Raw genomic sequence first — 1153433 nt, 5'->3', positions numbered from 1 at the left:
TGAAATTGAACTGCTTCAGAAGAAACATGATAATTTCAATCTGTATAAGAAAATTAACGAAATTTCCGTAAAACTCAGAAAAAAGCAAACAGTGTCTCTAAGAGATGAAAATGGAAAAATAGTTCTAGAAGAAGAGAATAAAGCACAGATTTGGATAAAATATGTAACATAACTTTTCAATTATACAAAGACAGAAGCCTATAAATATAAAAGAACATTCGAGGACATGAAATGCGAAATAGAGAATGCTATAAGATCAAGTAAAACAGGAAAAGCCAGTGGACTAGATGGCGTGCAAACAGAATTTTTAAAATTAATAGAACCAGATAACATCAAACTTCTTGAAAAACTATTTAATAAAATATGTGAAAGTGACGAATTTCCATCAGATTGGCTCAAATCTACATTTATCACTATCCCAAAGAAATCCAAAGCGATGATGACTTCTGACTTATTAGTCTAATGAGCCAAAAACATTAAAAATATTTTTGAAAGTAATCCATTTATAGAAAAAGTAAAGAAACTCTAAGTGAAACCCAATTCGGCTTTCGGTTTGGTACTAGAGAGGCCCTTTTCTGTACCCAAATATTGATACAAAAATGCATAGAAAAACAGAAATCTGTCTTTGTGTTTCATAGATTTTGAAAAAGTATTCGACAAAGTCAGACACACTAACTTAATAGAAGTCCTTCAACAAATAAGGCTAGGCGAACAAGACATAAGACTAATAACAAACCTGCATTGGAATCAGTCAGCTACCATTCAATTAGACAACATTACCACACCAGTGATATTAACATCAAAAGAGGAGTGAGGCAAGGATGTATGCTCTCACCACTCCTGTTCAACATATACGCAGAGGTAATCCTTAAAAAAAACATTGGAAGAATGGCCAGAGGGAATCACAATAAATGGAAAGATTGTTAACAACCTACGATATGCAGATGACACCATGCTAATTACAGATAACATTATGGATCTCCAAAAACTCATTGACAGAGTATACATAAAAAAGCCAAAGAATGGAAATAAATATAAACATCAACAAGACAAAATACATGATCATCAGCAAACAACCAGCCTCATCAATGAAACTGACACTCAATGGGAAAAATATCGATCGATCAAGTGTCAAGATATACTGTAAATATCTTGGTTGCTGGCTTAATGAAAGGTGAGATCCTGAAATAGATATAAAGACAAGGATTGAAGTTGCACACGGCAGTCCTTCATGAAAATGAGAACACCCTGCAATAAAGACCTAAATTCAGATGCCGGATGCTGAAATGCTATGTGTGGTCTATTCTGCTCTATGGAGTTGAAACATGGACATTGAAGGCGACAACCATCAAGAAAATCGAAGCCTTTCAGATGTGGCTATACAGAAGAATGCTAAAGATATCATGGACAGAAAAAATTACCAATGAAGATGTCTTAAAATCCATTGGCAAAGCTAAATATCTTGTACAAATAATCAAGAAACAACATTATATCTTGGCCACATCATGAGAAACAACAAATACCAACTTCTACAAACTATTTTGGTAGGAAGAATGGATGGCAAAGGAACTAGAGGAAGAAAAAGAATATCACGGTTTGCCAACATCAAGACGTGGACAGGAAAGAGCAGTGCACAACTGCTCAGATTAGCACAAGAGCGCAGTTTGTTCGCCAAGATGGTCGCTGACCTTCGATAGAAGATAGCACAATAAGAAAAAGAATAAAGAAACTCGGAATGAAGCACAAACATTATGTGCTAAAATAAAGGACTACAAATTTATTTGCTCTATTATAACTTGGCATGATTTACTTAACAGAATAAACCCTGTGAGTAAAATGCTTCAAGACAAAAATATGAACATTATACTTGCTTTAGAATCTATCGAAAACTTAAAAATATTCTTACAAGAGTGTCGATCAGATACAAATTTTAAAGAAGTTCTAAAAACGGCAAAAGAACCGAGTGAAGAGGTGGTTGGAGAACAAGAATTTAAAACTAGTACGGAAGTTCGACGACGAAGGAAGACAGGACAATTTGACTATGAGCGTCATGACGAAACACCACAATCGCCAGAAGATAAATTTAGAGTGAATGTGTTTTATACACTTCTAGACGTTGCAGTGTATTCGTTAATAGAACGTTTTGAACAACTAAACACATATTATGATAATTTTAATTTCTTGTATAGATTACTACAAATTAATAACGAAGATTTACGAAACAATTGTGACGATTTATATTGTTCCAAAATATATATTTTCAAATATTTAAATATATTCAAAATTTATTGCAAAAAAATTGAAATCTCAGATTAAATTGGCAGGCTGGTTTGAATGTGCCCAATGGCCAGATTTGACATGCAGGCTGTAGATTTAACATGTCTGCAAATACTGTACATATGAGATGCTCTCTTAAAGCAGCTACACCAAAAGTGGTTGCATAAAATATTGTGATAGGTTATGCCATGTAATAACAGGGTGTCCGAAAAAGAACTCTGGGGTTTTCAATGAAGTTTATTTTACGACATTTTGAAGCAGAAATGTATGTAGCATATATTATTTTGATTTAAGTTACCTGTTAGTGTAACTTAATGTATGCACTACTTACAGTCCTACAGACGTCGGAGCGGAATTCCGCCTCAGAACCGCGCTCAGATAAGCATGTCCATAGGAATTGCTTCTATGGATGCTGTTGTTCTATGGCGCAGGTGGGCAAGGGACTGGATATTTTCTTCATCATCATCATCACACTAATTACGTGTATAGGCCATATTGGTCTGTTCCGGTCTCAATCCATCCAATATCCTCTTTTGAGATCAACCCTGCTCTCTTTCCAATTGGCTTATATTTTAGTATTTGTTTAGGATGTCGGGTGTTGGCCATTCGGTTTACATGTTCAATCCATTTTTGTTTATAATTGTTTAGTTTTTCTTCTATTGATTTTGTTTTTAGTTCTTTTAAAATGTCTTCGTTCCTTTTTTGATCTAATAATGTGTATTTTGCAGTTCTCATAAATCTCATTTCACTTGTTTTTATTCTTTATCTTGTTTGTTTATTGCCCAAATTTCACTGACATATAATAATGTGGGCACTGCTAAAGTATTGTATATTTCAAGCGTGTTTCTTTTTGTACTATATTTGGGTTGAGTATTCTATTTATCAGGCTTTAATCTGTAAACATTTTGAAGTTTTTAATTTTGTCTTTTTCTCCCTCATATGATATTTCACATCCAAGATGACTGGAAGTATTTATCTGTTCTATTATTTTATTATTAATAACTATTTTGCTGGAGTTTGTCCACAAAATGCCATTGTCTTAGTTTTATCTATGGAAATTTTCATTCCAAACTGTTCTATTATAATCTTTAAAATTATATATTGCTCTTTGTAAATTGTCTTCCTTATCTGATATTATTACCTGATCATCTGCAAATAATAGCATATTTATTTTGTTATTCCAGGAAATTTCTATACATTGATTGTTTATGGGGGCGGCAAACGGCGGGCCGCATGCGGCCCAAACATGCATTTTTGGCGGCCGTAAAAGGTTAACCATACTTACATGGCATGTATGCTGAATTATGTAAATAATACATTTTATAAGGCGTTAGCAGATTTTTTTTTTAATATGAATAATAAATTAAAAATACTTTTATACCTATACTTTGTGATATCGCTGTGCAAATTGGCGCGAGTCAACCGTGTGAGTCATCATGCGTGGGGTTAACCAGGCAACTTCATCCGACGAAAACCGAGATTTTGGTGCACGTTTTCAGTCACGTTCCCTGGTCCGTATTTTAATATAATTCAATAACATCAACTATTATTTTCAGAGGATATATATTGCTTAAAAATAATTTCAAAAATGGGTTCAAGAAAACATAAAATTGCAGATTAAGGAAGAAGGTTTAATGATGAATGGAACAGCAAGCACGTCTTTATTGAAAATGAGGATAATCTCCTTTGTCTTATTTGTCATGAAACTGTTTGCTGTTATAAAAGAATATATCAAGTGGAGAGGATCCAGAAGCGTGTGACTAAGATGATAGCAGGTCTATGGAATGAACCATATGAGAACAGGTTGAAGATTTGTGGGTTGCAGAAACTAGTTGATAGGCAGAAAAGGGGAAATATGATTGAGACATTCAAATTGCTAAAGGGATTCTATAGGATAAATTCAGAGGATATTTTTGAGATCAGGACTGGTGGTGGGAGAACTAGGGGACACCTGTGGAAGGTGGGCAAGAGTGTGGTAAGCAGGGGTGTTAGAGCTGGGTTCTTTACTTTGAGAGTGGTAAATGAGTGGAATAAGCTGCCAGAGTCTGTTGTGGCCGCTATGACAGTGAGCGAGTTCAAGGCAAAGTATGATAGATACTGTGAGAATGTCGTATAGTTGTGTGGACATGATGTTTAGGGCCTCCCTCGATGAGTCTAAAGACTCCTGGGGTCACCTGAAAATAATAATAATAATAATAATTTAGAGATTCTCTTGAAGGACGTCGACAATAAAGACATAAATGCAATAGAACTATATGACGAATTATGTGCTTTCCGGGATATTTTTCGGAAGGATAATTTAAATATTCAAAACCCTTTCGATATTCTTAATTTTATTGTGTCCAATAATTTATCTTTTCAATTGCTTTAAGAATACTATTAACCTTACCTGTTACTCTAGCGAGCGGTGAACGTTCCTTTTCCAAATTGAAATTGATTAAAACCTACTATAGTTCACCCACCATTTGTAGATCCCTCCTTGGCATTTTGCCAAGAATAGTCGAATCATGCTGAAGGGGAGAAAGAAATGAAGGATGTACGAATTGATCGCCAACATGCGAAATCACGTGCTTTCTTGTCTGTCGCTGTACTAGTACGAGCTTGATTTTTGTTGTTGCTTTTTTGCATTTTTTTTTTATTATTAATTTGTATGATGGATCCAGTACAGTCAACAAGTTCTGTTGTTAAACGTTTCAGTAGCTCTTGCAAAAGAATATTGAATAATGTGCTGACATTCTGCGAAAAAGAATCGTCAGAAGGCCGTCTTCTTGTTCCCCTTTCTCAAGCCATAAAACGTGCAAGTGCAATTGTGGGCGTATCGGGATCGACTGTTAAAAGAATTCGTAGGGAATCAAAAGGTGAAGGTAAGCCAAAATTTAAATCTCCTAAAAAAAGCGCCAGAGAAAGAAAACCATCGAAACCGTAGCTTTGAATGATTTCGATGTAGACGCTATAAGAAGAGCTATTCACGAATTTTACGTGGTCGAGAAAAGAGTGTCAATTGTTCCGAAATTGATTCCTGTGCTCAAAGAAAAAATTAATTTTCCTTGGAAAAGAGAAACTTTAAGGAAATTACTTCATGAAATCGGATTTTGTTTTAAAAAGTCCCAGAATAAAAGGGAACTCATGGAGCAAAGTGACATTTTTTATGTAGAACGCAGTATTTGCACGTATTAACACTCTACGTACATTTTTCCAATTGTTATACAAGCAAAATAGTTACACTTTAAAAACAGCAATGTTCGTAAAAGAAAAGCTAAATTTTCCGACCTGTAATAATAAACAAACTCTGTTTGTTTATTATTACATCCCAGAAGACAGACTGATTACCCTATTATCGGAATGGATTCTCCTTTTTCTGACATGCGCAGAAGTGTCGAGGGACCTCAAATCGGTGGGCGAACTATAAGAACAAGTATGTCACAAAAAAAAAAAAAAAAAAAAAAAAAAAAAGAGTTTCTTGAAAATGGCGTTTTGCCTAGTGCTCATACATCTGATTCGCGATTCTGATATTTGATATAAAATGTGATTTAATGAACTCAACAAATATTTTTACTGACAGTGAATAGTCCTACTGATATAGTCAACCGGCTTGGTTCTTCTATAGGCTCATAAAAACTAATTCAGTAGGTAAGTTAACCTTTTTTCCGAAGCAACGGCGATACGCTAGGCCTACTGCCATCAGCATCGCCATTGTTTCATTGCATCAGTTATTATTTTAGAAACTACCTATTTTCACAATACGGTAGATAGAAATCGAAAGCATGTCCTGTTCTCCAGAACAAAACGTGGGTCCAACCACAGACCTGCGGTACGAGGAACTCACCTTCAAACAGCTCCTGGCTATTTTCAAGCATATTGGAAATCTGCTACACACAAAATGGCCAGGTAAGGTAGTAGTTCATGAAATCCAAGAAGTTGATACGGACGACGTTCAACTTCTTGAACTACTCCAAGACAACGCTACTGAAAAAACCACAACGGCTGAAGATCATTCCCGTACTAACCACACTGATTTCCAGGAGGTTCGCGCAAGCAAAAAGCGCAAAACTGTGACCTCCGAAACACCAATTATAGATGTCATGGAAGAAGATGGCTCTGCCCCAGACTCACCTACCTCCGCAAGGGAAAAGATCCCCCCGATTATCCTGCGTGAGAAGAACAAATGGATGACTCTAAAGAGCATAATGAACAACCTAAAGATCTCATATAACAATGCAAAGAATATCACAGATGGTGTAAAAATTCACCCTAAAACTGTCACAGACTATCGTAGGTTAACAGCAGAACTAAATTCCAGAGGAATTCAGTACCATACTTTCTCACTCGGTTCGGAAAAAAATCTCAAGGTTGTGATTAGAGGCGTGCCTGAGGATGTCTCCACCGATGAAATCATCACAGACCTGCACTCAAGTGATTTACCACCAATCAAGGTCAGTAGGATGACCAGGAGGGACAAGACTCCAATGCCATTAGTGCTGATCGAGATCAGTCAAACCTATAAACACATATATGACTTGACAAACATCTGTGGATTAAAAATCTCGGTAGAACCGTTAAGGAAGAGAGCTTCTACTGGGCAATGCCATAGATGTCAAAAGTTTGGGCATGCCCAGAAAATGTGTAGGGCCGAATTTAAATGTTTGAAGTGTGGGGTTGGTCACCCAACCAACACCTGTTCTAAATCAAAATCTACCCCTGCTAAATGTGCCAATTGTGGCGGTCCTCACACATCCAACTACAGAGGATGTTTGTACAATCCACGTAACAGGAAATCTGAAGAGGGACCATTCTCTCCTTCCATCAGCTCGCCTACATCTGCGGCTACTTCACAGTCTCCTAAAGTACAGAATAAAAACTCAGAAGCCCATCTGTTGAAAACTGAGGTTCCTCAAAAAACGACTCTAAGCTGGCAGCCCAGGACATATGCGGATGTAACCCGCCCTAAACAGGCATCCCTAGAACAGTCAACATCACGCCCAAATATGACAGCTATCATTACTGCGTCCCTGGCAAATATGCTATTAGATTTCAGCAGATCTAATCCTTCACAAAGTTCTACTAACAGATTTCTAAAAGATACTCAAGTCATAATTTCAGCGCTCACTAATGAACAGTAAAAAATTAAAACCAGAAGCCCTAGAGATAATAGCCTGGAATGCAAACGGCTTAAGAAATAAGATCCTAGAACTCCAAAATTTTGCCCACAGACATCGGCCAGATCTCCTACTAATAAATGAAACGCATCTAGCAGACAATCCCAAAATCTATGGATATCAGTCGTATAGAACTGACAGATCAACCCACAGAGGTGGAGGCACGGCAATTTTCATCAAAAATTTTATCTCTCATCACTCCATAAACATTCCTACTACCTCCAGTCTTGAGATCACTGGCATCGAGATTCTCACGAGCTCAGTAGGCAAATTAAAAATTTTTGCAGCATACCATCCACCACAAAAAGCACTACCACCTTCTGATTTGAACTCCATATTTGACACTGGAGAGCCTACCATCGTGGCAGGTGATTTAAATGCCAAGCATTCTACCTGGAATAGCCACTCCACTAACAAAAATGGACAGATACTACAGAACTATGCTGATTTCAACAACCTTCACGTAATAGGCCCCGCTGATCCCACCCATCACAACACCTATGGTAGGGCCGATGTATTGGACATAGCCATACTGCAGCACATCAGACTCCAATACAATCTAATAACAATCAATGATTTATCATCAGATCATAATCCAATAAGATTAAAATTAGAAAATCTTGAAAAATCATCCCCACCCCCTCACTCATTTATTCCTTGGGAAAGGCTCTCCAAGATGCTCCCGAAATATATTGGACCTGTTCCCATCATTAAATCAAAAGAGGAAATTGACATAGCTGTCAAAAATCTAACAGAACAGATTACAGCAGCCTGTACAGCAGTTACTACCCCTGCAACCACCCACAAGTCCAACCACCTGCCTGAAGATACTATGAATCTGATTAGGGAAAAAAATAAGGCTAGAAAAAGATACCATAACACTAGGGCACCACAAGATAAACGGATCTTAAATAGGTTAAATTCTGCAGTGAGAGATGCACTCGCAGCTCATAGAACTCAACTCTGGGAAGAAAAACTGACCTCCATCTCCGCTGACAGCCACTCTGTATGGAATCTTATCCGAAAGATCAAGAGCAAAAATAAACCTCTTCCCCCTCTGCAAACAGATTCAGGTCTCATCCACACCGATGCTGATAAAGCTGAGGCAATAGCGAATCATCTTGAAAATCAATGCAAACCTGCATACAGTCACCTTGACATTAGTCATATCTACAAGATACACCGTAATGTCAGATATTCACTCAAGTCTGCTCCCACACATTCTACTCAAGTCTGCTCCCACACATTCTACTCAAATCGCACCCACCTCACCTGCTGAAATATATGCTATTATTCAGAAATTCAAAAATAAAAAGGCCCCTGGACCCGACGGCATCTCCAACAAAGTTATAAAACTTCTACCTCGCAAAGCTATTGTTCATTTAGTAAACATAATCAACTCCATACTTCACTACAAGTATTTCCCTTCCTACTGGAAATTGGCATACGTTGTTCCAATTCATAAACCTGGAAAGGATCCCACTCTGACACAGAATTACAGACCAATCAGTCTCATTTCTAATCTCGGAAAAATAGCTGAAAAGGTAATTCTTACTAGGCTTCAAGATTCTGTACTCCTGTTAAACATCCTGCCTGAGGAGCAGTTTGGTTTCAGACAGTTGCATAGTACCACGCAACAAATACACAGATTGGTGGAACATATCATCACAGGTTTTAACTGGCGCCAATGCACTGGGGCTGTTTTCCTAGACTTAGCCAGTGCATTTGACAAGGTTTGGCATTATGGTTTACTATACAAGCTTATATCATCCGGTATCCCAATCGGAATCATTCAACTCTTAAAGACGTACCTCTGCGATAGGCGCATGCAAGTGAGACTAAGTGGAGTGGTGTCCTCACAGAAACACATCTTGGCTGGAGTTCCACAAGGGTCCTTACTAGCACCAATCCTATTCTCCTTATACCTGCATGATATACCACACAACCCATTATCTTCAATTAAAGCTCTTTATGCTGATGACACAGCGATATTGGCCAGATCATTAAAGCCTCACCTAGCCATCAAGAAACTGCAAGAAAACCTACTGCAAATAGAGCAATATTTTGCCAAATGGCGTCTCCAGGTGAATCCTCAGAAGAGCGTAGCCGTCTTATTCTCTAGAAGATCAGTGCTTCCCAAAGAAGATATTCTCCTCTTTAACACAAAAATTCAGTGGAAAACAGAGATCAAGTACCTTGGTGTAGTAATGGACAGTAAACTGACTTTCAACTCCCATATCAAGACTCTCTGTGCAAACACATCCAAAACCATAGCCCAGCTCTATCCGCTAATAAACAGAAACAGCAAACTGAGCACCAGAATCAAACTTCTCATATACAAACTGATGGTTCGTCCAATACTCACTTATGCCTCACCGGCCTGGAGCCATACTTCAAACTCAAATATCATTAAATTACAACGCATTCAGAACAAGTGTCTTAGAATGATCCTGGGCGCTCCATGGTTCATCCGAACTGTCCAACTGCACCGCGACACGGAGGTCCCCTATATTTACACCTTCATGCGGACTATAGCAACCAAATTCTTTTCAAAGGCAAGTGTGCATCCTAACAGACTGATCAAACTGGCCGCTGACTATGATGCAACGGACTATTCTAAGCACAAAAGACCTAAAGCCATCCTAAATCCCCTCACTGAGGATTAATCTCCTAGCCCAATCAGGGCGAGCAATATAGCTCATAAACCCTTTCCACTCACAGTCTCTGTTAAGATAGCCGGGAATATGAAAAGCTTTTGCTTCACCCGTTAAGCCAGTAATGTTACTAGTTACTAAAAAAAAAAAAAAAAAAAAAAACGCTTGTTAGTTTTGCGTTAATAGCTATTGAAAATTATATATGTGCGGAATTAGACGTTAAGACAATTATTTCTAAGTTTGTGAATATGAAATCAAAAACCCTAAAAATTTAATTAAAAAAATTCAAGTATGTTTATATAATTTAATTTTTTTTCTGTTATTCTGTAAAGATTTTATTTTTTGATTACTTTTCTTATTTTCTCATCTGTCTTGAGTTTCTTTTACTTTCCTAAAAGATAGTTCCACTTATAAAAATTATTAAATTTTTTTTACAAGTTACTAAGAATTTAGTAACTGATAAATGCAAGAATTTTTTAAACTTTAGTTCAAATAAATTTTAACTTTAATTAAAATTCATTTTAATTTTGAAAGCGATTCGGATCGGTGAGTAGGCTAATAATCCCTGTATCGTTATATTCAACGATTAAAGTGAAGTGGCTTTATCAAAATTTGCTTTAAATTTTGAGAATTTTTTGAATATTCGGGTTTATCATGCCTAGTCAACACCACCCAGTTCGTTACATTTAGCGAATCAACGTGTGGCTGTTCTGTCAAAAATTATTTAAGAAATTTCAAATAATTTAGATTTTTATTATCGTAAAAGAACCACACACGCCCGGATCGTTACAGGGGCGTTTAGATAGAAGTTGCATGTGGGCGACAAAGACCCTAGCTCCGGCACTGACCACATCCATTATCACATAAACTGAAATGTAAAAATAATTTTGGCACATGTAATTTAAGAGTATTTGTTGTTTGTAATATAAGTGCATATAATTTTGAATATTTACATCTTTTTTTTAATTAAAAAGGTCCAATAAAATTTATAATGACTCGAAAAAAAGAAAAAAAGTAGATAAAGACAAAAAAAAAAAAAATTGGTCAAAGCAGGATAAGTTGGAGGAAACCTCTGTGTACCCTTTTAAGGGATACAGAAAAAACTAACCAGGGCTTCTTATCTAATGTCCAATACTCACTTCCTGGATTGGCTGGCAATTTAAGATTTAGCTGATCAAATTGTATTCTTATTAGTTTAAACCATAATGCAAAATGATAGTACAACATGACAGAATTTCATGCTGGATGGAGCATCACCAAGTTAAACATGGTCCCTATTGTTTTCATCATGGAATCAGGGCAAAAAATCAGCTGCTGGAACATATCCAAACTTGACATCAGCAGAATTCAAGACTGTCACCATGGAAAAGAAATGGAACTAGCAGAATTGGATAAGTACCATATCGACATAATGGGCATTACTGAAACACCAAGGACAGAAACAGGTGAGAGTTTCTAAGCAACAAAGATTTTATATTCAGGCAATAACAATCAGGGAAAAGATGAAACTGCTATAGTATTTAACACTAAATATGAGGATAAGCTCATCAAATCAGCATGGTTTTGTGAAGGGTAGGTCATGCCTCAGTAACTTGCTCACGTATTATAACACAGTGACGGCTGAACTGGATAAGGGTAATGGGTTTACAGTGATTCTACTGGACCTTGCCAAGGCCTTTGACAGGATACCACATGGAATTCTAATCAGTAAATTGGGGCATATGGGGATGGACATAGGGTTGGTGAGATGGATAGGAGGGTGGTAGACGGAGAGATATTAGAGAGTGGTTTACTCAGGAGTAGAGTCCACAAGACGGCCTGTGACTAGTGGTGTGCCACAAGGATCTTTTCTTGGACCACTGCTGTTTAATTTGTTCATAAATGGTATAGGAAAGGATCTGAGAGGAACAGTTCATTTGTTTGCGGATGATGCGAATTTGGGTAGGGCAATAGTGAATGCAGATGATGTCAAAATTTTGCAGGATGATTTGGATAGATTGGAGGTCTGGGCTAAGGAGAATGGATGTCAGTTTAATGTGGCAAAATGTAAGGTTATGCATTTTGGGGTGAAAAGATTGGCAGCAGTTTACTGCATTGGTGGAACCGTGCTCCAGGAAATTGATGAGGCACGAGATTTAGGAGTGTTGGTAGATGAGGAATTGAAATTTAGGGGACACATTGCAAAAGTGGCCAAATCAGCTCATCAAATCACTTGGTTGCTGAAGAATACGTTGACAAGCAGAGACAAGCAGGTTATTGTTCCTCTGTATCGAGCCTTGATAAGACCCCATCTAGACTACTGTGCTCAGATTTGGTCACCTAGGTTTCTTCTTGATGGGGAGGAGGTGGAGAGGATCCAGAGGCGAGTGACCAAGATGATAGCAGGTCTGTGGAATGAGAACAGGTTGAGGATTTGTGGGTTGCAAAAATTGGTTGATAGGCGAAGGAGGGGAGATATGATTGAGACATTCAAATTACTGAAGGGTTTCTATAAAATTAATTCAGAAGATATTTTTGAGAACAGGGCTGGTTGTGGGAGGACTAGGGGACATCCATGGAAACTGGGCAAAAGTGTGGTTAGTAAAGGTGTTAGAGCTGGGTTCTTTACTTTTAGGGTAGTGAATGAGTGGAATGCGCTCCCTGAGTCTGTGGTGGATGCTGTGACAGTGAATGAGTTTAAGGCGAGGTATGATAGATACTGTATGAATGTCAAATAGTTGTGATGAATATGATTTGGGGCCTCCCTCGATGAGTCCAATGACTCCCTGGAGTTGCCCGTAATAATAATAATAGTAATAATAATAATAATCTACTTGAATGGTAGATGATATCAAATTGCCAGTCTGGTAGGATGAGTAGTTAGTGCACCCACTCTGCAACCAGCAGGCTGCAGGTTTGAATCCCACCACTGGGCATGGATGTTTGTGATTGCCTTTAGATGGGAAATGAATTTCATTGCCCATTGTGAGACCACCTCCCCACTTACTGGAGGCATGAATCAGTTTGAAAAAGTTCTATGTTTGGTCTATAGATCAAGGTTTCCAGACTGTGTAAAAAATAAATTAAAATGACAAAAAATGTATAAAATTGAGGAAAAGTGAAAAAAAAAAACATTCTTTAGCACACCACAGTAAAAACCTTCTATTGGTTTGCAAGTGGGAGTGACATAAAAAAAAAAAAAGGAGCAATGTGGGCAAATATCAAAATGAAGAACTGAACAATGAGACTTATTTGTACTTATGGTTTCACAGAAGGTTCTAAGGAAGAAGTGGAGGCATTCTTAGAGACACTAAGAAGGCAGCTGACACAACAAAAAATGAAACGTTGGTCCTTGTTGAAGATCTAAACAGCAGAGTAGGAAATGATTGCCAGGCATATAGTAATGGTTTAGCCAAATTTGGAAAAAAGAGAAGCTAATAATGGCAAGTACCTGCTGAATTTCTGTCTAGGACATGAACTAGTTATAGCTACACTGCATAATTCAGAAGGGTCAAATTCCAGATGACTGGAGTAGAGTAGTTTGGAGTGGTATCCATCTGTAAAAAGGGAAGTAAAGCAATGTGAAAATTACAGAGGAATTTCCCCGCTGAGTAAGATTTTCCTGGTAAGATTTATGCAAGTATAGCTTAAGAAAAATTGTAAAAGGGAAGCATGTAGAAGAATAAGCTGGGTTCAGGCCAAATAGCTGTCAGGATCAGATTTTCATAAAACAAATAGTTGAGAAATCTTGGAAATATAACAAGAATCTGTATTTAAATTTTCTGGATCTGGAAAAGGAATATGACAAGATGTTTTACCAATCTAAAGACAGATTTTACTTAATAAACAAGATGACAACAAATTTTAGTCAGGATCCAAAATATCAAATTACAATGAAATTCTTCTGTTCCAGCATTTTCTTCATCAAACTGATTTATGATTTGAGGAGATAATCTTTGTAATATACTGTGCTGTTTCTCAAAGGTTTATCTTTTCACTGACTGGTTGTGAGTTCAAGCCCCAGCACGTATATTTTCGAAAATAGGATCCTGTTCTTTTCAGGAAATATATGTAATATATTTACAGAACAGAATAGATCATTTAAAGAAACAGTTCTAACTTTTGTGCAACCTGATACGAAGGGAGAGGGGAAAACCCTACGACCTTTGGGGAAATCTTGTAGGTCCTGGGGGTGGGAGGAACTCAGTTGTTCACTACTACATATACCATGAATTATCAGTAGTCTAGTGGACGCGGCAGTGGTGGCTAAATGGCGTGGAATGGGGCGATAATGGCATGCACAGTTACAAGATGGATATAAAGAAAGTAATGAAGAAACCTGTTCGATTTCTTCATTACTCTTTTTATTTCATGTGGGGGTTCACCCCCTGTCCTCAACTTTCCCTTAGGACAGGTTGAGCCTTCCTAATGAGGTTAATCCCAATGAGTGAGCATTTTCTTAGTTTGTCCATAAGGATAAAACAAATTTAATAAGTTCCTATGTGTTTTTTGAAATGCAACTAATAAAAGTAATATTTTGGTAACTGGTATTTGTAAAAGATGTGCTGTCTGCAGTATTCTTCATATGTATTTTTTATTTATATCTGTATTTAATTTACTCATAAATATAACTGAAGTGTGCAAATGAAATCAGTTACATCGTAAGACTAGAGGCTGGCTAAAGTCAGGTGAAGGTAGCGAGGTCTTTGCATGCGAGTCATTCTGTAGTTCACATTGAGAACCAATTTCAACAGTTACAAACGGCATCCTGTAGATACACTGAAAGAAGGCCATGAGCTACAACTGCAGTGGATGACTGATATCTCCAATTATCTGCTCACTGAAATTGGAGTGCTACCCCAAATTAGCTATGATCTGACTTCGCATCGGCTACTGCAACATTAATATCTACTTCTATTCTGCACACACACACAAAGCTTCACAAAAGGTGGTCTGAATGCTAGGTGACCTGTGGCCTGCATGCCTATATCCTCACACACCACAATAAAAAATGTTTGAAATGGACCAGGCTCCATGTTAACTGGAACCAAGACCAAACAGGCATAGGTATTGAGTTCCAATTTGCTCTACATGTTATCCCTCTTAGTGGAACAAAGAATGCTGTAACTTATAGAGATGAGGTTCTGGACCCTATGTTTATCCATATGTAGGTGTGATAGGGGAGATATTTATCCTACAAGATGATAATGCTTGTTCTGTTGTGTTGCTGCTCTCAACCCCTCTCCCAGGGACTTAGCTTTGCAGGAGCAATGGCTGCTATTACCACCAATTGAGTATCTGGACATAATTTTAAACTGTTAAAAAAACATCATTGTGAGTATTGCCATGCAGGGAGGGGGTGACCACATTCCTTATAGTGAGGCACTTTGACGATCATATTTTGACCCTTTATGTACCTATTGTTACTGAATTAAACTATTTATTTACTTATTTAAGTTAAGTGATATTACATCCCATATTGTTTCTTAGCCGAATAAGAAACTCAAAGAGTTTCATGCCGAATATAGAAACTATATAAAGTTTGGCAATTCCAAGCATAAGCAAATACCTGGATAGTGCAGCACCTGACCCATTTGATAGTGCAAACTGAGGCAACTCATAGTAAGGGTGGAGCAAGCTCCGATCACTATTCTTGGTATTTACCCATAATGTGAACTTAGTTCCTAGGAGCTGTGTTACTGTTCTACATTATGAGAGAAGGTACTTCTCTCATAATGTAGTCTCACACTACCTAGACCGGTTTCAACCTTTATTGAGGTCTCATCAGTAAGTAGGTAGACCTAATTAATACCAAGTTTGCAGCGAACAGAACTTGCATCCCTTCTCTGAGAATTGGCAAGAAGGTGTCCTAATAAATTACTAATTATATGAAGAGCCAAAGGCTTCAATTCGGCGACATGAACTTATTTAAGTTAAAGGATATTACATCCTATTCGAATATTTACAATTTTTGCATGTTTCATCACATCTCATATCATACTGCTTTGCACCAAACTGCATAAAAATTCCTCACACATTTTTTGAGTTATCGTGATTTTTCTTTTTGTTACTTAATGTGTTAAAATAAAACCAGTGTTTTATCTTAAAAAAAAAAAAATTTTATGATGTTTAATTAGAATAAAACTCTCCAATATTTTTGAATAGGGAGAGGCAGTCATTCAGGTTAACCAGTGGAATAAGAAATCATAAAATGCTGTATAGTCTATGCTGAGAAGCTGTTCAGATGCACATAACATTTAACGCATGGAAAGGCTTACGTGTTGGCAGCATGTTTATTTATTTTCACTGTATTGATTACAATACCATGAAAATTTCTTAGCCAATGGCTATAATCTGCATAGGATAGAAAAAATACTAAATTTTCTCCAGAAATCTCCTCCATTACCTATCCCACAAGACTACAGCAAAACTGTTATCATTCCATACATTCAAGGTCACCTAGCATCTGAAAAGATATCTAGATTGTTTAATAAGTATCAGCTATGCACCATATGTCAAATTGGCAACTCTCATCCATTCACCTAAGGACAAACTCTCTTCTTTATCACATCCAGGAGTTTATGAAGTGCCCTGTTCTTGTGACCTGAGGCAGATGTCCACAGTAAGTGAACATAAAAAATACATCCAGCACTATCATTATGTAAAGTTGGGTCTAGCAGACCATGCCTTGGATTATCCCTTCACACAGGATCAAATGGAAGAAAACAAAAGTGCTACACATGTCAGAGAGAGAGATTGTTTTTTGGAATCAACAGCAGCTTTAACCTCCCTACCGGCAAAGTGGATGAAATAGTGAGACCAAATTGAACTTCTTATCCATGTTATTCAACGTGTTACAGAATCGTATCCAGATTTAGCTGAATGTTGGGGGGGGGTGAAAACACACTCCAAATCTCAACCAATATGGCTGTATAATTATTTTTATAGCTATATTTAGCCTATTTTTGTTTAGAAGTGCCCCTTTTTTATAATGTCATTGGCTTTTTACTCAAATTTTAAGGCATTACTGATGTTTTATATAGACAGATATACAAAGAATATATAGGAGGAATAATTCGGACATACCTTTGTAGGATGTTGCTGGCTGTCTTCTTATTCAGCAGCATCCTGGCATGTGGTGATATACATTCAGCTGCTGTTAAAAGGAAGGAAGTATGATTGAAAGGAAGGGGGAGTTGGAAAATGTGGAGGTAGAGAGATGGGGAGAATTATTGGTGAGGTAAGGGGCATGTGAACTTTTTGAAAAACACAGGTTTTTTAATATATTATTAAAGGTGGGCAGAGAATACTTTGGAAGGCGGGGGGGAGGGAATAGAAATGGATTTTTCAAAAAGTTCATGTACCCCTTACCTCACCAATAATTTTCCCACAGGTGAGTTAGTCAATTTCATACAGTGGTAGCAGTGTTTTTTCCCTGGAAACTCAGGTTTTTCATCCTGCATACAGACAAATCGGCCTTCAGAACACACACAATTTACAGACAAAAAATACTGTTGTTATTGGTGATGATGAGCGATAGATGGCATTGATAGTAGCAGTGTCATAGTTGGAGAATTAAGTAGTAGTGGAGAGGACAAGATGTATTAGCAAGGTAGAGTAGGTGCCCTCCCTTGATGAGTCCTTGGACTTTCTGGAGGTATCACGTACTAATAATAATCTCTCTACCCCACATTTTCCAACGCCCTTCCTTTTGATTATACTTCCTTCCCTTTAACAACTGATGAATGTATATCGCCACACACTGGGATGTTGCTGAATAAGAAGACAACCAGCAACATCCTAAAAAGGTATGTCCGAATTATTCCTCTTATATATATATTCTTCATATCTGTCTATATAAAACACAGTAATGCCCTAAAGTTTGAGTAAAAAGCCAATAACATTATAAAAAAAAAGGGGCACTCCTAAACAAAAATAGGCTAAATAGCTATAAAAATAATATTTTCTTAAAGGAGTAATAACATGGGAATTTTCCAAGAAATATACCAAAAATCTGGAGACAGTCATAAGATCTAATTAATGCTCGTTTTCTTTCTTTTTTCAACATAGATGGTCCTAATACCTAACTAGGACTTTAGTTCTTTGTATTGTCTGTTGCAATTTATTTAAACTAGTCCCACTGTTATACTAAATTGTTGTAGTTTCATGTACTGTGACAAACTATTCTTTTGCTCTGAAGATGCTGAATTTAATACCAGCGAAATATCAACTAATAAGTTAATAAATATTAATTATTTTCTTATCATTCTGTGTTGTAATCAATACCGTGAAAATAAATTAACATAACATTTGATGCCCAAAAGTTCTTGCTGTAGCTGTTGTGGTATAGTACTGTATATAATATGAGCATGATGTCACAGAATTTTTATGATCAGTCTTTTGAAAAGAATGGTGAGCAGAATGCTATTTAATGTAGCATCCAGGATAGGTAGATTTTTGATAAAAGAAAGTATTTAGTTCACTTGTAGAGGAACATGAGAATAAACACAAGAAGCAGCTGTTCAACATCCCTTATCAGTCTAACTGCAAACACACACTGAATTTGCTTCTCCTCTTCCTCTTTTATTACATCCACCTTTGTCCTCTGGAACAGCCTTCCTCGTGAAGTGTTCCCCCCATAAATACAACCTCCGGCTCTTCAAGAAAATCCTCATACATTTCTTCTTTCCCAAACCTCATGTGCATTCCACATGTGGCATTGATTGGTGCACTATAGATTCTTCCATCCCTTGTGTATGAGATTAATATTTAAAAAAAAAAAAAGAGTCATTTTAAACAATTTTTAATTCCTTAATAGAAAATTCAGTCAACAGAAATGCTACCTACACTGTTATTCATCATCTATATTATTGATCACATTATTGAGTTGCTTGAGGCTGTTTGGAATTCCAGCCAAAGCAACTAATTGCATGTGTCCTGGCTGATTTTGTCTGTTTTGTTGGATGAAAACCTCCCACCTCCATACACGACTAGCAAACTTGCCTATATATATAAAACTTATAAAGCGCCTTCATAGTGCAATTGGAGTAACGACTACATTGTGCCCTTTGATTTCAAAAGGCCTAAGTTTGATTCTCATTGTGATGGGAGAAATTTTTATATGTTTTTTTTTTTCAATCGAAGGCGAGTTAGCCGATCTCATATGGAGGTAGCAGGGTTTTTTCTCCTGGAAACTTGGGTTTTTCATCCCACTTACAGACAAATCGGCCTTCAGGACATGCAATTTGCAGAAAAAAAAAATACTAGTGGTGATGTTGGCGGTTAGATGCCATTGGCATAGATGATGGGGACAGAGTTGTAGAGTAGGTGCCTCCCTCGATGAATCTTTGGACTTCTAGGAGGTATCGTGATATAATAATAAATATTCTTTGCATTCCAAATAGGGTTCAAATCCAGTTCTTTCCAACCAAAAGGACAATGCCAACATTATCAGGGAGAATGAAATTACACCTGATATTAAAATCGGGATTCAACTCAGTTCTTTACTTTATACAAATGATGTTACACACCTAGATAAAACCAATACAAATAATAAACTGCATAACTGTTTTAAAAAAAATTGGTATGAAAATGAGGGGAAGGCAAAAACTATGAAAAAACAAAGCAAAAAACATTTCAGCTATTTCATCATCATCAAATTCCTGACATGTACCCTCAAGGGGTGTACAGGATATGATAGTACTACATGAAAATTTTACATCATTACTAACTTCCTATCTACAATTTTCCTCCAAATCAGGTACTTGTCAAGACTCCAACATTATCAGATCTTATATTTCTATCTCTAAGGTACTTTGTACTGTATCAATCCACCTATATCTTGGTCTTCCTCTGGGTCGTTTTCCTGCCAACCTGGCAGAGAACACTTGTTTTGCTAATCTTTCCTCGCCCATTCTGTTTAAGTGACCATACCACCTGAGATTAGCTCCGCTAACGCATTCCTGGATGCTGACAATGTCAAGTTCTTTCCTAATATCCTCGTTTTTAATATGATATTGCCATTGATGTCATCTGTTCATGCCTCTAATCTTTCTCAGGACTCTCATATCTGCGGTCTCTAGTCTTTGGTCAAGTGGTTTACTTCTGACCCAGCTCTCAGATCCATAAGTTAAAACTGGTATGAATACTGTCTTGTATACAGCTAATTTAGTGTTCCGACTAATTTCTCTCTTATTCCATATGAATTTATTCAATTAATTTCCTACCATGCCAGATTTGTTGATTCTGTTGTCTATTTCCATATTTAATTTACCATCTTCACTAAAAATCATGCCTAAGTAGCTGAAATGTTTTACTTGTTCCACAGGTTCCCCGTTCACAACACAGTTGACATTTTCAACAATTCTACTCATTTTCATTGTCTTTGTCTTTTTAATGCTCACCTTCATACCATATCTATTACAACAGTTATAGTTATATTCAGCTATTTCATCATCATCAATTTCCTGATATGTAGCCCCCAAGGCATGTTCAGATTACTATGACAGCACTATATGATTAACCACCTTGCTGGCCATTATGGATCAAATAAATACGCATCCTCATACGTTTCGTATCCATCATATATTTGAATGTAATATCAATGGTATTACAATTTTTAATATGCACTTTGCATCCATGATAACCATGATGTCTATAGACGTCTTGGCCAGTAGGGTGGTTAAGTTTACATTATTATTAATCTCCTATCCACAATGTTCTTCGAAATTAGTCTATTATTTGAAGCACTCCAATATTGTCATATCTAACATTTTGTTCTTCTTGGGCAGTCCTAACTGAATCAATCCACCCGGACCTTGGTCTCTTTCCTGCTATCTTGGCATCAAAGTAAACTTTCTTCGTCCATTCTATTTAAGTGGCCATACCACCTTAGACTAGCTCTGTTGACACATTCTTGAATGCTAATAATGTCAAGTTTCTTTCTAATATCTTCATTTTTAATATGATTCTACCATGATGCCATCAGTTCACGCCTCAATTTTTCTCAGAACTTTGAGATCTGTGGTCTATAGTCTTTAATCAAGTGCTTTATTTCTAACCCAACTCTCAAATCCATAACTTAAAACCGGTTTGAACACAGTCTTGTATACTGCTAGGTTGATGTTTTGGCTAATTTCACTCTTATTTCATATAAATTTATTCAGCTGTTTTCCCACTATACCAACTTAGCTTTTTCTGTTGTCTATTTCCAGATTTAACCTGCCATCTTCACTAAAAACTTGGATCACCATTCAGAATGCAGCTGAAGTTTTCAATGTTCCTGCCTATTTTCATAGTTTTGGTCTGTTTATAGTTGATTTTCATGCCAAATTTGTTACAACCGTTATTCAATTTAGTTAGAGAATCCTGGCAACTTGCACTAGATATGTTTAAAAGTACATCATCTTAAGATTGATATCCAGTTCTAATATTAGTCCTAATGCCGCTTTCTTTCATAATGTGATCCATATAAATGATGTTGTAATAGGTTTCATGGTATAATAAGAACACAGATGGTTAAGAAAATAACTATTTATTAACTTAAAGCTAATATTTCGCTGGTATTATATCCTGGTAACAAACTTTGTGTTGTGTGCTCTGAAGATGCTGGATATAATACCAGCGAAATATTAGCTTTAAGTTAATAAATAGTTATTTTCTTAACCATCTGTGTTCTTATTATACCGTGAAACCTATTACAACATGTCTGATGCCTATCCACACGTATAAATATTTTTCACGGAGATGACATTGTACGTAAGGCACGACAATAAGGTAAGTGGAAAGTAAAATTGGTGTGGCAACTAAACAGGTTAGCCTTCTTAAAAAGGTGCCGAGATAGTAATTTGATACCAAACTGTATAAAAATTAGGAACAAGTTTCACTCGGCCAAAGCCCAACGTATTTATAAAAGAGCGAGTTTAGCACTATTACGGGACCAGGTATACGCCACTCGCCGAGAACTTTCAAAAATAAATTCCTCGATCGGTGTACTTTGTGATATATTATCTGACATTTTGAATCCGCAGCTATGGGACATTTTGGATAGAATCTCCGACTCTACAGCCAATAAAGAATTTGCTAAAGTTAAAAACCGACACCGGAAAAAATTTGAAATCCTCCAGCAACGCAATGTTACACAGCGGCCGCAATTTCATCAAGATGGCGTCGTTGTGAACCTATCATCGACAACCTTATCCAAAGAGGCCACGAGTGCATTAACACAATTTTGCCGTTACTCCAAAAGATGTGCCTAAAACCAAAATAATGGCTTCCGTTGAACGCGGAATTTACCACTTGCCTCCAGCCATAGCCAATAATATTAGGTTAGACGTGGCCAATATCCTTATCCATTCTAAGCCTCCTAAAAATAATATCCCACATAAAGAAATAACAGCGCTAAAAGAACTACGCAATAATAACCACATTACAATAACACCAAATCAGACAAAGGAAACGCCACTGTAGTAATGGATACAACAGAATATGAAAGCAAAATGCATGCACTGCTCCAAGACCAGTCTACATATCAAATCATAGATTGAGATCCCACCAACTCACAAAAGAATAAGGTGTGCAAGTTACTGAACAAAATCACTTCCTGGCTTAAAGAAATTGTCAAAAAACTCAAACCCATGCACGTTAAAGCACCCAGAATATATGGTGCTCCTAAAATACACAAACAAGGTACACCTTTGCATCCTATTGTAGATAGTATAAACAGTCCTACATATAAACTAGCTAAACATTTAGCAAAATTACTAACCACTTACACAAACAATTATCCCTCTTTTGTTAAAAATTCTACCCACCTAAAAAGTATTTTAGAAAACCACACCTTAAATATTTCAGACCTAATGGTGAGTTTTGATATCACCTCATTATTCACTAATGTACCACTGATTGAAACATTTAACTTACTAAATTCACAATTTCCCCCAGATATATTTCAGCTGTTTAAATTCACAGTACAGGCAGGTTATTTTACATACAAAGGGAAAATATACAAACAATTAGATGGGACAGCTATGGGTTCACCCCTTTCTCCCCCCTTAGCCAACTTCTACATTGAACATCTGGAAAAATTAGCTATCAACACAGCCACTCTCAAACCTAGTCTCTGGCTATGCTATGTTGACGATGTGTTTGCTATTTGGCCACATGGCCCAGACACATTGAATACATTTTTAGTGCATCTAAATAGCCAGCACCCTAAAATCCACTTTACAATGGAACTAGAAGCCAATGACTGCCTGCCCTTCTTGGACACACTGATCACACGTCTTCCAGAAGGTTCCTTATCATTTTCGGTTTATAGAAAACCCACACATACAGGGAGATACTTACAGAAACAATCACACCATCACCCTTCTCAACAATATGGTATCTTATAAACACTAACCCATAGAGCTAGAGCAATCTGTTCCAATGACATTGCTCTCACTACGTCAAATCTTAATCAATGGTTATAATCCCCACAAAATAGATAACATACTAAATGCTACCCATAAATCCCCTCTATCTACCAAAGAAGACTACAACAAAACCATCACCATCCCATACATTAAAGGCACATCTGAAAAGATATCTAGGGTGCTTAATAAACACCAACTACGCACAGTATTTAAACCTTATATAAAATTAGCAACTCTCATCCGTTCACCTAAGGACAAATGCGCCTTTATCACATCCAGGTGTCTATGAAGTGCCCTGTTCTTGCCATCAAGCCTACTACGGACAGACAGGAAGAAATGTGGACATCCGCCTCAGTGAACACAAAAAATATATCCGACTTTCGCTATGGTAAGTCGGGTCTGGCAGACCATGCTTTGGATACCCCTGCACACAGGATCAATTGGAAAGAAACAAAAGTAATGCACAGAAGCTTCTACAAGTCAGAGAGGTTGTTCCTGGAATCAACAGAAGCCTTAAAACATACTCCAAACCTTAACAAGTATGACTGTATAAATCTACCAAAGATTTGGGAGACAGTCATCCTAAGACCAAATTAATATTTTTTAATTTATATTTTTTCAATTTGAATTTTTTTGACTACTATTTCAAAACTTTGATTATTTTTTTATTACCTAGATGGCGCCATATTAGGACTTTAGTCTTGTGTTGCATGCTGCAATCACTTATACTAGCCCCCACTGTTACACCGGATTGTGGTTGTCTTACATTTGTAACAAACTTTGTGTTGTGTGCTCTGAAGATGCTGGATATAATACCAGCAAAATATTAGCTTTAAGTTAATAAATAGTTATTTTCTTAACCATCTGTGTTCTTATTATACCATGAAACCTATTACAACATGTCTGATGAACACATAAGCCTATCCACGCGCATAGAAATGATGAATAAGAGTGGAAATAACATGCATCCTTATCTTACCCCTGATCTGATTTTAGGTGAGTTAGCTGATCTCATACAGAGGTAGCAGTTTTTTTCTCCCAGAAACTTGGGTTTTTCATCCCGCATACATACAGACAAATCGGCCTTTGGGACACATGCAATTTACAGACAAAAAAATACTTGTGGTGGTGGGCAGTAGATGGCATTGGTGTAGATGATGGAGACAGAGAGTTGCAGACTAGAACTTATCGAGACTCATTGAGGCTCGATAATTTTACATCAAATCATCTTCCTGTATTTCCTTCAATTCTAACTGCTGACTGACAACTTAAATATAAACTATGTACTGCTCTGTATGTTCCATTCACCCCATATAATTGTAGTGTTTTGAAAAGCTTTTCTCTGGGCATCTTGTCATCTGCCTTTTCCAGATCTAGAAAACAAAGTACAGATCCATGTCATATTCGCACATCTGAAAATCTGACCTTGACAACCTCAATTTGGCCTGAACCCTGCTTGTGTTTCTTCAAGTTTCTCTTCCACAATCTTTCTCAACCTCTTTTCAAGTATGCTTGTAAGTTTAATTTAATTATGCAAGCATAATAAAATTTATGTTTGCATAAATCTTACTTAGAACACTCAGCAAAGAAATTCCTCTGTAATTCTCAAATTCATCTTTATTCCCTTTTTTATAGATGAGTACCATGAGCTCTATTCCAACCTTTGGGAATTCGACTTTCTGTTCCTCTTAAGCATTTCTGTTCGAATATCATCTACTCCAGCTGCCTCTCCATATTTCAAGTTTCTGACGGCTTTGTCTACTTCAAATATTGATATCTACTATGTCAATGAGGCTTTTCTTATTTCTTGTGTTTTCTCTCCATGTGAACTTGTGCACATCTTCAGTTTTCATGTCACCTTTATCATCTTTGATTCCCTTTACAGTACTCTTTCCTCTACTTATGAGCTTCTTCAATAATATCCAGAACATTTTGCCATCTTCCTGATATTTATTTTTTATACTCCTACCAAAGAGTATACTCTTTTATACTCTTGCTGGCCTGAGTGGAGTAGGTGCCCTCCCTTGATGAGTCTTGAACTCCCTGGAGGTGTCAAATAATAATAATAAGTCTTCCCATGATTTTTGTTTAGCTACTTTTACACATAGCTTAGCTCTCTTAGTTTTTTCTCTATATTCTTTTAGAGCATCTGCCTGTTTATTTGCTAGGAACTTTTGGTATGCTTTCTTCTTTTCCGGGACTGCTTCTTTAACTTCTTGTGTCCACCAAGGTGCTCTGATTTTTCTATCCTTGCAGACAACTTCACAACATACCTCCTTAGCTGAATCAATCAATGTCTTATTTAGAGTCTGCCACTGAAACTTAAGGTTTGGTTCTTTTTAAAACTTTCTTACATACTGTTCTTTTCAATTTGATATCATTTTTGTCCTGCTCAGCACTAAGTAATGGTCACTTCCAATTTCAAATCTGTACACTCTTGTATCCTGAACCAGCTTTATGATATCACTATCAACAATGACATAGTCAATAAGGCTTTTCTTATTTCTTGTGTTTTCTCTCCATGTGAACTTGTACACATCTTTATGTTGAAACATGGTGTTAGTAATGACTAGTCCGTGTCTTGAGCAGAAGTCCAGTAAATACTTACCATTATTATTAGCTTTGTCCTTTTCTCCAAATTTTCCCAAAGTGTTCCTATATGCCTGGTAGGATTCATTTCCTACTTTGCTGTTGAGGTCTCCAACAAGGACCACTTTTCCATATCAGCTGCCTGTTCTTCTTCTGCAGCTTTTCCCACTTAAATAGAGTCGCTGTTTGTAGTGAGTCTCCTCCACAACCTCCTGTCTTGGGCTGTAGCCACATCCAAGTTCTTCATCCTCAAGTCCTCCTCCTCAACCATCTCCCTCCATGTCTTCTTTGGCTGTCCACGCTTCCTCCTCCCCTGCACATCCATCTGCATCTGCATGACCTTTCTTTCCACATACTCTTCCTCCCTCCTCATCACATGACCAAACCATCTCAACCATGCCTCCTGTATCTTTGCTCCTAAGTTCGTAACTTTCACCGTTCCCCTTACATAGTCATTTCTCAGACAATCCTTTCTGGTCACACCGCACATACACCTAAGCATTCTCATCTTCGCTACCTCATTCCTGCTGATGTTATTTTTCCTCAGGGCCACAGTTCCCATAGCATACATTATAGCTGGTCTCACCACTGTCCTGTAGATTTTGCCTTTTAGATTGATTGACACCCTCTTATTGCATAGCACTCCAGCCATCTCTCTCTCTCTCCAGTTCCTTCATCCTGCATCCCACTTCTCAGCCTCACAATCCTCTTTCATTATTGAACGTAAGTATTTAAAGTCACTGATCTTCCTGATGACAATTTCTTCCAGCTCCAGATTTGTCTTCTGGCTGCTATCCTCTTTGCAACACATATACTGTCTTACCTCTGCTCAGTCTCATACCTCTCTCTTCCAATACTTTCCTCCAACTTTCCAGTTTAGCTGTCACTTCTTCTCTTGATTCTGCACACAGCACGATGTCATCTGCATACAACATAGTCCAAGGTGCGTCTTCTCTCACCTCCATCACAATATTAAACAGAAACGGACTTAATGCTGACCCTTGATACAAGCCAACTGTCACTGGAAAACTTTCTGTCTCTCCCAGGCAGGTCCGAACTCTTGTCTTCACATTTCTGTACATCTCCTGCACCAGCCTGACATATTTCTCCAGTACCTTCTTCTCCCTCAGACATCTCCAGACTTCTTGCCTTGGCACTCTATCATATGCTTTCTCCAGATCAATAAATACCAGATGTAGCTCCCATTGCTTCTCTTGAAACTTTTCAATCATCTGTGGTAACCCAAAGATAGCATCTGTCATCAATCGACCAGGTATGAAGCCAAATTGCTCCTTTGCAATCTCCACCTCCTTCCTCAGTCTTCCATCAAGAACCCTCTCAAGGATTTTCATTGTGTGGAACATCAACTTTATTCCTCTGTAATTCTTACAGTCTTGTGCATCCCCTTTACTCTTGTAGATGGGGACAAGAGTACTTTCCTTCCATTCCTCGGGTATATTTTCCTATTGACAAACTTTTATTAACAGGTCCCACAGCAGGTCAATTCCCTCTTCCCCCAGTGCCTTACATGCCTCCACTGGGATCCTGTCAGGGCTCACCGATTTTCCATTCTTCATCCTCTTTATGGCCTCCTTCACTTCCACTCTACTAATGTTCTGCACCATCCCCTCATAAGGCTCCCCATCTTCTCTGTGAGTCCTTGCATTTTCTTCAAAGTATATTCTCCATCTTTCTTTTCTTATATCCACATCCCTCCTTAATACCCTTCCTCCAGAATCTTTGATCTGCCTCACATGTACAATGTCCTTTGATGCCTTATTTCTACATTTTGCCAATCGATAAATCTTTCTCTGTCCTTCCTTTGTTTCTTAATTGATCATAAAGGTCTTGATCAATTAAAAAAGGTCTTGGTCTTGATATGAGATGGCCTTTGCCTATGCAACAACTCTCTTGGCTTTTCACTTTTATTTCTCTGTACTCCTCTTCCACTCGACTCATCCCACTTCTGCTTTGCCTTCCTCTTAGCCATCACTACTTGTACATTATTATTCCACCACCAGCCCTCCTTCTGCTCTCTAATCTTTCCAGATGTTTCACCAAGTACCTCAATTGCACAGCTTAGAATTGCTTTTGAATGGACTAGAAAGTGTACCAATCTTGTACACTTTCTAGTCCATCCGAAATCCTTTCTAACACCTTCTCCCTAAAACGGTTCCTCACACTCTCTTCTTTTAAGCGAAACTACTTAATTGTCTTCCTCTCATGGCTTCCAAAGGTTCTTATCTTCAACTTTATTTTAAAGTCTGGGATTCGTTTCCTACTCTGCTGTTGACGCCTCCAACAGGACCACTTTTCCATTTTGTTTATATCAGCTGCCTGTTCTAATGACTCAAAAAATTCCTCCACTTCTTCCTTGAAAGAACCTTCTGTGGAGCCATAGGTACAAAGAAGTTTCATTGTCCATATCTCCATTTTGAAGTTTGCCCACATAACTCTACTTGAAACTGCTTTCCAATCAACATATAAATAAAAATGGCATGAATTATAGTTGAAGCATATTTCTGTATATGCAGTATATTTCAATCATACATTAAATCAAATAAAGCCCAAATGAGAAAAATGGGAAAGAAGATTTCAGAGGATTAGATCCATCCAATTATGATAAGTATTCAAATTTGTTATTAAGAAAACTTGACAGTAAGATGCAAATAGTGTTTATTTTCTGCTTAGAAAAAATTGATCTGATTACAAAAATTCTCTTTTGTAATAAACAGACAGTAATCTTTTAAGATTCCTGTCTGTTTATTTTGATGGCATTATATAACAAGAATAACTAGTTTTTTATATCACATATCCTTTATAATAACTATAATAATCATAATCATGATTTAGATTCACTATCTTTCTTAGGAGGGGATTTGTGTTCTTTTTCAGTTCCAAGAACATCTTGTTCTATCTCCCACAGATCTATATTCTGTTCTTTAATGGCTTTCTATATCAAAAAAAAAAAAAAAAAAAAAAAAAATACACACTATTATTACTGATTTTTTTCAAAAAGGAAAAGAAATAATTTTCATGCTAATAACTTGAATATAGCTTTATTTACTTGAAATAGGTTACTGTTACAGGAAATTTACTTTTAAACAGATTGCTGTTATTTATCCATTCAGAAATTTGACAGTTAAGTGATATCATTATTTAGAATATATTATTATTATACAGGCTACTCCAGGAAGGCCAAGGATTCATTGGTGGCTCTCTCCTATCATATTGCTCCTTGAACACATTCACTCACAACAAACAGCAGCCCATTACACACACATGCACACCATGAGAAGAACCTGGGCCTTGCATGCTTCTTAACCACACCCTTACCCAGTTTCCAGGAATGATCCTGACTTCTTTCCCACTTGCTACAAGCAACATTTTGTATCTATAAGGTAAGATCTCCTTACAGACTTATGCGTCTCTATTCATATCTCCTCTTCCTCATCTATTTCTCTCATCAAACCTTTGAAGACCAATCTCTCTCTCTCTCAATATTTTTTAATATGCACAATTCCATTTAATAGGTATTATCTTGACCACTAGTGGGTCTTTTTTTGTCTCTCTCCACAGAACCTAAGTGCCTATATAGAGGCATGACAAGTCAGATGCATCTTATCAGTGCCTTGTTTTCTCTTGACTTCTTTTCAACAATGCAATTATCTGATGTAATGACAACCCAGACCTCTCAATTTCAAAGTTCTGTCCAAAATCACCTGGGCTGATTTTGGATTGAGTGTTCTCGATCAATTTGGACTGAGAACATTCACTTTATCTGCAGCGTTTTTTATCCAAAATGAATAACCATCTTAGGCTGTAAACCTATGGTGCACGAATGCGGCATGCACTAAGATAAATCCAGAAACATTACTGTAGACATACAGTAATGTTTCTGGATTTTATCTTATCTCTGGATTTAGAGATAAGTCAATTGATAATGATGGATGACCTAATGGAGATGATTGGAGAAGCCTTCAACAGTGAAAGATGAAAATAAATGGGGGAGGCCTATAGCTAAAATAGTCATAAGACTTACAAGAAGAAGAAAATTTATTCATAAACGGGTCACAAATAAATGGCATTTGTGACCCGTTTTGCAGTTGACATGGCAGTGTTCATTAATTTCAAAGCAGTACTGCAAAATGTTCTGGAGGTTATGGATTTTGTAATCACATTTTTAAGAAATATGATTATAAAAACCAGTAAAACTGGTCACAAGGAAAAGCCCACTCACTGCTAAATCTTGCTCCAGTGAAACAAAGTTTCAGTTTTGAATATTAGGGAGTACGGTAGAAGCAAAAAAAAAAAAGGCATATGCAGAGTTACAATGGTAAAGGAAACGTTAACAATGATGAAACATTTATTCTCCTTCAACATAAATTTGGAACTAAAAAAAAAAAAAAGATTGATAAAAGTACAGATAGCTGTCGTTATATGCGTGGAGTTGCATTCTCGAGAATTGCCGCATATATCAGAAATGCATAAAACAGTAGGCTTATATCATAGAATAGAGGTTGCATTCCCAAATAAGCTTAAAAGATTGGAATCTTGCTTTTTAATTGAATTAAATTTTGATTAAATGTACTCATTTTTCATACACATTAATAAAGCAGTTCTTAATTTTTAAGATTATCATAACCACATTTTTAGCTGGCATACTTGAAAGTTCGTAAGAGGTTGAAGGGGCTGCATTTCAAGAATCTCTCAATGGAAACCTGACTTACAGTTTCCAATTTTTGCTTGTAACCTCTCTGTGTGTGTAACCTCCTGCTGCTATCTTTGCTTTGAAGAGATCGTGAAATTCTTCAGTGGCAACATGATCTGCAGCTGCCACCTAGCTAGTCATGTTAAGATTGTGAAATGCACTTTGGAATGACCACCCACAATTTGCAGCAAAAGGTGTTGGTTGCTCTTCATCTTTCATCAGATCTTCATAGAAATTTTTTGCCTTCTCTTGTATGACTGCCCCAAAGGCATGTTCTGATTCTCAATCCATGTAGCCAGCATCCTTTCATTTTCTCATTTCATTCACTCAACATTTTCTCAATTGTAAGAGATTGAGGTTTCATTACTCCTGTCTGGCTGAGATTCATGACAACTGAGCACTCGTACAAAATGTATCAGCATTATCACAAATGTTTCTCATGTAGAATCATTTGGTCCTATATCAATTTGAATGTCAGTGCTATGTGCGCCTCTATCAAACTGATTCAGAACTTCCATCTTCACCTCTAAAGAATGGAATTTCCTAGACCTTGATCTTTATTCACATTCTTCTTTTCACTCTTAGTTTCCTTTGTTTTTCTCTTGCCGGACATCTTGCTCAAAGAGAGTAGAAGTTATTTAGAGATAAAGACAATACCATATAGACTAATAATGCAGAAGGAACACAAAATGGATGTTAAGCCACTGAGCACAGCAGACAGAGGTAGGAAACAAAGCATGGATGCTTCCATGACTTTTGGATAGTCCTTATGTACCAAAATGAAACCTTATATATATGCAAAAACGCAGATAACGAAAGCACGGATAACAAGCGTTACCTGTATATGTTTATTTATGCATGTAAAACATGAATTATATCAAAGCAAGACAACAGAAGAATGGAAGCATTTGAGTTATAGTTTTGGCAAAGAGTACTAAAAATTATGTAGACAGAAAAAGTAACCAATGAAGGAGTACTCCAATGAATAAAAGAGGACAGAAGTGTTATTAGGACTGGAAAATAGAAGAGAAAAATTGCTAAGATATTTCCTAAGAGATAGCAATTTCTTGAAAACGATTTCTGAAGGAAAGTTGAGAGTGAGAGAGAGAGAGAGATAGTGTGAAAGGCCCAGGCAGAAATCTGTAGAACAAGTGATTAGGAAATTAAAATGATAGCAATGGAACAGAAGAAAATGGCAACAGCAGAGGCATTAATTCTCATAAATTCAGAGACAAGGAGGATTCCTTTAATTGTGCATGTGTGTGCACACGCAAGCACACACACAGCCTAACAAAACATTTCTCTTCCTCTATCAAAATAAAATAGTTTAATTTACATCTGATTAAAAATATTTACATTCTATAACTACCACCAATATCTTTTTGTTGTTGTTGTCATATACCAATTATAACCAGACAGTGATTGCCTGTAGCTTAGTCACAGTCAGATATTGCTCATGAAATATTTGCAAATGCTCTATTAACTCTATCCTCACCTCATTGAAAACAATACGACAAATAAGTTTTTAACATATTAATCAAATCTCAAGTTAAGAAATTATGTAAGATCTTGCAGAGCATGAGAAACTTGGGCACTGCAAGTTTGTTGAGGAATGGAATGTATAGTCATCAGCAAAGCTACAAATGGAATTCAAGATTAGTGATGGATCAATCATGAATAGGAGAAAGAGCATGGGCAAAAGTACAGAGCTACGAGGTAGTCCAACAATAATGATAGGAAAATTGAAAGAAGAAAGGACCCATCCAGCATGATAATGAATGAAAATACATTTTTCCAACTGTTATACAAGCAAAATAGTTACACTTTAAAAACAGCAATGTTCGTAAAAGAAAAGCTAAATTTTCCGACCTGTAATAATAAACAAACTCAGTTTGTTTATTATTACATCCCAGAAGACAGACTGATTACCCTATTATCGGAATGGATTCTCCTTTTTCTGACATGCGCAGAAGTGTCGAGGGACCTCAAATCGGTGGGCGAACTATACCCAAGTTCAGGGAATTTCATCATAAAAATAATTGCTTACCCCTAACTCCTAGTTTCCACCAATTCCTTCAAAGCAGTCACCTCGGACATGTCTGCAGCAATCCCAGCAGTTTTTCTGTGTTTCCTTGGATCCCTGGAAGTCCTCAAGCATGAATGTCTTCAGCACTTCCTGTGATTCTGCCTGGATATCAAATCAACACCCTTTCAGCCAGAATTTCATCTTGGGGAACAGGAACAAGTTGCTAGGGACAAGGTCAGGTGAATAGGGGGAATGGGAAATGACTATCATGTTTTTGGAAGCTAGTAACTGTTGAACAGTGAGTGATGTGTGAGGAGGTAGATTGTCATGGTGGAGAACCCAGTTGTTGTTCTTACCATGGATGTCAAAAAAAAAAAAAATATTAACATTGACTTGACATTACTGTGAACTTGATGCATTTTTTTTTTTTTTGGCTGCAGTGAATTTGGTGCTTCCACTGCAATAACTACAATAACTGCTTAAGGTCATAATTATAAACACGATTCATCACTGGTTATGATCCTGGAGATGAAGTTGCGTTCATCTCTGATTTGATCTTTGAGTTCCCTGCAGACAGCAACATGATGTTCTTTATGGTTATCTCTCAGCAGTCTTGGCACAAATTTTGCAGCAATGCATCTCATATTCAAAATATCCAATAAAACGTGTTGAATGGCCCTGCACAATAGTCCTAAGAACTTACAAACATCATGGACAGTTCACCTACAATTTGCAAGGATAGCCTCATGGGCTTTTGTCATGTTTTCCAGTGTTGCGTTTGTCAACTGTTGTTTAGAATGCTCATCATCATCATTGACAGACGTCCTCCATCTTTGAAGAATTTGGACCACAAAAGTTTTGCTTTGGCTTAGGGGCATTATCACCAAACACTTCCTTAAGCATTTGGTAGGTTTTTTTGAAGTTGAAGCAAAATTTGATGCAGATTTTTTCAAATTCCCCAAACATCTTGTAAGATGGTAATTTGGTGAACAGGCCATTATGCCAAACTCAATAAAATAACATGAAAATTTCTAGTGACCACATGAATTCACCAAATCTTTCCACAGTTTGTGCCTATAGATATGTGATGATGTTAAGAAGATCAATTGTGGATGAAAAATGATGGAATCCATTTTTCAGCAGAGGATTATATGCAAACTAGTTGGGAAGCCTTGTGGTATACTACCATCAAGTTCAGATCATCAAATCCTGGGATGTATCCTCAAAGGAAGCGTTTGATACTATGAGATTACCACATGGTAAGTTCTCTTTGCTATTAAAGGAACTCAATCACGGAAAAATTTCCTCTCACCATTGACAATGCTGTGTAAATGATTTCACAATATAGTGTCATTCTTGTAGCATGAGAGTTATTGAAAGGCAACTTCAACAAGTCATTGATCATATCTCTTCTTGGGCTCTTGAATCCATTACTAAGAGCTGATGAAGAGATATGATCGATGACTTGCTAAATTTGCCTTTCAATAACTCTCATGTACTATGCCATTAGAAAAAAAAAGTATCTATAACTTCTGCTGAAAATACACTCCTCAACCATACCCAGAGTTGAGGATAGAACAAACTGCTGTTTCTGTCACCTTGAAAGAAACAGCTGTCCCTTAGCTATGCCCTAAAAATAAAGTCTATTTCAAAATGTCCTATGTGAACTAGCATTTTTCCTTTTAGGTTGGGGAGCTCAATGTTGCACATATCAGAATGCTATTAGCCTCTTTGGTATGCACTGAAAGACATTATGAAAGCCATTGGGATAAATGTTGACAATATTACCAGCATTTCTCCATGACAGGTTTGCACCTCCATCCTATAATTTCTCACTATGTCAACTAAGGAAGTCTCATACTCCATCATCTGTCCCCCCTGCAATGGTTTAATGTGCACAGAGCAGCAACTATGAATCATCAGCTAATTCAACATCAGTATTGCTGGGTAAGAACTGACACGTGCACATCACTATTATGTGCATGAGTGTCAATCTACACTTGTGCACATAATAGAAAACTGCTACCAAAAATGGATGCTTTATACAGATTCATTGAGTTCTTTACAGGCAATCTTCTTTCCTTTGTACAATCCACATCCAGTACTTTCTGAGTATTTTCTTACATAATCTACAACTGTTGTATAAAATGAAGACCATCATTAATGCTGGATTTCCAGCCACATTGGAACTGAGAGAAATGAGACTGTAGGTGCAGCCTGCTAGGTCAGTTAGTACTTTTTCTATGTACTGCTTGTCAGTCCCATATGCAGACTACACACAGTTTATGAGATCACAGCTAATTACCAAATGGCAGTCATCATGGCAATAAGCACTGGCAAATTGTATACAGGATTAAGCCTGAAATTAAACAGAGCTTAGAAATTCTTGCTAAGCTCTGCACAAGTCACAATCATCTTAAACATTCTTAATTTACTGTGATCTGTGCAGAGAACATGACTATCTATGCATGAACAATGCAACATGTGTCTCACCATTTGTCATGGTCTAGAGGAATGCCAGTACTTCAAAAGAGCAAAAATTTTATTCCTCTCTCTTTTGAAGTACTGGCATTCCACCAGACCATCACACATGGTGAGACATGTTTTTACCAATCTAGCCAAGCCATATACACTCAGGCAGAGATCATATCAGACACAGATGAAGTTAACTTTTTTAAGAAAAATAAATTTATACAAACACATTTGATTCTAAATATGATTTATGTGTAGCTACTGCATTTTTTAAAAACTTGTTTTTTGTACATATGTTATTTACTAAGTTATCTCTTTATTACCATTTATTATTACCTTGTGTACTGCTATAACCTTTGGTTTGGTATGACCTTCACTATTCTTGTGCCTATAAACCTTAAACCAACCAACCAATCAATCTGAACTTAAAGCATTATTTTTCCTAATTTCCATAATGAATTTTCTGTATCAATTATAATCAAGAATCTTTCAATTTATCTTGGACTGTTACTGTTAGCTGATCACATGAACAAATTGAATAATACTTACTTTGACACATTCTTGATATATTTTAAATAGTGGACCACAAGTGTCTTCTCTATCACCTTTCAAGAACCTAGAAAACCATGCATTAAAGCAAAGATCATATTGTTTTTTTAACTCTGTGCAGTCTTTACCAACACTATTCATTTCTGGTTCTTTAGTATTCAGATCCAGTTGTTGGGTCATCAGAGGATGAGAACCAAAGCTGCTCATTACAAGGATCCCTTTATTTTTGTTATCTATTAAAAATTTAACAGAAGGCATATATTCAAATCCACACTGCAAATATGATAAAAAAATATTTCACTACACTTTACATCAAATAAAATACCATAAAAAAATAAAGTACTATTTATAGTATATATATCAGAGATTCCAAGCTTTCTTCATTCACAAATGCCCTTAGTGTCTTTGTAATTTTTCATGGTACCCCTAGGCAAAACAAAATCCTTAACAATTCTGTTTATTAAATATTTAGTCCAAACTACTTACTTGAAATTAAAGCAAGAAAAATTTTAAAAATTTAAAATTTCATTGTACCCCAGGGCATTGCAATGCATAGTTTGGGAACCACTGGTATATACTCTCAAGTAAATGAAATAGCCCAGAATAGATATTTCCAGTCTGCATCTTTTAATATATACATAATGCTCTGTGAAACTAAGTATGTAAGCATTAAATAAACAGATAAATGATTCTTGTTTGCCCTTTTGAATGTGATTTTTGATTATTACTGATCACATATATTCTTGTTTAGCTGATTCTTTGAGCATTCCTTTTGGAACACTTTTTTCTTTCAGATTTTATCAAAGGGAAAAAAAAAAGTTGCACAGGTTTAGGGTCTGGTGACTGGACAGCACAAGCAGTAATTACAAACACAGATACCTAATGCATCATAAGTAGGCTAGATGAAATCCATATGCTCTCTTCATCAGTAAACAAGCTGCTTGATTACTGACAAGAACCCAATGTTTTGTGTTTCCATGAACTGAACCCAGTTAATGAATTAACAGAGTATAGTTTTGTTCAGTTAATAAAATGATTATTTTGCAGTGACAGGAAACTAAGAGAACAAGTGACCTATAGATTAATGATGGATGGATGAAAGAGTAGGAAAAGAGAAAATTGATACTATTTTCATTATCATCAACTTCAGACCTCCATGGAATTGAAAAATTCATCGTTGAGGTCCCCACTGTCACAAACAAAGCTCACTGAACCATTTCTTAAGCTCACTCAATATTACAGCACCTACCACACTCTCAGAAAAAGCATTCTGCTCACCAACCACTCTCCAATGCAAAGAACCTGTTCCTCATCCCCTCCCTATACAGTTTCTAGAGAAGGCCTATTGTACTAATCTTGTTTCCCTCCATTCTATGAAAAATCTTTTCCACATTTTTGTGGTAACAACTCCTTACTAACTTATATGTCTCAGTCATATTCCCCCACCTCCTCCTATTTATGAGGTTCTGCAAATCACATTCCATCAATCTGTCATGATACCCCACATTCTGGAAGTTACCTTAGTAAATTGCCTCTGGACCCTTTCTAATACATCCTAATTCTCCATGAACACTACATGACTAAATCTATGCACAATAATCTATATGCAACCTGATGAAGGCTTTATATTACTTCAGCTGGTCAAGGTCCTCCTCATCATCACTGCCATAATTCAATGTGATAATTTCCCAACTCAAGCAACCTGATCCCTAAACATCAGGTCCCTGTTCACCATGACTGACACTTTCTCACAACCTTCAAAAACTCCCAACCAACTATATACTTTGCATCCTATACTTGCCTACCAAATTTCAAAATTTACTTTGCAACATTGAACTGGCAACTCTTCTTGCCTACAATAAGTTTATTCAGATCCTCCTGTAGAACTAACATCTGCTTGACTCCTCACTTTTTCCCCCAACTTTGCATTATCTGTAAACAGTTGCATATCTTCAGTTAAATCTATCCCAATATGATTAACATACAAGTTAAACAATAATGGTTCCAAAACAGACTCCTTGCAGCACACCACTAGTGACTTTCCTGTTTTGGGATATTACTTCTCCCTACACAACTGCTGATACCTATGATATCTTGCCAATTGCTAATCACCCATCCAACTCACTAATCTAGTATCTGATCCCATCTGTTCCAATTTAGTTACCCTTGTCATGTGGTAATCTATCAAAGGTCTTTACAAAATCTAAGCATAATCACTTATCCGATGCATTCGTTATGTTGTTTTAGTACATATTAAAATTAAAGCATAGTCTCCCTTTAACAAACGTGCACACACTGACCATCACAGAGAACAATGTTATTATCAATCCAATTTTGTGTCCTAGTTTGTAATAACTTCTCTAACATCTTCACACAACTCCATAATCACAAATTAACTTATATTTGTAGCCTGTCTTACCACCACCTTTGGTAAAGTCAAACAATTTTATCCTCTTTCCACTCCTTTGGAACTTGTCCTGATACAAGACTAGTTCAACAGATACACACCAAGACTGCCATTAACCAAGACATGTGGTGACAAGTCCTATTAGCTTACTGACATCACATTTGCTTAATTATGATATAATTAAGCAAATGTGATGCTTAATTATATCATAATTAAGCATCACATCTCCTGCTCACTTAACATCAGTCCATTCTCTTCCATTTCTTCCACACTCAGCTGAAATATGAGGATGAAATACTGTGATGAACTGCCCACTGAATACCTCAGCTACATCCTTAGCTACATCTACCATTTTCATCCAAGAACATCATTTTACCATAACCATTCTTTTTATTGGCCACGTTGGCTAATAGAAGGAATAGGATATTTCTTTATCTGACTGGTTAATTTCTGTTTATATTGCACTTCTGTTGTCCTTACTAAGTGAGTCACCTTCCTGGCCTGGTCTTTGTACTCCTCATCTTGTGCTGTCCCCACAATGCCTTCTTTTAGATTACATGTATAATCTCTTCATCCATTCATCCACTTTACACTACCTTATTCAGCCTTTTGACCTTTGGAATACATTCAGACACTGCTTCTGTTACAGCTTTTAACATCCCAACATTGATCTCCTTTCTGCTTAATTTCTTATTCCATGCTACATCTCCAAGCTACCTCCTAAGCATTGAGTATAAATTATACTCGGAATCATATTTATCTACTTTTTAGAAAATACATGCAAAGAAAACTTGTTCCAAAGAAAAAGAGTAGAGAAGATGAAAGAAGAGGAAGGAAAATTTGTTCTTCTGGTTTTGGAACTGAATTGTGAATAGATTAAGAACTTGTCATAGCAAGTTTTTTGTAGATTAGGGAGTGGAGGGAGGTGATTACTGATAACAATTCTGATAAATGGTGGCCATGGAAATACCTATAGAAAATGCAAACAGAAGCTGAATAGCTAGTGAATCAATAGATTCAGTGGAAGGTGAATTAGTAGAAGGCAAGTGACCTGAGATTGAAAGCAGCAAACAGAAGACAGATAATGTTAGTCGTACTGCAGGTGAAACAAAAGCTGGGTTTTTCTAGGCGAATTCAAAAGAAAGAAAGATGACAAATAAGCAGGATACCTTGCTTGACTTTTTATTAGACACAGATTCCTCTTTTGGTGCTGTGGGCATTACAATCAGGCAATTTTATGGTAAGAGAAGTAAGGAACATTTTATATAGGATAGATCAAGGGTTTTCAAACTTTTATACCTTGCATCCCATTTAAAAATTTTATAAAATTCATACCCTCCCACTTCTATAACAAATACAAATAAACAATTCATATATTAGGGAGTGGAGGGAGGTGATTAGTGAAAATGGTGGCCTTTCAATAATAGCACTCACCATATACCAGTTAGCTGATACATTATGATCCAGTCCACTATCATTTTAGGACTACATTTTGCATGGTATCTTACAAGATTTTGTAGCATGCTGTGCATCCTGGCAATTACAAATGTGGTAGGTAGGAGATGGAAGGAGTGCATATTTGCATAAAATACAGACAACGACAAGAGCTGTATGATATCAGCATCACTGGATTCAGTAGTGGCAGTAGTAGCATGTCAGAAATGAGGGAGTGCCAGCATAGAGAGAGAGAGATATATATATAAGTACAGTGATCAAGGGTGAGGAAGATGAGTGATGTGGAGATGGATATAACATTAGGAATTGTTATAGAAGTGGAGGATGGTGGTGATTAAACGAATGTCCAGCAACGTAGAATGCTTCGGGGAGGGGGGGTTACTGAGAGAAGAAATAGAAGATATGAAAAATGAGCTGAGAAGCATGACACAGCAGGATTATTTAATAATCACTTTATTGGGATCCAGGAAAAGTAGCTTTTATTACTAGAAAGATGGAGAGGATTGAAGGTTTAGAAGTGAATGAGTAAGTAGAATGTGTTTTGAATACCAAGTACTCCGGATGTCAATAAGACAACTAAGTACTCTGGATGTCAATTCCATCTAGTCAGTAGGACTAGATGGAATTTTACTACTTGTGCTAAGTAGTAAAATTCCATAATGTGCTAAGGAACTGACAGTTCTACTGACCTGGCTTTGCAATGAAAGTATGGCTACAAAAAGGCACCCAAGGAGTGGAATGAGGATAAAATAGTGCCACTCTAAGAGTGATAGTAGAATGGAGGTGTCAAACTATAGACCAGTTTATATTTCTTCTGGAGTTAAGATTTCGGAGAAATTAGTGAGAGATTGTATGCTGATGAGGATAATGTTATCAGCAAGGGTCAGCATGGATTTTTTTTAAGAGTACACTTGTTTCAAGTCATTGGACTGCCTTTTATAATAAAGTAACAGGATAAGTTGAAGAGGGAAAAGCCATATACTGATTTTTTTTTTTTGATAAGGTGCTTTTGTAATAAGACTAAACACAATAAGCTGATATCTAAGTTGGGTTTAGATATCATGTTAGTGAACTGGATTGTCGATTGGCTGTTTGATATACAAGGGCGGTCTGAAAAGTTCTCAGTCTCGACCATAGATGGCAATACTATCAGAAAGATTTTTTTTCCCAAATTGGTACATCTATCATATGCATCCATGTGATATTGCAAGTCATTCTATCAAATAGTTTGTTTTATACAGCTTTGAAGCAAAAGTGTTGTCTATATCCCTTGAAATGGATAAAATGGAGTATTGTGCAGTTATAAAATTCTTTGTAAAAGAGGTTTAACGCCAAAACGAAATTCATTCGAAGTTCATAAATGTTTATGGGCACACTTTTCCTTCATTTTCAACAATTAAGAAATGGGCTGCCAAGTTTAAACGTGGCCGTACCAGCCTTGAAGACGATCCATGTGAAGGATGTCCAAAAAGTGTAACAACACCAGAAATCATTGATCAGTGCACAATATGGTATTGGATGACTGGCAAATCATCCAATACCATATTGTGCAAATATAGGGTATATTTTGCATGAAGAATTGCAAATGAAAAAGCTTTGCGCAAGATGGGTGCTGCACTGATCAAAAACGCACTCACATGAAAATCCCTGAACAGTGCTTGGAGCGTTTTAACAAGAATAAAACTGATTTTGTGCATCGATTTCTTACTATGGATGACACTTGGATTCACCAGTACACACCAGAATCCAAACAACAGTCAAAACAGTGGACAGAAGCCAGTTGTTCAGCACCAAAGAAGACAAGGTCATGGCATCAGTGTTTTAGGATGCTAAAGGCATTTTGTTTATTAATTATCTTGAAAAGGGTAAAACAATAACCAGGGAATATTATTCCAATCTTTTAACCAGATTAGATGAAAAAATTTGTGTGAAAAGACCTTTGCAGAAGGAAAAAATCATCTTTCATCAGGACAATGCACTTGCCCACAAAGGTGTTTTGGCAATGGGAAAATTAAGGTATCTGCACTATGAATTGTTGGAACATCCACCCTATTCCCCAGATTTGCTTCCTCTGACTTTTATCTCTTCCCAAAACTAAAACTCTTCCTCACTAGTCAATGTTTTTCTTCGAATCAAGAGGTGATTGCAGCTGTAGAGGGGTATTTTGCAGATCTTAGTGAGAACCACTACAGGGACTTGTTGGAATAAATGTATTAGTCTTAAGGGAGATTATGTTGAAAAATAAAAATAATTTTGAAATTATACATTCATTTTTTCATTGTTAGGCTGAGAACTTTTCAGACCACCGTCGTACAACCTGTAGATCTGTCTCAACATGTGACCCAAACATGATATAAACATATATAGATGCGTACATGAGTTGGTGAAACAGTCATTGAGGACTGTTAAACTTTAAGATATGAATGATTCTGAAATTTAGCAGAGTTTCAAATGCATAGTTCAAACTATTTGAACTTTCAATGTGGACAATTTGAATGATATGGTTGGGAGGCAATCATACCATTAATCTGATGCAGTCTTAATGAAGGTTAGTTGATACATACCAAGAGACTAATTTTGTTTAAAATATCCTTGAAATGGTTTAGTTATTGAAGAATCAATTATAGAATAGACCTGCACTTATTTGCAACTAAAGACCTTTCACACACTCCTGTGGGTTCATGTACTACACTTTGGGAAACACTGTGTTAAGGTGTAAGGTATGGTCAGCAGTCACATCAAAATATTTGGTGGCTGGGTGGAATTGGTCCCCCATCTCTCATGCAATTCTCACTTATGGCTCTAAGCAGCTGGCATAGTGCACCAGTAGCCACACCCTGAGACCGTGCCTCAACTGGCATGCAAAACTAAGTGAGGGTATCAACATTTTATACTGTAGTAAAGGAGAGTGTCTCCTCCTTGTTGCACTTGAAGACTGAAATGGCAGAGTTAACAGATGACCAAAATTTAATTTGAAAATGGTAACAAAGGCATGACAGCAAACTATGTGACATAGTACGGGCACACTCTCTGAGACAAAACAGAGATGTGACCAGCCACCGTGGAAGAGACAGGAACCTCACTACTAACAGAGAACCATGTCGGATTTAAGCAATAGAGACAAGGTTGGACCCTCTGTTTGTCTCTTAGAAACATTACAGAGAAGAAGACAAGGAAACTGGGGAATGTAAGACAGATATTATGAAAATAGTTTTACATCCTGAATGAAGAACTTTTAAAAGGAAACAATTCATTATTATTATTATTACGGGAAACTCCAGGGAGTCCTTAGACTCATCGAGGGATGCCCCAAATCATATTCATCACAACTATTTGACATTCATACAGTATCTATCATACTGAAGATTGGTGTCGAGGCTAGCTGGTGAACGGTCGTGCTATCGGAGAGCTCCTGAGAGATTTGTGTTTTTTGTTGATTTATTGGTGTTTTGGATTCAATTTAATGGACTTAAGTGTTTAATTTTGGTATATTATTAGAGCTTTATTAACGTGGTTAGTGTACTAAAGTGTTTTATAACATAATCTATGTCGGAAGTCGCCGCTAGATGAATTCGTAATGAGTAGTGTTCGTGCAAGCTCCAGATAAGATAAGTATCATTTTCAGTTATCGATACAAATTACTTAATATTGTGTAGTTTTGTTTTGTTTGCCTTGCGTATTTTAGTACGTCTATTTTTGGTGTGTTATAACGTTTAATTTGACAAAACACGTTACAGATAAATATGGCACCTGTGCGTAGGAAAATGGCGGCCAGTAATGAAGGTTCGCCATCGTTATCAAAGAACGGTAGCATAAAAGAAATGAGTCATTTCTTTTATGCTACCTTTTATGTACATTTCACAGCTAGCGTACTAGCTGTGAAATGTACGCTTTGCGGAGTGCGGTCAGAGTGTGGTTAGATGATGATAAAGGTTTGAATGTGTGTAGAAAATGTAGGGAGAATGCGGAATTGAAGTGTATTTCGGATCGTGAGTGTGATATTTTTGTCAACCTTCAAAATGAAGGAAATAGGGATATGACAAGAAACGGCAAGGTTGTACATGAAAATTGTGAGAGTGTGAATGTAGAAAGTGTGAATGATAGTATAAATGGTTTCTCAGAGAACAAAAAAGATGAGATAGATGCATTGAGTGAGATCGCGTTGTTGAATAGTGCGATAGAAAGAGCAAAACAGCAGGTAGAGTGCATGAACAAAAGTAGACTGAATGAACCAACCAATAATAAAAGGTATGACAGGAAAAATAGACGTATGAATGTGAACATGAACAAAATGAAGGATAGAGTGCTGTATGGAGACTCGTTAGTACGAGGTGTGTTAGTAGAGGATTTGACAAAATCGTACCAACCTGGTGCGACCATAAAGGACGTAACTGCGTCTATTAGAGAGCAAAAGGAAAGGGTGAAAGAAATGATTGTTGTGGCAGGTACGAATGATTTGAAAGGAGATAAAATGGAAATGATAGAAGACCTGAATGAATTGTTTGAGATAGCAAAAGAAAAGAGTGAGAGAGTTAGAATGATTAGTCTTTTGCCACGGTATGACAGTGAAATGTTTAAAAGGAGGGCTATAATTGCAAATGACTTTATGCTTGGGTTATGTATGACGAGTGGTGTGGAATTTGTGGATGTGTGGAGTGAGTTTGATGGGCGAAAGGATCTATATAAGATGGATGGCTTGCATTTGAATGGTTACGGTGTAAGAAGACTTGAGAAAGTGTTGCTGAATGTAGTGGATGTGCAAATTCAGGGAAACTAGATTTGTTAGGGGGGGGGTAGAGATACAGTCCTTATGGAGGCAGTTGAATGTAAGAATGAATATAATATGCCAGAGCAAATAAGGACAACAAATCTGAGTGGGATAGTTAATATAAGGCATCAAGGTGGGGTAGGGGCTAATGGGGGTCTTAAATTCATGTACACTAATACTAGGAGTATTAGGAACAAGAAGGAAGAGTTTTTGGCCATGGTTGGCACTTCCAGACCACAGGTTATAGGTATTAGTGAAACATGGCTGACTGTAGATGATCTAACTAGTGGGATTGAATGTGATGGGTATAGTGTGTTCAGGAATGACAGAGAGAATAAAATAGGGGGAGGAGTATTGTTGATGATAGCTGATGAGCTCCAGCCAAGGAGAATAGAAGTTGAATTGCAGGATAGAGAAAAGAGCACATTTGAGGCCATTTGGTGTGAGATTGTGGCTAGCAGAACTAAATATACAATTGGGTGCTGCTATAGACCAGGTGATGGAAAAGATGGTGGTGACAAGACAGTATGCACAAGCAAATAGAAGAAATGGGTGGAAGGAGGGTGATTATTATGGGAGATTTCAACTATGGTCGCATTGATTGGAGTGAGGAGAGGACACACGGGAGGAAGGAACTGGATTTTATGCAGTTATTAAGGGATAACTATCTGCGACAGCATGTAATGGAAAATACTAGGGGTCAGAGAGTGCTTGACCTAGTAATTACATCTGAGGATTTGGCTGTAACAAATATGACCACATTGCCACCAATCGGTGAGAGTGATCATAGGGTCTTAACTTGGGAGGTGGCTAAAGGTGTAGAATTTTCAATTAAGACAGGGTACATGTGGAATTATTGGGCGGGAAAGTATGACAAGCTTAGGAGTTTGATTGGTTCAGTGCCATGGCATGTACAACTGCAAGGACTAGAAGTTGATAGTGCATGGGAGGTAGTTAAGAAGTGCTTGCATGAAGCAATGGCTGACTGTATACCTAGGGTCCGAATAATAAATCAAGTAGGGGTTAAATGGATGAATAACACCATTAAGCTTGAGTTGCAAAAAAAGAAACAACTATGGAGGGAATTTAAGGAGAAGGGTGACCGGCAGGCACATGAACGGTATAAAGCGCAGGCCAGAAGGGTGACGAGTGTGGTAAGAAAAGCAAAAAAGGATTACGAAAGAACATTGGCCATGCAGGCTAAAGAGAATCCTAAACAGTTTTTTAGATATGTAGCAAGTAAAAGGAAAAATGTACATGGCAGATTGATTTTAAAGAATGCCGATGGTAGGGAGGTAGCTGAATCAGTTGAGATAGTTGAGTTACTGAGTGAGCACTTTGCAAAAGTATATCATCCAGGTGGTGACATTGCAGAAACGAATAAACCAGTAGATTATATGGGAATTGTGGTTAATGAAGTGGAGGTGAGTAGTCTATTGCATAACCTCAATGTCAATACATCTGTGGGATTGGATGGTATACCAGCTCGTGTTGTACGAGAAGCAGCTAAAGAATTGTCAGTACCCTTGACCATTTTGTTTAATTTGAGTCTCGGGTCTGGGTTAGTCCCGAGCGGGTGGAAAGAGGGGAAAATAGTTCCACTGCATAAAGGTGGTTCCAAGACTGCTGTTGTAAATTACCGACCGATTAGCATATCAGGAATCATTGTCAAGTTCTTAGAGAAAATAGTCAAGAGGAAAATACAAGATTGGATAGAAGAAAATGGGATACTGTATCGGGGACAGCATGGTTTTGTGAAGGGTAGGTCATGCCTCAGTAACTTGCTCACGTATTATAACACAGTGACGGCTGAACTGGATAAGGGTAATGGGTTTACGGTGATTCTACTGGACCTTGCCAAGGCCTTTGACAGGATTCCACATGGAATTCTAATCAGTAAATTGCAGCATATGGGAATGGACATAGGGTTGGTGAGATGGATAGGAGGGTGGTTGACGGAGAGATATCAGAGAGTGGTTTACTCGGGAGTAGAGTCCACAAGACGGCCTGTGACTAGTGGTGTGCCACAAGGATCTGTTCTTGGACCACTGCTGTTTAATTTGTTCATAAATGATATAGGAAATGATCTGAGAGGAACAGTACATTTGTTTGCGGATGATGCGAAGTTGGGTAGGGCAATAGTGAATGCAGATGACGTCAAAATTTTGCAGGATGATTTGGATAGATTGGAGGTCTGGGCTAAGGAGAATGGATGTCAGTTTAATGTGGCAAAATGTAAGGTTATGCATTTTGGAATGAAAAGATTGGCGGCAGTTTACTGCATTGGTGGAACCCTGCTCCAGGAAATTGATGAGGCACGAGATTTAGGAGTGTTGGTGGATAAGGAATTGAAATTTAGGGGACACATTGCAAAAGTGACCAAAATAGCTCATCAAATCACTTGGTTGCTGAAGAATACGTTGACAAGCAGAGACAAGCAGGTTATTGTTCCTCTCTATCGAGCCTTGATAAGACCCCATCTAGACTACTGTGCTCAGATTTGGTCACCTAGGTTTCTTCTTGATGGGGAGGAGGTGGAGAGGATCCAGAGGCGAGTGACCAAGATGATAGCAGGTCTGTGGAATGAACCGCATGAGAACAGGTTGAGGATTTGTGGGTTGCAAAAATTGGTTGATAGGCGGAGGAGGGGAGATATGATTGAGACATTCAAATTACTGAAGGGTTTCTATAAAATTAATTCAGAAGATATTTTTGAGAACAGGGCTGGTTGTGGGAGGACTAGGGGACATCCATGGAAACTGGGCAAAAGTGTGGTTAGTAAAGGTGTTAGAGCTGGGTTCTTTACTTTTAGAGTAGTGAATGAGTGGAAGGCGCTCCCTGAGTCTGTAGTGGATGCTGTGACAGTGAATGAGTTTAAGGCGAGGTATGATAGATACTGTATGAATGTCAGATAGTTGTGATGAATATGATTTGGGGCCTCCCTCGATGAGTCTAATGACTCCCTGGAGTTGCCCGTAATAATAGTAATAATAATAGTAATACCTCGCCTTAAACTCATTCACTGTCACAGCATCCACCACAGACTCTGGCAGCTCATTCCACTCTAAAAGTAAAGAACCCAGCTCTAACACCCTTACTAACCACACTTTTGCCCAGTTTCCATGGATATCCCCTAGTCCTCCCACAACCAGCCCTGTTCGCAAAAATATCTTCTGAATTAATTTTATTGAAACCCTTCAGTAATTTGAATGTCTCAATAATATCTCCCCTCCTCTGCCTATCAACCAATTTTTGCAACCCACAAATCCTCAACCTGTTCTCATAGGTTCTTTCCACAGACCTGCTATCATCTTGGTCACTTGCCTCTGGATCCTCTCAACCTCCTCCCCATCAAGAAGAAACCTAGGTGATCAAATTTGGGCACAGTAGTCGAGATGGGTTCTTATCAAGGCTCGATACAGAGGAACAATAACCTGCTTGTCAATGTGTTCTTCAGCAAACAAGTGATTTGATCAGCTGATTTGGCCACTTTTGCAATGTGTGTCTCCCCCCCCCCCCAAACTTCAACTCCTTATCAACCAATACTCCTAAATCTCGTGCCTCATCAATTTCCTGGAGTACAGTTCCACCAATGTAATAAACTGCTGCTAATCTTTTCACCCCAAAATGTATAACCTTACATTTTGCCACATTAAATTGATTCAGGATTTAACAAGTCAGAAAAATCAGTTGAGAAAAAACTTGTACTCGAGCAGAAGGAATAAATTATTAACTGTAAATAGAAATAGAATTACTTCCTTTTCTAGAATTGTAACACCATGTAAAGAACTTTGTGTATAAATTAATATCATATGAATGCATCATGTATACAGTGAATGGGTAAATTAGATGTAAACAATAGTCCAAAGGTCACAGGCAGGCCTGAGGCATTGGCAATCTTGGAAAGCGACGCACATTCGTTTCCCGGAAGACACTGCTCGAGATCACGCTATGTGCCGAAATCCCCACAGACGAAAGAGTAGAGGGCGGGAAAGGATCACTGAAAATGAGAGGGTGCTATCGCAGCTAGTAACAGGGCGCTGAAAAAGGGGAGAAGTGACGGGTGAATAAAAAGGGTTTGCACCCCTTTCTCAAGGCTTTTTTTTCGCCTATTTTGCTGGATGATGGTTCGACTTCTCCCGTGGACCAGAAGTTCCATGGGAGAAGTCGTGAAGTTCTTGGCGATAGTACGATATCGGATGGTGCGCCTTTCCCTTCGATGTCTGAATTTCTGGCTGATGCTAAAGTGTGTGAGATGTCGGCATATGCTGTCTTCGCTCCATTGATGAAAGTTCCGACGGAATAATATCACGGATGTATCCTATGAACCGGCAGTAGAAACAAGGATGGTCCAAAGCAGATCCATAAGAGATGCGAGAACAATGCCAGGTGCAGAGCATAGCATAATCTGATGACCATAGTGACCCACACGTGGACGCAGGTTCATGGAAGTATCAAGAAGTAATCCAAACAAAGGATAGTTCAGACAGACCTGGAGATCCTGCCCCAAGAAATGGTAAAGTACAGATTTTGTTGTATAATTACCTAGTCAGTAAAGGGAAAGATCACTGTAGTGTAATAATCGAGCATGGACAGTATTTAAGAACTTTAAGTGATTATTTAGCAGTGGCTAATGTCCATAAGACAAATTGTCTGGAATGATTATAGATGATTGTGACTAGTTTAATGTGCACGACTAACATAGTAGGTAGAATGTTGATTAGAAGTGTATAATATAATGTGTATATTGTGTGTTTAATCTCTAACTTAAAAGAAGGATTTATTGTTCATGCCTTAGAGTATTAATCAGTTTGATACAGTTTGAATTAGCATGTCACTGAACTAATTAAATGTGAGATTGTCTAAGTGTATATGTCTTTAGATTCCAATAAATATGTTTTTTCTTCTATACCTGAGTTTTGCCTATGATATGAATCAAAACTACCACTCATTAATCTGAACCTTAGTGGGGGATTGAAAGAAAAATATATGTTGTCATAGAGGTTACGACTGGAAACTAGAATTTACTTAGCCACAGTAAAGCATTTAATTTATGAGTTTAAGCACTAGATTTATTTACCTATGTGCACCAAAAATCTGGAAAAGTCTCCCTGAATAAGAATCCCCTCTATTCTAAGATACTGGCTGGCACAGCATAAAAAAACAAATTTGTCAATATCTGAAAAGGAGACGGCCACAGAAAGAAATTAAAGGATTCATCCTTAATTATGGAGTAACCTTTAATAGTCAGGGTAAACACGTGAGTAAACTAGGAGTCGGCTAGAGATACAGAATTTGCTTTCCTTATAGAATGAACACGTAAGTAGTGATACAGATATTAGTCAGAGAAATTTTGTAAGAGTCTTGTAGCTATTGTAGAGAGGTAAATTCATAAGGAAATTAAAATTATTTTAGGAAAAATAATGACATAACAAATGGCGCAGCCAACAGAATGTGATTAGGTCCCGAAAAAAATTAAGTAAATTGATCTATCACAGTGAGTTGGTCTTTGGTTCATATCAGGCAATCAGAAATTTGTTGGAAATCGTACAAATTTTGAGAAAATAATCTTATATTTCCGTGTATGCTCTAGTACAAGTATGTCTCTCCCGACTAGTTCCGAGATGAACGATTCTGAATTTTTTAGAACAATAAACCCACAACGGGTATTCCCACAGTTCTCTGGAGAAGAATCAGATGATGTGATAACATTCTTTGAATATCTTGAGGAACTGAGAAAGATTGGTCGATGGAGTGACTTCCAACTACTTATTCTGCTAAGCAGCAAGCTAGTGGGGAAGGTAAAAACATATTTGTACTCCTCACCAATTCTGAAACAGACCCTGAACTACTCAAAATTTAAGGAGATCCTCATATCTCAGTTCTCGAGGGTAAAGAATGTGGGACCAAATTTATGGAAGCTCCAGAAAATGATGCAAAAAGATAAAGAAAGTGTGTCGGATTTCCATAATAGGTTGTTGACTCTCGCCAATACTCTAAGCATCTCGAATGAAGACAAGCACCATTTGGACTGGGCGGTTTTCCAACACTTTAGGATAGGGTTAAAACAAAAACTAAGGGAGACAGCTTCTGGAAAGAAAATATCCAACTTAGAAAAGTGCTATGCCGACGTAAAGGAGAGAACAGCTGCTTGAAGACATCTGTCCCGCAGCCACTGCTGGATCAGGTAACGTAATTAGGGAAGAGAGAGATAGCAATAGGGATCTGGGCACTGTGAAGGAATACCAAGAAAAGAAAGACAGAAGGCCCAGAAAGGAAACGGAGAAAGTAGAGCCAAGTCAGTTTGCCAGGTTACTGCTAGTGTTTCTGATCTAAGCAAGGTTCGCTCACTAATTAGGCAGGAAGTAGAAAGATTACAGCAGCCTGTTATGGAACACCTCGATACTGTGCTTGGTCAGTTGACGGCAGCCTCTACAAGAAACCAAGAGAGTACCCTCCTTCAGGATGAGAGAACAACTAGTTTAATTCACAAGGAAGTTGAGAGGTTGCAGAGACCGCTGATCGATAAGATGGACATGGTAATGCAATGGTTGACAGAACTGTCTAATAGAGACACTGCTGAATCTCTTTTGTCCTTGGATGGAGACATTAAGAGAGTCAACAAGAGAGAACCTCCACGGTGCTATAATTGTAACAGAATAGGGCCTCTTGCCCAAAATTGTTTTGTTAGGCAAGGGAACTCAAAAGGGGATTATCACCCAGAGGCCAAGTCCCATGTGTGCACCAAACAAGCATGGAGGGGGAGCGATGAAATCCAAGACAAACGCCTGGAATTACAGTAGAGGGAAAGATTTGTGGAAGAAAGTTCAGGGCACTGATTGATACTGGTTCTCAAGCTTCCATTATCTCAGAAAGCTTTTTCAGGGAGCTGGAGTCCTATGTGAAAGGGAGAATTAAACATCTGAGAAGACCTACCAGGCCTCTAGGAATATCCCCCTCTACCATTCACGCAACAAAATCAGTAAGATTGAAAGTAGGATTACCTGATCATGATATGTACTTATGGCATAATTTTATAGACTTGCCAAGGAACTCCCTCTCACATCTAAGACTGATTCTGGGAGATGACTTCCTTACAAAATATAATTTCTCATGTAATTATTCTAGAAGGGAAGTCCATTTTCAAGTAATAAGCAGAAGTAAGAAAGGGAGAAGGGGATCACAGCTCAGAGTGAGAGAGATGCTCATACGTATTGAAAATCCCAGGGAGAGAGTAAGGAAAAACCGATGGAGGGAGACACTGAGCATGGTGCACTTACTAGGTCAGAATGTAGTAAGATCTCCTCGTCAAAAATGCTAGAATGTCCTGATATAGTTGACCTAAAAGTAGGAGGAACACACACACACAGATGATGAAGGTACAAACAAGAGTGAGAATGAGACAGGTGAGGATACATTGGCAGTCAATTATGCATGTATTAAGCAGAGACCAATGACCTCCTATAAGAAACTAAAGGATAACCTGTACATAACTCAGGAAGAACAAGATAGTCTTGACAGTACAAGTTACAGCAAAGGAAGAGCAATTAGAAAGATGGACGTCAATCCTCTGGGTCATTCCCAGAGGATTGACGTCCAAAAAGAAATTTTCTGGAAAAAAAATTTTTTTTAGAAAGGGGGGGGGGAGACCTTTGTTACATCCTAAATGAAGAACTTTTAAAAGGAAACAATTCATTCAGGATTTAACAAGTCAGAAAAATCAGCTGAGAGAAAAAACTTGTACTCAAGCAGAAGGAATAAAGTGTAAATAGAAATAGAATTACTTCCTTTTCTAGAATTGTAATACCATGTAAAGAACTTTGTGTATAAATTAATATTATATGAATGTATCATGCATACAGTGAATGGGTAAATTAGATGTAAACAATAGTCCAAAGGTCACAGGCCTGAGGGATTGGCAATCTTGGAAAGTGACGCACATTCATTTCCCGGAAGACACTGCTCGAGATCACGCTGTGCGCCGAAATCCCCACAGACGAAAGAGTAGAGGGCGGGAAAGGATCACTGAAAATGAGAGAGCGCTATCGCAGCTAGTAACAGGGTGCTGAAAAAGGGGGGGAGTAACGGGAGAATAAAAAGGGTTTGCTCCTCTTTCTCAAGGCTTTTTTTTTGTCTATTTCGCTGGATGATGGTTCGACTTCTCCCGTGGACCAGAAGTTCCATGGGAGAAGTCGTGAAGTTCTTGGCGATAGTACGATATCAGACGGTGCACCTTTCCCTTTGATGTCTGAATTTCTGGCTGGTGCTAAAGTGTGAGATGTCGGCATATGCTGTCTTCGCTCCATTGCTGACAGTTCTGACGGAATAATATCGCGGACGTATCCTATGAACCGGCAGTAGAAACGAGGATGGTCCAAAGCAGATCCAGAAGAGACGGGGGGAACAACGCCAGGTGCAGAGCATAGCGTAATCTGATGACCATAGTGACCCACACGTGGACGCAGGTTCATGGAAGTATCAAGAAGTAATCCAAACAAAGGATAGTTCAGACAGACCTGGAGATCCTGCCCCAAGAAATGGTAAAGTACAGATTTTGTTGTATAATTACCTAGTCAGTAAAGGGAAAGATCACTGTAGTGTAATAATCGAGCATGGACAGTATTTAAGAACTTTAAGTGATTATTTAGCAGTGGCTAATGTCCATAAGACAAATTGTCTGGAATGATTATAGATGATTGTGACAAAACCATATGTTCCCGGTGCAGCATATGGTTTTGTTTGACACCACCCCGAGATGTTATACTTCTAAATAAATCCGCTACAAGTCTGCAAGATTCTCTGACTAAATTGAATAACTGTTGTAATAGATATGGTATGAAGGTCAGCATTAAAAAGACAAAGACAATGAAAATAGGCAGAATCATTGAAAATGTCAACTGTGTTGTGAATGGAGAACCTGTGGAACAAGTAAAATATTTCAGCTACTTAGGCACGATTTTTAGTGAAGATGGTAAATTAAATATGGAAATAGACAACAGAATCAACAAAGCTGATATTCTAGGAAGTCAATTGAATAAATTCATATGGAATAAGGTAGAAATTAGTCGTAACACTAAATTAGCTGTATACAAGACAGTGTTCAAACCAGTGTTAACTTATGGATCTGAGAGCTGGGTCAGAAGTAAAACACTTGACCAAAGACTAGAGACCGCAGATATGAGAGTCCTGAGAAAGATTATAGGCGTGAACAGATGGCATCAATGGCAATATCATATTAAAAACGAGGATATTAGGAAAGAACTTGACATTGTCAGCATCCAGGAATGCGTTAGTAGAGCTAATCTCAGGTGGTATGGTCACTTAAACAGAATGGGCGAAGAAAGATTAGCAAAACAAGTGTTCTCTGCCAGGTTGGCAGCAAAACGACCCAGAGGAAGACATAGATATAGATGGATTGATACAGTACAAAGTGCCTTAGACGATAGAAATATAAGATCTGATAATGTTGGAGTCTTGACAAATAACAGACTGATTTTGAGGAAAATTGTAGATAGGAAGTTAGTAATGATGTAATTTTTTTCATGTAGTACTATCATATCCTGTACACCCCTTGAGGGTACATGGCAGGAATTTGATGATGATGATGATGACAAAAGATAGCAATATAGTAAATACAAGTAGCTGTAAGCAACAAGAAAACATTGATATTGCATCTGGATCAAATGAAATTGATAAGGGTGTGTTGTCTGACATCTCTATAGAACCAACTATGAAGAAGATGAAAAATATTCCTAAGTATGATATGAATTACTTGAAATGTGGATTTTCATGGACAGGAAATGAAGAGGAACCTATTCCAAATTTTGTTCTATTAAAAATAAATCATATTTTTTGTTTACATTAACATATAAATTCAAATAAAATAGACATTTACAATGCAATATACTTTATTTATTTATTATCTGATAAGGGGGTATTTGGTAATAATGAAAATTTAAGGAGTGCGCGGATATCTGAAGTTTGAGAAACACTGCCGTAAACCCTCTAGGGAGGGGTATCTCCTGATCCTTTACATTTGAAAACCAAGAATCTTGTCTTAAGGCTTGCAACTTGGAATGTAAGGACCTTATATGAAGCTGGGAAGTTAGATAACCTTATACAAGGACTTGAAGCAATGAAAATTGACATTGCTGGTATCAGTGAAGTCAAATGGACTAATAGTGGAAAAATAAACAAAAAGAGTCATTCAATTATATAATGCAGAGCAGTTGCATTAAAAATTGCAGCTCAACCTTTAATATTTTTATCATCCAAATATATGCACCTACTTCTGATTATCTAGATGAAGATGTAGAACATTTCTATGAAGGCATTCAAAATGTACTTAAAAATGCTAAATCAGATGACATAACTAACTGTTATGGGAGATCTAAATGCTAAAGTAGGCTCAGAAAAGATCTCTTCCTGCATGGGAAACCAGGGCACACAGAAATCCAAGAGGAGAAAGATAAAGTTCTGTGAAGAAAACAATCTGGTAATAGCAAATACTTTATTTAGCCACATTCCTAGAAGACTTGACACATGGAAAAGTCCTGGAGATAGCTATAGAAACCAGATATAATGATTAAAAAAAGATTCCAGAATAATATCTTACAAACCAAAACATACAAAACAAATTATGGTGGTGGTGGGCAGTAGATGGCGCTGATGTAGATGATTGGTAGTAGAGATAGTGGTGGAGACGGAGAATTGTACAATAGGTGTCCTCCCGCGATGAGTCTTCAGACTCCTTGGAGGTGTCACAAATAATAATAATAATACCCAGGGGCTGATATTGGATCAGACCACAACCCTGGGGTTATTAAAGAAACAATAAAATTAAAGAAAACAATGAAACCTATAAACATAGAAAAACATGTTCTTGGCTCCCTTAAAAATCAAGAAATACAAGATCAATTTTTAAAGGAATTGGCACAATCCACTGCTGTTGACATTCCGAATTCCACCAAGTATCCTTACCCTAAAGATAAGATTGAGGATAGATGGCAGAAATTTAGAGAAGGCATCGACGATGAGTCTGTTGACGCCATGGAGGTTATCAAATAATAATAAAAAAGGCAGTAAAACAAACAATTCTCAAATTTGAGAAGATGAGTAAACCCTAGATGAATGACAGGATAATGAAAATGATAGAAGAAAGAAAGAAACACAAAAATCATCCTGAATACAAGAATTTAAACAAGGAGATCAGGAAAGAATGTAGAACTGCAAAAAAACTATGGCTCAACAACACATGCAAGGAAATTGAACTTTTGGACAAAAAGCACAAAACCAGAGAACTTCATGAAACGTTAGGGAGTTAACTAGCAAATCTTGGAAAAGGATAGGCTCTCATTGCATTGAAGATGCCAGTGTTAATATCCTAATGAAGAAAGAAAAAATAAGAGATAGATGGGTAGAGTATTCAAAGGAACTCTACAATTATGACAGAATAGATAAACCGTTCCAAGCAAATTTGGAGGGCCTACTATTCTTACCTGGGAAGTAACAAATGCCACTAGGAAAGTGAAACCTGGAAAAGCTCCAGGAATGGATGGAATTATGGCAGAATATCTAAAGGCTTTAAATGATAAGGCTATAAGATCACTGACTGACATATGTAACAAAATATATGAAACTGGACACCTGCCAAAAGATTTTAATAACTCGACATTCCTACCAATACCTAAAAAATCTAAGACAATCAAATGTGAAGAGTACAGAACAATCAGATAGCAAACGTTATGTTATATATCATCCTGGAAAGAAATAAACATAAAATCAAATTGGAAATTAATGAAACACAATCTGGTTTTCAGAAAAATACAGGAACTAGAGAAGGACTCTTCAACATTAGAATTATTATAGAAAGTACCTGGAGAAGCAGAAAGAAGTCTACTTATGTTTTATTGACTACACAAAGGCCTTTGACAATATACAACATGAACAACTAATAGAATGCATCAAAAAATTAGGAGTAGATGGTAAAGATACCAGATTACTGATAAATCTATATTGGGCAATAAAAATATCAGGAGAAACCTCGGAGGAATTTCGAGTAAAGAAGGGTGTCAGACAAGGCTGTGCTCTTTCTCCTATATTATTTAACTTCTATACTGAAAATATCTTCCAGCAATTAGAAGAATTTAAAGGAGTCAGTACAGAAGGCAGAAATATAAACTTAAGATATGCAGACGATATGGTACTGCTGACTGAAAATAAAAAAATATGGACTTAATTTCAACTTCAAAGGAAAAAAAAAAAAAAAACATGCTGGTAACAAGAGAAAAAGGGAAAATACCCAATATAAATATTAAGATCAGAAGAAATACCTTAAATCAAGTAGAGTTATATATATTTGGGTCAACTAATTACAGAGAATGGAAAGTGTGATTAGGAAATAATAAGGATAGAAATTGCTAGATCAACCTTCATTAGCATGCAAAACATTCCAACCTCAAGGGAAATTCACACAAAAACAAGAATTAGGCTGTCTCAATGCTACGTATGGTCAACACTGCTATATAGAGCAGAAACCTGGACAATATCAACTTATTGTGAAAATAAACTAAAAGCCTTTGAAATGTGGATCCTCAGAAGAATCCTTAGAGTTCCATGGACCCAAAAAAAATCCCTTAATTTAGAGATATTAGAGATGATTGGAGAAAATAGGACTCTGTCAAAAACCATTAAGAAAAGGAAAACCACCTATCTAGGTCACATACTATGGCATGAATCCCTACAAAAACAATTCTAAAAGGCATGACACAAGGAAAAAGAAGAAGAGGAAGACAAAGAACAGACTGGATGGGAAATATTAAGGACTGGACCTTTTCGTCTTATGAGGAAAGTAAAAGAGAAGCACAAAACCATACATGGTGGAAGCTCATGGTGGAACCTCTAAGGAAATGACATCTAACAAATAGCAAACAACCAATACACAGATCAGATCACCTTACAGGCCCTTAAAAAGGTAACTTCCTCGCCTCTTGAAATTACTAATAAACTAAAACCATACAATTCTAGACCTGCCTTGCCTGTCTTTAGACTTTAATACAGGCTATTAAAGTCTAAAAACAGTGCCCTCCCCAATGAACTTGATCACATTCACAAAACCTTCTTAGCCAATAGCTACAACCACCACCCCATCCAAAAAATATTAAACCCTAAAATGACAGCACCCCCCCCCCAAATCAGAACAGAGACTACATCAAAGCTATCACTATTCCATATACCTAGACCACATCTGAAAATCTAGCTAATAACCTTACCATTTACCAAGTCCATTGCAGTGTAGACTATCCTACTATGGTCAAGCAGGCAGGATGGCCAACATCAGAATTGTGGAACATAAATACTATATCTGTTTCCACCACTGCACCCATGCAGAATTTGCTGACCATGCTTTGGGCATCCACCACAGGATATAATGTAAGAAGGCTACTCTGCTCCATCACAGTAAATATAAATATGAGGCTATTCCTTAAATCTGGTTCAGCTTTAAGAAACTACCCAAATCTTGACAATTTTGGTTGCATGAAACTGCTCCAAAATTTAGCTTCCACTCGCTTTTGGTTGCTATGCTTATTACTCAGTGGCCTGTGTGCACATGTTCCTTGATGATGGCAATTTGACTTTGCTGAAATACTGGTAATATTAATTAAATTTATTGTAGTTAATATTACTGTACATTGTAATTTTCTTAAAAATGCAGCTATTGGCTGATAATATAATAAATAATAAATTTTTGGAATAATTTCATGACAGATATATGAAACAACACATACACAAAACTAGTAGAAGGAATAGAATCTTGGGTTATAAATTAAAGATTGCAAGAAATTATATTCTTGGTTTAATCCTTTATCCAAGAGTAAGCAAACAAAGTTTGCGCCTGAAGTAACTTCAGGACTGGGCAAGCAACACATATATAGAGGCTAATCACTTCACATCACTTGCCTTAGTATCTCATAATGCAAAGCACATATCCTTTCGGACATGTATAATGCTATGCATTATGAAAAGGGTTACTACCCAGACTGGTTTCCACCTTTATTGAGGTCTCATCAGTGGGAGCCAGACCTAGAAGTGATAACCTAACCTCAGTAAAGGTCGAAACCGGTCTGGGTAGTGACCCTTTCCATAATGCATAGCATTATACATGTCCAAAAGGATATGTGCTTTGCATTATGGGATACTAAGGCAAGTGATGTGAAGTCATTCACCTGTATATACGAGTTGCCCAGTGCTGAAGTTACTTCAAGCACAAACTTTGTTTGCTTACACTTGGATAAAGGATTAAACCAATAATATAATTTATAGTATAACTAAGTGGAAAAACTTTCTGAATCTTGAGTTTCATAATAACATATCATATTAATTACCTTGTGCCATTACATGACAGTGATCATCTGTGATGATATTTCAAATATAAACTTGTTCAAAATTCACTTGGAGAGAACACACACAAAACAAGAGAAGTTATGTCTACTGTTATTTTTTACTAGTGATAGCGATTTTCAGAGTGTCAAGATATAAAAGTGTAGAGAAAATTTGAAAGAGGACATGACTACTAAATAGTATTAACTGAAAAAAATAAGTATCGACAGGAAAGAAAAATGAGTACTAAATGATGGCAGAGTCAGAAGAATAAATTCTAAAATTGGAGTAGAGTTCTCATGGTACCTATTATTAAGAAGAGAAATTGAATGAGAAAATTACAGAAGAATCTCTCTCTTACCATATTATTATTATTATTAACATCTGACCTGATGTTAATTTCTTACATGTCAATCTGATAACAGCCCCTGACCAGCTTATATGTCTCAATCATACCCCCCCCCTTCCTCCTATTCATGAGCCTTTGCAACTTATATTCTCTCAATCTGTCCTCGTATTCCACATTCCAAAGACCACTGACCACCTTTATGAATATTCTCTGGACCCTATCCAACATATCCTTGCCACCATGAAAACTTGGTGACCAAATCTGTGCACAATAATCCATATGAGGTCTGATCAAAGACTTATACAATGGCATTATAATTGCTGTATTTCTGCATGTCAGGGTCCTCTGCATCATTGCCATTATCCGATGTGATGTCTTCACAACTTATGTAATGTGTCCCCTGAATTTTAGGTCCTTGTCCATCATCACTCCTAGATATGGTTGTTTTTTCCACATAACATTTATGCAAGCATACTTGAGAGGAAAAAAGAAAATAAGCATATTGAAGAGAACCTCAAGGAAAAAAAATAATGTGGATTCAAAGAGAGGTTGTCAAGATAAGTTTTATTTTTATTATTATTATTATTAACATCTGGCCGCCATGGAGTCAGAGATTCATCATGGGAGGTACACAGTATCACACTCATCCAAACATGCCCTAAATTGATTTAATGTGTCTAAATTCACAGCACACTTAGGTAAATGCATTCTACTCACCAACCACTCTCCATGCAAAGAACCTCTTCCTCACTCCTTTGCTAACACTCTCCTTATTACAGTTTCTAGGGATGGCCTCTTGTTCTATCCTCCCCTCTCATTCTATGAAAAATTTCTTCCATGTTAACCTGATAACAACCCCTGATCAACTTATGTCTCAATCATATCTTTCCCTCTTTCTCCTACTCACAAGGCTTTTCAAATTACAGTCTTTCAATCTGTCTTCATATTCGACATTCCAAAAACCAGTTGCCACCTTCATGAATCTTCTCTGGACCCCCCCCTTCACATATTCTTGTTTTCTAACATGAAACCTGATGACCAAACCAGGTTTCCATGTATAAGGCCTCATAATCAATATGAGGCCTTATGCAATGGAATCATAACATCTTTTTTCTCATTTCTGCAGGTCAAGGTCCTCTGCATCATTGCTATTATCTAATGTCATGACTTCACAATTTATGCAATGTGGCTCTTGAATTACAGTCCTTTTCCATCATGATTTCCAGATCTCACATCTCCTTTAAAAGTTTCCCCACCAAGTGTATACTTTGCATCCCATTGTTGCTTACCAAATTTCAAAACCTTACACTTTGCCACACCGAACTGTTAGCTCCACTCACCTGCCCAATATATTCAAATCCTGAAAGCTACAACATCTAGTTGAATTCCCATTGTTCTCCCCTGTTTTGCATCATCTGCAAATAGTTATGTATCTCCAGTTAAACATACTCCAATATCATTCATATATAAGTTGAACAACAATGGACCCCAAAACAGATCCCTGCAGCACCTGATTATTAACGTTCTAATATCTAGTCACTGATCCAACTCATTAATGTTATTCAATCCCATCAATTTCAACTTATTTAACAGCTTGTTTGTGTGACAGTCTATCAAAAGCTTTTGCAAAATCTAAGTATACCATCATATATGCATCTCCCTTGCTCAATGCACTTGTCACAGTACACAAACAAGTTTGTAAAACATGACTTCCTTTAAAAAACCCATGCTGCCAATTACAATGTTATCAACCCATTTCTGAATCCTAGTTCTCATTAATATCTCCAATACCTTAATGACAACTCCAGAAAATCACTACCTTTATTCTGTGGAACAATTACCAAATTTTATCTTTTTTTTTTCCACTACAGTGGGATATATGCTATCGAAAGGCTTATTAAATAGGCATACCAACTCCCTGAAACATTCCCTTGAGACGTGGTGATATGTCATTAAATTCTATTGGTGTATTGATATCAAGCTTATTTAATTCCTTATATACCCTGCCTTTGAGTGTAGAGGAAATAGAAGAGGATGAGTAAGCCATCCACTCCTATTTCCTCTACACTCGAGCATCTCACGACTTCACACTAATGAGGATGAAATATCCTTATTCAGTTTATACTTCTGCTATGTCCTCTGCAGCAGTTACTATTCCATCTTCATTCATTAACATCATCTTACAATAATCATTCCTCCTACATGCTACATACTGAAAAAACTTTCTAGGTTTTTTTTTGGCATGATTTGTTAGTTTCTGCTCATACTGCACTTTTGCTGTCCTTACCAAATTCCAAGCTCTGTACTTATCAGAATGACTGGAATGACTTTTTACAAGCGGCTCCTGAAGCTGTGACCTGGATTACGAACTTAGATCTGAATTTATAATGATATATATGTTTCTTTTCCTTATTATAACATATTAAGACTTTTAACTCTTATTTTAATTTTCCAATTTCTTGGATTAGATCTGTGTTTTCCTTCAAAGTTTTAACTTAAAATATTTTAAATTCTGTTAATATATAATGACATCATGATTCTCTTTTTTAACATCATGTTTTTGCCATGAGCTATGTATGTCCAAGTCACCTACCTAGCCTGTTCTTTATATTCTTCCTACAACTGACTGTTACCATTATTCATCTTATGCTGCCTTCACAGTGCCTCTTCGTCCAGATTTCATACTTAATCCCTTCATTCATCCATTTGAAACCTACCTTATTGAGCCTTTTGAACTTCAGAATACATTCGCATACTGACATTGTAAAATATTTCTTGGTCAGTTCCCATGCAGCATTTATCTCTCTCCCACTTAACTCCTCATTCCATTCTATAGCACCAAGCTGTCTTCTAATCTTCTCATAATCACCAACCATGTAGTTCCACATGTATCCTTTCCTCACAGAAGTGTTCTTGTGTCTGGTCACCACCCAGGTGATCACCTCATGGTCACTCTCACCAACTGGGAGAAATGTGACACCCCATGTTTGTCTTCCTGACCATGGGGACACATTCTGATATTTCCTTCCTCAGATATCAGCTGATTTTATCCCATGAACTGCTAACATCCTTCCCCTGCAATATATTCTGCCATGAGACAGCTGCAAGCTCACTCTGAAGTTTGTTATAACTGCCTAACCTATAGTTCTGTCCCCTTCTTAAGAGAGAAATCCACAAATTTTGCAACCTCCAAAGTCAATAGCACATAATTGCTCTCACCAATTGGAGGTAACGAGGACACCTTACTTATGCATATATCCTCTGAACCAATGACCAGGTCCAACACTCTCACACCATGTGTCCCTTCAGTTATGTGCTGTTTCAAGTAATTATCTCGTAGAAGATGTATGAATTCCATTTCCTTTTTGCCATGTGATATTTCCTCCTTCCAATTGATATCACCATAATTAAAATCCCCCATAATAATCACTATTATGGGGGATTTTACCCCCAGCCTATAGCAGCAACCAACTGTATATTTGGTTGCGTTGGTCCCTATTTCACACCAGACCGCCTCAAATGTACTATCATTCACATGTCTATCATCTTGATATATTACTTTCTTTGGCTGCAACTCATCAGCTATCATCAACAGTACTCCTCCCATTCTATCTTCTCTATCCTTCCTGAAAATACTGTACCCATCACTTCAATTCCAGTGACCACATCTTCTGCTGACAGCCACGTTTCACTAATGCCTACAACTTTTGGTGAGATTGCACTAACTAATGCCAAAAATTCTTCCCTCTTATTTTGAATGCTTCTTGTATACAAAAATTGGAGATTCCCTTTAATTCTCATACCAGCTTTAGAACTGATATACATGTCACTAATTTCAGTAGTCCCTTGCCGATGTTTATCCACTCTATTCTGCAATTTATTCTGCGAATAAGGACCAACAAATATATAATCACTGCTAAGTTTCTCCCTCTTACACTCAACCTTTTCAATTTTAGTTTCCCTGCCCAATTACTTCAACTTGTTCAGAAAACAGTAACTTCTTCAATTGCTTATGACCTTCCATGTTCAGATGCAACCCATCTCTTGCATACAGTTATCTTTTGCCTTCAAACACACTCCAGCAGCACACACACATTATACCATCCTCCCTTTGACACTTTTCTTCTTCACTATATCTAACAATGTTCTTAAATCTTTTGCTACTCGATTTATACTACCACTCAGGTCATTTGTACCCACCATAACTATCATCTTTTCTGCATCATGCCCTCTCTTTATTGCAGAAGCCACTCTCTCTATTGTACCACCAGCCAAGCACTCCTCAGGCATATTGCTCTCCATACCCTTAATCATAGAATCACCATTTCAAGTCCAAACACGAGTCACTCACGGCGTCATTTTCTATGCTATTCAGCATGACTCTCCCAGTTTCATTACTCAACACTCTTTTACTTACTCCCTCACTCTCAAGACATCTCATTTCTTCTAGACCTCTTGTGCTTTCATTCTGTTGACTCCCAATCACTCCTATACTATTTATTACTTCATCAATCACCAAAGACTCTCCCATACTTAATCCTGTTCTAGTTACTTCAGCTAAAGTAATCTCCGTAGTCCTAATTTCTGTATTCAACACATTTAACTCAATTTTAATTTCCAGAACCTCCTTACTGAGCGCCTCCAATTCTTCTTGCAGAAGATGAAGGTCACTTTTCATTTTCACGAACTCCTGCCGAAGTTCTTCTGCTATGCTTCTGACGTCTGTTTCCATTCCTAATCGCTCCAGCCTATCCCAACACTTCTCACATATGTCGATGTTTTCATTCTTCTCATTTAGCCAAAAAAATGTTCCTCACCTTACTGACAGGAATTGAACCCACGTCTTTCCGACCAAAGGACTTCGTCAATACTGACTGAGCTACGCATACTATCTTCAAAAAAAAAAAAAAATCCTACCTCTGGATGAGGCCGATTAACCCACCTTTAGTCGAAAGAGACCAGTTCCTCAAGTCTTGGATGGGAATCGAACCCTGGTCTTTCTAACTAACGTGCTTTGTCTATACCGACTGAGTTACGGAAGTTCACCTTTATATATATATATATATATATATATATATATAAAAACAACAACAAAAAAACCCCGAAAAACTGGTGATACAGAACTGTTTGCAGATGATGCAAAACTGGAGAGAGTGATGAGGAATCAAGCAGATGTTGTGGAATTGAATAGATCGTATGAGCAAGCAACAGTAAGGAACTGTCAATTCAATGTTGCATATCGTAAGGTTCTGAAATCTGGTAGGCAACAACGAGATGCAAAGTATACACTTGGTGGGGAAATTTTGGAGGAAGTTGAGGAAATAAGACAGCTTGGAGTGGTAGTGGACAAGAATTTGAGGTTCAAAGGTCACATTGCACAAGTAGCAAAGACATCACATCAGATTATGGCAATGACAGAGGACCTCATCATCATCAGTTGAGGTCCTCTGTAATCTGTACTATTTCTTATTACAAAGGACCTCAACTTGTAGAAATAAGGAAGTTCTCATTCCACTGGCCTTGATCCTCATATGGATTATTATGCATAGATTTGGTTCCCTGGTTTTCATGGTGATGAGGATAATTGGGAAATGGTCCAGAGAAGACTGACTAAGGTCATAACTGGGTCTTTAGGGATGTGAGATATGAAGACAGATTGAGAAAATGCAGTTTGCAAAGCCTTGTGAACAGGAGGAAGAATATGACTGACACATTTAAGTTGATAAAGGGTTATTATTATGTTAATTTGGAAGAAATTTTTCATAGAATGGAAGAAGGGGTAGAACAAGGGGACATACCTGAAAGCAGTATAAGAGGGGTGAGCAGGAGCATAAGGAGTAGGTTCTTTGCAAGAAGAGTGGAATGTGTTGCTTGACACTGTGGTGAATGCAGATACACCGAATGAGTTTAAAGCACGGTTTGATGGGAATTTGTGTGTAACACTCTTTGCCTCCCATGATGACTCTTTTGATTCCACGGAGGTCTGGTGTCAATAATAATAATTTTTATTCCTCTGAAGATCTCATTCTTATCCAACCATGTTTCATTTATTCCAACAATTTTTGGATGAATAAATCAATCAGTGAAACTATTTCATCTTCCTTATGTTGCATGCCCCTGGCATTTGTAAATAAACGCAGCAATTTACTTTTAGGTTTATAACCAATTCTACTCATGCCACTTGTTGGTTGTGATTTCCCAACACACCATTAACCATTCCAAATTGCCTTTCTCGCTACTTACCTTTTATATCTCCTCAAACTCAACTACTTCCCCCCCCGTACATCCCAGGTCATCCCCATACACCCATGACCATTTTCAACATACACTCTCTTTATATCATGTCCTCTGTCCACTGTGACTACTTTCCCATTTCCCTGTTCATCTTGCATTCTTGTTCTCACATCATTATCTCATACACAACTACTACTATTACTCCCATTTATAACTACTTCAGTCTTACCAGTTCTTCTCTCCTGATCTTTTGCTTCACCTCATACTTCTGCTCTCTTGCTCACATCATTCACTGCACCTTCTTGTAGTAATAGCCTCTCTCTCTCTCTCTGGATGACACACCAAATTCATTTAAATGCAATTCATCACTTTTGTACAAATCCATCCTTCTAACAAATTTACAAACTCCACCCCCCCCCCTTCTCCCCACACAGCTCTACCAACATAGTATTCATGATCGCTACTCCCCATCTTAACTCATCATTATCATACCTCAGCAACATACTGACTACCTTTCCGATCACACTTTTATCTCTCTCTCCTCAACAACTTCCTCATACACTACTACTTCAGTCTCACCAGTTCTCTCCTGATCTTTTGCTTCACCTCTTACTTCTGCTCTCTTGCTCACATCACTCATTGCACCTTCCTGTAGCAATAGTCTCTCTCTCTCTGAATGACACACCAAATCCATTTAAATGCAATTCATCACTTTTGTACAAATCCATTGTCATTCTTATGTCTAACAAAGTCATTTGTTCTAACAACCACCACTAACTTGCTTGATTCTTGTATCCAATGCATCAATTATCCTGCTAATTCTTCCTCCTGGAATCTCTCATTTACCACTCGTCTAATAATGGACTCTCCATGCCATTATTGAGTCATTTGTGACCTCTTTTCTCTGCTTTCCTTCATCCTATCCTTTTGCACTCTTTCATTCTTATCCACCAAGCTTCCCATCTCGCTGTGTATATTTTTCATCCCGGCAATTACACTATCTGTCAGTCTGTCATCATTCGTTTCCTCATTCCTTCTTTCCTTGACTTCCACAGTATTACTCTCTTTCCATTTCTTCAGCTGTACTTTCTTTCACTTCCACAGTCTTGCTCTTTCGTTCCATTATTCATACAATCTTTTGCCCCCCCCCATTATGCTCTTTCATTCCATCAGTCAGTTTCACATTTACCGATAACTCATAGTCCAGCCAAATATCATATTTTTGGGGCAAAGATGACAAGATAACTAATACTGTATAATTTAGAAGGCATTCCTAAATACATTACATCATAGTATGTTGTAAATAATGGCTCAACACATGGAAGAGAAAACTAACCAGAATTTATTGCTCCTATATATTTCACTCAATATGTCATAAGTTTCATTCAAGGAGAAAGCTGAACAACTAGTAACAACCAACCATAGTATTGAATGAGATATGAGTCATATGCCCTACATAGAAGACAACTACCATTCCAGAACATTTAAAGAAGCTGCTACAGTTGCCCGTTCAACAGGTAACTTAAATAAGAATCAAGGCCTAATCTTACCAGATATATGGAAAACTCTAATCAGATCATTTAACCAAAAAGAAATGAACTTTCATGAAAATTACATTAGATATCTCAACAAATAAAATGTTGCGCTTGCGACATGCATATTATATCATTGTATCATGCACAGTGATAACTTTATATAATTTTTAGAATTGTCGGTTAGTTTCCTGGTTTTTGTTACTTTCTATTGCTTACCAGTGTATTCCTTTGAAAATGCTGACAGATATCAATCAGTGAAACGTTGGATATTAAACTAATATTTACTTGACTAACTAGTAACAACATTTAAATTATAAATACAAGAACAAGTCATACAACATGTATATGATATAACATCTCATTCACAACCGTACAATAGGAGGAAACTATTAGAGTTCAGAGACGTGGGTATAGATGTATAATTATTAATTTAAAAAATGATAAACAATTAAGAGCAATCACTTCAAAAAACTTAATCGGACAGACTATGCTTAGAGATAGGCACAGTCTGTCTGATTAAGATTAGAACAGTGGCATAGCGCTTCACACGATTAAAAAAACAGACGATCAAATTTGAACCTACAGTAGCATAGCACCTTGGTATGGTTCCAGTAAACTCTATGTTTAGTGCCGATGGCATGAGAAGCAAGGTGTGAACCTTTAGATTCCAAAAACCTTATATAATCTTGATGTTCTTGAATTCTAATAGTAACAAAGATGACAAGAACAGGGTATCTGATAAACACCAGGCAAGGATAGAGGTGATAATGTATCTTTGATCAGTGGTAGGATAACGATAAATAAGAGATCCTATGAAATCAACTATTGGATGTAATGGATCATCAGATTTGTGCACTTTAGGAAGGCCATAAATACATGGGGGGATGAGCATGATGAATCCCTAACTTCAATAGTATTAGTATCTAAGGAATATGTTTGATCTAATAATTTTTTGTTTAATTGACTTTGCATAGGATCTCTGTTGATTATACTATAAGTAGATCTATCCTCGTAATAAAGCAGTAAGTTTGCGATTATAGTCAGTAGTATCTATCAGAACCATCGCATTTACTTTGTCAGATTTAGTTATAACAATGTTATTATTTCAGCATAAATATTGGAGATTGTAATTCAGCAATATTCAGAGGAGGTGGTTTTGCTTTATACAATATTCATAGGATCTCTTGCTTATTATTTGGTAAAATATCTTTTAAGACTTACAAAACTTTACTGGAAAAAAAAACACCTCTTATATCAAAAATAGTTTTTGCTTCAAAGAAAAAATTAAAAATCTTCATCTTCAAAAATCGGAAATGATGGTTTCCTTTGATGTAGTTTCACTGTTTACAAATATACCACTTCAAGAAACTCGACAGCTTTTACAGGTACATATCCTTGATGACATCATCAGATTATTTAAATTTACTATAAATACCGGTTATTTTACTTGGGCGTAATAAATTACTTCAACAGACTGAGGTGCTGCAATAGATAATCCTATATCACCTGATTTGGCTGATTAGTTTATGGAGCATTTAGAGGATTGGATTTCTAAGACCATTTCTCTTCGACCTTGCATTTGGTTATGTTTTCTGGATGATATCTTTGCAATTTAATCTCACTCTGAAAGAGTACTTCAATTTCTGGATAAAATTAATTCCTTATATACTTGCATCGAGCTTACTATTGAATGAGAATATAATGACAATCTCCCCTTTTTGGATACTCTAATATATCGTAACGCTGCTGGTAATATTGAATTTTTTGTTAACAGGAAGCCATCCTTTACAAGCAGATATATCCATGCATCTTCACATCATTATCCTTCACAAAAAATAGGTACTGTATTATCAAAAGCCTTGTGCACCAAGCACGCACAATTTGTTCTTCTGGTTCTCTTCAATTAGAAGAATCAAATCAAATAAAACTTACTCTATTACTTAATGGATACAGCGAGACCTTGGTACAGAAAATATTTGATAATTATCATTCCTTTACCAGACTACAATCTGATGTTAAAAAGGATCTGCATAATCTACCTGTTCTTGTCATATTTGTTACTTTGGACAGACTAGCCATTCTGATACTATTAGAATCCAAGAACATCAAGATTATATAATTTTTTGGAACATGAAAGTTCAGACTATGCTTTTCATGCCATTAACACTAGATATAGAGTTCACTACAACAATACCAAGATGCTGCACTACAGTAGGTTCAAATTTCATCATCTATTTTTTGAATCGTGAAGCTCTACACCACTGTCCTAATCTTAACCAAACAGACTCTATGCACTTCACTGTGAAGAATTTATGAAGACAAAAACACACATATTGGAGTAATTACTTTACTTATAATTATGAAAATAACACTCAACATTTCGACCTCTGTATTGAGGTAGAAAGTATTTTACCTTGGGTATAATAAATGTTAAAGATACCAAGCTATTTTAAGCCTGGTTTTACTCCATTTCCCAAGTAAGCAAACAGACAAACAAGTCAAGTTTGTGCCTGCAAGTGTTGCAAGTCTAGCTGATCCTACAGGTAGTGCAAGACCAAGGCAACACATGGTAAAAGTAGTATAAGCTCTGATCACTAATCTTAATATTTACCCTTAATGCAAAGCAAATCTCCTAGAGGAGATGTACGATGTTTTGTATTAAAGGCAAGGGGGCCACTACCCAGACCGGTTTTGACCTTTATTGAGGTCTCATCAGTGGGAGCCAGGCTAGAAATACCAAGACCAAGCCTTGGTCTTGCACTACCTGTAGGATCAGCTAGACTTGAAACACTTGCAGGCACAAACTTGACTTGTTTGTCTGTTTGCTTACTTGGGAAACGGAGTAAAACCAGGTTTAAAACAGCTTGGTATCTTTAACATTTATTATACCCAAGGTAAAATACTTTCTACATTTATATCTCCTCCTGAGATTTTTATTTAATAAGGTTAAAACACCTTATGGTAACTTGTTCTGGTAAAATACTTATGAGCTCTGTATTACTAAAACCTTGGTATTTCTAGTCTGGCTCCCACTGATGAAACCTCGATAGGGGTTGGAACTGGTGGGGGCTGGCTTTAGAGAGGCTCTGCTTGGGGATAGGTTTTTGCCTGTCTCTGAGTAAGGCCACGGCTGAGATTATGGCCCTGGCTGGTGGTGGGGTGAGCCTGCTACTGAGTAGAGCCAATGCTGAGAAGTTCTTCTCGGTGACGGGGTGAGCCTGTCACTGAGTGGAACAACGCTGAGTTGGACGGTCTTTCAGCCACTATGGAGTGGTCTAGAGATCGTCCCAATTTTTAGAGAGGTCTTTACTCAAATACACCTCAATAAAGGTCGAAACCGGTCTGGGTAGTGGCCCCCCTTGCCTTTAATACAAAACATCATACATCTCCTCTAGGAGATGTGCTTTGCATTAAGGGTAAATATTAAGATTAGTGATCAAAGCTTATACTACTTTTACCATGAGTTGCCTTGGTCTTGCACTACCTGTAGGATCAGCTAGACTTGCAACACTTGCAGGCACAAACTTGACTTGTTTGTCTGTTTACTTACTTGGGAAATGGAGTAAAACCAGGTTTAAAATAGCTTGGTATCTTTAACACTCTGTATTGAGGTTTGTTGTCGTCATCACCTGAGCAATTCAGGTATATTATGTCCTATTCCTGCTCTGCAGATGAAGTTGATCTTTCCACCTTAATCTTGGACATCCACAGTCTCTTCTTCCTGTAGGTTTATATTTACATGCTAATTTGGGAATCCTATGTTATTCATCCTTTCTATGTGGTGTAGCCAATTTTGCTGATATTTTTGTAATGATGTTTTTTGTATCTAATCGTTCTCTTATTTCTGTGTTTTTCTTTTTATCTAGCTAATGAGTCCCAGAGTGGTCTTAAAAACTTCATCTGTGCTGTTTCCAGTCTTTGTTTGTTTCTTTGTTTTAGAATCCAAGTTTCACTTCCAAATTTGAGAGACGGTTTAGAGGTCATATTATGTAATCTTAATCGAGTTTCTTTAGTCGTTTGTTTTCCAAAATTTCTTTTAATTATGCCATTCATTCTATTGTAAATATGTAGTCTTGCTTCCAAGTGTGAATCAGTATTGTATTGCAAGATTATATTTCCTAAGTATTTGAATTCTGTAACTTGTTCTATTATTTTATTGTTAAGCATAATTTTGACTTTTTGAATGGTGTTTCCACACATTGCCATAGCTTTTGTTTTTGTTACAGAGATATTCATTTAAAATTTTTTTGCTCTTTCATTTAGATGGTTAGCTGCATTTGGAATTTATCTTCTGAATTTGAAATTAGTACTTGATCATCTGCATAAAGTATTGTATTTAGCTGTATATTATTTGTTGGTTTAACTCCATCTTTGACAGTTGATTTCCATTCTTTTAGGATTCTGTTTATATAAATGTTGAATAGGATTGGGGATAAGCCACAATCTTGTCTTACTCCTTTATTTATAGGTTCTGATAACATTCCATCTGCAAATTTGATGCAAATTTTTGTTTCTCTGTATAGACTTTTTATTGCATTAATTAATTGAGGAGGTATTTCATCATCTTGTAATATTTTCCAAGAGTAGATTTCTGTATTGAGGTTATCATCAGGAAAAACATACATGTGCATGGAAGACAAGCTATATGACACTACACAAAAGTAAAATAAATCTAAATGCTTTGTTAATCATTTACCCTAGCCTTACCTCTGGTAAATGATTAACAAATGTCTGAAAAAAAATAAAAATATAAATAAATAAAATATTATACACAAATAAATATTAACTTTTGTTAATTTATGTGACACATTTGACATCGTAGACGGCATATGGTCACTCCCCCTCACTGGGTGTTGGGATTTAAGTCTTTCTGCTAGAATAAGTGGTAGGGTTGCAGATTCCCTTTCCACACACAGTTTGTAGGAAAATCACAAACATCCATGGCAGGATTCGAAACCCACAGCCTCTTGGCTGGAGAGCGGACATGCTAACTACTTGGCCAACCACACGGGAAATAATTAACTACTTGTCAAAATAAAATAAAAAAATAGGATTGTAGTTAAGTATTAAGTTATATCTTGGTTATTTCTTAGAGATTTAAGGACTAATTTTTTATGCTTTCATTAAATTGAAACTTAGTTGTTTATTAGAATTTAGTATGTTGAATGGTTCCATCCATATTTGATTGGCTATATTGGAGGGGAGGGATTTTAGACCACTCTCTCAGTGTAGTATCTGAAATCTAGTTTGTTTACTGACCTTGATGTGAAAGCATAGTTTAAGACTTTTTTGCAGAAGCAAGAGTTCTCCATCGTCCAAATAATCAAGACATCATTACCAAGGCGGATCAATCAAGAACACTACCTTCATTCTTGATTGATCGGACAGCATATCTTGAAAAAATGAAAACAGTTCATTTTTTATTGATAAAATGAAAAAATGAACTGTTTTTTCATTTTCTTCTAAATTTGAAAGATTCAGATTTCTTTCAAATCTTTCAAAGATTTGAAAGATATTTCAAAGATCTTTGAATCAAGGTTAAAGGAAACAATTAAAAAGCTATTACTGCACTCCAAGAATTTATGGCCTGCCTAAAATAAACAAAACAAAAAAAAAAAAACCACTATGACTGATAGTCAAAGGTCTCCATCATGTTGGAGGTTTAATGGAATATTTACAACACTAGGAAAGGATTAAAAACTAATTTTAATGCTTCCAATATTTCTTCAAGGATTACAAGTAACTCTTGTAACACAAACTCAAATACAACACAATGCTAAGTTAAACACGTGGGTGACTCTAAAGTCCTATCTAGGTGATGCACCCTCTATGGGCGTTTGTAGGTAGCCTCGGATGTAAAGTGGGATCTCTGATAATCAATGTTTCCCAAATTTTGGGAAGTTTTATGCAACTGTATTTATTTAAATTTGGTTGATTTCTGAGTGTCACCACAGATTTTAAAAACAGTCTTTCTTTTTTGAATTTACTATGGTGGAGCATGATGGTTTTTCTCCAGGAGATCTTGTGGATTAATTCAAAACGTGGTCTGCAAGGCCAAATTGACCATAGTCGTGACTGTAGATGTATGATTTGTGCTCCTAAATGAATGGTTGCTGATCTACCTGTCTGTCTGTCTGTCCAAAGTAAGCCAGCTTGCAGGAACAGGGTACTTTATATACTCCACTGAGAGAGAAGGGAGCTAATCTTTGGTAGAATAGACAAGGGTAGCAAGTTTACAGTGGGGCTTAAAAGATGTAGAGGTTGTACTTTTTTAAGGACCTGGCTATTTTTTCTGATGTGCCACAGATGTAGGGGATGGTGATGGCATTTTTGAAATCCTGAAGAGATGGTCAGGGAATGGGGAACTGACTATTTTTTAATTCTGTAATCACTGTAGCCATTGGAAGGGAAGGTGTTGTGTATGTGTGTGAGTTCAGTTGAAAGAGAAGTTCCACTGGAACAAAGATTATGGGCTCTATTGGTTAGAGTTTTAATAATACCATATTGTTGAGAAGGGTGGCAGTGGGAGAGTTTGTGAATATATATCTGCCTGTGTGAGTGGGTTTTCTATATACAGTGAAGGAAAGGTTACCATTATGAAGGTATATTACTAAGGTGTCTAGGAAGGATAAACTATTGTTATTCTCCTTTTCCATCGTAAACTGGATTCTTGGATGTAGGCTACTGAGGTAACTGAGAAAGGAATCTAAGAAGGAATCTAATGTGACTAGGCCATGAGGCCAAATAGAGAACATATCACCTATATATCTTGGTCAGATAGGTTTGAGAGGAGCTAAGTCTATGGCTCATTTTCTAAATTTTCCCTGTAAAAAATTGGGGGGGGGGGAGGAACCCATAGCAGTTCCCTCTATCTGTTTGAAAATTTCGTTCTTCCAAGAAAAATAACCAGAATTGATGGCAAAGGAAAAGAGAGCTAAGATATCAGAAGGAAAAACGTTTTTTAAGAGTCTTAAGGTGTCATTTAAAGGGAATATTGGTAAACAGTGAGGTGATATCAAAGCTTACCAACATATCTGTATTATTTAAAATTAGATTATCAATCAAGGTTTTAAAATGGGTAGTTTTTTTTATATAAGATGTGGTAAGCCCAGTGAGGGGGAGGGGTAAGAGAGAGAGAGTTAGCCAGCTGTTTTGACAGTTTGTAGCATGGTGCATCAGTGGCATCTACTATAGGTCTTACAGGGGGGAATTAGGCTTGTGGAATTTAGGTAAACCATATATCCGGGGGAGATGAGAATCGAAAGGCTTGAGTTTTTTTGTAATGTCCGGCGGCCAGGATACGCTTTTAAGTAAGTTTTTTAATTTTTTAACTCGTGTTTCTGGATATGAGTTCAAGGAGAGATATAAAATATATCATGTTAGTAATGGTTGTGTGGGCATCCCATGATGAACCTTTAGCCTCCATGGAAGTTCCGATATAATAATGATCATCATCAGCATTAATTAACATTAGACCTCCATGGAGTCAAAAGACTCACTGTGGGAGACCCATTCTCTCATTAAAAAATATCACTGAACTCTCATTCATAGTTTCTGCACTCTCCCCACTCTCAAGCAATACGTTCCACCTACCAACCACTCTCCAAAAAAAAAAAAAAAAAATTTCTCTACATTCCCTTGTTCAAACAGCTTCGAGGGATGGTCTCTTGTTCTACCCTTGTTTCCCACTATTCTATGAAAAATATCCTCCACCTGAATCTGGTAACGATTCCCTCACCAACTTATGCATCTCAATCATATCTTTTTATCTTTTCTTCTATTTACAATGCTCTGCAAATCATTTTCCCTCAATCTATCCACATGTCTTACATTCCATAGACCTGACACTGACTTACTGGACCGTCTCTAAGATATTACAGTCTTATAACATAAGATTGTAATCTTTACTTTTGCACATCAAGGCCCTCCTCATAACTGATGTAATCAGTAGTGATGTTATCACAATTTCAGTAATGGAAACTCCTAAACTTATCACCATCATTTTAAGCTGCAATTTTGTTTTTTTTTAAATCAGGATTTTTACCCATTTTTTTTGAAAGCAAAGCCTGAAGTGACCTGAAGGTGAGTTAGCTAGTCTCATAAGGAGGTGGCAGGGTTTTTTCCTCCTGGAAACTCAGATTTTTCTTCTCTTTTTCATTTTTCAACTTTGGGTGTAAATTCAAATCAGTCAACAACCTGAAGTGGCTTGGAAAAGATCTCTAAAGTAGTGTTTCCAAATTAAGCTTGTTTCAAAACTAAATTTAGGAACTATTGAAAAAGTATATACAGTCTATCAGCACAATGGTGAAAATAATAGCCAACAACAAAACAAACATTATTATTATTATTACATTACACCTCCAAAGAGTCCAAAGACTCATCGAGAGAGGGCACCTACTCTATAACTCTCTGTCTCACCACTCAATCCACCAACTATTGTGAACCATCATTTACCCGAACGGCATCTACCACCCATCACCATTACTAGTATTTTTTTGTCTGTAAATTGTGTGTGTTCTCAAGGCATCATTGTCTGTATGTGGGATGAAAAAACCAAGTTTCTGGAATAAAAAATCCCTTCTATCTCGGCTCCTCCTATGGGAGGGGCAAAGGGTAGAAGGGGTTTTTTCTGAACACAACAAGACAGGACTACTGTCCTGCTGTGTTGTGTTAGGTGCATTGGCCTTGCACCTATGCAATGCTAAATCTCTTAAATAACTAATATATAGCTGTGGAATGCTCATAACATATGTGTGTATTGATGAACACAAAATAAACATAAACAAGTATTTTAGCAATTATTAAAAAAAAAAAAAAAAGTACCTTTTGCATCAGCACTCCTAGGCAATCATTATCACAGCAACTGAAGTTTTTGGATTATATACTATAAGTAATTTAATGCCATTTTTAACAAAAGGCTTTGTTTCATTTCAAATTGTTTTGCAATAGTCTGAGTTAAACCAAAATGAGGCAAAATGACAAGTTTTAGCAAAAGTCTTAACTACAAATTTCATTAAATTCCATCAAACCAGAGGAGTTACCCACTTTGTGTAATTTTAAATATTTAATCAAATTTTGCTAAAGTCTAACTAAAACCAAACTTTGATTTCTTCACTAAATTCAGCAGAGTATTAAATGCCAAATTTCAATACAGTCAGTCCTCCACTTATGATGGGGTTCCATTCCAGTGATCCCATTATAAGTTGAAAAGGTCATAAGCTGAAAATCATTACATGAACTATAAGGATATGTTGACAATTACTATGCCTGCATGCTAAAATATCTAGGTCTGTTTAGTTATAATTTTACGTGATTTTACTCTTTATTTATAGTGAAATAATGTGATGTACAAATTACAACATACAATACTGTACTGTAATAAATAATGAAAGATGATGTGTAGTGCTTCTGTACACTTCGTAAAATAATCACCTGTAAAAAATATATAGAGCAAGTTACTGCTTATTAAGTGGGCAATTTATCAGAGGAAGAAGGGATGGCTAGTTCATCAACAACAAATTCTTCAAATTCAAAAATGAAATAATGCATTCTGAGAATAGTTCACCAGATGCAATAAATTGTGGAAGAAATTGGCTCATCTTCAGGGATGAAGATGAGCCAATTTCTTCCACAAGAAGCCTACAGGGGTAGGCTTGTATTAAGAAAACTGTATGTTACTTCCAACTGAGTTTCCAGTGCCCCTTTTTTTTTTTTGTTTTGCATAAATTTCTCTGTAGCAAGCAAATGGCATGCATAATTCCATTTGCTTTGCTAAATTTCTCCACGTTGGGGTCCATTTCCTCAAACAACTAACCTTAATAAAACAGGCAAATGCTTCCGCCAATTTTTTCACTGTAAATGTAAACTTGGAAACTTTTGTGTGTGTGGGGGGGGGGGTCGGCTTCTGCTGAATTCTACAATAAAAAAGTTATACAAATCGTATAACTTTTTAGTGATAATAGATATGTTGTAAATGAATGCGAACCCAGGTACAAACACAAGAGGAAAAGAGTGCAGTTTAAAAGATACACGTGACTTTTTTCCCTGTGTATCCGACGAAGTCAATTAAGGAACGAAAACCGATTTCCCTGGTGAAAACTTTAATTTGCCTTTAGTTAATTAAAGAATAAAAATAAACGTTTAGGTTATTAACAGGTACTACAAGAGTAATCTGCACGCACAAAAATCGTTATATGATCTCAACATTCCTTTATTATATATTATATATATTTTTATATATTAATCTTTTCAATTTACCTACTCTTCCTAACGATAAATCATATTACACCATACATGTGCAAACACGCATGACACGATGGGCAAATATGCTTACAATAATAATCGATAATAGAAAAGTATGAACAAACAGTATTTCTTTTCCACAAATGTTAGAGTGCATATTTAAATCGAACGCTACTGAACTAGTTAACCAGTAATGGCCAATTGACACAAAAGAAAACGTAATTATTACTAAAATACGTTAATATAATTTTAAGATGTACCTATCTGTGATCGTTCCGCTCTAAAAAAAAAAAAAAAATTAAAAATAATAAAAAAAATAGCTACTACGTCAATATACCTATATATCGCAAATAGGGAATTTAATCGGATTCAACTCTCTATTTACCATTGCTTCACACTGAAAAGTTTGGCTTCAGATTTGTAATTAGTTACTGAACTATCAATACATATCAATGCCTATAGGTACTTGCGTATCAATAACCAATAAGCGATAATTACACTATCACCGTACATATTTTACGCTCCTTCATTACTGAAAAGCTGAGTAATTGCTGATCCTAATAATAGTTTGTGCTCCGGGAGTTAATATATACGATTTTATAATATGATATTTTTTTCAAGTATTAGCAGGATGCATTCTCTATGAATATTTAGTCCTAGAGGAATTCACTCACTCTTTTAAGCTAAAGTTTTTAAAACCGGTTTGCAACCGAACAGCTCTATCCTGCTTCATCGCAGCACTTGAGTGCTTTCTTAGATACGAAGTTTGATAAAAAAAAAGTTACAGCAAATAACTGCCACATTTTGTGTTTCTAATCCTGACTAACATTATTACGTTCTACATCAAGCTTTCTGAGTTGCAGATTTAAATATTCTTTCAATAGAGAGAGAGAGAGAGACCGTTAGCTTGCACTAAAGGCCGACTAACTCGGGAGGATGGAAAAAAGCCTTAAAATTTGCTCAAGTCGGAGAACAGAACTAAAGCTGTAATAAAAGTAAACAGGTACCTACGTTAGGGAGAAAAGTATTCTTTATTAAAATATTAGCATAATGGAATAAACACATTGCTATGAGGAATCACGTTGCGAGATTTAAGAGAGTGGTGGTTTATGTTAGTTTAAATTACTGCCGAAACAACTATGGTTAAGACACAAACGTTTAATGAATTGCATGTGGTCTTTTAGCAGTTGGCCTATTTTTCCAGAAGAAAAATCTTTTCGGAAAGCAGTTGTCTGGAATTATGACAGCAGCTGATAGAGCTATGAGGTCAGTGTATTAGGTTTGTGAATTGTATGCGTTCTTCTGGCCGATCTGTTTCTTTTATTGAATTAAAAACATGAGTTTCCGAAAGGAAAACCACTATCACGTCCGCATGACACTGGATAACTCACCCGTTGAAAAGTTCCTTATAAATTCAGGATGCAACAAACGTTCCTATTCTATGAGACCAGATAACTCACCTAAAGCTGAAAAAAACTTAAGAGTTTAATGAAAACAGATCAAATAACTTGCATAATCTGTGTAATCAATACATAAAAATATTGGAGAAAAGAGTGGTCCCACAGATCCCGAAAAACAAAGAACTCATCTTCCAACAGGATCTCGTCCCGTGCCATGCTTCAAAAGAAGTGAGGGTTCCTCAAAATTCACAACATCTAATTGTTTCCGTGGTCAGGTAACTCTCCAGACATTACCACAATAGAAAATTGTGGGCCATAGTGAAAAAGAGACTTGGAAAATTTGTGATAGAAAGGATAACAATACAAACCAAAAAAATAAAAAAAAATCAGCTAACGCCTTTTTATTCCCATATACGGGGAGTAGGCGAGGCCATTTAGCCCTATCTAACTTTTGGAGACTGAGTGGGCAGTTCAATCTCCTCTGGTACCAATCAGAGATAGATGGCCCAAGGCTATCACTAATTAAACGGTACACAGTAAAGAGAGACGGCTCAAATGTGCCGCCATCTCGTGGTCCCTAACTCTAACACAATATATTTAATGTCTGAAATAATTTGCGTTCTATGATCGATTTTCTTGAGTTTACAGGACGAAAAACCCGAGTTTCCGGGAGGAAAAACCTGCTTACCCGTGCCAGAGATCAACTAACTTGGGAACCGGTCGAAAAAACGCTTAGAAAAATTTCCTCTAGTCGCCGACTAGACTCGAAACCAAGTCTTCCTTGGTGCGGCTAAGCTCCGTAGTATGCAAACGCCACATCCACTGAGCTACACAGGCAATACAAACCATTATACAAATATTGTTTCGAGATGCAGAAATAAGAAGAATGCGTTCTACGTTGGTAGAGTCCATGTCTAAGCGAATAAATGAACTTATTAGGAACAGAGGAGCACATATAAATTAATAAAGTTGAAGTTTAATTTTTGTGCTTATTTTCTTGCCGAGAACTAAAAATTTTCTTTAAGATGTGAGTATTCGGATAAATTTATTTGTTCGTTACTGTACACACAGAATCATTATCTAAAGAAATCACAGACTGAATATATGCTGAAGAATAGCCTTCTGGAAGTATTATGATGAAAGCAGGGAGTGAAGTCCATGTTATAGGAGATGGAGAAGTTGAAGACCAGAGGGAAGATACAATCATTATACTCTCCAGGACCGTCGCCAGATTAGATCGCGCGCTGAGGCAAACCATTAAATGGATTATAAGAAAAAAATATAAGAAAATCTTCAATTGCTATTTTGTTTTTATTACAAGAGAAACATTAATGCAAAACGATTACATAATAATATTAATTAAATGTTCACTCAATGTGGATATCCTACAATAAAAATGTTTATAAGCTCTTCTAAATTTAAATTTAAATTATAAACTATGTCCGCCTCTATCGATATAGTTGCCAGACCAACCAATATTTCTGGGGTCATTGCTGTTGGCAAATAATTTTTAATCAGTTTAAGCTTGGGAAAACTTGTTTCCACACTTGCTATGCTAACAGGAATTGTTAGCGTAGCGACGGCGCCTACCGCAATATGGCTGAACGAGCGCACTTATTAAGCCGCGCTGTAAGGCAGGCTGTCTCTATGCCACACCTTGTCGACAGTACTGCTTTGCTCTCTCTCTTGCCAGGCTAGTTAACCAAGTGGTCAAGTTAGGCAAGAGGCTATGGGTTCCAATCCTGCCTTTGGCAGGATTGGAACCCATAGTATTTCAATAGGACAATCACATGTTTGTGATTGTCCTATTGACCGATCATATGAACTACTGTAAACCTGTGTCAGTATGACTTTTCATGTCTTTGCACCATAAAAATATCAAATCACAAAATCAATCTCTCTCTCTCTCTCTCTCTCTCTCTCACACAGAGAGAGAGAGAGAGAGAGAAGACGAAGCCACTGAGATTGAGTTTTCTAGTTTTCTTTTCAGAAATTGGGTATTTCATCCAAATATATATATATCCTCAAGGGCTCACTCTAGTGAGTACAGCATGGCGAACCCGAGGCACCTGAAGCTGGACCACGCCTTACTTCATGTAATATACACTTGTTATATTATATGTAGACTGGTCCCTACTCTTCTTTCCCTCTGTATTTCTTTTCACCTTGCTACTTCCCCCAATGCTATTGGAGTATTCGAGGGCTAGGGATGATGCTGTCCTATTTACCTATTTTTTTTATCTCATACACCTGTCCACCCACAGTTAAAAATAGTAAAGACAAATCAGAACTCTATACCGCATCGGTCGTCGCGCGGGTTACCCAGGACTGCACTGGATGTTAGGCTTCCTGGACAGCCGGTGACAAATGGACTACAGGAGCAAGATCCACAGAACTCGAAAGTATTTACTAAGAAAAAGTGGAGTATGGCTGGAAATAGACAAGTTATGCAGTGCTTCTACAGTTCAAACCCATCAGTTAGGGGATTTCAGAAACGAATGTTCCAACTTTGGCTTGAACGACACCCAAATTCTGAAATTTCATTCGAAAGGCTGAATGCAGCAACGCAGCTTCATTATCAAATGCAAGGTATTTAGTGAACTTGAGCTGGAAGCACTGAAACCTTAAGCTGTAAAAGGAGACCGTACTGACCCTGAAGTGACCAAGAATATGAATGGAGCAGAACCAGATTCCAACGTGCAGAATGCTGAAAATTTTGAAAATATACAAATAGTTGAAAGGAAGCTATCAGATAAGGAACAAGAACTCGCAAGAAAAATTATCGAGCAAATGAACAGCAACGAGTTAGGCTACCAGTATTGAGAAAAGTACCTCAAAAAAACTGAAGAAACTCCTACAAGAGGCCAATAAAGCTGCAAGGGATATTCCTACTGGAACTATTGAGCAAACGAATCAACTTATGTACTCAATAGCCTATGCTGTAACATCTGAATTAGGATATAAGATTAGTGAATCCAAAAGCAGTAAGGCTCAGCAACCAAAATGGAAGCATCGACTGGAGAATAAAATTCTTAAACTCAGAGCAGACGTGAGCAATTTGAAAAATCTTAAGGAAAAGAAGCTGAAAAACACAAAAATCCGAAATAACCTTATAAAGAGATATAATACTGGAACACATCCTATTCATGAAATATTAGAGGAAGTGAAGCAAAAAATAGTTGCAGTTGCAGCTAAAATAAGAAGATACAGTGCACGCATTGAACAGTACAAGCAAAATTCGATGTTTTGCGCAAATCAGCACCAGTTTTACAAGAAAACTGATTGCTTCAGGAATCAGATTTTTGATTAAAGAAAATATAAATATAAATACCAGAGACAAAGAAAATACACTAAACTTTTGGAAAACCCTATGGGACAACCGTAAGAGGCACAATAACAGGGCAAAATGGATTGAACAAATTACGAATGATGAAATCCAGGAAGGATGAATTATATGGCTACTGGTTGAAATATCTAATAGGCTTACATGAAAGATTTGCTAACCAATTTCATGATGTTTTAGAAGGAAAAAGCAAAGAAGAGTGGCTCACAGCAGAGAAAACGTTTTTGATCATAAAGGATAAAGAAAAAGGTTCCAAACCCAGAAAACTTCCGACCAATGACCTGCCTGCCAACAACTTTTAATCTACTCACAGGCATACTAGCTGATAAAATATACAGCTATCTTAAAGAAATTCTCTTCTCCCAATTGAACAAAAAGGTAACAGCAAAATTTCAAGAGGCACAAAAGACCAATTGCTGATTGATAAAATAATTCTTAAAAATTGCAAAAGTAGAAAAACCAACCTTCATATGGCTTGAATAGATTATAAAAACGCGTTTGATTCGGTGCCTCATAGTTGGATTTTAAAATGCACAGAACTATTCGATATTAGCGAAAATGTACAAAAAATGTTTGCAATCTAGCATGAAAAACTGGAAACCAACGTTGGTTATAAATAGAGAAGAAATTGGAGAAGTAAACATAAAAGGGGGCATCTTTCAAGGAGACTCATTATCTCCTCTATTGCTTATATTGTCGTTGATTCCCTTAACTAGAATTTTAAATAAAACTGCTCATGGTTATCAAACTGCGCAAAAGAGTGCAAAGATATCTCACCTTTTATACATGGACGATCTAAAGTTGTATGCAAAAAAGAATGAACTCGGATCGTTGCTAAACACTATGCACATATTCAGTCAAGATATATCAATGGATTTTGGCTTAGACAAATGTGCAATTGCTGGAATAACAAGAGGAAAGTTTGAAGATATGAACGAAATCGAGCTGCTCAATGGTGAAATAATCAAGGCAATAAAATTCGAAGACAGCTACAAATATTTGGGAATTTTAGAAGCATCACAAATACTGCACAATAAGATCAAAGAAAGAACTAGATCAGAATACATAAGACGATTAAGAAAACTCCTTAAGTCAATGCTTAATGCTGGAAATTTGATAAAAGCAATTAATACCTGGGCCATACATGTTCTGAGATATTCAGCAGGCATTGTTGAATGGACCCAGCTAGAGATGGAAGATTTAGTTCGAAAAACTCGAAAATTAACGACAATGCACCATGCCCTCAATCCTCGCAGTGACATTGATAGGCTGTATCTATCATGCAAAAAAGGAGGTAGAGGATTATTACAAGTGAAGCAAGTTATTGAAGAAGAAAAACGAAATTTAAATGATTATCTACGGCAAACAACGGAAAATTTTCTAATCGAGGTAAGGAAAGATGGTTTATTTAAACCGATGGAGACAAAATTGGAATACAAAACCAACCAAGTAAAAGTGAGAACTGAAAGATGGAAAAATAAGGCATTGCATGGAAAATATCTTCACACAGCGCTGACAGCAACTTGACCTGGCAATGATTGAGAAATGGAGCACTAAAGAAAGAAACAGAATCGGTAATTTTTGCAGCACAAGAACAGGTCATTAAAACCAACGTTATGAAGGCAAAAATACAAAAAAATTCAAGAAGACAGTAAATGTAGATTGTGCAAAGAAAAGGAAGAAACGGTAGACCACATTATAAGTGGATGCAGCAAAATCGCAAAAATTCAGTACCGTAAAAGGCAAGATAACGTAGCTAAGATAATCCACTGGCATTTATGTAAAAAGTATGGGTTTGAAGTATCTAAAGACCATTGGAAGCATAAAGTTCACCAGAAAGTGATTGAGAATAAAAGAGCTAAAATACTCTGGGATTTCAAAATTCAGACTGACAAAGCTTGGAATGTAATACACCCGATATTACAGTGGTTGAAAAAAGTGAAAACAAGGGTGTTAAGTTTATCGAAATATCAGTACCAAGAGATAGTCGGATTGACAACAAAGAAAATGAAAAAATTACAAAATATCGCAATTTGCAAATCGAAGTTGAACGAATCTGGCAAAAGAAAACAAAATTTGTTCCCATAATAATAGGTGCTTTAGGCGTCATCCCTAAAACATTGAATAAACATTTAGAAGCACTCGAGTTATATGGATTAAAAATTGGGCAGCTGCAAAAGGCCGCTTTGTTCGGCACAGCTTTCATTTTCAGAAAGTAATTCCACAACTCATATGCCCTTGGGAAGGGCTCGAATTAGTGGAATATAACCAGCCTTTTCTTAATACTGAGGAAACAAATCAAGCTTTGATGAATATTATATATATATAAGCATAAGACTATCAGCATTATCATGAAATTATAATGATATAAAAACTAATCTGGTCTGACTGTGGGCCTTAAATGACTGTAATTCGAATTACTATTATAATGTGAATGTGACCAGCAGAAATGAAATGCATGTCATAACCACACCCACTTACTTAATTTCCAGGTATATTCAGCGTTCTATTTCTATCTTTTTTTTTTCTTTCTTCACTCTGATGAAAATCGCTGATTTATTATAGGACTTCCCTCCACTAACTTATCTCTTTGTCTCTTTATCCCTGATATCTTTCATCATCTGAATCCATTATTTAACAATGTCAATTTACTGTCTTAAATTTATACTCTCTTACGTTACACCTCATAATTAACACTCAACAGCACTCTTACTTTCAAACGCACTCACTTTGCATCCTCTGCTCCACCTCCAGGTAAGCAACCAAATCTGTACAGTAGACCAGATATGGTTGAATGAAGACCATTTCAAGAACAAATATTATCACTACTCTTTCTCTGTTTCTATAATCTTTTCATTACTGCAGGTATGTTTCGTATTGCCTTCACTAGTTTTACAGTGTGGATCCCTGAACTTCAATTCCTAATCCAGCATCATTCCTAGGTGTCATAATATATATATCCACTTTTAGTAGTGTTATTTCTCATACACTATGCTGCGAAAAGTGTCTGGACAGCAACTGTTTGTATTTCATGATGCTATCAATGCAAGATCAGGCCTTCTTTCGCCTACCCTTCGGGATGGCTATTCACTAAGTTCTGTTAAACTACTTCTGGAATTCGTTTCATTACTCCTGTAGTATGGCGAAAAGCTGACGAGCGTTAGTTGGGAAAGTAGGTCTGGTGCAGAACCTTTGCACCTTTGCTCCATCTCATCCAAAAGATGATCGATAAGATTGAGGTCAGTGCTTTGGACTAGAGAGTTTAGTTCTTTCACCTCTCCATATCTTCAAAACACGGATAGGGCGGTTCCTTGCTTTTGTGATTAACTGCATTATTGTGCTGATTCAGGAAAGGGATAGTTCTATACTGTTGACATAGTGCAGTAAGAAAAAAAAATTGGAATTATTTATGTGTTTTAATAAAGATTGTGATAAAAGATTTATGAATATAAATGCAATATTATTGCAGGAGTCTTGCAAAACGTTTCACTACACTCGTCTGCCATTTTGGACTGCCCATTATCATCTGCTCGCAGTAAATACCAGGCATACCAGTAGGCTGACAATACGTACCGTTTTGAACCGGACAGTACTGTTTTTTTTTCTTCATATTTCTCGGCCGTCTCGTCGTTTTAATAAAAATGTCAATTTTGTTAGTTTTTAATAAAAACTATTAATATACTTCAATATTGGTCAATCATAAATTATTATTCATAACCTATAATCGTATATCAATATAATGGATACGAGTAATTTGTATAACCATGGAGTCGCATTATTCAATACTAATATCGATATCTGCAGTGTTTTACTCAGAGAAGGGGGGGGGGGGAGGAATACATGTTGGCAGCATTTGCGCGTCTTAGACGCGGCGTCTGTTCTGCTGTAGAGTTAGTTTTTGTTTTGCCTGCATGCTAACCGGTGTCTTTGTTATTCAATGCCGGTGGTTTAAATTTCATATTTTTTAAAGGTTCGACTATTTGTGTCGAAACAAAGAACTGCTAAAGAAAATTAGGTTTAGTGAAAAATATGCATGGGCTGCAAAGTAATGTACCGGGTGATTATAAAATAACTTCAAGTGTTCAGAGCCCTCTAGCGAGTAATGTATTGGACGAAACACCAATATTCGGTAGACGTATACAGTGGAACATGGGGATTCGATTGAACGAAAAAAATAGCACCAAAAGTCTCCAACAGGGGAAATTTTGGCGCTGTTTACCGAATAATATGCATTAATTTGCATTATCGCGTTTCTTGTGAGCGATCGTGCAATAAAAGGAAAGCCTGTGAGATTTCTTATCATTCGTAGACGAACTGCTTTTGGATGCGTCTTACCTTACGTGAATGTGCTTTGTTAGTCAAACTATTATCGGCAGAACAATAATGCCAGTAGGTTTTCGTAACAAACTTACGATAATTGATTCCACGATTTGAAACTACTGGAACTCTAGCAGTGCAGGTAGAGAGGGGGACGCAAACCAATCACCAACAAGTTGCAACTGCTACTGTGGAACAGGAGATGACGAATGTGCAGGGTACCAGCAGTGCACGAACAATATCGCATACACAACGGTGTGGAAAATCCTACATCAGATGTTGAAGTTTTACCCCTATAAAATCAGTCATGTTCAAGAATTGCGCCCTGGCGATGCGACCACACGAATCGGCTTATCTTTGAGATTCTTAGCGCGCATGGAAGTGGATAATGTGGCCGTGGCAGATTTTATGGAGTGAGAAAGCGCACTTTTATTTGAACGGCGATATTAACACATGCAACTGTCGCATTTGGGCTGCAACTAATCCGCACGTGTGTCTCCAGATGCCTATCCACTTGCCCAAAGTCACAGTGTGGTGCGGTTTTACGGCATCTTTTATCATCGGTCCATACTTTTACGAGTAAAATCGCCAAAATGGATCAGTCAATGCTAACAGCTATTCCAATATGCTACAGAACTTTGTCGTTCCACAACTGCAGCAAAGAGGATGTCTCGATTAGATCATCTTCATGAAAGATGGTGCACCACCCACATCGGACTTCAGCTACAGTGTATTTTGCGACAAAATTTCTCTGACAGAAGAATCATTAGTCGTGCATTTCCCACGCCATGTCCACCGAGATCGCCTGATATCAACCTTGTGACTTTTGGCTGTGGGGATTTCTTAAAAGAGTTGTGTATCAAGGACATGTATACCAGATATTCCAACTTTGAAAGATCGAATAACATTACACGTGAGACAAATCAATTCCGATATGTTGCGAGCCACTGTGGAAAATGTCGTGCACCGTATGCAGTTCCTGGAACATCAGAATGGTGGTCATATTGAACCTCACTTGTAATTAACAATAAACGTCATGAAATTGATGTGTGCTGTCTCTCATTTGCCATTTAGTCATTCATTAGTCACACCTACTAAAATTAATTTGGAAGCGCCAAAATTTCCCCTGTTGGCGACTTTTAGTACTATTTTTTTCGTTAAATCGAATCCCCATGTTCCACTGTGTACGTCTACCGAAAATTGGTGTGTTTCGCCCAATGTATTACTCGCTAGAGGGCTCTGAACCCTTGACGTTATTTTATAATCACCCAGTATGTAGTTCTGTATGTAATGTATCTAATTCTTTTTCACGTAGGCCTACTCTTGTTTCATAAGACTTACGATGACACTTAAAATCTCATATTTTCGTGTGTTCTAATAAGCATACTCATCACATCTAATTAATGAAAAGTTAAAAAAATAAAGATTTCAAACATATGTATTTATTTTTGTGTTAGATGTTTGAGTCCGGAACAAGTTGGTCAGTGATGGGGTGTCAGCATTTTGGCATTTTAGAATATGGTATCCCTATGTTAGTTTTAAAAAAAATTTTCATGGAGTTTGAAAATTTTTATGGTAAGGTGTTCAAAGACCGAAATTTGCTGCATAATATCACTTCATCGGAGAAATATTCTTGATACGATCGTCGGGAAATACATTCCCCCTCTACGTCTCCCTAAATTTTGTATGGGTTCTGTCACTGAAGAATAATGGTAAATATGTTTATGTAATAAAACTTTTTTTTATCGTCTTACTTTTCATGAATATAGAATATTACATAACCCCCGCCTAGTTTTTGCCACAAGGATATATGGTCATCCTACATACCATACCAAGGTATCATCATTCAATTTTCATCAATCCCTTCTCAATATGTAAGCCTGTTTATCGTGCATCCTGCAAGAATTCGCTTGACGGCAAACGTTTCGTAATTTTTCAAAATTTATGGGCGACAATTTCATCTGTTTCAGATACGCTTATGTATACGAGGCCTTCTGGACAATACCGCGATGATGCGGATCGACTGGAAAACTCTCAAATCCAAAAACTGTTTTATTTTATAAAATCGTTAAGTAAACGAATGGGAAAAAAGGCTTTATTTTTAAAAGATACTGAAACTGGTTGAATTTTGCACCTAGAGAAAATATTTATGTACACATAGTAACATATTTTAATAATTCAACACTGTTTTCAGACAGTAAACATAGTGTTAGGATTGAGAACCACCTGAATCCTAACACTGACCAGGGTATCATGGTCAGCCGTCTCTCTTTACCGAATGCCAGGTATAATTCGTGATAGTCTTTGGTTAGCTATATGTGATTGGTTACAGGTGGATTAAACTGTCCATTAAGTCTCCAAAACTTAGATAAGGCTAAAACGACATCGCTTAGTTCATAGGGGATTAGGCTAAAACGACATCGCTTAGTTCATAGGGGATTAAAAGGAGTTAGTTGGCTTTTGATCATTCATTTCATTAAAAAAATCAGCTAATGCTTTTGAGGCTGTTTTAGCAATATCTAACTTTGGATGCTGAAGGAACAATTCAATCTCCACTGGTAGCCAATCAGCGATAGCTGGTCGAAGACTATCAATAATTATACATGGCGCCAGTGACGAGAGTCGGACACATGGCAGAAAGACTGCCTTTTTTTTCTGAAAGTAAAATGACAAGAGCGGCAAGCTGCTATTTTTTTGACCGAAAGTTGGAAATGCATTATAAGTGTTTTTATTATTATTCTTATACTCTTTAATTTTTATAATGAATTTAAAAATTTTGATAGTTTTAAAAAAGTCCCAGGGCATCGCCCTGGTGTGCCCTGGCTCTACCACACCCCTGCTTTGGACATTAGTAAACTAATAAGGCAAGATTTATCCCTTAACAAACGCATAATACCATTCATTATTATTATTATTATTATCTGAGACCTCCAGGGAGTCAAGGACTCATCGAGGGAGGCTATAAATCACCGAAACCAGTCTTACCTTCCTTTAAATTCGTTCACACTAGATGCACTCGTTACCCCTAAAGGCAAACTATGCCACTCACTCACTGCTATGTGGGAAGAAAGACCCAGCAATTACCCCTTTCTTGAGCATGAACGAAATTCCATGGATGCTTCCTTATTCTCTCCCCAGCTTCCATATAACAATGAAAAATTTCTTCAAACAATATCCTATAACATCCATTCAAAAAGTTTACAGACCTCTATCATATCACCCATCTTTCCCCTATTAATCAGAGTTTGTAATCCATATACTCGCAATCTGTCCTCATAAACTAAATCCCATAATTCGGATATAATCTTTGTAACTCTTCTTTGCACACTTTCCACAGTTTCTTTATCCCCTTGGAACCCAGGAGACGAAATCTGCACACAATAATCCAGGTGTGGTCTTATCAAAGCCTTATAAATAAAGAGGCCAAATGACTTATCCCTATATGTCAAGATTCCCTTCAGCATCCCAATAATCGTGTGAGTTGTATTTGCAACTTTTGCTATGTGACCTTTGAACTTCAGATTCCTATCCCTTGCCTCCTCAGTTTATTGTAGCATAACCCCGCTAATATAATATTCCCCTGGAAATCTAATCAGCCCGAAGGGCATAACTTTACATTTACTAACATTAAACTGAAAGCCATTTTCGTTTACCCAAATTTCTAGCCTATTCAAATAATTTTGAAGCGCTGAATATCAGTAGCATTCCTGATTGCCCTGCCTATGTTCGCATCATCGGCAAACATGCACATCTGATGTTAGACCCTGCCTAATGTCAATGTATAAAGTGAATAATAATGGCCCAAGGACAGAACTCTGAGGTACACCACTGGTCACCTTAAATTTGGCACATTCACACCCACTGTATACTGCTTCTTGATGTCTGTAAACTATTACCCTGATCCAAATCAAGAGTTTATATTACAATCTCATATTCTCCAGTTTATGCAACAGTCTTTCGTGTGGTATCCTGTCAAATACCTTGGAAAAATTCAACAGTATCGTAGTATATCCATTCTCTTTATCCAAATCGGCCGTAACATTGTTATAAAATATGAGCAAATTGCTAAAACATGACCATCCTTTAGTAAACCTATGCCGCTCCTTACAGAATATAACTTATCAACCCATTTCTGATTGCGAGTTCTTGCCAACTTCTCTCAAATCTTCACTACCACACCAGAGATAATAATAGGTCTGTAGTTACATCAGTTTTTGTACAACCCTTGTAAAATGGAATTAGCATACATTCCTTCCATTCCTGAGCTGAGGACTCAAGTTATATAAACATGCATAAGGCCTAGCGAATTTGGCTGAACATTACTTTAGCAAATAGGCTGATATTCCATCTGTCCCTGTAGACAAATTCTTATCCAAGTTATGCAACAAATCTTCAACCTCATTTTCATGAACCTCTAATTCTTCATCCAACGTAGCACTGTGCACCATGTTACATACACCTGGTTGATGTATCTTAGCAAATTGAGCACTCATTTATTGATCTCATTTCGAGACTCGAGTACCACCTTCATTAAATAGTTATTCTTTCAAAATCATTCTTTCTTTTGCTTGCATAGCCAATTTCTTTTCATACTGCGATTTAGCTTTCTGCATAATAGTCGGTACTTTTCTGGCCTGAGCTTAATATATTTCATAACTCCTCTCCCTCTTATTCTCACGAAATTCTTTCCACATAATCTTCTTTTGGATATCTTGCTTAACAAGGTAGCAGATCCATTTCACTCCCAACTTATTTATTCTTCGAACACAGATACCGCCTCATTTAAGCACTCTTACAAAGATACCCAAGCATTTCTGATTTTTTCCCATTCAGTAACTGATAACATGAGACTAAAGATAGTATTTTCCTAAGTTAATCATGACTTCCAGCTTTGTAGTCCAACATGTAACCTGTTCTAATCGGAGCATCGATACAATTAAATACCTCTTAAGAAAGCACAGCATGATCACTGTCACCAACTCGTGGTAAAATAGACATATTAACAGAAACCCCTTATGACGCTATGAGCAAATTCAACTCTTTGACCTCGAGAAAGTTGTTTCGCAACAATTCAATAAATTCATCTGCATTCTTATCATGAAATTTCTGATCTTCCCAATGAATCTTTGGAAAATTATTCACCCATAATGATCACTGGATTGGTACCCATAAGACTAAATTGATGATGCATTCCTCTCCCCCCCGCACCCCTGCGACTGAGCCTCCAGGTCTGTAGTAACATATCATCGTATATTTCATTTTGTTAGCCTCAATTTCACACCACAAGATAGACTAAAACTCACTGCTACATAGAACATTGTTACCATCATAGAAGCCCTAATTTACAATCTGGAAAATCAATTCAGCCCATCTTACATAAACTTAAATATCAATCTGATTTACAAAGTTCATCGTAAAGATAGAAAAGCATTAAGACAGCCTAAGGATGACTCAGAAACCATCATCCCCACATCTCCAACAGAAATAATAAATATTATTTCCCATCTGAAGAACAAAAAGGCTCCCGGCTCCGACGGCATTACCAATAGAATAATAAAGCTTCGCTCACGGAAAGCCATAATTCAACTAGTTAATATTACCAATTCCATTTTAAGATTCCAGTACTTTCCCACAGATTAGAAAATCGCTGACATTATACCTCTGAAAAAGCCTGGTAATAACCCACAACTTCGCTAAAGCTACAGGTCCATCAGTCTTCTTTCCTGGCTCGGAAAAGTAACAGAAAAGGTCATCCTATCAAGACTACAATCAGCAGTGGACAAAGCTTCGCTCACGGAAAGCCATAATTCAACTAGTTAATATTACCAATTCCATTTTAAGATTCCAGTACTTTCCCACAGATTAGAAAATCGCTGACATTATACCTCTGAAAAAGCCTGGTAATAACCCACAACTTCGCTAAAGCTACAGGTCCATCAGTCTTCTTTCCTGGCTCGGAAAAGTAACAGAAAAGGTCATCCTATCAAGACTACAATCAGCAGTGGACAAAGAGAAAATAATTCCGAAAGGGGAATTTGGTTTTCGCAAAGCTCAAAACACAGTACAACAAATTCACCGATTAACAAAACATATCACCCATGGTTTTTAACTGGCACCTTCCCACTGCTTGCTGCTGTATTTTTAGATGTTGCCAAGGCCTTTGATAAGGTCTGGCATCAAGGCCTCATCTTCAAACTAATTAAAACTAGTTTAATATCCCAATTAAACTAGTGAAACTCATATATTAGTGATAGATACATGCAAGTAAAACTCAACGGAATTGTGTCATCAAGGCGCAAAATTCTGGCGGGAGTACCTCCGGTTCTCTTCTGGCCTAAATGCTTTTCACAACTTACATAGCAGATATGCCTCTTAATTGAAGAACCACTACGGCCCTTTATGCTGACGACACCTCTATTCTAGCAAGGTCGTTCAGCCTTCTCCTAGCAATCACCAGACTCCAAGGAAGTATCAATGAGCTAGCAAACTGGTTCACCAACTGGAGGATTCAAGCGAACACCCTCAAAAGCTCAGCTATGCTGTTTTCTAGGAAAGGTCTGCAATAAAAAGACATCCTGCTCTCTGGTCATAAGATCCCATGGCAATCAGAGACCAAATATCTTGGGGTATTAATGGATAAGAAACTCATTTTTAATAAGCACATCAATCTCATTTGCTCCAAATCTTCCAAAGTAATAGCACAGCTCTACCCATTGATCAGCCATAAGAGCAAATTGAACTTACATAATAAATTGCAACTTTACCGGATGGTAATATGCCCAGTCATTTCCTACGCCTAACCAGCATGGAGTCACACTTCAAGATCAAACATTTCAGAATTGCAGAGAATCCAAAATAAATGCCTTAGGATGATCCTGGATGCACCGTAGTTCATCAGAAATTCATAGATCCACCGAGAAACCGGCACTCCTTACATCTCCTCCCTTCTTCGTGATCTTGCAGGAAAATTCTTCGTGACGTCAAACCCACCGATCGTACCAGCTGTCAATTACAATGAAACTGATTACTACAAACACAAAACACCGAAGTCTATTCCCCTCTCAACTGATCATAGCTAACACAACTGCCCCCACAGGCCGAGCTTAATTGCTCACAAATCTCCCTTTCCCATAAAACTCTCATTACAGATAAAGGGGAATATGAAAAGCACTAGTGCTTCACCCATCCTGTCAGTAAAGTTAATGGTAAAATTGTTTTCTCGGATTTCTACCCTAACCAGGGGTGTGCCGGCCATATTTGTAATGTGCGCGATGCACACAGGCGCCAGGATAGTAAAGGCACCAAAGATTTAGTATGATATTTTAATTAAAGTGAATTTTGTCAGCAAAATATTCAGTCTTCATCTATGAATCTCCAACTTGCTTTAGATGCATTGAATGATCTAAATCAAAATAGGTCTGATGAAACTTTCGAAGAAATTGTAGAAAGCTCAAAATTAATTGCAGCAAAATTTGACGCAGAATCTGTATTTTGTAGTAGTAGACCACTAAGGTGATGTAAAAAGACAACACAATTTGATTACGAACATGAAAATATAATAGATCCTGAAATTTCATTTAAGTAATTTTTTTTTCTCTTCATAATAGATCAAACATTACAATCTTTGCAGGAAAGATTTGCTTTTTTAAAAGAACATATGAATTCATTTCGGTTTTTGTATTTGTTATTGTAATGTTTTTTCTTATCGTTATTTGTTATATATATTGTTCTCTACCTCTCTATCTTAATATCTTGGCTACCATATATAACCTGTTTGGCTCCTAGGGATATTTCCTCTTCAGAAACTGGCAAATCTATATTTTAACTGCGCCAGCCAGCTTCCTATAACAAGAATATAATTCAGGCTCAGGGAAATATTCCTAGGTTTTAGGCATATACGTTAATCTAAATTCACACGCGAGTATATAGATCTCGGTTCCTTGCAGTCATGACCTAAGATCTAATCTCTATTATATAATTTTCTAAACTCTTTCCTGCCATTTCGTTCGAATTTTATAAGTGGTAGGTTGACACCTCGAATTCAGGCATGACTCAGTTTCAAGTAAAGTAACAAAACATGTTTATTAATGCTAAAAAAATAGGTACATTAAATCTTGTATCAAGTTATCAAAACTTCTGAATTTCTAGCTAAGTTAATGTCTTATCTATACAAACTGTTCAATACTAATCTGACTTTCTCACATAAACTGACATACAAAATCATGTAATACAATGGATAATTCAAACAATGTTACACTCAAGTTACTTTCCTTCATTCACATTTTTACTTTAGACACTTCTCAAATCTTTTCTCTCTCTTAGTTAAGTTTACTCAGTTAACAAAGGGTTTTTACTAATTCAATAATATACACGTTAGAGATTTATGATATACAATTCTTTGTCTAATAGAATTGGCTGTATTAGTTACTCTGTCCTATCCAAGTTCTCTAAAATGTCCCCAGTCTTGCTTTATCAAGACACAAATTCTACCTTCAAACAAGATATAAAACAAAAGAATCTTTACTTTACCAAGTCCCTCCGAAGGTCTATTAGCTGCCACGTGTTTTTCGGATCATCCTTCGTCTTATGGCTGAGTTGTTCCATTCTCTGCTAAAGACAAATCAAGAAATGGCTGTTGCTACGAGCTTTCTCCGCTCGGTTGGGTCGTTCAGCGTTTGGCACCATTCTGCATGAGCTGTTGATTCTCGTACGGATCTCCGCGGAATACCTCTCAGCGCAGGTCATGAATACGGCCGGTTATCGTCCACATAGCACCCTCGGCTTGTCCTATCTCCGATCACTCGTCGAGAGTCTTCGATCTCCAAAATCCCCGAAGAAAACAGGAAAAAAAAAAAAAAAAAACCTGAGCTTGGAGCGTATTGCCTTAAATATTCTTTCTCACCTCCCTCTTTTCTGCATTGTTTTTCGCACGATCCATCGCCCTTAGGTTGATCCACTTGCTTTCCCTCCTTGCTATTAGGTGTTGTTAGAGGAAAAGCGCTGAGTTACAGCCTTCGGCGTTACGACAGGTACTTGCAGCTTAGACGTGACCGTTGATCCTATTAGTCATTTCTTACCTAGGACTTACGATTTTATAATAGTTTGATAATACAGTAAAACCCCGAAGTTACGCGGTAGGTGGGACCAACAAAAAGCGCGTAAGTCGAATTAGCGTAATTCGGGGTATAATTTTGCATGTATTTATATATACAAACATACAATTGGCCGAAGGTTTACAAAAACACCTATATTTTTTAAGAAATATAATCACAATTGTAGTTTTTCGTACATAAAAAAAAGAAAGTGATGTCGATGGTTTCATAAAATCTAAGAGATTCGTCTGATGGCATGTCTTTTTCTTGTCACTCAAAATTTCTTCATAGCAAGCTAATGATTTTTTTATTCCTTGCCTTGTGGCTACATTTCGTTTCTCGTTAGAATCCATGTCCTCCAAAATCTGTAAACTTTATGATTGTTCTTACTGTGGATTCCTGTAGATCGAACTTCTTTGCTAGCTCACAAATTTTCATTCCGCCTTCAAAATCCTTAATAATGTCGAGTTTTCTTTCCAAAGTCAATGTTTTTCTTTTCTTGCTAGCTGTAGAAGAATCGGACTTGCTTCTTTTGAATGACATTATTTTTTATGTGATAAAATTTGTATCAAAAACATAACATTACACAATCGCAAGGATTGTAGACTATAAAAATCGTGTATGAATGGAGACCGCGAAACACGTCGGTGCTTGTTCACAGCATGTGCAACACTGGCGAATGCGGCTGGCGCTTGAATGATACGACTAGTGGTGAGGCGTGAAGCGGGACGGGAATACGTACATATAAGAAACCGCGTAAGTCGGGGTATGACTGTACATAAATTAAGCCATTATTCCTTTACATGAAATGCTAATCTGACATTATTCTTGATTTTTAGCTTTCCGTTTTACAATAAATAAATTCCAATACATTACTTATACCGATACATACTTTCATATACAACAACTTAGGTGTTTCTCACCTTCCGCTGGTAAGCAGGTATTACGCAAATTTCTTTGTAATTTTGTAAAGCTTACATGTTAGATCCTGAATGAATAAATTGTCAAGAAGTTCTCCATTCAGTATTTCACAAAATAAAGAATATTTATTATCTTCTTGTAAAACGTTACGACAAAAATTAACACATGAGAATCATTCAGACATTGACGCAGGCGATTTATGCGAAGAAATTTTACACTGTCAACCATTTATTTCTAATTTTAAAAATGATATATATCAGATAATTCAGTATATTTATTCAAACGACTTAATCAGTTTATCCAAACTTTACAATTGCGCTTCGGATTCTTTAGTCATTACCGGTATCTGTAGCATCTGCTGAACGGTCCTTTTCTAAACTTAAAATTATTAAAATCTACTTGACCTCCACAATGGTACAAGACAGACTTTCAAATCTTGCCGTTATATCAATAGAGTCAGATATTTTGGATCAACTTGATATTATTCGAGAATTTTCATTAATGAAAACTAGAAAAGCTTAATTCATTAAGTGATTTTTCTTTCTGTTTAAATATTTAACTATTTCTTTACCCAATAATGTTTAATATGTTCCTATTTTATATACTTGTAAGTTACTATTATTTATTTATTTTATTATTTATTTACTTTATTTTTTCCCCCAAATTATTTTTTTTGTACCCTTCTTGTATGTTTAGTTTTTTTATAATTTTTTTTTGTAATTTCTGCTTTTTGTTCAGTAAACTTATAATTAATATATTTCGTATTTCATATTTACTCAACGATACGTTTCTATAAAGTGAGTTTTTATTGGGGGAAGGCGTGCCAACTAAAGTTTTGCACACAGGTGCTGGACACTACTGGTGCGCCCCTGACCATAACTGGACTTAAGTCATCTGATATCATTAGTAGTATTCTTCCTCTCCTCTTTTTCATTCCTAAAAATAATATACCCATTACACTCGATCCCAGTTATGAGATCTGATTGATAGCCAGGTTTCACTAATGCGAACAATCTTAGGCCACATCATAGCAATGAACTCAATCCCTTTATTTCTGATCTTCCTAGCATTCATGTATAGACATAATTATCACCTAGTCTATTCTTATAAGATATGCCATCTATTTGGATTTGCATATAAAGCTTGATATTATTATACACCGTTCTTGAATCCTGGCTTTAACAAACTTTTCGAAAACCTTAACTACCACACAGCGATAGTATCTGCGATTTTCAACTTCCGATTTGGATACAATTTTCTGTAATGACAATATCTTCCCCTCTTGCAACTTTCTTAGGAGTTCTGGCGTGCTGCTATTACATAAATTAGACAGCCTAGCCAAAAGTAACGCCAATTCCCCTGCATATTCACGCAACAAAAGGGCTGATATCTTACCTAATCCCAAAGCAGAATTTACTGTGAGTTTGCAATATCCCGAGCAGAACTGCCATCAGTACCTGTCATATCACTAACTAGTTAAGTTTTTTACTGATGAAGAGGTTGAAAATCGCATTTCATATTATTATGTTTCTTCCATACTTTTCTTTTTTGAATCCCATGCTTAATGATCCTGCCAATTCATTTAATCCCAGCATGTTTCATTCTCCTAATTCTAGAGATGCAGTCTAATACTACTTTTTAAAATACACCTTGACATTTTCTCATGCATTGGTAATATTTTTCCCTTACAAATTGTCATACTGTATCAAATACTGCCTGCTAATTTAAATGTAATATCTTCTTTTATTCTTTATCACTAATTAGTAGTGCGCGCTTTTTCTCTCGTAACCTGTCTCACTTATTCTACTGCGTAATATGTTTATCCACCTTCCGTATTTACCAGTCATATGCCTATAAACACTGGAAAATTTATTTGTAAGATTGCGCCATCCAATATATCAATATTCGGCATGACACAATAAAACATCCACATCCGGTAGATCTCTCTCTCTCTCTCACTAGCGTAAATTCCTTCCACAAAGTTTACATAAACAGTCGTGATTCTAACTAAACTGCGCTTTTATTGTCTTAATTGTTTCCCGCTCACAAGTCCGATTATTTTTAGAAAAAGCGCAGTTGTAAAATAAAAGTTCAGGCAGCACTCTTTTAACAAATAAATAAAACACATTTATTTACATTAATATGAAATATACATGAATCAGACAGGGAGATTGCTTTCTCTACCAATCTATAAAATCTTTAGCATAAAATTAGAACTCTTTTACTTCAACACTAAATAATCTCTTTAACTCCAAAACTTATTTACTCTCTGCTTACAAATTCAACTTATTAAACTTCTAGTTTACTCGCAAAGAGGTTATTTTTACAAATTTGATGTCAACTTCCAACATGCCAATTGGTCTCTTAAGGACACTTCTTATTACTATTAAACAAATTCTTAATAGTCCATCTAAAACATATAAGAGGGAATGTATAAAAGGGTGGAACTTACAAAGGCTCTGTATCGCACATTCAGTCGAAAGTCTTTCACTAAAGTCTTCTGGCATTTCTTTCTTTCATCTCAGATTTCGAACTTTCTTCAGGAATATCTGGCATCAGCAGTATCCTTTAGGGAAAATAGCGGGCTGTGGACTGCAACCTGCAGTACTCGTAGAGCTCCGGCAAAAAGGTTGTTCTCCCATGGCGAAAAGAAAAACTTCCGAGCGAAGCTGCTTCGGGAATTTACATCAGCTTTTCTTCCCTAGCTTGGGCTTGCCGAAATGCCTAGACGACTGGCTCTTCTATCTGCAGTCTCCAATAGCTCAAACTGCCGCCTCTAATAACTGAAACTGCTGCCAATTGATTCTCTCTTTTGACTGGCGAATGGGTTCCTCCTCTCTTTGGCAGCTGGAAGCTCTCTCTGGCGGCAACTGGAAGCTCCTATTACTCGGCTCTGTATCTTTTTATTACGTCTTCTCTAAGACCTCGCACGAAGGGTTATAACCCCCGAAGAATTCGGCATGACTTTCATCTTCTTTTAAGTTCAACCTGCTCTTTGTTCTCTTCCGTGCACGCTTTTGATCGTAAATTTCCGGATAGGGGAAAGTTGTTTGAACCTTTAAGACTGACTTTGGAGGTGTTTATGCAGAGCTTGTAAGAACTTTCTCTTACACACAAAATTCGTAAACCTTTCTTATGCCCTCATAGAGAGCTATTACACAACGTTCCAGTGGAAAAACATTGCCTTTGTTTTTGACATTCTAAAATATTCTTGTTAAAGTAGTAAATAGTTAATTTCCATAGGGTTATTTAGAATAATATCTAGCATAAAATATACAGACAAACAAGGTTATTTTTTTACAATATTCTCATGGGACTTGACCTCTGTAAAAAATCGATGTAAAGCACTTTGGTATTTTTAAGCTACATCGAGTTTTTACGATACCATGGCACTATAGCAAATTGTCTGCTAAGTCTGATACATCTCCAGATCTACAATTCCATATACTCCTTGAACCACGTTTGAACATGCCTGAACTGTATGTCCTCCCATAATCCTCCCATAACAAAAAAAAAAATACTCTTTCACTCTCTCTACACTTTGAGGAAATATTGGTTGGCCGAGTGGTTAGTGTATGCGCTCTCCAGCCAAAAGGCTGCAGGTTCGAATCCCGTCGTAGGCATGGATGTTTGTGATTATCTGTGAAAGTACTAGTGGTGGTAATCGGCAGTAGATGGAGTTGGTGTTAGATGATGAAGGTTGGTGGAGTAGTGAGACGAAGAGTTGTAGAATAGATGCCCTCCCTCGATGAGCCTTTTTTCTCCCTGGAGGTGTGATGTAATAATATGGCTACCTTGGACAGCACCAAATTCTCCGGTTTCTTCATCAAATTCAAGATGAGATCCTGCACCACATGTTCACTCTAGTAAACATCTTCTAAGAGCTATATAATTTTTATTCCCCCCCCATGTGCCCTTCCTTCTTCCAATCTATTTCCAATAATTAAAATCCCAATAATTATTCTTATTGAGATACCACCATGGAGTCTGATACTCATCGAGGAATCTGTCATGCTAATTCATACCAAATTATTCACACTACCTGCACACATAACATGCAGTGGCAATACATTTCAATCATGCACCACTCCATGAGAAAAATCTAGCTCTGATCTTCTTGATGGAATTCATTCTGAACTTGCAAGGATGCCCTCTTATCCTTTCTCCATCCTCCATAAAATGAAAAATTCCTTCTACTAAGATCCTGTATGGCACATTCAGAAGTTTGTAAGTCTCAATCATATCATCCTCCCTTCTTTCTGCTGTTTGCTAGTGTCTGCAGCATACAGATTCTCAATTTGTCTTCATAACCAGTATTCTACAATTCTCACATCTATAAAATTCTCCTTTGCACTCTCTCCACTGTATAAGAATGAATCTGGAAACTAGACCTGCATACAATAGTCCAAGTATGGTCTTATCAAGGCCTTGTAAAGAGGCAAAATAACATCCTTATGTTTAAATGTCAAAGTTGGTTTCAGCATTGCAATTATTCAGAGTTGTATTTGCAATCTTTGCTATACAACCACTGAACTTCAACTTGCTACAACACCAAGATCCCTAGCCTGATCAGTTTCTTCTAGCATAATCCCACCAATATAAAATACCACCACATTGGATATTTAATCACGCCAGAGTATATATAATTTTATTACTGACATACATTTTCCCGTGCTCACAATTCTAGCCTCTTCAAATCATCCTGAATGATTTGAATAATCTGGGCGAATTTTTTTCATCCAAAATTTTTCTGAGCAAAAATCCAATTTTCGAGGAGAAGAAACCTGCTTGCCCAGAGATCGACTAACGAAGCATGGTCTTCACACCACATTCAAACCTCATGTTAAACTAGCAACTCTGATCTGCTCACCTAAGAATAAACTTCACCCTCTAGCATACCCTGGAGTGTATGTAGTTCCTTGTGACTGACTTGGCCTACTATGGGAAGATAGGAGATTGTTAATATCTGCCTGGAAGAACATAAAAAATACATTGACTACCATTATTATGGCAAGCCAGTGTCTGCAGCATACAGATTCTCAATTTGTCTTCATAACCAGTATTCTACAATTCTCACATCTATAAAATTCTCCTGAAGGACTAGCAGAACATGCTTTGGACACTCCTGCATACAGGATTTGATGGAAGAAAACTAATGCGCATGGATCCCAAAGATTACTTTTTGAGTCAGCTATGGCTATGAAAAATTCTCCCAACCTGAACAAATATGGTTGCATTAATTTGACAAAAATTTGGGAGACTTATCCTAAGTGCAACTCCCACATTGCAGCAATTTTTTTTTTTTTACATTAGAGAGAACCAAATCAGGACTTGAGATCTTTTGTCTGTTAAAATTGTATTGTGTCAGTTATTCACTGTCATGTATACATGCTGTGTTGTACTCTGATGATGCTGATTTGAAATTCAGAGAAATATACGCAAGCTAATAAAGCATCTTTTTCATCACTCTGCTCTTTTTTTTGGCCACTTCTTAAATATTGAACTGAAATTTTATATTGGCTTTATTAGTTTACCAGATATTTGTAAAATATATAAGAATTGTCTACAAGTTTCACCAGCATTATTGTTTGGCTTCTTCAGGACATGGAACATGTAATGGTACATGGAACTAACGTTTACTAGTAAAAAAAGAACGGAGTAACACAGTCAAATAACATCATAAGAATGGGATGTGGTGTATCACTCACTGTTTATGACGTGCTCAATAAAGAATGACTGATACATCACGTCCCATGCTTATGATGTTACACACCGTTTTGATTTATTTGACCGTGTTACTCCATTCTTCTTTTTTACTAGTAAACGTTATTTCCATGTATCGTTACAATGTCCCGAAGAAGCCAGACAGTAATGCTGGTGAAACTTGTAGACAATTCTTATATATTTTACAAATATATGGTAAACTAATAAAGCCAATATAAAATTTCCGTTCAAAAGCATCTTTTTTATAAAATAGTTTGTTTGGTGTTGTTGGAACATGCTTTTATTAACTCCAGTCATTGTCATTCATCTATTTCCGCAATCATTGTATTAATCTTCAATACCTAAGCTTATCTGTTAGACATATTGATTGCTGGTTATTGAAGTGAGTTAATTGGACATGGCAAAAACAATCAGAAAATATTGCAAAATTACCTCTTGCCATAGCTGATTCTATTTCCAATGGTATATCTTCATCCTTTTGAGGTTGATCTCTATAAACTGCGCAACGTTTCACTTCTGTCTGATGCTGCTCCCTAATAACATCCTTCACTACTTCTGATGAGCATGTTCTTTTTTCTTAGACATCTGATTACTAGTCGGCACTGTTGTTACGACTACCAAGCAATATTCGAGACGTCTTACTTTTCCACCTGCTTAACAATTACAATTCTGCTCCACACTGTTGCTTCCAACACTTGCTTGTAACCTAAGTAGTTCAGTTATATGAAATTATCTCCTGTTTCATAACATCAACACTCAAACGATGAAATAAAATTTCTGTAAAACCTTCAGCTCTTAGTGTCTTGGATGCTTTTACGAAACAAGACATACATATTCATTCTACCATGTCACCAGAAGTCAGCAACTGCTTTAAGATCTTCACATGCCATATCTCTGGCTATAAGATGTTTACACGAATTTTCTAAAAATGGGCAACTTTGGGATATTACTATTTTGCAAGTTCTAAGGCTCACATAAGTGTTATCAGCTAATGTCACATCTCATCCATCAGGAGATTATTAGAAAATAACCGATTGAAAACAGAACCAGTTGGGCAAGTGAAGCTCCATACTAAGCATAAATGATGGTTTATTATAAATTCTCGCCTGCATCTCATATAAATTGAACAAACAGTTATTTGTTCAATTTATATGAGATGCAGGCGAGAACAAATTTTCATTCACAAATCATCAACATAAATAATATAGGTACTGAGAACCCTCACAAATCAAAACTAATTAAAACAACATTAGCACAACCATTAAAACAGCTTTCTGGTTCCCAACTTGGAACATTAGATGATAAAATAGCAATAGTGAATCCAGCTGAAATAATTTATGGCCCCTGTCATGATAGGTTTGCTTACTCTTGGATCTGCCGAAACTTTTATAATTTCTATATTCGGCATGAAACTCTTGTAGTTTCTCTATTCGGCTTTGAAATAATGTTGGATTCAATATCCATTCAATTTGAATAATTTTGCATCACCGAAGTGAAGCCTTTTGGCTCTTTTTTCAGTAATTAATTTAAATTACGAAATCATCCCCAACAGTCAATGCTAATTAGGAGTCATTATTTTAACACCATAAATTAAGATTAGCAAGGTGACAGATTCAAATGCATGAAACAAATAAAATTTCGCAAACTACTCAGAGGACTTGCAACCACCAGAACACATCTTGAACCACCCATATTCCATGATTTTTTTTTTTTTTTTTTTGTTACAAAAAACATATCTTTATTTACTGCATTTGTGTAGCTCAGTAATAGTGGATTGTGTGTCCTGCATGGCGCTAGGCTGCTCGAAGCAAGAGTGACTGCCACATGCTCAATTCTAGGCACTGACTAGAGCAGGGGTCGCCAAACTTCTTTGACCGTCGACCCCTTCAAGAGTTTCTTGGCTTTTTATCGACCCCCTCCATTTTACTATTACGTAATTATAATAGGACAAGCAAAAAAGACGCTTATGTGAGTGTTTTTAGATTGTTTATTTTATAGTTACAGTGTTTATTGTATGTATAATATAGTATATATTATTATATTGGCCTAACGTCAAAGGGATACGTTTTTGACGTCCTTCTTAACATTACACATTTGATAGGAGGGAAAAATAATATATAAAATTTAATTTAGATAACAAAAATACAATCTTCCTTATATGTATGAAAATCGCCACGGAATTCTATATCGAGCTTATTTCTTTGTTTTGTTAAAATGGAATTAACATGGCTGAAACCAGCTTCAACCATGTACGATCTTGGAAATGCAAGCAAAAAGGGGAGTATCACTTCAGAAAGTTTTGGATATTTTTCTACATTTATATTCATCCAAAAGCAACTTAGTCCTATTTTTAAAAAGCGTCTTAGCTTCAAGATCAACTGACAATTCAATAAGTTCATCTTGTAAGTTACATTCGATATTTTCAATATCTGCAGAAAATGTCATCATAACCAATCTGGAATGTGCATGTTTTCAAAATATGCAAAGCGCAATTTAAAATCATCACTCAAATTTTGAAGATGTTTTGTGTATATTTCTAAGGTATTCATCTTTTACTTCCAATTGCAGTAGATTCAAAAAGTATTGAAAATCTTTTCGTAACAGTGATGATTTAAATAAGGCTAATTTAGCTTGGAAGCCTAAAAGAATCATCCGAACTTGAATAATCGTGACATCTTTACCTTGCAGACGGGTCTATATGTCATTAAATTTTGAAAATAAGTCTGCCAAGTAGAAAATATGATTCTTATTTCTCTTCGGTTCATCACTCAAAAACAAATTAACATCTGTGAGAAACTCTAGGGTTGAGTTGAACAACTCAACAAATCTTTGGAGACTTGCACCTCTAGACAACCATCTTACTTCAGTATGCAAGAGTAATTGGTTTGATACTTCATTTTTTTCAAAGTATGGCAAACAATCGCCAAAATAATGCAAAATTTAAATAATCTAATTTGATTAATAGATTTAATACACTCTTAGAGTATCATTCAGTTCGTCACTGAGAGTTTTTGCCACCAAATGGTTTCGGTGCAACACACAGTGAATAGTACATACACTTTGAACTTTTTCTTTCAGAAAGGCAGCGAAATCTCGATAATGGCCCACCACTGCAGGTGCGCCATCTGTGGCTACTGCTGTTATATTAGTAAATGGAATATCATACTTATTTAAATATTCCTCCAATCGCTGAAAAATTATCAACCCCCATTCCATTACTTTCAAGATATTTTGCAAATAAAAATTCATCAATAATTTGATGTTTTGGTTTTACTATAATATCTTACAGTATGCAAGAGTAATACATAAGCCGTAAGAATAGAACTATCGAATGTAGATTCATCAAGTTGGATGGAGAACTTGCTGTTTTTGAGTTCTGATACTACAGTTTTTTTCTACATCTTCAGACATTTCACCAATACATCTTTTCACGGTATTGACACTCAATGGCAAGCACTTTAAAACAGGGCCAGAATCTTTTTTCATTTTGGTTTCAATTACTTCTTTGATTGCGGGTATAACAATGTTCTCTGCAATTGTATATGGTTTTCCTTTTTTTGCTATATTAAAAGAAATATTGTAGGAGGCTGTTAATCCTTGTTTACTGTCAGCTTTGGCAGGTACTTTCATAAATGATTTTATAGTTGGTCGATGTGTGTATTTCTCTTTCAGTTCTTTAAAAAAGTCAAGATCTTTATCTTTCTAATCGGGATGGAGTCCTTGAAGATGACCTTTCATTTTTACTGGTTTCATTGCATCGTTACTAAAAGTTTTTTTCACAAAGAAGACACATAGGCCTCGTTTCGTTTCTTAATGAAGCAATATACCCAAGTTTCAAATATTCTAACGAATATTGTCTGCATTTCTTTTTAGAATCTGAAGCTGCCATTGTGGTTACTGAGGTTGTAACAAAATAATTAAAATTGAAGTCAGTAAGCAAAAGTAATAAGTCTAAATAATGTACCTACTCACGTATTTCTATAGGATGTACAAAACTACCAGCCCCACTCAACTCTTCAACATAGAAAAGTTTAGTTCGTGAATGAATAACGATTGAATTATAATATTTTGACGAATTTTAGAACATTAACGCTCACTTGTATGTAAATGTGCAAAAATGAGACTGGGATCAAATACGTATAAGTAAATAAGCAACCACGCACGTGTTGCAATCTCACTCCGTTGCGCCGGCCAGGCGGGAACCACCAACATCCGTTTATTGGTAAATACATCGTTTTGGCCTTGCTCCAAGGTCATGACTTTCATGACCTTGCTCCATCTTACATTTCCTATTCATGTCACTGTTCCCATGATTTACTTTTAATTGCATTGTCATTCAGGATGGAGGTAATCCAAGTTAACCGAATTAAATTTTACCCGTACAATGATGTCTTATTTTTTCTATTGACCCCCAATCGATCAGTAACAATGTTATATTGAATCCTGGCAGTCGATATCGACCACTGAACTAGAGGAACTTTTGCTAAGCCTTTTTGGAGCAGTTTTCAAATTAATCTATCTCTGATATGGGCAAGTGGGTTTTTTCTCTCAGAAATTCAAGAAAATCACCCACAGACCCTAATTATTACAGACAACAGCATATCATGTTATTGTTCTAGCATAAAGATGTTCACAAATTCATATGGAGAATATCTTCATGCTAGGTGAAAACACAAGAAAGTTATCATTTAGTTTTGAGCAGGATAAAAATGAATATCATACTGAAAAGAAAAGTGTATAAGAAAATTTTAAAATACTCAAAGTCAAGCTGCTTTCATAGGTAAACCACGGACTCAAATATGCAAATGATATTCAAGAAAAAATGAGTTTGAAGACAAGAATGAAACCTTGGAGGCTCATAGGCAAATTTTCTGAAGAAAACAGTGATTGCTTCAGCCAGGGAAGCATGTTGTAAAGTTACCTACAAGGACAGAAGAATCTGAACTCCATGGTGGACTCAGAAAGTGGAAAAGAAGAAAGCATATTACAAGTTCTTAGCAATAAGTCAGAAGACGGTTTAAGAGAATGCAGAGAAAAATGTAAGAAAGCAAAAACTATGTGTAAAAGTCATGGGAATGTTTTGCTAACAGTATAAAAGATAAATATCAGGAAGATAGCAGAATATTCTGGAAGCTATTGAAAAAGTATCATAAAAGGAATCAAAGATGATAAAGAATTGGAAAAGATATTCTATTCTAGATGTCTCAAGTAATTACTTAGAAAGACTGCTAAATGAATTAAGTACTAAAAGGGTCAAAGCTGTATAACTGAGAGGAGACCTCCACATAGCCTTTAAAGGAATGTGGAGAACCGACCAGGGTTTCCACCCTAATGTCCAATCCTCACCTTCTCGTGGTGCACCCTGTTGGGTATCTACCTGGATAGTGAATGAAAGAGGATGGGTTGGCAATTTGGGATTTAGCTGACCAAATTGTATACTTATTGGCTTAAACCAATATAGAAAATGATGGTACAACATGATAAAATTTCATGTCGGCTGGGGCGTTGCCCAGTAAAACAAGGACCCCGTTGTTTTCGCCAGGGAACCAGGGCGAACAGCGAAAAGTCAGCTACTGGAACAAATCTGAAAGCACACCCAAACTCAACATCACCAGAGTTAAAGATCAGTACTATCAACATAAGAAGCCTGAATGGTAAAGAAATGGAGCTAGCTGAGGAATTAGATAAATAGCAGATCGACAAAATAGGAGTGACTGAAACAAAAAGACAAAAACTGGTGAGATCTTTCTCAGCAATAAATACAAAATGTTATATTCCGGCAATGACAATCAAAGAAAAGAAGGAGTAGCCATGGTATTCAACACAAAATACGAGGCTAATCTTCTTGAATGGCAGGCAGTCTCAAGTAGAGTAATGTGGGCAAATATGAGAATGGGGAACTCGACAATGAGACTTATTTATGCCTATGGTCCCATAGAAGGTTCTACTAAGGTAGAAGTGAAGGAATTTTTTGAGGCTTTAGAAAAAGCAACTGCCACAATGAAAAAGGAAAAGTTGGTCCTTGTTGGGGGATCTAAATAGCAGAGCAGGAAATGACTGTCAGACATACAAAAATATTTTGGGAAAATTTAGAGAAAAGAGCAAAGCTAATAATAACGACAAATATCTGTTGGATTTCTGCTCAGGACATGGACTGGTTATTACTAACACCATGTTCCAACATAAAAATGTGCACAAATTCACATGGAGAGAAGAGGCAAGGAATAAGAAGTCTCATTGATTATGTTATTGTTGATAGTGATGTTTTCTCCCTGGTGCAGGACACCAGAGTATACAGAGGATTTGAAATTGGAAGTGATCACTATTTAGTCTTGAGCAGAATAAAATTGAATTTCACATTGAAAAGAATAACATGTAAGAAAGTTTTAAAGCGAATAAAAGTTAAGCAGCTCTCAGATGTGAACTGTAAACTAAAATACACATGCTTATTGAAGAAAAAATGAAAGAGTTTGAAAACAGGAATCTAACCTTGGAGATTCAGTGGCAAGCCTCGATGAAAGCCCTGATTGATTTAGCTAGAAAGGCATGTGGTGAAGTTGTCTGCAAGGATAGAAAAATTAGAACTTCATGGTGGACACAGGAAGTTAAAGAGGCAGTGAAGGAAAAGAAGAAGTCATATCAAAAGTTCCTGGCAAATAAGTCAGCTTTTGCTCTTAGAGAATACAGAGACAAATGTAAGAAAGCTAAATACTATGCAAAACTAGCTAAACAAAAGTCATGGGAGGACTTTGGCAAGAATATAGAAAATAAATATCAAGAAGTGGCAAGATATTATGGAGGTTATTGAAGAAGCTTAGGAATGGAGGAAAGAGTGCTGTAAAAGGAGTTAGAGATGATAAAGGTGACATGAAAACGAATGAAAAAGATATCCTTGAAGTATGGAGTAATTACTTTGAAAAATTGCTAAATGAAACAAGCAGTGATAGCACAGTGGTAAAAAACACTCAACAGGCATAGAGTCAGGAATTCATATCCATACTTGAAGTAGAAAAAGCCATCAAAGGCTTGAAATGTGGAAAGGCAGCAGGAGTAGATGATATTCGACCAGAAATGCTGAAGTATGGTGGTATAAAAGTCTTACAGTGGCTGCACTGCATAGTTCAGAAAGCTTGGACAGAGGGAAAAATTCCCGATGATTGGATTAGAGCTCTCATAGTACCCATATATAAAAAGGGAAATAAAACTGAATGTGAGAATTACAGAGGTATTTCCCTACTGAGTGTTCCTGGCAAGATCTATGCAAGTATACTTGAGAAACGGTTGAGAAGAATTGTGAAAGAAAAGCTGGGTGAAGAACAAGCTGGATTCAGGCCAAATAGAGGCTATCAGGATCAGATCTTCACTTAACGACAAATAGTCAAGAAAGCATGGGAATATAACAAAGATCTGTATTTAAGTTTTGTCGATTTGAAAAGTCGTATGACAAGGTACCAAGAGAGAAGCTATTCAATATTCTACAGTTATATGGTGTAAATGGGGCATTATATCAAGCAATACTTAGTCTTTATTTGAGTTGTCAGTCAGCAGTTAGAATTGAAGGCAGTACAGGAAGATGGTTTAATATTAAATTTGGTGTGAGACAAGGATGTACATGATCCCCTGTGTTATTCATTATCTATATGGATCAAATTATGAAGGAAAGTGGTATTAAACATGATATCAAAATTGGAGATGTTATTGTTAGCTCTTTGCTTTATGCAGATGATGTTATACTTCTAAATAAATCTGCTACAAGTCTGCAGGATTCTCTGACTAAATTGAATAACTGTTGTAAGATATGGTATGAAGGTCAGCAATAAAAAGACAAAGGCAATGAAAATAGGCAGAATCATCGAAAATGTCTGTTGTGTTGCGAATGCAGAGCCTGTGGAACAAGTAAAACATTTCAGCTACTTAGGCACGATTTTTAGTGAAGATGGTAAATTAAATATAGAAATAGACAACAGAATCAGCAAAGCTGGTATGGTGGGAAGTGAATTGAATAAATTCATATGGAATAAGAGAGAAATTAGTCGGAACACTAAAATAGCAGTATACAAGACAGTGTTCAAACCAGTTTTAACTTATGGATCTGAGAGCTGGGTTTGAAGTAAAACACTTGACCAAAGACTAGAGACCACAGATATGAGAATCCTGAGAAAGATTATAGGCGTGAACAGATGGCATCAATGGCAATATCCTATTAAAAACGAGGATATTAGGAAAGAACTTGACATTGTCAGCATCCAGGAATGCATTAGCAGAGCTAATCTCAGGTGGTATGGTCACTTAAACAGAATGGGCGAAGAAAGATTAGCAAAACAAGTGTTCTCTGCCAGGTTGGCTGGAAAACGACCATGAGGAAGACCAAGATATAGGTGGATTGATACGGTACAAAGTGCCTTAGACAATTTTTCATGAAAAACACTCTCAACTAATTTAATTCTTTCTCTTTGATGATTGCTAGATTGTTTCATGATCTTGTCTGGTTTCTAGGCTGTTCTCTTTTCCAATTCTGTAAACTTTTCCCACTTGTACACAGCATGGATGTGGGAAAAGCAATAGTGAATTTTCATAAATTGGGAGGGATTTGGAATAACTATTGTTTCCTTTTTTATCTCATTAACATAGCTGTTTCTAATACATTTAAAAATGTGTATAAATAAAAAAGTAGGCATTGAATATCACATGGACAAAGGGTGCATATCTTCATGTCCCTTCGTTAGTTTTTCAAAAAAGGCTATGATTTATGCCCCCCCCCCAAAAAAAAAACTCTTATTTTAAAATTAATATGTCTAATATATATATATTAATGTCTAGTTCTTAATGTAATTTACGTGCTAGAAGGAGCATAACATTATCCTTGTATGATGAAAAGGGAAGAAATCATGAAGGCATAAACAATTTGGGAAGTCTCAATGTTTTCAATTTTTCAAGTTTCACTATATTAATAGTGAAACTAGATATATTATTCCCATTAACACATTTGAAGCCACTGTAATTTAACTAACAGACCTCATAATACAGTACGTAGATGACCTTTTAAGTAACAAAACTGATCAACGTGTATGTCATACACTAAAAACAGTTTATCCTAATATTCTTAAAGTTACGGTAAATACACTACTGTGTTTTTATACTTCAAATGTTTTCATGGTGGCATAAGAAAAATAAGTACTTATTCACTGGAATATGAATGTAAATTTCCAGACACCTTTGTGAGTTTGTCATTCAATAAATAGTACTGATTAGTATTAAATAAAAGTGCCAGCAGGGCCAAAGTTAAGGTTGATGTGGCCCTAAGCTATAACTTTTAAGACCCCTTCGCCCCCCTCAACGAGTAAATTTTAGGTTTAATAGTTTTTTTGGATTCCCATGTAATGATAAGAGGCTATAAGCTGTGGCATGTCTAGCTTATGTGTAAATATGGCCATGAGTGTAAGTTAGTTTTTATCTAATACTATTAACTCATCAGTTGTACCTCGTAACAAATCTACAGCTAATCCAATTTTAACACTGGCATTTTTGGACAGCTTTTGTAGAAAATTTTTCAGATGCTGCCATATCTGTAAATAAATATTCTCTAATCATATACTTCTTATTTATTTTAAAGTTTTCTGAGGTTTCTTTCCGAAAAAATAATTTTCACTATTAGTAAGGAATTAATGACTACAAAAGAAGGCATCATTGGACAAGTGCAGCTTGTCCAGAAATGTACAAGCTGCACTTTTGTAAAAAAAATTTGCATATGTCCCACATATTCCGAGGATCGTTTATATTATCTTTGCTTGTAACTTCATAATTTTTCATGGTTCTGAAATTTTTTTTGTTGTTCATTCCTTTTCTCTTTTATTTCAGTTTCCTGATTTTAGTGGATATTCCTTTTAAGTGAGTGCAATGGCAAGAATAAGAAAGATAGCAATAAATACATTCTAAACATTAAAACACTCGAGTAAAAATTAATCTTTATATGCAAACTTTTATGTCCTTAATAAATATAAATTATAATGTACAATTTTTATGAGTAAAGAAAAGAACAACCTAAGTTTTCTGATTTATAAATTATATTTCTTTTTCTTTTCTGCCTTGAGTCAGTTTGACATCAACTGGATTCTTTAACTTCTGAGAAACATTACCTAATAAAATAAACAGTAAAATAAAACTCACTAATTTTCATTTAAACACATGTACACCAGCTAGATAACAAAATATATAAAATAGAGATTTCAGTAAAATCTATATTTGTCAGTTTGTTAAATTTACTTTAACATATTCAACACTTTCTTTTACTGCTGTTAGTAACCAAATTTTAGTGTGTTGTCCAAAAGGACAACAATCTAGGTAATAGAAATACAGATAATCCCTGTTTTACACGGGGAAAGCAGCAAGAAACCTGTATAAAGTGAATTTCTGTGTTAAACAGGGGATACTGTTTATTTCATGCCTTTTGACTGTTTTTATTTATTGATTGATTGTTTTCTATTTTTATGTACTGAGAGCTTTATTCATTATTATTTGCATGTTGACAGGTATTGATTTTTGATGTGAATATTTGATCTGTAAAATTAACAATTTTTCCAACTTTCAAATGGTTTCACTCTGAGAATAGGTGATTTTCTTTGCTGAGAAGGGAGTAATGTTTTCACCAGATTCTTTAATTTTATCCTTATCTTTTAAGACTGTTCTTATTGTTGACACACTTAATTTAAATCCATGTGTGACATGGATTTAAATTAAGTGTGTTTTAATTTAAAACACACTTAATTAAAAAAAACTTAAAACTGGACTTGAGTTTTTGTATGATTTGCAAACTGATAACACGGCATGCCTCTTTTTATAAGGGTGCAAATTAAATCTATAATAAATTATGTATGTATGTATGGAAACACTAGCACTGGAATTGTATGGAACTGACGTTTAGGTACCTCTGTTTGAAAGTTCACCTTCAAATCAGCAACAAAGCTTGAACTTGCAGATAGGATTTGATGTGCTGGATAACGTGCTGCACACGTAGCACATTAGCATAAGTGCATAGCAACATGCAGACAGTAGTAAAACATACAGTGGCAGAAAAAATCAAATTAGGAGTTCTGTATTAGTATTAATGAACTATATCAAAAGACAATAGTACTTTCCTAATACAGTGAATCCCAGCTTGAACTTTTGACATATAATTTTAAAACTATGGTTCTGAACACTATCTCATTCATGCCAAAGTACAACTGTAGCTACAGCAAGTAAAGCACAAGAACACCCTGCCAGCCACACACAACTGGGCATGTCTTAAGATCCAGTGCTCAAGCAGGAATTTCAAATTACTTATTCGAACAAATATGAAGCATTCAAGCTATTGGATGACATAGATGTGGAAGAGAAGCAGTTATCAGTATCTATCCTAGAGTGTGTGCACCCCCCCCCCTTCCATATCCACCTATCCGCCATCAGACACAACTATCGATTTCAGATGAGTCTCTGGTTCTGGTGGATAAATGGAAATGAGTCAAGCATGTCAACTTCAAACAGTACCGGCAACTGAACAAAGAGGTTAGATGGAATGTGAAGCCAACTGGAATATTGTCATGGCTGATCTGGAAGAAGCATGAGCTTCCTGTTGAGCATCTTCAGTGGTGGAAAGAATTCTTGCAGTTTTCCAACTGCCACTCACTAACCTGCCAGAGAATCCATTCTTCAATGGCGAACCAACAGTCGATGAAGTGAAGAGTGTAATAAGATCACTGAAGAATAGAAAGGCACCCAGAGAAAATCAAGTCATTGCCGAATGGATGAAAGCCGAAGGAGACGTCCTGCTATAGTGGCTCCATGTGCTTCTGACACGCATCTGGTGCTCAGAATGCATGCATCCTATCAGTGTGGGGAAAAAAAAGCCATCATCATACCGATCCTGAAGAAGGGTGATAGTCGGGAATGTAAGAACTACCATGGCATCAGCCTTCTTTCGAACATTGGCAAGGTATTCATGAAGGTCATACAAGCAAGGCTGCAGAAGTATCGTGAACAGATCAGCCATGAGGAACAAGTAGGTTTCAGGCCACATCGGGCATGCACTAATCAAATGTTTGCCATTCACCAACTGATGGAGGAAAGAATCAGATCTGAAAAACAAATTGTGATCGTCTTTATCGACTTCAAGTCAGCATTCAACTGAGTTCATTGGCCCGCCTTGTGGAACATGTGCCAGTGAAGATCATCCAACTCCTCAAAGCATCATACAATGGCTCTCTTAGTAGTGTACAGATTTAAAATGAGCTATCCAAGGCCTTTCCTGTCTATACTGGAGTCTGTCAAGATGTCGTTTCTCCTCGGCTTTTCAACATTGTGACTACCATTATGAGAGAAGCTTTCGAGGGCAGATGTGGAATTCGGTACAGTGCAAACAACTTAATTACCGACTCGATGTTTGCGGATGACAGTACCATATTTGCCAACACAGATGCAGAGGCTCCCAACATACTTTACCACATTGCCCAACATTATGATCTAGGAATCAATGCGGACAAGACCAAAGTTATGATCACAGATGGATCACAGGCTGATGTTTATTATAATAGTGGCCAAATCAAGCAGGTCCATAAATTCAAATATCTGAGGTCACTTGTGCAGGATAAGAAAGTGACATCCACCACTGAAGTCCACAGTAGGATTGGTCAGACAACAGAAGCTTCCACCTCACTCAAATGGTGCCTCTGGAAGAGAGCCAACCTCTACCAAGACCAAAATAATGAAGAAGTCATATTTACCTATCCGAGTTGCCAAAAGGTGTCTCACCTTATTATTAAATTACTCTGGATTAGAGAAAGATGTTAGAAGATTTTTTCACTTGGTTAGACTATAAATTATAAATTTAGTTTAATCCTTTATCCAAGTGTAAGCAAACAAAGTTGCACCTGAAGTATCTTCAGGACTGAGGCAACTTGTGGTAAAGGTGGACTAAGCTCTCATCACTTGCTTAAGTATCTCCCATAATGCTAAGCACATCTCCTTGCAGACATGTATAATGCTATGCATTAAGGGAAGGGCCACTACCGAGACCGGTTCGACCTTTATTGAGGTCTCGTCTGTGGGAGCCAGACTCAGAGGTGGTGTTACTAAAGTGGAAGTAATGGAGAAGTCATATTTACCTATCCAAGTTGCCAAAAGGTAAACTTGGATAGGTAAATATGACCTAACCAAGGATCTCACCTTTGTTTGCTTACACTTGGATAAAGGATTAAACTAAATTTATAATTTATAGTCTGATCAAGCGAAAAAAAACTTCCAACATCTACCTCTAATCCAGAGTAATTTAATAATAAGGTGCTCTGGCATGAATGACATGCCCACTGGAGGTTCAGCGAGCAGCACCGAGGAAAACGTGGCTTAGGCAAGTCAAGCATAGCTGATTGGTGTCTCCACTGATCGTCAAGAATAGAAGCATATTGTGAATGATAAACGGAATTCAGTGGCACCTACAACAGCATATTGGTTGAGAGGTCAACCTGCTCATCGATCACCAGTTAAGGACTAAAGAAGAAGAAGAAAGTTTAATGTTCAGTTATTTAATCTTCCTCTTAGGTTGGGAATGTAGTGCAGTGGTTAGGGTATTCAAGTTGAATGTAAAGGCCCAGATTCTATTCCTGGAATGTATTTCTGCTTTGTTAAATGTAGGTCTGTCTTGCTTTGGCAATCTGTTCATGTTCAATAATAGAGTGAAAACAGAGTTGATTGAGGGGGAATGGATATACTTTAATCTACTACTTATCTGACCTTTAAAACAACAACCCTTATATGACAATGACTTCTGATATGGCATCATGTAATTATACTTCAATTATCTGACTGCTGAAACCAGCCATGATGCGGCTATGCCATATCATGTTGGTCCCAAGCATGGGTAAATAGGTGAGGGTTGAGCAAAGGAAATCACGACCACAGAAAAATCTGAAAAATGTAATACTAAGTGCATAAACTAGGGAATTGAGAAATACAACAGAAAATCCGGAAAGACACAAAAACTAAAAGAGACATACAAATTATTTGGAGCCAAGAAACAATACAAAGTGGATGTTGGAATGCGATGACTATGTATTAAAAGCAGCCAATACAGCCAAAGAAATGAAAGACTACAAAATTGAAATATTGGGAATAAGCGAGACAAGATGGAATGGACAGGGACTGATCTAGGTGAGTTCAGGAGGAACAATAATATATGCTGGAAACAAAGATAAGGATAGTGCAAGTGCAAAAGGAGTGGCAATAATGATGCCCAGTAAAGCAAGAACTACAATTGATAGAATGGTAACCAATTACACAACAATGCATAAGAGCAAGATTCAACTCAAGATTCTCTAAAGTGATACTTATAAATGTGTGTGCACCAACTAATAATGCAGATTAAAAAAAAAAGAAAACATGGATTTTATGATATATTACTAAAAACAACACATGACACAAATCCTAGAGATATAATTATAGTAACAGAAGATCCGCTCCACTAAAATCTGCTAACGCCTTTTTATTCCAGTATAGGGAATAGGCGAGGCCATTTAGTCCATCTAACTTTTGTAAACTGAGTGGGCAGTTCAATCTTCACTGGTACCCAATCAAAGATAGCTGGCCCAAGGCTATCATTAATTAAGCGGCACGCAGTGAAGAGAATGGCTCAACAAGTGCTGCCAATTTTCTTGAGTTTCCGGGAGAAAAAACCCGCTTGCCCGTGCCAGAGATCGACTAACACAGGAACCAGCCGAAGAAAGGCTTAGAAAAATTTCCTCTAGTCGCTGACTAGACTCGAAATCAAGTCTTCCTTTGTGCAGCCAAACGCCACATCTACTGAGCTACACAGGCTCAAAATGAAGGATCTAAAGGCTAAAATAGGTAATTATCATACAGGTAAAGAAATTATAATGGAAAAAAAAGGTATAGGAAATATAAACGAAAATGGAGTGATGTATTGAGAATGAATTAATAATAGGAGAATTCATCTATAGCATAAAGATATATATAAAATAACATGGAGAGCACCAGATGGAAAAACATAACCAAACTGATCATGTAACGGAAAAAAGGATTAAAAAAACCTAGCTTATAAAATTGCTTGGTATCTTTAACATAGAGAGGATCTCTTTTGAACATGAGATCAATAGGAGCATGCTTATACAGACCCTTTTTTTAGTAATAGGAGAAATTAAAATATGATTAATGAACATAAAGTAATAGACAAAAATAGAATGTATAATATAAATGAACTAAAAGATTAAGAAAATGCAAGAAAAGGTAAGAGAGTTTATTAAAAACCTACTAAATGAGGCAGAAATTGCAACTAACAGAGGCAATACTAAAACATATAATATTATGAGAACAATGGCAGACAAGAAAAGAAGAAGAGGAGATGTTATTAAAGACAAACAAGGAAATAAAATAAACAATGATAAAAAGATAACAGAAAGACGAGTAGAATACTATAAAGAGATAACGAATCGAGAAATACCTGAAAAAGAAATTCAAATACCAGAAATAAATGAATAAATATTAAAAATAGAAGCCAAAGAAATTTAAAAAAAGTGAAATACAAAAAGCACTAAAAGAATGTAAAAATGGAAAAGCAACTGGTATAGATGGCATACCAAATGAACTATTAAAAGCATATATAGATTTAACTGAATATATTCTATCCATTTCTTAACCAAATATAGATGCAGGAAGAATGGCCAGATGAATGGAATATTTGGTTACTGATCAAAATACCACAAAAAAGGAGATTTAAATGATTGCAATAATTGGAGAGGGATATCATTATTAAACACAAGTAAAATACTAACATAAATAATATTGGAAAGAATAAAAAAAGAAATAGACCAAAAGCTAAGAGAAACACAAGCAGCATTTAGAGCCAACAGGTCATGTATATCAAATAGCAACACTAATAATAATGATAATAATAATAGAACAGTCAAATCTTTATATCAACTTTGTTGATTTCGAAAAATCTTTTGAGCATTGACAGAGAAGCAATATGAAAATTAATGTCATATTATGATACATCATGCAAAATTATCAACATCATCAAATTCCTGCCATGTACCCTCAAGGGGTGTACAGGATATGATAGTACTACATGAAAAAAATTACATTATTATTAATTTCCTACCTACAATTTTCTTCCAAATCAGTCTGTTACTTGTCAAGACTCCAACATTATCAGATCTTATATTTCTATCGTCTAAGGCACTTTGTACCGTATCAATCCACCTATATCTTGGTCTTCCTCTGGGTCGTTTTGCTGCCAACCTGGCAGAGAACACTTGTTTTGGTAATCTTTCTTCGCCCATTCTGTTTAAGTGACCATACCACCTGAGATTAGCTCTGCTAACGCATTCCTGGATGCTGACAATGTTAAGAATTTTCCTAACATCCTCGTTTTTAATATGATATTGCCATTGATGCCTTCTGTTCACACCTATAATCTTTCTCAGGACTCTCATATCTGCGGTCTCTAGTCTTTGGTCAAGTGTTTAACTTCTGACCCAGCTCTCAGATCCATAAGTTAAAACTGGTTTGAAAACTGTATTGCATACAGCTAATTTGGTGTTCCGACTAATTTCTCTCTTATTCCATATGAATTTATTCAATTGACTTCCCACCATACCAGCTTTGCTGATTCTGTTGTCTATTTCTATATTTAATTTACCATCTTCAGTAAAAATCGTGCCTAAATAGCTGAACTTGCATACATGTTTTATTTGTTCCACAGGTTCTCCATTCACAACACAGTTGACATTTTCAATGATTCTGCCTATTTTCATTGTCTTTGTCTTTTTATTGCTGACCTTCATACCATATCTATTACAACAGCTATTCAATTTAGTCAGAGATCTTGCAGACTTGTAGCAGATTTATTTAGAAGAATAACATCATCCGCATAAAGCAAAGAGCTGACATTAACATCTCCAATTTTGATATCATGTTTAATACCACTTTCCTTCATAATGTGATCCATATAGATAATGAATAACAGAGGGGATAATGTACATCCTTGTCTCACACCAGATTTAACATTAAACCAACCTCCTGTACTTGCTTCAATTCTAACTGCCAACTTACAACTCAAATAAAGACTAAGTATTGCTTGATATAATGCCCCACTGACACCATATAACTGCAGCGTTTTGAATAGCTTCACTCTTGGCACCTTGTCATATGCCTTTTCCAGATCGACAAAACTTAAATACAGATCTCTGTTATATTCCCATGCTTTCTCGACTATTTGTCGTAAAGTGAAGATCTGATCCTGACAGCCTCTATTTGGCCTGAATCCAGCTTGGTCTTCACCAAGCTTTTCTTCCACAATTCTTCTCAACTGTTTCTCAAGTATACTTGCATAGATCTTGCCAGGAACACTCAGTAGGGAAATACCTCTGCAATTCTCACATGCAGTTTTATTTCCCTTTTTATATATGGGTACTATGAGAGCTCTACTCCAATCATTGGGAATTCGTCCCTCTGTCCAGGCTTTCTGAACTATGCAGTGCAGCCACTGTAAGACTCTTATACCACCATACTTCAGCATTTCTGGTCGAATATCATCTACTCCTGCTGCCTTTCCACATTTTAAGCCTTTGATGGCTTTTTCTACTTCAAGTATGGATATGTATTCCTGACTGCATGCCTAGTCAGTGTTTTTTACCACTGTGCTGTCATCACTGCTTGTTTCATTTAGCAGTTTTTCAAAGTAATTACTCCATACTTCAAGGATATCTTTTTCTCCCGTTTTCATGTCACCTTTATCATCTCTAATTCCTTTTACAGCACTCTTTCCTTCATTCTTAAGCTTCTGCAACAACCTCCAGAATATTTTGCCACCTTCTTGATATTTATTTTCTATATTCTTGCCAAAGTCCTCCCATGACTTTTGTTTAGCTAGTTTTACACAGTGTTTAGCAATCTTGCATTTGTCTCTATATTCTCTAAGAGCACAAGCTGACTTATTTGACAGGAACTTTTGGTATGCTTTCTTCTTTTCCTTCAGTGCCTCTTTAACTTCCTGTGTCCACCAGGGAGTTCTGATTTTTATTATCCTTACAGACAACTTCACCACATGCCTCTCTGGTAGAATCAATCAATGTTTTCTTCAGAGTTTGCCACTGAATCTCCAAGGTTTGATTCCTGTTCTCAAACGCTTTCATTTTTTCTTCAATAATCTTTGTGTATTTTAGTCTACAGTTCACATCTGAGAGCTGCTCAACTTTTATTCGCTTTAAAACTTTCTTACATGTTATTCTTTTCAATATGAAATTCAATTTTATCCTGCTCAAGACTAAATAGTGATCACTTCCAATTTCAAATCCTCTGTACACTCTGGTGTCCTGCACCAGGGAGAAAACATCACTATCAACAATAACATAATTAATGAGACTTTTCTTATTCCTTGCCTCTTCTCTCCATGTGAATTTGTGCACATTTTTATGTTGGAACATGGTGTTAGTAATAACCAGTCCATGTCCTGAGCAGAAATCCAACAGATATTTGCCATTATTATTAGCTTTGCTCTTTTCTCCAAATTTTCCCAAAATATTTTTGTATGTCTCACAATCATTTCCTACTCTGCTATTTAGATCCCCATCAAGGACCAACTTTTCATTTTTCATTGTGTCAGTTGCTTTTTCTAAAGCCTCAAAAAATTCCTTCACTTCTACCTTAGTAGAACCTTCTATGGGACCATAGGCACAAATAAGTCTCTTTGTCCAGTTCCCCATTCTCATATTTGCCCACACTACTCTACTTGAGACTGACTGCCATTCAAGAAGATTAGCCTCTTATTTTGTGTTGAATACTATGGCTACTCCTTTTTCCTTGATTGTCATTGCCTGAATATAACATTTTGTATTTATTGCTCAGAAAGATCTCACCAGTTTTGGTCTTTTTTGTTTCAGTCACCCCTATTATGTCGATCCGCTACTTATCTAATTCCTCAGCTAGCTCCATTTCTTTGCCATTCAGGCTTCTTACGTTGATAGTACCGATCTTTAACTCTGGTGAAGTTGAGTTGGGATTTATTTTCAGATTTGTTCCAGTAGCTGACTTTTCGCTGTTCGCCCTGGTTCCCTGGCGAAAACAACGTAGTTTATCAACATAGCTAAAAAAAAAAAAAATATGAACAATATAAAATGCAAATCATACACAATGGAGAACTTTCAGAAAAGTTTGAAATTAAAGTAGGAGTTAGACAGGGCTGAATTCTCTCCCTAACAATTTGTTGTAGAATGGGTTATGAGAAATGCCATGAAAAACACAAAAGGAACACAGTGGAATTTAATAGACCACCTACATGACCTAGATTTTGCTGATGATATGTTTACTGGCACATACACAACATATGAAGACAAAAACAAAACTCAGTGAAGCTTTGACTATTGGATTAAGAATAAATAAACTGAAAACAAAAATAATGAAAATAAATAATAAACAAAAAGAAGACAGTACTGGATAGTCAAATTTTAGAAACAGTGGAAAACTTTAATTATCTGACATCAATAATAAATAAACAGGGAGGAACAGAAAAAAAATATAAATTAAGATACAGAGGGCACAGATAATTTTTAACAGGGAAAATTTTATTTTTAGAGAAACTATGGAGATCAAAGCAAATAGGCTTAAAAAACAAAATCAGGTTATTTAATACAAATATCAAATCAGTTCTACTCTATGCATCAGAAACATGAAACAACTTGCTTTTGTTGTTATCCAAATTTTTTCACTTGGTTATGCTATAAGATAAAGACGCCAAGAAAACATGTTCTTGGTTTCATCCTTTATTCAAGCATATGCAAACTTTGTTTGCATGTGAAGTAACTTCGCAACTGGACTACTTGTATACAGAGGCTAATGATTTCACATCAATTGCCTTAGTATCCCATAATGCAAGGCAAATATCCTTACAGACATATATAATGTTATGCGTTATGGGAAAGGTTACTACCCAGACTGGTTTCGACCTTTACTGAGGTCTCATCAGTGGGAGCCAGACCCAGAAGAGATACTAAGGCTGATGTGATGCAGAAGTCATATTTCTCACATACAAATAGTCAAAAGGTCACACCTTATTACTTTATTACTGAATAATACTGATGAGACCTCAATAAAGGTTGAAACTGGTCTGGGTAGTGGTCCTTCCCATAATGCAATTGATGTGAAATCATTAGCCTCTATATTGCAAGTAGCCCAGTCATGAAGTTACTTCACAAGCTAACTTTCTTTGCTTATACTTGGATAAAGGATGAAACCACAATATTTTCTTGGCATCTTGAACTTATAGTATCAGTTTTAAACTAGTTCTAATCCATAGTAATAAGGTGCAACACCTTTTGACTACTTGTATATATGGGAAATATATGACTTCTGCATCAATTCAACCTTGGTATTTTTTCTGGGTCTGACTCCCACTGATGAGACCTCAAAGGTCAAAACTGGTCTGGGTACTGGCCTCTCCCATAATGCATAGTATTATACATGTCTGTATAATGTGCCTTGCATTATGGGATACTAAGGCAATTGATGTGGAGTCATTAGCCTCTATATACAAGTAGCTGAGTCATGAATCACTTCACGCTCAAACTTTGTTTACACGTGGATAAAAGATGAAACCAAGAATATATTTTCTTGGCATCTATAACTGATAAAACAACAAAAGCAATTAGGAAAACTGCAAAACTTTGTAAATAAATTGACAGAGGATGATATAATAACAGGAAAGGAAAACGTGGTGGTGGAGTACTGCTTATGATAAGTGATGACTTATGCCCTCTAAGAGTGGAGGCTTTGGAAGGCAGTGACACTAATCGTTTTGAAAGCATATGGTGTGAGGTAGAAGTGGCCAAGACAGGATATTTAGTGGGGTGTTGCTACAAACTAGGGAGCAGGAGATATTTAGGCAGTTGAGCTTGGCAAGTGCAAGAAGAATGACTGTTGTGGGAGATTTTAACTACAACAGTATAAGCTAGGAAGAGGAAAATCATGTAGTAATAAGGGGATGGAATTTCTAGAATTCTTGAGGGACAAATGTCTTGGGCAACATGTAATAGAGAGAACAAGAGGTTCAAGAGTTTTATATTTGGTCATAGCATCAGAAGAACTCATGAGATGACATCTCTCCCACCAGTTGGAGAGAGTGATCACATGGTTTTGACTTGGAAGATGAATAGACATGCAAGTGTATCAAAGAAAAGGGAACATATGTGGAATTACAAGGCAGGTGATTATAATAGTCTTAGGTATCAACTAGGGACAGTTCCATGGAGGGCAGAATTGGAAGGCCAGGATATCATTAGTGCAAGGGAAATTATGAAGGAATATTTGTTAGCTGCAATAGTAAGCTGTACTCCATGAGTGAAGAAGCGGACACAAGATGTGTCCGCTTCTTCACTCATGGAGTACAGTTTAAATGTAAAATGGATGTAAAATGTAAATGTAAAATGGATGACAAACAATATCAAACAGGAACTGCAGTTGAAAAAGAGATTATGGAAGAGATATGAGAGGGGTGAAGGGCAGATATACAAAGAATATAAGATGCAGCCCAGGAGAGTGACCAGTATGGTGAGGAAGGCAGGCAAAACCGGAATATGAGAAGAAATTGGCACTAAGATGATCCAAAGAAATCCTAGGGAATTTTTTTAGCTATGTGGCCATTAAGAGGAGAAATGTGGAAGAATCACATTGCAGGATAAAAATGGAAATAGAGTGACTAATGCAGAGGACATAGTACAGTTGTTCAATGAGCATTTTATTGGAGCATTTTATCCTGGAGAAGGTTTTAATACTAGAGGGACAGGGCGGGTTCAGAGGTGAAAGGAGAGAATGTGTGTTCCAAATACCGAGTACTCTGGATACCAGTAAAGCTGTAGGACTGGATGGTATTTCGCCACAGGTTTTGAGAGAATGTGCTAAAGAACTGACAGCTTCGTTGACCTGGCTCTTCAATAAAAGTCTGGCTGCAGGAAAGGTACCCAAGGAATGGAAGGAAGGCAAGATAGTGCCACTGCACAAGGGCAGTAGCAGACTAAGTGTCTAATTATAGGCCAGTTTGTGTGCATCAGTAGTTGTTAAGGTCCTGGAGAAATTAGTGAGGGATATACAGCATTATACCATATATAGCATTGGGCAGATGAGGGTAATGTTATCTGTCAGAATCAACATGGATTTGTTAAGGGGCACTCTTGCTTTAGTAATATGATTGCCTTTTATAATAAAGTGACAAGAGCAGTTGAGGGAAAGGCATATACAGCCATTTTTTTTGGATTTTGCAAAGGCATTTGACAGGGTGTCACATAAGCTGATATTTAAGTTGCAGCACATGGGGTTTAAATGTCAAGTTAGTCAAATGGATTCAGGATTGGCTGACTGATATTTATCAGAGTTGTGTATGGTCAGGCAATATCAAGGAAACAGAAGGTTACAAGTGGGGTTCCACAGGGTTCAATACTGGGACCTGTATTGTTCAACCTTTATATCAATGACATCGTCAATGGATTGTAAGGGGATATTAAGTTGTTTATGGATGATGTAAAGCTGGGAAGGGTTATCAGTAATAGTGCAGATGTGGCAGCCCTGCAAGAGGATTTGAATAAGCTAGACAGATGGGCAAATGAATGGGGGGTATCAGTTTAATGCAGCAAAATGTAAGGTCTTGAGGTTTGGGACATATCGATGGGAGGATGCATACTCGAATGGAGGAGCTATACTGGAGGAAGTAGGAGAGACAAGAGATCTGGGGTGGTGATTGATAGAAAACTGAAATTCAGGGAGAATATTGCAAAGGTGGTGAAGGTAACCCAGAGGATTGCTGCAATACTGAGAAGGATGCTGACCTGCAGAGATAAAAGAGTTATCATTCCGTTGTATAAGATCCTGATCAGACCACACAGACTATTGTTCTCAAATTTGGTCCCCAGGATTTGAAGAAGATAAATTAACTGTGGAAAGGGTACAGAGGCAGATAACAAAGATGGTTTCAGGACTGTACAATGTCAGTTACGAGGATCAACTGAGGGAATGTGGACTGCAGAGTTTGGTGGATAGAAGAAGAGGTGATATGATCGAAACTTTTAAACTGTTGAGAGGCAATTACATGGAATTACATGGTAGACATTGGGAAGTTCTTTCACTTGGTGGAACAGCAGGAAGGAGTGATGACAAGGGGCCATCCTGGAAGTTACGAAAGGAAGCTGTGAGCAAGAAGGTGAGGAGTGGTTTCTTTGCATGGAGGGTGGTTGAACCATGGAATGCATTGCCTGAGAGAGTAGTTAGAGTAAGAACGGTCAATGAGTTCAAGGAACGGTATGATAAATTTTGTGTTTCCTATGAACAACCTCCCACAATGAATCTTTTGACTCCATGGAGGCCTGGATAATAATAATAATAAATGTTTAAGAAGAATTCTATAAATAAAATTGCAAGAATAGATATCTAATAAAGAGTTAAACAAAAAACTAAACAAAAACCAATAATGTATGACATCAATCAGAGAAAATGGAGATGGATAGGGAATGTATTAAAAAAACCTGAGAAAGACAAATTAATGCTTGTCTTACTGTCTTTCTCAGGTTTTTTTTATTATTCCCATAAGGAAAGAGGAAGAGAAGCAGACCAAAGATGGGCTGGTGGAGAGAAGTAGAAGAAGACTTCAGAAAGAATGGAAAGATCTGGACACAGATGAAGAGAGAAGCACAAAACAGTCAGATGAAGATCTGTGGTTGAGGTCCTATGCTCCCAATGGAGCAAAGAGGAATAAGTAAGTATCAATTATCAAAATGGCAAACTGTCTTCCTAGTGTGGTTAGATAAATGATAGATTACTGCAGCATGATATATATGGATTTTATCAAGGCATATGACAGAATTTCACATGAGAGTTTGTTTAACTGAAAGGAATTGCAGTGCAAAAGAGGCTCGCAACATGGATAGGGGAGTGGCTGAATGATAAGTATATCAGAAAGTAATGCACAGAGGAAGCTGCTGAGACTTAGTGGAGGGTGATAAGTGATGTATCATAGGGTTCTGTAATTGGGCCACTGTTTAAGTTGTATATTAATGATATTAGGGATGATCTAGATGTCAATAAGCAGTTATATGATAATACACGTGTTGGAAGGGAAGTTATTTGGATAGATCTGTAGATCTGATACAGAATCTCAACAGGCTTCTTGAACAGACAGGCTCTTTGAGCAAATGATAACAAATATCAGTTCAATGTTGCAAGTGTAAGACTTCATTCTGGACTGAAGGACACTTCAGGAAGAAAACATGAGGAGATGGTGGGCAGTGTTGAAACTTGGGGGTGGGGTAGACATTGCTATTGTGGTTAAGTCATCCAGGGTTGACTATCTTACCAAAGCAGTGCAAGACTACTAGGATTCCCCTCCCACTTTTGGATGTCCACAGGTTGCACTAGAGGGGGGGGGGTCATGGTGCTGCAAGCAGATAGTGAATAGCAGTACTGAGTGCAGATGGAGGAATGAACAGTGTAGATAACTGTATGAGGCAGAGTACTCACACGAAAATGAGTCCTTGCACTCCTTGGAAGTGTCACATAACAACACAAATACGGAACAGATTTATCTGCAACAAATAATTACTATAATCTTGGCTTGGGAAATCAACAAAGCAAAATTTGTCAAATTAAATGAAAAGATATTTAAAGTACAGTTAAGAAAGAATGTAAACATTTTGAATTTATGCAGATCTTTATGCTGGGGCATGGTGCTAGCGATGAATAATCCAATACACGAAATTATAGTGGGTACATGCATCATTATTAGCCTTGCCTTTTTCGCTGACTTTTCCCAGACTATTTCTATACATATTTGCGATTCATTCAAAGACACAAATAATGTGCATTTTTCAAGTTTCCATTCTGAAATTTGCTCTCATTAAGCTAATTGAAACTACCTATTCACAAAAGTTCATCCCCATGTTTAATACTATAAGCCGCTGCTCCTTTTTCCTGATCATTATTGCCTGAATAAATCGTCTTACAGTTATCATTTAGAAACAGTGTTTTCCAAAGTGTTGTACACATACTTCCAGGGATATATGAAAGGTCACTAGGGATTACAAGGGACTTTTTTTTCTACTTTTATATTTTTGTCACTGCATTTTCATAGATAAGTGAAGGTCTATTATACAATTAATTTTTAAATAATGAGAAAATCTAAAGGAAGTTTCAAACAAAATGTGTCCATTGGCATGCATTGACTGAACTCTATTAGGTCTATGTCTGATTGAAGGCATGATTGCATTTCAGCTGTGTGGTTTGAACTGTTTGCATTAAAAGTTTAAATTCAAATAGTTTGAACCACATAGTTGGAACTCTCCAATGAATTTCATTCATCTCATTTAAACTTTTTTATTTATATTGTTTCACATGTTTGTAATTTATTATCATGCAAATATTAAAAAAATAAATAATCTATAATTATTTGTGGTTGAATAACATATTATAATGTCTCCCAAATTGCTTTTGCCTGAGAGGGGGGGGGGGGTATGTGATGTTATTAATATTTTGAACTGAAAGTTTGGGAAACTCTGATTTAGAAGTATACGAAGTGTTTTAATCATCACTGTCACAGTATCACCAATTATGTGAACAGTAAATAGATACTGTTTGGGGAAAAAAAAAAAACTGAAGTTTATTTTTGCCGATGACAAAGCAACAGACAGATTATTTAACATAGTAATAACAACAGAGACCTAGATGACATGACATTTACAATACCATTTACGTTGTGTGTGTGTGTTTGTTTACACCATTATCAGCCAATACAGCAGTGTTCAGTGTTCATGGGCTGGCAGCATGAACATTAACTTAGTTCATGCTGCCAGCCCATCCTATTATCCAACTAGATGTCTGCTAACAGGCATAAGAATGTGAGGCCGGATATTGGATCAAAAGCCCTGGTTTCTCTGCATTCCTTATATGCCAGGTGAAAGTCTCCTGGATATCTAGCATTAGCTAACATCCACAATCTATTGAGCCTCAAAATATGCATAAACATTTTTATACCAACCAATTAATCAGTTGAACAAATGGTAAAATTTCATCTTTATGATAACATACCTGAAGGTGCAACAAAGTAGTCACACTCAGTCTTAAGTGAATTACGGAGTACCTCTTTTTTACACTTGCCTTCTGTCTCTTTGTCTTCTCGGAGATATAAATTCCTGAGGAAAGTAAACAAATTTTTTTTTACTTGCCTAGTCATTAGTAATATTGAGTTGTAATGGACTGCACTAAACAAACTGAAAATTTATTCAGCTTTGAAACAAAAGTGAATATTGGTCCATGAGCTTCACTCAAATGAGGACAAGTATTATCTTTTAGGGATAAATGTTTCCCCTATTCCACCTATGTGTGTGTGGATGAATAAGTTGTATAAGCTGTCTGTATAAGTTGTAGCATTCATTGTTCTGCTAATAAGCACATACAGGTCAGTGCATCCACCCAACAAGATGTTTCCTGAAACCATCACACTACCTCTGCCATACATGTCCCTTTTACAGATATTAGAGGAATGATATCATGTCCCTAGTTCTTTTCAGTTCAAAGCCTACATAGTATTGCTAGGGACATTGTTATTATCCCTTTAATATCAGTGAAATGGACACTTATGGTGGAGACAGCATCTCATTGGGGTGGACGTACCAATCTGTATGTGCTTCCTAGAAGAACCATGAATGCTGTAACTTATAGTGACGAGGTCCTAGATCCCTACGTTCATCTGTATGTGGGTGCAACGGGGAAATACATTTATCTGACAAGACGATAATTCTCATCCTCATCAAGAAAGGCTCATGTATCAATATCTTCAAGAAGAGACTATTGTATATATATGGACTGGAGAGCCAGGTCTTCTGGGTCTTAATCCTACTGGGCATGTTTGGGATGCCCTAAACTCAAACACATCTATATGTGTTGTTGCACTCAAACCCCTTTCCCAACACCTTGAGGGATTTAGTAAAGCTTTGCAGGAGCAGTGGTTGTTATTACCAGATGAGGTCCTGGACACCATTATAAACAGTATGAAACATCGTTGTGAGTTGAGGGATTGACTACATTTCTTATCTGGGCACTTTTACCTCTTGTTTTTGACCAGTTTAATGCACCCATTTGTTACTGAATTAAACGATTTATGATTTTTGTGGGTGTTTCTTTCACATCATATATCATACTGCTTTCCACCGAATTGCAATAAAATTCATCACCCAGTTCTGAGTGATGTTTCTTAATTATGGAAACTAGTGTATTTCTGTCACCATATTGTTGCAGATAAGTGCAGATTTATTCTACAATTACTTTTCAATAAGCGAAAAATCTAAAGGCAGTTTTTTGGAATGTATTGGCTGACTTCTGTTAGGGCTATGTCTGGTTGAGGGCATAATTGCATGCACTTGGAATGCAATTATACCATCTGTGTGGTTCAAAATAGTCTGAACCACACAGTTGGAACGTTCTACTAAATTTCGTAATCATTCGTACTTTAAATTGCAATAGTCTTCAGCAATTGTTTCTCCTTCCTCACTCATGCATGCATCTATGCATGTTTAATCATGTTTAAATTCATATATACTGAATTTGTATAATGAAAAGTTAAAAATCAGATATCTTAATAATTATTTCTGTTTGAAATATTACAGTATAACTTCTCCTAAATTTTCTTTTCCTAAGAAACTGGTGTTACTAAATTTTTAAACGGACCATGAGGTTACTGAAAGTTTGGTTACTGAGTGTCACTTCAATCGTCAGCCTATTTTAGGTTCAAATGACCATGTTACGTGGCTTCATATAAATCTTATTATTGTTATGATAGAGCAATTAATTTTCATGTAATCTGCTGCTTTTTTGTTTTTAAAGATGAAAAACTAGTTTCTTGTTTTTCATCTTTAAAAACTACCTCCACAGGACTGGTTATTTACTTTCAATTGAAAAGCCTCTTCAGTTTTTTTTGTGTTATAGACAGGATTCAAAACAAGTATTTTTTCACTTTTAAACCTATAAAAACTAGTGGTAACAGCATCTAACTTCCCCCTCTACCATTTAAAATGTCACTGAAAGAATTGACGTTCATAAGTGTATGTATTATGAATTTGTGGGATAATCATGATCAGTCATTTTCAGTCCGCTGCTGGATGAAGGCCTCCCTCAAAGTTCTCCATTTATTTCTATCCTGAGCTTTTCTATGCTACTGAATTCCAGCCATCTCTTTAAGCTCATCCTCTCACTGTCTCTCTGGTCGTCTTGTAGCTCTTTCAATCTCTGGGATACCATTTAGATATCAACTATGTCAATTTTTGAGCATTACATTCTTGGACTGTGATTTGTCCATTGCTATTTGCATCTTTTAAATGGGTGTACTTTCTATCTAGAATGCTAAAATGAATAATGATTTTTCCGCTTTCCTCTGGGGTAATCCTTAACTTGTAGCCTTTTTTTTTTTTTTTTCCATCAAAGTCCATGTTTCACTTCCATATTTCATGACTAGAAGTATACATCTGTCAAATCTTTTTCTTTTAAGGCAGATTGGGATATTTCCTTTGAGTGCTTCACACTTTTTTCCAAAGGCTATCCAACCAAGTTGAATTCTGTGTATAATTTTTCTTTTTAGCAGTCTCCCTCTACTCTGATCTTTAGTTCTAGGTAAACATAGGAGGTTATTATATCAGTTTCTTGGTGTTGCATTTGTACTGACTTTTTGATGATGTATTTATTATACATTATTTTTGTCTAATCATTAGAGGTACCTGTGGCATAATTAAAATTAATAACTTAACACATAAAACCAACAGTGATAACTTTAATGAATTAAAGGTACAAATATTTTGTATACTGAAAGTAACAGTACATAATCAGTGTAGAACAAAAAAAATCGGTGGATTACCAATTAAAATTGTTGCCATGCAACAGAAAATTAATATTAATAAAATATTATTAAATAATTCTTAAAAACTTTGCTTTTGTTTATGTGGGATAATATCTGCCTTTTTTCTTTCTTGCATAATTTAATCTTGGAAACTTTTCCTTTAAACCAGAAACCATCAACATTATTATATAACACCTTAAAGAAATTTTTCATCAAAATGAATTTAAAAGTGGAGCAGTGGCAAACAAGAACTATTCTAACTTCAAGACATGAAACACTATTTTCATCTCCAGCACTAAATGCAGTCAAGCTGACCGTTTTTTTTTTACTTCATGATGATAATGCTTTAGCTCACTATCCTGTTTGCATAAAAAAAGGAATAATAATAATAATAATATGTGAATAAGAGGATGGCTGCAGAACAAATATCAAAAAGTGGTATATGGAGGAGCAGAATCAAGGCAAAAACAGGTGACTAATGGCGTGACAAGATTCAAGTGGTAGGATCACAGTAGTAGTGATCCCACCACTTAATTTTCTATACCATTTAATTTGTAAATGATATAGAAAACAGTCCAGAAGGAAATTTCAGTTGTTTGCTAATGATGTGAAATTAGGTAGAGTGATAGTTAATAGAGGCAATGTAGAGAGCTTATTGGATGATTTAAACAGGCTTGTAAGTATGGGCAAAACAAAATGGATGTCAGTTTAATGTGGAGAAATGTAAATTATGCATTCTGGGATAAATAGATTATAAGCTGTGTACTGCACCTAATGGAAATGTACTCCAGGAAACAGATGAAGTCAGAGATTTAGGGGTGATAGTGGTAGACAGAGAGTTGAAGTTTAGAGGACATATTGCTAAGATTGCCCATAAGATTACTTGACTACTGAAAGACATACTAACAAGTAGAGTAAGGAAGTTGTTATTCCACTTTATAAGGCCTTGATGTCCATATCTGGATTCCAACCACATCACAACTAACTCTGGTTGCCAGAGTCAGCTGTGAGTATTTTGTTAATGAGTTCAAGGAACGGTATGAGAGATTGTGGAGATAGTTTGGGTCTCTTGCGATGAGTCTTCAGACTCCATGGAGGTGCCAATACAATAATACGTATATTGTCTTCATTGCCAGTAGTAATATCTGAAATTAAAATGAAAGATGAAGTAAACAAAAAAAAAAAATCATGACTTGACCATACATAAAATCACTTAAAAAATTTATTTTTCTACTCACTTCTTGATTGTTCAAACACGGTAGTAACTAATTAAATATATTTTCAGTAATTACTCTTTGCAAAACTGATGCAAATGAACGATTCCTGTAATAATTCAATTTTTTTTTTTTTTTTTTTAGTACAGATTGTACTATAGAATTCCACTATGGAATAGAGAGAAAAAAAAAAATTCCTATTTCATAGTCCAAATTTTTGTTTCCTGTTCATTTTACTGGGCGAGTTATTTATTCTTATTAATAGAACTTAGGGCTTTGTGTTATTCCCTTTACTATTTAGCATCTACATGTCTGACTTGCCACATACCAGCTCAAGCAAAAAAAAAAAATATATATATATATATATATATATATATGCTGATGATCTCACGATCCTACACCAGTCTACCTCCTTTGCTAACCTGGAAACAACCTTGAACACAAAACTGAACATCCTGGAGGTATATTTCAAGCAGTGCCACCTGAAGCCAAATCCAACAAAAACTGTATCTACAGCATTCCACCTGAACCATGCAGAGGCGAATCAACACCTCAACCTCTCTTTCTGTGGCAAAATGGTAGAACATGAGTTTCACCTGAAATACCTTGGAGTAAGCCTGGACCAGAAGCCTAACCTATAAAAGGCACATCACCAACCTGTCCAACAAAATTATAAGGAGAAATAATATGTCACAGCTTGCTGGAACAACCTGGGTTGTGGTGCTGATGTCTTAAGATCATCTGCACTAGCCCTTGCATTCTCTGCAACAGAATACTGTGCCCCTCTGGGAAAGAAGTGTAGACACTAACATTATAGACAGCTAAACTCTATCATGTGTAGCTCAGTAGATGTGGCGTTTGCACACTACAGTGCTTGGCTGCAAGATGTTCATTGATTTCGAGTCTAGTCATCGACTAGAGGAAATTTTTCTAAGCCTTTTTTCAATTGGTTCCCGTGTTAGTCGATCTCTGGCACGGGCAAGCGGGTTTTTTCTCCCGGAAACTCGGTTTTTTCGTTCCGTAAACTCAAGAAAATCAACCGTAGAACCCACATTATTTCAGACATTAAATACGAATGTTAGGGTTAGAGGCCACAAGATGGCGGCACTTGTTGAGCCATCACTTTCACTGCGTGCCGCTTAATTAGTGATAATCTTGGGCCAGCTATCTCTGATGGGGTACCAGTGGAGATTGAACTGCCCACTCAGTCTCCAAAAGTTAGATATGGCTAAAAATGGCCTCGCCTACTCCCTATATATACGGAAATAAAAAGGCATTAGCTGATTTTTTTTGAACTCTACCAAGTGCACAATTAGTGGAAAACTGAGAAGCACACCTCTCCCTTGGCTGCCTGTCCTAGCTAACATTGCTCCACCAAATATAAAGAAGATAAGCCTCAATTAAAGTATTTAATAAAGTAATGAGAAACCTGCTCCTGCCCCTGCAACAGCTTCTCATAAATCCACCTAGTCTTTGGCTAAAATCAAGAAACAGTTTCTGGTCCATGGACAAACTCTCTTCAGCTGCTTTACCATCAATACCTGATTTGTGGAGAGAACAATGGTCCAGCAATCTTCCAACAAATGGTTTCCTAGTTGAAGATCCCTGCACTCTGCAGCCTAGTTTTGCCCTTACTAAGAAGATTTGGTCATCTATCAACAGTATCAGAACTAACCAGGACAGATGTGGCTACCTACTGCATAAATGAAGACTGTCAGACCACCCTTATTGTGACTGTTCACCTGTGGCCCAGACGATCACTCATATTGTGAATGACTGCCCAAGTTGCCAAAGTTCATGGATGGCCTCCAGGACATCCACAAGGTGACAGATGAGGTCCTGATTTGGCTTTCTGGTCTCTGCTTTTGGCATAAGAATAAATAAATAAATAGAACCATTTGAAAGTTTATTTTTCACTTGGTTAGACTATAATAAATTTAATTTAATCCTTTATCCAAGTGTGAGCAAACAAGTGTGCACCTAAAAATATCTTCAGGACTGGGGTAAGGTAGTACAACACCGGGAAACTCGTAGCAAAGGTGGACTAAGCTAACATCACTCCTATCTCAGTATCTCCCATAATGCAATACATTTGCAGATATGTGTTTTGCATTATGGGAGATATTGAGATAGGAGTGATGTTAGCTTAGTCCACCTTTGCTATGAGTTGCCCTGTGTTGTACATTACAGTCCTGAAGATATTTTCAGGTGCAAACTTGTTTGCTCACACTGGGATAAAGGATTTAACTAAATTTATTATAGTCTAACCAAGTGAAAAATAAACTTTCATCATCTTTCTCTAAATCCAGAGTAATTTAATAAAAAGGTGGCACACCTTTTGGCAACTTCTATAGGTAAAGATGATCTCGCCATTGCTTCTGCCTGGTATCTCCCACTTCTGGGTCTGGCTCCCACTGAAGAGACCTCAATAAAGGTCGAAACTAGTCTGGGTAGTGGCCTTTCCCTTAATGCATAGCATTATACATATCTGCAAGGAGATGTGTTTTGCATTATGGGAGATACTGAAATAGGAGTGATGTTAGCTTGGTCCACCTTTGCTACGAGTTGCCCAGTGTTGTACTACCTTACCCCAGACCTGAAGATATTTTCAGGCGCAAACTTTGTTTGCTCACACTTGGATAAAGGATTAAACTAAATTTATTATAAATAGAACCATCTTTCTTTATCCTGTGACTAATTACAATTTTGAATGTCAATTTCATGGAACTTTTCCAAGTAGTACTATTGAATTACGAGGTTCAGCATTTGGTCACTTAAAACACCATGAAAAGTATTTTAGAATGATTAGTCAATCCAAGAAATATTTTGAAAAAAAAAAAACATTTTATTTTTCTGCTTGTTTACATTAAACATTCCTGGAGAACATGATAAATTCAGGTCAATTGACTGAAGGAAGTGTGACAATAAACAAAAAAAAGTGTTGGCAGAGATTTACACCATGTTATAACAAAAGAATGCACATATTTACATGGAGAAGAGACAATACATAAGAAATAGTTGCACCAACTATGTTATCGTTGGTAGTGATAGCTTGCTGGTTTGAGGACACAAAAGTATATAGAGTATTTGAAATAAGAAGTGATCATTTAGTATAGAAGAGGATAAAACTGAAAATCATACTATAAAGAAAAGTGTACAAGGAAGTTTTAAAAAGAATCAAAGTTGAGCAACGTTCAGAGGTGAAAAACTGTAGACTCAAATATACAAAAAGTATTCATATTAATTAAAATATAATAATGGAATTAACTCACGTAAAATTGCCAAAATTGTGAAGACAACACAAAGCCTTCTGGGAATGATGCGGAGGACACTGACTTGTAGAAGTAGGGAGATTCTTGTTCCATTGTATAAGGCTTTGATTAGGCCACACATGGACTATTGTGCCCAGATTTGGTCACCGGGTTTTCAGAAGGATGAAGAGATGTTGGAAAGGGTCCAAAGGCGACTGACTAAGGTAGTTTCTGACCTCTGGAATGTTGAGTATGAGGAAAGATTAAGAAGATGTAATTTGCAGAGTCTAGTGGAGAGAAGGAAGAGGGGAGATATGATAGAGACCTACAAGTTGGTAAGGGGTTGTTATAAGATCAATGGTGGAGAAGTTCTACAGAGAATAGTGGGAGATCAGGGGAGAACCAGAGGTCATCCCTGGAAACTGTATAAAGAGGGTGTGAGTATGGGAGTGAGAGGCAGGTTTTTTTCGTGCAGAGTTGTGAATGATTGGAATGCCTTGCCTGAGAGTGTGGTGTCTGCAAGGAGTTTGAGTGTGTTTAAGACACAGTATGATGAGATATGTGTGTGTGTGATAATAGGACCTCCCAGATGAGTCTTTGACTCCATGAGGTCTTGGGTAATAATAATAATAAAATATTATTTATTAGTAGAATTTTCTCCTGAGTATCACAGGCATCTTCAGTACATGTATAAAGCTAATTAAACAATAACTGAATAAAGGCAGATCTTCCTGTTTGTCCGAAATAAGATAATCCACAAGAGCAAGGAATTTGGTAGACACCTGGATAACTGAGATGTGGAAGCTTTACCTTTGGAGAAGTGAGAAAGGAAGAAATTTTTCTAAATGGTAGAAAGGCAACAAAAATATTTAGTGGTTTTAAAACTTTTGCTATGCATTCACTAATGCCTTGCACATAAGGGATAGGAATACGCGTTATTTCTTCTGTAAAGAGGAAGACATATCAAAACTACTTAAAGCTCTTTTGATGAAAGAATTCTTATATCCATTAGATAAAAAAGAGAAAATAATATATTACAATTCTTTAAGTAATAGATTGTCTGAAGAACAAAAGGAGTGGGCCCAATGAACCAGTGTTTTAATAATAGTTCCTGCCTTTTTAACGGGATGGTGATGAGACTCAGCATGGATATAATGGCCTGTATGGGTCTTCTTCCTATAGACTGAGAAATGTAGGTTACCATCTGTTTGGCGAAGAATTAAAAGAACTAAAAAGGCTAACTGCTTAATTCTACTTCTAGGGTGAACTGGATCCTTGGATGAAGTGCATTTAATTTAGAAAGAAACTGTTGTAGTTCATATAGCAAAAATGTCATCTACATAACTGAACCAATGAGTAGGTCTAGGATAAATGTTATCAAAAATACATTGTTCAAAGTGTTCCATAAAGAAGTTGGCGAAAGCAGGAGAAAGAGGATTGCCCATTGCTGTTCCTATGATTTGTTGATATAACTTGTTTTTAAAGGAAAAATAACCAGAATGTATTACAAAATCAAATATTTTACATAGGTTACATCCAGTGATCTCCAACAAAATATTAGCATATTCAGGATTTATTATATAAATAAAGTGTTGTAATAATCATCACCAAAATAAAAGAAAATTCTTAGAAAATAAAACTTAAGTATAACTTTAAAAAATAAAAATAAATAGATATAAGAAACACAACATACTGTAATTCTCGTGGAAAGCCTTAGATGTTGGTTATGCATTTTTAACTAAGTAATTTAAGGAAATTACAACATCACTAGGATATACATTAAAATAAATTTTAATATACTTCAATATTTCGGCAACATCACGTTGCCATTTTCAAGTAACTTAAGAACAAGGCACATGCACGCAGGCACAACAAACAGTAAATGAAGAAGCAGGAAGTTATTATTTCTCCTAAAGTCCTGATGGTGCCCCCTAGTGGGCAATGTTGGTATTCTTGGGCGATTGGGCTGAAGTTTTCTGATGTAGGTTTCCCAAATTTGAGGCAGTCTCATGCAGCCAAATTTGTTGAGGTTCGGATTGTTTCTTAGGGTTGAAGCTGATTCCATGAAAAGCCTTTCATACTTGTATTTACTACGGTGTACAATCGTGGCTTTCTTCCACCGTATTCTATGACAGCACATGGTCAGCAAGACCAGAGTGGCTGTACTGGTGAAACCGGATGTAGTCCTTGTGCTCTGAAATTCTGATATTGGCTGTCCTGCCTGTTTGGCCAAAGTAGGACAGCTTACAGCTGCAAGGGACCTGGTATACACCAGGTAGGTCTGGGGACCATATAAAAAATTGGCATCCCTTATCTGCTCTACTAAAGACCAACCTCTCTCCTCCCTAGACCTAAAGACCTACCTGGTGTATACCAGGTCCCTTGCAGCTGTAAGCTGTCCTACTTTGGCCAAACAGCCAATATCAGAATTTCAGAACACAAGGACTACATCCGGTTTCACCAGTACAGCCACTCTGGTCTTGCTGACTATGTGCTGGATACCTGCCATACAATACGGTGGAAGAAAGCCACGATAGTAAATACAAGTATGAAAGGCTTTTCATGGAATCAGCTTCAGCCCTAAGAAACAATCCGAACCTCAACAAATTTGGCTGCATGAGACTGCCTCAAATTTGGGAAACCTACATCTGAAGACTTCAGCCCAATCGCCCAATAATAGCTTCCTGCTTCTTCCTCAATTACTGTTTGTTGTGCCTGCGTGCACGTGTCTTGTTCTTAAGTTTCTTGAAAATGGCAACGTGATGTTGCCGAAATATTGAAGTATATTAAAATTTATTTTAATGTATATCCTAGTGACGTTGTAATTTCCTTAAATTACTTAGTTAAAAAACAACATACTGTAGAGGATGACTTGCTCACTTAGTGCTTTATCGATGTATATGGAATTCATGCTAAATCTACATGAATCATCTAATCAACATTATTAGTTTGATGCATATACCCTCTTCCTACAAAATGGTCAGTTTTGACGTCTCCTCCTTATTCACAAATGTCCCCCTCAAAGAAACCTTAGAGCTAATTCAAGCTAAATTTCCTCCCAATATCTCAGCCCTATTTCAGTTCACAATGAACTCAGGCTATTTTGTTTGGCAGGAAAAATTCTACAAACAGATAGAGAGGACAGCCATGGGTTCACCATTTTCCCCACCCTTGGCCAACTTCTTTATGGAGAATTTTGAAGAGAAAGCCTTAAACTTTTCCCCACAAAAATACCATATGGCTTCGCTACATTGATGATGTGTTCGCTATTTGGCTACATGGTCCGGATACACTCCTCTCCTTCTTAACACACTTAAACAATCAGCACCCTAGAAAAAGAAAAAAACAATAGCCTCCCCTTCCTAGACACACTAGTCACCCACCAACCTGATGGAACCTTGGTTTTCTCAGTTTATAGAAAACCCACCCATACAGGCAGATACATTCACCAACAATCACCCCAACTCACAACAATATGGAATTAAGACACTATTCAATAGGGCAAAACTAATCTGTTCAAATGACCAAGCCCTAACTACCGAACTAAATCACATCCTTAACACTTTCTCAGCCAATGGCTACCCCCCCCCCCCGATACTAAAACCAGTTATCCATAACCCATCTCCCCCACTTCACAAAAAAAATTTACTCTAAATCCATCACCATTCCCTAGATCCGAGGCACCTCGGAAAAAATCAACAAAATCCTAAAAAACCATGACTTGACCTCTTGTTACAGACCATATAGAAAATTGGCATCCCTTATCCGCTCCACTAAAGACCAACCACTTCCCCTAGACCTACCTGGTGTATACCAGGTCCCTTGCAGCTGTAAACTGTCCTGCTTTGGCCAAACAGGCAGGACAGCAAATATCAGAATCTCAGAACACAAGGACTACATCCAATTTCACCAGTACAGCCACTCTGGGCTTGCAGACCATGCTCTGGATACTCGCCACAGAATAAGGTGGAAGAAAGCCACAGTAATACACTGCAGCAAGTGCAAATATGAAAGACTATTCATGGAATCAGCCTCAGCCCTTAGGAACATGCCAAACCTCAACAAATTTGGATCCATGAGACTGTCCCAAATTTGGGAAACATACATCAGAAGAACTTCAGGCCAAAGGCCAAGAACACCTAATATAGCATGCCAGGGGGCACCTTCAGGACTTTAGGAAAATGGTAGCTTCCGCGCTTCGTTTCTCATTTGCTGTTATGTAGTACTTGCGTGCACTTGTCTTTATCTTAAGTTCCCATGAAGATGGCAACGTGACGCTGCCGAAATATCGGAACGTATATATTAAAGTTGATTTAATTTATATTTCTAGTGTACGCTGTCAATTCCTTAAGTATTTAGGTATAATAACATTTTCATTATGGATTTTCCCATATTTATTTTCATTTGAGTTTAGCAAACATAGTAGAGGTCTCAGTCATAGTTATAAGTAGTGAATTTACATGGCAAAATGCTACTTTTTTAATTAAAATGGAAAGTGTATTTGATATATCAAATGGCACACCTGCTTTGCAATACTGTAACTAGGGGTTCCACACTGGTCGTATCAACCAAAAACAATTCATCTGCAAAACGAATCGCTTCTTCTAGACACTGGAGTCCTCTTTTACTTGAAAAAGATAAAAGGGATAGCTTTTCTAAGTGTTCTGCAGTTGACCGACTGATTTTGGTAGGCTGAAATTATCAAAAGAAAATAAATAAATAAAGGCAAGTAAAAGAAATAAAATAAAATATAAATTAAACAAAAATAAACACTAAATTTTTCAGTAGATGTTCTGACTTTCATCTAAGTCAGAACATCTACTGAAAAATTCAAGAGAATGGTTTGCAACAATGTTACCAAGAAGATTCCGACTTTGCACTGAAATTAAGAATGATATTGGCTCTTGCATTTGTTCCGACAGATGTAGTTGTCGGTGCTTTTGAAGAATTGTATGAATTTCCACTTCCAGAAAGCTTACCATTCACAGATTATTTCATACATTGGAAGACCACAACGCCATAGACAATGGCAACTAACTTATGACATCAATATGTATCAATGATCCAAAGATGAATTACTAAAAACAAATAATTCAGAAGGAGATGACACAGAAGTTCCCATCCTACCATTTGGAAATTTATCGGATTTCTCCAAAGATAACAAACATTACAAGTTTACTGCACTCAAATGTTGGCCGGTCATCCATCAAAAACTCCGAGAAAGAAGTATGCTGATTCAAATGCACAGATTCTTACCATACTTCACAGCTACCGTGATCGCAGCATTATGGACTATCTACGTGGGATAGCACCAGTGCTTTTTTTCTGGCGGCACCTTTTTTCTTAAGTTTTTAAAAGTTTGCAATTTATTGACAGCAAAATGTATTAATATTTTAATAAATGTAATCAATATTCTGGTAGAAGGTACTGTGTTCATGAATTGAATTTTCGGTTTTGATTACTCATAAGTTGGTACGCTGCTTTCCTGTTACATAGGTTGGTATGCAACCGGAAAAGGTAGTTGTGTTCATTTCTGATTGCTTCCTCCAATATCAGTTTATCAGTTCTATATTCACTCTGCAACAAGCAGGTGTTCATGTGAGTTTTGAATTAATGTAAGTTAAATCAGTGCAATCATTGTTCAAAATGAGTAAAATAAGTAGTTACTTTATGCCAATCAGTAAAAAAAAGGAAGGCTGAAGAAGCAGAAATTGTCGAATCTACTTGTGATCCTGTAAAACAGAAAACTAGCACGGAAAATACACTTGGTGAAGAGGATCATGAAACCAAGCCCGAAGATCCACTTGGTCAAAAGGAAGCAGATTCTGATAATGATTAGCCCGAATGTTGGATTCTTTTGCAGAAAAATGACTTCTGCGAGAGAAACGAGTAGCTGTATGTCAAGAATAAAATGTTGGGCTGTAAAGTGTGTCGTGATGTCGGAAGTCTTGCCATCAGCAAACACATGGAAATGAAAATTTCAGCAGAGTGGACAAATGGTAAAATCAGTCATTTTAGAGAATCTCGCAAACAACAGCTAATGTCATTAAGAAAAAAGATTTACGATCATAATGAGAGTGCAGCGCACAAAGCGTGCCAAAAAATAAAATTGGAAGCAAAAAACGAAACATTAGAGAAAGTTTCCCTAAATACTTTGTCTCATAATAAAGACGTAACAGGAAAAGTGTTTTGAACCGCTTACAAAGTTGTGAGGAGAAATTAATCATTTAACATAACTCTGAAAATGAAATAAATTTACAGGAACTTAATGGCCTAGACATGGGATACATTTGTATTATATGTACATTTGTATGTACATATAATACAAATGCTTGCATTAACATTGTGAGCCATATCGCAAATGAAATGAGAAAAAACATTAATAGACAATGCTAGAAAATAACACTAGGATTTCTTGCATTAGCCTCTTTACACTATTATGCACACCAAACAACATGGCTGCACCATCACAAGTTACAGACAGTAAATACTCCTTTAAGTAATCTTCAGATAATCCTAAGCACTCAAGATGACTAAAAGAGTTTAGAATTCCTCTAGCAGTTACATCTGATAATTCGATCAAATCCAGGAAAAGACTCACATGAGCCAAAAGTTCAAGAAGAACTACACGAACAATAACAATAAATATTGTTGTTACTCACAGTTGTTGATTCATCAATAAGTAATGATATTTTGTTCTTGCTAGCCATTGCCTTGAATTATCTGTTAGTGACATAGTGAACAATGTGCCAGGAGTAAATCGCTTTAAGAGTTTCATGAACAAACTTTATGTGACTTATGCTTCACCTAAGAATGCTAGGGAATTACAGGAATGTGCAGTGACTCTAGAACTTCAACTTCTTAAAATTGGCAGAATTTTAAGCACTCACTGGGTTGCATCTAGCTTTCGCACTGTTTCTGCAGTGTGGCCAGACTTTGAAGTTCTTGTCCATCACTTTCTGGAGGCAGAAGAAGACAGCAGAAGTAATAAAACAGATCGCTTTCTTTATGAGGGCCTTTTAAGAAAAATAACATCATGAGAGTTTGTCCTTGATTTGGGCCCTATGTGTGATGCTCTCCAATAACTTAGTTCACTAAGTCTAGATTTACAAGAGAGAAATCTTGACTTGTACAAAGCAGATAGGAAAATAAAGAATACAGTTCAACTTTCTGAAGAAAGAATTGAAAATCCTGGTCCATATTGCAGTATTTCTCTTCAAACTCAGAAGAACATGAAGTTCAAAGGGATCGAGCTCCACAAAAATGAACGACACAGTCCTGCAATAACTTCACTTGCTTTCTATAAAAGTCTGAAAGAAGGAGATGATACTGATTTGCCTGAATGTGCTAAGATTTTAGATTCCAAGTATTGGCCAGAAAATCCTGGGAAGCATCTGACATTTTGCTTAAATGAAAGAGAAGCAGTTCGTGGTTTCCATGAATATCTCCAAGAAAATAAAGTCCTAAACATACTACTTTCTCTAAAGCACACTTTGAGCATAATTGCAATATCTTCCAGCGAATGTGTAAGGGTTTCTCTCAGATGAATCTTACAGTAACTTCATCTAGGTCATCTCTGCTTGTACGGACAACTTCTGCACTGATGTTCATCAGGATAGTAGGACCTCCTCTCACTCAATTCAACCCTAGCAAATATGGGACTCATGGCTGCTCCAAGGTCGTCATTTTGCAGTTGATACCAAAAGCAAGAAGCGATCTAGAGATGGTGAGGGTATATCAGAGGATATTAAAAGTGTGGAAGTTGCTGTAATAACATCTTCATGGTGAGTATCAGCACCTTTTTTCCAGAAAAAAAAACTGGATAGCACACAACCTTTCTTTCAAAGTATTAATGCATAATTAATAATATTAACACGTTCGCTGCCAACGAGTATACCTGTAGTTCGTATATGAGCTACACAAGCCAGCTACGAGTATACTCATATGACGCTTTCTGCTGGCAATGAGATTACCATACTGACCTTGAAGAAGTGAAAATGCTTGGCTTGTGGAGCTAGCAGCAAAACTGTGTATAGTCATAGAAGGTATATGCTCTGCACAAGCCAACCACAAGTATACCTGTATGACGCTTACCGCCAGCAACGAGATTACTGTACTGACCTCGAAGAAGTGAAATTGCTCGGCGTATGGGAACAGACTATGCCGAAGTAGCGTGGCAGCGAACGTGTTAAACTACATTTCCTGTAAAATATTCAATATTTTAAATGAATTTTTCTCTGTCTGTATCCTAAAATGTGTTATTAGGTGTAAGTATAATTTTAAATTTGTATCCATATATTGTTGTGTCAAATAAATTTTTGTTAAAATTTTTATTGTCAAATTTATTTTAAAAGATTTATTTTGTCAAATAATTTTTTGTATCCTTTGTTGTGTCAAGGAAATTTTATTTAAAGAGTTTTTATTTTTATACTCCGGGGGGATTTTGTCCAGGAGGATAATTGTCCCATAAAAATATATACAGAGGCAGACACAAACAGTAAAAGAATAACATGGTATCAATAAATATGGTACTATGTACCATTATAGTTACTCAAAATAATTCTGTACATGTGTCTAAATATGAATATTCATGTTTGTGTTCTGTTTATATAACAGGTAAATCACAGCATGGATGCATTCAGAACAGATTAATGTTAGGATTCATAATTTTAAGTGCACAGGGTCTAGCATGATCTCAGTAGACTCCCAGATTTTTCTATCTTGTCATTACTATTATTATCATCTGATCTCCATGGAGACAGACTCATCATGGGAGATAAACACTATTGATTACATACAATACTCATCCAACCGTGCTTTAAACTGATTCAGCGCATCTACATTCACAACACATTCTACTAACCTACCACTCCCCATGCAAAGAACCGGCTCCTCACTCCTCTGCTCACACCCTCCTTATAGTTTCTAGTGATGGCCTCTTGTTCTACCCCCTCCCTTTCCCATTCTATGAAAAATCTCTTCCATGTTCCTGATAACAATCACTGACTAGCCTACATGTCTCAATCATACCCCCCTTTCCTCCTATTCACAAGGCTTTGCAACTTCATTCTCGCAATCTGTCTTCGTACTCCACGTTCCAAAGACTACTGGCAACCTTTGTGAATCTTCTCTGGACCCTTTCCAACATATCCTTACCACTATGAAAACCCAGCAACCAAATCTGTGCACAATAATCCATATGAGACCTGATCGAGGCCTTATAAAATGGCATCATAACCTCTCTATTTCTGCATGTCAGGGTCCTCCACATCATTGCCATTATCTGATGTGACATCTTCACAACTTGTGCAATGTGACCCTCTGAATTTCAGGTCACTGTGCACCATCACTTCCAGATCTCTCATCTCCTTTAAAGTTTCCTCACCAAGTGTATGCTTTGCATCCCATCATTGCCTACCAAATCTCAAACCTTACACTTTGCAACATTGAACGGACAGTTCATTTACTTGCCCTTCCATGCACTCTATTCAAGTCCTTCTGTAAGGCCATAACCTGCTTGACTCTGCATTGCTATCCCCAATTTTGCATCATCTGCAAACAGCTGCATATCACTCATAAACCAATCCCAATATCATTAGCATACAAATTGAGCAACAATGGTCACAAAACTGACCTCTGCAACATGCCACTAGTGATCTTCCTCTTTCAGGATACTGCACCCCATATACAACTTTCTGATACCTATCTGACAGACAGACACTAATCCAACTCAGAAATCTGTTATCCAATCCCACCCCTTTCAATTTATTTAAGTTTGTCACGTGGCAGTCTATCAAAAGGTTTTGCAAAATCCAAGTACACCACTTTATATGCATCTCTCCTGTCCAAAGTACACCTTGTTATAGTACATAAGTTAGTAAAAACATAATCTCCCTTTAAATCAATCCATGCTGATTGATAACCACAAAGAATACTGCTGTAATCAAAGTCATAGCAGCAATGCAAGATATCTGATGCAATAAAAAGAACGTTAGTGTCTTTCTGTTAGGATATAATGAGGATTAACAGAGGATAACGTGTTAAAATGTTATGATGTGATATGGCCTCATGTCTCACATGTGTTCTTCAATGTGTTGTTCAATAAATTTTTGTGTGTCTTTGTAGTATGGGATTACAATCATCATCATCAAATACCTGCCATGTACCCTCAAGGGGGTCCATATAGATAATGAAAGGAGTTAGAGATGATAAAAGTGACATGAAAATGGGAGAAAAAGATATCCATGAAGTATGGATTTTTTTTTTAAATTTTCTAATTATGAAGTATGGAGTAATTACTTTGAAAAACTGCTAAATGAAACAAGCAGTCAGGAATACACATCCATACTTGAAGTAGAAAAAGGCATCAAAGGCTTGAAATGTGGAAAGGCAGCAGGAGTAGATGATATTCGACCAAAAATGCTGAACTATGGTGATATAAGAGTCTTACAGTGGCTGCATTGCATAGTTCAGAAAGCCTGGACAGAGGGATGAATTCTTGATGATTGGAGTAGAGCTCTCATAGTACCCATATATAAAAAGGGAAATAAAACTGAATGTGAAAATTACAGAGGCATTTCCCTACTGAGTGTTCCTGGCAAGATCTATGCTAGTATACTTGAGAAACGGTTAAGAAGAATTGTGGAAGAAAAGCTTGGTGAAGAACAAGCTGGATTCAGGACAAATAGAGGCTGTCAGGATCAGATCTTCACTTTACGACAAATAGTCGAGAAAGCATGGGAATATAACAAAGATCTGTATTTAAGTTTTGTCGATTTGGAAAAGGCTATTCAATACGCTGCAGTTATATGGTGTCAATGGGGCATTATATCAAGCAATACTTAGTCTTTATTTGAGTTGTGAGTCAGCAGTTAGAATTGAAGGAAGTACAGGAAGATGGTTTAATGTTGAATTTGGTGTGAGACAAGGATGTACATTATCCCCTCTGTTATTCATTATCTATATCTCCTCCTATAGATGACCTTGCTAATGCTTCTGCCTTGGTATCTCCACTTGGGCCTGGCTCCCACTGAAGAGACCTCAATAAAGGTCAAAACTAGTCTGGGTAGCGGCCCTTCCCTTAATGCATAACGTTATACATATCCGCAAGGAGATGTGTTTTGCATTATGGGAGATACTGAGATAGAAGTGTTGGTAGCTTGCTCCACCGTTGCAAGGAGTTGCCTGGTGTTGTACCACTTTACCCCAGTCCTCAAGATACTTTCAGGCACAAACTTTGTTTGCACACACTTGGATAAATTATTAAACTAAATTTATTATAGTCTGACCAAGTGAAAAATAAACTTTCAGCAAGCAAAAATCCTAGTTCTAACACCTTTCCTAACTACACTCTTACTCAGTTTCCATGGGTGGCTCTAGTTTATTTTCTTCTCTTTCCACCCCCTTGTGACTAACCCAGAGCTGAGATTTACAATATGGTCAAGGGCACTGACAATTCCCTTGCCACTTCACGTAAAACTCGAGCTGGTATACCATCCAATCCCACAGCTGTATTCATGTTAAGGTTCTGTAATATGCTATGCACTTTCACTTCATTTACCTTTAAATTAGATTGATTCAGTACCCCTCCCTAACATTGGCATTCCTTAAAATCATTCTGCCATATACATTCTTTCTTTTACTTGAAACATATCGAAAGAACTGTTTGGGATTCTCTTTAGCCTGCATTGCTAACTTCCTTTCATAACCTATCATCGACATAGCTAAAGCAGTACAAGTAGCACACGGAAACATCTAAGACTCTTCAAAGGACAAGACAACAACCACAATAGTTACCCTTCTGGCCTGTGCCTTGTACTGTTCATGTGCCTACAGGTAACCTTTCTCGTTATTTCTCCTTAAATCCACAATTGTTTCTTTTTTTGCACCTCCACCTTAATGATGTTATTCATCCATTTAACTCCTATTTGATTTACTCTCCTAACTCTAGGTATGCAAGTCTGCCATTACCTCCCTCAAAACACTCCTTTACCATGCACTATCAACGTCCAGCCCTTTCAGTTTCACAAGCCATGGCATCATTCCAAGCAATCTCCTATGCTTGTCATACTTACCAGCCCTGTAATACCACATATACCTGTTAACTGAAAATTCCCCACGTTTGGCCACTTTCCAGGTCAAGACCATATGATCACTCTCACCAATTGGTTTAAGTCAATAAGAATACAATTTGGTCGGCTAAATCCCAAATTGTCAGCCCATCCTCATTCGTTCAGTATCCAGGTAGATACCTAACAGGATGCACCACGAGAAGGTGAGGATTGGACATTAAGTCAGAAGCCCTGGTCGGTTCTCCGCATTACTTTAAAGGCTATATGGAGATCTCCTCTCAGTTATACAGCTTTGGTCCTTAAGCACCCCCTGGAGTTGCTCGTAATAACTTTCTGAGCTTCCGTAGTTTAGTTGGTTTTGACAAGCTCTTTTGTTGGAAAGATCTGGGTTTGAATTGTGTCTATGACATGAGGAACCTTTATCAAGTGTTTTTGATCAAATGGTAAGTTAACCAGTCTCATATGGAGGTGGTAGGTTTATTTTCTCTTGGAAACTGGTTTTTTTATCCCTCAAAACAGGCAAACCAGCCAGAAGAACATAGTAATATACAGACATAGGACACTTGTGAGAATAGAGTTAACCACCCTATTCTGTCAGATTTGGTTTCAAAAGCGTGGGTTAATGTATAAGCATTAATCAGAAAGGATTAAGAAAATTTCTGAAGTTTTTTTTAAGGTATTTTTGTAAGTATATTTTTAGAGTATTAGAGTAAATATTTATTTGAGGAAAAATTTGTTTCTGAGTGAGAGATTGAATGAGTGGCAACCAGAATAAAGCCAATGACAATGATTGCAAGCAACTTAATTTTAATTCACCAGTTGGGTGAAATTTTGTAGAACTTTGGAAAAATTTTATTTTAGTGACCTACTTTAACTGGTGAATTACAATAACCTATAGCAGTGTTTCTCAAACTTCAGATATCCGTGTACCCCTTCTTAAATTTTCATCATTTCACCCTTATCAAAATAATAATAAATAAATATGTTTCATTGTAATTGTCTATTTTATTTGAATTTAGATGTACATGTAAACAAAAAATATGATTTATTTTTAATAGAACAAAATCTATTAAGATACTATAAATTTTTACTTAATTTAAATAATTTATCATCAATGAGAGGGATACAATATCAACATTTTCTTGTTGTTTACAGATCTGCTATATTGCTCTCTTTTGCAAGTTTTATAAATCCAGTCTTTAACCAATGATCCATACTTAAGAATTTGAAAGCTATAAAAAAATCTCTGTATTTACTCAAATATTACTCACATTTTCTTCCCAAGCTTAAAGCAAAAAAATCGTGGTGCTGGGGATTTTCGGAAACTAAAGTTTTCAGAAAAAAACTGAAAATGGGTATAACTTACCAAGAAGCTCATATTCGCCATCACTACTTCCGGCCTCAAGAGCAGTTTCCTTGTGTGCATCGTCAAAGTCCACTACCCAAATAACGTCATCATCTTTCCCATTATTTCAAGCAAAAATTACCAGTCATTTACAAGACTTGAGATACGTAATAAACAATCTGTCACAAATTACTAATGAGAAGTGAAAGCAGAGCACGAAACGGACAGCAATGGTAGGCCAGTAGAGATGGAGCGACTATGAAGAAGTGCATATGATTGGTACAGTATTAAAAAAAGATTGCACAACCCAAAGACAAAAGTAAGCTGACAATTGAGTTGAAATGCTAATTCTCTTCAAACCAAATTGCATAATATCTGAAACACATTCACTATATGTTTCTTAGTTTTAACATGTTCACAATGGGTTTTGGTTAAGTTTATAGTTTATTTGGCACAAAAACTACAAAGGTCATACTGTGCCATACTAAAGGTTACAACATTAGCATTTACAGAAAATTGTAAACAATATGTCTGTACAAGAATCTAGTTTCACAAAGCAGCATCTCTAGGTAAACAGAACTGCTGCAGAGGGCACAGCAGCACACAAGGTCAGAGGTTATTACAGTAGTGCAAAAATAGTTAACAATATAAGTTAATACATAATATATGAAACACTAAGCCAGGGAATGCAGTATCTACATATATGTAAAATTATAATAGATGCTTTTAAAGCAGTACAAAAATAGGCAAAAAGGGATTATTATACAATATGCATGGATGAAAATTAAATTTAGCAATGCAGTATAAACAGAATTACTAGAAAGTACACAAGTAGGTAAGATATCATACAGCACTACATGATTATTCGAAAAATAAAGTAGTAAATAAGATGCATACACAAAATGTATGTTAAGTGATGCAGTATCTACATATAAACAAAATTACTGCAGAGATTTCAGCAATACATAAATAGATAACTATAGGTTAACATATGTATATACAAAAAAAGTCAAGGAAAGCAGTGTCTACACCTAGTAAGATTACAACAAACATTATTATACTAATACCTAAAGAGTCAGAAAGGAATTATTATACAGCATCGATGCATAAAATTTAAGTTTAGCATTATGGTATTTACATATTAAAAAATTTACAGCAGGGTGATACAAATATACAAGATCAAGGCCTATGGTAACACATAATTGGTCAGATTTAACCTAATGAACAATATGTATGTATAAAAGTTAAGTTAAGCAAAAAAGTATTTACATGTAAACAAATTTATGGTCAAATATGTTTGTACAAATTAATTTTTTCTAAAAAATTAAAAACATCATGCAATTTGCCTAAGTCTGCTAGCATTTCCCTGAGTGTATATGGCTTGGTTAGATAGGTGAAAATTTCATTCATCTCTCGTGTAAATTTTCGACAATCTACCAGAATATGATGAATAGTGAGATGTGTGTTGCATTTTTCACATATGGGAGGATCATAAGCTCTCAGTAAATGAGAATGCATAAGGTGACTGTGACCTATGTGGAGCCTAGCAAGGACAACCTTCTCCCTTCTCTTTGTACGTTGACTAGAATGCCAGTGTTTAATTTCATGTTTAATGTTATATAATTTGTTTGTTGATGCTTCTTGCCATGTTAACTCCCACTGAGCAATTAGCTTTAATCTTATAAGTTGTCTGTAGTCTGTATATAGAACTGTCAAACAGTATGTGGAGAAGGTATGAGCTGATTTAGCAGCTGCATTTCCTTTGATTCCGATGTGGCTGGGAATCCAGCAGAACTGAACATTGAAATTAAGGATTTTCATTTTGTGAAGCAGGTGTAGCACTTCATAAAGTACTAGATGTGGATTATACATAGGAGAAGAGATGGCCTGTAAAGAGCTCAATGAGTCTGTATATATTATACACTTCGGTAGCAGTTTTCTTTTATATGCACAAGTGCAAGCTGAATGGCCTGCAACTCTGCTGTATAATTACTGCAGTCTGGTGGGATCTAATTTGAGATAATAATGTTAGGAAACACAACAGCACAGCCAACAGAGGTGTTAGTTCTTGAACCATCAGTATAGATGGGTACGAAATCGGCGTGTGCTGCTCTGTGTGCATTAAACAATTGCAGGTAAATGGATGATGGGGGTATAAGAAATCTGTAGCTGACAAAGTGACAGATTGCAGGATGGTGTGCAAACCTGCCATGGAGGAATGCTGTTATGTTTAGAGTAGCTAATGTAGTCAACATTTATATTAACAGCTTGCACAGTTTCTTTAATACGCATACCAAAAGGATGTATAGCAGTTTGATGTGTGTGATATTTAGCTTCCCAATGCAGAGAGAGACGATACTATTCCATGCAGGGTGATCGGGGAGAGATTTTATTTTTAGGGCATAATTAAGAGACAACTGTTTCTGTCGAAGTGATAGAGCTGGTTCATTTGCTTCAACATAGAGACTTTGAGTGAGTGAGGTGTGAAAGGCACCAGTAGCTATCCGTATACCGTGATGATGGATGGAATCCAACCATCGTAGGTTACTTTGTCTTGCTGAACCATAGACTTGGGACCAATAATCCAGCTTTGAAAGCATAAGTGCACGATAAAGATGGAGCAATGAAGCTCGATAGAGTGCGAAGGAGGTTCAAAGTTCTTTTGCACTTTTCTCTTAGTTGACGAATATGTGCTAGAAATGCGAGTTTTCTGTCAAAGATGAGTCCCAAGAACTTGGTTTCTGTAGCTACTGGAATAACAGTATGTCCCATTCTTAGTTCAGGATCTGGGTGATGAGTGCGTTTTTGATAGAAGTGTACACAGACATTTTTTTCTGTTGAAAACCTAAACCCATTATTAAGAGCCCACAGAGAGACATGATCAACTGCTTGCTGAAGTTCTTTCAATTACCCTCATGTTATGTGAGTGACAGTAAATTGTGAAGTCATCAACATATAGAGCATTGTCTACAGTGGGAGGAAGCTGTTCAATGATGGAGTTAATTTTAATAGCAAAAAGGGCTACACTTAAGACAGAGCCTTGGGGAACACCTTGTTCTCGATGATATTGTCGAGATAGTGTACTTCCCACTCTGACTTGGAAAGTTTGCCTGCACAGAAAGTTTTTAATAAATATAGGGAGGTGTCCTATGAGACGTTATAAAGGTCTTTTAATATGCCATATCTCCAGGCTGTGTCATAGGCTTTTTTCCATGTCAAAAAAAAAAAAAAACTGAGACAAGATGTTCTCACTTCAGAAATGCATCTCTTATACAAGTTTCTAACCAAACTAAATGGTCTAAAGTTGATCGATGTCTACGGAAACCACATTGTGCATTGGAGAGAAGACTGTTGCCTTCTAAATACCAGAGAAGTCTGGCATTAACCATTTTCTCTAGTATCTTAAGACAGCTGGTCAGAGCAATGGGCCAATAATTATTTGCTTGTGTTGGATCTTTTCCTGGTTTTGGGATAGCAATGACAAGTGACTTATGCCAAGAATTTGGAAACTCTTCCTCTGCAAGTATTCTATTGTATAATAAGAGAAGAAGATCCACAGAAGATGATGGTAGATGTTTTATCATTTCATGATGGATGTCATCAGGTCCTACTGCACTAGGGTGAGATTGTAGGAGAGCTCTTTTTAGTTCCTCCTTGACAAATGGCTGATTATACGGCTGAAGAATGATGGTAGAAAAATTAAGCCTTTGTTTCTCTTGCTGCTCTTTTAGTATTAAAAATTCCGGAGAATATGAAGCTGTTGCTGAGATTTTTGCAAAAGTTTCTCCCAAAGTATCTGCAATAGCTTTGGGATCAGCAAGAGCACCTCCATTATAGTCTAAGGTGGACAAACAATGTGTACTATATTTGCCTTTCATTTTCCGGATTTTATTCCATACAATTTTTGGACTGGTCATTTGATTAATTGATGGTAAATTGGATGCATGATTGTTTTTGACTCTGACGTCTTACATAACGTGCTTTGGCTCGAGCACGCTTGAAAGCTATTAAATTTGATGTGGTGGGGTATCTACGAAATATGCTCCATGTTCTGTATTGATCTTTTTTGGCTGCCTGACATTCTGGGTTCCACCAAGGCTTTGGATAGACTGGGAAACGAGATGATGTTTTTGGGATGGAGGATGTTGCTGCCTGGACAATGCATTCTGTTATATATTTTACAGCTTCATTGATAGGTGTTTGACTGATGGCATCAGCATTAAATTTTGCAAGATGAGAGAAAGTGTTCCAGTCAGCATGGTCCATTTTCCATATAGGTATCCGTGTGGCTGAACATGGCTCCTGGGAAGACATTGCACAATGGACAGAAAAGTGATCACTTCCATATATGTTCTCTACAACGTTACACATGAGCAGTGGAAGAATGGAAGGGAAACAGATTGTAAGATCAACTGCAGAATATGAGCGGGTAGGCATATGGAAGGAAGTATTGAGTTTATTATTATCAAGAATTTTTTCAATGATTCGACTTCGTCTATTAGTGTTGGCACTACCCCATAGAGTATTGTGACCGTTAAAGTCACCCATCAAAAGTATGGGTTCAAGCAGTTGCAAGATAAGGTTATCAAGATCAATTTCATTTAAATCATCATTTGGTGGTAAATAAATCAAACATACTGTAATAAGAAATCCCACAGAGAAGCAAATCGCTACTGCTTCCAGAGAAGCATTAATTTGGACCTGATGGAAAGGAATATGACTGTCCACTAGGATAGCTACTCCTCCATAGGGCTGGTGTAAAACAAAACCATATGTTGCACTGGCAACATAGTTTTGCTTGAGTCTATACAGCGGTTTCTGTGGGATGGGACATGTGATTCATTAGTTAGTGTTTATTATCCCAGTTGTCTCTAATTGCACTATTTGTTGAGAAATATATTACACAGCCTGCAAATGTCTCTGTACCTTATTCAGGGACATAAAACTAATTGTTTTTCATGCATCAGCAGTATAGTAGCTGTTGCGGAGGGCATACTGTTTACTACAGGGAGCGATCGCAACTCGCAATTTGAGTAGAAGAATTCATATGTAATATAATTTAATATAAATATATATTTTCCTCAAAATTAATTCTTTTTTTCTTAGTAATGATTCCATGCATTAATGATGCATAGCCGAAAATTGCCATATACCCTCTGAAAATCTTTCACGCACCCTTGGGGATACGCGTACTACACTTTGAGAAACACTGACCTATAGGAATTTTAAAAAATTACTGTTAATTCCCTAGGAAACAAAACTGTATTTATATGCTTAATTGATAACAATAATTAGATTAAAATTTGAAATATTTCATTGTAATGATCAAAATAATTCCTGAAATTTGTGTTTTGTGTAAGTATGTGAGAGAGAAAGTGTCAGTCTTCATTGAGAGCTCTTTAAGACTTAGTATTGCTAATGACCTTACAGCTTAGTGCTGAAATTTAAACAGTCAGATAGCTATAAAAATGTTATAGCCTAGCTCTAACATTTTTTAGAGCTATCTATACTGGTTAACTCTAAATCCAGAACTCACTAGTGGTTATGATGTTACCACATTATTCAAGTGGAGAGTAAGTAATAAAGTGAGGTATAAAATTTTGTTCATGTGACCCCCCCTCCCTCCCTCTACACATACATGAGTATACATGGAGGGGGAAAGGTTCAAGTAATTTGCTAAGGGATATTTTATGTAGACACATATCCATGAGGAGATTCTTTTGAAAACAAAATAAACATATATGAATTCTGAGTGGAAAAAATGCCGTTTTTTGAGAAATATAAATTCCAGTTTTAATCTTTTTTTCAGATAATGATCATTTCTTTAAAACCTTTCATTGCTTAAAAAAAGTTTATAAAGATTTTTAGGTAATGTTTCATGATTGTTAAGTTCAGAATACCAATGCCTGACAGACTGCATTCAAACTTATCGTGGAACTTATCAAGCAAAAAATCACAGATTGGGAAATTATGCCTTAATGTTTATAGACTGAAATATAATGTATTACAATAAATACTTGACTCATTTAGCCTGATTTCCTGCAACTGTGCACTTAACAAATCAAAAGTGTCGCATGAGAAGCATCAGTTTTTTGTTAGCATTATATGTCACAATTAAGGAGAGGCAATGCTGCATCTGCTTATTTTTGTAAATTATATTGGCCGAGAAATTATATTCTTGTTTAATCCTTTACTGAAGTAAAAGCAAACAAAGTTTGGGTCTAAAGCATTTATATGATTATGATACTTGTATATAGCTGTTGACTTCACATCGATTGCAAAGCACTTCCTTATGGACGTGTATATTGCTGAGCATTATGGGAAGGGCTACTACCCAGACCAGTTTTGACATTTGCTGAGATCTTGTAAAATTTGTATTTTGTTTTATTATTATTATTGTTGTATAATATATGAACTACACAGAGCTAAAGTTTTTCCTTTATATTTTATTTTAAGTCACTTATGCTGAATTGACATTCCCTCCCTTTCTGCCTTAGTCTTTATCATATGTATGACTGGCTTTAATTCTAATTGCTGTCAGCCATATCTCTACGACTTATTCAGTCCTTTACACTCTTCAGTCTGGTAAAATTTATTTGTTTTTCGACTGCATCAGCCAAGCTGTACTTCCGAGAGCAAGGGATTGAAATGTGGAAAAACGGCAATGCAGGGCTCGTAACTAAGAGAAATTTCTCGGTATCTTACTCAATACTTAGGTTAGTCGTGGCAATTTCCTACTAGCACACTGATCCGTGATTTTTTCGAGATAGTGCATTGACAAGAATCAGATCAGTGTGTTGTGTACAAGTCATTTATTTTAACTAAGAAATGCATATGCGTTTAAAGCAACAATTAGCTATAGCTAAAGTCCCCTAACCTTTCTGAATCTTGACTAAAAGCTACCATACACTACTATTATACAACACAATATTATTCACAATTAAGATAACTTATTGCATACCTTCTCACAGTTGCATATAGAGTATCAACTTAACACAGCTACTTACAGATCTTCCTTTACAAACAGTCCTTTGTATTCAGTGAAAGTTCTGTTAGGATATCTCATCCTTCTGTGCTGATTAGGATGTTTCTTGTTCTCACTAGGATGTTGTGACAATGCATTTCATCCTTATGGTGGCTTGATACAAATTACAAGTGATGGCCTTCCTTTTCTTTTTCTCTGTAGTCGACGACTAGAAGCTTTTCTATCAGGAAAATTCCTGGGGAGATCTGAACTTCATCTGCAAGACCTTTCTTTTGGTTCCTGGCCACAGGTGCCAATAGTCGCTGAGAGCACGGCAACTTCTGTACCTTGGAACTTCTACTCTAAGTACACCCGGGAACCCTGATTCCTACTCACCAGGTTGCTTAAATATCCTTTCCTTTCTTTGTCTTTACTTCTGCATTTTTTGCACTTATCCTCAGGCATGTCAGCATCACTTTCACATGCTTTTACTGATGTCTTTGTTCTTGATGAATTTTAAACTTTGCAAGTCTCTGTGACTTTTTCCTTCTTTACTAATCTAGGCAAGTTTTCTGCTGACTCATTACTTTCGCAAAGAATAATTCTTTTCCTTTGTGTTGAACGCAATTGTTTTGCAGGTAATATCAAATAATATATTATACATTATTATTACTATTATTTGTCACCTCCAGGGAGTCCACAGACTCATCAAGGGAGGGCATCTACGAACTCTGTCTCCATCACTCACAATCCACCAGCTGACTGCAACTACACCAACGCCATCTATCGCTGACCACCACCACTAGTATTTCCACAGACAATCACAAACATCCATGCCCACGGCAGGATTCGAACCCACAGCCTTTTGGCTAGTGAGTGGATATGCTAATCACTCGGCCAGCCAGGCTGGCTATTATAAGTAATTTTTCATATATACCTTATATCAACTGTACATTATATCTTATGTATTATTCTGACTTAAAACCCTTGTAAAACTGTGCATGATAAGTTATAGAATAACTCATCGTGCAAGATTTTTACAATCTCACCAGTGGAAGCAAGACCCTGAAAGATATATATTTTCCATACACAAGTAGCAAAATAGATATATCACCTAGATATTAAAATACTCAGGATCAAGAGGTAGTTTCTTTCAAAAAGTTTTTTCACTTGTTTATGAAGTAAATTCTATGAGGGTGGTCTGAAAATTTCTCGGCCTGACAATGAAAAAATGAATTTATAGTTACATAACGGATTCTTAGTTATATTGGATAGATTATAAATACAGAAATTATTTTTATTTTTGTTTTCTCCTTTTATTGTACAATTTTTAATACCAGGACAAAAGAGATCCTTGCATACTGTCTTCACTTAAATTGCATTAGCTTGGAGAACCAATGTCATGTTTAATTTTTTGAGCTAATTTTGTCTAATTGCTTAGTCAACAATGAATTTTATTTGTTTCTTGAAGAACTTAAATTCAAAATAATTATTTTAAATATTTAGAAAAAAATAGAAAAAAGTGCCAAATTCAAGATTATGTTATTTTTATTTTTGTTCAAAATCAAATTTCATAGATTACTTCACAGATTGCCTGAAGGACATGCTTTGACGACTTTGCTTTGTAGATAATACGAAAATCTTTAAATCATATCAAATGTGAAGTGTACTACATATTGTGAAAGGTATGAAATACAAAATTAGATATTTATATTTCAGTATTTCAGTTACTCTGAGCAGTCGTAGCAAGGAAGGGGGGTAGAATGCTTCAAAAACAAACAAAATTTTAATCAATTCCGTATAGGATATGTCTCAGATAATTTCATCATATATATATTTATTTATGTTGCTTCCACCCACGATAGGTTATTTTACAACGGTGAAGAAACACAGGAGACCTCCACATAGCCTTTAAAGGAATGCGGAGAACCAACCAGGGCTTCTGACCTAATATCCAATCCTCAACTTCTCGTGGTGCACCCTGTTGGGTATCTAATTGGATACTGAACAAACGAGGATGGGCTGACAATTTGGGATTTATCTAACCAAATTGTATACTTATTGGCTTAAATCAATATAGAAAATGATGGTACAACATGACAAAATTTCATGCTGGCTGGGACGTCACCCGGTTAAACAAGGCCCCCGTTGTTTTTGCAAAGGAACCAGGGCGAACAGTGAAAAGTCAGCTACTGGAACAAATCTGAAAGCACACCCCCAACTCAACATCACTAGAGTTAAAGATCGGTACTATCAACATAAGAAGCCTGAATGGCAAAGAAATGGAGCTAGCTGAGGAATTAGATAAGTAGCGGATCGACATAATAGGGGTGACTGAAACAAAAAAGACCAAAACTGGTGAGATCTTTCTGAACAATAAATACAAAATGTTATATTCAGGAAATGACAATCAAGGAAAGGAAAGAGTAGCCATAGTATTCAACACAAAATACGAGGCTAATCTTCTTGAATGGCAGTCAGTCTCAAGTAGAGTGATGTGGGCAAATATGAGAATGGGGAATTGGACAATGAGACTTATTTGTGCCTATGGTCCCACAGAAGGTTCTACTAAGGTAGAAGTGGAGGAATTTTTTGATGCTTTAGAAAAAGCAACTGACTCAATGAAAAAGGAAAAGTTGGTCCTTGTTGGGTATCTAAATAGCAGAGTAGGAAATGATTGTCAGACATACAAAAATATTTTGGGAAAATTTGGAGAAAAGAGCAAAGCTAATAATAATAGCAAATACCTGTAGGATTTCTGCTCAGGTCATGGACTGGTTATTACTAACACCATGTTCCAACATAAAAATGTGCAGAAATTCACATGGAGAGAACAGGCAGAGAATAAGAAAAGTCTCATTGACTATGTTATTGTTGATAGTGATGTTTTCTACCTGGTGCAGGACACTAAAGTGTACAGAGGATTTGAAATTGGAAGTGATCACTATTTAGTCTTGAGCAGGATAAAATTGAATTTCACATTGAAAAGAATAACATGTAAGAAAGTTTTAAAGTGAATAAAAGTTAAGCAGCTCTCAGATGTGAACCGTAGACTAAAATACACAAAGATTATTGAAGAAAAATGAAAGAGTTGGAGAACAGGAATTAAACCTTGGAGATTCAGTGGCAAGTCTTGAAGAAAGCCCTGATTGATTCAGCTAGAAAGGCATGTGGTGAAGTTGTGTGCAAGGATAGAAAAATTAGAATTCCATGGTGGACACAGGAAGTTAAAGAGGCAGCGAAGGAAAAGAAGAAAGCATATCAAAAGTTCCTGGCAAATAAGTCAGCTTTTACTCTTACAGAATACAGAGACAAATGTAAGAAAGCTAAACAGTGTGTAAAACTAGCTAAACAAAAGTCATGGGAGGACTTTGGCAAGAATATAGAAAATAAATATCAAGAAGGTGGCAAAATATTCTGGAGGTTGTTGAAGAAGCTAAGGAATGGAGGAAAGAGTGCTGTAAAAGGAGTTAGAGATGATAAAGGTGACATGAAAATGGGAGAAAAAAATATCCTTGAAGTATGGAGTAATTACTTTGAAAAACTGCTAAATGAAACAAGCAGTGATGACAGCACAGTGTTAAAAAAACACTGACCAGGCATGCAGTCAGGAATACATATCCATACTTGAAGTAGAAAAAGCCATCAAAGGCTTGAAATATGGAAAGGCAGCAGGAATAGATGATATTCGACCAGAAATGCTGAACTACGGTGATATAAGAGATTTACTGTGGCTGCACTGCATAGTTCAGAAAGCCTGGACAGAGGGACGAATTCCTGATGATTGGAGTAGAGCTCTCATAGTACCCATATATAAAAAGGGAAATAAAACTGAATGTGAGAATTACACAGGTATTTCCCTACTGAGTGTTCCTGGCAAGATCTATGCAAGTATACTTGAGAAACGGTTGAGAAGAATTGTGGAAGAAAAGCTTGGTGAAGAACAAGCTGGATTCAGGCCAAATAGAGGCTGTCAGGATCAGATCTTCACTTTACGACAAATAGTCGAGAAAGCATGGGAATATAACAGAGATCTGTATTTAAGTTTTGTCGATTTAGAAAAGGCATATATTTGAGTTGTAAGTCAGCAGTTAGAATTGAAGGAAGTACAGGAAGATGGTTTAATGTTAAATCTGGTGTGAGACAAGGATGTACATGATCCCCTCTGTTATTCATTATCTATATGGATCACATTATGAAGGAAAGTGGTATTAAACATGATATCAGAATTGGAGATGTTGATGTCAACTCTTTGCTTTATGCGGATGATGTTATACTTCTAAATAAATCCGCTACAAGTCTGCAAGATTCTCTGACTAAATTGAATAGCTGTTGTAATAGATATGGTTTGAAGGTCAGCAATAAAAAAGACAATGAAAATATGCAGAATCATTGAAAATGTTAACTGTGTTGTGAATGGAGAACCTGTGGAACATGTAAAACATTTCAGCTACTTAGGGACGATTTTTAGTGAAGATGGTAAATTAAATATAGAAATAGATAACAGAATTAGCAAAGGTGGGAAGTCAATTGAATAAATTCATATGGAATAAGAGAGAAATTAGTTGGAACACTAAATTAGCTGTATACAAGACAGCGTTCAAACCAGTTTTAACTTATGGATCTGAGAGCTGGGTCAGAAGTAAAACACTTGAGCAAAGACTAGAGACCGCAGATATGATAGTCCTGAGAAAGATTAGAGGCGTGAACAGATGGCATCAATGGCAATATCATATTAAAAACGAGGATATTAGGAAAGAACTTGACATTGTCAGCATCCAGGAATGCGTTAGCAGAGCTAATCTCAGGTGGTATGGTCACTTAAACAGAATGGGCGAAGAAAGATTAGCAAAACAAGTGTTCTCCTGCCAGGTTTGCAGCAAAACGATCCAGAGGAAAACCAAGATATAGGTGGATTGATATGGTAAAAAATGCCTTAGACGAAAGCAATATAAGATCTGATAATGTTGGAGTCTTGACAAGTAACAGACTGATTTGGAAGAAAATTGTAGATAGGAAGTTAGTAATGATGTAAATTTTTTTTTCATGAAGTACTATCATATCCTGTACACCCCTTGAGGGTACATGGCAGGAATTTGATGATGAAGAAACAGCATTGTTATTATTATTCTTGAAATGAGCACTCTACAAATAATAATAACAATTTTTTCGTATTTCAACTGTGAGTTCATGTGAAATACTGAATATAATTTTGCGAACAGCAGCAGTATATTGGAAGTTTTTTCCCACTTGATTAGACTATAATAAATTTAGTTTAATCCTTTATCCAAGTGTAAGCAAACAAAGTTTGCACCTTAAGTATCTTCAGGACTGAGGCAACTTGTGGTAATGGTGGACCAAGCTCTCAACACTAATTGTCTTAGTATCTTCCATAATGCAAAGCACATCACCTGAAGATACTTCAGGAGCAAACTTTGTTTGCTTACACTTGGATAAAGGATTAAACTAAATTTATTATAGCAGCAGTATATCTAAATTTGTAAGAATAGCAATGTGACATGCATATCTCTATACATCGTAGTAGTGCAAGGTAAAATAAAAAGTCATGTTCAAATCTTATTTATTGCAATTTAATTTGCTTGAAGCATTTTTTTAGAATATTTTAAAACAATTGTTTAACACAAGCGTGGAAATTAGCACAAAAATTATTTTCACATATTTTCTGTAACACATCTTCCAAAGTGAATACATATATGTGTGTGTAATATATCTTGGAAACAACCAAAATGTTGACTTGGAATTTCATAATGGAGGAAATTACAGTTAGTCATTCTTATTATTTTCGATGTTCAGTTGAAAAAAATAGCAAGAAAGTAATCACGTGCACTTTCTAAAATAAAGGCTTTAGTTCGGCAATGCAAATTTATATAAATCAAGTGGATATTAAATCCAGTATTATTTCAAAACTGAATGTAGAAACTATGAAAGTTTCATAAAAAAAAAGAAAAAAAAGAAAAACCGAAGCCTTTTGGTTCTTTATTCTTAAGGTTTATTCCAGGTCTGGCTCCCGCTGAGAGGGCTTAAGATTTCCAGGGTTTTGCCTTGAGAGAGAGCAATTTGAGTCTCTGTGGGTATGTGTTTTCCAGTGTGAGGCCTCTATCGGGGCCATGTCGGTGAATGCTTTTCCCCCTGGAATATGAGCGGTTCTGCTGAGTGGAACCAATGTTGAGTTGGATGATCTTTCAGTCACTTTTAGGGAGTGGACTGGGGGATCAAGTATATTTAGAGAGGTGCTTTACTTATACAGTGCCTGGTCTCTGAGGAGAACCAAACCAGTCCAAAACAGCTGTCAGGCCAGTAAAATCTTATCAAAATGGACAACAAAAGGCAAATATATGGATGCTTGGGCAACTCATGAATACAGGCAAGTGTATTCCCATACGTTCTCTGATCAACTTTTTTTTTTTTAAACGAAACTTTCATAGTTTCTACATTCGGCTTTGAAATAATGCTGGATTTAATATATACACTTGATTTATATAAATTTACATCACTGAACTGAAGCCTTTTGGCTCTTTATTTTAGTAAATACTTTACACCGACCAAGAGTTCTCTTACGAAAAATACACCTCTCTGACATTTCGAGTTCCTTAGTACTAAATGAGAGTTTTGCTCTCTTAAGGTTTCTTCCAGGTCTGGTTACTGCTCAGGGGGCTAAAGATTTGAGGGGGTTTTGTCTTGAGAGAGCAATTTGAGTCTCCGGGATAGGCGTTTTCCAGCGTAGCCTCTATCAGAGATGTGTCGGTAAATGGTGTCCCCCCCCCGGAATATGAGCAGCTCTGCTCAGTGGTGGGACGAGCCTGTCACTGAGTGGAAAGAATGCTGAGATGGATGATCTTTTGGTCACTTGTAGGGAGTGGTCTATGCTAGGGCAACTCGTGAATGCTAGTGAGTGTATTCCCGTAAGCTCTTTGGTCAACTTTTTTTTTTTTTACGAAACCTTCATAGTTTCTACATTCGGCTTTGAAAAAATGCTGGATTTAACATCCACCTAATTTACATAAATGTGCACTTTCTTTTCAAAAAACATACAAAGAAAGTACATTATAAATCACACGCTCTGAAATCTCCACTCAACGAAAAAGAAAATACCGTGCATTTTCTTCTTATTATTATCATCATTATCTGGCATTTTATTACAAAGAAGAAATCACTGCATATCTGGAAAAGACATTTACAGCTAGTTTAGATAGGTGAAAAATTAGCTATACTTTTATTACAATTTTACACTAAAATGTATAAGTATGCTCTCCCAAGTGATTTATGTTTGAAACAATTGTCTTGTGAACGGTTTTGAAAATAAATTATTTCAAACATCAGCAGGATGAATAGGTGGGTCCCCCCCCCCAAAAAAAAGCCGAACACTTATGTAACACATATGCACCTATTTTTTTTTTTAATTTAAATATTTCTTTCTTAAATGACTGCATCAAATAATTTACAAGTTTTTGATAATAAAAGTGAAATTGATTATTATAAATTAAGAAAAGATTGATTGTGTATCTAGATGAAACCTGGAGTGACAGTAATGTAACATATGGAAAATGTGTAGTGTTACAAGTCAAAAATGCCTCGCAGTGCATAATAATGCACTTTACAAAGCCAATTCAACTACTGGAGATTACCATGGGCAAATGAATTCTACAAACTCTGAAAAGTGGGCAGAAGAAAAACTGCTTCTAAACTTTCCTAAAAATGCTGTTGTTATAATTGATAATGCTCCATATCACTCCATCCAAATAAACAAAGTTCGAAATTCTTCTAATAGGAAGCAAGTCATTACAGATTGGCTCTTTAAAAATAACATCTCATTCCTAAGATATGTGAAAAATTGAATTGCTCAACTTGGTCAAAAGAAGCTCGCCCCAAAGTAAACTATTTAAATTTGACACGATGCTCAAAGAGCATGGATTCCTAGATTCGAGACTACCACCATTTCGTTGTGATATTAATGCTATTGAGTATGTTTGGGCAGAAGTGAAGAATTTCATTCGTCATTGCAACGGAACTGGGGATACTGATATGTCGAAACTTTTTCATTTATCAGAACAGGTGATTAAAAGCATTACAGCTCAAAACTGGAGAAAATATTGCTCTCGTGTCACCACATTGGAAAATATGTACTGGGACAGAAATGAAATTATTGAAGAATTACGCAAACCTTCGGTTATTAATGTAAATGAAATGATGGTGATTCAGACACCAATTCAAATGACTATGAAGATTAAAGGGATTTGATAATGATATTTTTTTAAACATTTATGCATGGTTTTGTTAAAGAGTCACAACAATTCATAAATAATTAATCAGTTTAGGACATTAAATTGTCTCAGTTCTTTCCACTGTAAGTTTAGAATATCTAAGTTCATTTGAAAAAATTTGTTTTTCTGTATAATTATTGTTTTTTATAGAAAATTTTCTTAAAAATAAATTTCACTTACAATTTTTTATTTTATCTTATACTTTTTTAAAATTTTGTTAATACTATATGTAAATTTTAATTTTTATATAAGCAAAATAGTTACCACTTTAAAAACTAGAATGTTCATAAAAGAAAAGCTAATTTTCCAACCTGTAATAATAAGCTCATCTCACAAGATGGATTGATGACTATGATTGGAATGGATTCTCCTTCTGTTATGTGCCGAAGTGTCGAGGGAATCTCACATCTGCTAGTCTGTCATACAGTACACACTATCACACAGCTCATCCACCCAAGCCTTAAACTGATTCAATGTGTACATTCACAATACACTCAGGCAATGCATTCCACTCAACAACCACTCTCCATGTAAAGAACCTGTTCCTCACTCCTCTGCTCACACTTTCCTTCTACAGTTTCCTGGGATGGCCTCTTGTTCTACCCCCCCCCCTCTCCCATTCTATGAAAAATCTCTTCCATGTCAACCTGATAACAACCCCTGACTAGCTTACATGTCTCAATCATACCTCCCCCCCTTCCCCTATTCACAAGGCTTTGCAACTTACATTCTCTCAATCTGTCTTCATACTCCACATTCCAAAGACCACTGACCACTTTTGTGAATCTTCTCTGGACCCTTTCCAACATATTCTCATCGCCATGAAAACCTAGCGACCAAATCTGTGCACAACAATTCATATGAGGCCTGATCAAGGCCTTATAAAATGGCATCATAATTTCATCTGAATTTCATGTCCTTGTCCACCATCACTTCTAGATCTCTCATCTCCTCTGCCTCCTTTAAATTACCTTTAGTCTTCCCACCAAGTGTATAATTTGCATACTGTCATTGCTTACTGAATTTCAAAACTTTACACTTTGAACAGTGAACTGATAGTTCCACTTACCTGCCCATTCATTCAATCTATTCAAATCCTTCTGTAAGGCCATAACGCCCACTTGACTCTATTACTCTCACCAATTTTGCATTATCTGCAAACAGCTGCACATCACCAGTTAAACCCATCCCAATATCATTAATATACAAATTGGACAACAGCAGTCCCAAAACTGACCCCTCTGGCACACTAGTGGTGTGCCAGAGGGGCCACCTTTCTCTTTCATGATACTGCATCCCCCATATGCAACTTTCTGATACTTATCTGAAAGCCAGTCACTGATCCAACTCAGAAGTCTGTTATCCAATCCCATCCATTTAAATTTATTTGACAGCTTATTGCGTGGCAGTCAATCAAAAGCTTTTTCAAAATCCAAGTACACCAACGTATATACATCTCCCCTGTCCAAGGTATTTGTCACCTTGTTATAATACATGTTATGATCTCCCTTTAACAAACCCATGCTGACAACCACAAAGAATACTGCTGTTATCAATCCATTTCAGTATTCTAATTCTCGCTATGTGCGAATTAGAATTGGTCATTGTTTTGAAGGTCAGGTAAACAGTAGATTTTTTTTTTCCCTTTTTTCCTAAATGTAACTCCTATTCACAAGAGGATGCAAACATATAAGCCTTAGCCCATCCATTGTACATTACTACAGTGGATAGACTAAGATATTTAAATTTTTTTTTTTTTTTTATATTTCTTATTTAACAGAAATCTTGATGTTTGGAACACGGAACTTTTTTAAGCCACTTCTAGCCTCTAATCAGGGTCAGAAAAAATAGAAATATAAACAATCATACTGAAAATTCCTGGCAAGTAAGTTGGCATATATTTTCTCTGCATCCTAAAGAATAGAATGCATGCCCGGAATTTAACATCAGAAAGCTAGATGTAAAGTAACGCTAAAAAGACTCTGAAGAAAAAAAATTTACAAAAGTAAATATCACAAATGTGATAAACTGTTTCAGGAGCTTTTGAAAATACCAAACAGAGGAAAGATTACTGTAAAAGGAAATCAGAGATGACATAAAAACTGACATGGAGATAAGGATATTCTAGATATCTATCAGACCTCCATGGAGTCATAATACTAGTTGTCCGTGTGGTTAGCCTAGTGGCTTCGCAACATATGACTGGGGAAGGAGTATCCCAGGTTCGATTCCCGTTGAAGACGCGAGGAATTTGAGGATCTTCCTCAGCCATAGCCAAGTTAGCCAGTCTTGGGCAGTAGGGTTTTTTCCGCCAGTTTAGCTGACATTTTTCATCCCACAAGCAGGCAAACCAGCCCGTGAACACGCACGGATCTACAGCCATAAATACTTAACCTTGAGGGGGCTCAACTCGCCCCAATAAGGATGGGGGAGAAAAAGGGAGGAAACTCCATACGAATAAATAAATAATACTAGTTGTGGGAGGTCACCTTAGAAAACAGTTTATCTTACTAAAACTCATCCATTGTTTGCCCTATGACCATCCTTTCAAGCAATGAGGTACATGCTCCTACCACTCTCCATGAAAAAACTTATCCTTTTACTGACTATTCCTTTAAAAAATTATTTAATGAGATAAGCAGCAACTGAAGAGTGATAAGAATTATTCAAGAAAAATGCATATCCACGAGAAACCTGAAATGTGTGGAAGGATAACTATAAGAAAGGAATATTTTGCACAGTGGTTCCTGCAAGTTTGATACAGTGAGAATCAACTTTTACATAAAAGATTTGCAGGTAAATTGCATAATTCCAAAAGAAGAATCTGAAATCTAAATTCCAAAATTTAAGTAGAGTTCTCATGGTAACTATCTATAAAAAAAGAAATCAAATGAGAAAATTCCAGAAGAATTCCTATTACCATATGGTTCTTCCACATAACATTTATGCAAGCATACTTCGAAAAAAGGCTTGCTGAAGAGAATCTCAAGGACAAAATGTAGAAGTAGGCTAAATAGAGGTTGTCAGGATTAGACTTTTATTTTAAGATAAGAACAACTGAGAAATCATGTGAATATAACAAGGATCTGTACTCGAATTTTTTTATTTGAAAAAGCATTTGATAAGATGCTAAGAGAAAAGCACTTCAATTATATGGCATAAATGATAGTATACAAGCTATATACAATATTATTATGTGTGATTTATTGCTGTTTCCTCTACAAAGTGTAGAAGCTTACAATATGTACCTTTTTCCTACCCTTGTTCCTATGTTCAGTGCTCATTTTGTGTCCCTAATTTTTTATTGGTCTATGCAGTAGTTGTCTTTATGTGTAAATAACTTCTATGCCCTTTGAGCAAGATATCTGGCAAAAAACACAGGAAACTAAGAGAGAAAAGAAGAATGTGAATAAAGAACAAGATTCTGCAGTGATGATAATGGCTGATACAACTCACAGAGCACTGAATTGTCCACAATTAGTAATGAAATCTTAATGTCATGCAATTCAGAAAATGGGAATAATGCCGACTATATGGGTCGAGCATAAGAACCAGCAGAACATCCTGTGGTAAAACGAGAGAAGAGAAGAGAAAAATTTGTATGAAGATCTGAAGATAGAGGAAAAGCAACCAGCACCTTTTACTGGAAGTTGTGGGTAAGGTGGCTTGATATCTACAAGTCAACATGCATTCCACAATCTCAACAAGACTGGTGAGGCTACAGATCACTTGCCACTGAAGAATTTCTCATGAAAGTAAAGATAGCAGAAGGTTACACAACAAGAGGTTACATCAGAAGTTGAAAACTGCAAGTTACATTTCCATTGAAGATTTCTTGAAAAAGTAGCTTTCAGCCTCCTATGACTCTTCAACTTTAGCCAGATAAAGAAAATGTAATTAAGATGTTGTCATGTAATAATTGTGAAAATAAAAAACTACTCATTTGTTTTATATTTATTTAGTTATTTGTTATATATATATATATATATATTTATTTTATATATATGAATACCGAAAGAAGTGGATTGAACATATCGAAAGAATGGACAGTTCAAGACTATCTAAAAAAATACTCTGATACCACCCAGTTGTTGGACATAGAAGTTAGGGATGGGCAAGAAAAAGATGGGAAGAGACCAGAACAGGCCACTGGGCCTAAATACCTGAAAGGATGATTATAATGAGTTATTTGTTTTATATTTATTAGGTTATTTAGTTATTTATTATATTTAGTTATTTGTTTTATAGTTGATGAATATTTTATTTACTACCTTTATGTCTTAATATGTATGAAAAATAGGGACATTTTTGATTAAATTAATTCTGAAAGATTAGAATCTCACTCACTTGGGAACAGAACCTCTATAATCCCACATTATAAGCCTCTCGTTTTACACATTTTTGACATAAGCAGTGATTCTCAAGAACGAGACCCCCCCCCAATATAATGAGAGTTACCTGTACATTGTGTCTATAAAGTCCCAGTTTGAATTTTTAATATCTTCACTTCTACATAAGATAAAAACAATCTACAAAATGCAACAGAGGAAATTTATTGAAAATGTAAATAAATTTATTACCGATATTCAATTGTTCTAATTTATTTTCCATGTAACTCTACACTATAACGAATAGCATTAATTGAAATAAAGATCTGACTGTTCTCTTGTTGAAATCCATGTCAGTTGTTAGAAGAAAATTTGGCACTCATTAGAACAAGGAAGCATTGCACAAAAATTCAATTACTAAGTGGATGAAAAAAAATAGATATCAATTTCATTAACGATAAGTCATAAATTGTAAGAGGCTAAATGATGAAACTATGTTAGATGTTTTACAGGAACATATGTACTAGACATATGTTATAAACTTATACAATCCACAGATATAGAATTTATTAAAACTACAGTATATTTCATCCAATGTAACATGGGCAATATGAGATCAGTTAACTACATTCAAGAAAAGAATCACAAGATGTGATCACATAGCATGCACTTAATAGTTTGTGTCTCATGTTTTATTGAAGGGTCTAGATTTTGCCTTGCCTAGGATATTATGGTAAGCATGAAAAAAAAAAAAAAAAACTGTGTAGTTCAGTAGAAGTGGTGTTTGCACTCCATAGTGCTAGGCTGTCCAAAGGATGACTTAAATTTGATTCTAGTTGCTGACTAGAGAAATTTTTTTTTGCAAGCCTTTCTTTGACTGGTTCCCAAGTTAGTCGATCTCTGGCATGAACAAGTGGATATTTTCATTCAGGAAACTTTTTTTTTGTTCCTGTAACTGCAAGATAATCAATCATAGAACCCACCCTATTTCACACAGTAAGTGTTAGGATTAGGCATCACAAGATGGAGCCACTTGTCAGTCATCACTTCACTGGATGGCGTTTATAACTGTGATAGTCTTGGGCCAGTATCTCCCCCTCCCCCACAGTTTCCAAAAGTTACATACAACTAAAATAGCCTCTCCTGCTTCCTGTAGTGGAATAAAAGGTGCTAGTGGATCTATTATTTATTATTATTATAGGAAAAAAGGCATCCGAGTGTTACACACAAATGAAGCAAATAAAGTTTGAAATTGCCCACACCTTACACAAACCAAAACCTCCTCCTTTGAATATAATACCCTTTGCAGAACTACAAGCACTTTCCTCCTTATGCAACACACAAATACTCATCACAAAACATGATTAAGGTAATGGCCACTTATAATGGATATTATTATTAACTCTGTCTCCGCCACTCAATCCACCAACTACGGTGAACTACACCATCACCACCTATTGCCCACCACCACTAGTATTTTCACAGGCAATCACAAACATCCATGTCCACAGCCTTTTGGTTCGAGAGTGGATACGCTGACCACTCGGCCAACAGGCTGGCCAGGATACCACTGAGTACAATCGTAAACTTAATATCTTATTCAAGGATAGATCAATAGACAGTATGATCAGCAGAGATCCAACTCAGAGTCAAATAAAATAAATTACTGAACCATGTCCACTCATAGGATGCTAACAGGGATGAGTAACTGCAAATTCATCATGCTTATCCTCTATGTATTTATGGTCCTCGCAAGTCCATAAAGTTGGCTGTTCATTACTTCCTATGGTGGATTATATTGGCTCCCTCACTTATCATCTTACCAAACATCTTTCTAATTGTCTTCAAACCTTACTGGCCACACTAGCTCATATTAAAAACAGCACTGACTTCAAAGATAAAATTGATGTGTCTGGTGGATAATGAAATAATAGTTTCCTTTGATGTAGTTTCCCTATTCATTAACATACCACTTTTTCAAGAGACAGTTTCACAAGTAGATTTCCCTGAAGATATTAATTTGTTTAAATTCACCGTCAATGCAGGCTATTTTACATAGCAGAATAAGATGTACAAAAGGATTATGATGAGCAGTCCAGCTTTGGCTGATTTATTTTTCCTTGACCTTGTATCTGGCTTCAACCCGTGGATGATATCCCATGACCAAACTACAAAAGACAGAATTATTATAAATTCTGAATAAAATAAACTTCTTGTACTCCCATATCAAATTCACTAATGAATATGAATTGAAATAAGTCTGCTCTTTTTTGGATACCTTAATAATCTATATTTTATAAGCTTGGTGAAGAACAAGCTGGATTCAGGCCAAATAGAGGTTGTCAGGATCAGATCTTCACTTTATGACAAATAGTCGAGAAAGCATGGGAATATAACAGAAATCTGTATTTAAGTTTTGTCGATTTGGAAAAGGCATATGACAAGGTGCCAAGAGAGAAGCTATTAAATACGCTACGGTTTTATGGTGTCAATGGGGCATTATATCAAGCAATACTTAGTCTTTATTTGAGTTGTAAGTCAGCAGTTAGAATTGAAGGAAGTACAGGAAGATGGTTTAATGTGAAATCTGGTGTGAGACAAGGATGTACATTATCCCCTCTGTTATTCATTATCTGTATGGATCACATTATGAAGGAAAGTGGTATTAAACATGATATCAGAATTGGAGATGTTGATGTCAGCTCTTTGCTTTATGCGGATGATGTTATACTTCTAAATAAATCTGCTACAAGTCTGCAAGATTCTCTGACTAAATTGAATAGCTGTTGTAATAGATATGGTTTGAAGGTCAGCAATAAAAAAGACAAAGACAATGAAAATAGGCAGAATCATTAAAAATGTCTACTGTGTTGTGAATGGAGACCCTGTGGAACAAGTGAAACATTTCAGCTACTTAGGCACAATTTTTACTGAAGATGGTAAATTAAATATAGAAATAGACAACAGAATCAGCAAAGCTGGTATGGTAGGAAGTGAATTGAATAAATTCATATGGAATAAGAGAGAAATTAGTCGGAACACTAAATTAGCTGTATACAAGATGGTGTTCAAGCCAGTTTTAACTTATGGATCTGAGAGCTGGGTCAGAAGTAAAACCCTTGACCAAAGACTAGAGACCGCAGATACGAGAGTCCTGAGAAAGATTATAGGCATGAACAGATGGCATTAATGGCAATATCATATTAAAAACGAAGATATTAGGAAAGAACGTGACATTATCAACATCCAGGAATGCAATAGCAGGGCTAATCTCAGGTGGTATGGTCACTTAAACAGAATGGGCAAAGAAAGATTAGCAAAACAAGTGTTCTCTGCCAGGTTGGCAGCAAAACAATCCAGAGGAAGACCAAGATATAGGTGGATTGATACAGTACAAAGTGCCTTAGACGATAGTAATATAAGATCTGATAATGTTGGAGTCTTGACAAGTAACAGACTGATTTGGAGGAAAATTGTAGATAGGAAGTTAGTAATGATGTAATTTTTTTCATGTAGTACTATCATATCCTGTGCACCCCTCGAGGGTACATGGCAGGAATTTGATGATGATGATGATAATCCATACTCTTTCAATCAGTATTGAATTTTCTGTTTTTAGAAAACCTTCCTTTACTGGTGGATGCATCCATTCATCTTCTCACTGTTATCCGTCACAGAAGACAGGTATTATCAAAAGTCTTCTACACAGAGCTCATGCAGTCTGCTCTTCCGACTGCCTTCTTTTAGACAAATAAAATAAAAATCACTCTACAGATCAATGGTTATAAACTACCACACAGAAAACTATGAACAGTTATATCCCATCCAGACCAGAAAAGGACATGAAAAGAATTTCCATACCCTATTTTAAAGAAACATCTGAATAAATGAATTGAAGTGATAACTTCCTGTGTGGGAGTAATTATCCCTTTAGTCCTTCAGTCCCACTGTTCCCCTTGCTCTTTAAAAGTTTAAATTCAAACTGTTTATCATGTTTGAATTTAAACATGATAAACAGTACAAAAATTCCAGAGTTATTGAGTTAAAAAAAAAAAAAAAAAAAAAAAAGTCTTCTACTGAAAAGTCTAAAAATATCAAAAATGCTCCAGAAAATTGCGAAATACATACACGCATACATCTCAGAATTCCATGCAATAAAAAAAACTTTCAAATTGACCTTACAACAACACAGATCTTAATTGTAATATCAATTATGTGCACCACCACTTACAGACATCCAAACCTGATGTGCTATTCATCACTGAACCACAGTTGGCATCCTCTGCAACAACAGCTCACCTTTCAGGCACAAACTTTGTTTGCTTACACTTGGATAAAGGGTTAAACTAAATTTATTATATCACCTTAACTTTCTTCATTACATTTTCCATGATGCCTTTCATAAGAAGGGTGGGACATCTGCATTTGTCAGGTCTGATATTCCATTATCCCACAGCAAAGGTTATTGGAACTAGAATCCCCTTTATATGATCTGTTTTTGGTTCAAGATTTCCTCACCTGATTCTTTGGCTTTCATCACCAACCTTCTTTCATAATTACATAACGATCAGTATTCATTTAAAAAAAATAAAAAATTATAGACAACTAATCCATTACAGTACTAAATTCAGTTTAATATAAACCAAAATAATCACCCAAAGAAGACACACTTTATAAAGAAAATTAAAAACTTAATACTTGGCAAAGATGATTTAGACATTTTAGTCTTTTCACAAATGTCCCAATCAGTGACAATTCTTTTCTTACAGAACAAATTTCTCCCCCAACAGTATGCTCTCTTTACCCACTTACTATGTTCTGGTTACTTTCTGTGGCAAAATAATTTTTACCTTCTGGGTCTGGCTCCCACTGATTAGACCTCAATAAAGGTTGAAACTTCTGGGTAGTACACTTTCCCATAATGCAGAGCATTATACACACTGGAAAGGATGTTTCCAGTGTGTATAATGTGTATATATATACACACACACACACACACACACACACACACACACACACACACACACACACACACACACACACACACACACACACACACACACACAGGCATGTATATAATTGCCTATATACATGCCACTATATACAAGCAGCCTAGTCTGAAGATATTTCACATGCAAACTTTGTTCACTTACACTTGAAGAACGGGTTATACAAGAATACAATTTCTTGGAAAGTTTAATTTAATTACATTCACTGATGTTGAAAACCACAATCGCATTATCATTGCCCACTCTATTGATGACTATGTTTTTGTCTTTTGACAGACTCCTGAGAGCACCAAATTGGCTAGAAGAGAGAGATTACTTATGGGAGACAATGCTTGCATAAGGATGTTGGCAATGTTAGGCTTAATGTTGTTAGCTATATCTGAAGCAAAGTTGATATTCATATGATCTAATGACTGTACTGGTTCTATATGCTTCAGTAAAGCTGTTGCTTGGACTAAAGACACTGACAACTGCTTCATTTAACCTTTATGAAAAAAGATTGATGACAAAATCTCTTACTCTCCTCAGTGTCTATACCCTTTCTTACATTAAAAATTCTAAACATTTTAAGTATCCATTGAAAATTTAATGGTAAATAATTTTGATCAGCTATAGTGTTACTCTTTATTAATATCTTCTGAATGACAGCTCATCACTTTTAACCCCTGATACCACAGATCTCTATTCTTCTGCCATCCATGCAGATTACTTCTCTTGGAAGAACAAAATATATGGATAATAATCCTACAATAGATTCTCCCCCTCTCACCTTCCCTGGATAATTTTTATATGGTGAGTTTTGGAAAAGCATGCCAATGACACAGCCCCACTTCAGCCTTCTGTCTGGCTAAGATATATCTATGATGTGTTCTCAATTTGGTCTCATCATTCGTTCTCAATAACTGAACATCTAAGAATCCATTTTAGTGTAGCAAAAGAGATTAACAATAGTCTAGCTATTCTCTTAGACACCTTAATAACAAGACTTCCAAATATATAGAGAAAAACCTATTCACACAGGCAGATATTCACAAACTTTCATACCCTCCCCTTTTCCCTGTAATATGCTATTATTAAAACCAACTAACTAGAGCCATCAATTTCAATGAGGCATTCCTCACAGTTGAATTTAACTGTATATGTCACTGTCTTACCAAAAATCTTAAAAAAATACAATCTCAGCACTACCCTCAAACATACCACTTGCAACTGGCTGCCTTATCTATTCTTCTAAAGCCCAATTTCTCCCTTCTCCTCTCAGTTTCTCTTGGTTGTGTATGTGTGTGTGTATACACACACACACACACACACACTCACACACACACACACACACACATATATATATATATATAGAGAGAGAGAGAGAGAGAGTTTCCTTGTTCTTTCAAGTTCACTTGCTATGGGCAGACTGGAAGATCAGCTACCATCCACTTACTGTGTTTTATCACAGTGTTCAAATGCGAGAGACTTTAAAAAAAAAAAAATTACAGCTGGCCTTGAAAAAAACTAACCTAATTTAGATAAATATATTGTGTTAAATTCTACAAAGAACAGGAGCAATGTGTGATTTTTAGGCATCTTGAGTTACTACCTGGGCTTTCTACTTGTGCCCATAGAGGGTGCTCTTCTTAGCTAGGATTCTAGTCACTTATCCACTTTATTTTGTGTTGTTTGTGCACTTATAATTTATATTGTATTTTCTCTCTGTGTCAGAGATAAAATATTGAAAGCATTAAACTATTGTTTAATGTTGTTTAATTCAATTCTTGTGCTGTTTTCAGTCCATTAAATGTCTAACATGACATTTAATTGATTTCATTTCATGATAAAAAAAAAAATCTGTAAAATTTAAAATTTGCTGGAAAATCAAAGGCCTTCCTCTTTTGATAAGAGGAAAAGAATGCCACAAAGTTTCTAAATCTGAGTTATGATTACTTACTGGAGGTAGCATTTCTTTTCTGATTTCCTTAAATACTGGCTGCCTTGGCACCTAAATACATAAAATTATTCAGAATATTTTTATTATAAAATTTACTATTCATATATTCAATATCTTTACAACATAATTTAAAGCTGATATTTATAAGATCAGTAAATCAGAAACACTAATTTTTGATAACAAAATCAAAACTACTATTTTTGCAAAATTAGTACTTATATATAATAGAAAAAACTTAAATGACTATAAGTTTAGAAATGACAATAGAACTATTATTATATGTACAACTAGTTTTGTCATCTTAGAAGACTTCATCAGAGCATAACATGAAAAGAGAAATGAAAAAAATATACATTACAAGAGAAAACAGCTATAATTGAATTGCGAACGGATTGCTGACATTGGAAGGCATTCTGGATACCATAGTATTGTTGGGTATGCTCATGGAGGCATGATCTCATGTACACCAAAGTTGGAGAGCTGAGTAAAAATCAGAGAGTTTATAGCTTGGTTCTGTATTAAGGTAGACTGGATTGAGGATCATTTCTGTCAATTAAATAATTCTTCTCTCAAGCTCATCATAGCATCTAAAAACATTTTGTGATTTGTTCTAGATCACTAGAGAGTAACAGAATCTTCATAATCAGTTAGCAGAAAGAATGTTATTAAATAGTATGGTGGTTGTATCTATGTATATAGATATCTATCTATCCATCTCTCACCTGTGGTAGTCTTCATATAGAAGAGGAGTATTTCAATCTCGTCCATGCAGAGTCAAATAATCATTCATTCTGCAATTACCTCTTTATCACTACGAAAGCGGTAATATACAGTTTCTCTCAAACATACAAGACCACACAGCACAGCAACTTCACAGAGAGAGGCAGCTGACCAACTCCTTGCAGCCTTCAAACAAAAGGTGAGAAGTCCGATTCTACACAAGCATCACCACAACAGGCAAAACAACACCTTAGATCTTTTCCCACTATGACTGGAATCCACAGACTCAATTCCTGGCTGATGAGCAGGGTGACTGCATCACAGTCCACTTTCCAGCAGAGAAGTGACATCCCCCCCCCAAAGAAAGATTTTTTGTGCTTAACAACAGTGAAATTATTAATCAGCTGTCACCCTCGTAAACTGTTATGTTCTTCCACATACATGTCAGATTTTATGTTCTTATACAGTATCATGTCAAAATAACTGTTAATGGCTTTAATTTTAAAAAAAATGTAATTCACCTTATTATTATTATTATACGACACCTCCAGGGAGTCCAACAACTCATCGAGGGAGAGCACCTGCTCTACAGCTCTGTCTCCACCACTCATCCACAACTGACCGCAACTACACCAACACCATCTACTGATTATAACTGATATTTCGATGTAGCATACCTCAACAAGAGTATGAGCATGTAACCTCTCTGCCTGACTGCAGAGAACCAAAAACTGGTTAATCCTGTACATAAGATTATGTTTACAATTAAAAAAAAAAAATATATATATATATATATATATATATATATATATATATATGTATACTCACTTATTTTTTAGCATAATGTCATTTTAGTTAAAGTATGAAATAATTTTATTTCATACTTTACACAGGTAATTTATAAAATACCTAGGTATCCTATAGAATAAGCTATAGTTCTAGATAAAGTATATAAAAATAAATATTGACTTAACAAATGCAATGATGTGCTATATTTCTACAATAAAGAACATGATTTTCACTTTCAAAAATTTATAAGTAAGGCTTCAGTTTTATAAACGTGCATGTTTATATATTGATCTATGTAGCAGCTGTGTTTTGCCATTGGATCTTGTGGTTAATGTTTTCAATTCTATGATGTGTAATGTAATGTGAGGTTTGATAACATCGATGTGGTCTTATATCAAAAGCATCTCTGAACGTGTGTCAAAAATTATGAAAAAATATCAACTCATTGCTACCTATAAACTCATTGACCAAATTCATAACTTACTACCTTCTCCAAAAGACAAACTCTCACCAATGATGCAACTTGGCATATATGAAGCACCATGTTTGTGCAACTTGTCTTACTATGGATAAACAAGATGATCTATAAATAAATGCATCTCTGAAGATCAAGATCACATTCATCTTATCAAACCTCACAAATCTAGAATTGCACAACATGGAATTAAAAACATTAACCACAGGATCCAATTGCAAAACGCTAATTTGTACATAGATCCATATATACACACATAAATTATATAAAGAAAGGCTGAAGCCTTACTTCATAGACCTAATCTTAATCTTAATTCATAGACCTAATCTTAACCGGAGCGACTGTCTCACTATTCCAAAATTTGAGAAATTGCCCTCAATGTTATTAAATAAATTTATCTGTTATATTTTAATTTAATTAGTTTTAATTTCAGCCTGTCAGACTTAATCCATGAACATGCAACTATATACGTACCAATTTAAGCATGTGTGCTACTGTTTTTGGAACTCGATTCCTATTGTTGTTTGATCATTGTACTGATGTCTTATAAGACATAAGATGAAATATCTACATAATAAAAAAAGCAAGATTTTCTGTGATTCATGTCCAAGATTTTAAATGCCCTGTTACTTTAGGAGTACCAATGTGTGTGTGAAACTGAACTTTTTCTCTTCTTGTCAACTACAAAGTTGAAGTTTCAATGGATATTTCCATTTTTATTTTCTTTTATGGACAATTTAGATGATAATAAAAGAGGAATAATGAACTAAGACTGTATGTAAGATTACTCAAGTTATTATTATGGGAATTTTCATAGAGAATGAAATATCATTATGGGAGGCACACACCAAACATTCACTAAATTCTTATCATACCTTTCCTTAAACTCATTTCCTGTCAGAGCACTAACAACTACCTCTGACAATTATTCCAGTTATTCACCACTCTTCAAGCAAAAAATCTAGTCCTCATATCTTCATCCAACTCAATCCTCATACAATTCCAGGGATGACCCCTAGTTCTCTCCCTACTCATCATGTACCGATTTTTTTATTATTTTTTTTTTGTATCAATCTTATAGAATCCCTTATAAGTTTCTATCATATCCCAACCTTTTCCACCTTATCCCTCTAGCCTTATAAAGAAGGATAATAACCTCACTATCTCTACCAGTCAATGTGTTTCTCAAAATGTAAGTAATCCTTAGTTATTTTACTCTTTCTGCAAAATGCCCTCTGAACTTCAACTCTGTGTATCATCATCCCCAAATTATTATTATTATGGGCAACTCCAAAGGGTCCTTAGACTCACCGAAGGAGGCCCTAAACATCATATCAAGAACATCCAACATTTATGCAGTATCTATCATACTTTTGCTTTGAACTCATTCAGTCATGGCACCCACAACAGATTCTGGAAACCTATTCCACTCATTCACTACTCTCCAAGCAAAAAACCCAGTTCTAACACCCTTGCTAACTACACTCTTACTCAGTTTCCATGGATGGCTCCTAGTTCTCCTACCAGACCTGTTCTGAAAAAATTTCCTCTGAATTAACCTTGTAAAAACCCATTGGTAATTTGTATGTCTCAATCATATCATCCCTTTTCTACCTATCAACCAGTGTCTGTAAACCACATCAATCTTCAACCTGTTCTCATAAGGTTCATTCCATAGACCTACTACCATCTTAGTCAGTTGTCTCTGAATCCTCTCCACCTCATCACAAAGAAACCCTAGTACCAAATCTGAATGCAGCAGTCAAGATGGGGTCTTTTCAAGGCTCAATAAAGAGGAACAAAGACCAGCTTGTCTCCTCATCAAAGTATTCTTCAGTAACCAAGTAATCTGATGAGCTGCTTTAGCCACTTTAGCTATGTGTCCCCTAAATTTTAACACCTTATCCTCTAAACACTCCCAAGTCTCCAGCTTCATCAATTTCCTGGAGTACAGTTTCATCAATGTGGTATACAGCTAGTAATCTTTTCACCCCAAAATGCAAAACCTTACACTTTGCCAGATTAAAATTGCATCCATTCTCCTTTTCCCAGTCTGCCAATCTATCCAAATCATCCTGCAAAATTTTGAAATCATCAGTATTAACTATTGCTCTAACCAACTATGCATCATCAGCAAATAATGAAACAGCTCCTCTCAGATCACTATATTGTTAATGAACACATTAAACACTAGCAGTCTAAGAACAGAACCCTGTGGCATGCCACTAGTCACAGGCTTTCTTTTGGACTCTGCTCTTGAATAAACTACTCTCTGATATCTCTCCATCAACCACCCTCCTATCCATCCCATGTACTGTAGTTTACTGATTAAAAATCCATGTACTATCCTATCAAAAGCATTTGCAAAGTCCAGAAGTATCACTGTAAACCCATTACCTTTATCCAACTCAGCTGTATTATAAAATGTGAGCAAGTTATTGAGGCATAACCTACTCTTCACAAAACCATGTTGTTCCCTATACAGTATCCCATTTCCATCTATTCATTCCTGTATTTTGCTCTTGACCAACTTCTCCAATACCTCTTGATATGCTGATCAGTCGGTAATTTGCTACATCAGTTGGAGCCTCCTTTATGCACTAGAACTATTTCCCCCTTCTTTCCATCCCCTTGGGACTAACCCAGAGCTGAGACTTAAATTAAACAATATGGTCAAGGGCACTGACAATTCCCTTGCCACTTCATGTAAAACTTGAGCTGGTATACCATCCAATCCCACAGCTGTATTCAAGTTATGGTTCTGTAACATACTATGCACCTCCATTTCATTTACCTCAGTTCCAATATAAGCCTTTGGCTCTCTCGTTCCTGCAATATCACCACTATGGTGATCAGTGCCGTAACGAGGGCGTGGCAAAAGGGGCAACTAGGTTTGGGGCGCAAATCGTAAAAATATGTAAAAAATAAAAATAAATAAATAAATATAAAAGTCCGCTATTTTATATTGTATTTTTAAATTTCGGCAATACGCCACTTTAGACAAACAAATTCTGCAACACACTGCAACTCATTTTGATGGGGTTAATAGTAACTATTTAACATATTGCATTTAGTAAAATTTAACTTGTTACATTTAACTTTTTGTCATTTTTGGGTTGGGGGGGGGGGGGCGCAAGTTAGACTTGCCACAGATGCGCTTCGTGCCCTCGTTACTGTACTGATGATGATATCCTCTTGCAAAGTGTTCACTTAGTAATTCTACTATTCGCCTGCTTCACTTACCTCCCTAACACTGGCATTCATTAAAATCATTCTGCCATATATAAATCTTTAGCCATATCAATTCCTGCAATTCAGTATTATCAATATAATAAACAGCGTGTAATATTTTCATCCAGAAGTGCATAACTCAATATTTTGCCACATTAAAGCAAACACCCTTATCCTATGTCCTGAGCATCATATCTTTAATTGCTTAAGTCATAAAATAAACCTTTACAGACACTGCAATTAATTTAAATCAACCTGCAAACAGTACTGAACAAAAATGCTTAAAAGATCAATTTATATCTGATAACATTTTAAACAATTAATTCTTAATAACTTTATTTAATTTTTCTCTTACTCTAGAAAACGCTGTTCTACTAAAGTAAAGAGTACGACTGCAAAAAAAATTATGTAGCAAACATCTCTCGGAAAACATCTCTACAAACCACGCTTCGAAAATTACTTCAATGAAACTCAGGTCACACGCCACCTGCTGCTACGAATATAAAATTTATAAAACATTTTTTTTAAAAAGAACACATATTAGTATTTACTTAATCAAAACTAATACTATCAAAGCTTTCTTTAATTTATGAATGGTATTTCAATGGCATTTCTATTATCTCCATTATTAGTAATTTATACTAGTAATGGAGATAATAGGAAACTGACTGAAGTAAAAGTAGCCGAATATTGAATAAACATTTCGACGGATTTATTTATTTAGCGTATGGCAAAAAAAGTTTTCTTATTTTGTGGTCCTGAAAAAAAAACGTTTGGTGATCGTATAGCTTGTAATTTCATGTGTCTATAGACAGGAGAGCGTTAAGATAGGTCTGGATGCCAGCAGTCGCTCTAGCTCATTTAGCATTACCTAGGGCACCACATGGAGGTGAGCTAGGAATACACCCCATTTCGACGGAATAGGAATCCGCCAAGGAGAGTTGACATCTGCCTTGGCCTGCTTGTTTAATTTTAGTCTGGCATTGGGTCAAATTCCAAAGGAGTGGAATGAAGGGAAGATTGTAACGCTTCATAAGAGAGGTGACACAACTCAAGCATCAAATTACAAACCAGTCTGTGTGTCAGGTGTTTTGGTCAAAGTGTTGGAGAGGCTAGTGTAAACCAGGATTCAGAATTGAGTTGACAACAGTGATATTATCTTTGATGGGCAGCACGTATTTGTTAAAGGAAGATAATGTTTTAGGAATTTACATTCTTCTTATAATAATATGCCAACTGCATTTGAACGATGGAGATCTTACAGGAACACTTGAATAGACTGAGTGAGTAGGCACAGCAGTGTGGATGCCAGTTCAAAGTTGCAAAATGAAAGGTTTTAAAATTTGGAAAACAAAGATGGGATATAGTATTTACTCTTGGTGGGGATATATGGTTGAAGGTGGGGGAGTAAGAAACCTTGGGTTGATGCTGGATAAAGATCTAAAATTTAGAGGGCACATGGCCAGAATTGTGAGGACAATACAAGGAATTCTGGCAGTGATGCAAAAGACACTGACTTGGACCTGAGAAGATTCTGGGTCCATTGTAAGGCCTTGATTAGGTCAGATATGAACTAATGTGCACAGATTTGGTCACTTGCTTGTCAAAAGGATTAAGGAGATTGATTAATGTAGTTTCTGGTCTCTGGAATGTTGAGTATGAAGAAAGGTTGAGGAGATACAATTTGCGGAATCTACTGGATAGCAGAAAGAGCTGTTGTATGATAGAGATGCACAAATTAGTAGGGGATTGTTATGGGATTAACGTTGAAGAGGTATTTCATAAAATGAGAGAAGTACATGAGGTCATCCCTGGAAGGTGTGAATAAGAGAGTGAGAAGCGAATTTTTACATAGAGAGTCATGAGCAATTGGAATCCTTTGCCTGAGAATGGGTGGGGGCTTGAATCCATTTAAGGCACGTTATGATGAGCTGTGTGTTTGACAAAGGAACCACCCTCGATGAGTTTTCGAGTTCGTAGGTGTCTTGGGATAATAATAATAATATATTGTTTTAAAAATATATATTTTTTTATTTTTTATTTTATTTATTTATCATCATACAGTGCATTTACATATATACAATAAAGCATACTATTACATTTTCTGTTCAGTACAAAATGTAGAGTACAGTGAATTTTTAAATGTATAAATCAGCTATAAAAATAAATAAATCAGCTAACGTCTTTTTATTCCCTTATACGGGGAGTAGGCGAGGCCATTTAGCCCTATCTAACTTTTGGAGACTGAGTGGACAGTTCAATCGCCACTGGTACCAATCAGAGATAGATGACCCAAGGCTATCACTAATTAAGCGGTACTCAGTGAAGAGAGACGGCTCAAATGTGCCGCCATCTCGTGGTGACTAACCCTAACACAATATATTTAATGTCTGAAATAATGTGGGTTCTGCGGTCGATTTTCTTGAGTTTACAGGACGAAAAACCTGAGTTTCTGGGAGGAAAAACCTGCTTGCTCGTGCCAGAGATCGACTAACTCGGGAACCGGTCGAAAAAAGGCTTAGAAAAATTTCCTCTAGTCGCCGACTAGACTCGAAACCAAGTCTTCCTTCGTGCGGCCAAGCGCCGTGGTTGGCAAACGCCACATCCACTGAGCTACACAGGTTTTTTTTTTTAATAAATCAGCTAACGCCTTTTTATTCCCGTATAGAAAAATTCCCGGGGAGTAGGCGAGGCCATTTAACCCTATATAGCTTTTGGAGACTGAGTGGGCAGTTCAATCTCCACTGGTACCAATCAGAGATAGATGGCCCAAGGCTATCACTAATTAAACGGTACACAGTAAAGAGAGACGGCTCAAATGGGCCGCCATCTCGTGGTGGCACATTTACATTTTTAAATGTAAATATACATAATTTTTTTTTCAATATCAATATCATAGCTTACTATTATACAGCCGATTTACATATACACAATTTTTTATATCAGTATCCTCATTATTATTATACACGGTACTTTCTGCTTTGTTACATAAGTTGCAGTCTTTGATTATGAGGAATACATTTTTATTTTTTAATTTTTTTTATTTTATTACATTGCATACATTTGTTACAGTTATTACATATGATACATTACTTACATTTGTTTACATATGATACTTACATTACAACATTTGTTTACATATGTACATATATCATTTGGTTACATATAATATAATAAATATATCATATGTAACCAAATGCATGTAATGAACATATCACATGTACTGGTTTACATGGGATATGTTCATTACATGCATTTGGTTACATATGATACATCTTGGATGAGAAGTAATTTCTCTGCATTCATCCTCGATGCTTATATGTAAGCTTATCTGAAGATGACACCAGTTGGTTATTATTTATTGGTTTGTTTACTGTGTTGGGAAGCTACGAAATCTATTATTGAGAAATTCGGCGCGCGCGCACGCACGCACGCACGCACGCACGCACGCACACACACACACACACACACACGCACACACACACACACACACACACACACACACACACACACACACACACACACACACACACACACACACACACACACACACACACACACACACACACACACACACACACACACACACACACACACACACACACACACACACACACACACACACACACACACACACACACACACACACACACACACACACACACACACACACACACACACACACACACACACACACACACACACACACACACACACACACTCGATAACTTGGAATGTCTTGATGCGTCGCTGAACTGGAAACCAGAACGAATATATTTGTTTCATTAAGTTTGTATGGTATTTTGGATGCGTGTTTCTTGTTCATAGTATGTCCTTGGAGCTCTTTTCAGGCTATTGTAGTTTGTAAGGTTTCTGTATTCAAAAAGTAATTTGTTTATCATATCTGGGATGTAGAAGTTTCGTGGAGCCTTTCCGTAGTAACTATTGTATTTATATGTGATATAATTAGTTGGCTTAGGTCTTGTTACGCGATATGTGTTTCTGACTGTCCTGTAGTTGGCATCGAAATAATGTTTTAGCAAAGCTGCATAGTGACATAAATGTTTTGCTGTCAGTATTTTGTGTTCTGACATCGCAATGTATTTAAGGTCGTTATTTTGTCTTTGTTCCCAAAAGACCAGTTTTATCATTTTGTACTGTAACGACATTAATCTATTTAGTTTGTAGGGTGCACAGAAAGCATATGTTGTTATAGCGTATCTTAGTATATTTTGGCATAGTACTTTGTATATTAGTGTTTTTAGGCGTGTGGGAACTGTCTTTTAACCTGTAGAGTTTGCCAGTTATTGTTCGGAGTTTGTTGTGTAGATGGTTTATGTGGCTATTCCAGGCTATTCATATCTGCATCGAAGTAAATTCCAAGGTACTGTATTGTTTCAATCTGAGTGATTGCAGTAATTTCGCTGTTCTGTGTGTGTTTTTTAGGTTGGAAAGTGGATGTTGGATGGTTATATATTTGTTATCAACTGCTCGAGTCAGTGGATTTCTGAATATCATTAATTTTGTCTTTTCTGAGTTTAGGTGTATGGAGTTTTTCGTGAGCCAGTCTGAGATGAGATTTATGTCATGTTACATATTTGTTTGGCCTATGTTTGTGTTATTATGGATGGATATTATCGCTGTATCGTCTGCGTATTGGAATATCTTACCTTGAAGAGGTAGCTGATTAATATCGTGCATGTAAATATTGAATAGAGTTGGGGAGAGTACCGCTCCCTGTGGCATTCCACAGGTTACTGTAGCTCTCTGCTTCGGTTTGGCTCGATACGTGTGATATGCTTTCTATTTTGGAGGTAGTTTGTAAACCACCTGTGCAGAGGCCCGTCTATTCCAACATGCCTCAGCTTTTCTAACAAGATTTGACGTGTAAGTGTATCAGCTTTAGTTAGATCAATAAAACTACCATGGCAATTTTCTTTTTGCCTAAGGCGTATTAATTACGTTTGTAAAGTCTTCCAAGAGAGATGTTGTTCCCTTATTTTTCTGAAAACCATATTGTGTTTTGGGGATAATATGAAAGGTCCATGTATATGCTGTGAGTTTCTTCAGTACGATCCGCTCCATAATTTGATTGATAATTATTAATGTTGCTATGAGTCTGTAATTGCTGATTAAATTTCTTTTTCCATGTTTGCATATGGGTGTGATTATGGCGGTCTTTAGCATACTTGGTATTTGTCCTATTTTAAATATTTTATTTATTTATTTCAGTAGGATAGGTCATAAGCTAGTTGCATGTTGCTTGATATCCTTAGATCATATAGCATTAATTACTGGGCCTTTGTTTTGTTTGATCTGATGTATTGCAGAGAGAAGTTCTGCTTCTTTTATCGTTGGGAACCATAATGTCTGTTTTGATTGTGGTCCAAGTGGACGATCACGTTTTGTGATTGGGGAAATATTTCTGTGCAGTTCTTGGATGGCGTCTGCAAAGTATTGGTTAAAGTCATTTGCTCGTTGTTGGATAGGTTTTGCGTCTTTATGAACCTGTGTTTTATGGTTTCGGAGGCGGTGTTGTTGGGAGCACAGTCTAGCATCTCGTTGATCAGGTGCCAGGTTTGTTTCATGTTGTTATGTGCAGAGGTTAATTTGTCTCTGTAGTAGTTTCTTTTTTCACATTTCTTATTTGTGTTGTAAGGCGATTCCTTGTTATCCTATTTTCAGTTTTTAAAACTGTGCTATTTGGATATCGCTTTAATTCTTTAATTAACTCTAGAAAATCGACCGTAGAACCCACATTATTTCAGACATTAAATATACTGTGTTAGTGATAGGGACCAAGAGATGGTGGCACTTGTTGAGCCGTCTCTCTTCACTGCGTGCTGCTTAATTAGTGATAGCCTTGGGCAAGCTATCTATGATTGAGAACCAGTGGAGATTGAAGTGCCCACTCAGTCTCCAAAAGTTAGATAGGGCTAAAAGGGCCCCGACTACCACCTATACGGCAATAAAAAGGCGTTAGGTGATTTTTTTGATGAAATTATGTTAAAAACTGTATTAATTCCGAATACCTTTTCCCCAAGTATTAAAGATAATTAAGATCGATGTAAAATGAAAATAATGTATTTACAGTTTTATTCTAAAAATATTTTCTTATTTGTGTTTTTCCTCTTTCAGAATGGATATAAGGAATTGTTTTTCTTTTCTAGAAAAAAATGCAAAAAGACGTAAAATAGAAATTGAGCAGGAAAAATGTACCCTTTGGATACACAAGTTAATCTAATTCCTGGAACATCGATTCAAAATAACTCTGTCGAGTCAATTTCATCAAATAATTTATTAGAATATGATATTGGTTCTTACGTTGTAGTTTCCGCTATGACACCAACTTTAAAATTTGAAATCCTTTCTAATACTTATGTTCCCAACAAGGACTGTGAAGAATCTTTATTGAAAAAAGATTCTTCTGGAAAGAGACAGTTTTGATTTTCTTGGATAGAGGAACACTCACCATGATTGTGATATTCAAAACTACAAAAAGGTGCGTTTTGCAAATATTGCGTTTTGTTTGTACCAAAAGTACATCGGGGCTGTCAAGGCGTTTTTATAAAAACTCCATTTATAAAATATAAATATTTTAACCAGGCCACCAAAAATCACATGTCATCTCAATGACACAAATTACGTTGTATTGTTGCTATTAATGCACAGAATTTTATAACAATCCACAAACATCCAGAAAAAGATATAATTTGTCAAATTGATAAATCAGTACAAAATAATATAGAGTCCTGTGTAGCTCAGTGGAAGTGGCGTTTGCATCCTCTGAGCATGGTCGCTCGAAGTTAGACTTTAGTTGAAGTCTAGTCGCCGACTGGAGGAACTTTTTCTAAGTCTTTCTTCTACCGGTTCCCGGGTTAGTCGATCTCTGGCATAGGCAAGCGGGGTTTTTCCTCCAGGAAACTCGGGTTTTTCGTCCCCCCCGTAAACTCAAGAATATCGACCATAGTACTCACATTATTTCAGACAGTAACATATCTTGTTAGGGTTAGGCACCAAGAGATGGCAGCAATTGTTTGCTAGCCTCTTCATCGGTGGCTGCTATAATTAGGGATAGACATGGGCCAGCTATCTCTGATTGGCTACTGGTGGAGATTGAACTGCCCACTCAGTCTCCAAAAGTTAGATAGGGTATAAAGTTCTCGCCTACTCTCTATAAGGGAATATAGGCATTAGCTGATTTATTTTATTTATTTAGTCCAATAGAATTAAATTAGGTTCTATTTTATCAGCCATTGTATTTTGTGCCACACATGATTTGCCAGGGGAGGGGGAAGGAATGATTCTGGAAATTTACATGATTTATTTCAATTTCGGATCGAAGCGGAAGACTTAATTTTAAAAGCTCATTTGATGAAAGCTCCTGCAAATGCCTGGTACACTTCTGTTAGAAATGAACATCAACTAATAGAAATTTGGGAAATAGAAATACGAGAAAGCATTCTATCTGCTGCAAATAAATCAACTGGATTTTCAATGTTAGCTGACGAAGCCGCAGATATTGCTGGGATAGAGCAGCTTTTAATTGGCATTACGTTTGTTGACGAAAATAAAAATATAAGGGAAGACATTTTAGGATTTACAAAACTCTATAATATGTATTAAATTTATTTTTTTAAATTATTTATTTTATTTTATTTAGTTTTTAATTAATTAATTTATTTATTAATAATTTATTAATTTATTTTAATTATTAATGAATTTAATTTTTTTTATTATAGAATTAAATAAAAATTTATTGATGTAATTATTTGTCTCCAAGCTTTGTTCTCCCCCCCCCGAAAATTTTCTGCATAAGCCCATGCTCACAAAGTAACATTACATTTCTCCACATTAAACTGATACCCATTATTTTTTTGTCCATACTGACAGCCTGCTTAAATCGTCTTGCAAGTTCTCCACATCACCTTGATTAACTATTACTGTACCTAATTTCGCATCATCAGCAAACAACTGAATATTTCGTATTCCATTTATTATTATTATTATTATTATTATTATTATTATTATTATTATTATTATTATTATTATTATTATTATTATTATTATTATTATTATTATTATTATTATTATTTTAACGGTGTCTCCATGGAGTCAAAAGACTCATCGCGGGAGACCCGACATTATGTAAAACTTAAACAGCAATGGTCCCAGCACTGAACCTTTTGGAACACCACTAGTCAACTATTTTTACTCATCCACTTAACCATTGTCATATCCATCCCCATTTGTTCTAATTTGCGTAACAGATTTCCATTTGGTATTCTGTCAAATGGTTTTGCAAAATTCAGCAAAATGATCGTGTAGCCATTTCCGTTATCTAACTCAAAAATTACTCTATCAAAAAAGTTAGTAAATACTAAGGCATGACCAACCACCTCAAAAAGCCATTTTGACTTTTATACAGTATCATATTTTTATGTGCCCATTTTTGAATTCTCTTTTTTACTAATTTTCTAGTACTTTTACTACTACGCCTAAGATACTAAAATACTAAGATAGAATTTGCTACTACAATTTTAGAATTTCCTTATGCAAAGGAATTATATTGTCCTCTTTCTACTCACTTGGAACTTTACAGAGTTAAGACTTAAATTAAACAGTCTAGTCAAAGGAACTGCCAATTTTCTTGCACATTCTCAGAAAACCCTAGCTGATATCCCATTAATCCCACAACTGTATTTAGATTGAGATTCTGCAATATCCTAAGAACCTCCAATTCATCCACCTCTGTTCCCACATTAGTGTCTGTCACATAGGTTAAAGTAGTAATAATCTGACTAGGATGATATACCATTGTAAAGTGGTCACTCAACTATTTTATCCGCTTATGTCTCCTCGTGACCATCATCACTCATTCATAGTCATTCTTCCTCTTAATTGCCACATAACGAAAGAACTCATTGGAATATCCGTTGGCCTGCTCGGCTAAGCCCTTCTCATAATTTGATTTTGCCTACCTTGCCATGCTGGTCAACTTTCTTGTCTGAGCCTTGCACTGTTCATGAGTTTGCTGGTCACCTTTCTCTTTATATGCCCTCCACAGTATTTTATTCTTCTGCAGCACGTGCTTAATGATATTATTCATCCTTCTAACTACTACCCGAATAATCTTCCTTATCCTAGGTAAACATACTAATATTGCTTCACCTAGATGACCCTTAACTAAATCCCATGAACTTCTAGCATCCTTATCCCACAGTATTTTATGCAATGGTACAGATTTAAGCTTCTTCCTAAGCATGTCATAATCATCTGCCGTATAGTTCCACAAATACCCCTTCTTCATAGAATATTCACGTTTTACAATCTTCCAAGTCATGACTGCATGGTCATTTTCACCAATTGGAGGCAATGTTGTGTCACTTTGGTTATGGATGACTCTTCTGATCCTATAATCAGGTCCAATACTCTCCCACCCCTAGTCCCCTCCATCACACGGTGCCCGTTGACTTCATTCCAAGCAGTATATTTTAAATTAGCAGTACTTCGTTGTCTCATCTGTAATCTTAAAGAAACCAAACTGTTCTATATCTACAGAATTGTGTTTTAAAGCCAAGATTCGATGATGAGTATAAACTTCTCTCTGGCGTAAGTGTCAGCACAAATGGAGAATGATGATACGTATACAATTGGGTTCTTAAGAATATGAGTGGCTTGTGTTATTTTATAATGGTGTTGGACGTCAGGCTAAATTAGTAATGAAACATGCAGGAAGCAAGTTGTTCATATTTTACTCCAGTGAGAATATACTCCTGAAAAATCAATTAAAATTTCAAGTTTAAATTATGTTCCAATATTGATTTCGATTGGCTGATTCCCAGTTTTTAAAAGTTAGAACTAAACGACTTTGTTTACTCTCTTTGGGCCAGCGAAAGGGCTTAGAGAATTTATTGAATCCAGTATAACAATTGTGGGGTAATGCTCTTTGTTGTCTGGTAATGGTTCAAATGGTGGGGTAATAGAATTTTTAAATGTAAAATCATGCTGTAGAAATATTTACGGTATCAATCGTTAAGTCCCCATTATATTCGCATCCTTAATCATTTTTTAGAGTGATGATTATATGCACACACCCATTATGAAATACTTTCCTTATCTGTAATTTGTTCAGATTTTTAGAAATACAAAACTAATTAAAAACGGCTGTTGATCTGAGATCTGTCGCTTTCCGATTCAAAACATTTTGTTCCACAAATATTGCAAATCACTCCTTGTGCATTGTGAGATTTTATTTTATTATTAAACAGAATTTCTTCTGTATATGTTTATCAAAGTTTATTTTAAAAGCCATATCGTACACGGGGAAAATTTATAAGAGTATTTCCATTTATCCTGCACCTCGGCGTGGTGGATCTGAACAGGTAATCTGGAAGAAGCAAAGTCGGTAGGGTATATTACAGAAGAGCAGACTAATCGTGAAAACCATATCATTATGCACCCCTCTATCTTAAGATTTAAAATAGTATTTCTGAGGGAAAAAAAACAATGAAATGACCACATGAAACAATCGAAGTGACCAAACGGAACTGACAGGTCGAACAAGGAAATCCAAAACTTGAGAACGATCGCTAACGCCTTTATTCTTTTGTAGGGCAGGTAAGGCTGTTTCAACTTAGCTAGGTGAGGGCTGTCACTAATTTTAAAACTGCATCCGATGAAGAGACTATAGACAAATCACGTCACCTCATCGTTCTAAACCCTTGCAGAAACATGTTATTTTCTGAAATAGTATGGGTTCTACGGCCTTTTATGGCGAAAAAACCGATTTTCCGGACGAAAAACCCCGCTTACCCGCGCCACATTGCGACTAACTCGGAAACTGGTTGAAGAAAGGCTTGGAAAAGATTCGCTACTCGGCGACAAGAATATAACTGCGGTAAGAGTAGCAGTGTGGATGCAAACGCAGCATTCACTGAGCTAATCTACTTAGAACCTAAGATCATTAAATCAAAAAGAAGAAGAAATACTAAAAGAAATTAAAGTATATTAAAATAGTAGCATTATCTGAAACTAAGAGAAAAAGAAAAGAAATGTGCAAAACACAATATTATGTAATAGTATATAGTGAAGTGTCCGCGCGGTTAGCCTAGTGGCTTTGCGCTTCGCAACCATATGCCTGGGGAAGGAGTGTCCTAGGTTCGATTCCCGTCGGAGACGTGAGGAGCTGAAGGATCTTCCTCAGCCATAGCCAAGTTAGCCGGTCTTGGGCGCGGGCAGTAGGGTTTTTTCCGCCAGTTTATCTGGTGTTTTTCATCCCGCAAGCAGGCAAACCGGCCCCTTGAACACACAGGGATACAGCCAAGAATACCTTGAGGCATAGGAGTGACCATTCTATCCTCGTATTTCGGTTACGAAATCCAAGCATGCTTGGAAGGTTGTGGGCCTTAAAGGCCTGTTAAAGCCATTGGGATAGATAGATATAGTGAAGTAAGTAAGAGAAAAAGGACAACATTGGGAGTAGCAATAACACTGCACGAGCAGCATCAGTTATATATATATAAATGTAATTATCTATTATAAAGAATCACTCATATGCGATTAAAGATAAAATTTCATGGGTGTTTAGAGTCGTGAAAAGGGAAAACTAGAATCAGAAATAAATACATTCTACAAAGTATTAAAAGAAACTCTAAATAAAATAAAATAAAATAAATTATTATTATTAAGAGAGACCTCCAGGGAGTCAGAGACTCATTGAGGGAGGACACATACTACACACACCAACTATCATACTTATTCTTGAATTCATTCACTCTGCTTGCACTCACCACATCCAACGGCAATCCATTGCAATAACTCACCACCCTCTGAGAGAAAAATCTACCCCTCAACCCCTTCTTAGCGACCTTCTCAGCTTCCAAGGATGCCTTCTGGTCCTTTTCCCAGCCTCTATAAACTGAAAAATTCCATCAACTGAAATCCTGTATGACCCTTTAGGAAGTTTGTAAGTCTCAACCATATCACCCCTCTTTCTCCTGTTTGCTAGTGTCAGTAGTCTACAAGTTCTCAATCTATCTTCATAATCAGTTCCACCATCCTGATATAATTTTTAACACTCGCCTTTGTACTCTCTTCAATATATCAGAACCACAACGGAAACCAGGAGACCAGACCTGCTCACAATAAACCAAGTGAAGTCTTATCAAGGCCTTGTAAAGAGGCAAAATAACATCGTCTTTACATGTGAACGTTCGTTTCAGAAATGCAGTTGTATTTCCAATCTTTGTGACATTGCCCCTGAACTTCAAATTCCTATCTATTAACACTCCAAGATCCCTAGCCTCATCAGTTTCATCTAGATACCAACTCACGCCGAAGTGAATGACTTTACATTTACTGACATTGAACTGAAACCCGTTTTCCCGTGCACCCAATTTCAGCCTATTCAAATTATTCTGCAATATCAGCAGCATTCCTGATTACTCTAGCTATGTTTGCACCATAAGCAAATAGCTATATGTCGCTTGTCAAATCCTTCTCAATATCATTAATATACAGATTGAATAGCAGTAGACCAGGCACTGATCTACACCAGTTGTTACCTTAAATCCTACATACTCACATCCCTCTGAATATCACTTTTTCGTATCTGTGAGTCAGCTATACTCTTATCTATGCTAATATTCTATAACTCAAACCCATTTTCTCAACTTTATGCAATAGTCTACCATGCCGTATTCTGTTAAAAGCTTTAGCAAAATCCAAACGTATCAAGGCGTGTCCATTTCCCCTTGTCTAGTTCAATGGTAACATTGTTAAAGAATGTGAGCAAGTTGCTAAACCATGACCTTTCCTTAGAAACCCAAGTTTTCATTGCAGAGTAGAGATTCACTGTCAACCCATTTCTGAATGTGAGCCATAACCAATTTTTACAAAATTTTCGCCACCTGACATACTAATTGGTCGATGGTTGGATACATCGGTGTTTGCTCCACACTTGTGCAATGGAATCTCCATACATTCCTTACATTCCTTCGGAATCTTCCCTGTTCTGAGACTCATATTAAACCGCCTGGTCAAAGAAATGGCCCATTCAGCTGAACACTCTTTTAGCACATGTACTAATATTGCTTCAGTCCCTATTGATGAATTCTTATTCAATTTGAGCAGCAACTGTAGTATCTCGTCCTCATACACCTGCGGTTCTTCATCTAGTGAAGTGGTAACAGTGAGCTCAATGTAGCGTTCACCAGTTTGATAGCTTTTAACAAAATGAGTAGTCATTAACTGAGCAACCTCTTCTGCATCTGTAATCCTCACGCTATCAGGATTTAGAGGAGTTATTCTTTCATGTTCATTCTTTCTTTAAATTGCAGCATATCGATAGACTACTTGGGGGTTGTCTTTAGCACGCAGAGCTAGTTTCTTTTCATACCCAGACTTTGCTTTCCGTACAACAGTTGTGACTATTCTAGTCTGCTGCTTATAACGTTCATATGCTTATGACGTTATCCTTAAGCACACGGTATACCTTTCACATTGTCCTTTTTGTACGAATCGCTTTCTTAATAAGATTACACATTCATTTGACGCCTACTCTATTTATTCTTCGAACTCTCGGGACACATTCTGATATCGCATCATTTAAGTATTATTTAAATGCTTCCCATGCACTGTCGATATTCTTTCCATTCAGCAACCAATCGCATTCCACTGAACTCAGAATACTTTTAAGTTGGTAATAATTTCATGCTTTGTAGTTCAGCATGTAACCTTTTCTGAATGGAACATTCATAAACTTAATCACTTCCCAAGTGAGTACGGAATGTGCTGCCTCTGGTTTGTGACAGTGATTATTCTGTAAATCATTGTCACAAACCAGAGGCAGAACAGTTTTGTCTTTAACTGAAACGTCCTCTGACACTATAATCAAATCTAACTATTTGCTCTTGAGTTCCTTCTGTCACATGCTGCTTGAGGAAGTTGTCCCACAACATCTCAATAGATGCATTTTCATTCTTCTCATTAGATTCTATTGCTACCCAAACAATATTTGGATAATTAAAATTCTGCCATTATGATTACCGGCCTGTTGACCGAGTAGTTAGCGCATCTGCTCTCCAGCGAAAAGGCTGCGGGTTCGAATCCCACTGTGGGCATGGTTGTTTGTGATTGTCTGTGAAAATACTAATGGTGTTGGTCGTCGTTAGATGGCGTTGGTATAGATGATGAAGGTAGTTGAGATACGTGGTAGTTGGTGGATTGAGTGGTGGAGATGGAGAGTTGTGGAGTAGGTGCCCTCCATTGATGAGTCTTTGGACTCCCTGAAGGTGTCAGGTAGTAGTAGTAGTAATAATAATAATAAAGATTACTCTTTTCACGCTCATCCTTTCTATTTGGTGATACTTTTGTCATTACTAGCAACCGATCTACCAGGCTCGGTTGCTAGTAATGACACCCCACTATGTAATTGAACATGTTAGATTCCACCTCACACCAGATGGCTTCAAACTCACTGCCACATGAAATATTGTCAGTAGTAGTAGTAGTAGTGATACTACAATCATAGGTCTCAACTCTAACTGGATTCAACTCATCCGATATCATTAGTAGCACATCCCCTCCTCTCCTATCCTCTCTCTCCTGCCTAAAAATACTCTCCCTTTACACCCGATACCAGTTAGTAGGTCTGATTCTGATATCCAGTTCTCACCAATACCTAAAATCTGAGGTCGCAACATATTAACTAAGGCAACAAACTCCATCCTTTGTTTCTGATACTCCTAGCATTCGTGTGCAGACATAATAATCTACCTGTTTGTTCTTTTGTATACTCTTTTTTGCGGTCAGCCTGACACAGTTGGACAACTTGCAGATCTCTCTATTCTTCTCTAATGCCTTACACATGTAGACATCTTTGCACACATATGGTGGGTCCGAACCGGACGAACACAAACCCGAAATCGCTCTCACTTCGTCAACAATTCCATGACAAAGCCCATTCCCGTCATTAACACAGTTACATAACATTGTCGCTCTTACACTCGCATTCACGCCATTCCTTCCGTTATAATTCATTTCTCTGCCTCTCTGTGTTAGGTCTCATACCAATTATTAGTTTTTCTAGACTCCTGATACCAAACGCCTTCAAGTGCAGGCCGTCCCTCATACAAATCCAATCTTCCCTCAAACTCACTCCCCACATCCAAAAACTCGCAACCATTCCTTCTACGCATTGAATCGTTTGCCATCACAGCCCTTCTTCTTAATTCATTTTTATCATATCGAGGTAAAATACTGACGATTTTCACTTTCTCACTCTTCACTCTCGCCTCTTCCAACAACCCTTTAATGTCCTCTCTCATATTGAATTTATCGCCAGTTAAGTTGTTAGTACCTACTATAACTACGATGTCGTTTACTTTCCTTTTCTGCTTTTGAAAATAAATTAATGAATCTGGGCAAAATAAAATGGGTTAAATGATAGCACGTCTGTACAGCCACAGAAAAACTGATAATTAATAATCGAACAAGTGATCAATGCTAAATACTTACGAATTCATATTAACTCAGAACGAATAACAGAAAATGAAATAAAAGGGCAAGCACTTAAAGCAAACAAGATTTCTGGATGCTTAAAAAAAGAGAATGATATGGAAAAAATAAAAAATCGAAATATTGCAACTAGACAAGTATACATAAAAGTATAATATGATCACTTTTAACTTATTATTACTGAACCTCCTGGAGTCAAAAGACAGACACATCGCGAGACGTCCCACTGTCACACATAATTTCTCATACTGCACCTTAAATATATTCACACTCTCCGCTCTCACCATACTCTTAGGCAATGAATTCCGATCATTCACCACTCTTCATGCAAAAAAAAAACCCTGCTTCTTACTCCCCTTACACCCTCCTTATACCGCTTAGGGATGACATCTTGCCTTATCTTCCCCTATTCTATTCAAAACTTCCTCCACATTAATCGGATAATACCCCCCCCTTAACAGTTTTATGTCTCGATCATACCCTCCTCCTCCTCCTATTCACCAGTTTCAGTAAACTGCATTTTGCAATCTGTCATCATATTCAACATTCGAGAGAACAGAAACTACTTTAGTCAATCGTCTTTTGATCATTTCCAATACATCTTTCTGAAATTCAGGTGACCAAATCTATGTATGTTAGATCTTAAATGAAGGAATCTTGGAAAGAATCATTCATTGGAATCTAACATATAAAACTTGCTGACAAAGAGAAATACCTGCACATCAGCAGTAATTAAAAGTGAAACTTCTTCACTTTATGTAAAATTTGTATTCTTTATTTCAAGTGCCTTATATTTAAGCTGATATGAATATATTAAGATTTCATTTTTAAGTATGTCTAAAAAGAGAGATAATCCGATTTAAATATAAGCCTCACTTAAGCTATGTAAAATCTACTGTGAGTCATCTAAAACGTTACTAAGTAATAATTCCTGGAAGGCATAAAGCTACGCTTGTACAGCGTAACGCCAGCGGCTATAGCTTACTCGGAAAGTTACGTTGCCATGTATTCTGTGAATCCAAGTATAACAGCGTCGTAAAAGAAGGATGAACCCAAAGGGGTGAAAAGATATATAGGTTCATGTGCAAAAGGGACTCCGAAAAAGGGGGTCGCTCTAACGAAGAATATAAGGTGACGAGCGCCGTATCGGAAGATGCTGTCTGGTCGTAACGTTTTCCTGTTTTGGTGGCTCGGAAGTTAGCGAGCAGTTTCGCGTAAGGGGGGGGGGAGTGAAGTGTGTGATAAGATGTCGGACTGCGAGTGTTAAAAAAATGAAGTAGGATTCTATGCAAAGCTGAAGGTAAAAATTCCAGTCCTAGCAGAATCAAGCCGTCGCTGAAAAGTCCCATCGAATTGTTCCCGAAACACAAAGATTTGAGGCCGTTTTTCGGCAGAAGGAATGAAGATAGCGTAATAACCCCTACGTTGGCGTATGGACAGCCAAATAGATGAGAAGTATCCAGACATACACGTGGTGCAGAACGACGCGGAAAAAGCTCGGTAAGGTGCAATTACTCCTATTTTGTGTGAAAGTTCATTAGAAGAGAGAAGATTGTTTACGAATGTGAAATTAAGAACGGTATTCTAAAGAACTCTGTGGACAGTCTCTATTTAGAAAATTAACCTCCTTTGAGAGTAAGAAGAATTGTTTGGAAGAGATCTTTTGTAATTTTGTATGTGATAGGATTAATTTAATGCGATAAGAATAGTAGAATTTAGTATCTCAGTAACATTAGAATGCTTGTTAGCTTTCTCTTGCGAGTAATACTACTGAAAGGTATTTAGCTTAACTTCATATCATTTGCTATCTATCCCAATATGCAGTTACTGTATTTAGCATGCTTTATAAGATTTAATTAATTTAGAAAGTGTTAGCCTCTTAATTCGAGTTTTATTTAGTATTCAGCATAATTGAGTGTATGAATTTTGTATTTTGTTTTAGATATTCCAATAAACATGTCATATTGACCTGAACCTGAGTCATGCCTGATTGCGATTCCAACTTACCACTTATAAAAATAGAACCTATTTTGGCGGGAAGGATTTAGAGAGTGAATATAGTAATAGATTTAGGTCTCGACTGCAATAATCTGAATCTATACGACAGTTTAAATAAGATATTGTGTACGAAAGCTAAGAATCTAGTATAGTCTCCCTGAGTAAGGATCTTTTCTACTATAGGATACTGGCTGGCGCAGCAAAATATAAATTCGCCAGTATCCGAAGAGGAAACAATTCTAGATATAAGAATAAGATTAAAGTAAGAGAAGAAAGAATAAATAACGAAAGGTAAATATATAACAATAGAGCAGCCAGTAGGATTTTGATTGAATAAGATTTTAGGTAAGAAAGGATAGATTTAAGTAAAACAACAAATTAAATTAAATTAACATCGATATTAGATCATCGATATAACAGTGTACAATAATCCATATGTGGCCTGACAGCATTATACAATGGAACCATAACATATTTAATTCTACAGGTCATTGCCCTCCACTTCATTCCATTAATCGTCCGTGCTCTTTTCACAATTTCAGCCGATTGTACCAGACAATTTAGGTCCTTGTCCACAATTGCTGCCAGATATCTCATCTCCTCTATCTTCTCCAATATATTTCCACAAGTGTCTACCCTACATCCAATCATTGCTTCCTAAATTACAAAACTTACAATTGGCAACATTGAAGAGATTATCCTACAATCTTCCCACTCAGTCTGTACATTCAAGTCCTCTTGCAAAGCCACACAGCATCCACTCTACTGAAACTTCTCTTCAACTTTGCATCATCTGCAAACAACTGCATATTACCATTAAGACCTCTCCAAATATCATTAAAATACAAGTTGAACATTAACGGTCTGAAACCAGGACATTGAAGCACACCACTAGTGGCTTTCCTCTTCTGAGATGTCACTCCACCATAGACAACTCGCGAATACCTATCCGACAGCCATTTCCAAGCTAGCTCACTAATCTACTATCTGTTCACTGCGTTCAAATTACTTACCAGCTTGTGATGATGTTATCAAAGGCCTTTACAAAATCAAAATATGCCACTGTGTATGCATCACCCATATCCAATGCATTTGTTACTCTGTTCTAATGAATAAGCAGATTGCTAAAACACGATCTTCAGTTAACGAAACTCATAGTGACTATCAAAGAATATTTAGCTGTTGTCAATCCAGTGCTGAATTGTGGTACTGACTAACCTCTATAGCATTTGAACAAAAACTCTAGACACACAAGATGGCCTGTAATTCAAAGTCTTATTCTTATCCCCCCGTTTCCTTATGAAACAAAACTTTGCCTTCTTTTCACTCTTTTGGAACTTAGTTTAGTGCAAGTCATGTTAAAAAGAAATATCAAAGCTTTTGTCAACTCCCCAGAACATTCCCTCAATACACAGGATGAAATGTCATCAAATCATACAGTCTTATTATCATTAAGTCTGGCAATAATTAGTAGTTTTGTTTTTAAACTTTTTTTATCAAGTTCCTTCCATTTAAAGAAATTTTTCATGTGAGTTAAACTAGTCTCATGTCTATGTAAAGTTGTACTTACATTTCTCCAATCGTTATAACCTTCTACCAGACTCAGTAGGTGATTCAGATGATTTAGTAGGTGCGACAAGTTTGCAACAAAAGCAAAAAACAGAATTTAAAGTTTCGGAATAAAGGAGCCATGTTCTTGGCACGAGCTCCCGTTTTCCATTTTTCTATTATAATACGTGTCGCCAAATTTACGACCATAGGTATCTCTGATATACATTATATTTTTCTTTTGAAAAGGCCCCATTTCAATTAAAACAGCTAGTAATTTTCATCAATATTTCCCCATTCACCTGGATCTTCTAAATTTACAGAGACTAACAATGTGTTAGTTTCGTGATAAACTACAACTAAATCTTGTTGTAGTTGACTAAATCCTAATTATTTTTCACTTAAATCATGTTCAATAGTTGCAATAGTACTTTCCTGAAAACTGGATGATGTGCACGGTTCTTCAACTCTGATTTCTGATGTATCGAGTTGGTTACAATCTGCATCAGAATATTTTAATAATTTAACAAATTTATTAAGAGCCCCAGTTTGTTTCTTAATATTTGCTACTTTCGCAGCATGACGCTTACGATTTTGTGCAACGAATAACTTTTTAAAAAATTTTTGATTCCGTTTCTATTTTATTTAGCTTGTGTAGCTCAGTGGATGTGGCGTTTGCACACCATCGCGCTAGGCCGCACGAAGGAAGTCTTGGTTTCGAGTCTAGTCGGCGACTAGAGGAAATTTTTCTAAGCCTTTTTTCGACCGGTTCCTGAGTTAGTCGATCTCTGGCACGGGCAAGCAGGTTTTTCCTCCCGGAAACTCAGGTTTTTCGTCCTGTAAACTCAAGAAAATCGACCGTAGAACCCACATTATTTCAGACATTAAATATATTGTGTTAGGGTTAGTCACCACGAGATGGCGGCACATTTGAGCCGTCTCTCTTCACTGCGTACCGCTTAATTAGTGATAGGCTTGGGCCATCTGTCTCTGATTGGGTACCAGTGGAGATTGAACTGCCCACTCAGTCTCCAAAAGTTAGATAGGGCTAAATGGCCTCGCCTACTCCCGTATATACGGGAATAAAAAGGCGTTAGCTGATTTTTTTTTTTTTTTTCTATTTTATACCCACAAGAACTTATTACACAACACGACACAGAGACGAAATAATAGTCGGCACTGCGCTACTGTCAGTAGCCTATTGAGATGAGTACCACATGACTGGTTAACTAGCAACAAATGTTTTGCACGAAAATTTGTTTCTGCGCATAAAAACCGTTCATCGTTTCACTTTAGATAGATTGCAGTAGACACAACATTCTGCAGGCAAGCATTTAGCCTGCTCTAGCTGCAAATTGTAAACAGCTGGCTGATCAAAGAGGCGGCAATATACATTTTTTTAAAATTTTTATTCGGTGTATCCGGCCTTATTTATTTTAATATTGATCATTCTAAGATTTTTTTGTTTTTATGATAAAAATTTTGTTCCTTAAAAAAGAACTTATGAACTGTTCCCCGGTAGCGGCGCTCCTTCGTAGTGACGCCCGCATGCTCTGCATGCCCGCTTCTGCCGGCCCTGCATATAGCATGCCGTGAACGCCAGTATTTCACCATAGCACAGTGAGAGTCTGAAAGGTTGAAACTCAGGTTGTTGTTGAGATGTAGCGGGGTTGAGAATGATTTCCTTTGATTCTATTATCTTCCTTTCTACTTCGTCATGGCAACGGAAAATATTATTAGACTTGTTCCATCGGACTGTATGGCTATTGTTTTCTTCATTAGAATTAGCTGAGAATAGAACATGACTAGACAAAGCACTAGCTCGCGTTCTCTTGTAAGTGACGATTCTCTTGTGCTCCTCAATGCCTAACTCGATTGACTTCTCTGTTTGGCCATAATAAGGGATGTCACAGTTGCACTAGATCTGGTAAACACCACGATATTTATGATTATGATGTATAGGTTTCGGATGGCTCGCAAGGGAGCGGATTTTAGGAAGAGGAGTAAATAAAGTTCTTATGCTGTATTTTCTAAGAACCTTGGCTAATTCGGGTTAGACAGAGCTTATGTATGGAATAAAAATATTGCCTTTCCCACTAAAGGTTATTTATCAGTAGTTTTTTGAGACTAACCATTTAGTTGAAAAGTAGACTTGAGAAAATTGAGTTTTTATTAAGTTCTATCTCATCATCTAGAAGCGGATTTTTTCTCCCAGAAACTCGGGTTTTTCATCCCGTAACTTTAACATATCCTGTTAGGGTTAGGTACCAAGAGATGGCTGCCTAAGAGAGCGAGCACCATGTCCTAGAGTAAAAATGATTTCAAGCTTCTGAGGAGGATAATGATGAGAATGACCGTGACGATATCTGTTGGTGTGTGCAGGTTTTTTGTCAATCGATATTTCGAATTTTTCTATATACACGAACTATGTTACACACACACACACACACACACACACACACACACACACACACACACACACACACACACACACACACACACACACACACACACACACACACACACACACACACACACACACACACACACACACACACACACACACACACACACACACACACACACACACAGTTTTAATTAAGAAAATATTATTATTATTATTATTATTATTATTACACCAGAATACATCAGTAATTGTACTTTCGAATCTCTTGATGCATGGAAACAAAACACAGTACAAGCGAGAGGTCTCTCAATCTTGCATATTAACATCAGACGCATCCGAAAACATTGGTTATTATTACAGGTTTATCTGAGGAATTACACTGATATTATTGATATATTGATTCTTACAGAAGTATCCATAACTAATGATGAAGCGACTGCTTTCCAAATTCCAGGCTTCCAACAACATAGATCATGCCGCCAAACAAGAAGAGGGGGTGGAATACTAATATTTATGAAACAAAAATTAATAGCAAAAGAAATGGCCTATCAGTTTGAGCTGGGTGGGGGGGGGGGGGGGTGGGGGGGGGGGGGGGTGGGGGGGGGGGGGGGTGGGGGGGGGGGGGGGTGGGGGGGGGGGGGGGTGGGGGGGGGGGGGGGTGGGGGGGGGGGGGGGTGGGGGGGGGGGGGGGTGGGGGGGGGGGGGGGTGGGGGGGGGGGGGGGTGGGGGGGGGGGGGGGTGGGGGGGGGGGGGGGTGGGGGGGGGGGGGGGTGGGGGGGGGGGGGGGTGGGGGGGGGGGGGGGTGGGGGGGGGGGGGGGTGGGGGGGGGGGGGGGTGGGGGGGGGGGGGGGTGGGGGGGGGGGGGGGTGGGGGGGGGGGGGGGTGGGGGGGGGGGGGGGTGGGGGGGGGGGGGGGTGGGGGGGGGGGGGGGTGGGGGGGGGGGGGGGTGGGGGGGGGGGGGGGTGGGGGGGGGGGGGGGTGGGGGGGGGGGGGGGTGGGGGGGGGGGGGGGTGGGGGGGGGGGGGGGTGGGGGGGGGGGGGGGTGGGGGGGGGGGGGGGCCGGCCCTGACGGCATTACCAATAGAATAATAAAGCTACTCCCACGGAAAGCCATAATTCATCTAGTTAATATTACCAATTCCATCTTAAGATTCCAATACTTTCCCTCTGATTGGAAAGTCGCAGACATTATACCTCTGAAAAAACCTGGTAATAACCCACAACTTCCCCAAAGCTACAGGCCCATCAGTCTTCTTTCCTGTCTTGGCAAAGTAACAGAAAAGGTCATCCTATCAAGACTACAATCACCAGTGGACCAACAGAAAATAATCCCAAATGAACAATTTGGGTTTCGCAAAGCTCACAACACGGTGCAACAAATTCACCGACTAACAGAACATATCACTCATGGCTTTAACTGGCACCTTCATACTGCTGCTGTATTTTTGGATGTTGCCAAGGCCTTTGATAAGGTCTGGCATCAAGGCCTTATCTTCAAACTAATTGAAAACAATATCCCAATTAAACTAGTGAAACTCATATATTCATATATCAATGAAAGATACATGCAAGTAAAACTCAACGGAATTGTTTCTTCAAAGCGCAAAATCCTGGCGGGAGTACCTCAAGGTTCTCTTCTGGCCCCAATACTTTTCACAACTTACATGGCAGATGTTCCTCTCAACCCAAAAACTACTACGGCTCTTTATGCCGACGACACCGCTATTCTAGCCAGATCGCTCAGCCCTCACCTAGCAATTACTAGACTCCAAGGAAGTATCAATGAGCTAGCAAACTGGTTCACCAACTGGGGAATTCAAGTAAACCCCCTCAAAAGCTCAGCCATGATGTTTTCAAGAAGAAAGATCTGCAACAAAGAAGACATCCTGCTCTCTGGTCAAAAGATCCCATGGCAGTCAGAGACCAAATATCTTGGGGTATTGATGGATAAAAAACTCCTTTTCAACAAACACATCAATCTCGTTTGTTCCAAATCTTCCAAAGTCATATCTCAGCTCTACCCATTGATCAACTGCAAGAGCAAATTGAACCTACATAATAAATTGCTTCTTTACCAGATGGTAATACGTCCAGTCATCACCTACGCCTCACCAGCATGGAGTCACACTTCAAGATCAAACATTTCAAAATTACAGAGAATCCAAAACAAATGCCTTAGGATGATCCTGGATGCACCATGGTTCATCAGAAATTCGCAAATTCACCGAGAAATCGGCACTCCATACATCTCCTCTCTTCTTCGTGATCTTGCAGAAAAATTCTTCGTGAAGTCAAGTTCACACTCAAACCCACTAATCGTGCAAGCTGTCAATTACAATGAGACTGATTACTACAAACACAGAAGACCGAAGGCTATTCTTCTCTCAACTGATCATAGCTAACACTACTGCCCTCAGAGGGCGAGCTTAATTGCTCACAAATCTCCCATTCCCAAATAACTCATTATAGATAAAGGGGAATATGAAAAGCACTTGTGCTTCACCCATCCTGTCAGTAACGTCAATGGTCAATGGTAAATACTGTTGTATAATCACACCTTTTCAAATTTGAAAAAAAAAAAAATAGTAAACCACAGCATGTAATATTATACAACTTATGTAACTCTGAACAATATAATTGTAAATCATTAATATTATTGTTATATAAAAAAAAACTGTTATCATCATTACTATTTAAATCTCATTATACGTAGCACAAAGTGCTGAACCTTGTAAAATAATATACTGAATAGATGATCATTGTACATATGTAAATATTTGAAAGAACAATAAAAAAAATTATTATTATTATTATTATTATTATTATTATTATTATTACGTAACATCTCCAGGGAGTCCAAATAGGCTGACCATATATCCTTGGGTCAAAAACGGGACACTGGGATGGCATAAACGGAACATTCGGTTGGCATAAACGGGATGGGGTTTATGTAGTATTCTGTATTCATGAAAAAGTATGATTTAAAAAAGTTTTACTTTGCCTAATATGCATGGTGATAAATCATTGGTAATTATTGCTTCTGATTTGGTACGTGCTGAAGAAAATTTTGGTTCATAAGACCTGTGTAGATCAGTGGAAGTGGCGCTTGATCGCTCGAAATTAGACTTAGGTTCAAGTCTAGTCACCGACTGGAGGAACTTTTTCTAAGTCTATTTTCGACCGGTTCGCGAGTTAGTCGATCTCTGGCACGAGCAAGCGGATTTTTTCTCCCAGAAACTCGGGTTTTTCATCCCGTAACACTAACAAATCCTGTTAGGGTTAGGTACCAAGAGATCGCTGCCTATAATTAGTGATAGATATTTGGCTACCAGTGGAGATTTAACTACCCACTCAGTCTCCAAAAGCTAGATAAGGTATAAAGGCCTCGCCTACTCTCTATAAGGGAATAAAAGGTGTTAGCTTATTTATTATATTTTTTTTATTTTAAAGATTATAGATCAATGTCGACAAGCAGTCATTTGCGCGAAACCTTTGGCCGTGACCCACAGTATCATAAGCAACAAGAGCTTCACTTGCTGCAATTTTATCGCTTTCACTATCATCATCATCATCACATCTCACCATAAACAAGCTGATGTTTTTAACTGAAGCCGGAGTCTTTTCAGCATCCTTATGTTTCTGGCTAAATAGATGTTGGTTGATGTCGCTTCTGTCTCCATCAGCAACAGAAAAATTGACATTGCAATGTTGGCGTACTACTTTTGTTGCATCACTACACAGCTTGTACAGATTAATAAATTTGAATTTTTTATGGAGATCGTCATTGAAACTGCAGTTTCGCCTCTTTGAAATTGCAAGGATAGACTTAAAGCTTTAAAAAATAAGACTTGAAACTTTAAAAAATGTGAAATTTAAACCACCAGCACTGAATAACAAAACCACCAGTTAGCTACAGACAAAACAAAAACTCACGCTACACAGAACATGCGCCGCGTCTGAGACGCAAGTGTTGCCAAAATGTATAAATTACTGCAGATATCAATATTTAGTATCGAACAATGCGACTCCATGGTTATACATATTACTGGTATCCATGATATTGATATACGATTATAGGTTATGAATAATAATTTATGATCGATCAATATTAAAATATATTTATAAGTTTTATTAAAAACGGGACAAAATTGACATTTTTATTAAAACGACGGGACGGTCGGGAAATATGAAAAAAAAAAAAAAAAAATGTACTATCCCTTCAAAAGTACAGTATGGTCAGCCTAGTCCAAAGACTCATTGAGTGAGAACATCTATTCTACATCTCCACCACTCAATCCATCAGCTACAACGAACCGCAACCACTCCAACGCCATCTACCGCCCGCCTCCACCACTAGTAAATATGTTATATTTGCAATTAATAACAGCACATAAGCAAATAGCTACCACTATTCACCGATGTTAACTCGTGATACGCGAAACGCATGGAACTCGAAATCCTGTCAACTTGGCACTGAATGCGAGTGACTTCGGTGGTATTATATGGCGACAACAGTTAATATACGGTCACTGTCACCACTAAACGTGATGTGAAAGCAGCCATAGATAACCGACAAAGAAATGGACATGGTTGCGTCACATTAACACTACACTATGGATAGTGAAATAGCAGATTCATTTCTAAATTCATTTAATTAAAAACCATACGGCTCACTGGCTGTACAATCATAGGTGGCTGATCGAATCAGACCCACGGTCTGTAGTCTACGCACTCGTGGCTTAGAGGGTAACAAATTTAATATTAAATTCTGATTGTTCGGTTCGTAGTCTGACGCACACGAATATAAACGAGCATGAACGGTACCATTTTAATAATGTAAATATTTCCTAAACATTATTATGATTAAATAATAAACTTTTCCAGTAAATAATAATATTATTTAACTTACTGAGATAAAGAGCCAATAGGCTTCACTTCGGTGAAGTAAATCTATTCAAGTTAAGTGGATATTGAATCCAACATTATTTCTTAGCCGAATAAGAAACTCAAAGATAGAAAATCTAAGAGTTTCATGCCAAATATAGAAAACTATAAAAGTTCGGCGAGTCCAAGCGTAAGCCAACAGGTGGTACATGATGGGGCAACTCGTAGTAAAGGTGGAGCAAGTTCCGGTCACTGTCCTAATTAGTTGACTGGGGAGCCTAATGAGGGGATGGTGCAGAACATTAGTAGAGTGGAAGTGAAGGAAGCCAAAAAGTGGATGAAGAATGGAAAATTGGTAGGACCTGACAGGATCTCAGTGGAGGCATGGAAGGCACTAGGGGAAGAGGGAATCGACCTGCTGTGGGACCTGTTAATAAAAATTTCTCAACAGGAAAATATACCCCAGGAATGAAAGGAAAGTACTCTTGTCCCCATCTACATGAGTAAAGGGATGCTCTAGACTGTAAGAATAACAGAGGAATAAAGTTGATGTCCCACACAATGAAGATCCTAGAGAAGGTTCTTGATGGAAGACTGAGGAAGGAGGTGGAGATTGCAAAGGAGCAATTTGGCTTCATACCTGGTCGATCGATGACAGATACTATCTTTGGGTTACGACAGATGATGGAAAAGTTTCGAGAGAAGCAACGGGAGCTACATCTGGTTTTTATTGATCCGGAGGCAGCTTATGATAGAGTGCCAAGGCAATAAGTCTGGAGGTGTTTGAGGAAGAAGAAGGTACCAAAGAAATATGTCAGGTTGGTGCAGGAGATGTACAGAAATGTGAAGACAAGAGTTCGAACCTGCCTGGGAGAGACAGAAAGTTTTTCAGTGGCAGTTGGCTTGCATCAAGGGTGAGCATTAAGTCCGTTCCTGTTTAATATTGTGATGGAGGTGGTGATGAAGGAAGTGAGAGAAGACATGCCTTGGACTATGTTATATGCAGATGACATCATGATGTGTGCAGAATCAAGAGAAGAAGTGGCAGCTAAACTGGAAAGTTGGAGGAAAGTACTGGAAGAGAGAGGTATGAGACTGAGTAGAGGTAAGACAGAGTATATGTGTTACAAAGTGGATGGAAGCCAGGAGACAGATCTAGAGCTGGAAGGAAATGTCATCAGGAAGGTCAGTGACTTTAGATACTTAGGTTCAACAATGAAAGAGGATGGTGAGGCTGAGAAAGAAGTGGGTTGCAGGATACAAGCAGGATGGAGGAACTGAAGAGAGATGGCTGGAGTACTATGCGATAAGAGGGTACCAATCAATCTTAAAGGCAAAATCTACAGGACAGTAGTGAGACCAGCTATGACGTATGCCATGGAAACTGTGGCATTGAGGAAAAATAACATCAGCAAGATGGAGGTAGCAGAGATGAGAAAGCTTAGGTGGATGCGCAGTGTGACCAGAAAGGATCATCTGAGAAATGATTATATAAGGGGAACAGTGAAAGTTACGAACTTAGGAGCAAAGATACAGGAGGCAAGGTTGAGATGGTTTGGTCATGTGATGAGGAGGGAGGAAGAGTGTGTGGAAAGAAAGGTCATGCAGATGGATGTGCAGGGAAAGAGGAAGCGCGGACGGCCAAAGAAGAGATGGAGGGAGATGGTGGAGGAGGTCTTGAGGATGAAGAATTTGGATGTGGTTACAGCCCAAGATAGGAGGTTGTGGAGGAGACTCACCACAAGCTAAGTGGGAAAAGCTGCAGAAGAAGAAGAAGAAAAAGTTGACTGTTTAGTTTAATCTTTGGTCTCCACTTTCTGAGCTGGCCTGATTTAGTAGAGTTAATTTTGATTTTTTTTTGTTTTTCACAGTATGTAGATAAACTTTCAATGGCTTAAGTGATCTTCTGCTGTTTCTAGGTTGTTGTGAGCTGAGAATAGGACCAAATCATCAGCAAATATAGCTGTCTTTGTTTCTTTATTTATATTTTTATCTAAGTCGTTGAAGCAGATGTAAAAAAAGGAGTGGACTCAAAATACTGCTTGGAGGGAGTCCCTGTCTTATTTTCACTTTCTTGGAAAATGTATTATTTATTCTAACTCGAATTGTTCTATTTCTTAGAAAGTCATAAATCCAGTTTAGAACTTTCCCTTCTATTCTAATATGGCAAAGTTTAGAAAAAAGTTTCTGTCTCCACAAATTTCCTAAGGCCTTGCTAAAATCTATAAACGTTGCAATGGTGGATTTGCTAGATCTTGAATTGTCTGAGTTAAGTAGAAAAGTTAATCAGTTGTTGAGTGTTTTATTCTAAAGGCATCCTGAAATGTGGCATTATACTATTTTTGTTTAAATAGTAATTCAAACGATGGAGTATCATTTTTTACATCAATGTGCCTGGAATTGAAGTCAGTTAAATTGATCTATAACTTTCTGGTTGGTCTTGAGGTTTGCTAGCCTTTAAGACTGGTATGACTATTGGTGTCTTCCTGTCTTTTGGAGCTTTTCCTTGTTTTAGACTATTGTTGTATAGGCGAAGTAGCCAATCTAGAGCTAGGGAAGGAAGATGTTTGATCATAATTCCTTATGTGTTACTGTCCATATGATTTATTTATATCTAGTCTCTCCAAGGCATCTCTCAATTCAGATATTGCAAATGGATCCCAGAATAATTTATTTTTGTATTTTAAGAAATTTGCAGCGTTTTTCTTCTGTCGAGCCTGTTTTGATATTTGATGGTCTTTCCTAGTATTCATCTCTAGTTTTCTTATATTTGGAAAATAAAAGACCAAGGCATTTGCGATATCCCTGTCTCCAATTTTGATATTTCCATCTCGATCTTTTAGCATGTTAGTCTCACTTTCCTTTGGTAGGTCTCTTTGTAACATGTTCATTGCCAATCACGCGATGCGAGTTCTCACCAAACGGCCGATCACGCGTTATCGCGTTGACGTCGCTAACTAAATAAAAAAAATTAAAAAAATTTGGCCACCACACGAAATTCCAATTTTCAGCTTGGCAATGAACGATACGCGTGATGCGAGTTCTCACCAAACGGCCGGTCACGCGCTATTGCGTGGACGTCGCTAACTAAATAAAAAAAAAAAATTGGCCACCACACGAAATTTCAATTTTCAGCTTGGCAATGAAAGTGGTAAATTAGCAGTCAGTTTCCAAAGTTTGGAATCTGAAGTGTTTGGATTTTAGTTGTGGCAAAATTCTTGCCACCTAGTTCTTTGTAATATATTATATTTTAGTTTAATTTCAGCATTTATCTGGTTGTAGCAGATCCTGGTTTCAGGACAGCTTGCAACTTTTAAGTAGTTAAATAATTCATTTCGTTTAGTTTTTTTTAGTGGCAAGTTCCTGGTGAACCTTTGTGTGGTTTGAAATAACTTTTCTGCTGTAGCCTTTGGGATGCTTTTCTGCATTTAGGATAGTATTCTTCCAAGTTATCTTTTTGTCTAAGTCATCATGGCATGCGTGATCTTTTAGCATTTTACTTACTTCATCCTTGTATTTCTCCCAATTTGCCTTCTGGAAGTTTCAATGATATTTTCTTTTTTTGGGTTGGTCTAGTCATTTTTGGGTTCAGATGGATTAATATCGAGGTATGGTCGCTTCCTAGTGGTTTCATCTAAGAAATCTCAGGTTTCCTCCTCTTGAGTTTATTTCCTCAGAACCCCATTACAGGTGTTTGCTGTTCATGTCTCCTAAGATAATGGAGTTTTCTTCAATGAGATGGGATAGGGTGAAAAGATTTGGTCCAGGATTGTCAGGAGGATGATAACAATTGAGTATATTTAATGGCTTTTCACTTGGTTCCAGTATTTGGATTCCTTGTATTTCAGTTCCTTCTGCTACTATGTATGGTTCAACAACTTTATATGACAAGTTTCGGATTAGTATCAGAAGCTCACCTCCATTTTGGTCAGTAGGCCTATCTTGTGGTATGATATCATAGTTTTTAATGTTCAGTCAGCTGGTTTGTCGAAGTTTGGTTTCCTGGATGCAGATGATATCAGCATCATATTTGTCAGCTAGTAGCATTTAGTTTTTCTTTGCTTGCTGGAGTAACGATACCATTTAAATTACATTCGATGATATTAATATTTCTTGTAATGGGTGGAACGATTTGCTCATTTCTCAACTCTGACATCATTTCCAAATCAAGAGTCGCGTTGGCTCTCCCGTACACGGTAGCATAGATATAATCCTGAAATTTATCTCCATAATGGGAAAAAAAGAAATGCTGCTGTGGTTAGATCATCCAGAGGGCACCTCAAGGGGGTGACAGTCAGACTTTGCCCTCCAAATGTGGACCTTAAATGTGTAGAGTGTCCTGGCATCACTTGCCCTTAAAGCTGATCTGTGGCGATATAAGTTCGTCACCGGTTCATTTGCTTTCAACAGCGCAGGTCAATTTAATAAATAAGTAATTTTGTATCTCGTTTATCGTCAAATTCAGAAAGCATGAAAATGAAGAATAATAACGTTAAACCAACCGAGTCAACCAACAGTAATGTCCCAAGATAATTTGTCAACGGTTAGTGAAACGAAAGGGGTAAAATCTGCAATTAGTAATTTAGACCTTTTAAAATCATTAAACCTACTCTCGGACATAGATTGGTCAAAGACAGCTATTTTGAAATGTGACCCAAGCTTGGTCCTCATCCAGAGGAAGATATAATAAAAGGCTTGGATAAGGAAATAAAAGGAGGTGACGTATGGTACCTTGGTCATTGGCTGTTAACGAAAGGTTCACGAATATGGGTAAAAAGTGAGAAACGGAACTTACGAAATTATTAACATAAACTTTCTCAGGAAAGTAGAAATTATCGTGCACTGAATGCCACCGCACGTGTCAAACTAATTGGTCAATTACATTTTGAAAACTTGAAAATATGGTAAAATAGAGTTTATAGACCATATCGCTATGATTAAAAATGATGATTGGGCACATGTTCTCAACAATAAAATGTTGAGAACATGTAGATAAAATATAGAATTAAATGAAGGAGTAAAAATTGAGGAAATTCCGTATGTTATCCATTTAAAGAAGATAATCGGCATTGTGGTGATTCCAGGAAGACCTCCTTCATGCTTTAAGTGTAAGAAAATAAGTAATTTGAGAAGGCAGTGTGTGTGTGTGTGTGTGGAATCAAAATGCAAGAATTCCCTTCGCATCGGACATATGACCGATAATTGTATATATGCTGCCTCTGTTTTAAGGAAGAAAGTGAATGATCAGGAAATGAATGAAATAGAAGAACTGGAAGATAATGCACAAGATAAGAAATCAACAATAAAATCACTAACACAAGAAGAAATGATTCAAGACAAGAAAGTTAAGTCACAGGAAGGTATTCAGACAAATTCTCATCCTCTGACAGAAATTACTGGAAAAACTGAAGAGAAAATTGAAGCAGAAGATAACAAAAAGTGTCCAGGTACACTGGAAGGTGATGCCACAAAAGAACCTGAAACAACCACGAAAAATGAAGAAAGTATTAAAAAAACCACAAAAAAAAAAAAAAAAAAACTTGGAAATAGAATCCGAAGAAGCAATTGAAAAAAAAATTAGAAAAACAGACGAAAGTATTAAAAATCATAACAGAAAAAGTATAAATACACCGGAAACAGAATCTGGATAGGAACAGAAACAGGAAATTGAAATAATTCAAATTGAGAAAAATGAAGAAACAAAAGGTGTTCATGAAACTACTGATAACATTGAAATGCAAAGAGGAATAAAGTATATATCACCAGTTATAACGAGTGGCCTTTGTAACCCAAAACAGAGAAGGATGAAAATAAAAGTCACACGAAATATCACAGAGCAAAAAATAAAAAAAAAAAAAAAAAAGCAGTGAAAAAACAAATCCGTACAATCTTTTATAAATATTATAATGCAAGAAACAAAAAATTTGCTGTATAGAACCCATACAAAATTTTGAAAACAGAATAACTGTCCATTATATCTTAATCTACCAATTTGCAAATAATAGTAAAAGTGGTGGACTGATAACTCTAATAAAACGCAACCCAGACATTCAGTTATTTTCTCATGATAAGGCATTAAGTTTTAGAAACAGATATAGTAGTAGAAAACAAAGTGTGTATATTTATTAATGTATATAAACCAACAAAACTGCAGGAAAAGAAATATTTTGGAAACAAATGAAACATCATCTATTGGAAAAAAAAAAAAAACCTTGCCATTGTAGCAGGGGATATAAACTTTATAGAAAATGAGCTAAAAGACCAAGAGAAAATAACTGGAGTACCACAAAAGGAATACACTGACTGGCATCTTTAAAGGCTGTGGACATGATGGTTTCAGGTTTTTATATCCGATGAAAAAAGAATTCACTCACTTCGCTCTAGGCCAGCGTATCCCAGATTTTTCCTATGATGGAACACTTCGCAAATCCTGAAATTTTCACGGAACACCTTGGTTATTTTGTAATGTATTAATGCTTAATTATGGCATAATCATAAAGAGTATTAGTACACTTATGTATACGGTGTGACATGTTGACAAATATAAAATTACATTTAAATCAGTTATCAATCACTGGACTAATAAAATCTTGTAGCATATTGTATTTTCCTCAGGCCAACAACATTAAATTAATTTGTGCTGATTTTCATTGACATACCCCATTGTGATCATCAAAAATTTATAACATTATTATAAGTACTTACGAGTGAATGCAGACTTTTTCTCCTGTGTGCTGGCAGTTTCCCCTCCTTTTGTACATCCTAGAGATCGCTTTGTATCCTGGAGGTGGATGAATCACTATCTATTGCGTCACAAACACCTTGAATAAGAGATTTCTTAACACCAAAATTAAACAAAGTCCCTTGTCTGTTATTCATATTAAAATTTAAATCTGTAGGCCTATTACTTTTAAAAAAGCACGACACTACGGTTTCGAAACAAGCACTTTCGCCCTACAATACGAACTTGCAAAGAAAGTATTCAGTATTACTAGATTTGCGATCCGGATACAGACTACCTTGATCTTCAATTTCAGTGGAAAAATTTTCTTTATATTTCCTTGCTGATTGGTCACTGACATTTGCAACACAGATGTGATTTCGTTCAGTTTTAAGAACAGAGGATACGCCGCCCATTGTTGTAATCGGCTTGAAGGCAACTTTTATGAACGGTCATAAACAGCGGCATTCCCTTTCCGGAATTACTTCCATGCTTAAAAATACACGGCTTGGTCACTGACATCACGGAACACTTATTCACTTTCCGCCGTACACTGGTGTTCTGCGAAACACAATTTGGGAAATCCTGCTCTAGGCAATGCATCTAGAATGGATGCATTGCCTATCCAATCCATCGAGGAATAACTAAAGATGGTTAAACATACTTCAGTCCTATTCAGTGATCACCAAATGGTAGAGGCTAAACTTCAGTATTCCCAAAAAGAAAAAAAATTATTAATCCGAACTTTCCATTATGGAAATTCAAGAAAAAGCTAACAGATGGAAGTGAATTTAATACGGAAGTAGCAAATGTAATATCAGAAGCCGAAAAACATGAAAATGCAATCAGTGCGTGGGAAACATTTAAATTAAATATCAAAAAGGCAGCTATCCCAATAGGAAGTAGAAAAAAAAAACTAGCAAAAGAGAGAACAGGAAGATCTTAAAAAGTTATCTAGCCTATACTTCTCAGACAGAAAAAAACAGACAAGAAAAAGCAGAAATAAATGGATTAAAAATAAAATAAAAGAACTGCAATACAATGAAATAGAAGGTGCATGGCTACGGGCTCGTGTAAAACTTGCAGCAAATGATGAAAGCAAAATATCTACTGCCTGGTGCTCGAAAGAGACAACAACGAAAGAAGAACGATAAATGCTCTGCATTATGAAGGGGGAACATTGCAAGAAGATGCAGAATTACTGAAGGTATCTCACAAACACTTTACAGCTCTATTCACAGAAAACGAGAGTGATACTATTGAACGAAATAAATTCCTGTCATTTTTACCACAGATAACTCGAATGGAGGCTGAAGAGATTGATGCCCCATTACAATATTGGAATGCAAGAATACAATAAAGCATCTCCAAAAGGAAAATCTCCCGGAACAGATGGTTTAACTGGTGAATTCTACAAAATATATTTTCAAAAGTTTGAAAACTTGTTCATGAGGATGATTAAACAAATCTTAGAAACACAGGAAACTTCAATACTGGATACATCACCTTAATACCAAAATTTTTTTTTTAATCCAGAAAAACTGAAGGAGATAAAAAAATGGAGAATTGTAACATTGTTAAATACGGATTATAAAATAATTTCAAAAATTCTTCAAACAGAATACAAAGATTTCTCCAGGAACCTGTATCGTCCAATCCAGTGCTTCCCAAACTTCTGGATTTCAGGGCTCCCTTTATAAAAATTAAAATATTTCACTCCCCCCAATCGAAAAAATCGTAATTAAGACATATATTATTATAATATTTATTGTTTTTATATTCAATACTAAGTTATAATTTATATACAAAAACATATGCAGCGAATATTGCAAAATTCAAATGCAAATATTACATTTTTAGCATCTTACATACACATTTGACATGGCACATTATCTCAGATTTTTATATAGATAGATATATTGTTATTGTACATTTGCATATTGTACACAAGCACATGAAACCTAAGACGATTAGTAATAAAGAAAGAATTAAAATAAAAGAAGTTTAATAACAATTTAATGTGATGGATGTGTTTCAATACTGCTACACAAATAGTCAATATCAGGTGAAATATTTGAAATGGCTATTCTTAGATTTCTTTCCAATTCCATTGATAAGCAGGACCTATGTTTCTTTTTAATTATCAATAACGATGAAAATGCTGTTTCACAAAAGTATGTTGATGCGAAAGAAATTAACATATTTAAGGCTGCTTTTGCTAATGAAGAACATTCTTTTTGTCGTCGAATCCAAAATTCGGATAAATCACTGTTAAGAAATTCTGATTCGAGGGTTGAATCTGCTTTCATATCAATTAGTTCTTATTGGGATGACCATGGAAGATTGCTAAATTGTAGAGAAGGAGCAAATGGTGTTCTTATCCAATCATATTCTTTATCTTCATTCAAATTAGGAAAATATTTTTCGAAAAAAAAACATAGAATTTGTGAGGTGGTTAATTATTATCCTTTTATTTTCTGTTGATAGTAAAATATTATTTTCTTTAACATATTTATGAAGAGAAGCAAACATTTTCGTTTTATTATCCTTCTTAACCACGCAGAAAGTTTACTTTGAAATGCTTGCAATTTAATGTTTAGTATTAATATATTGGTGCTTTTTCCTTGCAGAGAAAGATTCAATTCATTAACTTTTTCGAAAAAATCCAACAGATAAGAAATGAAACACAACCAATTTTGATCACAAAAATAAGATGCTAACATGGGATTCTTCTGAAGAAGAAAAATTCGTAGTTCATCTTTCAATATTAAAACTCGTTTTAGAACTTTTCTGCGGGACAACTACCTTACTTCTGTGTGATATAAAAGAGTGTCGTACTTTGAATCCATCTCTTGGCATAAAATACGAAACAGTCTTGAATTAGTAGCATTACTTTTTATATAATTAACTACAGTAGAAACTTCTGATAACACTTTACTCAGCGATTCTTCCATTTGTCAAAATACTAAGTTTTCTCTATGGATAAGGCAATGAACATGTCTTGCATTCGGATAAACTTTTTTTACTTTTGATTCAAAACCTGAAATTCTCCCCGTCATGGCTGCGGCACCATCAGTGCAAATCCCGATGCACTTTTGCCAATCAAGTTCATATTCTTTAAAAAAATTATTCACTGTTTCAAATATATCTTTTCCTTTGGTTGTACCGGAAATAATTCTGCAAAACAGTAGATCTTCATGTATTTGAAAATTATAGCGGTATCTAGCAAAAACCATTAAATTAGCATCCTTTGTATTATCTGTAGATTCATGAAGCTGAATAACAAATGCATTACTTTGTTTTATTCGGAAATGAATGTAGCCATGATATTATCAGCAATGTAATCTATTCTTCTTTTAATTGTGTTATTAGACACTGGAATTTTTTTAAAGGTTCTGATATTTCGGAACCATAGATAGTTTCGCAAATTTTTATTCCTGCTGGTAACACGAGGTCTTCACCAATTGTATGAGATTTCTTTGTTTTTGCAATTAACAAACAATTTTCGAAATATACTTTTCCTAATTTATGATTCAGTTTAGCATGCTTTGAAAAACATTTAGTTTGTCGTTTTAATTATTCAGCTTTTCTTTGAAAAAACTCAATTGTCTTACTCTTATATTCACCATGAACAGTATCTAAATGGTGACAAAGTTTTCCGAGTCGCATGCAATCATTTGATAACTGTTTACAGCAGATTACACACATAGATTTGTTTGGATTATTATATGATGGTACAAACCCAAATTTCAAATAAGAAGGATCATATTTTCGAATTTTTTCATGCGACATTTTTTGCATCTTACCGTTTGGTGCTGAAGACGACGCGGGCGTTCTGGTAAAATATGAAATACTGTCCTTTTTTTGAGTCTGTTTCTGCTTCTTCTGATTGTTTGCTGAATTTTTTTATCAGTCACTTATCCATCTCAGGGTTAAATTTTTAACGTAGAATAGATCAAATAATAGCACCACTTACTGATACTGGCACACCACAGACTAACAACATGAAATTAGTGAATATTACCTAAATAAGGGAATCCCCAGACCAGGAATATTTTTCTCTTTTGTGACTTTTCTCCCTTTACAGTATTTAAGCCTAACGCGAAACAGACAGCAAAGGCAGGTTATTAAAACGTGGATATGATTGGTGCGGTATTAAGAAAAGATCGCGACCGAAAGATAAAAGCATAGCTGACAATTGAGTTGAAATGCTAACTCTCTTCAACTGAATTCCATATGTGAAACTGCCATAACATTCAGTATATATATATATATATTTCTTAGTTTTAACACGTTTAAAAATTTTAACATGTTCGGTTGAAGTAGTATACCGGTCACTAGTGACCAGATCAAGATAAGATAAGGAATCGTGACGTGATTGGTTGTTGATTTGATGACGTCATTGTAGGCGTGACGTCATGGGATTGGAAATTTAGGAATTTCCCTGGGGCATATGTGTCAGTGACGTGAGTTCTTGTGTTTTGGTTAGCATATGGAATTATGGGTGATGGTAGAGATAAGGATTCGTGTTGTGATTGGTGGGGCACTAGTGACCAGATCAAGATCAAAATAAGATAAGGAATCATGTTGTGAGTGTGTGTTGTTATCAGATGAAGATAAGTGACGTCATTGTTTTGAATGGAAAGGAGGATATATTAGTGGATAAGAATTGTGTCGTGATTGGCGGGACACTTTTGACCAGATCAAGATAAGATAAGGAATCGTGACGTGAATGTTTGTTCTTATCAGATGAAGATAAGTGATGTCATTTGTTACTTGTAAATAAGTGATGTTATTGTTTTGAATAGAAATGGAAATATATTAGTGGATAAGAAATTGTGTTGTGATTGGTGGGACACTTTTGACCAGATCAAGATCAAGATAAGATAAGGAATCGTGACATAGATGTGTGTGTGTTGTTATAGAGTTTGGAATGACTGGAATTTTGCTGTGGCCCTCATCTGTCAGGGACATCACATGGTGTTTTTGGTTTGGTTATTGCATTGTGGGTGATATTTAGAGATAAGAATCGTGACGTTATGTGTTTCGAAATTTCTGGGGAACATATGTCTCTCTGTGATATCACATGGTGTTTTGGTTTGGCTATGGAATTGTGGGTGATGTTTTTGAGATAAGATATCTTGGAATTTTCCCAGGGTGACACACATCCGTCATTGTCATCATGTTTTGTTTGGTTGTCTATAGATGGGTGTAGTAATTTCCAATACATTATGGGGTATTTCTTTCCTGTTAAAGGGTGGGAATTCTTAGAGTAGAGTAGAGTCATGATTGCAGCCATGTTTAGGGTTTTCTGAATAATTTAATTATATGCTGGTGTCCCTCAAACACACACACACACACACATAAACATTAGACATGAAAAGTCACTAATGTATCCATGTTGATACTCTAATATATACCCTATGATTATTCTTATGAAACAAAACTATTCAGTATTAGAATTATGCTTACCGAAAACATTCGAGCAGTGATTATTGAAATTACAATTATCAATTGTTATGTTTAAGTTAAAAAAATTAACTTACAAATCTTTCCAGAATGACAACATCTTGGTACTATCAGGTTTTCTGAATATTCCAAATTGTTGATTTTTAACATATATTCACAGCACAGAACACAAACACAAGTCTGAAAATCCAGTTGACTTTTTCATTATAGGTTTTACTTTTAAAATTCAGTTAGCTACATATTATAACCAGAATAACTGAGTAAAATAAATAAATAAATTGTGTGTGAATTATTTTCCCACACTGTTAATTTTCATTAGACTTGTTTGTAGATAACCGAGTGACTCATTTGCGGTCAGTCATCATTCTTTTCATAGACGTATCGCAGTTTCTTGAAAGGTAAAATTTTTCCCAGGGTTGTCTATTAGTCAAGCTTTCTGATGTGACTAATGTTTACACCAGTGTTAGGCAGCAAAGGTTTGCAATTGACCTCATGTGATGATGAGAACTAAGTTATTCGAATCACTTCCTTTCATAGACGTACTGCAGTTTCTTCAAAGGTAAATTTTCCCAGGATTATATTACTCAAGCTTTCTGTTGTGACTAATTGTTTTCGAGGTGATGCAGGACTTGATTACACTAGTGATGGGTAATAAAGGTTCGCAATTTGACCTTGTGTGTTCGATGAGAACTAAGTTATTCATTGTCACATGTTGTCATTATTGGTTTTCCATTGGTTCCGATTTTTTATACACAGACTAATGGTCTCCCTACTTCCATTTGTCTTTCTAGTATTTGTAATAGTTGTATGCATTCAGAAGTTTGTAGTTCCAAAATGAGTTTTTTCTGGAGAAAAGGTAAGTTAATTTTATATCATTTTATAGCAATGTCATTTGAAAATTTAACATTAGTTGAATTTTTAGTGACTACATTAGGGAATTTTGTCTATAAAGTTATAAGGTAGTTTTTGCAATGGAAAATTAAAAATCATGTTCATGATTTTCATTCAGTTTTGTGTTAATTGAAATCTCATAAGTCATTATATATATATGTATATATATATATATATATATATATATTTTTTTTTTTATTTTATTTTATTTTATTTATTTATTTATTTTTTTTGATTGGGAAAAGTGTGGTTATTTAGTAATATTGTGTTAGTGAAACCATCACGTAGTGTCGAATTGCAAAAAAACATTATGATGAGTAACATTTCATGAAAATACTTCAAACTGTTTTGTGTTTAGTGAAATGTTCATAAAACATTTTTTTTTATTTATTTTTTGGTTGTTAGGATTTTGGGGAAACATTTGGCTGATGTTCAGTAAAAGTGTGTTAGTAAAAGCCTCATGTAGTGTCGAAATTGCAAAAATCACCTTAGAATGACATTGAGTTTTTTTATTTCTAAACGATATTTCTGAAATCTAGAAAGTTTTTTTTTTAATAGCCATCATCTGTTATTCGTTTTGTTGATGGTGATGGGAATATATTCAATCATCACCCCATTTTTGTAGAGGTTGATTTGGCAGGAAAAATGCTGGCAAAAATGAACAAAGCACAGGACGTAGTGTTGATCCTCATGTAACAATCGCTGGTGTTGCTGGAGGAAGTCGCTCCCCCCCCACAAAAATTATATAATTTACATTCAGTTTCTGGATGTGAAACTAAACTCTCTACTTCTACTATTGAACCCTCACTCTACAGGGACTTTTATACTGTTTCGGTGGCCTGATCACGTAATTCTATGAAGTATCAAACTCATCAATTGGAATATCAAATACGATTTCGTGATCTTGAACTCATTTCATCAGAGTGTTTTTTTTTTAAATATTTCGAGATATGCTTAATGAGATCATTCACCGTTTATCGAGTTCAGGAACTTTTTCTTACGTTCGGTTGGGCGTTAGTGCATCCAGTTTGGAAAGCAATATTAACTTACCCTTGATATACTATCAAAAGGATAGTTGATGCATTTTATTCTGTCGCCCAGTTGAAACGTGAGTTTCTTTTGGCAAATGATCTTATTATTGATGTCATACTGATTAACATCTGTAACAATGGTGGTGGAAGAACCAATATAAAAAGAAGAATGCTGCTTAGCCTGGATGAATTTGTGAAAATAAAAAGAGCTATTGTGGAAATTAACAACAAAGACAATCTTTGCATGGCCCGAGCACTTGTTCTGGGTGTTTCTTCATACATCGATGATGTCGCAACATACAGACAAGTGCAGTTAGATCATAAAAAATTACAAACAAAGAGGGCTTTAACTCTCCACAAATTTGCAGGGGTTCTGCTCATTTCTTGTGGAAGCAGATCTCTTTCAAAAGCATTTGACTCCAGAATACCAAATCGTAATTTTTTCGGCAGATGCTAATTTTTCTGTGGTGTTTTGTGGTCCAAATGCAAGTAAACAGATGTCTTTTATTTCGCGAATCTCATTATGATTTTGTGCATAGTGTGCCAGCTCTATTTGGGGGTGTCTATTATTGCTCCAGTTGCATAAAACATACAAAAACGCAATCGAATTTCAATTGCATAGATGCCAAAATGTAGGCATCCGCTGTCACACAAATGCCAGTCATAGTGTGTAGGAACTTCTTTTGTGCAAATCATGCAATAGATTTTTCTATGGCAACGAATGTCTAAATTTGCACATACAAAATAATATTTGTTCAAAACTCCATCGTTGTGGACAGTGTTTGGCTACTTTCTCTACAGATAAAAGCCACGTCTGTCCACCTGAAAATTTCTGCACCCACTGCAAATTAGTTCACCCAAAACTGATGTTCTTTGTGCAAAAATCGGAGGTCTCAAATAAACAAGTTTCTATTATTTTTTTGACACAGAAACTATAGCTAAAAAATCATCGTCATGTACCAGTCGTACGTATAGCTGATTTTGGTAGTCAGGAACACGAGTTCTGGGGTGAAAACTGTGTGGGTCAATTCCTAGATGAGCTGTTTTCTGTGAAGAATATCCTGAAAAGTAATCGAGATCATAAGATCCTTCAGACTGTCAAACCAAAATACGAAAATATTCGTGTAATTGCACACAATTTTCGTGGTTTTGACGGGTATTTTATTTTGAAATATCCTTTTTCAAAAAATTTCCAACCCCGTGTAGTGTTTGATGGATCGAAGATACTTGCTATCTATTATGACCCTTTAAACATCATATTTCTTGATAGTTTTTCCTACATTAGTATCACTCTTAGGAAACTTCCAGCCATGTTTGATCTCCCAGAAGTTCGTAAGGGTTTCTTTCCTCATAAGTTTCACACATCCAATTCTCTGGATTATCCTGGAGTCATCCCCAAAATATCATATTTCCAGCCAGAATTTATGAACAAAGAAACTCGTACAGAGTTCGAGACTTGGTACGAAAATCGGCTAGACACTGAATACTGTCTGAAAGTGGAACGTTTAGCTTATACGAAAGATGACGTGCGTGTTTTGCATGACAGTTGCAACACTTTTCGCACTCTCTTCATGCAGCTCACCCAAATTGATCCCTTTCTCCATGACATTACAATTACAGGAGTATGTTTGAGAGTATTTCTCTAAAACTTTTTAAAACCTAACACATTGGCCATACTTCCTGTTTAGAGTTACATAGGGGCAAAGTCGAAAGGCTTTGGCTTTGCTCAAATGGCAAAAACAACATAACCATACAACATGTACGTTCTGTGTGTGGGGGGGGAAGTCTGCATTGGACCTTATTTTGTTGATGGGAAATGTGGAAGCTTAATTTTTGAATATTACAGATGCTTCTTCCATGGTTGTCAAATTTGCTATAGGGCAAATACTTACCACCCATATAGAAATACAAACATGACCACCCTTTTTGAGCAAACAAAGAATCGCAAAAAGTATTTTCATAGCCAAGGATTCGATGTGATCTCAATTTGGGAATGTCAGTTTAATACAGAAATTTCTGAAAACACAGCCTTGAAAAACTTTATTGCTGCTCTTAATATTCCAGATCCCATTTTACCTTGTAGTGCCCTGCATGGTGGCAGAACCGAGACTGCTACAAAATGTATCACAAAATTCAGTCAGAAGGGGACGTTATTTGCTATTTGGACTTCAATAGCCTTTATCCATGGGTAATGAAATACCAGGCATTTCCTATGAGGCATCCCGAAGTTATTCTCGATAATTTCGACTATTCTCCTGGGGTATACTTTGGTATTTGCCATGCAAAAGGGGACGCACCTACCGATCTCTTTTTACCAGTTTTGCCCATCACAGTTAACGAAAAATTAATCTTCCCCCCTGTGTGGAAAGTGTGCTTCCGAAATGGCCCCATTATGCTCTCATATGGACCGATCATTTACAGGTTATTGGTGCACTCTAGAATTAGATTTAGCACATGCTTCGCACTTATAGAGTTATGGAATTTAACGAGGTGTGGCATTTTTTTCAAAAATTTGAAGGGGAAGAAAACTTCTTTGCTCACTACATTGATACATTTCTGCAGCTAAAACAGAAAGCATCTGGATGACCTGAAGGTCAAAACCGACAGTCTTATCTGGACAAGGTTTTGCTAAGGGAAGGTGTTATGTTAAATAGTGAACACATTAGTAAAAACCCTGGTAAACCTTCACTTGCTAAGCTTTGTTTAAATTCTCTATGGGGAAGGCTTGGCATGAGAATGTTAAGAACTCAGACCCAGGTGATTTCCTCTTATGAAGACCTCGTAGAACTTTTTTTAGATAACAGTAAAGTTATCCAAGATGCCAGGTTAGTTTCAGAAGAGCAGATGATGGTTGCCTACTCTCCTATTGAAGGTACTGAGCCTGAAATTAGGAAAGAGAATGCTGTCATCTCGTTTGTAGCTGCCTATGGTAGGATAAAGTTATATGAGGTCATGGAACCTTTGCAGATATGGCTTTTATACACAGATACTGATTCTATCATTTTTAGTGAAAAACCGGGTGATTACTCACCGTCCACCTTGGGGAGCTAGACGAACTCGACGGTGACTTTATAGTTGAGTTTGTTACCACAAGCCCTAAATCTTATTCCTACAGAACATGGGGGGGGGGGTAAGATTGTGACCAAATGCAAAGGCATTACTTTAAATTCTCGCACGGCCACTGAGATTAATCTGGAATCTATGATGGCAGCAGTAAGGGGTGAGCCACAAAACATCCAAATTCCTGTACCATTTTCTGTCCATAGAGACAAATGGAACTGTCAACTCAAAACGACCTCCGTAACAAAAAGATTTGAATTCACTTTTGCAAAGCGCATAGTGTCAACAGACACATGCACTTTTCCCTGTGGGTATTTTAAAGGATAATTCCTTACACTCACATACCCCATAAGCAAAAGATGCCATCTATGGGACAGAAAATTAAACAACATTCTACCTGCTAGGTAAAAATCCATTGTTTTTTCCCAACACGATAATTTGCGGTGTTGCCCTTCTCTTGTACAGTTTTCACATCAATGTTATTGTTACTATTATTCCACAATAGGTTTTTGTTCTTTCTTTCTTAGAATTTAAAAAGAAAAATTCGTCTTGGCATGATTACATGGTGACTGTGATAAAAAAAAACTTGATAGGGAGATTTTTTGATATTAAAATCAACTATCTATTTGTTTTTACATGATCTCTGCTTATATAAAAATAATCACAGTCTAATTATGTTATCATTTTCGATATGTTCATACATCCATTTACATGCATTATTTCGGGAGCTACTCAGTCAGGAAAAAGAACATTCGTGTTGTCTCTCATAGAACATTGTAATCAACTAATCAAACCACCACCGGAGCGAATCGTTTACTGTTACAGTGAAAATCAAGAGAAATTTAAAAAAATTACCAATATAGAATTCGTGAATGGTTTGAAGTTACCTGAATTTGATTTTAATGTGAGAAATTTACTCATAATTAATCGATGATTTGGTTCACCAGGCTAAGGATAGCACGGAAATAGCAGATGTTTTCATGAAAGGTTCACATCACCGTAACCTCAGTGTCATTCTACTGACACAAAATTTATTCTCTAAAGGTACACATTTTCGTACAATTTCTCTCAATAGCCATTATGTTATTGCTTTTAAAAATCCCCGAGACTCTTTGCAGTTTTCCCATTTAGCTTCCCAAGTATTTCCAGGACAAACGAACGTGTTAGTTCAGATTTATAAAGATGCAACACGCGAACCCCACTCATATTTAGTTTTAGACTTTAGACAGGAAACACCTGATATTTTACGCTGGAGGTCACGGATTTTGCCAGGAGAAGAACCCAATACAGTATTTATCCCTGAATGGCTGATAGACTCAAACGCTATGAATATCTCATCAAGTACTTATCTCATTCCTCTCCCAAACAAGCAAATGATACTTTAAAACATTGCACTTCCAGCCAAATCACCACACTCTGTGAAATCTGCAAAAATGTTTTATGTGGAAATATTCCACTAAAAAACAAGCAAAAGTCACGCCCACGAAGGGAAAAAAAATTATAAGAGCACTAAGTAACAAATCGCTTCCCTTCATTACCAGAAGAAAACTGGTTGTACAGCACGGGGGGAGGACTGTTCCCATTATTAGGCAGTATCGTTGTTCCTTTGTTGAGTTCACTTATTAGAAAATGAATATGTTTAAAAAATTTACGCTGCTCCAATCACCAGAGGAGCGTGAACTGTACACACTCGATGATCAAATGAGTGCCATTTTAAAAATAAGAAATAAACATGCAGATGAAAAAAGTAAAAGCATATTTAAATGTTCTGCAAAAGTATTTAGGTTTGAAAAACCAATTGGCCCACACAGAAGGAGTGCAACAGGAACATAGACTTCCACATCCAGAATCTTCACTGAACAAACCGAATACCCAGAACCATTCCCATCAACCATCAACATTAGCCAGTCCCTGTGAGGAAAATGCTTCCATTCCAATCCCTCCCCGCAAGAGAGCTCGAAGAAGGAGTACAAAATTCATCTCTTTATCTCCCCGAAAGCTGTGTGGGAATAAGAAACTAGTGTGGAAAAAATGGTAAGTGAAAAAAACATTTTTTTAAAATTTTTTTTTTTTTCCCAGTAAATGATCTGTAACAGCATAAGTTACTACAACATCATTTAACCACAAATCCTTAGAATAACATTTGCTAATAATATTTTGCATAGAAAGACCACGACATCTCAATATTAAAAAAAATACACAATCCAAACCACACGCGACAGATTCCTTAGCTTGTACAGCTACAGAATTATAATGCCATTTATTAGTATTAATATTCAGAAAGTTAACAATATCGTTTTCGGGTGGACGACCGAAGCTATCGAAAAAATCACCGTGTTTGTCTTTAATATAGATAGCTTGCCAATGTTTTCCTGCAACCAGGTCGGATCTGTGTTCAGGACGAACATCGACTGTTGTTTTCTGATCGGATGTTGTGGCAATTCATCACGAGCACAAACTCCTAAACCCACTTTTCTTGTGGTGGGTTCCAACTCTAGTATGCTTACTAATTGGTCAGTGTTCATAGTCCAGTAACACAGAACGATCCTTTGTTACGGATAACGTACACTCAAATTCTGCATAAAGAACCACTGTGATGTTTTCAGGAAGAGGTTGAGCAAATTTAACTTCGAGTCGCACACTTCCTCTTCTTAACAGACTGACATGGGGGGCGACGGCATTTTGATCTGGCGATAAGTCAAATCCATAGAGAACGTTTCCCTTTACGTATTCCTCATAAGAAATGTCATTACCACAGTCTCTGTTCTATTTGCTTAGCGATGTGAACAGTGCCATATAACATCTGCTGTAATGCCTTTCTTTGAAGTTCGGAGTGAAAGGTTGTGAGGGATACTGAATACCGTCAGCTGTCACCACAAGAAAATTCAGATTGAAATGATGAAAAGTAAATGGATTTCTGTTGAAAGTGCCATTAAATCCATCACTAACGACCAGTCCAATAATTAATCTAGATGGTATTTCACTTAGATACAGATTGTCTCGTGTGGCATCTGACATACCCTTGGGAATCGAAAAATAAGACACTTGCACACGATTGATGGGATATACCATTTTGACTTGTCTAACACAGACAGTTGAGCCAGTTGCATCTTTGGATTTATTTTGACTTTGCGGACAAAACGTGTAGCCTCTTCAATTTGCACTTTCGCCTTAGAATCAGCATTTGCAGTCGGTAATCAAAATTCGGGAGTACTGCGAACCATCTGAACACGAACAGTAACGTTGTTGATCAAGTACCGGTCTTGATGTATGATGTCAGCGTGTATTCGCCTAAGCATCTCGACACTTTTTCGATTGGTTAATTCGAGCTTCTCGTCTACACTCGCATCCCACATTCACTTTTGGTAAACATATCACTTACATTAGCCACGTTATCTTTAACAAATAGTTCATTTATCAGCTGACTGTTTTTAGCATCTCTGTCATATTTTAGTAGGTTTTCGATATAATCCCTATAAGGATACGTGTCTGATGCCATATTCACTAGTTTATCTTGGAGAAAAAAGTGTCAATTTGACTGAACAGGGAATAGACAAAATTATTCACAACACCAACTAAAGAATCTTCGATATGTTTATTATCATTGTCAGTGATGCGCACACGAACACGTAGGTATGATTTTCCGAAATCCAAATATTCTTCAGATGTACCTGGTATGCAAAACTCCACAGGACCTTCACAGTCAGTACTGGATATTGGTTGGTAGGTGACATAAGAACTTCTTTCCACACACATTTTGACACGAGGGTGAGAAAAAAGATTTAACTCTGACATCATATCCTCAGCAAAAGATGTCATCTCGCTTGCGCTTTTTAGTATTCGTTTTTTTCTTCTTGCTTCCTTGACCTCTCTGAAGTAATCGATTCTGAGCATTTCCAGCAATGGTTTTCCCAGCTTCTGATGCTCTGTTTATAATGGCTCAACGTACAGGTACCCCTTCCAATACATCCCCTATCACATGCTGACCTGCTTTTAAGGCTTGACGACCGACAAATTGAGCTGCAGCTTTTAAAAGTGAACTTAGAAAAGAGAAGGCACTTCTGAAAATGCTACCTAATTCGTATCCACGCTGTCTTGGGGTACCGCAAACATTTGAGCCCCACCTGCCTGAAATGTGTAATATCTGAGATAATTAGTCATCCTTCACTTGTCGGAACTGTAATTTAACTATTGTCCTGCCGCCACGAAAGTGAAACAACTCGTCATTGTCAGAACGAATTTCAATGCTAATTGACTGAACTGTTTGTTTTAGTAACGGATAATAATAAAGGTGAGCAAATACGAAGGAACACTTGGTGCTGCACTGAACAACTCGTAACAATGGTGCACATGTATCACCAATTATCTGTTCTTGGATTAAATCAGAATAAACAAACTATGCGGCTACACCCCTCTTTATATCAACTGGATATTTCCCTGTGATTGTACCTTTCAGTTTAACACCAATCTGATTAAAACCCACTAAAAGGCCCAAACCCGAGGGCTCCTTGGGACACAACAGGTTGTAATCTTTTGGGACTGTCAGAGAAATAGTGTTGTTTGGGTTCTTTTTTCCAGTAATCACAGAACTCACATCAAACACTGCTTGAAGAAGTTCAGAGGGTGAATTGTAACTGCCATGGGGAATCTTGTACACTTTGTAAAATCCTTCTTTAGACTTTTCGAAAACTTTATTTCCTGTGATGTTGTTGTTGTCGATATTGTTGATTCCTCCTCCCACTGCACGTATCATATGAAACTCATCGTAACCGGAATCGATGTTATTAAATTCCCCGGAAGATGAATTTCGGCAAGAGCAACTTCCCATTTACCTTTAAGTCTGATCTCGTGTGGTAATTCTACTTGAAATTTCGTTTGCGTGTTTGTAGGAAAGATTTTCATACTGGCGTTACTGGGAAGGGTTAAGTAAAACATCTTCGCTACGAACCCAAGAATTATACGATGAGGGATAACCGAGACACTTAACAAAATATTGAAGCTTTCCTTACTGTTTGCGGTATTTAAGTACTTGTTCGATTAGATACACGTCTTCCGGAAGTTCATTGGGTATATTAGCCTTTTGCAACTGAGGTTCATAGAAAATTCCCTCCACTATCTCTCCGTCCCGACTGCGAACTCTATATACTACAGGGTTTCTATTAATAACCTGAGTTTGTGGGTATCATCACTTAAAACCACACTATCACCTACTTGAAGTTTTGGTTTGGTAGTCTCCTCTTCGGTACAAATATTTATGTACCGAAGAGGAGAACAAACACGATCCTCGTTGTGAAGGTTATCTTGCGAAGGAGCCATACCGGTAGTGCGGTGTGGTGTGAGGTTATAAGTATGTACAAGGGTTGGCAAAACTTTCGTATAACTTTTACTTTTAGTATACGTCATCCACTTGTAGATCTTTGTTTTCAATGTTCTGATAAATCTTTCTGCAATGGGTGCTTTCATTTCGCTCCTGGTCGTGAAAAAATGAATATTATGGATATTCATTTAAAATGAATATTATTTTTAAACAATGCACGAACTTTCTTGTTGCAAAACTCTTTTCTTTGATCAGTGTTTATGTAACATGGCACTTCAACTTTAAAAATAGACTTGAAAGCATTAACAACAGCGTCTGCTGATTTCTTCTTCAGGGTTCGAACCCACGCAAATCGGGAAAAACAATCATTGCATACAATAAGGAAACACACACCCCCATTCTCTTTTGTATGGGAGGACATATCTGCCAAATCACATTGAAAAGTGTGTAAAAGTGTTAGGACTTTGATTTGATTGCGTTTAAACTTTTTTCTAATGGGTGTATGTCTCACAGAAGTAGGCTGTGTTGCTAACAACTTTTCACGGTTTCATGTGGCAAATTTCTATGTTTCTGTAAAGCTTTGATACTTCCAAAACTAACTACTGTATTAGGATTATAGTAATCTGCTCACTTTTCCATTACTATCAATGATTTTTTTTCTTTGCAGGTGAAAATCAAGAACCATTGCAAAAGTGTCAGATAGTTGCTTTTATAGCAGTACTGCTAATATTAGTGTTCGCGGAAATTGCCATAATAATCTGGGAAGCAGTATCAAAATCAGGCAATCAAACTTGCCTCATCAAAGAAATGTTACGAAAAGAAAAACACCACATGCATTGGTGATATTTGTAAATTTCTATTTCTGCATATTGCATTGTAAATAATATCTGTGAAATAAATGTGTAAACTTAAAAGAACAAACAGTGTTGTTGATGTGTTGTGTATGTTTAAGTAAGATCACTTTTGAAATCACCGTGAATTCACACACGATTTGTTTATTTATTTATTTATTGAACTTTAAGATCTTAATTTTAGACAAATCAAAATATTCGGATGAATTATGAATAAAATATGAATTAGAATTAGAATACGAATATAGAAGAAAATACGGATGAGCTATGGGAAAAAAGTGTGCGTTTGAATGATATTAGCATATACTTAATTATTCAAAAAACCCTAAACACGGCCGCCATCACGACTCTACTCTGCTGTAAGAATTCCCACCCTTTAACAGGAAAGAAATACCCCATAATGTATTGGAAATTAGTACACCCATCTATAGACAACCAAACAAAACATGACGACAATGACGGATGTGCGTCACCCTGGGAAAATCCCAAGATATCTTATCTCAAAAACATCGCCCACAATTCCATAGCCAAACCAAAACACCATCTGATATCACAGAGAGACATATGTTCCCCAGAAATTTCGAAACATAACGTCACGATTCTTATCTCTAAATATCACCCACAATGCAATAACCAAACCAAAAACACCACGTGATGTCCCTGACAGACGAGGGCCACAGCGAAATTCCAAACATTCCAAACTCTATAACAACACACATTCACGTCACGATTCCTTATCTTATCTTCCCACAATATCACCCACAATGCAATAACCAAACCAAAAACACCACGTGATGTCCCTGACAGACGAGAGCCACAGCGAAATTCCAAACTCTATAACAACACACATTCACGTCACGATTCCTTAGCTTATCTTGATCTTGATCTGGTCAATAGTGTCCCACCAATCACGACACGATTCCTTATCCACTAATATATCTTCCGTTCCATTCAAAACAATAACGTCACTTATTTACAACTAACAAATGACGTCATTTATTTATAAATAACAAATGACATCACTTATCTTCATCTGATAACAACACACACCCACGACACGATTCCTTATCTTATCTTGATCTTGATCTGGTCATTAGTGCCCCACCAATCACAACACGACTCCTTATCTCTACCATCAGCATAATTCCATACGCGAACCAAAACACAAGAATCCACATCACTGACACATATGCCCCCAGGGAAATTCCTAAAATTCCAATCACATGACGTCATCAAATCAACAACCAATCACGTCACGATTCCTTATCTTATCTTGATCTTGATCTGTTCACTAGTGACCGGTATACCACTACTGGTTGAATTTTATTGCTGCCTTGCGAAATAGAACTCACACACATCTAATTAATAACAATAGTTTTTAGTTAGATACTGTGTTTGTAGGTGCAATATATGGTTTTGCTTGAGTCTATATATACAGCATAGTTTCTGTATGATGGGGGTACATGTGATTCATTAATTAGTGTCGTTTTTATCTTAGTTGTCTCTAATTTCACTATTTGTTGAGAAATATATTAGCAGATTGCTCATACCTTAATCACTGACTGTTTTTCTTGCCTCTGTTGTATTATAGTGACTGTTGGGGAGGGCGTGTTGTTTACCGCTGCAAGCAAATTAATATCGCCCCACGTGAACTTGTTTAAGCTCTTTTTCATGTGTGAAGTATATGCAAACTTTTATTGGTAACGGAAAACTAGCTCGGATGACATAGATAATAAAAAACGAGTTTTGATATGTATATAAAGTCGATATCAATAGTTCGCCTGATTACGAACGCACGATGAAAGGGACGGGAAGATTTGGAGCTTCCCCGGAGAGCATTCAAAGTAAATACAATTAACCACTGCTTTGAAATGAAACTTATATGAATAAGCATACATTTACTAATATTCATTAAGCGCTGAAATACGTAGGAAGCAAAGTTTGTAAACCAACACCAATGTGTCAATTTTTCCAGTAAAATATAAAAAATAACAAAAAATAATAATAATAAAAGTTAAATACGTTTCTTTTAAGATAAGAAAAATCTACTTAGTCTTAAAACATTTTAAATTTGTTTTCATTATTTCACGGCACCCCTCAGCAAAACCTACGGCCCCCAAGGGGGTCGTGGCAAAGCGCTAGCCTAATCAAGTATGTGCAGTAAAAGGAAGAAATATAACAGATACCATAACACATCTTAGATGTGTATATGAATACTATCAATTGGCCAACAGACCATACATATTACTAATTGTAGACATCGAAAGAATTTTGACACAGTAAGCCATTAATACGTTTTGAAGTAATAAAAGAAATAGGATTTAGAGCAATGTTCAAGAACTGGTTAAAAATATTTTATGAAAATGCAGAAAGCCGTATAATCATAAATAAAAAACTCTCCGCACCTATCCAAATCAATTTTTCTGTACGACAAGATGACCCTCTATCTCTCTATGGTAATCTTTGTATTAAACAAATAAACAGATTCATGGAGAGAGCGAAGAAAATTGCTAGCTTATGCCGATGACATAACACTTACTGTAGAAAATGAAAAATCCACGGAGGAAACAATGAGAATATTGGACTCCTTTGCAAAGAACTCACTCTTAGGGTGAACATGGTAAGTCTTGCTGTTTGGTGATCGGCAACTGGAAAAAGGAACCTAAAATACCGGCGAGAACGATGAGAAAAAACTACTTGCCAGTATTAGGAATAAATATTGGAGGCCCAGACACACATGTAGATCAATGTAAAGAGTTGTGTGAAGTCATATTAAAAAAATGAGTAATATGCGAAATAGACACCTTTCTGTGTGAGGCAAAGCTAGGATTTGCATTATGTACTTATCCTCTCGACCACAAAATACATAACATTGCATACCACGGACAATGGGCAGATAAAATTCATAGGCTCTTTGAGATATACATACGGAGTTCACAATTAAAACCAATGCGCTGTACAACGCTTTTCCACGAAATAGAAACTGGAGTCTGGTTAATCTAGGTCTGGTTAATATACACCTGAAAACATTGATAATCAGAACCATAACTACACTCAGAGCATATAATTAATCATACCACGGATATACGATTGTTTTTTTTTGCAAAAATTCCTTTTTGACAAAGTCAACAGCTCTCTTCCTTCGATCAAAAAAAGACCAGGGGTGAATATTGGTCTTGAAATTCACGCTTGCTCTTGTCATCATTCAGGGAGTGAGTGAGATGTGTGATTGAAGTCTGATTAGCGGAATAATGAATTTCTGACCATATAAAAGTATGTATTTAGAAATTTATGTACATTTAATCATACAAATACAACATTTATTTTACAAATGATATTCTATCTTTTTCAATTTAGCTACTTGAATACAAATTCTACCCTACGGTTTTTCTTTATGAGCTGGTCAATAACATCGTCATAAAAAGTTGGTTGTGACTTAATTTTCCCAAACAACACGCACACTTGTAAAGGCTGGCTGAAGTTCACTGACTAGAGCTACTTTGACTGCATATGACCTTGTGTTTAAGACGGCGTTAAGGGAGCGGAAATGGCTATGCGCGCGCATGAAATCACAGTGCTGCAGCGAGGACCTGGAACTTCCTACAACTGAGCAAGCCAAGGTAGCTTTGATTAGACGAGCAAGCATTTGCATTTGATGCACAACGCAAAGCTCAATTATTGTCGCGCAAGCTTAAGACCTCTTCTGTCTACAAAAATAAAAGCTTAAATGAAATGCTTATGAATGCATGCATTTATTAACAAATAAATATTACTTCTTTCTCAATTAATGAGCTTGCGCAGCAAGCATGGAGAATTCTTCCCTGAAAAAGACCACCAAGAATGTTCACTAAAATGGCTGAATGATACCGGTTTATAGAAGAAAATTACGGCACTGAGAAGTTACTACATACCAAATCAAGAGCAATATATGCAAAGCTATCTAGAACCATTTTCTCAATACCTCAGTATCGAGAACAGAAAAGAGGAGAGATCAAACTAAGCTCAGTTTTCCAATAAGTCCGTTCTATACATCATGCATGTTTGCCAAACAAAATGTGGTGTATGGCAAAAAGAATACCATGGGATGGTCTTGCAACCTGTCAGTTCTGTAATCAGCCTGAAACACTTTACCACATGATGATTTATTGTAAAAAAGCAGAAGAAATCTAGTCTTGTGAAACAGTGGGTACCACAGAATCAAATAATAAATGAGAATCTAATATTTTGGCTAAACGAGAAAAAGTTAAGCAGAGTACAAACAATCAATTATTATAACTATGTACTACTATTACTATATACTACTTGGATATAGATGTGACCATATGTATGACAGAACATGTTGTGAAAATATCAAAATAAAGTTCCATAGATACCTCCAAGCAGGGCTGCCACTCACATTTTTCGAAATTCCCCAGATTAGAGAAAAATTCCTCAGGTAGTAATAACTAGGGCTGATTTTTAGGTCGTAAAAAAGTGCAAAATATGCGTCCAAGTATACACTAAAAACATTTTAAAATATCCGAAATATTCTCTTAAATATGCAAAAAACTGAAACTATGCACTTAAATATGCCTTTATTAATTTATAATTCTGCACATGGTTTAATTAAAACATTACACATAATTTAAAAACATTATATAAAATACAAAAAATTGACATTTAAATAGGTACCAGAAAAATGACTTAAAAATTTGATCATTTTTTTATTAATTCCTCTTTCTCTTTTCCTGTAACAAAGTATACTTTCATTTTTAAAAAAATGTATGTTTATATTATAATTGTATAATTTAATAATTAGACTTAATTCATTTTACCTTTTACCTCTTTAAATTTTACAATTTCTCCTCTTTTTTTTATTAATTCTCTCTTTCTCTTTCCCTGTAACAAAGTATACTTTCATTAAAGAAAAAAAAATTATAAGTTTATATTATACGAAGAATACATGCTTAACTTACTTTAATTGACATTTCCGCCCTCTTCTTCTTCGCCAATATCTTCTGGTAATTGATCACATCCCCTTTGCTGCTTTGCGGTATTAAGTCAATTTTTATATCTATTATGAACTGAGTGACTTTCCAACTCCTTGATTAATGTTTTCGGTGGCTCCAAAGAAGTATATGTTGCATTTTGTCCCGCTAAGCACTGCTTTGCTAGGATTCTGTCTCTCGCAGTTTCTGTTTTTAATGAATTAGCTCATTTTGTTTTTATACAATTCACTTGTGAGAAAATTCACTCCACGCATGCAGATGAATGCAGCAGAATAGTAAGATTTGTCATAAAATATGACAGTAAACCATATTTATTATTATTCATGCCATCTTTTATGTCAGTCAATGAATGCCAATATCTTTAGGAATTGGTAGATCTGATGCTACGAGACAATAACTTCTCCACTCATCATCTATTTGATTTAACCTAATATCATCAACAAGCGAGGGGAATTGAGCAACAAGAGGAATAATGGTAGATGGTGACTGGCTAGGGTCACTTGCAACTTTTGGGTCCAAGATTCGTAATTTTGCAACAATGCTGTCTTCTTCGAAGACAAATCTTTTCTTTATTCGCGAACTAAGTTCCACAAGAACCTTTAAACAATCATTTTTAAATCTCAACAAAATAGAGTTATCTTCGAAAAGGTTTCTAATTAAGTGCGCCATTGCTCTACGACCGAAGTAAATATCATTGACATTTTTATAGTTGTTTTTGGTTTCTTGGATCAATTTCTGATAATTTAGCTGTTCTTAAAATCTCATCTTTAATGAAGCAACTAAGTAAATTGAGATATTCTGTTGATACATTTAGAAATAGTTGGTGTAACCTGAAATACTCTGATTGAAAATCTATATTAAGTGTATTTACTTTTTCAAGAATATACTGAAGGAAAAAAAGCATTGGTCTGGTTCCAAGGTCAGTAAGTGTATCATAATTTTTTTTGGCATTGTCAATTTTATGTGTCCTTGATTCATTTTGAAAGTATAGAACTAATGCATCATACTGTTCTAAAATAGTTGATACCACTTTTTCCATCGACAGCCACCTGGTTTCAGCAAGTTTGGGAATTTCATGTGCAACTATATCAGCAGCTTCTTGAATGAGTACAATATCTCTTTGCCGCTTAGCACTGCGGGAGAAGTAGGAGGTTAAATCCTTTAGAGAAGCCTCTAAGTATGAGGGTAAAACACTGACTGCATGACTAGCGCATAGAGCAAATGAATGACAAACGCAACCCATCACAAAAATAGATGGGACGTCATCTTTCAACAGTTTCTGAAATCCACTGTTAACGCCCATCATGGAGGAACAGTTATCATTACCACATCCAATGATATTGCAAAGGGGAATCCCATAATCCAGCAGAAGAGTTTTGACAGCACTGTAAAGACTTTTAGCAATTCCGTTCTCTACACATACTATGTCTAGTAATGCATCAGCCACATCTTTTTTATCTGTATCAAAATACCGTACAAAAACAGCCAAGATTTGAGTGATGGAGATATCTGTACTCTCATCTATTATAATTGAAAATTTTGATTCTTGCATATTTCAGTAAGTTGAGACTTTTCATGGAATGATATTTCATCTTGAATAACATAAGAAAGTGTAGTTTCTTCATTGCCAACTTTCCAGCAATTTGGCTATCAGGAAATGCGCGTTTACACATCGTTACAAAATGATCAACATGAAAAAATGGGACGTTATGCTTAGAAAAGAAGTTAGCAATTATTAACTCACTCTAGCTAATTGTTTATCCTCTGTTGACGCTTTCTTATTAAGAAATTGAGTAATAACAGCTGTCGACTTAGCAGACTGATAATTACTTTTATGTTTGGCTGAATCTTTAGGCTTTATTAGCGCAGATTTGTTTGCGTTTTTAAATGTAATATTACAACACTTACAGTAACTGGTATCTTTGCTGTTCACGTCTTGCTGCAGCAAATCTTTTAATTCAGGATATTTTAACCAATCTTCTTTAAATGCTTGAGAATACCGCTTCTGTTTTTTCTTTGATGGCTCCATATGGTTGGATTGGAAGTATCATAAATATGAAAATAAGTAAAAATATTGATAATTTAAACAATTTGTCAAACACTGTACAAGCACAAGGATCTCTACGATAACACTGCAAGAGGTTGCGCTATATGTATGTAGCGATGTAAAACCTGTGTGATAAGAAAGGGAAAACGAAACCGGAACAGAGCAAAAACGGTTTATTTATCAGATTTATCAAAAAAAAAAAAAAAAAACTCGTGAATATAATAGTAAAATATGAAAAAAATATTAAAATTCAAACTTTTGTTCAAATTTCAAAAGATTTTGGGAGGTTTTTATTAAAAAACCCTAGATCCCTAGGTAGCGGCTAAATTCCCTAGATCTTGGGAAAAATCCCCAGGAGTGGCAGCCCTGTCTCCAAGATGTCACGAGAAACTCTATCCTTTGAAAATGATCGCAGATCAATGGGAGTCCTTAGGAATTCGCTTTGCACCAAATTTATCAAGGTTACCTTTCAGATAGCTGAACAGAAAGAACCTTTATATATGTTTTTTTTTTTTTGTGTGTGTGTGTATGTGTGTGTGTGTGTGTGAGAGAGAGAGAGAGAGAGAGCATCAGTTAATAAGACAATTTCTGGAATGCTAAGCGAACTCTAAGAAATCAAAATAGGTAACCAAATGACGGTGTATTAAAATAGCTAACAATTAAATAGTTAATAACAGTAAAAAAAAAAGATATTAGGAGTTAAAACCTGAATGTAAGTAATAATGTAATTAATATCATGTAACTATTCACTGATAATGACTAAAAAATCAGCTAACGCCTTTTTTTTTTTTTTTTTTTTATAATGACTAAGCGAAGTAAATTCACAAAATGAATTACTTGTAACAAATAGTAATATCCTTAAGGAGAATAAAGCATATATAAATATATGATGTATCTATTTATGATGTATTTATTTGTTATGGGTTTAATAAAATACACCCAGTGGAAGTGGTGCTTGCATCCCTTGTGCTAGGCGGCCACCACGGCTAGGTTCTGCAAAGATCGCCTTATAGTTCAAGTCTAGTTGCCGATTGGAGGAACTTTTTCTAAGCCTTTCTTCGACCAATTCCCAGGTTAGTTGATCTCCGGAACGGGCAAGCAGGTTTTTTTCTCCTTGAACCTAGGTTTTTCGTCCCATAAATTCAAGAAAATATACCGTAGATCCCACATTATTTCAGATATTAATAACTGTTAACATACTGTTAGCGTTTGGTACCAAGCACTTGTTTTCCAGTCTCTTCATTCGGTGGCCGCCTATAATAAGTTATAGTCATGGGCCAGTTATCTCTGATTAGCTACTGATAGAGATTCAACAGGCCACTCAGTCTCCAAAAGCTAGATAGGATTATTAAATGGTAATCTTTTCCTGTAAATAATAGTATTATTTAATATTATTAAATAATAAACGCATGTGTACCTCAGTGGAAATGGTGCTTTCATCCTCTGTGCTAGGCGGCTAACATGGCTAAGCCTCGCCTACTCCCTATAAGAAGATAATAAGCCGTTAGCTAATTATTATTATTTTATTATTAAATAATAGACCATAATAGACACTATAGAGCATGCTTCTTCAACCACTAACATATATCTTGATATCTAAGTCAGTACAATATAAACCCTAACATAAACTCCCCAACAAGAAAAGAAATACTGAACAAGTCACTAACACAATCATGCATTGACCATATCAACATACGGGCTCCCATCAATACATATACCTCATTCGTAATTAACACCAAAATCGCTGATGACTACTTTGTCTCAACTTCGTTTCATTACGCCACTTCCTCCTCCCCACAACACTGCAAAACTCTACAAAATTCTACTCAATCATATTTTGCATTATCGACAAACTTAAAAAAAAAAAAATACAGACTGGAATTACCTACTCAAAATAAATAACCCTGTAACTTTATACGAGAACTTCCAACTAATGTTCACAGAAATATACAAAAAAAAAAAAAAGCAAACAAAGTGTACACAAACAGAAAATACCCCATGGATAAATGACATCCTAAATAGTATTACTATAAAAGAAAATCTATGGAAAAAACTAAAAAAGTCACCCAGTAATACTCATTTACAAACATTATTACAAAAACACCAGAAATCAACCAACAACAAAAATTAGTAGAACAAAAAGACTACTACTTGCAAAAATTTAAGGAATATAATTACAATATGAAAATTTTGTTGAGAAAAGCTTCGGTCAGGATATAAACCAAGAGGAACTAGCAGACTCATTCAGCCATGCCTTCACGAACAACATCACACAACTGAAAAAAGATAATCTACCAATGATCAACAAAAAATTACCAATACAAAGCCACCAGCAAACTATGTATTTTCAACCTGTAACAAAATAGGAATTCAAGGAAGCACTCTTACAGCAGAAACAAAACCACTCTAGTAATAGACAAAATAAGATTCATACACCTTTTAACAGACTTTGAACAAATACATCCAATACGTTTGAGACTTGTGAACATAATATTCTACACTGGCATTATTCCACAACTAAAAGCTGCGATAAGTATGCCAATTTACAAACATGGTAAAAGAAATAAATAAAAAATAAATCAGCTAACACCTTTTATTCCCTTATAGGGAGTGGGCGAGGCCTTTATACCCTATCTAGCGTTTGGAGACTGAGTGGGCAGTTCAATCTCCACCGGTAGCTGATCAGAGATAGCTTGCCCATGTCTATCACTAATTATAGCAGCTACCAATGGTAAAAGAAATGATACACAGAACTACAGACCAATAGCTAACCTACAAATCATCTCAAAAATTCTTGAAAAAATAACACACACCAGACTATGGAACTATTTACAGAAGTATAACATTATCTCACAAAACCAATGCGATTTTCAGAAAACAGAAAAAAGCACCATCACTTTATTAAAAGACATCGCCGACGTCATAAACAAAGCCCTCGATAAAAACAACTACGCTCTCCTTATACTGCTTGACCTAACCAAAGTTTTTGATACATTTGAACATGACATACTAGTGGCCAAACTTTACTCAATCGGAATAAGAGGAACACTGCATACCTGGTTCAGAAACTATCTCTGAAACAGAACACAAGTGACAAAAATAGGCACATATTACAGCCGGGGTAAACAAATAAAACATGGTGTTCCACAAGGCGACGTATTATCACCTACTCTGTTCAACGTATACATTAACAATGTTCATAACCTGGCCGCACGAAGTCAAATATTTCAGTACGCAGATGACACCGCGCTACGAGCAGTCCATAGACATCAACACGGCTCTCTCCAAAGCACAACAAGACCTAAATGAAATCACAACATACCAAAACTCAATTGTAATCAACGGCACCAAGACACAGATGTTAATAATACACAACCCGAGAATCATGCGCCCCACACCACTATCGCTGCACTGTAACATATGCCGCTGCATTAACAACAAAAATATCTGTCAATGTCCCGAAATAAAATCCGTAGAAACCCGTAACACATGCAAAATACCTTAGCCTTTACATAAATTAGCACCTTAAATGGACAAAACATATAGAACACCTACATATTAAACACCGTATCATCGCAGCAAAACTTTTCCAAGTAAAAGACATGATTCCGTCTAACATAAAAGAACCCTATATCAGAGTATTTCTACTCAGGTAATATAATGGTCTACGCAAACACATCAAACAGCTACTTAACAAAATTAAAAACGTTACATAGGAAAATTGTGTCAACAGTGATTTGGAGACCTTATATACAGCAACCAATATCCGAACCGCTTATGGCGATACACAGAATCCTGAGGATTAAAAATCTGAAACACTACATAATGTTACTAAGGAATTACTTCAACATCACCTATGGTAGCAAGAAATACACATACATAACACGACCCATAACAACACTTTACATTCCTATATCCTTCAAAAACTCATGCGGTTCTTTTGTGAGATACCCATGCTACTTAACAACCTACAAAGAAATTTTAAACACGTAGACAACTACAGAACATTAAAACACCAACTCTGGGAACTATACCAACACAGTTTATATAGCATTAACACTTATATACACATCACAAATCACCAGCATCCAACGCCTACATTCCATCCGTAAACAGTATCAAACAACATAAATAGTGAAGGCTAATCCAATTCTTTTCATAAAAGCTAACCCTAGCTTCGAAGTAGGGGGGGGGGGATTAGCCCTCCTCATTCAACTAATCCTCATAATCATAGACTGCAAATTATTGTAATATCAGTATAGTGTATAATAATAAATGCTGATACTGATATAAAAAATTATGCTTATTTTTATTCAAAGAAAAAGGTATTAAAAAGAAATAAGGTACTCCAAACTGTGTACAGAATTTTGTACAGAGCAGAAAATGTAAAAATAAAATAAAATACAACAAAATAACATTTTTATTTTATTATTATTTAAAAATATTATTAAAGTGTAAGTATCTGTTATGCACAATTATATTCATGTAATATATTATATATTATAAATGTTATATAAAAATAATAAAGTTTGATTGATTGAAAAAAATATATAGAGTGAAATAATATTGTCTATAGTATCTTCAATCCAAAACGAAAAATTGCACTTGATAACATAAACGTTATCTTATTCAAGATTTCTTATTACTTATGAAGGTATTGAGCTACCTTCGTGTGAACCAAGGGAAATGACGAGTGGTTCCACTCCAAACTAGCTGAATGCATCCGTCACCATTAATCCTCTTCCACCACCAAATTTTACTGTGGGTACAACACACTATGATAACAAACGTTCACCATACTGCCTCCACACTCATACCCTGCCATCAGACTGCAAACAAACAGATGAACCTTCATTCATCGCTCCAGATTACCGTTTTCCAATGGTTAATTATCCAGTTCACATGCACGGCCAGACCAGCCACCTTGTTCTTTGTTGTGAAGTTCGGCTTATGTGCCGCCTTTTCCGTGGAAACATAAATGGAGTTCATTTTAAAGTATTAGTGCTCACCCTGGTGTTACTGGCGCTCTTGAACTCATTTGTCAATTGTAGCCGGGTTTTTTGTGTCACCAGTTTTAACATCCTCATGTTCCTATTAGTCATTTTCTGCAGCTGTACTTAATATTTTCCTGCACTTGTGACGTGCCAGAAAGTTTCTATTTTCTGATCATATCGCCAACAGTTGATTTTGGATGTCCGGACAATTATTGGCAGTAGTGTATTTCATTACTTCATTTGTAGGATGTTACGCGAAATTCATTATACTATTAGCGGCAGCCTATGTAGCTGAGTGGAAGTGGAGATTGCACTCCTCAGCGATAAACCGCCCGAAGATAAACTTCGAATGCAAGTCTAGAGGAATTTTTACTAAGTCTATTTTCGACCGGTTCTATTTGCAAAAACCCGATGGCACCACCTGTTGAACCGTATCTTCATTGTGGGCTGCTTAATTAATGTGCCTTGGACTCTCAAAAATTAAGCAGCTCGCTTAATTAGTGATTAATAATTTTCCTTCTATTAGGAAAATGACCAGCTTATTATACTGTAGGTCAATTAGCATATCTCATACGGAGATACCAGTGTTCTTCTCTCGGAAACTCAGGTTTTTCATAATTTACAGTTACAGGCAAATCGGCCAAAGAATACACATAATTTACAGACAAAATACTATTGGTGGAGGCGGTAGATTGTGTAGTTCGTCGATTTAGTAAATGGTGGAGAAGGCGAGTTGTGTGGAGTAGAGTAGAATACTTTCCCTCGATGAGACTTTGGAGGTATGACGTAATAGTAAGAATAATACTAATTATTATGACTTAGATAACAATCACCCATTCTATTATAACTGTATCAGGAAATTTTGCAGAATTACTGCAGTCTGTACATCATTTCTGCTTTCTTTTTTCTTAAAAGATTGTATTCTCCCAAATCTTTCTCTTCTTGAAAATCATATTTTTTAATATTTCTTACAATTTATTATATTCAAGAGTCATCTCACCACATTTGCATGATTAAAGTTATTGGATACCTATAAAAAGATTCTGATAGTCTATTAAATCTTTTACTAATTTTTTTTTCTCTCTCTCTCTTCTTTTACCTGTCCTCAATGCCGTCAACATTATAGACTTATATGTCTTCACAATTATACACTAGTGTCTACTACATTTGGCACAGATCGTTTAGTACACAGGGAAAAAGCAGTGACACATCTCTACATAAATTTGAAACAAAAATATCAGATCAAAATAGTATTATTATTGTACAGCCACCTCCATGGAGTCAGAAGATTCATAGCAGGAGAACCAGTTTATCCACACCATCTATCATACCTCTCCTTGAACCCATTAACAAACAACTCACAACTGACTCTGGCAACCCATTTCACTCATTCACAACTCTCCAAGCAAAAAAAAAATCTAATCCCCACACAACTACACCTTTATTCAAATTCCAATAATGACCCCTTGTTTTCGTCCATTTAGCCAAGTGCTGAAACATTTCCTATAAAATCATTTAAGGAACTTAAATGTTTCTCCCATATCCCTGCTTTTCCTCCTATCAACCAACACACCTTCAATATTCCTTATGAGGATATATCCTAATAAGGAATATTTAACAGGCAACTTAGTATCTTGGTCACTCTCCGATGAATCCTCTCCACATCTTTTTCATCCCCAAGAAACCCAGGGCAGTCAGGTTTGAGCAGAGGAGTCCAAATGTGGGCAGTTCCAGGCCTTATAAAGAGGAATAACAATTTCCTTATCTCAACTTGTTAATAAGTTCTTCAATAGGCAAGTAATATTATGGGCTATCTTAGCAACCTTAGAAAATTTAAAACAATAATAAACTTATAGGTTGATATACCCTTGAACAGTGATCACTCAACTATTTTATCCTCTTTCGTCTCCTAGTGACCATCATCATTCAGGTTAATCTTTCATATTCATTCTTTCTCTTACTTCGACGTAGCGAAAGAACTCTGGGATTTCCTTCAGCATAGATTCTTCTCATAATCTGATTTTGCCTTTCTTGCCTGAGACGTGTAATATTAATGAGTTTGCTGGTCACCTTTCTCTTTATATACCATTTTACATACCACAGCATTTTCTTCTTCGGCAGCTCTGCTTAATAATATTTCACTCATCCATATAACTCCTAACCGATTAACCCTCCTTACCCTAGGTATACAATTTAATACTACTTCCTCTAGATGACTCTTACCTATATCCAGTGGTGAGCTATGGAAATTTTAACACAGGGCTCGCATCGTGGAGAAAAAAAAAGAAGCCTAACTTAGCCCTTATAATACTTATATTGCGACTTTGCAGAGCATCTGACAGATATGATAACTCCTGTAGGATATCAATCATTAATGATCGATCTTTTAAAAAATTCCAAATTGAGAAGTTGGCTTAAAAAGCCCTTATATTTATCGTTCGATGCAAAATAAAACTGGGTAATTTCTCCACAAAGCAAGAGCCGTTCGTAAACTGCAAGCTGCCCATCGTTGTCCAAACACACGGCCGATCTTTAAAATTTCGATACCAAGGCCTTTTGCAATCGTATTTAATTCTCGTTGATTTTTTGGTGATTGATGATAAAAAAGCATATAATTTATCCATAAATATTTCAAAATGATTTATTTCTTTAATGTTTTTTATCGAATCGTGTAATGCTAAGTGTAAACGATGAGCGCATTGCCAAATCACAACGTTGAGAATTTTTTGTAGAAGTTTGATTGCAACACCTGATTTGTTTCCTAACATTACACTGCTAACAGCTCCATCAGAACAAAATGCAATGAAATTATTTTTTATATAGTTATATAGTTATCAGAAAATCCATATGAATTTAAAGTAGCAATTATAGTAGCATGTATACATTCCACGGTGGTATTTTCTAGTTCTACAAGATTATTAAACAAGAACAAGGGGCTCGCAAATTTCGGAAAAATTTAGCGAAGGGCTCGCGCGAGCCGCTTATAGCTCAGCACTGCCTATATCCCATACACTCCCCCATTTACATTTACTTTCTGAATTGACTATCCTATTCAATATTTTTGCTCGAGAGACTAGATTCCTCACTTGATCATTTTCACACTCATTTGCTTCATGAGTGCCTTCACACAAATTCACTTTCTTCCATTCTAATTACTTAAGTTTCGCTAAATTTGCATGCCAGTGTGCTCAGTGAACAAAGCATTCTCTCTGCTCAGACACCTAAACCATTGAGATGCAGTCCATCCACATTGTACAAATCCTTCTTTCTATCAAACAGACAACAGATCCACAAATTCTACATCTTTCCTTTTGAACAATCTACTTATATTCATGGGCTGTCGATGTCTTCCTCAATTCGCGTCTCTCATAGCATGGTACGAGACTTACAATCTTCACCTTCTTGCTCTTCAGTGCCTCTTCTAACAACTCCTTTACATCCTCCCTCATAGAATACTTCCCACCTCCCAAATCATTTCCGTAGACGGAAATGATTTGGGAGGTGGGAAGTATTCACGATATTAGCCACGGATGGCGTGGCTAATATTGTGAATTTTTGCACCCAAGAAACATGATTTTGTCATACTTCGTTGAGTACTCCCTTAATCATTGAGACGGAATTCATAATTTTCTCCTTCTGTAATTTTTCAATTTCACACTTTGTCCTATGATAGAAAACATTTAAGGGCGCAAGTTTTTTTTATTAACACCCATTTCGTTCTCCTCTACACCCTCTGCCCAAAAAGAAACCGAATTTTTCGAAAATAGTGGCACCACCTGTTGCATCTTTTTGTTGTGGAAAGCGACAACCTTCATTGGTGTTGTGTCAACTGTTTATGACATTTGTTTCATTAGAAGTCGAGTTATAGTGCCAAGAGTGAACAGTTTGTTTCGATGAACGGTAGGTCAGCATGATATTCATGCCGTACGCGACGAATTCTCGCTATCAAGTGCTTCAAAACTGCGAGATAAAACTCACCATTGACCATGCGGAACGAATTCTTTGTAGGTGTTTTTGGAATCGTAGAAATTGTCTTTACTTTTGACTTCTCCAAGCGAATTTTTTTCGAATGCCACTCTTCTGGTCTCCACTCAGCAGCACTCTGTTTCCGGCTCATACTCAAACTACCACGTTTCATCACCAGTAACGATCGTTTCAAGAAAGTTTGAGTCCTTACGAGCGATTTTAATGAGGTCCTTGCAATATTCAATTCGATACATTTTTTTGGTCGTCGGTCAACTTGTGGGGAACAAATCGCGAATTCAATTTACGCAGGCCTAAACTCTCGATCGAAATGTTGTGCACAGTTCATTTTGGAATCCCCAATTCATCTTTAATCAATCTCACGGACGACCGGGTTTTCTTTGATAATATCACGCATATTTTGGGTGTTATCTTCGCTCAGTCCAGTTTTTGGACGGCCCAGCTTTTCATCATCCTCAAGCGTCTCACGACTACGTTGAAATCGCTTAAACCACTCGTAAACTTGAGTACGGGATAAGCATTCATCACTGTATGGTTTTTAAAGCATTTGATGCGTTTCGGTAAAACTTTTACCAAGTTTAACACAAAAGTCAATCGCAGCTCTCTGTTTGAAACTTATTTTCTGACCGTTCATCAAAACACACTGTCGCTCTTGGTACTATAACTCGGCTTCTAGTGAAACAAATGTAAAACAGTTGACACAATACTAATAAAAGTTGCCGCTTTCGACAACAAAAACATACAACAGGCAGCGCCACTAGTTTCCTCTATTTTCGAAAAGTTCGGTTTCTTTTTGGACAGAGGGTATATTTCGACATTAATAACATCATTTTCCATCTTATTTTACGGTCGGTATTTGTTGCGTTCTCGTCACCTATGAGATATGAGACACTCACTTTTCAAAAATTTATTACATAATCTCTCAAGTTTAAATTTCCTTCCACATATTCTTTAATTTTCTCGACGATTACATTTCACACACAAGCTGCACTGAATAAAATCCCGCAAATTCAAATCGCCGGACAATGTGGTCTTCGCGGTCATTGTTCGTCGCGTTGGTGTATGCCAACAATATTATATACATACAAGGGGGGTTACTCCCCCTGTCCCCCAACGTTCCAGACTGGTAAGTCCATTCTCCTTTAATTCTGATGACTCGAAAGGGGGGGGGGGGGTTCTTCCCCCCTGGTGCCCAACCACCCTAAGTTCTGGACTGGTTTGAACACATGTTGGAACTGATTAGGTTAGGTGCAGGAGGTTGTTATGAATGTAACACACGATGGAATTTACCGACTTGGAACTGCTTAAGGAATTTTAAACCAACTTTATGCCAGATCACAATTCACTTTATATCTCAAGGACTTAATGAGAATTGGAGACGTTTTGGAATGGCATTTTGAATTGCACTTAACTGCCTTTTTCATACAAAAGCACTTCAAATTTTGGCACTTGGTCTAGCAAGTACACCTCACGAACCCTTGGTCGCTACTCGTGGACTGAGCGGATGATCAGAGAGCTATTTCGTGGTAAGGAACGTCTCCAACTCTCAATAAGTCCTTGAGACATAAAGTGAATTGTGATCTGGCATAGAGTTGGTTTAAAATTCTTTCAGCAGTTCCAAGTCGGTAAAACCCATCGTCTGTCCCATTCACAACAACCGCCTGCACCTAACCTAACCTTCCAATGGCGGCAAAATTTAAAACGTCAAACCTTACCTAATAAGTTCCAAGTCGGTCAAAACCATCGTCTGTCACACTCATAGCAACCGCCAGCACCTACCCTAACCTAACCATCCCATGACAGCAAATTTTAAAACTTCAAAACCTAACCTAACCTCCAATGGCGGCAAAATTTAAAACTTCAAAATGAAAACATATCCGAAATAGTATTTGTCATTCTATACAATACCTAGGGAAAGTATGTAAAATATTAAAAAAACAGACATTTCATACTTTGCGCCAAAACGCCTAGGCATTCTATAGAATGCCTGCTTTTCACACTTTGCCGGTAACATATATAAAATAAAAATGAAATGGTATAACTCAATATTGTAATAATATTGATAATTCATTAACTATGCAAAAAAAAATTGATGCGATTAAAATAAGATTTTGATAAAATCTAAGATAGAGGCAATTATTCCGATTTTAGTTCTGATGTATAGCCTCAACGCTTTCAGTAAAGCGTTCAAATTTACTCACACCGATGAAGTAAACGTGTTTCAGACCCTTGTCGTGGTCTGTATCCATCTCGTGCTGTGCCAAGCCAGATTTACTATCGTAATGTAAGATTGATATTCTTGTATTCATTTCTATAGACCGTCCAGTATGTCCAAAGTAAGAACAACGCGCCACATAGACACCAGGTTGCGCTAGTGTGTTTATCTTTTTGAAGATGGAAACCATGCTGATTTTTTAGAAAAAAAAAAGTACCGTATTTGCCGGCGTATAAGACGCACTTTTTTAGTTTGAAAATAGGTCTGAAAAACAGGGTGCATCTTATACGCCGATACTGTTTTTTATTACTTTCATTTCTGGAAATTTTGTGTTCCGAGTTACGCGATTTTTCTTGCTTCCTTCCAGTGTATGAGAGCATTCCAGATAACATTTGGTCTAGGTGCTGTTGAAGAAGCTTGTCCTGCTAGTATGGGTTTCGTTCTCACAGATGTTAAAAATAAATTCAAGGAATTGAAAACTCATCCAGGTCTAACTAGTCTGCTTCAACCTTTCGATGTCTGTATTAATAAACCATTTAAGGGATTTCTGAAGTGGAACATTGCTGGATGCAGTCTTCAGATTTTGAGGTTAGGCCATCAGGAAGAAGCCTAGCATTTCGCAAGTTTGTGAGTGAGTCAAAACTTCATGGGATGCTGTGAAAACTGAGACAGTGGTTAAACCATTTAAGAAGTGTGGCATTAGTAATGCACTGGATGGTACAGAGGACAATTTGTTGTATGAGGACTCAGAGGTTTCAAATGTCTCTTATTTAGCTCTGGAGATGAATTTCTGGATTTTGACTTAAGAAAATTAAAAGGTGGGCACTCTTTCCTAGTTAGATAACATTTTAATATTCAGTGATAAGTTTTGTTTTCTCCCTAAAAATGTGTAAAAAAAAGAGGGTGTGTCTTATAAGCCGGTGTAGCTACTAAATTTTATTTAAGAATTTTGGAATCGGCTTCTGAGATGACAGAAATGTAAAGATTTGGATCTCGACGTAGTTTCTTAGTTATTTGAGTTAGGATTACAGGAATTAAAAAGCTGTTGCAGTCCTTTCTGAGAAGCCATTGAGTTTCATATATATAATTTACATTTTTCTACTGTAATAGTTGAGGTGAAGAGATGTTAATTGAAGAAATGGAACTCTGTTACCAATTAATACTCGGCATACAGCTAATTATAATTTCTGGACAGAGTAGTTACGATTCTTAATTCTTGGCATGTAAGAGAATAAGAGAAGGTAATTCGGAAACCACACGTTGGTTCAATAGCTTCCGCAAGTCTAACTTATTGTTTAGTTATAATTTCTGTTTCGTTCATGTTTATTCTGATTCTGAAATCGTAGCCGACAGGTCATAGAAATCAGTGTTTATTTGTTTCTTGAAGTTTTTTCATAGTACTAATTTAAAAAAAAACAAAAAAAAACAAATAACGCTGAAAGTAAAATATCCAAACGATATTTTAATCGCATCCTATTTTCTGTTGGCTGAATTGGCCGTTTTTCCCTTGAGGAAGTGATTTCCTGCAATTATAAAGTGGAGCAGGGTATAGTAATTAACAAATTAAATTAAAAAACACCGATTTAACGGTACCACGAAACTGCTTTTCAGAGGTATCCTGATATGATTATCGGTTTCTACGAATTACACACAATACTGTTCATACGAGGAAAGGAAAGTATTATTTCTTAATGTAAACGCAATATTTTAGATGTGCCTGACTTTAAAAAAATAAATTAAGCACATTCCCACAAAAATGCTATTCGACATTCAGTGCAGTCCTTATTTTAATTTTAAAACAAAAAACAGACAGCCAAACTGCATATTTTTTAAATTCATAGGAATATCAGTGAAATTTACACAATCAGCAATACTTCCACTCTCATCTTTTATTCATTTATCGAGTGGCCTAGGCAGTTTTAGCCCTGTTAATTTTGAAGACTGGGATTCAACTGGAAAGAAGTAAATGCACACCAACATAGGACAGGTGCATTGTGCCATATATGTCCTTCAGGGAGTGAGTTAAGAATCCACCAAGACATAACCAAAACTAACTATCATACCCTCTCTTACTCATTAATACCAGATGTACTATTTTAACAGGCAAAAGTTCCACTCGCTCATTGATGGAAACCTTGTCTTACACACTTCTTACATATAAACGTAAGCTTGATGACAACTTGTCCTATCCTCGCCTATTTTTCTCCCATCTACCAGTTTCTGCAGTCCACACTCTCAAAGTATGTTCATAATCCTGATATCAACTTTTACTCTCCCTCTTAATCCAATCCAGGAAATTAAAGCTGTGCATAGTTGTCCAGGCAAAATCAGTTCCTCATTCTTACGTGTCAATGTTTGTTTCGACACTGCAAGCTTCGTTATGCGATCTTTGAAGTCCAAATTCATAACTTCACTCTCATCAGTTAATCATAGCATAATCCGATCAGTATGTGCCATTAGAAATCTATGGTGTGTGTTATTCCATTAGTCCCTACCCAAATGCTTATCCAGGTTATGCAACAGCTCTGCCATTCTCACGTACTTGTCTCTTCATCCAGTGCATGGTAGCACTGTCCCATACACGTTAGCAAGTCTTGAAGCACTCATTATTTCAACTATAGCAAGTTTCTGATACAAAGACATCTGCATTTATTCTTTTACCTACTGCATAATATATATATTTTTCATATTCTAACTTAGCTTTTTTGCCTATGCTTTACATATTTCCTAACTCCTCTCACTCTACTTCCATGTCCATTCCATTCCAATCTTATTTGTTGTTTAAAATTCCAGGGACACATTTAGATACTGCATCATTTACACATCTTTTCAAAGCTTCCTCTGCACTGTTATTTTTCACATTCAGCAACTGATACCATGAAACCAAGGATAGTATTCACCGAGCGTTATAATATAATTTCCAGATTTGTAATTTAGCATGTAACCTACCCTGATTGGATCCATATATATATATAGCTGACATCTTCCCAGGTCAGTATGACATGTTACCAACTGGTGTCAAAACAGTTCACATTTCAAATGCTGTTTGAGAAAGTTGTCTTCCAACAGATCCATAAATTCTTCAATTTCTCTGTTACCCAATCAGTATTTGGGTGACTTAAGTTATCTATAATAATTGCTCATTCAGTAGCTATCAGTGCAATCTGGTTATTCATTTCATTTTCAGCAAATAATCCATCAGGTCTGTAGAACTACACCACATCATATATTTTATCTTATCAGCCTCCACTTCGCAACAGATAGCATCACTAGAAATAATTAACATTATTGCTTTCATTAGTTTCTATCCTACCCAGATTCAAGTTATCTGATACTAGTACTTCTCTTCTACAATTCCTAAAAATACTTTTACACTGTATTATTAAAACAAGTTTATTATAGTTTTATTAATTACAATTGAAACTTACCTCTATTACCTCAAAATCAATGCCAGTTTTTCAGGCTTGATTTTAAACTTATACCATACAATTTATTTAGCAGTCAAGAGTGAAATTAGAAAATCTTTCCTTTGACAGGTGCATATTTTATATATCAGGATGAATATTGGATACCCTTTAATCAACAATTCTATTTTAATTCATCGTGCATTTGGATGTTTCAGATCAAGCATTCAAAATGCATGTTAATATCATGTACCACACAATTTCTATAAAAGGAACCAAAATACTACCCTATTTCAGGAAAGATTATCTTACTGAAATGTATTCCATTTCCTCAGCTAAATGAAGTGAAAGAAAGGAATACAAGCACACATATTTGTATATTTCTTTAATAAAATTAATATACATATACAAACTGTAATGAACAAAACAAAATTTTTTGTAGGTGCTTTTTTTTTCTCCGTCTTCTTCTGTCAAAAAATATAAATGAAAAAAAAAAAAAAAAAAAAAAAAAAAAACTCAATTTAATTTGAATAAAAAAATTGAAGTTGGCATATACTCAAAATCCTGACTAAATCCAGTCTTAAATTAAGAAATTATTAAGTTCAGAATACAGTATTCCATCCCTCTCAAATAATAAAGTAATCCACGCTGCAATTAGATATGCAAGCAATGGGGCTGAAATTTTGAATTGTCTTCAGCAAATTCATTCATATTTAAACACTAGCGCAATACTAAGGGTTCTTGGAAGTTTGTCCATAAATTTTAAGAAAAATCTGGAATGCAATTGGAAAGGTACCCAATCCATAAGCTGCATAACATTTAGCCTGTGCCAAGCAAAATATGGCAGCCAATGGGTTTTGAATTGAAGTAATGGGATATCAAAAAAAAAAAAAAAAAAAAAAAAAAAAAAAAATCTGTTTTTTTTTTTATATTAGTACATAGAAGAACTTTATTTGTGAAGTATGTATACAACCACCCAAAAGAATATGGATTTGAAACCTGAATAAGCATAAATACTTAAGGTTGTGTATCAGCATGTTGCATAACAGATTGAGTCATATTAGTTTTCTCTAGACAAGCAACTATAGTATGCCCACCTTTCATAGAATCTGGTCTAGCAGATTGCCAAGAATAGTCAATTCATGCTGAAGGGAAGAAAGAAATAAAGATATATGAATTGGTCACCAAAACGCAAAATCATGTGCTTTATACATAAAATTTTCCAACTGCTATACAAGCAAAATAATTCCCACTTTAAAAACTACAATGTTCATAAAAGAAAAGTTAATTTTTTGATGTGTAATAATAAACAACTCACCCCACAAGACGGATTGATTACCTATTATTGGAATAGATTCTCCTCCTTCTGACATGTTCACAAGTGTCGAAGGGTCTCGCATCTGTGGGCATACAATAACTTCTTGGGTTTTGTCTGGGTTTGCATTTTTAAAGGTGAAGTATATATAACACACACAAAAGCAGCCATTTGATTCCTCGATTTTTTTGTTAGTTAATAGGATTTCAGTTTTAAAAAATTGTCTGTAAAAACAAATCCAGGGTTCACATTATATTCAGAGCTTCATTATTTTTGTTATAACTGCTTCAAATGCATAAAAAAAATATTTTTTAATTGTGACGTTTGAAAAAATTGAGATGAAACTGTCCTGCAAGTTAAATGCTAGCACAAAGAAAAATAACTAATATACCTTATGCTGCTTTATAAAGGAATATAGTGTGATTAGTGAGTGTGCTGTTTGTCTTTTCGCTAAGTGAAAAGTTCAAATAAGAAATCTGTTGACAGCCCACTGTTGAATTAAGTAAATGCAATAATGGTAAAATATTTAAAAATGCTGTTTGTTATATAAAAATTGCCGATATATCAATTTTTTGTCCTTCATATCAGAAAGCTTCTAACATATTCAACTATTTTGTCAGTTTTCTTAAACATAAATATGTTAACTAAATTCCAAGACAGTTAATCACTTTATGAAAATAAGGGGAAAGATTAAGGTATATTTATTATATGACATTTAACCTCTGAGGCATGAATTTAAATCTGCAAAAAAATTAGTTACTATAAAGTCATTTAACATATATTAGCTATACTGGAATTAAACACTTGTTTGAATTGTATATGGGTGTTTAGAATAAATAAGGCAAAATAATATCAACCATTAGGAACATAATTATATATATAAAAAAAAAAGTTGCACTTACCTGCAGCAGAACTTTGAAAAAGTTGACAAATATTAATAACATGTAAATATGACAACATTATAAGTGGTAGGTTCATATCTACCCATATATAAATGCTCTTAAAGATTTATGGTATAAGTGAGTTTATTTCAATAAAAAAAAGTAAAGACTTTCATAGAGCAATTCTATCTAAGAGCACAGATGCTTTATTGACCTCTGATTAGCAAAATGCTTTATTGACCTCTGATTCTGCAATTGGTTGAACCAATTGTAAAAATGTCTGCTCTTCTGCCACTGTTTGTTAGTTAACCAAAACAATACAAAATTGTCTGTTTTTCAAATGGATAAATACCTACTTGGAGATTATTAGGAATTGTACAATCATTCTGAAGCTTGTGCCAATGTACAGTCGACTTTTCATGATAGGTGTAATACTTCCAAATATAACAATGAAATTTTATTTATGAAAAGCCAGTACTGAAGTTCTCCATTAAATATTTATTCTCACATGTTGTAGTAGATTTGACGATATTGATATGAACACAGATGAATAAGAAAATAACTATTTATTAACTTAAAAGCTAATATTTCGCTGGTATTATATCCAGCATCTTCAGAGCACACAACACAAAGTTTGTTACAAATGCAAGACAACCACAATCCGGTGTAACAGTGGGACTAGTATAAGTAAGTGCAGCGTGCAACACAAGACTAAAGTCCTAATAAGGTGCCATCTAGGTTAAAATCTATGCCATCTACGCAATGTTGATGATGTGTTTGCAATATGGCCACGTGGCTCAGACACACTGAATACATTTTTAGTGCATCTAAATAGCCAGCACCCTAAAATCCACTTTACAATGGAACTAGAAGCCAATGACTGCCTACCTTCCTGGACACGCTGATCACACGTCTTCCCGAAGGTTCCTTATCATTTTTGGTTTATAGAAAACCCACACATACAGGGAGATACTTACACAAACAATCACACCATCACACTTCTGAACAACATGGTATCTTAAAAACATTAACCCATAGAGCTAGAACAATCTGTTCCAATGACATTGCTCTCACTACTGAACTTTCTCACCTACATCACATCTTCTTAACCAATGGTTATAATCCCCATAAGATAGATAACATACTAAATGCTACCCAGAAATCCCCTCTATCTACCACATAAGACTACAACAAAACTATCACCATCCCATACATTAAAGGCACATCTGAAAAGATATCTAGGGTGCTTAACAAACACCAACTACGCATAGTATTTAAACCTTATATAAAATTAGCAACTCTCATCCGTTCACCTAAGGACAAATGCACTCCTTTATCACATCCAGGAGTCTATGAAGTGCCCTGTTCTTGCCATCAAGCCTACTACGGACAGACAGGAAGAACTGTGGACATCCGCCTCAGTGAACACAAAAAATATATCCGACACTTTCGCTATGGCCAGTTGGGTCTGGCAGACCATGCTTTGGATACCCCTGCACACAGGATCAATTGGAAAGAAACAAAAGTAATGCATAGAAACTTCTACAAGTCAGAGAGGTTGTTTCTGGAATCAACAGAAGCCTTAAAACATACTCCAAACCTTAACAAGTATGGCTGTATAAATCTACCAAAGATTTGAGACAGTCATCCTAAGACCAAATTAATATTTATTACTTTTATTTTTATTCTATTTTATTTTTTTCAAACTTTCTAAGACTATTATTTGGACTACTATTTCAAAACACTGAACTATTTTTTTTTTAATCTAGATGGTGCCCGATTAGGACTTTAGTCTTGTGTTGCATGCTGCAATTACTTATACTAGCCTCACTGTTACACCGGATTGTGGTTGTCTTGCATTTGTAACAAACTTTGTGCTCTGAAGATGCTGGATATAATACCAGCAAAATATAATACCATCAAATCTATTACAACATGTCTGACGAACACATAAGCCTATCCACACATATTTATCCTCATAATACCCTGTACTATGAGGTAATATTTTTTAAACAATGAATGCAACTGCTAAAACATTCAGACAAAAATTAAGTAGTACTAACTTAAATATACTGATATTAATATACTTTCTGTGGAATCTCACCATGAATTGTGAATCTATTTGGGCTTGTTTAAAAACAAATAGAAGGAAATGTCAATTGAGAGAATGGATGCACCCACAGAATATTTAAATTTTGTAGCCAGACAGGAGATTATTTTATTCAGAAGTCATTATGATCTCATAAATTAAGTGATGAGTAACAGATAAAAATCTCATTCATTCCTCTCCATTAAAAATAAGTATCAATAAATGTTCTCTTCACAGTTGTCAGTGCTAAAGAAATGGAAATCCATAGAGTGATAGCAAGCCCAAGAAACAACCAAGTAAATTTATAAAATACCGATGATCAGGAACCAATATCCCCAAGAAGGCTGGTTACCTCATATTACCATTGGACTAAATAGAAATAGATTTGAGGATGAGATGCAGGCATTCACAATCAATCCCATAGGTGTTTTCTATTACATTTAGAGAACCCGTATACACCTTCAGCTGTCATAGAAGAACTGCAGCCTACAAACAATTCCAATTTATTTATTTATTTATTCGTATGGAGTTTCCTCCCTTTTCTACTCCATCCCTATTGGGGCAAGTTGATCCACCCTAATGGCGGGTTAAGTATATTTATGACTGTAGATCCGTGTGTTCACGGGGCCGGTTTGCCTGCTTGCGGGATGAAAAACCCCAGATAAACTGGGGGAAAAAACCCTGCTGTCCATGCCCAAGACCGGCTAACTTGGCTATGGCTGAGGAAGATCCTTAAGCTCCTCACGTCGACGATAGCAATCGAACCTAGGACACTCCTTCCCCAGGCATATGGCTGTGAAGTGCATAGCCACTAGGCTAACCGCACAGATGAACAATTCCAATGAACACCGTTGATGGTTTGGCCTTTCTCCACCCGTTTCAAATTACACCAGGATATCTGAAGCAGCCCTTCCTCAAATTATTCCAAGACCAACTAGTTATTGCTAAACAAATTTTACTCTTGCCAATAATTTCCTGAATTTAAAAGAAAAATAAATACCAAAAACCCTTAAGTCTGGCATTGACTTTGAAAAGGCATTTGATTCAATCTCAACATTAGCTTTTTTAGAAGGTCTTAAAAATTAAGGAATTGAAAAAAAAAAAAAAAAAAAAAAAAAAAAAAAAAAAAAACTTACATTGATATACTTAGCCATTAAAAATAAAAAGCAGCTAATGCCTTTTATTCCCATATAGGGCAAGACCGTTTTAGCCCTAGCTAACTTTTGGAGACCGAGGGTGCAGTTCAATCTCCACCGGTAGCCAAATAGAGAGAGCTGGCCCTACTAATCTCATGGTGTCCTGTGAAGAGGGGCTATTGACAAGTGCTACCAACTTGTGGTCCCTAATCCTAACACTATGTTTACTGTCTGAAAATAGTGTGGGCTCTACAGTTGATTTTCTTGAGCTTTCGGGAGAAAACCCCCACTTTCCTGTGCCAGAGATTGATAACTCTCATCTCAGTAGTCAGTCGGGAAAAAAAAAAGAATAGAAAAATTCCCCTAGTTGGTGACTAGAATCGAACTTTTGACACACTCTCTTTGGGCGATTTAGTGCAGAAGGTACATTCATCTCCACTGAGCTACACAAGCCATGTATATAAAAATTAAATTGTATCTATAAAATCAATAACAGATTTATAAAATTTCCTATAAAAAAGGGAGTTAAACAGGAAGATGCCATTTCACCTAAATGATTTATGGTAAATGGGAAAGAACGAAATCACTTACAATTTGCTGATGATATTGTTCTTTTAGGAAACTCTGCAGAAGAGCATCAACAAATGATCAATGAATTGAAGAGCAAGAAGTAAAGAGAAAGGATTAAATATATATAAACAAAGACAAAAGAAAAATAATGTATAATAAATCTATCACAAAAAAGAAAATATAAATGGAACAGCAGGAAACTGATATAGTAACCTCCTATGTTTACCTAAGACAAAAGAACACAGCAGATTGAGACTGTAAAGAGGAAATCATACACATATTCAAACTCAGCTGGATAGCCTTTGGAAAACACTGTGAAGCACTTAAAGTAAACATCCCAATCTGCCTTAAAAGAAAAATATTCAACAACTGTATACTTCCAGAAATGACAAATGGAAATAAAAAAATAGGCTAAATTTGACTAACTAGTTGAGGACTACCCAGAGGAAAATGGAAATATTACTTGGTAGACAGAAAGTGCAATACCTGGGTCAGAGCTAAAACTAGGGTGAGAGACATTACAACAGCCATTGAAAGATTCAAACAGCAATGGGCAGCAAGAACATTCAAAAATGGATAAAGTTGATATCAGAATGGTATTGTAGAGATGGAGAGAGGCTAAAGGAAGATCAAAGAGATGGCTAGAACACAGTGGCACAGAAAAGCTAAAGACTGAATGGAGGACTTTGGGGAAGCCTTTGTCTAGCAGCTGACAGCAAATGGCTGATGATAACAACATCAAATTCACTATCGATATAGAACTACTCACAAGCATTCACAACTATGCTAAAGAACATAGAATTTTGCATTTTATGAAAAACGGAATAGCAAAAAGACTATCTTAAAAAATATGGCAGAAGTAAAATATAAAAGTAACCTCAGGAAATAAGAATTCGGGCATCAGTTTTTATTATTATTTTTTTTTATAAGTACTGCAACTCGAAAGCTATTCAAAGATTCAAGGACAATATTCCTTTCCAGAACTATCTGAGCATTTCTAAAATTTACAACTTAGTGTGGCAAGGCTAAGACAGATTGAAAAAAAAAAGTTAAACAAATTTTTTTCAATTCTCAAGAATCAACTGTATCAGCATGTAAAGGAGGGCATGCAATGATGTAATTGTGAGTGGGATTTTGCACTCTCCTCCAGTTGGTGAGTGATTACCTGAGTTGTGGCTAGAGAGATGCAGACTCCAGTGAGGAAAGGATATATGTGGAAGCACAAAGCTGGTGATTATGACAGGAGACAGCTTGGAGTTATGGCATGGAATGAGGAGGAACAGTAAGGTAATAAATGCTGCTTGGGAACTGACAAAGAAATACATAACAGCATCAATATGTGAATGTATACCTAAGGTCAAAAGGCTGAATAAGGTAGGTGTAAAATGGGCGAATGAGAGGATTAAGCACGAAATCTGGGAAAGGCCCTCTGAAGGCAGTACAAGATGAATAATGGTAATAATGAAAAGTATAGAAATAAAGAAAAGTAACCTGAAGAGTATAAAGAACAATCCAGGACAGTGACTCATTTAATAAGTACAATAAAAGTGCAATACAAGAAGAAATCAGCCGAAGAAAAACCCTACAGAGCTTTTTAGATATATGGCAAGTAGAAGGAAGAAGGATTATGGTAAGATGATGTTAAAGGATAAAAATGATAGAATGGTAACTGCTGCAGACAGCATTGTTCAGTGATCATTTTATAAGAATGCTTCATTAGCAGGGTAAGAGCCTGCATAGCTCAGTATGGTCGGAAAGACTTGGGTTCGATTCCTATCCATGATGTGAGGAACCTTAGTATCCCATAATGCAGGTAGAGGTTTTTCGCCCCTCAGGACAGGTAAACCGGCCTTGTGAACACACACACATGAATCTAGTCATAAAATACATAATCCCTCATTAGGAGGGCTCAAACCACCTTAAGAGAGAGGGGGGGAGGGAATCTCCATACGAATAAATAAATCATCAGGGTGAAATCATGAGAAGGTGAAGTGTAGAGGACATAATTAATCCCTCATTAGGAGGGCTCAAACCACCTTAAGAGAGGGGGGGGGGGAAATCCCCATACGAATAAATAAATCAGGGTGAAATCATGAGAAGGTGAAGTGTAGAGGACATAAGAGAGGATGGCTTAATTGTGAGTGAACAGGAGGTATTTCAGGAAATAAATATGTCAATAAGGTGATAGGATTTGATGACATATCACCACACATCTTAAGGGAATTGGCATGCCTGTTTAATAGGTCTTACAAATGCACAGGTTCCAAGGGAGTGGAAAGAAGGTAAAATTGTTTCACTGCATAAAGATGGTAATAAGGCTGTAGCTATAAATTATAGGCCAATCTGTATATCTGGAGTTGTGTTGAAGGTATTAGAGAGATTGGTGAGAAGTAGGATACAGAATTGGATTTGTTAAAGGGAGATGAAGTTTTACTAACTTACTATGACAAGGTGACAAATGTAAATGAAAGATGACAAGAAATTATATTCTTGGTTTCATCCCTTATCCAAGTGTAAGCAAATAAAGTTTGCACATGAAGTAACTTCAGTTACCTTACTATCCCATAATGCAAAGCACATTCTTATGGACTATGCATTATGGCAAGTCAGGACTGGCAGACCATACTTTGGACAATCCTTCACAGGATTAGACAGAACAAAACGAATGTGCTATTTAGATGCTGTTACAGATCTGAGATTATTTTCTAAGTAAGTCATGGCTCTGAAGAATTTTAACCTGAACAAATATGGTTGCATTAATCTGTCAAAAATTTGGGAGATTCTTATCTTAAGAGAAACTCCAACATAGTTGTAATGACTTTTTTTTTTTTTTTTTTACATCAGAGGGTGCCAAAAATAGGACTTTAGATCTTTTGTTCATTACAATTGTATTGTTTACTGTAACATATACAAGCAGTTAATAAAACATCTTTTGATAAAATTATTTGGTGTTTTAATACCATTAAAAACGAGCAATGAATAACCATCAACACATAAGCTTATCTGTTAGCATAATGGGACGCTCCACTACCCAGACCAGTTTCAAACTTTATTGAGGTTTCAGCAGTGAGAGCTAGACCCAGAAGTGATACCAAGGTTGAAGTAATGCAGAAGTGAAAAAACTTTCAACATCTATCTCTAATCTAGAGTATTTTAGTCAAAAGGTGTCACACCTTTTGACTTTATATATGGCATTACTTCAACATTGGTATCATCTCTGGGTCTAGCTCCCACTGATAAGATCTCAATGAAATGTCAAAACCGGTCTGGGTAGTGAACCTTCCTATAATACATAGCATTATACTTGTCCGTAGGGATATGTGTTTTGCATTATGGGATACTAAGAATGTGAGGTCATCAGCCTCTATATACAGGTAGCCCAGTCTTGAAGTTACTTATGTGCAAACTTCGTTTGTTTACACTTGGATAAAGGATAAAACTAAGAATATAATTTATAGTATAACCAAGTAAAAAAACTCAACAGTGAGAAGATGTCTTGGACAAAGGAGATGCATATACAGTGGTATATTCAGATTTTGCAAAAGCTTTTGAAAGACTACCACACAAGCTGATAAACTGAAACAGATAGGATTGGATAACAGATTTCTGAGTTGGATCGGTGACTGGATGTCAGATAGGTATCAGAAAGTTGTATATATGCAGTGCAGCATCCAGAAAGAGGAAAGTCACTAGCGGTGTGTCGAAGGAGTTTAGTTTGGGGACCATCGTTGTTCAATTTGTATATTAATGATATTGGGATGGATTTAACTTGTGATATGCAGCTGATGCAAAACTGGAGGGGGCAATGCAGAGTCAAACAGATGTTATAGCCTTGCATGAATGGGATGCAAAGCATACACTTGGTGGTGAAACTTTAAAGGAAGGAGAGGAGGGGAGTGGTGGTGGACAAGGTCCTGAAATTCAAGGGCCACATCACACAAGTTGTGAAGATGTCACATTGATTAATAGCAATGAGGACCCTGACATGCAGAAATTGGATTATTGTGAATGGATTTGGTCACTAAGTTTTCATGGTGACAAGGATATGTTCAAAAGGGTCCAGAGAAGATTCACAAAGGTTGTCAGTGGTCTTTGGAATGTGGAGTACAAGGAGAGATTGAGGGAATGTAAATTGCAAAGCCTTGTGAATAGGAGGAGGGATATGATTGAGACATAAAGTAGTCAGGAATTGTTATCAGGTTGATATGGAAGAGATTTTTCATAGAATGGGAGAGGGGGGGTTAGAACAAGAGGCCATTTCTGGACTCTGTATAAGGATGTGAGCAGAGTGGAACACATTGCCTGTGTATGTTGTAAACATGGACACATTGAATCAGTTTAAAGCACAGTTGGATGAGCTTTGTGTGTGATAGTGTGTACCTCCCTAGATAATAACAGTTTCTATCTTGCTGTGTCTGTGTGTTAACGCACATACACAGAAACATACAATGGTTTCTTTTTATTATGTTATCAATTATTGCATGTTCCTATATCACCATTTCAAAAAGTGTAGTGAAGTGGTTTACTTGCAAGTAACCTGAATGTAAAAAAAAAAAAAAAAAAAAAAAAAAAAAACTTACATTGATATACTTAGCCATTAAAAATAAAAAGCAGCTAATGCCTTTTATTCCCATATAGGGCAAGACCGTTTTAGCCCTAGCTAACTTTTGGAGACCGAGGGTGCAGTTCAATCTCCACCGGTAGCCAAATAGAGAGAGCTGGCCCTACTAATCTCATGGTGTCCTGTGAAGAGGGGCTATTGACAAGTGCTACCAACTTGTGGTCCCTAATCCTAACACTATGTTTACTGTCTGAAAATAGTGTGGGCTCTACAGTTGATTTTCTTGAGCTTTCGGGAGAAAACCCCCACTTTCCTGTGCCAGAGATTGATAACTCTCATCTCAGTAGTCAGTCGGGAAAAAAAAAAGAATAGAAAAATTCCCCTAGTTGGTGACTAGAATCGAACTTTTGACACACTCTCTTTGGGCGATTTAGTGCAGAAGGTACATTCATCTCCACTGAGCTACACAAGCCATGTATATAAAAATTAAATTGTATCTATAAAATCAATAACAGATTTATAAAATTTCCTATAAAAAAGGGAGTTAAACAGGAAGATGCCATTTCACCTAAATGATTTATGGTAAATGGGAAAGAACGAAATCACTTACAATTTGCTGATGATATTGTTCTTTTAGGAAACTCTGCAGAAGAGCATCAACAAATGATCAATGAATTGAAGAGCAAGAAGTAAAGAGAAAGGATTAAATATATATAAACAAAGACAAAAGAAAAATAATGTATAATAAATCTATCACAAAAAAGAAAATATAAATGGAACAGCAGGAAACTGATATAGTAACCTCCTATGTTTACCTAAGACAAAAGAACACAGCAGATTGAGACTGTAAAGAGGAAATCATACACATATTCAAACTCAGCTGGATAGCCTTTGGAAAACACTGTGAAGCACTTAAAGTAAACATCCCAATCTGCCTTAAAAGAAAAATATTCAACAACTGTATACTTCCAGAAATGACAAATGGAAATAAAAAAATAGGCTAAATTTGACTAACTAGTTGAGGACTACCCAGAGGAAAATGGAAATATTACTTGGTAGACAGAAAGTGCAATACCTGGGTCAGAGCTAAAACTAGGGTGAGAGACATTACAACAGCCATTGAAAGATTCAAACAGCAATGGGCAGCAAGAACATTCAAAAATGGATAAAGTTGATATCAGAATGGTATTGTAGAGATGGAGAGAGGCTAAAGGAAGATCAAAGAGATGGCTAGAACACAGTGGCACAGAAAAGCTAAAGACTGAATGGAGGACTTTGGGGAAGCCTTTGTCTAGCAGCTGACAGCAAATGGCTGATGATAACAACATCAAATTCACTATCGATATAGAACTACTCACAAGCATTCACAACTATGCTAAAGAACATAGAATTTTGCATTTTATGAAAAACGGAATAGCAAAAAGACTATCTTAAAAAATATGGCAGAAGTAAAATATAAAAGTAACCTCAGGAAATAAGAATTCGGGCATCAGTTTTTATTATTATTTTTTTTTATAAGTACTGCAACTCGAAAGCTATTCAAAGATTCAAGGACAATATTCCTTTCCAGAACTATCTGAGCATTTCTAAAATTTACAACTTAGTGTGGCAAGGCTAAGACAGATTGAAAAAAAAAAGTTAAACAAATTTTTTTCAATTCTCAAGAATCAACTGTATCAGCATGTAAAGGAGGGCATGCAATGATGTAATTGTGAGTGGGATTTTGCACTCTCCTCCAGTTGGTGAGTGATTACCTGAGTTGTGGCTAGAGAGATGCAGACTCCAGTGAGGAAAGGATATATGTGGAAGCACAAAGCTGGTGATTATGACAGGAGACAGCTTGGAGTTATGGCATGGAATGAGGAGGAACAGTAAGGTAATAAATGCTGCTTGGGAACTGACAAAGAAATACATAACAGCATCAATATGTGAATGTATACCTAAGGTCAAAAGGCTGAATAAGGTAGGTGTAAAATGGGCGAATGAGAGGATTAAGCACGAAATCTGGGAAAGGCCCTCTGAAGGCAGTACAAGATGAATAATGGTAATAATGAAAAGTATAGAAATAAAGAAAAGTAACCTGAAGAGTATAAAGAACAATCCAGGACAGTGACTCATTTAATAAGTACAATAAAAGTGCAATACAAGAAGAAATCAGCCGAAGAAAAACCCTACAGAGCTTTTTAGATATATGGCAAGTAGAAGGAAGAAGGATTATGGTAAGATGATGTTAAAGGATAAAAATGATAGAATGGTAACTGCTGCAGACAGCATTGTTCAGTGATCATTTTATAAGAATGCTTCATTAGCAGGGTAAGAGCCTGCATAGCTCAGTATGGTCGGAAAGACTTGGGTTCGATTCCTATCCATGATGTGAGGAACCTTAGTATCCCATAATGCAGGTAGAGGTTTTTCGCCCCTCAGGACAGGTAAACCGGCCTTGTGAACACACACACATGAATCTAGTCATAAAATACATAATCCCTCATTAGGAGGGCTCAAACCACCTTAAGAGAGAGGGGGGGAGGGAATCTCCATACGAATAAATAAATCATCAGGGTGAAATCATGAGAAGGTGAAGTGTAGAGGACATAATTAATCCCTCATTAGGAGGGCTCAAACCACCTTAAGAGAGGGGGGGGGGAAATCCCCATACGAATAAATAAATCAGGGTGAAATCATGAGAAGGTGAAGTGTAGAGGACATAAGAGAGGATGGCTTAATTGTGAGTGAACAGGAGGTATTTCAGGAAATAAATATGTCAATAAGGTGATAGGATTTGATGACATATCACCACACATCTTAAGGGAATTGGCATGCCTGTTTAATAGGTCTTACAAATGCACAGGTTCCAAGGGAGTGGAAAGAAGGTAAAATTGTTTCACTGCATAAAGATGGTAATAAGGCTGTAGCTATAAATTATAGGCCAATCTGTATATCTGGAGTTGTGTTGAAGGTATTAGAGAGATTGGTGAGAAGTAGGATACAGAATTGGATTTGTTAAAGGGAGATGAAGTTTTACTAACTTACTATGACAAGGTGACAAATGTAAATGAAAGATGACAAGAAATTATATTCTTGGTTTCATCCCTTATCCAAGTGTAAGCAAATAAAGTTTGCACATGAAGTAACTTCAGTTACCTTACTATCCCATAATGCAAAGCACATTCTTATGGACTATGCATTATGGCAAGTCAGGACTGGCAGACCATACTTTGGACAATCCTTCACAGGATTAGACAGAACAAAACGAATGTGCTATTTAGATGCTGTTACAGATCTGAGATTATTTTCTAAGTAAGTCATGGCTCTGAAGAATTTTAACCTGAACAAATATGGTTGCATTAATCTGTCAAAAATTTGGGAGATTCTTATCTTAAGAGAAACTCCAACATAGTTGTAATGACTTTTTTTTTTTTTTTTTTACATCAGAGGGTGCCAAAAATAGGACTTTAGATCTTTTGTTCATTACAATTGTATTGTTTACTGTAACATATACAAGCAGTTAATAAAACATCTTTTGATAAAATTATTTGGTGTTTTAATACCATTAAAAACGAGCAATGAATAACCATCAACACATAAGCTTATCTGTTAGCATAATGGGACGCTCCACTACCCAGACCAGTTTCAAACTTTATTGAGGTTTCAGCAGTGAGAGCTAGACCCAGAAGTGATACCAAGGTTGAAGTAATGCAGAAGTGAAAAAACTTTCAACATCTATCTCTAATCTAGAGTATTTTAGTCAAAAGGTGTCACACCTTTTGACTTTATATATGGCATTACTTCAACATTGGTATCATCTCTGGGTCTAGCTCCCACTGATAAGATCTCAATGAAATGTCAAAACCGGTCTGGGTAGTGAACCTTCCTATAATACATAGCATTATACTTGTCCGTAGGGATATGTGTTTTGCATTATGGGATACTAAGAATGTGAGGTCATCAGCCTCTATATACAGGTAGCCCAGTCTTGAAGTTACTTATGTGCAAACTTCGTTTGTTTACACTTGGATAAAGGATAAAACTAAGAATATAATTTATAGTATAACCAAGTAAAAAAACTCAACAGTGAGAAGATGTCTTGGACAAAGGAGATGCATATACAGTGGTATATTCAGATTTTGCAAAAGCTTTTGAAAGACTACCACACAAGCTGATAAACTGAAACAGATAGGATTGGATAACAGATTTCTGAGTTGGATCGGTGACTGGATGTCAGATAGGTATCAGAAAGTTGTATATATGCAGTGCAGCATCCAGAAAGAGGAAAGTCACTAGCGGTGTGTCGAAGGAGTTTAGTTTGGGGACCATCGTTGTTCAATTTGTATATTAATGATATTGGGATGGATTTAACTTGTGATATGCAGCTGATGCAAAACTGGAGGGGGCAATGCAGAGTCAAACAGATGTTATAGCCTTGCATGAATGGGATGCAAAGCATACACTTGGTGGTGAAACTTTAAAGGAAGGAGAGGAGGGGAGTGGTGGTGGACAAGGTCCTGAAATTCAAGGGCCACATCACACAAGTTGTGAAGATGTCACATTGATTAATAGCAATGAGGACCCTGACATGCAGAAATTGGATTATTGTGAATGGATTTGGTCACTAAGTTTTCATGGTGACAAGGATATGTTCAAAAGGGTCCAGAGAAGATTCACAAAGGTTGTCAGTGGTCTTTGGAATGTGGAGTACAAGGAGAGATTGAGGGAATGTAAATTGCAAAGCCTTGTGAATAGGAGGAGGGATATGATTGAGACATAAAGTAGTCAGGAATTGTTATCAGGTTGATATGGAAGAGATTTTTCATAGAATGGGAGAGGGGGGGTTAGAACAAGAGGCCATTTCTGGACTCTGTATAAGGATGTGAGCAGAGTGGAACACATTGCCTGTGTATGTTGTAAACATGGACACATTGAATCAGTTTAAAGCACAGTTGGATGAGCTTTGTGTGTGATAGTGTGTACCTCCCTAGATAATAACAGTTTCTATCTTGCTGTGTCTGTGTGTTAACGCACATACACAGAAACATACAATGGTTTCTTTTTATTATGTTATCAATTATTGCATGTTCCTATATCACCATTTCAAAAAGTGTAGTGAAGTGGTTTACTTGCAAGTAACCTGAATGTAAAAAAAAAAAAAAAAAAAAAAAAAAAAAAAAAAAAAACTTTTATATGATTTCAAACCTTTTATGATCTTGTAGCAAGCTAACTTAATACCTATATATTTTTGCGCTTGCCCTTTCTAGTTTTTGCTATACATATATTCATCTTGAAAAGATTATTTTTTCATGGTTTAATTTAGCTAAAACTATACTAATGGTAATAAACAGCATAAACATTTGTTCCAGAGCTTTACTTTTCATGATATTTAGAAGTCTGCAATGTGCACATATAAAAAGCTAAAGAATACTCTGTATTCTTCTAATTACCTCCTTACTTTTTTTTCTGTACAACAGAGGAGAGGCAATACTAGCCTTTCAACAAAATTATAATAAATTTAGTTTAATCCTTTATCCAAATGTAAGCAAACAAAGCTTGTGCCTGAAAATATCTTGAAGACTGGGGTAAGGTAGTGCAACACCAGGCAACTCCGAGCAAAGGTGGAACAAGCTCTCATCACTCCTTGTCTCAGTATCTCCCATAATGCAAAGCACATCTCCTTGCATGTATACTCTGTGCATTGAGGGAAGGGCCACTACCCAGACTGGTTTCAACCTTTATTGAGGTCTTGTCAGTGGGAGGCAAACCCAAACGTGGAGATACTAAGGCAGAAGCAATAGAAGAGGTCATATTTACCTATGGGATCTGGTTTGGGTCTGCCTCCCACTGACGAGACCTCAATAAAGGTTGAAACCAGTCTGGGTAGTGGCCCTTCCCTTAATGCATAGAAGTATACATGTCTGCAAGGAGATGTGCTTTGTATTATGGGAGATACTGAGACAAAGAGTGATGAGAGCTTGTTCCACCTTTGCTCGGAGTTGCCTGGTGTTGCACTACCTTACCCCAGTCTTCAAGATATTTTCAGGCACAAGCTTTGTTTGCATACCCTTGGATAAAGGATTAAACTAAATTTATTATAGTGTAACCAAGTGAAAAATAAACTTCCAACAAAATTACTGTTTGCACAGGAAAACAGCTGCTGTAGTTTGGCCATGCAGTAAGTCAAGTGTACATATCCAAGTGCCTCTTGGAAAGAACAGTACAACAACAGAGAATTTAGAATATAAGATACAATTAAAGGAGAAAATCTATTCAAGAAAGAGGGAAATGACTATCCATAATTAAATATGGAAAGACAAAAGGTCTTTATTATCATAAGACAGCAAGCAGTAATCCATCAATAGAAAAGCATACTATACAATAAAGTAATAAGCTTAAGTTAATCTTGGGTGCAAAAGCACACATATTAAAATGCACCCCCCCCCCTCTCCAAAAGATTATGCAACAAACTAAACTGCTGGAGTGGGATATACTTTTGAAGAAATTTATCATTAAAAATTCAACCCCATTATTCAAAATCATTACAGTAAACCCTTGACGGAAGTATACGCTTTTTTTTCTCTTATGAGCTTGCAATAGTGAAAGCTTACTGTCTCAGTACATGTATTCACATTTTTTTTTACCATAATGGATCTAAAGATATCTGATTGATATCCACTATTCAAAGCAACTGATAATTAGAATATCAATTAATCAAGAAAGCAACAATGATCACAAATCAAAAATGAACATAATCCCAACCCCATTTCAAATAAGAGAGAAACCAATGTGAAAAACATTACTAGACATTTATCGAAATAGATGCTGAACTGTTGACAATCCTGATCCAAGGAATACATGTTCCCTTAGTAATAGATGCAAAACGTGCAATCTTTGAAATTAAATAAATAAAAAAAAAATTTTAAAATGTTACTTGATATTTGTAAAAAGAGGAGAACTGTTTTGAATTAAAAGATTATGCTATTGAAATTGTCATGCATAAGCAAAACATATACATACATTTTACACTTATACCTACAAAAGCTCCAGATGGGAGTCCATCTCTAATTTATCCAGATCTCCAGTAGTTATCCTCCAGATTTATGATCCCTGTACAAATTATGCATCCAATAATCCTGAATTTATCCTCTGCCTGTGTGTGTGTTATCCCTGTGCAGTATTTCTGCTCTTAAAACTGTACCCTATTCATTGTTGCTATGTCCAGATGATATCCTAACAATGCCCTAACAGAAAAGATTTAATCCAGAAAATGGGTGTCCAGTGAGGATCCTCAAATTCACCCTTCCTGAGAGCAGGTCCAGACAAACAGGAAATAAATACTCCTTAAGATGATTACTCAGGATGCCTGCTAGGGACTTCCCTAATCCCCTCCTTGGATCAAAATAACAGCCCCTTTTCCATGCATCTATTCTTAAACTCAATCCAGTCTCCATGACATTTGTATTCCAGGTTTCCATGTATGTGTCTACAGATAAGGATAAGTGAAATATATATTAGATTACAGCCACATTTAAAACTCATTATAAAGCAGCTAAGTAAATATAAAATATAGCGTACTTCTTACAAATGAGCACTTGAATTTACATAATAAAACAACAAATTTCAGTGATCTGAGAACAAGAACTATTTCAAATTGAGAAATTTACACTATTTCTAGTTATCTGCAAATTTTTTCTAAATATGTCTCCCATTATTTATATAATTATCTACAGTATTTCCTAAACATGTGCTTAATTTATTGGATTTCTTGTAATGTGTACCAGAACTGCTATGAAACATAGAGGCTTAAAAAATGGTTTGTACCTTGCCAATTCATATAAGATTAGCAATAGGATATGAAAACGTTAAAAAGCTTCTGTATAGTCAGGATTTGGATTATGCACCTACTCTGCTCTTCCAAACATTATAAAAGAAATTATTAAGTCAAAGAATTCTGGTCATTACAAGTGAAGTTTTTTCTGTGATAACAGAAATTTTATCACAGAAAAAATTTAATCATCTCAAAACAGATGATTAAATCTAGGATCCATAACTTCTATCATTGGCATGCATGTACAAACACCAGAGAATTATTCTCCCCCAGCATAAAAATTTGGTACTTATCCTTGCTAAATGGTGTTCAGCATTACCAAGTAAATAGTATAGTTGATTCTAGGTCAAGTCATAAGGATGACAGGAATAGTTTGTTGGAATGAACTATTTCCTTTGTTTAGACTTTTCAACAGTTATAGTAAAAGAGTTTGCTGTAGTCAGTCGAGTGTATAAGTTACTTCCTATTTTTACTAGGAGTAATTCTGACAACCTTTATTCAGATTCCTGCCAGGTCGTACATATAATATATACAATGTTTTCTTCCACTTCATTGTTATTGGTAAAGGTGGAATGTCAATGTGTTCTTTAACATATACCCCTCCACACAAAGTTTAGCAGGAAAGCTGTTTAAAGTATAATAAGTGATTTACATTCAAAATCAGTTCAATCTTTATGAAGTACTTGATATGTTGACCACAATAACAATTGAGCCCGAAAAATATTAGTTGCCTAATTATTAACAAACAGTTTGCAAAATCAACAATTTTAAGGAGATTCCATCAATGACAAACAAGTGCACATAAATACATGGAGTAGCAAGCTGGATAATTAAATTATCCAGATTCGATAATAGAAAAGAATGAACAAAAAAGAGTAAGAATTTGCAAATTTTAACAATGAAGCATATTCTTGTCACAAAGCATAGCCACATGAGGCAAATACACATATTCCCAGAGCTGATTGCATACTGGTACATTGTTAGTGGCAAACAGAGAAAAATGTAGACTTCAGTGAGGTGTTAAAGATGCCACATTTGTAATACTGATAAATAGTATGAAAACACTGACAATGATCTGTAAACCATCACCCCAGCAGTTGAAAGGACTCAGATTAGTAACCGAAAAACTATACAAAGAAGTTACACATAAGCCACTATAGTCTGGCTTACGTGTAACTCAAAAGGATTGAACTGGAAGTCCATAATACAGAGCAGTGAATCATGCATCACCATCTATCCCACTAGTGAAAGGAGATAGTTTGTCATTATTCACCCATCAACCTTTGTTGTAATGATAGTCAACAGACTGGGAAAGCCAAATAACCTTTCAAAATAAAATAGTTCAGAATAATCTCACTGCAAAATATTAGCCTTTCAGCATGTATAAAGTATATCTAGCAGCTATCCATTGTATGTTTGGACTATATTAATTCCAGTACATAAAATTCAATCCTCTGGATTTTAATAACTTTAAACAGAATACACAACAGATACTATGAATCTGGGGCAATGCTCTCATCTTAGAAGAGTTGCGCAAGCTGAAAATTTAACAAACGAGTATACCGTAATCAGCTAAGCTAACATCTTTTTTTTTTGTTCCTGCATAGGGAGTAGGCAAGGCCGTTTTAGCCCTATCTAACTTTTGGAGACCGAATGGGCAGTTCAATCATTACTGGTACCCAATCAGAGATAGCTGGCCCAAGGCTATTATTAATTAATCGGTACACAATGAAGGCGGCGGCTAGCAAGTGCGCCATCTCGTGGTCCATAACCCTTATGCAATATTTTTAATGTCTCAAATTAGTGTGGGTCCGATGGTCGATTTTCTTGAGTTTCCGGGAGAAAAAACCCGTTTGCCCATGCCAGAGATCGACTAACTCAGGAACCAGGCGAGAAAAGGTTTAGAAAATGTTCTTCTAGTCAGTGACTAGATTCAAACCAAAGTCTTGATTTGCAATCAAGCGCCATTTCTACTGAGCTACACAGGCTTTAGAATAATTATCAGAAGTGAAAACAAAACTAAACACAGAGCAGAAAAAAATCTGATCATAAGGTAAAAATTAATAAACAAAGTGTTAAACAGTTCCAACAAAATCAATGTCCATTAGAAGAGAAACTCTAGCAAAATGCAGAGATAAAACATTTGATAAATTGAAGAAAAAGGGCAAATGTACCTGATGCAAAAAATATGCCAAATTACAATGCAATGATAATCAGAATAAATGACTAATTGAAATCAGAAATGCAGGCAGTTTGCTGTGGTTAACGAAGCAATTATTGAAAAGAGCATGGAGTTTCAATGACTAATTTATGCATCTCTTAAGCCTAAAACAGCTTGGGTCTACTTGAAGTTTTTGGCAAGGTCACATTTATGTTATCAATGCAATAAATTATTTCACTAACATGGCAGTATTCAGTTGTAAAGCAATCTGCTAGTGAACACCAGTAAAACAAAATGATGCATGCATGAATATAATGAACTGAAGAAAAGATCCAGTCTAAGTCCCATAGATTTAATATTAATTTAGGCATACTATTGCAAACAATAAAAGCACAAAACCTTCATATGACAGCACAATGAATTTACTCACAAGCGGCATCACAAAATACTGTTTTTGGGAGTAAACCTGTGTGAAGTACTGCATAAAGCTGATTTGCATTTTGTATATAATTAGAAAATATACAAAAAGGAGAAAGCTGAGATCAGTAAACAAGAGAAAAATTATACTGATGACAGGAACTACATACAAAATGATAACATGAAAATTTACAAAAATAAATAACAAAGAGAATACGAGTATGAAATTATAAAAACGAAGATCCAGAATTGATATTTATATTTTGAAATCTTAAGTTAGCTCAGTGGTTCTCAAACTTTTTGAAGTCGGGGTGCATTTAAAATCCTACAAATAATTGTAGGCGCACTATATACAAATTTCTGAGAAATATGTTATAATAATTAAATCAAATATTACAGAAAAAAAATAATGCGATAAAAAAAAAAAATGAAACATACTTAAGTTTATTCATTCTTGTATTTTTATGAGAAACATGAGTCTGATGTGTCCTAGCAATTGCTTCAATGTTTGGGCATATATTTGAAAGGCAAACTCTCATTTCCTCGTCAATACATTGAAGAGTTCCTCTCTTTTTACACTTAATTGTGGTGAGGGTAGAAAATCCTAATTCACATAAATAGGATGTTGAAAATTGTAGTAAAATGTTCAAAGTTTTTTTAGGTATTGACACATATCCTTCTTTTATAGAAATCCAAAAGGCTTCAAGAGACAATTCCTTATGTTTAATCATCAATCCACGATCAGTGGATATAGCTGCCAGTTCTTCTTCTTCTGTTAATGTTAAACCAAAATCACTTGAAGTTTCTATAAATGGGTTTCTAATCCAATCGCATTGTTGAGTGTTAAGTGATGGAAAATAAGAACTGAATTTTTCTTCTAAACGTTAAATGTTCAACTATTATTGGAAGTGTTTCATTTATGCAAGTGTTACTTACCAATGGAAACATTTCCAAATTACTTTCAACAGATTTTCTTTTCCAAATCTGTAGTTTTCTCTGAAACGCTTTCATTTTGTCAGTGGATGTGAGAATATTTTCTTCTTTCCCTTGCATGCTAGTATTCAAAATATTGAGCTGCTGAAATATATATATCGGCCAAATACCGTAACCTAGCAATCCAAAATTTGCACCGAAGGAGGTTACAAAAATGTAATTGTTTCATCTCTTCAAAAAACGCAAGAAGTTCTTGTCCTAGCTCGTGTACATGGGTAAGTACTTTCCCCCCTTGACAGCCACTTCACCTCAGCGTGTAAAAGCAGCCGTCCGTGTTGTGAATCCATATCAATACAAAGCTTTTCGAATAAACGTGACAGGTCTCGTTTTAATAAAGTTTACCATCTGAACAACTTGATCTAAAACTTCTCTTAATTTTTCTCCCAATGTTTTTGCTCAAGGCCTCCCTATGAAGAAAGCAGTGAGTTACGATAACATTCTCATTTTGTTTTTTTCCAAAAGATGTAAGGCCCTTAACACAGCCTACCATGGAAGGGGCTCCATCTGTACAAATGCCTACACACAACTTCCATGTTAACTGTCATTTATCAAGATAGCTATTGAAAATGTTAAAAACGTCCTCACTTTTGTAGACACACTTAATTCTTTGCAAAAAAGAAACTGATTTACTATTTGATCTTCATTAATAAAACGGATGAATGCTAAGAGTTGTGCCTTGTTGGTAATGTCTATTGACTCATCAACTTGCAATGCAAAATTTGAATACTGAAGTTTATTACTGCATACATTTTTCTCGGTATCAGAAGACATTTCTATAATACGCCTGTGAACTGTATCGTTGGACAGAGGAATCTTGCTTATTTTCATTGCTGCTGCATTTCCTAGCATTGCCATGACCTTTTTTTTGCATGCAGGCAAAATAAGTGACTCACCTAAGGTATGATATTTCATATTTTTTGCTATCAGTTCTGAGACTTGATAAGAAGCGATTTGAGCTTTATCAGAAACAGTCATTATACTTTTAAAAGAATTTGCCGCTTTTGTTTACTGTTCAGACAATCTCTTGAAAAAACTTACAGATTTATCTTGTAAATTAGAGTGTATAGTTTTAAAATGTTTACTCAATTTACTAGGAAGCAATGATTCATTTGCCATTTTACATCCACATACTAAACATAGCAGCAAAGGATGATCTTCACTTCCGGTCCAAGTGAAACCAAAGCTTAAATAACTTTCATTATATTTGCGAGTAGGCCGCGATTTCTTACTTGCTTAACTTTTGCTCACTTCCAGAATCTGATTCTTCAATATCACGCTTCTTTTTGAGAAATCTATCCATTTTATTTGGGTGTATTTATCTGAAAATAAGTAATATGCACATAACATCTACTTCCAACACTTTTAAAATAACTAATATACACAACAAGAATAAACCATATTCTTGTTCTCTTTGCAAGAAAAACCGCTGTTAATTAACATAACGATGTGTTGACAAAAAGAGCAGTATATCCCTAATGAAAAGGTATAATAGAGTAACTATATTTATTTTTATATCTGGACACATATTTCTCTGGAATACCACAGGGCACACCCGGAAATCTAGGGCGCACCAGTGCGGCCCCCCTTTGAGAACCACTGAGTTAGCTTAAAGTCACTTATCTGAAATCTTCATAATTAACTGAGGTTTGTAGAATTAAAATCAAAAATAACCTGAAAACGCTGGCATCTATCAATTTATAACCGATCACCCCCCAATTACAAAGAGGAACGAGACTCAAATGATGAACAGTTACCTTGCATTAGTCAGCCTAACGGGAGGAATTAGGCTGACTAATTCACAAAGTGATTCTAACATTGTGAAGATAAGTGGCTAGCCAGTCCCCATCCTTTAGCCTTTCAGAGAATGAGACTAAAGGTATCAACAAACTCAACAAACAAGGCCTTTCATGAAAAAGAGTGGACTGTATCAAAAATAAGAGACTGTTGACCAATTTTTAATCTTCTTCCACTACGTGTTATTCCCGCTTCCTATGCAGGGTCCACGCGTTACTTAGATGTGACTACTTGTTAGTACCACTCCCAACCGACCTGTTGCCTAGTCTGCTGCTGGGGGGGGGGGGGGGTATATTTTTGGCTGCAGAAGTGTATGTTCATGGGGCAGGTTTGCCTGCATGCAGGATGAAAAACGCCAGATAAAACTGGTGGAAAAAAACCTTACTGCCCGCACCCAAGACTGGCTAACTTGGCTATGCATGAGGAAGATCCTCATGTCTTCGACAGGAATTGCACCTGGGACACTCCTTCCCCAGGCATATGGTTGTGAAGCGCAAAGCCACTAGGCTAACTGCATGGACTGTTGATCAATTTTTAATAAAAAGTAAAAATAATTTCAACTGAATTACTTTGTTTTTATTTAGGAACGCATATTTAAATTCAGCATGACTATCTTGCTGAAGTAACAAGAAAGAAAACTAAATATTACATTTTCCTGCAGCAAACTGAGCTGGGATATACTTAGCTTTGCCATTAATGGTTATCAAGGAAACACCTTGCCCAGTTAATGGTTAATTTACTGAAGTTTAGAGTTACTTAAGTTAGCTGTAAACTTTGCCAACTTTTGTAAATTTTAACCCCCACCCCCAAATCATTCTTGTTTTTAGTATTCTAAATTGAAATTATGAATGGGAATGGCAGGACTAAGAACAACTGTCAAAATATTATTTCTCTTAAACAAAAAAGCTAATAGCCACATTTTAAAAAAATACTTTATAGTATAATGGTAAGTCAACATTCCTTAGCTCTTGATGATACTGGGACTAAGACATTAAGGGGAAAGTAAAGGCTTTAAATAGCTGTTTGTGTTTGCGTGGGGGAAACAAAACCTTTAACAAAATCAGAACTTTGGCAAACAAGAAGTTAAAGTGGCTTTCTCGAAAACAAAAAAACATTTAAGTTAGCAGATGTCCTGGGTGTGTGTGTGTGTATATATATATGTTACTGGCAAAGTGTGAAAAGCAGGCATTCTATTGCCAAAAAGAATGCCTAGGCATTTTTTTTTGGCAAAGTATGAAATGTCTGTTTTTTTAAAATATTTTACATACTTTCCCTAGGCATTATATAGAATGACAAATACTCTTTTGGATATATTTTCATTTTGAAGTTTTCAAATTTTGCCGCCATGGGAAGGTTAGGTGCTGGTGGGTATTATGAGTGTGACAGACGATGGTTTTTACCAGTGGCGGCCCATACATAAGCACAGCGAGACCGCAGCACCCCCAAGGAAAAAATGAAAATTTGGTTGTGTTTATAAGTAATAACAATGCTTACAACATCATATAAATGAAATACAACATGTTAAAGGTTATAGCTTATGTTTTGACATTGATTGAATAGTTAATAATTGGAATTGATAGATTAACGCTTTAGATCACGAAACAAATGCACTGCAATCTAAAGCCGATAGTTTGTGCTTGTCATTCCCAACTGTAACTGCTCAAACGGCAGTGTATTTTTAGTATGTCTACGCACCTTATTTCTGTGAGATATGAAACGTATTAGTGCGTGTGCATGGTGAACTATTTTTTTGTAAATCTTATTTTATTCTGTTAAAATAACATAATTATTTATTTATTATAGATACAAGGTTGAATTATGACGAGTGTCACTGTTGAAAATATGAAAAGAATAATATTTTTTCAATTATCATAACACGAAACTTTTATTGTTGGTGTTTGTTCGTGGTGAGGATGAATTATTTTTATACGTAAATTTATTTATTAATAAATTCGTTACTGATTAGGAAAAAAAAGTGTTTTTTTTTTTTTTGTATATGCAGCACCCCCACTTAAAATTTTCACCAGCCGCCACTGGTTTCTGGCAGTTGTTATGAGTGCATGACAGACGATAGTTTTTACCAACTTGGAACTGCTGAAAAAATTTTAAACCAACTCTATGCCAGATCAGAATTCACTTTATGTCTCAAGGACTTACTAAGAGTTGGAGATGTTCTGGAATGGCATTTTGAATTGCACTTAACTGCCTTTTTCATACAAAAGCACTTCAAATTTCGGCACTTGGTCTTACAAGTACATCTCACGAACCCTTGGCTGCTACCGAGCTATTTTGTGGTCAGGAATGTCTCCAACTCTCAGCAAGACCTTGAGACATAAAGTGAATTGTGATCTGGCATAGAGTTGGTCTAAAAGTCCTTCAGCAGTTCCAAGTCGGTAAAAACCACCGTATGTCACACTCATAACAACCACCAGCACCTAACCCAACCTGATCTAATCTAACCTCCCCATGGCAGCAAAATTTAAAACTTCAAAATGAAAATATAACCAAATGTTCCAAGTCGGTAAAAACCATCATCTGTCACACTCATAACAACTGCCAGCACCTAACCTAACCTCCCCATGGCGGCAAAATTTAAAACTTCAAAATGAAAATATAGCTGAAATAGTATGTCATTCTATATAATGCCTAGGGAAAGTATGTAAAAAAAAAAAAAAAAAAAACACCAAGGCATTCTATAGAATGCCTGCTTTTCACACATTGCCGGTAACACACACACACACACACATATATATCAGGAAATTGATGATGAAAACTGAGGTGGGAATAATTATATAAGAGTTTATGAAAGACAAGAACTATACCAGCCTAACATTTAAATAAGTAGTATTATGTAACAGTACCATGAGCTTTACTATTTTCTGAATGCTAATTTGATGCAAACAATATGCCAACACTTCTTGATGCTTAAATAATGAGGGTAATATATGCTGAACCACGTTTTTAAATGTTGAGTGCTTAGGGTAGCTATTTCGTCACCTGACCTAGCATGATTGACTGGCAGAAACTGCTTCTTAAAAGTGATATGTGGCATTTAAGGACAAAAGCAATTTACTGAAATATGCAGATTAAATACAGCTGAAGGAACTAAAAATTTTCAGGTGTGCATTAAATGAAAATTAATAGCCAGTTTAAAGTTATTCATTCTATGAGACTCCTTGTCAAAGAGTTATATATTTGTTTAGGTGGCTTTCGGAAAGTGTCTCTGGCAGTTCTTTCACAAATAAGTCACATGTTTGTGGCAGGTATAAATTGGAGGAATATGATGCCCCCAAGTCAGTGCAACTATGCCCAGGCTACGAGAAGGAAAATAGAGTTTGAAAGAGGCACTATGAGAGAATGCCATGTTGCAGGCATATCTGTTAAGCAAACTGTCGACAAATTGAACCATCCCAGGTCAACAACCACCGATACCATACTGAGGTGGAAGCACAAGTCAACCGCGAGTGCTATGAATGGTAACGTAAAAACAGCCATTTGTCAGCTGAAACACTGAATGCAAATTCCAGGCATAGACTGGAACACAAATCTGCACAAAACATTCAGAACTGTGGCTGACAACATGGGGTTTCCATGGTAGCACAGCAATATGCCCCACATTACCCGAACCAATATGCATCATTGTCTTCAGCAGTGCAAAGCGCATGTGGAGTGGAGCAACAAATCATGCTACACTCTCTACTGAGAAGATGGACGATTGCGAGTGTGGCAATTGCCTGGTGAGCATAACCCCAACGATGAAACTCAGATGGCAATGCGATGGTATGATCCTGTTTTTTGACCTTGAATCCCTGTTTGTAGACAAACATTGCACTCTGAGAGGTAACTGAACATTCTAAACAATGCACCATGTCATAAGGCTGCTATTGTGACTGCGTGTTTTGTGGACATGAATGTCAATACATAGCCATGATCTGAACCCCACCGAACATCTATGGGATGAGCTGGAGCATCATGTGAAGTCAACTCCATAACAGTCCAGGATCTCATTACATGGATACAGGAAAAAATGGTCCAAAATTCCCACTGAATGCTTGTGGAAAGCATGTCCTGTAAAATTGCTGGCAGCAAAAGGAGCTCACATCTTAAGGTGGGTGTCATGCTGTTTGTTCCTTACACACACTATGGTGTCTGTTGACTTTTTCCCAAGTAGTGTAAATGGCATGATGTGTATAATGGACATGGAATTTAAGATATCAGCTCAATTACTAAGAAATTCATACACCACCAACACTGAGGAATATTAGATTCGTACAGCTTATGCTTTGTGCATGCACACAAATGAATGAATTCTAAATTTAAATATACATTTAATCATCTGCAAAAATAAGAATAAGAGAGTAACTGTAGTAGTCACAGAATAAATATACTGTAACTTGTACATAGTTAATGATTAATTCTAAGTAAAAAATTAAATTAATTAGGACGTTAGTCTTATAGCCTGTCACAGAGCATAAGTCCCATCCCAACATCTAAAATAAGAACACAATCACATTTTTATAACAATTGAAGTTAATATAAATGTATTGCATTAACATTAATTGTTTATTACAAAAACAATGAAAATAGGATGAAACAGTCAACTGAATAAATTTATATGGAATAAGAGAGTGATTAGTCACATACAAGTGTTCAAACTAATTTTAACTTATAGATCTGAGTTAAAAACTCTTGATCACAGATATGAGTCCTGAGAAAGATTAGGGGAGTGAACAGGTGGGAGTAGCATATTAAAAATGAGGATATTAGGAAAGAAATTGACATCGTCGTTAACAGAGCTAATCTCAGGTGGTATGGCCACTAAAACAGAAGGGAAAGATTAGCTAAACAAGTGTTCTTTGCCAAGATGGAGAGAAAAAAAAAAAAACAGGAAGACCAAGATGTAGGTGGAGTGATACAGTAAAGTGCTTTAGAAGACAGAACAGGCTAATCTGTAATAAATTGCTGATAAGAAGTTATTAATGATGTAACTTTTCACATAGTGCTATCATAAGATTCTGTACATCTCCTGAGGGTATTTGATGATGAAGTAATCACTCCAGATATTTAAAATATTTTAACTTGTTTTTATGTCACCATCATTTGATGCCTTCTATAGTATTCTTGATTACACTTCTAAGTATTTTCAATTACTTCCATAACATTTTGTCCCAACACATTTTTCTTTAATATTCTTATTAGTCTTTATCTATCCATAACTTTTGTTTTGTACTTTTAAATAGTGATTTACTTGCTAGTGACATTGAATATGCTTCGTTCTTTACATGGCTTACTATATAACTTGGTGGATCTCATTTATCCTTGCAGGCAACTTCACATGTGGTGAAGTTGCCTCCACCCACTCTGTAAAGAGTGGGTGGAGGCTACTTCTTCTGAAGTACCCCCCACCAGGTTTGGTTCTTGTTTTCAAATTCTCATTTCTTCTTGAATAATACCTGTATATTTCAATATAATTCACCTCTGAAAGCTGCCTGGAGCTTGACTCTTTTTAAAAAAACTTTCCCACAAAATTTTCTTTGCAATATGATATTCAATTTTATCATGCTCCAAAGGAAATAATAACCACTTCCTATTTCAAATTCCCTACATACTCATGCCCTGAACTAGCATGATCATCACAATAACTTAGTCAATTATTCTGTTGATGTAAATTTGTGCACATCTTGTCACATGGTATTAATCAAGACTAGTCTTGATTAATACCATGTGACAAGAAATTGAGTAGGTACTTACCATTAGCTTTGCTCTTTTCTTGAAAGTTTTTCAAAACTTTCTATTACGTCTTCATTTCCTATTTTTGTTTAGATTCCCAAAGCTTTTCTATTATCTTTATGTCAGCTGTCTACTTTAATTACTCAAAAAATTCTCTCTTTCTTCCATGTTACTATCCATCCATTTTGATGGCTGCTTATATCCTGTACTTGAAAGTGCCTGCCATTCAAGGAAATTATGTGTTTGGTGTTAAATACTTTACCTACTCCTTCCTTTCCCTGATCATTGCTGTCAGAATATAACATCTTGTATTTGTTATATACAACTCCATCCATTTTTGTAATATGTGACTGTCTGTGAAAATACTAGTGGTGGTGGTTGGCAGTAGATAAATATTTATGATCCATATAGATTATAAATAAAAATTAATCAAAAACTGAAATCAGGAAGTGTACAGATATTAATACCTAGCCTTCAAGATATTTTTATATATATATAAAAAAAAAAAAAAAATAAAAAAAAAAAACATTAGCCTAGATCACCCATACTATGGAGGTCAACATCTTTTCAAGATGAATTCCAAAATGAATGGAAAATCATGTAAAACAATTTTGTAAGTGTGTGTGTGTGTAATATATGGGGAGGATAATTCTTTTGTTTACCCTCCAGATATTATCAATGGGCCAATGCAGGTTGCATATACATTTGTCATATACTATTACTAGCATTTCCAGAGTTACAGTAGGGATGAACGGACCATTGTTTAACGTGGTGTTTCATTTTCCCCAGTAAATTACCAAACAGAAGATTATACAATTCTTAAATCTGATCCTTCTCATAGTTTCTTCTACTGAAAGTATAATTCCACTTACTATCTATTTTTTAATATATTTTATTTATTACAATGATACTATGCATGTATGGTAATTTCAAGAGTTCTTGATACAGGTCTCCAGTTACTAAGTATAGGACTTTTCTTTCTTGTTCATTACAAAACAGATCGTAGTTATTGCTAAATAAATTACATTTAGGATTTGAAGCATCACCAGAGATCAGTTGTTAACTTTGAATTTTCACAAATTTCTTCTTCAACAAAGATATTTAACCTATGCTGTGTACAATTCCCTTGACTATGTAAATTTCTACTACAGAATACATCCATAGATAAAGAACTTGAATGGAAAGAAGGTAAAATTTCTCATTTTCCATAAATGCTTAAGAATGGACTGTTATTGAAAATTGAAAGATTCACTTTATTCTGGCAGTGCCTTTGATGTTGTAATTTATATTATTTAAAAAAATAAAATTAAAATAAAAAAAACATTGATTTTTGAAATATACACAATTTCTTGCAGGTCTAAGATTCATTTTTCAAAAAGTTTCATCAAGAATTTCCATGCCTCCATATGGTTAGAAGAATGTAGATTTGGATCCTTAATGACTGAAAATCTATTTATATTGATGAAGTATAAAATTATCAAGGACAATAACTTAGCTATCTATTCATCTGCAAAAAGATTTACAGAAAAGAACATGAGATGTCTTCAAAATAGGGCATATATACAAAGGAAATGATAAAATGCTCTTAAAAAGACAATTCTGGTTTTAAATCACTTTAATGGGAGCTAAGTTAGAAAAATGTATATTAAGGAATATGACAAAACATAAGTGATGAGCAAAGCTGTTGAAACACAGGAGACATGTTTACATTATTCATAACCACATGCAAAAATAGCTGAATAAAATTTATGAATCACAATGCTATTTCAAAAATATAGCCTTTACATCATGGAAATTTGATTTCTCTAAAACTATACAGGGAAAATTCCTTGGTAATTGTCAGTAGTTTATAAATTTACTTCAAAATGAATAACACAAATTAAGATGACAATAACAAAAATATAATGACAAACAAATGTTAAAACCTGTTAGACTTGGGATGATGATGCATCCACAAGCTGCAGGTCATTTTCCATTCACAGTTCAGTGGGAATGAGATCTTGAATGTGACCTAGATCTAGAATGTGAATGATGTGCAGGTGAATAAGTTGGAGAACCTCTTGTTCGACGAGGCGAGTAACTTTGACTTCTTGACCTTGATCGACTTCCATAATCCTCTTTAACTCTAATGTAAGCTATTTCACCCTATAAAATATTAAGTACAATATTATAGAAAGTAAAAACAATTTATAGAACAAAAAAATTTATGCATTTTCATATTTTACATGGAGTTCAATTCCAATATTATAAGATCAACTTATAAACACAGTGATCTAAATTTTCAGTTTCAGAAAACGTGGTCACACATGTTCATAATGCAGTCAGTGGATACAAAAACAATCCAATTAATGTAAAGCAAATAAGGACACAAACATTATATAACTCGAAATCAGAATTGCATTTAGAATTATTAAGATAATTTTTTTTTTTTTTTTGAAATACAGTCATACCCCGGACTTACACGAATCCAGAGTTATGCGGTTTCTATATGTACGTATTCCCACCCCGCTTCACTACTAATCATATCTTTCAGGCACTGGCCGCATTCGCCAGTGTGAACAAGCACTGACGTGTTTCACGCGGTCTCCATTCATACGACTTCCCCATTATTCTGAAGAGAAATATTTTTATAGTCTATAAACTTTGCGATTGTTTAATGTTATGTTCTTGATAAAAATAATAATGTCATCCAGACGAAGCAACTCCGATTCTTCTACTGCTAGCAAGAAAAGAAAAACATCGACTTTGGAAACAAAACTCAACATTATTAAGGATTTTGAAGGCGGAATGAAAATTTGTGAGCTAGCAAAGAAGTTTGTTCTACAGGAATCCACAGTAAGAACAATCATAAAAGAAAGGTTTACAGATTTTGGAGGACATGGATTCCAACGAGGAATGAATTGTAGTCACAAGGCAAGGAATAAAAAAAAAACCATTAGCTTGCTATGAAGAAATTTTGCGTGACAAGAAAAAGACATTATGCCATCAGACGAATCTATTAGATTTTATGAAACCATAAAAAATATAGGTGTTTTTGTAAACCTTTGGTCCCAATTGTATGTTTGTGTATATAAATGACATGCAAAATTACACCCTGACTTACGCGCTCTTTGTTGGTCCCACCTACCGTGTAACTTCGGGGTTTTACTGTACTAATATAAAATAAATTTTAACCCTTTCTGCCCTAGTGATTCCAATTGGAATCACTAACTGTCTTGGCTTTCGTAGCCCATATTACGTGGCGAATGATACAAATTGGTATCGTATGTCGTAGTTCCATTTCTTTAATATAATAACAACAGGTATGAATTATACATATAAATCTTCCTAATATCGATTTTTATGACTTAGTAGAATAATATGCATATATTGGATTATAGAGTATAAGCTCAGAAATTGAATATTTGCTACCAGAATATAATGATTCCATATGAAATCAGTCAGTCAGAATTCCTATCCTGAAATGTATTTTTCATCAAAATACTTGATACTCTTGCTTTTTTGGACCTAAAGACAAAACAAATAGAAAGAAAAATTTTTTTCACTTGGGACAAAAAAAAAAAAAAAAAAAAAAAAACAGGTCAGAAAGGGTTAACTGAAAACATTCAAATCAGCATATTAACCATTCTATTGTGAACTGAATTTTCAACAAAATGAAAATTATGGGCTGTGGATTGTGATGTCACAAAACTAGAACTTTCAGCAATTAAATGTCATTGACAAGAGTGGTTGAGTAGCCATAGTTCGAGAAGGAGATAACTTAGTTCTGTTTTAAGTTACATTAACAGGAAGCTCTTCAGCTCAATTCAAAAATTGCAGATTTTTAGTCAACCAGCACACCATATACATGCAACACACTTGTGCTGAAGTGATTGTCACTCTCTCTCTCACTGTCAGTCACTATATATATATATATATATATCATCATCAAATTCCTGCCATGTACAGGATATGATAGTACTACATGAAAAATATTACATTACTACTAACTTCCTATCTACAATTCTCCTCCAAATCAGTCTGTTACTTGTCAAGACTCCAACATTATCAGATCTTATATTTCTATCGTCTAAGGCACTTTGTACCGTATCAATCCACATATATCTTGGTCTTCCTTTGGGTCGTTTTGCTAATCTTTCTTCGCCCATTCTGTTTAAGTGACAAACCACCTGAGATTAGCTCTGCTAACGCATTCCTGGATGCTGACAATGTCAAGTTCTTTCCTAATATCCTCGTTTTTAATATGATATTGCCATCGATGCCATCTGTTCACACCTATAATCTTTCTGAGGACTCTCATGTCTGCAGTTTCTAGTCTTTGGTCAAGTGTTTTCCTTCTAACCCAGCTCTCAGATCCATAAGTTAAAACTGGTTTGAACACCGTCTTGTATACAGCTAATTTAGTATGAATTTATTCAACTGACTTCCCACCATACCAGCTTTGCTGATTCTGTTGTCTATTTCTATATTTAATTTACCATCTTCACTAAAAATCGTGCCTAAGTAGCTGAAATGTTTTACTTGTTCCACAGGTTCTCCATTCACAACACAGTTGACATTTTCAATGATTCTGCCTATTTTCATTGTCTTTGTCTTTTTAATGCTTACCTTCATACCATATCTATTACAACAGTTATTCAATTTAGTCAGAGAATCTTGCAGACTTGTAGCAGATTTATTTGAAGTACAACATCATCTGCATAAAGCAAAGAGCTGACATTAACATCTCCAATTTTGATATCATGTTTAATACCACTTTCCTTCATAATGTGATCCATACAGATAATGAATAACAGAGGGTATAATGTACATCCTTGTCTCACACCAGATTTAATATTAAACCATCTTCCTGTACTTCCTTCAATTCTAACTGCTGACTTACAACTCAAATAAAGACTAAGTATTGCTTGATATAATGCCAAATCGACACCATATAACTGTAGCATATTGAATAGCTTCTCTCTTCGCACCTTGTCATATGCCTTTTCTAAATCGACAAAACTTAAATACAGATCTTTGTTATATTCCCATGCTTTCTCGACTATTTGTCGTAAAGGGAAGATCTGATCCTGACAGCCTCTATTTGACCTGAATCCAGCTTGTTCTTCTCCAAGTTTTTCTTCCACAATTGTCAACCGTTTCTCAAGTATATTTGCATATATCTTACCAGAAACACTCAGTAGGGAAATACTTCTGTAATTCTCACATGCAGTTTTATTTCCCTTTTTATATATGGGTACTATGAGAGCTCTAATCCAATCATCGGGAATTTGTCCCTCTGTCCAAGCTTTCTGAACTATGCAGTGCAGCCACTGTTAAGACTCTTATACCACCATACTTCAGCATTTCTGGTCAAATATCATCTACTCCTGCTGCCTTTCCACATTTCAAGCCTTTGATGGCTTTTTCTACTTCAAGTATGGATATGAATTCCTGACTCTATGCCTGTTGAGTGTTTTTTACCACTGTGCTATCACTGCTTGTTTCATTTAGCAATTTTTCAAAGTAATTACTCCATACTTCAAGGATATCTTTTTCTCCCGTTTTCATGTCACCTTTATCATCTCTAACTCCTTTTACAGCACTCTTTCCTCCATTCCTAAGCTTCTTCAATAACCTCCATAATATCTTGCCACTTCTTGATATTTATTTTCTATATTCTTGCCAAAGTCCTCCCATGACTTTTGTTTAGCTAGTTTTGCATAGTATTTAGCTTTCTTACATTTGTCTCTGTATTCTCTTAGAGCACAAGTTGACTTATTTGCCAGGAACTTTTGATATACTTTCTTCTTTTCCTTCACTGCCTCTTTAACTTCCCGTGTCCATCATGGAGTGCTAATTTTTCTATCCTTGCAGTACAACTTCACCACATGCCTTTCTAGCTGAATCAATCAGGGTTTTCTTCAAGGCTTGATTCCTGTTCTCAAACTCCTTCATTTTTTCTTTGTGTGTATTTTAGTCTACAGTTCACATCTGAGAGCTGCTCAACTTTTATTCACGTTAAAATTTTCTTACATATTATTCTTTTCAATATGAAATTCAATTTTATCCTGCTCAAGACTAAATAGTGATCACTTCCAATTTCAAATCCTCTGTACACTCTGGTGTCCTGCACCAGAGAGAAAACATCACTATCAACAATAACATAGTCAGTGAAACTTTTCTTATTCCTTGCCTCTTCTCTCCATGTGAATTTGTGCACATTTTTATGTTGGAACATGGTGTTAGTAATAACCAATCCATGTCATGAGCAGAAATCCAACAGGTATTTGCCATTATTATTAGCTTTGCTCTTTTCTCTAAATTTTCCCAAAATATTTTTGTATGTATGACAATCAATTTCTACTCTGCTATTTAGATCCCCAACAAGGACCAAGTATTCCTTTTTCATTGTGTCAGTTGCTTTTTCTAACGCATCAAAAAATTCCTCCACTTCTACATTAGCAGAACCTTCTGTGGGACCATAGGCACAAAATAGGTCTCATTGTCCAATTCCCATTCTCATATTTGCCCACATTACTCTACTCTAGACTGACTGCCATCCAAGAAGATTAGCCTCTTATTTTGTGTTGACTATGGCTACTCCTTCTTTTCCTTGATTGTCATTGCCTGAACATAACATTTTGTATTTATTGCTCAGAAAGATCTCACCAGTTTTTGTCTTTTTTTGTTTCGGTCACCCCTATTATGTCGATCTGGTACTCATCTAATTCCTCAACTAGCTCCATTTCTTTGCCATTCAGGCTTCTTATGTTGATAGTACTGATCTTTAACTCTGGTGATATTGAGTTGGGGTGTGTTTTCAGACTTTTCACTGTTTGCTCTGGTTCCTGGCGAAATCAATGGGGGCCTTGTTAAACCAGGCGATGCCCCAGCTGGTATATCCAGGTAAATACCCAACAGGGTGCATCACGAGAAGGTGAGGATTGGACATTAGGTCAGAAGCCCTGGTCGGTTCTCTGCATTCCTTTAAAGGCTATGTGGAGGTCTCCTCTCAGTTATATACAGCTTTGACCCTTAAGCACCCCATATATATATATATATACAGGGTGTTCGGGATAAATTTGACAGTTTCGTAAGGAAAAAGAAAATCTTCTTTGTATCTATTAAATTTAATGAATTGACAAAAAAACATTACAGGCAGAGTTAATTACAATACTATCAACAAGATTTACTCAAAATAACCACCATTAGCATCGATCACAGCTTCAATTCTGCTTCGGAACCTCGAACAAGCTGATGCTACAGTCTCCCTGGGAAGGGCCGCAAAAACTGTTTTAATTTTATCCATTAACTGGGCTTTTGTATTACTGGAAGTGCGATTGGTGTCTTTTTCAACTGCGCCCCATACAAAATAATCCATGGGGTTAAGGTCTGGGGAGTTTGGAGGCCAAACATTTGGACTGGTGAAGTCGTAGAAATTTTCAGACAACCATTTTTGACTTTTCCCAGAGGTGTGGCAAGGGGCCGAATCCTGCTGCCATACATACGGCCTACCATTGGCTACCCTTGTTATCCAGGGCTTGACTACAGTTAGCAACTCCACGAACAAAGCCCGAATTCCAATGCCAGGGTTCTTCAACACCTGTTCCTGCAGATTTGCGAGGAATTCTGCTGTACGAACGCAATCAGATCGTCTGCTAGGGATCTTTCTTCTTGCTACATCCTCGTAGTCACCATTGCAAGTCTCTAGTTCATGCCTGATTGTTTTTACTGTATTCAGGGAGCATTGGGCAGCAGTCGTAATATCCTTATTTTGATGGCGGGCACGAATCATCATGATACAAGTTATTCTCTTCCATGATTCAGGTGGGTTCCAGCTATCCATCCTTTCTGACATCTTGTATATGAATGAAGAAGGGTCCAAACTTTTAAATGAAGAGAAGTGTGTGTTAATACATGTAACTTACGGAAAAATATAATTAATTATAAATATGTCAAATTTATCCCGAACACCCTGTATATATAAAGATCCAATAGGCTTCATTTCAGCGATATAAACATTATTTAAATTTAGGGGATATTAAATCCCGCATTGTTTTAAAACTGAATAAGCAAGTCAAAGATTGGAATCAGTTTCATGCCGAATATAGTAAACTATAAAAGTATCGGCAATTACTAGCGTGAGCTAATGCAAGTAGTCCTAGTACGAAGTATAATCTCGGGCAACTCGCAGCAAAGGTGGTAAAGTTCTGATCACTATTCTTGGTATTTTCCATAATGTAAGAACACATTTCCTAGGAAATGTATGCTGTTATTACATTATGGTGGGAGGTCACTACCCAGACCCATTTCAGTCTTTTTTGAGGCTTCATCAGTGAGTAGCTAGACCAAATAGATACCAAAGGGTATAGCGAAAAGAACTTATATACTCTGCTACGAATTGTCAAAAAGGTGCAAACATTAAGTTACTTAAATATAAAGGGCCAATAAGCCTCATTTCAGCGATATAAACATTATTTAAATTAAGGGGATGTTAAATCCCACATTGTTTTAAAACCGAATAAGAGACTCAAATATTGGAATCTGAGAGTTTCATGCCGAATATAGTAAACTATAAAAGTATCGGCGATTACTAGCATCAGCTATTGCAAGTAGTCCTAGTACGTAGTACAATCTCGGGTCTGGGTAGTGACCGCCCACCATAATGTAATAACAGCATACATTTCCTAGGAAATGTGTTTTTACATTATGGAAAACACCAAGAATAGTAATCAGAACTTTACCACCTTTGCTGCAAGTTGCCCGAGATTGTACTACGTACTAGGACTACTTGCATTAGCTCATGCTAGTAATCGCCGATACTTTTATAGTTTACTATATTCGGCACGAAACTCTCCGATTCCAATCTTTGAGTTTCTTATTCGGTTTTAAAACAATGTGGGATTTAATATCCCCTTAATTTAAATATATATATATATATATTTTTTTTTTGGGGGGGGGGGGGGGGAACACTGTGCCCTACAGAAATTTTGTGTTCCAGTGGATGCACCATGTATTGTGATGGTTTTTTGATTGTAACCAACTCTGTGTAGAGGGGAGGAATAATGTGTTTGTTTTAGGAAATATTAGAAAATAATAACTAAGGAGCATGCTATATATAATTTACTAAAACGTGTAAATATGTGAAATATAAATGAGAGAAAGTTGTGAATAGAAACTTACTAGCAAATGAATCATAATTAACATTTGTGATATTATATGTATTCCCTATAAGTTGCTGGTTGGAACGAATAGCATGTGATCATGTAAATTCTAGATAAACATATATATTTATAATGGTATAAATAAATAAATAAAAAAAAAAAAAAAATGAGAGGAAGATATTTATTTGCAAAGCATAAATATCTAACCAGTAATAAACAGCTGCTATATTTAAGTGAAAAGAAGGTTATATTGTTTTAACCTTGTTAAAACTATAGGGAAGGGATAATGCAATGAACTAATAATGTTAATCAGATGATTCATTTAGGTGTGGCAGAAATATCTGTTGGTTGATGGAAAACAAGAAATCATCTTGTAAAATTTGTTATATGTATTGATTTGTATTTCACAAGGTTTTCTAAGAATATTTTTTTTTTTTGTAGACAGAATCAGTGCACTTTTATGTAGTAAAAGGATGCATAATTTCCGGAACTGCTCTGGTATTAACAATGCAGTCAATGTTAATCTCTCTGGGAGAAAATCTGTTTCTACTATATAGTTGGTGCATAGAGAAACTCATGTGGTAACATTAAGATGGAGATATTCAAAATAACACAGTGAATGATAAATCCAGCTGGGCTTTAACATTATTTGGAGAAAATTGACACACACACACACTGAAAAGCTCAGCACCAAGAAGTCCTGAATGCTTGGAAGAAAACTAGGAAATAACTTGTAAAAAAAAAAAAAAAGATAATATCTCAAGACTACAAAGTGGTTCTTGTTCTTCTCTTCTGTCTTAAGTTAAGTGATGTTTATTTTCCATAAAAATTAAAGAATTTACTACCTATATTTGAGACCTTGAATGAATTAAAATGCATTGATACTGGTAATTTGCATATACACAGGTTTTTTATATTATTAACCTCTTGTGAGGACAATGAAATTAACCTAGATAGGAAACCAACCAGAATTAATTACCATTTAGGCCATTTTAAACATGTGAATCCCATCCAGAGCTATAAACCTATCATACACTTCAGAATCATAGGCAGGCTAAAGGCTACAAGATTAATCTAGAATCCCTCCCTGCTTTAAGATCACACACATTTTAAGTTATGGCATGCCTCCAATTCCAATAAGCAGGACAGTGATCTCAAATTTGGCAATGGAAATTCACTTACTTAAAACCATCATTAATTATTATTCATTGCATTATTTATATTCATAATTAAAAAATTATGTATCAGTGATAAATCCAATGAAGAACTTGCCTCATGGGAACGAAACCTGGAATCATCAAGCTTTTTTACAGCATACTTCATGTCTTCATACCGAAGAAATTCTACTACACCAGTTCCATCTTTATGGACATCAGCATAGCAGACATCACCAGCCTCCCTCATATGGTCTTTTAGGTCTTGCCAACTGCCAGTTGGAGGCAAACCTGAAATATAAAACATTTTAATAGTCCTATATATATATATATATATATATATATATATATATATATATATATATATATATATATATATATATATATGATAATTTGTTGTACTAACTCAGAATTGGGATATGTTTATACTTTTTTGTACTGACTGAGATCCGAGAATTAGAACAAATAATTAAATGTATTAATTATGCAACATGTTTCATTGGAGTGGCCGACTTCTTCAGGCATGAGAGAACATAGAAAGCCAATAAAAAAACATTATAAAGAAACATTGAGTCAATATAAACCACAGCTAATTTTGAACTGGAGCTACAGTCCGAGTTAAAGTTCTATTGTTAGACACTTGTGTGGCTTCACGAGTGCGCCAATATCTGATAGCAGAGCTGAATGAGTCCGGTAAATTGTAGCTGAGGTTACTGTTTATATGATAAACAGGCGGCGTTCTACCTCGTCGTGGCATATTGTGAAGGTTTGAAGTTGTTGTCCAGTTTATCTCATGTTGGCGGCCTTCATTATTTGAGTTTACTGAAAACAGGACATGGCTTCAGAGGGCACTAGCTCTAGTTCTTTTGTAAGCAATGTCTCTTAACGTAGGAGGATGGATTTTTCCGTTTGGCCATAGTATGGTTTTCCAGTCACATGTGATTTTGTACACATTTGGGAAATGTAGATGGTTGTGAGCTTGTTTGTATTTGCTTAAACTTTCCTAAAATTCTTCTTAGTTTCTTGGACAGCATGCTGATGTATGGCATGGAGATATAACCTTTGGGGTCGTCCTGTGTTTCTACATTGTTTCATTGATGGCGGTATAGTTGTTTATTGATAGTTTTTGAAGGTCCTATTAAGATGTTGTAGTTCATTTTTTAGTTGTTAGAGTCTGGTACATACTCGGATATTGAAAGGGACCCAACGAGGGAGATACATAACAAAACTAATAACCTTCTACAAAAGACCACAGAGCTTCCACGAAACATATGCCTTTCCATTCGTTCTTTACATCCACTCATTCCAAGGTTATACGGTCTCCCGAAGGTACAACAAAGAAAACTGCCCACTGAGACCTATAGTAGATAGTATTGACTCACCCACCTACCAGTTATCAAAATATCTGGCATCATCCTTAAAAGGTTTTGCAGGAAAATCTCCTTCTTATATAAAAAACTCAACCGACTTTGTCTCTAAAATTAAGAATATAAAACTCAAGATTTCTGGCATCATGGTGAGCTTTGACGTAGTAGCTCTCTTCACAAACATTCTGATGCAAGAAGTTCTCCATATTTTAAACAACAAGATTTCAAAGAAGATGTTTTCTCTGCTATCCCTTTTGTGTTAACTCTGGCAACTTTGAATTTGAAGGAAAAATGTACAAACATAATAAAGGATTAGCAATGGGCACCCCCCCCCCAATACTAGCTAACATCTTTTTCGAGGACTTCGAACAAAAGGCAATCTCCTCTTCTACATATAAACCAAAAATTTGGCTTAGATATGTTGATGACATATTCCTTATCTGGGAACACGGTATTGACAATCTTCACACTTTTTTAAATCACTTAAACAACTTCCACCAAGACATCAAATTAACCATGGCGATTGAAGAAAACGGATCTCTATTTTCTGGGCATAAAACTTACTAAGGCATCTGATGCCATAAAAATCTCAATCTTTAGAAAACCTATGCACACAGACAGATACCTGCATGCATCCTCACATCACCATCTGGCACAGAAGATGGGTATCATCTCAACTCTAGCGCATTGTGCCAGATCTGTACTGTCAGATGAACTAAAAAATGAACTACAACATCTTAAAAGGACCTTCAAAAACCATCAATAAACTATACCACCATCAATGAAACAACGTAGAAACACAGGATGACCCCAAAGGTTATATCTCCTTGCCATACATCAGCACGCTCTCCAAGAAACTAAGAAGAATTTTGGGAAAGTTTAACATAAAAATGTGCTTCTCTACTCTTCCCAAACTAAGATCAAGTTTAAGCAAATACAAACAAACTCACAAAACATCTACAATTCCTAGGTGTGTACAAAATCACATGTGACTGTGGAAAACAATACTATGGCCAAACGGAAAAATCCATCCTCCTATGTCTCGAAGAACACCGAAGAGACACTGCTTACAAAAGAACCAGAGCTAGTGCCTTCTCAAGCCATGTCCCGTTTTCAGTAAACTCAAATAATGAAGGCCGCCAACATGAGATAAACTGGACAACAACTTCAAACCTTCACATATGCCACGACGAGGTAGAACGCCACATAGTCGAGTCTAAAGAAATTGTCATGAACCTCTCCATATAAACAGTAACCTCAGCTACAATTTCAGCTCCTATCAGATATTGGTGCACTCGTGAAGCCACACACGCACAGGTGTCTAACAATAGAACTTTAACTCAGACTGTAGCTCCAGTTCAAAGTTAACTCTGGTTTATAGTCGAATTCATGGTTTTATAGTGACTCAATGTTTCTTTATAGTGTTTATTATTATTGGCTTTCTATGTTCTCTCAAGCCTGAAGAAGTTGTCCACTCCGATGAAACATGTTGCATAATTAATAAATTTAATTGTTTGTTCTAATTCTCGGATCTCAGTCAGTACAAAAAAGTATGAATATATACGTCTATACACACACATATATATATAACATATATGTTTGTGTGTATATACATATGTACACACACACGCACTTACCCCAGACTTGTTTTCTATGTATTTCAATATTTCCACCTTGATTTTATACTGATATGATGAAATCCAAATTAAATTAAAAGAGTATAACTGAAAATTTCAGCTATACTTTTTATAAACAGTGACATTTACAGTCACCTACTGTTAGCTCTATAGATGCAGAACAAAGTGACCTGCAAAATAGAACTGTTCAGAAAAATATTCTGAAATTGCTGCATTCATTTTATAGCATGAAAATTACTTATACTTAGCCTATTCCCCCCCCAAAAAAAACCTTTAACAGAGAATAACTATAAGTTTCATCTATCATTTTGACTTTTTCATCAGAGACATTCTTTATAATACCAAGTTGTGCCAATGCTAAAAACTGTCAACCATTTTTCCTGTAATAAATGACAGCATGATTACTGAATAATACATATTCAGTAATTTCACTGTTGATATAATTTAAAATTTTTAAAATTAATTTTATATAATAACCACTGAAATATCAGTTCAGCATATGACATGTCTCATTCCAATTCAGGTAGGGGTTAATGGAATGGAATAATCATATGTGAAAATGACATACATCTGTTGTTAAAACTTCAAGAAAATACAGAAAGATATGCATCATATAAAAGTGACAAAATGAATTTAGCAAATTATTTTTCTAAAAAATCTATATTGTTTTTATAGTTCTTATTCTTATTACTGACTTTTCTTTCTTGGAATGGTTCTTGCATAATGGAAATGTCTAAAAACAAGAAAACAGCACATCTAACCACTATGGAATTCCTATTGACTCAACTGCCCATTAACAGAAAAAGCTACAGAAATTCATCATCATACGTATCAAGGATTTAGGCCTAGCATAGCCTGTTCCAGCCTTAGAAGTCATCGTTGAAGAGGACGTCCTGGTTTTCTTTTTCCTAATGGCTTGTATTGGTAATCTTTCTGTTTTCATTCTTTGAACGTGTTACATCCATTTATGTTTACATTTTTTAATTTATTTTATTACTGGTTCTTGGTTTAATTCTTTCATAATTTCTTCGTTTCTTTTGTGATCAAATAGGGTATACTTTGCCGTTTTTCTCATAAACTTCATTTCTGCTGTTATCAATCTTTGTTTGTCTTTTTGTCCAGATTTCACTTCCATACAATAAGACTGGTAGGGCTAATGTATTGTATACTTTTAGTCTGGTTTGTTTTTGAACTAGGTTTGGTTTAAATATAGCATTAATTACACCTGTTATTTTTAAATATTTTGCAATTTTTAGGTTTATATCTTTTTCATATGTGATCAAACATCCTAGGTAGTTAAATGAATTCACCTGTTCTAAGATCTTGTTATCTATTACTATTTTAGTTCATGCTGGATCTTGTGCTTTAAAGGACATGGTTTTTTATTTTTCTGTTGATATTATCATACCATAATCTTTGGCTATCTCATTTAGATCTAAAATAGCTTTCTGTAAGTTATCTTCAGAATTTGTAATTATTATCTGGTCGTCGGCAAAAAGGAGAGTGTTAAAATTCACTGTAGGAGAAAGTTCAATTCTTTGATGTAAATTTTTATTCCATTTAAGTAAATATTAAAAAGAGTTGCTGAGAGAGGACATCCTTGTCGGACCCCTTGGTTTATCTCTCTCATATATGATAGCTCGTGATTTAATCTTATTTGTCTTTGATTATTTTCATATATACTTGTGATAGCTTTTAGGATATTATTTGGTATTTGTCTTTCTCTTAATACGTTACTTTTAACTTTGTCAAACGCTTTTCAATGTCAATAAATGCAATATATGTTTCTAAATTGTATTCTCTTCTTTTCTCTATCATTAATTTTAGGCAAAAGGCCGGGTCTATACATGATCGTCCTTTTCTAAATCCATTCTGTACTTCTAAAATAAACTTTTCGGAATATTTCATTAGTCGGCTATTTAAGATTCTGCTATATATTTTGTAACAGGAATTTAGTATACTGATACCTCTATAGTTTTTATGGTCATCTCTGTGGGACCATAGGCACAAATAAGTCTCATTGTCCAGTTCCCCATTCTCATATTTGCCAAATCACTCTACTTGACACTGCCTGCCATTCAAGAAGATTAGCCTCGTATTTTGTGTTGAATACTATGAACATTTTGTATTTATTGCTCAGAAAGATCACCAGTTTTTGTCTTTTTTGTTTCAGTCACCCCTATTATGCCAATCTGGTACTCATCTAATTCTTCCTTATCTAATAAATAGAAACTTAATAGAGAATTTGCCCTACCTTTCCTCAGACTAATCTGGTAGATTTTCTTTTCACAGAAATGGCTGACCAGTTTCCTCTCTGACTGTTCCAATAAAATATGCACTTGCCTAACATTCTCAAATTTATCTCCACTAGAAGATCACTTAAGGCTCAATTTTATTTTCCCATATTATATATTATTGACCTTTTAATGACTTAAAGTTACAAGATGAATGGTAGGACTAACCTGACATTTTATCAACCCTTTTTAGAAGAGATCTGTAAATAAATTGTTTCCAGGATTCAGCCTGTGAAAGAAACACACTGGCACTTTTGCTTAAAAAACATCATATGAGATCTCTCTTGTTTAAAAGGAGACTCGGTTTTGAGTCTCCCTTTAAACTTCAAACAGGATCAATTTTCAAAAGGGGAGGGGAAAGAGCATAACAAAAATTGCGGAATCCACAACCAGGTTGATGCTTGTTGAGTTAGCATTTCAAATGTGAAAATTCCAACAAAAAAAACAAACAAACAAAACCACAAGAATTACTACTTATTTAACACATTGATGATATGAATATAATTTTTTTTTAAAATTATCTCCAAAATGCTCAAGAAAAACTTACCTGAAACAAGTACTCTATACTGAGAACGTCTTGCAGGAGGTCCTCTCCCTCGTCCACGGGGATTTCCCATTCCACGGCCTGGCCCATTGCCACGAGGAAATTCTACCCTTAATCTATAACCATCATAATCATAACCATCACGTGCTTGGACAGCATCTTCAGCATCCCTGTGAAAAAAACTCATGCTCCTGTAATGTTCAAACCCTATTTTAACACACCCCAAAACAAAAAAACTGCTACAATTTTAGCTGAAACAAAACAAACAAAAACACTTCAACTGGTTAAAGCTTTAAAATCAGTCCAGTATACATAACAAAGAATGCCTGCCTTTTCAAGTTTTCGAAGACTATCTCAAGCTGACAAATTCATCAGCCTGGTTGGCCAAGTGAAAAAAAAAAAAAAAAAAAAAAAAAAAAAAAAAAAAAAAAAAAAGCAGACCGAGTTTGAATCAAGCCATGGATGTGGATATTTGTGTTAGAGATGAGTGCATGGTGTGAGATCTCACTGTTTACTGCAGGCCAAAGACTTGAAAAAAGAACGTCTCGAGAAGAGAGTTTCCAGATAAAAAATAAGATTATGAAATTAATAAAAAGCACAAAATCTTTAACATAGTCATAAAAAAAAAATCTGACCCAATTCTATATAATAAATATAAACAATTTTTCTGAAATGTAAGCTATTTCAGCAAATGTGGATTACACACAAATGTATTGTAACAATTACACAAGCACATGTATCTGTTAATGACTGAAGATTTTAAAAAGACCAGCAGCATACATTGCAGGTTAATTGAGAATAATGATGCTTAGTAATATCTTATAAATTTTTTCCTATATACAATGTCTCATAGCCCAGAAACAGCACATCATATCAAGTCAAAAGGAGAAGGAAAACTAAAAGATTAAAAACAATTACAACATAAGTCATACTGCAAGAACCCAGACAGTCATCCAAAAGGCAAGAAAATCCTTACTAAAAATGAATGACTCATTAAATAACTTAATCTTTAATGGTAATTTTATGTGTGAAAGGTATCTCAAGTACAAAAATGAAACACCACAATGTACAATTAACAAAAATATTCTAAGAAGTGCAACGATAGGTTTAGTAAAGTAATAAAACAGTAACCAATTCCAATTTAAATAAAATAAATCATATCTCCCATAAATAAGCCATCGTATCTAAGTTTAGACAATGAAGTAATGTTTTAGAAGTTCCCTTATAAAAATGTTCCATAAGGAATCTGTTTTTAGTACAGATGGCATGCTCAAGATGTTTCATATAAAGATTTATAACATTATAATCCTTACAACAAAGGCAGATCTTTGCCCAAAATAAGACAAGCTGTAAGATAAAACATGACAATGCCATCCAAGTACACACCCTAACCTAACCATTCTTCTGTTCCTTACGTTAGCTTTTCATTCATATCCTTCTATCCACCATCACTTCACATTGCCTTGCCAAGAAAAAACAGCCACTCCAAATATCCATGGAATTGATAAGGAACAGTACTTGTGCCATAATTGCTATACCAAGAGTTACGTGAATAAATAGAGTAAGAGGAAAAATGAAATCAGGCATGATGATTTTGTGGATGCATGAAGAATATAAAACAAAGCTAGAAAGGTGACAAGTATAAATAATGAAAAAGTGCATGAGACGAGATGAATTCTTTCACTGTGGTAAATAAGAGGAGAATAACTATGATGGTATCAACCTAGTAATTAACCTATGACTATTCTTTCCAACAAACTGAATGTGGAAGTACTAAACATGAAATGTTTCCATTTTGTACAAAATAACATTATGGCAACTGTTGGTTGGAGAGCAAGTATGCTATCAAACTGGCCAACCAGATAAGTGACTTATCAAAGAATGATTTAACACCAAAACTTGTGGTATTTATGTAAGGACACCATTCTGACAGTGACCAACAGGTGCAACAATACACTTAATAAGCAAACTTAAAACATTTATAACCTTATAATCATGGACTTTCACTCATTGGCAAACACACCAGTTTAACAGGCCTGGATGGCAGGATTTTTCCATCCTGCAAAGAATCCAAACCAGCCATTTAGAACATATGCAATTAGCAGACATAATGTACGGGCCTCACGACTTAGCTGCTTTGGCCATAAATCCAAATAAACCAAACTTCTACCATGCTTGAATCTGTAGCCAAACAGTGTTCCTTATCAAAAATCTCTCGTACATACCTTCCTACATCTCGAATAACTCCATTATGAAATCACACTTTCATTATCCTTATCCTCCAGAATACTCAAAGTATTTGGATTTTCAGTGTTATTGAAAATCCAAATACTTAAAGAAAGGTTCATAATATATGCTGAATTGTAGGCCTTGATATCAAGCTCTCATTCAAAAGAGAAAACATTGCAGGACACCTAAAATGTTAGCAGATGAACATCAACTAAGCAGTGACATGTTTGGGATGGTGGCACTGACAAAGTGAGGAATTTGTAGGAGTTGGGTCACATTCTCCAATTATATGCAGATCAAGGCCTTCAAAATTCACTTCATAAATATACATAATGTCAGTTCCTTCTTCTTCCAGAGCTCCAGAAATACAACTTAACTAAATATATAGGAACAAAAAAAACTTTACTTGCCAGTAGTATTGGTATAATTTATATACATAGTTTTTAAAACATCACCTATAAAATTGAGAAATGTTACAACAAAACAAAAGTATACGTCCTTTAATTCTTACACCTTAAACATAACTGTGCATAAATCCTTTTCTTTACATGTGTTTAAAATGTACATAAGGGCTTCATGTGTTCTTCAGCATGTCTTTTCCTGGTTGCAAAATATCAATTATCCACTGATTTATCTGAAATAAACAGGGAAAGGCAATTCATATGTATCATCAATAAAACATTCAGACTGGATGGATTCTTTAATGTCCTCAACTTCCTTTCCTAATGGATATAATCATACTACAATCTGATGCTCAAAGGATTTCCATATACACTACCTTCAAGGGAATTCTGATTAAATAGCATGGAATATTTACAAATACAATCTATTACACTATTTTTAGATTAGCTCTGAAATTATCTTCTTTTCTAGAATCTATCAAGAATAAATTGTCACATTTAACCTTACCTGGTTTATCAATGTATGTACTTTTCCTCCTGACTTTGCCACTTTGGATTTGCTGGCCATTTTGTTTAGATCCGAATCCAAGAATACCAACATTACATTAGTTTTTAGAATCAGATGGTTCTAGAATTACTTCTCATGCCATATGCACTAAACATAGAATTCAACACAACCAAACCTACATTTTTGAGCTATAGTAGATTTAAATTCAAACAGTTCAGTTTATTATTATTTATGTACCGTTTAACTATATTTAGTTCCCCAGAACTTTAATTGTGGTTTTATGCATAATGAATTTCACAAACAGATGATGAATAAGAGTGAATATGCACAATTGTCTCACATCTGATAACAAACAAACCTTTCTGTACTTTCCCCTCAATGTTATCTACTGATTTACAACTCAGAGACTGTACTGCACAATAAATGTCGCATTTATATCATAAAATAGCAAGTAATGTGAACGGCTTTCGCTTGGTGCCTTGCCACCCCCCCCCCCCCCATCTACAAAACCTAAACATTTCTCTTGTCCTTAAGGGTTAAGTCCCACTGTTCTCTGTCCAAAGGCTTTATGCTATATTAATCTCGGTCTTCTGATGCTCAAATGACATCCATATGCTTTTTAACTGTGTCAACAATTGTTGAATTAGGGATATTCAAATCTTGCAGCACTTGTGCATTAAATGTATGTTCTGTCCAATGAGTTCTGTTTTATTTTCCTGAAACATTTCATTTCAAAAGCAAACAGTTTCCTCTCTGCTTCTTTTTCTAAGTTCCAAGTTTCTGCTCCATAGAGCTGTTGGTGTTATATTTCAGTATAACTTTATTTATGTCTATGGTTCCAATGTTATCTGTATATCTGGGTGTCTTCAATTATCATTATCTTTGTTTTACTTGAATTTACAATCATATAATTACTACATCATCTGCATATATGATTGGTCTTCCATTGACTTTTGAGGCCAGTGCTTCTTTTGGATGAAAATGTTAATTTCTCACATTGTTGTATTTTTTTTATAGATTTTCCAGATGAGAGCTCTATCTACACCAGTCATCTGGAATTCAACCCTAAAACTAGGCTTTTTGAATTATGCAACTATAAGACTTTCAAACTCTCATATTTGAGCATTTCGTCTACTCTAGCAGGCTTTCCATATTTCAGGTTTTTGATCACCCCCCCCCCCCCCCCCACAACAGTGCAATCACTGCTTGTTTCATTTAACAACCTTTCAGGGTAATTCCTCCAGACATATAGAATATTTTAATCACAGTTTTCATGTTTCTTTTGACCATTTTACCCACTTCTAAGCTTTTTTTTTAAAAAAGCCTCCAGAATATTAGGCCACCTTCCAGATATTATTATTATTATTATTCTTATTTTTTTTGTTCTTACCAGTCTTTCCATGGCTTTTGTTTAGCGGGTTTTAGTGCTTCACTTTCTTTCATTTTTATCTGTTTTATCTAAGAGAACAAGCTGATTTACTTACAGTAAATCAGCTTGTTCTCTTATGCTTTCTTCTTCTTTTCTTCCTGAGTTCACTACAGAGTTCTGAGTCTTCAATACTTGCAGACAAGGTCACCACATAGCTTTCTAGCTGAATCAATCAATGCTTTCTTTACAGTCTGTCATGGTTTGGTTCTTGTTTTCAAACTGTCATTTTTTTAAAAATAATGTTTGCATATATAAATCTAGTTCACTCTGAAAGCTGCTCAACTATGATTTGTTTTAAAACTTTCTTACACACTTTTCTTCTCAATATATTAAATTTTGTCTTGCAAAAAAAAATAGTGATCGCTTCCAATTTCAAATTCTCTGTGGGAAAACATGAATATCAACAATCATAGTCAATGAAAATTTTCTTGTTTCTTCTCTCAGTATAAATTTTTGCACAACTTTATATGAAACAGAAATCTAGCTGATACATGTTGTTTTTGACCATTTTACTGTACTTTTACCTATTTCTAAGCTTTTCTTTCTTTTTTAAACAGCCTCCAGGATCACCTTATGATTAGCTTTATTCTTCTCCAAATATTTCCGAAACATTTGTGTACATCTCATTCATTTCCTATTGAGCTGTTAAGATCACCAGAACAGACAAACATTTCATTTTTTTTTGGGTCAGCTGCCTTCTTTAATGACTAAAAAATTCCTCTTATGGTAGCATCTGTAAGCCAATTGTGTACAACATTGACAATGTGACATGAACCCTTATCCTGCTGGAACCCCCCCCCTTTCCCGTGTTATTTGGGAAAGCAACCATCATTGAAGGTATGTATCAGACCAGCAATGGATATGTGCTTTGTAGCAGTCATGATACAGTTATGGGTATTAGGGCTGTAAGAGATTCAGTTAAACCAAAAAATAATATTTCCTGTCTATTTCTGCTGAAATTTTTTTTTTATAGTCTTCAATGGTCAAATAATCCCACTTATACACAAACTGTAGATAGTCCTTGATGATTATGTGCAAGTGTGTGTGTGTGCACCTTACCTTGAATGGGAGCATACTTCAGAGAGGCTCATATTGAGAAGGGTGCCTTGTATTGTGGTCTGGGAAATAAACCAATTTGTCCCTTAGATGGTCTGCTGTTTCATCAACAGACTTGCACAACAAAGTTAGTTGTGTTGTCTTTTGCAAATGCATGAAAAAAATTGAGGAATCACAATCTTTCATTCAACAGTGATCAGAGGGCTGTCCCAGGTGGATTGTGAATAGTATGTTCATAATAGTTGGAGTGAGCTGCATATGTAAAAAAAATAAAAATAAAATAAAAACTCCTTTCCTAGTCCACAACACATATTATACATATACAGAAATCCCTCGTTTAATGCGTAATTTTTTTTTTCAATACCCAAATTCGATTAGTGTGCCTATATACATCTTAAAAATAAATGTTACAGATTTTTAAAATTTTCGATCTATACATTTTTTATGGCTAACTATTTTAAAAAATCACACACCAGGATGAAATAATTTAGTTACTGATTTGAAACATTTTATAAAGTTATTTTTAATGGCATACTACACTATGTTCCAAATTTACTGCCTGCTTTACATAGCATTTTGCTGATCATATCCCATGCAATTGTTTTCCTTACTTTTTTATTTTAAATTATTTTCCTAACATTTAATCACGAGTAAAAGAATTAGTGAGCAAAAAAATAGAAGTGTGAAAATGATTCAAAAAGTAATCTGATTGGAAGAAAAACTTGAAATAATAAAGAAAAATGAACAAGACGAGTCCGGACCAAAGATAGGACAAGAACACAAACATGGGTGAATAAACTGCTGAATACAAAGAGAAAGGTAAGGCAACTTCAAGTTCATCATGCATGCACTCGAAATCAAAGTACATGTATTCTAATTCAATCATGGATCGAAGATTGTAACCAAAAACGGATCCCGCTAAACACTGGCCTTATTAAATCAAAAGCATTGTTTCTTTGTAACCTAGAAAGAAAGGGCTATCAATGATGGAAAAGAAGAAGAATTCCACGTTAGTGCTGGGTGATTTGAGCATTTCAAAAAGAGAAATAGCCTAAATAATGTTCTAATCACAGACGAAGCTGCAAGTGCAGATAAGGAAATATCCCAAGATTTTGAAGAAAATTGTGTAAGAAAGGGACTATTGTGATCAACAAATATTTAATGTTGATGAAACCGGCCTTTTTTTTTTGGAAGCGAATGCTTTCCAAGACTTTTCTAACCAAATCAGAGAAATCCCAGCCAGGTTACTGCTAGCAATATGCGAGCCATTTGGAAGCACATTCCTCCACATTGTGCAAATGATTTTAGAGGTCTTTCAAATTAATTTAAGTTAATTAAATCTCATTCTGAGAAGTTGAATGATTCCGACCTGCTAAATTTAGATGCACAGAGGGAAGATCCTGAAGAACATGAAGAAAATTTAATCACTACCAAGCCCAAAAAGGTTTCATAGAAACAATTTGAAAATAGTTTTTGTACAATCGAAGTTTTTAAGCAGCAATGCTTAGAGACTGATCTTGGTGAAGAGAGAACCAGTAAAATTTGCAGAAGAGACGATAGGGCCATACCGTCAGTTGTATGAAAAAAAGAAACAGAATGCCTGCCAAATTATGCTAGCTCAATTCTTTGTTAAGAAGCAGAATAATAAATTTATATTCTGAATATATTTTATTGTCTTTCAGCTTCATGGTTTTCCTTTAAATAGGCCCAGGCCCTGAGACATGCCCTAATTCTTTTATAAAAAATTAAGGGCCGAAAATGAAATCTGAAGAACGAATTATACATTTTCCCATAGGTTATTATATTCGATTAGTGCGTTTTTGATTAATGTGCCTGTTTTAAAGAACGCATTAATCAAGGGATTGCTGTACAACTTTTTGTGGGTGGTAGTCAAGTGCTTTCATAAATGTCTACTGCATGGAAAGTTACATTGCTATTTATTTTTACTATTGGAATTGCTGTGTTCCATCATTCTTATCCACAGTATAAAACAAGTTTTCACTGCGGAGTGCCTTCCCACAAGCCCATGCAGGTGTCACGTGATAACAATAATAATTTACAAGTCGGCAAATTATTCCTTCCTGCATATCCCTTCTCTAACCAACCAGCTGTGAACTCAAGTCCTGTGGGCATGCATGCTTTCAATTGTCTTTAAGGTGGGAGGAGAATTTCATCACCCATGCATGGCCACTGCCTTACATATTTGGAGGCCACCAGCAGCTAGAACAACGTTCTGTTTGGTCTCAAGGGTAGGGTTTCTGGATTATGCAATAAATAAATAAAATAAAAATGAATGAAATTAATAATAAAAAAAAAATCTTACCCTAGCCACGAAACTGATGTACTAAAAATTAACCTTACTAACCTGAAAGCTTCACTTCCAAGGTTGGCATATAAAAAAAAAGTTGATTCTAGAAAGTGTTTGTATGATGATTATAATGATAAAAAAATTTCACAATAGTAATTTATTATTACTATTATCATTATACAGGCATTTCCATGGAGTCAGAAGACTCACTACAGTAGACCCAAATTATCTACACAAAATCTATCACACCTCTCCTTGTACTCAATGATAGATGAAGCACTCATAACTGAGTCAGGCAACACATTTCATTCAATTCACCACTCTCCAAATGAAAAATCTGGTCCTCACACCCTTACTTAATTTCCAGGGATGACCTCTTGTTCTTCCACCACAATCCCACTGCTAAAATATTTCCCCTGCATCAATCTTATAAAAACCTTTTAGTAACTAATTGTTTCTATCATATTCCTTCTCTGCCTGTCAACCAAACTCTGTAATCCACAAACTCTCAACCTACCAATATAGGGAGCATTCCTTACACAACTCATCTCTGGATCTTTTCCACAACTTCCTCGTCCCTAAAGAATCCAGGTGACCAGACCTGAGCACAGTAATCCAGCTGTGGATGTATCAACGCCTTATAAAGAGGAAGAATCACTTCTTTACTTCTGTATAACCGCGTGGATAGGCTTATGTGTTCATCACGCATGTTGAATTGGATTTAAACGGTATTGATGCGAACAAAGATTGATTTATTAGTTTTTAAGTTAATAAATAGTTATTTTCTTATCAATCTGTGTTCGCAAATACTGTTTAAATCCAATTTACCTCTGTATATTAGTGTGATTATACGAGCTACCTTGGACACGTCAGCAATATCCAGCTGAACTTCAACTCTCTATCCACTAACATAACTCCCAAGTCCATAGCCTCATCATTCTCTGATATTCTTCATCCTGGATTTCATTCTTCCATACACTAAATTTTGGTATCTGTACATGAGCCATTTTCTTATCCACATAACCAGTTTAATGTCCACCCTCATTTGTTCTAATTTACGTAACAATATCCCATTATATTACTATTTTTCCAAAAGCCGTGGCAAAATATAGTAACATAAACCGTGTAGCCATTCTTCTTGTTCAACTCAGTCATCACTGCATCATAAAAAAAATATAAATCACTAAGGCAAGACTGACTTATAACAAAACCATGTTGACCCACATAGAGTATCATATTCTTATCCAATAATTCCTGAATTCTTCTTTAAACAACTTTTCCAATACTTTTACCACCACTCCTGAGATGGTGATTGGTCTGTAATTTTCTACTGTAGTCTTAGAGCATCCTTTCTACAAAGGAACTATTTTACTTTCCTTCAACTCCCTAGGGACCTTACCAGAGCTCAGAGTTAAGTTGAATAGTCAAGCAAGAGGTACTAACAATTGCTTTTCATATTCATGTAATATCCGAGCTGATTACCCATCCAAACCTACAGCACTATTTACATTTAAATTCTGCAATATCCTAAATTCAATCACTCAGTAATTCTACTATTACATCTGACTCAGTCACATCAATACCATCAATGCCCACTAAAGTTATCCTTCCAAAGTTGTTCTTCCTTTTACTTACAACGTAGCGAAAGAATTCTTTGGAATTTCCTTTGACCTGCTTGGCTAAGGTCTTCTCATAACCTGATTTAGCTTTCCTTACTACGCTGATAACTGCTTGTTAGTGTACCGTTTCTCCTTATAAATCCTACATAACATTTTCTTTCTTTCTTTTTTTTGCAGATCATGCCAAATATTACTACTCATCCATCTAACACCTAGATTACAAATCTTTCTGACCATGGGAATACATTCCAATATTGCTTCACTCAGATACCTACTGATTATATCCCATGCACTGCTAACATCTTTCCTCTGCAATTTTTTATGACATGGGAAGGCTGTAAGCTACCTCCAAAACTTGTTACCTAATTATAGTTCGTCCACAGTTTGTAGATCTCTGCTTGGCGAGTTGCCAAGAATAGTCTATTCATGCTGAAGGGGAGAAAGAAATGAAGGACGTACTAATTGGTCACCAGCACACGAAATCACATGCTTTATAGATAAAATTTCCCAACTGTTATACAAGCAAAATAGTTACCACTTTAAAAACTACAATGATCATAAAAGAGAAGTTAATTTTCTGACGTAATAATAAACAGGTCATCCCAGAAGATGGATTGATTACCCTATTATCGGAATGTATTCTCCTTTTTGTGACATGCGCAAGTGTCGAAGGGTCTCGAATCTGTGGGCGTACTATACCTAACCTGGAATTCTGTATATACCCCCTTATTAAGAGAAATCCACAAACTTCCCCAAGTCAATACTGCATGATCACTCTCACCAATCGGAGGCGATGCAGATACTTCACTTATGCATTGGTCTTCTGAACCCACGACCAGATCCAACACTCTCATGCCATGAATCCTTTCAGTTATATGAATTTCAAGTAATTATCTCTTAGAGGGTGTATGACTGCCACATGATCTTTCCTCTTCCCAAATGATATCACCAGAGTTAAAATTCACCATAATAATTACTCAACCTGCACCTAATTTGCCGATGCATATCTTCTACATCCCCTGGCCTATAACACAAACCAACTGTATATTTGGTTCCACTGGCCACTGGATTCAAAAAAGTAGGTTATCACTGACATCTATCTTCTTGATATACTTTTTTTTTTTTGGCTGTAGCTTTTCAGCAGTACTCCCTCACCCTGTTCTTTATCCTACCTGAAAATACTGTACCTACCACATTCAATTCCAATAATCACATCCTCTGCTGTAAGCCAAGTTCACTAAAGCCAAAAACTCTCCCCTCTTATTTCGAATGCTTCTTGCATCAGTATACAAAAATTGTAGATTCCCTTTAGTTCTTTACCACATTTAGAACTAATATACATTCTACTAATTTCAGTATTCTCAACAGCCCCAGACCAGTTTTTATCCACTCTATTCTCTAAATTATTCTGCGATAAAGGATCACCAAACACATTCCACATTAGTTTCTCCCTCCTACTCTCACCCTTTTCAATTTTAGTTTCCCTGCACAAATACTTCAACTTGTTGAGAAAACAGAAACCTCTTCAGACATGTATGGTCTTCCATGTTCAGATGCAACCCATCTCTTGCATACAGCTTTCTCTTTTGCCTTCAAACACACTCTAGACATCAACAAATTCCCAGCCTATTTTTCTTCACATTCTTGTAATCATATCATTCATTATTATCAAAACAGGTCACCACATGCACTATCTTCCCTTTGACACTTTTTCTTCTTCGCGATATCTAACACTGTTCTTAAATCTTTTGCCATGTGATTAATACTACCGCTGTGCTCACTATCATCTCTTCTAAATCTTGCCCTCTCTTTATCGCTAAAGTTACTCTCTCTGTTCCACTAGACAAGCACTCCTCAGACATTCTACTCTCCATACCCTTAATCATCATATATTATGCCACTCAACTTCATTCACACCCAAACAAGCATCTCATACCTTCCTTTTTTACACTCTTCTGCATCACTCTCCTAGTTTCATGACTTTCCCTCATCACACTTTTTCTTATGCTCAAAACTCATTTACTTTTGACTTCTTGTGCTTTCATTCTCTTCACTCATTACTCCCCCATTCACCAAATTCTCTCGTACCTAATCCTGTTCTAGTTACATCAGCTAAAGTCATTTCAGTGGTCCTAATTTCTCTATTGATCGCTCTTGATCCAGTCTTCATACTCTGCACCTACTTACTGAGCACTTCCAATTCTCCTTGCAGGAGATGAATTTCAAACATTTTAGGACTGGAAATGAATGGTATGTTCTTACAGGAACCATGATCTTTACTACTTGTTGAACAGTTAACTGGTACACCACTCTTCAATCTAGACAGCAGAGTAGACAAGAGAAATGATGTTCAACCAAGTGTCAATGATTCCTTCTCTGTGCCAACATCGAACTCATTCAAGATACCCTTTAGTGGCATATGTGATTAAAGTTGCTGCTTATTGAACTGACATTCACCGGAATGAGAGTACAGCAGGCAATGCAAATGCATTATCTTTTATCTTAGAACAAGCAACAGGTAATGCAGAATTTCCAACAAATGACAAGGCACAAATGTGATATCGGTTATATCCTGTCTAATATTACATAATGCAGATGCATTGGATGGCACAGAACAAGGAACAAAATTCACTAGAACCTGGTACTACGAGGATAGACCAAGTGTTGAATAATCCCACATTGGTAGAAAAGGATAAGCGACTGGTAACTGGAGCTAATGTAGGACCACGGCCCGAGCCTTCATGGGATACCGGAATTATGCCTATTACTGTAGAGTGCACCCTCTTAAATTTCAAATTATCACACAGTAGTGACACATCAGCTGTCACTGTATTCTGTATACTTGGAGTAAATTCCTGAGATGTAGTATGATGTTCACTCGATTGAGGAAGACGAGTTGTTACTGATAACATGTTTAAATTCACTGCCATCCAACCTTACTTCCCTACTAATATCTTCAAATAATGATGACACCAGATATCTGATGTCCGACAACTGGCTCACAACGTTACTCAGATTTAAGTTACCAAGAGATCTCTTAGTCCTCTATTTTTCTTCCTTACCTGCGGCAATACTGTTCTACTTGAGTGTCATTCAACACTAGCTGATAAATACTGATTAGAGCGCAGACTCTTGATTATTCTGGTGTCACACTAGATCAGAAACACTGGTGTTGGCCTATGACCTCATTAAAATGTCCACCATTCAACATAAAGCTTACAATTGCTTTCAGATCAGTGAATGTCATGTGTCATACTTGCAATGGAATGTTTATAAGGATTTTCAAGAAATAAGCTAAAAAAGAACAGACTTGATGCAGACAATACTATCTCATGAGCCTTTAAGGTCAAGTCTTCAAATCATAATGTTCCATCTACTAGTTTCACTAGAAAATAACTGTGCAAATACTGCTAACATATTCAGCTGATAATTGGTCAATTTCAAACATATTTTTAAATTCAGTTAACTGTTTCCTTCAAAGTAATCTTCACAAAACATACAAATACTTTACAACTCATATCACCATCGGTATAATTAAGCCTAGAAAAGCGATTAATTCGGATAGTATTAAGTACGAAAATTCACTAAACTTATTTCACATGTAACAATTTTTAATAAATTAAAACCGATTAAACTATTATTATGATCACAGCTTAAACATGCGCCACATCCGGGACTCAAATTCTGTTCAACTTTTTTTTTTCTCCTTCAATGTGCTGTGCACAAATCTGGAGAAATTTTAAAAATTTGTGTCAAGTGACCAAAATATATCTCCAGATATTAACTTGTCGTAAGAAAGGAAAATGCATTTTACAGAATTCAACAATAGAAACAGATAATAACCATGTACTGCATCAAATTGACATTTTTCACATATCTGAACACTGGTCAGATATGTGAAATATAAAAAAATTGACACTGATTAGCTTTAGATCTATAAAGAAATAAAAAAGAAGTTTGAGAAAACAAAACATTCTTTTATGGATATCGTGATAACTTTGGATAGTAATTTTGATGAATGCTTACAAATAGTGTTCTGGGGTTTATTATGGCGGCTCATCCTGTTTGTCTACTTTTATATTATGCACTATTCAATTTATATGTCATGGTCCTCCTTTGTAATTTCATTTCAAAATCATAATTAGTATTATTTACATTTATTAGCAGGTATTATAATAACTTTACCTAGGATCCTCAAATTCAACAAAAGCAAATGGCGGTCCTCTCCGGTTCTTCAAATCGATGAAACTTATTTTCCCGAATTTATAAAATAAATCCTCAATATCTTTTGTACGTATATCCGGTGGAAGATTGCCAACATATATTCTACAGTCATTATTTCTATATGACATTTCGCTAAAGTAAATAACAAAATAAAACCTAACAATACTTAAACGTTACAAAGACACTTTATTGAAAGAAAACCCGGTAAATTACGAGTGGTAGCGTGGTTGGAGTTTGCTGGACACATGGTATTATGGGTAGACAGAACCTGGCCAGAAGTCATATGTTTAAACCAATGATTGCTTTGAATGTAATGTCGTCAACCAATCAGCAGTCCTCTTTCCAGACACGATCTCCTTTTATCGCTGACCACTCTGCAGTCTTTACGAAAACTACCGCATCAATTGTTGTGCGTTTGAAACTGTCTGTGAAGTTATAGGAGTGAATACCGAATCGTTTCAGTTTTTGTGACTATTTCTAGTAGAATCTCATCGATTAGCTACTTTTCTGTATCGGTAAGTAATTTCGTTTAGTAATAAATTTGTTTAGTACTGAAATTTATTAACTCCTTACCTTGATGTCATTTTCAGGGGGGTGGGGAGCACGTCTAACCATGCCGGACTACAGATTCTAAAATGCAAATTTTTCTTGTTTGGTACTTAATGTCTTTAGGGGAATATTTAGATTTTGACTCTAAAATGTAAAATGAAATTTATAAAAGTAAGTTAAAGATTATTGCAAGTTCTTTACCTTAACAATTTTTGCCTCTCATCCTAGTTAACACTGCAACTACCCAAATTTCATACGTTTACTTGAAAAATATATATAAACTATCAATAAAGAAGTAAAAAAATGTTGTAATCAAATACCACTGACGTTCGTCTGTCATGATTTAATACGTTACAGAATTAAGAAATATATTTCCTGAGGTGGACTTGCGAAATTCACTTTTTTTTTTTTGGAAGTATTAACTTTTCTATGTTAAATTGCCTTTTGTATTCTCTAATTTTTCCCATCCTCCCAGACAAAACGAAACCGCTGTTTTCTTATTTGTTTGAAAATGTCTGACAGTTTAATGATGGAGCATTAATTAATGCATTAACATTTCCGTATTCATCACATTAAAATGTGGCCCTGTAAGTGCATTGATGTCATGTGTATAGAACAGACGAGGGATGTTTTACTCAGCAAATTGTTTTTTGAAGAAGGCTGCACCAGAAGACATCAAGCTGTCTAGCGTGTTTTCATTTAGACTGAAAGTGTCATGAGCACTTTAAAGCTTAGGGAAAAATAGAAACATGATATCTAATTAATTCCATGTAGTTCTGATTAGAAACAGCGGAAGTCATTGGCTGGAGGAGTCCTGTGATATGATCTGGATAGTACTTAGAATTTCGAGGCTTTTGATGCACCATTCCATTTGAGAGAGTTTCTCTCAGTGTTAATGCCATGATGGGTAGTACGTCATATTTAGTACTGGAGATTAGGTAGTCTGGACCTCTGCTCCTGGGATCAAATGTGGAATTGTAAGATTCAAAGTAGTGGTCTTTTTCACCAGATGGTGAATCGTTTATTACCAAAATATTTGTCGCAATGGGATTCAAACCCACAGCCTGTCTCCTGCAGAGATATTTGCAGGATTCTTGTTACTGCTTTGGTTGCATCAAAAAAAAAAAAAAAAAAGCAGTAACAAGAATCCTGCAAATATCTCTGCAGGAGACAGGCTGTGGGTTAATGTACTTTCACTCCAACAAGCTTTGAGTTGAGATCCTGCTGCAGACATGGATATTTTCTCATCTATAGGTAAAGATGAATTCCACTGATCAGTGTAGATCAACAACTTATTTGAGGACTTGAAAAAGTCTGGTGTTTGGTCTGTAATAGTTTCTGGGTTTATAGCCTGTAGGGGTTTAGTGGACCAAATTTGATCTTTCGGTCATATTTTGATTTAAAATATTATTTTCACCAATTAGTAATATCAAGACAGAATGCTTAACATAAAACCAGTTTTATGAAAAGTTACTAGAATCCAAATTGGTCAGCCAATAAAATACCATTAATACATATGCTATAGTTCTCACAATCACTCTTGTGTGGGATTGATTAAAAAAAAAATTCATTGTTTTAACGTTTCATTTTCCTACTCCAAGCTTATTGACCATTTCTTCTTGATGTGTTTGCTTGGGCTACTACTCTCTCTCTCTCTCTCTCTCTCTCTCTCTCTCTCTCTCTCTCTATCTATATATATATATATATATATATATATATATATATATATATATATATATATATATATATATTAGTGCTTGATTACTAGGAGACAATGTGAAAATTCTCTCTAGATTCATCTGGAGTTTTCCATTTTTAATTCTTTCAGAAAGTTTTCCTTTTCTTAATTTATTCTCCTTGACAGCTGAAGTATCATAAGTTGAAGCCTCCCTGTACTTTTGAATGAAGTACAGACTTAACAGTTCCTTGAGTAAGATTGACCACCTGCAAAAGAAGAGTTGCATTGAACTAGAAATCATTTATGTAAGAAGGCAATGCTGTCACTTTTCTAGTAGAAGGTTTAGGCTAAGGAAGGACTAGCAGTAGCATTCAGTACCAAACATGAACATAAACTTCTTCATTGGAAAGCAGTTTCAAGTAGTTATGTAGGCAAACTTCAAAATAAGATGGACAATTAATTTGTGCCTATGGTCCCACAGAAGGTTCTTCTAAGGAAGAAGAGGAATTCTTGCAAGTCAGAACAAGCAGCTGACAAAATGGTCCTTGGAGTGTTTTATATATATATATATATATATATATATATATATATATATATTTTTTTTTTTTTTTTTTTATCTGATCCATGCAAAAGGCCAAAAGAGCTATAGCACATTAGTGCCATATGTTGGCAAGATGAATAGAAGAAAGGAGGAATCTGTTTGCATTTTACTTTGAACAGCTGAGGGTTGTAATCTTTGGGGAAGAGAGACTGTTCCAAAGTACAGAAGTAGATGGATGAAAGAGGAGGCAGTGAAGTTGGTTTAGTAAGTTTAAAGATGGGCTATAAAATCTGTGAGAGAGATCATTAATTTGCAGGATTACTCTCTTCTGGATAGAACTGAGCAGTCTTAGAGGATTTTGGTGCACCACCCATATGAGAGAGCAGAATTCTGTGGCCAGGCAGATTTTGGGATTTGTATTAGTTAGGTGTTAAGTAGTGCCTTGTGCAAAAAAAAAATTTTTTTTTTTTTTGGTGGTTGCATAAGCTATGTTGAAATGTGGTTGTGCCAGGAAAGATCAGAGATGTAGGTCACTTCAAGAAGAGAAATCTGATCATGTTTGGATATCTCAATATTACTGAAAGTGGGGGGGGGGGGGTGCAAGCTGCTCCTTACAAGAGATAAGACAGGATTAAGTTTTAGTGGCATTGAAGTTTACAAGGCTGTCCTTGTCCTGCTGGGATATAGTTAATCTGAGTTCAGGTCACTGGTTGTGGTAGATCTTGAAGCTTCTAATACTTGAGCACTATAAGATCTGCCAAATGAAAAAGAGGAATGGAGTACTGTCATCAGCAAAGCTATGGATAGGACTGGAAGTCTGTGAGAATAGATCAGTTATATGCAAGAGAGAGAGAGAGGGTGGGTGAAAGAATATGAACCCTGGGGTACTCCTGCATTTTTGGGGAAATCTGAGAAGAGGAAACCGCTCACTAGGCCCCATTTCAAAGGCATTTGACCAAAAGTGATCAAATGCCTTTGAAATGTCGAGGGCAACTGCGTGAGTTTCTCCAAATTTCCCTCTGGGTGTGCCTGTTTCTGTGTCGTATGGTAGATGCTAATTAATAGGACAGATTGAGAAAGTAATACAGGATAGTTCTAGGGCACAGTTATTTTAACATAAGTGGATATCATCAGGACCTGTGGCATTTTTTATGTTTACGTTAAGGATTATTCTCATTTCTTTTGGTCAGAAGACTGAGTACCATGAAGGGAGCTATTCTTGGTGGGGTGGAGGGAACTTTGGCCAGGTCATCAGTGCAGGAATTGGGAGGAAAGAGTGATGCCAGTAATTTGGACTAAGTTGGTGAGGTAACTACAGTACCGTCTGGATGTGATAGTGGGGGAAACCTGGGTGGGCAGAAGTTAGGGCCTTGGCAAAGGACCAGAAAGAGCAACTGTCAGTTGGGTAAGACACAAGTTTACAGCATTTTGCCCTTTCAAAGTCTGAAATTGGACTTCATTTTTGATTCTTTTACAACTATTATGAGCTGCACTGTAGGCTGAGTGAGAAGCTGGAGTTTTGGTCTTGGGCCATTTGCAGTAAGCAGAGGGTTTTTCCTGTATAGCATCGGTACTGTTTTAGATTCAAGGCTGGAATAAAGGATGAAAGCCTTCATTTGGTCTGAGCAGGTGTTTCCAACTCCTGCTTAAGATCAGAAGAACTTAAGCAGTAGTTGGACCATGGGAAGGAGGAATTGAAGTCACGGAGGTCTTCCAGTTGGCACTCTCATAGTGCTAAAGGACAAGAGACTGAACTGTTGGGTGGAGGTTGTTCAATGGCAAAAGGCTTGTATGGTAGGGGGTTGAAACTTGTTCTTCTGTGTAGGTTAAAGTTGAGTTTTGCAGCGGCCACTGCATAATTCAGAAGGATTCATCCCAATGATTGGAGTAGAGCTCTCATAGCTATATTAAAAAAAAAAAAAAAAGGTGTGTGTGTGGGGGGGGATAAAACCAAATGTGTGAATTACAGAGGAATTTCTCTAAGTGTTCCAGGTAAGATTTATGCAAGCATACTTGAAAAGAGGTTGAGAAAAGTCTGGAAAACAAGCTGGGTTCAAGCTATAATTGAAAAATTGTGATAATATGACAAGGATCTGTAGATCTGGAAAAGGTATATGATAAGATGTCCAAGAAAAGCTTTTCAAAATACTTCAATTATATGGGGTAAATGGAACATTAGCGGAATGATACATAATCCGTATTTAAGTTGTCAGTCAGTAGTTTGAAGGAAATGCAAGAAGATGGTTTATGAAAGAAAGTGGCAGTAAGCCTGATATAGAATTGGAGATGTCAAACTTAGCTATTTGCTTTATGCAGATGATGTAACTCCTGGTGTAATAAATTTGAATAACAGCTGTAACAAATTTAGCATGAAAATCAGCAATAAAAAGACAGACTGAAAATAGGTAATGTTTGGATGTTTTTTAATATTTTAAAGTGCATATTCTTTAATTATTAATGCACTTTTGCATGGAAAGTTCACCTGCATTCTGAATGCAGATCCTATAGAACAAGTAAAATATTTCAGCTATTTAGGCACAGTTTTTAGTGAAGATGGCAGGTTAAATCTAGAAAAGGACAATAAAGGAATTAATAACAAAAAAAGTAATATTAATGTAAACTTAATCATGTAGTGCTGTTGTAATCTGAACATCCCTTGGGGGTACATATCAGGAAATTGATGCTTTAAGATAAAGATCTTTTCCAGTTTTTATCCATGACATTTGTACAAAATTTGTAATGGGGGTGGGGAGATGACAGAATTCACGAGGATGATTACCTATTAGCTCAAATTTCCCGCATCTCGGTCTTGAGCCATTTAGCATCATGAGATCAAGGGCTTCTGCTTAGCTGTATACATGCCAGATTGTGTCCTGTTTCAGAAGATTTCAAGTTTCTCTAGGTTTTTATGAATTGCCATAGTGGGTTATAAAGTTGAGGACGTTAGTACTTATTGTGAGTACGCCTGGATTGTCTAACTAAAACTTGAATCCGAGAAACCTGCTCTGTTTTGGAAGGGATTATGCATAATGCAAACTTATGCTGTATGCGATTATATCTTGTACATCCTTTTTGTGGATATGTATTTAGAAATGTGTCCTGTCTGAAAAAATATACACTGGTGTCCAAGACCTATGGGCAAATGCCATTTCTGAAGATTAAAAATCACAAATTGAGGCAAATCAATTTGTGTAACTGACAATTTCAAGTAGAAACACATTCAAAATTTCGAATCAGGTGCTAAAAGGTCACACTCAACAGGATAAAAGGCAAAAACTGTGCTAATGTCACTGGCTGCAATCAAACTTTGGGTATCTTAGTGCTATGCAGTTTTCCAGACCCAAGTGTTTGATGGTTCCATATGGGCTTTTTCAGTGAAACATGAGTTAGGGGATCTTGTGCAGAGGTTTCCTCCTCAGAACTTCATCGGTGGCTGCTATAATTAGTGATAGACATGGGCCAGCTATCTCTGATTGGCTACCGGTGGAGATTGAACTGCCCACTCTGTCTCCAAAAGCTAGATAGGGTTAAAAGGCCTCACCTACTCCCTATAAGGGAATAAAAGGCGTTAGCTGATTTTTTTTTAACTAGGGGGGGGGGGTCACCCGCCACACACACAGGCAAATCAGCTACGAGAACAAATGCAACTTGCAAACATGCTATTGGTGGTAGATGTGTAGCTGGGCAATTAAATAATGTGAGAGTGGAATAGAGCACCCTCCTATGATCATTCCTTGGATGTGTTGTGCAGTAATAATAAAATATCATCAGAACAGATCTTGCTTCTAAATCTATCAAAGGCTGTTACATGAGCAACACAACGATTGTGTTGCTCATTTTCAGTGATGAATTTCTTAGCTGGAAATAGTCCAGTGTCGGATAGTTGTGTGAATCCATGTGTTGATAATTGGCTTTCAAATTTTATATTCTAATGAAGCAGGTAACTAGATTAATAAACTACATCTATTTTGTGTTTATGGAGTTCATCTTATGTGGTGGAATAAAACCAAACAAGACATTGCCACTGATTGAGTATATTCAAGTTAAAGTCTATAATTAAGATTATTTATGCCATTATGTGAAATAAGACAAGTCTTCCAGCCTCAACTAGACAGCTAAGTTGCAGAATTGCCTTGCTTAGGTGATTTGCTATAACATGTGACTTTTTTGATAAAGTGAACAATTACTATAAAAGTAATCTCAAGGAAAGTACTTGATAAATATTACCCAATATGTTTTGGAAGCAAATGTGTAAGATGTTTTATGGATTCAATAATTTCCATTAAAAGTGAACCCCCCCCCTCCCAGTTTGCTGTATGGGTTAATATGGCATCTTTTTTTATTTGTATATATCTAATAAGTGGATAGCAATGTTATCACAATTCTATCAAATTTTAACCAGTAGTTAGATGTGTTCACACTTATAGCAAACTTGCCAGATCAAAGAAATTGGTATAGAGGAAGGCTTGCTATCATCAATTCTGTTTACCATAGTGTTGATGCTATGGGATTTCAACATTTTGTGTTATAAGATCATAGCAATGATTATTTCAAGGTCTTTTCTATTACATTTCTAGGAAAATAACTTTTGTTGTTAACTATAATATCACCAATTGTTTAAGAAACAAAGAAATTAGTTATAGATTACAGCAATTTTTTTTTAATAAAGGCTGACTTTTTCCTGATACTTCAGGTTATTAAAACTAACTATTGGTCAATCAGTTACATCTTTTCCTGGCTGGTTTGTCAGAGGATGAAAAAGTTTTAGGGGTTGGGGTGCTTCTTTCAGGATCCCATTCTGAATGGGATTGAAACTGCTTTTTGAAGAGCATTTTACTGGTTATTTAAAAGGTCAGAAAATGAATTTCCAGGTAGATGGTAATAGATAAGTTTACTACAATTGTAAAAGATAAGTTTTTGGATTGCTCAGACAGCTGGATAACTTGTCAAGTAGATTTTCCATTCATGTTTCAGTTTCTTGATACTTTTTACTGATGTCAATGTTGGTTGGATGGTAATCATTTCATTGTTTTGTAACTCGTTCCGTCTGAAACCAAATGTTCTACTTGCTCTGTCTGAATGAGCACCAAATGTATGGTAACATGCCTTTTTTCTTTATACAGAAAAATAAATGCAATATTGTGGAAAATACTCTTTCCAGTGTGCAGGCTTTCATAAAGAAGCACTGTTAGAACAAATGTTGATGAAATCAAAATTCATTAGATCCTAAAAAAAAGTACCAGTTACAGAATATTAAAGGTTCCGTTCAAATTTGTGTAGATCTGAAGGAAATTTAGTTTTTCTTGTAGAAATAATGATATTGAAATTGCAGTATGTGTAACTAGTGTACATTAGATTAGATTAGATTTAGCAAAATTTAAAAAAAAAAATTGCTGAAAATCATATCATAGTAGTGTTTGTCCATGCTTCTATTTACATTACTCTAGTATTATTGTGCAACTTTTATAGACTTATTCTGATCCATTATATTGGTATATAATTCTTGGTATCTTTAATTTACTTTAAAAAAAAACAAAAAAACAACCACATGAAATAAAAATTAGCACACTCCCTTCTCTAAGTTTTTCTTCACCCATAAGCAAATCTTAAGAACTTGCAGCAGACACTTCCAGTTATCAATTCTTGTTGTGCATCCATAGTCTTCCATCAGAAAGAAATAAGTGGTGTTGGTTTATAATACCTTGTTCTTATGGTTTTGGAGGAGTGATAGTGGCTAATTCAGCACTGTCCATGAAAGTATCTACAACAGATATAGAGGATGGAAATAGCATTTGAGAGATGGGTCATTTACCCGATTGCACAGTGCCAAGAGGACTTATAGCAGCACTTCCCAAAGTGTGGGCTGCGGCTCCCTTGGAGGCCGTGAAATAATGAGAACAAATTTAAAATGTTTGAAGACTAAGTAGATTAAAAATTTTAAAAGGAACATTTAATTTTTATTGTTTATTATTTTAATGGAAAAAATCGCACATTGGTGTTCACAAATTTTGCTTCCTGCATATTTCGGCACTTGATGAATATTAATAAATATGTGCTTGTGAATAAGTTTCATTTCAAAGGTATTGATAAGAAGCACAAAAAAAGCTTACAAATGCAAAATTTTGAATCTAAATATTATAATAATATATCTATTAAGATTTTTTTTCCCCCGATGGGGGCGTGAAATATTAATTTTTCCAAAGGGGCCTTTACATCCATAAGTTTGGGAAGCACTGTCTTAGAGGATTTCGGTGCACACATCAAACATGAACAATATCATGTGGTTGGGCAGTAGTTTTATGGCTGACTTATCCATTCTTTGGAATATGTTGCATGTTCTATGATGTAGGATAGATTTGAAGAGGTAACGGATTGGTGTTATTCTGGTGCAAAAGTTTAACATAACAGGTGGTGGTATACCATCAGAGCTGGATTCTTTTTTTTTTTTTTTTTTTGTGTGTTCAGGTTGAGGATTCTTCCCATTTCTTTTTGGCAGAAGATTGGGTGGCATGAGTGAGTGATAATTCTTGGTTTTGTGTGGGGGGAGGGGGGGGGGATCTTGCTCTAGTGCAGGGTTTTCCAAACTGTGTTCTGAGAGAAGTTCTGGAATTTCATTTTAATTTTCTAAGCATTTTTCATGAATAAATATTTTATAGTAGAATTATTCTGAGGAGAATAATATTCGTGAATGTATCAAAGCTCAGACCCAGAACGCCTAATAACATCTGTGTAGCAAATGTTAGTGACCAAGCCGTGTATTTTTAAACGTGAAAGTATTCATGAATTATTGTTAATTTTCTCACATTGAAACCTTCCAACATTTGGGAAAGGCAATACTGCTGTTTATGACTCATAAAAATTGCCTGCAAGCCAATTACAACAATGTGCAGTATATCCTCTGTTCTCAAAACTAAAAGAAATAACATCTGTGTTGCAGATGTTAGTGACCAATCAGCAAGGAAGTATAAAGAAAATTTTTCCACTAACATTGAAGATCAAGGTAGTCTATCCAGTTCTCAAATCTAGTAATACTGAATACTTTCTCCACAAGTTTGTATTGTAGGGTGAAAGTTTCGAAACCATAGTGCCGTGCTTTTTTAAAAGTAATAGGCCTACAGATTTAAATTTAATATGAATAAGAGACAAGGGACTTTGTTTAATTTTGGTATTAAGAAATCTCTTATTGAAGGTGTTTGTGCTGCAACGGATAGTGAGTCATCCACCACCAGCCTACAAAGCGATCTCCAGGATGTACAAAAGGAGAGGAAAGCTACCAGCACACAAGAGAAAAAGTCTGCATTCACTCATAAGTACTTTTAATAATATAAATTTTTGGTGATCAGAGGGGTTATGTCAATGAAAAGCAGCACAAATTAATTTAATGATGTTTATGTTTAATTAATAATTATGATCAACGGCTAAATTAACAACATGGCTGCAGCCACTTGAGGCCTTCAAAAGTGGTAATCCTTTATTAGGCATTGAAATATATCTACCAGTGAGTGAGCTATATGTATCTTGCCTAATATTATTACTATGTATGTATGTAATATTCCCTGAGATAATAAACATCAGTATAGCATATTGCTTGACCAGATGGCAGCCAAGTAGCTTACTGGATCCTGAGATATTCTATTCATAACACAGTTGACTCATAAGAAATTGCTGAAAAGTCAACTGACTCCTACAGGTATGCTGTTCTGCCAAAGCTCGTGCTTCATTTGTTTTTTAAAGTACAAATATGACTATCCCATTTTCCCTTGAATTTAATTCTCCACTACAAACCCCTCCCCCCCCTCTTCAAAACATGGTAGCATTAATTAATAATAGTAAAATGTGAAGACAGCTGGAGATGATATTCAACAAAAAATGCTCAAGACACGAGGGTGCATTTTCCTGGTATGCTGTGTATCTGAGGTCAAATTCCAAATGATTGAAACAGTAATCAACTAAATATTCCAGTCCTTGTATTTTATTCTTATTTTAAATAAATGAGTACTGTTTTGTCATTTGGAAACTGACTATTGATACAGTGTAGCAATCGTAAAAGGCCCATTTGAGAATTTTGAGTTCAATATAGTCTCCAAGTGCTTTTTTTTTTATTTGCACTAACAACTTTTTTTTTCTGTTGAAATGAAATGCTCCAGAAAAATAAATTGAACTCGTCGGACAGAACATATTGCTCAAGTGCTGAATACTTGAGTATTCAATGCAAGATTTGAATATCTCTTATTCAACAATGCTTAACAGTTAAAACATGCCAAAATATAGCCAAAACAACTCCATTGTTTTGGTTACACTTTACAAATGGAACTGGAAAGACTACTATATTAATTTCAGTCTTCTAGGGAAGACTGAAATTAATATAGATTTTTATATGTTCATTTATGACTTTACTGTAGTCCGGCTTTAAGTATCCCATTTTCAAGTCTTGCTGTATGCTTTGGTATCATCATCTACTGAAACTATCATTAAACATTGAGTCAAAAGAGGAATAGGAACTGATGCATGCAAGCCTTCAGATTTTTCAAAAATGGAAAGGCTGAACTTCTTATTTTTATGTTAACTGCATTAGAAATGCTGTAAACCTATTGCACATTTAAGGAGTTAAGACTGTTGCTTGCCCCCCTCCCCCCCACTGAAACATGTACCACATCTAAATAAAATTGTGAAATTGTATAAAATAAAGCTTTATAGCAATTGCATGGAATCTAGAACCTCCTTCTCTACCTGTTTATAATGTGCTTTTAATTTTATATGTCTAGTAGTTAAATAGCTATGCCAATAGTCACTAATAAATTATAAGGATAATTTAAAACAATTCTTTAAAGATGTATGTATTCACTGGCTCTTTTCTTTTCTAGATTACAAGATGTCATCTGATCGTAAAGCTGTCATAAAGAATGCCGATATGTCAGAGGAAATGCAACAGGATGCAGTAGACATTGCCACACAAGCTTTGGAAAAATATAATATCGAGAAAGACATTGCTGCATATATCAAGAAGGAATTTGATAAGAAGTATAATCCTACATGGCATTGTATAGTGGGCCGTAACTTTGGCAGCTATGTAACTCATGAAACAAAACACTTCATATACTTCTACCTGGGTCAAGTGGCAATTCTTCTGTTTAAGTCTGGTTAAATATTCTTGAATTCTTCCAATTTTTTTCTCCCCCACTTTTTTTTTTTTTCTTTTTTCTTCTTTTGTTGTTGTTCATTTGGGAGGGTTGGGAACCAATGTTGCAGCTATGTTGTGAAGAGTGTTTGTGTATTCATCTTGTATTGTCAAGTTATAAAATGGTAAAGTAGATGTCAAAACTAGTCTAAATGAGATTGTGAATTGTTTATTTGATCAAAGCTTGCCATTTAACTGTCTTCTAGTAAATACTTCCATATTACAGTTAAGAACAGTAGGTCATCAATTATTTTTAACTAATTTATTTTCATTAGCTGTACAGTGTATGGTTGTGCTTACTTTACCTCCCTCCTTTCTGAGTGAACACAACTTGTTTTTATACAAGCTTAAAGCACAATGATCAATATCCTACTTTAAAGCCCGAATGGATTGCTGCAACTCCACATAAAAGGTTTTCATATGTCACCATTCCAAACCCTACATCTTCAATCATTTCTTGAAACTGCTCCTATAATGATATTTCCTTATACAGTTAGACATACCTGGGCATTTCTATATTAAGTTTTAAACAATTTATTTTAACTTTAAACAAAAGATTTGGGTGTATAATTTATATGCATTTTAGTAACAAATGGTCATAATTATTGTGACAAAAGGATAAAAATTAATTATTTATATAGTGTTCATCTCTAGAACTTTAAATGCTTCAGTTATACTGTTAAGTTGCAGTAATCACTTCTGTCAGGTTAAGAAGTTATTTGATATGTTGAATTTTTAGTTAGTCTTTGGAACATTTTATATCAAATGCATAGTTTCTAATGTAGTTCTCCAACCTAGAAACAAGTTTACCAATAAAATAGCCAATGAAAATGTTAATTTCTCAGACATTTATTAAAAACTAAACATGTTACTTATATTCAAGTATTACCTTCCTAAGTTTATCAAGACATATACCATATTCTTAAATAATGCAGTTTATTCCAAAACTAGTCCATTTTTTATTTTCCATACAATCAGTCTAAAATGTTATGTGGATAATCTCACACATACATTATATCAAATGTAACAAAAACTTCTTTGGGAGAGATGGGATATAACACTCATGGTCAAAATATAACTTATGGTAAATTTTTGCATAGCTTTTAATGTTTAGTGCACTTTCAAAAATACTGTTTTCTTGTGTGCAAAATTATATAAGTTCAGGAAACCTAAACCTTACGTTTTGCACAGATGGCACATCAACATGCTGGATCTCATTTGGCATTATAGTTGGAAAGAACAGCTTTCAAGAAGAAAATTGAAAAATCCTAAAATTACAGGATGCAAATAAGATGCTAGTGAGCACGATGCGAGTTGGAGGTACTGGAAGATGGTTTTGTAAAATCAGGTGTGAGATAGTGCACTGTTTCTAGTGTTAATCTCTACAGACCTTGAAAGAAATGGCATTTGGCCTGATATCAAAATTGGAGATGTTAATCTCTGCTATGCAGATTATACTCTTAAATTGATCATAATTAACTACTGTCACGAATTTGGTATGAAAATCGACAGAAACGCTGGAAAGAAAGAGTGAAACATTTCAGTTTTGCCTATTTTAGACTTTTAATAAAATAGTGATACACTATTTTGTCAACTATACTATCATCTGTTAGTGCATGTAGCTTTCATAGTTGTAAATGGAAACTGACCTGCATTGATTAACCTCAGTAACTGCATAGGTCTGCTGTATAGGACTTATGGAGCTCAGGCACCAGTCACTATCCAGGCTGATTTTTATCTCAGGTAAAATCTGCCCAGATAGTAATCCTTGTCATAATGCATTGCAACATACTTTCTAAAGTGTATTTATGTATTATGGGCTACAAGAGCAATTTGTTTTGTAATCGTCTGCTTTTTTTTATACGAGAAAGCTTGTTTATTCATGCTTTGTAAAAGATTTTAAGAACAATATTTGCATTTTAATACTGGTAATTTGTAGAAACTTGTTGAGGTAATAAGATTTTTTTTTTTTTTTTTTTCCCTCACCATTCCTAATTGTAAATGTCTTTTTAGACATCATAGCCCAATTCGATATAACTTGCAATATAATTTAAGTGTTGCAACAGACTTCAAAACTAGTTCTTAATAACTTGTGTATATATTTTTTTCTTCTTACACACCTACTTTTCTAATGTACTAAGGCAGGAAACTGAAATAATTTTGTAATTTCCTCAGGTTTTAGTGCAAATTATCAACACTGGTGTTATTTCTATTCCCTGTTTATTTACACTGCATCCACTGGCTGCAGAGATCTGTATCTAACTGTTATAGTTAGTGACAGTAAAGGAACGGTATATTGCAAGTGAAGCCCTAATACTGAGTATTTTGTAACCCCGAACCTGGTGTATTTTATGCAAGATACCATTAGTTTTTTTTTTTTTTTTTTGTCTATCCCCATGTCCTCAGCAGAAGAGATGAGGTACTCTCATAATATTATATACTTGTATACAATAAATTTGAAACTCATTTTAATGTTTGTTTTATTATATATTATATCCCAGCCACTGCATAAAATATTTAAGCATCTACTGTTTACCATAAAAGCAGCAAAATATATAAAGAAATTCAACATTAATGAACAAAATTTGTTTCTTGAAACAAATTTCTCTGCTATGTATGGACATGCATTTCAACTTCAATTGCAATAGTGCATCCAGACTTGCATTTAGTCCTTGGGGTTCCAAGAAGAATTAAGGCAACAAAAGATAGGAAATCATGATGAAATCTGTAAAACCTTAATGAAAAGTTACTATGAACAAAGAATCATTTAACAGTTGATTTTAAGTGCATGCCAATTTTTCTGCAACTCTCATTGCTGTATCCACCTAATTCAAGCAATGTATTAATTTCCATTAAATGATTAAATTGAGTCAGTGGGGAGGAAAAATTCTAAACAGGATGTTATTTGGTAGTCACAGCTATCAAATCTTTCTTACTATGTGAGAAACCCTCCAGTAGTTATCAGCGTTTCCCCTTCATATTTAAACTTGCACTGGAGCTAATGAAGTAAATATGTCATGCAAATTTGCCAACAAAAAAAAAAATTAAAATTTTTATCCAGGAAGCAAAAATAAATTGAAATAACTTCAAAAAAAAAAGAAAAATTTATACATGAAGCAGGGTCCAAAAATTGGCTGCAACTTTTGTAACACTAGATTGTTAACTCAACAAATCGATATTATCTCAAATTATAGAAAACTACTGCTGTCTGAGCAAAATCTCTTGATACATTAATGAATTGGGGAGGAAAGAATCCAATATTAAAATCATTTTTTTGCTTTCTCTTAAAAGCTGTTATATAAATGCCATGCACTTCTGTTTTTGAAATATAATTTCACACCATTTTAAATTTTATAGTCTTATATATACATTGCTATTCTAAAGTAAATTTACTATAGTTTTAAGTTCAAAAGATCAATATTATTCTTGCTCCTGACACCACATAACTTTTATTCCCAAAATTAAAGTTAAAAAAGCGTGGTGTGGGATATATGTGAAGATTTTCCAGAAAAAAATTGACACTTATAATTAAATTCTTGGGATTCATTATAATTGGTCACATCAATTAAATTTTAATTACCATTATTTATGCAATCGGCCACTCACATGATCATATTTGAATCTTTAGCGACAATGCTTCTGTAATTAAATTACAATAGTTTCCTTATTATTGCTTGTCATTTCAAAAAAAAAAAAAAAAAATCTTTGATTAATGGCTATCAAGAATCATTTTTTTGCTTTCTCTTAAAAGCTGTTATATAAATGCCATGCACTTCTGTTTTTGAAATATAATTTCACACCATTTTAAATTTTATAGTCTTATATATACATTGCTATTCTAAAGTAAATTTACTATAGTTTTAAGTTCAAAAGATCAATATTATTCTTGCTCCTGACACCACATAACTTTTATTCCCAAAATTAAAGTTAAAAAAGCGTGGTGTGGGATATATGTGAAGATTTTCCAGAAAAAAATTGACACTTATAATTAAATTCTTGGGATTCATTATAATTGGTCACATCAATTAAATTTTAATTACCATTATTTATGCAATCAGCCACTCACATGATCATATTTGAATCTTTAGCGACAATGCTTCTGTAATTAAATTACAATAGTTTCCTTATTATTGCTTGTCATTTCAAAAAAAAAAAAAAATCTTTGATTAATGGCTATCAAGAATCTCCTATTTGGAGTTGCTGATCTTGAGAGGTCATTTCCCCAGATAGTCTCACCTTCCCTCCCATCCAGGCCATTAGATACTTTTTTTATTTTAGGCAATTATTTCTGGCAAAATTGTCCGAAGCTCTTAAAATTCTAATGATGGTCTTTTAATCTTCCTTGCCAGAGTCTGGTTTTAGTCACTGGTTGCCACCCACTCTAGAATTTTTGTACGTAGTTCTTGAATGGTTTGTTGACTGATACATCCAAGAGCTGTAGATAAAGTTCAAGACCATTGGGAATAATGGCTACATCGGTCTTCACATCCGGAAGTTGTTTTACTATTTCAGGTCTAAGTGTCTGCAGAAATGATCCCACAGGAGGAGAGCTGGCTGTCAAAATAAAGCCTCTGGTGTTTGTCCCAAACTGTTCTAATTCAATCTTGAACCATTGTAGTATCCATCTGTCCCATTTCTTGAACTCCTTACATAAATTCTGGGGAAATTTCCCCCTTCTGCATAGTTATCTTTTTGAATATTATGTAAGGAAACAACTGTCTTAATTTCCAGTAATTGCAAATGTACATCACTGTTTTTCACTTCCAGTTATGTGCATTATCATGGAGTGTTATTTGGCATAACATTTAGTTATTGCCGTTCCTAACTGGAGGAGCGGCAATAACCGTGGTTTTCATCACGTGATGAAAATCCATCACTTTATCCTCAGTCTTTCGACATTCTTTGGTAAAGGTATCTTTCGACAAAGGCAAACTTCAAGAGAAGAGAATATCTGAAAGTGCCATAACATTCACTACTTGTTTTATGCTTTTTACCTTGTGCAAGGCATATGTGACACTTTATATATTTTTTGTAAAGTCAGGGGTACGACTTATATTTAGGAGGAGGAAGCCATATTTTATTGGAGATCCCACACAAAGGGAGAATATTATACCATGGAAGAGTGAAGATTTTATATATATATATATATAGGACATTTATTCTGTATAGTTATTGGAAGACAAAAGATCAAACTAAAACAGCTTTGTCATGGAAAGAACAATATTATTACATACCTTTTTAACATTATTTTCCAGATGTACTTTTTTTGTATCAGTGCCACAGGACATGACAGAACTTGTGGATGAAGGTTGCTCTATGGCAAAAGAGACCTGTATGAAGTTGTGATCTGCCTTACCAAGAAGAGAACCGATATCCACAGCATACTTGAAAGGAGAGCTTGTTAGGGGAAAAAAAATTGTGTTGGCAAATGGAAGAGGAGTAAAAAATGTGGATCAGGCAATGGTGATATTGTTACAAATGATCTGAGGCAAGAGATTTAAGATTAATTTTAGGCATTGTGTAGCAAAAAAGTGTGCATGATATTGCAAGAAGGTGAAAGTAAAAATATCTGGAATATGTGGATACTGGAGTGTTTTTCTGGGGTGGGAAGGTAGGAATGGCTTCATGTGAATAAGATGAGAGAGTGTATAATATATAATATAATATATTGCAGGGCCAAGTGCAGGCTACAAAGAACCATGATAATTCTAGGAATACTAAAAGTGTGCTAGTTTCTCTACATACAAATAAATACCAAATAAAAGGATTGATAAATTGAATCAATCAGAAGATTATATTTGAGAAAGCTAAGGAGTTGCACCCTTATGCATAATTCATGGAAATGGTATTGATGGATTTGAAAGAGTTTAGAGTAGAGGTGGAAAGGAGATATTTAGCATGATGTTTCTATATAGGCTAGGAAATGTTTTAAATCAGGATTAAATTGACTTAACATATCCTGCTCATCATTACTTTCTTTTCTCAAGAAAGAAATGAGGCATGAATAGTAACACTAAAATTTTCTATATTATCCTATTCCTGCCCCCAACACACACTGGTAAGTAATGTGAAAAGATTAGTGTTTTGATAGGATGGTAGTTTTAAGAACACCATACTAGATTGTGTTTTTACATGACACGAGTTTTGCCAAAGGTGAAAGTTGATTATATAGAGAAACCCCTGTGGAGAATTCATGACTAAAATTAACACACATGAACCACAGTTGTAGGTTTATTGAGATTGTATCCATTTAGAGTGGCTTTGTTTTTAATTATTTCCAATTCTTGTTTCAGAGAATGCTTGGAGGAGTCAGATTTTGCTCCAAGGATTCTCTAAAACAAGAATTGGAAATAATCAAAAACACAGCCACTCTAAATGGATACAATCTCAAAAAATCATCAGCAACTTCTCTACACATCAACCTAGACAAGAACAAGCCAATAGGATTCCCGTCCCTTATATCAAAGGCATCTCCTAACGGCTCTCAAAAATTATGAAGAAATACAATCTTACTGACACATACAGATCCACAATCTTTCACCTTCGCCCTATGAACCTGGTGTATACGAGGTTCCATGCTCCTGTAAACTCTCTTATTATGGACAGACAGGCAGATCAGTTTTTAAATGCATTTCTGAATATCAAGACAATATCCGCCTCATCAAACTGCAAAAATCAGGCCTCGCTCAACACTGAGTTGAAAACTCACACCACAAGATCCACTGGAAAAAGACAAAACTCCTACACAGATCTTCATATAAATATGAATGCTTATAGAAAGTGCTGAAGCCCTATTTCACAGACCAAATCTAAACTGCAATGATGTTCTTGCCATCCCTAAAGTATGGGAAATTATGTAAAAATACTTAACTGTAATCTAATTTAAGTTCAGGCCGCAACGTGCCACTGCAAGGAAATTATATTCCATTGTACGTACGCACCCTATCCTTTGTGTCATTCCTAGTATTGTTCTACTGTACTGATGATGTCCTAAGATACCTAGGAAAAAATATTTACGTAATAAAAAGGTAAAAGGTTGGCAAAGACTTCTGTTTCCCATTAATGGTAGGTTAAATTTGATTGAAATCAACTGAATTCACTGCCCATTTAAGATGGGAAATGTCTCCTTGTGTTTTTCAAACTAATTACTCTGGAAAAGTCTATCTCTATCTAGAAACTGAATGGTAGAATGGAGAGTATTTTTACAAGTTGCTTACAATGCACATACAACTAGTTTTAATTCTGATCAGCATTTTTTTACCCCTTACCCCACAATAATTTCCATCAGCATGTACAAGAGATTTCTTGTATGATCTGTGTTTCTAATGCGTCGGTGTGCTTTTCACTGGAGTACTGTTCCTACACTCATGTATTGTACCGGTAACAATTGAAACATTTGTTGATTAGCTTGATTAAGGCAATACAATTAATAGCAAAACTCAAAAAAAAACTTTCCTTTCACCCTAGTTTTAATCATAATTAATTCCAACCATATAATTATATATATATATTTTTAATTTATTACCTGATCAGGGAACTTTCTGATGCTTTCCACTAAATACTGATATGATTTCCAGTCTCTTGCCACCACCTGACCCATTACAGGAATAACATTAAAGGAGTAAAAGTCATAGAACCTTAAAGGGAAAAAAAAAAAAACTTTGGAAAGGGAATATTAGCAAAATTTTTATTCACTATATATATTACAATCAATCACAGAAATTTGAGTCTTCTGGGTCAACAAATTAATATAGGGGTAATTTGGGTATGAGTCTGAATGTAGTTCATTTTTGGCGCATTTCAAGAAATGTGTGTGTATATATATATATATTACAATTAAGCACAGAAATTTAAGTCTTCTGGGTCAACAAACTAATGTAGGGGTAATTCGGGTAGGAGTCTGAATGTAGTTCATTTTTGGTGCATTTCAAGAAACGTATAAGCATGTGTATATACAGAGATCAATTCCACTTTAGATACATGAAATCTGGCATTTGGGATCTTTTATTGAAATCATTTGACAAAAATCAATCTGTATAATGACCTGGTGGAAAAGCTTTCTATAACTACCTCTGATCCAGAATATTTAACCATGTTGCTGCCAATATGGATAAAATACATCACTCCTCTACACTTTGTATCCATCATATATTCCAATGGAATTACAATTTTAATATGCACTTCACATCCATGGTAACCTGGACGCGTGTGTGTGTATGTATATATATATATACACACACACACACACGTCTTGGCCAGGTGGGTGGTTAATTATATAGTAATACACCATTTTACCATTTCTGTGTGGGTGGTCTGAAAAGTTCTCAGCCTAACAATGAAAAATCGAATTTACAATTTCAAAATTATTTTTATTTTTCAACATAATCTTAAGACTAATAGATTTATTCCAGTGCCATTATCCTGTCCCTGTAGTGGTTCTCAGTAAGATAAGATCTTCAAAATACTCCTCTACAGCTGCAATCACCTCTTGATTCGAAGAAAAACTGACCAGCGAGGAATATTTTTAGCTTTCGGAAGATGTAGAAGACATAGGGAGCCAAATCTGTAGGGTGGATTTTCCAACAATTCATAGTGCAGATCCCTTAATTTTCCCATTGCCAAAACACCTTTGTGGACAGGTGCATTGTCCTGATGATTCGTTTCTTCTGCAAACCAGGTCTTTTCTCAAAAATTTTTTTGTCTAGTCTGGTTAAAAGATCTGAATAATATTCCCTGGTTATTGTTTTACCCTTGTCAAGCTAATTAATAAACAAAATGCCTTTAGTATCCCAAAACACTGATGCCATGACCCTATCTTCCTTGTTGATGCATAAAGTTAATTTTATTCTTGTTAAAACGCTTCAAACTTTCATGCGAGTGCGTTTTTAATCAGCATGGCACCCATCTTGCACAAAGCTTTTTCATTTGTAATTCTTCATGTATAATCTTCCTTGTTGATGCATAAAGTTAATTTTATTCTTGTTAAAACGCTTCAAACTTTCATGCGAGTGCGTTTTTAATCAGCATGGCACCCATCTTGCACAAAGCTTTTTCATTTGTAATTCTTCATGTATAATATGTCCTACACGTTCTTTTGAAATGCCTAGAGTCTCAGCAATTTCGTGCACTTCAATTCACTGGTCATCCAATACTATATTGTGCACTTGATCATTGATTTCTGGTGTTGTTACACTTTTTGGACGTCCTTCACATGGATCATTAAGTGCCCATGAACTTCAAATGAATTTCCTTTGGCATTAAACCTTCTTTTACAAAGAATTTTATAACCACACAATACTCAATTTTATCCATTTCAAGGGATACAGACAACACTTTGGCTTCTGACAGCTGTATATGTATATATATATATATATATATAAAAAAAAAACTACTTGATAGAATGGCTTGCAATTTCACATGGATGCTTATGATAAATGTACCAACTTAGGGGAAAAAATCTTGCCATTTATAGTCGAGGCTGAGAACTTTTTTCAGACCATCCATATGTGTATATATAGAAAATATACACTACTTTCTGGACTAATTAAATCTGGATAATGAACCTTATCATGTTTTTGCATTATGGTATACTATGTGAAGTCAACAACCTCTATATACAAGCAGTCACGTGAAGATACTTCATGCACACACTTTGCTTGCTTACACTTGGATAAAGGATTAAAACAACCATAATTAATTTCTTATATCTAGAAATAGAAACAAGTGACATCTGAATAATTGCAATACAATACAATGAGCATTTATTATAAATAAACAGGATTTTTCGAAACTGGTATGAAAAGAAAGACAGTAATGAATACGTGTGTTGACAAATGCCAATAAATAATAAGTTATCTGATATAGGAATACATGCAATACTTGCCTTTCTATCAAAGGATTAGTGACATGACTGAATTCAAGACACAAGAATCTTCCACCAGGCTTTAAAACTCTCTCAGCTTCTGAAAGAGCCTATTCACAGCAAAACTTGAGTTAAAGAGAAATCAAACATGATAGATATATTAAAATGAAAGAACATTTAAGACTATCTAAACTGAATATACAGATCCAAACATCTTTTCCACTCATTTCAGGATAAGGTGAAAACTATTTTAATAATCAGTCTTTAAAAAAACAATTTTTAGTTTGAAGTGATTGTAACAAACTACCTTTTCACTATCATTAAATAAATTGGAAAAAAAAAAAAAGGTCAAGAGAAGTCTATCAAATGTTTTGATTTTACCAAAAATTATATGGCTAGCAATTAGTGTATGAAAATATTCTTTCTCATGTGTTTTCAAAACCGATACAATAGATCGGTTTTGAAAAAACCAAGCTGCAAGGACCTGTGTAAACTCTGCTGGATGTTCACAGTAGTAACACATGGGGAAATCTTTCACAGCATGTGAAAATTTCACCAGTCTATTTCAGCTGCCAGGGTATAGTAATAAAAACTATCACTATACTCTGGCAGCTGAAATCTCAGTGAATTTTCAGTGAGAGCTGTGTTGTTTGTTCTTGAGATTATAGTATGTCTCCTGTTAAAATTTAATAACTTAATTACTGTGTAAGACTGGCTGACTATACAGGAGGGGGAGGTCTCTTGTTGCTTGGGCATCAACAGATTAGGAAGGCAGCCTATACATAGATATTTTCAAATTATTGTTAACAATGGTAAGGTTACTTTCACTAAATATTTGCATCACATGCATTTTTCTTCCTTAACACATGCACACACTCATATCTACACCCTTATTAATTTCCTGATCTACTTTTCAGGCTAGGTCTAATTAAATTATATATATATCCATTGAAACCTCTTCCATAACAAGATTAACATCTTTACTCTATTCTGGCAGGATTTTCTGGATAGGATGCTAACAGGAAATATTTCGCAGATCTATTGCACTGCCTAACTTTGATATTCAACACACAAGTTATATTACATTAGTAACATCCACCTAACAATAACAATGCACTGGTCCACCTCTTTGTGCATTCAAAGCTTGCAGATTCCAGAAGGTGTCGACCCTAACCCATGTCTGCATGGAGTAGGGTCAACACCTGGAACTGCTGATCCTATTCCAGTTCTCACACCCCAATTCTAGCATATCACACCCCCATTCTAGCATATCCCACACATGTTCAATTGAGTTACAGTTAGCCCAGGCAATGTGGGGAATTCATCATGTTCCTCCAGCTACTCAGTAGTTGTACAAGCCTGATTACAAGTTGTGCTGTTAAAAGATGGCACTGTGGTCAGGGTAGACTTGCAGATATGGATGGAGATGGTCAGCTAAGAGGTCCATGTAGTGTTCACCATTCAATGTTTGTGAAATGATAACCAATGGACCTAGGGCATGCTAGGAAAAAGTTTCCTATACCATAACACCACCTCCATTGTCTGTTGAACCCCAATGGAGGAACCAAGGCATAGGGCTTCATGCTATTTATGCCAAATGTGAGCCTTTTGAATTGAAATGAAGGAAATGAGTTCCTTTTGCAAAGCTAACTTTAGTTGAACAAACTAGTAGGAATGTTAATGATATCAAAGGAATTTGATCCAAGTGTAGAACTTCAGGATTAGGATGGGCAGTAGTTATCAGGATGAAATATAGTTGGATTTTTTTTTTTTTTTTTTGGTGGTGGTAATCTCATTTAAGAGGTCCAAAAAATAAATTTGCTTAGATTTAGATTGGATTTGAAGACTTGCAAATAGTCTTTTGGAAATACATAAGAAGAAAGACTGTTCCAAAAGACAGAAGTGGAAGAAATGAATGAAGAGACAAAAAATCTGTTCCGTGGTAATGGAGTTCATGAAGGTGAGTTAAATAGCTGCTACGAGTATTTTTCTTAACAGATTTAGAAGGGAGTGGAGGAATTATTAATTGCTGAGTGGTTAGAATATCTGCTCTCCAGCTAAAAGGCTACAAGTTTGAATCCTGCTGTGGTTATGGATGTTTGTGATTCTGTGAAAATACTAGTGGTAGTGTTGGATGGTAGATGGCATTGGTGTAGATCAGTGATTTTCAACCTTTTCCATAATACTAAAATTCTGTGGCACACTAAAAATATATTCTTTTATTTTGATGATCTGGCAAAAAAATAGGCATAATTTTGATTGATTTACACACACAGGAAGAGGGAAGACCAGACTAATAATAAATAAATGCACAAATTACAATTCTTTCAGTTAATTTGTTTTCATAAATCTCGCGGCACACCGGTTGAAAATCGCTGGTGTAGATGATGGTAGCTGTCGTTCATTGTAGTTGGTGGATTAAGTGGTGTAGGCAGAGAGTTGTAGAGTAGGAGGTGTCACGTAATATTTTTATTTTTTTGACACTGACGAGGTTTATTATCCTACAGAGTATTTACGTATATATACATGAAACATATTTTCTGTACAGTACAGTATAAAATGCAGAGATTCTTTATAAATATGCATATACATCTTATAAAAACTAAATATTTATCCACCCTATTTACATATAGATTGGCATGAATGAATGTAAATACAATTCACTATACAATGCAGTGATACAACTCACAGTTCAACGGTAATAATAATGGAATGATTTTATGTTATGCATAAGTTTTCTGCATTTTGTCTTGTTTTCTTTTTTCTCAATATGTTTTTTTTTTTTTTTAAATACAGATATTTTACTTTACAAAAATTCAGTATGCAAGTTACTGAGTACATTCTTTTTGATGATATACTTGTTTGTTTGGGTGGCATTCTTCTGCAGAGCTTATCTGAGGAAGATAATAGATGGCAGAGGTTTTGTTCAATTCCCATTGTGAGCCAGGAGTAGATGTAACTGTTTATAATATGTAGTTGGAGACAGATGTGTCTATATATATATATATAAATGCTTTTTTCCAGTTAACGTGTAGAGGAGAGTGCACATACCTACGGACTGACACTGCTTGAGCACAGTTTAATTACAAGGACACAAACATGGGTTAGATTTGGATTTGGCATGTGGAAGATGTCCCTGTAATGGTGTTTGAGAGAGGTTTCTTATAGGTTTGTGTGTGAAAGAACGTAATTTCCCTCTAATTTTCAGTCTTGCTATAATTATATAGAGTCCGTTTCAGCTCTCTATAGGTCCCTAGGTTTCTGTTGTCGAATGGCAGTTTGTTTATCATGTCAGGTGTGTAGAAGTTAGTGCTAATAAAAAAATCCTTAATAAAAGTTATTGCATTACATTCTTGATTTTGTCAACAAAACAAAATCCTGAAAATATGTTACATCAGGAAAGAGAACATGAAACATAACCTCTTAACTAATCCAAAAGACCCCAGTGCATATTCAACTAGGTCTCATTAAAAATATTAAAGCAGCTCCAATACTCCAACTACAAAACTGGTAGTCAATTTATGGAAAATAAATTTGTTGGACTACAAATTAGGGAAGTATGAAAATATAAAATTGAAGATTAGTGAAGAGTCTACATACACTAGAATTTAATATACCAAAAAATAAATACCTACTTTTTCTATGTGGACAACATTTCTTATGCCAAAGGCAATTGTGTAGGCATCAAATATTTTATCAGGAAAAGGCAATTCTTCTGCATTTCCTTGTATCCATGATACACCTGGAAAACATGAGTGTACATCATATAATAGTGATCACTATTTCTGTATTTGCAGGATACTAGATGGTGTACTACTGTTAAAGGTAAAAGAAACATGGAATGAATAGCAGATTAGTGGTCTTGGTAGAAGAATGACTGTATGATAGATGTACTACTGTTAAAGGTAAAAGAAACATGGAATGAATAGCAGATTAGTGGTCTTGGTAGAAGAATGACTGTATGATAGATATTAAAACTTGTATAGAGAAGCAGAATCTACAAGGGAAATCTCACAGGATTTTAATCTTAGAGTTGATATATAATTTATAAACTACCTTCCAAGATTGATGGATTTCTAATAAAAGTGCTGCATAAACCAAAAATATATTAAGCAAACAGAATTTCTCCTTAAGAAATAATATAAAGCAACAATGTTATAACAATATATTTTTAAAATGTGACAGGAAAATTTCTCTAAATAAATATAGAAATTTATACGTTGTTGAAGTAACAGCAACAGAAGAAAAAAAAAGTCTACACTTTGCAAAGAGTGGTAACAAGAGGTAGGTGATAATCACAATTACATTACTGCTTTCTTGCAGAAAAAAAAAAAAAAAAAAACATTTAAGGCTATTCTTTCAACTGAACAACCGTAAATGAATGCTTTAAACATTGCATATAGATAGCACTGCAGTGGAAATCATAAAACCTCAAGAACACTGGCTACATTCAAGTTATTAAGAAATTTCCTTGTTCATTATCTTGTTATATGTTTGCTCAAGAAAGGCCTTATATTCTTCTCTCCACTCTATACTAATCAGGTAAAACCAGGCCAATTTAAAAAGACCATTATATCACCTTGTCTCTGCTCACCACCAGAATCTGTAGTTTTATATTTTTTCATCCTTTACCCATAACCAACATTCCAGAGACATGATATTGCTTTTCTCATCATAATGGAAATCAGGTGACCAGAGATGGACACAGTAGTCTACATGTGATCCAATTAAGGCAGGTCTGCAGCAGCATAACCATCTTCTTATCACAGCAGCAATATCTGTGTAGTTTTCAAAACTTTTGCAATGTCCCTTAGAAACTTTAGATCACTTACTCACCATCATCTATAGGTATTGAATCTCATCCACTTTGCTGAGCAGTTTCACCAATATGTTACACTTTTGCATGGAGAGGTGCCAAACCTTGCACTTATGAACACCAAAATGGCAATCTTACCTGTCCAAGCTAAAAGTATACTTCAATTTTTCTGAAGATTTAAGTGAGTAGAAAGGCTTATGTGTTGGCAGCTCATGTTTAGTTTATTTAATGGTTTTAATTTACAAAAGAAGAATAACAAGAAAATTGCTGATTTTGTTGGTGTTATATCAAGCATCTTCAGAGCACAAAAAAAGTTCATCATGATACATAAACAGCAACATTAGTAAATAGTGGAAATAGTTTAAAATTATAATGGACAACACAAGGAACTAAAGTCCTAATTGGCACCATCCATTGTTGGATAAAAAGAGTTAACAAGTGTAAATCTGATCTTAAAATGACTGCCTCTTCCAGATTTTTGGTAACTTAATACAGCATACTTGTTGAGGGTCAGAGAATGTTTTAAAGCTTTTGCTGATTCCAAAAAGTCTTTCTGAATTATAATGACTTCTGTATAGGACTCCCCCCCCCCTCCCCATCTGATCCTGCATGAAAGGGTATCCCAGACATGGTATGCTAGCCCCAACTTCCATACCAATTAATGTCTAATGTATTTTTTACATTCTCCGAGATAGATGCGAACAGCTCTTCCTGTATGTCTAGTAAGCCAGATCACAAATACAGGGCACTTCATATATTATTGGATGTAATAAAGGAGAGCATTTGTCCTTAGGTGAATGGATGAGGGTTGTTAATTTGATATATGGTTTAGATATGGTGAGGAGCTAATATTAATTAATTAAGCACTCTAGAGTGCTTAGTTGCTATATGGAAATCTGTCAAATGTCTTTGTGAAGTACAAAAATATCATCCAATATATATATATATATATACAGGGTGTTCGGGATAAATTTGACATATTTATAATTAATTATATTTTTCCGTAAGTTACATGTATTAACACACACTTCTCTTCATTTAAAAGTTTGGACCCTTCTTCATTCATATACAAGATGTCAGAAAGGATGGATAGCTGGAACCCACCTGAATCATGGAAGAGAATAACTTGTATCATGATGATTCATGCCCGCCATCAAAATAAGGATATTACGACTGCTGCCCAATGCTCCCTGAATACAGTAAAAACAATCAGGCATGAACTAGAGACTTGCAATGGTGACTACGAGGATGTAGCAAGAAGAAAGATCCCTAGCAGACGATCTGATTGCGTTCGTACAGCAGAATTCCTCTCAAATCTGCAGGAACAGGTGTTGAAGAACCCTGGCATTGGAATTCGGGCTTTGTTCGTGGAGTTGCTAACTGTAGTCAAGCCCTGGATAACAAGGGTAGCCAATGGTAGGCCGTATGTATGGCAGCAGGATTCGGCCCCTTGCCACACCTCTGGGAAAAGTCAAAAATGGTTGTCTGAAAATTTCTACGACTTCACCAGTCCAAATGTTTGGCCTCCAAACTCCCCAGACCTTAACCCCCATGGATTATTTTGTATGAGGCGCAGTTGAAAAAGACACCAATCGCACTTCCAGTAATACAAAAGCCCAGTTAATGGATAAAATTAAAACTGTTTTTGCGGCCCTTCCCAGGGAGACTGTAGCATCAGCTTGTTCGAGGTTCCGAAGCAGAATTGAAGCTGTGATCGATGCTAATGGTGGTTATTTTGAGTAAATCTTGTTGATAGTATTGTAATTAACTCTGCCTGTAATGTTTTTTTGTCAATTCATTAAATTTAATAGATACAAAGAAGATTTTCTTTTTCCTTACGAAACTGTCAAATTTATCCCGAACACCCTGTATATATATATATATATATTGGTTGTTGATATCTTTCAGGCAACCAATACCCTATAGACTTTATTCATCTATATTATCCAATCCCACTCATACACCACGTTGCTATATGGAAGTCTGTCAAATGCCTTTGTGAAGTAAAAAAATATCATCCAATAGGTATCACTCTTATCCAGCACATTTGTCATTTTTTCCCTCCTCTAAAATGGAAGAAAATTACTAAATCAAGACTAACTCATCTTTACAAAATCATGATGGCTAGCATAAAAAATCCTATACAATCCAATCCTACTTCTTTTTTTTTTATATAATGAAACCTGTGGTGAATTCATCACTAAAACACATGTACTAACCACAGTGATAACTTTTAATACGTAAATATTTCATCCCAAGTATCTTGGGACATCATCAGTACAGTAATTCAAAACAATACTAGGAATAACATACAGTTAGAGTGCATGATTACAATGGAATCTCAATATGCATGCAGTAACGTCTTATAGAAGTAAATTAAAAATATAACTGAACAAAAAAAAAAAAAAAAAAATTAACATATATAAAGATTATTTTACATAATTTTGTATGACAATTTCCAATACTTTAGGAATAGTAAGAACGTTGTTGCGGCTTAAATTTGGTCTGTGTAGTAGGGCTTCAGCACTGTCTTTATATAAACGTTCATGTTTATATAAAGATCTATGTAAAAGTTTTGACTTTTCCCAATGGATCCTACGGTTTGGATTTTCAACTACCTGTTTAGAGAGAGACCAGATTTCTGCAGTTTGAAAAGACAGATGTGGTCTTGATGTTCTGAGATGCGTTTCTGAACAGAGTTTCACGCAAAAATAAAAGACATTCAACTGTTAAAAACTGACTTGTTAATTAGCTTCGGCATTGTCTCCCTCTTCACGAACATTCCCCATAAAGAATCAGTAGAATTATTAACTCAAAAATTTCCATCTCATATAGTTGAATTATTAAAATTTGTCATTACATCCGGTTACATCACCTGGAAAGGTAAAATTTACAAGCCAGAAGAAGGAACAGCAATGGGGTCTCCTTTATCACCAAACTTAGAAAATCTGTTTCTAGAACACCTGGAAGAAAATATTCACTTCTGAACCCAAACCAAAAATTTGGCTACGATATGTCGATGACATCTTTGCAGTCTGAGATCATCCCAAACAGGAATTACTAGATAAAATTTGTTTTAAAACTGTTTCTAGATAAAATAAACTTTCACCCTCGCATCAACTTTACACTAGAAAAAGAATCTCCACAGGGTATCTCCTTTCTGGATTTACACATTCAAAGAAAACAAGATGGTTCCATCGCCACGTCTGTCTATCGCAAGCCTACATTTTCGGGTCGCTACATTCACAATTCTTCCACTCATCATCCATCTCAGAAATTTGGCATCATTAAATCACTAGTTACCAGAGCACACAAATTCTGCTCCTCTGAAGAATCTCTAAACCAAGAACTAGGAATAATAAAAAATACAGCCATACTAAATGGATATAATCTTAAAACAACTCAAAAAATCATCAGTCACTTTCCCACACATCAATTTAGACAAGAAGTCCATAGGATTCCCATACCTTACGTCCAAGGTCATCTTTCAAAAATTATGAAGAAATACAATTTTGCCACTACTTACAAACCCATCAACCAAATCTATAACTTCTCCTAAGGATAAACTCTCACGCTTCTGCAAATTGTCTTACTTTGGACAGACAGGTAGATCTGTTCAGAAATGCATCTCGGAACATCAAGACCACATTCATCTTTCCAAACTGCAGAAATGTGGTCTCTCTCTCTCAATACGGAGTTGAAAATCCAAACCATAGGATCCATTGGGAAAAGTCGAAACTTTTACATAGATCTTTATATAAACATGAATGTTTATATAAAGAAAGTGCTGAAGCCCTACTACACAGACCAAATTTAAATTGCAACAACATTCTTACTATTCCTAAAGTATTGGAAATTGTCATACAAAATTATGTAAAATAATCTTTATATATGTTAATTTTTTTTTTTTTTTTGTTCAGTTATATTTTTAATTTACTTCTATAACACGTTACTGCACGCATATTGAGATTCCATTGTAATCATGAGCCCTAACTGTATGTTATTCCTAGTATTGTTTTGCATTACTGTACTGATGATGTCCCAAGATACTTTGGATGAAATATTTACGTATCAAAAGTTGTCACTGTGGTTAGCAAGTGTGTATTTTTTAGTAATCCTACTTCTAGCCAGTACTGCAAATATATTGACTGGTGTGTAATTAGAAACATGTCTTAGCACCACTCTTTTACAGTGGCATTATTTTGATGATTTTGTTTTCCTTCCACTCCTTTGGACATTTATTAAAATATCCAAAGAAGTGGAAGAAATCAATCACCAGTATTGCTTTTCCATAAACATTATTCTCTCATTCAGCAGAAAATCCCTTGGACTTCTTTTGGCCTGACTGGCCAATCTCCTCTGACACTGTTTTTCTGTCTTTACCTTTTACTTGTCTGACCTGTATGTTATACTCAATTTGGTCATTTCTTAGTTATACTTCTTCCATAATAACTTTTTCCACACTATTTGCCTAATTTCAACACCAATTGTGGATCAGAAGTGCTTTCACCAATTTACATCCTTTATCAACTTCTTTTCATTGATCATCTTCTACTGGTATTCATATAAGCTGCTTATAGAGCTCTATAATGAAATAAAAATATATTATACTAGCAAGGCCAAAATTAATGCCCTCAAAATTAGTAACAAATAAGTAGTTCACTGTGTAAAACCTAAAGGTTGTTAATAGTCGAAGAATGTTTCACCTTATTCAAAAAAGTGGTACTAACAGAAAAGCAATGTAATAATAAATATGGGTGGTGTGAAAATCTATAAAATGAGGAGTTACAATTGATAATATTGATAAAATTTAAAGAGAATTATTTAGAACAAGTGATGAGATAAGACAGTGTACTATGTTGATGGAAATGCACTAAAAAGGTTAAGACATGACCAAAAGATATGAAAAAATAGGATTCAAATCATTGCAAGATCATACTAACTTTGTACTCAGACCGAACTAGTGCCTGAAACAGCTAGGGTTAAAAAAAACAACAACCTCACTTTGAAATGGAAAAGGGCAGAAAAACCTAAGCTCAAATAACAGTCATGCATTTTGATTCCTCTCACAAGCCACTGAATTCAACTTCTGAGGATATCTACATTGATACCTTCATAACATCATCCTGCACAAAGATTCTCTACATCCTGCACTGATGACCATGGAAATCACTGCCCACTAAACAAGAGCAACCCACTACATGCTTTCTCTGGTCTTTTGTCAAGAAAGACATAAACTGAATAGCTTGGATGGCATCTTTTGAGTACACATGAGGCACAACCATATTAGTATTTTGGAGTGAAGTTTGCAAACCTGTAATAATCTGGGAGACCAAATATGAAACTTTTTTAAAGCCACTTCAGATCTCCAATAAGCAGAGTGGTGATCTTACACTGGATGACTTTCATCGTCATGAATTTGATTGGACTACAAGTAGTGAAAGAGTTGACTGTTGATATACTATATACATTATTTTTTGAAAGAACTATAGCAAAGCTGAATGGACATTAGTTTGCCTGACTTTTATCTGTTTTTTTTGGAATGGACTGAATATAACTTTGCTTTCATGTTATAGATGATTCTGAAAGAGAGAGATTAATAGCACAAGATGAGTTTGAATTCCTTTACAAATTTGAGTACAGTTGAGGGAACTCAACTGTACTCAAAAGATGTCATCCAAGCTATTCAGTTTATGTCTTTCTTGACAAAAGACCAGAGAAAGCATGTAGTGGGTTGCTCTTGTTTAGTGGGCAGTGATTTCCATGGTCATCAGTGCAGGATGATGTTATGAAGGTATCAATGTAGATATCCTCAGAAGTTGAATTCGGCAGCTTGTGAGAGGGATCAAAATGCATCACTGTTATTTGAGCCTAGGTTTTCTGCCCTTTTCCATTTCAAAGTGGGGTTGTTGTTTTTTTTCCCCTAGCTGTTTCAGGCACTAGTTCGGTCTGAGTACAAAGTTAGTATGATCTTGCAATGATTTGAATCCTATTTTTTCATATCTTTTGGTCATGTCTTAACCTTTTTAGTGCATTTTCACCAGCAGAGGACATCATGCATGAAGCATTGGATGAGCTCAAGACAGGAATTAGGATAGGAGGTAGATTGATCAGTAATCTGAAGTATGCTGATGATACAGTACTCCTTTGTAATGACATGGAAGAACTAGGACAAATTCTTGACATAATTAACAAGATCAGTAATAACAGAGGACCTCAACTAAATCCTAGCAAGACAGAGATTATGGTTCTCAAAGGAAATACAAACAGGGAAGCTCTTGAGAAACAAGTTTACCTTAATGGAAAAAGAATTGAGGAAGTCAGCAAGTTTGAGTACCTGGGATCCATTATCAATGTGAAGAATTGCTGTTCAGAAGAGGGTTAGAATGGCTAAAACAACAGTCAGAGACCTGTCTAAAATCTGTAAGGATGGATCTATCTCCATGGGAAGAAAGTTGAGGATTTTTGATGCAGTTGTTTTTCCAACAGCGACTTATGGAGAAGTCAGATAAGAAACAGATATCTGGTTTTGAGATGTGGTGTTACAGAAGGCTATTGAGGATACTGAAAGGCGTACAAATGACTGGGTGTTAGAAAAGATCAGTAGAACTTTATGGCTTCTTAAGGATATTGACAGAAGAAAGTTAAAATATTTTGGACACATTGAAAGGATGGAAGAGGGACTTCTCAGAACAGCAATTGAAGGTAAAGTTCCTGAAAAAAGAGGAAGGGGTAGACCATCAATGAGATGGATGGATAGTATGTGGAGTGACTGATCTTCAGAAAGTTGAGGCCTCCAAAAAAGCAAACAACAGGACTACATGGCGAGGCCTGGTGTGGCACATCACCGAGCAGTGGAGTGACCATATGGCATCTGTGAATGCCCAGTGAACATATAGATAGATAGAATGGATTGGAAGGCACATAAAAAAAAAAAAAATAAATAAAATGGATTCTGTTGTCCTCATTCTCAACCACCTTACCCACTTTTGGATATAAATGGAAAGGTTTGGTGAAATGTGTTCATGCTTGACATTTATTATTATTTACATGGGTACTCCACAGAGTCAAAAGACTCACTGCGAGAGGCCCATACCATCCATTAATACAATACCTATCATATATCTACTTAAACTTATTCATTGCCAGTGGTGTTCATAACCACCACTCACAATCCATTCCACTCATTCACCACTCTATTAGTAAAGAATCTAGTCTGCATACCCTTACTAACTACACTCTTAGACAACTTCCAAGTGTGATTTCTTGTTTTCCTCCTACTCCCCATATGTTAAAAAATTTCTTTTGTGTCAATCATACAGAATTCCTTTAGTAACTTATAAGTTTCTATCATATCCCCCTCCCCTCCACATGTCAGCTAAACTCTTTAACCCTCTGTAAGTTATTTTATGTGTACTACATATGATGACCGTAATATGAAGATTGAAACTATGGGAAATGAAAGTAATTTGTGGATGGCATGCATCAGCAGATTAGCACAATGAGTACAGGCCAAGCAATTATCATGGAAGACTTCAACTATGGTGATATAGATTGAAAGGGTACATGGCAAATGGAAATGGCATTTATACAGTTACTAAGGAATAATTACCTGAAACAGTGCATGATGGAAGAGACAGGGGATTGAGAATGTTGGATCTGGTAATAGAATCAGAAGATCTATCTATAACTGCAGTAGCAACTCTACCTCTAATCAGGGAAGGTGACCATGCAGTCTTGTCCTGGGAGGTTGCTTGCCCAACATGTGGAAACTTCAGTCAAGAAAGGGTTTATGCAGAACTATAAAGGCTAGTGATTATTACAAACTTAGGAGGTAACTTGAAGCAGTTCCATGACATAAAAAGTGATATGGAATGAATATCATTAGTGCATAGGAAGTGGTCAAGGATTGTATAAGTGAGGCAGTATCAGAGTGCATACCCAGGGTTAGGAGGATAAACAGAGTAGGAATTAAGTGAATAACTAACAGTATAAAGCAGGATCTATAAAAAAAGAAAGCATTGTGGAAGGAATATAAACAACAAGGTAATCAGCATGCTCATGAACTGTATAACACAGGCAAGGGTAACTAGTATGAAAAGGAAGGCTAAATCAGATTTCCAGAGAAAATTAGCTAAGTAGGTCAAAGTAAACCCAAAAGAATTTTTTGCTATCTAGAAAGTATGAGAAAGAATGATTATAGAAAGATAACTTTATTCAATGCTGATGGCATGAAAGTGACAGAAGCAGAAGAAATAGTTCAGTCACTAAGTAATCACTTTGCAAGGGTATATCATACAGGTGGCAACTTTCCAGTTACTGAGGTGACAGACTGATGTGAGCATTAAGGTAGATGAACTGGAGGTACTCAGTATACTGAAAAATATCAATGTCAATACAGCAGTAGGCCTCGATGGTATATTAGCTCATATGCTACGAGAACGTGAAGGTGAACTGACAGTGTCTCTGATGAAGTTGTTTAATCTAAGTCTCTGGATTGGAATGGTAGTTAAAGTATTGGAAAAGTAAGTTAAAATTCAGTAATGGAATAGGTGGATATGAATATGATACTCTATAGGAGGCAGTATGACTTTGTAAAAGGTGAGTTTGCTTCAATAATTTATTCAGATTTTATAATAAGGTGACAGCAGAATTGGATAAAGGAATTTTTATTTTTATTTTTTTTCTGTTGCGCCCATACACGAGAAGTTGGTTGATCAACCTATAGTACATTAGTACTATGTATGCTTAGTGGGTTGGGAAAGGAGGTACATTTGATTTAAATGACTGTATATTGTATTCCTTTAAGGAACACAACAGGGGGAAGACTGTTCCACAGTACAGTAGTTGCAGGGATGAAGGAGAAGGAAAAGATACTTGTTCTGTGGGTTTCAAGGTGCACTGTGAATGGATGTTGAGCAACAGCAACTGCACATGTTCCGATGAGCTTAGTGCTAAGTAGGATAATTATTGATACTATTTCAGATGAACATTTTCCATGGAAATATCTGTAGAATGCACATATTGCAGAGATCGGTCATCTGTGTGAAAGTGGGGGGGAGTGAGTTGGTAAGAGATGGGTCATTAAGAAGTCTAACTGCTCTCCTCTGTATTGAGTCAAGCATTTGGGGGGGGGGCCTCACTCCATGTGAGAGCAGTATTCAATAGTTGGGTAGATTTGTGATTTGTATAAGCTGTTCAGGGGTGAAGTAACATCTTGAGCAAAAGAGAAATCTTAGTTTTTTAGAAGCTGAGGATGCAATGGTTGTGATGTGTTTATGCCAGGAGAGGCTTGATGTCAGGCCTCTCCTGGCATAAACAAGAAGAGAAATCCCAAATTGTCTGGAAATTTGGGTGTTGTCAAAAATAATACTGGGAGAAAATGGTTCTTTTTTTATGAGAAATAAGACAAATATAGGTTTTATTAGCATTGAAATTGACTAGGTTATCTGAACCCCATTTGAGGATGGCTTGGAGATCAGAATTGAGGGTGGTGGTTGATGTTCTCTAGGTTGAGTGAGTTGTGTAGAGTAAGGTTTATCAAATGAAAGGGAGGAGTGCAATATGCTGTGATCTGCAAAACTGTGTATCAGGTTGGAGGTCAGCTGAAGTAGGTGAGAGGGCAGAACCTTGTGGAAACCCGGCATTAGTTGAATGGTGAGAGGATAAGGAACCATCCGCCACCACACATAGTGTGCATCCAGACAGAAAGCTGGCAATTCAACTACAAGTCTCGAGACAGACCAAATGATGGCAGTTTGCTTAGTAAGCCCTTGTGCTAGACCTGGTCAAACACCTTGGAGATATCAAGTGCAACCACTTGAGATTCGCCAAACTTCTCCATGGCATTTGTCCAGAGATGGTTGACATATGTGAGCAGATCTGTTGATCGGCAGTGACGGAATCCATACTGGTGGTTGTTTATTAGGCGGGAAGCATCATGGTAGTGTAGAAGTTGGGAATTGATGATTTTTTCCATTACTTTGGATAGGACTGAGGTGAGTGAGTAGGGTGGTAGTTGGATAGTGACTTGTCGCCCTTCTTAGGAATGGGTTGAATATAGGTCAAATTTGCCGTGGGATAGATACCAGTGGAGTAAGACAGTATATACAGGCTAAATAGGATAGGAGTCAGTTCTGGTGCACACACTTTCATGACAATTGGAGGAATGCTATCAGGGGAAGGAGACTTTTTTTGTGTCTAATTTGTACAGTATTTTTCTGATCTCCTTCTGACAAAAGGATATAGGGGGCATTGTATTTTGGGCATCTGGAATGGTTTTGGGACATTTACCATTGTCAATTATGTATGCATTGGAAGCAAAGTGTGAGATGGGAATGGTGTTGGGCAGAAGTTACAACTGACTGCTTTGGCAAGAACCAAAAGGCTTGGCTGCCATTTGGACAGGCTGCTAATTTCCTGCTTTTTGCTCTTTCGAACTCTGTTTTGGAAAGATTGATTTTTTTTTTTTTTCATCTATTTTGGGCTTGGGTATAAACTCTAAAGGAGGATGGAGTTCTTCATTTGAGCCAGTTATGGTATGTTTGGTTTTTCGTTTGAACAGTCTTGGCACATCTTTTGAAAAACCAGGGTGTAATTAGGCAATGGCAGGTCAAAGTACTATGGGGAATGTATGTTCCCATGCCCATGAGGATTACTTTGGTTATAAGTTTGGTGCATATGTATGGGTTGAAGCAATAGTACAGCCATGGGAATGAGGCACAGAAGTTTCAGAGTCTTTCCCACATGGCACTTATAATGCCAAACTACTCTTGTATGGGAGTGGCTGTGTAAGCAATGTTGCATGGGGGAGGAGATGAGCACTAGATTGTGGTCAGAATTAATTAGGGAGGCACACTACATTCGCTGTGTATTTGGAAAGCTCATTGGTGAGGAAGAGATCTAGGATGTTTGGGGAGAGGATCGGGTTATCAGCTATTCTGGTTGGCATCTGAACAAGTGTAAGGTCATTAATGAAGGCAAATGTTTCAGCATCTCTGCCTGCAAGATCTGTACAGCTGGAGAGGAAAGTCAGTTGGTGTTATGGACATTAAAATCTCCTAGGAGGATGATTTTTCTGCTGGGAAAGTGGGACTGGAGAAAATCAATTTTTAAGGAGAGGAAATTAAAGAGCTCAGAGTGGTTGGTTGCATTAGGGGAATGATAGCAAATGAATTTGACTGAGTGGGGGGGGGGGGGATATTTTTAACCAAAGAAAGTCTAAAGTTAGGCAATTCTAGGTTGGATGCTCTCTGACAAGGTATGTAAGAGCGAATGTATGCACAGACACCACCCTTGGTTTGAAAGGAGTTAAAGAGTGTGTAGTTCGGAAATGGCTACACCATGATAGCTGAACTTCGTAAAGGCATTTGACATAATTCCACATGAAAAACTATCACTTAAATTGGAGCAAATGGGAATGGATTGGGCGGGGGGGGAATGTTTGCTGATAGACAGACATCGGAGGGTGGTTTATGGTGGAGTGGAATCAAGGGGAATGAGGGTGACTAGTGAAGTGCCCTAGGGCTCTGTACTAGGACCACTACTGTTTAATTTGTACATTAATGATATAATGGAAAAATTGAAAGCAGATATTCAGTTGTTTGCTGATCATGCAAAACTGGGGAGTATGGCAAGTGATAGGTTCATGGATTTAGTATATAGCTTCTTATTTCAACTCAAACATGTCTGGTTTGAGTTGAAATAAGTTTGGCAGCTAAAAGTTTGGTTAGTGTTTCATATACTGAGAGGAGCAAACCAAAGTCTTGCGGACCATATTTAAACAAAATGCTCTCCAGATCTGAATACAGTTTCCTCACTATAACTTAAAGAACTATATGGGTTTTCATTGGTTCCCTCCTATAATTATAGGTGCCAACTAAACCTTTGCATATATTATCTAAACGATAAGGCTAGGAGCTTAATTCTAGTTCCTGTCAAAATCATTTCTGTGATAAGTAACTATATTTTAATTTCCAATTTTAAAACTTCCCAAAATATTTCAGAGAGATACTTAGAATACACTTCTCAAAAGAGAAGTGAATTCTAAACTGTTGGTTTTCTATTATGAACAGAATTTTTGGCTGCATTTTACTGCCATTCTCAACACATAAGAAAACAGATAAAACTAATTAGACAATTAAAGCACATGTCAAAATGCATAATATTAACTGCATGAGGAGAGCTTCACCTATAAACCATTAGAATTCAAGGAAATAAAAAATAAATCACTTGACATGAAAATGAGGAGTTGGAAAGTCATACAATAATTTTTTTTTGGTAAATGGATATTCACAGCTTTCTAATAGGAAATAACTTGCATAAAACTTTAATTTTATCCCAATGAATTCCATGGCTAGTCTGATCTGACTTATCAGACTCATGGAGCAGAATATACTCTTGATGTCTTCTAAATTTTTAAAGCAGTAGCTACTTTAGCTGATATTATTATTATTATTATTATTATTAACATCTGACCTCCATGGAGTCAGAGACTCATTGTGGGAGGTACACGCTATCGCACACAACGCTCATCCAACCGTGCCTTAAACTGATTCAATGTGTCTGACCCACAACACACTCAGGCAATGAATTCCACTCACCAACCACTCTCCATGCCAAGAACCTACTCCTCTGCTCACACCCCCCCCCTTATACAGTTTCCAGCGATGGCCTCATTCTATTCCTCCTCTCCCAGTCTATGAAAAATCTCTTCCATGTCAACCTGATAACAACCCCTGACTGGCTTATATGTCTCAATCATATTCCCCCCCCCCCCCCCCCACTTCCTCCTATTCACAAGGCTCTGCAAATTACTTTCTCTCAATCTGTCCTCGTACTCCACATTCCAAGGATTACTAACTACCTTTGTGAATGTTCTCTGGACCCATTCAACATATCCTTGTCACCATGAAAACACGGCAACCAAATCTGTGCACAATAATCCATGATCAAGTCTGATCAAGACCTTATATACAATGGAATCATAACCTCTCTAATTCTGTATGTCAGGGTCTCCACATCATTGCTATTATCCGATGTGATGTCTTCACAACTTGTGCAATGTGGCCCCTGAATTTCAGGTCCTTGTCCACCATCACTTCTAGATCCCTCATCTCCTCTACTTCTGTTCAAGTTTCCCCACCAAGTGTATACTTTGCATCCCATCATTGCTTACCAAATGTCAAAACCTTATACTTTACAACACTGAACTGACAGTTCCACTTACCTGCCCATTCATGCAATCTATTCAAGTCCTCTTGTAAGGCAATAACATCCGCTTGACTCTGTATTGCTCTTCCCAGTTTTGCATCATCTGCAAATAGCTGCATATCACTAGCTAAACCCAACCCAATATTAGTAACATACAAACTGAACAACAATGGCTCCCAAAACTAACCCCTGCGGCACACCAGAGAGGTCAGTTTCTAATACCTATCCAACAGCCAGTCATTGGCTCAACTCAGAAGTCTATTATCCAATCCCATCTGTTTTGATTTATTTAAGAGCTTGTCGTATGGCAGTCTATCAAAAGTCTTTGCAAAATCTAAGTACACCACTGTATATGCATCTTCCCTGTCTAAGGTATTTGTCATCTTGTTATAGTACATAAGTAAGTTAATGAAACATGATCCCCCCCTTAAACCCATGCTGATAACTACAGAGAATACTGCTGTTACAACCCATTTCTGTATCCTACTTCTCACCAATCTCTCCAGGACCTTCAACACAACTCCAGATATATAGACTGGCCTATAAATTGAAGCTACAGCCTTATCACCACCTTTATGCAGTGGAAGAATTTTACCCTCCTTGCACTCCCTTGGAACCTCTGCTGTTCTAAAACTCTTATTAAACAAGCATGCCAATTCCCTGGAACATTCCCTTAAAATGTATGGTAATATGTCATTAAATCCTATTGGTTATTGACATTGTAAAATCTTGCATAGAAGGATTTTGTACAACAATTCCTTATATGCCGATTTTACTAGAAAACGTAAATCCATACAACATACTTTAATTGCAAATTTAAGTATGGTTAATTAGCAAATTTTTTATGTTTATGTAGTATGGAAACAAGTTAGAGTAAACTGTTAAATATTGTGACCGCCAAATTTCTGTAAAGAACAAAGAAAGTTAAGTGTAAATTTAATTGTAACAAAGGAAAGTTCCAGACCGATTAACTTATGACCAAAGGCAATCAATATTGCAAAGGTCAAGTATGCACAGGGTTTCCCGCCTTAATGCAGCAACATCAAGGTGGCTGGGAAAGCTATCCCAAGAAAAATCCAGGGGCATGAATCGGTGGCAGTTCCAAGATCAAAGGAAGAGAATAAAAATGGGAAGGATCGATAGATCGAGACTCCCTTTCTCACAGGTAGTTGAGAAGGCTCTTTCTTGTTGGTGGCTTGTGGCGCACTTTTTGGTTTTTGTCATCGCCTCTTCCCAGATGCTATTCCGGCTCTCGGTTCCAGTCCTCAATGCAAGGAATTCCAGTGTGTCTTGCCGATTCAAGGTCACAGATCCACATCCTGACAACAGGCATCCGGAAGTAACAGAAGGCTTGATTATGCAGTAATGACGGTCAGTTCCGGACAGCCACCAGGTTTCCTAAAGGTCTCTGTTGATGAAATGTCTTCGATATCATAAAAGGCGTCCAGTAGTGAGCTATATCGGAAGGTAAAAGATGAAGATAACAATCTAAAGGATCTACTATTGGGGACTAGATGACTAAAAAGTAAGGCCTTGTATAGGAATTTTCTACAGGTGAAATTTGTGGTGGAAATCACTATTATATTGAAATTTTGTTAGAGTTAAGAACAGTAATAAGGACTCTAGATCGTGAGGTAAATTTTTTGTGAAATATCCTGCTGAGCTATGTGTGTTAAGATAGAGATGATGTATGTGACGGTTTGGAGTGCGTGATATAATTTAATGTCTGAGTTGAATTATGATGAAGTATGCACAAGTCTGTTTTAGTGTAGGAATAATTAGTGCATTAGTCAATTTGTTTAAAGGAGAATTGTGAAGCTGGGTTGATTAATTTGAATCCAAGCTAATATTGCTGAAAGGTATAGAGCCTGAGAGGTTTTGAATATTTAGTGTTAACTTTTAGTGTACATTCAATTAGCATGAATAAATTGTTTTGTCTGTCAAATAATTTGCCTGATTCATGCATACCAATGCACTGCTCATAAAAATCGAATCTGTGTAACCTAGAGTATTGAGTAGCCATGACTGAAAGATAGAAATTTTGCGTTGCTGGATTTAGTAATTAAGTAAGAGAGGAAAGTTCCGTGTTTTGCTGAGTGTTTTTTTTTTGGAAGGATATTCAATTCCTATTTATGAATCCTGATGGTGCAGTCGATACAAACAAATAAATTTTCAGAATTCAAAATAGAAAAATGCCATAGTTCAGACAAGGAAATTGACTCCAGCCAGAGGCAATTTCTTAGTTCTAAAGTTTTGCGAATGTGAAGAATCATAATTACAGCCTTGAGACTAAGGGGACATTAAAGTTGAAAGAGAGGATTAATAATAAGAGTCTAAATCAAGCAACATATTAAGAACTCGGAGTTACAACAGTATATTAAGTAGAGTATTTAAGTATAGTAAAATATTGAGTATAGAACTTTTGAACAAGTACAAAAACAAATAAGTGTAATATAATTTTACAATGGCGGCAGTAACATCAATTTTACAATGGAGCAAACGACAAAGATTTTACAACATCGAGGTTATTTATTTCCTCAGATACCTCCCACTCACTCACAATTAAGCCATCCCTTCCTATGTCCTCTACATTTAATTTTCTCCCTGATCAGGATGAAACACCGTATAAATTGATCACTGAATATTTCAACAATGTCTTCGGCAGAAGTTACCATCCTACCACTTTCATCCCTTAACTTTATCTTACCATGATCATTCTTCCTTCTACTTGCCACATATCTAAAAAACTCTAGGGTTTTTCTTTGCCTGATTTGCCAATTTCTACTCATACTCTACTTTTCTTTTCCTTACTAACTGAGTCACTCTCCTGGCTTGTTCTTTATACTCTTCATGTGACTGATTATTACCACTTGTATCATCTTGTACTTCCTCCAAAGCGCTTTCTTTTCCAGATTTCATGCTTAAGCTTCACATTCATCCATTTTTATTCAGCCTTCAGAATACATTAGACCATTGATGCTGTTATGTATTTCTTTGTCAGTTCCCATGCAGCATTTATTTCCTTACCACTCAACTCCTTGTTTCATGTTATAGCTCCAAGCTGTCTCCTAAGCTTTTCATAATCACCAGACTTATAATTCCACATGTATCCTTTCCTCACAAACGTCTGCATATGACTAGCCACAACACAGGCGATTACTTCATGATCACTTTCACCAACTGGAGGAAAGTGTGAAACTCCTCTAACAATTACATCCTCTGATGAAATGAAGAGATCTAGAACTCTTGATCCTCGCGTGCCCTCCTTTATGTGCTGCCTGAGATAGTTATCTCTCAAGAATCCGAAAAATTCATTTTCCTTATTCCCAAATCTTATCTCTTCATTCCAATCTATACCACTATAATTAAAATCACCCATAATAAGTACTCTTCATTTGTTCACTAATCCAAGTTGTTTACACGTTTCTTCATCACCACATTCCGCATTCCCAGGCCTACAGCAACAAACTAAACCTATCTTCCTCTCAACCTCCACATTACACCACACTGCCTCATAACTATTGCCACTATTTTCTCCTTTCGTGTCTACCTTATGTGGACTTAATTCCCCTGCTATCATCAGCAGTACTCCCCTCTCCCTTCTTGCCCTTTCTATCCTCGCAAAAAATATTGTACCCTTCCATTTCTATTCCCTTTATGATATCATCTTCCTTCAACCATATTTCACTTATTCGAATGATTTTGGGGTGAATAAACTCAATCACTGAAACCATTTCATCCCCTTTATTTCTGATACACAGCAGTTCATTTTTAGGTCTGTAGCCAGTCTATCTAAGCCATGTGTTGGTTGTGATTTCCCCACTACACCACTTACCACATACAGGGTGTTCGGGATAAATTTGACAGTTTCGTAAGGAAAAAGAAAATCTTCTTTGTATCTATTAAATTTAATGAATTGACAAAAAACATTACAGGCAGAGTTAATTACAATACTATCAACAAGATTTACTCAAAATAACCACCATTAGCATCGATCACAGCTTCAATCCTGCTTTGGAACCTCGAACAAGCTGATGCTACAGTCTCCCTGGGAAGGGCCGTAAAAACTGTTTTAATTTTATCCATTAACTGGGCTTTTGTATTACTGGAAGTGCGATTGGTGTCTTTTTCAACTGCGCCCCATACAAAATAATCCATGGGGTTAAGGTCTGGGGAGTTTGGAGGCCAAACATTTGGACTGGTGAAGTCGTAGAAATTTTCAGACAACCATTTTTGACTTTTCCCAGAGGTGTGGCAAGGGGCCGAATCCTGCTGCCATACATACGGCCTACCATTGGCTACCCTTGTTATCCAGGGCTTGACTACAGTGTTTAGCAACTCCACGTAGCCATCTGAAGTCAACCTGAGGTCCTCTTGGAAAAAATGCGTAGGCATCACATTGCCTTCAGAGGATACACATCCGAAAACCATCACAGTTTGGGGAAATTTAGTCTGCATTACACGAGGAATGTCCTTTGTACTGTATGCAAGCCATCTGTTATTCTGTGTGTTGTGTTTTTGATCCTGGCAAAAGTTTTTCTCATCGGAAAAGAACCAGATTGTTTGTGGTTCCGCAGGATGTTTCACTTTGCTTAGAAGTTTCTTCGCGTTTATCAAACGTTTTTCACGGGCCTTTTCTGTAAGCAGCTGACCTTTGCGGCGCTTGTATGAGTAGTAGCGGAGGTCTTCATTGAGTGCAAGCTTCATAGTAGAGGCTGCAACATTCATTTCACGTGACAAAGCCCGAATTCCAATGCCAGGGATCTCCAACACCTGTTCCTGCAGATTTGCGAGGAATTCTGCTGTACGAACGCAATCAGATCGTCTGCTAGGGATCTTTCTTCTTGCTACATCCTCGTAGTCACCATTGCAAGTCTCTAGTTCATGCCTGATTGTTTTTACTGTATTCAGGGAGCATTGGGCAGCAGTCGAAATATCCTTATTTTGATGGCCGGCACGAATCATCATGATACAAGTTATTCTCTTCCATGATTCAGGTGGGTTCCAGCTATCCATCCTTTCTGACATCTTGTATATGAATGAAGAAGGGTCCAACCTTTTAAATGAAGAGAAGTGTGTGTTAATACATGTAACTTACGGAAAAATATAATTAATTATAAATATGTCAAATTTATCCCGAACACCCTGTATATCTGCTTAGTATCCACCCACATCGCAATATACTCCATCTTCATACACACACTTACTGCCATTTTCAGCATCCACTCTCCCTATGCCCATGTCTTCCTGTCATTGGGAGCTCCCCCTGTTCCTCTCTCACACTACTGTTTTCACTGCCAAGCATTTCTATTTCTTCAGTACAACTCTCCTGATTTTTCCCTTCATCTCTTTCTTCTGATCTCGCAAAACACACTGTACTTCGACACACTATTCTTTCATCCAGCAATACTTTCTCCAGTACACTCACTCCAAAGACATTTAAATACAATCCATCACATCTGTATAATTTCAGCCTTCCCTCAAACACATGCTATACATTCACAAACTCCATTTCCTTCTCTAGGAAGGAAGTGGAGTTTGTGGATGTATAGCTAACATACCATTCATGATTCTGGCTCTCCATCGCAACTCATCATCATACCTGGGGAAAACACACTAACAACCTTTCCTACTACACAGTTATCTTTCACTCTTCTCAATAGTCTCCTGATATTCGTCCTCACATCCTTCTTATGCCTACTTACTCTTGCTTGTTTTTTCCTCATGTCCAACCCCTTAATTATCATACTCATTCTCCTACCTGGATGGGATATTGTTTTAATTGTTGAGAATGTAAATTTCTCTGTGAAATTCTTCAAGTAGTACCAAATGAGAAGTAATAATATCAGTAATGTAATATTTCTAAATTTCAACAAACTTGTTGGTTGATGATCTTTAGACTCATCAGTGATGAGTCTTTAGACCCTCCTATGGAGGTCTGGTGTTAACAATAAACAAATCTAAGCAGACTGGCCAGTCTCTGTCCATAATACTAAGAAAGGCCACATAAGCATGGAATTCTATCAATTCCAGGATGGGAAAGTGGAGAATATTTATCTTTCGGAGAGTCCAGGAATGAATTTCATTTCTGAACTGGACAGAAAGAAACTTGAAGGTTAATCTAGTGAAGAAGCCCCCATGAGACACTGTGAATGTTATTTAAAGCTACCATCTAAAAGATAATGTCCGTGCGGTTAGCCTAGTGGCTTTGCGCTTCGCAACCATATGCCTGGGGAAGAAGTGTCCTAGGTTCGATTCCCGTCGGAGACGTGAGGAGCTGAAGTATCTTCCTCAGCCATAGCCAAGTTAGCCGGTGTTGGGCGCGGGCAGTAGGGTTTTTTCCGCCAGTTTATCTGGTGTTTTACATCCCGCAAGCAGGCAAACCGGCCCCGTGAACACACAGGGATACAGCCAAGAATACCTTGAGGCATAGGAGTGACCATTCTCTCCTCGTATTTCGGTTATGAAATCCAAACATGCTTGGAAGGTTGTGGGCCTTAAAGGCCTGTTAAAGCCATTGGGATGGGGATCTAAAAGATAATCATCACTGCTGTGTTTGGCAAATTCAGTTAAAAGCATATGTATCTGCATTAAGCAAAAGAACAATTAGCATGAATTATGAGGTCATCTGCTAATCAATTCAGTATTTTGTTTTGAACTTCTGTTGTTCACCACAGTGTGCTTATAACAGCATTGTTGCCATGTGAATTTAGCAGGAACATCTTTTTTTTTGGTAATTTTGTAACAGCATGACATTTTTTATAGCTATATAGTTAATTTTAATTGAATATCAAGTTGTGCTGGAGACAAAAGTTTTACCACAGTTTTAAATTAGTAAAGTGAAACAGTTCTCTAGAAAACTTAGCTAATGGGAGGTGGGATATACTGCAAAGTCTTTTTCCTCTCAATAGTGATTCAATGATGCATATACATGACAATCAGATATCATCTAAATATGACATGATCACCATTAAAACAAATTAAAAAAATTAAACACAGATACCTGCTTGAATTCCCATATATTTTGCTTTTTCTCTTCCAACTTTTAGCATTTCAGCACTAATATCAAGAACAGTAACATGTGTTTCTGATGTAGATACACTACCACTTACAGACTGGGAATTTTTAATAAACTCATTATCTAGTGGATTGGATAATTCAAAATCTTTTTCTTCTGTTTTCTGATTTTCTTCTTCAAATGTCTTCAAAGCCTTGAGAAATCTGAAAGCTATATCACCTATCATAAACAGAATGAGAGAAAAACAAATTAAAAATGAAACAGAACAAAACTGATACAATCACTACAGGCTCATTATAAGTATTGAAATGAGTACTGAAATAAGAAATAATATTCAGATTTGCTAACTTAACAATATTGAAATATGATATAGTATTATTTTTACAGCAATTTTTGCCTGTTTTTGTTTAGGAGTGTCCCTTATTTTAAATACATTGGCTTTTTCCTCAAGAATTCTTAGGGTATTATAAGTGTATTTTAAGGGTAAATATATGCAGCGTAATAGAGGAAGAAATTTTGCACATACCTTTTTTGGATGTTAGGATGTCTTCATTCTCCATACTTCTGCTGTTAGGCTGTTAAAGAGGGGGGTGGGGGGTAGGAAATGTGGGGGTGTTTGAGGCAAGGTGGGAAGATTAATTAGAAAACCCGGTTTTTTTTAAAATAATATATATACATATAGCTTGGGCGATTGGTAGAGCCTCTGCTACTAATGGCTCAGCAAAAAGTTAAGTAAGTTTGAGCATGGTTAGTAGTTGGAAGGAGCTCAATCATTCGATGCTGTTGGCACACTCTCCCTCGATGAGTCTTTGGACTCCCTGGAGGTGTTGCATAATAATAATAATATATTATTATATTTAAAGGTGCTTCTTTGGGGAAGGGTTTTATGGGAAACAGGGGCAGGGGAGAGCGTTAACGGGGTGTGAGCCATTTCGATCGTGTTATCGTCATCGGAACATCCCGAAATGTTTCTATGACGATAACACACAAAAAAAAAAAAACGGGTTTTCAAACACCTCCCACTCCCTTTAACAGCCTAACAGCAGAAGTATGGAGAACAAAGACATCTTAACATCCAAAAAAGGTATGTGCAAAATTTCTTCCTCTATTACTCTGCATATATTTACCCTTAAAATACACTTATAATACCCTAAGAATTCTTGGGTAAAAAGCCATCATCATCATCATCATCATCATCATCAAATTCCTGCCATGTACCCTCAAGGGGTGTACAGGATATGACAGTACTACATGAAAAAAATTACATCATTACTAACTTCCTATCTACAATTTTCCTCCAAATCAGTCTGTTACTTGTCAAGACTCCAACATTATCAGATCTTATATTTCTATCATCTAAGGCACTTTGTACCGTATCAATCCACCTATATCTTGGTCTTCCTCTGGGTCGTTTTCCTGCCAACCTGGCAGAGAACACTTGTTTTGCTAATCTTTCCTCTCCCATTCTATTTAAGTGACCATACCATCTGAGATTAGCTCTGCTAACGCATTCCTGGATGCTGACAATGTCAAGTTCTTTCCTAATATCCTCATTTTTAATATGATATTGCCATTGATGCCATCTGTTCACGCCTCTAATCTTTCTCAGGACTCTCATATCTGCGGTCTCTAGTCTTTGGTCAAGTGTTTTACTTCTGACCCAGCTCTCAGATCCATAAGTTAAAATTGGTTTGAACATAGTCTTGTATACAGCTAATTTAGTGTTCCGACTAATTTCTTTCTTATTCCATATGAATTTATTCAATTGACTTCCCACCATACCAGCTTTGCTGATTCTGTTGTCTATTTCTATATTTAGTTTACCATCTTCAGTAAAAATTGTGCCTAAGTAGCTGAAATGTTTTACTTGTTCCACAGGTTCTCCATTCACAACACAGTTGACATTTTCAATGATTCTGCCTATTTTCATTGTCTTTGTCTTTTTATTGCTGACCTTCATACCATATCTATTACAACAGCTATTCAATTTAGTCAGAGAATCTTGCAGACTTGTAGCGGATTTATTTAGAAGTATAACATCATCCGCATAAAGCAAAGAGCTGACATTAACATCTCCAATTTTGATATCAGGTTTAATACCACATTCCTTCATAATGTGATCCATATAGATAATGAATAACAGAGGGGATAATGTACATCCTTGTCTCACACCAGATTTAACATTAAACCATCTTCCTGTACTTCCTTCAATTCTAACTGCTGACTCACAACTCAAATAAAGACTAAGTATTGCTTGATATAATGCCCCATTGACACCATATAACTGCAGCGTATTGAATAGCTTCTCTCTTGGCACCTTGTCATATGCCTTTTCCAAATCGACAAAACTTAAATACAGATCTTTGTTATATTCCCATGCTTTCTCGACTATTTGTCGTAAAGTGAAGATCTGATCCTGACAGCCTCTATTTGGCCTGAATCCAGCTTGTTCTTCACCAAGCTTTTCTTCCACAATTCTTCTCAACCGTTTCTCAAGTATACTTGCATAGATCTTGCCAGGAACACTCAGTAGGGAAATACCTCTGTAATTCTCACATACAGTTTTATTTCCCTTTTTATATATAGGTACTATGAGAGCTCTACTCCAATCATCGGGAATTCGTCCCTCTGTCCAGGCTTTCTGAACTATGCAGTGCAGCCACTGTAAGACTCTTATACCACCATACTTCAGCATTTCTGGTCGAATATCATCTACTCCTGCTGCCTTTCCACATTTCAAGCCTTTGATGGCTTTTTCTACTTCAAGTATGGATATGTATTCCTGACTGCATACCTGGTCAGTGTTTTTTATCACTGTGCTGTCATCACTGCTTGTTTCATTTAGCAGTTTTTCAAAGTAATTACTCCATACTTCAAGGATATCTTTTTCTCCTGTTTTCATTTCACCTTTATCATCTCTAATTCCTTTTACAGCACTCTTTCCTCCATTCCTAAGCTTCTTCAACAACCTCCAGAATATTTTGCCACCTTCTTGATATTTATTTTCTATATTCTTGCCAAAGTCCTCCCATGACTTTTGTTTAGCTAGTTTTACACACTGTTTAGCTTTCTTACATTTGTCTCTGTATTCTGTAAGAGTAAAAGCTGACTTATTTGCCAGGAACTTTTGATATGCTTTTTTGATATGGTAAAAAGCCAATGTATTTAAAATAAGGGACACTCCTAAACAAAAACAGGCAAAAATTGCTGTAAAAATAATAGCTTTTAAGAGGAGTAACATGGGAATTTCCCAGAAATAATACATATGATATAGTATTTTTATAACAAAAGAAGACTATGGCAATAAACCAAGTTTCATTAAAAAAATCTCATATTCTAAAAAAGTGAGTTAAGTACTGAGAAGTTTGCTGAAATTTAGAAATACTACATTACTAATATTATTACTTCTCATCTGGTACTACTTGAAGAATTTCAAAGAGAATACATTCTCAATGATTAAAACAATAACAACTAAGTAGGTATACTGCTTCTAAAGAACATCCTACCATCTGTTTCCAGTACTTAATACTTAGCTTACTTGTCATATACAAAATACTTCTTTTTTTTATGTAATATTATGGATTTGATATGGATTTGATTATACCAAAATTGCCAACTCTTTAAGCAATATAAGAAACAATGTTCCAAATTTAGTCAAAACGGATGAAAAATGCAACCCACAGAAGTGTTTGCAGATGAGTCATCCCAATCCCCCCCTTAATTTTGGACTGAATTTCCCAAAGGACTGCAATTAGATCAAAAATAATGTAATATTTTACATTTGGTCAAAAACATGATACAACAGGCAGAAATGTCAGCAGAGAATGCAACCTCTCTCTCTCTCTCTCTCTCTCTCTCTCTCATACTAACCACTTCATTTTAAGTCAAACTGAGCAAAAATCTCAATTGGAGATGAATTAACATAAGAAACAATTATATTTCAACAACAGAATATACCTGTTTTATTTCTTGGAATATACTGGAATATAATATTAAAGTTAAGATTATGTCTTCCAGTAACTGGTGCTAATGCTTTTCTGAAAATCTAGCAAACAGAACTTACATCATTAAAAAAAACATAAGATAGTTCAAAAGCATAGCATTCTTACATTTATATTTTTCTCAAGTATGTACCTAACATTTAGCTTCCCCATCAAGGTTATACATTATAAAGAAGGATTTCAACCAAAATGGTTAATAATGAAATTTGGGTTTATTATCATTATTATTTTATTTAAAAAAATCCTTATAAACTCAAGGAGCTATATAAGCTCGTCCAGAGTAAGTTTTAACAAACATCCATGCCCACAGTGGGATCTGAACCCACAACCTCTTGGTTGGAGGAAGGTATTACTATTCATTTGGCCTACCATTATCATTAAAATATTTTATTATAAACCATTTTGGTTGAAAGTTATACGTCAGGTGCATATACTTGAAAAAAATATAAATGTAAGATTGCTGTGCTTTTGAACCATCTTACTTTGTAAAATGATATATAGACAAGGGATCATCCCAAAATTTCTATTAATCAAAGAGAACTTTGTGCATGTATTATTATTAAACAATTATTATTTAATTAAATAATATTTAATAATTAAAAATTATTTAATAACTACACACTCATACATTCCCTAAACACTTTCACTGTCTGCACTTTCATTACCATCTCAGGCAATGCAATATGTGCTCCTACAACTTTTCATGCAAAAATCTTATTTCTTACTCTCTTACATTTTTTTCCACAACTTCTAGGGATGATAGTTTTTCCTTGTTCTACTATGTGAAAAATCTCCCCTGGTGTCAATCTGGTAAATATTTCTCAACAGTTTAAATGTCTCAATAATATCACCTCTTCATCTCCTGTCCACTAGACACTGTAGCCTGTAGTCTACCCTCATAGCCAATATTCTGCAGTCTTCATATCATTTTTGTTATTTGCCTCTGCACCTCTTCTATTGTTACTGTAACCAGATGTGGCCTGATCAAGGCTTTATACAAAGATACTACAACTTTCTTATATCTTCTGGTTATTGTCATACTTAATACTGCAGCAATCCACTATAATATGTCCTGTGAACTTCCAATTTCTATATAACATCATTTCAAGATTCCTTGCTTCTTCTACTTCTCCAAGAGAGTATGCAGTCTGTCATCTGTGTATCCCAAATTTCAAAACCAAATTCAGCTGTATTAAACTGACATCCCCATTCATTTGTCCACTTTTCAATTTATTCAAATCCTCCTGAAGAGTCACTCAATAACTTTGAATCATCTGCAAAGCTTCGGTGGATAGCAACTGAATATCTCTCTGTAATAAAGTCAAAATATCACTGACATATAGGTTGAACAGTAATAGTCCTAGTATTGAACCCTGTGGTGCCCTATCCCACCTCACCAATGCTGCTCCCCAATACACAACTATATCATATCTACAAGAAAGCCACTTTTTGTCCTGCTCCACTAGCCCAATATCTAGACCCACATGTTGCAACTCAAATGTGCCACCCTATTAAATGTTTTTGCAAAATCCAAAAAAATAACAGTGTACTCTTTTCCCTCAGTCATTGTTCTTGTTATTTTATTGTAAAAAACCTACCAGATTACTAAAACATGAACACTCCCTTAACAAATTTATGATAGCATTCATAAATTATATTACCCTTATGTGCACATGAGCGCTCTTACCAATTTTTACAATATCTTAACACCCACAGGATAAATACAAACTGGTCAAAGTTTGATGCTTCCATTCTACCACCAACCTTATATAGTGGTACTATCTATTCCTTAAGAAACTGTCCAACAGTAAGACCATCATTAAACAATCAGGTCAATGGCATGGTGAGCTCAAGCAGACTTACCTTGATATGTGGCAAAATCTCATTTTGTTCCACTGCCTTACTGACATTTAGAAAGCTTAATATTATGAATACATCCTCTTCATATGATCCTTCAACCCTCTGTGTACTCTAGGAATAAAACCAGCTTTACAAGGATGATCCTAATAAAGTGATCATCAAACAGCTCTACTACATCATCTGCACTGATCACCTGACTACTGCCTCCAGTCATTCATCAAAAATAATCCTCCTCCTACTGGCCACAAAGCAAAAGAATTCCTTGAAAATGCTGGTCTCCTCTCATGCTATAGTTTTTCATTTCTTATTACACTAGTCAACTTCTTAGTTAGACCCTTACATTCCTCATGCAACTGTCTCCACCTCTCTTTACATGATTTTTCATAAGTTTTTTTCACTTGCAATTCCTGTTTGATTTCCCTAGTTATCCATTATACTCCAAACTGTTTTATCTTTTTCAATTTTAGTATATGTAATTTACCACTGCTGCTAGCATTTGTGTATTAACTAGCTCCCATGTACTACTGAACTCTTTCTTCCTTCAACCCCCCCCCCCCCCCAAGCTGGTTTCTATGTCTATCACTTGCCTTATAATTCCATATAAATTCCTTCCTCATTGATATTTCTGAATGCCTATTCATCTCCAACTGAGGACTGCATGATCAATCTCACAAAGCAGAGAGTAAGTATTGATCATCTCAGCCATGATTAGATCCTTTGATGCTATGACCAAAACCAAAACTCTTGATCACTCCATGTGTTGAGGCTTAAGTGCTGTGAGGACATCATGTTGGAGACTTAATGGATTGTATACAGCACTCAGAAAGGATTAAAACAGAATTTAATACTTTCTATATTTCGTTTCAGTCACTGAGACATCTTCAGGGATTAAAAAAAAAAAACTAATGTAACATATACACAAATACCACACAAGACTAAGCCAACCACGTGGGTGACTCTAAAGTCCTATCTAGGTGGAGCACCCTCTATGGGCAGTTTTAGGTGGCCTGGAATGTAGGGTGGGATCTCTGATGATTAGTGTTTCCCAAATCTTACACCTTCCCCTCCAATGGCTACAGCAATCATAGTATTAAAAAAATAATCAGTTCCTCCCCCATTTCCCAGCCATCTCTTCAGAAAGAGTTTAGAAATGCCATCACCATACCCTACATCTGTGGCACATCGGAAAAAATAGCCAAGATTTTAAATAAGTACAACCTACACACAGCATTTAAGCCTCACTGCAAACTTGCTACCCTTATCAGTTCTACAAAAGATCAGCTCCCTCCTCTCTCAGTGCCTGGAGTTTATAAAGTACCCTGTTCCTGTAAGCTGGCATACTTTGAACAGACAGGCAGATCAGCAACCATCCAACTAGAGGAACAAAAGTCATACATCTGCAACCATGACTATGGTCAGTCAGGCCTGGCTGACTGTCTTGGATACAACCCACAGGATCTCTTGGGAAAAAACCACCATGCTCCACCACAGTAAATTAAAAAAAGAGAGACTATTTTTAGAATCCGAAGCAGCTCTCAAAAATCAATGAAATCTAAATAAATACAGTTGCATTAAGCTTCCTAAGATTTGGGAAACAGTAATCATCAGAGATCCCACCTTATATTCCAGGCCACCTACAACTGCCCATAGAGGGCGCTCCACCTAGATAGGACTTTAGAGTCACCCACGTGGTTGGCTTAGTGTTGTGTAGTATTTGTGTATATGTTACATTAGTTTTTTTGCAATCCCTGAAGATGTCTCAGCGACTGAGATGAAATATAGGAAGTATTAAATTCAGTTTGAATCCTTTCTGAGTGCTGTATACAAACCATTAAGCCTCCAACATGATGAACTCTTGATCACTGTGTTCCCTCTACCAATGCAGCCTAAGACATTTATCCCTCAAGAATTCCAGAAATTCATTTGTCTTATTAATGGATGCTTTTTCCTCTGCCTAGTTTACTGCTATAGGTAAAGTTCCCTATAATGATCACTGATTTTGTGCTCGCCAAACTAATTTGCCTAAATATTACCTGCTCAACATTCCTTGTATGTTTTCAAGAAATAGCAATATCCTGTCCTTTCCACCTCTAATTGCATTTCCATTTCTGTCCTGTTCTCTACTCCAAGAGGGCACACAATTCATCATTTATCATAAGTAGCACTCCACTAATCAGTTACCTTCCTCGGTGCTGTAACTAGGCAGATGCAACAGGTGCACAGGCAAAGGACCCATGACGAAGGGAGCCCCTGAAATGGGGTATCAAAAAATAATCAGTATTATATTTTCATTTTCAAATGTGAAATTTTGCTGCTATAGGGGCTGATTCCGTAATGTTTTTGGTTAAAGTTAAAAATTAACTGACCAATAAGAAACAATAATAAATAGGAATTGTATAAATAATGATTTTTCTTATTGGTGCAGTAAAATTTTAACTTTAATCTAAACATTACAGAATTAACCCCATGGTTTGTTGTCTGAGTCAGGCATACAAAAGTTGCAGAATAATGAGGCATAGAGTGATCCAAGCTGTAGTCTGTATTATTGTACCGAAGTTTCGTTCTGTTCAGAAGGTTTCATGCAATGTTTGTTATGCATTGTTGTAAATCAACAATTTTCGTTGGTTGCTTCTTCGATTTTTAACGAATTTTGGTCAGTTTTATATTATCTGTCATAAAGTGTACATTATCCGAATAATGAAAAAAGAAAAAGAATTCACACCTCCTAATATTAATTATGAAGTATGTATAATTATATAATATTCTTTGTTATTTGGTGTGTGTGTATATATATATACCTCAATTCACATAGTGTAAGTTTTCTTTTAGTTTTTAATATCATAAAGGCATATTCTATAATATTTTGGTTAAAGTATAACTGTACTAATAAGGAAAAGAATCTTCAAAATTGTTTACCTGTTTAGTTTTTAGCAATATTTCATACTTTTTATTGGCTTATTTGGTTAAACTTTAACCAAAAATGTTGAATGTAAACCCCTAATCTGCTTAATTATCTTATTAATTAAAGCCCCTATTTTTTATCTTTAAATTTTTTTTATTATATTTATAATAAAAAGAAAAGCCTGCTTTTTTTATAATTTGCTATTTTTTTGTAATATTAGAAACCAATTAATTAATCCTCTTACTAATTTTTTTAATAATTAAAAGCTAACTGCTCCATTTTTAGTTACCATAAAAATTCATTCCAACACATATGTATGCAAAAATTATCATTGTAATTTGATGACTTTAATTTTTTGAAATTTTTATTGATTTTAAATTTTGTATACTTTCACCTATACTCATGCAGTGTTAGAAATAACATTTTTCTTTTTCTCTAGCCTAATCATGTCCAAGCAAATGTTGGGTGCACAAAAAAGAAAAAAGAAAAAAAGAAAATCAGAGAAGGCAAATTAATATAGCGGCAATTTCCTAAATGGCTGAGAAAAGAAATGCCAGAAGGCGAAGAGTCTCATAAGAAGACCAAATCTGCTTCAAAAGACGATATTCATCATTTGATATCAACAAACAATAATATACAGGAAAACAAGAGGTCTGCACAAGAGGAGAACTCTGCTGCTTCACAAAATATGGGTACCACACTTCAATTGCACCCTAATATGTTAAGGAACAATGATACATCAAAGAAGCCTACACAAATACGTGTGTAGAGGCTTAAGTGCTGTGAGGACATCATGTTGGAGGCTTAATGGATTTTTTACAACACTCAAAAAGAATTAAAATAGAATTTAATACTTCCTATATTTCGTCCTAGTCACTAGGACATCTACGGGGATTACAAAAACAATTAATGTAACATATACACAAATAACAAACAATACTAAGCCCAACCACGTGGGTGACACTAAAGTCCTATCTAGGTAGAGCGCCCTCTAAGGGCAGTAATAGGTGGCCTGGAACGTAAGGTGGGAACTCTGGTGATGAGTGTTTCCCAAATCTTCGGAAGCTTAATACAACCATATTTATTGAGATTTGGTTGGTTTTTGAGAGCTGCTGCTGCTTCTAAGAAAAGTCTCTCTTTCTTGAATTTGCTGTGGTGGAGCATGGTGGTTTTCTTCCATGATACCCTGTGGGTGATGTCCAAAACATGGTCAGCCAAGCCTGAATGGCCATAGTTGTGTTTGAAGATGTAAGACTTGTGTTCCTCTAGACGGATGGATGCTGATCTGCCTGTCTGTCCAAAGTACACCAGCTTACAGGAACAGGGTACTTTGTAAACTCCAGGCAGAGAGAGAGGAGGGAGCTGATCTTTTGTAGAACGGATAAGGGTATTTCTATATGGAAGATTTCAAAAAACGAGCCACAGACTCAGTCCCACTCAAACCCTCTATCTGGCTAAGGTATGTAGATGATGTGTTCTCTATTTGGCCTCATGGCCCAGACACGTTAGACTCCTTCCTCGGTCATCTCAATAGTCTACATCCAAGAATCCAGTTCACTATGGAAAAGGAAAAGAACAATTGTTTACCCTTCCTAGACACCTTAGTCACACGCCTGCCTAATGATACACTTACCTTCACCGTATACAGAAAACCCACACACACAGGCAGATACATTCACAAACTCTCCCACCACCACCCCTCTCAACAATATGGCATTATTTAAACTCTTACCAAGAGAGCCCACAATCTTTGTTCCAGTGGAACCGCCCTGACTACTGAGCTTAACCACATACACAGCACTTTCCTCTCCAATGGCTACAGCGATCACAGTATCAAAAAAATAATCAACTCCTCCCCCATTCCCCATCCTTCTCGTCAACAAGATTTTAAAAATGCCATCACCATACCCTACATCCGTGGCACTTCGGAAAAAATAGCCAAGATACTAAAACAGTACAATCTACACACAGCATATAAGCCCCACTGCAAACTGGCTACCCTTATCCGTTCTACGAACGATCAGCTCCCTCCTCTCTCTCTGCCTGGAGTTTACAAAGTACCCTGTTTCTGTAAGCTGGTGTACTTTGGACAGACAGGCAGATCAGCAGGGCACTCTACCTAGTAGGACTTTAGTGTCACCCACGTGGTTGGGCTTAGTATTGTTTGTTATTTGTGTATATGTTACATTAATTGTTTTTGTAATCCCCGTAGATGTCCTAGTGACTAGGACGAAATATAGGAAGTATTAAATTCTATTTTAATTCTTTTTGAGTGTTGTAAAAAATCCATTAAGCCTCTAACGTGAAGCCTACACAAAGTAATGCTTCACAAGTTGAATTTGTGCTTTACTGTTCCAAACAATGATGATATTCCAAAAGAAATATTTCTTAATTACAATGATCCACATTCTTGGCTTGCTATTAATATAATAATGCTAATAATAATAATAATAATATTACAAAGAAAGTAATATATCTCTTTGTTAAAGTCCAGATCAAGGTAGTGACATTAATTTTAATACCTTGATATCAGACAATTCAAGACATAAAATTTACAAAGGATTGGTTTTATGTTAGACAAATTAATGGAGAAACAGTTAAAAGAAATTGGATCTTGTATTCTATTAATCAGAATGATATTTTGTTTTCCTTGTATGCTTTTTGGACACAAATCACATATTTTAGACCTACAAAAAGGATTTCATGAGTGGAGGCATCTTCACCCTGTTATTCGTTAACATGAAAATTCATCTGACCACCAAAATAATTATGTGAAATGGAAAGTGATGGAAAAATCAGGATTAGGAAATGCACTTGATGAGTATTTAAGTAATTCAGTTAACAAGGAAAAAATGATATGGCATGAGACATCATTGAAAATAATAACAGACATTATTTTATTCTGCACCAAAAATAATATTGCTCTTAGAGATTCAAATGAAATAACTGGAGATCCAAATTGTGGAATTTTTTAAAATTTAATTGAATTTACTAGCCATTATAATACTACTTTAAAAGAACGTATTGAAAAACATAAAGGTTCTGTTTCCTATTTTTCGTCAATCATTCAAAATGAAATAATAAAATTGGTTGGCGATAAAACTAGAAACAAAATCATATGCAGAATAAAGCAAAGTATTGCACAATTTTATTTGATTACACTCCTGATACATCAAGGAAAGAACACATGAGTCAAATTATAAGATATGTGCATGCTGACTCTAATGGTAAGGTGATGATTCAAGAAAGTTTCATTGACTTCATTCAGTCACATGAAAAACCAGAATAAGGTTTAATAATTGAAATTTTAAATAAACTGGAAGCTAATAAATTGGATATACACAATGCTAGAGGATAAGGATATGACAGCAGTGCCAATATGGCTGGTAAATATAAAGGAATAAGAGAACATATTTTGGCAATTAATAATTTGGCTCTATTTGTACCATATGAAGCTCATAATCTAAATTTAGCTGGTATCCATGCTGCATCTACAATGCAGAAATTATTACTTTTTTTAGTAACGTGCAGAGATTATTTAATTTTTTCTCGTCCTTAACAACAGGATGGGAAATTTTAATGAAATCATTAAAATTGTCACTTAAAGGTTTTTCTGATACAAGGTGGTCATCAAAGGTCAATGCAATAAAATCACTGTTTTTACAATTATGTGATATAAAGAAAGCATTGGAAACTATTGCAAATGATTTATTAAACCTAGACACTGTATGAAATGCAAAAAGTTTGTTATTACAAATTTATAGATTTATTTGCACTCTTTCTGTGTGGAATAAAATTCTACAATGGATTGAATGGACAAATAAAGAATTACAATAAAACAATGTATCAATAGACCAGGCAACAAAATTAATTGATGGACTACATGGTATTTTACAAGGACTACGAGAAACATGTTTTGAACAAAATTTCTTGGAAGCAAAATATTTGGCTGAAATAATGGATATAGAAATTGAATTTCCTAATAAACGGAAGAGAAAAGCTAAGAAAATGCAGATAGATGAAGCATTGGATGAAGGAAATAGCATGACATCCGAAAAATTATTTAAAATGCAAATATATGGCATTTTGGATATTCTACTGTCTGAAAAAGATTGGCATTATGAACAACTGAGAACTGTAGTGATTTTTGTTTTCTCTTTGGCTCATTTTTAGAATCGATAAGCATTGCTGATTTACAAAAATTGGCTGCAGATTTGACAATTAAGTACAGTAAAGATTTAAGTATATGAGCTCGGATGTGAAATTCAAAGCTTTAAGTTTGAAGCTTGGAAACTTATTCAAAACATAACTGCAACTCCACTTGATATCCTACAGGCTCTTCATGATTTTGGATTAACTGAGTCATATCCAAATATCAGTATTACTCTCTGAATATTTCTCACTCTTCCTATTTCCAGTAAAAGCAGCAATGGAAGTTAAAAATGAAATCAAGATTGGCAATGGAACCTTTACCGAAGGAGTCATGTCCGGCAGGAGAAGTAACCAGGCTTCTCAGATCGACAGCCAACGAAATCCTGGTACTTATTCAAAAATGAAGACAAGAAATAAGCTGAATATTGGAACATGGAATGCAAGAACACTGCTAGAACCAGGTAAAATAGAAAATGTGAAAAAAGAAATGGAAAGACTTGAAATAGACATTCTGGGCATTAGTGAGACGAGATGGGAGGGGCAGGGTGATTTCTGGAGTGGAAAATTTCGGATAATATATTCAGGACAAAAGAAGGGCGAGTCAGGTGTTGCAATAATGCTTCATAAAAAAGTTGGAAAGTTAATCAATACAATAATTAACCATAGTGACAGAATCATGGCGATAAGCATTCAAAATGAACCAGTAAACCTCAATATTATAATGGTCTACATGCCAACATCACGACATAGCGATGAAGAAATAGAATAAATTTATGAAAAAAAAAAATAGAAAAATCTGGAGCAGCTTTAAAGACAGAGACAATACAATAATAATGGGAGATTGGAATGCTATAGCGGGAGAAGAGAGCAATGATAATGTTTCAGGAAGATTTGGTCTTGGATGTAGGAATGAAAGAGGAAAGCAATTAATAGAATTTTATACACAAAAACAGTTAGTTATAGCAAATACACTATTTCAGGCTCCAAAAAGAAGAAGATACACCTGGAAAGCACCTGGGGATTCAAATAGATATCAAATAGATTATATATTGGTCAAGAAATGATACAGAAACCAAATAAAAAATTGCAAAAGCTATCTAGGTGCCGACATTAGTAGTGACCATAACCTTGTCTTAATGAAAACAGAACTGAAACATAGGAAACAAATCCAAAGATACAAACCAATAAGATGGAACCTTGAAAAATTAAAAAGTAAAGAAGTAAAGAGAGGATACCAAGAGGCAACTGATCATAACATTCCAGAAAACATAAATAGTAAGAATAATATTGAAAACCAATGGAATATGATTAAAGAGTTAATTACAAATTCATCAAATCAATTATTGAAAAATGCAGAAAAAGAAAAAAGAAAACATTGGATAACAGATGAAATACTTGGCCTTATGGATGAAAGAAGAAAATATAAAAATGCTGTTAAAGAAGGAGATGTGGCCAAATACAAATATCTTAAAAATCAAATTACAAGAAAATGTAGACAAGCCAAAAAAGAATACCTGGAAGAACAGTGTAATAACATAGATGAATTATTTAAAATAGAAAACATAGAGAAAGCCTATAAAGAAATTAACAAACTGACTTTCAAATTTAATAAGAACAGCAAAAACAATGCCATCAAAGATGAAAATGGAAAATTACTAATAGAATCTGAGGATATATTAATGGAATGGAAGAATTATATTGAAAATCTCTATAATGGCGATGAACTTGATGTTGATATCAGCATACAAAATCAAAATGAAGATAATCTAGGACCCCAATAATGCGAGAAGAATTTGATAAAGTACTGTCCGAAATGAGTAATGGAAAAAATCCAGGTGTAGACAATATTCCTATAGAACTGCTACAAAATCTAGGTGATGAGACAAAAACCTTAATGTATCAATTAATAGCCCAAATCTATGATAGAGGAAAAATACCAAAGGAGTTTATGAAATCAACCATAATACCAATACCAAAAAAAACAAGAATAAGGCAAACAAATGCAGCCAATTTAGAACAATAGCTTTAATCCCACATGTTAGCAAAATTCTGCTAAAATTATTCAAAATAGAATTTATTCAAAAATAGATTGTCTATTGGATGAAGACCGATTTGGATTCAGAAAGAATGAAGGAACAAGAGAGGCAATACTCTGTTTAAGAACAATAATAGAGAGAAGATTAGACCTTAGTCAAAATACTTACATTTGCTTCCTTGATTTAGAGAAAGCGTTTGATAAAGTAAACCAGCAAATACTCCTAAATTGTCTAACTAATATCGGCATAGATTTGAGGGATAAGAAAATAATTTGTCAAATTTACAAAAATCAAAATGGTCGGATTAAAATCAATGATAAGGAGAAAATAATAAATATCAGGAGTGGAGTAAGTCAAGGATGTATACTTTCACCACTTTTATTTAATTTATATATTGAAAAGGCCATTCAGGAAACTAAAGATAAAATAAATAGTGGCATAAAGATAAATGGCGAGCAAGTCATGTGTATAAGATTTGCTGATGACATAGCCCTTGTAGCAGAAAACAGAAGAACGTTAAAAACAATGCTAGAATTACTAAATAATAATCTTGAAAAATATAAAATGAAAATCAACACAGATAAGACTAAAATCATTGTTACAGGCAAAATCCCTATCAATACAGAGTATATAGACATCAGTGGGGAACAAATAAAACAAGTGAAAAGCTTTAAATATTTAGGAAGCCTAAAACAGAAGATGGCAGAACAAGAGAAGACATAAGATCAAGAATAAACAACGCAAAAGCCCAATTCTCTAAGATGAAAAGCATTTTAACAGGAAACCTCAACCTACAATTGAAAAAAAATTAGTAAAGACATTGATGTGGAGCATTACACTGTATGGATGTGAAACCTGGATTCTAAGCAGAGAAGATGTAAGAAGATTGGAGGCTTTTGAAATGTGGGTGCTGGCATCGCATGAATAAAACAAAATGGACAGAAAAAAAATCAAACCAACAAGTCCTGAGAGAGATAAACGAAACAAGAACTCTAATAAAATCGATCAAAATTAGAAGGGATAGGTGGTTTGGACATATACTTCGACATGATGGACTTGTGAAAAGAATAACTGAAGGCAAAATAGAGGGGAAAAGAAGAAGAGGCAGACCAAGGAAAAGCTTTCTTGACCAAGTCAAAGACAGCATGGGTTTGAGGAGTTATCAGGAGGTTAAGAAGAAAGCCAATGACAGAACGGAATGGAGGAAATTGCTGCTGAGCTACCAGTCCCAAGACTGATGCAACTGATGATGATGATCCAAATATCAGTATTACTCTCTGAATATTTCTCACTCTTCCTATTTCCACTGCTTTGTGTGAAAAAATTTTAGCAAGTTAAAATTTAGAACTATCTAAGATCTACTATCAGACAAGAGAGAGAGAGAATATTAAATCTTTCCATACTTTCAATAGAATATAATATTGCTAAAGATATTAATCATGATGATGTGATTAATGAATTTGCTGAAATGAAAGCCAGAAAAGTGCGATTAAAATAATTATTTTAATTTATAGATATACTGCATATTTATTATGTACACAAGTTTATTTATAAACAAAATTTCTATTTCTATTGTACGATGGTAGTCTGAAAAGTTCTCAGCCTTGCCCATAGATGGCAACACTATTGGCAAGATTTTTTTTTTCCAAGTTGGTACATCTGTCATAAGCATCCATGTGAAATTGCAAGTCATTCTATCAAGTAGTTTGTTTTATACAGCAAAACTGTTGCCTGTATCCCTTGAAATGGATAAACTTGAGTATCGTGCAGTTATAAAATTCTTTGTAAAAGAAAGTTTAACGCCAAAAGAAATTCATTCGAAGTTCATAAAAGTTTATGGGAACTCTTCTCTTTCGTTTTCAACAATTAAGAAATGGGCCGTACCAGCCTTGAAGATGATCCACATGAAGGATGTCCAAAAAGTGTAACAACACCAGAAATCATTGATCAAGTGCACAATATGGTATTGGATGACTGGTGAATTGAAGTACGTGAAATTGCTGAGACTCTAGGCATTTTAAAAGAACATGTAGAATATATTTTGCATGAAGAATTGCAAATGAAAAAGCTTTGCGCAAGATGGGGGCTGCACTTTCCAACAGCAGATCAAAAAGACACTCGCATGAAAATTTCTGAACAGTGCTTGGAGCGTTTTAACAAGAATAAAACTGATTTTGTGCATCAGTTTATTACTATGGATGAGACTTAGATTCACCATTACACACCAGAATCCAAACAGCAGTCAAAACAGTGGACAGAAGCCGGTTGTTCAGCGCCAAAGAAGACAAAGTCAGTTTCCATCAACAGGAAAGGTCATGGCATTGGTGTTTTGGGATGCTAAAGGCATTTTTTTAAATTAATTATCTCGAAAAGGGTAAAACAATAACCGGGGAATATTATTCCAATCTTTTAACCAGACTAGATGAAAAAATTCGTGAGAAAAGACCCAGTTTGCAGAAGAAAAAATCATCTTTCATCAGGACAATGGACATGCCCACAAAGGTGTTTAGGCAATGGGAAAATTAAGGGATCTGCATTATGAATTGTTGGAACATCCACCCTATTCCTCAGATTTGGCTCCTTCTGACTTCTATCTCTGCCCAAAACTAAAACTCTTCCTCGCTGGTCAACATTTTTCTTCGAATCAAGAGGTGATCAGCTGCAGAGGAGTATTTTGCAGATCTTACTGAGAACCACTACAAGGACAGGATAATGGCGCTGGAGCATTGCTGGAATAAATGTTGAAAAATAAAAATAATTTTGAAATTATAAATTCGTGTTTTCATTGTTAGGATGAGAACTTTTCAGACCACTCTCGTATATGTTGTTTATTTCCATTTTACCAAAAAGGGCAGGGGAGGGAATTAAAATCTTGCAGAGGGCCCATGAAAAGCTAGTTACAGCACTGACCTTCCTTATACTACAGAAATATGCCATACCCCTTAGTTTCTATCCCTTTCAAGAAATCCTCCTCTGTCAAATAATCTTCTGATAGATTGAGTCAATCAATGTGATAAATTCATTCACTTTTATTCCTAATACTTTTGATATTTGTACAGTATTCCCCCCCCCCCATGGTTTCAGTGTTAACCATGGTCAACCCTGGTCTGAAAATATTAAATGGAAAATTCCAGAAATAAACAATTTATAAGTTTTAAATTGCATGGCATTCTGAGTAGTGTGGTGAAATCTTGCTCCATCCCATCCAGGACATGAATCACCCCTTTGTCTAGAGTATCCATGCTGTAACCTGACCTTTAGTCACTTAGTAGCTGTCTCATTATGAGATTGACTGTTGTGGCATCTCAATGCTTGTGTTAAAGTAATCCTTATTTTACTTAATAACGGATCCCAAAGCTCAAGAGTAATGATGCTGGCAATTCAGGCTTCCTTTAAGTGAAAAGGTAAAAGTTCTCGACTTAATAAGGAAAGAAAATCCCTAACATCAATCTGAAATTTCTCACTCTGATTCCCAGTGCATCTCAGGATCATTTGTACCAACCATTAATATCATTTCATTCACATTTTCACCTCCTTTCATGGCTAATGCCAACTATCATTCCTCCAGGTAATCAATTTTCTGTGTGTTAAGGTTTATGCATGCTGGGAGGAACTCATGTTGGAAGCTAAATGGAATGAAAAAGCACTGGGAAAGGATTAAAAAGATAATTTGATTCTTTTAGTATTTTGTCTCAGTCACAGACAAAAGGGAGTGCAATGCAATAATGAAACTTGTAACACACACACAAAAGAACCACAAACTAAGTGAAACACATGGGCAATAGACTAGAGTCCTAACTAGGTAGGGTGTCCTCTGTGGGCAACTGTCACATGTAGCTAGAAATCTAATCTTTCATTTATGTGTTTCACTTAGTTCTTTTTTTTTTGTGGTGTGTGTGTGTGTTAACCAGTTTCATATTGTACTCCCCAAAGATGTCTCTGTAACTGAGAAAAGTACTGGAAGAATTAAATAATATTTTTAATCCTTTCCCAGTGCTGTTTTATTCCATTAAGCCTCCAACATGAGACACTCCTCTAACATTCTCCTCCACACATTACGAATCATCAAATCTACACACAGTCCTCATAGCTCTGTTCATGGATATCTCTAAATCTTTCTGCTTCCACACTCTCTCCTTTCTCTATCTTACTATCCTTTGCATCCACATTCTATTGACTTCCTCTCTCTTCTTGTCTTGCATTGTTGTATCTTACTATCATACCTATTCTTGCTCTCCATGCACCAGTTTTTTCACAAGTCTGCACCCCTCCATTTCGAACTCACTATTTCTGCTGCTAATAAAGCTAGAGACAGTAACAGCCAAGTCACCTAGTACTTCCCACTGCCTGCATTTCAAACAAATATACACATTCCCATTCCTCAGCTGCAATGTTTTAAATTTATGAAATGTGTATATCATCCACTATGCCATACATAATGCATTCTTTAAAAGTGACAGGCTGGGTGACTACATATTGATCAAATGAGCAATGGTGGTCACCATAATGGATACAATGAGCAAAGCTAAACACAGCAACAAAATATATATAATTTATTATTATTTATTTTGTTTCATGAAAATTTTTTAATATAGACATACCAGTTCCACCTGCAACATCCAACAGGTTTGTTTCTGGAACAGGTCCAAGGACATGGATAAAATAATCTTTCCACAAACGATGAATACCTCCACTCATTACATCATTCATGATATCATAACTTGAAGCGACATTTGCAAAAACTGACTGTACTGAAAGAGAAATTTTCTTTATAATGCTGACATAAAATTTATGAAACTCCCCCCCCCCCCCAATTTTAGAACCAAAAACACTGATGTATGTTCTTACATTTACTTTAACCAAGTGTGAGCAAACAAAGTTTGTGCATCTAAAAATATCTTCAGGACTGGGGTAAGGTAGTATAACACAGGGCAACTTGTAGCAAAGGTGGACCAAGCAAACATCACTCCTACCTCAGTATCTCCCATAATGTAAAACACATCTCCTTGCAGATATGTATAATGTTATGCATTAAGGGAAGGGCCACTACCTAGACTAGTTTCGACCTTTATTGAGGTCTATTCAGTGGGAGCCAGGCCCAGAAGTGGAGATACCGGCAGAAGCAATGGCGAGTCATCTTTACCTATAGGAGTTGCCAAATGGTGTGCCACCTATTATTAAATTACTCTGGATTTAGAGAAATATGTTGAAAGTTTATTTTTCACTTGGTTAGACTACAATAAATTTAGTTTAATCCTTTATCCACGTTGGTAGTAACCTTACTATATACTACCTTACTCCAGTCCTGAAGATATTTTCAGGTGCAAACTTTGTTTGCTCACACTTGGATAAAGGATTAAACTAAATTTATTATAGTCTAACCAAGTGAAAAATAAACTTACATTTACTTCATCATATGATACTAATTACAAATAAAGGATGCGATGAGTTCTATATGAGATACAAGCAGCAGGATTGAGGATGAGGATAACATGGAAGAGGTGTATACACTAGATTTAACAATGGATATTGTGATAGACAATAATGTGACAGTTATGATGGAGACTTACTGAATGAATGCTAGTGGAGACAAAAACATACTCTGAGGCAGAAGTTCAAAGCATGAAGACCGAGTTAAGGAAGTTGAAATGGAAAGATCATTAAGCCTGAGTGTAAGAAGCTGATGCAAGATACTGAGTAATGAGTAGAGTGATAGAAAGTTGAGAGAATAAGAGCAAGGTAAAAAAGTGTGAGGAGGATAGTGGGAGTTGGGCTATCGTAATCTACTAAGCAATGCCTAGGACCAGCATGCTTGGAGAGCAGCAAAAACTGACAAAACTGTATCTCAAACATAAAACCAGCATTTTTTTCCCCTTTAATTTTACACATTTTTCTGAATTTAGGGATGGCAAAATAATGCTTACCTAGGGATGGCATATACCCTAAAAATGGTCCTAATGAGAGTGATGGAGGAAAGGAAAGAGAATAAGAGAAAGACAAGAGAGTGGAAGAGTAAGACTAGAGGGCAAGAAATGAATGCCAAATGAAGATGAAGGAGTAAGGAATGTAATGTAAAAGATTTAATGATTTTTTAAATCGAATGTTAGAGGACTGCTATGGCAATAAAGAGAGAGATATCAGAAGATGAATAAGATGATAATTAGTATGAATAATCTGAGAAAGAACTGATGGGATATCAGCACAGATGCTAAAAGAGAATTCAGCTGAACTGGCTATTCCTTTGACCAAGCTATATAATTTAAGTCTCAGAACAGGGAAGATGCCACAAGAGCAGAAAGAATATATGGTAATCCCATTGCACAAAGGTGATGCAAAGACCAATGTATCCAACTGTCAACCAATTGATTTCTCAGGGGTTGTGGCAAAGATTTTGGAAAAGTTGGTTATTGCTCAGATTCAGAAATGGGTTGACAGAGAATCTCTACTTTACAACAAACAGCATGGGTTTACTAAGGGAAGGTCAGTCATGTTTTAGAAACTTGTTCACATTCTATAATAATGTTACCACTGAGTTCGATAAGGGGAATGGATACATCATGATACTTTTGAATTTTGATAAGGCTTTTGACAGAATACAACATGGAAAACTGTTACGTAAATTGGAGAATATGGGATTATGAATTATGATTATGAACTATTGGCATGGATAAGAGGATGACTGACTGATAAATATCAAAAAGTCATATATGGGAGATGTGAATCTGCAAAATTCAAGGTAACTAGTAGTGTACCTCAAGCATCAGTCCTTGGTCCATTGTTATTCAATATGTACATTAATGACATTGGGAAGGATTTGACAGGTGACATACAGCTTTTTGCTGATGATGCAAAGAAAGGCAGGGTAATCAGTAGTACAGTACTGCTGACATGCAGTACTTGCAGAATGATTTGAATAGGCTGGAAATGTGGGCATGTGAAAATGGCTGTCAGTTCAATATTAACAAATGTAAGGTTATGCACTCTGGTGTGATTAGATATTGAGTGTTATATTATATTGGTGGGATTATTATTATCATTATTATTATCATTATTATTTGTCACCTCCATGGAGTCCAAAGACTCATCAAGGGAGGGCATCTGCTCTACAACTTATGCTAGAAGAAATTGATCAGGCTAGGGATTATGGAGTATTAGTAGACAAGAAATTAAAGTTCAGGGGTCATGTAGCAAAGATTGCAAATACAACTCAAAAGATAATTGCAATGCTGAAACAAACTTTGACATATAAAAATAAGGATGTCATTTTGCCTCTTTACAAGGCCTTGATAAGTCCACACTTGGATTATTGTGTGCAAGTCTGCTCTCCTGGTTTCTGCTGTGATTCTGATACAGTGGAGAGAGTGCAAGGAGAGTGTTAAAACTGATATCAGGATTGTAGAATGCTGATTATGAAGACAGATTGAGAATTTGTAGGCTGCAGACACTAGCAAACAGGAGAAAGAGGGATGATATGATTGAGACTTACAAACTTCTGAAAGGGTCACAGAGGATTTCAGCTGATGAAATTTTTCATTTTATTGAGGGTGGGGAAAAGAGGAAAGGATGAGAGAGCATCCTTGGAAGCTAAAAATGAATGACACCAAGAAGGGGATGAGATCTAGATTTTTCTCTCATAGTATGTGGCCTCTCTCTCTCTCGACAAGTCCCTGACTCCCTGGGGGGGGGGTCTCTTAATAATAATAATAATAATAATAATGACTGAGTTTGGCAACATGCCAATAACATTAACATTAGCACATAACTGAAAAAGACTAGCAATCAAAACCACGTGTGTTTTTAAGCTGTATACTGGTAGTCAGCAATGTGATGTTAGCATGTGGAGGTCTATATGCACTGGATTTTTAATGAAACATGACCAATCAGATGCTATATCATGCCTTGTTTCTTGTTGCACTGGTGTGGGATTTCACATTTTGGATGAATCTTTGAATGCTCTGGCATAGACACTGAAGTCAATGTATATCACATGTACAAGATGTAAATGAATAAGAATACAAAGCTCTTACATTTATTCAGTCACTGACAAAGTAACCAGGATATTGGATCAACAAGGGAAAGGCAGATTTCTTCCCATCTAAACAAGATATTGCATAACTTAGACCTCTGAAACCAACCATTCACTACTCAAGAAGCTGGGAGTATACAAGATTACTTGCATGTGTGGAATCTGCTATGCAAAATAGACAGGCAGTTTAGAAGAAACATGCATGTCAGAACGAAGGATGTGAAGAATAAAAGAAAACATAAATCAGCATTAGGCAGATACAGACTTAGGAGTTTATTGGCACAAGGACAGCAAGAATCATAGTGTGCCAAGATAAAGATTATAATAAATAGTAATAAAGAGATAAATTTCATTAAATATCATGTTGTGTACAAAAAGCAAATTTTAAAAAAACGTTAAGCAAAACAATACCTATATATATATAAATAGCATATATAATCAAATATATACACACTTTCAAGGCCTGTAATTCACTAAATTTTCATTCTTTTCAGGTGTAACACTGATTTAAAGTAAAAATGAGAATAAGCTTTGAGGAAAGGAAATTTATCCTGAAGTGGTACTGAAAGTGCTAGAATGCTAGAATGCTAGAACAGTTTAGAAGGGAGTTTCAAAGAGATCCACCAATGCGACTCACCATCACTTGAATTAGAGATAAGTTTGAAGCAGATGGAACTCTTTAAGATGTCTAGAAGCAGCATTCCAGAAGACTGTGGATACCCATAAGAGAAAATGAGCTGCTGGAAACTTACTGCCAATCTCCAAAAAAATCTGTTCGGCTAGTGGCTCATGAGATAGGAATTTCAAAATCGATCATTCATCACATTTTAAAGTGCTCCCATTGGAAAAGTTTTTTCCAACATTAGTCCATGCCTTCAATGAAGATGATCCTGACTGGAAGTTGAACTGAGCGAGTGGTACCTGGCACAATGTGCAGAGGAAGCACAGTTTTTAAACACTGTTTGGCGCGATGAGGTCACATTTAAGTTAAATGGTTCAATTAATCGCCACAGTTGCAGCTACTGGGCAACTGAGAATCCACATGCCACGGTGGAACACCATGTGAACTTACCAGGGGTTACAGTGTGGTGTGGATTACCAGCATTGGGCTTAATTGGACCATTCTTTTTTTGACAACACTTTATTTGAGCTTGGTGCTAGAATTCATCATGCCACACACACATTCGAGAGAATGTTTGATGATGAAGAGGAGTTTTATTTCCAGCAAGATGGAACACTACCATCGTGATGTTGAGGGCCCTATATTGATGAAAATTTGCTGAACAGATGGATTGGGCGAAGAGGTATTACTGAATATCCCCTGCATTCACCAGATCTCATGCCACTGAACTTTTTTTTTATGGGGACACATCAAAGATAAAGTTTATCGCATAAAACTGGCAACAATCAATGAACTGAAAGCAGCCATTGAAAGAGAATGCACCCAAATACCAAATGAAATCATATGTGATGTTTGCAATTCCTGGAACAGAATGGCCATCAGTTCGAACACTTGCAATAACTTAAAAAGATTCTACATTTGTCTCCTTTAATTTAGATTATAAAACTTAGATGTATCTTAATAAACATTGTATTTATAATTATCCAAAGTGTGTATACATTTTATGGGACACCCTGTATATAACTCAGTTAATGTAGTAAAAATTCATTCCTTTCTCGAGTGAAGTACTAGCACACTACAAGAATGAGACAAATGATGACATGCGTGTTGCATTGTTCACACATAGGTGAGTCATCAGCTCTCAATATAAGAATGTGTAAGATGACTGTGACCTATGCAAAGCTTAGAAAGAACAACTTTCTTTCTTCTCCTCTTCTATGTTGGCTAGATTGCCAGTGCTTCATTTCAGCCTTAATTTAGTGCAATTTATTACTCAGTGCTTCCTGTTATGATGACTGCCTTTGAGTTCTTATACTAATCTTTAAAGGTAGCATGGCATAACTACAAAACAACAAACTTACACGATAACCACAGTAATAAACGTTATTGAAAGTACAAATATTTTGTACTGAAAATAACAGTACATCATTAGTACAGATACAACAAGCAAATCAAAGAACAGGAATACCAATTTACCAATTAAAAATAGTTGCTGCATGATAGAAATTAATACTAATAAATATTAAAACTATTTTTGATGTTGACATAAAATGAGAATCTTCCAAACTTTTGGGTGGGAGGGAGAGAAAGAGAGACAATCAATCTGATTCAGGTTTGGCCTATATAAAAGGGCTCCACAACTTACTTTGAAAAGGCATTCATATTTATTATTAACACCAGACCTGCATGGAGTCAAACAATGTTACACACAAAGCCCATCAAACCGTGCTTTAAACTCGTTCATTGTATCTGCATTCACTAGAATGTCAGGCAAAACATTCCACTGACCACCCTCCATGCAAAGAACCTACTTAAAACCTCTTCTATGGAGAAGATGAACTTCATCCCACAGAATACTATGTTTAATGTCAATACTATACTGTGCCAGACCATTTTGATTTCACTTATTCATTGTAATTTCTGATGTTCATTAATTATTTTTGAATGGCCTTTCTGCCCAAAATATGACAAATTACATTCACACAGGATCTGGTAAACCAGGTAAAGACAGTTTGCCTTTTGTAGATGGTAATAGATGAGAAATTTTATTGATAGAAAAATGTGAGATAAAGTGATACTTCAGAATTCTACTAATAGGTTCAGAGATACCAGAAATATAAGGGATTAGAGCCCTGTCTATCAAAGAATCCTAGGCAATGGAATGAAGGAGTCAACTATCTGTTGGATTTCATGAGGGTTGTAACCATTTAATTCCAGTAAAGTTTTGATAGTGGGAAATTCTTGTTGGCTTGCAGGATAGTTAAGATGCCCTTCTTTTATAGATGTGTAGGTGTATCAAAAGTAAGGATGATGTTCCTGGTCAGAACCAGGTGACCATCCTTATGTATTACAATGTGCCTCATACCTGTCCCTTCTTTAACCTCTGAACATATCTCCTCATCTGGAACATCAAGGAGATCCCATTCTGATATCTTTGATATCAGAATGGAAAAAAAAAAATTGATATCAGAATGGGATATCAGTTTTATAAGGTGTCATTGTAATTAGTATTTCACCCATTAATGTAGCCTTTAGTAATTTTTCTGGGTGTTGTTGACCAGATGTTTCCATAAGGATATCAACACAATGAAGTTTTTCGACTGTTTTGGAAGATCCTGACAGTTCTAAACCTTTCTGAATAAAGAAAAGTGACATTTCCTCTAATGGCGTTTTGCTCACATATCTTTTGTTTCTTACTTCTGCTATCAAATGATGCTTCATAGCTGATGTTGTTTCAATGCTACTATCAGTACTTGGTTGGGGCCTTGTCAGGCTCCCTGAAAAATTCCAAGATGAAAAATTCATGCTCAATAGATTTTTTGTTCTGCACCAATGTTCCCCACACACACATGGATGCCCACTCACCAGCAAGAAATGACTGTACTTAGGGGTGGAATGCCAGGGCTACCTCAGGTGGTATACCAGCACCACAGCATGCCTTGGGTCTATCCCTGGACCATAGGGTTGTAGAATTACTGCAACAATAGATTTTTTGTTCTACACCAATGCTCCCTTGTAGGCAATTTGACTAGTCAATTGATCCTGGTCAGGCCATTCAGGACCACCGGGATCCCTTTTCTAGATGTACACAGGTCACACTGCACAGCAAACACAGTGGCAGAGAGTTGGATCTCAGTGGTGGTGGTATGGAATAAAAAAGACTCAGGAGGAGTAGAGTAAAGAATATGGGAAGAAAAGCAAAGAAAAAGAAGAAGAATGAAAAGGTTCAGTAACATCACTGGGTGGTACTATGCCATCCCCACCATGAACAGGTACCCATGAGGAGGGGACATACAACAGAAACTGAACACTAGGTACTATGACAACATAACAAAATGGTATACAATGATGACAATTTTTATGCTAGAGCATTCAAAAAGTCAACCAAAATGTTAAAAAAAATCCACAACAGTGCAAAAAGAAACAAGGCATATTACTGCATCAGATTTTGCCATATTTCATTAAAAAACTGGGACATGCAGACCGTGGATGCTCACATCATGTTACTAACCACTAGGATAGAACATAAAAATGTGCACTTTCCACTGTTAGTCTTTTTCAAATATTATGTACTAATGTTACCATTATTTGCTTGTTGTGCCAAACTTAGTCATATACATTTTTTTATTTTTTTTTATTTTCTCTCCTGATGAAGTGTACTATAAAGATACACAAAATTAGTTAAAATCTAAATAAAATTACACAAGGAATGATTCATAACAGTAAGGTTTTACCATATAAATAACACCAAGAGAGGGGAAAAAAAAAAAAAAAAAAAAAAATATATATATATATATATATATATAATTATTATTATTATTATTATTAAACAAGACCTCATGGAGTCAAAGACTCATCTAGGAGGTCCTTTCATCTCACACACATCTCATCATACCGGGTCTTAAACACATTCAAACTCCTTGCAGACACCACACTCTCAGGCAAGGCATTCCAATCATTCACAACTCTGCACGAAAAAAACCTGCCTCTCACTCCCCTACTCACACCCTCTTTATACAGTTTCCAGGGATGACCTCTGGTTCTCCCCTGATCTCCCACTATTCGCTGTAGAACTTCTCCACCATTGATCCTATAGCAACCCCTTACCAACTTGTAGGTCTCTATCATATCTCCCCTCTTCCTTCTCTCCACTAGTCTCTGCAAATTACATCTTTTCAATCTTTCCTCATACTCGACATTCCAGAGGTCAGAAACTACCTTAGTCAGTCGCCTTTGGACCCTTTCCAACATCTCTTCATCCTTCTGAAAACCAGGTGACCAAATCTGGGCACAATAGTCCATGTGTGGCCTAATCAAAGCCTTATACAATGGAACAAGAATCTCCCTACTTCTACACGTCAGTGTCCTCCTCATCATTCCCAGAAGTCTTTGTGTTGTCTTCACAATTTTGGCGATGTGACCCCTAAATTTTAGATCCTTATCCACTATCACTCCCAGATCTCTTATTTCCTCTACTTCCAACAATATATTCTTATCAAGCATAAATTCTGCATCCCATCTTTGTTTTCCAAATTTTAAAACCTTACATTTTGCAACATTGAACTCACATCCCCATTTGCTTGCCCAATCAATCAATCAATTTATTCAAGTCTTCTTGCAAGGCCACAACATCTTCACTACTCTTTATGGTTCGTCCCAACTTTGCATCATCTGCAAACAACTGAATATCTCCATCCAAATCTTCGCCAATATCATTAATATACAAGTTAAATAGTAATGGCCCTAAAACAGATCCCTGAGGCACTCCACTAGTGACTTTCCTTTTCCTGGATATTGCACCCCCATACACAACTTGTTGATACCTATCAGATAGCCAGTCTCCAATCCAATGCACTAATCTAATATCCAACCCCATCTGCTCTAGTTTGACTGTCAACTTATCATGAGGCACTCTATCAAAAGCTTTTGCGAAATCCAAGTATATTACTGTGTATCCTTCTCCTCTGTCCAAGGAAGCAGTCACTTTATTGTAATAAGTAAGTAGATTACTAAAACACGACCTCCCTTTAGCAAATCCATGCTGTCCATCAAAGATTATACCATTGTTGTCAACCCAACTCTGGATTCTAGTTCTCACAAGCTTCTCCAACAACTTAACCACAACACCCGACATACAGATAGGCCTATAGTTTGATGCTTGAGTTCGATCACCTCCTTTATGAAGTGGCACAATCTTGCCCTCCTTCCACTCTTTAGGGACTTGACCAAGTGCAAGACTCGTATTAAAAAAATATGTCAAAGCAGGTGTCAACTCTCTGGCACATTCCTTCAGAATACGCGGTGATATATTATCAAGTCCCACAGTCTTATTTACATCTAGTTTACTCAACTCCCCAAACACCTCTTGCTCACTTACAGTCAGTCTCTCCTCCCCATCATCAACTGCTCTTAATCTCTCCATGAAGTCACATTCACAAGATTGAAAGATCTTTATGAACTGCTCATTAAGTATCTCCACCACACATTCTGCAACAGCTGTCTTTATACCATTTCCTCCAATCAATGTCATCCTTCCATAATCATTCTTTCTTTTGCTGGCTACATATCGAAAGAACTCCCTAGGATTCTTTTTAGCTTCATTAGCTAACTGCTGTTCATACCTCTCTTTAGCTACTCTCACCAACCAAGTCACTCTCCTTGCCTGGTCTTTGTAGAACTCATGAAATTGGTTACTTCCACTTCTCTTATGCTGCCTCCACAATGCCCTTTTTCTCTGTATTGCATGCTTAATCTCTTTATTCATCCATCTCACACCTAACTTATTTAACCTTCTCACCCGTGGTATACATTTAGACATTGCATCCACTAAATATTTTTTGAAAATCCCCCAAGCTGCATTGATCTCTTTTCCAGCTAACTCCTCATTCCATGCTACACCTGCAAGCTGTCTCCTGAGCTCTTCATAATCACCCCCCTTGTAGTTCCACAAATACCCTTTTTTCACAGGGGTCCTTGCACTGCTGGCAACCACCCAAGTAATCACCTCATGGTCACTTTCACCAATTGGTGGATGATTTGATACCTCATTGATAATTACATCCTCCGATGAGATGACCAAATCCAAGACCCTTAATCCTCTTGTGCCCTCTGTTACATACTGTCTGAGGTAGTTATCCCTCAAAAACTCAAGAAACTCATTTTCTTTACTTCCAGTTGCTATCTCTTCATTCCAGTCTATATTGCCATAATTAAAATCACCCATAATGATCACCCTTTTCTTATTTGCTTGGCTTATTTGACTATACATTTCACTATCACCACCATCCACATTACCAGGTCTATAACAACATCCCACCAAGTATTTGATTCTATTCACCTCTATCTCACACCATACTGCCTCAAAACCACTGGCCCCAATTCCCCCTTGCATCTCTACCTTGTATGGACATAACTCTTTCTCTATCATCAATAGCACTCCCCCTCCCTTTTTACCCCTTCTATCCTCACAAAACACATCATACCTTTCCATCTCTATTCCTGTCAGGATGTCATCCTCATCTAACCATGTCTCACTTATTCCGACAATCTCTGGGTGCACAGACGCAATTAGTGCAACCATTTCATCCGCCTTGTTTCTTATACTTCTAGCATTGGTATACAAACACAACAACTCATTTCTGGATCTACAGCTAGTTCCACTGATACCACTCACTCGATGTGATCTCTCCATGCTGGACTGGGGCCATTTCCCTTTCTGCTTCTTCATTTTAGAACCCTTTGCAATTCCATCTGTTTCCTTTTGATCCCTGATCATCCCATTACTTTCCTGCCTACACATTCTCTCACCTCCTCTTGGAGCATCCACCTTTCTCATGCTGTGTATCCCTGTCCACCCTGAACCTCCCCGTTTCCCTGCTCCTCTTGCACACCCATTCTCTCATTATCTATACTCATACCACTCACTTCCACATTCATTTCCACTCCTTCAATCTCTCCTGTCTTACTCTCCTGCTCTTCCACATCACTCCCCTCTTGATCTGATTCATTCTCTCTATTCACTTCTCTACCTTCCAGCAGCAGTCTCTCCAAGCGACTCACACCATAACCACTCAAATGTAGTCCATCGCTCCCATACAGCTCACTCCGTCCCTCAAACTCATTCCACACATTAACAAACTGTACTCCCATCTCCTCACACATTTCAGCCAGAATATCATTCATAATCCTTGCTCTCCGCCTCATTTCACCACAATCATACCTAGGCAACACACTGACCACCCTTCCTGTCACACTATTCTCCTTTATCTTTCCAAGCAGTCTCCTGACATTCATTTTGACATGCTCTTTGTTCTCTCTCAAATCATTTGTTCCAATTAACACAATTAACTCTTTTGCTCGTTCCCGCCTCATGTTCAATGCCTCAATCACTCTACTCATTTTACCGCCTGGAAAACATACCTTGTGCATTTTATCCTCTAGCACACCTTTAATAATGGAGTCGCCATACAACGCCACTCGCTCATCTTTTGTTAACTCTTTCATGCCATCATGATTTATTTTAATAGTTTTGACCTGCATTCTCTTAATTTCATTCCGCATCCATTTCATTTCTTGCTTCATCCAATCCAATTCACCTTCTGAACCTCGCGACACATTCACTCTATCATTAAATCTTTCTAACTTTCTAACTCTCGACCCTCTCTTCTCACTTTCCCTCTCATTCATCCTTCTTTGTTTCCGTACTTTCGGTCCAACATACGTCCAACTTTCACTGTCATTCTTCTCACTTTCACTCTCACATATCTTTCTTTGTTTCCGTACTTTCGGACTAACATGCGTCCAACTTTCGCTATCATTCTTCTCACTTTTACTGTCATTCATCTTTCTTTGGTTCAGTACTTTCGTTCCAACAAAGTACTGAACCAAACTAATATTTTGCTGGTTTTCTAAACAGCATCATCAGGGCACACTTATAACAGTGATAGACAAACAGCACTAAACTATATAACTGAGGATTTAAATTAACTGACAACAGAAATAATGTCCTTACATGGTATCCTCTATGGGTCAGATAACCACATAGTTATTTTAGTATCAGGTCTTACATTGTCCCAGATCTTTGGTAAATTAAATGCAACCATACTTGTTGAGGTTAGGAGAGTGCTTCATAGCTGATGCTGATTCTAAAAATAGCCTCTCAGACCTATAATGACTTCTATGTAATCGAAATGTTTTCCTCCATCTGATTTTATGTGAAGAAGTATCCAAAGAATGGTCTGCCAATCTCGACTTGCAATACAAATGCAATACTTCAAACCCCTACTTCTTGCCATTTCCCAAGGCAAAAGTGGCAAGAAGTAGGGATTTGAAGTGTCAATGCAACAGCATGATTTTTTTTTTTTTTGCTCAATCCTGCCTCTCTCTCTCTCTCTCTCTTTTTAAAGAGTTGAATGGTCACATCAAACCCAGAAAACTTTCTAGTATCTTACCAAAGTTTTCTTTTGCCTAATCCTGCTACCACTTTTTTTTCACTTGGATTGTTACATCAAATCCTGCAGAGAACCCTGAAAATTGCTGGCTAACAAAGCTCTGGCAAACCCAATTACATGAAGAGCATCTGTTCTGATCACAAACTTACTACCGCTTCCAGGGTAGCCGACGCATCGAGAACTGTAGTCCGGGATATCGATGAGAAATATGCTCTCAACATACTTCAGCTAAACATCAACGCCACTCAAAAAAAGATGGAAGAACTTAAGAACATTTTATACAAAAATAAAATCCACATCGTATGCTTACAAGAAACGAAACTAAATCAAAATCTGAAGCTTCAAATCAAAGGCTGTTCAACATTAAGGAAAGACAGACTGAATTGTTCTGGCAGAGGTCTAGCTATACTCCTACAGATCAAACACATCAAATATAAAGAAGTCGTATCAACTACAAACAGCAGTATAAATAGTAACACAGAGGCTCAAGCAGTCAAGATATTTCTACCAAAGTGCATTATTGCAATAGTCAATGCATATCACCCAGATAACACAGATATAAATACAGAATTACTTCAACAACTAAGTCAAACAACCTCGGACACAAAGATCCTTTTAGGAGATCTGAATGCCAAGAGCCCAACTTGGAGCTTCCCACAAATAGATTGGAAAGGAGTACAAATAGAAGACATAATCAATAATCTAAACCTTGAGATCATAAACAACAGTCAAAACACATATCTGTCAAAAACAACAGGCACAGAATCAGCATTAGAAAAATACTAAAGAATGCCATCAGTAATCATAGACCTATTATCACAGTTAATTTGCAGTTAGACCAAAAACCACAGACAAAGAGATCTTGGAACTTCAGAAAAGCAAATTGGCCTAAATACACACAACTATTAGAAACATATTGCAGTGGCACACCCACTAGTAAAGAACTTGATCAGCAACTACTAGAACTAATTAACAACATACAGAAAGCTGCAAAAAAGTCAATTCCTAGAGGTCTCAGGAAAAACATTTGGGTTCCATTTTGGAAAGATCACAATTTCAGTGCTATGATCACTGAAAGAGACATTATTATTATTATTATTATTATTATTATTCAGGCCTCCATGGAGTCAAAAGACTCATTGTGGGAGGTCCTAATTAATTATCAACGAACAGTTAAAACAAAATAATGCAGAAGACAACAGAAAGAAGTTAACAGAATTAACTCCAAACATAGAAGATGAAATTTCTAACTGCAAACAAAAAAAGTGGGAAGAATTCTGCAATAGACTAGACCCAAGAAAAGACTCACAACACTGGAACATCATCATCAGATTATTAAACAATGCAACACTTCCGGATACTGATCACTCTTCAAACACAGTCTCCTCAGGAACCAATACAGCAGCAACAAACAAACAGATGGTAAATTTACTAGCCAAACATTACTCTAATGCAAGCAAGTTGCAATACAACAAAGAAGACAAAAAGTGCAGGAAAATTGCAAAACAACTGCTAATACAATCCAGAACCTATCCCTCTGAAGACATCTCTATTCAGGGCCTCACAATGACAGAATTAGAAACAGAAATTAGTCAAATTGACCCTGAAAAATCACCCGGAATTGATTGTTATCTTTGGACACATGATTAAAAACATGGGAAAAATAGCCCAAAACTGCCTTCTGAAGATATTTAACACCTCTTGGAATGCAGGTAAACTACCAAAAATCTGGAAAACATCAGTCCTTATACCCTTACTAAAACCTAACAAAAACCCTAGTGACTGTAACAGCTACAGACCAATAGCTTTAACTAGCACTCTCTGTAAACTAAACGAAAGAATAATACATACCAGACTTATGAATTGGCTCTTAGAAAATAACAAGATCAACTTCTACCAAACTACAGGTCTCAACACAGTACAGAAGATCAATTATTTTATCTTTGCCAATCAGTCATAGATGGCTTTCAAGAAAAACCACCAAAGAAGACAACATCAATATTCTTGGATCTCACAGCTGCCTATGATCGTGTCTGGAGACAAAAGTTAATAAAAATTGCATACGATACTGGAATAAGGGCGGGGGGAATGTATTAATTTGGATTTCAGATTTCATGAAAAGAAGAAAAATGAAAGTAAAAGTTAATGGAATTTATTCCAACATGCATCGAACTTGGGCTGGAGTCCCACAAGGTTCTGTTTTAAGCCCACTCCTATTTCTCATCTATATGAAGAATATCCATCCTCACATAATAAATGACACAAAAATAGCATGCTATAAAGATGATATAGCAATTTGGCACACAAGAAGTAATCCTCAACTGAAAAAGTCCTAAATAATTCAATAAAATGTTTAGAAAGATGGGCAAAGGAACTTAAATTACAGATAAACCCAGAAAAAACAAAACTGAGCATCTTCTCAACTGATAGAAAAAATAGACACAATTACAACCCTCAAATCAAAATATATAATACCAAAATAGAAAAAACAGAGTTTCCAAAATACTTAGGCCTAACCCTAGACACTGAACTGAGATTTACAACTCATATTACAAATCTATCTAATAAAGCTCTTAAAAAGCTTAATATCATCAAAAGCCTTTGTGGAACAAAGTGGGGTGCAAAACCAAAGACACTCAAAACTACATATACGGCACTCATACGGCCCACTATGGAATATCTGGGCTTCAGCTTCTACTAGCTCAAAAGAAAAACTTAACAGAGTACAGTCAAGAGCAGCAAAAATTATCATAGGTGCAGTCTCATCCACAAATAATTTAAAAGCTCAACAAGAGTGTGGGCTTCACATACTAGAAGACAGAAGAAAACTCTCCACAGTTAAATTCACTGACAGAATCAGGAGCCACCAACAGGATCACATCTCACTCGGGACTTTCGATGCCTGGACAAGAAAATCTATCTGAAATAGTAAAGAGATATTCTTTTCCACTATTCTACCAAAAAACACAATGATAAACTAAATCTCCTAGAACCTTGTTCAAAAAGGATTCACAGCAAGAAAATAAAAGAAAAGGGTTTGACACTATACATCACTTAAATAATCCAAACCATGTCATTGCCTACACTGATGGATCATCTGATGAAGCACTCAACCAAGGAGGTTCAGGGGTTTTTCTAACTCTACCTGGAAGCGAAGAAATGTAAATCAAAACCACAGCTGGCAAAATAGCTTCCAACTTCACTTGTGAATTAACAGCTATACAAACAGTTCTCAAATTCTATCTCTCAAATCCAGTAATAAACATTACAGAAGAAATAACTATCTACAGTGACTCAAAATCTGCACTTGAGGCATTAAATAATGGAAAAACAAAACTCACACAGGAACTTTATGAACTACTAACAACCTTAAATTTGAAAAATAAGAACTGCACACAGCAATGGATACCAGTCCATGTAAATATTGAAGGCAATGAAAAGACTAGCCAAAGAAGCAAGATACTTACCTCAACACTTACACCCACTATCACTAACTGATGCTAACTCTGTCGCCAAAATAAGATTGGTAAAACAAACTATCAAAAGAAGAATGAAATCAGTAAAATTAATGAAAATAGAGAAATAACCACAATCATCACCAGACCAAGGACGGAACATTTTAAAGGCATGAAAATTCAGCCAGATGGCAGTAGGAGCTATGAAACATGCAATAACTGTCCAGGAGTTGAACTAACACCTGTCCATATTTATTCTTGTCCAGAATAAATATGGAATTTATTCTGGACAAGAATAAATTCCATATTTCTGCTATAATAAATAATAAATGCCATAATAAATTCTTGTCCAGAATAAACAAGAATAAATATTTCTGCTCTACAGAAAATTGACAATAACCCTAGAGAAAAGCTCTACTCCACCAAAGTTCAACAAATCCACAGTCATATCTAGAAGCTCTTCAATGGACTCGACAACAACAACAACAATAATACAAATGATCGCAGATATAATTTTTGTGTTCTTCAAGGCAGATGTTAACTGAGCTACCAGTCTGTCCAAAGTAGGCCAAACTGCAGACAGAAAGAACTTTATACACTTTGGGGTGTTCGAGATGATGCTCAATCTTTAGGAGAATATGAAGGCAGCTAGCTGGATGAAAGGTTTGAAAGTGGCATGGAGATCATATCTGAAGAGAACTTTGGCTATATTTTCTGATGTTCCCTTAACATATGTGATGGGAATGGCTTTGCTGTAATCCTGTGTGTTGGGTGTTGGAAGGAGGGAGTGCTTGCAATACTTTGTCTATTTTATATGGGCTGTAGCCATTGACTTAAAAGGTGTTGCAAAGGTCCCTGAGCTCAGTTTCAAGGGCTATGTTATTGAACAAATAGCTTGGCTCAGTGAGTAATTGTTTTCAGGATACCATATTGTTGGAAAGAATGGTGGTGTGATTATTTATGTAAATACCTTCCTATATGAGTGGAATGGAGAAGGATAATGATCCATTAGGAAGTCGTCATTAGTGTATCTAAAAAGGGAAAGACAACTGATGTCTTTTTCAATGTAAAGTTTATTTTAGGGTGCTGTCTGTTAAGATGCACCAAAAATGTGTTGGATGTGTCTGGTCCATGATGCTAAACAGCAAAAAAAAACTGTTGTCAGTTACAATTTAAACTATTTTCCTCAGTTGCATACTTTAGTGCCGTGTGCCTATCACAGTTATAATTGCGCTCTGATGATGCTGGTTAAAAAACCAGTGAAATATTAGCAAGTTTAATAAATATATTTTTTTCCTTCTTTTGGCATTGTTTATACTGTAAAACATTATTATGAATCATCTACATGATGAATGGGAATGTATTTAACACACAGCTTTTGCTCTAGGGTCAAGGGCATCTTCAGTATGACTTTTAAATTAAACAAGTAGAAAAGAAAACTGGAAGACTGAACAATAAAAAACTGCATGAGTTACGTGTACGCGATACAGAGTAGCATGGTTTAAAATACATTTAAAAATACTATTGCCCATGGATGTGGAGAAGTACAATTTCAGTAACAGGGATAATTTCAGTCTGCTTCTGCTGAAATTATGATAAAGGTATGTGAATGATATCCTCACAGCTTAGCATGGTTCCCTTACAAAACTTCAGAAAGATTTCCTCACAAAGATCAACAGAATCCACTATTGCATCTGTTTCACTCTTGAGACAAAAGAAATGAATTGAATTGCCTTTCTAAATCTCCTTTTTCATCAATCAGATGGTATCCTTGACTTCTCCATTTTTGGAAAGAAAATCTACGCCAAACCTTACATTCATGCTCTTTCACATCATCATTGTCAAAAATCTGGCACCATTATGACTTTGGCACATCAAGCTCACTCTCTGTACTCTAGTGAAACATTGCTGTCTCAGAGAATAAATTATATCAGGTCTTATGTCAACACAGCTGATAATACCTATAGGATTTCCTTGTCTTTGGGATCCCAAGAGGTTTTCATCATGTTACCATTCCTTACATTAAAGGTGTGTCTGATGGAATAGCCAAACTGCTTTGACTTATAGGTGTAATAAAATAACTTCTACTTTTAGCTTGACCAGGAATCTATCAAATTCCAAGCCAGTATGGGTTATATTTTGTAAAAACTTATAGACTGAAAGCTATTAGTCATGTTGCACACCTCAACTATATTAAATTTAATGTGTCAGCACTTGCAGAACATGACATCTCCACCAAATCAAATCCTTTGTAGGAAAATCAAGGCCCTTCACAAAAGTAAATATCTTATGGAATGCTTATACAAAGAAAGCTGTGAATCCTTACTTCACTATCCAAATATGAACAGAAATTATGGACTGAAATTATCCCTATTATGGTAAACAGTACTTCTTCACACAATCTGTAATCCCTCGATTAATGTGCTCTTTAAAACAGGCGTATTAATTGAAAACACACTAATCAATTATAATAATCTATGGGAAAAAGTATAATTAGTTCTTCAAATTTCTTTTTTGACCCTTAATTTTTTTTTATAAAAGAATTAGGGTATATTTCAGAGCCTAGTTAAAGTAAAACCATGAAGCTGAAAGTCAATAAAACATATTCAGAATATAAATTAATTATTCTACTTCTTAACAAAGAATCGAGCTAACGTAGTTTGGCAGGCATTCTGTTTCTTTTTTTTATTATTATTATTCAGGCCTCCATGGAGTCAAAAGACTCATCGTGGGAGGTCCTTCCTAAGAAACACAAAGTCTACCTTACCACTCCTTAAACTCATTGACCGTTCTCGCTCTCACCACTCCATCAGGTAATGCATTCCATGGTTCAACCACCCTCCATTTTCATACAATTTATGGTACGGCTCTATTGTCTCTTCTACTGCTTTTGCAAAATTTACTGCTTCTCTTCATTAGGGTCAGCCTCTAAGCATTGCTGCTTAGAAACTTCGATTGTATGAAAATTTTTTCAAATTGTTTCTGTTAAATCTCTTTGGGCTTGTCAGTGATTAAATTTTCTTCATATTCTTCAGGATCTTCAAGCTGTACATCTAAATTTAGCAGGTTAGAATCACTCAATTTCTCAGAATGAGATTTAATTAACTTATATTCATTTGAAACCTCTAAAATCATTTGCACAATGTGGAAGAATGTGCTCTCAAAGGCTCGCATATTGCTAGCAGCAATTTCATTCGACTTTGCGACTTTATAATCAGGCTGAGATTTCTCTGATTTGGCCAGAAAAGTCTTGGAAGGCATTTGCTTCCAAAAAAGGCCGGTTTCATTGACATTAAATATTTGTTAATCACAATAGCCCCCTTTTTCCACAATTTTCTTCAAAATCTCTGGATAATTTGTGGCTACCTCCTTATTTGCACTTGCAGCTTCGCCTGTGATTAGAACATTATGTAGGCTATTTCTCTTTTTGAAGCACTTAAACCACCCAACACTAGTGTGGAATTCTTCTTCTTTTCCATCATTGATAGCCCTTTCTTTCAAGGTTGCAAAAAGACAATGCTTTTGATTTAATAAGTTCAGTGCTTAGCAAGATACATTTTTGGTTACAATCATCGATCCATGTAGAAAGAAATCTCTCTAATTCAATCATTATTATTATTATTACTTCGGGCGATTCCAGGGAGTCCTTAGACATCGAGGGAGGCCCTAAACATCATGTCCACACAACTATACGACATTCTCACAGTATCTATCATACCTTGCCTTGAATTTGCTCACCGTCATAACACCCACAACAGACTCTGGCAGCTTATTCCACTCATTTACCACTCTAAAAGTAAAGAATCCAGCTCTAATCCCCTAGTTCTCCCACCACAAGTCCTGATCTCAAAAATATCCTCTGAATTAATCCTATAGAATCCCTTTAGCAATTTGAATGTCTCAATCATATCTCCCCTTTTCCGCCTATCAACTAGTTTCTGCAACCCACAAATCTTTAACCTGTTCTCATATGGTTCATTCCATAGACCTGCTATCATCTTAGTCACCTCTCTGGATCACCTCTGGATCCTCTCCACCTCTTCCCCATCAAGAAGGAACTGAGGTGACCAAATCTGGGCACAGTAGTCGAGATGAGATCTTATCAAGGCTCGGTACAGAGGTACAATAACTTGCTTGTCTCTGCTCGTCAAGGTAAAGTAAAATCATATAATACTTTGATTTCGAGTGCATGCATGATTGACTAGAAACAGCCTTACTTTCTCTTTGTATTCAGCAGCTTTGCTTAAAATTGCTCTTATAGTTGATTCACCTATTTTTGTGTTCTTGTTCTATCTTTGCTCTGGAATCGCCTTCTTCAATTTTCTTTATTATTTCAAGTTTTTCTTCCAATGAAATTACTTTTCGAATCATTTTCACACTTCAACTTGTTTGCTTATTAATTCTTTTACTCATGATGAAAGGTTGGGAAAATACTTTAAAATAAAAAAAAAAGTAAGCAAAACAATTGCAAAGGAGACAGGAGATATGACCAGGAAAATGCTATATAATTAGTAAGCGACATAAATTTTGGCAGTAAATTTGGAACATAGTGTACATGGAAAGTGTAGTATGCCATTAAAAATTAACTTTATAAAATGTTTTCGATCGGTAACTAAATTATTTTATCTTGGTTTTTTTTTAAAATAAAACTATTTTAAAAAATTATTTTTTAAAATAGCTAGCCATAAAAAATGTAGAGCTAGAAAATTTTTAAAATCTGTAACATTTATGTTTAAGATGTATATAGGCTGAGAATTGAACTTTAGAGGCACACTAATCAAATTTGGGCACAGAAAAAAAAGATGTACTAATTGAAAATGCACTAATCAAGGGACTGCTGTATATATTTTTTAATTAATACTTTCTCTCTTGTTTTTTGTACAGTTAGGACCATAATGTATTTCAGACCATGCTACTCTATATCATGTACATGTAGCTCATGTATTTTCGAGTCTTCCAGTTTTCTCTTCTGCTTGTTTAATTTGGAAGTTATACTGAAGGTACCCAAGGCATTAGGACTAAAATTCTATGTTAGATTAAAAAAAAAAAAATTACTTAGGTATTAAATCCATAGTGAGCTGTCCTTTATCTAAATCAAACTGTTCTATCAACCATCTCCATGTAGAATTAATGCTAGATTTAAAATAGTAAAATGGTAATGAATGACATGATTAGAGAGACTATGCAGAAACAGAGTATTAACATATGTGGATATTAAAGTGCATTTGATACAAGAAGAAGAAACTTGTGTGCAGATTTTTATTTTATTTAGTGTATGACATATTACACATCACAAAGCATAAAATTTATGACAAACAATAAATAATTACAAGTTAACATTAAGGGCTAAAATTCTATGTTAGATAAAAAAACATTACTTAAGTATTAAATCCATACTGAGCTGTTATTTATCTAAATCAAATTGTTCTATCAACTATCTCCATGTGGAATTAATAAGATTGTAATCCTGGTGTAGAGCTATTTCACCTCCTCATGGTGCACCTTGGATAAAGCTAAATGAACTAGTAAATCTTGACAGCCAAATAATATACAAGATCTCCTAGCCATTAACACATCACAAGGATTAAATGAATATAAGTCAAGCCCTAGATCCCTCAAGGACCACAGGACCAACAAACTTGGACAGTGTCAAAATCTACCAAATCAACAAAGAAAGTATAAGCTGGACTTAAATGCTAGTACTTAACAAAAATCTTTTGGATAACAACATATCACACAAACTATTGCAACCAGATAACAATCTGGTTGCAATACAGGAAACCTATGCAAAAAATGAGGAGCAATTATGGAAAAGAGGAAAAATCCCAGGATATAAAGTCCTTGGAGCAACATTTGACTCATCATATGGGATTGCTACATATATTAGAAATACCACTGAGTATTTCTAATATATGTAGAATATATGCAATATATATGTATGTAGAATATATGCAATATATGTAATATATATGCACCCTTACTTTCAACTTCTACAGACAACGACATCCATGAGATTACTATCAAAGTTGGTAATGTAACAATTATCGATATTTATAAACCACCGACTATCTCATGGCAGGTGCAAGTACTCTATTCACATACTCACGCAGCTGTATACATAGGTGATTTCAATAGCCATCATGAACAATGGAAATACCAGAGTAACAACCAGCATGGAGAACCCCTAGTTACTTGGGATGAGTCACACAAAATGCACCTTATTTTTAATGCTAAGGACCGCAATATGTTTAGGTCAGTAGCTTGGAGACAGGATTACAGCCCTGAATTATGTTTTGTTATCTCTGAAAGATTTTAACTGCACCTACCAGCCTACAGACAGGTCCTGACAGAATTCCCACCACCCAGTTCTTGTAGAGATTGGCTCTCAAATCCCATTAGTCTCTTCAATATCCTGGTCACAGTGGAACTTTAAGAAGGCTAACTGAACTGCTCTCTCTCTGAAAAACTTGACAAATGCCTAGGATGGATAGTACCTTCCAGTGGCAATTATGATAGATTTGTAGGCATAGTGATAAGTGCAGCTAAAAAGACCATCCCCAGGGGATACCGTAAAGAGCATATCCCTTGATGGGATGACAAAAGTGATAACTTATGCCAAGAATTCTTAGAAAATGAAGACCAAGAAATCGTATACGAATTAATATATAGCTTTGATACTGCACGAAGAAAAAAATGGACAGGGACAGTCAAAAACCTGGATTTCAGGCACTCAAGTTCAGGAAGCATGGTCGCTCTTACTGAAGATACAAAGAGAAAATCCCCCACACATTTTAATACATCTGTAACTCCAGATGCAGTAGTTTCACATATAGTAAATCTATCGAGCGCACCAAAAGACAGAGGTCATACTATCCAGGTGAAGCGCAAACTCAGAACTCTTAAATCTATGAGTGAACCAATATATGAGTACTCCCACCTTTTCTGTGAGGGACATCTCATCTGCTTCGAAGAATGTAAAGGTGGGAAAAGCCCTAGGCGTTGACAGCATCCATTCAGAATTCTTATGCACTGTGGAAAGTATGCTAAGTGATGGCTGACACGATTTTTCACTGACATCCTACAGACTGGAAACATCTCTTGATCGTTCAAACGAACTAAAATAATTGGCATTCTAAAGACTGGGAAATCAAACGACCTTCCACAAAAATTATTGATCCATTGCCTTCCAAAGCACAAGCTATAAACTATTAGAGTGTCCCCTACATAATAGGATTAGCCCAACACTACCTGAGGATTCCCCATTAACAAGCTGGCTTCTAACTTAAACAGAACTGCTCAGATCAAGTTCTCTCTCTTACTTCATACATAGAGGCAGGCTTCCAGCAGCAGCAGCAAAATACATCTGTGGTGTTCACTGACCTCACTACTGAGTACAATGCAGTCTGGAGGCAAGGACTAATATGTAAACTTTGTGAAATTCCCTGCCGGATCACTACTTGCCTTATAGAAAACATGCTTAAAAACACATTCTTTGTGTTGTCCTCACAAATATCATTATGGGAAATTCTACAAGCAAGCAAAGGAAGCTAAACAATGGTCTGCCACAAGGTTCGGCTCGGTGCTAGCTCTGCTATTATTCTCATTATATGTGGCTGATATGCCCAATACATGCTCCAAAAAAGTTCAGGTAAGCTGAATGACTGGGCTACAGCAGTTAGACATAAACATGTTGAAATGATGGAAGAAATTAATGTGAACTCCCTTGGCAAACAAGAGAGACTGCTTTCACCTTAACAAAATTGGCAAATAGACCTTTAGGAGTCTTGAGGATAACCTTCTTCCATATAAGCAGTACTCTAAATATCTTGGAGTCATCCTTGACAGGATGCTATCATTCAAAACTCACCTGTCTAAAACAGCTGAGAAACTGAAAATGAGAAATAATAGAATATAAAAACTCTGGAGGACACTTGGGGTAGTACAGTTAACACGAGATGCTCAACCCTTGGCCTTGTCTATTCTGCCACAGAATAATGTGCTGCAGTTTGGATGAATAGTGCCCACGTGAAACTTGTAGATGCACAATTGAATAACACCGTGCACCTGATCATAGGTATGATTAAATCAACTCCTATTTATTGGCTCCCAATCTTGAGCTATATCACATCACCAAACCAACACAGATCAAACGCACTTCTTCAAGAATACAAGAAGATCATGTCCAATCAACAGCTCCCTATCTGTTCTAACCTTGAAGACCGTAATATCAACAGACCTTTTTGTTCTAGAAACCTCCACTAAGAACTGCAAAGGTGCTTCTGGTAAACAACTGCATGAACGATGCCTGGTCAGCAAGGTGGTTTGAAGAATCACCAACAGTGCCACACTATGCCATGTATCACAGAGAAACCCCCTGGTTTTGAATTACCATGTAGAATCTGGTCATCTCTAAACAGAATCAGAATAGGACATGGTAGATGTGCTGATGCTTTTCACAAATGGGACAATGCAGTTCCCCCCAAGCTGTGACTGTGGAGATGAGAAGCAATCAGTACGACACCTTATACCGCCTTGCTGACCAGCCATCATTCATGCAGAAGTTGTTTACCAGAAGCACCTTATACAAGATTGTCTCTTAAGAGCCTACAAAGGAAATCTTAGTGAATTCTTGTATGCAACCAAATAATTAATTGATTTTATTTATAATCTAGTTGTTAACTTGTCATTTTTTATTGTTTGTCATAAATTTTATACTTTGTGATGTGTAATGTGCCATATGCTAAATAATAAATAACTGCAGAAAAATATACATATCTTAACAGGAATGTAGACATTTGGGGTGACTGCTGTTCTATGAGCAAGTGAGTGTTGAGGTAGGGAAATTAGAGTTGTCACAATGGAAAGCAGCAGAGATGACTTTATGTGGGAAATGTGACTTCAGTGTTGAGAAGTTGCAAGGTTACAACACAAAGCACAGTGGAGACTGAGAAGAGCAATAATGGATATGAACTAATATGAATAGCCCATATCCATTACAATGTACTGCATTTTCTACATACAAATGCCTGGAGTACAGAAAATAAAGGGAATGAAGTCGTGGCCATGGCAGACTCATCCTATCCAAAAATTACTATTATCCATAAAATATAATTGATGGCAGGTGGAATTATGACAGATATATAAACATGGGCTGGACAGAATATTTCTTGAGATGATGCTACAGGTCAGTATATACTTAGAATGATGAGCAAGAAATGTTTGGGCAAAGATTTTATGGTTATGATAATTATAGGTTGGACAGAGAAAACTATGTATATTAATTTGATTTCTAGAATTTTGAGGGTGCAAATATCTTAGGCAGCATGCAGTGCAGGAAACATGAGGATTTAGAATTTTTGATTTGCTTGTGGCAAAAGAGCATTTGGTTCAGGTCAGGTGATGACTCTTGCAAAACGGGAAAAAGGATGTCATCCCAGTCATACTTGGAGAATAAGCAGGTCACTGCTAGTAAAGGTGATAAAGGCTAATAAAGGTGAGTAAGCAAGTGAGGTCTTAAAGAGAAAGGAACATATGTGGAATTATAGACAAGGCTGGTTCTTAAGAGTATAATGCACTTAGGAAACAGTTTGAAGCAATGCCATGAATTGAAAAAATATAAGGAAGAAACAAGCAGTAAGTATTTCTGTATGTATAACTAAAGTGAGAAGGATAGAGAGATTTATTATTATTATCCCAAAATCCCATGGAGTCAAAGACTCATCTAGGAGGTACACATAGCTCATTATACCGTGCCTTAAATACACTCAAATTCTCTGCAGACACCACACTATCAGGAAAGGCATTCCAATCATTTACAACTCTGCATGCAAAAAACCTGCACTGCACTCCCCTGCTCACACCCTTCTTAATACAGCTTTCAGGGATGACCTCTTTCTTCATGGAATTTAGTGGATTTCTATTGAAGAATGCAGCTGAATCAGCTGCATTCTTATTTCAAAATTTCTTTCTACATCTGTTAATGTTTCTAATCATGTTGCTATATTCTTATGCACAAGTATAATGCATTATGGGAAGAGCCACTACCCAGAAGTGATACCAAGGTACTTGTCTGTAAGGATATGTGCTTTGCATTATGGGATACTAAGGTAATTGATGTGAAGTCATTAGCCTCTATATACAAGCAGCCCAATAGTTTCTGCATTACTTCAACTTGGTATCACTTCTGGGTCTGGCTCCCATTGATGAGACCTCAATAAATGTCAAACCAGGTCAGGGTAGTGGCCCTTCCCATAATGCATAGCATTATGCTTCTCCATAAGGATATGTGCTTTTCATTATGGGATGCTAAGGCAATTGATGTGAGGTCATTAGCCTCTATATACAAGTAGCCAAGTCATGAAGTTACTTCATGCACAATTTGCTTACACTTGGATAAAGGATGAAATCAAGAATATAACTTCTTGGCATCTTTAATCTATACTTGTGCTATATCATTAATATATAAATTAAAGAGTAGTGTTCCTAGTACACAGCCCTGAGGCATTCCACTAGTCACCCTCATTTATATTGATTCCACTCCATCATATGCCATCCTCTGATGTCTATCAGTGATCCTCCTATTCATGCCACCAGCCTCATATCCATTCCCATTTGCTCCAACTTATGTAATAGTTTTTCATGCAGTATTCTGTCAAATGCCTTTGCAAAGTCCAGCAGTATTATGGTGCAGCCATTTCCTTTATCCAATTCTGCTGTCACCTTATTATAAAATGAGAATAAATTAATGAGACAGGATTAACCTTTTTACAAAATCATGCTGCCCCCTAGAGAGTATCATATTCTTATCCACCCATTCCTGAGATACTAATTGGTCAGCAATTTGCTGTTTCTGTCTTGGAGCATCCTTATGTAATGGAACTGTCTTACACTCTTTCCACTCTCTTGGAACCTACCAGAGCTGAGACTTAGATTAAACAACTTCATCAGAGGCACTGTCAGTTTACCTTCACATTCTCGTATCACATGCGTTGACATATTGTCCAGGCCTACTGCTGTATTCACATAGATATTTTTCAGTATGCTGAGTACCTCCAGTTCATCTACCTTAATGCTCACATCAGCCTCTGTGACCTCAGTAACTGCAAAGTTGCCACCTGGATGATATACCCTTGCAAAGTGATCACTCAGTGACTGAACTATTTCTTCTGCTTCTGTCACTTTCATGCCATCAACACTGAGTAAAGTTATCTTTCCATAATCATTCTTTCTCATACTTACTAGTTAGCAAAAAAAATTCTTTTGTATTTACTTTGGCCTACAAAGTTAATTTTCTCTCATAATCTGATTTAGCCTCCCTTACCATAGTTACCCTCCTTTGTCTGTGCTTTATACTGCTCATGGGCATACTGATTACGTTGTTGTTTATATTCCTTCCACAATACTTTCTTTCTTTCTTTCTTTTTTTTTTTTTTTAATTTTTTTTTGTCAGGGGACGGCAACAGCTCTAGCTAGCCAGTGGCATAGCTAGAGCTGTTGCCGCCCTGAGTTTGCCGCTCCTCTCAATACACACCAAAAATACTACAAAAAGTCAAAACGACGTATAGGGAAATAAATTAAAACATTATGTTTATTTTTGAAGTAAAACTTTAATTTCAACATTTTAAAATGTTATTTTTCTTGCTTTTCTGTTAGCAAAATCGTCGTTGACATTGGCGAAGTCTATTTCATAGTATGTAGGTAATTCTTAATCAAATTTTATTTAGAAAAACTCCTCTCACAACTAGCAACACTTACAGCAATTGTGAGAAAAATTCACAGTAGTATTACAATATTTGAAACTGAGTTCTCAAGACTGTATTTTATAATTAACTGCAAAAGTTCAAAAAGGTTCAAAGTGCCACCCCCCCCCCCCTAGCTATGCCAATCAATGCATGGAACTGCTTCAAGTTGTCTCCTACATTTGTCATATTCACTAGCTTTGTAGTTCTGCATAAAACCTTTCTTGACTGAAATTTCCACATGTTGAGCAACCTCCCAAAACAAAACTGCATGGTCAACTTCCCTGATCGGAGGTAGATGCTACTGCAGTACAGATAGATCTTCTGATTCTATTACCAGAGCCAACATTCTCAAACCCCTGGTTCCTTCAATCATGTGCTGTTTCAGGTTGCCATATACCCAACATTCGTCCTTTCAATCTATATCACAATTGTTGAAGTCTCTGACGATAATTGCTTGGCCTGCACTTGTGTTAATCTGCTGATATCAGCCACATTTTCTTCTGCACCCCTCCCCCCCAGATCTATAGCAGCAACTAACAAAAAAAATGTCCTATTGGCATCTATCTCACACCAGAGAGCCTCGAATGAACCATTTCTATCAGATCTTCAATCTTCCTTAACTTCTATTTTTGTTGGTTGAAGTTCTCAGCTATCATTAATAACACCCATCCTCCTATTTCTTTTATCTTCTCTGAAAATACAATATCCATTACATTCTATCCCTGTAACTACATCATTCTCTGACAACCAGGCCTTGCTGATGCCAATAATTTTTGGACAAGTTGAGCTGACCAATGCTAAAAACTCCTCTGCTTTATTTCTCATACTTCGGGCATTCATGTACATGCATTTCAACATCCCCTTAAGCTCAGAGTTACCTTCCATAATGTCATTACCTGCCCATTCAGATTCAAATCCTAAGAAACTGCATCCAGCGCTATAATCATTCTTGTACTCATACTTATCTATCCCTGGGGTGGCTAGACACATGCTTCATTGCCCCGCCCCCAATATCTCTTGCTTCCCTGGTTTTTCACTTCCAACCGCACCAAACAACACTTTCTACAAGCATCTAACTTGAAAACCATTTAGGTGCAGTCCATTAGGCATATACAAGTTCTTACGTCCATCAAATTCACTCCACACATCTGTGATGACTGGAAGCATACACTAGTTAAATGTCTTCCTTTTTAAACAGAGTGGGACATCATTGTTAAAAATGCTTTTCAATTTTCTGAATGCACTCCAGGTAAGTTGAACTCTTCTATTTATTTCTTTTTGGAGTCCAGAGTTTAGATCAATGAGATGACCTAAATATGTATATGAAGTGACTCTTCCCAAGAAACCGTTTTCTATTATTATGTTTCTGCTGTTTAATCATGCTTAATTACAAAATGATTAAACATGATTTTAGTTTTTTTCTCTGTTTATTTTTAGACCAACTTTACTGCTTTCATGATATAGGCTGATGGAAGTTATTTCACTTGGCTATACCTACCAATTATATATTTGGTTTAATCCTTTACCCAAGTGTAAACAAACAAATTTTTTGCCTGAAGTATTTTCAGGACTGGGCAAACTCATGGCAAAGGTGGTATAACTTCTATAGCTATGCATTAAGGGAGGGGTCACTACCCAGACCAATTTTGACCTTTATTGAGATCTTATCAGTGGGAGCCAGACCCAGAGGTGGTGATACTAAGGTGGAAGTAATGGAGAAGTCATATTTCCATATACGAGTTGCCAAAAGGTGTCACACCTTATTATTAAAATTCTCCGAATTAGAGATAAACTGATGGAAGTTTTTTCACTTGGCTATGCTACCAATTATATATTTGGTTTAATTCTTTATCCAAATGGAAGCAAACAAAGTTTGCGCCTGAAGTTTTTTCAGGACTGGGTAGTGACCCTTCCCTTAATGCATAACATTATATATGTCCACATGGAGATGTGCTTTGTATTATGGGATATTAAGGCAAGTGATGAGAAGTTATACTACCTTTGCCATGAGTTGCCCCAGTTCTGAAAATACTTCAGGTGCAAACTTTGTTTGCTTACACTTGGATAAAGGATTAAACATATATAATTCATGATATAGGTATTCTATCATTATATTAAGGTTGTCTGGAGTGTTTACAAAAATTATATCATCTGCATATCTTATGTGTGTTAAGTTTCTGTTATTAATTTTTATACCAAGGTTTGTCCAGTTTATATTATTAATATTTCTTGAAAGACTGCTGTAAAGATTTTGGGAGATAGAGAGTCTCCTTGTCAGACACCTTTTTCAATTGATATTTTATTGCTACTCGTGTGAAGTTGGATTGTTGCTGTTGTAGTGTGGTATATTTCCTGGAGGAGGTCCATATATTTTCCAGGAACTCTCTGATTCTGGAGTGCTTTGATTACTGCATTAGTTTTGATGGAACCAAATGCTTTTTCATAATCAATAAAGGCTAAACAGAGAGGCAATTGGTTTTCTTCTGCTTTTTCTATTATTTGTTTTACTTCATGAATATGATCAATTGTGTTAAAGCCTTTACAGAATCTTGTTTGTTCTGCAGGTTGATTTGAGTCTAGAAGAGAGGTTAATCTGTTTGTTATTACTTTTGTGATAATTTTGTATATATTAGAGAGAATACTAATTGGTCTGTAGTTCTTTATTTCTTCTGTGTCTCCTTTTTTTAAATAACAGCAACAGAGTAGCATTTTTCTAGTTTTTCTGGTATCTTTCCCTCTTGTAGACATCGATTTAGTAAGTTTGTGGCATGGTGAATTATATTATTTCCTCCCCATTTAATTAATTCTATATGAATTACATCTTCACCAGGACATTTTCATTTTTCATTTGCTTTAATGCTTGTTTTATTTCATCTGAGGTGAATGGGGAGATGAATTCTGTATGTGATGGGGAAAGAGTTATTTATATTTGATTTACCTATTGAAGGATCACTATAGAGTTATTTATAAAATTCTTCTAGTCTGCTTAGGATTTGTTCATTATTGTAGTTCCATTCTTATCTTTTATTGCAGTTGAAATTTGGCTTTTACCAACTGATAAATGTTTTCTTAGTATTTTCATATTTTTATTGATTCTTTTATTTTATAGTGTTATAAGATCTTATTTCATTTCTCATCTTTGCATAGTTCTGCATATTCTATTTTAGAAGTTATGTTTCTGTCTTGTTTCATATTTTGTCTCTTTTTAGTAGTTGTAAAGTTCCTCTGAAAGTTTATGGTCTTTTTGTTGTTTGTTGCTTTTGAATTCATTGGGTACCGAGATTATTACTTCCGTTAGGTTTTTGCTTATTTTATTTATGTCTTCTTCAAATATGCATATTAAAGTCTAGTTTTTGATTGAGTTTTTCTTCATAATCCTTTTTGTTTTCAATAGGTTTTAAGTCAAAACTTCTTGATTTTTTGTTGTTTAGCCATTTTATTCTTTCCAATTTGGAGTTCATTTTAATTTTGGGTCTCACCAGTCGGTGGTCACTTCCTGTTTTTACTCGATTTAGTACTGAGGTATCTTGGACTACTTCTTTATTTTTACACAGTACATAATCTATTTCATTTTTTATTTCTCTGCTTGGACTTCTCCATGTCCATTTCCTTTTGAGGGTTTTCTTAAAAAATGTATTCATAACATAAAGCTTGTTACTGATAGAGAATTCTGTAAGAGACATTCCTGAGTTGCTGCTTGTACCATATATGTATGGGTCCTATTGTATCTATTTGGTGAATAGGATGACCTACTTTGGCATTAAAATTGCCCACTACTATAGTAAAGTTTTGATTGCTATTTCTTTTTTTTTATCTAGAATGTGCTACAGTGAGTCATAAAATGCTTCTATCTCTTCATCAGTGTGGGATAAAGTGGGAGCATATATTTGGATGATCCTGATTTTAAGTTTAGAGTTTATTTTAAGTGTAATTTCTATTATTCTTTCATCTGTATAATTACATTCTTCTATAAGGTGTGTAATTGTTTTCTTAATTAGAAATCCCACCCTGTATTGTCCTTTAGTTTTCCCATAATAGTATAAATAGTCTTCATTTTTTAGTTTTATTAAATGTTCATCCTGCCTGCAAACTTCACTTAAACCTATGATGTCCCATTTAATATGTTTTAGTTCTTGCTGTAGGATGGTAAGGTCTTCCTCTTCTTTAAGCGTTCAACAATTAAATGTTCCTATATAGAGGAAAAGAGGTTTGCAATGATTACTATTATATTTATGATATGAACCATTTATTGCTTATTATTTGGAAAAGCTTCCCCAGTGCATTATGCTCTGTCCATAAATGGTTTCGATCAGAGTAACCATATAGTTGGGGTCACATCCAGTGTTTACCCATTATGGACATGGTTTTCATGGCCTTTCTTCCTTTCTTCTTGGCATTGTAGTATAGGGGCTGTGGCCTAATCTCCCATGCTCGCCACATAACGTCTTGGGAGATGTATTTTATTGCTTTCTGCCAGCTCTTTGCTCAGTATCAATCTCACCATGGCTCATTACAACACCATGTTTCCTGAGGTGGGGGGGGTCCACATGTAGGCATGATACTAAGACTTCCTGAGTATGCCCCTCTGGACTTCACCAAAACATTGGCACCGCCATCTATATTATCAGTTTCATCAGGGTTTTTGACCGTGTTGTAGGTTGCCAGTCCACCACAGAAATCCATCCCAGGCTTAACTGTGCTCAACATGTTACAAGCATAACTGATGGCTAATTAGCCAAGATCCTGGTAGGAGAACATAGCATACTCCTGAACAGGAGTATGCTAGGTGATCTCCCTGACAGTTTACACATTTAGCTTTCTTGGCCGAGCAAGATTAGTTATCTTGTTCTTTACTACTACTGGGCACAGGCGGAAGAGCTTCAACAAGCAGTTTAGGTATATCCATATTTTTGGCATTTGAAGCATATTAGTGGATTAAGGATGTTCAGTCGAACAGGACAATCGAGATACCTTGCTTTAACAGATGTTGGAGGCTTAGGAGCATCAAGTGTAAGGATGATGCTTTTGGTTGGAACCAGGTGATCATCCCTATGGATCATGATGTGCTTCATACCTTTCATTCCCTTATCTTTCAATCAGAACATATTTCCTCATCAGAGATATCTTGGAGGTTCCACTTTGAGATCATTCCTCTACATGAATTGAGTGTTTTATGTATAACTGTTGTAGGTATTCCACCCATTGATGTTGCTCTGAGTAGCTTTCCTGAATGTTGCTGACATAATGTTTCTGCAAAGACATCACCAGAATGAAGTTTCTTTACTATAGTGGGAGAATCTGCCAGCCCTTTTGAATGAAGAAGGGCGACATTTTCCCTATTGGCTTTTCACCTGTAGCATGGATGACTAGAAAAACTGGTATCACATTTTTTGTTTCTTGCTTCTGTTGTCAAAAGGTGTATCAATGGTATCTATACTTGGTTGGGGCTTTGTTAGGGCCCTTGAAACAGCTGAGGATGAAGGAGAGTTTGCAGTGGTGTGGGGAATCAAGGCCCTCATTTAAGTAAGGTTTATTTCAGTTATTAGTTCCCGGTGGATGTCTGAATCAGGAAAATGAAAACGATGATCTAACAATGGAAAAGAGGCATAAAAATTCCAGAAATCATCCCAGTTGGCACCATTGTGTTGTCATAGGGTATGAGGCTAAGATTGGTTGGGGGAGAGAATGATCTGTAGAAAATGGAACTTGAATAAGATTATGGTTAGAGTTGCCAAGAGGAGACTGGATATCCACATTTTATATGTAAGGAGATCCTAATCGTGTTTCCAGAACATTGGAAACACGATTAGGATTGTCTGGTATTCTGGTTGGTAAGTTAACTATTTGTGATAGATTGTGACTGTTGGCAAATGATTTGGCTTCTCTTCTGGCATGATTTGCAAAGTCAGAGAAGGGGAGCCAGTTTGTGTTATGGACAAGACGATGAAGTCTCCCAGGAAGACAATCTCACAATTTGGCTAATTAGATTGTTAAACTTTTTTGCAACATGCAGTCAAAAAGCACAGCATGGTTGTTAGAATTATGAGAGCGGTAAAGGCAGCAAATGAAGGTATAAGGTGAGGTAGGAAACTCTTGAACCAGAGCAGACTAAAAAGTAGGGATTCCAGGTGGTTCAATAGCCTTTTGCAAGGGGTATCTGATTTGACAAAAAGGACATATTCCATCATTTTTGCAGAATACATTATGCAAGATGTATCTGGGATAGTTTAGGTGGGCTGCAGTCATGGAAGATGCCAATTAGGTTCTGTTAGATATAGCAAAAAATTGGGTTTTGATGTCTCTAAGTGGTGTCATATATCATTAATGTTTGTGTTGATGCCTCGGATGTTGGTAAAATGAATGTGGAAGTGCTTTTTATTGGAAGGAGTTTTGGTGTTTTTTTTTTTTTTTTTTGTTATGTTTTACAGAAGATTTTTTTATGACCTGCTGATCTGCTGGATAGTTTCTACATCAGTTACATTCCTTATCAGGCTCCCTAAATTAGCTTCACCAGAAAAATAACTGAATATCACACTCGTTATTCATACCTTAATATCATTAATATGCTTGTTAAACAATAGCCCAAATACACAACCTTGTAGTATACCACTGTCACCCTCGTCCTCATAGACTTAGTATACTACCATACATTATTCTTATCTACTGGTCAGCCACTGTGTAAGATAAACTTCTGCCATGGATTTGAAAATAAGTGCTTGAAATCCATCTCTCTGAGTTTGTATAACAACTCCCAATGTAGATCCTGTCAAATTCCAGAAGTATCATGGTGTATCCACTCCTCTTATCTAACTCTGCTGTCACTATTCTATAACATAAGCAGATTGCTAAAGCAGGATTCACCTTAACAAGGCCATGCAGCTCTCTGTAGAGATCATAATGCTATATCCTCACCTTTGGATGCCATTCCTGACCATTTCCACCCTTCTACAATAGATTTATCTTGCTGTTTCCATTCATTAGGAATTTTGTGTGTGCTAAGACTCAAGTTGAACAATCAGGTCAGGGACAATGCTATCTGTTTTGCATCCTCCTTCAGCACCTCTGCTGATATCCCATCCAGTCCAATTGCTGTATTTGATTTTAAATACTTCTAAAATAGTTAAATACTTCTAACTCAACTAACTGCATTAGTTCTTTCTTCTAGTTCTTTCCCAGCATCCAGAGAGTGAATGGGTCTGCCTGGAATATATACCTCACTAAAGTGATCACTTCATAACTGAGCTATTTCTTATGTATCTGACATTTTTCTACATTCACTAAGGTTATTTTTCCATATTCATTCTTCCTTCCATTTGATACACAGTAACAAAATTCTTTCAGATTTCCTTTGGTCTGTTTGGCTACCTTCTTATTTTTTCTTCATCTTGGCTATCATTTCTACTAGCCTGCTCTTCACAGTACACTAGCATCTCAATCATTACTCTTCCCATGATATTGGATCCCACTATTTTCTTTTTATGCAGCTCTTGCTAAAAATTGCATGAGATTAATTCTCCAAACTATAGAGATGTAATTAGATATAGTTCCTTTAGGTGCTATTAGACTAACTCCCGTGCATTGCTGCTTCCTCCACCAAACAGTTTCTCATGCCAAGACACTGCCTCAACCTCACACTGTCTTCTCAGTTTATTATGATTACTTGTCTACTAATTCCACATATTCCCCTTCTTAGTCAAAGTTCTTACATGTATTGTCATCTCCCAAATTAAAACTGCATGATCACTCACCAACTGTTCGTGCGGTTAGCCGAGTGGTTATGCGCTTCACAACCATATGCCTGGGAAAAGAGTGTCCTGCGTTCAATTCTCATCGCTGACATGAGGAGCTAAGGATCTTTCTCAGACATAGCCAAGTTAGCTGGTCTTGGGCATGGACTGCAGGGTTTTTCTCCCCAGTTTATCTGGGGTTTTTCCTCCCGCAAAGCAGGTAAACTGGTCTTAAGAACACAACGCTTCACAGACATGGTTGAGCGTGGGAGTAATGACCCCCACCTCGTAGTGAGTTATGAAACTCAAAAATGGGAGGCCAAGGCTGTAGTGCCAAAGAAGAAGGCGAAGAAGATCACTCAACAACTAGAGGCATAATGATGAGCTCATTTATAAACAGATTCACAGACACTATTAACTGATCTGATGTTCTTGTACCATGTATCCCTTCCCTCACATTGCTTAAGGTAGTTACAGAGATACATTATTATATCTCTGAATAATTCTATAAATTGATTTTCCTATTTCTTGCATGCTTTCTCTACTCTTCAGCTGAAATCACCTATGAACTGCATAGACATAAATTTTATGATTACTTGTATCCATAAGATTTATCTGCCTATGCAGTTCACAATCCTCCTCAGATGATCCTGATCTGTAGCAGCACCCATTTGTGTATTTTTGCACGTTAACCTGTCTCACACCAAACAGTTTCTCCAACCTATTGCATGTATTGATTATACTACCACACTACTAACTGGAGATTTCTACTCTAGTTGGATTTAATTCCTCTGCAATCATTAATGGAACTATATAGTTCATAGGTGTAATTGCCGCACACTTAGGGAGGGAAAACTTCACACCACATGTTCCACACTGTTTGTGTGATGAGGAAAAACTCTGATGATTGGATGCTTGCAAACATTTTATTCAAGCATCATTATTATGGAGGACAAGAATTGGTGCTTCCACAATCCTGAGACCAAAAGAAAGTTTACAATGGCAATCATCAATCTCATCAAAAGGGTTTTGTTTCTAAAAATTGCATTCAAAGAAATTTAAAACCATGCTAATTATTCCCTTCGATAGCAACAGGGTAATCCAAAAGGTCACTTAAGGATCAAAACTAGATAACTTACAAGGAGATCCCCAAAGAGCTTGAAAGAATACAGAGAACTGACCAAGGCATCTAACTTTAAGTCCAATCCCCACCTTCTCTGGTACATTTTGTTATTAGGTGTCTTGGATATCAACTAAGGAGGCTGGCAATTCGGGACTTAGCCAAACAAACTATATCCTGTATTGGCTTAAACCGTTTGCAAGCACCTAAAAAAAAAAGTCAAGTTTATATTTCCTGCAGTGAGGTTCAGTAGGTTTTTTCGATAATTCTGCATAAGGTTGCCAAGTGGTCAGGTAGATCTGACTAACCATAGCTGTGGTGACAGATATATTTCTTCTATTCATCAAGGTAGACATTAGCAGCTTTCCCAGTTTGTCCATAACAAGTTACAAGAACAAGGGCCTTGTATACACCTAAAAGAAGAACAGGAGGCAGTTGAGATCCATAGGAGAATGGATAAGGATAGCTAACTTCATATGAAATCTAAAAGCAGTGAAGAGATTATATTTCTTTAAAGCTTGGCTATTTTTTCTGAGGTGTCCCAGGGTGAGATGTTATAGGAATAGGATTACTATAATCTGTAGAAAGTTTTTTCACTTCGTTACAAATTAAATTAAGCTTAGTAAGAAATTATATTCATGTTTATTCCTTTATCCATGTGTAATAAGCAAACAAAGTTTGTTGTGAACTATCTTCATGATTGGGCTACTTGTATATAGAGCAGTGGATCTTAATCTTTTTAGTGATCCCCCCCCCCCTTGAATTTAAAAATAAATTCTCGCACCCCACCCCTTGAAAAATGTGTTTCTATTTCTTTATTTAGAAAATTACATCTATTGCAAAATAATTTATTTATTGAAAAATAAACACATACATTTACATATACATACAAAACAATATCTCAGTTTTTAATGGCTATGTTGTTGTTGTTTATTCATAATAATACTTTTGAAGCGAGGCTCCTTTTTTTGAAAGAGCCACGCATAAATCATCACTTACATTTAAGTGATTTCTGGCTTTTGTTTTTATGTTCAAAAGTGATGAAAATCCTATTTCAAACAGGTAGGTGGTGGCAAATGATAAAAGTGTCTGCAATGCTGCTTTTGCCAGCTGTGGATAAGGTTCTAACTGTGTACACCAGATTGTTCTAAGTCCAGTTTTTCAAATTCCATTTGAATACATGCATTGGCTCGTATTTCAATAAGATCGTCTTTTATTAAATAGCTGTCATCCATCGAATCTGGGTCAAAATTTAGAAACTTCTCTTGTACCCCTGGAAATGCTTTCTGGCACCCCCAGGGGTGCACACGCCCCAGGTTAAGAACCACTGATATAGAGGTTGAATGGTTATATCAACTCAAATTAAATCAAATTTATTAAATCATCACTGTACCTTACAAATTAAATTAAAACATAATTTCTCTCGTCATAACATGAGAAATCTTTATATGTTTTTTTTTTTTTTTTTTTTTTTTCATTTGAAGGTGAGTTAGCCGATCTCATATGGAGGTAACAGGGTTTTTCCTTCCTGGGAATTCAGGTTTTTCATCCCTCATACAGGCAAATTGGCCTTGAGAACACATGCAATTTACAGACAAAAAATACTAGTGGTGGTGGGTAGTAGATGGCTCTGGTGTAGGTGATGATGGTAGTAGTGATGGTGGATCTTAATCCACCAATGGTGGATTATGAGTCTCTGGATTCCTTAGAAGTGTCACGTAATAATAATAATCTTTTTGCTACTTGTATATGAGAATTAATGACTTTTACATTAATTCAACCTTGGATCTCTTTCGGGTCTGGCTCCCACTGAGGTGGTTTTCCACAAATGTGAGCTGCTGAAGTGGTCTTAATCACTGCATTCTATTAGATGTTGCCTATGATATAGCTTCTACTAACATGGTTTATCAGGTTCTTCAATGGATGCTTTACCCTGGAAGATGAACAGTTCTGCGTAACAGGGTTTGCCTGTCACTTAGTAGAACCACTGCTGAGTGATTCTGCCAAGTGATGGAATAGTGATCTTTGAGTGATCAAGAGTTAATGGGTTAAAATGATCCTTCAGGTCACTCACTGATGTTAGAGTGATCAGAGGGATCACCTAGATTTTTGGAGATGACCCTTTACTCATACAAAGGTTGAAACTAGTCTGTATAGAAACTGGGCCTTTTAAAATACTCTGTATAGAAACTAACTAGAGGAAAGTCCATGGCTGCATCCTCTATCTTTTTATATATGGTGCTTTCTAAGTGAAGTAACAAGCATGGATGGCAAAACCGAAAAGATTAGTGAAACTGGGAGGGGAATTTTTAAGTTAAGGTGTCATAGGGGGATAATGATGAATAAAGAAGTGATATCAAAATTAACATGATATCACTCCTGCTTAAAACTATTAAACCTGTGTTTGGTTATTAACTGGACTGCTTTCCTTTCATTAAACCCAAAGATGAGCTTAAATCAGCAACAATAAATTCTTGTTTCATAATGAAATGTCATACCAGGCTGAGGTACCACCTGGTAAAACATAGTTCCCTGCTGTTTTTGTCAGGGATCCTGGATAATCGTTGAAAAGTCTGTTAGTGGAACAGTGGCATAGCTGGGGGGGGGGGCAATCTTCCCCGGGCGGCACTCTGAACCTTACCCTATACATCGTTTTGACTTTTTGTAGTATTTTTGGTGTGTATTGAGATGGGTGGCAAAAGCTATAGCAACGCCTCTGTAGTGGAATGAACTTGATGTCAGCAGAAATAAAGATGGACACTATGAATGTGAGAAGTATCACTGGAAAAAGAAGTGGAACTTTCAAAAAAGAATTACAGAAGTGTTATGCCCATATAATTTGTGTTAGTGAAAGTAAGAAGACTAAAATGAGATACTGTTAAATAATAAGTATAAGATGTTCTATTCTGGAGAAAATAATTTGGGAAAAGAAGGAGCATTCGTAGTAGTGAACACTAAACAATGCAGCCTGGCTGGCTGAGTAGTTAGCATATCTGCTCTCCAACCAGCAGGTCACGGGTTCAAATCCCGCTGCAGGCATGCATGGATAAAAATGAAAAAAAAAAAAATTATCCTCAATCCATCTACAATACAAATGTACTAATGTTTATAATTAACCTTTCATGAGTGGGAACAACATTATATATAAGTGAGAGAGAGAGAGAGATAAGACCCTTCTGTGGAACCATAGGCACAAATAAGTGACTGTCTAATTTTTTTAATTTTACCAATTTGTCCAGATTACTTTGCTTGAAGATGCTTACCTTTCCTCTCAAATGACTCAGAAGAAATTCACTTGGAGAGAAGACACAAAAAGTAAGAAAGTCTCATCGATGTCAGCAGAACTAAAGATAGGTCTGCTGACATCGATACTTCTCACATTCATAGTGTTCACTATGAATGTGAGAAGTATCACTGGAAAAAGATTATTGTTTATTGATATCTTCCAGCTGGTTCATGGTACAAGAGCATAGAGGGAAGTTGAGATACAAAGTGATCATTTAGTTTTGAACAGGATAAAATTTAATATCATACTGAAAAGAAAAGTGCGGAAGAAAGTTTCAAAAGAGTCCAGAAGCTTTCAGAGGTGAACTGTATACTCAAATATTATCCAAGAAAAAATGAGTTTGAAAACCAAACCAAACCTTGGAGACTCGGTGGTAGAAGCTGAAGAAAATATTGACTGATTCATACAAAAAGACATGATGAAATTGTGGTGACTTACTGAGACATAAAAATAGGGGGTCATAAGCAAGTATTCAAGTTCCACAAATTGTGGAACCCTGCTTATAAGTATATAGTACTTATAGTCATTCTTTCTTCTACTAGATAGTCAAGAAATTATGGGTATATAATGAGGATCGGTATTTATGTTTTGTAGATATGCAAAAAGCATATGAAATAGTGCTAGGGGAAAATTGATTGATATGATGATTGAAGCAGTTAAACTGTTGAGCAGTAGTAAATATCTTTCATATGGTAAAACAAGGGGAAAGAACAAAGAGGCTATCTCCGAAAGTTTCAAACAGAAGTAGTTTTTTTTTTTTTCTTCATGGAAGTTTGGTGGACCATGGAATGCATTGTCCAACAGGATAGTGACAGCATAAACAGTGAACAAGTTTAAAGAATGGTGGTTGAAGCTCAGGTCAAGGTTTAATAGAGTAAAAATAGCACAAAGAATTAAGCATGTTTAATGGTTCCAATGCCGGCCTGGTTGGCGTATCCACTCTCCAGCCAAAAAGCCACGGGTTCGAATCCTGCAGTGGGCATGGATGTTTGTGATTGTCTGTAGAAATATAAGTGGTGGTGGCAGACGATAGATGGTGTTGGTGTAGTTGCGGTTAGTAGTTGGCGGATTGAGTGGTAGAGACAGAGAGAGAGATGTAGAGTAGGTATCTTCCCTTGATGAGTCTTTGGACTCCCTGGAGGTGTCACGTAATAATAATTTCATTTCTGTGGCTGAGACATCATTGGGGATACAATATGAAAATTGTAATAATGCACAAAAAATAAAAAATAAAATAAATAAAAATAAGTGGAAGTGATTTGACTCTAAGCCTAAAGTTCCAAGAGGCATAATCTCTGTGGGTGTTAGTGGGAAATCTAAGAATTGTTGTTTCTTGAATCTTAAGAAGTTTTGCATAACATATTAAGATATTTTTTTTTTTTTTTATCTGCTACTGATTTTTTTTAAAAAAATCTGTCATATATATATTTACTATGGTGAAGCACCATAATCTCTATTTGATGTAATGCAACAAGTATACAGTGTAAATGGAACATTACACAGAGCAATATATAGTCTAACTTAAGTTGTAAATCACCCATGAGAAATGTAGCAAGACAGGAAGGTAACAATACAAAATCAGGGATAAGAGGTAAGATAACTGCATTCTCAATAAGGAATGTAGAGAACAAGTGATATACTTCAGCTGTTTCAAGCACAATTTTTATAGTAAATTAAATTTGCTGGCCTGGTTGGCTGAGTGGTTAGCGTATCTGCTCTCCAGCCAAAAGGTGTGGGTTTGAATCTCACTGTGGGCATGGATGTTTGTGATTGTCTGTGAAAATACTAGTCATGGCATTGGTGTAGTTGCAGCTTGTTAGTTGGTGGATTAATTGGCAGAGATAGAGTTGTAGAGTAGGTGCCCTCCCTCGATGAGCCTTTGGACTCCCTGGAGGTGTCACATAAAAATAACAATAATAATAAAAATAGTGAAAGAGAAACTTAGAAAAAAATAAGCTGGGTCAAGGCCGAATACAAGCTGCAGGATCAGATCTTCACTTTAAGACCAACAGTTAAGAAATCATGGGAAAATAACACAACTGGTCCTGTAGTACAGACCAACTGAATACATTTGTATAGAATAAGAAAGAAATTAGCCAAAACACTAAACTAGCAATATAGAAGACAGTGTTCAAACCAATTTCACTTAAGGATCTGAGAGTTCGGTTAGAAGTAAAACAGACTAGAGACCACAGATATGCGAGTTCTGAGAAAAAGGGAGTGAACAGATGCCATCAGTGGCAGAATCATATTAAAAATGAAGATATTAAGATGGAACTTGACATTGTAGCATTTAAGAATGTGTCAGCAGAGCTAATTTAAGTTGGTATGGTCACTTAAACAGAAAGGTTAGGAAGGCATTTGATGCCATCCTTGCATCAAATACTTGTCTAACCTTTCTGTTAAAAAAAAGATGTAGAGAAAAAAGACAAAGGAAGCCCAAGATCGTGGACTGATGCAGTAAGGATTGACAAAATTGTAGTCTTGACAGATAGCATACTAATTTGAAGGAAAATTGGTGAGAGGAAGTTATTATTATTATTATTCGTGACACCTCTAAGGAATCCAAAGACTCATCACGGGAGGACACCCATTGTACAACCCCCCCCCCAAGTATGGAATTGCTCCAAGCTGTTTGTTGTTTACCACAAGCTTTGTAATTCCACATGTATAGTGCTACTTAACTAAAACCTGCATTCTTAGCCTCCTCCCAGGTCAAGACTAGATGATTACTCTCCCTATCTCTCATATTTATTATCTCTCAGTAGGGGCATAAATTAATAAATAATAGTTTGTTACTGCTATAACATATTATCACCATTTTATAAATTCCTACAATAAAAATATTCTGCTTTTGGTTATTTACTGTATTTTTTTTTTTTTAACTAAGCATATCCTTTCAACATTTTTATATTCTTCCAACATATTTATTTACTGTTTCTAATTTGAGCTATTTTCATTTTTAACATTAATTTCTTATGTGACTGCCTGGTCGATAAAACTTCATTACATGAGTTAAGCGAATTACTTAGATGATTATTTGAGAGGTTATTTCTTGCTACGAAAGTACCTCTCATTTTACCCAAATGTTTAGATATAATAGTTTCAGAAATCAGATACTGCCACTGAGAAACCCTGAACTTTTTTTATAAAAACAAAATTGGAAATTTTTTGCAAGATGACCTCCTAAAGACACTTGTGATTAATTAGATTCAATGGACTGTACTGAATCCACACTCGACTGCACCAAGGTAGAAACCATTTACCTTTAAAATAGTTTAGAAATATGCATTCCACTGTCCTCCCCAAACTAACCGTTTGTGGAGGGCAGTGTCGTTTGAAATTCTCCCCCCCCCCCATAAACATAGCAAAATATCCCGAACTTGAAGCGCAGATAATATGCACAATTTAAGTTCTCCGATTATTCCAATATAGAAACACGGAATAAATCAGTAAAGAAGTCGAATTTATCAGAAGTCAATGAATTAATTGAAATGTATCTAAAATTACCCTTTTCAAACTTTTGTTCATCAGAAACTTTCTCAAAACCAAAAAATGTCTCTCTTTTTGATCTTTGAGTTTGTTCATTATAGTGTGCATCATTCGGACGATCTGCTATTTCACTAGATAGCAACCTTTTAAATATTGCGCCTATACGAGATTTATAACATGCAGATGGCCGAAGCTCAAAATGAATAGTTTTCCAACACAATGCCATTGATATGGATCTTGTCATTCAAACACGAACTACAAGGAAGTTTCCCCATTTATCATTAACAGCATGCTTGACCTTCACATGGCGGATACGGAAGTCCAATAACATTCTTAGGTGTAGGGTGGCTGTCACAGATTAACGTGCGATGGACGTTTGGTTATAGGCTGATGATTCCGTAATGTTAAACAAACAGCAATTAAAACAACGTGTGCCTGCTTTTTCAATCTTCAAAACTATGATAGAATTTTTAGTGTTGTCAGAAACAAACGCTTAGTTATCAAAATGTTATTTCTAGAAAACTGATAATAAATGCGAATAATGAATTTGCAGAAGTTAAATTTCCAGGAATATTGTTGTAAATTAAAAAGCATTTCCATAAGTAATAATGAACCGAAGTCCCAAGAGTTGCATAAAATTTTAGATGATTTGAATACTCTAGATTACCACGATGCCTTCTTAGACAAATCGGTAAGTTATCTATACTTGTAATTTAGTAAATCCCATACACGTGGTTAGGGTTATGGGCTATGCAGAATATTTGGATACAGGATATCAGACCTTATCACTTTCATTATTGTGGCTAACCTAAAAAATGCCTCTTGACTAATTTTCTGCTTCTCTACCTCAAAGGCAGATTACGTAGTGGAGAGGGGCCCAAGCAGATTCTCTGAGAGAGTTTAGTTTATTTAGATGGTTCCAGAGGAATATGGCTGTGATGACTAGATATATTATTATTATTATTCCTGATACTTCCAAGGAGTCCGAAGACTCATCGCGAGAGGACACCTACAACTGTCTCAACCAGTCATAATACAATATATATATATTGTATTATGACTGGCTTTCGGAGTTGTTCGCACAAGGAATTTAAACAATGCAGGCTTAAATTCATTATAGGTCTCCAGAGTCTCTCCGTCGACAACAGCGGCCCTCCCCCCCCCCCCCCCACGAAAAAAAAAAAACTATCGGAGTGGGGAAAAATAGCTAGATAATGACTATAAAATGACGTTACAAGACTATCCCTAAAATCAATCCCCAAATAAGAATAAGTCTGAATTTCTTTCTTAAAAAACAGTTTTGACAGTACACAAGTAAAATTCTTTTTCAAGATGAGGCAATGAACCGTCTGAGGTTTGCTAGTTGGCACATAAGAAAGCAACTTGGTTCACCTTCATTTTAATGGATGATTATAGAAGAAAAGAAAATAAACACTGTTTTGTTAAAAATATTCCAGAAAATGACCACACGTTTATTTACCACAATACAACACTGTATAAAATTACTTGATATTGCACTATACTTAAGAGATTTATATATCCCAGTTAAAGGTCAATTTTAGTATCGCTTCCAAGAACCCATATTAGTTGTTTCTTATCAGAGACCAGACATCACTACTATGGAATACTATGTTGCTAGCTATCAGTATCTGGTACAAGAATTATTCCATTTAAATTAAACTTGCCAAGAAATTATATTCTTGTTTAATCCTTTATCCAAGTGTAAGCAAACAAAGTTTGCATATGAAGTAACTTCACAACTAGGTTATTTGTATGTAGAGGCCGATGACGTCACATGAATTGCCATAGTATTCCATAATGCAAAGCACACTTTCTTAAAGAAATGTATATCGCTATGAATTATGGGAAGGTTCACTTCCCAGACCATTTTTGATTGAGATCTCATTCATGGTCAAAACTGGTCTAAGTTTGGAGTTGTTCACACAAGAACCAATGTAGCTTAAATTCATCATAAGTCTCCAGATTATTCCACTGACAACTGTGATTTCCCCCCCCCCCTCAAGGGGAAAACTGTAAAAAGGTGATATACTTTTTTAGTATTTGTATATAGGAAATATACAACTTCTGCATTAATTCAATTTTGGTGTCTCTTCTGGGTCTGGCTCCGAGTGATGAGACCTCAATAAAGGGTGAAACTGGTCTGACCCTATCCATGGTGCATGTGGAACCTCCCCCCCCCTCGCTCAGCTGCATTTTACAATTGGCAGCACATAGTAGTATATGACAACGAAACAATTTTGGCAAATCCAAGTTTATAGGTCAGACATTCAAGACTACAGGAGATATCCTGCAGCAATTTTTTTAATCATTATTTGAGAGCCCATTCCAGTAATGCTGGGGTGACAGGCAACATTAATGTTGCCTGTCACCCCAGGCATTGGAAAATAGCAAAAATGCCTGAACACCTCAGTGCATTCAGGCATAGATAGATTAGGCATTGATGTCAGTGTTATCAAGTCATAGTTATCAGTGGAATAATCTGGAGACCCATGATGAATTTAAGCTGCATTGGTTCTTGTGTGAACAACTCCAAACAACTTAGAACAACTCATCCTAGATAGTCTAAGCATTGAGTTTTATCAGTGGAATTTCATATTACCTATTCTGGTCTTGATTTTTATTGTGTTTTTATCAACCTAACAATATATGCTAACTTTGACAACAGACACAATTTTTATCCCCAAAAAAGGAGAGAGACCTGAATTCTGTGGATAGCTGGAGGCCTATTTTCTTAATCAACACAGATTACAAGCTATTCACCAAAGTGATCTGTAACCTTCTAAAATTGGGCATAGAGAATGTGCTTGCCAGTACTCAAGTGTACAGAGTTTCTACAGGTTGATGGACCTCAATCTGTTTCTGTTAAGAAATCTTCTTCACCTCGTGATGAACAAAGAACTCGTACTTGTGTCATTTGACCTGGGAAAAAAAGTGTTTGATAGTGTAATGCACAACTTCTACCTAGAGAAAGTGAATGTGGCTCTTTGCATAAGGGCAGTAATCAAAAGCATCTGTGATAGAGCAACAACATCTATCACCATAAATGGGTTTCTGATAGAACTTATTCCTGTATATAAAGAGAGAGAGAGAAGGGGTTTGGCAATTGTGCCTCATGAGTCTCTTTCTTTTCTCTCTAGTATTAGAATTTTTTTAAAATAAAATTGACAACTCTCATGCAGTGAGAGGAGCACTGGTGCTTCTAGGCTCCAAAGAGCAAGACTGTTGTACACTGCTTGGAAAAATGTCAATGGAAACCATAGTGTGAGGAACAAACAGTGATGGCACCCACCTTAATAAGATGTAGGATCTCCTGTGACAACTGCAGCAATACCTACGGGACATAATTTCCACAACTGTACGATAGCAATCAGTGGGAATTTTGGAGCACTCTTCCTCTAGGCATGTAATGGGGATCCTGGACTGCTGTGGGATGGACCTCCCTTGACCTCACCCAACACTCCCATCCAACAGATGTTCAATGAGATCAGGGCTCTGTGGAGGCCAGTCAAGTGTGGTGATGTTCAAGTTCATAGTTACAGCAGCTGCCTTCTGACACGGTGCATTGTCTTGCAGAAAGAGATAATGGTCAGTTTCTGTAGAAACACCACAAAGTAGGAGGCATATTCAAATCAGAATGTTCAGCTATCTCTTGGACTTCATTGTTTGTGGCACCACAAACAGAGGTCTGAGGCCAAACCAGGAAAAACAGGACCATTCCATCACTCTCCACCTCAAGATTTCATAGCTGGCCTTCACCAGACATCTGTCACACCTGTCCATCTGCTCGGTAGAGGGTGTAACAGAATTTGTTGCTCCATAACATATGTCTATTTCTCACTGTACACACTCTTTGCACCACTGAAGATGACACCGCATGTTGGTTTGGATAATGTAGGACTTGCATATTGCAGTCCTGCCATGAAAGCCGTTGTGAGCCTTGGCGTTCTGAATGTTTTTGTGCAGATTCGTGTTCCAGTCAATGTCTGGAACTCCACATTCAACATGTTGGCCAATGAATGGAAATTTTTACATATTATCCTACATCCCTGCTCTCATGTTGGGTGAGTATGGTGGGTTATCCACTGTGGGTAGCACTTGCAGTTGACTCCCTGCACTTTTATCTCAGTATAGTACTCAGTATAGCAGTACAACGACCCCTGTGAAAAAAGGGTATATGTGGAACTACAAGGGGGGTGATTATGAAGAGCTCAGGAGACAGCTTGCAGGTGTAGCATGGAATGAGGAGTTAGCTGGAAAAGAAATCAATGCAGCTTGGGGGATTTTCAAAAACTATTTAGTAGATGCAATGTCTAAATGTATACCATGGGTAAGAAGGTTAAATAAGGTAGGTGTGAGATGGATGAATAAAGAGATTAAGCATGCAATACAGAGGGCATTGTGGAGGCAGCATAAGAGAAGTGGAAGTAACCAATTTCATGAGGTCTACAAAGACCAGGCAAGGAGGGTGACTTGGTTGGTGAGGTAGCTAAAGAGAGGTATGAACAGCAGTTAGCTAATGAAGCTAAAAAGAATCCTAGGGAGTTCTTTCGATATGTAGCCAGCAAAAGAAAGAATGATTATGGAAGGATGACATTGATTGGAGGAAATGGTATAAAGACAGCTGTTGCAGAATGTGTGGTGGAGATACTTAATGAACGGTTCATAAAGATCTTTCAATCTTGTGAATGTGACTTCATGGAGAGATTAAGAGCAGTTGATGATGGGGAGGAGAGACTGACTGTAAGTGAGCAAGAGGTGTTTGGAGAGTTGAGTAAACTAGATGTAAATAAGGCTGTGGGACTTGATAATATATCACCGCATATTCTGAAGGAATGTGCCAGAGAGTTGACACCTGCCTTGACATATTTTTTTAATACGAGTCTTGCACTTGGTCAAGTTCCTAAGGAGTGGAAGGAGGGCAAAATTGTGCCACTTCATAAAGGAGGTGATCGAACTCAAGCATTAAACTATAGGCCTATCTGTGTGTCAGGTGTTGTGGTTAAGTTGTTGGAGAAGCTTGTGAGAAGCTTGTAGGATCCAGAGTTGGGTTGACAACAATGGTATAATCTTTGATGGACAGCATGGATTTGCTAAAGGGAGGTCATGTTTTAGTAATCTACTTACTTATGACAATAAAGTGACTACTTCCTTGGACAGAGAAAAAGGATACACAGTAATATACTTGGATTTTGCAAAAGCTTTTGATAGAGTACCTCATGATAAGTTGACAGTCAAACTAGAGCAGATGGTGTTGGATATTAAATTAGTGCATTGGATTGGAGACTGGCTATCTGATAGGTATCAACAAGTTGTGTATGGGGGTGCAATATCCAGGAAAAGGAAAGTCACTAGTGGAGTGCCACAGGGATCTGTTTTAGGACCATTACTATTTAACTTGTATATTAATGATATTGGCGAAGATTTGGATGGAGATATTCAGTTATTTGCAGATGATGCAAAGTTGGGACGAACCATAAAGAGTAGTGAAGATGTTGTGGCCTTGCAAGAAGACTTGAATAAATTGAGTGATTGGGCACGGAAATGGGGATGTGAGTTCAATGTTGCAAAATGTAAGGTTTTAAAATTTGGAAAACAAAGATGGGATGCAGAATTTATGCTTAGTGAGAATATATTGTTGGAAGTAGAGGAAATAAGAGATCTGGGGGTGACAGTGGATAAGGATCTAAAATTTAGGGGACACATTGCCAAAATTGTGAAGACAACACAAAGACTTCTGGGAATGATGCGGAGGACACTTACGTGTAGAAGTAGGGAGATTCTTGTTACATTGTATAAGGCTTTGATTAGGCCACACATGGATAATTGTGCTCAGATTTGGTCACCTGGTTTTCAGAAGGATGAAGAGATGTTGGAAAGGGTCCAAAGGTGGCTGACTAAGGTAGTTTCTGGCCTCTGGAATGTCGAGTATGAGGAAAGATTGAAAAGATGTAATTTGCAGAGTCTAGTGGAGAGAAGGAAGAGGGGAGATATGATAGAGACCTACAAGTTGGTAAGGGATTGTTATAGGATCAATGGTGGAGAAGTTCTACAGAGAATAGTGGGAGATCAGGGGAGAACCAGAGGTCATCCCTGGAAACTGTATAAAGAGGGTGCGAGTAGGGGAGTGAGAGGCAGGTTTTTTTCGTGCAGAGTTGTGAATGATTGGAATGCCTTGCCTGAGAGTGTGGTGTCTGCAAGGAGTTTGAATGTGTTTAAGACACCCGGTATGATGAGATGTGTGTGAGATAAAAGGACCTCCTAGATGAGTCTTTGACTCCATGAGGCCTTGTTTAATAATAATAATAATAATAGTATCACTGATTGTTGATCTAGGATGGCCTAATATGTCAACAATTTGCTGAACAGATTGGTCTGCAACATGGCATCCTATCACAGTGACTTTCAAACTCTGTGAGCTCCTTTCTCGCAGCCATTTCACCAGGACACAGTTGCACTGACTTGGGAGCATGTTCCTCTAATTTATACTGGCTAAAAACATGTGATTTGTTACATGATATAATGCCCCTTGACCATGGGAGTGTCCATTGACTTCTTTCCAAGCAGTGTATATACTGATGATGCTAATGATGACTTGATCTGCATTTTGATGATGATGATGATGACTTCATCTACATTTACTTAAGTATATAGTAACAGTTCAACGTGATCAGTGGTCTCTGTACTGATCCAGACAAAGTGAAAATCAAAATTTTTGGAAAATTCAACCCTTCAAATCTTCTGTATGGCTTGACCTCTGCTGGTAACAGGACCCATAAGAACATGCTCTTCCTTGCAAGCCCTTTGCTACTGACACAAAAGCTGCTGAATTCTTGTCATAATAATAAACTCATCCCTTTCAAGATAAGTTATCTCTCTTACAATGAAAAAGCAACAGCCGTTAAAAGCATCATGTTACCAATGTTAATATACACAATTAACATCAGATGCACAGGAATATCTTACTGTGCATCTTTTTCTGGACTTATACAGGAAACATGAGGTACACAGTGATTTTCTTTATCTCCCATCCATGCAAGGAGGGAGATAAAGAAATTCATATTTTGACAACACAGTTTGAACCATAAACAAAGGCTGGCATCAAATTATCCTTCAGGCTTACTAATTAAGTGTTTTGTTGGATTTTTCCTACCCTGTTTTGGTACCACTTACCACAAGGACCATGTGCGGGAGTGGTTGTGCCAGAATGGTGCTATTCAATATGTAATACACTAAAAATACACTTTTAACAGACAGATTCAGGTAATTTAGCTAACTCCAAAACAACCATATTAGAAACTTTTTAATTTCTTCAGTTTCAAAATGCCAGATCTGGGCATTAACAGACTGTACTTTACAAATATCAAAAACAGCTGAGGCAACCTTTCACCAGGATTTGGCTTTGAGGACCATTTTGTGACATAGGCCATAGAATTTAAGTGGTATATGGCACTTTTTCAATCAGTGCAGTGCATTTGGTGGAGGTTGGCTGAGGTGTTTAGGATCCCGGTGCCAACTTTCTCTTAGCTGATTCTACAATTTTTCTCTTAGCTGATTCTACAATTTTTAACATCCAAATGTGATATTTTTCTTAAAATATCACATTTGGATGTTACATAAAAACATCTCCTCACTGAGGAAAACAGAATTTATCATCAAATTAGGAACTGCTTCTTTGCCTATCTCCTTTGATTCTTGGAGGCAGGAAAAATACCTCTTGAGGTGAAAAGTCGTTCCTAAGGAAATGGTGTAGGCCACCAACAATTTATTGCATAACACAGAGGAAAATTAAAGTTGACATCATTCTTTAAGAGTATGTGGGCTTGAATGATCTGGGTTGCAAAGACTAACAGTGAGTGGTCCTTAGCTCTTTTTAGAGCCAGGTGTTTCCATTTTGTCCTCCCTTTTTTTTATTATTTTTTTTACCAGTTTATTGGTTTTTACAGCTTTCTACTCGGTGAAGTTATACTCTTGCTGTATCCCTTTCTTCGTTATTTAATTTCCTTAATATTTTGTAGGATATATCTTGTTTTCCATGTATGCCTTATATTTTATTAATTAATCTATCCCAAGAATCTTGGTAAGCTTTCTGTACTATGGTTTTAGCTATATTTTTTTTGTTTTTGCATATTTCTTCTGTTTCCTTTGTACGTTTTTGAAGGAATTTGATTTCTTTTAATTCATTTTCTATATCTGTGTTCCAGATTTTTAATGTTTTTCTTTTTAATATTTTATTTTTCTTTCCAATTACTTCAGAGGCTGCTTTATGGGTTATCTTTATTAATGTTTTCCATTCTTCTTCTATATCTTCAGTGATTTGGGCTTCTTTTAGGTAATATGTTAATCATGATTGATATAGCATTCTAATGCTTTCTTCTTGTAATAGATATACTTTGCATACTTGTTCTATTCCTAGTTTTTTTATATTTACTTCCTTTCTCCATTTTGCTAGTATTTCTATTTTATAGACTACTAAATCATGATCAGAAAAAATTTCACTTCCTCTCTAAACATGTACATCTCACACATGTGGAGCTAGTTTCTGATTATTAATGATATAATCAATTATAGATCTTGTTCCTTTGCCATTCCAAGTATATTTATTTATATATATATATATATATATATATATATATATATTTTTTTTTTTTAAAGTATTGTTATTTTAAAATTATTGAAAGTACAGAAGTCTGATAGTTCTTGACCATTATTATTCATGCAAATTTCTCCATATTTTCCTAAGACATTTGGATTGGATTATTTCCAATTTTAGCATTAAGATCTCCTGCTATTAATATATAGTCATTTTTATTACATTTATTTAACTGTTTTTGTTGTTCCTCATAATTTAAATAATGCTATTTAAATATCATAGGGGCATATGCTCCTATGATATTTAAATAGCTTCTGCTTATTTTTAATTTAACTGTTATAATTTGATCATTTACAAAATTGTACTTTCATATTTATTTTTCCATTTATTATCGATTAAAATGGCCACACACCACTAGAAGCTATGATATATTGGTCCACTTCACTATATGCATTGTAAAACCATTTATATCTTTTGTTCCCTTTAATATCTTTTTTGTTTCTGTTATAATGGCTATATTAATATTTTTAGTTTTTAGTTTTACCAATTCTAATTCCTTTGTTGTTATGCTTTGCACATTCCAAGTGGCTACTTTTAAAATGTCCGAGATTCCTAATCAGACATTACTTGGTCGTTTTCTGTTGTTTTTGGTCTGATGAATTTTCGAGTTTCGGCATGTGAGTTATAGAAATTTTTTATTTCGTAAGGTAACCAGCCTTACACAAAACCCTCAGCATAATATAAGATAAGCATTAAACATCTTTTATTCAGGATTTTACTGTAAATTTAATAACAGAAAATAATAATGAAGAAATCAACGCTAATATAAAACCAATACAATTGGAAGAACTAAAAGAAGTAATAAAAATATAAAAAAATTGAAAATCAACTCGATTAAATGGCATAAATACAAAGTTTGGAAATATGATAGAGAATATTTACATCATAGATACTTAAAATTAATAAATAACTGTTGAAGGAAATGTGAGGTTCCACCAGATTGGTTAAAAGCTAAGGTTATATCTATATTTAAGAAATGAGACAGAGATCATTGTGGAAATTACAGAGGAATAACATTATTAAATACAGGTTACAAAATTTACAGTAAAATCTGAATAAAAGACTTAGAATTATTATTATTATTATTACGTGACACCTTCAGGGAGTCCGAAGACTCATTGAGGGAGGGCAGCTACTCCACAACACTCCTTCTCCACTCAAATCAACCAACTACAGCTACACCAATGGCATCTACTGTCCACCACCACTAGCATTTTCACAGACAATCACAAACATCCATGCTCATGGCATGATTCGAACCAGCGGATACACTAACCACTCGGCCAACCAGGCCGGCAAACAATCTACTCTCAGAAGAACAACATGGTTTCAGACGTGGACAATCATGTATAGATAATATTTGTTTGCTAAAAAAAAATTGAAAAAAATGAGAATTTCATTTAGAGACTCATAAAAAAGGTACGATGCGAGGTATGATGCCTGAAAGCATCAGCATGCGGCAATTGTTATAATTAAGCTGGTGCTGATGTGGCTTGAGCAGCGTTTCTTTTACTTGCTGGCCTGGTTGGCCGAGTGGTTAAAGTATCTGCTCTCCAGCCAAATAGGCCGTGGGTTCAGATCCTGCCGTGGGCATGGATGTTTGCGATTGTCTGTACAAATACTAGTGGTGGTGGACAGTAGATGGCATTGGTGTGTTATGGTTAGTTGTAGTTGGTGGATTGAGTGGTGGCGACAGAGAGCTGTAGAGTAGATGTCCTCCCTCGATGAGTCTGTGAACTCCCTGGAGGTGTTATGTAATAATAATAATAATATGGCCATTATAGATTACGAGAAAGCTTTTGATAAAATACACCAAGAAAAACTGTGATATAATGAAAAAAAACGAGGATATCCATTACATTTGTTACAAGCTATACAAAGTTTATATAAAGATACAAAAATACAGTTACAGTTAGGTAATAAATTAACAGAACAGAATGAAATAAATCAAGGTATCAGACAGGGATGTAGCTTATCTCCAAATCTATTCAATATATATGTTGATCAGATTATTGAAAGTATGGAAAACAACAATAAAACAAGGTATCCAGTTAACCAGAAGAACTGTTATCAGTACAATGCTGTATGCAGATGATTAGATTATATTACAAGACAATGAAGATGACCTTCAAAAATCAGTTTACGAATTAAACAAAAGAAGCCAACAATACAATTTAAAAATTTCATGAAAGAAAACAAAAGTCATGGCATTTAAAGGTCAGGATCATGTAGATCAAAAATAGTTATAGAAAATAAAATAATAGAATAGAACAGATGACAGTTTAATTATTTAGGCTGCATAATAACATATCTAAAAGATAAAGATATAGATGAAAAAATAAAGAAATTTCAGAAAATCTGTGGAACAATTAAAAGGACACTGAATAAAAAAAAATAAAAAAAGATGAGAAACTCAGCAAAAATTTTATAAAGCAATGGCCACTCCCACTTTGTTATATGGCTCAGAAAAATAAATGGTTAAAAAGAAACATGAAAGTAAAATACAAGCTGCAGAGATGAGATTTTTAAGAACAATTAAAGGATGCACAAAATTGGACCATATAAGAAATGAAGATATCAGAAAAGAACTAGATATAACATAAATGAAAAGATCAAAGAATATAGAGAGAAATGGAAAGAAGATCTATCTAGGATGGAAAGATAATGGCTACCAAAAGAGATGTATAGATATAGACCAAAGGGAAGGAGAGAGAAAGAGACCAGCGACAAGATGCAGAGTTGCATCTTGTCACTGGTCTCTTCAAAGATCAGGCAAATGCCTGATCTTTGAAGAGAAGAAGAATAAGTTATATTGGTTTTTTTAAACTGTTTTTTAATGTTCAGTTTTATTCTTTATTCTCTTTATTCTTGTTAAGTTTTTAGTTTATTTATTTATTTTCACATGCAGGAGGAGTGGTATGGAATTTGTGGACGTGTGGAGTGAGTTCGATGGGCGAAAGGATTTATATAAGATGGATGGTTTGCATTTGAATGGATTTGGTGTGCAGAGACTTGAAAAGGTGTTGTTGAATGAAGTGGAAGTGGATGTGTAGAATCAGGGAAACTAGAGTTATTAAGTGGGGGGGGGGAGTAGATATGCAAACTTTAGGGAGATAATTGAGTGTATGAATATGTGTAATATGCCCGAGCGAGTACGAAGGACAACAAATCAGAATGGGATAGTTAGCATAAGGCATCAAAATAGGGATGAGACAGGGCTGCTGCAATTCATGTATACTAATGCCAAAAGTATTAGGAACAAGAAGGAAGAATTTTTGGCCTTGGTTGGCACTTCCAGGCCACAGGTTATTGGCATTAGTGAAACATGGCTGACAGATGATGATATAACTATTGGGATTGAGTCTGAGGTGTATAGTGTGTTCAGGATTGACAGGGAGAATAAAATGGGGAGAGGAGTGTTATTGATGATAGCTGATGAGCCAAGCAGAATAGAAGTTGAACTGCAGAATAGAGAAAAGAGCACATTTGAGGCTATTTGGTGTGAGATTGAGGTGCAGAACAAAACATACAATTGGGTGCTGCTATAGACCAGGTGATGGAAAAGATGGTGATGACAGTATGCAAAAGCAAATAGAAGAAATGAGTGGAAGGAGGGTAATTATTATGGGAGATTTCAACTATGGTAACATTGATTGGAAGGAGGAGAGGACACACGGGAGGAAGGAATTGGATTTTATGCAGTTATTAAGGGATAACTATTTGCGACAGCATGTAATGGAAAATACTAGGGGGCAGAGAGTGCTTGATCTAGTAATTGCATCTAAGAATTTGGCTTTAACGAATATGACCACTTTGCCACCAATTAGTGAGAGTGATCATAGGTTCTTGACTTGGGAGGTGGCTAAAGGTGTGGAATTTACAATTAAGACACAGTACCTGTGGAATTATCGGGCTGGTTAGTATGACAAGCTTAGGAGTTTGATTGGTTCAGTGCCATGACATGTAAAACTGCAAGAGCTGGAGTTGATAGTGCATAGGAGGTGGTTAAGAACTGTTTGCAGGAGGCAATGGTTAACTGTATACCTAGAGTCCGACTAATAAATCAAGTAGGGGTTAAATGGATGAATAACACCATTAAGCTTGAGCTGCAAAAAAAGAAACCACTGTGGAGGGAATTTAAGGAGAAAGGTGACCAGCAGGCACATGAACGGTATAAAGCACAGGCCAGAAGGGTAACGAGTGTGGTAAGAAAAGCAAATGCGGATTATGAAAGAACATTAGCCATGCAGGCTGAAGAGAATCCCAAACAGTTTTTTCGATATGTTGCAAGTAAAAGAAAAAATGTAAATAGCTGAATGATTTTCAAGAATGCCGATGGTAGGGAGGTAACCGAATCAGTTGATATAGTGGAATTTCTGAGCGAGCACTTTGTAAGAGTATATCATCTAGGTGGTGACATTGCAGGAATGAAAGAACCAACAGCTTATACGGGAATTGTGGTAAATGAAGTGGAGGTGAATAATCTATTGCCAAACCTCAGTGTCAATACATCTGTGGGATTGGATGGTATACCAGCTCGTGTCGTACGAGAAGCGGCTAAAGAATTGTCACTGCCATTGACCATTTTGTTTAATTTGAGTCTCGGGTCTGGGTTAGTCCCAAGGGGGTGGAAAGAGGGGAAAATAGTTCCATTGCATAAAGGAGATTCCAAGACTGCTGCTGTAAATTACCGACCGATCAGGAATCGTTGTCAAGGTCTTGGAGAAAATAGTCAAGAGGCAAATACAGGATTGGATAGATGAAAATGGGGACAGCATGGTTTTGTGAAGGGTAGATCATGCCTCAGTAACTTGCTCATGTTTTATAACACAGTGATGGCTGAACTGGATAAGAGTAATGGGTTTACAGTGATTCTACTGGACCTTGCTAAGGCCTTTGACAGGATACCACATGGAATTCTAATCAGTGAACTGCAGCATATGGGGATGGATATAGGGTTGGTGAGATGGACAGGAGGGTGGTTGATAGAGAGATATCAGAGAGTAGTTTATTCAGGCGTAGAGTCCAAAAGATGGCCTGTGACTATTCTGTTCTTGGACCACTGCTGTTCAGTTTGTTCATTAACGATATAGGAAAGGATCTGAGAGGAACTGTTAATTTCTTTGCTGATGATGCAAAGTTGAGTAGATCAATAGTGAGTGCACAGGATGTCAAAATTTTGCAGGATGATTTGGATAGTTTGGAGGACTGTGCTAAGGAGAATGGATGTCAATTTAATGTGACAAAATGTAAGGTTATGCATTTTGGAATGAAAAGATTCACAGCAGTATATATCACATTGGTGGAACTATACTCCAGGAGATTGAAGAGGCCAGGGATTTGGGAGTTTTGGTGGATATGGAGTTGAAGTTTAGGGGGCACATCGCAAAAGTGGCTAAATCAGCTCATCAAATCACTTGGTTGCTGAAAAATACTTTAACAAGCAGAAACAAACAGGTTATTGTTACTCTGTATCGAGCCTTGATAAGACCCCATCTTGACTACTGTGCCCAGATATGGGGACCAGGGTTTCTTATGGATGGGGAGGAGGTGGAGAGGATCCAGAGGTGAGTGACCAAGATAATAGCAGGTCTATGGAATGAACCTTAGAACAGGTTGAAGATTTGTGGGTTGCAAAAATTGGTTGATAGGCAGAAAAGGGGTCATATGATTGAGACATTCAAATTACTGAATGGTTTATATAAGATTAATTCAGAAAATATTTTTGAGAATAGGACTAGGGGCCATACATGGAAGCTGGGCAAGGGTGTTAGAGCTAGGTTTTTTTACTTGGAGAGAGTGGTGAATGAGTGGAATAAGCTGCCTCTGTTGTGGGTGTCATGACTATAATGAGTTCAAGGCGAAGTATGATAGATACTGTGTGAATGTCGAATAGTTGTTCTTGACATGATGTTAGGGCCTCCCTCGATGAGTCTATGGACTCCTTGGAGTTGCCTGTAATAATAATTATTATTTTTGTGACTTTTCTTTTAAAGTGCAAAAGTCAGACAACTGTTTTAGAAATACCTGGTGGGTCAAGCTAAAACTGGTCAGCTGAGGCCTCTTTCTCTCCTCTTTTCCTATCTCACTCTCTGTCACTGTTGAATCTTAGCACAGATTTTGTTCTCAAAAGGCCAATGATGAGAGACTTGAATTCATAGTATATACAAGTAGTAAAATGGTGAATCATCATATGATTAAAATATGCTGGATTAGAGAATGTTGTAGAAAATACTTTCACTTGTTATTTAACAATATACTTGTTGTTTCAGCCTTTATTATATGTTTTACAATATATAATAAAGGTCAAAACTAGTCTGGGTAGTGACCCTTCCTATAATGTTCTTATATAATGGATTATTGAGGTAATTGATGGCAAGTCAACAGTCTATGTATACAAGTAGACTAATTGTGCAGGTAATTCACATGCAAACTTTGCTTATGCTTGGGTAAAGGAAACAAGAATATAATTTCTTATCAATTATAATGTGTGTTATTTATTTTGTTAATTTTATTATGTTGCTTAATAAAAACAATATAATAAAATTATTTTGTATGGTATGTTGTGTGGTATTTTTGTTGTCATTTTGTTTATTATTATTTTGTTATGTATTGTACCTAGTATTGTTTTATTCTGTGTTTTCTTATCTGCATAGTGCAGATAAGTATCACACACAATCACATGATACTGTTGAAGAGCAGTAGCTGTCAGGTACTTGAACCTAAATTATATATACTGTGTATTAATCCACAAAAGGATGTGAATTCATAACATATTAGTACTTTGAATGGATGTCCGGACAAACTAATGGTTGATGATAATGATTACTCCACATGCATTTTTTTTTTATCCAGTTTGAGACCATTAACTTGCTTATTAGAGACATGAAGTGACTTAAAAAAAAGACCATATTTAGTCTACAAGACAAATGTAGTATAATGGGGAATGAAGGCCTTCATGCCAGCGAGGCTAATTTCTTTGACTTTCTTGGAGGAGGGATCATAATTGAGAAGCAGTAGTCAAACCATGGAAAGGAGGAGTAAAAGTTCTGGAAGTTATCCCACTTGGTACTTATGTAGTGCCAAAGAACATGAGGTTGGGGAGGATATTTTGTATGAGAGGAGACTTGTACATGGTTGTGATCTTGGTTATGGAGGGGAAGAGTGACATCTGTTCCATATCTCGAAAGAGAACTAGTTGTAAAGAGATCGAAGATGCTGGGGGAGTGGAGGGGGATTGTGATGAATTTGGATAGATAGTTGTATGATTTGTGTTATGTCATTGTTTATACAAAAACTTTCACATCTCATCCAGCTTGGCTATTGGTATTAGAAAAGGGGAGCCAGCTGGAGTTTTTGAAGTTAAGGCCACCTAGGAGTATCATTTTACTATTTGGATAGCTGGATAGAAGAAGGTCGAGCTTCATGGATAGGAAGGAAAAGAGGTCAAAGTGATTTGTGGAGTTTGGAGATGATTAAATGTAGCAGATAATTGTTACTGAATGAGGTAAGGAAATCTTTAGCTGGAGGAGCTCAAAAGCCATTCTCTACTTCCTTTGCAAGTAGTGCAAAGGAATGTCACCCTTGTGGCAAAAGGAATCGCAAAGTGTAATTTGGACATTGAAAGCAGACTGTGGTTGATGTGGCTGCATTGGGTTTCTGTCAAGAGTAGGAGGTCTGGTTCTGGTTAACTGTAAGTGATGACATTCATCATTTATGTTGTAAGGGTTATGACCTATTTTGTATATTGTGTTTGGGTTGGATTATTTGAGGGAGATTTATTTCACTTATAGTGTCTCCACTGTCACTGTTTCATTTTTTGGTTCAGGGTTGGATAAAAGGAAAAAGTGAGGATATGCAGTGAGTGGAGATAGACTCTTTGATATGTCACCCATATGGAGAGCAACTAGTCCCGTGGCCTTGACAGTGCCTTCTACACACCACATACTACTACTCAGATTCAATCTACAGGCATAACCTGACTGAGTATGTGTAAGCAGGATTATGCACTAGCTGACTGGAAAATCTCTGACTCATTACTGACATGTACTATCTGGTGACTAACCTGATTCACCACCAACATATACACTTGAAATAGAGAAGGTTTTGGGTCTTTACACATGTTCCTTATGCAACTTGATGGGTGTCACTCACATTACATGGAGAAGAGAGGGGAGCCAGAAACTGGAATCCCTATTTTGGAGACAAAACATGGCATTTGCCACCCAGGCTCAAATAAGCTTGGTGATGTTTCACTGTGTGATGAATTTCATTTTAAGTTTTTTTTTTTTTTAACTGCAGTTATGTTTGCCATTGTCAAAAGGAAAGAAGAAAGATTCTTTTCTTGGATGATATATCTAATACACAGACATCAAGATGTTAGTTGCTTCAGCAGTATTCTAAAAATAGTCTAACCCAGCTCTGAACTACTGTACACAGTTCAGATTCAGTTATTTAGACTTTTGAGGAATGAAAACCTCTGGTAAAGGTCCAGTGAGTAACCAAGATATTATCATTAATATGGAATGTTAACAGCGAGATATATTGAGGAATATAATTTCCAGAGTCTGATAAATAGATTACATAATCATCATCATCAGTGGTCCTAATGGACACTTAAGCACCCACAACCTTCCAACTATTCTTGGACTTCGCAATCGTAACTCGAGGATAATGTGGTTAGCCCTAAATTGATTACATAATAGATCTGATAAATAGATAAATTGAGACCTAAAGTTGGCAAGTAGAGTTTATTAAAAAGATGACAAAGATATTTTTTGCAATGCAAAATGGAGTTGAGAATCCAAAAATAAGATGCAGTCATTTCCTTATTCCCAACATAGTTGGGAATAAGGAAAAGTGGATGGATTTGAATAAAGAGATCATGGATGAATAAATACCACAGGGGTGAGGAGAGGTGCAACCAGGAGCATGAATTTAATGCATAATATTCAATAGAACTTTCAGAGTAGATTTTTCATTTCACAGTGGTTCAGTGATAATAATGGTAGATATTTATTTAATAAGTTTCTTTATGTAGATATGATAATTACAAATTTTAAACTTGAGTAATAGTTCTCTTTTCTAAATAATTTTTAAATTCTAAATTAATTTAGTAGATGATTTTATATTTTAAGGATGCAGAAGAACTGATCAACATATCTATTGATTTGCTAGATAAAGGGAATGATCATCTTTTGTCAAAGTTTTGTCACTTAGTGTCAAATATTGTTAATAAGCAGCAGGTATGTTTTGAAATTTATCATTACAATCTAAAGTAAATATTTTAGTAGGTATTATTTCTGGGAAAATTCCCATGTTACTCCTCCAAAATAAACTATTATTTTAATGGCTAATATAGCCTACTTTCGTTTAGGAGTGCCCCTTTTTTTTTACAATGTCATTGGGTCTTTACTGAAATCTTAGGGCATTACATATAACACTTCAGTAATGCCCTAAGATTTGAGTAAAGAGCCACTAATTTAAAAAAAAACAGTGGCACTCCTGAACGAAAGTAGGCTATATTAGCCATTAAAATAATGAACGTTTTAGTATTTATGAATTCAGTTAGAAGTGCTTTATAGTTAATTTGTATTGAATTAGCTTTTAAGTTTGTTGAAGAAGAAGAAGAAAGATAGGTTTGAGTTAAGTGATTGAACTTTTCTAGGTCAGTTTTAATGATTTTCAGAGAGTTAATCGATGAACTTGCCGGCCTGATTGGCTGAGTGGTTAGTGTATCCACTCTCCAGCCAAAAGGCTGCGGATTCAAATTCTGCCATTGGCATGGATGTTTGTGATTGTCTGTGAAAATACCGGTGGTGGGCAGTAGACGGTGTTGGTGTAGACAATGCGGTTTGCTGTAGTTGGTGGATTGAATGGTGGAGACCCCTCCCTCAATGAGTCTTTGGACTTCTTGGAGGTGTCGCATAATAATAATAATAATAATAAAACTTTGGTTTAGCTAAGCAAACCGCCCCTCCAACTACAAAAAAAAAAAAAAGAAAAAAGAAAAAAAAGAAATTGTTTTTAACTCCATAACTTACGTGAATTGACAAATGCCTACAAAAAATAAACGCTAGGTAGGATTCGAGACAATTGCTTTTTGTCAAGCAGTGTAGAATTGCACTCATATATTTTTTATTGAATTCAGCATTTTGAAATTCAGATTGACAGCAGAGTTTGGCTGTCCAATAGATGGTAAATATAGTTATTTTTATTTGCAGATATCAATATGAAAGTCCATTTTAACATCAAATAGTTCATAGGAACATTGTTCTTTGGATATTGATCTGTGAAAGAACATTGTTCTCTGATATTGTTCTGCAAAGGAATATTGTTCTCTGAAAATCCTGGGTCATCACAGAACACCCAGGATTTTGGACCAACATTTTTATTTATTTATTTTTTTTATTATGCTCCCACCCATGAAATTTGCAAACCATAGTATATTTTGTATTGTGGGTCGGCTAAAGATTTTTTTTTTCCTATTTTATCAATTTTATATGATTTTTTGTATTTTTAAAATAATTCAGAAACGCTGCTCTAGAGATCAAACATGGACTTATTTCAAGCACTTCAGGCCTCTAATAAGCAGGGCTTTGGTCTCACATCAGGTGAAAAAATTCATCTCCCACCTGAAGACAATCACAAACATTCATTCTCATGGCAGGATTCAAACCCACAGATTTTAGAGAGTGGATACGCTTGGCCAACCAGGCCATCTCCCTCCATATGAGGCACCTGTTTGTAGTGAAGGGGACCTCCCAGCAATGATACTAGCCCGTTTCTTTCTTGCTCTTTATCTTTGCTTTCTTCGGGTATACCTTGCTCTACTAGAGAAGTAAGACAAACCACCAGATCCTCCCACAGAAAAAATGGATACATCAGTAATAACTGGTGTATCCAAAATAACTCGAACTCACTCATTGATCATAATACATGTTATGAAGTATTGAATTTTCTTTCAGATGGAGAGATGGACACCGGTTGTCAATACCTCACAAAATCTAATGAGAAATATAAACCTGACATAATTCTTCGTAGACTTGCCTGATTTTCAGGAAGTCATCAACTTCCTGAAAATCAGGCAAGTCTATGAAGTCCAAAGAATAGGAAAATTTATCCAATGGAATTGTCGTGGGCTTCACAGAAATATTGACGATATCAAGCACCTACTGCAGAAACACAAACCTATTTGTTTCTGTCTGCAAGAAACATATTTAAAACACAGCCAGGATTCTACCCTCAGGAATATTATTCTAGCACACAAGTATGGAATCAGAAATGATCCTACTCATGGTGGAGTAGCTATACTAATGGGCAGCCACACTCTTTTCATCATATCTAGCTTAATACTGCTGTGGAAGCAGTAGTGATTCATCTATCTGTGGAGTTTCTTATCACAGTATGCTCAATATATTTACCACCAGATTATGAATTCAATGAAACGGAACTTGTCGAACTCATATTGCAACTACCTCAGCCTATACTCTTAATGGGCGACTTTAACAGACACAACACTCTGTAGGGTAGTACCAACATGAATAGGAAGGTTGTATCATTTAGCGAATACTTGACAACCATGACATACCTACCCACTCTTACTGTGCAATCGATCTTACAGTCTGCTCTGCAATAATTTTTTCCACTGTTCACATGGGCTGTTGATGAAAACACCATGTTCTCGTACCCAGATGCTCATGTGGAAAATAGACCAGGCTGACTGGAATGCTTTTTCCTATCTTGCAAAATTCAGTACTGAAGCAGTCACCATGTCACAGATTGTATTGTCTATGCAATAACCACAGCAATTCCAAAAACACATCATCCTGATTTCCATTCTATCCAAAGCCTTCCTTCCAGAATGACAAGCAGCCAAAAAAGACCAAGATAAGAGCATGGAGTATATTTTGCAGATACCCTACTACAACAAACTTAATTGCATTTAAACATGCTTTGGCCAAAGCACGACACATCAGAGTCAAAAACAATCTTGGATCCAATTTACATCATCGATCAATCAAACAACTAGTGCTAAAACTCTATGGGATAAAATCCAGAGGATAAAAGGTAGATACAGAACACATCAGCTGTCTACCTTGGAACATAATAGATGTATCATCGCTGATCCCAAAGCTATCGTAGACACTTTGGGTGAAAACTTCACCAGAATCTCAGCAACAGCTTCATACCCCCATGAATTTTTAATATTAAAAGAGCAACAAGAGAAATAATGATTAAGCTTCTGTACCAAAGACATAGTGCCATATAACAAATCATTCATTAAAGAGGAACTCAAAGGAGCTCTTTTGCTATCTCAACCTACCACAGAAGGCATGGATGATATCCATTGTGAGATGATAAAGCACCTTCCATTATCTTCTATGGATCCCCTACTCTTATTATATGACAAAATATTTACAGAGGAACGGTCTCTGGCCTCTTGGCATAAGCCAGTTATCATTGATATCCCAAAATCCAATATAGGCTAATAACACTGGCCAACAAAAAAATTTTTTTTTCCTGCTGATTATGATCTGACACTTGTTTTTTACTAATTTGGGTGCGCTGATTTCAAATATCAAACCCATTTTTCTCTATCACGTCAAGTTTTTCCTCTATGGCATTTTCTTTTTGCTAATTTGTAAGTTTTTGATAGTTTTAAGGAGGCAGTACTATTTAGGGGATCAAAAAAATCGATTTTTTAATATTATTTTCTGAAAGTATGTACTTTTAAAAATCTGTTCCTAACTTTTTATCAAGAAATTCTAAAAATTCCCGAAGATATAGCCTATTATTCAAAGTGGTGCGCAGATCAGAATCGGAGCGCTCACCGCTCTCGCTTGTTAGTAAACGAATAAATGTGTAAGAACCTGCAACGGCATGTACTGGTGCTTTGCATGCGAGAGAGGCCAATAACCGACCTAATACATTTAGGTGATGAAAAGTAGGTGATGACAACTGCCTAAAACTAATGAATGCTATATGCATCATAGCAGACAAAGAACGATCGAAATCAGTCAATCGTTAATCGATCATGAAAGTATGATGAGTGCTTATAACGTTTCAATAAAGTCTCTGGTTTTTTTTGTCTTGTTAATTGCATGTTAGTCGGCAGTGAAGAAAATACATCATGTCTACTACTCAAAATTGTGTCAATAGTGTAGATTCCTTCTGCTACATTTGTGGCAGCTTTACTGTTCCCAGTCAAAGGACAGATATCACTGATTTCATTAAGAAAGTGTACTTTGCATACTTTGATGTAAAAATTGCAGATCAGGACAAGTCATGGGCTCCAAATAAAGTGTGTAAGTCATGTGTAGAAAATTTACGACAGTGGAGCAAGGGAAAATGCCAAAAATTAGCTTTTGGCATTCCAATGATTTGGCGTGAACCGAATAATCACGTAGATGATTGCTATTTTTATTTAGTTCAGACTTCTGGTTATAATAAGAAGAATAAGAAAAAAATTGTGTATCCAAATCTCGACTCAGCAATTCGGCCAGTTGCTCATTCCAATGAAATAGCCGTGCCAATTTATAAAGGACTTCCTTTACTTGAGAACGAGCATGATCGGGATATGCCAGATGTTCTTGAGGAGCAAGACCCGGATGTTGATTTAGACAATGAAAATTTAATTTCTAGTTCTGGATCGCAACGTTTTACTCAAGCGGAATTGAATGACTTAGTAAGAGATTTGGGCCTATCAAAGGAATCATTGGAATTGTTAGCTTCAAGATTAAATGAAAAAAACTTACTGGAGCAAGATACGAAGATAACTTTTTATCGTAGCAGGGAAAGTAATCTTGTACAATATTTTAAACGTGTGTGGGTTTGTTTACTGTAACAATGTGTCAGGTTTACTAACTGAAATGAGTGTTGTACAATATCATCCAAATGAGTGGTGTTTATTTATCGACAGTTCAAGCAGAAGTCTCAAGTGTGTTTTACTACACAATGGGAATATATATGGCTCAATTCCTATTGGCTATTCAGTCCACTTAAAGGAAACATATGAGGACAATAAAAAGGTTCTGAAGTTATTAAAATATACAGACCATAACTGGATCATCTGTGTGGATCTTAAAATGGTGAACTTTTTACTTTGCTTTCAAAGAGGATATACAAAGTTTCTGTGTTTTCTATGCTTCTGGGATAGTCGAGCTAGAAACCAACACTGGAGTCAGAAACATTGGCCTCTTAGAATATCCTTAAATGTTGGAGAACAGAATGTTATAAATCAACCTCTAATTGACAGAGAAAAAATCATTTTCCCACCTCTACACATCAAACTAGGTCTTATGAAGCTGTATGTTAAAGCTTTAGATTTACAAGGTGACTGTTTCCAATACATATATGAAAAATTTCCACGACTTAGTTATGAAAAAATTAAAGCTGGTGTATTTGATGGACTGCAAATTAGAACTTTAATGAGAGACCCAAATTTCATCAACTCTATGAACGAAATTGAGAAAGAGGCCTGGACTTCATTTACGATGGTTGCGAATAATTTTCTTGGAAACAAAAAAGCGTTCAATTACAAAGATCTAGTGGAAACAATGCTTGAAAATTTCCAGCACCTAGGTTGCAACATGAGCATAAAGCTTCATTTCCTATACATCATCTTGATAGATTTCCTAAGAATTTAGGTGCTGTAAGCGATGAACAAGGCGAAAGATTTCATCAAGACTTAAAAACTATGGAAGATCGGTACCAAGGAAGATGGGATTCTCACATGATGGCCGACTACTGTTGGAGTATTCAAAGGGATTGCCAAAACAGAACACACAGCAGAAATTGCTACAAACAAAAATTTATTCCCTGAAACTCATGTGTAAGTAAAATTGTTATTTTTTTATAAATATTCTTGTAATTTTTAATGAATATTGTTAAGTAGTTATGTATCTAATTATTGGCCTCTCTCGCATTCAAAGCGCCAGTACGTACCATTGCAGGTTCTTACGCATTTATTTGTTTACTAACAAGTGAGAGTGATGAGCGCTCTGATTCTGATCAGCGCACCACTTTGAATAATAGGCTATATCTTCGGGAATTTTTCGAATTTCTTGATAAAAAGTTAGGAACAGATTTTTAAAAGTACATACTTTCAGAAAATAATATTAAAAAATCGATTTTTTTGATCCTCTAAATAGTACTGCCTCTTTAAAACTATCAAAAACTTACAAATTAGCAAAAAGAAAATGCCATAGAGGAAAAACCTGATGTGATAGAGAAAAATGGGTTTGATATTTGAAATCAGCGCACCCAAATTAGTAAAAAACAAGTCTCATATAAAAGTCAGCAAAAATTGTGTTGGACTGTGTAATTATTGCCCAGTTGCTCTGACTAGCTGTCTATGTAAGGTCTTGGAAAATATGGCAAATGTAAGGCTGCTCTGGTATGCAGAAAGCAACAAACTTCTTTCCAACACACAATGTGCTTTTCATAAACACCGATCAACCTTGGACCATTTGATGATCCACTTAGAAACATGCATAAGAGATATAATAAATTTAGTTTAATCCTTTATCCAAGTGTGAGCAAACAAAGTTTGCACCTGAAAGTATCTTCAGGACTGGGGTAAGGTGATACAACACCAGGGAAACTCGTTGCAAAGGTGTAGCAAGCTACCAACACTCCTGTCTCAGTATCTCCCTTAATGCAAAACACATCTCCTTGCAGATATGTCTAATGTTATGCATTAAGGGAAGGGCCACTACCCAGACTAGTTTCGACCTTTATTGAGGTCTCTTCAGTGGGAGCCAGGCCCAAGCTGAGATACCAGGCAGAAGCATTCGCAGGTCATCTCTACCTATAGGAGTTGCCAAATGGTGTGCCACCCTTTTTTAATAAATTACTCTGGATTTAGAGAAAGATGTTGAAAGTTTATTTTTCACTTGGACAGGAGTGTTGGTAGTTTGCTACACCTTTGCAACGAGTTGCCCTGGTGTTGTATCAACCTACCCCAGTCCTGAAGATACTTTCAGGTGCAAACTTTGTTTGCTCACACTTGGATAAAGGATTAAACTAAATTTATTATACTCTAACCAAGTGAAAAATAAACTTTCAACATCTTTCTCTAAATCCAGAGTAATTTATTAAAAAAGGGTGGCACACCATTTGGCAACTCCTATAGGTAGAGATGACCTGTGAATGCTTCTGCCTGGTATCTCAGCTTGTCTCAGCTTGGGCCTGGCTCCCACTGAAGAGACCTCAATAAAGGTCGAAACTAGTCTGGGTAGTGGCCCTTCCCTTAATGCATAACATTAGACATATCCGCAAGGAGATGTGTTTTGCATTAAGGGAGATACTGAGACAGGAGTGTTGGTAGCTTGCTACACCTTTGCAACGAGTTTCCCTGGTGTTGCATCACCTTACCCCAGTCCTGAAGATACTTTCAGGTGCAAACTTTGTTTGCTCACACTTGGATAAAGGATTAAACTAAATTTATTATACTCTAACCAAGTGAAAAATAAACTTTCAACATCTTTCTCTAAATCCAGAGTAATTTATTAAAAAAGGGTGGCACACCATTTGGCAACTCCTATAGGTAGAGATGACCTGTGAATGCTTCTGCCTGGTATCTCAGCTTGTCTCAGCTTGGGCCTGGCTCCCACTGAAGAGACCTCAATAAAGGTCGAAACTAGTCTGGGTAGTGGCCCTTCCCTTAATGCATAACATTAGACATATCCGCAAGGAGATGTGTTTTGCATTAAGGGAGATACTGAGACAGGAGTGTTGGTAGCTTGCTACACCTTTGCAACGAGTTTCCCTGGTGTTGCATCACCTTACCCCAGTCCTGAAGATACTTTCAGGTGCAAACTTTGTTTGCTCACACTTGGATAAAGGATTAAACTAAATTTATTATACTCTAACTAAGTGAAAAATAAACTTTCAACATGCATAAGAGATACTTTTCTGAAACAAGAACGTGTGGTTTCAGTGTTCTTTGACATTGAAAAAAGTTGTAACATAGCCTGGAGATATTGCATATTAAAAGATCTGATCAATCTAGGTCTGAGGGGATGCCTATCCATTTTTATTAAAAACATTCTTTCCAGCTGAGGCTTTCAAGTCAGAGTGGGAAGTACTTTATCTCGGCCATATTATCAGGAAGAGGGTGTTCTTCTCAAGGCTCTGTCTTAAGTGTGACCATTTTTGTTGTTAAAGTGAACTTAATCACTGAACAGCTTCCTCCTGAGCAATTGCCTTTATGTCGATGACTTCATAATGTATTGTCATTCTTGCAATATGAGGGTCATTGAAAGGCAACTCCAACAAGCAATCAATTGTCTCTTCCTGGGCTCATTGTCATGGATTCAAGCTTTCACCAGAGAAGACTGTCTGTGTGCACTCTTCTGCTGGAAATGCACCCTTCACCTTGATTCTGATTTAAGAATGGGAAAAACTAATATCTCAGTAGCAGAAGAGGCTAAATTTCGGGGACTTATCTTTGACAGAAAACTGACTTTCTGTATGCACATTCGTCATTTTCGGGAAAAGTGCAAAAAAGCATTGAATATCCTCCACACCCTATCCTCTACTGAATGGAATGCTGATCGAAGTTCTTTACTATGCATTTATCATGCACTTGTGCACTCAAAACTTGATTATAGATCCAGGTTTATAGTTCTGCAAAGAAGAGCACACACACCAGTGGTTTGACCCCCATCAGGGTGTTCGAATGGCTACTGGTGCCTTTTGCACATCACCCATTCAAAGTCTTTATGCAGAATAAAATGAATCCACTTTATTCCTCAGATGAAAATATTTATTGCTCCATTATGATCTAAAAATAAAGTTCCTTCATGGATGGTCAAACATGAATAAATTAAACAATATATGGAACAATAACAAATTCTCGAAACATCTTAAAATCAAACTATTCAAAGTCACGATCATCCCTACAGCAACATATGGAAGTGAGTCATGGTGACTCACTAAGAAGGAACTACTCAAAATAAGTGCATTTGAGGGGAAGTGCTGCCTAAGAAAAATACACAAAACACTGGATGAACATAAAACCACAGAACAAGTAAAGCAGGATCTCAACTACCAGGACAACTTCACAGACATTATTCTTCAACAACAGTCCGATGGTTTGGCCATGTCCAGAGAATGCCTCCTCACAGACACTTCCAAATATCATGCTAAATGGAAAAATAGGAAAAAACAGCATCCACCCGAAGACTGGGGAAAAGTTGGCTCAGATGCTTAAAAGAAAGAGGCCAATTCTCCAGCTTCACTACTATGCTCGAGAAGACTAGAAATAGAACCATTTCGAGACAGATTGTACAAAGGGGACTCAACCCATCACTAGACAGATGAGATGAAGAAGAAGTTGCCCAAGTCCTGAAATATTTTCAGGACTGGGGCAATGCATAGCAAACTGGTATATGGAAATATGATTTCCATCTTAGTATCACCACCTCTGGTCTGGCTCCTAGTGATGAGACCTCAATAAAGGTCGAATCTGGTCTGGGTAGTGACCCTTCCCTTAATGCGTAGCATTATACATGTCTGCAAGGAGATGTGCTTTGCATTATGGGATACTAAGGTAAGTGATGAGAACTTATACCACCTTTGCCACGAGTTGCCCCAGTCCTGAAAATACTTCAGGTGCAAACTTTGTTTGCTTACACTTGGATAAAGGATTAAACCAAATATATATATATATATATATTTATTTGGTTTAATATATGCCATAGAGAAATATTGCTTACTTGGGAAATGGAGTAAAACCGGGTTTAAAATAGCTTGGTATCTTTAACATTTATTATACCCAAGGTAAAATACTTTCTACATTTATATCTTCTCCAGAGATTTTTATTTAATAAGGTTAAAACACCTTATGGTAACTTGTTCTGGTAAAATACTTATAAGCTCTGTATTACTAAATCTTGGTATTTCTAGCCTGGCTCCCACTGATGAGACCTCAATAAAGGTTGAAACTGGTCTGGGTAGTGACCCCTTGCCTTTAATACAAAACATCATACATCCCCTCCTTGGAGATGTGTTTTGGCATTAAGGGTAAATATTAAGATTAGTGATCGGAGCTTATGCCACCTTTACCACGAGTTGCCTTGGTCTTGCACTACCTGTAGGATCAGCTAGACTTGCATCACTTGCAGGCGCAAACTTGACTTGTTTGTCTGTTTGCTTACTTGGGAAATGGAGTAAAACCAGGTTTAAAATTGCTTGGTATTTTTAACATATATATATATATATATATATATATATGATTAGTACTATTAACTCGGGGTTGGGATATGTTCATTTTTCTAAATTAACTGACTTAAAACTCGAGAATTATAACACAATGACATTTATTTGTAAAAACGCAACATGTTTCGTCAAGAATGACTTCATCAGGCGATAAGAACATAGAAAGATATTAAAAGACACGAAATTAACATTGACACACTCTAAAGCTATACAATTATAAAGCCATAATATTCGACTGTAAATTACAGTTATTATGAGCTTGAACTACAGTCCGAGTTAAAGTTCTATTGTTGTACACCTGTGCGTGTGTGGAATCACGCGATCTCCAGTATCTAATAGTAGAGTTGAAAGAGTCAGCCAAATTATAGCTAAGATTGTTATTCATGTGAAAAGGGTCCAAGATGATTTCTTTTGACTCGACAATGCAGCGCTCTACTTCATCATGGGAGATGTGTAGGTTTGAAGTTGATGGCCAGTTTATTTCATGTTGGTGGCTTTCGTTGTTCGTGTTTATTGAAAACAGGACATGGCTTGACAGAGCAGTTGCTCTGGTTCTCTTATAAGCAATGTCACGCTGGTGCTCTTTGGAGTCGTCCTGTGTCTCTACGTTGCTACGTTGACGGTGGGATAATTGGTTGTTAATATTTTTTAGAGAGTAGCCATTGTTTTTAAAGGTCCATTTAAGATGTTGTAGTTCCTTTTTCAGTTCTTCTTCATCTGAGAGTACATTAATATTAACATTATAATTAATATTAACATTGTAACAAAAATATTAACAACCAATTATCCCACCGTCAACGTAGCAACTTAGAGACACAGGACGACTCCAAAGGTCATATCGTCTTGCCATATATCAGCACACTATCCAAAAAGCTGAGTAGAATTCTAAAGAAGTTTAACATAAAAACGTGCTTCTCGACTATGCCAAAAATAAGATCACGCTTCAACAACCTCACAACCTTCTACAATTCCCAGGTGTATACAAGGTCACTTGTGAATGCGGAAAGCCTTACTATGGGCAGACAGAGAAATCTATCTTACTACGTCTCGAAGAGCACCAGCGTGACATTGCTTATAAGAGAACCAGAGCAACTGCTCTGTCAAGCCATGTCCTGTTTTCAATAAACACGAACAACGAAAGCCACCAACATGAAATAAACTGGCCATCAACTTCAAACCTACACATCTCCCATGATGAAGTAGAGCGCTGCATTGTCGAGTCAAAAGAAATCATCTTGGACCCTTTTCACATGAATAACAATCTTAGCTATAATTTGGCTGACTCTTTCAACTCTACTATTAGATACTGGAGATCGCGTGATTCCACACACGCACAGGTGTACAACAATAGAACTTTAACTCGGACTGTAGTTCAAGCTCATAATAACTGTAATTTACAGTCGAATATTATGGCTTTATAATTGTATAGCTTTAGAGTGTGTCAATGTTAATTTCGTGTCTTTTAATATCTTTCTATGTTCTTATCGCCTGATGAAGTCATTCTTGACGAAACATGTTGCGTTTTTACAAATAAATGTCATTGTGTTATAATTCTCGGGTTTTAAGTCAGTTAATTTAGAAAAATGAATATATATATATATATGGGATCTGACCTTATGCAGCTGTAATTTTGCTGTAATTTTATTTATACGAAGACATTGTATAACTTAACTTTGTACATTTTTGTATATATCTTTATTTACTTTTTATTTACTAATGTATCTTTGACTATCTGTGTGTAGCCTTTGCTGTCATTTTGTCTATGTGTAAATACTCTTTTTCTTAATTTTTTGTAACTTTCTGTAAACCTTGTGTACTGCTGCAAACGTTTGTTATGATGCAGTATGCCCATTGTAGTCTTTGTGCCAAAAAACATAAACCAAACCAGGCCAGCCATTGCATCTTACGGTTTGCATATGCCAGCATTTATGATAACTATAGAACAAATGAGCACAAAAAATAAATGCTAGTTAGGATTAGGAACAATCTCTTTTGTCTAGTATGGCATAGAAATTGCACTCGTTTTTCGCCTATTAACCAATTTCTGTAGCCCACAAATCTTCAACCTGTTCTCATAAGGTTCATTCCATAGACCTGCTATTATCTTGGTCACTCGTCTCTGAATTCTCTCCACCTCCTCCCCATCGAGAAGAAACTCTGGCGCTCACATCTGGGCACAGTAGTCTAGATGGGGTTTTATCAAGGCTCGATACAGAGGAACAATAACCTGTTTGTCTCTGCTCGTTAAAGTGTTTTTCAGCAACCAAGGGATTTGATGAGCTGATTTTGCCACTTTTGCAATGTGTCCCCTAAACTTAAACTCCATATCCACCAACACTTCCAAATCCCTGGCCTCGTCAATCTCCTGGAGTACAGTTCCACCAATGTGATATACTGCTGCTAATCTTTTCACCCCAAAATGCAAAACCTTACATTTTTCCACTTTAAATTTAAATCCATTCTACTTAGCCAATCCTCCAAACTATCCAAATCATCCTGCAAAAATTTGACATCCTGAGCATTCACTATTGCTCGGCTTAACTTTTCATCATCCGCAAACAGATGCACAGTTCCTCTCATATCCTTTCCTATATCGTTAATGAATTAAACAGTAGTGGTCCAAGAACAGAACCCTGTGGCACACCACTAGTCACAGGCCGTCTTTTGGACTCTACTCCTGAATAAACCACTCTCTGAAATCTCTCCATCAACTACCCTCCTGTCTATCTCACCAACCCTATATCCATTCTCATATGCTGCAGTTAACTGATTAGAATTCCATGTGGTATCCTATCAAAGGCTTTAGCAAGGTCCAGTAGAATCACTGTAAACCCGTTACCCTTATCAGTTCAGCGTCACTGTGTTATAGAACGTGAGCAAGTTACTGAGGCATGATCTCACAAAACCATGCTGTCCCCCGTACAGTATCCCATTTTCATCTATCCAATCTTGTATTTTCCTCTTGACTATTTTCCTCCAAGAACTTGACAACAATTCCTGATATGCTGATCGGCCGGTAATTTTCTACAGCAGTCTTGGAACCTCCTTTATGCAATGGAACTATTTCGTTCTCTTTCCACCCCCTTGGGACTAACCCAGACCCGATACTCAAATTAAACAAAATGGTCAATGGCACTGACAATTCTTTAGCCGCTTCTCGTACGACACGAGCTGGTATATCATCCAATCCCACAGATGAATTGACATTGAGGTTTTGTAATAGACTTCTCACCTCCACTTCATTCACCACAATTCCTGTATAAGCTGTTGGTTCTTCCATTTCTGCAATGTCACCACCTGGATGATATACTCTTGCAATGTGCTCACTCAGTAATATATCAACTGATTCGGTTACCTCCCTACCATCGGCATTCTTGAAAATCATTCAGCTGTTTACATTTTTTCTTTTACTTGCAACATATCAAAAAAACTGTTTGGGATTCTCTTCAGCCTGCATGGCTAATGTTCTTTCATAATCCGCTTTTGCTTTTCTTACCACACTTGTTACCCTTCTGGCCTGTGCTTTATACCATTCATGTGCCTGCCGGTCACTTTTCCCCTTAAATTCCCTCCACAGTTGTTTCTTTTTTTGCAGCTCAAGCTTAATGGTGTTATTCATCCATTTAACCCCTACTTGATTTATTATTCGGACTCTAGGTATACAGTCAGCCATTGCTTCATGCAAACACTTCTTAACTGCCTCCCATGCACTACCAACATCGGCTCTTGCAGTTTTACATGCCATGTCACCGAACTAATCAAAATCCTAAGCTTGTCATACTTACCAGCCCGATAATTCCACATGTACCCTGTCTTAATTGCAAATTCCACACCTTTAGCCATCTCCCAAGTCAAGACCCTATGATCACTCTCACCAATTGGTGGCAATATGGTATTATTCGTTAAATTTCAGTCAGATCTGAGGATTTCCAGTCAAATCCTCAGATGCATTTACTAGGTCAAGCACTCTCTGACCCCTAGTATTTTCCATTACATGCTGTTGCAGATAGTTATCCCTTAATAACTGCATAAAATCCAATTCCTTCCTGCCATGTGTCCTCTCTTCCCTCCAATTAATGCTACCATAGTTGAGATCTCCCATAATAATTACCCTCCTTCCACTCATTTCTTCTATTTGCTTTTGCATACTGTCATCACCATCTTTTCCATGACCTGGTCTGTAGCAGCACCCAATTGTATATTTTGTTCTGCTGGCCTCAGTCTCACACCAGATGGCCTCAAATGTGCTCTTTTCTCTATCCTGAATTCAACTTCTATTCTCCTTGTCTGCGGCTCATCAGCTATCATCAGTAATACTCCTCTCCCCATTTTATTCTCCCTGTCATTCCTGAACACACTATACCCTTCACATTCAATCCTACTAGCTATATCATCTTCAGTCAGCCATGTTTCACTAATGCCAATAACCTATGGTCTGGAAGTGCCAACCATGGCCAAAAATTCTTCCTTCTTGTTCCTAATACTCTTAGTATTAGTATACATGAGTTGCAGACCCCAATTAGCCCCATCCCTACTTTGATGCCTTATACTAACTATCCCATTTTGATTTGTTGTCCTTCTTATTCGCTCGGGCATATTATACTCATTCATACACTCAACTGCCTCCCTAAGGTCTGCATATCTACTTACCCCCCCCCCCCCCCCCCAATAAATCTAGTTTCCCTGATTCTGCACATCCACTTCATTCAACAACACTTTTTTAAGTCTCCTTACACCGAATCCATTCAAATGCAAACCATCCATCTTATATAGATCCTTTCGCCCATCGAACTCACTTCACACCTCCACAAATTCCACACCACTCATCCTGCATAACCCACACATAAAGTCATTTGCAATTATGGCCCTCCTAAACTCTTCACTGTCATACCGCGGCAAAAGACTAATCATCCTTTGCTACCTCAAACAATTCCTTAAGGTCCTCTATCATTTCATTTTATCTCCTTTCAATTCATTTGTACCTGCCACCACTATCATTTCTTTCATCCTTTGCTTTTGCTCCCTAACAGACTCACTTATGTCCTTAATGGTCGCACCAGGTTGGTACGATTTTGTCAAATTCTCTACTATCACACCCCGTACTAACAAATCTCCATACAGCACTCGCTCCTTCATTTTGTTTACGTTCACATTCATTCTCTTATTTTTCCCATCATACTTTTTTTTATTGGCTGGTACACTTGGTAGACATTTGTGCATACGCTCCAGCTGCCGCTTTGCCCTATGTATCATTCCACTCATCCACGTGATCTCACTCATTGCATCTATCTCATCTTTTTTTATTATCTGTTAAAGCATTAATTTGCCCTGTATTAATACCTTTATTCTCAATTTCTATGCCACCCTCACAGCTCTCTGGTACAACCTCGCAATTTCTTATCATATCGCTATTTTCTTCATTCTGAGATTTGACAAAAATATCACACTCATGACCTGAAACACTTTAATTCCTCATTTTCCTTACATTTTCTGCACACATTCACTCCACTATCATCATCTAACCATACTCCAACCGCTCTCCGAAACGCATACATTTCGCAGATAGTACACTGAATAATCTCCTTTATGTTACAGTTATTGAGCAAAGATGGCGAACCATTATTACTAGCTGCCATTTTCCTTCTTACCAGAGCCATATGCACACTTCTATCATATCTTATCAAATTAATAATTCAAACAACATCAAAAACACACAAACAGACACACTAAGATACGAAAGCAAACAAAACTACGTAATATTCAAGCAAAATTGTTAATGATAACTTAAAATAACACTTATCTTATCAGGAGCTCTCAACAAACACTACACACCACGACTCCCTGAATTTATATTTTAATAATGAATTGAATTATTTGATTAGCAATAGTAGACAGAAATATTCCATGAATTTTAATCTTAAATTTATTATAATTTATTTGATTAGCATATTATATTTATATGTGTGTGTGTGTGTGTGTGTGTGTGTGTGTGTGTGTGTGTGTGTGTGTGTGTGATAATCACTCGGCCAACCAGGCACCAACTTGGTTGGCCTAGTGGTTAGTGTACCCACTCTCCAACCAATAGGCTGCGGGTTCAAATCCCACCATGGGCATGGATGTTTGTGATTGTCTTTATGTGGGACATGAATTTCATCTCCTGGTGTGAGACCACCATCCTGCTTATTGGAAGTCTGAAAAAATATGGCTTGAAAAAATACTATGTTTGGTCTCTAGAGCATGATTTTTGAACTATGAAAAATAAAAATTAAGAAATACAAAATATATATATATTCCTGAGCTTCTACACGGTTGTAATGGTACATTTTAAAGAATAAATATTTAATAATGACTTAAACCAAGATAAAATATGAAGTTTTAATGAAAATGATACAACTAGTTTCAGCCTTTTACAGCCTTCTTCAGGTATCCACTAAAGGTAGAACACAGTAATAAAATTTGAAGTTACAAAAACTGAGAATTACAGGCAAAAAATGTAATACATAATTGACACAAAAACGTTGTATTTTTCAAGTTGTTCTATCTAACGCGCTGTTGTTTGTTGCATGCGAGCTTGCAAGTTCTCGTGAACGCCATTATTGAACAACTGCAGCATGGCTATCAGGGATGTTGTAACTCAAATTGTTGTTCAAATGTTCAGGATTAAGGAGGGGATTTCCCTGGACTCCACGATTTTCCTTTCAAACTCATCACCGCAGCAAAAAATATTTTCGGATTTATCCCAGCAAACTGAGTGACTCTGTAGATCATGAATTTTCTTCATCATCTTAACAACCAGCATTTGATATAAAATTCTCTGCCGAACTAGAACGAAATAACTGCCTTCCATTCCTGGATGTATTTTTTACTGATGCTCTGATAGATTTAAAATCTCTATATACAGAAAACCCACTCATACCAACAGATATTTGCACTGTCAATCTCATCACTTTCCACCACAAAAGCTCGGAACTATTTCTGCCTTAGGACACAGAGCACGCTCTCTTTTAAATGAACCAGATGAGCTCAAAAAATAAATTAATCACCTTTCTCTTATCTTTAAACAAAATGGATATTCTGAAAAAACGATTAAGAAATTTCTTCTGGATCCTCCTAGGCAGTGTACTATGGAAACTACTGATTTTAAAGGTAGCATCTCAATACCTTACATTAGTTCAGTCTCCAATAAATTGGCTAAAGCCCTTAAAAAATACAACATCGGTATGTTTTTCACTACACTCCCTAAAGTCCATTCTCTTATAAGCCATCCGAAGCCTATTCATCACAACCGGAAATATCCAGGTGTTTACAAGTTGTGGTGCGATTGTAATATTCCTTATTTTGGACAGATTAACAAATCTGTTGAACTTTGTATAGAGGAGCATAAGAGAGACATCTCCTATAAAAGATCACATGCATCTGCTCTATCCAGTCATGTTCTTTTCTCAAACAATCCTCATGATGATCTACAGAGTCACTCAGTTTGCTGGGATAAATCCGAAAACATTTTTCACTGCAGTGATGAGTTTGAAAGGAAATTCGTGGAGTCCAGAGATATCCTCCTTAATCCTGAACATTTGGGCAACAATTTGAGTTACAACATCCCTGATAGCCATGCTGCAGTTGTTCAATACTGACGTTCACGAGAACTTGCAAGCTCGCATGCAACAAACAATAGCACATCAGATAGAACAACTTGAAAAATACAATGTTTTTGTGTCAATTATGTATTGCATTTTTTGCCTGTAATTCTCAGTTTTTTGTAACTTCAATTTTTATTACTGTGTTCTACCGTTAGTGGATACATGAAGAAGGCTGTAAAAGGCTGAAACTAGTTGTATCATTTTCATTAAAGCTTCATATTTTATTTCGGTTTAAGTCATTAAATATTTATTCTTTAAAATATATATATATATAAAAAATTGATAAAAATTGGGGGGGAGGATCCTTAACCCATCTGTGGGAGCAAAATAAATGCGTTTGTGTGTGTGTGTGTGTGTGTGTGTGTGTGTGTGTGTGTGTGTGTGTGTGTGCGTGCGTGTGTGCGTGCATGCAGGTAATGGACAAAAAAATGGAAACACTGAGCTATCAGGTTGTGTTTTCGGTAGTTGCAATGCAGCATCTATGAGTGTACCAAATACAGATGCAGTTGATATGCAAATACACTCCCGACATTCCTAGAGATGTGTTTATAAAGACAAATGGTTTTTTGTATGTTAGAATGGAATTCAGAGAGGACTTCAAGAGAGGGACTTCAAACATTAGTGTGCTTTACCATAAAAAATAGGTGGGCTACTGCTGAGCAATTGTGTGAAAAATTCAACGCCGGTCATGAGAAACCCATTTCAACAAAAACTCTGTGCCAGGAACTACACAGAGTTGAATATCACTGTCCAGTTGCCTTACACAAGCCTTTGATCACTCCCATCAACGCACATTGCCACATCTAATGGTGCAAAGATCATAGCCAGTGGACTACACAACAGTGGAAGGATGTGATATGGTCTGATGAGTCTATTTTCATACATATTCCTGCAAATGGATGAATACGTGTGTGGCATCAGCCAAAGGAAGCATACCAGAGTGCTTGTTTCCAACTGTGAAAAGTTTTGGTGGTTCTGTAATGGTTTGGGTCCACTTGTTGTATTGGAAAGCAAAGGTACAGTGGATGCTGCACATTATATTTCAATCATAAGTGATCATCTTCATCCCATGTTGAAACACTTTTCTCTTATGCAGCCAGCTTGTTGGAGCATTATCCTGTTGAAACATGATAATGTTTCAACAGGATAATGCTCCCATTCATTGAGCAAGTGTGGTCACCCAGTGGTTTGCAGAACATGACAGTGAGGTGTCCTGTTTGCCATGGCCAGAGCTCTCAAGCAATGTTTCCCACCTTCAAAGAACAAAGGCAGATTGATTCAGTTTCTGAATGGATCCCTTTCGGATGAATGGTGTAAAATTCCTCCTTGGAACTCAAGCACTGACAGAGTCTATCCCTAGAAGAATACAGGCTGTACTAGATGTCCTTATCAAACCAACACCATATTAAGCAAAACGTGTCAGTTTCCATTATCTGTGTGTGTGTGTGTGTGTGTGTGTGTGTGTGTGTGTGTGTGTGAGAGAGAGAGAGAGAGAGAGAGAGAGAGAGAGAGAGTGAGTGAGAGACTGCAACCCATGAAAGATGGTTGTAAACTTGTACATTAATACTATGGGTGGACTAGGAATTTTTTTCTCTATTTTATTAATTTTTTATATAGGTTTTGTATTTTTTTATTTTATTTTTACATGATCTGAAAACTCCATGCTAGAGGAAGAAAACATGAAACTTTTTTTTTTCAAGCCACTTTGGGCATCCACTTAGAAGGATGGTGGTCTCTCACACCAGGTGATGAAATTTATCTCCTGTCTGAAGACAGCCATAAACATCCATGCTCATGGCAGATTCAAACCTGCAGCCCTTTGGTTGTAGAGTGGATATGCTAACAGTCGATGCTAGATGCAAATATAAGAAGTATATTATGACTGTTATGGAAAGAACAAAATGTTATGAGATTAATAAATTATATTTAATGAACCACCTAATTCTTATAACATCTTATAAAAGTCTCTCTCTCTCTCTTTTTTTTTTTTTTTTTTTTTTAAATTTTAAATCTGCTCATAAGAGATTGCAAAATCCATAGTGTGTCTGTGTCATGTATTGGTAAGAGTTGAATAGAAAGTGGAAATTTGCTGATGTGTTTTTTTGAACATCTGGATTTTATAGTCTTTGGGACAAACAGCAATTGAAGGCAGCTGTTCTAGAAACACCTATGCTCATGCTATAGAAGTAGATGGAATGAAAGAGGACAAGAATTACTTTGGTAGATTTGAAGCTGGACAGGAAAAATGGATGTTGACCAGCAAATTCTGATGTTCTTACAGTCTTCATGGTAAGTGGAGGAATGATGACATCCAATTCAGCAAAAGTATGATTTTTAGAGAAATCTGTCAGACATGTTGGAAAAATTAATGTTTTAACACATAAAAAAAAGACATTGCTTCCATTATTTCTCACTTGTTACAAGATCATCATTCAGAGGGAGAGAGGGAAAGTAGAAGGTAGCAGTAAAAAACAAGTAAAAGTGACAACACATCTTAGTCACAGTTATATGACAAAACACATTATTAGAGTGACATTCACATTATTGAGCAGTCATTCACTCTTTTGAATGACTGCTAATTCAAAAGATTGAATAAGCAGTCATAATTAAATATAGAAAATTATATACAGGTAACTCTAGTTATATGTGCTTTTGTTACCTGTGTTTTTGCTTATATGCAGTTTCATTTCAATAGATGGACTATTGCTGTTTCCAATCCATGATGTAGAGGCTTCCATGCATGTGCCTTATTTCCTACACTGTGCTCAGTGCCCATTTTGTGTCCCTACTGCCTTATTGGTCTATGTGGTATTGTCTATCTGTAAATAACTTCTGCATCCTTTGAGCAAGATATTTAGCAAGAGAAAAACAAAGGAAACTAAGAGTGAAAAGAAGAATGTGAATAAAGACCAAGTGAAAAAAAGGCCTAGGAAATCTCATTCTTTAGAGGTTCTTTGCATTCATGTAGTGAGTGTGTAGTATAGGCTGTCATTATTAGATGCTGTGAATACTTTTTCAGTGCAAGTGTTTAAGGAAAGATATAATAGGTAATGTAGGTATTGATGACATAGAAGGGACCCTCCCTTAATGAGTCATTGGACTTTTCTTGGAGGGACCTTCCACGATGAGTCTTGATAGACTTTGTGTTTCCTAGGAAGGACCTCCTGCGATGAGTCTTTTGACTCCATGGAGACCTAAATAATAATAATAATAATATTGATTTTGGATGAGGTATAATGTATTAGCTTGTATCCTTGAATCTTGTGTTATGTTGATGACATTACTCAGTTATTGTTTATTGGTTTTGTTGCTAGTAGATCTGATAAATGATACTGCTATTAATACTACTAATAATAAATAATACTAATATTTAAAGGCACCTGTAGCAAAATTATAAAATAAGTTTAAGTTTACTATAAGTTTTTTACTGTGATAACCATAGTGATAAGCTTTAAGGAAAGTACAAATATTTTGTGCTGAAAATAACAATACATCATTAGTGTGTGTGTAGAAACAACAAGCAAATAAAGAACAAGGAATACAATACACACACACAACAGTCGGTTTACCAATTAAAAATGGTTGCTACTTGCTAGAAATAAGTATTAATATTCATGATTATCAAATTCCTGGTGTGTACCTTCAGGGGTGTACAGGATCTTATGATAGTACTACATGAAAAAGTTACACCATTGCTGACTTCCGATCAACAATTTTCTTCAAATGAATCTGTTATCTGTCAAAATGCCAGCATTATCAGATCTAATATTTCTGTCTTATATGGCACTTTTTACTGTATCAATCCACCTACATATTGGTCTTTCTCTGGGTCTTTTTTTTTTTTTTGCCAACCTGGTAAAGAACACTTGTTTCTGGATCCTTTCATATTGTTTCCAGATCATAATAGTCCATGTTTGGTCTAGCCAATGCCTTATACAGTGGCATAACCCTCTTTATATTTTTCAATGCCTATGCTGATATGTATATGATTGATTGCATAACAATTAAGAATGATGAAGTTATTTTAATGTGGCCACTTAAAATTTTTGAGCATAATCATTAAAATTAAGTGAATTGATTCTTTTGTAAAAGTATTTTTCATAAAGGTATTGTATAAATTAAGTTTAACTGACTGAGTATTAAGTTTCACTTTTAGTACCAGTCTATACATTTATTGTTAACCTCAGATGTAAATTATTTATGTCATTTATTTATTTCATTGTAAAACAAACATTATGACCTGGAACTTACATATCACATATTACTGTACATATCACTTTTTTTTTTCTTCTGTTGTGAAAGATATGAACCAGATCTTAAATACTGTTCACATCCTTTACTAAACAACTAAATTCAACTTTTTTCACAAAAATGCTATTTTGTTCATATTGAGGAAACTAATAACACTCACCATATCAGCACTATGACCTAAACCCATATGGCTGAAACAAGACACAAGAACATTGATTCCTTTTATTATTATGATTATTGATGCATGGGAGTCTCCGTGAATTCAAAGACTAATCATGGGAGATCCATACATTATATATACCTTTCCTTACACAGATTGATTGACAAAGCACTCACAAACAGATTCTCACTACTCATTCACCACTCATCAGAAAAAAATCTAGTCCACACGCTCTTGCTAACCACACTCTTACTTGATTTCAAAAGATTGCTTTTCTGTTCTCTCTAGCCAAGTGTTGTATTATTTCCTCTACTTATCCTATAAATAAAACCCTTTTAGTAACTTAAATGTGTCTATCACATCCCCTCTTTTCTGCCTACCCAACCAGTTTCTGCAGCCTGCAAACCTTCAGTCTGTTTTCATAGCATTCCAGAGATCCATTGCCATTTGGTCACTCACCTCTGAATTATCTCCAGAACTTCCTCATTACCAAGAAACCCAGGTGACCATACCTGAACACAGTAATTCAGATTACTCGAAAGTGCTCATGAAAGGCTATGTCAATGCTTTATAAAGAACAATAACTTCCTCATCAACACATTCTTCAATAGCCAAGTAATCTTATGAGCTAACTTGATCACTTTAGCAATATGCCCTCTGAACTTCAACTCTCTATCGGCACCCAGAACCCTAGCAATACTGCATTGATTTAACCTTGGTATCTTCCAAGGTTTGGCTCCCACTGATTAGATCTCAATAAAGTTCAAAATTGGTCATCTGAAAGTAGTCCATTCCCATAATGTGTTTGCATTATAGATATTGAGGCAAAGTCAATAGTCTTTATATACAAGTAGACTAGTCATGAAGATACTTCACATGCAGACTTTGTTTGTTTACACTTAGGTAAAGGATTAAACAAGAAATAGTTTCTTGAGTGTAATATATTCTTGCAAAGGACTTATTGATCTTTAAGATTGATAAGTATTTAGTTTTAATTATTTTTTGTTTAAATCACTTCTAATTGGTTGTTTACATTCCATTTCTTCTTGTTTTCCTTTTTTATGTTAGATATGTTTGGATTCAAATGCTTTGCTGCCTCTGGTAAATTTTATTATTCAAGCTATCCAGTCTTGTGGAGCATGGGTATTGACTGATGTTCTTTGTGCCTTGGCCTCTCTGTTATATGAGAACATGGGAAAATTGAAGAATGTAAGTACAGTTTGTATTTACTTTTGTTAAATATTTTGTTCATATTGAACTTTAAACAAAATTAATTATAAATTGTGTGAAAAAATTTAAGCTTCTATTATTTTTTACAATAGATGCATAAAAATCAAATTTCAAAAGCATTTTGCTAGTTTTCTCGCAATGACTAGATCCAGGGAAAATAAAAACTTAAATCTGCACTATACAAAGTTATATAAATAGTACAGCCCCCTTTGAGTAGTGTTTCATGATTCATAACAGCCTAAATATGTCTCTTGAATGGAGAGATTTTCCCCCTCCCCCCTCCCTCCATAATGCTGTGTTTCTTGACAGAAGCTGCTGATATTTTTATGTTTTGAAGAGAGTGGAGGAATGACAGTGGCTAGTTCATTGAACAGTGTCCACATAGATGCTTATGAAAATAATAAGCATAAGGAAAAAAAAAGTTTTTGAGAAGTAATTAGAGTGTGTAAGTGTGTAAGAAGGCATTCCACTGTTAACTGCCTCTCTCTGCCACATCCATTTATTATTATTATTACAACATACTTATCATATTGAACCTTAAAATCCTTATTCCCCCCTTACTAACTTAAACATCTCTCTCATATCACCTTAACCTCCCTTCATAGCCAACATTTCAGATTCCTGATATTTCCAATGTTTCCACATCACAACGTAAATTAAGTGATCAAATCTGAGCACATTAGTCCAAGTGTAGTCTGGCCAGTACTTCATACAATGGCCCAACTGCCTCAAAGAGGACTTAGAATGTAAAAAATGGACAGCAAATGTTTGGTACTATAGTCTTACTTGCCACCAATGAAATGGATATGCTTCAGTGCATATATATATATATATATATATATATAGTTCTTGGCCTAACAAATGAAAAATACAAATTCATAATTTCAAAATTATTTTTATTTTTCAACATAATCTCCCTTAAGATTGTACGTAATTTGAAGAGAAAGGTTAGTGCTCAGAAATCTATTTTTACTAAACCAACATCAATACAAAAAAGCTCATTGTTGGCATCGTTTGTTGTAAGCGCAGAGATAGCAAAAGCAAAAAAATCATTATCTGATGGTGAATTTGTAAAACACTGTTCTGTGAAAATGGCACGTGCATTAGGGAAAGATGAAATTGCCAGTGAGTTTGAAAGCGTCTCACTATCAAAACAAACTATAAAAAAAAAAGTCGAGGAAATAGGTTCTCACATATTAAATAAATTAAAAAAGTGTTATTACAGATTTAGCTCTCGGCTCTGGATGAATCAACTGACATAACAGATACAGCTCAACTTCTAATTTTCATTCGAACTGTTTTCAAAGACTTTGTGTTATTAATGAAGAGCTACTAGCATTAGAGTCATTGCATAACACAGCCAAAGGTCAAGACATTCATAATGCAGTTATGAAGGTTGTAAACAGTACTGATGACATCAACAATCTCCCAGCTATTGTGATAGATGGCACCAAATCAATGCATGGTACTCAAACAGGATTAGTTGGCTTACTAAAGAAGGCTGGAATCAATTGCCCTGTATTGCACTGCATTATACATCAGGAGGCTCTGTGTGGTAAAATTCTCGAGATAGAGGATGTTATGAAAACTGTAATGAAGTGTATGAATCTAATTAAGGGCAGAAATCGGGCCTTGACACACCTCAAGTTTCTTTGTTTTCTAATAAAAATGGAGGTAGAATGTGACGATTTAGTGTTGTATACAGAAGTACATTGGCTAAGCAGAGGGAACTATTTGAAATGGTTTTTGTTTTAAGAAAGGAAATAAAACAGTTTTTAGAGAAACACAAGAAGACAAACGAAGAACTAATCACAAAACTAAGTGATCCTCATTTTAACAGCTTACTTGCCTTTCTAACAGACATCACACACCACATGAATGAACTCAATGTGAAGATACAGGGACATAACCAAACAATCTCAGATTTAGTTGGACACCTAGATGGGTTCATAAGTCAACTGAAGGTTTTTAAATTCACCCTAGTCAGAGGAAACTTGGTACATTTCCCTTCCTGCAGGAAGTTAATGGAGGAGAGCCATGACATTGACTTCAAGTTTTCTGTGCCAATGTTAGACCAATTCAATAAGTGATTTTCTGACTTCAGTGACATGCAGCCACAACTGACATTATTTAACAACCCAATGAAATGCGACATTTCAGAGCAGCATGACACTATTCAATTGGAGTTGTGTGACCTTCAAAGTGACCCTTTTTCCAGTCAAGGATGGAGATTGGCATTGACTTTTGGAAACTGGTACCAAGGGAAAAATATCCTGCATTGAGTGATTTCAGCTTGAGAATTGCATCTATGTTTGGAAGCACATACATATGTGAATGCACTTTCTCAACTATGAGGGCGGTTAAATCGTCACAAAGAAGCCGACTGACTGATGACCATCTTCAGGATTTGTTATGAATATCGTCATCATCATTGAAAATCGACTGATGAATTTGTTGCCGCACATGAACGCCCACATTGTTCTCATTAAGTTGTGTTACATTTAAAAAAATCAGAAATATGTAATTAAATTTAATTTAACAACTTATATTTAAATCAATCAAGTATTTTATATTGTTCTCCCAGTAGTAAAATGATTTAAAAAATATAGTAATTCAATACATATAACTATTGCCTTGAAAAAATGCAGAGTTTATTTTTATTTAAGTTCTGTCTAAAAGTGTGCGGCCCGTGACGCTACCACTCATCATATATTGACCTTCGTATAGAATGAAGTTGGCCACGCCTAATTTACACCAACGGCATCTACTGCCCACCACCACTAGTATTTTCACAGACAATCACAAACATCCATGCCCACACTGGGATTCGAACCCACAACCTTTTGGCTGGAGAGCAGATACGCTAACTACTCGGCCAACCAGGTCAGCATTAATTATTCTAATAATTTTCATTGTTTATACTAAATAAGCATTGTTTCGCAAAACATCTCACATTGTAGAAAGATTAGAAAAATCAATTCGTTGTAAAGACAGAGTAATAAACATTTATTTTGTTGGTTTAGGATGAACAAATGTGAAGGCTGAAAAATGAAAATAAACATATTGTAATTTATTAAATCTGAATGGTGAAATATTATTTTGTTTTAACATAAATTGTCAGGTCTTCCATGTTATGATTTATGACAATGGCATATTCATTAGTGCAAGACACTTCTGTGGAGCAGTGTGAAATATAGGTTGGCGGAAAGCTTGTAAAGGGCTTGACAAGAACAACAGAAGATTGTTTCAAAGTGCGAGGGGGAGAAGAGCTTGACAAGAAGAACAAGATTGCTTCAAAGTGGGGGGGGGGCTTGACAAGGAGAACATCATAGATTACAGCACTTACCCTGTTTGCAGAGTCATTGTGCCCGATAAACTACAAACTAATCAACATTGGTAGATGGCTTATTTTCACTGCAGAAAGCAATCAATTTTGCTAATTTTCAAATTTTAATGAAACTGCATTCTCATTCCAACAAATCAAATTTCCTATGTTTAACATTATCGTATTAGCCATGATACAAAATGCACCCATAAAAATAGATTTTTTTTTTGTTATATGCAGTACTCATTAAAGTGGGCATTTGTTGTATATAGTGTAATAATGCTGTCATATTAGAAAGCAAATTATTAGTTAGCAGTAACATTTTTTGAGAAACGGTTGAGAAGAATTGTGGAAGAGAAGCTTGGTGAAGAGCAAGCTGGATTCAGGCTAAATAGAGGCTGTCAGGATCATATCTTCACTTTACGACAGATAGTTGAAAAATCATGGGAATATAACAAAGATCTGTATTTGTAGATCTGGAAAAGGCTTATGACAAGGTGCCAAGAGAGAAGCTATTTGAAACACTACAGTTATATGGTGTCAATGGGGCATTATATCAAGCAATACTTAGTCTTTATTCGAGTTGTAAGTCAGTAATTAGAATTGAAGAAAGCACAGGAAGGTGGTTTAATGTTAAATCTGATGTCAAACAAGGATGTACATTATCCCCTCTGTTATTCATTAACTATATGAATCACATTATGAACGAGAAAGATTCTTTCTCGTTCTTAAAGGAAAGGTTAACTCTCAGGAAAGATTAATCTTTCCTGAGAAAGATTATAAGCATGAACAGATGGCATCAATGGCAATATCATATTAAAAACGAGAATATTAGGAAAGAACTTGACATTGCCAGCATACAGGAATGCGTTAGCAGAGCTAATCAGAATGGGTGAAGAAAGATTAGCAAAACAAGTGTTCTCTGCCAGGTTGGCAGGAAAAAGACCAAGATATAGGTGGACTACTGATACAGTAAAAAGTGCCTTAGAAGATAGAAATATAAGATCTGATAATGTTGGAATCTTGACAGGTAACAGACTGATTTGGAGGAAAATTGTAGATAGCAAGTTAGTGATGATGTAATTTTTCATGTAGTACTATCATATCCTGTACACCCCTTGAAGGTATATATCAGGAATTTGATGATGATGATGAAGACTAATATATTTGCAATGCTTACAATGCTAATATATGCCTTGATTAATATGCTTACATTAATATATTTATCTGAAAAGAATTTTAGTTCTATTTAAAGTAACTCCATTTTTTACAATTTTGTTTTAAAAATTTTATTTGTTTATTTATTTCATCTTATCTTTTTATGAAATTTATAATTTCAGTTTTGGGAAATACTTGTTGGCCAAAATGGAATTCTGCTTCAATTGGCTGATGTGCTACACAAGGATGTTAATAGCAGACATGCTTCTTTAAAGTGTTTACAGAGTTTTTTGCTCAAGTAAGTTTTTTTTATAAGCACACGGATGATAGTTTCCAAATTTTGATTTTTAGCAGAGAGAGAGAGATCTCTATAAGTCATCTCATCTTTCTCTTAACACATCATCAGTTAATCCTATCCACTTTCAATTCAGTATATCAAATAATTTGAACAAAATATCTTTGAAGAAAATATTTTATTTAGATTTTTGCTGGCAGCCATTTTTATTTGGTAGATCCACAGAATTTTCACAGTAGGGAAGGTTATTAAAATTAATCACTCAACTTATTTCCAGATTGACAGTTTCTGATTTTTAGCTAAGTAAAATTGGTTAAAATAGAACAAACTGATTATAGCACGCTCCACTCATCCTACTCGTACGATAAGTCTTGCAGTACATGAACATTTTCAATCTTCAAGTGCCCTGAAGTATCTAGTTTTCTTCAGATCTTTTCTACTTACTTTTGATAATGCTTAGTTCAACAGTTGCACTTTATAGAATGAGAGATTTTTGATAAGTATGTTATTTTTGAACAGAAAACTAATGTAATAAAAATAACTAACACAAGATTTAATATTACTAGTCACCTACTAGTTTTGCCACGTAAACTAGTGGCTTCATCTGGGTTTGGATGAACATACAAATATAAATAAAAAATAAACAACAAGTGTTGATTATGAATCAATACATTACTAAAAAAATACCAAATGTGTAGGAACCATTACACAAGTAACAGTAGAAACACGTGGAGAATGGATGCTGGCACACGATTAGTCATTGTTCAGTAGATGCATCCGATAGTTAGCAGAGAAATTAAACTCTGATGTGTTTAGAGATTTGATGAGTGACTTCCAAATTTCACACAGAATCATCCCTTGGTTTCTGTTTAGGGTATCTTGTGAGTGGATTACCACTAGCCTCTTTTATGTTATGGGAGCTGTAGCTTCTTCTATGTATGGCATTGAACTCTTATCCCATTCAATGTTGTGGTGAGTGTTGGAAAAATGAATACTAACCCTGAACTGTCCTCTCTGTTGTTGTTGACAACAACAATCCTGAAAGCTCATGACATCAGAGTACCCTTCAAATCAATTATGACAGTATGAAATCTGTTATACTCACCCAAGGACCACAAACATCCTTGAGTTTGCAATATCCCATATTCTTGTGGCCTTAATTACATAGGAGAAACTTCGAGAAGTTTTGAAATAAGACAAAAGGAACATATTGGAGACACCATCAACAACAACAACAACAGAGAGGACAGTTCAGGGTTAGTATTCCATTTCTCCAACACTCACCACAACATTGAATAGGATAAGAGCTGAATGTCATACATAGAAGAAGACTACGGCTCCTGCAACATAAAAAGGCTACAGTGGTAATCCCCTCACAAGGACCCAAGGGATGATTCTGTGTGACATTTGGAAGTCACTCATCAGATCTCTAAACACATCAGAGTTTAATTTCTCTGCTAACTATCAGACGCACCTACTGAACAATGACTAGCCATGTGCCAGCATCCATTCTCCACATGTTTCTATTGTACTTGTGTAATGGTTCCTACACATTTGGTATTTTTTTTTAGTAATGTATTGATTCATAATCAACACTTGTTGTTTATTTATATTTGTATGTTCATGCAAATCCAGATGAAGCCACTAGTTTATGTGGTGACACTAGTAGGTGACTAGTAATATTAAATCTTTACGACCAATAAACCCAATGTTAGTTATTTTTATTAGAATAAGAGATTTACTCTAGGAGAATGAAACTGGAGAGGGAGAGAGAGTTTGTCATAAATGTTTTGAGAGCAAATGCCAGAAGTATGAGGACAGTAAGAAGAATGATAGTGGTGAGTTGAAAGATGAAATACGTGAAAATGTGATTGACAAGATTGATGTTGCAAGCATTATAAGTGATTGCAAGAATGAAAGAGCAGAAAATGAAGACAGTGACCAGATGATAATGAAAAAGATAATGCATCTATGTTGATTCTCCACAGAATAAAACATCAGATTGAGTGGTTGGAGAAACATCTGGCAAATGGTATGATACAGAAGTGAAAAGGAGGAGGGGGGTGGAAAGGGTAAAAATGCAGTGTATGAAAGTGCAAAAGCATGAGAATAAAAGTAAATACTGAATAAAAATAAATACCAAAAAAAGGAAGACTTTTTTTGATACATGGCAAGAAGAGAGAGAGATTATTAAAGTAAAGTGTCATTTACTTATGTTTGTTTCTACAGTATTACATGTACTGAGTGATAATTTTGTTAATTAGGAATACATTTTTGTTATATATAAGATAATCTAAAAACTATATACATAAATTTGTTCACATTTACTAATGCATGATGGGTGCATTTAGTAACGCACCCGTCATGTGGCTAAGCGTAGCAATATAAAGGGAACTTAAATATATTTTAAGCAGCCAATTTGTTTACAATATGTTGTAATCCTTAGGGGTTTACATAGAAAGAAATTGGCATGTATATTATATATTTGTTTATAGTAGTATTCTTATGTCATATGCTATTACAATGTGTAAGCGCCATAGCAATAGCAGCCATGTTGTCCCTAGAGTTTCACTTAGAATCTCAGTAGGATATGTGTTGGCTGTGAGTTTTTAGAATAGCTATCACTAGGTAACAAGAATGCTAGCAAGAGTAGGCAAGCAAGGAAGGAGCTGTGAAGGTGGAATGAGCTACCAAGTTAATTTCTGTGATCTCAGCAAAATTTTATATGCATCTTTATCTACTTTTCAAGGAGGAACTGTGAAGTTAATAATGAAAGACAGTATAATGTGTCAATCCTTCGTAGATTAGTGAGACTGTCAAGTGGTGAATGAAATGCTAGCAATGTATGTTCCATGGAATATGTTGCATTAAGAAAACTTACTTACTTACTAGGACATATGCAAGTATATTAGTCAAGTGAGATCTTTAACTTTTATTGTATTCTGAACAATATGAGAGGTACGATAGATTGAATGAATCAGGAGCAGAAATAAATAAAATAAAGGAAGATATAATCAGACAGTGATAAAATAAATGGAAATAAATGCTATAAAGGAAGTTCCCATATGATCAAATGAAAGAACTTTTAGCTGAATGCTGTGTTCAATTTGTTTTGTGTAGTATTTGATGTTTTCTCTCAAATAAATTAAATAAATTTTAACTGAGAGAATCAGAGAGTGAGAGATGTTTTTTTAGCACATATGAAATTCTAGAATGGGCAAATTATTATCCTCTGTATTAATTAGAATTTTAGAGTTAGATATATAGAATATTAGAATTTACTAATTGATATTCTACAGAAAATAAGAATGTCAGATCTCATTAAAGAGATAAAGTGAATTACTTAATATAGAATTTGTATCTGTTGTATATATTTATATGTTACAGTAAATATTTTAATTTTATATATATGAGAGCCTCATTCTTTGGAATTCACAGCATGCTGTTTTTGAAGTTAATGCACTATCCTGGATGTAAATTTGAAATATTCTAACTAACTAAAATAAAATCATATATAAATATTATTATCTTACTCTTCATGACTGACTAAAACTAAAAGTGGTTATATATATAGAACAAAGTGAGGAATGAAATACTCAATAGTTATAACACAAATGGCACAGTCTCTTTACAGTTTATCACTATTTACAGTTTTAACAGATTTCCCGTGATGAATCTTCTAACACTATGGAGATACTTGTATAATAATAATAATAATAATAATTAAACCTTTTCTCTCATAATCATACCATGTTGATAGCATTGCCAGCTTCTAAAAAACCTTTGTTGCTCAAGATGGTACTTCTATTCTGATTGGCTACTTATGTACGAGGGTGGTCTGAAAAGTTCTCGACCTAACAATGAAAAAACGAATTTATAATTTCAAAATTATTTTTCAACATAATCTCCCATAAGACTAATCCATTTATTCCAGCTATGCTCCAGCAGCATTATCCCGTCCCTGTAGCGGTTCTCAGTAAGATCTGCAAAATACCCCTTTACAGCTGCAATCACCTCTTGATTCAAAAAAAAAACGCTGATCAGGGAGGAAGAGTTTTAGTTTTGGGAAGAGATAGAAGTCAGAGGGAACCACATCTGGGAAATATGGTGGATGTTCCAACAATCCATAGTGTGCAGATCCCTTAATTTTCCCATTCCCGAAACACCTTTGTGGGCAGGTGCATTGTCCTGATGAAAGATGATTTTTTCTTCTGCAAACTGGGTTTTTTCTCACGAATTTTTTTGTCTAGTCTGGTTAAAAGATCGGAATAATATTCCCCAGTTATTGTTTTACCCTTTTCAAGATAATAAACAAAATGCCTTTAGCATCCCAAAACATTGATGCCATGACCGTCCCTGCTGATGGAACCAACTTTGTCTTTGGTGCTGAACAACTGGCTTCTGTCCACTGTTTTGACTGCTGTTTGAATTCCGGTGTGTAATGGTGAATCCAAGTCTCATCCATAGTAATAAATTGACGTACAAAATCAGTTTTATTCTTGTTAAAATGCTCCAAACGCTGTTCAGAGATTTTCATGCGAGTACGTTTTTAATCTGCTGTGAGCAAGCGTGCCACCCATCTTGCACAAAGCTTTTTCATTTGCAATTCTTCATGCAAATTATATCCTACACATTCTTTTGAAATGCCTATAGTCTCAGTAATTTCACTCACTTTGACTCGCCAGTCATCCAGTATCATATTGTGCACTTGGTCAATGATTTTTGGTGTTGTTACACTTTTTTGGGCGTCCTTCACTGAATCATCTTCAAGGCTGGTACGGCCACGTTTAAACTTGGCAGCCCATTTCTTAATTAATTGTCAAAAATGAAGGAGAAGAGTGCCCATAAACTTTTATGAACTTCGAATGAATTTCTTTTGTCATTAAACCTTCTTTTACATAGAATTTTATAACCTAACGATTCTCAATTTTATCCATTTCAAAGGATACAGACAACACTTTTGCTTCAGACAGCTGTGTAAAACAAACTACTTGATAGAATGACTTGCAATTTAACATGGATGCTTATGACAGATGTACCAACTTACAAAAAAAAATCGTGCCGATGATGTTGCCATCTATCGTGACCGAGATTTCAGACCACCCTCATATAAATCACAAATCTGGCCAACCTTGGAATACTGCTCTCATGCTTGGGGTGTTGTACCAAGATCTGCCTAAAACGTTTTGATGCTATTCAATAAAAGATGGTTTGGTTGATTAATGACACAATGATAAAATTCCATAAAGAATAACACTTACATATGTGTAAATTAATATTTAATATTTGCAGAATTTTTGGTTGGGTTTCTTAACTTTGTCAATAACCTTTTTAGAATTGCAGATAGCACAAGTAATTCCAACTTGCAGTAAAATTAAAGATGTTATTCATTCTCTTCGAGGGCATTGTATTTATTGGAATGCAAGTTATTCTTTGTTAATTTATCAGATCTGCGAAGCAAAAATAATAATTTTTTTTATTAGCTGTCACATTACTTTTATCCATTATGAATTATCTAGTATTTTCTCCACTACAATACTGTGTATAGCATTTCTTCAGATTCAGCAGAAAACGTTTTTATGACAGTTGAACTACATCGTATTCATAAATTTCAATTACTTGTAAATAGGAAGGATCATTCACATAGCACCCATACTAACATAACAAGAACTGTTATTAATATTTCTGGCAGTTCATTAACAAACAAAGAAATCTGTGTTATCAAAAATGTTTAATTATGCTATTGCTCCAAAAAACAATTCCAATCATAGACTTTATGTTTTGTATTGATTAAAGGCCTTCATAACATCATTTAATCTGTGTTGAGTAAAATTTGCTCAGCATATATTTTGTTTAAATCCATGACGCCTCATAGTAGTCTTTCAGAAAATGAGGTTCTAGGTCTATCATCATATAAATGCAATAAGAGTATACTAATAACATCATCATCATCATCATGCGTATCAAGGATTTAGGCCAAGCATGGCCTGTTCCAGCCTTAGAAGTCATCGTTGAATCATTTAAGAGGACATATTAGTTTCCTTTTTCCTAATGGTTTGTAATTTAAGGCTTATTTTGGCAATCTTTCTGTTTTCATTCTTGGAACGTGTTTCATCCATTTATGTTTATATTTTTTAATTTTTTACTGGTTCATGGTTTAATTCTTTCATAATTTCTTCGTTTCTTTTGTGATCAAATAGGGTATACTTTGCAGTTTTTCTCATAAACTTAATTTCTGCTGTTATTAATCTTTGTTTGTCGTTTTGTTTTATTGTCCAGATTTCGCTTCCATACATTAAGACTGGTAGGGCTAATGTATTGTATACTTTTAGTCTGGTTTGTTTTTGAACTAGGTTTGGTTTAAATATAGAGTTAATTACACCTGTTATTTTTAAATATTTTGCAATTTTTACGTTTATATCTTTTTCATTTTCATATGTGATCATACATCCTAGGTAGTTAAATGAGTTCACCTGTTCTAAGATCTTGATATCTATTACTATTTTAGTTCTTGCTGTATCTTGTCCTGTAAAGGCCATAGTTTTTGATTTTTCTGTTGATATTATCATACCATAATCTTTGGCTATCTCATTGAGATCTAAAATGGCTTTCTGTAAGTTATCGTCAGAATTTGTAATTATTATTTGGTCGCCGGCAAAAAGGAGGGTGCTTAAGTTCACTGTAGGAGAAAGTTTAATTCCTTGATGTATATTTTTATTCCATTTTATTATTATTTCATTTAAGTAAATATTAAAAAGAGTTGCTGAGAGGGGACATTCCTGTCGGACCCCTTGGTTTATCTCTCTCGTATATGATAGCTCGTGATTTAATCTTATTTGTATTTGATTATTTTCATATATACTTTTAGGATATTATTTGGTATTTTCTTTCTTTTAATATGTTAAATAATATGTTTCTTTTAACTTTGTCAAATGCTTTTTCAAAGTCAATGAATGCAATATGTGTTTCTAAATTGTATTCTCTTCTTTTCTCTATTACTAATTTTAGGCAAAAGGCTGGGTCTATACATGATCATCCTTTTCTAAATCCATTCTGTACTTCTTAAATAAAGTTTTTGGAATATTTCATTAGTTGGCTATTTAAGATTCTGCTATATATTTTGTAACAGGAATTTAGTACTGATACCTCTATAATTTTTATTGTCATCTCTATTACCTTTTTTAAAGATAGGAATCACAATTGCTTTTTTCCATTCTATTGGAGGAATACCAGTTGAATAAATTTTATTTAAAAATAATAAGAGTCTTTCTTTGAATCTTGTTCCTGCGTATTTATATAGTTCTGAACCTAGCTTATCTTCTCCAGGTGATTTTCCATTTCTTGTATACTACTTTTCCGGATGCTAATAACCAAATTAAAAAATATAAATAAAAAAAGTCTAATTTGCTTATTGCTTTTCATCTATATGCATTGACAATGGCTAGGAAACCTAGCCATTGTTGGTGAGTATTTAAATATTTTTCAATACATCAGTATTTTTCTGTTATTGAATTTTATTATTATGTTGTCTGCTTATGTCTCTATATTTCATTCAATTTTGATTAATGACACATCTCTTACGGACTCGCTTCAGCCACTTCCTCATAGAAGATCAATTTCCATGTTGTGTCTCATTTACAGATATTACCATGGGCTGCTGTTCAGAAGAACTAGCATCCATTATGTCTCCCATTTTACCAGCCTAGTTAGGTTAATGCTTAGTATGCTTGGTCTCCAACTAACAGGTTGTGGGTTTGAATCCCACTATGGGTATAGATGTTTGTAAAAGCCTACTCTGGATGAGCTCATATAAATCTTTGAGTTTATAAGGCTTGTCATTTTAAATTTCTGCTGGAATCTACAGAAACTTGAGCATCAGCTGAACATTTGTCTAGAATGAGAATAATTTTGCAATATTTCAGTAGGCCTAATGCGCAATGGGCTTGGGCTTCAAGCACAACAACTCTTGAAACCATTCTACTATAATCTTGATGATAATCAGCCATTTTTATTTACACATATATTACAGAGAATAATTTTAACTCCTGTCAAGGTCTGCCCTAGGATATTTACTTTTTCCCTGTCACCAGTGGTTTACATTTGCACATGTCTGCTGTGTTGTTTGAACACCCATCATCATCATCAAATTTCTGCCATGCTCCCTTAAGAGGTGTACAGGATATGATAGTACTACATGAAAAATTTACATCATTACTAACTTCCTAGCAAAACAAGTGTTCTCTGCCAAGTTGGCAAGAAAACGACCCACAGGAAGACCAAGATATAAGTGGATTGATACGGTACAAAGTGCCTTAGACGATAGAAATATAAGATATATGGTAATATGGTAATGTTGGAGTCTTGACAAGTAACAGACTGATTTGGAGGAAAATTGTAGATAGGAAGTTGGTAATGATGTAAATTTTTCATGTAGTACTATCATATCCTGTACACCCCCTTGAGGGTACATGGCAGGAAATTGATGATGATGATGATGACTAACTTTCTATCTACAATCATCATCATCATCATCATCATCATCAAATTCCTGCCATGTACCCACAGGATATGATAGTACTACATGAAAAAAATTACATCATTATTAATTTCCTATCTACAATTTTCCTCCAAATCAGTCTGTTACTTGTCAACACTTCAACATTATCAGATCTTATATTTCTATTGTCTAAAGCACTTTGTACCGTATCGATCCACCTATATCTTGGTCTTCCTCTGGGTCGTTTTGCTGCCAACCTGGCAGAGAACACTTGTTTTGCTAATCTTTCTTCGCCCATTCTGTTTAAGTTATATTTTTTTTATCTTCGCCCATTCTGTTTAAGTTTTATTCTATCTACAATTTTCCTCCAAATTAGTCTGTTACCTGTCAAGACTCCAACATTATCATATGTTATATTTCTATCTTCTAAGGCACTTTTAACTGTATCAGTAATAGTAACAGTAGTAATTAGTAATATCAGTAATTTTGAATAGCATTTCTCTTGGTACCTTGTCATATGCCTTTTAAAGATCTACAAAACTTAAATACTGATCTCTGTTATGTTCCCATGATTTCTCAACTGTTTGTCATAAAGTGAAAATCTGCACTTCACAGCCTCTATTTAGCCTGAATCCAGCTTGTTCTTTACCAAGCTTTTCTTTCACAATCCTAAACTGTTTCTCAAGGATATTGGCATAAATCTTACCAGGAACACTCAGTAGAGAAATACCTCTGTAATTCTCACATTATTCAGTTTTATTTCACTTTTTATATATGGGTACTATGAGCTCTACTTCAATCATCCGGAATTCGTCCCTTTGTCCAGGCCTTCTGAACTATACAGTACAGCCACTGTAATACTTTTATACCTCCATACTTGAGTATTTCTGGTCGAATATCATCTACTCCTGTTGCCTTTCCACATTTCATACCTTTGATGGGTTTTTCTACTTCAAGGAATGGATGTGTATTCCTGACTGCATGCCTGCCTGTTGAGTGTTTTTTACCACTGTGCTATTGCTGCTTGGTTCATTTAGTAATTTTTTGAAGTAATTACTCCATACTTCAAGGATATCTTTTTCTGTTGCTCCTGTTGCCTTTCCACATTTCATACCTTTGATGGGTTTTTCTACTTCAAGGAATGGATGTGTATTCCTGACTGCATGCCTGCCTGTTGAGTGTTTTTTACCACTGTGCTATTGCTGCTTGGTTCATTTAGTAATTTTTTGAAGTAATTACTCCATACTTCAAGGATATCTTTTTCTCCAGTTTTCATGTCACCTTTATTATTATTATTATTATTATTATTACATAACACCTCCAGGGAGTTGAATGACTCATCTATGGATGGTACTTTCCATCTCCACCAATCCACTAACTGAAACTATCTCATCATCTATACCAATGCCATCTACTGCCGACTACCATCACTAGTATTTTCACAATCGCAAACATCCATGCCCACGGCAGGATTTGAACCCGCAGCCTTTTGACTGGAGAGCGGACACGCTACCACTCGGCCAGCCTGGCTGGCCGAGTGGTTAGCATCTCTAATTTCTTTTACAACACTCTTCCCTCCATTTCTGAGATTCTTCAACAACCTCCAGAATATTTTACAACTTTTTGATATTTATTTTCTATGTTCTTATCAAAGTCTTCCCATAACTTTTGTTTAGCTAGTTTTACACAGTGTTTAGCTCGTGTCAGGACAAAATTACACAGGAAAAAATTACACTGGATAAAATTGCGCTGCAAAAATTACACGAGGACAAAATTACACAGGGACAAAATTACACAAAGAAAAAATTATACATAGATAAAAATACACTAAGAAAAAAATTAAAAGGAAAAAATACACAAGAAATTACACATAAAATAAAATTTACCAAAAATTGTACAAAATTTATAACCAGCAAGGGGTAAATCACTAGTGCAGATTTGGGAAAGGGGATTAGGGAGGTGGTTCAGTTGGAAACTCAAAATGATGTAGTGATTAGCTAACCTAATTAGTACTTACCTCAGATTTACAAGGAATAATTTCCTAAGGTAAAACTAATCGACAATTGTTAATCACCATGAACTGCTTAAAAGTTTCTAAGAATTGTTTGGGTGAAGGTATATAAGTAAATTTTTGTCTTACAGTCTTCAGTTCTAGTTTAGTGATTCGTAATACAACTAGTGTATAACGTGCGACGTAATAAATTTCGTGATTAATTTTTTAAAATTAATTTTTAATTTACCTATGGCTGATTTTGAGTATGGTGTTAGAAATAAAGGTGGTCAAGTTATAATTTACAAAGGATTTCAGTTTGTTCGTCACTGTGAAACTGCTATCAGAACTATTCATTTGCGTTGTGCAAAGTTTAGAACTTTACATTGTCGATCGCTGCTCCATACCAGAGACAACAAGATTATCCGTGAGTCTTTAGAACACTGTCATGTTAATAGGATTTTTGAATCTGAAGCTCATCAACTTGCAAATCAAATGAAAAGAAAAATGTCGAATCCAGGTGCAACAGCTCGTGTAATTATAGCTAACAGTTTAGTGACTATATGAGATGGATTAAAAATGTGCCTACCGAAGAAGAGCTCCATGATGAGGCGAATAAATAGATACAAAGCTAAAACAATCAGAAACGTTCCATCAAATCCAGATAACAAAAATTTTTAACTCCCAGAGAAGTACTCTAAATAGATTATTCATGATTCAGGGGCAGAAGATCCAGAACGTATAATACTAATTGGTCACAAGACTCTTCTAGATCAATTTGTAGTTAACGATTTTTGGCTAGCAGATGGTACATTTAAAGTGGTTCCAGAAATATACTATCAGTTATACAGTATCCATGTCGAATATGATTCAGGCATCGCTTTTCCTTGTCTACTGTCTCTTCTACCAGGGAAAAAGGAAGAAATATACGTGAAGATGCTGAACATGTTACTGGAGAAAATTCCTCAAGCTTGACCACGAAAAATTTTGATCGATTTTGAAACAACAGCAACGAATGCTTTCCATACCGTGTTTGAAAACATCGAAATTGGTGGCTGCTTTTTCCACTTATCACAATCTATTATACGCAAAGTAAATGAATGTGGACTAAAATCTCTATATGAATCCAATCAGTCATTTGCAGTACACATTTTAAAATGTTACAATCACTTGCACTTTTACCAGAAGAAGAAGAAATGTTAGAAACATTTTTAGAAGTTGCTTATCTGTTCTCTAATTTAGACAAATATAATGAACAAATCGAGCAGGTTCTCCTTTACTTCAAACGTACATATATTCGAGGTTGACAGCTCAGGAATGGCACTTATAGACAACCTCTATTCAATATTTCTACTTGGAACCATAGACATTGCAGTCAACTGTATAGCTAGAACTACAAATTGTATCGAAGGATGGCACTATGGACTTCAGTCGTTCTTTCAGTGTTCCCATCCAACTGTTTGAAAATTTTTGGATAACATTGTTAAAGAATTATCTTTACAACATACAAACTATTTGCAGATTTAACTGGTCAATGAAACCCAGGATGTCGTAGGTACATTTCGTTAATGTATTTCAAATATTGTACAAAATTATGACTCTAATAGACGATTGGATTTTTTACGTTGTATATCTTATATGACTTATTGTTTGTTTTTTATTATTTTTTAAAATAAAAGTAATTTTTGCAATATTAAGAAAGTTTATTACTAAATCACTTACGGAATTGACAATGTATATAAGAATATAAATTAAATTACACTTTAATAAATATTTCCGATATTTTGGCAACATCACATTGCCATCTTCAACAGGAACTTAAAAAAAGGCACGTGCATGTAGGCACTACAACACAGTAACTGAGAATGAAGTGAGGAAGCTATTGTTCTTCTAAAAGTCCTGATGGTGCCCCCTAACAGGCTATGTAGGTGTTCTTGGCCATTGGGCTGAAGGTCTGCTGATGTAAGCCTCCCAAATTTGGGCGGTCTCATGCAACCAAATTTGTTGAGGTTTGGAGATTTCTTAGGGCTGAGGCTGATTCCATGAATAGTCTTTTGAATTTGAACTTGCTATGGTGTATTATTGTAGCTTTCTTCCACCATATTCTGTGGCATGTATCCAGAGCATGGTCTGCAAGACCCGAGTGGCTGTACTTGTGAAACCGGATGTAGTCCTTGTGTTCCAAAATTCTGATATTCGCTGTCCTGCCTGTTTGGCCAAAGTAAGACAGTTTACAGCTGCAAGGGAGCTGGTATACACCAGGTAGGTCTAGGGGAAGTAGTTGGTCTTTCGTGGAGCGGATAAAGGATGCCAATTTTCTGTATAGTCTGTAACAGAAGGTTAAGTCATGTTTTTTTTAAGATTTTGGTAATTTTTTCTGAGGTGCCTCGGATTAGGGAATGGTGATGGGTCTAGAGTAATCCTTATTGTGAAGGAGGGGGTGAGGGGGTTGTGGTTTGTTGGTTTCAATATTTTTTGGATTTTATAGGGGGGGGGATTAGCCATTGGCTGTGAAAGTGTTGAGGATGTGATTTAGTTCAGTGTTTAGAGTCTTGTCGTTTGAACAGATTAGTTTAGCCCTGTTGTATAGTGTTTTCACTACTCCATATTGTTGTGGGGGGGGGGGGGGATTGTTGGTGAATATACCCGTCTGTATGGGTGGGTTTTCTATAAACTGAGAAAACCAAGGTTCCATCAGGCTGGCTGGTGACTAGTGTGTCTAGGAAAGGGAGGTTGTTTCCTCTTTTTCCAGAGTGAACTTGATTCTGGGGTGTTGGTTGTTTAGGTGTGTTAAGAAGGAGAGGAGTGTATCAGAGCCATGTGGCCAAATAGCGAACACATCATCAATACAGCAAAGCTATATGGTTGGTTTTTGTGGGGCAGAGGCTAAGGCTTTAATGGCCATGGGTGGGGAGAGTGGTGAACCCCTGGCTGTTCCCTCTATTTGTTTGTATAATTTTCCCTGTCATACGAAATAGCCTGAGTTCATTGTGAACTGAAATAGGGCTGAGATATCGGGAGGAAATTTAGCTTGGATTAGCTCTAAAGTTTCCTTGAGTGGGACATTTGTGAATAAGGAGGAGACATCAAAGCTGACCCTCATGTCAGTATGTTGGAGTGTAAGGTTTTCTATGCTGGCTTTGAAGTAGGCTGAGTTTTTTATGTGTGATGGTGTGTTGCCAGTATAGTGTGTGAGCGCTTTGGCCAAATGTTTAGCTAATTTTTATGTGGGGGAATCAATGCCATCCACTATGGGACGTAATGGCACATTTTCTTTATGTATTTTTCGGAGTCCATAAATACGGGGGGATATAGAGTTAAATGGTTTTAATCTGTTAATAACTTCTACAGGTCAAGAAGTGACCTTCTTAAGGAGCCTGTGAAGTTTTCTGATTTGTGAGTTGGTGGGATTGTATTCGATAAGGAGGTAAGTAGCCCAATCTAATAGAAGAGCTTTAATCTTACCTGTGTAGTCCGTTTGATTGAGTACTACAGTTGCATTTCCCTTATCTGCTTTGATTATAACTATTTCTTTATTATTCCTCATTTCCTGCAGAACTTTATACTCCTTATTGGATATGTTGGTTTTTGGTGGTCTTGCTTTGGAGGGGACACAAGCTACATCCAGTCTTACACTGTTGACGATTTGATTCGGAAGGTGGTGGATTCTGCGTTTGATCTGGATCATAATATCCTCACTAGGTATTTTTTTGGGAGCAATGGCGAAGTTGTGGCCACGTGAAAGCACGTTGAGTGCTTCAGGCTTCAGGGTGACCGAAGAAAAGGTTGATTACAGTGTTGGCAGGAAGTTTTGGATTGACAGTAGAGTTCTTTTTTAATTTTTTGAATTTTTTGATATGTCGACTCCGTATTTTCTCAAATTCTTTGTCTGCTGTGGTACACGAGACGTCATGTAAAATTGACTAAAGCTTGTGATTTAAAGTGCTTGAAAGCTCTTCTTCAAGTGCACGAATAGCTTTGTTAATGTCAGCTAAGAGAAACTGTGTGGCGTCAATTTGTTCCCGAAGCAAACCGTAGCTGGCGTGGTTATAGATAGGGAGAGCTTTTTGTGAAACGAAACGGTACTTGAATTTTACACAATTTGGGATTACCTGATTATCCCGGCAGCATTTTAGGAAAGTCAGAAGATTTAGTTGTCTTGATAACTTCAGCTTCATTTTACCGTATTGGTGGGCCTTCCGTGCAATGGAATATCCTTGGATGATGGTAATTCTCATAGACAAGCTTATATGTTGGTTATGCATTACTAAATCCCATTTTGTAAGTTCCTTTTGAAGATGGCAACGTGATGTTGTCGAAATATCGGAAATATTTATTAAAGTGTAATTTAATTTATATTCTTATATACGTTGTCAATTCCGTAAGTGATTTAGTAATGCATAACCAACGCTATTTGGTCACGTGGCTCTGATACACTCCTCTCCTTCTTAACACACTTAAACAACCAACACCCCAGAATCAAGTTCACTCTGGAAAAATAAGAAAACAACAGCCTCCCTTTCCCAGACACACTAGTCACCTGCCAGCCTGATGGAACCTTGGTTTTCTCAGTTTATAGAAAACTCGCCCATACAGGCAGGTACATTCACCGCAATCCCCCCCCCCCACACACACACACACAACAATATGGAGTGGTGAAAACACTATACAACAGGGCTAAACTAACCTGTTCAAATGACAAAGCCTAAACACTGAACTAAATCACATCCTCAACACTTTCTCAGCCAATGGCTACCCCCCCCCCCCCCATAAAATCCAAAAAATATTGAAACCAACAAATCACAACCTCCCCCCCCCCCTTCACAACAAGGATTACTCTAAATCCATCACCATTCATTCCCTACATCCGAGGCACCTCAGAAAAAATTACCTAAATCTTAAAAAAACATAACTTGGCCTCCTGTTTCAGACCATACAGAAAATTGGCATCCCTTATCTGCTCCACTAAAGACCAACCACTTCCCCTAGACCCACCTGGTGTTTACCAGGGTCCCTTGCAGCTGTAAACTGTCTTACTTTGGCCAAACAGGCAGGACAGCGAATATCAGAATTTTGGAACACAAGGACTACATCCGGTTTCACAAGTACAGCCACTCGGTCTTGCAGACCATGCTCTGGATACATGCCACAGAAAATGGTGGAAGAAAGCTACAATAATACACCACAGCAAGTTCAAATTCGAATGACTATTCATGAAATCAGCCTCAACCCTAAGAAACTCTCCAAACCTCAACATATTTGGTTGCATGAGACTGCCGCAATGGGAGGCTTACATCAGCAGACCTTCAGCCCAACGGCCAAGAACACTTACATAGCCCACTAAGGGGCACCATCAGGACTTTTAGGTTCATTCTCAGTTACTGTGTTGTGGTGCCTATGTGCACGTGCCTTTTTTTTAAGTTCGTTTTGAAGATGGCAACGTGACGTTTCCGAAATATCGGAAATATTTATTAAAGTGTAATTTAATTAATATTCTTATATATGTTGTCAATTCTGTAAGTGATTTAGTAATGCATAACCATGTCTAAGAAAGTTTATGTGTTTAATTTGACAACAAAATACTAATAATATTTTAATCGAATTAAAGTCAACAGGTAGGTCTTATAAAATATTACAAAATTAACGGAACTCTTATTTGAAAATAAATATAAAATTCATTATAAAAATTAAAAACTCTAAAGTAAAAAACTTCGGTGTGAATATGATAACTAATATTTAAGGAATTGACAGCGTATACTAGAAATATAGATTAAATAAACTTCAATATATACTTTCGATATTTCGGCGAACGTCACGTTGCCATCTTCTTGGGAACTTACTACAAAGACACGTGCACACAAGTACTAATAACAGCAAATGAGACTGAAGCTAGGAAGCTAGCGTTTTCCTAAAGTCCTGATGGTGCCCCCCTGGCGGGCTATATTGGTAGTTCTTGGCCTTTGGGCTGAAGTTCTTCTGATAAAAGTTTCCCAAATTTGGGGCAGTCTCATGCATCCAAATTTGTTGAGGTTTGGCATGTTGCTAAGGGCCGAGGCTGATTCCATGAATAGTCTTTCATATTTGAACTTGCTGCGGTGTATTACTGTGGCTTTCTTCCATGTGAAAGCATTACGCTGAATCACTTATGCTGAATCACGAGCTTTGGTCGGTTCTACATGACGTCTCGTGTACGGCAGCTAAAAAAGAATTTGAACGAGTACGGAGCCGACATATCAACAAGTTTGATAAATTAATAAAGAACTCGGCGTCCATACTACAAACCAACACTGTTGTTAACCTTTCGTCAGCTACCTTAAAGCCAGAAGCACTCCACGCTCTGTCATGTGGTCACAACTTCGCCATTGCTCCTAAGAAATTACCGGCCAAAGAATTAATGACCCAAATTGAACGCGGGATTCGCCAACTTCCAAACCACATCGCCAACGATATTAGATTGGATGTAGCCTGTGTTCTCAAGAAAGCAAAACCTCCAAAATCCAACATATCCATTAGTGAATACAAGGCACTACAAGAATTGAAGAGAAACAAAAAAATAGTGATCACCAAAGTGGATAAGGGGAACGCCACTGTGGTACTCAATCTTAAAGACTACACAGGTAAGCTCAAGGCTTTATTATTAGATCGTTCCACTTACCTCCCCATTGATTACAATCCCACCAACTCACAAATTAGAAAACTCCATAGGCTCCTTAAGAAGGTCACTTCTTGGCCTGTGGAGATTACCAACAGACTAAAACCCTATAACTCTAGACCCCCCCGCATATATGGGCTCCCAAAAATACACAAAGAAAATGTGCCATTACGTCCCATAGTGGATGGCATTGATTCCCCCACTTACAAACTAGCCAAGCATTTAGCCAAAGCGCTTTCACACTATACTGGCAATACACCATCACACATAAAAAACTCAGCCCACTTCAAAGCCAGTATAGAAAACCTTACACTCCAACATAATGACATAATGGTCAGTTTTGATGTCTCCTCCCTATTCACGAATGTCCCCCTCAAAGAAACCTTAGAGCTAATCCAAGCTAAATTTCCTCCCGATATCTCAGCCCTATTTCCGTTTACAATGAACTCAGGCTATTTCGTTTGGCAGGAAAAATTCTACAAACAGATAGAGGGGACAGCCATTGGTTCACCACTTTTCCCATCCTTGGCCAACTTCTTCATGGAGACGTTTGAAGAGAAAGCCTTAAACTCAGCCCCACAAAAACCTACCATATGGCTTCGCTACGTTGATGATGTTTTCGCCATTTGGCCACATGGCCCGGATTCACTCCTCTCCTTCCTAACACACTTAAACAACCAACACCTTAGAATCAAATTCACCCTGGAAAAAGAGGAAAACAATAACCTCCCCTTCCTAGACACACGAGTCACCTGCCAACCGGATGGAACCTTGGTTTTCTCAGTCTATAGAAAACCCACCCATACAGGCAGATACATTCACCAACAATCTCCCCCCCCTCACAACAATATGGAGTTATTAAAACAATATTCAACAGGGCAAAAATAATCTGTTCTAATGATCAAGCCCTAACCACTGAACTAAATCACATCCGTGACACTTTCTCAGCCAACGGCTACCCCCTCCAAAAAATCCGAAAAATACTTAACCCAGTTATCCACAACCCACCACCCCCTCCCCTTCACAATAAAGATTACTCTAAATCCATCACCATTCCCTACATCTGAGGCACCTCGGAAAAAATCAATAAAATCTTAAAAAAACATGACTTGACCACTTGTTACAGACCACATAGAAAACTGGCATCCCTTATCCGCTCCACCAAAGACCAACCACTTCCCCTAGACCTACCTGGTGTATACCAGGTCCCTTGCAGCTGTAAACTGTCCTACTTTGGCCAAACAGGCAGGACAGCAAATATCAGAATCTCAGAACACAAGGATTACATCCGATTTCACCAGTACAGCCACTCTGGGCTTGCAGACCACGCTCTGGATACTCGCCACAGAATAAGATGGAAGAAAGCCACAGTAATACACCGCAGCAAGTTCAAGTATGAAAGGCTATTCATGGAATCAGCCTTGGCCCTTAGGAACATGCCAAACCTCAACAAATTTGGATGCATGAGACTGCCCCAAATTTGGGAAACTTTTATCAGAAGAACTTCAGCCCAAAGGCCAAGAACTACCAATATAGCCTGCCAGGGGGCACCATCAGGACTTTAGGAAAACGCTAGCTTCCTAGCTTCAGTCTCATTTGCTGTTATTAGTACTTGTGTGCACGTGTCTTTGTAGTAAGTTCCCAAGAAGATGGCAACGTGACGTTCACCGAAATATCGGAAAGTATATATTAAAGTTTATTTAATCTATATTTCTAGTATACGCTGTCAATTCCTTAAATATTAGTTATCATGTTTAACCAGCGTATAAGCCTCTCAACAAGAATTCGGTGTGAATATTCAAATTTGTGTAATTTTTTCTTAGTGTATTTTTATCTATATGTAATTTCATCCTTGTGTAATTTCTTCCTTGTGTAATTTTAACATGTAACCGTTTAGCTTCCTTACATTTGTGTCTATATTCTCTAAGAGCACAAGCTCACTTATATGTCAGAAACTTTTGATATGCCTTCTTCTTTTCCTTCACTGCCTCTTTATCTTCCTGTGTCCACCCTGGCACTGTAATTTTATTCTTAGATTGAAAAATGTGGGCCCTTCTTCATCTTCTGCTGTTAATGTCCTTTGTAGACTGCATTGCCAATATAATGCAGTTTCATAAGCCATAAGTTTAGTAATTCACACATACTCGGTAGCCCCTTTGTGGGGACTGTTTTTCAACAAACATACTTTATGGATAAAAATTCCATGATGTTGCATATAAAGCTTCAGTCATATTAGGTTCATTATGGAATAACTTAGCTGGTTTAATTCAGGTGCTATGTGATCTACCCGTAACTCTCTAGCGTTGTGAAATCCACGTGATCATCACTTGATTATGCTCAGTACTCTTATCATTTTTTTCTAACACTCATTTGCTTATTGGAATCACTGTCTGCAAAGAATTTCAGAATTTTGTTCCTTTGCTTCTTTATATCATAAATAGTTGATGAACTAATATTTTATGTGAATCCTTTCTTTTAGGCTTACACGGTGATCCGAATACATTTTGGAAAATTATGGAGACAACTACTGTGTTTGAGTAAAAACTTTAGTTTAATAAAAACTAAGATCCACTTTTGACGTTTCGACCTTTATATCAAGGTCATCTTCTGGAGCATATGCACTATATACAGAAAACAAGCTACACTACAATCTACATGGTTTGTTAAAGTTACTGACCAACCGTTACAACAATTATTGGCCTGACCTCTGGCAAAAAAAAAAATATATATATATATATATATATATGAAGAAAGTATTTTACATTGGGTATAATAAATGTTAAAGATACCAAGGTATTTTAAACCTGGTTTTACTCTATTTCCCAAGTAAGCAAACAGACAAACAAGTCAAGTTTGCGCCTGCAAGTGTTGCAAGTCTAGCTGACCCTGCACGTAGTGCAAGACCAAGGCAACTCATGGTAAAAAGTAGAATAAGCTCTGATCACTAATCTTAATATTTACCCTTAATGCAAAGCACATCTCCTGGAAGAGATGTATGATGCTTTGTATTAAAGGCAAGGGGCCACTACCCAGACCGGTTTTGACCTTTATTGAGGTCTCATCAGTGGTCTCATTGAGATCTCATCACTTTATTGAGGTCTCTTTGTTGAGACCTCAATAAAGGTCGAAACCGGTCTAGGTAGTGGCCCCTTGCCTTTAATACAAAGCATCATACATCTCTTCCAGGAGATGTGCTTTGTTAAGGGTAAATATTAAGATTAGTGATCAGAGCTTATTCTACTTTTTACCATGAGTTGCCTTGATCTTGCACTACGTGCAGGGTCAGCTAGACTTGCAACACTTGCAGGTGCAAACTTGACTTATTTGTCTGTTTGCTTACTTGGGAAATGGAGTAAAACCAAGTTTAAAATAGTTTGGTATCTTTAACATCTATATATATGTATATATATGTATAAATAAATAAATATATATATATATATAAAATGAAAATCAACATAGATAAGACTAAAATCATTGTTAATCTCTGTATTGATAGGCAAAATCCCTATCAATACAAGCATATAGACATCAGCGGGGAACAAATAAAACAAGTGAAAAGCTTTAAATATTTAGGAAGCCTAATAACAGAAGATGGCAGAACAAGAGAAGACATAAGATCAAGAATAAACAATGCCAAAGCCCAATTCTCTAAGATGAAAAGCATTTTAGCAGGAAACCTCAACCTACAATTGAAAAAAAAATTAGTAAAGACATTGATATGGAGCATTGCACTGTATGGATGTGAAACCTTGATTCTAGGCAGAGAGGATGTAAGAAGATTGGAGGTTTTGAAATGTGGTGCTGGCGTCGCATGAACAAAATAAAATGGACAGAAAAAAAATCAAACCAACAAGTCCTGAGTAAGATAAACGAAACAAGAACTCTAATAAAATCGATCACAATTAGAAGGGATAGGTGGTTTGGGCATATACTTCAACATGATGGACTTGTGAAAAGAATAACTGAAGGCAAAATAGAGGGGAAAAGAAGAAGAGGCAGACCAAGGAAAAGCTTTCTTGACCAAGTCAAAGACAGCATGGGTTTGAGGTGTTACCAGGAGGTTAAGAAGAAAGCCAATGACAGAGCGGAATGGAGGAAATTGCTGCCGAGCTACCAGTCCCAAGACTGATGCAACTGATGATGATGATATATATATATACATCAATGCTGGAGTCCTATTATTAATATTATCTACTGGTTGTAAAATTACATTGGGAGCAACAACAAGTCTATGTATATATTTATATATATATATTAACACCATGATCATACATATACATTCCAACCTGTTGGTATGGAATGGTTTCCAATACTAGCTGAAGGTTGCCTAGAGTCCTGACGTATGCTGGATACTACGTGTTAGGTGGGCTGAATGTGGGCTATCCAGATTCTTGGAATTTTCATGCCACCGTTATTGTTGATATTTGGGTGGTTTATCAGAATTTCGCAGGCTTCCTTAAATTTTCTTTCATACCAGGTTTTAGTATGGTGTAAAGAGCGGGTACTTTTCCAGTCGATTTGGTGTAAGGTGTTAAGAGTGTGATCTGAGAGGCCTGCTTCACCAAAATGGTTATATTTAATGTGTCTTATGTGTTCTTTCTTACGTATAGGGATTGCACGTCCTGTTTCACCAATGTGCGGTAAGTTACAGGTGCAGCGGATGCAATAAACTCCAGGATATGCTAATGGAAGGAGAGGATCCTTAGAGGAGTTGAATATGTTTTTAAGTTTAGTATGTGGTTTAAAGGTGGCATTGAGGTTATAATGGTGCAGGATTCTGTTGATTTTTTCCGATAACCTTTTAATGTATGGGATGGCTATGGGTTTACTGTAATCTAGAGGTCAGTCCAATAATTGTTGTAATGGTTGGTCAGTAACTTTAACAAACCATGTAAATTGTAGTGTAGCTTGTTTTCTGTATATAGTGCGTATGCTCCAGAAGATGACCTTGATATAAAGGTCGAAACATTGAAAGTGGATCTTAGTTTATATTAAACTAAAGTTTTTCTTAAACACGGTAGTTGTCTCCATAATTTTCCAAAATGTATTCGGATCACCGTGTAAGCCTAAAAGAAAGAATTCACAGCATCCATGGAAATGATACCGACAAGCGTTGCAATCGGTATGGTAAGTTAAAGATACATATTTCCCTCCTGATCAATTGGCTAGCCTTTTTAAAAAGATGCAGAGACAATAACCTTATTCCTATCTGCATTAAGCTGAAAAATAAATTTACATCCGCTAAAGCACTTCGTATATATATATATATGACCGCACAGAGAAAGCAATGCTTAGAGAGCAAATCCAAACAGCCCGCCAAAACCTAGCAATAACTCAAAATTTGGTTTCAAAATTGCAATCCGAACTATCGAGCTATATAAATCCAGAGATATTCTAGTACTTGAAAGAATTACTGACAATTTGGCCAAATATATCCTGGAAAATAATAAAGAAAAACTCAAGGCCAAATTTCACATTTTGAAACAATGCCGAGGCATGGCTGCCAATCATACGAATCCAACCAATCAGGAGATCTCCTCCCCAGTAAACAGCTCCAACAGTGAACAACAAACAAGGGAAACATGGAGCCACCAACCACCTGCAAGCAAGAACCATGTGATCAGCTTATCAAGCCACACCTTAAATAGCGGCCAACTTGCGCCATTTGAAAAAGGCCTTAACTATGCAATAGCACCTAAAAAGGTCGATAAATTGGATTTTATTTACACATAGAAAGAGGCATTAGGTCCTTACCCAACAATATAGCCGATAAAATACGATTAGATACCAGCAATGTTCTGAACAATAAGAAAACCATACATAACAATCTTACAAAAACGGAACTAGCAGCAATAAAGTCATTGAAAGCCATCCAAGACATCATTATAATGAAATCGGATAAAGGCAATGCCACTGTCGTCCTTGACAGGTCAACATCCATCCATCAGATGAATCAACTAATATTCGATAACAGCACCTATCAGCTGGTAAACTATAACCCAACAAACAGGATAAAGAACAAAACAGAGAAACTACTTAAGTCTGTCACTTCATGGCTATCAGACACGGTTAAAAAACTTATACCCCACTATGCCCGCTCTCCCAGAATGTATGGTGTCCCGAAAGTACAGAAACAAAATGTGCCGCTTCGACCTATTGGGGAAGGAATAGATAGCCCTAATTACCACTCAGCCAAGAAATTAGCGTCAACACTCAAGGAATTGGTAGGTCATTCCCCTCCTACACACAACACTTTATAAACAAAATTAAAAACGTAACACTCGACAAAGATGACTTATTAGTCAGTTTCGACGTTTCTGCCCTTTTCATAAATGTCCCAATCAATGACACAATCCTTCTACTACGGAACAAGTTTCTGCCCGACATTATGGCTCTCTTTTCCCACGTACTATGGTCTGGTTACTTCGTGTGGCAAAATAAATTTTACCTACAAAAAGAAGGTACAGCCATGGGCTATCCCGCACTATCATGCACTATCCCGCCAATTGCTAACTTCTATATGGAAACTTTTGAACAAAGTGCTCTTGATTCTGCCACTCTAAAATCTACAGTGTGGCTTAGATGCGTTGACGATGTGTTTGTTATCTGGCACATGGACGACAAACGTTAAACACATTCCTTAGCCACCTGAACAAACAACATGAATGTATACAATTTACCATCGAAATTGAAAATCAGAACTTGCTCCTATTCCTAGATACATTGGTCACATGTCTTCCTTCAGGCAGTCTATTCTTCATGGTCTACCGCAAACCGACACACACTGGCCGATACATACACGCTAATTCATAAACACCACCCATCACAAAAATATGGAGTCATTAACACCCTTAAAAACAGAGCTATAACAATTTTCTCCAACCAGCAAACTCTGAAACAGGAACTAAAAATCATCAGCGACACATTCATAAATAATGGCTATAACAAAAATACTGTCAATGAAATACTTCATAAAACATTAGCAAAAAGGAACCTAGACTACAGTAAAACCATAGCCATCCCATACATTAAAGGGTTTATCGGAAAAAATCAACAGAATCGTACACCATTATAACCTCCTTTAAACTGCCTACTAAACTTAAAAACATATTCAACTCCTCTAAGGATCCTCTCCTTCCATTAGCACATCCTGGAGTTTATTGCATCCACTGCATCTGTAACTTACCCATACAGTGGTGAAACAGGATGTACAATCCCTATACATAGAAAGAACACATAAGACATATTAAATATAGCCATTTTGGTGAAGCAGGCCTCTCAGATCACGCTCTCAACACCTTACACCAAATCAACTGGTAAAGTACCTGCTCTTTGCACCATACTAAAACCTGGTATGAAAGAAAACTTAAGGAAGCCTGTGAAATTCTGATAAACCACCCAAATATCAACAATAATGGCGGCATGAAAATTCCAAGAATCTGGATAGCACACATTCAGCCCACCTAACACGTAGTATCCAGCATACGTCAGGACTCTAGGCAACCTTCAGCCAGTATTGGAAACCATTCCATACCAACAGGTTGGAATGTATATGTACGATCATGGTGTTAATATATATATAAATATATACATAGACTTGTTGTTGCTCCCAATGTAATTTTACAACCAGTAGATAATATTAATTATAGGACTCTAGCTGTGTATATATATATATATAATTTTTTTTTTTTTTTTTTTTTTTTTTGCCAGAGGCCAGGCCAATAATTATTGTAACGGTTGGTCAGTAACTTTAACAAACCATGTAGATTGTAGTGAGCTTGTTTTCTGTATGTTGTGCATATGCTTCAGAAGATGACCTTGATATAAAGGTCGAAAGTAGATCTTAGTTTATATTAAACTAAAGTTTTACTCAAACATGGTAGTTGTCTCCATAATTTTCCAAAATGTAATATTTTATGTATAATGTGATTTCTGCACTCAAATAGCACCATTGAGTTGGTTTGACACTTCTACCTTATATCGATATAAAGTAGCCATCTCATGCTTGCTTATGGTTGACACCACCATCAGTATGAATTGGACTTTGCTTAGAACCCCCTAGTTAGCGATAAATATAAGGAGCTAAGAATCACTCAAAATCCAGAGATATCCACTAACTGTAGATATAAAACATTAAGTAAGTGTGCAACATATGCACTGTGATCTGTGGTGATTCAGTGAACTAGTTGGGTGGTCATAGAAATTTAAATTGTGCTCTCATAATTTTATCTGGACTAAAGGAGATGCCAGACTATCCATTGCCTGGAATTCAGTACTAAAGGTTTATAATTTTGTATGGTCAAAACACCTTCAAAATGTTTTAGTTTTGATGCACAATTGTATATTGGACTTTCAGCAGTGTTTGGATCTTTAAGTAGTTCAGTAATAAAGGTTCATAATTTTATATGCTCTCAACACAATTGAAATTTTTTATTTTGATGCACAATCATTGTTTGTAAATTATAATCCTCCCATTTAATAAGTTTTGGGTATTGTTTTTGATTGATTGATTATCATTCATATTTCTCCTCTTTGTGTGTTCAGGATAGCTCATATTTTATTGCCAAAGTATTTCTTTCTGTTACCACCAGTAGCCACCCACCTTGTTTACAAATTAGCATTCCTTCTTAATTCTGATAAAGATAGAATGATCCAGTATTTTGTGTTGAGCATCTGGTATACTCCAATCAGTGTTGAATGTACCAAGTACCAATCAATGTATCTGGTGTACCAATCTATGTTGGTACACTAGATTGCCCTTTCAACCAGTTGCAGGATTTGTCATAGAAACCAAAGTTATTCATAAGTATTTTAATAGAGAAGCATCACAAAGAGAGCTGTGAATATCACATATACAACCAGATTGGAACAGAAGTGATAACCTTCATCTTTTCTATTTTTAGGAAGTTGATCATTCTTCATTATTGTTAAGATCTTTTAAATATACAATTCAAACTGGATATTTGGATTTTCTTTTCCAGTGAACTACCATTAGGTAGTTGTGGATCATGTTGCTCAACTCACAATATATGCAATCCATAATCATTTGTCATGTTATTTCTGTTAATTACATACAGTACTGTTTTGTTTTGTTTTTATAACTGTCACTTTCTCTTAACTTCAAAATGAAAATTACTTCATTATGAAATCAAAAATTTTGTGTCTGTAAATAAATTTCCTTGTTTAAATGAGTTCAGATTTACACATCTAACCACCTATGAAAGGTTTAAAGTCTATATCACTGTAGTACAGGGGTATCATGTATAGACTAATGGTTAAGTAGAAAGGTTGGTGACTTTTTTTAAACCTTTCAGCAGTTGCTTATTTTTTCTTAAATTATGTCATTTTCAGTATTCTTAATGGGAAATCCTTGAGAAATATATCTGCAGTGCTCTGTATATATTAAAATTATGAACATATTAACATATAATTGCATACTGTATATGATATTAATATACTACTATATATGATATATTTTATTGGTATCATCATTATATTGGTTGACAGGTGGAAAAAGGGTGACAGACATACAAATTACTGAAGGGTTTTTACAAGATTAATATAGAGGAACGTTTTCAGAACAGGACTGGTGGTGGAAGAACTAGGGGCCATCCTTGGAAACTGAGCAAGTGTGTAGTTAGCAGGAGTATTAGGACTAGATTTTTTGCTTGGAGAGGAGTGGAATAGATTGTCTGAATCTTTTTTTGGGTGCTATGACTGTGAATAAGTTTAAATCAAAGTATGATAGATACTGCGCAAATGTCAGATAGTGCTTGGCATGATGTTTAGGGCCTCCATCGATGAGTCTAAGGACTTCATGGAGTAGCCCATAATAATAATATTCCTGATATGTTCCCTAAAGGATGTATACAGAATAGTATGATAGTACTACACGAAAAGTTCACATTATTACTAATTTTTTATCAACCATTTTCAATCATTGTCCTTCAGATCAGTCTGTTATCTGTCAGGACTCCAACATTTTTAGATCTTAACTTTCAGTCTTCTAAGACACTTTTTACTAAATCAATCCATATAAACTCTGGTCTTAGTCTTCCTCTGGGTCCTTTTCCTACCATCTTGGTGTCAGACATTTCTTTTGTTAACCTTTCCTCTCCCTGTTTAAGTGATCACACTACTTTAGGTTAGCTCTGCTCACACATTTTTGAATGCTAACAATGTCAAGTTCTTTCCTAATATCTTAATTTCAAATATGATTCAATTATTCATACCATGTTCATTCCTCTAATTTCTCTAGGTCTTCTCATATCTGTAGTCTAGTTCTTTAGATCACCAGTTTTATTTCTAATTCAGCTCTCAGATCCATAATTTAAAATTGGTTTGATACAGTCTTGATTACAGCTAGTTTATTGTTTTGACTAATTTCTCTCTTATTCCATATAAATTCATTCATTTGACCATACCAGCTTTGTTAGTTCGTTGTTTATTTCTATATTTAATTTGCATCTTTACTAAAAATTGTATTTAAATAGCTAAAATTGTCGCTTGTTCTAGAGGTTCTAAATTTAGAATGCAGATGGATGTTGCTGCTTATTTTTCTAGTCTTGATCTTGTATGGGGGTGCTTAAGGGTCAAAGCTGTATAACTGAGAGGAGACCTCCACATAGCCTTTAAAGGAATGTGGAGAACCGACCAGGGCTTCTGACCTAATGTCCAATCCTCACCTTCTCGTGGTGCACCCTGTTGGGTATCTACTTGGATACTGAATGAACGAGGATGGGCTGGCAATTTGGGATTTAGCTGACGAAATTGTATTCTTATTGGTTAAACCAAAATAAAAAATGATGGTACGACATGACAAAATATCATGCTGGCTGGGGCGTCGCCCGGTTAAACAAAGCCCCCGTTGTTTTCGCCAAGGAACCAGGGTGAACAGCGAAAAGTCAGCTATTGGAACAAATCTGAAAACAAACCCCAACTCAACATCACAATTGAAATGGGAAAAAACAACAAAAAAGACAAAAAATGGTGAGATCTTTCTGAGCAATAAATACAAAATGTTATATTCATGCAATGACAATCAAGGAAAAGAAGGAGTAGCCATAGTATTCAACACAAAATACGAGGCTAATCTTTTTGAATGGCAGTCAGTCTCAAGTAGAGTAATGTGGGCAAATATGAGAATGGGGAACTGGACAATGAGACTTATTTGTGCCTTGGTCCTACAGAAGGTTCTACTAAGGTAGAAGTGGAGAAATTTTTTGAGGCTTTAGAAAAGCAACTGACACAATGAAAAAGCAAAAGTTGGTCCCTGTTGGGGATCTAAATAGCAGAGTAGGAAGTGATTGTCAGACATACAAAAATGTTTTGGGAAAATTTGGAGAAAAGAGCAAAGTTGATAATAATTATTATTATTATTATTGTTCCGGGCAACTCCAAGGAGTCGACAGACTCATCGAGGGAGGCACTAACATCATGTCAAGAACAACTATTCGACATTCACACAGTATCTATCATACCTTGCCTTGAACTCATTCATGGTCGTAGTACCCACAACAGACTCTGGAAGCTTATTCCACTCATTCACTACTCTCCAAGTAAAAAACCTAGATCTAACACCCTTGTCAACCACGCTCTTGCCCAGCTTCCATGCATGGTCCCTAGTTCTCCCACCACCAGTCATATTTTCAAAAATATCTTCTGGATCAATCTTATAGAAACCCTTCAGTAATTTGAATGTCTCAATCATATCACCCCTCCTTCGCCTATCGACCGATTTCTGCAACCCGCAAATCTTCAACCTATTCTCATAAGGTTCATTCCACAGACCTGCTATCATCTTGGTCACTCATCTCTAGATCCTCTCCACTTCCTCCCCATCACGAACGAAGAAACCCTGGTGCCCATAACTGGGCACAGTAGTCCAGATGGGGTCTTATCAAGGCTCGATACAGAGGAACAACAACTTGTTCGTCTCTGCATGTTAAAGTATTTTTCAGAAGCCAAGTGATTTGGTGAGCTGTTTTAGTCACTTTTGCAATGTGCCCCCTAAACTTCAATTCCCTATCCACCAACACTCCCAAATCCCTGGCCTTATCAATCTCCTGGAGTACGGTTCCACCAATGCGATATACTTCTGCTATTCTTTTTACCCCAAAGTGCATAACCTTGCACTTTGGCACATTAAATTGACATCCATTTTTCCTAGCCCAGTCCTCCAAACTATCCAAATCATCCTGTAAAATTTTGACATCCTGTGCACTCATAATTGCTCTACCCAACTTTGCATCATCAGCAAACAAGTGAATACTTCCTCTCAAATCCTTTCCTATATCATTGATGAACAAATTGAAAAGCAGTGGTCCAAGAACAGAGTCCTGTGGCACTCCACTAGTCACAAGCCGTCTTTTAGACTCCACTCCTGAATAAACTACTCTCTGCTATCTCTCCTTCAACCACCCTCCTATCCATCTCACCAACCCTATATCTATCCCCATCTGCTCCAGTTTACTGATTAGGGTTCTATGTGGTATCCTATCAGAAGCCTTGGCAAGGTCCAGTAGTATCACTGTAAACCCATTACCCCTATCCATTTCAGCCGTCACTGTGATATAAAATGTGAGCAAGTTACTGAGGCATGATCTACCCTTCACAAAACCATGTTGTCCCCCATACAATATCCCATTTTCATCTATCCAATCCTGTATTCTTTTCTTGACTAATTTCTCTAAGACCTTGACAATGATTCCTGATATGCTAATCGGTAGGTAATTTACAACAGCAGTCTTGGAACCACCTTTATGCAGTATAACTATTTTCCCCTCTTTCCACCCCCTTGGGACTTACCCAGACCCGAGACTCAAATTAAACAAAATGGTCAAGGGTACTGACAATTCTTTAGCTGCTTCTCGTAGAACACGAGCTGGTATACCATCCAATCCCACAGATGTATTGACATTGAGGTTATGCAATAGACTACTCACCTCCACTTCATTCACCACAATTCCCGTATAATCTACTGGTACATTCGTTTCTGCAATGTCACCACCTGGATGATATATTCTTGCAAAGTGCTCACTCAGTAACTCAACGATATCAACTGATTCAGTTACCTCCCTACCATCGGCATTATTTAAAATAATTCTGCCATGTACATTTTTCCTTTTACTTGCTACATATCAAAAAAACTGTTTAGGATTCTCTTTAGCCTGCATGGTCAATGTTCTTTCGTAATCCTTTTTTGCTTTTATTACCACACTCGTTACCCTTCTGGCCTGTGCTTATACTGTTCTTGTGCCTACCGGTCACGTTTCTCCTTAAATTCCCTCCATAGTTGTTTCTTTTTTTGCAGCTCAAGCTTAATGGTGTTATTCATCCATTTAACCCCTAGTTGATTTATTATTCGGGCTCTAGGTATACAGTCAGCCATTGCTTCATGCAAACACTTCTTAACTACCTCCCATGCACTATTGACTTCTAGTCCTTGCAGTTGTACATGCCATGGCACTGAACCAATCAAACTCCTAAGCTTGTCATACTCTCCAGCCCGATAATTCCACATGTACCTTGTCTTAATTGAAAATTCTCACCTTTAGCCACCTCCCAAGTCAAGACCCTATGATCACTCTCACCGATTGGTGGCAATGTGGTCATATTTGTTACAGCCAAATCCTGAGATGTAATTACTAGGTCAAGCACTCTCTGACCCCTAGTATTTTCCATTACATGCTGTCGCAGATAGTTATCCCTTAATAACTGCATAAAATCCAATTCCTTCCTCCCGTGTCTCCTCTCCTCACTCCAATCAATGCGACCATAGTTGAAATCTCCCATAATAATCACCCTCTTTCCACTCATTTCTTCTATTTGCTTGTGCATACTGTCACCACCATCTTTTCCATCACTTGGTCTATAGCAGCACCCAATTGTATATTTAGTTCTGCTAGCCACAATCTCACACCAAATGGCCTCAAATGTGCTCTTTTCTCTATCCTGCAATTCAGCTTCTATTCTCTATCCTGCAATTCAACTTCTATTCTCCTTGGCTGCAGCTCATCAGCCGCATATAATAATGGCAAATACCTGTTGGATTTCTGCTCAGGACATGGACTGGTTATTACTAACACCATGTTCCAACATAAAAATGTGCACAAATTCACATGGAGAGAAGAGGCAAGGAATAAGAAATGTCTCATTGACTATGTTATTGTTGATAGTGATGTTTTCTCCCTGGCGCAGGACACGAGAGGGTACAGAGGATTTGAAATTGGAAGTGATCACTATTTAGTCTTGAGCAGGATAAAATTGAATTTCATATTGAAAAGAATAACATGTAAGAAAGTTTTAAAGCAAATAAAAGTTGAGCAGCTCTCAGATGTGAACTTTAGACTAAAATACACAAAGATTATTGAACAAAAATGAAAGCTTGAGAACAGGAAACAAACCTTGGAGATTCAGTGGCAAACTCTGAAGAAAACATTGATTGATTCTGCCAGAGAGGCATGTGGTGAGGTTGTCTGCAAGGATAAAAAAATCAGAACTCCGTGGTGGACACAGGAAGTTAGAGAGGAAGTGAAGGAAAAGAAGAAAGCATATCAAAAGTTCCTGTCAAATAAGTCAGCTTGTGCTCTTAGAGAATACAGAGACAAATGTAAGAAAGCTAAACAGTGGTGTAAAACTAGCTAAACAAAAGTCATGGGAGGACTTTGGCAAGAATATAGAATATAAATATCAAGAAGGTGGCAAAATATTCTGGAGGTTGTTGAAGAAGCTTAGGAGGAGTTAGAGATGATAAAGGTGACATGAAAACGGGAAAAAAAAGATATCCTTGAAGTAGGGAGTAATTACTTTGAAAAACTGCTAAATGAAACAAGCAGTAATGACAGCACAGTGGTAAAAAACACTGACCAGGCATGCAGGCAGGAATTCATATCCATACTTGAAGTAGATAAAGCCATCAAAGGCTTGAAATGTGTAAAGGCAGCAGGAGTAGATGATATTCGACCAGAAATGCTGAAGTATGGTGGTGTAAGAGTCTTGCAGTGACTGCACTGCATCGTTCAGAAAGCCTGGACAGAGGGACGAATTCCCGATGATTGGAGTAGAGCTCTCATAGTACCCATATATAAAAAGGGAAATAAAACTGAATATGAGAATTACAGAGGTATATCCCTACTGAGTGTTCCTAGTAAGATATATGCAAGTATACTTGAGAAATGGTTGAGAAGAATTGTGGAAGAAAAACTTGGAGAAGAACAAGCTGGATTCAGGTCAAATAGAGGCTGTCAGGATCAGATCTTCCCTTTACGACAAATAGTTGAGAAAGCATGGGAATATAACAAAGATCTGTATTTAAGTTTTGTCAATTTGGAAAAGGCATATGACAAGGTACCAAGAGAGAAGCTATTCAATATGCTACAGTTATATGGTGTCAATGGGGCATTATATCAAGCAATACTTAGTCTTTATTTGAGTTGTAAGTCAGCAGTTAGAATTGAAAGAAGTACGGGAAGATGGTTTAATGTTAAATCTGGTGTGAGACAAGGATGTACATTATCCCCTCTGTTATTCATTATCTATATGGATCACATTATGAAGGAAAGTGGTATTAAACATGATATCAGAATTGGAGATGTTAATGTCAGCTCTTTGCTTTATGCAGATGATGTTATACTTGTAAATAAATCTGCTACAAGTCTGCAAGATTCTCTGACTAAATTGAATAGCTTTTGTAATAGATATGGTATGAAGGTCAGCAATAAAAAGACAGACAATGAAAATAGGCAGAATCATTGAAAATGTCAACTGTGTTGTGAATGGAGAACCTGTGGAACAAGTGAAACATTTCAGCTACTTAGGTACGATTTTTACTGAAGATGGTAAATTAAATATAGAAATAGACAACAGAATCAACAGGGCTGGTATGGTAGGAAGTCAATTGAATAAATATGGAATAAGAGAGAAATTAGTCGGAACACTGAATTAGCTGTATACAAAACAGTGTTCAAACCAGTTTTAAGTTATGGATCAAAGACTAGAGACCGCAGATATGTGAGTCCTGAGAAAGATTATAGGCGTGAACAGATGGCATCAATGGTAATATCATATTAAAAACAAGATATTAGTAAAGGACTTGACATTGTGAACATCCAGGAATGCATTAGCAGAGCTAATCTCAGGCGGTATGGTCACTTAAACAGAGTAGGCGAAGAAAGATTAGCAAAACAAGTGTTCTCTGCCAGGTTGGCAGCAAAACGACCCAGAGGAAGACCAAGATATAGGTGGATTGATATGGTACAAAGTGCTTTAGATGATAGAAATATAAGATCTGATAATGTTGGAGTCTTGACAAGTAACAGACTGATTTGGAGGAAAATTGTAGATAGGAAGTTCGTAATGATGTAATTTTTTTCATGTAGTTCTATCATATCCTTGAGGGTACATGGCAGGAATTTGATGATGATGATGGTCATGTTATTGCCAATTTTTATACCAAATTTGTTACAGCAGTTATTCAGTTTAGTTACAGAATCCTGGAGACTCTAACTGGATTTATTACATTTTATTAATTTTTTTAGTCTGTGGTTGACTTGCATAAACCTTCCTAGAACACTCAGTAGGAAAATTCTTCTGTAATTCTCACATTTGGTTTCAGTTTTATTTCTCTCATGTGAAATATAATTCTATGACCAGGTCTTCTGAATTATGCATTGCAGTCACTAAAATTTTTATACTTTGATTTTTGTTCATAGATTGTTCACTTCACCCACCTTTATGCATTTCAGATTTTTGAGCTTTATTGACTTAAAAAATATTGATGCTTAATTGCATTCCTCTTGCATATTTTCTACTACTGTTCTGTCTGTGTTTGTTCAATTTATTCATTTATCAAAACAATTATTTAAGACCTCCAAATTTTGTTTATCCTCAGTGTCCATGTCACCTTTATCATTTTTTGTTTAGTTACCTTTACACATAATGCCTCCATAGCGCAATTGGAAGAATGATGGTACATTGCACCCTTTGATTGGAATAGGCCTAAGTTCGATTCTCGTCTTGATGGGAGAAATCTTTATATCGACTTTTTCAATCGAAGGTGAGTTAGCAGATCTCATACGGAGGTAGCAAGGTTTTTTCTCCCTGAAAGTTGGGTTTTTCATCTTGCATACACACAAATCGGCCCTTCAGAACACATGCAATTTTCAGACAAAAAATACTAGTGGTGGTGGGTGGTAGATGGCGTTGATGGAGATGATTGGTAGTGGAGTTTCGACAGTTGTATAGTAGGTGTCTTCCCACAATGAGTCTTCGGACTCCTTGGAGGTGTCACGAATAATAATAATAATAACTTAGTTCTCTTACATTTTTCTCTGTACTCTCTCAGGGTTACTGCTGGCTCACTTGCTGTGAACTTTTGATAGGCTTCTTTTCCATTTCTTCATGTCTTCTGCCTCTTTAACTTGTGTCCACCATGGAGTTCTGGTTTTTATATTTTTGCACACTTCACCTCATGCCTTGATCATTAAATATTTTGTTTAGTGCTTGCCACCGAATCCCCAAACTTTGAGTCCTGTTTTCATACTCTCATTTTTGTATTGAAGCATTTGCTTTATTTGAGTTGGCAGCTCACATCTGAAAGCTTCTCTCTTAGAAGAAAGGAGAAAAAACTTTTTAAAACTTTTGTGCATTTTTCTTTTTCAATATAAAATTCATTTTATCCTGCTCAAAACTAAATGGTGATTCCTTCCTCTTTCAAAATCCTTGTATACTCTTGTCTCTAAGCCCAGCATGAAAATATTACTATCAATAATAACACAGTTAATGAGATTTCATGTGAATTTGTGCACATCTTTATGTTGGAGTCAGTAATGACCAAGCCATGTCCCAAACAGAATTTCAGATGGTACTTATTATTATTATTAGCTTTGCCCTTTTCTTTAAATTTTTTCCAAACATTTCTGTATGTCTGGTCTTTGTTTTAATTCATCAATTATAAACTTCATTATAAAATCAATTATAAAACATCATCTCCAACATGGATCAACTTTCCCTTTTATTTTATGTCAGTTACCTTCAATAATGCCTTAAAAAATTTCTTCACTTCTTCAGTAGAACATTCTCTGAGACCATAGTGTGCCTTATTGTCTCATTTTCCAAGTCCCCATTCTTATATTTGCTCACATCACTTTACTTGATATTGCCTACTATTCAAGAAGATTATTCTCATATTTAATGTTAATACTACAACTGCTCCTTCCCTTTCCTGGTCACTTTTTCCTGAACATAACATTTTGTATTTGTTATTCAGAAGAATCTCACCTGTTTTTGTCTTCTTTGTTTTGATGACACCAATTATGTCAACCTGATACTTCTCTAATTCCTTTGCCACTTCTTTTCTGTTGCCACTTTTTATGTTGATGGTGGCTATCTTGAATTCTGCTGATGTTGAGTAGGAGTTTGTTTCAGTAGCTGACTTTTTGCTGTTTCGTTCCGTGATGAAAACAGCAGATTTAACCAGCCGACATCCCAGCCACATGAAATTCTCTCATGTTGTACCATTATTACACATAGGTTTAAGCCAGTAGGAATACAATTTCGTCTGTTAAATTCTAAATTGTCAGCTCATCGTCGTTCATTTAGTATCCAAGCAGATACCTACTAACATGAGAATGTGAGGATTGTTAATTTAGTTAGAAGCCCAGTCAGTTCTCCACATTCCTTAAAAGGCTATGTGATCTCCTTCCAGTTATCTAGCTTTGGCTCTTAAGTGATCTGCCCGTAATATATTTTCTGATATGTAACATTTATATATTACATATATAACATTATATAAATGTTAATATACTATGTTAATGTTTATATTAAAATATTCAACATTGTTTATTTTTGCAAAGTTGCATTTCTTTATTTCAGGAAAACTGGTGAACCTTGTCTAGAAGAACAGTATGCCCTTCGCTGCTTTCTTCTCCTACTTCAAAATCTTCAGTCTTCTAGTGTTGATGATTTTGCACACTGCAAGGTTGGTTGTTTTTTTTCTGAATGAATATGGCATGTGAATATCACACACACATACACTCTCTCTCTCTCTCTCTCTCGATATAATTATGGAGGTTAAAAAAGTTCACAGAAGATGGTTTACAGCAAAAAAATTACATACTACTGATCTCACTTGATTTACAAGGAGCCTTCAATGCTGCATGGTAGCCAGCCATAATTACTTATTTAAGAGATTTCAAATGTCCAAAAAACCTACTCTACCTTACAAAACATTATTTTACAGACAGAACATTATTCTACCATGACATCGAAAACCACAACTGTAATGAAAGAAGTCAAACAAAGCTGCCCAAAAGGTTCTTGCTGTTGAGCAGATTTCTGGAACATCCAGTACAACTAGTTATTAAGACTGCCTTTCATTACTGTAACAAAAGTCATAGCTTTCACTGATGATTTGACGATAATGATTCAGAGAAGTAACAGCCAACAAAGAACTCTTTAAAATTGAAAAGTGGATTCATGAGAAGAAAGTTACTTTCAATAGCACCAAGTCTAAAGTGCTCTATATCTCATGTAAAAAAATCAAAACAATCTATAATGGCCTTCCTAAATGGGGAAGTTCTAGAGGTAGCCAGTGAACTAAAATACTTAGGAGTAAATATAGACAACAAATTTAATAAGCACCTCTTATATGCTTCTGAAAAAAAGCTTACAAATAGTAAACCTTCTAGCTAAATCATCAAGGATAAGCTGGGCCTTAGCCATTTGAGCACTAAAAACAATATATACCAGAGCTATACTACCATTGGTATTATGAACTGCACCTGCTTAGAAAGATGCACTAAAATCTAAGAAAAACAAAAAAAAGTTAAAACGTTCAACATCTTATAGCCATACAAATAATTAAAGGTTACAGAACAATATCTTTTGAATCAGCTTGCATTATTGCTGGTCTGACACCGATCTGCCTGAAGATGCAAGGATTCTGTCTGATATGTAAAGTCACTTCCAAAAGATATAATGGAAATTCCAACATTGAACCAAACCACTATGAACTTCCACTTCACTGCAGTAAGTGGCCTCACCCAGAAAAGAAAACTTGTGTTAAAGAGAAGGACAATGCTGAAAGTGATGAATACCACTGACAGGAGTAAAACAGAAGGAAATGTCATCAGTTGTTCTCTCATAGTATATTCCAGACAGACCATTATACAAGATTGCTTTCAGACTGCATCCCCTCTTTCAAACAACCAAGCAGAACAACATGGTTGGTTGGTTGGTTGGTTCCAAGCAGAACAACATGCTATAGTTTATTCACTTACATATCTCGGGAAATTAGAATTCAACACCTCATCAAAAGATCGCAATTGTTCACAGTGACAGTAGAAGCACGCTGGATGGAATAACAAACCAGAACAACTAACTAGCATTAATAGAGCAAACAAGAAAGCTGGTAAGGAATATCACTCTAGAGGGATGGAAAATTAAGTTCTCCTGGGTGAGGGCACATACTGTGATAGCAGGAAATAAGAGAGAGGAAGAGCTGGCTAAAGAAGTGACTATAGACGAACAGTTAGAAATAAATTACCAAAAGTACTCAAAATGTGCTATAAAAACACTTGCAGAAGTTATAAGCCTAAACTTATGGGAAGAGTAATGGAAAATATCTAAAAACAGATCAACAAAACAAAAGAATTCTTTCCAAGTATCAGAAGCAGATTCTGGCTAAAAATACATGCCATCTCTCAAAGTTTAATCATGCTACTAACAGGACATGGAAAGTTAAGATTGTACCTACACAGATTTCATATTCTTAAATCACCATTATTCAATGTAATGTGATGTAATGTGACACCTTTTTTAGCAACTCGTATCATAAAGTAAAAATTTTGCATCACTTCATCCTGAGTATTCTTGGTCTAGCTCCCACTGATGAGACCTCAAAAAAGGTCGAAACCGGTCTGGGTAGTGACCTCCCCCTATAATGTATGACATCATACATCTTCTAAGAGATGTGCTTTACATTATGAGAAAATACTAAGGACAATGATCGGAGCATGCTCCACCTTTACTACAACATGACAAAATTTCATGCTGGCTCGGGTGTCGCCCGGTTAAACAAGGCCCCGTTGTTTTTGCCAGGGAACCAGGGTGAACAACGAAAAGTCAGCTACTGGAACAAATCTGAAAACACACCCCAACTCAACATCACCAGAGTTAAAGATCGGTACTATCAACATAAGAAGCCTGAATGGCAAAGAAATGGAGCTAGCTGAGGAATTAGATAAGTACCAGATTGACATAATAGGGGTGACTGAAACAAAAAAGACAAAAACTGGTGAGATCTTGCTGAGCAATAAATACAAAATGTTATATTCAGGCAATGACAATCAAGGAAAAGAAGGAGTAGCCATAGTATTCAACATAAAATACGATGCTCATCTTCTTGAATGGCAGACAGGGTCAAGTAGAGTGATTTGGGTAAATATCAGAATGGGGAATTGGACAATGAGACTTATTTGTGCCAATGGTCCCACAGAAGGTTCTACTAAGGTAGAAGTGGAGGAATTTTTTGAGGCTCTAGAGAAAGCTACTGACACAATGAAAAAGGAAAAGTTGGTCCTTGTTGGGGATCTAAATAGCAGAGTAGGAAGTGATTGTCAGACATACAAAAATATTTTGGGAAAATTTGGAGAAAAGAGCAAAGCTAATAATAATGGCAAATACCTGTTTGATTTCTGCTCAGGACATGGAATGGTTATTACTAACACCATGTTCCAACATAAAAATGTGCACAAATTCACATGGAGAGAAGAGGCAAGGAATAAGAAAAGTCTCATTGACTATGTTATTGTTGATAGTGATGTTTTCTACCTGGTGCAGGACACCAGAGTGTACAGAGGATTTGAGGAAGTGATCACTATTTAGTCTTGAGCAGGATAAAATTGAATTTCATATTGAAAAGAATAACACGTGAGAAAGTTTTAATGCTAATAAAAGTTGAGCAGCTCTCAGATGTGAACTGTAGACTAAAATACACAATGATTATTGAAGAAAAAATAAAAGAGTTTGAGAACAGCAACTCCAAATTTTCCCAAAAATATTTTGGGAAAATTTGGAGAAAAGAGCAAAGCTAATAATAATGGCAAATACCTGTTTGATTTCTGCTCAGGACATGGAATGGTTATTACTAACACCATGTTCCAACATAAAAATGTGCACAAATTCACATGGAGAGAAGAGGCAAGGAATAAGAAAAGTCTCATTGACTATGTTATTGTTGATAGTGATGTTTTCTACCTGGTGCAGGACACCAGAGTGTACAGAGGATTTGAGGAAGTGATCACTATTTAGTCTTGAGCAGGATAAAATTGAATTTCATATTGAAAAGAATAACACGTGAGAAAGTTTTAATGTTAATAAAAGTTGAGCAGCTCTCAGATGTGAACTGTAGACTAAAATACACAATGATTATTGAAGAAAAAATAAAAGAGTTTGAGAACAGCAACCAAACCTTGGAGATTCAGTGCAAGCCATGAAGAAAGCCCTGATTGATTCAGCTAGGGAGGCATGTGGTGAAGTTGTCTGCAAGGATAGAAAAATTAGAACTCCATGGTGGACACAGGAAGTTAAAGAGGAAGTGAAGGAAAAGAAGAAAGCATATCAAAAGTTCCTGGCAAATAAGTCAGCTTGTGCTCTTAGAGAATACAGAGACAAATGCAAGAATGCAAAACAGTGTGTAAAACTAGCTAAACAAAAGTCATGGGAGGACTTTGGCAAGAATATAGAAAATAAATATCAAGAAGGTGGCAAAATATTCTGGAGGTTGTTGAAGAAGCTTAGGAATGGAGGAAAGAGTGCTGTAAAAAGGAGTTAGAGATGATAAAGGTGACATGAAAAAGAGAGAAAAAGATATCCTTGAAGTATGGAATAATTACTTTGAAAAATTGCTAAATGAAACGAGCAGTGATGACAGCATAGTGGTAAAAAACACTGACCAGGCATGCAGTCAGGAATACATATCCATACTTGAAGTAGAAAAAGCCATCAAAGGCTTGAAATGTGAAAAGGCAGCAGGAGTAGATGATATTCAACCAGAAATGCTGAAGTATGGTGGTATAAGAATCTTAGAGTGGCTGCATTGCATAGTTCAGAAAGCCTGGACAGAGGGACGAATTCCCGATGATTGGAGTAGAGCTCTTATAGTATCCATATATAAAAAGGGAAATAAAACTGAATGTGAGAATTACAGAGGTATTTCTCTACTGAGTGTTCCTGGCAAGATCTATGCAAGTATACTTGAGAAACGGTTGAGAAGAATTGTGGAAGAAAAGCTTGATGAAGAACAAGCTGGATTCAGGTCAAATAGAGGCTATCAGGATCAGATCTTCACTTTACGACAAATAGTCGAGACAGCATGGGAATATAACAAAGATCTGTATTTAAGTTTTGTCGATTTGGAAAAGGCATATGACAAAGTGCCAAGAGAGAAGCTATTCGATACGCTACAGTTATGTGGTGTCAATGGGGCATTATATCAAGCAATACTTAGTCTTTATTTGAGTTGTAAGTCGGCAGTTAGAATTGAAGGAAGTACAAGAAGATGGTTTAATGTTAAATCTGGTGTGAGACAAGAAGGTACATTATCCCCTCTGTTATTCATTATCTATATGGATCACATTATGAAGGAAAGTGGTATTAAACATGATATCAAAATTGGAGATGTTAATGTCAGCTCTTTGCTTTATGCGGATGATGTTATACTTCTAAATAAATCTGCTACAAGTCTGCAAGATTCACTGACTAAATTGAATAACTGTTGTAATAGATATGGTATGAAGGTCAGCAATAAAAAGACAAAGACTTTGTCTTTTTATTGCTTTGTAATTTTCATTGACATTGTCTTTGTCAATGAAAATAGGCAGAATCATTGAAAATGTCAACTGTGTTGTGAATGGAGAACCTGTGGAACAAGTAAAACATTTCATCTACTTAGGCACGATTTTTAGTGAAGATGGTAAATTAAATATGGAAATAGACAACAGAATCAACAAAGCTGGTATGGTGGGAAGTCAATTGAATAAATTCATATGGAATAAGAGAGAAATTAGTCGGAACACTAAATTATTATACAAGACAGTGTTCAAACCAGTTTTAACTTATGGATCTGAGAACTGGGTCAGAATTAAAACACCTGACCAAAGACTAGAGACTGCAGATATGAGAGTCCTGAGAAAGATCATAGGCATGAACAGATGTCATCAATGCAATATCATATTATAAACGAGGATATTAGGAAAGAACTTTACATTGTCAGTATCCAGGAATGCGTTAGCAGAGTTAATCAGAATGGGTGAAGAAAGATTTGCAAAACAAGTGTTATCTGCCAGGTTGGCAGTTAAACGACCCAGAGGAAGACTAAGATATAGGTGGATTGATAATACGGTACAAAGTGCCTTAGACAATAGAAATATAAGATCTGATAATGTTGGAGTCTTGACAAGTAACAGACTGATTTGGAGCAAAATTGTAGAGTGGAAGTAGTAATGATGTAATTTTTTTCATGTAGTACTATCATATCCTGTACACCTCTTGAGGCTACATGGCAGGAATTTGATGATGATGATGATATTCGGCATGAAACTCTTGTCGTTTCTATATTCGGCTATGAAATAATGTTGGATTCGATATCCACTTAATTTGAACCATTATTCATTTGTTGTCTACACCTTCAACAGACCGCCAATCACTTACTGTATGACTGTCAGCTACTGGACTCTATCTGGATGCCCCTAATGCACCATAACATCATTTCAGGAGGCGAGTGGCCCTGTCAAAACAGAGACTTATTCAAAAGTATTACTCAGAATTATTTCATTTTGCCAATAGGATCAACTTTTAATTGTCAAATGTAATGTAATATAAACTGATCAAAACTTTTGGATTATATAGTGTAGATATAAAAATACACTGGTGTCCCAATTACTCAGAATTATTTAATTTTGCCAATATGATCAACTTTCACTTGTTAAATGTAATGTAATATAAACTACAAAACTTTTTGGATTATATAGTGTAGATATAAAAATACACTGGTGTCCCAAAGCTAAGGACAAACTACATTTTTTATATGTATATGAATAAATTTAAATGACTACAGCCAAATGTGAATATAAATTTATTTCCATCATTCTAATGAATTATATTTCACAAAATGTGTTATTAATTTTGTACAAATTAAATTGAAGGTACGTTTTTGGCAAAAGTTACAAATTTCCTAAGGATGTAGTTGAGGAATTAATGTACAGTGCTTACAGAAAACTATTTATTAACCAATGCAGCTCTCACAGCATCATACCATTCTTAGCACCAAATGATTCTGGAGTTCTTGAGGCAAACTGACCCACTCCTCCTTCCAAGCAAGGATAAGGCCTTGTTTGTTTTCTGGAGGAGAATTTCAAGCAGCAATGCAGCTTCCTTTTGCATCCAAAACATGTTCTTTGTGGTTGAGATCTGAGGAGTGTTCCTGCAATGCAATTTAATTAATATCCTCGATCTCAAGAAGTATCTCCACTGCTCATGTACAATGTGGTGTGGAATTGTCATCCATAAAAATGAATTCTTCACCTACAATACCACGAAACAGTTGAACATGACATTCAAGAACTTTGTTGCAATAACATTCATAGTCCTTTTTCTTGTAAATTACCCTATTATGGTCAAACTGGGAGATTGAACATCTGCCTAGAAGAAGACAGAAAATACATCTGCTGCCATAACTATGGTTTGGTCTTGCTGACCATGCTTTGGATACCTTGCGTATAATCTAATAGAAAAAAAAACTGCTGTACTTCACCACAACAAATATGAACTTGAAAGACTCTTCATAAAGTCAGCAGCAGATTTGTTAAACCAGCCTAATTTTAATAAATATGTTGTGTTAAACTTCCTGAGATTTGGGAAATTTTAATTCTTAGGACTCTCACCAAATAGTCAAGGCTATCTTACAGCAACATAGAGGGCACTCCTCATAGGAATTTAGGCTTGTAGTCTAGCTTTTTTTTCACTTATTGTTTTGAGTTTTGAGGTTTTTTTTTTTTTTTGTATTTGATTTGATTTTGAGATTGTATCTTTAACGATGTAAAAAGTTAACATTCTGAACTTCGAAGCAAGAAATTTTGACCAGCTGAGGAGAATACTAAATTAGATTCCATGGTATCAGTTGCTTGGGAAGGATATCAGCAGTGTATGGAAAGTGTTTAAAAAAGACATCAATGCAATATCACAGTGCATCCCTAGAGTTCGCAGAATAAAAAGAGTAAGAGTGATATGGGTGTACAGTCATATTAAGCAAGCATTTCTTAAGAAAAAGATGATGTGAAAGGTACATTATGTATATAAGTATGATGTCAGTTAGGAGAATTATAGGGAGTAGGCCAGAAGAGTTATGGCTATTGTACAGAAATCTAATGCGAGTATGAAAAGCTGGCTCTGCAAGGAGAAGACAACTCTTTAGAATTCTGTTATTATGTTGCAAGTGAAAGAAAGGATGAATATGAAAGAATAACTTTCATCAATGCAGATGGTATGTGGGTAGTTGATACAGAAACAGATTGTTCTACTATTAAATTCCCATTTTGCTTAAAGCTATCCACTTGGTGTATGCATCATAAAGTTGAAAGCTATCTATACTGGTGGAAAAAACTCAGGTGTATGTGAATGAAGTACTAGAGCTGTTACAAAAACTGAATGTGAATTCAATAGGAAATTATGTGCTCTCAGCACATCTGGTAAGTTTGAGGTCTAAAAAACTCATTAGAAAATATGATTCTCTTAAATATAATTTGAGATTATATTTAAGAGAAATTTGACTCTACCTATCTAAAAAAAAAGTTGTCATCAATAAGTCTTCCCATCAATTATCTTTGGCAGAAGAAAGCATACTTGCTAAAGGTCTCAACTTTGTCACTGCTCCAACATCCATCCCTAGAGAACATCTCTTAACAAAGATAGAAAAGGCGGCTTCTTTATTACCAAACAAAGAAGCTAACCTCCTCCGTACAGAAGCAATTTTCTCTATAAATAAAGCTAGACCTCCACCTGACAACATTTCTTACTCTGAAAGGACAGCTATCAAGTCCTTGAAAGATAATAATAACATAGTTATCCTTCCGGCAGACAAAGGGAATGCAACTGTCATCTTAAACAAGTCTGATTACCATAATAAAATCTTGGAACTTTTAAATAGTGATACGTACTCAGAAATTGCTAGTGACCCTACGATGGAACTACACAATAGAACTAATAATTTATTAAAAACCACCTTAGAGTTACAAAGAAACATTCGGCTTTCTCTTAGGTCACTTCATCCCTTGATACCTCGACTGTATGGTCTCACCAAGATTCACAAAAATAACTGCCCACTCAGACCTATAGTTGAGGGCATACACTCTCCCACTTATAATCTCTCCAAATATCTTGCGAGTTTTCTAAGAAATCTTTATTATTAAAAAAACTCTTTGCTCTTCTCTCCCATTGCATAAAGTCAGGATACTTAAAATATGATAATAAGATCTACTTACAAAACTCAGGTCTGGCTATTGGCAGCCCAATCTCTCCGATTCTCGCGGATATATTTCTCAACGATTTTGAAGAAAAAGCTATTAATTCCTTTCACTTTAAACCAGAAGTCTGGTACCGCTATATTGATGATATTTTCCTCATCTGGGAAGACAGTGTCAATAACCTCTATTTATTTTTAGACCACCTAAACAAGTACCATGAAAAATCTCTTTCACCTTCGAACTGGAATCAGATAACTGCCTTCTCTTTTTAGACCTCAAACTTACCAGATGTGCTGGGAGCATTAAATTCTCAATTTTCAGAAAGCCTACTCATACTGATAGATACCTTCATGCTTCCTCCCATCACTATCCCCCTCAAAAATGTGGTATTATTTCCACCTTAGCTCACCGAGCCAGATCATTACTTACAGAAGAAACAGAAATTAAAAATGAATTCTTTTTTCTTAAAAAAACTTTCATTAACAATGGTTTCTCTCCAAAGAAAATTGATAAATTTCTTTCCCCCAGGCACTCAACTACTTCTGAAGATCCCTCTTCCCCAAGAGCCATCATCTCCTTGCCTTACATCAGCTCTCTCTCACCAAAACTGGCCAAGATTCTCAAGAAATTTAACTTCAAAACTTGCTTCACTATGCTTCCAAAACTTCGTTCATTACTTAGCAAACATAAACAGAAACATCTTCCTACTCAGTTTCACAGAGCCATCATCTCCTTGCCTTACATCAGCTCTCTCTCACCAAAACTGGCCAAGATTCTCAAGAAATTTAACTTCAAAACTTGCTTCACTATGCTTCCAAAACTTCGTTCATTACTTAGCAAACATAAACAGAAACATCTTCCTACTCAGTTTCCAGGAGTGTACAAGATTTTGTGTGATTGTGGAAAGCCATACTATGGGCAGACTGCCAAATCCATCCTTCTACGTTTGGATGAACACCGTAGAGATATCTCCTATAACAGGACTAGAGCTAGCACTCTCTCTAGCCACGTTCTCTTTTCAGCTAACTCAGACGAAGGCCGCCAACACATTGTAAACTGGACTCAGACTTCTAACATCCATGTGTGCTACGATGAACTCGAAAGAAAGATTGTCGAATCCAGGGAAATTTCTCTGGATTCCTCTCATATCAACAACAGCTTGAGTTACAATCTCTCTGATGTACACGTTGCTTCTGTTCAGTACTGGCGCACTCACGATAGCGCGTAGTATACGTTTGTTTGGAACTCATACTCGCATTTGTTTTTCAAACATGCTAGTCTTTTTATACTTGTTCTGTTATTACAATTTTAAGTCTGTAATTTTTTTATATATTTCTTTGATTGTGATACCTGAGGATGTTGATCTATTCACCGAAACTTGTAAACTAGTAGTATCTTTTTAAATATATTTGTCATCTTTTTATCTCTTGGTAACAGTCATTAAAACTTTTTCATATATATATATATATATATATATATATACATGAATTCATTAACATTCACTTGGAAGAAAATTTAGAAACACCTTTTATTTTTATTACAGATTTTAGTAAGTGCTTTGAAAGGTTTTCAGAACCTTTTGGTATGGTATTCTGTTCCTGCTCATCATTTAGGAGATTTACTTGGAACATTAAAGGTAATAGTAATATTCTATAAAATTTAAAGAATTGTATAGTCAACTAAAATAAATCTATGGGTTTATTTATAAACCATATAAATATAAACCATACATAACTTTCTATTTTGATAAAATTTACCAGAGGAATATTTTGTTACAGTGGAAAGTTTACTGTAGTGAATTTCCTTTAGAATAAAATTGATTTTAGTGGACTTTGGCCATAACATTTTGGCACCTTGTTATGGTAAGGAAATTTGTTAATAAGCTGTAATGAGATTTGATGCTATTATTGTGCTTTGTATTCACTGTTCTTTATTTTATAATATTTTATCATGTTTTAAAAATCAAATATTTAGAGTTATTAAAGTTATATATGTTGCTAAATATATACTGTAGAAAAGTATATAATTGTGTACTAGAATATATTAATATTGTGCCACTTTAATCATGTTTGTAGAACTTATTGATAGCGTATTTCTGCACTAAGGAAAGGAGTACAAATTCATTTTGTGGGTATCAGTCAATGGATATTTTTTAGAATTAATCTAGAGTCAGAAAAGAAAGGTGTATGTCACATCATTGCAAATTGCAATACAGAACTTCCTTGCATAAAAGAGAATGAAGACACCATCCTATTGTAATGGCTTCACACTGATTTTTTTCCTTTTTTTATACAATAAAATTTCCAAAAAAACAAAAGATAAATATTTTTACACCACAGAACAAACCTAACCAAATGTACTGATGTTGATAGTTATTGTGTTTATATTAATTCTTTATTACAGTACTATATTACTAAGTTTTTTTTTTTCATTATACCATATTGTAGCTGTGCATGTTCTGTAAATCCTGCTATATGTAGGTAAGCATGATGTTTAACTGTACATAATGCATAGACAGTCAATAGGATATTGTACCTATATAGACAGTAACACACTGTCAAAATTTGGTAGTGTTTGACTGTCTATGCAGATAGATTATTCTTTGGAATTATTATTATTATGATTATTATGAAGAGAGAGGGCGCTGTGTAGGCATACGAACGGTTGCATGGTTGTATTGCTGGTCCCGTTTTTATAGTTTTAATGTGGTTCTAACTCCTGTTTTTAATTTAAAAGTGTCATACAGTAACTCTACTTGTCACGCTGAAGACAGTGACATATAATTCATCAAAATCGGCCAAGTGGAATCCAAAATCTGAGTGTGCTAAAAATTGAAGCGTACACTGCGGTTGCTAACGAGTATAGAACAAAAGACGTCGGCATCTTTGCAGCTGTCCAAAGGAAGAAAGGTGAGTCATGAAGTGCAACAAGTGTGTCAGAAGGAATTACCGTCCAACGGATGTTATATAACCTGAAGGAAATGCCATAGGAATCTTCACTTTACATGTTCCGGACTTTCAGAAACAACCTGGCAACGCAAATCCAATGCCAAACGAGAAGAATGGAAGTGCCTAAACTGTAGAGAGAACAAAGAAACGCCACCACCCATGACGCAAATGATTACGCCGGAGGAAGAATCGGACAATGAACTGAACAGACAACAAAATACCAGTGAGTCTTATAATTTGAGTTCCGTAAATTTATTACTAGAAAAAGGTTTAGAAAATATAAAAGCCAGCTTGGTAGATCTTGTCCAAGAACTATTTGATAAACAGAATAAAGAAATAATAAAAAAATTAGCGAATATGAAGAGTTTGTTCAATTTAATAATTCAAAATTCGAAGAAGTCTTACAAATGGTAAAAGACATTAAAACCAGCATTAACGCATTAACTGACAGGCAGCACAAATTGATAAAAGACACATCGGAACTCCGTCAAGAATTTAATTCCCTGAAACTACAATACGAAGTTTTAAACCAACAACAACATAAAGAAGACGTTGTCATAAACTGTCTTCCAGAAACCGAATCCACAGAAAACCTCAGAGACGTAGTTTTAAAGTTAGGCCATGCAATTGACATCCCCCTACAGCATAATGATATTCAGACCATAAATCAGTTTCCCAGGAAGAACAGAAAACAAGGCTCACCATGACCTGCATCAGTCATAGTTCCTCTGACAAGCAAGGCTACAAGAGACAATCTCATAAAAGCCAGCAGACTGAAAAAAACCAGTAGTCAAGGATTTAGATGCATCGCAAGACAATACACCAATCTTTCTATCTGAGTATTTAACACCTTTCAATCAGAATCTTTTGTACCAAGCAAGAAAAGAAAAAAGTATCAATTTTTATGGATCAAAGATGGCAAAATATTTTTGAGAACGTCACAGACTTCAAAGTCTGTACAAATAAAAAGCTCGGAAGATATGGAAGGTTGCCAGAGTGAAACAAAAGACTCCAACTTAGTTCAATAAGAAGATCTCAACACAACAAAAATGAATGTGAACCAGCAGATAGATGTAATTACACCAGAATACATAATTGTACTTTCGATTCACTTGATGCATGGAAACAAAACACAGTACATGCGAGAGGTCTCTCAATCTTGCATATTAACATCAGAAGCATCCGAAAACGTTGGTTATTATTACAGGCTTATCTGAGGAATTACAATGATATTATTGATATATTGATTCTTACAGAAGTATCCATAACTAATGACGAAGTAACTGCTTTCCAAATTCCAGGCTTCCAACAACATAGATCATGCTGCCAAACAAAAAAGAGGGGGTGGAATATTAATATTTATCAAACAAAAATTAATAGCAAAAGAAACGGCCTATCAGTTACAATAATAGACGAAGAAATAGTCAACCACGAAATAAGAAAAACAGACTGGGAACACCTAGCATCAGATTCAGCAGATATCTTATACAACAACATTAAACTCACACTGGAGGAAATATATAAGAAAGCTACAAAGAAAGTCAATCTGTTCAAAAACAACACAAAATCCTTGGATAACACAAAACTTAATCCTAGAAATACACAGAAAGGATGCTTTATGGAAAGAATTAAAGCGATATCCAAATAACACAGCTTTAAAAACTGAATATAAGATAACAAGGAATCACCTTACAACACAAATCAGAAATGCAAAAAGAAGCTACTACAGAGACAAACTAACCTCTGCACAAAACAACATGAAACAAACCTGGCATCTGATCAATGAGATGCTAGATTTTGTTTCCAACACCACCGCCTCCGAAACCATAAAACACAGCTTCATGAAAGACGCAAAACCTTAAAATTAGTTCTCATCCAAGATGTATCATATGTAACCAAATGCATGTAATGTACGTATCACATGAAAACCAATGTATGTGTTATATGTAAACCAATGTACGTAATGTAAATATCACATGTAAACAAATATATGTATGAAATGTATATAATAACTGTAACAAATGTATGCAATGTAAAAAAAAATAAAAATTCTTTTAAATGTAAATCATGAGTTTACACTGTTTGTGAGAATAAGGAAATATAATATTTAGATTGCATATGTGTAAATACTGTTGTATAATCACACCTTTTCAAACTTGAAATAAAAAATAGTAAACTACAATATGTAATATTATACAACTTATGTAACTCTGAACAATATAATTGTAAATTATTATTATGATTGTTATATAAAAAAAAAACTGTTATCATCATTACTATTTAAATCTCATTATTATTATTATTATTGTTGTTGTTCTGGGGAAACTCGAAAGAGTCGACAGACTCATCGAGGGAGGCCCTAACATCATGTCAAGAACAACTATTCAACATTCACACAGTATCTATCATACCTTGCCTTGAACTCATTCACGGTCGTAGCACCCACAACAGACTCTGGAAGCTTATTCCACTCATTTACCACTCTCCAAGTAAAGAACCTAGCTCTAACACCCTTGTCAACCACGCTCTTGCCCAGCTTCCATTCATGGCCCCTAGTCCTCCCACCACCAGTCATATTTTCAAAAATATCTTCTGGATCAATCTTATAAAAACCCTTCAGTAATTTGAATGTCTCAATCATATCACTCCTCCTTCGCCTATTGTCCAATTTCTGCAACCCACAAATCTTCAACCTATTCTCATAAGGTTCATTCCACAAACCTGCTATCATCTTGGTCACTTGTCTCTGGACCCTCTCCACTTCCTCCCCATCACGAAGAAACCCTGGTGCCCATAACTGGGCACAGAAGTCCAGATGGGGGTCTTATCAAGGCTCGATACAGAGGAACAACAACTTGTTCGTCTCTGCATGTTAAAGTATTTTTCAGAAGCCAAGTGATTTGGTGAGCTGTTTTAGTTACTTTTGCAATGTGCCCCCTAAACTTCAACTCCCTATCCACCAACACTCCCAAATCCCTGGCCTCATCAATCTCCTGGAGTATGGTTCCACCAATGCGATATACTGCTGCTATTCTTTTCACCCCAAAGTGCATAACCTTACACTTTGCCACATTAAATTGACATCCATTTTTCCTAGCCCAGTCCTCCAAACTATCCAAATCATCCTGTAAAATTTTGACATCCTGTGCACTCACAATTGCTCTACCCAACTTTGCATCATCAGCAAACAAGTGAACACTTCCTCTCAGATCCTTTCCAATATCATTGATGAACAAATTGAAAAGCAGTGGTCCAAGAACAGAGCCCTGTGGCACTCCAGTAGTCACAAAACGTCTTTTAGACTCCACTCCTGAATAAACCACTCTTTGATATCTCTCCTTCAACCACCCTCCTATCCATCTCACCAACCCTATATCTATACCCATCTGCTCCAGTTTACTGATTAGGGTTCCATGTGGTATCCTATCAAAGGCTTTGGCAAGGTCCAGTAGTATCACTGTAAATCCATTACCCCTATCCAATTCAGCCGTCACTGTGTTATAAAACGTGAGCAAGTTACTGAGGCATGATCTACCCTTCACAAAACCATGTTGTCCCCCATACAATATCCCATTTTCATCTATCCAATCCTGTATTCTTTTCTTGACTAATTTCTCTAAGACCTTGACAATGATTCCTGATATGCTAATCGGTCGGTAATTTACAACAGCAGTCTTGGAACTACCTTTATGCAGTGGAACTATTTTCTCCTCTTTCCACCCGCTCGGGACTAACCCAGACCCGAGACTCAAATTAAACGAAATGGTCAAGGGTACTGACAATTCTTTAGCTGCTTCTCGTAGAACACGAGCTGGTATACCATCCAATCCCACAGATGTATTGACATTGAGGTTATGCAATAGACTACTCACCTCCACTTCATTAACCACAATTCCCGTATAATCTACTGGTTTATTCGTTTCTGCAATGTCACCACCTGGATGATATATTCTTGCAAAGTGCTCACTCAGTAACTCAACTATCTCAACTGATTCAGTTACCTCCCTACCATCGGCATTCTTTAAAATCAATCTGCCATGTACATTTTTCCTTTTACTTGCTACATATCTAAAAAACTGTTTAGGATTCTCTTTAGCCTGCATGGTCAATGTTCTTTCGTAATCCTTTTTTGCTTTTCTTACCACACTCGTTACCCTTCTGGCCTGCGCTTTATACTGTTCATGTGCCTGCCGGTCACCCTTCTCCTTAAATTCCCTCCATAGTTGTTTCTTTTTTTGCAGCTCAAGCTTAATGGTGTTATTCATCCATTTAACCCTACTTGATTTATTATTCGGACTCTAGGTATACAGTCAGCCATTACTTCATGCAAGCACTTCTTAACTACCTCCCATGCACTATCAACTTCTAGTCCTTGCAGTTGTACATGCCATGGCACTGAACCAATCAAACTCCTAAGCTTGTCATACTTTCCAGCCCGATAATTCCACATGTACCCTGTCTTAATTGAAAATTCTACACCTTTAGCCACCTCCCAAGTTAAGACCCTATGATCACTCTCACCGATTGGTGGCAATGTGGTCATATTTGTTACAGCCAAATCCTCAGATGTAATTACTAGGTCAAGCACTCTCTGACCCCTAGTATTTTCCATTACATGCTGTCGCAGATAGTTATCCCTTAATAACCGCATAAAATCCAGTTCCTTCCTTCCGTGTGTCCTCTCCTCACTCCAATCATTGCGACCATAGTTGAAATCTCCCATAATAATCACCCTCCTTCCACCCATTTCTTCTATTTGCTTGTGCATACTGGTCTATAGCAGCACCCAATTGTATATTTAGTTCTGCTAGCCACAATCTCACACCAAATGGCTCAAATGTGCTCTTTTCTCTATCCTGCAATTCAACTTCTATTCTCCTTGGCTGGAACTCATCAGCTATCATCAGCAATACTCCTCCCCCCATTTTATTCTCTCTGTCATTCCTGAACACACTATACCCATCACATTCAATCCCACTAGTTATATCATCTACAGTCAGCCATGTTTCACTAATACCTATAACCTGTGGTCTGGAAGTGCCAACCATGGCCAAAAACTCTTCCTTCTTGTACCTAATACTCCTAGTATTAGTGTACATGAATTTAAGACCCCCATTAGCCCTAACCCTACCTTGATGCCTTATATTAACTATCCCACTCAGATTTGTTGTCCTTATTTGCTCTGGCATATTATATTCATTCTTACATTCAACTGCCTCCATAAGGACTGTATATCTACTCCCCCCCCTTAACAAATCTAGTTTCCCTGAATTTGCACATCCACTACATTCAGCAACACTTTCTCAAGTCTTCTTACACCGTAACCATTCAAATGCAAGCCATCCATCTTATATAGATCCTTTCGCCCATCAAATTCATTCCACACATCCACAAATTCCACACCACTCGTCATCCATAACCCACGCATAAAGTCATTCGCAATTATGGCCCTCCTTTTAAACATTTCACTGTCATACCGTGGCAAAAGACTAATCATTCTAACTCTCTCACTCTTTTCTTTTGCTACCTCAAACAATTCATTCAGGTCTTCTATCATTTCCATTTTATCTCCTTTCAAATCATTCGTACCTGCCACAACAATCATTTCTTTCACCCTTTCCTTTTGCTCTCTAATAGACTCAGTTACTTCCTTTATGGTCGCACCAGGTTGGTACGATTTTGTCAAATCCTCTACTAACACACCTCGTACTAACGAGTCTCCATACAGCACTCTATCCTTCATTTTGTTCATGTTCACATTCATACGTCTATTTTTCCTGTCATACCTTTTATTATTGGTTGGTTCATTCAGTCTACTTTTGTTCATGCACTCTAGCTGCTGTTTTGCTCTTTCTATCGCACTATTCAACAACGCGATCTCACTCAATGCATCTATCTCATCTTTTTTATTCTCTGAGAAACCATTTACACTATCATTCACACTTTCTACATTACACTCTCACAATTTTCATGTACAACCTTGCCGTTTCTTGTCATATCCCTATTTCCTTCATTCTGAAGGTTGACAAAAATATCACACTCACGATCCGAAATACACTTCAATTCCTCATTCTCCCTACATTTTCTGCATACATTCAATCCTTTATTATCATCTAACCACACTCCGACCGCACTCCGCAAAACGTACATTTCACAGCTAGTACGCTGACTCATTTCTTTTATACTACCGTTCTTTGATAAGGATGGCGAACCATCATTACTGGCCGCTATTTTCCTTCGCACAGGTGCCATACTTATTTGCAACGTGTTTTGTCAAATTATATGTTATAACACACCAAAAACAGACGCACTAAAATACGCAAGGCAAACAAAACAAAACTACACAATATTAAGTAATTTGTAATTTGTATCGATGACTGAAAATGATACTTATCTTATCTGGAGCTTGCATGAACACTACACATTACGAATTCATCTAGCGGCGACTTCCCGACATAGATTATGTTATAAAACACTTTAGTACACTAACCACGCTAATAAAGCTCCAATAATATACCAAAATTACACACTTAAGCCCATTACATTGAATCCAAAACATCAATAAATCAACAAAAATCACAATCTCTCAGGAGCTCTCCGATAGCACGTCCGTTCACCAGCTAGCCTCGACACCAATGTAGCACATTGTAGCACATTATATGTAGCACAAAGTGTGCTGAACCTTGTAAAATAATATACTGAATAGATGATCATTGTACATATGTAAATATTTGAAAGAACAATAAAAAAAAATACCTATTTATGCATATTTAGTATTATGCGATATAATACTACATATAATACTACGTACATATGTAAATAGTACGTATGTATATATGAACAATAAAAATTTGATTGATTCAAGAAAAAAAAAATTATTTGCTGGCCTGGTTAGCACACCCACACTCCAACCAACAGGTTGCAAGTTTGAATCCCACTGTGGACATGAATGTTTGTGATTGTCTTTAAGTGGGAGGTGAATTTCATCACCTGGTGTGATGAAATTCATCTACATCCCTACTTATTGGAGGCCTGAAGTGATTTAATAAAGTTCCATGTTTGGTCTCCAGAGCACGGTTCCTTGACTAGGCAAAAAAATTAAACTAAAAATACATTATATATATATATATATATTTATATATATGTATAAAATAAAATATATATAAAATTTTTATGATTTTATATAAAATGATAAAAAAAAAAATAGATAAAAATTCTTAGCCCATCCACGGTACAGAATGTACTATATATTTGCAAATAACTTTTTGTTGGTAGGAGCAATATAAAAAAAATGTTGCATGTTGTATACATTTTACAAAATCTATATCACACTGTTAAAATATACCTAACCAATGTAGCACTGGATAATGCAAAAGGGCCTCTGGGGACTCTCTTAAATAGGGTATTTGTGAATTAACCTGATGTTATTCCAAAGGAGTCTGTGGACGATTTCAATATCATGTTGCACAAGTCTGGACTAGGAGTTTATTATGCTGAATGGTCATAGTATTTATTGATTCTTCCTTCTTTGTTGATAATTGAGAAGAACCTATCTTTATTGGCTCTCTTAAATAGGGCATTTGTGAATTAACCTGATGTTATTCCAAAGGAGTCTGTGGATGATTTCAATATCATTTTTCAGAAATCTGGACTAGTAGTTTATTATGCTGAATATAGTCATAGTATTTATTAATTCTCCCTTCTTTGTTGAGAATTGGGAAGAACCTGTCTTTACCAAAATAAGAAAGACACTAGATATACCTTGGGATTTCTCAATATTTTGAAGAAATCATTCTGAAATATGTGATATGTATGAGATGATAATTGAATTTCAACTGTTGCAAGGTTGGAGAGAGAGAGAGAGGCCCTTTCTCTCTGCTCGGTGTAAAACCATGTCATATGAATAAATCCATTCTTCTTTTGGTCACACAGACCATTCAACAAAGAACAGGATTGCTGAACACTTAGAGTTTCATTTGCTCTATCAAACTTCACAAATCTAGACTAGTCTAGTATGGTGTTCATTTAATCAGAGAATCCTTTTGAAATAGTTTGTTTTATGGTCCATTAGTAGCCCAGAGGATTGGGCCTATAATGGATGGGTGAAGCTTAGTACATATATATTTTCCAGTAAGTTATCAACTCTGTCTTCTTATGATATTGCCCATTTAACTAACGGTGCTTTAGCAAAAATTAGTAAGTATCCCAATTTAAACAAAAATGAAGATATCCTGCAGAAGGATATTTTCATTTTTGCTGGAGGAATGCCAATTACTAAGTGTAGATGACCTTCATTATTGGTGAAATATCACTACTTTCCTTTGGAAGTATGAATCCAGTAATTGCATGCATTTTGAGTGAATGTATCCTTTATTGGCATGTCAGACATATTATAGTGACTTAGAATTTCCTCAATTTCAGAGTGTACAGTAAATTGGTTCTGTAGCTAGCTGCAGGATAGAACATAATATATAACATAATTCTCCTACCAGATAATTTAGCTGACCAGATAATCCTGCTGTGACCTACCCAACCATTCCTGAAGAGTATTCAAAAATATAAAAAGCACAAAAATCTGATATAAAATCACTTCCATATCTATTTCATCAATAGGTGCAGCATAAACTCAAACATCAGAAATTATTTAAAGCTAATTACTGAGTCACTTACTACTTATTGAGGAATTATTAGAGCCACAATTCTGCCTGTTTTAATCCTAGTTCTGAGTTGAATATTATCATTTCACTGTGTTTATTCAACAGGATAAAGCTTGTCAAATTTGATGTGTAAAATACAATTAAAGAAAGAACTATAGTTATTTGAAAATAGCAAAGTATGCCCAAAAAAACATTGGTTTTCATTTTCTTCTTTTTCTGTCTCTTTCTCTGCAGACACTGTTACTAGTGTATTTTCACCTGATTTTCACTCAGTTTGGAATATTATTATTATTATTATTATTATTCCTAACCTCTATGGAGTCATAAGACTCATTATGAGAAGTTTCTCATAGGCAGTTTGTCATATCACTCTAAATTAAAGATGCCAAGAAATTACCATATTTTTCCATGTATAAGATACCCTCATGTATGAGACGAACCCTACTTTTTTGAACCCAAAATTAAGAAATCAATATTTTAAACATAAAACAGAACACATTTGATATATTTTTTAAATATTCAAAGTATATTTAATAATTAGGTAATATTTTTAAGACACATACAAAGATGCATTTTTAGGGATGCATTTTCTGGGCCAATTTGGTTCATGTTCTCATGGCCAATCCTTCTCTGCTCATGAAGTTGAAGCACCATTTTGCCTTTCCTGTGAAATCAATTTCAGGTTCATTTCTCTTGCAAACCTTTTTGCCTCATATTGAATAAGCTTGGTTGACACACACATATCCCACTCTGGTGCTGCTCCATAATCCAAGTCTTCAGCCTCTGCTCCAAGTTTGGCCATTTTGCTGGTTTTCCTCTTAAGGCCCTCTTCTTTTTTGGCATCTTGAGTAGTTCTTTCTGTTTTCTCCACTGTCTAATCATACACTCAGTGGGAGGATGTCCAAACTGTCACTCTGAAGTTTTATTTCCATGTTCTTTTGCATAATTGATGACTTTTAACTTGAATTTTAAAGAATATGAAAATCGTTTTTTATTTTCAGACATTTTTATGGGCTAGTGCTCAAAATAATGTTAATGCATTAGCTTACTCCACCAATGAGTTACAGACATATGAATGCTTTCAGAGTTCTGATTGGTTTATTCATAATCAGCTGTTAATGATGTCAATCGACAGAATTAACAAAGGCTAGTGATTGGCAGAAGACAAGTTCGCTGTCTTCTGCCAATCTGTTCGCTGAGACAAGGTACCAGCAGTTTCGCCATGGCAACCGTGGGTTCTCTCAACATGGTTATCCCCCATGTATAAGACGACCCCCAATTTTTGGTCTAAAAATTTTAGAAAAAGTATCGTCTTATACACGGAAAAATACGGTGTATTCTATCCAAGTGTAAGCAAACAAAGTTTTCACGTGAAGTCACTTCATGACTGGGCTACTTGTATATAGAGGCTAACGACTTCAGATCATTGCCTTAGTATCCAATGCAAAGCACATATCCTTACAGACATGCATAATGCTATGCATTATACGAAGAGACAATACCCAGACCAGTTTCGAATTTTATTCAGGTAAAAAAGTAAAGGGTTGCCCATCATGGGCCTAGAGTAGTTAGTATAGGGAGTGCAAGAGAGCCTGATAGTATTAGGAGAAAGATAGATAGATAGCATGGGAGATAGAGAAAAGGCCTCAGCTCTCTTATATCATCATATAGCCAAAGGCTATCAGTTTTCCTTTTTCATCAATCTCATATAGGTGAACAACCAAAAGACCAGTTGAAACTAAAGCGCAAAGATAACTGATACCTAGGTTATTAGCTCCCCTTCTGGGTTAACTTCCGTGAGTTGGCCTTCTCTGCCTGGGATTGCTCTCCAGTCATTCCTGCAATTGACTATAAGACCACATTAAATTAAGAAGATGGAACTATTTAAAAAACCTCTCATAGCAAGAATAGACAGAATTCCCCCCCGGTGAATATTGCATAATGTGGTGGTCTATACCATCTAGTGATAAATTTGATATCTCCTAGTATGCTTCTTTCTAAATACAAAAATCATCTGACTGAACAATAAAATTTCCACAATACAATATTATAAAGCATTTGAATGTCATATTGCTGGTTTTCAAATCCATGTTTCTTTCTAACCTTCCATAAATGGCATTTTAATTCATTAATTATAAAAATCAAAATTCTCTTCCCATTGCTGACGGGTGTAGGTATTGTAAAAAAATAACCTGTTTTGTTGTAAGTAATGGAATGCTCAACATATTACATAAATTGTTCCAAATACGCAGGGCAAGAGGGCAGCTGTAGAATGCATGTTCTACTGTTTCCAGTCGGTAACAAATGTCACAGATTGGATCTCTAATGTTAAAGTACCTCCATATGATGGTATTGACTGGAAGGCAGCCATATGCAATTCTCCAAGCAAGATCCCTCCTGTTAGGGTACCCTTGAAACTTCAAGTTTTGAAACAAAATATTGTTGTCCATACCTAACTGTGAAACTTCGCAGCGATAGAGATTAAAGATTTCTTTATACCAAATTTTACTTTTTTTAATGGAAATAATGTCAATTCCAGAGTGTTTTACCAGTTTTAGAGTTAAGCACAGAGTGTTGTAGTATTCAGGAACAATGTCAGCTTTTGGACCTGTATAATCATTAACTCCAAACAGGGGAAGATGAAAACCCAAGTAATACCAGAGAATTTGTGATCAGCTGCAATATTTTATGGATTTGTGAAGCTGCATTGCTTAAATAGCAGGATTTTAAGACTGGAAGTCCAAATCCTCGTGCTTCTGTGATAGTTGAAAAAATTCCTTTTTAACTTCTTGGTATCGGCTGGACCAAAAAAATTGCAGAGGTTTACTATATAATTGCTTTTCTTCAGCCTGTGATTTGTGGAATATTTATTATGTACTACTGAGCAGGAAAGATTATGGTTTTGAGTACTATGGATTTAGAAGAAAAGGAGAGTGGCCCTATTTTCCAGTCTTCTAACATTTCAAAGGTTTTGTATATAAGTTCTTGGACTGGTAATATTGGGTAAGTGGAGAAGGGAATTCCAAGTATAATGAGGGATTCTTTCTTAGGGATTAATCCAAAAGGAATGCCTTCAAGATCCTACTTTCCACAAACTTTTAATTTTGTCTTGTCTGCATTAATAATTAATCCACTGTTTTTGCTGAATTTTTCCAAAATACCAAAAAATATATATATGGAATCATTATCCTTCAAAGTTCTCACTACATCATTGGCATATGCTAATACCTTATTTTCCTTTATAGTTGAAGGAACCGTTATTCCTCGTACAGTATGTGTATTGTTGACTTCCTGTAAGAAAGGTTCAAGAACCAATGCAAAGAGCAGTGGACTGAAGGGGCAACATTGCTTGACTCCTTTTCGAATTTTTACCTGGTCTGACAGGAACCCATTAACTAGGAGGTGGGTTGTTGAATTGGCATAGGCCCTTTTGATAACAAATAGCAGTTTTTTTACCTACACCAATTTGCTGGAGGATGTGGAATAGAAAGGGATGCTGGCATTATCAAATGCTTGAGTAAGGTCTACTGATAGCACTGCCATCGACTGCTTTTTCATGTTAACTAAGCGGATTAGATCGTAGCAGCAATAGATTAAATTCTACTGCTCGACCTGGTACTTCGTACACCTGTGTGCTTTTAAATATGTATCTCATTCCCACTTTAAGCCTGTTATTGATAATGCAGAAAAATATCTTTTAGTCAGTATTAGATAGAGAAATAGGTCTACAGAAATAATGCTACACCACCAGCAAATGCTTTATTTGAGCTACTATAAAATGGTCGCTGTGATACTGCTAAAGTCACTACCCATACCTTTAATGAGATCTGGGTAGTGACCCTTCCCATAATGCATTGCATTATTACATACTCAAAAGGATATGTGCTTTACATTATGGGATGCTGAGTCAAGTGATGTGAAGTCATTAGCTTCTATATATGAGTTGCTCCAGTCCTGATTATATTTCAGGTGCAAACTTTGTTTGCTTACACTTGGATAAAGGATTAAACTAAGTATATACCATATTTGCTGGCGTATAAGATGCACCCACCTTTTTTGTACACAATTTTTAGGGAAAAAAAGATTTTTTAGATCCTCTTCCTAATTCCGCCAAGTTCTTATCATTTTGTCAGTTGGGGGTGGCCCGAAATACCTCTCTGCAGCCCTGTTTCCATGTTCTTTAGCTTACGCATGTAGCTTGTATGCAATATTGTAGCAATGCCGACGTTTCTCAGCCATAATTTGCCAAGAAATTTAGAGAAAATTTAACGGCAGAAATTTATCACCATTCACAACAACTGCGACAACAATTGGAAAATTTAAACGAACAGGAACATAGCTGTGATCATCGATGACAGCACATGCACATCTACTGAACTCCATGTAACTGGAATACTCTCACACACCTCAAGGGAGCAAGAAAGAAATCGTGTAATTCGGAACAGAGAAAATTTCCAGAAATGAAAGTAATAAAAAACTGAGTATCGGTGTATAAGACGCACCCTGTTTTTCAGACCTATTTTCAAAGGAAAAAAGTGCATCTTATACGGCATCAAATACGGTAATTTTTTGGCATCTTTAATTTATAAAATACTCTGAATTAGAGATAGATGCTGAAAGTTTTTTCACTTGGTTATACTATAAATTAAAGATGCCAAGAAATTATATTTTTGGTTTCATCCTTTATCCAAGTATAAGCAAATAAAGTTGATGTGTGAACTTCTAGGTCTAGCTCCCACTGGGTGGTTTCACTGATGAGACCATTCAGACAAGTTTTGATAAAGGTTGAAACTTGTCTGGGTAATGGCCCTTCCCATAATGCATAGCTGTAAGGATAGGTGCATTGCATTATGGGATACTAAGGCAATTGTGTGAAGTCATTAGCTTCTATATACAAGTAGTGTCCCTGTCGTGAAGTGACTTCATGTGCAAACTTTGTTTGCTTACACTTGGATAAAGGATGAAACCAAGAATATAATTTCTTGGCATCTTTAATTTATAGTATAACCAAGTCAGAACACTTTCAAATATCATACCACTCCATAATCTCATTTATTGTCTGCACTCTCACCACCCTCACTACCATTCTCTCAGGCAGTGTATTCCATGCTGCTCTCCATACAAAAATGCCACTTCTTATTCTCTTGTTTCTTTCAGCATTATGGTAAACACCTCTCAACAGGTTAAATGTCTCAATCATATCATCTATTTGTCTTCTGTCTACTGGACCCTGCAGATTACATGCTTACAGTTTGTTCTTATAACTAATGTTCTGCAATCCTGATATCATTTCTGTTTATTTCTAGTTCATGTTGTCAACTGAAATCTGACAAATGATGAATGCTATTATTAGTTTATTTTTTCCTTCAGATTTGTCTGAAACATTTAGCATTGTAAAATTTTGTATGGAAAGAATTTGTACAAAATTCTTATATACCGATTTTACTTGAGAAAGAAAGTCAATACAACACAATACAATACAAAATACTTGTAGTTTAATTAACATTTTTTCATAAGTGTTTTATGTAATCTGGTAAAATATTAGAATGAATTGCTAAATTATTTGACTGCTAATATAACAAAGAGATAGCCCAGACAGGATTAGAAATGTAAACCTGAGGCTATCGCTAGGCACTAAGGTCAACGAGTTTTTTCCCCCCATGACTCAGCGATTTCGTAGGGGGAAGGAACCTTTAGAACATCTGGGGAACTCGATCTGAAGAAGTTCCAAAGCCGTGAAGGTAGAATAAAAAGGAGACAGGTGTTCTGCTCCTGGTTCTCTGTTCCTGACTTGTTCCGGTGTTTGCTTCGAAGAGGTTCCTGGGTCCAACCATTCGAAGGATGGGGGGAAGGATATCCCGCTAGCAATATTTCGACGATGATCGGAGATTTTTAGTGTCTGTCTGTTCGAGAAGTTCCATCGCGAAGTTCCTTAAGCGATCTCCAAGAATGCTGTATCATTGTACCGTGGAATAGTGTCTGTTTGCAGTTCTAACAGGAAAGAAGAAGGTTTTGTTCGTGATCTCCAGGATCTTGAATGCTGAACTGGCAGAGAAAAATTTCAAGTAAGATTAATGTAGAGCTGTTATGGATTGTGAACCTTAGAGCAGGGATTGTTGATTATATAGTTGCTAGCATGTTGTAAAGTTGTGAAGTCGGAAAACCGCACTTCTTAATTATTGTGAAATAATTGTCTAAAGAATTCTAAGCAATTGTTAATGTTAAAAGATCATTGTTAAGATTTAATGTTTGAAGGAGAGATTGAATGTGAAGCTTAGCTAAGCATAATTCTGTTAATGGTCTAAGTTAAATGGAGTTGAATTGTGTGTGAAACTAGCCACATGTCTGACGTATATATGAACGTATATATTTATCTTTGTCTTTAAGCTGAAGACTAGAAAAGCTGACTAACATAATTTGAGAACTAGACACATGCGTTGCATTGTTACTTAGCAGAATTGAAAGGAACCAGATGATTTTGATATGTGTGAAATCCTATCTCTTATATGTTGTAATTACCATGTCTTAGTATGAATAAATTGTTTTGTTTGTTAATAACTTGCCTGATTTCGACTGACCAATGCACTTCTCATAAAAAATGTAGAACCTGTGTGTCCTTAAAGTTAAAGTTAGCCACGACTGTCTAAATTTAAGTATCTAACGTTGCTTGAATTAGAATTGAATATTAGAGATAATTCCGTGTTCCGCTGAGCATTTGTCTTATATGTATAGGAAAGACAAACAATTCCTTTGCGTGATCTTTAATGGCACAGTTGTTATACAAATAAATTTTTAAAGATCAGTGTAAGAGAAAGCCAGTTAGTTAGACAAAGGAATTGGTTCCAGCCAGAGGCAATTCTTGAATCTATACTCCACACACGTGAAGGTAGCATAGTTACGACCTTGAGAGGGGGGGAAGAAATTGTAGACTAAAGGATTAAAAATGATGATTAGCTCAAGCAACGATTACAACTCGGAGTTACGACTGACAAGAAATTAAGAAGTTAAGATAAGGAATAATATTGAATATATTTTGAATCAAGTATAAATAAAAAATTAAAGAACATAAAAAGTCTTATTATTTAAATTAAGGGGATATTAAATCCCACATTGTTTTAAAACCGAATTTGTTTATATCGCTTATGTCGTTTCTTATATATTCGTTTATATCGAATTTGTTTATATTTATATTTGTTTATATTTGTTTATTTAAATAATGTTTATATCGCCGAAATGAAGCCTATTGGCTCTTTATATTTAAGTAAAAAGGCTTTATTTTTACAGCATCAATTTTCTATTTTGCTGTTGTGTTCTTCGACATGAACCAGCTTTTTCTTTTTTGTTGGCTCCTCTCTCTCTCTCTAATGACACAAAAATTCTCTTTTCTTAGTAGAACCTTCTGTGAGACGATTAGCACAAATACGTCTTTTTTTGTTTAATTTTCCATTTTTCAATTTGCGCACTTCATCTACTTGAAATGGCATGCTGTTCAAGAAACTATCTTGGTGAATAGTGTAGCTACCCCCCCCCCCACACACACACACACATTCCCTGATTACTGCTGCTCATATATAATATTTTATGGTTATTTCTTCACAATATTTCATCTGTTTTCATCTTTTCCTACTTTGTAATTCTTTAATTTTTCTTCTGGTGTTAAGTGCTGAGGTTGAGTTTGTTTCAATAGCTAACTTGACTTTTGGAGCTTGGACAAATTTCATGCTTCTAGAAGTTTGCTACCAAGCAACTTCTAGAAGTCAGTTATTAGGAGCCTAGAGAGCATTCTGGAGTTTGGTTTAGGACCCTTGTTGCTTTATTAAGTTAGATTAAAGTATGATGAATAAAATCATTCTCTTTGTTGACGATGTGAAGCTCGATAATGCAGTAAATTATCTAGATGACCTCAATATTCTTCAATTATCTTGAAATTGAAGAATATTGAAGAATATTCAATTATCTTGAAAGTGTGGAAAAGTAGACAGAGATCTGGAAATTAAAATTTAATATGAGAAATGTAAGTATACATTTCTTATATTAAATTATATAGAAATGTATACTTGCATTTCTCATATAATTATCCATTCATAATCCATTTAAATTATCCTTCCAAATCATAAGGCAGCACGTGCATTAATAAATGCAGTAAACTTTTTTTGCAGGCCACTACTTACTATGAAAAAGCATTTTGCTATGTTGCTACAATACCTACCACCATTTGGTTCACTGAAAGCATGATGGCATCATTGTGCATTTGCCATTAATAAACAGTAACTATTCAACTGAGTTATTGTGGAACATCTTTTATGAGAGTACAGATTTATCACCAAATTTGCACATGCTCTCATGGAAGAATGATGCATTTTCATAATGGATAGCGTTAAAAATCAGATTAAAATTTAGTATGATTTGCTAACATATTCATGCAGTATTATGACAAATGTTTTGTGAAATGAATTTAAGCATATGTAGATATTAGTAGCCATTTGCATACCATTCTATTAAAATTCCATTTTCATACTAATAAAACACATTCAGCTTAGCTTTCTATCATCGTGTAAAATTTTTATCTTAAATATAAAATCTCACATTAATTGATAGTTGTATATCTGATGTTATAGTGGCATGTTCAAAAACTAAGTTCTTAAATATCTTCATTAATATCTTTGTTTTTTATTTAAACAATATTTTAAAATATAAGTGCTAGAATAAGTTTGCATCGGGATTAATCATAATATTGCATATAAAATCATAATGGAAGTTGAATGCCAAATTTTTTTTAAGGTCCTTCTCTATCATGGACTTCCTGGTCAGGGATCACTGAAACCAACTGTACTGTACCCTACACCATTAAGTCAGTATATTCCTCAAGATCAGGAACAAAAGAAGGATGACGTTGTTTCATATTCACAAGTGAGATTTCTATTATTTTATTATGTATTACATGGAATCTGTTAAAACACAAATCTGCTTTTAAAGATTGATAACTAAAGGACTGTAAATAGCTATGCACATAGGACAGAGTTTGTGTAGGTTGACATTTTCATTAGAGATTAATATAATTTAGATATTTAGATATATAATCAAATCACAATGGATTTCATTTAAAACTTTTTTAGTATTTATTAAAATATATAATTTATTTGAATTATATATTATCAGTCTAATTAGATCGTCCTTAAATTAAACTACACTTATTTTTTTTTATCCCCTCCCCTTGTTGAGAGGCCTAATTTTTTTTGAAGAAAATTATATATCAATATATCAAGCTTTATCTTTGAAATTTGTACATAAATTTCCTTTTGTTTATGTATTTATCTTAATTGAATTCTGTTCATATTCATGTTCACAACTATTTGTTTATATCATGTATAATAAGTATTACTTCAAAAAGTGAATTTCAGATGATTGGGGTGGAGCTTTCATTGTATCCATCTGTAAAAAGGAAAATAAAACTGAACAACAAAATTACAGAGGCATTTCCCTACTGAGTGTTCCTGGTAAGATTCATACTTGCATACTTGAGAACAGACTAAGAAAAACTGCTGAAGAGAAACTTGAGGAAGAACAGCTGGGTTCGGGTCTGTAGGTTTGCCATTGTCAGTGGTGAACCATTCACAATTTTTAGTGAAAGCAGCAAATTAAATATGAAAATTGATAGTACACAATAATCAGAGGTGGTATGGTAAAGACCCATAAATACAGATGAAAAATTAGCCAAAACACCAAACTAGCATTATACATGTCTTCAAACCCATTTTAATTTATGGACGAGTTTAGTTAGGAATAAAAGAGTTGATCAAAGACCAAAGCCCACAGGTATGAAATTTGTGGCCAAATCATATTAAAAATAGTGATATTAGAAAGGAACTCAACTTTGTTAGTATTTATGAAGGTGTAAGCATAGCTGTAAAGTAGTATGGTCCCTTAAACAGAATGGAAAAGTAAAGATTAGCAGCAAAACAGGTGCTTAATATCCAGATGGAATGATGCAGTTAGTAGTGCCTTAGCGGAGTGAAAACCAGAGACTAGACAGATAGCAGATTTATTGAAAATAAAAAAGTGTCAATAAGAAGCCATTAAAGCAAGTAATAACACAGGCCTGTTATGGAAAAGTTGTCTGAGAAGTAATAATTGATTCTTATAGATTTTTAGGTGCTGAGTTAGAAAAAATAGTAAAAAAATTCCATCACCCACCAATTTTACCCAGTTTCTAATTTTATCGTTTTTATTAGTAGTATTTGGATTTAAATTCAACACATTGGTGTTTATTTTCATTCTCCTTTATTTACAGCTAATTAGTTGTATAAGTGCTTTTTTGAAGTGCCTTTTTATGATAAATAAAGAAATTTCTGCGAAACTTCTCATTCTTAAGATAGGAGAGGGAGGGAGGAATGCAGATAAAAGTGCAGGTGGCTACTTTGACTCTGATTTGCCGAGATAATGGATGACTTTCCTGTTGTCACAGACACTTACATTTTCTTGTTTGATTCTTTAGTTGAACTTTAGTCGTTGACTACTAAGGTTATCATATTTCTGAAAGGTGGCATATTTTCTAAGTTAGTGTGAAGATTTAATTTAATGTGGTTGGAGTTTTTTTAATGTTTTTATGTAGTATCATGTAATAGTGTTGATGCCATTCATTAAAAATCGTTTAACTGTGGCTTCAAGTGGTTGCAAAAATTCACCTAACATTTTTTGCTACATATACAGGGAGTTGGTGGTAAAAAAACATTACAGATTTCACGAAAAAAGTGTACTATGCGTATTTTGGGATGAAACTTGGTGACTTAGATAAGCCATGGGCTCCGCATATAGTATATTCCATTTGTGTAGAAGAACTTAGGAGGTGGTCGAAGGGAGAACAAAAATCTTTCCGTTTCGGAATTCCCATTGTATGGTGGGAACCCTGCAACCGTACCGATGACTGTTACTTCTGTTCTTTGAATGTTCAAGGTTTTAATTTGAAAAATAAAAAAGACATTTTATCCTAATTTACCATCTGCAATATGCCCAGTGGAACATGGTTCTGAAATACCCATGCCAACACCTCCACAAATTTTAGAAGAACCACTCAGCAGCAATTTAAACAAAGAAGTTGAAGATTTCAATGATGACAAATACAAAGATAGTGGCCCACCTGAACTTTTTTCACAGACCGATTTAAATGACTTGGTCAGAGATTTGGAGGAAACTGCAGAACTGCTAAGCTCGAAACTAAACAAAAAAAAATTTGTTAGCCCCTGGCACTTCTTTCTCATGGTTTAGATATAGAGAAAGAGATTTTCTTCCTTACTTTTCAGAGGAAGGTGATTTAGTTTATTGTAGCGATATTCCCGGACTGATAAGCAAATTCAACGTAAAATATGAAGTCATTGATTGGAGGTTGTTTATTGATTCCTCAAAAAGAAGCCTCACAGCTGTACTTCTCCATAATTACAATAAGTATGCTTCAGTACCAGTAGCACATTCCATACATTTGAAAGAATGATACGAAAATTTAGCCTTCATTCTCAGCAAACTTAAGTACAATGATCATGGATGGACAGTTTACAGTGATCTTAAAGTCATATCTATGATTTTTGGACAACAAAGAGGATACACCAAATACTCATGTTTTTTGTGTGAGTGATACAGCTGAAATTGAGAGCAACATTGGATCAAGAAGGAATGGCCAGAAAGAGTCACATTAGAATCTGGAAGTAAAAATGTGTTACACGAAACTTTCGTTGCTCGGGAAAAAATCCTTTTACCCCTGCTTCACATAAAGCTGGGATTGATGAAGCAATTTGTCAAGGCTTTGTTGAAAGAAGGAGAGTGTTTTAAATACATCTGTGCAAAATTTCCAGGATTATCTACAGCAAAATTGAAAGAAGGTATTTTTATCAGTCCAGACATCAGAAAAAGAAGCATGGAAAGCTTTGAAAGAGGTGGTGACCAAATTTTTAGGAAATCACAGGGACCCCAACTATAAAATGATTGTGGAAGACATGCTACAGAAATTCAAGGATTTGGGATGCTCCATGAGCTTAAAAGTGCACTTTCTTCACTCTCATTTAGACTACTTTCCTGAGAATCTCAGAACTGTCAGCGAAGAGCAAGGAGAGCGATTCCACCAAGACATCACGGAGATGGAAAGAAGGTATTAAGGTATGTGGAATGTCAGTGTGATGGCGATTATTGCTTATTGCTGGATGTTACACAGAGACGACCCGGAAAAAGAATTTCAACAAAATATAAAGTATGTACTAAAGCTTAATCTTTAATTACTTTAATTAAAAAATTTTTTCCCAATACTTTCATTCCAAAAATGTTTACAGAAAATTTTAAATACTGTTATGTTACTTAATATAATGCATTTTAAAGCTATTTTACTGTAATTTGAGATCCATTTTGTGAAAAATTCTTACATGATAGAGAAAAAGAAGAGATATTTGAAATCAGCGGTCAAAAATAAATGAAAAACAGTTAATAGTTTCCAGGCAACTTTTTATGACTCGAATTTTGCAGGCCTGTGTAATTAAATTTAACTGTGTAGTACTTTCTTGGCACACTGTATATCACTTATGGAAACAATGATATCCTAACTTTAGTCTCAAAGATTATTGAGTATGATGTTACTGGATTATTTCATTGCTTGTAGTATTATTGTACTTTTCTTTTCTTTCCTTTTTTTTTACATAAAATAAAATCTTATAAACTCAAGGAACTATACCAGTTCTGTTTAGTTATTTTTCAATTTGATACTTCATTAGTTTGGAACTAGTTAGACAACAATACTGTTTGAACGAAAGAGTTCATATCTTGATTTTCAGATTTAAACTGAATTTTTTTTTTTTTTTCCTTTACATATTTGTGATTAAACAGTCCATTGGTTTTCTGTTAGTGATTTATTCCTTATATAGAGAATTTTGGGAGTGTCTGCTGTATTGTAAAAAATAAATAAATAAATAATAAAAAAAAAAAACTGGTGGCATAAGGTTTATTTACACCTCATAGCAAAAGATTTGTGAATTTTTGCTGTATTATTATTATCTGCAAGTCATTCTGATAATAATATAGTGAAATAAAGTGAATATTGTTTTTGATGACTTATGCACATATTAAAGTTAGTTTTTATCAACATTTGAAAACATATACAGTTCTGAGAAATAGTTCTTTATTCTGGTGGCATATACAACTTAAATATGATAAACTTAATACACTTCACACACTTCTGGAAGTGATAAAAGATGGAGGAGTATACAAAGTGCCCTGTACTTGTATGCGGCTTGTTATAGACAGACAAGATCTGTTGACATTCACCTTGGAGAACATCCGAAATACACTTGCCACTGTTATGACCTGTTACGACCCGTCTAAGACGGGTCACACTACTCAGAGTTGAGAAGCAAAATTTCATGTCTTGGTTAAAATAAGGAATTTTACTTTAGTGAGATTCTAATTGGAGAAAAAAATGGAAAACTATGGTGCTTGCAGCTGAGAACCTTAAGGGTTCGTGAAGCTTAAGAAGAAGAGATTTTAATTACTGGCATTAGTGTATGAGGTAGGTTCAGGAAAGACACTCTTTAACATAAAAGAGTTTAATTAACATCTTTTTGTAACATATATACAAATGTATGCATATTTGTGTATGTGTGTAGTTTAACTAGGTTCTTTAATTTATTTATATATGTACAATTTTTCATGACGGCATTGGATGTATAACTTGTTAATAAACTTAGATATATATATGAATGAGCACTTTCTTTCCACTTATTATGTTATCTGACTAAGCTAACACAACTTAGATATATATTCTTATAATTAACACTATACACACAACATACTTCAACAGTAAGCATTTTCGTTCTACCAGTTATGTTATCTTACTTTGCAAGGCACATAACAAATAGGAAGTTTAGGTTCTTTTGTAGGCTGACTTTAAAAAAAAAGGTCTTATGAATTGTCCTTCACGCAGTCTATCTTCACTTAAGAAGAATATATAAAATGTGTATCACTATGGATTTGCATAGCTTTATACTGCATGCAAAAGTAGCATACCAGTATATTGTAAGAATTCATTGTTGTATATATGAACATTTCATTACCTGTCAGTTAGTAGCAATGATATTTGAGATTAAGTGACATCTCCTTCCACATATATCCTTCCGTATTGCCAACCTCTCCCCATCGTGCTTTCTTACTTCCTTCTTTCTCTAATGCTCTCCAGAGTGTTAGAAAAAGGAGATAAGATAGGACTCTGAAGTGTCCTGTCTTGTCCTTTTATTCTCTTTCTCTTCTCTGGCCTTGTATATAGCTTGCTTAGTGTTATATATAGCTTAGTGTTTTGACTAATTTCTCTCCTACTCCATATAAATGTATTCCTTTGACTTCCTACAATATCAGCTTTGATAAAAATTATGCTTAAATAGCTGAAATGTTCTATTTGTTCTATAGGTTCTCCATTCAGGATGCAGCTGATATTTGCAAAGAATATGCCTATTTTTCAGTATACTGAATTCATGTTACAAAATATACAGCAGAATCTTAAATAACAAACTAATGAAATATTCCGAAAACTTTATTCTAGAGGTACAAAATGGATTTAGAAAAGGACGATCATGTATAGACCCAGCCTTCTGCCTAAAATTAATAATAGAGAAAAGAAGAGAATATAATTTAGAAACACATATTGCATTTATTGACTTTGAAAAAGCATTTGACAAAGTTAAAAGAAACATATTATTTAACATATTAAAAGAAAGACAAATACCAAATAATATCCTAAAAGCTGTCACAAGTATATGTGAAAATAATCAAATACAAATAAGATTAAATCATGAGCTATCATATACAAGAGAGATAAACCACGGGGTCCGACAGGGATGTCCCCTCTCAGCAACTCTTTTTAATATCTACTTAAATGAAATAATAATAAAATGGAGTAAAAATTTACATCAAGGAATTAAACTTTCACTTACAGTTAACTTAAACACTCTCCTCTTTGCAGACGACCAAATAATAATTACAAATTCTGAAGATAACTTACAGAAAGCTATTTTAAATCTAAATGAGATATCCAAAGATTATGGTATGATAATATCAATGGAAAAATCAAAAACTGTGGCCTTTAAAGGACAAGATCCAGCAAGAACTAAAATAGTATTAGATAACAAGATCTTAGAACAGGTGAATTCATTTAACTACCTAGGATGTATGATCACTTATGAAAATGAAAAAGATATAAACATAAAAATTGCAAAATATTTAAAAATAAGAGGAGTAATTAACTCTATATTTAAACCAAACCTAGTTCAAAAACAAACCAGGTTAAAAGTATACAATACATTAGCCCTACCAGTCTTAATGTATGGAAGCGAAATCTGGACAATAAAACAAAAAGACAAACAAAGATTAACAACAGCAGAAATGAAGTTTATGAGAAAAACTGCAAAGTATACCCTATTTGATCACAAAAGAAACGAAGATATTATGGAAGAATTAAACCAAGAACCAGTAATTGAAAAAATTAAAAAATATAAACATAGATGGATGGAACACATTCAAAGAATGAAAACAGAAAGATTACCAAAACAAGCCTTAAAGTACAAGCCATTAGGAAAAAGAAAACCAGGACGTCCTCTTAAACGATTCAACGATGACTTCTAAGGCCGGAACAGGCCATACTAGGCCTAAATCCTTGATACGTATGATGATGATGCCTATTTTTCATTATCTTTGTCTGATTTTCATACCAAATTAATTACAGCAGTTATTCAAATATTCATTAGCAAATAGTTATTCATTAGCGAATTTTAGACATGTTCTGGATTTATTTAGTTCAAACCAATTCAACATATGGATCTGAGAGCCGGGTAAGAAATAAAACACTTCATGAAAGACTGGAGACCACAGTTATAAGAGTTCTGAGAAAAATTAGAGGAGTGAACAGATGGCATGAATGGCAGTATCATATTAAAAACGAAGCTATTAAGAAGTAACTTGACATTGTTAACATTTAAGAATCTGTGAGAAGATCTAATCAAAGATGGCATGGTCATACATAAACAGAATGGGAGAGGAGGAAGGTTAGCACAAAAAGTATTTTGTGCCAAAATGGCAGGAAAAAGATCCAGACAAAGACCAACATCTAGATGAATTGATACAGCAAGAAATGTCTTAGAAGAGTGAATTATAAGATCTGATAATATCAGAGTCCTAATAGATAACAGATTAATTTGGAGAGAAATTGTTGATAGGAAGTTATTAATGATGTAATCTATTTTTATGTAGTACTAGCATAACGTCCTGTACACTCCTTGAGGATGCATATCAGGGATTTGATGATTATGATGAGCATTAGACTTCTTATTTAAGTTTAGGAGGATAAATCAGACGGGAGTTAAACAAATTAGTAGTATCATTAAGAAGGGACTTCCAAAAGAAAACATTATACAGAAAATAGATGACAAGAAAGGTGATTAGCAGGCTCATGAGCAATGCAAAGATAGGCAAGAGGTGGTGATTTAGTGTGGTGAGGAAGGCAATATCAGATTATAGCTGAGGAGGATAAGGGAATTCCAAAAGGTTCTTTCACTTGCAAGCAAAAAGGAAGAATGATAACTAATGGATACGGACTGTAAGAAGGTGACAGAAGCAGAAGAAATGACTGAATTTTGATAGAAGCAGAAGTAGTTGAATTACCTGGTGTGGTAATTTTCAAGAGTGTATCATCCAGATGTCGATAATGTACTGACCAGTATGACAGGGTTTGAGATGAGAACAGTGGTAGATGGACTCAGTAGATTTTGGATATTAAGAAATCTCAATGTAAATATAGCAATGTAAATAAATATTATCTCAATGTATCTCAAAAATGTATCTCAATGTAAATATATGGGGTTAGATGAGATACCAGCTCATGTATTACAGGAAAGTGTAAGAGAAATGGCAGCACCTTTAACCAGTCAACTTTTTCAATATCTTAACCACCAATATGAGAAATATTATAATAAATTTAGTTTAATCTTTTATCCAAGTGTAAGCAAACAAAGTTTGCACCTGAAGTATCTTCAGGACTGAGGCAACTTGTGGTAAAAGGTGGACCAAGCTTCCATCACTCCTAGTCTTAGTATCTCCCATAATGCAAAGCACATCTCCTTGCAGACATATATATAATGCTATGCATCAAGGGAAGGGCCACTATCCTGACCGCTTTTGACGTTTATTGAATGTTCAAGTACAGGTCAAACTCCAAAAACTCAGCGTTGTTCCCCTCAGTAATAGGCTCAACCTGCCAGTGAGAAGAACTCTCAGAACCGGTTGGCTCTACACTGTGGCAGGCTCACCCCACCACCGAGCAGAGCCGCTCATATCTCATCCTGGCTGAATGGGATATGAGGTAACAGCAACAGCTGTGTCTCAGTTAACTTCACAGGCTACAGCATTACCATTCATTACCCCCCACCCCCACCCACCCACCCAGGACCTGGGTGACAGCAACAGCCGAGCCTCAGTTAAAACTTCATGGGCTACAGCATTGCCATTCATCACCCACGCTTCCAATTGGTTTCGACCTTTCTTGAGGTCTCTTCAGTGGGAGCCAGGCCCAGAGGTGGTGATACTAAGGTGGAAGCAATGGAGAAGTCATATTTACCTATATGAGTTGCCAAAAGGTGTCTCACCTTATTAAATTACTCTGGATTTAGAGAAAGATGTTGGAAGTTTTTTTTTTTTTTCACTCCCTTGCTTCTAGTATCCTTACTCAGCTGGTAGATGCAGCTTCGTTTTATTTTTATTTTTTTAAATCATACTTATTCTGTATAATATCTCATCATCATCATCAAATTCCTGACATGTACCCTCAAGGGGTGTACAGGTTATGATAGTACTACATGAAAAATTTACATCATTACTAACTTCCTATCTACAATTTTCCTCCAAATGAGTCCGTCACTTGTCAAGTCTCCATTATTATCATTATCAGATCTTATATTTCTATCGTATAAGACACATTGTACCATATCAATCCACCTATATCTTGGTCTTCCTCTGGGTCGTTTTGCTGCCAACCTGGCAGAGAACACTTGTTTTGCTAATCTTTCCTCACCCATTCTGTTTAAGTGACCATACCACCTGAGATTAGCTCTGCTAATGCAATCATGGATGCCGACAATGTCAAGTTCTTTCTTAATATCCTCATTTTTAATATGATATTGCCATTGATGACATCTGTTCACGCCTCTAATCTTTCTCGGGACTCTTATATCTGCAGTCTCTAGTCTTTGGTCAAGTGTTTTACTTCTGACACAGCTCTCAGATCCATAAGTTAAAACTGCTTTTGAACACTGTCTTGTATACAGCTAATTTAGTGTTGCGACTACTTTCTCTCTTATTCCATATGAATTTATTCAATTGACTTCCTACCATACCAGCTTTGTTGATTCTGTTGTCTATTTCCATATTTAATTTACCATCTTCACTAAAAATCGTGCCTAAGTAGCTGAAATGTTTTACTTGTTCCACAGGTTCCCTGTTCACAACACAGTTGACATTTTCAACAATTCTATCTATTTTTATTGTCTTTGTCTTTTTAATGCTCACCTTCATACCATATCTATTACAACAGTTATTCAATTTAGTCAGGGAATCTTGCAAACTTGTAGCGGATTTATTTAGAAGTATAACATCGTCCACATAAAGCAAAGAGCTGACATTAACATCTCCAATTCTGATATCATGTTTAATACCACTTTCCTTCATAATGTGATCCATATAGATAATGAATAACAGAGGGGATAATGTACCTTCTTGTCTCACACCAGATTTAACATTAAACCATCTTCCTGTACTTCCTTCAATTCTAACTGCCGACTTACAACTCAAATAAAGACTAAGTACTGTTTGATATAATGCCCCATTGACACCATATAACTTAGCGTATTGAATAGCTTCTCTCTTGGCACCTTGTCATATGCCTTTTCCAGATTGACAAAACTTAAATACAGATCTTTGTTATATTTCCATGATTTCTCCACTATTTGTCGTAAAGTGAAGATCTGATCCTGACAGCCTCTATTTGGCCTGAATCCAACTTGTTCTTCACCAAGCTTTTCTTCCACAATTCTTCTCAACTGTTTCTCAAATATGCTTGCGTAGATCTTGCCAGGAACACTCAGTAGGGAAATACCTGTGTAATTCTCACATTCAGTTTTATTTCCCTTTTTATATATAGGTACTATTAGAGCTCTACTCCAATCATCGGGAATTCGTCCCTCTGTCCAGGCTTTCTGAACTATGCAGTGTAGCCACTGTAAGACTTTTATACCACCATATTTCAGCATTTCTGGTCGAATATCATCTATTCCTGCTGCCTTTCCACATTTCAAGCCTTTGATGGCTTTTTCTACTTCAAGTATGGATATGTATTCCTGACTGTATACCTGTTGTATGTTTTTTTACCACTGTGCTATCACTGCTTGTTTCATTTAGCAATTTTTCGAAGTAATTACTTCATACTTCAAGGATATCTTTTTCTCCTATTTTCATTTCACCTTTATCATCTCTAACTCCTTTTTACAGCACTCTTTCCTCCATTCCTAAGCTTCTTCAACAACCTCCAGAATATCTTACCACCTTCTTGATATTTATTTTCTATGTTCTTGCCAATGTCCTCCCATGACTTTTGTTTAGCTAGTTTTACACAGTGTTTCACTTTCTTACATTTGTCTCTGTATTCTCTAAGAGCACAAGCTGACTTATTTGCTGGGAACTTTTGATATACTTTCTTCTTTTCCTTCACTGCCTCTTTAAACTTCTTGTGTCCACCATGTGGTTCTGATTTTTCTATCCTTGCAGACAACCTCACCACATGACTCTCTGGCTGAATCAATTAGGGCTTTCTTCAAGGCTTGCCACTGAATCTCCAAGGTTTGGTTCCTGTTCTCAAACTCTTTTATTTTTTCTTCAATAACCTTTGTGTATTTTAGTCTACTGTTCTCATCTAAGAGCGGCTCAACTTTTATTTGCTTTAAACTTACTTACATTTTATTCTTTTCAGTACGAAATTCAATTTTATCCTGCTCAAGACTAAATAGTGATCGCTTCCAATTTCAAATTCTCTGTACACTCTGGTGTCCTGCACCAGGGAGAAAACATCACTATCAACAATAACATAGTCAACGAGACTTTTCTTATTCCTTGTCTCTTCCCTCCATGGGAATTTGTGCACATTTTTATGTTGGAACATGGTGTTAGTAATAACCAGTCCATGACCTGAGCAGAAATCCAGCAGGTATTTGCCATTATTATTGGCTTTGTTCTTTTCTCCAAATTTTCCCAAAATATTTTTGTATGTCTGACAATCATTTCCTACTCTGCTATATAGATCCCCAACAAGGACCAACTTTTCCTTTTTCATTGTGTCAGTTGCTTTTTCTAAAGCATCAAAAAAATCATCCACTTCTACCTTAGTAGAACCTTCTGTGGGACCATAGGCACATATAAGTCTTATTGTCCAATTCCCCATTCTCATATTTGCCCACATGAATTTACTTGAGACTGCCAACCATTCAAGAAGATTAGCCTCGTATTTTGTGTTGAATACTATGGCTACTGCTTCTTTTCCTTGATTGTCATTGCCTGAATATAACATTTTGTATTTATTGCTCAGAAAGATCTCACCATTTTTGTTTTTGTCTTTTTTGTTTCAGTCACCCCTATTATGTCGATCTGGTACTTATCTAATTCCTCCGCTAGCTCCATTTCTTTGCCATTCAGACTTCTTATGTTGATAGTACCGATCTTTAACTCTGGTGATGTTGAGTTGGGGTTTGCTTTCAGATTTGTTCCTGTAGCTGACTTTTTGCTGTTCGCCCTGGTTCCCTTGCGAAAACAACGGGGGCCTTGTTTAACCGTGTGACACCCCAGCCGGCATGAAATTTTGTCATGTTGTACCATCATTTTCTGTATTGGTTTAAGCCAATAAGTATACAATTTGGTAGGCTAAATCCCAAATTGCTAGCCCATCCTCGTTTGTTCAGTATCCAGGTAGATACCCAACAGGGTGCACCACGAGAAGGTGAGGATTGGACATTAGGTCAGAAGCCCTGGTTGGTTCTCCGCATTCCTTTAAAGGCTATGTTGAGGTCCTCTCTCAGTTATACAGCTTTGACCCTTAAGCACCCCTCTCCTGTCATTATATCGTACATTTCTCTCATCAACATATCTCCATTATATCATCTCTCTATTAAGCAAACTTTGCAAATTCATTCCCAGTCAATCTGTCCTTCAGATCAACATTTCACAATCCTCATATGAATTTTAGTTACATGCTCTGAACATCTAGCATTATGGGAGATACTAAGACAAGTAGTGATGAGAGCTTAGTCCATCTCTACAACGAGTTGCCTCAGTCCTGAAGATACTTCACGGTGCAAACTTTGTTTGCTTACACTTGGATAAAAGATTAAACTAAATTTATTATAGTCTAACTAAGTGAAAAAAAAACCGAATAACTTCCAACATCTTTCTCTAAATCCAGAGTAATTTAATTTGGTGAGACACCTTTTGGAAACTCGTATAGGTAAATATGACTTCTCCATTGCTTCCACCTTAGTATCACCAACTTTGGGTCTGGCTCTCACTGACAAGACCTCAACAAAGGTTGAAACCAGTTGGAAGCTTGGACGATGAATGGCAGTGCTGTAGCCCATGAAGTTTTAACTGAGGCTCGGCTGTTGCTGCCATCCAGATCCTGGGTGTTTGGCTGGTGGGTAATGAATGGCAATGCTGTAGCCTTTATACAAAAACAAATGCTGAGTTTTTGGAGTTTGTCCTGTACTTGAACATTCAATAAATGTCGAAACCGGTCTGGGTAGTGGCCTTTCCCTTAATGTATAACATTATACATGTTTGCAAGGAGATGTGCTTTGCATTATGGGGGATACTAAGACTAGGAGTGATGAGAGCTTGTTCCACCTTTATCACTAGTTGCCTCAGTCCTGAAGATACTTCAGGCACAAACTTTGTTTGCTTACACTTGGATAAAGGATTAAACTAAATTTATTACAATCTAACCAAGTGGGAAAAAAAAACTTCCAAAATGAGAAATATTAATTGGTCTATAATTGGAAATGTTGGTCTTGGACTCTCCTTTTTGTGTTTTTTTATACAAAGGAGAGTCCAAGACCAATATTTCAAATTATAGACAAATCAATATTTCTCAGATTGGTGGTTAAGATATTGGAAAAGTTGATTAAGGGTAGAATTCAGGAATGGGAGGATAGAATTTATGGTATACTCTATGGGGGAACAGCATGGATTTGTGAACAGGAAGTGTCACAGGAATTTTCTCACTTTCTGCTATAAAGTGACTGCTGAGCTGGATAAGGGAAATGGCTAAATCATACTATTGCTGGACTTTGCAAAAGCATTTGACAGGATAGTGCAGTGCATGGATCTTAATTACATAAGACCTTATTACATGGATAAGAGGGTGGCTAATGGACAGACATCAGAGAATAGTGTATGGTGGAGCTGAATCAAAGAGAAGGCAGATGATTGGTATCCCACTGGACTCTGCACTGGGACCACGGCTGTTCAGTTTATACATCAGTGATATTAGGAGTGATTTAGAGGGGAATATCTAGTTATTTTCTTCTGTTACTAACCTAGGGAGAGCACTAGTTATAAGGGTGATCTGCAGAATGACCTAAATATACTGGTCATTTTGGCAAAGGAAAATAGTTATTAATTCAGTGTGTCAAAGTGTACAGTTATGCACTTTCAGGATGAAAGAAACTAAGGCTTTGTAATGCATAACTGGAACTGAATTGCAAGAAATCAATGAGGATTTAAGAACAATAGTAAGACAGAAAGTTGATGTTCAGAAGATATATTACAGAAGTGGACAAAATATCTCAAAAGATCACTTGAATGCAAAGGAACACACTGCAAGTAGGAATAAAGAGGTTATTTTCTCTCCTTATAAGACTTTGATATGACCACCTCTGGACGGTTGTGCCCATATTTCGTCATCTAGGTTTCTTTAGCACGTGAAAGTAGTGGAGAGGATTCAGAAGCAAGTAATTAAAATGTTGACCAGTTTATGGAGAGCTTTGTATGACAGACTGAATGTTTCTGGGTTACAAAGTTTAGCTAATCAGCACAGAAAAGGGGATATATAGAAACATATAAGTTACTAAAGGGGGATTTTATGAAGCAGTTGCTAAAGCAGTTTTCTGTTACTTAGCTGGAAATGAGAGAACAAGTGGTCATGTCAGAATCTAATGAGTCCAGCACTTGACTAGGACTGTATACTAATATAATATAATAATATAATATATAATAATATAAGGACTGTATTTTTTGCTTGGAGAGCAGTGAATAAGTGGAAAAGTTTGCCACCACAGGCAAAATTCATAGTCATTCATCAATGAAGCAGTTTTTGAGTGCTTTGTTGATGAATGACTTTAAAGAGATGTATATATATGTGATATTCACTATGTCAATAATGATTAGTGTGTGTGTGCCTCCCATTCCTGTGTAATAATAATTGTAACCATTTAAAATTCCCATAAAATCCCTCTACATAAAACAAGCATTTAGCATTGTACATTTATGTTAGGTGGAGATTGAACTGCTCTCTTAGTCTCCAAAAGCTAGATAGGATTAAAAGGCCTTGTCTACTCCCTATAAGGGAACAAAAGGCATTAGCTTATTATCATTATTATCATCATTTATGTTAGGATCTTAATAGATAACAATATCTAATGGAATGTTATTTATGACAGTTTTATTCTTACTTACTTGCATCCATGGTTCACCAAAGAAGTCATAGACCAGAGCATATGAGTGACATATTTCCAGATTGCTGGATTGAATGAAATCCCTAACAACACTATAACCCCCATAATGATTACTAAGAAGCCCAGAAGTGTATAAAAGTATATATGTGTAATTGTGATATTTGCATCAATCAGAAATGCATGGATGGATGCCATACTGTAAATGAGGATAGGTTATAATCTGTCATGCTGGATGGATGGATGGATGGCATAAGGATGTGGTAGTTTACAAAATATCTTGTATAGAAATGTGATCAACCTTTTACACTTAATTTTTCATTCTGATTCAGTAAAAATATTATTATACACAAAAAATGAACTCAAATGAAAATAACATGAATGGCATTTTTTATGATAATTACAAACAAGAAAGTTTATATTCCAGCATAATCTATTAGGATTAAATCAATGTAAATTTTATGTCAAAATATCTTATAGACAAGGATATTAGAGTATATCATTTCTAGAAAAGTTACGCTATAAGTTCTACTGTACTACATGATTCTCACAAATATCTGACAATCTTGACAGATACCAGTACATAACAGAAGAACTAGAAGGAGGGTGAAAACAAAAAAAAAGTTGACTAAAGAAAAGAAAGGAAAAAATAGCAATAAGAACGAAGGCAATGATGAAAGCAATGATAGTTCCAGTAAGTTTTAAAAGATCAAATATGAACTTAGGTTCAAAATTGTTTATTTTATTTTACCTTTCATAAAATCAGATTATGTTAAAAAAATTTTTTTTGAAATTGGAAGAAAAGTTTCTGTATTGAATACGTTATATAGGTTGAATACGCTATATAGATCAGCACAAAAAACCCTATAGGTTTTTTGTGCTGACTTTGGAAGTAACATTTTTTGTGTAACTCCCACCCATAAAAGGTTGTAAACTTATCATATATTAGTAGCATGGGTAGACTAAGGATTTTTTTTTTATTTTGATTAATTTTGTATGTTTTTTGTATTTTTTATTTATTTTTTATATAATCCAGAAACCCTGCTCTAGAGACTAAATGTGGAACTCTTTCATCTCCCAGTGTAAGATGGTTGTTTCTCACTGGGCGATGCAATTCATCTTCCACCTAAAGACAATCACAGACATTCATGCTCACTGTGAGTTTTGAGCCTTCAGTCTGTTGGTTATAGAGCAGTTACGAAAACCACTTGGCCAACAGGGCAGCAGTTTCTTTCTCATTTAATATTTTGTTTTATATACACGAACTTAAGTAGTGACATACATTGTAACCAATAAGATAATGTATTATTTGTTGCTGCGATGTTTTGTGTACATAAATACATTGAGCCTATAAATATGGTTAGTAGATTTGAGATTTTCAGAAAAAAAAAAATTGTAATGCTGTCTATTAGGGCTAATGCTGAGATATCTAAAACAAATGCTGCTAGAAGTAATATTCAGATTATCTAAGGCCAGACATATGTACTAAATTGCAACATGCTGTGGTTAGGCTTCAGGAGACTTCATGTTGGTTGGGCTTTTTTTAGTAGCCATGGTATATTTAGATGTTGCAAAGGACTTTGATAGATTGCTTCATGACAAGCTGGTAATTAAATTAGAACAGATGGGGTTGGATAGTAGATTATGTTGCTGGATTGGCAATAAAGTATCAGCAAGTTGTGTATGGGGGAGCAAGAAGAGGAAAGCGCTAGTGATGTACCTCAGTGGTAATCTGTTTTGGAGCACTCCAGTTTTGCTCTTCATTTTGTATGTTAACAGGAAGAGTTTTTGAAAGCTGGTGATGATATACACTTCTTTGCAGATGATGCAAAGTTAGGAAGAATCATGAAGTATAAAACAGATATTTTAGCTTTGTGAGAAGACTTGATTAGACTGAGTGAATGGGTAAGTGAGTGAAATTAATTGTTCATTGTTACAAAGTGTAAGGATTTAAAATTCTGGAAGCAAAGATGTGATGCAGAGTATACAGTTGGCAAGGATATCCTGGAGGAGATGAGGGATTGTGGGTTGGTGGTGGACAAAGACCTAAAATTTCAAGGACACCTTGCTGAAATTGTGAGGACAGCATAGTAGATTTTGGCAGTAATATAGAGGACGCTGACATGTAGAAGTAACAATGTTATGTTTCCATTGTATAAGCATTTGATAATGTTACACATGGATTACTTTACACAGATTTAGTCACTTGGTTTTCAAAGGGGTGAAAAGATATTGGAAAGGGTCCAGAGATTATTGATTAGGGTTGTTTTCAGTCTCTGGAATGCAGGTATGATGAGAGATTGAGGAAATGCAATTTGTAGAGTCTGGTTGATAAGAGGGGAAGGATATGATTGAGATATATAAGTTGGTAAAGGGGTTATTACCAGATTAATTTGGATGTTTTTCATAGAATGGGGGGGGGGAGGACAAGGGGAGAACGGGCAAGAGACCATCTCTGGAAGCTGTATAAGGAAGGTGTGTGTGTGTGTAGGCAGGGGGGGGGGAGTAGGATTTTTGCTGGACAGTAGTAGGTGATTGGAATGTATTGTCTGAGAGTGCCATGTTATGATGGTAAATGCATTTAAGGCAAGGATGATGAGCTGTGTTTGTGACACTGAGCCTCCCATGATGAGTCTTTTGAATCCATAGAGGTCTGATACTGATGATAATAATAATCTTACATTGCAAAAGAGAGTATTTAGGAGGTCAAGAAATGTAGTTATCTGTTTATGCACAATACCCACATCCCTCAGAAATAATTAGTCCTCTGTAGTGATAGGCAATACCAATGATCAGTTGATAAATTTTGTCACTCATCCCATTTTGCTTATTAGGTTTGTAGTGACCAAACTGATGAGTCTCAAGTGATTATTATTATAGATTCGTCTTCATTTAGCTACACATATACCTATCATTGCTCTCATCAAACTTATTTCCTGATGATTCTGTTACATTCATTTATTACTCACCATGAGAAAAATTGGTACTACAGCACTTTAAATGATGACTTCCTTCCTTCCCCATGCACATCCTCACACTACCTGCCATTTCATCAGGCCCATGGAAAATGTTAATGGTTTTCAATTTTGTAAGTTCAATAGCTTTATTTTAAGCAACCATGTTCTCTTTTCAAACCTTGTATAACTTGAATAGAGAAAACAGAAATTGGCAAAATTGCCACCTTATGGAGCTTATTTAAACTTATACATTTCTCATGGAACAAAAATTGAGCATTTTGCCATTTAAAATCTATTACTGCAGGCAATGTCACAGGATTGAGACATTTTTATATATACAGAATCATATAAAAAATGAAGATATTTGGAAGAAACTTAACATTGTTAGCATTCAAGAGTGTGTGAGCAGAGTTAATCTTAGATGGCATCACTTAAACAGTATGAGAGAGGAAAGGTTATCTAAACAGATATTTGATGGCAGGAACTGAAATGTAAGATTTTGACAGTATTGGAGTCCTGACAGATAGCAGACTGATTTGGAGGAAAAGTGTTGATAAGAAGTTGGTAATAACATAAACTTTTTGTATGGCATTATCACAGCACCCTGCACTCCTTGAGGAAAGGAATTTAATTATGATGATGTTGAAAGTATATATAAATTTATTAATATAAAAAATTCTTTTCCACTCATGGTTATACTGTAGGTTTAGAACCAATAAAGGGTACATTGGTTTATAGAAACATAGTTAAAAATGCTACATTAATGGTTTAATTTTATCTACATAGTCTCTCTGCCTGTTATTTTTTATGCATTTTTTAAAACATGCACACTACTGTTTTTTTGAATTCAGTTCCTATTGTTGTTCATTAGTTGTACTGATGATGTCTTATGATACATAATATACTGTTTATATTATGTAATATGTAATAATAGCTAGCTGAAAATAAAAAAAAAAATCTTCAAAACCTACTAGAAGAGATGCTGAAGCTAAATAAGATCAGATCTAAATAAGAAGATAATTAAGATCAGAGGAAATACTTTAGATCAAGTAGAGAGTTATATATATTTGGGTCAACTAATTACAGAGAATGGAAAGTGTGATAAGAAAATATTAAGAAGAATAGAAATTGCTAGATCAACCTTCATTAGCATGAAAAACATTCTGACCTCAAGGGAAATTCACACAAAAACAAGAATTAGGCTGTCCAAATACTACATATGGTCAACACTGCTAAATGGAGCAGAAATCTGGACCATATCAAAATATTGTGAAAATAAACTAAAAGCCTTTGAGATGTGGATCCTCAGAAGAATTCTTAGAATCCCATGGACTGCCAAAAAAGCAAATATTAGAGATGATTGGAGAAGATAGGAATCTGCTGAAAACCATCAATAAAAGGAAAACCACCTACCTTGGTCACATACTAATGCATGAATCCCTACAAAAAAACACTTCTAGAAGGAATGATACAAGGAAAAAGAAGAAGACAAAGAACAGATTGGATGGGAAATATTAAGGACTGGACCTTTTTGTCCTATGAAGAATGTAGAAGAGAAGCACAAAACTATACATGGTGGAAGCTCATGGTAGTCAACCTCCTGGAAGGAGATGACATCTGACAAGACATGTAATAAATATATTTACTGTGGCATTATTCTATAGTTATGGATACCTCACAGGTTTCACTATATAAAAAAGTTTTATTCCTTCATGGGGAATTAACAGCAGAAGAGCAACTTATTAGGAAAGCTTCATTTGAAACAGGGTAAGCTACGTGCTAGAATCTCATTTTTAAAGAAGTGCAGACACGATAAACTTTCCACTTTTGCTAAATTAAATGAAGTCATTAAATCACTAGGTGCTCATACAATTTATCAGAAAGCTAGCCATTCCTTGTTGCTCAGTTACGAGTTACGAGTAATCAGTTACGAGTTTCAAAAAAGGAACTTTTTTGAAACTCGTAACTGATTACTCGTTATCCTCAATTGTATTCAATAATTTATCTCTTATACTTTAATTTAATTTAAGTAATTTTAATTTCAGCCTGGTGTTTTTAATCCATTAACACGTGACTGTGTATATAGGGAGATTCTAATTTAAGCATGCGCACTACGAGGGTGATCTGAAAAGTTCTCGGCCTAACAATGAAGAAACAAATTTATAATTTCAAAATTATTTTTATTTTTAAACATAAATCTCCCTTAAGACTAATACATATATTCCAGCGATGCTCCAGTGCTATTATCCCGTCCCTGTAGTTGTTCTCAGTAAGATCTGCAAAATACTGGTATACAGCTGCAATCACCTCTTGATTCGAAGAATAACGCTGACCAGCAAGGAAGAGTTTTAGTTTTGGGAAGAGATAGAATCGAGGAAGCCAAATCTGGGGAATAGGGTGGATGTTCCAACAATGCATAATGCAGATTCCTTAATTTTCCCACTGCCAAAACACCTTTGTGGGCAGGTGCATTGTCCTGATGAAAGATGATTTTTTCTTCTGCAAACTGGGTCTTTTCTCATGAATTTTTTTTGTCTAGTCTGGTAAAAAGATTGGAATAGTATTCCCTGGTTATTGTTTTACCCTTTTCAAGATAATTAATAAACAAAAAAATGTCTTTAGCATCCCAAAACACCAATGCCATGACCTTTCCTGCTGATGGAACCGACTTTGTCTTCTTTGGTGCTGAACAACTGGCTTCTGTCCATTGTTTTGATTGCTGTTTGGATTCTGGTGTGTAATGGTGAATCCAAGTCTCATCCATAGTAATAAATTGATGCACAAAAATTATTGTTAAAACGCTCCAAGCACTGTTCAGAAATTTTCATGCGAGTGCGTTTTTGATCTGCTGTGAGCAAGCGTGGCACCCATCTTGCACAAAGCTTTTTCATTTGCAATTCTTCATGCAAAATATATCCTACACATTCTTTTGAAATGCCTATAGTCTCAGCAATTTCATGCACATTGACTTGCCCATCATCCAATACCATATTGTGCACTTGATCAATGATTTCTGGTGTTGTTACATGTATTTTGGACATCCTTCACGTCGATCATCTTCAAGGCTGGTACGGCCACATTTAAACTTGCCAGTCCATTTCTTAATTGTCGAAAATGAAGGAGAAGAATGCCCATAAACTTTTATGAACTTCGAATGAATTTCTTTTGCCATTAAACCTTCTTTTACAAAGAATTTCATTACTGCACAATACTCAATTTTATCCATTTCAAGGGATACAGACAACACTTTTGCTTCAGACAGCTGTATAAAAAAAACTACTTGATGGAATGACTTGCAATTTCACATGGATGCTTATGACAGATGTACCAACTTCGAAAGGAAAAAAAAAATCTTGCCAATAGTGTTGCCATCTATGCTCGAGGCCGAGAACTTTTCAGAACACCCTCATACTGTTTTTTGAATTCATTTCCATTTGTTCGTTAGTTATACTGATGATGTCTTATGCTACATAAGATGAAATATTTGCATAATAAAAAAGTTATTTACTGTGCATACGTGTTATTCTGTACTTATCTTGGTCTGTCAGTCTCATATTCTCTGCTGGTTTATCTGCCTTGTGGGATGGAATACCATGCCATCTCATATGAGTATGTTTAACTTGCTTTCAATTAAAAAGCCCTTATAAAGATTCTGTGCATTATGGATTTCTACCCCAGTGTTTCCAACCAATTTGGTCATTTTCACCACCTGACACCTTCAGAGGTTCTGAAAATCAGAACAATATAATTTCATCTATACTCTCATTTTGATATTGTAAGCATAAAACTAAAGATGTTAAACATGAGTTTGAGCAATTGAGGTCCAGAGCAGCTAGTCCTCGATCTGTTGCTGAACTCAGTGCTGCTTTGATGGAGGAATGGAGACAAATTCCACCTGATGTCTGCTGCACATTGGTGAAAAGCCTCCCTTAAAGGGTGCAGGAGGTGATCGAAGCCAAAGGTGGACATATCCAATATTAGGGTTCACCTGCTAGTGTCAATTGTAAATTGCTGAAGTGTCCAGACAATTATTGGTAAATAGTGTATATGTCGTCTGTAGTGATTTAACCTTGGTATCTTCCTGGATCCAACTTAAACCGATGAGATCTCAATTAAGGTTGAAACCAATCTGGGTAGTGACCCTATGGTGCATAGCAACATTCATGTGTGAAAGGAAGTGTGCTTTACATTATGAGATACTTAAGCAATTGTTTGAAGTCAGATGAATTTTAAAAGCCACGTGTGACATAGTAGGGCTACTAATACATGTATAGACATAAGAATATGTATAAAATTAATAAAACTTATTTGACAAATATTTCAATCTGAGACTATAAGATCATTCTCAGTGTTAAGCAGTTCAAAAAGGAGAGAACAATCAATGGATTTTTTTAAAAAATGCTATGAGCTGTGTGCTAGTATAATGAGTTATAACAACAAGATGTAGTAAAATGAAGTATGGATCAGGAAATAAAAAAAGAAGAAGAATAGAAAGATAGTCCCTTCTCTATAGAATTTCATATCAATGAAGCTAAAATTTTCATTGGAAAAATCCCAAAAGAGGAATATTGAAATCAGTGCTGGATAAAACAATAATATGCTCGGTATTGAAAGTTTTTTCATTTGGTTATAAATTGAAATTAAAGATGCAAAGAAATTATATTCTTCTTTAATCTTTTATCCAAGTGTAAGCAAATAAAGTTTGCAGTGAAGTATCTTCACAATTAGCCTCTATATACAAGTAGTCTAGTCGTGAAGATACTTCATGCACAAACTTTGTTTGCTTACACTTGATTCAACAATTAAGCAAGAACATTGTTTTTTGGCATGTTTAATTTCAATATGCTTAGTGATTATTTATGATAATTTTATTTAGTCTATATTATCCTCATCTTTTCTCTGCAGGTAATATGTCTGATTCTGGTAATGTATCACCCCACCGTTGGAAAGTTTGCTCATATTCCTGTTCTCAGCAGCTTGGCAATGATGTGCATATGTGGAAAAAATTCAGCAGCTCAGATTCAGAATTTTCAGACACAGAAGCAGGACAGGCAGCTAAATTGAGATCTCTTCAATCAAGCGTTCGGCATTATGCTTTTGGTACTCTGCAAGCAGTAATCCGAGTAAGTAATATTCAAAAAGAAATTTTTATTTATATTGATTTCTTTTATGATACTCCCAAAAATTGTTGGGCTTATAATAACTGTATTGACATGGGCGACTTAGAAACAAAAAAAGGAACACATTGATGTTGGATTTTGTGAAACTCTATAATTTTTACAAATTATGTATGGAAGAAAGCTGAACGTATTTGTCCACACAATAGGACATGTGTGACTTGTTAAAGCACATCACACAAATGTGTGATGTTCTTTAACAAGTAGCAGAGTTATTCAAATGAAATGGTTATTGATGTATTAGTTGAAAAAGCATGCTGGAAATTTGGCCACTCTGAATGTAATTTAGGATTTTTAAGGAGGATTGTATGGACATTATTCCAAAGGTGAAGCCATGTAAAACTCTTAAAATTTTGCAAAAATGAAATTTATACAGAATAAATAGTTGGATTATTCACCAAACTAGAGAAGGAGGTGGGGGGGGGAGGGAATGTCACATATTTTCTTAGGAATTCAAAGAACTAAATAAGTTATCTGATCTTATTAGAATGTAATAAATTGGTTATTGAAAAAAACAAGTGAAGTAGTATAACAATCAAAAAATCATGCATTATTCTAGGTGGTATGATTTTTGATTAAATCAAAAAAAGTAAAATCAAGATGAAATTAAAATAAAAGTAAACTTTTTTTAGTAAAACAAGCTCTCTCCCTCAGCTGTATCTTAAAGAATACAGGATTCACACTGACAAGTCAACAGCTTAGAATAATCTCAGAAAACAGGACATGGGTCAGCAAAGTGCAAAGCACCAGCATCACACTCACTCACTCTCTCTCTCTCTCTCTCTCACACACACACACACACACACACACACACACACACACACACACACACACACACACACACACACACACACACACACACAAAGATATAGAGTACTCTTAAATAATACCCATCAGATGATTTATTGATGCAAAAATTAACAGAGAAGAGAAATCAGTATGATATTTAATACTGATCTTTAAGATAAACTTATTGAAGTTACAAGTATAATTATGTTCCTGGATTTCAGAAAGAATGTTAGGAATTTCAGCTAACTGCTTGTAATTTAAGTATTATTTTCATAGAAAAGGCTTCTGAAATAAAATAAAATAAGAGAAATACAAAGTAGCAATCTGTTGATACAGCTGTAGTCTTTGGGAAAGACTGTGTAAGGGAAGTTGTTCCAGAGAATGGAATGAAATGAGGAGGAATAGAAGTTTTTTCCAGTTGGTCTAAACTGGACAGTAAATAGATTTTGACTACGAGCTACTTGCATTCTTGCAGTCTTAGAAAAAACTAGAGAAATGTGGTCGAACAGTTCAGAGAACATTGCCCATGAAAGCATTTGTAGATGATTCATAAAATAAAAACAGCAAAAGAGAGTAATTGGATTGAAGTTTTTAGTACACTACTGCAAATGTGTGAATTTTAATCCAAGGTTGAATCAATTTGGGATTTATGTAGTATTGCAGTTGTATAGGCAAGAAGTAGTGTCTTGAGCAGAAAAGGACACCTAGTTTTCTTGAGGAGGTGATATTTGTACTAGGAAAGGTTATGGGTGTGGGTCAAACTCCACAAGAGAAATCTGATCTTATTTGGATATTTGGATATATGATTTTTACAAAAGTAAAGGGGAAGTGAAGTACATTTCTGAAAAGTAATAGGACTGCATTTTTTATAACATTGAAATTCACAAGGTTATCTTCATCCCACTGAAGAATGGTTAGGAATTTAAAGCATTGGTTATGAAAGACTTGATGCTTAAAATGATTGTGCACTAAAAGTTTTCAAATTTTAGTGAAATGTCAAATTTCAGAGAAGTGGAATAAGTGTACGGTCATTAACGAAGCATGATTGGATTTGTGGTCATTGAGAGATCATTTACGTACAGGAGGAAGTGAGATGGTGAAAGTACAGAGCCCTGGACATTACTACATTTGGTGAGGAAATCTGAGATGAGGAAAGCCATCTGCCATGACATATAGTGAATAATCAGAGAGTATTCTACATTCTATTCTTTGCAGTTGGGTTGCCAGCTTCTTCTCGGGATTGTTCATTATTGTCTGGCAAAGAAACTTGCTCACCTAACTACAATACATTTTTTTGTCAATCCTCTACCAAACTCAATCAAATTCCATGAAAGTATCAGAAGTGACAACGTGAGGTTTACAAAAGCTTTCCATAAGCTTGTATGTGCCTGGTGATGATGGCTAGAAGGTTTGCTATAGATAGAGAGTGGTAGAATCCATATCACTAGTCATTAATTAGCTAATGGGCCTTTAGGTGGTTAAGAAATTGGCTGTTGATGACCTCCATGAAAATGTCACCCACAGCCAACTTTTCAGAGAACCAGAGTGAGGGCAGTGGAACAATAGCAAACTTTTATAATCCTCTTTTGGAATGGGCTGAATGAAGCATGCTTCCATTTATAGAAGATATGAAAAAGAGTAGGAAAGGTTGAAATGGTAATATAAGATGGCTCTTAATTCTGTGACACAGGTTTTGATTTCAGTTCCATCTACTCACCGTCATCAGGATCAGAAACTTAGTGGTGTCTGAGCTGTTCAGAATTTTTCTTATTTCTCTCTGATGAAAGACTAGAAAAGGCAGCCTGGAATGGGCTGTTCTTGATAGTGTGGGAAGTAGTTTGTCATAGTCTCGTATGTATTAGTTGAAAGGGAAGAATGATGTCACAAGGTTAGTCTTATCTTTGAGAGATATTACAATTATAGCATTTGAACCTGAGAGAATGAAATCATCCCATTTTCCTAAAAGAATCAGGGCTCAACTGTTGTGAACAGTTGAGCCTTCTGATTCTATTTTTCTCTCATTTGTCCCTTTCAAAATCAGATTAGAATTTGTTGATAGTTTTTTTGTGGTTGCTCTAATTTTGGTTTCAAGTCACTTGTCACATGCTGATTTTTTTTTTTTCTCCTAGAGCACAATATTAGACTAGATAGTGGTCAGTAATTTTAGGTGGAATAGAGATGCAGGCCTTCATTCCATTTTGAATTATTTCTGGTATTCAGTCATCGTGGGAGTTTGGGTCAGGAGAATGGAAATGGAAATAAAAATCTGACTATGGAGATACCATTTGGTACATTGAATGCCAAAGGATACAAGACTGAGAATGGCTGTGTGAATGGCCATCCTCATCCTCATTTTAATCTATTGTAAAAGAAACTTGAATGAGGTTATAATTTGAGTTATGAAGAGGAAAATCAACATAAACAGTACATGTGGAAGGAGAGGTGGTTGAGAAAGGATCAGAGGTGTTGGTAGGATGGCAAAAATTATTTAGTATTTTGAGAGGGAGATGGACAACTAATGTTGGGTCATTGCTTACAGCAATTGATCAGTGGAATTGGAGAATTGAGAATAAAAGTTGAGGGTGTTGGCAGGATAGTGAGAATTACCTGCAGATGGTATTCTGATGGACAACTTGTGTCAGGTCATTGCTTACAACAAATACCTTGGTATCTCTTCCAAGTTGATCAGCAGAGTTGTTGAATGAAGCCAGTTTGAGTTGTTGATGCAGAAATCTTTAACACAACTATATTCCATGCATTAGCAGCTTCATATTCGATTTATACTCTGAGCTAGTTATCTTTGCAGCTGGTATTCAAATGAGCTAGCAACCTACAGCTGCTTGCTCATCATCATCAGTATGATCACTCGAAATGATGACTGATTTGGAATATGATACTATGATCTCACTCTATTATTTTGATAGCGCTGGACAGTCCATCGGTTCTTTTTGTGAAAAACATGGACAAAATAAGTTGATTTTGCTAAACCAGGAACCAGGCGATTGGAAATAATACCAAAAATTTGTAACTTTCTCACGTTTTTTTTTCTTCTAATTTTTATTCAAAAATTAGATCTCATCTATTTGCCTTTGAAAGAGAGGCATTGATTTTAAATGAGACCAAACTTAGAATTCCTTATAAAAACATTATCCCCAATTTAGACTAATAAATACACTCCTGGTTGCTCCACTCAGTCACATGCAAAACCTACCACTGAGCTGAACTGCTACACTCTCAAAACAAGCCCAAAAATGAAAATTATTAAAATGTCATCAGTGAGAACCAGACCTAAGAGGTTACCTAGGCAGGGTGACCACCCAGCAAAAATATTAGTACCAACTTATGCAGGAAAAAGGTACTCAATCTGATCTGTGATAATAAAGTACTACCTTGTTATCATAGATGAACTCAATGTAAAGCCGCTAAATTAACACATGTATGACAAATATGAAAAGAAAAAAAGTCAAACTCACCTCACTGTAGTCATCTATGAGTCTAAGAGCTGCAGTTGTCAATCATCATAACAGAAGTTCCAAGTGTAACTCTAGCATTTAATATGTGTATTAATTTACCTTATAATTTTTATATGGTAAATTAATATATTTGTTTACATATTTACATATTTGTTTAAAATAATGTAACATTAAATTTTCAGTTATTTAATATGCTATTTACAAATATACAGGGGTTCCCACTCACAAGAAAAACACTGAAGTATTTATTCATTATTTTTAGCAGATTTTGCTAAATTAATTAACTCTTCAGAAATAGTAAAATCTGTAGCTGATGAATGTTTCAATTTTTCTTTTGTCAAAAGGAGTCCATTCATCAAGGGAGTTTGTAGTTAATTTCTTATTTTATTATTATTTATTGTCACTGCTGAAAACATTCTTTCAGTTGCCAGTGATGAATGAGGGAGGCATAGTACAGCTTTAACTATTTGTTAAATTAGGAAGTATTTGTTCTCCTACAGCATTTTTCATTTCAAAAACTTTATTCCAAAAACACCATGAATTCTTGATCTTTTTTTAATGCTTCTACAGTCTTCAATAGTTGCCATTCTGTATCAAGCTCTTCATAACACCCCTAGATATAAATTTTCTATGTCTAAAATCTGACCATTGTATGCTGGATTTACCTTTTCAGTGGGGTCCAAATTACCCTGTGCATCAATAAAAGGTTGTTACTCATATTAAAATATTTAATTTTTCTACTTGTTTTAAGTGTTGTAATGATCTTATAATGCGCGAGAAGTGTTTGAATAGCGAAGATGTTGAATTATAGAATAGCAAAGAATATATTTCATTGGCTAATGCCGGTTGGATTGCGTCAGTATGGGATTGGGGGTAAGAGAAATCATGCTTGTGTCACTGAATGCGACATATGGGGAAGTGGGAGAAGAGAAAAATATTAAACTCATATGTCTAACTCTCATGTTGCTGTTATTGTTATTATTTGGAAGGAAGAATGTATTAGATCTGTTGGTGAATGTACTAGAACACTAAAAATTTATAAAAAGTACTAGGTCTAGTACGAAAGTACTAGTGGTGGTCACCCTGTACCTAGGTTACATAAATAACATAACATCGTTGGCCAGAAGGGTGAAGCAAGATGCTTTTATTCCTTGTTGTCTGAAAGGGAGGACGAATTGAAGGAAATATTTATGAGCTGTGAGTTCGCCCTGGGGGGGGGGATTAGTCATTGTTGCTAGTATTTAGGCTGGCTTTTGGCCTCTTTTATTTGAAGAGGTCAGTTTCGTCATAGTTTGCTGCCTGTTTAACTAGATCGTTGGGGTGTGTAGAGATCTTTGAGAAGAATTTTTCCGCTGTAGTTAGTAGGAAGGAGTAGATGTAAGGGATGTTTGCATCTCTATGCAGTTTGACGTTCCTTACAAACCACGGTGCATCCAAGATCATGCACAAACACTTATTTTGCACTCTCTGTAGCCTGAGGATGTTGGTGTTGGATGTGTGGCTCCAGGCTGGAGATGCATATGTCACTATGGGGCAGATCGTCAGCAGGTAGAGGAGTACTTTGATTCTGGTATTTAGCTTGCTTTTTCTATTTATTAGAGGGTAAAGTTGTGCGATGGTTTTAGATGCTTTTGCACATAAGGCTTTGATGTGTGGGTTGAATATTAATCTTTTGTCTAGAATTAATCCAAGATATTTTGTTTCTGTTTGCCAAGGGATTTTGGTGTTGAATAGATAAAGGTCCCCATTGGGAGTTGTCAATCTTCTGGTGAAAAGTATCGCTATACTCTTTTGGGGATTCACTTGTAATCTCCATTTGGAGAACCATTCTAATTTTAGTAGGTTTTCTTGCAGTTTTTTAGTGACAAGATGTGGTTGTAGAGATCTGGCAAGTACTGCTGTGTCATCCGCATAGTGCTAAGATGGCTGACATCTATATCAAGAATAAGATCGGTGCCAGTAGGGAACCTCGGGGAACTACCGCAGAGATCCATCGCTGACTGGAAACTGTACTGTTTATTTTGACTTGTATGTGTCTGTCCTGGAGGTAAGATTTAATTAGGTGGACGATTCTTGATGGTATGCCTGCTGAGATGAGTTTGTGTAGTAATCCAAGGTGCCATATCTTATCAAAAGCTTTCGCTATGTTGAGGAAAACTGCTCCAGTGTGCTGGTGCCAATTGTAGCCGGTGGTGATGTACTCAATTATCCTATGAATTTGTTGAGTAGTACTGTGATGTTGTCTAAAGCCAAATTGTTCCTTAGGAAGGATATTTAACTCGTTTACTGAGACTTGGAGTTTGGAGAGGATGATTTTTTCGGCAATTTTGCCTGAGTTTGAGATTAGGCTGATGGGTCGATAGCTTTCAGGCAGGTGTGGATCTTTACCTGGTTTATGCACTGGGACCACATCTGTGACTTTCCAATAGCTGGGGAAATAGTTAAATCGGAACATGGCGTTGATTATGATGGTGAGATGTATGACAGCTCTTCGGCGCAGCAGTTTAATTATTCTATTTGTTATGCCATCTGGGCCAGGGGCTTTTTTATTCTTTAGCTTCTTTAGAACTTCATAGATTTCCACTGGTGAGGTGTTTGCAGGTTTGTTGTTGCAGGTGTCAGTGAGTTTTAGTGCATGTCTGACATGGAGGTGGATTTTAGACATGCTTGATGTCCAAGTTGTCGTATGTAGGGCTACACTGTTTTTCTAGGTTCTTTGCTATCTCTTCAGTTTTTTCTGCGTTCGTGTGTACTAGGCCCCTGTCTGACTCGAGTTGGGGGGGAAGAGATTTGTTTTTGTTTCTGAGGCTTCTTAATATGTTCCAGATGGAGTGTTCGCCGGGTGATATAGAGGCTAGTTTGTCCCAAGTTTCGTTCCTGTGAGTTTTAAGTGCTTCTCTAACTTCATTGTTCAATTTGTTGAGGATCTTTTTGTCATGAGGTGCACGGGTGTTGTGGTACCTTTTCCTTGCTTTGTTTTTGTCCCTAATTAAATCCATGATGTCTTCGGGTAGTCGGTTTGGCTTAAAAGTGGTTTTGGTAGAGGTGACAACCTTTATGACTGTCTTGATTTGCTGAGTCGGGCTTTTGACAGCATTTTCAATTTCTTTTATGGATCTGATGTGAGGGACAGGTTCAATGTGTTCCGATAGTACTTCTGGTAGTTTTTTCCATGAGATGAAGAAGTGGGGGGAGGCAGCAGTTGTTCTTGCTTTCCCAGCTGGAGCAGGATTGGATTGTGATAGGATGTCAGCTCGTTTAAAGAGTCTAGGCTATACTGTAGCTTAATATTTTGTAGGATAGCAATGTCAAGTATGTTGGCTGTGCCATACGTACTATGATGTGTTGGTTCTCTGGGGCCTGCCACCACTGCATAATTTGAACTGGAGTAGCTGAAGAGGGTGTAGCTGTTTCTGTTGGTGGTTTTGCTGTTCCATGCAGGGTGTTTCACATTTAGGTCACCGGCAACGATGACTTGCTCTTTATTGCCGAGGACAGCATCCAGATCTGAATGTAGTAGATTCTTTGATGGAGGGTTGTAAGCTGCATAAAATGTTAGTTTCCCAGCTGAGGTAGTGGGTACTACTATTCCTGTGAGCTCTAGATTTCTGGTTGAGGGGCTGGTTACAGAGTGGTGATCGACGTGGCTTTTTATGAAAATGGCGGTGCAACCTCCTCTGTAGTTTATTCTGTCATTTCTGTGGAGGAGGTATCCTTTAATATTGAGGTTGTCTTAAGTGGGATTCATTTATTAGGATGATGTCTGGGTTGTATCTCACTGCGAATTCTTGGAGTTCCAGAATCTTGTTTCTAAGTCCGTTCGCGTTCCAAGCGATGATCTGTAGGGAAACTGGGGTGCTTTTGTTTTTATGCATTTATGAGAGCTGCTAGGATCGATTGGGTTTCTTGTAGAAATATTTTTCTTGAGTCCGATGTTGGGTTAGATTTGCTGAAGTCTTGCAGCATATTTGTGAGGGAGTTTGTGATGACGGCTGCTAAATTTGGGAGGTATTGTTCCTGAGTGGCCTTTGTTGAGCGAACTACATCTGCGTAGGTCTTTGTCTGCCGTTTGAGGTTTGCTTTGATTGGGGCTTCTGGTTGCGGCAGTTGGTTCTGTATCGTGTTTTGTCGACCTCTGATGGGTAGAGGGAGCAGATCGTCTGTTTTTTGGGTGTTGTATACATCCTTTGTAATTTGTTGGATGCGGGCCCCTGCAGTTTGCACATTTAGCCAGGGTGGATTTTGGCTTGGTGCAGGTGTTTGTGGGGTGGTTCTCATCGCATTTTATGCACTTGTATTCGGCTTTACATAATCTCTGGGCATGACCATACTTTTGGCACCTGTGGCACTGCCCTGATGAGGTCCTTTTTCTTAGTGGTTCTGGGCTGATTTTTAGCCCGCAAATTGATGTTAGGTCATATATGTTTTTGTATGCCTGGTGGATCTCTACTAAGACGAGTGGCATCGGACTTTTGTCTGCTCTGGTCATTCTGCTGACCTTGATTGGTGGTAGGTCTTGGTAGCAGAGATCGGCGGCTATGTCTTCTGTATGGATGTGCTCTGATACTCCACGGAGAACCACCTTCAGGCTCCTCTCGGAGTCGAGGGTGAAGGTATGGTATTGTACACCTTTATTGTCTAGCTCCTTTGTGAGTCTGCGGTAGTCCATTATAGTGGCAGGTTGAATTTTGATGCCATCGTCTAAATTCTTTGCTGTTGTGTATGCTATCTGTAGACTAGTCATAGTGGCCCTTAGTTCCTTCCACCTGTTCTTTTCTCTTGAGATAATTGGAGGCAATTTCTCTTTAGTGGAGGCAGGAAGGTCAGAGTTGCGTCCATCTTCCTCCATACCTTCATCTGTGGGTGGTTCTGTCGTCTATGTTTTGTGTTTTTTTCACGGGTGGGTCTCTCCTTGTTCCTGGGGGGGGAGGGGGGGATTGGAGACCACCAAATCCAGTTTTTCCTCTGTATTAGCAGTATCCTCACTTTCCTCATCATCCCTTGTTGTGGAGTACAGGTTCAAGTAGCCTGGCCATTCCACTTCAAATTTTTTTAGTAATTTTTTGAGTAGGCTTAGCACCAGGCCTTTGTCTAGTGTTTCTATCAGGGCGTCGGTGTCTATTTCGGTCATAATTACATCTAGTAGGTTTTGATAGGAGTTGGTCAATTACTAAAACTGAAAATTAATAGCGAAACCTTACCTTTCGCTGAGCGAATCTCAATCAAAATCCACTCCTTTGTTTTGAATGCACCTGGTAAAGTTTTCCACAGGTTTGCTTTCTGCGATAGCTACCGTTAAAATCCAATGACATATTTTCTTTTTCAGAATTCACTACAATTTCTAAATTGCATCTAAATCAAAGTCTTACCTCTATATATCAATCAAATTGCATCTGAATCAAAGTCTATCCAATTCTCAGAATTCATGCATTAAGTCAATTCTAATTATCGAAAACTGACTACCCTAAACGTCAAATTCAATTGCTACATTACATTTCTTGGCATCTTTCACGCAATGCTCATACGCGCCAAACAAATTCACACCAGCTTATAGAAAACCTGTACCTAGGTTAAATCAGTGCAAAAATTCTATATTTTCTATATATTTTCTATATATACAAATAAGGTAAAAGTGTATCGCCTTTAGTATTAACTACTCTGGTTGAGAGACAGTTGTGGAAAGTTTTTCCTGCTGTTTATAATGTATATTATATGTGACAAAATTTTGTATACTTGTTTTAATCCTGTACCCAAGAGTAAGCATGTAATATCTTCATGACCAGTTTACTTGAATGTGATGACTCTTCCTATAATGTTTTTATATTATGGGATACTAAGGCAGTTGATGTAAAATCAATAGCCTCTATATACAAGTAGACCAATCATGAACTTACTTCACACATACGCTTGGGTATAGGAGTAAAACAAGAATTTAAATTCTTGTCAAGTATAATACACATTGTAATCAAGTGGAAGAATCTTTCCATACCCATCTGTCATCCAGAGTACAGGCAGCCCTTGCTTTGCATGGTAATGTAAGGCTTTAAAAATGACCATGCAAGCTGAAACTGTAATCTTAATAATCAATGGGAAAAATCACAATTATTCCTCGATCTTTAAAAATTTTTGTCAAAACATTAAAAACCCTCTTAACTGTCAGTTATAAAATGTAACTCTTATTAGCTTTAATGCCATCCACGTTTTTGCATATATGCAGTTTCATTTCTGTAACATAAGATTCCATGCATGCATCTTGTTTCCTACCTCTGTTCATCCACGGTGCTCAGTGTCCAGTTACTGCCTTATTGTCCTTACTGCCTTTTTGGTCTATGTGGTATTATCTTTATCTATAAATATGAAGATCTGATGAAAGATTAAAGCATCCAACACCTTTAGTTGCAATTTGCAGGTGGTTTGACCTCTATAAGGGTCACTATGTGTGTGCTGCAACCTTACCATGATTGGCAAGGCTGCAGCTGTAGATCACGTTGCCACTAAAGAATTTCATTATCTCTACAAAGCAAAGATAGCAGAAGGAGGTTATATGCTGAAGCAGGTGTTTAACCCAGATGAAACTGGCATGTTTTGGAAGCATATGCCCAATCATACCTACATATCCATCAAAAAGAAGACAGAGCCTGAATTTAAGTCATCAAAGACCGCTGCATGGTGCTTTTGGGAGGCAATGCTTCCGGGAGCTACAAAATAAAACCTTTTATGATGTATCACTCAGAAAACCTGTGATCACTGAAGGGATATGTAAAGGCAAGATTGCTTGTTGTTTCACAAGCAAATAAGAAGGGATGGAAAACATCACAGATTTTCAGCCAATATTTTTCAGGAGAATTGCACATATTAATCTTGAAAATAAATAACTACTTTAATAGATATTTGTTTTATATGTACTTAATATTTTATTTACAACTTTTATGCCTTAATATCTATGAAAAATATGTGCAGTTTTGATTAAAACAATCTTGAATGATCAGAATCTCACCCATTCAGGGTCTGTAAATAAAGGTCAGAACTCATCTGGGTAGTGACCCTTCCCATAATGCACAGCATCATGCACATCTGAAAGGGTGTGAGTTTTGTATTATAGGGTACTAGGGCAATTGAAGTGATGTTATATTAGCCTCTATATATAAGTAGCATAGTTGTGAAGATACTTCACACACAAACATTGTTTGCTTAAACTCAGATAAAGGATTAAACCAATAATATAATTTCCTGTCATCTTTAATTCATAGTACAACCGACAAAACTTTTAATGCTATATGTGACTAAAAGTTTTGTGGACAGCATTTCCTCTTCTAGCTTTGCTACCACCCCTGCAGGAATGCATCAGGTCTCCATTCTATCACCTATTATCTTTCTGCTATACATAAATGACCTACTCTTGATTACCACTAATTCTATCTGTAGCTTTACTGATGAAAGTACACTTCTGTCAACTAACCATGCAGTTTCAGACATCTCAAGCTTCAGGATCGTCAGCAACCAATACTTTAAAAACTGATCTCCATATCATCATTCAGTAGGAGACAAGGATGATCTGGTCACTTTCAATGTCACCAAAACACAGTCCTGCCTTTTCTCATGAAAAAATAGTTCTTAACTTACCTTTTCTTGAAGATGATGATGATCATCATCAGCGTGTTTTTCTACCCACTACTGGGTGAAGGCCTCTCCCATTGCAGGAGGATTGGGTCTTCTTCTCCTATGGTGATCCAGTCCATCTTGGGAGAGTGTATCTATACTTGGATGAATGAATGTATGAAGGCAGAAGACAATCACAAACATCAATGCCTAGGCAGTATTTGAATCTGCAGCCTCTTAAGCTGGAGAGCAGATATGCTAACCACTCAGCCAATCAAGCCAGCCACCTTTTCTTACCCTCAGACAAATCACCAGACAGGATCTCTTCATGTACTGACATTTACTTCCAACCCTCTCCTGGCAGAAACACATCACATCAGCAGCTTCCTCAGCTTTGAAAAAACTAGGCATTCTTTTTTACTCAAGATGCTCTTTTAGACCCCTCCCCTACTAAGTGTATACACATTGCAAACATCCAAATATTCCCATCCACAGAATACTGTTAACTACATTTGGATTAGTGCACATAAAACCGCCATAAAAATTCTTGATGTTGTCCAGAGGAGAGCAATTCAGCTCATAGATAACACTTCCCTCACAGACTCATTTGAACTTCTGTCTCACAGATGCAATGTTCCAGCTCTATGTCAGTTCCACAGGTACTTCCATGGCCACTGCTCCAGTGAACTGGCAACCATCACTTTGTTTTCTGCTTGGCGTGTTAAAATAAGAGCAATGGCTGCCCAACATTTCTTTTTACAACTCCAAACACACTGAACCTGCTTCTACTTTTCCTTATTTATTCCATTTACCTCTGTCCTCTGGAACAGCTTTCTTCATAATATGTTTCTCAGCAACTTCAACTTCCAACTCTTCAAGAAAAATATCAATAGATTTATTTCTCAGTCCTTACCTGTGCTCCACACACAGCACCAATGTGCCATAGGTTCTTGTATGTGCTTTTCGTGTGGGATAAAAATTTAATTTAAATTTTTATCCCACATTTTATTTTATTTTTAATTTTAAAATAAAATTAAATTTAAAAAATGTGTTTAGATATGATGACTTTTGCATTGAATTTAACCTTGGTAACTGTTTATGTGTGGCTCCCACTGATGAGACCTCAGTAAAAGTCAAAACCAGTTTAGTGAACCTTCCCATAGTGTTTTGGCATTATGGGATACCTGAGGCAATTGATGCAAAGTCAACAGCCTCTATATACAAGACTGGTAATGAAGATACTTCATACTTACACTTGGGTATAGAACTAAAACCTGAATATAAATTCTTACCAAATATATTATAACTTTTCATGGGAAGATTTGTATTAAAAATATCCTGCAAAAACTAGTGTTAATTTCTTCAGTTAATTAATATTTTAATATCATGAGTTTAATTGCAGATATAACAATGTGATCATAAAGGTGTGGTCAAGTGAGATCTAAATTCAAGCTGAATTCCTGATGTGATTTATAGGCATAATTATTAATAAATGTTTTATAATAGATGATTCAGTGTTGAATATATCATTATAATAAAGGAACATGAAGTTATGTCTTCATCATTGCTTTTATTTAAATCTGTAGATTACAGAGAAGAAGATAATCTTTGGCTACTGGTCTTCTTTTCTTCCTGACAGTCCTATTGCACCAAGCATTCCACAGAGTCAGACTATATTAACTTCTATATTGAAAGATCCATCCCCTCAGGTATTGATGTTATTACTATAATTGCACATTCTACATGTGCAATTATAGTAATTGATTATACATTTTTTCACTTAAAAAAATATCATAATTCTTGAGCATGTTATCTTGTTTTAAATTTAATGAAAAAATGAAAAATATTTTATTATAATATAGAGTCCACTTTGTGAGAATCATATTTATGTGGAGTATCACTTGTTAATCTTGTTAAGAATTAATGAATTTTTTTACTTTGTGCAATTGCATATCCAAAGATTTCCTTTTAAAAATTTTGAGTACAAAATGTGCAGAATACAAAACTATACTTCCTTCCTGTACACATGCCAATCATACTTTCTTGATTACTTGCAAAGGAATCAAGAAGGTATGACTGCCATTTGTACAAGAAATGAAATTTCTGCATTTGGCTCTTTCCTAGTAACATTTAGTATAATAAATTTAGTTTAATCCTTTATCCAAGTGTAAGCAAACAAAGTTTGCACCTTAAGTATCTTAAGGACTGAGGCAACTCATGGTAAAGGTGGACTAAGTTCTCATCACTTGTCTTAGTATCTCCCATAATGCAAAGCACATCTCCTTGCAGGGGGAAAAAAAAACTTCCAATAGTAACATTTAGATTTGTTAGTGGTTTTTACATTTGATGCATGCTTTAGTGTAAACTGAGAATGCAGCTGGCACTAATGTTTCAAGCCATTTGTGGCTTAATTTTTTCATGGACTGCTTTGGTACACCTGTTGTTAAATCATGGCTTCAGATAAGTGGATAGGAATTTTGATTGGAGCATAGTTTCTGCAACTTTCCAAGCAGTAATCTGGCCATTGAAAGGAAAATTAGATGTCTTGGAGATCATCCCATTTGGTAGTATTATAGCACTAGAGCACAAGAGGTTGAAGTTGACTGAGGAAAGTGTTCTATAGGAGTGGAAACTTGCACTAGATAATGATCTGCATTTCCAAGAGTAGAGATGTCCTCAACAGAGAACTGGTTAAGAAAATTTCAGCAGTGCTGCTAAGAGAGTGCAAAGGATTATCTGTTATTCTGGTTGGTAGATAAGACAGTTTGTCTTAGTTCATTTGTAAGGCATCCATTCCAGCTTGGTATTGGACAATAGAAGTCTAGCATTAAATTCACCTTCGAAGATGACTTGTTTGTTTAGCTGGTTGGACTGATATAACATATAATAGACAGTAGACAAATGTGAGTGAGTTAGGTTAGAATATGTCAAGCCAAAGGTCACAAACAGAGTATTCTAGATTGGGAATCTTTAGCATGGAATATTTGATCATACCCAAACCCACATGTTCCACTCTTGTAGTAGAAGGAATGATAGAGAGTAGTTTGGACAGTTAAGAAGTAAAGTGGTCATTGAAGTTGGTGCTTGAAGTTCAGTCATAAATAGATTAGATCTGAATGTTTGTAAGTGATGATACACATCATTTATATTTACATTTATGCTCTGAATCTTGGTGAGTTGGATGTAAGATGTTTTTTATTTGGTACAAGTTTTTGTTGTTGTAGGATTTTTTTTTTTTTTCAATAGACACAATTAAATTGAAATGTAAGAGTTGATTATATCAGAATCTGACATATAATAATCGCTGAAATTGTCTTTTGGTTCTGTTGAATTAAGTAGAGATTAAAGTTCTTTTCTTGTATGGTGGTAAAGTTCTCATATAATTTCTGTGTGCCATTTATTTATTTTTATTTTTTAAATCACATTTTGGCATTGCTGAGATCATTTGTTTTCATAATAATAATAAACCCAATGATATGCAGTATACTTTGATCTCTTAATTAGTTGGCACACTGACCCATTCACAAAAGTCAGTGTGCCAACTGATTTCACATACAGCACTATGTAATTGAACTTTCAATTGTCCACCTTTTCAATTATTAAACTAACAAATTGCTTATCCACTGTGGTTGGATAATTGAGGAATTATTGTAATTTCTAATATTACTGGAATTAATTTTTTCTTACTTCAGATATTTGTGAATTCTTAGAGAGAGAGAGAGAGAGAGAGAGAGTGAGTGAACTTTATTGTTCAGTTTCATTTCTTCATATCTTTCAGTCTTCATTCTTTTAAGGTTAGAAGAATTTATGGAGACACAACACATATGTTAGAATAATTACTTTACTTAACATTAAGCAAGTAACATCATTGTTTCGACCTCTGTATTGAGGTCATCATCAGGAACATACATATGTACAATATACAAGCTACATGCCACTGAACTATACAAAACTATAAAAAGTAAAATGAATCTAAATGTTTGTTAATCATTTATCCTAGCCTGACCTCTTGTGAGACATTGATTGTTACCTGCTTAATGTTAAGTAAAGTAATTATGCTAACACATGCGTTGCGTCTCCATAAATTCTTCACTATGAATTTCAGTCTTCATATCTTTCGCTTTCATTTCTTACTAGTACTGCTTACTTACTTATCCTCTTTGTGCTTCATGGCACATAAGGCTGATATCCATTTCTTCCAAATACATCTGTCTTGAGCCACCAGTTCACCTTCTCTCTAGCTCTGCCAGCCAACTATCCTTCTTTCCTTTCCTTTCCTTTTCTGCCAAGTTAATTTAGGCCTTTCCCTTTTCCTTTTGGGATTAATGTCAAAGTCATTCTAGGAATCTCTTTAATGTCTATTCCTGGTATGTGTCCAATCATTTCCATCTGCATTTTTTTTATTTCATCAGTCAGCTTATATAAGTCATTGTTTGTTATACATTAAGGCCAAAATATTTTTAATATTATATTTTATGCAGCCCCTTTGTTTGAAAACTACTTTACCTTCCTGTTTTTTGATAATTTTCCATGCCTGATCCATTCCTGTTGAAGATATTTTGGTTTTATTATGGTATTTAGATGATTTCCATATATAATTTAATTTTCTGAAAGCAGTATTTGCTTTTTCAGTCTTTCCATTATATTTCTGTCAATTTTCACTTTCATTATCTATGATATATTTGCTTCCACATATATAAAATTCTTATCTTCTACTGCATATTGATCGATTTTTATTATTTTTACGACTGTTTTGCCTGCTTTTGATTGATTTTAATTTCATTACTTACCATCTCATAAATGTATAAATACACTGTATTACAAACAATATATGGACATCCAAATATTTCACTAAGATCATTGCCTCCCACCTTTGGCAGCTGTTACAGATGCTGAACTAAATGTTGAAAAATAGACACAAGTCTCTTTATTCATCCCTCCTCAAAATGGTATAGTCAGTAACAAAACATAATTTCATTCCTGTAAATGAAGTTGTGTTATATTGTTCCTCTCTCACCCAACATTCTCACTCTTCCCAAAAATTCTCTATAGGATTCAGAGAGGACTCTTGCATAAGCACATTTTTCACTTCCATTTCTTGAAATCATGTTGCAAACAACCTTTGCTACTGCAAGGGCTGCTAACATACTGATCCTGAATTATTTTATTTCCATGGAATTAACACAGCATAGAGAACATCGAATTTAGGAAGTCAATAGAATATTTAATGTTAATTTTTCTAGAACTACAAAAATGTGTTCTATGTTAAACAAATTAAAGCATCTTTGCAACATAAAAACTGCACCATAGTTAACAAATGCGATGATATATTCTGATAAACAATCTTTAAAACTGCTATTCTCAAACATATCCATCTGATTTGGGAGAAAGAGAGACAGAGAGAGAGAGAGAGAGAGAGAGAGAGAGAGAGAGAGAGAGAGAGAGTATGTGTCATGATTTGTTGTCCATATCATTGCCTTCTGCTCTCTTACTGTTGTCTCACAGCATGTTCTGCACCATGGAAAGTTCGACCTGGGCATTATTTGGGAGTAATGTTTAGCTTTTATGCAGCAACACATAAAATCTATAGCCTCATATCCATTGTGCGGGAATCTATTGATATATAATGAGTGGACCTTACAACTTATTTGCAGCATTCTCTTGTCCCTTTCCATCAGTTTATCATCATCATCATCATCATTAAATTCCTGCCATGTACCCTCACAGGGTGTACAGGATATGATAGTACTACATGAAAAATTTACATCATTACTAACTTCCTATCTACAATTTTTCTCCAAATCAGTCTGTTACTAGTCAAGACCCCAACATTACCAGATCTTATATTTCTATCGTCTAAGGCACTTTGTACTGTATCAATCCACCTATATCTTGGACTCCAACATTACCAGATCTTATATTTTTATCGTCCAAGGCACTTTGTACCGTATCAATCCACCTATATCTTGGCCTTCCTCTGGGTCGTTTTCCTGCCAGCTTGGCAGAGAACACTTGTTTTGCTAATCTTTCCTTCCACATTCTGTTTAAGTGACCATACCACCTGAGATTAGCTCTGCTAACGCATTCCTGGATGTTGATAATGTCCAGTTCTTTCCTAATATCTTCGTTTTTAATATGATATTGTCATTGATGCCATCCGTTTACACCTCTAATCTTTCTCAGGACTCTCATCTGCAGTCTCTAGTCTTTGGTCACGTGTTTTACTTCTGACCCAGCTCTCAGATCCATAAGTTAAAACTGGTTTGAACACTGTCTTGTATAGAGCTAATTTAGTGTTCCAACTAATTTCTCTCTTATTCCATATTTATTCCATTGACTTCCTACCATACCAGCCCTGTTGATTCTGTTGTCTATTTCCATATTTAATTTACCATCTTCACTAAAAATCGTGCCTAAGTAGCTGAAATGTTTTACTTGTTCCACAGGTTCTCCATTCACAACACAGTTGACATTTTCAATGATTCTGCCTATTTTCATTGTCTTTGTCTTTTTATTGCTGACCTTTATACCATATCTATTACAACAGCTATTCAATTTAGTCAGAGAATCTTGCAGACTTGTAGCGGATTTATTTAGAAGTATAACATCATCCGCATAAAGCAAAGAGCTGACATTAACATCTCCAATTTTGATATCAGGTTTAATACCACATTCCTTCATAATGTGATCCATATAGATAATGAATAACAGAGGGGATAATGTACATCCTTGTCTCACACCAGATTTAACATTAAACCATCTTCCTTCAATTCTAACTGCTGACTTACAACTCAAATAAAGACTAAATATTGCTTGATATAATGCCCCATTGACTCCATATATCAGTAGCATATTGAATAGCTTCTCTCTTGGCACCTTGTCATATGCCTTTTCCAAATCGATAAAACTTAAATATAGATCAATGCTTATTCATGACTTATTTTTCACGGTATTAACAACACCAAAAACACTTTTATCAATAAAGATGTTTTATTAACGCTAATATTTCGCTGATTTTCAAATCAGCATCATCAGAGCACAACACACATGTAAATGCGACAGTGAGTGAGTGAAACAATATAATTACAAAAGACAAAAGATCTAAAATCCTATTTTTGGCGCTCTCTAACGAAAAAAAAAAGAAAAAAAAAAGCAGTTATCCAGGAGTTTTTCTTAGGATAACCGTCTCCCAAATTTTTGGCAAATTAATGCAACTATATTTGTTAAGGTTGGGAGAATTCTTCTGGGAGAATATAAAGGAAATGCAACAGTTATCATGAATAAAGAAGAGTATAACAGAAAAATGCAAGATCTCATATGTGACAGTTCCACATATCAAATTATACATCGAGACCCTACGATGTCACAAAAGAAAAAAGTCCGAAAATTACTGAAAAAAGTGACATCATGGCCCAAAGAAATCATCAGGAAAATAAAACCAATTCATGTTAAAACACCCCGTATTTATGGATTACCCAAAATCCACAAAACTAATATTCCCCTATGCCCCATAGTGGATAGCATAGATAGTCCCACATATAAACTGGCCCGGCATTTAGCTAAGTCGCTTGCCCCTCTTACTGGCAACTCCTCTACTTTTGTAAAAAATTCAATCCATTTCAAAACATTGGTTAAAAATCTAATTCTAAAAAATTCAGACATAATGGTTAGTTTTGATGTCATCTCCCTATTTACCAATGTACCACTTATAGACACTCTTGATTTAATCAAGTCTAAATTTCCCCCAGATATTTTTGAATTATTTCAATTTACCATGAATGCAGGTTACTTTACATGGGAGGGGAAATTCTACAAACAGATTAATGGTACTGCTATGGGTTCCCCCCCTCTCTCCCCCTTTAGCAAATTTTGACATGGAACACTTTGAAAACAAAGTACTTACCACAGCTACATACAAGCCACAAGTGTGGTTGCACTATGTAGATGATGTATTTGCCATCTGGCCCCATGGACAAGACACTTTGGATGCTTTTGTCACCTACCTAAACAGCCAACATCCCAAAATTCACTTCACAGTAGAAAAAGAATCAAATAACTGTTTACCATTTCTTGACACATTAGTCACCCGCCTTTCAGATGGATCACTATCTTTTTCTATTTACAGAAAGTCTACACACACAGGAAGATACCTACATAAACAATCACATCATCATCCAGTCCAACAGTACGGCATCTTAAAAACACTTACACACAGAGCCAGAGCCATTTGTTCTAACGATACAGCTCTGACCACTGAACTCCAGTACCTGCGCCATACATTCTTAGTCAACAGCTACAATCCCTACAAAATAGATAAAATACTACATAGGCCCATTACTCTGCCCTCCCCTAATACACAAGAATACAACATGACCATTTCTATTCCCTATATCAGAGGTGATAGCCAAAGTATTGTTGAAACATGGCCTTCGCACCACCTTCAAACCTCATGTCAAGCTGGCAACTCTGATCCGCTCGCCAAAGGATAAACTTCACCCTTTAGCACACCCAGGAGTGTATGAAGTTCCATGTGACTGTGACTTGGCCTATTATGGGCAAACAGGAAGATCAGTGAACATCCGCCTGGAAGAACATGAAAGATACATTCGCTACTATTACTATGGCAAGTCGGGACTGGCAGACCACGCTTTGGACACTCCTTCACACAGGATTAGATGGAGGAAAACAAATGTGCTATTTAGGAGTCATTATAGATCTGAAAGATTATTTTTTGAGTCAGCAATGGCTTTGAAGAATTCTCCCAACCTTAACAAATATGGTTGCATTAATTTGCCAAAAATTTGGGAGACGGTTATCCAAAGAAAAATTCCTGGATAACTGTTTTTTTTTTTTTTTTTATTTTTTTTTATTTTTTAGAGGGCGCCGAAAATAGGACTTTAGATCTTTTGTCTTTTGCAATTATATTGTTTCACTCATTCACTGTCGCGTTTACATGTGTGTTGTGCTCTGATGATGCTGATTTGAAAATCAGCGAAATATTAGCGTTAATAAAACATCTTTGTTGATAAAAGTGTTTTTGGTGTTGTTAATACTGTGAAAAATAAGTCATGAATAACCATCAACGCCTAAGCTTATCTGTTAGACAGATCAATGCTATATTCCCATGATTTCTTCACTATTTGTCGTAAAGTGAAGATCTGATCCTGACAGCCTCTATTTGACCTTAATCCAGCTTGTTCTTCACCAAGCTTTTCTTCCACAATTCTTCTCAACCTTTTCTCAAATATATTTGCATATATCTTGCCAGGAACACTCAATAGGGATATACCTCTGTAATTCTCACATTCAGTTTTATTTCCCTTTTTATATATGGGTACTATGAGAGCTCTACTCTAATCATTGGGAATTCATCTCCTCTGTCCAGGCATTCTGAACTATGCAGTGCAGCCACTGTAAGACTTTTATACCACCATACTTCAGCATTTCTGGTCGAATATCATCTACTCCTGCTGCCTTTCTACATTTCAAGCCTTTGATGGTTTTTTCTACTTCAAGTATGGATATGTATTCCTGACTGCATGCCTGGTCAGTGTTTTTTATTACTGTGCTGTCATCGCTGCTTGTTTCATTTAGCAAATTTTCAAAGTAATTACTCCATACTTCAATGATATCTTTTTCTCCCGTTTTCATTTCACCTTTATCATGTCTAACTCCTTTTACAGCACTCTTCCCTCCATTCCTAAGCTTCTTCAACAACCTCCAGAATATTTTGCCACCTTCTTGATATTTATTTTCTATGTTCTTGCCAATGTCCTCCCATGACTTTTGTTTAGCTAGTTTTACACACTGTTTAGCTTTCTTACATTTGTCTCTGTATTCTCTAAGAGCACAAGCTGACTTATTTGCCAGGAACTTTTGATATGCTTTCTTCTTTTCCTTCACTGCCTCTTTAACTTCTTGTGTCCACCATGGAGTTCTAATTTTTCTCCTTGCAGACAACTTCACCACATGCCTCTCTAGCTGAATCAATCAGGGTTTTCTTCAAGGCTTGTCACTGAATCTCCAAGGTTTGGTTCCTGTTCTCAAACTCTTTCATTTTTCCTTCAATATAATTTGTGTATTTTAGTCTACAGTTCACATTTGAGAGCTACTTTAAAACTTTCTTACATGTTATTCTTTTCAATATGAAATTTGCTCAAGACTAAATAGTGATCACTTCCAATTTCAAATCCTCTGTACACTCTGATGTCCTGCACCAGGAAGAAAACATCACTATCAACCATAACATAGTCAATGAGACTTTTCTTATTACTTGCCTCTTCTCTCCATGTGAATTTGTGCACATTTTTATGTTGGAACACGGTGTTAGTAATAACCATTCCATGTCTGAGCAGAAATCCAATAGGTATTTGCCATTATTATTAGCTTTGCTCTTTTCTCCAAATTTTCCCAAAACATTTTTGCATGTCTGACAATCACTTCCTACTCTGCTATTTAGATCCCCAACAAGGACCAACTTTTCCTTTTTCATTGTGTCAGTAGCTTTCTCTAGAGCCTCAAAAAATTCCTCCACTTCTACCTTAGTAGAACCTTCTGTGGGACCATAGGCACAAATAAGTCTCATTGTCCAGTTCCCCATTCTGATATTTGCCCAAATCACTCTACTTGACCCTGCCTGCCATTCAAGAAGATGAGCATCATATTTTATGTTGAATACTACGGCTACTCCTTCTTTTCCTTGATTGTCATTGCCTGAATATAATATTTTGTATTTATTGCTCAGAAAGATCTCACCATTTTTGTTTTTGTCTTTTTTGTTTCAGTCACCCCTATTATGTCGATCTGGTACTTATCTAATTCCTTTGCTAGTTCCATTTCTTTGCCATTCAGGTTTCTTATGTTGATTGTACTGATCTTTAACTCTTGTGATGTTGTATTAGGATGTATTTTCAGATTTGTTCCAGTAGCTGACTTTTCGCTGTTCGTCCTGGTTCCCTGGCAAAAACAACGGCTCCTTGTTTAACCGGGCGACGCAACAGGGTGCACCACGAGAAGGTGAGGATTGGACATTAGGTCAGAAGCCCTGGTCGGTTCTCCGCATTCCTTTAAAGGCTGTGTGAAGGTCTCCTCTCAGTTATACAGCTTTGACCCTTAAGCACCCCTTCCATCAGTTTATTGTTTGTTTAATAGTTGCTTTGGTTTTTGCTTGCCATCAGCTTTCTGCCTTTTAATGATGTCAACCCAGTTGATCTCAAATGCTTAGCTGTGCTCTCTCTCTCTCTCTCTTTTTTTTTTTTTTTTTGTAAAATCTATGCTATGACTTATAATTAAAAAAAAATACAGCTTTTAAAATGAAAAAAAAAATTGAAAAGATTCTTTTTGCAGATTAATCTGAAAAATTTTAATAGATTAATTTTAGAACAAATTCAAATATTTGTCATAGGAATTTTTATTCACCCTATGTAAAAAAAAAAATATGTGTCCTTGTAATTGAAATATACTGGTTGGAAGAATGAAAATCACTTCAATTTATATATCATCAATAAGGTGCATTTATTTACAGGCATGAAATTTTCACTTCTTTACAAAGCTAGTGTCAGTATCATACCTTAATGAGAAAAAATAATTTAACATATCAATGATGATATGTTGCTCATATTGTGAGTTGAGCAGCAAAATTATTATTAGAGTTTGCTGGAAAGATAGAAAATAATTTTTTTCTTCTTTTTTCAGTAATTTTAAATCTACTGCTGGATATTAAAAATAAATATATTATTATTATTAGACTTCCAAGGAATCAAGAACTCGTCGATGGAGGCCATATATATCATATGGGCTCCATATATGGAGCCCATATGAGTTGTCATACCCTTTCTTCAACTCAATTCTAGATGTACTCACTACTTCAATAAGCAAACTGTTTCCATTCACTCATGGCTCTATGAGAGAAAAATCTTAACTCTTACCCCTTTCGTAACTGTGCATAAACTTAACTTCCATGAATGCCCTTGTTCTCTCCCCACCTATATAATGGCAAATTTCATCAACCAATATCCTATAATGCCATCTGAAAAGTTGTAGACCTCTCTCATATCACCCTTCTTTCTTTGGTCTACCTGTGTCTACAGTCCACATACTCTTAATCTCTCCTCTAATCTGATAATTCTGATATCATCTTTGTAACTCTTCTTTGCACCCTTTCCACAGCTTCTTTATCCCCTTGGAACCCAGGAGACCAAATCTGTGTACAGTAATCCAGATGCAGGGAGGCCTTGTAGAGAGGCAAAATCAAGGCCTTGTAGAGAGGCAAAATTGCTTCCATATTCTTACATGTCAATGCTCATTTCAGCATTATAATTATTTTCTGTGTTGTATTTGCAATTTTTGTTATGTGACCTTTGAACATCAACTTTCTATTCATCAAACTCTAAAGAGACACCGTAGCTCAGTTGATATAGACAAGCCCTTTGATTGGAAAGGTCTGGGTTCTAATCCCATCTTTGATGTGAGAAACCTTTATCAGGTTTCAGTCAGATGGTGGGTTAGGCAGCAGTCTCATACAAAGGTAGACTTTCCCCCCCTCCCTTCCTTCCCCCCCTCTCTCTCCTGGAAACTTGTGTTTCATCTCTCAGAACAGGCAAACCCAGCTTTCCCCATGAACATACAGATTTACAGCAATAAATACTTTCCCTTAGAGGATGCAGCAGAGGAGTGATATGCCAGCTGCATTAATTCATTGTGATCCCTAACTGAGGGACTTGACCCATCCTGAGGGATGGATGGATGGGTTGAAGAAGATAACTCCAAGATATCTAGCCTCATCAGTTACCCTAAGAATAATCCCACCAGTATAATATGCTGTTGGATATCACATCATGCCAAAGTGCATAACTTTACAATTACTAACATTGAATTGATAGTCATTATAATTTTCCTACATTTCCAGCCGCTTCAAATCATCCTATAAATGCTGTATATTAGTAGCATCTCTGATTATCCTTCCTATCTTTGCATTATCAGCAAACATCTATCTCCTGTCAGCTCATATTTATTTTAATGCATTACTCTTAGATATTTATTTTACTATAATATATTAATATTTAAAATATGATATAACATATGGAAATACATATAATTTGGCCATCAGAAAGTTAGTGATACACAAAATCCAAAAATCTTACCATCCTATGGCAGTAGCTTGCTTTCACAAATTAGGCTGAAGTAACTGTGGCAAGTGTTGCTGCCAATTGCTGTGAGATGTTGATTTATGCAATCCAATAAAAGTATACCTTTCCTTGTTGGAGGAAATACCAACTGGACCTTTAGGTGGTACCACTACCACCTTGTTATTGGAGGCTTTAAATCGTTGTTACTGTGGCCATTCATGGAAGGTATACTTTTAAATGGTTATTTCGCCTTCTCCCTCTCTCTCTCTCTTCCCCCCCCTCCCCCCAATCTTATGTATAATTGTGAGTGAGTGATAATACTCCCACAAGAATGCCTTAGACTATACTCAAACATCCCCATTTGAGAATATGATGTGAGAAACTGTATTTAGTGGTTTGCAGATTGTTCTTGTTTTTGAATGTTTGTAATGTTAAAATGAAGCATTAAACTGTGTTCTCTCAATAAGTTTAACAGTCTATTAGAAAAGCAGAAGCCTACACAACTTTCCATAGGCAGCTTCATCCATAATTTGTTTTTGTTGAATTTGTCTTTGGTTCATTGCAAACAACATTTTATGCAGTTAAATGGCTACCACAAAAAAAGAATCAGGTACTACAAAAAAGAAAAATATATATGTATATGTATATATATAGTCTTAAGTCTGTATATAGTCTATAATATATATATATATATATATATATATATATATTATTTCTTATAGTGTTTTTTTATTTGCTTTCTCTGTTCCCACGCCTGAAGAAGTCAGACAATCCGATGAAACATGTTGCGTTTTGAATAAATTTAATTATTATTTTTAGTTCTCGGATCTAAGTCAGTATATATAAATATGAACATATCCCAATTCCGAGTTAACATTACAGATCGTTATATATATATAAACTATGTTCTTTACTCGGTGTGTATATATATATATACACCGAGAACACAATTTATATATATATAAACCCTGTTCTGGGGTATTTGCTCGGAATTGTAGACATTTTTATATTAGAATTATACTGCCTAGAACTGCAAAAAATAAGATAAAAACTTTAATTAGAACATTCGTCGGAATGCAGACTTCTTCAGGTGTACATACTATCACAAAAAACTGGAAACTTAGCAAGATAAAAAATGAACTTCTCATATAAACAAGTTAGGAACAACAACAGTCAAGTTTGAACTGGTGTCTGCGTGGCAGGTCTAGTGTGAGGTGTTAGTGGGTGAGAACTATCTCGAGCATGCTAAAACTGAATTACTGCGCTGTGTGAATCAGGTAAGCTATAACTTCAATTACTGTTCATGTGTGAGGGGTCCAGAACTATTTCTTTTGATTCTAAGATGCGTCTTTCTAGTTCATCAGGGCATTTATGGATATTTGTAGTAAGATTCCAGTCTATCTAGCGTTGACGCTCTTCTAAATTAGAGTTTGCAGAGAAAAAGACATGACTGGAGAGGGCGCTTGCACGGGTTCTGTTGTAAGAGATGTCACGTTGATGCTCTTCGAGTCGTAGTGAGATAGACTTATCGATTTGCCCATAATACGGCTTCCTGCAACTACAGATGATTTTATATACTCCTGGGAACTGAAGTTGGTGATGTTTTGGCTTGAGTTGAGACAGGGAAGAACGAAGTTTTGGAAGAATAGTGAAGTAAGTTCTAGTATTAAATTTCACACCGTGCTTTTAGATCCCAACACATCAATAAATTGTCTCTTATTAGGAAATTTAATTGCCTTAAACAGCAACAAACTCGTCCATCTTCTATTCCTTTACAGGACCTAAAAAATGTTGTGATAAACAAATCTTCACAAACCTTTTCTTCAGAAGAAATAAGCGTACTTTCTAAAGGGCTCAACTTCGTCCCATCTCCTACATCTATTCCAAAGGAACTCTTTCTCACCAAAGTAGAAAAGGCTGCCACACATCTCCCAAAACAAGTGGTGAACCTACTCAGAATAGAAGCTATTTTTACAATCAACAACAGTCATCTGCCTCCACATAATTTATCTTGTGCTGAAAGAAAAGCTATCCACCAACTTCGTAATAACAAGAACATTATTATTTTACCAGCAGTCTTCTTTCCTCGCTGATTCTGCCAGGCCCATTCCCTTGGCTGTGGTGCGTAAAACAAAATGCAAAATGACGGTACAACATGACAAAATTTCATGCCGGTTGGGGCGTCGCCCGGTTAAACAAGGCTCCCTGTTGTTTTTGCCAGGGAACCAGGGCAAACAGCGAAAAGTCAGCTACTGGAACAAATCTGAAAGCACACCCCAACTCAACATCACCAGAGTTAAAGATCGGTACTGTCAACATAAGAAGCCTGAATGGCAAAGAAATGGATCTAGCTGAGGAATTTGATAAGTACCAGATCGACATAATAGGGGTGACTGAAACAAAAAAGACAAAAACAAAAATGGTGAGATCTTTCTGAGCAATAAATACAAGATGTTATATTCAGGAAATGACAATCAAGGAAAAGCAGTAGCCATAGTATTCAACACAAAATACGAGGCTAATCTTCTTGAATGGCAAGCAGTCTTAAGTAGAGTGATGTGGGCTAATATCAGAATAGGGAATTGGACAATGAGACTTATTTGTGCCTTTGGTGACACACAGAAGGTTCTACTAAGGTAGAAGTGGAGGAATTTTTTGATGCTTTAGAAAAAGCAACTGACACAATGAAAAAGGAAAAGTTGGTCCTTGTTGTGGATCTAAATAGCAGAGTAGGAAATGATTGTCAGACATACAAAAATATTTTGGGAAAATTTGGAGAAAAGAGCAAAGCTAATAATAATGGCAAATACCTATTGGATTTCTGCTCAGACATGGACTGGTTATTACTAACACCATGTTCGAACATAAAAATGTGCACAAATTCACATGGAGAAAAGAAGCAAGGAATAAGAAAAGTCTCATTGACTATGTTATTGTTGATAGTGATGTTTTCTCCCTGGTGCAGAACACCAGAATGTACAGAGGATTTGAAATTAGAAGTGATCACTATTTAGTCTTGAGCAGGATAAAATTGAATTTCATATTGAAAAGAATGACATGTAAGAAAGTTTTAAAGTGAATAAAAGTTGAGCAGCTCTCAGGTGTGAACTGTAGACTAAAATACACAAAGATTATTGAAGGAAAAATGAAAGAGTTTGAGAACAGGAACCAAACCTTGGAGATTCAGTGGCAAGCCTTGAAGAAAACCCTGATTGATTCAGCTAGAGAGGCATGTGGGAAGGTTGTCTGCAAGGATAGAAAAATCAGAACTCCATGGTGGACACGGGAAGTTAAAGAGGCAGTCAAGGAAGAGAAGAAAGCATATTAAAAGTTCCTGGAAAATAAGTCAGCTTGTGCTCTTAGAAAATACAAAGACAAATGTAAGAGAGCTAAACACTGTGTAAAACTAGCTAAACAAAAGTTATGGGTGAACTTTGGCAAGAACATAGAAAATAAATACCAAGAAGGCGGTAAGATGTTCTGGAGGTTGTTGAAGAAGCTTAGAAATGGAGGAAAGAGTTAGAGATGATAAAGGTGAAATGAAAATGTAAAAGGAGTTAGAGATGATAAAGGTGAAATGAAAATGGGAGAAAAAGATATCCCTGAAGTATGGAGTAATTACTTCGAAAAATTGCTAAATGAAACAAGCAGTGATAGCACAGTGGTAAAAAACACTCAACAGGCATACAGTCAGGAATACATATCCATACTTGAAGTAGAAAAAGCCATCAATGGCTTGAAATGTGGAAAGGCAGCAGGAGTACATGATATTCGACCAGAAATGCTATAATATGGTAGTATAAAAGTCTTACAGTGGCTGCACTGCATAGTTCAGAAAGACTGGACAGAGGGACAAATTCCCGATGAATGGAGTAGAGCTCTAATAGTACCCATATATAAAAAGGGAAATAAAACTGAATGTGAGAATTACACAGGTATTTCCCTACTGAGTGTTCCTGGCAAGATCTATCAAAGCATACTTGAGAAAGGTTGAGAGGAATTGTGGAAGAAAAGCTTGGTCAAGAACAAGCTGGATTCAGGCCAAATAGAGGCTGTCAGGATCAGATCTTCACTTTACGACATATAGTTGAGAAAGCATGGGAATGTAACAAAGATCTGTATTTAAGTTTTGTCGATCTGGAAAAGGCATATGACAAGGTGCCAAGAGAGAAGCTAATTAATATGCTACAGTTATATGGTGTCAATGGGACATTATATCAAGCAGTACTTAATCTTTATTTGAGTTGTGTAAGTCGGCAGTTAGAATTGAAGGAAGTACAGGAAGATGGTTTAATGTTAAATCTGATGTGAGACAAGGATGTACATTATCCCTTCTGTTATTCATTATCTATATGGATCACATTATGAAGGAAAGTGGTATTAAACATGATATCAGAATTGGAGATGTTAATGTCAGCTCTTTGCTTTATGCAGACGATGTTATACTTCTAAATAAATCCGCTATAAGTTTGTAAGATTCCCTGACTAAATTGAATAACTGTTGTAATAGATATCGTATGAAGGTCAGCATTAAAAAGACAAAAGACAATGAAAATAGGTAGAATTGTTGAAAATGTTAACTGTGTTGTGAACGGGGAACCTGTGGAAGAAGTAAAACATTTCAGCTACTTAGGCATGATTTTTAGTGAAGATGGTAAATTAAATATGGAAATAGACGAATCAACAAAGCTGGTATGGTAGGAAATCAATTGAATAAATTCATATGGACTAAGAGAGAAATTAGTCGGAATACTAAATTAGCTGTATACAAGACAGTGTTCAAACCAGTTTTAACTTATGGATCTGAGAGCTGTGTCAGAAGTAAAATACTCGACCAAAGACTAGAGACTGCAGATATGAGAGTCTTGAGAAAGATTAGAGATGTGAACAGATGGCATCAATGGCAATATCATATTAAAAACGAGAATATTAGGAAAGAACTTGACATTGTCAGCATCCAAGAATGCGTTAGCAGAGCTAATCTCAGGTGGTATTGTCACTTAAACAGAATGGATGAGGAAAGATTAGCAAAACAAGTGTTCTCTGCCAGGTTGGCAGGAAAAAGACCCAGAGGAAGACCAAGATATAGGTGGATTGATATGGTACAAAGTGCCTTAGACGATAGAAATATGAGATCTAATAATGTTGGAGTCTTGACAAGTAACAGACTGATTTGGAGGAAAATTGTAGATTGGAAGTTAGTAATGATGTAAATTTTTCATGTAGTACTAGCATATCCTGTACACCCCTTGAGGGTACATGTCAGGAATTTGATGATGATGACAAGGGAAACGCAACAGTCGTCCTTAACAGTTCTGATTGCCGCACCAAGATCAACGATTTATTAATGTCTAATACTTATTCTCTTTTACAAAGTGACTCTATGAGGGAACTTCACAATCTGACCAATAACCTTCTCAAGTCAATCTTGGAACATCCAAGACACACCAGGCTATCTCTCCATTCTCTTCATCTCCTGCTTCCCTGCTTATACAAAGATCTGGAAAGCAGACACACCTTTAAGACCGATAGTTGAAGGCATTGACTCTCCCACTGTCAAAATACCTTTCCTCATCGTTAAAACATCTCACTGGAAATTGTTCCTCTTTTATCAAGAACTCTGCAGATTTTATATCTAAGATAAAAAAATTTACAACTGAAGGAGTCATACAGAATGGTCAGTTTTGATATTGTCTCTCTCTTTATAAAAGTTCCTGACGAAGAAGTCCTCCATCTCCTAAAAAACAAACTCTCCAAAAATCTTTAAACAAATCAGGTGCTTAGCAATGGGCAGTCCTTTGTCTCCAGTGTTAGCCAATATTTTTCTTGAAGACTTCGAGATAAAGACAATTTTTAGTGCTACACTAAAACCAAAACTGTGGCTTCGATACATAGATGACATCTTCCTCATCTGGGAATACGGTCCAGGGAACTTACAAACCTTCCTAGATCATATGAACAATCGCCACCAAAACATCAGATTCACATCAGAACTTGAGGTGAACAGTGTCCTCTCCTTTTTAGATGTAAAGATTACTAGGATGCCTAATTGTCTCAAATTTTCTATTTTTCAAAAAACAACTCATATGGACAGATACTTACATGTCTCCATGTCTCCTCTCATCACTTCCCTTCACTGAAACTCAGAATTATCACTACTCTGGCTCATCGGCCGAGATCTCTAATTTCAGAAGAAGAAGATCTTCAAATCGAACTTAGCCACCTCCAAAAGTATTTTCTTAAACAACGGCTGCTCACCTCAAAGCATTTGAACTGTCTATACCCACGTCTCCAACCTCGGCAAGAAGATAACTTGAAGTTCTCTGTTCTCTGTCACCCAAATTGGCAAAAATTATGAAGAAATTTAATATTAGAACTTTCTTCACTACCCTACCTGAACTTCGTTCTTCTCTGAGTCAACCCAAGCCAAAACATCACTAACTTCAGTTCCCAGGAGTATATAAAATCATCTGTAGTTGCGGGAAGCCGTATTATGGGCAAACTGATAATATAATAAGTCTATCTCACTATGACTTGAAGAGCATCAATGTGACATCTCTTACAACAGAACCCATGCAAGCTCCCTCTCCAGTCATGTCCTTTTCTCTGCCAACTCTAATTTAGAAGAGCGTCAACATCAGATAGACTGGAATCTTATACAAATATCCATAAATGCCCTGATGAACTAGAAAGACTAGAATCAAAAGAAATAGTTCTGAACGCCTCACGCTAGACCTGCCACGCAGATGCCAGTTCAAACTTGACTGTTGTTATTCCTAACTTGTTTATATGAGAAGTTCATTTTTTATCTTGCTAAGTTTCCAGTTTTTTGTGATAGTATGTAGAACTGAAGAAGTCGGCATTCTGGCAAAACTAGTTGTGTTCTAATTAAAGTTTTTATCTTATCTCAGTGGTTCTAGTCCGTAAAATTCTAATATTAAAAAAATATATATATATATATATATATATATATATATATATATATAGTCTTAAGAAATTTGAAATCCGACCTGCACATAATAATACTCAAGGAATGGATAAAGAAAGTGCTACCATCATCTAAAATACAGTCGCCTTCCAGCAAGCTGTGTGTTTGAATCCCACTGCAGGTAGTCATGCATGTGATTGTTTTTAGATGGCAGATGAATTTCCATCTGGTGAAACCACTTTCTGCTTATTGGAAGCCTAAAGTAGTTTGGTCTCTAGATCAGGATTTCTGAACAAAATTAAAAATGCAAAAAATTTATAAAAATTAATAAAAAATAGAAAAAAATTCCTTAGCCTGCCAATGATACTAACGTATTATAGGTTTACAACCTTTTGTGGGTGGGGTGTGCATGTATGCCAATGAACAAAAATCCAAAAGTTTTCATTAAAAAAAAAAAAAAATTAAAACTTTAATCCTGTTTGATAGTACCACAGGTTAGCCATCAGAGATTATGGTTATTGATAGTTATTTTTTTTTTTGTCTCATTTTTGTCTGTTTTAAAAATAATGGTTATCACTTCCTTATTCAAATCTGTGTATACGTATCCTGAAACAATCTAGAAGATGTCACTATAAATAATCACGTAATCAATATGACTTCTTATTTTTCATGTTTATATCTACGTAAAGGTATTCTTAATTCTTATGGAGAAAGCATTCTGGTGAAACTAGTTGTGTTCTAATTAAAGTTTTTATCTTATCTCAGTGGTTCTAGTCGGTAAAATTCTAATATTAAAAAAAAAAAAAAAATAAATAAATATATATATATAGTCTTAAGAAATTTGAAATCCAACCTGCACATAATAATACTCAAGGAATGGATAAAGAAAGCTGGATACGAAACTCGGAGAGCAAAATCTATCGAAATCGAAGAGTTTCATGCCGAAGAACTATCGTTCCAAGCATAAGTCATCACCTGGGTAGTACAACACTAGGGCAACTCATTGCAAAGATGGAGCAAGCTTCATCACTATCCTTAATATTTTCTCATAATGTAAAACACAGCTCCTAGGAGATATATTACTGTTTTACATTATGAGGAGAGGTCACTACCCAGACCGGTTTCAACCTTTATTGAGGTCTCATCAGTGAGTAGATAGACCTGGAATACCAAGGTTTAAGTGAACTGAACTTACATATACCCCCTACTAACGAATTGCCAGACCGGTGTACCCATATATTATTATTACTGCGATAAAGAGCCAAGAGGCTATTTTTCCGGCAGCATAAATTAAGATAAGGGGATAATAAATCCCTCATTATTTTAAAGCCGAATAAGAAACTTAATATCATTAATAGTGTTAGTTCCATACCCCAGATGGAAATTGTATGGATACTCTAACATTATTATTAGCTCTGCCTTTTTTCTCCAAATTTCTTTAACATGTAGGTTTGTGATTCATTTCCTACTCTGCTGTTGAAGTCTTCGCTTGGGACAGACTGACTGACTGAACAGGCCACCAGCAATTTCCCAGTAGGTGCATGAATGGATCAAAATATCTGTCATAGTGATTTTTTTAAACTCACTTAAATGTCATTTTTGTTCAGAAAATATAATCATAAATAAAAATGCTTCTGAAACATGCATGATATGAAAGATGTGGCAAAATATACAACAGTATAATGTTTAATAGCAGTATAATATGCGTGGGTGACGATTCACAGCAACAAGGGTGACATCATATCCTCCACTATTCACAGACTTACTGCATATGATTTTGCATCTGCATATTGGCCACTCATTTATTTACTTTGTGAGTAACTAGATGTATTTTATGCTGCTAAATAATAGTAATTATTATTTTTATATGCTAGTGTCATTGTATGTTATAGGTAGCCAAGGTAGCTCATAGGATTACTTGGTTATTGAATAACACTAACAAGCAGAGATAAGGGAGCTATTATTCCTCTTTATAAGACCTTGATAACACGACAACTTCTGGATTACTGTGCTCATGTTTAGTCACCTGGGTTTCTTAGTGATGACGAAGTAGTGGAGAGGATCCAGAGGTGAGTGCTGTGGAATGTTCCCTATGAAGATAGATAGATTGAGAGTTTGTGGGTTGAAAAGTTGGTTGATAGACAAAAAAGAGGAGATATGATAAAAGCATTTATGTTACTTAAAGGGCTTTTATAAGATCAATGCAGAGGAAATATTTCAGCACTTGACTAGGGGTGGGGGGGGGGGTCATCTCTCGAAATTGATTAAGAGGATGGTTAACAAGCATGTGAAGACTAGATTTTTTTGCTTGGGGAGTGGTGAATAAATGGAATGTGTTGCCAGAATCAAATGTGAGTGTTTTGTTAATGGATTCATGAAACTATCCATACAATATCTATTCATGATAGATATTGTATGGATAGTTTGAGTCTCTCATAATGAGTCTTTCACTTCATGAAGATGGCCATGCAATACTATTACTAATAATAATATAGTATTACTGTTTAATAATATACACATAAATATGTCACATATGACGAATTGGTATGTGATTGATGAATTTATTATTCTAGTTTTCTCTTCTATTTGTTTAATTTGAAAGTCATACTGATGATGATGATGTACATTTTAGGACAAAAATTCTATGTTAAATAAAGTCTCATGTAATCTAGCAGATAAGCTTAGGTGTTGATGGTTATTCGTGACTTATTTTTCACGGTATTAACAACACCACAAACACTTTTATCAACAAAGATGTTTTATTAACGCTTATATTTCGCTGATTTTCAACTCAGCATCATCAGAGCACAACACACTTGTAAATGCGACAGTGAGTGAGTGAACTAATATAATTGCAAAAGACAAAAGATCTAAAGTCCTATTTTTTTGGCACCCTCCAACGAAAAAAAAAAAAAAAACAGCAGTTAACCAGGAGTTTTTGGCAAATTAATGCAACCAAATTTGTTAAGGTTGGGAGAATTCTTCAAAGCCATTGCTGACTCAAAAAATAATCTTTCAGATCTATAACGACTCCTAAATAGCACATTCGTTTTCCTCCATCTAATCCTGTGTGAAGGAGTGTCCAAAGCGTGGTCTGCCAGTCCCGACTTGCCATAGTAATAGTAGCGAATGTATCTCTCATGTTCTTCCAGGCGGATGTTCACTGATCTTCCTGTTTGCCCATAATAGGCTAAGTCACAGTCACACGGAACTTCATACACTCCTGGGTGTGCTAAAGGGTGAAGTTTATCTTTAGGCGAGCGGATCAGAGTTGCCAGCTTGACATGAGATTTGAAAGTGGTACGAAGGCCATGTCTCAACAATACTTTGGCTATCTTTTCCGATGTATCTTTGACATAGGGAATAGAAATGGTTATGTTGTATTCTTGTGTATTAGGGGAGGGTAGAGTAATGGGCCTATGTAGTATTTTATCTATTTTGTAGGGATTGTAGCCATTGGCTAAGAACGTATGGTGCAGATATTGGAGTTCAGTGGTCAGAGCTGTATTGTTAGAACAAATGGCTTTGGCTCTGTGTGTAAGTGTTTTTAAAATGCCGTACTGTTGGACTGGATGATGATATGATTGTTTATGTAGGTATCTTCCTGTGTGTGTGTGTGTGTGTGTGTGTGTGTGTGTGTGTGTGTGTGTGTGTGTGTGTGTGTGTGTGTAAGCTTTCTGTAAATATAAAAAGATAGTGATGCATCTGAAAGATGGGTGACTAATGTGTCAAGAAATGGTAAACAGTTATTTGATTCTTTTTCTACTGTGAAGTGAATTTTGGGGTGTTGGCTATTTAGGTAGGTGACAAAAGCATCCAAAGTGTCTTGTCCATGGGGCCAGATGGCAAACACATCATCTACATAACGTAACTACACTTGTGGCTTGTATGTAGCTGTGGTAAGTACTTTGTTTTCAAAGTGTTCCATGTCAAAATTTGCTAACGGGGGAGAGAGGGGGCGAACCCATAGCAGTATCATTAATCTGTTTGTAGAATTCCCCCCCCCCCATGTAAAGTAACCTGCATTCATGGTAAATTGAAATAATTCATAAATATCTGGGGGAAATTTAGACTTGATTAAATCAAGAGTGTCTATAAGTGGTACATTGGTAAATAAGGAGGTGACATCAAAACTAACCATTATGTCTGAATCTTTTAGGATTAGATTTTTAACCAGTGTTTTGAAATGGATTGAATTTTTTACAAAAGTAGAGGAGTTGCCAGTAAGGGGGGGGGGGGGGGCAAGCGACTTGGCCAAATGCCGGGCCAGTTTATATGTGGGACTATCTATGCTATCAACTATGGGGCATAGGGGAATATTAGTTTTGTGAATTTTTGGTAATTCATAAATACGGGGTGGTTTAACATGAATTGGTTTTATTTTCCTGATGATTTCTTTGGGCCATGATGTCACTTTTTCAGTAATTTTCGGACTTTTTACTTTTGAGACATCGTAGGGTCGCGATGTATAATTTGATATGTGGAACTGTCACATATGAGATCTTGCATTTTTCTGTTATACTCTTCTTTATTCATGATAACTGTTGGATTTCCTTTATCGGCTTTTGTGATAATAATATTTTTATTATTATATAACTTTTTAGGGCAGTTATTTGCTCACGTGGCATATTGCTTTTTGGAGGCTTAGCGTTGTTTATAATACTTGCTATATCTAGTCGCACATTATTGGCCATTGTTGGCGGAAGATTGGGGATACGTGGTCCTATAGGCACATCTCCGAAGTTGCAACAAAAAAAGAATTCACAAAAGTAAAAAGCAAACACCTAAAGAAATATGAACTCCTACAACAGCGCCAACATACGAAGTCTCGACCGCAACTTAGACGAGACCACGTGGTCGTAAACCTATCGTCGGAAACACTCACTGAAGAAGCCAAGAACGCTCTCAGTCTAGGACATTACTTTTCCGTCATGCCCGCAAATTCCTAAACTAGAAATTACGATGAAAGTAGAATGGAGTATCCACGATCTTCCGCTAGCAATGGCCAATAACGTGCGACTAGATATAGCAAGTATTATAAACACTTACACACAGAGCCAGAGCCATTTGTTCTAATGATACAGCTCTGACCACTGAACTCCAGTACCTGCGCCATACGTTCTTAGCCAATGGCTACAATCCCTACAAAATAGATAAAATACTACATAGGCCCATTACTCTGCCCTCCCCTAATACACATGAATACAACATGACCATTTCTATTCCCTATATCAGAGGTACATCGGAAAAGATAGCCAAAGTATTGTTGAAATATGGCCTTCGCATCACTTTCAAACCTCATGTCAAGCTGGCAACTCTGATCTGCTCGCCTAAAGATAAACTTCACCCTTTAGCACACCCAGGAGTGTATGAAGTTCCGTGTGACTGTGACTTAGCCTATTATGGGCAAACAGGAAGATCAGTGAACATCCGCCTAGAAGAACATGAAAGATACATTCGCTACTATTATTATGGCAAGTCAGGACTGGCAGACCACGCTTTGGACACTCCTTCACACAGGATTAGATGGAGGAAAACGAATGTGCTATCTAGGAGTCGTTATAGATCTGAAAGATTATTTTTTGAGTCAGCAATGGCTTTGAAGAATTCTCCCAACCTTAACATATTTGGTTGCATTAATTTGCCAAAAATTTGGGAGATGATTATTCTAAGAAAAACTCCTGGTTAACTGCTGTTTTTTTTTTTTTTTTTCATTAGAGGGTGCCAAAAAAATAGGACTTTAGATCTTTTGTTTTTTGCAATTATATTGTTTCATTCACTCACTGTCGCGTTTACAAGTGTTTTGTGCTCTGATGATGCTGAGTTGAAAATCAGCGAAATATAAGCATTAATAAAACATCTTTTTGATAAAAGTGTTTGTGGTGTTGTTAATACCGTGAAAAATAAGTCATGAAGTCTCATGTAAGTAATAACTGCATACTTAGTCATTATTTGTACTAATTATTTCCAGTATTAAACCACATACAAAGATGTCAAATAGAAACTGTTTTAATTCAACTAGTTTTGTGAAAAACTTTATTCATCAGGAAATAGCTTGAATAAATTTAAATAACTAGAGGCAAACTAATAACAGTTAACATGTCTAGTGAAAAGTATTTTGTAAACATTCAAACAATAGAAAGCGTGCATTTGATGTTATGCTGGCTGATTGTTCATGAGTTTCTGTATCTACTGATAGATGCAAGAGTGTCATGATGGATTATGAAAGACCAGACTTGATATAAAATCAACCCTTGTTTTTTTTTTTTTTTTGTTGTTACAAGTTGATTTCCTGTAGAATAAGAAGATGAGTGTGTTTTGTTCTGATATCTCAGCTATTGTATCCAAAAACGGTAAAGACCCATTTCACCACCCACACAGAAAATGGGCATCATCCATTCGTTACATGATAGAGCCTACTGAATTTCCACCAACTTAGATAAAAGAAACCTAGTATAAGGGGGACCGGAAAGTAATAAATTTTTTGAACTACATTTTTAATATAAATTTTATTAAAGAATAAATTAACATTATTCAGTTCTATAATTGCCATCATTAATTATAACCTTATTCCAACGATCTACTAAGTTTAGAATTCTTTTTTTGAAAAATGTTTTTTCTTTGGAAGCAAAAAATGATATCAAACTCCTTTGGACATCATCTTGTGAACGGAAGGTTTTATTTCTTATGCTGTGTTCTAAGGACATGAATAAGTGATAGTCACTAGGGGCAATATCTGGCAAATATAGAGGATGTGGTAGAAGTTCCATCCTAACTGCCTAATTTTTTCTTGAGTCATTCTTGCAGAATGTGGTTTTGCATTATCTTGCTGCAAAATTACCCCTTTTCAATTGACAAGTGCAGGACGTTTGATTAACAATGCTTGATGTAGTCGCTCTAATTGTTCACAGTAGATGGCTGCTGTGATAGTCTTACCTTGTTCGTAATGAATTCGTAATGAATAATTCCATGAATATCCCACCAAATGTGCAACAGAACCTTTTGTGGATGAAGTCCATCTTTAGGTGTTGGAATTGGAGTTTGATTTGGAGAAAGTCACTGTTTTTTGCATTTATTATTCTTATACAGCACCCATTTTTCATCGCCAGTTACGACTCGTTCCAACAAGGGGTCATTTTGTTGTCTGGTCAACAATGAATTGCAAATCGCCCGTCTCTGTGCTTTATTGTTTTCTGACAGTTCATGCGGTACCCATACACCCTGTTTAAGAACCTTGCCACTCTTATGTAAGTGCTCTTGGACAGTTGACCATGATGAATTAAGTTTCTCTGCTAATTCTTGTATGGTTTGTTTTGGATCTGATTCAACGAGAGTCTTTAGTGCATCGTCATCTAGAGTAAGAGGTCATCCAGATCGAGGACGATCAGAGAGATTAAAATTTTTTTCCGAAAATCTCCTAAACCATCGCTGACATTTGTTAACCTTCAATACCTCTTCATAAGTTGAGCAAATGATAGCATTCTTTCCTTGGTGAAACAAAAACAGCATACAATGATGTAAATGTTGCTCTTCAACTTTAAAGTCCGCCATATTAAAAAAAATAATCTAAAATTAAAAAAAAAAATAGATTTTTTAAATAGAAAAGTAATGCTAATATTTAAATAAAAATCAAATTTAAAAATCTATGTGTTATTTAAGAAAAAACAATTGACTATAAATGACCTATTAAAAATAATTGATTACTTTCCGGTCCCCCTTATATCTTAATTCTGTCATTCCTGAAAATGGCTACAACAGAACATTAGTAACAAAATTCTATCTCAACCTTGATTACTGCTTTTACTCAAGAGTAGTAATCAATGCGGAACATTTCAGCTTGTTGCTATTTTACTAGATGTTTTGTATCTGTTGTATGTTCTGCCAGCTCTGATTTGTGCTTTCTTTCGTACTCAATGTCCTTAAAGTGTTCTAATCTGCATATCTCACCAGATCTGTCAGTTTGTCATATGTAGTGTAGACCACAACTGCAACTGATCTTATAGCTACCTAGATTTTTAAGTGGCAGTTGTGGAGATTTAGGAGATTTCAAACATCGATTGGGTAGAAAGCAACTTTTAGGCTTTTTAGGCAAAGCAATATTGCTAATTTATGAGTGATTGATTGTATATATGGGAGAATCACTGCTTCTTTATATTCTTGGTTTATCTATTTTTCTGTTTGTTTTGGAGGTTCAGGTAGAATTGTTTTGATAATATTCAGTTGTAGCTATTTTTGTAAAGCACAGAATTAAGATATTGTAGTTCCTTTTTCTGTTATCTAAGTTGGTGGAAATTTTATAGGCTCTATCATGTAAGGAACGGATAATGTCCATTTTTTTGTGCTGGGTGGTGATGAGAAGTTGCATGTAGATAACATCCTGTGTTAGTTGGTTTCCTGTAGACTAAAAAGTCAAGTGCATTTTGTTCTGATATCTGAACTATTGTATCCAAAAATTGTAATGACCTATTTCACCACCCACACAAAAAATGGGCATCATCCATTCCTTACATGATAGAGTCTACTGAATTTCCACCAACTTAGATGAAAGAAACCATGAGCTACAGTATCTTAATTCTATCTTTCCTAAAAATGGCTACAACAGAACATTAGTAAAAAAAATTCTATCTCAACCTCCAAAACAAACAGAAGAACAGATAAACCATGAATATAAAGAAGCAGTAATTCTCCCATATATACAGTCAATCTCCAATAAATTAGCAATGTTGCTTTGCCAAAAAACCCTAAAAGTTGCTTTTTACCCAATCATCTGAAATCTCCCCTAAATCTCCACACCTGCCACTTAAACACCAGGCAGCTATAAGATCAGTTGCAGTCTACACTACATAGGAGAAACTGGCAGATCTGGTGAGATACACTGATTGGAATACTTTAAGGACATTGAGAATGAAAGAAAGCACAAATCAGAGCTGGCAGCACATACAACAGATACAAAACATCTAATAGAATAGCAACAAACTGAAATGCTCCACATTGTTACTGCTTTTACTCAAGAGCTTTCAAAGAATTAGCTGAAATGATGAAGGATCCTCTACAGTGTAACAAAAACAACCAAAAAAGGGTTGATTTTACATCAAGTCTGGTCTTCCTTAATCTATTACAATACACTTGCATCTACCAGTAGTAAACCCATGAACTAGCAGCCAACTTAATAGTGAATGTATGCTTTCCATTGTTTAAAGGTTGTCAAATATTTTTCACTAGAAATGTTAACTGTTATTACTTTCCATCTAGTTTTTTAATTTATTCGTGATATTTCCTGATGAAGTTCAACAAAGTCTTTGTGTGTGGTTTAATACTGGAAATAATTAGTTCTAATATGACCTTCTCCACAGAAGTCTACAACAAGTTAGTCATTTTTTATTTAGTTATGTCGGTGTATATACCATTTCTTCATATTATTTCAGAGCTTTACGGAGAGTGTTAATCTCTATGGCAAACTGTTACTTAAACATGCTAAATAAACTTTGCTAAATACTCCTTGTGGTACAGGTATGTGATTTCTTGCAGTTTGGTCTGGTTCCTTTACAGAACGTTGAGATTTAATCACAAAGATCAACAGAATCTACCATTGCATCAAATTCACATTTGAGGTAGAAGAAAATCACTCAGTTGCCTTTCTAGACTTTCTTCTTCATAATCAACCAGATAACCATATCAGATTTCTCATTCATGCTCCTCCACATCATCATCCTTGTCAAAATCGCTCTAATAAGACTTTTATATTGATCTTACTCTTTATGCTCCACTGAAATGCCACTGCTGTCTCAAGAAATAAATGATATCAAGTCCGCGTGGATAGGCTTATGTTCGTCAGACATGTTGTAATAGGTTTCACGGTATAATAAGAACACAGATGGTTAAGAAAATAACTATTTATTAACTTAAAAGCTAATATTTCGCTGGTATTATATCCAGCATCTTCAGAGCACACAACACAAAGTTCGTTACAAAGGCAAGACAACCACAATCCGGTGTAACAGTGGGGCTAGTAAAAGTGATTGCAGCGTGCAACACAAGACTAAAGTCCTAATATGGCGCCATCTAGGTTAAAAAAAATAATAATAATAAAAAAAAATTCAAAGTTTTGAAATAGTAGTCCAAATGATAGTCTTAAAAAGTTTGAAAAGTATAAATTAAAAAATAAAAGTAATAAATATTAATTTGGTCTTAGGATGACTGTCTCCCAAATCTTTGGTAGATTTATACAGCCATACTTGTTAAGGTTTGGAGTATGTTTTAAGGCTTCTGTTGATTCCAGGAATAACCTCTCTGACTTGTAGAAGCTTCTGTGCATTACTTTTGTTTCTTTCCAATTGATCCTGTGTGCAGGGGTATCCGAAGCATGGTCTGCCAGACCCGACTTACCATAGTGAAAGTGTCAGATATATTTTTTGTGTTCACTGAGGCGGATGTCCACATTTCTTCCTGTCTGTCCATAGTAGGCTTGATGGCAAGAACAGGGGATTTCATAGACACCTGGATGTGATGAAGGAGTGCATTTGTCATTAGGTGAACGGATGAGAGTTGCTAATTTTATATAAGGTTTAAATGCTTAACAAACACCAACTACGCACAGTATTAGCATAGGAGACTTAGTTATTTTGAGATTAAGTAATTTAATAGAAAGATTAACTGTGTGTGTGTGTGTGTCTCTCTGAGAGTTAACGCCTTGATTAAGAAGGTTTTCTAATCTAAGGGTTCTGAATGGCACTGCAATAACAAATAAATTTTCCAGAACCTAACGAGAAGGTAACTCCAGATATTTATAACAAAGGAATTGGCTCTAGCCAAAGGCAATCCTCTTGTTAATCTAGCACGCACACGTGATCAATCTAAGTGGCAGCCACAGAGCACGAATTTAAAGAGTCTCACATATTACATTAAATAATTAACGAATGTAAAATAACAAGATATTAGAAAAGCTTCTTAATCAAGGAGTTAACTATCAGACAGACACACGGGTAATCTTTCTATTAAATTACTTAATCTCAAAATAACTAAGTCTCCTATGCTAATTCTAGTTTACAGTCATGGTCTCCGCTATACAATTTAATTCCGCTCAGGTTCTAATTAAATGAGTGGTGCATTGGATTCATTATCAGGCAACTAGTTAGATAAAAAATACAAAGGTACATTTATTAAACTCATACAATACACATTCACAAAATATACACTCAGTTAAGGTAATAGTTTCCTAAGTTTCAGAACTTAATACAACAACTGTATTTCATATAAGTGACTTCTGTCATGAATCAATACTACCAAATTTAATTTTTAGCTCTTATCTATACTTTGATCTACAATTCCTTCCAAGCAATAACTCTATTAACTTCGTGTAATGATTTCTTTAAATTGTAGGAAATTCAGAATAATTGAGGAAAACTTGCATCTTTTCAAGAAGATAAGTCTGTTGATATTAATTCCAATTATTGATTCAGGATTATTGATTTCAAGAAGATAAGTCCATTGACTTATCTTCTTGAAAAGATGTAAGTTTTCCTCAATTATTCCGAAGTTCCTACAATTTAAAGAAATCATTACTACAGTAATAGCGCACCGAATTTACACTAAAGCTAAACTAGATCTTTTAATGGAGAGGATTTACGATACAAAACGCAATTTATCTTTGCTTTTCACAGAAAAAACATCATTAGAAAACCAATTAGCAGCCTGCTTAGACCTTGATTCTTGGAATTATATTAAAGAATTAAGTACACACTGTGCATTACGATCTCAAAACTTAAACAAACACAAGCTAATCAGAAAGTTCAACTTACTCAAGTCAAGACAAGAAAGGTGTACTCTAAATAATTGTCATAACAAACTTAAAAATTTGGTGATTAACAAATCGTCATACGTCCTAAGTCCCGACGAAGAGAAAATTCTCGAAAAAGGTCTAAATTTTGTATTGGCACCAAAATGCATTCCTAAAGAACTACTTTTAACGATGGAGAAAGCAGCTTCGCTACTTCCTACCGCAGATGCGAGTTTACTTCACATAGAAGCAATTCTTGCAATCAACAATGCAAAACTTCCTTCTGATAATATATCCCCTGGTGAGAGACTTGCAATTAAAACTCTAAGGATTAACAAGGACATCGTCATCTTAAAAGCTGATAAGGGGAATGCAACTGTAGTTCTAGATAAAATAGACTACTGAAAAAAAATCTTAACATTGTTAGAGTCAGATAGTTATTCGGAAATTGAGAGAGATCCAACAAGAGAAATACACACAATAGAATCAATAATCTCCTACAAAAAAACGACAGAAATTCCACGAAATACATGGCTTTCCATCTTTACACCCACTCATTCCAAGGCTATATTGTCTCCCTAAGGTACATAAAGAAAACTATCCACTGAGACCTATAGTAGACAGCATTGACTCACCCACCTACAGGTTATCTAAATATCTGGCATCATCGTTAAAAGCTTATGCGGGAAAATCTTCTTCTTATATTAAAAACTCAACAGATTTTGTCTCTAAAATCAAGGACTTAAAACTCAAATCTTCTGACATCATGGTGAGCTTTGACGTGGTAGCACTCTTTACCAACATTCCGACACAAGAAGTTTTCCATATTTTAAAGAACAAGATTTCAAATAAAAATGTTCTCTCTACTATCTCACTGTGTAAACTCTGGCTATTTTGAATTCAAAGGTAAACTTTATAAACAGGTCAAAGGATCAGCTATGGCCCCCTCTCTCCTATATTAGCCAACATTTTTCTCGAGGATCTTGAACAAAAGGCAATCTCCTCTTTTAGTTTAAAATCAAGAATTTGGCTTAGATATGTGGATGATATATTCCTCATATGAGAACATGGTATTGAGAATCTTCACAGGTTTCTCAACCACTTAAATAACCTCCATCAGGATATCAAATTGACCATGGAGATTGAAGAAAATAGTTCCCTCTATTTCCTAGATGTTAAACTCACCAAGACGCCTGAATCAATAAAAGTCTCTATATTTAGAAAGCCAACACACACGGACAGATATTTGCATGCGTCCTCACATCACCCAGCACAAAAGTTGGGTATTATATCAACTTTTGCGAATCGTGCAAGATCTGCGCTGTCAGATGAAGAAGAACTAAAAAGAGAACTACATCTTAAATGGCCTTTAAAAGCAATGGCTACTCTTTAAAAAGTATCAACAAACAATTATCCCACCATCAACGTAGAGACACAGGACGACTCCAAAGGTTATATCTCCTTGCCGTATATCAGCACACTATCCAAAAAACCGAGTAGAATCTTAAAGAAATTTAACATACAAACGTGCTTCTCGACTCTTCCAAAAATAAGATCAAGTTTCAGCAACTACAAACAATCTCACAAAACCTTCTACAATTCCGAGGTGTATACAAAGTCACATGTGAGTGCGGAAAACCTTACTATGGCTAAACGGAGAAATCTATCCTCCTATGTCTCGAGGAACACCAGAGAGACATTGCTTACAAGAGAACCAGAGCTACTGCCCTATCAGACCATGTCCTGTTTTCAATAAGCACGAACAACGAAAGCCGCCAACATGAAGTAAACTGGACAACAACTTCAAACCTACACATTTGCCACGATGAGGTAGAACACTGCATTGTCGACTCAAAAGAAATCACCTTGGACCCTCTTCATATGAACAATAATCTCAGCTATAATTTGCTTGACTCTTTCAGCTCTACTATCAGATACTGGAGATCGCATGGTTCCACACACGCACAAGTGTACAACAATAGAACTTTAACATGGATTATAGCTCAAGTTCATAATAACTGTAATTTACAGTCGAATATAGCTTTATAATTATATAGCTTTAGAGTGTCTCAATGTTTTTTTTTTTTTTTCCAGTATCTTTTAATAGCGTTCTATGTTCTTAACGCCTGAAAAAGTCGATTCCAACTTGCATTTTCAAATAAATCTCAATTTGTTATAATTCACAGATTTTTAGTCAGTTTATATTAAAATGAATATATATAGACACACACGCATATACAGCAATCCCTCGATTAATGTGTCTCCGATTAGTGCGTTATTTTTTTTCTATACCCAAATGCAATTAATATGTGCCTCTAAAATTCTATTAGTGTGTCTGTATACATCTTAAAAATAAATTACAGATTTAAAAAATTTTCTTTCTACTATATTCTGTAAAGATAAAAAAGATATTTTTGATCTTTATGACTAACTATTTTAAAAAATCACTCACCAGGATGAAATAATTTAGTTACCGATTTAAAACATTTTACAAAGTTATTTTCCATGTACACTATGTTCCAAATTTACTGCCAAAATTTATGTTATCTGCTAATTGAATAGCATTTTGCTGATCATATCTTGTGCCTCCTTTGCAATTGCTTTCCTTACTTTTTTATTTTAAAAATACTTTCCCAGCCTTTAATAATGAGTAAAAGAATTAATGAGCAAAAAAGTGAATGTGTGAAAAAGATTCGAAAAGTAAACCCATTGGAAGAAAAACTTGAAATAATAAAGAAAAATGAACAAGGCGAGTCCAGAACAAAGAAAGGACAAGAACACAAAATGGGTGAATCAACTATAAGAGCAATTTTAAGAAAAGCTGCTGAATACAAAGAGAAAGGTAAGGCTGCTTCAAGTTCATCATGCATGCAGACTACTCAAATCAAAGTATTATAACGATTGAATTAGAGAGAGACTTCTTTCTACATGGATTGAAGATTGTAACCAAAAATGGATCCTGCTAAGCTGACCTTATTAAATCAAAAGCATTAAGTCTCTTTGCAACCTTGAAAGAAAGTGCTATCAGTGATGGAAAAGAAGAAGAATTCCATGCTAGTGCTGGGTGGTTTGATTGTTTTGTTATGTTGTTGTTTTTCTTATTTCATATCTTCCCTTTCTATCTTTCAATCGCTATTTTACTTCAGATATCGGACCTAATATACTTACATCTAGGATTGTTTCCTCTTCAGATACTGGCAAATTTATATTATGCTGCACCAGCCAGTATCCTATAGCAGAAAAGATCCTTACCCAGGGAGACAATACTAGATTCTGAGGCGTTCTTGCACTATATTTTACTTTAATATGGCTGTATAGATTCAGACTGCAGTCATGACCTAAATCTATGATTATGTACACTTTCTAATTCCTTCCCGCCAAAAGAGGTTCTATTTTTATAAGTGGTAATTCGGAAAATCATAGTCAGGCATAACTCAGGTATAGACAAATAAATCATGTTTATTGGAATATCAAAACAAAATACACTAAAGGAATTCAGGCATTCAATTTATCTCAATACTAAATAAGGAAACTCGAGTTAAAAGATCAAAACACTTTAAATTTACATCAAAGTGTAAATTTAAAGCATGTACGACTGATAAATGGGATAGATAGAAAGGATATGGAGTTTAGCTAAAATTCCCTTCTGCAAGCTATTCATAAGATAATATAACTAACATTCTAATGTTATTCAGTTACTATAAGTCTACAGTCCTAATCTTGTTATGGCAAATCAATCGCATACAACACAAAAGACCTCTTCCAAACAATTCTTTTTATTCTCAAAAGGAGGCTAACATTCTAATTAGTCTGTCCACAGAGTTCTTTATAATAATGTTCATAATTTACATTCACAGGTAATTTTCTCTCTTCTAAGGAATTCTAAATACAAAATAGAGTAATTCTACTTTACAGAACTTTTTTCTGACGTCCTTCAGCACCACATGTACGTCTGGTTATCTCTTGTCTATTGGCTGTCCTTATGCCAGCGTAGGGGGATACTCTATCCTCATAATCACTGCTGATCACAGACTCGATTCTTTGCATCTCAGGAAACATCTCTATTCCTCTCGATGGGACTATTCAGCGAGGGCTCGATTCTGCTAGGGCTGGAAAATTTCACCTTCAGCTCTGCGTGGAATCCTACGACATTCTCAGGAAAGCTCGCCGTCTGACATCGTAGCATTGACGTTTCATCCCCCTTACTCAAACCACCGGCTAACTTCTGAACCAGGAACCAGGAAAAACCATAAGACGAGAGAGCCGATATTGCGCTCATTCCCTTATATTCTTCGTTTGAGTGCCCCCTTTTTCGGAGTCCCCTTTGCACACGACCTATATCTTTTCTCCCCTTGGGGTTTATCCCTTGCTCTCCCCTTTGCTGTTATACTCTTGTATTCATGGAATTCACATCGATGTACTGTCCAGCGTAATGTGCCTCAGGCGTTATGCTGGACACGTGTAGTTGTATACCCTCTATGAATTGTTACTTAATATCTATCTGGCGACTCACAATCATTCTATACAGCTAAAGTAAGGCTTAAATAATATTAACAAATTCTTCTTTTAAGACAATCTCTAATTCGATCTTGGTATGATCACAATAGATTAAAATATATGGTACATAAAATAAAATGCAATTTTATACATATGTGAAGAAATTTCACTTTAATTTCAGCTGATGTGCAGGTATTTCTCTTTGTTTGTGTAATTTAGCATGTTAGACCCTGAGTGAATGATTTCTTTGCAAGATTCCTTCATTCAGGATCTAACAGTTTCAAAAAGAGAAATAGCCTATATAATGTTCAAATCACAGGCGAAGCTGCAAGTGCAGATAAGGAGGTGGCTGCAAATTATCCAGAGATTTTGAAGAAAATTGTGGAAGAAGGGGACTATTGTGACAAACAAATATTAATGTCGATGAAACTGGCCTTTTTTGGAAGTGAATGCCTTCCAAGACTTTTTTTTTGGCCAGATCAGATCAGCCTGGTTATAAAGTTGCAAAGTCTAATGAAACTACTGCTAGCAATATGCAAGCCATTTGGAAGCACATTCTTCCACATTGTGCAAATGATTTTAGATGCTTTTCAAATGAAATTGATAATGTTGTTGAGGAAATTGCCAACATCAGGCATGAACTAGGTTTTTATGAGATTGACAATGATAATGCCCAAGAGTTAATTAAATCTCATTCTAAGGAATTGAGTGATTCTGACCTGCTAAATTTAGATGCACAGCGGGGAGATCCCGAAGAATATGAAGAAAATTTAACCACTGATATTCAGCCAAAAGACATTTCACAGAAACTATTTGAAAATATTTTTCATACAATCAAAGTATTTAAGCAGCAATGCTTAGAGGCTGACCCTGATGAAGAGAGAAGCATAAAATTTGCAGAAGTAGTAGAAGAGGCAATAGGGCCATACTGTCAGTTGTATGAAAAAAAAGAAACAGAATGCCCGTCAAACTATGTTAGCTCAATTCTTTGTTAAGAAGTTAAGAAGTAGAATAATAAATTTACATTCTGAATATGTTTTATTGTCTTTCAGCTTCATGATTTTCCTTTAACTGGGCCCTAAGATATGCCCTAATTCTTTTATAAAAAAAAAATTAAGGGTCAAAAAAGAAATTTGAGGAACGAATTATACTTTTTCCCATAGATTATTATATTTGATTAGTGCGTTTTTGATTAATATGCCCGTTTTAAAGAGCGCATTAATCAAAGAATTGCTAAGTGTGTGTGTGTGTGTGGTGTGTGTGTGTGCGTGCGCGTGCGTGCATTATTAGAAAATTATACTCTTCATAATTTGAGTGAATGAGCAATGCCCTGATATTATTTTCTAACTATTATTTTTTGCATTTTGTAAACATTGTGTAGCAAACATATTTTAAAAAAAAAATTGGAGTCTACATTGAACACTTCAACCATCATTCATAGTTTGTTACTGCTGTATCTTAATGTTATGCTGTATCTAAATACTTGCTTGTAAAATATTGTCATTGTTTTGTGGAAACTATGTTATCTGCAAAGGAGTAGAGTCCTCATAATGAGTATTTTTTGACTCCATGGAAGCCTATAATACTGATACCATCCTATTAAAACCAAACTATCTTAACCAAAACTGGCCTTGCCAAACCCAAAGTAATCTAACCAAACCAAAACTAAATGTGAAAGTAACTCAACTGAAGGAAAATACCCAGACTGACCTATTCATCACAGGAAAAACATATATCATCCGCATTTTACAATTAAAGTTACATTTATTTATTTAGCATATGATGATGTGATGGTTATGATTCAAAATAATGAGCTAAATGCAATTGCCTAATGATAGAATGCTGTAATTTCTATACCAAGTTATAGCATGTTTCTGCCACTTACTTTTCTATAAATTTCCACATTACTGTGCTATCCTTCCACTGATTTTTAAAACTTTTTTCTTGTCTTAAAAGGAAAAAGAATTGAGCAATGTTAAACTCTTACCTTTAGCCATCATAGTAAAATTTTGCCATTTATTTTAATGAAATTAAAACTTAATTATTAAAGAAAAGATTACAAAGTCCTTAAAAAGTAAATTCAGTAATATGGATTTGATCTTCCATCTGCTTAAAACAAAGCCATATGTATATTCATTTTAATTTCAGAAATATTGTAAATACTGTGATAACTACAAACATTAAATTTTATAAATATATTTATCAGTTAATAAACACTTTGTTTTGCTATAGGTTCGTGCTGGAGCACTGGCTTTATTAGCTGAATTTCTTAGAGGATCCAGACAATTCCTTTCTTTAGCAGATGATAGGTTAGTGTGTGGTGTATTAATTAGCTTTGATATGTTTCAAAAATTGATTTATTAATAATTAATATATATGATACGTTTATCACTTAATTTTCAAATAAGGTAACCCTTGTAAAAAGAATCCTTCTGTCTGCTAAAGATGACAGAAAATGATAAATATTCTGTTACCTGAAATGAAAATAAATAGAAGATCACCATTTTATTTTTAGGTTTTAGTTTCTGAAAAAAAAATATATATATAAAAATAATAATAACAACATAACTTTATCTTAAAAAAAAATGATTGGTATAAACAATAATAGAAGGTGTTTTAAAGCATTTCATGATAGAATTCTAACTGCTGACAACTCAAATAAAGACTAAGTATTGCTTGATATAATGCCCCATTGACACCATATAACTGTAGTGTTTTGAATAGCTTCTCTCTTGGCACCTTGTCATATGCCTTTTCCAGATCTGCAAAACTTAAATACAGATCCCTGCCATATTCCCGTGATTTCTCAACTATCTGCTGTAAAGTGAAAATCTGATCCTGACAGCTTCTATTTGGCCTGAATCTTATCCTCTTATTTACTACTTCCTTTTGCAACTTCCAGGAATATCCCCCCCTGTTCTTGTTCCTTCCCCTTATTCTGTCATATGGAAAATCTCCCTATGATCAGTCTAATAATAACTTTTCAACAGCTTAAATATCTCAGTATCCACTCCCCACCCTATCCCCTTGTCTTCTGTCCTTCAAAACTGTAGTTCTAGGGGGAGTGCTATTGGTGATAGAGAAAGAGTTATGTCCATATAAAGTAGAGATGCAAGATGGAAATAGTGCCAGTGGTTTTGAGGCAGTATGGTGTGAGATAGAGATGAATGAAATCAAATACTTGGTGGGATGTTGTTATAGACCAGGTAATGTGGATGGTGGTGATAATGAAATGTACAATCAAATTAGCCAAGTAAATAAGAAAAGGGTGATCATTATGGGTGATTTTAATTATGACAATATAGACTGGAATGATGGGATAGCAACTCGAAGTAAAGAAAATGAGTTTTTGAGGGATAACTACCTCAGACAGTATGTAACAGAGGGCACAAGAGGATTGAGGGTCTTGGATTTGGTCATCTCATCAGAGGATGTAATTATAAATGAGGTGTCAAATCATTCACCAATTGGTGAGAGTGGCGATGAGGTGATTACCTGGGTGGTTGCCAGCAGTGCGAGGACCTCTGAATAAAAGGGTATATGTGGAACTACAAGGCAGGTGATTATGAAGGGCTCAGGAGACAGCTTGCGGGTGTAGCGTGGAATGAGGAGTTAGCTGGAAAAGAGATCAATGCAGCTTGGGGGATTTTCAAAAACTGTTTAGTAGATGCAATGTCTAAATGTATTCCAAGGGTGAGAAGGTTAAATAAGGTGAGTGTGAGATGGATGAATAAAGAGATTAAGCATGCAACACAGAGAAAAAGGGCATTGTGGAGGCAGCATAAGAGAAGTGGAAATAACCAATTCCATGAGGTCTACAAAGACCAAGAAAGGAGGGTGACTTGGTTAGTGAGGGTAGCTAAAGAGAGGTATGAACAGCAGTTGGCTAATGAAGGCAAAAAGAATCCTAAGGAGTTCTCTCGATATGTAGCCAGCAAAAGAAAGAATAATTATGGAAGGATGACATTGATTGGAGAAAATGGTATAAAGACAGCTGATGCAGAATGTGTGGTGGAGATACTTAATGAGCAGTTCATAAAGATCTTTCAATCTTGTGAATGTGACTTCATGGAGGGATTGAGATCAGTTGATGATGGGGAGGAGAGACAGAGTGTAGGTGAGCAAGAGGTGTATAGGGAGTTGAGTAAACGAGATGTTAATAAGGCTGTGGGACTTGATAATATATCACCACGTACTCTGAAAGAATGTGCCAGGGAGTTGACACCTGCCTTGACATATTTTTTTAATATGAGTCTTGCACTCGGTCAGTTCCTAAGAAGTGGAAGGCGGGCAAGATTGTGCTACTTCATAAAGGAGGTGATCGAACTCAAGCATCAAACTATAGGCCTATCTGTGTGTCAAGTGTTGTGGATAAGTTGTTGGAGAAGCTTGTGAGAACAAGGATCCAGAGTTGGGTTGATAACAATGGTATTATTTATCTTTGATGGACAGCATGGATTTGCTAAAGGGAGGTCATGTTTTAGTAATCTACTTACTTATGACAATAAAGTGACTACTTCCTTGGACAGAGGAAAAGGATACACAGTAATATACTGGGATTTTGCAAAGGCTTTTGATAGAGTACCTCATGATAGGTTGACAGTCAAACTAGAGCAGATGGGGTTGGATATTAGATTGTTGCATTGGATTGGAGACTGGCTGTCTGATAGGTATCAACAAGTTGTGTATGGGGGAGCGATATCCAGGAAAAGTAAAGTCACTAGTGGAGTGCCTCAGGGGTCTGTTTTAAATCCATTACTATTTAACTTGTATATTAATGATATAGGTGAAGATTTGGATGGAGATATTCAGTTGTTTGCAGATGATACAAAGTTGGGACGAACCATGAAGTGTAGTGAGGATGTTGTGGCCTTACAGGAAGACTTGAATAGATTGAGTGATTGGGCACGGAAATGGGGATGTGAGTTCAATGTTGCAAAATGTAAGATTTTAAAATTTGGAAAACAGAGATGGAATGCAGAATTTATGCTTAGTGAGAATATATTGTTGGAGGTAGAGGAATTAAGAGATCTGGGGGTGATAGTGGATAAGGATCTAAAATTTAGGGGACACATCGCCAAAATTGTGTAGACAACACAAAGGCTTCTGGGAATGAAGCGGAGGACACTGACGTGTAGAAGTAGGGAGATTCTTGTTCCGTTGTATAAAGCTTTGATTAGGCCACACATGGACTATTGTGCCCAGATTTGGTCACCGGGTTTTCAGAAGGATGAAGAGATGCTGGAAAGGGTCCAAAGGAGACTGACTAAGGTAGTTTCTGACCTCTGGAATGTTGAGTATGAGGAAAGATTGAGAAAATGTAATTTGCAGAGTCTGGTGGACAGGAGGAAGAGGGGAGATATGATAGAAACCTACAAGTTGGTAAGGGGTTGTTATAGGATCAATGCTGGAAAAGTTTTACAGAGAATAGTGGGAGATCAGGGGAGAACCAGAGGTCATCCCTGGAAACTGTATAAAGAGGGTGTGAGTAGGAGAGTGAGAGGCAGGTTTTTTTTGTGCAGAGTTGTGGATGATTGGAATGCCTTGCCTGAGAATGTGGTGTCCACAAAGAGTTTGAATGTGTTTAAAACATGGTATGATGAGCTGTGTGTGTGATAAAAGGACCTCCCAGATGAATCTTTGACTCCATGAGGTCTTGGGGTGGTAATAATAATAATAAGATTGGACATCTATATTGCCCCTACACCATTTTTTTCTTTGAACTCTAGGGATACAGTTCAATATTGCACCATTAATGTGTTTTTTAACCTATCATTAGATATCATCTCTAATTTGTTTCTATAGGAATTTCTCTAATACTGATGCATACATTTAAAAATAGATATTCATAGCAATTTCATAATTAATGATTTTTTGTTTTGTAGTATATCAAGTCATACTGCCTTCACTCCTTTATCAGCAACTTTAGCAGCAACTATTCGAGAACTGCATCGTTGTTTATTGTTAGCACTTGTAGCTGAAGGATCCTCAGCATTGTTGACACAAATTCTTAAGGTATTATTATATATATTATTGATAGATTTGACTATTTTTTATGATTATTATTGCACAAGTAATAATTTACATATAATGTTGAACTTTTTATTATTATTATTATTATTGACACCTCCAGGGAGGGCACCTACTCTACAACACTCTGTCTCCACCACTCCACCAATGCCATCCGCCCACTATCACCACTAGTATTTTTCAGAGACAATCACAAACATCCATGCCCATGCTTGGATTCAAACCCGCAGCCTTTTGGCTAGAGAGTGGATATGCTAACCACTTGGCCAACCAGGCCAGCATTATTTTTTTTTTTAACTTATTATTTTTAATTTTTTTATGTGACTCCTGCCTGTGTAAAGCTGTTAACCTATAGTACATTAGTACTGAGCTGCTTTTATTTTATTTTATATATTTTTTATATTTTTGTTTATTTTTATTACATAATACTTTGCTGTAGAGTTTCCATTTTATATAAAAAGCAACTTCATGCCTCCAGTAAGCAATGCGGTGGTCTTACGTTGGTCATTGAAGTTTATCTCTCACATAATGGCACTTCCAAACATCTGTGCCCATGGTGGAATTCAAACTTGCCACTGGCCTGGTAGGAGAGCAGGTACACTATTCACTTAGCTACCCAGGCTAGTATTATTTAATATATCTGTTATATTTTCTAATGAATCACATGTATTATAACTGCTTCTCATTTTGAATTCATGACTCCTGGCTAAATGTTGGAATCCACAGTAATTTACTAAGATATTGCAGTGTTCATTTTTCTAGCACCTGTATAGTCTACTTGGTAGCAACAGTGCGTGTTGGTCGGAAAGTTGGATTTATGTCCTGTTATGGAGATAGCCCAAAAACTCGGGTTTTTTTTATCTTATATACTATGCTAATAACCAGGGAATGCATGAAATTAACACCTCTTTTACATCTTAAGCAGCTTTGGCATAATCTGAACAACCAGGCCACTGTTTTTCTCTCTTGGTATATTTGTATATCTAAAGAAGTTACATATTATTATTATTATTAAGAGAGAGCTCCAGTGAGTCAGGGACTCATCGAAGGAGGCCACATATTACACCCACCAGCTGTCATACTTGTTATTGAATTCATTAACACTATTTGTACACACACAGCATCCAATGGCAATCCATTCCAATCATGCACCATTCTATGAGAGAAAATTCTAGATCTGACCTGTTTCTTGACAGTGTTTATTCTCAGCTTTCAAGGATATCCACTCATGTCCTTTCCCCACCCTCTGTAAAATGAAAAATTCCATCTATAAAATCCTGTATGACATTTTCAAAAGTTTGTAAGTCTCAATCATATCACCCACTGTTTCTCCTGTTTGCTGTTGTCTCAGTCTACAAATTCTCAATCTGTCTTCATAATCAGTATTCCACAATCCTGATATCATTTTTAACTCTCTCTCTCTCTCTCTCCACTGTATCAGAATCACAACGAAACCAGGAGACCAGACCTGTTCACAATAGTCCATGTGAGCTCATATCAAGGTCTTGTAAAGAGGCAAAATGACATCATTATCTTTACATGTCAAAGTTCATTTCAACATTGCAGTTATCCTCTGAGTTATATTTGCAATCTTTGCTATATGGCCCTTGAACTTCAACTTCCTATCTACTAAAACTTCAAGATCCCTAGCCTGTCTGTTTCTACTAGCATAATTCCACCAATATAATATGACATTGGTATCTAATCATGCCAAAGTTCATGATCTGCATTTACTGATATTGAAATGATAGCCATTTTCCAATGCCTACAATTCCAGCCTATTCAAATCATTCTGCAAGTACTACATATTAGCCACATTCCTGATTACCCTACCAATCTTTGCATCATTAACAAATAGGTGTAAAAATAACCGTGTTTGTCTCTGTATATTTTGTGCTAGATATTATTGTAAATAACCCTTTGGAAATTAACTGTATATACTCCTTTAACAAGAAATATTTTAGAGTGATAAAAACAAAGGCAATGTTTTGCTGCCGGAACGTTGTGTAATAGCTCTCTATGAGGGCATAAGAAAGGTTGTTTATGACTTTTGTGTATGAGAAAGTGCTTACAAGCTCTGCGCATAAACACTTCCAAAGTCAGTCTAAAAGGTTCAAACAACTTTCTGCTGCCCGGCAACTTACGATTAAAAGAGTGCACGGAAGAGAACAAAGAGTGGGTTGAACTTAAAAGAAGATGAAAGAGTCATGCTAAATTCTTCGGGGTTTACTACCCTTAGTGCAAGGACCCAAGATTACAAAATAAAAGGGGACTGAGCCAAGCATAAGGGGCTTCCAGTCGTCAGCAGAGAGTCATCAGAAGTCAGAACCAGAGTGGATGCGAGCTGCAGACCATAAGCGGAGTTCGAACCAGAGCAGTGGCGGCAGAGAACAAGGAGAGGCAAGGCCCCAGTTACAGAGAGGAGAGTCCAGGTCCAGTTGCCGACAGAGGAGAGCTGAGATCCAAGTGCCAAGAGAGCAAAGGCAAAGTGCTGTTACCGAAAAGAGCCAGAGCCAGTCGACGGCAGTTACTGTCATCGGCGGTCGGCAGTTAGAGGCACAGTCATCAGCAATTAGTAGCAGAAGTGGCAGCAATTAGAAGCAGAAGTTCCCGAAGTAAGGATTCCAGAGGAGAATTTGCCTGTATGCTGAAACCTCTTGTGTGTGCTATTCGAGTACCGCAAATTGCAGACCAAAAGCCCGCTAATGTCCCGACGTGATACTGCTGTAGCAAGATACTCCTGAAGGAAGCCTAAAACTCGAGATGAAAGAAAAGCCATAAAGACTTTAGTAAAAGACTCTTGACTGAATGTGCGATACAGAGCCTCTGTAAGTTACTTCCCTTTGTATATTTTCTCTTATAAAATAGGAGATATGTTGTATATATGGACTGTTAAGAATTAGTTTGATAGTAATAAAAAGTGTCCATAAGAGCGTCGGCATGTTAGAAGTTGATATCTAATTTGTAAAAATAACCTCTTTGCGAGTAAACTAGAAGTTTAATAAGCTGAATTTGTAAGCAGAGAGTAAATAAGTTTTACAGTTAAAGAGATTATTTAGTGTTGAAGTGAAAGGGTTCTAATTTTATGCTAAAGATTTTATAGATGGGTAGAGAAAGCAATCATCCTGTCGTTTGATTCATGTATATTTCATATTAATGTAAATAAATGTGTTTTAATTATTTGTTAAAAGAGTGCTGCCTGATCCTTTATTTTACAACTGCACTGTTCCTAAATAAATCGTACTTGTGAGTGGGAAACAACTAAGGCATTCAAAGCGCAGTTTAATTACTTAAGAACCACAACTGTTTATATACACTTTGTTGACGGAATTTATGCTAGTAAGAGAGAGAGAGAGAGAGAGAGAGAGATCTATTGGAAGTTTTATTGAGTCTTATGCCGAATATTTGATATACTGATGGTGCAGTCTGACAAATAAATTTTTCAGTGATCATAGGCATACGACTAATAAATACGGAAGGTGGATAAACATAATACGCAGTAGAGTAAGTGAGAAAGGTTACGAGAGGGAAAGCGTGCACAGCTAATTAGTAAAATAAAGAATAAGAGAAGATATTACAATATGGATAAATAACACCTTTCGTTACAGAATGACCACTAGTTACTTTAAATCTTGCAGACTCACATCCTCCATATACAACTTTTGGATATCTGTCAGTCAGCCATCCTGTTATCCTCATTTAATATTTTATAATCCATACCTATATTCCCCAGTGTATGCAACTCTCTTCTGTTCTGTATTCTGTCAAAGGCCTTAGCACAATCCTAAAGTAGCATGGTGTATCCATTCCCCTTGTCTAACTCAGTGGTAACATTATTATAGAATGTGAGCAAGTTGCTAAAACAAGACCTTTCCTTAGTAAACTCATGCTGTTCATTGCAAATTAGAGATTCTCTGTCAAATCATTTCTGAATGCAAACCCTAACCAACTTTTCGAACATCTTCACCACCACTCCAGAGATATTAATAGGTTGATAGTTGGATACATCGGTCTTTGTACCACTTTTGTGCAATCGGATTACCATAAATTCTTTCCTCTGCTATGGAATCTTCCCTGTTCTGAGACTCAAATTATATAACCTGATCAAAGGAACAGCCAGTTCAGTTGAATGCTCTTTCAGCATCTTTTGTACCACTATATCCACTAGGGATATAGTGGGCACTCATTAATTGAACAATCTCTTTTGCATCTATCACCCTCACACCGTTATATAGGTGGTGCTGTGACGTGTGGCTGGTGGTTGATTTAGCTGTATAAAGTTGTTTACGTGTTTTAGTGAAATATTTTTGTTGAGGAGTATTTCTTTTAAAATTATGATGTTTAGGTTGAGCACATTGCATATAGGTTTGTGTAAATTGTCTATTAGTTTTTAGTGAGTATACTTTATGAAACTGTAGTGGTAGAAAATGTGCGAGCAACTAAGCCTAATTTGAGTAGAAGCTTATTATAGTACTTTGTTGTATGGAACTGCTTAAGGATTTCTGTCGCGAGTACTATGCTGCTCAATTTAGTTAAGGAATCCTAATATAAGGGGAGGGTTAGCGAGGGGGCCAACCACCCTTCCTGTAAAAACCCTATTGGTTACAAAACAAGCACCACAGAAGCCTCGGAATTTGGATGCCTTTGCGACGATGATTATTAATCATTTTGGGACCTGGAATATACAAAGTTTGGTGAAAGAAGGAGCTCTTTTTAATGTGACGAATGTCTTACGACAGTATAAAATTGGACTTTGTGCTGTACAAGAGGTGCGATGGCTGGGACATGGCTCGACCTGCAATCAGGGATACACACTATACTATAGTGGTGACGACAGAGGATGACAAGTACTCGGAACTGCGTTTTTAGTTAGTGATAAATTTTTGTGTAATATTTTAGATTTTAAACCTATGAACAATCGGCTGTATACTATTAGAGTTAAGGGACGTTTTCAAAATGTGTCTATTGTGAACTGTTATGCGCCTACTGAAGAGAGCTTGGAAGAAGCTAAAGATTGTTTCTACGAAGTGCTTGAGCGTACGTGTGCAATTCTACTGTCCTATGACGTCAAGCTAGTAGTGGGAGATTTCAACGTGAAGCTGGGGAGAGAGCGTGTGTGGTACCCTTTCGTGGGTAGTGAGAGCCTACATGAGGAGTGCAATGATAACGGGATCCGACTCGCGAGTTTTTCCGCCGCTACGGGATGCTTTGTAAAGAGTACTATGTTTGCATATAAAGACGTCCAGAAGCAGACCTGGAGATCGCCGGACGGTAGAACAGCTAACCAAATAGACTGTGTACTAGTGTATCGACATCGCCACAGCTCCATCTCGGATGTGAGAAGTTTCAGAGGAGCAGAGGGAGATAGTGACCACTATCTAGTAGCCTACGATTTCAGGCATAGAATTGCGGTTCAGAAGCCCACTTGTCCTACCATACGATCGGCATTGGACCTGGACAAGTTGAAAACAGTGAAGGCAAGCGGGCTTTCCAGTTAGAGTTGCAGAATTGTTTAGGGGAGTTACAGGAGGAAGAGGATGATCTGGATGGGATGTGGGATGCCATCAAAAATATGATTGCGTTAGCTGCCTCAGGAACCATGGTTTAATAGAGAGTGTGAAGAAGCTGTAGCAAAACGAAGGGAAGCACTATTGAACTACCTAGCAGATAGCAGGAAGAAAGCTGCATATGAGAGGGTGAGAAGAGTGGTGAATACATGTCTACGTAGGGAAAAGCGGAAATATCTTAATGAGAAAGTGGCTAGTATAGAGAGAAATAGGGTGATGAATAATGGACAGGAGATGTACCGGACGATCAAAGCCATGCGAGGTGCCCAGACACAAGCGGCAACCATAAGAGATGAGAATGGAAATCTATTAGCAAACTCAAAAGATGCTCTCGCTCGGTGGTGTAGATATTTCACGAACTTGCTGAATGTCAATGCTGGAACATCAATATCGGAGGATTATACTTCTTATCAAACTGCTGAACCATTTATTGAAGAGCCAACATTTAGTGAGATTACTCGTGTTATTCACATGCTGAAAAATAATAAGGCTCCAGGAGTGGACTGCATACCGGCAGAGCTCCTGAAGAATGGTGGGGACGTCCTGCTGGAGCAGCTGCACCAGCTCATCTTGATGATCTGGCGAGATGAACGGCTGCCGGACGAGTGGAAGGAGTCGCTGATCACCCCACTATATAAGAAAGGAGATAAGGCTGAATGCCTTATCTCCTTTCTTATATAATGCTTTCTTATAAATGCGACAACTATAGGGGCATCTCACTGCTGTCGACTGGCTACAAGGTGCTGTCTAACATCATGCTAATGCGCCTGACACCATACGCAAAAGAGTGCCTTGGTGACTACCAGACGGAGGAACCATTCTTCAGGAGGAACCATTCTACAATAGACCAACTCTTCACGCTGCACCAAGTTTTTGAAAAGTGCTAGGAATATAACCGGGAAGTTCATAATATTTTCATAGACTTTTCTAAAGCCTATGACTCAATAATATGCCCAAAAATATGGCAGGTGTTAGAAGAGCTGGGAATTCCTCGAAAACTCCGAAAAATGGTGCAGGTGTGCGTAGCTGGTTCAAGAGCAAGAGTGAAAGCAGAAGGTGACCTGTCAGACCCGTTTCAAGTACAGACCGGTGTGAAGCAGGGTGATGGGCTTTCGTCAATTCTCTTCAATCTAGTGTTGGAAAAAGTAATTAGAAACACACAGCAAGTGGCAGGTAGAGTCGACATGGGGGTGCAAGTTAGGATTCTTGGCTACGCGGACGACCTGAACATCATGACGCATCAACGGGACGACGCAGTGGCATTGGTTACTACTATTGAAGAAGCTGTAGAAGAAGTTGGCCTGAAGATAAACGTCGAGAAGACAAAATACCTTTTTATGAGTCGCCATACTGCTCAAGATCCAAAGGGAGCTGCACGGTTTGAGAGGGTGAAGGTATTTAGGTACTTGGGTTCTTTTGTGACTGAAGACAACAAAGTTGAGGCTGATGTCCAGAGTCGGGTAAATGCTGCGAATGTGGCCTATTATCAGGCGCGTCCCCATTTCGCCTCGTGCTTGCTGTCTTGGACTACAAAGGTGGGCTATACAAGACTTTGATCTGGCCTGTTCTCCTCTACGGTGCTGAAGAGTGGACTCTCATGGCAAGACAAGCCGATCACCTGAGAGAATTGGAGAACAAGATTCTACAACTTATCTATGGAGGGGTCATGGCAGATGGAGTCTGGAGGAGGCGGTCTAATGCTGCCATACACGCTTTATACAACTCGGCAGATGTATTGATGGAGCTGCGAGCCTGGCGTCTTCAGTGGCTAGAGCACCTGTACTGTTATGTGCCCCGAAAGGACTGTGAGACAAGTGTGGGAGGCCTGAACACGATCAGGGAGGCTGCCAGGGAGACCGAGAAGGAAGGGCTGTCGGGCTGGAGACCTGAACATAGCGGACTGTCGCAGAGGACCGTGCCCAGTGGCGACATGTGGTGCTTGAGGCCAAAAGTCCCCCTGGCTGATAACGCCTGGCTAATGTAAAATGTAATGTACCCTCACACCATCTGCATTCAGAAGAGTTATTCTTTCATGTTCATTCTTTCTTTTACTTGCAGCATAATGATAGAATTCTTTGGGCTTGTCTTTAGCTTGCAGAGCCTGTTTCTTTTGATACCCAGACTGTGCATATCCTTATGCACACAGTATTCTTTCCACATCATCATCATTTTCTTATGATAATTTGGAAGGAATCTATGAATCTCTTTACTTGATAAGATTAGGCATCCGTTTCAATCTACTCTATTTATTCTTTGAACTCTAGGGATATATTCTGATACTGCATCATTTAAGTATTTTTTAAATGCTTCTCATTCACTGTCAGTATCTTTCCCATCCAACAACTGATACCATTGCACAGAACCCAGCATACCTCTCACATAGTCATAATTTCAGGCTTTGTAGTTCAGCATATAATCTTTTCTGAATAAAATATTCATAAACTTAGCCACTTCCCAAGTAAGTACAGCATGGTCACTATCACCTACTGGAGGCAGAATAGTCATGTCTTTAAATGAAATTCTCTCTTACACTATAATCAAATCTAACACTCTTTGACCTCAAGTTCCTTCTGTCACATGCTGATTGAGGAAGTTCTTTCCCAACAGTTCAGTAAATTCAGTTTTATTCTTCTCATGAGATTTTACTTCAAACCAATCAGTGTTTGGATAATTAAAGTCCCACATTATGATGACTCTTTTTGCACTTATCTTCTTTATTTGGTGATGCATTTCTTTGTCACTAGCAACCGATCCACTAGGTCTTTAATAACAACAACCCACTATGTATTTGATCTTCTTAACCTCCACCTCACACCAGATGTATTCAAACTCACTGCCAGATGAAAAACTGCTACTAGTATAGCAGTCATTGGTCTCAACACTAAGTGGATTCAAGTCATCCAATATCATTAGTAGCATTCCCCCCCCCCTCTCCTATCTTGTCTAGCCTTTTTAAAAATACTGTACCCTTTACACTCGATACCAGTTAGTATGTCTGCTTCTGATAGTCAGACCTCACTAATTCCTACAATCTAAGATACCAACATATTGACCAAAGCAACAAACTCTACACAATATCTGTACAGTATCCATTATATTGTTATGAATATAGATAAACTGCTTGAAGTCAACAATAGGCTTTAATTAACTTAGCTGCTTGGATCTACATCAGTTAAGGAGGAAGAACATTCTGCTTCTTAAAGTATTGGCATTTTCATCTATATGATTGGTAAAAAAAAAAAAAAAAAAAAAAAAGACCCTAATATGTTATTATCAATATGAAGTTTAATTTGTTGAATACTAACAGAAAACTCATCATATATGTATGAATTAACAGTAAGCATATTATGGTTCCTCGATGAAATATCTTTCATTGTTGTTCAGTATAATGCAGATAAGCGTGTTTTTGATCAGTTAAGTGACTGTCTTTGATCAGTTAAGTAACTTTAATACTTTAATGGAAAGATATTCTGAAAAATATGGTTTGTGATGGTCCTAGTGCCCAATTGATGTGGTAGTATGGCCAGCAAATAATTTGTAACCCATACAGCCATCATCCACTTATTGGGCTTTGGTCTTTTCCATCCCTTCCTCCCTCTTTTTTTTTCCTCAAGTTCAGTGTCAGAATAAAATCAAACCAAAGTTAGTATAATGCTTCGGTGTTGTGGCTACAAAATATAATTACAGTGGAGGATAGGGAAGGATACTTATTATTATTCAAGTTCTCTCCTTTTACCAGTGTTATTATCTTAGTATTAGACTCTCAGTGACAGCAATACAGAAACAGTGAGATTAGTAGTTCAAGTTGGGCAAATTTAAGCATGCCACTTTCACATCAGATGGTCACATTTTCTCAAAGCTAATACAGCATGTTGGTTGCAACTGTTTCAGTAGAATTTTATATGTAAAATTAGCATTTGTGAGGTGCCTTGATGATATCAAATATCTATATATATATATATATATATATATATATATGTATTATTATTATTAATAAATTATTAATGGGGGAAAGGGGAAAGAAATGAATGAGATGAACTCCTGCCATAATTTGTAGAAGCAGAAAGGCTATACATTATGAATAGTTTCTTTAAAAAGAGAACTGGAAAAAGATGGACTTGGCAATTTCCAAATGGAGAGACAAGAAATGAAATTGATTTCATCCTAATAGATTGCAAAAGAATAATAAAAAATGTCGAAGTCATTGGGAAAACTTACTGCGACATTCATTCAGACCACCGTCCAATAAGAGCCACTCTCAAAATACATAAAAAAAATGAAGAACGCATACGAGCACAGTCCAACCATAAAAAAAGCTCAAAACAGATAAACCCAGAAGAATTTAGAAAAAAGGTGAAAGAAACCGACTGGAAATTAAAAAATGACATCGACGAAGATTTAACAAACTTTAACAATAAATTAATGAACTGCAAAGAAAGAACCTCATGTGAACTTCCTCCTAAGACCAGCGAACAGCAAGAATAATAGAACTATTGAAGAAAAGAAGAATACTGAAAGATACAGGAAAAGATCGACTAGAATATAAAATTATTTGTAAACAACTGAGGCAGAATATCAAAGACGACTATAACATATATAGAACAACAAAATTGGCAGAAGCAGCTAGGCTCCACAGTAGCCTAAAAAAAGTAGAAAAAGAAATAAATCTAAAGCAACCACTACCATCAGCCTTCATAGACAATCAAGGAAATAGACACACAAACAGAGGTGAAATGGAAAAAATAGTAAAATCGTTTTATGAGAACCTTTACTCATCTAATCAATTAATCACAGCTCCAGTACCAGACGAAAATTTGGAAAATCTGGAAATACCATCTGTCCTACCTGAAGAAATAAAAATGGCTATCCACCATATGAAAAATGACCGATCACCAGGAATTGACGGTATAAAATCTGATGAATTAAAAATGGGTGGACAAATACTCTTTAAAGCTCTAGCAGAAAGGTTTACCCGATATATACAATTAAGGAAAGTACCTACTGAATCAAAGTCAAAAAAAAATAAAACATCAAAGACCATACTTCTGCATAAAAAAGTAATAAAAAAGACATCAGTACCTACAGACCTATCTGTCTATTAGCACACACACATATAAAATATTCGCCAGAATCATCCTAAACTGAATACAAACCTCCATCAATGAAAATAGCTGCAAAGAACAGGCTGGTTTCAAAAAAGGCTTTTCAACAATAGATCACATTCAAACTATTACTCAGCTAATAGAAAGATGCAGAGAATACCAGATCCCACTTTGTCTTCTTTTTATAGATTTTAAAAAGGCATTTGAACACTGTTGAGCATAATGCAGTATTCCAAGCTTTAATAGAACAAGGCGTAGAAAAAGCATACATCCAACTCATAAAAGATATCTACAAAGAAAGCACAACAAATATCACCCTTTTCAATCACCCAATTAAAATTAACTTAAGTAGAGGAGTACGTCAGGGTGATGTCTTATCACCTAATCTCTTCACATCTACTCTGGACAGCATCATCCGAAAAATTGACATGAAAGATGGAATAAACATTGATGGTGAAATATTAAATATCCTATTATTCGCCGATGATGTGGTATTAATATCTCACTCACCCAAACTCTTAGAATCAATGCTGAATAACATAAGCCAAAACTGCCAAAAAATTGGATTGGAAATACACCCTGACAAAACAAGATGGATGAAAAACAAATACTGTAAAGATCATACAATCACACTAGAATCTCACACCATTGAAAAAGTTGAAGAATACATCTACCTCGGCCAGTCCATAAAAACGAATAATGATATATCAAATGAAATAGCAAAGAGAAAAAGAGCTGCTTGGATAGCCTTCAACAAAATAAAATCAACAATTACCAACCAAAACATAGATATAAACATAAGAGCCCATCTTTTCAATAGTCACATCTTACCAGCATTAACTTATGGCAGTGAAACATGGAACACAACTTTAAAAGAAGAACAAAGCTTAATAACGACTCAACATGCAATAGAAAGAAGAATATGCAATATAAACAAAATAGACCACGTAAGACACACAGAAATCAGGAAGAAGTCTGGACTCACAGATATAATAAAAACAATCTACAACAGCAAAAGAAGATGGCCAGGACATCTCGCCAGAATGAGAGACATCAGATGGACAGTCAGAGTTACAAACTGGTATCCGAGAGATACCAAAAGGAAACCTGGAAGACCAGCCTTAAGGTGGGAAGACTCAATGATTAAGAAAGTTGGAAGAAAATGGAGAAGAAGGGGCCCAAGACAGGATTAGCTGGACTCTTTACAACCTGCAGTCATGGAGAAATCCTGACTGAAACCACAGGTCCATCAAGGTAATCAAGGTAAATTATTATTATTATTATTATTATCTGAGACCTCCAGGGAGTCAAGGCTTATCGAGGGAGGCTATAAATCACCCAAACCAATGATGTTCGAAAATTATATATCCTATTACTGCATAAAATGTATACTGATCCTTATTGAACAAAAGAAATTTCTTAGAAACAAAACACAGAAATAAATACACGTAACAAGCACGACAAATTTCACAAGATGATTTGCTGCTCCATCAACCTCATGTATTCCTGCCTCTCCTAAATGAATCACCTGATCAACATTATTAGTTCATTGGATTAGCCAGTCACCATAGTTATTTACTGAATTACCAGACGTATACAGTGACTGTTTATCATCATATTCCTGATATGTACGCTCAGGGGAGTATTATTATTGTCATGTCACACCTCCAAGGAGTCGAAAGACTCATTCAGGGAGGGAACAGTCTACAGGATAATTACAATAGTGCTACATGAATAAGTTATACCATTACTAACTTCTGATCCACAATATTCCTCCACATTAATCTGGTATCTGTCAAGATTCCAACATTATCAGATTTTATATTTCTGTCTTTTAAGGCACTTTTTACTGTATCAATCCATCTACATCTTGGTTCTCCTCTGAGTCTTTTTCCTGCCAACCTGGCAAAGAACACTTGTTTTGTGATCTTTCCTCTCCCATTCTATTCAAGTGCATACCACCTAAGATTAGCTCAACTAACACATTACTGAATGATAACAATGGCAAGTTCTTTCCTAATATCCTCATTTTTAATGTGATACTGCCATTGATGCCATCTGTTCGCCACTAATCTTTCTCAGAACTTTCTGGCTACATGAGGTTGATGGAAGTTAAAATTGGTTTGAACACTATCTTGTATACAACTAATTTAGTGTTTTGACTAATTTCTTTCTTATTCCATATAAATTTATTCAGCTGATTTCCTACCATACTAGCTTTACTAATTTTGTTGTCTATTTCCATATTTAATTTACCATTTCAATAAATATTGTGCCTAAATAGCTGAAATGTTTTACTTGTTCTATAGGTCCACCATTCAGGATACAGTTGATGCTTTCAATGTTTCTGCCCATTTTCACTGTGTTCATCTTTTTATTGCTGATTTTCATACAGTATTTATTATAAAGTTATTCAATTTAGTCAGAGAATCTTGCAGACTTGTACTGAATTTATTTAAAAGTATACTATCATTTATTTAAAGTAAAGATCTAAGATTAGCATCACCAATTTTGATATCAGATTTATTATTATTATTATTATTATTATTATTATTATTCCTGATACCTCCAAGGCGTCCGAAGACTCATCGCGGGAGGACATCTTCAACTGTCTCTACACCTTACCTCTACTACCATTTAGTACCATTTTACTTCATAATGGGATTCATATAGATCACATATGGCCAACCCACGGGCCGGATCCGGCCCTCTACTTCTTTTGATCCAGCCCTAATCTATTTCAGCAAAGTTTGTCTGATTCACGGTGGGAGAAAACATGGTGTGTTCTACTAACTCACATTAAGCTGACGTCATATGACTTGCGCAAAACACACACTATGTTTTCTCCAACCAAGGTCTCTTTCTCACTTTGACTAGCGGCATGTGTGAATATGTTACAACGTGTCAGTTCGATACTTGCGTTGGTGTTGTGCTTTGTTCAGTGCCTGCATTGATGTTATGTTCTGTTCGGTGCCTGCATTGATGTTGTTTCTGTTCAGTGCCTGCGTTGTAGAAGACAGTTTTGTTTGACAGTTCTGAATATCGCTTATAAATTTAGGACAATGTCAGGGGTTATTGCTAAAAAAAAGAAAAGTAGATGCAGAGAATCGTCAATTTCAAGACAACTGGACGGAGGATTATTATTTTATTCTGAATAAAGGTTTGCCTGTATGTTTGCTGTGCAACGAATCCATATCTGTCAACAAAGAATACAACTTGAAGAGACACTTTACTGTGAGACATGCAGATCACCCAAAAATTGATAGACAACTACGAAAAGATGATATACAGTAGTTGAAGAACTTGGATACCCAGCAGCAAATGTTCAACAAGCAAAGAACGCAGCACCACAGCATTGTCAATGCCAGCTTTGTGGTAAGCGAAAAAATCGCTAAGCATTCTAAGTCATTTGGTGAAGGAGAATTTATCAAAGAATGTCTGATGGATGTTGCAAGTATAATATGTCCTGAAAAGAAAAAATACTTCGAGAATATTCGTTTGTCGAGACGTACTGTTGTCGAACCGATTGAAATTATGTCTGATGATATCAAAAAAAGTTTAAAAGAGAAGATTGCTAGATTGGGAGCATTTTCAATTGCTTTGGATGACAACACCGATGCCTCCGATACAGCACAACTAGGAATATTTATTCGAGGAGTTGATGCGGATTTCAGCATCACAGAAGAATTATTGGCGCTTCGGCTGTTAAAAGGAACAACTACCGGTGAAGATATATTTGAAACAGTCAACACAGTCATCGAGAGATTTGGGCTTAAATGGAGTTCACTATCTGGCATATGCATTGATGGAGCCTCTGCAATGGTTGGTGCACAGAAGGGATTTATTGGAATAGTTCATGAAAGAGCAATAGAACTACAGATCCATCTGGAAAATTTAACAAATTTTCACTGCACTGCATTATCCACCATAAAATCCGTGTGCAAAATTGATTAAATTCACAAATGTTATGGAAGTTGTAGTAGCCAGTATTAACTTTATTAAGTCATGTGCACTTAATCACCGCCAATTTAAGGAGTATTTGGCAGACCTATTTTCGAATTATGAAGATGTGTCTTATTATTGTGAACTGAGGTGGTTGAGTAAAGGTAAAATGTTAAAACGATTTTATGATCTGAGACAAGACATTGCAGATTTTATGGACATAAAAGGAAACACAATTAACCAAGTAAAAGATGATGAGTGGGTATGTGATTTATCATTTCTTGTAGATGTCACCAGATACCTAAATGAACTGAATCTTAAATTGCAAAAACAAGGACAATTGGTTCATGAACTGCATGGACATGTCAAAGCTTTTTTTGTAATAAACTAAGATTGTTGGAAAGTCAGATGTGCTAAAATTGTTATAATTTTCCTACTCTAGCAACTCATAAAAATATCCCTTATAATTTTTATGGAGATGAACTGAAGGCACTAATAGAGCAATTTGATTCAAGGTTTGCCGACTTCAAAAACAAAGACTCCACATTTGCTATATTTGCTCGTCCGATGGATGCTGATGTAAATAATCTGCCAGAAAACTTAAGATGGAACTTATTGAGCTTCAGGCGGATTTAGTGCTAAAATCACAATTTAACAACATTGCTTTTACGGATTTTTATAAATTTTATTTGGTGGAAGAAAAATATACAAATTTACGCGCCTTTTCAAGAAAAATCATTTGTCTTTTCAGCAGCACATATATGTGTGAACAGTTTTTTCCGAGGATGAAATGCAATAAATCAAAAATTTGGACAAGAATAATGGACGAAAACCTCAAAAATTCTATGCGATTATCCTTAAGTAATATTAACGTCAATATTGATAGTCTCGTAGTTGAAGTACAAGGCCAATCTTCACATTAAATTGTTATGTTGTTCATTATATTATAAAATTTATGAAGATCTTTATACCAAAGCATTATATTATAAATAAATGAAATATGAAGTAGCAACTTGTTTTAATTCATTTCATATTAATTTATTTTATTTAATAATTTGGTCCAGCCTTGACTCGGAGAAAGAATGATAATTTGGTCCCCGAACAAGGAAAGGTTGCCCATGCCTGATATAGATAATGAATAATAGTGGAGAAAATGTGCACCCTTGTTGCACACCTGATTTTACCTCAAATCATCTTCCTGTACCTCCTTCAATTCTAACTGCTGATTTACTAAATAGAGACTGTGTATTGCTTGATATAATGTTCTGTTTACACCATATAAGTGTAGCATTTTGAAGAGCTTTGTCATATGCATTTTCCAGATCAACAAAACTTAAATACAAATCATTGTTATATTTCAAAGATTTCTCAACTATTTGTGTTAAAGTGAAAATCTGATCCTAACAGCCTCTGTTTGCCTGAATCCAGCTTTTTCTTCACCAAGATTCTCTTCCGCAATTTTTCTTAGCCGTTTCTCAAGTTTACTTGCATAAATCTTACCAGGAACACTCAGTAGGGAAATACCTCTGTAATTCTAACATTCAATTTTATTTTCTTTTTTTATAGATGGGTATTGTGAAAGCTCTGCTGCAATCATCTGGAATTCGACTTTCTTACCAGGCCTTCTGAATTGTGAAAGCCACTGTAAAACTTTTATACCTCCATATTTGAGCATTTCTGGCTGAATTTCATCTACTCCAGCTGCCTTTCCACATTTCATGTTTTTGATTAATTTTTTTACTTCAAGTATGGATATATATGTCTGACTGCAATCCTGTTGGAAGTTTTCTACCATCATGCTGACACTGCTTGTTTCATTTAGCAGTCTTTCTAAGTAATTACCCACATATCTAGAATATCATTATCTTCAGTTTTCATGTCACCTTTATCATTTCTGATTTCTTTTATAGTACTTTTTCTTCCATTTCTAAGCTTTTGCAGTAGACTCCAGAACATTTTATCATCTTCCTGCAATTTATTTTCTGTTATTACCAAAGTGTTCTCAGGACTTTTGTTTAGCTAGTTTTACACAGCACTTGCTTTCTTACGTTTTTCTCTATATTTTCTAAGAACACAAGCTGACTTACTCACAAAGGACTTCTCACCTGTGTTATCTGATGGAATCAGTTTGTGGTTTCTTCAGGATTTGCCATTGAATCACCAAGGTTTGGTTTTTTTTTCAAATTCTGTCATTTTTTTCTTCAATGATATTTGTGTATTTGAGTTTACAGTTCACCTCTGAAAGTTGCTCAAAACTAAATAGTGATTGCTTCCTATTTCAAATCCTCTGTATACTCTTGTGTCCTGAACCAGTGGGAAAACTTCACTATCAACTCTAAGATAGTCAATGAGACTTTTCTTATTTCTTGCATCTTCTCTTCATGTGAATTTGTGCACATTTTTATGTTGGAACTTGGTGTTAGTAATAACTAACCCAAGTCCTGAACAGGCATTTACCATTATTAGGTTTACACATTTTTCTACAAATTTTCCCAAAACAATTCTGTGTCTGGTAATCCTACTTTGCTGTTTGGTTCAAGAAAGACCAACGTTTCCTTTTTCATTAAGCCAGCTGCCCTCTCTAATGCATAAAAAAATTCCTCCACTTCTTCCTTAGCAGAACCTTCTGTGGGACCATAAACATGAATAAGTCTCAAAAGAGGTAAACCGTGAGTAGACATATCGGTACACAATAAATAACGGAAAAAACTCACGTAGAAAGATTATTTATTAGTATAATTTTCGCCTGTGTGTCACAGGCATCTTCAGTACGTTAAGCTCAAAATTAAACACTAACTGACAATTCCAAAAAGTGCCACCTAAGTAGCTGGTGTAAGATAACTAAAAAGGTCAATAACTTTCCTAAAAAAAAAAATAATAATAATAATAAAAAAATAAATAAAAAAAATAAAAAAAAAATTAATACAATAAAAAGTTAGGAAAGATTAGCTGATTTGTAAAGTACTATCTCCCATAAAGGGGATAGACGTAAGCCGTCGGATCTGTTTAAGTTAGGAGAATGAAGTAGAGTTTCACATGTTTCTTTATAAAGGCGTTCCATGAGAAACTGACTTTTGTGAAGAACTCTTGTCTTTCTCCAATGAACTCTGTGTCTAGTGAAGATGGCATGTTCAGAAAGTCCAGACTTTTCAGGACTATTTTTCCTTTAAAAATAAGTTGTATCAACAAATTGAAGGAACAGCAATGGGTAATCCTCTTTCTCCTGCTATCTCCAATTTCTTTATGGAACATTTTGAACAACATATCTTTGACAATATTTCTTCCAGACCTACGCATTGGTTCAGATATGTCGATGACATTTTTGCTGTATGGAATGGCTCTTCTGATGAACTTCAACAATTTCTCACTAAGTTAAATGCATTTCATCCTAGGATCAAGTTTACCCTAGAAGTAGCAAATAAGCAGTTAGCCTTTTTAGATTTTCTAATTCTTCGCCAACCAGATGGTAACCTACATTTCTCAGTTTATAGAAAGAAGACTCATACAGGCCATTATATCCATGCGGAATCTCATCACCATCCCAGTCAAAAGGCAGGAACTATTAAAACACTGGTTCATTGGGCCCACTCCTTTTGTTCTACAGATGATCTTTTACAGAAAGAACTACAATACATAACTTCTTCCTTGCTATCTAATGGTTATAAGAATTGCTTCATTAAAAGAATTTTGAGTAGTTTTAATGTCTTCCTCTTCAAACACAGGAAATAACGCGCATTACTATCCCTTATGTACAAGGCATCAGTGAACATATAGCAAAAGTTTTAAAACCACTGAATATTTTTGTTGCCTTTCGACCGTTTAGAAAAATCTCCACCTTTCTCACTTCTCCTAAGGACAAGCTTCCACATCTTAATCATCCAGGTGTCTACCAGATTCCGTGCTCTTGTGGATTATCTTATTTCGGACAAACGGGAAGATCTGCCTCTATTTGGCTAGAAGAACACCAATCTTATATTGAATACTTTAAACCTGAAAAGTCTGGACTTTCTGAACATGCCATCTTCACTAGACACAGAGTTCATTGGAGAAAGACAAGAGTTCTTCACAAAAGTCAGTTTCTCATGGAAGGCCTTTATAAAGAAACATGTGAAACTCTACTTCATTCTCCTAACTTAAACAGATCTGATGACTTACGTCTATCCCCTTTATGGGAGATAGTACTTTACAAATCAGCTAATCTTTCCTAACTTTTTATTGTATTAATTTTATTAATTTTAAAAAAAAATTTTTTTTTTTATTATTATTATTATTATTATTTTTTTTTTTTAGGAAAGTTATTGACCTTTTTAGTTATCTTACACCAGCTACTTAGTTGGCGCTTTTTGGAATTGTCAGTTAGTGTTTAATCTTGAGCTTAATGTACTGAAGATGCCTGTGACACACAGGCGAAAATTATACTAATAAATAATCTTTCTACGTGAGTTTTTTCCGTTATTTATTGTGTACCGATATGAATAAGTCTCATTGTCCTGTTCATTCTGATATTTGCCCACATCACTCTACTTGATATTACATGCCATTCAAGAAGATTGTCCTCATACTTTGAAAAACTGCTAAATGAAACAAGCAGTGATGACAGCACAGTGATAAAAAAACACTGACCAGGCATGCAGTCAGGAATACATATCCATACTTGAAGTAGAAAAAGCCATCAAAGGCATGAAATGTGTAAAGGCAGCAGGAGTAGATGGTATAAGTGTCTTACAGTGGCTGCACTGCATAGTTCAGAAAGCCTGAACAGAGGGACGAATTCCCGATGATTGGAGTAGAGCTCTCATAGTACCCATATATAAAAAGGAAAATAAAACTGAATGTGAGAATTACAGAGGTATTTCCCAACTGAGTGTTCCTGCCAAGATCTATGCAAATATACTTGAGAAACGGTTGAGAAGAATTGTGGAAGAAAAGCTTGGTGAAGAACAAGCTGTATTCATGCCAAATAGAGACTGTCAGGATCAGATCTTCACTTTACGACAAATAGTCGAGAAAGCATGGGAATATAACCGAGATCAGCATTTAAGTTTTGTCGATTTGCAAAGGCATGTGACAAGGTGCCAAGAGAGAATCTATTCAATATGCTACAGTTATATGGTGTCAATGGGGCATTATATCAAGCAATACTTAATCTTTATTTGAGTTGTAAGTCGGCAGTTAGAATTGAAGGAAGTATAGGAAGATGGTTTAATGTTAAATCTGGTGTGAGACAAGGATGTACATTATCCCCTCTGTTATTCATTATCTATATGAATCACATTATGAAGGAAAGTGGAATTAAACAGGATATCAAAATTGGAGATGTTAATGTCAGCTGTTTGCTTTATGCAGATGATGTTATACTTCTAAATAAATCCGCTACAAGTCTGCAAGATTCTCTGACTAAATTGAATAGCTGTTGTAATAGATATGGTATGAAGGTCAGCAATAAAAAGACAAAGACAATGAAAATAGGCAGAATCATTGAAAATGTCAACTGTGTTGTGAATGGAGAACCTGTGGAACAAGTAAAATATTTCAGCTACTTAGGCACGATTTTTACTGAAGATGGTAAATTAAATATAGAAATAGACAACAGAATCAGCAAAGCTGGTATGTGGGAAGTCAATTGAATAAATTCATATGGAATAAGAGAGAAATTAGCCGGAACACTAAATTAGCTGTATACAAGACTGTGTTCAAACCAGTTTTAACTTATGGATCTGAGAGCTGGGTTAGAAGTAAAACACTTGACCAAAGACTAGAGACCGCAGATATGAGAGTCCTGAGAAAGATTATAGGCGTGAACAGATGGCATTAATGACAATATCATATTAAAAACGAGGATATTAGGAAAGAACTTGACATTGTCAACATCCAGGAATGCGTTAGCAGAGCTAATCTCAGGTGGTATGGTCACTTAAACAGAATGGGCGAAGAAAGATTAGCAAAACAAGTATTTCTCTGCCTGGCTGGCAGCAAAATGACCCAGAGGAAGACTAAGATATAGGTGGATTGATACGGTACAAAGTGCCTTAGACGATAGAAATATAAGATCTGATAATGTTGGAGTCTTGACAAGTAACAGACTGATTTGGAGGAAAATTTTAGATAGGAAGTTAGTAATGATGTAATTGTTTTCATGTAGTACTTTCATATCCTGTACACCCCTTGAGGGTACATGGCAGGAATTTGATGATGATGATAGTATAGTTGCTCCTTCTTTTTCCTGATTGTTATTGCGTGAATATAACATTTTTCTATTTGTTGCTAAGAAAGATCCAACCTGTGTTTGCTTTGTTTCTGTCATGCCTATTATGTTGATCTGGTACTTATCCAATTCTTCTGCTAGTTTCATTTCTTTTCCATTGATGATTCTTATTTTGATAGTACCATTCTTAAACTCTGTTGATGTTAAGTTGGGACCTGTTCTGGGATTTTTTCCACTGGCTGACTTTTCAGTGTTCTCTTTGAACACCGAAAAGTCAGCCAAGGTCCCCATAGTTTTTGGCAGAGAACTGCCAAAAACTATGGGGACTGTTAAATTGTGCATGAATACAATTCTAAGGAATGTTTCATTCATAATTTGACAAGTTAAAACCCTCGAAAAGGATATGCTTGTATTTTAGTATAAGTTGTATATAGCCTTACAAATAGTGGATACCGTAATTAATTTAAAACTTGTGAATATTCCCATGTAAAATACTTTCTAAATTGTATGTTAGACAATGAATTTGTTATATACATATTTTATGTTAGAATTGATATAAAGGGTGTCACGAAATTCACACAAGATTTAAATTTAGCGCCATTTGTGCGGTAAAGTGTTGCCAACGAGGAAAAAAAGACACCGTGACATCTGATAGTTCAGGGTTATTAAAAATGGAGCGCTACACGAAAGAACAAGGCATTTTCATTGTTGAGCAATATTTTAAAAATAATGAAGGTTTGGCAAATACAGTTCGCAATTTTCGTACAAAACTTCATCAACTGTGAAAAGATTAATTAAAAAATTTAAGGAAACTGTATCAATTAGTGATCTTATCCACTCTGGCCTTCCTTGAACAAGTCGTTCAACAGAAAACATCTAAGCAATTTGTGAGAGTGTTGCTGAGAGTCCAGGAACATCAATTCGGCACCGTCGTCTGCTACATGCCATACAGCCCGAGAAACAATTCAATTACTGCATCAGTCATTTCCTGGTCGTGTAATTTCCCGTTTTGGTGATCAGAATTGGCCGCCCAGATCATGTGACTTAACGGCGTTGGACTTTTTTCTTTGGGGTTTTTTGAAGCCTAAGGTTTATGCCAACAAGCCCACGACCACCCACGCCTTGAAGGAGGAAATTGAGCACTGTATCAACGAAATTCAGCCACATTTATGCAAAATGGTCATGGGAAATTTCGACAAAAGAGTGCGTATGTGCCAGCAAAGCCGTGGAGGCCATTTACCCGATATACTATTCCATGCATAACCCTATACTGTATACTTTATGAATCAATAAGAAATTACAATTTTTAATTAAAAACCTGTGATTTCTATCAAAATTACTTCTTGCATGAATTTTAGGACACCCTGTAAAAGAATTTTCTGTGTAAATTGCATATAACCAACTCAGATTATAAGGTCAAAGTATGCGGGCAAGACACTGGATTAGTAAGTTGCCTCAAGCAGTCACGCATGCATACGGCAACCTAAGTTTTCAAGAAAGATGCCACGAAAAGGCAAGACCGACGAGTGCAAAGCAATAATGTGTCGGGTAAAAATTTAGGGTTACAAGGAGTCCTGGTAGGAGTTGATATAACAGGGCTGGAACCCCCCCCAAGCGCTTTTTGTCTGGAGTCTCTGTTCTCTCTCAGTGACAGGAGTCGGAGGTGTCGGGAACCGCATTTTGCACCCTGTTAGGTATCTACTTGGATACTGAACGAACAGGGATGGGCTGGCAATTTGGGATTTAGCTGACCAAATTGTATTCTTATTGGTTAAACCAAAATAAAAAATGATGGTACGACATGACAAAATTTCATGCCGGCTGGGGCATTGCCCAGTTAAACAAGCCCTCCCCTCATTGTTTTTGCCAGGGAACCAGGGCGAACAGCGAAAAGTCAGCTACTGGAACAAATCTGAAAGCACACCCCAGCTCAACATCACCAGAGTTAAAGATCGGTACAATCAACATAAGAAGCCTGAATGGCAAAGAAATGGAGCTAGCTGAGGAATTAGATAAGTACCAGATCAACATAATAGGGGTGAATGAAACAAAAAAGACAAAAACAAAAATGGTGAGATCTTTCTGAGCAATAAATACAAAATGTTATGTTCAGGCAATGACAATCAAGGAAAAGAAGAAGTAGCCATAGTATTCAACACAAAATACGAGGCTAATCTTCTTGAAAGGCAGGCAGTCTCGAGTAGAGTCATGTGGACAAATATCAGAATGGAGAACTGGACAATCAGACATATTTGTGCCTATGGTCCCACAGAAGGCTCTACTAAGGTAGAAGTGGAGGAATTTTTTGAGGCTCTGGAGAAAGCTACTGACACAATGAAAAATGAAAAGTTGGTCCTGGTTGGGGATCTAAATAGCAGAGTAGGAAGTGATTGTCAGACATACAAAAATATTTTGAGAAAATTTGGAGAAAAGAGTTTTAAAGCTAATAATAATGGCAAATACCTGTTGGATTTCTGCTCAGGACATGGACTTGTTATTACTAACGCCATGTTTCAACACAAAAATGTGCACAAATTCACATGGAGAGAAGATGCAAGGAAAGTCTCATTGACTATGTTATTGTTGATAGTGATGTTTTCTCCCTGGTGCAGGACACCAGAGTGTGCAGAGGATTTGAAATTGGAAGCGATCATTATTTAGTCTCTTGAGCAGGATAAAATTTCATATTGAAAAGAATGACATGTGAGAAAGTTTTAAAGTGAATAAAAGTTGAGCAGCTCTCAGATGTGAACTGTAGACTAAAATATACAAAGATTATTGAAGAAAAAATGAAAGAGGTTGAGAACAGGAACCAAACCTTGGAGATTCAGTGGCAAACCTTGAAGAAAACCCTGTTTGATTCAGCCAAAGAGGCATGTGGTGAGGTTGTCTGCAAGGATAGAAAAATCAGAACTCCATGGTGGACACAGGAAGTTAAAGAGGCAGTGAAGGAAAAGAAGAAAGCATATCAAAAGTTCCTGGCAAATAAGTCAGCTTGTGCTCTTAGAGAATATAGAGACAAATGCAAGAAAGCTAAACACTGTGTAAAACTAGCTAAACAAAAGTCATGGGAGGACTTTGGCAAGAACATTCTGGAGGTTGTTGAAGAACCTTAGAAAAACAGAAAAGAGTGCTGTAAAAGGAATTAGAGATGATAAAGTGACCTGAAAACTGGAGAAAAAGATATCCTTGATGTATGGAGTAATTACTTTGAAAAATAGATAAATGAAACAAGTAGTGATAGCACAGTGGTAAAAAAACAGTCGACAGGCATGCAGTCAGAAATATATATCCATTCTTGAAGTAGAAAAACCCATCAAAGGTCTGAAATGTGGAAAGGCAACAGGAGTAGATGATATTTGACCATGAATACTCAAATATGGTGGTATAAAAGTCTTACAGTGGCTGCACTGCATAGTTCAGAAGGCCTGGACAGAGGGACAAATTACCGATGATTGGAGTAAAGCTCTAATAGTACCCATTTATAAAAAGGGAAATAAAACTGAATGTGAGAATTACAGGTATTTCGCTACTGAGTGCTCCAGTTAAGATTTTGCCAGTATACTTGAAAAATGGTTAAGAAGAATTGTGGAAGAAAAGCTTGGTGAAGAACAAGCTGGATTCAGGCCAAATCTGTCAGGATCAGATCTTCACTTTACGATAAATAGTTGAGAAAGTATGGGAATATAACAATGATCTGTATTTAAGTTTTGTTGATCTGGAAAAGGCATATGACAAGGTGCCAAGAGAGAATCTATTCAATACAATTCAGTTATATGGTGTCAATGGAGCATTATATCATTCTTTATTTGAGTTGCAAGTCAGCAGTTAGAATTGTAGGAAATACAGGAAAATGGTTTAATGTTAAATCTGGTGTGAGACAAGGATGTACATTATCCCCTCTGTTATTCATTATCTATATGGATTACATTATGAAGGAAAGTGGTATTAAACATGATATCAGAATTGTAGATGTTAATGTCAGCGCTTTGCTTTATACGGACGATGTTATACTTCTAAATAAATCTGCTACAAGTTTGCAAGATTCCCTGACTAAATTGAATAACTGTTGTAATAGATATGGTATGAAGGTCAGCAATAAAAAGACAAAGACAATGAAAATAGGTAGAATCGTTGAAAATGTCAATTGTGTTTTAAATGGAGAACCTGTGGAACAAGTAAAACATTTCAGCTACTTAGGCATGGTTTTTAGTGAAGATGGTAAATTAAATATGGACATAGACAACAGAATCAACAAGGCTGGTGTGGTAAGAAGTCAATTGAATAAATTCATATGGAATAAGAGAGAAATTAGTTGGAACACTAAATTGGCTGTATACAAGACATTGTTCAAACAGTTTTAACTTGTGGGTCAGAAGTAAAACACTTGACCAAAGACTAGAGACTGCAGACATGAGAGTCCTGAGAAAGATTATAGGCATGAACAGATGGCATCAATGGCAACATCATATTAAAAACGAGGATATTAGGAAAGAACTTGACATTGTCGGCATCCAGGAATGCGTTAGCAGAGCTAATCTCTGGTGGTATGGTCACTTAAACAGGATGGGCGAGGAAAGATTAGCAAAACAAGTGTTCTCTGCCAGGTTGGCAGGAAAACGACCCAGAGGAAGACCAAGGTATTGGTGGATTGATACGGTACAAAGATTCTTAGATGATAGATATATAAGATCTGATAGTGTTGGAGTCTTGACAAGTAACAGACTTATTTGGAGGAAAATTGTAGATAAGAAGTTTGTAATGATGTAAATTTTTCATGTAGTACTATCATATCCTGTACACCCCTTGAGGGTACATGTCAGGAATTTGGTAATGGTGATGGGATTGGAGAATCAGGACAAGGTAGGTACAATTTAAGACCAAGACACAATGGCCGGGCGATCCCACCCAAGATAATAAATCGTATTCAGAGCATTTTACAAAAAAAAAAAAAAAAACCAAAGTAATACACATTACTTTTCTAATCAGAGGAGTTCACAGCATGATGTGAGAGAAAAAACAGAAGGAAGGAATTCTGAAAACATAGTCATGGCTAATGGCAATTTGAAAGACAGATTTATTCAAGACGAAGACTTTTCCCCAGAATTGAAAGGGGGAACACAAGAAAAAAAAAAAAATTGTAGAAAATTTTTTAAAAGGGAGGGGAAACCTTTGTTAAATTGTGAATGAATACAATTCACTAAGGAATGTTTCATTCATAATTTGACAAGTTAAAACTCTTGAAAAGGATATGCTTGTATTTTAGTATAAGTTGTATGTAGCCTGGCAAATATTGGATACCACAATTTGTGTAAAACTTGTGAATATTCCCATGTAAAATACCTACTAAATTGTATGTTAGACAATGAATTTGTTATATACATACTTTCTGTTAGAATTGATATAAAAGAATTGCTGTTTAAATTGCATATAACCAACTGAAATTATAAGATCAAAGTACGTGGGCAAAACACCGGATTAGTAAGTTGCCTCAAGCGGTCACGCGTGCATACGGTGCCTGGTGACCTAAGTTTTCAGGGAATACACTACAAAAAGGCAAGACCCAGGAATGCAAAGGAATAACGTGTCGGGTAAAAATTTAGGGTTACAAGTAGTCCTAGTATGGGTTGATATAAAAGGGCTGGACCCCCCCCCCCCCCCAAGAGCTTTTTGTCTGGCGTCTCTGTTCTCTCTTGGTGGCAGAAGTTGGAGGTATCGGGTCATGATTAGATGGATCGCGGATTCCAAGCCCTATGATGAACGAATAGTGGATTTTTTGAAGCAACGGGCACCTCCCAGAAAAGATAGTGGCCAGGTAGTGTGACTAATGGATGCAGAATTGCCTTGCGCTAAGAATATTCTAGGCATAGATGATCGATGTGCAGACTCCATGAGGACCAACCTAAGCTGACAGGAATTTTAGCCTTAACATAGAGGGGAGAAAATGTTTGGAAGGAAAGGAATCCAAGAATCGAAAAGATAAGCATGAGGAATCCTCGAGTTCAGTATAGTAAACCTTTAATCAAGTAATGTGTGAGAGGAAGGTAATTGTAACTTAAGAATCATAGACCTTCATTAATTTTTGAGACTCTATTTAAAATTAAGACAGAACTGTGATATTTTAATCGTAGTCGGTGAGCAATATGTGCTGTGTATTATAATTGTACTTGTGTCGATTGCTAGCTATGTTTAAGAGCTGTAGAGATGTCTAATCCAGACAGCTTGATTAACAGCCTAAAAGTCATTATTAGTTTTATAATCTGAGAATGCGAACGTTGAATCTTTGAACATAATGCATTTGTAGTATTAATTACTGTGTGATGTATATTGATTAATTTTACTTTGTAACCTAGTAGTAAACTGATAATTGAGAGTTCTTTATTCTGTATGATGATCATTATGTTAAATAAACCTTTTGCTCTTATTAATTTGGTTGCCTGTGTCTAAGAATCCGATGCACCACTCATAAATTATTCAGATCTAAGCGGGAAATAATTGTTGATTAAGACCACGACTGCAAACATGGTTGATTATAGAAGGTATTGATAATTGATAACTTAGTATAGAAATAGATTAGATTAGTTACGTGCATATATGAAGGTTAACTTCTTGACTGAAAAGTTTTTCCAATCTAAGGATTCTGGGTGGCGCAGCAGAACAAATAAATTTTCCCAGAACCTTAGGAGAAGTTAACTTCAGAAGCTTTGTTACCAAGGAGTTGGCTTAACCTTGAGACAATCCCTTTGTAGATCAGACTTGCACACGTGATAATCTGAAGGATTGAAGTATATAATAGTAAGACAAAGACAGACACATTATAGGTGCTGCTGAGATAGGACAAATTATTCAAGAGATAGTTAATTAAAGGAGTTAAACCATATTAAGTATATATTACCTACGACGACACATCATAACAGGGACCTTGTTTAACTGGGCAATGTTCCAGCCAGAATGAAATTCTGTCATGTTGTACCATCATTTTACATTGTGGTTGAAGCCAGTAGGAATACAATTTGTTTGGCTAAATTCCAAATTGCCATCCCATCCTCATTCATTCAGTATCCAGGTTGCACCATGAGAAGGTGAGGATGGGACATAAGGTCAGAAAACCCTAGTCGGCTCTACATTCCTAAAAGGACCTGCCATAGGCATCTCTCCAAATAGTGTTCTCTGAATGCCTTACAAGGTTGAGATATTGCAATTAAAAATGCTATAAAAATGAATAATTTTGTCTCTATGTTCCAATAACCATTGACTGAAAACCATTGTCATATGAAATTCAGTATTATCATCTTGGAGGACAGCTCTTTCATCTGTAGGATACACGTGACTGACTTTTCACAATTGTGATATACTTCACTTCATCATCTTTATGTTTTCAGTAGAACAAATGAATCTTGTGTTTTAGAGCTCATACACTGATTATCAGGCATATCTTTTCCAATTAAAAAAAAAAATAATAATAATAAAGGATATTTCTTCAGGTCATATGATGTTTCTTCACAGCTTAGCAACAGTTGCATCTGTGCTTTACTCCAATGGACATCAAGGAGTAATATATTGTTTGTGCAGACTATCTTGATTACATTACTACCCTTCCCTATTTCAGACCATTTTAAATTATACAAGAAAGTATGTTCATTAAACCAAAATGTCACAGTTCATAACCAAACCTGGTTGTTAACTATGACAGTGGTTTTATAATCCGAGAAGGAGAGCAATAGCTTATTATATTAATACTTATTTGTATCACACTTATTGAGCTTGTCTTTAGAGTGCTCTCATGAGAAATTTCAAAATATATTGAGGTCATAATGTCACTCAGTTTGGATAACACTATTATTTAGTCCACCGATCATTACTTTTTCAGTTTGCTTTGTGTTTGCTAAAGTAGCACACATGTTCTTTCATGTTTTCACTATATACATGTATATATATATGAGCAAAGAATGTCACTCTTAAGTATTGCATTCACTGAAGACAATATAATGCAGCAGTCTACTTCTTGCCTTCTGAATCTTCTCATAACACTCTGGAACACTTGTATATCTATGCCAAAAAAAAGATTACTACGAGAAAGAAATTTGCATATTTTTTGAGATAGCTACATACTTGCATATAAGTATAAAACACATATGCAAGTACATAGCTTTTACTCATATATTTTCCATCTTTATATCTTCAGTTCTTGTACATTACTTGGATTATTTTGGATTCATATCCTGTTATATTCATAGATTGTTTGTTTATATATTTGTAGTGCTGTTCTGTACTAGTTGAAAATGCTCCTTATCAAAGAATGAGACCAGAATTATTGACAAGACTTATCACTCATGTATATCCCCTTCTGAACCACCGAGGTAAAATACTTGTATATTGAATTTTCTGTACCTGTTTAAAATAATCTAAAATGTGCATGCTTATTATTTTAATGATGTAAAACAGATAAAAAACATAAATTAATAAGTAACTCAAAGCTTATTAAACTTTATATCCAATATTTTAATAGTGTAACACTAGCATTATCAGAGTGAACACAGTGACAGGGCAAACAGTTAATGAAATCAAAATCAGATCATTTTCAAAACAACTTCTCTTAGTCTTCATACTTGTGTGTATGTGTACAGAACTGCAAAATCTCACTTGTATCTATGTTGTAAGATTTCTTTATCAGTTTGCATATTTCTGTCATATCTCATATGTTCTGGCCATTACTGTGAAGATCACATGCACAGTTCCATATCTTGGTTATCTGCATCTTTTCATTTGTCTGCATCTCTTCTGAACCCAGATAGTTATATCTAAGAACAGCATTCAAGATGTAGTGTTATCAAGGCTTTTTGAAAGTGTTAGAATAATTTTCTTGCTTCCACATATTAACATTTTCTTCTTGCACTTATCCAGTATAATGATTTAAAGTGATGCCTTAATTTGTCTCCTCATTGCTTCTGAACCCATGTGAACATATCTAAGAAGAGCATTCAAGATGTAGTGTTATCAAGACCTTAGAATGTGTGAGAATGATTTCCTTACTCCTAAAAATTAGCATTTCTTTTTGCACTTATCCAGCATGATGGCTAAACAAAGAGTTAAGCTTTAACTCTCTGTCTGTCATAATCTGAAATCTCTATCTTCATTAACCAATTGCAGCACATTTCTCTTAATATAATTCTTTGTCTGCAATATCCTCCTCTGAAATGAATAACCTTACACTTGACAATACTCATCATCATCATCATAACGCTAATTACGAATATAGACCATATTGGTCTGTTCCGGTCTCATTATCCATCTGATATCCCTTTTTTGAGGTCTACCTAGCCTTCTCTTTCCAATTGGTTTATATTTTATTATTTGTTTAGGATATCAGGTGTTGGCCATTCAGTTTACATGTTCTATCCATTTTTGTTTATAATTGTTTAGTTTTTCTTCTATTGATTTTGTTTTTAGTTCTTTTAAACTGTCTTCATTCCTTTTATGGTCTAATAATGTGTATTTTGCAGTTCTTCTCATAAATCTCATTTCACTTGTTTTTATTCTTTGTTTATCTTGTTTGTTTATTGCCACATTTCACTGCCATATAATAATGTGGGCACTGCTAAAGTATTGTATGTTTTCAAGCATGTTTCTTTTTGTACTATATTTGGATTGAGTGTTCTATTTATCAGGCCTATAATCTGTAAAAATTTTGAAGTTTTTAATTTTATGTCTTTTTCTCCTTTATATGATATTTCACATCCAAGATAACTGAAAGTATTTATCTGTTCTATTATTTTTATTATTAATAACTATTTTACTTCTAACTGGAGTTTGTCCACAAAATGCCATTGTTATAGTTTTATCTATGGATATTTTCATTCCAAACTGTTCTATTACAATACTGAACTACCAATAATTGTCATTTGTCAATATAACCAGTGATGTTATTATTATTATTATTATTACTACTACTTGACACCTTCAGGGAGTCCAAAGACTCATCGAGGGAGGGTACATACTCTACAACTCTGTCTTCACCACTCATTCCACCAACTACACCAACTCATTCCACTAACCGCAACTACACCAACGCCATCTACCACCCACTTCCACCACTAGTATTTCCACAGACAATCACAAACATCCATGCCCACGGTGGGATTTGAGCCCGCAGCCTTTTGGCTGGAGAGTGGATACGCTAACCACTCAGCCAAACAGGCCGGCAACATGTAACATATAACAAGTCATCTTGTGGAAATCTGTATCTCTTATCACTTTTTCCATTTTATCCTATCCAGAAAATAACTGGATAGGATATCATCTCTATACTATCCACAGTATCATTAATATGCAAGTTAAACAGCAGTGTCCCAAGTACAGAACCATTTGATACATCACTGGTCACATCCTTCCCTTAGACTTGGGTACCCTATATATTACTTTCTGATACTTGTCAGTCAGCCACTGTCCCATCCATATTAAAAATTTATTTTGCATACCTATCCCTTCGAGATCAAATGCCTTGGTAAAATCCAGAATTACTGTGATAATATATCCATTTCTCTAAAAAATTTGTTTAATAAATGCTTAAAAGAGAAAGATATACCAAACAACTGGAACAATGCTATTATGACACTCTTGTTTAAACAGATAATAAGCAAAGGGTGGAAAATTTCAGCTTACTGTTACAAGTATATAAACTGTTTATAAAATAATAAAAAAACATGATCATCACATTTTAGTAGATGAAGCTCAGGCCAATGAACTGAGTTGAGAAATAGGTTTAGCACTAACTGTCATGGTGCTAAAATATAGAGAATGCAACCTACCATTGTAGTTAGGTTTTATAGACTGTAAACAAAAAAAAGGCCTTTGAGTAGTTGAAGTAAGCCAAATTTATATACAGCTAAATAATAATAATAATAATAATAATAATAATATATATATATATATATAGTAATATACTGTTACACCCTGATATCTTGAGAATATAGAATTCTCAGCTATCATGGTGTAACATGAAGAATAAATAAGATAAATTAAAAACCCTTCATAAAAGACAATAGTTTAATTAAAAGAAAAAGAAAGATTCTTGCATCCAATAAAATATATAAAATATAAAGGTTTTGTTAAACTAACTAACAAAAGAAAGAATATATTAATGTTGTGATATGATTTAAATAAGAAGAGTTAAATAAATAAGACAGAAAAGGATTAGTCATGTTGTACCATCATTTTTTATTTTGAAGAAGGAGTAGCCATAGTATTCAACACAAAATACGAGGCTAATCTTCTTGAATGGCAGTCAGTCTCAAGTAGAGTAATGTGGGCAAATATGAGAATGGGGAACTGGACAATGAGACTTATTTGTGCCTATGGTCCCACAGAAGGTTCTACTAAGGTAGAAGTGGAGGAATTTTTTGAGGCTATAGAAAAAGCAACTGACACAATGAAAAAGGAAAAGTTGGTCCTTGTTGGGGATCTAAATAGTAGAGTAGGAAATGATTGTGAGACATACAAAAATATTTTGGGAAAATTTGGAGAAAAGAGCAAAGCTAATAATAATGGCAAATATCTGTTGGATTTCTGCTCAGGACATGGACTGGTTATTACTAACACCATGTTCCAACATAAAAATGTGCACAAATTCACATGGAGAGAAGAGGCTAGGAATAAGAAAAGTCTCATTGACTATGTTATTGTTGATAGTGATGTTTTCTCCCTGGTGCAGGACACCAGAGTGTACAGAGTATTTGAAATTGGAAGTGATCACTATTTAGTCTTGAGCAGGATAAAATTGAATTTCATATTGAAAAGAATAACATGTAAGAAAGTTTTAAAGCGAATAAAAGTTGAGCAGCTCTCAGATGTAAACTGTAGACTAAAATACAGAAATATTATTGAAAAGAAAATGAAAGAGTTTGAGAACAGGAATCAAACCTTGGAGATTCAGTGGCAAACTCGGAAGGAAACATTGATTGATTCTGCCAGAGAGGCATGTGGTGAGGTTGTGTGCAAAGATAAAAAAATCAGAACTCCCTGGTGGACACAGGAAGTTAAAGAGGCAGTGAAGGAAAAGAAGAAAGCATATCAAAAGTTCCTGGCAAATAAGTCAGCTTTTACTCTTACAGAATACAGAGACAAATGTAAGAAAGCTAAACAGTATGTAAAACTAGCTAAACAAAAGTCATGGGAGGACTTTGGCAAGAATATAGAAAATAAATATCAAGAAGGTGGCAAAATATTCTGGAGGTTGTTGAAGAAGCTTAGGAATGGAGGAAAGAGTGCTGTAAAAGGAATTAGAGATGATAAAGGTGAAATGAAAACAGGAGAAAAAGATATCCTTGAAGTATGGAGTAATTACTTTGAAAAACTGCTAAATGAAACAAGCAGTGATGACAGCAGAGTGATAAAAAAAACTGACCAGGCATGCAGTCAGGAATACATATCCATACTTGAAGTAGAAAAAGCCATCAAAGGCTTGAAATGTGGAAAGGCAGCAGGAGTAGATGATATTCGACCAGAAATGCTGAAGTATGGTGGTATAAGAGTCTTACAGTGGCTGCACTGCATAGTTCAGAAAGCCTGGACAGAGGGACGAATTCCCGATGATTGGAGTAGAGCTCTCATAGTACCCATATATAAAAAGGGAAATAAAACTGAATGTGAGAATTACAGAGGTATTTCCCTACTGAGTGTTCCTGGCAAGATCTATGCAAGTATACTTGAGAAACGGTTGAGAAGAATTGTGGAAGACAAGCTTGGTGAAGAACAAGCTGGATTCAGGCCAAATAGAGGCTGTCAGGATCAGATCTTCACTTTACGACAAATAGTCGAGAAAGCATGGGAATATAACAAAGATCTGTATTTAAGTTTTGTCGATTTGGAAAAGGCATATGACAAGGTGCCAAGAGAGAAGCTATTCAATACGCTGCAGTTATATGGTGTCAATGGGGCATTATATCAAGCAATACTTAGTCTTTATTTGAGTTGTGAGTCAGCAGTTAGAATTGAAGGAAGTACAGGAAGATGGTTTAATGTTAAATCTGATGTGAAACAAGGATGTACATTATCCCTTCTGTTATTCATTATCTATATGGATCACATTATGAAGGAATGTGGTATTAAACCTGATATCAAAATTGGAGATGTTAATGTCAGCTCTTTGCTTTATGCGGATGATGTTATACTTCTAAATAAATCCGCTACAAGTCTGCAAGATTCTCTGACTAAATTGAATAGCTGTTGTAATAGATATGGTATGAAGGTCAGCAATAAAAAGACAAAGACAATGAAAATAGGCAGAATCATTGAATATGTCAACTGTGTTGTGAATGGAGAACCTGTGGAACAAGTAAAACATTTCAGCTACTTAGGCACAATTTTTACTGAAGATGGTGAACTAAATATAGAAATAGACAACAGAATCAGCAAAGCTGGTATCGTGGGAAGTCAATTGAATAAATTCATATGGAATAAGAAAGAAATTAGTCGGAACACTAAATTAGCTGTATACAAGACTGTGTTCAAACCAATTTTAACTTATGGATCTGAGAGCTGGGTCAAAAGTAAAACACTTGACCAAAGACTAGAGACCGCAGATATGAGAGTCCTGAGAAAGATTAGAGGCGTGAACAGATGGCATCAATGGCAATATCATATTAAAAATGAGGATATTAGGAAAGAACTTGACATTGTCAGCATCCAGGAATGCGTTAGCAGAGCTAATCTCAGATGGTATGGTCACATAAATAGAATGGGAGAGGAAAGATTAGCAAAACAAGTGTTCTCTGCCAGGTTGGCAGGAAAACGACCCAGAGGAAGACCAAGATATAGGTGGATTGATACGGTACAAAGTGCCTTAGACGATAGAAATATAAGATCTGATAATGTTGGAGTCTTGACAAGTAACAGACTGATTTGGAGGAAAATTGTAGATAGGAAGTTAGTAATGATGTAATTTTTTCATGTAGTACTGTCATATCCTGTACACCCCTTGAGGGTACATGGCAGGAATTTGATGATGATGATGATGATGATGAAGGATTAGTCATAAAAGATGGTATGTGAGAGGCTAGAGATTAAGTTATTAAGCTGATTAATACAAAAATTTGGAAGGGGGATTGAATTAGAGGCTAGCAAAAGAAAGACAACAGACTATCGCTCAGGGCCGATTCCCGGATTGAGACATCGTTACGGGCTCGCCGATCAAATGACTTTTGGCAGAAAAACGCCACCCTAATTGGTCGTTGAAGTAAAAACAAGAAGGGGGCGGAGAAAAGAAGTTAGAAAAAGTGCCGTTAGGAGAACAGGTATAAAAGGGTTGGAAACCCCCCCCCCCCTCCCCAACGAGGCTTTTTTGGTTTTGATTCTGTTCCAAAGGAGTCCTTCATGAGCTCTTTCGTAGGGATTTCACGATGATTTCCTGAATGGCGAAATAAGGGTTATATCTCTGGCTTCACAACATGGAAACAAAAGTGAGCGGAATTTTGGTTCCGTATTTCCTATGTGAGAAGCGAAGAATGCCATATAGTCGAGGAAAAGAAAGCATATTCTTTGTGTTTTGACTTCAGTGACAACTACGAGAAGGGGAAAGAAGTAAAGAAATCGATGTCCACGTGGCGAGTTGCACAGCCAATATATAGATGATATAGAGTGTATCTAAGCATAGTCTAACTCAAAAAGGGAACGTAGGAGAAGCAGATTATCAGTGAGGTTATATCAAGATAGTTCAATCAGAAGAAGGTAAAGGTCCATATGAAAATCCCAAGAAAGATAGGTACTCTAAAATATATCTAATCTTCTTCTTCTTCTTCTGCAGCTTCTCCCACTTAAGTGGGGTCACTGTTTGTTATGAGTCTCCTCCACACCTTCCTGTCTTGGGCTGTCACCACATCCAAGTTCTTCATCTTCAAGTCCTCTTCTACCAGCTCCCTCCATCTCTTCTTTGGCCGCCCACGCTTCCGCCTTCCTTGCACATCCATCTGCATGACCCTTCTTCCCACATATTCATCCTCCCTCCTCATCACATGACCAAACCATCTCAACCTTGCCTCCTGTATTTTTGCTCCTAAGTTCGTAACTTTCACTGTTCCTCTGACATAGTCATTTCTCAGATGATCCTTTCTGGTCACACCGTACATCCACCTAAGCATTCTCATCTCTGCTACTTCCATCCTGCTAATGTTATTTTTCCTCAGGGCCACAGTTTCTATAGCATATGTCATAGCTGGCCTCACTACTGTCCTATAAATTTTGCGTTTCAGATTGATGGGCAACCTCTTATCGCATAACACTCCAGCCATCTCCCTCCAGTTCCTCCAACCCGCTTGTATCCTGCATCCCACTTCCTTCTCAGCTCCTCCATCTTCTTCTACTGTTGAACCTAAGTATCTAAAGTCTCTCACCTTCCTGATGACATTTCCTTCCAGCTCCAGATCTGTCTCCTGGCCACTGCCCACTGCGCAACACATATACTCTGTCATACTTCTGCTCAGTCTCATACCTCTCTCTCTTCCAGTATTTTTCTCCATCTTTCCAGTTTAGTTTCCGCTTCTTCTCTTGAATCTACACACAGCAAGATGTCATCTGCATACGACATTATCCAAGGTGCATCTTCTCTCACCTCCTCTGTTACCACCTCCATCACAATATTAAACAGAAACGGACTTAATGCTGACCCTTGATGCAAGCCAACTGTTACTTGAAAACTTTCTGTCTGTCCCAGACAGGTCCAAACACTTGTCTTCACATTTCTGTACATTTCCCGCACCAACCTGACATATTTCTCCGGCACCTTCTTCTCCCTCAGACACCTCCAGACTTCTTGCCTTGGCACTCTATCGTATGCTTTCTCCAGATCAATAAATACCAGATGTAGCTCCCTTTGTTTCTCTCGATATTTTTCCATCATCTGTCGTAACCCAAAGATAGCATCTGTTGTTGATCTACCAGGCATGAAGCCAAATTGTTCCTTTGCAATCTCCACCTCCTCCCTCAATCTACCATCAAGAACCCTTTCTAAGATCTTCATTGTGTGGGACATCAACTTTATTCCTCTGTAATTTTTACAGTCTTGTGCATCCCCTTTACCCTTGTAGATGGGAACAAGAGTACTCTCCCTCCATTCCTCGGGTATATTTTTCTGTTGGCAAACTTTCATGACCAGGTCCCACAGCAGGTCAATTCCCTCCTCCCCCAGTGCCTTCCATGCCTCCACTGGAATTCTGTCAGGGCCCACCGCTTTTCCATTCCTCATCCTCTTCATGGCCTCCGTCACTTCCATTCTACTGATGTTCTGCACCATCCCCTCAGAAGGCTGCCCATCTCCTCTGTAAGTCCTTGCATTTTCCTCATTCAAAAGTCCCTCAAAGTATATTTTCCATCTGTTTCTTATGTCCACATCCTTCCATAATACTCTTCCTTCAGCATCTTTGATCTGCCTCACATGTAAGATGTCCTTAGCTGCTTTATTTCTACATTTCGCTAGTTGGTAAATTTTTCTCTGACCTTCCTTTGTTTCTAATTGATCATACAGATCTTGATATGCCATGGCCTTTGCCTGTGCCACAACTCTCTTGGCTTCTTGCTTTCTCTCTCTGTACACCTCTCTGTCCTCTTCCACTCTTGACTCATCCCACTTCTGCTTTGCCTTCCTCTTAGCTGTCACTGCCACTTGTACATCATTATTCCACCACCAACCCTCCTCCTGCTCTCTAATCTTTCCAGATGTCTCACCAAGCACCTCGATTGCACAGCTCAGGATTACTTTTGAATTATGTTTCCACCAATCTTGTACACTTTCCAGTCCATCCGAAATCCTCTCTAACACTCTCTCCCTAAAACGATTCCTCACACTCTCCTCTTTTAAGCGAAACCACTTAATTGTCTTCATCCCATGGCAACCAGAAGTTCTTATCTTCGATCTTATTTTAAAGTCTGCGCACAGCAGTCGGTGTTGTTGTGCTACTTGATCTGTTGGAATTACTTTACAATTTGTCACAACCTTAAGATGTTTTCTTCTAGTCAAAATGTAGTCAATTTGTGAGCTGTTGTTACCACTTCTAAATGTTATCAAATGTTCTTCCCTCTTGAAAAAAAACGAGTTCACAATTGCCAGATCAAATGCTACTGCAAAGTCCAGAACCGTCTCTCCTTCCTGGTTCATCATTCCCACTCCGTGGCCACCATGCACCCTTTCACAGTCTCTATTCTGTCTTCCTATGTGCCCGTTCAAGTCTCCTCCGACAATCACCATCTCATTTTCTTCCAATTCCCTCATTTCTTCATCGAACACGTTCCAGAACTCATCTTTTTCCTCTGCTGTACAACCAACTTGCGGGGCATATACACATAATACGACCACCCGCTCTTCTCCAAGACCCAATTTCATTCGCATGATCCTGTCGTTCCTTCTACCCACGTCCAGTATTTCACCCTTCATTCTGCCACACACCACAATTCCTACACCATTTCTTCCCTCGTTATTCGCTCCAGAGTAGAACAATTTATATCCATCTCCCAGTTCCTTTGCCTTTCCCCCTTTCCACCTTGTCTCCTGCACACATAAAATGTCCAACTTCCTCTTCCTCATCATGTCTGCCACCTCTCTTCCCCTTCCAGTCATGCTTCCAACATTCAGTGTTCCCACTCGCAACATCCTCTCCACCTGCTGGGCTCGCTTCTTTAACCGCACCCGCCCTTGATGCGGTAGCCCTCGTCCACTTCTCACAGCTGTAGGGCGATGTGGCTGCGCGTCGCTTAAGGGGTACACCCTAGCCCTTATATCATTTTCTCTTCGACTCATAATCATAGTTTGAGTTGGCACTGAAGTTTTCCGACCGGATGCCCTTCCTGACATCAACCCTCGCATTTATCCGGGCTTGGGGCCGGCACCTATTGAGGCTAGCTTGCTTCCTTCGGTGGCTGCATAAGACGAAATGACTTAGCAAGATAGGAAAGACTCACCCCTAGCCCTTGAATACTCTAATAGCATCAGGGGGAAGGAGCAAGGAGAGGAGAAAGAAGCAAAGAAAGGAGGGACCAGTCTACAGAATAATATAACAGAATATATCTAATGTTAACTAAAATTTGTCTGTGATAAGTATCATTATTCTAATACGGAACTGTTGAAGTAACCAAGGAAAATTTATACTAGGACTTTAGTATCTGTCAGAATATATTAAAAGTAAGCTGGCTAGTGTTAATGTTATGTGAATAATTAAGTGTCCTGAGAATTTTGCATGTCTATTGTAATCTATTGGAAAGTTAAAATGTCATAGTTTTGTGTTAGTGCAGAAAATGGTTTAGTTAGTCTACTTAAGTTTGAATAGTTAAATAGTGTGAATTAATCTTATTTGTCCATGTCAAATGAATTTACATGTTGAATGTGTATGGCGGCATGATCATAATACTAGTTATGTGTTAGTGCAGTAAAAGGTTTAGTTAATCTACTTAAGTTTGAATAGTTAAATAGTGTGAATTAATCTTATTTGTCCATGTCAAGTGAATTTATGTGTTGAATTGTTATGGCTGCATGATCGTATTACCCATTGAAGGATCATAGCCTAATTACTTGAAATGAGCTAATGTTAGTTTGTAAGTATTTTGTTTAGCATTAAATTGAGTAATCATAAAAATTGAATTGTACCATGTTAAGGAATTTAATAAACCTTTGTTCAATGATAAAAGAGTTGTCTGAAATTGCTGTCCAATGCACCACTTGAAAAATACGAACCTAATCACGCGGGAAATTAATGTTAAGAAACGAGATAAAGTGTCACGACTGCAACATAGTTACACTTTCAGACATATTTGAGTTCTTTCTCCTTGTTTTTGTATATAATATCTTAAACTAAATATCCCAAAAAGGCACAGTATAAATACAAATATTAGGGGTACTAAGGGGAGAAATAACTTAAGTATTAGTAAACATTTTAGTGATATCTCGTGCGTAGATAATAGAAGAACATAGATAAGAGGGAATTATAAAATAGAATAAAATTCATAGAATGGGACACAACATAAATGCGCAGCCAGTAGGATATGAAGTATAAGAAAGTTAATAGAATAGAATAAGAAGAATAGGTCACAACAATACCATTTATTTGACCACATTACGAAGGCAGTTTGCCATACTGATAATTGAAGGGTCAGATAATTTGAAATGCAATTACATGGTGCTATACAACAAGTTGGTTGAATTGGAAGGGTCCTTCTTTTTGAAGATCAGGTGAATGGTAGATTACTGTATATTTATGTTACTCCCATCCACAAAAGGTTTTAAAACTATAGTACATTAGTACTATGGGTTGATTGCAGTGGCAGCCCATGAAGTTTTAAGTGGGGGTGCTGCCTATACAAAATAATTTTTAAAAAAATTCTTTTTTTCCTAATCAGTAACCAATTTATTAATAATTTATTAATAAATAAATCTACAGATTTATTAATAATTTATTAATAAATAAATCTACAGATTTATTTATTAATAAATTGGTTACTGATTAGGAAAAAATGAATTTTTTAAAAAATTATTTTGTATAGGCAGCACCCCCACTTAAAACTTCATGGGCCACCACTGGTTGATTGAATATTTTTTTAATATATTTTTATTAATTTTATGCGTTTTCTGCACTTTTATTTTTGACATAATCCAGAAATCCTATTCTAGAACCAAATGGAATTTTTTTCCAGCAATTTCAAACCTCCAAGAAGTGAGGCAGCAGTCTCACACTAGTTGATGAAATTCATCTCTCACCCAAAGACAATCACAAATATCCATATTCACAGTGGGATTTGAGAACCCACAGCCCATGGGAGAATGGATATACTAACCACTCAGCCACCTAGGTTTGCAAATTTCTTAAACCAGCTGCTACTATCCTTTTATGTGAGCAAGGCCATCCATTTAAAATAAGTAAAGGAGTTCAGGGGTGCTTAAGGATCCAAGCTGTATAACTGAGAGGAGACCTCCACATAGCCTTTAAAGGAATGTAGAGAACTGACCAGGGATTCGAATATAATGTCTAATCCTCATCTTCTCGTGGTGCACTGTTAGGTATCTACCTAGATACTGAACAAATAGGGTGGGGTAGCAATTTGGGGTTTAGCTGACCAGATTGTATTCTTGTCCACGTGGTTAGCCTAGTGGCTATGCACTTTGCAACCATATGCCTGGGGAAGGAGTGTCCTAGGTTCGATTCCCATCGACGACGTTAGGGGCTTAAGGATCTTCCTCAGCCATAGCCAAGTTAGCCAATCTTGGGCGTGGACAGCAGGGTTTTTCCCTCCCAGTTTATCCTGGGGTTTTTCATCCTACAAGCACACAAACTGACCCCGTGAAAAAAAACACGTGGATACAGTCATGAATATCGCCCTTAGGGGATGCAGCAGAATAGTGGCGATCCAGCTGCATTAATACACCAGTAACCCCTCATTAGGAGGGGACTCGATCTGTCCTAGACAGATGAGAAGGATAGGAGGAGGATTGTATTCTTATTGGCTTAAACCACAATATAAAATAATGGTACAACATGACAGAATTTCATGCCATCTGGGGTGTTGCCCAGTTAAATAAGGCTCCCATTGTTTTCACAAGGGAACCAGAGTGAACAGCAAAAAGGCAGCTACTGGAACAAATCCTAAAACACACTCCAACTCAACATCACCAGAGTTCTAGATCAGTATATCAACATAAGAAGCCTGAATGGCAAAGAAATGGAACTAGCTGAGGATTGGATAAGTACCACATCAACATAATAGGGGTGACTGAAACAAAAAAAGACAAAAACTAGTGAGATCTTTCTGAACAATAAATAAAAAATGTTATATTCTGGCAATTACAATCAAGAAAAAGAAGAAGTAGCTATAGTATTCAACACTAAATACAACGCTAATCTTGAGTGGCAGGCAATATCAAGTAGAGTGATGTGGGCAAATATCAGAATGGAGAACTTGACAATGAGACTTATTTGTGCCTATGAAGTGGAGGAATTTTTTCCTTTAGAGAAAGCAACTGACACAATGAAAAAGTTGGTCCTTGTTGGGGATCTGAACAGAAGAGTAGGAAATGATTGTCAGAATACTAAAATATTTTTGGAAAATTTGGAGAAAAGAGCCAAGCTAATAATAATGGCAAATACCTGTTGGATTTCTGCTCAGGACATGGACTGATCATTACTAACACCGTGTTCCAACATAAAAATGTGTACAAAATCACATGGAGATAAGAGGCAAGAAATGAAAAGTCTCATTTACCATGTTATTGTTAATAGCGATGTTTTTTCACTCATGCAGGACACTAGAGTGTACAGAGGATTTGAAATTGGAAATGATCACCATTTAGTCTTGAGCAGAATATAATTGAATCTCATATTGAAAAGAAGAACATGTAAGAAAGTTTTAAAGCGACTAAAAGTTACGCAGCTCTCAGATGTGAACTGTAGACTGAAATATACAAACATTATTCTAGAAAAAAAAGAAAGAGTTTGAGAATAGGAATCAAACCTTGGAGATTCAGTGGCAAGCCCTGAAGAAAACATTGATTAATTCTGGTTGTCTGCAAGGATAGAAAAATCAGAATTCCATGGTGGACACAGGAAATTAAAAAGACAGTGAAGGAAAAGAAGAAAGCATATCAAAAGTTCCTACCTGCTGTGGATTTTCTAATTCAGCTAGTGCTATTAGAGGATACAGCGACAAATGTAAAACTAGATAAACAAAAGTCATGGGAAGACTTTGGTAAGAACATATAAAATGAATATCAAGAAGGTGGCAAGATATTCTGGAGGTTGTTGAAAAAGCTTAGAAATGGAGGAAAGAGTGCTGTAAAAGGAATTAGAGATGATAAAGGTGACATGAAAACTGAAGAAAAAGATATTCTTGATGTATGGAGTAATTACTTTAAAAAATTGTTAAATGAAACATATCCATACTTGAAGTACGAGGGTGGTCTGAAAAGTTCTTGACCTAAGAATGAAAAAACAAATTTTTAATTTCAAAATTATTTTATTTTTCAACATAATCTCTCTTAAGACTAATTCATTTATTCCAGTGATGCTCCAGCACCATTATCTTGTCCCTGTAGCGGTTCTCAGTAAGATCTGCAAAATACTACAGCTGCAATCACCTCTTGATTCGAAGAAAAATGCTGGCCAACGAGGAAGAGTTTTAGTTTTGGAAAGAGGTAGTAATCAGAGGGATCAAATTTGGTGAATAGGGTGGATTTTCCAATAATTCATAGTGCAGATCCCTTAATTTTCCCATTGCCAAAACACCTTTGTGGACAGGCGTACTGTCCTGATGAAAGATGATTTTTTTCTTCTGCAAACTGGGTCTTTTTCTCACGAATTTTTTCGTCTACTTTGGTTAAAAGATCAGAATAATATTCCTCGGTTATTGTTTTACCATTTTCAAGATAATTAATAAACAAAATACCTTTAACTGGTAATTAGTTTACGGAATTAACAACGCATATAAAGTATATCAATTAAAGGTAACTTTAATGAATAACTTCTATATTTCGGCAACGTCACATTGCCATCTTCAGGAACATAAAGATATGGTATGTGCACTCAGGAACTAACACAAAGGACCTGGTGTATACCAGGTCCCTTGCAGCTGCAAATTGTCCTACTTTGGCCAAACAGGCAGAACAACAAATATCAGGATTTCAAAACACCAAGACTACATCCTGTTTCACCAGTACAGCAGCTCTGGGCTGGCAGACCATGCCTTAGATACCCACCATAAAATTCGTTGGAAGAAAACAAAAATAATTCATCACAGCAAGTTTAAATACGAAAAATTATTCAAAGAATCTTCAGCAGCTCTAAAAAACGTTCCTAACCTCAACAAATTTGGGTGCATGAAACTGCCCCAAATTTGGGAGACTTTCATTATGAGAACTTCAGCCCAACTGCCAAGACTACCAAATTAGCCCGCAACAGGGCACCATTAGGACTTTAGGAACAATATTATTTTCTTGCTTTCTTCCTCATTTGCTTTGTGTTAGTTCCTGAGTGCACATACCATATCTTTATGTTCCTGAAGATGGCAATCTGACGTTGCCGAAATATAGAAGTTATTCATTAAAGTTACCTTTAATTAATATACTTTATATGCGTTGTTAATTCCGTAAACTAATTACCAGTTATGTCTAACCAACGTATAAGTCTTGCTACTAGAAAAATACCTATAGATCCCAAAACACCAAATCCATAACCTTTTCTGCTGATGGAACCAACTTTGTCTTCTTTGGCACTGAACAGCTGACTTCTCTCTACAGTAATTAATCGATGCACAAAATAAGTTTTATTCTTGTTAAAACGCTCCAAGTACTTTTCGGAGATTTTCATCGAGTGCATTTTCGATCTGCTGTGATTAAGCATGGCACTCATCTCGTGTAAAGCTTTTTCATTTGCAATTCTTCATGCAAAATATATCCTACAAGTTCTTTTGAAATGCCTATAGTCTCAGCAGTTTCACTTGCTTTGACTCGCCGGTCATCCAATACCATATTGTGCACTTGATCAATGATTTCTGGTGGTGTTACACTTTTTGGATTTCCTTCACATGGATCATCTTCAAGTCTGGTACGGCCACGTTTAAACTCAGCAGCCAATTTCTTAAAAAAAAAAAAAAAAAATCAGCTAACGCCTTTTTATTCCCGTATATACGGGAGTAGGCGAGGCCATATAGCCCTATCTAACTTTTGGAGACTGAGTGGGCAATTCAATCTCCACTGGTACCCAATCAGAGACAGATGGCCCAAGGCTATCACTAATTAAGCGGTACGCAGTGAAGAGAGACGGCTCAAATGTGCCGCCATCTCGTGGTCTCTAACCCTAACACAATATATTTAATGTCTGAAATAATGTGGGTTCTACGGTCGATTTTCTTGAGTTTACAGGACGAAAAACCCGAGTTTCTGGGAGGAAAAACCTGCTTGCCCGTGCCAGAGATCGACTAACTCGGGAACCGGTCGAAAAAAGGCTTAGAAAAATTTCCTCTAGTCGCCGACTAGACTCGAAACCAAGACTTCCTTCGTGCGGCCTAGCGCGGTGGTGTGCAAACGCCACATCCACTGAGCTACACAGGCTAATTTCTTAATTGTCGAAAATGAAGGAGAAGAGTGCCCATAAACTTTTATGAACTTCGAATGAATTTCTTTTGCCATTAAACCTTCTTTTACAAAGAATTTTATTACTGCACAATACTCAATTTTATCAATTTCAAGGGATACAGACAACGCTTTTGCTTCAGACAGCTGTATAAAAAAACTTCTTGATACAATGACTTGCAATTTCACACGGATGCTTATAACAGATGTACCAACTTAGAAAAAAAAATCTTGCCGATAGTGTTGCCACCTCTATGGTCGAGGCCGAGAACTTTTCAGACCACACTTGTAGAAAAAGCTATGAAACACCTGAAATGTGGAAAGGCAGCTGGAGTAAATGATATTTGACCAGAAATGCTCAAGTATTGAGGTATAAAAGTCATACAGTGGCTGCACTGTATAGTTCAGAAGACCTAGACAGTGGGACAAATTCCAGAGGATTATAGTAGAGCTCTCATAGTACCAATATATATAAAAAGGGAAATAAAACTGAATATGAGAATGACAGAGGTATTTCTCTACTGAGTGTTCCCAGTAAGATTTATGCAAGTATACTTGAGAAACAGTTGAGAAGGATTGTGGCATTGAAGCTTGGTGAAAAATAAGCTGTATTGTGGCCAAATAGAGGCTGTCAGGATCAGATTTTCACTTTAGACAAATAGTTGAGAAATCATCGGAATATAACAATGATAAGTTTTGTAGATCTGGAAAAGGCATATGACAAGGTATGAAGAGAAAAGGTCTTCAATACACTACAGTTATATGGCGTCAATGGGGCATTATATCAAGCAATACTTAGTCTTTATTTGAGTAAATCAACAGTTAGAATTGAAGGAAATTGGTTTAATGTTAAATCTGGTGTCAAACAGGGATGTACATTATCTGCTCTGCTATTCGTTATCTATACAGATCACATTATAAAGAAAAGTGGTATTAAACCTGATATCAAGATTGGAAATGTTAATCTCAGCTCTTTACTTTATGCTGATGATGTTATACTTCTAAGTAAATCTGGTACAAGTCTGCAAGATTCCTGACTAAATTGAATAATTGTTGTAATAGATATAGTATGAAGATCAGCAATAACAAGACAACGACAATGAAAATAGGCAGTGGCATTGAAAACATTAACTGCATTGTGAATGTGGAATGTATGGAACAAGTAAAACATTTCAGCTACTTAGGCATGATTTTTAGTGAAGGTGGTAAATTAAATATGAAAATAGACAATTGAATCATCAAAGCTGATATAATAGGAAGTCAACTGAATCAATTTATATGGAATAAAAGAGAAATTAGTGAAAACACTAAATTAGCTGTATTCAGCACAGTGTTCAAGCTAATTTTAACTTATGGATCTGAGAGCTGGGTTAGAAATAAAAACACTTGAACAAAGACTAGAGACTGCAGATGTGAGAGTCCTGAGAACTGGGCATCAATGGCAATATCATATTAGATATTAGGAAACAACTTGACATTGTCAGCATCTAGGAATGCATTAGCAGAGCTAATCTTAGGTGCTATGGTCACATAAACAGAATGTTGGAGGAAATATTAGTAAAATAAGTGTTCTTTGCCAGGTTGGCAGGAAAAAGACCCAGATGAAGACCAAGATATAGTAGGATTGTAGATGACAAAACTATATCTGATAATGTCGGAGTCTTGACATGTAACAGATTGATGTGGAGAAAAATTGTAGATAGGAAGTTAGTGGTGATGTAAGTTTTTTATGTAGTACTATCATATCCTGTACACCCCTTGAGGGTATATGTCAGGAATTTGATGATGGTGGAGTTCAACAAAGAAATACTTTTTTTTGCCCATTATTTAATGCAGCATTAGAATATGCATTCAGTGAACTAGATTAGGATGATAAATGGATTAATTTCAATAGTAAATAACTGAATCTTACATGATATGATTATGTGACATGGACTGTTCTTTGCTATTTCCACAATGTCATATCTATATGACATTGTGGTAATAGTAGGTAGAAGAATATCTATACTTTGAGAGAACTTTTACATCAAGAAAAAATAAGCATATATGAAGAAATAAAAAGAGGAATTCAGCTAGGCTGGATGGCTTTTGGCATACTGAAAAAATTTCTCTTATAAAATAACAAAATGAAACCTGAAAATAGAGCTAGACTTTCAGCCATTGTGTTATTCTGATTATGACTTATAGATCAGATATATGACCAATAGCCAAACAAATATTGGACATAATGAGAGAAACTGAGAACATAAAATGAAGATGGCCATGCTAAATGTTACAAGCGAAAATAAACAATGAAGATATAAGACAAGAAAGAAAGGTATTGGATATAGGTGAACAAGAATTTAAAATTAAATTGGAAATGCACAGTACATATTGTGTGGATGAAAAGTGGTCGATAGACAAAGACAGTCACCAAATGATGTTCATATGAAGGAATGTAAATACATAACCAGAGAAAAGAGAAGTTTGATTAAGTAGATGTAGCTGAAGAATAATAATAATGGAAAGCCTTCAACAGAGAAAGACAGAGACAAATGGAGAGAGGCCTATAATCAAAAATGGTTATAAAAAATAGCTTAGAAGAATCCATTTCCCTTATTCCTTATTAGTACTCTGCAGTCAGTCTATTAGAAACTGTGAGCAAATTGCTAAAAAAGCATGTTAACCTCCCTACCGGCCAATGTGATGAAATAGTGACACCAAATTGCTATAAGATCTGATAATGTGAGATATCCATGTTATTCAGTGGGTTTTAGAGCTTCCTATCCAGATTTATATGGACATCTATAGACGTTGTGGCCAGTTGGGGGATTAATAAAGCACATCATTTGATAGATACCTCTACTTTGATCCACTATAGAGGATAGTTGATCAAAGTAGAGGTATCTATCAAATTGTGGATATACATTAAATCAGCCTTTCTAATACTTTTATAACCATCCAGTGATAATAATTGATTGCTTCAGTTCCACCTTTGTATGATGGAATTATATTGTACTCCTTCCATTTTAATGAATTGTGCTCGCATTTAAACTGAAGTTGAATAATTAAGTCAAAGGCATTGCTAATTCTCTTGTTCATTCTTGAGTACTCCTGCTGATATTCCATCTAAGTCCCACTACTGTGTTCAAATAAAGCACTTCAGGTCACTAACTCAACTTATCCAGCTATATCCTTTCATGTAGTTCCATCTCAGCATCCAGATTGCTAATGGATCTGCCTGGAATATATAGTGTACCTTATAAAATTATTGCCTATCTAGTAAGCTGTTTCTAAGCATACGACAGTTTTCTGCCTTTTGCATTCACTAAGTTTTACTTGCCATACAGCAAAAAAGAAAATTCTCTTGGATTTCTCTTTACATCTGGATAGTAACTTCCTTTCACTTTCATAGGTCAGTATCTTTGTCAGGGGTAACGAGTGTGGTAAGAAAAGCGGATCATGAAAGGAGACTAGCTATGCAAGCTAAAGAGAATCCCGAACAGTTCTTTAAGTATGCTGCAAGCACAAAAAAAACTGTACATGGCAGAATGATTTTAAGGAATGCCGATGGTAAGGAGGTCACTGAATCAGTTGATATAGTGGAATTACTGAGTGAGCACTTTGCAAGAGTATATCATCCAGGTGGTGACACTGAAAAAATGAAGGAACGATTAGTTTATACAGGAATTGTGATGAATGAAGTGGAGGTGAATAGTCTATTACAGAACCTCAATGTGATTACATCTCTGGGATTGGATGGTATACCGGCATGGGTCTTACGTGAAGCGGCTAAAGAATTATCAGTGCCCTTGACCATGTTGTTTAATCTAAGTCTTGGGTCTGGTTTAGTCCCGAAGGTGTGGAAAGAGGGAGAAAATAGTTCCACTGCATAAAGGAGGATCCAAGACTACTGTTGCAAATTACCGACCGATCAGCATATCAGGAATCGTTGTCAAGGTCTTGGAGAAAGTAGTCAAGGGAAAAATACAGGAATGGATTGATGAAAATGAGATTCTGTATGGGGGACAGCATGGCTTTGTGAAGGGTAGATCATGCCTTGGTAACTTGCTCAAGTTTTATAACACACAGTGATGGCTGAACTGGATAAGGGTAATGGGTTTACAGTGATACTACTGGACCTGGCTAAGGCCTTTGACAGGATACCACATGGAATTCTAATCCGTAAACTGCAACATATGGAAATGGATATAAGTTGGTGAGATGGATGGGTGAGTGGTTGATGGAGAGTTATCAGAGAGTGGTTTATTCAGGAGTAGAATCCAAAAGACGGCCTGTGACTAGTGGTGCATTGCAGGGGGTCTGTTCTTGGGCCACTGCTGTTTAATTTGTTCATTAACGATATAGAGAAGGATCTAAGAGGAACGGTTCATTTGTTCGCTGATGATGCAAAGTTGGGTAGTTTAATAGTGAATGCAGAAGATGTCAAAATCTTGCAGGATGATTTGGATAGATTGGAGTTCTGGGCTAAGGAGAATGGATGTCAATTTAATGTGACAAAATGTAAGGTTATGCATTTTGGGGTGAAAAGATTAGCAGCAGTATACCACATTGGTGGAACTGTATTCTAGGAGATTGATGAGGCTAGGGACTTGGGAGTGTCGGTGGATAGGGAGATGAAGTTTAGGGGACACATTGCAAAAGTGGCTAAATCAGCTCATCAAATCACTTGGTTGCTGAAAAATACTTTGACGAGCAGAGACAAGCAAGTTATTGTTCCTCTCTACTGAGCCTTGATAAGACCTCATCTCGACTACTGTGCCCGGATTTGTTCACCTAGGTTTCTTCTTGATGGGGAGGAGGTGGAGAGGATCCAGAGGCGAGTGACCAAGATGATAGCAAATCTATGGAATGAACCTTATGAGAACAGGTTGAAGATTTGTGGGTTGCAGAAATTGGTTGATAGGCAGATAAGGGGAGATATGATCGAGACATTCAAATTGCTGAAGGGTTTCTATAGGATTAATTCAGAGGATATTTTTGAGATCAGGACTGGTGGTGGGAAAACTAGTAATAATAATAATAATAATAATAAAAATAATAATAATAGAAATTCATATAATAGAAATGGTCAAAAGAATGTCTGAAAGACATTCTTTTGACCATTTCCCAAGAACTGCCAATTCCTCTACCATGCAGTAATAATGCAGTGTTTCATACCAAGGCATTGCTTCAAGCTACCTTCTCATTTTATCATAATTACCTGACTCATGGATCCATTCCCTTTTTATTCAACCTCTCACATGAATTTCCACCTTCCAAGTTAAAATGAGCAAGTTGTGCAATCACACTTGCTCATTTGGAGGCAAAACAGTTAGCTCATTTATATATAGATTCTTAGATGCCAGATCCATACTGCTTAAGGTAGTTATTCCTAAGACCCTTGTCTGGAGCATCATACAACTATGTATTTTGTCCTGGGTTTTACCTCTCATCAAACAGCCTTGAGCTGCCTGTATTTCTCATACTTCTACCAATCAGAATCTCCCCCCCTGGTTTGGTTTTAATTTCTCTTCAGTCATTAGCAATACTTCCATACCCTTTCTATCCTATACAATAATAAAAATTAGCAACAGAATGACAGTTATCTAAGGAAAACAAATATTTATTAGCTGTTGAATTTTTGACTAGGTTTCCTAGCCAGTGTCAATGTTGATCAGTAGGCAGTTATGTTGGTACTAGTAGGTGATGTCTCATTGTAGTTCCTGTATTCAGAGAGCGCTAGTAAAAGCAGAGTTGTTTATATTAAAAAAATAAAAAAAAAATAGTATTAGAAATTCTGTTAGAAGTAGTTTATATTGTGGTGTTAATTAGACTTCAGTTAAATTTTTCTTAAATATAAGTTATTTTGTATGATAAGTTACATAATGCAGCACTTGGAAAGATGCAAAGCAGGGTAATGGCATCCAACACATCATTGTTCAAGGAAATTAACCAGATGAACTTTGTTCAGTGCACTGTCTGCAAAATGTACCCACAACAGGAATGGACTATGGTTCAAAAGTGAGAGTGGTGAGAGAGTTAGCTGAAAATGTTACAAAAACAAGTGTCAGAAGTGCAGGTCAGGTTGAGAGATTGAAGCAGTAGACATAACAGGGAATAGGTGTGAAAATGTGTGCAACAGTGTAGCAGAAGATAGGATTGAGAGAGAGAGTGAGAGAGAGTAAAAGTGATGATCAAAAGAATAGCAGTATGATAGATGTGACGCTTGAAGATTTGCCCATAATGATGGAAATAGCACAGTGGAGTACTGCACAGGAATGAAGCATGGATAAAAGTATTTATAAAAGGTGGGTGATGTGCATTTGAATAAATTTTGCATAGAGAGTCCTGAAAAAGTATTGTTGAATGAAGTGAGATTGGAGGTACAAGAGCTTTTTTTGGAGGGCAGGTTATTGAGTAAATGAACAGATACCAGGGAGTTGCTAAGGAATAATTACCTAAGGCAGCATGTAATGGAATGTACTAGGGGCTCTTGAGAGTGCTAGATCCAGTAACTGCATCAGAGAATTTGTAACCAAGATGGCTATATTGCCAGTAAAGAGGGGGTTATATGTGGAATTCCAGGGCTGGTAAGTGTGACAAATTTAAGAGACTGCTTGGAGCAATGCCGTGGCATGAGAAACTGCTAGGGCAGGATGTTGATAGTGCATGGTAGATGGTCAAGGAGTATAATAAATTTAGTTTAATCCTTTATCCAAGTGTGAGCAAACAAAGTTTGCGCCTGAAAGTATCTTCAGGACTGGGGTAAGGTGATACAACACCAGGGCAACTCGTTGCAAAGGTGTAGCAAGCTACCAACACTCCTGTCTCAGTATCTCCTTTAATGCAAAACACATCTCCTTGCGGATATGTCTAATGTTATGCATTAAGGGAAGGGCCACTACCCAGACTAGTTTCGACCTTTATTGAGGTCTCTTCAGTTGGAGCCAGGCCCAAGCTGAGATACCAGGCAGAAGCATTCGGAGAGTCATCTCTACCTATAGGAGTTGCCAAATGGTGTGCCACCCTTTTTGAATAAATTACTCTGGATTTAGAGAAAGATATTGAAAGTTTATTTTTCACTTGGGTAAAAAAATAAACTTTCAACATGGTCAAGGAGTGTTTGAGGATGAGAGCAGCTTACATACCTAGAGTCAGAAGGATAAATCAAATGGGAGTTAAATGGATGAATAACATCATTAAGTAGATAAAAAAGTAACACGTAAACACCACAGTGATATCTTTAATTAGTAAAAGGACAGATATTTCGTACTAAAATTAATAGTACACCTTCAGTGTCTGTAACAGTAATAGGAATGGAATATAGGCAATACGTTCGATGGATCACCTATTAAAATACAATTGTTACCGCGTGCTAGAAAATAATAGAAATAACAAATTTAAACTATTAAGATAAATGGTTTTTTACATAAGATAAAAGTCTCTCAGATCTTTGAGAGAGACATACAGTCATTTCTATTTAAATTCGGTCGGTGTAAGATAGTTTCACAACTTTCTTTGAATACGCGTTCATATTTGAATCTGCATCTATGGAGGAGAACTGCTTTATCCCACTGGACACTATGAGTAGAGTCAATGCTGTGCTGCGCCAGACCAGACTTCAGAGGTTTGTTATAATCAATATAATTATATTGTTCTTTTATTTTTTTTCCCAAAGAACGGCCAGTTTGTCCAAAATAAGAGACATCGCATTCGCAAGGTATTTGGTAGATGCCAGTCAAAGATAGAGAAGACAGTTTATCCTTTGTAGAAGGTAATAAAGAAGAAATTTTGTTGATAGGAATATATGTTGGAATCAATTGATACTTTTTTTAGAATTCTACCTATTGGTTCTGAGATTCCTGGAATGTACGGAATAGGAACTCTGCGGACTGTTGAAGAAACTGTAGGAGTTGGAACATAAGAGTCGAGTATCTGTTGGATTTGATTGGATTGGAGTTGTAATCATTTGATTCCATTAACTTTTTAATGATGGGAAGTTCTTGTTGTAAGATTATTGGGGAAGTGCAAACTTTATGTGCTCTATGAATTAGAGATTTAAGAATGCCAAATTTTTGAGACATGTGGTTCGCAGACTTTTTGTGAATGTATCTGCCAGTAAATGTGGGTTTTCGAAAGACGCTTTTAGAAAAGGTACCAGAAGACATTCTAATAAGGAGGATGTCCAAAAATGGTAAAGTACCAGAGTTTATTTTTCCATAGTGAATTAGATGCGTGGGTGAAGGTTATTTCTCCGTTGTAGAAAAGTGGAAAGTTCATCTTCAATGCATGGCCAAACAGCAAAAACATCATCGACGTAATGGTACCAAAGAGATGGTTGAGGATGAATGGATGAGAACACAATAGCTTCGAATTGTTTCAAATAGTAGTTTGCCAGAGGTGGAGACAGAGGGCTACACATGGCAGTACCATCAATTTCTTTGTAGATTTTGTTTTTCCAATTGAAATAACCTGAGTGGATGACATATTCGAATATCCTTGCGATATCTGGAGGGTAATTTTCATATAAAGAATTGACTGTGTCTGTTAATGGGATATTGGTGAACAGAGAAATGATGTCAAAACTGACTAATATTTCAGAATCTGTAATTTTTATATCCTTGATTTTTTCAAGAAAATCTGTTGAGTTTTTTATAATGGATCTGGAATGACAAGTGAGAGACTTAAGGAACGTGATAATACTTTTGCAATCCGATAAGTTGGAGAGTCAATGCAATTTACGATAGGTCGTACAGGACAGCCTTCTTTATGGATTTTTGGGAGTCCATAAAGACGAGGAGTTCTTCCAAAGTAGGTGCGTATTTTATCCACGAAGTTAGGATCACAACTTATAACCTCATCAATTAATTTATTTAGCTGTTTAATTTGTGAATTAATAGGATTACGTGATCTCTAGGTAGGTCATGGTGTCTTCTAATTGGCTGGATACTTTTGTCTCAGTCGTATTCATAATTAAAATAGCTTTTACTTTATTGGCTTTAGAAATGGATATTGTATTATCTTTTCTTAAAGAAGTTATATCTTTATTAGATATATGAAGAGCCAAAGCCTTCAATTCGGCGACATATGACTTATTTAAGTTAAGGGATATTACATCCCATATTGTTTCTTAGCCGAATAAGAAACTCAGAGTTTCATGCCGAATATAGTAGAAACTATATAAAGTTCGGTGATTCCAAGCCTAAGCAAATACCTGGATACTGCAGCAACTGACCCTAAAAGTAGTGCAAGCTGAGGCAACTCATGTCTAAGGTGGAGCAAGTTCCGATCACTATTATTGATATTTACCCATAATGTGAACTTAGCTCCTAGGAGTTGTATTTTTGTTCAATATTATGAGAGAAGGTCACTACCCAGACCTGTTTCAACCTTTATTGAGGTCTCATCAGTGAGTAGGTACACCTAATTAATATCAAGTTTGTAGTGAACAGAACTTACAACTCTTCTATGAGTATTGCCAAGAGGTGTCCTAATAAATTATTAGATATATGAAGAGCCGAAGGCTTCAATTCGGCGACATATGACTTGTTTAAGTTAAGGGATATTTATTCGGCTAAGAAACAATATGGGATGTAATATCCCTTAACTTAAACAAGTTAGATCTTTAATTTCAGAGTTGATAAATTGCATGGAGGTAATTTGCTTTTGAATAATGAAGTAACACCTTCAAAACGTAGTTTGTTGGCAACTTCGCTAGGAAGTCCTGACAGATTGTGTTCTATATTAGGTAAGAAATCAAGATAAGGAATGCGTGAGGGAATAACAGCAAAATCAAGGCCCTTTGCTAAAGCACTGGTTTCAGCGGTGGATAATGGGTGATCGGAAATGTTTAAAATCCATTTATTTGTAGACTTACTGTCAGAGGTAAGGTTTTTCTTTTGCTTGTTATATAAAGAGTTGTATTTTTGCATAACATTTTGAAAATTTCTCTCATAAGACCGGGATAAGGATTGTTTTGATAAGCTAACAACAATATCCAATAATTCTTCATTAAGAACAGCTGAAATATCTTCTTCGAGAACTGATATAGAATTGATATTAGAAGCTAATTTATTTTTGGCAGTACGAAGTTGATTACGAATTAAGGAAAAACTTGCACGTATATAAATAGAGTGGGCTCCAGGAGACCGAATTGTTTCTTTAAATCTAGCGAAAGTGGGAATAACTTTAGTATCACGGCACTTTTTGAGGAAGGCAATCCGTGCTCAAAGCTTACCTTGTAGAACCAATAACTTTCCTAATTTTCCTGTTAGTTTAGTAAACTCTTCCCCATGAAGGATGATGATTCTAATTTTTAGTGAAACTTGTGGCATAGTAATTAAATAATAAAGTATTTTTACTAAATAATTTAAGGAAATTACAACGTAAACTAGGATAATATACATTAAAATAAATTATAATATACTTCAATATTTCGGCAACGTCATGTTGCCATTTTCAAGGAACTTAAGAACAGGATGTGTACAACAAACAGTAAGTGAGGAAGAAGCAGGAAGTTATTATTTCTCCTAAAGTCCTGATGGTGTCCCCTAGCGGGCAGTGTTGATGTTCTTGGGCGATTGGGCTGAAGATCTTCTGATGTAGGTTCCCCAAATTTGTTGAGATACGGATTGTTTCTTAGGGCTGATGCTGATTCCATGAAAAGCCTTTCATATTTGTATTTACTACAATGTATTATCGTGGCTTTCTTCCACTGTATTCTATGGCAGGTATCCAGTGCATGGTCAGCAAGACCAGAGTAGCTGTATTGGTGAAACCGGTGTAGTCCTTGTGTTCTGATATTTGCTGTCCTTCCTGTTTGGCCAAAGTAGGACAGCTTACAGCTGCAAGGAACCTGGTATACACCAGGTAGGTCTGGGGGGGGGGGGGGTCTTTAGTAGAGCGGATAAGGGATGCCAATTTTTTATATGGTCTGTAACAAGAAGTTAAGTCATGTTTTTTTAGGATTTTTGTGATTTTTTCCAAGGTGCCTTGGATATAGGGTATGGTGATGGATTTAGAGTAATCCTTGTTGTGAGGGGGGAGGGGGGGTTGTCGTTTACTGGTTTCAATATTTTTTGAATCTTTTTGGGGCGTAGCCATTGGCTGCGAAAGTGTTGAGAATGTGATTTAGTTCTGTGGTTAGGGCATTGTCATTTGAACAGATAAGTTTAGCCCTGTCGTGTAGTGTCTTAATGACTCCATATTGTTACGAGGAGGGGTGGTGGGATTGTTGGTGATTGTATCTGCCTGTATGGGTGGGTTTTCTATAGACTGAGAAAACCATGGTTCCATCAGTCTGGCGGGTGACTAGTGTGTCTAAGAAAGGAAGGGAGTTGTTTTCTTCCTCTTCCAGGGTGAATTTGATTCCAGGGTGTTGGTTGTTTAAGTGTGTTAGGAAGGAGAGGAGTGCATCGGAGCCATGTGGCCAAATACCGAACACATCATCAACATAGCGAAGCCAAATGGTTGGTTTTTGCAGGGCAGAGTTTAAGGCTTTCTCTTCAAAAGTCTTCATATAAAAGTTGGCCAAGGGTGGGGAGAGTGGAGAACCCATGAAGTATATTAAAATTTATTTTAATGTATATCCTAGTTTATGTTGTAATTTCATTAAATTATTTAGTAAAAATGCATAACCAATGTCTAAGCCTTTCCACGAGAATTAAAATAATAAAGTAACACGTAAAAACCACAGTGATATCTTTAATTAGTAAAAGGACATATTTCGTACTGAAATTAATAGTACATCTTCAGTGTCTGTAACAGTAATAGGAATGGAATACAGCCAAAACGTTTGGTGGATCACCTATTAAAATACAATTGTTACCGCATGCTAGGAAATAATAGAAAGAACAAATTTAATCTATTAAGATAAATGGTTTTTTACTTAAGATAAAAGTCTCCCAGATCTTTGAGAGAGACATACAGTCATTTCTATTTAAATTCGGTTGGTGTAAGATAGTTTCACAACTTTCTTTGAATAAGTGTTCATATTTGAATCTGCATCAATGGAGGAGAACTGCTTTATTCCACTGGTCACTATGAGTAGAGTCAATACTGTGCTGTGCCAGACCAGACTTCAGAGGTTTGTTATAATCAATATAATATTATTGTTCTTTTATTCTTTTTTCGAAAGAACGGCTAGGTTGTCCAAAATAAGAGACATCGCATTCGCAAGGTATTTGGTAGATGCCAGCCAAAGATAGAGAAGAAAGTTTATCCTTTGTAGAAGGTAATAAAGAAGAAATTTTGTTGATAGGAATATATGTTGGAATCAATTGATACTTTTTTAGAATTCTACCTATAGGTTCTGAGATTCCTGGAATGTACGGAATAGGAACTCTGCGGACTGTTGAAGAAACTATAGGAGTTGGAACATAAGAGTTAAGTATCTGTTGGATTTGATTGGATTGGAGTTGTAATCATTTGATTCCATTAACTTTTTAATGATGGGAAGTTCTTGTTGTAAGATTATTGGTGAAGTGCAAACTTTATGTGCTCTGTGAATTAGAGATTTAAGAATGCCAAATTTTTGTGAATGTATCTGCCAGTAAATGTGGGTTTTCGAAAGACGCTATGGAAAAAGAAAACTCTGGTACTTTACCAATTTTAGAACGTCTTTTGGTACCTTATCTACAAGCATCTTTCGAAAACCCACATTTACTGGCAGAAACATTCACAAAACATCTACGCACCACATGTCTCAAAAATTTGGCATTCTTAAATCTCTAATTCATATAGCACATAAAGTTTGCTCTTCCCCAATTATCTTACAACAAGATCTTTCCATCATTAAAAAGTTAATTGAATCAAATGATTACAACTCCAATCCAATCAAATCCTACAGATACTTGACTCTTTATATTCCAACCCCCCTACAGTTTCTTCAACAGTCTGCAGAGTTCCTATTCTGTACATTCCAGGAATCTCAGAACCTATAGGTAGAATTCTAAAAAAAGTATCAGTTGATTCCAACATATATTCCTATCAACAAAATTTCTTCTTTATTACCTTCTACAAAGGATAAACTGTCTTCTCTGTCTTTAGCTGGCGTTTACCAAATACCTTGCGAATGTGATGTCTCTTATTTTGGACAAACTGCCCGTTCTTTGGAAAAAAGAATAAAAGAACAGCAATATTATATTGATTATAACAAACCTCTGAAGTCTGATTTGGCACAGCACATTATTGACTCTACTCATAGTGTACAGTGGGATTAAGCAGTTCTCCTCCATAGATGGAGATTCAAATATGAACGCTTATTCAAAGAAAGTTGTGAAACTATCTTACACCAACCGAATTTAAATAGAAATGACTGTATGTCTCTCTCAAAGATCTGGGAGACTTTTATCTTATGTAAAAAACCATTTATCTTAATAGATTCAATTTGTTATTTCTATTATTTCCTAGCCCGCGGTAACAATTGCATTTAAATCGGTGATCCACTGAACATTTTGCCTCTATTCCATTCCTATTACTGTTACAGACACTGAAGATGTACTATTAATTTTAGTACGAAATATCTGTCCTTTTACTAATTAAAGATATTACTATGCCACAGGTTCCACTAAAAATTAGAATCATCATCCTTCACGGGGAAGAGTTTACTAAACTAACAGGAAAATTAGGAACGTTATCGGTTCTACAAGGTAAGCTTTGAGCACGGATTGCCTTCCTCAAAAAGTGCCGTGATACTAAAGTTATTCCCACTTTCGCTAAATTTAAAGAAACAATTCGGTCTCCTGGAACCCACTCTATTTATATATGTGCAAGTTTTTCCTTAATTCGTAATCAACTTCATACTGCCAAATATGAATTAGCTTCTAATATCAATTCTATATCAGTTCTCGAATAAGACATTTCAGCTGTTCTTAATGAAGAATTATTGGATATTTTTCTTCAATCCCGGTCTTAGGAGAGAAAATTTCAAAATCTTATGCAAAAATACAATTCTTTATATAACAAGCAAAAGAAAAACCTTAACTGTGAGAGTTGATCTACAAATGAATCGATTGTAAACATTTCCGATCGCGCATTATCCACCGCTGAAACCAGTGCTTTAGGAAAGGGCCTTGATTTTGCTGTTATTCCTTCACGCATTCCTTATCTTGATTTCTTACATAATATTGAACGCAATCTGTCAGGACTTCCTAGCGAAGTTGCCAACAAACTACGTTTTGAAGTTGCAACTTCGTTATTCAAAAACAAATTACCTCCATGCAATTTATCAACTGCTGAAATTAAAGGTCTAACTTCTTTAAGAAAAGATAATACAATATCCATTTCTAAGGCCAATAAAGGAAAAGCTATTGTAATTATGAATAAGACTGACTATGAGACAAAAGTATCCAGCCTATTAGAAGACACCATGACCTACCAAGAGATCACACGTAATCCTACTAATTCACAAATTAAACAGCTAAATAAATTACTTGATGCGGTTATAAGTTGTGATCCTAACTTTGTGGATAAAATACGCACCTACTTTGGAAGAACTCCTTGTCTTTATTGACTCCCAAAAATCCATAAAGAAGGCTGTCCTGTACGACCTATCGTAAATTGCATTGACTCTCCAACTTATTGGATTGGAAAAGTATTATCACGTTCATTAAGTGCTCTCACTTGTCATTCCAGATCCTACATAAAAAACTCATCAGATTTTCTTGAAAGAATCACGGATATAAAAATTACAGATTCTGAAATATTATTCAGTTTTGACATCATTTCTCTGTTCACCAATATCCCATTAACCGAAACAGTCAATTCTTTATATGAAGATTACCCTCCAGATATCGCAAGGATATTCGAATATGTCATCCACTCAGGTTATTTCAGTTGGAAAAACAAAATCTACAAACAAATTGAAGATACTGCCATGGGTAGCCCTCTGTCTCCACCTCTGGCAAACTACTATTTGAAACAATTCGAAGCTATTATGTTCTCAACCATTCATCCTCAACCATCTCTTTGGTTCCGTTACATCGATGATGTTTTTGCTGTTTGGCCACACACTGAAGATGAACTTTCCACCTTTCTACAACGAAGAAATAACCTTCACCCATGCATCCAATTCACTATGGAAAAAGAAAACTCTCTTACTTTACCATTTTTGGACATCCTCCTTACTAGAATGTCTTCTGGTACCTTTTCTAAAAGCGTCTTTCGAAAACCCACATTTACTGGCAGATACATTCCCAAAAAGTCTGTGCACCACGTCTCAAAAATTTGGCATTCTTCAATCTCTAGAGCACATAAAGTTTGCTCTTCCCCAATAATCCTATAACAAGAACTTTCCATCATTAAAAAGTTAATGGAATCAAATTAGTATAACTCCGATCTAATAGTATAACCAACAGATACTTGGCTCTTATGTTCCGACTCTTACAGTTTCTTCATCAATCCGCAGAGTTCCTATTCTGTACATTCCAGGAATCTCAGAACCTATAGGTAGAATTCTAAAAAGTATCAATTGATTCCAACATATATTCCTTTCAACAAAATTTCTTCTTTATTACCTTCTACAAAGGATAAACAGTCTTCTCTATCTTTGGCTGGCGTTTACCAAATACCTTGCGAATGTGATGTCTCTTATTTTGGACAAACGGGCCTTTCTTTGGAAAAAATAATAAAAGAACATCAGTGTTATATTGATTATAACAAACATCTGAAGTCTGGTCTGGCGCAGCACAGTATTGACTCTACTCATAGTGTCCAGTGGGATAAAGCAGTTCTCCTCCATAGATGCAGATTCAAATATGAACGCTTATTCAAAGAAAGTTGTGAAACTATCTTACACCGACCGAATTTAAATAGAAATGACTGTATGTCTCTCTCAAAGATCTGGGAGCATTTTATCTTATGTAAAAAGCCATTTATGTTAACAGATTAAATTTGTTATTTCTGTCATTTCCTAGCACGTGGTAACAATTGAATTTTAATAAGCGATCCACCGAATGTTTTGCCTGTATTCTATTCCTATTACTGTTACAGACACTGAAGATGTACTATTAATTTTAGTACGAAATATCTGTCCTTTTACTAATTAAAGATATCACTGTGGTTTTTACGTGTTACTTTATTATTTAATTACTATGCCATAGGTTCCACTAAAAATTAGAATCATCATCCTTCACAGGGAAGAGTTTACTAAACTAACAGGAAAATTAGGAAAGTTATCGGTTCTACAAGGTAAGCTTCGAGCACGGATTGTCTTCCTCAAAAAGTGCCGTGATACTAAAGTTATTCCCACTTTCACTAGATTTAAAGAAACAATTCGGTCTCCTGGAGCCCACTCTATTTATATACGTGCAAGTTTTTCCTTAATTCGTAATCAACTTCGTACTGCCAAAAAAGAATTAGCTTCTAATATCAATTCTATATCAGTTCTCGAAGAAGACATTTCAGCTGTTCATAATGAAGAATTATTGGTTATTATGTCCTTTTACTAATTAAAGATATCACCGTGGTTTTTATGTGTTACTTTATTATTTAATTACTATGCCACAGGTTCCACTAAAAATTAGAATCATTAAGTAGGAACTACAAAAAAGAGAAAAATTTATCGAGGGAATCAAAGAAAAAGGTGATGTGCATTCAAATGAGTAAGTCAAAGCACAGGCTAGAAGGGTGACCAGTATGATAAGAAAGGCTAAATCAGAGTATGAGAGGAAATTAGCAGTGTAGGCCAACGGTTATCCCACAGAGTTCTTTCGGTAAGTTGTAAGTAAAAGTAAGAATGATTATGGATGATTAATTTTAATGAATGCCATTGGTGTTTAGGTATCAGAAGAGGATGAAATAATTGAATTAATAAGTGAACACTTTACAAGAGTGTATCATCCAGGTGGAGATATAGTAACAAGAGAAGCAAAGGCTTATATGGAAATAGAGGTAGTTGAAATGGAGTTGTATAGGATATTACAGAACCTCGATGCGAATACAGCTATGGGATTAGATGGTACACCAGCTCGTGTTTTATGAGAAGTGCTAGGGAATTGGCAAAGTCAAGGTATTGGAGAAATTGGCTAAGATAAAAATCTAGGAATGGGATATTGTATTGCAGCAACATGGTTTTGTGAAGGGTAGGTCATGCCTCCATAACTTACTCACCTTTTTATAATATAGCGACAGCTCTAGAGATCAACATAGAACTTTTCAAGCCATTTTAGTCCTCAAATAAGCAAGACAGTGAAATTCATCTGTGATCTAAATGTCTCAAACATCCATGTACATGGCAAGATTTGAACCTGCAGTCTGTTGGTTGGGAAGCGAGTATGCTAATCACTCAGTCAGCCAAACCGACACATTTATGCACTCTTTCATCAACCACCTAGATACATCCAGCTTTTCTGTTTCACATTCACTCTTTTTCTGAATAATAAATTATCCAAGTACTCACCACCAATGTCACCAATTTTTCTACTTCATTTCTGACATTAGTAAATGTGCATAGCAGCTGACCACCAGGATTATATGCATTCAAAGAATTCCTGTTACTTTATGTGATCAAATAAGATATTTGAGATGATTTCTCAGTCATGTCTATTTTACTTCCATTGTGACTATTATGTATTATACATGACATTGATCTCTCCATTCTTCAGGCAGGTAATTTCCTTTGCACAGTCACCTTTTTGATCACTGTTATGCTTACTCCAGCAGTCAACTACCCTTATGCATTACATGCTGAATTCTGGCACTTCTCATTCTAACATTTAAACATGGAAACTCTTAGGTGAAATAAATTTAATAGCTGCAAAATTTTTCTACACCGACTGAACTTAAACAGATCTGATGGCCTTCACTTATCTCCTTTATTGAAAATATTATTACATCATTTTTATGTAGATTCCTGATTATTATATTATTGTAATTTTTTTTTTTTTTAATAATTGGGAATTTTACTGACCATTTGTTGTTCTATTAACACTACAGTGGTGCTTTTTTGAAAATGATTCTTTAATTGTAATTTTATATTGTGTTCCATTTCAAATGTACTGAGAACTTATGATACAATCGACGAAAATTTTACACCTATTAAAAATCTTTCACATAAGTTTTAATTTCCATGTTTAATTTTTTTTAAGCATGTGACCTTATGTATTGATATTAAAGCACCATTTAGTTTCCTTGACTATTACACATGCACGCGCGCGCACACACACACACACACACACACACACACACACACACACACACACACACACACACACACACACACACACACACACACACAGAGAGAGAGAGAGAGAGAGAGAGCAGGGTCTTTTCAAGTATCTGACCAAATCCATTCAAGTTTGTTCTGTCATTCAGATTCAGATTCCTTTGCCCATTGAAATTGCAATGCAGTATGTGTTTCTATGCCTCTATAGCATGGAAAATATAAGAAATATATATATATATACAGTAGATCCAGTTAATCAGGATAGATAACTGTTTTATTGGGACAAATCTAGAACATAAACAATGGGAATACAAGAAGAATTTACTTCATTTATTTGGGACACAGTGTGCTGTTTAATTGGGCCAGCCAGTAACCTATACCATATGGAATATTAGAAAAATTACTCAGTCTTGCTTCAAAAATTTAGTGTAGATAACATCTACAATGCTGATGAAATGGACCTATTTTATCAAGCCACACCAGAAGTTTCTCTGTGTTATAAACATGCTACAGTGTTGAATCAGAGAAAGCAATGGATTGTGTAACACTGTTATGCTGTTCAAATATGTCAGGAATTATTAATTATTGAAAAAAAAAGCCAGAATTCAATGCTTTAAAGGGATTAGAATGGAGAGTTTACCAGTTCAGTACCTTGTCTTGTCAGATGTCATCTCCTTCCAGGAGGTTGACTGCCATCAGCTTCCACCATGTACGGTTTTGTGCTTCTCTTTTACATTCTTCATAGGACAAAAATGTTCAGTCCTTAATATTTCCCATCCAATCTGTTCTTTGTTTTCCTCTTCTTCTTTTTCTTTGTATCACTCTTTCTAGAAGTGTTTTTTGTAGGGATTCATGCATTAGTATGTGACCAAGGTAGGTGGTTTCCTTTTCTTAATGGTTTTCAAAACAATCTTCTCCAATCATCTTTAATATTTCTAAATTTGTGTTTTTTTGGCAGTCCATGGGACGCTAAGAACCATATGTAGTATTTGACCATATGTAGCATTTGGACAGCCTAATTCTTGTTTTTGTGTGAATTTCCCTTGAGGTCAGAATGTTTTTCATGCTAATGTAGGTTGATCTAGCAATTTCTATTCTTCTTAATATTTCCTTATCACACTTTCCATTCTCTGTAATTAGTTGACCAAATATATATAACTTTCTACTTGATTTTAAGTATTTCCTCTGATCTTAATATTTATATTGGATATTTTCCCTTTTTCTCTTGTTACCAGCATGTTTTTTTTTTATTTTTTTGAAGTTGAAATTAAATCCATATTTTTCACTTAGTTTCAGCTGTCTGCAGGACTTTTCCATGTGTAAAGTCTTTTAGGAGGTTGGCTAAATAAAGTATTTGTTATAACCAGCTTGTTTTATTCACAGAACTGTATTAATCTTTCTCTTCTTGGATTTCTACGTCCCAGGCCCTAGTTTCCCATGCAGGAAGAGATTTTTTCTGAGCCTACCTTAGCATTTAGATCTCCCATAATGATAGTTAGGTTATCTGATTTAGCGTTGTTAAGTGCATTGTGAATGCCTTCATAGAACATTCTACATCTTCTGGGTAATCAGAAGTAGGTGCATATACTTGGACAATAAAAATATTAAAAGGATGAGCTTCAATTTTTAATGCAATTATCCTGTCACTTATGGGCCAAAATCCAAGTAAGGATTGCACAATCTTATTTTTTTAGTACAAATGCTACTCCATTTCTATTACTGTCTCCACATGAGTATATAATTGAATGGCTCTTTCTGTTTATTATTTCACTATTAGTCCATTGACTTCAATGATACCAGCAATGTCAATTTTCATTGCTTCAAGTTCTTGTATAAGGTTATCTAATTTCCCAGCTTCATATAAGGTCCTTACATTACAAGTTGCAAGCCTTAAGAGAAGATTCTTGGTTTTCAGACATGTAGGTTCAGCAGATAACCCTCTCTGTAGGATTTAAGATATCTTCGTCATATGCTATTTTCATAGTATCTGTCTTACCTTCCCCAGTTTCTTTCTCTTCTTCCCTGTAATGTTTCCAAGAGACAAAAGTTGCAGAGGGTCCAACTTTATCTCTATTGCTTAAATCCAACATGGTTCTCTGTGTTATGGTTTACTATGGAAGGTTATGTGGTGAAGTTCCAGACTCTTCCACAGTGACTGGCCACATCTCTGTTTTGTCTCAGAGTGTGTTCGGACTATGTCACATAGCTTGCTGTCATGCCTTCGTCACCATTGACAAATTAATTTTGGTCATCTGCTAACTCTGCCATTCCAGTCTTCAAGTGCAACAAGGAGGAGACACTCTCCTTCACTACAGCATAAAATGTTGATACCCTCACTTAGTTTTGCATGCCAGTCAAGGCACAGTCCCAGGGTGTGGCTGCTGGTGCATTCTACCAGCTACTTAGAGCCATAAGTGAGAGTTGCATGAGCAGTGGGGACCAATTCCACCTGCCACCAAATATTTTGATGTGACTGCTGAGCAGGCAGAGGTATTACCCATACTACCCATACCTTACACCCAGTGGTGAGCTATAAGGGGTTCGTGCGAGCCCTTTGTTAAATTTTTCTCAAATTAGTGAGCCACTTATTCTTCTTGTTTGCTTTTCGAAAATTTTTTTTTGAAACATATTAAGCGACAAACTCATACGGTAACCTAACAAAAATTAGTCTATTCGGCAGTGTAATAGATTATTTGGAATTATTGTTTCAACTCCTCTATAACGAATGCGCTAAGTTTGAAAATAAAATAAGCCATGCGCTATCTTTACCCTTCTCCCTTCTGGAAGCCAATCGTATGGTAAAACCGGTAGCCAATCAAATGTTTTATAAAAGATTTCATTCTTATTATATTTTAATAGTTAAAAAATGTTTTTCTTATGTAAGATAAATGAACACAGTTGATTGTGTGCAAATATTTCATGTTTAGATCATTAAATATTTGTCTAAAAATGATAGCATTTAGAGGTTGATTGTCCTCTCATACTTTTTGATTGGAATTTGTACACAAGCTGTATATCAATAAAAGTTTTGGTGTGAAATACGGCTTTTTTTTTTTTTTTTTTTTTTTTTTTGCTCGCCGATGCAAGCCCTTTGTTAAAATTTTCATAGCTCATCACTGCTTACACCCCAGTACCATGTACACCCTGTACCAAGTTTAGTCCCATGCCATGAAAAAATGTGTGGATGACATCTGAATTTTTTAAGAATTGGCTGAATTGGGACTTAGAATTACAGTGGAAATCAAGAACAATTTTACTTGACATTGATGTAACCAAGGATGTTATCAGAAGAATCTATTACAGTTTACAGCTGATAGTTGGCAGTCAACAAGCCCATTCAAAACTGTTTTGATCACTGTGGTTTTAAGCATTGTTACAAATATGCTAGATATGGTCAATATTGAAAATGATGTTCCATTATATATGAACCACATCAGAAACTATGAAGAGTTTGCATCCATTGAGATAGTTGAGATGGTATTCAATAATATAATAAAAATGAAGATTTTTAGGAACTGTGGAGGAAATTGCAGCAGAACATAGAGAGAGGATGTTAGAAGAACAAGAAAGTGATGAGAATGACATTCCCGAGATTGAATAAATAATTATCTAGGATGCTAGAAAACTTATTGTGGATTATAACTTTATTTCATGCAGGAAAGCAATGAAGCAGTGCTGTATCTGCACTAGCACTGTCTGATTGCAGTCACAGTGCAGATATAGCAGATATAGTCATTACTGCATCTTAATAATGCAGTAATGACTGCATTATTTGTTTGTAGTCAACCAACAAAATAAAATAAATAAATAAATAATAATAATAATAACATGCTACACTCAGACAATTCCTAGGATGTCATTAACTGCTAAGAACAGTATGCATGTTTAATACATCTATAAGTCAGTAATTTTACTATTCAATAAATGAAAAACTTGTCCAAACTTGTATTTTGTGTTAAAAGATGTAAACTCTTTACATGCAACTTCACGTAATTAGGGCATCCACTTAATTGAGCCGAATTATGCTACTCCCAATGGGGTCCTTCAACTGGAATCACTGTATATATATATATATATATATAAGTTGACAAGATGCATCCATTGTAAAGAGACATATGTCAGAATTCTGTTAAGGATATGAATGTTTCTTAGGGTTTTTTTTTTTAAGTAGTATTTGTTGTTTAACAAAACAGGCCACTATGCTGAGACCACATGTACACACATTTGACAGATATTGCACATAGATTCATCTTGGTCTGTTTGTATTTTCATAACTTATCATATATATATATATACTATTTCTGTTTTATATTTAAATATTGCATTCATAATCTAAAATTTTTATCATCATCATCATCATCATCATCAAATTCCTGCCATGTACCCTCAAGAGGTGTACAGGATATGATAGTACTACGTGAAAAATTTACATCATTACTAACTTCCTATCTACAATTTTCCTCCAAATCAGTCTGTTACTTGTCAAGACTGCAACATTACCAGATCTTATATTTCTATCGTCTAAGGCACTTTGTACCGTATCAATCCACCTATATCTTGGTCTTCCTCTGGGTCGTTTTCTTGCCAACTTGGCAGAGAACACTTGTTTTGCTAATCTTTCCTCGCCCATTCTGTTTAAGTGACCATACCACTTGAGATTAGCTCTGCTAACGCATTCCTGGATGCTGACAGTGTCAAGTTCTTTCCTAATATTCGCGTTTTTAATATGATATTGCCATTGATGCCATCTGTTCACGCCTCTAATCTTTCTCAGGACTCTCATATCTGTGGTCTCTAGTCTTTGGTCAAGTGTTTTACTTCTGACCCAGCTCTCAGATCCATAAGTTAAAACTGGTTTGAACACTGTCTTGTATACAGCTAATTTAGTGTTCCGACTAATTTCTCTCTTATTCCATATGAATTTATTTAATCGACTTCCTACCATACCAGCTTTGTTGATTCTGTTGTCTATTTCCATATTTAATTTATCATCTTCACTAAGTAGCTGAAATGTTTTGCTTGTTCCACAGGTTCTCCGTTCACAACACAGTTGACATTTTCAATGATTCTGCCTATTTTCATTGTCTTTGTCTTTTTATTGCTGACCTTCATACCATATTTATTACAACAGTTATTCAATTTAGTCAGAGAATCTTGCAGACTTGTAGCAGATTTATTTAGAAGTATAACATCATCCGCATAAAGCAAAGAGCTGACATTAACATCTCCAATTTTGATATCATGTTTAATACCACTTTCTTTCATAATGTGATCCATATAGATAATGAATAACAGAGGGGATAATGTACATCCTTGTCTCACACCAGATTTAACATTAAACCATCTTCCTGTACTTCTTTCAATTCTAACTGCTGACTTACAACTCAAATAAAGACTAAGTATTGCTTGATATAATGTCCCATTGACACCATATATCTGTAGCATATTGAATAGCTTCGCTCTTGGCACCTTGTCATATGCCTTTTCCAGATCGACAAAACTTAAATACAGATCTTTGTTATATTCCCATGCTTTCTCGACTATTTGTCGTAAAGTGAAGTTTTGATCTTCACAGCCTCTATTTGACCTGAATCCAGCTTGTTCTTCACCAAGCTTTTCTTCCACAATTCTTCTCAACTGTTTCTCAAGTATGCTTTGATAGATCTTGCCAGGAACACTCAATATGGAAATACCTGTGTAATTCTCACATTCAGTTTTATTTCCCTTTTTATATATGGGTACTATTAGAGCTCTACTCCAATCATTGCGAATTCTTCCCTCTGTCCAGGCTTTCTGAACTATGCAGTGCAGGAACTGAAAGACTCTCAGACCACCATACTTCAGCATTTCTGGTCGAATATCATCTACTACTACTGCCTTTCCACATTTCAAGCCTTTGATGGCTTTTTCTACTTCAAGTATGGATATGTATTCCTGATTGCATGCCTGGTCAGTGTTTTTTATCACTGTGTTGTCATCACTGCTTGTTTCATTTAGCAAATTTTCAAAGTAATTACTCCATACTTCAATGATATCTTTTTCTCCCGTTTTCATTTCACCTTTATCATGTCTAACTCCTTTTACAGCACTCTTTCCTCCATTCCTAAGCTTCTTTAACGACCTCCAGAATATTTTGCCACCTTCTTGATATTTATTTTCTGTGTTCTTGCCAAAGTCCTCCCATGACTTTTGTTTAGCTAGTTTTACACACTGTTTAGTTTTCTTACATTTGTCTCTGTATTCTCTAAGAGCACAAGCAGACTTATTTGCCAGGAACTCTTGATATGCTTTCTTCTTTTCCTTCACTGCCTCTTTAACTTCCTGTGTCCACCATGGAGTTCTAATTTTTCTATCCTTGCAGACAACTTCACCACATGCCTCTCTAACTGAATCAATCAATTTTTTCTTCAGAGTTTGCCACTGAATCTCCAAGGTTTGATTTCTGTTCTCAAACTCTTTCATTTTTTCTTCAAGAATCTTTGTGTATTTTAGTCTGCAGTTCACATCTGAGAGCTGCTCAACTTTTATTCGCTTTAAAACTTTCTTAACGTTATTCTTTTCAATATGAAATTCAATGTTATCCTGCTCAAGACTAAATAGTGATCACTTCCAATTTCAAATCCTCTGTACATTCTAGTGTCCTGCACCAGGGAGAAAACATCACTATCAACGATAACATAGTCAATTAGACTTTTCTTATTCCTTGCCTCTTCTCTCCATGTTAATTTGTGCACATTTTTATTGGAACATGGTGTTAGTAATAACCAGTCCATGTCCTGAGCAGAATTCCAACATATATTTGCCATTATTTTTAGCTTTGCTCTTTTCTCCAAATTTTCCCAAAATATTTTTGTATATCTCATAATCATATCCTACTCTGCTGTTTAGATCCCCAACAAGGACTAACTTTTCATTTTTCATTGTGTCAGTAGCTTTCTCTAGAGCCTCAAAAATTTCCTCCATTTCTGCCTTAGTAGAACCTTCTGTGGGACCGTAGGCACAAATAAATCTCATTGTCCAGTTCCCCATTCTGATATTTATTATTATGCTTATTGCAGTCTGGATCCAATATGTTAAGTAATGTGTGGCAGTTTCTTTGATTTCTACTTTCTGTTTGAAGAAACAGCCTTTTAATGAATTTAGGATGATGTAAATCTGTGGAAAAGCTTCTTTCATTTGGTAAAATTCATGAGTATGTTATACTGTACTGTAGTCAAGAAAATCTGACCAGAATGTTGTACTCAGACTTAACATGCTGATTTAATTTCAAAATTTGATTCAATAACTATCAAGTTAATCTTGTCCCCCCCCCTGCCTGCTTTGTTTTTCCAGGAATTATTAAGTAATTATTTTACTTTTATGTCTCTATCCCATTATAGATTATCAAGTTCAGGTGGCCTGTCTTACCTTATTAGGATGTGTTATAAATGTTCAGTCTATCCCAGAAGATGCAAAGAAATTAATACTTGATAAGTTCACCATAGATAGCATGGGATCAACAATGACAACATTAACCTGCAATAAAGACTTGAATACTATGCAAGAAATCAGTTCTCAGTGTACTGGATTAGGCAAATTTCCATGGTTGATAAATGTGTGTTGGAACAACATTGTGACAAAAATGCCCCCTCCTCTACCTGTACGTCTAGAATCTCTTCAGTTTCTTGGATTGTTTATTGGCAAATACTTTTACACAGTGAGGTATGTTGTGATTTAATTGCCATTAATTAATTATTTTGGGTTTCTTTTCAGTAATATTCCAGCATTATTTAATTTTAAAATACTCAAAGAATGATATATTTTGCACCCCCATTTTGCTAAGATTCTTGTAATCCAGCATATACAATACATATCTTTCTTTCTTTCTTTTATTTTTTTTTCCTTTTGAAATCTCAGCTTAAAAACAACTTGATATGGATTAAGTTAGTTTTCTATTATATTATAACTGTCAAGAAATCATATTCTTGTCTTTATCCAATCACCCATGCAAGTAATGGTTTTGTGTAAAGTGAATTCATGAATACATGCTTTGTATACTAGTATACAAAGTATACTAGCTCTCATATAGTATACTTTCATCCCAAGTTGGTCTGCACATCCACTGTAATCGAGAGCACATTGGAAGCATGCACAGTGGGTTACATGGCATCTGATCTGCTTTTCTTACAACTGCAGTTTTGCTTATAGATTTGCCTTTGAATGAACTTGTCACTGCTCTCAATATTCTCTCTCTCTCTCTCTCTCTCTCTCTCTCTTTCTGGACGGGGGGAATTTTCTTTGAATAGTAGTGAAAAACAGGCCATTCACTAAAGAAGAAATGTGAATGGCCTGTAAAGAAGAAATGAAAGCTGCAAAGCAGCTTTCATTTCTTTAATGAATGGCCTGTTATATTTTTCAGTACTATTCAAAGAAAAGATCATTTGTTGGTTTTCTGATTGCTTTTTTTTAGGGGGGGGCAAGGAACTTGGGGGGATAACTGGATATTGTTGATGCTTTCTGTCCAACTGCCACTGGATTAGATAATATCCGTTATGAGATGTATGAGGGTGGTCTGAAAAGTTCTCGGCCTCAACCATAGATGGCAACACTATCGGCAAGATATTTTTTCTAAGTTGGTACATCTGTCATAAGCATCCATGTGAAAATGCAAGTCATTCTATCAAGTATTTTTTTTTATACAGCTGTCTGAAGCAAAAGCGTTGTCTGTATCCCATGAAATGGATAAAATTGATTATCGTGCAGTTATAAAATTCTTTTGTAAAAGAAGGTTTAATGGTAAAAGAATTTCATTCGATGTTCATAAAAGTTTATGGGCACTCTTCTCCTTCGTTTTTAACAATTAAGAAATTGGCTGCCGAGTTTAAACATGGCCGTACCAGCCTTGAAGATGATCCATGTGAAGAACGTCCAAAAAAAGTGTAACAACACCAGAAATCATTCACCCAGTGCACGATATAGTATTGGATTGACTGGTGAGTCAAAGCACGTGAAATTGCTTAGACTATAGGCATTTCAAAAGAACATGTAGAATATATTTTGCATGAAGAATTGCAAACAAAAAGCTTTGTGCAAGATGGGTGCCACGCTTGCTCACAGCATATCAAAAACGCACTCGCACGAAAATCTCTGAACAGTGTTTGGAGCGTTTTAACAAGAATAAAACTAATTTTGTGCATCGATTTATTACTATGGATGAGGCTTGGATTCACCATTACACACCAGAATCCAAACAGCAATCAAAATAGTGAAGAGAAGCCAGTTGTTCAGCCCAAAGAAGACAAAGTCGGTTCCATCAGCAGGAAAGATCATGGATTCGGTGTTTTGGGATGCTAAAGGTATTTTGTTTATTAATTATCTTGAAAAGGGTAAAACAATAACTGGGGAATATTATTCCGATCTTTTAACCAGACTAGACGAAAATATTAATGAGAAAAGACCCGATTTGCAGAAGAAAAAAATCATCTTTCATCAGGACAATGCACCTGCCCACAAAGGTGTTTTGTCAATGGGAAAATTAAGGGATCTGCACTATGAATTGTTGGAAAATCCACCATATTCCCCAGATTTGGCTCCCTCTGACTTCTATCTCTTCCCAAAACTAAAACTCTTCCTTGCCGATCAGCGTTTTTCTTCGAATCAAGACATGATTGCAGCTGTAGAGAGATATTTTGCAGATCTTACTGAGAACCACTACAGGGACAAGATAGTGGTGCTGGAGCATTGCTGGAATAAATGTATTAGTCTTAAGGAAGATTATGTTGAAAAATAAAAATAATTTTGAAATTATAAATCCGTTTTTTCATTGTTAGGCCGAGAACTTTTTTAGACCATCCTCATGAAACATGTATTGCCAATAATCCATCCATCAAATGCTGCACCTTTACAACAGAATTTTCTTTAATGGTATATTTCCAGATACCTAACAAAAGCGATTATTATTACCTTTCCTAAACCAGGCAAGGATCCAAAACTTCAAATAACTACCATCCAATTGCTCTGACCGGTTGCTTATGCAAGATTCTGGAAAAAAATTTGTAACTCTCATCTTTTATGGTATCTGGAGAGAAACAACCTTTTTTTTTTTCTTTTTTTTTTCAGAACACAATGTGGCTTCTGATATCATTCTACTACTGATCATCTAGTCTGTCTGAACGCATCTATTAGAGATGTTTTCCTGAAATGCTAGTATCTGGTATAAGTTTTCTTTAACATGTAAAAAGCATATAACACTGCTTGGAGATTTGGAATATTGAAAAGATCCAAATGTTGGTCTGAAATAAATCTACCTCTTTTTATAAAGAACTTTCTCTCCAGCTGAATCATCCAAGTCCAAGGAGGGGAACAGCTTCCTCTTGGATGTATACCCAAGAAGAGGGAGTCTAACAGGATTCAGTTTTAAGTGTCATGCTTTTTCCAGTCAAGGCCAACTCGATAACTTCCTCCAACAGTAAGTAAGGCCCTTGACGTAGATGACTTTACCATCTTCTGTCATTCATGTAATATAAGGTCATGGAAAAACAGCAAACCCTTGACTATTTCTCAAAATGGGAACTTCCAAATGGGTTCAGATTTTTAAGCAGAAGACTGTGTGTGCATTTCTTCATCCTGATCCAGAACTTTGAGCAGGACAAATATTTACCCCAGTTGCACTGGACGCCATGTTCTCGGGACTCATATTTGTGAGGCAGTTATGAGATAAGTGCCATAAAGCAATGAACATCCTTTGTGCCCTACCTTCCACCTCTTAAGATCCTGGTAGATGGTCTTTGCTTCATTTATATAGGGCATTGATAAGATCAGAACTTAATTATTGGTACCAAGTCTGTGTTTCTGACAGAGAGACCATATTCACCATCAAGCAGTCAGAATTGCAATTGGAGTATTTCAAATTTCATCTACTCCTAGTCTGTATGTTGAGGTAAATGAACAACCTGTTGCTTATTTTTCTTATTATTATTATTCTCATTATTGCACAGGCACCACCATGGAGTCCTAAGACATGTTGTGGGAGAACCAAACTATCAACACAACATCTACCATACATCTTCTGATCTGATTTTCCCTTTCAATCGTTTCCGACCATAGGTGACTTTGTAGGCATTGCCCACAAAGTATTCCTGGTGAGATTTTTACAGGGTATGTCACCATTGCTTTTTCCAATCCCCCAATTTTATCCAGGCTTGGGACCGGCATATGGCTGGGACGTATTCATGACTGTAATCCACGTGTGTTCATGGGGTCAGTTTGCCTGTTCTGGGAGACAAAAAACCCGAGTTTCCAAGTGAAAAAACCTCCTACCTCCATATGAGACCGGCTAACTCACCTTTAGTCGAAAGAGACCAGATAAAGGTTCCTTACATCACTGACGGGAATCGAAACCAGGTCTTTCTGACCAAAGGGCTTCGTCTATACTGACTGAGCTACGGAGGTTCTACCTCTTCTTGAAACCATTAATAGACAAAGTGTTCACAACTGACTCAGCAACCCATTCCATTCATTCACCACTCTCGATGCAAAAAATCTAGTACTTAGGATCATGCTAACCACACCCATCTTCCAGGAATGACCTCTTGTTCTGTCCCCTCTAGTCACATGCTAAAACATTTTCCCTGCATCAATCCTACAAATTAAATGTTTCTATCATTCCTTCTCCCCCTCCCCTTTTTCCACCTATCAACCAACTTTTGCAATCCACAAATTCTTAGTCTATCTTCATAGGGAGCATAACACATACCACTCATCATCTTGGTCACTTGCCTGTGTATTCTCTCTCTACCACTTTCTGATCTCCAAGAAACCCAGGTGACCAGACCCAAGCACAGTAATCCAGATGTGGTCATATTAAGGATTTATAAAGAGGATTGATAACTCCCTTATCTCTGCTTGTTAGTGTGTTGTTCAATAACCAAGTAACCCTGTGAGTTACCCTGGCTAGTTTAGCAATATGTCCTCTAGACTTCAGCTCTCTATCTACTACTACTCCCCAAATCTCTGGCTTCATTAGTTTCCTTGAGGACAGTTCCCTCAACTTGATATACAGCTTGTAATCTTTTTACCCCAAAATGCATAACTTTACACTTTTCCACATTAAATTGACATCCATTATGTTTTGCTCATACTGTCAGCCTATTTGTCAGGCACCTCCATGGAGTCCTAAGACATATTGTGGGAGTACCAAACTATCAACACAGTATCTATCATACCTCTTCTTGAAACCATTAATAGACAAAGCACTCACAACTAACTCAGGCAACCCATTCTATTCATTCACCACTCTCATTGCAAAAAATCTAGTACTTAGGACCTTGCTAACCACACCGTTACCCATTTTCCAGGGATGACCTCTTGTTCTGTCCACCTCTAGCCAAAGGGGCTGTGGGTTCAAATTCTGCCGTGGGCACGGATGTTTGTGATTGTCTGTGAAAATACTAGTGGTGGTGGTCATTGGTAGATGGCATTGGTGTAGATGATGAAGGTAGTTGTGATTGGTTTATTGAGTAGGTGGAGACGGAGAGTTGTAGAGTAGACGCCCTCCTTCGATGAGTCTTTGGACTCCCTGGAGGTGTCGCATAATAATAAGAATAATATTTCCTTCAAGTTCTGTACATCACATTGACTAACTATTATCCTACCCAACATTGCATTATCAGCAAATAACTGGGTACCTCCCTTCAAAGTTTTCCCTATATCATTTATTGTACAAATTAACAGCAGTGGTTTTAGTACTGAACCTTGCAGCACACCACTAGTTACCAGCTTTTGCCTTGATTGTGCTCCTCCATATAACACTTTTTGATATCTGTCTAGCAGCCATCCTTTTATGCACACATCCACTGTCATATCTATCTCCATTTGTTCTAATTTCATTAGAGAGTTCTATGTGGTATGCTACCAAACCCCTTTGCAAAATCTAGCAGTATCATCATATAGTCATTCCCATTATCCAACTCAGTTATTACTCTACTATAAAAAAAAGCTAATAGATTACTAAGGCATGGCTGACCCTTCACAAAACCATGTTGCCTCTCATAGAGTATCACCTTGTTATTTGCCCATTCCTAAATTCTCTTTTTGACTAACTTTTCCAGTTACTTTTACCCCCACTCCTGAGATATACTAATTAGTGTATGATTATCTTCTAAATAATTTGCTATCACAGACTTAGATCCTCCTTTATGCAAAGGAATTAGTTGCCCTCCTTCCACTCTCTCTCTCTCTTGGGATTTTGCCAGAACTGAGACTTAGATTAAACAACCTAGCCAAAGGTATCACCAGTTCCTTTCATATTCTCATAAAACATGAGCTGATATCTCATTCAATCCCACAGCTGTATTTGCATTCAGATTCTGCAGTATACCAAATCCCTCCAATTCTTCAACTTCTGTTCTGGCATCAGTCCCTGTCACCTCTATCATAACAGTATCTTCACTTGGATGATATACCTTTGCAAAATGATCACTCAGTAGCTTAACAATTTTGTCTGCCGCCATTACCTCTCTGTCATCTGTACTCATTAAAATTATCCTTTCATAGTCATTCTTCCTCCTACTTGCCACATAATGAAAAAAAACTCAGGTATTTCCTTTTGCCTGTTTGGCTAACTTCTTCTCATAATCAGATTTAGCCTTCCTTACCATGCATGTCATCTTTTTTGCCTAATCCTTGTACTGTTCATGAGTTTGCTGGTCACCTTTCTCCTTATATACCCTCCACAACATTTTCTTTGTTTGCAACTTAGTATGATATTGTTCCTCCAGATATCCTTTGACTATACTCATGCATTGTGAGCATCCTTTCCTCACAGATCTTTAGTCATGGTACTGCTTCACACTGCCTCCTAAGCGTGTCATAATCACTTACCTTATAGTTCCACAAACATCCCTTCTTAACTGGAATTTCTCCATGTTTTGCTACCTCTCAAGTAAAGACCTCATGAAGACCGCATAAACACTTTATCCAATCGGAAGCAATGTAGCCACCTTAGTTATGGACAGATCTTCTGATCCTATAACAAAATTCAACACTCTCGTGCCCCAAGTCCCCTCAATCATTCTGCTTCAAGTAATTATTTCTTAGTCAGTGTATACATTCCATTTCCTTGTTGCCACGTGATCTTTGTTCCTTCCGGTCTCTGTCTCCGAAGTTGAAGTCTCCATAATAATCACTCAATTTGTATGCATTGTACTAATCTGCATGAGCAGATTAGTACAGTGTACAATTGTGCAGATTGTACAATGTACAGATTAGTACAATTCCCACGCAGTCATACTCAAGAATACTACAATTGCTAATTATCAAAATATCAAGTCAATATTAAAACAATGACTTAGCTTCAATATCACAATCACACTGTAATAATATCTATCTTTTACTTCTATGATGATATTATTATTTTTTTTTTCTTTTGTATTTTACGTCGAACTGCACCTTTGTAATGTCTTTTCTTATCAGTCATAATACCGAGTTTATCATCATTGCTTGAGCTAGTTGTTCATGCACAAAACTTGTGATTATACTTAATCCTTTTAGTCTGTAGTTTTACTTGTCCCCCCCCCCCTTTCTCTCAAGGCCGTAAGTAAGCTATATCATGTGCTTGAAGTGTAGACTCAGGAATTGTTTCTGGCTGGAACCAATTCTCTAAACTACCTTGCTGTATTTCTCTTGTATTGATCCTTAAAAAAAAATTTTTTTTTTTTTGATTGCGCCATTAAGTATCGTGTAAAAGAATAGTTTTTCTTTCCCCTACATTTAAGAGAAACATTCAGCTAAGCACGAGAAATATCTCTTAAATTAACTCTAGTTCAAGCAACTCCTAAAATCTTATTATCAGTCAGTCATGGCTATCACTATTCTTTGGTCACACAGGTTCTATATTTTTATGAGAAAGTGCATTGGTAAGGCAAGATCAGGCAAGTTATTAACAAAACAAACATGTTTATTCATTCTATGACAAATCAATTACAAAATTTAAACTACACATATCAGGTGTCTGGTTCAGCCTAATACAACTAGATAACAATGGAGACAATACAAATCACATGTCTAATTTTCCATACGATCATTCAAGCATTTTCGCTTAAGCTTTAAGAGAAAGACGTTAAAATTTCACATAAATTTTTAGACATGTGGATAGACTTAAACACACTTTAACTTAACTCAAGTTATGAACAGAAAGAGGCATAACTTAATCTACATTCAATTTTTGCATTACATTTTTGCCAGCCTGGCTGGCCGAGTGGTTAGGGTATCCGCTCTCCAGCCAAAAGGCTGCGGGTTTGAATTCCGCCGTGGGCATGGATGCTTGTGTTGTCTGTGGAAATACTAGTGGCAGTGGTTGGCAGTAGATGGCGTTAGTGTAGTTGCGGTCAGTTGGTGGATTGAGTGGTTGAGACAGAGTTGTAGAGCAGGCGCCCTCCCTCGATGAGTCTTTGGACTCCCTGGAGGTGTCAAATAATAATAATAATAATAATAATAATAATAATTACACAACATTAGCAATATCCTAGGAACTCTATATACTACTTATTCACATTCAAACAGAAGCATGGCTTTCCGACTTCTCTGATACTTTCTATGTTAACAGACAATAGAACCAACATTCGTTGCTTAAATTTCACAATCTAGGAATATTACATAAATCATCTTACTTACAATCCTAGATCCTAAGGTATATGGGCACGTTCCGCTTCTTCCAAAAAATTTTCGATCGGGTACTAGTTTACGACAGCGATTATACAGCCCACACGTAGATCATCGAAGAATCATATGGTAGGACATCTCAAAAGGACCATCTCCACTGCTATCTAACTTCCCATCATCGTCGGAACTCTTGATCGTGGAATTCAACTCTCCCTGTCCTCAGAAAAGACTTGGCACACAAAAAACTTCGAAGCGAGCACCTTTTAGGCCCTCAATTTCTGCCTTTTATCTCACTCTCCTGCCCTTGGCCCTTCTTCAAATTAAGTTCCCCGGATTTACTGGAGGGATTTTTTCTGCCACCCACGCTATCATTGAGTTTTGGCGGGAAAACTTGTAATCTGGTGACCTTGTCGCTAGTCTAGTGGTTTCAAAAAAAAATTATTCTAACATTTGTTACCAGGTTTAATACAGCAAAGTGAGTTATTATATTAATTTAATTACAAGTATTTTATGTAAAATCTACATGTAATATTTGTAAAATGTAATATTTACATTTCCTATGTAAAATCGACATAGAAAAAAATATTACTATTTTTTTTTTTTTGTACGAGATTTTACAAAGGCCTACTCTCTCTCAAAAATTTTTTTCACAAAAAAAATTTTTCTTAACTCCTTGCCTGCACATTTTCTGGAGAAGACATGACTAATTTCACCCTTTTAGGCTTTTCTTTCTTTGTCTCAAGTTGTACCGAAAAGTTGTTTCTCTTTATTGTAGGCCTTGAAGCTAAATAAAGAGCTATTAATCTTAAATATAAAGAGCTAATAAGCTTCATTTTGGTAATATAAACAATATTTTAAATTAAGGGGATATCGCCGATACTTTATAGTTTACTATATTCGGCATGAAACTCTCTGACAATCTTTGAGTTTCTTATTCGGTTTTACAACAATGTGGCTATTAATCTAAATATAGAGTTTGCAAAATCAGTTAGTTAGTGTACAGCATCTGTAGCAATTGCTAAACTCTGAGCTAACAATTCTCTTACTGCTTCTCTTATCATAAAAAGAAAACAGAGGATACTGGTAAAATTAAGCCTCCGCTGAGCTTGGTTATCAACCCTATTTTTTCTTTGCCTGTTCCACATTGGTCGGTTATAAGAATTCTTGTATCTTCTAGATGTTTGAATCATATTTATCTCGATTGTACTCTGCTTACTTTCCCTTAAAAGCTCTCCCCTCTCTTTCTGATCATTCACACTTGATGTTTGAGATACAGTAGGTCTCTGAGTTACTGTTCCCTTTAGATGATTGAACATATTGAAGAATCAGTATGGTCATTTTGATATTCTTCATTATCTCTTTCAGTCTGTTCAGTAGGCTTGACTTTATTGTCACTCTTTTGTTCACTCTCGTCACGTGTTCTCCCTACTCGATTCTTTAAAACATTTTTCCCCTTTCCTGAGCGTTTATTACCATTAGGAAAATCTCATTTCTAGAGAAATACAAGTTTATTGTATTTCTCTAGAAAGTCAGTTCCCAAAATTATTTGTATGCTCGGGCAAGATGTCCTAGGGAGGACCAATAACACAAATTAAACACACAAATTAAACTCTGGTAAGTATAATTTAACTCTCGGCTTCCTTGTTGCAGATATCTCAGGTGTTGAAACTCCCATTAGTTTAATCGGTCTCTTCGGTTCAGTTATACCCTTCCATACACGGGATTTTATTCTTTGAAAATAACTTCCAGTTATGACAGAGGCCTGGGAACCAGTATCTAATAAAACATCACAGGGCATTCCTTGAATCTTTCCCCTTATGGTCATTTTAGACTTCCTTGGGTATTCTCGATTCTTGGTCTCTCTTTTCCATGGTCTGTTTGCATAACCATGAGGAATATGTACAAGATTTGACTCATATTTCGTATTTCCGTTTTAGGGTTTCTTATTTCTATAACAGTTGCTAGCCATGTGCCCATATTTGTTACAAACAAAACATTTGGGAGGCTCCTTCCTGTTCTTTGCCTTATTATTCCCCTCTTTTTGAGGTGGAGTTAATTCAGAGGTCTTTCTTTGCTATTAGTTCCCCCAACTGCTTAATAACTGCATCAAGTCGCTCCATCATAGGCTGTTGTAGCCTTTCTACCTCCTGACATTCTCTCATGCAGTGGGATTATGTGACAGTTGACTGGGAAGCCTCCTGATTCATTACTGACAGGTTCGAGTCCATATACTATCTGGCAATGGCCTATTTTTTAATTGATATGCTATTGATATACTATCAAAAAGGAGGAGGTTCTGGGTCTCTAAGTATGTTAGGCATGTCCTTGAAGGATATCACTCACACTGCATGGAGAAGAAAGAGAAGGAGGGAGAGACTCTGCTCTTTAGGCCAGACATACTAGGTGGTAGGGGACCTCATCATCCTGTGAAACACCACTACCCTGCAGTGTTCATCTACCACCTTGAAGGGTATCACTCTCACTGTATGGAGAAGAGAGGGAGTGACGGAGATGAGAACCTCTTCTCTGAAGGCCAAATATAGCCTTTGCCACTTCAGGTCCCCGAATAAGCAGGGTGGTGGTGTTTTGCCAGGTGATGAAGGTCCTCTACCACTAAGTATGATCCACCATGTCCTACAAACAGATGATATTTTGTAGACTATTATTTTTGTCACAGTTGTTTTTGATGTCTCTAGTTTTGGAACTTTATACAATGTATTCATCTTACTTTTATTCCATTTTTCTTGCTTCTGTGTATGTGTATTCTCACTGTTAATTATTATAACAGATCAGACAGTCTTTTACATGCCATATCCCTCTACTGATTGTTGCCATTATTCTACTATGTATATCATTTTGTTTCATGTGACTCCCATGAAACAAAATGATATACATATCTTGTGAAAGGTTCTAAAGCTATAGTACATTAGTACTGTGGGTGTTTTTATTATTATTATTATTATTGTTTTTATGTGATCTGTGTAGAGACCAAACACGGAACCTTTTCAAGTTACTTCAGACTTCCAAAAAGCAGAACAGTGATCTCACACTAAGCAATGAAATTCATGTCCCACATGAGGACATTTATGTCCTTAGTGGAATTCAAACCCATGCCAGAATATTACTGGCTTCTTTGTCTGCATGTAGCAATTCTGCTTTTCACTTGGAAGGGTGTGAATTTGAATTCCACTGTGGTATGGATATCTGGGTTATGGCCTTTCATAGTTACTTGGGCTACCATCATTCATTACATTACATGTCGGTGTGTAAATGCAGATTTTGTTTATATGACTGATTAATGCTAAAAGAAAACTATAACAGAATTTTAACTGTTACTGTTAATTTAATATACTAGTTTCATCTCTATTAAGGACTTTATTGGGTGTGAAAATATACGTTGATGAAAAGATTCAGAGAAATACAGATATAGATATTACAAGTATAGTAACACTCATTGCAAGGCTAATCATTACAGTAATCATATAGTCTGCAGCCTAAAACTACTCTGTGCATGCTGGCATTGTTCAGCTCATGTATAGAGTCTTACTTATACAGATTTTTAAGCAAAACCATCTATGCTCATTGTTTATAGGTATGTAATATCTTGTCATCACCATTTCTTACCAACTCACACATAATATTAATCTCTTTCCCTCCATTTCCTCTTTTTATTATATCATCTAACTGGGCAGCTTCAGTCTTCACTCTTCTAAAAAAAAGTTTCTTAAAGTTATGATCAATATTAACTGAGCTGCATAAATGTTAGTGTTTCACTGCACTTGATTATTTTTTTGCACATGATATGGTTTATTTAATGTTAACTTTAACTTAAAACACATCTTGGAAAATTATGGAGACAACTACCATGTTTGAGTAAAACTTTAGTTTAATATAAACCAAAATCTTTTGGTTTATATTAGATTTTGGTTTATGTTAAACTAAAGTTTTACTCAAACACAGTAGTTTTCTCCATAATTTTCCAAAATGTATTCTGATCACCGTGTAAGCCTAAAAGAAAGGTTTAACTTAAAAGTTTATTCTGAGTTAAGTTATAATTGGTTATTGTAATGATTGCAATTTTATCATTTGTTACCATTAAGATGCTTTAGATCTTTGCATATACAAAATTGCAATATATGATTATTTATAATCTTACACACACACACACACACATATATATATATTGTTGCTTTTTAGGCCACATCTTCAATTAGTAGAAGAATTAATAGTATTTTGTCTTAAAGACAGTGATCCATCAATCCAATTACATGGAGCTAAAGTAAGTTTCGTTTACTCACGCTTATAAAACTTTCTGTTTATACTTATTATTGTGGTTTTTCACATAAAGTAATTGTTTATTTATATACTCCCAGTTATATAACTCCTCTTATTCCATACCTATGATCGCAACTGCTTTGCAGCTGAAAACACCAAATCAATTTTTACATCAAAAATAACATTTTTGATGTTTTTTGATTATTAATAAGCATCTTTGCTTATTAATATAACCTGTTTTAATATTTTCGAGTGGAGGAGGATCATAGGATGGTAGCTTGGATGGGAAGCCTTTGTAGCAAATAATCAAATGTTCAAGAGATATCTAGAGCAACTGTCTAGATTTCTCCATTCTTCTCAATATCATTTATCCAATTAATTGTTTGTCAGAATTGTGAAATATTCACTGATTAGGTTGGGGAATCCAGATAGTGTTGAAGTTATCATTTGAAGATGATCTCCATCACTGTGGAAAGGAGTGATGGAGATAGCAGTCTCCACTTTTTTGAAATAGGTTGGATGCAAAAGGAACAAAAGTGTTAAAATGTAGCACAATATATAGATTTTTTATCTCCCCACCATAATGTAATAACAGCATACATTTCCTAGGAAATGTGTTTTTACATTATGGAAAATACCTAAGAATAGTGATCAGAACTTTACCGACTTTGCTGCGAGATTTCCGGTATTGCACTACGTGCTAGGGTCACTTGCATTTAGCGGACGCTTAGTGATCGCCGATACTTTATAGTTTACTATACTATATTCGGCAAGAAACTCTCTGATTCCAATCTTTGAGTTTCTTATTCGGTTTTAAAACAATGTGGGATTTAATATCCCCTTAATTTAAATAATGTTTTTGTTGCCGAAATGAAGCTTATTAGCTCTTTATATATATTTAAGTAACTTAATGGTTGCACCTGTTTGGAAACTCGTATAGCAGAGTATAAGTTCTTTTCGCTATACACTTTGGTATTAACTTGGTCTAGCTACTCACTGATGAAGCCTCAAAAAAGGCTGAAACCGGTCTGGGTAGTGACCTCCCCACCATAATGTAATAACAGCATACATTTCCTAGGAAATGTGTTTTTACATTATGGAAAATACCTAAGAATAGTGATCAGAACTTTACCGACTTTGCTGCGAGATTTCCGGTATTGCACTACGTGCTAGGGTCACTTGCATTTAGCGGACGCTTAGTGATCGCCGATACTTTATAGTTTACTATACTATATTCGGCAAGAAACTCTCTGATTCCAATCTTTGAGTTTCTTATTCGGTTTTAAAACAATGTGGGATTTAATATCCCCTTAATTTAAATAATGTTTTTGTTGCCGAAATGAAGCTTATTAGCTCTTTATATATATTTAAGTAACTTAATGGTTGCACCTGTTTGGAAACTCGTATAGCAGAGTATAAGTTCTTTTCGCTATACACTTTGGTATTAACTTGGTCTAGCTACTCACTGATGAAGCCTCAAAAAAGGCTGAAACCGGTCTGGGTAGTGACCTCCACACCATAATGTAATAACAGCATACATTTCCTAGGAAATGTGTTTTTACATTATGGAAAATACCTAAAAATAGTGATCAGAACTTTACCGGCTTTGCTGTGAGATTTCCGGTATTGCACTACGTGCTAGGGTCACTTGCATTTAGCGGACGCTTAGTGATCGCCGATACTTTATAGTTTACTATACTATATTCGGCAAGAAACTCTCTGATTCCAATCTTTGAGTTTCTTATTCGGTTTTAAAACAATGTGGGATTTAATATCCCCTTAATTTAAATAATGTTTTTGTTGCCGAAATGAAGCTTATTAGCTCTTTATATTTAAGTAACAATATATAGATTAATTGCTCTGTAAGATCATTGGTGATAGCAAATGTTTTGGCATCTCTACTTACCTTATTAGTGCAGTTAGAAAAGCCAGTTGGTGTTGTGAATGGTAAAAGTCCTCTTGCTTCTTTAAATCAACATTTAAAGAAAGAAATAAAAGGTTCAGAATGATTGCAGCATTAGGAGATCAATAGAGACAAGAAATGAATTCGAGAGAATGAGGGAAAAGAGAGATTGTGTTAAAAGAGGTCTTAATCAGGAGATCCTTAAGTTGGATACTTTTTGGTGTTTATCAGAATGAACATATGCACAATGCTACCTTTGAGTCAACATGAGTCAAAGAGTGTGTAATTATTAAAGTTGAGATGAGTAGTACTTGCGAAAGTTGCAATTTGAAAAGCAAGTGAAGTTTTGCCGACTGTTGATGGAAATTAACATTATTGAGGTTGGAACTGAGACTGTGTATATTTGTGAAGTGCATTTGGAGGGTTCTCTGAGGTCTGCCAATGACTGTAACCTATGCACAGTTTTGGTTTTTACTGTGACTATTAGTAGTATTTGATTTTCACACCAGCATTCCTCTTTTATAGTTAATAGCCTATCCTTTATTATTCCTCTAGTTCATGACCTTGTTTCTGCAAATGTAAAATAGGCTTTTACAGATGGTGGAGGAGGGGAATGCCTTTGATTTTACTGTTTGCAGTCACTATGAATTTGGATTTGCTTTCAGCATATTTCATTAGCCAGCATCAGCTTTTGCAGTACTCATTATGTTCAGTTTTTCACTCAAAACAAAAAAGGTTGATCCATAGGTTCCCCAAACTTGCATCGTCTTCACATTTAAATTAAGGGAAAAATTACTGAAATAAGTAGAGTTCACTCCACTCCAGTCATCATAAAACTGTGGGATGGTTGGTCTTTCAGATCTTTCTTCGCAAATTCTACAAAGGAATGCCTCAGTAATCTTATATCTAAATTGAATGGCTAAGCTTAGAAAATCTTTTGTAGAGGCCCAAACAATTTCGTCTTCTAACAAACAAAAATGCCATGTATGAATTTTATGTTCTTTAGGGAGAAATGTGTTCCATTTGAAATCCTGTGATCTTTTGTGAACATATCCTGGTGTTTTTATGCAGCATTTAGAACTTACTTTAAAAGTAAAAATAGCATGTTTAACTCTGTAACTTCAGTCATAAGCACATACAACACCAAAAGTGTAACAATCTAATTGAAGACATAGTTACCAAAGAAAAATCTTTTGTTAGTTCAGTTTTCAAGTTCCATGACCAGACATTTCTAGTAAGCAGTCCGACTTGCAAGTCACTAATATCACAGTTTCCTGCCATGCTGCTGTAGGTGTAAAATCTTGTATAGAAGGATTTTAGAATAAAATTTCTTCTATACTGATTTTATTTGGGAAATAAAATTAATGGAATATACTTGTAATTTGATTAATACTTAACTCTATTTTTTTACCGTATTAAACCTGTATAAAAAATGTTAGAATAAATTATAATAAGAAATTTGTACAGACAAAGAAATAACTCAGACGGGATTAAAAATGTAAGACCTGAGGCTATCGCAACTCTCGAAGGTCAGCAAAGTACGAGGTTTCCCGACTTAACTCAGCTACCGCAGGGTGGCGGAGAAGACCCCTCCAAGAAAATCCAGGCGATTCGATCTGCAGGAGTTCCAAGGTCGGGAGAGCAGAATAAAAGGGGGAAGAATTGAAGGAGAAGAGGCTAGGCTTTTCTGTTCCTGCTCTCACTACGAGGAGTTTCTAGTGTATCCTGCCGTTCCAAGGATGGGGATCCACATCCCGCCAGCCGAAGCCCAACGATGATAGGAGGTTCATATTAGCAGTGACAGTCTATTCCAGAGTTCCCACGGCTAAGTTCCTTGACGATCTCTGCATGTGAAGTATCATCAATGTCATAAAATGTGCTAGTTTGTGGATTTTTTTTGGAAAGAAGTAGTGTCAGTGATCTCTAGGATCTTGTGTAATGAACTGAATGACAAAGAAGCAAGTAAGACCTTTGTTTAAGACTTTCCTAGATGTTAAATTTATGGAAGGATTGCTGATGTTTTTTTTTAGTTTGTTAGCATAAAGAATAGTATTAAAGATGGAAAGCCGTTTTGTTAAATTAATTGTGATAAATTTAGTTTAATCCTTTATCCAAGTGTAAGCAAACAAAGTTTGCACCTGAAGTATCTTCAGGACTGAGGCAACTCGTAGTACAGGTGGACTAAGCTCTCATCTTTCCTTGTCTCAGTATCTCCCATAATGTAAAGCACATCTCCTTATGGACATGTATATTGCTATGCATTAAGGGAAGGGCCACTACCCAGACCGGTTTCGACCTTTATTGAGGTCTCATCAGTGGGAGCCAGACCCAGAAGTGGTGATACTAAGGCAGAAGCAATGGAGAGGTCATATTTACTTTATATTGTACTTTAATATACAACTACAAACTTTTAAAGTACAATATAAAATATAACATAATTTTACATAGGGAACTAGTAGTTTAAAATGGTACTGTAAGATGGTGGTATCTTAAATATGAATTTATAAAATGATTATATGGACTTTTTTTTTAATTTCAGCATTATGGCCTCACATTCTAGGATTGCAGTGCCTGTGACTATGAGGTCAGGAAGTCTGCATTTCTTCAAACATTCTTATATTATTTGTCTTCAGACAAATTTTTTTATTGAAATAATATAATTCTCATCCAAAGTAAGAAATCATGTAGATTCAACATTTTTTCCATTAAACTTTGATATCACATTACCAAGGACTCATGCCTCTATGTTATTTTTTATTAATAAAGCAAATGAAATAAACTTTCTTAATTTCATTTTGTTATTGTCAGCAAACTAGGAAAGGTCACTAAGATGAACTACACCTCATAACTTGAAAATCATCAGAAAGTATTAAAGTTCAGAAAGTTTTCAAAAAATCAGTTTAGTGTGACACATTTATAATATATCTGAAATGCCTATAGACTTTCATGCAGTGAAAGCCACTCATTAATTAGTGAGAAACTTCATTGTTTATCCATAGTTGTATACATTTCAATAAAAGTACACTGTCCATGCCAGCTGAGCATACAGCTACTATAAAAAGAAATACAGAAAAGTGTTTTGTAGTTCCTTCAGAGGAAATACAAAACTCTTTTCCTTCTTTTCTAAAACACTTCAATTCTTCCAGCAATCTCCATTGATATCTTATACTGTATTGCTGTGCTGTATTATGTTATATTACAGTGTCCCTTGCTTAAGGCAGTTTTGCTTAACTCAGATTTGATTATCGTGGCGAAATTAATTGCAGCAATCCCTTGATATACGTGGCAAGAGTGTTGATTAACGTGCCTTTAAATTTACCATGCAAAATCATGTTCGCACCATGAGGCTGCTAGCCTCATGATCATCCAAATTCTCTTAATGATCTGTGTGAGAATGTGAAAGTTTTATTTTTCCCACCAAATACGACATCATTGCTACAATCCATGGACATGGGCGTCATTGCAACTTTCAAAGCCTATTTTCTTAAAAAGACATTCTCAAAGGCAGTAGAAACAACAATGGGAGAAAATGCGATTATGTTTCAGGAATTTTGGAAAAAATTTAACATTAAACACGCAATTGAGAACATTCGTGACTCGTGGGAGCAAGTGTCTTTTAGTTGCATGAAAGCTGTTTGGAAAAACCTTCTGCCAGAATGCGCTAATGACTTAGGTTGCTTTCAAAATCCTGTGAACAACGTGGTCAAAGAAATCGTTGCAATTAGTGAAGACCTCAGTTTTGATGGTGTTGATGCAGAAGATGTTAAAGAATTATTAGATTCAATTTAGATTCAATCGATATACAGTCATGATGACTGTATATCGATATCAAAAATCTGGGAAAGTCTAATCAAGATTACCCATTAATTTTTTTTTTTTTTTTCAATCATGGCTCTACTTCAAAATGTTCCATTTTATACTTAATACATAGTGATATAACATCCCGTGGCATGTTCTATTTTTAACAATCTATTGTTAGTATTCTAGCTTGTTTTTTTTAAAACTGTTCTTGTAATACCACTGAAGATGATCTGCTATTTCCAGACCGAAATATTTGGTTAATTAAATATCTTTTTTGTGTTTACGTGCATTTATCATTCAGTCTTATGTGACAAGTATCCTTAAACTCATTCACTGTCAGGGCACTCACAAATTTCTCTGGCAATCCATTCCAGTCATTCACCATTCTCCAAGCAAAAAAATCTAGTCTGCACACCCTTACTAACCACACTCATATACTACTTGTCATGTATTGAAAAATTTCTTGTGTTAGTCTTATAGAATCCCTTTTATATTTAATTAACCAAATAGAAATATTTGGTTAATTAAATATCTTTCTTGTGTTTACGTGCATTTATCATTCAGTCTTATGTGACAAGTATCCTTAAACTCATTCACTGTCAGGGCACTCACAAATTTCTCTGGCAATCCATTCCAGTCATTCACCATTCTCCAAGCAAAAAAATCTAGTCTGCACACCCTTACTAACCATACTCATATACTACTTGTCATGTATTGAAAAATTTCTTGTGTTAGTCTTATAGAATCCCTTTATTAACTTATAAGTTTCTGCCATATCTCCTCTCTTTTGTTCTATTTTTAACGATCTATTGTTAGTATTCTAGCTTGTATTTTTTAAAACTGTTCTTGTAATACCACTGAAGATGATCTGCTATTTCCAGACCGAAATATTTGGTTAATTAAATATCTTTTTTGTGTTTACGTGCATTTATCATTCAGTCTTATGTGACAAGTATCCTTAAACTCATTCACTGTCAGGGCACTCACAAATTTCTCTGGCAATCCATTCCAGTCATTCACCATTCTCCAAGCAAAAAAATCTAGTCTGCACACCCTTACTAACCACACTCATATACTACTTGTCATGTATTGAAAAATTTCTTGTGTTAGTCTTATAGAATCCCTTTATTAACTTATAAGTTTCTGCCATATCCCCTCTCTTTTGCCTGTCAACTAGACTTTGCAATCCATGCACCTTCAGTCTCCCCTCAGCATTCCACAGACCTATCACTAGCTTGATCACATATCTCTGGATTCTTTCCACCACTTCCTCATCCTCAAGAAACCCAGGTCACCAAGACCTAGAGGGATAACCTCCCAATCTCTACTTGTCAGTGTGTGTGTGTGTGTGTGTGTGTGTGTGTGTGTGTGTGTGTGTTTTCAACATCCAAGTAATCCTTAGCTATTTTTTTAAATTTTGTAATATGCCACCTGAACTTCAATTCTCTGTCCATTATTATCTCCAAATCCCTAGCCTCATTAATGTCATAGACAGTATGTAATATTTTTTACCCAAAGTGCATAACCTTACATTTTGCAACATTAAATGGACAATCATTATCCTTTGTCCACAATGCCAATTTATTTAAGTCCTGCATCCTGCAGGATATCCATATCACCTTTATCAGCTATTGCTCTCTCTACTTTTGTATCATCAGCAAACAACTAAATATCCACCTCTCCCCCTTAAAGTATTCCCTATATCATTAATATACAGATTGAACAGTAGTGGATCTTTTCACAGAGCCGTGAGGCACTCCACTAGTCAACCTCATTCTATGTGATTTTGCTCCACCATATACTACTCTGTGATGTCTATCAACCATCCCTCAATCTATGCCACGAGATTCATATTATCTATTCCTATTTGCTCCACGTGATGCAATAATTTTCCGTGCAGCATTCTCTCAAATGCAAAATCCAGCAGTATCACGGTGTTGCCATTTATTTATCTAATTCTATTGTCACTCTATTATAAATTGTGAATAAATTACTAGTACAGGACTTATCTTTCACTGAGCCATGCTGTCCCCCACATTCCTATCTACTCATTCCTAAATTCAACCATTAAACATATCTTCCAATACTTTAATCATCACTCCTGAGATACTAATTGATTTGTATTCTGCTTGGAGTCACCTTTATGCAGTGGAATTATCTTTTCATTTTTTTCACTCCCTGTAACTTTGTCAGAGCTGAGACTTAGATTGAACAACTTTGGAATCACTACCGCTTCTTTTCCACATTCTTCTACGATACATGCCATCTGATCTCACTGCTGTATTCAGATTGATATTTTTCAGTATGCTGATTACCTCCCTTTCATCTACCTAAATTATCACATCAATCTCTGTCACATGTAAATTCTTGCTCAGATATGTCATTATTTTATAGTAAATATGGGTGATATTAATAAATAAAATTGGTGGTATTTTGTTTATTTTTGACTGTATTGTTAAGTCTTGAATATTATTACACAATATTCTTTCAAAAATGTTCTTCATTATGACACAGATGTGTGCAAGAAAAATAGCAACCAAAATATTGATGTTGACTGATATCAATGTATGGGATTTAGTGGGATGTAGCATGTATTTAATGTATTCATTGCCGAGGGTGAATGGTTTGTGTTAAGAGAGCAAGAACGGAGAGAATATTTGTCAGAAATGTTTTGTAAGCAAGTATAAGAAATGTGTCATGTCGGGAGCGAAAGAATGAGGTGACTGATATTATGATTATTAAAGTGTTGTCAAGGATGTAGCAGAAACAGCGATTGAGAGTGCACGAAATATGAATGAGAGTTTGAAGGAAATAGTTGAAAGTAATAATGTCAATTATGAGATGCCAACATGGAAAGAAATTGCACACTTGCATAGACTCCATTAGAGGACAAAATGTGAGCTCAAGTGACAAAGAAACAATTGCTGTGTGGCACAGAAGGATGGAGAATGAAAGAAAGAGTGAATGGGAAAAGCATAGAAGTGTGAGAAACTGGGAGAAAAGAGATAGTATTGTATGAGGATTCAATAATTCAAGAAATTCAATTCAATAATGAGGATTCAATGAAAGCATGTTCTCTAGGTGTGAAGATAAAGGATGTTAGTGAATGTTTAAGTTTGCTGAAGAAAGAAGTGAATGAGTAATTGTTTTGGCAGGCACAAATGATTTGAAAGGTGAGAAATATGCAATGATTGTGAGTCTGCTGCCTAGGATGATAGGACAGAATTGAGAAGAAGGGCCATGATTGCTAATGAATCAATGAGAAGATTGTGCAGGAGGAATGGTATGCAGAGTGATGATGGGAGTAAGGACCTGTGTATGACTGATGGACTGCACCTAAATGGTTTTTGGAGTTAGATGCTTGGAGAAAGTGATGTTCAGTGAGAGGTACAAAACTGGGGAAAGATATTATGGGGGGAAGCAATGAAGCATGTGTCTATCCCCCCCGGGACAAATGAACATGAGCGTAGGAATGATTGTAAAGAACTGGGAACAGTTTCCCAAGTTTTAAATCTGAATGAGTAGGTAATAGCATTATGTAAACGTAACTGTGGGTCCAAGGGGATGTTGAAATGCATGTACGTAAATGCTGAAGTATCAGAAATGAAAGAAAGGAGTTTTTGGTATTGGTCAGCACATCTTGGCCAAAAATCATTGGCATCAGCGAGACATGGTTTTCAGAGAATGATCTAGTTACAGGGATAGAATGTAATGGATATTCATTCCAGGATACATTGTGGTTGGTCGGTGAATTTAGCACTCATGTAAAATTGGTGACCTTTGTCTGTTTTATTGTATTTTTCTCTTAGAAAATTAGTGTTTTTAGTGTATTTATTATTATTATTATTATGTGACACCTCTAGGGAGTCCAAAGACTCATCAAGGGAGAGTGTGCCAATAGCATCGAATGATTGATTCCCTTCCAACTACTAACCACGCTCAAACTTGCTTAACTTTTTGCGTGAGCCATTAGTAGCAGAGGCTCTACCAATTGGCCAACCTTTGCTGGCTATATAACATATTTTTATTAAGGTATTTCAATAATAAGTATAAGTTTAAAATGGTGCCAAAAATGCACAAGAAACGTAATGCTAAGAAAAGCACCGAAGGCGAGAACAAGAAGGCTAACCCTGCTAAGGAGGTTATTGGAGACGTGGTGGAGAATAATGAAAATGGATTAACCTCCAAAATAACAAAATTAGAGCATATTATTAGAGAGATGACACGGGAATTACAAGATGTCGAGAGGTGTTTAAATGAGCATAGGGAGAAAAAGAAAAATAAGAAGCAACACTGCATGGAAACAGATAAGTTAGGAAGTAGCGGGAATCAGGTAAGTGACATTGTTTGTAAAAAGAAAAATTTTATTTGGTATGGTGATTCTATAATAAAACATGCTATTGATGAGCGATGTTTTCTTGGAGTGAATTAAAAATATAAAGGAAGCAATTCAACAACAGAAAAGTAAACGAGATCGTAATTGTAGTAGGTACTAATGACTTAACTAGCTATAAGTTCAGTATGAGAGAGGACATGAAATGGTTGTTGGAAGAGGTGAGAGTGAAGACTTAGAAAGTGAGAATCGTCAGTATTTTGCCATGATATGATAAAAATTAATTATGAAGAATGGCTACAATTGTAAACAATTCGATGCATAGGCTGTGTAGAAGGAATGGTGTGAGTTTTTGGATATGTGGAGTGAGTTTGAGGGAAGATTGGATTTGTATAAGAGGGACAGCCTATACCTGAATACGTTTGGTATCAGGACTCTAGAAAACTAATAAATGGTATGAGATCTAACAACACAGAGTCAGGAAAACTAAATTATAAAGGGAGGAAAGAAAGTGAAGGTAAGAGCGGTAGTGTTATATAATTGTTTTGATAATGGGAATGGGATTTGTCATGGAAATGTTGATGAGGAGAGAATGATTTCGACTTTGTGTTCATCCAGTTCAGACCTATCAAAGTGTGCAAAGATGTCTCCATGTATAAGGCACTAAGGAAAAATAGAAATATGAAAGTTGTCCAACTGTGTCATGCAGACAGGAGTATATAAAGGAACATGCAGGTAGGTTATTATGTCTATACACAAATGCTAGGAGTATCAGAAACAAAGGGGTAGAGTTTGTTGCCTTAGTCAATATGTTGGGACCTCAAATTGTAGGCATTAGCGAGATCTGGCTATCAGATTCAGACATACTAACTGGTATCAAGTGTAAAGGGTACAGTATTTTTAAGAAGGATAGGAGAGGAGGGGGCATGCTGCTAATGATATCAGATGACTTGAATCCAGTTAGAATTGAGACCTATGATTGTAGTACTACTACTACTAACAGTATTTCGTGTGGTAGTGAGTTTGAAGCCATTAAGGTGGAAATTAACAAGTTCAATTACATAGTGGGGTGTTGTTGTTACAGACCTGGTAGATTGGTTGCTAGTGATGAAGAAATGCATCACCAAATAGAAAGGATGAGCATGAAAAGAGTAATCATAATGGAAGACTTTCATTATCCAAATATTGATTGGGTAGCAGTAGAATCTCATGAGAAGAATGAAAATGCATTTATTGAGCTGTTGCGGGACAACTTCCTCAAGCAGTATGTGACAGAAGGAACTGAGGTCAAAGGGTGTTAGATTTGACTATATTGTCAGCAGGTGTTTCAATTAAAGATGTAACTATTCTGCCTCTGGTTGGTGACAGTGATCATGCAGTACTCACTTTGGAAATGACTAAGTTTATGAATGTTCCATTCAGAAAAGGTTACATGCTGAACTACAAAGCAGGAAATTATGACCAACTGAGGAGTATACTGAGTTCAGTGGAATGGGATCGGTTACTGGATGGAAAGAATGTCGACAGTGCATGGGAAGGATTGAAACAGTACTTAAATGATGCGATAACAGAATGTATCATAAGAGTTCTAAGAATAAATAGAGTAGGAGTCAAATGGATGTGTAATCTTATTAAGCAAGAGATTCGTAAGAAAATGACGATGTGGAAGGAATGCTGTTTGCATAAGGATGATGTCCGTTATGAACGTTATAAGCAGACAGGCTAGAATAGTCATAACTATTGTACAGAAAGCAAAGTCTGAGTATGAAAAGAAACTGGCTCTGCATACTAAAGACAATCCACAAGAATTGTATCGATATGCTGCAAGTAAAAGAAAGAATGAATGTGAAAGAATAACTCTTCTAAATGCAGATGATGTGAGGGTAACAGATGCATAAGATGTTGTTCAACTAAAGAATGTCCATTTTGTTAAAAGCTATCAATCTGGTGTATGTGATATTGAGCTCACTGCTACCTCTTCACTGGATGAAGAAACTCAGGTGTATGAGGACAAGGTATTAAAGCTGTTTCACAAACTGAATAAGAATTCAGCAATAAGGACTAAAACGAATGAGGAGAAGAAACAAACGAGGTGAAAAAATGTTAGAATTTGCTGTGGACCACAAGATTCCAGCAAAAGGCATATAGAAAATGGACATGGTGATCAGATGATGTTAAAATCAAGAACATGATCTATATGATTACAATTAAAAGAAGATGGATAACATCAGTACAGCAGGGTCGAACTTTTCAAGGAGCAGATACAGATTTAGATCTTAGCTTAGTGATTGCAAACATGAAGTTGAAATTAAAAATAAAATATAAATCCCATCATCAGAAACAAAGAGATACAGCAAGAAAAATGAAGCAGAAATAGGATGAAGATACAGAACAGTGTAAAAGGAGAAACTAAAAAATGTGGAAAAAGAAAAAAATTTGAATCTAAGAGTGGAAGGAGTAATGAAGGTGATAGAAGACGCAGTTGAAGAAACAGTACCAGAAGAAGAGATGATCAAGAAGTGGATTAGACAGGAAACACTGAAAGGTACAGGAGAAGAGAATGTTGAGAATAAAAAGAGATAGATCAGAACTAATGGAGGAGCAATACAGGAGAAAGTATAATGAGGTGAAAAAAGCCATCAGAATGGATAAGATGAAATGGTTAGAAGCTCAATGCAATAATATAGAACAGCGAATATGGAGAGTACAAAACTAGGGAGTGTACAAAATGATTAGAACCGTTAATAGAAGGTGACAACCAAAAAAGATCGCAACTAAAGATTAAAAAGGCAAAGTATTGATGAATAAAGATAAAATTGTACAGCGGTGGACAAGATACTGAAGTGAGCTATATGAAGAAAAACTAGATTTAGATGGAGTTGAGAAACTGATTGGGAAGAATCGAAGCAAATATCACCAGCAGGTAATGCATATGACATGGACATTTTAAGAGGAGAAGTGGAAAAAGCAATAGAACGTCTAAAGCTGTGGTTCTCAAACTGGGTGCCATGGCACCTTAGGGTGCCACAAGGGTGCTGTGAAATTTTGAATCGTTTATTTAAAAAAAGCAAAATATTCAATTGCCACAAATAACTAAATCAAAAACAAAAAAAATTATATATTTTGATTTTAATGGATGAAGTGTATATAAAAATTATCATTTTTTGTATCACTCTTATATTATATCCTGGGATTTCATTTGATCACCACGTGTTGTAGTAACTAGATATGTGACGGCACATAAATACTGGGGAAAATGAACTAATGAATGGTTAGTTGTCCTGCTGTCTGTTTTAGTATTTCTCTGTTCAGTGTGACAAGTATTATACATGATCATTTCCCCTAAACAAAAATCATGAGTCTTTTGTCATCGGTGAGAATAAATGAAGTACGATATTAAGGTCGTTAAATTCAGTGAGTAGAAGTTTTTCATATTGTTTTATATTCCAACTATAATGAGAGACATCGTAAACAAATGTTTTTCCTTTTTCCATCCGGAAAAAAAATTATTTACTTGAAATAAATTTTAAAATAAAATATTAAAGTTACATATGCCCTTCAAAATCATGAATAATTTTTTCCTTAAAAAAAGAAGAAGTGAAGATTCTGAAGATCAAAAAATGTCTACTTGTAGCAAAGCTAATGAACCAATTCGTACTAATAAATTATCAAAAACTGATACTTGCATTAATGAAGATTTGACTATTTTTAACGTTCAGCAACAAAAAAGCACTAATGAAACAACAGAAACAGAAAGAATAAGTTATGTAAAAAGGAACAAAGAAAAAGAATGTAAAATCTCGTTTATATCAAGAGAGCTATCTAAAAATGGGATTTACGTGGTGTGGTGATAAATTAATTCCCAGACTGAAGTGTATTTTGTGTGGTATTTTGTCGTAAATTATTGCGACATTTCTCCACAAAACATGACAACTTGTCAAATAAAAATCCTGAATATTTCAAAGAGTTAATAAGATTACAAGAAAAACAAAGTAAAAGTTTTGTAAGAAAGTTTACAATTTCCGACCGAGTTCAAGAAGCGAGTTATTTAGTCGCTGAAATAATTGCGAAGGAAATGAAGCTTCATACTATCGGCGAAACCTTGATTCGTCCGGCCTGTTCAGCAATTGTGAGAACAATTTTTGGTACTGAGGCAGAAGAAGAAATAAAGAAGATTCCATTATCAAATGATACCATGAGTAGACATATTAATGATCTGTCAGTCGATATTGAAAAGTCAGTTATAACCAAAATAATCAAATCAAAATTTTTCAGTTTGCAGTTAGATGAGTCAACTGATATCGGTGGTAAAGCACACTTACTTGTTTTTACTCGATTCATTGAAGATGATAAAATTATCGAAGAATTTCTATGCTGCAAGGAATTCGATAAAACTACGACGGGAAAAGATGTTTTTGATATAATGAACACATATTTTAATACAAATGGTCTATCTCGGAAAACTTGTATATGTACAGATGGTGCACTTTCTTGGAATTACAAAAGGGTTTGTTTCCTTTGCTAGAAAAGAAAATGAGAACATTATAATGACTCGTTGCTTCATTCATCGTGAATCATTGGTGGCAAAGACAATAGGCTTGGAATTAAAAAGTGTATTAGAAGAAATCATTCAGATAGTTAATTATATCAAGGCCAGACCATTAAAATCTAGAATATTTGCAGGACTATGTGAAGAGATGCAATCTCATTACAAGAATCTTCTTCTTCATACCAAAGTAGGATGGCTTTCAAAAGGTCGCGTATTGGATCGTTTTTTTGAACTTAAAGAAGAAATATTAATGTTTTTCCAAAATGAAGACAAACCAGAATTCTTTAAATTATTACAAGATGATTTTTGGTGTTCCAAACTAGCCTATTTAACAGACATATTCGATCATCTGAACAAGCTGAACTCCAACATGCAAGGAAGAAATTAGAATATTTTGACATCTACAGATAAAATTAAAGCTTTTAAAGATAAAATAAAAATGTGGAAGATAAAATTAAGCACCAACAATGTAGAAATGTTCCTTAAAGTTGCCTCTAGAAAATGTAAGAACACTGATCTGCAAAAGCTTATTTACAGTCATTTAACATTGTTAGAAGAAAAAATTGACCATTATTTTCCAGACATTTCAGTCAATTTATACGATTGGATTCGAAATCCATTTGTAGAGTCAACATCAGCAATGAGTGAGTTAAGTCTTATAGAAGCCGAAGAATTAATTGATATAAGTAACGATCGTACGTTGAGATTGAAGCATTCAGAAATGTGTCTGAATTTATTTTGGATAACGACTATGAAGGAGTACCCCAATATAGGATTCAAAGTACTTAACATCTTATTGCAATTTTCTGCATCTTATTTGTGTGAACTGGGTTTTTGTGCACTCGTAAATATTAAAACAAAGAAGAGACAAAGATAAAGGCCCTTGAAAATGAGATGAGAATATGTCTCTCAAAAACAAGGCCTAATATCAAAGAAATATGCAAACAACACCAGGCATATATTTCACATTAAGTTCATATTTTATTATCTGAACCTTTATAATAGCTTTTGTTTTGTATGTTTTTGGGTTGTTTGAAAATAAACCAATTTAGTTTAAATAAAATCTGTTTTCTTTTAAACACGCTTTCCTTCATATCTTTAGTATCTATAATATCAATTTATTTATAGGTTATATATGCAAGTCTTTCAGAATCAATTAATCGGCACTTTACTCTCTATAAAAAGCAAATAATACTAGGGGTGCTGTGAAATTTATTTATTGATTTTAGTGTGCCACCGGACAAAAAAGTTTGAGAACCACTGGTCTAAAGCATAACAAGAGTCCTGGTAATGATAACATCACTGGAGAAATGATTAAATATGATGGCAAAAGTATGGTTACAGAAATGCACCAACAATGTAATATGGTATGGAAGGAAGGGAAAATGGCAGAGGAGTAGGTGAAATCGATATTAGTGACATTATAAAGAAAGGAAATAAGTCAGAATGTAAAAATTATAGAACAACTGCATTGACAAGTCACCTTGGTGAAGTGATGATGATGATATTGACAGAAAGATATTAACACAATTGGAAGCATACATTGCAGACAAGCAAGCAGGATTTAGGAAAGATTGAAGTACAATTCAACAAATTTTGACAATGCAGTTACAGAGAAAGCTAGGAGAAAAAACAAAAACATAAATACTTGCTTTGTTGATTTTCCGAAGGCATTTGACAGACAGCATTGACCAGAAAGTCACATTAGCAGCCTAGAATCCTGTGGAATTGACAGAAAACTAATAGCCATGTTAAAAGATGTTTATAAGAATGCAATGACAGCAGTTAGAATATGAGCATTTGGGAAAATGGTTTAGAACAAGCAGAGGTACTAGACAGGGGGACCCAATATCACCAAGCATTTTCATCGCACATTTAGAAAGCAATGGACAAAATGAAGGAAGATGCAAAAGGAATATTAGTACATGGGATGAGAATTAACAATCTGAGATTTGCAGATGACATTGTTATTACTGAAGAAGACGAAAGAGAACTACAAAAAAACACTGAAACTGTTAAATGAGGAAGGGAAGAGATTTGGACTTGTTATGAACTTAGAAAAAATAAAGACAATGGTATTTGGTGAGAAGAACATGAAACAAAAGATACAAATGGATGGAACTGATATAGAAAATGTAGAACAATTCATTTTGTGGAAGTAAAATGACATATGACTTGGACTGTAAAAAAGAAATAGAGATCAGGATTGTATAGGGAAGGACAAATCTGAAGGCCATGGATGACATCTGGAAAAGTAAAGCGATCAGCCTCCAAATGAAAAGTACTAGAAACATGTATCTTTAGCGGTGTGCTGTATGGATCTGAAACGTGGGAGATAAATAAGAAATCAAGAAAAAGAATTTTGGCATTTGAAAGAACTTGTTACAGGAAGATTCTAAGTATAGGATTGGTACAGAAAATCACAAATGAAGAACTCTATCGTACAACCAAAGGAAAATTTAATGCAGAAAATTATACAATGGAAGCGGCAATTAATTGGACATATCTGCATAATGAGCGAGGATTGGAAGATAAAGACGTTCATTTGATATTATGGATGATGTAAACAGAAGAGGTAGTCCATACAGCGAATGGATAGATGACATAAAGAACTGGTTTGGAATGGGGTTACAGAAACTGCAACACTGTGCACTGGACAAAGAAAGGTGGAAGAAGATAGTGAAGGAGGCATTAATCACCAACGGGCAGTGTTCCCATGGTTTGTGATGATGATGAATAGGGACTGATGGGATATCAGCATCCATCTATGCTAAAAGAATGTCCAGCAGAACTGGCTATTCCTTTAACCAGGCTATTTAATATGAGTCTCAGAACAAGGGATTCCACAGTAATAGAAAGAATGTATGATAATTCCATTGCACAAGGATGATGCCAAGTTGGATACTGATGTATCCAACTATCGACCAATTAGTATCTCAGGAGCAGTAGTGAAGATTTTGGAAAAATTGGTTAGGACTCGCATTCAGAAATGGGTCGACAGTGAATCTCTACTTTGTAATGAACAGCATGGGTTTACTAAGGGAAGGTCATGTTTCAGCAACTTGCTCACATTCTGTAACAATGTTACCATTAAACTGGTCAAGGGGGGAACGGATACATCATGATACTTTTGGATTTTGTTAAGGCTTTTGACAGAATATAGCATGGTAGACTCTTGCATAAATTGGTGAATATGGGTTATAGAATATTAGCATGGATAAGAGATGGCTGACTGACAGATATCAAAAAGTGGTATACAGGGGATGTGAGTCTGCAAGATTTAAGGTAGCCAATGGTGTACCACAAGGATCAGTGCTTGGTCCACTGATATTAAATCTGTACATTAATAATATTGGGAAGGATTTGACAGCCAGCATAGAGCTATTTGCTGATGATGCAAAGATAGGTAGGGTGATCATGAATGCTGCTGATATGTAGTACTTGCAGAATAATTTAAATAGGCTGAAATTGTGGGCAGCATGGGAAAATGGATGTCAGTAAATTTAAATTTACTTTGTTTACTTTGTCATTGAAAGGCCCAGCAAGGGACCTTTCAATAACAAAGGCCCCTTGTCATTGAAAATGGAAAGGGGCCTTTGCCAGAATAAATTTTAATATACTTCAATATTTTGGCAAAGGCCCCTTTCCATTTTCTAGAAACTTAAGAACAAGACACGTGCATGCAGCCACAATAAACAGTGAATGAGGAAAAAGCAGGAAGCTATTATTTCTCTTAAAGTCCTGATGGTACTCCCCTAGTAGGCAATGTTGGTATTCTTGGGTGATTGGGCTGAAGGTCTTCTGATGTAGGTTTCCCAAATTTGAGGCAGTCTCATGCAGCCAAATTTGTCGAGGTTAGGATTGTTTCTTAGGGCTGAAGCCGATTCCATGAAAAGCCTTTCATACTTGTATTTACTACGGTGTACTAACGTTGCTTTCTTCCACCGTATTCTATGGCAGGTATCCAGTGCATGGTCAGCAAGACCAGAGTAGCTGTACTGGTGAAACCGAATGTAATCCTTGTGTTCTGAAATTCTGATACTGGTTGTCCTGCCTGTTTGGCCAAAGTAGGACAGCTTACAGCTGCAAGGGACCTGGTATACACCAGGTAGGTCTAGGGGGGGGGGGAGGTTGGTCTTTAGTAAAGCGGATAAGGGATGCCAATTTTTTATATGGTCTGTAACAAGAAGTTAAGTCATGTTTTTTTAGGATTTTTGTGATTTTTTCCAAGGTGCCTTGTGGGGGGGGGGGGGGTGGGGGGGGGGGGGGGTGGGGGGGGGGGGGGGTGGGGGGGGGGGGGGGTGGGGGGGGGGGGGGGTGGGGGGGGGGGGGGGTGGGGGGGGGGGGGGGTGGGGGGGGGGGGGGGTGGGGGGGGGGGGGGGTGGGGGGGGGGGGGGGTGGGGGGGGGGGGGGGTGGGGGGGGGGGGGGGTGGGGGGGGGGGGGGGTGGGGGGGGGGGGGGGTGGGGGGGGGGGGGGGTGGGGGGGGGGGGGGGTGGGGGGGGGGGGGGGTGGGGGGGGGGGGGGGTGGGGGGGGGGGGGGGTGGGGGGGGGGGGGGGTGGGGGGGGGGGGGGGTGGGGGGGGGGGGGGGTGGGGGGGGGGGGGGGTGGGGGGGGGGGGGGGTGGGGGGGGGGGGGGGTGGGGGGGGGGGGGGGTGGGGGGGGGGGGGGGTGGGGGGGGGGGGGGGTGGGGGGGGGGGGGGGTGGGGGGGGGGGGGGGTGGGGGGGGGGGGGGGTGGGGGGCTGCTAAAAAGGTGGAGTGGGGGCTAGATTTTTCTCTCATAGGGTGGTGTGTGATTGGAATGGATTGCCATTGGATGTTGTGAGTGCAAGCAGTATGAATGAATTCAAGAATAAGTATGATAGCTGGTGTGTGTGTGTGCGTGTGCGTGTAACATTTGGTCTCCCTCGATGAGTCCCTGACTTCCTGGAGGTTTCTCTTAATAATAATAAAATATACGTGTCTATTTACTGAGCCACCAACATGGAACACGTAAACTAAATAGTAAATTGATTGGGAGGTGTGAGCATCTTCTTCTACAGAACCAAATAAATGGTTCTTATTTCTGATTTTATATCTTTTCACTTTGCATTCTCAACTGCAGTGATCATTTTTTTTTCCTAGTTAGTTCATGAGAAAAATATACAAAGATAGTTTTTAACAATAGAACTTGCATAATGAATAATGCTTAGCTCATAATCATAATATGAAAGTGAAGGCATGCATTTGACTTTTGATGATTCTTTGCATAAACAGGCAAATCGGCCTTGATAATAATTCTATACAATCAGTTAGTAGTATTCGTGGCTATTTAAGAATATAGGGACACAAAACAGACGTGTTGAAATGATTATTTTACTAATTATTAATAAAATAACACTTGACGTTTCGACCCCTGTATCGAGATCATCATCAGAAGGATACATGTGTATAGGAACCAAGCTACGCACTGTTGCACTCTATAAAGGTAAATTAAATCTACGTTGTTAACTAATCTTTTTCTTAACCTGAATTCTAGTGATAAAAAAAAATAAAATAATAAATAAAATAAATAAATGAAAACTACAATAAACTCTGCTAAAGTCCTCATGTACTAAGATTCTTCTGGAATTGTACAGTTCATATTGTTTGCTATGATTTTTCTTCTGGATTTGTGCAGTTCAGGTTGCTATTGAATGTTCTGGGATAAAAAAAAAACACTTCAAGTCTTCTTGTATCGAGATTTTTCTTTGCAGTTGCTATGAAGGTTGCAGATGAGTCCTCCATATTCTTGAAATGGTTAGATCATTTTTATTCAGATTTGGATTATGTTTGAGCATTTCACATACCTCTTTGAATTTCTTCTCGAACCAGGTGTAGGGACTTGGTGCCTTTACAATCAATTCTGTAGTACGTTTGGGGTGCGTGGTCAAAAGGCCAGTTTTTCCAAAATGGAGGTATTTAATATGTCGTTTGTGTTCATCCTTCCTGATTGGGATGGTTCGCCCTGTTTCCCCTATGTTTCCCCAAAATTAAGACATCTACTCAGGAAGAACTGAGTAGGTGTCTTAATTTTGTCAGAGGTTTAAAGTTGGTTTTGATATTGTATTTGTGTAGTGTTCTGTCTGTTTTTTCGAAAATGCCTCTAACATATGGTATGGCAATAGCATTCTTGAAATCTTTTTTGTTTTTATCTCTGTGGAGGATCTTGTGGATGGTTTTTTTTACTGTATCCATTTTTTATAAAGATATGGTTGATGATCTCGTATTATTGGTTAAGCGCTGGTTCATTTGAACAGACAGTTTGAGCTCTGTGTTTAAGGGTGCTTATAATCCCTAGTTTTTGTGTTGGGTGGTGATAAGAAGTTTTGTGTATGTACCGGCCTGTGTGTGTAGGCTTGCAGCAGACTGAGAAGGAGAGACAGCCTGAGGGAAGACGTGTGATGAGTGTGTCTAGGAACGGAAGAGAGTTGTTTTTTTCTATTTCAATAGTGAATTGGATGCGTTTGTGTTGTTTGTTCAGGTGGCTAAGGAATGTATTTAGTGCTTCGTGGCCGTGGGGCCAAATGGTGAAAATATCATCAACGTATCTGAGCCAAATTTTGGGCTTTAGACATGCTGACTCTAGAGCTTGTTGCTCAAAGTCTTCCATATAAAAGTTAGCTATTGGGGGGGGGGGGGGGTGAGCCCATGGCTGTACCCTCTTTTTGAAGGTAAAAATTGTTTTGCCACACGAAATACCCAGAGCGGAGTATGTGAGCAAAGAGGGCTGCGATGTCGTGTGGAAATATGTTCTGTAAGAGCAAGATAATTCTCATGGAAAGGCTTAGATGTTGGTTATATATTCTTACTAAATAGCTTAAGGAAATTACTACGTACAATAGAATATACATTAAAATAGAGAGCAAGATAGAATATACATTAAGAGCAAGATAGTATCATTGATTCGGACATTGGTGAAAAGGGACGTTATGTCAAAGTTGACTAATAGATGTTGGTCGTTGAGTGTAATGTTTTTAATTTTGTTTATGAAATGTTATGCATTTTTTATGTAGGAAGGGGAATGACCTACCAATTCCTTGAGTGTGGCCGCTAATTTTTTGGCTAAGTACTAATTCGGGCTGTCGATTCCTTCTACAGTTGGCATAGTGTGTCTGTTTTGGTTGAGGTTGCTATTGAATGTTCCTGAGGAAAAAAAGAAAAAAAAAACACTTCAAAGTCTTCTTGTATTGAGATTTTTCTTTGCAATTGCAATGAAGGTTGTGGATGGGTCCTCCACATTCTTGGAATGATTAGACCATCATTTTTATTCAGATTTGTTTTATGTTTGAGCATTTAAAATCTCACCCAAGGTGAACTCTCACTGCTGAAGAAAGGATTAAACTACAGCATTCAGCAAATGTCAGTAAACACACTTGATATAATTTATCATATCGAGAGAGGTTTATGATCCCTCCCCACCAATTTAATTGGACGGGGAGGGATCATATGGATCCCTCCCCGAGGCAAAATATGGAGGCAAAATATGGACGGAAACTGCTTGTATACTAAATTCAAACAACAAATTAAGCAGCAACCAAAACAAAGCAGAAAAAGTGGCCCTCAACTCCCTAAAAAATAACCAGGACATAATTATCACAAAAGCAGATAAAAGGAATGCCACTGTTGTTTTAGATCGGACAACCTACATAAAAAAAATGAACCATTTGGTATCGGACCACAACACCTACCAAATGGTAAATTACAACCCCACGCAACGCAACAAAAAGAAAACAACTGAATTAATTAAATCTGTTAACACTTGGCCGGAAGAAACAATTAAAAAACTAATACCTCAGTATGCCCACACACCTAGAATTTATGGCCTGCCAAAAGTACACACGACTACATCCGATTGTGGAAGGAATCAACAGCTCGAATTACCACTTAGCCAAAAAATTAGCAGGCACACTCAAGGAATTGGTAGGTCATTCCCCTTCCTACATAAAAAATACACAACATTTCATAAACAAAATTAAAAACATTACACTCAACGACCAACATCTATTAGTCAGCTTTGACATAACTTCCCTTTTCACCAGTGTCCCAAGTAATGATACTGTCTTGCTCTTACAGAACATATTTCCACACGACATCACAGCCCTCTTTGCCCACGTACTCTGCTCCGGGTATTTCGTGTGGCAAAACAATTTTTACCTTCAAAAAGAGGGTACAGCCATGGGCTCACCACTCCCCCCCCCCCCCCCCCCCAATAACTAACTTTTATATGGAAGACTTTGCGCAACGAGCTCTAGAGTCGTGATGCCTAAAGCCCAAAATTTGGCTCAGATACGTCGACGATATTTTCGTCGACGTATCTGAGCTATTTAGTATCTGAGTTATTTAGTTAGTTAATTATTATTAACTAACTAAATAACTACCATAGTTATTATAAATGGTCAAAATAGAGCTTGCAGTTACTGATAATCAAAATAAACTGATGGAATGAAAGAACCAGAACAAACAAATCTAGTTAAGAAACCATTATCAGAAATACTGTGGAGTCTCAAATGAATTTTGCATCATCCATTTTGCTAATGGTTTGGATCTACTAGATTATTTATTATACACACTTTAACCTGGATTTTAAAAGATTAATCTACCTTGAATAATTTTGATGATACAACAGTTGGATTTTTAATTGGGGAACTCTTCAATAATTATAAAGTTTACTAATATGAGAACTCTGAAGATAGGAAAGTCAAAATTTTAGAGAAACCTGTGGTTCTTTGATAAAGTACTGGCCCTTAAGTGCTCACAATCTTTATGGCTATAAGTGCACTTTTATGTAAATTGCATGTGTTTGCCTGGTTACAGGATCAAAATCCTGAGCTTCAGGAGAAAAAAACCCTTTACTAGGGTTTTTTTCTGTGAGATCAGCTAACTCGCCTTCAGTTGAAAAGCCATTGTAATTATGTTGAATTTTTTCTTGACAATTATTCATATGACTATTACACTTTTTTTATATATAATCTTTGTCAAGTAGCTTTATTTTATCCTCCTACATGTTTCACCAATTTTTTCTATTGGCATCCTCAGGGAATACAACCTAGTAAGCTAAAATGAAGGTTACAGAGGTTGTAACTGATGGTTCTAATTCATACAAAAAATTGGTATTGTGCGTGACAATGTGCGTGTCTCGTTAACGTAATTTATTCATTATGGTTCATGACGTAATTGTTATGAAAGTTCATTTCTTTCATGTTTAATGATCTGATAAAAGTTTTCCAAATTCTGGTAAAATTAGTAATAAACAAAGTATTATCAGAAATATTGTGATATTTCTGATAATATCAGAAATGATTAATTGAACCTTTAAAGAAGCAGCTACAGTCACCCGTAAAACTGAAAACCTAAACAAGAATCAAGGTCTAATTTTACCAGAAATTTGGAAAACTTTTATCAGATCATTAAACATCAAAGAAATGAACTTTCATAACAATTATGTCATGAACCATAACGAATAAATCACGTTAACGAGACATACACAACACCAATTTTTTGTATGAATTAGAACCATCAGTTATAACCTAGTCTGTAACCTTCATTTTAGCTTACTAGTTTGTATTCCCTGAGGATGCCAATAGAAAAAGATTGGCAAAACATGTAGGAGGATAAAATAAAGCTACTTGACAAAGATTATAAAAAAAGTGTAATAGTCTTATAAATTTCATTCTTCTTTAAAAAGAAATCAAAGAAACTCTCCATTATGCAAATTTTACCAAGAACTCTTTGAAGCTAACGTAATAAGTGAAAAATAAACTTTCAACATCTTTCTCTAAATCTAAAAAAAGGGTGGCACACCATTTGGCAACTCCGATAGGTAGAGATGACCTGCTAATGCTTCTGCCTGGTATCTCAACTTGGGCCTGGCTCCCACCGAAGAGACCTCAATAAAGGTCGAAACTAGTCTGGGTAGTGGCCCTTCCCTTAATGCATAACATTAGACATATCCGCAAGGAGATGTGTTTTGCATTATAGGAGATACTGAGACAGGGGTATTGGTAGCTAGCTCCACCTTTGCAACGAGTTGCCCTGATGTTGTACCACCTTACCCCAGTCCTGAAGATACTTCAGGCACAAACTTTGTTTGCTCACACTTGGATAAAGAATTAAACTAAATTTATTATACTCTAACCAAGTGAAAAATAAACTTTCAAAAGTCATGGGAGGACTTTGGGAAGAATATAGAAAATAAATATCAAGAAGGTGGCAAAATATTCTGGAGGCTGTTGAAGAAGCTTAGGAATGGAGGAAAGAGTGCTGTAAAAGGAGTTAGAGATCATAAAGATGACATAAAAACGGGAGAAAAAGATATCCTTGAAGTATGGAGTAATTACTTTGAAAAACTTCTAAATGAAAAAAGCAGTGATGACAGCATAGTGGTAAAAAACACTGACCAGGCATGCAGTCAGGAATACATATCCATACTTGAAGTAGAAAAAGCCATCAAAGACCTGAAATGTGTAAAGGCAGCAGGAGTAGATGATATTCGACCAGAAATGCTGAAGTATGGTGGTGTGAGAGTCTTACAGTGGCTGCACTGCATAGTTCAGAAGGCCTGGACAGAGGGACGAATTCCCGATGATTGGAGTAGAGCTCTCATAGTACCCATATATAAAAAGGGAAATAAAACTGAATGTGAGAATTACAGAGGTATTTCCCTACTGAGTGTTCCTGCCAAGATATATGCAAGTATACTTGAGAAACGGTTGAGAAGAATTGTGGAAGAAAAGCTTGGTGAAGAACAAGCTGGATTCAGGCCAAATAGAGGCTGTCAGGATCAGATCTTCACTTTATGACAAATAGTCGAGAAAGCATGGGAATATAACAAAGATCTGTATTTAAGTTTTGTCGATTTGGAAAAGGCATATGACAAGGTGCCAAGAGAGAAGCTATTCAATACGCTGCAGTTATATGGTGTCAATGGGGCATTATATCAAGCAATAATTAGTCTTTATTTGATTTATAAGTCGGCAATTAGAATTGAAGGAAGTACAGGAAGATTGTTTAATGTTAAATCTGGTGTGAAACAAAGATGTACATTATCCCCTCTGTTATTCATTATCTATATGGATCACATTATGAAGGAATGTGGTATTAAACCTTATATCAAAATTGGAGATGTTAATGTCAGCTCTTTGCTTTATGCGGATGATGTTATACTTCTAAATAAATCCTCTATAAGTCTGCAAGATTCTCTGACTAAATTGAATAGCTGTTGTAATAGATATGGTATGAAGGTCAGCATTAAAATGACAAAGACAATGAAAATAGGCAGAATCATTGAAAATGTCAACTGTGTTGTGACTGGAGAACCTGTGTAACAAGTAAAACATTTCAGCTATTTAGGCACGATTTTTATTGAAGATGGTAAATTAAATATAGAAACACACAACAGAATCAGCAAAGCTGGTATGGTGGGAAGTCAATTGAATAAATTCATATGGAATAAGAGAGAAATTAGTCAGAACACTAAATTAGCTGTATACAAGACAGTATTCAAACCAGTTTTAACTTATGGATCTGAGAGCTAGGTCAGAAGTAAAACACTTGACCAAAGACTAGAGACCGCAGATGTGAGAGTCCTGAGAAAGATTAGAGGTGTGAACAGATGGCATCAATGGCAATATGATATTTAAAACGAGGATATTAGGAAAGAACTTGACATTGTCAGCATCCAGGAATGCGTTAGCAGAGCTAATCTCAGATGGTATGGTCACTTAAACAGAATGGGCAAGGAAAGATTAGCAAAACAAGTGTTCTCTGCCAGGTTTGCAGGAAAACGACCCAGAGGAAGACCAAGATATAGGTGGATTGATACGGTACAAAGTGCCTTAGATGATAGAAATATAAGATCTGACAATGTTGGAGTCTTGACAAGTAACAGACTGGAAAATTGTAGATAGGAAATTAATAATGATGTAATTTTTTTCATATGGTACTATCATATCCTGTACACCCCTTGACATTACATAGCAGGAATTTGATGATGATGATGATGATGATGATGATGACCAAAAAATATATAACAAACAATAATAGCAAAATTGTTCATGCCATAGACATGAAAAGAACTTTGTATTATTTAAAGACGTCTTTTTTTTTTTTCTATTCTTTGTGTAGTTGCTAGAAGTTGTTGGTCGATGCATTCAGATTGACACATATTCTGAAGATACCAGAGAACCTCCAAATACTGAAATAGTAAGTAAAGAAAAGTTATTAATAGTGTTGTTTATATATTTAATTTAGAAACACATAGCCTCTGTTATATAAGAAAGCTATGTAATACCTAAGGTGTAATGCTTAGCGATTCTATGCATTTCTACATGGTAAGAGCACATGCAAATCAGAACATCATATTACCATGACTGATTTAATTGTATTATTAATAAATAGTTAAGATGTCAGTAGAGCCAGCCTGCTTTCAATCAAGTTTCAAATTTCATTTATATGTGCATTATGTTTTTATATATGGATCAGCAAAAAGCACCTAACAAATGGAGATATTGTTTAAATAAAGAAATGCAACAGAAATTGTATATATGGTATTAGTAGTACTTTGTGTTATTTTACTTGTATCCTTCTACTCACAACCGAGTTCACTAAGTACAAGAAAAATACGAACATTTATTTCATTGAATTTCATTAATGACCTATTTGCTTGAATTTGACGTGCTATGTGATTTATGAATCAAAAATGAATTTTGTTGTGTTCAATTAACTTCTAACTTATTAAATTAACAAGTTAGTAAAAGCACTAACTTATTAACAGCACTAATGTTCTATAGGTTCTTCAATCTCTTGTGTGATGACATTCATATTCGAAAGAAAAAAAATTACTAATTACTCCTTAGTTGCAAATATATAATCATGATGTTTATTATTTTCTAAGATCAGACAGATATTTGCTAGAATGATGTTGCCCCAATAGAGTATTTTTAATTTTGTCAGATTCTCAAGGAGTCTCTAAATCCAACTTTAGTTGAGAATATCATGTTCTTAATATAGATTTTAGTTGAGAATATCATATTCTTAATATAGATCAGGGACTTCATTACCTTAGCCTAGAAGATAGGATTTGATACAAGCTAGTGAATCTAACTGTGATCACTAAAGCTTTCTTATAGGCATCAGCATAATGCTTTTAAACTAAATTAGTCCGTGTGCTTGCACTTAAAATGATATTATGAAATATTTTTCATTGAACATTACTTACTCATTGACAGTATACATTAAATACTTCATAGAATTTATTAAAATGATCACTAATGTATAATAATCTCTTATGAAAATCTTGTGTTTGATTTCTACATTATAAGTGATCTGATTTTAATGTTATCATTTTCATAGCTAATATTTTCATTCAACCCTAATCTACTCATAGAGGACTGTGTATCCATGAACTTTTCTGGGAGTCTCCATATATTAAATTTCCAGATGTTATGGTATCTTTCCATTCCCAGTCTGTCAAGTCCTGGGGCCTTCTCTGTTTTGTAACTTTTGAAGGAGGGTGTTATTTCTTCTGGTGTTATTGGTCTGTCCATTAAAACTGAATGATGATCTGTGAGAAATTTAGTAGGCCAGTTAAGGAGATTGTTGTTTTTCTGAGGATTGATTTGAAAAAAAAAAAAAAAAAAAGAAAAAAAGCTGCTTGTAGTGGGCATAAAAGGCCTTTCAAATATCCTCAGTACTTTTTTATTAATCTTTTTGAAGCTATCTGAAAGCCTAATACCACACATATTTTGTTTGCTTATACTTAGATAAAGAATTGTACAAGAATATAATTTCTTGCTTTAATTTAGTTTAACAGTATGGTATTATAAAAACACTAACCTAACCTAACCAATAGACCAACAATCTTTGTTCCATTGAAGCTTCTCTTACAGCTGAACTCAACCCTATATCACATACCTTCCTATCTAATGGCTACAATTCCTATAGAATCAACAAAATACTTAATCCTTTCCACAAACTTCAACCTTCTCTTTAGAAAGATTATAGTAATGCTATCACTATCCAGTATGCTCATTGCCAAAATTTAGAAGAAAAATACAATCTGTGCACTGCCTTTTTCTTCTTTGTCATATTCTCCTCTCCAGATGTCAATAAAAATCATGGAAAGCCAACTATCTGTGATTGGCTAAGGGACTGCCTTCCATTCTTCCACAGTTAGCTGTGGCTAAAACAGCCTTACCCTTACCTGCTCCCTTTGGGGAATAAAAGGCACTTTTGTGGATTTATTATTTTTTAAAGCTTTTATTCTTTAGAATAATTAAAAAAAAATTTTTTTTAAATATTTTAAGTCATGTTTTATGTTTCAATTAAATTTTTGTTTATTAATATTTATTGATTTTCTTTCAATATAGCTATTTTAAATCATCATCATCATAATGCTAATTATGGATATTAACCATATTAGTCTGCTCCAGTTTCATTATCCATCTAATACCCCTCCTTTTTTGAGGTCTACCCTGCCTTCTCTTTCCAATTGATATATATTTTATTATTTGTTTAAGATATCAGGTGTTGGCCATTTAGTTTACATGTTCTATCCATTTTTGTTTATAATTGTTTAATTTTTCTTCTATTGATTTTCCATGGGGCTTCCATGGGTTCCACATGGAGCTTGCGACTTGCAGGCACGGGCATGGCTAACCCGGGGTTCCAGAGCTAAGTATGATCTATTTCAAAGCTTTTGGTCATACTTTTCTTTTACTCTTCCACTTCCTGCTTCTATCCTCATACTAACATTCTTCCTAATGAGGATTCTTTACTTAAAACTTTCTGTCTCTTTTCTTACTTACTAACCCCATGAGGAGGTCCTCCATTCTCCCTGAAGCTATTAGAGTATTCGAGGGCTAGGGGTGTTTCCTCCTCTTTCAACTAACCACTAATATTTATAGTTGTGGGCAGCAGCACTACTTATATTAACCTCCTGTACTATACTATAAGCAAGGGGAAACCACCACATTACATTCCCAAGTAAAAGCAGCAATTGAAGTTAAAAATGAAGTCAAGAACGGTGATGGAACCCTCAATGAAGGAGTCATGCCTGGCAGGAGAAGTAACCAGGCTTCTCAGGTCGACAGCCAACGAAATCCTGATACTTATTCAAAAATGAAAACAAGCAATAAGCTGAACATTAGAACATGGGATGCAAGAACACTGCTAGAATCTGGTAAAATAAAAAATGTGAAAAAAGAAATGGAAAGCCTTGAAATAGACATTCTGGGCATTAGTGAGATGGAAGGGACAGGGTGAATTCTGGAGTGGAGAATTTCGGATAATATATTCAGGACAAAAGAAGGGAGAGTCAGGCGTTGCAATAATGCTTCATAAAAAAGTTGGAAATTTAATCACTACAATAATTAACTACAGTGACAGAATCATGGCTATAAGTATTCAAAATGAACCAGTAAACCTCAATATTATAATGGTCTAAAATCAAAAGGCAGGAACTATTAAAACACTGGTTCATTGGGCCAACTCCTTTTGTTCTTCAGACGATCTCTTACAGAAAGAACTGCAATATATTACTTCTTCCTTTCTATCTAATGGATACAAGAATTCCTTCATCAAAAGAGACAGATGGTTTTAATATATCTTCCTCTTCAAATACAGAAGAAATAATACGCATTCCTATCCCTTATGTACACGGCATTAGTGAATGTATAGCAAAAGTTTTAAAACCACTGAATATTTTTGTTGCCTTTCGACCAGTCAGAAAAATCCCCACCTTTCTTACTTCTCCTGAGGACATGCTTCCACATCTTAATTATCCAGGTGTCTACCAGATTCCTTGCTCTTGTGAATTATCTTATTTCGGACAAACAAGAAGATCTGCCTCTATTTGACTAGAAGAACACCAGTCTTATATTCAGTACCTTAAACCTGAACAGTCTGGACTTGCAGAACATGCCATCTTAACCAGACATAAAGTCCATTGGAAAAAGACAAGAGTCCTTCACAAAAGTCGGTTCCTCATAGAACTCCACTTTCCTAACTTAAACAGATCTGATGGTTTACGTCTATTCCCTTTATGTGAGATAGTACTTTACAAATCAGCTAATCTTTCCTAACTTTTTATTGTGTATATATATATATTTTTATTTATTTATTTATTTATTTTTTTTTTGTTAGGAAATTTTATTGACCTTTTTAGTTATCTTACACTAGCTACTTAGGTGGTGCTTTTTGGAATTGTCAATTATTATTTAATTTCAGCTTAACATGTACTGAAGATGCCTGTGACACACAGGTGAAAATTATACTATTAAAAAGATCTTTTTACGTGAGATTTTCCTTCATTAGTATTCCCTTACTAAGAGTTATAATGGTCTACATGCCAACATCACAACATAGTGATGAAGAAATAGAAAAATTTATGAACGAATAGAAGAAATCTGGAACAGCTTTAAAGACAGAGACAATACAATAATAATGGGAGATTGGAATGCTATAGTGAGAGAAGAAGACAATGATAATGTTTCAGGAAGATTTGTTCTTGGACGTAGGAATGAAAGAGGAAAGCAATTAATAGAATTTTGTACACAAAAACAGTTAGTTATAGCAAATACACTATTTCAAGTTCCAAAAAGAAGAAGATACATCTGGAAAGTGCCTGGAGATTCAAATAGATATCAAATAGATTATCTGTAATCTATTTGATATCTATCATGATTCAAATAAAACATTGCAAAAGCTATCCAGGTGCTGACATTAGTAGTGACCATAACCTTGTCTTAATGAAAACAGAACTGAAACATAGGAAACAAATCCAAAGATACAAACCAATAAGATGGAATCTTGAAAAATTAAAGAGTAAAGAAGTAAAGAGAAGATACCAAGAGGCAACTGATCATAACATTCCAGAAAACATAAATAGTCACAATAATATTGAAAACCAATGGAATATGATTAAAGAGTTAATTACAAATTCATCAAATCAATTATTGTAAAATACAGAAAAAGAAAAAAAGAAAACATTGGATAACAGATGAAATACTTGACCTTATGGATGAAAGAAGAAAATATAAAAATGCTGTTAAAGATGGAGATGTGGCCAAATACAAATATCTTAAAAATCAAATTACAAGAAAATGTAGACAAGCCAAAAAAGAATACCTAGAAGAACAATGCAATAACATAGATGGATTATTTTAAAAAGAAAACATAGAGAGAGCCTATAAAGAAATTAACAAACTGACTTTCAAATTTAATAAGAACAGCAAAAACAATGCCATTAAAGATGAAAATGGAAAATTACTCATAGAATCTCAGGATATATTAATGGAATGGAAGAATTATCTTGAAAATCTCTATAATGGTGACAAACTTGATGTTGTTATCAGCATAGAAAATCAAAATGAAGATAATCTAGGACCCCTAATAATGCAAGAAGAATTTGATTCAGCACTATCCGAAATGAGTAAGGGAAAAAGTCCAGGTGTAGACAATATTCCTATAGAACTACTACAAAATCTAGGTGATGAGACAAAAACCTTACTCTATCAATTAATAGCCCAAATCTGTGATAGAGGAGAAATACCAAAGGAGTTCATGAAATCAACTATAATTCCAATATCAAAGAATAATAATGCAAATAAATGCAGTCAATTTAGAACTTCTTCTTCCTTTCCAGGCTTATAGTCCAAGTGGCCTGTTCCAGACTCAATTCCATCTTTTTAAGGGTCTTCCTCTGCATCGAGTACCTTTTGGGTGGTAATTTAGAATTTGTTTAGGCATTCTTAGTATGTGTTCTTTCCATTTTTCTCTATAGCAAATAACTGTTTCATTTAGGGAGGTTGTAATTCCAAGTGTTTTTCTGATTTCACTGCTTTTCATTTTGTCCATTATTGTGACTCCTTCAGTTCTGCGCAGAAATTTCATTTCGGATGATTCAGTTCTTCTTTCATCTGCTTTTTTTATTGTCCATATCTCACTGCCATAAAGTAAGGTTACTTATGTAACTTACAATACAGTAGCTAAGGTTTAGCTACTGTATTGTAGATTCTTATTCGTGTGTGTTTTTGTACATAATTGGGTTTAAAAATTTTATTTATAATGCCTGTTACTTTTAAAAAGTTTGATATCTTTGGTTCTATATCAGCTTCATTTTCATATGACATTGTGCAACCTAAATATTTGAATGTATTTACTTACTCTATTATTTTGTTGTTTATTACTATTTTGCTTCTTATTGGATTAGCACCTTTGAAGGCCATGACTTTTGTTTTGTCGGTTGATATTTCCATACCATATGTTTTTATCAGATTATTTAGACTCCATAATGATTTTTGTAGTTCCATATGTTTATATCAGATTATTTAGACTCCATAATGATTTTTGTAGTTCATCTTTATTATTTCCAAGAATTATTTGGTCATCAGCAAAAAGAAGAGTAGCTAATCTGGTGTTATGGTTTATCTCGAATCCTCCTTCATTAGTTATCTTCCATCCTTTTATGATTTTATCTATGTATATATTAAATAAAATTGGTGAGAGAGGGCAACCCTGATGTACTCCTCGATTTATTGGTTTCCAGCTTGATGTTGAATTATTGTACTTCACAGATATTTTATTATCTTGATATATATTATATAAGGCTCTAAAGAGTTGGTTTGGTATTTCATATTCTTCTAGGATTTCCCATAGTTTTTCTCTGATAATTTTATCAACTGCTTTGGTGTAATCTATAAAAGCTATGTGTGTTTCTATGTTCATTTCTCTGTGTTTTTCAATTAATAATTTTAACGTAAATGCTGAGTCTATGCAAGACCTGCCTTTTCTGAATCCATTTTGTTCTTCTATTAATTTTGGGTCTACTATACGTTTAAGTTTATATGCTAAGATTTTTGCATATACTTTATAACAGGTACTAAGTAAGCTGATTCCACGATAATTGTTACAATCAGATTTGTGTCCTTTTTTGTAGATGGGAATAACTATTGCTTTGGTCCAATCTTGTGGGCATTTTCCTTCTTTCCAGATCATATTATAAAAGTTAAGTAACCTGAGTGAGAATTCAAGTCCTGCATATTTTGATAAGTTCCAAGTTTATATTGTCTTCTCCTGGAGCCTTTCCTGTTTTGCTTTGGGTTAATGCTTCTGTTAATTCTTCTAGAGTGATGTTTTCCAAGTTATCAGAGATGTTTACAAAGGGTAGTTTTCTGTTTTGAAGGTTTTCATCATACCATAGATCTTGGTAGTAATTTTGCCATATTTCTATTTTAATAGTATTAATATCTGCTTTTTTCTCTAGTTTCATTGCTTAGATCTTTGAGGATTTTATATGCATTTGGTCTTTTGAGCATACAGTCTCTCTCTAATTTTGTTCCAAATTGTTCCATCTGTTTATACTCTTGCATGCTGCTATTGCTATGGTTTTTTTCTGCTGTATTCGATTTTTGATTCTATTATTTTTAGGTTGAGCCAGTTTTTATGTGCTTTTTTCTTTTCTTCAATAATGCATTTAATTTCATGATCCCAGTCCCTAAGGCCTCTTTTTCTTTTCCACTTTTTCTTTGTTCCTAGACTTTCTTTTGCAGCTTTTGTCATTATCGTTTTTAGGTTTGACCATTCTTCTTCTATGTTCTGATTTTGTTTTATACTTGTCATCCAGTTCTTTATTCTATTTTGGTACAAGTCTTTAATACTACTGTCGTCCAAAAGTCTAACTTTGAAAGATTCAAAATTTCTATTTTCCTTATGCATTTTTGTTGTTTTCCATCTTGGTTCCCATTTTATTTTTCCAATTAAAAGGTAAGGATCTGATTCTATTTCAGATCCTCTGTATACTCTTGTATCTATTATCATTTCTGACATTTTGATATTGCTGATTATGTAATCAATAATGCTTCTCGTGTCTCTTGCTTCCCAGGTGTATCTGTGGATGTCTTTATGTTTAAAGAACATTATTTTAAGGTTATTGCTTATAATAAAATCTCTTAATCTATTTCCATTTCTATTACAGTTAAGTTCTCCGATAGGTCCTATGTTTGGTTTATATGGTTTATTGCCAATTCTTGCGTTGAGATCTCCTACTACCAAAATGTGATCCTTAGGATTGGTCTTATTTAATATGTTCTGCAGTTGGATGTAGAAGTTTTCTGAGTCATCCTCTTTTCCTTCTTCAGGTGCATAAGTTCCAATTACTGTCATATATCCTCTGTCTATTTTAATTCTCATTTCTATTATTCTATTGCTCCAAAAGTTGTAATGGATTATATTGTTTCTAAGAGATTTATGTAGAAAAATCATTACACCAGATTTAGCTCTCTCTTCTGCTTTTACCCCACTGTATATATAGATATAATTTTCAGTTTCATCTGTTCCTCTCTGCTTTTTTTTTAGATTCTGTAATTACTGCTATTTTTACATTTCTTTCTTCTAGTGCTTGGTCCAGTTCTGTGATTTTGTGGTGGATACTTCTCACATTCCAGGTGGCTATATTCCAATAGGTGTATTTCTGCTTTTTTTTGGTAATTTTCTTCTCGAATCCTTATTCCAAGCCGGTTCGTTACCAAAAAAGTCTGTCCGTTTACTATCTTCATGAGCCAGTTTAGAACAATAGCTTTAATCCCACATGTTAGCAAAATTCTGCTGAAAATTATTCAAAATAGAATTTATTCAAAAATAGATTGTCTATTGGATGAAGACCAATTTGGATTCAGAAAGAATAAAGGAACAAGAGAGGCAATACTCTGTTTAAGAACAATAATAGAGAGAAGATTCATCATCATCATTAAATTCCTGACATATACCCTCAAGGGGTGTACAAGATATGATAGTACTACATGAAAAATTTACATCATTACTAACTTCCTATCTACAATTTTCCTCCAAATCAGTCTGTTACTTGTCAAGACTCCAACATTATCAGATCTTATATTTCTATCGTCTAAGGCACTTTGTGCCATATCAATCCACCTTATCTTGGTCTTCCTCTTGGTCGTTTTCCTGCCAACCTGGCAGAGAACACTTGCTTTGCTAATCTTTCCTCGCCCATTCTGTTTAATAGAGAGAAGATTAGACCTTAGTAAAAATACTTACATTTGCTTCCTTGATTTAGAGAAAGCGTTTGATAAAGTAAACCAGCAAATACTCCTAAATTGTCTAACTAATATCGGCATAGATTTGAGGGATAGGAAAATAATTTATCGAATTTACAAAAATCAAAATGGACTGATTAAAATCAATGATAAGGAGAAAATAATAAATATAAGGAGTGGAGTAAGACAAGGATGTATACTTTCACCACTTTTATTTAATTTATATATTGAAAAGGCCATTTGGGAAACTAAAGATAAAATAAATAGTGGCATAAAGGTAAATGGTGAGCAAGTCATGTGTATGAGATTTGCTGATGACATAGCCCTTGTAGCAGAAAACAGAAGAATGTTAAAAACAATGCTAGAATTACTAAATAATAACCTTGAAAATTATAAAATGAAAATCAAAATAGGCAAAATACCTATCAATATACAGCATATAGACATCAGCAGGAAACAAATAAGACAAGTGAAAAGCTTTAAATATTTAGGAAGCCTAATAACAGAAGATGGCAGAACAAGAGAAGACATAAGGTCAAGAATAAACAATGCAAAAGCCCAATTCTCTAAGATGAAAACCTCAACCTACAATTGAAAAAAAAATTAGTAAAGACATTGATATGAAGCATTGCACTGTATGGATGTGAAACCTGGATTCTAGGCAGAGAAGATGTAAGAAGATTGGAGGCTTTTGAAATGTGGTGCTGGTGTCGCATGAACAAAATAAAATGGACAGAAAAAAAATCAAACGAACAAGTCCTGAGAGAGATAAACAAAACAAGAACTCTAATTAAATCGATTAAAATTAGAAGGGATAGGTGGTATGGACATATACTTCGTCATGATGGACTTGTGAAAAGAATAACTGAAGGCAAAATAGAGGGGAAAAGAAGAAGAGGCAGACCAAGGAAAAGCTTTCTTGACCAAGTCAAAGAAAGCACTGGTTTGAGGAGCTACCAAGGGATTAGGAAGAAAGCCAATGACAGAGCGGAATGGAGGAAATTACTGCTGAGCTACCAGTCCCAAGACTGATGCAACTGATGATGATTTTGTTTTTAGTTCTTTTAAAATATCTTTGTTCCTTTTTTGGTCTAATAATGTGTATTTTGCAGTTCTTCTCATAAATCTCATTTCACTTGTTTTTATTCTTTGTTTATCTTGTTTGTTTATTGTTCAAATTTCACTGCCATATAATAATGTGGGCACTGCTAAAGTATTGTATATTTTCAAACGTGTTTTTTTTTGTACTATATTTGGATTGAGTGTTCTATTTATCAGGCCTATAATCTGTAAAAATTTTGAAGTTTTTGATATTATGTCTTTTTCTCCTTCATATGATATTTCATATTCATAACTGAAAGATTTTATCTGTTCTATTTATTATTAATAACTGTTTTACTTCTAGCTGTTTTAAAAATATAAGAAATATATTTATGAAAATTTTTACTGAATGACTGCTAATTGAAAAACAAGCTAGACAGCTAACAGCTATTAACTTTATACAAAGCACAAATCTGGCTAACCGTGGAATACTATTTGCACATTTGTGATAGTTCCTCTAACAGCACTCGAAAAATAAAGGTTCAGTACTAAAAAGTGCAATTGGTTGATCAGTGATCGATCTCTCACAATTCATTACACTTACTTTCGCATGGGCATGTTGCCTCCTGCATGCATATTCTATAAAAACTTACACTGTTCATATGAATTGGGATCAATAATTTCCCCACTCCAAGAATTAAGTGCATTACTGCAAAGGGGGAGGGGGCTAGTTTGAAGATCATAATAGCCACTGTCTACAGGTAAGTAAATATAGTTTTATGTGTATGTTCCAAGAATTATCACACCTTGTACATTGATGAACAATGATGTAATGTCAAAAATGATCATGATGGCTCAATCTTTTAGCCTAAGATTTTCTATTATGGTTTAAAGTGAATAGAATTTTTTGTAAACATACATGGAAAGGCTTCAGTGGTATTAATTATTCATAATAGCACTTTATGGTATAAACAACACCAAAAGAGGAAAAAATACATTTATTAAGCTTACTAATATTTCTATTAAAATAACTAATATTTCTATTAAAATAACTTGCATTGCTTACACATGTAACAAAAATTGCATAGAATTTATTTAATAACTCCAATATATTTCATCCAATGTTATGTGGACATCATCAGGGATACAGACCATTAACTACATTCAGAAGATGTATCAAAATAATGAGACTAAAATCATGCATATGTTAGCTCATGTCTTAGTCGCAGCTGAAGTATATGATATTACACTATTAGAGTTCAAAGGAGCAATTGTAGTAAGTTGCATAGATAAAACTTATTTTAAACAATTATTCATTTTTTTAAAAAAACCTATGAACAATCAATAGTGATCATCTTCCAAAACTTGGATATTGACATACATACAGCCCGATTGTTCAAGTTCGGATGATTTCTTAGCATTTCACACATTTCAAGGAAAAAGACAATTGAATTTGAACTTGCTGGAGTGAAGAAGTTTTGTTTGGCTCCAAAAGACTCTTTGCTTTAGTGCCAATAGCATGAGAAACAAGGCCAGACTTGGTCATATTCCAAAAACGTAATATAATTTTGATGTTCTTCAATTTTAATCAAGGCAGAACTGTCAGTTTGCCCAAAATAGGAAAGATAACATGAGCAGGGTACTTAGTAGACATTACATTACCACTTCTTTCCTAATAAGGAAAGAAGTGGTAATGTATCCTTTGTTGATGGTAGAAGGAAGACAGTTTTGAGCCGGTTTGAAAGAAGTGTCTAGACGGAATTTATGAAGAATCCTTGCTATTTGTTCCAAGGTTCCTTAGGTAGGGCATTGAAATTTCTTTTCACATCAAATTATAGTCAGGTAGAAGGGTGATGATTATCAATAATTTTTTGAATGGTGGTTTTGTGTTATCCATTATATGTCAGGTTTCTTTTAATGTATTTTTGGGAACTGATTCTACTAAACAATCATCCAACAACACTGTTAATCTTTATTGACAATTGATATGTATATATATATATATATATATATATACACACTCAATGGACAAAAGATTAGAGATAGGGGTGATGGAAAGTTGACACCGGCATCCCCCCCCCCCCCCCCCCCCCCGTGCAGAGTGAAACAGACCCAAACCAAATGCAGACGGTAAATAGGCAGACATTTGGGCTTCCCAACAGTATATCACAATCGACAAACATGGATAAATGTGGTGACCTTAGCGACTTTGATCATGGACATATTATCAGTGCAAAACAGATGGGTCATGCTGTTGCCCAAGTGCTAAGAACCCCAGGGTTCTCAAAGGCAACCATAAAAGGTCTACCATGAGTATACCATCAATGGACATCACAGCAAGCAAGTGTTGTCCGACCACATGCCATTAATGACTGGGGTTGACATAGACTGTCCAGACTCATGCAGACCAACCACAGGGCAACAGCAGCACAAATCACATCGAGTTCAATGTTGGAGGTCCAAGCTGCACCAACAAGCAAACGATATGGTGTACCCTGCATACAGGAGCCCATCCCCTAATCGTGTACCACTGTTGATAGCTTGCCATTAGGAATTGCACCTCGCCTGGTGTCAGGACCATCAAAACTAGACCTCTGCAGAGTGGACCAGAGTCATGTTGTCTGATGAATCCCATTATCAGTTGTACTGGTCTGATGGGAGGGTGCGAGTGTGGTGTTGACAGCATGAGGCCATGGCCCTGTTGTGCCAGGCCAACTCTGTTCAAGGAGGTGGTGGCTCAATGATGATTTGGGGAGCCTTTTCATGCAATACTTTAGGTCCTGTTGTGTGTTTGGAGAGGTCCATAAATGCTGTGAGCTACCAGAATGTGCTGGCTAATCACCTACACACTTTAATAATTTTAATTGCTTATTTTTATTGAACTCTTTATTTAAATCATAATGTGGTCTCAATATCAAAAACTACTCACAGAAGCTTATGTATTGGTGATTATTCATAATAGCACTTTACAGTGTAAACAACAAGAGAGGGGGAAAAATATTTAAGATGAACTGGATTTTTTACCCAGCATCTTCAGATAAAATTTATAACTGTGGAAAGCACACAGGCATCCAACTAAATCATTTGAAACAGTTCATCTTGTAACTGAAGCTCCCTATGGACCAGATTACCATAAAGTTAATTTGAGGAAGTCAAGTTATCTGGTCTCAGAATGACTGTCTTCCAGATCTTTGGTAAATTAATGCAGCCATACTTGTTGAGGTTGAGGGAATACTTCGTAACCAATGCTGATTCTAAAAGTAATCTCTCAGATCTCTAGCAACTTCTGTGTAATATTGATGTTTTCTCTCATTTAGTCCTATGTGAATGAGTATCCAGTCCCAACTTGCTATGCAGATGATCACAGATGTAAATGATCTACCAGTCTTGCCAAAGTAGGCTAAACTGCACAAGGAACTTTATATACTCCAGGATGTGTAGAGAATGAAGTCGATCTTTATCCTCTTGATCTTTATTAAGAGAGCGAATGACGTTAGCTAGCTGAATGAGTGGTTTGAAAGTGGCATAGAGATAATATTTATAAAGAAGTTTAACTCTTTCTGATGCCAGTAATGCATGGGATGGGAATAGTTTTGTTGTGATCCTGTGTGTTGGTTGCAGGAGGGATGGTGGGTCCATGCAGTATTTTATTTATTTTATAAGAGTTGTAGCGATTGGCTAAGAAAGGTATTGCAAAGGTCCCTGAGCTCTTCTGTAAATGGAAAAGGATAATGAACCATTAGGAAGTCATGTCACTATTGTATCTAGAAAGGGGAGACAATTGTTACTTTCATTTTCTGGCGTAGTTTAGGATGCTGGCTGTTAAAATATATGCAATGTGTCTGGACCATGAGATCAGATAGCAGATACATCAACAACATAGCACAGTCAGACTATTGGTTTAAGTGTAGCTGTGTTCAGTGCTTGGTTTTCAAAATGTTCTTATGGAGGTCGGCTATTAAGGGGGCGGGGAGTAAAAGGGAAACCCATTGCCATTTTTTAAACATACAAAATGCTGTCTCCTTAGCTTTCCATCATCACCACCAACCCTGTAGTTCCACATATATGCTGTATTTTACAGAAGTCTTCATATGGCTACATTATGGAAAATTATGGAGACAACTACTGTGTTAGAGCAAAAGCTTTAGTTTAATATAAACCAAAATGAACACTCGGCATTTTGACTTTCATATTAAGGTCATCATCTGGAGCATACACATATATATACAGAGAAACAAGCTGCACTACAATCTACATGGTTTGCTAAAGTTACTGACCAACCGTTACAACAATTATTGGCCTGACCTCTGGTGAAAGGAAAAAAAAAAAACCTTTACTACATAAAAGCTAGAGTCCTATTATTATTATTATCAATTAGTTTACAAAATTAAATGGGGCTGGAGAGCAACATGCATGGGCACAACTCCATTTCTTTCATAATGGTATTCCACCTTTTAGCCTTTTCTATCTTCACAAAAAACATCATATCTTTCCATCTCTATTCTTGTTAGGATGTTGTCCTCATCCAAACATGTCTCACTTATCCAACAATTTTATATATTTTATATACATATATATATATAAATAAATAAATAAATAAAAAACTTTGATCATACATATAAATTTCAACCAGCTGGTATGGAATAGTTTTCAATAAAAGCTGAAAATTGCTTCAAGTCCTGAAGTATGCTAGATACTAAGTAGACTGAATATGTGCTATCCAAATTCTTGGAATTTTTATGCTGCCATTATTGTTGAGATTAAGATGGTTAATCAGAATTTCACAGGCTTCTTTAAATTTTCTTTCATACCAGCTTTTTTTTTGTATGATGTGAAGAGCAGGTACGTTTGGTGTAGGGTGTTGAGAGCGTGATCTGAGAGGCCTGCTTCACCAAAATTATTATATTTAATGTGTCTTTTGTGTTCTTTTTTTTTACGTATAGGAATTGTACGTCCAGTATGGATGTACAATCCCTATTGTGTAAGCATGAAAGAAAGGATCTTCATATGGTTGGCAACCATCAGGTAATCACTATCACCAATCAGAGGGAGATTTGACAACTCAATTAAAGGAAACTACTTAAGGTAGTTTCCTGTTAAAAACTCAAGAAATTGGTTTTCTTCACTTCGAGTTGCTATCTCATCATCCTAATCTATATTGCTGTAGTTAAAATCACCCATAACGATCATGTGTTTCCTATTTACTTGGCTAATTTGCTTATACATTTCATTGTCACTGTCCTCAACATTGCCAGATCTATAGCAACATCCAATTTAGTATTTCATTCTGTTCACCTCTATCTCACACTAGACTGCCTCAAAACCACTGCTGCTATTTCTTCTTTGTATCTCTGCCCTGCATGGACACAACTCCATTTCTTTCATAATGGTATTCCACCTTCCTTTTAGCCTTTTCTATCTTCACAAAAAACATCATATCCTTCCATCTCTATTCTTGTTAGGATGTTGTCCTTATCCAACAATTTTTGGATGAATGGATCCAGTGCAACAATTTTGTTCCCGTTAGTCCTGATTTGTATTAGATGTGACTTCCAGTCATTCCTTTCTTGCATTACCTATCCCAGCACTTCCCCTCTCCTCTATATCCCAAGCCATCCTACTCCTTTCTTGCCTACTCACACATTCACTTCCTCTTTGAGCATCGAGCACCACACCCCTTTCCCATGCTATGTCCCCTGCCTGTCTTTCCCTCCTGTTCTCTCATTTTCTATGTTCATACTACTCACTTTTCCATTGATATTCACTCCTTCAATCTTTCCTTTCATGCTCTTCCACATTACTTCTTACTTACTTAGATCCATTGTCCATTATCATTACTCTCCCTTCCAGCAGTAACCTTCTCCAGATGACAGACATCATTCAAATACAGTCTGCTGTTATACGGTTCCATTCATCCCTCAAATCATCCCATGCTATTTCTTTGCTCTTTCTCAACTCATCACTGTCATACCTGGGCAACACACTGACTACCTTTCCTACCATGCTATTATTTTTTATTCTTCTCAACAACTTCCTAATATCCATTCTTGCATCCTGCTTGTTTCTAAACAAGTCATTTGTTTCTACTTCCACCAACTCTTTTTCTTGCTTACTCTTCATATCCAATGCCTCATTCATTCTACTCATTTTGCCTCCAGAAAACAAACCTTGTGCATCCTCTTATTTGCCATACCTCTGATAAAGAAAGTTGTTGGAAGTTTTTCCACTTGGTTATACTAAAAATTAAAGATACCAAGAAATTATGTACTTGGTTTAATCCTTTATCCAAGTGTAAGTAAACGAGTTTGCACCTGAACTATTTTCAGGACTGTGACAACTCGTATAAAGAAGCTCATGACTTCACATCACTTGCCTTAGTATCCCATAATGCAAAACACATCTCCTTGTGGACATACAGTATCTGCTGGAGATGTGCTTTGCATTATGGGATACTAAGGCAAGTGATGTGAGGTAATGAGCTTCTTTATACTAGTTGCCCCAGTCCTGAAAATAGTTCAGGCACAAACTTGTTTGCATACACTTGGATAAAGGATTAAACCAAGTATATAATTTCTTGATATCTTTAATTTACACACTAATAATTGAATCCCCATAGAATTACACCTACAAGTCATTCATTTCGGTCTCTTCCATACGTATCACCAGTTCTCTTCATTTCACTCCACATATGATTCATCTCATGGCTCATCAACTCTGCTTTCAAATCTTGCATCACTTCTTTAATAATCATTCGCTTTCACTATCTTACCATCAATTGCACATGCTTTATTGCTTTTAGCCATGCTCATTATCTTACCATTTGCACTCTGTTTTTCACCATCATTCCCACATGCCTTATTGTCAATTGCACTCTTTTCTTCACTCGACATAATTTTTACACACTTTCTTAATAGTTGCACACCCTTTCTTGACATCTGTTCCACTTACTGTGCCATGTTCCCTACTCTGATTCAGGTAAGTCTCATGGTCAGTCAGTATGTTACACTTCCTGCATGTCCGAACTTGCTTATCACTTATTCAACCTTTCTACATAAACATCTGCAGCATCTTCCTACACATATATATTACTCACAGCCATATCATCTTAAAATAATCCATGCCATTCACTTTGTCTTTCATGCCAACCTACAGTAATCTCCCTCTCACTACCGAAGTGCTAAACAAGAAACACAGAATTCGAAATAATACTGTCTAAAAATTTAACCAAATACTGTGTACCAATCACAAATATCATGCAGCAGCAGCATTCAACCTAAAAAGTACATAATATTTTAATGCAATAAATATAAAATTAAATTATCTTGCTGCAGCACCTTACTCTTTCTACCTTACTCTCAGCTTTTGGAAGTTGGAAGTTTTTTCCCACTTGGGTTAGACAATAATAAATTTAGTTTAATCCTTTATCCAAGTGTAAGCAAACAAAGTTTGCGCCTGAAGTATCTTCAGGACTGAGGCAACTCGTGGTAAAGGTGGACTAAGCTCTCATCACTTGTCTTAGTATCTCCCATAATGCAAAGCACATTTCTTTGCGGACATGTATGAAGATACTTCAGGTGCAAACTTTGTTTGCTTACACTTCGATAAAGGATTGAACTAAATATATCATAGTCTAACCAAGAGGGGAAAAAAACATCAGAATAGAAGATATACAGCAAGAAGATATACAGAAATAGGAAGAAGGACAGTGTTAGAAGAGAAACTTAAAAGTGTGGAGAAAGAAAGAAAAACTCGAATTTAAGAGTTAAAAGAGTAACGAAGGCAATAGAAGATGCAGTTGAAGTAACAGTACCAGAAGAAGAGAAGATCAAGAAGAAATGGATTACACAAGAAACACTGAAGTTAGTACAGGAGAAAAGAATGTTGAAGATAAGAAGGAATACATCAGAACAAATAGAGGAGCAATATACAAGAAAGAGTAATGAGGTGAAAAAAGCAGTCAGAATGGATAAGATGAAATGGTTTGAAGCCCAGTACAACAATATAGAACAGTACTATGGAGAGCATAAAACAAGGGAAGTATACAAAATGACCAGAACCATTAATAGAAAGTGGCAACCAAAACAGACCACAATTAAAGATGAAAAAGGCAAAGTATTGATGAATAAAGATAAAATTGTACAGCGGTGGACAAGATACTGAAGTGAGGCATATGAAGAAAAACTAGATTTAGATAGAGTTGAGAAACTGATTGTGAAGAATTGGAGCAAATATCACCAGCAGGTAATGCGTATGACATGGACATTTTAAGAGGAGAGGTAGAAAAAGCAATAGGACAGCTAAAACACAACAAGATTCCTGGTAACGAAAACATCGCTGGAGAAATGAATAAATATGGTGGTGAAAGTATGGTTACAGAAATGCACCAACTATTTAATATGGTATGGAAAGAAGGGAAAATGCCAGAGGAGTGGGTGAAATCAATATTAATGACATTATACAAGAAAGGAAATAAGCTAGAATGTAAAAATTATAATACAATTGCCTTGACAAGTTACCTTGGTAAAGTGATGATGATGATATTGACAGAAAGATTGAGAATACAATTGAAAGCATACCTTGCAGACGAGCAAGCAGGATTTATGAAGGATAGAACTACAATTCAACAGATTCTGACAATGAGGTTAATAGCAGAGAAAGCTAGGGAAAAAACAAAAACTTATATACTTGCTTTGTTGATTTTCAGAAAGCATTTGACAGTATTGACCAGAAAGTGACATTAGCAGTTCTGGAATCCTATGGAATTGACATAAAACTAATAGCTATATTAAAAAATGTTTATCAGAATGCAGTTGCAGCAGTTAGAATAGGTGATGATTTGGGGAAATGGTTTAGAACAAGCAGAGGGTACTAGACAGGGGGACTCAATATCATCAAGCATTTTCATTGCACATTTAGAAAGAGCAATGGACAAACTGAAGGAAAATGCAAAAGGAATATCTGCACACAGAATGAGAATTAACAATCTGAGATTTGCAGATAACATTGTTATTATTGAAGAAGATAAAAGAGAACTACAAAAAACACTGAAACTGTTAAATGAGGAAGGGAAGAGATTTGGACTTGTTATGAATTTAGAAAAAACAAAGACAATGGTATTTGGTGAGAAGAACATGAAACAAAAGATACAAGTGGATGGAATTGATATAGAAAATGTAGAACAATTCACATATTTGGGAAGTAAAATGATGTATGATTTGGACTGTAAAAAAGAAATAAAGATCAGGATTGCAAAGGGAAGAACAAATCTGAATGCCATGGATAACATCTGGAAAAATAAAGTGGTCAGCCTGCAAACAAAACTAAAAGTACTGGGAACATGCTCTTTAGCAGTGTACTGTATGGATCTGAAACGTGGGTAATAAATAAGAAATCAAGAAAAAGAATTTTGGCATTTGAAGGACTTGTTACAGGAAGATTCTAAGAATAGAATGAGTACAGAAAATCACAAATGAAGAGCTCTATCGGAAGATACAACCAAAAAAGAATCTAATCCAAAAGAGATTATAAAATGGAAGCTGCAATTATTTGGACACATCTGTAAAATGAGCGAGGACCGGAAGATAAAGACATTTATGTTTGGTATTTTGGATGGCTTAAACAGAAGAGGTAGACCATACAGAGAATGGATAGACAATATAAAGGACTGGTGTGGAATGGGTGTACAGAAACTTTGACACTGTACACTGGACAAAGAAAGGTGGAAGAAGATAGTGAAGGAGGCATCAGACACGTGATCCCATGGTTTGTGATGATGATGAAGTGGAAAAAAACTTCCATCTTTCTCTAAATCCAGAGTAATTTAATAATAAAGTGAGACACATTTGGGTAACTCATATAGGTAAATATGACTTCTCCATTACTTCCACCTTAGTATCACCACCTTTGGGTCTGGCTCCCACTGACGAGACCTCAATAAAGGTCGAAACCAGTCTGGATAGTGGCCCTTCCCTTAATGCATAGTATTATACATGTCTGCAAGGAAATGTGCTTTGCATTATGTGAGATACTAAGACAAGTGATGAAAGCTTGGTCCACCTTTACCACGAGTTGCCTCAGTCCTGAAGATACTTCAGGTGCAAACTTTGTTTACTTACACTTGGATAAAGGATTAAACAATCTTAATCCTTTATGAGAGGTAATAATAAATCTAAATTTATTATTACTCACAACTTGTTGTGCCTAATGATCTTTTCAAGAATCCAGGAGGTACAGCTGGCATTTCTACAAGAGGAAAGTTTTTTCATTTAGCTCTTTTTCATTATATTTTGATTTGTTGATGATTGTTTTTCTTTTGAGTTGTGCTATAAGAGTTTCTTTTCCTTACACAAATTTCTTCCAAACTATAAAACTGCTCGCCAAATTGATCAATAGACAAAGTTCAACACTACTCCCTGTCAAAACGTTCTCCCTTTAATATACTTGAAGGTAGAACTTTTTGCTGTTCATGTGAAAGTTTTTTCCATTCATGTTAAACTAATGACATTAGAGGAAGGGAAATTACCATTTTCCTTCCTCTGACATCATTAGTTTTACAAGATTATTCTGGACATAAAATTAAAACAAGTACATACGATTACTAACACAATTACTTACTTCATCCAACTGTATCATTTACAACTCTTGGAAGTTCATTTGGTAAAATCTGCTGCTTAATTATCATTAAGCAGTAGATTCAAACCTGCGTGATATCCGCAGGTTTGAATCTCATGTAAAGCATGGAATATGAGTGTGTGTAACTTATGGATGCTTGAGTTTGTGTAACTTGTCCAGAGTTATACAAGCTTGTTGTTATTGCATTTATAAGCTTGTCTTTTAAAATAAATAAATAAATAAATAATAATAATAGTAACAACAATTTTCACATCTAATATGATGCATTTAATAAGAGTTCCCTTAAAATTCTTGACTCTGCACAGAAGAGAACAGTAAAGTTGATTAGTAATCCATTGTTTTAAAATTTTTTCTTCTTATTTTTTTGTTCTATTTTCCCATCACACTGATATTCAGTTTCTTCATGTTGATTATTGCTTCTCCCATTTTATCTAAATCTGTTAAGAGACTTGCAGTGACTACTGATTCACAGTTCAATTCCTGAACCATGGGACATATTTCTTCCTCTTTATTTCATCTCATCTGTCCTTTTCGTTTTAACAACCTCTCTTCATATGTATTTCCTAAATTGCACAATTTACAAGTATTCATACCAGTCTTATAAAGTTTCTTCTTTCCTCTCAACCTGTGTTCATTCACATTGCTAATATACTATAGAAAAAGCTTCTTCTTTGTGGGATGCCCATCAAAAAAAAAAAAGCAACGGTACACCAGCTGCAAGAGAAACATATTTTCTACTATGTCAAAGGGATATTTCTGATATCTGCAATAAAACAAAGTGCTTTGAAGCTTTTGTGTAAACATGTTATCAGCTATAAATTATTCTTGATAAACCTGAAAATGCTTTTAGCAAAATGCAGTCAGTAACAATTATAACTTAATGTTGTAAATACTAAGAGAGTTTTATTATTATTAATCAAACTCTTCAGAAGCTATTTCAATAAAATACAATGCCTTCCCCCATTTTAGGAACACTATTTTTTTTCCCTTAAATATTAAAGCAGTAATTAAACATTCTGAAAATACCATATTACATAGCTTAAGATGTCTTAATATGTCTTTTTCTTAATGGCACTTTTTTCATTTTGGCCTTATTTTGTTGTTATAAACACTACTGTTATGGTGGGCACACAACAGTATCTTCACGTATATCACAGAACATGAGATTTATTGCTTTCCGGTTATAGCAATAATAATTATAAAATATATGTAAGATAATAATTTCAGTAGGCGCCATAAAGAACTATCTACAATTAATATCAAAAATAATTTATATTGCTACCAAAAATTATTCTTTACAAATTCTTCAGTCTTGATTAATTTTCTGCATGTTATAAGCTACAGATCTAGTGTTGTTTAAAATTTCATAATTGCACAGAATATTTCCTATTTATTTCCTTTTTCTTATGTTATTTAGGTTTTTAAGCTTTGGGAAGAAGTAATAAATGGACCTCTTCCTGCTTGTCTTCAGAATCAGTCTCAACCAACTCTTAGAGCTGTTGGCTGTGATTGCCTTTCCACTGTCACTTCAGATGTATTTAGAATGCTAAAAGTAAGTAAAAAAAATTTAACACACATACACATGGTGCTTTATTTTATTTTTTTTAAATTTTTTTATTGTATACCTTGTGAACACAGTATATGCATAATGAAAAAATGAGTAAGGGCACAAATTAGTCACCTGCCTCTTAGACCTCTCACTCTGTTATTGCTGTTTCTAAAAATCCACACAGACTAACAAATCCCGGAGTATTAAAACACATCACCACCACTTATACTACATAGAAATATGACATGGTATAAATACTACACACAAAACTAGAGTTATTGGTTAGAGTAACACCATATTCATAAACAAATTATAATACTTAAATAATTTCATTATTAATGAATACAGTCCTGCAAAAATAAGCAGTTTATTAAATCTCCTTCATAACCAACATGCAGACTAACAAAACACACAGACCTCTAAAACAATAGTAATCCTTTACTTTTGGGTTACATCTGAATTAAAAAAAAAACTTATATACTGCCTATAAGGTATTATTTAAACTTGCCTCCTTTTTTATCTGCTCTCTACTAAAAATGAAATTTATTCATTATAATATTAGGATACTTTGTTAGTGTAACTTTTAACAAGTCTGCAATTAAAAGTAGAGAAACACACCAAACTACAATCATAAATTGATATGGAAAAGCTGGCTTAGCAGACTCTTCATACTCTGAGATGGAGCCACTTCAGAAAGTGAAAGACTATTCCAAGAATCATCATATGCTTTATAGAACGCTTCTAATTTTAATAAATATGCCTACAAGAAACTACCATGCATCTCTAAAGCTTATGCTGATTTTCAGAATTGTATTTCATTTTTGAAGCAGCTTTCCATCTTACTGGATGGAAATTGAGCAGGTACTAGCTATCTATGTCTATCTATATGTTCATTGGGCAACTACAGATGCTGTATGGTCACTCCGATGCTCGGTGATGTGCCACACCAGGCCTCTCCATGTAGTCCTGTTTTTTGCTTTTCTGGTGGCCTCAACTCTCTGAAGATCAGTCACTCCACACGCACGCACGCACACCCACCCACCCACCCACCCACCCATCCATCCATCCATCCATCCATCCATCCATCCATCCATCCATTTCATTGATGATCTACTCCTTCCTCTTTTTTCCAGGAACTTTACCTTCTATTACTGTTTTGAGAAGTCCCCCTTCCATCCTTTCTATGTGTCCAAAATATTTTAACTTTCTTCTGTCAATATCCTTAAGGAGCCTTAAATTTCTACTGATCTTTTCTAATACCCATTCATTTGTACGCCTTTCAGTATATGATATCCTCAACAGCCTTCTTTAACACCACATCTCAAAAGCAGGTATCTGTTTCTTATCTGACCTCTTTAGGTTTCAAGTCTCACATCCATAAGTCGCTGTTGGAAAAACAACTGCATCCAAAATCCTCAACTTTGTTCCCATGGAGATAGATCCATCCTTCCAGATTTTAGACAGGTCTCTGACTGTTGTTTTAGCCATTCCTAACCTTTTTCTTATGTCTTCTGAACAGCAATTCTTTACATTAATAATGGATCCCAGGTACTCAAACTGGCTGACTTTCTTCAATTCTTTCTCCATCAAGGTACACTTTGTCTCAAGAGCTTCTCTGTTTGTATTTCCTTTGAGAACCATAATCTTTGTCTTGCTAGGATTGAGTTGAAGTCCTCTGTTATTACTGATCTTGTTAACTTTGTCAAGAATTATTCCTAGTTCTTCCATGTCATTATAAAGGAGTATTGCATCATCATACCTCAGAATACTGATCAATCTACCCCTATCCTAATTCCTGTCCTGAGCTCATCCAATGCTTCACGCATGATATCCTCTGCATATATACTAAACAAGGGAGGAGAAAGTAAACATCCTTGCTTAACTCCTTTTCCAACTCGAAGCTAGTCAGTCAATTCAACACCTGTTCTTACCGTGGCTGCTTGCTCCCTGTACAAGTTAGCTATCAACCTGATAGTGTGTTGAGGAAAATCGATTCTTTTCATTACTTCCCACAGTTTCACATGTTCAACACAGTCAAAAGCTTTAGTCTAAGAAACACATTACCAGAGGGAGTCTGAATTCTTTATGTTTTTCTATGATCTGTCTAAGGCAAAGGATCTGATCTCTGGTCCCCTTACCTTTCCTAAAACCTGCTTGTTCCTCGGGCATCTCTGCCTCAACTTTGGCCTCATTCCTATTCCTTCAATTCAATCCTTCAATTTTATTGAAGATCATGCTAAATTATCTTCAATAAAATTTTGCTTGCATGAGATATTAAACTAATAGTTCTATAGTTCTTGCATGCCTTCGTATCACCTTTCTTATATAGTGGTATGAAAACCGACTTCTTCCAGTCTAGAGACTGGAAGAAGTATAATCAATTTATGAAACACTCTTATCACTCCATCCCCTGTCGCCTTAATTAATTCTGCTAGGATTTCATCTGTACCTGGGGCCTTATTGCTGTTAAGCTACTTAACTGCTCTTTCAACTTCATGCCTAAGTGGAGGAGGTTCCAAATCAAAATTTTCCTGGTGAGAGGGCTCCACATTTTCTTTATCCACTCTGCTGTACAGTTCCTTACAGTATTCTTTCCATCTGTTTTTGATTTCCAACTCTTGTAATGCTCCATTCCTGTCTTTGATGACATTCAATTTAGACTTAAACTTGTACTTTAAGTCACAAACTAAATAAAACATCCTTTTATAATTGTGCCTGCTCATCTGGAACTCTATCTCTTCACATTTATTAGTATAGAATTCATTTTAAAAATTTTATGGAATTTACAACTACGTTAAAAAACTTTTTTTATTATCCTGACGTTTCGATCTTCACATCAAGATCATCATCTGGAGCATACATAAATATACAGGACAAGCTAAGTTACATCATTAACTGTAAGCTAGAGAAACAATGATTTGATCACATGTTATTCTACTGGTGTGACCTCTGGTGAAAAAAAAAAAAAAAAAATTTACATCAAGCTAAATTCTATTTTACAACGACAGGAATAAACATTCTTTTCGATGGTTTTCTTTCAGAAACAATTGGTGTCCTATTTTTAGTATTACAATTCTTATTTTTGATTTACAATACTATTTTCTACAGTCCTGTTTATAGTTGTTCTTGGTGAGGAAGGTCAAATATGTACCTTCCATTTGTTTGGGATTTTTAGACCATCGTTGTTGTTGAGATTGGGGTGGTTGATAATAATCTCACAGGCTTCCTTGAATTTCCGTTCATACCATGTTCTAGTGTGATGTAGACAGCTGGTGGTTTTCCAGTCAATTCTGTGTAAGGTAGCATGATCAGAAAGGCCAGCTTCCCCATAATTATTATATTTAATGTGTCGTTTGTGTTCTTTTTGTCTAATAGGAATAGTGCATCCTGTTTCTCCTATATATGGTATGTTGCAAGTACAATAAATCCGGTATACTCCAGGGTGAGCTAGTGGAAGGAGTGGGTCTTTGGATGAGTTGATTAAGCTTTTTTAATTTTGCAGGAGGTTTAAAGGTGGCTTTGAGGTTGTACTTTTGTAGTACTCTGTTTATCTTGTCTGATATTCCTTTAATGTAGGGAATGGTTATAGTTTTACTGTAGTCTGGTTTGTCTTTGTTTTTTATTGTGGTTTTGTAGAGAATTTTTGTTAATAGTGTTTTGGCTGTACCTGTTTTTTTGTAAGTTATTACTGATAATTTTAAATTCATCTTTCAGTGCCTGTTCACTGGAACAGATCGTCTGAGCTCTGTTTTTTAGCGTGTTGATGACACCTAGTTTTTGTGTTGGGTGGTGGTAGGAGTTTATGTGTATATATTGTCCCGTACGTGTCGGTTTTCGGTAAACAGTGAAGGAAAGATTGCCCGAGGGAAGATGTGTGACAAATTATCTAGAAACGGAAGTGTGTTGTGTTTTTCAATTTCAATTGTGAACTGTATGCATTTGTGTTGTTTGTTTAGGTGGCTAAGGAATGTGTCTAATGTCTGGCAGCCATGGACCAGATCGCGAAAACATCATCAACGTATCTAAGCCAGACTTTGGGTTTTAGAGGGGAGGAATCTAGGGCAAGTTGCTCAAAATGTTCCATGTAAAAGTTAGCAATGGGGGGGGATAATGATGAGCCCATGGCCGTGCCTTCTTTTTGTAAGTAGAAGGCGTTTTGCCATACAAAATAACCCGACCGTATGCGCATACATTATGGTCGGGTTATTTTGCAACATACCATATATAGGAGAAACAGGACGCACTATTCCTATTAGACAAAAAGAACATAAATAACACATTAAATATAATAATTATGGGGAAGCTGGCCTTTCTGATCATGCCCTGAATACCTTACACAGAATTGACTGGAAAACCACCAGCTGTCTACATCACACTAGAACATGGTATGAACGGAAATTCAAGGAAGCCTGTGAGATTATTATCAACCACCCCAATCTCAACAACAATGATGGTCTAAAAATCCCAAACAAATGGAAGGTATATATTCGACCTTCCTCACCAAGAACAACTATAAACAGGACTGTAGAAAATCTAGTATTGTAAATCAAAAATAAGAATTGTAATACTAAAAATAGGACACCAATTGTTTCTGAAAGAAAACCATTGAAAAGAATGTTTATTCCTGTCATGTAAAATAGAATTTAGCTTGATGTAAATTTTTTTTTTTTTTCACCAGAGGTCACGCCAGTAGAATAGCATGTGATCAAATCATTGTTTCTCTAGCTTACAGTTAATGATGTAACTCAGCTTGTCCTGTATATTTATGTATGCTCCAGATGATGATCTTGATGTGAAGATCGAAACGTCGGGATAATAAAAAAAGTTTTTTAACGTGGTTGTAAATTCCATAAAATTTTTAAAATGAATGCTGATCACCGTGTAACCCTAAAAGAAAGTATTAGTATAGAACTTTTCCTTGTCCTGCTTGATGGCTCTTCTGACTTCTCTATGTAATCTCTTTTATTCTTCAGTCCCTGTGTCTTTTTGCTTTTCCAACTGAATTCTTTTGATTAGTTCTGTTATGTCGTTGCTTTCTCTGTATTTTACTTTATTCTATCTCTAATCAGCCCGCTATCTAATCTACTGTTGTGCCTCTTAAATATTAATTCAGTACTATTTTCTTTTCGGATACTGGATAATTTATTTTTTTAAGCTGCGCCAGCCAATATCCTATAAAAGAAAAGACTCTTGTTCATGGAAACAATTCTAAATTCAAAAGGGATACACACAATAATTAATCTTATGGTAGTGCCGAGCAGATTCAGTTAGCAGTTGTGACCTGAATCTCACTTAAACTACAATATCTAAATTCCTTCCTGCCAAAAAGGTTCTATTTCATAAGTGGTGGTTTGAATTTGTAATCAGGCATAAACTTAGGTATAAGGTACAAAATATATTTATTGGAAAAGCACAAAACATTTACAGTTAAGAAAATTCAAATATTCAATAGAACAAAACTCACACTAAGTCAAGGTTCATACTAAGTCACATCTATGAAGTTGAGTAAGCTAAATCTTTCAATTACGAAAAGATAAGATTAACTTACACTTAGTAAGCATAACACTTCTAGGTTATAATTCCTTTTCACAAGTTATTCATTGAATACACATTAAACACTTTCATTAATACTCTATCAATAGCTATCTTAATTCTAAATTTCATTAGTCAAGCCTAGTCATTCTCAATCAAAATGCTGCCTATCGACAATTCTTCTTTGTTCCACGGGGTTTAACTAATTCAATCAAATTCTCACTTAAAAGTTCTCTAGAAAAATGTCCTTAGCTTACAGTATACACAGATTCACTTTCTTCAAAGCGATCTTAACATAGAATGAAATTCTTTACATTACCGGATCCTTTCTGATTTTTTGTGACGCTATCACATGTAGATCTGGATTACCTTCCTGTATAGTTTTCGGCTGTCTCTGCGCCCGGTGATGCACTACGCTGACCCTGAATCACTTCAGGACTTTGGTGTGTTTTCTACCACTCTGCAGGAAACTTCCTCCGTTCTCTTCGATGGGACCTTTTTCCAAGGCTTGATTCTGCATAGGCCGTCATATCACGATCAGCTTCGCTTGGAAATTCTCAAGCATTCTCAGGAATAGGCCTCGTTTTCTGACATCGTTGTAATCGACGCACCGCTCTCTCACAAATCACCCAACAAACCTTCCAAAGCTGGAATCCAGGAACCAAAGAATGGAGAGCCCTGTAACATGGCGTGCATCATTCTTTATTCACCCTTTTGTGCGCTCTCTATTCGATGTGTCTTTTACCGCACGAATCTCACAGTTCATTTCCCTTGAGTGATCCTGTACTCTCCCTAATTTGTTAGGTTACTGTATTCCAGGTAGTTGTTCTGTCTTCACTTTCCTCGTAGGTACAGCCTCCGGCGCTACGCTCGACTCATACAGATTACATATGATTATTTTGGATTACTACTTATTATCTGTTTAGAAATTTCGTAATGTACTAGACAGTTTAATGGGATTTACAAATAATTTAACAATTCCCTTACACAATTCTCACTATTCTAACACAAAATTCTCTGCTTCTGAATTCAGTTATACAGGAATAAACTTCAGTATATAGCACATATAGAATACATATTATCACATGACACAAGGAAATTTTCATAATTATGTGCTGATGTGCAGGCATCTCCTTAATTAGTAATATTTAGTATATTAAATCCTGAATAAAGAATTTGCTTGTAAAATTCTCCATTCAGGATCTAACAGTTCCCATGTTGAATCTGATATCCATGGGTCTCTTGGTCTTCTTATTGGGCTGATACTTCTTCGCTATATCCTGTATTATCACTTGACTCCTTCCCAAAGCATTTCTGGTGAGTTCTCCTCATTGGTCTCCAAAAAATCATCCAACCGAGTCAAGGCCAGTGTGAGAGTATCTGATGCCCCTAGGCAAAAAAAAATTTAGGCGCCCCTATACAATGTCTCTATGCAGTAATTAGTGCGTCATTTTTTTCGATACCCAAATTCGATTAGTGCACCTGTATACATCTTAAAAATAAATGTTACAGATTTTCTGTCTATATATTTTTATGCCTAACTTTTTAAAGAATCACTCACCAGAATGAAATAATTTAGTTACCGATTTAAAACATTTTACAAAGTTAGTTTTAATGGCATACTACACTACTTCCATGTACACTATGTATACCAGGGTTTCCCAAACTGTGTTCCGTGGAAGGTGAATAAGTGTTCCGCGAGAAGTTCCTGGAATTTGTCATTTTAATTTTCTAAGCATTTTTTATGAATAAATATTTTATAGTGGAAATATTCTGAAGAGAATATTTCTGAAGAGAATAATATTCAAGAATATGTCGAAAAGCTCAGACCCAGAACGCTTAATAACATTTGTGTATCGTTAATTTTCACACATCGAAATCTTTCAACATTTGGGAAAGTGAATACCGTTGTTTATGATCTGGTCATAAAATTTGCCTGCAAGCAGATTATAACAATTGGGGTATAATATTTTTTGTACAAGCGAAGTTTTTAAGCAGCAATGCAGAGGCCGACCCTGATGAATAGAGAAGCAGTAAAATTTGCAGACGAGGCAATAGGGCCATACCGTCGGTTGTATGAAAAAAAGAAACAAAATTCCCGCCAAACTACATTAGCTCAATTCTTTGTTAAGAAGTAGAATAATAAAATTTATATTCTGAATATGTTTTATAGTTTTTCAGTTTCATGATTTTATTTTAACTAGGCCCTGAGACATACCTGAATTCTTTTATAAAAAAATTAAGGTTCAAAAAAGAAATTTGAGGAACGAATTATACTTTTTCCCATAGGTTATTATATTCGATTAATGCGCCTGTTTTAAAGAACACGTTAGGTGCACTAATCTTGGGATTGCTGTATATATATATATTTTGCCATACTTACTCACACAAGCACATGTACACCTACACATGTGGATATTAATATAAATAATATCATTATGATCATTTATATATAAATGTTTATATATAAAATTTATATATTAATCAAAACCAATACATTTGTACACATATATGATTACTCCTAATATCTGTATAGCAATAAAATTATTATATCTTAAATACAAAAATTATGAAAATTAATCTTTTGGGCTTTTGCTTTGGCAAAGTTTTGAATTAATTCATCTATATCGATTGTAGATGCAATTTCATGCTCTATAGATATTATTGCTAGACCAGTGAGTCATTCCTAAGCCATCGTAGAGCGAGTGAAAGTTTTTGTAAGTTTTAATTTCGAGAAACTCCTTTCTGAACTTGCTACCGATACTGGCAATGTCGAAAAAATTCTCAGAGCAATAAACACATTTGGAACACTATTTTCTAAATTATTTTTGCATATGTATGACAGGACATCTAATGAGGAAGTATTTTCTGGAATTCGCCTTGCTATTATTTGTAATTCACTACATAAATCTGTTCCGTCAATATCTCTAGAATTATCATGTGTTAAATAATTTTCCAATATCAAACATTTTTTAAGCAGTTCTGCTGAAGTAATTTTTTGAAATTCATATATATTTAAAAGAAAGCCAAACTTTTCATTAATTGTAGACATGTGCTTGAATTTTTCATCAACAGATGCAATTGCGGTATCAATAATTTAAAAATAAAAATCTACCTTAAATTTTTGTTTAAAATCTTTTATGAATTCATCCTCTGCTTCATACACAAATCGGTCCTTTTTTTTTTTTTTTTTTTTTCTAAGTCTAACTGTTTCTTGTTCAAAATTAGGCGTTACACCTAAGACCTCAGCTATTTTTTCCACATCTGTTAACATCTTTTCAAATTCATCCTCATTTTGGATTTTCATTAAGAAATTCTTTTTATCATTAATACAATTTATGGCACCATTTATATCAAGGCTTGTTCTGAAGTTGTTTACTTGTAAAGTTTATTTCAAAAAGTATATTATACCACATTACTAAGGATGCGATACAAATTAGAACTTCCTTAAAGTTTTAAGAAGACTCCTTGCGTCTAATTTCATGGTATTTCCACTTAATCCACAAACTATCATCTTGAGATATTTCTTGCAGTGCTTCGCAAATATCAGACAAATTATATCTTAGGGGGGCTTTAATGAGTCAATTCGACTCTCCCATCATGTATCACAGACTGGTTTGAGTGCAAAATTACTTATGTGTCTTTTGAGGTATTCCCATCGACGAGTCGAACCGGAAAAAAATACATATAGATGATGTACCGCGTCAAAAAATGCTGTGGCATCTAAAGTATTAGCAGTGCAATTCACTACTACATTTAATGAATGTGAACTACAGGTTACATACATTGCTCTCGGGTTAATATTTGAAATTCGTCACTGCACACCTTTTACATCACCTTTCATATTACTGACGTTATCGTATCCTTGACTTCATAAGTCTTGTATTGATAATGAAAATTTGTCTAGAGTTCCTAGTATTTCATTTGATAAAAATTCTCCAGTGGTATTTTTTATTTCTATAAATCCCAAAAAAGTGTTCTTTTATGGAAACCGTGTTATTACTAGTGTCTACGAATCGAAGTACTATGCTCATTTGTTCCGTGTGACCAATGTCGGATGTACAGTCAATAATTATGGAAAAATATTTTGCAGCAACAACAGATTCTAAAATTTTCTTTTTTATTGCATTGGCGAAGATGTTTATTATTTCATTTTGAATATCTTTTCCAAGATAATGCACATATGTATCTTTATCTTTTATTCTTCGAAGATGTTCATTCATTATTGGATCAAACTTGGCTAGAAATGCGACAAATTTCAAAAAATTTCCGTTTCCATGTGAAAACAATGTTTCATTTGTTCCTCGAAATGATAAATTTTGAATAGCTAATGTCTGAACTAAAGCAAAGAGTTATTCTAATACTTGCACCCAATGTTTCTCCTCTTTTCTAATAACCAGCAAGTTCTCTTCATCAATGGTTTTCTTTTCTTTTATTCGAATTTCTAATTCTTTCCACTTATGGTAATTTTCAACGTGTCTTTGACTTCTTTCATGCACAGCTAAAATAGAAGAAGCATTTCTCCATTCCCTCAATCCAGAATCAGCAAGGTTAATCTGCCATTGATCAAATAATAAACAGCAGAAGCAAAATGCAGAATCCGTGGATTTTGCATTTTGCACAATAACCACAAACGCTGCGTTGTCTCGCCGTTAAATAGTCTTCGAGTATAATGAGTCATTGAAAATCTTCTATTATTGTTATCTTTTGGAAAATCAAAATTATGAATCTGTTCAGGTCCATGTTCAACTAATAGTTGACGTAATTGATTGAAATTGGAAAATTTTACAGGATACCAAGTTGCTGGATCATTATAATTTAAATTTGTAAAATCAAATCCTTTTATGATTGGATCTGTAGAAAAACCAGCTTCTGAATCAACAATACTCATATGATCTGTAGATTTCATCTTCGATGTTTTAATCCAATTTTTGGTATCTGTAGAATTCTCCTCCAATTCATTAATCGAAACTATAGACGAATTATCCAACGAATAATCTTGAAGATTTTCTTCTTGTATGCGATTACGATCTCATCGGCAAAGATATTTTAAAAATGCACCTTCTTGTTTTTTCAAACTTTCTCCTTTTCCGCTTTACATTTGTGATATTGAAAACCCGATTTCTTTTTATCCATTTTCAAAATCCAGTAACAGAAATATTTATAAATAAAACTAAACTTAATTATAAAAAATATGAACTTTAAACTATTCAGTAATTCACAAATAAATTTTTATACATTTACTTAATGAAGTATTTATCAATTATATATACCTTATAAGTTATAACTATTAACTTATCTATCATACATTTATAATCTAATAATTCAACAATATCGTTTTCTATGAACATAATTGACAAATTTCTCAAATGCATCTGACTTAATGAATTGTGTAAATATTTTTAAAGCGTTTAAGTACAGAAAATGGGCATTCACTGCTAGCATTACAAACAGGCAGTGCCCAAGGCTGTATTTATACTTTTGGAGACCTGAGGTGCAACATCATTATGAGGCCTCAAAAATAAGCACTTTTTTTAGTTTATTGAAAATAAAAGTCAACATTTCCATGTTAACTAATTTTAATAACACAATACAACATTGGTATACATATATTTGTGTTTTAAAAAAAGTATAAAAATAAATCAGTTCAAATTTAAATTAAAAAAAATCAATAACTAAAAGGTTTTTTTTTTTTTTGGCTTTGGTTTTAGCATATATATATATAATGTCATCATAATTAATCGAGTCCATTATATCTGATTCAATGCATAATAACGACAGGTCACTTGTTTTATTTTGGTGCAAGTTGCTTCTTAAATAATTGTATAAGGATAAAAGTTTGTTTTTTTTTAAAAAAAAAAGAAAAGAAAAGAATTTAAATGCAATCAAATTAAGCTTGCTAATCAAGTTAAAAATAGGAACTTCATCAACTGTGAAGTTCAGATATTCTCACTAAAAATAAGAATTTTGAATTTACAGTAATAAAAATTGTAGCAAAAATCATTATATTTATGGAATTACAACATGGATCTAAATATAAATATAAAACGTTTCAGATTGCAGTAACATGCACAGTATGCCATGACTGTCAAACTACACTTCTTATCCATGTTCTTTCAGCAGGTGGACAGAATATTATCCAGGTTTGCTGGACGTGCATATACGTCCAGCAAAGAAATGGTACTCTTACATACATGAATTTTATTGAATACAGGAGTTCCTGTTAGATTTATATAGTTTTATATGTAGCAAAATCTGGCACCCTGAAGTCTTGGCATCCATAGGCGATTGCCTAGGTTCGCCTAATGATAAAACCGGCCCTGAACCGAGTTGATGTTTCTTCTGTGAATCCACTAGGAATTACTCTAACATCCAAGCTAGTGGGATGTGCCTGACCTGGAAGTTTTCAGAGTCTTAGTCTTACTTTGGCTCTTACTAGCTGATGGTCTGCACTACAATCTGCTCCAGGACAAGTATGCTCATCAGAGATGCTCGTCTTTCACTGCTGGAAAGCCAGGATATAATCAATCTGGTGCCTTGACCTATAGTGTTAGATGTCCAAGTATAGGTCCATCGTGGATGTTTCTGGAAGCAAGTATTGGTAACAACTAATCTGTTAACAGTCTTTCACCACAGGTGTTACGTTCACCCAGACCAAACAAGCCACACTCTGGCCTGACTCTCATGCTCTTCCCCACTTTTGCATTTAAGTCCCCTAAGATGTAAAGTATGTCTCTCCTTGGTAGGCAGTCCAAAACAGTTTGTAAGTTTTCATAGAATTCCTCATGCTTTTCTTTAGGCCTATCCGTGTGGGGGTGCATAAACTACCACAATTGATACATTGGTAGGCTGAGCCTTAAGTCTAATAGAAAGTATCCTATCATTAATGGGGTTATAACCAAGAGGGCTTCTTGCCTGAGCTGTCTTCAGTATCACAGCTACCCCAGGATGTTTTGAGTCACCACCTGAGTAAATAACTAGCTTACCATCCTGTCTTTTGAAGTGACCTTCTCCATCCCATCTGGTCTGTAATTCCGAGGATGTCAATTGTATACCTATCCATCTCAAGAGTACCAATCTGTAAACTCCAAACATTCCATGTGCCTATGTAAAATTCCCTTCTAAGATTAATCTTATACCTTCTGTGTTGCTCATTCACAGTATCACTGACTTTTGATGGAGACTGTAATATACTTCTCGAACAGGACCTTCTGCCTAAGCCCTGAATGCAGCTCTGATTATTCTGTGTGACATGAAAGTGGTAGGGTTGCAGAGGCCCATTCCACATAAGATGAGATGAAATAGCAAAATAGGAAAGATTCACCCCTAGCCCTCGAATACTCTAATAGTATTGGGGTGGGGGGGGGAGCAAGAAGGAAAGAAAAAAGGGAAGGGACCAGTCTACAGATAATATAATAGATGTATGTTACGTGAAGTAAGGCATGGTCCAGCATCAGGTACCCCGGGTGGTTTGGCATGCCCGTACTCACTAAAGTGAGCCCTTGAGGTGCTAGAACTAGCTAGAGTATTTTATATCTTTATTTATATTTTCAATGGATGTTTTTATGATCACATTGTGGTTACTCTGACCTTGAGAATGTCTCAATAACTGAGATATATACAGGGTGTTCGGGATAAATTTGACAGTTTCGTAAGGAAAAAGAAAATCTTCTTTGTATCTATTAAATTTAATGAATTGACAAAAAAACATTACAGGCAGAGTTAATTACAATACTATCAACAAGATTTACTCAAAATAACCACCATTAGCATCGATCACAGCTTCAATTCTGCTTCGGAACCTCGAACAAGCTGATGCTACAGTCTCCCTGGGAAGGGCCGCAAAAACTGTTTTAATTTTATCCATTAACTGGGCTTTTGTATTACTGGAAGTGCGATTGGTGTCTTTTTCAACTGCGCCCCATACAAAATAATCCATGGGGTTAAGGTCTGGGGAGTTTGGAGGCCAAACATTTGGACTGGTGAAGTCGTAGAAATTTTCAGACAACCATTTTTGACTTTTCCCAGAGGTGTGGCAAGGGGCCGAATCCTGCTACCATACATACGGCCTACCATTGGCTACCCTTGTTATCCAGGGCTTGACTACAGTTAGCAACTCCACGAACAAAGCCCGAATTCCAATTCCAGGGTTCTTCAACACCTGTTCCTGCAGATTTGCGAGGAATTCTGCTGTACGAACGCAATCAGATCGTCTGCTAGGGATCTTTCTTCTTGCTACATCCTCGTAGTCACCATTGCAAGTCTCTAGTTCATGCCTGATTGTTTTTACTGTATTCAGGGAGCATTGGGCAGCAGTCGTAATATCCTTATTTTGATGGCGGGCACGAATCATCATGATACAAGTTATTCTCTTCCATGATTCAGGTGGGTTCCAGCTATCCATCCTTTCTGACATCTTGTATATGAATGAAGAAGGGTCCAAACTTTTAAATGAAGAGAAGTGTGTGTTAATACATGTAACTTACGGAAAAATATAATTAATTATAAATATGTCAAATTTATCCCGAACACCCTGTATATACATATATATACACACTTTATTTGTATACTAGTAATATTGAAGAAAGTTAATTTTTAGTAAAAAAAAAAAAAAAAAACGTACCAACAACTGATACTTTGAGGAAATTTTTCATCTGGTTCATGTGGGAAGGCAGTAGGAATTTGCCCATTCTTCATTAAGTGCAATCACCATGAGATTTGAAGTGAGGACATCTTAACTTCAATCTAATCTGATATCCCAGCTAATCCCAAAAGACATTCTATGGGATTCAGCATCATAAGCTTGACTTTATGGGATGGAACATTGTTACATTTTTAATGAAAAGTGAAGCTGTATTACCCCATTATGAACATCAGATCTCATCACATTAGAATCAAGAACAGTTTAACAAGAAGAAAAAATTAAAAAACAAGTTTTACATGACAGCAGTGCAAGCCTCTTTGAAGAAAACTTTACAAGAGGTTTGCTTTGCTATTTACGCATTTAGTAGTGATAATTAAATAAAATTATGCTTGACAAGAAATCATATTCTTGTTTTCATTCTTTCCTAAGCATAAGCAAACAGGAGTTTGCATGTTGAAGTATCTTTAACACTAAATTATTTGCATATGGAGACTGGTAACTTCACACCAGATTGCCCCAATTTACTTTTTGGCACATTTCTTTTTGGACATGTATATTGCATTGCATTATGGGAATATTAACTACACAGACCACCAGTTTTGATCTTTATTTGAAATGAAAACAGTGAAGGAGTGTTTGTTGTAGGTCTAGAATAACATAGGGAACATTACAGTACACCTGTGTTAAAGCATAAGTGCTAGGAAGAACTCATATGTGAAGCTTAATGAGGTGAAACTGCACTGAGAAAGGAATAAAAATACTATTTAATTCTTCCAGTACATCAGCTCGGTCACAAAGACATCTTTACAAGTTTCATATTGTAGTCTCTGACTTGCAACACACAGAAACATGCAAAATTCTCTATTATATAGTGAAACCTGTGGAGTGTTCATAACTAAAAAATTCACACGTATACCACAGTAATTAAATTTTTAATAATATGTAGATATTTCATCTTAAGTATCTTAAGACATCATCAGTACAGTTATTACAAACAATACTAGGAATTACATACAAAGGAACAGTTTGTGCGCATGCTTACATTGGAATCCCACTTTGCATACAGTGCATGTTTGAGGACTTAAAAAAAAAATCTGCTGTAATTAAAATATCTGATGATTTTATTTTATACAATTGAGTATAATAATTTCCCAGACTTTTGGGATTCGTTACGATTCAGATTGGGTCCATGACGTAAGGCTTCGCACTTTCTTTGTATAAACGCTCATGTTTATATGAAGATCTATGTAGTAGCTTGGTGTTTTTCCATTGGATCCTATATCTATCCTCTGGAAGATAAAATTTGTAAACAAGGGGAAGGAACAGTAGTGGGCTTCCCCTTATCACCTAACTTAGCCAATCTTTTTTTGGAACACCTAGAAGATAGAATTTTCACTCTTGAACCAAAACCAAAAATATGGCTATGATATGTTGATGACATCTTTGCAGTCTGGAGTCACTCTGAACAAGAACTATACTCATTTCTAGATAAGATCAGTAACCTTCATCCTCACATCAAATTCACACTAGAAAAAGAATCATCACAATACACATCCAACGAAAACAAGATGGTTCCGTTTCCACTTCTATCTATCATAAACCAACTTTTTCAGGTCATTACATCCACAATTTATCGGCTCACCATCCATATCAAAAATATGACATCATGAAATCTTTTAGTATCCAAAGCACACAAATTTTGTTCCTCTGAAGAATCTTTAAAACAAGAATTGGAAATCATTTGCACAAACTGTTCCTTTGTATGTTATTCCTAGTATTGTTTGTAATAACTATACTGATGATGTTTTAAGATACTTAAGATGAAATATCTACATATTATTAAAAATATTATTACTGTGGTATATATACATGTGAATTTTTTGGTTATACACACAAAGGCAACACAAAACTAAGTGAAACATCTGAATGAAAGACTGGAGTGCTGTCTTTGGACATCTGCCTGTGGGCTAGGATGTAAACTGGGATCTTGAAATATAAGTATTTACCATATTTTGGGAAGTTTTATGCAAATTTAGCTGATTTTTTAGATTCTCCTATAGAACAAGTAAATATTTCAGCTATTTAGGCACAGTTTTTAGTGAAGCTGGCAGGTTAAATCTGGAAATTGACAACAGAATAAGCAAAGCTGGGATGAGATGAATAAATTTTTATGGAATAAGAGAGCATTTAGCTGAAACACCAAACTAGCAGTATAAAAGACATTGTTCAAAACAGTTTTAAGTTATGCATCTGAGAGTTGGGTTAGAAATAAAGCACTTGATCAAAGACTAGAGACCAAAAATATGATTGTTCTGAGAAAAATTAGGAGGGCGAACTGATGGCATCAATGGTAGAATCATATTAAAAATGAAGAAATTAGTATTCAAGATTGTGTAAGCAGAGCTAATCTAAAGTGGTATGGCCACTTAAATAGAATGGGTGAAGAAAGGTTAGCAGAACAGATGTTTGATGCCAATATGGGGAAAGAGATTCAGAGGAAGACCATGGTCTAGGTGGATTGATTCAGTCAGAACTGCCTTAGAAGAATGAAATGTTAGATATGACAGTATTGGAGTGCTTACAAGTAATAGGCTAATTTGAAGAAAAAATTGTTCAAATGAGATTAATAATGATATAAACTTAATCATGTAGTGCTGTCATAGTAACACCCCTTTGGGATGTTACTATGAAAACACCCCTTGGGGATACATATCAGTCAATTGTTGATAATGGGTTTTTTATGTATGATGTGTTATAGCTAGTAATGGGGGTGGGGGGGCAGGAGTTTCACTGTTTTGGGGTAGTTTATAGCAGGAGAATCAGTAGCATCTTCTATAACATCTACTATGGGGGGGGGGGATTGTGTTTGTGGATTTTAGGTAAGCCATATATCGAAGGTTGGGGGTAGGAGGAAAGGAACTGAAGATTTTAAGAATTTTTGTGATTTTAAGAGGTCAGAAAGAAACTTTTTTTGAGTAGACTTTTTAATTTTTTGATCTGAGATTTAGTGGGATCATAATCTAAAGGTTTGTTGGTAGAGTATTCTCTGAGAATGATATTCTTTTTTCTATTGTATTCGCTGACATTAAGGATAACAGTTGTGCTACCCTTATGAGACCTGATGATGACCATACTGTTATCTTTGCATAGTTTCTTGAGAGCACTGAGTTGGAAGGATAATGGATTTCTTTTAGGAGATGGAGCTCCAGAAAGAATGCTAGTAATGTCACATCCTGCACTAGACATGATGGTCAACAACAAACGTGGAATCTGTAACTAGACTCAAGAAATAGTTAACATCTCCCTACACGCTCAACAATATGGTATCATTAAAACACTAACTTGTAGAGCCCATAACATTTGTTCCAGTGAAGCTTCTCTTTGCACCAGAATTCAATCATATAAATCACACCTTCATATCTAATGACTACAGTATCAAAAAAAAATAAATAAATAAATCCTTACCCTAATCCATGACCTTCTCTTCAGAGGAATTTTGGTAATGTTATCGTCATCACATACATCCAAGGCCCATCACTAAAAATAGCCAGAAACTTAAAGAATACAATTTCTGCACAGCTTTCAATCTCCACTTGAAACTAGCTATTGGTATCTATATTAAGGACCAACTCCCTTCTCACAGTTTCTGGTATATATAGAATTCCTTGTTCATGCAAGTTGGCCGATATGGGGGGGGGGGGGGGCTGAAAAGTTCTGATAAGCACCTAGAGCAAAAATGATATTAAAGCAACTGATATAACCACAAGAAAGAACATATCTTAAAACCTTTTAATCCTCATTTTTCATCAGATTGTAATAATTTGTTCTTTTTCTTTTAGGATATATATGAAGACACAGAGGTGCTGGCTGCAAAAAAAGTGCAACCGAGATTCACCAAACTTTGTGTGAAACTTTAGGAGACTATGCCCCAGCATATCCAACAGTTGCTAGATGGTGGTAAGCCATATATAAAGTTTAAAAGCCATATGTGGTAAGCCATATATAAGTTTAAAACTGGGCATCCTGAGACAACAGATGTCTCTAAGGAAGGAAGACTTTTCATAGCAATCACACTGGAAAACATCAATACAGTGCATGCCATGATCCTTGATGATAGACAAATACCAGCCAAAAACATTGCAGAAACTCTGGGGATATCCAGGAAATGAGTTGGGGTCATTATCCACCAACATCTAGACATGCAAAAGCTCTCATTGAAGTGGGTCCCCAAATGTTTGAATGCTGACCAAAAGAAAGAACATGTGCTGTCATCTCAAGGGATTTTTGGTCATTTTGAGAAATCAGGTGCACATTTTTTGGCTTGTATTGTGACTGTGGATGAAACATGGCTTCATCACTATGACCCAGAGACCCACCAAACAACAGTCAGTGGAGATACAAAGGTTCTCCATGGCCAAAGAAGTTCTGAACCCAAAAGTCAGCAGGAAAGGTTCTTGCTATTATCTTTTGGGATATTGATGGTGTAATTCATACCAAGTACCACAAAAAAAAAAAAAAAGGTGAAACTGTTATAGCAGCAGTTTATTCAATAGCTCTGAAGGAATTTGAAGGAGGCACTGAAGGAAAAATGCTGCAGGAAACTGAGCAGAGGCATGTTGCTCTTGCAGTACAATGCACCTGTTCATGCTACTCATGAAATCCAATAGATAGTACCCAACTTGGGCTTTCATTGTCTGCCTCACCCATTCTATTTGCCAAATCTGTCCCCATCTGACTATTTCCTATTCCCAAATTTTAAGAAACACTTGAAAATAATAAAATTGATCATAGATGATGAAGTCATATTTGCAGCTGAGGACTGGTTTGTACAATAAGGGAAAGACTTTTTCTCAGAGGATTGCAAATGATGCAGCAGCATTGTAATAACAAGGTGGAGGTTCCTTCATGGTGATTATCACAAATTTTCAGCACACCCTCGTATGGACAGACAAGAAGATCTGTAGTCATGGCTATGGTTATTCAGGCCTATCAGATCATCATTAGATATGGATCATAGAATCAAACGAGAAATACCACCAAGCTCTGCAGCAAATTTCGAAGAAAAAGATTGGTTTTAGAATCTGCAACTGCTCTAAATAATCAGCCTAATTTGAATAAATATTCTTGCATAAAATTTTCCAAAATATGATAAACACTTATATTTCAAGGTCCTAGTTTACATCCTAGGCTACAAATAGATGCCCTCAGAGGCATTCCACCCAGTTAGGACTCATCTTTCATTCACTCAATTAGTTTTGTGTTGCCTTTGTGTGTGTGTGTGTGATAAGTCTCATATTGTACTCCTGATTATGTCTTTGTGACTGAGATGAAATACTGGAAGAATTAAATAGTATTTTTAATCCTTTCTCAGTGCTATTTCACTTCACCAAACCTCCATCATGAGAGAACTTGACAGTATTAGGAAAAATGAATGAATAATACGAGAGGTTGAGAAAAGTCATCATCTCCTTTATATCATCACATAGTCAAAGGCTGTCTTTTTTCTTTTTCACAAGTGTAGCTGAGCAACCAAAAGACCAATTGGAACCGAAATCAATACCCAGGTGGGTAGCATTTTCTTAGTCAACTGCATTGAGTTGGTCTTCACTACCTGTGATTTCTTTCCAGTCATTTCTGCAGTTGGTCATAAGAGCATAGTGAACTACGAAGATGGAACAGTGTGAGGAACCTCTCATATTGAGAACAGACAAAATTTTATCTCCCTGTGATGAGTAGGGTGTAACTTGGGTGGTCTGTTCCACTACCAAAAATTTGATATCTCCCAGAATGCCAACTTTTAAATATAAAAATCAACAGATTGAACAATAGCATCTCAATATTTATAATTAATGAGCTAAAATGATATTTTTGCTCTTTATTTCTGCAACAAACTTTAATCCAACCGTATTGGAACAGGGTGTAAAGTAATGATTCATTTCCATGTCCTGAACAGAAATCTAGTAGGTACTTACCATTATTGTTAACTTTGCCCTTTTCTCTGAAAACATTTCTATATGTTTGGGATTCATTTCCTATCCTGCTGTTTAGGTCTCCACCAAGGACTGGCTTTTCTGTTTTCTTTATGTTAGCTGCCTTCTCTAATGATTTGAAAAATTCTTCCACTTCTTTCTTAGAACCTTCTATGGGACCATAGGTAAAAATGAATTTTATTGTCCTTTTCTCAAACTTGCCCAACATGACTCTTTGAAATTGCTTTCTAGTGAAAAAGTTTATCTTCATGTTTTGGTGTCAGATGCTATCATCCTTCTTTTTACTTGATCATTATTCCCCAAATATAACATTCTGTACTTATTATTCAGCAGGATCTTATGCTGTAGTCTTCTTTTTTGTGTCAGTAACACCAATTATGTCTATATGGTGCTTCTAGTTTTTCTGATTGTTCAATTTCTTTTGATACTTTGTATGTTAATGGTTCCTCTCTTTAGTTTACCTTGGTTCTCTGATGAAAACAGGAGTGAGACCCTTGTTTAACCAAGCAATATCCCAGCTAGCTGCAGTGAAATTCTATTATGTTGTATCATCATTTATCCTTCATTCATCCCTTCCACTGCTGCCTTCTGGAAGAGTCTGCCATCTTATGTGTTTTCCAAGAAATACAATCCACAGCTGTTCAATAAATTTAAACCAGTTCCTTCTTGCCCATCCATGGTACTAGTGTAATATAGGTTGACCAACCTCTTGTGAATGGGTTTTGCTCCCCCCCCCCCCCCCCCAAAAAAAAAACCCTCAAATAAGTCAGTCATATTTCCTGAAATATTGCAATACTATCAACCACATATACCTTTACTGGAACTCCCAGGAAATTATCAGAATTTCCTTGGACGTTGTAGTAGAGGTCTATATGGTTTGATAGTATTGTAGTATTTCAGATATAATTGATTTATTTGAGTCTTGTGTGATGCTGATGTCTTGCAAATATATGAGGGAGGTGATGGTTGAACCGTGGCATTTTGCTTCAAGAGAAAAATATTTGGCAGGAGCATCTGATAATTTTATATTTGTATCCATGATCTGAGAATTCCTGAGAGGAACTAAAAGATACCTCAAACCACTCAGCCTAGAAAAATCAATTATCCTAGAAGAACTGAAAACATCCTGCAGCTTCATGCCAAAAACAAGTCCCCAGGCATGAATAGTTTGACATCTGATTTCTTCCAGATCCTTTTTTTTTTTTTGATTAACATGGACCACTTCTCAAAACTGAAAGAATCTTGCTTTAATGGACTCCCACAATCTACTACAACTTCAGTAGACAGTCTCATTCCCAAGAAAGGTAATCATACTGATCCTTGAATGCAGAGATCAGTTTTTCAAAAAAATTATTTCAAGAGCCATACCAAACTGATTGTAACCAACCCTACTTGATGTTATTGACAACCACCAAACATACATTTTTGCCAGGGCACTCAACAACTTATACCTAATCAAGACCTCATCTGCATTGCTAATATTCACAGTGAAAACTTTATACTAATTAGCCTTAACCAAGATTAACATAAGTATCTTTTTGGAGCTTTGAGATCATACTTAAATGGCCTTGCATCACACAATCAATTTTCTATACAAATAAGTCTCTTCTGTATGAAAGTAAATAACCATCAATCCTACACCTTACTCTGCTTGTAAGAGATAAAAGTGGGATGTCCTTTGGCTGCATCTATAAATTCTTTCTTAAAAAAATTACACAATATGCAGATAGTGTAAGGTTGACAGATGCAGAAGAGGTTATTCAACTAATGAGTGCTCATTTTGCTAAAATTTATCAACCTGGTGTATGCAACATTGAGTTCACTGCTACCTCCTCACTGAATAAAGAAACTCAGGTGTATGAAGAGGAGGTATTAGAGCTGTTGCACAAACTAAATAAGAATTCAGCAATAGGGACTGATGAGATATCAGCACGGGTGCTAAAAGAGTGTTCAGCTGAACTGGTTATTCCTTTGACCAAGCTATATAATTTGAGTCTCAGAACAGGGAAGACTCCACAGGAATGGAAAGAATGTATGGTATTCCCATTGCACAAGGGTAGTGTAAAGACCGATGTGTCCAACTATCAACCAATCAGTATCTCATCTGTGGTGGTGGTGAAGATTTTGGAAAAATTGGGTAGGGCTCACATTCAATTGATAGTGAATCTCTACTTTGCAATAACAGCATGGGTTTACTAAGGGAAGGTCATGTTTTAGCAACTTGCTCACATTCTATAATAATGTTTCCACTGAACTAGACAAGAGGAATGGATTCACCATGATACTTTTGGATCTTACTAAGGCTTTTGACAGAATACAGCATGGAAGACTATTGCATAAATTGGAGAATATGAGTTTGGATTATAAAATATTAGTGTGGATAAAAGGTTAGCTGACTGACAGATATCAAAAAGTGATATACGGGGGGGTGTGAATCTGCAAGATTTAAGGTAACTAGTGGTGTTACCAGAAGGATCAGTTCTTGGTCCAGTGTTATTTAATTTTTACATTAATTGGGAAGGATTTGACAGGCTGCATAGAGATATTTGCCGATGATGCAAAGATAGGTAGGGTGATCAGGAATGCTGCTGATATGCAGTACTTGCAAAATAATTTGAATAGGCTGAAATTGTGGGCAGCATGGGATATTGGATGTCATTTCAATGTCAGTAAATGCAAAGTCACACACTTTGGCATAATTAGATATTTAGTATCATGTTATGTTATATTGGTGACGATGATGTTAGAAGAAACTGATCAGGATAGGGACCTTGGAGTGTTAGTAGATAGCAAGTTGAAGTTCAGGGTCCATGTAGCAAAGATTGCAAATACAACTCAAAAGATAATTGCAATGTTGAAACAAACTTCAACATGCAAAGATATGGATGTCATTTTGCCTTTTGACAAGGCCTTGATAAGATCTCACTTGGACTATTGTGCACAGGTCTGGTCTTCTGATTTCCATTGATATCAGGATTGTTGAATACTGATTATGAACACAGAGTGAGAATTTGTAGACTTCAGACACTAGGAAACAGAAGAAAGAGGAGGTGATATTGAGACTTACAAACTGAAAGGGTCATACAGAATTTCACTTGACGGAATTTTTCATTTTATGGAGGGTAGGAAAAGGGCAAGAGGAATCCATGGAAGCTGAGAGTGAATGCTTCTAAGAAGGGGGTGAGGGCTAGATTTTTCTCTCAGAGGGTGGTGTGTGATTGGAATGGATTGCTGTTGGATGTTGTATGTGCATGAATGAATGAGTGAATTCAAATATAAGTATGATAGCTGATGCCTGTGGTGTGTGTGTGTGACATCCCTTGATAAGTCCCTAACTCACTGGTGGTCTTATTTAATAATAACATTATAAAAAACTGCTCGTCTGCTTGCTATATTTTTTGTATGTGTGTGAGATATTCATTTAGGAATTTGCTTCCTTTTAAATGTATATAGCAATGGTGGGAAAACTGTGGCTTCCGAGACAAAATTGGTTTTCATTGCCATTTTTCCTAAACTTTTATATTAATAATCTGTAGTAGTATAGTATGTACCAATATTAGAATATTTTATTTCGTAAATGCTTTAAAGAAGTAAAAAACAGATATTTTGAAACTTTAAATTTTTAGCTTTTAAATGGTACCAGTCAAAAGGGTTGTTAATGTGGATTTTATTATCGTATTTGGTTGGTAAAAAGTGTTTCGACATTTCATGGCATATGTCAGGAGCAACATTAGTTCCAAAATTAGTTCCAAAGTGACTACTATGAACGCTGCCATTACCCCACCGCCTTTGTTGTAGAAAATAATATTTTCTGCGGCTCTTGAACATTCAAAAATGTATGAAAAGTATTATATGCAGCTCTTATTACTGAAGAACTTGCTCATCCCTGGTGATATGGTGATACTAGTCTGCTTGCTATACATAACCTAACCATACTATGTTGTAACCAGATTAAAATAAAAAATGTCTATCTGTATGTCTAATATATATATATATATATATATATATATTATTTTTAAAGGCTAGCCACCGCATTCTCTGTGTCACACTCCTGTTAGGTTTGGCTTCAGATGATGACCCAAATGTTAGAGGTGCAGCAGTCCGCTCACTTGGAATTTATTCTTTATTTTCCTGTCTTCGGGAGGTAAGTTTAGTCTCTCTCTCTCTTTTTTCTTTTTTTAAAGAATATTAAAATACAGATGCGTACTGTGTAGCAGGAAAGTTAGTTTTTTTTTTTATATCTTTTATATTTTCATAATGTTCATGTACTAGTCATTAAAGCACTGTAAGATAATTCAGGTTATTAGAGGAAATAGTAAGAATTTTATTTTTTCTCTGAATTATTTATACAAAAAGAATTTTAGCATAATTTTTTATATAATTCTTGGTATTATCATCATTTGATGATAACTATGAGTAATGAGGCTAGTGGAGTGAGAGTTCTCTTTCCGATTCTCTGCTAAAGAAACAGTTAATATGCCTTCATTGTTCACTTTAGTGTCAGTATGACACTGATATTAGGATCTTGCCTTCTGAGAGGAGAAGGTCAAGCCATTAATTTTCAAAAAGTTCTTGAATGTTACCTACAATAATTGTTAGACAACATCCCACTAAATATTTCATTCTGTTTATCTCCATCTCACACCATACCACTTCAAAACCTATTACTAATCTCCCCCCCCCTTTCCTCATGCATCTACATCTTTCCTGGACACAAATTCTCTGCTATCAGCTTTACTTATTCCCCTTTCCCTCTTGTCCTCTTAGAAAACACCATATCCAATCTATCTCTTCATAAATCTAATAGACAAGCTTAGGTGTTGAATGTTATTCATAATTTATTTTAATGATATTAACAACACCAAACAAACTAATTTATAAAAAAAAAAAAAGATGTTTATTAACTGGCTTATATTTCACTGGATTTCAAACCAGCATCTTTAGAGCACAAAACAGCATGTTATAGTTTACAAGTGACAATGAGTAGGTGAAAATTCAAATGGACAAAGATCTAAAGTCCTAATTTTGCATCCTCTAATGTTGTAAAAAAAGAAGTATTACAGCTAATGTAGCAGTTGATCTTAAGATAACAGTCTCCCAAATTTATCCCAAAGTTGATCTTAAGATAACAGTCTATACATGATTGTCCTTTTCTAAATCCATTCTGTACTTCTAAATTAAAGTTTTCGGAATATTTTATTAGTTTGTTATTTAAAATTCTGCTATATATTTTGTAACAGGAATTTAGAATACTTATACCTCCATAATTGTTAGAGTCATCTCTACTACCTTTTTTAAAGATAGGGATCACAATTGCTTTTTTCCATTTTATTGGGAGGGTTGCTAGTTGAATAGATTTTATTTAAAAATAATAGGAGTCTTTCTTTGAATCTTGTTCCTGCATATTTATGTAATTCTGAATTTATCTTCTCCAGGTGATTTTCCGTTTCTTGTTTCTTTCAAGCTGATTTCTAATTCTTCTTTAGTTATTTCCTTTTCATTTTCATTAAATGTTTGCCAGTTATCTTTTTTAAAATATTTATCTGTCCACAATTCTGTGTAGAAATTTAGAAATACTTCTAATTTCAATTCGCTGTTTAATTTTATGTTTTCTCTAGTATCTGAATTAAGTGTTTCAAAATCTTATATACATTGGGTCTTATTTTATATAAATCATCATCATCATCTTCCTTTTACCCTCTTTTACCTTGCGGTGTCGAGGGTTAGTTAATCGTCGGACCTCAAACTGTTCACAGGATAAGGTGGTCAGCCTTATGCCCCGGTGTATCCTATGGCCTGTAGTGTTGAGTTCTCAAGGCCAGTTTGCCTGCTTGCGGGATGATAAACCCCAGATAAACTGGGGAAAACCCTACTGTCTACGTCCAAGACCGGCTAACTTGGCTATGGCTGAGGAAGATTCTTAAGCTCCTCACGTCGTCGGCGGGAATCGAACCAAGGACACTCCTTCCCCAGGCATATGGTTGCAAAGCGCACAGCCACTAGGCTAACCGCGCGGACTAGTCCAAATTCATTATATATATATTCACTATATTAGAATAATGATTTATATAAATATATATATATATATTTATATAAATCATTATTCTAAATTAGAAACAAATTTGTTCTATGATTTTTCTGTCTTTTTCTGACTTCTCTTTTAGCTATGGCTCTTATTCTTTTATATTCTATTTCATATTCTAATCTTTTACTATTTAACCATTTATGATATGCTTCTTTTTTCATTTTGATTATTTCTTTTGATTATATCATCCCTTATCTTCAGTTTTTTTCTTTTTATTGAATTTTTTGGTGTTTCCTAAACTTTCATTTGCTGCTGTATTTAGTATCATTTTTATATTAAGCCTTTCTATTTGTTTCTTCATTTCGTTTTATCTAGTTTTATAAACAAATGGTTTTAAATTTTCTTTCTGTTCTTGTTATTTGTAGCCATTTAGGTGGTAATTTTAATTTTATTTTAAAGAGGAAGTGGTCACTACTTATTTCATATCTTCTATGAACTGCAACATCTAAAGAAAACTTTGATGTCTTCTGCCCAAGTATATTTATGTATGTCTTTAAGTTTATAGAAAGAATTCATTATTTTAAGGTTATTATGAACTACAAAGTCAATCAATTTTTTGCCATTTGTTTAGAGTATGTTCTCCATATCTACCCTATAGATATAAAATGATAAGCCTTTTTATGAAACGTTTTTGTGTCATGTTCTTTGTCAAGTTATTTGAAATGTTTTGAAACTTAGGGGCTACCCTGTGTCGAGTCATCAGAATTCAAGGAGAACCAGCCTACCAGTCCGGAACTCAGGGGGTAGGGCGCTGTCTGCACCAGGGGGCGGAACTCCTCCTTTAAAGTTTTCAAAATTCTAGTCATCAGAATTCAAGGAGAACTGGCCTATCAGTCCTGAACTCGGGGGGGGGGACCCTTTCAGGTCTTCAAAATTCAAGTCATCAGAATTCAAGAACTGGCCTACCAGTCCAGAACTTGGGGGGGGGGAACCCCCTTTCGAGTCATCAGAATTCAAAGAGAACCAGCCTACCCATCCGGAACTCGGGGGGTTGGGCATCAGGTGGTGGAACCCCCTTTTTTTGAGTCTTCAAAATTCGAGTCATCAGAATTCAAGGAGAACCGGCCTACCAGTCTGGAACTCGGGGAGGGGGGGGGCAGGGGAGGATCTCCCTTTTGAAGACTCGACACTCAGGGTAGCCCCTGAGTGTTGAGTCTTCAAAATTTGAGTCATAAGAATTCAAGGAGAACCGGCCTACCAGTCTGGAACATGGGGGGTTTGGGCTCCGTAGGGCCCCCCCCCCCCCCCAGTATTCCTATATTATTATTAATTTTCGTGTTTCCAATTCTTGCATTTAAGTCTCCTGCTAATATTACATAATCATTTTTATTTATTTTATTATATGTTTTGTAACTGATTATAAAATTCAATATTATCCTGTTCTCTTCCTTCTTCCAGGGCATATAAACCAATTATTGTTAAATAACCTCTATCTATTTTTATTCTAGCTTCTGTTATCCTTTCATTCCATAATTTATGATGTTTTAACTGTTTTGAAAGGGACTTACGAATCCAAATCATAACACTTGCTTGTGCTCATTGGTCTCTGTCAACTCCACTATATATTACATTAAAATTTTCAGTTCTCATATTATATTATTATTATTATGTGACACCTCCAGGGAGTCCAAAGCTCATCAAGGGAGAGTGTACCAACAGCATCGAACAATTGATTCTCTTCCAATTACTAACCTTGCTCAAACTTGCTTAACTTTTTGCGAGCCAATCAACTCTACCAATCGACTGGTTTCTTTTAATTTCTTTTTTCTTTCCTGCTATTTGAAAATTGATTTAATATTTGGGCTAATTCTATTTCTTTATATGCTCTTCCTCTTACATTCCAGTTTGCTATGTTTATTATATTTTGTCGTTTCCATTTTTGTTTTGCCTTTTCCATTCCAGGGTCATTTTCCATAGATTCATTTCGATTACCTTTTTCTGTTGGCTTAAAAGTAGACTAATATTCTCCATGTCAGGTGACTAGCCTGGCGATGGATAGTCCAGTGGTAGGGCTGCTACCTTAAGACTTTTGAACTAGCCTTCTTCCAAATTTAAACCCATAGGAGGAAGGAAGGAAGAAGGAAACCCATAGTAAGAAGTGACATCAAAACTAACTATTATGTCTGAATTTTTAAGGATGTGATTCTTAACCAATGATTTGAAATGGACTGATTTTTTTTACAAATGTAGAGGAGTTCCAGTATGAAGGGGGGGGGGGGGGACAAGAGACTTAGCTAACTATTGGGCAAGTTTTTAAGTAGGGCTGTCTATATTATCAACTATAGGGTGTAGGGAAATATTAGATTTGTGGATTTTAGGTACCCCATAAATATGGGGTGGTTTAACACGAATGGGTTTTATTTGTGGAAGATTTCTTTGTGCCAAGAAATCACTTGTTTTCAATGATTTGCAGACTTTTTTCCTTTGAGATATAGTGGGGTCTCGATCTATAATTTGATAAGTGAAGCTGTCACATAGGAGATCTTGCTTTTTTTTTTTTTTTTGTAATAATCCTCTTGATTCATAATAACTATTGCATTACCCTTATCAGCTTTAGTAATAACAATATTTTTATTTTTATGTAATTTTTTGGTGGTTTAGCCTTGTTTAGGATGCTTGCTATGTCTAATGTGCATTATTAGTAATTTAAGGCAGATGCCCAGCTCTACATTGGCTCATCTATCTCTGTTCTAATCAGTAGAGCAGATTCATTCAGCCATTGCTCACTTGTATGGCAGTTCAAATTAAATGGAGGAACAAATTCTTCTTCCTTATTTCTGATATTACAATCATTCTTAAAAATATGAATCACAGGAATAAATCTTTCAGTTTGTAACATATATAAATAATTTTTTGAATCTGTAACATGCAACTACTTCAATTTAATATCTTGTAACACCATACCTGAAACACTTGTCATAACTGTGTTCTGTTTTCTCCAGATTCCAGTGATTCCCAATGCTTCCCAGACCATTCCCTCTTTGCATTGGCTACATTGTAAACATGAACATATAGTCACTATTGATTATGTTATCTATGCTGGTTATTCCTATCCATTCCAATTCTCTCCCTAATTTGCCCATCTATGTTACTCATTTTGTCATTCTCATTTCTCAGTCTGCTGATCTCTCACTGCTTGTTCACCATCACCACTCTATCAGTCTCATTTTTCATATCTCGTGTTACTTCCTCATTTGCAGTCATTTGGAGAATTCTTAAAAGATAGTGTAATAAGAAACTTAATGGTAGCTTCTCCAAGTGACTGCAATTTATCTCTCTCTTTTACAGTTCCATCTCTCTCTCAAGCTCATCGCATATGTTAATAGGCTCCACTCCCTTCCCCTCACATGGCTCCGCCAACATATCATTCATCATCTTTTTTTTTTCACTGCCTGAACTTATCACTCATGCCTGGGAAGAACATTGACCACCTTTCCCATAATACCATGTTTCCTTTATCGTTAACCTTCTGATCTTCATCATTGCATTCTTCTTCTTTTGGATATATGGACTAAATAAGTAGGATTGTTAGTACATGTTTATATGAGGGACTGAAAAGTTATGATAAACACCTAGAACAAAAATGATATTAAAGCAACTGATATAATTACAAGAAAAAACATATCTTAAAACCCTTTAATACCCATGTTTCATCAAACTGCAATAATTTGTTCTTTTTCTTTTAGTATATATAAGAAGACACATCAGAGGTTTTGAAGAAATTCAAAGATACAGAGGTGTGAGCTGTCATCAAGTTTTTCAGGCTGCAAGAAAAGTTTGTAACTGAGATTCACCAAACTTTGTGTGAGACTTTAGGAGACTGTACCCCAGCATATCCAACAGTTACCAGTTGGGTGCCAAGTTTAAAACTGGGCATCCTGAAAAAACAGATGTCTCTAAGGAAGGAAGACCTTCCATAGCAATCGCACTGGAAAACATCAATGCAGTGCATGCCATGATCCTTGATGATAGACAAATACCAGCCAAAAACATTGCAGAAACTCTGCGGTTATCCAGGGAACAATTTGGAGTCATTATCCACCAACATCTAGATGTGCAGAACCTTTCAGCAAAGTGGGTTCCCAAATATTTGAATGCCAACCAAAAGAAAGGACATGTGCTGTTATCTCGAGGGATTTTTGGTCATTTTGAGAAATCAGGCACAAATTTTTTGGCTTGTATTGTGACTGTTGATGAAACATGGCTTCATCGCCATGACCCAGAGACCCACCAAACAACAGTCAGTGGAGATACAAAGGTTCTCCATGGCCAAAGAAGTTCTGAACCCAAAAGTCAGCAAGAAAGGTTGTCATTGTCTTTTGGGATGTGGATAGTGTAATCCATACCAAGTATCTCAAAATAGGTGAAACTGTTTAAGCAGCAGTTTATTCAACAGTTCTGAAGGAATCGAAGGAGGTACTGAAGGGAAAATGCTGCAGGAAACCAAGCAGAGGCATGTTGCTTTTGCAGGACAATGCACCTGGTCACACTACTCATGAAACCCAACAGACAATACCCAACTTTGGCTTTCAGTGTCTGCCTCATCCACCCTATTTGCCAAATCTGTCTCCATCTGACTATTTCCTCTTCCCAAATTTAAAGAAACACTTGAAAAGAACAAAATTTACCACAGATGATGAAGTCATATCTGTAGCTGAGGACTGCTTTGTGTAAGAAGGGAAAGACTTTTTTCTCAGAGGATTGAAAATGATGCAGCAGTTGGTTGGTTGGTTTATAGTTTATTTGGCACAAAAACTACACAGGTCATACTGTGCCATACTAAAGGTTACAACATTAGCATTTACAGAAGTGTAAACAATATGTCTGTACAAGAATCTAGTTTCACAAAGCAGCATCTCTAGGTAAACAGAACTGCTGCAAAGGGCACAGCAACACACAAGGTCAGATGTTATTACAGTAGTGCAAAAATAGTTAACTATATAAGTTAATACATAATATATGAAACACTAAGCCAAGGAATGCAGTATCTACATATATGTAAAATTATAATAAATGCCTTTATAGCAGTACAAAAATAGGCAAAAAGAGATTATTATACAATATGCATGGATGAAAATTAAATTTAGCAATGCAGTAGAAACGGAATTTAGAATACATATAAACAGAATTACTAGAAAGTACACAAATAGGTAAGATATCCTACAGTACTAAATGATTATTCGAAAAATAAAGTAGTAAATAAGATGCATACACAAAATGTATGTTAAGTGATGCAGTATCTACATATAAACAAAATTACTGCAGAGGTTTCAGCAGTACATAAATAGATAACTATAGTTTCTCTCTTCTTCTCCCATAGTCCTAAATGAACCGCTGGGTCATTCATGGCTGGTAGGTGATACTCTTTGCTAGCCTCCTCCAGTTGTCTCGGTCTCTTGTTCTTGATGTCAGTTGAGAAAGGATGGAATTTGTCCATTTTTTGATGTTATCAGTCCATTTTAATCGAGGCTGGCCCCTAACCCTTGATCCCGGAACGATTCCTTCTAGGGTTTGCTTTGGAATGCCATTAGCCCTCTCCACATGTCCGAACCATTTCATCTGTCTTCTTCTGATGACTGTCAGAATATTTTCCCTTTTTCTCCCATCTATTGAATCAATCAGTTTTCGGATATTTTCATTGGTTTCGTGAGCGGTATAGGAAATTCTCAGAAGTCTTCTGTAAGTTTTCATTTCAAAAGACAGGAGTCTCCTCTCATCTTCCTTCAATAAAGTCCAGGCCTCACAACCATACAAAAGGACAGAATTCACCAAGGTGTCAATTAGTCTTAGTCTGGTTGTGATTGCTATTCTGTTATCTCCCCACAATGGTTTTAACTTCTGTAGAGCCACGGTTGCCTTAGCAATTCGGTATTTAATGTCGGTTTTTGAACGACCATCTTGACTCAACATGCTTCCTAGATAAGTGAACTTCTTTACATTCTCAATTTGCTTATTGCCAATTTGTATCTTTAAGAATTCAATGTCTGATTTTGAGGTTATCATTGTTTTTGTTTTTTGAGGTTTATGTATAATCCATATTTTTTTAATGTTCTGAAAACATGGCTGGTTACTTGTAATTCTTCTTCACTTTCTGTCAGAAGATCGATATCGTCAGTGAAACGTAAGTTATTTATTCTTAGTCCGCCAACTACTATTCCAGTGTCATATTCATAAAGAGCTTCATCTATGACATATTCCAGAAAACAGTTAAAAAGAAGAGGGGACAAGATGCATCCCTGCCTTAGGTTAACTATAGGTTAACATATGTATATACAAAACAAGTCAAGGAAAGCAGCATCTATATCTAGTAAGATTACAACAAACATTATTATACTAATACTTAAAGAACTAGAAAGGAATTATTATACAGCATTGATGCATAAAATTTAAGTATAGCATTATGGTATTTATATATTAACAAAATTACAGCAGAGTGATACAAATACACAAGATCAAGGCCTATGGTAATACATAATTGGTCAGATTTAACCTAATGAATAATATGTATGTATAAAATTTAAGTTAAGCAAAAAAGTATTTACATATAAACAAATTTATGGTCAAATGTGTTTGTACAAATTAATTCTTTCTAAAAAATTAAAAACATCATGCAATTAAAATTAAAAACATTGCCTGAGTCTGCTAGCATTTCCCTGAGTGTATATGGCTTGGTTAGGATAGGTGAAAATTTCATTCCTCTCTTGTGTAAATTTTTGTCAATCTACCAGAATATGATGAATAGTGAGATGTGTGTTGCATTTTTCACATATGGGAGGGTCATCAGCTCTCAGTAAATGAGAATACGTAAGGTGACTGTGACCTATGCGGAACCTAGCAAGGTCCCCTTCCCTTCTCTTTGTACGTTGACTAGAATGCCAGTGTTTAATTTCAGATTTAATGTTATATAATTTGTTGATGTTTCTTGCCATGTTAACTCCCACTGAGCAATTAGCTTTGATCTTATAAGTTGTCTGTAGTCTGTATATGGAACTGTCAAATAGTATGTGTTGAAAGTATGGGCTGATTTAGCAGCTGCAGCTTCATTTCGTTTGATTCCGATGTGGCTTGGACTCCAGCAGAACTGAACATCGAAATTAAGGATTTTCATTTTGTGAAGCAGGTGTAGCGCTTCGTAAAGTACTGGATGAGGATTATACATAGGAGAGGAGATAGCCTGTAAAGAGCTCAATGAGTGTGTATAAATTATACACTTTTGGTAGCAGTTTTCTTTTATATGCACAAGTGCAAACTGAATGGCATGTAACTCTCCTGTATAATTACCAGTCTGGTGGGATCTGATTGATAATAATGTCAGGAAACACAGCAGCACAGCCAACAGAGGTGTTATTTCTTCAACCATCAGTATAGATGGGTAAGAAATCAGCGTGTGCTGCTCTGTGTGCATTAAACAATTGCAGGTAAATGGATGATGGGGTATAAGATTTCTGTAGCTGACAAAGTGAGAGGTTGCAGGATGGTGTGCAAACCTGCCATGAGCAATTAGCTTTGGCCATGGAGCCATGGAGGAATGCTGTTATGTTTAGTGTAGCTAATGTTATCAACATTTATACTAACAGCTTGCACAGTTTCTTTAATATGCATACCAAAAGGATGTATAGCAGTTTGATGTGTGTGATATTGAGCTTCCCAATGCAGAGAGAAGATACTATTCCATGTAAGGTGATCTGGGAGAGATTTTATTTTTAGGGCATAATTAAGAGACAACTGTTTCCATCAAAGTGATAGAGCCAGTTCATTTGCTTCTACATAGAGACTTGGAGTGGGTGAGGTGCGAAAGGCACCAGTAGCTATCTGTATACCCTGATGATGGATGGAATCCAACCATCGTAGGTTACTCTGTCTTGCCGAACCATAGACTTGGGACCCATAATCCAGCTTTGAACGTTTAAGTGCACGATAAAGATGGAGCAATGAAGCTCGATCAGCACCCCACACAGTAGAGGATAGAGTGTGAAGGAGGTTTAAAGTTCTTTTGCACTTTTCTCTTAGTTGGTGAATGTGTGCTAGAAATGTGAGTTTTCTGTCAAAAATGAGACCCAAGAACTTGGTTTCTGTAATTACTGGAATAACAGTAGGTCCCATTCTTAGTTCAGGATCTGGGTGATGAGTGTGTTTTCGACAGAAGTGTACACAGACACTTTTTTCTGTTGAAAACCTAAACCCATTATTAAGAGTCCACAGAGAGACGTGATCAATTGCTTGCTGAAGTTGTCTTTCAATTACCCTCATGTTACATGAGTGACAGTAAATTGTGAAATCGTCAACATATAGAGCATTGTCTACAGTGGGAGGAAGCTGTTCAATGATTGAGTTGATTTTAATAGCAAAAAGGGTTACACTTAAGACAGAGCCTTGGGGAACACCTTGTTCTTGTAGATATGGTCAAGATAGCGTACTTCCCACTCTGACTTGGAAAGTTCGTCTGGACAGAAAGTTTTTAATACATGTTTGAGTTGCTGTTGGCACTTTTTTAATTGTTACTTTTTCAGCATAAGAGAATCGTAGAACAGATGTAATGGTGGCTAGCTTTCTTTTTGCATCCTGATATGTCATGTTTTGTTCTGTTTTAATTTTTTGTATCTCTTTTTCATCTTTCCATTTCTGACATGCACGAGAGTATGCTGGATGATCTCCCTGACAGTTGACACATTTAGCTTTTTTTTCACAGCAAGATTTATTTTCTTGTTCTTTACTGCCACATCGGGCACAGGTAGTAGAACCAGGACAGGCAGTTTGGGCATGGCCATATCTTTGACATTTAAAGCATCTCAGCAGGTTAGGGATGTACATTCTAACAGGACAGCTGAGATACCCTGCTTTTACAGATGTCAGAGGCCTAGGTGTATCAAAAGTAAGGATGATGTTCTTGGTTGAGACCAGACGACCATCCCTGCGCCTCACACCCATCACTCCTTGATCTTTAAGCTCTGAACATATCTCTTCATCAGGAACCTCAAGGAGATCCCATTCTGATATCACTCCTCTACTGGAATTGAGTGTTCTGTGAGGTGTTACTGCAATTTGTAGTACACCCATTGTCGTTGCTCTCAGTAGTTTCTCAGAATGTTGTTTGCACATTGTTTCCACGAGGATATCACCAGAACGCAATTTCTTGACAGTTTTGGGAGGTCCTGCCAGTCCTTCTAAACCTTTTTGGATAAAGACGGGTGACATTTTCCCAATTGGTTTTTCACCTGTTGCATGAATGATTAAAAAGGTTGGTATACATTTATGTTAGTATCTGATATCTTTTGTTTCTTACTTCTGTTTCCATATGCTGTGTCTATATTATCAGTACTTGGTTGGGACTTTGTTAGGGTCCCTGAAACATTTGAGGATGAAGGATTCATATTTAAGGAATTTTTAATTCAGCGCCAGAGCTCCCCACCCACCATGGAGCCACACATGGACGCCCACTACCTGGCAAGCAAAGACTGCGCTCAGGAGTGGAACTCCAAGGCTACCCTGGATGCTATACCAGCACTGCAGCAGGTCTAGGATCCCGACCCCGGACCATGGGGTGAGAGACTTACTGCAACACCGTTGACCCTTGCAGGCAAGCCCACTAGCCGATTGATCCTGGCTGGGTCATCCAGGACCACCCATCTTACCGAAGTAGGGGCCAAAGTAGTGCAAGACTACTAGGATCCCCCTTTCCGGATGTCCATGGGTCACACCGCACGGCAGCAGGGCTTTGGATCCCAGTGATGGTGGTCTGGAAAAAGGATAGTGAAAAAGATTCAGGGGGAAGAAAAGCAAAGAAAAAGAGGAAGAATGAAAAGGGCCAGTACCATCACTGGGAGGTCTCCTCCAACCATGAACTGCTGCATCCCCCACATGGAGGGGGATGCATGTTGTAAGAAGTGTATATGTTACCTGCAAAGTGTGAAAAGCAGGCATTCTATAGAATGACTAGGTGACTAGGCGTTTTTTAGCAAAGTATGAAATGTCTTTTTTTTTAATATTTTACATACTTTTCCTAGGCATTGTATAGAATACTGAGGTATTATATAGAATGACAAATACTATTTCGGCTATATTTTCATTTTGAAGTTTTAAATTTTGCCGCCACAGGGAGGTTAGGTTAGGTGCTGGCAGTTGTTATGAGTGTGACAGACAATGGTTTTTACCGACTTGGAACTGCTGAAGGAATTTTAAACCAATTCTATGCAAGATCACAATTCACTTTATGTCTCAAGGACTTACTGAGAGTTGGAGACGTTCCTGACCACGAAATAGCTCTCGGTCAGCCGCTTCCACTCAATCCACGGGTAGCGACCAAGGGTTCAAATGAAAGGTGTAATTGCAAAACCAAGCGCCAAAATTTGAAGTGCTTTTGTATGCAAAAGGCAGTAAGTGCAATTCAAAATGCCATTCCAGAACATCTCCAACTCTCAGTAAGTCCTTGAGACATAAAGTGAATTGTGATCTGGCATAGAGTTGGTTTAAAATTCCTTCAGCAGTTCCAAGTCGGTAAAAACCATCGTCTGTCATACTTATAACAACTGCCAGGACCTAACCTTCCATGGTGGCAAATTTAAAACTTCAAAACCTAACCTAACCTCCCATAGTGGCAAAATTTAAAACTTCAAAATGAAAATATATCTGAAATAGTATTTGTCATTCTATACAATGCCTAGGTATTCTATACAATACCTAGGGAAAGTATGCAAAATATTAAAAAAAAAACCAGACATTTCATACTTTGCCAAAAAAACGCCCAGGCATTCTATAGAATGCCTGCTTTTCACACTTTGCCAGTAACATATATAACACTTAGCTGGGAATATGTAAAATAATGTGTAAGTTATATTATTCTACCTCAATTTCTTCATGGTGATTATCACAAATTGTCAGCACATCCTCGCAGGAAGAAATCAACAAATGGAAGAAAGAAGACTATCAAATGAAGTAATAAAATATAAACCTAAAGATTAGAAGGACCTAGGAAGAAAATGAAAGTATAATTCTTTAGATGCCAAAACAAACAGGCTTTTAGCCTATATCGTGAAAGAAGTAACAAATAATTTAGATGACCAGATGGTCAGTATGCAAGAAAATGTCTTTCTTTTTCTTTTCTTTCTGTAATTTAACATTGATTATATGTATATAATATATATAAATAATATTTTTGGTTTCATTAACATATTTCAGGCAGTGAATTTTTAATTAATATGTACATTTCTAGAACAATATAAAAGAAGTTGTTTAAATGCTGCATATGCTTCATTTAGGACATTTCTTTTCTGATTGATATGGGCAATGTTATTGTGTCTGCAGTTGAGGATAAAAATTTTAGTGTCCGCTCCAAATCATCTTGGGCACTTGGCAACCTGAGTGATGCTTTATTGTTAACCAGGTAATGGTTTTAATAAATTTAGATTAATGGTTTGTTCATATTGTTAAACTTAATAGTTAATAACAAAATCTAACCTTCTCACGAAGTCTTTAGTGTATGATTCACTGTAAAGTTCACTTCTTTTTGTGACAGCATTTCCCATGGAGCATGAAGAATCATTATGGGAAGGTCTGCACTAACTCTGTTCACCATGGGCGTGTATGTTCCAGGTATGCGGTGTGCATCCATGGAAATAGCAGTATCACTGTTATTATATTTTTGCATTTATTCCTGTTTAAGACTCCTCCAATTGTTTCCTGGCTTTGCGTGATTCCTAAAATTAAACAAAATATACTAATTCTTCATGAAGAGGACACTTTTTGATGCATTGCATCACATTTGCGTTATTAGCCCAGGTGTGCGATCACAAATACGGACACCTTTGAACAGATGCCTCACCAGGTCAAATTCTTAGTGTTCCATTGGTTTAAATCCCCAGAAGGTGAGGCTAGGTGTCCACTGAGACAGTAGTACCCAGAAATCAGTGGCCGTGATTGGTTATTGTGTCAACCAATCCAATGAATGTTCTCATTTGTCCTGAGTTGCTGTTTTTCTTTCCTGAGTTTCATCTATTTTAAGTGCAGGAAGTATGAACTGACATGTTTAGGACACCGATACAGACAAGGTTTTAATATATATTTATAATTTCTATAAATAATTATAACTTTTCTGCCCATATTTACAATGGGAAACAGTGTTGACGATCTATATTCAATAGATCATCAATACTGTTGAATGTCCCATTTTCTGCCTGAGCTCTTGTGGATTGTATGATTATAGTCCAAGGAGGTTGGAACTTGTATAAGTAAGTAAGTAAAATGAGTTATTTCAGCCTTTCTTTGGTTCAATCTAGAAAAATAATAATTTCACAAGTGATTACTTTCTCCAATATCTGTGTGCCTTATATAGCTGTATTTAATCATATCAAAATTCAAATTATCCATGTCTCACTCTGGTATTTGCCAATGATAATCTAAGATCACCATGAAGCGTAAACCGTTTGTGCTTCTCACATAAGCGGTGCGCATGATGCATAGCTGTTGTTCATTTGACCTTCATGCTTTCCATATTTAAAATTATATTAATTGGTAAATTAAAGTATTCAAAGTTATCCTACAATTAATTGCATTGGACCAATTAAGATGAGTGCTGATGCACTATGCACTCTTAGAACTTTCATACATCAATAAAAATGCAATCATACGGTCAAACTGACGTGAATTTTGTAGCACAGGTTGCATAAGCCACATGACAGCACACCCAACCTAAATAGTCATGCAGTGCCACTGCTGCTGTTCACACAATAGCTATCATATCCCTCCTTGTATATGTTACTGACACAGCATTCATAACAGATTCTGGCAACCCATTTGCCAGTCTCCAAGCAAAAAAATCTAGTCCTAATGTTCTTATTAATGATACTCATACATCAATTTACGGAGATAACTCTCATTCTGCATCCTCTAGGCAAGTGTTGAAAAATTTCCTCTCCACCTATCAACCAACCTTCTACATTATACAAATGCTTGACCAGGTCTCCTTGAAGAGAACATTCTACTGACATACCATCTTGGTTGCTTTACTTCTGGATTCTCTTTACCACTTTCCAAGAAACCCAGATGACAAAACCTGTGCACAGTAATCCAGATGTGACCACATCAAAGCCCGAGGAAGAATTATAACTTCCTTGTCTCTGCGTGTTAATGGATTCTTTGATAACTAGGTAATCCTATAAGCTCCCTAGCCACCTTAGCAGTATGCCTTCTTAACTTCAACTCTCGATCTACTAACACTCCCAAAATTCTTAGCTTCATCAGTTGTAACTCTTCAGCCCCTTACTAGTTTCATATTTTCATAACTGACTTTCTTATGCATGCAATATTCCTTCTACATCATCTGTTTTTTTTTAGGAATCTCTTATTTAATAAGATGGCACATTATTTCACTCCTATTCTGTTTATTCTTTGAACTCTAGGGACACATTCCAGTAGTGGATCACTGATGTATTTTTTAAATACTTCCCATGCACCACCATTATCCTTCCCATCTAGCAACTGATACATTCATAATTTTTGGTTGGTCATAATTTCCTCTTTGAAGCTCAGCATGTAACCTCTAAATGGAAAATCCATACCCTTAGCCACTTCAAAGGTCAGTATTGCATTATCACTGTCACTAATTGGAGGCAGAGCAATCACATCTTTGATTGAACCCCCCCCCCTTTGTCACACTATAATCAGGTATAATACTCCTTGACCTCAGGTTCCTTCTGTTTCATGCTGCTTAAGAAAGTTTCCATGCAACAATGCAATAAATTTGGCTTTGTATTCTTTTCATGAGATTTCACTGCTATTCAAACAATGTTCAGATAATTAAAGTCACCCATGATGATTAATCATTGCTAGCAGCTGATCCCCTAGGTCTGTTGCAACACCCCACCATGTATTTGATCTTGTTAGACTCCACCTCACACCATATACTTTCAAATTCACTGCTAAAAGGAAAATTCTTACTAATATTGCAATTATAGTTTTCTACATGTATTCTCTGATTAATTTATTGTGTCTTGACAGGTAGGAACTTAAGACATGATAATTAATAAATAACATAACATGGATTTACCTTACATATATAATTTCATGAGTAGTATATGCCTTTAGTCCACTCTGGAGTATCCAATTCCTTGCCAGTGTGGATTATCATATTTTGGCTAAGCAGGTAGATCTACAACTGTGTGTCGCGATGAACATGTAGACTATGTTAAGTTCTGAGCCATAGTAATTGGGACTTGTGGAGCATATATAATATTATATATATATATTATATATATATATAACTTTCCCCCAAAAGTTATCATCAGACACTGAGTTCTTTGGAAGAAAATTAAGGTTCTCCATAAAAGTAATAATCTCTTGGAACATTTATACAAAGAGAGTTGTGAGCCCTTGCTACATCGACCAAATCTAAATAGAAACAATGAACTTAAATTATTTTGAACTATTTCCCTCATATGGGAAATAGTTCACAAATTTCAGAATTAACTTAATTATTTTTTTTTATTTATTGTTAAATCTTGCTAAAATTATTTTTACTAGAACCTTAATAAAATTAGGCCATGATGCTTTACATCATGTATGTGCAGTTCGTGCATGTCATTGTTGAATATACCAGTATCTGTTCTTGTTATTTAATTTGAAAGTCATGCTGAAGATGCCCTTGATACTAGGCTAAAACTTTTATACTAATAAAACTATATATATGTAAGGTAAATCCTTAATAGTGTCCACTACCATCTGCAGTCTGCCAAACCCCACCTACTCTTCTTGGCAGAAACTGAAATTTCAACTTTCCAAACTAACACTTTTTAACTCCTTTCAACCCAAGGGTGATGCACATATAGCCCAAAGGTCTGCGCATTTGTCCACTCTGACATACCTTGACAGATAGCACTCAACCTAGAATTGCCCAACTTTGTTCTTCTTTGGTTGAAAATCTCTCATCCCCACTCAGTCAAATTCATTTGCTGTCTGTATCTCTCCTGTAATGCCACCAACCACTCTGAGCTCTTTAATTTCTTTCCCTTTAAAAATTGATTTTCTCCAGTCCCACTTCCATAACTGCGAAATCATCCTCCTAGAAGATTTTAATGTCTACAACACCAGCTGGCTTTCCTCCTCCCCTTGTACAGATCTTGCAGGCACAGATGCTGAAACATTTGCTATCACCTCATACAAATTGTTCACATGCCAACCAGAATTTCGATTCTTGTCATGATGGAAGGAATTTTATGTGGACTTTTTCAATCGAAGATGAGTTAGCCGATCTTATGCGGAGTAGCAGGATTTTTTCTCCCGGAAACTCCGGTTTTTCATCTCTCATACAGACAAATCGGCCCTTCAGAACACGTAATTTACAGACAAAAAAATGCTAGTTGTGGTGGTGGTGGTGGTGGTGATGGGCGGTAGATGGCGTTGATGGAGATGATTAGTAGTAGAGGTTCGGTGGAGACAGTTGTATAGTGGGTGTCCTCCCACAATGAGTCTTCGGACTCCTTGCAGGTGTCACGAATAATAATATCCAAATACCAGATAACCCTAACCAGCACTCTACATCTTTTCCTCACTAGTGACCCTTTCAAATACACAGTGAATGTAGTGGTCCCCTAGGTAATTCTGACTACAATCTAGTGCTTGTCTTCTCCCCATGCAACAATGCTTACACAGCCACTCCCATACAAGAGTAGTTTGGCATTATAACAGTGCCAAATGGGACAGCCTCCATGCTTTCTATGCCTCATTCCCATAGTTGAACTATTGTTTCTGTCCTTTGAACCTAAACATATGCATAGAACGTATCACTGAAGTAATCCTTCAGTGATGGATTACTGGCATGGAACCATGCATTCCCCACACTATTCTGAACTGCTGTCTCCTAACTAAGCCCTGGTTCTCCAAAAGATGTGCCAGTGCTGTACAGAAAAAAAAAAAAAAAAAGCGAGCATATCACTCACAACTGGCTTACATCAAGAACTCCATCCTCCTTTAGCAGTTATACTCAAGCCTGAAATAGCTGCAAGAAAACTATCAATGCTTCCAAAACACAGTTTGAAAAAGCAAAAAAGCAGGAAATTTGCAGCCTGTCCAAACAGTAGCTGAGCCTTTTGGTCTCTTGCCAAAGCAATTGGCCACAAATTTTGCTCAATGCTGTTCCCACTCTATCATACCCAGATGGCTCTGTTGCATCATCCCCCACAGAAAAGCCAATCTCCTGGCTTCACTCTTTGTCTTCATTGCACACATAACAGACCATTGTAAATGTCCCCAACCATTTCAGATGTTCAATATACAATACCTCCTATATCCTTTCACCAGAAAGAGACCAGAAAAATATTGTCCAAATTAGACACAAAAGAGTCTCTTGGCTCTGATGGCATTCCTCCAATTGTCCTGAAGGTTTGTCCAGAACTGACTGTTTGTCCAGACCTATCCTGTGTCTCCTGTATATGCTCTCTTACTCCACTGGTATCAGTCCCACAGCCTGGAAATTGGTCTATGTTCAACCCATTTGCAAGAAGGGTGACAAATCATTGCCATCAAACTACTGCTCTATCTCACTCACCTCAATCCTATCCAAAGTAATGGAGAGAAGCATCAATTCCCAACTCCTACACCACCTCAAAAACACCCATCTAATAAATGGCCACCAGTATGGATTCTGTTGCTGTCAATCAACAGGAAATCTACTCACATATATTGCCCATCTCTGGATAAATGCCATGGAGAAGTTTGGCGAATCTCAAGTGGTTGTACTTGATATCTCCAAAGTTTTTGACTGGGTCCGACACAAAGGTTTACTAAACAAACTCCCATAAATTGGTCTGTCTCAGGACTTCTGCAGTTGGATTGCAAGCTTTCTGTCTGGATGCACATTATATGTAATGGTGGATGGTTCCTTATCCACTTGCTGTTCAGTTAATGCCAGGGTTCCACAAGGTTTTGTTCTCTCACCAACCCTCTTCCTTCTGTATATCAGTTTTGCAGATGACACATTGCACTCTTCCCTTTCATTTGATAAATCTTACTTTACACAAATCACCTTAACTACAGAACATCAACCATCGGTGCCCTCAATTCTGATCTCCGACCCATCCTCTAATGGGGTTTAGATAACCTCATCAATTTTAATGCTAGCAAAAGACAGTTCTGCTTATATCTCACATAAAAGAACCATTTTCTCCCATTATTATCTTTGATGACACTCAAATTTCCAGACAAGATGAGATTTCTCTTCTTGGAATCACCCTGACATCAAGCCTCTTTTTTCATAAACACATCACAACCATAGCATCCTCAGCTTCTAAAAAACTAGGTTTTCTCTTTCAATTGAGATGCTACTTCATCTCTGAACAGCTGTTAACCTTATACAAATCATAAATCCACCCAGCTATTGAATACTGTTCTCACATTTGGAGTGAGGGTCCCTAAGAGCTCCTTTGAAATGCTTGACTCAATAGTGAGAAGGGCAATTGGATTGATTAATAACCCATCTCTTACCAACTCACCTCTCCCACATTTTCATAGGCATTTGGTTCCTGCATTATGTGTATTCTACAAATATTTTCATGTCAAATGTTCATCTGTTCAATTCAATTCAATAACATCAATAATTTTCCCACTCAGTACTAAGTCCGTTGGAACACGTGCAGCTGCCATCTAACATCTCTTCACATTATATCTTGAAACTCACAGAACAAGTTTCTTTTCCTCCTCATTCATTCCTACTACTGCTGTATTGTGGAACAGTCTTTCTCCCTTAAGTGTTTCCTAAGGAATACAATATACAGGCTTTTAAATCAAATATAAACAAGCTTTGCCTTTCCCAACCTCACTACCTATACAAGGTACTAACATACTATAGGTTGATTAACCAACCTCTCGTGTATGGGCTCAACATAAAAAATAAAATAAAATAAATAAATAAATAAAATATATATATATATATATATATTCATTTGTCTTATACACTCATGTCATGTCTTGCATACACTTTCTATTCACTGTATGCAAATAATCTTTTTATTGTGTATGTCTGTATGCAATTGTAATTTATCTATATGTAAATATTGTAATTTAATTTAAATTTTATATTTAATTGAGTCACTTTTCTTTTTTAAATCTTCTTTGTAACAAGCTTTGTTCCCTTTTGGCCTTCAGCTATGTTTATTTATACCTGTGTTCTCAGTTCCCATGAGTTCCTAATAGTATCATGACTTACAGGAGAGTGGCAGAACAGAAACACTCTGTAGCTTCTATTCATTCCTCTCTAGCTTCACATAATGGTCTGTTCTTTTTGTTTATTCACCGTGATGATATTATGGGCTACTCATCATGAAATAAAAATGGTAAATGCTCCACAAGAGAGCTCCTCTTCATGGAAATTTATGTATTGCTTATGTTCCTTGAAAGCTGCAAATCTTTTTCGGGCTAAAGTAAAATCAGAAAAACCATGAGTGTTGCACATGTGGAATATGTGCATTGGTGAATATGAGCAGTTTGTGGTAAAAAGGAGAGGATGATGGTGTGTGTGTGTGTGTGTGTGTATGTGTTGACATTGGCAGATTGAGGTTAAGTGAAGTGGCATGGTAAATGCTATTAGAAATGTGAACATTAATGGAAGTGGTAGTCAAAATGGTGATAGTGTGAAAGAGGTAAAAGTGTGTGAAAGGATAAAAGCAGTAGGAAAAGAAGAGTTTAGTACAAGGCTTCACTGCATCAAATACTGTAGTTAGTGAGTAGAAAAGCTCTTGGCAAATAGCAGTAAAAGTAAGAAAGGAATAAAAAAAAGGTGAAGAAGTAGAAATAGTGGGTTTATGTGAAAAAAGGTGATAATTACATAATTAGAGGTGTTTTTGATAAAGGAGAAATGAAAGCTTGTTTTCTGAGTCTGGAAAGAAAAGTGAAAAGTGTAGAAATGTAGTAGGAGATATTTGGTTGAGAAATCAACACTGGTTTCTTATTTGAACTGGTCATGTTTTTAAGAGTTATTAGAGTTCATTTAAAGAGTTATCAGTTATATTCATCAGCTTGGTGGTTTGCTGTCACATGTATACACAAATGCTAGACGCATCAGCAATGATAGATATAGTGGGACCAAAAATTATTGGCATTAGTGAGATCTAGTTGACTGAGGAGGACAGGAGTAGAATGTGATTATGGTATATGTCCATTCTGAATATACTGAAAAGATAGGAAGAACAGGGGATTATTGCTAATGATTGCAGAGTTAAATCTAACCAGAGAAGAAATCTCCAATGATGGTAGCATGGGTAATATATGCAATGGGTTCAAGGCCATTTAGAGACAGAGGTTAACATGACAAAATACACAATTAGGTGCTGCTGTAGACCAGAATCACCTGAACAGAGATACAAGGAAGGCTATGATTGGAAAGGAACTCATGGTGCAGGAGCACCGAATCTAGCTATAGTGTCTGAGAATGCATTTATAAATTATATGAATATTGTGCCAACCTGGTGAGAGTGATCAAGAAGTTTTGACTTGGGTGATGACAATTACCTGTCAGGATTTTACCTCTTGCTAAAGTCCTGAGAAGGAACATATGTGAAACTATAAGGCAGGTGATTATAATAAACTTGAGAAACCACATGGTAATCAGCAGAGCATTACTACATCCCCAGAGTTTGGAGAATAAATTGTATGAGAGTTAAATGGTTGAATAACAGTTAGGAAAAAGAAAACCAGGATGTCCTCTTAAGAGATTCGACGATGACTGTTCAGGTGATGCTGTAGACCAGAATCACCTGAACAGAGATACAAGGAAGGCTATGATTGGAAAGGAACTCATGGTGCAGGAGCACTGAATCTAGCTATAGTGTCTGAGAATGCATTTATAAATTATATGAATATTGTGCCAACCTGGTGAGAGTGATCAAGAAGTTTTGACTTGGGTGATGACAATTACCTGTCAGGATTTTACCTCTTGCTTAAGTCCTGAGAAGGAACATATGTGAAACTATAAGGCAGGTGATTATAATAAACTTGAGAAACCACATGGTAATCAGCAGAGCATTACTACATCCCCAGAGTTTGGAGAATAAATTGTATGAGAGTTAAATGGTTGAATAACAGTTAGGAAAAAGAAAACCAGGATGTCCTCTTAAGAGATTCGACGATGACTGTTCAGGTGATGCTGTAGACCAGAATCACCTGAACAGAGATACAAGGAAGGCTATGATTGGAAAGGAACTCATGGTGCAGGAGCACCGAATCTAGCTATAGTGTCTGAGAATGCATTTATAAATTATATGAATATTGTGCCAACCTGGTGAGAGTGATCAAGAAGTTTTGACTTGGGTGATAACAATTACCTGTCAGGATTTTACCTCTTGCTAAAGTCCTGAGAAGGAACATATGTGAAACTATAAGGCAGGTGATTATAATAAACTTGAGAAACCACATGGTAATCAGCAGAACATTACTATATCCCCAGAGTTTGGAGAATAAATTGTATGGGAGTTAAATGGTTGAATAACAGTTAGGAAAAAGAAAACCAGGATGTCCTCTTAAGAGATTCAACGATGACTTCTAATGCCAGAACAGGCCACTCTAGGCCTAAATCCTTGATAGGCATGATGATGATGCTGATAACAGTTTAAAGTAGAAGCTGCATAAAAAAGAGAATATTGTGGAACTCATGAGAAGATTGGTGGTGAGGCTCACACAGCATAAATAGCAGACCAGGAGAGTGATGGCCATGGTGGTGTCGTGACGACCTTTTTCCGTCGTGTTCTAAATCTATCTAGTTTCAGGTCACTTTTATAAATAAAATAACTAATTACGAAATGATCACCGATCCAAAAGTAGGGAAATTTATATTTATACTGCGCCACCCTATTCTTAGATTAGTCTATATAAATAGTAGGATCAGTTCTAAATTAAGTTAGCAGTCATGTCATTAGGCCAAATCATCTACTATCATTTTTACTTGGGGTTCCCGCACGATTCGAATGTTTATGAACGGTGCAATAATAAGGAATTCAGGCAAACACAATATTTAGATTAACAAAATAAAACATTTAATATATGATATATGACAAATACATGAATTCAACTTTAAATTGAAACAACACAATCTACTTAACACAACTCGCCAAGTCTCTCATGCCAATTCGATGTACTAAACTTTCATATACAATTCACAACTTCAAAAACACATGTCTTCTTAACTCAAGTTAATATAACAAACTTCACATTTATTCAGTCTCTACAAATCTGTCAGCTCAATGTTTATATTCACAGCAGGCACTCATCTAGGTAGACAATGTTCCAAGCAAACTTATTCCGGACTTTGAGCTTCGAAGTTATATTACAGTTAATGTTAGCACAAACAAACAACTATGACTAATCTTACCAGTTACAATCTTCAATACATCAACTCACTGTGAGTACACTTATGAATTAACTTATTTACGTTAGCGGAACACACACAATAAAAATTCTCCACCGTTTAAACTGTACTACTGTTATCGCACTTCACTATTCTAAACAACAGCTATAAGGCACTGATATCCTTTCTTGTTTATTTTTCTCCAACTAATCAATATAGCCTTTTTCCCAGGGCAACACAGAATTAAAATCGTAATCCAGATTAACTGGAACTAATCAGAATTTTTGCATTGACTGTCCAGTTTCCTTTTTATCTGATTACGACATTAACCTTTCTTCATAACGACAGCCGATTTCGCATATAACATTAAACTTTATGATTCACTACTTATTGGTTCACTTCCGAACACTATACTCATAAATTTCTGCCCTGAGGATTTTATAATCTTGGTTCCGCAAAACTCTCTCCTCACTCGCTTAATAATAATTCTTCTCCCTTCCCTGTCTTATCTCTGACCTTCCTTCCTCTTTACCCTTTTTCTCTATATTCTATATGACCTTCACTCCCCCCTTACGTTCGAACGCCACGTTCTACTCCACTCGTGGTTGTTTACGCGTGCGTTTCCATGACAATAGACTAAGCGTAAACATTTCGCCAATGTAATGTATGCTATATTACTGCTACATGAGTGATTACATAACATTAAATATTTCACAAATAAGAACAATAGAATATTTAAGCTACTTCTTCAACTTATTGATTACGTATACAGTTAAATATAAAATAACACTTTACGTTACACCATATATATTTGGTTATACAAAATTCTATACATTTTATTATTTTATAAACTAATAATAGGTCAGGTTTTAATTAAATATTTATTTAGTAATTCTCAATTAAGGAATAATAAATAATTTTATATAAGTCATGATTAATATTTAATAAGCAATGTTAAATGTGAATGAAAAAAAATAAATTACATAACATAGCTTCATTCACAATTTAACATAGGCTCACCCTTTCTTTGAAAAATTTTTATCATAAGAAAAATTTTTCTTTTGACACTAGGCTCCTTTAAAAAAAAAAAAAAAACTGGATTACATATTTGCTTTTCGTTTTCTCAAGTAATACCAAGTTTTACTGAAACTTGGTTCCTCATTATGTTTTGTGCCTTTATTCTCTTTCACATTATCATCAATTCTCTTATTACTATTATTATCAATTTCTGCATGTCTTCTAAGTTTGTAGTATAGGATTCTCTCTTTTGAATTAAATTCACGTTTTCCATTATTAGAATTAAGTTTTTGTTGTCTCAGAACTTGGTGGTTTGTTCTATGATATAGATTAGACATTTTACCAAAATTGACTTCAACCTTTAGTTTGCTATAAGTGGTAACTTCTGATTTTGGCTTTGTCACTACTACTTTTGGTTCATCAGTAAGAAGAGGAGTATCAGATTGAATGTGTACATGAGAGTTATCACCACTATCTCTATTAGATGATTGATTCACAGCTGATTTTTCTTCAGTAGATGGTCCTGATTCAAGTGGCAATCTAAATTGTTTTGTTTGATACCTAGTCTTATCGCAATCATGAATTTCATTTCTTCTGATATATCTCCTTTTGTTCATCAGGGTTATTTCTTTCTTAGAAAAGTCACAAGAAAATTGATATCTTGCTAGGAAGTTTGTTCCCAAGATAATGTGAGAACTTAGATTGGAGGTAGTGGGGACAACAAGTAGGTCTTGCCACACGTACAGTCCAAATTCTGGTAGGTATATTCTAGCTCGAAGCTTTTCATATGCCATAAAGTTTGAGTCTGAGAGAGAAGTAATCCTTACAGGTTGTCTCAGCTTGGCAGTGCTCTTCCACAGTTTGTTCTTTAATGTTAGGAAATAATCCATCCTGATGGTAGAGGCATTGCATCCTGTATCTAATAAGATGTCACATTTGGAGCCCAGGATATCACCTCTAATTCTCATCATTCTCTCATTAGATGTTTGATAATTCTGAATTCTTTTATTTCTCCTGTGGTTCACATATCCACATTTTGAGTTCCATCTGTTGTTGTAGTAGTCTTCCTTGTTATGGAAGCAGTTCCTGGCATAATGTCCAACTTTGAAAGTTTATTTTCCACTTGGTTAGAGTATAATAAATTTAGTTTAATCCTTTATCCAAGTGTGAGCAAACAAAGTTTGCGCCTGAAAGTATCTTCAGGACTGGGTTAAGGTGGTACACACCAGGGCAACTCGTTGCAAAGGTGGAGCAAGCTACCAACACTCCTATCCTAGTATCTCCTATAATGCAAAACACATCTCCTTGCGGATATGTCTATTGTTATGCATTAAGGGAAGGGCCACTACCCAGACCGGTTTCGACCTTTATTGAGGTCTCTTCAGTGGGAGCCAGGCCCAAGTCGAGATATCAGGCAGAAGCATTAGCAGGTCATCTCCACCTATAGGAATTGCCAATTGGTGTGCCACCCTTTTTTAATAAGTTACTCTGGATTTAGAGAAAGATGTTGAAAGTTTATTTTCCACTTGGTTAGAGTATAATAAATTTAGTTTAATCCTTTATCCAAGTGTGAGCAAACAAAGTTTGCACCTGAAAGTATCTTCAGGACTGGGTTAAGGTGGTACACACCAGGGCAACTCGTTGCAAAGGTGGAGCAAGCTACCAACACTCCTATCCTAGTATCTCCTATAATGCAAAACACATCTCCTTGCGGGGCGTGCATAACAATAGACATATCCGCAAGGAGATGTGTTTTGCATTATAGGAGATACTAGGATAGGAGTGTTGGTATCTTGCTCCACCTTTGCAACGAGTTGCCCTGGTGTGTACCACCTTAACCCAGTCCTGAAGATACTTTCAGGCGCAAACTTTGTTTGCTCACACTTGGATAAAGGATTAAACTAAATTTATTAATGTCCAACTTTGTTGCAATTGTAACATTTAACAGGATTTCCTTGCTTTATCTCTGTCTTGGATTGAGGAATAGCAGACATTTGTTGTCTGACATCATTTAATCCTCGCATCACTTTATCTAAAGTACTTAAAATAGGTTGACTTTGTTTTTCAAATTCATGTTTGACCATCTCATTAATTTTATTTGTAGTGGGGTCTTGATTTTCTTGAGATCTCAAAGTAATAGCTGATAACTGTCTCACAACTTCATTAAGACTATCCATTATTGGTTGATTTAACTTATTCACCTCCTGGTGAATTAGGGATTTCACTTCTGTCATCAGTTTCTTGTCAAATTGTTCCTTACTTTCAGTTATACAATTAACATTACTTGAGTTTTCTCCAATATTCTTTGCTTTTCCTTTTTCAACTTTACTTCTCCTTTCTATTTCTGATTGGTTGAATGAACTATCAGTCTTATTCACAATATTCACAAGACTTGCATTGTTTGAGGGATAAAGGTCTCCTAATATTTGTTCTTTTTCCTTAACACTTTTGAGACACTCTTCCAAAGTAGAAATTTTCTTCTTGTAGGCTGTTTCTCTTAATTCTTGCCTGACACCTTGTCTAAATTGTTGGAACACAGCCCAATCTAAGTGAGGTTTATCTTCACCAGTAATATTCAAACTGTTGGCCAATGTTAATAACCGATTGTGAAAATCAGTAACAGTCTCTTTATCCTTTTGAACAATTTTCTGCAATTTCCATAAGTTAGGACCTACACTTCTAAGTTTACAAAATTGAGACAATAAAGTTTCTTTAAATTTAGAATACTCAAAAGTCTCTCGAAGTATTGGAGAAGAATGCAAAAATGTTTTTGCTTTACCTACTAATTTGCTTCTAATTAAAACTAGCAATTGAAAATCAGTCCAACCTGCAATTTCTCTAAGTTTTTCAACATAGGTAAAGAAAAATAGTACATCATCTGATTCTTCACCTGAATATTGGGGAAAAACCTGTTGCGGATTTACCGTACGAAAGAATTCACTGTCATTCATTTCAGAGCTTGATGTGACAGCCATAGTGATTAATAAATTACTATCTCAATAAATACAATAATCTTTCTACTTTAAATAAACTTTTATCTTTGCCTGAGTCCAGATTATAACCGGTTCACTGTGATTTAATTATTTCACTTTCTAAAATTTCAGGGAGCATTTCTTTGATTATTATCACTAAAACTAAATTCAATTTCTTAACTTATAGTTGTTAAATTTAATTACTATCAATTAAATCACATCCTGTCGACTGCTGCGCCATTTGTCGTGACGACCTTTTTCCGTCGTGTTCTAAATCTATCTAGTTTCAGGTCACTTTTATAAATAAAATAACTAATTACGAAATGATCACCGATCCAAAAGTAGGGAAATTTATATTTATACTGCGCCACCCTATTCTTAGATTAGTCTATATAAATAGTAGGATCAGTTCTAAATTAAGTTAGCAGTCATGTCATTAGGCCAAATCATCTACTATCATTTTTACTTGGGGTTCCCGCACGATTCGAATGTTTATGAACGGTGCAATAATAAGGAATTCAGGCAAACACAATATTTAGATTAACAAAATAAAACATTTAATATATGATATATGACAAATACATGAATTCAACTTTAAATTGAAACAACACAATCTACTTAACACAACTCGCCAAGTCTCTCATGCCAATTCGATGTACTAAACTTTCATATACAATTCACAACTTCAAAAACACATGTCTTCTTAACTCAAGTTAATATAACAAACTTCACATTTATTCAGTCTCTACAAATCTGTCAGCTCAATGTTTATATTCACAGCAGGCACTCATCTAGGTAGACAATGTTCCAAGCAAACTTATTCCGGACTTTGAGCTTCGAAGTTATATTACAGTTAATGTTAGCACAAACAAACAACTATGACTAATCTTACCAGTTACAATCTTCAATACATCAACTCACTGTGAGTACACTTATGAATTAACTTATTTACGTTAGCGGAACACACACAATAAAAATTCTCCACCGTTTAAACTGTACTACTGTTATCGCACTTCACTATTCTAAACAACAGCTATAAGGCACTGATATCCTTTTTGTTTATTTTTCTCCAACTAATCAATATAGCCTTTTTCCCAGGGCAACACAGAATTAAAATCGTAATCCAGATTAACTGGAACTAATCAGAATTTTTGCATTGACTGTCCAGTTTCCTTTTTATCTGATTACGACATTAACCTTTCTTCATAACGACAGCCGATTTCGCATATAACATTAAACTTTATGATTCACTACTTATTGGTTCACTTCCGAACACTATACTCATAAATTTCTGCCCTGAGGATTTTATAATCTTGGTTCCGCAAAACTCTCTCCTCACTCGCTTAATAATAATTCTTCTCCCTTCCCTGTCTTATCTCTGACCTTCCTTCCTCTTTACCCTTTTTCTCTATATTCTATATGACCTTCACTCCCCCCTTACGTTCGAACGCCACGTTCTACTCCACTCGTGGTTGTTTACGCGTGCGTTTCCATGACAATAGACTAAGCGTAAACATTTCGCCAATGTAATGTATGCTATATTACTGCTACATGAGTGATTACATAACATTAAATATTTCACAAATAAGAACAATAGAATATTTAAGCTACTTCTTCAACTTATTGATTACGTATACAGTTAAATATAAAATAACACTTTACGTTACACCATATATATTTGGTTATACAAAATTCTATACATTTTATTATTTTATAAACTAATAATAGGTCAGGTTTTAATTAAATATTTATTTAGTAATTCTCAATTAAGGAATAATAAATAATTTTATATAAGTCATGATTAATATTTAATAAGCAATGTTAAATGTGAATGAAAAAAAATAAATTACATAACATAGCTTCATTCACAATTTAACATAGGCTCACCCTTTCTTTGAAAAATTTTTATCATAAGAAAAATTTTTCTTTTGACACTAGGCTCCTTTAAAAAAAAAAAAAAACTGGATTACATATTTGCTTTTCGTTTTCTCAAGTAATACCAAGTTTTACTGAAACTTGGTTCCTCATTATGTTTTGTGCCTTTATTCTCTTTCACATTATCATCAATTCTCTTATTACTATTATTATCAATTTCTGCATGTCTTCTAAGTTTGTAGTATAGGATTCTCTCTTTTGAATTAAATTCACGTTTTCCATTATTAGAATTAAGTTTTTGTTGTCTCAGAACTTGGTGGTTTGTTCTATGATATAGATTAGACATTTTACCAAAATTGACTTCAACCTTTAGTTTGCTATAAGTGGTAACTTCTGATTTTGGCTTTGTCACTACTACTTTTGGTTCATCAGTAAGAAGAGGAGTATCAGATTGAATGTGTACATGAGAGTTATCACCACTATCTCTATTAGATGATTGATTCACAGCTGATTTTTCTTCAGTAGATGGTCCTGATTCAAGTGGCAATCTAAATTGTTTTGTTTGATACCTAGTCTTATCGCAATCATGAATTTCATTTCTTCTGATATATCTCCTTTTGTTCATCAGGGTTATTTCTTTCTTAGAAAAGTCACAAGAAAATTGATATCTTGCTAGGAAGTTTGTTCCCAAGATAATGTGAGAACTTAGATTGGAGGTAGTGGGGACAACAAGTAGGTCTTGCCACACGTACAGTCCAAATTCTGGTAGGTATATTCTAGCTCGAAGCTTTTCATATGCCATAAAGTTTGAGTCTGAGAGAGAAGTAATCCTTACAGGTTGTCTCAGCTTGGCAGTGCTCTTCCACAGTTTGTTCTTTAATGTTAGGAAATAATCCATCCTGATGGTAGAGGCATTGCATCCTGTATCTAATAAGATGTCACATTTGGAGCCCAGGATATCACCTCTAATTCTCATCATTCTCTCATTAGATGTTTGATAATTCTGAATTCTTTTATTTCTCCTGTGGTTCACATATCCACATTTTGAGTTCCATCTGTTGTTGTAGTAGTCTTCCTTGTTATGGAAGCAGTTCCTGGCATAATGTCCAACTTTGAAAGTTTATTTTCCACTTGGTTAGAGTATAATAAATTTAGTTTAATCCTTTATCCAAGTGTGAGCAAACAAAGTTTGTGCCTGAAAGTATCTTCAGGACTGGGTTAAGGTGGTACACACCAGGGCAACTCGTTGCAAAGGTGGAGCAAGCTACCAACACTCCTATCCTAGTATCTCCTATAATGCAAAACACATCTCCTTGCGGATATGTCTATTGTTATGCATTAAGGGAAGGGCCACTACCCAGACCGGTTTCGACCTTTATTGAGGTCTCTTCAGTGGGAGCCAGGCCCAAGTCGAGATATCAGGCAGAAGCATTAGCAGGTCATCTCCACCTATAGGAATTGCCAATTGGTGTGCCACCCTTTTTTAATAAGTTACTCTGGATTTAGAGAAAGATGTTGAAAGTTTATTTTCCACTTGGTTAGAGTATAATAAATTTAGTTTAATCCTTTATCCAAGTGTGAGCAAACAAAGTTTGCACCTGAAAGTATCTTCAGGACTGGGTTAAGGTGGTACACACCAGGGCAACTCGTTGCAAAGGTGGAGCAAGCTACCAACACTCCTATCCTAGTATCTCCTATAATGCAAAACACATCTCCTTGCGGGGCGTGCATAACAATAGACATATCCGCAAGGAGATGTGTTTTGCATTATAGGAGATACTAGGATAGGAGTGTTGGTATCTTGCTCCACCTTTGCAACGAGTTGCCCTGGTGTGTACCACCTTAACCCAGTCCTGAAGATACTTTCAGGCGCAAACTTTGTTTGCTCACACTTGGATAAAGGATTAAACTAAATTTATTAATGTCCAACTTTGTTGCAATTGTAACATTTAACAGGATTTCCTTGCTTTATCTCTGTCTTGGATTGAGGAATAGCAGACATTTGTTGTCTGACATCATTTAATCCTCGCATCACTTTATCTAAAGTACTTAAAATAGGTTGACTTTGTTTTTCAAATTCATGTTTGACCATCTCATTAATTTTATTTGTAGTGGGGTCTTGATTTTCTTGAGATCTCAAAGTAATAGCTGATAACTGTCTCACAACTTCATTAAGACTATCCATTATTGGTTGATTTAACTTATTCACCTCCTGGTGAATTAGGGATTTCACTTCTGTCATCAGTTTCTTGTCAAATTGTTCCTTACTTTCAGTTATACAATTAACATTACTTGAGTTTTCTCCAATATTCTTTGCTTTTCCTTTTTCAACTTTACTTCTCCTTTCTATTTCTGATTGGTTGAATGAACTATCAGTCTTATTCACAATATTCACAAGACTTGCATTGTTTGAGGGATAAAGGTCTCCTAATATTTGTTCTTTTTCCTTAACACTTTTGAGACACTCTTCCAAAGTAGAAATTTTCTTCTTGTAGGCTGTTTCTCTTAATTCTTGCCTGACACCTTGTCTAAATTGTTGGAACACAGCCCAATCTAAGTGAGGTTTATCTTCACCAGTAATATTCAAACTGTTGGCCAATGTTAATAACCGATTGTGAAAATCAGTAACAGTCTCTTTATCCTTTTGAACAATTTTCTGCAATTTCCATAAGTTAGGACCTACACTTCTAAGTTTACAAAATTGAGACAATAAAGTTTCTTTAAATTTAGAATACTCAAAAGTCTCTCGAAGTATTGGAGAAGAATGCAAAAATGTTTTTGCTTTACCTACTAATTTGCTTCTAATTAAAACTAGCAATTGAAAATCAGTCCAACCTGCAATTTCTCTAAGTTTTTCAACATAGGTAAAGAAAAATAGTACATCATCTGAATATTTGATGGGATTCTACATATGAGCTTTTATACAAACTGAAAAGGAACATCATCAAATTCATATCTACTCTCAAGGGATGTACAGGATACTATAATATACTACAAGAAAAATTTACATTAAACCATTATTTCTGTCAATGTTTTTTCCTCCAAATTAGTCTGTAGTATATCATATTCAGGAGATACTAAGGCCAATGATGAGAACTTATATCACCTTTACCATGAGTTGCCCCGGTCCTGAAAGTACTTCAGGTGCAAACTTTGTTTGCTAACACTTGGATAAAGGATAAAACCCAATATATAATTAGTAGGCATAGCCAAGTAAAAAAACATCCATAAAAAAGATCTTGGTCTTCTTCTGAGTCACCTGGCTAACTTTTCCACTCCCATTCTGTTTAAGTGACATACCATCTGAGATTAGCTCTATTCATGCTAACAATGTCAAATTCCATCCTAATTATCTTCCTTTTTTAATATGATAATGCCATTGCTGTCATCTGTTCACCCTCTCCTCCCCAAATTTTTCTCGGAGCTGTTATATCTGTAGTCTCTAGTCTTTGATGAACGTTTTACTTCTAACCCATCTCTCAGATTAATTAGTTAAAATTGGTTTGAAGACTCTCTTGTATATGCTTTATGCATTCTGTTGTGCTCAAAAGGATGTATTTGCAGAATAAATCTGCGATATGGAATAAGAAAGTTGTCTGTTGTCTGCCAAGTATCAGAAAGTTATGTAACAGAGGTGCTAAGTCTAAGAGAAGGAGAGTGATCAGTGATGTATTACTGGGTTCTCTACTTGCAATTTCTTTTGTTGCTCAACTTGTGTTTTCCAGGTGCTGATGGTTTAGAGGTGATGTCCAGTTATTTGCTGATGAAGATGATGCTAAGTTGGGAAGGAAGATAAAGAGGCAAAGCTGATACAGATTCATATTTGTAGATATAGGGACTCAAAAACACACGTGTTGAACAGATTATTTTATTAATTACAAATAAAATAAAACTTGACGTTTCTTGATACAGAATCTTGTTAGATTGAAGTGAACAGATTATTTCAGTGTTGTTGCCATTTGTAAGGTTTAGTAGTAGACAAAGAGTTAAAGTTTAGGAGTTATGAGTATTTAGGCTTCGTTGAAATGTATAATTAGGTTTAATTAGGCATTTTGGATGGAGGACATTGCATTCAGAATATCATATTAATGGTAATTTGCTATAGGTGGTCTCTGAAGCTAGATACCTGGCTGCAATAGTAGTATACAAAGAGTTAAAGTTTAGGAGTTATGAGTATTTAGGCTTCGTTGAAACTTATAATTAGGTTTAATGGAATGAAAGAGTTCAAAGAAATAATTAAACAAAAGTTTAATAGTATATATTTCGTCTCTGTTAGAGGGACATCATCATTAGGAATACAATATTAAATTTGTAAAAACACACACAACAGTAAGTGCAAAAAGTTAGATTAGAAGACTAAGTTCTTTAAGGGGCATCCTCTATGGGTACTGTTGCACAGGAGACCAAAGAATTAAAGTTTTCAAATCTTGGGAATGTTAATATTACCATATTTATTTAGATTCGTTTTTTTTATTATTATTATTTTATTTTATTTTATTTTAATATGCTGCTGATTCTAAAAAAAAACAAAAGTCTTTCATGTTTGTATATGTTGCAGTGAAGCATAGTGTTTTTTTTTCCCCCATTTGATTTTATGCATGGTAAGGTTAGCTTGAATGAAATGAAAATACAGACATTTTTATTGCAGGAAATGATCCAGAGAAAGATGAGACTGGCAGGGCATATATTGAGGGGATTAGCAGGACAGAGGACACTAACAGCTTTAGAAGGAAAGATTATGGGAAGAGGGTTAAGAGGTGAAAAAAAAGGCCATTGTTTGATGATATAAGATCATGGACAGTATCATGTGACTATGCTGAAACAAAAAGAAGAGCTGCCAAAGAGAGGACTGCAAGGACATAGTGCTGCATCCTTGCATTGAGGAAGCTACATGAAGAAGATAGGTTAGCTTGACCTGACTGACCATAGTTGTGGCAGTAAATGTATTTCTTGTGTTTTCCCAGTTTGTTCTTGCACCTTATCATATTATGGTCAACCTGTAAAATTTTGATCTGTCTTTGGAGAACACGAGAAATATATCCACTGCTACAACTATGGTCGGTCAGGTCAAGTTATCATTTGGATACCTTGCACAAATGGGAAAAAAACTACTATGCTTCACTACAGTAAATGCAAACTCAAAATATTTTTTTTTAGAATAAGCAGAAAATTTAAAAAACCAGCCTAATCCAAATAAATATGGTTGTATTAAATTTCCCAAGGTTTAGAAAACTTTATTTCTTAGGCTTCCCATGCCACAGCTTAGGCTTGCGAACAGCACCCATACAGGATGCCCTGCCCCTTATAAGACTTTAAGCTTCTAGTCTAACTTCTTCCACTTGTTGTTTTGTGTGTTTTTACAGTTTTAATACTGCATCCCTGATAATGTCTCTGCGGCAAAGATGAAATCTAGGAACTATTAGACTTAATTATTTTCAATGCTGTATTAATTCCATTAAACTGAATGTCTCCCAGATCTTTGGTAAATTAATGTAACCATACTTGTTGAAACTGGGAGAATGCTTCATAGTTGATGCCGATTCTAAGAATAACCCCCTCAGACTTATAACAACTTCTATGTAATATAGATGTTTTTCTCCATCTGATCCTATGTGAAGGAGTATCCAGAGCATGGGCTGTTAATCTTGACTTGCCATACAGATGATCTTGAATGTAATTTTTGTGCTCTTCAAGACAGAGGATGTTAACTGATCTACCAGTCTGTCCAAAGTAGGTTAAACTGCAGGTAAAAGGAAATGTATACACTCCAAGTTGTTCAAGAGGATGTAGTCAATCTTTAGTAGAACATATGAAAGTAGCTAGCTGAATGAAAGGTTTGAAAGTAGTATGGAGACCATATTTGCAAAGAATTTTGACTATTTTTTTCTGATGTACCCTTAACATATGGGATGGGAATAGTTTTGCTGTGATCCTGTGTGTTGAGTGTAGGAGGGATGAGGGGTGCATGTAATATTTTATCTATTTTATATGGGCTGTAGCCATTGGTTAAAAAGGCATTGCAAAGGTCCCTGAGCTCAGTTTCAAGGGTTGGCAAAAAAACACTTACTTGCTGAGCCAGGGCAAATAGCCCTGCCTCAGCGAGTAAGTGTTTTGAGGATGCCATACCATTGGGAAGGGTGGTGGTGGTGTGATTGTTTATGTAAATACCTTCCAGTATGAGTTGGTTTTCTGTAAATAGAGAAGGATAATGAGCTATTAGGAAGTCCTGTCACCAGTATATCTAAGAAGGGGAGACTATTATTACTTTCATTTTTTATGGAGAAGTTTATTTTAGGATGTTGGCTGTTAATATGCACCAAAAACTTATCTAATGTGTCTGAATCATGAGGCCATACAGCAAACACATCATCAACATAGCACAGCCAAACTGTTGATTTTAGTATGGTTGTGTTGAATGCTTGGTTTTTAAAATGGAATAAAATGGGACTGCTAAAGGGGGACCTATAACAGTCCATCTAGCTATTTGTATATTTTTTCCTTTCCATAGGAAATAACCTGCATATATGGTGAATCTGAATAATTCAATTATGTGTGTGTGTGGGGGGGGGCTTAATAAGGTCAAGGTTTTAGCTAATGGCTACAGCCCATATAAAATAGATAAAATGTTACATGCACTCCCAATTCCTCCTACATCGAACACACAGAATTACAACAAAGCCATTTCCATCCCATATGTTAAGGGTACATCAGAAAAAATAGCAAAAATTCTCTGCAAATATGATCTCTATACTACTTTCAAATCTTTCATTCAGCTAGCTACTTTCACACATTCTCCTAAAGATCGGCTACATCCTCTTGAACAACCTGGAGTGTATACAGTTCCTTGTAGCATATTTTGGACAGACTGGTCATCTCATATAGATGATCTCAAATGTAATTTTTATGTTCTTCAAAGCAGAGAATGTTAAATGACATTTGAGATCATGTGTATGGCAAGTTGGGATTAGCAGACCATGATCTGAATACTCCTTCACATAGAATCAGATTGTCTCAGAAGGTATTCTGAGACAATTATACAGGTTGTCTCAGAAGCTATTCTTAGAATGAGCATCAACTGTGAAGCACTCTCTTCATCTCAACAAGTTGCATTAATTTACCAAAAATCTGGGAGACTATCATTTTACGACCTAATAGCTAGACTTCTCTACATTAACTTTGTAGTTATCTGACCCATAGAGGGCACCATCTAAGGATTACATGTCAGTTACAATTTAAATTGCTTCTGCAATTACATGGTTTAGTGCTGGTGTGTCTGTCACAGTTATCATTGTACTCTGATGATGCTGGATAGAAAACCAGCAAAATGTTAGTGAGTTTAATAAATATATATTTTTTTAAATACATTTATTATACATAAACTCTTGATGTTGTTTATACCATTAAGCAGTATTATGAATAATGAATGACACCCAAGCCTTTCTGTACACATTGAGATCATATTCAGCACTGCAGGTAATTCAGCGAAGACAGGTAAACTGAAGCTAACTGAAGAACACATGTAATAACTGTTTTCATAACTTTAGTTGCTTTGACAAAATTTCAAGTAATAGTGTTAATAATTAAAATTAATAACTTAACACGTATAAAACCAACAGTAATAACTTTAATGAATTAAAGGTACAAATATTTCATACTGAAAGTAACAGTACATCATCAGTGTAGAACAAACAGTTAAAGGAATGGAATACAAAGTACAGAACAGTCGGTGGATTACCAATTAAATTGTTGCTGCGTGCCAGAAATTAATATTAATAAAATATTATTAAATTATTCTTAAAATATCCAGTGGGATAAAGCTTGTCATCTCCACAGATGCAGGTTTAAATATGAACGCCTTTTTAAAGAAAGTTGTGAAGCCCTTTTACATTGGTCGAATTTGAATCGAAATGACTGTCTCTCTCTCCCAAAAGTTTGGGAGATTCTCATCTTATGCAACCATCAATGATTTAGTTTTTAAGAATCATTTAATAATATTTTATTAATATTAATTTCTGGTACGCGGCAACAATTTAATTGGTAATCCACCGACTGTTCTGTACTTTGTATTTCATTCCTTTAACTGTTCTACACTGATGATGTACTGTTACTTTCAGTACAAAATATTGGTACCTTTAATTCATTAAAGTTATTACTGTTGGTTTTATACATGTTAAGTTATTAATTTTAATTATGTCACAGGTACCTCTAAAGATTAAGCAATAGTGTATTCTATATCTCTCTCTCTGAAACATCCAGATTTCTGTCCTTTGAGTCAATCTTAGTCAAAAATTATTGCAATGACATTTCAGTGTGCTTGTGCTGGTGGGACATTGTTTCAGGGAAGCATCAATTTGTTCTGTATGTGTTGCTTTTCTGGTTGCTTTTGGCATTCTTTCCTTCAATGTTGATATTCGTTTTTTGCATTTTGAACATGTATAATTATATGGTAAAACCTTTTGCTGTAATGATAAAAAGTTTTATTTATTTATTTAAAAAATTCATTTTCTGAAGATGAGGAACTAATCCTATGGGATATGTATTTGATGATGTAATTGTGGTAGGAGGGGCAATTGCTAAAGTCCTGCCATATGTGGTTTTGTACATGTTTTTATTTTATTAAAGAAACTTTATCACCCTAAGTATATAAAACTATTTATATACCTTCATGTAAATATGCTAAAGAAAGTGGGCATCTTCTCACTTTAATGACCTTTAATGGACAAAATTTACATGTCTATAGTATATTTGTATTAGTACTTTGGGTGGAATAAGGTTTAGATAATCTGGAAACCTGTTTAAAGACCAAATAAGGCTTTTTTTTCTTCTTCTTCTGACCATTTAAGCCTGATGAGCAGGGAAGAAGTCTCATACTGGATAATGAAATTCATCTGTCACTTACAAGTCATTCACAGACATCCCTGTCTGTGGTGAAATATATGAATCCACTGCCTTTGATTAGATAGCAGATATTCTTAACTGCTCTCTCCCAAGCTGATAATTTATTTAGAAATAAGTAGTAATCATCATTAAATCCATGTTCAGTGGCATATGCAATAATGTAAAATAATAATTTAGTAAATGATGATCCACATTTAACAAAATTAATTTATTTTTATGCATTCATAAATTTTAAAGGCACTTTGAATCTAATACTTCTCTATTTTACTATTCAACAGAACAGAAATTCCTGACTTTGATAATCAAGTTCCTTCAAGATTTTTATATTCACTTGGGATGGCTTCAGTCAAAGCTTCTAAGGACTGTGATAGAACTAAAGCTAATGCTATGAGAGCACTAGGAAATTTGTTATTTTTTCTACCAGAAAAGTGCCTAAGTAAGAATTTTCAGCCATAGATTTACAGTCACTGATATATATATATATATATTTATGAAGATCGATTTACTTGGTTGTTATACATATTTTTAAAAAGAATTGAATGACTTAAACCAAGAGAAATGGAAAACACAGTTTATTATACCTACACAACTAGTTTCAGCTTTTTTAACAGCCTTCATCAGGTGCACATTATAAAAGAAATAACTACTAAACATGGAGGAAAAACTGTAAACATCACATAAAGTAAATGTATATATTTAATGTTAAAACGTTGAAGTCAATGTATTCAAAGCTGTTCCCTAGTTGTCTGCATTGTTAGGCGTGCGCATGCGTATAGCATCGTGAGCACCAGTATTTGATCATAGCAGAATGCCGGTCTGAAAGGGTGTAGCTTTCAGTTTTTCATGTTGAGGATGATTTCCTTAGATTCTATAATCTTCTTTTCCAATTCGTCATGGCAACGGAAAATGTTGTTAGATTTGTCCCAAAGGATAGTATGGCTATGGTTTTCTTCATCAGAATTGGCTGAAAACAAAACATGGCTAGATAAAGCACTGGCACGCGTTCTCTTGTAAATTGATGTCACTCTTGTGTTCCTCAATGTGTAACTCTATTGACTTATCTGTTTGGCCAAAGTAAGGAATGTCACAGTCACACCAGATCTGATAAACACCAGGATATTTATGATTATGATGACTAGGTTTTGGATGGCTTACTAGAGAACGGATTTTTGGAAGAGGAGTAAATAAAGTTCTGATGTTGCATTTTTTAAGAACCTTGGCTAATTTGGGAGAAACAAAGCTTATGTATGGTATGGAGATATTGCATTTTACATTATTCATCTCTTTATGGCAACCAGGAGTATTAAATAGGAATTTTTTAGTAATCTTTTGAGAATATCCATTTAGTCGAAAAGTAGATCTAAGAAAATTGGTTTCTTTATGAAGTTCAATTGGGTCATCAAGAAGAGAGCAAGCTCTATGTCCCAAAGTAGAAATTATTCCAAATCTTTGAGGAGGATAATGATGGGATTGACTGTGGAGATATCTGTTGGTGTGGGTAGGTTTCCTGTAGATCGAGATTTTTAGTTTTTCTGAAGAACAGGTTAGCTTCAAACTCAGCCGTAAATTTAATATTTGGGTGTTGACCATTTAGATGTTAAAGGAATTTCAGGAGAGATTCACGGCCATGACTCCAAATTAGGAAAATATCGTCAACATATCGTTTCCAAATTCTTGGTTTTAAGGGATAGGAAGAGATAGCTTTAACTTCCAAAAGATGAATGTTGGCAAGTACATGGGATAAAGGATTACCCATAGTAAGACCATGATTTTGTTTATAGATGGTATCCTGAAATTTAAAGTATCCTGACTTGATGCAATGAGTAAGTAAGGCAAAGATCTTTTTTGATAATTTATCCTTGAGTAGTACCAGAACTTCGTCTGTAGGAACATTTGCGAACAAGGAGACTATGTCAAAGCTAGCCATGATTTCATCTTCTTTGACAATAATATCTTTAATATATAAAATTAAGGGAAGGGCCACAACCCAGACTGGGTTGTGGCCCTTCCCTTAATGCATAACATTGGACATATCCGCAAGGAGATGTGTTTTGCATTATAGGAGATATTGAGATAGGAGTGTTGGTAGCTTGCTCCATTTGCAACGAGTTATCCTGGTGTTGTACCACCTTACCCCAGTCCTGAAGATACTTTCAGGCGCAAACTTTGTTTGCTCACACTTGGAAAAAGGATTAAACTAATTTTATTATGCTTATTATTTTGTCGATTTCCATATTTAATATGCCATCTTCACTAAAAACTGCAACTAATAGCTAAAACATTTTCTTGTTGTATAGGTTCTCCATTGCCTACAGCTGATATTTCAATGTGTTCCTACCTATTTTATAGTGTTGTTCTTTTTATTGCTAATTCTCATGCCAAATATGACAGCAGTTATTCAGTTTAGTTAAGAAAAGCCTTTTGATCTCTAGAGGATTTATTTAAGAGTATACCATCATTTACAATAAGAAGCTGCAATTTTGATATCAGGTTTAATGAACTTTCCTTCATAATATGATCCATAGAAATGATAGTAGTGGAGATTGCAGGCATCCTTATCCTGTTTTTACACTGGATCATCTTCATGTACAGACTTCAATTCTAAATACTGACTTGGTATTTAAATATAAATACCAAGTCAGCATATATAAATTCGTCTGTAATTCTCACATTCAGTTTTATTTTCCTTTTTATAGGTGGGTGCTCTGAGAGATCTGTCTCGATTGTCTGGAATTAGACCTTCTGACTGGGCCTTCTAAATCATGCTGTGCAGCCACCACTGTAAAACTTTTAATATCTCCATATCTGGTTGAATATCAGTAGTCCAGCTGCCTCTCCACATTCTGGTCATTTTGGTTTCCAATGTTTTTTTTGTTTTTTTTTAACCTTAAATATTAATATATATTCTTCTCTGAATATTTTCTACAATTTTGTTTTTTTTAACATTCTTTCAAAGATTCCCAGTATCCAGAATGTCTTTATCCTCAGTTTTTGTGTTCACCTTTCTCATCTCTGATTTATTTTGCAGTACTCTACTTCATTTCTAAACTTTATTCAATTGTCCCCAGAACATTTTCATCCTTCTGATATTTATCTTCAATATTCATACCAAAATCTTCCTATAAGACTTTTGTTTTACTGCTTTTATGGTGTAGCTTTCTCACATTTTTTTCTATATTCTCTCAGAGCATATGCTGACTTACCTGCTACTATGAACTTTCTATATATTTTCTTCTTTCTCAGGACTATATCTTCTACAACACTTTCACTATCTTGCTTTGCATCATTAAAATTAGTTACTTCATTCTTCCACTTCTCCACATGATCTGCATTGCTTGCACTTGAGCATAGTGCATAGCAGTAGTGGTGCTGCATATAGTGTACAGATAAGTCTTTTATTTTAGTGAATATTAGTAATTTTAGTAAATATTTTTGGTAGTATTTTTCTCACTTTAGACTGTAGAGTCGTGTGTGTGTGTGTGCACGAATTTTAATATGCAATATCATTCAGGAAGCATTTTTCATGGCACCTATGCATACAAGGAAAATGACAACTAAGGCTTCCTTGTTTACTGAGTTTAGCATGAGGGATTTTGTATGATGTGTGTGTGTTCAATACTCATTGTCAAGAGTGAATGGTTTGTGGTATGCAAGTGATAGTGGGGAGAGAGTGTGTGTCAGAAATATTTTGTGTGAGAATGCAAGAAATGAAAGTTGTGTGGAAAGCAGTAGGATGAAGTAACTAATACTAGCAGTGCAATGCAATATAGTGAAAATGTTGTAGAGAATGTGGAAGAGTTAACGATAATGCACAAAATATAAATGAGGACATGAAAGAAGTGGCTGAAGGTGATGTAGTGACATTAAGGAGTAAAATAGTGTACTTATGTGGCATCCTTTGCACAACAAAACATGAGCTAGAGTGACTGGAGAAATGATTGTTGTGTGGTATATTAGGCAGGAGAATGAAAGAAAAAGTGAATGGGAAAAGTATGAAATTGTGAAAAATGGAAGTAAGGAGAGGGTATATGTGGAGATTTGATGATAAGAGGTGTACTTAATGAGAAAGTGATAAAAGCATGTTTCTCAGGTTCAAAGATCAAGGATGTTAGTGAAGCAGTAAAGCTGTTAGTTTGTAGAGGGGAGAAGTGAAAGAATTAATTGTTTTGACTGGCATGAATGCTTTGAAAGGTGAGAAATATGCAGTGAGAAAAGATATGAAAGAGTTGCTAATAGAAACAAAAAAGAAGAGTGAGAAAGTAAAGACTGTGAGTCTGCTGCTTTGATAGGATAGGACTGAATTGAGAAGGGCCATTATTACTAATGATTCAGTGAGAAGATTGTACAGGAAGAATAGTGTGCACTTTATAATAGATGCATGGAGTGGTTCTGATGGATGAAACGATTAGTATATGCCTGATGGGCTGCATTTGAATGGTTTTGGAGTTAGATGTTTTGAGAGAGTATTGTTCAGTGAGAAGTTTGAAGTGCATAATCAGGGAAACTAGAAGTATTCGAGGGTGATGCAATCAATTGTGGGTTCAACCACTCCTGAGACAAACAAGTGTGATTGTGCATGTACACAAATGATTATGCAATGCGGAATGCAGTTTTACAGGTTTCAAATCTGAATGGGTTGGTAATGACATCACACAAGGGTAATTGTGGATCCAAGGTAATGTTGAAATGTATGTACACAAATGCCAGAAGTATCAGAAATAAATCAGTCAAGTTTTTAGCATTAGTCAGCTTGACTTGGTCAAAAATTATAGGCATTAGTTAGACCTGGTTGACAGAAAATGATACAACTACAGGGATAGAATGTAAAGGGTATTGTATTTTCACAGAGGATAGAGGAGATAGGACAGGAGGTGGGGTATTATTGATGACAGCCGAAAACTTCAACCAACAAAATTAGAAGGTAAAGAGGATTGAAGTCTGGGGGAGATAGTTCATCTGAGCCTAATCTGGTGTGAGATGGATGCCAGTAGGACAAAATATATGGTTGGTTGCTACTATAGACTAGGGGGATCTACAAGAAAATTTTGATGTCATGAATCAGCAGATTAGAATGAGTGCAGTCTGAGTAATTATTATGGGGAGACTTCAACTAAGGGGACATAGATTAGAGGGAGGCATAGCAAAGTGAAAGAGGAATTTATACAGTTGATAGGGATAATTACCTGGAACACTATGTCATGTAGTGAACCAGGGGATTGAGAGTGCTGGATCTGGTAATAGCATCAGAAGTATTCATAACTCTGCCTTCAGCTGGGGAGAGTGATCATACGGTCTTGTTCTGGTAGGTTGCTAAACATGTGGATTCTCTGTCAAGAAAGAGTTTGGGTTGAACTATAAAACTGGTAATTATGACAAACCTAGGAGCAGTGCCATGGCTTGTGAAACTATGGAGAAAGAATATCAGCAGTTCATACAAAGTCATCAACACTGTTTGAGAGAAGCAGTATGCCCATGACATACTGTTTCTCTCTTCTGACCATGACACTTCATGCCTATGATCAGAAGGATAAACCAAGTTGGGGGGGGGGTTAAGTGGGTGAGTGGAGATATAAATAAAAGAAAAACATTGTGGTGAGAATATAAAGAAAAGGTGATCAGCATACTCATGAGTGGTATGAAGTGTAAGAAGAAAAGTCAAATTAGATATGAGAGAAAATTAGCTAAGCGGACAAAAGAGAATCCAAGAGTTTTTTCATTATGTAGCAAGTAAGAGGAAGAATGATTATAGAAAGATGATGGAAGGAAGGTGACTAAGCAAAGGAAATAATTGAGTTGCTAAGTGATCACTTTTCAAAGGTGTACCTTCCAGGCAGAGTTTTTGCAGTTGCTGATGTAACAAAGACTGATGTCAGAATTGTAGTGGATGAACAGAAGGTGTTCAGCATATTGAAAAATAGTATGATTGGATGACATGTTGGCACGAGTACTATGCAAATGTGCAAGAGAATTGGCAGTGCCTCTGATGAAGGTACTCAGTCTCAGTTCTGGCAAGGATCCAAGGGAGTGGAAAGAGGTTAAGATAGCTCTATTATGTAGCAAATTACAGACTAATTAATATCTCAGGAATCATAGTTCAAGTATTGGAAAAGTTGGTAAAAGGGCTACTGGTTTTTGAACTGAATTCCTATTGTTCAGTAATTGTATTGATGATGCCTTATGATATATAAGATGAAATATTTGCATAATAAAAAAAAAAGTTATTTACTGTGGCCAGTGGCATGGCATGGCATACATGTTATTCTGTAGTTATGGATCCTCTATAGGTTTCACTATATAAGAAAGATAAAAGCAGCAGTGAGTGGATAGGAATGTGATACTCTATGGTGGGCAGCATGACTTTGTAAAGAGTGGATCTTGCATTAGCAATATACTTGCATTTTATAATATTGGATAAGGGAAATAGTTACACCATGATTCTGCTGAATTTTGCAAAGGCATCTGACAGAATACTGCATGGAAAACTATTACAAAAGTTGCAGCAAAGGGAAATGGATATGAAGCTGGTAGCAGATATGAGTGACTGACTGACAGACAGACATCAGGCTGTAGTTTTTAAGGAAATTACAATGTAGACCAATATTAAGTGAAATAAATTTAATTCTTCCAGTATTTCAGCAAAGTCAAATTGCTGTCATCAGGGAACACAATACCATATGATATGTGCACACAAGCATTACACTGAGTAATGAGGCTGAAGCATGGCAATCGAAAGTGAGCCTAAAGTCCTAAACAATGTCCCCCCCCCCTAGTGGGGTAAAAAAGTGTCCTCGATTATTAGGCTGAAGTACAGAGGACGAGAGTTTCCCAAATTTGGAGCAGTGTCATGCACCCAGATTTGTTGGGGTTTGGGGAAGTTTCTTAAGTCAGAAGATTCAATTTATCCTTGTTATATAGAGTTTTAATAATCCATACTGTTGGGAGGAGGGAGTGACTATGGCCAAAGAGGCAGGATGGTGAACATCAGGACTATATCTGCTTCCACCTCTACAACCACTCAGGACTAGCTGACCATGCCTTGGACACATGCCACAGGATATACTGGAAGAAGGCCACTCTATTTCACCACAGTAAATATAAATATGAACTACTCTTCCTTGAATCTTCTATCCCCCAAAAAATTAATCGTGCAATTAATTTTCTACATGCCAAATTTTCATGTGATGAATTTTCCCCGCAATGAATTTTCTCTGCAAGGACATGGCAAGACAGTCATTTCGATTAAGATTAGGTCTATGAAGTAAGGCTTCAGCACTTTCTTTATATAAACATTCATGTTTATATGTAGATCTAGGTAGTAGCTTGGCATTTTTCCATTGGATCCTGTGATTAGCATTTTCGATTCCATGTTTTGCAAGACCAGATTTGTGAGGTTGGATAAGGTGGATGTGGTCTTGATGTTCAGAGATATGTTTATTTATAGATCTTCTGTTTGTCCATAGTAAGACAAGTTACGCGAGCATGGTACTTGGTGTATGCCAGGTAGTATCATTGGAGAGAGTTTGTCTTTTGGAGAAGGTAGCAAGTTATGAATTTGGTTGATGGGTTTGTAGGCAGCAGTGAGTTGATATTTTCTCATAATTTTTGCCACACATTTATTAAAGGCATCTCTATATAGTCAAAGTGTTGACCATTTAGAGATGCCTTTAATATATGGTATACCATATATTAAAGTGTCTTGTGGGCTTCCTCTTGTCTGGGTTGATTTGTAGGAGAGTGATTAATTATTTTTAGGGTTGTTATTGGATTATATCCATTTTATCCAGCTTCGTGTCAATTTCCATTTGTTCCAATTTACATAATAATTTCCATTCAGTATCCTGTCACATGCCTTTGCAAACTCTAAAAATATCATTGCATAATCATTTCCAACTCAACTGTCACTTTACTGTAGAAAGTGAATAAATTACTCCTTCCGTTAGTATTCTCTCAGAGAGTATCATACACTTATTCATCTATTCCTGAAGTTCTATTTTTGGCTGCATGCTTTCCTTCTCTGAAAATTCAAAATATCCATTATATTCTATTCCTACAACATTTGTTCATTAATCATTAGTCTCACCAATGGCAAAAACTCCTTGTCCTTATTCCTGATGTTTCTGGCCTTAGTGCACATGAAAGTATCTTCTTGTAACCAGCCCTTCCTTGCAGCTTGTAATGACTGAAATGAAACGTATCTGAATCTTGATGATATGATCCTAATATAATTAATTATTGCTGAAATTTGTATGCAGAGATGAAGAGCTCGTCTGCATTCATTCTTTGATTAAAGATATGTTGAAACAGAAAGTTGTTATTTATAGATTGCAGTGATCCACTTATAGCAGAGAGAGGTATGTTTTTTTCAGGTGGCTGCATTTTAAAGTATGCAACTTTAGTCTTATAGTTTTATTCTGGTGTAATCAGTATCAGTTATAGGAGAATTTGAAACCCTTCTCTTCCCTCACTACCATGAGTGTAGAAAATCTAAAGTCTTATTTTTTAGCCTTCCTAATGGTTGATTACTGATTCATTAAGAGACACTCTTAGTAACTTTAAAAGAAGATAGGATTATGAGGAAAATGGAGCTGGAGGTAATGGGCGATTATATTAGGCAAAAGGACTGTTTATCAAGGGGATTGGAATTGTGTTCTGTGGGGGAGAAAATCTAGAATTACTGGAACTGTAATGTGCAGAGTACTGTGAAAACTGTAGAGCTGTTGTATACATTGTTGATATCCTTAGACTAACATTATTGTTTAAGTTGGGTGAATTTCTGATTGCTCTGCTGCTTTTATCAATAACCAATAAAGTGTTGACTATTTTTAATGTGGAAAAGGACCTACCAACTCCTTGAGTGCCACTGCTAATTTCATTTTTCTTTCATTTTGAGGAGCATGTAAATTCTTGGGGATTTAGAATAGCATAGCATTAATATCTCCCAGTAACCCGAACAAAGAAAAGTTAGCCATAAAATTAATCATAACGACAAGTAATAGCAAATTACTGACTGATCAGCATCTCGGGAGTTGTAGTCAAGGTACTGGAGAAATTGGTCAAGAGTAAAATACAGGAATGGATAGACAAAAATGAGATACTACTATATGGGTGGCAACATACTGTATTTTCCGGTGTATAAGACACACCCAAGAAATTTAATACAATTTTCTGGAAAAAAAACTAAACTTTAAAGTATGATTTTAAAAAAATGGATAAAATAATAGGTAATTTTTTATGTGTACGAATCATTTTTGTTGAAATGGCAATGCCATTTTGCCGATTTTCTTGCACCCATTTCAAAACTTCGGTCTCTAGTTCTGGCCACTTTACAATTTTTCCACGTTCCGCGCGCTTTTCATTACGCAAATTGTACAAAATCTTCTTCTGACCACGCCAAGTTCTAATCATTTTTTCTGTAAGCGGAGATCCAAAATGTCTTTCAGCTTCCCTATTCCCGTGTTCTTCTGCATATTTTACAACCTGCAATTTGTAACTTAAAGTATATGAATGTCGCCTGTTTTTTTCCATCACTAAAATCTACGGGGAAATATCAAACTGAACACAAAATATCTCAACACGTCAACTCAATACTGATAAACTTCGGTAACTGATTACTCGGATAAGATATTATGAAACTTGAATAGGGACTCCCCGTTCTTAGCCGATGACGTGCTAGAAGTCATGTGAAGGTCACGCATCAATTTGATTGCACCATTAACTGCCTACAAAGATCTTGGAACATAAAAGGGAGTGCGTATGACTTTGAAAAGGGGAAACAATCTTTACCTTCATTATATAAGACGCACCCCATTTTTAAGATGAATTTTTAAGGTAAAAAAGTGCGTCTTATACACCAGAAAATACAGTAGCTTAACAAAAGGTAGGTTGTGCCTCAGTAACTTGCTCACATTTTATAATACAGTGACAGCTGAGTTGGATAATGTTAATGTGTTTACAGTGATACTGCTGGACTTTTGACAGGATACTGCATGAATTCTAATGAATAAATTTCAGCACACGGATTGTAAAATCTTGTATAGACAGAATTTTAGATTAGATTCTTCCTATACCGATTTTACTTAGGAATTCAAATTAATTTAACATACTTGTAATTTTGGTTAATATTTAACTAATGACTTGCTGTACAACAACAAAGGACAGAGAAAAAATGTCTGAATGAATTGTAACAATAGCTTGTTAAGAAAAAAAAAATATCCCAGATGGGATTATGAATAAGACCTAAGGCCATCACACACACAAAGGTCAAGAATGTACAGGGTTTCCCGCCTTAACGCAGCAACCTAAAAGGTGGGGGAAAAGACCTCTATGAATACCCAGGGGAATAAAAAAGTAGCAAGACCCAAGGTCGATTGAGCAGCATAAAAGGGGGAGACATCGAAAGAGATGAACACAAGAAGTTTTTTTCGAGGAAGGTCAGTCGTCATGAAGAGGGTTCGTTTCGGAGAAGGTGAGTCAAGTTAGCTAGAAGACTGTTTAGGAGGAGAGGTCTTTTCGATGGTCGTCACTGGATAAGTTCGTTTTCACCCAGTTTCTGTTCCGGCTCCCAGTTCGAGTATGTCCTGCCGATTCTAGGTCAGGGCTGTTCCAGCCAACAGACGCCCGATGATGCTAGATGAGTCGTTCATGCAGTGTAGAAAGTAAGTTCCGGATTTCCAGCTGCCAAGGTTCCTGATGATCTCTGCCTGTGGAAGTGCCCTCGTCGATATCGGAAAACGGTGCCCGTGTGTGTAAGCAATATCGGAAAGAAGAAGATGATAACGATCTCAAGGATCTACTGATGTGGATTAGATGACTAAATACCAAGTAAGGTCTATTTATATGTGATTTAACTAGAAGCAGAAATTGTGGCAGAGATTGCTCTAGCTGTTTTTTTTGTTAGTATTACTTCAGGACTGAAGGCAATTAGCTAACCATTGAGAAATAACTTGCTTAGTTGTGTGAGATAAGATAGCGTTGTTACAAAGGGAAAGTTAATGTGCGTAATGTTATTTATTGTAACATAACAGACCTACACATACGTTGTATGACTTAAGTATAGACACACATATTACCTTAGCCTGTTTACTTAATTGAGAATTGTTGAACTAGATTGGATAATTTAAGACCTAAGTTAATATTGCTGAGAAGTATAGAGTCAGGAAAAAGATTGTGTGCTTAGTGTTAACTTTATTGTACTCTAAATAGCATGAATAAATTGTATTGTTTGTCAAATAGCTTGCCTGATTCTTATATACCAATGCACTTCTCATAAAAAGATCGAATCTGTGTGACCTAGGGAGATAAATAGAGTATTGCGTTGCTTGACATAGTGATAAGTGTGAGATATTTTTCCATGTTTTGCTGAGTGTTTTTTCTAATGGAAGGATATTTAAGTCTTATCTGCGATTTCTGATGGCGTAGTCGTAATAATTAAATACATTTTTCAGAAATCAATATAGAAAAACGTTTACTGTTTAGACAAAGGAATTGACTCCAGCCAGAGGCAAATCCTATGTTTTAGAATTTCGTGCATGTGATTAAGCATAGTTACGACATTGAGAAAAGGGGGCGTCTAATTGAAAGAAAGGATTAACTGTAGTAGACTAAATCAAGCAACAGATTAAGATCAATGGAGTCATGACTGTTAGGTATAATAAGTTAAGTGAGTTGAGATAAACAAGATAAATAAGTATATATTTCGAACAAAGTATACAATCAAAACTTAAAGAAAATAAGTATCATATATGTTACAAAGGCACAGATGACACACAAAATTACAGGATGGATATAAAGTTGGTGAAGTGGATAAGAGGGTAGTTGACAGAGATATCAGAGAGTAGTTTATTCAGGTGTAGAGTCCAGTAGAAGGCCTGTGATTAGTGGCATGCTGTAGGGCTCTGTTTTTGGACTACTGCTATTTAATTTATTTATTAATGATATAGGAAAGTATCTGAGAGGCACTGTTAAGTTGTTTGCTGATGATGCAAAATTATGCAGAGCAATAGTTAATACAGATAATGTTAAAATTTTGCGGGATGATTTGGATAGAGTGGTAGTCTAGGAAAAGGAAAATGGATGTCAGTTTAATGTAACAAAGTGTAAGGTTATGCATTTTGGGTTGAAAAGATTGCCAGCTGCGTACAACATTGATGGAACTGTACTCCAGGAAATTGCTGAAACCAGGGATTTGGGAGTGTTTGTGGATATTGCAAAGTGGCTAAAGCAGCTTATTGGATTACTTGGCTACTGAAGCGTACCCTGATGAGCAGATACAAGCAGGTTATTATATCCTCGTTAGAATCTATGTCCTCCAAAATCTGTAAACCTTTCTTTTATGATTGTTCTTACTGTGGATTCCTGTAGATCGAACTTCTTTGCTAGCTCACAAATTTTCATTCCGCCTTCAAAATCCTTAATGATGTTGAGTTTTGCTTCCAAACTCAATGTTTTTCTTTTCTTGCTAGCTGTAGAAGAATTGGACTTGCTTCTTTTTGGACGACATTATTATTTTTTATGTGATAAAATTTTTATCAAGAACATAACATTAAACAATCGCAAGGTTTGTAGACTATAAAAATCGTGTATGAATGGAGACCGTGCAAAACACGTCAGTGCTTGTTCACAGCATGTGCGACACTGGCAAATGCAGCTGGCGCCGGAAAGATACGACTAGTGGTGAGGCATGAAGTGGGACGGGAATACGTACATATAAGAACCACGTAACTCCAGATTTGCATAAGTCGGGGTATGGCTGTATATCATAAATTACTAAAGCAGAACCTATATTTCACAAACTCATGCTGCCCACTATAGAGTATCATATTCCTGTCTACCACCTTTAGCCAACTTTTTCAGTATCTTAACCACTACTCCTTGAGATAATAATTGGTCTGTAATTTGCTAGTCATCTTGGAGCCTGCTTTATGTAATGGAACTCTCTCTTTCCACTCCATCAGAAGCTTGTCAGATCTGAGACTTAAAGTAAACAGCTTAAAGGCACTGATCATTCTCTTGTACCTTCTTGTAACACATGGCTCAATGTGACATCCAATTACATTGAGCCATGTCAAATATCAATGTGAATACATTGCTGTATTCACATTGATATTTCTCAATATGTTGAACACATCAATCTCTGTCAAATCGGCAACTACATTATCTCCCCTGGATAATGTAGTAATCTTGTCCGTCAATTATTAAGTGATCACTTAATAACTCAATTATTTCTTCTGCTTCTGTTACTTTCCTACCATTAACAGTGATGAAAGTTATCCTTCTATAATCATTTTCTCTGTTGAAAGTTTATTTTTCACTAGGTTAGACTATAATAAATTTAGTTTAATCCTTTATCCCAGTGATAGCAAACAAAGTTTGTGCCTGAAAATATCTTCAGGACTGAATACATTGTTGTACTATCTTACCCTGGTAAGTAGTACAATACCAAGGCAACTCGTAGCAAAGGTGGAGCAAGATACCAACACTACTATCCCAGTATCTCCCATAATGCAAAACACATCTCCTTGTAGATATGTATACTGTAATGCATTAAGGGATTGGCCACTACCCAGACTAGTTTCAACCTTTATTGAGGTCTCTTCAGTGGGAGAGCCAGGCCCAGAGTTGGAGATACCAGGCAGAAGCAGTGGCAAGGTCATCTTTACCTATAAGAGTTGCCAAAAGGTTTGCCACCTTTTTTTTTTAAATTACTCTGGATTTAGAGAAAGATGTTGAAAGTTTATTTTTCACTAGGTTAGACTATAATAAATTTAGTTTAATCCTTTATCCCAGTGATAGCAAACAAAGTTTGTGCCTGAAAATATCTTCAGGACTAATCCTTTATCCCAGTGATAGCAAACAAAGTTTGCGCCTGAAAATATCTTCAGGACTGAATATAGTGTTGTACTATCTTACCCTGGTAAGTAGTACAACACCAAGGCAACTCATAGCAAAGGTGGAGCAAGCTACCAACTATGGGCCTGGCTCCCACTGAAGAGACCTCAATAAAGGTCGAAACTAGTCTGGGTAGTGGCCAGTTCCTTAATGCATAACAGTATACATATCCACAAGGAGATGTGTTTTGCATTATGGGAGAGATACTGGGATGGGAGTGTTGGTAGCTTGCTCCACCTTTGCTACGAGTTGCCTTGGTGTTGTACTACTTACCAGGGTAAGATAGTACAACACTATATTCAGTCCTGAAGATATTTTCAGGTTCAAACTTTGTTTGCTATCACTGGGATAAAGGATTAAACTAAATTTATTATAGTCTAACCTAGTGAAAAATAAACTTTCAATATCTTTCTCTAAATCAAGAGTAATTAAAAAAAAAAAAGGTGGCAAACCTTTTGGCAACTCCTATAGGTAAAGATGACCTTGCTACTGCTTCTGCCTGGTATCTCCAACTCTGGGCCTGGCTCCCACTGAAGAGCTCTCAATAAAGGTCGAAACTAGTCTGGATAGTGGCCAATCCCTTAATGCATAACAGTATACATATCCACAAGGAGATGTGTAACCGTCTGAAGTTGGGCATTGGGAATGTGCTAACCAGCACTCATGTATACGGAGTTCCGGGCAGATCGATGGAGTTCAACCTCTTCCTGATAAGAGACCTTCTTCGCCTTGTGACGAACAAGGAATTCCCACTTGCACTCGTATCAGTAGACTTAGATAAAGCGTTCGATAGTGCAAAGCACAACTTCCTGCACTATATCCTAGAGAAAGTCGGAGTGGCGGCCTGCATAAGGGAAGCATGTACGGTAAAACAACAATGCACATTGCGATTAATGGGTTTCTTTCAGAACCCATTCCCATACGCAGAGGGGTTCGGCAAGGTTGCCCCCTTCTTTTCTCTTTAGTACTAGAGCCGCTTCTAAAAAAAATCGATGAGACGCGCGCAGTAAGAGGAATACCGCTGCCCTTAGGCTCCAAACAGAGCAAAACTGTCGTATATGCCGATGACATTGTCGGAATCCTTCGGGATTCCGACTCGATTTACATCTTCTTCGGCATATTGCGAGAGTTCAGCGTGCTCAGTGGTCTTCACACCAACCCAGAAAAAACAAGAATCAAAATTTATGGGAAATTCGGCCCTGCCAGTCTTCCGTATGGTCTGAAACCCACAACCGGTCCATTAACAATACTAGGAATTCCCTTCCTAGCAATCTCAGTGTTGCAAACACAAAACTTAATAGAAATATGTCACGAGAAACTCAAACCCTTTAATCCCAACTACCTATCATTCGAAGGTAGAGCAACAGTTATCAAAACAGTCCTAAAACCGATGTTACTGCACACCATTAACCCCTCACAAACATCATAAACACACAAGACAACACCATTCACAAACATATCACTATTTTTTTCTGGAACAACAGGAAACACAAGGTGCACAGGGCCTTTCTCCATCTTCCTCGCACACAAGGGGGATTTGCCCTGCCAATCCTCATATACTGCCACCTAACCAACACTGCTCAGACCATACAGAAAGCACTGGCATGAAATCACCCTTCCGGCAATCTGATTAAATACTTCTTAGGATTTTTCCTACCCTACTTCGGGACCACTGGCCACGCCAGACCATGTGCGGAGACGGTGCCAGAGTGGTACTACACAATATGCAAACTTTTCAAAAAAATGGCAATGGATGGAGTTCGAGTACTTCAGCTCAGCCCAAACAAGCTGTACTGGAAAATTTTTGACAACTTTGACTGGGAAAAGCCCGATCTGGGCACAAATGAAGAGGTGCTGTTCACCAACATAAAAAACAGCTGGGGACAACCATTTCACCAGGACTTAGCCTGGAGAATCACCTACGGCAGACTCCCGGTGAAACTGGTAAAATCAGCCTACAGCTCGTGACCGTGTAACCCCTTCTGCGACGTCTGCGGCGTGGTAGAAACTGTAGGGCACTTCTTCTTTCACTGCTCGCCAGTACAGCGTGTTTGGCACAGACTGGGCTGAGGTGCTTGCGATCCCAGCGCTCACATTCGCCGAAGTAGTCTTGCTACAGTTTCCTCCCAGAGTAACCAAAAACAAGAAACACTTGATTTTCCTAATAAACGTGATTAAACATCACATTTGGAAAATCACGAAAAAAAACACCTTCTTAACGAGGAGGATTGCATCTATCTCCATGTTAGGAACTGTCTCTCAGCCTACCTCCACCGCTTCCTGGAGCAGGAAAGGTACTTACGGGGTGAAGAGCAGTTCCTGAGGAGATGGTGCAACCCACCAACCATCTGCCAGATCATACAGGGAGGAATCCGGTTGTATCTGCACCTATAACACCTTCAAGTTGTAGGTGTTGACGCTATCTCGATCTTCCTTCCTGATCAGCGTTTAACCCACAGGTATGCCTAGTCCTTTCGCAGTTGAAAGTTTTTCTGTCCCCAGGTTGGGGTTGACCTGAACAAACCCAGACTGCGAAGGCCAACATCGAGGTGGTCCAAAGCCCTTTTCAGCGCGGGGTCTTCCGGGCTAGATCATCTCCCTTCTTTTCCTGGTTATACTGTTCTGGGTTTGCTCAGCAAACTCATTCCTCTATAGAATTGTCTTCCACATAGTCTTTAGATATATTTACACTTGTTAAATTTGCTTAGTCTCTCCTTTTTTTTTTCCTTTTCAGGATTTTTCCTTTTCAAAAGTGAAAAATCAATGACCGTTTTAGAAGCACCCCTGGGGGGTCAACAGCTAAAACAGGTCAGCTGAGGCCTCTTTCATCTACTCTACTACTAAACACTATCTTTATTTCCTCTCCTACTATCTGCTGAATCTCAGCCTATCTTGCTCCACAGGCCAATGATGAGATACGTTGAACTCACAAAATAATAATCCACAAGGAGATGTGTTTTGCATTACGGGAGATACTGGGATAGGAGTGTTGGTAGCTTGCTCCACATTTGCTACGAGTTGCCTTGGTGTTGTACTACTTACCAGGGTAAGATAGTACAACACTATATTCAGTCCTGAAGATATTTTCAGGTGCAAACTTTGTTTGCTATCACTGGGATAAAGGATTAAACTAAATTTATTATCATTTTCCCTATTACTTGCTGCACAGCAAAAAAACTTAGAGTTTCCTTTAGCCTCTTAATCTGATTCAGTCCTCTTTACCATGATAATCACCATTTTGCCAACACTTATTGCTCATGAGTATATCGATTGTCTTTTCAAAACTCTTACACTCAACAATAATGTGTTTGAAAGAAAATTTAAGGAGGCATATGAGACTTACATAAAACCACATCTAAAAAAGAATGATATCATTAAAATTTCTAGGATTTAGTCAACACACATCCAGCCTTCACCTCAAATTTGCCTAGAGTAGTGTTTCTCAAAGTGTGGTCTATGGCCCACTAGAGGGCTGCAAGAGAATTTTATTAGTAAATTTTTTTTCTATCTTGGTTTTTAAATTTTTAGATACAGTTTAGAATATTGTTGGACAGGTTGGCCAAGTGGTTAACATACCCACCTACAACCAACAGGCAATGGGTTCAAATCCTGCTGCTATGTAAATTTTTAGATACAGTTTAGAATATTGTTGGACAGGTTGGCCAAGTGGTTAGCATACCCACTCTACAACCAACAGGCCATGAATTCAAATCCTACTGTGGGTATGGATATTTGTGATTGTCTTTAGGTGTGAGATCCGCCCCCCCCCCCCCTGCTTATTGGAGAATTGAAGTGGCTTGAAAAAGTTTTGTTTGGTCTCTAGGACAGCATTTCTGGACTATGTAAAAAATAAATTAAAAATAAAAATATATATATAAAATTGATAAAAATAGAAGGAAAAAAAACTCCTTAGCCCACCCATAGTACAAAATGTACTATAGATTTGCAAATAACCTTTCATGGGTGGGAGTAACATAAAAAATGGTATATTAAATGTCATATTAATTTAAAAAGTTCTTTTACATAATTTGCTTAATTTCAATATAATAATATATACATAACATGTATTTTGCCATATGCTATATAATTCAACATGCGAGTGTATATAAAATCAATTGCTGAGTCGCCATGGTAGGCTGAGAAAAGCACACCAAGAAATTCTATCGTAATTTTCATATGAAAAATATTAAGGCTGTGTATGTTGCACCAACTAATCCATGATTTGGCCCTTATGGGTTGCATATGAAAGCTCACTTCCAGAGCTAAAATATGACCTATCGTTAAAGGATGGAGTGTGTGTGTGTGGGGGGGGGGGATTAGTGTGCCACTGAGTTATATATATTATGTCCAAGTGGGCTGCAGAGTTATATACTTCATCCAACTGGACTAGAGTACCAAATTACAATAATGATAATCTCATCTGAACTCTACAAACTGAGATATTGAAAATTGTATCAGCTATTAGTTACTTGAATTTTGACAAATTTGCAACAGTGGTAAAAAAAGAATCCAAGCCCCCCCCCCCCCCCCAATAATTCTGCATGAATTTCCATTTTTACTCCAGCAGGCTCTAGGCTACATACAGTAATTAACAAGACTTCAAAGGATAAGCAGAACTATAAAAGTTATGAATTATTACAATTTTAAAGTTAATTTGTTGATATTTTTCCACCACAAGAGGTCAGGCTGGGCATTTTAATTGGTAATAGACATATTGTAGCTTACATTAATACAATGTTACAGTTGGTTTTTATGTAGTGTTATACACATAGTGTTTTTTTTTGGGGGGGGAGGGGGGGGTGTATGTAATGATATGCATAGTGCACCTTTATATTAACAGCAACATGCGACATATGGATATGCTACATTTAGAAATTTGTAATATTCAGTAATCTTTTGTTTACTTGATATATAAATAAGCTTAGTTATTTAATGAAATTTGCATTTTTTTGCTACATCTGTTGTTAAGATATTTGCTATATAAAACTTTTTTTATATCTGTGATAATTTATGAAACTAAAAATGGCAAGCAATTATATTGCTGTTTAATCCTTTATCCAAATATAAGCAAACAAAGTTTGCTTATGAAGTTTCTTCATAACTAGGTTACTTGTATATAGAAGCTAATGATTTCACATTAATTGCCTGAGTATTCCATAATGCAAAGCACACATCCTTTTGGGTGTGTATAATGATATGCATTATGGGAAAGTCCACTACTCAGGCCGGTTTCAACCTTTATTGAGGTACATTAGTAGGCATACCTCTCCAAAATCTCTGATTGATTTACAAGATCACTCTAAATCTCACTGAGTGACCCTAAAGGATCATTACTAAACTCATCACTACTGACCTGAATTACTCCAGGACAGGCTGGCCTGGTTGGCCAAGTGGTTAGCATGTCTGCTCTCCAGCCAAGAGACTATGGGTTCAAATCCTGCCATGGGCATGGATGTTTATGATTGTTCTACTAATCAATTACCATATGTACTGCTGTGACCTGTATCCTGGCACAGTATGACCTTTGATGTCTTTGCACCATAAAAATCAAATAAATAAATAAAAATTCCAGTACAGGAAACTCAGCAGTGGTTCCACCCAATGACAGGCAAAAATCAGCCACTAAGCAGACCCCCTCTCTCTACTTCCTGGGAAGTAAGCTAGTATCAGTGGGAGCCAGACCCAGAAAAGATACAAAGGTTGAAGTAATGCAGAAATCATATATATCCCATATAGAAGTAGGTAGAAGGTGTCACAGCTTATTATTAAAATACTTTGGATTGGAGCAAATTGTAGAAAGTTTTTCACTTTGGTTATAAATTAAATTAAATTAAACAAGAATATAATGTAATTTCTTGGCATTCTATTGTTTTAAAGTATGATTGAAATAAATACTTAAATTACAAGGAAATATCTGTCATACTGTGCATCAACATGAGAACTGAACAGGTGTGATTTTCTTTTTCAGATGAGGAACTAATAAAAGAGTTTATTCATCAAGGTGTTAATTCTCTTTTAGCTTCATTGAGTGCAAGTGTAATGAAAGTCAGATGGAATGCTTGCTATGCTTTAGGTAATGTTTTGAAGAATGTAAAATTAATAGAATCAGGCATTATAGTACTGGTAAGTTTTTTTTTTTTTTTTGTCGTCATTGTTGTTAAAAATATACAAATTGTCCAGTTAAAGTTGACATAAAGATACAACTCTGAATGAGTTTTAGCACATTTTAAATTATCATTATCTTCAAATCTTCTATTTTAAAGCCATTACTAAACAAATATACAAGTATAAATGTGCAATTTTTAGTGTTAGTTTATTATATCAGATTGGTACCAACTGATTTAAACTAGTTGAAAATCATGCTTTTAATTGTAATTGTTGTTTATTTATCAAAATTTGCAAATACATAGGAGTGTGCTTCAAAGAATTTTTGAAATTATTTTATTGACATTTCAGTTTTCTTTCTTTTGGTAGGAGGCTGTGTTAAATTTATTATCAGGCAGTGACATTTGCAAAATTTAGAACAAGTTTTGCCAACATGGCTTGCTTGAGACAAAACATCAGTTGTGGAAAAAGTCATTCATTTATTACTATTGATTAATAGACGTGTACTGTCAATCAATGATAATCAATTTTTAGATGGAAATAATGATTTTTTTTTTTTCAATAATATCCTTTAACCCACTCTTCAGACATCTATTTCCATGTGATTGAAGTGGTTAGGGTTTGCTTAAATGTCAAAGCTAGAGATCTCTCAGTTATCTAACTTTGACATTTAATTTTGATCTGAAACCCTGTTCTAAAGACCAGAAATGGAACTTCAGGTCTCCAGTAAATGGGACAGTGATAACACCAGGCAATAGAATGTAAAGGACTGACAGTGCTTCTAATCCAGGTCTGGTCTTTGCCTTCCTTTGGTGCATCTTGTTACTAGGTATATACCTGGATACTGAATTAATCAAGCTTTGCTGGTAGTTTGGGAATTAGCCTAATTGTATCTTGTATGAACTTAAACCACACATACACACAAAATATTATTATCACTGCTACTACTAATTGCCACATAATGTATTCCCATGACTCATTATGGGAGGCCACTCTCCACCATGTAGCAGCACTACCACAGTCCCTTGTCTATACTGTGTGACATTTATCTTTGTTAAAGATATAAAGTAGGAGGTAGAGGAAATAAGAAATCTGGGAGTGATAGTGGATAAGGATCTAAAATTTAGGGGGCACATTGCCAAAATTGTGAAGACAACACAAAGGCTTCTGGGAATGATGCGGAGGACACTGACGTGTAGAAGTAGGAAGATTCTTGTTCCGTTGTATAAGGCTTTGATTAGGCCATACATGGACTATTGTGCCCAGATTTGGTCACTGGGTTTTCAGAAGGAAGAAGAGATGTTGGAAAGGGTCCAAAGGAGACTGACTAAGGTAGTTTCAGACCTCTGGAATGTCGAGTATGAGGAAAGATTGAGAAAATGTAATTTGCAGAGTCTGGTGGACAGGAGGAAGAGGGGAGATATGATAGAAACCTACAAGTTGGTAAGGGGTTGTTATAGGATCATTGCTGGAGAAGTTTTACAGAGACTAGTGGGAGATCAGGGGAGAACCAGAGGTCATCCCTGGAAACTGTATAAAGAGGGTGTGAGTAGGGGAGTGAGAGGCAGGTTTTTTTCGTGCAGAGTTGTGAATGATTGGAATGCCTTGCCTGAGAATGTAGTGTCTGCAAAGAGTTTGAATGTGTTTAAAACACGGTATGATGAGCTGTGTGTGTGTGTGATAAAAGGACCTCCCAGATGAGTCTTTGACTCCATAAGGTCTTGGGGTGGTAATAATAATAATAATAATAATGTATCTTTGTCTATTAATTGTGCACTGTTCTCATTATTAGATGTTTTTCCTCTCACAAAAGAGGCAAACTAAATTTCTGTTTCTGTATTTTTGGTTTTCTAGCCAAAGAGTGCATGCTGTTTACAGAGGTGATCATTTTCAAATAACTACCTTAATTATAGATATGGTTATATCTTGAACAAATGTTATTTCTTCATACTGTACTCTCATATTTGTCATTTTTGCCATTAAAAACCTGCCTACTCTTTTTGTCAAGGGCACCAGAACAAACCAGTGTTTGATTTGAAAAGTCAGCTACTGAAACTACCTCAAAAGATACCTATCGGCATTAGAAATATCAATGGAAATGAGATGTAGCTAGCAGAGGAAACTGAAATATGAGGTCAACAGATATCAAGATAACTAACCAAGTGAAATACTTTTGAATCATAGCTATAAGATGTCATAGTGGCAGCTATTTTCCTGTTGAGTGACATGAGCAAATTTCAGTATTAAAAATTGGACAGTGAGATTTATTTGTGTCTATAGTCCCATAGAAGGTTCTAGCAAAGAAGTCAAGATTGTGAGTCATCAAAATGAATCCATGACAGAGAGAGAAATGTTTTTCGAAAATTTGAAGAAAAAGAGTAGAGCTAATAATAACTAATAATAAGAGTTAATAATAATAATAGTACCTACAGAAATTCCATTCATGACATGGATCTTGTCATTATTAATAATGTTCCAACATAAAGCTATACATGATAACTAATAATTAAGGAATTGACAGCGTACTCTAGAAATATAAATTAAATAAACTTTAATATATACTTTCCGATATTTTTGCAAACGTCACGTTGCCATCTTCTTGGGAACTTAATACAAAGACACGTGCACACAAGTACTACATAACAGCAAATGAGATTTCCCCACTCTTGGCTAACTTCTTTATGGAGACTTTTGAAGAGAAAGCCTTAAACTCAGCCCCACAAAAACCTACCATATGGCTTCGCTATGTTGATGATGTGTTCGCTATTTGGCCACATGGCCCGGATTCACTCCTCTCCTTCCTAACACATTTACACAACCAACACCCTAGAATCAAGTTCACCCTGGAAAAAGAGGAAAACAATAACCTCCCCTTCCTAGACACACTAGTCACCCGCCAACCTGATGGAAACTTGGTTTTCTCAGTTTATAGAAAACCCACCCATACAGGCAGATACATTCACCAACAATCCCCCCCACCTCACAACAATATAGAGTTATTAAGACATTATTCAACAGGGCAAAACTTATCTGTTCAAATGATCAAGCCCTAACCACTGAACTAAATCACATCCATGACACTTTCTCAGCCAATGGCTACCTCCCCCCCCCCAAAAAAAAAAAGAATCCAAAAAATACTTAAACCAGTTATCCACAACCCCCCCTTCACAAAAAAGATTACTCTAAATCCATCACCATTCCCTACGTCCGAGGCACCTTGGAAAAAATTAACAAAATCTTAAAAAAACATGACTTGACCACTTGTTACAGACCACACAGAAAATTGGCATCCCTTATCCACTCCACTAAAGACCAACCACTTCCCCTAGACCTACCTGGTGTATACCAGGTCCCTTGCAGCTGTAATTTGTCCTACTTTGGCCAAACAGGTAGGACAGCAAATATCAGAATCTCAGAACACAAGGATTACATCTGATTTCACCGGTACAGCCACTCTGGGCTTGCAGACCATGCTCTAGATACTCGCCACAGAATAAGATGGAAGAAAGCCACAGTAATACACCACAGCAAGTTCAAATATGAAAGACTATTCATGGAATCAGCCTCAGCCCTTAGGAACATGCCAAACCTCAACAAATTTGGATGCATGAGACTGCCCCAAATTTGGGAAACATTTATCAGAAGAACTTCAGCCCAAAGGCCAAGAACTACCAATATAGCCCGCCATGGGGCACCATCAGGACTTTAGGAAAACGTTAGCTTCCTAGCTTCGGTTCTCATTTGCTATTATGTAGTACTTGTGTGCACGTGTCTTTGTATTAAGTTCCCAAGAAGATGGCAACGTGACGTTTGCCGAAATATCGGAAAGTATATATTAAAGTTTATTTAATTTATATTTCTAGAGTACGCTGTCAATTCCTTAATTATTAGTTATCATGTGTAACCAGCGTATAAGCCTCTCTACAAGAATAAAGCTATACATGTATGGAGAGAACACAAAAAATATGTCTTCTGATTGATTTACTGTTGACAGTGATATCGTTAGACTGATTCAGAGATTTGAAATAGGAAGTTATAACCATGCAATTTTAAGAATGATAAAAATTAGTACCACGCTGAAAAGAACAATAAACATTATTATTGATATTAATCAATGGAGCCAGACCCAGAAGAGATACCAAGGTTGAAGTAAATGCAGAAATCATATATATCCCATATAGAAGTAGGTAGAATGTGTCACAGCTTATTACATTTATTAGTTAAATATTATTACTATTATTATAAATGCTCCTTCCTCTAAAGAGTCAAAAGACTCATTCAGGAAGGGCCCCATTTAGATACCCATTCTTAATACTTATCATACTTATATCTCTCCTTGAACATATTTACTGAAAATGTCACAACATTTAATGGTAGCGCATTCCACATACACTCACTATAGGCCATGACAAAAATCTGGACCTTACATGCTTCATAACAGTGCTCCTGTTATGAAGCATGTAAGATTTCAGGGATGATCCCAAGTTCTACATCTATCATATATATATATATATATATATATATATATATATATATAAGCTGCAGAATTTCACTTTATTTGACTATAATGCAAGATCCCATTACTAACTTGTATGTTTCTATCATTATTTATTAATAGGCTACATGCATTTCAGGCACTTGCTTAGAATTGCACTATTTTTCTCAAAGTCTGTATTGTGCATCAGATTAGAAGAAGGTTCATGTGTTTCTAGATAAAAGAAAACTGTCCCTAGCACTTCTCACTGGCCTGTTTTTTTTTTCCTTATGTCCATGTCTTCTTTTTCACAGATTGATCTCCTCTTGGCTGGTCTTAGCCTCGTGCCTTATGACAGTGCTAATTGGGCTGACCTCAGAAATTTCTGCTCCTCTTTTCCATTGTCAAATTACCGTTTTTGCTCTCTTGGTACAAACATCTGCTCCGAACTAATAACTGAAATAATCCTTACTGGAATGGGACCTTCATTCTCTACTCCACTGCAAGTTCCCTGACCTCTCTGCAAGACCTGGTTATCTAAAAGTTATGTCTTTGTAGTTCATAATGAGTATAGCATATGCTCAGTGACCCAAGGCAGGTGTGGAGAAATTGTCACTAGATCTGAAGTGAACTTTTGGGTGTGTGTGTGGGGGGGATTGCAATTAGCCTAATGGTCCCTTGCTAGGGCTTTTGAGTGAAAGTAGAAAGTAGCTTCTGCTCTTTCTTGTTTCTACTTCTCTCATATCATGATGGTACTATGGTAGCATCACCCAAGGATGGGATTAACCAGCTAGCATCAGTCTTTTCCTACAACTCTTGTTTGAATGACTGGGGCAAGTCACTTCCCTCAGTACCACAGACACTTACTGCATGCTTCGTTTGATATTTCCACAAAAGATATCGGAAAAATCCACATTGATCTTGATGCTAATACACTACCTGATCAAAAACATCCAGCCACCCCTTCGTAGAAAGGTATATAGCTATATACATGACAACCATGACTCATACAGGTATAAAATAAAGCATGCTGTCTTACAATCTTTATAGACAAACATTAACAGTAAAAAATGCCTGCGCGGTTAGCCTAGTGGCCTTGCACTTCGCAACCATATGCCTGGGAGAAGGAGTGTCCTGGGTTCGATTCCCGTCGCCAACGTGAGGAGCTTAAGGATCTTCCTCAGCCATAGCCAAGTTAGCCGGTCTTGGGCATGGACAGCAGGGTTTTTCATCTCGCAAGCAGGCAAACTGAGCCCGTGAACACACACGGATCTACAGTCATAAATACTTAACCCTCCATGAGGGGGCTCAACTCGCCCCAATAGGGACGGGGGAGAAAATGGAGGAAACGCCATATGAATAAATAAAAATATAACAGTAAAATGGGTCATACTGAAGAGTTCAATGACTTTTGACATGGCACTATCATAAGATGCCATATTTGCAACCACTCAGTTCACAAAATTTCTGCCCTGCTGCCCATCAACTGTAAATGATTAAATTTGAAGTGAAAATGCCTGCTAGCAACTACATCACAAATTACAGAGTGGGACTGTAAAAGTGCTAAAGGCTCAAAAAAAAAAAAAAAAAAAAAAAAAAAAAAAAAAAAATCACCTGTGCTCAGTTGAAATACTTGCTACCAAGTTCCATAATGCCTCTGCAAGCACCACAACTGTTTGATGGGAGCAGAAGTATCATAAGATGCCACATTTGCAACCACTCAGTTCACGAAATTTCTGCCCTGCTGCCCATCAACTGTAAATGATTAGATTTGAAGTGAAAATGCCTGCTAGCAACTACATCACAAATTACAGAGTGGGACTGCAAAAGTGCTCAAGGCTCAAAAAAAAAAAAAAAAAAAAAAAAAAAAAAAAAAAAAAAAAAATCACCTGTGCTCAGTTGAAATACTTGCTACCAAGTTCCATAATGTCTCCTCAAGAAGAACATGGGCTTCGATGGTCATGCTGCTGTACACAATCCCAAGCCTAACATCAGCAACGTAACACTGAGCATCAGTTGGAGTGGTGTAAATCTCATTACTATTGGTTGGAGTGATGAACCTTGCTCTACCATCTGGTAGTCTGATGGATGAGTGTGGCAGATGTTAGAACTTTACCTGCCCAAATGTGTTGTGTCGACTCTAAAGTTTAGTAGAGGAGGCATCATGGTCTGCAGCTGAAAAATTAGGGGTTCCAGATGGTCCTCCTAAATCCAGTGATGGGGAATCTTAATGCTGCAGCCTATAATGGCATTCTAGACAATTCTGTGCTTCCAACTTTATGGCAGGAAGGGACTTCCATGATAGCCCTTCTTGTATCAGCACAACAATGTCCCATCCATAAAGCGACATCTGTGCAGGAAGGTTTGATGAAATTGACTGGCCTCCACAGAACCGTGATGTCAACCCTATTGGAATGCTGAGTCAGGCTGAATCACCTGACAATAGTGACTGATCTCACTAATGCTCTTCTGGAAGAAAGAGAGAGAATTAACCAGCCCAATAGCTTACCAAAATCCTTTTCAGAAGATTGAAGGCTGTTATAGTAGCAAAGAGTGGACCACAAAAATATCCAGGTGTCTGCTTATTTCCACCCTCACTCTAATATGAAGATTCTGGATACTTTTGACTAGCCATAAGTTTCTTGGTTCAAATGGTATCTCTTCAGTTGTATTCAAAACTTGTGCTGCAGAATTAACACCTCTCCTGTATCACCTATATAAGCTGTTATGTTTGTCTGGAGTCTCCCCAACAGCATGGATGCAAGCCTTTGTAAAGTCTGTGCCTAAGGGAGAGGATCAGCTCTCAAGCTCTCATCCCATTGCTCTCACCTCAGTACTCAAAAGTGATGGAGAAGGTTGTCAACAGCCAGCTTCTTTGCTATCTGAGACCCCCCAATCAACTAATTAATGATCACTTGTATGGATTTCACCTGTTGTTTTACAGCTGATGTCTGCATTACCTGTATCCACCTTTGGACATGAGCCATGGTAGAGGGATTTGGAGTTCACATGGTCACTCTTGATATCCCAAAGACATCTGATTGTGGGATCTGACATTGAGGCCTTCTCAATGGGCTGCCATCTTGAGGTCTTCCACCTGCCTTTGTGATTGGCTTGCCATCATCTTCTCATCAGATTTTTTGTCAATACTGGAGTGCCCCAGGGTTCTGTGCTCTCGCCCATTCTTCCTCCTTTACATCAATGATCTCCTTGTCTCTGACTTCAAATCCTATTCATGGTTTTGTTTATTACATTGCTCTGCATTTCTGATCACCATTTGAGAAACTGTATGGTATTGAAATGATTGAAACTTCAGTCTTTCATAACCAGTTTCTTGGGCCCCAGTTTCCACACCATTCTCAAGGAGCAGATACAATTTATTGAATTTCAATGCTATTAAAACATAGTCCTGTCTTATTTCCCATAAGAAGGATCCTGCTTCTCTCTCTCTCTCTCTCTTGATTTTGATGATGCACTGTCCTGGCATAAACATATTGCATTGATGGCCTAGTCAACCTATAGAGGATATGCCATTATTCTTGATTGTATACACAAGAGAGCAATTTGCCTAACAGGTGATTTCTATCTCTCTAACCCCAACATTATCACCGAAGTAATTGATAATTTAGCCATCATCTCATTCCTTCTTCTGAGGAAGTTTCTAGAGTCTGCATTTTTACATAAAAGATGTATCTGATAATATAGGCAGACAGGTTATGATCTGCCTAGAACAACATCTGGATTAAATCCAGCTCCCTTTCAGGTGAAGAATTTAATGGTTGTTCATTTTCTATAATCATTTTAGAGATGATGCATTAAGTTAAAAAGCATAAAAGTTTTTAACAAAAATATTTCAAATGTTTTATATTTTTTTTTTGGTTAAAAAGATTCAACAAAAATTTCAATCATGTATTGAAAGTTTTTTTAGGATCTTTTGTATAAAACCTTTTAATAACTTATATTTATCCCCTCTTTATTGCTCATTCTAAATTTGGTAATGCATGAACTGTCTGTTTATCCTTGTATATAGATCTTGTTCTAAAAATTTAATATTTTGAAAATCCTAAGGGGGAAAAAATAGTTTCAGTTTACATTCAGAATTTTTTTTTTTCATTGACTTGATTTAAATTTTGATCTGAGCAATACTAGGTAGCACTAATATTTGTATAAATTATACATTTTTCTTCTAAGGCTAATCTATGCATATGTATTGATGCACCACTCAATTGATATATATGCATTGATATATATGCAATAATAGTATGCATTCCATATTTTGTGTTTATTTTTTAATAGGATGCTGTTTTTGATGCATTAATTACAACTCTCAACACATGTGGCAATTTTAAAGTTCGAATAAATGCAGTTTTGGCTCTGTCTCAAATTCAAAGCAGAGAACTATATAGCAATCACTATGCATCTATCTGGCTTTATCTCTTAGGAGCATTAGAAGCAGCCCAAACAGATGTAGATTTTAGAGAAATGAAGCATAAAGAAAATCTCTGTGATCAGGTTAGACAACTTTTCAAATGTATTAGGAATTGACTTATAGATTTAGAAAATCTAAAAGCATACTGAAAGAAAATACAATGTAAAAGAATCCACTAACATGAATGTTTTATTAATTAAAGATAATCTGGGGTTGATCAATGCTATTAACCCCCAACCGGCCATGATGTCTATAGACGTTCAGCTAAATCTGGATACAAAGCTCTAACACCCATTGAATAACATGGATAAGAAGTGCAATTTGGTGTCACTATTTCATCCACATCGGCTGGTAGGGAGGTTAATGCAGTATATTGCATTTTCCTCCAATATATATATATGTATATCAAGTACGCATTGTGTGTATATACACACAGTGCTCCAGGACAAATGAACTTTAAGTGCTTTTAAGGGGGGGGGGGAGTTATATTATTATTCAATTCTAAATAATAATGATCATTTGTGATTTAGCCACTGCTTGAGCATACATGTATTATGATCTCCATTTTTGAAGTTTGTAAAGAATTTGTGTTTTTCTGTTGTAGTTTATTGGGTTGCCTTTGTTTAACTGTTCACTTTTACCAACAATACTAGCTGTGTCATCAAATGATGAGCATGCATATTTCCACTTATTTACTGATACTGATTCTGTAACACCATATTGTTCCTTCAATCATTTACAATTTTTTTTTTCTATATGTACAGATCTGAAATTGTAAAAATTGTTTAAACACGGAAACCAAACCAGCACACATATAGTAAAAAATAATAAATAAATAAAATAATTAACTGAGCTTTTACGTGGATGTGACTCACACAAATACACACACTTACACACAATGAGAGAGAACAAGGGTGCACCAGAATTATCTCCCATTAAATGGCAAAGCTAGTGAAGGACTGAAAATTAATGGGGGAAATTAATTGGAACATATCAAGGAAGGTGGCTTGATTAAGCCTGAAAATTTGCAAAAACTCAGTGCTGCAGTTAAGAGTCAGAATATTAGTACAAAACTTAAATGCTCTCTCAAGTCAAGACAACTATTCTTGCTGAACTTTGTTTTAGTTTATCAAATCCTGATTGGTGTTAATTCTGTAATGTAACCTCCAAGCTGGATTCAATATTGAAGGTAGAAGATAAGAGTCAAGAGAACAGTTTTTTTTTCATAGTTTTTGGATTATTTTTTTTTCAGATCCTTTAAAGTAAGGGATAGAGATTTTTGTAAGTGCTTTAATGGAAATAGTATTTGGAGCCAAACCTTTCCAGATGCAATATTCATTTGAGGGGGAGGATCGGGAAACTATATCCTATCCTACTCTCCATCTAGGATGGGTTGAGTCCCCTCCTAATGAGGGGCTACTGGTGTATTAATGCAGCTGGTTCATCACTCCTCTGCTGCATCCCCTAAGGGGTATTCCTGACAGTAATCCGTGTATGTTCACAGGGCCAGTTTGCCTGCTTACAGGATGAAAAACCCCAGATAAACTGGGGGAAAAAACCCTGCTGTGCACGTCCAAGACCGGCTAACTTGACTATGGCTGAGGAAGATATTTAACTCCTCACGTCGTCGATGGGAAATCGAACCTACGACACTCCTTCCCCATGCATATGGTTGCAAAGCGCATAGCCACTAGGCTAACTGCATGGACAACTTGGAAAACACCAATTTTTTATTTGGTTAGAAAGTAAATTCTTTCTTTCTTGATTATGACAGTCTAAATTGTTGATCAGAAGGACAAATGGTAGATGCTTTGTTGGAGAAGATTCTTATAATTACAAGTTTCCTTGATATTCTATAATGGGACTCACTATTTGTGATGACCATTATTCTTGAAAGTTTTTTTACTTAATTAGAAAGTAATATTTGAAAAGAAGTTATATTCTTGTTTAATCCTTTATCCAAGTGTAAGCATATATGGTTTACATGTAAAGAATCTTCATGACTAGGCTAATTGTATATAGAGCTGATGATTTTACATTACTTGTCTAAGTATCCCATAATGCAAAGCACATTTACTTTTGGATGTGCATATGATAGGCATAAGGGAGCATCACCACGCAAACCAGTTTCCATCAGTGGACTCCAGACCCAGAAAGATGCCAAGGTGAAGATACGTCGTGCACAAACTTCGATAAAGGATTAAACAAAAATATAATTTCTTGGCATGCATTATTTACTTTCTAACCAAGTGAAAAAATATCTCTACACCTATCTCTGATCAAGAGTATTTTTATAAGGTGATACACCTTCCTTCTACTTATTATTATTTCGGGCAACTGCAAAGAGTCGACAGACTCATCGAGGGAGGCCCTAACATCATGTCAAGAACAACTATTCGACATTCACACAACATCTATCATACCTCGCCTTGAACTCATTCACAGTCATAGCACCCACAACAGACTCTGGCAGCTTATTCCACTCATTCACCATTCTCCAAGTAAAAAACCTAGCTCTAACACAATTGCTAACCACATTCTTGCCCAGCTTCCATGTATGGGCCCCTAGTCCTCCCACCACCAGTCCTGTTCTCAAAAATATATTCTGAATTAATCTTATAGAAACCCTTCAGTAATTTGAACGTCTCAATCATATCACCCCTCTTCCACCTATCAACCAATTTTTGCAACCCATAAATCTTCAACCTGTTCTCATAAGGTTCATTCCATAGACCTGCTATCATCTTGGTCACTCGTCTCTGGATCCTCTCCACCCCCCTCCCCATCAAGAAGAAACCCTGGCACCCTTATCTGGGCACAGTAGTCTAGATGGAGTCTTATCAAGGCTAGATACAAAGGAACAATAATTTGTTTGTCTCTACTTGTTAAAGTATTTTTCAGCAACTAAGTGATTTGATGAGCTGATTTAGCCACTTTTGCGATGTGCCCCCTAAACTTCAATCCACCACCACTCCCAAATTCCTGGTCTCATCAATCTCCTGGAGTATGGTTCCGCCAATGTGATCTATTGTTGCTAATACTGTTGCTAATCTTTTCACCCCAAAATGCATAACCTTACACTTTGCCACATTAAATCGACATCCATTTTCCTTAGCCCAGTCCTCCAAACTATCCAAATCATTTTGCAAAATTTTGACATCCTGTGCACTCACTATTGCTCTACCCAACTTTGCATCATCAACAAACAAGTGAACATTTCCTCTCAGATCCTTTCCTATATCATTAATGAACAATTTGAAAAGTAGTGGTCCAAGAACAGAACCCTGCGGCACACCACTAGTCCCAAGCCATCTTTTGGACTCTACTCCTGAATAAACCACTCTCTGATATCTCTTCATCAACCACCCTCATATCCATCTCACCAACCCTATATCCATCCCCATATGCTGCAGTTTACTGATTAGAATTCCATGTGGTATCATGTCAAAGGCCTTAGCAAGGTCTAGTAGAATCACTGTAAACCCATTACCTTTATTCAGTTCAGCCGTCACTGAGGCATGATCTACCCTTCACAAAACCATGTTGTCCCCCATACAGTATCCCATTTTCATCTATCCAATCCTGTATTTTTCTCTTGACTAATTTCTCCAAGACCTTGACAACGATTCCTGATATGCTAATTGGTCGGTAATTTACAACAGCAGTCTTGGAACCTCCTTTATGCAGTGGAACTATTTTCCCCTCTTTCCACCCCCTCAGGACTAACCCAGACCCGAGACTCAAATTAAACAAAATGGCCCAGGGCACTGACAATTTTTTAGCCACTTTATGTACAACACAAGCTGGTATACCATCCAATCCCACAGATGTATTGACATTGAGGTTTTGTAATAGACTACTCACCTCCACTTCATTCACCACAGTTCCCGTATAATCTATTGGTTCATTCTTTCCTGCAATGTCACCACCTGGATGATATATTCTTGCAAAGTGCTCGCTCAGTAATTCCACTATATCAACTGATTCGGTTACCTCCCTACCATCGGCATTTTTTTAAAATCATTCCGCCATATACATTTTTTCTTTTACTTGCAGCATATCGAAAAAACTGTTTGGGATTCTCTTTAGCCTGCATGGCTAATGTTCTTTCAGAATCTGCTTTTGCTTTTCTTGCCACACTCGTTACCCTTCTGGCCTGCGCTTTATACTGTTCATGTGCCTGCCGGTCACCTTTTTCCTTAAATTCCCTCCATAGTTTTTTTTTTTTGCAGCTCAAGCTTAATGGTATTATTCATCCATTTAACCCCTACTTGATTTATTATTCGGACTCTAGGTATACAGTCAGCCATTGCCTCATGCAAACACTTTCTAACCACCTCCCACGCACTATCAACATCTAGCCCTTGTAGTTTTACATGCCATGGCACTGAACCAATCAAACTCCTAAACTTGTCATACTTGCCAGCCCGATAATTCCACATGTACTCTGTCTTAATTGTAAATTCCACACCTTTAGCCACCTCCGAAGGCAAGACCCTATGATCACTCTCACCAGTTGGTGGTAACGTGGTCATATTCGTTATAGCCAAATTCTCAGATGCAGTTACTAGGTCAAGCACTCTATGACCCCTAGTATTTTCTCTTACATGTTATATGAGAAATATAACATGTAAGAGAAATATAATATGAGAATTATATATGAGAAATATATGATTTTTCATTAATATACCTTGATATATGAGTCAGTACCCAAAAATAACTGAAATTTTTTGTAAAAAAAGTTTATTAAAGTTTATAATACCATATTCTAGTCTCCTTCAAAGTACTCTCCATGCGAGTCAATTCACTTGTCCCAGCATTTTTTTCGACTGCTAAAATACTGTTTATGGCCTCCAGCGACTTTTCTTTCACTTTATTCATGTCAACAAATTGCTGCCCTTTCATATTTTTTTTATATTTTTTTATTCCCAGAGATTAAAAAAATAAAATTAAAAGTCACATGGAAAGAAATTGGGCTAGTAGGGAGGGTGGGGAACAACCGCGATTTTATTTTTTCGTCAGGAACTGTTGGATAGACAAGGCCATGTGGTCTGGGGCATTGTTGTGGTGCAGCAACCCATCTCTGCTACTCCACATTTCTGGCCAATTTCATTGCACACTATCACACAGTCTTCTCAAAATGTTCAGTAAAAATGTTGGTTCACTGTCCAGGAGGAACACATTCTTTGTGTACAATTCCATTTGCATAAAAAAACAAAAACAAATAAACATTATCTTGATGTTTGATCGAAACTTGACGTGCCTTCTTGAGTCTCAATTTATTTGCATGTTTCCATTGGCTTCATTTGTTTTGCTTCTGGATCATAACCATAGCACAGGACTCATCTCTGATCAGAAATTTTGAAAGACAGTTCTGGTCATTAAGAAATTGCTCTCTCAAATCATGGCAAACGTTCACATGATTTTTTTTTTTTTTCCGATCCTGTGTGAGCAAAATGAGGCACAAATTTAGCGGACACGTTACATTTGCAGATCTTCTGTTAAAATTTGTTGGCATGAACTCCGTGACAAATTTGTCTCTTCAGAAACTTTCTCAATGATCTTTCAATGATCTTCATTGATTGCCTGGCAAACCTTTTCATCATTTCTGCTTGTCAAAGTTCAGCCAGATCATGGTTGATCTTCAACTGATATGTCCCCATTTCAAAAATGGGGACATTTCAGTGGAGTGAAATAATAATCATCCACTGTATATCATTACTAACTCCTATCAACAATTTTTCTTCAAATTAATCTGTTACCTGTAGACTCCAATATTATCACAGCTTATATTTCTGTCCTCTAAGGCCTTGTTCTTCAACCTGTGGTCTGCAGACCGGCACCAGTCTGCCAAAAATTTCTTCATCTCTCAGAAACAATGCTCCAGCCACGTATATCAAATTTTCTAACCTCTAAGCAGCAGCAGATGTCGCACTAGCTAAAAATTGTAATTTTATAGTATTTTATTTATTAAATCCAATGTTATCTACATTGGTTTATGTTTCTGTCTTAGCCATCAGCCGGTCCGCAAAATATTTCTCCTATTTTCCCCTGCCCGCAGGTGTAAAAAGGTTGAAGAACGCTGCTCTAAGGCATTCTTATTGTATTAATCCACTTAAATCTTAGTCTTCCTCTGGATCTTTTTTCCTGCCAAGGAACACTTGTTTTTCTAACCTTTCCTTCCATTCTGATTAAGTGACCATACCACCTAAGATTAACTCTGCTAACACATTCCTGAATGTTAGCAATGCCAAATTCTTTCCTAACATTCTCAGTTTTAATATGACATGGCCATCGATGCTATGTCTATTCATTCCTGTAATCTTTCTCAGAACTCTCATATCTGTGGTCTCCAGTCTTTGATCAAATATTTTATTACTAACCCAGCTCTCAGATCTACAAGTTAAAATTAGTTTGAACACTATATTGTAAACGGGGGGGGGGGGTTTCTCTGTCCTTTATTTTACTATCTTAGTTTATCTATCTCTTACATGCACTATTGTAAACTTTTGCATATATATATTACTTTATGCTATAATTCCTTTTCTACTTCTTCTAACTGTCTTTTGCACTTGCCTTCCTATTCCTCGAACACCAGAAAATTTATTTGATAAGCTGCGCCACTGATGTCCATTTTCTAGTAATAAGAAGTGGTAAGTGCATCCAGTAGTCTTCCCATTATATTCAAATTACCCCTGATTAATTAATATCTGCAGTCATGGTCTACTATCTATCCTTTACTATCCTTTCTCCTGGGTTCCCGCTAATTAGGCTCTAATATTTTTCGTAACAGTGCATCGGAAAATTAAATATCAGGCGACACTCTATTAACATTTAAACAAAACATTTATTTACCATAAAACAATTTACACTATTATTCCATCAAAGAAAAAAATGCTTAGTTTAACTCTAAATAGCACAATTATGTTAAGATGCCCTTTCAATTCATGATAATCATGTCACATAAATATCCACTCCTTTCCAATATCAAGTTTCTATCCTAAGCAACTAAAACTGTTAACAAACTGTTACTCCTTAACTGTTATACACACAAGAATATCATTACACAGAAAAGTTCGATCCTTCTGATACTAAGATAATACTCTAGGCAAAATGCACTATTAACAAACTGCTACTCTCTGACTGTTACGCACATAATCTTCTATTACTTATTAAGCATTTTAAATCCAACCATTAACTCTGCCCAAATTCAGCAGTTTAATCTTAACAGTCCACCATTAAAGTTCTTCTGTAATTCACAAAGTTGAAGAAAAAAATCGAACTCACTTTAGGGCTGCTACCCACTGCGTATTCTTATTCCCTGGCTTCGGATTGGAGTCCTGACCTTTTCCTCCCGTATCAAGTTTTCTCTCCCTTCTTACGCCAGCGATAGATTTTTCTGATGGCTTCTGGGAGATGCTGTCCTCCTGGGACTCGGGTGAAGATTTTCGGCTTGAGGAGTACTTGCGTGTGTGTTAAACTAACAGAGCAATTCTTTCCTGCTCGAAAATTCCTCTCTTAGGACAATAACTCCTGCCGAAGGTTTGTCATCAGATCAATGCTTTGCCTGGTGGACCGGCTTCTGTCATCTTTCTTTCAGGCCACTGGCACGACTTCTCCTTAGAAGTCGTGCCAGTGGCATCCTCGATGGCTTACATCCGACGGACAACCGCTGGGGTACCGATGACAGCCTATGGATAACCGATACTCGATCTTCCGCCCAACACCTTTTATTCACCTTCTTTCGGATCCCTGCACAAAGATATGGGACCCCGAATATTTCAGTGCGATCCCCTTGTTCTTTCCTTGACACTGATCCTTTCTTTGATCTTCTACTACAATCTTTTAATCCTATTTGTTCGGGCAGCGGAAGTGCATCTGAAGTTTGCCGGTCTATCTGACACTGACCTTGAGTGTTTACAATTGGAACTCACAAACAACTTTCACATATTCTTATAAGGAGCTAACATACAAAGTTTTCTGGTGGCAAGGCAATACCTTGCCACCAGAAATTTTCCCTTTTAGGGCAGTAAGTACAGACAGTCCCTATGGGATTATTTACATTAACAAACTGTTTTAACTATATACAGGTTATTTTTATAACATCCTTGCAGGGCTTGACTTCTGTAAAAATTGATGTAAAGCTTTCTGGCATTATTAAGCTACATCAAATTTTTACAATATCGTATAAAGCTAATTGAGTGTTTTTACTAATTTCTCTCTTATCCCATATAAATTTATTCAGGTGACTTTCAACCATACTAGCTTTGCCAATTCTGTTGTCTATTTCTATCTTTAATTTGCCCATCTTCACTAAAAATTGTGCCTAAATAGCTGAAATGTTTAACTTGTTCTATAGGTTCTCCATTCAGAATGCAGGTAATGTTTTCGATATTTCTGCCTGTTTTTATTGCTGATTTTCATGCCAAACTTATTACAGCAGTTCTTCAATTTAGTCAGTTAATTCTGCAGACTTTTACTGGATTTATTTAGAAGTATAACATCATCTGCATAAAGTAAAGAGCTGAGATTGAAAATCTCCAATTTTTATATCAGGTTTAATTACTACTTCATAATGTAATCCATATAGATGATGAATAGCAGTAATGCGTACCCTTCTCTCACACTCGTAAAGTTTATTATGAGAAGCTGTTCAGATGCATATATCATATAATGTCCAGAAGTTCTTGTTGTAGCTGTTGTGATTTAGAACATATAGTAAGAGCGTGATGTACAAGTTTTTACAATTCCAGTCTTTTGAGAAGGATGGTGAGTAGATTGCTGTTGAATGTATCATCCAGTAACAGTAGATAATTAATAAATTGAAGTAATTAGTTCACCTGAAAATGAATGGGAGTGTAAGATGTCTGGGAAAGGTAGTTTATTTTCTTTTTCTATTTCCATCATAAAATTGATGCAGGGATGAAGATTGTTTATTTCTGCTAGAAAGGGAGGTAACCTGTCATTACTGTGGCAAAGACATCATTGATGTATCGTACCCAAAATTAGAGCTCAGGCATGGATGAGATAAAGATTGCTTGTAGTTCTAGACAAGAGTTGGTGAGTATTGGAGAGAGTGGACTACCCACAGTGGTTTCTTCAACCTGTCTGTAAATTCTGTTCTGACAAATAAAGTAACCTGAGTGGAAGGCAGAGTCAAATAATTTGAAAAAAACTTCCAACATAATTTGACTATAGCTGGCAGAAAGGTTTGTGGGAGCAGTCCAGAGATGTGTTAGTGAATATGGAAACAATATCGAGGCTGATCATTAAGTGTTGGTAGGTTAAAGGGATAAATTTCTCACTTTATCTAGGAAATCTGAAGAATTTTTTTTTATAAAAGAACAGGAGTTGCCAATGTGATATATAGGAGAATCTATACAATCCACAATTGGATGAAGAGGAATTCCTTTCCTGTTGATCTTGGACAAACCATTGAAGTGTGGAGTCCAACAAAGTAACTTTTAATTTTGTCTAGAACTGGTGACTTTATCTAGTAGCGAGTTTAGTTTTTTGATTTAGCTGTTAGTGGTTTTGTGATTAACTACCTGATAATTAGATCTGTCACGTAGCAAGAGAGAGAGATTTTCCCTTTTTTTTTTTTTTATTATTCTACAGAGTCCATAACAACAGTAGCTTTTGCTTTGTCAGCTTTTGTAATAAAGAGATGACTGTTGCATCTTAGTGATTGTAGAGTTTTAATTCTGCAGAGGAAGTTTGATTTGCAATAATTTGTATAGAGACTTCCAGACAGAGTTTGTTGGTGTCCTCACTGAAGAGAGAGAGTGGATACATTGCATTCAGTGTTAGAGAAAATCTGATAAGGTATTTTCTTCAGAACTAGAGTAAATTTACTTCCTTTTGATAGAACTAAAACAAGAATTCTGTTAAAGGATGTCCTGAGATGTTTACTACCTGGTTGTAAACATCTCAGGACATCCTTTAACAGAATCCTCCTACCTGGTTGCAGTAGGAGGTGGACTTTGCTCAGCAATCAGAATGTTGAATTTGTGTTTGTTAAGCAACAGAGCAAATATTTGTCCACAGTGAAGGATCTACAGATGGTAATATTATCTTGAAGATCAGCTATGTGAAATGTTAATTGCAAGATCATGCTTTACAGCCCGAAGTTGTTTACAGACGAGTGTTTAGATAGATATGTGTGTCAGAAGATTTGATGGTTTCCTTAAAAATTTTATGAAGTTAGGAATAATCTTGAGGCAACAGATTTTTTGAGAAAATCAATCCTAGCTCATAGCTTACCTTGTAAGACAGATAATTTGCCCGGTTTTGTTGGTTACTTCTTTCCCTGTGAAGCAATTGAAGTTTCAGTGATACTTGTGCCATAGGGTTTAATAAATTATCATGATAAACACAAGGAAAAGAGTGAAAAATGTTAATTAATCCATTGTTTGCATTCTACTTTGTATTCACACTACCTGATGTCACTGATGATGACCCATAATTTCTGGGTTGAAATATTTTGTTATTCACTCTTTTCCTCCTGTTAATTTGTTAAAGCTTATTGCATAAGTATTGCTGAAATTCCAACAAGGCCTTTTGAATTTTGTCACTGTAAAACTTTTATACCTCCACATTTGTGCATCAAATATCTACTCCATTCAGGTTTTTGATGAGTATTGATATTTATTCCTGATTGTATTCCTGTTGAGCATTTTTTTATTTTTATTATTTTTATTTTATTAGAATAATAGGAGAGATAAATACTTTGTTATCTTGGATGTGATTAAAAACTTCAAAATTTTTACAGATTATAGGCCTGATAAATAGAACACTCAACCCAAATATACAAAAAGAAACATGCTTGAAAATATACAATACTTTAGCAGTGCCCACATTATTATATGGCAGTGAAATTTGGGCAATAAACAAAGAATAAAAACAAGTGAAATGGGGTTTATGAGAAGAACTGCAAAATACATATTAGATCAAAAAAGGAATGAAGACATTTTAAAAGAACTAAAAACAAAATCAATAGAAGAAAAACTAAACAATTATAAACAAAAATGGATTGAACATGTAAACCAAATGGCCAACACCCGACATCCTAAACAAATACTAAAATATAAGCCAATTGGAAAGAGAAGGCAGGGTAGACCTCAAAAAAGGATATTGGATGGATAATGAGACCGGAGCAGACCCATATGGTATATACCCATAATTAGTGTTATGATGATAATGATTTTTATTTTAACCACTGTGCTATTTACTGATTATTTCATTTAGCAACCTTTTAAATTAATTACTGCAGACATCTAGTTTTCATGTCACTTTTATTATCTGCTTACTACAAAGCCTTCTGACTTATTTACACAGTGTATTATTTATTTGCTTAGTTTACACAGTGCTTCACTTTCTTACATTTTTCTCTGTATTCTCTAAGAACATGAGCTGACTTTACTAAGAACTTTCTCCTTTTCCTTCACTGCCTCTAGCTCCCCAAGTCTACCATGGTATGATTTTTCTATCCTTACAGACAACCTCACTACATGCCACGCTAGTTGAAGCAATGTTTTTTTTTCAAGGTTTGCCACTGAATCTCCATGGTTTGGTTCTTGTTTTCAAACTGTTTCATTTTTTTTCTTGAATAACGTGTGTATATTTGTGTCTACAGTTCACCTCTGAAAGCTGCTCAACTTTGATTCATTTTAAACGTTTTTTTTTACATGCTCTTCTTTTCAATATGAAATGCAGTTTTATCCTGCTGAACACTAAATTCTGATTACTTCAGGTTTCAAATACTCTGTATACTTGTGTCCTGATCCAGCAGGAAAGCATCACTATAAACAATAATGCAGGCAGTAAGACTTTTCTTGTTTCTTGCATTTTCTCTCCACGTGAATTTGTGTGTGATTTTATGTTGGAACATGGTGTTAGTTTATTTTTATTTTATTTGTGTGGAGTTCCCTCCATTCCTCGACCGCTCCTTAGGACTGGTTGCACTCTCCTAATGAGGAATTAAGTTCTGTAGCCTGTGTGTTCACAGGGCCAGTTTACTTGCTTGTGGGGAGAAAACCCTGCTGTTCACGCCCAAGACCAGCTAACTTGGCTATGGCTGAGAAAGATCCTTAAGCTCCTCACATCGTTGATGGGAATCAAACCTAGAACACTCCTCCCCCAGGCATATGGTTGCAAAGCACATAGCCAACCATGTGGACATGGTGTTAGTAATAACTAGTTAGTGTCCTGAACATAATGTATGGCAATCATTTCCTACTCTGCTGTTAAGATTTCCAATAAGGACCAACCTTTCCTTTTGTCAGCTGGCTTCTCTAGTGCCTCAAAACTGATCATGTTTAACATCTTTTTTTTCTTTGAATTGTAGTGTTTTCTTTAATAAGATTTTCATTTTTTACAGGTTTTTTTTTTTATATGCCAGCTTTACCATGTGACAACCTTACTATTAGATAATTCTTTGTGCATAATTTTCTGGTGAATGTTGCATTTGGTTCATCCACATAAAAGCTACTAATAAAAATTTTATTTAATAATTTTCTCACACAGTGCTTCCCATATTTAAATAAATATGGAAAATTTTTTGGCTTACATGTAATAAATATTGTTTCTGCTGCATCCAAAAAAAAAAAAAAAAAAATTATGTTCTCTCAAAGTATTACTTTTATCTCAGAACAACTATTAACTTTATACAAATTATGCATCCATTGAGATACTGTTAAATCTGCACTGGTATCATTAGATTCCAGAAAATACTTGATCCACTACAAAAGAGCAAAAAAACAATAATATAATTTTGATACATAATATTGGATTTATTAGACCATGGTTTTGAATAAACATTTATACATAATCGTTGACTAGTTTTGCCAGCTGTGTCTATCTGGCTTTAGCAAGAATGCAGTAATGACTTAAAAAAAACAGTTTTTTAAGTCGTTACTGCATTCTTTTGTTTTTGCATTTAATATTAGTATAACCCTTCTCATCTTGATAAAGCCAGACAGACAGCTGGCGAAACTAGTCGACGAAAAAAGAAAAAAAAAAAATCAGCTAATGCCTTTTTGTTCCCATATAGGGAGTAGGCGAGGCAGTTTTTAAGCCCTATCTAACTTTTGGTTAGATAGGGCTTAAAATAGCCTACCACTAATTAATCGGCATGCAGTGAAGAAGGCAGATAATAAGTGCCGCTATCTGGTGGTCCCTAACACAATATATTTAATGTCTGAAAATAATGTGGGTTCGACGGCCGATTTTCTTGAGTTTCCGGGAGGGAAAATCTGCTAGCCTGTGCCAGAGATCGACTAACTCTCGAACCGGTCAAGAAAAGGCTTAGGAAAAAGTTCCTCTAGTTGGCGACTAGATTCAAACGCCTTTTGTCGTGCGGTCAAGCGCTGTAGAGTGCAAACGCCACTTCTACTTGAGCTACACTAGTCGACGATTATGTATAAATGTTTATTCAAAATCATAGTCCAATAAATCCAATATTATGCATCAGATTTGGTGAAAAGGACCAAATAATAACTATTACAAAGAATATAATTTCTTGACATTTTCAATTTAATTCCACTAAAATTCATGCTTACCTCAACTTTATATCAAATGGCCTCAAAGTGAAGATATCACTATCTTCAAGTTTTTCATGTCCCCTACATGAAGAGGACAACTTTCCTGAAATTATCAGTAATATACATCTGTTCTCTTTTTTTTCTTTCAAAAAATGACATAATCATTAAATTCTATTCCTGTGAGTACATCCTCTATTAGTGTCTCAGTGATTTGTGGATGGACTAACTGTATCAAGACCACAACTCTGCAACCTTATTCCTAATACTCCTTGCATTGTATAAAGCTACTGTGTTTATTTGGAATGGCCTCAATGGGAGCAACAGAGTCATCAAAATCCTGAAATTTACCCTCAAGGGGTGTACAGGATATGATAGTACTACATGAAAAATTTACATCATTACTAACTTCTTATCTACAATTTTCCTCCAAATCAATCTATTACCTGTCGAGGCTCCAACATTGTCAGATCTTATATTTCTATCTTCTAAAGCACTTTTTGCTGTATCAATCCACTATATCTTAGTCTTCCTCTGGGTCTTTTTCCTGCCAACCTGGCAGAGAACACTTGTTTTGCTAATCTTTCTTCGCCCATTCTATTTAAGTGACCATACCACCTGAGATTAGCTCTGCTAACACATTCCTGATTGCTAACAATGTCAAGTTCTTTCCTAATATCCTCTTTTTTAATTTTTAATAATAATTTACTTGTTCTATAGGTTCTCCATTCACAATGCAGTTGATATTTTCAATGCTTCTGACTATTTTTGTTGTCTTTGTCTTGTTATTGCTGACCTTCTTACCATATCTATTAAACAGTTATTCAATTTAATTTGGGAATCTTGCAGATGACATCATGAGCATAAAGCAAAGAGCTGACATTAATATCTCCTTTGATATCAGATATAATACTACTTTCCTTCATAATGTGATCCATATAGATAATGAATAACAGAGGGGGATAATGTACATCCTTGTCTGACACCAGATTTAACATTTAACCATCTTCGTGTACTTCCTTCAATTCTAACTGCTGACTTACAACTCAAATAAAGACTATGTATTGCTGGATATAATGTCCCACTGACACCTTATAACTGTAGCATTTTGAATAGCTTCTTCCAGATCTACAAGACTTAAATACAGATCTTTGTTATATTCCCATGATTTCTTCTCAACTATTTGTAAAGTGAAAATCTGATCCTGACAGCTTCTATTTGGCCTGAATCCAGCTTGTTCTTCACCAAGCTTATCTTCCACAATTCTTCTCAACCGTTTCTCAAGTATACTTGCATAGATCTTGCCAGGAACACTCAGTAGGGAAATACCTCTGTAATTCTCACATTCAGTTTTATTTCCCTTTTTATATATATGGTTACTATGAGATGAGAGCTCTACTAATCATCTGGAATTCGTCTCTCTGTCCAGGCCCTCTGCAGTGCAGCCACTAAGAATTTTATACCTCCATTGAGCATTTCTGGTTGATTATCATCTACTCCAGCTACCTTTCCACATTTCAGACTTCTGATGGCTCTTTCTACTTTAAGTATGGATATATTCCTGATTGCATACCTGGTCAGTGTTTTTTTTATTTATTTATTTTTTTTTTTTTATCACTGTGCTGTCATCATTGCTAGTTTCATTTAGCAATTTTTTGAAATAATTACTTCATGCTTCAAGGATATCTTTTTCTCCTGTTTTCATATCACCTTTATAATCTCTAATTCCTTTTACAGCACTCTTTCCTCCATTCCTAAGCTTCTTCAACAACCTCCAGAATATTTTGCTTCCTTCTTGATATTTATTTTCTATGTTCTTAGCAAAGTCTTCCTATGACTTTTGTTTAGCTAGTTTTACACAGTGTTTAAGCTTTCTTACATTTGTCTCTGTATTCTCTAAGAGCACAAGCTGACTTATTTGCCAGGAACTTTTGATATGATTTCTTCTTTTCCTTCACTGCCTCTTTAACTTCTGTGTTCACCATGGAGTTCTGATTTTTTCTATCCTTGCAGACAACCTCACCACATGCCTCTCTGACTGAATCAGTGTTTTCTTCAGAGCTTGCCACTGAATCTCCAAGGTTTGATTCCTGTTCTCAAACTCTTTCTTTCATTTTTTCTTGAATAATGTTTGTATATTTCAGTCTACAGTTCACATCTGAGAGCTACTCAACTTTTATTCGCTTTAAAACTTTCTTACATGTTCTTCTTTTCAATATGAGATTCAATTTTATCCTGCTCATGACTAAATGGTGATCACTTCCAATTTCAAATCCTCTGTACACTCTAGTGTCCTGAACCAGAGAGAAGACATCACTATCAACAATAACATAGTCAATGAGACTTTTCTTATTCCTTGCATCTTCTCTCCATGTGAATTGGTGCACATTTTTACGTTGGATCATGGTAATAACCAGTCCATGTCCTGAGCAGAAATCCAACAAGCATTTGCCATTATTATTAGCTTTGCTCTTTTCTCCAAATTTTCCCAAAATATTTTTATATTTCTGACGATCATTTCCTACTCTGCTATTTTGATCCCCAGTGAAGAACAACTTTTACTTTTTCATTGCATCAGTTGCTTTCTCTAAAGCCTCAAAAAATTCCCGCATTTCTATTTTTAGTAGAACCTTCTGTGGGATCATAGGCACAAAGTTTCATTGTCCAGTTACCCATTCTGATATTTGCCCCAATCACTCTCCTTGATATTGTCTGCCATTCAAGAAGATTAGCCTTGTATTTAGTGTTGAAGGCTATAGCTACTCCTTTTCCTTGATTGTCATTGCCTGAAGATAACATTTTGTATTTATTACTCAGAAAGATCTCACCAGTTTTTGTCTTTTTTGTTTCAGTCACCTCTATTATGTTGATCTGGTACTTATGTAATTCTTCAGCTAGCACCATTTCTTTGCCATTCAGGCTTCTTATGTTGATCATGGTGATATTGAGTTGGGGTATGTTTTAAGAAATGTTTCAGTAGCTGACCTTTTGCTGCTTGCACTGGTTCCTTGGCAAAAACAACGGGGCCTTGTTTAACTGGGTGATGCTCCAGCCAGCAACATGACATGGAATTCTGTCTTGTTGTACCATCATTTTACATTGTGGTTTAAGTCAATAAGAATATAATTTGGTTGGCTAAATCCCAAATTGCCAGCCCATCCTCGTTTGTTCAGTATCCAGGTAGATACCTAACAGGGAAAGTGAGGATTGGCCATTAGATCAGAAGCCCTGTCGGTTCTCCACATTCCTTTAAAGGCTATGTGGAGGTCTCCTCTCAGGTATACAGCTTAGCAACAGAGTCAAAGAACACAAATGATGAGGTAAGGAACTGTAGGAAAGAAAAGGGGAAAACTACAGGTCTTTAACTCATCATTTGTGTTCTTTGTTGCTCCCATTGAGGCTATTCCGTATCTTGTCTTCCTTTGTCCTTTATTTCACACCAATTTTGATATCTTACTCTATCTCGTTTTCATTTCCCTGGGTGCACACACTCCTCCTCTCATCAAGAATTTATCCAGCTTCACACTACTGCTCTCACTCAAATGCACACCATTGCAACAGTCTCCCCGCCACCTTCAGATTTATTCCATTCATCCCCAAACTGAAGTCCTGTCTTACACATTCTAGTTGTCCATTTGTGATCCTTTTCCTCAGCTGTATTATCAGTACCTTGACAATAATACTCAATTCTTTATTCATTTCATTCATATGAATTAATTTCTTCCATTTTACTGTCTCTAATAACGCTCGTAAATCCCATGCTATTTCATTCACATTCACTCACAAATCATTTGTTATTCCAGCACAGTCAATTCTTTTACATTTCTTCTCTCTAAAGACATTTTGCACTATGCTGCTTTCTACTGCAATTATTTATCTTATCATTTGCCATGGGATCTTCCTTCTTACACCAATTATCAATCTCTTCTCTAAACATCATATCTCACTCTACACGTGCCTCAGTTTATTCCTCAACCTTACCAATTCTTTTATGTCTTCAATTGTGTTCATATTCATTCTTCTACCATTCCACCACCTTCTCTATCTTCCAATGCCTTGTCATTCTTCATTTTTACCATGTTGTTTCTGATTTTTACTACACTCATTGATGAGGCCAGGGATTTGGGAGTGTTGGTGGATAGGGAATTGAAGTTTAGGGGGCACATTGCAAAAGTGACTAAAACAGCTCACCAAATCACTTGGCTTCTGAAAAATACTTTAACATGCAGAGACAAACAAGTTGTTGTTCCTCTGTATCGAGCCTTGATAAGACCCCATCTGGACTACTGTGCCCAGTTATGGGCACCAGGGTTTCTTTGTGATGGGGAGGAAGTGGAGAGGATCCAGAGACGAGTGACCAAGATGATAGCAGGTCTGTGGAATGAACCTTATGAGAATAGGTTGAAGATTTGTGGGTTGCAGAAATTGGTCGATAGGCGAAGGAGGGGTGATATGATTGAGACATTCAAATTACTGAAGTGTTTCTATAAGATTGATCCAGAAGATATTTTTGAAAATATGACTGGTGGTGGGAGGACTAGGGGCCATGAATGGAAGCTGGGCAAGAGCGTGGTTGACAAGGGTGTTAGAGCTAGGTTTTTTACTTGGAGAGTAGTGAATGAGTGGAATAAGCTTCCAGAGTCTGTTGTGGGTGCTACGACTGTGAATGAGTTCAAGGCAGGGTATGATAGATACTGTGTGAATGTCGAATAGTTGTTCTTGACATGATGTTAGGGCCTCCCTCGATGAGTCTGTCGACTCCTTGGAGTTGCCCGGAACAATAATAATAATAATATCATTGTTAAAGATGCTTCACATAAGATACTAAAGCAGTTGATGCAAGGTCGACAGTGTCCATGTACAAGTAGACTATAATAAATTTAGTTTAATCCTTTATCCAAGTGTGAGCAAACAAAGTTGTGCCTGAAAATATCTTCAGGACTGGGATAAGATAGTACAACACCAGGCAATTCTTAGCAAAGGTGGACCAAGCTAACATCACTCCTATCTCAGTATCCCCCATAATGCAAAACACATCTCCTTGCAGATATGTATAATGTTATGCATTAAGGGAAGGGCCACTACCCAGACTAGTTTCGACCTTTATTGAGGTCTCTTCAGTGGGAGCCATGCCCAAAAGTGGAGATACCAGGCAGAAGCAATGGCGAGGTCATCTTTACCTACAGGAGTTGTCAAAGACTTTGTTTGCTCACACTTGGATAAAGGATTAAACTAAATTTAGTCTACTTGTAGAAGTTGAAAGTTTATTTTTCACTTGGTTAGACTATAATAAATTTAGTTTAATCCTTTAAACTTAAATTTATTAATTTAGTTGAGTAAAGGATTTGACGCAAGAATATAATTTGTTGAGTATAATAGTATAATATACTTTGCATTACAATAACAATAAACCTATCAAGAAGAATATAATTACTGATTGCTGTCAGAGAAACAATATTTCACATGTGTGTGTGTGTGTGTATATATAGAGAGAGAAAAATAGTGTGTATTGACTGGTATTGCTATTATTATTTTTTCACCAGAAGACTTAAGTCTGTCTATGGTAACAACATAAGAATTATCCAGATTCCTAATTTATACTTTTGCAATATGGAGAGTTACATGATCTGACCTAATATAATTTCCTTTTCTACCTGACATAACATGTGAAAATTGAACCTTGCAATATCTGCTATTTGTAGTTTTCTCATAACGTTTTGCATTATGAGATACTGAGGCAATTAATGTAAAAAGTCAACAGTCTTATATACAAATATGCCAGTCATAAAGATACTTCACATGCAGATTTCGTTTGCTTATGCTTAATTAAAGGAATAAAACTATTTCCTATCAAGTGTTATATATTCCTCTTTATTTCATTTTCAGATTTTGAATTTTCTTTACTAAATAATATATGTAGTAATTCTATAATTAAAATAACAGTAAATATGAATATTTTCAATAGATATGTTTGAGTCTTTGCCATATGATGTGTTTGCTGAAACTGGAAGATATGAATCACATTAGTAATATCATTTTGGCTTCTGGAGATTTGCTGATTACTACAATGAAAAAATTTAGTCTGAGAATTCCAGGAGAGAAGTGTAGGTTTTTTTTTTAGTTGCTTAATTAAAATATTGAGTGGAAACAGGTTATTTTCTTGGATGTTTTTCAAATGTTTTCATGATATATAAGGTTTTCTTCATATTGTTGTGGACAGAAAAGGCAGTTATAATTTTATTTTATTATTATTTTTTTTTTTATGTTGGGCCCATATACGAGAGGTTGGCTGGTCAACCTATAGTACTTTAGTACCGTATATGGGCAGTAGATTGGGAAAGGATAAATTTGTTTACATTTGATTTAAAAGCCTGTATGTTGTATTCTTTGGGAAATATGTCAAGGAGAAGACTATTCCACAGTACCGCAGTAGCAGGAGGAGGAAAAGAAACTTGTTCTGTGGGTTTCAAGGTGTACTGTGAAAGGATGTTGAGCGGCAGCTGTACGTGTTCAATGGGCTTAGTACAGAGTGAGGGAACTATTGATGCTGTTTTGGATGAACATTTTCCATGGAAATATTTATAGAATATACAAATCACAGAGACCAAGCGTCTATGTGAAAGTGAGGGGAGTGAGTTGGTGAGAGAGGGGTCATTTATCAATCTAATTGCTCTCCTCTGTATTGAGTCAAGCATTTTGAGGGAGCTTTTAGGAGCCCCACTCCAAATGTGAGAGCAGTATTCGATAGCTGGGAGGATTTGTGATTTGTATAATGTTAACAGCTGTTTAGAGGTGGACTAGCGTCTTGAGCGAAAGAGAAAACCTAGTTTTTTTGGAAGCTGAGGATGCAATGGTTGTGATGTGTTTATGCCAGGAGAGGCTTCATGTCAGGGTAATTCTGAGAAGAGAGAGATCTCATCTTGTCTGGGAATTTGAGTGTTATCAAAAACAATGTTGGGGGAAAATGGTTCTTTTTTGTGAGAAATAAGACAGAATTGGGTTTTACTAGTGTTGAAGTTGACAAGGTTATCTGAGCCACCCATTGGAGGATGGCTTGGAGGTCATAATTATGGGCAGTGGTGGTTGATATTCTGTGGGTTGAAGTGAGTTGTGTAGAGTAGGGTTTGTCAAATGAGAGGGAGGAGTGTAATGTGCTATCGCCTGCAAAACTGTGTATTGGGTTAGAGGCAGTGGTGAGCTATGGAAATTTTAACAAAGGGCTCTCATCGTCGAGCAAAAAAGCCGTATTTCACACAAAAACGTTTATTAATACAGCTTGTGTACAAATGCCAATCAAAGTATGAGGGGACAATCAACCTGTAAAGGCTATCATTTATAAACAAATATTTCATGATCTAAACATGAAATATTTGCATACAATCATTTGCATTAGTTTATCTTACATAAAAAAAAAAATTTAACTATCAAAATATAATAAGAATAAAATCTTTTATAATTGCACATATGAAATAGTCTGCATTTTTTATAAACAAAAAAAATTTCTTTTGTTTGCGATAGAAGTTTTTATGACAAACAATCTATAAAGATTATCTAAACACAATAATATTGAAGTATGTTATATTTCTCTTTTGTGTTTATACTTATCAACGGTACCATCAAGGGGCATTATTATAGTCTTATTTATTTATATGCAATTACGAAAAGTGAATTCTTATTTGTAAAATTGTAGTAACAGTAACTATATTTTATTTAATAAAATATTATAGTTACTGTTCGCTTAATATATTTCAAAAACTTGTTTTTTTTTTTAAAATAAAAAAGTAAACAAGAAGAACAAGGGGCTCGCAAATTTGAGAAAAATTTAACAAAGGGCTCGGGCGATCCCCTTATAGCTTACTACTGGTTAAAGGTCAAATGAAGGTCATTGATATATAGAAGGAAGAGGGTCGGTGAGAGAACGGAACCTCGTGGGACCCCAGCATTAGTTGGATGGTGAGAGGATAAGGAGCCATCTACCATCACACAGTGTTCGTCCAGACAGGAAGCTGGCAATCCATCTGCAGAGGTCCTGAGACTGTCCAAATGATGGGAGTTTGCTTAGTAAGCCTTTGTGCCAGACCCAGTCAAAGGCTTTAGAGATATCAAGTGCAACTACTTGGGATTCGCCGAATTTCTCCATGGCATTTGTCCAGCGATGGGTAGATCAGAAAAATGATGTATGAGAGTAGATCTCCTGTTGATCGGCTTTGACGAAATCCGTACTGGTGGTCGTTTAATAGTTGGGCACCTTCAAGGTAGATTAGAAGTTGAGAGTTGATGGTTTCTCCATCACTTTAGATAGGACTGAAGTGGGTGAGATATGGCAGTAGTTAGATGGCAGCGATTTGTCACCCTTTTTAGGAATGGGTTGAATGTGGGCCAGTTTCCACACTTTGGGATATATATACCAGTGGAGTAAGAGAGTGGGTACAGACGGCAGGTTTATGATATCTTTTTGGCAAAAGGATACATGGGGCATTGCATGTTGGGCAGTTGGAATGACTGGAGGGCATTTGCCATTGTCAGTTATGTGTGCATTGAAGGCAAAGTGTGAAGACAGGAGGTTAGCTTTTTCTGTGGGTGATGTTGCAATTGAGCCATCTGGGTATGATAGAGGTGGGAGTAGTGTAGGGCAAAAATTATGACCAATTGCCTTGGCAAGAGACCAAAAGGCATGGCTGCCATTTGGACAGGCTGCAAGCTTCCTGCTTTTTGCCCATTCAAATTCTGTTTTTGAAGCATTGATAATTTTCTTGCATCTGTTTCGGGCTTCAGTATAGGCATTGAAGGAGGATGGGGTTCTTGATTTGAGCCAGTTATGTTATGCCTGATTTTTCATTTGTAATGTCTTGGCACATCTTTTGGAGAACCAGGGTTTGGTTAGGGGACGGCAGTTCTGAGTAGTGTGGGGAATGTATGTTTTCATGCCAGTGAAGATTACTTTGGTGATATGATCGGTGCATATGTTTGGACTGGAAGACCAGAAACAATACTCCAACCATGGAAATGTGGCATAATAGTCTCGGAGACTGCCCCATTTGGCACTGATATAATGCCAGACTACTCTTGTGTGGGAGTGACTGTGTAAGCATTGTTGCATGGGGGAGGAGATGAGTACTAAGTTGTGGTCAGAATTCCATTGGGGCTCGTTACATATTTGGAGGGTTCATTAGTAAGGAAGAGATCTAGGATATTTGGGGAGTGGTTTGGGTTATCTGGTATTCTGGTTGGCTTTTGAACAATTTGTGTAAGGTCATTAGTGATGGCAAATGTTTTGGCATCTCTGCCTGCAGTATCTGTACAACTGGAAGAGGATAGCCAATTGGTGTTATGGACATTAAAATCACCCAGGAGGATGATTTCGCTGTTAGGAGAGTGGGACTGGAGAAAATCAACTTTTAGGGAGAGGAAATGAAAGAGCTCAGAATGATTGGTGCTATTAGAAGAGCAATAGAGACAGCAGATGAATTTGACTGAGTGGGGGAAGGATAGCTTTAGCCAAAGAAGGTTGAAGTTGGGCGATTCTAGGTTAGGTGCTCTCTGGCAGGGTATGTCAGAACAGATATGCACAGGCAACACCCTTAGGTCGAAAGGAGTGAAATAGTGTATAGTTAGGGAGGTTGAGATGGATAATGCCGGGGGTAGGTGAGATTTGAGTTTCTGTTAAAAAGAGTAGGTGGGGTTTGGCAGACTGCAGATGGTAGTGGATGCTATTAAGGTTGGAACTGAGGCTACGAATGTTGGTGAGGTGGATATGCAAGGTTCTGTGAGGCATGGATTTGACCGCAATGGTCTTGCACATTTCCTATGCAGTGCCTGCATACTGGTCTCCTTGGTGGCTACTAGTGGAGTCACTTGGTTTTTGCACTTTATAAATGTGACTTTGCAGAAATATCCAGTAGCTGGTTTTTACAGTTCACAAGATTTATGTTGAAATAAATCAAGAATGAGCTTTCTAGCTATTATGTGCCCAGATCTGAAATTTTATCTTAGTTGGTATAGTAAAAATAAATATAATTAAAAACTGTTTATAATGGGTTTGCTTTTAGCATTATTTTACACCTCTAGTGGATTCACTAGGTTCGCTGCCAGAAATCCGTAACTCTCCTGACTGTGATGAATAAGTTAACATCAGCACACGAACTCCAGTTTCCCAAATATTGAGTATTTTGAGGATATAAATGGTGTGTGTGTGGGGGGGGGGGGGGGGGGCTTGGTTTCATGATTGTTTTCTGGAAACTAGTATAATTAGTTCCCAGAAAACAAGAACATTCAATAAATAGATTTAGAAAATGTAAGAAATGATAGTCATCATACTTTACTTGAACTCATTCATTCTGACAATGAACTCCAGTCACTCACTATTCCTTTCAAAAATCTACTTCACTCCCTTGCTTCTAGTAGCCTTTCTCAGCTGGTAGATGCAGCTTTTTATTTTTGTCTTAAATCATACTTGTTCTGTATAATGTCTCTCCTGTCATACAGAATAATTTCTCTCATCAACATATCTCCATTATGTTATCTCATTATTAACCAAACTATGCAAATTCATTCCCAGTCAATCTGTCTTCAGATCAACATTTCACAATCCTCACATATGATTTTTAGTTACATGCTCTGAACACCTAGCATTATGGGAGATACTAAGACAAGTAGTAATGAGAGCTTGGTCCACCTTTACCACGAGTTGCCTCAGTCCTGAAGATACTTCAGGCACAAACTTTGTTTCCACTTGGATAAAGGATTAAACTAAATTTATAATACATTTAGCATTATCTTGTAGATAATGAAATTATGCATAATAATCATAATTATTATGTGCTTATACACAACACAAATGTTTTAATCCCAGTGTTAGCAAGCTTTTTATTTATGGAAATCATTGATTACTTTCGTAACAGTTGCAATGTATTTCCCCTCTGTGCAAACCTCAGCCTGTATTCTCCTAACTTATCTCCTTCTAGAATCCTCCATAGCTCAATCAGTATAGACAAAGCCCTTTGGTTGGAAAGACCTGGGTTCGATTCCCATCAGTGACATGAGGCACCTTTATCTAGTCTCTTTCAACTAAAGATAAGTTAACCGGTCTCATAGGGAGGTGGAGGGGTTTTTCCACCCGGTAACTTGGATTTTTCATCCGTCAAAACAGTCCTGTGAACACACATGGCTACAGTCATAAAATATACTACGGCAAGGAAGGCAATGGGAAACCACCTTGCTCATAATCGTCTCCCTAGTATGGTAGCAAATAGATACCCACTAGCCATATGGCTGAGGGAATAGGATAGGATATCCCTCTTCTAGAATGCTGTCCCACCATTATAGCAGAATCTTATTAAAATTAACACGAAGATGTTAGAAACTTCACATAGTAAACAGAGCTAATTGAAGGTAACATGGGTGGCATGGCCTCTTAAACAGAATGGAAAAGATAAGGTTAGCAAAACAGATATTTGAAGCCAGGATGGCAGAGAAAGAGCCAAATGAAGACCTAGATCCAAATCAGTTGATATAGTTACTGACTGAAATATAACATCTGACAGTATCAAAACACTGACAGACAGTAGGCTGATTTTGAGGAAATTTGTTGATGGAATTGGTAATAATGTCAACTTTTCATATAGTACTATTATATCTTCCATCCCTTGAAAACACTTATCTGGTAATTGATGATGACCACATTCTTACCTTTTTTTTAATATGAATTGCATCTAAAAGGTTGTGAATCTATAGTGCTTAGGTGAGTTAAGGATTAGATAAGCCAAAAACTCTGCTCTGGAGACTGAACATGAAAATTTTTCAAGCTACTTCAGAAGCCAATAAATGAGGTGGTGGTGGTGGTGTCACACTGCAAAATGAAAATGCATGTCATTTAAAGACACTGGATTTGAATTCTCAGCCAACCAGGTCTGCAAAGTAATGAACTTTACAAATGCCTTTATCACTGCTTTCATTAATGAAACCACTGGTCATTAGTTTGTAACACTACTTTGGATCCCACTTTACACATTGTCACTATTTTCCATCTTCTGCTGCTCTTAGGAACTGTTGTTGGTGTGGCAACACAATGTGAACTCAGTGACTTAGAGAGAGTTGTCAGGTCCATATGTGCCATTGCCACTCAACTGGAGCATCCAAAATCAATGGTTGGCGATGTGATCAACAAATGCAGACATTCTGGCATCACTAGTGCAGGAAAACACCCAGGGAAGCTGCCAAAAATGACTGACAAGGACAGGAGGGTGTTAAAACAGGCAACAAGCAAAAACTGGCTACAATCGGCACACATCATCCGTGATGAGGTCCAGAAACACCATGGTGATCACAAATACTGTACGAAAAAAACTCCATATAATCTGTTTTTATGGGACAGCGGCACACAAGCTGGATATAACGGACAAGGTGTCTCGTCTGTCCTGGTGCAAAGTGCGTGTGAACTGGACAATTGACCATAGGAAAATAGTACTCTGGAGTGATGAATCAAGGTTCCCCCCATTTCCAGTCTGGTGGCAAAGTGCGGAGGCAGCTTTGTGAACGCTCATTAGTACAGTGTGTTGTACCCACAGTAAAGTTTGGTGGTGGAGAAGTAATGGTGAGTGGGACCACTGGTCATTGTCCGTGGTTCCATGAAGGTAGCTCAGTATCTTGATAATCAGGTGCTGCCTACACTGTGGAAGTTTTATGGAACAGACCTTGTTACTATCAAGATCACAAAGCTACAGCTGTTATGGAATGGTATGAAGAGATGGGTGTTAAACGACTGTGTAGAGTCCTGACCTCAACCCCATCGAACACCTGTGGAATGAACTGGAGCAGTGATTAGGACCACACTAGCACATCCTTGATCTGTTGCTGAACTCAGTGTTGCTTTGATGGAGGAATGGAGACAAATTCTACCTGATGCCCACTGCACATTGGTAAAAAAAAGCCTCCCTCAAAGGGTGCAGGAGGTGATCAAAGCCAAAGGTGGACATACCTGATATTAGGGTTCACCTGCTGGTATCAATTGCAAATTGCTCAAGTGTCTGGACAATTATTGGTAGATAGCGTATAGTCAAACTATAATAATCATGCAATTTCAAATTGCTTAATCCCATTTGCCTGGTCACTTGCCTCACCTCAAAGCCATCATCATTGTCTACTTAGTGTTTTCTCTTGAAGTGGAGAACTTTTTTTTTCTTTGTGTTTCCTGAAAATGCTATAACATATTCTATTGCATCTATGTCTCACTTCTGTCTGTAATTTGGGATCCTACTGACTCAATACTTTTGACATTCATATTTATATTTATTTATATTCATAAATAAATATAAATGCCTATCTCCAAATGTATATGACAAAAAAAATCATCACTTTCTTTACCTGTTTCATCATTGGCTTTAGGTTCAACCATTCCTTACCCACAAGCCTTCATTCTGTGCTTACTCAGGATGCAAGATCATCTCTGTAAGTATCTTTCTATAGCAACTCGCTTTTCCCCTGAAGATTTTAATTGTGCATAAGGAATTATATAAGAAAAATGTGAAGGTTGCTGTGGAAAGAGGTGACTATAGAAATGACCCCAAATAAATATATCAAAATCAAGTAAATTGAGTAAGGGTAAAGAGAAGAAGGAAAGATGGAGGAATCCTCAACTATTTACATATATTCTCTTTCTCTCTCATATTTAGTTCTGTTACACAGGTTCTCACCCTTCAAATTTATCCCACAAATCCATCTCCATATTGTTCACAATTACAGCTTATCCCTTCAGCTGTCCACTGTCATGCACTTACCATTCTGTCTCTCTCTCCACTATTTTGTATTTGAATCCATCAAAGATCACAGGTTAGATAATTCAAAACCCCTTCTGTTATAGAAACTAACTTTTTCAAGTCACTCTCACTAAGGAGGGTAGTGCAGTGGTCTCACACTGAAATTCATCTGCCACTTAAGGCATTCACAAACATATTCACAGTGGAATTCAAACTGACATCTGTTCATTTGACTAACATTAATAGATCTTGTGCCATAATTTTTACCTTAAGTCCAAGTAACACCGAAATATTTTCCTTATTTAAACCCCTATTCAGTATTCACTTTTCTCCTGCATTCTTCATAATAGAATCGCCATGCAGTAAGGTGTGGTGAAAGATGAATGATTTAGTTAGTTAGAAAAAGAAGAATAAGGATGGTTATTAGAAGGTTGAGTAGGGTGAAAGGTGGTCTGTGTGTTGACCAGGTATTCATGGTGATAAAATAGCAAGCAGAGATGAATGGTATATGAGGGCAGAACTGTGCAAAGGGAAAGGAGTGCATTTTGTGAATGTATGAAATAGATCTCAGAGAACTGTATCAGTGATGGATTTATGTTTGAATGAATTTTCAATGTGAGCCAACTGAAGAGGCTGTTACTGGAAGGGAGAATAATGAGAATCTGAGGAAGTAAAAAGTTTTGTGAAAGAGCAGAAGTGTTAGACAGGTGAGACCAAGTGATTGTGAATATGAAGTAGATATGAAAAGCAGGAATGCAAGACAAGCTGGAAAATGGAGTAGTCAAGAAAGATAGGAATGTGATGTAAGCAAAATTGATGCCAGAAGCAATAGAGAATTGTGTATGAGAGTAGGGCAGTCAACATAAGAGGATGATGGTCTGGACTGCAACATTAGTTGGATTTTGGAAAAAAATATAGGATATGTGGATAGATGAGAGGTAACACAAATAGGAACAATTATAGATCAAAGAAGAAGAGAAAAAATAGGCAGAATGTATGAATGCCAGAAACAGATAAAATGTCTAGTTATGCTAATAATTGTTAAGTGTCTTTAATTCACACAAAAACAAGTAAATAATTTAAAGCCATATATTTTAGGCAATCTTCAGTGGCAACGATAGTTAATTACAAGAATGTGAATAATAGATTGATTTGAAACAGTAAGAGCCACATTATCCATAAAACAATGCAAAGGTATAACTGAGGAAATATTATTAACTCTATTAAAAAAAAACTTTAATGAAGGGCAATTAGAATAAGACTTTCCCATAGCTTAGATAGTGAGAAGCTGATTTAAGTTCCAATGGCGCTTTCTTTAAACGAACATTAAAATTTATAGCAACACAGGATAGTAAGCATGTTTCAGACCATAGGTCTGAAACATCTGTTCCATGCTGTACCAAGCCAGATTCGCTGTTGGTAATTTAAGATTCATGTTCTTGTATTCTGTTTTCCACTGAGCATCCAGTTTGTCCAAAGTAGGGACGATGACAGTCACAAGGAACTTGGTAGACACCAGAAAGAGCCAGAGGTATACTGTTTCAATTCTTGTAGGTACTTCCACAGTCACTCTAGTAAACCAGCAAATGTTCCTCTACCTTCTGTTAGACCTGTTAAAACAGTAGCTGCTGTCTAGCATCCCTTTTCAGTACAATTCCAAATATATTGAACCTGATTCTCCTCTTCCTCATTTAGTTCATCTACATCTGTCCTCTGGAACAGCCTCATATTTCCCAACAACTATGACCTCCAGCTCTTCAAGAAAAATGTGAAAAAGTAATTCTCAATCCTAATCTGTATTGTGCATGCAGAACCGATTGTGTTAGTTTTTTTTTTTTTATACCTTTCAGGTGTGGGTTAAGTATATTAGATTGGGGGGGAGGGGACAATTAGCCACTCATTCCAAGAAAAATCCTAGAAGTCTTGATATGTGACCAGTAGAAGAACACGTGATTGTAGAGAGATGATTCATGAAAATGGTAGGCTAGTAACTAATGCAGAGTTATCGTTCATTGCAGTTCATCATGGTGTTTCATCTTTGTAAATGTGTTATCCTGCAAGACTAGGTTATAATTTAGGAATATGTTAGCAAAATGAAATTTTGGTTTATTAATTTTGCAGTACCTTCCTATTACCTTACAGAAACAAAATAACAGTTGCCATTTTTTTTAATATGCTTATATTTAATAAACATTTAATTAAATGCTAATTGAAATTCTGGCAACACATTCCTGCGTAATCTATTTAATAGAACATAGGGGTTGTCACCTGCACTTAAATGAATCTTCTATATTAATAGAATTTTGAGATACAAATTATTATATATAATTTTATTTTTCAAAATTGCTTTCAGTACCAATAGTCTGTGCAGCATCCAGCCATCTAATGTCATTGCCGATGTCTGGCGAGCTATCTGAAGAGGGAAGTCAAATACTACAGCTTCTTCTGGAGACTGTGGATCAAATTCAGGAGACTGTTGAACAAGCATTTGTTTCCCAAAGTTAAAAACAGGTGCCTGATAGTCTGACTGTTATACAGGCATTTAGTGGCGAGACTGCAAATTGTGTCTTAGACACAAAAACTGGCAGCTCGTTAGGTTAGGAAGAAAAATTGTGTATTATAGCCATGGTTTATCATTCTGCACTCACCATAACCCTATTGGGGAGAGGGAAGTTCCTATCAAAACTTTTTTTAAAGCATCATGTGACTTTCTGATAAACAACAACATTGCTATTTATTAGCTATCCTGGTCTGAAAGAGAAGTTGGCTGTTGCTTGCTGATTGGTATGTTAATACCATATCTAGTCCCATAGAAATAAAAACATCTGAGCAGACAAAAAAAATGTTGGAAAACTGCTTATTGTGAATCTGGATTTTTTGTGACATAATATATAATTTTAGACATGAACAGATATCCAGTAAAAATAATGGTTAAGCAAATAGCCTACAACTTTAATCTGCGTGAAGATTTAAAACTCATTGTCAAAAGTCAGGCATATAAAAGCATGTGTATCAGTGGGAATCTTCTTGTTAATATAGAATTCATATAGTTTGCTTTTATTTTTATACACACTTTTTGACACAATTTCTGGCTTTGGCCAGTTTCCTAAAACAGATAAAACAAAAGTTAAGATGAAAGAAGGGCAAGTTAAAGAAATTAAAAACTTTTATTCATTCAAACAAAAATGGTTTCCTATCATCAGATTTCTCTGTCAGTGCCAGAGACAATCAGAGGCAATTCATGCATAGGAGAAAAAGTTGTGGTAAAAAGGCACAGAGCCCTTCTTTTCATTCTTCATCTTAGAAACTTTAGTGCTAAAATATTTTAAGCTTCCAAAGCTTCTGAAATCAATGCCTTAAGCACTGATTTCACCATCCTCAAGTGGGATGAAGATAATCTGGCAAATTTCAAGGCTATCATAACACAGTATTCCTATTTCTCAGAAGAAAAATGTTATTTCATTCCTTACTTTTGACAATACTCCAGTTAACATCCGTTTTTCCTTGGGATGGCTTTCCCATCTAGCAGTCTGATTATTCAACTGATTCAACTCACTTGCTCACACATGTTGCAGTTGTGTTAGTTTTGCAACCTTGTGCATGGGGATTGGTTAATTAAAATAGTTTAATCATACCTTGTAATTATTTAATATCAACATGATTAGTTTTCATTCTAGTTACATGGGAGAGAGTAGAAAACAAAACAAAGATGCAAACTTACAAACAGTAAAAGATAAACACAATGACAAATGTGGTATTATACAGGATTCTCATCATTGAAATTAGTTTTGTGCATATGAACATTTTTATGCTCCTGTTTGTATATTTGGTGGACCATAGGCACAGCCCAGGGGAGGGAGAAACGCATCTGTTCATTCTTAACAAGTGCAAATTTTTAAATGAGTAAAATCTGAAGAGGGATTTCAAGTTTTGTCAGTTTTTATTTAAACTGACATTTTTAATTATGACTATTGGGGCTTGGTCATTGTAAATGTTTTGTTGATCTTGTAATAATGGAACACAACCAGCAAGATAGTACATTCATACATCTCTAGAAAGTACTCTAGCATACTGCAAATCAACCAATGACAACATGGTAACCACAAATAGATGCACAATGAACATCGCATATTTTGTATCACTGATAAAAAATTTTAACCATTAATAGTGGATGTGAAAACTTTCGAAGTATTACAGACTTTCCCATTTTATCACTGATAAAATGCAAGCTTTTTTCTTAATATCTCAGACTGATAAACATACAAATATATATAAGTTAACATTTCTGCTTCAACACTTGTAAATACATAAGATAAAAATTAATAATAGCATTAACAAAGGTTTATAAATTAACAAGATTTGAGATTGAACATGCACCCGTGGTACAAACAAATAAGCCAGGTAACACATGCAGTTATCAAAGTACTATTAGTAACCATTAGATGGCATAGTGTGTGTGTGGATTATGTAATGTATTAGTGGTGTAGTGAGGATGGCAGATTAAGTATTGCAACATTTAATTTTTATTCAAGAATTAAAATAATACTTGTTGGTTTGATATATTGTATACAAAAGGGATCTCTAGTTACTTTTCTTTGGCACTCCCTATTTAAAAAAAAAAACTTATCACAATCTGCATGCTTGAATTGAAAATATTGATGAATCAATGTGTAATAGAGCTAATTTAACACTTTCATGGGAAACATGCAACACATGTTGAAAGTTTATTTTTCATTTGGTAAGAGTATATAATAAAATTAGTTTAATCCTTTATCCAAGTGTGAGCAAACAAAGTTTGCACCTGAAAGTATCTTCAGGACTGGGGTAAGGTGGTACAACACCACTGCAACTCGTTGCAAAGGTGGAGCAAGATACCAACACTCCTATCTCAGTATCTCCTATAATGCAAAACACATTTCCTTGCAGATATGTTTAATGTTATGCATTAAGGGAAGGGCCACTACCCAGACTAGTTTCGACCTTTATTGACTTGCTAATGCTTCTGCCTGGTATCTCCACTTGGGCCTGGCTCCCACTGAAGAGACCTCAATAAAGGTCAAAACTAGTCTGGGTAGTGACCCTTCCCTTAATGCATAACATTAGACATATCCGCAAGGAGATGTGTTTTGCATTATAGGAGATACTGAGATAGGAGTGTTGGTATCTTGCTCCACCTTTGCAACGTGTTGCCCTGGTGTTGTACCACCTTACCCCAGTCCTGAAGATACTTTCAGGCGCAAACTTTGTTTGCTCACACTTGGATAAAGGATTAAACTAATTTTATTATGCAACACATGGTGTGAATGATAAAATACACTATGGAATGAGAAGTAGGAGACAGTAACAGAGAAGACAGAGCAACATGAACTATGTATTCATGCAATGATAATGTTTCATTTGTATAATATACCATACAAATAATTTCAAAACTAAATTATATAAAATAAAATTACATTTTATATTAATTACTCTGCTTTTGTGAATTGTAAGCATATTATTTGTATCATTTTTTGTTGTTTAAAATATATATGTAATTGTTTTAAATAAAGAATTTTGAATATGTATGACTTGTGTTATGTTCACTTGTTGTGTAGAGGCTTAAGTGCTGTGAGGACATTATGTTGGAGGTTTAATGGATTTTTTTACAACCCTCAAAAAGAATTAAAATAGAATTTAATACTTCCTATATTTCGTCCTAGTCACTAGGACATCTAGGGGGATTACAAAAACAATTAATGTAACATGCACACAAAATCTTACAATACTAAGCCCAACCACGTGGGTGACACTAAAGTCCTATCTAGGCGGAGCGCCCTCTAAGGGCGGTAGTAGGTGGCCTGGAACGTAAGGTGGGACCTCTGGTGACGAGTGTTTCCCAAATCTTCGGAAGCTTAATGCAACCATATTTGTTAAGATTTGGTTGGTTTCTGAGAGCTGCTGCTTCTAAGAAAAGTCTCTCTTTCTTGAATTTGCTGTGGTGGAGCATGGTGGTTTTCTTCCATGATACTCTGTGGGTGGTGTCCAAAACATGGTCAGCCAAGCCTGACTGGCCATAGTTGTGTTTAACGATGTACGACTTGTGTTCCTCCAGGCGGATGGATGCTGATCTGCCTGTCTGTCCAAAGTTAAGCTCAGTAGTGAGGGCGGTTCCACTGGAACAAAGATTGTGGGCTCTCTTGGTAAGGGTTTTAATGATGCCATATTGTTGCGAGGGGTGGTGGTGGTGGGAGAGTTTGTGAATGTATCTGCCTGTGTGTGTGGGTTTTCTGTATACAATGAAGGCAAGTGTATCATTAGGCAGGCGCGTGACTAAGGTGTCCTTAGTGTCTAGGAAGGACACCTTCCTAGACACCTTAGTCATGCGCCTGCCTAATGATACACTTGCCTTCGTGACTAAGGTGTCCTTAGTGTCTAGGAAGGACACCTTCCTAGACACCTTAGTCATGCGCCTGCCTAATGATACACTTGCCTTCATTGTATACAGAAAACCCACACACACAGGCAGATACATTCACAAACTCTCCCACCACCACCACCCCTCGCAACAATATGGCATCATTAAAACCCTTACCAAGAGAGCCCACAATCTTTGTTCCAGTGGAACCGCCCTCACTACTGAGCTTAACCACATACACAGAACTTTCCTCTCCAATGGCTACAGCGAACACGGTATCAAAAAAATAATCAATTCCTCCCCCATTCTCCGTCCCTCTCATCAACAAGATTTTAAAAATGCCATCACCATACCCTACATCCCTGGCACTTCAGAAAAAATAGCCAAGATACTAAAGAGTATAACCTACACACAGCATATAAGCCCTACCACAAACTGGCTACCCTTATCCGTTCTACGAAAGATCAGCTCCCTCCTCTCTCTCTCTGCCTGGAGTTTACAAAGTACCCTGTTCCTGTAAGCTTGCGTACTTTGGACAGACAGGCAGATCAGCATCCATCCGCCTGGAGGAACACAAGTCGTACATCGTTAAACACAACTATGGCCATTCAGGCTTGGCTGACCATGTTTTGGACACCACCCACAGAGTATCATGGAAGAAAACCACCATGCTCCACCACAGCAAATTCAAGAAAGAGAGACTTTTCTTAGAGGAAGCAGCAGCAGCTCTCAGAAACCAACCAAATCTTAACAAATATGGTTGCATTAAGCTTCCGAAGATTTGGGAAACACTCGTCACCAGAGGTCCCACCTTACGTTCCAGGCCACCTACTACCGCCCTTAGAGGGCACTCCGCCTAGATAGGACTTTAGTGTCACCCACGTGGTTGGGCTTAGTATTGTAAGTTTTTGTGTGCATGTTACATTAATTGTTTTTGTAATCCCCCTAGATGTCCTAGTGACTAGGACAAAATATAGGAAGTATTAAATTCTATTTTAATTCTTTTTGAGGGTTGTAAAAAATCCATTAAACCTCCAACATAATGTGTTATGTTTAGTTAGTTTAAAAGAAGTCCCAATTTCTCAAGTCCAAAAGTTGATAACTAGTTATGTGGAGTGCCTTCCTCCAATGAGTACTTGGAGGTGTCGCACAACAACATATGACCATGGTATTCTATGCAAGCTGACACTTGACTAATGGGATATTTGCTTGATTAGTTAACCAGCACAGGATTTTTTAGCCCAAGACCAAGGATACATTTAGGCAGATTAATGCTGGGGTTTATATTTAAATGTAAAAGGATCCAACGAGATCGTTTTTTTTTTGTCATAATTTCAGTTAAGATTTGCAAATCATTCTACAGACCTTGTCTTTCATTTGAAGAATCATGCACATTAGCTTAGCTGAAGATAATACATGCAATGACAGTACTGTGGCCTTATATTTCATACTCCTTGATGCTTTACTGAACCAATGAATTTCTGTCTGTCCATAGCATGAGATCTTTCATTTACACCACAGGTGAAAATCCCCAGGTAATTCACTAGGCTTAAACAGATCAATGTAACAAAACTACATTCTGATGAAAGGGCAAACACTGTTTTCAGTTTTAAACTTGTAGAGAGAGACTTAGGTGTTGGACACTGTTCATCTTTTCATGGTATTATAATATAAAACAATATATCATGCAATATATTTATTAACTGGCTAATGTTTTGTTGGTGTGAAAATGCTAGACCCAGTGTACTTAATAAATATCTTTGTATTATGATTTATTGTGTTGTATTTCAATACTATGAGAAAGAGATTAATAACTTTTTTTTTTTTTTTTTTTTTTTAGTTTATACTCATTAAGAATTTCTGCTAGTTTGGCTTCATCAGAAATGCACTAAGTTTGCTGGTTGGTTAAGAATTCAGAGATGTGTATCATATCTGTTTTATAGAAAGATATAGAAATTTGAGTTCTATGGTTAGCTCCACCTCATTAATAAGAAGGTAAGCTCTCTCTCACTTCCAGTTTTGAGATACCTAATTTGAGTTTCGTAACAATGCAAAGAGGCATGGAGGTTCCCTGTAGGAGATTAATTTTTCAGGATTTTTTTAGTTTGTTTCCTTTCTTGGATGTAAAACTAACCACCAGTCTTATGGTTCACAAGAGAAAGAGGACTACTATGACTAATCCTGAGTTCTATTTAAAACGGTATCAGTGTACAGTAGACCCTCACTTTTACGACCTAACTGGTTCATAGAAATGATCATTACAAAACGTAAATTGAATTTATAGGATCACTGTAATGAATTAAGGAAATACAGTTTGAATTATTCTCATACAATATCACATCAAAATGGCTACCAAATTAAAAATCCAGCACAAATAATGAATTATAAAAACATTCAAATTATGCTTATGTGAAATATGTTACAGGATCTGTTATTTAGAGCATCTTAAAATAAAAATCTACATGTAGTTTCTTCTGAACTAGTGTCTTTTTTTTTTTCCAATAAAAAAAGATCTTTAAATCCTGTTAAAAATTTGAATTAAGATTTTAAAGCAAAGTCAAGTTTTTCAAAGCCTACAGGGTCTATCATAAATATAGAGGGGGAGGTCTTCAATTTCTTCTTTGATAGTCCTTGCTCTGCAATTCTGGCAAATTCCTCAATGATACTTTTTTATTCATGTGAATTCAGTAATTCATTTACATTTTCAGTAGACTGAACTAACCAATTTGCTATCTAGTCATCTTTTCCAAAGAAGATTCAATGTCTTCAGTTGAAAGATACACATTGCTGTTGTGGCCTGCCATTTGTCATAATTTAATTTTTTTTTTTTTAATATTTGCAAGAGTAAGGGTCAAAGTAAGTTGTCATGAAGTGGGCCCCATTGCATTGAAAGTACCCTGATGTCAGCAATGTTTAAAAAGGACACGTTTTCACAGAGAACTTATAACACACAATTCTTCATTCAGAACGTTGGTAAACAGACGAAATATATATCAATGCTTACTAAGATATTCGTCAAGATTATCAGTGTTATTAATGACAAAATATTCAGCTGGCATTTTTTTTTTTTTTTTAAGACAGTGACCTAACAGTTTTGCTAAACATTTGGAAAGATATGCTGGGAAATTTGTTATGCCTTGGACAACTATGTACAGAGACATCTCCTTTGTGAATTTTGTGAGATCCCATAAAGGTGTGGCAGAAGAGGATAGAGAGAGATCATTGCCAATTTAGTCTCCACTAAATTTTTTTTCAATTTTAACGAGGTTGTTAGTACAGTTTCATAATTACCTAGTGGGGTCATGGTTCAGTATGAAATGTATATATACAAGTGAAGAAGCCGTTTCATCTTGCAGTCAAATTCACTCACGTCAAGGATGGATGTAGACCTCTATTAGCTGGTAGGATAATTATTCATAATCAAATTCCTGACATGTACCCTCAAGGGGTGTACAGGATATGATAGTACTACATGAAAAATTTACATCATTACTAACTTCCTATCTACATTCCTCCAAATCAGTCTGTTACTTGTCAAGACTCCAACATTATCATATCTTATATTTCTATCGTCTAAGGCACTTTGTACCGTATCAATCCACCTATATCTTGGTCTTCCTCTGGGTCGTTTTCTGCCAAACTGGCAGAGAACAGTTTATTTAAGTTATTTTATTTAAGTGACTACCACCTGAGATTAGCTCTGCAGACATTCCTGGATTCTAACAATGTCAAGTTCTTTCCTAATATCCTCTTTTTTAATATGATATTGCCATTGATGCCATCTGTTCATGCCTCTAATCTTTTCTCAGTACTCTCATATCTGAGGTCTCCAGTCTTTGGTCAAGTGTTTTCCTTCTGATCCAGCTCTCAGATCCATAAGTTAAAACTGGTTTGAACACTGTCTTGTATACAGCTGTTTCGATTACTCTCTCTTATTCTATATAAATTTATTCAATTGACTTCCTACCATACCAGCTGTGTTGATTCTGTTGTCTATTTCCATATTTAATTTACCATCTACACTAAAAATCGTGCCTAAGTAGCTGAAATGTTTTACTTGTTCCACAGGTTCCCCGTTCACAACACAGTTGACATTTTCAACAATTTTACCTATTTTCATTGTCTTTTTATTGCTGTCCTTCATACCATATCTATTACAACAGTTATTCAATTTAATCAGTGAATCTTGCAAACTTGTAGCAGATTTATTTAGAAGTATAACATCGTCTGCATAAATCAAAGATCTCCAATTCTGATATCATGTTTAATACCACTTTCCTTCATAATGTGATGCATGTAGATAATGAACAACAGAGGGGATAATGTACATCCTTGTCTGACACCAGATTTAACATTAAACCATCTTCCTGTACTTCCTTCAATTCTAACTGCTGACTTACAACTCAAATAAAGACTAAGTATTGCTTGATATAATGCCCCATTGACACCATATAACTGTAGCGTATTGAATAGCTTCTCTCCTGGCACCTTGTCATATGCCATTTCCAGATCGACAAAACTTAAATATAGATCTTTGTTATATTCCCATGATTTCTCAACTATTTGTCGTAAAGTGAAGATCTGATCCTGATAGCTCTATTTGGCCTGAATCCAGCTTGTTCTTCAACAATTCTTCTCAACCATTTCTCAAGTATACTTGCATAGATCTTACCAGGAACACTCAGTAGGGAAATACCTCTGTAATTCTAACATTCAGTTTTATTTCCCTTTTTATATATGGGTACTATTAGAGCTCTACTCCAATCATCGGGAATTTGTCTCTCTGTCCAGGCTTTCTGAACTATGCAATGTAAGACTTTTATACCACCATACTTCAGCATTTCTGGTCGAATATCATCTACTCCTGCTGCCTTTCCACATTTCAAGCCTTTGATGGCTTTTTCTACTTCAAGTATGGATATGTATTCCTGACTGTATGCCTATTGAGTTTTTTTTACCACTGTGCTATCACTGCTTGTTTCATTTAGCAATTTTTCAAAGTAATTACTCCATACTTCAAGTATATCTTTTTCTCCTGTTTTAATTTCACCTTTATCATCTCTAACTCCTTTTACAGCACTCTTTCCTCCATTTCTAAGCTTCAACAACCTCCAGGATATCTTACCACCTTCTTGATATTTATTTTCTATGTTCTTGCCAAAGTCCTGCCATGACTTTTGTTTAGCTAGTTTTACACAGTGTTTAAGCTTTCTTACTTTCCTTCACTGCCTCTTTAACTTCCTGTGTCCACCATGGAGTTCTTATCCTTGCAGACAACCTCACCACATGCCTTCTCTGACTGAATCAATGTTTTCTTCTGAGCTTGCCACTGAATCTCCAAGGTTTGATTCCTGTTCTCAAACTCTTTCTTTCATTTTTTCTTGAATAATGTTTGTATATTTCAGTCTACAGTTCACATCTGAGAGCTGCTCAACTTTTATTTGCTTTAAAACTTTCTTACATGTTATTCTTTTGAATATGAAATTCAGTTTTATCCTGCTGAAGACTAAATGGTGATCACTTCCAATTTCAAATCCTCTGTACACTCTGGTGTCCTGCATCAGGAAGAAAACATCACTATCAACAATAACATAGTCGATGTTATTGTTGACATTCTTATGTTGGAACATTGTGTTAATAATAACGAGTCCATGTCCTGAGCAGAAATCCAACAGGTATTTGCCATTATTATTAGCTTTGCTCTTTTCTCCAATTTTCCCAAAATATTTTTGTATGTCTGACAATCATTTCCTATTCTGCTATTTAGATCCCCAACAAGGACCAATTTTTCCTTTTTCATTGTGTCAGTTGCTTTTTCTAAAGCATCAAAAAATTCCTCCATTTCTACCTTATTAAACCTTCTGTGGGACCATAGGCACAAATAAGTCTCATTGTCCAATTCCCCATTCTGATATTAGCCCACATCACTCCTTGAGACTGCCTGCCATTCAAGAAGATTAGCCTCGTATTTTGTGTTGAATACTATGGCTACTCCTTTTCCTTGATTGTCATTTCCTGAATACAATATTTTGTATTCATTGCTCAGAAAGATCTCACCAGTTTGTCTTTTTTGTTTCAGTCACCCCTATTATGTCGATCTGGTACTTATCTAATTCTTCAGCTAGCTCCATTTCTTTGCCATTCAGGCTTCTTATGTTGATAGTACTGATCTTTAACTCTGGTGATGTTGAGTTGGGGTGTGCTTTCAGATTTGTTCAAGTAGCCAACTTTTCGCTGTTCACCCTGGTTCCCTGGTGAAAATAACGGGCACCTTGTTTAACTGGGCGACGCCCCAGCCGGCATGAAATTTTGTCATGTACCATCATTTTGTATATTGGTTTAAGCCAATAAAAATACAATTTGGTCGGCTAAATCCCAAATTGCCAGCCTATCCTCGTTCGTTCAGTATCCAGGTAAATACCCAAACAGAGTGCACCACGAGAAGGCGAGGATTGGACATTAGGTCAGAAGCCCTGGTCGGTTCTCCATGTTCCTTTAAAGACTGTGGAGGTCTCTTCTCAGTTATACAGCTTTGACCCTTAAGCACCCTAGGATAATTATTTAGATGTTCCATTCTTGAGTGCTGATCTCTGGTGCAGTAAGATTGTCTGCTACAAATTTCACTAGATTAATTAAGAGAGCCAATTTTAAAAATGAGCATGCAGAAGCAGGTTTCTGATGAACTAAGAAGATGGTTGCTTGTTCAGTATTTTTGGAATAAGGTGGTGTAGGCTCTTAGGGCTTATTCTGAAAATATATAATATAATAATCAAATTTATAATCTTCATTATCATATCCTGGTACTAATATAATTAGTGGTTTTCTGTATACATTTTTTTGTTCTAAATTTGGTCTATGATTTGTCGGGGCAGCAGTACAGTCATCTCTTCTTTTCTGAGGCACTGTTAATAATATCCATTTTAAAATTTTATATCAGTTATTAATCTTGATCTTAGTATTTTTTTTGCTACAAATATATGCCTTACTAACTTTTCCTTCATCAACCAGTGTGAGAATGCAATTCTGTTCATTTAAGACCTAAATGGTTTGAAAAAAGTATGTTTGGTCTCTAGACCAAATTACTTAACTGTCTCTGATCCTTATCCCAGCTACAGTACTAAATGTACAGTAGGTTTAGGATTCATCATAGTATTGGTTGGGATTCACATAAACAAAAATAGCCACTGTAGAATAGCTGTTATCACCCTTGAATATTAATAATTTCCTTTGTAATAGTTTTTTGAGGCACCACTAGATAAAATATATGTACATACTAAACAGATTATTGATATGAGTAACCAATATTTTTTTTTTTTTTTTATCTAAAACTTATAAATCTTCAGTATAAGTGACAATGATAAAAAAATAAATTTATTTGATAAGAGATGATTCCCATGTTAGTGGATAATCTAGTAGATAAGTTTGTTACAGTTGTTTACAATTAACAAGGATCAGGATGTTCCTAAAGTTTTAGGAAGGAAAATGTCATTCTAGTTAATGATAGAATAGTGTGGTAGAATAAATGAAGTCTTCAACCAGATGAGTCTATGGTGAGTATTGATTCCATGTTGAGCATTTCAGAATTTTCAGGTTAAAAAAAAAATAGAGAGAGACTTAGGTCTATACTACAACTTAGCTCAATTGTAGTATAGACCTTTAGTTGGAATGACCGGAGTTCAAATCCCATCTAGGACTAAGCTTTATTTTGGTGCTTTTCAACAAACGGCAATTGTTAGCTAGTCTTATAGAAAAGTAAGAAGGTTTTCTTTCCAGAAACTCTTATTTTTCATCCTGCAAAATAGAATGAAAATCTGGGAAGAAAATGCAATTATAGCCATAGCAGACAGGGTTAACTGCCCTATCATAAATAGTATCATGTGTCTAAGCAGCTGAGTTATTTAGCTGTGACAGATCATTAAGCCCAACATAAAAGAGAAGATGAGAGAATGTAAAATTGATGTTCGCTCTTCTCAACAGAAGATCCTATTTGTTCAAAATAGGACAGAAGAAATCTGGTAAAAACATGAATGAGGAGAAAGAAGATTATTTTTGTTTGGTTGAAGGCAAGAGAAGAGTTTAACAGTAAAGAAAGCAAGCACCAATTTATTTCATTAGGTTCACTGAAATTGGTTCAGAGATTCCAGCAGTATGGGATTGGGACTACATAGGTTGGAGATCTTAGGAACAAGTATTTGTGTGTATTACTAACTGAATTTTCTTTTGGACTGAAGCTGTTCTGCTGCATAATGATTAAAAAAAAAAGGAATGGGAGTAACCAATAAGAGTGCCTAAGAGCCACAACAGAAACTTCTATCTACCACTTAGTGAAGTCAATACAGCCAGCAATTGGTACTAACATACCCTTTTTGGATGTTGTTTTCTGTCTCTTTAGCCCAGCAATATGCATTCATCTGCTGTTAAAGGGAGGGGTGGGGAAAGTGGGAGTAAAGTAATGTGGGGGGAATTATTTGAAAAAACCCAGTTTTTTATATGTATATTATTAAGAGTGGGTAGAGAGCATTTGGGAGGGGGCTGAGAGAAGGATCTGAAGATAAAAATTTTTTGGGGGGGGAAGAGGAGGGATTGATGGGAAAAAGTTAGGGGTGGGAGTAACGGGGTGCGAGCCGTTTCAACAGTGTGTCATCTTCGGAACTCATGGGGGAAGTGGAGGCTATGCCATGTTGACTAGGTGTTTCCGTCTGTTGTCTCCTATGGGTTGGAGTCTTGACCTAATTTTTATGTCATGGAGCCTCAGCTCAGATTATGTAGGGTCGGTGGACGTTTATCAAGTTTGTCACATTTTATGGCTATCATTTCCGATTTTCCAAGCATTGTTTCATTGTCTTATATGTCTAATATTATTGCCTTGTCGATTTGCAGAGTATGTTTCTGTTCAAGGGCGTGGACTGCTATTTAATTTTTTCCTGTACTTTGTATCCTGTTTTTCTTTTTGTTGTTGCATTTTTTATTGATTAAATGTTCTGGAATAGGGATGTTACAGTCACAAAAGTGTTCATAAAGACCTGATAGTAGAACCTGTGTAGGTGATGGTCTTTTTGGCAAGGAAATTTATAAACAGCATTGTGGTGTTCTAATATGTCTTTGTTCATTAGTAGTGTTAGCATTGTGTTATTGTATTTCTTTGTGCTATTAATAGTCTATTTTAGAGGAGTAACATGGGAATTTTCCCAGAAAAAATACCTACCTATTATAAAATCATACTATTGCTAAGCTTTGTATATACACCATCTGTCCAAAAAGAAACCGAACTTTTCAAAAATAGAAGAAACTAGTGGCGCTACCTGTTGTATCTTTTTGTTGTCGAAAGCAGCAACCTTCATTAGTGTTGTGTCAACTGTTTATAACAGTTCATTAGAAGCCAAGTTATAGTGCCAAGAGTGACAGTGTGTTTTGACGAACGGTCGGAAAACGAGTTCAAACAGAGAGCTGCGATTGCTTTTGTGTTAAACTTGGTAATGGTTTTACCAAAACGCATCAAATGTTTCAAAAAGCATACGGTGATGAATGCTTATCCCGTACTCAAGTTTATGAGTGGTTTAAGTGATTTCAAAGTGGTCGTGAGATGCTTGAGGATGACGAAAAGCCGGGCCATCCAAAAACTGGATGGAGCAAAGTTAACATCCAAAAAAGTGTGCGATTTCAAAGAAAACCCGAAATTGTCTGTGGGATTGATTGAAGATGAATTGGGGAATCCAAAATCAACTGTGCACAACATTTTGACCAAGAGTTTGGACCTTCATAAATTGAATTCGCGATTTGTTCCCCACAAGTTGACCGACAACCAAAAAATGTATCGAATTGAACACTGCAAGGACCTCATTAAAACTTGTAAGGACTCAAACTTCCTTGAAATGATCATTACTGGGGACGAAACGTGGTGTTTTCAGTATGAGCCCGAAACAAAGTGCCAGAGTGTTGAATGGAGACCACCAGAAAAGGGGCATCCGAAAAAAAGTTGCTTGGAGAAGTCATGCTGATTTGTTTCTACGATTCCAAGGGCATTCGTTCCACCTGGCCAAACGGTCAATGGTGAGTTTTATCTTGAAGCAATTAATAGCGAGAATTTGTCGCGTACAGCATGAATATCGTGACGACTTACTGTTTGTCAAAACGCACTGTCACTATAACTCTGCTTCTAATGAAACAAATGTTAAACAGTTGACACAACACTAATGAAGGTTGCTGCTTTCAATAGCAAAAAGATACAACAGGTACTGCCACTAGTTTTCTATTTTCGAAAAGTTTGGTTTCTTTTTGGACAGAGGGTGTACTTCACTAAATGCAGACACTAACTTATGTAATGCAAATTTTCAAAAGCATTTTTTTTTTTTTTTACTTGAAATAAGATATCAACAATTGGGACTTTCTATACCATTATAACAGTTCATAAGTACAAATAAATTATCTGAGACCTCCAGGGAGTTGAGGATTCATTAACACTAGATGCACTCATTACCCTTAAAGGCAAACTATTCCACTCACTGCTCAGCAAGAGAAAAACCTAGCTCTTACCACTTTCTTGACCACAAACTTAACTTCCATGAATGCCCCCATATTCTCTTCCCACCTTCATATAATGAAAAAATTTCAGACAATATCTTATAACATTCATTCAGAATGTTTATAGGCTTCTATCATATCACCCCTCTTTCTCTTGTTAACTAATCTAATCCACATATTTGCAGCCATCCTCACAATCTAAATCCCATAATCCAGATATAATTTTTGTAGTCCTTCTTTGCACCCTTTCCAAAGCTTCTTTATCCCCTTAGAACCTAGGACCAAATCTGCACACAATCTAAGTGCAGTCTTCTCAAGACATTATAAAGAGTGAAAATAACTTATCCTTACATGTCAGGGTTTGCTCCAACATCACAATTATCCTCTGAGTTGTATTTGCAACTTTTGCTATGTGGCCTTTGAACTTCAAATTCCTATCCACCATTACACCCCCCTACTCTCAGTTTCTTGTAACATAACCTCACTAATATAACATGCTGCTGGAAATCTCATTACCAAACTGCATAACTTTACACTAACATTAAACTGATAGCCATTTTTGTTTGCCCAAATTTCCAGCCTACTAAAATCATTTTGTAAGTGTTGGATATCAGTAGCATCCCTGATTACCCTGCCTATCTTTGCATCATCAGCAAAGAACTGCACATCTCCTGTTAGATCCTTCCTAATGTCATTAATGTATAGATTGAACAATGGCCCAAGGACTGAACCCTGAGATACACCATAGTCACCTTAAATATGGCAAATTCACACCTACCATATACTAATTTTTGATATCTGTTTGTCAACCATCCCGCTGATCCAAGTCAAGAGTTGGTATTCCAATCCCATATTCTCCAGTTTATGAAACTGGCCTTTTTCATGTGGCATCCTATCAAATGCCTTAGCAAAATCCAACATTATCATAGTGTATCCATTCCCTTTATCCAACTCGGCCATAACATTGTTATAAAATATAAGCAAATTGCTAAAACACGACCTTCCTTTAGTAGATTCATGCTGCTCCTTGGAGTATAGCTTATTTATCCACCCATTTCTGTATGCAAGTTCTTACCAACTTCTCTAAAATCTTCACTACCACACCAGAGATACTGATAAGTTGGTAGCTAGACACATCAGTTTTTGCACCGCTAATGGAATGAGCTGAGATCAGGAATTACAAAAAAAAAGAAAAAGAAACTGGCAGGCCATTAAGAGAAGAGTTCCCACCTGATGTGTAAGACCACCCAGTAGTGTAAACATGTTAATAGGATTACTATCACATGTTACATGAGTTCAGCTAAGAGGATTTGAGACTACCTGAAATTCTAAGAAAATTAGAAGTGATACTTTACAAGCAGTTGGGATTTGAGTACATGGTGAGCACCAATTATTATAAGATATAAAAATCATTTGAAAATTATATGTTAAACATTTATTTAGCTGTTAATGAAATTGGTAGCACAGCATTCCTTTGAATTGAAGTGGAGTAGCTTGCCTACAAATCACTGCTCTCTGGCCAGTTTGCATGTTCTCAGGAATGAAAAACCCAAGTTCAAGGAAAATTAAAAACTTGTCACCTCCATGATACTGGCTAACTCTTCATTAATTAAAATCCTATTAAAGATCATTGCAAAGATTAAAACCCAGGTCTTCCCAAACAGAAGGATATGTACTGCAATGGCCTCAAATGAAGATCTTTGTCTGCTTGTTAATATAAGTTAATTTTTCATGTTTGGTATCAGCAAGCCAGTTTGTAATTCTTGGCAACAACTTCAGATAACATTTTTGTATCTAAAATACGGGTTTTGTATAGGCCCAAATGCTGATGCTCAATTTTCATGACTGTCATGGTGCATTGCCCCCCCCCCCTTTTTTTTTTCAAGAACAATAACAGTGTCTCGAAGTTTATGGATAATTTTAAAAATATTCTGCATTAAAACAACCAAAAGAAAGGTGAAAAAGAGGACTCAGAAATAACCATGATACATTCAGATAATCTGATTTGTTACCTACATAGGTAACATATATTCATGAAAAATACAACAGAATGTAATATCACAGTTCATTTTAGCATAATTCTCTCGGAACATTTTTATTAAAACTTAAAAATGCAAAGCACAGCTTATTCCACTATTAAAAAAAATTATACTTTTAAATCTTCATTCTGATTTATAGATCCAAAGGATGAATGGGTTTGGTTTTCTTCATCTTTAGAAATAATCTTTTTCTCTTCATTAGATGTATCTGGTTCACTAGAATTGCTTTCTATAACATGATCCACATTTACGTGTTTTTGTTTCAGTATAATGTTGTTCAACAAGACAGGACGTATTAAGATATCATTATAAAGACACATTCCAATTATTAATATAAAAAATCCCACAAGTTGAATCCAGCTGAAGGTTTGCCACCCAACGGCAAGGCTAAAAATCCAAATTACTAATGTTCGAACACTGTCTAATACCATTCTGGTTGTTGCACTAATTTCTTTAGTAACACTGATACCAGCAAAGTTGAAGAAAGCAATACTGATGATTGTTCCTGTAAAAATGAAATGTTTATTAAAGATTTTTTTTTTAATTAGCAGTCAAAATATTTTTAGTGAAATAACATTTGTACTTCATGAAAAACAAACCTTGAATTTAGTATGATGAAAGTGGAATTATCATAAAGGTAATTCCAGCTATGTAAAAGTAGCATGTATTCTAGGATTATGAAATTACATTGCAAGTATACATTTAATTTATTATTGGTATAATCAGTGACAGCAAGAATGTCAGTTCATTTATTTTTTTATGATACATTATATTGAATGTGATGAGAAACTATCTACAGTCACTCAGTTTAACAAAAGGCTGAAGTCAGTTGCTCAGTCTCTCATTTGGTAGGCCGGTCACAAAACTGATCAGACTTGCAACTTTTCTAAATACAAAGTGGCAGAGTAAATTATTTGCTTCTATAGACAAAGAAGAAGTGATTTTATTGCATGACAAAGTGGATTTTCTGGTAGAAAATGATGAAAAGGAATTTGAATAGATCATTTTGCAGCTATAGCACAAAAGTGTCATTTAAGTAATGTCATCGGATTATACTTTTGTCAATTCAAAAGCATCTTAGCATGCAAAATACAATGTTCATGTTAGTTCATGCACAAGATAAAGTTGCTCCCTGGAGATCCATTAAAAAAAATACAAAAGAAACAATATATGCCACAAAAGAATATATCCGAGTTATTTGGATCATGAAATATACAGAATGATGTCTTTCATCTTGAAAACTAGAGATTCCAATCACATTTTCAAGAAATCTGAGGAGGTCACCTGGGCAGGTTTCGTTAGAAATTCAAATTCAGCTGCATGGATATTGTCAGTCAATATCTGAATGGTAGTAATTCAGGATACCGATCAAAAGATCTAAGCTATTCAAGTATTTACTAAATATAAACAAGTGTTTAATTTCTAAATCTGCACACTGCTTGCCATATAGTTTGGTTTATCTCAAGATGAACATAGGATTTATATATTTCTTGTAGTTTTTGCATTTAGTAATCATCATCATGAACCATGGTCTCACTGCCCATTGGTGTCTGATGCCTCCTTCACTATCTTCTTTCACCTTTTTTTGTCCAGTGCAAATTGTCACAGTTTCTGTAAACCCATTTCACACCAGTCCTTTATGTAGTCTATCCATTCTCTGTATAGTCCACCTCTTCTGTTTAAGCCATCCATAATACTAAACATGGATGTATTTATCTTGGTCCTCACTCATTCTGCAGATGTGTCCAAGTAATTGCAGCTTCAGTTGTATAATCTTCTGCATTAGATTCTCCTTTGATTGTATCTTCTGATAGAGCTCTTCATTTGTGATTTTCTGTACCCATCCTATTCTTAGAATCTTCCTGTAAGAAGTTCTTTCAAGTGCCAAAATTCTTTTTCTTGATTCCTTATTACCCACATTTCAGATGCATACAGTACACTGCTAAAGATACACGATTCTAATACTTAGTTTCATTTGCAGACTGATTGCTTTACTTTTCCAGATGTTATCCATGGCTTTCAGATTTTTTCTTCCCTTTACAATCCTGATGTTTATTTCTTTCTTCTCTCTCTCTCTTTAACAGTCCAAGTCATATGTCATTTTACTTCTCCAAAATGAGTTGTTCTACATTTTCTATATCAATTCCATCCACTTTGTATGGAAGTTGTATTTTTTGTTTCATGTTCTTCTCACCAAATACCATTGTCTTTATTTTTACCAAGTTTATAACAAGTCCAAATCTCTTTCCTTCCTCATTTAACAGTTTGAGTGTTTTGTGGTTCTCTTTTGTCTTCTTCAATAATAACAATATCATCTGCAAATCTCAGATTGTTAATTCTCATCACATGTATTAATATTCCTTTTGCATCTTCCTTCATTTTATCTATTGCTCTTTCTAAATGTGCGATGAAAATGCTTAGTAACATTGGGTCCCCCTGTCTAGTGCCTCTGCTTGTTCTGAACCATTTCCAAATCATTTAACTGCTGCAACTGCATTCTTGTAAACATCTTTTAATATAGCTATTAGTTTTCTGTCAATTCCATAGATGCCTTCTGAAAATCAATGAAGCAAGTATATATGTTTTTATTTTTTCTCCTAGCTTTCTCTGCTATTAACTGCATGTCAAAATCTGTTGAATTTTACTTCTATCTTTCCTAAATCCTGCTTGTTTGTCTGCAAGGCATGCTTTCAATTGCGTTCTCAATCTTTCTGTCAGTATCATCATCACCTTACCAAGGTGACTTGTCAAAGCAGTTGTTCAATAATTTTTGCATTCTAGCTTATTTCCTTTCTTATATTATTACTGACACCTCCAAGAAGTCCAAAGACTCATCGAGGGAGGGCATCCACTCTACAACTCAATCCACCAACTACTGCGAACCACATCGACACCAATGTTATCTACTGGCCACCACCACCACTAATATTTTATTTATTTATTTTTATAAAAACAGACAATCACAAACGTATGTCACCAATATCAATTTCACCCATTCCTTTGGCATTTCGGTGACAAAAGTATGATTATAGAAATGCACCATATTTCGTGGTTGGTGCATTTCTATAATCATACTTCTGTTACTATATTTAATAATTTCTCCAGTGATAACATCATTACCAGGACTCTTGTTTTAACCATCCTATTGCTTTTCTACCTCTCCTCTTAAAATATCCATGTCATACTCATTGCCTGGTGGTGTTATCTGCTTCAATTCTTCAATCTGTTTCTGAACTCCATCTAAATCTAGTTTTTCTTCATATAACTCACTTCAGTATCTTGTCCACCGCTGTACAATTTTATCTTTTTTCATGAATACTTTGTCTTTTTCATCTTTAATTATGACCTGTTTTGGTTGCCATCTTTTATTAATGGTTCTGATCATTTTGTATACCTCCTTAGGTATACAAAATGAATAATATAAAACAACACTATGCTCTCCATAGTGTTGTTCTATATTATTGCATTGAGCTTCTAACCATTTCATCTTATCCATTCTGACCACTTTCTTCACCTCATTTAGTAATGCGGTCTAATAATTTATCATTAATGGGCTTGGAAAATTCACATAAGTTTGCCACATTACAGTAATAAACCATATCATTAATAATTTTAGTCACATTTCTCTGAACAATTTTGTGTTCTTTTCTCTCTCAACCTAACCACATGATTATATCGATTCCTCTGGAGTCATGATTGCCACATTAAATTGAAACATTAAGAAATGTTTGGTTTTACATCTTAAAAAAATTTTAAGTGCAAGTTAAATAATAATAATAGAACTTAGGATACAACCAAACATTGTGTTTAGAATGGAATCTTTTTGATATACACTATTGGGAATGTATGTAAAAATTTCATACAGCTAAAAGTAACAATTTCCCAAACTTGTGGAATAGAAAGACATAACTACTTAGGTATGGCTAACATAGTAGTGTTTCAGCACTTTCTTTGAATAAACATGCATATTTATAAGTGCATGGCAAATGGCATGCATTTCCATGACAAGCCAGTCTGATTTATGGGACTCAATAAGTTGATTATGGCTCTAATATTCTTAAATATGCTTTATAATGCATCTTCGTGTTTGACTATAATAAGATAAGTTTGAGCAATACAGAAGAACTTGATAAATGCCATGTAGCAGGAATGGAGAAAGTGACTTTTTAAGAGCATATAGCAGTTGGCAGGTTTGAAGGTGGCACTGAGTTGGAATTTCTTGAGAATGTTACACATTCAGAAATAAGAAAAAAGAATTTGTCAATTCTTCTTCACTTGGAGGAGTCCATCCTCCTCCAAGTGAAGCAGAATGTCAATTTTTTTTTTTTTGGATAATTCTTAGGTTGTAACTGTTTAAAAGGGGGAGATTGGAGGACAAATTTTATGGGCTCTAGATACCAGATTTGTTAATTCTCCATCTGAAAAGGATAATGTGCTAAAGTATCATATGTATAGCAGCCTGTAAACAATGGTTTGCAGCAGCAGAGCTATCACTTTTCACATTTAATGAATACATCAAATGATATTGTTCTTGACAGCTTTTTTTCCTGAAGTAAAATTTTATTCTAGACATTTTAAAAAGGACCCCATAACTGTTACTCTGTCATTCCAAATAGAAAATGTGCCATCCATATAGCATAAGTCAAAAAGATGGTTTTGGATTAAAAAATAAAGATTTTTCTTCTAAACATTTTATCTAGAATGTTTAGTATTATTAATAGTACTAATGCTATGTTATGTAAGGAAGTCTAAATAAGGAACTCATCTTGAGTATATTTATAGCCCAAGATAGAACATTCACTTCATCTTCTGTTAATGTACAGTAAGACATTATCAATCTGTTTATCTGTGGGATGTTTATTAGCAGTTCAGAGATATATGACTCTGAACTGCTAATAAAGGCAGATGTCAACAGTTCTTTGTCCATAATAAGCCAGGTCACAAGTAGAAGCCACTTCATACATTCCTGGATGTGAAAAAGGAGAGAGTTTGTCTTTATGTGAATGGATGAGAGTTTCCATTTTGATGCATGGTTTAAAATGTGGTGCAGAGCTGATATTCATCAAGCACTCTAGATATGTTTCTGGATGTGCCCTGAATGTATGGGATGGTAACAGTTTTGCTGTAGTCTTGCATATTAGGTAATGAAAGATTTCTAGGGAACATTTAGTTTTTTTTTATTCTTTGCATATACTTTTATAGCCATTGGCTAAAAAAAAATTATTTTGTATGCCCCCTTACCTCTCTCATCTCTTAGGATGGGTTGAGCCCTCCTAATGAGCAATTAAGTATGTATTTTATGACTTAAATTCATGTGTGTTCACAAGATTAGTTTGCCTGTTCTGAGGGATGAAAAACCAGTTTCTGGGTTAAAAAAAGCCTACCTCCATATGAGACCAGCTAAATCACTTTTAGGTTGAAATAGACCGGATAAAGGTTCCTCACATCTTGGACGGGAATTGAACCCAGGTCTTTCCAACCAAAGGGCTTTGTCTATACTGATTAGGCTATGGAGGCTCTTTAGTATGATGCAAGTGAGCGAGTTCAGTGGCAAGAGCATTATCGTTAGAACATAGCTCTAAGAGTTAGTGTTTTTAGGATACCTTGTTGTTGAGCTGGATGATGTGATTGCTTGTGCATCCCCCCCCCCCAACTGATTCCACTATTTACCAAATTGTGTTTTGTGGCAAACAGTTTTTGGTCTCTAAAGATTCTGGATACCAGCAAAATAAATATTATTTTGCTTATTATTCTGTTTTGTGAATTAATACTGTCATATAAACTGACATGAACTGTCAACACATAATATATAATTCACAATATTAATAATTGCCTTTGTATTTATACCATGTCACCAATGAGAAAACAAGAACAATAGCATTCAAGAGGTCATTGTTCATGGGGGATTTTATAAGATGTAGTGTGTATGAAATGTACTCATTGCACAGAGAAAATTTATTGTGGTATGAAAGTAAGAGGGAAAGGGGGGGGTGTTGTGGATGCTTCATAAACAGGAAATGAAAGGCTTTTCAGAAGCAGAAAAATGAAATAATGAAAGTTAATGATAAGAACCATGAAATCAAGAGTGTTAATAGAAAATGGAGTTACAGGAGTAAATAATAGTGAAAGAAATGTGAAAGAGTATATAAGTGAGGTGGTTGAAATTAGCAGTAAGATAGCTTTTGCTAAAGTTATCTAGTGTATGCAGAGTGAAATGAGAATAACGTGTAGGAAGAGAAAGGAGGGCTCAAATAAAAGATGGCAATGTGAAAGTGGTGTTGAATGAATGTCAATAGTAGCCATGCATGGGGATTCAATTATTAGAGGTGTGGTTAATAAGAAGGTGCATAAGCAGTACCGTCAACAGGGTGTAGCATGGAGGTAGCCTGCCTCATGGCACGGCTTAATAAGGGCACTCGTTCAGCCATATTGCAGTAGGCGCCGTCACTATGCTAACAATTCCTGTTAGTGTAGCAAGTGCGGAAAAATGTTTTTCCAAGCTTAAACTGATTAAAAATTATTTGCGAACACCGATGACCCAAGAAAGATTGGTTGGTCTAGTAACTATATTGATAGAGGCAGACGTAGCTTATAATTTAAGTTTAGAAGATCTTATAAACAGTTTTATTGTGCAATATCCCCATAGAGCAAACATTTAATTAATATCATTATGTAATCATTTTGCATTAATGTTTCTCTTGTAATAAAAACAAAATAGCAATCTGGAGATTTCTTTATATTTTTAGGTGTGATATTTAATTGTTTGCCTCAGGGCACGATCTAATCTGGCGATGGCCCTGTGCATAAGGTTTGCTTTCCTGAGGTAGGGGGAAGTTAGATTCAGCAGAATAAAGCACTGGATTATGAGGAATATGCAAACAAGAGTTGGTAGTGGTTCACACACTGGCCACTGAATTAGAAACTTATTTAATACTGTACTGGATCTCCTTTAGCCTGAATTACAGCACATATGCTGTTTGGCATAGGTTCCACAAGGTGTTAGATTGCATCTACATCTACACTATACCAGGCATTCAGACAGGTCTTTAACTGGCTACTCAAATTTGATGGAAGATGACTTTGCTCCCAGATCTGTTTTTTTTTTTTTTTTTTTTTTTTTTTTTTTTTTTTAACGTCTCATTCATTCTCGATGGGGTTCAGATTCGGGCTTTGTAGTGGTCAGGGAAGATGGTGGAAGTAGTTGTCATGCTCTCTGAACCACTGCTGAACAGTTCTTACAGGATGGCTAGTAGCATTGTCATCCATGAAATAACCGTCACCTGCCAGATAAAAAGTCAACATTGTAGGAGAGACTTGATCAGCAAAAATATTCAGATATCTCTTGGAGGACACCCGACTTTCCAGCAATATCAAGGGACCTGTTCATGCGCCACTATGACACCACCACCAGAACTTTGAGTTGTGCTTACAAGGCAAGCTGGATTTGTTGCTTCATGGGGCTTCTGCCAAACTCTCTTATCGTTGGTACAGAACACTGTACTGTGATTTGGCCACAACTTTTTTCCAGTGTCCAGTCAGCATGTTCCTGACAGCACTGTAGACTAAGTTTCTGGTTCTTTGCAGAAACCAGTACCAATCCTCTTCAGTTCCCTGGGCATAGTTTGGTGAGATATAGGTTGGAAACAGCCTTCATTAAATGCTTTGACCAATTGCTCACAAGAAGTTCTGTTTGACGTACAGGCCTTCTCATATGAAGACTATCTCATCCCTGACACTGTAGGACCACAGTTACACCTTAGACAAGCAATGTGGGTTGTTTTTCCACTGATTGAACATCCAGGATATCTCACCATCTCAGAAACCGGTCAATTCTGCTGTTTTCAAAATTGTGGCTCCAGCCAGGCAGGCACCCACAATAAGCCCTCTGTTGAGTCCAAAAAATCCTCTTTTCTCATAGTTACTAACCATGAGAAAAGAGGTGATTATATTGATGATTACTAACCAGCAGCATTCTTAAATAGTTGCCTAGAACACATTGTGTGTGCGTATATGTATATATGCTGTGTAAGTGACGTTTACATATATCTGCATAAAGGTTTCTAATTCAGAGGCCGGTGTGTGTAGTAGGAATGAATCATTACAAGAAGAATGCAAGGATGGATATCATGAGGTTGCTATGTAACATTATGAAGAGACTGCATGTGAAGATTATGAATTTGATGTTAGCAGAGTTGTCTGTGAATGTGTGGATGAATTTGAGAAATGAATGGAGCTGTAAAAGACTAGTTACATTTAAATGATTTGGTGTGAGTCAGCTGGTGGGAGTGTTACTGCAAGAGAGAAGTAATGACTAAAGTGAATGAAAGACCTGAAGAAGCAAGAGGTGATGTGAAAGGAAAGGAGAGCTGGTCAATGAAGAGGTAAGTGGCATGAATGAAGAGAATGAGAGAAAAGGAACAAGACAGACAGGAAAATGGAGGAATAGTACTATGTGAAGAGTGGATGATATATAGGATCACACGTGTCAGTGTACAAGAATGAATTGATATGACCAGGGAGAAGGGTGGACAGATCAGAGAGATGCAAGATCAGTGACAATAGAGCAGGTGAGGGTATGGAGGAGTTCTATTCAAGAAGTGGGTCAGCGGCCAGAAATAAGCTGGTATGCAAGCTTACAAATGCCAGAAGTCTTTAAAATAAAGGAAATTAAATTGTAGAATTAAGAGAGAGAATATTAAGACCAAAAATTGTTGAAATAAGTGAGACATGGTTAGATGAGAATGGCATTCTGACAGGAATAGAGATGGAGGGATGTTATGTTGTTCATGAAAATAGATGGAAAGAAAAGAAGAGTGCTGTTGATGGTAGCAAAGATGAGTTATTCCATCTAAGGTGAAGACACAAGGAGCAAATAGTAGCAGTGATTTTAAAGCAGTATGGTGAGATGGAGGTGAACAGAATGAAATATCTAGTTGAGCGTTACTATAGACGTAATATGCAGGGCTGCAAGAAGGAAATGTGTAGGCAAATTGGTATGGCTAATAAGAAAAAGGCTATCATTATGGGCGATTTTAATTACAGTATACAGATTGGAATTAAGTGATAACAGCTGGGGGGGAATGAGTTTTTGAGGGACAACTCCACTCAGCAGTACATGGGACTCAAAGTTAATGGATTTGATTATCTCAAAGAATGTTAATTGTAAATGAGAATTCAAATCTCTCTCTCTCTCTCCAGTTGGTCAACGTGATTACTTGCATTGTAGCCAGTCAGAGGAATTTTGTGAGAAAGATATGTGGAACTATAAGGGTGGCAATTGTGACAAGCTAGGGAGACAGCTTGCAGCTATATATGGAGTGAAAAATTGGATGGAAGAGATATCAGTGCTGTTTGGAACCGGTTTTATTTAGAGAACTGTGTCAGAAGCAATGTTTGAATGCATTTCCAAGATCATGAGGTCAAAATAAGGTAGATGTGAAATGAATGAAAATGTGAGCATACAGTTTGGAAGGCAGTGGCATTATGAATGCAATACAAGATGAGTGGTAATAATCAGTTACATGGGGAGTACAAAAAGGAAGCAAGAAAGGAGACTTGCTTGGCAAGGTAATGAAAGTACAGTATGAGGCCAAAAAGAAATTCGAGGTAGTTTTTTCAATATGCAGCCAGTAGAAAAAAAAACGATTATGGAAAGATAATGGTGGAATGATAACCACTGAGGAGGATATAACAGATGTTGAATGAGCATTCATAAAAAGGTATTTCATCCTCTTGAAGGTAACATGCAGAACTTGAGCAGTAGGAAGGGAAGAACCACTGATGGAGAGTGAGTAGGAAGTATGAGGAATTGAGTAAACTTGATGGTATATCACCATGTCTGTTGAAGGAATGTTTCGGGGAGTTAACAGCATTGACATCTCTTTAACATGAGTCTGGAATTTGGGCCAGTCTAAAAGGAGTGGAAAGAAGGTAAAATTGTTCTGATTCATAGAAGTGGGCAATAAGACTAAGGCTTTGAATTACAGGACATTATTTGTTAGGAGTTGTGATAAGTGTTAGAGAGGCTAGCGAGGACCAGAAATTGGCCAACGACATTCTCTTCAATAGAGAGCATGTATTTACTAACGGACAACCGTGTTTTAGCAATCTGCTTTCTGTAATGAGGTGGCAGATGCATTAGACAAAGGGAGATACACAATGGCATAGCTAAGGGGTGCAGAGGGGGCAGTCCACCCTGGGTGGCACTTTAAACCTTTTTTGAACTTTTGCAGTTAATTCTAAAATACAGTCTCGAAAACTTAGTTCCAAATAATGCAATACCACTGCAAATTTTCCTCACAATTGCCGCAAGTATTGCTAGTTGTGAGAGGAGTTTTTCTAAATAAAATTGATTAAGAATTACGTACATTACTATGAAATAGACTTTGCCAATGTCATCAATGATTTTGCTAACAGAAAAGCAAGAAAAAATAACATTTTAGAATGTTGAAATTAAAAAGTTTTACTTCAAAAATAAAGTGTTTTAATTTCTTTCCCTATACGTCGTTTTAACTTTTTTTGGTGTGTATTGAGAGGGGGCAGCAAACTCAGGGACCACCCTGGGTGGCAAAAGTTCTAGCTATGCCACTGGGGGTTGCATACACAGTACGCATGCAGTAAGGATGTTTAGATTTTGCTAAAGCCTTTGATAGATTAGTGTAGTGGATTGTATAGGGGAACGATATCCCAGAAGAGGAAAGTCACTAGTGGTATGTCCCAAGGGTCTATTTTGGGGACACTGCTGTTTGACTTGCAAATGATACTAGGAAGGGCTTGAATGATGATATAGTTGTTTGAAGATGTTGCAAAGAACTATGATGACTAAACCAGATGCAGTGTTGCAAATAGACTTGAATAGACTTTCTGAGTGAGTGAGAGTGTGTGTATGGTGGGGGGGGGGGGAACAAAGATTCCTCTCATCCGAGAATTGAATTAGATCTTTTCCAATCGAAGGTACTGTTGTTCTTTCAATTGCACAGCGTGACACCTTGCCCAGTCTGGGATTTACAAAATCCATTGGACCCACAACTTATTCTACAAACTGGAATTTAATGTGGCACACAATTCTAACAAGAAAAGACTAAAACAAATGCTACATTACATTCCTTCACTATGGTAAAACAGGCCAGTCAGACCATGCACTCCAAACACGTCACAGAATCAACTGGCACCAATCCCTACACCACACCAAAACCTGGTTTGAAAGAAAATTAAAGGAAACTTGTGAGATGCTGATTCAGTTTCTTAATCTCAACAAAAATAGATTAGCTATTCCAAAAGATATGAAAACCTATCTGCAACCCATATAGGATACAGAACATGCCAGAACCCCAACAGCAAAAGAAAACTTTAAAACTACAGGACTGTAAAGATGCATTTGATGTAGTTCCACTGTAATTTTTTTTTAAAATCATTTATATGTTGTTATACTTGGTATAAAAGTATTCATTGATTTTATTTATTTATTGATTGATTGGTTGATTTTATTTTATTTTTGTTTCATGATAGGTCAGGCTAGTATAAATTATTAGCAAAACTGTTAGATTTAGCTTGTGTTTTGTTCATATGTTTTCTGATGACCTTGATATGGAGGTCAAAATGTTAAGTTATTTTCCTAATTATAAGAAATTGCTCTAGCCTTTGATTTTGTCTCCATAAATTCTATGAAATTAATGATGACCACCATGTAACCTTAAAAGAAAAAATATTTAAGTTGGTGCTTTGGGCTGAAGAATGGGAATGTCATTTCAATGCTGCTAAGTGTCAAGTTATGGACTTCAGCCAGAGAAGATAGAATGAGATGAGATTTACCATCTGGAGGAACTTTGCTTCAGGAGGTAGAGGTGGCAAGGTATCTGGGGATCTTGGATAAGGAACTAAAGTTCAGGGGTCACATTGTGAAAGTTATAAGGATTATGTGAAGAATGCTGACATGTACCAATAAGGTGTGATAAGGAAACATTGGGGGGAAAGCACATTTCCTTAATCTGAGGGCAGATTGAGGAAATGTGGTCTTCAGAGCTTGGCAGATAGGAGGGGATGATATGATTGAGATCAATAAGTTCGTGAGAGGAGCCTATCAAATAGATATAGGATAGTGGGTGATGTGAGAACAAGAGATCCCTGGAAACTATACAGAAATCATGTGAGTAAAGAAGTGAAAAGGAGATCTTTGCTTAGTGGGTGGTGAATGAGTGGAATGCATTGCGAGTAGGTAGAAAGTGCTCCAATGACGTGTGTTCAAGGCAAGATATGATAGTTATTGTGGTCCAGCAGTCTTTGGAGGTTTGGAAGTAATGTTAATTTCACTATACAAGGCACTGGTTTGTTTTCTCATTTGAATTACTATGAGCATCTTGATTTAGAAGTGATGGTATGGTCTGACATAATTGTTAGTAGAATGCATTGTGTGAATGGGTGGTTATTGGAGTTGGTTGTTATACTTTAACCCAAGACTTAAGCTTCATGCTTATCTAGACATTTAAGTTTAGGTTCCTGACAGCAAGCCTTTGGACCGTAAAGCCTGTTGTAATAATGACATGCTTAGATCTATAAAAATAAAAACTCAAATATTATAAATAGACAGACAGTATCCAAGTAGCATTCCAGAATCTTAATATTTGAAGCTGCATTTTTCCCAAATTAAATTTTAATTCATTTGACTCACCTAAAACCCCTAAAGCAACTTGCCAGTTATTTCCAATCTGGTAAAAGCCATCTATGGCATCTTCCATTTGTCCATTGGGATTATGAAAAATAGTGTCTCCAACTGGGATGTAATACATAGGTATCAACAACACAGTCAGAATGATAAATCCAAAAAATCCTTAAGTAAAAAAACCAAACAAAAAAAAAAAACATGAAAATCTGACATGTGAATTTATTATATATACAAATATATTATAAATATAATATAAATGGTGCATGCAACATTTATTTAATATTTCACTAAAGTTACTATAATGGCAAGAGCTAGAAGTAGTAGCCGATTATATTCTTTTATAAGATGGTCAATAAAGTGAAATTTGTTGCTTATGATCTTCTGATATAGTAAAGTTGCCACCATTTACCCCTTTTAAATGAAAAACAGCTAAATTGAATTCTTTTCCTCATTGATAAAAAAAAAAATACTCTTTATTTGATAAATAAAATGAATATTTCTTAAATATACAAAACATTTATAAACAATTGGCTGCAATTTTTTTTTTTTTTTATAAAGTTAATCACTTATCTTATCCTGATTAGGACAGAGCTCTGATAATTGGCTAACATAATAATAGAACATCTCTACAAAATGCTGTAGTGTGGATTTGTTTTCCCACTTATTGTAGGTAATAATATAGTGTAGTTAAATTCATAACATTCATTAAGGAACAAACAGGATACTGTGATAGTCCAAAACCATTATTTCATTTCTGCAGTACATCTAAAAAAAAAAAAAAAAAGCCATGAAAACATTGTTTTACTGAAAGCAAAACAGTGTCAAAAATTAGAGCTCAATTGAAAAACAGTCAGGTGAATATGTGCTATCCATATATAATTTTGTTTTGCCTAATTTTTTCCATTACAAAAGACCTAATTGTAACCAAAATTAATGACTCAAATTTTAACCACCCATCTGTCCATATAGATGAAATATATGGACAGATAGGTGAAATATAGCCACTATTTCCATGCCAGTTCCTTCTATGGATTCTTATTTTTTTGAATATACTATTGTTTTTTTTTTTTTTAATCAATACTTACACCTTCGAAAACTGATTTAATTTTTTCTCTCTTCTTTTAGGTCACCAATTATTATTATCTGAGACCTCCAGGGAGTCAAGGACTCATCGAGTGAGGTTGTAAATTATCCAACCCAGCTAACATACCTTCCCTTAAATTCATTTACACAAGATGCACTCATTATCTCTAAAGGCAAATTATTCCACTCGCTCACTGCTCTCCGAGAAAAACCTAGCTCTCACCCCTTTCTTGACTGAGAACAACCTTAACTTCCATGATTGCTCCCGTCTTCTCTCTCCACCTTCCATATAATGAAAAATTTCATCATTTGAAATGCTATAATACCCATTCAAAAGTTTATAGACCTCTATCATATCACTCCTGTTAACCAGAGTCTGCAATCCACATACTCTCAATCTGTCCTCATAATCTAAATCCCATAATCCAGATATAATCTTTGTAACTCTTCTTTGCACCCTTTCCACAGCTTCTTTATCCCCTTGGAACTCAGGAGCCCAAATCTGCACACAGTAATCCAGGTGTAGTCTTATCAAAGCCTTATAATGAGGCAAAATCATTTCCTTATCCTTACATGTCAAGGTTCGCTTCAACATAGCAATTATCCTCTGAGCTGTATTTGCAAGTTTTGCTATATGACCTTTGAACTTTAAATTCTTATCTACCAATACACCAAGATCCTTTGCCTCTTCAGTTTCTTGTAGCATAACCCAGCTAATATAATATGCTGCTGGAACTTTAATCACACCAAAGTACATAACTTTACACTAACATTAAACTGACAGCCATTTTCGTTACCCAGATTTCCAGTCTATTCAAATCATTTTGTAATTGCTGAATATCAGTAGCATCCCTGATTGCTCTGCCTATCTTTGCATCATCAGCAAACAATTGCAAATCTGATGATAGGCCCTGCTTGATGTCATTAATGTATAGATTGAACAATAATCGCCTAAGTACTGAACCCTGAGGTACACCACTGGTTACCTTAAATCTGGCAGATTCACACCCACTGTATATCACTTTTTGTTATCTGTCTGTCAACCATCCCCTGATCCAAGTCAATAGATTATATTCCAATCCCTATTCTCCAATTTATGCAACAGCCTATTGTGTGGTATCCTGTCAAATGCCTTAGAAAAATCCAATATTATCATAGTGTATTCATTCCCTTTATCCAACTCAGCCATAACATTGTTATAAAATATGAGCAAATTGCTAAAACATTAGTAAACCCATGCTGTTCCCTGCAGAGTATAGAATGCTTGTCTACCCATTCCTGTATGTGAGTTCTTACCAACTTCTCTAAAATCTTCACTACCAACACCAGAGATACTAATAGGTCAGTAGTTAGATGCATAAGTTTTTGCACCACCCTTGTGCAATGGAATTATCATACATTCCTTCCATTCCTGTGGTATCATTCCTGAGCTGAGACTCAAGTTATACAAATGTGTGAAAGGCCTAGCCAATTCAGCTGAACATTCCTTTAGCAAACAGGCTGATATTTCATCTGCCCCTATTGACAAATTCTTATCCAGGTTATGCAAGAGCTCTTCAACCTCATTTTCATGAACCTCTAACTCTTCATCCATATGCTACATACACCTGATTGATATATCTTAGCAAAGTGAGCACTCATTGATTGAGCAATCTCCTTAGCTTCTGACACTCATGTACCATCTGCATTCAATTAAATTATTCTTCCACATTCATTCTTTCTTTTGCTTGTGGCATAATGATAAAATTCTTTTGGATTGCCTTTAGCTTGCATGGCCAATTTTTTTTTTTTATACTCCATTTTAGCTTTTCTCACAATACTTGTTACTTTTCTGGCTTGAGCTTTATATACTTCATAACTCCTCTCATTCTGATTCTCACGATATTCTTTCCACATCGTCTTCTTGTGGATGTCTTGCTTAATGAGGCTGCACATCCATTTCACTCCCAACCTATTTATTCTTCAAACACTAGGGATACATTGAGACACCACCTCATTCATGTACTTTTTCAAAGATTTCCATGCATTGCTGACATTTTTTCCATTCAATAACTGATACCATGGAACTAAGGATAGTATTCTTCTAAGTTGACTAATTTTCAGTTTTGTAGTTCAGCATGTAGCCTGTTTAATCAGAGCTTCAATACAAGTAGATACTTCCCAAGAATGAATAGCATGATCACTGTCACCAATTGATGGTAAAATAGCCATATTCTTGACAGAGATCCTCTGACGCCATGAGCAAATCCAACACTCCTAGAGTTCCTTCTTTCACACGCTGCTTGAGAAAGTCTTGCAATAATTCAATAAATTCCTGTTCTTTCATATCAAGAGAATTTTCTTCTACCCAATCAATGTTTGGAAAATTAAAGTCACCCATAATGATCATTCGCTTGGTACCCATAAGGCTAAATTGGCGATGCATTTTTTCATCCCCTACAACTGAGCCCCCAGGTCTGTAGCAACACTCCACCATATATTTCATTCTGTTAACCTCCACTTCACACCAGATACTTAAACTCGCTGCTACATGGGAGACATTATTACCATCATTGTTTTCTTGTATTTCTACCCTAACTGGACTTAAGTCATCTGATATCATTAGTAGCACTCCTCCTCCTCCTATCTCTTCTGTCATTCCTAAAAATAGTATATCCGTTTCACTCGATTCCACTTACCATATATGATTTGATAGCCAGGTTTCACAATTGCTAACAATCTTAGGCCACATCATATTCAATAAAACAACAAACTCAACCCCTTTGTTTCTAATGCTCCTTGCATTTGTGTATAGACATAATAAATTACGACCTAGCCTATTCTTATAATTAGATATTTTTCCACTCCTTTGCCACATACATAACTATGTTCAAAAGCATTCATATCTTTATCATGTTTGTATACCATAGCCAAACTTTCATACACATTTTTCCCCATTCCTCCCTTGATCTAATTTCCCTGGACACACTGCATTGGGTCTCATACCAAGAAGTAATTTCTCCAGGTTTCTGATGCCAAATGAATTTAAGTGCAGGCCATCATTCTTATACAGTGTCCCAAAATTCATGCAAGATTTAAATTTAGTGCCATTTGTGCAGTAAAGTGTTGCCAACGAGAAAAAAAAGACAGCGTGATAGCTGACAGTTCAGGGTTATTAAAAATGGAGCGCTACACGAAAAAAAAAACGTATTTTCATTGTTGAGCAATATTTTAAAAATAATGAAGGTTTGGCAGCTACAGTTCGCAATTTTCGTACAAAATATGGTCGGAATAGTGATTTAACTTCAACTGTGAAAAGATTAATTAAAAAATTCAAGGAAACTGGATCAATTAGTGATCTTATACACTCTGGCCGTCCTTCAACAAGTCATTCAACAGAAAACATTGAAGCAGTTCGTGCGAGTGTTGTTGAGAGTCCAGGAACATCAATTCGGCACCGTGGTCTTGAATTGGGCATTTCGAGAAGCTCTCTACAGCGTATTCTCACGAAAAATTTGCATCTTTATGCTTACAAAGTTCAATTGACTCAAGAACTGAAGCCTACTGACCACACACAGCAAAGAGAGTTCGTTGAATGGATTATGGAACAAGAAGTGGATGCTTATTTTTCGAACAAAATCATCTTCAGCGATGAGGCTCATTTTCATCTTGATGGCTTCGTTAATTGACAAAATTGTCGCATTTGGGGTTCAGAAAATCCATGAGTGATTGTTGAGAAACATCCATCCACAACGTGTCACTGTTTGGTGCGGATTTTGGGCTGAGGCATCATCGATCCATTCTTCTTTGAAAATGCGGCTGGTAAGGCAATAACAGTTAATGATGCTCGCTATCGCGACATGATACTCCAGTTTTTTGTGCCTAAATTGCAAGATATGGATGTGGACGACATGTGGTTTCAACAAGACGCTGCCACATGCCATACAGCCCAAGAAACAATTCAATTACTACACGAGTCATTTCCTGGTCGTGTAATTTCCCGTTTTCGTGATCAGAATTGGCCGCCCAACTCATGTGACTTAATGGCGTTGGACTTTTTTGAAGTCTAAGGTTTATGCCAACAAGCCCATGACCACCCATGCCTTGAAGGAAGAAATTGAGTGCTGTATCAACGAAATTCAGCCACATTTATGCAAAACGGTCATGGAAAATTTCGACAAAAGAGTGCGAAAGCCGTGGAGGCCATTTACCCGATATGCTATTCCATGCATAACCCTATACTGTATACTTTATGAATCAATAAGAAATTACAATTTTTAATTAAAAACCTGTGTTTTCTATCAAAATTACTTCTTGCGTGAATTTTGGGACACCCTGTATAAATCTTTTCTCCCATCAAACACACCCCATACATCTAAAAACTCACATCCATATCTTCTACATAGCCTGTGCATTGAATCATTTGCTATCATCGCCCTCCTTCTTAACTCAGTACCATCATATCCAGGTAGTAATCCTACAATTTTTACTCTTTCATGTTTCTTTCTTGCTTCTTCCAACAGACCTTTCATATCTTCTCTATATGTTTTTCACCAGCAGTACACTAGTATTAGTACCTACCAGCTACCATTTCTTTTACGTTTCTTTTTTGGTTTTCAATTACGTTTGTCATATTTTTAATTTTTGCTCCTGGGAAACTAGAAGTGGTGACTCCCTCGGCAAGCACAAATTTTAAAATTGAGTCACCATACCATATTACCCCCCTTTTTTTTTTTTTTTTTATGACTTACCTTGTTGTTATTAATATTTTGATTTCCATGTTCAGTATTTTCCTGCCTGTTCTTGTTCTCATCTTGTCGAAGTTTAGACAAATGTTTTTCCACCTTTTCCAGTTCCCTGGTCGATTTCCCAATAATTTCTTTTAACTGAGCTATTTCTAATGTCAACATATCCTCAGATAAATTATCACTGTAGTAGTGCTTTTGTTCATCAGCACAAACGCTCTCCTCAGTAACAACTTTAGCTTTAGTCACTGCCTTGTTACGATGAGTTTTGGCACCATTCTTAAGAGTAGTAAAAACTAATATTTCTGAAATTATGTTATAAAATGCTTTAGTGAAATAACTACACTAAGAAACTACAATAATATACTAAAAATATACAATTAAATGTAAGAAAACACTTAATAAATCAACAAAAATCAAATCTTTCGGGAACTCTGACAGTACATCTTTTCACCTGCTAGCCTCAACACTAGAATATCTTAATAAAATAATCATTCCTTACTCTCAATTATCATCTTAGTCCTCTACATTAATCCATCTAGAACATTTTATTTCTATGGGTCTTTCATGGCCATTTTTTTTTAAATTTTAAATAGCTGTTTTCTATTCCATTTCCCATTCTATTTAATTAACTAATATCTTACATTGGCTCTGCTTATACATTCAATATTAATAATGCTTCTCATTTTCAATATGTTTTGATTCAGCTGTTTTTTTCCCTAAACATAACTGATTCATATGATAAAGTTTTAGAATATTGGTACAGCCTCCAATTATACAGAGGCTCTGAATAAATCAGCACAAGGTTACCGAGAGAACTTTTCTTAGTTCCTATATTCTAATCAGAATGAAAGCCTTATGAATACTGTTTTCTAATGTTCTTTCTGTATGGTGCAATGCAATATTGCCATCTGAGAATGTTTTGTAGCTGTAATGTCACTCACATAAAGCAAATGAGCACACATCTGTTTGTCAGACTGGCAACACAACCAGTGATAAACTGGTCCTGCTGAACATGTAAAAACATACCAACTGACAGTTGTGAAATTTCAAGATTCTGCCAGTTTTAGGCATTTCAGTACTATCAGCAGAATGTTAAAGTTTCACCTGATATCTACATACTATGCAACCAACAAGATTTTGGTCAGTTACAAATGACTAATGTTTGACTATCTATCTTTAGCCAGTGTTTATCCAATTCCTTGTGTCTTGTAATTTAGCATATTCTGGAGAGACTGCCAATTCAGTAGAAAAAAATGAACATTGGTAATATAGTCCTCATCTGAAATCTAATAAGTTGGCTCTCTCACAGCATGGTGTTGAGAATGAACAGTATCCACTAGAATGATACCTGCCCACTTCATATAATCAGTTTTAAATATGATCTGTACAACAAAAGTTCAGAAGCTATTACACCTAAATTTAAATCAGAATGACTAACTCGCAATCCCAAAAGTAAATATCAAGAGTGATTAATTATTTGTGCGATACTGTTAAGTTTTTTATAGTATTTTATTTCTCTCACCTTCACCCCTTTAATTTATATTTTAACTATCGACTGTGCCATTTATATTAATGAGTGCAAGTTCATGAGGTTTGTGTACTATAATAAATGTATGTTATTCTCCCTTTATGTCTAACCAATATTCTTAATGTCAGTCATGGCTTAAATTAATGATGATTTAATTCTTTACCCTTTGTTGGTAGATAATTCCAAATTCGCATTTTTTGGAGGGGATTAGTGCATTGATGTTCAGTATCATTATACTGTTAAATTAATGAGGGTCATAAAAATATTTAGTTTAACTATAAACATATGTACAAGAAGTAACTAATCATAAAAACTATATAACCAATCTTAAATATAAGATTAACGAACAATTCCATCTCATATTCTATTCCTCATTGTTTTAGAATAAACACAAGTTAATTCCACCTATTAAATCTGTCACTTAGCTCAACATGCTAAGATTTAATAGCTTCCTTCTTATGTCGGAAGTCTTTTGATTTTCGACATACACTTAACTAAAGGTGTCAAACAATACGAAATTATATATTTTATATGAACAATATGAAATTATATATATTATATTGAACAATATGAAAAACAATACAATATTACAACCAAATGAAGAATGGAAACATACATATTAACCAGCCTGGTTGGCCGAGTGGTTAGTGTATCCGCTCTCCAGGCGGAAGGCTGCGGGCTCGAATCCTGGCATGGGCATGGATGTTTGCGATTGTCTGTGAAAATGCTAGTGGTGGAGACAGCTGTAGAGCAGAGCAGAGGTGTCTAATAATAATAATAATATTATTACTTGAATAGTCCATGTGCAACTAACTTCCTTTAGCATTCCAGATGAACACCGAATTCTTCTGGAATATAATTATCACTTCAGTATACATTTGCTGCACAGTTCCTTCTCATTTGAACAACATTCTATATCTTCCCATCTTTGCTTCGTTTTTCTTACTTTGATGCCGACTTCTGTTGGCAAACTCTTTATGGCAACGAAAACTACCTTTTCCACTGACTAATATCTTCCCTGTCGACAACACCTTCCTTGTCATCTCACCTTCTTTAACTACTTCTACACGATGACCTGTCTTTTTTGACTTTTGACTAAACCGATATGATGAAGATCAAGCCCTTGGTTTTTACTCACTTTATCATGTAGGTCAGTCTGATGGAGAAGTTAATGAGCATATAGCTCACCCTTTATGGGAAGCAAGATTAATAATTAGTTTTGGTTCAGTAGAATTTCTTTAGGATATTTGTGCTTCACAGAAGCATGTTCATTGTAGTCGACTACAATTCTTATTACTTGATTTGGATGGCTATCTGCTTGAGAAAAGTATTTTAAGGCATTAAGTTGAAAAAAAGTAAGGATGTCTAGATAGGCTTCACAATGAAGTTGAGTTCCAAATGAACCACGGGGACATCAAATGATATTCTTAGTCATTTATTTTTGATAGTTTCAAGTTTGATGTTAGAAGGTGATGTATGGCTCCAGACCAGTGATCCATGTCATTATTGGTCTGATTATTGATTTATAAATAAGTAATTTATTATCTGTACTTAAATAGCTGCATCTGCTGATTAATGGGTAAATTTGATTTGGAGTAAATAAGATATATGGGGTTCAAAGCTTAGTCTTTTAAGAAGTTGAATTCCCAGATATTTGGTTGCCGTTTTCCATGGGATGGTAGTGTCAAATATGTTTACTGAGCTATGACATTATTTTTTTTCTGCTTGTAAATAGAATCACCACACTTTTTTTTTGTGCATTTACATGTATTCTCCATTTCCTAAACCACAGGAATTACTAACATAATTTGTTAGTAATTCTATGTTCCAAGCCATGTGTTTTCAATTAAGTCACCAGCAATTATTACTGCTTCGTTGGTTCTAATAATTGTGAAAGGCCCAAAGGAGAAATCTATTTGTTTGGCGAATTATAGAGTAAATTTTGAGACTGCTTGTATTGACGGAATGAATTTGTAGACCAGTAACCTCTAAAGTTATAATAAATTTAGTTTAATCCTTTAAACTAAATTTATTATGAGGTAACTGAGGCAACTTGTGGTAAAGGTCGACCAAGCTCTCATCACTCCTTGTCTTAGTATCTCTCATAATGCAAAGCATATTTCCTTGTGAACATGTATAATGCTATGCATTAAGGGAAGGACCACTACCCAGACCGGTTTCGACCTTTATTGGGGTCTCGTCAGTGGGAGCCAGACCCAGAGGTGGACACCAAGGAAAGCAATGGAGAAGTCATTTACCTATACGAGTTTCCAAAAGGTGTTTCACCTTATTATTAAATTACTCTGGATTTAGAGAAAGATGTTGGAAGTTTTATATATAGTATAGGTAAATATGACTTCTCCATTGTTCATTGAATTTAGACAAAATAGATGATGAATGATGGGAAACTAATACTTACAGCAATCGATGTTCCTTCAATTCATCAATGCCATTATCCCGTGACAAATTTTTCCAGAAAACACAATTTAACAAATCTCTGAAAAATACTGCAACAAGTATCACAAACAAAATCATTAATATGTGCCAAACAAACTCCTCAGAATCTAACAATTCAATATCACTATCTGACCCTCGTCTTTTATACAAAAAAAAAAAGTCATACTTTATGCACACTCATTTCCTGAGATTCACAATGTGGACTCATTATACACGTGTTATGCTGATATTATGTCAGAAATTTGAATAATACATAATTTGTATTAGCATATTTGAAACTTATTTCTCACAGATAATGAATTTTTTCACAAATAAAAACTTGTAAAAGCGAACATGTTACATAAAACATCCATGTGAAATTTTACATTACCCTTCTAGCTCAAGCACTTACTGATTAACAGAATGTTGTATTCTGTCTCTGATTTGCTTGTTTCACACACTGATAATGTACTGTTATTGTCAGTACAAAATATCTGTTGCTAATTTTCAATAAATTACTTTGCTTGATGTGTTTTTATAATACTCTAGTAATCATTTTATTATGGGAATGCTTGTGAACATTCTGGAGTACTATGGAAGATGTACACATTTTTTGGCATGAGAATCTTGAGCTGGTAAGGTCTTTTAGTTCTCAGGATCATGTGACACTTCCATGCCTTTCTACAGAAGTGATGATAAAATTTATTATACTTCTTCATTCACAGGAACTCAGAAACAAATACATTATAAGAATGTCAATGATATATGTGTCAACTAACACATACTCACCTTCCCATCCTACAGCTTGCAGTGGTGGAACATTATGTTTTGTAACAAACTTTTCCTCCACAACCATCTGGGTCGCTGTTATAACTTGTGCAATAACAATCAGCAAATCTCCTATAACAAGTAATTGCAAATATATCAGTAGTTTGAATAGGTAAAGAATGGTATTATTCATATCTTATGCAATGGATTAGTTTCTCATTAACTTAGCACCCAAGTAATTATGAATTACTCTGGCAAATTTGTTCAGTGGCATTTGAAAATAATATGTCACTAAACATCTTGACTGTCATCAGAACAAATACTGCAACAGAAAATGAAAAAATATGGAAACTTCAGAGAAAAAAAGATGCAGACATTGAATACAAGATGTGCTCCTCGTATAAATTTCTAAGATAAATTTATTTATTGGACAATATTTTGACCCTTGTATTAGGATCATCTTTGTAAGCATACATTTATAATAACTAGCTACATTAACTGTGCATTTGGTAACCATGGCAATAATCCTTAGATAATGTTGAAGAAATTGAGGTGCTTAGAATATTGTAGGACTTCGATGCAAAACACACCCATGGGGTTAGATGGCATATGAGCCAATATATTATGACAGTGGTGGTGAACCTTTTTATGTGCGTGTGACAAAAATTTACAAATCGAGTTGCTGATGTGCCGGATAGTTTTTAATAGGGGAAAAATTAATAGAAAATTAAAGTAACTTTATTTATTTATAATATTTATTTATATATAAATTTCTAATATAGTGTAATTGTAAAATTGATTATTGTATTATTAAATTGATTTTCATTATGTTGGTCTGAAAAAAAAAAAAAAAAGAATAGTAGTGAGAAAAATATTTATGCATTGTAACTCACCATCGAAGTTAGCTGAGTAAGGGAAGCAGCAGAAAGATGTCAAATTGTCAGTGAAACGCTTACCATATTTACTCCAAAATAACTTGTGTATAACTGGTGCCCCTGATTTTTCTTTACGAAAAAAGACATTAAAAAGTGTTGCATATACACCTCGCACACGAAAAATGTTTAAACATGTTCACTTTGCGATAGTAACTCGCTCCCCTATGCGGGTAAACAACACTCCTCCCCAACAGCCATTATATTGCAGATGCAAGAAAAATAAGTAGTTTTATTGTATCCCTGATTAAGGTAAAGAGGCTTTTACAGTCTGTGTAATATATTTCTCAACAAATAGTGCAATTAGAGACAGCTGAATAAAAACGGCACTAACTAATGAATTGCATGTCCCCTCTCACAGAAACTACACTGTATAGACTCGAGCAAAACCATATGTTGCACCGGAAACACGGTATCTAACTAAAAACTATTGTCCAATTTTTCAATTACATGAAATAAGTGTTTGTTTTAAATTTGAAATTCTCAATGTCTCTCTGCTATTTAGATCCCCAACAAGGACCAACTTTTTTGAGGCTTTAGAAAAAGCAACTGACACAATGAAAAAGCAAAAGTTGGTCCTTGTTGAGGATCTAAATATCAGGGTAAGAAATGATTGTCAGACACAAAAATATTTTGGGAAAATTTGGAGAAAACAACAAAGCTAATAATTATGGCAAATACCTGTTGGATTTCTGCTCAGGACATGGACTGGTTATTACTAACACCATGTTCCAACATAAAAATGTGCACAAATTCACATGGAGAGAAGAGGCAAGGAATAAGAAAAGTCTCATGGACTATGTTATTGTTGATAGTGACGTTTTCTCCCTGGTGCAGGACACCAGAGTATACAGAGGATTTGAAATTGGAAGTGATCACTATTTAGTCTTGAGCAGAATAAAATTGAATTTCATATTGAAAAGAATGACATGTAAGAAAGTTTTAAAGCGAATAAAAATTGAGCAGTTCTCAGATGTGAACTGCAGACTAAAATATACAAACATGATTGAAGAAAAAATGAAAGAGTTTGAGAACAGGAATCAAACCGTGGAGATTCAGTGGCAAGCCTTGAAGAAAGCCCCGATTGATTCTGCAAGGATAGAAAAATTAGAACTCCATGGTGAACACAGGAAGTTAAAGAGGCAGTGAAGGAAAAGAAGAAAGCATATCAAAAGTTCCTGGCAAATAAGTCAGCTTGTGCTCTTAGAGAATACAGAGACAAATGCAAGAATGCAAAACACTGTGTAAAACTAGCTAAACAAAAGTCATGGGAGGACTTTGGCAAGAATATAGAAAATAAATATCAAGACGGTGGCAAAATATTCTGGAGGTTGTTGAAGAAGCTTAGGAATGGAGGAAAGAGTGCTGTAAAGGAGTTAGAGATGATAAAGTGACCTGAAAACTGGAGAAAAAGATATCCTTGAAGTATGGAGTAATTACTTTGAAAATATGCTAAATGAAACAAGCAGTGATGACAGCACAGTGATAAAAAACACTGACCAGGCATGCAGTCAGGAATATATATCCATACTTGAAGTAGAAAAAGCCATCAAAGGCTTGAAATGTGGAAAGGCAGCAGGAGTAGATGATATTTGACCAGAAATGCTGAAGTATGGTGGTATAAAAGTCTTACAGTGGCTGCACTGCATAGTTCAGAAAGCCTGGACAGAGGGACAAATTCCCAATGACGAGTAAAGCTCTCATAGTACACATATACAAAAAGGGAAATAAAACTGAATGCGAGAATTACAGAGGTATATCCCTACTTCTTGGCAAGATCTATGCAAGTATATTTCAGAAACGGTTGAGAAGAATTGTGGAAGAAAAGCTTGGTGAAGAACAAACTGAATTCAGGCCAAATAGAGGCTGTCAGGATCAGATCTTCACTTTACGACAAATAGTCGAGAAAGCATGGGAATATAACAAAGATCTGTATTTAAGTTTTGTCGTTTGGAAAAGGCATATGACAAGCTGTCAAGAGAGAAGCTATTCAATACGCTACAGTTATATGGTGTCAATGGGGCATTATATCAAGCAATAATTAGTCTTTATTTGATTTATAAGTCGGCAATTAGAATTGAAGGAAGTACAGGAAGATAGTTTAATGTTAAATCTGGTGTGAAACAAAGATGTACATTATCCCCTCTGTTATTCATTATCTATATGGATCACATTATGAAGGAAAGTGGTATTAAACATGATATCAAAATTGGAGATGTTAATGTAAGCTCTTTGATTTATGCAGGTCTGCGCGGTTGGCCTAGTGGCTATGTGCTTCGCAACCATATGCCTGGGGAAGGAGGGTCCTAGGTTCGATTCCCGTCGGTGACGTGAGGAGCTGAAAGATCTTCCTCAGCCATAGCCAAGTTAGCTAGTCTTGGGCGTGGACAGCAGGGTTTTTTCCCCAGTTTATTCTGGGGTTTTTCATCCCGCAAAGCAGGCAAACTGGCCTTGAGAACTCAACACAACAGGCCATAGGATAAACCAGGGCATAAGGCTGACCACCTTATCCTGTAAACGGAGTGAGGTCCGATGATCAGTGGACCCTCGACACCGCAAGGTAAAAGAGGGTATAAGGATGATGATGATGATTTATGCAGATGATGTTATACTTCTAAATAAATCAGCTACAAATCTGCAAGATTCTCTAACTAAAATGAATAACTGTTGTAATAGATGTGGTATGAAGGTCAGCAATAAAAAGACAATGAAAATAGGCAGAATCATTGAAAAAGTCAACTGTGTTTTGAATGGAGAACCTGCGGAACAAGTAAAACATTTCAGCTACTTAAGCACAATTTTTACTGAAGATGGTAAATTAAATATAGAAATAGACAACAGAATCAGCAAAGCTGGTATGGTGTGAAGTCAGTTGAATAAATTCATATGGAATAAGAGAGAAATTAGTTAGAACTAATTTAGAACATAAATTAGCTGTATACAAGACTGTGTTCAAACCAGTTTTAACTTATGGATCTGAGAGCTGGGTCAGAAGGAAAACACTTGTCCAAAGACTAGAGACTGCAGACATGAGAGTCCTGAGAAAGATTAGAGGCGTGAACAGATGGCATCAATGGCAATATCATATTAAAAACGAGGATATTAGGAAACAACTTGACATTGTCAGCATCCAGGAATGCGTTAGCAGAGCTAATCTCAGGTGGTATGGTTACTTAAACAGAATGGGCGAAGAAAGTTTAGCAAAACGACCCAGAGGAAGACCAAGATATAGGTGGATTGATATGGTACAAAGTGCCTTAGACGATAGAAATATAAGATCTGATAATGTTGGAGTCTTGACTAGTAACAGAACGATTTGGAGGAAAATTGTAGATAGGAAGTTAGTAATTATGTAAATTTTTTTCATGTAGTACTATCATATCCTTACACCCCTTGAGGGTACATGGCAGGAATTTAATGATGATGACAAGGACAACTTTTCCCTTTTCATTGTGTCAGTTGCTTTTTCTAAATCCTCAAAAAATTCCTCCACTTCTACCTTAGTAGAACCTTCTGTGGGACCATAGGCACAAATAAGTCTCATTGTCTAGTTCCCCATTCTCATATTTGCCCACACTACTCTACTTGAGACTGCCTGCCATTCAAGAAAATTAGCCTCTTATTTTTTGTTGAATACTATGGCCACTCCTTTTCCTTGATTGTCATTGCCTGAATATAACATTTTGTATTTATTGCTCAGAAAGATCTCACCAGTTTGTCTTTTTTGTTTCAGTCACCCCTATTATGTCGATCTGGTACTTATCTAATTCCTCAGCTAGCTCCATTTCTATGCCATTCAGGCTTCTTATGTTGATAGTACCTATGTTTAACTCTAGTGATGTTGAGTTGGGATGCGTTTTCAGATTTGTTCCAGTAGCTGACTTTTCGCTGTTTGCCCTGATTCCCTGGCAAAAACAACGGGGGCCTTGTTTAACCGGGCGACGCCGCCACAGGCATGAAATTTTGTCATGTTGTACCATCATTTTTTATTTTGGTTTAACCAATAAGAATACAATTTGGTCGGCTAAATCCCAAATTGCCAGCCCATCCTCGTTCGTTCACTATCCAAGTAGATACCCAACAGGGTGCACCACGAGAAGGTGAGGATTGGACATTAGGTCAGAAGCCCTAGTCGGTTCTCTGCATTCCTTTAAAGATTATGTGGAGGTCTCCTCTCAGTTATACAGCTTTGACCCTTAAGGCAAAAAAGATTTGTAGATGTTTAAACAGAATGATATGGGAAAAATAAAAATCTAAATATTACAACTAAGACAAGTATAATAAAATCAATTTTAGCTTATGCATCTGAAACAAGAGTTAAAACAGTTGAGATCAAACATTTACACACTACTACAGAAATGAAAGCTCTTAAAAAATTGTAAGAAAAACAAAATTTCATAAAAATCAGCGAAGAAATATATAAAATATGCATCTTGCATGTAAATGAAAGGATAGCAAACAGGAAAAGGAATAGCAAAAGCATCTGAATAATAGAAAAAGGAAAGAATAATCAAATAGAAAAATGGAAACCAAACCCTGGAAGTTACAAAAGGAGGCTGTGAGCAAGAGGGTGAGGAGTGGTTTCTGTGCATAGAGAGTGGTTGAATCGTGGAATGCATTGCCTGAGAGAGTGGTTAGAGCAGGAATAGTCAATGGGTTCAAGGAGTGGTATGATAAACTTTGTGTTTCCTAAAAACGACCTCCCACGATAAGTCTTTTGACTCCATGGAGGCCTGGATAATAATAATAAAATACTAGATCATGAAAATGATGGAAAGATGAGTTGCAATAAACATTGTTGTCTGAAACCTCAGGTGGAAGATAATAATGTTTTACCGAACATGCTGAGAGCTGAATGTGAAATTAGATGGCAATTGTTCTAATTCTTTATTTGCAGCCTTTAATTTCTTTGTTAGTGTCACTTGGGTTCACTATGCAGAATGTTATTATTAATGAGTGAGAAGTGTTACTAAATGATAGGTACTTGTGTGCAGTTAAAGAAATTACTTTCTTTAACTGCACACAAGAAAAGCAATCAAAATACACATCACATGTATACTTTGATTGTAGACACACACTCATTGTGAGAGATCAATACAAATATGGTAACCATTCCTTAAATTTATCCACCATTTGCACTTTCACCACACTCTGAGGCAATGCATTCCATGCTCCTACCACTCAGTTAACCAAGTTTCACTGATACCAAACAATCTCTGGAGAGGCACTCAATGCTCAAAACTCATTCCATGTATTCCTAATGTGCCTAGCATTTGATAGAAAATGCCAGTGCATTGCCAGTATTTTTTTATAGCCATTATATATAAAGTTTGATTCTCACAGATGCTTTATAGTTTACTAGTTGTGTAAATCTTTTAGATGGTGCTTCTACATTTAAGCATGTGAATTCCTGGTTGCTATCAACTAACTTAAGAGATTAACCTAACTTGACTTTAATGCATGCTCACAAATATATTAAGCTTTACAATGTTATTAAATCTAAAACATTCCAAAAACAGAATGCTAAAATTCATTGGTTATGTTTTTAATCTTATATTAAGAAGATTTATTTTGGAAAATTTACAGTTTTTTTTGTCAGCTTCCCATCCCCCCCCCCACTTCCAACACACAAAAAGCTGGACCTTTAACATTAAGGCATGCTTTTGTCATTCTCCTTTACTTTCATGAAGTCTTGTGTTCTACAAGCATATATCTTATGTTTCATTATCATTCTCATTCTGGATGTCATTAAAAAAAAGTTTTCCAGATATATTTACAACAGCAGCTGAGGAAGATGCTCATCTTGCAACAATCCTTGTTTCTGACCATGCAGCAGCTGGTTAGAAATAGATATCTAGAGTCTCAATATATTCAGTTATTAATCACTTGTGTCCCTTTTCACAATAAGGAAAGCTCAACAATGAACAGAGTTGCGTTAGAGAGAGAGAGAGAGCAAGCAAGAAAACAGAAAGCAATAGCAATGTTGCAGGCAGATAGTAATAGATAAATGCTTCCAACAGAATCTCATTCTTTTGGAATGAGATTCTGTTGTTTCACAAGTTTCAAGAAACATCATGTAATACACAATTTGTAAATCTGTGGAGTGAATTTGAAAGAAAGTTGGAATAGTTTAAAGATGGATTGCATTTGAATGAGTTTGGTGTTTGACATTTAGAAAGGCTATTGTTTTCTGAGAAGGTACAAAGTCAAGAAGTTAACATAGTAAATGATCAGAGTCTACTTGTGAAGCAGGATAGCAATTAAATGGATAGAAGGAAGATGGATATGAGGTTGAAGATGTGGTTGCAGCAGCACAAGGTGATGTAATCTATAAGCTGGAATAAAAAGTATTAGTAGGGAGATTATGTTGAAAAATAAGAATTTTGAAATTATAAATTCGTTTTTTCATTGTTAGGCCAAGAACTTTTCAGACCACCCTCGTACAGAAGGAATGCAAGTATTAAGAGAATTGGAAGTGAAAGAATCAGGAGGTATATCAGGTGTTGATTTGGTTAGATGTTAATAAGGTTGTGGGAATGGATGACATATCACCACATATTCTTAAGGAATGTGCAACACAGTTGGCTATCCCCTTGGCCTAGTTATTTAATGAGTTGCAAGTGGGTAGGATTTCTAAGGAGTGTAAAGAAGGCAAAATAGTACCACTCCAAGCATAGTTCTAGAACAGAAGTTTCTAATTATAGACCAGTCTGTATAACTGCAGTTGTGTTCAAGCTGTTAGAGAGATTGGTTAGGAATAGAATGCAGGAGTGGGTTAATGGACATAGCATTCTTTATGATGGTCAGTGGGTTTGTAAAAACGGCAGGTCCTATTTTAGCAATTTACTTGCATTGTATGATAGGGTACCTGGTGTGTTAGATAAGGGAGCATCATATACAGTGACATTCTTAGACTTTTCAAAAGCATTTGATAGATTACCACATAAGTTGATGTACAAGCTGCAGAGGATGGGAATAGATAGCATATTAGTTAGATGGAATGAAGATTGGCTCTGAATGATACCAGCAAGTTGTGTATGATGGAGCAGTGTTTCAAAAAAGGAAGGTAACCAGTGGGGTGCCCAAGGGTTCAGTTCTTGGGCCTCTGCTATTTAACTTGTTTGTAAATAATATATCATGTGGACTGACTGGGGATCTTCAGTTATTTGCTGTTCATGCAAAGTTGATGCAAGAAGAATTATAAGTAGCACTGCTGATGTTAATTCCCTTCAGGAAGATTTGAAGACTTTTGACTTGGATAAAAGGAGTAGGGTTGTAATTTTAATATTACATTTAATAACATTTTGGAGTGCAGAAATATAAGGCTGTGTACTATATTGACAATGACATACTGCAGGAAGAAGTGGATGAGATTAAGATTTGGGAGTGATAGTTGATAGACTGAAGTTTAAAGGGCATATTGCTAGTGTTGCAAAGGCTGCACATTATAGTGTTGTTATGATAAGAAGTACTCTAACATGTAGGAATAAGAAAGTGGTTGTGCACTGGTCAGACCACACTCAGATTATTGTGCTCAGATCTGGTCACCTGGTTTTTAATGTGATGTGAAGACATTGGAGAGTGTCCAGAGGGGAATGACAGACAGTATCAGGACTTTGGACTGCTTGCTATGGAGAGAGGTTGAAAAAATGTGGATTGCAGAGTATAGTGGATAGGAGGAAAAGAGGTGATATGATAGACATTTAAGTCGGTGAGAGGATTTTATCAGATTAATCCAGATGAGATTACAAAAAGAGTAGAAGGCATGAGGGGAAAAACCAGAGGGCATCCCTGGAAGTTATGCAAGAGTGTGGTGAAGATGGGTGCGAGGAGTAGATTTTTTTACGTGTTGAATTATCAGTGAATGTAACACATTACTAGAATGTGTTATTAATGCAAGGAGTGTTAAGGATTTTAAGATTTGGCATGATAAATATGTTGTCAGTTGAATGAACCTCCCACAATGAGTCTGCCAACTCCATGGAGGTGCAGTAATAATAATAATAATAATAATGTGAACTAGCAATAGAAAACAAAACATCACTCAACTCTTCACAGCACGGAGCATAAATGATAACGATTCTTGGAAATTCTAACACCACTGCACAGAGGAAACAGTTGCCACAGAACATTTACAAATATACTTGCATCTTGGGATATGTTTAGATATATTTATGACTTTTGCTGTGACAAGCATATGCATGACCATATATCTGTTCTTGTGTGTAGGATGTTGTTTGGCAACAGAATGAGTCACTCTTGAAGATCTCTTAATATAAATGACTAACAGCAGCGCAGATTTTTTTTTTTATGTCTGTAGCTTTGATTATGGCCAGTTTTGTTACTTGATTAGTTGTGGCTATCAATAATAAAAGTAATGGGAATGAAATATTGATAACGTGGACAAAAACTTCCAGAAGCAACTTACTTCCTGAAGTCAACCCAGCCTAGATAAGTTTGAAGAAGCTTGTTATCTAGGTTGAGTTGATGAACTTCGAGTCAAATATTGCAAAAAATGAGCGACATATCTAGCTCATTAAAGTAGGATGCATTTCTGGTTTACATTACTGTAGCACCAGGAATATTGTTATTAATAGTTTTTGAACCAAACTATATCTGCTTTTGATTCTAAATGACATGAAAAATATAAAATAAGCTCTTACCTGTAAGAATTCTATTAATTCCATGCTGTTGACTCTGACTGGGTGTAAGGAAATCAGACAAACCAACAGTTGTTAAACCAGCTATGATGATAACCATGCCTGTCCATTCAAACCATTTTAATTGACGCTTTAGAAATGCTACAGATAGCAGCCCAGTAAATATTATTACAGCACCTGTAATTAAACCAATGAAACTTAACTTTCAAATAAAATAAATATTGTAATCATTAATAATTTAAAAGTAATTCAAAGATTTACTTGCCTCTTAGCATCTGAAAACTTGAAGCATAGGTAAGACCCAATCCAACATACATAGTAGATGTTGCAATCATATCACAAAGCGCAGGAAGAAGGAAAATAAATATACTGAAGTTTGTGTTACCCTTTATAGTTGTGGGAGCTTCCATCCCACATCTGATCTTAGGTTTGTAATAATGGAGTATTATATAAAATGCAGCTAGACATGACAGTTCTCCAAGGAACATACCTGATGCCTAAAATAAGATTAAAAGTGCTTGTTATCTATTCTAGATATTGATACACAGAAATGTGAAGTTATTTTTAGGAATTAATCTGTCAGTCTTAATTTCATAAATTTATTTTTAAACATTATGGAAACAACTAACCATGTTATAGTAAAATATAAACCAAAATAATCACCCAACATTTTGACCACAATATCAAGGTCATCTGGAACCAGAGGCGGCTCGTGCATAGGATTGCGGAACTGCAGCACCCCCAATTTTTCTCGATATATAAATATATTTATTAATTTATTTATATTTGCTTGTAATATTTAATTTTATCATCAACAATCCTATACAATTCTCTTATTTCATATAAAAGATAATAAAAATCCATCTTGTAGCACTTATGAGGGCAAAGGACGCTAGCAGCACTGTGTTTACCACAGTGTCATATTGCTACGTGCCATAATGAGATGTGAGCTATTAGCTTAATGCAGCACTGTCCGTCATGCAGGTCCACTGTTTATATGCAATTTGCACCAGTAGTAGAATGTTCATAGTGCTTATCGTGTTTACTCCGTCTCTTTAAATATTTGGAAATTACAATTAAAGACATAACATTTGTTATAGTTTTTATTTTAGAACATTATTGGGGTTAGTGAAAATTATGATCTCGGAATTTTTTAGTAATTTTGAATTACTAAATTGTATAATTTTATCAATAATAAACAATATTTTTTCATGTTTAATTTTTTTTTTTTTTAATTTTTACCATAATTTTGATATTTTATCAAAACACGTATACACTGTACTTACAGTGCGTATATATATTTCAAAAGTTGCAGCACCCTACGATTTCAAGCCATGAGCCGTCACTGTCTGGAACACACACACACACAACAATCTATATAGTATTATTACATGACACCTCCAAGGAGTAAGGACTCATCATGGGAGATCACACAGCTCCAGTACACAACTCACCATCTCCTATACTTTGTTCTCTAACTACATAAAATAGCATCAATACCAGTGGCGTCCGGTGAAAATTTTAAGTGGAGATGCTGCATATACAAAAAAAAAACTTTTTTTTTCCCTAATTAGTAATGAATTTATTAATAAATAAATTTACATATTAAAAATTGCTTTATTAAAAATATTTCATCCTCACCACGAACAAACACCAATAATACAAGTTTTGTATCGATAGCAATGACAAGTGCAAATGAACATCGGCGTTAGATCGCAGTGCATTTGTTTCGTGTAACGATAATCGAAAAAATATATAATTCTTTTCATATTTTCAACAGTGATACTCATCATAATTCAGCCTTGTATCTATAATAAATAAATAATTATGTTATTTTAACAAAATAAAATAAGATTTACAAAAAATAGTTCACCACGCACACACACCAATAAACGTTTCATATCTCACAGAAATAAGGCGTGTAAGCATACTAAAAATACACTACCGTTTGAGCAGTGTGGGAATGACGTAACGTGCAATGATAAGCACAAACAAATATCAGCATTAGATCGCAGTGCATTTGTTTCGTAATCTAAAGCATTAATCGAAAAATTCCAATTATTAACTATTCAATCAATGTCAAAACATAAGCTGTAACCTTTAACATGTTGTACTGCATTTATATAATGTTGTAAGCATTATTATTTATAAACACGAACAGAATTTAATTTTACATTTTTTCCTTGGGGGTGCTGCAGTGTCGCAGCGCTTATACGGGCTGCCACTGATCAATAAACAACCTACACAACCCATCTCTACTACTAACAGCATTTTTGTCTGTAAATTGCATGTGTTCTCATGGCCAATTTGCCTGTATGCTAATGCCACACCATTTTGGTCAACCATTAATGCTACTGGCCTGACCTCTGATGAAAAAGCTTTACTATATCGAAGCTAGAGCCCTATTATCTGTTTGGTTACAAATCATTAACAGCTGTATGAAGCTAGAGAGCATCATGCTCTCATGTAATTACTGAGATAAATTAGAACAAAAAACAGATGGTAGCCAATAAAGGCTGAAATTACTGCTTTAGAGTCCTAAGCGATAATGGTAGAATTATGGCTTAGGATTCTAAGCCATAACGTCATTTCAACAATAATGCCATTCAATAACTATTATGCTTAGAGTTCTAAGCATAATGGCATAAATCTAAAAAAATAAATTTAAACAATAATGGTAGCATAAAAATCCCAAGAATTTGGATGGCACACGTTCAGTCCACATAACTTCAAGCTCTACAGCATACTCTTATGTTAGGTTGTAATAATGGAGTATTATATAAAATGCAGCTAGACATGAAAGTTCTCCCAGGAACATACCTGATGCCTAAAATAAGATTAAAAGTGCATAAAAGGCATATGTATTTATAAAAATTAATGTAACTACAGTTGACTCACTACTAGATCAAATGTTATAATAAATTTCCTCATTATAAAAAAATTACTGAAAAGTGTCAACCAAATTGTTATTGGAGTTTTTTTTTTTTGTTGTTGTTTATATTGTGTTTTGCTGCTGGTTTATTCTTACTGATAGAGGTCAGAGTTGGAAGCAATCAGAGGTAGCAGAAGGAAAATATAAGTTTGTTATTTTTACCAGAGTTTTCTACTTTAAATAACACTATGTAAAGTAATTTGCAATTGGTGAAATTCTACTTAAAAACATAAAATTTTTAGTATAGTTGTAGTAGTTCCTAGTACTTTGTGCACTATTTGAATAATGGTGGAAGCCACAGCTCAGTCTACTAATGGCTTGTCACCAAGTCTCCTCCATTTAAGGACTACATTGCATAGCATACTACGAGGATTTTGTGGTATGCGGTGCCTGTGCATGTATGCATCCTGGCAGTTGCATGTGTGGCAGGTGAAAGATCAGGGAGTGCATATATGTGGAAATTGGAAGAACTTTGAGTTGGAGATTAGTATAACAGACCTCGGCAACATTGCACCAGAGGCAGGAGAATACCGACCTAGAGAGATGAGTAGCATGATAGAAGGTGAGGGAAATGGTCAGAATGTAAATGAAAAAATAAAAGTGGGAAACATTGAAGTTTTTCATAGATGGTCTTAGGATGCAAGAGTGGGTAGCTTTGAGAGAGAGAGAGAGAGAGAGAGAGAGATATGAAGTGGAATGTCTGGAGAATGAATTGAAAAACAAAGAGATTAAGCAAATGGAAGTGATGAATGCAAAGCAAATCAGAGTAGGAGTGAGAATTATGGGAATGATAAAAGATGAGAGAATAAAAATAACAGAAGAGAGGGAATGAAAAAATGTAAGGGAGTGCTGGAACCAGGGGTGAAGAGATGCCAGGACAGCAGGGGAACAAAGAAAGAGTGTTAGAGGAGAGAGAGTAAGGAATGGAGGTAAGGAAGGAAGGAACAGAGTGGTAAGAGATGTGATGTATGGAGACTATCTGTGGTGTGCAAGACAGAATGCCTGGAAGAATGGTAGAAAGTGTGGCTATGACAATTAAGCAGGGTGAAAGGATGGATGACATGATTGTGATGGTGGGCACAAATGACTTGAGAGGCAGTGTGAATCATGTGGCAAGAGATCTAAGGTTCGTGCTTGTGGTTCTACAGAAGAGAGAGAGAGAGCATGCATGCACACACACACACTTGCTTGGAGGGAATTTAAGGACAAAGGAACTGTATGCAAAACACTGTGAGCATTTGAATGAGAAAGGATGTAGGCATCTGGAGAGATTGCTGTTCTCTGAAAGAGTCAGTGTGTCAATGCAGGGAAACTAGAATTATCAGGGTTGATGGTGGCAAGGAGGGGGGGCTTCTTGTGGAAATAGGTGCTTGGGAGAAGAATGAATACATCAGATAATGCTGAATCCAGTGGAGTCTGGTGATAGGTGTAGAAACAGTGAGATTTTTTATTCTTTATACTAATTCCAGAAGTATGGCATGTTTTGACAAGTTAGGAAGGGAAATGCAGTGATGGAGTTCTGCTTATGATAAGTGATGACTTATGTCCTCTCAGAGGAGAGGATTTGGAGGGCAGTGGCACAATGGTTTTGAAAGCATATGATGTGAGGTAGAGATGGGCAAGACAGGATATATAGTTGGGTGTTCTTCAAGCCACGGAGCATAGAGGGTGAGTAGCAAAAAAATGTTTAGGCGATTGAGCTTGGAAAATGCAAGAAGAATGATTGTTATGAGAGATTTTAACTACAACAGTATAAATTGGGAAGAAGAAACTGCATGTAGTAATAAGGGAAAAGAATTTCTAGAATTCTTGAGGAGAAATGTCTTAGGCAACATGTAGTAGAAGGAACGTGAGGTTCAAGAGTTTTTGATTTGGACATAGCATCAGAAGAGCTGTTTATAACTGAGATGGCATCTCTGTTCCCAGTTGGAGAGCGAGAGAAAGTAACCACGTGATTTTGATATGGAAGATGAATAAACATGCAGAAGTATCAAAGAGAAAGGGAATGTATGTGGAATTATAAGGCAGGTGATTATAATAGTCTTCGATATCAACTTGGGGCAGTTCCATGGAGAAAGGAATTGAAGGGCAAGACATCAATAGTTCTTGGGAAATTGAAGGAATATTTATTAGCAGCAATTGCAAGTCATATACTACGAATGAAGAAGAGGCCACAATTTGGTGTAAAGTGATGACCAACAATATCAAACAAAATGCAGGTTAAAAAGAGGTTATGAAAAAGATAAGGAGAAGGGTGGAGAGCAGATGCATGAAGAATATAAGACTCAGGCCAGGAGAGTGACTAATATGGTAAGGAAGGCAAAACTGGAATATGAGAAGGAGATTGGCCCTGAGATCCAAAGAAAATCCTAAAGGAATTTTTTTTAGCTATGTGGCCAGTAGGAGAAGAAATGATTATGGAAGAATGACATTGAAAAGCCATATCAGCGATATCGTATCTTTGCTCGGCACTTTTTTCATTTAATCAAGCTCTCAGATTTATATGTTAAAATATATAATTTCGGATAAACCAAACTAATGATATCTGGGTTTTTGGATAAAAATGGGAATAGAGTGACTGGTGCAAAGGACATACCATAGTTCAATGAACATTTTATTGGGGTATTTCATCCTGGAGAAGTAGATTTTGATACTAGAGGGACAGGGCAGGTTCGAGGTGAAGTGCAAGAGGAGAGTGCATTTCAAATACTGAGTACTCTGGATGTCAATAAAGCAGTGGGACCAGATGGGATTCCATCACAGGTTTTGAGAGAATGGGCTAAAGAACAGACAGCTCCGTTGACCTGGCTTTTCAATGAAAGCCTGCCCAAGGGAAAAGGTACTCAAGAAGTGGAAGGAGAGCAAGATAGTGCTATTGTATAAGGTTGGCAACAGATTGGAAGTGTCAAATTATAGACCAGTTTGTGTTTCATCAGTAGTTAAGATATTAGATAAATTAGTGAGGGACCATATATAGCATTGGGAAGATGAGGATAATGTCATCTGTGAGAGTCAACATGGATTTGTTAAGGGGCACTCTGGCTGTAGTAATATGATTGCCTTTTATGACTAGAGCGGTTGATGAGGGAAAGGCATATTCTGCCTTTTTTTTTTATTTTACAAAAAGGCATTTGACAGGGTACCACATGATAAGCTGATATTTAAAGTATTATTATTACATGATGCCTCCAAGGAGTCCAAAGACACTCAAATCCACCAACTACAACTACTATCATCATCTACACCAGTGCCTTCAACCGTCAACCACCACCACTAGTAGTATTTTCACAGACAATCACAAACATACATGCCCCACGGTGGGATTCAAACCCACAGCCTTTTGGCTGGAGAGGGGATACACTAACCACTCGGCCAACCAGGTTGACAACACATGGATTTAGATGTCAGGTTAGTGAACTGATTCAGGATTGGCTATCTGATAGGTATCAGAGTTGTGCATGAGGGAGCAGTATCAAGGAAGCAGAAGGTTACAAGTGGAGGTTCCACAGATCTCAGTAATGGGACCTGAACTGGTTAACCTTTACATCAATGGATTGCAAGGGTATATTCGGTTGTTTGCAGATGATGTGAAGTGGAGAAGGGTTATTAGTAATTATGCAGATATGGTAGCCATGCAAGAACATTTGAATAAACTGGACAGGTGATTAAATGAATGGGGATATCAATTTAATTCAGCTAAATGTAAAGTCTTGAAGTTTTGGATACATTAATGGGACGCTTGTTGAAAGGCTTATACGCTGGTTAAACATGATAACTAATAATTAAGGAATTGACAGTGTACACTAGAAATATAAATTAAAAACTTTAATAAATACTTTCCGATATTTCGGCAACGTCATGTTACCATCTTCTTGGGAACTTAAAATAAAGAACAGGTGCACACAAGTGCTAAATAATAGCAAACGAAAAATGAAGCGAGGAAGCTACCATTTTCCTAAAGTCCTGATGGTGCCCCCTCCCATGGCAGGCTATATTGGTAATTATTGGCCTTTGGGCTGAAGTTCTTCTGATATATGTTTCCCAAATTTGGGGCAGTCTTATGCACCCAAATTTGTTGAGGTTTGGCATGTTCCTAAGGGCTGAGGCTGATTCCATGAATAGTCTTTCATATTTGAACTTGCTGCGGTGTATTACTGTGGCTTTCTTCCATCTTATTCTGTGGCAGGTATCCAGAGCATGGTCTGCAAGCACAGAGCTGCTGTACTGGTGAAATCTGATGTAGTCCTTGTGTTCTGAGATTCTGATATTTGCTGTCCTGCCTGTTTGGCCAAAGTAGGACAATTTACAGCTGCACGGGACCTGGTATACGCCAGGTAGGGCTAAGGGAAGTGGTTGGTCTTTAGTGGAGCGGATAAGGGATGCCAATTTTCTATGTGATCTGTAACAGGTGGTTAAGTCATGTTTTTTTAGGATTTTGTTGATTTTTTCCGAGGTGCCTCGGATGTAGGGGGTGGTGATGGATTTAGAGTAATCTTTTTTGTGAAGGGGGGAGGTGGGTTGTGGATAACTGGTTTAAGTATTTTTTGGATTTTATGGGGGGGGGAGATAGCCATTGGCTGAGAAAGTGTTAAGGATGTGATTTAGTTCAGTGGTTAGGGCTTGATCATTTGAACAGATAAGTTTTGCCCTGTTGAATAATGTCTTAATAACTCTATATTGTTGTGAGGTGGGGGGGATTGTTGGTGAATGTATCTGCCTGTATGGGTGGGTTTTCTATAAACTGAGAAAACCAAGGTTCCATCAGGTTGGCAGGTGACTAGTGTGTCTAGGAAGGGGAGGCTATTGTTTTTCTCTTTTTCTAGGGTGAACTTGATTCTCGGGTGTTGGTTGTTTAAGTGTGTTAAGAAGGAGAGGAGTGTATCCAGGCCATGTGGCCAAATAGCGAACACATCATCAACGTAGCGAAGCCATATGGTAGGTTTTTGTAGGAGTTTAAGGCTTTCTCTTCAAAAGTCTCCATAAAGAAGTTGGCCAAGGGTGGGGAAAGTGGTGAACCAATGGCTGTCCCCCTCAATCTGTTTGTAAAATTTTTCCTGCCAAACGAAGTAGCCCGAGTTCATTGTGAACTGAAATAGGGCTGAGATATCGGGAGGAAATTTAGCTGGGATTAGCTCTAAGGTTTCTTTGAGGAGGATTTGTGAATAAGGAGGAGATGTCAAAACTGACCATTATGTTGGAGTATAAGGTTTTCTGTACTGGCTTTGAAGTGGGCCGAGTTTTTTTTTTTTTTTTTTTTTTTTTTTTTTTTTTTTTTTATGTGTGATGGTGTATTGCCAGTATAGCGTGAGAGCGCTTTGGCTAAATACTTAGTTAGTTTGTAAGTGGAGGAATTAATGCCATCCACTATGGGACATAATGGCACATTTTCTTTGTGTATTTTTGGGAGCCCATATATACGGGAGGGTCTAGAGTTATATGGTTTTAGTTTGTTAGTAATCTCCACAGGCCAAGAAGTAACCTTCTTAAGGAGCCTATGGAGTTTTCTAAATTTTGAGTTGGTGGGATTGTATTCCTCCACTTTACTATTAGCTCAATCTAATAGTAAAGCCTTAAGCTTACCTGTGTAGTAATTATGATGGAGTACCACAGTGGCATTCCCCTTATCTGCTTTGGTGATAACTATTTCTTTGTTTTTCTTCAATTCTTGTAGTGACTTGTATTCACTAATGGATATGTTGGTTTTTGGCGGTTTTGCTTTTGTGAAAACACAGGCCACATCCAATCTAATATCGTTGGCAATGTGGTTTGGAAGGTGGCGAATCCTGCATTCAATCTGGATCATGAATTCCTCGGCCGGTAATTTCCTATGAGCAATGGCAAAGTTGTGACCACGTAACAGAGCATCGAGTGCTTCAGGCTTCAAAGTAACTGACGAAAGGTTAACTACAGTGTTGGTTTGTAGTTTTTGTTTGGATGTACCATCACCATTCCCTACATCTGAAGCACCTCGAAAAAAATCAACAAAATCCTAAAAAAACATGACTTAATCACCTGTTACAGACCACATAGAAAATTGGCATCCCTTATCTGCTCCACTAAAGACCAACCACTTCCCCTAGATCTACCTGGCGTATACCAGGTCCCATGCAGCTGTAAATTGTTCTACTTTGGCCAAACAGGCAGGACAGCAAATATCAGAATCTCAGAACACAAGGACTACATCCAATTTCACTAGTACAGCCGCTCTGGACTTACAGACCATGCTCTGGATACCCGCCACAGAATAAGGTGGAAGAAAGCCACAGTAATACACCGCAGCAAGTTCAAATATGAAAGACTATTCATGGAATCAGCCTCAGCCCTTAGGAACATGCCAAACCTCAACAAATTTGGGTGCATAAGACTGCCCCAAATTTGGGAAACATATATCAGAAGAACTTTAGCCCAAAGGCAATAATTACCAATATAGCCCACCAGGGGACACCATCAGGACTTTAGGAAAACGGTAGCTTCCTCGCTTCGTTTCTCATTTGCTGTTATGTAGCACTTGCATGCACCTGTTCTTTATTTTAAGTTCCCAAGAAGATGGCAACGTGACGTTGCTGAAATACCGGAAAGTATTTATTAAAGTTGTTTTTAATTTATATTTCTAGTGTACGCCGTCAATGCCTTAATTATTAGTTATCATTAATGGGAGGCTGCATACTCTGTTGGAGGAACTGTACTGGAGAAAGTGGGGGAAGACAAGGGATCTGGAAGTGATGATTGATAGAAACCTGAAATTCAGAGAACATATTACAAAGGTGGTAAAGGTAACCCATAGGATTGCTGCAATACTGAGAAGGATGCTCACCTGCATATATAAGAGTTGTCATTCCATTGTATAAAGCACTGATCAGACTACACATGGACTATTTATGCTTAAATTTGGTCCTCCGATTTGAAAGGGATAAATTTATTATAGAAAGGGTGCAGATGCAGATAAAGATGATATCAGAACTATATAATGTTAGTTATGAGGATAGCTAACATTGTACAATGTTAGTTATGAGGATAGTTGAGGGAATGTGGACTGAAGAGTTTGGAAGGAGAGGAGATATGACAGACTTAAACTGTTGAGAGATAGAGTGCTGATACTGGAGAGTTCTTTTATTTGGTGGAACAGGGGGAAGGAGCGAGGACAAGGGCCATCCTTGAAAGTTATAAAAGGAAATTGTGAGCAAAAAGGTAAGGAGTGGTTTCTTTGCAAGAAGGATGGTTGAACCATGGAATACATTGCCTGATGGTAGTAAGAGCACAAACTGTCAGTGGATTCAAGGTGTGGTATGATAGACTGTGTTTGCTAGGGTGGGCCTCCCACAATGAGTCTTGTAACTCCTTGGAGGCCTGAATCATAATATTATTATTGATTGATGAAAATTGTAAAAGAATAATCACTGCAGAGGATGTAGTTGAGATGTTAAATAAGGAGTTCATGTACAATGTTAGTTATGAGGAATGTAACATTGTGCAGAGTGCAAGTGCAGCAGAACGGGAGGAGGAGAGTGACAGTGAACAAGGAATATATGAGAAACTGAGTAAACTATGTTTATAAGGTTGTGAGACCTAATGATATATTACCGTTTTGAGGGAGTGTAGCAGGGAGATGACATCTGCCTTGGCATAATTGTTTAAATATGAATATTACACAAGACCAAGTTCCAAAGGAGTGAAAGGAAGGCAAGATTTGTTGCTTAAATTTAGCAAGTGGTACAGACTCAATCTTCAAATTATAGGCCAGTTTGTGCTTAGAGTAATGGTTAAAATGATGGAAAGGTGAGAGAGGACCAAGATCCAGAAAGAGATTGACAATGGCAATGCCCTCTTTGATGGGCAGCATGGGTTTGCTAAAAGGAATATCATGTTTTGGCAACCTGCTTACCTATAAAAACGAGGTGAGGAATCCACTGGACAAGGGAGATGCTAGTCTAGAGGTATATTTAGATTTTTCAAAGACAACTACAGGACAAATTTGGTAATTAAATTGAAACAGATGGGATTTGATAAATGGATTGGAATTTTTTTTCTTTTTCCTATTTATTTATTTTTTTCCTATTAACAGAAACTGTCTAATTGCTCGAGCATCCACAAAGTTGTGGATGAGGAAGCAATATCCCAACAGGGAAAAGTCAATGGTGATGTACTTCAAGGGATGTTTTAGGGCCATTGTTGTTTAAACTGTATGTTAATAATACTATGGAAGGTTCAAATGGGGATACTTGTGGCTTTACAAGAGGACTTGAATAGACTCAGTGAATGGACATGGGAGTGGAGTTGCCAATTCACTGTTGCAAACTAAGGTTTTAAAATTTGGAAAATAAAGGTGAGATGCAGGGTATACAATTTTTGGGGACATACTGGAAGTGGTGGAGGAAATAAGAGATCTGGTGGTGGTGATGAGGATAAGGACATAAAATTTAGAGAACATACTGCTCAAATTGGGAGGCACAACTGATGCTGGCAATGATGTGGAAGACATTTCTTTATAGAAGTAAGAAAATTATGGTTCCATTGTATAAGGCCTTGATTAAACTACATGTGGACTATACAGTATTCCACATGTAGCCCAACCTGGTTTTCAAAAGGATGGAGAGATACTGGAAAGAGTTTAGAGATCAACTAAGATAGTTTCTGGTCTCCAGAACGTTGAGTATGAAGAAAGATTGAGGAAATGTAATCTTTATGAAGAAGCAGTAGGAGTATAAGTTGTTAAAAGGTTTTTATCAGGTTAACATAGAAGAGGTTTTTCATAGAATGGTGAAAGAACAATAGGTCATCTCTGGAAGCTGTATAAGGAGGTGCGAGCAAGGGAGTGCTTTGCATGAAAAATGGTGAACTATTGGAATGCATTCCCTGAAGGTGCAGTGCTTGCAGAAAATGCAAGTGATTTAAGGCACAGTGATAAACTGTATGGTACCAGAGGGACCTCCAGTGATGAGCGACTCCATAGGAGGTCTGATGATATGAATTATCTGCTTAATGAAATTACTCTTCCATGTAACTCCCATACCATATATTCCTTTTAATCCAAAATATATTTATACCTTGTGAGATGTTTGCCTTGCGAAGAGCGGTAGGAGTCTGGTTAGAAAGTGATAGTGGAGTTAATATGTGTAGAAAGTGTAAAGAGAATGAGGACTTCAAGCGTGTTTCGTGTATCGAGACTGATATCGTTAACGGTAGTCAGAATGTAGAAAATGGCGGTGTACTAGAGAATTGCGTGGTAGTGCCAGATATGTGTGAGAGCGTCGCTGAAAGTGTAAATGAAGGTAGAAACACCGAAGGAATGGATGATGATTTGATCGATAATGAAAATGGTGAGATAAATGCGAGTAGCGAAATTGCCCGTTTAAATGGCGCGATACACAGAGCCAAATGACAACTGGAGCGTATGCAAAAATGTGTGTTGAACGTACCGACAAATAACCGGCGGAAGTCTGTGACGGCAAATAATGGAATGTACGTAAACGTCAATAAAATGAAGGAGCGAGTGCTGTATGGGGATTCGCTATTAAGAGGCGTAATAATTGAGAGTTTAACGAAGTCGTACCAGCCGGGTGCGAACATAAAGGACGTCAGCGAATCTATTCGACTGCAAAAACAGAGGGTGAAAGAGATGATAATAGTGGCAGGAATGAATGATTTGAAAGAGGACAAAATGGAAATGATAGAGGATGTGAGGGAGTTGTTTAAGGTAGCAAAAGAGAAGAGTGAGAGAGTTAGGATGGTGAGTATCTTACCGCGGTATGACAGCGAAGTGTTTAGAAGGAGGGCCATAATTGCCAATGACTTTATGCGTGGGTTATGCATGGAGAGTGGTGTGGAATTTGTGGATGTGTGGAATGAGTTCGATGGGCGAAAGGACTTATATAAGATGGATGGGTTACATTTGAATGGAGTTGGTGTACGGAGACTTGAAAGAGTGTTGATGAATGATGTGGAAGTGGATGTACAGACTCAGGGAAACTAGATTTATTAAGAGGGGGGGGAGTAGATATGCAGACTTTAGGGGGGGGCAGTTAAGTGTATGAATGAGTATATTATGCCCGGGCGAGTACGACGGACAACAAATCAGAATGGGATAATTAGTATAAGGAATCAAATTAGGGATGGGACAAATGGGCTTCTGCGATTCATGTACACTAATGCCAGGAGTATTAGGAACAAGAAGGAAGAGTTTTTGGCCATGGTTGGCACTTCCAGACCACAGGTTGTCGGTATTAGTGAAACATGGCTGACAGAAGATGATAAAGCTAGTGGGATTGAATGCGATGGGTATAGCGTGTTCAGGAGTGACAGGGTGAATAAAAAGGGGGGAGGAGTGTTATTGATGATAGCTGATGAGCTTCAGCCAAGGAGTATAGAAGTTGAACTGCAGGATGGGGAAAAAAGCACATTTGAGGCTGTTTGGTGTGAGATACAATCTAGCAGAACAAAATATACAATTGGGTGCTGCTATAGACCGGGTGATGGAGTGGATGGTGGGAATAGTATGCATAATAGAAGAAATGAATGGAAGGAGGGTAATTATTATGGGTGATTTCAATTATGGTAACATTGACTGGAAAGAGGAGAGGGCACATGGGAGGAAGGAATTGGATTTTATGCAGTTATTAAGAGACAACTATCTACGGCAACATGTATTGGAAAATACCAGGGGGCAGAGAGTGCTGGACCTAGTAATTGCAACTGAGAATGTAGCTGTAACGAACATGACCATGATGCCACCAATTGGTGAGAGTGACCATAAGGTCATGACTTGGGAGGTGGCTAAAGGAGTCGAATTTACAATTAAGACAGGGTATATGTGGAATTACCGGGCTGGTAAGTATGACAAGCTTAGGTGTGTGCTTGGCTCAATGCCATGGCATGTAAAACTGCAAGGTCTGGATGTTGATGGTGCATGGGAGGTGGTTAAGAACTGTTTGCAGGAGGCAATGGTTGACTGTATACCAAGAGTCCGAATAATAAATCAGGTAGGGGTTAAATGGATGAATAACACTATTAAGCTTGAGCTGCAAAAAAAGAAACAATTGTGGAGGGAATTTAAGGAGAAGGGTGACCATCAGGTGCATGAACAGTATAAAGCTCAGGCCAGGATGGTAACAAGGGTGGTAAGAAAAGCAAAAGCAGATTACGAAAGGAAATTGGCCATGCAGGCTAAAGAGAATCCCAAACAGTTTTTTCAATATGTTGCAAGTAAAAGGAAAAATGCTCATGGTAGAATGATCTTAAAAAATGCTGAGGGTAGGGAGGTAACTGAATCAGTCGATGTTGTGGAATTACTGAGCGAGCACTTTGCAAGAGTATATCATCCAGGTGGTGGCTTTGCGGAAATGGAGGAACCAACAGCTTATACTGGAATTGTGATGAATGAGGTAGAGGTAACTAGTCTATTACAGAACCTCAATGTCAATACATCTGTGGGATTGGATGGTATACCAGCTCGTGTCGTACGTGAAGCGGCCAAAGAATTGTCAGTGCCCTTGACCATTATGTTTAATTTGAGCCTCAGGACTGGGTCAGTCCCAAGGGGGTGGAAAGAGGGGAAAATAGTTCCACTGCACAAAGGTGGTTCCAAGGCTGCTGTTGAAAATTACCGGCCAATCAGCATAACAGGAATCATTATCAAGGTCTTAGAGAAAATAGTCAAGAGGAAAATACAAGATTGGATAGAAGAAAATGGGATACTGTATCGGGGACAGCATGGTTTTGTGAAGGGTAGGTCATGCCTCAGTAACTTGCTCACGTATTATAACACAGTGACGGCTGAACTGGATAAGGGTAATGGGTTTACAGTGATTCTGCTGGACCTTGCTAAGGCCTTTGACAGGATACCACATGGAATTCTAATCAGTAAATTGCAGCATATGGGAATGGACATAGGGTTGGTGAGATGGATAGGAGGGTGGTTGACGGAGAGATATCAGAGAGTGGTTTACTCAGGAGTAGAGTCCACAAGACGGCCTGTGACTAGTGGTGTACCACAAGGATCTGTTCTTGGACCACTGCTGTTTAATTTGTTCATAAATGATATAGGAAAGGATCTGAGAGGAACAGTTCATTTGTTTGCGGATGATGCGAAGTTGGGTAGGGCAATAGTGAATGCAGATGACGTCAAAATTTTGCAGGATGATTTGGATAGATTGGAGGTCTGGGCTAGGGAGAATGGATGTCAATTTAATGTGGCAAAATGTAAGGTTATGCATTTTGGGGTGAAAAGATGGGAGGCAGTTTACTGCATTGGTGGAACCATGCTCCAGGAAATTGATGAGGCACGAGATTTAGAAGTGTTGGTGGATAAGGAATTGAAATTTAGGGGACACATTGCAAAAGTGGCCAAATCAGCTCATCAAATCACTTGGTTGCTGAAGAATACGTTGACAAGCAGAGACAAGCAGGTTATTGTTCCTTTGTATCGAGCCTTGATAAGACCTCATCTCGACTACTGTGCTCAGATTTGGTCACCTAGGTTTCTTCTTGATGGGGAGGAGGTGGAGAGGATCCAGAGGCGAGTGACCAAGATGATAGCAGGTCTGTGGAATGAACTGTATGAGAACAGGTTGAGGATTTGTGGGTTGCAAAAATTGGTTGATAGGCGGAGGAGGGGAGATATGATTGAGACATTCAAATTACTGAAGGGTTTCTATAAAATTAATTCAGAAGATATTTTTGAGAACAGGGCTGGTTGTGGGAGGACTAGGGGACATCCATGGAAACTGGGCAAAAGTGTGGTTAGTAAAGGTGTTAGAGCTGGGTTCTTTACTTTTAGAGTAGTGAATGAGTGGAATGCGCTCCCTGAGTCTGTGGTGGATGCTGTGACAGTGAATGAGTTTAAGGCGAGGTATGATAGATACTGTATGAATGTCGAATAGTTGTGATGAAAATGATTTGGGGCCTCCCTCGATGAGTCTAATGACTCCCTGGAGTTGCCCGTAATAATAATAATAATAATACCTGTTTCCCCATTTCCCATGCCTGACTTCTTACCCTTGTGATATCTGGCTTAAAAAAAAAAAACCTCAGGTTTGGCATTGGCATCTTCTCTTCCATCTTTTTCATGAATTCACTGTGCTCTTAATTACATTAAGAGCAATCTGGTCTGTTGCATACTTTTCCTTTTCTATAGACAGAACAGATTATTCATATAAATTGGCTTCTATAGTTCTGCCAACTTAAAAAAATAAATTTATTTATTGTCCTTAGTGATTTAATTTAATAACTTGAAATTTAATCCTCTTATTCTTTCTTACTTGTAAAAATGGGTGGTCAAAGAGACGCTCCTTTCCATCTCTACCTACTGATTTGGTTTGATCTGCCCACCTAGAAAATAATTTATTAAATGCTCAATTAACAGATATCTTTATTTATACATATAGATCTGCAGTGTTATCTTTTAGGTGTCATTTCTACTTTATATACAGAACATTTCAAAATTATATAGACATGTTTTAAAATTTTTAATTTCATGAAAAATGAATTTTAACGATTTTTGCATTTTAAAGCTAACATAGTTTTATACAACAAATAGTGGAGATGTGGACAGTTTGAACATCTCTTTTCAATGGTCCTACAAACTATCAAGCACAAGTCAGGTAAAAAAAAAAAAAATGCTTCTCCACAGTTATGCCCTCCACGTTTTTTTTTTTTTTCATGGCATGCAATTGTAAATGTGATTTTTGACGTATCCTCATGGAAATCAAAAGCTTCGAAGTCCAGAGGCTTTGCAGGATATTCAAAGCATTCCCTCTTCAACTTACCCATTGTATAGGAAATACAGGATGGAAAACACTGTTTTCCATCCTTTCTATTGGTATCTATGTAAAAAAGTTTTAAGATTAAAAAAATAATAATAAGTAAAATTATTTTGTTCAGGAAAAACTTAAGTGTGTATACACAATTTTGAAATACCCAACACGTGCATAGAGCATCGTTTTCTTATCCTCTTATAAATTTACCATCTTTGTTCTCCAACCAATAAGCTGAAAATTTGAATTGACATGATTATTTTGTGAACATCTTTGGGTGGGTGGGTGGGGGGGATTTCAATATCGGGTACCAGACCACTATCCCTAATTATTGGAGGTCTGAAGTGGCTTGAAAAAGTTAATGTTTGGTCTTGAGAGCATGGTTTCTAGATTATTTAATCCTTTGCTACCCACAGTACTATTAATACACTAAGCTAACAGACTTTCACAGGTGAAATTCACATAAGTATCCTCTCTTATGCAGTCATAATCAAGATCTCTTAACTATGTAAAGCAATGATTTTACATTTCCTCTTCACCTAGATCAAGTTGCCCACATGTATACAAAATGATAATGAATGTGCAGCTTAGAGTTTGCAACATACAATGGGTATGAAAATGATCCAGAAATTGCAAATATTTTCAAGACTAGGTCTCTGCAATCAAATAGGATATGTGTTCTTCCAATTGACCATGTACTTTTGTAAAACTTACATAATGTGTATACCGAAATGTTTACCATTATATTACATGAACACAGTTTCAATGGAGGGTTTTTAAAAATGTTTACTTCCAAAACGACAACAATTCAGTGTTTACAATGCTGTTTTTCATTATTTTATCTGTTTACTAACTTCTTAATTCCTTAACTAGGTTCCTAACAAACATGCTTAGTTTTAAGAAATTCTTAATGCTAGTATTTATGCTCAATAGCCCAAGCTGATGTCTTTGATTAATATTTTTATTAAAATTTTTGTTCCGTCAGCAAGGCTCAATAAATCTATCAGAGCATACTGATATGGGCATGTGTGCTCATATACACAGTTTGCTAATTAACCTTTTTCAGGTTTTTCAACAATTTTCCTAATCATATTGCTTAAATTTATGGTTTCCATCATTGGCTTTTATATTGCATGATGATTTCGCATTCATTTTTGAATATGACTACACATCCAGTCCCACTTTTCTGTGCTGCATTCCCGCTTTTTCTTTCAAGTGTTTCAACCAAAACGAGGCTAGTCATTAGGGAAAATTCTTAAATAATCCATTACAATTATATACTAAAGGAAGACAAATTACTGAGAACAATTGTTTTGCACTACAGATAGTTCAATTTGTATTATATTGTTTCCAGGGAATCAGAATAATTGAGGGAGGACACTAGAAGGTATAATTCCTTGGTATCTATCATACTTCTTACAAACATTAACCAGAAAATAACATCTGCTGGCAGTTTTATTCCACTCACTCACATGCCATGAGAAAAAAACCTCGTCTTCTCACACTTTCCAGCTCCAAGTTGTACTCCTCTTTATGTGCACATCTGCCATGAGGTGCAAAATGTTTTTCCTATATCTATTGTAAGATCCCCTTACTAGTTTGTACATTTCTATCATATATCTTCTCTTGCTCCTATTTCTCAAATTGTGTAGACTACACTCTTGCAGTTTGTCTTAATTTGCACAATTTCACAAGCCCAGATATGATTTATTATCATCAACAGATCTCCATAGAGTCAACAGACATCGCAAGAGATCCCACTCTCACATGCACAGCTCATCAAGCCGTGACTTAAATGCTCTCTCTCTCTCTCTTCTGCACTCTCCACTATCAGGCAATACATTCCAATCACCCACCACTCTATGCAAAAAAAATCTACTCCTCACCTCCTTGCTCACATCTGCCTTACACACTTTCTTTAGGTTTTCTATGAAAAATCTCATCCATGTTAATCTGGTAATTACCTCTTACCAACTTTGATCATGTCTTCCCCTCTTCCTTCTGTCCACTACTCTAATTTGCATTCTCTCAGTTGGTCCTCATATTCCACATTCCAGAGCCTAGAAACAGACTTAGACAATCATCTCTGAACCTTCTCAAAAAAACTCATCCTTTTGAAAAAAGACAACCTACATAGTAATCCATATTCAGCCTAATCAAAGCCTTGTTCAATGGAATCATAACATCCTTACTTTTACATGCTAGTGTTCTCTATATCATTCCCATAATATGCTGTGTTGTCCTCACAATTTTAGCAAAATTGTCCATGAAATTTAAAGTCCCTATCCACCCATCACTTCTAGATCTTTTACTTCCCCCACCTTCTCTAAAATATCCCCACCAAACCTATACTCTGCATCCCATCTTTGCTTCATTAAACTGACATCCCCACACACACTTGTCCAATCAGGCCCTCTTGCAAAGCTATCAACTCCACTTCTAATAATGCTCCCCAACTTTGTATCATCTGCAAACAACTGTATATCACCATTTAAGCCTTTCCAATGCAATTTACACACAAATTAAATAACAAATAGTCCCACAACAGACCCCTGGGGTATACTACTAGTGACTGACTTTCCTCTTCTGAGATAGAACTCCTTTTGATTAATCAATGCTGTATCTCTTTTTTTTCATTTCCATGGAACACAAGGACCACATCTGAGTACAGTAGTCTAGATGTGGTCTTATTAAAGTCTCATAAAGTTGAATAACTTCCTTATTTCTTCAAGTAAGTGTTCTTTTTAATATTGCAGTTAACCAATGTTATGTTTTAACAACCTTTACAATGCAACCTGCAAATTGTAATTCACTGTCCACCATCACCAATAGATTTCTGGACTATAGGTGACTAATATGACTAAATTCCCTTGAATGTACGAGGGTAATCTGAAAAGTTCTCAGCCTCAGACATAGATGGAAACACTATCAGCAAGTTTTTTTTTCTAAGTTGGTACATCTGTCATAAGCATCCATGTGAAATTGCAAGTCATTCTATCAAGTAGTTTGTTTTATACAGCTGTTCTGAAGCAAAAGTGTTGTCTGTATCCCTTGAAATGGATAAAATTGAGTATCGTGCGGTTATAAAATTCTTTGCAAAAGAATGTTTAATGTCAAAAGAAATTAATTCAAAGTTCATAAAATTTTATGGGCACTCTTCTCCTTCGTTTTCAACAATTAAGAAATGGGCTTCTGAGTTTAAATGTGGCCGTACCCAGCCTTGAAGATGATACATATGAAGGACGTCCAAAAAGTGTAACAATAGCAGAAATCATTGATCAAGTGCATGATATGGTATTGGATGACTAGCGAATCAAAGTGCAAAATTGCTGAGACTATAGGCATTTCAAAACAACATGTAGGATATATTTTGCATAAAGAATTGCAAATGAAAAAGCTTTGCACAAGATGGGTGCCGCACTTGCTCACAGCAGATCAAAAACGCACTCACATGAAAATCTCTGAACAGTGCTTGGAGCATTTTAACAGAATAAAACTGATTTTGTGTGCCGATTGATTACTCTGGATGAGAGTTGGATTCACCATTACACACCAGAATCCAAACACAGTCAAAACAGTGGACAGAAGCCAGTTGTTCAGTACCAAAGAACATAAAGTGGGTTCCATCAGCAGGAAAGATCATGGCATTGGTGTTTTGGGATGCTAAAAGGCATTTTGTTTATTAATTATCTTGAAAAGGGTAAAACAATAACTGGGGAATATTATTCTGATCTTTTAACCAGACTAGACGAAAAAATTCTTCTAGTCTGAGAAAAGACCCAGTTTGCAGAAGAAAAAAAAATCATCTTTCATCAGGACAATGCACCTGCCCACAAAGGTGTTTTGGCAATGGGAAAATTAAGGTATCTGCACTATGAATTGTTGGAACATCCACCCTATTCCCCAGATATGGCTCCCTTCGACTTCTACCTGTTTCCAAAACTAAAAATCGTCCTCCCTGTTCAGTGTTTTTCTTCGAATCAAGAGGTGATTGCAGCTGTAGAGGGGTATTTTGCAGGATTACTTACACATTTGTCATCTTGCACCCCTGCAAATGATCTGATTGAAGTAAAAAATGAGGACAATTTTTTTTTTTTTTTTATAGCATTACTTCCAAAAACTCACAGACCACAATAACTACCATACCTTGCTTTGAATACAAGGGTGGTCTGAAAAGTTCTGCAATTCTACAACTGCGATCAACTCTCAATTACCAATCTTGCATTCTATTCCTAACCAATCTCTCCAACAACTTGACCACAACTGCAGTTATACAGACTGGTCTATAAGTAGAAACTTCTGTCCTAGAACCATGCTTGGAGTAGTACTATTTTGCCTTCTTTACACTCTTTAGAAATCCTACCCACTACAAGACTCATTAAATAACTAGCTCATGGGGATAGCCAACTGTGTTGCACATTCCCACTCCCTTATTAACATCTAACAAAATCAACATCTCATACACCTCCTATTCTTTCATTTCCAATTCTCCTAATACTTGCATCAATTTCAGACAAGGGTGGTCTGAAAAGTTCTGTACAATCTCAGCTCCTAGAGAACTAAAATGTATCAAGTGCATAAGATAAGAATGCTTATCTTACTATTTCCTGTATACTCAAACTTGTCTATCACCTGTGACTAAAGTTATGCTTCCACGATAGCTGCTTTTTTTTTTTTATTTTATTTTATTTTTTTTTTAAACGGTGATCATCTTTTTGTGATGATTCAAAAAATTTTAAATAACCAGTTTCACTTAATTTCATCCAGTTGAAATGGAATTGAATGAAATTTCACTGTAATTATTAATGAATAATTATTAATAGTCATTTTGTCAAAAATAATAAATAAAAATAAAAAATCTTAAAACCAAAAATATACGAAAATTTTTCCTCAAAAAAGCATAGTTCTTACAATATAAATCTGGTAGAAGGACTATATGTTGGCTATTTATACCTGTATTTTGAAGGAAATTACAAAACTATGATATACTATAATACTATACACTATAATATTACACTGAAGCCAAAAAGAATCCTAGGGGGTTCTTTCGATATATAGCCAGCCAAAGAATGATTATGGAAAGATGACATTCATTGGACAAAATGGTATAAGGAAAACTACTGCAGAAGATACAATGGTGATACTGAATGAGCAATTCATAAAGGTCTTTCATTCTTGTGAATGTGACATCATGGAGAGATTGAGAGCAGTTAATGATGGGAAGGAGAGACTGACTAAGTGAGCAAGAGGTGTATGAGAAATTGAGCAAACTTTATGTTAATAAGGCTGTCAGACTTGATAATATATCACCACATATTTTGAAGGAATGTGCCAGGGAGTTGACATCTGCCTTGACATTTTTTTAATGAGTCTTGAACTGGGTCAAGTTCCTAAGGAGTGAAAGGAGGGCAAGATGGTGCCACTTCATAAGGGAGGTGATAGAACTCAGGCATCAAATTATAGGCCTATCTGTATGTCAGGTATTAAGTTGTTGGAGAAGCTGGTGAGAACTAGGATCCAGAATTAGGTTGAAAACAATGGTATTATCAGATATATGAAGAGCCAAAGGCTTCAATTCAGCGACATATGACTTGTTTAAGTTAAGGGATATTACATCCCATATCGTTTCTTAGCCGAATAAGAAACTCAAAGAGTTTCATGCCGAATATAGTAGAAACTATATAAAGTTCGGCGATTCCAAGCGTAAGCAAATACCTGGATACTGCAGCAACTGACCCTTAAGGTAGTGCAAGCTGAGGCAACTCATGTCAAAGGTGGAGCAAGCTCCGATCACTATTTTTGATATTTACCCATAATGTGAAATTAGCACCTAGGAGCTGTATTACTGTTCTACATTATGAGAGAAGGTCACTACCCAGACCGATTTCAACCTTTATTGAGGTCTCATCAGTGAGTAGGTAGACCTAGTTAATATCAAGTTTGTAGCAAACAGAACTTACAACCCTTCTATGAGTATTGCCGAGAGGTGTCCTAATAAATTATTAGATATATGAAGAGCCAAAGGCTTCAATTCGGACCTAGGACTTAGGGTTAGGGACCTAATTCGGATGCGAATTAGGTCCCTAACCCTAACATAATATATTTAATGTCTGAAATAATGTGGGTTCTACGGTCGATTTTCTTGAGTTTACAGGACGAAAAACCCGAGTTTCCGGGAGGAAAAACCCGCTTGCCCGTGCCAGGGATCGACTAACTCGGGAACTGTTCGAAAAAAGGCTTAGAAAAATTTCCTCTAGTCGCCGACTAGACTCGAAGCCAAGTCTTCCTTCGTGTGGCCAAGCGCCGTGGTGTGCAAACGCCACATCCACTGAGCTACAGGCTCCAGTTATATATTTTACAAATAAAAAACATTTAAATATAATAATTATAACTTTAATTATCAGTCTTTTATAATCACATAGAAGTTTTTATATTTATATTCTATAATATAAAATATATTTCATTTTATATTATAGAATCTTTTATAATCACATAGAAAATAGAAAAAAATAATTATCAAAAATCAACATTTATAGGGAACTTACTAAAAAAAAAAACAATACTCAAAATAAATAAAAACCAAAACTTCAAGCACGCTAAATCAACGAATAACTAAACAAAGTCGTCGCCTTGTCCGAACGCCGCCACTGTGCGCACTGGCTAACATAAACAACAGACAATGGCTGCGGCCATCCCCACTCCACGAAAGTCGATCCCTTCCCTAGTGGCCAATATAAATATCACGCGCCGTTTCGCTGTGGCCACTATACTATTCCGATTAGAAACTTGATAGCGACGTCCACGCGATGTCGCGTGATTGGCAATGAACGTGTTAACCAACAATGTTGATGTGATTGCTGTCCAGGAAACACATGCTGCTGATCCTGAACAACTTCTTAAAAGAGGTCGCATTCCAGGTTACACTGCTATTGGTGCAACTTATCACGAAGTATATGGAATACAACGTACGTGCGAAATTGTCTTAAAGAAGTTTTTCTTCTATCTCAAAATATTGAAGAAAACATACTTACAGTAGTGATAAAAGTTAAAGATATTACAATTACGAATATTTATAAGCCACCTGACTTTGGCCAGAAAAAATTATTCCTCTTGCTGAACATCCTGCAATTTATATTGGAGACTAACAGTCACCATGAACAGTGGAATTATGCTCGAAACAACGAATGTGGTGAAAAACATGTTGATTGGATCGAACTAAGTAATCTTCATTTAGTCTTTGATGCCAAAGACAAAAGGTACTTTTAGATCTGCGGTCTGAAAAAGAGACTATAACTCTGATTTATGTCTTGTGAGCAAAAATAATTCAGGTCACTCTATGCAAAATTTGAGAAGGGTCTCAACTGACTTTCCTCAGTCAACATAACCAGTATTCATTAACAGTGGTATTTCTATTCCACTTGTAAGATCAAAGCCTATCCCACACTGAAATTTTAAAAAGGCTGACTGGAATAAATACTTAAATAAACTTGACAAAATGTATTCGCTGGATATCTCCAATAAGTAGTAATTTTCATCGATGTATAGGTGTAGTTCTGCTTGCTACCAAGAAAAGTAGTCCTAGAGGTAGGCATAACAATATACATAGTTCGAGCGAAGAATGTGAATTACTTTATAATGAATATCAGATAAACAATGACCCAAAAACAGCAAAGGAAATTCTAGAAAACTTGGATATATCTCGAAGGAAAAAATGAGCAGATTAATCAAAATGAATTAAAGCCTGGTTCCTGGTTTTGATAACATTCATCCGGAATTTTTGATTAATCTGGGAAGAAATACAAGATTATGGTTAACTAAGTTTTATACTACGGATATTACAACTGGTAAACTTCCTTCTACTTTTAAAAACTCAAAAATACTTTCAATTTTAAAACCTGGTAAGCCTAACCACAAACTGAAAAGTTACCGGCATTTTACTCTCCTCAGTTGTTATAAACTCTTTGAAAAACATTTATAATAGAATAAGCTCCACTATTTTTAAATATGTCCCAATAGAAGAAGTAGGCTTCAGACCAAATCGTGGGTGTTGTGACCAGGCTCTCTCTCTTTAGTAACTAACACAAACTGGTTTTCAAAAAGGTTTAAAAAACATTAGATAACAGCATTTATTGATTTGTTAGCAGCCTTCCACACCGCCTTCTATATAAATTATCCCATGTAAAACAATAGGCCATATCATTAACCATATGCTAAAGAAATAGAAGATTTATAGGCTATAGGAAATAAAACTAGCAGCGAAAGGTAGTTAAATAATGGATTGCCACAGGGATCTGTTTTATCTCCCTTATTATTCAATCTGTATATATCTGATCTTCTCGTCACTACATCAAGGAAATTTTGCTACGCCGACGATATAGCAATAACTACACCCTTTAGAGACACTTATGACATTATGATAAGTAATTATAGACAAATTAACACAAGAATATTTTAATATTTGCCAAATATTTCAATCTGCAAATAACAGACTATCTTCAGTGGCTACATAGGAACAGTTTTTAACAAGGTGGAATACCAACAATTGATTATTCAAAAGTAGAATGAGCCGCATGATGGTACATTGTTAAGCATTAAAGAGAGGAAACAAATTTCAGAGTGATTCACAATTTCATATAATAATTTTAATTTATAAATAACATTAGACTAATGTAAGAATAAAAGTCAATTAAATAATAAAAAAAAATTAATGTGTTATCCGGATTAAACGTTCCCATATTTTTGGTAAGGATATATAATCATTTCGATTCAAATTAGGGCGTTGAAGTAAGGCCTCAGCACTCTCTTTGAATAGGCATTGAAATTTATAACGACATCTGTGTAGAAGGCGATTCTTGGACCAGAGGATGTTATGGCTTGTCTCTATCCCGTGCTGAGCCAACCCAGACTTATCTAAATTGTTGTGCTGAATGTATGATTGATGTTCTTGAATTCTTTTTTCTATAGAGCGTCCGGTTTGTCCAAAGTAAGACAGATTGCAGTTACAAGGAACTTGATACACACCAGGCAGAGACATAGTTCAGCGTTTATCTGTAGAAGAGGGGAAATATGTGGATATTTTGTTAATAGGTGGCTGTTAAATCATATTTTTCAGAATTCTTGAAATTGGTTCTGAAATTCCAAAATATATGGAATTTCAACTCGACGTATTCAATCTTTGTTGTTCTAAATTGGATTGTAGAAATCGAACAGATGTTGTGCACTTTCTTCGGAGAAGCCATTTGATTTCATGTGATGTTTGATAGTTGAATGGTCTTCTTTCTGTAATTCATGAGGAGTTGAACAATTAGTTCTAGCTTTTCAGATTAAATATTTTATGATTCCTGTTTTTTGATAAGGATGATGATGAGCAGATTGTTTGTGAATATAACGTCCAGTGAAAGCGGGTTTTCTGTAAACTTTTGTTGTCGGAATACCTGAAGGTGAACGGATGAGGAGGACGTCTAAAAAGGATAACTTGTCTTTTTCAATTTTGATGGTAAACTTAATACGAGGATGTAAGGAATTGATTCTGGCTAAAAAGGAAGGTAAGGAATCTCTGTTATGAGGCCATACTGAAAAGATTATATATATATACATATACATATATATACATATACAAGCTCGGTATGACTAAATCTTGGTATTTCTAGCCTAGCTCCCACTGACGAGACCTCAATAAAGGTCGAAACCGGTCTGGGTAGTGGCCCCTTGCCTTTAATACAAAACATCATATATCCCCTTCTTGGAGATGTGTTTTGGCATTAAGGGTAAATATTAAGATTAGTGATCGGAGCTTGTTCCACCTTTGCCACGAGTTGCCCTGGTCCTGCACTACCTGTGGGATCAGTTAGACTTGCATCAATTGCAGGCGCAAACTTGACTTTTAGTCTGTTTGTTTACTTGGGAAATGGAGTAAAACCAGGTTTAAAATTACTTGGTATCTTTAACATATACATACATACACACACACACACATACATATACACGCGCACACACATACACATACATATACACACACACACACACTGAAAAGATTATATATATATATATATATATATATATATATATCAACCAAAAGGATGGTTGAGGGAATACAGATGAAAACGGGACGTCCTGTAGATGTTCCAAATAAAAGTTAGCTAGAGCAGGTGAAAGTGGACTTCCCATGGCCGTTCCTTCCACTTGGTTGTAGAATTTGTTTTGACACAAGAAATATCCAAAGTGCATCACGAAATCAAATAATTTTATAATGTCTTGTGGGAAGATGTCAGCAAGTAATTGTAAATTCTCTTTGAGAGATACATTAGTATACAGATATTCTACATCGAAGCTCACCATAAGATCAGTAGGTTGTAATGAGATATTTTTAATTAAGATTATTATATTATTACTATTATATTTTAAATTAAGATTATTGTATGAAATTGTGAATTAATACCTATAATTTAATCATCGCTGATGAAATTTTTTCCTCTCTTTAATGCTTAGCAATGTAACATCACGCCGCTCGTTCTACTTTTGAATGATCAATTGTTGGTATTCCACCTTGTGAAAAACTGTTCCTATGTAGCCACTGAAGACGGTGTTATTTTCAGACTGAAATATTTGGCAATTAAAATATTCTTGTGATAACGTGTCAATAATTCCTAATCATAATGTCACAAGTGTCTCTAAAGAGAGAAATTCTATTCCTTCACGGGGAAAACTTTACCAAAAAAAAAAAAACGGTAAATTAGGTAAACTATCAGTAATACAAGGTAAGTTGCGAGCGAGGATCATCTTTCTGAAAAAATGTGGCGATAATAAGATTCCTAATTTCGCTAAGATAAAAGAAATCATCAAATCTCCTGGAGTTCATAATATCTACAGGAACACCAGTTTAGCTTTAATCCGTAATCAACGCAGAGCAGCTAAACATGATCTTCCTATTAACATTCGTCAAGTTTCTGATCTCCGTACCTTTATCTCCACAAACTTAGAACCACATCTTTCTGACGCAGTTCTTAATGTATCTAAACCTCCATACAACGTTTAAAAAACAGAATCAACATCTAAACCGCGAATTCGATGTTCTTGTTTCTAGACAAATCAAGCCTTTCCAAGTTCCAGATAATCGGGTCAACGTGTCCGGTCGCCCTTTAACGAGTAGTGAAACGCTCATCCTTTCAAAAGGACATGATTTCGCTCTAGTCCCTAATAAGATTCCGTGTCTAGATTTCCTGGTTAACATCGAACAGATCCTTAGTCATCTTTCCAATGAAAAGGCTAATTCTCTCCGCCTAGAAGTTGCTTCTACTCTACTTAAAGCTAAGCTTCCTCCTTCCAACATATCCCCTTCTGAAAAGAAAGCGCTACATTCCTTAAGAAGCAACAGTCATCTTGTCATCACTAAAGCAGCAGACAAAGGAAAAGCGCAGTAATAATGGATTCTTCAAACTATAGAAGAAAAATTTCTCTTTTACTTCGAGATCGCTCAACATACCAAGAACTTGATCCCACCAACAGGCAACTGAAAAAATTAAATTCCCTTCTAGATGAAGTAAGTTTGGATGCAGACACGATAGAAAGGCTAAAAACTCATTTTGCAAGGCCTCCTAGGTTTTATAGTCTACCTAAAATCCACAAGACAGATATTCCTCTTCGTCCTATAGTGGACTGTATTGATTCACCTACTTATCGCATAGACAAATATTTAGCAAAATTATTGAAATCACATAGGCAAATCACGCTTTTTTTTTTAAAAAAAACTTCGAATTTTCTAAATAAATTAAAAAATCTCTCATTACAACCTACTGATCTTATGGTCAGCTTCAATGTAGAATATCTGTATACTAATGTATCTCTCAAAGAGACTTTGAGAGACATTACAATTACTTGCTGACATCTTCCCACAAGACATTATAAAATTATTTGATTTCGTGATGCACTCTGGATATTTCTTGTGTCAAAACAAATTCTACATCCAAGTGAAAGGAACGGCCATGGGAAGTCCACTTTCACCTGGTCTAGCCAACTTTTATTTGGAACATCTAGAAGACGTCCTGTTTTCATCTATATTACCTCAACCATCCTTTTGGGTTGGAGATATATAGACGACATCTTTTTAGTGTGGCCTCATAACAGAGATTCCTTACCTTCCTTTTTAGCCAGAATCAATTCCTTACATCCTCGTATTAAGTTTACCATCAAAATTGAAAAAGACAAGTTATCCTTTTTAGATGTCCTCCTCATCCGTTCACCTTCAGGTATTCTAACAACAAAAGTTTACAGAAAACCCGCTTTCACTGGACGTTATATTCACAAACAATCTGCTCATCATCCTTATCAAAAAACAGGAATCATAAAATGTTTAATCCGATGAGCTAGAACTAATTGTTCAACTCCTCATGAATTACAGAAAGAAGAGCTTTCAACTATCAAACATCACATGAAATCAAATGGCTTCTCCGAAGAAAGTACACAACATCTGTTCGACTCCTACAATCCAATCGAAAACGGAGATTCAATACGTCGAGTTCCAATTCCATATATTTCTGGCATTTCAGAACCAATTTAAAGAATTCTGAAGAAATATGATTTAACAGCCACTTATATCCCTATTAAACAAAATATCCACCTATTTTCCCTTTTCTAAAGATAAACGCTCAACTTTGTCTCTGCCTGGTGTGCATCAAGTTCTTTGTAACTGCAATCTGTCCTACTTTGGACAAACAGGACGCTCTATAGAGAAAAAGAATTCAAGAACATCAATCATACATTCAGCACAACAAATCCGATAAGTCTGGATTGGCTCAGCACAGGATAGAGACAAGCCACAACATCCTCTGGTCCAAGAATCGCCTTCTACACAGATGTCGCTATAAATTTGAACACCTATTCAAAGAAAGTGCTGAGGCCTTACTTCAACGCCCTAATTTGAATCGAAATGATTATATATCCTTACCAAAAATATGGGAAAGTTTAATCAGGATAAAACATATATATTTAAATTGAGACTTTTAATTCCTACATTAGTCTAATGTTATTTAGACCTTATCTAGCTTTTGGAGACTGAATGGGCAGGTTCAATCTCAACCGGTAGCCAATCAGAGAGAGCCGACCCATGTCCAATGCCGTAACGAAGGCGTGGCATGTCAGTTGAAGAACTGTGATGAATATTAAGTACTGCAGCTATATAGAAATTCATAAGTGAAATTGTATGATGAACATAGTGAGGAATGTGATATTGATAGAACATCAACGTATGAGGAACTAAAAACCTTGTTTTCTAAAATCCCATTGACGAACTGCACAATATATTTGCAGCAATAATTTAGTATCTAATCTGAAACTAGGCCCACTTATATTTGATAACTGAATCTGGATATTTAATTTTGCCAATATCGACCACTAGTGGAAAAAGTAGCTTCTCAAAATTATAACATATTAAAGTCAAATCTAACGACCATTTCTATAGAAAACGAGATATTGGAGCAAGTACCCATACACGGTACTAACGTATATACAAGTAGGTTGATCAACCACCAACCTCTCGTGTATGGGCTCAACATAAAATAAAAAAAAGTATTGTAACTGTCAGGCAATTTGTTTCCATGAAAACAATGTGTGTGACTATTGTATTACAAAATTATATCCTAGTGACCGAGTTCCTAATTATTGGAATTAAAATTCGTATTTCCTATTCTTTAATAATTTGAATTGGATAATTTATACAGAATGATAGTTTTTATTGGCGAGAAATAAATGTAGCTTTAAAAATTTTTAGGATGAAGGTGTGTCATTTTCTAAGTTGCACAAAGGCGCGATATAGACTAGAATAGCGACCAGCGAGAAAGGTTATGCTGGTTTGGAGAGCGGTTCGTGTAATATCGTAGAGTATGTGAATAATTTGTGCGAGATTATTAATAATAGCAAATTCTTCTGTATCTGTACCTACTCGGTCAACGAGGTTTTGAAGAACAAATCCAATTGGAGTTGTGAAGTTGTGCTAAAATCTCAAGGAATGTGCTTCTCTATTAGAAAAGTTGGACTGGAGAAAAATCAACATTTAAAAGAAAAAAAAATAGGAATGTCCAGAATGGTTGGCGATATTAAGGGAGCGTTACAGATCAAATGAAATGGGCGAAAAGATTAATTTATTTAGATTAAGTTGGGGGGAGATGGCTGCTGTGCTCTTTTCACCGGATGCAGTTTTAATATTGATAGTTTGGGCTAGCTATCTCTGATTGACTAAAGGGCGAAGTTTGATTTCCGCTCATTCTAAAAGTTGGTCAGGGCTAAAACAACTTCTACTCCCTTTGGAATAATAATAATAATAATAATAATAATAATAATGTATTAGTGGGTTTCTTTTTATTACATTGTTGGAAACCGTGAAATGGTATATGATAAACATTCACAAATGCCACCTTCAAGACAAAAAGAGTTCCACACTAATTGAGTAAACCGAGGTGTGCAGTGTTTGAAAAAAGATGAAAAGCTACGAGTTCCGGTTACAAAAATAACGTCTAGTTTTTAGAACTTCGAATATTACATTTGAGAAGTGAATCTGAAGGTTTGGGGATTTAAAAAGTTTGAGATCCCCTGCACATAAAGAATCAAAAAATATATGTACCACCATAAAAGCATTTCCCGATTGAAAATCAATACATCCCAAATGAAGTGTTTATAATCAAAGAATAAAACATTTTAAATTTATATTATTTATTTATATTCGTAAATGAGACTTTTACATGATAATGAAATATAGTACATGGTGGGTAATACACGAGCAAATATTAAGGAGATTTATTATTGGTGAGGATTAAGGTTCAAGTTGCAACCATGTCCTATATTTATTTTTAATTAATAGCATGGCTGAAAACCCAGTTTCACAAAGATATGTGTTGAAAGGCATTAAAAATTTTATCACTTTGTCGGAAATATACTTATATTCATCTCTTCTTTTTAACCAAAAATTGCATAAGTTATCTTTTTTGAACTCATTCATGAGATTTCTGTCACATGAAATATCTATGAATTGATCTCTTTCTTGAATTGAAAAATTATCTAGCACAGTATCCGAAAAAGAAAACGGGTCTCTTATCCAACTTTCATTTTCTAAATTTTCAGGAAAGTAGGAATGGAAATTATTAACAAGTCCTATGCAGTGTTTTTCTATATCTTCAATTAGTTGTTCATTCAGTGACAGATAATTTTCCTGGAGATACTCTTCTAATGTTGGTAATGTAGCCATTTTCTTCCTTTTCACGTCCTTAATTATGTATTCTAGTTTTTTCACAGCTGCATTTATTTTGTCATGTACAGTAAAGACGGTTATATTGGAACCTTGTAAACTAGAATTCAGTTCGTTCAGTTTTCCAAAAATATCGGCCAAATACGCTAAACGTGATATCCAGAGTTCGTCAGTAAAACAATGGCAGAGTTCAAATTTGAATTCTGACAGGAATATTTGGACCTCTGAACGTAATTCGAAGAGTCGAGTTAAAACTTTTCCCCTTGACAACCACTGTACTTCTGTGTGTAAAAGGAGCTTATTGTGGTTACTGCCCATTTCATTGCACAAAATTATAAACAGTCGTGAATTTAGGGCCCGACATTTAATAAAATTCACTACCTCCACAGATTGATCTAAAACAGTCTTTAGTTCTGTGGGCATTGCTTTGGTAACTGCTAGTGCTTCACGATGTATGCTGCAATGTGTAAACTTGGCATCTGGTGCAACTTCTTTAATTTTGGCGAAAATACCACCACGTCAACCTGTTATTGAACGTGCACCATCAGCACACACTCCTACACATTTTTTCCAATTTATTTCATGGCCAGTTATAAACTCATTAATTTTCTTAAAAATCTCATCCGCTGTGGTATGATTTGGAAGAGGCTCGCAAAATAAGAATTCTTCATCTATGACTTGTTCTCTTTCATTTCGGATATAAGACATCAACTGTGCAAAGTTGTTTACGTCTGTACTTTCATCGAACTGAATTGCAAAATATTTGCTTTGCTATATATTTTCGATTAGTGTTTATTTTCCTTGAGCTGCCATTTCGTTAATTCGTCGCGAAACAGTGTCATCTGACAAAGAAACAACATTCAACTTGGCTGCTGCTGTAGAGCCAAGAATAGACATCACGATGTCTTTGGCTGCAGTTAATATTAAAGTTTCTCCAATAGTATGTGGTTTTGCAGTTTGAGCAATTCTCAAACTAACCAAATATGATGCTTCCTCTGCTCGTTCGTTAATTGTAGTAAAATAATGAAGTGAACGTTTGTTAATTTTCATTTCAGTTCGGTTTCTTTTAAAAAAGTCGAGAGAGTTACCTTTTAAACAGGCGTGTTTGTTTTGAAAATGCCGTAGCAAAAGCGATGGTTTCATCGAGTATTCGAAAATTGTTCGTAACAAATAACGCACCAGGAGCCTGGGATTGTTTTCATCCTCGTTCCAAAAAAATCCATATTCCAAATAATTTTCATTACACTTTCTTGTAACAGTAGCATTTCGCTTTCTAAATGCTTCGTGAGATTCGGGATTAAATCTATAAGTGCTAGCTGTCTGTATCAATGTCGTCTGCCAGCCGTTTCCTCTTCGATTTTTCAATTCCTAACCATTTGTCCATTATAACGAGGATATTGTCATTATAATGACATTACATTATATTTTATTTGACATTATAATATCAAATAGAGTGACGCTACTGTTATTATATTCTGTATACTTTGCTAGTGATCTCATTCATAAACAAAATTCGGCACATTCCCGGGCGTTCGCAAGAACATCACATCTCGGTAGTGTCTTAACATCGGATTCAGCATAAATCAAAAACGCCACTCCACATTGATACGAATATAAAGATAATATTTTAAATATCATTTATGTTAAATAATAACTTTCCTTTATTTTTTAACGGAATATCACATAATTATCTTAATAAAATACATTTTCACGTAAAATAATAATATATTACTGAAACTTGCAACAATCTATTGCTTTTGTTTTTCATTATGTTATATGTACTTTATTATAATTTTTTTTTATATACAAAAATACTGTTTCAAAATAAATATTAAATATGAAAATCCTTATGACACGCTAATGAGACTTCGCATCCGAAAATTCACATAAAACTGCAATAAAATTGATTTGTTGGTTAAAACCAATTTTATTCGATTCGCCAAGCTAAATTCTTTGAATAGTCTACTCGTTACAATATTAAAATACATTTTTCTGAACATTTATTTAAATATATTGTGTAAAAATTGTACCACAGTTTGAGAAACGATGACCTAGTGCAGTGTTTCTCAAAGTGTGGTACGCGTATCCCCGAGGGTATGCGAAAGGTCGTTAGGAGGTATGTGACAATTTTTGGCTATGCATAATTAAAGGCATCATTACAACCGAGATAAAAACGGCACTAACTAATGAATCACATCCCCCCCACAACAGAAACTGCTGTATAGACCAAGCAAAACCATATGGTGTCGGTGCAACATATGGTTTTGCTTGACACCATCCCGTCGCGAACGTGTTAAAACTAAGAAATATATAGTGAATGTGTTTCAGATAATATGAAATTCGGTTGAAGGGAATTAGCATTTCAACTCAACTGTTGAAATGCTAATTTGTCTTTGTTTCGCGCGATCTTTCGTTAATACCACACCAATCATATGCACTTCTTTATAGCTACTCTACGTATCTCAAGTCTTGTAAATTACTGGTAATTTTTGCTCGAAATAATGGGAAAGAAGATGACGCCATTTGGGCAGATGACTTTGACGATGCACACAAAGAAACTGTTCTCGATGCCAAAAGTAGTGATAGCAAGTAGCAGCTTCTTGGTAAGTCCCACCATTTTCAGTTTTTTTCCTGAAAACTTTTGTTTCCGAAAATCCCCGCACGTATCTCGCAACACGATTTTTTAGCTTTAATTTTGGGAAAAAAGTTAAGAGTTATATTTGAGTAAATACGGTATTATTATTATTATTTTTTTTTTTTTAGCTTTCAAATTCTTACGTATGGATCATTGGTTAAAGATTGGATTTATAAAACCCCCAAAAGAGAGCAATATAGCAAATAGAAGTAGCTGTAAGCAACAAGAAAACGTTGATATTGCATCTGGATGAAATGAAATTGATAAGGGTGTGTTGTCTGACATCTCCAGAGAACCAACTAGGAAGAGGATGAAAACTTTTCGTAAGTATGATATGAATTACATGAAATGTGGATTTTCATGGACGGGAAATGAAGAGGAACCTATTCCAAATTTTGTCCTATTAAAAATAAATCATATTTTTTGTTTACATGAACATATAAATTCAAATAAAACAGATATTTCATTTTTAATTAATATTTTAATTTAAATTTATTTATTAATGTATTTGTTTATTTTTTAATTAATTAGGGATACTTGGTAATAATGAAAATTTAAGAAGGGGTACGCGGATATCTGAAGTTTGAGAAACGCTAACCATGTATCTAGTTCAGTGTTTCTCAAAGGCTTGGCCTTCTCTTTTAGGGGAGTGGGCGCACACCTAACCCTTCCTACATTGGGTCACTCTTAGAGAATTTCTGCCGGTCTAGTGGTTTAATGCTTGTTCACTGAAATATCCGGGGCTACCTTGATTACTACAGTCCTACTAGAGTTAAAATTATTGCGCACGTCACATTGTGGTGGCCAGAAAACATTTCCATTGGTGTTTCATTTTCCTGAAGGTTAGTCCTAGAAAATTCAGTCTTCTTTCATTCTCCTTTTTGCACTGATGTTACTTCCATTAAACAATTTTCCGATTAAAACTTTAACCTTATTATCCTCGATTTTTATTTATTTATTGTTTATGCAATTACATTCCTGTGATTAATTTTTATCTCAATTATTTTCTTTTTAAATCAAGTGATCACTATAAGAGGCATTCTAGATGATCCACCACTAATTCCTTTGAAATCCAGGACTTTTATCCCTTCCTCCTCTTCAAGTACATCTACTTCAGATGGCGATCAAGTAATTACCCAGAAATTTTCTACCACCTACTAGATTATAAATCTTCATTCTGACAGTGTCTTCCATTATTAAAATCATTTCAAAGATTTAAGCCTAATATGTGTGTGTAATAAATTTTTTAACTTGGGGATATTGTATATTAGGATAACTAAGTTATTTTATAAACTTGGTTATTTTAACTCCTAATCCCATGTAAGCAAACAATTAAGTTTGCACCTGAAACAAAGTTCAAGTCTAATGATGGTACAACACCAGGGCAACTCATTGTAAAAGGTGGGTAAAGCTCTGATCACTATTCTTAGTATTTTCCCATAATGTAAAGCACATCTCACTAGAAGATTATACTGCAATGCATTATGGGTGGGGTCACTACCCAGACCGGTTGAAACAAAGAAGGTTGAAACCGGTCTGGGTAGTGACCCCACCCATAATGCATTGCAGTATAATCTTCTAGTGAGATGTGCTTTACATTATGGGAAAATACTAAGAATAGTGATCAGAGCTTTACCCACCTTTTACAATGAGTTGCCCTGGTATTGTACCATCATTAGACTTTATCTATTCAGTGAGAGGGACAGCTTCAGTTTTAAGTACGTGGATTTAAAATTGAATTAAAACTGACTTTCGGGGTTGTTTACAGGAGTAGAGTTATAAGATTGCAGCTTTGAATGTATTCCAGCAGAATAATTAATTATCACGAATTTGAGTTTATGATGAATAGCACGATATAATAAGTCTGATAGGGCCATGGTCATCCTAAGTCTGAATATGGAACTTAAAAAGGAAGGGAGAAGGCAAGGACAGAGGGTGTGTGACTATGTTAATGATAAGATACTATTATGGAAGAAATTTCCACTTGATAATTCAAATTTATGGTTGTATTTCGTGCGATATTAAATTTAATCTTTAAGGGGAAAGAACGTTGCAAACCAGGTGAAATTACGATGAATGGATTTTCAAATGAGATCAAATGGATCGACAAAAATAAATAATCAAATAGTAGGAGACTTCGGTTTTTCTAATATTGAATGATATTAGACTTAGTCAACTTATTTAGGCTGACTGACAATCCGTTATAAACAACCCACTTTTCTGGACTAAAATGCAAAAGATGCCACAAGAGAACGGTAATATAGCGGACCCTGTAGTTCACGAAGAGATCTTCAGATTACAGAACCACTCGGTAGTGACCACAGTTTTCTGCTTTGGAATATGTATTATGTTCTACAAAGGCGAAGGGTAAACGTTTTGCCTGGAAATTAGTGGTCTGAGGGATTAGTTATGGGGACTAAACTGAACAAAAGATATTGAATGCGTTAAATTTAATGATAATCAGGGGAAATTATGCTTTCAGCTGAAAATGGCTTTATACCACTTAGAAGGTATTACTCTAGAAATAATCCAAACTGGACAGCAATTAATCAGATGAGAAAAATAAAGCTTCTTGGAACAATTGTTGACTGCAGTGATTATAATTACAGAGGCCTAAGAAGTAATAATTGATTTTTAAGTGCTGAGTTCAGAAAAAAATAGTAAAAAAATTCCATCGCAGACCAATTTACCCAATTTTATCGTTTTTATTAGTATTATTTGTATTCAAATTCAGCGCATTGGTGATTTACAGCTAATTAGTTGTACGAATGCTTTTTGAAGGTGCCTTTTTATGGTAAATAAAAAAATTTCCACGAAACTTCTCATTCTTAAGATAGGAGAGGGAGGGAGGAATGCAGATAAAAGTGCAGGTGGCTACTTTGAATTTGATTCGTCGAGATAACGGATGGCTCTCCTGTTGTCACAGACATTTTCTTGTGTGATTCTTTAGTTGAACTTTAGTCATTGACTACTAAGGTTATCATATTTCTGAAAGGTGGCATATTTTCTAAGTTAGTGTGAAGATTTAATTTAATGTGTTTGCGTTTTTTTTTTTTAATGTTTTTACGTAGTGTCGTGTAATAGTGTTGATGTCATTCGTTAAAATTCGTTTAACTGTGTTTAAGTGGTGTTTGTAATGGCTTCAAGATGTTGCAAAAATTCACATAACAAGGAGGATACATCAAATTCCCGTGCTTTTGTGCGAGTGGGACAGCCGAGATCGAGAGCAATATTGGATCAAGAAGGAATGGCCAGAAAGAGTCGCATTAGAACCTGGAAGTAAAAATGTGTTACACGAAACTTTGGTTGCTCGGGAAAAAATCCTTTTATCCCCCACTTCACATAAAGCTGGGATTGATTTAGCAATTTGTGAAGGCTTTGTTGAAAGAAGGAGAGTGTTTTAAATACATCTGTGCAAAATTTCCGGGATTATCTACAGCAAAATTGAAAGAAGGTATTTTTATCTGTCTGGACATCAGGAAACTTATGAAAGATAAACTGTTTTAAGAAAAAATGGCAACTTGAAAAAGAAGCGTGGAAAGCTTTGAAAGAGATAGTGACCAAATTTTTAGGAAATCACAAGGACCCCAACTATAAAATGATTGTGAAAGACATGCTACATGAGCTGAAAAGTGCACTTTTTCAACTCTCAGACTACTTTCCTGAGAATCTGGGAACTGTCAGCGAAGAGCAAGGAGAGCGATTCCACCAAGACATCAAGGAGATGGAAAGAAGCCATCAGGGCAGGTGGAATGTCAACATGATGGCGGACTACTGTTGGATGTTGCAGAGACGACCCAGGAAAAGAATTTCACAGAAAAAGTTCAAAAAGAACCTTTGAAGGAAAAAGAAACCACAACGAAATATAAAGTATGTACTAAAGATTAATCTTTAATTACAATTTTTTTTTTTCAAATGCTTTCAGTCCAAGTGTTTACGGAAACTTTTAAATACTGTTATTTTACTTAATATAATGCTTTTATAAAGCTATTTTACTGTAATATTGAGATCCATTTTGTGAAAAATCCTTATGTGATAGAGAAAAATGGAAGAGATATTTGAAATCAGCGGTCAAAAATAAATCAGAAACAGTGAATAGCTTCCAGACAACTTCTCATGACTCAAATTTCGCAGGCCTGTATTAGCTATGATAATTATAAATGCCTCTAACATAAAAATTATTTACACGAGTACTCGATGGAGTTAAGACTCATCGCGGGAGAATTTCACATTCTTTTAATGTGAAATTCTCCCATTGTGTTAATGGGAGAATTTTTCCAATTTTTCCATACATCTCCTTAAACCTAATCACTGTTATCGAAAAATGTCTTGTGTATCAATCTTAGACTATTAGTAACTTAAGTTTATTATATTCCTTCTTCTCCGCCTGTCAGCTAAAAACTCTGCAACTCACATCCTCAATTTGTCCTCATAAGGAACATTCTGTAAACTTGTCTGATCTTCACCACCTCCCGATCCCCAAGAAACTTAGGTGAAACCAAGCCTGTGCACAAGTCAACAAGTGGCCGAATCAGTCTTATAAAAAAAAAAGGGGGGGGGGGATAATAACCTACCTATATTTACTTGTCAAAGTGTTCTTTAGCATCCAAGTAATCCTCTGAGCTATCTTGCTAACTTTTGCAATATGCCCTCTGAATTTCAAATCTCTATCCGCCATCACCTCCCCCCCCCCAAAAAAAAATCCCTAGCCTCAATTTCCTGCAAACTAGTACCATCAATATGATATGAAGTGTGCAATCTTTTCATCCTGAAGTGCATTAGCTTACATTTTACAGCACTGAATTGACAACAGTTTCTTTCTCCACACTGCCAATTTATTAAAATCATCTTTATCAACTACTGACCTCCCTAGTTTCGCATCATCGACAAACAACTGAATATCTCCCTTCACTTCCGCTATATCATTAATGTACAGATTAAGGACTAGTGGGTCTAGTACAGAGCCCTGGGGTACTCTACTAGCCACCCTCATTCGCCTTGATTCCACTCTACCATACACCATCCTCTGATGTTCTGCCTATCAGCGCCCCCCCCCCCGCCATTCATGCCACCAGCCTCAAGTCCATTTGCTCCAACTTACGTAATAGTTTTCCATGCGGTATTCTGTCAAATGCTTTTGCAAAGTGCAGCAGTATCATGTCAATGTGTTCTTTAGCATCCAAGTAAATCCTCTGAGCTATCTTGCTAACTTTTGCAGTTCGCCCACCGATTAGAGGTCCCTCGACACTTCTGTGCATGTCAGACAAAGGAGAATCCATTCCGATAATAGGGTAATCAATCTGTCTTCTGGGATGTGTTTGTTTATTACAGGTCGGAAAATTTAGCTTTTCTTTTACGAACATTGTAGTTTTTAAAGTAACTATTTTGCTTGTATAACAGTTGGAAAAATGTACGTAGAGTATTAACAAAATTAAAAAAGGTATAGCATGAAACAAAAATTTAACTAAGTTTATTTTTAAGAAAGTTTTCTATAAAATAAAAATTATACAGAAAAACAGAAATTTTTTTCAAATGAACTTAGATATTTTAATCTTACAGTTGAGAGAACTGAGAACGCTTTAATGTCCTAAACCGATTAATTATTTATGAGTTGTTGTGACTCTTAACAAACCCATGCAAAAAAAGGTTGGAAAAAAATACCATTATCAAATCCTTTTAATCTTCAGTCATCTGAATCGGTGTCCGAATCGCCATCACTTTCACTCAAACTGATCACCAAAGGTTCGCATAATTCGATAATTCCGTCTCTGTCCCAATACATATTTTCCAATGAGGTGACATGAAAGCAATATTTTCCCCAGTTTTGAACTGTAATACTTTCAATCGTCTGTTCTGAAAGCTTAAAAAGTTTCGACATGTCAATATCTCCAGTTACGTTGCGATAGCGAATGAAACTTTTCACTTCTGCCCAAACATACTCAATAGCATTAATATCGCAATGATATGGTGGTAACCGCAAAGCTAGAAATCCATGCTCTTTGAGCATCGTGTCGAATTTAAATAGTTGTGGGCGAGTTTCTTTTGACCAAATTAAGCAATTCAATTTTTCACATATCTTGGGAATGAGAAATGTTATTTGCAGAGAGCCAATCCATAAGAACTTACTTCTTATTAGACCAATTTGGAACTTTGTTTAATCAAATAGTGATATGAATAATTATAACAGCATTTTTAGGAAGGTTTGGAATCAGTTTTTCTTCTGCCCACTTTTCGAAAATCGTAGAATTCATTTGCCTATGGTAATTAGCTTTGTATAGTAAGTTTGAATTCGGTAAAAAACCCGTTTCTCCACCCGCACACAAAATTATTATGCGCCGCGAGGCATTTCCGGTTTGTAGCACTCCACATTCTTCTTTAGACTGCCAACATTTTCCATAAGTTAAATTACTGTCAATCCAAGTTTCATCTAGATACACAATCGGTCTTTTCTCCTCCCTGAAACGTCTTATTGCTCTCAAATACGGCGTTCTAGATAAAACAATGTCATTTCGCTCTATGATAAGTTTCCTTTTATTCTGGGACTTTTTAAAACAAAATCCGATTTCATGAAGTATTTTCCTTAAAGTTTCTCTTTTCCAGGGAAAATTAATTTTTTCTTTAAGCACAGGAATCAATTTCGGAACAGTTGGCACTCTTTTCTCGACCACGTAAAATTCGTGAATAGTTCTTATAACGTCTATATCAAAATCATTCAAAGCTACGGTTTCGATGGTTTTCTTTACTCTGGCGCTTATTTTTTTTTAGGAGATTTAAATTTTGGCTTACCTTCACCTTTTGATTCCCTACGAATTCTTTTAACAGTCGACCCCGATACTCCCGCAATTGCACTTGCATGTTTTATGACTTGAGAAAGGGGAACAAGGAGACGATTCTTTTTCGCAGAATGTCAGCACATTATTCAATATTCTTTTGCAAGAGCTACTGAAACGTTTAACAACAGAACTTGTTGACTGTACTGGATCCATCATACAAATTAATAATAAAAAAATAATACAAAAAAGCGACAAAAAAAATCAAGCTAGTACCAGCACAGCGACAGACAAGAAAGCACGTGATTTCGCATGTTGGCGACCAATTTGTACATCATTTCTTTCTCCCCTTCAGCATGAATCGACTATTCTTGCCAAAATGCCAAGGAGAGATCTACAAACGGTGGGCGAACTTATATAGCCATTTCTTTTGTCACCTTATTATAAAACGTGAATAAATTACTGAGGCAGGACCTACCTTTTCAAAGCCACGCTCTAGACCATAATCCTATCCACCCATTCCTGAATTTTACTTTTAAGGAGTCGAATGTAAAAATGAATAAGACTTCCTAAAAGCAGGTTATGAAATGTATTAGGTAGAAGGGTCAAAGAACTGATGAAGAATAGCATGCATATTTGACATCGAAAATAAATGATGTCAATCGCACTGGACCTTTAGAGGACAGTGCAAGTAATTACAGGAAGATGTTGACTATAAATTAAGCTAGTAATTTAGCTTGTATATTTAATGAAATTAAAAGTATTTTGGTAAAAGGTATCGAATAGATGAGGACTTCGTTGAATTTAAGTAACGCTCTAGTTGACAAGAAACGGACAAAATCCAAACATGATATTTTGATTTCAGTCATTCGATACTGTACAGAACTATTGTGTCTTATTTAGAAATTGAGGATATAGCAAATGATCAGAAGGATGCTTGAAAGAGAGGCAAAGAGCGATACTGAATGGTTATGCCTTCTAGTCGACTCCTGTAATTAGCGGGATTGCACATGGTTCACATTAAGATTACTTCATCCACCTGAATGACTGCACTGAATCAGTTGGAGCAGGTTGTGCAGCACTTGTCTTTCGATGTTTTATGTAGACTAAAAGGACCTCCTAGATGAGTCTTTGACTCCATGGGATCTTGGGTAATAATAATAATAATAATAATAATAATAATAATAAGTATTTACATACACAATCATGAAATAAGAATTGAGGCAGCGCTGTATTTCAGAGAAACCTAATTTACACATCAACAGGTGTTGGCCCTGTTTTGGCTGAGCATACTTTTCTCAGCATCTTCACACCAGGTTGAGATAAACTGCGCCAGGTGTTTTGAAACATCCTTCATTCAACATTATCACTAGTCTATGTATCGTAAGCCTTAGTTCAATCGTTATAAAATATGGTAGGCTTGTTTTGAGGGATAAAAACCCCTGCCACTTCAGTATGAAACAAGGCAACTCGTGTTTCAGTTGAAAAGAGCACAGAATGGCAAGTCCGTAGGGAAAAATTTATTGTAAATTTTAGTATCGCGGTGGGCTGAGGGTAACATAATTCGGACACTCCGTTCTAGAGACCATCCACGCTACTTTTTAGTCATTTCAGGTTTCCAATAAGCAGCATGGTTGTCTCGCACCGAATGATAAAAGTCATCTGCCCCTTCAGTTCTAAAAATTTTTCATGTGACTACTTTATTGCTCAGAACAGGTACCTGTGCAACAGATGTGCGTGTGCACCACATCAAAATCGCATTGCATGAGAAAGATTGCTGACAGTGAATTCACCACCTCTGATCACTGCTGCCTTAAGTTTGGCATAATATAAGAGCACTGCCACGGTTTTTAAACTTATGATATCTCATGATAGATTTGTTATGACGTCGTATATCTAGACCACTCCCGAAATATTGACTTTCACTATTATGAGAAACCTGTTAAGTGTATTTGCAATATGCCTTATCTGTTCACAGAATGTCGCAGGAAGTGTACTACTGATTTCTTGCATTACACCACTTCACGATTATTTTGCTAGGTATAGAGGAATCCTACTTCAAGTGATTTGTTTCAGACGTCCTGTATTCTAAACGTGCTCGGCAACTAGCGTCTTATTTGACTGGAACACGCAGCATTGTTGAGATCAGTGGCGCACATCAATATTTCCGTAGGAAGACCTTTCGAACTTTGCAAGTAAGTTTCCTTTTTCTCTCATCGACTGTCCCATCCGTACTGTACTCAAGGATGAGAGTATAATGAGAACTGACCACTAACATCATCTTTCGCGGGTTTATAAACTGCCACTGCACCTGGAGAACCGTTCGAGCCACGTTACCACACATCTCTGCCAATCTCGAACAGAGGCTGGCAATAACCATATTAAAGTTCGAGGTCTTCAAAGCATCGATATTCGGAGATCTTCAATTATTTAATAAACCCGGTATAAGAATCTAATATATTCTTAAAGTATTTTTCTGTACCAAAATCGCTAAAGACGTCTAAGTCGTGTCAAATTCTCCTGCTGAATTTAATCCTTAAAAAAATGTCGAACAGCAGCATCACTGATACAAATTTTTTATAGCATTTCACAAACATCAGGGGGAAAAAAAATGCTCATCACTGTAAACTGTTTTCAGAACAAGAGGGATTATTATAGAATATTCAGGTTCATCGAAGTATGCAAATAAAAATTTCCATATTGGAAACAATGGCAAATAGTAGATAAAATGGACTGCGTAGCTAAGCTGGTTACCACCTAATAAAACGATCATTCATATTACGCAATGACAACTGTTGCCAGTCGGGGGGGGGGTCTCCTCTGGCCGAAGAAAATGCTATGAATTCGAATCGTAGAGCGGCATGGATGTTAGTGAACGTCTTGAGGTGATTAAGAATGTTCATATCAGCCCTTATTCGATATCTGAAGAGTATTGAAAAAGTTCAATGTCTGCTCGAGTACGGTTTATCTAATTTTAGCTCATTCACGCTGCTAATGTAGAATAGAATTTCGATTTTGTAGATGAACTGTCAAAAAAAAAAAAAAAATTAGGGAAATGATCGAATCTTATAAATTTCAATGATTAACTGGAATTTGTATTTTAGATAGGAAGCATAAGGACTGGGTCAACTTCTCACCGAAGTTTTTGCTGTGCAAACAAACAAGCAGTCGTCCCTGCCCACGAAAGAAAATTATTCGGAAATAGCTGAAGCTAACTCAACGCCGTAATTTAGATGCGTGGGTTAGTCTCATTCAATCTTGCGATACGGCAAATTATTCGACAAGGGCAACCTGTCGTTTGAGAACCACTGTTTACATTATTATCTGAAAGGAACTTTCTCTATTCATGGACAGGTTAGTTTGAGGATACAAGTTCAAGGTCGGATATTCCTCATTACTTCAGAGACCATGTTGTTCAAGTGGTCGTACAATCATTAGTTAAGAATGTGACTTGACGCGTTCCCAGCTTAACTGGAGGCTATTAGTGCTTACACTTGTTAAAACAAGTACGAAAATGCTGCACGCTAAGAAACAGAAAAGACCTGAAGTCAGTGACCGCTAAGTGACATCTAAATTCACCCCCAATTAGTTTTCCATGAGGAAAACTAATTCATAGTTTTCCTCATGGAAGAAAAATAGTCGGCATATTTACATGTTAAGCAAAATTTGGTTTTAACGATTTACCTGTAAGTTATTAATAAGGAATTATTAAAATATAAACGAGTCATGAAAATAGCGCAAACATTTTGTCAGTATATGTTCAATATACGAAATTGCAAAAGAGCAGACGATAAGAGAGCACCTTGAACATTTTTTTGCGAATGTTTATCGGTGAGCTGCAAAAAAAAAAATATATTTTTTAAAAATAGTTTTCTAACTTAAATTTCGAATTCATTGAATTATATGAAAATAAATACAATGAAACCTAAAAAATATTCATTTAAAAAATGAAGGTAATGTTATTAAATTAGGATTTTCATTTCAAGCAATAAGTACTATCCCAAATGAATTCTCTCCACAAAATTTTTTTCAATGAAAATTCAATTTCTTAATGAATGAAATACTTTCTTACTTTGTAGCTAAAGTGTTGATCGATCCGGTGACTATCATAATAACTGCTAAAATTTGTTGATAAAATGTCCACGCCATGCTTTATATTTTTAGTTTCCAGTAGCAATACAAAAACCACTGCTTGACAATCGGAAGGAAAGAGCGAATAGTAAAAAGACTACGCTGCACACATTAATGTACCATCCCCCATTCTACTCGCACTGTAAAGCCAACTTTTGCTTTACTCGCACAACACACGAGCACGTGATTCTTTACGACAATAGTGATGTCATTCTACATTCCAAAGCATATGACGTACGCGCGTGCAGTTTCTCACCTACGATCGTAACGAAGCGGGTAGTAACGGATCGCTGTGCGCTTAATATTAGCACAAGATCCAGTTTTATCTGATAACTTTATTTCTCTTTATGGCTTCCTTCTTTGTTCTTGTTTCGAAGATAAGCTTACAGTACGTCCGCTGCGAACAATTAAATTTACTGAAATAGTAGTGACGTCATGTTAGCAATACCAACCAACCAGGATTCATTGTAAAATAAATCTCACTAAATGAAATATGGCGTTCATATTTTAAGTGAACTTCATAAAAATGGGTTTTGAAAAATGGATATTTATTATGAATTATTTGTGAAGGATTTTTTAAATCGTCTAGGGATAATTTCTTTAAATTAAAAGTGAGGGTTTCACCAGCAAATTTTTACTGGATTTTTTAAGCGTTTTCATGTACTGTAATTCATTTCCGTTCCTTTCGTCCATCTTCCCCTCCCCGTCATGACAAGGTTTTGCGGTCGAGTAATTACGCCATTGCTTCTTTTCATATCATGATGTCATTACCTTAGAATCACGTACGGCGATTGAGCTATTTGATATATTTAAGTCTTCCGAAAACAAGCCGACTGAAAGGAACACACAAAAAACTAGAATTATGCTGCTTAGAGGGAGCGAAAGAAAATCAAGTGGTTTTAATTTACCGCCACACTACTCAGTTGAAGTCAGCAAATTTCTTCCACATTATGACTACAATCGTCTAGATGCGCCCCCTGTGTTCATATGCAAAACAAAAATGTTTTAACAATAAAACGCATTTATTTTTATTCTCGACTAATTAGTGTTGGTTGGAAAACATTTGAGAACATTAATATGTAATTTATTCAGTTGCTAATTTAAATATATATATATATATATATATATATATATTTGACCACCAGATTTTATATTTTGTATTCGTAACGGAGGTTGCCTACTAAATGAAAGTTTACAGTAAAAAATTGTTTACTTTCCAATGGTCTGGTGCCTTCGGCTAACCTTTTAGGTTAGCGTGTCCATGAGTAATCCCTTCCTCGGTGGTGGTGGTGGTGGGGGTTCTTTAATCTTGTTTGGATAATACCACTATTTTGTTCAGTTATGGTACTGTACTATTGGATTTCTTAGCTTGAGTTAGGCCTCGTAATCTCCTCTTTTCAAAGGCTTATGATTGGAACACTAAAAAGTTATTTAAAGAAAGGTAATGATTTAAAGTTAATTATTAATTGGTTAATTATTTAAAGGGCTTATTTGAGGTGGCATTATCAATGTGATAATACTTGCTGAAGCTAAGGAAACGTCGACGCCTAAATATTTAACGTAATTAATAAATTATTTTCTTTCCTGAATAAAAAACTACATGCAATTGGAAACTTCAACATGGATCACTATAATAGCTACGAAAATTTAAATATAAAAATACGTCTTTGTGGAAAAGATGCCACCGAAGACATGAAAGCCTTCGGCAAGATACGTGCTAGATTCTTTAACAGGCTCACTTTTCTTAAAAGCTATCAGGACAATAGCGTGTAAGGATTGAACAAAACTTTCCCTCCCTCTAGAGCACTCAGAATCTATACAAAAGCCAGCGGATCTCTACTAAAGGAACCAATACAAAATGCCCGCAGGATTCTTAGCGTGTTTAAACCCAAAATGTGATTATTGCTGCCTTATTCCCAAGCATTTCAGGCCTGATCTTGATTGAGTGTTTCCAAAGCCGGAATAACCCTTTTGAAAGAAATTGAAGTAGCAATGGGCTCCTCATTTTTACCCCTATTGCTAACTTATAGATGGACTCTTGGCACTAAATTCATCTCCTCCCCGCCCTCAAGCCGAAAGTATGGCTGAGGTATATAAACTATTTGGCCGCATGGCCCACAGGTCCTAACTTTTTTACAGTTTCTCAACAACATTTACTCTTGATTCACCTCTACTGTTGAAGGAGAAAAAAGAAGGGCTCTAGCCTTCTTTGGTACCTTAGTTACAGGGCAATTGGATGAACCCTTCACGTGCTCAGTCTATCCCAAGTCCACATCCAGCCAGATACGTACTTCACATCAACACCCTGCACAAAAACTTGGGATTTTCAAAACTTTAGCCTACAGGGCAGAACGAATTTTGTACTCGGGACCTACATTACATCTGGAACAACAGGCTCTACTTATATCAATTGGACAATATGATTTACAGCAAAAAAAATTTAGCTAAACTCTTTAAAAAGAACACCCCCCCCCCAGAACAAAGCTATATACCATGACCCTTATCCTAGATTAAAGTACAGAATATAGACTGGGCTCACTCTTAAAATAACACACGACTAGAACAGTCTATAAACTTTTGGATAAATCAAAGACAGCCAGCATCAGGGCCGGATTTAAGATTGTTGTCTTATTTAAGTTATAACTTTTAAGAGGTCTACTGAGTAAATTTTACATTGTTTATGCTGAAGCAGAGGTCCATTGCTAGATCAATTTTACCAACTAGATCAATTAGACCAACTTGGTCTAATTGATATAACTTGATCTAATTTATTGGTAGTATTAAGTAGTTTCTCTACGTAATCCGACTCTAACCGGGATCCTCTCTCCTTCCCAGATGTCTGCAGTATTTCTTGTCAACATGAAATTCATTATTTTGGACAGATAGGACAGGACAGACCAACTTGGTAAAAAAACAAAAAAATCATTTGGTATGAACAACCTAAAAGCGGACTATCGCAACGTGCCTTAGAAGACCATTTCGTCATGTGGAAGAAAGTTAGGCTACTACACAGATCCCAAACCGTTACTTGAAGTAGCTCAAATTTTGGTGCGCCACCCTATTTTCCTTTAAGCATTAATCACAGACGAGCACACGTGACTGTATTTCTTCTGGACGTCATTTCGTTCCTAGTCTTCGCTTTATTGAAAATGGAATGGAAATAATTCTTTCCATTCCACTTTCAACAGTTTTATTCTGGAAACTTCGACATGGATCACACCACAGTAGCTACGGAGTGGAAGTGGAAATTCCAAGTCAAAAACACAATTGTAGTTTGAAGCAAACAGCAGAGAAACACAATAATAATAGGAATTGTCCGAAAAACAGTAAAAATTTATTTAGGGAGGCAAAGTTGTAGAGTTTCGTAGTGATAAAAACTATCAACGATACGATATTCTTCCAGAAAAGTATAACAAAACTGAAGTACTCCTTGCGAAACTTCAGAACTCAGGAATGACGATGCGAGAAAACCCTGAATTTGATTCTTATTGCGGTTTGCGAAGAACCGTGTTATTAAGGGCTTTTCAGGAATGCGAATTAGCAGGGAGTGGAGATGGATTCCTACCTCAGGAGAATATCTAGGTTATCATTTTGCAAGCATGCAAATGAACCGAGAGCACGCGCACGCACGCACGCACACACACACACACACACAGTGCACTATTTACTCGTCTTCTCTCTACATAAGACTTGTTTCATTTCTTCTCCCTCCCCTCCAAATCAAGGTCGTGAATCGCTGTTCGGCTGAAAGGGTAAGATAATAGAGGAAAGGATTCGTGGCGGAGCAAATTCCTTGGCAAATTATTCCGCAACTAGCTAGAATTCATATTTCGAAATACATAGAGAGAAAAAATGGACCCCACAAAAGAATTTATTATTAACCCTTCAAATCGAATCGAAAGTACTAAGAGTGTTTTTTTTTTTTTTTTTTTTTTTTTTGTGGAATATCGCGCAAGATGCACGTTTACGATCTCATAATGGTTGTCAAACCATTATATAATCATATAGGGCCTTCCTGAAAAGGGTAAGATAATATAGGAAAGAATTCGTGGTGCAGCAAATTCCTTGGCAAATTATTCCACGACTAAATGTCGTTTTTATTTCTTCAGGAGTCAATGGTCTGTTGCACAGTTTCTTGACACTTGTTTTCAGTGTCAAGAATTCAGGGGATAATGTTTTCCGATGGCCTGGTAAATAGTCCATGCACGTGTGTTTGCAATATTGCTTTTTTTGATACAAAAAAAAAAAAAAAAAAAAAAAAAAAAAAAAAAAAAACGCCAGGTGTGTGTCTGCTGTTCATTTTCTGTATCTTGTCCGTCATGGTTTGGTGTCAGTCGATCTAGTCATAGCGGATTTAAAATTCCAAGATGGTGAAAGTATCTCTATAGGAGATGACCACACTTAAAAACAATTCTACGTATGCTTTCGAGATTATTTACTCAGCCTGCCCATGGTATTAATGTACGACAGGGTTACAACCTTTCGCGAGTCCGATTCGCATAACAAATGAAGTTAAACCAAGCTATTGTGATGAATACTTTCCAAAATCCTTGAAATTTTGTTTTGAACTTTCATAGGCTTTGGAAAATAATTCATAACTTTTGCAATTGCTAATGAACGGGATACAAATCCTTTGATGTTTATCTGCCAGTAAGCGAAACTCTAAGAACTAGGACTAAGATCTATGAGTTTCATACCAAAAAACTATCGGCAAATCCAAGTGTAAGTAACCACTTGGTAGTACAACACCAAGGCAACTCGTATCGAAGGTGGAGCAAGCTCCCTCACTATCCTTGATATTTTCTCATAATGTAAAAACACAGCCCCTAGGGGATGTAATATTGTAATTACATTATGAGTAGAGGTCACTACCCAGACCGGTTTCAACCTTTTTTGAGGTCTCATCAGTGAGTAGGTAGACCTGGAAGATAACAAGGTTTAAGTGAAAATATAATATACAGGCACACCTTTATGGCATTCGTATAGTGAAGGTATGTAAGTTCTTTTCACTTAAACCTTGTTATCTTCCAGGTCTGCCTACTCACTGACGAGACCTCAAAAAAGGTTGAAACCGGTCTGGGTAGTGACCTCTACTCATAATGTAATTTCAATATTACATCCCCTAGGGGCTGTGTTTTTACATTATGAGAAAATATCAAGGATAGTGAGGGAGCTTGCTCCACCTTTGATACGAGTTGCCTTGGTGTTGTACTACCAAGTGGTTACTTACACTTGGATTTGCCGATAGTTTTTCGGTATTAAACTCACTCATAGATCTTAGAGTTTCGCTTACTGGCAGATAAACATCAAAGGATTTGTATCCCTCTTCATTATTATTAAGGTTGCCAGAAAAATAGCCTTTTGGCTTTCATTTGCAATTGCTGTTATTACTCGATTTATACACTATAATTGTTATTCGCATTCCCACAAATAAAGAGTTGAATGGAGGAGAATGAAATTTGACTAGATATAAGAATTCATATTTATAAATTTAGGGACACAAAAACACACGTGCTGAACAGATTATTTTATTAATTACTAATAAAATAAAACTTGACGTTTCGACCCCTGTATCGAGGTCATCATCGGAAGAATACAAGTGTATAAGGAACCAAGCTACATGCTCATGTCCTGTATACCGGTACACTAAATCTACGTAGTTAATTAATCCTTTTCCCTAGCCTGACCTCTAGTGGAAAAAAAAATGAATTAAATAAAATAATAAAAATAAAATAATAATAATAAAAATATAAAAATAAATAAATACAACTACAATAAACTGCTAAAGTACTCATGTATTAATATTCTTCTGGATTTGTACAGTTCTGATTGTTATAATATGATTTCTTTCAGTTGCTGTTGAATGTTAGAAACACTTCACCAGGTGGTCTTCTTCTAGTGGATTTTTCTATGGCTAGTTTAGGTTGTTATACAGGTTGTAGATGGGTCCTCCACATTCTTGAAATGGTTAGGCCATCATTTTTGTTGAGATTTGGGTTGTGTTTGAGCATTTCACATGACTTTAAATTTTCTCTCAAACCAGTGTTGTGTCCCATTTTACGATTTTTATTCTATTTAGTATTTTCCTCTTATCTATGTTCTATTATCTACGCTCGAGATATTACCAAACTTTTTACTAATACTTAAGTTATTTCTCCCCTTAGTACCCCTAATATTTGTATTTATACTGCGCCTTTTTGGGTTATTTAGTTTAAGATATTATATTCAAAAACAAGGAGAAAGAACTCAAATATGTCTGAAAGTGTAACTATGTTGCAGTCGCGACACTTTATCTCGTTTCTTAACATTAATTTCCCGCGTGATTAGGTTCGTAATTTTTCAAGTGGTGCATTGGACAGCAATTTCAGACAACTCTTTTATCATTGAACAAAGGTTTATTAAATTCCTTAACATGGTACAATTCAATTCTTGTGATTACTCAATTTAATGCTAAACTAAATACTTACAAACTAACATTAGCTTATTACAAGTAATTAGGCTATGATCCTATAATGGTATTACGATCATGCCGCCATACACATTCTATACGTAAATTCATTTGACATGGACAAATAAGATTAATTCACACTATTTAACTATTCAAACTTAAGTAGACTAACTAAACCATTTTCTGCACTAACACAAAACTATGACCTTTTAACTTTCCAATACATTACAATAGACATGCAAAATTCTCAGGACACTTAATTATTCACATAACATTAACACTAGCCAGCTTACTTTTAATATATTCTGTCAGATACTAAAGTCCTAGTATAAATTTTCCTTGGTCACTTCAATAGTTCCGTATTAGAATAATGATACTTATTACAGACAAATTTTTGTTAACATTAGATATATTTACAGTACCTTTCTTTCTTGGGTTTTTCATATGGGCCTTTACCTTCTTCTGATTGAACTATCCTGATATAACCTCACCGATAATCTGCTTCTCCTACGTTCTTTTTGGAATTGAACTAGGCTTATGCTGGCTTAACTTTTCGTAACTCCGAACACACTTTGAATCATCTATATATCGGCTGTGCAACTCGCCACGTGGACATCGATTTCTTTGCTTCTTTCCCCTTCTCGTAGTTGTCACTGAAGTCGAAACACAAAGAATATGTTTCCTTTTCTTTGACTTTATGTCATTCTTCGCTTCTTACATAGGAAATACGGAATCGAAATCCCGCTCACTTTCGTTTCCGTGTTGTGACGTGGAGATATAACCCCTATCTCGCCACTCAGGAAAACACTGTGAAATCCCTACGAAAGAGCTCGCGAAGGACTCTCCTGGAATAGAATCAAACCAAAACCAAAAAAGCCTCGTGGGGGAGTTTCCATCCCTTTTATACCTGTTCTCCTAACGGCACTTTTTCTAACTTCTTTTCTCCGCCCCCTACTTTGTTTTACTTCACCGACCAATTACGGTGACGTTTTTCTGCCAAACGTCCTTTGATCGGCGAGCTAGTAACGATGTCTCAATCCGGGAATCGGCCCTGAGCGATAGTCTGTTGTCTTTCTTTTGCTAGCCTCTAATTTAATCCCCTTTCCAAAAATTTTCTATGAATTTACTTAATAACTTAATCTCTAGCCTCTCACATACCAATCTTATGATTAATCCTTTTCTGTCTTATTTATTTAACTTTTCTCTTTTAAATCATATCACGATATTAATATATTCTTTCTTTTGTTAGTTAGTTTAACAAAAACCTTTAATTTTTTTATATTTTATTGGATGCAAGAATCTTTCTTTTTCTTTTAATTAATTCAACTATTATCTTTTATGCAGGGTTTTTAATTTATTTTATTTATTCTTCATGTTACACCATGATAGCTGAGAATTCTATATTCTCAAGATATCAGGTGTAACACCAGGTTTTGGTGCGGTGTAGGGAATTGGTATTTTTCCAATCAATTCTGTGGTATGTTTGGAGTTTGTGGTCAGAAAGGCCGGTTTTTCCATAATGGAGGTATTTAATGTGTCGTTTATGATTGTTTTGTCTGATTGGGATAGTTCGCCCTGTTTCCCCTATGTATGGTATGTTACATGTGCATTGTATTTTGTATAGCCCTGGGTGGGATAGGTGTGGAAGAGGATCTTTAGAACTGAGTAGGTGTCTTAACTTATTTGGGGGTTTAAAGGTGGTTTTAATGTTGTATTTGCGTAGTGTTCTGTCTATTTTTTTTTTCAGAAATGCCTCTAATATAAGGAATGGAAATAGCATTCCTGAAATCTTTTTTTGTTCTTACTAGTATCTTTATGGAGGATCTTGTGAATAGTTTTTTTTTACTGTATCCATTTTTTATAAATGTTTCGTTGATGATCTTGTATTCCTGGTTTAGAGCCTGTTCATTAGAACAAATAGTTAGAGCTCTGTGTTTAAGGGTGCTTATGATCTAGTTTTTGTGTTGGGTGGTGGTAAGAATTTTTGTGTATGTATTGGCCTGTGTGTGTAGGTTTGCGATAAACTGAGAAGGAGAGACAGCCAGAGGGAAGACATGTGACAAGTGTGTCTAGGAACGGAAGAGAGTTGTTTTTTTCCATTTCAATGATGAATTGGATGCGTTTGTGTTATTTGTTTAGGTGGCTAAGCAATGTATTTAGAGCATCGCGGCCGTGGGGCCAAATGGCGAAAATATCGTCGACGTATCTGAGCCAAATTTTGGGGTTTAGGCATGCTGTCTCTAGAGCTCGTTGCTCAAAGTCTTCCATATAAAAGTTAGCTATTGAGGGGGGGGGAAGCGGTGAGCCCATGGCTGTACCTTTTTTTTTTGAAGGTAAAAAACCTGGAATACAAGATCATCAACCAAACATTTATAAAAAATGGATACAGTAAAAAAAACTATTCACAAGATCCTCCATAAAGATACCAGTAAGAACAAAAAAGACTTCAGGAATGATATTGCCATTCCTTATGTTAGAGGCCTTTCTGAAAAAATAGATAGAACACTACGCAAATATAACAATAAAACCACCTTGAAACCCCCAAATAAGTTAAGACACAATGCACATGTAACATACCATACATTGGGGAAACAGGGCGAACTATCCCAATCAAACAAGACGAACACAAACGACACATTAAATACCTCCATTTTGGAAAAACCGGTGACCACGCACTCCAAACATACCACAGAATTGATTGGAAAAATACCAAGTCCCTACTCCGCACCAAAACCTGGTTTGAGAGAAAATTGAAAGAGTCATGTGAAATGCTCAAACACAACCCAAATCTCAACAAAAATGATGGCCTAACCATTTCAAGAATGTGGAGGATCCATCTACAACCTGTATAACAACCTAAACTAGCCATAGAAAAATCCACCAGAAGAAGACCACCTGGTGAAGTGTTTGTAACATTCAACAGCAACTGAAAGAAATCATACTACAACAATCAGAACTGTAGAAATCCAGAAGAATGTTAATACATGAGGACTTTAGCGCTTTATTGTGGTTGTATTTATTTATTTTTATTTTTATTATTTTATTTTTATTATTATTTTTTTAATTCATTTTTTTTTTTCACTAGAGGTCAGGCTAGGGAAAAGGATTAATTAGCTACGTAGATTTAGTGTACCGGTATACAGGGCATGAGCATGTAGCTTGGTTCCTTATACACTTGTATTCTTCCGATGATGACCTCGATACAGGGGTCGAAACGTCAAGTTTTATTTTATTAGTAATTAATAAAATAACCTGTTCAACACGTGTGTTTTTGTGTCCCTAAATTTATAAATATGAATGCTGATCACCGTGTAACCTTAAAAGAAAGAATAGATATAAGAATGTATTCTAATCCTTGGGATTAATTAATGTCATTGAGAGTTTGCTACGTATTATCATCTTCCCATAAAAATAACGAGGCAATGGATGTAAACGGCTAATTTATCGCATGGTAGAAAGTGTTGTTCCCTGTGTTTAAAAGGGGAGAAATTATTAAGCAAGCGCTCAGCAGTGCCACCTTGAATATTGGTGTTCAACATACCTATGGCGAACAGGATATTATTTCCATTTAAATTCCCCAAAAGAATCAAGCGGATGGTAATTTAAAAATCAGTTCATCAAAAAGAAAAACACCAGGTCGTGAACGAATGGAACATCTTGTAATAACCTGTCGCTTATTACTTATTAAAATTGAGGGTCCCAATATTTATTTGAGCTTACTTAGTTTAAATAAAAGTGTTCCCTTCTCCTGTACGATTTTGGCATCCTTCGAACTTTTCAAATGATCCCATTTAGGAATGACTCACAAAAATATCATGAGAAGACTTACTCCAATGGAATTATAATATAAACACGGAGTGTCTGAGTTATCTGTTGGAAAATTACGATGCAGATTTTCAAGAATTACAGCCGCAGTTGATGGAATGAAAGAATATCTTTACATAACTTACTGAGGTAGGTTTGAGTTCGTAATTTAATTGGGATTTATTTCTCAGCTGCCTCTGCCTGCGATATTCTACTGGAGAATAATGAAGATTAAATAACGTAAGCCGCACATAATATTCTTTATGCTATTAAATAGGAAGGTGCTGCGAACAAGTCGTCGTTTGAAAAGTAACCAGATGCCATATCATTAAAAATCGCTTGACCTGCTATAAGTTAAACACAGATGCCTGACTGGAATAATAAGGATGGCTTGAGAATGAATTAAGCAACGCTCTTGAATACAGCAGAAAGTGGTCGGAAGAAAGGGTTAAGTTACGTGCAGCAATCCGTCACACACATACCTCACTTGCGCTAGGATATGTAATGAGCCACTCTGTTTAATGCTTTTTGAACTTATCCAAGAATGTTAGCATTTATTTTTTTAATGTGAAATTCCATCGAACAGTCATTTAGTTAAATTCAGAGTTATTCTTCAGCAAAAATATATTCGGAATTAAAAATAAGTGCAGTTTATCTGAGAACAGAATATCATTATTAACGATATCGCGTTAATCTGATAATCAACTGAAGCGTGAACTTTGGTGTAGTGATAATTGTAGATGAGAAGAAAATAAGATTATCAAATATAAAATTACCCTGAAGATTAACATTATTACTCAAGCAATGAAGTAATAATCATGATGCGGACATTCATGAAAGCTGTTTCCACTGATGAGGTCTTCAACATACGAAAATTGTAGTTGCAATTTTCCAGATAAGTAGCAAAACTAGAGAATATACGCTTGTCTCGGCACAAAGAAATTAGAATCATTAGAAGCCCTGAAGATGCGGAATTATAAATAAAAATTGCAATAAGAGTTATGGGATATGAAATTTCTTGTAGAATTATCGTGAACTTATTCAGTGAACGCACCACGCGCTGGTTGAACTTCGCTGTTTTTCTATTAATTCAGAATAACGTATTGTCATCAGTGTTTTTCTATTTCCCTGATGAATACACATAAATGAATACTACCATGGACATTGAGTTAAATGGAGAAGTGGAGAACTCAGACTCGTTAAGAAGTGTTGTCGTACGATATTCTACCATTGGTCTATTTTCGGGCCCTTCGTAAAAAGGCTGCATCGCAAAAAAATGAACTGTAGGGAACATAATTAGACTCAGAACGCTAACGCCGAGGAACCAAAAAGAATTCGGTAGAATGGAACGAAATTTCAACTGTCTGATATGGAAATAACCAGTCAGGAGCTCAAAGTGTCTAAAAGCATTTTAAAAACTCTCGCCGTGCAACTACGTAAACAGTTGCACGGCGAGAGTTTCTACGGAACTGCACAAGGCAAATATCAACCATGGCAATCAGTAGCTCAGACACCATTTTCCGATTAGTGTGGATATGGACGATTCCACCTGAGAAGTTGGGTGACGAAGGTGTGAGGATTTGAAACTGTTTCTCCCTGTACGGAAAAACAGTCTCACTTATTTTCAGGCAGGACTAAAGCCCAAAGGTCGGATGTACGATGACTAACAACACTTCTACGATGATGCAATGCATTCTACATCGTAGCAGTTTTACAGAACAAACTCATGTTTCTTACAGTACAGCGTACTATATATTGATAATATTATCCCGACATTGTCTGCGGAAAAACTTGATTGGCCTGCAGAGAGTCCAGATCTTAATCCGATAGAATATTGAGATGAAGCGGAATTGTGGCCAAAAGTGATCCCAAAACCCCTAACCCATTTTTATCAAAAACTGGTGAAAATTTTAAACAGATGAAAAATGTGATCAAGACCAAAGGCGAGTGTATGTGTGCAGTTGAAGTTTTTCTGAGACATATTTCTCAATGTGTATGTCCACCTAATGTAGAGTGTACTTAGACAAGTAATATGACGAAAATAAGCGCTGTCGATTTAAAGAATTAAAAAATAAAACCCGAACTTGAAAGTTATCTTGAGAGTTTGGAATCAATAAATTCCAAAATATGACAGAGAGTGAAGTACATATTTGGAATTCAAGAAGTTTGAAGTTATGTAGAGATTAGATTAGATCCTGTGTGAATCTAGCTTAAATGGCTGGAAGAATTTTGATGATATTGGTATAAGAGGAAAAAGTTATTCAACTTCAATAAGAAAAAAAAAATATTTCAGTTGAGTAGGTCACTTTTTATGTATTCCAAGCGTTCATTTTTCAATGATATGGTATTAAGAGGTGAAGCATTCGACAGATTTTAATGAAATTTAGGACATTTAAAGGTCAAGGCAACTGATAATTCCGATTTTATGTTCCTCAGTTTCTTTTCTTTTCTTTTCTTACTCTTCACATTTAAGAAACTGTCTCAAAAAGATGGATACAAGCAGTCGAAATGAACCTTCCTTTGGATTAGAAAGTGTGTTCTTTTTGAATTGCAGCTCATTAATCTGCCGTGAACTAACTTTTGTTGGAGACTCCCGCTAAAGTTGGCTAAGTCCAACTTGGATAGACTGCACTCGAAGAAATCACAAACACATCCGCAGACAAAGGTCAGAATATTCTGAATAAAAGTACTGTATTTGAGTGGTTAAAAAAAAAATGAGGTTTGCAACATCACTACGCCTTATTCAACCGTCAAAGCCAATTCGAATTCCAATACTCCCGCTAAACAGATCAGCTGAGCCGACAGTTGCCAGACAGTGATTGGTGCGTTGTCTTATTTTGCTTACACATTCCTAAACATCTCCAACTTCCAGAGTTGTTTACGTACAGTTGTACTGAGACTGGAAGTACATTGCTTGGAAGGTTTTAATCGGTTAAGTCCTGCTATGAAGGTAATTCATTGCCTTTTTTTCTCTTCCAAAATAAATCAAGATATATTACATTATTAATAAATATCCGAATAGTTTCTTATGCCCACATTGCTTTCAAAAACCCTACTGTCTTCTCAGTTTAGGATCTTAACTTTGTTGAACAATTCAGGATTATCCCACTTACTTTAACTTTTTCTCTATCAAGTAACGAACATAAATCGAGTGTATGTCATTCTCACGTGAGAAGAGAAGAGATAGAGCTCTTATATTTTCTCTTCTCACGTGAAAAATGATAACTCGAAATATTTCCTAATGCGTTTTTACTGTGAAAGAACTTTTATCAACGGGAATATTGAATTTGTCACCATTCCGGTGATAAAAAAGTAATGACAGGCTGAACTCCAATCGATAAGATAATTTAACTAAATACGCGGATTTTAATGCAATAAGAAGACAATGGGAAGGAACAGGATTAAATGAGGCAATGAGCATGTCTCTAATTAGTTCGTAAGCACTTTATACCTTTTGATTTTACGACGACCAATTACAAATAGACGGGTGATTTCGGAATTTGTCTTTATGTCGTGTTTTCGTAATTATACTCGTCCGTCATGATAAATAATTTTAGACTCTGAACCCCACTCTAGAAACTAGACTGTATCAGACTTCAATAAACAAGGTGGTGATTCTCCTGCTTTCGACACCACTTTAAAGTTGTTCTTAAGAGAGAAATATTATGCAAATCCTTTGTGTTTTGTGCACAGTTTCGTTTAAAATGATCACCAAAATTGTCTAATTCGAGAATTTCAGTTGACTAAGTCCAACTTGGATAGACTGCACTGAAAGAAATCACAAACACATCTGCAGACAAAGGTTAGAATATTCTGTGTAAGAGCACTGTATTTTCTCTCTCTATGTTCACTGGGCATCTACAGATGCCGTATGGTCACTCCGATGCTCGGTGATGTGCCACACCAGGCCTCGCCATGTAGTCCTGTTGTTTGCTTTTCTGGCAGCCTCAACTCTCTGAAGATCAATCACTCCACACACCCCATCCATCCATCTCATTGATGATCTACCTCTGCCTCTTTTTCCAGGAACTTTACCTCCTATTACTGTTCTGAGAAGTCCTCCTGCACTGTATTTGAGTGCCTAAAAAATAAAAAAATAAAAATAAAAAATAAAAAAATCGGGCTTTGCGATATCACTACACCCTTATTCAACCGTCAAAGCCAATTCGAACACAATCACTTATAAGCTGTCGGCTGAACTTTGCACTCTAGAAAAAACCGTGTCATCTCCTGCTTATCAAAGTCAAAAGTAATCCATTGATTCACGTCGGTATGCCAGAAGATTTTGTTGCAAAGTAGCAAATGGCAACACATTCATGGCGTGTTCGTGTAATGTTCCTTCACAGCTTGCGACGCTGAAACGTAATTTTATGGGAAGATGAATGCGGTAAAGATGCGAAGTAGTTACAAAGCGCTGTTTGGAATTTCATTCAATTAAGACAGGGAAAGGAAACGTTATATTTCCACAATGACTTCTCAGTAGGCAGAATGCTTCTCATAAATATTCGCTTCTGACATATTTTGACAGCTCCAAGTGCGGACCCTACAGTCCGAACAAGTTGTTTATTTGATGGAGTTTATATTTCCTGTCGAATTCCTGATCTAATGTCTAATGATTTTTTGTCACATGGGATAGCGTAATCCAAGTTATATAAAGCAAGCCAGTTGAAGGGAACGTAACTTGGTGCATTCTTGAGTTTTCAATGCTCAAGACTTCAGAATTAAAGTCTTGGTACTGAAAAAAACCAACGAGGATTTGAAAGTTTTTTTTTGGCGCAAACATCAGTCATTGTTGTGTGATGCATCAATAACTATTTCGCTTTTCTCTAGCTCGGCCGGCCTGTTTTCCTTTTGTCGCTGCTGACACTAAAGCAGTCACTTTCCACTCTTGACGTCAATGCTAAAAATGTATGTCCATCACCATCTAGCTGAAAGAGCGGCTTCATAGCGCAGCTGCAAAGGCAGCGCTTCATTTGTCCTTCGGTTAGAAAGATTGGGTTCATATCCCTTCAAAGATGAGAGGAGCGTTTTTAAAAGGGTTTTCGCTTGAAGATGAGTTAGTTGATCTCATAGGGAGGTGGTAGTTTTTGTCACTGCCGAAAATCTGGATTTTCATCCAACAAAACAGGAAAACCAGCCTCCAAAACACACGCAATAAACAGATAAAATAAGTTGGCCTCATTGCCTTAGTTCGGCCGTAATTCCAACTTAAAGAAATCACCCAAACCCTGGAAGCCTGCCTTGAAACTCACCTCTTGTTCCATCATGTTTTACAGTTGGAACAATGCAGTCAGTGTTCTCGGCTGTCCCCTAGATCCAAGCTCTCCCATCCGATGAAAATAAAACTGAAAACGACTGAAAAAGAGCACTTCAAAGCCGCTGAACATAAACTCTTGTAATCTAAGCAACATGTCCATTTTAGTTCAAACCGAACGTGGTACATACTTAACATCTCCCTGATATCCACCTACACAGCTTCTCTTTACGTGATCTTTTCGTACATTGTTGGATATCCTAATATTGTTTTGACAAACATATCCAACAGTGTTATTCCTCATAATACTATATGGACAAACCTGAGAGTAGAATGACTATTAATAGTTTCCTACTTGGCTCTCTCTCTCTCTCTCTCTCTCTCTCTCCAGTACAGAAGACCTATCCGTATAAACAGATGTAGGAAATCTGGAAGGTATAACCGAATCTGAGAGAAAATTCTGTAGATGTGAAATATTTTACTTCAGACTAGAACATCTGTCTTCTTTACATATAGAGAAGACGTCCTGTTGACTAAATTTGTTTACTCAGCTGTCTAGTAGTAGTTGGGCTGAAGTAGGCATGCGCACATGCACACCAAATCAAGTGCATTCAGTGTTTCTCACCACCAGATAATTCTAACCTTGCGAATTTCGATAGCCTTCGAATTTTTCTATTACAAGTTATATTTGAAAAGATATTTTTATTGTTTTTTTTTTCTTACAACCAATTTATATTTCTCGATTCTTCTTTAGCAGTTTCAATAATAGTTTTTAACGCAGCTAAAGCTGTTATGGATTAATTTAGACGTTGCCAGGGTTAGTTAAAAATGTCTTCTTATTGTTGCAAGTTTAAATTTCAGAAATACGACTCAGAGCATGCGCACTCGATTCCTTTTTAAATAAGTATTAGATTTTTTTTCTTCTTGGACCAAGAAGAAAAAAAAATAAACAGATTAGTACGCATTCGTGTAAACATTTTAATGACCTAACAACAAAATGCAAAGATGGTTTTTTTTTCTATTCGTATTCAATAGAAGAAAAACTCATATTCTACTCGTATTTCTACTTGTGTTATCTGTACATTTTGACCTGGAAACACCATTAAATATTTCCTGTGGATAAGCTGTCCGTATTACTATCAAGTCCCCAATTAGTAATCATTTGATAACAGGACCTGATGGCAGATAAATGCAGATATGATAGCAGAATCACATTAGCGCTGTATTTCTTTATTGCTGGCTTTACGTATTTCCTAATATCATAAAACTCAAAGAACCTTTCAAAAAATTAATGGTGCTAAGGGTATCCTGGGAAATACGGGATTGCTTTTGCAACCCAGATAGTCTTTTATGAAATCAAACTGAGCTTTAATAATAAATTAAAGACTTAATTCTGTATGTTAGTCAAGTAGATAATAGTTTGATATCCGACGTTTCACTGACTGATATCTGTCAGCATTTTCAAAGGACACACTGGTAAGCAATAGAAAGCAACGAAAACTAGGAAACTAACCGACAATTCTAAAAATTATATAAAGTTATCACTGTACGTGATACAATGATATAATACGCGTGTCGCAAGTACAACGTTTTATTTGTTGAGAAATTTATTGTAATTTTCATGAAAGTTCATTTTTTTTTTTTTTTGGTTAAATGATCTAATTAGAGTTTTCCATATATCTGGTAAGATTAGGCCTTGATTCTTATTTAAGTTACCTGTTGAACGGGCGACTGTAGCAGCTTCTTCAAATGTTCTGGAATGGTAGTTCTCTTCTATGTAGGGCATATGGCTCATATCCCATTCAATATTATGGTTGGTAGAGGCAAACTGGGAAGAAAGGCCTGATATATCCTGTCTGTTGTTCCTTACATAGCCTATGTGTTCCTTCTTTCTTGTTTCAAAACTTCTAGATGTCTGTCCGATGTAATTAATACCGCATGAGCAGGGTATGCTGTAAACTCCAGAGTATTTGTAGAAAGGATGGCTATCTTTCGGTGATCTTATAAACTTTCGAATGGTCTCAATAGGTTTGAAGGTTACGCTGATATTATATGGTTTTAGAAGAAGAGCTAATTTTCTGGATATGGTACTAACAAATGGAAATGGAATTATAGAGTTGAGTTATAGAGTTGAAGTATAGAGTTGTATTAGGTTTCATCTCGTTGTCTTTGCTGTATGTCACTGAAGAGAATCTTGTTGAAAATTCTTGTAGGGTAGTCATTTAGGGATAGATCTTTGGATATTTTCATTAATTCTTCTTGTAGGTCGCCAGGGTCTGTGGTACACTGTATAGCTCTTTTTTTGACCATATGGATAATGCTGAGTTTCTGGGATATGTGGTGAGACGAGTCGAAATGGATGTAGCGTCCTGTGTTAGTAGGTTTTCTATATACCGACAGGTTGATGCTATTGTCAGTTTGTTTCTTAATAAGGACGTCTAGGAATGGAGGTTTATTATCTTTTTCTCATTCCAAAGTGAACTTGATAGTGTTGTGGAAACAATTAATTTTGTTTAGATATCTATTAGTTCCTCTTTTTTGTGATTCCAAATGATGAAGATGTCGTCAACATACCTAAACCATGTGGTTGGTTTTGGGGTAATTTGGGATAAAATTTGAGTTTCCAGATTTTCTAAGAATAGGTCGGCACAAGAAGGAGAGAGAGGGCTACCCATGGCTAATCCATTAAGTTGTTTGTAGTATGTTTTTTGCCATGTAAAATAGTTCGAAGTTAAGCAATGCTTGAACAACTTGGTGATGTTTGGTGGGAACAGGTTTTCTAAGATGCCGATGACTTCCGAAACTGGGATATTTGTGAACAGAGATGTGACATCCAGGCTAGCCATAATATTATCTTCAGAGATATGGATGTTTTTTAATTTTTCCAAGAAATGTTGGGAGTTCTTGATATAAGAATCCGTGTTGTAAATGTGTTCTTGTAACATTTTGGCTAGATATTTTGATAGTCTATAAGTAGGTGAATGGATACCATCTACTATTGGACGTAATGGTGTACCTTCTTTATGGATTTTGGGAATACCATATAGTCTTGGAGTTAACGGATGCATACATTTTAGTTTTTTGATTAAGTCCACAGGCCAGTTGGTCATATCACGTAATAGTTCATTGGTATCAAGATGATTTTTGTGAGTAGGATCTGTGTTAAGAACATCATAGACCGATGTGTCCGATAATAGATTTTTGATCTTTTCTTCATATTCCTTAGTATTTAAGATGACTTTATTTTCTAAGATCTATCTCTAAATGGTTACCCTACAAGAATCATCAACAAGATTCTCTTCAGTGACATACAGCAAAGACAACGAGATGAAACCTAATACATCAACTCTATAATTCCATTTCCATTTGTTAGTACCATATCCAGAAAATTAGCTCTTCTTCTAAAACCATATAATATCAGAGTAACCTTCAAACCTATTGAGACCATTCGAAAGTTTATAAGATCACCGAAAGATAGCCATCCTTTCTACAAATACTCTGGAGTTTAAAGCATACCCTGCTCATGCGGTATTAATTACATCGGACAGACATCTAGAAGTTTTGAAACAAGAAAGAAGGAACACGTAGGCTATGTAAGGAACAACAGACAGGATATATCAGGCCTTTCTTCCCATTTCGCCTCTATCAACCATAATATTGAATGAGATATGAGCCATATGCCCTACATAGAAGAGAACTACCATTCCAGAACATTTAAAGAAGCTGCTACAGTCGCCCGTTCAACAGGTAACTTAAATAAGAATCAAGGCCTAATCTTACCAGATGTATGGAAAACTCTAATCAGATAATTTCACCAAAAAGAAACGAACTTTCATGAAAATTACATTAAATATCTCAACAAATAAAACGTTTCGCTTGCGACACGCGTATTATATCATTGTATCACGTACAGTGATAACTTTATATAATTTTTAGAATTGTCGGTTAGTTTCCTAGTTTTCGTTGCTTTCTATTGCTTACCAGTGTGTCCTTTGAAAATGTTGACAGATATCAATCAGTGAAACGTCGGATATTAAACTATTATCTACTTGACTAACATACAGAATTAAGTCTTTAATTTATTCATACCAGTAGTCAAGAAAAAGGTCATAATGTGAGCTTCAATAAACTAAAATTCCAGCTGCCGATTCCTAATTTACAAGATGGTTTAATGACAGTAATCAGTGCAACAATTTAAGTGTGCAGAAATATCTCAAGTTTCGGGGAGAAAGTTTTCAGCTGAAGCTGAATCACACTATTCGACTGTCGAAATTTCCGAGATCAGAACAGATGCAACGAATGCTCCGACGTCTGAACGACGTTTATTCCAGAAGTCGGTTTGTGTTTTGGTTAAGTGAAAATGGAATCGCCCTCCTCAAAACACTTAACTCCCCTTCTTCCCCTTCTGATACTTCGCAGTTGAACGAGTTTGACGAAGGTGTTTTTGAATGCACGTGGCAAATGATGTCATTACCACTTCGGCTTAAGCACTAATACTGTTAACTGAAACTCATCTTATTTCTGATTTTAAACAAACTAATAGAACAATTTTTTTTTTCAGACTTAGTGTTAGTAGATCGAAATTCGAACAACAACGTGAGACGTTTTTAGTGTGTTTGTTGACCCATCAGCTTTCGTAGATGGGTAATCTTATTAATGAGGATTTCGTGCCATGATACTTTCTTCATTCAATTATCATTTCCGGTGATTTTTCGAATTACAATACCTTACTGATCTATGTTAAGAAAATAATGTATATATACATTATTCAGTCGTACACCGAGTGCTACTTCAACATAAAAACATTCGCCAGTGCGATTTTTTTTTTTTTTATGCGAGAGTAACCAAAAATGTATGGAAAATATATAAGCATAAAAATCAATACTGACAGTCTGATGCCGGAGTAGCATTCAGTGCTCACATTCATATTGTAATTCATGTTAGTAAAAAAAAACCGTCACGAGTGTATTTTGTTCAAAAATGTTGCCAGCCTTCTTCATTTTTAATTTCTTCTTCTTTTAACACAGCACCTAAATCTTGATATACTACGTTCATTTTACACACATACACCTAATTACACGTTCTTTATAACCATTCCTAAAGTGAACCATTACTGGTTGTTATTTGCATTTCTATCAAATTTTATAATTAATTTATGTGAATTTATAAAGACATTTGCAGAGTATCAGCATTACAAAACGTAGGATTCCATGGGCGAAAGTAAGAACCTCAGCATTCCACAATAAATCTCGTATATAAAGTTATAGGAAATTAAAATATTAAATGTAAAAATGATATTATTATCAATATAAAATCTCCATGAAGCCAGATGATTCAGCGCGAGGTCCGTTCTAAGCGGCATAAAGTCGACCTTGTCCCTGCTCATTTACTGTCCATGAAACTATTCACTTTCTTTCTCAACAAGCCTTTTTGCAAAAACTTGCAAGGGCCGATCGATTGTCCCTTCTCCCTGGTCTGCTTTTGGAAGATCTCTCAATCATATTGTTACTTCCTCTGTGGCTCCGTAGCGCAGTCTCGAGTACAATGCGTACTCGAGAGTGTCGAGTCTTCAAAAGGGGGGGATCCCCCCCTCCGTGTTCCGGACTGGTAGGCCAGTTCTCATTGAATTCCGATCACTCGAATTTGAAGACTCGACACTCAGGGTAGCCCCTGAGTTGCAAAACGTTTAAAATAACTTGACAAAAAACATGACACAAAAACGTTACAGCCTACATCCGTTTCAAGCTGACGTCACATCCGTTGCCAATTTCAGCTTATCGTTTTATAGTATAGAGTAGAGATATGACTATAGATTCGTGTGGGACTGTACTAGAGCATTATATTGAGTATCGCATTTTACTAGTCTATGGAGGCTCTAGTACGAGGGTGGTTTGAAAAGTTCTCGGCCTCGACCATAGATGGCAACACTACCGACAAGATGGGTTTTTTCTAAGTTGGTATATCTGTCATAAGCATAGATGTGAAATTGCAATTCATTCCATCAAGTAGTTTGTTTTATACAGCTGTCTGAAGCAAAAGTGTTGTTGGTATCCCTTGAAATGGATAAAATTGAGTATCGTGCGGTTTTAAAATTCTTTGTAAAAGAAAGTTCAAAGCCAAAAGAAATTCATTCGAAGTTCATAAAAGTTTATGGGCACTCTTCTCCTTCGTTTTCGACAATTAAGAAATGGGCGTGGAAGTTTAAGCGCGGCCGTATCAGCCTTGAAGTTCATCCACGTGAAGGACGTCCAAAAAGTGTCACAACACCATATATCATTGATCAGTGCACGATATGATTGGATGACTGGTGAGTCAAAGTGCGTGAAATTTCTGAGACTAATAGGCATTTCAAAAGAACGTGTTGGATACATTTTGCATGAAGAATTGCAAATGAAAAAGCTTTGCGCAAGATGGGTGTCGCGCTTGCTCACAGCAGATCAAAAACGCACTCGCATGAAAATCTCTGAACAGTGCTTGGAGCATTTTAACAGAATAAAACTAATTTTGTGCGTCGATTGATTACTCTGGATGAGAGTTGGATTCACCATTACACACCAGAATCCAAACAGCAGTCAAAACAGTGGACAGAAGCCGGTTGTTCAGCGCCAAAGAAGACAAAGTCGGTTCCATCAGCATGGCATTGGTGTTTTGGGATGCTTTGTTTATTAATTATCTTGAAAAGGGTAAAACAATAACTGGGAAATATTATTCCGATCTTTTAACCAGACTAGACGAAAACATTTGTCTAGTCTGAGAAAAGACCCGGTTTCAATTGTCGTGATGAAAAAAATCATCTTTCATCACGACAATGCATCTGCCCGCAAAGGTGTTTTGGCAATGGGAAAATTAAGGTATCTGCACTATGAATTATCAGAACATCCACCCTATCCCCCAGATTTGGCTCCCTCTGACTTCTATCTCTTCCCAAAACTAAAACTCTTCCTCGCTGGTCAGCGTTTTCCTTCGAATCAATAGGTGATTGCAGCTGTAGACGGATATTTTGCAGATGTTACTGAGAACCACTACAGGGACGGGATAATGGCGCTGGAGCATCGCTAGAATAAATGTATCAGTCTTAAGGGAGGTTATGTTGATAAATAAAAATAATTTTGAAATTATAAGTTCGTTTTTTCATTGTTAGGCCCAGAGCTTTTCAGACCACCGACGTACAATGCGATAATATTGCATGTTGCTTGCCTGGTTTGGAATCCGTCTTTATGAATGGCCTTTCAACCGAAGATAAGTTAAACAGTCTAATTCGGAATTAGCAGAGTAATTTCCTTTTTTCCACACAAAACAGACAAACTAGGTCAAAAGGACATGCGAAATTAACAGACAATATATACTGGCCTCATAGCCTGAGTTTCTTCTCCCATTCCAAGCCACATCAACCCCTCCTACCATTTACCGAACTCTGCAGATTATTCAATCTATCCCTCTAATCATTAACTGAAGTTCTATAGTTCTATCATTTTTTTTTTTTGTTACCTACCTATCTTTGGTATTCTCCTCTTCAAACTTTCGTCATCCGTAAAAATCTGAGCGATGAAATCTGTGTACAGTAATTCAGATGTGTTCTGAACGTGACATTCTTCTTCTTTCTGCTGGTCCATGTCTTCTGATCAGTCTTTTGAGCTGTTACTATCTTTGCATTGTGAATCTTGAATTTCAGTTACCTATCCATCACCACCCCAACATCTGTCTCTTCTAATTCCTCCAGTATAACCTCACCAAAATAACACAACTTTCCATTTGTGAATCCGAAAGTTGAAATGAGTGTGCGTAAGATTCTTGCCTTTTGAGCTAATCTAAATCTTCCTGAAGGGTTGGATACATCACTGTCACATTCGCATCATCAGATGACAATTGGTAATCTCCATACTCTCAATTTTTAAAATCGTTAACACAAAATCTGAACAATAATGGCCCAATACTGAGCTTTGCGCAACTGAACTCACTTTTGCATCCTTGATATGGCCATCATGAAATTTTGAATTCATCCATTAATTTTCAACACATTTGGTGCAACTTAAATATCACTTTGTCATGCAGCAAATTCAAATGCGTTTGTAAAATCCAGAAATATCACAGTAATGAATTCCTTGAATCACTAAAATACGACTGTTCTTTAAGAAATCCCTGTTGACTGGCGTAAATTCTTTTGTCTTCAAAATTCTGCGCATGAGTCTTTACTAATTCTTACAAACCTTTTACTACCACTGAAGAAATGCAGTGTGATCTATGATTTGATTGATGCTTCCATTTTACCGCGCACCTTTTTAAAGATGTTTGAAATCGCAGCCAAAAATAATCGACCTCACGGGCTTAGTTGCATGTTCAGTAATTACGTGAGTTATGACCGCTTTACCTATTTTGCGGGATAAAAGCCGTGCTACCTCCACATGAGACCAACAAACGCCTTAACTTGAACACGAAAAACTTGACGCATCATCGTCAAGTTTTTCGTGTTCTTGATGGGATTCAAATCAAGGGCATCATCATTGAGCTATCTTGGAAGCTCTTTTAAGGGACTCTTCTTACAGGCGAATGACAGTTGGTTCGTTTTTAATATTACAAATAAATCAGTTTTAAATGCTTCAGCGCTCAATCTAAGAGTAAACTTGCGTCCACTTCTCCAGATGCCACTCGACTATTATTTCCATGTAACTAAGTTCTTCTATGATTATTTCCCCTCCTCCTCTGACTAGTTGCATAACAACACAACTCCTTGTATCGCCGTGCTACTTCCCTCTCATTAATGCAAAAATATGAAGTGCACTTTTTTTTTTTTTTTTTTTTTTTAACGATTAGCTTCTAGTAATAAACACAGTAATCTCTTCATTCAATTTTGCAAAAAAAACTAAATGATGAAAAGCCTTTTTTTCTGAATGTGATTTTTTTCCCCGGTTATCTGAAGAGATTGCTATATTTTCTAGGCCATTGTCAGTCACCAGAAGACTAAAGTCGTTGTTAATCAAACATTCCCATAATTTAAAACTTCTTAGTCATAGGAAGGGTGTATCGTATTGGTATTTTTTCGATTTACTGAAAAAGCAATTAAAGTTATTTTTTAATTGCCTATTAATTGCGTGGCCGTATTTTCCGACCAATATATGCTTCTTTTTTTTTGGAGGATAAAGTAATAAAGATTCCTTGCGTCCTAGACAGACTTCAAAACTGTTTCTTTTTTTTTCAACAGAAGGAAAAAATATTACGTTTTTCTGTGAAGTTTTCCGTCGCCCGTTATGGGAGCGTTCGCTTAACGATTCTAATCTTCTAGTGACTATTACGGGCGTGAAAAATACAACACTTTCTCGAATAACTGAAAAAGCACATTCAGTTTTTTTTTTATATTTTTTATGTTGGGCCCATATACGAGAGGTTGGCTGGTCAACCCATAGTACGTTAGTACCGTATATGGGTGATGGGTTGTGAAAGGAGAAACTTGTTTACATTTGATTTGAACGCCTGTATATTGTATTCCTTGAGAAATAAATCAGGGGGAAGACTGTTCCACAGTACAGCAGTAGCCAGGATGAATGAGGAGGAGAAGAAACTTGTTCTGCGGGCTTCGAGGTGTACTGTGAAAGGATGTTGGGCGGCAGCTGTACGTGTTCCAATGGGCTAAGTACAGGGTGGGGGAATTATTGATGCTGTATCAGATGAACGTTTCCCCCCGTGAAAGTATTTATAGAATATACAGATTGCAGAGACCAAGGGTCTATGTGAAAGTGGGGGGAGCGAGTTGGTGAGGGATGGGTCATTTATTAGTCTAATTGCTCTCCTCGGTATTGAGTCAAGCATTTTGAGGGAGCCCCACTCCAAATGTGAGAGCAATATTCGAGAGCTGGGCGGATTTGTGACTTGTATAATGCTAACAGCTGTTTAGAGGTGAAGTAGCGTCTTGAGCGAAAAAGAAAACCTAGTTTTTTGGAAGCTGAAGATGCAATGGTTGTGATGTGTTTATGCCAGGAGAGGCCTGATGTCAAGGTAATTCCGAGAACAGAAATTTTGTCTTGTCTGGGAATTTGAGTGTTATCGAAAACAATGCTGGGAGAAAATGATTCTTTTTTGTGTGAAATAAGACAGAACTGGGTTTTACTAGCGTTGAAGTTGACGAGGTTGTCTGAGCCCCATCGGAGGATGGGTTGGAGGTCGGAATTATGGGCAGTTGTGATGTTCTGTGGGTTGAAGTGAGTTGTGTAGGGTAGGGTTTGTCAAATGAAAGGGAGAAATGTAGTGTGCTGTCATCTGCAAAACTGTGTATTGGGTTAGAGGTCAACTGAAGTAGGTCATTGATATATAGAAGGAAGAGGGTCGGTGAGAGAACTGAGCCTTTAGGGACTCCGGCATTAGTTCGATGGTGAGAATATAGGGAGCCGTCTACCATCACACATAAGGTGTGTCCAGACAAGAAGCTGGAAATCCACCTGCAGAAGTCCCGAGGCAGTCCAAATGATGGGAGTTTGCTTAGTAAGCCTTTGTGCCAAACTCGATCAAAGGCTTTGGAGATATCAAGTGCAACTACTTGGGATTGGCCGAATTTCTCCATAGCGTTTGTCCAGTGATGGGTGATGTATGAGAGTAGATCTCCTGTTGAACGGCTTTGGCGGAATCCGTATTGGTGGTCGCTTAATAGTTGGGCACCCTCAAGGTAGATTAGGATTTGAGAGTTGATGATTTTCTTCATTACTTTAGCTTGGACTAAAGTGAGTGAGATAGGGCGGTAGTTAGATGACAGAGATTTGTCACCCTTTTTAGGAATGGGTTGAATATAGGCTAGTTTCCAGGTTTTGGGATATATACCAGTGGAGTAAGAGAATGTGTACAGGTGACATAGGACAGGAGTGAATTCAGATGCACAGACCTTCAGAATAATTGGAGGAATTCCGTTTGGGCCAGGAGACTTTTTTTGTGTCTAATCTAGACAGCAGGTTTGTGATGTCTTTTTGGCAAAAGGATATAGGGGGCATTGTATGTTAAGCAGTTGGAATGACTGGAGGTCATTTGCCATTGTCAGTTAAAAGGGATTTTCGTCATTTACTATTTCTTTTGCGTTACAGTGGTGCCATGATGGAGAGGGGAAACTGCGTTTATCAAATATAACTGGTGAATCACAAATCTAGCTATAATACTTTGCTCTGACTCAACTGGTAACGAGAATGCCGTTACCAGTTGAGTAACGTTTTTTTTTTTTTTTTTTTTTTTGGGTGCGTACGCTCAACTATGAGGTGCGAATTAAGAGTATTTCAACTTGAAGATGAGATGAGTTACTTCGTCTCATACCAACGTTCTCCTAACAACGAACTTCCAGAGGTTAACAGGCATGATTCATTGGTCTCATAGTCAAGGTCTTAAGGGAAAAAGTATTTTCAGGTTCCTAGAAGATGAGGTTCCCCTTTGACACGTCAGCAGCTGTAGGTTGACTGCAATAAACTGAAGTTCCAATTATTGCTGAAGATAAAGAAACAGTAGAAAAGAGAATGCGTGAAGCTGTTCTAATAATTAGTGAAGATTTGACGAAAACCTGAGTGTAAGACGGATTTAAATTAGCAATTATTGTTTTGGTAGAGAAAGAGTAACGTGCGGAATTCGATACCACTTGAAGAAATGTGCAGTTGTCTAGATAGGTCCGAAAAAAATGTATTTCTTTATTTAATGCAGAATAAAGAAGCGAAAAAGAATCCGCCTCCCATAGTCGCACGTAACTAAGATTTTGGGAGCTTGAGCGTTCCGATGGATCTCTTCCCCACCCCCTCCCATTTGCCCTGTAACTCTTGGCGTTTCTGCCGTATTTCGAGAAATGACAGTTATCCCCAATCCTTCATTATTTAAGATCGACTAAGTGCCGGAGGGAAGAACAATCTGCACAAATATCCCAATCTGCTATTCTGGATGAATCAGACAGCAAACACAACTCATAACTGTGAATGTTTTGCTCTGAAACAAGTGCAGTCCCAGCAGTATCGCTTCACTAATGATCAAGCTCATCATTCACCAGCTGAAGTACTAAAACGAATAATCAAAGTCCATTAAAAGTTTATCTTTTAAGTTGAACACTGCTTCCATAATGAACGAGCATAATACCAGCAGCAATTTCCTATTTTTTGCTTACAATGAAATTGAAACTCATTATTTTAAAATGTTCCTTTATGACTATTGATCAAGTGGAAAACAGAGAGAAAAAGAGATACTGTTTATTGAAAATAAATACAAACTGTTTGTGGCTACATCGCTAACGTCATTTGCAATTAGCGTGATATTCTTTTCATGCAATCAGTTATGGAAACTACGTCGCAGATATTGCTTGGTGCTGTGCAAAACTATTCGAGTATCACAAAATGGAAACGTAATTCGTACAATATCACGAATTGTACTTTACAGACAAAACACACACACATTAGATTCCGGTTAATCGGGGGACCCGTTTTATTGGGACACAATGTCGTTCAAATTGTGTCAGCTCTTTACCACATGGAGCGTTAGAAAAATTACGTAATCTTGCTTCAAAAATTTAGCTGATGAAGCGAGAGTATTTTATGTTGCCGCACAGGGTAGTTCCATGTGTTATAAACAAGTTATTACCCTGTTTTGAATCAAAGAAAGCAATGGATCTCGTAACAGTGTTCGAATACGAGATCTAAAACTGGTAAGGAAAAGCTGTTATTGGGAAAAGAGCGAGACCTCAATGCGTTAAAGGGATTAGAAAGGAGAGTTTATCAGTTCAGTACCATGCCGACAAAAATGCGTGAATGACATCTGATAATAATAAATAAAAAAGAATTACAATGGAAATCAATCGACATTTTACTGGTTTTTGATAACAGCAGCCCGAAAGTTATACAAGAAATACAGTTTATGGCCGATAGTTGGAGAGGAATAAGCAAAGAGACCATTCAAAATTGGTTTCCTCACTGGTTTTAAGCATTCAGTCATGAATTTGTCAGATACGGACGACAGCTGAAATGACAATCCATTTAGACATCGGAAAGTATGAAAATTTTAAGAAAGAGATTGTGTAGAGAATCACAGAACAGTAGAAGAACAAGAAAGCGATGAGGATGACATTCTGGAGTTGGAATGAGTGACTATCTGCTGGGACGATAGAAAATTTCTTCGAATTACGCCATTATTTCTTTCGAAAAGCCAGTGTATCTATCTGCTGCAATAGATACCTGCAAAGATTTTGTTCAATTTAAGTCCATTATTAAAAAAAACTACATTCGATGAGTTCCTAGAACGTCATTTGCTAGAACTGTATGCGTGTTTAATACATACATAAATGAAATAGTTTTTATGGCAAATATGTTACTTAAACAATTGGCTATAATTAATCTATAAGTCAATAATATTTGTTATTCAATGAAAAGAACCTTGTCTAAACTTGTATTTTGTTTTATGCACATAAACCTTTTTGAATTCTTTACTTGTGCAACTTCGTGTGATTGTGACAGCCGCTTAATTGGGCAAATTATGCTATTACCGATGAGGCGTCATTAACTGCATTGCTAATTAGGAGACAGGTGACATCGAGAGGAGGAAAAAAAAACACCCTTCATAAACAGGTAATTCAATCCTGTGACTTTACTAAGTTACGTCCTTTGCGAAATAAATATTTCAAGTAGTCATGTTTATTTGAATTGCTGCATTTGAAGAATGTAAAATAAACACATGAAATTTTAAATATTTTTTATTTGATGAAGAGTTAAGAAAAAACTTTCTACAGATTTGTGCATGGCATAAGAAAAAGTAAAAATAGTGATGTAACATATTTTATGTACATAATATAAGAAAATCTTGAAACATTCAAAGTTTTACGTTTTAAAAGGGAGGGCCACTTCCCGGAAGTGAGGCCGCCCACACAGGTTCAATTCAATGAATGCGTAATGGCACCCACGTTTCTTGTGCAGCAGTATGAGAGGAGTGTTGGCGAATAACAGAGTGCTGTCCAGGTTATCACAGTTGTGACAGGAGGGATTGGCAGATGGAGGTTTTGGTGGTTCAAACCGCGAAAAGTATTTACACTAAGAAGTATTTACAGTACAAAATCTTCTAGGAGGATCGTATTATTTCCCTAAAGCCAACGTAAATACTTCAGCATGGAGAAACGCCCTGAATTTAGAAACAACTCTTTTAATTTAATTAAAGTTTGTTTACCGAAAGTCTTGATTTTTGTAAATATTTTAATTATTGGATCACTAATTAGCTTTCTCCAGACAGTAAACATGCTTAAATGTCTTATTTAAATACACAACAATAAATGCAGCCATCAAAATATAAATGCTCAAAAAGTGTACATAGAAATGACATCATGATTTAGTCCACATTAATAATTCTAATTAGAAGCTTACCTTACATTCATATTTAAATATCTGAGGTAAAAGTTTTCGGATATATTCTACAGCAGTACAAGAATGTTCAATCACTGAGATTGAAACCGTTGGCATAAACTTAAAAGTGCGATGCAACGTGTTTTTGCTGTACACTGGGCGATTAAGATTTAAAAACCATTTATTAAATCTTAATTCGCATGTTTTTGTTATTAAAATTGACCACCCCCATCCTTTCTTTCCAACACTTGTAAATGAATATTCCCATAGCTAAATCTAAATAGAAGAGTTGCTATGGCGACTGCATTCAAGATCGATTAAGTATTACAGCGAACTCGTATAATTATAATGCTGCGTGCACGTTACTGAGGGTTTGACATAATATTACGCAATGCGTAGAAAAGAGGGGGGGGCTAAGTGACAGCACAAGTCATAGACAACGAAAGCAAAGTACTCTACATAAATAAGCGAAGGGTGGTTAGAAGAGTTTTATAAAGTAACTGTATGGAATGATTATCTGAATGTGTAGAACGTACTGGTCATAGTAGGATAATATGATTAACAGAAAAAAAGCTACTTTCTTCCATTCTTTTTTTTTTAATCAGGAAACAGGATTTATTTTTTAAGAAAAGCCTTATAAAAACTCGATAAGCTACGCGAACTTGATATGATAGATTTCAAAATCTTACCTGATCATAGTGTCTAGACAGATCGAGAATTTCTAAGATTATATTAAATATAAAATTACCATTATTTGCATTACATAATAAAAAATATTCTATTATAATTTGAAATCTGTAAGGAATATATAATCGTTTGCTTTGCTCACGTGTCGCTTGGCGAAACTAAACGATAAAACTTAATATTTTGCTTCTCTTAAAATAATAAAAAAATACTATTGCTCGAACTTAAAGGCTGAATAAAGTTCGTATTTCTATTAGGACACAACGCTTTTTTGGAGTTGATAAAAACTTTCAACGGATGGGTGGAAATGAGAAGTAAATTCAGTGATCGAGTCACTTTAGTCCCGGAAAGACTCTCGGTCGCTGCTATGCAATATTTCGGTAAGCGCAATTGGGAGAACAACGGTACGTTGCGCCCTTCGATTAGAAAAGGCCTAAGTTCGGTTCTCGTCATGACGGGAGGAATCGTTATCTGGACGATTTCAATCGAAGGTGAGTTAGCTGATCTCATAGAGGTAGCAGGGTTTTTTCTCCCGGAAACTCGGGTTTTTCATGCCGCATACAGAAAAATCGGCGCCCTTCAGAACATTGGTAGTAGAGGGTCGGTGCAGTAGTGGAGACGGAGTGTTGTATAGTAGGTGTCCTCCGGCGATGAGTCTTCGGACTCCTTGGAGGTGCGACGAATAATAATATTTAACCGCTTGCTTCGCATCCACGTCAAACAATAATCGTCACTTTGAAGCAAATCCAACAAGAAAGGCTTCGATGACTGTTAGAATAACCTCGGATTGAGGATACCAGATTGTATATGGATATTTGTAAAATTCTTCCTACCTGTAGAAAGTTATTTGGGTCTCCCCCTCAAGAAAGGGGAAGGCGACAGTTGATTTTTATTGCCAGCGTTGCCCAAGATTCATCTTATTGGAAGGCCGAAGTGGTATTACAAACTGTCCAATCGCCTGAATTCAATTCTATTATATCGTTGAATTCCTAGGACTGCTGCCTGCGACATTGTCTACTACAAGTCTCCAACCCTTTTATTGGTGACGCTAAAATAGGGGGGGGGAGACACTTAGCTTGTTGACATCAAGTATATTGATACGCTTTTTGGCAGATATTCAGGATGCTTTGGGCGGGTCCTGATAGCTAAAGTGACAGATACTCAACACTTCAATACCAATCAATCTTGACCAGCAAGTAGGCCAAATTATTTCTCGGTTTTTGTCGCGTTTTGTGACTCGAGGAAAACGTTTATTGGCAAAATCGAAACTTGATTTGACCAACGAACAAAGTTAGTGGTCCGGGATTTTAGCACCTTTTTTGTTATAAAAAGTCAACAACATAAAAGTATGTGTATTTACAGATCGGTGGCATGCAGTCACGTGAATTAATTACAAGTCTGATCAGTAATCCTGTTCAGTGATCTTCACTTTTGCTAATGAATTGAAACAGACAACAAGTTTCCAGTTTTATTGATGGATCAGAGAACAACCTCGATTTTTACCAAACGACTATCATCATCGCGTGCGATTAATTTCCCAGTATGAAGCATCGCTGCTGATAAAAAATTTGGCTGAATTAGACCACATGCTATTCATTTTCATTCTCCCCCCCCCAAAAAAAAAAATTGCTGCTTACGATATTATCTACAAGTCTTCAACCCTTTTATGGGTGCCCCTAACATAGGAAAAAAATTCTTTTATATCAGTTACGCTGAAGATAAGGAGATTAAAACTGGGAAATATCTCTACAACACATTTAATTCTAAAGGAATGCTATTACCTTATTTAACATGTAAAATGTGATTTATAGAAATTTTATATATTTTATACTCACGGGTATTTTGTATCATGAAGAAAATATTTCTTTTAATTCTGGCTAAATATTATCTGTAAGCTTAATTGCTTGGGAATTGCCAAAAGAAACGCAAACTGCAATTAATGAAGTGCTAATGTTCAAAACAATAACAAAAATGACAAAACTTTCAAGAATAGGATGGATAACAGTAGCTACAACCGCAAAAGAAAACAACTGTGTATGTATAGATAAGAAAGAGAGAAGAGAACAATTTTTATCAAGCACGCAAATTGGAATTGTATTTTTAACGAATATGTGGTCATCCCTTCCAGTTTGCATTGACAAGCTTAATCACTGACCCCTCTATTAAAATAATAACAATAATAAATCACTAAATAATGAACACAATAAGTAACACTAAACCTCTGGAACGACATTTGAAAACTTCTAAAACCTTTCGAGTCTTCACGAATATTGGAAAATATTTCCTTCATTCAAATATAAAATGGAAACTTGAAAGTAGCAGCAGAAGGACAAATATTCATAGATTTTTTTTAATGCATATTTGAAAAACAAAGATATCTTCTTAAAAATAACATTCATTCATTTTCATCTCGCACTTCCCGGATTTTTTCGGGAAAGTGCGAGATTTATCTTTAACGTCGAAAATTATACGAACAATGGAATCCTTTTGTAGATTCATTATTCCTTAGCTCTTATTATGGAATACATATAACAACAAAACAGAAATTTAATGCACATGAAAAAGAAAGGTTGGGAAAAGCAATATTTGTCGATTTTTATAATTATTTCTTCAAATTTATTTACATTTACGCGAAATAAAAATGGTCCGATGGTATGGTTATATTCATTGTCACAATGCTTGAAAATGTATCATATTAATACACGATGAGATTTTAACAGTTCTTTTCTAGTTGGCTAAAGGTGGGTTTAATTTGTCAAACTGTCGGTTGTAAGGTGTCGATTCGCGTGCGTCACTCGTAGGCTGTTAATTAAATTTCCATTAAGATGCTTCCACTCGATTCCGTTTTGTACCGCAAATAAGTAGTGTTTGTTTCGGTTTGGTTTTTAACAACAAATTTCTGCGCCACACGAACGAGTGGTGTGTGTGGTGTGAAAAGACTTCCGCTGAATTATTGTATTTGGCTTCGGATTGGACAAGTTAACCGTCTGTTTTTCAGGTAGTCTGAGTATGCATGTAAAAAAAAAAAAAAAAAAAAAAAAAATCCGAGTTCTTATTGATAAAATTCTGACAAACTCGCTCCCAACATTAAAAAAAAATCTTAAACAGTTCTTTATAATCTTATCTTAGATTCAAGTAGCCCTTCAAGTTGTGGATGCTCTTATTTGAGCAATAAAGAAGGGATAGTTTATAACTACTAAAGCAGCTTCTCCTAAAAAGAAAACCTCAAGGTTCCATATTTTCAGGGATAAAGTTAAATTTTTTGGCATTCACATTAAACAGCGTACCTGGCCAAATTCGAGAGAAATTAAGCAACCCCCGCATAGAAAATGAGTTTCACAAAGTATTGGATACTTTCTTTAAACTAAAGAAAAGATTAGATTCAGAATTAGCAAAAGATCAGTTTATTCATATGTAAAGGAAAGTAAGGACTAGAGCTCAAAGAGTTTTAAACGGAAATAAACGTTAGCATCTTACAAAATTTACCAAGGACTTTCCATTAGATCACTCTTAATGGCCAAATAGCGATGTTTTGAATCTCAGTCAAATGGATGTTCAAATCATCACAAAAGTTGGACATTTCTTACAGTCTTGTGTCTTTCTGAACAGTTTTAATTGGCAAAGTTAATCAAGAATGGCAAACACAGAAATAAAGAAGACAATCGCTCTCTAATCTTCCCATGGTTTGCCGCTCGAAAAGTAAATAAGAACTGCAAATAGTACCGGAATGTAATCTTGAGACTTTCATTTCCGCCTTCTGTTTACCCGGGATGACTTTCAAAGCAAACGGGAATTCCTGTGAGATTCGTAAAGAGTGGTTGAGTTTCTGGTTTAATTTATCGTAAAATTGAGCTCTCTAATCTGTTTACTTTAAGATTTTTTTTTTTTTTTACCTAGAAGTTTTTGACTCGATTTTTATTGCAAGCCATGAGGGTTTCCTTAGCACTTCCCACAACTTATGTACAAGTAGAAAAAATCGGCCTTTGTATAAATCCAGCAATATACTCTCGCAAAAGCAAATTTCTGAGAAGGCACTTTCAAACTCGTCCATCCACCTACAATACCGGGGAACACAATTTTTCATAGTTTTCCAATTGAGGACGCTAACGGTAGTATATTCAAAAGTGTTGAAGAGAGAAGGAACGAAGAGAAGAGACAACAATTTAAACTTTCAGACAGAGAAAATACTAACACCCAAACTTTTAAATAATTCTTTCAGAAATGTGTTTCACATACATGAAATATTTGCAATAAACTAAAAGTTTTTGGGGGAAATGCAAGCTTGGTTATATTCTTCTGAGAGGAGATGCTTGTATTTGGGTGTGTCTATAGCAGCCGCTTCATCGCTCCGATTTATGTGAGCATGTTCGTACCACCACTAGAACATGTTTACTTGATTAGATCAAGTAACTGTTTACTTGATTAGATCAGTATCCGGAAAAGAATGGCATGGTTTTTAGCATATGTTTTTGACTGGAATTAAAGAATCCCTCAAGATCCCCCACTCCCTTTCTATTTAAAATGTCAGATTTAAAAAATCTTTCTAACAGTAGTGAGAAGTTCTTAATTGATCGAGATATTTTATTTATTTATTTTTTTCATTTATTTATCAGTTTGCTTATAACAAAATATATTTATTATTATTAATCTCCTTTCAGAAATGAAAGGAGATTAATAATTCTCCGATAGCTGGTGACTAGAATTGAAGCTAAAATGGTCATCTTCTGGAGATCTAGCAGATCTCCAGAAGATAGATCATTAAGAGTTATTATAATCCAACATTGCACGAATAATAATAATGTCATCAGTTAAAAAGACTGCAACATTAAAAGCGAGATTTATTATTTTATTACCTCATTTTATGAAGTAATAATAATACGGGGTGCGCAGCAGCTAGGTTCTCATTCCTGTGAGTATCCACTAGGGCAGGATTTCTCAACATAGGGAGTACGCCCCACAGGGGGGCAATTTGAATATTTTTGGGGCAATTAGAAAATGTACATGTACATATTTATAAATACTTTTTCAGAACTTGGCTGACTATTATGCTAGAGGGGGAGGACATCAAAATCTTTGAGACGTTGAGGTGGGGCATGATCCAAAAAACGTTGAGGAACACTGCATTAGGGGAAGCTAAAGCTGCTACCAACCAAACGCAAGTGATTATATCCTGCACAGAAAGAGCAGTTGATTGCGCAAGATGCTGGAGGAACATCTGACCATATTTATTGTATATAACTTATCATTTCCCCTTCATATATTACTTTTTATTTCCTGTATAATTTACCTACTAAATTTAAGCTGTTCTCATTTGTAATGTATCCTAATTTGTTGTAAATAATGTTGTACAACTTACTACTGTACCACTTGTGTTTGGATAAGAAATAGCCACATTTTATTATTGATGTATTATTATTATATTATTATTATCTAATTTTCTTATCTCATAAAATTTCTCGACTAACTTTAATCATAATAACCATTATTCGTAGTATGTTTATATTTTAATTAAAATTACTTGTAGTATTTAAACCAAAATCGAGTGCCACCCATACATTTATAGAAACCTCTATAGTATATAAAAAAAAAAAAAAAAGAGTTCAAAGTGAAATTATTATAAATCTCCACATTCACTCATAAACCGTTTGTCCCCATTCCTGTGATAAGTGCGAGTATCTGGACTAATTCACAGTCTCACAAGAATTATCATCCGATTGCTGATGAGACTATAACAAGTTGAAACGAGCATTTAACCGCGATCAAACACCCGAACAGCTGTATAATTTGAGACAATGAAGTCCTTTCTTGATTGTAATATTATAAGCAACTCATCACTCTTAGCATTGAAACATGCTCACGCTCTTCTGGGGTTTATTAAGAAATCAGTGAAGTCTAAATGAAAACTCCAGTTCGAAACGTTTGTCCTTAGTTAATATTTGTGTGTTGAGGGGGGGGAGGAGGAGTTGTTAATGTCAGTAGTATCAGTGACTACCTCGGCTATTATTACAGTTAAACTGCAATTCAGAATCAATGCTACACATCGCCAGTCTCTCCAAGCTAAACTAAATTTGTACAGCAGCTCTTCAGAGCCATCTGGTTGACTCCGATGTAACTGTTCAAGTTATTCTGGATGTTAACAACTTCTGTCTTTGGGTAAACTCGGTGATCACCAGTAGTAACCACCACTGCGATAAGGTGAGAATGGTAACCGTAAGGATTAAATGAAAGTGTGAATATTATATTTCTATATGAAAACAGCAGTATATTTTATGTCTCTAGTTCTTACCCTATTTTATCAATGTAAGCTAATGTGATGAGTGAGAAGCATTTTGGTCCAATATTGCTCACGTTAAACTACAGTCAAGAATTTCGACTTCGTATGAAAAATAGAATATTTCGGTAAATGGATAATCGTAATTCTATACAAATTATGTTTATCAGTGAGGGTAAATAGCTAATGGTGATTCAGTTGGTCCCAGAAATGTATTTCAGGAAGTTTCTAATAATTTCAAAAGACAATTCGAGATTTAAGACCGAGTTAAAAGAATCTAATCTAACCTGTTTCACGGGAAGATGTTTCGTGAGCATCTTCCACCTTTCTTCAGTGAACGGAGCTACTCCAAATAGATGTTGAATGATAATTTCATTTGGAAGACAAAGGCAGCGCAAATAATAGTCTACCATACGGTATAAGGAAAGAGGGAAAATTTCAAAATTCATTGCGCTCTCCTTTTTATTAAAAAAACTCCAACTTGGAGTTTCTGTTCAAATAATTTCAATTGGATATAAACTCCAGCGAAATGGAATTTCAATTATTGATGTACACGCAATGAAAACAACAATCATTTGAGATGCTAAGCAAGACGGTCACCATTTGACCGAGATTTTCAAATTCTATAATTTTTTACTGTTTTATGCCTGCTGTCTATCTACTTGAAATACGGCATATTTTATTTATATATTATTATTTTATTTTTTACAAAAAAATTGCACTTTCTATGTGTGAAGGCAACCTTACAGACGGAATAGTCATTTGCAAATTCTGGATTAGCAGAATATGTTGGGGCTTAGATACTCCGAGTCTTGCGAAAGGGCAACAAGCAACATCCGACTAATAAAACAAGAGACGCGAAGGAAAATTGCATTCGGCGAACTCGTGGTATGTCTTGAATAAGACAATTTGCTGAGATAATCAACCTGGGGAATTCGTGCTAAGAGAGAAGTAGCTTTAATTACTTGCGAAGCACACTCGTGACCCGCTGGCTTCACATGCAGTTCATGTTTGGAGTAAATGAACGTTTATAAAGTGCTATAACGATGCTGGAAACAACAGACTGCGTAATTGGTATTTGGCAACAAGTGCAGCCGAAGAGGTTGCGATGAGTAATAGCTGCAGGTTATAAATGAGTCAATGCCTCCTGACAGTCAGTTGCTTATATCACAACTGACAAGACATTTAAGGCTATTGTTATTAGGTTTACTGCGAATAATTCATGTTAAGTGGTATTTTTTTTTTTTTTTTTTGTTACTTCTTAACAGCGTTTCTCAACCTTGGTCCGTTGACATCGTCTCTGAATTACAACCCCCAGACTCTGGATGCGAACCCCCACTATGAAGTAGATGATTTTCATCGTCTGGTGTGAGTACTATCTAGCTTATTAGATGAATAGTAGCTCTAGAGACTCGATTACGGGAAAATATTTATGCTATAGCGCAAATAAAGTAATCCGAAAATGGCCATAGTTCAAATATGTATTTTTTCTTCCCTTCTCGCAACAGGATATTGAAAGTTGAAGCTGAACCGTAACAGGGAATCAGTATTCGCCAACGAACCAAAGCAGGACAGGGAAAAATACATACGAACTTTAATTAACGACGCCAAAACACACTGTTACGTAACTGTCGATATGGAAACACACGTCACACTCAGTTTTCATAGGTTTCACAGAATGTTACTGCTCATTTTGACATTTCAAAGGATTTTACGTAAAGAAATAACTTCAGTCTAATTATAGGTAATATTTTTAAATTAATGAAATGCAAATCGTATTTACGATGACAATGTAGTTTATTGCTGTATGGTAATCCAGGTTAGCTTTGCATAACTTTACTAAGGCCGAGATTAATTTTGGTGATTTCTTTTTTTTTATCCCGGTTTGTTATTAAGAAAGATTACTGACCTTTGATTCACAACTTTCAAGTTAATACATGTCAAACAGCATATAATAGGTGAGTCGCGGAAAGTTTTGTAGTTTAAGGTGGGTTGTGTCATTGAAAGGTTGAGAAACACTGCTTTGCTACTTTCATGTAGAATAATCTATCACCAAATCTTTCTATAAAATGTATGGGAGCATGACGAGCTCTCCTGGAGGATAGGGCTACATTCCAAAACTGTTTCTGATTTGATAGTCTGTTTGATTTTTTTAAAGGGATTACTTTGTTTTATCCTCCGCTTCTACAATTTCGATGCTCATATATGAGCATGACAACTTGATTTTTTTTACTGGCTTTAATATCATTCCGATTTTTTTTTTTTTTATACTGAAAGCGTGATACAAAAAACTTTCCGCGTTTTCAGGGTTCGTTGCCCGATGAAAGCAAATACATGTTTGGACGTTTCCTAAAATATGGAAATTTTACAAGAAAGCACAGAATCGTGCAATAACTAACACTGCTGGAATTAGTGAATACGAAAGTCGGATACTATTCAGGAGCATTTGAAAAGTTGAAACACTATAATGGAATGCATAGATCAATGTTGAAACGTTATACAATCGTTCGAATATTTAAACATTTTAAATATATGTATAATATAATTTGATGTATGGAAACAGCAAGCTGCCAGATGAAAAAAAAAAAAACAAGTCCTCGAGACTTGAAACGAAGTGTGTACATATTTACAAGTTCCATAAAGGTTCTCATTTCCGACTCAATGAAAAATTTCACCCTTTATATCCTGAATTATGAAACGTTTTAAAAATGATTTTTTTTTTCATAATCAGGAAGACGTGCTTTTTATTATGAAAATAACACATTATCGAAATAAAAATGGGAAATTATATTAACAACTTCATTTTTATAAATTGGTTGGTATCTGAGAATAGCGCCAGTACCATCAGGATATAAAGGATCAAAATATATAATTAGATTTCACAAGCCGTAAAACGAAAGCTCTCAATAACAATGCAAATGATAAAGGAGGGGAAAAATATAGAAATTAAGACACTCCCATAAATTATACCTAATAAACTGGGCATAAAACTATTACGAAATAAAACTATGCACTTTTATGAGATGCTGCTTCCATTAACTTTTCAACTCCCTTTGGAGATTATCTTCATGATCTTCCTTTCAACTCAGTCGAGCACCTGGAGAAAAAAAAAGTCTTCTCTCTTAGTTGAAAAGGGAAAAATAAGTGCGAAAATATATTTGGGTGATGATAAAACTCGTAAGATTCGGAGATTGAAGAACACATGCACATTAAAAGTTGCTATAAGTGCTTCTGAGAGCCTACATCCCTGCAATTCCCAACTTGAGGCACTGGAAATGCTTGAGCAAATAGCGCCATCTGCGATTTTTCAGCAGTCATCGTCTTTTGTATCTTCTGGACGCTCTCCTGGACTTAAAGGGCTGACTTCCCTCACAGCAGGTAGACTACTTTCCACAGAAATTTTCCTGAAAATAAGAAAGGCAGAAGTCTATAAATCTCAGATAATAAAGACATCTACATTAAATGAACTTCTGTACAACATATGATACGTAATAATTAACATGGGATTGTTTTCTTCCATATTACCTTAATTTGATATTTAAGATTTAACTTAGATTATTTTTAAGTGGTTGATGCATTTTACAAAATGCAAGTTAAGCATTTAAGAGACTTCTGAAACGGTTTCTAAAATCATGCAGGAAGCTTGTCATTAATGTTAAATATCAGTGGAAAAAGTTTATTTGTTAACATGCGAACAAACGACCAGTTAAGTTTGCAACAAACCACCTGTCCAGGAGTAGTTCGTATGAAGAAGGTGCCGAGTTCGACCTGCCAGTTTTGAGCAGCTGACCTTTCCCATGGGTAGGACTGTCCTTGAATGGGTGGCCAAATGAGTGTTTCTTCAACATGCTTTTTACAAGAATCTATTAAAGAAACGTAAAATCAATTTTCAGTGTTAAAGGATAAGAAGCATTATTTTAATTTTGAATCCTAACAGATATTTTTCAAAATGACAAAAGATGTTTAGAATTTTGACACATGACCACTGGACGATTGCTATGGAAAAACTACAGCAATAATTTATGTACAAGTAATGGTTTCGCATCAGCAACGAAGCTCATCTACCTCCTGAAGACATTCAACAACATCCATGGTAGGATTAGAACCACCAGTCCGCTGGTTGGAGAACGGACTAGAATCACTTGGCCAATTCGAAAATTCGGTCTGCATTTTGTTGGTTTAGTAAGAGATGGTTGTCCAGATATAATACGAATCTAGGACTCATGTAATCGTACACGTAATACGGCAGATGGCCTGACTTATAAAGTTCTCATACAAGGAAGCTGATTTTTATTTTTATTCTTTATCGAATTTGGAATCGGAAAATTGTTCTCTGGCGGATTTTTTTTTACAAGTTATCTTACGATCTGATATCTCCAAAATAATGGAGATTCAATGTCTACAGACTGGAAGGTATCTTAAAGAAACCTCTCAAATGTGAAAAAGTGAGTGGAGTACTGCGTAAGTATAAGGCAGGCTGCAGCAATTTGTATGCAGATACTTTAATGACGGTATTTTTAATAATCGGCGATTTGATTATGCTGCTCAAATTTCAGAGGTGAATTTAAGATTAAAATGTCGCAAATAGCCCGCTTCTAGCTGCAGCCAACGGCATAATTACTCGATGCGTGATTCATTTTTAGTATATATATATATATATATATATATATATATATTTTTTTTTATATATATGAGATAGCACTTATTTGTTGTGTGAGAAAAAGAAAGAGAGAAGTTAAAAAAAAAAAAAGTCGACGAACAAGTGATTTGAAATCAATTGAAAGTTTTTTCGATCTAGAGCGGTTTCCAGCATGCGCCTTTCTTCATCCTCCTTTGCAATTCCTCTCCTTATCCCTCTTCGTTTTAGTCCGACTGACCTTCAAGTAACGTTAAGAGAAAAAATTACAAATTTGGTCGAAAACAGTTAAACGATGCAACCTGCAGAGGGGTCTGCGTAAAAATAAAATGCAATCTCTCTCTCTCTACTCCCACCCACCCTCATTTTAATCTGGCGTAGAGAGAGAGAGAATGCTAACTACCCGGTTAGCATTCTCTCTCTCTCTGCTGCGGTTCGAGTCCCACCGTGGGTATGTCGTTAGGTGAGAGATGATTTTCATCACCCGTTGCGAAACCCTCTTGTTTGAGGCCTGAAGTGGAGCTTGAAAGCGTTTCATGTTTGAACAGGATTTCCAGATTGCGTAAAATTAAATTTTATTTATTTTTTATATTATTTATTTCTTTATTTTATTTTTGTATCTTAGCTCAAGGTAACTATAGGTTTGCTATTTGTGGGTGGGGGTCACATAATAATAAAACAGTGTTCAAGTAATTCTCAAACAGATACATCCTTGAAGAGAATGAAAAAGCAACAAATTAACAACAAAAACAAACACCACGACCCCTCGCAATTAAACTATCAAAATATAAAAGACCCTCAAGTCTTTAAGAGAAATCTGAAGAGGATTCATTTTGCTGTAGATAAGCGCTGAATGATATCACAACAAGATTATGGATTCGTTTCGGATCTTTCCATGGCAGTCCAATAATTTACTGTATGCATGGAAGTGTTTTAAAATTATTATTATTATAACTTAACGAGTTTTTAGATTTTATTGCGATGATAATTTGTTATGTATAAAATCTTATTATTAATACGAAAGCATGTGGTTTAATAAAATTCTAAGATCTAATGTAAGTTTTAACCTTCCATCATACGGCATAGGGGGGGATATGGGCTAAGGTTCTGGTCCCTCAGCTTTAGAGACGAACAACGTGGTACTTTTTTCCAAGCCACTTCCAATAACTAGGATAGTTGTGGAAAATACCCGGATGCTAAAAATCGTCAACCTAAATTCAATGTAGGCGATCTGATGTAATAACACTGAAACCGTAGGAATGAAAGTTTACTAAAATAAGATGATTTACACCATCCTACCCCAAGTATAATCTATGATTAGGATTGTCTTCTGTCAGCCGTATGCAACTGAAAGTCAGAAAACTGTTCCGCTTACCCTATTTTTTTACACTCGCAAATGACCATCTTCAATAAAGAAAAAAAAATTCAACCACTCGTCTATAACTTACCAAAGTGTCCAACTTCGGAATGGTTCGAACGCAGTGGTCAATGTCTTCTTGAGTAATCTCCACCAGACTGCAGTTTTCTTCTTCCGTAGGCAGAGGGCAAAGGTCATCCTGTGTCACCCAAACGTGGACCTGAAAGTTCAAAAAATGTCACGTAAGCATCATATATGGAGGTGCATACAGAAAATTTAAAATACCAGATGATATTTCTCTTCACGAATGGCTAAGAATACAAATATTTAACCACTGGGGGGGGGGGGAAGATGTGTACAATATTTTTTTGCTTATTAACTGCTTTTACTTAAAACTTATTAAGCAATAACTGCAAGCAATGATATACGGATTGATATCCGCTCTCACTTTTCCAGCGCAAATGGAGGCAGATCACCAATGGTAACGATAAAACATCCTTTTTGCACTTGAAATAGAAATGTGTACGCTTGATGACCATTTCAAGCAATCCAAAAGATACATCCGGGTCCACTGCACTTGTCGAAGTGATCGTATAACACGGCTTCTTCAGTCTTTTGTTATCCATTCTATTGGACATTTGAGTGGCTTTAGTGACATGACAGCTGATTATAGCCGAAGGTAACAGCTTATCTTCCACCAAGTCCATAGTGCTGAAATTCTGAAACGGTCGTTTTCTTCTGCATGCTTTGGAATGAAAAAAAAAAAAAAAAAATACATATAACGTTTATTTGCAACACTTCTAGTTGTTTGGTATCGTTTGTACCATAAGCGTGCAATTTAAATAAATCGGACAAAAGATGCGGCATCTTTCACTTGGCTACTAATTCATTAGTACGCATGTTACATATTTGTAATTTAACCAGAGTATTACTATAACATTATTTGTGCTCAACAAAAGTATTGCGTTGCATTAAGCTGTGATCATAAGAGAAAGCTACGCCAAACGCTTACCCAGTGGGAAAAGAGCCGGACTTAGTAATGTTATTCGGTCAAAGGGCATCGGATATTTTTTTTTTTTTGCGAGTTTTAGGTCTGTTTTAGCATACGGCCTGGTGGGCACATGATTGTTAAGATTCAGTTGTTTTATTGGTGGAAGTCAAGCTAGTAGGATTGGCATGGTTGTCAACCAGAAGGGCAGTTGTTTTAATGCTTCAGGAGATTTTCAGGTGGTTCACAGTTTACTAACCCGAGTAATACAGGGTACGTCTCCCCAAAACTGAACTTTCATCTCATTAAACAGGCAACCAAACAGAATACATTCAAATAACAAACATCATATACCTGCTTCACGACCTTAATTCCAGAAGACAAAAAAATGATGCACTTTCTGTGAGAAAAGTCTTGAAGAATCGAAATATCATAATATTTCGGTTCTTCAAGATTTCGGTGCTTGCAATTATATAAATTATAATTGCAAGCCTGAAAGGGACGTTTTTTCATAGCTGTAACGTTATTGTATTGTTGACAATGTATTCACTAATCCATCCACCTCTGTGTAAGCCAGTTATTACCATTAATGCGTTTAGATAACCATAAATCGCAGAAGCGATCTTTGACTTATATCTATTTATTCGTCTCGCAGTCCGCGCGGTTAGCCTAGGGGCTTTGCGCACAGTTGTTGCCTGGACTCTGACCAGAGCAGACGTGTTTTATTGTGCTCCGCGTCCATTGTGTTTAGTGCGTTGTTGAAGGATTAAGAGCGTCGTAAGGCGATTATCAGTGCCCTCGCCCACGATCGCTAAGTGCTTTCCGTGAAGATGCTTACTGTTTAGGAACATCGTCAAGTAATCCGACCATCCCTAGTCTGGCCGTTCGTAAAGAGAATTCCACCAAAGTAAACGGACCGAAGAAAAATTTATCGGAAAACGCTACAGTTTCTTCCATGGATACCAACGTAGACATCATATCTTCAATAAACCTGCCCGAGGAACTGGACTGGAGTAAGGCCTGCATCCTACAGTGCGACCCAGCTGGAGCCCCGTACAACGAGGAAGACGTCATAGAAAGCCTCAAATCCAAGGTAAGAGGTTCAGATGTCTGGCACCTCGGAATTCTCAAATATAATTATATTTTCCTTATTTCCTTTAAGTCCATTGCTGTGAAAGAAACGTTTGTAAATTTTAAAGAATTGGATGTATGTAAACGTAAATGCAAAATCCTACCAATATCTAAAAATCGTAAGCTAGATATTATTATACACTGGTTAACCCCCTCCCCCCCAAATCCGAAACAGACTTGTGTCAATGCACTTCGAAAAATTTGGAAAAATCGAATGCATTGAACAAGTCACCAGTAACACCAGGGATAAAGAGTGGGCACATGTCCTTTCTAACAAAAGAAAAGTAACCATCACCTTGAACGAAGGCACCAAAACTGAAGAAATACCGTATGTCATAAAAGTTCAAAAAATGACGGGAATAGTAATCATACCAGGACGCCCCCCGCCCTGCATACTTTCGCTGCAGGAAGATTGGTCACTTAAGAAAAGAATGCAGTGCTCCGAAATGCGAGCAGTGTAATCGAATAGGCCATAACATGAAAGAATGTCCTGGGCAGACATACGCATCGATGTTAGCCAAACGAACGGCTGTAGACCAGCCAAGTACACAAAATGAGCTGGAAAAAGCAGACGATGTTCAAGAGAACAACTTAGAAGACATGCTACTGAAAAAAGTAAACGAAAAAAAATACATCCGAAGATATTAGCAAAAAAATACTCCCAAATAAGCAGCAAGAAGAGGGAACACCATGTGTGTGTGTAACCGCTGAAGAAAATTTATGTAGAGAGGACATTACAGAAGGGAAAAAAAAAATGCCGGAAAAGATGAACTGCAAGAAGCGGAAACATCTTGCATAACCTCTCAGGAACAAAACTGCAGAGAAGACATTGCAGAAAAAAAAAAAAGAATTTGTCAAGAAGAATGATCAAGAGGAGCTTACTATAAGTCCGGAAAATCTGGGGGGGGGGGTGAATAAAAAAAGCCCAAGTGCTTTCACCCCAAATAGAGGGAACAAAATTAAATTTACGCCTAATGTAAAAGCAAAACGAGAAAAAGATAAAGTAAAAACTCAGAGAGGAAAGATCTGCTGATTTAAAAAATCATGAAGAAACCAATTAATATAGTGAGCATTAATTGCAATGGGCTAAACAGCCAGCAGTCACAGAAATTATTAAGAAACATGATACATCAGAACCACACAGACATTGTAATGCTACAAGACACGAGACTAAACACAGACTCAGAAACAGAAAAAAAAATTCACAGACGCCTGCAATGTCATTACTACATCGTTGGCGAGCCAGCACAAGGTAATGGCATTGCAGGATTATCAACACTCATAAGAAAAAAAATCAACATACAAATAATATCCCACAGCACCATAATAGAACACAGAGCCCTCGAGGTTGAATTGGTCTGGGGAGATCAAATAGTGTCGTTAATCAACATCTACGGCCCTACTAATCACAACAACAAAAAACACTTCTTGGAAATAAAATGCTAAACATAAAAAATATCATAGCAGCCGAGGACATGAACTTTACTGAAAACAACAATATAGACAAGGAAATTAAAAACACTTCAACAAAGAACAACTTCACACACATAATACAACGACGTAATATAAAGGACACATTTCGCATACTATATTCTACACGGAGGGACTATACACATTTTCCCCCCACCAACGCCTCACGGCTAGACAGAATATACATAAGCCAGCATCTAAAGTCCACTGTTAAGGAAGTTTGCCATGCACCACTAACTTTTAGTGACCACCACTTGGTCAAGGCTAAACTGTCCCTTGAGACCTTAGACAGCAACACATATACTAACAGAACTACCCGCTATGGAAACTAAATAACAGTATTATTAACACAGATCAATTTACATCGAAAATTAAACAAATACTAGACAATGTTCAAAAAATAACAAATGTAACGGAAGCATGGAACAAATTTAAAATACAAGTAAAAAAAGCTGCCATAAAGATAGGGAAACAAAAAAAAAAAAATACAACACAAACAAAGAAAAACTAAACATAATTAAAGAACTAATGCAGAAGTAGAACACAAACAGAACACTCCCAGAAAATAAAATAGCCATTAATGCACTCAAAGCAAAACTAAAACAAATTGAAATAAAAGAGGCTGAAGGGGCCTGGGTTCACGCTAAAATATAAACAATGGAACAAGATGAAGGAAGGACCAACGCTGCGTGGCTCTTTGAAGAGCAAAAAAAAGCAGAAAGCGCAATTTAATAAAATAAAACACGAGGGGTTAGAAATCGAGGAGATGCAAATCTCCTCCGATTCTTCCACTCACAATACACGAATACATTCTCTGAAAAAGAAAATGACGAAACAGAAACACAAAACTTCTTAACACAACTACCAAGATTCACAGACAAGGAAGCAGAACACATAAACTCACCAATCACGCCAACAGAATGCAAGAAAATCATAAAATCCCTATCATTACACAAATCCCCAGGACCCGACGGCCTCATTGCGGAGTTTTACAAAGCATACTACCCCCTGTTTGAGACACTATTTGTGAAAATGCTATCTGAAATACACAATTCGGAGAGCATTCCGGAACATTTCAACCTCGGCTACATAGCATTAATTCCCAAAAAGAAAGACACAGCAAACAACGAAGAGACACAATGGAGAGGAATCACACTCCTCAATACAGACCAAAAAATTCTAACTAAAATTATTTCCGAAAGAGTGCAGATACACATAAACCAGATCATATCCAAATCCCAAACCCTCGGAATAAAAGGCCAAAAAATAGAGGACAATATCCTTGAAATTCGATGTATATATGAGCACCCCCAGGCAACAACCATGTCTTCTGGTAGGTCTCGACATTGAAAAGGACTTTGACTCAGTGAGTTATCATTACCTACATGAAGTCATCAAAGCTGCAAGTTTTGGGGAAAAATTTCAGAATCTGATTTCAAATATTTACACCACAGCAGCGTCTCGCCTAATCATAAACAAAAAACTGTCTGCACCGGTCAAAATTAAACGCTCGGTCAGACAGGGAGACAGTCTCTCTCTATGATCCTCTTTGGTCTCGCCTTAGAGCCGGTGATACGAGAAATATCGAAGCATCCCGGCATAGCAGGCACTCACATAGGAGGTGAAGGAAAAACAAACGTGCTCGCCTATGCCGATGATGTAACACTAACCGTAACTACGGCCGAGTCCTTCACACTCGCATACAACATACTCAAAAAATTTGAAAAAGCGTCAGCACTCAAAGTAAACCTTCACAAGTGCCATGCGATGTTCGTCGGCAGGTGGGTAAAAAGGCCTACTATGCAGAACGACATAAAAATAAACAAACACCTACCACTTCTGGGGATCGTCATAGGGGAACAAATCCAACACAACACAACACACAATGGGAGCTTGCACATACAAAAATAACTAAGAAAATTACACAGATGAGACACAGACAACTATCACTAACAAGTAAAGCTAAAATATGCAATCAATACTTACTGTCTAAGATATGGTACCTCATGAACAATACCAACTACAACGGCCAAGAAGTAGACAGAATACACAGAGAGTGTGCAAAATTCATCTGGGGTTCCAAATACGAACCCATCAGAAGATCCACAATATTCCATGACATTGAGGCGGGAGGACTCGGCTTAATAAACGTACGCCTAAAAACTCTAAGTGCGAGAGCAAAAACCATAGAGAGAGCTTACACGGAGGAAAAAGCGTGGAGCGCATATATAATATATTATATGCAGAAGATAATGCCCGACAAAGTAATATGTTCCCTTCCGCGTTCGAGTGGCAAAACACCAAGAATATTCCACGAGATTGCGGAAGGTTACAACTTTATTAACAAATACATAGGAATAAACGAATTCTTGAAGATGAGACCTAAAGCAGCACACAAACTCACACGCACAGTTATACCACCACCACAACACCGGGAGATTGAAAGAGGGCCATTAAAACTATCAAATGCACTTAAAAAAGCTTTCAATCCATAAACCTAAAATTAAAAACATTCTACTACAAAGTACACCAAGCTTGTTTGCCCACCAAAATATGGTGCACAGCGAAAGGGATCCCTCTTCAAGGCCCCGCCAGATGTCATTTTTTCCCCGAACCAAAACACTTTACCACTTAATGATGTACTGTCCTCACACTTCCCGAATATGGAACACGGTTCAAACATTCATAAAACACAAACAACCCTTTACAGAACACACATTATACTGGTTAAACGAAGGTAACATTAACACAACTAAAGCAATCATTATTATAACAACCATGTACTCGATTTGGACATACAGATGCGACAAAATTTACGGAAGGGAAACAGGACTAGACATACTCAGGAAAATAAACAACATATTAAAAGAAACAATCACAGATTCCATAAACAGAAACAAAATAACAAAACACCAATGGCGGCAAATAGGTCTCATCTCAGAATTCGAAGAACAACTGCAAATCACAGAAATAAAAAGGACTCACCATAAATTTAAAAAAAAACAACATAAAACACACACACACACATACACGATAAAATAAATATACATAAGCGAAAGAAAAGCATATTGTAAACTTTTTCATTAAGCTGTATAATCACTTGTACATTAATTGCTTTATGCTATGATTAGTTGTAGTTCTGTGCATAATATTTGTCAACTATAGAGGTTGTAGTTTAGTTTTATGTATCCAAAATGTCAATGACAGTTTATAGTAGAAGAACTTGATGACATTTTACTGATCCGGTGGGTAACTCAAATCTCTGCCAAAATGTAACCCTCTCTTTTTATGTTAAAACAAACACATATGTATATAGAGAGTTGCAATCTCAAAGTGATAATAATGAAGCAATAAACCATGCAATGATATGCAAAAACAAGTTTTAGTAATTATATGTTAAGAATATTTATGATATGTAAAGTAACTACACGAGTATGTATAAATATGGTATATGTAAATAGCGCTTAACACTTCATGATAAGTTAATAATGTATAATCCAAACTACTATATCTGTATAATCCAAACTGTATATGTATAATGTACAATCCAAAATGTTTACAGTCCAAATGTAAAAGTGTCAAGTCAAACATAACAAAGGGCTATAAAGAAGTGTCTCCGAAAGAATAATTATATGTATTATAAGTAAAATAGTCATATGCATAGAAGACGTATTATATGTAAAGTAGTAATAGGTATATATATATATATATATATATATATATATATATATATATATATATATATATATATATATATATATATATGTGTGTGTGTGTGTGTGTGTGTGTGTGTATTTATACATGTATATATGTACATTTATATATGAATATTGTCAGATTAGTTAACAATATAAAATCCATTGTTGTATATTTTAAAACAAACCTTACATAGGTTTAAGGAAATGTGTCCCCTCATAAGAGACAATAGCGTAGATCGAATCCCATATGTAATTGGAAATATACCACAAAAATATAGGAATTTCATTATAAAAATGAAATATGATTTATGGAAATAGAAATGTGACTGGTAATTTAAATTCATAACACAAAATTCCATGGATAGTAAAGTTATGTTACATTAAAAGAAAAAATACTGCTCAACTCATGTAAAAAGGACTGTAGGAAGAAGCAGACACTGAGCAGATTATGATGTTAAAAAATAAGGAAAAATAAATTGTACATAATATATATTATTAAGATATCAAGAAATGTAAATCAAAATGCCAATTAGAATAAGCATTCTATGTACAAATGTATATATTGTAAATAGTTGTATATATATTTATTTTGATTGTACATAGATGCTTTAGTGTTAATAAAATATACCTAGTGGCTTTGCGCTTCGCACCATATGCCTGGGGAAGGAGTGTCCTGGGTTCGATTCCCGTCGCCGACGTGAGGAGCTTAAGGATCTTCCTCAGCCAGAGCCAAGTTAGCCCGCCTTGGGCGTGGACAGCAGGGTTTCCCCCAGTTTATCTGGGGGAAAACCCTGCTGTCCACGTGTGGTTTTTCATCCCGCAAGCAGGCAAACCTGCCCCGTGAACACAGGGATCTACAGCCATAAATACTTAACCCCCAATGAGGGGCTCAACTCGCCCCAATAGGGGCGGGGGAGAAAAGGGAGGAAACTCCATATGAATAAATAAATAAATTTGTCTGGCAAGGGTAAGAAGTGCTAACATTGTTATCAATCTTTTTTACCATAATTTTCATTTAAGCCTCAAAACCTGTCTTTCTTACTTACTGTCATACTTCTTACTTAAGAAGCATGAATGTATCAATATGAATCTTTCGCGGGGAAATTCTGACTGTTTTAATGCACGCACAGCAGCCGAATATTCAGTGACCGAAGAGGCAATGGTTATTCGATTGAAAAACTAATTGCTAGCTTTATACTTGATTCAGAAAGGCTTAGCAAGTGTATGAAATGTCAGTATGCTACCAGTTTAGCCAAGAATGGTTTCCCTTTTTGCTAAATGAACGTTGTATATTAGTTCGAGTGAACACTTATACCTTCATGAGTTAAAACATTATGGCCACCCAGCCTCTTTCAGGCCAACCATATTGCACAAGTGGCCGGAAACAGGACCCAGTGGTGGTGGTATCCTGGTAGTGGGGATTTTTCTCATGGAGATCTTCGGGTCTTCACATTCCCTACTGAACACATTTGGACCGATGATTTTTACCTTGGGAATGTTTCAGGCCAGGCATTGGTCTACATGGTGACAATGTAGTCCGATGGAACCGATCTCTTCCAGCAAGACAACGCTCCGTGTCAAAAGCTTGCATTGTGCAAGCATGTTTTGAAGAGCATAATCTAAGCATTCTGTGCTCTCCTGGCTGGTTAACTCTCCTGATTTGAATCCATTGAACTTTTGCGGGACACGTAGTACGCAGCATCCACCAATCGACGACAGTCTCTCGTTCGGTTGCTGACCTCCGGGAAGCTATTCTGTCTAGTCGGTTCAGAATTCCTCAGGACACCTTTCGTGGTCTAGTTGAGTCCATGCCAAGACTGACATAGGAATGATTTTGGCCAATGGAAGCCCAGCACTCTACTAGGTAGATGGTCATAGTTTTGGCTGATAAGTGTATACTGAGAAGCTAAATAATTTTCCACCTATGATGACATAACTAATTAGAGGTTATAAAAGCCACATCCATCTATTAATATCGTAGCCCCAAATTTTTCCTTTCGAGATGTAAGGATGATTTCACTCAAGTGTAGCCAAAGATAATCTTTTCTTACAAATGAATACATGTTTCAAAATAATCGATACAAATAAGTTAAACTGTGTATAGTAGTTAACGGCCAACGTTTTCGATTAGATTTCTTAGTTGATAATAACACAGTAAAGATAGAAAGTTTATCTATCGGTGCAGTGCTGCATGCTAAAGCGCAAAGCAGCAACCTGCACCCCCAAACCTACGTACGAGGATATTAACTGATTTCAGAATTACATTCGATCACGTAAACAAGAACCGACTTATTTGGAGGCACGTGCTGGCTATGAAAGTTAGTTGCATTAGTGAGAAGGAAGAAAAGGAAAATAGAATACAAAGGAAAGAAGAGAAGAAACCAACTTGTTAATCCCTCCAAAATTCCAAAAAGGTAAATATATCACATTTCTTAATGATTACTGGAATAAGGGAGCTTGTTGCACTGCTCGTATTGGACCCTTTATGGGGATGGTGGTGGTGATGTGAGCTTAGTTTTGACGAAGGGATTTACAGGTTAAAGCATAAACTACAAACCTGTTTTCAAACTAACCAAATCGACATTATTATTTGCCCCATGAAAGTCGATTGCAGCAAAACGATTCCGACCATGCTATATCCGAAAACGCCCACTTCGCTATTAAAGAAAGCAGCTTGTGAATGCATCCAAAATCCCCCACACACAAAAGAATGTGGGGGAGAAGAATATTTTGCTTTCCTTTCTCTTCAATGATGTGACCTCCCCTTTATAAAAATCTGCGCGTCTCTAAACTAGGGAAATCCATTTTCTAGTGCGATTCTCGCATTAAATATAAAATTATAAGTTGGAGCAAAAATAGAAACTGGAGTCTACTCGAATGGATACAAATATCGATCGAGCAGCGGTATTTGCATTCATTAAATTCGCATACTCTACTCGTAAACACAAAGCATGCTGCAATACAATTAAAGTATTCTACAAAGTTTCTACGTTCGTTATTAATAGCAGTCATCGAAGTGTTTCCAGCAACGTTTATTATTATTAGAAGAACCCAGTTAAAGTATCCTTCAAAACCAACCTTAATTTCTGCCAGCGTTATCCTCATGTTGGGATCTTTTTCCAGCATTCTTCTTAACAGATCCTTGACACTTTCGCTGACTTCTGGCCTGCAAAAAAGGGAAAAAAATACATGTTCCTGACAGGCCTTTGTAAATGTTTCAAAGTTCAAGTATGGAAATAATCAGAGAAAATCTTTCTCTCACGCAACCACACCAGAATTCCATGAGTATTTTTTGATTTCTTCGTTGTTGTAGCAATTTAAATCGAGATAGATCTTTTCCCAATGTACCAAATAGCTTATTGTTGCTAGTAACACATTTTATTTTATCAATTTTTTTCCCTAACACTGAACTAACCGACAAATTTCTGAAAGATTTCTATTCAGATTCCCAAATCTGAAAATCCGTTAAGCAAGAGTGGATTTATTATAATGTAATTCTATATATTTTAAGAAATGTGCCTTATTTATATCCATCCACCTGCTCATTGGACATCAACAGATGCCGTATGGTCACTCCGATGCTCGGTGTGCCACACCAGTCCTCGCCAGGTGGTCGGTCCTATTGTTTGCTTTTCTGGAGGCTTCAACTCTCTGAAGATCAGTCACTCCATACACACCATCCATTCATCTCATGACAGTCTATCCCTTCCTCTTTTTCCCGAAACTTTACCTTCTATTACTGTTTTAAAAACTTCCCCTTTCAATGTGTCCAAAGTATTTCAACGCTCTTCTATCGATATCCTTAAGAAGTCTTAGAGTTCTACTGATCCTTTCTAGCAACCATCCATTTGCCTGCCTTTCAGTAATATGACAGCCTTTTGTAACACCGCATCTCAAAAGCAGATATCCATTTCTTATCCAACTTCTTTAGGTTCCAAGTCTCAAATCCATAAGTCGCTGTTGGAAAAACAAATGCATCCAAAATGCTCAACTTTGTTCCCGTGGAGACAGATCCAGCCTTCCAGATTTTAAACAGGTCTCTGACTGTTGATTTAGCCATTCCCAATCTCCTTCTGACGTCATCTGATGGGCAATTAAACATCAAGTTCGAGTTCAGGTACTCGAACTTGATGACTTCCTCAAATTCTTTCTCCTTTAAGATACACTTGTTTCTCAGGAGCTTCCCTATCTGTATTTGGTTTGAGAAACAAAATCTTTATTTATACAGATGGCGGTTATTTCATTGCCATTTATAATATGAAGGTAATCTTTCATACACAATACACACACACATTGCGCTGATTTTATTGAGCTGGTGAACAATATCAGTACATCGACACAATGACAGTAATTTAAGAAATAATTGGCAACTATTTTACGACAAATAATAATAACAACCGCAGAAGCTTTTATTGCTGAATGCAAGGTAAAAGTGTCATTTAATTCTTCTTTGCCAGTGTGATTAATTAAGCTGTTTCATGGCAGATGCTGATTACGTTTCGAACAAAGTATTGACATCAAGACGCGGAGTTTTTAATTATTTCTCTTTGAGATTTGATATCGAAAACCAATACCCGTTCGATATGAAATCAAAACTAAATAGCAACGCAAAGGTTGGCTGGCACAGCTTACTAGAATCTAGTTTTTTAGATGTTTTGCGAAAGAACCATTAGCGAGAAAAGACTAAGTATTTCACTGAATGCTGTAAGAGCAGTCAAGAGAAAGGAAAAATCGATAAGAAGTAAGACAAAGGATTCTAAACATTTCTTTAGGAACGTTGGTCAGATAAATAAACATGCTTCGGACTGCATGCGATTCTCGAAATTGCTTTCAAACCACGTCGGAGATCTTTTGGTAAATACATAAAATCATTCAATGTGTTTGTCGGCTGGCTTTATATATTTTTAATACACGTGGATGCTTTTGTTTTTCACCGAAAATATTGAGTTTATTACTCACTTAAGTTTCCAAATAAGCCTACATTACGCACCGACCGAGAGTTCGCTTACGAAAAATACATCTCTGACATTTCAAGTTCCTTAGTATTGCACGAGTTTTTACTCTCCTAAGGTTTCTGGCTGGTCTCTGAAGAGAACCAACCAGTTCGAAACAGCTGTCAGGCCAGCGAAACCTTATCAAAATGGACTAATAAAAGACGAATATATAGACGCTTGGGGGACGCCTATGTCTTTTAAGTAGTCCGCACTATGGCAACTCGTCAATGCCGGAGAGTGTTGGTCAACTTCTTTACGAAACTCACAGTTTCTACATTCGGCTTTGAAATAATGCTGGAGCTAATATCCACTTTGCTTATTTAATTTTGCATCGCCGAATTGAAGCCTTCTGGCTCTTTATTTTAGTAAGTACATACTTCAAATATTCAAAATTGCGTTTAAATTTTCATCTCTTGCAAATATCTGCCGAGTACCGATTGCTCTGCAGGCTGATTTGTTTGGGATTCTTTACTTTCAAGTATACCGTACACGCTTCGAATGGTCGAGTACATCTCTTCCAATAAGCTCATATCAAAGAAAAGTTAATGAAAGGAATCGTGATCAGCTTTAACATACTTCAAAATATATGCCAAATAAATGTTTTTTGCATAAAGTCTACAATTTACGTGTTGGGCAATACAAATAATATAAACTGTTCTAAATATTAAAGGCTGCTCTACCACATCAGTAAATAAAGTATTTGCATCGGAAATCAATATTTCATAAATAAAACTTTCCAGAATCTCTCTCTCACACACACACAAAACAGATTAAAATTGGAAACGTAAATAAAATATAAATATGGAGTGTTCATCTGTTGTTTTTATATTCTTTAAGACGATCACATTTTTTAAAGTAAGCCGCTTAAGATTGCCGATAACGTATAATAAAAGCAATTAAAATGGAATACTTACTTCTCTTGAAACGAGAGAGGTTGGCTCTTGATCTTGTTATAGAGGGCGAGGATGTTTGTGTCGTGGAAAGGCACCTGGCCACAAAGAAATGCATAGAGAGTAACTCCCATCTGCCAGATATCCAGAGCCTATTAATACACAAAAGAAAATTGGATCGATGCATTAAACTCGAGAATACAATTGTACTAATGCAGCTTCCAATTTAAATTTAGAAATGTGAAACAAAAGGAAAATCTTAGCAAATATATTCCTCTAGAGGCGCTTGAAGCAAACAAATCTCCGTCTCTTTCTCGATAAGATTGCTAAAATAAATTCTTTCTTCCACAGGAACATTTTAAGGATAATATGACTAAGCTTTCTTAGATTTGATGATAAAATTAAATTCCAAAAGCACTGCAATATTTTATGAAATTATAGCTCAACATGGCAACCCGCTTATTGGAGGTCTGAAGTGGTTTGGAAATATTCCATGTTTGGTCTCTAGAGCAGGGTTCTCCAACAAAGTAAAAATAAAGTGACGAAAATAAAATAATAAATAATTAAAAGCCCTGCTCATGGTACTGACGTATTGTACATTTACAACCTTGTGTGAGTGGGAGATAACAAACAAGCTGTTGCTAAGTGAGATAGAAGGATTTATTTCGTGCAAGATGGTTCGAGGCCTTTCTATAAGTGAAAAGTTGATGGATAGCATCTTTTCTTTTGAGTATTTAAATTAGGCAATTAACATCGACAGTATTTACTAAATGTCGTTGCAATATTCATCGAGACTTGTTTAGATTATTAAAAAAAATTAAGACACAAAACCAATAAAAGTGGTGTGTGTGATATCGCCTTTCCTATGACAACCATAGGTGGGTTTTGCATTGATGGCAAAGCATCAACTCCGAGATGTGAACGTGTTTTATGCTAGAAACATTCTGCCATTGATGTATACGACTAGCCTTTTTGTTTTCCTCAAATTCCGTGAGAAAAGTGGGATAAAATACGTTCAAAGATAGGAAAATTTTGATCTGAAGGTATCAGTCGGCTGTAAAAATTAAATATATAAATATTAGAAATTGTCAATTCTTGACCACAAAGATTAATGAAGATTAACTATTATTTAGATATTGGTCAAGTGCAGGTGAATAACTATTTTAATTACCAACTAGTTTCGCCGGCTTGTGCTGTCAGCTTCATCGAGATACAATCAGGAAAGCAAAGAAACGAAAATTACAAGCTAAACGTTAACTGTTAATTCTATTTCAATAACAAAATTATAGTGCGCTTGAAACAATATGTGTGTCTCGAAGTGAAACAAAAGGAACACATCAACTATATATAACTTCTTCCTTTCTATCTAATGGTTATAAGAATTGCTTCATTAAAAGAACTTCGAGTAGTTTTAATATGTCTTCCTCTTCAAGCACAGAGGAAATAACGCGCATTACTATCCCTTATGTAAAAGGCATCAGTGAACGTATAGCAAAAGTTTTAAAACCACTGAATATTTTTGTTGCCTTTCGACCGTTTAGAAAAATCTCCACCTTTCTCACTTCTCCTAAGGTCAAGCTTCCACTTCTTAATCATCCAAGTGTTTACCAAATTCCGTGCTCTTGTGGATTATCTTATTTCGGACAAACGGGAAGATCTGCCTCTATTCGGCTAGAAGAACACCAATCTTATATTGAATACTTTAAACCTGAAAAGTCTGGACTTGCAGAACATGCCATCTTCACTAGACACAGAGTTCATTAGAGAAAGACAAGAGTTCTTCACAAATGTCAGTTCCTCATGGAACGCCTTTATAAAGAAAACATGTGAAACTCTACTTCATTCTCCTTACTTAAACAGATCCGACGGCTTACGTCTATCCCCTTTATGGGAGATAGCACTTTAAAAATCAGCTAATCTTTTCTTTTTATTGTATTGATTTTTTATTATTATTATTATTTTTTTATTTTTAGAAAAGTTATTGACCTTTTTAGTTATCTTACACCAGCTACTTAGGTGGCGCTTTTTGGAATTGTCAGTTATTGTTTAATTTGAGCTTAATGTACTGAAGATGCCTGTGACACACAGGCAAAAATTATACTATTAAATAATCTTTGTACGTGAGTTTTTTCCGTTATTAATTTTGTATCAGCTATATTAGAAACAACAGACAACATAACTGGCCTTTCTTCCCACTTCTCTACAACCAACCACATTATTGAATGGAATAAAAGTCTTATGCCATATATAGAAGAAAACTACCGTTCCAGAATCTTCAAAGAAGCTGCTACAGTCGCCCGTTCCACAAATAATCTCAACAGGAACCAAGGTTTAATCCTACCAGACATATTGAAGACTTTAATTAGAACAATAAACACACAAGAAATGAACTTCAGTGCAAACTACAAAATGCATCTCAACATGTAAATCATGTATCCGCGACACGCATATTGTTTCACGCGCACCACAATTTTGTTATTGAAATAGAATTGCCAATTAACGTTTAGCTTGTAATTTTCGTTTCTTTGCTTTCCTGATCGTACCCTGATGAAGCCGACAGCGCAAGCCGGCGAAACTAGTTAGTAATTAAAATAGTCATTCACCTACACTTGACCAATATCTAAATAATAGTTAATTTTCATTAAATATAAAAATAATTTAAAACGACATCCAATTGAGGCAATCATATATATTTTAATCGCATAAATATTTAAACGCATTCTACATAGAAATCTAGCAGTGTATTTCTATTTGATTTTCAGCAAGCAGATTTTTTTAAAAGGATATAAGTATAGTACACATTTAAAAATAATCATTTTTTTTAATGAGTTTAAATGCATTTATAGCTCTGAAACACTTTAATATTATAACTATTTTTAACAAACTCAATATTTGGATTCATCCGAAATAATAAACTTCGGCGTAACAGAAGTCCGACGAGTAAGCTCTTGACCTATTAGATTGCCATCAACTAAAGTACTCAGACGTTTCCGTAAATAAATCCATTTATTTGTTATTACTTAAATCTTTTTAAGTTATATTTTTATTGGTATTATTCTGAAAAATATTGTTATCACAAGAAAAGCATATAACGTCTCCAAAAACATTAATGTAAGTAACTTGTAAGTCTTAAGACATACAATTTGCTAACTTCTCATATGAAAATAAACTATTAGACCACTATGATTTAAAGGCATTGCAATGTTCTATTTTCCATTAGCAATTCATAATACGAGTAAACCCTGATTTTAAGTACGTTTAAGATTAAGTGGAATCATGCAGTTATATCGCCATGTTCACCTCATCCCTTTCCAACTTTATAGTGAAAATGTGAAGCATTTTTAAATTTTCCTCTCTTTAGTGAGAAGCAGCCTCTTTCGTGAGTTAATAAATTCCAACGAACGAAAAATGTAAGACTCAACTCGACGAGATGCAACACAAAAGCAATATACGTAAAAAAACCTGACGTGATGTGTATACGTCAATGTCACAGGGAAGGGAAAAGGGAGCGAAGGAAGAAAATTCTATTTCTTTGCGAAAGCTTAAACAAGATTTAACTTCCTGTGAATCTACACGTGTTGATCTAACCGATTCTTCGGATGGCATTGCAATGTCACTTACAAAGAGTGTTGAAATTGAGGATTTTTCATCCTCTTTTGGATGGAAGAGGTCGGCTCAGTTTTGAAATCTACATGGCCGAAAATTTCATCCTCTGTCTTATGTAATATTTATTTATTCTCAGGGCTGAACAGTACTCACGTGTAAGCTGCCTCTTTTGTTTTCAGTGCCAATTATTTCGAAGGTACCAAATAATTCTAATTTACTCAGATCATTTACTTGTCACTAAGTACTTTGTGCTGCATCTTCTCCTTTTTATATAAATATGCAGTTCCAAATTGAAACTCATTTTCATTTGGCATATTAGCCCACTTACATCATACGTATCTGATCCCCCCCCCCCTTTCCAATCAGGCATCTTTTTTATTTCCTCTCATGAATCTATGATTTGCCTTTTTCATGCAGTACATTTCAATGAAATGGACTAATAAATACCGAATTTTAATCCCGCTGGTTACTCGAGACTCCATATCTTAAAGATATATCTTAATTCTTCACAAAAAGATAGAACCATAAACATAATGGCGAATTCACGAACTACCACCATCACTTATCCAAATTGCCATTCTGGTAGCTTGACGGTAGTCTTGTCATTATACGGGGGATGCTCCTCAAATATTCTCGCATGGAGCGACCGAATCTGTGTTGCGAGGAGCGAAGTAATGTCCAAATAACTTTCTTTTCGATGTACACTGAAGTGTTTTCATATGAACACTGTCGCCACGATGCAATGTATATTTCTTGCACCATCTCTCTCTCTCTCTCATTTATTCATGAAGGTCATTCAAATTAAGTAGATATTTTGAGATTGGTTACATTTTTCGTTTGCCATAAAATATATCACGCAGAATTCGCAGACGTCATCCAAGAGCTATAATACAGAAATGTCAAACTGCGAGTTGTCAACCTACGCATAAGTGAACGGTATCAAGCTTTAGATGTTAATAAAGTAAAAACGTCACATTTGCTATTTTGAACATAATTTTGGTAACGGTTACTGTACTAATTATGCTCTGTAAGCCAACGCGACTGCGATTTAAGAAAACAAAATGCGCTGAAAAACAAACCGAAATACTATAATTTTTCTTCTTCTCCCTTCTTCGTGTTAGGCCTACTGGCTTGTTACGGAGCTATCTTAAACCCCTTGTGAGTCGTACCCGTCCCGAGGATAAGGTGACTAGCCCTAAGCCTCCAAGGTATATATTCCATGGCTGTAGCTTGTGTGTTCAAGGGGCCGGTTTACCTGCTTGCGGGGTGAAAAGCTCCAGATAAGCCAGGGAGAAAAACCCTACTGTCCAAGACCGGCTAACTTGGCTATGACCGAGAAAGATCCTTAAGCTCCTCACTTCGGCGAGGGGAATCGAACCCAGGGCACTCCTTTCCCACGCATATGGTTGCGAAGCCACTAGGCTAACCGCGCGGACTACTATAATTTTTAAAGGATATAAATAACAAATGTGATAAGTGTTTCAGTTGTTACTTATAAAATAGCTTGTTCTTTGTGTATCTTAACACTTCGCCCTGAAATTTATTAATTTGAATACATATTAGATAAAATATTTATGACGATAATTATTTGTAAAAATTATGAAACGCGTACTCAATGACAAAGTTCTTATGATGGGGGCGCCACTATGTAAAGGCTGGAAAACACTGCTTTAGGTAGCCAGCACGTTTGTCAACTAAACAACAAAATAAAGTGTAGTATATGCAACGAAATCACAGCAATAAAACAAAACGACCTTTAAACAATTGAACCATAGTTTAATCATTCAACCACATTAGGATGAGAAAGAATTATCTAATGAACTTACTTTCCCACTGTATCGATCTCTCGTTTCTGGAAGAAAAAAAAAAGAAAACCACACGTGTTACATAAAAATCTATCTGCAAGTTTCATATATAAAAAATGTGTCATTTTAATAGTTAATATGTGGTCAGGTTAATAAGCACCCTACTACGATCTAGTTCTGGTTTTAAGAATATAGTTGCTATTTGACTGACGTTTCATGTCAGCATAAATTAATACGACATTCATTTTACTATTAATATGAATTCACATTAATATTAAAAATGGAATCGATAAATTTGAAATAGTCTTCACGAATAATAATAATAAAAAAAAAAACACGCGGGGGTTTGATGATAAATTATAACTTTGGAATAAATCAATATTCTTTCAATAGCTAATGAAAAAAATCAATATTCCATGAATGTTTCTATGGAATATTGTTTTGAGAGCCTTCTCTCTCTCACACACACACGCAACACACTTATACAGTGCTTTATTCAAGACAGATTGCACGGATGTCATCGCAAAGGTTTAGCATTAATAGTGTGTTTCCGTGCCGATTATTTAACTTACCTCTAAGCGCCTCGGGCGCTACGAATGCAGGTGTTCCTGCCGTATCAGAGAGAAAAGCATCCACTCCTTCGAACTGGTTGCAGACTCCAAAGTCAGAGATCTGAAATCAATGAAAAGTGGCCGTGTTAGTGGTGGTAGCACCGTCATTACCTTTGTTGGAAGTGGATCACATCGATAACACCGCTGCCTGACACTGTCGTGCTTAAGAAGTTTTATTTTTAGTTTGCCATAAGGGAAATTGTGTTATCTGCTCCAAGACATATTTATAATTCCTATTTTTCTGTGCCTACTTGTAAGCCATCACGTGTTTTATACGAAGTGTTTCAAGTGCTTCGAAATGACGTTTTCCTGTTAAAAATTTCTTGCTCGCTGAAAGCCTTAATTTTTTTTTGTTTTTTGGTATTTTTACGCATGATACGTGTTTATAAACTGCAGCCGTTCACCTTTTTTTAGACAATTAACAAATTGTTTTATGTTTCTCTGTTGTACGTGCAAAAATTCATAATGTACAGCAGGCAAATGTGACTTCTCTAGTAAATGTAACAAAACTTCTACACTCACCTGAACCCTTCCATCGTCGTTTAGGAGGAGATTGGAAGGCTTGATATCCCGATGTACAATCTTCTGAAAATGTACTACAATGAGAGGGGAGAGAGAGAGAGGGAAAAAAAAACAAGAAAAAAAAAAAACGTCAGTACAATACATAAAGCAAGATATTACAAAATTCTCAAATTAACAATATTCCCGAATAAAAGAACATGCTCATAAGTTGCTTTATAATTGATTTTTAAAAAAATATTCGACAGCGACTTCAGAACTGTATTCTCACTTGATAAATTTGCTGATTTATCAGCCAAACTACAAATCAAGAGAAAATGATTGATTGATGGCTACAGCCACATTACAATATCGCAAAAAATGTCTATCAATCAGAGTCAAACTGTACACAGAGTACTGTTTCATGTGCTGAGGGGTTCATTCTCAAGTCAATCAGACTCAAGGACAAAATGTGCTGATCTTGGTAAACACGGTTGCAGAATTAATCCGAATATCGCTGTCAAGTTTGTCATGTAACAGTTGTAGAAATGAGATTCAAGATCATGGGTCGCTCATCATATTTCATGTCATGTAGTGCTATGAACGGTTTTTTCGTCGAAAATTGCTTGAAGCGCAACCATTGAATTAGACGATGAGTAAGCAGTGCTGTCGTTGGCAGCAAATTTTATACGATAGTTCTAAATTGCATTATACACAGTGCCAATGCTGACTTCACGTTACACATTTGTATTACACTTTTCCCACTTTCTTATCGCTCTCTTCATCAAATGCTCTTCAGAATTAAGTTCAGAGCTCTTATCAGGCCAAGACAGCGTTCTGATGCAAGGTTTCAAATAAAATGAAGAGGAAATGAATGCATGTCACTATAAAATAATGCTCACGTTAATTTCATGACATTTCAGTCACTGCAAAATACCCAAGTCTTCAAATGCACCAAACTGATTAATTAAGAAGGCATCCAGAATTGAACATTTTATGCAAGGAAATACAGCTGACCAACCATTTTTCTTCAAATACACGCTAACCCCTTCTAGGAAATTTTATTGTATCCTGTGAACATCCTCCGTACCTCACATAGACAAACTCTTTGGCTGAAAAGAAAAAAAAACCGGTTCGAATCCCGTTTAAGACGTCAAGAAAATTCATCAGGTCTTTTCAATCAAATGGCGAGTTATCCGGTCTCGTAGGAGGTAGAGGGAAACTCAGGTTTTTTTCGTCCTCAGAACAGGCAAACCGACTCCATGAACACAGTTTCTACACATACATCAAGTACTTACTCTCTCCTCAGAGGAATGGCAAGCCGACTGCATTAAGTTGCCTAAAACTCCTAATCAGCGAACTCAACCCGTCTTGGACGGATGAGAAATGGTGGCTCCTTTGAACAGTTTGGTAAACTGCCTCTTCAGATCTACAAGGACGCTTGCCGTACTGAATTCTATCTTCGCCATGCAGACTGAACTTCAGCTGAAATGACGTTCCATTGATCTGTACGTAGATTATTGAGAAATATAAAATATTCCGACAATTCTGTGTTGCCTGGTGAAGTGAGGTTGTATGGAAACTAGATGAGTGTCAGTATGGTTTGGTTTAAATGGAATTATAGGAAGGTAATTAAAAACAAGGAAACGCGGAATTAATTTAACTTCTGCACGTGTTCTCTGACGGTTTGGCAATTTGGGAGATGAAAAATCAAATTTTGTGAAGGAAAGTCTCTGTGGACAACCCATCCCACGCGAAATCGGTTAATTTGCCTTTCATTGAAAAGTCCCCGTAAAGGTTCCCTCCTGCGATAAACAGGATCCGAGCCAAAGTCTTTCCAACTGGAAAAGTCGCATCATACTCGGGATTGTGCTACGGAGATACTAGTATCAACGTGCACCGTCATACTGCCAGGACGGTGGTGACAGTTCAAACATTAGATGGTCAACATAGATCTGAATCTTATAAAAGACCTTTGACATGTACATGGCAATATAAGAGTCTGAATTTAGTCAAACCCTAATTTTTTTTTTTACTAATTAAATGATACAATATAAGCCTATTATTATTTGATGAAGTTCAAAAATCAAAGTTCCTTTTCTAGCTCATTCAGTTTAAGTTGGTTGAGCTAGAAAGCACTATGTAAATAATAATTCTATCCTTCAAAAAAATCTTAAACAAAAATCACAAAACCCGCCTTTGTCTTCAATAACATTCCACTGATTTTTTCTCGTCACGCTGCCTACTTATTCTTGTTTCAACTCAGCAGACAACTTCCGCTACTATTTTTCCCCTACGTTAACCTAATTCCCGTTCCATTATGCTTCACGATCACTCAATCTGCCTTGTTCTCTTCAAATGTCAAGATCGCGTTTTCCCTCTCGTCACCATAGCAACATCATTTTATCGCTGAAAATCCTCGCACAAATGTCACCTATACAAAATACACTCGTGACGAATCAGTTAAAATATGTAAGGCATGTCAGAGAAGAACGGCGAATTCCTCATTTTCTTTTTCTCGGATTCAATAAAAATGACTTCGCTGTGAATGATTTCCTTATTTCTCATCAAAAGTTCTCTAAACTAAAATGTAATTTATTGCACTGCAACATATTAATATTCTATTTGACTCATTTCTGGGAAACATGATGGGGAGGGTAGGACTAGTAATATGTTTTCATTCGTCGCACATTTAAATGGCTAAAGGAACACCACAAAATATTAAACCACAACTGGATGTATAATAAAAAATAATATTTGAAAATTACTTCATGCTTGACACAGGCAAAAGCTCTTTTATTCTGAAAATTCAGGATTTTAACTTCAAAAGTATAAAAAAAAACTAACAATAGAAATCGCACTATTTTTAAAACAATACGAGTTGGGATTAGGAACACGAGATGGCAAATAGTTGTCTGCTGTACGCTTTTTACTCTTAAGTTTAAAATCGTTTTTTAGAAATGAGCTCGGTTACTGATTCTGATCAGGGCTGACAATGATTGGCTGTCAATTTTATAAATAAACATTTAAGCCCCCCCCCCGTCCAGAAAGAGAGAGAGAGAGAGAGAGAGAGAGAGAGAGAGAGTGGCAAGAACTGATTATTTAGTGAGCTGCGTGTTAAAAGATAAGCGTAGTGATTTATTTAAGACAGGGCTGTCCAAAGCACTGCCCGCGGTGCGATTTTGTGCGGCCCCCTGTGGGTTTTGATTTTGACAAGGCCAAAAATAAAATAACAATTTGAACCGAATTCGTATTAGACGTATTTTAATTCTATCATTAATCGATAATCTCGATGTTGGTTATATTATTTGGTATTTTTACATCACTGTATACCCACGTGTTTTTCAAACATTACAGGTGTCAAAGAAGCGTTCTTACACTGTTTTGTTCCAACGCGCATGCTCCGGGGGCTCACGGGGAACGTGAGCGCGCGATTACCGTACAATTAGTGTTGTTCGTTTGTTCAGCTTTCGAGGTGTGTCGCTGCTACTCACTCAATTACTAGATACGCATTGTGATGCGACCCTCAGATATTTTTTTTTTCTAATGTGGCCCTCGGATTATCTAAGGATGGACAGCCCTGATTTAAGATATTACCACGCGAAATTAAATGAATTAACTCAGATTTTTAAATGTAAAGCTATTTCCGAATGTGTTTATTTGTATTTTCAGTGTAAATTGAAGAGAATAAAAATTTAGTGCCGTAAGCGGACAGTCTTTCAGTAAAACTATACACTTTTTACTGATCTAATTTCTATCCAAATTAGCAACAAAGTCAATTTGCCCCCCTCTCGATCCTGTCGTTTGCACAGAACACATCATTCTACTCGGCGAGTAATGATGTGTTCTATGATGGAGAACATTTAAACAGCTGAGTTCCGCATTACGATATGGACCCGAGTACGACATCAGATCCATGTCATAGAGATTAACCGGTTTTCATTGTATTGCAACGTAAAAGAAATGAAGAAAGTTGTATAAAAACGAATAAATTAGAAAGGAACGAAAAACTCTCAACCCGAAAAGTGGAGCAATCAAACTGGCTTTTGTTGAGAATGTAACACGGATAGGAGGAATTCTGTAGAGAAATCAGGGAATAAAATGCAATTGCAGCAATTCCCAAACGTAATCGCAGTCCATCAGACGATGATCAACCGGAGCTGATTGTCTTTCTTCTCAACCAGACAGGGAATGACAGACGCCGAAATGCACGTGGGAATTAAAGAATTATTGGTGCCAGTAGCCATCATGCAAGACCGATTATGTTGCGTTTTACTTCAGAAATGAAAGAACAACAAAAAAAAAAAGTAATTGATATATCAGGAATAGTCATTAATCGGTGATTCACGAGAACTGCAACAGGCATCCTGTCTCCCATCATAAGGAAGAAATGCCACAAGCACGTTTTGTCGACCACTGAATTGTATATTTTAAACGTATAGTAGCTATGCCAAAGAGTTCCGTAGTTCGGTTGGTATATTCGAGCCCTGTGGTTAGAAAGGCCTGGTTTCGAATCTAGGTTCGATTTAGCTGGTCTCATATACGGTGGCGGAAAGGTTTTCTCCCTGGAAGTCGGGTTTTTCGTCCCTCAAAACAGGCAAACAAATCCCGTGAATACACACAAACGCACACACACAGATCTACAGGCATAAAGACTTCCCCTTAGGGGATGCAGCAGATGAGTGGGGTGCCGACTGCATTAATTCGCCGTGATCCTAATCAAGGGACCTTACCAGTCCTAGGACACGGATGGGTTGGAGAAGAACTATTCAATGTGATCTTCAAAGCGATCCCTCCTGTCGATGTGTGGAAACAGTTCTTGAACTCCACTCTTTTTCCTACGTCGTTCAAAACGACGTTTTTAAGTGTATATTTTCAGTTTTTTGTCAACAGAATTCCGTGATAGATCGAACTTGTGGGGGGGGAGGGGTTAGGAAGCCTGGATGAGCATTATTTTTGCGCAAATACTCGTAGAAGGCAAAGTAAGTTCGTTCTCACGCAGAGACTGATCGCTATTGTTCATAAAAACCTCTTGGGTCACAGTTTGGCTTTACGATACATAAATTCTTTGCCAACGAATTCTTCCACATTAAAAAAAAAAACGAACCTGCTTTTCACGTTGATTTGTTGACCCCGCTTGTCGAGTTTTCTTGGTAGAGGCGCGGGCCTCTTTATTGTGCGAATTGCTGTTGATTTTAGAGTTTCGCAGTAACTTCGTGATTCATTATCAATAACATCTTTTGAGGTGTGTGTGTGTGGGGAGGGGGGGGGAAGCCCCTGTCGCTTTTTGACTGTACGATTCCATCGTCACATCAGTTTTACTTCTGCTGGTGAAAAATTTTTTTAACGAGCAGAAGACAAAGAATTATTTGTGTCTCTCCTGCAGCCATCGTAGACGAGGTTCGTTTGGGTCCACCCAATCAAAGACAATAACTCACCTATCTGGGCGAATGAGATTCCTGCCCAGGATGTTCGTCGTTAAAAATAATCTCGAATGAGTCCGAATTCACGAAAGAATATCTTAAACTATTCCCACTACTGGTCAGACTGCACATAAAACAAGTACTCCTCGCAATTAGCTCCCATTTTTTGTGTTTTTTCGAACTGCACCTCATCTCCTAAATTAAGCAACTTGAAGTTAAAAGCTGAATAGTGAACAGGTTACCTCGATCAGGAGAAAGTATTATCACTCGACGTAAGAAGCTCATTTCTAAATAATTAAGAAAGAAATTCCATTAATATTTTAAAATGGGGTAAATTCTTCTGTTTATAACACAAAAGATTGGCCGATGAGTTATTCTCAACATGAAAAATATTTTGATACGCTTTCCCAACAGATGCGAGAGTTGCTATCACTGTGTGCGCGCTCGCTCATTTCCCTCCAGAGAGTAACCCTACCAGGAGGTAATTTATTTTCACATGCATACTCCATTGCATACAATGCATATATTACACGTAGCTTCCAAGTACTGATTAACATTTGTATTTCCAATTTTGTATCAATATTCATATTAACATTATTGAAATAAAGAGCCAAAAGGCTTCGCTTCGGCGATGCAAAATTATTCAAATTAAGTGGATATTGAATTCAACATTATTTCAAAGCCAAATAAAGAAACTACAAGATTTTCATGCCGAATATAGAACTATAACAGTTTCGGCGGATCCAAGCGTAAGCCAACCTTTCATGACAGGGGCAACTCGTAGGAAAGGTGGAGTAAGCTCTGATCACTATCCTCAGTATTTCCCATAATGTAAAACACGTCTCCTAGCAAACATGTATGATGTTATACATTATGGGGAAGGGGGATCACTACTACTCAGATCGGTTCCGACCTTTGTTGATAATGTGACATAATGTTGGATTCAATATTCACTTAATTTGAAAAATTTCATATTTACATTTATATTTCTATATATGTAGAAAGTATTTTTACCTTGGGTATAATTATGTTAAAGATACCAAGCAATTTTAAACCTGGTTTTACTCCATTTTTCCCAAGTAAGCAAACAGACACAAATGTCAAGTTTGCGCCTGCAAGTGATGCAAGACTAGCTGATCCTACACGTAGTGCAAGAATCAGCTAGTCTTGCATCACTTGCAGGCGCAAACTTGACATTTGTGTCTGTTTGCTTACTTGTGAAAAATGGAGTAAAACCAGGTTTAAAATTGCTTGGTATCTTTAACATTTCTATATATATATATATATATATATATATATATATATATATGCACATATTCCGACCTTTACATCCATATTTATATTTTATATATATACATATATTTACACTATATTATTCACACAATATCAGTAATTTATGTTACATTAGGACGACTGGAAGTTGATCTTATTGGCAAATTTAATTAATTCTGAGTAATACTTTTCGATAAAGTCTCTGTTTTGACACTGGCCACTTGTCTCCATAAACGATGACGTGTTGTATTAGGGACATCCGAATGGAGTCCAGTAGCTGACAGTCTTAGAGTATCTGGTCAACAGTCTGTTGAAGATGTGGACTGCAGGTGCATGATGGTGTTCCAGGATTTGGAATCTGTGTAAGTAGTGTCTTAGTTTTCCATGTCCCGTTAGTGGCGTGGTTAAACCTGAAGAAATGGCGTGTTTTTTCAGTCTGCTTCTGATACTTGACAAAAAACTATTTTGTTGTTGATCCATTTTTTGATGTTTTCCATTCATCTTCCCACAAGTCTAGGCTTTCTCTTCTGCAAGTTTTTTTTATAGCAGATTTCCAGTACTTTTGTTTCTAGTTGCTTCTTTTGCTAGCGCTGATCCGTTCTCTCGTTTCCTGCTACCTCAATATGTGAGTTCACCCAGCAGAACTTGATTTCCCATCCCTCTAGAGTGAGATTCCAAACCAGATTTCTTGTCTGTTCTATTAATGCTATATGGTTGTTCTGTTTTTTTCTTTTTCTTGTGTGTGTTTCTCATGATTATTAGTAAGCAAGGTTTTGTTCAGTGTTTTTTTTTTATTGTTTCCTCCGTTTCTAAAAACAATTTTAGATGCATTTACAAGCGCAGGGCCTCTATTTGCTTCATCATGTCTGTCTGTACGTCTCTTCTCGTGAAAGAACTCGATGAGACGATTTTTATGAAGCTTAATATTCAATACTTAATATTTTGGTTGCCGACTGCCCGCATGTCCCATTTATATTGTTCCTGAGATATTTTGCATACTATATCTGCGAATATCTTTTTTCTTAAGTTTGTAGTTACTAAGATTTAACTGTATTAGGTAAGGTTTGAATTTTCGGAGGTTAGTCTTGCAGGCGACAAATGTTTCTGATGCTTAGTCGCCATCTCTAAATTACAATGGGCACGATGCGAAACTATATTAACGTATACATGTCATTCATGATTGACCAACCAAATACTTTGTTATTATTATTATAGTGCATCTTATGAGCTTGCTAATATGGTACATAATAATGGGTTACTAAAAAAAGCTTTCCAGTTGACAATAACCTGAACCCAAACGGATTACAGTGATGCAGTAGTCATTCGGGTATTCAATTTCATCACTTTTAATGTAATACGAGAATATCTGCAAAGATCTTGTTCTTTTCGGCTTCTTTACATTTGTTAGTAATCGATGCCTGAAGTATTTTTTTAGTATTTGTTTTTGAAAGCTTGATCGAAAAGCCTGCGACAGTTTTTATAAATATTAAATATCATTCTTTTTATATTGAAAAAGGAACTTCAATCGTTTGAGTTTTTTTTTAACCTCACGAGCTGAAAACGGAGAAGCAGGTTGTTGAGAAACTTCTTCGCACAATAATGAAAAAAATTCTGTTAAAAAACAGCAACACAAACGAAAAAATACTTCTTTATTAGGTTCGTCATATTCTAATTTGTGGTTGAAAGAGATGCAGGAAATTTGAAAGGAGAAAAGGAATCACATTTATAAGAAAGATGAAGGTATTAGCAATAATTTTCTCGTGGGATCCACTTTTTTAATCCAAGTAAGGAAAATGTTACTGCCTCATCCCAATGTTACAATCTGATTCTTCTGAAAAGTCTTAATGAAGGAGGAGAACAGAACTCTTCGTGTACATGTAATCGTGGGGAAAAAAGCATCATTTGATGCCTTTTTTCCCCACGATTACATGGGGAAAAAGGTTTTTGCTCGTGTTACAAGAGCAGAGCAAAAACTCCTTTTGCCACTCATCTGTAGGAAAGTTGAAGATTTCATATTTTGAAAAGATATGTTTATGAATATGGATGATATTGAAAAAGAAATAGAAGCTGTAGAAATGACAGCCTTTAGTTACTCCTTGTGTATGTGTGCGCGCTCACACACATACACACAAGATCAATCCATTGAATTAAATCTGTTAGTAGCAAGCAAAAAGTCCATGCTAAGTCAGGAAAGAAAGAAATTAACCCCGACCAATCTCTCATAACAAAACAATTATTGCGATAATTAAAGATTATTACTCACAGTATTCTATTCCCATGACCATATCTCGGAAGTACTGCCACGCTTGCATTTCTGGCAGCGGATTGTTGGTGGGGATTACCATCACGGGTCTGAAAATATAACGCAGGAATAAATTATAGAGCTATGTTTCAAAAATATATATATATATATATATATATATATATATATATATATATATATTAAGCTTCTTTTTATGTTTAAGCAACAAATAATTAAAAAACGAAATTCATGTACTATTTGTTTTGTTATTATGTTAATGTAAAGAAATGAAAGTCAATCAAAATACGCACCCTTTTTCCAAAAGCTCGAAAACTGTAATAAAAATACAAAAGTCTTAGCTTTATAAATAATAATTCTCGTATATCTGACATCATTTCTCAAAAGCATTAATATATTAAATTTCTTAGATAAATGTTTTAAAATCTTTTAAGTGGATAATTATCACCTGTGTAACAGTTTTTTTTTTTTCCCCTTCCTTCTTTAAGACACAACAGTAATAATATTGGGCGCGCAGACGTGCAAAGCAAACTCACATCAAGGACTTATTGTGTTTGGTCATACATTACGATATTAGATTATATTTTGATTTTTAATAATATAAAATATAATATAATATAATATAAAAAAATTTAATGATATAAAATCAGTGCGCATCGAATCTACAAACCGAGCAGCTCACTGTTCAAAACTTTTAATCCGATTATTTCTTCCCTTTTTTTAAAAAAATCGCTAACCCTTGCGTCCGTGCTTTAACCATCATTCGCTTTGGCATACGTTCTCCATAATGACAACAGGGATTTAAAATTCTCGAGCGCAGCAGTCCAACCTCGGTTTTCATGCAAAAGGTAAGCTCTAACAATGACTTCGAATCGCATAATGATGTCCCAGTGGACGCTGCATCCGTCTGAATTCAATTAAATGACACTCATCCTCTTGACAGACTCCGTAGGAAGGTCATCTAATTGTCCATCATGAAGTTTCATTTCATAAAAAAGAGGATATTTTTATTCTGAGAAAACGTGGAGAAAGCATCTGCGTGTCTATTAAAATATGGTAATAAATGATATTCCAGGACTATTTTTAGCACTATGCAAATATTGAACCACGCTTACTAATTTTAAGGATGTAGCGAAGAAAGAATTCATAATGTCAGCCAAACTCTCAGAGGTAACTCGTATCATTATAAGCAAATTGTTTGTACTAAGGGCTTCACGAAATGTCACTGATGGGTCCACCAAACACTCGACATCTTCCTAAATAGGAAAACTTCCTATTTATAAATAAATAAGAATATAAGAAGAACAGTTACAATCTTCATTTATTAAGCAAATACAATTGGATAGATTAAATTTTGGTTACTAGAATGGCCTGACCCTTTATATTCCGCATATTCTTCTGTTTTAAGTTAAAAGAAGCTGCATCTGTGGTTTGTAGACCAGGAAAATTCCATTCTAACTTTTTCCTACCCACGGTTTTAAATACTGTACTCGCACTATGAATTTTACACAAGTGGGATTTATGTTTTAAAAAAAAAACTGTATTCATAGTTTCTTGCTGTCTGATAAGAAATAATGGTCAGGCCATTAACAAAGGTACCAATGAAAAGCAAAACGTGCCGACTATTCAGACCGAGTTCGTTTTGCAATACTAAGGCTACTCAGGCCCAAAGTTTAGTCAGTTCGTTGGCTTAATACCGTGGGTAAGAAAAAGTTATAATGTGATTTTCCTGCTCTACAAACCATAGATGCAGCTTTTCAAGCCACAGGCAGGTTATGTTCTTATACAGGACAATGAAAACTATCTCCCACCGAAAGAGATTAACAAACTTGAATGTCTACAGGGTCGCGCCAACCCGAGGGTGCAAAGGGTGAACCGCACAGGGGCGACAATATTGACTTTAACACGACATTAACTAAGATAATATTAATAACCCTTACACTTTTGGATGTCAGACGGGCGGTCGATAAAAGTTTGCCACCGGGCGGCAAATACCCTTGACACGCTCCTGCCTGTAGACACATTTAACCACCTGTGCAGTTTCAGTTGTGACATTTTTGGGGGATTTGTTGATAAAGCTAAACGGAATACTGCATAACGTTGAAATTATTATTAAAAAAAAATAATGTTAAGTTTATATTTCATACATAGCGCCGTATTTAATAACTTTATCGAGTTCTTAAATATTGTTTTAAAATTTCCAAAAAAGGAGTAGCAAGCTGGATCTTCTTAAAAGGGTGCTGATGTATGATTTGCAAACAAGTCCGTCCGACCGTGATCTTGTTAACTTTCCTCTAGAGCAAGATTTCCCAAACTGTGTTCCGCGGAAGGTGAATAAGTGTTCTGCGAGAAGTTCTCCTGGAATTTGTCATTTTCTAAGCATTTTTCATGAATAAATATTTTATAGTGGAAATATTCTGAGGAGAATAAAATTCGTGAATATGTCGAAAAGCTCAGACCCAGAACGCCTAATAACATCTGTGTAGCAAATGTTAGTGACCAAGTCGTGTATTTTTAAACGTGGAAGTATTCATGAATTATTGTTAATTTTCACACATCGAAACCTTTCAACATTAGGGAAAGGGAATATCGCTGTTTATGACCAGTGATAAAAATTGCTGCAAACGGATTGTAACAATGGGCAGCGTGTCCTCTGTTCTCAAAACTGAAAGAAATAACATCTGTGTTGCAAATATTAGTGACCAATCAGCAAGGAAGTATAAAAAAAAATTTTTCCACTAAAAATGAACATCAAGGTAATCTGGATCCGGTTCTCAAATCTAGTAACACTGAATACTTTCTTCGCAAGTTCGTATTGTAGGGTGAAAGTTTTGAAACCGTAGTGCATTTTTTAAAAGTAATACCTACCGTTTTAACATGAATAAGAGACAAGGGACTTTCTTTAATTTTGGTATTAAGAAATTTCTTATTGAAGGTGTTTGTGACGCAACAGATAGTGAGTCATCCACCTCCAGCCTGCAAAGCAATCTCCAGGATGTACAAAAGGAGGGGAAAGTTACCAGCACACAGGAGAAAAAGTCTGCATTCACTCGTAAGTACTTTTAATAATGTTATAAATTTTTTGTGATCAGAATTGGATATGTCAATGAAAATCATCAAAAATTAATTTAATGATGCTTATGTTTAATTAATATTAATTAATAATAAAAAGGGGTGCTTAAGGGTCAAAGCTGTATAACTGAGAGGAGACCTCCACATAGCCTTTAAAGGAATGCGGAGAACCGACCAGGGCTTCTGACCTAATGTCCAATCCTCACCTTCTCGTGGAGCACCATGTTGGGTATCTACTTGGATACTGAACGAAAGAGGATGGGCTGGCAATTTGGGATTTAGCCGACCAAATTGTATTCTTATTGGTTAAACCAAAATAAAAAATGATGGTACAACATGACAAAATTTCATGCCGGCTGGGGCGTCGCCCGGTTAAACAAGGCCCCCCGTAGTTTTCGCCAGGGCGAACAGCGAAAAGTCAGCTACTGGAACAAATTTGAAAGCACACCCCAACTCAACATCACCAGAGTTAAAGATCGGTACTATTAATAAAAGAAGCCTGAATGGCAAAGAAATGGAGCTAGCTGAGGAATTAGATAAGTACCAGATCGACATAATAGGGATGACTGAAAAAAAAAAGACAAAAACTGGCGAGATCTTTCTGAGCAATAAATACAAAATGTTATATTCAGGAAATGACAATCAAGGAAAAAAAGGGGTAGCCATAGTATTCAACACAAAATACGAGGCTAATCTGGCAGGCAGTCTCAAGTAGAGTAATGTGGGCACATATGAGAATGGGGAACTGGACAATGAGACTTATTTGTGCCTATGGTCCCACAGAAGGTTCTACTAAGGTAGAAGTGGAGGAATTTTTTGAGGCTTTAGAAAAAGCAACTGACGCAATGAAAAAGGAAAAGTTGGTCCTTGTTGGAGATCTAAATAGCAGAGTAGGAAATGATTGTCAGACATACAAAAATATTTTGGGAAAATTTGGAGAAAAGAGCAAAGCTAATAATAATGGTAAATATCTGTTGGATTTCTGCTCAGGACATGGACTGGTTATTACTAACACCAATTTTCAACATAAAAATGTGCACAAATTCACATGGAGAGAACAGGCAGGGAATAAGAAAAGTCTCATTGACTATGTTATTGTTGATAGTGATGTTTTCTCCCTGGTGCAAGACATCAGAGTGTGCAGAGGATTTGAAATTGGAAGTAATCACTATTTAGTCTTGAGCAGGATAAAATTGAATTTCATATTGAAAAGAATAACATTAAGAAAGTTTTAAAGCGAATAAAAGTTGAGCAGCTCTCAGATGTGAACTGTAGACTAAAATACACAAAGATTCTTGAAGAAAAAATAAAAGAGTTTGAGAACAGGAATCAAACCTTGGAGATTCAGTGGCAAACTCTGAAGAAAACATTGATTGATTCTGCCAGAGAGGCACGTGGTGAGGTTGTCTGCAAGGATAAAAAAATCGGAACTCCCTGGTGGACACAGGAAGTTAAAGAGGCAGTGAAGGAAACGAAGAAAGCATATCAACAGTTCCTGTCAAATAAGTCAGCTTGTGCTCTTAGAGAATACAGATACAAATGCAAGAATGCTAAACACTGTGTAAAACTAGCTAAACAAAAGTCATGGGAGGACTTTGGCAAGAATATAGAAAATAAATATCAAGGAGGTGGCAAAATATTCTAGAGGTTGTTGAAGAAGCTTAGGAATGGAAGAAAGAGTGCTGTAAAAGGAATTAGAGATGATAAAGGTGAAATGAAAACAGGAGAAAAAGATATCCTTGAAGTATGGAGTAATTACTTTGAAAATCTGCTAAATGAAACAAGCAGTGATGACAGCACAGTGATAAAAAACACTGACCAGGCATGCAGTTAGAAATACATATCCATACTTGAAGTAGAAAAAGCCATCAAAGGCTTGAAATGTGGAAAGGCAGCAGAAGTAGATGATATTCGACCAGAAATGCTGAAGTATGGTGGTATAAAAGTCTTACAGTGGCTGCACTGCATAGTTCAGAAAGCCTGGACAGAGGGACGAATTCCCGATGATTGGAGTAGAGCTCTCATAGTACCCATATATAAAAAGGGAAATAAAACTTAATGTGAGAATTACAGAGGTATTTCCCTACTGAGTGTTCCTGCCAAGATATATGCAAGTATACTTGAGAAACGGTTGAGAAGAATTGTGGAAGAAAAGCTTGGTGAAGAACAAGCTGGATTCAGGCCAAATAGAGGCTATCAGGATCAGATCTTCACTTACGACAAATAGTCGAGAAAGCATGGGAATATAACAAAGATCTGTATTTAAGTTTTGTCGATTTGGAAAAGGCATATGACAAGGTGCCAAGAGAGAAGCTATTCAATACGCTGCAGTTATATGGTGTTAATGGGGCATTATATCAAGCAATACTTAGTGTTTATTTGAGTTCTAAGTCAGCAGTTAGAATTGAAGGAAGTACAGGAAGATGGTTTAATGTTAAATCTGGTGTGAGACAAGGATGTACATTATCCCTTCTGTTATTCATTATCTATATGGATCACATTATGAAGGAATGTGGTATTAAACCTGATATCAAAATTGGAGATGTTAATTTCAGCTCTCTGCTTTGTGCGGATGATGTTATACTTCTAAATAAATTCGCTACAAGTCTGCAAGATTCTCTGACTAAATTGAATAGCTGTTGTAATAGATATGGTATGAAGGTCAGCAATAAAAAAACAATGAAAATAGGCAGAATCATTGAAAATGTCAACTGTGTTGTGAATGGGGAACCTGTGGAACAAGTAAAACATTTCAGCTATTTAGGCACGATTTTTACTGAAGATGGTAAATTAAATATAGAAATAGACAACAGAATCAACAAAGCTGGTATGATAGGAAGTCAGTTGAATAAATTCATATGGAATAAGAGAGAAATTAGTCGGAACACTAAATTAGCTGTATACAAGACAGTGTTCAAACCAGTTTTAACTTATGGATCTGAGAGCTGGGTCAGAAGTAAAACACTTGACCAAAGACTAGAGACCGCAGATATGAGTCCTGAGAAAGATTATAAGTGTGAACAGATGGCATCAATGGCAATATCATATTAAAAATGAGGATATTAGGAAAGAACTTGACATTGTCAACATCCGGGAGTGTGTTAGCAGAGCTAATCTCAGGTGGTATGGTCACTTAAACAGAATGGGCGAAGAAAGATTAGCACAACAAGTGTTCTCTGCTAGGTTGGCAGGAAAATGACCCAGAGGAAGACCAAGATATAGGTGGATTGATACGGTACAAAGTGCCTTAGACGATAGAAATATAAGATCTGATAATGTTGGAGTCTTGACAAGTAACAGCCTGATTTGGAGGAAAATTGTAGATTGGAAGTTAGGAATGATGTAATTTTTTCATGTAGTACTATCATATCCTCTACACCCCTTGAGGGTACATGGCAGGAATTTGATGATGATGATAAAAAATCAGCTAAATTAACAATTAATTAATACATTACAAAATAACTTCCGTGAGAATTTCAGGATTTGCGAAGTGTTTCATTGTCGGAAAAGTTTGGGAAACGCTGCTCTAGAATAATGGAAGCTTCAAAAATGGTACAAAGGAATCAAACTAGGAAAGCTGTAGATATTAAGTACACCATAATTGAGAAAGAGATATGGGAACAGAAATTTCTTTAACACATACAAAGGAATCGATAATTCTTTATCGAAACAGGGATAAGCAAAAATAAGTATATTTCCGTAAGCAACATGCGAAGAGCTTACGTTAAATTCATAGCAGTTAAGCAATGTATTTAATCTCGACTCTTTGCATAAGTCCAAATAGGGAAATCACGAAGTATTTCTTCTCCCCACCCCTTCATCAGAAAGGCCGTCTTAATAATTGCTAGGAGGAGGCGGGAGGGTAAACATTTCGAATTAGCAGTAAAATACATAGCGACCTTCCTGCCAGTTATGGTTTTTCCCGAACAAATGAATTTCAGATAAATATTGTGGTGTGCAACAGAAAATTCCGTCACTATCCTCGACCACTTCCGATTAATATTTCCCATGAAATCAATGGGAAGAAATTGCTTGTGAAGTTAGGTTACTGTCTTTCCGTATAGACATTCTCCTCGCTCTGCATGCTTGTCATATTCGATTACGATCCATTTGTGAAGCACAATTACAGTCACGTGGCTTTCTTCTACAACAGATGATGCACAAACATTGTTATGTGAATGCTGTTCTTCCCATCTCTTCCCCGTAACTGCATTTATGTATATATTTTTCATTGTTCGGTGCGAAGTAGTGAAACAAAACACAAAATAATAAAAAAAAAACTGTTTACAAATTTGCGAATTTTAATTGCAATGAGATGCATGAAACAAAACGCTTTCACATACCCACACACAAAATGTGAGTAAACGCAGAGACAAACCGTTATGTAACTAGAATATACTGACAAATAGCAAGCAAAAACGCCCTCATACAGAATATTATAAAATTAAACATCGAAGATTAAAATTCTAAAGAGCGAATGTTTAATTTAGCCTCCACGATAATTATTTTTGGGTCTAAAATTATATTTTCTTTCACTGCATGTAATCAAATACCCTCGAATTCTGCTTTCTTTTAAACGGAATGTGACAAGCCTGTAATATATATTATCTACCAAAATCGATACTCTGCCCTTTTATTTAGCAGGATATCATATTTGAGTCGTTGTTTAATATTACTTTGTCGTGGTTTGCTGTAATCCCACCATTATCTTTGAGGAATGTTTCAACAGGAGTAAATGCCATTAGAACGAGTCTTTCCGAGTGACTTGAATTGTGGCATATTCGGATGGAGAGAGAGTCAAATCTCTAAAGATTTGTGCTACTTGGTCAATACAGATAAAGTTTTTTTGTTTATGTTCAATTATTGTTAAACTTTGGTAACAATATTGTTAAAGCATTTGTTTATGTTCATCGGTTGATGTCTGAATTTTGATTTTTCTCCGAGTATTTCAGTTTCCTACTCGACAAAATGGATAGAGTGTAAATTAATGCCATAGCATTAATCATGGAGTATCTAATATGGCGCTTCCGTAGCGCAATTGGAAAAACAGCGAAACATCTTCGATTGGAAAACACTATTTGTTGAGTAGGAAACTGAAATACTTGGAGAAAAATAATCAAAATTCAGACGTGGAACAGGATTTTCCTTTGCCTAAATCAACCGATGAACGTCGTGATGAGAGAAATCTTTATGTGGACTTTTTCAATTGAAGGTGAGTTAGCTGATCTCAATACGGGGATAGAAATTGGGCTTTTCATCCGGCTTATAGGCAAATCGACCATGATAATACACAAAATTTACAGAAAAAAAAAAAAAACTGTTGGTAGTGGTAGATGGCGTTGATGGTAGTAGAGTCGTATTGTAATTGGATGTTTATGCTAAATGCCATTTAACATAATATTAAAAATTTGCAGAGAAAACATCGACTTCGTGTACGACTCAAAGAGGAATACATGAGGAGCGCACGCTTTCTTTTCACTCGGGTGATATCGTTGTCGTGCTGAATAAATGTGATTTTGATATTCCGTTATAGATTTTTTTTTTTTTTTTGTATACTTGCGTAAATATTTTCTTTTTAATCTACTAACACAACCATTTATTTTTATTAAATGTTCAATGAATTAATTTACTATTTCCAAAATAAAATTTCGCAAAAACCAAATAATTAATTTTCGATTGTTGCACCAAAACCAAAACTTTCATCTCAGTTTATTCCTTTTCATATTCGAGTAAACATTTTACTAATGATAAAATCAATTATTTAATTTTAATTAAGTAATTTAAGACAATGAAAATAAAAGTAATAAATCTGCCAAAAATATAAACGATACAAAAAAAAAAAAATCTTTATATTGCTTATATCTACACTTTCATAAACAGCTTCTAAAAAACATTTCTAACAGCATGATTGTGACCGACATTACCAGCCTAAACACAAATAAATAAAAACAGAGTAAAATTATGCTCGCTGGACACGTGGTGGAGTTAATGGTTGTTGATTGTTGTAAACGATACAATAAGATATGTCGCTTACCCATGAACAAGTTGTCCTCGTCCGGGTCATCTAGCACCTGCAAAAAATAAAATAAAATAAATAAATACCCGAGTTCCATAATAAATAAGGCAGTACAGTATTCTATAGAACGACTTTTTATGGGAAGGAAAATCACGTGATGCTGATTTTCATTTCCCTAATGACAGGAGTATAAAAATTATCCACCACTTCTTTCAAAGATAAAAATTTAAAAATTTTTATCTTAAATTATAAAACTGAACTAAGAAATAAGAAAGGTACCGTGTTTCCTATACTGTTCTAAATTTATTTTTTTTATGTAAAAAAAAAATAATAAAGCAGCAGTTTAATCTCTCAAAGGAACAGATGAACAACCAGTGTGTGTGCGGTGCTAAAATCATGAAAAGTCAAAATAATCTTTCCTCTAAACAGTGGATGCTTTTAATATTGATAATCAATTCAGTATTACTATTGCCTTTTAATATATTTTAAAGGAATTCAAAATAATTTGAAATTATAAATATATTCTAATGATAAAAATAATACATTTACTTGAATACGATGTCCGAATAATATGCTTATATTTATAAACAAGAAAAAAGTGCTTTACGAAGCACCCCAAGAGGTTCAATTTGGCAGGATTTCTGTAGATTTTACAGGTCTCAATTATACAATAAATAGAAAAGTTGAGTGCAAAATTTCTGATGAGGATAGAGATGAACGTTTCCAGAATATTCCGCGGATATATAAAAATATTTAATCTCATTAGTTAGGATTGAGTAACGGATTAACAACAAATTAGGATCGTCTTTGGAAGGGGGCGCAAAACGCATCGATTAAATTAATAGCTTCCAAACTTCATGTGAATGCGCCACCCCCAACATCCCTCAAGCTTAGGAACATTTTCATTGCAGTTTTTTTTTTCCTGTTAAATAATTTTTACGAATAATTCACGACTTCACAAATAAATGAATTATTAAATTAATTTATTTTATTGCCAGTTTAAGACATACTTTGAATAATATAATGATTAATAATAATCACATTTATCACTTACATATTTAAAAATATATTAATATTTAAGTTTATTTTTCAAGTCCGAAATTCTCAAATCATGGTGTTTTCAAAATACAAATTCGCACACACGACGGAGACTAATGCGTGTAACGAGAATGTTAGTAAAAGAATTTTACCAGCAATTTATAGCATTTTGCTATTGCAAAATGCATCTTTATCAATATTTCTATTTAAAATGAAGTATTATTCATATTACTGAGGTAAAGGGCCAAAAGGCTTAATTTGTATAATTTTGCATCGCCGAAGTAAAGCCTTTTGGCTCTTTACCTCAGTAATTTCTTGGTGCACCTTTTGGCAACTCGCATGGTAAAGAATAACTTCTGCATCACTTCAACCTCAATATTTACATCTAGGTCTACCTATTCACTGATGAGACCTCAACAAAGGTCGAAACCGGTCTGGGTAGTGACCCTCCCTCCATAAGGTATAGTGTCATACATCTCCGTACGGAGATGTGCTTTACATTATGGAAAATACTAAGGATAGTGATCAGAACTTACTCCACCTTTACTACGAGTTGCCCCAAGGCGTTGGCTTACGCCTTGGGTCCGCCGAAACTTTTATAGTTTCTATATATTCCGCATGAAACTCTTAGAGTTCCTATCTTAGAGTTTCTATATTCGGCTTGGAAATAATGTTGGATTCAATATCCACTTAATTTGTAGAACATTATTCATATTATTCACTTAGGTATAAATGCTTAAAATTAAAAAAATGTAAGCTTTTTTTTAATTTTAAGAACTTACACCGAAGCTTTTAAATTTTAAATCATTAAAATTAATTTAAAAAAATTAAAACTGAAGTATCTTTATACATATTACTGCAGCCTCATATTTTGCGCATATCTGAAAAAAATAAAGCTGTTTATTTTAGGAATTAAAGATTAATTCCCATAATACATATAGATACATTCAATTTAGTAATATAAATCATATACATATTTTTGGAAATTAAAATTCTGGCTAATATACATTCTCTAGAACAGGGTTTCCCAAACTGTGTTCTGCGGAAAGTGAATAAGTGTTCGGTGAAAAAAATACCAAAACTGATGAGCCTAGAATGGTTTTAAATGCTATGACAAGTTGAAACAGGTTTGAAAATCAGGCACTCATTTTGAGTGCGAATTGTGCTATTAAGGCCAGCGTGCATCAAGCAGTTAATAAAGAATTTCCCAAAGATGAATCTGGCCGCAAGTTTTCCGATTCATACTATTATCGAACTTTAGCAAATGGAGAAAAACTTTTACGAGGTTATTTAGTTTATTCAGAATCGCGAAATTCGGTTTTCTGTTATTATTGTAAAACATTTGAGCCATATACTAAAAATACACGAGAGAAGTTCCGCGCACATTAAAAACTGTTCAAAATACAGCGAACTTAAAATGTCGTTGATTAAGAAATGCATTACTGATTGCACACAACAAAGATTATACGAAACTGAGAAAAAATATTGGCAATCTGTTATAGAACGGTTAATCTACATAATACAATATTTATCAAGACAGTGTACACTTTTAGAGGTTCTTCACAAAAACATTTTGAAAATGATAACGGAATTTTTAAAAGTTAGTAGAAACTGTCTCGAAATTTGATTCGATAATGGCAGAACACTTGCATCGCATCCAAACATCACAAAAAAGGAACATTGCTCATTATTTAGGTGATAAAATACAAAATGAAATCATCCGTATAATTTCTGAAGCTATAAAACAAAATATTTTAGAAATGGTTGAAGAGGCGAAATATTATTCATTAATTCTTGACACTACTCCGGATATAAGCCACACAGAATAATTATCTATTGTTATTAGATTTGTTATTCAAAATAAAGATACATATATAGCAGAAATTCATGAACATTTTTTGGGTTTTCAATCTGTAGAAGATACCACTGGGCAAGGACTATTTCAATTTATAAAAAAGAATTTAAAATTATTGAATATTAACATTTCGGATTTACGCGGCCAAGCTTATGATAACGGTTCAAATATGCGAGGCAAACATAATGGACTGCAGAAAAAAATCCTTGAAATAAATTCAAGGGCTTTTTTTTTTATTCCGTGTGGTGCTCATTCATTAAATTTGGTAGTTAATGATGCAGCTAAGATATCCTGTGAAACTGTAAATTTTTTTGGGGTAATACAGGAATTATATAATTATTTTTCAATATCTGTGAAACGTTGGGCTATATTAAAAAAACATATTCGTGTTTTAAATTTGAAACCACTTTCTGCTAATAGGTGGGAGAGTAGAGGCAATAAAGCCACTTAAAAATAATATCAAGGAAATTTACCAGGCTCTTTTTGATATTACAGAAGATGAAACTAATGATATCGACTCTAGAGTTCAGGCAGACAACTTTATTTCAAAGATTTATTCGTTTAAATTTATTTGCTCTGTTCATGTTTGGTACGAAATCTTAAATCTCGTAAATGTTGCAAGCAAAATAATGCAGAACCCGACATTTGATATAGGAAAAATTACAGAAAACCTTGATTATGTTATACAAGAATTAAATACTCGCCGAAAAGTCCAATATTTTGAAAATATTATTAGAACTGCAAAAGAAGTAGCAAGCAATCTTAATATTGATCCTATTTTTCCAGACATTCGCAAAAGAACAAAAACAAAAGTGTTTGGTTACAAAGCATCAGATGAGACAATGCATGATCCTAAACAAAATTTTAAAATAATTTTTTTCTTTGCGATTTTAGACACGACAATAATTTCAGTCACGGAAAGATTCATATTCTTAAAACAACATAGCGAAGACTTTAAAGTTATAATAAGAGACATTAGCAAATTAAAAGATTGGTGCGATGAAGATTTAATAAAACATTGTAAAGATTTGTACTTAAAACTGAGTGACAATCAAGATTCCGACAATCGCGATATTGATGGTATGACTTTATTTGAGGAATTAAAAACTTTGCAATGTTTTATTAAAAAAGAGTCGGCTCCTCAGGATGTTTTAAATTATATATACGAAAATAAATTAACCGACACGTTTCCGAATACTGCGATTGTGATGCGTATTTATTTAACATTACCAATATCCGTAGCATCAGGGGAAAGAAGTTTTTCAAAACTGAAACTAATAAAAAAATATTTGCGGTCAACAATGTCTGGAGAGCGTCTAACGGATTTATCAGTTATATCAATTGAAAATAATATTATGGATTCATTAGACATTAAAGATATTATTAAAAATTTTGTGGCGGCCCAAGCAAGACGGATAAATATGTAAAATAAATCTATATTTATACTAATTGTTTTATAGTTAAAAGCATGAATCCAAATTATCTTCGTTATGTAATATTTCTTTTTATATTAAAATAAAAGTAATTTTTGTTTATTTATATATATATATATATATATTCTGTTGTATTTATATATTAAGGATTAAAAATTTCTTATTTATGAATTTCAGTGATTACAATGTTCTACTACTGTTAAATAAAATTTATTTTTATGTATGCGTATAAACTGTTTTGTACTTTTAACAAAATAAAATTTTTCGCAAAACTTTTTCATGGAAACTTATTTTATGGGGGCGCTGAAAAACGTTTTGCACAAGAGCGCCTCCTACCCACGGCGCGGCACTGTATATAGTGGAACCATATCATCCTGACTTCTACTGGTCGGTGTCCTCCGCATCATTGTCATAATCAGTTGTGCTGTCTTCACGATTCTAGCAATTTGTTCCTGAAATTTTAGGTGCTAATCCACAATCGCTCACAGATCCCTCATGTCCCCTTCCTCCAATATATTGCCACCATTTGTATACTCTGCATCCCATTTCTTCTTCCCAAATTTTAAAACGCTACTCTTGCAACTTTGACCTGTTAGCCCCAATCGTTTCCCATGTAATCGGCGCATTAAAGTCCTCTCGCACAGCCACGACTTCATCCCTCGTTGTATTCCTCAACTTTGCATCATCCGCTGACAACTGAATATTACCATTCGGATCCAAATTTTAACTTAAAACGTTTAATTTACTTCATGAATAAATGATTTATTCATGATATTCATGAATAAATGTCAGAGAGACGCTGTAAGTAATGTACGTGACTACGAGAGGCAACGTTCACAGCACTCTGCTGCAAATTATGTGATCGAAGTTATTCAGATATTCTTCGTGTCTGCTTGACATTAATTCACGCTTCCTAAAGGACATTCTCCGCAGCTTGGAAAAACGCTGGATAAAATATTGCAAAAGATAAAACAAATAAATATAGACTACTGAAATGAATAATATTACACACTCTGAATTAGTTCTCATCTCACTAACCGATTCTGCTATTAAATATATTTTTCTCACTAGATGGCGCCATAATAGTTTGTACCTTTTATTGAGTATTTATATGCGAGAGAGACAAAGTAAAGAAAAGTCATGCTTCAAGTGCAAGGCATTATATATATATATATATATATATATATATATATATACAGGGTGTTCGGGATAAATTTGACATATTTATAATTAATTATATTTTTCCGTAAGTTACATGTATTAACACACACTTCTCTTCATTTAAAAGTTTGGACCCTTCTTCATTCATATACAAGATGTCAGAAAGGATGGACAGCTGGAACCCACCTGAATCATGGAAGAGAATAACTTGTATCATGATGATTCGTGCCCGCCATCAAAATAAGGATATTACGACTGCTGCCCAATGCTCCCTGAATACAGTAAAAACAATCAGGCATGAACTAGAGACTTGCAATGGTGACTACGAGGATGTAGCAAGAAGAAAGATCCCTAGCAGACGATCTGATTGCGTTCGTACAGCAGAATTCCTCGCAAATCTGCAGGAACCGGATGTTGAAGAACCCTGGCATTGGAATTCGGGCTTTGTTCGTGGAGTTGCTAACTGTAGTCAAGCCCTGGATAACAAGGGTAGCCAATGGTAGGCCGTATGCATGGCAGCAGGATTCGGCCCCTTGCCACACCTCTGGGAAAAGTCAAAAATGGTTGTCTGAAAATTTCTACGACTTCACCAGTCCAAATGTTTGGCCTCCAAACTCCCCAGACCTTAACCCCATGGATTATTTTGTATGGGGCGCAGTTGAAAAAGACACCAATCGCACTTCCAGTAATACAAAAGCCCAGTTAATGGATAAAATTAAAACAGTTTTTGCGGCCCTTCCCAGGGAGACTGTAGCATCAGCTTGTTCGAGGTTCCAAAGCAGAATTGAAGCTGTGATCGATGCTAATGGTGGTTATTTTGAGTAAATCTTGTTGATAGTATTGTAATTAACTCTGCCTGTAATGTTTTTTTGTCAATTCATTAAATTTAATAGATACAAAGAAGATTTTCTTTTTCCTTACGAAACTGTCAAATTTATCCCGAACACCCTGTATATATATATTATATTTATATATTTCCTAATATTATTAATTATAATATTATAATATGTCCTAATATTATTAAATGTCTGAATTTAGAAGAATAAATTTTTGTTCGACTAAACTACATCAAAGCAGCGGAATAAGTTCAGATATTTCTAAAAACTTTGGCTTTTAGACGCATTTTGGTCAGCAATTAGCTTTCTGCGGATGGTCTATAATAGATAAATAAATTATAATTCAAAATAAATATCTTTAAATCACTATTTTAAAGTTAAATTTTTGTCCATTGAATACTTTTTTTTAATTTTTCTCGCTCCTCCTCTGACATCGTCCCTGGATGCCGCTAATGTGAGCAGTGCCAAATTAACTGGAAGTAGGAAATAAATTTTATTCAATTTCTGAAGTGCCGTTCAATTGTAATGGCATGGGAAATCGACAGCTAATCTCAATAAAATGATATGAGCATTCGCCAACCTAGTTTTAATCCCATCATGGGTATGAATGTTTTAGGAATGTCTGTAGGTGGGAGATGAACTTCATTTCCTGGTGGGTGTCTATAAATGACTTGACTCCTGCCCACGTCTTTCGTGGGTAGGAGCCACATTAAAATAAAGTGTGAAGAATATTCCATTTAACTCCACCCATTCAATGCTTCTCGTAACTGTCGAGTTCGTTCGGTAAGATTATTATGCTAGAGTAATATGTTTGGTTGAAACTAAATGAACTTTCGTCTCGTAAATTTATTGTAGACTAGATATAAAACAAATATGCTTTTTGAGGTGCTACTGAACATATTAATGCTATTGAGTTCTGAATGTGAAAATCCTCGTGACACGAATTTGAAAACTTCGCCATCATACTTTAAAAGTAAGTTAGATTATACTTCTAGTTGTTATAACACAAAGTCTTTACACTGTATGAATCTTCATAAAAGTGCCTATCTCATATGGGATTTGAATTCACGTCTTTCGAACCAAATGGCGTCATCGCTACTGACTGCTCTACAGAGGCAAATCTATTCCTCTCATTATTTACAGTGCGAAAACATTTCCCTAACGTGGGCAGGATATCAAGATGATGGCTGCTTGAAGCAGAACTAAGCCAGTTTGTTCTGGATTTTTTACAGTTATTATTCTCATCTTATATATCAACGCATAGATAGGAACACTCGCATACACGCTCCACTGATTTAAATATTTACACAGGTAATCTAAGTCACAGCAGATGAACTGCTTTTATTTATATTTCCGTTATCGCTTCTTTACTCTCTGCGAAATCGGAAAGAAGCAAACTAGAAAAGATAACAGGAAAGAAATAAAACAATAACAAAGATTTGTTTTTGTTTCGATTCATTCCGAAAGAGCTTTATCGAAACTCCCATCTCTTTCCCCTCAGAGGAATAATCTTGTATTATTGGTTCCATGCCGTTCCTTACGATAAAAAACGGAAATCTTTCGGGATATTCATTGTAGATAATAAAAAGTTCAGAGTTCAAGAACATATCCGAAAAAAGCATCCACTGCTGACCCTTCTCTAAGAGCATCTCACAGTCGCACTAAAATACAAAATCATTTTCGTGCTTAGGAGATTGACTGAATATAGAATGGATAGCAAATCGACTTGCAAAATCTTCTTTTTTTTAGAGTCAAACTAGTATTTTAATAAATTGGCATTTAAGGATTACAAGTTCCATGTATTTATTTAGTATGGCAGTAGATATCGAACCAAGCGAAAATAAAACTGGCAAACAAGGTATATAAATGTAAGAGCATTTTGACTTAGAGATGAATTGTCATTAGACTCTTAAAATAGTCCAATTATAGCGATTTTTTTTCTTTCAAAATCATTTTCCCAATAAAATCAGAATCATAAATAAAAAGGAAAGAAAACTTCCTTCATGGACTATTTTGATGATTGAAATTACTGCCTGACAGAACATCACATATTCAATCACATTTCCGTTAAGGATTGCGCGTTAAAAAATCCTCTAATGCGTTTTATTATTGAAAGAGAGCAGTTAGAACTTCTTTAGCCTTAACTTTCTGAAAGCAGGTGGGAGCCTACTCACGCTATCAATGAATCAGTTTTTCTGGGGAGCGTACGACAGACAACTACCGCCATCTCGCAGCACTAAACACTCGCATTACTGCCTGAAATAGTAAGAATTCCATGGTTTATGGTTCAAATCCATTTTATAGAAAATTACTCTAAATGTTATTTATTTTGTCTCAATTTTCTGTATGTATTTGTGTGCACTCACAAATACAGTGATTTGATTTTTCAGCGATTGTAACGCCTAACGAGGGGGGAGTGCTTAAGAGTCAAAGCTGTATAACTGAGAGGAGACCTCCACATAGCCTTTAAAGGAATGCGGAGAACCGACCAGGGCTTCTGACCTAATGTCCAATCCTCACCTTCTCGTGGTGCACCCTGTTGGGTATCTACTTTGATACTGAACGAACGAGGATGGGCTGGCAATTTGGGATTTAGCCGACCAAATTGTATTCTTATTGGTTAAACCAAAATAAAAAATGATGGCACAACATGACAAAATTTCATTCCGGCTGTTGCGTCGCCCGGTTAAACAAGGCACCGTTGTTTTCGCCAGGGAACCAGGGCGAACAGCGAAAAGTCAGCTACTAGAACAAATCTGAAAACACACCCCAACTCAACATCACCAGAGTTAAAGATCGGTACTATCAACGTAAGAAGCCTGAATGGCAAAGAAATGGAGCTAGCTGAGGAATTGGATAAGTACCAGATCGACATAATTGGGGTGACTGAAACAAAAAAGACCAAAACTGGTGAGATCTTTCTGAGCAATAAATACAAAATGTTATATTCAGGCAATGACAATCAAGGAAAAGGAGCAGCGATAGTATTCAACACTAAATATGAGGCTAATCTTCTTGAATGGCAGGCAGTCTCAAGTAGATTAATGTGGGCAAATATGAGAATGGGGAACTGGACAATGAGACTTATTTGTGCCTATGGTCCCACAGAAGGCTCTACTAAGGTAGAAGTGGAGGAATTTTTTGAGGCTTTAGAAAAAGCAACTGACACAATGAAAAAGGAAAAGTTGGTCCTTGTTGTGGATCTAAATAGAAGAGTAGGAAATGATTGTGAGACATATAAAAATATTTTGTAAAAATTTGGAGAAAAGAGGAAAGCTAATAATAATAGCAAATACCTGTTGGATTTCTGATCAGGACATGGATTGGTTATTACTAACACCAATTTTCAACATAAAAATGTGCACAAATTCACATGGAGAGAGGAGGACAGGAATAAGAAAAGTCTCATTGACTATGTTATTGTGGATAGTGATGTTTTCTCCTTGGTGCAAGACACCAGAGTGAACAAAGGATTTGAAATTGGAAGTGATCACTCTTTAGTCTTGAGCAGGATAAAATTGAATTTCATATTGAAAAGAACAACATGTAAGAAAGTTTTAAAGCGAATAAAAGTTGAGCAGCTCTCAGATGTGAACTGTAGACTAAACGCATTTGAGAACAAGAATCAAACTTTGGAGATTCAGTGGCAAACTCTGAAGAAAACATTGATTGATTCTGCCAGAGAGGCATGTGGTGAGGTTGTCTGTAAGGATAAAAAAAATCAGAACTCCCTGGTGTACACATGAAGTTAAAGAGGCAGTGAAGGAAAAGAAGAAAGCATATCAAAAGTTCCTGTCAAATAAGTCAGCTTGTGCTATTAGAGAATATACAGACAATTGCAAGAAAGCTAAACAGTGTGTAAAACTAGCTAAACAAAAGTCATGGGAGGACTTTGGCAAGAATATAGAAAATAAATATCAAGAAGGTGGCAAAATATTCTGTAGGCTGTTGAAGAAGCTTAGGAAAAGGGGAAAGAGTGCTGTAAAAGGAGTTAGAGATGATAAAGGTGACATGAAAACTGGAGAAAAAGATATCCTTGAAGTATGGAGTAATTACTTTGAAAAACTGCTAAACGAAACAAGCAGTGATGACAGCACAGTGGTAAAAAACACTGACCACGCATGCAATCAGGAATACATATCCATACTTGAAGTAGAAAAAGCCATCAAAGGCTTGAAATGTGGAAAGGCATCAGGAGTAGATAATATTCGACCAGAAATGCTCAAGTATGGTGGTATAAAAGTCTTGCAGTGGCTGCACTGCATAGTTCAGAAAGCCTGGACAGAGGGACGAATTCCCGATGATTGGAGTAGAGCTCTTATAGTACCCATATATAAAAAGGGAAATAAAACTGAATGTGAGAATTACAGAGGTATTTCCCTACTGAGTGTTCCTGGCAAGATCTATGCAAGTATACTTGAGAAACGATTGAGAAGAATTGTGGAAAATAAGCTTGGTGAAGAACAAGCTGGATTCAGGCCAAATAGAGGCTGTCAGGATCAGATCTTCACTTTACGACAAATAGTCGAGAAACCATGGGACTATATCAGAGATCTGTAATTAAGTTTTATCGATCTGGAAAAGGCATATGACAAGTGCAAAGAAGCTATTCAATACGCTACAGATATATGGTGTCAATGGGGCATTATATCAAGCAATACTTAGTCTTTATTTGAGGTGTAAGTCAGCAGTTAGAATTGAAGGAACTACAGGAAGATGGTTTAATGTTAATTCTGGTGTTGAGACAAGGATTTACAATATCTACTCTGTTATTCATTATCTATATGGATCACATTATGAAGGAAAGTGGTATTAAACATGATATCAAAATTGGAGATGTTAATGTCAGTTCTTTGCTTTATGCGGATGATGTTATACTTCTAAATAAATCCGCTACAGGTCTGCAAGATTCTCTGACTAAATTGAATAGCTGTTGTAATAGCTATGGTATGAAGGTTAGCAATAAAAAGACAAAGACAATGAAAATAGGCAGAATCATTGAAAATATCAATTGTGTTGTGAATGGACAACCTGTGGAACAAGTAAATCATTTCAGCTACTTAGGAACGATTTTTTAGTGAAGATGGTAAATGAAATATGGAAATAGACAACAGAATCAACAAAGCTGGTATGGTGGGAAGTGAATTGAATAAATTCATATGGAATGAGAGAAATTAGTCGGAACACTGAATTAGCTGTGTACAAGACAGTGTTCAAACCAGTTTTAACTTATGGATCTGAGAGCTGGGTCAGAAGTAAAACACTTGACCAAAGACTAGAGAGCGCAGATATGAGAGTCCTGAGAAAGATTAAAGGCGTGAACAGATGGCATCAATGGCATTATCATATTAAAAATGAGGATATTAGGAAAGAACTTGACATTGTCAGCATCCAGGAATACGTTTGCAGAGCTAATCTCAAGTGGTATGGTCACTTAAACAGATTGGGCGAGGAAAGATTAGGAAAACAAGTGTTCTCTGCCAGGTTGGCAGCAAAACGACCCAGAGGAAGTCCAAGATATAGGTGGATTGATATGGTACACAGTGCCTTAGACGATAGAAATATAAGATCTGATAATGTTGGAGTCTTGACAAGTAACAGACTGATTTGGAGAAAAATTGTAGATAGGAAGTTAGTAATGATGTAAATTTTTCATGTAGTACTGTCATATCCTGTACACCCACTTGTGGGTACATGGCAGGAATTTGATGATGATGATGTAACGCCTACATCGTATTTTTATAGCAACTTGCATGGCTACGGCCCTCGGTTATAGGCATCGTACAGTTCTTTCTAATCTATTTCCACTTTTTTTCTTATTCCTGAGTCTTTTCTTTTACTATCAATCTTCATGTTTCATACTGTTCTCTATATTATATAGTATTACATCTGTGTTGTTCTAAATACTTACTGCATTTGTACTTTCATTTGTGCTACTTATTCAGTGTTTTAATAAACTACTTACTTAAAAAAAGTTCCCCTGGGGGTGGGACCCCACTCGCCTCTGCCAAAGATCAACTAACTCAGGAATCAGCGAAAGAAAGGACTAAACGCTTATATAAGGAACCTAATCCGTAGTCTCCGATTAGGTTCCTTTATTCTGGATGCCGATCAACGTACTGAGATTTAGTTAGGTTTAAATGAAGAGATGAGGCCATTCCGAAAGATTCCATCGTTCACTCTAGAATGAGTGGTGCCATCAGTAGAGGGTAGCAGCTTTGCATCGCTTTCTCCTTGAACTGTTTTAAGTGCTTATTGCCTTATTGGTGGAAGGGTCTAGGGCTAATACGAAGAGGGCCACAGAAAGAGAGAGGCCCTCCTTGTCTCACCGAAAATTCGAAGAGTTGCGGAGCGCTTTCAGCATTTTCGTAAAATTCTTCAACCCGCTCTTGAAGTTTTTCCCTAAATTTATTTTACTGCTTAAAGATGTGCGCATGGTTCGCTGTGTGAAAAGTTTTCTGTTAAATTTGTATGCCTAATCAGGCGATACAAGTTTATGCAGACATTTCTGTACTGCGCATGTCAGAATTCTAGATATAATTTTATCGTTTTTAGTCGACAGTGTGATATCTCTACTATTTCTTATGAGATTTATTGATTGGAATATTTTGGTAGTAAGATGTTCAGTTTCTGTAGTTTTGCGTTCCGAGCGCTTCTTTGATCATCCTGACCAGTGTTCAAACTTTGAAAAAAAAACTCTCAAAATTTTGGTTAAGACCATCTTCTATGCGGATTCTTGTCGGTAAGTGCCTCATTGTATGCTTGCATTCTGCGATTTTTATAGGATGGGGGATCAATACGGGAGGGTGAAAATGATAGGCATTTGCTGCGCTCGCTCTCTCGTTCTTCTTTGAATCGAGCTGCGAAATGTTCGAGGGGCGCCTCAGTCAATCGGAGTCCTCTCGCAGCGTTTTTCCTTCATAATACAGCGTATTTACTCTTCTTTCTTTCGAAAGTACCAAGTTGTAGATGTTTTGCCTTCATTTTTGTGCCATTTTTAAAAGTTCCCGTAGCCATGAGCCTTTTATTTCCTGGTGTTGTAGTTTTATTTTATATTTTTCTAAAAAGGTCTACTTTGCTGTGATTAAATGTTTTGGTAAAACTGTTGCTAATCATATTGTCTAATAGTTGCCATGTCTCAGCGTCAAGATTATTAGAGATATCTGTGAATAAATTATAGCACTGTGAGTCTATTTTGCTAAGCATGAATCTCGTATGGCGAATTCTTTCTCTAAGAAGAGCATACGAAGTTCGTTGGTTTCGAAAGAATTCGCCATACGAGATTCATGCTTAGCAAAATAGACTCACAGTGCTATAATTTATTCACAGATATCTCTAATAATCTTGACGCTGAGACATGGCAACTATTAGACAATATGATTAGCAACAGTTTTACCAAAACATTTAATCACAGCAAAAAGACACAAATTGATAAATTCAATATACTGTATGATAATCATAGCAACTGCAAACCGTCTCTACCAGATAACGAAGTGACACGTTTTAAGTAAACCTGAGATCTCTATCCTCAAAAAAGGATTCAGTTTTGCTTTAAAACTCACTGTCATTCCCAAAATAGAGTTCATCTGCAACTTAGAAAAAGCCTTCTCATTACTACCAGTTCCAATAGCTAATGACTTAGGATTAAAAAGCAGCATGATGCTTTCAGCTCAGTCAAGATCTCCTAACACCAACTCTAACCAAATGGAAAGAAGAACGCTTCTCAAATTAAGGAATAATAAAGATATCATCATACTCAAAGCCGACAAAGATAATAATACAGTTATATTAAATACTAAAGATTATGAAGAAAAAATTAAAAATCTATTATCTGACAGGTCTGTATATGAAGTCCTCAGTAGAGATCCTACCACAAAAAACCATAATGACACCAATGAATTATTACGTGGAATGAATAACTGGCCTATAGAAATTGTGTAAAAAAAACTAAAATCTATGCACCCACTTACTCCTAGATTGTATGGCCTTCCAAAAATTCATAAAGAAGGTATACCATTACGTCCAATAGTTGATGGAATCTATTCTCCCACTTAACAACTGTCCAAGTATCTTGCGAAGATTTTACAACAACACATTCACGTCTCGGATACTTATATTAAAAACTTAAAACATTTTATAGATAAAATAAAAAACATCCCTATTTTTGAAGAGGATATACTAGCAAGCCTGGACATTACATCTCTGTTTACCAACATTCCAGTGGTTGAAGTAATCAACATCTTAGACAACTTGTTCCCAAAAAACATCACTACTTTGTTCAATCACTGTTTAACTTCTATTTTATTTGGCAAAAAACGATCTACAAACAACTCACTGGATTAGCTATGGGTAGCCCCCTATCACCTCCTTGTGCTGACTTATTCATGGAAGATCTAGAGAAAAAAATCTTAACCGAGATCATTCCAAAACCGAAAATTTGGTACAGATATGTAGATGACATCTTTATCATTTGGGATCATACGAAAGAAGAACTAATGAATTACCCCAACCAAATCAAGAGTTTCCACAATACCATCAAATTCACATTAGAAATGGAAAAAGATAAAAAAACTGCCATTCCTTGACATTTTAATAAAGAAACAATCCAATAATAGTATCAACCTATCTGTATACAGAAAACCTACAAATACTGGACGTTACCTCCATTTCAACTCAGCTCATCACATAGCTCAGAAACTTAGCATTATCCATAGTCTCAAGAAAAGAGCTATACAGTATACGACAGACAAGGATGACCTACTAACGGAATTAACCACAATATCGAGAGAACTTTCTTTAAATGGTTACCCAAAAAGACTCTATAACAAGATTCTCTTTACTGATATACCACATCGACAACGTGATGACGTCCAATACATCAGTACAATTACGATTCCTTTTGTCAGCAACCTTTCCAAAAAATTAGCTGACCTTTTAAAACCACATAAGATCAGAGTGGCATTCAAACCAATCAACACTATTCGGAAATTTTTAAGATCACCGAAAGATCCTCACCCATTCTACAAGTACTCTGGAGTATATAATATACCTTGCTCATGTGGTATTAGTTACGTAGGTCAGACCTCTAGAAGCTTTGAAACGAGAAAGAAAGAACACATAGGATATGTCAGAAATAACAGACAAGACATTTCAGGCCTTTCATGCCACTTTGCCTCTACTAACCATCACATTGAGTGGGATAAGAGCCTTATGCCATACATAGAAGATAACTACCATTCAAGAACCTTTAAAGAAGCAGCTACAGTCGCCCGTAAAACTGAAAACCTAAACAAGAATCAAGGTCTAATTTTACCAGAAATTTGGAAAACTTTTATCAGATCATTAAACATCAAAGAAATGAACTTTCATAACAATTACGTAATGAGCCATAACGAATAAATCACGTTAACGAGACACGCACAATACCAATTTTTTGTATGAATTAGAACCAACAGTTATAACCTAGTCTGTAACCTTCATTTTAGCTTACTAGTTTGTATTCCCTGAGGATGCCAAAAGTATAATAGTCTTACGAATAATTGTCAAGAAAACAATTCAACAAGAATGAAATTTGTTCGCTACCGTGTGCTGATCACTGAAAGAGACTGGTATATGCTTAACGCCGTTTATTTCAAAAAAAAAAAAAAAATTGAACAGATTTTTTTTTTTTTTAATTTGAAATGAATCACAATGCCATTAGCCAAATATTTTTGCATTTTGCATTTTATTTTTGCATAATTATAAATTTTTTAGGTAAAATTTATAATTATGTGCCTTTACAAATTCTTGCGTTCTGAGAGAAATACTAAATATATGTCTCATACACACATCGTATAAGTGTGTAAAAGTGTTACTCATCACATAATTCAGTATACATATAACAAAACAATGGAAACCATTTTCTTGTCCCGGAGTACGTATTATTATTCCTGTTACCTCCAAGGAGTCCGAAGACTCATCGCGGGAGGACACCTACAACTTTCTCAACCACTACACCGAACGTCTACTACGAATCATCTTCATCAACTCCATCTTCCGCCCACCTCCACCACCACCACAACTAGTTTTGCCTGTAAATTGCGTCTGTTCTGAAGGGCCGATTTGTCTGCATGCGGGATGAAAAACCCGAGTTTCCGGGAGAAAAAAACCCCGCTACCTCCGTATTAGATCAGCTAACTCACCTTCGATTGAAATCGTCCAGATAAAGATTTTCCCGTCGCGACGAGAATCGAACTTAGGCCTATTCCATCGAAGGGCGCAATGTACCGTCGTTCTCCCAATTGCGCTATACATGAATCGGTCTACTCACCATTGGCTACAGTGATTCATTGTGAAATACAATTGAGTAATATTCAACGTATCAATATCATAGCTTATTATTATACAGCCTATTTAAATTACACAATTAATAATAATATATTTTTTAAAAATAAATAATGTTTTCATTATTTATTAAAAAAGCGATGTTAACAGTTGGGTAGGAGAGGCTATATCAGACTCATTTCTATCCCAAGAAATAGATTTTTCTTGTATCTGTAATTTCGGTATGCGACAGTTGACATTGTCAAAAACGACTATCATGGTTTAGTGGAGTCGAATGTAGTAAGTATTTTGCATTTGGTTCTAACTTATGCTAAAAGTATGCTAACCGTACCTTTAAACAACGAAAAAAAAAAGGCCAGGGAAAAACAATTAATATTTTAACGGGGAAAATAATTCGAAAAAAAACGAACGAACTGCACCACTGCAAGAGTAGCGGAATAGGATAACAGTATCAGGCAGAATTCTTGTAGGTACTATTCAGGCGCCCCCTTGCAGCATATCGTGTGATGTGGACACACACACACACACAAATTCACTTTATGGACTGCGATTCTGCACCTCTTATGGTACATGATATCGTGATGGTCTTTCTTAGCAAGCAGGTGAGTTCTAAATAAATAGTTCGCGTGTCAGGAAGCCGTTTGAATTCAACTTTTATGTGTTTCCCGTTTCCTTTCAATGCCGACAACAGTTTCATTTGCTGTTGGTGACTTCCTCTCTTTGATAGCAATTCTGAAAAGGTCATACAGCGATGCGAGATTTCACTGTGCCCTTTCTCTCACCCCCTCCATCGCAAACCAACGGAAAAACACAAAAGAGTTTTCATAGAACCGGCCACAATATAATATCAAACTTCCTTAAACCAAAACATACTGAATTCAGCAAAGGTATACTTTTCTCATTTCCCAATGCAAAATTAGGGATTCGTCGATCGTCGTGATATTTCACGCTGCCCTTAGCTGCAGCTAGCAAATTAGGGCAGACCAATATTCATAAGTCATTTTCCCCTCACTTCAAAATTCTGAGGGTAGACTGCGAAATAATCTACGGAAACAAGTTTCGACATGAATCGCAGTATGTTGGCGCAAGCATACGAAGGAATTTTCAAAGAAGCTGAGAGGAAAGAGATAACCAAGAGAAAATAAGGAAGTTGGATTTTATTGTTAGTACATATTGTTATATTTTCGTATAAAATATAGTTTCGTTGTTTAATTAACGGCAGAATGTTTCCATTAAAATTAACGTGCAGATGGACACAAAATATGTCCAGGCCGTCCGTTATAAAGAAATAAGGTACATAAAAGTAAAGTTACACTGGCTGTTTCTCTTTAATTAAAGACTTGTTTGCATATAAGGTCGTGAGTTAAGCAGTATAAAAACACCAAATTATTGAAATTCATTTCCCTTTCAAGTCCATTGCTGTTATTTCGTGTTTCCTATTCTAAATCCCATTAGGCCAGATAATTGAATAAAGCGCTTGCTGCTTTAATAATTTGTTTATAAGCAAAAGTCTTAAACTTTTTAAAATCTGTCCTGAATATTATATTAGAGCGCTTCAGAATACTACAGCGAATATTCTTGGAACATTTCATTAGTTATGCACAAAACACCAACTTGGATTTATCATCCCGCATACAGGTAAATCGGCCACAAGAACACACGCAAAAAATACTGTTGATGGTGGTGGGCGGTAGGTGGCGCAAAAATACTGTTATTGGTGGTGGTTGTAGCCATGTGTAACGGGAGAATTAAGCAGTAGGGAGAGACGGTGTGATATTTGTAGCTGAGTGGAGTCGAGGGCCCTCCCGCGATGAGTCTTTGGAGGTGCACCTAATAATAGTATACATTTCCACAGCGATTATTATTCCTATGTTATGCATCAATTCAAGTACCATTTGGATATATCTGTCATCAGTTGTTTTCTGATTATAGGAGTCCAATAAGAAAACGGAAAATATTTTATTAGTAATCTCTCTCACATAAATAAAAAATACTACTAAGGAAGTTCGTTCCTTTTGCGACATATATATATATATTTTAATCAGCCTTCCACTAAGAGAAATAAGGCATCTCGGGTGCAATTAGAGCATGAACTCTAATTAGAATTATTTATTTCCGCTTCCCTCACTTCGTACCATCAAAATATCAGGGTCACCTCGGCAGGGACTGGTGATGGAGGTGGTAATGAAACTTAGACGAAGGGCAACACAATTAATGGGCGAACATTTAAAGGGTGCGACACCGAGCTTAGACAAAAGTGTACATTAGTAGAGTCTTACTGAAACTAAGGATTTCTGGTGTTTTTCTTACCTCAATCAATCTGACCACATTTCGATGGTTTAACTTCTTGAGTATAGCAATCTCCCGGTAAATTTGCTCTAGCGGATGGAATTTCCCTCGGTTGCCGTCTCTCGATGGTGGAAGTCGACCTGCAAAAGGTCATTATTTTATATATTTATTTTTTTGTATCGTACTGGCTAGCGAAATTTACTCATAGAAATTTTCGATAGCTGGAACGATGGAAACTCAGTAAGATTTTCATTGGATCAATAAAGTGACCTTTTAAAACGAAACATAAAAAAAAACAACTTATACAATAAAATTATTTCCTTTATTTAAAATATATGATGAAACCAATTTATGATTTTTATCTTATAAGAGTTCACTATTAATGTGCTGAGTTAGCACGTTTAGAATCTCAAATTCTAGACGGTATTATCTGGAATGGAAATTTTTCCTTTTAAAAGTAAGTATTATAAATTCGTGTTCTTTGGTTACTTCACCACTTTTATGCTTTGATGTGCAATGAATTCGTCTGCCACATCCTTGAACACAAATATCAGTTTCGCCTTTGAAACAAGACGGCTTCATATTTAAATTGAAATCATACATTTTTGTTCTACGGTTACTAAATTCCACAGCAATTATTGCGAACGGTTATTTGTGAAGTTTTGCTTAAAATATTTCAGAACTGAGGACTATTATTGATATTGAATAAATATGCTTGCGTGGTCAATGGGGAAAAATCAGTAATGAATATGGAGATATAAACAGATACTGCACGCTAAAATGTTATCCTTATTTTCTTATCAGAATCCAGAGAGATTGTTTCTCACAGCCGATCACTCGAAGGTGACAAGATAATTATACCAGCTGGAGCAGCCTCGTGCATCCTCCGGTGAACAAATGCCTCTCTTGTCACCACATCGTAACGGAAAACGTACAACGAAGCTCCAGGCTTACACGACTGCTCCGTTCGTGATGAGAGAGAGAGGCAGAGAGTATCGGCTTTCGTTTCTTTGAAATTTGTGTAAATACCTGTCGTAGCTTCGTGCTTTGCATTAGCATTTTGCGAACATCTCGTGGAGTAAAGCAATGGAAGAACATGCACAGAAATTAGAGGGGGAAAAAATAGAAAAAAGACGAAAAAAAAAAAAAACGAAGTCTCCTACTTGTGTATATTTAAAGGTGAGACTTGAGTTAAAACAAATAAGTCGACAATGTGGAGCATTTTAATGAAACTACGATTTAAATGCAATGCGATTATGGTTTCTGTTCGCGAAGCTTACACAAATACCAGCAACCTGTAAAGTAACAATCAAACTGCACTTGAATTCACCAAAGAAACACCTCATTAAGGAAAATGTTATAAACGAAGTTGTTTTCTCATCCTCGAGTCAAGAAAGTTCAAGAATGTGGCCTCAAGAAATTACGCAATTTATCCATAGTGCATCTGGATTCTAGTGACCGCTATTTACTTGAGTCACGTGGGAAAAACTGGCTGCTTTCCCATATTTGGCGTGACGCTGACGTACTCTAACAGATGGCTTGTGAAGAATAATTTACGATTTTATTTGACAGGATATCACTTTCATAATGAAAGCGAAATACGTGCACTGAGTTAAAGAAAAGAGTATGAAGAATAAATCATACTTCATTCATTTTTATTGCTTGTAGGTCGGCAGTAAAATTCTTTTTAATCTGAATAAAATGCCCTTTTGACTATGATGAAACAGAAACAATCTTCTTTGTCCAAGAGCAGAATGCGAACCACACCGAACTTTGTGCGACTAAAAATAGAATTACGAGAACGATGATTTGGTTGCTGATAGTTTTTAACAATTCGCCGCAATGAATAGCCACCAAGGTTTCCCCCCCCCCTAACCGAAAGGCGAGTATTTTGGAAAGATACAGTAAAGATACAACAGCATTTGAGTAATGGAAGTATATCTAACAAAGTATTATAAACGCTGGATATACTTACATTTGATTGAAGGTTTTCGATTTTTTAAAAATATAAATTCAAAATCTGGTTACTGAAAGATTCATCATTTTGTGCATTAATAACGAAAAATAGGACAATAACGTAAATAAAGAATTAGACAAGTAACACCAGGTTTTCCTCTTCTCACCAAATACTGTATATGAGATTTTACTAAATATATTCATTCATATATATATATATTCAATATTATACGTTATCAAACTATTCCGGCCTTCATATAAAAACTATTTTAATTTTCTGTATGGAAAAACAGAAACAATTTCTTCAAGACCGAGGCAAAGAAATGCAAGTATTTTCGTCTGTCAATTCTGCAAAGATATGTGAAGCTAGCAATCTCTCTCTCGCACGCTCACAGAAACACACACTTCCCGGTAGATCTTGTCCCCAGTGTAGTAAAGAAGAGTTTCTCTATCTTTGGCTACAGCGTGCAACGACGAATGGCTACGCCTGAACATTTACTGAAGTAAGACAAATGACAAGGCGTTTGCGAGAGGAAAGGAGTTTGCCTTCTTACCGATGGATGTTGCAATATTACAGTACTTTCCTAAACGCCTTTTTAAAGAAAAAGAAACAACTTGTTGAGGATAGAAGAGGTTCATTCCATTATGGAGCAGGCATGTGACTAGTACGTTAATTTTAGTGCAGTAGAGTGTAATAAAACATCTCTCAGGCGCACAAAATACATCTTCACTTACATTTTAAGGGAAATACTTTAAAAGCACGAAGAGAAGCACATCGCTGCTCTTTAATGTTCCGTAATTTCAGAAATTAATGGGAAAAAAAAATCGCGTTTCTAGTTAATTTGCTAGCTTGGTTGACCGAGTTTTATAGCACACTCGCTCTCCAACCAACAGGTCGTGGTTCGAATCCGCATGTCCATGGATGTTTATGACTGTCTTTAGGTGGGAGACCCACCCCTCTTATTGGAGACCTGAAGTGGCTTGAAAAAGTTCCATGTTTCGTCTTAGAGCAGGATTTCCGGACTATGTAAAAATAAACAAAAAAATTATAAACACTAGAAGTTTATAATAAGGTGGGTGGGAACCACGCATAAAATACCAGCATTGCTTTCAAATATCGGCATGTTTTAAAGTTTAACTGCAAAATGATACTTGTAATTCTGCCTCTAAAGTACACCATTCGTTATCGGCCTCTTTGGTCTCCTCTGCCTCTTTATGACCTATGGACGCCAAAGTATTCTTGGTTTCCGTAACCCAAACCTTGGTCGGTTTACCCGGATGACACACTCTGTTCTTTGACACCATTTAACTCATTTTCAGGTGAAAGGCCATCAGAAAGGATCTTCGATTCTTAGACGGTATTAGATTTTTGGTGTTTCCGATCAAAAAGGCATCGATGTTTCCGATTTGGCTGCGGAGGCTCTTCTACTTGTCATGCACTGTAGGATGCTTGGTTTCTTCTGAGACTTCTCTAATCTTCGTAATGAAATTAGAAATTATTGGTTTCAAATGCATTTATTACTGAAGAGAAAGAAGTGAGGCGTGCGAAAAATAACTTCACTTTGAGGGAGTTCTCTTTTAAATCTCGATAAAGGCCACCCACATAACAAGATAGCTAATAAAAGGGATGCAGAGCATTTAATGCCATGAGAAAACCACCACACGGAAAGTGAATTCTTCCCTTCGCAAGGAACTTTCAGAAATCTTCAGCCCAAGTAAGCGTGATCAAGTCCCGACATTTCATTTTCGTGTGGTACCAGTCTTAAAAGTCAAGCGCTTTGCTCAAGTACTTTCAACTAATTTTTCTAAATGTAGTATGGCAAACCTTCAGATCTATCGATCCAAAGAAAATGCTTTACAAAAAAAAACTTTGAATAAAATTTGAATTTTATTTCACTTCAACATTGTTTATTTTTCTCTTTAATTTAACGTAACGTAAGAAGCGCGATCTTTCAGTGGTTCAACAAACTTTGAAATAAATACGTAATCTTCTTATTAGTTCATGTATTTCTTTCCTCCCTTTTTCTGTCTTTCCCTTCCTAATGATTACAAGCATTATACCGCTTCGCCCTTATAAGTATTTACATGCTGTTCTTTCTCACGTAACAAAGCTTGTCCCCCCCCCACATTCCACTTATAAAACACATTAAGATTTTTAAAATGCTAATGCCAAGATTTCTCACTAACGAGTACGAGTTAACTTATTGCAATAACTTAATTTCAACGCTAATTAAACTCAATCGTTTCTCGTTAAGTCCCCGTCTCCGGTCAGATGAAATATTAAAGAGAAAACAGATCTGTACCAAATAAAACCGAAACTAAACAAGCTTGGCTTTTCTCATTTTCACACGGGGAGACACTTTACAACATAAAAACAGTGTCTGCACCGTTTTTCTTTATTAAAACGCGATAATCTTGTGACTTGCTCCACCATAAAATATCGAAACTGCGAGATGGGTTTAATATTGCATAGTACAGCATGTTTGCTTAACCTTAAAAAAAGACTTGCAAAACCTTAAGAGAGTAATCAGATTTCTTACTGAATCCCTTTTTCTTCATTGATGCAATCCGCTCCCTAACATTCAAATTTCTGCTAAATGCATTTTTAAACCCCTCTTGCCATTATGCTCTATCGGAATTAGCAGCTGCATCCTCTTCCTGCTTCAAACACACGCACTCCTGCAGCTCATTCCCGTTATTATTCACTCTTTGTTGGTCTTCTCCGTGTTTCCTGCGTAGTCAGTCCATCCTTGGTTTGGTAACCAAGTGGATTAAAGCCTCAACTTAGCCTTTGTCACCGCCGTTATAAGATTTCTGCTGTGGAAGTACGGGTATTCTCTTAAGTTTCCAACTATTTATAGGTACGTTTGCCGTTAAAAAATCCAATTCAAATCATAATAGCTTCCTTTTGAGTTGGAAAAGAAAAACCTGGAATCCCACTGATGACTCAGAGGCTTATTAGGGCTTCTCTAGACGGTCATAGCCCGTCTCATATGGAAGGAAAATATTTCTCTAGAAAAACTTTGGATTTTCTTCATCTCGCCAAACAGATAAAAGCCAGAAAACACGTGCTGTTGTAATATACTGGCCTTCTACCCTTTGGGCCGCATTTCCAATCAAACGAAAAACTTTCTTTAGTAACAGTTAGTCCATCCACGGTATTTCCACTATATACTTCACGTGCTAGTTATGCACAGACGGCAGAATGTCACCACTAACTCAAGATTCCAGAATGGACATCCAAATGTGTTAGTGCGAAATGCTTCAAAGATATGAATGAACTGTTTTTTTTTTTTTTTTTTTTTGATGACGTGTCGGAGCCTACATTCTGATGACTAAAAACAGGGTAATATGCAAATAGTCGATGTTAATGGATTCTAGTCCGCATATTTTACTATAAAACGTGTGTAACGTTATCGAATTCACTCACTACGACGTCTTATTCAGACTTGAATATCGTAAAAACGTTTCACGTTACTCCCATGCGAGTGGCATTCATTTCACTTTTCGTTTCCTAAGAAACTGGTTTAACACACAACATCTCATGAATATTTCAATTTTAGATTTCAGTACTGTTTTTAGTGAAAAAATAGGAAGAAAAAGAAGTCACACAGGATATTTGGAGAACTCAGCACAACCAAGGGTACATTACCAGCTTTCTATCATTTTTTTTTTTTGCAAATTCACTATTAATCCTTCATTTGTTTGTTCCATTCTTAAGTCTTCTAAGGCAGTTCTAAATTCAGTCTTAGTTTTTCCTTCGGAGCTTTCTTATTAATTAATATTATTATGTAATCGTTTTGCATTAATGTTTCTCTTGTAATAAAAACAAAATAGCAGTCGGAGATTTCCTTATATATTTGGGGGCGATATTTAATTGTTTGCCTCAGGGCGCGATCTAATCTGGCGACGGCCCTGAGTGCTGGTCGTCTTAGTACCAAACTACACACTCGTCCTGCTATAGTAATCGACTGATTCTTGTAGAGGCTGCGCTACGCAAGTTAAGGATTAGAGTTTGGGTTATAACTTCCTAGTTGGTTCCTTATAGAATCATACAAAGGTCGTCTCCTGCTAATTTAGTTTCAACTCCCTTAAATGTTTGCTCTACGGGGATATCGCACAGTAAAACTGTTTACAAGTAAATTTAAATTATAAGCTAGTCCGCCTCTATCGATGTAGTTGCTACACCAACCAATCTTTCTTGGGTCGTTGCTGTTCGTAAATAATTTTTAATCAGTTTAAGCTTGGAAAACCTTCTTTCCGCACTTGTTACGCTAACAGGAACTGTTAGCGTAGCGACGGAGCTTATCTAATATGGCTGAATGTGCCCTTATTAAGCCGCGCCGTGAGGCAGGCTGCAGAATGTCACCACTGACTCAAGATTTCAGAATGGACATCGAAATGTGTTAGTACGACATGCTTTAAAGATATGATTTTTTTTTTTTTTTTTTTTTTTTTAAATGACGTGTTGGAGGTACTGCCCGGTCGACGGAACGGCCAGCAGTTATATGCGATATTGGCTGAAAGCTTATAATTGCATAACAATATTACTAGTTTATTGATTACAATATAAAAAAATTGAACAGTTCACAATACGCAACATTAGAAAAGCTCAGATTCAATGTTTTTTTTTTATTTATTAATTTTGATTTAGTCTTCAGCTTTGAACTGTTTTGTATACATTTTTTGTTAGGATTAAAATATTAAATTGTTAAAACTAGATTGTTTATGTTTGCAATCACGGTTTTAGGAGTGTTAATTTTAGGAAATGAACAGTTTAAGTGACATATTACCTAATTGAACACTTTGAGTGACAAATTTTAAAACAAAACGTTCCTAGTCGGGATTCGGCTGATGTAGAACAGAAGCACATCATCGTTTACTACGCGAAATAAACCTCTAGACGTCAACATTCCTGGTTATTGTTCAGTGCATTGTGAATGGTTAGTTTTCACTCGTGTTTGGGACACTTTCTTTTGGTGACTTACAAATGCGAGAAAGAGCGGATCCTTCACACGTACAATCAATTTTAGGATTCTAGATCACTATCTCGAAATGCTGAAGTCTTGTTGTTTACAATGGGGGATTGGAGAAGGAGGACGAAGGGTAGGAAGGAACAAAAAAAAAAATTCTCTTCGGAAATAAGACAAGGAGTCATTCGAAAAAATAGGATTTCGAATGATCAGTGAACAAAAAATTCTGACAATCATTGTAATTAATGTTTGTGAACAAATTCGACACCAAATTCCCAGCATAAGTCACGAAATACTCGATAATTTCTTAAAGAAATTAGTTTTTATTACTAAAGTGTCTCATTGTCTGCATTTGGTGCTCGGCATTTTTTCTGGCTGAGGAGGGGAATTCTTGCATTCCGCATTTTGCCTCAGCGACGTTTGGAATATTTGTTCAAGCCCATTTAACTTGAATAACAGAATCCGATCTGAAGTGGAAATTACGAAAGTGTACTCGCACACTTCTGCTTATCTCCTTACGAGAGGTCGGTGTTACTGAACGCAGCTGTCGTCACGCTCAATCAAATTAAAGTCCCGACTACGTGACCAGTATGGAGGGAATATGAGTAGATACTACTAAAAAAATAATAAATAAGGTTCTGTTTCATCTGCAGAAATCCCAAATATTATGAGAAACGTTTCAAAACGACAACCTTCGCCAATCGAATTACGCTCCATGAGGAACAGTGGCTTCACTCAGTTTCTTATTTACCATAGAAATTTTGTTTCCCAAGCCATTTTAGAAATCAGTAGAGTAGCGTTTTGCATAAATCAGAATCAGTACGCTTGACTGAAAGGCATCAACTAGCAAGCAGGATTACTTACCAAATATTCCCGCCCTTTTCATCAATTTCTTCTTCGATAAAATCTTCATTGCCTATAAAGAAGAACTTTGGTCAGTAAAATCGGGAAGAAGGACACAGAAAAGAAAATGACTGATTATTCAAAATTGCACAAAGTTCAAGTGTATGATCCATTTATTACCGTATATTCTTTGTGACAGAGACGATGTGGTAAATCGTCCTCCCCTCCCCCCCCCTCTAAATTTAGTCAACGTAACATAAAACTAGTATCTACACCAGTGGTTCTTAACCTTTTCGAAGTCGCGGAACACTTTTGATTATAAGAAAAATTTGGGGAACACCAAAAGCATTACGGTCATAAAACTAACAATAAAAATATTCATGGGATTGCCTTTTATACGAGTAAACATGGAACTTATTTTAATGCGATACTTGAGCTTGTCGGCTTTTGCAGATTTCAGCAATATCATCTAATATGTGATATAGCTATCCTCATCTCTTTGTCTATATTAGTGAGTCTCTCACGCCTTTCAGTTTTTATATTGGATAATATTAAGAAACCGAGCTCACACCAATATGATGTTGAAAACTGTAACAACATTTTCAGTGCTCTTGTGGAGAGAGCTGGTATAAGGAAATCCCAAATTCCTCAAGAGTTATTTCAGAGAATTTCATTTTTAGAGTACGATCCGTCGACAAAGTAACTAATTGTTCTTCTTCTTGTAACGAAAATTCACAACTAGATGTATTAACTGTGCCAAATGAGATTCGTATCCAGTCATAATTGTGCGTATTTAAGGAAGGAAAGTAACTTGAAATCTTTTCTTCCAATATTGTTAAATGTTCTGCTATAACGGAAATAATTCCCTCGACATTTTTATTATGGAGTGAAGGAAACATATCCCCTGTATTTTTTTCTGATATGCGGTTTTTCCAAAGAGACACTTTTTTTCTGAAAAGCTGAAAATTTGTCGGTGGATGTCAAAATATTTTTATTTTCCCCTTGGATACTTGTATTAACGCTATTTAAGTAATTAAAAATATCGGCTTAATACGCAATTTTAGCACACCAAAGATCATTTTGAAGACATTTTACAAAAGCATCTGTACCTTCGTTTTGAAAAAAGGCCAATAATTCATTCTTGAGTTCAGAAATTCGGAATAGCACTTTGCCCCTGGATATTCATCTTATTTCAGTGTGGAAAGCAAAGATTCATACTTGAATTCCATAGTTATGCAAAGGTTTTTTTAAAAGAGGTGTGCTTTGAAAAGTCTTAACTTGATGTAATTTACCATATTACATAGAGAAACTAGGGATTCTCTGTGCAAAAAACAGTGCTTAGATATAATATTTGGGTTTATTTTCTTTGCAAGGGCAACACATTTTTTAATAGAGCCCACCATTGATGGAGCACCATCCGTACAAATTCCTACATACAGCTCCCACGAAATTTAAAATTTTTCTAAATATGACCTAATAGAGTTAAAATATCTTATCCTTTGCACGTTTAAGTTCTCTACAGCATAGAAATTGACTCGCCATTTTATTTTCATTAATGAAACAAGTGAATCCTAGTATACGAGCTTAACCGCTAATGTCAGTGGATTCATCAATTTCTAAAGCAAAATGTTGTTTGGAAAGTTTATTGATAACTGTTTTCTCAATATCATCTGCCATATCTTTGATTTTATTTTTTATTGTATCGTCCGAATGAGGAATTTTCGTAATTTCCTTTTTTGATTCGTCGCCAAACATAATATTTACTATTTAAATTAAGGGGATATTAAATCCCACATTGTTTTAAAGCCGAATAAGAAACTCAGAGATCGGAATCAAAGCGTTTCATGCCGAATATAGTAACTATAAAAGTATAGGTGGCTACTAGCGTAAGCTAACGCACGTTGTCCAAGCACGTAGTACAAACTCGAGCAACTCGTAGCAAAGGTCTAGTAGCCGCCGATACTTTTATAATCACTATATTCGGCATGAAACTTTTTGATTCCGATCTCCGAGTTTCTTATTCGGCTTTAAAACAATGTGGGATTTAATATCCCCTTAAATTAAATAATGTTTACATCGCCGAAATGAAGCCTATTGGCTCTTTATTTATTTTAAATAATTTATGAGTGGAAATTTTTGACAACTCGTATAGCAGAGTATATATGTTCTTTTTTCGCTATACCCTTAGTATTATACTTTGGTCTAGCTACTCACTGACGAGATCTCAATAAAGATCGAAAACCTGTCTAGGTAGTGACCTCCCACCATAATGTATAACATCATACATCTCCTAGGAGATGGATTTTACATTATGGGAAATACTAAGAATAGCGATCCGAACTTTCTCAACCTTTGCTACGAGTTGCCCTAGTTTGTACTACGTGCTTCAGCTTACGCTAGTAGCCGCCGATACTTTTATAGTCACTATATTCGGCATGAAGATCGCCGAAATGAAGCCTATTGGCTCTTTATTTATTTTAAATAATGCTTACTATTTCACAACATGCTGGTAAAATAAGAGACTCTGCTATAGTATGTGGTTTTAATTTTACAGCAATTAATTCAGCTACCTTATTATGATGCAAGTTGTGCCTTATCGTAAATTTTAAGTTTTTTCAAAATATTTTACTTGTTTAACTTGCATTTCAAACAATCTCTTGAAATAATCTTTAGTTTTTGAAACAAGATTGGCGTGCTTCGTAGCAAAGTGTCATGTGACATCTTTCACCCGCGGAACACAATTGTTCCGGGGAACACCGGTTAAGAACTACTGATCTACACTCTAGTGTTGTCACTTAAGGTACTGCGCATGACCCGCAGTGAATAGGTTATTCATTAAAATTCTCCTGTATTTTTCTATAGCGCTGCGCTCTCTTTATTGAAATAGCAAAAGTAGTAGGAAAGATTATGGCATTTTCTTAACTTCAACCATTAAAGCTTCGCATATATTAAAACGTATCCTGGCGAGTTAGAATTGTCAAAATGAGCCTCAATCCTAGTTGCTGAATAATCAATGATCATTTCCTCACGCTGTGCTGGGTAAACCAACAGCGAGTCGACTCTGTTTTTAATTATAATTAAAGATTTTAAACATTAGTAGCTAAACATCATCATTAAATTCCTGACATGTACCCTCAAGGGGTGTGCAGCATATGATAGCACTACATGAAAAATTTACATCATTACTAACTTCCTATCTACAATTTTCCTCCAAATCAGTCTGTTACTTGTCAAGATTCCAACATTATCAGATCTTATATTTCTATCATCTAAGGCACTTTGTACCGTATCAATCCACCTATATCTTGGTCTTCCTCTGGGTCGTTTTGCTGTCAACCTGGCAGAGAACATTTGTTTTGCTAATCTTTCTTCGCCCATTCTGTTTAAGTGACCATACCACCTGAGATTAGCTCTGCTAACGCATTCCTCGATGTTAACAATGTCAAGTTCATTCCTAATATCCTCGTTTTTAATACGATATTGCCATTGATGCCATCTGTTTACGCCTCTAATCTTTCGCAGGACTCTTATATCTCTAGTCTTTGGTCAAGTGTTTTACTTCTGACCCAGCTCTCAGATCCATAAGTTAAAACTGGTTTGAACACTGTCTTGTACACAGCTAATTTAGTGTTCCGACTAATTTCTTTCTTATTCCATATGAATTTATTCAATTAACTTCCTAACATACCAGCTTTGCTGATTCTGTTGTCTATTTCTATATTTAATTTACCATCTTCAGTAAAAATAAAAATCGTGCCTAAGTAGCTGAAATGTTTTACTTGTTCCACAGGTTCCTCGTTCACAACAAAGTTGATATTTTCAACAATTCTACCTATTTTCATTGTCTTTGTCTTTTAATTGCTGACCTTCATACGATATCTATTACAACAGTTATTCAATTTAGTCAGGGAATCTTGCAAACTCGTAGCGGATTTATTTAGACGTATAACATCGTCCGCATAAAGCAAAGAGCTGACATTAACATCTCCAATTTTGATATCATGTTTAATACCACTTTCCTTCATAATGTGATCCATGTAGATAATGAATAACAGAGGGGATAACGTACATCCTTGTCTCACACCAGATGTAACATTAAACCATCTTCCTGTACTTCCTTCAATTCTAACTGTTGACTTACAACTCAAATAAAGACTAAGTATTGCTTGATATAATGCTCCATTGACACCATATAACTATAGCGTATTGAATAGCTTCTCTCTTGGCACCTTCTCATATGCCTTTTCCAGATCGACAAAACTTAAATACAGATCTTTGTTATATTCCCATGCTTTCTCAACTATTTGTCGTGAAGTGAAGATCTGATCCTGACAGTTCTATTTGGCCTGAATCCAGCTTGTTCTTCACCAAACGTTTCTTCCACAATTCTTCTCAACCATTTCTCAAGTATACTTGCATAGATCTTGCCAGGAACACTCAGTAGGGAATTACCTCTGTAATTCTCACATTCAGTTTTATTTCCCTTTTTATATATGGGTACTATGAGAGCTCTACTCCAATCATCGGGAATTCGTCCCTCTATCCAGGCTTTCTGAACTATGCAGTTCAGCCACTGTAAGACTTTTATACCACCATACTTGGGCATTTCTGGTCGAATATCATCTACCCCCACTGCCTTTCCACATTTCAAGTCTTTGATGGCTTTTTCCTTCAAGTATGGATATGAATTCCTTAATTTATGCCTGTTGAGTGTTTTTTACCACTGTGCTATGACTGCTTGTTTCATTTAGCAGTTTTTCAAAGTAATTACTCCATACTTCAAGGACATCTTTTTCTCCTGTTTTCATATCACCTTTATCATCTCTAACTCCTTCAGCATTCTTTCCTCCATTTGTAAGCTTCAACAACCTCCATAATATCTTACCACCTTCTTGATATTTATTTTCTATGTTCTTGCCAAAGTCCTCCCATGACTTTTGTTTAGCTAGTTTTACACAGTGTTTAGCATTCTTGTATTTGTCTCTGTATTCTCTAAGAACACAAGCTGACTTATTTGCCAGGAACTTTTGATATGCTTTCTTCTTTTCCTTCACTGCCTCTTTAACTTCCTGTGTCCACCATGGAGTTCTGATTTTTCTATCCTAGCAGACAACCTCACCACATGCTTCTCTGGCTGAATCAATCAGTGTTTTCTTCAAGGCTTGCCACTGAATCTCCAAGGTTTGGTTGCTGTTCTCAAACTCTTTGATTTTTTTTCACTAATGTTTCTGTATTTTAGTCTACAGTTCACATTTGAGAGCTGCTCAACTTTTATTCGCTTTAAAACTTTCTTACATGTCATTCTTTTCAATATGAAATTCAATTTTATCTTGCTCAAGACTAAATAGTGATCACTTCCAATTTCAAATCCTCTGTACACTCTGGTGTCCTGCACCAGGGAGAAAACATCACTATCAACATAGTCAATGAGACTTTTCTTATTCCTAGCCTCTTCTCTCCATGTGAATTTGTGCACATTTTTATGTTGGAACATTGTGTTAGTAATAACCAGTCCATGTCCTGAGCAGAAATCCAACAGGTATTTGCCATTATTATTAGCTTTGCTCCTTTCTCCAAATTTTCCCAAAATATTTTTTTATGTTAAGTTTATTTTTTATTTTTGTATTCTGTTCCTGTTGGGATGGTTCTTTTCCTCTCATGGAACACAAACACCGATTTTGATATATCACTTTTTTTCTCTCTCGCTAATCTGAATGAGAAAGTATATGATACCTCAGCCAGTGGGCTTAACTTACCTGATTATTTTTGTGCAGGGCAATTTACATTGTTTTAGCCACACAAGATGGAGAGAATAAGAGATAGCAAAATTCTATTATGGTTAGCCGTATAGCCAATAGATGGTGCTCGATTTTACATCACGTATTTTGTATTTGAGTTATCGAGAGATTAACAGTGCAAAACGATAATTTGCCTATCTTATTATATCCAAATCAATTGTGTTTAACAGTAATTCTTAACAGCAAAATTTGTCGAGTTTAATACAAGATAATTTGTAATATTTCCTTTGTTATTCACCATATTAGCGATACATTTTTGCAGAAAGACATTGCTATTAAACAGCTTCTACGCACAGAAAAAGCACCCAAACGAGATATTTAGCAAAATATCTCGTTTGGGTTAAATGCAATAATCAAAGAACTGTGGTAAAATAAGACACGACAAAGAGGATACTCACATAATGGCTATCGTCCTCTTCATTGTACGCCAGCTTCACAATTCCGAAAGCACCCTAAAAGAAAAAGAAAAAAAAAATGCCTTAACTTTAGCATCGCTCAATTTAACGCTATGCTGAACCACTGATAAATGCACTATTATTAACCGAGATACCCAAGTGCTCGCGCTGGCTTGAAAATGTGCCACTTCTTCCTGTAAAGTGTATTTTGCTTTCGCCTAAAATGATTTATCGCGCAGCCTTATCGTGTCGCGGAGGAAACGGGAAATGATATTTCTCTTTAAAGGAGCGTATGGCAGAGGTTTTAAGTATAAAGACCTTTGAAATATAAGCTGTTAGTGGAGAGATAGAAAGCATAAATAAAACCCGTTGCCCACCTACACCACTTAAAGTTGAACGTTCTCTAAAACTTTCATAAGAAATGGTTAAATTTTAAATACTCATGCGGGCCTTAAGGGATTCGAAGAGGTGTCAGCTAAAGATGCCACTATGTTCTCGTTCCTACATCTACAAAGTTAAAGGCAAGTTTTTTTTAATGTGAATTCCACCCAAGAAAGGTTGTAAACCTTTGGTTTGCCGAGGAATAGATAGTCCCTAGAAACAAAACATAGTATTTTTTTGCTAACGAATTTTTTTTTTTTTTTTTATAACGAATGGAAAGATGTGGATATTTATACGATCTCTCTCTTTCGTTAAGATATTTTCTAAAATAAATTCAAAGTTACGAAATGAATTTTTCCTGGCGTTGCAATTTCCGCCATGTGAATCTCGCTTGTCAAACGTCGTACTAGAGATTTACAATCCGCTGGTGGGCTCAAGTTTAAATTCATCTCCCAACTAAAGACATTCCCAAATATCTGTTTCGAGAGGAATTCGAACCCATAACCTGCTGGTTGAACAACGGAGATGCTGTCTATTAGAGATACGTGATACACAGTACAACTGGTTGACTATGCATGTACGTCTGTCTGTTCTGTCGGTCTGACTCAATACATGTGGTTTTAGTAAAAGCTTATTTAAAATTACTTGTGATCAGTATTTCACTAAAGGTTTACTGAAGTTGAAATAATCTCACGCGACACAGGGTTTAAAAAAATCGTATGCATGCTTTTTTTTTTTTTTATTCAGCGGAGAAAGATATTAGCGAGTCACAAATGAAAAAAAAAAAAAACTAACTATACACGCACGATCAAAACTATACGACACAATATCATTAGATTAGAATGGCAATGTTAAAACCAGAAATGTTTAAGATTTTAAAGGAATCAATTTTCCTTCAATATTTTTAGCTTTTATTGTCTAAATGTTATGGAAAGATATGGATGATTGACTCTTATTCACTAAGGTGAAATAAAATGCGTGTTATTTAACGAAGAGAAACAAAACATCTGCGCTAATAAATATGTTGAAAGAGTAACTTAACAGGTGTTTCTGATAGCAGCGGGTTTGGTGTTCTGCCACCTTTCCTGTGTTGGTACTGCTTGAAAAGATCCGATTATCCATGGAGAACTGTAGCGCTTCATTCTTTTCAAGGTTAAGCAAAGCACGCAATGTCACAAAACAACAGCTTAGCATTCTATGCATGAGAAACTTGGACCACTTCACTCTACACTCATTATTACATTTTACGCAACCCCCACTACACTTTTTTTTTTTTTTTTTTTTTTTTTGTAGAAGAAAAATTTCCGACTTATTTACCAAAATGCACGCAATGTCAAGATTGTAAAACCTTATTAAAATAACAAAAACATGAGTTTGGAATTTATGTACAGTTAAGTATAAACAGAACGCCAAAAGTAAAATGTGGATCGGTCGTTCTCTAGACAATTGTTTCTCCCATAAAAAGGAGAGAAGGTAAAAATAATCGAAACGTAGCAAACAGTTCGATAATTGCCATCTTATCAAAGTGAAGATAAGAAAAATTTGCTAAAGACGAATATAGTTTTTTTTTTTTTTTTAGAATTGTATTTTCGAATCCCTTTTTACTTTATTTATAGTCTTGTCATCTACTCTTTTAAAAGCTTCTCGATAATTTTTTTTAATCACAGCTATTTTTTTAAAGTTGTAATATTAAGTTTCATTTAAAAAATAGGCTGTTAGCTAGTGAAGAGATATTACAAATTTATTTTTCGTATCGAATAATCATTTAGGTGATTAAAAATGGTTTTATTTCTTGGAAGCAGAGTTGATCGTCGTTTATATTAAAAAAAATATATTAAAAATGTACAAAAGCTGATTTGACCTAGGGCTGTATAGTATTAATGGCGTAGTATAGTATTCGAATATCTCGTCGGTAAATACAATGTGATAATAAGACAGATTCAGTACAATTCCTGCCTTTTGCTGACAAGAGGAATATTCCAAATCTTTTTCCTACCTTCTACTACGTCATCTGAACTTTCTTCATTTAAAGCATAAATAAAGGACTCGTCTCTAAAACGTTTAAATCACCTGGCTGCAAGGTATGCAGCGGATATTCTCGTTTTATTGTTACTTTCAGTCATCCTGATTCCTGCAAATGTGAAGTAATCCCCACTTTACGTTTAAAATGTCCCGGAATGCATTTCGAAAAGTAAATAACTTTCGCGTTCTTAGTTTAAAATATTTCATTAATTTGGCTTCACCAACAATAATAAAAACACACACACGAAGATGGAAACAACTTTTCAGTGTCGCTAAAGGCAATTTGCAATCCAAATGGAACTGTTTTGACTTCACTATAAGCTAAATGTAAGCAGGACGCAGAATATTTTTCCGCCCTCGAGAACTAAAAATTGAACGGAAGAATAAGTTAAGGAAATAATACTGCAGAGAGAGAGAGAGAGAGAGAGAGAGAGAGAACGAAAATAACTTGCTGACAGCAGATGCAAAGTGGTTGATTGAAAAAGAAGTGTTGCATATATTATTTTTTTTTCAGATTTCTTTGCCATCCCTAACATTTGTGAACGGAATACACAACTGCGCCCCCTTGCGAATGTCATCTGCTGAACTTCTGGAACAAAAGTTAAAACGAACAAAGAATGGCTAAGTCCTTGAAGGTCTAATCAAACGCATCTTGCCGAAGGTTACGCGACGTCCTTATTGACCAAGTGTCACATTCATCTTGCACGGTTAAGGGAGTAACCAGATTGAACGTCTTCATACCTTGGGGAACACAACGAACGCTCTGATTAAGTGATCAATCAATCTACAAGAACATTTACCTGTCCTATCGATCCTTTGAGCCTGTACTGATTCAGCTGTACGTAATCCGGATGCGTTTCTATGGATACACGTCGACTCTCCCGCGGCGTATGCCTCTTCAGATTAGGCGACGAACTCGGAGAACAGTACGGAGAGAAAGGCAACGAAGGATAGATGGGACGCTCGAGGCTGCTATTGATAACCATGTGACTATCCTGAGATTGACTATAAGTAATCCGGGGTACGCGACCCCTCCCGCAACGAGCAAAAGTCCTCGCACTGTCCCTCAGACCCCAGAATTCGATGGCACCTTCGGGAATCTGACTCCTTTGTGTTTCTACTTCTGGCATGCAGACGTTCACAGGAAGTGACGTTTTCCTAGGCAAGTGGTATTTCCTGGGCTTGGCTTCAAACGATAACTTATTATTAACGCTTTCCGCTAAATCTACGCCGTCTATACAGTTGCGGGTCCCGATGGATGAACGAAAAATTTGCTCTTTAATACACTTATTGGGAGGGGTGGATGTGCAATTGGCAGAATGGTCATCACGCACGAGTGATGGGTTGCAAGAAGAATTGATTTCCTCCTGGGGCTTGGTTTCGTTGCTGTGTAGCACCTTTGAGTGATGGTCGTCTGTGACCACTCGAGTTGACGCCGACACTGGCCGCGTTCCGTTTCCTTGAGATGTCATGCCCATCTTGGAGTAGCCATCGAGCGTAGGCCTCTCGGAATTATCAGCATCGACCTCTTCTCTGGAGTCCTCCACGCGGTTCCGTCTGAAAAAGAAAGAAAGAACATAATTGAGCACATTACAAGTGAAATTGACGTTTCAATATTTCATTTCTATCAGGAAAAGGCGGCAACTGTGAAACGTGCTTTTTGCATACAAGCTAAATACACTGCTCATTTTAGTAAGCAAATGCTAGATCGCTAATGCGCTATAGCTAGAATTTCCTCGATGGATTCTTAATATCGAAGTATCGGCGATGCCTTTAGGTTGGAAAGACCGGTGATCGAATCCTTCCATCTATGACGCGAACCACCTCTGGCCAGAAGAAAGCAATTCACAGACATACTCAACTGGCCTCGTTGCCTGAGTTACTTCCGCCGTAAATCCAGAACAACCTTAATATTGAGGAGGATTCAAATTCCTGATAATCAATGAAATGTAAGTGGTAAATTACTGGATCTTATTTGACATATGGAGTTTTTCGATAAACGAAGGTATAAGTAAAATATTTTGATGTCATGTCAGCAGGTTGAGGATTTACTTACTGGTCCTACAGGACAGCTTTCTGTTGAGAGTTTTGGATTTCGACCGGAAATAAACTTAGTATTGAGTTATAAATACTTAAGAAAAAACATCATTTGGAAGCAATGGAGACGACTTTTTTTTCCCATTGAGAAGACAGGAACAATCACCAAACACGTGATCATGATATAGGCCAATATGGAGTCAAACGTGGTTCTTTCCATTCTGTCAGTTTCTAGAGGAAGAAACAAAACAGCAGCAAAGAACATCGAAACCGATTAAACTGCGAAATGCATTTCTCTTTTCTCTCATGGGCAACTTTTAAACTACACGTTCCAACGCATCTTTTCTCGGGATATTTCAAATTGCATATCTTTTCTCTCCTTGCATTCCAGCGGTCACAAACGTAAATTTACTCTGAAATAGGATTCAAATTCCTACTCAGTATTAATTCGATTCTGTGTGACTTGGGCTAATCCAAGGCGAATCAGGAGACCTGTGCAGACGCGGTGATGATACGAGATCGGATTTGCAACTGCCAATCGAAAATTCCTCTACGTTACACGAGTATTCACTTGCAGACATGCTCTCTTTGTGCATTGTGACCTGCGGGAATCCTCAGCTGAATGAACGCGACACAACCGAAGAAGGTAACACCCGAATACTAAAAACTAATACCGAGCGTCGACTTCACTGCGTCAAGAGGCGAGCTTCGCTTCCTCCCATGTGGACGAGTGCCTCCTACACTAATAGGATACTCACCAAGCGATTCGTTAAATGCAGAGCCAGAAAAGAACGCACGGACAAGGCACGCAAGATTTAAAGTGGAACCGAAGGGGCCGCTCGTGCACTCATTTGAAAAGAAGCGAAAAACTCGTTCCGAATTGTGAAAGAAATAACCTCCTTTGAAATGTTGAGAGGACTCGTCTTTCCTTCCATAACCAATTACATCAGTGAGCACTCCGACTTTTAGCTGTCGTTTTATTTTGAGACCAACCCCCACCTCCAACTGAATGCTAATGAAGTTTCTCTATTTTCTTACCTAAACGGAAATCGAAAAATGCAGAGGTTGATGAGTGAGCATCTTTCGAGAATAACTCACCCCCCCCATCATTTTCTTTGCGTTTTAATTCCTCATTCTCTTTCCCCGCCCCAAACAAACAGATGAGCAATCAGAGACAAAGAAAAAGACGCATCCGTTTGTTGGGAGCTTAAGAGTTGGTTAGGAAATAGAATTTACTGCTAAGCCTTCTACGCTGATTGCTATTTCCGAAGTAATCTTTCTTCATTTGTCTCTACTGACGCCAAAGACCGACGTACCTCATTAAAAATCTGCATTACTTCCAAGAAAGACGTAAAGAGAGACAAAAGAATCCGATTTACCGGAGCAGAAGACAAACTCCGGTGTCATTTTTATAATGCATGTTGTATTAACTCGCAAAATCACGCAAAAATTCTTCACTCGAGAAAGAATTAATTGCGAGCCCAAAGCAACGTTTCGTCTGTGAAAACAATACTCATGCGTTATATTTTAGGTGATAGTTATTTTTTATTTTGCAGTTGCGTACTATTCTGGGATGGCGTATTCTTTCTTTCTCTCTCTTTTCCGGGAATGATTTATCAACAAAGAATAGAAAGAAAGCGTGTTTCATACCGCAGGCGAGTTCTATTCTTCGTTGTACCCGCGTAGATGGACAGATGGAGGAAAGAAGAAGAATCGTAATTGAATTTAAGTCGGAGCGTTACTGTGATAAAAAATGACCCAAACGAAGACCTAAACGTAACCTAACGTACAGTTCGGGTTGTGTGCTTTAGTTCCAACATATTCGCCAACAGAAATTCATCAATTTTGTAACGACATGAAAGACAGCACACGTGAACGACGATGTTTCCCTCATCATACAGAATCCAGATCACCAACTGTGCCTATTCAAGAATAGTTTTTTTTTTTTTTTTGCTTATAAAAATACTAATACATACCGAAATATTTCTTTATTTCTACACAACTATATTAGATTAAGCCTCTGTAGCTCAGTCGCTACAAAGGAAGCCCTTTGGTCGGAAAGACCTGGGTTCGATTCCCGTCCAAGAAGTGAGGGAACCTTTTTTTGGTCTCTTTCGACTAAAGGTCAGTTAGCTGGTCTCATCGGAGGCAGGGGTTTTTTTCGTCCGCCAAAACAGCAAATCGGTCTGGTGCAGCTAACAATGCAGCTAGACGCAGGACACACCGGGAGGTACAAGGCTAACCACCTTATCCTCGAAGTGGTCGCGATTTCAAATCGTAATAGGCCATGCCTAATACAAACTAATTGAACGGGCCACTGGAGCCTAATATACGAGAAAGGAAAGGATGGTAGCTTCCGCAGCACCTCGCTTGATGGTGGATGAATTCAACATCAGTCACAAAAAATGGCGGACAAGCCGTGCATATTTCACTGAATACGCAGAGAGTTACGTAAACAGCAGCTGGTACTACCAGGAAGGCATCCTTGCTTCTTGAGAAAATTAGAGAACAGTAAAAAAAAATAAAAAATAAAAATAAATTCAGTCGCTTTGTTTCTAAACACTTAGCTCCCACGTAGTACGTAAACCACACACACACACGCACAGACAGACAGTGAGAGATACTTCATTAAACAAATACATATTTCATTTATTTGTTTATTTTGTTGGAGATTGGATTTCACTTCAAGTAGTTTTACTGTTATGGTTTCTTTTCTCATAACTGAGAAACTCATCGTAGAAGCGTGGGATGAAACTGCCTTCAGGTGCGAGCGAAACTTTGCGTGTTTTCTCTTAAGGATAGCAAGTACGTGTATTTTCAGATTTTCTTTTATTTTTCCTGTTTTGAGGAAAGGAGTGTCGGAACGATTTGTCTCAGTGCAGACACACTTGAGAGATAGATAGATGAGCGCTGTACAAAACACAGAAGAAGGTACCAGTAATGCGATTTCGCAAGCTATTTTCATATGGGAAAGAACTCTTCCACTTAAGAGTGCTCAAAGTTCCTGCTACGTAAATGTTCTTCCTATAATGCAACTCATCATGGTGTGAAACATCACATTTGATTCTGCCCAAAATTATACGTCATTCAAATTCTCAGATTGAGCAAAGCGGTACAAAAATATTTCCAAAGAAAGTACAATTTTCATGTGCTCAACAGTCTTAAACGAAATTATCGCATATAGCAATACAAAAAGAGAAATGGTTAGTCTAAATCTGGAATGGCCAATAATACCACTACATGACTCTTTTGAGTCCATTGGTCTGCCTTGATGAATAGACGATGCATTCTAAAGAATGAATTCATATTCCCCGGTTATTCCGAGATGGTTGTAATTAAAATATGTTATACTATTTCAGATATACAGGAAACCTCGCTTAACACGAATTCTATATGAGCGATAATCAGTTAGCGCGATTGAGTGAAGTGATACTATTTCTCGCTTTAAGCGAGTGATTAATCAGCTAACACGATTTTTTTACATTACGCAAAATTTTAGGGTAGGTGAAAATTTTTTGTCGTCAATCTGCAGCGAGTGGAAAAGCTGGAAGTCACTAAGAGACATGAAAGTGGCGCTAGTAATACAATGATTGTGCGAGACCTGGGATACAATGAGTCTACAGTTTGAACTATATTAAATAACAGCAAAGAATATAAAGAACAAGGAAAAGTATGCAGAATAGAAATAGAAGCCATTTAATGATCGAGATGGAGCGTCTTCTATCACTCTGGATTGAGGATTATAACCAAAAAAAGAATACCTCTAGCACAGGGAATATTCAGGCAGAAACCCGGTCTTTTCAATGAGAAATTTTTCAAATATTTCAATGAGAAAAATTTGGTCTCATTGAAAGAGACCAAATTTTCAAGAGGAATGTGAAAGATTTACTGTGGGTTTAGGATGGTTTGACCGTTTTTAAAAATCAAACTGGACTGTATAGCGAAAGAATAACTAGGGAATCTGCTACTGCTGATAAAGTTTCCTGAAGAATTGCAAAGGATAATTCAGGAGGATGATTATGACAGTCTGCAAATATTAAACGTCGACGAAACTGGTCTCTTTTGGAAGCGTATGCCAACAAAAACTTTCTCAGCTAAAATTGAAGCATCTCAACCAGAATACAAAATATCTAAAGATCATCTTACGCTTTTATCAGGAGGCAATGCAGAAGGTGACTTTAAACTCAAGCGTATGTTAGTTTATCGTGCGCAAAATCCAAGAGCTAACATTATTGAAGAAATCAGCACAATTAGAAACGAACTTGGATTTAATGAACTGGATAATGGAGATGTGAGACACTTGCTCGATTCCCATTCAGAACAGTTCAGCGAGAATGATCTCCTTCAACTAGAAGAAAAGCGGGCATATAAAGAAGAAGAAGATTAGTACTGCGAACAAGAAGAGAATGTTACGACTAAGAAGCGAACTGAAAAAGAACTTGAACTAGTTTTCAATCATATTGAGTATGCGAAGGAAACTTCGTTTGATGCTGATCCTGATATGGAACGAAGCTTCGAAGTCAGCCGAAATCTTGATAAAGCGTTCGCCAGCTATCGCAAATTGCATAACAAGATGAAAAAGGCGAACACGATTCAAACATCTTTACTTATTTTTTTTTGTAAAAAAAAGTAGCTCAATCAAAGTTTAGACATGAAATAAAAATTTAAGCAATTGATTTTTATTAACTTTGATTTTGTCCTTTAATATAGCTTATACTGTATTTTTTCCCCAAATTTACACTAACTGATGGATGAATTATAATTATTCCTATTGTTTATGTATTTGCTCAACGCGATTTCGCTTAGCGAGCATTAATTATTTATTATTTTTATTATTATTTGTCACCTCCAGGGAGTCAAAAGAGTAGATGACTACATAGAGTAGATGCCCTCCCATCGAGGGAGGGCATCTACTCTATGCTTCCACCACTCACAATCCACCAACTGACCGCAACTACACCAACGCCATCTACCTCCGACCACCATGATTAGTATTTCCACAGACAATCACAAACACCCATGCCCACGGCGGGATTCGAACCCGCAGCCTCTTGACTGGAAAGCGGACACGCTAACCACTCGGCCAGCCAGACTGGCTGGTCCAGTTTTTGATGGATTAATAAATCGCGTTTAACGAGGTTTTCCTGTATCTATTATTAACGAAACGGTGTATGTTACTTATGAGATTTGTGATACTGCAACGGGAGGACAAATATGTACGACTGAATTGCACTGAACATTATAAAGTTTCGAGGTCCAAATAAATAAACTTAAGTCAAGAAAAATTAGTTTTTTATTTTTTTTTATTTTTAAATAATGTGAATCTCATCCACGAAAAGTTGTAGACCTATTGCACGTTACAGGAATTTAAGAGTTAGATCCAGACAGACCCTGCTCTGGAGGCTAAACATGGACCTTTGTTAAATCTCTTTAGGTATCCAATGCGAAGGAGAGTGGTCTCAAAACAGGCGATAAAATTCATCTACCACCAAAGATATTCACAAAACATCGATGCCAGTGAGATTTGAACCCAAAAATCAGTTAATCGAAGAGTGGAAAAACTGTCAATTCTCCAACCATGCTATCTAATGGATTTACATAGTAGGTGGAATTTTCTGTTTTCCATACTGGAAAACCGTATGAAATTTAAATACTTTTTTAGCATGATGAAAATCCAACAGAAGTACTATAAATAATTCAATATAGTTTTATCAACTCTTAATAGTATTGATTTTGAAATTTTATGGCAGTTTTATAACACTAATACCCTGAGCTGTTAAAATGGCGAATTTAATTACAATCAATAATTTATGGTCAATGATAACATTGTCAATGGGGCGTTAGTTCTCAGAGAGCTTCTATAGCGCATTCGTTAGTTCTCAGAGAGCTTCTATAGCGCATTAAATGAACCATTAGTTTATAAATTAGATTTGTGGTAAGGAAGGACACATAAAAATAACTGACTATGTAACAAAAAAAAAGTAATACTTACCGCGGTATATCTCCAATCTTAGGGGCACGAACCCGACGTCCACCAGCCTCTCCCCAGGACTGACACAAGCAGCTGGCTGCTAAAAGTAAAGGGAAAAAAAAAAGAGATGGAGCCACTGTACTTCGCCCTGTTACATGTTAAAGTATTGCTTAGCTGCGCAAAGTTGTCTCAGGCGCATGTTTGCTGTTGTAAATATTTGAATTATTGACTAACAGTTGAATTCTGTCCTGTTGGACTGCGCCATATAATTATTATGAAAGTAATATCGTGAAAGCGGCTTGCAGGTGTGCAAAGGATTAATAACAGCCTTCTTACCTTGCATCCTCGATACAAAAAAAAAAAGTATGTTGTTTAAACTGAACGAACCAACCGATGAATGCGACACCTGCACACCTACCGAGTTCAAGCAGGTGATGGATATTAACACAGAAAAATGTAGCCATGGTGATGTTGATATGACAACACAAACTAACTTTGTAACGTGGCCTCTTTCCTTTGCCCCTCGCGTGATCGAATGCGGTCGACAGTTCCAATGTGTGTGTGAAATAGAAACTGCTTTAAGTGCATAGCAAGGCCACGTAATTTTAAATTTGGAAACAGGCATGTCTGTCACACAAACAATTACAGAACAATCTATGCTTTAGTTGCTCGTGCATCGCATTTTCCTCATACAAATTTAAGAATGCAAAATATGAAAATACAGATATTTAGTCTTAAGAAATAAATTAAAAAAAAAAGTTGACGTTAACGTAACGTGATGAAATTAACGTGAAAAAACTGACTCAACTCTTTTGCGAGATTCCCGATCTTCCTTTCCACAAATTTTATTTCCTGCTCTGTTTAGTTCCTCATCACTTTGTCTGTTATTTCCATATAACAGCTTTCTTCCTTTGACTAAGAAAGATGCAACTTTCTGCTTACGTGTTTCCATGGCGACAGAAGTTCTGCGTGCACACACACACTATAATCAGCATGCTTCTGCTGTCGTCCCAAATATATAGTCAATAAATAACGATATCTTTGGGATGTCAGTAAAGACCTGATCATAAATAAAAAAATCACGTCAAGAAAAATCGATGACAAGCGACGTTCACGGAAGGGTCGCGTTTTAGCTCAACACGCTAATAAAAAAATAAAATAAAATAAAGCACCATTATATATTGGTGTGCTACGCGCGCTGAAGGGCTAGTCCAGTGATGGGGAAGTATAAATACGTAATTTATACGAAAGAAACGCAAAAGCATCCAAATAGAATTCTGCTCTTCCCCAGTTTTTTGTATTAAAATTGTACTGCCTTAACTAGAAAAATTTTATGTAAACGATTTTTTATTATTATTTACACCTTGAATCGTTTCTTTTAATTTCTGATTTTAACGCACTCATTAAAATTCGGAATAAAACAGTTGGCCATCGTTGTCAACATAAGTTGACTGTCCGCCTCTACATCTTAATCGAGTAAGCGTTTCGTATACAAAGTAAATAAATAAAGGAACAGAGCGGGTTACTCCGACTTACCTGTTCTTTACTTCTTCCACAACTGATTCGTAGTTCACCCCATTCTGGTTCTTCAGGAAGCATACACTTAAGGTATCTTCAGCCAGTGTAATGATGCTGTCTATGCGACAATGCAATACCTGGCATTTTGCCAACCAGTTGACTGCAGCTCAATCAAATATATATATGGAGCAAACAGGACACTACGATACTTCTTTTCTCTCCTTATAAATGAATTAATGAAATATTGCTTTTTTATTGGTTCTAATTACAGATGATGGTGTCTACAGCTCAATCCAATGGTGCTTCTACAATTTTGGCATATTCTTAAATTGCCTAACAAGTAATGTTATTAACAAGGTTGTTGATCGATTTATTATTATTTTATTTTGTACCGAATCTTTTGAATATAATTTATAACACGTGATAGCATGACCTCCACCTACTTTTCTGCCCTAGGATTTTAAGCGCATTTTTTGTCATTTCCTAAAAAAAACTAAGAAACACTTTTTCTCTTCAACATTTTCGAAAACAAGCACATCAATCTTTTAAGTAACAATGCTGGTTTTCAAAATGTCTTGGCCAAACTATTGTTAGTAAATACTTGCATACATTCAGCTTCGTTTGTATTCATTAACAGTCCATGAAAAACAGAACTAAATAAAGCCTTCAGCAGATTATTATTATCAACCCGAAAACACCTGCGAGATAAAGGAGATGCTTCATAGATTATCTTTCGTTGTTTTAATCTTTTTTCAGGGTGCACTCTAACTGCATGGTCGCAGACAGTGATTTAAGTGGAAGGGGTCAGATAATAATGGATTTATTTCGTTCGGTGGCCAATTCAGTACTTGATTACACCAGAAAGATTACACTTTGTTACACGAGAAAGTAACTCGCGATCAATACAAAAACTTGAGCATGAAGGCTTAGATTTTGTCTTTTCAAATACCTTTTTTTTTTTTTTGTCCTCTCACGCAGTTTATTGTGTTTCCAGGAGCTCTAAACATTACAAGGCATGCTGAAGCGGCGCGTTGATATTCAATTCGTTATGTGCGCAGCACGATTGCAAAAAAAAAAAAAAAAAAAAAAATTAGAATTTAACTGACCAAACACGTTAATAATCACGTCCTGAATGAACACTACCGAAACCTGAGATTAATTATACCGAGCATAATTAAATCAATAACTCATTTCTGCTGAGCTAACTTCAGTAGTGTATAGCAAGTAATGACAGAGCTTCATATCACGTGATCTCTTGGTTTCGTTTAATTTGAATATTCTAAGAAGCTTATCTATCGTCAACGGTGGTAGTAATCTAAAGAAAAGTTATATTTTTCTTCAGCATGCATTCCTTTTATTCCGTGAAGATGTTATGTTAGAGTTAAAGTCATTTCCCCATCGCTGTGGACGAAGATAGGAGAGAGAGAGAGAGAGAGAGAGAGAGAGAATCGCGCTGGTGACCTACCAAAATGTGCATCCAATCAGAAGGTGCCGAAATGAGCTTTCGACATCCATTACCTACGGAATATTCGTTTATAGGATTTCCTTTCGCTCGCACGATAGAATGGCCGTTCATATTTTTCCTAACAGACGTTATTCAGAACAGAAACAAATGTCAACGAAAAAAAAAAAAGATCCAATCCACTATCATTAATAAAGTTTGTGTTTTTGTTTTATACCTCAGTTTTCGAAAATTCTGGAAAGAAACATGGATTTGGTGTGGGATGGGGAGGTGGAGTTTAACGAGTTTTAAATTCCGTATGACGCTGAACAAACATTCCGTGCCTGATTAAAATTTTAGCCTTCTTGGATCGTAACATGTCAAACATTCGATTTCTTTCGAATACAGAAAAATATTTAATTAATATGAAAATCTTACCTATTTTTAGCCTCTGTAATGTGGAAGTGAACTTTGTAAAAACGGACGTTCGATGTCCCCATTACTATATACATGAATATGGACATGCTCGATGGTGTGCAGCTACAAAACACCATTTCTATGACTAATGTAGCAAAGAAAAGGACAGTCATTCTCAATACAAGCTAAGTTTATTATTCTAGCGCTTCTAAATTTTCTAAACAATCATTTATCTTTCCAAAGGACGCGTTGAAGAAACTAAGAGGAACCCAATTTCATCTACCCAGTCATTTCCGTATCCACCAAGGTGTTCACTTGTCAATTTTGTTTTTCAGTCGGTAATTAATTCCGTGACTTCTGCAACAGAATTACTCTGTATAATCCCGAAAATAAAAATAAATGACCATCTCTTGGACAAGTGTGCATTTAAGACACCACGCTGTATTACCATTTTTAATTACGACATGAACATGTGAGGAACGTTAAAAAATGGGCAGAAGAGAGTGTGAACGTCTCAACTCAGCAACAGTGACATTAGTGGAAGGGAGAACGGTTTGTCATTGTAATGTTTTCGCTGACAGCACATTTCCAGAGTAATCAGAGAAGATTAACAGCCGTTTGTACTCTGCCTAAAGAAACTAATTGGTGGAATGCTGATTAAAGCAACTTTCTTAACAGTAATTGCTCAGAATAACAGCAAAAAGCTGTTATTCTGAGCATTAGTTTTCACTTGGTTATTTATGGCGACAAGAGAACAAAACTAATGGTTTTACCTCGAATAATAAGCTGCAGTATGAAAGGCAAGATTACTGCTTTGCATACATTACGAGATAATGAAAATTTTAGTTAATGTCTTAACAAGATCCACTATCATCAAAACGTTTTACCCTTTTGGATTGTAAAATGAGCAAACGCAGAGAGAGACTTTCTTAACCTGTACAAACGTTCATATATCCGAAAGTACAGAACGAGGCAGGCCCATACGAGACAGGCTTCATTCGGAACTAAAAAATGAGAAGCTGTAGAAGGTTAACTGTGCTGAGTACAAGTTAAAGTTCGTCTTTATGTTATTACGCTTCTGATCGATTACGTATAGAAAAGAAAACGGCACACACAATCCGATGCTCGAAACTAAAAAAAAGAAAGGGCTGCGTAATAAATTATTGCTTTCATAAATCGGAATGAACAATTTTTTGAAACGTTGTAGACTACAAAACCTTCTTTAAGTTCGTTATCTTAATAACTTTCGCACCTTTCCTTGCTATTATCTCCCATTCATTCACTCTTTCAAAAAACACGATTGTACACGTGTCCAGCAAAACACTGCTGTAGTATAGCATAGTTCGAGAAACTTGTATTTCAGGGGAGGGGGATATGCTGCTTTGAACTCATATTTAAAAAGGAACGAGTTTACGTTTAATTAAAATGAATGTGCTTCTCCCATTCCGACATAATCTTAAGTTCGTGTTTGTTCGATATGTAATTTGACATGTTTCCCTTTCTTAATTAAACTCGAACTAAAATTCAATTCGCGCAGGAAGTGTTTTGATTGCTTCCTTTTCAGCTAAAATTCCGAGAAATGTAACGCCAATTTAATTGATATCAAAGTTGGAATAAATTGTACGCGTGCTCATGATATTAAGATGCGTTACTTGACGACTGTTAATAAATAAAAATAAGATCAGCGCGAGATTACGTTCGCTGGACTATTATACCGAGGGAGAGATCAAAATCACCGACGCCCAAGAGTACTCATTGCTTGGTGTAGTGAAGAACGGGTTCGTATTTTCATCTTCATGGAAAGTGATTATTAAAACCGGACAATAACAACAACTGGCTATCTTAAATATTAAGTTCAATCAAAATCAGTTTCCTGTCCGCTTGCACACGAGGCTAAAAGCGTTAATATATAAGGTTGCAAAACACCTACAATATACAAACCTAGAAAATCAATAAAAATAGAAACAAATCCTATCCCACCTACAGTACGAATGTCCTATAGCCTTACAAATAAAAACTTTTCTTGGGCGGGAGCCCCCCCCCCCGCGTGAAAATATCAGTACCGTAGATGGCTAAGAACTTTTTAATAATTTATTTTTAAATTATTAAAAATAATTTATTATTTTCTTTATTATGGATACGCATAATAGAGATTTCTGTAAAACTGAATATTCTGTAGCAACGAGAGCGAGAGAAAGGAGGTGAGGGGGCAGCTGTTTACAGTATCACAATGACACTCCTCTATTGTAAAATATTCTAAGGTATTTCTACTTTAGAAAATCTGGCTTAGAGAAACAGATCATATTTTGATTGTAAGACTGTCCTGAGTTTTACTCGAAAAAAAGTCATCCCCTGACACTGTAAGAATTACTGGAATATCCAAACTGTAGTTCCTCTTTTAAGTTAAATGTTATCGGTTGGCCACTTTTATTCGGAAAAGATAATCAGTGGGATGCCGAGCACCTGGAAAATACAGAAAAACGATCAAAAACTCGATTTTTCTTATCGGATCTTCCTCTTCATTGGTGGACACTTCTACAGAGTGTATCATTCAACTGATTTTGACCCAGTTTGAAATATTCTCGTAGTTGTTTCTGACACTGCTAAACGCTACCCGAGGACTTCTTTTGTACAGAGTTTTACGTGTCACATCGTTCAACCCATTTTCACCGAACTTAGTCGTTTGATATCTCTGAAGTGCGCCTGAGGATTTCGGCTCAACGGGACTAAAATGAAAAGTGGGTATAGCAGAGAACGAGTTAGTTGCATTTCGTTTTAATTAAAGTGGCGGACCCTAAACGACAGTCAACTTCCTACCTTCTCGGTACTCAACTACCTTTTTTTTTTTAATACGATATTCTCACGAGTTACCGTACTGCAGACTCCTGACATTACGCCAGCAATTACTGATCCAACAAATTTACTTATTATTGTGATGTTTTTTTTACTATAGTGTATAATTTCGGTAATCACCAATATGTATATTATAGCTTGGCATATTTTCAAATCTCATAACATCAACTCTGGTGTAATTGACCGTGAAGGAAAGATATGCCGAAGAGAAATGAAAAAAAGAAATGCAAGTATTCCCGTAGAACTTTTTAAAGGGAAATGGTCATAAAAAGGTTAACATCCTAATCTGCAGTCCAGAATTTATTCATGAAGCATCTAAAGCATAATTTCATTTGAAATCCTTTCCATCGACGATTGCGTTTGCCAGTTCAGTAATTTACACTCACTGAACTGAATATATACGAGTACATTTGTTAGTATTTATTGAGACACTGCGAAAGTTTTTTTACACCGGCCTTAAACAATCTGATAAAAGACACCCGAATGGAGGCATGTGCTTATGTTCTTAAAAAAAAAAAAAAAAAAAGAAACTATTAAAGAAGCAGCGTGCTACCTTGTAGAGTAGATTACAATGAAATTACTTTCGCTACGAATATTAAGCTTTAATTGGAACTGCGGAGTAGAATGCCCTATTATAGTGCAATGGCTCATACTCTGTTCTACCCTGCTCTGTCTGTAATAAACATACATTACAACTGAAATAGAACGAGCTCGGAGGAGAGATGCTAAACCAGTTTACGTAATCCCAGGAAGTATCGAACAATAGCAATTTTGAGTCCACTGAAACAAAAAGAACAAGGAAATAATCTTCAACACTGAAGATCAGAGTTGCATGTTAAACCTCTCGTATATCTATTCAGGTTTTTTTTTTTTTTTTTTTTTGTTTTTTTCTCGTGAGATAACTGAAGCATCAAGTAATTATTGACAAACCAACGTTTCGACAACACCAAGCTAACATTGTCAGATGTATTTAACAATACGTAGAATCCAAGATAAAACAAAATGACCTGGATAAGGATAGTCACGTGCATGGAGGGCGACGGTGGCGCTCTTTGTGGTTATTCCTGTAATTAATGATGACGGGAAGATAGTGCGGTGCGCTAAAATCTTTTCAAGTTCATACCGCCGGTTCTGTTCTAGAATAGATTTTGACGCATCGTTCCATATACCCGTCATTAGCTTTGCATAATTACCGCAAAGAGCGCCACTGTGGCTCTTTGCCTCAGATAAATATTAATTTTTTGTCAGTTAAATTATTTATTTGCATTCCAATGTCTACGTCGTTTTCTCTTCCGTAAACTTCGACAAGAATCATTTTTAACAATTTAAAAATGATTAGACAAAATAACTATTCGAAAAAAAATTTGTTTTCCAGTTAATAAATCTTTTACTAACAAACGGTTAACAGTAAGAATTGAAGTACGCAGCTATTTCAATACTTTCTAAACTACATCGTAATGTTCTGAATAGCACAATTATGAATAGCACAAATGTCAATGCAATTAGTGGTGTGTTAACGTGGACTTGTAAACTTATTAAACTGCGACTTTTAACAAGTGGGAAAAGAGTAACCTAATCAGGCGCAGTGTATTATTAAATTCGTCCCTTCTGTGGTTCTCTCTTCAGTCGCGGACTGCTTAGCTGAACATGATGGATATCGGGAAAGTTAATTTATGAATAAATGAATCACTGACTGGGGCGTTCAGGGACTTGTGACATTTAAGAGATGTGAAAGATGATGTTTAAGGAATTAACACAAAACAGCTGACCATTTCTTAATTCAGAATACAAGTTTGATATGTGTATTCGGAATACACTTATTACAAACAAATAGCATTATATTTAATAAGCTGCAGATGTAACAATTTCGCCAATTTAATAAGCTGCAGATGTAACAATTTCGCCAATTTAATCACGTGCAGTGTACTCTTCATATGGATCGTGATGTTCTTTGTTAAACTGTGTCAGTACATTGCTGGATGAAGGCCCCTAGCCAATTTTCTCCATTCCAGTCTCTTTTCACCTCTCAGGTTAGTCAAGGCACCATAATATCCACACACACACACACACACACACACACACACACACACACACACACACACACACACACACACACACGCACACACAAAAAGCATTGCGAACATCCCTTGTATTACTGATCGACAAAAATGCTTGACTTTTTTTCTACTTTCCAAAAAACTTGACCAGACCACTCAAATCAGAGAGGACTAATTGAGTTGTCAAGTTGATGGATCACATAAAACAAGTTTATAATGTCTACCGAAATCCGAAATGAAGTTTTCGGAAGGAAGCGTAAACTCAATTTCCTTAATGCAGCTACGCCTTCACGTGTTGAACTTTGTGGTTTGAAAACAATTTGCAGCACTACCGATTGGCTACTTTAATGAGCTGAAAGCTTTCCCAATAGAAACAACGATTTTTTTTCCCGAAAATAACGATTCTGTTTCCCAAGAAACGAAGTCCAAAGCGGAGAAAACAAGAGTTCGCCGCCAGTAATTCTCACGTAGAACGAATTCTGTTCCCTTTCACGAGCCACTACCAAGAACAATTTTCGGAAGTAGATATTCGATGCGAATTACTAAGCGTAAAATACAGCGTCAAAAAAAATTTCGTTTCGAACTTGACTTAGCGTGGAAATCAAGCGGTGAAAAGTTGGTTCAGTGCAACACCATTCGTCTGTAATCTCGAAGAATGGGAGTTAGGCCTAACTATCGCGCTTAGCATAAACTAAAAGATAGGCAGAGTTTGTGGGATCCTGAACATCGCTTTATCAAAAGTTCTTCATTAATCTTCGTAGGCAAGGTTCACTTTAGCGAATCTTCTAGTACGATATCGACAACAGCTCGTTCTGGTTATTTCTTTTAAAATGTGACACAGAAATATAGAAAATACTTGCAATTTGCCTAACATTATCGTTTTCTAAAAAATTGGAAAAACTATTTTCTAGTTGAACTTTTACATTTTTCGCATATTTATTTTTTGATAATCTGGCACTAAAAATGCACGAGAGTAATGCTAAAAAATGTATGCTAGTATGACAGCAAATTTTTGTATAAGATTGCCTTCTGTGCAATGGCAATTTTTTGGCAACTTATACTTGCCAAAACATTATCCTTGAATAAACAGGAATACAATTTCTTACCAAGTATAATTTTCTTTCTAAGTGAAAAAAAGTTTCTGTAAATTAGCAATATGTTAGATGGCTCCATTTCATTGAAATATGTTACCCTTACATAAATAGCTCAGTTTTACAGAATATTTCACATTTAATTGATGTAACAAACAGAAGACTGCCGGTATATTGTGCCTTTCGATTTGAAGCAGGCCTAAGTTTGATTCTGGTCGTTACTCTCGTCACGACGAGAATCGAAATTAGGCCTTTTCAAATCCAAAAGGCACAATATACCGGCAGTCTTCTGTAACGACGAGAATCAAACACACACACACATATATATATATACATACATATATATATACACACTAGGGGGCTCCACCCCTGACGCCTACGGCACCCAGGCCCCCGTGTTCCGGACAGGTAGGCCAGTTCACCTTGAATTCCGATGACTGGAATTTTGAAGACTCGACACTCAGGGTAGCCCCTGAGTTTCAAAAACGTTTCAAATAACTTCAAAAAACGTTACAAAAAAAAAAAAAAAACGTTACAGCCTACATCCGTTTCAAGCCGATGTTACATCCGTTTTTTCCAATTTCAGTTTATCATTTTATAGTATAGAGTGGATTTATAGTATAGAGTAGATCTACTCTATTCTATAAAATGATAAGCTGAAATTGGAAACGGATGTAACGTCGGCTTGAAACGGATGTAGGCTGTAACGTTTTTGTCAAGTTATTCAGGGGCTCCCCTGAGTGTCGAGTCATGGGAATTCAAGGAGAACCGGCCTACCAGTCTGGAACATGAGGGGGGGATTGGGCGCTGTAGGCGCAAGGGGGGAGGAGCCCCCTTTTGAAAACTCGACACTCAGGGGCTACCCTTAGTGTCGAGTCTTCGAAATTCAAGGAGAACCGGCCTACGAGTCCGGAACACGGGGGGGGGGGGGAGCCCCTAGTATATATATAAATTTTGATTCTCGTCGTTACAGAAGAAAAAGAAAAGCCCATATATATATATATATATATATATATATATATATATATATAGGCTTTTTTCGTTTGAAGGTAAGTTAGCCGATCCCATACAGAAACTCAAGTTTTTCATCCCACTTACAGGCAAATCGGCTTAAAAAATCAGCTTAAAAATTGGATTAGAACCCAGCCCTTTTCAACATCCAAGCTAAGGTATGTTTGCTTGGAACCTCAATCACCCTGATTGAGGTTCCAATCAGGACTGCAACCCATTTCCTGTGATCGTAAAGTCCTTGTGAAATGTGCCACTAAAATTACGTAAAATTTATAATTGTATTCAATAAGTCTGTGTAGTTCTGTAAAAAAAAGGTTTACATCCATAACGCTAGGCCGCCGGAAGAAAGACCGTTCTAAGTTCGATTATAGTCGCCAACTAGAGGAACTTTGTCTAAGCCTCTCCTCACCCTGTTCCCAAGTTAGTCGATCTCTGACACTGGTAAGCAGATTTATTTTCTCCATGGAAACTTGGATTTCTCATTTGGTAAACTTAAAATTGATCGTAGAACCCACACCATTTCCGACAATATATGCATCAGGGTTCTATACCACGAGACTGGTGTCTGCCGTACTCTCTTCAACGGATGCCGTTTAATATTATTGATAGCCAAGCAGATGCCTGACTCAAACTAAGGGTGGAGTTGACTTCCTCCTTCCCTATCCCCCTTAGTCTCGTAAAGTTAGACAGGTTTAGGGAGACAGATACTTTTCTCCCGACAGAAAATGTGGGCGAAAAAGGAAACCTACACCTACTAGTTAGGAAAAGCAAAATGAGGCCCAAGTCTGTCTGCTGTAGAGAACTTCGAAAAAGTTCTTCGAAAAGAAAAAATAGAGACTTGGCAGTTAGTAAGATTAATGTTTCTGATAAGACAGTCTGTTGAAGATTGTTGGAAGCAGGAAGGACTGCCCACAGACCAATAACGAAAATAGCTGAAGGCTATGCCAGAAAAAAAGAGGCTCCAGTGTGCAAAAATGTACAAAGATTGAACTCTCGAGAAGTGGAAGAAAGTCATATTCTCTCAAATGAGAGCCATTTCATTGTATAAGGAGAGCGACCACCCTACGCTCGCAAATCAGCGGCTGAGAAAACTTTTCCCACCCACCTTCAACGAGCTCCTAAACTCCAGCTAAAAAGATGTTCTGGGGTTGTTTTACACATGACGGTCCAGGATCGCTTGTGCATGTTGATCAGAGGCGCACCAGTAGTGTCCAGCACCTGTGTGCAAAACTTTAGTTGGCGCCCCTATACCCCTTCCAAAAAACCACTTTATAAAAACGTATCAGTGAGTAAAAATGAAATACGAAATATGTTAATTATAAGTTTATTGAATAAAAAGCAGAAATTACAAAAAAAATTATAAAAAACAATAAACATACAAGAAAGGTACAAAAAAAAATAATAATAATCTGGGGAAAAAAATAAAGTAAATAAATAATAAAATAAATAAATAATAGTAACTTACAAGTATATAAAATAGGAACATATTAAACATTATTGGGTGAAGAAATAGTTAAATAAATATTTAAACAGAAAGAAAAATCACTTAATGAATTGAGCTTTTCTAGTTTTCATTAATGAAAATTCTCGAATAATATCATGTATATCAAGATGATCCAAAATATCTGACTCTATTGAGATAATGGCAAGATTTGAAAGTCTGTCTTGTAGCATTGTGGAGCGCAAGTAGTTTTTAATAATTTGAAGTTTATAAAAGGACCGTTCCGCAGATGCTACAGATACCGGTAATGACAAAAGAATCCGAAGAACAATTGTAAAGTTGGCATAAACTGTGATTAAGTCGTTTGAATAAATATACTTAATTATCTGATTTATATATAGTTTTTAAAATTAGAAATAAATAGTTGATTGACAGTGTAAAATTTCTTCGCATAAATCGTCTGCGTCAATGTCTGAATGATTCTCACGTGTTAATTTTTATCGTAACTTTTTACAAGATAATAAATATTCTTTATTTCGTGAAGTACTTAACAAAAACTGAAATGAATTCATATTCTTTTAATGAAGTAAATCTTTCCTGCAAAGTTTGTAATGTTTGATCTATTATGGAGAAAAAAAAAATACTTTAAATGAAATTTGAGGAGCCACTATATTTTCATGTTCGTAATCAAATTGTGTTGTCTTTTTACGTCGCCTCAGTGGTCTACTACTACAAAATACAGATTCTGCGTCAAATTTTGCTGCAATTAATTTTGAGCTTTCTACAATTTCTTTGAAAGTTTCATCAGACCTATAATCATTTAAAAATTGATTTAGATCATTCAATGCATCTAAAGTAAGTTGGAGATTCACAGACGTAGACTGAAGTATTTTGCTGACAAAATTCACTTTATTTAAAATATCATACCAAATCTTTGGCGCCTTTACTATCCTGGCGCCTGTGTGCGTCGCACACATTGCACATGTGGTCGGCGCGCCCCTGATGTTGACGGTATGGTGAAAAGTGACCAAGACTTAAAAATATTGGAGAAAAGAGTAGTCTCACAGATCCAGAAAGACAAAGAACTCATCTTCCAACAGGTTCTCGCTCCATGCTACACTTCAAAAAAAGTGAAAGGGTTCCTCAAAAATCACAACATCCAATTGCTTCAGTGGCCTGGTAACTCTCTTGATATTAACCCAATAAAACATTTGTGGGCCATAGTGAAAAAGAGACTTGGAAAATTAAATTGTGACACAAAAGATAACTTAATACAATCCATTATAAAAGTATGGTATCGAGATGCAGAAATACGAAAAATGTGTTTTGCGTTGGTAGAGTCCATGCTTGTGCGAATTAAAGACCTTATTAGGAACAGAGGAGGTTATAAATTATTAGGTAAAGTTGGAGTTTAATTTTGGTACTTATGTTCTTGAGAAATTAAATTTTTCTTTAAAATACGAGTGTTCGGACGAATTTGTTTGCTACTGCATGCCGTAATTTTGTATTTTTATTCCAAGTTGAAAAAAAAAAAAAGTCCATGGCTTAAGTGAGTTATCTAACATCAAGCAGTTTTGTATTTCAACGAACGGCAAATAGATGCAAAAGTATATTTGATGCTATTGCTTATGCTCAAGAATAGTTCTGCTTTTTTGCTTTGGATTTATTAAGATGTCACATCTCAATCTAATGATACTAAGAAGAGATTTAACGAGGTATCATCTTTCTCCCATCCCCACATAGGAAGATCATATCTGCCAGATTTTTTTAATTTAAACTCATCTATAAAAAATATAAAAAAATGGTATTAAACAAAGTTTTTCTTAAGCAATATGAGAAATGTATTCCATGTACGTACACATAGAGGATTATTTTATAGACAACATCAATACGAGCGAAAGAAATCCCTAGTTTAAATTTCTTTCTTTATAAAGACGATCTGTATTGTTACTACAGAAATAAAAGAAATGTTTATTTTTAATTATTTCTTTTTATGAAAAATTTGTACAAAGTGGATAGCGTTATCTCAAATTACACATCAAACAGAATGTCTAAGTATGTGTCACTTTCTAGAACAAACTGGAAACTCTAATAAACTGTTAATGACTTCCAGCACCATCTGTCGGTGTCCACTTCATCGAATTTCTTTATTGCGGCTTCTTTAATTTCCCCGCCTTTGGAATTTTAATTACTCGATCCACATGGCAGATGTCAAGATGGTTAACGCACCACTTGAACACAGTGCATTGTCCACCGGACTGGGAAATAAGGTCACAGAAGCGACACTGAACCCGAAATAACACGTGATATCTTGGCTATATTATTACAATATTAAGAAGGACAATGTTTGCTCACCAATGACAACGAAAACAGCTTTCAATGGTAATATTTTAGGACTCTCGCAATGCTTCTTGTCAAAAGTCGAAAGCTTGCTGCTTAGCTATTTGCTTATCGAGGTTTCAGTTCCATTTGAGAGCTTCTCTCTCTCTGTACACAAAATTACAACAAAAGGAAACGAATGCACGCACTCGCACACGTGGTTCACCAAAGAGATGTCCCCACTGGGTACTGTGTTCCGCAAATGCAAGGATGGTCAACAGTGCTACTGATGGTATCGGATTGATAAGTGGAATATTTCGCAACCACTGCTTGAGCTTTCGTATATTTATTCTGCGGATATATTTACTTATGACAAGGCACTCGCTGTAAATCTTCCCTGTTAAAATTTCATTTCGTGCTAGTACAAACATTGGTGATGCTATTTATTTCTCGCTAATGCGATTTCTTTTCTGAAAAGAAGTCGTCCCAGAGAATAGTCAAATATATCAGTGTTGTTATAGAGCAAAAATTTTATTTTATTATATATATATATATTTTTTTTTGGGGGGGGGGATTGGCTAGCTTTCCTGCCAAAAAAAAAAAATCTTCCTGGAAATATGACTGAGTTGTGCGCGGATTATGTTTATTAAATTTGAAATACTGAAACTCGGTAATTAGAAGTTTTTTTTTTTTTTTTTTTAATGGTGCCACGTATTCTTAAAATAGGTATACATTCTTCGTCCTTAAATTTCCTAACATATTGTAGGATTGGCCTGTCGATTTTATTCTCTCATGATAATCCTAACCACTCTATAGCTGGAGAGAGAAAAAAATAACCCAAGTTTCCTTAATAAGAAACTCTATGATCCCTATATTTGACTGATTTTCTTAATTTCTACTAAAACGTTGTAACAGTTCTCGAAGCTCATTTCTTATACCACTGGTGATGCTTAGATAATTTGTAGTCATATGAAAAACTATGAAACGCACTCGCACTACATTATGCCAAAGTACAACATCAACAGCAATAAATATTTACGTCGAAGTAATTAGAAATGCACGCAGGTGAACGATTTGTCTCTTGAGAAATTTAAAAATACCAAATGCAAGCAATGCACAACACAATAACTATCTAAATACAGTTAGGTTTTCGAACCTGAAAAACTAACTGTATTTAGATAGTTATTTGGGAGGGGATGGCGGCATTAGAATACAAAGCAATTCAGAAAACTTGGTTTCGAATCCCATATAGGATGCGAAGAAAAAAAAATTTCCGACTAAAGGCTTTGATTTGCTGCGACTGTAATTCCGAAACAATAACACACAAACAGCCGCAGCGTAGCTGATGATCCATCATTTTAACGATGCAATGCAAATAAACACATGTGTCGTAAATAATGTATTAAGATCCATATTATTATCGAAACTGCCTGCGCCATTACCTGTTCAGGTCACAAGATGCTTAAAAAAGTGATTTAAACTATTATCTTAAGCGTCCGATTTAGACAACGGTGTCAGTCTGATTGAATCGTTTCAATTTTTATTGAAATATTTCGTCTAATATTTCTAATATTATCTAATAATATCCACAGGCGTATCTAAATCTCCAAGAGTTTGATATTCTTGTAGGATATATAACTAAATATAAGTGAGCGTTTATAAAGCAGGAACCCGGAATAAAATAATAATTATTTTAATTAAGAACACACGACGTTTCATCCTAATTACATAGGATTTCTTCAGGTGTAAACACGAAAACTAGCAGACAGATAGTAAAGAGTAAAAAAGTTAACAACCAGTATGTAGTTATACAAGAGACTGATATTTTCAAAATATTCTGCTTTTCATTGTTGATCACGTGTACGCGAATGAGTGTTTACGCATTCGCGTACACGAGTTTGGCTAATTATGGCAAGAATGTATTCCGACAAGTTGATACTTGAGTTTAGATGTTTTTGATTCAATGACATTTCTAAGGATTCCCAAATTCTTCGCTTAGTTATGTCATAGCAACGGTGTAATAGTTCCGATTTATCCCATAACACTTGAATCGTCTCATTGCCGAAGCGTCCCGTGGGTCAGCTGAAGAGAATGCATGTGACAACAAAGCTGAGACTTCACTTCTTTGGTATTCAATATCTAGGATGTGTTCAATACGTTACTCGGTAGTTTCTTCTGTCTATGCGTTATTCAATTTATTTGTCTGTCTGTCCATAGTAAGATGACCTGCATTCGCACCATAGCCACTAGACACCTGGATATTTAAGAAGGTCATGTCGCATGTAGGTCATCTTACCACGGACAGATTGAAGAAACTATTGAGCAACGCATTGAAGAACACATCCTAGATATTGAATAGCAAAGAAGTGAGGTCTCAGCTTTGTCGTCACATGCACTCTCTTCAGCAATGAGACATCAAGTGTTATGGGATAAATCGGAACTATTACACCGTTGCTATGACATACGTAGCGATCAACAAAGCAAAACCCAATTAAAAATATTTTAAAACGTCAGGCTCTTGTATAGTTGCATAATGGTTGTCACTTTTCTTAGTCTTCTACTGTTTGTCTAATAGTTGGTGTGTTTACACCTGAAGAAATCCTATGTAATTAGGATGAAAAGTAGTATTTTTAATTAAAATAATTTTTACCACTTTATTCCGGGTTCCTGCCTTATAAACGCTTAATTATACATCCACGAAGCGACAGAATCTACATGCTTCCACGCGCGCGCACACACACACACAGATGAAGGAGATAAGAGAATAACACAAACAAAAATACTGATATAAAGGGCCAAAAAGGCTTCACTTCGGCGATGTAAAATTATACAAATTAAGCGGATATTGAATCCAACATTATTTCCAAACCGAATAGAGAAACTAATATAGAGACTAAGAGTTTATTCCACCTTTACTACGAGAACTTTACCACCAGAACTTACTCCACCTTTACTACGAGTCGCCCTAGCCTGAACCAGGTGTTGGCTTACGCTTGGATCCCCGAAACTTTTATAGTTTCTGTATATTCGGCATGAAACTCTTAGAGTCTCTATTCGACTTGGAAATAATATTGGATTCAATATCCGCTTAATTTGTATAAATAAACAAATATAACCGCTTCTATCAACTTGGGAGTTATTATATTAAAATGTATACTGTATATTTTTTCGATATCAGTTTCGCTCCCGAAAGGTCAGAGTTCTAAGTACATTTTAATCGCTTATGTGAACTGAGGATTGGAACATCCGAAAACCATAGAATGAGACCGAACTGTTTCGGGCCACCGTAATCTTCCGGTAATCTGGGTAGCGGTAGTCTCACGACAGGCGAAGTAACTCATTTCCTAAACACATTCAGCAAACACTTATTGCAGGGTGAGATTCGATCCTACGGCTTATTAGGTTAATCACAAAGCCGTTATTCACTGAGCCACCCAAGACAGACCGTTACGGACTTGTCGGGAGTGGATATTTGCGCAACAATGGCAAAAGTATTGGAGCATCTCAATGTTAATTTGGTCTGACCATAATCAAGGAAACAGCCACGGCTATGAGGTGCTTGTGTGTGTGTGTGTGTGTGAGAGAGAGAGAGAACAGTTGGCCGGCTTTGTGGATTGAAACACCCAATCACCTTTGTATGAGATCGGCTTGTAGTGGTCTTGCCTCTGGATATCAATATCACTGGAAGAATTCATGGCAGTTGTTTTGCATGGATGATAATACAACTCTCTCCTACCCCATTAAAAAAAAAAACTTGCCAGAAATATGTGGGAAATTTACCACGTGATCTAAGGGTTGCGATTTAGACAAAACTTATACTTCACTAAAAAGGTATTATTTTATTCGTATTTTTCGCGTTCAAATACTTTCTGGGATATATAGCATAGATGATAAAACACAAACTAATCATTGGTAATACTTGGTTTAAACTTCCAAAGAGAAGAAGATATACATGGAAAATGCCAGTTGATATCGCAAGATACCAGACTGATTATATGTTAATACAAAACATGTACAGAAACAGTGTAAAAAGGATATCAACATATCCAGGAGCTGATATTGACTCAGACCATAATTTGCTTGTTATGGAATTAAGAATACGATATAAGAAAATAAACAAAGGTAAAAGCAAGAAAAGGTGGAACCTAGAAAAACTCAAAGGAGATGCAGGTGGGAAATTCAGAGAAGAACTGGAAAATAAAATAAGGAACAAAGAGAATATATCTGAAGAAACTATGGATGTTAATGCAAAATGGAATCAACTGAAAAACTTTATATATGTAACAGCTGCTGAAGAGATAGGTTTTGTGGAAGGGAAAAGAATTAAAAAGCCATGGATTACAAATGAAATAAGAAAAATGGAAGGAAGAAGATGGAAAAATGTAAACACTGAAGAGGGAAGAAGAAAATACAAAGTATTAAATAATGAACTGAGAAGAGAAACTGATAAAACAAGAGAGGGATAGTTAAAAGCAGAATGTAAAGAAATTGAAGAAATGGAAAAAAAGGGGGCGATATGATAAAATGTTTGAAAAAGCAAAAGAAATTACAAATATTAAAAAAAGCATAAGAAATCTGCCATTAGAAGATAAGCAATGAAAACTGATTTATGATATTGAAATACAGGATGAAAGATGGAAGGAATACATCAAAGAACTTTATGCAAAAAATGGAAGACCAACAAAAATTGAATTAGAAGAGAAAAATGAAATCTCAACAGAAGAAAGAGGTCCTGAAATACTAAAGAGAGAAGTAGAAACAGCAATTAAGGAATTAAAAAGTGCAAAGATGGAAGGAGTGGATGGAATACCTAGTGAAATCCTAAAACAACTGGAGAACAAAGGTATAACAGAAACATGGAAACTCTGCAACCTCATTTACAAAACAGGAGTATGGCCTAAAGATTTCACAGGGAGTATTCTTTTACCAATTGAAAAGAAAAGCAATCCTGGTAAGTGCAGTGACTACAGAACTATAAGCATACTCTCACATGCCTCCAAAGTACTGCTAAGAATATCAAATCAAAGATTGCATAATCTTTGATTTGGGGGGGATGATCAATTTGGATTTAGAAAAGACAGAGGAACTAGAGATGCAATTGGAGTAATGAGAACCATATGCGAAAGGAATATAGAAGTAAATAAAGAAGTTTATATTTGTTTCATCAACCTTGAAAAAGCATTTGACATGGTGAAATGGGAAAATCTGATGGAAATATTACGCAAAATAGGTTTAGATTGGAGAGACCGAATGTTAATAGCTGAATTATATATGAACCAGACGGCCATAATAAAGACAAAAGTAGGAAAAACTAAAAAATGTGTGATCGCAGAGGTGTAAGACAGGGATGCTGCCTGTCACCGACGCTTTTCAATATATTTGCAGAAGAAATGATAAAAGAAGCATTTTATGAAGAGGAAAGAGGAATCACTATTGGAGGAAGAACAATACAAAATATTAGATTTGCAGATGATCAAGCAATATTAGCTAATGCCAAAGATGAACTGCAGCACCTAATGCAAAAATTTGAAAATATATGCAAGAAATATGGTATGAAAATTAACGCAAAGAATACAAAAGTGATGAGAGTCTCTAGGAAATATCAAGGTGATGATGAATGGAGAAAGTGTAGAGCAAGTGAGACAATACAAATACCTTGGTAGTATAATACAAGAAAATGGAAAATGTGATATGGAAATGAAAGAAAGAATTAACAAAGGAAAATATGCCTTTTATAGCAAGAAACATTTGTTTATTAATAAAATGAATACAAATCTAAAGAAAAGGCTTATTAAGTGCTATATTTGGAGTATGACCTTATATGGGTCAGAAACATGAACAATTAGGAAGAAAGAAGCTAAAATGTTGGAGGCATTTGAAATGTGGTTATGGAGAAGAATGGAGAAAATAAAGTGGGCTTAAAAAATCACCAATGAAGTATTACAAAGAGTTGAAGAAGAAAGGAATTTACTAAAGACCATAAGAAGAAGAAAGCTTAACTGGATAGTACATGTATTAAGAGGAGACAGCCTACTGAAAAGAACGATGGAAGGGAAAATTGAAGGAAAGCAACCAAGAGGAAGAAGACGACTAACGATGCTTGATGATATAATGGGAACAAGAAGATATCAGGAAATGAAGGAGGAAGAAGAGACAGAGGAAACTGGGGGAAGAGAATCTGCTGAGTTATACCACTGGACTTGTCAAGAGACAGAACACTAATGATGATGATGATCTATGACGTCAAGAAATGAGTGAAACTTGACAACTCCACAAATAGTTAATTTTAAACTGACACCCCCTCCCCTAAAAATGTTAAGGCTGTTATACAGACAAATCTTAGCACAATTCTTCAGACAAAAGATCAGTGTTCTTGCTATATGTAGCAAGTATGGCAAAGCCGTTTCATTCATAAAAAGGAATTAAGATGGCGAAACTTAAAAAAAGAAACATGCCATATTGAAATTCTAAATTTTCTCCTATTAGACTACTAATCTAATTTGCAAGTTACATGCAGAACTGGCTTGCACTTTATTGTAGACGATTCCACCACAGCTACACTTTCATCACTCACAATTCTCATAGCAGCATTTCACCATCTGCTATTAATCAACTGCTAATCTCTCTCGCCATCGTAAATTGTTACCCGCGAACAAACCAGTTTCCACGAGACCTCTGTAGGCCATCGATCTTAAGAAATAGGAGTTGCGTGGCAACAATATTTTCCAGAGCTGAAAGTGACAGATGGTACTGCATGTGCAATCAATTGGTACCCGAAGCGAGGTGGGTAGTCAGGTGAACGAGGTGCCTGTACCGTTCGACTAAACGGAGGCGGTAGCTAAGATATTTGCATGCAGAGGAAGTAGAGTTTAACGAGGTAACAGAATGTACAGGGCGTGTCGCCCAAGAAGAGACGCAACGTAACTTGCCTCTCCACCCATTATATGACCTTTTGTTAGTTTTCGCTGCTTAACTCAGTTCGTAGAATTGTATAAGTTTTTTCTTTTTTCTGAAAGAAATGGATAAGTAAACTGTAATAAAAGAAAGATAAATACCACTACCTTCTCTTAAATACGGCGTTGTCTTAGATAGTATGCATAACAGATGGCTCTTGTGGCGAAGGACGTTCTAAGACTTATTATTGATGGTGGGAGTAGGAAAAAAAAATAATTGGGGTAGTTTACAGTTTTAATCGACCACAGCTGAATCCCTTGTGTTTGGCATTTCCATTGGCAACAAACACGAATGCATGGATCAGCTGATGTAGTCAAGACACTGTCTAAAGTGAGTGCATTAAGCAACATTTCCTTGACTGTTTCCATTGGAAAGACACAACAAGCAATACAATTTGCTTGATTATTCAAAATGTCGAAATCATTAAATTTGGAATGCTTTTGTACTCTTCGTTTCTCATTTACGTAACTTCTTCCCTTCGCATATTAGCCTAGTGGCCTGTTACGTAACTGAGGATTATAAATAAATGCAACTAATCTCTGCATCAAACAGGAAAATACAACACGATCACAAATTCCAATCCTGTTATCTGAGATATCTCGATCCCCCATTAAACTGGAATAAATAATGAACTAGCGTATTAGAATAAAATGAAAGAACAACATAAAAAAATAACGAAATAAAATGGAGTGTTTTGAAATTCAGGATGTATTATTTCTTTTGTTCGATCATTTATATTATTCTGAAAATAATGGGAGAGAACAGCACCGTAATGTGAAGCATCCAAACCCACTCTTCCTTTCCCCTCATTTAAAATATGGACTGATAGAAGTAATGGAGTAAAATGCAGTTGATTGAAAAAAAGCTTCGGGTTTTGTCTGCAGAGTAGGGTTTTCGAGTTACCTAGATCTAGTAGCTCCTCACCGCATGGTGGAAGGATCGTAAAAATTATTCCTATACTCCTAGGGGGATCATGAATTTGTATATCCAAATAAAGATGACTTAAATGCAATTCTGGCAAAAATTTAGGACAAAGTACTTCGTTCTCACACCAACTGAGATACCAGAAATCTTTCTTCGCTAATTCCCAGTATGCACATTTTTTCCCTACTGCCCCTTAACAAAAACTTAATGCACCACCACCATTCGCTCCGTTATCTTGTACACCTTAATCAAATCATTGCATCGATCCTTGAAATCAAACTCCGCAATGAAATTTCCTTCAGCTCTGTTTTGTAATGAATGTTCCACAGTTTTCTTTGTAATACAGCTCTGTGCATTCAACCTCATTGTCTCAAAGAACGTCCACATTTAAATGCAGTTTAAAAACACTAAATCCTAACGTCTATTACAAGGTATCGTCGACAAAGATTAAATTTCCAGGAGTGGCCATAATCTCTTAGGACAGGACCACTGTTCTGTAATCTTTAAGCAAACACTGTTTTGCATCCCTAACTTCAAGAAAATATATTTGATAAAAAAAGAGGTGTTTTTATGGTTCAGGTACAAATTTTCCGGTTTTTGCAGCGCCTATATTTAAACTAAAGCTGCATTCTTATTAGTGGATATACTACTAGGATAGTCTTGCATATTCAAATCAGATCGATACCATATTTTCGAATTTAATCACAGTCGACTTTCACATCTGTAAAGAGATAGTCATCGCTTTAAGCACTACATTAACAATATTATCGATATAAAAAAATATCCAGTCCTGTTGATCGTATGATATTATCGGTGCCTTAGCAAAATTTTAGAAAGATCATAAAAAGAAAAAAAAATTCAAAACATTTGCAACTTTCTCAATAAACGAGAATACTTCAAACTGAAAAAGACATTTAAACTATGCAGATTTCTTTTTTGTTGTTCGTTTTGGTATCTCTTCGAAATCATTTCGTAGGAGGGTATCTTGGTTCGACTATTTTGCCTAATATTATTAAATGCACGCCAATCTAACGGCTCGCTCTCTCGTTCGTGCGTTTTTAAGTAAACGCAACAAATCAATCGTTAACATAATGATATAAAAATGAAAAAATTTACATTTCTTTGTTTTTAAAAAAAAAACAAGAGTACATAAACTTCAAGAGATCAATAAAGAGACGCGCTGTTGATGCTTCAGACGCTATAACCAAAGCCATTAGTAGTTTTATGAACCATTAGGAATATTATGGAAGTGCAGGCTATAAATGTATCTGCATGCCAAGAGTTGAATACGGTAATTTGGGAATTTAAAAGAATGTTTTTCAACTAGTCTGCAATAACCATAAATGGACAAGCGTACATAAATAAATGCTTTTCCATAAAGATGATGTTTTGCTACTGAAGCATAAGCATTTTATGTTTACTCTCAAGGCTGATTCGAAGTACAGATGAACTGCACATCTTACCAGAGGAGTCTTCGAGATGATTCCAATATTACACTATAATATATTTTATGCACACAAGTTGAAAGAAGTTGGGGAACCATTTCAGAGAAGTCTAAAATGCACACATAAAAAGCGTATGGTGGCACTAATCAGCCACCACGCTGACAATCTGCTTGTCATTTTCTCCACAGTTTGCGGTAATGCGAATCGGGTGTTTTGAACCAAGTTCCTCAACATTAGCACCAGTCCAGATGCCACTCTAAGATTGGCACATATGTGTGCACTGCTGTATTATTGGAAGAGACACAGGTTATTAAAACTGACTAACAGATAATGGGTTCGAATTCCTCTCGTCATGGACATTTGTCAATAACTGAAAGATGAATTTCATCGCCGGATGTGAGACTGTTACATTGCATATTGGAGGCCTGAAAAAGTTCAATCTCTAGAGTAGAATTCCCAGATAGCCTAAACCCTCAGACCTTCCACAATACTCATGTATAAATAAATCAAACCTTTCTTGGGTTAGGTTCACATATTATATATATATAAAATGTGTGAAGAAGTGTTGCATGTATAGAAGATGAGCGGGGGGGGGGGGATATGATCGAGATATTTAAGCTGAGCTGTTGACAAGTATTAACCGGAATAGTAGGGAGATACTAGGGAGATTTTTCATATAGAATGATATGGGGAAGTAACAAAGACAAGGGGGCTATCCCCGAATCAATTTTTTTTTTATGCATGGATAGTGGTAGGAGCATGAATACATTGCCTAAGAGGGTGGTTTAAGGAGTGTTAAGATGCTGGATTGTCAAAGGTGAACCTTTCATGATGAGTTGTAACTTCATGGAGGTTGGGAATGATGATCCTTCAGCGTTCATTCTTCTAGGCACGAGCTCAGTAAGTAAAAACGATAACCGGTGAAAGGGAAGATCTGCTTCTAACCCTGTCTGGGATCTGAGGAACCTTCATAAAGGGTTTTAAATAAAGGCGAGATAAACATTGAAATCCATGGGTATATTTGTTTGCCTTACACTCTCCGAAGAATGACTCACACCAACCACGAATCAGATGCGAGTGAAGGTAGAAATACCAGCTATTGCTCGCATAGCATTCTCTTGATGGGTGGATGAGATGCAATATACAGGGTGTTCGGGATAAATTTGACATATTTATAATTAATTATATTTTTCCGTAAGTTACATGTATTAACACACACTTCTCTTCATTTAAAAGTTTGGACCCTTCTTCATTCATATACAAGATGTCAGAAAGGATGGATAGCTGGAACCCACCTGAATCATGGAAGAGAATAACTTGTATCATGATGATTCGTGCCCGCCATCAAAATAAGGATATTACGACTGCTGCCCAATGCTCCCTGAATACAGTAAAAACAATCAGGCATGAACTAGAGACTTGCAATGGTGACTACGAGGATGTAGCAAGAAGAAAGATCCCTAGCAGACGATCTGATTGCGTTCGTACAGCAGAATTCCTCGCAAATCTGCAGGAACAGGTGTTGAAGAACCCTGGCATTGGAATTCGGGCTTTGTTCGTGGAGTTGCTAACTGTAGTCAAGCCCTGGATAACAAGGGTAGCCAATGGTAGGCCGTATGTATGGCAGCAGGATTCGGCCCCTTGCCACACCTCTGGGAAAAGTCAAAAATGGTTGTCTGAAAATTTCTACGACTTCACCAGTCCAAATGTTTGGCCTCCAAACTCCCCAGACCTTAACCCCATGGATTATTTTGTATGGGGCGCAGTTGAAAAAGACACCAATCGCACTTCCAGTAATACAAAAGCCCAGTTAATGGATAAAATTAAAACAGTTTTTGCGGCCCTTCCCAGGGAGACTGTAGCATCAGCTTGTTCGAGGTTCCGAAGCAGAATTGAAGCTGTGATCGATGCTAATGGTGGTTATTTTGAGTAAATCTTGTTGACAGTATTGTAATTAACTCTGCCTGTAATGTTTTTTTGTCAATTCATTAAATTTAATAGATACAAAGAAGATTTTCTTTTTCCTTACGAAACTGTCAAATTTATCCCGAACACCCTGTATATATAGCCTCTCCACCAGTCCTTCCCAGTGTCACCTGTTTCCCTAAATAGGATTCAGACATTTCAGGACAAGAGTTTGAAGGTCCCCTTATTGAAGGCCCAAAGTGGTCATTACCATGTTTGTTTTAAGAATATGATCTCCAGCTATTTTTTTTCTCCTTTCTCTGTTTTTTTTACTTCACAAATGCAGTGCAAGTGACTCCTGAATATGCTCAACACAGGTCGAATTTAAGTAAGGAACAAGTATCTCCTTCATTTGAGATATAGCTCTGTGGATGACCGCTAGGACTGAACCTGATGATATGTTAAAAGCGAACAATTCTACTACTTGCTCTCAGGGTCTGGAAAAAGTCCGAGTATGAAAGAAGTGCTGCAGCCCATCATGAATAGAAGACTAGACAGTTCCTGTTTTTTGGGAGCCATGTTCGCAAGGCTAACCCTCTCATTATGTGTCCCTACTTTCCAGGTTTCAGACGTCCCCAATCATAAAGATAAAAAATGACAGCGACAATCTTTCCCCCCACCAAAAAACAATACTTTCACTTCACTGATATCTGTAGTTGCAATGCAAAGTTCAAAGTTATCCGCAGTGCTACTCCAGTTTTGATGCGCACATCAAAACCAGACCTGCTGATTTCTCAGAAAAGTTCAACTAGCAGCCTCAACAATTGGTGAAGTTCAACTGAACCTCACAATTCTTTCTATTAGAAGGGAGGTATATGTACATTAAGCAGAACTGATATTGCACGTCAGAAATTGCTAAAACTAGAATCCCTGATGATCTATGCTAGCTCAAAAGTTCTATCTATACTTTGCTGCCTTCATCAGTCTACAAATTCCTATGACCAATAGAATTTTTATCTCCGAAGGTTGACTTCTATAAAGCATCTGTAGCTCAGTTGGTATAGACGAGCCTTTTCGTTGAAATCTTTGGCTGTCAACAGACAGAACAACTGTTGACATCCGCCTTGGAGAACATAAAAATACATTTGGCATTATCTTTATGAAAAGTCGGGACTAGCTGACCATATCATGGATACCCTTTCACACAGGACCAAACGGAAGGAAACAAAAGTGTTGTTACATAGAAGTCATTAAGTCAGAGATTGTTTTTGGAATCAGCAGCAGCTTTAAAACACATTCTCCAAACCTCGACAAGTATGGTTGTGTCAGTTACCAAAAATCTGGGCGACAATCATTTTAAGATCTAATTAATACTTGTTTCTCTCTCTCTCTCTCTCTCTCTTTACCCCAACAACAGATGGCGGAAATTAGGACTTTAGCTCCTTGTGTTGTCCGTTTACAATTTTTTTATTTAAAAAATTAGCCCCACTCTTAAATTGCTGTTGTTCGTGTACTGTGACAAACAGCTTTTGTGCTCTGCAGATGGTGATATAATACCAGAGAAATATCGGCCAACAAGTTAAATAAATATTAATTACTTCCTTATTATTCTGTGTTGTGAATTAATGCCTTCATCTCTCACTCCAATGCAAGCACAGAACCACTATCAAGTCCTAGTTCACCAACATATGTGCCAAAGCGCTCTAAGATTTAAAAAAAAAAACATCTTAAATGGCAGGACTCAATCCCAGCTTCGTTACTGAGCTTTCACTACGGGTGGCAACATCTATATAAACCCCCATCCCACCCAAATCAAAGTCTGAAAGGGCTAAATGAAGAGAAATTGTCTACTACTCAAATTTTAAAATGGTCTCCCGCTAAAGCTAATAGGTGTGACTTTTGCTTTTATGTGCTCCCAGTTGTCACGTATCCAGACAGCACAGTGGTGATATAGCCCAAAGATGAGAATGACCTTTTGATGTCGTTCTTCTCCTCCAACTGTTATGCAGACGATCAAGAAAAATCACTTTCTACTGTACCACAAGCAAGTCACTGTATGTCTCCTATGATCTTTCATTAGAAAAAAAAAAAGACAGGAAAAATTCTCATGGCTGGATTCCAATAAGTCGCTTAGTCTGGATGGTATTACCATTCTAATTCCTATTCAACAATTCAAGCTACCGAAACTTCTTTGGTATCTGCCCACCAGCAAGCCTTCATCCGGCCTCTCCCTAAGAAACCGTAATAAAGGGTGTCATGAAGGGGCTACTTCTTCACTACTTGGATGCTTACTAATTAACTAGTGATTATCACTCATTCTACAGTAGATCTAGAAAATCTCAGCAACCTTTCGACATAAGCATGGAAATGTTCTAAGAATCTTAGACGGTAAATCATGACAATTCCAAGGCATTCACTCGGATATATCATAGATGGTCTCCTTTCTTTGGGATTGCTTCACTTCCGATTTCTATCTAATTGTTCATAACATGCCATGGTCAGTTCCCCCCCCCCCCCCAGGTGTTTTTCTATCAATATCGGCGTGCCTAGGGATCTGCCTTTATTCGATAAGCCTTACAGTGCTCAAAGGATTTCTGCAATCTCTTCCATAACTAATGTCTTAAGCAGCGATTATGCCATTCTCCACAATGGCGATGATAATCTAGTGAAACACAATGGCGTCTTATTTCTCCCTTCGCTTTCCTTTATTTTGATACTATTTAGATCTTCAGTTAAGATCAAATTGCTTTTCAGTCTACTTTCACATTTCGGTTTTCCTAGCTCGAACACAATTACATTCGCAACTTCAATAAAACTAAGTGTCATTTTACTTCTCGCCTACACAACTCCTGGAAATAATATGAAACCCAGATTACTCAGTCTTAGAATATTGTTCTCATATTTCGGATGGCGAACTCGAAATCACCCTCAGAGTGAGTGGTTGATAACGTCTATCCAGAAGAAAATGTGCCTAATAAGGTCTCTCTCTCTCTCTCATAGATGCTATTCTAGCACTTTCTTATAACCTTTCTGTCTCTACATTTATACCTTTTCGATTGATATTTTAATTGGCAACACCCCCACCGAAGTAGCCAACATCATTTCATTCTTTCGCTATCATCGAAGCTTGTAAAAATTGAAGCCATCTCTTTCATTATTTCCGTTCCTTTGGATCACCTTTCCCCCCATGTCGTTCTCCCTAAGGATTATACCCTTGCTGTTCAAGAACTATTGTACATCAGACTCCTTTCTCTCTGACCGCTTGTCCATACTCTCTCGTGTGTTAAGGTTTGCGACTTCTTATGTGCAGGATTCATGTTAAAAATAAATAAATAAAACTATTTGTTGATTTGATTAGTTGTGATTTTCAAAGAATATCGCAGTTAGTATAGTACAAATGGATCAGTAATGGCGTCGAGAAACTACTTTGTCACAAAATTTGTTTTATTTGCAATCGTAATTCTGATTCTTGCATCGTGAGAATCAGAAATTTTGTATTCCTATTTTATTCATGTTTGGTCTTGATGCTAAGCAAACAGTCAAGGTATGTCGCAAAGCAATAAACGTTAAAATACTTATTCTAGAGAGGCACGTAATCAGTCCAGAAGACTGACTGTGTGAATGCGCGCGCCAGAGTAATATGAATCTCATGGTAATTTAATGCATTCAGAGAATGTAGGCGCTTATTTTGGCCGTGATTTAATTGGAATTGTCGGAACTGAAGCAGAAATCAAATCACACATCTAAAGAGTGTTAGATGACGGGAGTGAAAACTAGGAAGTTTTCATTAGAAATGAAAAATTCCTTCCTAAAGAAACACTTAAGAATATCATAGAATGAACTTAAGTGGGTTGGAAGCATTCACCAAGAAAAGGACAAACAGAAGTTTCCGCATCCAAAATGTAAATTTTATATGTCGATTATCATAATGTACGCTAGCTTCGTAAATATATTATTCCGGCTTTAAAGTATAACAGAAAAGCGACACTTTTCGGTTATAAAGTGTTGAGGGTGTAAGTGAAATAGCTCGTTTACATCTAAGAAGCTTAGATGGGGGAAAACAGATTGAATCTCATCGTAGTCGCTAGTACGTTTACGAGTGGAAAGTGAATCAGCTGGTCTCAGATTGGGGAGTGACATTTCCCTTGAAACCTCACTCCCACATCTCTCCCGAAACTAAAGGAAAGTATTACTAAATGAAAAGAGAGAGAACGCTTGGTTTAAGGGAGGAGTTTTTTTTTTTTTTTTAACCGTTATGTAAAGGAAAGCTTCAGGTTTGGATTTATCTGCAACAAAAGACAATTATGGGTTCTGCTTCGGTTTAAAATACTAATATTAAACTCTTTTGATATCAGTATTTTAATACTGATATTAGACAGAAACTCAAGTCTCATCCCTTGTTTTTGTAGATATTTTGCTGCGGTTTACGAAGTATTATCAATTTCCCAGAGACTGGTTGTGAGATGACACCAATTCAGTTAGTAAACAACTCCTCCGCAAGGAATACGTCAAGTACAATCGTCTGGGCCATTCTCCTATTTTAACGTTGTTACTGAGAAAAGCATACCTCGAAAGTGTGGATGCATGTTGTGCTCTTTCCTCTGTCCATTTTAAAATGATAGAGCATACAAAGAACCGCGCATATGCAACGGCAAATTCTGCTTTAAACTGCGACAAACTCTCAAGATGCTAAAATGTGCCTTCGGAGAGGAATCAAAGCAGACCTCAAACATTGATTTTTCAATGTTTGAAAGCGAAGTGGCTTCTCTTGATGTGGAAAACTGAGAGATCTGTTGACGAGCAGTAAGGATAAAAATATAGCTCAGATCAAAAAACCGCATTTCAATAACAGATCCGTTGCTGTCAGTGTGTTAGCCATTTATTTGGGATCTCATTTGGATCATTAGCAGCAATCTGTTACAAGATCTGAACGTACGATGGAAAATCTCAACAAAAAGTTGACTTTTGCAAGAATTTCTCTGATAAAACTGCAGGATTGTTATCCCATACTCTTCTTTCTTTCCATCGCATGAGGTTAATGATATCATATGACCCCCCCTCTCACACACACAAAAAAAAAAAACTTGCCGAGTTCAAAACATACAGAATGGAAATATTTTCAAAAGACACGAACTGTGGACTTACTGAATCAAGTCTAAAGATAATAACTTGGAATGCAGCATGGATTAGTACAGTAGGAAGATGTCTGGAGGAAAACCAAAAATACGATCCCAAAGTTTAAATAATGGTGCGTATATGATTTATGACCTCTTCAAGATCGTTTGTCATCACGTTTCCTATCTCCCTTGAACAGAAAATCCAAACCGCTGCTTTTCTTCTTAAACAAAAGGTAGGTAGGTGGTTCCATTGAAGAGCTTCAAGAATGCATATTTGTTGATGGCGATTTAGACGAAACAGAATATAACTTCGTTCTCCAGTATCTGGCAGCGGATGCTAACTGCTTAATGATGCGTGAATTCTCTTAACTAAGAAATTAAGGGTAACAAAAGCCTGCTGTTGTTGGTATTTAACTCTTGAAATAAACATCGAACAAGTGTCGGACTGATGGAGGAAAGCACTTCAGAAAGCACATTAGTACTGGGAATTGTCTTTGGATAACAATTCTCCGTATGCCGGTACCACTGTATAACTATAGTACACGGGAAAGGCGGAAACGTGCAGCTGTGGCCCCATAAAAGCAGCTAATGGACAACTGTTTGCTTTCATTTCCTGGTAAAACAGCTACGGACAGTAACATGCAAGAGTTCTGTAGGGTACCACTGCAGACTAACTTATTTTTGTTCCCTAACAGTATGTTATGCAAAACACACACACACATACATTTCATAAGTATTTGAAAACATTTTAGCTACAAAATCGCTGCTTAAAATGAAAAAAAAAAATTTTTTTTAAAAAATAAAATAAAAATTAGATATGGATGGATTGGAAACGATACTGACAGCAGTACACAATAAATGAATTATGTTTAATAAATAAACTAGTATTAGTTTATTTATTAAATTTATAATCCTTTACTAGCATATACCTTTGGATTACCAGATGTGTTATGAAGTAACATAAGATTTCGGGACTAGATTCATGTCTTCTAAGGTTATCTTATTTTGTTAGGAGCAATTTGATCAGTTCATAAATTTCAAATCTTCTAAAGCACTTGTAAAGTTCACGTATATTTTGGATTTCCTACCACATTTGCTTGTACTATCTTAGATTAGTATCAATGATCTTCATATTCAGATCTAAAGTGTTGCAATATCTTTGTTTTAAAATGATTCTGCCGCTGATGCGATTTATTAAAGTACCTCGACGTATCATATCTGATCTGTACGTTACAATTAGTTTGAATCTGTCATGTACACTGCTAGTTCGTTTATATTTAAAATCTAATTCAAAAGCAGTTTAAATTCGCCTTAAATATGGAAACAGACAGGCTCTGAACCTTAGAGTTAACGGGATGGACCAGTCACCCAGGTTGGACTTACGTCCAGCAAGTTCTTTTTCATTTATTTATTTTTAATTGGATCATTGAGCCCCAAGGTCCTAAGATAATTATCTTCTTCTTTTTATCCGCTCATGGCGGGTTGGTTGAGTTCCTCAAAAACGAATTTTTGCCATTTCTTTCTGTCTGCTGTCTTTTTATGACGTTCTGTTATAGAGTTTAAGTGGGTGCTTTCCTTAATGTTGTCAATCCATTTCTTCCTTGGTCTTCCTCTGCTGGGCTGTCCTTCAATTCTACCATTTAATAATATGTTTGGTAGTCTTTTTGGGTTCATTCTTGAAACATGTCCAAACTAGCTTAGTTGGCTCTTTTTAGTGCTGCAGTAGTAGGGGTCCCACTTCTGACCAAATGCTCCCGGCGGGCGTGGCTTCCCCCCGAGGCTATATGTGTCAATGGCTTCAGCTTGGAGTTTCTGCCCAAATGCTTCCGGTGGGCGTGGCTTCCTGGCGTCATTGTGAGTGACGTCATGAGTTTGGAATGTTTGGAATTTCCATGTGGGCAAGTGTGTGAATGGCTTCAGTTCTTGTGTTTTGGTTCGCATATGGGATTATGGGTGATTTTTTTTGTTCGTGAATGAAATTGTGGGTGATTTTTTTTGTTCGCGTATGGCATTATGGGTGATGGTAGAGATAAGGATTCGTGTTGTGATTGGTGGGACAGTTTAAACCAAATGCTTCCGGTGTGCGTGGCTTCATGAGTTTGGAATTTCCCTGTGAGCATATGTAGTCAATGGCTTCAGTTCTTGTGTTTTAGTTCGCGTATGGAATTATGGGTGATGGTAGAGATAAGGAATCCTGTGGTGGGTGTGTGTTGTTTTCAGATGTAGATAAGTGATGTCATTTGTTATTTGTAAATAAATGTCGTCATTTGTTATTTGTAAATAAGTGACGTTGTTGTTTTGAATGGAAAGGATGATATTAGTGGATAAGAAATCGTGTCGTGATTGGTGGGACACTTTAAACCAGATCAAGATAAGATATGGAATCGTGACGTGAATGTTTGTTGTTAGTTGTAAATAAGTGACGTTATTGTTTTGAATGGGAAGGATGATTTTAGTGGTTAAGTAATCGTGTCGTGATTGGTGGGACACTTCTGACAAGATCAAGATCACATTAGGATTCGTGACGTGAATGTTTGTTGTTATGGAGTGATAATTTTGGAATGATAATTTAATTTAACTATATTCTATGTCACACAAACATACAGTTTTTTTTGTTCTTCTATAGATGGTTGTACTAATTTTCCAATACATTTTGGGTATTTCTTTCCTGTTAAAGTGTGGGAATTCTTAGAGAAAGTCGTGATGGCTCTCGTGTTTCGATCTTTTCTGAATAATTAATTATATACTTAAAGTACCTGTCCTTAAACACACACACATACATTAGACATAAAAAATCGCTAATGTGTCCATGTTGATACTCTAATATATAACCTATGATTATTCTTATGGAAAAAAAAAGAAAACTATTCAGTATTAGAATTACGCTTACCAAACAACATGCGATCAGTTATGTTTAAGTTAAAAAAGTACTTACAGCTTTTCAGATGACTCTTCGAAATTCGTATATTCCAAAATAGTTCAATTTTATATCCACAACACAACACAAACACAAAAACCACAAAGAATGAAAGTTCTGTAAATACTGTAACCTGAACTAGTTACTTCGTCCTTTAGATTACGGAGCATAGATGGTGAGGTTTTGTCATTGCAAGATCCCCCAGCGAATGCTTTTCTTCAAAGGGGATGACATGAGTCACATCCGTAAAGTGGGGTATTGTTCAAAATGCAGCATTTTCTCAAGTTTGGATATTTCTCAAATACTTACATATGACTAAGGGATTAGTATCCACATGTCTGAATGAAAATTATTCATTCTTCGTTACCGTCGGCATTCATTGGTGTAGTAAATTAATGCTTACATTTAATGTTAATTTAGATTGCTGTTAGAGTATGGAATTCAGACAAGTGAAATTATTATTTTTTTTTTTTTTCAAATTGATTGGTTATTTTCTGTATTTTACTTTTAAAAGTCATATTCTAACAGAATAACTGAGTAGAATTAATAAATATATAAAGTATATGTGAATTTATTTTCCAACACTGAATATTTCTCATTAAGTCTTTTACAGAAGGTTTTCTGAATATTCCAATTGTTGATTAACATGTATTCACAGAACACAAACACAAATCTGAAAATAACATTTCACTTTTTCATTATAGCTTACTGTGACTAACATATATTCACACCACAAAACACACAAAACATAGGAGTTGATAGATATTTCTGTAAATAACCAGAAAATCTAGTGGACTACTTAATTTACTTTAGTATCCGTTTGGTTTTCTGTATTAATTCTTTCCCACGGGTGTCCATCCTCGGTAGGAAGCTCTATGCGCTGTTTTGTTTAGGGTAAGTGTTATTTCCGGTTTCGAATTCCGATTGCTGTTAGAGTATGGAATTCAGACAAGTGAAATTTTTATTTATTTATTTTTTTTTTCAAATTGATTGGTTATTTTCTGTATTTTACTTTTACAGGTCATATTCTAACAGAATAATTGAGCAGAATTAATAAATATATAAAGTATATGAGAATTTATTTTCCAACACTGTATATTTCTCATTAAGCCTTATCCGGTCGCCTTTTGTTGTACGTAGGTGAGAAAGCATGTGTTTTGTTTCGAACTTTTGGTTTCCGCTGGGAAATTACCAATGTAACTATTAATTTTATCTTCGATTCCTTGTGCTCTTAACCTATTTCTGTAAGTAGAATTTATTTATGAATTATTTTCCCACACTGTTAATTTTCATTCATTAATCTTGTTTGTAGATAACGAACAAATAAGACTTTTAATTCAATGAATCAAAAAAAAAATTCTCTGGTTACTTTGTGGCATGAAATTTCACAAGGAAAAAAAAAAAAATGTTATCTTCCTTCTTAAATTTGTATAACACATCTACGACACCCAATTTGTTCATTTAATTTATACATTTTATTGAACAAAATATTATTTACAAATTGTATTTACTGAATCTAACAATACAGGAAATAAATAAATTGAAAAATACATCAAAGGTTCTTCCATGGTTGAGGAATTGCCATCGTATGGTTTTGACAATGTCATTCTCATCTGAAAGTTAATTTTCATTTGGTGTTTGTTTGTTGGGAATTTATTACTGTAGTAGTAAAATTAAGGGTTGCATATTTATATTTTCGAATCCAATACGTATACTTCAGAGAATTATTAAAAGCACAGAATCTTTCGTTATGTTTCCAAAAGCATTTAAAACTACACGTTATGTTTTCACGTTTCGGGCATCCAATTTCATTTAAATCAAGAACAGGCCTCCCTATTAGCTTCATTAATGTTTTTGATTTTTCTCTTCCTTTGGCAAGTAACATATGATATTTGCATGTTGATTCTATCATCCAAGCTCTTAGTTTATCCAAAGCTAGTGAACCAATTTCCCACTTCAGCTGATGGTTATATTTTATTAACCAAGAATTCTGTTTTTTAAATCTTTCAGGTAATTCTTTCCAACTACAATGTGATTTTGTCACTGCATATCTTATACTAATTCCATCAGAAATACAAATTTCTTTAGGAAATAAATTTGAACTCCTGTTCAACAAAAATTGTACATCAATTATCCCAATGATAACTGAAAATTCGTATTTTTCACCCACTGTCGATTTTTCATAACCGTTTTCCTTCATTCTTCTTCTTCGATTACTTCATATGGCACCACAAATAATTAGTTATTTATTATTATTTCACTGATTATTAGCTTTGATCGTATACTTTATGGTAACATTCGTTTACAAAATTCTAAACAATTAGAACTTTTCACAAAGAAACTTTCAAAGAATTTGTGGCTCACCCATTATTTTTGCATTACCAAACACAAATCACAAAACAGCAGCTGCAGTAGTCCAAAGTCACTCGACTCTCTGGTATTTTCTTATAGTACTGTTTACACTTACCATCCCCTACCCTGACCGTTCCTTCAAAAATGAACCTTTTGCGCAGATGACTCAACGACATGTTTTCACATGCTGTTGGATATACTGTTGGTGAGTTTTTATCTTACTTTGTGTAGGGAAAGGTAAAATTTGTATATGTGTTATCTGTAGAGTACAAACATTTTCTCTATGCCAAACTTTAAAGAAGTGTTAAACTCATGTTTTGTTGGTTTAATTAGGTGCTTCTCTCTCTCTCTCACTCTCTGTAAAAATAACCAAATTCTAAACAGTTCGGATTTTCAATTATGTGAATGATTTGTTTTCAGATAACTCAAATAATGTCAATAGGTAGCATTAGACAATTTCTAAAATAATCAATACATGGATATCTTTTAGTGATGTCACCTCCAATTGATACTGATAACTTTTTGGGAAAAAAAAAATTTAAAAAACTGGTTTTTTATGATAACTTTTTAGGAAAAAACGCGTTTTTTTATTTTTTTTCCAAAAAAGTTTTCATAAAAAACCAGTTTTTTAAATTTTTTTTCCCAAAAAGTTATCAGTATCAATTGGAGGTGACATCACTAAAAGATATCCGCAAACGATGAGCTCACTCATCTCCACTAGGCTGAGCAGACATCTTCTGGAGGAGAGGGGATGGTGAGAGACTAGGGTGATGGGGTTAGGTTGGAGGAGCATTGCAGGGAAGACATCTGTCACCCTGTGTGATATCACAGTATGAGAGATATATGTTCCCCAGAAATATCCAAACACATAACGACATTGTTGTCATGTTTTGTTTGGCTATGGAATTGTGGGTGATGTTTTTGAGATAAGATATCTTGGAATTTTCCCAGGGTGACACACATCCGTCATTGTTGTCATGGTTTATCCAACACCATGTAGAAACATGTCCGTGAATCATATGTTTCATTCGGAAGGAATGGTCAGGGTTAAGGGTCAGGTAAACAGTACTATAAGGAAAAATAAACGAGTCAAGTGTCTTTGCAGTTACGACAATTCGTTCATCCTTTGAAGTTATCGTATTGTGTTGTGGTGATTGGTATCCAGGAAAGTAAAGTAAAGTAAAATAATGGGTGAGCCACAAAAGTCATTGAAATTTTCTTTCTTCAGGAAAATAGCACGAGACAAAACTCTTCACCTAGCTCTAAAAGGATGGAAACCGATTATTATTTTAGAAGACACGTACATTGTGATGTATTTATCCCGGACCACTTGGGAGAAATTACGCAGGAAGTGGTCTGATATCCTCGGCTACTTGCAAAGAAGAGTTGACTACGAAATGGACCTCGGTGATTGTTATATTCTGAAATGCCAAGATGGGGAACTAATACTTGATGATACAGGAGCTGATGGAAGTAAGGTTTTTTCTATTAGTTGTGAAGAAGCTGAGAGATTTTCAACAAAAATGTACGACATTGATAATCATTTACTATTTTTGGAAACTGAATTACCATCTGTCCGTTTAATGGGAAAAATTATCGCTCAACATTTAAATTCATCAATGGTAAAATTAGACTTTCAAGATTTTATCCAATTCGATAAAGATTCTTTATTTTGGGACATTTACGAACATTTTACAAAAACTGTTTGTGTATATTTGCTGACAAAAGAATACACAGAATGTTTAGCGAGGCATGGTGTCATTTCCAGACTGACACAATATCAAACGTATGGAAGTGTGGTTACCATGGTATCTGATTTAAAAATTCTTTTGCGTGACCAGCTATTTTGATGTAATGTAACCAAGAAACAGTGAGTAACAAAAATTTTATTCATTGAACTCTTTGGAAAATGTTAAGAGTCTAAACTAAATATTGTGAAATATTTTTTAGGTAATTACATGTTTCGAATTTTTCTCAGTGAATATACTTGTAATTAGTATTTCAGCAAAATAAAATGTGCATTTGTAAACTTAAATGAACAAAGATGTGTGTTTTTGTTGTTGTGTTTTTCCACAGTGAATTTTTACTCAGTTATTCTGATTAGATCTTGATATTTAAATCCACAACTTTATATCTTAATGCAATTCTGTTTAATTATTTTAAAAAAATCACAACTGTGAAATTAATGCCAGGACAGGAAAAAAAAAAAAGGTGTTGAAAACGAAAATCCATGTATTGATTATTTTAGAAATTGTCTAATGCTACCTATTGACATTATTTGAGTTATCTGAAAACAAATCGTTCACATAATCGAAAATCCGAACTGTTAGAATTTGGTTATTTTTACAGAGAGTGAGAGAGAGAGAGAGAGAGAGAAGCACCTAATTAAACCAACAAAACGTGAGTTTAACACTTCTTTAAAGTTTGGCATAGAGAAAATGTTTGTACTCTACAGATAACACATATACAAATTTTACCTTTCCCTACACAAAGTAAGATAAAAACACACCAACAGTATATCCAACAGCATGTGAAAACATGTCGTTGAGTCATCTGCACAAAAGGTTCATTTTTGAAGGAATGGTCAGGGTAGGGGATGGTAAGTGTAAACAGTACTATAAGAAAATACCAGAGAGTCGAGTGACTTTGGACTACTGCAGCTGCTGTTTTGTGATTTGTGTTTGGTAATGCAAAAATAATGGGTGAGCCACATATTCTTTGAAAGTTTCTTTGTGAAAAGTTCTAATTGTTTAGAATTTTGTAAATGAATGTTACCATAAAGTATACGATCAAAGCTAATAATCAGTGAAATAATAATAAATAACTAATTATTTGTGGTGCCATATGATGTAATCGAAGAAGAAGAATGAAGGAAAACGGTTATGAAAAATCGACAGTGGGTGAAAAATACGAATTTTCAGTTATCATTGGGATAATTGATGTACAATTTTTGTTGAACAGGAGTTCAAATTTATTTCCTAAAGAAATTTGTATTTCTGATGGAATTAGTATAAGATATGCAGTGACAAAATCACATTGTAGTTGGAAAGAATTACCTGAAAGATTTAAAAAACAGAATTCTTGGTTAATAAAATATAACCATCAGCTGAAGTGGGAAATTGGTTCACTAGCTTTGAACAAACTAAGAGCTTGGATGATAGAATCAACATGCAAATATCATATGTTACTTGCCAAAGGAAGAGAAAAATCAAAAACATTAACGAAGCTAATAGGGAGGCCTGTTTTTGATTTAAATGAAATTGGATGCCCGAAACGTGAAAACATAACGTGTAGTTTTAAATGCTTTTGGAAACATAACGAAAGATTCTGTGCTTTTAATAATTCTCTGAAGTATAAGTATTGGATTCGAAAATATAAATATGCAACCCTTAATTTTACTACTACAGTAATAAATTCCCAACAAACAAACACCAAATGAAAATTAACTTTCAGATGAGAATGACATTGTCAAAACCATACGATGGCAATTCCACAACCATGGAAGAACCTTTGATGTATTTTTCAATTTATTTATTTTCTGTATTGTTAGATTCAGTAAATACAATTTGTAAATAATATTTTGTTCAATAAAATGTGTAAATTAAATGAACAAATTGGGTGTCGTAGATGTGTTATACAAATTTAAGAAGGAAGATAACATTTTTTTTTTTCCTTGTGAAATTTCATGCCACAAAGTAACCAGAGAATTTTTTTTTTTTGATTCATTGAATTAAAAGTCTTATTTGTTCGTTATCTACAAACAAGATTAATGAATGAAAACTAACAGTGTGGGAAAATAATTCATAAATAAATTCTACTTACAGAAATAGGTTAAGAGCACAAGGAATCGAAGATAAAATTAATAGTTATATTGGTAATTTCCCAGCGGAAACCAAAAGTTCGAAACAAAACACACGCTTTCTCACCTACGTACAACAAAAGGCGACTGGATAAGGCTTAATGAGAAATATACAGTGTTGGAAAATAAATTCTCATATACTTTATATATTTATTAATTCTGCTCAGTTATTCTGTTAGAATATGACCTGTAAAAGTAAAATATGAAAAATAACCAATCAATTTGAAAAAAAAAAAATAAATAAAAATTTCACTTGTCTGAATTCCATACTCTAACAGCAATCGGAATTCGAAACCTGAAATAACACTTACCCTAAACAAAACAGTGCATAGAGCTTCCTACCGAGGATGGACACCCGTGGGAAAGAATTAATACAGAGAACCAAACAGATACTAAAGTAAATTAAGTAGTCCACTAGATTTTCTGGTTATTTACAGAAATATCTATCAACTCCTATGTTTTGTGTGTTTTGTGGTGTGAATATATGTTAGCCACAGTAAGCTATAATGAAAAAGTGAAATGTTCTTTTCAGATTTGTGTTTGTGTTCTGTGAATACATGTTAATCAACAATTGGAATATTCAGAAAACCTTCTGTAAAAGACTTAATGAGAAATATTCAGTGTTGGAAAATAAATTCACATATACTTTATATATTTATTAATTCTACTCAGTTATTCTGTTAGAATATGACTTTTAAAAGTAAAATACAGAAAATAACCAATCAATTTGGAAAAAAAAAATAATAATTTCACTTGTCTGAATTCCATACTCTAACAGCAATCTAAATTAACATTAAATGTAAGCATTAATTTACTACACCAATGAATGCCGACGGTAACGAAGAATGAATAAGTTTCATTCAAACATGTGGATACTAATCCCTTAGTCATATGTAAGTATTTGAGAAATATCCAAACTTGAGGAAATGCTGCATTTTGAACAATACCCCACTTTACGGATGTGACTCATGTCATCCCCTTTGAAGAAAAGCACTCGCTGGGGGATCTTGCAATGACGAAACCTCACCATCTACACTCCGTAATCTAAAGGATGAAGTAACTAGTTCAGGTTACAGTATTTACAGAAATTTCATTCTTTGTGGTTTTTGTGTTTGTGTTGTGTTGTGGATATAAAATTGAACTATTTTGGAATATTCGAATTTCGAAGAGTCATCTGGAAAGCTGTAAGTACTTTTTTAACTTAAACATAACTGATCGCATGTTGTTTGGTAAGCGTAATTGTAATACTGAATAGTTTTTTTTTTTTCCATAAGAATAATCATAGGTTATATATTAGAGTATCAACATGGACACATTAGCAATTTTTTATGTCTAATGTATGTGTGTGTGTTTAAGGTATATACTTAAGGTATATATATAATTATATACTTAAGGTACTTTAAGTATATAATTAATTATTCAGAAAAGATCGAAACACGAGAGCCATCACGACTTTCTCTAAGAATTCCCACACTTTAACAGGAAAGAAATACCCAAAATGTATTGGAAAATTAGTACAACCATCTATAGAAGAACAAAAAAAACTGTATGTTTGTGTGACATAGAATATAGTTAAATTAAATTATCATTCCAAACTCCATAACAACAAACATTCACGTCACGAATCCTAATGTGATCTTGATCTTGTCAGAAGTGTCCCACCAATCACGACACGATTACTTAACCACTAAAATCATCCTTCCCATTCAAAACAATAACGTCACTTATTTACAACTAACAACAAACATTCACGTCACGATTCCATATCTTATCTTGATCTTGATCTGGTTTAAAGTGTCCCACCAATCACGACACGATTTCTTATCCACTAATATCATCCTTTCCATTCAAAACAACAACGTCACTTATTTACAAATAACAAATGACGACATTTATTTACAAATAACAAATGACATCACTTATCTACATCTGAAAACAACACACACCCACCACAGGATTCCTTATCTCTACCATCACCCATAATTCCATACGCGAACTAAAACACAAGAACTGAAGCCATTGACTACATATGCTCACAGGGAAATTCCAAACTCATGAAGCCACGCACACCACCGGAAGCATTTGGTTTAAACTGTCCCACCAATCACAACACGAATCCTTATCTCTACCATCACCCATAATGCCATACGCGAACAAAAAAAATCACCCACAATTTCATCCACGAACAAAAAAAATCACCCATAATCCCATATGCGAACCAAAACACAAGAACTGAAGCCATTCACACACTTGCCCACATGGAAATTCCAAACATTCCAAACTCATGACGTCACTCACAATGACATCAGGAAGCCACGCCCACCGGAAGCATTTGGGCAGAAACTCCAAGCTGAAGCCATTGACACATATAGCCTCGGGGAAAAGCCACGCCCACCGGAAGCAATTGGACAGAAGTGGGACCCTACTACTTGCTGCAATTATTGTTTCTTTAAAGTTAAGTTCTTCTCTGACTTTTTTTTTTATTTCTTTTTCTTTCTGTCCAGTTTGTTCTATTGGTTTTTCTTAGGTATTTCATTTCAAAAGCATTTAGGGTTTATCAATTTCTTGTTTTCTTAAGATCTAGCATTCTGAGCCATAGAGTACTGCGGGAATTATCATTGTTTTATAACAGTGCTTTTTTTCTGGAAAAAAGGTGCCGGTACTCACCATGAAGATGTTATTACAGCAACTTCTACACTTTTAACATATCCTCGTCCGATATACCCTCGTCGTCTCGCTTTGTTGGCGTGCATTGTGCGCTGCACTCTCCTTATGATCGTAAATCCTTTTTCTTAATGACATTAACTGTTGTTTGCGAGATTCTCCAAAATGACTGATTTTACCATTTCACCACTCCGCTGAAATTTTCGTTCCCATATGTTTATTGATGACAAGACTTCCGACATCACAACACGCTTTGCAGCCCAACATTTTATTCTTGAATACAACCACTCGTTTCTCTCGCGGAAGTAATTTTTCTGCAAAAATGTTCAACATTCTGGCCAATCATTATCAGAATCAGCTTCCTTTTGACCACGTGGACCTTCGTCTTGGTTTCGTGATCCTCTTCACCAAGTGTATTTTCGGTGATAGTTTTCTGTTTCACAGGATCACAAGTAGATTCAACAATTTCTGCTTCTTCAGCCTTCCTTTTTTTTACTCATTGGCATAAAGTAGCTACTTATTTTACTCATTTTGAACAATGATTGCACTGATTTAACTTAGATTAATTCAAAACTCACGTGAGAACCTGCCTGTTGCAGAGTGAATATAGAACTGATATTGGAAGCAATCGGAAGTGAACAAACTTCCTGTTTTCGGTTACGTACCAACCTATGAAACAGGAAAGTAAGGTACCAACTTATGAGTAATCAAACGTGAAAATTCAATTCGTGAACACAGTACCACCTACCGGAATATTTATAACATTTTGCTGTCAATAAATCGCAAATTTTTAAAAACTTAAGATAAAAGGTGCCGGTACTGCGTACCGTTGCGTACCGCCAGAAAGAAAGCACGTTTTATATATCTTTAATTTGAGTTCTTTGCTTAATCTTTTATTGTTCCATATTTTTGTAGTTTGCCCATTGTCATCCATCCATTATTGATTCTGTGTTTGATAGTTTCGAAATAGTCCACATCTTCATTGATCCTAGGTAAATGAATTGCTTTACTTGTTCTATATTATTGTATCGAATATCAAACTAAAATTGATTTTCATATCATATTCGTTACTTGCTTGATGCAGCTTGGTCAGGTATTTTCTAATTTTTCTTGGCTGTCTGTAGTGATTACTATGTCGTCAGCATACTTAAAATGTATTATATTTCTTCCATTTACAGTTATGCCTTCAAGAAGATAATTATATACAGTATTTTCATATTTCTAGATCCGACTGAGATCGGATGTGGAAAGAGGAAAATGAAAATATAGTTAAGATAGCAATTTTAGTAAATTGTTATTTAGCTAGTTACACTCTCTGTAGTAAAAAAAAAAAAAAAAAAAAAAAAAAAAAAAAAAAAAAAAAACGGGATTTAGGTGCGGGGGGGGGGTTGAAATGACGTACGAGTAGTACACTAGAATCAGGTTATTGCAACAGCTGAACTATCGCCAGCTAATTCTCTCGCCTTCTCTCTGGCTGCAGGGCTGAGTTGGAGAACGGTAGCCAGCACAGGGTAAAGTTATCCTACGACTAAGATTTCAAATATTAATGTTGAGAAGTGCATGTTAACAACAGCTTGTAACGGACGTATTAGTCCGTTACAATAATACGTTAAAATACTTTGCGACCTTTCCTTAAGTGGGATTCACACAAAACTCTTACTTCGGTTGATATGAACTTTATTTTTTTTGCATTAACCTATGAATAGTGCTGATGAGATTACGAACCGAGACAAATGTATTATTTAAATTACACCACGTAAATAGTTTAACTTACGAGGGTATTTCAATTCTACACACCGAAGTCCTGTTGTAATACCTAACATTTCTTTAACAAACATTTACGGGCGTTTAACAATTTTCGTTCTGCATTTTTACCGCTACCCAACCCATGGGTAAATGTTGTAATCCTATCAGCAAATGCTTTTTTTTTTTTGGTTTGTTGATACGTTTGGTCACTTGCATCATGTTACGATTGCTCACATAAGTTGAATACCAGGAAGTGTTTAAAGCGTGTGCTACTTACCATTTATCAATTTACGGAGCTTCAGACCGCATATTTCGTTTTCTTCCCATACTTTGAACTAATAAAAACAGAAGTACAAGTTAATTAGTGTTGCACGAACCACCTAGTAGACACCATCGGAACTTATTGTTAGCATAAAAAAAAAAAAAAAAGGATATCTGTCTGAGTCGCCAAAGAAAATGAAGCCATCCATTTGATTACATAGTGATAAATGAGAACAATTTAAAGAGAAGAAAGTATAAGATTTCTTCCCCATTCCTGAGAAAAAATGAACACGTGGTAAGACAGTGGAATTTGTTTCATCAATGTAATATTCGTTTTTGAGGTGCAGTTACATTAAATTGAATGTTCCTTCACGAGACGATGTAAACAATGATGCTAGTGTAAGGTCAGATTTTTAAGTTAAATAAAAATCTAACATCTTATGTTGCAGCTAAAAAACTCTGGTGAAGTATCTAATAAATTAGACGCTCTCACGTAATAAAACCAACTATCGGCCGTGTTTACAGAAGCAGAAAATATCAAAAGTTATTCGCTTTTGTTCGTATCGACGCATGCACCACACGAGACGAGACGACTGCTGATAAATTTCTCAGAGTTTATAGAAAAGCTGCCATAAAGGAGGAGGGGTGAGCGAGTGGAGGTTCTTTGCGACGACACAAAGAGGAGGGAAGGAAGGAAACAATTCTCAAGTCTCTCGCGGTACGTTGCGTACCTCATTTCATTCGACAAGGGCGGTAGTGAGCGGCAAACAATAGTCTTTTGTCAGCGATCGTGCAGGATCGCGAGAGAGCTATTGTTTGCATAGAAGTGTGCAGCGAAAGAAAACAGAGGTCACGTAGACGATGAGGTAGCGTCACTCCGCTAATCCGGAAGGGACATGTATTGCAAAGATACAGGCGCCTATCGAAGTCACCCGTCAACTCTCCACCCGCTCCTCCTCCTCCTCTTGTACTGCTGTTTCGTCCAACAGCTGTGACACCAACGCGGTACTACACGGAATGGCTCGCTGTTTACAGCTCCGCTGAGCACGTGATTAGAAGAGCTCTCGGACTATGTTGTTAAAAGTTTTCATGCCTTACTTAACATTCGACAGGTACCTGTCAGCTTTCTCTCGTTACATAACAGGAGAATGCAAATGTATAAGTTATTCATTCATGCCTCTGCATACGGCCCCTGAATAATTACTTATGCTACATTTATCCCCAAAGATCGAAGTTACAACGTCTATATGTATATTTTGTCACAATTGATATCCTCATCGTGTTGCAACCGATTCCCATGGGAACTCCTGACACAGCTTAATCAGGTGTTCAGCTGTCATCTTCACAGCAATTCATCGTTCCTTCCTGCTCCCATTTTTTTTTTTTTTTTATAAATGGAAATGCATTTTGTAAGTTTTGGCGTTTTTGACAACAAAGCCATCAACGATTAGTAGAGAATGAAATGAATGTGTGACATCGTCTTCTTCCCTAGCCACGGTCGCTATGGCAACACGATCGCTTTGTATCCATCTGAAAGGTAACATAATGAAGATGCCAAAAAATACGAAAGGCGAAGGAGGGATAGAGAAATAAAATACGCACAAAGCCAGGACATTCAAAGAACATTTTTAGAAAATGAAATGCAGCTCTCTGAATCTTGAAAACCTACTGATGTACTGTGTTACTAATCTTCTCTAATCCCAGTATGCTTACGCCATGTAAGAATTTTTCATCAGATTGCGGTGATTATGTTAAATTTTTTCAACTAAACGAGAATACAAATTATTTATTTTATGTAGGCTACATACGAGACTTGTCTCCTATCCTCTTGTACGAAAAGATCGATTAGAAGTACTAGCGAGCCAACAAAGGCTTATGCAGTGTTGTCAGTGCGTCGTGTCTGTCAACCGCGTGTAGCTTCAGGTCAAGTTAATTTTTAAGAGAAAAAAAAAAAGTTATTTGATAAAGAGAGGAGTTATCTCCGTTTGTGATACTCATCTTCATGAAAAGGCTCGCAATTAAATCCAAGTCTTCCACTTTTAATTTCAGGAGTATTCACTGTAGTCAGATTTGGATTATTTGACTAATTACGATAATCTCGTTTGAACTTTACGAAGAACAGAAGGATTAAAACATTTTACCGGAAACTGAATGTAGCCCGAAAGTATAACCTTGAACTCAGCAGTCTAGAATAAATCTGCGTAGGCTTCCATAATTGAGTAATAAGAATTAAATAAAACATTTAAACTAAAAATAGAATCGTCTACATAAAACATTCTTGGTCAGATGACGTGGTTGGAAAAGAAATTTCGAAGTGAATGATATAATCACGTAATCACAAGAAAGATATTTATTTAACCAAATATTTCGGTCTGGAAATAGCAGACCATCGTCAGTGGTGTTACAAGAACAGTTTAAAAAATACAAGCTAGAATACTAACAATAGATCGTTAAAATTAGAACACGCCGCGTGATGTTATATCGCTAAGTAAGAAACGGAATATTTTGAAGTAGAAACATGATTGAATTTGCTATTAAAAAAATAATAAAATAAAATAAATAATAATTAATGAGTAATCTCATTAATAATTAATAATTAATGAGTAAGCTATTTCCAGACCGAAATATTTGGTTAAATAAATATCTTTCTTGTGATTACATCATTCAGTCTTATGTCGCAAGTGTCCTTGAAACAACAAATTTCGAAGTGTTTCAGTCCAAGTTGGGGCATTTGCGCCTTAGTTTTACTTTAGTTTAACATTTTTCTTTAAAAATCAATTTTTAGATAGCTACTTTTTTTTTTTTAATTAACTCTTGAACCTTCGTGTTTTAAGAATTTAATACTTCCGGTTTTGTTTTATTCAACACTGATGTGTTCAAGTCATACTTCCGTTCAATGTCTCCCGTTTTAATACCTTTGCATTTGTGTCCCAAAAATCCTCGTGGAAAAACTAATCTTGGATATTTCATGCGATGTTTTCAAATTTTATCTCATGTACTCATTATATAAAGAAGCTACTGCTGGGCGTCTCTCTTCATTACATAAAACTTTGCTTGTATATCGAATTATGCGGTAAAGCAACATCACTTCATTATTCTTGCATGTGTGATCTGGCCGGTTTGGGGGGGATTGAGAAATCCTTGAATTAAAAATGAAAAACTCTCCATCGCCGTATCATAACGGCTAACTCACCTCATAATAGTTCTTGTAGGACGGTTGGGCACAACTGTTTTTTTTCTTCCAACCAAAGGGCATGTTGCTATTGAATAAACTCATACGGAAAAAAGGAGTGGACAGTTTAATGTTGCCACGGTGAATGTACCGATGATGTACTCGTAGTATTCTTACTATTAGCTAACCGCGAAACAGGCTATGACTGCCGCAGCGAGTTCCATAAAAGGAGCTGTGAAACTGATTCTAATGGAGGACGTGTGATTCTTATCGCATGGATAGGAGGAAATCGGAAGATCTGTAAATAAAAGTGAATGTACGGCAATATTGGCTCCGACAAGCAAAGTAGTGAAGAGGCAATCACTTCATTAGATGCTGAAGCGAGCACTAAAAGAAATGAACCTCTTAGCTGTCACACTACTATCTAATGTTTTTCTCAAATGGACTTCTGTGATACTACCAAAAGTACCGGATAATCGTACGCTTCAGTCGTAGGTGTCAACAACACAATTCGCTGAAAGAAAATACCACGTATCAGTGGTCATTTCCCGGAGGGGGAAACAGGGTGGTGCGTTGTTATGGAAACATCGATGGTAGAATATATTCGGAATCGAAAAGGAAGGTTTTAATTCTTTTAATGATTTCTTTTCTCCTAAACAAGAATCAAACTGCTTTTAAGCGTCACATACGCAGAAGTTCTCGTTATCCACATAGAATTATCCCTAATCGCATTAACCACAGATGAAGCAATACATTGCAACCACTAATGCCTCCGCTAATCTGAATTCCCCCCCCCCGTCCCGTATCCTGGGAACTATTCCGTTACGCCTGTGCGTGTGTGTGCGTGCATGGCGACACTTAGCGACACTAATGTTACTCGCATTTTAATTGCTATCACTGAACGAATTCCAGATGGCAAAAGAAAGTTAAACTGTTGACCCTCATTACGTTATCGCGTGGAACTTCCACCGCTGGACGATGTCATTAAAGATATACTTCTGCTCTACTCCCTTGGTAACAGCGTTAAGAATGCAGATGTGCGTTTATCTTACATGATATTAAAACTAAAGTGTTTTGTTTGTTTACGATGAAAGATCTCTGTACAAGGCAGAGCGCAATGCTTTTAATATTAACTAACAAAATAAAACTGATTTCGGGATTGTCGCTTATTGATGTAGACAGACTTTTTTTTTATTTTTTATTACAGACTTATGTTAATCGGTGCAGTAATTTAAATGCTTATTTTCTTTATTTAACCTTCATTCATATTTTACTCTCGCTTTTGGAAATGTTGCAAATCAAACGTCATTTGAAATAGAAGTAACCTCGTCTCCCTTTCCATCCCGACATATACGGTTTCTAATTTCCAGTACATCTTTGACCATAAAAATAAGCAGCCACGCAATTACGAACGGTTGCTTATTTCTTTCACCCCGTATCTAATGGCTGGGCATTTTCATCCTTGGACTGCTATGGCAACACGTATTCGGCTCGATCACGCAACCTTCGAATTAAAAACGTACTCCAGACCACAAGTGAACGTGTTCAGGAAATCGCAGCTACCCTAAATGCATTCTTGTAATTTTACCTTTACCTTCACCGCCACAATTATTGTGGGGAGGGAAGCCGATTAATTGCGGAGAGGTGACAAAGGATGTATTGTACATTGCACACATACTTAAAACGAAATTCATGGATTTCTTTTTTAAATTGTTGACGCCATTAAATGTGAATCAATGCGAATTCTTCTTCACTCCAGCAATGGCATTCGTGATAATATGGAAAAGGAGAAAGAGGAATACAGAATAAGCTGATTTCCCCTCTCCTGTTGCCGAAACGGTCCAATAAACGCAAAGTGAAGAATTTCTGTTCACTGTGAATTGTACAAACGACTACTTTACCTTAGTTTTCATATATGCTTAATTTACCAATAAGAACCAAAAATACAAATAGCGTTCATTATTTGTATGCTGACAACAAAATCAATTTTTGCCTTGAAAAGTAATTTATATAAAATTTATATATCTAAGGTATTTGGATCATGTCATCGAGATTTTCTTATCAAGCTGCCATCTTATAGTCTCCCTCTTCCCTTTTCGATAGGATTTCCAGCTTCCGCTCTGGTTGTTCACTGGATGAATTCTTCTAATCAGATTTCCTTATTAATGCTGTGATATCTTAGGGTTCTGTGTTTTCACCCACTTCCTTCCTCCCATAGATCAATGACTTATTCTCACTAACCTCAAATTCACAATTCCGATTACAGTATTCTCCGTCCCCCTTCTTCATTCGAGAACCCTCCCCCCCTCTAGTACTCCAATTATTCAAGCTTCAAGATTTTTCATAGCCAATATCTAAAACCTAAACTGATCTCTTCACGTATCCATTCTCTAAGGGATACGTGAACATAATTTACTGAATTTCAATGCTGTCAACATAATTTCTTGGAAGATTTTGCTTCACTCTCCTTTATTTGCGACAATATTCCTATCTCAATTCAAGGTCTTCTTGAATTGAGATAGGAATTTTCTCTTCTTGAGTTGACTTCTACATCTAGCCTTATCCTGACACGAACACACATATCCATAGTTTCTGCCTCCAGACATCTTTTTCGCTCAAAATATGACTCTTATTCTCAACTCCTAACCTTCTATAAATCTCAAACCTGAATTTAGAAAATTTTCCTAATATTTGCTCATAGTGTACGTTAACCTTTCCTAAAGCTTGTATACACTCAAGGGATTGTATCCAGCAGACGATAATTCGCTTAACTCTCTCACACACACACAGATCGAGTCCAAGTCGCGCTCTCATAACGCCTCTACTCTTGTATTTTCATGTGAGCGCTGCTCCACCATCATTCCTCTACTTTCCTCTAATCCACGTAAAAAAATGAGCGACCACTGGTCCACATCAGCTCTAACTCGTCGAACCAACTTCTCATCCTTTTCCTTCCACTTCTGCCTCAATTCTTTGGAACAGCCTTTCTCCATACAATTTATCCCAATAAATGCAAGCTCCCCAGCTCTTGAAGAAACACACATTGATAGATCCTTTCTGTTTTTATGATCACTTGTCCACACTCGGCGCTACAGGTGTCTGGTGTTGGCTTGAGCTACTTTTCTCTAAATTTTCTAAAACTCATGAATCAATTTGGAAAGAAAGAGGAGATTCTGCTCTATAATAATATGATAGAGAGAAACGATCACATCGAATTACCGCACGAAAAGTAAAATTACGGTTAATCCTGGTCTTAAAGTAGGGCGCTCAGGACATATCAGTAACACCTGCATTCGCACATGCTTAAGATTCAAAACGAGTTGGTCCTTATTAAGTGCATCGACTCACTTTAGGCTATCGGTGACTTATTAGCCTTCTTTAATTCTATACGTTCTCTAATTCTCCTCGTATGTAATAGAAATTAAATAAACAGGAAGACGAGGAAATGCTTCGATTGGGAATTTCCAAAACTTCCAGGTTAGAAAAACAAAATATTGTGACGAAGCATGTTAAATTTCCTTTAATATCCACAATCGCTCTGTCAAGGACAAGTTTTCAAAACATTTCTTTCTTCTTTTAAAGATTAGAATGTTGTCTCTTCTATCAATATTTAGATTTAAAGAGGAATACGGAAAGACAGGAATATCTGATGGTGTATCCTATGCTTTGGTATTTCTTAATTTTAATAGCACCACTGTAACAATATTTTCTTCTTTTTTAATACGCTATTTACAATATTACTATAGAAATAGTATTGTATTAATAGTATTGTTTAAATGGACGGTTTATTCAGCCGTTTACAGACTTGAGCAAACAACGTTCCTGGAATTACCAAAGGTTGCGAAACTTCATGACGCAATCATACATAATTTCCAGTTTTTTTTTTTTTTATGTATAGTTTACCAATATTCTAGGAGAAAAAATAAGTTGCAGATGCTTCGAATTAGTTATTTTTTTTCCGTGCAAACTTTTATAATTTAAATTGAAGATGCAAGATAGAAATCTTTCTTGCATCGTCAATGGAGATCAGATTCTTGAGGTCCCTTACATGTTTGAAAATCATGAAACTTTCGAATTAGTTTTTCAAATGAACTTGGACTGCTGAATTAGTTATCAAATCGTTTTGGGAAATGAGCCAAAATTCAATTACCTGTTACAACATTCGTACGTCTGGACAGATGATAAACATCTGTTTTCCTTAGTTGGCTTCCTCAAACTCGAAACTTGTTGTAAGGAACTTAATAATATGTTCCCACCAGTTGCTGGAGTAGTTAGCTTATCCGTCCCTCAAACCAACAGGCTGTGGGCTCAAATCCCCCGGTGGGCGTAAATAAATTTTTGTGGCTGTTGTTCAGTGTTAGAACTCCTTGCTTATTACACATCTCTAGCTATTTGGCGTTGTTTCTGGGGGGGGGGAGTGAATAGGAAGCATACTATCCAACTCACTCAGAGTACTAAAATTTAGAATGGGTAAGTTAAAATTTTTTTTTTTAATATAAATGTGACATTCAGCAGTCGAGTTCAGAGTGTAAATTGAACGGATAAGGACAAGTCAAGGCATTCAATGCTTCAGTATCTCCTTCGAAACTTGAAGGCACACGACACCTCTCCGGAAAACCTGGGGTTTTATCTCCGCAAAACAAGCTATCCAGCGAATATAATTGCAAGCCAAAAAATGCTCGCTTCGTGGCCTTAACTTCTTCCTCATAATTCTAAATAGCAATATGCATCTGAAGACGCTTGGTCGTAATAAATAGCAATCACGGAATGTGCTATTTATTACATCGAATAAAGATGTGCATTAATTCAAACGAGTTACTGAAGTGCAACTCATTTTATACTTTGTGCACACAGTCGGGGTCGTTCAGAATGAGTTAACGTTGGTTAGCTGAAAAGTATTCCATTTTCAGTAGTACGGAAATCAACATTTTTTTGTCTTTCTAAACACATCCTTTGTAACAATGGATCAAAAACTATAATCCAAAAGCAGGTAGATTTAAAGTTCACTCAAACCGAAGGGAATACTAAGAGCATCATAATAACAATCAATTCCCCCAAAGAATATCACAAATTACTAAATACATCCAGCTTGCTGACATTAAGCTTCTAATAGTAATGGCGCTGTTGCCTAACTGTTAGATCACATCTTCCTGGAAATACACGGCAACAATAACATAAATAATTGATAATCTTTATGGACCGATGCGGTCTAATTAATGTGGCACACCTACTGGCAGAAAGTGACATTAAAAAAAAGTAAATAGAACAGACAGCTTACTAATGATGAACACTGTCATGACTTCGCATCTGTGTCCGTAAACTATTTATTCTGGGATTGTTTTTTATGATATATAAAAAAAAAAATTATGCTTTCTAGTTGAGAGACAAACTGACTTACAATATTTACGATTAACACGGTAAAGAGCCTTTATGAGAATCGCTGGCCTTCATCATAAATATATAAATGAAAGTAGATCATATTTTTCTACTCTGTGTGTGTGTGTGTGTGGCTGGTTGTCATTGCGTCAAAGCAACTAAGGCAGTTTGAGAATGCCACTGTTTGTGAATTAAATGCGTTCTTTAGCTAGTCTCATTGTTTTGCGAGAAGTAAAAACCAAAGATTACGAAAAAAAAAAAAAAAAAAAAAAACTAAATTGTATATTAGACTGACTACGTCACTTTTAGTAATAAAGCATATTAGAAATGTTCTTCCGGTGGTACAACAGGAATCGAATCCGCGTCTTTCTAACTAATAGCATTTGGTTAGAAAGACGCGGATTCGATTCCTGTTGTACCACCGGAAGAACATTTCTAAGATGCTTTATTACTAAAAGTGACGTAGTCAGTCTAATATACAATTTAGTTTTTTTTTCTCGTAATCTTTGGTTTTAAACAAGCAACAAATCAAGAAATATGTAGTTTACATATTTCTTGATTTGTTGCTTGTTTCCGCTTGAAACATCTCCACAGATTTTTATTATTTCATTCTCATCTGTTGGACAACTTCAGCAAAACGATGACACACAATAATTGAAATTAATGTTTCCTGCCAGTGGAGTATAATCAACAGCTGAGGACACTCCACACTCGTAGTATCACTAACTTGTCCTTGTGTTACCCCAGAGAGTTTAGAATAGCAAGCAGTCTCACAGAAAACGTTCGTTGGTGGCAGATAGGATGGTTTTGTAGGACCTCCAACCTAAGGGGAAACCTTGCTTTCATATCAGCATAAACTGTTTATATTTAAAAATATATAAATGCATCTTCATACATTTAGTATGCGATATTTACCCAACTAAACAAATTATTTCTTTGACGGATAAAAAACCACAAAAAACATCTAGTTTCCTGAAAATTAACTGATTGGAAGAATCAAATAAAACTACATTTTAATAAGTACTAAATGAGTAAGAGCATTCAACATATTATTAATTTAATAAGAACCATTTATTTATATAAATACGCGGAATTTCTCTATTGCCATTTTCTTTTTAAAGCTTGGAATAAATCGTATATTAAAAGAAAATCGAAAAATGCTGTTTCATTTCTGTGTAACTTTTATCATGAAGATGTCACACTAATGTACCCCGATAATATTTGCATTAAGGGAGCCTACAGATTGTCTTCATTTAAATGTTAGCGAGATTCGTCACAACGGCAACGCCATACTAATCTGAAGCAAGATAATGACAAGCTACGCTGTATGTGTCGTTCAAAATATCACGACTACACCCAGAGAAGAACGCTACAAAATGAAGTGCTGTATTTTCTCAGCGAGTTGGAGATAAGATCGCTGGACCGCACCCTTTCATACTGCAGACACCTTAACAACTACACATTAGAGTTGTAAATGGGAACAAGTCTAATGAGATGACACCTGTCGAAACGTCATGAACTCAAGAGAAAGGGCGTGCAAGAAATTGAGATAAGATTTTCAGGTTACTTAGCACTCTGTTTCAAATGAATATTATTCTTGAGCAAGATACAAATCGCTTGTCGTGTTTTTCTACGTAACCGAAACATTTCTTTCAACTGGAACGGGCATCTTATTATTTGTTTTTCTGAATTCCAAAAATGAGTTTCTGTATCTCATTTACATCGTGAGCAGGAGTGTTATCTTTTAGAAGAGAACTATAGACTTTATCCTTCTGATTTCTGAAGAAAAATTTACTTTCTTTACAGTTCTTATCCTTTCTGAAGTGGCCTCTCTAAGAGAAGAGTTTCCATAAGAAGCTAGATTCCATTATTAATGATGGATCATTGGAACATCCTCGACATCACCTGGGATATTTCACGAAATGACAGGAAGCGATTTCTATTTTATGAAATCAATTTCCTGAGACAAAATATTTAAACATGGCTAGGCTTATTGATACTTAGAGTAAAATGTATGTGGTAGGACAATACTAAAAGATCTTCCTGGACTGTTTTACAGAAGGACTGCACATAGCTAAGCATCAACCATAGTAATCATCGGTGGCGCAGGTTACGCTGGTGGGAAGAACGTGACTGGCGCAAAGATCGTTGGCAGTTCGAGATAGATATGGAGCAGCGAATCATGATCCAACTTTTCTGGATGAGATGGAGAGTTGGTTTGTGGTGAATCCCCTTATGCTCAAGTGCATTAGCCCAGTTATGCTGTTTAGTAATGCAGGTATGATTGCCCGAACGCGTTTCTTCTAGGCGGAAAGATGAAAGCCGGCAACACTTCTGGATAATACATGTTCTCATTTTATTCAGCGTCCTTAATTCTTTCAAACGAAATCGCATCATAGCATACTGCAGGTACTATTGCAAAACTTGAGAAACAATCTAGAGAAAGTGAACCACTCTGCACACAACCTCACTGACTTTGGGACAAACTGGAAGAAAGAACGCTCCGCAATACTCGACTGATGCTGTCAGACTGGCAGAGAGCAAGTAGGTCTAGAAAAGGATGGTAAAATTAGTACCAAAAGGGGACACACACGCTATTTCGGGCTGTAGAATTTAGATTTCTCCAAATCTAGTGCTGTTCCAATACTTATTTCAACATAGTATATCTAAATTCCGGTTATTTTATAGATTACGTCCAAACAACTTAAGATGAATATTATCTCGGGATGAAAAAACCTTTTAACAGTGTATAAGACTGGTTAATTTGCAGTCAATTGAAAAGCCCTTATAAAAGGTTCGTCTCGTATTACAACGGGAATCGAACTCCAGGCGTTTTCAAGCACAGATCACAGCTGCCAACACTACTTCTGAGAGGGCCCTTAGGGAGGAAAATGGCTTTCTCGGAAGCAGTTTATTCGCCCGTTTATTGTACATGTCTGAAGTGCTTTGAAAAAGTTCCATGGTTTTGGATACTATTGAGGGTTTCGGATTATGTAAAAATAAATATCTTTGGTCTTCCACTGGGCGATGAAATTCATTTCTCGCTCAAAGGCAATCATAAAACGATGCCCAAGGCAAGCTCGCATCCTGTTGATTAGGGATCAGATACGTTAACAACAGGTCCAACCAGGCAGGAATATATAATATTCATGCATAAATGAATACTTTGAAAGGGATAATATAATGTCATGTCATACAGAGTGTCAAGTAGATAAAAGTTTTACATAAGAATAGTGCGTATCTTTTCTGAATTACATAAAATACACGAGTGGAATAAAAATGAAACCGTGATATGCATTAAATCAACAAGCACAAGTTAATTGTACAAATTACTATGCGATCATTTGGAGACGTTTTATAGCAATTACAACGATTTTAAAGCTTGTTTTCAATGGTTATAAAGTACGCAAACCCTTCCTTCATGTCACAATTACCAAGTAGTTTCAGACAATACGAAATTTGGAGTCTGACCCAGTAAGAATGTCTACATTTTCTAGAAATGAAGTGTTAGATCGATTTCAGCTAACGAAGCGTCTGCTATTATCAACAAAACGGTATCATCCCAAACATCTGAGGAACAGTCTTGCTCAATTCCATCCTATTAAAGTGTTGAATACTTTTCTGTGCCGTTTTAAATTATGACGACTTCGTAGTCATCATGTAACTTCCTCTTCTCTAACTCTCATCTCTTTAATATAATTCCAGGCATATTTTTCAATGTCTAACGATGGTCCTTCACATAAAATACCCTTGCCTTTACACCAGGTCTGTTGTCAAGGTAACCAAAATGCTTCAGGGCTTTGTACGGATTAAACGTAAACGTGAAGTAGAAAGCGGATTGCTGATACATAAGAATGCTGTCACACTATCAAAGAGAGATAAAGAGAGAGAGAGAGAGAGAGAGAGAGAAGATCCCCGAGTATTAGTAATGCGATCGCTATTAAGATAAGATAACAGACGTTTATGTTTCAGGTGCGAATATCTGCTTGACATCATCTAATGACTTTTATCTTGTGGATGACACGATGCTGTTGTCTTTATTGGCACGTGTGCTCGGAACATTTGAGCGGAAAAAGAAAATTTTCAAACAAACAAACCTTCACTATTTCCGTCCATAAAAAAAGGAATTGCTGTTTAAATAAAAAAGAATATTCATCCTATTTGTTTACGCGCTGAGGGAATTCTGCAAATATCAGAATTTTATCTTTGGAGAGACGTTACACCGTCTGAATAGCAATGGTCGCCTCTCTACTCGAACGTAGAAGAGATTCTCATTCTAAGTAAATATCAGAAATGATTTATGATCTATTGTATTTGATATGACTCTTCTAGCTCTCGCGGCACTTCCTGTTAACTGACTGCTGTCTTCGCTTAGATTTCTCGTCTCTTTGCATTGATTGTTCCACGATAATGTACACTATTTGTTAGTTTTAGTACGAAATATATTTCTAATTTTAAATTTAAGTAATGCCTCCCTCTAACGCAGTGGTTCTTAACCTTTTCGAAGTCACGGAACACTTTTGATTACAAGAAACATTTGGGGAACACCCAAAGCATTAGGGTCATAAAACTAAAAATATTCATGGACTCCTTTTATAAAAAATGGAACTTATTTTAATGCGATACTTGAGCTTGTCAGCTTTTGCAGATGTCGGCAATATCAGGTCTAACATATGATATAGCTACCTTCATCTCTGTCTATATTGGTAAGTCTTTCACTCTTTTTACATTCGCTAATATTGAGAAACCGAGTTCACACAAATATGATGTTGAAAACTGTAACAAAATTTTCAGTGCCCTTGTGGAGAGAACTGAGGATTCGGCTTGGACAAAATTCCTCAACAGTTATTTCAGAGAATTTCACTTTTAGAGTAGGATCCGTTGACAAGGTAACTAATTATTCTTCTTGTGACGAAAATTCACAACTCGATGTATTGACTGTGCCCAATGGATTTCGTATGGAAGGAAAGTAACTTGAAATCTTTTCTTCCAATATTGTTAAATGTTCTGCTATAACGGAAATAATTCCCTCGACATTTTTATTATGGAGCGAAGGAAACATATCCCCTGTATTTTTTTCTGATATGCAGTTTTTCCAAAGAGACACTTTTTTTCTGAAAAGCTGAAAATTTGTCAGTGGATGCAAAACTATTTTCATTTTCCCCTTGGATACTTGTATTAACGCTATTTAAGTAATTAAAAATATCGGCTTAATACGCCATTTTAGCACACCAAAGATCATTTTGAAGTATTTTACAAAAGCATCTGTACCTTCGTTTGAAAAAAAAAAAAAAAACAATATTATTTTGAAGTTCTGAAATTCGGAACATCACTTTTTCCTGGATAACCATCTTATTTCAGTGTGCCAAATCAAAGATTCGTACTTGGCTTCCATAGATATGCAGTTTTTTAAAAAGGCATGCTTTTAAAAGGTCTTGAATTGATGTAATTTACCATATTTACAACGTGGTCTAATACAGGTTTTAATACTGCTGGTAATGTTTTTGAAACGAGAGATTTTGTGTGCCAAAAAAAAAAAAAAAAAAAAAACGGTGCGTAGAGATAATATTTTGGTTTATTTTCTTTGCAGGGGTAACAAATATTTTAATAGAGTCTAGCAGTCTATTGGTTTAGAAATCAACGGGCATAGCAGTCTTCAATTGTTAGGATCAGAGTAGCCAATTGCACTCAAAACTGTGTCATGTGACATTTTCGGCGGCGGAACACTTGTAACCAGTTCGCGGGACACCGGTTAAGAACCGCTGCTCTAACGTGTTCTACTCACCATTACTCTGTTCTGTGAAAGCTAACAATGTCATACTATCATCTATTTCCCAGAATAGCAAAATCAGATTTTTTCGCCCTCGAATTATTTGGATTTTTGCGTTGGCTGCATTCCTACACAAAGCTGTTTCATAAGATATTTTTAATCGGCAGGGTCGTTAAAACATATCAAAACACCCTTTCCTCTAGTTTGAATTGCTGCTTAGTTAGCAACAAAATGAAAAAACTGTCTTCTCAAAAGGTTTCGTTAGCTTTAAATACAAATGTGCATACTTTCGGATTTTACACACTGAAATAACCGGAAGGGCAGATTCGTTAACGATATTAACAAGTTAACTAAAATTCACAAATAAATTAATTTTAAAAATGACTTTTATGAAATTCGAAAAATGTTTATTTATTCGACAGAAATGCATTAATATTTTTGAATGCCCATCTTTGGTCAATATTATTCGCGTGGCATGTGGATGAATAAGGGGAAAGCTTTTCTTTAAATTGAACTAAAATTAAAGTACTTTCACCAAACAGGGGACGTGGAATGTTGGGGCGTGCTTATGGATTTCGTCTTTCACGCCAACCTAGGAGCTTAGAGCAAGCTTTTAAACCTTCTTTACTGCACAATCTAGTCCATAATGAAAATGTAATACTCTTTGGCTCGTGCTAAGGTAGTTGGGAGAAATAGTGGGGATTTGTTGCCATGGCAACCGGTCGTGGTAGAAGACCGAATGACATGTATTGATAACAATTAGAAAGTACCATTAAAAACATGGAAAACGGGAAGGACGTGGCAACGACATCGATTTCCTTACCCCTTCATTAAAATAAAGAATAAATTACCATTGGCTAACGTGCTCTGTTTGTGTATCGAAATAACAGCGACGTGTTTCCTGAATAAATAAGATATAAATCCAATTTTCCTACGAGAGCCTCTGTAAACACTCGAGGTCTCTCAGTAATTCGGGCACATGACAACGGACAGAATCGCTCGTGGCAGAGAAGCGTCACTGTAATCAGATGCACGAGGGCTACACGTGCGCTTACACACACGACATTTTTCAAAACCTAAAATTCGCAACACAAAAGGGAAACTGCGTGTCCATGAAATGAGGTAATGGATTCGGATCCCGACTTTGTTTTTATCGTGGTAGACAAAAAAATGCAACATGTTCTTAAAGGCTTCCAATAGGAAGTTCAGGTTGTTTGAAATTACGGCCGAAGCAATGAGGTCAATGTATTTTGTCTGCAAATTGCAGTATGTTCGGTTTTATCAATTTTTCGGAGAGGTTTTGTGAGGAAGATCCCCCTTCTACTTAGGTATAAGAACGAGTCATAAATGAAGCTGGGACTTACTAGACTAAATGCCAGAAGAAGGAAAAAAAAATCACACAAAACGGAAAGAAGAGCGAAGAGATGAGACTGTTTTCATTATTTTGCTACTACCGAAAGAGATCCACGTGAACGTGCCTTCGAATGCTCTGTTTTATTTCAGAGATGGCTCTGAAAACAAAATAGTTGAGAGATATCGGATATTCCTCGAGGCACATACCTGACAGAGCTAATGTTTAAGTCGCACTACTTTCCAGGAGCCATCTGGGAAGAATTATAGGAAGCACTAGAAAATTAAGACACTCAAATCTTCTTTTATTTCCATAGTCCATAACGCAGCGACTTACGGACTCACCAGTCTTTATTATATCCCACTTGTGTTATAATGCAGATTGCATATATACGAGGGGGGGGGTCTGGAAAGTTCTGATGAACGAAAATGATATTAAAGCAACTGATATAACCACAAGGAAGAATATGCGAGGAAATACAAGAACATAAGTTACCTTCATAACTCTGCTACCAGTATGTTCTTTCTTGTGGTCATATCAGTTGCTTTAATATCATTTTTGTTCTAAGTGTTCATCAGAACTTTCCAGACCCCCCTCGTATAGGCGAGGACAGAGACGTAACGCATTTCGCCATTTGGATGAAATGCGTCTGCGTGGTGCAAATTCCAACTCAAACTAAATTATTTAAGAGAAACCCCCAAGTTTACGCTCGACTTATTAGTCATCAAGCGAGTCACACTAGACACGGATTTTTCTTTATCTTCAATAAAGAAGAATCAATAATGCTGTTCGAAATATTACATCAAATATATTTCACCACATAGGATGTAATTTCAGATCGGTTCTGTACACGCAACACTGTACTTTTGCCGAGTTAGCGTATCCGCTCTCCCATTAGCAGTCTGCCGGTTCGAATAGTATATTTCCATGCCGGCAAGTACGCAACACAGAGACTTATGGACTCGCCAGTCTGGATGTTAGTGATTGTCCTTATACCCACCCACAGTTCTAGGGCATCGTCGGTTTATAACCACTGGCAAACATACCTGACACACACCAACAGTATGCCTTCAGGTTAGTAAATATATTCCATGCTTCCCAATTACCTGAAGAGGAAGACAAGGAATCTTACGCGTATGCAATCGTGAACAGTTAAAATTACTTTTCATATGACTACCATTTTATGATTATTTCATTCCCTTCCCAATTCACACCAATTCCGAGTGTCAATCTTGGAAACCCATTATCTAAATCCATTACTGTTTGAATTGGATCAGAAAGAAGAATCTCGAGCAATTATTATAACATCGACTTCAGATATTAAGTCCTATTTTTCTGTAGCTTTTTTTACCGAGCATCTTCCCATCCCCGTACTGCTCTTGTCTTACAGTCTCATTTCCGCTTGTCCTAATACTCGATGAAAACTTCCTGCGCGGTATTTGGCGTCAAGTTAAATATTTCATTTCATTGGTCGACAAGAATTCTGCGATTTTTTGTGTGTATCCTCATATCACGGAAGGTCGTAAACCTATCATACCTTGGCTGGGATAATGGTTAGATAGAATTAACACAGTTACGCAGTCTGTGTTACAAAGTACGTCAACACATAATCATCTTGGTGAAGTATTGTTAAAAGATTAAAAAAAAAAAAAAACTGAAAGGAAATATTTTGTAAAACTAAGTAAATTTGAGTACTTGCATATTTTATTATTTACAATAAGAATACTAAAAAATGCTAAGTGCGCACAAAAGTTAAAAGGACTTAGTACTTCGTTTTCATTTGTACATCCATCGAGTAACTAACAGTATTCTAACTTTCCTTCGAGTGGTCGCCACGCGAAGAAACAACTTTGGCAAGGTGACGGAAGTGAACCTCAGGTGACATTCTGCTTCATTTTGTGGTACTTATTATAAGTTAATCAACGAGATCTTCATAATTTTCGGCTCTGTTTGCCGATAACCATTCCGCAATAACCCTAAACGTCCAAGGTGGGCTCCAACTCCTTTTTCCCTAATTTGAAGTCCAATCAATACACCTTCCTTAAGTTTGACTTCTGAAATGTTTTTAAAAAAATCGTGAAAACACAATCCGCTTTTATTTTACTGATTTCAGCTTTTAGATGTGACAATAATAAACTGTGAGAAACAAAAATTTAATTTAGTTGAGAACTACGAGACGATTTTGCGATGTTCCCTGGTGTAAGATGGGCTCCGCGTTTCAACGTGTTCAAACCATGCTTTTTACTTTGCAAACTACCGTCTTTCACAGCGCATACAAAACGGCAAATGACTGATATTTAATTTTTTTTTTTCTACTTAACTCCCTCACAAAAGTTTCCCTAAACTTAAGGGATGGAAAATATTAGATTATCGATTCTGCACTTAAGTGAAATTAATCTGTCATAAGAATATTTCTTCAGCTAAAGCAGTCGAAACAACAGTATTAATGTTATATTTAGACTGGTTTAGCGTTAATATTTGCACACGACTTAGGAGTTTGGCGAATGTCAGCCAAAGCAAAATAAAGCCATACATTTGAACAGTTACTGCATTTGTTTTTAACTCCCCATATTTTTAACCGCTTCAGTCTTGGTAGGAAATCTCAATTTCCGCTGGTTTTTGACATTCATTTTTACCTTAAACGGTTAAGGAAAACAAACAAAAATGCAGTGATTTTCAAACTGAATCAAACCTCCCATTTAGATAATTCTAGTGATTTCTACGAGTCCCTTTAATTTCAACATAACTTTAATTCTTTCTTTATCCCTTTCTAAAATAGAAAAGCTTCATTAATTGCTAAATCGTGTTTAATTCCAGGCCACTCAATTCACGTGATAGTAAACAAGCGTTTTAATTTCCCAATCATTCGGGAGCACTTCTTTATGCAAACGTTGCCCTTCTACATGCCAATGACCTCATTTCCTATTAATTACAAATCATCTTCACAAAGTTTGATGACGGCACACTGCGCTCGCTCTCTCTCTCTGATTTGACAAAACTCACCGAACAAACGAATCCGATTCATAGATGTCTTCCGCTGATTAAATGCTCTAATCTCCAGTTTACTATTAATTTGAGTCTAATAACTTATCAATCTCAGCTCGAAAGGATCAAAACTTAACCTCGCTTTTCTTTTTTCAGCTGCATTTACTTTCCATAATTCAAATAATTAGTTTCTTACGAGCTTGGGAGAAGGATGGTCGAGAATCCAGAACAGATAGGTTATTCACATTTTTAAACTAATTAATGTACCAATATAGTAAGAGGCGGTGATAACGATGCAGTGTTCAATACTGAATGCCACGCATTTTGCTCATTGGACCACTGCCATTAAAGCCACAAAATACTTGTATTGCTTGAGTAAAATGAAAGACCTAGTCGGTTCTAAATTTTAGAATTTATATTTAAAAAAAGGGGGATAGAAAAGGAATGTTCATGAGAAAATCAAAAGGATAATCGAGAGGGAAGGGAGGAGTTATAAGAATAAAAAATTTACGTATTTAAAGGGGTCATGTTCTTGCGATGTTTACTGAGGAATTATCTAAACTAACATATTTGTTCGAGTAAGCACAATTAACGTTAACTTATGTGAAAACAAATGACGAGTTAACACTTGGAAATACAGTACATCAATGACTATTTCGGGTGGTTCTAAGAACTATTCAGCATTAATCATAAAGTGGTAACATAGCACACTAAATTGAATATAGAAATGAAAACTTTTTGTAAACCAAAAAAATAGCTTGATCGTTAAAATTATAAATTTGAAGTATGAAACAGAAGTATTTCAACATATTTCCTTCGATCCCATGCTATTTTTCTGTTTTAATTTCCTTTCAGAATCATCTGAGGCCCAGGTATGCGTGGATTCGAAGCCTTTATTTGAACGGGATAAGGTGGTCAACACTTCTGCACATTGAAATGTACTCGTCTCCAATGTTGGCCTATTTGCATGTTTTGCGAACTGTAACTTGAATCTGGGAGATAATACTTGCTTCCATACGAGACCGACTAACTCACCTTTATCTGAACAAAAGTCCCTTATAAAAGTCCCTCTCGTGCCGCAAGGAGAATCGAACCCAGATATCTTTCTAATCAAAAGGGCATCGTCCTTATCGACCGATCTTGCCTAAAAAGTTGGACGGATACTTTTTTGCACACTTAACTAGTGGCAGGCCAGAAAACAATTAATGTTCCTATAAAGGGAAAAATTGAAAACTTTTCGTAAAGGTTTAGCTTTCACAATATTCTTCTGTGATAGCCTGATAAAATTAGAGATTTTTAATAAAGGCGGCGAAAGGATGGCTCATTACTAATTAATGAACGATAATTTTTACCAGTTTCGATATCACATCTCAATCTGTTATCTACAACTGTCAGTGCACTCTGTTGTCCAACGAAAAGTAAAGTTAACCCCTCCCCCACCCCTGTAACTATAGCGACTAAGAGTACACATTTGGATGCCACGTGAAACAGTACCAAACACATTCTGACATCATTTTCCTTGAAAATGTTTTTTCAAATCTTCACTCTCAACTTTAATTAGCGAAATAAATTCCGTATTTAACTTTACAATTAAAGACTTTTTTTTTTATAAATAATTCTTACGAGGTATATTTATGGAAAAGCGTTTGACGAGCAAGTCAATAACTGAATTACGATGTTAACGTTGGAGAACTTCTGCTCGTGGAGGTTTTAATACGAAAGACAATTCTGTCGCTTTAATTCTTTTTCGCTGATGAAGAGAGAAGATTATTGAAGGCTTTCTTTATACCATTTTTGGTCTAAGGTCGAGAAAAGGCTGGTCTTTTCCATCTTGCCTCTTTTCATGGGTACAACGCTTCATGGATTCAGAATTTTTTTTTTTTTAATTTCCTTAACCGTGCCTTTCTACATTATTTTTGATTATTGACTCAATGGAACAATCCCAGACGAACTGGTTATAGAATACACGAAATATATTGATAACATTACAGTAACTTGCCAAGAACATGAATATCACCTTTTATCTCTAAAGTTAGACGTTTAATAAATTCGACTATTTGCTCAACCAGGTTATTAGCAACTCTCTTTGACATTCTTCTTCGTCACGGCACGTGGCTTGTCTCCAGTGGCGTAACCAACTTCATTATACTTGCGAGGTTATTAGACTTTGTCGCGGCAGACACGTGGGCGTGGCGTATACCTAAAATAAGTATTTATTAAGGGATGCCACTGATCGTCTGTTCTATGGGTCTAAATTAGGCTATTTTTGCACCTAACCGACTTTCATCATCTGAAATTAAGTTGCTCTCTACCAACTTACACCAGAATCTTCTTATCTCAGATGACAATGTCCTTTAATTGGAAAGATGTGGGTTCGAATCACGTCCAAGATGCGAAGAACTTTTATAAGGACGTTTAAAATGGAGGTTGCTGTCTCGTACGGAGGTGAATCTGATTTTGCATCATCTGCGAAACAGATAAACCTTTCAGGAAAATACGATTAGCAAGCATAACACAATGTTTTCATCGACCTGATTGTTTCGGCCATAGTTCTACAACAACAAAAGCTAATTACGAATAGGAAATTCGGCCGCCGCGTTCCTTAAAACGCGAATACAATTAAAAAACTAGTACAGCGAGCGAGGAATATCCATGGTGAGTTGGCTGTCGAACGAAGTTCTCATTTCATCTACTTCTATTTGTTCTGACTGAATTCACCCAAATTCATTAAAATGTCGAAACAAATCGGTTGACTATATTTTTCTACTGAAAATCCGGTTTCAAATCCAATTATTATAATCCCGTACCCGTGTGAAATGCAACCAGAAAGAAACATTCATGCAACGAAATTTTAGGGATAAATCATATTTATATGAATTAGTTTATTGAACTAATTCATATAAATCTTTTTTATCAGTTTCTTGAAACTGATAAAAAGGCACATGTAGATTGTTTTGGAATGACTTACCATTCTTGTTAGCAAAACAACAACAACAAAAAAAAACAGACAATTGTTTTTGGTTACAATCTATCTTAATGTTTGCGTTGCGTATTTGCTTAAAAGTAGGCTTTTTCGTACACTTTCAGAGAAACTAAACTGCGATATACTCCTATTAAAAAGGTAAAAGCTGAATGATATTGTTATATAGGTGGGGAAATAATATTATTTGTAGCTTTCAGAACTTGCTTTTTCTATGCTAAACATTATTTTTAAATATACTAATGTTTATAATTATTAAAAAAAATCTAAACTAATACGATCCTTTAAAAACTGAAGCCCATCTTCCAAATACACAAGGTTGACATTCCTCGCTTAAATTATTGAGAAATTTATTCCATCACTTATCTTCTGACATTAGGAATTGAAAGTAAATGCGTTCGTCTCTATTTACTTTCAATTTCCGACACATTTCGACGTAAACCCGATGGTTGTTAAATAACATTTATGCGCCCGCTCCCTGTCTCCGCAATGGCGAAGATTCAGATGCATGTGATGAACAGATTGCAGAGGAAATTGATTTGCAATGAAAAATTAGATGATTGTCATGTTATTTGGACGTACATATTGAGCATTTATTAATATTACATAAGAAAATAATGAATAATCTTTTAGATTATTCTGATTCAGAACACACTGAAAACCCAGTCTACAGATTGGGAAACGGTTCTAAAAGATACTTAGAAAAAAAAAAAAATAGGAATATTTGATGTGCAAATAAAATACTTCACTCTCGGACTAAGATATAATTAAAGGAATTAAAAAAAAAAAGAATCGTTTACACAGAAATTTCAAGTTTTGCTCCTTCATGAGCGATCATGAGATCAAACACATCACGCAGAACTGCGTCTTAGACGTAAATCGGTAATCACAGCTAAAATACCCCCCCCCCCGTAATTAATAAACATCTTTTAACTCGTACAGTAAGCTCATTAGTCCTGGTCTCCAAGTAATTTTCTGATCGAACACAACTAGGACTTACAGTTCACTTGTCGCTGACATTTGTCAGAGGGATTGCGTGCCGTCGTGTTCATAACGTCAATACTGTTTCGGAATGTAAATCGTCGGTCCCACTTACAGAAAAATGATCGATGTTAGATACGTGAGTAAAATTTCACTGGAAAACGTTCAAGGTGATTATAGAAGAAATGTTACAAGGATGTCGCACGTTTTTCTACGGTAAAACCAGTTTACTTGTATCCCCCATCCCTATTTAACTTAAAAATTTTTCCTGTAATTCTTACGCAACGAAATAATCGTTCTAGACTACTGTGCTCGTGTAAAGTCTGCTGCAAAATTGTTATGCACTTTTCAACCAACAAGTTTCTCCTTCCTCGAGGGAGTACCAAATGTTTATACTTTGAGAAAGAAATTAACCTTGAGCGTTGTGACCTAGTAGTGAAAGTTGTAGAAGAATCTCTGCATTTAGTAAAAAGTTGGGCCTCTTTCACAATTTCATTTTTTTATTGTTATTTCGGAATCAGCACTAAAAGGCGATTTCTTTTCATCAAAAAAGAACAGCTTTAAAGACGACAGTCGCGAACTATATCATTCAACAGCATAAACAAAGTAAGTTTCTAATCTACTTAGAAGTCAACGAACTTTCATCAATAACAGAATCACTTAAATTACAAAAACACTTATTGGCAATATTATTGGACGATAGAGGAAACATGCATTGATTACTATAGTTCATTTCATTGTTACCATGGAGACAGGCAAACAACTTCATATCCATCTCGGTCGACAACAAACGAAGCCCTCTATATAACGAAAATAAAACCGATTCCTCTTGCTACTAGGATGACAAGTTTTCGGAGCTCTAAATATCATTTCAATCTACATAACGGATTTGTAATCGTTCGCCTTTGTATAAATGCACATAAACACCTAGAGTGTCTAAGTTATTGAAGTCCGAGCACATTTTAACCATAAAAATACTACAAAACATAGGTCATGACATTACGTGAAGTGAACAGCAACGCTGATCAAGGATAAACAGCAGAGTTTCCATTAATGAAGGTGCGCTGAAGTCTTTTGTCCTTGGCATTCTATCAAAATTGCAATCCCCAAGGCATTAAGTATTACTCAGACCTTGCACAGCAATTTTAAGCTTATCCTTATTAAAGTCTGTTGTTCTGGAAGGCCACCCTTCCTCAAGGCCATGCCGCTAAGTGGTCACAATCCCACGGCAGAGGAATAATAAAATAAGGCTTAAGTATCGTTTGAAGGCGTATTTTAATGGCGAAATACAAGACAATAAAGTGTAGCGATGTGGTTTCAAGCCTTTCAGTTCTTGAAGCTTTGATCTTGCTTTATTAAAACGGAAGTATTGGCGTAAGGCGAATACTAGATCTCGCGAAGTTAATGGTGGTTTGATAAACTTAGTAATGCCAAAGTCCTACACAAAGTACATAATTAAAAATATATAATTAAAGATTGAGGAAGAAGAATTTAAGATACTCTTAGTAGTTAACTTAATTACAATAGATCACCCTCTCTGATTTTCAGTTAGGAGATAGTAGAGGACACTATTATCAATATATCTGTTTGGGATATATATATATATATATATATATATATATATTATTGAAAAATGCATTAGAAGATCCAAAATATTCGACTTGCCTCCAAACACTCGAGGTAATACAGCTAGATATGTTACTTTGCGCTGACTAACGTGCTTCTCCGATTTAAGAAAGAGAGAAATGGGGTATAAAGACACAATTATACTGAAATGCTAACTACCCGTTCAATAATATTCTCCATTCCTTTTGGCACAAATTATGCTTAGATCACATCGTAGAGGATAGATGTGCAATAGATATTTGGAGAAAGCGGTCAGTCATGATTATATTATAGTTCATCGCAACGCAATCAATACCAAAAGGCAGCTAGCTCCTCTCAAGCACCTCATATTGACCATTTTGATTGTCGTTTCGAAAGTGCCGATGTAAACATTGACTCTCCTTCTGGTAATTGCACGTAACGTCGATAAGCTTCTCCCAAACAGTAGAAGTGCTCATTTTGTAATTCTATTTAGGTTTTAACTGGTGTTTATATTATTCCCAACCTCTCCAGAGAATCGTTAGCGAAAATTAATTCCTGCATTGTTAACTTTTTGCACTTCAAAGGGAGATAAAAAAGGTATATAAATTATTAACACAGATTTGCTTTAATGTATTGTAGTCATTTTCATTCTCTTAATAACGACTCCATTGTTTGTCGATAAGCTGGTAGAAATGTTAACGAGCTATAGGGAATCTAGAACCATCCGTTCGGTCTTTAATTACTATTATCGGCTGGCTCCCTTTCTTTAAAGCAGGGTACGATTCAGCTGATGTACCTCGCTGAACTGGCGCTATTCTACTCTGCTCCAGTGTCCATTATGCAGCACTGAAATGACCGTCAACTGACATTTGAAATGAGCCTTTCTAAGAAATTGTCGAAAATTAAGAAATTTGGGTCGTGTGCTAGTTTTTACTACACTCAGACTGCAGCGCGTAGTGATGGTAGACTGTGACATACTTTAATTTGATTTATTGCTATTAACATGTCACATAAGACGTTGCACGTGCTACACGACTGAAATAGCCAATTTAACCATTCATAATCTTTTATCTTCATGCAAGTTACAAATGAGGAGATTATAGGGTGTGGGTTAAGCAAATCTTTTTGAAGGAATAATTCCTTTCATGATAGAATATTTCCAAATACAGTTTGCTATTTGAAAGTCGGATTAACAGAAATGGTTATCATGGGGAACCTTCAATGAACAGAAACCAAATGGCATATTATTTCACCATGACACAATAATAATGAAAAGTGGATAGTAGAGGCTATTTAGTAAGATTTTCACACTTGCAAGAAGATTAGCGTATTTTGGAGTATCTTGTAATATGCATTCAAAATAACGAATTAATAACTTATTAAATTAAAAGAAAAAATCGCACATATGTATGTACGTTCATATAAAAAATCACCACGTATTATAATCGAAGCTTAAACATTAAATTTAAATATATGTTAAGCCAACTTACGAGGGCTGTTTAAAATATTCGGAACCGAATTTTTTATTTATTTATTCTTTTTAATAGTGAAGTTCGAGCACATACAAGTTGCTTGAAGTTTTCTTCCAAATATGATCTTTCTAGGAGTATACACTTTTTTCAGCGAGTGTTTATTGTTCGCCGTATCTCTGGAGTGGATATATAGCTGAATACAGCACAGCCCTGCGGGTGTGCTGTATTTAGCTATATTATCCGCGACATCTGGTAACACTTTTCCCTTCATTCTAGAGAAGGGAAACATGTCTCAGGTGTTAAGTATGATGAGATGGATAGAAGAACAAGTGGGATACTGTGCTTCGATAAGAACTACTTAACGAAAGCTGTGTGGTATGGCGTTTTCTGCTATGTCGCAGAAACTGAGTCAGACCGTTTGTGAAGCCGTTTCTTACGAAGTTCACCTCGAAGGCTTCGGAGAATGGACAGTTTAATTCATTATCTGGCCTTGAGGAAGAAATGCCGGATGCACCAGACACACCCCGACGTCAATGGACGCGATTGTGCTATTCTCTTGACGTTTGCTCATTGGGATGTCCTAGATCAGCTCAATATTATTTTTACATCCCTCTTAAATTATGATAAGATGGATAGGCGATATGCTGATACGTGAGCACGCAAATTGATCCTTTAACACATTTATACCACAACTTTACGACTTCAAGCTTTCATCTTCTCTTTCGGTAGGTGGCAGTAAGGCATATTGCCAAATAAATCCCACACTGGGCGGGCGCTTCAATGATCAAGAGCGTCAAACGAAGGAAGATCGACAATCTGCACTCTTCGAAGAGCGCTTAATGCTCAATGTAGGCCCTTTTAACCGTCTCATTCTGGTTGCCGTTCCTCCATTTTTTATTATTAGCAACCATTCTGGTTGATAATAATAAAAAAAAATCACTTGTATGGTCAATTTCTGTACAGCTGTAAACCCTTGTGTGCTTGGGGGCTATGGTGATAAGAATAAGATGTAACATGTAGTCAATAACATTTTTTTCATGATGCAATTTCCACTCATGAAAGGTTGTAAATCCATATTACATTATCCAACCTACGGTACTAAGGGATTTTTTATTTTATTTTTTTAACTAGTCAGGAGAACCTTCTCAAGCCACTTCAGGCCTCCAATAAGCAGAGCGGTGGTCACAGCAAATCCTCCACGAACATGGGAGGATTCGAATCCGCAGCCCGTTGGAGAGTACACGTTAACCACGCGTTTAACAGTACATACAAACGAATGCGCTCTGCACAGTCGCCACATTTAGTGGGGCGTGAAGTCCGTCAACTGTTATGTCTCGAATTAGAACGAATCGGTTAGATTTTATATTATCATTGCGAACATCAATTCTAAAAAAACTAATATTATAAATATTTAGAAGCATCGACAGATAACTAATACTCTTAATAATTATTTTTTTTTTAAACCCAGGTCTACCCAAAAGCTTTCGTTATCGAAGCCTTAAGTCCAGTGAAAAAAACAATTTCGTGAAAAATTTCAGAAAATAATTTTGGTAATCCAAATCAGCTTTGCTCAGTTTGAGGATAGGATTAATTTTAATATTACACTAGTGGAATGACTTGTCCAAGCGGCTTAGGAAATAAATAGCACTCATGGAATGAATTAAGCTGACAGGATATGCGCACGACATTTAGACGAGTGGTCACTAACAAAAGTTACGAAAATGAATTGAATGCTCGTTTGGGGTCACCTTTTGGGTGGAAAACATTACCTTGGACCATTTCAGCTGGAAGATATTGCTAGTTAACAACGACAAAGAAGAAAAATACTACCGACTGTGCTATTCCGTCCAAACTTCAGGTTGCACAAGGCATGATCTCGAAATACAATCCGTTATTCATTAAACGTACTTCGCATCTGCGGAATTTCTCCATAACGGGGATATTAATCTTAGTGTAATCGATAACGCGATCACTTGTACTTCAATTACCTTTCTCCTTCCCGGCATTCCTATACCGAGCACGTCATGCACCAGTACATGAGAAGAAATATGCGATAACAGCACGTTCTCTCTGTCTCTAGATTGTCGTACCTAATCTCCCTGCCTGCCCTTTGTGCTGCAGTTAGGTACGAAACTGCTTCTCATATGCAACACAATCCATATGGACAAAATAGCACTCATAGAATTGTGTTTTCTGAAAACGTTATTCAGGTTTAATATACCACTGGGTTTATTGAAAGAAAAAAAAATCAGTATTTTCACTTCCATTTATGGAATATCAGCATTACTGAAGTTGTCCTCCTCCTCCTTGGCTTTCTACTCTTCGACAATGGTTGAATCAGTTGAATTCTAGTAAACGAAGAGAATAATTTCTTTTGATAGAAATTAGCTGAACATTTGATGACTTAGAAAAAAAAAAGTCACATGACTATCAGACACCATTTTGAGCTTTTATTACACTTTTCCAGCATGCAGTGTCTTTAGCGTCGTGCAACCAAAACTGGCCACGAATGAAAAACTTCGTGTCAAAAATGATAAAATCACCAAGAGAATATTATGGAAATAAGAGTTATTAAACTGCCGGGTTTTATTAACGTTTTCAAAGTAAGCTAGGAAAACCTTGATGTATTATAATGGGTTGGATTTTCACGTAGAAGTAATCAGGCCTTGCTCACCGACGATTGAAATGAAATATATAGAAAATTCAAATTAAGCTCTTTACATTTTGAATGGCGCTTTACTATCGTTTTTTTTTTC

General features: G+C 36.0%; 8 protein-coding genes across 18 annotated transcripts in view; 2 read left to right on the top strand and 6 right to left on the bottom strand.

The window, feature by feature from the left end:
* Positions 1 to 28729: 28729 nt before the first annotated feature.
* On the bottom strand, positions 28730 to 77682 carry LOC150094101 (TP53-regulated inhibitor of apoptosis 1-like). 5 transcript variants are annotated; one of them, XM_090412188.1, is made up of 3 exons: positions 77583 to 77682; positions 35829 to 36061; positions 28730 to 29023 (listed from the first exon to the last, which is right to left on the bottom strand). In XM_090412188.1, the coding sequence occupies exons 2-3, from the start codon at positions 36033 to 36035 to the stop codon at positions 28913 to 28915; spliced, it is 318 nt and encodes a 105-aa protein (XP_090268314.1). In that variant the 5' UTR covers positions 36036 to 36061; positions 77583 to 77682; the 3' UTR covers positions 28730 to 28912. The 5 variants fall into 5 exon arrangements, with proteins under 5 accessions (XP_090268314.1, XP_090268312.1, XP_090268313.1 ...); XM_090412186.1 differs by lacking the exon at positions 77583 to 77682 and adding an exon at positions 77458 to 77500; XM_090412187.1 differs by lacking the exon at positions 77583 to 77682 and adding an exon at positions 77217 to 77416.
* Positions 77683 to 111945: 34263 nt separating this feature from the next.
* On the bottom strand, positions 111946 to 180967 carry GatC (glutamyl-tRNA(Gln) amidotransferase subunit C, mitochondrial). Its single transcript, XM_090412290.1, has 5 exons — positions 180877 to 180967; positions 175307 to 175357; positions 139891 to 140060; positions 128104 to 128207; positions 111946 to 112130 (listed from the first exon to the last, which is right to left on the bottom strand). Exons 1-5 carry the CDS (start codon positions 180952 to 180954, stop codon positions 112057 to 112059), a joined length of 477 nt encoding a protein of 158 aa, XP_090268416.1. The 5' UTR covers positions 180955 to 180967; the 3' UTR covers positions 111946 to 112056.
* A 101942-nt stretch (positions 180968 to 282909) lies between these two features.
* Positions 282910 to 311459, bottom strand: LOC150094099 (serine/arginine-rich splicing factor 1-like). The gene is made up of 4 exons (XM_090411912.1): positions 311190 to 311459; positions 297458 to 297624; positions 291731 to 291903; positions 282910 to 283457 (listed from the first exon to the last, which is right to left on the bottom strand). The coding sequence occupies exons 1-4, from the start codon at positions 311354 to 311356 to the stop codon at positions 283296 to 283298; spliced, it is 669 nt and encodes a 222-aa protein (XP_090268038.1). The 5' UTR covers positions 311357 to 311459; the 3' UTR covers positions 282910 to 283295.
* Positions 311460 to 311607: 148 nt separating this feature from the next.
* LOC150094098 (dynein light chain 1, cytoplasmic) lies at positions 311608 to 325646 on the top strand. Its single transcript, XM_090412219.1, has 2 exons — positions 311608 to 311743; positions 322861 to 325646. Exon 2 carries the CDS (start codon positions 322869 to 322871, stop codon positions 323139 to 323141), a length of 273 nt encoding a protein of 90 aa, XP_090268345.1. The 5' UTR covers positions 311608 to 311743; positions 322861 to 322868; the 3' UTR covers positions 323142 to 325646.
* On the bottom strand, positions 323328 to 421264 carry Coq5 (ubiquinone biosynthesis protein COQ3, mitochondrial). 2 transcript variants are annotated; one of them, XM_090412216.1, is made up of 7 exons: positions 420971 to 421263; positions 377635 to 377784; positions 358068 to 358301; positions 336672 to 336778; positions 333058 to 333146; positions 330700 to 330811; positions 323328 to 323643 (listed from the first exon to the last, which is right to left on the bottom strand). In XM_090412216.1, exons 1-7 carry the CDS (start codon positions 421194 to 421196, stop codon positions 323536 to 323538), a joined length of 1026 nt encoding a protein of 341 aa, XP_090268342.1. In that variant the 5' UTR covers positions 421197 to 421263; the 3' UTR covers positions 323328 to 323535. The 2 variants fall into 2 exon arrangements, with proteins under 2 accessions (XP_090268342.1, XP_090268343.1); XM_090412217.1 differs by lacking the exon at positions 377635 to 377784 and having other exon boundaries at positions 420971 to 421264.
* A 52-nt stretch (positions 421265 to 421316) lies between these two features.
* On the top strand, positions 421317 to 868240 carry LOC150094096 (HEAT repeat-containing protein 6). Of its 4 annotated transcripts, none has more exons than XM_090412214.1 (24): positions 421317 to 421643; positions 438761 to 438868; positions 461967 to 462107; positions 466794 to 466909; positions 502919 to 503024; positions 513110 to 513202; positions 531953 to 532081; positions 547528 to 547648; positions 554817 to 555034; positions 568536 to 568658; positions 605510 to 605586; positions 609163 to 609292; positions 638384 to 638483; positions 679745 to 680066; positions 692202 to 692283; positions 719009 to 719086; positions 741026 to 741160; positions 765345 to 765467; positions 778664 to 778788; positions 803774 to 803931; positions 823351 to 823505; positions 832258 to 832473; positions 851894 to 852032; positions 867917 to 868240. In XM_090412214.1, exons 1-24 carry the CDS (start codon positions 421485 to 421487, stop codon positions 867928 to 867930), a joined length of 3168 nt encoding a protein of 1055 aa, XP_090268340.1. In that variant the 5' UTR covers positions 421317 to 421484; the 3' UTR covers positions 867931 to 868240. The 4 variants fall into 4 exon arrangements, with proteins under 4 accessions (XP_090268340.1, XP_090268341.1, XP_090268338.1 ...); XM_090412212.1 differs by lacking the exon at positions 867917 to 868240 and adding an exon at positions 862036 to 864499 and having other exon boundaries at positions 421318 to 421643; XM_090412215.1 differs by lacking the exons at positions 851894 to 852032; positions 867917 to 868240 and adding an exon at positions 862036 to 862104.
* Positions 868241 to 878593: 10353 nt separating this feature from the next.
* Positions 878594 to 957015, bottom strand: LOC150094095 (solute carrier family 35 member F6-like). The gene is made up of 7 exons (XM_090411997.1): positions 956824 to 957015; positions 927617 to 927686; positions 911697 to 911928; positions 911435 to 911608; positions 901861 to 901971; positions 891304 to 891462; positions 878594 to 879141 (listed from the first exon to the last, which is right to left on the bottom strand). The coding sequence occupies exons 1-7, from the start codon at positions 956898 to 956900 to the stop codon at positions 878744 to 878746; spliced, it is 1221 nt and encodes a 406-aa protein (XP_090268123.1). The 5' UTR covers positions 956901 to 957015; the 3' UTR covers positions 878594 to 878743.
* A 39784-nt stretch (positions 957016 to 996799) lies between these two features.
* The window catches only part of LOC150094093 (calcium/calmodulin-dependent protein kinase kinase 1-like), a 349079-nt gene continuing 192445 nt past the window's right edge, over positions 996800 to 1153433 (bottom strand). For 2 of the 3 annotated variants that reach the window (XM_090412062.1, XM_090412064.1), the window contains 16 exons: positions 1080733 to 1080811; positions 1073504 to 1074260; positions 1070304 to 1070357; positions 1064129 to 1064180; positions 1056357 to 1056475; positions 1037419 to 1037455; positions 1028606 to 1028627; positions 1028316 to 1028404; positions 1019382 to 1019455; positions 1018821 to 1018920; positions 1018270 to 1018295; positions 1012862 to 1012989; positions 1010032 to 1010119; positions 999758 to 999886; positions 997397 to 997536; positions 996800 to 997077 (listed from right to left, as the gene is read on the bottom strand). In XM_090412062.1, coding sequence (XP_090268188.1) covers positions 996981 to 997077; positions 997397 to 997536; positions 999758 to 999886; positions 1010032 to 1010119; positions 1012862 to 1012989; positions 1018270 to 1018295; positions 1018821 to 1018920; positions 1019382 to 1019455; positions 1028316 to 1028404; positions 1028606 to 1028627; positions 1037419 to 1037455; positions 1056357 to 1056475; positions 1064129 to 1064180; positions 1070304 to 1070357; positions 1073504 to 1074260; positions 1080733 to 1080811 — 1991 coding nt within the window. In that variant the 3' untranslated portion in view covers positions 996800 to 996980. The remainder of the gene's footprint in view (positions 997078 to 997396; positions 997537 to 999757; positions 999887 to 1010031; positions 1010120 to 1012861; positions 1012990 to 1018269; positions 1018296 to 1018820; positions 1018921 to 1019381; positions 1019456 to 1028315; positions 1028405 to 1028605; positions 1028628 to 1037418; positions 1037456 to 1056356; positions 1056476 to 1064128; positions 1064181 to 1070303; positions 1070358 to 1073503; positions 1074261 to 1080732; positions 1080812 to 1153433) is intronic. The other variant, XM_090412063.1, reaches the window with a different exon arrangement.

The sequence above is a fragment of the Typopeltis vanoorti genome, chromosome 22 (assembly GCF_054136105.1).
Source record: "Typopeltis vanoorti isolate ZY-2024b chromosome 22, IOZ_Tvanoo_1.0, whole genome shotgun sequence".
Taxonomy (NCBI): Eukaryota; Metazoa; Arthropoda; class Arachnida; order Uropygi; family Thelyphonidae; genus Typopeltis; species Typopeltis vanoorti.
The sequence above is the reverse complement of the archived record's forward strand: the minus strand, read 5'-3'. Positions and strand labels throughout refer to the sequence as shown.

Coding starts and splice junctions, on each gene's coding strand:
- GatC (XM_090412290.1), bottom strand. CDS start 180,954: ATGTTTTCCGAGAGATGTTTGCTACATAATTTTTTTTGCAGTCGTACT. Junction 175,358..180,876: donor GTAGAACAGCGTTTTCTAGA/GTAAGAGAAAAA, acceptor TTATGTATTTAG/GTGCCAAGGCAGCCAGTATT. Junction 140,061..175,306: donor GAAAAGAAATGCTACCTCCA/GTAAGTAATCAT, acceptor TGATAATTTCAG/CCTACCAAAATCAGTCGGTC.
- LOC150094095 (XM_090411997.1), bottom strand. CDS start 956,900: ATGGCGTGGACATTTTATCAACAAATTTTAGCAGTTATTATGATAGTC. Junction 891,463..901,860: donor GCAAGCTGTAGGATGGGAAG/GTGAGTATGTGT, acceptor TTTTTACTTAAG/GATTTTTTGGATTTATCATT. Junction 879,142..891,303: donor AGTTGCTTTAGGGGTTTTAG/GTGAGTCAAATG, acceptor TCATTTTTACAG/GAACAATCATCAGTATTGCT.
- LOC150094098 (XM_090412219.1), top strand. CDS start 322,869: ATGTCATCTGATCGTAAAGCTGTCATAAAGAATGCCGATATGTCAGAG.
- Coq5 (XM_090412216.1), bottom strand. CDS start 421,196: ATGACAAGATCCATATCAATGGCATTGTGTTGGAAAACTATTCATTTT. Junction 330,812..333,057: donor ACTAATCCTTTGATAGAAAG/GCAAGTATTGCA, acceptor TTTCCCTTTAAG/GTTCTATGACTTTTACTCCT. Junction 323,644..330,699: donor TCAGAAAGTTCCCTGATCAG/GTAATAAATTAA, acceptor ATATCATTATAG/GAGCAGTTTCAAGAAATGAT.
- LOC150094101 (XM_090412188.1), bottom strand. CDS start 36,035: ATGAGCAGCTTTGGTTCTCATCCTCTGATGACCCAACAACTGGATCTG. Junction 29,024..35,828: donor TATATCAAGAATGTGTCAAA/GTAAGTATTATT, acceptor TTTTTGATATAG/AAAGCCATTAAAGAACAGAA.
- LOC150094099 (XM_090411912.1), bottom strand. CDS start 311,356: ATGTCATATAGAAATAATGACTGTAGAATATATGTTGGCAATCTTCCA. Junction 291,904..297,457: donor GTATAGAGTACTTGTTTCAG/GTAAGTTTTTCT, acceptor TTTATATTTCAG/GTTTGCCTCCAACTGGCAGT. Junction 283,458..291,730: donor CCAGGTTTCGTTCCCATGAG/GCAAGTTCTTCA, acceptor AATATTTTATAG/GGTGAAATAGCTTACATTAG.
- LOC150094096 (XM_090412212.1), top strand. CDS start 421,485: ATGCGAATAATGAATTTGCAGAAGTTAAATTTCCAGGAATATTGTTGT. Junction 532,082..547,527: donor ACGTTGTTTCATATTCACAA/GTGAGATTTCTA, acceptor CAATCTTGACAG/ATACCAGTACATAACAGAAG. Junction 555,035..568,535: donor CTCTGCAAGCAGTAATCCGA/GTAAGTAATATT, acceptor TTAAATCTGTAG/ATTACAGAGAAGAAGATAAT.